Source organism: Anabrus simplex, chromosome 1, assembly GCF_040414725.1.
Source record: "Anabrus simplex isolate iqAnaSimp1 chromosome 1, ASM4041472v1, whole genome shotgun sequence".
Classification (NCBI taxonomy): Eukaryota; Metazoa; Arthropoda; class Insecta; order Orthoptera; family Tettigoniidae; genus Anabrus; species Anabrus simplex.
Genome location: NC_090265.1, coordinates 1791269519 through 1792254518, shown reverse-complemented (window position 1 = coordinate 1792254518; position 985000 = coordinate 1791269519). Strand labels below are relative to the sequence as shown.

The 985000-nt window shown below is 39.4% G+C and overlaps 3 protein-coding genes across 4 annotated transcripts in view; 2 read left to right on the top strand and 1 right to left on the bottom strand.

The window, feature by feature from the left end:
* Window positions 1–48030: 48030 nt before the first annotated feature.
* LOC136858774 (cytochrome b5 reductase 4) lies at window positions 48031–353667 on the bottom strand. Its single transcript, XM_067138565.2, has 9 exons — window positions 353047–353667; window positions 106975–107145; window positions 103378–103478; window positions 103157–103304; window positions 101120–101605; window positions 88189–88486; window positions 82678–82767; window positions 75364–75540; window positions 48031–51484 (listed from the first exon to the last, which is right to left on the bottom strand). Exons 1-9 carry the CDS (start codon window positions 353126–353128, stop codon window positions 51430–51432), a joined length of 1608 nt encoding a protein of 535 aa, XP_066994666.2. The 5' UTR covers window positions 353129–353667; the 3' UTR covers window positions 48031–51429.
* A 181-nt stretch (window positions 353668–353848) lies between these two features.
* LOC136858772 (zinc finger-containing ubiquitin peptidase 1) lies at window positions 353849–529636 on the top strand. Its single transcript, XM_067138564.2, has 11 exons — window positions 353849–354063; window positions 407144–407901; window positions 418928–419051; window positions 425834–425961; window positions 432015–432183; window positions 447129–447252; window positions 457783–458082; window positions 467692–467819; window positions 472905–473128; window positions 498976–499035; window positions 529363–529636. The coding sequence occupies exons 2-10, from the start codon at window positions 407161–407163 to the stop codon at window positions 499018–499020; spliced, it is 1983 nt and encodes a 660-aa protein (XP_066994665.2). The 5' UTR covers window positions 353849–354063; window positions 407144–407160; the 3' UTR covers window positions 499021–499035; window positions 529363–529636.
* A 242303-nt stretch (window positions 529637–771939) lies between these two features.
* The window catches only part of LOC136858771 (tubulin polyglutamylase ttll-4), a 407488-nt gene continuing 194427 nt past the window's right edge, over window positions 771940–985000 (top strand). For both annotated transcript variants that reach the window (XM_067138563.2, XM_067138562.2), the window contains exons 1-11: window positions 771940–771995; window positions 774563–775803; window positions 784024–784136; window positions 816507–816574; window positions 816690–816923; window positions 851614–851724; window positions 883393–883561; window positions 900993–901095; window positions 906795–907002; window positions 945928–946054; window positions 946188–946404. In XM_067138563.2, coding sequence (XP_066994664.2) covers window positions 774643–775803; window positions 784024–784136; window positions 816507–816574; window positions 816690–816923; window positions 851614–851724; window positions 883393–883561; window positions 900993–901095; window positions 906795–907002; window positions 945928–946054; window positions 946188–946404 — 2511 coding nt within the window. In that variant the 5' untranslated portion in view covers window positions 771940–771995; window positions 774563–774642. The remainder of the gene's footprint in view (window positions 771996–774562; window positions 775804–784023; window positions 784137–816506; window positions 816575–816689; window positions 816924–851613; window positions 851725–883392; window positions 883562–900992; window positions 901096–906794; window positions 907003–945927; window positions 946055–946187; window positions 946405–985000) is intronic.

Below are 985000 nucleotides of genomic sequence, written 5' to 3'. Positions count from 1 at the left end.
CTTACTCAGGTACCCAGATTCCAGACCACCCGACAGAGATGAAATCGAGCGCCACATTGCCCATCTCAAAAATGACAAAGCGCCGGGGGAAGACTCAGTAGTAGCAGAACTATGGAAATATGCCCCAGAGGAATCACTTGATATCTTGCAAAAGCAAATAGAAGAAATTTGGAACAAGGAGACCCTACCTGAAGATTGGAAAATACTTTGATCCATCCATTACACAAAAAAAGGCAGCATGAAGAACATCAACAACTACAGAGGAATATCTTTGCTACCTGTGACTTACAAAATTCTATCACTTGCCATCCTGGAGCGTTTGGAAGCACAAGTTGAACATCAAGTAGGTGGACACCAAGGAGGGTTCAGAAAAGGTCGCTCAACAGCTGAACAAATCCAAAATCTCAAAACGATCATCAGATATTGTACACTAAGGTCCAAGCAGTATGTGTCTGTCTTTGTGGACTTTAAGAAAGCGTACGACTCCATTGATCGGGAAGTCCTGCTAAACATCTTAAATGAATTTGGAGTTGATTTGAAACTGCTGGCATTAATTAGAGCCACCCTGACCGATACAAAATCCAAGGTGAAGTTCCACGGATGTCTCTCGCATTCCTTTGACATCAAAACAGGAGTCCGACAAGGTGATGGGCTATCCCCGATACTCTTCAACTGTGTTCTTGAAAAGATCATCAGAACCTGGTGGGTGAGATTACAGGAAACCAACTACAGTCCATTGAGAATAGGAACCAAATCCAAGGGGATCGCAACAGACTGCTTAGCATTTGCTGATGATATTGCTGTTCTCTCAAACGACATAGAAACCTCTAGAGCTCAATTTTAAAGGAAATTGCCGAACAAACTGGTTTGCAGATATCGTTTGAGAAAACAGAAGTAATGACTAACATCAAAGAGGCTCCACCAGAACTCCATACAAAATACGGGGGCATCACTCGAGTAAACAAATTCATATACCTGGGTGAGATCATCATGAAAAATGGACTGGACAAAGAAGCACTTCAGGAGCGAGTACGCAAACTGGAAATAGCCTACCAAACATCCCGCACAATCTACAACAAAAAATGCCTTTCCCAAAGCACCAAGATACGTCACTATGAAACAGTTCTGAAGCCAGTAGCTCTATATGCAGCCGAAACCCTGTCTCTAAATGCCAACAAAGGACTCCTTGAAGAACTGGAGAAAAGAGAATGCAAAATTTTGAGAGGAATCTTGGGATCAAAGTAGAGAAATGGAATCCATCAAAAGAGATCCAACAAGGAAGTCTACAGCAAAATAGAGAAAATTACCGACACAATCAGAAAAAGACGGGCACGATTTTACAGTCATCTGAAAAGAATGGACGGAAGAAAGTTAACTGAAGAAATCTTTCACTTTTTTGATTCAAGCCCCAAAACCACAATTTTCTGGTTTAGAAATACCAAAGAAGACCTGCAAATGCTACATATCTCAGCTGAAGACGCCCTTAACAGAGATCTCTTCTGCAAGAAAATATTGACGAACAGGCTAAACCGAGACGAGCAACCGAAGAGAAGACACGGTGCCCCTTGGACAGAGGAGCGTAAGCAGGCCCACTCACAAAGAATGAGGGAAATTTGGGCTCTAAAGAAGGCCAAGTTCAGTGTCAAATGCAACAAGACTTAACGTGGTCCTTGATGGCCCCAGCGAATAATAATAATAATAATAATAATAATAATAATCACACAACCTATCATACGTCATTATACACACGAAACAATCACATGAGACAATCAGCAGTTTTCAACAGGTAATCTCTACATGCAGTCTCAAATTGTGATATTAAGTTTGTGTTCCTGACAGCAGCTGGGAGTGAATTCCAAAGTCGTGACTAAGCCACAACGAAGGATCTATTATACATTGAAGAGTGGTTGACGGGAATTGCCAGAACTTGTGTTACAATTATGGAATGAGGATAATAAATGGAATTTTGAAGAAATATGTTTGGGTAGATTTTACTTCTGAATTTGATATATCAACGTAAGTACGTGGAATTTCCGTCACCTCTCGGATTTCAGCCAGGACAGAAATGTGTAGCTAGGGGTTATGTGAGCATCGTAACTCAAGTTAAAAACAAATCGAAGATCAGAACTCAATGCTCGTTGAAGTTTCAGAGTTTGTTCACGGGTTGCATCAACAAGGACAATGTCGCATTAGTCAAGTAACGATTGTATCAAAGTTTGAAGAGGTTTTATCTTTACGCCTTGTGGCAGAGGGTGTAGCGTCGTGTACATCTATCTACATGTATTTCTTACGTGTTTCAGTCAGGGTCATACCTAGGTTCTTCACTTCCTTACTGAACTGGATTACAGTGGCATGCAGATCAGTACTGATTGATTGAACAACCTTAGTGTTTTATTCAGTTATAATCTATCATTTAATGAACATATTGAAAATATTTGTAAGAAATCATTACAAAGACTGGGTTGCATTATTACATATTCCAGAGAATTTTAAAATTTAGCTACCTATCGATTGCTGTATGTATCTATGGTATGCCCTATACTAGATTACTGTACATCTGTATGGAACCCTTCTCATCAGGCCCCTATCCATAGATTATATTCAGTACTATGTAAATTTCTTCATTTATATTAATTTACAGCAGGATTCCCATATGAAAATGTTGATTATAAAGCCCTACAAATCTTTAAATCTGCATAGTCTGTCACAATGTTGTGAATTCCTGGATACACTTTTTAATTTTAAATTGCTTCACTCCTTGGTGAATTGCCCACAACTCCTTGAAAACATTAATTCACATCAGACAAGCAATGGACGAAAGACAAGTGACAATACTCACACTCCTTGACTTCAGCAGTGCTTTCGACACAATAAACATCCAGACATTGTTGATGAAACTCAAATAGTTTTTCTGTAATGTTGCTTTAAAATTTTTCAGTGCATATCTTACAGATCATATGCAATGTGTTATAGTACAAGATCCTGCTTCACAGTGGCAATTCTGGAAGGTAGGAACCCCCCAAGGTTCTGTTCTTGATCCCCTTTTGTTTGTTTGTCCTCTGTATTAATGACATCTCTTCTAAAATAAAGTATAAATACATATCACCTCTTAGCCGTTGACCTCCAAATTTACAGCCACATTAATATAAATGATATATCGAGTGCAATAAGAGATATTAACTCCGATCTTCAAGAACTCAGTGTGTACACCACCGAAAACTCTCTCCTCCTCAACCCCCCAAAAACTCAATCATTATCGGTTCTCAGATATTACTAAACATCATGTGTAAAAATTATGCTATTCTTCCGGTTATGCGCTTTCGATATTATAGGCCTTCACATTTAGTTTTCTTCCGACTCTGAAATACCACTCTTACCACAGTCGGTTCCGTAAAACTGAATAAAATATAAATGATCGGAAATTGTATTCTCTATAACTTTTGTTACGTAATACTTTTCGATAGGACCAATAACATAGGTATTTAAAAATTACATTTTAGGCACCTTCTCCTAAACTACAATCTCAGCCAGGGTGAATAAATTTGTTTATAGCTTAGACTGTTGTTTCTTATTTCCCAACTCTATATACCGATTTTCATTAAATTCTGTTAATCCATTTTCTCGTTCGGCGTTGATATGGATTTGGCAACAAAATTACAAATTCATGAATATCTGTGTTATCATAGCCGGTAAGGTAAAATGTATAAGACATACATGGTCGGAAATGTAATTCTATTTAACTTTGGTTATGTAGTATTTATCGACACGACAACTCGTAATATCAATATTTGAGAATTACATTTTAGGCCTCCCCTTAAACTACCATTTCACTCAGCTTGAATAACATGATGTATAGTCTAGATTACAGTGGCTCATTCTCTGACTACGCATACCAATTTTCATTGAGATTATTTAATGTACCATATTCCCTTTTCATCCATGAACGTGCCTCACCCCTCCCCCCCCTCCACCCTCCCCTCTTTTTCCATGACACATAGTTCTTAAAGTACAAGAGCTAAAAGTTTTCCATCTATTCAATATTATTTATTGTAACCTAAAAATGTTACATATATTTGAAACTAGTTTCAGTCAACATTTTAAAAGTTAAGGTAAAACATGAATTATAATAGATAAAATTTGAAATTTATGAAACAAGTGTGTGTTGTTGATATTTGGTGCAAGACAAGTAAAGAGTTGAATGATAAATGTTAATCACAATCACATGTCTTGTGTAAGTTCTCAAAATTTTCTTCCAATCTAAAGAACGCACTTCACATAAGACCAGGTTAAACACTTCAAATACTAGCACTTGAAGAATCTTCAAATTTCAAATGACACATTCTTACTCATCATTGATCATCATTATTCATAAGTGGCACGTTCCGAGCTGTCAGCTGAGAGATGGTGTGGAATGACATTAGTAGAAGAATAAGTTTGAGCGGCGTCTTTAGACTAAAAGTAGGAAAGATCACAATATGAAGATAAAGTTGGAATTCAAGAGGACAAATTGAGGCAAATATTCATTTATAGAAAAGGGAGTTAGGGATTGGAATAACTTACCAAGGGAGATGTTCAATAAATTTCCAATTTCTTTGAAGTCATTTGAGAAAAGGCTAGGAAAACAACAGACAGGGAATCTGCCACCTGGGCGATTGCCCTAAATGTAGATCAGTAGTGATTGTGATTGATGAGCGAAACAGCCTGCCTGAATATTGGCAGAGAGAAACCAGGAAACTAGATAACTTCCTCTTTTGATCTTGATATTCTCCTGGATCATGCACACTGTAGTAACTACTGGTATTGGGCGAGATATAGGTCCACCATAGTATTTGAGCTGTTATAATTGAAATGCCTACAGATTCTCTGATTGGATGAAAATGCCCATGTGTTCTATTTTGCAAAACAGCACAATGGCTTAGGTTATGACTTTTGTTTCTTATAAGTTGCTTTATGTTTGACCGGCACACATAGGTCTTACGGTGAGGCAGTGTGAAGGAAGTGGCCATGGCCTTAGTTAAGGTACAGCCCCATCAATTGCCTGGTGTGAAATTGGGAAACCATGAAAAACCATCTTCAGAGCTGCCGACAGTGGAGGAGGTTTGAATTCACCATCTCCCAAATGCAAGCTCACAGCTGTCCCCCCCCCTAACCACACAAACAACTTGCTCTGTGCTTGCATTATGAGAGAATGAAATTTGATTCTTTGGGACGGGGTCACCATGGCAAATAAGGTAGAAGTGTTAGACTGGTTGCTAAAGGACATAAGTATCATAATAATAGTGTTATTGGCTTAACGTCACACTAAGTACTTATGCAGCTTTTGGAGATGCCAGGGTGCCAGAATTTAGTCCCACAGGAGTTCTTTCTGTGCTGACACGAGGCGGACATATCTGAGCATCTTCAGATTCCACTGGACTGAGCCAGGATTGAACCTGTTAAGTTGGGGTCACAAGCCCAGTGCCCCAACCAACTGAGCCACTAAGCCTGGCAAAGGGCATAAGGAAGACAGATGGTTAAGGGGATGGGGTGGGCGTTACAAAGGTCTTTGTGGGAAACTCCCATCACATGCTGTCAGGTGTGACAGGTGGGATGAGAGCGGACAAAGAGTAAGCTTCACTAAAGGCCATACATTCAGAGGGTTCAAGCAACCAACCAGTCAGTCAATACTGACCAGCATTTAGGGCAGATTCCCTGTCTGTTGTTTTCCTAGCCTTTTCTTAAATGATTTCAAAGAAATTTGAAATTTATTGAACATCTCCCTTGGTAATTTATTCCAATCCGTAACTCCCCTTTCTACAAATGAATATTTGCCCAATTTGTCCTCTTGAACTTTAAAAAAAAGACCACTCAGGCTTATTCCTCAACTAATGTTATCTGACACCATGCCTCCTCTGACAGCGGAACATACCACTTGTTGCAAGATTTACATTAAAACAATAAAAGTAAACTTCCACCTGGTTGACACTATATGTTTGCTTTAAGCAAATTAATTATTTGTAGAACATGTTTCATTCCGTAGAAACATCTTCAACTACATAACATTGCTTAAGTGAAATTACAAAGAATTTTCTTCTTCTCAAAAGTCATCTTAAAAAGTACCTTTGTTATGCTTAAAACAAAACTAATGTAAAAAGATAAAAATAATTATAATATGTGTGGAGGGTTGAGTGGGGTGGTGAAACCTAATTTAAAACAATTTTCTATTCACTTAAATAGATGTTAAAAAATTTGTTAGTACACAGCACTTTTGTTCAGATGTGATGTGTATGTTTTTCTTAAGGTCGGTCTCCACTGATTAACATTTAACAAACACATGTTAAATGTTACCTGGTGACACCATCAACATGTTCAATGTTAAATGCTGAATACTGTTTCATTTAACATTGTGTCAACACTTAATAAACATGTTAAACTTGATTTCCTTTGTTTATATATAAGTAGTTCATCATATGAATTTGCAGTAATACATTTAGGTGGTGTCTAGTATTTTCAAACAAGGACAATGGACTCAGATGAAGAGGATTTTGCCTTTGTTATTGCCACTGTTGCTTCTTGTTGTGATTTAGAAACGCAGTTTTATTAGACACATTTCCTCTCCTCATTCTGCTCATTGCGTCAAAAGCAAACTTCTTTGAAGTATAAACTTCGTCTGCTCCCGCCCCCGACTTTTCTGTACATTTTGCAATTCTCGACTGTACTGGGAGCGGAGGGACGCTAGTATTTTTCGATGCACTCACGGAATAATTTTAGATAATTTAAAGTTCCTGGAAACTGTCGGCTTTCTTCACTTTATCTCTGCATTCCTTTGATGAGACATCCCACAAGCAAGGCCTTTCTATTATGTCATTAATTAAGTCCAAAGTAATCTTGCTTCACTCCATTTCTGACTATAAATTTTAGCATAGTGCAGAGACGACACGTGTCGCGTACCGGTACTGTATTTGTAGCTTATAACAAAGAGGATGAGTGTTGCGGAGTATTGTAACTATAATCCTACTTCACGAGAAGTACGTCGTTTGCGTCGTTTGGCTATCTGTTGATGTGGAAACGGCAAGAAAGTTGCCGAAGCTGTGCCAACATCTCACGAACAACGAATTGACTTGACATGTTTTTCACTTGGAGTGGAAAACACGCCAACATGTTAAAAGTGTTCACCTTAACATGCAAAGTCAATTGGAAGACACAATCACAATATACATGTCAATTGTAACATGTTAAATTGTAATGTATTAGTGTTAAATGTTAATCAGTGAAGACCGGCCTTTAGTGGTTCATTTCTAAAAAGGATTTTTTCATGTCGATGTTACTTAATTAAAAAACTGTTCTCTTCAACTGCAAACAGAAAGCTGCATCAGTTGCTGCTAGACACCCCCAACGACACTGTAGGTTGATGACATAGCAAGACTTTGTGGAAACTTCAAAGGATCCCATCATAAACAAAAATTCAAGTGATCCATTTTCACTAAATTAAATCAAATGACAATACTCACTTCAGAAAAGAAGAACAGCTGAAGAGAACAGTTTTTTTTTTTAATTAAGAAGTAACATTAACACAAAAAAAGTCCTTTTCAAAAACATTTTTTAAAATGAACTAAGGAAAACATAGGCTACACATCACATATGAACAAAAGTGCTGTGTACTAACCAGTTTTTTTTTTTTTTTTTTCAATTTGCTTTACGTCACACCGACACAGATAGGTTTTATGGTGACGATGGGATAGGAAAGGCCTAGGAGTGGGAATGAAGCAGCCGTGGCCTTCATTATGGTACAGCCCTGCCTGGTGGGAAACCACAGAAAACCATCTTCAGGGCTGCCGACAGTGGGGTTTGAACCCACTATCTCCCGGATGCAAGCTCACAGCTGTGCGCCCCTAACCCCACGGCCAACTCGTCCGATAAAAAAATTGTTAACATCTATTTAATTGAATAGGAAATTGTTTTAAATTAGGTTAAAACATAAGTAGATCTATCTTTCCTTACCATTTCAGCACCCCACTCAACGCTCCCAATATATTTTAATTATTTTTATTTTTTTAAATCAGTTTTGTTTTAAACATAACAAAGATACTATTTTAAGATGGTATTTTAAGAAGAAGAAAATTCTTGGTAATTTCACCTAAGCAATGTAATGTAGTTGAAGATGTTCCTAAGGAATGAAACATGTTCTACAAATAACTAATTTGCTTAAAGCAAACATGTAGTGTCAAACAGGTGGAAGTTTACTTTTATTGCTTTAATGTACATACCACTTAATCGAGCAGCTCGTCTCCTTTCTCCCAAGTCTTCCCAGCCCAAACTCTTTGTAACATTTGTGTAACACTAGTATTTTGTCAGAAATCACCCAGAAGAAATCAAGCTGCTTTTCTTTGGACTTTTTCCCATTACTGAATCAAGTAGGGGCTGCCTGGCCAAGGCAGGACGTGGAAGGACGTGGGTTTGAATCTCCGTCAGGAAGTCACAAAATTTAAGAAACGAGATTTCCACTTCCGGAGGTACGTATGGCCCTGAGGTTCACTCAGCCTACACCAAAAATGAGTACCAGGTTAATTCCTGGGGACAAAGGCGGCCGGGCGCAGAGCTAACCACTCTACCCATCAAGTGCCGAGGTTACAAATAGTGGAAGCGTTTACCTTCCACCCCTCCAAGGGCCTTCATGTCCCGTATGGAGATGGCTTTGCTTTGCTTTATTTTAAATCAAGTAATCCTGGTGAGGGTCCCATACACTGGAGCCATACTCTAGTTGTCCTCTCCTTTACATCATTACTACAACCCCTAAGTAACCTAATAACTATGTGAAGAGGTCTGTACCCTTTGTTTACAATCCCATTTACGTGATTACCCCAATGAAGATCTTTCCTTATATTAACACCTAGATACTTACAGTGACCCCCATACGGAACTTTCACCCCATTTATGCATTAATTAAAACTGAGAGGACTTTTCCTATTTGTGAAACTCACAACCTGACTTTTAACCCCATTTCATCATATCATTGCCTACTGTCCATCTCACAACATTATCAAGGTTACTTTGCAGTTGCTCACAATCTTGTAACTTATATAATATAACATCATCCACAAAAAGCCACATCTCAGGTTCTTTTCACAACCGAAATTCCTGTTCTTTTCTCTATTTTCCCCAAACTGCCTCAATGACAGGTACAGTACTATTGAACACACTGTAGAAATGTTGCTCACTACATTGTTCACTCACAATATCTATAAATCAGAAACATGGAATCATAGTATAAAAGTGTACAGTGCTAATGAAGCACCATACATTACACTCACTCACTTGCTGGTTTCCATTAGCTTCTGGTGCCTTGAGGATCATACATGCAAGCACTATCACACCCAGGAGCATCTGTAACAGACGTCAGACAATTAACATATCTAATACCTTTATCAACTAGGTACTTCTTTCACTCATGCAACAAAATTCATGCCACACAAGTTGCATAGCGAAGAATAGGGCATAATAAGCCAATGGGCTGTGTGAATCAGGCCTAAAATTTACTTTTTTTTTTTTGCTATTTGCTTTACGTCGCACCGACACAGACAGGTCTTATGGCGACAATGGGACAGGAAGGAGCTAGGAGTGGGAAGGAAGCGGCCATGGCCTTAATTAGGTACAGCCCCAGCATTTGCCTGGTGTGAAAATGGGAAACCACGGAAAACCATCTTCAGGGCTGCCGACAGTGGGGCTCGAACCCACTATCTCCCAAATACTGGATACTGGGCGCAATTAAGCGACTGCAGCTCTCAAGCTCGGTAAAATTTACTTAAGTATGGGAAATTTTTGTTTCAATCTTCAGTAATCTGTTGGCAATGCTTGTTGCTGACTTGTTGTTCATGGTTTTAAAGGCTGTGAATAGCAGAACGTTACATTAAAATTTGAAAAATCATTTTTAAACCACTTTTATGTCTTAATGGTTGTAACAAAATAAGGAATAGAAATCAGAACATATTATATTGATTCTGTGAATATTTTCTTCTACATCTGTATGAAATACGCATTGTAATCCTTAACCTTAAAATAGCTATAGCAATAGAAACAGCCTATGGGGTACTGTGAGCTGTTCTTTAACCCATTCGCGTCATATGATGAGATGTGGTCCAATGCGGTGTTTTGGAGCACGAATCAAATGATGAACTCAGCTCGCAATGACACAGTGCCTCACTTATCTTCGTATGTTAGATTCCCTTTGCCATATGTACTCGGTGGCTAAGAGTCATGGGAAGGGGTGGCCCATTAGAAAATGTGCCATGTATGACCCCTGAGCGTTGCGGCTAGTGGCGGTGTAGCTGGGCAGTCTGTCACAGACACCAGTGTCGTGAAGATGGCAAGACATCGCAAGTTAACTGACTCTGAACGTGGGATATTCATCGGTGCATGGCGCATGGGTCGGAGCATAGCGGAGATTACACGCGAATTTGGGTTTCCAAGGTCAACAGTGTCGAAGATGGATCTTCAATATCGCAGAGAGAATGATATCACCCGCGTAAACTGACGCATGGGAAGACCACAGGTGTTTAATGAACGGACATCACATCACCTTCGCAGAACCATACTGGGCACTTGACGGGCTATTGTGAGTCAGATCACCACCCAGTTGAATGTTGGGAGTGTAAGGAGGCAACTGCACCGCATAGGCTTCACCAGCCAACTCATGTCCCTTTGCTGACACCTCGACACAGAACTCAGCGACGTGCATGGGCACGCGAATGGACCATGGAACAGTGGTGGCGTGTGGTATGGTCCGATAAATTCCGGTTCCAGTTGTATCGAGATGATGGGTGCGTGAAAGTGTGGCGTATGCCCAATGAAGCTATGGATCCTGCATGTCAACTAGGTTGTATCCAGGTGGGAGGTGACTCAGTTCTGATCTGCGCATCATTCTTATGGTTGCAATTAGGCCCCATTGTCCAGCTGCAGGGAGTGCTGACCAGTCCACATTATGTGGACACTCTTTCAGACCATCTGCATCCATTTCTGGCCATAGAGTAACCTGATGGAGATGCCATATTTCAACAGGACAACGTGCCATGTCACCACTCTGTGGTGGCACACAGGTGGTTGGAGGAGCACTCCAGTGAAGTTAGACCATGAATTGGCCCTCCAGATCCCCTGATCATAATCCAATGAAGCATTTATGGGGTGCTGTCGATGTTGATGAATGCTCCATGAACCCCGCACCAACTACACAAGACCATTTAAATCTAAGAATTACATTTTTTGTCTGTATTGAACTGAGAACGTAAGATAGGTAACTTAAAGGGTCCAACTTTCCAATACAAATAAATGTTATTATGTTTATTTACTATTTGTTTGTCATCCTTCCTGTTGTTCGCATTTCCTTACCATTTGACATCTGCATGATCTGGAAGATCAAATATGAGAAGATAATATTATGATAATTATGGATCCGAGTGTTCAAGCTGGGTCAATAGATCTAGGTAAGAGATGATGATGTGCCCTTTGGATATAGAACAAGAAATTAATATAGAGGGGGAACACATTTTAAATTTGTGCATAAGAAACAATTTTTTAATAAAAAAAATTCATTCTTCAAAAAAATGAGATAGCCATGAGATTATGACTGGGATAGAAAATCAAAGACAGTTATGGATTATGTGATACCTGATATATTAATTGGAGAAAAAGTGGGAGATACCAGAGTTATCCCAAATGAAAGCTTGGAGAGCCACCACAAACTTTCAGTAATGGATCTAAATTGCATAGTTAGAGCTGCAACTCCAGTAGGTGTTAATATAAGGAATGATCTTCACGGGGGTATTCACATAAATGGGATTGTAAATAAAGGGTACAGATCTCTGCACATGGTTATGAGGGTGTTTAGGGTTTGTAGTAAGGATGTAAAAGAGAGGGCATATAAGTTTTTGGTAAGACCCCCAACTAGAGTATGGTTCCAGTGTATGGGACCCTCACCAGGATTACTTGATTCAAGAACTGGCAAAAATCCAAAGAAAAGCAGCTTGATTTATTCTGGGTGATTTCTGACAAAAGAGTAGCGTTAAAAAAATGTTGCAAATTTTGGGCTGGGAAGAATTGGGAGAAAGAAGACGAGCTGCTTGACTAAGCAGCATGTATAATGTATAAAGGAAAATAGAATACAGTATTGAATAGGTGGAAAAATAATAAATATTTTCCTATATACATGTATGTTCCGAGCTGACAGCGGAGAGATGGCGTGGAATGACATTAGTAGACAAATAAGTTTGAGTGGCATCTTCAAAAGTAGGAAAGATCACAATATGAAGATAAAGTTGGAATTCAAGAGGACAAATTGGGGCAGTTAGGAGTTAGGGATTGGAATAAACTTACCAAAGGAGATGTTCAATAAATTTCCAAAAAAAGGCTAGGAAAAGAACAGATAGGGAATCTGCCACCTGGGTGACTCCCCTAAATGCAGATCAGTATTGACTGATAGATCCAGGAACTCTTGTGTTCTCATGATCACTGTACCTCGCTGAGGGTACATAAACTAACTCTAAGTGATGGATCAAACTTACACTATGCAGCACAATCTCACTCAACAGCAGGCACACAGTGGCAGAGGGAGAGATCAGCTGAACAGCTAGGTTTTTATTTCGTTTTACATCTTCTTATATTAGAATAAGAAGAGTATCCATTTGAATTTTCAAGGATGCAGTGGAAGTTGTTGATCCGTGCTGTTTTTAACACGTTGAGTGCCGAGCCGATTGTAGCACACTATTCCACTAGTGCCAGGCATGTTTTTGAAATGCATTCCGCTGGTGCCAAAGCAATTGTACGCGTTGTAGTCTGTTTGTATAATCTTGGGATGTATTTATATGATGTACTAAGTAAATTTTATCTCACCATACCATGATCATGTGTGACGCCATATGGTGTCACATCAACTTTTTGGAAAGATAAAATATAGCATGACGCCATATGGTGTCACAGAATTTTTTGTCATGGAATGTGCAATACGAATTTCAAATACGGGATATTTATTTGCTAATTCAAATTAACGCAATATTTATGAAAACCTAGTATAATGAAAAACAAGTACTTATATTACATTACATATTGCTGTGAACAGTTTTCTGAAAACTCTAAAAAATGAAAATATGCGTCTCGGCACGCCCGAGTTCTTGTTACTCGTTGTAATTTTTCAAACCTTATTGGCATCGTTGTTCAAACATCGTCCTTTGTACACTTGTTTCATATGCTGTTTTCATATTTACGTTTTGCACATCTGATCGGGAAGTTAAGGGGAACGCGCTAACTATAGGCTACCTGGCTGCTAGCGCAGCTCGATGCAGCCCGGTTGGTTCACGTCCGCTGCTTCGCTCCTCCCTACCTCTCCGCCACAGCCCGATAGTCCCGGGGCACTTCTAATTTTATGACTATTTATTTGTTCAATTTTGGCGCTTAAACTTGCGCTGGGTAAATGTAGTTTTCACCTTAGCATTCTAATGCCTCCCACGAATATTCCTACCAAATTTCAACCGAATCCGAGTGTATCACATGTATGTGTTCCCTCGTAAGATTATTACCAATATCTTCCATTTTTTATATTTTTGCACAACTATATAAACTGAGTGATAATACGTACGTAAACGAGGAATAAACAATGCCTGGCGCGCTTTCACCTGTGACAAAGACCACTGGCCAGTCAGTGGCTTCGGAAGAATACTGTGGCGCCACATGGTGGCATAGAGTAAAAATAGATAGCTGGAATAGACCCTGAAGTTCGCCCTTCACGTAGTACCAATTTTACGCGCATAGATGTCACAGCTGATTATCTATGGTGCACCGCCTGAAACTCAACTGTGCCGCCATATGGCGTCACGCTAACTCTGATTTCAAGAACGGTGTGCCGCCATATGGCGTCACGCCATCTCAAATTTGAAGACCACCGTGACGCCGTATGGCGGCACGTGGCACCCAACGTGTTAACTGGACTTGCATAAGTATTGATCAGTTTGGGTTCTACTTAGCATGGTATAAGGGGCTGCATAATACAATAGGTCATGAGACTTAGTTAATGGTAAGCGATGAAGGAAATGATAACCTAGCAGGGCTACATTTTAATCTGAATAACTGGCAATATTTTGGAGGTTTCATCTGTTAACGTTCTGTTTTATGATATTGAAGATGTTTTAATATGAACTTTCATTGTATAGCTCTATAAACTGACATGATAATTTAAATGCAGTTATTTACTTTACAAGACAACATTTTAATGTCATAAATGTGTAACAATTTCATGTTTTAATATCAATATTCATAAAATTAAGTTCAAGTGTTTCCTAAAATACAATAAATTTTACTTGTGATGTTTATTCGCTGAGGAAGAGAATGCCAGTTCTTGAAACAGGCATAAAAATTAAATATTGAATTAATGAAGGATATTAAATATTGACCATCAGGAAATGTGAAAGACAAAGAGACACACTGGTGGAATGGTAGGGTAAAGATTAAAGTGAAGGAAAAGAAAATGGCATGGAAAGCATGGAAAACATCTAAGACTGAAGAAAGTAGAAGAAAATATGTGGAGGCAAAGAATTTGGCCAAGATAGTAGTGGAGGAAGAAAAGAGAAAAAGCTGGGCCTTATTGACATAGAAACTAAGAGATGATATGCAGGGCAGCAAGAAATTACTGTATGGTATCTTAAGAAACAAAAAGAGAGATCAAGTAAACACCAGATTTGTGAAGGATGAAGGTGGCATAATATTAACAAAACCAGAAGAAATAAGAAATAGATGGAGAGAGTATTTTCAGAAGCTGCTGAACATAAGAACTGATGACAGTCATTCAATGGATGACCAGGAAAGGCAATTAGTTGATGGAAAATGGATAAAGAAATTACAATGAATGAAATTGAAATGGCAGTAAGAAAAATGATGAATAGAAAAACTGCTGGAATAGATGAAATTTCAGTGGCGATGATAAAGGCAGCTGGAGCTGTAGGCCTGCAGTGGACATATCGGGTTCTCAGGAATGTCTGGGAGAATAAGAAGGTCCCTGAGGATTGGCAAAAAGGAATAATCAACCCAATTTTCAAGAAAGGAGATAAGAAAGGTTTGAAGAACTACAGGGGAATTACTCTAATATCCCATGTTGCTAAGATAACGGAAAGGATACTGGAAAGTAGAATAAGGTTGAGGGTTGAGAAGCAGATACAGGAAAATCAGTTTGGTTTCAGAAATGGAAGGTCAACAATAGAGCCCATTTTCATTATGAGACAACTAATGGAAAAGCAATGGGAGTACGGGAATGATATGGTGACAACTTTCATTGACATTGAAAAGGCATATGACAGTGTCCCCAGGACTAAAGTTTGGGACAGTCTGGTGCAATACGGAATTGGACAGGGCTTATAAAAAATGATCATGGCATTGTATAAGGAGTGTTGTATTTGCGTGCAAACACAAGTTGGCAGGACAAGTTGGTTCAAAATAACTAGTGGGCTGAGACAGGGAGGTGTTCTATCACCAATCCTGTTTACAATAGTAATGGATGACATCATGAGAATAGCAAAAGCAGCATATGGAGGAAGAGAAATGAACATGTTGTTATTTGCAGATGATATTGTGATTTGGGGAGAGGACGACAGGAAGGTTCAAGAACAGTTGAATGTGGTGAATGGGAAGATCTAAGAATCTGGACTGAAAATAAGTGCAGAAAAGAGTAAAACTCTTGTTATGACTAGAGGGGAGAAAGAAGGGAAAGGTCAGATTAGACTTGCAGACAAGCCCCTGGAAGTAGTGGAAACGTTTAAATACCTGGGGAGTGAATTAATGAAGAATGCTCGACTGGATGCTGAGATTCATAAGAGGATTCAAGCTGGAAGTTGTTTCAATCATAGTGTAAGAAACATGTTATGGGACAAAGATGTGCCAATGAAAGCAAAGGATACTATGTACAAGATGTATTATGTACTCATAACAACTTACTGAGCTGAAACTTGGACAATGACAAAGAAGGATGAGAGTCAAATACAGGCAGACAAAATGTTCTTGAGGAGTATGATACAGAAGAGTAGAAGAGACAAAATAAGGAATGGGAAGAAATTGGAGTGGAAAAAATGAATGATAGAATGGAGAAGAGCCGACTAAGATGGTTTGGGCACGTAAAGCGAATGAGTGACGAAAAAAATGCCTAAAACGGTGATGGAAATGCAAATCCAAGGAAGGAGAGGCCGTGGACAACCACGATCGAGATGGAAGGATACAATCCAACACAGTATTATAGAAAGGAACCTGGACTGGGACACAGTGTGGGAGGAGGAGTGGTGGAAAGACCGAAGAAAGTGGAGAGGAACCATATTTGCCCCTATGTGGCTACAGCTGGATAAAGGGAAATGATGATGATGATGATGATGATGATGATGATGACTAAATATTGACAGGGTGGGCCTAACAACAACTTCTTGTGTTATTCTATGAGCTTGTCAATACGGACCAATTGTGAACCAAATTTGTTGATACTCGGTAACAGAAAGTCTAAAACTATCAGCATGCTTGCTCAGCTGGATGTGACAATACACAATGAACTGGAATGACTTGCAGGATGTAAATCAGGTTGATAGGAAGCCACATCTGCAGACCTCAACTCCTCTCCCCTTCCTAGCACATCTCACCTAGCACTAAGACACAGTGTATCATTACTTGTCAATGAAAATTTTGTACAGGAGATAGATGCTGGGAAATAATATTTACTACAGCCTTTAATATTAAACATTACTTTAGTTAGACCAATATTCAGGCCTTCCTCTTAGACCTTTAACAGGAATTACAAAATTAATAGATACTGTTACATGCCAGCCCTTTTGGTACTTCATGGAACGGTCTAGTAAATCAGTCAGGTAGGGAGCTCCCAGCTGGCCTGGAGGGCATGGCTGGCATTTCCGTGTTTATCTGGTTTACCTGTAAGTTTCTTGGAGATACAATGAGAACATTCCATATCTGGCCACATTGCGAATATTCTGATTCACATCACCCAAGCGAACTATAAAAAGGGAGGCTAGCTGCGGACAGTCATTTACGGTTAGGCTCCGTGGTGGAGTCAGTGTGAGACTCAGTGTGTTGGGGTTAGGTGGCTGGGCTGACGGCGACAGAGGTGTTGGCTATCGTTAGTGTCCCACCGAGGACTGAATGAGGAGCATTGGCTGTTGGTATCAGAGTGCCCTGCAATTAACTGGACCAAAGACAGCCTGCAGGGCAGAAGACTGGACTGTGTACTACCTGAGAGTACTGTGTGTGTGTACTTCTGCAGATGCAGGATCACTGAGAGACAGCAACTGAAGCATTTATCGTGGGTATGAAAGTAACTGGACCTGTGTCCTGCTGTTGAATACTGTTGAGGTGATATAGATGTTGATTCCCATAGGGAACCTGAAATATTTGCCCCAAATGAGTAAATTTATAATACCAATATAGTTAGTCCATTATTGGACATTGTTTCCCATGGGAATCAACATCTATATCATCTGATGGCCAAGCAGGCATCAATTTTCAAAAATGAGACAAAGTCTCTCATAGTGCATTGGCACTGCTGGTAGCTGAAAGTAGCCTACACAGTGGCCTCTACGGTATGCACTAGCCATGCGTCTTGGTAGGAGTGCTATTTGCCAACTGATGAGCCCAACTTAGCACACTGGGGCGAAATGCTGGCAACCAGGAATGAGTTAGCTAGACAATTTATAATGTCCAATAACGGACCAACTATATTGGTATTATACTGTTGAGCTGTTGCTGTTTAGTTGTTCACTGCATGTGACTGGGTGAATTACTGGACTGCAGTGGCGTGTACTTGCCACACCCCGCGCAGCATGCTGCTGAATGTCCGATAGGTGCAGGGACCGAAGAGATAGGTGTGCTAGGCTTCACTGTCTCAGAATGCCACTGCTAATGAACAACCATGTGTTACTCATCTACAAATAAAATTCAGGAAACTCAATCATAAAAAATTTACCAGTATTTCGACCAGAGTGTGGCATGGGCTCATCAGTTGGATACCACCCATGTCGCACTCTAGGCGAAACACTGGTAATTTTTTGACGATTGAGTTTCCTGAATTTTATTTTTAGCTATCACAATCGGAAGCCATATTTTGGTCGTGTTACTCATCATACCGGTAAATACTTTCTCACCTCATACTTCTGAATTATATAAATAACAGAGCGCTGGTATTTCACTCCCATTTACTTCTATATCCTTGTGGGAAGACACTGCAGGGCTGCTGTTATAGGAGAAATATAGTTTTCTGCTAAAATTAAATGCAATCTTTCAGGTTTAGTGTTCTCTCTTGTTGGTTGGAATAGAACCCGTGATTATGGGTCGTACACCACCATTCATCTACCAAGGTAGCTAATAAACCAGTGAATGATAGGTACGACCACTGTAATGCTATAAAATTCAAAATGTTAATTTCATAATAATAATAATAATTATTATTATTATAATTGTACACAGCATCTGTATAGGCTTGGTGGTGACCTAATGAAAATGAAATGAATGGGGAAGAATGGGGAAGACATCATAAACACTCAGTCCCTAAGCCAGGCGAATTAACAGTACGAGGGGTTGATTCTGAGAATTGAACCGGGGCCATCGCACCAAAGACAAGTAGTCTATCCATTTAGCCACAAAGCTGAACTTTAATTTACCAAGCATTAGGCTACCATCTCAACTGATCAGGTGTTGATTATTGACAGTAGCAGAGGCTAGGGCAGTAGCTTGTGAAACAGCCTTCACAACGCAGCAGGCTATTGGCTGCAGCTCAAAATGCTTAAGGCTTGTTGAAGTTCACTAAACCAACTACTGAAAAGGGATAACCTAAGCCCACATCTGGATCCCAGCATACGCCACTGCTGGACTGTCTCTCTGGAGTCGAACCAAGGAATAGTCATTGTGTGTTGTGTAGTCAGTAGCACTGTGCTCAAACCTAGAGAGAGAGAGAGAGAGAGAGAGAGAGAATATTTATTGGGTCATCCCGAAAACAGACACTGTTTTATTCGTAACAACACAATTAATTGCCCTTGCCCTTCATTTAATTACTAAGTTTTATGAAATTTCACCATAATTTTTTCCTCATGATGTGGTAAGAGACAAAAATTAAACTGAACCTGACACTTACCATCACTTTCGTGTGTGATATGAAAACTAAGTATCAGGTTAGTATTCAAATGGTACCGAAAGATGATTTTATGTACATAGATTAGGAAGTGGTGGGCAAAGTGATTTTTAAAGGGAAGTATAATTAGATACCTATGCCTTCAGTTAAATTATGATACCACTACTGTTAACCATCAGTAAGAGAATGATGGTATAATGAATGAAATGATTGTTTTCTATAGCAACATGACCTCCAGTGTCAAGAAGAAGAATTATCCATCAACTTATAACCAGATAAAGCTATGATAGGCAGATTTCAGGTCAGCATTTACATATTTTTGGGGCATGTTGACTTGATGACAAAACTGAAACACAGTATGTGTTTGATTGGCAATCATTTTTGAATTACAGCTTGACAAAATATGAAGGCCATCCGGATAGTGGTACCCGTTTGTGCAATAAAGACACAGGAGTAAATATTAACAAATATACACATTTTTATTGGAAAGAGCATACTTTACACTACTTCTCCACATAATCTCCACGCAAATTTAGGCATTTGTCATAACGTGGGACGAGTTTTTGTATTCCAGCGTCATAGTCCGCCCCTAGCGTATTGAGATACGTAGTCACGGCTCGTTTAAGTTCTTCATCGCTGTCAAATCTTTTTCCCACCAGAAAGTCTTTAAGCTTCGTAAAGAGATGAAAATCCGAAGGGGCCAAGTCCGGGCTATACGGGGGATGGTCGAAGGTTTCCCACTTGAATTGCTGCAAAAGTTGTTGTGTTATCGCAGCTGCATGAGGCCTGGCATTGTCATGAAGGAGAATGACGCCTGTAGACAATAGACCTCGCCGTCGATTTTGTATTGCCCGCCGTAATTTCTTTAATGTTTCACAATACGCATTAGCATTAACTGTGTCTCCACGGGCCATAAAATCAATGATCAGTACACCTCGGCGTCCCAGAAAACGGTTGCCATGAGTTTCCTGGTGGACAGAACTGTCTTGAATTTTTTTGGTTTGGTTGGTGAATAAGCATGATGATGCCACTCCACTGACTGTCGTTTACTCTCAGGTGATGCATAACAAACCCATGTTTCGTCCCCAGTAATGATGCGAGTCAGGAGAGAGTCTCTTTCATCGGAATAACGTCCCAGAAATGTCAGTGCTGCAGCCATACGCTTGATTTTGTGCTCCTCTGTAAGTATGCGACGGACCCATCTTGCACAGATTTTTGAATAATGCAGATGGTCTTTGACAATTTCATGAACAATTGTTCGAGACACATGAGGAAAATGTTCACAGAGTTCATCAATTGTGATGCGTCGATCGTTCCTCACGCATTCATCTACTGCGCTCAGCAGCTGGTCTGTAATGACAGATGGTCTCCCTGAACGCTCCTCATCGTGTGTATTCCCCCTCCCCAGGTAGAAGTTGTGACACCAGCGCCGAACAGGCGACTCGTCCATCACATTGTCTCCATACACCTCCGTTAATTGGCGATGAATATCACAAGGTCGAACGTTTCGTGCATTAAGAAATTTAATCACGGCCCTCACTTCACAACTGGTGGGGTTCTCAATTTGTTTAAACATTTTAAACGATCACAGACACAACACAGGCAATGATAGCGTCACGCAACCTCACACAGAGCAGGCAGGCAAGCCACTGACGCGGTCTGACCTTGCCCAGTGGCTGCCCGAGTCATCAGCGCTTCATACGGTGCTAACGGGTACTACTTTCTGGATGGCCCTCGTATAATAGAGTGAACATTGTATACAACACATATTGATACTTATGAAGTCAACAGTTAGAATGTGTGCCAGTACATATGATGCCACTCATACTGAACTGTGGAACACACAAACAATGTTGGTTCAGCGATGTGGAATGTTCGTTATACGAACAGGATGGATGATAGAAACGTCTCTGCAGACTTCAATAGAATTTTGATGGCCATTTCCTCATACATGACAATCTCATCTATGTTTACAAGAGAATGTACTGCTACCTACCTTAAAAGAAAATGGTACAGTGCAAGGAAAATCAGTTGCTGAGAAAGGGGAAGAAACACTGAAACTAAAGAGATACTCTACCAGGTGAGTTGGCCATGCAGTTAGGGGCGCGCAGCTGTGAGTTCGCATCCGGTAGATAGTTGGTTTGAATCCCACTGTCGGCAGCCCTGAAGATGGTTTTCCGTGGCTTCCCTTAATTAAGGCCACGGCCACTTCCTTCCCATTCCTAGGCCTTTCCTGTCCCATCATTACCAAAAGACCTATCTGTGTCGGTGGGACATAAAGCAAAAAAAATAGCAAAGTGGTACTCTGATCGTAGTATTTGCCAATACCTTAACTCGCAAGGGGTCGTGTCATGGTCTTTTAGATTGGGCGCATACATTTTTTTATTCTTTCAACATAATTTCACTGTTTAATGCTTCCTCCCTTTCTGTACCTTTCAATGGACTTGTCCACTGCACGTATTTACATTCGCTGTTTCCTGTTCCATCACAAGTCGGTCAGTGGAGAGCCTTGTTTTTAAGCCTGGTCATTTCCACCTGACGTTCACTGTGTGCAGTCTTTGTTGTCGGTATTTACTTTTCAGGGGATTATTGTTCTGTGAATTTGTATGTAGAATGGTGTATATTTACACGTAAATTGTATATAGTTGATTACGGAATAAATAAAAGAAGACAGAATTTGACGACTCGTCAAGAGTGTAGAGAAAGAAGAACAGAGAGAGAGGACCTGTGAACCCAGGTGCAGCTATTCCATGATGAAAGTGTAATTTAATTTATTGATGATGTCGCTTCAGATGTTGAAAGAGATGGTACCTAATTTAGAAGCACAAGAATTAAACACAGATAGTGAGCTGCTGAAGAAGTAGTACGAGAAATGAGACTCGTACATGTCAAGAAGTGTAAGATGTGGCAGATGTTACCAGCCCTCAGTGTGCTGGGAAAGATGAAAAACAATGTGGGATAGTCACTGACCTCTGTGAAACAGAAGAATGTCTGTTAAGAACATAGTCAGACATCTTCCTCCTGCAATAATAGCTACAACAATTGATTCACCAGTTCAAGCATGGAGATTCTCTTTTCACGGTAACAACACAATGTGTTTTGCAAAAGAACTCTGGATATGTTTTTTTTTTAATAATACAATTTGTTTCATAGATGCAATTTTCTTACACAATACAATCTGTTTTGGAAGAAAAGCTGATATTTTATACCCCCCGGTCAAATCGACTGTGTGCGATCCATCACGCTACTCTTTTGATGCGACCCCTCGCGGGTTAATTTGCTGAGTATTTGGCTGGCAAGTTATTGCTTTCCACTCACCAGGCAATAGGAGAGCAAACTAGAGTGACTGCTTGATAAATTCTAATGTACTTTAGAAGTACTCACCCCTAATTTCTCGTCATGGAGCAGATTAGGTTCTTCTGCATTCCAGTATCTGCTGTTTTGAGAATTTACGTACCTACCATTATAAATGAAATCAAGCTTAGTCTGAGAAGAGAACAAGTTTGGGATCAATTTCAGTGTCATGCAATTTATTCAAAATACGTTCTAAATCTAATCCCACACGCAGGATTTTCCAGTTTAAGTTCAGGCACCACAGTACATTTCATTATTTCCAGATCCAGATGTGATGTACAAATCAGGAGAATAATCCTTTAACCATCGGAACGTTCCAGGATCTTTAGCATTATACACAAGCTGAAGATTGTGCATGTCCATCCATTCATTTAGAATAGCTCCATTTTGGTCTTCTTTCTGGTATCCCCAGACATGACTATGACCATTGAAATCACCAACATACACAACTGGATGACTGAAGAATCTTACAGGTGGATTTGGCCAGTGGTTTGTAAATATTTGCATCCGTGGTGCTGGCAACTTCTACACCCAAAACAAAAATATCTGCCATTCTATCTTGGTAAGTTACTTTGTAGTCGGTAAGATGGGACCTGACATATGTTGCAATGCCATACTGTTCATCATTTATGGACCCAACCAGAACGTATTCGTAAATTTTACCTCTTCTGTAAAGATCTGCATCATTCTTGGTGTGAGTCTCCGGTATTACGGAAAAACTTCTCTTTGCAAATGAGTATAAGATACAGGATCTTTATTTTGGCTCTGCGCAAGTGTCCGGGGAGCTACACAGAAAGGCGATAGCACAGCGGGATGACTCATTTGCCAAGAGATATACTGCTTGATGTCTGGCCGATGTGATCTAATGCAGTAGGGATTAAGAAATAAGCCCCATGTCTTTACCGCAATAGTTTAGCATCCTGTGGTACTGACAGTGTGTTTAATGTATTAGCTTTGCAATAGCATAATTTCCATATGAATACAAAAGTTACTGTGTGTTTAACAGGTGACGTATACAGTAGAACAGCCTGTATTCATTGGATTGTGCTATGCGAAGCATTCTTCTGTTAGAGTGCCGCTTTCATTTCCTTCGTACATTTCCTGGGATCCTCCCTCCCCATAGGAATATAGTACATAATTTAGTGAAGAAGTTCCACATCACCGGGTCCATTCTTAGAAAACATGCAGGAGATGAACTATTTTAACAGAGGAAAAGCTTGAAGAAATGGGAGCTCTCTTGGAAAGAACCCCAACAAAATCCCTGTCGAGTTTCACCGTACAAGCTAATGAGTTATCTGCTGCCCAGAAAGTGTTAAAAGCCAAACAGTACAAACTCACTGCTGCCCAACCCAACGGTTTCACTGGAGTCCGGTATAGTAACTGGTCGCTTACTTTGGTATGTTGACCCAGAACTTTTATTTTTTAGTAGTGAGGCATGGCTGTACTTAAGTAGCTACATCAGTAATCAAAACAATTGCTACTGGAGTGCTGAAAATCTTCACCAGTTGCATGTCTGTTCACTTCATGATGTAAAGTTTGGTGCACAATAAGCTGTCACAGAATTATAGGGCCTATATTTTTCCATGAAACAACAAATGCTGACTGATATATAAACCTCATTCTCAGGCCATTCTTTCAAGAGCTGATGGAAGAAGAAAGGAGTAATGGTTATTTCATGCAAGATAATGAGACAGCGTACTGCTGATCAGTCTAAGGCAGGCCTTTCCAACTCGAGCACTTAGTGCTGGGGCGCACCAGCGCTGCACTCAGCAGCACCGTTCCCCTCCTTCCCCACCTACTCCACACAGTGCGTTGTATTTTACATCAAGAACAATTATGTGCAAAAAAATTTCACAACTTTAAATATCGGCAGTTCAAACAATTTTTAAAGGATCTCAAGGCAAAATGTAGCGACATTCCCTTTTATCGTATTGTGCGCTGGTTAAGTTCCGCGAAAGTGCTAGCAACCTTCTTTGCAATAATTGAAGAAATTGCTCTGTTCATGGAGATGAAAGGTTCTCCACAACCAACAATGGGTAGCTCATCTTGCTTTCTTGGCGGGCTAAACGTCTTATTTGAATGATTTAAATATTTCATTGCAAGGGAGAAACACATCGATTAGCACCATGTGTGATAGAATTAAGGCTTTCAAAATGCACAGTTTGTTATTGACAAGTCAGCTTGAAGCCAGAAATTTTGAAGGTTTTACTCCATTAAAATCATTGCATTTGTCTACTCACGAAAATATTAGAGACTATCAAACGTCATTACAGACTTTGCACCATAAATTCAATGCCCAATTCAAAGAAATGAATGATATGGCACCTCAAGTGAAATATTTATGACCCCATTTTCAGCGCGTCCTGAAAAATCACCATCCTATTTCCAAACAGGGCTGATAAAACTACAGTGCAACACAATTCTAAAGGACAAGTACTACCACTACAGCGGTGATTTAATTTCATTTTACAGAGGTGATCATCCACAAGAATTTCCCAGACTTGATGCACTTGCCTTAAAATTTACTTCAATGTTCGGTACAACTTATGCATGCGAACAGATGTTTTCAATTCTGAATTTAAATAAATGTAGAACTAGAACTTCTCTGTCTGATGTTGTCTTAGAGGCTGTGCTTAGAATTTCTACTGCCAAATCAATTGTACCCAATATTGGTAAATTAGGTGCCGCAAAATGATGTCAACAATCGACTTAAACGCTAAATGTACATTAAGGCAAACGCAATGTATGTACAGAATAAATTGTTTGTTTATGTGTTCACAGAATTGTCATAAATAATATTGTTTTTGTAAGCTGCGCGCTGACTTGATGACCTGTGGTTCTGCCTCTGGCACTTCCCCTCCTTCCCCCACCACCTCACCGGGGCTGCAGCACAGTGCCGGCGCTGCTGCCGGGGCCATGGGAGCACCTCAGTTGGAATCGTTTGGTCTAAGGAGATATTACGGGACATTTTCAAAGATCGCGTGGTTAATTATCCTGCTAGATCTCCTGATTCAAATCCCTCTGATGTTGTGTGGGTTTTATTTAACGTTGCACCAACACAAATAGGTCTTATGGCGACGATGGAAGAGGAAAGAGCTAGAAGTTGGAAGGACGTGGCTATGGTCTTAATTAAGGTACGAACTTCCAGGTGTTCTTGACCCTATACCTGCCATAAGAACAGATGCTGAGCACATGCAATACTAAAACCATCCATTCATAAATAATACCTCTCAATAAAAGAAACAAATTCCTCATTTCCCTACCTATATTTGTCCATGGTATCACATGGCAGAATAGCATTGCAGGGCTGCTATATCTTATTGCTTTGAGCCCATCATTGACAGGTGCCCACAGCTAATATGCGTATTTATATAAATGAATGTGTAATTTTTCATGTATTATAGTTAGGTTACATTTTTTCCCTTTAAATAACCTTTCATATGTTCAAAGTCATTCAAAAAACTTCTGGTTGGATGAATATTAACTGAAGGGAACTTAGGTTAAGGTTAAATTATGTTTATCACTTATAAATAACTGTTCATGTTTTCCAAGTTGGTCAGGAACCTCCCACTTCTATGCGTGTTGATGTAAGTGACCTCTGGAACTTTCATGTACCAAGGACCTCTATAAAGTATCCTAGATGTTTCTGGTTATCCTTAGGCAAAAAGCTGTGATGGTAAACTTATTTCAAGATAATTCTAGAACAGGAACCTACAAAGCATTTATTGATGCTATTGTAGAATCTTTCAGGTATCTTGTATAATACTATGTTGAAAGAATGCACAATCATCTTGAATCATGGCCACCACATATATAAACAGTATTGAAGTTAAGGGAGTACAAATCAAGTAAAGTGATGTGTTGATAGTTGGTGCGTTGTTCATGTTAGCATTTGAGCACAATGTAAGCCTATTGGAGTTATTGCATTGTGATGTTGATACTGCTACGGCACATAAACCATGATTTATTTTGTTCCTGTTGTATGTGTGCTGAAGTTAGTTGGAGTTACAGTTATGCAGTTGTAAGCTTGAGTTCAGTGCAGTTTGAAGTGTTTGCGTTACTGTCATATATCAGCTGTTTGAATACTGCTCATGGCAAATCGGTCGTGATCTATTATGTTATTTTGTATAAGTTCAGTCAGTCATTTGAAGTTATAGCTGTTGGAAGAGTTAGAGTTGTAGTGCTGTTGATTTTATGAATTGTAATAGTTCAAGCCGTTCAATATAATATGTGGATTAATTGATTTATTGTGTACATATTTCTATGTGCTAAGTTACTGTATTTGACTTAAGTGAAAATAAATAAATATATATATAAAAGTGTATGCAGTGATAATAGTGGCGTTATTATTTTTATTAAATTGCTGCATTTTATAAATGGTTGTGAATATTTGGGTTAACTTGTTTGAGCAGTGAGATACACTGCACCCCAGCAACCTTAAGGTCAGGTGTGGTTTCATGGATAAGATTCTTGTTTGCTGTTCTGTATATGTGTGTTCAAATCCCACACTGGACCCGTTTAGAAAAATTAAATTATAGTTTGCCCATTTCATACTGCACTGTCTTTAGCTAACGCTGTTCTCATCTTAAAAAAACATCCTCTGAGACAGCCAAATTTTGTGCATTTGAGTGAAACAGTGCAATTATCATTACATATTTATTAGGTTCAACTTTTTTATTTTTTGTTAAGAAGGAAGCCATACTTTCCAGTGTTGACTTAGTAAAGTGTAACATTAAAAACTTTTCAGTCTGTCAAACACACAACAATTTCAATGTAAATAATAACACTATGAACATATCTGTAAAATTACACACTATTACACAAAAAATGACATGTTTTGTTCTAGAAGAACATCCTCAGATTCTATCAAATCACTTAAAACATGTTTATATATGTACAGCGTTGTTTACGTTGTGTAAACTTGTCAATGATAGAGAGTTAGGTGATAATATGAACAAGTATTGACAAATAATGAGTAATGAGTACAGTATTAACATAATGAAAACACTTATCATAGGCCCTACTGAAGTGTTACAACTTATATTGAAATTACTGTGTATTTTACACACTGGAAAGTTTTTATGTTATACAGGTTCATCTAATCACATTTGGGAGAGAAGTAAGGTCTAGAGATTGTTCGCCAACAGGACAACATCAATGTTATAGACTGTCTATCTTCCAGCCCTATCAAAATAATGTGGGCTGAGACAAAGCACGGCATGAGGAAGAACTGGCCTGACCCCGCTCCAAGATGCCCTTTGGGATCTAACCCTTGATGCTTGGGAGAAGGTTGCCGAGAGTGAGCAACGTATTGCTCACCCTGTGGCTTCTGTTCCTCATAAACTTCAAGCGGTAATCGAAACAGAAGGCCTTTCTACAAGTTACTAGGTGAACTGGCAGGGTGGTTTGGATTCCATGTGAAAATACACATAATGCTAAACATTAGAGACAGGGACAGGGATTCAAACCTCAAATTACAACTACAGTATCTTACACTAACCATCTGTTTCACAGGGTGAGCTATTATTCCGCTGGTTAGCTCGTCGATACATTGATATACTTCTACTATAATACAGCAGTCCTCCTTACCTGTCTGTTGCCTTCAATTATAGGAATCAAAGACGAAGCCATTAATGTTATGTGTCTAATCAAAAGCAATAATGTGTCTTTTTCTCTATGCTTACCTTCTGAACTCAGCTATTAATGGACCAAATCGTATGTACTGCTACACAAAGAAATGAAATACGAAAATTATGATAACTATTTACATTACTGGAATTTTTGTTTGTAAACACTTTGATTACTACTGCCGTCCCTACTTTTACTGTATCATTGTATTTAATACGTTGTTTTATAACGTCAGCTTGCACACTTACAAGTCAATGAATTGTGTCGTGTACAAGAGTCTGCAATGTTACTTCAGCAGAGATCTGTCACCTTGAGAGCTGCCTTTGGAGGGGAGCACTTCAGTTTCGTTTCTCTCACAACAGTATAAGGTTGGACAAATATCACCGTTCCTAGATTTTGCCCCAACTCGTATGTTGGCATACTGTCTCTTTGACAACTCATGACCTATCAAGAACCCCTAAAGCTTCTGCTGCGTTATGACGCACGGGAGGCACTGATGGCGATTTGAAAGCTTTCTTATACCTCGTAGCCCTTTGCAGTGATGATCCCACAACATCCTTATGAATGCCTGCAGCATCACTTTTACCGTGAACCTAAGTGATACCTCCGCAACCAATACAAGTTCTTTATGAGTTTCCTCTTCTACTAAAGACTGCATATGTTTGGGTTTTATTTTATCTTCACTTTCAATTAAAAGTTTCCTTGGTCTTCCCATTCTTGAAGGACCAGGTGTCTCTGTTGCAAGTCCCTCTTCTTTATTAAATAATTGTACATCTCCATCTAGCCAAGCACTGCATTTGGGAAGAAAATGTTCTTTCTTTCTACCACACTGCTTCCATTTTATACCAAAATTACACTTAAGAGCACTTATATATTTAATAAACCTTATTCTTAGAAGAGTTATCAAAGTCATATTTGTGCACTATAAAATCATATAACGCTTCAGTAAAAGCCTTAATGTACAATACCTACTCGCTGAGTTCTCGTCTTTTCACAACACACCACCGTGCCTGCAGTTACTTCTGTAAACAATATTATATTTATCAAAAAGTTGCAAATATGGACAACCTTTTAAGGATGTAACTTGAAGAACACACTATAGGCCATATGTTATCGTCACGAATAGTTTTTTTATAAGTCTACGGGAATTTAATGAATTTGAAAGTGATCATTACTTTTTCACTGGTCACTGCTGACTCTGTAGAACACAATGAATATAATTTCAATAGTTATTATAGACATTAAAAATATAAGTGCTTACCCATTGTGACAACCTAATACCAAGATTACACTAATGCGTTTCTTCTTCACCACGTTATTACAAAGAGAGTCCCTTGTAAACTAATGCATCAAGAGGCATGCCATCGGAAGCGGGTGACGCATCGCAACTTCAGCGTTTATTTTATCTTGATTTATAACAGTGCGAGTCAAAAACAAACTCAGGCTACTGTAGGTCAAACAGTTGTAGACGAAATGCACAGGGTAAAATATTGTTTCAATTAACTTCCCGAACCGATTTTTGTCCAGCTAGATATGATTCCTGGCCCACTGTGCACTGGTGCCATGGAGGAGCATCACCACCTCCAGTTTCATTATCACTCTGCTCATGTTCACTTATATTATTCACCACTAAATCATCCAAGTCAGTTGTTTCTTCATCAATGTCACCATCACTGTCCACTCACTGTTCTAAAATATCAACTTCTGTGAGCGAACATGAAGTAGAAGTCATGTTTACATTCATATTTATCATCAGTAGACTTTCATAAACATCTGAGATTAACAGAGGTTACAAAGTCATACCGATTCCTGTGAACCATAGTAAATGGTGAAACTGTTCTCTTGAAGTCTTGGCAGGCAAATGTTCACTAGGCATGGGTTACATCTGAATGGTAATGGAAAAGCAAGTCTCTGTAGACAAATTGCTACAATTATCAACAGAGATTTGCAAACTAATATGCACTTAAGAAAACCCATACCACTAAATTGGCATATACAGGGAAACTTGCCAGAAAACCCAGACCCTGAAATCAAGATCTATGTACAAAGAACTGGGTTCCAGGGACGTTCTCAACTCATGAGTCAAATGCTACCCAATTACAACAGTCAAGTTTTAGGGAGGAAGGGGATATGAGATTGCTCTTGGTAAACTGTCAGAGTGTAGTAAATAAACAATTAAAATTCAGTACATTGATGGAATCTTAGCAGACTGATGTGGTGATAGGAGTAGAATCATGGTTGAGAGAAGGGGTGGGTAATAGAGAAGTATTTCCAGAAGGGTACACAGTCTATTGTAGAGACCGAGGAGATAAAAAGGGTGGGTGGGGTTTATTCTGGTGAAGGCAACTTATTGTTCACATGAATGGTTTACTGATTAAAGGGATGAAATATTAGGGATAAAATTAGTTTGTGATAATATGAAGGAGGTGGGAATTATAGGAACATTTAGGCCTGGAAGAGAGGGAAGAGACATGGAAATATTTGAGAAAATAATAGATTATACTCATAAAAACAATAATAATGATATGGTAATAATTGGGGGTGGGGGAGATCTAAACTTGCCTGAAGTTGAATGGAATGGAGCTGCAAGTGAATCCCATGAACAGAAACTGGCAAATAAGTTAATTTGGGAGGGAGGATTTACACAAGTAGTACAAGAACCGACTCGTCTCAACAACTTGCTAGATGTATTCTTGGTTAAACCATGGGAAATTGTTGATAAAACTGAGGTAATTGAAGTAATAGGTGACCATAAGGCTGTAATAATGGATGTAGGACTTGTACCCAAAATGCTTAATAAGAGGGTCACACAAGACAAGAAATTATACAGAAAAACTAAAGTTGATGAATTTGGGACTTACCTTAAATCACAATTCAGTTGTTGGATAAGTGAAGGGAGTAATGTGAATACACTTTGGGCTAAATTCAAAGGAATCGTTTGGGAAGGAGAGAAGAGATTTGTACCTGTTAAGAAGGGTAAAATGACCTCAGACCCTATTTATTATACAAGGGAAATAAGGAAATTAAAAAGAAAATGTAGAAAAGTAAACAGGAAAATCAAAGAGGGTAGAGATAATAGAGAAATTAGAAAACAGCTAATGAGGGAACTGAATAGAGTGAAAAAGGAAGCAAAAGAGAAATATATGAATGGCATACTTCAAGAGGGTAATGACCACAAAGGGAAATGGAAAAAGATGTATTCATATATTAGGAATCAAAAAGGATAAGGAATCCAAATTCCTACAATGGTAGGAGAAGGGGGTGAACACTATTCAACAGATACTGAGAAAGCAAATCTATTTAGAAGGGAATTCAGAGATTCAGTAGATGATTGTCAGGAGTTGGAAACCAAAACAGAAGATAGAGAGGGAGAGACACAGAGGGAAACAAGAAGCTTCTCAATCACAAATGAAGATATTTTCAGAGAAATCCAACTGCTTCAGCAAAGAAAAGCAGCAGGAAGTGATCAAATTACTGGGGAGGTATTAAAGACAATGGGGTGGTACATAGTGCCTTATTTAAAATTTCTCTTCGACTATGTCATAAATAATAGTGTAATACCAAAAGAATGGAAGGAATCTATAATAATACCAATTTATAAAGGAAAGGGTGATAAAAGGAAACCAGAGAACTACAGACCAATCAGCCTGACCAGTATAGTTTGTAAAATACTGGAGAGTTTATTAGCAAAGTACATCAGAGGGATATGTGATGATAAAAATTGGTTCATGAGGAGCCAGTATGGATTTAAAAGAAATTTTCTTGTGAGGCACAACTGGTGGGATTTCAGCAGGACATATCAGATCAATTGGATTCAGGAGGCCAGTTAGATTGCATAGCCATAGATTTTTCCAAAGCCTTTGATAGAGTGGAACATGGAATATTATTAAAGAAATTGGAGGGAATAGGATTGGGCGTAAGGGTTATACGTTGGATAAGAACATTTCTAAAATCAAGGGTTCAGAAAGTCAAAGTAGGAAATAATATATCACAGGAAGAGAAAGTTTGGAAGGGAATCTCACAGGGTAGTATAATCGGTCCGTTACTTTTCTTAATATACACAAATGATTTAGGGAACAATATAACATCAAAAATAAGATTGTATGCAGATGATATAATTGTTTATAGGGAAATAAATAACATTGAGGATTGTTCAGAATTACAAAGGGACCTTGAAAGTATCCAACAATGCGTTGAAGAAAATAATATGAAGGTTAATGGAGGCAAATCAACTGTTACAACTTTTACAAACAGGAGCTTTAAAACTGAATTTGAATATACTTTGGATGAGGTAGTTATCCCAAAAGATGGCAAGTGCAAATACTTAGGTGTGAGATTTGAAAGTAATTTGCACTGGAAGGGTCATATTGATGACATTGTTGGGAAAGCATACAGATCATTACATGTCATAATGAGGCTACTTAAAGGATGCAACAAAGAATTAAAAGAAAAAAGTTATTTGAGTATGGCTCGTCCATTATTGGAATATGCAAACAGTGTTTGGGATCCTCACCAAGAATACCTAATAAAAGAAATAGATAGTGTGCAGAGGAAAGCAGCAAGATTTGTAACAGGGGATTTCAGGAGAAAAAGTAGTGTATCAGAAATGTTAGAGGAACTTGGGTGGGAAACTTTAAGTAAGAGAAGGGAGAAAACTAGAGTTATAGGATTACATAGAGCCCATACAGGAGAAGAAGCATGGGGAGAAATCCGTGAGAGGCTTCAGTTGGAAAATAATTATATCGGCAGAACTGACCACAAGTATAAAATTAAAAGGAATTTTAGCAGAAGCGACTGGGGTAAATTTTCATTCAATGGGAAGGGCGTGAAGGAGTGGAACAGTTTACCAGGGGTAGTGTTTGATCCTTTTCCAAAATCTGTACAGGTATTCAAGAAGAGAATAAACAGCAACAGGGAAAATAAATGAAATGTTAGAGGGCATTCGACCAGTGCAGGCTATTGTAAATAAAAAATGTGTGTTAAAAAAAAAATTAAATCCAGCCCCTGGTCCATGGAGTTTGGACAGCCAAAGTAGGGGACTGCCTGTAGGGGTGAAGTACAGTGGGGACTTCGAGGGCCCCGGGACCACTACGGTAGCTGTGAAGGCCCTTCAGGAACTCTGAAAAGTGGTGGCAAAAGGGGGCTCTGGTTAAGACGCAGCAGGTCGTTATGCTACTTAGGTTCCAAAATGGGTTTAAAAAAAGTAAATAAATGCAATGTAAATTTTAATCTTATACCAGTTGCATAGTTTTATTTGAAGTAATTCCAGATACTGTATATGAGTTGACTATGTTTGTAAGTATAGGAGATATTATAAGTAGAATTTTGTAAACAATATAAATTTATTAAGGATGATCTGTTTGTTTAACAGAAAAAATTGTATATTATTGTATTCTAGAAAAAAAAATTCTTCTCTTGTTAATTTAATATTTAGTGCTTGACAATAACGTATTTTAGTGTACCATTTGCCACCAAGGTAGACACCTCATTTGCAAATAAAGAGATTTTGATTTGATTTGAAGTGAGACAGCAGCACAGCCATCGTACGAACGCTGCAATTGTCATGTCGAGTGGAGCGTTAATGTTGGCCGCATTTGACGTAGGAATGCAAAAGGTTAACAGATGAAAGACCAAGTTGAAACTTACCTTTCTTTTTATATTAATAAAATACTACACATACATTGCATGTGATATCTTAGCATACAGTGTACAAAATTACATACTCTTTCACAATATTTGCAATTGTGTATTCTACAAAGTGCAATTTAGATTTATCAGTCTCAGGAACCAAGGGCAATATGTACAAAAGATCTATTGACAAACTGAAAACACATTTATAAGGCTATAATTTTTCCCTACGATGCAAGTACTGGCACACAGTAAAGGAGAAATTATTGCACTACAGATATGTGACACTTTGCTGATTTTAAACTTGTACAAAGTGCAGAGCACATCTGCACTTCCATACTTTCTTGTCAACTGATTACAATTTATGCACACAAACTAAGTATAAAAGAAGCTTTTACTTTCCAGGGAAGGTATAATAGAAGAAAAAACAATGCAATAGAGACAAATCCATTATACAAGAATAAACAGAAGATTTTAAAAGTAATAAGCTCCATCCATAATCATGTGTCTTTAAGAATGCTGATGCCTTTGTCCTCGGTAATACATACTGCTTTTTCATGTATGGATCCATTACTTGTACTGCTTAGCCGGAATAACACTCAGAGTAACAAAAATATTAATACATATATGGGCTTATGCCATGTCAAGAAAAGAAGGTGAACCTCTTCATGTTTCGCTGTCCTGGTGTTTTTCCAAATTCGTACGTTCGTCATCAGCAGTTGGTTCATTCCCAGTTACGTGTGTACACCGGTTATGCCCCCCCTCACATCGTTATCATCCTCTGGTTTTCTCCACACACTTTCTTTCCATTCTTCAGCTCTGTTCTATCCTGGTGTCTTTCTTTGCATTTTATCAGTTTATATTTATTTCTTCTACCACACTCGTCCCTGATTCGTCACTTTTACTCCTCACGCACACGCGGGGTGAGCCACCTGGTGACGAACGAGCGTACCACTACAGCGTTCTTAAATTCAAACTTTCATCATTGTTGAAGACTTCCTCGTGAACAGTTGAGATCATCTTTGAAGGCGCGAAGCAAAGTTCTCTGCAAAACGTAAAGATTTTCACCTCGTTTTCTTAACATGGTATGAGCCCCCATCATGTCTACAAGTACGAGCTGTGAAAGTGTCAATGTTGAGATATTCATACATTTCTCAATGATGATACACTGTCCACATCATTCAGTAAATTACTTGTGCCTTGATTTAGAAGAATTAACATTCTCAAACATTTGTAACAGTAGCTTTTATAATGAGTATTCGAATCTCTCAATTAACATACATACTGTTACCTACCAAGATACTGCTTGGAGCATTCGAGAAAAAATTCTTTGGAACCCTGGAATAGATATTATACACTTTTTTGCTACTTATTTAATGTTGTACTAATACATCAAAGGTCTTCGGCGACACAAGGATGGCAAGGAAGCACCCGTGGTCTTACTCAAGGAACAGTGCCTGGTGTGAAAATGGAAAAACCATGGAAAACCATCAGCTACGGAACACACAGAGCAATTTCAACCAAACTTGGTACACATATTACTTACAATCTGCAGATACATTCCTAACGGTGGGGATGGGGAGGGGGTAAGATATAAAAATAATAAATTATCAATATTACTGTCAAATCCATAGTTTTTTATGATGATGATGCTTGTTGTTTAAAGGGGCCTAACATCTAGGTCATCGGCCTCTAATGCTATGAAATGAGATGAAATGCAATGATAATTTAAAAGTCCAAAATTCATCCACTGACCAGAATTCAAAACATGATGAAGAAGAGCGAATGGATGAATATGAATTTAAAACAATCAGTGGATCCAACTCGCAATGCCTTGCCTTCCCAGAAACTATATTACTGACCAATGGACTGCTTCCAAAGCAAAATCCTGAATCGATGATGCTTGCTTTCTAAAGGGGTTCAAAGTTCAGGTCAACGGCCCCTCATGACACTTAACGCTAGAAAAGTAGAACCATGGTATTTCTCAAGTTGCGGTACTAATCAAAAGTAGCGAAGACTCACGGTGTTCCACACAAGATGGTACTACTCACAAGTATTGTACATCGTACAAGTTACGCAGACCTATGGTGTTCCTAACACAATGGCGCCACTCATAACCAACACAAACCGATAAGGTTCCTCACCGAGTGTACTATCCACAGGGACTCACACTATCCCGTGGTGTTCCTCAACATAGTGGGGATCAATCACAGGCAACGCTGACCCACGGCGCTGCTCAAAGCCAACGCAAACCGAGAAGGCTCCTCACCGAGTGTACTAACCACAGAGACGCGCCATATCCCGTGGTGTTCCTCAACATAGTGGGGACCAGTCCCAGGCAATGCCGACCCACGGCGCCGCTCATAGCCAATGCAAACCTAGAAGGCTCCTAACTGAGTGTACTAACCACAGGGACTCGCACTATCCCGTGCTGTTCCTCAACATAGTGGGTACCAATCACAGGCAGCGCTGACCCACGGTGCCGCTCATATAGCGGTACAACTCACAGGCTACGCCCAGACCTGCGGTGTTGCTCACATGGGCACGACACACGGCTACTGGAATCCACCCAGGCAGGCTCTTTACTGCTACTAATTACAAACCCATTTCGTACCGAATATAGTGGTACAACTCGCAAGTACAGGCAACCCATGGTGTTCCCCGTGTGATGGTACGAATCAAAAGTAGTTTCATGGTTCTAATTCAATCATCCCTTGGTCACCCCTTTTAGTCGCTTCTCACGACAGGCAGAGGATACCGTGGGTATATTATTTGTCTGCGTCCCCCACCCACAGGGGGTAAAGAGAGAGAGAAAAGAAGAAGAAAGAAGGGATGTCACTTAGAACGATGAAGTAACGGACGAAGAAAGGCAAGGGCCACGAAGAGCGTGAAATGAAAGACTCCCTAGGCCTCGAATGATCTAATACCGCCAGGGTCGGAAAAGAACAAGAGTCGACCAAGGGAGTTCGGACAGGATAGACGAAAGTGAGGAGCCTGGCACAAGTAAGTGCAAGCAATGCCAAGACTCAGCTAAGGATCCCATGGTCGCCAATCCACACTCCCAAGTTGAGAGCCCCTTGGGCCCCTGTTAGTCGCCTCTTACGACAGGCAGGGGATACCAAGGGTGTATTCTACATGTGCATCCCCCACCCACAGGGGATGCTGTGATAACTGGGTGACCAGCAACCACTGTTATGAAGGTGGGAATAATTAATGTTATGGCCCTGACTGGCAAGTCAGAAGAATTGATTGACTTTATGGAGAAAGAGAATGTTGCAATGATGGGACTGGGTGAGGTCAAGTGAAAGGGAAAGGGAATGAAGGAGGAGGATGAACAAACAGTAGGATCCTATGAGAGAAGAGAGATCCACTCTCATTTGGTTCAGCAACAAGGGATACATCATATATCATTTCTTCCCATAAAACTCTTCCATTTCTTGAATTTCAGTTATCTACTAATCATCGCACAATCAAATTACTTTTAATATAGCCATAATTTACATAATATAATATAGACAAACTTACTGTAAAAATATTTTTGGGCGTAAGCAGATTGTATTGTTGTATCAGTGTTACTGTTATACAGGATGTTTCAAAAAGAATATATATATTTCGAATGCATATATTTTATTAGACTGTAAGACAAACAAATATGAAACTTTACACACATATGTACGAACCTCTCAAGTTCAGATTACAGATGTTCAATATGTCCTCCATCAGCGACACGAACAATATCACATCGATACTCAAATTCCTCCCATACTCGGGCAAGCATGTCCTTAGTCACTGATGTTATGGCAGTACGGATCCGGTTCTTCAACTCTTCCAGGTTCTGTGGAGTGGTGGTACATAAACGTTGTCTTTAACAAAACACCACAGGAAGAAGTCACAGGGTGTCAAATCCGGTGACCGTGGAGCCCAGCTGAGACATGCTAAGTCACCAGCTCCTTGACGACCAATCCAACAGTTCGGTAGAGTTTCATTCAGATATTCACGCACTTGGCGACTCCAGTGAAAATGAAAAATGAAGTTGTCTTCGTGCAGCCTCGGAAACAACGAGTTTTGTAACATAGCGAGATACTGCTGACCGTTAACCCTTCCATCAAAGAAGAATGGGCCGTGAACAGATGATCAGGATATCGCACAAAACACAATGACTTTGGGCGAATCTCGTACATGTTCAATGACTGCATGTGGATTCTTTAGGCCCCAAATTTGAACACTGTGTTTGTTCACCTGACCACTAACATGGAAAGTCGCTTTATCACTGAACACGATGCATTGTGCAAAAGTGTTATCACTGTTAATAGCATCAAGAATCTCATTACAAAATGCCACACGTTTGCGTTTGTCATCAGGACGCAGAGCTTGTAACAGCTGTAAGTTGTACAGCTTGAAAACCAACCGATGTCTCAAAACATGCCAAATCGTTGTTGTAGGCAGTTGTAACTACCAACTGGCACGATGAGTTGATTTTGAAGGACTACTTTGGAAAGCAGTTTCTATTCGTGCAACATTTTCTTTACATACACATCCTGTATCTACAAAGTGTCGATACCATCTGCGAATGTTCCACCCATTTGGAGGATCAATCTGGTACCTCAACCTGAAACGTCTTTGCACTGTAATGACGGAATTACACTTCGCAAACTGGAGAACACAAAATGATTTCTGCTACGGAGTAGTCATTTTATACATATGACGGTTACCAAGCAAAACAGAAGACAACTTACATCTAGCAGCTATTAATATAAACTAGACTATGTATTAGCTTCTCCAATAGCCGAGCCGAGGCGCAGCAATAGTTTGGACAAAATAATACTTTGTAATACGTATATTCTTTTTGAAACACCCTGTATTGAGGGAATAGCAAATCGCATGCAGGTTAATACAAGGCACAATCCAAAGAAGACAAATATAAACAATCACAATTATTACTGTAGTTTAACAGGTGAGGAAGTGCCCACTATGTTTTCGTGAAAACGTTACGTGATTTAAGAATGAGTTTGGGTGAAATGAAAGACACATTGGATAATCAGTTTAATACAATTTTATGGTTGCCTAGCAATACAGATAGCTAATCATATAGCTCGAGCATGCGAGCCATTCCCTACCTGTTGGCAAGTGCGCGTATGTAAGTTGTATAATTCTGTGTGTTAAGAAAGAAGCCATACTTCCAGTGTCGACTTTATTCTGTTGAACACACAAGTTCAATATAAATATCACACTATGACATATCTGTTAAAAACATATTATTAAACAAGGTGTAAAAATACACACTTTTTAAAAAATTTGCTATTTGCTTTACGTCGCACCGACACAGATAGGTCTTATGGCGACAATGGGATAGGAAAGGGATGGGACTGGGAAGGAAGCAGCCGTGGCCTTAATTAAGGTACAGCCCCAGCATTTGCCTCGCGTGAAAATGGGAAACCACGGAAAACCATCTTCAGGGCTGCCGACGGTGGAGTTCAAACCCACTATCCCCCGGATGCAAGCTCACACCTGCGCGCTCCTAAACGCATGGCCAACTTGCCCGGTTATATACACACTATTTGAAGAAAATGAAGAAATTCTCACATTTCCGATCACTATTAAGAGAGTTGGTGGTATAGCGCTTGGTTTCGATACGAGCCAATGAAACAGCGATGGTTTTTCAAATGCCTTACATTTACGCTGCAGTGGAGACAAAGCACGACTTCATTAAGAGAAGTTCCGAATTTTAAATTCTTAAGTGTCTGGACTGAAATAAACAAATATTTCCAAATATTGAGTATGACTTGATAGAATCTGACGATGTTCTTTTAAGAAAGAAATATGTCATTCTTTGCTTTATAGTGTATATTTTTACAGGTACGGGGCATTCAGTATATAATGTAACACATTTTATTTCTCAGTCAATTTCGGTTTAAAAAATTGGAATTTTGTTTGGGACATCTTTTAATATTTTCCCTTTGTCTCGTAGAGCTTCATTAATTTCCGATAGCTGGCAGCGCTATAACTAGCCTTCAAAATGGCGTCTGTAATGGAGGTGCATACCAAACAGAGAGCAGCTACTGAGCTTCTTTTGGCAGAAAACCAGGGCATCACAGATATTGATAGGTGCTTGCAGAATGTCTATGAAAATCTGGCAGTGGGCAAAAGCACACTAAGTTGTTGCAAGGGGCGTGTTTCATCATCACAACAAGGTCAAGCAAACCTGTCTGATCTCTTGCGTGCTCACCAGCCGCACACAGCTGTGACACCTGCAAAGTTGGGACGTGCGGACACCCTTATTCGAGGTGATCGACGGATCACAGTCAAACACCTCGCTGCTAAACTTAATGTCTTTGTTGGTAGTCCTGACACACTTATCCACCAGTTGGAGTATTCAAAGCTTTCCTCGGTACCTAACGGAAGACCATACAGAGGAAAGGAGAAACATCTGTGCAGAATTGCTTGCTTGTTATGAGACTGAAGGTGAAAAACATTGTCGCAGGTGATGAAACGTGCTTTCATCACTTCGAACCAGAAACAAAGCGGCAATCCATGGAGTGGTGTCACTCCAACTCCCCCACGAAGAAAAAGTTCAAAACAGTACCCTCAGCTGGTAAAGTCTTCTGGGACTCTGAAGGGGTTATTCTGTTCGATGTCCTCCCTCGTTGTGAAACGATCAACTCTGACGTGTATTGTGCTTCTCTTAAGGAAACTGAAGAAATGCATTTGTAGACACACAAAAATGCAAATGAACTTCTCCTTCTCCACGAAAACGTAAGACCTTACACAAGTCTGCGCACTCGACAGGTGCTCACAGAACTTCAGCGGACTGTTTGTCCTTGTGCACCCTACAGCCTGGATTTCGCACCTTCTGACTTCCATCTGTTTGGCTCAATGAAGGATGCACTCCACGGGAAGCACTACGTGGATGATGAGGAAGTTATCAATTCAGTATGACATTGGCTCCCACATCGACCAGTCAAGTGGTACCATGCACGCATACTGGCCGTCACATTACAGTAGGACTGAACGGAGATTATCTTGAAAAATAGGGTATTGTAGGAAAAGGATGAGGGAATAACTTGCTGTATTTGAATCCTCAATAAAAAAACTTGCGTTTAGAAAAATAACGTGTTGATTGAACTCCCTTCGTATGTTACAGTGTAATATTTATATTTAACTTGTACCGAGCTCAATAGCTGCAGTCGCTTAAGTGCGGCCAGTATCCAGTATTCGGGAGATAGTAGGTTCGAACCCCACTGTCGGCAGCCCTGAAAATGGTTTTCCGTGGTTTCCCATTTTCACACCAGGCAAATGCTGGGGCTGTACCTTAATTAAGGCCACGGCCGCTTCCTTCTCACTCCTAGCCCTTCCCTGTCCCATCGTCACCATAAGACCTATCTGTGTCGGTGCGACGTAAAGCAAGTAGAAAAAAAAAAAAAAAAAAAAAAAAAAATTAAACTTGTGTACTCCACAGACTGGAAACCTTTTAAGTTGCATTTAACTCAGTCAACACTGGAAAGTATGGCTTCCTTTTTAACAAATTTGTGAAGGATGGTCAGACAGTGACAAGAAAACACTTCTGAAAGCATGAAAACAGTTTGATACCATCACAAACACTAGGTACAGAATAAATTCCCTGTCCTTCAGTATTTTACTGACAAAGGATTATTTCATTACAGAATACAAATAACTATCACAGTCAGAAACCAATCAATGTTTCAATCCCCAAACACAATGGAAAACTAAAGCCCTACTTTTAACTTCTATTTACTTCTATTTCACGTTTCACATACAAATTTTATAAACATACGAGTTGAATTACAAATAAAATACAGTTACAATCCAGTAGCGTGCCTTGCAAAGCATCAACCAATTAGTAGTTACCTTTTAAAGCATTTTGATTGTCAATAAACTCTTCTACCACTATTTTCAACATGAATAGATATTGAAATTAACTTTCATCCTACGAGGCTGTGTTCCATACATATAGTACGTGATGGTGATAGATGATTTGCATGCATTCTACAGTGTGGTGGCAGGAGTGTCATATCTGTATCTTAGATCCTTTTCAACAGAACAAATATGACCTAGGCCACCATAGCTGAATGATAGAGCAACAGACGCAAAATCGGGAGGTTGTGGGTTTGAATCCCACTGGTGTCGGGTTGGCCAATTTTTTTCCTGTACTTGACCTCTCTTTGTTATGTATTATATGTACGGAACACGTCCTTATAGGTTGAAAGTTAATTTCAATTACAATACAGTCGCGACAATATAAATTTAAATTAGAGCATTAAAAAAATGGAGGATAGTTAACTTTTAACTGAGGGGCTCAGTGAAAGGAGGATCTTTATCAAGGAATATGGCTTTATTGCAAAGTATTCAATACATAAACTGAGATTATACAATGATACCTCAAGTAGCCAGTTTGAAAGTCAAGCTATCTTCAAAGCACACAGTAGACTTCAATCATACTACCACAGTTTAATAGTCCAGGCATAAGAACTTCATTCACCATATGTAAACATTCTTCATGGACATAATCAATGACATATGTCAGAAACATTCTCTACATACAAATAATTCACTAATAATGGGGACAACAAGAATACAAAATAAAAAAGTTTCTTCAACTACAGTATAGTTATTGCAAGGAATTCAAACTGTAGTAAGCTGTAGTTCAATGAGAGGTGCATTTACACACCAAACCAAACCAAACCCCATGGCACGACAACCCTGAAGGGCCATGGCCTACCAAGCGACCACTGCTCAGATTACAAGGTGTCGTGTGGACAGCACGATAAATGCTCTTGGCCAATATTCTTGGCATTCTAGACCAGTGCTGCAACCTCACCATCAGATACAGTAGCTCCTCAATTGTAATCACGTAGGCAAAGCGGACCTCAAACAAGCCCTCAGATCTGGGTAAAAATCCCTGACCTGACCGGAAATTGAACCCGGGGCCTCTGGGTAAGAGGCAGGCGTGCTACCCCTACACACCACGAGGCTGGTGGTATATTTGCAAGTTATTTTCATACAGAAGAGGGGTGTAAAACTAATAATCCCTCAAAGGAATTTGCGTCTCAACTACCGGTAACTTCATTGAATATGATTTAAGATAACGCAACATAATATTACAAGAGTATCCAACAAAGAAAGATTGTCATTAAAAAGTACGGAAACTTACCCTTTTCTTTAGCAAAAACATTTTCTTTTACTTTTAAAAGTTCAAACTGAACAAGATATTTTCTTTCCAAAACTCGTCATTGAATTTTTCCAATTTGAAAACTTCGGCACTCTTCTGTTGATCAAACAAAAACCAACAAGGTTCCATTCTTCTCCTGCCTCCAAAGCTCCAGCTCAACTTTTAATCAGTACACCAAAGCTAAACCAAACTTCAATCAACATTTTTATAAACGTCGATTATATTATAATGTTATTTTTAACATGTAATTTTAAAATTATTCCAAGAATGTTGTAGAACAGAACTACAATAAAGCAGCTTATACAGACAAAAATATTTTTAAATATCCTTGAAAGGACATGTACTCATTAGTATTAAGTCATTGTATAAGTATTTTTTGAAATCAATCAATCAATCAATCAATCAATCAATCAATCAATCAATCAATCAATCAATCAATCAATCAATCAATCAATCAATCAATCAATACTAATCTACATTTAGTGCAGTTGCCCAGGTGGCAGTTTCGGTATCTGTTGTTTTCCTAGCCTTTTCTTAAATGATTTCAAAGAAATTGGAAATTTATTGAACATCTCCCTTGGTGAGTTGTTCCAATCCCTAACTCACCTTCCTATAAATGAATATTTGCCCCAATTTGTCCTCTTGAATTCCAACTTTATCTTCATATTGTGATCTTTCCTACTTTTAAAGACACCACTCAAACTTATTCGTCTACTAATGTCATAAAGTCAAATAAATATGTTTATTTGTTTCACCTTTTCAATACATAACATGTAATATTAATGTCATTCCACGCCATCCCTCCAGTGACAGCTCAGAACATACCACTTAGTCAAGCAGCTCGTCTTCTTTCCCCCAATTCTTCCCAGCCCAAACTTCGCAACATTTTTGTAACACTACTCTTTTGTTGGAAATCACTCAGAACAAATCAAGCTGCTTTTCTTTGTATTTTTTCCAGTTCTTGAATCAGGTAATCCTGGTGAGGGTCCCATACAAGATTTATATGCCTCCCCTTTACATCCTTACTACAACCCCTAAACACACTCATAACCATGTGCAGAGATCTGTACCCTTTATTTACAATCCCATTTATGTGATTACCCCCATGAAGATCATTCCTTATATTAACACAATGATCCCCAAAAGGAACTTTCACCCCATCAACGCAGTAATTAAAACTGAGAGGACTTTTCCTATTTGAGAAACTCACAACCTGACTTTTAACCCCGTTTATCAACATACCATTGCCTACTGTCCATCTCACAACATTATCGAGGTCATGTTGCAGTTGCTCACAATCTTTTAACTTATTTATTACTCCATACAGAATAACATCATCTGCAAAAAAGCCTTACCTCTGATTCCACTCCTTTACTCATATCATTTATATATATAAGAAAACATAAAGGTCTAATAATACTGCCTTGAGGAATTCCCCTCTTAATTATTACAGGGTCAGACAAAGCTTCGCCTACTCTAACTCTCTGAGATCTATTTTCTAGAAATATAGCAACCCATTCAGTCACTCTTTGGTCTAGTCCAATTGCACTCATTTTTGCCAGTAGTCTCCCATGATCCACCCTATCAATTGCGATACAGTCCATTTAACCTCCTGAATCCAAGAAGAGTGACAATACAGTATTTTAATGAGATATTTAATTGCGATGCTATGGCTGAGATCTTCAAAAGAAGAAGAAATGTATTTTCATTTGTAAGGTGAGGTGTATTGATTAGGTAGACTAGAAAACTAAATGAATATTCTTAATTAAGTTCTATCAATACAGACCAATATAATGAAATTTGTTAATTGTAACATACAACTCAGTCGGGCAGCTTGTCTCCTTTCTCCCAAGTCTTCCCAGCCCAAACTTTGCAAAATTTTTGTAACACTACTCTTTCGTCGGTAATCACTCAGAACAAATCGAGCTGCTTTTCTTTGGATTTTTTCCAGTTCATGAATCAGGTAATGCTGGTGAGGGTCCCATACACTGGAACCATACTCTAATTGGGGTCTTACCAGAGACTTATATGCCCTCTCCTTTACATCCTTACTACAACCCCTAAACACTCTCTGCTGAGTTGAATACCAAGTGTGTGTTATTTTTATATAATGAGTAAAATGTTTTTGACAAAATTCTAATAATATCCATGAAGTGTCATTTACTGTACTTCAGTTCAGTTTGATATCCATTGTGTTTTATATAACTAAAATATTCAACATTATTTTAAGTTTTCATAGACAACATGAAACATTTTAACAAGTGTAATATATTTGAAACCAAATTAGTTTACATTTAATGCAATAGGATCTTCTTGCAGTGAGCCACTCAGTTCTATAAATAAGAATATACAGTATGTTCTTACCACACATAACATGGATTGATGGAAACATGTTTAACTTACATTACCTACAAAAAACCCACTTTACCAACAAAATAAATCGAAAGAAAGAACGAAAGACTTCTACAAAACAACCATTAAAATCAAAACAAACAAAAACATGCCAAATATTGGTCAGTTTGGGAGGACTTTATGCTGGAAAATGTAGCACTGGAATAGGATTTCTTTGAGATCTCAGATTTTCCCCATGAATTCCATTCCACTAAAAGAGTCACATCATGTGCCGATCTAGTTATAAGTGGAGGGAAGTGCTTTCTGCAGAGTGCAGTTGCAGCAGATTGTTGAAGAGTGCCCTCTAAGTTCCCGTGCAGGAAACTGCCGAGATTTCTTGGACACTACACCAGAAGTGGTAAGACTACATCATTTTGCCATTTGTACGTTTGTAAACATTTTTGTTACAGTTCATATCGTTTTCTTTTCATTGAATATGTAACAGTAACTCAACTCACATTTACAGTAAGCCTAATTTAATAACGTAAATGGTTTCCTAGTGACTCCTTGGTTGACTGGTCAGTGTTGAGGCCTTCCGTTCAGAGTTTCCTGGGTTCTATTCGCGGCTGGGTCAGGGATTTTAATCACGCCTGATTAATTCTTCTCGCTCAGGGACTGGGTGTTTGTGTTTGTTCCAACACTCTCCTCGTCATATTCAGACAACACACCACACTACCAACCGCCACAGAAACACGCAATAGTGATTACATCTCTCCATATAGGGTTCGCGTCAGGAAGGGCATCCAGCCGTAAAACAGGGCCAAATCCACAAGTGCCACACAGTTATGCCCGCTACCCCACAGGTATGGGAAAAGCGATGGAAGAAGAAGAAGAAGAAGAAGAGTTTTGTAGGGAACTTCATAAAGTGGAACGAAACGCCACCAAACTAAGATAATATTGAGTCATAATTTCAATCCACAGGAAGTGAAATCCTCTTTAATAGAAACACAACGTACTGGTATAACATAAATTAAGAGTCAAAGTTGGCAATTTCTGCTGCATCTGGTGAATTCCTCTAGTTTGGGAATTGGTTGTTTGTCTTCATTTGAACAACAGACACCACACTAGTAACTGAGATAGATGTAGTTTGAGTTACATAGTTGTGAGCTTGCATTTGAGAGATACTGGGTTTGATTCCGACTGTTGGCAGCCCTGAAGATGGTTCCCCACAGTTTCACATTTTCACACCAGACAAATGCTGGGGCTGTACCTTAATTATTGCTATGGTCAGTTCCTTCCCATCCCTAGTTACGTCTTACACCATTGCCAATGTAAGACCTGTCTGTGTCAGTGCAACTTAAAATAAATGAAAACAAAAGTTAAAACGTGTAAAGGCTGATTTTTGTATGGGAACAGTGTCAGAAAGAGTATCCAATTGTAAAACTGGGCCAGGTCCATACGTACAACATAGAAACCAGAAGCGACAGAGAAAGATTTCTATGCAGCAAAGGTTTTTACATTGTATAAAATAATGAAGCATTACAAAAGGTTATAATGTCAAGATTATTTTACTTAATGCCAGCTCCATGGGGTAGGTACAGTGTATGTACCTTTTACCTGAAAGTCTTAGGTTCTGATGGCAGGAGAGTTTCCAGCTGCATTCATGAACTCTTTGGCCTACAATATTTCTTATCTCTTCCCTTTACATATAGTCTCTGACCAGCTAATGAAGCGAGCATGAAGTGAAACAGATGTTTAAAAAAAAAAATAATAATAATGAACTACACTGAATATGTACACAGAATGTGATATTAGTATTTCTGCTAGTAGTGATAATGATTCGAATAATTGTTCATATGATGATCTTGTTGGCATTTCTAGTGAAATTGATGAAGATATTACGTTGGAAGCAGTAGTGATGGTAGGAGATACAGAACGTTAGGCTGGAAATACGACACGATCTAATATAATTTCATTCACTGGAAATCCTAGTGTAAGGGTTCAATCATTACCAGAGGTGAGTGTGACTGTTTTGAACTATTTCTAACAGATGATGATGGAAGTTTGGTAGTGATTAAAACCAATTCTTATGCTAAAAAATGCATTTAAAACCTTGTAAATAAATCTCTGCATATAACGGCATGATTTTAGAAAGTAACTCTTGTGAAATTTGACAGTTTATTGCATTAGTTTTCTTCATAGGTATAATTCAAAAGCTGGAGATAAATATGTATTGAGTACAAGACAGGTCTCAAAAAATACAAATAAAACACCAAAAGAAAGGTAAAGAAGAACTGTAAAATAAGCTTTTAATAACCACTGAAGATTATATGAATGTGTTAGCATCATTTTCCTTTAACAACTGCCATTAATTCCTTCAAATATAGAATTTCCACTGAAAAAACCTCACCTTTCTGGCATAAGAGCTTGTGAGAACCTGCCAATGAAGGGGTTAAACTTCCATTTTAATGTCAAATTTAATAAATATATAAATATGTTTAAACTTTGCTGGTGACCCAAGCAAACACTTTAAATTCAGAGCTGCTTTCAAGAAGGGAAGACTGGTATAAAGACTGTGATTATCTTTTAAAAAATAAATTTCAGAATAATAATAATAATAATAATAATAATAATAATAATAATAATAATAATAATAATAATAATAATAATATTAATAATGAACATAAACATTTATCCTTAAAGCAGACTTGGCTATGGAAGTCTAGGAAACATAACAGAAATTATTCCATCAATGAAAAGTATTGACTTATGATTAAACAAAAATATCCACTTTATTATTTAATTCAATTCAATCCAAATAACAGAGAAATTAACTGAGTTTATTATATTTCAGCAAATCTTAATTATCAAAGCCACAGCAGTTTAGTAACTAAGATATTAAACTTTTGACTTTGAAGCAGAATAGATTTTGTGTCTCAATCTCCAGATGACTCCAGTCATCTCAGCTTGCCACACTTAATATGAAACAAAGATTTCTCCTGATTACATCACTCTTAGGCATCAATGAAAATTTGAGTTAATATCTTCTGAATGTCAGAAACAGGAATAGAAATGAAAGGAAATTATAGAAAATTTCTGGTAAAGAATCACTGATTGTCAAAGACAAAATCAACAGAAAGAAATTATGATATGACAATATTCTAAAATTCTATTTCCTTCTTCAGCTGTCAACAAAACTATGTTACAATCTAAATGGTATGATAGAGATTGTGCCAAATAAATATGCCATAATGTGTGTCAGAGAAGACAAATTCTGTACACAGAATGTGGGTACATCCATATTTGTAAAATAGTACACATTTCCTCTGGTGCTGGTCCCATTAACATAATTTAAAAACACAGTGCAAGTTAACTCAGCACTCAGAACAGGATGTCAATACCACATTATGTCATTTCTCTTCTTACGAAAGCATTCACTTATAACCATACAGAAAGTCTCTCTTGGTTAACTCAATAGTGCATATGTGTGTAGTATCCACAAGAAGAAGAAAGCTCAATGCCCTGGTTCTGCAACTTTGCACAGTTACATGGCATTATCTTGTACATTCTCAGAATTGGTCTACCTTCAAAAGATCTTTGGTATCATAGCTAAAAATTTAAGTACCAATTAATGACTGGTATTGATGCCTGGAGCAAATTTACAATCTGGAAATCCTACATACAGGATAATAATTCTAAATCAAATGCTTCTACAATAAACATCAGGTAAGATTTTCAGTGATGACGGCAATTTTTGCTGTAAAAGAGAACAACAACGGATTCTCAATACCTCATAACACTTGAAAAGGTAAAAACATAAAAACAAAATTAGAATTTAAGGAAACAGTCCAGCTCCTTGGCTGAATGGTCAGAGGACCCTGGGTTTGATTCCCGGACAGGTTACGGATTTTAGCTGCGCATGGTAAACTCCTCTGTTTTAGGACCTAGGCATTTCTGTTCACCTTACTACACTTCCCTCATATAAACTAAGACGTCGAAGTGGCGTTTTTACTTTGCGATGCAGTATGGGAGGCGCGCGCATAGTTCTTGGCCTTGCAATCATGAGTCGCCAGTCTGAATCTCAGCTGTTAACATGATTAGACAGTTACCGTATTTTCATATGTAAAATATCTGGTATCAAGCTCGAAAGGTGCAGTCCCTTAAGTGCGCCCGATATCCAGTATTTGGTAGATAGTGGGTTCGAACCCCCACTGTCAGCAGCCTTGAAGATGGTTTTCGGTGGTTTCCCATTTTCACACTAGGCAAATGCTGGGGCTGTACCTTAATAAAGTCCATGCTTCATTCCTCCTCCAAGCCTCTTCCTGCCCCATTGTCGCCAGAAGACCTATCTGTGTCGGTGCGACGTAAAGCAATCAAAAAGAAGAAAAGTTCTGGATTCATCTTCATGGTCGTGTGAACAGCCATAACTCTCACTATTGGTGTTCAGACAATACTAATGGCGTTTATGAAGTCCCTCACTATGACAGGAAGATTGGTGTTTGGTGTGCTGTTAGTGCAAGACAAATAATTGGAACTTTTTTTTTTTTTTGAGACAACAGTAAATGCAGAGAGGTACCAAAATGACATTTTGACATGTTCTTCCATCAGATAACGGAAGATGAAAATGGCCGTTTGTGTTTCTGTTACGAAGAGTCTAGTGTCAGACCTAAGACGAAATGCTGGTTAATAGAGCAAACGCCTGAAAAAGCCATACATCTAATTTTTGATCAGATTTACGAAGTTTGTCGTGACTTAAAATTTTGTAAGTGGTCATATTTCATTCGAAGTGCGTGTTTGATACCTTTTTCTTTGTGTAAGCCCTGCTATGGCTTCCACATCTTGCCCTGGCATGTCAGTGTGTGATCCTAGGATCAGGACGCGCAGATGGCCTTTCGCGATTTTCTTTACCATCCTCAATGTTATTGGAATAAATTCTTTCAATGTACAGACATCACTCAAAAACTACAAGCCTGTCACTAGCTTTCAGTTTATGAAAACATTGGATGGACAATTAACTGAACTCTACCTCAATGAAAGACCTGTAAATGACCGACTTACCAAAAGAACCGTGAATGGTAGTGTCAAGAATTTTTAATAAGAAAACTGTTCCAAAGATGCAATCATCCAATCAAAACTCAAAAAGGAAGTTGATAGGTACTGTGTCCTTGCTCTGCTGAAAAAGAGACAAATCAGAACTGTGTGAAATGTGACTGTGCAACCTGCCAAACTTGCTGTTTGTAGTGTGTAAGGATTGTGGAGAAGACGACATGTAGCGGGTTTTAAGTGGTTGTGAAAATGACGTAAATGACTGTGAAATTCATACGTTTTATGAGTCTTGTATACTATTAAATGTACCTTTGAATTTGCTTTGGAGCAATGAACATTTTAAATTTGTTTTCATTTAAGTTTAACTCATGGGAGTGTGAGTTTCTTTTAAAATCAGTGACTGTAAAACAATTGTGCATTATCTCACAATATATAATCAGTAAAGATGTTAATTTCTCATTGTAGGTAATGCAAAATGTATAAAGAAACATAACTGACGTGTATTTATTTTTGAAACTTAAATAAAAGGTTTTTGCGGTCATCCATTCTATGGTATCATTTTTGACCCCACAACGCCATTTACATACCAAAATCTTCACAACGCCTGTCGAGGGTTAACTACAGCCTGTAATCTCCACTACTGAAAATGATAAAAACTGATCCATAATTGATTGTAGGAGATTTTTATCAATTTGTGAAAAAGACTGCATTGGGTTGCACAGTGTGACACTATACATCTCAGAACATCACAAAGTTCATCAGTTCTAGCACTGAGAAGCACATTCCAGCAGCCTTTAAACACATAAAGTGGATTTCCATTACTGCAGTGTTTTTGGAAGGTATCACACAGCTATGACTTATGAAATGACCCTCGTACAGATCCACAAACTCGTACGGAATTTATCACTCGTTCATTCAGACATAGTGACTGGGCTACATTTTCATATCACACATTCTTTAAAAAAGAAAAAATAGCCTGAATGTATTTTATGAAGATTTTAAAGCTCCAGGCACCAAACATAGTCAATTAAATTCAATTACAGGACCAAAACTGACTTGCCAGACAACTTGTTGTCTTCTCCTGAATTGAAGTAGTCTCTCAGTTGCTGCAGAATCTTCTGGCTTTTCAGCCTTGAAAGCAGTGATAGTGACTCGCTACATATCCCAGCTCTTGCAGTAACCTGACAACAATACAACAATAAAACTTAACTTCCATTATCAATCCATTGTTATAACTAATTATAAGTTACTATTACATTGTACACAATATTGCCATGGGTACTTCTGTGTTCTTGTTAGTAATATAAGTCAGTCAACTGTACAGGAATACATTAACCCTTATTAAATCTAAGACTCCCATTGAAACTTCAAGTTCGACCAGTTTAGTTCCAAAATGTACCATAAGTTTGAATATATTATGTAAATTGTGTAAAAATAGTTTTTAAGAATAGTTCTAGCACATGTTAATCTCCAATAAGTTGTAAAAGTGTACAGATTATTAAACCCAATTGCATCATGCCGTTCTCATTACCGACATTAGGAAAGTTAACAGTCAATATACTTCCATTAAATGTGAACAAGAGTAGAATGTCTCATTAGTACTTTAAAACATGGACGGCTTGATCACTCCTATGCACTGTTATATAAATAATATTGACTATGATTAATCCTAAAATAGCATCCACTCAGAGCTCTGACTTGGAGATAGAATTAATGGCTGATGATGCCTGCAATGCCAGGCGAAACGTACCATACTCAAACTTAATGTAATGATATTGTTATAGTCATAAAAACTCAACCAGTATTGAATAGGTGGTACAATAAATTAATGTTTAACATTTAATAATTGAACTTCAATACGGTCAATATGAAAATACATTAACCCTTGATCACTAACCTCTCTCATGACCAACGTTATCACTAAACATTACTGTTTGCATGAAGGAACTTCACCAAATGAATGGAGAGTTGCTATAGTAGCCCCTATATATAATGGAAAGGGTGATAGACATAAAGCTGAAAATTACAGGTCAGTCAGTTTGACATGCTTTGGGAAAGCATTCTTTCTGATTATATTAGACACGTTTGCAAAATTAATAACTGGTTTGATAGAAGGCAGTTTGGGTTTAGGAAAGGTTATTCCACTGAAGCCCAACTTGTAGGATTCCAGCAAGATATAGCAGATATCTTGGATTCAGGAGATCAATTGGACTATATTGCGATTGACCTTTCTAAGGCATTTGATAGGGTAGATCATGGGGGACTACTGGCAAAAATGAGTGCAATTGGACTTGACAAAAGAGTGAGTGAATGGGTGGCCATATTTCTAGAAAATAGAACTCAGAGAATTAGAGTAGGTGAAGCTTTAGCTGTCCCTGTAATAATTAAGAGGGGAATTCCTCAAGGCAGTATTATTGGACCATTATGTTTTCTTATATATATATCAATGATATGTGTAAAGAAGTGGAATCAGAGATAAGGCTTTTCGCAGATAATGTTATTCTGTACAGAGTAATAAATACGTTACAAGATTGTGAGCGGCTGCAGGGTGACCTCGATAGTGTTGTGAGATGGACGGTGGGCAATGGTAAGATGATAAACAGGGATAAAAGTCAGGTTGAGAGTTTCACAAATAGGAAAAGTCCTCTCACTTTTAATTAATGCGTTGATGGGGTGAAAGTTCCCTTTGGGGGATCATTGTAAATACCTAGGAATTAATATAAGGAAACATCTTCATTTGGGTAATCACATACATATGATTGTAAATAATGCACATGATTATGAGGGTATTTAGGGGTTGTAGTAAGGATATAAAGGAGAGAGCATATTTGTCTCTGGTGAGACCCCAACTAGAGTATGGTTCCAGTGTATGGGACCCTCACCAGGATTACTTGATTCAGGAACTGGAAAAAATTCAAAGAAAAGCAGCTCGTTCTGGGCGATTTCCGACAAAAGAGTAGTGTTACAAAAATGTTGCAAAGTTTGGGCTGGGAAGACTTGGGAGAAAGGAGACGAGCTGCTTGACTAAGTGGTATGTTTGTGATACAAATTCTTATAATTTTGTTAATTACCACCTATTCAATACAATAAAAACGTAGTACAAACTTACATATTTATTAAGATGTTGATATGGTACATGTTTCGCTCCTTTTTCGTGAGCATCATCAGCCAATTATTATTTACTTAAGGTTATATAAGATCATGAAACAATTCTTTTGGATTAAGATTATGCCTATAAAACTAATTGACAAATCTTATAATAGTTTACAAGTCATATAACAATAAAATTATGTCTTTAAGTTAAAACATATTTGTCTAAAATCTATCTAAGTCTAACATTTTATTGACAAAACTCATCTGGTGAACATCCTTTAAAATTATTAAAAAAAATAAAAAACTTTTGAGATCTGGCTAATTGTACTGATTCAATGTTGCTTAACTTGTATGATTGTCGTTAACACTTCCTTAACTATATTGATAATTTTCTGCAGTTGATAATTGTCTATGTTATGGACATTTGACTTGTTCTCGTTGTTGCTGGAGTAACATTTATACAAATGTATTGGCATTAATTTTATATTGTCAATAGGAGAATATTGTTCATGAACAAACTTGTTAATGAAACACTTTCTAATGTGATATAGGATTTAAAATATTCTTGTATGTTCCAAAATGGCTTGTTGGTATATTTTTCTTCCTGCTGCATAATTGTTTAGTGTTACTCCTAGCCTCTTGAGAACTACTTGTTGTTCTGTTTGCACTGAGTAACACTAAAGAATTATGCAGCAGAAAGAAAAATATACCAACAAGCCATTTTGGAACATATGAGAACATTTTAAATCCTATATCACATTAGAAAGTGTTTCATTAACAAGTTTGTTCACGAACAATATTCTCCTATTGACAATATAAAATTAATGCCAATACATTTGTATAAATGTTACTCCAGCAACAACGAGAACAAGTCAAATGTCCATAACATAGACAATTATCAACTGCAGAAAATTATCAATATAGTTAAGGAAGTGTTAACGACAATCATACAAGTTAAGCAACATTGAATCAGTACAATTAGCCAGATCTCAAAAGTTTTTTATTTTTTTAAATAATTTTAAAGGATGTTCACCAGATGAGTTTTGTCAATAAAATGTTAGACTTAGATAGATTTTAGACAAATATGTTTTAACTTAAAGACATAATTTTATTGTTATATGACTTGTAAACTATTATAAGATTTGTCAATTAGTTTTATAGGCATAATCTTAATCCAAAAGAATTGTTTCATGATCTTATATAACCTTAAGTAAATAATAATCGGCTGCTGATGCTCACGAAAAAGGAGCGAAACATGTACCATATCAACATCTTAATAAATATGTAAGTTTGTACTACGTTTTTATTGTATTGAATAGGTGGTAATTAACAAAATTATAAGAATTTGTATCACAAGTAGATCTTCAATACGGACAAAGAAAATGAAATTTATAACCTGCAAAATAAGTGGTATGTTCTGAGCTGTCAGTGGAGAGATGGCGTGGGAGGACATCAGTAGACGAATAAGTTTGGATGGTGTCTTTAAAAGTAGGAAAGATCACAATATGAAGATAATGTTGCAAATCAAGAGGACAAATTGGGGCAAATATTCGTTTATAGGAAGGGGAGTTAGGGATTGGAATAACTTACCAAGGGAGATGTTCAATAAATTTCCAATTTCTTTGCAATCATTTAAGAAAAGGCTAGGAAAACAACAGATAGGGAATCAGCCACCTGGGCGACTGCCCTAAATGCAGATCACTAGTGATTGATTGATTGATTGATTGATTGATTGATTGATTGATTGATTGATTGATTGATTGTCTGCGGGACTACACAAATGAAACCACCAATATCTGCAACTGTCACCTTTATGCACATAATAAAAGTAAACCAAAACTGAAAAATAAATATATATAACCACACTTTTCCATTTTTGAAGTCTTAAAAGTCGTTGCTACATGGAAAGCACTTGTTCGAGTCTTGGTCACAGCAAATCTCCATCGTACCCATTTTTTTTTTTTTTTTTTAACATAGTAATTGGATCATTTTAATCAGTCATATACATTAAAGTCTAATAGTATTAAATAGAGTCAGCTTTTCAGCTTCTTCTTCCGCTCCCAAAACTTCATCTTGTCGGACCTGGCTGCCCTTTGGTTGTCAGTAATGGTGTACTTCCTTCGTTCAAATGTTATGAGTTTGAATCGCAAGTGTTTATTCCTTAGAATTCTATTCTCTTCTCTGCTTTCAATTTGGAGCATTGATAAGTTTAATTCTTCTAAATCATTTATGATCTCTGTGAACCACGTGTTCTCTGTTTTGTTTTTCCATAAATAAATAACTGCTTCACTAGTTGGGTTTCTGGCAGTCTGAATATATGACCCAAAAAAAAAAGGCAATTCACCTTTTCCGAAATTGTATCTATTATTGATTTGCTTTCACGATATGCTACTTCATTAGGTACTAATCTCCATTGGCCACCAACTTATTGATGATTGTCCTGATGATTCTTCCATCTACTTTCTGCAATTTATCGGTTGTTGACTTAGTGTTCAACTTGAAGAGTGTTTCACTAGCATAAGTTGCTTTGGGTTTTACAACTGAATTGTGACGTCAAAATTTAGCAATGATGGAGAGAGACTTTATTTTTATAAGTAGGTCGGGTGATTCGCTGTACTGTTTTCGGTTTAGATGTTTTGCTAATCAATGTTTTCTCTTTTGAGTTCCAGGTTATAATATCCCCAAGATATTTGAACTTATTCACAATCTTAATTTCTTTGTCTATGTCAACATGAATGGCTGGCATTTCAATTCTGAAGGTCGGCATCATTTCAGTCTTTTCAAACTAGAATTGCAGTCCGATTTTTGCAGCAATTTTCTCAAGTTCTTCAACTTGAAATTCAGCTTCTTCCACACTACTTGCTAATAATGCAAGATTGTCTGCAAATGCTAGGCAATTAAGTTTAATATTTCTGCCTATCTTGATGTTTGAATGACATTTCTTTACCCATTCTCACATGACTTTCTCCAGGGCACAGTTAAACAATAATGGCGAGAGTCCATCTCCCTGTTGAAGTCCAGTGTGGATTTCAAATGGCTCAGACAATTAACCTCTAAAGTTGACTTTCAAGTTAGTATTCTTAAGACTGATTCCAATAAGCCTGATGAATTTTTGGTGTAAAGAAAATTCGTTAAGGACTTTCAGTAGTGACTCATGATGAATACTGTCATAAGCTTTTATGAAATCAACAAAAGTGATGATTAATCTCGTGTTCCAAAATCTATGGTGTTTCATGATCGACTTAAGACTGATGATTCGATTCGGACAGCTTCATCCTAGTCGGAATCCTCCATGATATTCTCTCAGTTCCTGGTCAAGTTGTTCCTGAATTCTTGTATATATAATTTTAGATAAAATCTTATAAGTAACATCAAGCAGAAATATACCCCGATAATTACTGGCATCTGATTTATCACCTTTTTTGTGCAGTGGCTGGATTATTGCTGAACTCTATTCCTCAGGCATTTCTTCAGTATACCAGATGTCTATGATATGTTTATGTAAATTTTAAAGGCTTTGTTTATTTGCATTCTTCTATAGTTCTGCTACCAATTAATTCTCTCGTGCTGCTTTGTAGCTCTTGAGTGAATTTGTTGCTTTGATCACTTCGTCATAAGTTGGATGTATAACCTTTTCCAGTGGAGTTTTATTTTTTGGTGAAGGATCAAAATCAAATTGTTCTTTTGGATTTTCACAGTTAAGTAAGTCTTTAAAATAGTCGGCCATAATTTTAGCATTTTCCCCTACTACTTTGTGCCATTAACCCATTTTTATTTTTCATCATAAGTGTACTTCGATTGATACTGTTGGAATGTTTTGTAATAGTCTCTTGTTTTATGTTGACTAAATGCTTCTTCTACGGTATTCAGTATTTCTTTTTGAAAATTTCTTTTAATTCTTCTAATTTCTTTGGCTGTTTGTTTTCTGGCATTCAGGAGTACATCACAGGATTTTTCAGTTTTCCATCATTGGTCAGAAAACCATGCTTTATGCTTTTTTTGAATTGCATTGTCACATTCCTCATTCCACCAAGCATCTTTCTTTCTCCATTTAATGGGAGCAATTTCCACAGCTACAGTTTGCAGTTTGTTAATTATCATCCCCAATTTGTCACTGAGGGGCATTTTAGATCTCTCCATACACATTATATTATTTATTAAATAACTTGGATCATAATGTGTATGAGTACAAGTATGATTTATAGCTATTGTTAGGTGATGTAGATAGGCTAGATAGTATTAATCATTGAAAATAACAATTATAATATATTATAATAATTACTCCATTAATTTAGGTAGTTTCCAAGACTGTTAATGTTATTTTTCCAAATGACTTGTTAATGTTATTTTTCCAAATTATGTGACTATGTACTGCATGTTGTGGTTAAATGTAAGAGAGGGCCGTGAGCCCTAACTTTGAAAGAAAGAAAGAAAGAAAGAAAGAAAGAAAGAAAGAAAGAAAGAAAGAAAGAAAGAAAGAAAGAAATTTATTAATTAATTTCTTTGCCTAGTGGATTGAGATTTTTTTGTCTCATAACCAATACACTAATAAAACTTCAATTTCAATACGTTCAAAACAGAAAATTGCACAAATTTCAGGGTGTTCACCAAATCCAGATTTTAAAATTCCCTGACATTTCCCTGTTTTCCAGACATAAAAACCAGTTTTTTTCCCTGACACATGATGACAAAAAACATAATTATAAAGGAAGTGTCAGTAATATTAAAATACATTTTTAAAACTTAACATCCAAAAAAAAATTAGCAATTAATGAGCATATTAAAAATTGGAAGTTTAATTTAGTCTGATTAAATTCACTTTTAAGTTTTTAAAAAATGTATTACCATTATTGCTTCAGCAAAGAAACTTCTTTGTAGCCACCAACGACTCGAGCTTCTGCCATCACCCTCCACTTCTTTTCTTCTAACTCTTTCAGCAACAAAGCGGCCTTTCTCTTATTTTTTTTGCAAAGAATCTTCTACTTCCAATATTTCACGTTTCTCCTTTAAATTTTGAACGAACAAAGCATGAGCACTCCTTGCAGCATGGAGCATGTTATTAATGGAGACCTTTTCAATTCCACCAGGGTTTGGGATAGAATCATATATTATTCTTTGTGCTACAAGGGATACTTGTAGCATGTTCTCTACTATAATTTCTTTATTAACAGGAAAACCACATTCAAGTGAAGCATTTCCATGAAACAATATTAGTATCATTTTGAGAAATGAAGCCAACTTTTCTGTTTTAAATTTACTATTGGAAGAAGAGTGCGAAGCCAAAAGTGATCTAACCTCTCGTCTTTAGAATATAAAGAATTCACTTCTTTCAAAGTATCATTCTCACAAACAGAAGTTAACTCCCTTTGTACATGAATGGCTTCATTACCCGAGATTCATTTGTTTTCAACAAAGGCATTTAAAGCTATCCTTAGCAGTCTGCTGCTTAGAGGCTACTTGGCTACACTTGGATCGAAACAAGAAATTAATTTAGTCAGTTTATCTGCTAGCGGTGAGCAGATGCGGCCAACAGCTGGATACTGCAGATGATGATGACGACGATATGCCAGCGGTGACCTTTCCAGTAACTATTTGCACAAAGCTACCATTCCTCTTAGACAATCTGTGCAAAACACTAATATATCTCTATCATTTAATCCAGGATTGCCACGAAGTGCTGCTTTAGCAGCATAACCTATGTCAATATTAGATGCAGGCAGAAGATTTTCTTTACTGTCTAAATACGTTTTAGGAGATCTTCTGAAGACTGCAGTGACTCAGACTTAACAAACCTTGTCATGATATTTATCATCAATGAAAGATTCATAAAGGAGTGATGCAAATGGGAGATCTGTCTGAAACTTTTAGGAATAGTTCCAAATCTCCAACAAGTGATAATAAAAATGACAACTTGGCCTTAAGAACCTTATCTTTAAGTGAAGTTGATACTATTTTGAAGCTGTTACAGCTTGGGATTTTCTTGTCTGTTTGTTCCTTCCACATATTTTTTGACATTAGGTAGGATATCTATAGCATGTTCAATTACTTGAAAATTTTCAAGCCATCTTATAGCACAATATTTTGAAGGAAATACATTTGAACCTGAATAATGTATATAATCAGCACGACTTGCAGGAGCGTAGAAAAATCAGAAGTGAAGAACACGAACAAACTCTGCGATATTCCACTGGGTTTCTTTTACTGCCATTTTATATGAATTGTGCACAGTATGCAAGCCACAAGATCCAATGTTCAACAAAATAGGAGCATCTAGAACATCTAATAAATTACCAAAATCCTGAAGGAACTTTTTATTAACATTTGGACCATCCACTGAAATTTGTAATTTTTTTAGATAGAGTCCTTGCTGTGCTTGCAAAAAACCACTTAACAAATCTGAGGAGGTAGAGTGACTAAGAAACATGGAATCAAAATAAGAAGTGCATACTTCATTAGTATCAGGATTGAAACAATGAACTAAAAGATCCATTTGGGCTATCTGAGAAACTTTATTCAGTGACTCATCAAACCCAACGGTGAAATGTGTGCACTTACTACCCATCTCAAGAACTTGTTTATGGAAATAGAGAGCCAAACCATGAGTGATTGTATATGCAACTTTTGTTCTGTGCAATTGAACTTTCGAAGCTGTTTCAGAGTTTGGAAAAATTACTGGAAAAAAGTGAGAATGCAATAGAGGTCTAATTCATCGAGCTCACCATTCCCCACCAACAAAGAATATTCAATAGTAAGCAGATCAAAACATTGAAAATTCGATCGATCAATCATATAGCTATTGATATTATTGATTACTTCACATTCGAGATCACACTTTAACTTTTCATTAAAATTTATTCCTGGCATAAAATCAGACCAATCAGGCTGACCAGTATAGTTTGTAAAATACTGGAGAGTTTAATAGCAAAGTACATCAGAGGGATATGTGATGATAAAAATTGGTTCATGAGGAGCCAGTATGGATTTAGAAAGAAATTTTCTTGCGAGGCACAACTGGTGGGACTTCAGCAGGACATATCAGATCAGTTAGATTCAGGAGGCCAGTTAGATTGCATAGCCATAGATCTTTCCAAAGCCTTTGATAGAGTGGAACATGGAATATTATTAAAGAAATTGGAGGGAATAGGATTGGACGTAAGGGTTATACGTTGGATAAGAACATTTCTAAATTCAAGGGTTCAGAAAGTCAAAGTAGGAAATAATATATCACAGGAAGAGAAACTCTGGAAGGGAATTGCACAGGGTAGTATAATCAGTCCGTTACTTTTCTTAATATACGCAAATGACTTAGGGAACAATATAACATCGAAAATAAGATTGTATGCAGATGACATAATTGTTTACAGGGAAATAAATAACATTGAGGATTGTTCAGAATTACAAAGGGACCTTGACAGTATCCAAGAATGGGTTGAAGAAAATAATATGAAGATTAATGGAGGCAAATCAACTGTTACAACATTTACAAACAGGAGCTTTAAAACTGAATTTGAATATACTTTGAATGAAGTAGTTATCCCAAAAGATGGCAAGTGCAAATACTTAGGTGTGAGATTTGAAAATAATTTGCGCTGAAAGGTCCATGTTGATGACGTTGTTGGGAAAGCATACAGATCGTTACATGTCATAATGAGGCTACTTAAAGGATGCAACAAAGAATTAAAAGAAAAAAGTTACTTAAGTATGGTTCGTCCATTATTGGAATATGCAAACAGTGTTTGGGATCCTCACCAAGAATACCTAATAAAAGAAATAGATGGTGTGCAGAGGAAAGCAGCAAGCTTTGTAACAGGGGATTTCAGGAGAAAGAGTAGTGTATCAGAAATGTTAAAGGAACTTGGGTGGGAAACTTTAAGTAAGAGAAGGGAGAAAAGTAGACTTATAGGATTATATAGAACCTATACAGGAGAAGAAGCATGGGGAGATATCCGTGAGAGGCTTCGGTTGGAAAATAATTATATTGGTAGAACTGACCACAAGTACAAAATTAGAAGGAATTTTAGCAGAAGCGATTGGGGTAAATTTTCTTTCATTGGGAAGGGCGTGAAGGAGTGGAACAGTTTACCAGGGGTAGTGTTTGATCCTTTTCCAAAATCTGTACAGATATTCAAGAAGAGAATAAACAACAACAGAGATAATAAATTAAATGTTAGAGGGCATTCGACCAGTGCAGGATATTGTAAATAATAAATGTGTGTGATTAAATTAATTCCATCCCCTGGTCTAAGGAGTTTGGACAGCCCAAGTAGGGGACTGCCTGTAGGGGTGAAGTACAGTGGGGACTTCGAGGGCCCTGGGACCGCTACGGTAGCTGTGAAGGCCCTTCAGGAACTCTGAAAAGTGGTGGCAAAAGGGGCTCTGGTTAAGACGCAGCAGGTCGTTATGCTACTTAGGTTCCAAAATGGGTAAAATATAAATATGTAAATAAATTCAATGTTAATTTTAATCTTATACCAGTTGTATAGTATTATTAGACGTAATTTCACATACCGTACTGTATATGAGTTGACTATGTTTGTAAGATATTATAAGTAGAATTTTGTAAACAATATAAATTTATTAAGGATGATGTGTGTGTTTAATAGAAAAAATTATTAGTGTAAATTGTATAATATTGTATTCTAGGAAAATTTTCTTCATCTCCTGTTAATTTAAAATTTAGTGCTTGACAATAATGTATTTTAGTGTACCATTTGCCACCGAGGTAGACACCTCATTTGCAAATAAAGAGATTTTGATTTGATTTGATTTTGAAAGACATGCCCTAGATTAATGTTAAAAAAACTGAAAAATGTGTTTGTATTACACGGATAAATACGGTATGTCAATTTTATCTGGCAGAAGAATGAATTTCCAGATTTTTTCCTGAATTCCCTGACATTTCCAGGTTTTCCCGTTAATTATCGAATTCCCTGACGTTTCCCTGTTTCCCAGGTTTTCCATACACCCTGAATTTGCTTTCTTTTGCTCTGTTCTGGGTTCAATTTCTCTACCATAAAACATCAATCAGCATCACACTTAATGACCATCATGAATTTGAACACGGGATCATGTTTCTTATCAGCAGCTTCATTGACAAGTGCATTTGTGTCCTACTTTTAAGTACATGTATGTACTTGTCCTATATATTCAGGTATTTGATCGGTGGTTGCCACATCCTGCCCAGCAGCAACCAATGCAAGAGTCTGCAAATTTGAAGGAGAAAAGACACAAGTCTTTTCTTGTTTAGGTTTGCGTATTTCTACATTTACGTTGAGTATTTCACTTAAAATTGTTCTCAACAACCGCAAAAAGTTGGCAGCATAAGCTGGTGCCGAAAGTGAGGTGTAATCAGACCACCACTCAGCTGCTGTGCATAGATCGTTTGCGAGACTGGTTTTTCTCCCTTCCTCAGTATATTGTGCAACCATTGACAAGGAACGTATTGATTATGCAGAAAGAAATACATAGACGGCAATGTTGGGTCTTTATTCTAAAGTTCATACAATGTTATTGTTTTAAATTAGTTCTGCTCTATTTTCACAATATTACAGTATAATAGAGAAACTATATATAAATACTGTATTACCATTTCATTTTTTGCTGACGGACTCGCAACATTTTTTCAAGAAAATGTCGAGTGAGAATGTTGAAAACTGTAAAACAGTGATGATGTACACCACTTTTGGAGCCAGAGTTGTTGGTTTGAGTATTGTTAGCACATATAAAATGTTTTGTCGAAAATATGGCTGTTGGACGGACTCTTCAGGTTCAACACAAAGATTGGCAGAATTCTTTGTAATTAGTCCTGTTACAAGGTGATTGTAGGAGGAACTTTTGTTTAAAAAGCGCACAGACTGGAAGTCAAGTTGTGCCAATAGAAGAAAGATAGGCCTAAAATGAAAATAAGAAACTGTAAGTTATCCTTCAAGGTGGGACGTGTATAAGAATTCCTGTATGATAGAGGTTTCTACAAATCACATTATTAACAAATACATTGCAAATGGGAAATATCCCGGTGGCAATGTTTGCTTACAGTAATGTAATAATAAAGTAAAGTTAACATAATTACCCAACAAACAAACAAACAAACAAACAAAACAACAAGCAAATATATGGGAAGAAAATATTCCAAGAATTTCTACTAGTTTAACATTCTAAATCCAGCAACATCATATACAAATTCACACACAACATAAGTATTTCCAGTGCTTAACACTACAGCTTACAATACTATAGGTTGAACTTACTACTAGCTTAACATTACAAGTGATAACAAAGTAAAGTTAACAACAACAACAACACCACCACCACCACCAACAACAACATGAGTACAACAAGCAATTCCCTGGAAAGGGAATACCACAAGAAAAAAAACCCTCCTAGTTTCACAATCTAAACCAAGCAGAAAATCACAAATTCAGTGTCCGTAATTTACAACTTTTCTAATGTTGTTGTTGTTGTTTGAGTCATCAGTCCATAGACTGGTTTGATGCAGCTCTCCATGCCACCCTATCCTGTGCTAACCTTTTCATTTCTACGTAACTATTGCATCCTACATCTGCTCTAATCTGCTTGTCATATTCATACCTTGGTCTACCCCTACCGTTCTTACCCCCTACACTTCCTTCAAAAACCAATTGAACAAGTCCTGGGTGTCTTAAGATGTGTCCTCCCCAAAAGCTTCTATTCTCTTTCTTTCTGAGCCAGTTATCGTCCATGTTTCACTTCCATACAATGCCACGCTCCACATGAAAGTCTTCAAAAACATCTTTCTAATTCCGATATCAATGTTTGAAGTGAGCAAATTTCTTTTCTTAAGAAAGCACTTCCTTGCTTGTGCTAGTCTGCATTTTATGTCCTCCTTACTTCTGCCATCGTTAGTTATTTTACTACCCAAGTAACAATATTCATCTACTTCCTTTAAGACTTCATTTCCTAATCTAATATTTCCTGCAGCACCTGCCTTTGTTCGACTGCACTCCATTACTTTTGTTTTGGACTTATTTATTTTCATCTGGTACTCCTTACCCAAGACTTCATCCATACCATTCAGCAACTTCTTGAGATCTTCTGCAGTCTCAGATAAAATAAGAATATCATCGGCAAATCTCATGGTTTTGATTTCCTCTCCTTGGACTGTGATTCCCTTTCCAAATTTCTCTTTGATTTCCTTTACTGCCTGTTCTATGTAAACATTGAAAAGGAGAGGGGACAAACTGCAGCCTTGTCTCACTCCTTTCTGGATTGCTGCTTCTTTTTCAAAGCCCTCGATTCTTATCACTGCAGACTGATTTTTATACAGATTGTAGATAATTCTTCATTCTCGGTATCTGATCCCTATCATCTTCAGAATCATAAATAGCTTGGTCCAATCAACATTATCGAATGCCTTTTCTAGATCTACGAATGCCATGTACGTGGGCTTGTCCTTCTTGATTCGATCCTCTAAGATCAGACGTAAAGTCAGGATAGCTTCACGTGTTCCTACATTTCTTCTGAAACCAAATTGATCTTCTCCCAACTCAGCTTCAACTTGTTTTTCCATTCTTCTGTAAATAATACGTGTTAAAATTTTGCAGGCATGAGATACTAAACTAATGGTGCGGTAGTTTTCACACCTGTCAGCACCGGCTTTCTTGGGAATAGGTATAACAACATTCTTCCGAAAATCGGATGGGACTTCTCCTGTCTCATACATCTTGCACACTAAATGAAATAACCTTGCCATGCTGGTTTCTCCTAAGGCAGTCAGTAATTCAGAGGGAATGTCATCAATTCCAGGTGCCTTGTTCCTATTGAGGTCACTCACAGCTCTGTCAAACTCTGACCTCAAAATTGGGTCTCCCATTTCATCAGCATCAACAGCCTCTTCATGTTCCAGAACCAAATTATCTACATCTTTACCTTGATACAACTGTTGGATATGCTCCTGCCATCTTTCTGCCTTGTCTTCTTTCCCTAGAAGAGGTTTTCCATCTGAGCTCTTAATATTCATACACCTAGATTTCCTTTCTCCAAAGGTTTCCTTGATTTTCCTGTATGCAGCATCTACCTTTCCCAGGACCATACAGCCTTCGACATCCTTGCATTTCTCCTTCAGCCATTCCTCCTTAGCTACCTTGCACTTTCTATCCACTTCATTCTTTAATCGCCTGTATTATTTTCTGCCCTCTTCATTTCTAGCATTCTTGTATTTTTGTCGTTCATCAATAAGGTCTAGTATCTCCTGAGTTATCCACTGATTCTTAGTTGATCTTTTCTTCCTTCCTAACATTTCTTCAGCAGCCCTACTGACTTCATTTTTCATGACTCTCCACTCTTCCTCTATAGTGTTTCCTTCAGCCTTTTCATTTAGTCCTTGTGCAACATGTTCCTTGAAACAATCCCTCACATTCTTTTCTTTCAACTTGTCTAGATCCCATCTGATTGCATTCTTTCCTTTCTTCAATTTCTTCAACTTCAGATGGCATTTCATGACCAACAAGTTGTGGTCAGAGTCCACGTCTGCTCCTGGGAAAGTTTTGCAATCCAACACCTGGTTTCTGAATCTCTGCCTAATCATGAAGTCTATTTGATACCTTCCAGTGTCTCCAGGTCTCGTCCACGTATACAGCCGTCGTTTGTGGTGTTTGAACCAAGTATTGGCAAGGACTAAATTATGATCAGTGCAGAATTCAACCAGACGACTTCCTCTTTCGTTCCTTTGTCCCAATCCAAATTCTCCTACTGTACTACCTTCTCCTCCTTGGCCTACCACTGCATTCCAGTCTCCCATCACAATTAGATTCTCGTCACCTTTTACGTATTGTATTAAATCTTGTATCTCCTCATATATTCTTTCGATTTCTTCATCATCCGCTGAACTAGTAGGCATATAGACCTGCACTATTGTGGTGGGCATTGGTTTGGTGTCTATCTTGACGACAATAATTCTTTCACTATGCTGGTTGTAGTAGCTTACCCGCTGCCCTATTTTCTTATTCATTATTAAACCAACTCCTGCATTTCCTCTGTTTGATTTTGTGTTGACAATTCGGTAGTCGCCTGACCAAAAATCTTGTTCTTCCTGCCAACGTACTTCACTTATGCCAACTACATCTAACTTTAGCCTATCCATCTCCCTTTTCAGATTCTCTAACCTACCACAACGATTCAAACTTCTAACATTCCACGCTCCGACTCGCAGAATGTCAGTATCCATCTTCCTGATGATCGCCCCCTCTCGTGTAGTCCCCACCTGGAGATCCGAATGGGGGACTAGTTTACCTCCGGAATATTTTACCCGGGAGGAAGCCATCATCAGTACATCATTCATACAGAGAGAGCTGCATGTCCTCGGGAGTTAGTTACAGCTGTAGTTTCCCGTTCCTTTCAGCCGTGTAGCAGTATCAACACAGCTAAGCCATGTTGAGTATTATTACAAGGCCGTATCAGTCAATCATCCAGACTGCCGCCCTTGCAACTACCGAAAGGCTGCTACCGCCCTTTCGATGAACCATTCGTTAGTCTGGTCTCTCAACAGATACCCATCCGATATGGTTGCACCTGCGGCTCGGCTATCTGCATCATTGGGACACGCAAGCCTCCCCACCGCGGCAAGGTCACATGGTTCGCAGAGGAGGTTTTCTAATAGTAACACCTAAGAACTTACAACTATCAACTTCAACAATATTTTCTCCTCCAATTTCGTAATCCCTCTTTCCTGTCATTTTCGTTTTACTAAAACACAATTTCTTGCTTTTTCCGCTGTGGATTTTCATTCGATTTTCACGTACCCATTTTTCAAGCGTATCTAAATCCTGCTGAAGCAATAGTTCATCCTCCTCTGTCTTTATCTCCCGATATATGATGCAATCATCGGCAAAGAGGCGCACTTCTGATTTTATAGAATCAGGCATATCATTCATGAAAAGTATGAAAAGAATTGGCCCAATAACGCTATCGTGAGTCACACCAGATGTAACACTTATTGGGAAAGATAGCGTTTCTCCCATGTGCACTCTCCGAGTTCTTCCACTGGGGAGTTCTCCCATCTATTTCACAACTCTGATGTCAATGCCCGTATGCCCTAACTTATTAAGGAGGATGTCATGTGGCACAAGATTGAATGTCTTAGCAAAATCAATTACTACTGCGTCAATCCTTGACCCACTGTCGAGCTTATCCGATATGTCTTGGCATACGGAACAGAACTGACTTTTGCAGGAGAAGCCTCCCCTAAAAACCATGTTGCCCCTTATCAATCCAGAAGAGTCCCATTTTAATCTCAAATTAATCTACTATTAATTGCTCCATTTGTTTGCATACGACTGACGTCAAACTTATCGGTCTGTGGTTATTCAAGTCGCTCTTGTCACCTCCTTCGTGAATAGGAACTACAATGACCAATTTCCAATCTTCTGGAACCTTCGTATTGTTCAGTGAAATATTAAAGATTCTTATTAAATATGGTAGGATCGCTTCACCCCTGAGTTTAAGTGCCTCTCCAGAAATAGAATCTGGCCCACAAGATTTACTTCTTCTAAGTTTAGAAAGACCTTTACGCGGTAATGAAGCTTTAATTTGGAAATCATTTATAGTTTTCGGAAAATTGTCCCTAAATAACTGTGCCACCGGATTAAAAACCTTTCCGTAGTGCTTATTTACTGCTTCCGCTTTATCTGTATCTGTTGTCGCCAATAAATCACCTCCAATACAAAGAGAAGGATCTGACTTGTTCTCCCCCTTCAATGTTCGTATATATTTATAAAAGGGGTTCCAGGAATTCCGATGTTTATTTAGGATATTGTCCAAATATTTCTCTTCAGCAATTTGTTTCTGTTAGCAAAAGCTTCACCAAACATCTATACTCTGCTTTGCACGCATCGTTTTTATTTCTTCTGTTGAACGCTCTCCTAGTCTTACGTTTAAGCTTCCTAATAGTCGCGGTGTAGTACAGTGGATCTGAATTTTCCCTAATTATCTTTTTGGGAACGAATTTATTCAGTCCAGTATTTAAAATGGTTTTGAAGTTCTCCCAAATGTCGTCCATCCCCTTGCCCTCCTTTAACCAATTAGTATAGCACAACCTGAGATAGTTTTGAAAACCTACGGAACCTCCCCTAGCATAGCACCAGACAGTCTTAGAAATTCCCACATGCCTCGTATTACAAGCTTCCCAAGAGAGATCGAGTACCACAGCACTGTGGTCACTAATCCCCTGAATTATATCACAAGAGAAAACTATGTCATCCGGTCTGACTAGGAAAACATCTAAGAGTGCTTGTTTACGTGTGTTCTTTGTAACGACTTGGGAAAAGCCATTATTCCACACTAATAAGTTAACTGTTTCCTGTGATAGTCTCCCGGTGGTTGACCCAGCCCAGTTTAGTGACAGTAGATTTAGATCTCGTGCAATTATAGTTCTTTTCCTGTAACTTATATTTGCACATGTCAATTCTGAAAGACGAGTGATCATGGTTAAACCTGATTTCGGCGGGCGATAAGCTCCAATAAGGGCTATATTTTGTTCATTGAATGCATTATTTACCTCCACCCCAATTATTTCGCAGTCATCGAGAACACATTTTAACGTACTGCTTAGCTCTGACCTAACACAAATGAAAATTCCCCTTCCTTTAGACCCTCTATCCCGTCTAAACATTAGAAATTTTGACCTGAATATTTCTAAATTATATATATTATCCGATAATCAACTTTCCGTTCGAACAATTATATCAGGGTCACTTGCATCAACTAAGTTTTTGAATTTTGCGATCTTATTACCAATACTTCTGCAGTTTACCTGCAACAATCTGAGAAACTTACCCGATCCGGTATCACTGCCTCTCACAATGTCCAGTTGGTGGCCCCGATATCGTCGTAATTGCATCAAATCTGCTCCCATCATGGATCGTCATTAGGAGGGAGAAACATGGCTCTTGTATCTTTGTCTCGTTACTGTTGCACATTAGAATGGGATGAGGCATTGTAGCGAACGACAAGTGCTTTCTTTGGCAGGTTTTTCAATTTTTAGAAAATTTCCTACCGAAGGCACAAACTCCTCGTAAAACCAGTCCTTAATGATCGCCCTATTCATTTCACTGATTCCTGTACCAAACTGGCAGATCATAGAAGGTGTCAGTCCTATTAGTGGACTTATTTATGTTTTTAAACACTCGAGCGCTAGTGTGAGCTTATGGCTGCCTGTTGCATTGCTGCAGGCCAAGACTATCACACTCTCCTTATTCTTTTATAGCATAAAGCCGATTTTTCTTCCTCACCACAAAGGTAAAGGGATACAAATTTAATCTCTTAACAAATCTCTGAACAGAACACAAAAGCATGAAGATACTCAGACCCATTAAGTATGTATTGTACAGGGAGTGTAATTTAAGACTTTGTACTGGACTACTGATGTATAGGAGCGCAGACAAGCAGTGAGAGCGAGCACAGTGGCCATAATGACGAGCAGACATTATCATCTCAAAGAAGCGGCATGATTACGCCTATAGAAACTGAACTCAAAAGCTATATACATGCTCAAGATAAATAAATACATATATGAATAAATAAATAAATAAATAAAGTAGTACTAAACTCACCACTGAATTAGTCCAGTAGATCGTAAATGTAATAAATTTGTTGGGTTACGAGCTGACGGATGTGAAATAGCAGTTTCCTGAGCTGCTCTTTAAAGCAACTTACATGGAGTGACTTGCTCTCCTGTCTGAGAGCTGTTCTTTTCTCATTACTTTTGGAACTAGAACTACACCACTAGCGAACAAGTTGTTGCACACAACGTTTTGATAATATTGTAAAACCAGAAAAAATGTTTAAGGAATTTTTGAAGGAAAACTTTTAACTGGTTTCTTTTTCTTGCAGCTTATAAATCTCATACTTTGTCCTGTATTGGCTCAACACAACTAAGGTTATGTTATAAGGAGATTACCACCTTCCAATACTTGTCAATTTCCTATAGCTAGTTTATTGTTTACACGACATAATCCAGCTTAATCTCTAGGTGTATACAAAAGAGAACACGTTTTGTTCCGATTATGAAACATCTTTTATTTCATCACCGTAATCATTACATGTGTTTTAATTGTCCTGCCATTTTTTGTCAAATCTTTTAGCCTTATGAATAATACTGTCAGAGAGTTGTAAATAATATTCTCAGTCTCCACAAAGAAATATATTTTTTGGACTTTAACAAGAGAACACACGAAATAAAATGGAACATTACTAAAAGCGAAAGCAATATCATGCTTTACATACTTAAAAAATACTTTTTAAACAGAGCACATAAAACATTAAGCATTCCGTGTTCTTAATTTGCCCCTGTAGGAAAGTAATCATAGCTTTGACTGAAGAAAAAGACATTTAGCTTGCATAAAATTACGAGTTGCGTTCTTTAGTCGCCTTTTGAGAGAGGCTATTTGGCTTTTGGGCATTGGCAAGGGAACTAGACTGGCCATGAATTTGACTTCAACTAAGCTGACCTTGAACCTTACCGCTCACTGTTGCCATCACTGCTTCACTCACATCGTGATTCTTGTTCCTTATTCTTTTGACAATGTCTGCATTCCTTTTCCTACTGGGTGCCTTTCGTGATTTTACCACACTGGATAGGTATTTTGGTGAATTTGGAAAAATATGAGGCACGTATTCTGCTTTTGGTTGACAACTGCTTAACTTTCTGCAAAATAACTCTTGTCCACTTCGCAAACAGATTATTTTCTAGACCTGATACTGTATAGGCTTTTGGGCTTATGCTGTGTCAATAAAATAAGGTGAAATTCTTTATGTTTCGCAGGGATTGTCTGAGCCCCTTTTTCTTTGAAAATGGCTCAAACAAGCCGAAACATGTTTGAATTTGATTACTCCATATAATGATGGAATATATGATGTAGTGAATTAAGAGGATATACACAATTTTTTCACCTTTGTAAAGTGAAAACCGTCAATATGGAATGATTCTAATATCTTGTAATGCAGCGCCACACTCCGGCGGGGCCACCGACGACACTGTTAAGAGAGCGGAGTGATCACACTAGGTATTCTATTCGTCATGGTCTTAAATTACATTCCCTGTAGTTACAATAATACAGTACTGTATTAACATACATACATACATACATACATACATACATACATACATACATTATCATTATAGACTGTTACGCCTTTCAGCGTTCAGTCTGCAAGCCTCTGAGAAATTACTAAACGTCGCCAAAATCCTCGATTTGCAACTAGTGTTGTGGCCTCATTTAGTTCTATACCTCTTATCTTTAAATCGTTAAAAACCGAGCCTAACCATCGTCGTCTTGGTCTCCCTCTACTTCTCTTACCCTCCATAACAGAGTCCATTATTCTCCTAGGTAACCTATCCTCCACCATTCGCCTCACATGACCCCACCACCGAAGCCGGTTTATGCGTACAGCTTCATCCATCGAGTTCATTCCTAAATTAGCCTTTATCTCCTCATTCCGAGTACCCTCCTGCCATTGTTCCCACCTGTTTGTACCAGCAATCATTCTTGCTACTTTCATGTCTGTTACTTCTAACTTATGAATAAGATATCCTGAGTCCACCCAGCTTTCGCTCCCGTAAAGCAAAGTTGGTCTGAAAACAGACCGATGTAAAGATAGTTTCGTCTGGGAGCTGACTTCCTTCTTACAGAATACTGCTGATCGCAACTGCGAGCTCACTGCATTAGCTTTACTACACCTTGATTCAATCTCACTTACTATATTACCATCCTGGGAGAACACACAACCTAAATACTTGAAATTATCGACCTGTTCTAGCTTTGTAAAACCAATCTGACATTCAATTCTGTTGAATTTCTTACCTACTGACATCAATTTAGTCTTCGAGAAGCTAATTTTCATACCATACTCATTGCACCTATTTTCAAGTTCCAAGATATTAGACTGTAGGCTTTCGGCACAGTCTGCAAATAAGACCAAGTCGTCAGCATAGGCCAAACTGCTTACTACATTTCCACCTAACTGAATCCCTCCCTGCCATTTTATACCTTTCAGCAGATGATCCATGTAAACTACGAACAGCAAAGGTGAAAGATTACAGCCTTGTCTAACCCCTGTAAGTACCCTGAACTAAGAACTCATTCTACCATCACTTCTGACTGAAGCCCAATTGTCAACATAAATGCCTTTGATTGATTTTAATAATCTACCTTTAATTCCATAGTCCCCCAGTATAGCGAACATCTTTTCCCTCGGTACCCTGTCATATGCTTTCTCCAGATCTACGAAACATAAACACAACTGCCTATTCCTCTCGTAGCATTTTTCAATTACCTGGCGCATACTGAAAATCTGATCCTGACAGCCTCTCTGTGGTCTGAAACAACACTGGTTTTAATCCAACTTCCTCTCAACGAGTGATCGCACCCTCCCTTCCAAGACGCCAGTGAATACTTTGCCTGGTATACTAATCAATGAGATACCTCGATAGTTGTTGCAATCCTTCCTGTTTCCTTGCTTATAGATAGGTGCAATTACTGCTTTTGTCCAATCTGAAGGTACCTTACCAACACTCCACACTAATTTTACTACTCTATGAAGCCATTTCATCCCTGCCTTCCCACTGTACTTCACCATTTCAGGTCTAATTTCATCTATTCCTGCTGCCTTATGACAATGGAGTTTACTTACTATCCTTTCCACTTCCTCGAGCATAATTTCACCAACATCATTTTCCTCCTCCCCATGAGCTTGGCTGTTTGCAACACCACCATGATGATTTCCTTTTACATTGAGAAGATGTTCAAAATATTCCCTCCACCTCTCCAGTGATTCCCTGGGGTCTATTATGAGTTCATCTGAATTACTCAAAACACTGTTCATTTCCTTTTTCCCTCCCTTCCTAAGATTTTTTATTACTGTCCAGAAAGGTTTCCCAGCTGCTTGACCTAGCCTTTCCAGGTTATTACCAAAATCTTCCCATGACTTCTTTTTGGATTCAACAACTATTTGTTTCGCTCTGTTTCTTTCATCTACATACCAATCCCTGTCTGCCTCGGTCCTTGTTTGGAGCCATTTCTGATAAGCCTTCTTTTTACGTTTACAGGCTGCTCTCACTTCATCATTCCACCAAGATGTTCGCCTTTTCCCATCTTTACACACAGTTGTTCCTAGGCATTCCCTTGCTGTTTCTACTACAGCATCCCTGTATGCCACCCATTCCCTTTCTATATCCTGAACCTGCTTACTGTCTACTGTTCGAAACTTCTCACTAATCATATCCATGTACTTCTGTCTAATTTCCTCGTCTTGGAGATTTTCTACCCTTATTCGTTTGCAGACAGATTTCACTTTCTCTACCCTAGGCCTAGAGATACTTAGTTCACTACAGATCAGATAGTGGTCTGTATCATTGAAAAATCCCCGAAAAACTCTTACATTCCTAACAGATTTCCTGAATTCAAAGTCTGTTAAGATATAGTCTATTATGGATCTGGTACCCCTAGCCTCCCATTTGTAGCGGTGAATAGCCTTATGCTTGAAGAATGTATTCGTAACAGCTAAACCCATACTAGCACAGAAGTCCAGCAAACGCTTCCCATTCCCATTAGCTTCCATATCTTCCCCACATTTACCAATCACCCTTTCGTATCCTTCAGTTCTATTCCCAACTCTCGCATTGAAATCACCCATTAGCACTATTCTATCCTTGCTGTTGATCCTGACCACGATGTCACTCAATGTTTCATAAAACTTGTCAACTTCATTCTCATCTGCACCCTCACATGGTGAATACACGGACACAATTCTTGTCCCAATTCCTCCCACTGACAAATCTACCCACATCATTCGCTCATTTACGTGCCTAACAGAAACTATGTTGCGTGCAATGGTATTCCTGATAAAGAGCCCTACCCCAGACTCTGCCCTTCCCTTTCTAACACCCGTCAAGTACACTTTATAATCTCCTATCTCTTCCTCATTATCTCCCCTTACCCGAATATCACTTACTCCTAGCACATCCAGATGCATCCTCTTTGCTGACTCAGCCAGTTCTACCTTCTTTCTTCCATAAGCCCCATTAATATTGATAGCTCCCCATCGAATTCCATTTCGTTCGCCAAGTTGTTTCCAAGGAGTCCCTCGCCTGTCAAATGGGAGTGGGACTCCATTACTCCCATAGGTCCGAGGCTTGCTTAAAGTGTTCTGAGCTCGGTAAATTCATGAAGCAGGATGCTGCCCTACTTGCACATAGTCCAAGTGAGGATCTCTCCTCTAACGGGTTATGGACCACCGGTGAATTGTATAGTCCTGGCCGCCTGAGCACAAGGAGGGCCAGGACTCGGAATATGTCCGAGATGCCCACTCCCATTCCATAGCAACTGGTATCCCAACTCTCAGGACCACTTACTAGGCCACTCAGCCGTTGCCCATGGTTCACGAACTAGGACGTGACTACAGTAACCCACAAACATGAACCACGTACTGTATTAAAATGTAAAAAAATGTTTTGATATTTTCTGACAGTCTGTATTAATATCTGTGCAGTGCTTTGTGTGTGCAATCAACTAGTTTTCTGTTATTTTGAGAAAAAGTCATATGGTTTTATTACTGGTTGTAAATCAGATTACGGAAGGAAGCCTGATGTTAGACGATTTCTTTTACCCAGACTCCTCATACTGTTTAGGCGATGTTCCAATGTACAGTCTAGCTATGAACAGACCACATTATTTCAAAGATAATGTTCTGCTTGACCAGCAAAAATTATTTAGCGATTAAAAAGAAAAAAAGGTAGTGCTCATCAAGTTGTCGGGTTATAGGGAGTTGAGGTAGCAGGATTCTACTGTAGTAGATAGAATGAAAAAAATAACTTTTTTTCATGATCATTCAACAACCTTACTTGAGCAATTACACTTTCTTCGTACCTAGAAATGTTGTAGAAATATATTTAAAAGATCATTGGTGGAAGTAACAGAAGAATTTGAAACTAACTCACTTCTCTGTTAGTTCTGTGAAAGCAGTTGGTCCACACACACATATAAAGCAGCTTGGAGGAGAAGCAGCATCAGGAACTGTTGAAGGCAAGAAGTTCTGTAGAAGTGACAGGTCTATCCGTCCACGCTGGCCTTCCCAGTCAGCTACAGCATCAGACAGTACATGCAACACAGAGAACCTAAAAAAATAATATTGCATATTGAAAATGATGAAGTTTACTTATAATTTATTACATGAAAACACAAACAAAACCAACAACAAAAACATGATAATACACATTAAGGAAGAGTAGCAAAAAAATGCCCTAAGAAAGAAAGCAGGGAGGGAGATCACTACTGCGAGTAACAGACAAATATGAACTCACAAAATGACCAAAGACAAATTCCACAACTGAGCATGATAATGTTTGGCTGAGGATGACAATTCAAATATACTACACAACAAAGATATACCCTAACAGGAGTTAAATGAATAATCTACAAGTCATCACACAAGTAACTGAGAATAGGACGAAAATAATGTTCAGGCAGCAGAAATTTGTAAGAATAATGCTACAAATATTGAAGAGAGAGAAAAATTCAATAAAGGGTCGTTGTTCATAGCGAATCACTTGCTTTCAGCTCTATCCTCTACCCATTGTGGTTTAACTACCACCTTAAATAAACCTATAAATTGCCCAGGAGAAGATATGTTTCTCTTTTCGTTCTATTAGTTTGAAGGTGGTAGATGGTAGTTTCAAGATCACAAGTGAAGTTTTTACACATACCCATGGAAAATCATCAGTGATGTACGTCATCGATGTGTGCGTAATTAATACAGCATATTTACATTAACAAATGATGTTACATTGTTATGTAATAATCGTTCACACCCAGAATATTCTTCAGTAAGTGTTTTTTGGACAGTAATGTTTATTACTGTAGTCATTCGCACCATATACAGCAGTAGTGGTATATCATAAAGCAAAGCACTAAGCGAAGTGCAGGATTTTCAGGGAACTGAGGACAATAACAAATGGAGTCAGTTCCTTTCCCCTGTTCGTGGCACTATTGATTTGACTTTTGCATTTAAATTTTCTGTTGGAATTAGAAGGATGAGCAGATTGCCACTACAGCACATTTGAAAGCAAAAGTAAGAAATATATACAACATATCAAGTAAATAATATGTAACTTGCCAATTTATTTCTTATAATTCCACTTCAATACAGAACAAGAGACAAGATAGTAAGATCCGAGCAGTAGAAATGAATTTTTTAAGAACATCAGTTAAAAAGACAAGGAGAGACAGAATGCAAAATATTAAAATCAGAGAAGAGTTAAATATAGAACCTTAGTACAGAAACCAAGACTGAGACGGTTCAGACATGTAAAAAGAATGGGAAAGGAACGGGTAGCAAGAAGGGAATTGGAAAGAGAAGTTAAGGAAAAGAGACCAGTTGGAACACCGAGAAGAAGGTGGATGGATCAGATTTGGAAGGACATTAGAGAAGCTGGATTGGATGTGGCAGAAATAATGGAGCAGGAAAAGTGGAAGGACAGAAAGGAGAGGAGGAGGCTTGTTAACCATACCCGGACGACTGGAGTGGGACATTGATTATGATGATGATGATGATGACGACAGAACAAAAACAAAATTTACAGTTTATAATGAAAGCAAAAGATCATGAACCAATAACCCCAACCTCAATCTGAGTGCCGTTACAGAAGAACAAAGCTCAATCCCAGCGCCGACCAATAAAGACAGGTGCAACCGGATTATGTACAATGACATACATGCGTGTCAGTGGCATGTAGCATCGGAATGATATGTAGTATGCTAAAAGTTCAAATGCACAGTATACTCAATGACACCCATTGAGTTTCCGTCCACGCTGACCAGTTCACCGTACCAAACCCGGTGCTTCAACCACACAACTTTCGGTTTGATGCCTATAGAACCTCATTTGGCTATGGAATATTTTCCCTGCCCCCTGTGATTATAAACTAAGATTAAACCACTCTGCATATTTCTGATATGTCAATGCTACAATCATCTTCCAACGATTAAAACAACGGGACGCACTTGGTACTAGACTTTTTTATATCCTTGCACACCAAGCTGCTCTCTTGTAAATACGTATATAAACTGTAAATTCTCAACTGTTCAATTCGATAATGTACATTTACTGTATAGTTACCAACCATTGACAGTAATTTTTGGTTACAAACATTGACGTCGAGCACTATACCCTTTCCCCCATGACTGTTATACTGTAAATAATTTTATAAACTCTATAATTTCCTATGAGTGCGTCAATTATTCTTCAGAGCACCACTGCGGAACTCTGCTATATACCCAGTAATTTTAAGCATTGATGCCAACTTCTTATTCTATAAACTTATATTGTTTAACCATCACCATTGTACAAGTGTTTCTCGTACTTAATTTCCCTTGGTAATGTGTATTAATATGTGCAAGTTAAATACTAATCAGGTACCTGATTTTTGCCTTGAGGAGGTAATTTGACTGATGATGCCCTCAATGAAGGGCAAAACATGTCTCAAGTGGAATTAACAATAAATTCCTAAATGTAAAATGTATATGTATTGAATAGGTGACAAAATAAACCCTTTTGGCATCCTACATTCAGTATCTTCAATACAGATAACAATGATTTTTATCTCTTGCATCGGAATGACATGCCGGAGATGCATGTCTGGCAACAGCCAATGTTTCAAACTGCTTTTCTCTTGTATTGTTCTCTATCAACTCCTTTCATCCCTTTTTGGACCTTCCTCATTTCCTATTTCCAATTTAATCCTCCTCATCTTTTTTCCTAAAAATTTATCTTTTCTTACAACTTTATAGCATCTCAATTTCACTTCCTACCATTCTCTTCATTTGAGAAATGAAAACACGCTGAGAGAAATCAAGATGGTAAATTTGAATGCTAAAATGAAGAAAAACAGATGGCTTGAACATATTAAACAGATGAATAAAGGAAAAACAAAAACTAGAAACAGTATGTTGAGTCCTCAGCCTGACGGCTGGCCGAATCCTCAACAACTTTGCCATCAGCTGTCATAGAGCGCCTGCACATCACTGAAAAGGCTTACTAGGGAAATGAGGAGTAAGTCAGTTTCCCGTTGCTTTCCTCACCGAGCTAGGAGTTGCTATCACATATCAGTCTGCCAAGCACATTGAAATGAATGCACTAATGGACCCTGTAAGTAACATTTGGACATCGTTCACAGCAGGGACGTTACTCATTCCTCAGTCAGTTTCATGTTGTCAAAATCACGATGAGACTGAGACAGGTCAATATTCTAGCCAATCCCAGAAGACATCACAATCACAATCAGCCAGTGCTATCAATAACTGATGTGGCCTAAGTCCAAAACTTAGGTAAGTATTTAGGAGTTGCCTGCACTTCCAGCGATCTTGAGCGATGTTTTGCCAATTAACTCCGGCGATTTTGCGGATGTCTTTGCCCCAGCTGTCCGATGGCCTTCCTCGTGGTCTCAATTTATCTCTTGGGCTCCATTCGAGAACAACCTTGGTCCATCTGTCATCCCTTCTACGGGCCACATGTCCCACCCATTGCCATTTCAAGGTTGAAATTCTCGTTATAATGTCAACGACATTTGTGACTGCTCTTATTTCATGGGCCTTCTTTCTATCTCTTTTGATAAACCCAAGCATAGATCTCTCCATTCCTCTCTGGGCAGTTCTTAGTTTCCGTTTAGTGAATTCACTCATTCATTCATTCATTCATTCATTCATTCATTGTCCAGGTCTCAGAGGCATTGGTCATGAAATTGCTTCTTTAGGTTTACTGACATGTTGGATTTGAAGACAGTTGAATATCGTCCAAATGCCTGCCATCCTAATTTGATTCTTCGGAAAATTTCTTGACTTATATTTCCTTGCATGTTGATTTGTTGGCTAAGGCAGATGTATTCACCAACATCTTCAATAGTTAATCCCTCTATCACTACGTTTTATGAAGTTGCCCACTTGTTATGCATGACCTTTGTCTTGAACAGATTAATCTTGAGGCCTTCTTGCTGACAAACTAGTACAAGACTGCATACTTGTGATTGCAGTTCTTCCTTATTGTTAGCCAACAATACTATACTGTTCACAAATCTCAAGTGATTCAGCCTCCTGAAACCTCGATCTCTCCACTGAATTTTGGACATTGCCATTTCTAAGACTGCAGAGAAGAGCTTTGGTGAGATGGGGTCACCTTGTTTTACACCACGTTGAATGGGAAAATCTTCAGTTGTTTCACTGACACTAACAAAGGCAGAAGATGATTCGTATATGCCCTTAATTATGTTGATGTAGGCTGCTTCTACTCCCTGTTCAGCTAATGCCAAAAGGACAGATGAGTGGTTAACAGAATCAAATGCCTTTTCAAAATCAACAAATGCTAAGCAGAGGGACAGTTGGTATTCATTCATTCAGCTGATTACTTCCTGTAGAGCAAGTATGTGGTCAACGGTGCTAAAACCACTGCGGAAACTCGCCTGTTCGATGGGTTGGGCTAAGTCGAGAGTTGAGCTCATTCTATTAGTCAGAACCTTGGTAAAGACTTTGTACAGGATGGCCAATAGGCTGATAGGACAATAGATTATTATGTTGTGGATACTACTTTTTTTGTGAAGTAGGATGACCTTTGCTTTGTTCCAGGATTTAAAAATTGATCCTCATTGGAGAAATAAATAAAAATTTGTGGTTGCCTCGCTAGCAAGTTTCTGAATTCTAACTGTTAGTCTGTCATCTCCTGCAGCTGTACTGTTTTTCATATTATCTATAGCACTTTTAACTTCGTAAGGTAGGACATGTGGGACATGTGAAGTGCACTGTGAACACTGGGTCTTGCCAGCAAAGGTAGAAACAAACAATGGACATAGAAATGAAAAGAAAGAGTCTGAACAAGACCAGATTACAATGGATGAATCTGATTAAGATCAGCATAAGGCAATATGGCCATGAATAGTCATAGTGAAGTATGTAGAGTGGTGGTGAGAGAGAGTAAAACAGACAAAAACCATATTTGCCCCAATTCAGCTGCACAGTGAAAAAATCATTTGATACCTTAAAAATTCTGCTACAATAGTCTACAGTGAAAAAGGAAGGGACTACTTTCCACTTTTTTAGCTAGACATAGCAGAGTCTGAATAATGATAATGATAAAATTATTGGAAAGAAAAACATAATACACATTATCATTATAGACTGTTATGCCTTTCTGCGTTCAGTCTGCAAGCCTCTGAGAATTTACTAAACGTCGCCACAATCCTCGATTTGCAACTAGTGTTGTGGCCTCATTTAGTTCTATACCTCTTATCTTTAAATCGTTAGAAACCGAGTCTAACCATCGTCGCCTTGGTCTCCCTCTACTTCTCTTACCCTCCATAGCAGAGTCCATTATTCTCCTAGGTAGCCTACCCTCCTCCATTCGCCTCACATGACCCCACCACCAAAGCCGGTTTATGCGTACAGCTTCATCCATCGAGTTCAATCCAAAATTAGCCTTTATCTCCTCATTCTGAGTACCCTCCTGCCATTGTTCCCACCTGTTTGTACCAGCAATCATTTTTGCTACTTTGTTGTCTGTTACTTCTAACTTATGAATAAGATATCCTGAGTCCACCCAGCTTTCGCTCCCGTAAAGCAAAGTTGGTCTGAAAACAGACCGATGTAAAGATAGTTTCGTCCGGGAGCTCACTTCCTTCTTACAGAATACTGTTGATCGCAACTGCGAGCTCACTGCATTAGCTTTATTACACCTTGATTCAATGTCACTTATTATATTACCATCCTGGGAGAACACACAACCTAAATACTTGAAATTAACGACCTGTTCTAGCTTAGTAACACCAATCTGACATTCAATTCTGTTGAATTTCTTACCTACTGACATCAATTTAGTCTTCAACAGGCTAATTTTCATACTCATTGCACCTATTTTCAAATTCTAAGATATTAGACTGCAGGCTTTCGGCACAGTCTGCCATTAAGACCAAGTCGTCAGCATAGGCCAAACTACTTAGTACATTTCCACCTAACTGAATTCCTCCCTGCCATTTTATACCTTTCAGCAGATAATCCATGTAAACTACAAACAGCAAAGGTGAAAGATTACAGCCTCCCGATGAACTTGGCTGTTCGCAACACAACCAGAATGATTTCCTTTTACATTGAGAAGATGTTCAAAATATTCCCTCCACCTCTCCAGTGATTCCCTGGGATCTATTATGAGTTCACCTGAATTAGTCAAAACACTGTTCATTTCCTTTTTCCCTCCCTTCCTAAGATTCTTTATTACTGTCCAGGAAGGTTTCCCTGCTGCTTGACCTAGCCTTTCCAGAAATCTTCCCACGACTTCTTTTTGTATTCAACAACTATTTGTTTCGCTCTGTTTCTTTCATCTACGTACAAAGAGAAATTATACGGAAAATACTCGGTCTGCTAAAAACTACAGAACTCTGGAAATCAAGAAGTAATGATGAAATATACCGGAACTTAGAAAACATAACAGATAGAATGTGGAAGAGGCGATTGATATTTTTTGGACATTTATACACGGATTAATCAAACAGATCTTCAAATATCTTTGGAACAAAAAGACAATAACAATCTGGATTCATGAAGTCAAGAAAGATTTGGAAAGAAACAACATAAAGGAAGAAGAAACAACAGAGAGAAAGATTTTTAGAAATAAAGTGTTAAAAATGGAAGGAATCCAAGGTTGGGAGGGAAACAAAACAGGCTCAAAAAGGTCTGAGAGGAAGAGGAGGCATAGTGAGCGGATGAAGGAGTATTGGAGGAGGAAGAATGAAGAACAAAGGATGAGACATTGAAACTGTCATGTGGTCCCTGGAAGACCCTAACAGAGAAAGAAGGAATAATAATAATATTATTTGTTTGATGTCTTGCTAACTATATTTACCTGTCTGAATAGGAATGAACAAACAGAACACCACATGAATTCATAAATTCTAGCTCTAATAGAATATCTAATACGGTATTTATATTTTTCTCTTCTATCACACACTTACCTACAGCATTGCATAGCCTCATAATCCTACTATTTTGCCCCTATAAATCAATATTCATCAACATCACAGCTTTGAATAACTGTTAGTCGCTATACCAGATCATTTACAGTTACCTGGATAATATGGAATAGATCAAAATCTTTGTTATATATCTCCATCAATATCTCAGTTTAATCTGTCTGTAACAGGATTATTTCTTATCAAGAGGATATTCCCACACTCAACTGAGGCATCAAGGAATAATTTCAAGAATTATTTTCTTACCTACTGTCTTCTGCAGCCAGCTGTTCCATCTGATCCTTCCAGAGAATGTCTGCCAGAGTTCGGTTCAGAAACATCAGACTAACCTTCTGGCTGACAACAAAGAACAACATCCCTTTTTATTTTATGTCTCTCTTATTTGTAAGATGGGGTAAACTAGTATTCCGTCTATCATAAGGGGGTTCATGACTGAAATTTTGCAAGTTTTGACTTTAAAAAAATCAAAGTTTTAATTTTAGGCTTAGAAATTCCCCAATTTTTCCCCATTCAAATCTCAGTGTCAGCTTAGTAAAATGTAGCATAAAAACTTTCCAGTCTGCCTAATACACAACAATTTCAATATAAATTATAACACTATAAACATATCTGTAAAAAATACACACTATTATGGTAAGAATTACATGTTTCATTCCACTTCTATTTATTATTGTAATGGATGTAGTAATGAAATCAATTAAAAGGAAAGAACATGGAGATATTAAAGCCTTCACATTTGCAGATGATGTTGCGATATGGAGTGACTTAGAAGAGGAATTGGGAGAGAGAATACAAAGCTGGAATGAGGAGTTTAAGAAATATGGTTTAAACATCAGCAAGACCAAGACGGTGGTGATGAAAGTGTATGGGGAAGGAGCAGAACCAATAGTCATGTTAAATGAAGCTCAACTGGACAGCGTGCCAGTTTTCAAATACTTGGGTAGCGTTATATCAAATGACAACCTAGCAAAACATGAGGTGAACAATCGAATCAATAAGGCAACACAATTTTACCACCAGGTAAGACACCTGCTGTGGGATGAGCAAATACCCATGAAAACAAAAATGACATTGTACAAGTCCTATTATACACCAATTCTTACGTACAGTCTCGAAACCATAACACTGACCAATAGAGATAATTCCAAACTTCAGGCAGCTGAAATGAAATTCCTATGCACTATGATCCAGAAAACCAGGAAAGACAAGATTAGGAATGAGAAAATTAAAGAAGTAGGAATAGATGATTCTCTCCTCAATAAGATTCATATATCAAGACTGAAGTGGTTTGGTCACATGAAGAGGATGCCAATAAACAGAACTGCAAAGAAGGAATTTGACAGAAAGGTAGAAGGAAGACGACCCGTGGGAAGGCCACGAAGGAAATGGATAGATTTAGTTAAGAGCGATGTACTGCTGAGAGGTCATGATTGGGATAAGTTGGTGGAGGAAGAATGGTACAAGGACAGGATGAGATGGAGGAGGCTCATATACCACACCCGGGAAAGGATGCTGTAGGATGATGATGATGATTCCACAAGAACATCCTCAGATTGTATCGAATCACTTAAATATGCGTATATATGTACAGTATTGTTTACATTACATGATGGAGTGTTTAGTGATAATATGAACAAGTATTAACATAAACTCTCTTTCACTGACAAGTTTACACAACGTACGCATGTTGACAGACTGCAAACTTTTTATGTTACATATTTTTAAAGCTCTAAATGCCGCATTTAAAGGGTAGTGGTGCAGCATATATAAAGCTAGCATACGTTCCGTTCTCTCTTGCTGTCAGACAATATCAGCTAAAGTTATTTAGGACTACATTTCAATACTCCCCCCTGGAATATATTTACCTTGTAGTAGGCCTAGGCTTTGCATACAAGCAGACAGAAGTCTGAGGGAGTAACTCACAGTCCGGATGAAATGAAATGGCGTATGGTTTTAACAACAACAAGACAAAGATTTTAAATCTTGTAGCATGATGGTTGATTTTTTAATGGGGCTATGCTTAAGTGGAATACAACAGAACAAACAATAACATTTTATCTCCTGCCGACTCTTCTAAGAAATCCATCTGAAGTTTTAATACATATTTAAAGTGTTGTACAACACAAGAAAAACCCAGTCAGACTTTTTATAAATGTTTTAAAGTGTTCTATCATCATTGAATGTGTTCCATTACAACAAATATTATCAAGAAATGGACAGTGTGTGTACTGAATATGGGTTAAAGATAGTGTTATATATGATGATATTTTATGTAAAACAGAATAATGTTAGACCTTGAGATATGGGGAATGTTGATATTGATGTAGTATTTGCTGATGAAGGGAGTTGGGGCTCCCGAAACATGTACGTGTGAAACAGTGTATAAAATCAGATATTGATAACATGTTGACAAGGTGGACTAAACAATTACTCATTCTTTATATGAAACAGTCAGGAGCAGTTCTAATGCAAATATGTTTCTTAAAACTTCCAATTGCATTTTAAACTCTTATCAGCTCATTGCCAAGTATAAAATGCTCCTTGCAACAGTGTTGTTATCAGATTCACCATATACAGTAGTTTATTATCAGCAAAATATTAGCTTCATATTTTTGTTCCTAAAATAACAGCAAAGCCATTGTATGAACAATGACAAATTGATAGTCTTAAATCTCGAGTAGTTTATACCTGAATGTAAAACCCAGAGTTATTACTTATGAAGTATATGAGCATTTTTGACACGTCTGTCAAATTATAGCCCAAAACTCTGTCCTGCAAGGAGCATTTTCCATGCAACATATAAACAAAATAAACATTATTTGTTAATAACTTTGTAACAAATTCAAGGCCCTATCCGGGGGAGGGGAGGTAGGGGGGTTCAAACTCCTTCTGAAATAAAAGTGAACTTGTCAAATTTAAACAGCATATACAGGTTTTGAAACAGCCTACAATAATGTAGAATTGCTATAAAAACACATTTAAAAAATAAACAATTGAATTTATCCTACTATTCTCTATTAATATAGTCAACAAATTCACTGAAAACATAAATGGAAATTTTAATTTTGATGAGATATAGAGATTGGATTTCTTTAAATGGTCTTAATAAATTTTGCACCAAAAATATAAATTTCAATCAACATGGAAATATATTCATGTTATCGAGAAGCTAGAAGATTTTTTTTTTTAATTAATCAAACTTTTCAATATTTTTACAACTTTATTAAACAGAATGTGTACATATATATTACATCTGAGTTAAGCTTTCACCAGTCTTTTGTTATTGTGTTTAGTGTTCGAGTTTCACATTTCCCTAAATGGTATGTGGAATAAGGCTTGGGGCAAAGTTTACAGATTCAGTCCTCCTTAGGGTCGTGATGCGCTTCATTCTCACGCATCTTCCCATGGAAATAATGGACGGCGAAACGTGTGTATAGGTGGCGGCATTAAAAGTTCAGTCCTTTCCAGGAATCTGTGTTCATCGCTTCTGTTTCCATTATTTCCTTCGGTGCCCGCCTGGCTTTGTTCTGTCTCTCCTCGATGACGGTTTTATAAGCTAGCATTTCTGGAAGATCGACGTATATTCTAATATCTTCTATGAAGAAAGATTCCTGCTCTATTATGCAGGCGTAGCTATTTCTCGTGAACTTTGAGACTGACAGAGCTCTCTTTAGGAATCTGGCTTTAACATTCTCTAGTTTCTTGAGATTTTTCACGGTCAGGTAAGTCATATTACCTGGATGCCATATGTGGCAGCTGGCATAACTCTGAGTTTAAACAGCGTTATGGCAATTGGCAGGGATAAGTTTTGCAGCTTAGGGGTGTCGTAAATGGCTTTTGTAGCGACCGTTGCTCTCCCTTGTATATGCAGGGAAAATGTGGTTCAAGTTGTTTGTAGAGTTACTCCCAGGTATTTAAAGCTGGGTACCAATTCTAATGTTGATCCGCTGCAGATGAAATGGTCACTCTTCCATATTTTTAATACTTCACACTGAAACATATTATCTCCATTTTTAAACAGATCCCAGAAATCATTGTGTTGCTCTGTAGGCATGTGTTAAAGCGTGTTCTGCCCACCAGAACACTATGAATTTACGTTTCTACTTCACCTGCTAAGTTGTAAAAAGTACTGCTCTAAAACATTTAAAACTATTTCAAACTTTTCTTTCTGTAAAATCTATTAGAAAGAAAAAAAAATTGTTAATAACGTTTTTTTCACTGCCTCCCCCTGCCCCCAAATCCTAACCTCCCCAAAAATAAAAATTCTGGGGATGGCCTTGAACAAATTAACTAAACCAATTTGCTTGTGATAAGTGGTGAGTTGTAGAAGTTTTAAATTTCAGTCATGACTTTCCTTAAGAAATCTACAAATAATTCTAAATACAAAGTATTGAGGACTGTATGCGGCCAGTAAACTACAAGCATGTACTGAATCCTACCATAATTAGAATTATTGCATACATGTACAGCAAAAGAACGGCATTTACAAATGTGCTCTTCTATTGTCAGTTAAGTTTGTGCTAAGTAATAAACAGAGATTTTCATGAGCTGCATCCAAATATTTCATTTTGGCAGCACTGGGTAAAAACATCTTCAAGACTTTGTCAATGCTTACAGCAGTGAGTTGTGACTACGAAGACAAGATCAAAACTGTTTGAGTGGAACTGCTATTTTAAAGAGGACTCATCTGTAAGTACCTGTCTGGTCGGAATTCACTCCAGAGGGCATACTAGTGAAGAAGAGTTCTACCTGAATATTCTACACAGTTCGTAAAGTGAATAATGGTACTTTTCCATGATGACACCTCCAACACATTGGTCCCTACTGCTCTCAAGAGTTTCTCACCAAAAATGGAAATTTTGTGCTTCAATATTCCACCCATTAGGTCCTTGTGACTTTTACCCATTTCTAAGGAGGAAAACAATGGGATTTGCTTCCAGTTCCTTTTAGTAATTTGGAACAAAATTGCTTTCCAGGTTTGATATTTGAGGAGGGAAGCAACCAAGGTGAATGTTCTTTAATGTACGAAGATAAATGCACTGATGAGGTACAGTCAAGTTCAAACCCCTTAATCTTACAAGCACATTCAGTCGCTAGCATACAGTTTCCCCACAAGGACAGTAGGATGTCTCAATGCTCATAAAACTCGGATCAAAAGTCTCTTATAGTCTGAGGATATTTTTGGATAAGACTGCCAGTGCTCGAAATAAACTTTCAGCTTATTAGGTCGTGTTGAGTACATGTTGAATAGATGTTAAATACAGAACAAAAATGGCCAACCAGACAATAGTCGGATCCAAACCCACAAACTCCCGATTTTGCGTCAGTTGCTCTATCCATTGCTATTGGCGCACAACGGGCTACTTGAACGCACACTACAGTGTGACAGCAGTAGTGCCAGAACTGTAGCTTAGATCCTTTTCAACAGAACAAATATGACCTAGGCCACCATAGCTCAATTGAATAGAGCAACCCATTACAAGAAATGAAAATCATTTTTAGTTTGCACTGTTGACCTTAACAAGTGTTATAGTACTTTTAGGAGAATTCTGCCTTTACAATACAAATTAAATTTATTCCTTTCAGAATAACATTAAATCATGGTATATGTTTTGTTCTCATTGCAAGATATCTTCAGCCATCAAAAGTTCAAAACACAAAAACAAATAAATTCACAAATTCATTGAAAGTGCTAAGACTTTTTTTCCAATATTGTATGTATATTAACAAGAAACAGTGCAGGTAAAAAGTTCTTACCATTTGGAGCGAGCCCCAAGCGCCCAGTGGATGAGCCCGAGCATGGGCGTAAGCCCCGTGCCAGCAGCTACCAGGTACAAATGAGTACAGTTCATGAGGAAGTTTGGATGGAATGATCCCTGCGGCTCGCTTACAGGTACTGTTTGGCCAGGTCTCAACCCACACAACCAGGAACTGAGAACACCCATAGGATAGCTCTTCACCATTAGGCAGAGACAATCAACTCGCCAACTAGGTGGCGTATGATCTCGAATGAGAGCAGGAGGAACGGGAGTATATGGTCGGACTACTTCTGTACCTAGTAATGTGTACAATAATAATTAGCTATATACTCTTTTTTTAAACATATCAAGAACATCATGAAACAGAAACACATTTAGGAATTGTTCATTCATTCATATATGTAGAGTCATTAACAACGACATGAAATATCTCCAGATTCATTAAATATACTTTGTTTCCATAATGTTAAGTGGTATTAAAAGACTCGTAATAAAAATCCTCCCCTTTTACTATAAACACGGGTGTACAATTTTTTTTCTTTCACAAGAACTATAAACATATACAGGTTTATTATTTTAAGAACAAAAAATCAACCTCCTGTATTAACCCGCGAGTGGTCGCTATATGAGATTCTCTCTCATATTACTTTTTATTGTGATATTACTTCACAGTGATGAAAGGGAGGTGACTGTTCCATCTTCTAGCTGAGTTTATAACTGTCGTGAGTAGAGCGATTCACATTTGAAGGGTAAGCACACCCTCCCCTAGTCAGAACAAAGGTTTCTATGTGTCCGTGCGCGCTGCGTGAGACTTTCTCTCATCACGCGACCAATGACGTTGGTGATATGTTCAAGTGGAGCAGGAAACTTACTCCTGTTGTGCGCGTTAGTATTTGTATTATGAGCACTTCTTGTTTTTGAAAATGTTATTGTGTTCAGAAACGTAAATATTACTAGATATAATGCATGTGTGAGATTTTATTTTTTACAACTTCAGGACGGAAGTCATTTTTATGTACATTGCATATGTTATTTTAAGTAGTAATTTGTGTCTTTAATAAACAGCTAATCATGTCCGGCTCCATGCCTAAATGGTTAGCATGGTGGCCTTTGATCACAGAAGTCCCGGGTTCGATTCCCGTTGGGGTCGGGAATTTTAACCTTAATTCGTTAATTTCGCTAACATGGGGACTGGGTGTATGTGTCGTCTTCACCATCATTTCATCCTCATCATAACACGCAGGTCGCGTACGGGAGTCAAATAAAAAAAACCTGCATCTGGCGAGCCGAACTTGTCCTTGGATACTCTCGGCGCTAAAAACCATACACCATTCCTCTCTTTCTCTCTCTCTCTCGCAGCTAATCATTTCACTGTACCTAAAATATATAAGGTAGAACTTGCGTTTCATTTCAGTAGTAAATTTCAGCCTTACGCCCCACAAAACTGTGGGAAATGTCATATTTATTTTAATGTGAGAGAAAGTCTGACGTGCGACCACTCGCGTTACATTTTGGCTAGCGACCACTCACGGGTTAACAAGCTGGCATGAATGACAACATAATACAGATCGCATGTGATGGAAACTTCACAAAGGAATAAACATAGAAATTACATCATTTTCAAAGTTCTTATCAGTAATGATATTATGCCCTGAATATGTGGTGCCTCCGAAGCCAAATGGAATCTCAGAGGGCTATTGTAACTGTAGCAGGGGTTCACCTGCCCCAGCTATTTAAACTGTGTGCCTTCTCCACTGTGGCCATCTTTGTCTGTAATTAAGAACTTTTAAGACTTTCTAAAACTTTCTTCTCCAATGGTTAGATGGCTCTGGCACCTATTTTCTATTGATCTCTGGTGAGGTTTATCACCAGAGAAATTTAATTTTTTATACTTGGTATATCTTTTTACTGGTTTTTGCTTTTTCTATGTGCCAAAGTTTGCAACACTTCACCTGGTTCCTCCTAATATAATCGGCCTATCACATGCCTGTAACTATGTTCTCTAACCAATCAGAACTCAGGAAAGTGTAAGAAAATATAGCCTATCAGCACTCCAAATTCTAACATAGTCTAGAACTTCCCCTGTGGACCTATTTAAGGAGAGCACTTTTGGGCCGTATTGTCCGATTTGCTCCGGTAATTGAGAGTGCGACTTGATGGAGGTTAGAGGGATCAGGAGGCAGAGAGTGGTGGCTTGAAGAAGATCCAGCGCTGACAGGTAATGGCAGAATTTACCTAAATATGTGATTGTGCTGGCATGTGTTTTGAGGGGAAGATTTCAGCAGTTTTCTTTAAAATATGTGTAATCCTGTCATTTTTTTGCTGAAATGTAGGACCTTCTGCGCAGTCTTTGGACTCAATTTATAATTCCTACTGGGATAATATTTAATGTAAGGGAGCACAAGTGGTGACCCCTGGAACTCTCCCCTTCTACTCTTGAGCTGGGTGACTAAAATTTTTCAGTCTGTAAATTTTGGAAATTTGTCTTGGCCTTTAAATGTTTCCCTTTTAGTCACCCTTTTTTGCATGGGATTAGCCTCTGTGTCATTGGGCCTTAAGCCAACATAGGTTCCTGTATGTTCTTAAGGAGTGCTGGTGTTTAGCCTGCTACCTTTTGTTAATGGCCTACATTTGCTGTAACCTTTCTTTCTTTTCATTGTTATGACCTAATAGTACGGGCAATATGCCCCTGTATATTTATTAATATTTTTTGGGTAACCATGGCTATAGTTAGGTTCTCTTGGGGAACAGCACTTCCCCATTTGTGAAATGTTGTAATTGATAAGCCCACCATAGGGCAACCTGTGTAGGAACACTATGACGTGTGGTCACCCAATTGGTTAAATGTGTAATTGAGAATGTAACAAGCGACATGTCACTTTACTGAGGCTAGTCTCTATATATTTGGAGTTCAGACTCTATAACGTGTACTTGTTAGGAGCAATTATGATCTTTCACAACGTTGTACCTGTTAGGAGCAATTATGCTCTTGGGAATTTCTCCCAATTTATCTTGTACCTGATTAAGGACTTCTACGTCCATTGCATTGTTGCAGCTGTCAATCTTGTTGTTAAATGTGAATATTCTGAAGTAATTTTTCAACTCCTTCTTGTTAAATCATTAGATTACTCTATTTGGGTTTTAAGATAAGAAAGAAATAAAATGTCCAACTTTTGTTAAGGTAAATTTTTGCTTAAAGTGATCCCCTGTGCAGCCATTCACCCCATGCGCTTCCTTACCTCTGCATTCCATGATAAATCCTTGTAACATTAACTATTTAGTGAATGCCCTCCATGGGTAGCTGGAAACACTTCCATGTGTCGGTGAAGTCTCGAGGTATAGCGCTGCGTGCTCCGTCCATTGGTCCTAATAGGGGATTGTGTGTTTGTAAATCTCTCGTTCACCTCTTCTGGTTGGCCTTTGTGGTGTTCGAACCATACAGTTGGTGTATGATGAAGCCTATTGGCTGTGTTCTCTGAAGGTTATCATGCTGAAACGACGAGAACTGGCATTCGTGGCCAATCCGCGAACTTCTTTGTCGGCATTAAAAACATTCCTCCTCACTTCTTTGGCTATGAACGATCTAATCTGATGGTGTTGAGTGTTACGCAGTAGCTCTCTGCAGGATCCTAGGACATGAGCAAGATTTTCTTTCTCTCCTCAGCAGCGGGATGTGCCAGGTACAGAGCACACTGCAGAAACTTTTGTCATAATTTTTATCAGATAACATCAGAAATTTCATTTTTTGTCCGTATTGAACTGAGAATTACAATAAATAAACTTTAACTTTTATTATTATTAAATAAAACTTTTGAATTTGACAGTGGTCGTACCCATCGTACACTGGCTTATTAGCTTCCTCGGGAGATCAGCAGTAGAGTCCAACCCATAATCATACGTTCTATTCAACCAACAAAAGAGAACACTAAACGTGAAAGACTGCATTTCATTTTAGCAGATCTGCCTATAAAAAAAATTAAAAAAACTACTATAACAGCAGGCCTGCAGAGTCTTCCTACAAGGATGTACAAATAAACGGGAGTGAAATACTAGCACTCTGTTATCTATCTAATTAAGTTAGAAGTATGAGGTGAGGAAGTATGACAACACATGACTGTCTGACTTGTTGGCTGAATGGTCAGCGTACTGGCCTTCGGGTTCAGAGGCGCCTGGGTTCAATTCCCAGCTGGGTTGGGGATTTTAACCTTCATTGAAAAATTCCAATGGGTCGGGGGCTGGGTGTTTATGCTGTTCCCAACATCCCTGCAACTCACATACCACTATCCTCCACCACATTAACACGCAGTTACCAACGCATAGCAGATGCCGCCCACCCTCATCGGAGGATCTGCCTTACAAGGGCTGCACCCGGCTAGAAATAGCCATACGAAATTATTATAACGCATGGTTGTTAGTTAGCAATGGTGATCCGATGGAGCGAAGCCTAGCACACATAACCCCCCAGTCCCTGCACCTATCGGACATACAGCAGCAATACCAATATAAACGGCCCGTTATTGGATATTATAAATTTTACAGCTAACTCATTCCTGGTTGCCAGCGTTACGCCCTTGTGTGCTAGGTTGGGCTCATCAGTTGGTACCTAGCACACCTACCAAGACGCTGGCTAGTGCATACCGTGGAGGCCACTGCGTAGGCTACTTGGAACCACCGGCAGTGCAAAGTGCATGAGATGGGTCAAGGGGAGAGGGCCACAGAGCCTGGGCAGTAAGATCAGTCTCCGATGCCTTGCCCTCAGAAATACATGCAATGTTTCTTCTCACTACTTGCAAATTTGTAAATGAAACAATGATTTGAGATTTGAGCTTCACCGATGGTGTGCAGTATGCACTACTGCTGGAATAAGAGATTCATGTACAGGCCATTGTTTCTTAATGTGGTGATATTTCATATCCCTGTTGTCAAACAAGAAACAACAGCACTTAAGTACATCCAAATTGCAAACCCAGTAATAAATCTGTGACCTTAAAATCTCCATAGATATTCCAGTTATATTGGATTATTTCTTAACAAAGCAAAGCAAAGCAAAGCAAAGTCACCTCCATACAGGCCATGAAGGCCCTTGGAGGAGTGGAAGGTAAAGGCTTCCACCATTGTTAACCTCGGCACATGATGGGGTAGAGTGGTTACCTCTATGCCCGGCCGCCTTTGCCCCCAGGAATTAACCTGATACTCATTTTTGGTGTAAGCTGAGTGAACCTCAGAGCCATATGCACCTCCACAGGTGGAAATCTTGTTTCTTAAATTTTACGACTTCCTGACGGGGATGCAGATGTTGATTCCCATAGGGAACCTAAAATATTTGTCCTGAATGAGTAAATTTATAATACCAATATAATGGTCCGTTATTGGACATTATAAATTTTCCAGCTAACTCATTCTTGGTTGCCTGCGTTTCGCCCTCGTGTGCTAAGTTAGGCTCGTCAGTTGGGACTTAGCACACCACCCAAGACGCAAGGCTAGTGCATACTGTGGAGGCCACTGCATAGGCTTTTGTAAATGAAACTTAGCTCTCATAGTGCATTGGCACTGCTGGTGGCTTCAAATAGCCTATGCAGTAGCCTCCACAGTATGCACTAGCCTTGCGTCTTGGGTGGTGTGCTAAGTCCCAACTGACGAGCCTAACTTAGCACACGAGGGCGAAACGCAGGCAACCAAGAATGAGTTAGCTGGAAAATTTATAATGTCCAATAACGGATCATTATATTGGTATTATTCCTGACGGGGATTCGAACCCACGTCCTACCGGGCAAACCGAGCACGCCTTTACCGCCGCAACCTGGCAGCCCCTTTATTTCTTAACAGTATTTTCATATCAGTGGCATATACCACTTGAAATTCATTGTCATTATGCATAAGTACAGCCTTCAAACTCTCTTTTGATGAGTCTATGACGGACTAAACAAAAGAGTGACTGAATAGGTGGCTATATTTCTAGAAAACAGATCTCAGAGAATTAGAGTAGGCAAAGCTTTACCTGACCCTGTGATAATTAAGAGAAGAATTCTTCAATGCAGTATTATTGGACCATAATGTTTTATATACCGGGTGTACCAAAACTCGACGGCAAAAATTTATGAATGGATTCCTCACATAGAGAGAAGAAAACAGTTTATGACAACATGGGTCCGGAAATGTATACTTACAGATTTATTCAAACTTTTGTACATTTACAACATACGTCTGTAATGGCAACTGAAACACTTCCACTCGTCGTCGCATGGAGTTACGCACACGATCAAAAATGCTTGGTGTAGTGCGTACTGCCTGACAGGTTGTCACAATGCGCTCACGTAAAGTTGCTTCATCAGGAACAGGATTCGCACAATCGAGAGACTTTAAGTGGTAGTAGTAGTAGTAGTAGTAGTAGTAGTAGTAGTTTTTTGTTATGGCAGGGGAAAATCTTTTAAAGACACCACTCTGTGTGGGAGTTGGATTTTCTAACCGTCACCACCCTCTAGGTCCCCGGTACGACCTAGGGATGATGGGTCAATAACCTTACCCACCAGAGTGAGAAGAGAAGAGAGAGGGAAAGGGACAGAGAGAGAGAGAGAGAAGGAGAGAGAGAGAGATAGAGATAGATAGATATAAAGAGAGAGGTACAGACCCTGGTGAGAAGGTTGCTAGCGTGTCCGCCCCAAAATAGGAGTTATAGCGAACACGAGGGAGAACGACGGGCACAAGAAAAACGACAACAAAGGTCAGAGCACAATAAAATAACAAGAAACCATAGAAATTACCAAAGGATGAAGTTACCACACTTACCGGAAGCAGCGGAGGAAGACGACTTAAGGCCATGGAAGCTAATACTCAAGAAAATCGGTGACAGTGCTCCACCGAACGTGGCGAATGAAAACCAACACTTGAATGGAATTTAAGAACTTTAATTGCAAGGTAAATTGGAGGTAACACATTAAATCTTTAAGCTGATAAAACCTATGCTTATTTTAAGAAGTAAAACCATAATATAAATAAATCCAACATTAAGTTGAAAAAGGGGGAAAAGTAAATAACAATTAATAAAATGAATCAGAAAATACCAGTTATAGTCTGAAAAAAAATTAATTCATTAGTAATCAACAATTAAGGAAAATCAATATTCTTTAACAGATAATAAATTATAATTATTATGAAAACAACAAAAGAAAAGAAAAGGATGACCTCCATACCCTAATGTGATTTGAAAACAACAGAAAACAAGTTGACCTCCTTACATAAATACTACCTTGAATAATGTTAAAATAAAATGTGATCGATCACGGATAATTAATTAATTAAAAATACCATACTCAGTTAACAAGGTTTTCAATTAAATTGATTTTCAACGCGGCCGCTTCTCATGATTACCAAAATTAAATCGTTCAATTTCCACCGAGGACAGTTTCCAAGACATGTAGAAATATTACGTAGAAATACACAACCACCCGGGCCAAGAAAAGGTAACACAACATTAAAGGGTGGCCAAAATTAATTAACTAACTTTTAAAACAGTAAACGATACACTCGACTCAGAAATATATAATTCAAGATCCACACAGGCTCCATACGCCAGACTACATCAAAATCCCGACAACAATCCCCACACAAAACCGTTGCCAAGGTAACAAACAAACAAAAGCAACGCCTCCAAAAAACAAGGAGGAAAACCGGCAAGAGAAATTAATTCACAGAAAACCCCAGAAGGGGGAGGGGAGAAGAAAACATACCTAACAAAGGGGAAAACAAATCACAGGAAAGCAAACAGAAACCCAAAGAAAGTTAAGCCCGCTATCTTGGAGACTGTACCTTGGTTCACAAGGAAAGTTACAATTTAAGGTGCCAAAAAAAAACTTCCGTTTTAATTTTAAATTAAATATCCCAATTCAGTTCACTGTGGACCTTCCGCGTTAATGTGATTAGTTGCCGAAACTGTTTTTCAGATTTTCATAACCGCACACGCCAATAAGTACCAATTTAACGACGAAGTTTAAATCATTATTATTATTATTATTATCATATTTCCTGAAATCGCTGAAAATACCAAAATCCTCTTCTGGACGACGCTTAAGATGTTTCAAACACTGGTACATACCTTTGGTGGTGAAGAAATTGTGAGAAATCCAAACCTGGCCATTGTTAAAGAAGAATGCAGTCACGAGGCCAGCAACAAGACCTTGTTAGCAAGTATCCAGGAGAAGTATAGTTGCAAAAATATGATCAGAGGAAATGGTAGGAGGTCTTCAACTAGTTCTACCGGGGAAAATCCCCGTTAATGAAATAATTACGGCGGTTTAAATATGATCCACCACTCCATGGCGTAGCACTCAATCACACTCACGTTCATGATGGCTGCCCCAAGCGAACTGGCTCTCGCGTCAGAAGCGAGGTGGAGGCAAGTCTCTTGGTAGCAGGCAGGCGCATGCGCAGTTACGCGCAACCACACGAAGCCAGGACAATGGCGAGCAGCATACATTAGCTTAAAAAAATTGGTATATTGGCGAAAAGCCGATTGACACAGATTTTCCATGGCACAAGACCAGTCCAAAAAGGTTATAAAGGGAGGCTCACACTACTTAATATTGTCTCAATTTCCACCAACTAAAAACCCCTGCCCTCTTCACTCAGACCATTCTGGAACTGCTTGTCGGCATGACATCAGAATGGAGTGATGTATATTATTAAGTTCTTCCTTTCTCTTCTTTCTCCTTCATCCCCATAATGCTTGTCGCCATTGCCTTTACTGTGTTCCAGGCAGACGGGCTCTCTAACATAATCTGAACCAGATTCCCTGGCGTGAGTCGTCGGCCAAGTTGTTGGCAGGCTTTCCTTCATTCTTCTTCCCATCGAACACAGTAGAAAAAAGTGTGTTCTACTGTATCCCTTTCAGAACAGTACCGACAACCATCTCCCTGCGTCTTTCCCATCTTCATGGCATATACGCCGAATCTTCCATGTCCTGTCAGGATCTGCGACAGATAGTAATCTACCTGCCGATGTCTACATTTAAGCCAGTCTCCTATGTTGGGTATTAGCTTTTTTGTCCATTGGCCAACATTGCTTGTGCCATCCCATCGGTCTTGCCAGTCTAGTAAGAGTTGGTTCCTCGAGGCTTTCTTTTCTTCAGCAGATATAGTTGCACCCCTTTCATGCCAAAGTTTTCTCTCTACAACGAGGAGGTCAATGGGAATACTGGCAGCTACAACTTGTAAAGCTGCTGTCGAAACAGTTCGATATGCACAGGTAACTCTGAGCAGCATTTTCCTCTGTACTCTTTCCATAGCTCTTCGGTGAATCTTCCTCCTGAGTGCATTGTGCCAGATAGGTGCAGCATTAAGTAAAATGGAATATACTGCAGAGCACATAATCCGTCTCTTAACTGTTCTTGGTCCCCCGATGTTAGGCATAAGTCTGGCTAATGCCGATGCCTTCTTCTCTGCCTTTTGGGTTACTGCCTTCACATGTGCACCAAATGTGCAATTCCTGTCAATAAGAACCCCAAGGTATCGTACAGACTTTCCTGGGATAATCACTGTATCATTTAATAAGAAACGAACATTTTTCCAATTCCTGGAACCTTTCAAAATTATAGCCTCAGTCTTATGTGGAGCCAATCCCAACTTATTATTTACCATCCAAAGGTTAACTCGTCTCGGTGATTCATTTACTCGGAAGGTCAGTTCTTCTACATTCTCTGCTATTACCACTATTGCAAGGTCATCTGCATAACCAATAGATGTTGTCCCTTTTGTCAGCTGCAGGCGTAAGACACCATCATATAGAATGTTCCACAAGGTGGGTCCTAGGACAGATCCCTGTGGAACGCCAGCACTCATTTCAAGATCTTCTAAATCATGAAATCGTATTCTTCGTCCTTGGAAGTACTTAACGATTATTTGTTGTAGATACTGAGAAATGTTCATCCTACGAATTTCTCTCAAAATAATGCTCCAAGAAGCAGTGTTGAAAGCATTTTTGACATCTAGCGTTATCAAGGCAGCCCGTTTCTCACTGCTTTCTGCCTGTATTTGAATCACCCTCTCAATAGCTTGGGTTGTGGTTCTACCCTTTCTAAATCCAAACTGGTTCGAAGAAAGTCCTCCCTGTTGTTCAAGTTCTTTCTCCAGTCTAGTTTTAATCAATCCTTCGTAAAGTTTGCGCAAGGTGTTTAATAAGCACAGTGGCCTGTATGCTGATGAATCTAATGATAGTTTCCCTGCCTTCAATAACAGCACTAGCTTGGAGTAGTAGTAGTAGTAGTAGTAGTAGTAGTAGTAGTAGTAGTAGTAGTAGTAGTGTAATAGTAGTAGTAGTAGCAGTAGTAGTAGTAGTAGTAGTAGTAGTAGTAGTATGACCTGCTCAAGAATTACAATTTAGGCCTATTCCAAATTATAGCACCACAATTCACTAAATAACCCAACCCTGAAAAGAGCTGTTTCTTTAGCACTTTTATTAAATTCTCTATTCATTTTATTCGAAATTAGCAGCGAAGATGGGGTTTCTCCTCTGGCTTCACGGAAATATTTGCCTCCAAGTCAGTTAGATTTTTCCGCCTCCAGTGTAGTGAATTGAGATTTTCCAACTCATCAGGTACTCCTAGGAAACAGATTAGTAAAGGGGCACAGTTTTCGCCCTGGGAGACTTCACTATTCGACATACACCCCCCACTCCCGTGCCAAAAAATGATGAAGTGTGTTCATCGATCACGGCTGTCTGCGCCTTGGTCATTCCAGCTCTGGAACTTTGGACTGGTAGATAGGCTGCGTAGTACTGTTTGTTAAAGGTTAGAAAATCTGTGGTTTTTCATTTGATCACGTATTTCATATGAAGCAGTGCTTTTAAACACATCATTCGTACTGACATTATTTAAATGACCTACGTTCATTTCAGTTGAGAAAACCAGTAAGACAGTCTTTCTAAGGATGTAAAAAGGCAGGTCGAGAGTGAGTGCCTGCCATTATAATGAAAACTCCCCAACCTGATTGTGACTGATGGTAGGGAAGCAGGCCTACCATTACAATGAAAATTCCCTAACCCAGTCTTCATATGAGAAAAGATGTTTGGTGACTTCCCCATCGCGTTTCAAGGGTAACATTAGGAGCTATGCAATTTAATACAATTTTGCTCACAACGTGTACACTACATAACCTAGAATTCTGTATACAATGTAGAATTCCATAGCGAAGCACGGGTACATCAGCTAGTTTCAAATAAAATCACTGACACAATGTTGGCATTCAAATTTTGTATGGATAATCTCTATTACTACTAATCCCATGGGAAAGAAAACCATATTGATTTATGAGCCCCTTAAAACCATTTAGGGAAATAAAAACAGAATGCAGATATCCTTAATTGATCTGGAGATATTGGATGTTCTTATTGACTCGTCCCGTATACAAGAAGTGTATAGGAATATGTAAGAAAACTTAATAGTTCCAAGGAAAAATTTACACTCAGTAAACTCTTGATTAAGGGCTAAGGGTTGTCCATAAAGTCAGAAGGCCATAAAATTGTGAATCTTAGGAATTGTGTCAACAATAAAAGATATCAGTGGTATAAACATACTTCACAGTGAATTCAGCATGAGAAAAACATCCGAGTTTCAGTGTACAGTTTCTTAATAATTGTTGTTGATGATTGTTGTTTTAAGGATGCTTAACCTTCATTTTTCTAATTATCAGATCTCTTCCAGTTTCCTTCTGATTCGTGTTAATACAGAATGGCTGCCAAGTTGTACTTACTCTTAAAACAATAATCACCACCACCAACACCACCATTTTGTAGGACATATATGAAAAAGTAATCAAGGTATCTAAGGAAAATTAACTGAAAAAAAGAAAAGGTCAAGCTTAAGAAGTTATTTCCTTGCTTTTCCCAATGAGTTGACGCATATAAAAGGTCGTTAAACTGTACAAAGTCATTTGATATCCACTGTTGTAAAATATATGCTTTTGTATTTCTAAAAGCATTTGGAAAACAGGACTGAATGAAAATATGGTGGGAGAATATAAAATACCAAGACTATCCCAGTGAAAATGGGTTATAGGGTCACACTGTGTAGTATGCAATTAAGGTCAAGGGACTGGGCTAGCCAGTCATTTCCAGGTGCATGAATGATTCTTACGCAGACCTTGCTTTCAAGTACGGAACACTGTCATGCTGATACAGACAGTAAAACACTACTAAAACTGGTATATTGTAGATCGTTGACTTCAGATCAAAACATCGTTTAAGCTACTGCATTTATATTTCAGAGCAGTTTATGAGAAGACCAAGTTAATTCCATAAACAGCACTCTCCCACATCATAATGCCATCTCCTAATTTTCCTGCTCACTCTTCGCATGCTAGAAGACACCTCTAGGTATTCCACCCCCATCCACAATTTAAACACAATATTAAAGCAAGAAGTGTAATGGGTTAACAACTCCACCCAAAAATGTTAGGAATATTCTGACTAGTAAGAAGGCAAAATAACTGAATACGTCAATTAAGATATTCCTTCTCTGAAGTTGAACTCTGCCCTCATCCTATACAAATGATATACTAATGGCAAGGTCTCATTGAGAATGATTTTCAATCATACAATTTGTTTTAGTTATTAGAATAAAATGAGGATAAATTTAAACAGTGTGTCAATATTATAAAGAATCCCTTGAGCATTGCGAGAACAATGGCATGGGTAACATCTCTGCTGATTCCGAGTCTGTTGTAATTGTACTGGTACCTCTGGTTCTGATCATACATAATATAACATTTCTTTGTGGTAAAATTGCAAAATGAATATTATTTGACATTTTTGTTGCTACTACCCTAAATGCATCTCGAGGGATGTTGACTGCTGGCATAAGAAGGTAACCGTAGAGTACTTACCACAACTTAGCACAATATCTATCTTTCACAAGTTACTGAAGTGTATCAAGAACATACCTTCAACTTCTGAACGCACGAACACATGATGTCCTAACGGAACAGTACTATACGTCTGATCACTAAATGACAACACTAATAATTTGGTATTATAGTTCACAGACTCTACACTCACTACATTCATTGAGAGATATGTCTCTGATACATCAGGAGCATCACATAAAGTGCCATCATTGTCACACGGTTCACCAAGGTCTCGCCATAATTGTGGAGTTGTTTTCATGAAGATTATCTCTACCTTGCTGCCATCCTTATTAATATCAATCTGGCATGGCCAAGTAACATCACTCTCCAGTTTACGACATGCCATAAACATTTGACTGCCCAACCGAATACGCACACTCACTTCCTTGCCGTCCTTTAACTTAACTCTGACGTGAGGAAATCCTGGAGATTTGGATCGAGTATAAAACACCATAGTCAATGAGGCCAACTTCTGGAACCAGTCTGAGCCAGGAGTGGATGGAGTACTGTTTACTGCTGTTACTGTAAGAAGAAAAACCAAATTTACATTCACAATACACAATAGTGAATAAAAAAGTAATACTAAACAACAGAACCATGTTAACCTTTGTGACATAAAATACACTAAGAGAAATAATCTCAATACAATAGAACAGATTGCATCCTATCTACTAGTTTATTTTTCTTTTCAATTTATATGTGAATATTTTCTTTCACGATCCCAGATTTATAATTGTAATAACATACTATTTCAAATATCAAACACTAGTATATTGTTGCTGAACAATGTTTTTTAACAATTGGCTTTACGCTGCACCGACAAAGACAGGTCTTATGGTGATGAGAGGATAGCAAGGGGTTACGAGTGGAAAGGAAGCTTGATTAATAAATTTCATGATGTTCCGTATTGATATCTATAGTATGTCATAGAAAGACATTTAGTATTGATAAGGTGGATCTCTTTCTTTCTATGACATGGAAAGGAAGCTGTCGTGACCTTGATTAAGGTACAACCACAGCATTTGCCTTGTGTGAAAATGGGAACCCATGGAAAACCATCTTCAGGGCTCCCGACAGTGGGGTTCGAACTCACTATTTCCCGAATAAAAGTCCACAGCTGTGCGCACGCCACTAACCACATGGCCAACTCGCTCAGCGCTCAAGAATTGAGACCTCATATTTGCAATTTATCTACAGATTCCTTGAGTTGTCAGTGTGGTTAGGTCACACAGCTACAGTAGCGGCGATTGGGGGAGGGGCGAGGGGGGGCACTTATTTCCTTTATTTTCTTTAATTATTATTAACAAAATTATTAACGGAAATTCGCAAGAAATGTCGTTCGTAGCGGCTAACTGAATTTGATAGTGTCACAGCAAGTTGTGGAGACTTGCAAGGTGCATTCATTAGCCTGGCAGTCTCTTTAGTGTCCGTTAGTTTCTTAGTGTGTAGTCAAATACTAAACGATTTTTAATTGCATAACCTCGCCATACTTCTATTTTAATCACAATACATGTGTAATACTGTTCCTTTGGTGAAAGTTTTATTGTATAGTATTGAATCAAAATATCAATTAAAAAAATCTATTATTACCACACTTAAGTTGGTAAATTCTCAACCTTTACCTCTCAGTCGAAATTTGCTAAGAGAGCATCACAAAAATTTAACCATTTTATAGTTTTTTAATTTTCAAGTTTGATGCACACACACATACACGCACCCGCTGCATTCCACAAACCTGGGTACTTTTTGGTGTCTGTGCATTTTTACCATTTTTTGCCCCATCACTTATAATTCCCAATCGTCACTACTGCCACAAGGAAGGCATCGAAAGAGGTGGATGAATAGTATACCAAAAGAGAGTATGGAGAAGAGAGGAGTAAAGATGAAAGAAATAGAGATAGATAGGAAAAGGTTGATAGAGGGACAGGTAACTATGGAGGTCCTTGATTCATAACCCAACCCAGGAGAGAACTGGAAATGGGAACTGAAGAAGATGATGTATTTTAGCTCCTTTCCCCTACATTTAGTTGTGATGCTTGACAAAGGCTTTGTATCTAAAACCAAAGTACATACCTATAGGAGCAGAAACATTACTTCTAATCTTCTTCTTGTTTATCCCAAACAATGCAGTGGCAAGGTCGTCATTGCTCTCGCTGGCACGCCTTAACCTTCCAACGAAGCATTTCATCAGGAGTGATTCATAGTTCACCCAAGCGTGTACCTAACAACATAATCAGATGTTATCTACAGCCAGAATAACACATTGGATGTCCCATTATGGAGGTGTATCTCACCTTGTTGAACAGCTCAGTAGCGTCCTTTCCAACTCCCTGCATGAGCTCGTCTGCACCTCCAGGGTGGAAGTCGAGGTAGTGGGTCACATTGTACACTTTACCTAAAGCGGCAAAAAGAAAGGAAAAAATTACTTGTTGATACATACATACTGTACATACATACACAGAGATGTTCGAAGGATGTTGTCTATTGTGACATGGCCCGCTAACGTTACATTCAAACAAAGAACATGTGAAATTGCATTCAGACCATTTAACACTAGGATAGTCACTTTAACATTAAGGGGAAGAGGAAAGCAAACACGCATGTTTCTTTGGATGCCATATGGCGACATTGCGTCCTCCATGTTTACTACAAAATCAGGCTTGCATGTGAAATTTTCGATAGTTCTAGCCATGAAAATTCTTCTGTATATTGCTTTTGGTAGCAGTGACATTCTGCAGATCACTTTCGTCCACAGTCATTTGGCTGCTCATTGCTTCTAAGTTTTTGTTACCGTATGTTATTTTATTTAATGTCGTTCTTCACTTCATTAAAATGGACTTAGCACTAGACGACACCACTCCGCGACAAAAGCAGACAACAAAAATAACAAAGTCACTGGTGGCAACTCATTATTACATCAGAGGTAACAGAACAGAAATGTAGCACATATGCGGATAATATTTTATTTAGCAATGAATGTCACACACAGGATTGTAGAAAAACGTCACTATAGGCAATTTTTTCAAAAACCATTTTCTAACAGTACGGTAACTCTTCAACGTACGGAACTACGTTTTTCCTATTTGCGGCAGAAATCGAGAATAATAATCAGTACGGTACTGCTTTCGTATTGCTGCAGTATACGGTATGTGAGAACACCGTATAAACTACGGAAAATCCGTATTAGTTGGCATCTCTGCTCACATATATACATCCATCTTCTTTACAAACCGTTATGCCTTTCAGCGTTATCTTTGCAAGCCACTGTGAATTAACTATGCAGCTCCACAACTTCAATTTGCAACTAGTTCTGTTACCTCATTGTGTTCCACAAGCATCATTAAAAACTGGGTCTATCCGTCACTTCTCTTACCCTCCACAACAGAGTTCATTATTGTCCTAGGTAACCCATCCTCCTCCATTCGCCTCACATGACCCCACTACCGAAGCCGGTTTATGCGTACAGCTTCATCCATCGAGCTCTTTCCTAATTTAGCGTTTATCTACTCATTCCGAGTACGCTCCTACCTTTGTTCCCACCTGTTTGTACCAGCAATCATTCTCGCAACTTTCATGCCTGTTACTTCTAACTTATGAATAAGATAGGCCTATTCTGAGTCCACCCAGCTTTCACTCTCATAAAGCAAAGTTGGTCCGAGGTAAAGATAGTTTAGTCCGGGAGCTGACTTCCTTCTTACAGAATACTGATCATCGCAACTGCGAGCTCATTGCATTAGCTTTACTGCACTTTGATTCAACCTCGCTTACTATATTACCATCCTGGGAGAACACACATCCTCAATGCTTGAAATTATCTATCTGTTCCAACTTCATATCCCCAATATGACACTCAATTCTCTTGGATTTCTTACCTACTGACATCAATTTAGTCTTAGAAAGTCTAATTTGCACCTGCTTTCAAGTTCCAAGATATTAGACTGCAGTATTTCCGCACAATCTGCCATTAAGACCAAGTCGTCAGCTTACGCCAGACTGCTTACTACATTTCCACTTTATACCTTTCAGCAGACGATTCATGTAAACTACGAACAGCAAAGGTGAAAGATTACAGCCTTGTCTAACCCCTGTAAGTACCCTGAACCAAGAACTCATTCTACCATCAACTCTCACCGCCGCCCAATTGTCAACATAAATGCCTTTGATTGATTTTACTAATCTACCCTTAATCCCATAGTCCCCCAGTACGGCGAACATCTTTTCCCTCGGTACCCTAGCATACGCTTTCTCTAGATCTACGAAACATAAACACAACTCTCTATTCCTCTCGTAGCATTTTTCAGTTACCTGGCACATACTGAAAATCTGATCCTGACAGCCCCTCTGTGGTCTGAAACCACACTGCTTTTCATCCAACTTCCTTTCAACTACTGATCCAATATAAAATTAATATAAACAATATAATATTAAATTTAAACATGCGGCCGGTAAAGCAAGCATGACCACAGTAGTGTTTATTTGACCAAAAAGAAGAAGAAGAAGAAGAAGAAGAAGAAGAAGAAGAAGAAGAAGAAGAAGAAGAAGAAGAAGAAAGGTCGGACGCCCGTGCCTTAGGGTGTTAGGTGTAGGCCTAATCTATTAGCGTAGCAGGGATCCTGGATAGACGATACCTTATTAACATACGATAATCATAATAATCCAGAAACGCCGTTAAAACTAGTACTACCGAGCTTGATAGCTACAGTCGCTTAAGTGCGGCCAGTATCCGGTATTCGGGAGATAGTAGGTTCGAACCCCACTGTCGGCAGCCCTGAAGATGGTTTTCCGTGGTTTCCCATTTTCACACCAGGCAAATGCTGGGGCTGTACTTTAATTAAAGCCACGGCCGCTTCCTTCCCATTCCTAGCCCTTCCCTGTCCCATCGTCGCCATAAGACCTATCTGTGTCGGTGCGACGTGAAGAAGAAAAAAACCTAGTACTATTCCTGATCAGCTTTCGTAACGTAATGTCACAAATACCTTACGGCGGATCAACACCGCAATAACACATAGGCTTCTGGCTTTTTTAATAATGTTATTTGCTTTACGTCCCACTAACTACTTTTACGGTCTTCGGAGACGCCGAGGTGCCGGAATTTAGTCCCACAGGAGTTCTTTTACGTGCCAGTAAATCTACCGACACGAGGCTGTCGTATTTGAGCACCTTCAAATACCACCGGACTGAGTCAGGATCGAACCTGCCAAGTTGGGGTTAGAAGGCCAGCGCCTTAACCGTCTGAGCCACTCAGCCCGGCCTTCTGGCTTTTTAATTAAGCATTTACCTGTCATGAAAATGGGAACTTCTAGGTTGCCAGGCGGTAAGACCCGAACTTGACATCTCCCGAATGGAAGCTCATACACACGCGCGACCTCTACTCGTTGGGTCCATCCGACAGAAGCAATTATTTCTAGGCGACTTTCTTTCTTTCTTTCTTTCTTTCTTTCTTTCTTTCTTTCTTAATCTGTTTACTCTACGGGGTTGGTTTTCCTCTCGGACTCAGCGAGCGATCTCACCTCTACCACCACGAGGGCAATGTCCTCGAGCCTGAAACGTTGGGTCGGGGGATACAACTGCGGAGAAGGACCAGTACCTCGTCCAGGCAGCCTTACCTGCTATGCTGAACAGCGGCCTTGTGGTGGGGGTGATGGGAAGATTGGAAGGGAAGAGGGAAAGAAGCGACTTTGGCCTTAAGTTAGGTACCATCCCGACACTTGCCTGGAGAAGTGAGAAACCATGGAGAACTACTTCGAGGATGGCTGAGGAGGGAATCGAACCCCCATCCCGAGGTTGAGTAGACCCCGTTCCAGTCCTTGTATCACTCCTCCGAGGATGGCAGCTAATCACACTAACCACAAAGGCGGACTACACAGGTGCCTGCAGTGTAGTTTACTTACCTCTAAGAGCTATCCATGCATCGTTCGTCTTGTTGTGTTTGGCAAGCTGCTCCAGCGTCACTTCCTGAGCGACTCCACCCACACCAGTCAAATCTTTGCCAGTATTGCCGAGTCGGATCCAGTCCATCAACGAGTGGCCCGGCTTAAGAGCCACTTTGTTCCGTGGATTTCCTGCAACACGGAACACATCACTCAAAACATGAATATAATTAATTTTCAAAGTTGAAGGTGGATTCCTTCATCCATCCACACATATGTAAATTGAAAAAATAAACCTCAATACTACGCTGTATAAAAGACAATGGTATCAAACTCCATCATACATAGGAACTACATTTTAATTTTTTTAGAACTGGCTGTATGTCGCACCGATACAGATATGTCTCATGGCGACGATGGGCTAGGAAAGGGTTAGGAGTGCGAAGGATCGACCGTGGCCTTAATTAAGGCACAGCGCCATCATTTGCCTGGTGTGAAAATGGGAAACTACAGAAAGCCAGAATTACAAATTTATCACCCTGATTCGAACGTTCGGCAGACACAGGGAGGGGCTGACAATAATCGAACCATCGTACACAGTTAAAAAAAAAAAAAAAAAAAAAAAAAAAGCGCATTTAATACACATTGTTTGTCAAACCTCAGGAATCAAGCTTATTGACGATTTTTAGAAACACCGAGATAAGTGAGTTTTCTCGCACAGGAGTTATTTACATGCCGGTAAATCTACCGACACGAGGTTGACGCGTCACGGTTAGCACTATTAGCTGCCGTCCTCGGGGGAGGGTGGGGCAGAAATGCAAGACTGACAGGGGGACTGGTATGTGGTTAACTAGGTACATGCAGCTTGCCTCCACTGGTGGTGTGCCAGGAAAGAGCTGCACTCCCTCGAAATGAGGACACGAGTTTTACACGTACGAACTACCCTCCAAAAATCACGCAAGGATCATGTAAGGAACGATGACTTCAGAATGGAACTGGAAGTGGAATCGATAGAAGAGAAGACTTCAGACTAACATAGCACAAGACCAGCACGTGCATAACTAGAAAGAACGGCTGAAGGACGAAAGCCAGTGGGAAGACCTAGGAAGAGATGGCTACACCAGAGAGATTAAGGAGAGAAGAGGGAACTGGGAGTCGACTGCATTGCTGTTGGTAGTTTGTGGCCTTGACCAGGATTTGGCTTTCACCAACTAAAGGAGGTGGTTTACAAAAGAATTATTATCCTTAGGCCTTTGGCATCCAGCTGGTACCATTCATACAGGTGGAACTACTCGGCACCTGTTAAGCGGCTCAGCGCACGGTTCTCGATGCGCTATACCTCTAAGAGTGCGACTTGCTGCAGTACCCTCAATAAGACTGGTATACACAAATATCGGTCTGATTGTCGACTTAAGACAGAAGGAGTTGGTTTGCTATAGTAACACAATTGCTTGCTCTAAATATCGGCATTAGAGATGTGCAAAAAATAACCCAACATTAATTTTGGAACTGTTCGAGACTCGGAACTGCTTTTAAAATGAACACTACACCGCACATATTGTTCGGAAATAAAACTGTTCTGTATCGCCTACACTCAGCGACATTGCTCTACTAACATCATGCTATGAAATAACAGTGTTCTGTATCGCCTACACTCAGCGACATTGCTCTACTAACATCATGTTATGAAATAACAGTGTTCTGTATCGCCTGCACTCAGTGACATTGCTCTACTAACATCATGTTATGAAATAACAGTGTTCTGTATCGCCTGCACTCAGTGACATTGCTCTACTAACATCATGTTATGAAATAACAGTGTTCTGTATCGCCTGCACTCAGTGACATTGCTCTACTAACATCATGTTATGAAATAACAGTGTTCTGTATCGCCTGCACTCAGTGACATTGCTCTACTAACATCATGTTATGAAATAACAGTGTTCTGTATCGCCTGCACTCAGTGACATTGCTCTACTAACATCATGTTATGAAATAACAGTGTTCTGTATCGCCTGCACTCAGTGACATTGCTCTACTAACATCATGTTATGAAATAACAGTGTTCTGTATCGCCTGCACTCAGTGACATTGCTCTACTAACATCATGTTATGAAATAACAGTGTTCTGTATCGCCTGCACTCAGTGACATTGCTCTACTAGCATCATGTTATGAAATAACAGTGTTCTGTATCGCCTGCACTCAGTGACACTGCTCTACTAACATCATGTTATGAAATAACAGTGTTCTGTATCGCCTGCACTCAGCGACATTGCTCTACTAACATCATGTTATGAAATAACAGTGTTCTGTATCGCCTGCACTCAGCGACATTGCTCTACTAACATCATGTTATGAAATAACAGTGTTCTGTATCGCCTGCACTCAGCGACATTGCTCTACTAACATCATGTTATGAAATAACAGTGTTATGTATCGCCTGCACTCAGTGACATTGCTCTACTAACATCATGTTATGAAATAACAGTGTTATGTATCGCCTGCACTCAGCGACACTGCTCTACTAACATCATGTTATGAAATAACAGTGTTATGTATCGCCTGCACTCAGCGACACTGCTCTACTAACATCATGTTATGAAATAACAGTGTTCTGCATCGCCTGCACTCAGCGGCACTTGTCTAGCAATGCCACGGTCGGTATTTAAGAACCTCGCAAGCACCACTGGCTGGCTGAATGCTCGAAGTCTGGGAGAACGTGAGTACCAGTTCTCTACACTGGTTTCGATGTTCTTTGAAATTGCTCTACCCATTGGATGCAATGAACAGCAGTCGACACTGAGGGTACCCGTGAAAATGAAAATGTAAGAGGCGCCCGTCTTAGTCAGCAATTGGACATTCAGCGAATTCGCTGTTAGCATCCATGATATGACCTGACTGTTATTAATCCTTGTTCCTTTTATTTCTCACTGAGCTTAACTACTACTACTATTGACCACGGTTTAGGCCACATAGATCAGTTTTTAAATCAGAGGTATTTAGAATATATCCCAACACTGCTTTTAAATGCATAAATACCGTTAGATGAATAAATTTAATTATGTAGAATGTTTATGTCGCTCAATGCAGATTCCTTGTCTATAGATTCTGCTTCGCCCAGCAAGGCTTGGTGAGTAATCACGTTATCAGCCAAGCGTTCGCTCTGAATTCCTGCAATCCTACTCATATTGCTCTTAGTACCATCTGGGTAAATACAGGTACAGGTTTACCTTGTTTAGACTCGACTACCCTATGATGATGATGAACATGGTGCTTGTTGTTTAAAGGACCCTAACATCTAGGTCATCGGCCCACTTAAAACAAAGCATGAACCTCGCAGTGAGGAAACAATTTTGGAATTAGCATTCACGAACACGATGTTTGTTGATGTTTCCTAAATCAGAGACTGTTATTTGGAACAACAATTTTATTCGGAACAGGTACGATCGGAACTGTTCCACAAAGAGAAAACTTCGCGCAACTCTAACTCAAACAGGCGCACATTTGTTTGCGCTGTAATACAGGAAATATGATCACTGAACGTTATTTCTCTGTCCAGAGTGACAGCTAGATACTACTACTTTTAGCTGGGCTGAGTGGCTCAGACAGTTGAGGCGCTGGCCTTCTGATCCCAACTTAGCAGGTTCGATCCTGGCTCAGTCCGGTGGTATTTGAAGGTGCCCAAATATGTCAGCCTTCTATCGGTAGATTTACTGGCACGTAAAAGCTCCTGCCGAACTAAATTCCGGCACTTCGGCGTCTTTGAAAACCGTAAAAATTAGTTAGTGGGACGTAAAAGCAATAACATTATTTTCATTATTTTTATTTTTATTATTATTGTATATATATATATATAATTCGCTGGGGCCATCAAGGACCACGTTAAGTCTTGTTGCATTTGACACTGAACTTGGCATTCTTTAGAGCCCAAATTTCCCTCATTCTTTGTGAGTGGGCCTGCTTACGCTCCTCTCTCCAAGGGACACCGTGTCTTCTCTTCGGTTGCTCGTCTCGGTTTAGCCCGTTCGTCAATATTTTCTTGCGGAAGAGATCTCTGTTAAGGGCGTCCTCAGCTGAGATATGTAGCATTTGCAGGTCGTCTTTGGTATTTCTAAACCAGGGAATTGTGGTTTTGGGGTTTGAATCAAAAAAGTGAAAGATTTCTTTAGTTAACTTTCTTTCGTCCATTCTTTTCAGATGACCGTAAAATCGTGCCCGTCTTTTTCTGATTGTGTCGGTAATTTTCTCTACTTTGCTGTAGACTTCCTTGTCGGATCTCTTTTGATGGATTCCATTTCTGTACTTTGATCCCAAGATTCCTCTCACAATTTTGCGTTCTCTTTTCTCCAGTTCTTCAAGGAGTCCTTTGTTGGCATTTAGAGACAGGGTTTCGGCTGCATATAGATCTACTGGCTTCAGAACTGTTTCATAGTGACGTATCTTGTAGTTTTGGGAAAGGCATTTTTTGTTGTAGATTGTGCGGGATGTTTGGTAGGCTATTTCCAGTTTGCGTACTCGCTCCTGAAGTTCTTCTTCTTCTTCTTATTATTATTATTATTATTATTATTATTATTATTATTATTATTATTATTATTATTATTATTATTATTATTTAATACTTCTTTTTCTTAGTGCACCTGATTGATTTATTTAATCGTATTGTGATTTTACATACATACATACATACATACATACATACATAATCATTATAGACTGTTATGCCTTTCAGCGTTCAGTCTGCAAGCCTCTGTGAATTTACTAAACGTCGCCACAATCCTCTATTTGCAACTAGTGTTGTGGCCTCATTTAGTTCTATACCTCTTATCTTTAAATCGTTAGAAACCGAGTCTAACCATCGTCGTCTTGGTCTCCCTCTACTTCTCTTACCCTCCATAGCAGAGTCCATTATTCTCCTAGGTAACCTATCCTCCTCCATTCGCCTTACATGACCCCACCACCGAAACCGATTTATGCGTGCAGCTTCATCCATCGAGTTCATTCCTAAATTAGCCTTTATTTCCTCATTCCGAGTACCCTCCTGCCATTGTTCCCACCTGTTTGTACCAGCAATCATTCTCGCTACTTTCATGTCTGTTACTTCTAACTTATGAATAAGATATCCTGAGTCCACCCAGCTTTCGCTCCCGTAAAGCAAAGTTGGTCTGAAAACAGACCGATGTAAAGATAGTTTCGTCTGGGAGCTGACTTCCTTCTTACAGAATACAGTCGATCGCAGCTGCGAGCTCACTGCATTAGCTTTACGGCACCTTGATTCAATCTCACTTACTATATTACCATCCTGGGAGAACACACAACCTAAGTACTTGAAATTATCGACCTGTTCTAGCTTTGTATCACCAATCTGACATTCAATTCTGTTGAATTTCTTACCTACTGACATCAATTTAGTCTTCGAGAGGCTAATTTTCATACCATACTCATTGCACCTATTTTCAAGTTCCACGATATTAGACTGTAGGCTTTCGGCACAATCTGCCATTAAGACCAAGTCGTCAGCATAGGCCAGACTGCTTACTACATTTCCACCTAATTGAATCCCTCCCTGCCATTTTACTATACTATATATATACACGAGACAAAAATCAAACTTTAAAGTCAATCCTTCTCAGCCATTCAGATACATGGGGTGTGAGAACGAACAAATCATCAGGAGTGCCAGGGTACGAATGAAGAGGACAGCGTTGGACCGGGTGCTCAATAGTCTGTTCTTCCAGGTTACAATCACACGTTGGCGAACTGACCCAACCTCACTTGCACCAGAAATAATTGCAACAACCATGTCCAGTCCTTAACCTGTTGATGCGGCACCAGAGGTTCCTCCATAGGTCAAAACCGTTTGGCTTCTCTGTGGGATCAAGATGGTGGGCACTTGTTCCCAATGTTTTTGTTGACCACTCATGCTTCCAGCTTTCATTTAAATCAAATTTATCCGCAATGAGTTGCCATGCAGTGACATTTGCTGGTCTTCTTGATTGCAGTCGCTGCTGTGATGGATGGCATAATTCACGGTGCAGTGGCAAAGAGGGTGATCCAAAGATTTTCTTAGCTTCCTTTAGTAGAGCTTGCTTCCACCTTAAGTGAGGTGGAGGGATGTGACTCAGCTCAGGTAACCAGTGACATAGAGTTGATTTGATGGTACCAGTAATGCAACGCATTGTATCGTTCAATTATGTGTCTACCTTCTTCACATGTACACTTTCCAACCAGACAGGAGCACAGTACTCAGCAGCCGAGTAGACAAGGCTGATGCCAGTTAAACGTAGACAATCAGCCGAGGCTCTCCAGGAGGTACCACAGAGCTTATAAAGTATGTTGTTTCTTGAGGCGACTTCATGAGAATGCTTAGTGATGTGCTCTTTTTAGCTCAGGGTTCTATCTGAAGTGACTCCAAGATATTTTGGGAAAGGATTGTACCTCAGCTTTCGTCCGTTGAGCAGAACTCTTGGTTTGTAGTTTGCAGCACGATTCGCTAAATTGAAACAAGAGATTACAGTTTTTGTTGTGCTGGGGATCAAACTCCAGGTCTTAAATAAAGTTGACATCTTCTTGAGGTCCACCGTAAGAATGTGTTCACCGTCTTCAAAGTTATTACTCTGTGCTACCAGTGCGGTGTTATCAGCATATATGAACTTAGTAGATGTTGTGGTTGGCAGATTATGAGTGTACAAATTGAATAGCACTGGTGCTAAAACAGATCCTTCTGGTAGACCGTTATTTAGTTTTCGTTTGTGGCTTTTAGTGTTGCCTAGAAACACTTCGAATTGTCTTTCACTAAGCATGCTAGATATTAGATCCGAGATTTCTCGACTTGATACAACTTGCAATAGTTTGTAGATCAGTCCCTGCCACCAAACAGTGTCTGGTGAACCTGCCAAGTCGATGAAAACAGCAGTTGATTTTAGTTGTCCTTGAAAACCACCTTCGATATGTGTAGTTAGGGCAAGAACTTGATCGGTGCAACTGCGTCCATGTCTGAATCCAGGTTGTTCAGGAGGAGTAACAGCTTCAATGAACGGAGCTATTCTGGTTAGGAGGATTCGTTCAAGAAGCTTGAATATGAAACTGAACAGTGCTATTGGTCGATAACTTTCGGGGCTATCCTCAGGTTTGCCACGTTTGAGAATGGCTACAACCTTTGACGGTTTGAATTGTCTGGGCAATCTGTTCTCTTGGAGTATGTAAGTGAAGAGAGAAGTGAGCCAGTATACACAATGCGGGCCCATATTCTTAACAAATTAATTATACATGTCGGGACTTGGCAGAAAAACATCAGGGGCTCTCAGATATCTTCACATCATGATGGATACAAGGCCTATAACAGACTGTATAAGCCGCGGATTTGTTTAGTATACCGTCAAAACACTGGAAGGAAACTGAACAAATACCATGACATTACCTTTCATCATCATTGGAATTGTGCGCCATGCTGCACTACCTGATTAGAGAGGGGGAGAATTTAATTACCTTTGCAACGAGCACTCTGTTCACTGAACCAGATTATTTAATTATTTTCTTATTAAGGGATCAACTAACAACGTTGACCTATGCACACACGCTGGGAGAATCAGACATAAAATGTTAAAAACCCTGTTGGTATTCAGACAATGGAGAGAGCAAATTGAGTCTGCAAGCGGAGACAAAAGAAGGTAAACGCGCGGCGTTCTATAAATAAACCATGATTAATTCGGTTACAAGACGAGCAACAGAGAAAAAAGAAGATTTACAAGAAGAACAGAGCTTACTCTAGAGATATCAGCCGAGCTTATAATAATAATCCGCTGGCAAAGTCATAAAGTAGCAAATAAATCTCAAACATAAAAACTTTTGGTGACCAGTTCGCTCTCTTTCTCCAGCTGGCCTTTGAAAGAAAACAAAAAACGGCAGTTTATTACAATTTTGTTACACATGGCATTCGTATATCCTCCGACCAGTCACATTCATACAAAACATGTTTTCAGCTTATCTACCAGATGAGAACGAAAATCGCATCAAATTCTCTGCAGGATGTGTTGTATCAGATTCGCTGACGTGGCCTAAATTGGCAAGCAAGATATAAAACGCAGACTGCGCTTTAAAAGCGGACAACAGGTGCATGATTTCAAGCGTCGTTTCATGAAAAGGTTTCTCCCTCTCGAGGGAATCACAGTGCCATACTCTGATCATGACGAATAAAAATGAATAGTGTGACCAATCCCTTTGAATCACATGTTAACAGACACAGCGTACCTGTTCTCCGCCGCCGGCAGCGCTGCTGTCGATATAAAGAGCACGTAGGCGCGCTTTTTTCCGGCTTAAAGTGGAAGTATCTAAAGAGTTTCTGGTCTTTTTCGTAGTTTTATACGCGCAAAACATCTGGCGTTAACTTTTCGTGAAGTGAAAAGTGAAAATATTAAGTATTTGAGAAGTAGGACGTATACTTCGACATATGCTTCAATGTCATACCGCATGAGAATATGCCTACAACTAGCTATATCGCGGGTTACAAGTCGGGTCGCGATACACAGCCAAATGATTTTTTTTACCCCAAAGGATTGCAATCTGTTCTCTAAGTGGTCGATGGCTACTCCACGACAAGATCTGTCTTTGAGTGATAAAAGTCGTATCTGTAATTGCATTTTACCGCTGAACTTAGCCAAAACTCTGACAGTTTCATTATGTGATAGTACATACGTATATCACACCCTCGCACTGTATTTAGAAGTGAGAGATATTGTCAGTATTCGATTTATCATCATCATCATCATTTCAGTTGTATATTTTGTCATTAATATTTTAAGCTGGTATGAGTAATTTGTTTTGTACAACGGCTGAGAAAATCATTGCTATCATAAATCAGGTAATTTGTATGACTCATGCGAGTATCACAGAGTCTGATGAGATGGACTTCTTGATGTAGTCGAAAACTTCCGATGGCTCATGTGAAACACCCCAGAGTCTGTTATCTTGTTATTGTCTGAGGCCAGGAAGATATTCAGGGCGTGGTCTTGACTAGAGGATTGGTCATGATTGGCTGGCAAGGATGAATCTAGACGTATCATGTAAGAGGAAGGAGAAAGCTGATGTCTATTTAGACACGTGATGATACGGCGAAGGGCACACTTTTACACTTACAACTGGATATACTGTACTGGAGTGTCACTGCTGCACTATACTGGACTGGACTTCAAACGTTGTGGAACATAATATTTTTATGTTTGGGGAACATGGCTGACCTACAAACTGTGGAGCGCTTAGGCACTGGGTATTGTATAACTTGTGGCAGCCTGGTATCATGTTGGTGAAAGCTATCTCAGACTTTCCATAATCTATGTTTAGGAACGACAAGCGTGTGTTGCTCAAATGAATACAATTCTTAGAGTCAGTGAACACAGTATTATGAGGTACAGTATCTGTGTGATTTAATAAGTGCCAATTATGAGAATCTACAAGTCGTGTTAATACACAGAGACAGTGAAGGGTAGTTATATACATATATGTGCATTGTTCGACGGACTAAATGCAAATTGTGTCTTAGTCCTCGTTTTCCTTTTCCCACTGTTTTCATTGTTGTTGTTGTAAATATGGAGTCTTCCAGCACTATTTTGTGTGTGTATATTCTGGTGTGTTGATGAGGTGCTCATGCACGGATTTTATTGAGAATATAGTTAGTTATTTTAGAATCAGTGGAGTTATTGATGAACCTACGTGTAGTTCGTACCTATTCAGTCGTTTTCAGAAGGTTAGTTAGGGTTTGTAGCAGATGTACCAGTACGCAGCTTTTATGCACACGCCATGGGAGAGAAAGAATTATTATCATACTCTATCAAAATTCGAGGGATCCATTCTGGTGGATTATGGCACCCATACTACGGACATTTCGATTAATTATTTTTATTAATTTAATTAATTTCCATTATTTTATTGAGTTTTGGTAATTTTATTTTATTCAGATATTTTATTATTATTATTCAAAAACAGTTACAATTATAAATGGTGAAAATTGGTACTGAGACGCAAAATGGATTCCACAGCAGTCCCACAATTTTTTCCAAATCTTCCATTATATTTATTCTGGAACATCATAGTAAAAAGATGCCCTTATCAACCTATTAAATCAGATGTTCTTACCACTCATTACTATTCCATACTGGACTCCTCTAGTATTAGCTCTGTATGATTTAATGCTGGTGATAACACAAACTTAGAGCTGATAATCAGCAGGAATTCATCTAAAAAAAGAGAAACATGCATCTCCAGAGGAAGTTACTAGTACGATTCGTGATTAAGCTGAACAAGTTTACATATAAATTAAGTAGTTGCGGTATGTAAAAATTACATGTGTATGACGTACGTATTTATAAAAATAGTGTGGCAAGCCTGCAGAGGTTTAATGAGTTTACTGTGCTATATTTCGCAGCATGCACACTAAACAGTTGACTTTTTTTCAGGTTATAAGTGATGACTGCAGTCATTTTCGTGGCTAGTTACTGAAAGAATACTTAGCGCAACTATGCAGATTACGTTGATTACGTTACTGACGAACCAATTTCTGAAGTAATGGTCTTATGTCGTTATTAACTGTACAATATTTGTTTTACAAATTACTTTCAAAACATGAAACACTATATATTAATTTGCACCAAACATTTATAGCACACAGACACAATCATCAGTCAGTAAACACAATATACAACCCAGAAGCACCTAAGTAATGAATACACGGCTTCAAATCATTTATTTAAACTATAAATCATATCAATTCGAATTAGAAACACATATTCAGAGACTGCTGATCCCTATCTACCTACAGCACCAGCGCCGCACTGTAAAGGAACATATCAACCAGCACAAGTCGTCGCACTATACATTTCTATTCGTCCTGCTCGGATCCAAGGCCAACTCTGGTGGTATCAAAATGGCTGTGACTGGTCTAATTAAAAATGTGTACTCTAAAGACATGTATGCGGTATTACCCGACCAAGGCGAGTGGAGTCCTGCACAGCACAGCGTCACTAGTAACGATCATTACGTCACCGCAGTACAGTCAGCCAAGGAGAACAACTGGTGCACTAACCAAGACCAACTACAATACTACATACAATACGTGATTGTAGCGGGTGTTCTCAATTTACCAAATGTCAATTGAGAAGGTAATGCGAACGACTGGAAGCATGACCAACAAATGGCAAATAAGTTAATATGGGAAGGGCACCTGATTCAGAAAGTGCTGGAACCAACCAGAGGGAAAAATATCCTGGATGTGGCGCTGGTAAAACCAGATGAGCTCTATAGAGAAACTGAAGTAATAGATGGTATTAGTGATCACGAAGAGGTTTTTGTCGTAGTTAAAAATAAATGTGAAAGATAGGAAGAGATTAAAATTAGGACTGTTAGGCAGTACCATATGGCTGATAAAACAGGCATGAGGGAGTTTTTAATAAGTAACTACGATCGGTGGAAAACGGTAAATAAAAATGTAAACAGACTCTGGGATGGGTTTAAAGCAATTGTTGAGGAATGTGAAAATAGGTTTGTACCTTTAAAGGTGTTAAGGAATGGTAAAGCCCCACTATATTATAACAGGGAAGTAAAGAGACTAAGAAGGAGGTGCAGGTTGGAAAGAAATATAGTTAGAAATGGCTGTGCAAGTAAGGAGAAATTGAAGGAACTTACTAGGAAATTGAATCTAGCAAAGAAGTCAGCTAAGGATAACATGATAGCAAGCATAATTGGTGGCCATACTAATTTTAGTGAAAAATGGAAGAGTATGAATAGGTACTTTAAGGCAGAAACAGGTTCCAAGAAGGACATTCCAGGAATCATTAATCAACAAGGGGAGTGTGTATGCGAGGATCTTCAAATGGCAGACGTATTCAGTCAGCAGTATGTAAAGATTGTTGGTTACAAGGATAATGTCCATAAAGAGGAGGTTACTAATGCTAAAGAAGTATTAAAATTTACCTATGACAGCAATGGCATTTACAGTAAGATACAAAAGTTCAAAACTAGAAAAGCAGCTGGAATTGACAAGGTTTCGGGGGATATACTAAAGACAATGGGTTGGGATATAGTACCATATCTGAAGTACTTGTTTGATTATTATTTGCATGAAGGAACTTAACCAAATGAATGGAGAGTTGCTATAGTAGCTCCTGTATATAAAGGAAAGGGTGATAGACATAAAGCTGAAAATTACAGGTCAGTCAGTTTGACATGCATTGTATGTAAGCTTTGGGAAAGCATTCTTTCTGATTATATTAGACATGTTTGCAAAATTAATAACTGGTTTGATATGAGGCAGTTTGGGTTTAGGAAAGGTTATTCCACTTAAGCCCAACTTGTAGGATTCCAGCACGGTATAGCAGATATCCTGGATTCAGGAGGTCAAATTGACTGTATCGCGATTGACCTGTCTAAAGCATTTGATAGGGTGGATCATGGGAGACTACTGGCAAAAATGAGTGCAATTGGACTTGACAAAAGAGTGACTGAATGGGTGGCTCTGTTTCTAGAAAACAGAACACGAATAATTAGAGTAGGTGAAGCTTTATCTGTCCCTGTAAAAATTAAGAGGGGAATTCCTCAAGGCAGTATTATTGGACCTTTATGTTTTCTTATACACTGACTGACAGAGCAAATGCAACACCAAGAAGGAGTGGTCAGAACTTTATGCCAATTGCAGGGTAGACTGACGTCACTGAGGTATGCTCATGATATGAAATGCGCCGCTGTGCTGCGCACGTAGCGAACGATAAATGGGACACGGCGTTGGCGAATGGCCCACTTCGTACCGTGATTTCTCAGCCGACAGTCATTGTAGAACGTGTTGTCGTGTGCCACAGGACACGTGTATAGCTAAGAATGCCAGGCCGCCGTCAACGGAGGCATTTCCAGCGGACAGACGACTTTACGAGGGGTATGGTGATCGGGCTGAGAAGGGCAGGTTGGTCGCTTCGTCAAATCGCAGCCGATACCCATAGGGATGTGTCCACGGTGCAGCGCCTGTGGCGAAGATGGTTGGCGCAGAGACATGTGGCACGTGCGAGGGGTCCAGGCGCAGCCCGAGTGACGTCAGCACGCGAGGATCGGCGCATCTGCCGCCAAGCGGTGGCAGCCCCGCACGCCACGTCAACCGCCATTCTTCAGCATGTGCAAGACACCCTGGCTGTTCCAATATCGACCAGAACAATTTCCCGTCGATTGGTTGAAGGAGGCCTGCACTCCCGGCGCCCGCTCAGAAGACTACCATTGACTCCACAGCATAGATGTGCACGCCTGGCATGGTGCCGGGCTAGAGCGACTTGGATGAGGGAATGGCGGAACGTCGTGTTCTCCGATGAGTCACGCTTCTGTTCTGTCAGTGATAGTCACCGCAGACGAGTGTGGCGTCGGCGTGGAGAAAGGTCAAATCCGGCAGTAACTGTGGAGCGCCCTACCGCTAGACATCGCGGCATCATGGTTTGGGGCGCTATTGCGTATGATTCCACGTCACCTCTAGTGCGTATTCAAGGCACGTTAAATGCCCACCGCTACGTGCAGCATGTGCTGCGGCCGGTGGCACTCCCGTACCTTCAGGGGCTGCCCAATGCTCTGTTTCAGCAGGATAATGCCCGCCCACACACTGCTCGCATCTCCCAACAGGCTCTACGAGGTGTACAGATGCTTCCGTGGCCAGCGTACTCTCCGGATCTCTCACCAATCGAACACGTGTGGGATCTCATTGGACGCCGTTTGCAAACTCTGCCCCAGCCTCGTACGGACGACCAACTGTGGCAAATGGTTGACAGAGAATGGAGAACCATCCCTCAGGACACCATCCGCACTCTTATTGACTCTGTACCTCGACGTGTTTCTGCGTGCATCGCCGCTCGCGGTGGGCCTACATCCTACTGAGTCGATGCCGTGCGCATTGTGTAACCTGCATATCGGTTTGAAATAAACATCAATTATTCGTCCGTGCCGTCTCTGTTTTTTCCCCAACTTTCATCCCTTTCGAACCACTCCTTCTTGGTGTTGCATTTGCTCTGTCAGGCAGTGTAATTATAGAATCGGTCACTATTGATCTGCATTTAGGGCAGTCGCCCAGGTGGCAGATTCCCTATCTGTTGTTTTCCTAGCCTTTTCTTAAATGATTGCAAATAAATTGGAAATTTATTGAACATCTCCTTTGGTAAGTTATTCCAATCCCTAACTCCCCTTCCTATAAACGAATATTTGCCCTAATTTCCCCTCTTGAATTCCAACTTTATCTTCATATTGTGATCTACCCTATTTTTAAAGACACCGTCCAAACTTATTCGTCTACTGATATCCTCCCACGCCATCTCTCCACTGACAGCTCGGAACATACCACTTAGTCGAGCAGCTCGTCTCCTTTCTCCCAAGTCTTCCCAGCCCAAACTTTGTAACATTTTTGTAACGCTACTCTTTTGTCGGAAATCGCCCAGAACAAATCGAGCTGCTTTTCTTTGGATTTTTTCCACTTCCTGAATCAAGTAATCCTGGTAAGGGTCCCATACACTGGAACCATACTCTAGTTGGGGTCTCACCAGAGACAAATAAGCTCTCTCCTTTAAATCCTTACTACAACCCCTAAATACTCTCATAACCATTTGCAGAGATCTGTACCCTTTATTTACAATCATATTTATGTGATTACCCCAATGAAGATCTTTCCTTATATTTCTACCTAGGTAACTTTCACCCCATCAACGCAGCAATTAAAACTGAGAGGACTTTTCCTATTTGTGAAACTCACAGCCTGACATTTATCCCCGTTTATCATCATACCATTGCCTACCGTCCATCTCACAACATTATCGAGGTCATTTTGCAGTTGCTCACAATCTTGTAACCAATTTATTACTCCGTACAGAATAACATCATCTGCGTTGTGTATCTCTCTGTAAGTCAAAAATTGGCAATTCTTCGGGCATTTCTGCCCTAATGGAAGGATAAGGTTTTCGAGAGAAATAGATTCAGTGTATTCATCGCAATAATTTTACTGTAGATAATGAAACTGTCGTGTGCATCAAACATTTGACTCGTAAGTTAATATATTTTACCCGTTGAGAATGGTGAACCAATTGGCATTGTTGGGAAATATTTTAAATTGCCACCTGATACTTATAGAAGCGTATTCGTTAATCAGCTTTCGCATAACTACATTAATGTACCTGGAGGAAGAAAGTACCCTAAAGAGCCTGAAGAGCGTTTAAACGTTGGTGTGAAGAAGAAAAAATGCCCTTACACCTTTTAAACCTAAATCCAATCGACCATACTATATTTCTAAGCGCTTCTCTGCATCCTGTGAAATTAAGTTTAGTAGTTTCCGTAATGTTGGAAATTCTCTTTTTAAATCTCAAAATATTCCTGAAATTTCCTTATCCATACCTTTATCCATATCGTCCATTATAATTTTATTTACAGGCGGTTGGCCCTTTTTATGAGGTGAGCTAATTTTGCTTGTTCCACTTTCTTCAAGTTGGGCCTCTTTTCGTATTTTACATATTGTTTTCTTTTTTTTTTTTTGCTAGGGGCTTTACGTCGCACCGACACAGATAGGTCTTATGGCGACGATGGGATAGGAAAGGCCTAGGAGTTGGAAGGAAGCGGCCATGGCCTTAATTAAGGTACAGCCCCAGCATTTGTCTGGTGTGAAAATGGAAAACCACGGAAAATCATCTTCAGGGCTGCCGATAGTGGGATTCGAACCTACTATCTCCCATATGCAAGCTCACAGCCGCGCGCCTCTACGCGCACGGCCAACTCGCCCGGTATATTGTTTTCTTACTAAAGCCGGTAGATGCAATAGCACGTTCAGTAGCATTTGTAACCGGTATTTTCCTACCTTCCTCCTCTCAATGACAAAACTTAACGACATTGTAAATTACACGCCGAGCCTGTTCATGTATTCCTTTGTTCGGTTTACGATCCATCACTAGCTGATAACTGAACTTAACCCGTTTTATTCTTCTTGGTTATTTATTCAAACACTACATATATGTATCATATGCCTGCTCTTTCAATTAAACAAATAAACAAACACACAGGGGTTTAGCTAAATCAGTGTCAAAGTACTCAAGTTCTCCGAACAAACACAGCATGTCAAAACGGTGGAATACACACGATGACACTTATCACAAACAACGCCCAGACCCGCAGTGTTTCTCGAATAACGCCACTGCTCCTATGTAACGCAGAGCCATGGTGTTCCGCACGTAATGGTATTAATCAGAAGTATTATTATTATTATTATTATTATTATATTATTATATTTGCCTTTTTTTGTAGTGGCGAAGTTAGGACTCACGGTCCTCTCTTACACTTAACCACACTTCATTAACATTGTATATCTGAGAATAATGTTCATAATCTTATCTTAAAACTACCATTACAAACTAGAAACAGAATAACATAAACTCTATAAATATTCTTAGTCATGTCTTAAAACTATCGTTACAAATTAAAAGTTGAATGACACAAAATACCATCAGCACAGAAAACGTTCATTCATACACACATTCACTTTATCAGATTCATTCAGCCTGGCGGCACACATCGAGGAGATGCTCACGGTAAGATGACTTAAAGGAGTTTAAGGATTTTTATGGCTCTAATGTTGTGGGGGAGAGAATTCCAAATTCTAGCTCCATTCCCAACAAAGGAACGGCTAAATGCTGGTGACCTGCTGAGAGTGAGAGCAAGTGTACTGCCGGAGCGTGTGTTATGCTGGTGGAAAGAGGATAGGAAATTGAGTTGTGAAGATAAGTAGTATGGAATATTCTCGTTTAATACTCGAAAGATTAATACTGCCACGTGGAGGTTTCTATTTTGTTCAAATTTTAGAACGAGAGGTTGACGATAATAAGGAGTAAAATGAACATCACAGCGTAAGGGAAAGATAAATCTAATATACGAGTTCATAGCACGTTGTAATCGGTTGTTTTCTCGTGGCATCAATTAGTACTACGTCACAGTAGGGAAATATAGGGAGGAAAATAGTATTTATAAGCCTAATTATCATACTTAGTGGCAGCATATTTTGATGATAGTTTAGTGGGTGAAGATACGCGTACACTTTTCTACACATATTTGTAATGTGCTCTTCCTAGTTAAGATTATCGTTTATAATTACACCAAGATTTCTTACCAGATAAAGTTAGTGGAGGAATGTTTTGTTTTTTGCCGCACTGATTTGTTTCGTCTGCACAACAATAATAGCTTTACATTTTGATGGATCGATTAAAATACAGTTTTCATGAGCGTATGCATAGATATTATTTAAGTCAGAGTTCATATAACCTATTGCTTGATTGAAGTCTGAAATTTTGGAATGATAATAGATTTGTAGATCGTCAGCATACAAGTGGTATTTACAGTGTCTGAGCTGTGTCGACATATCGTTAATATAGATAACAAAGAGAAGTGGTCCAAGTACAGGGCCTTGTGGTACTCCTGAATATTTCATTACCCATTCGGATGACCTATTCTGGAAAATTACGCGTTGTTTTCGTTCCGTAAGATATGAGAGAAAGAATTCTAGAGCTGTCTGTCCAAGGTGAAGCGATTTCAATTTAGCAACCAGTACGTCTATATTTACTGTGTCAAAGGCGCTGCTAAAATCAAGAAGTGTAAGTAACGTCACCTGCCATTCGTCCATAGCACGTCTCATGTCGTCTGTAACTTTCAGCAGGGCAGTGGCCGAACTGTGTCCCTTTTTGAAACCTGACTGTAAAGTGTCAAGTATTTATTTAAATAGTCGGTTAATTGCACGGGCACTATGTGTTCAAGAAGCTTGGAGAGAGATGAAAGTATGCACACAGGTCGATAATCTGTTATAAGTACAGGTGAGGAAGTTTCGGGAACAGGTTTTATAATGGCATTTTTCCACATTTTTGGAAAGAGGCCACTTGTGAGGCACGTGTTGTATATATGAGTAATGGCGGGAAGAATAATGTCAATGATGTGTTGTATTAAGAGTGTGGGTATTTCATCAGGTCCTACAGCAGATGATGTGATTGATAACACCTTGCGTTTCACGTCAATCTCTGTGACTTCGCGAAATTCAAAGAATGGCCTATTTGGTGGTGGCTAGTTCAGAAGAGATTTTATAGTCTGTGATATTGTGTGCATTTCCGGTTTAATTTTTATTTCAGAAAAATGAGCATTCAGTCTCTCCAGAGAGATGTCTGGATTACATGGCTGGGGCAAAGCGTTCCCAATTCCAATGGGACGAAGTTGTTTCCAAGTGTTTGACACATTTAAATTTCCAACCAGGTGATTGTAAAAAGAAAATTTCTTATTTCGAATTATTACTTTAATTCTATTCCGAAGTGTCCGATACTGTTCAAGCGCACTGGAAGAGTGTGTACGTCTGTAGAGCCGGTGTAACACGTCACGGTGAGACATCATTTGTTTACTGCCATCGGTCAGCCATGGAAGAGGGCGGCTTTGGCCGTACGCTTAGGTGCATGTTTATCAAGGAGACCAAGTACAAGTGAACTAAAAGTTTCAACTTTCTTATCGATACCTTTTATCTTTTTACGTCATCCCAAGGACTATTCAAGGCGTCAACTCTCAGATGATCTAAGTTTATATGTTTATGGTTCTAAAGGCATCATCCCTTGGTCGCCCCTTTTAGTCGCCTCTTACGACCGGGATGGGATACCGTTGATGTATTCTATATCAGCGTCCCCCACCCACAGGGGGTGTGACAGACTTTTTATAGACTTTTGTTTCCGACTGTACGCCATTTCATTTGTGAATCATGTCAGTATACGTCCCTTATATAAATGTCCTAGAACTGCGCTCCGCGCGGCAAATGTTCGCAATATCTGAATATGTGTTGGTCGAACCTTACCGGTCGGTAATTTACTTCATACGAAATTTCCTTTCGCATCGCGCAGTTCTGCTAGTAATGCGCGCTTACTGTTAAATATTGGGCCGGGATACCTAGCCAATGGGATCGGAATTCGATAAAGTGACGTATGTCATTTGCGTGGTGGTTATCACCGGACCAAGCAGGGCATGGTGCGAGTTCACGGTCCGATAGCTCCTGAATTGTAATCACGTAGGCTCGAACTAGCCCTCGGGCTAAGGTCAAACAAAACATGAAATGGCTGAGAATAGAACACCAGGTCTCCGAATGAGAGGCAGACAGTACCCCTAGACCGTGAGGCCGGCTCGTTCCTATCTTGATAGTAATATGTTTTTACTGTATTTCCTCCTTTTATTATTACTATAGTTTTATAATTATTATCGTCTTGATTTATATTGTAATGTTTGCGGCTGATGTTATTATGAATAGAGTAATAAATAAGTTACAAGATAGTGAAGGACTAAAAAATGACCTCGATAATGTTGCGAGATGGACAGTAGGCCATGGTATGATGATACACGGGGTTAAAAAGTTAGGTTGCGAGTTTCACAAATAGGAAAAGTTCTCTCAGTTTTAATTACCGCGTTGATGTGGTGAAAGTTCCTTATGGGGATCGTTGTAAGTATCTAGGTGTTAATATAAGGAAAGATCTTCATTGGGGTAATCGCATAAATGGGATTGAAAATAAAGGGTACAGATCTCTGCACATGCTTATGAGAGTATTTAGGGGTTGTAGTAAGGATGTAAAGGAGAGGGCATGTAATAAATAAGTTACAAGATAGTGAAGGACTAAAAAATGACCTCGATAATGTTGCGAGATGGACAGTAGGCCATGGTATGATGATACACGGGGTTAAAAAGTTAGGTTGCGAGTTTCACAAATAGGAAAAGTTCTCTCAGTTTTAATTACCGCGTTGATGTGGTGAAAGTTGGTAAGACACCAACTAGGGTAAGGTTCCAGTGTATGGGACCCTCGCCAGGATTACATGATTCAAGAAATGGAAAAAAATCCAAAGAAAAGCAGCTCGATTTGTTCTGGGTGATTTCCGAGAAGAGAGTAGCGTTACAAAAATGTTGCAAAGTTTGGGCTGGGAAGACTTGGGAGAAAGGAGACGAGCTGCTCGACTAAGTGGTATGTTCCGAGCTGTCACTGGAGAGAAAATAAAGAAAGATCACAATATGAAGATATAGTTGGAATTCAAAAGGACAAATTGGGGCACATTTTCGTTTATAGGAAGGGGAGTTAGGGACTGGAATAATTTACTCAGGGAGATGTTTAATAAATTTTCAATTTCTTTGTGATCATTTAAGAAAAGGCTAGGAAAACAACAGATAGGGAATCTGCCACCTGGGCGACTGCCCTAAATGCAGATCAATAGTGACCGATTCTATAATTATTTCTATTATTACTAATCTCCATATCTGCTATTAGTACTATTATTTAAGTTTTAAAAATGATAATGAAAATCCACAACCTGGTTCCATTCATTCGACCGGGTCAGGAATGGAATGAATGAAGCCCCTCACTAGCGGCGAGGATAGGAATTGTGCCCAAGCCTGTCTCACTCCTCTGCGGCAATGATGAATGACTGACAGATTAAATGAAATGATATTGGAGAGTGTCGCTGGAATGAAAGATCACAGGAAAAGCCGGAGGACCCGGAGAAAAACTTGTCGCGCCTCCGCCTTGTCCAGCAAAAATCTCACATGGAGTGACTAGAATTTGAACCACGGGACGCAGGGGCAAGAAGCTGCCGCCTGAGCCATGGAGGCTCATAAGTTTTAAAAATAATTCTACGTATTTTTTAAAATTACATTTCTGTTAAAGAATTTCTTTAAATGTTGTGTTGAGTGTAAGAGAGGGCCTTGAGCCCTAACTTCACCACGAATAAAGACGAATTACTTACCCTGTATATTGTTAGGAATATTACATCGTATGTTTCATTACTCTAATTTATTTCAGGATGCCCCCCCCCCCCACACACACATTCTATTCAACCACGGATGGCCACACTTACTAACTGCTATCTATATTCAATCTCTTCCAGCAAGACTCCAGCCGAACAGTCTTTACTGAAGGAAGCTCTAATGCTATTCACGTGCTCGCCTTAAGATTCCCTCCTCTTAAGTCCAGGCCAGCCACCTCACACAGCAGACCGCTGGACGTGAACACAGTGCTACTGACTACACAACACACGAGGACTGTTCCTTGGTTCGACTCCAGAGATAGTCCAATACATCACACGGTCACATGTAGTAAACAACTGAACAGCAACAGTATTCAGCAGCAGAGAGGAAGATTAGAGAGGGCGGAGGTGTGGACACTTTTAGCGTATGATTAGTGGTATTTTCGCGATAAATATAAATGCTTAATTGTTAAATGCAGGGCTATTAGTTTCTTCTATTGCTGATAGTGTTATTCAGGCTAAATGTAATAGTTAGTTATTAATTAGAGCCTTACAAGCCTTACTTAGATATATTGAAATTATTGCCAAAGAGTAACCGTTTGTCAAAGCAAGATATACAACTCCGCTAGTCAGTGTAAAGTTCACGACCTCGGGTGGACAACTAACGGCATCTACCGATCTTAAAGAGAATACGACCGTGTGGTCAATTTTTGCAGTTTTCATACACAATTACGACCCATCTATATTTACTGATTTAACGTTGATAACACGTATACTACAGTGAACCTAGAAAATCATTAAGTGAACGTGTAACTACAAGTAACTATAAAATACAAATTGCAAGTATGCCAATCAATTCCAATTCAGAAAACTGTCCTCAATGTGAGAAACCATGACCAGACTACACTAAGGCCGTGACACAAACTTGGCAACACTGTACTGCTACTCCTTGGAGTCTTACTTGTAACATATGGGAAGTTAACCTTCAATGATGTTTTCTCAAATAAAACGATGCTGGAAGAGCAGTTTTCATTGGATACATATAAAACAAGGGGAAAATTGAAATAAATACGTCAATGTAAATACGAGAATAAACAAACATATGGCTACAACTAGAAAAAAAATACAATCCTATCTCCTTCAACATACATTTTTAATATTAGGAATAACTTACATCAGTTTTCTTTTCTTTCCAGAACTCTTAACCATAGCATCAGCATCATTAACACGCTCTCTGTAGTTGTTGATCAAAATATTTGCGAAACAGGGCAAAGATAGGCAGAGAAGTACATAGAGAGGTTTTTCATAATATGAGCAGCACTCCCCTGTATCACACTTTCCCTAGCGAGCTGAATCAATACACATTTTTGATTCTTACTCTGAAGGAATGCTACTTCATATTCCTCAGAGATTAAAATCTGCATGATCTTATATTTACTTGTACACACACTCAAGAGAAATTCTGATGGGACCGATAACCCACCTCTGTTTAAGCTATTAAACATGTCATTTTCCACTGTTTCATTTTATTTGTTCGACATACAGTACCTGCAATTTACTGGCTAGCTTAAAAGCTACATAACCTGAAATGCAAAGCACAGGAAACATGTTATGGAAGTCCAATTCTATTTACTTTAACTAGCACACTGGGAAATTCGCTGCATATATCTGTTTCGTCAGTTATGTTCAATGAATTAGAATCTAATTCAAACATGTCCTTAGATATATTTATTTATATTTTGCAGACCTCAATCCTAGCAAACACTGCACTCTTATCTTCTTCTCAGCTTCAAAAACTTGTAAAACAGATACATTATAATTGGCACCACACAACGGTCTATAAGAACTAAATCTCTTCTCAACTTTATCGGTTTGAAACTTTCCTGGCAAAACATACTCAATTTGAGGTAGATTTAAACAAAAGCTTATCAACTCAATCATGGCACTTGTTTGTATGAGAGCCCTGAAAGTGTCATATTAAACCATGTCCCCAACCAAATCACAAATTCTTCAAGAAAATGTAATCTGATATCATCTCTGCTTCCAATGGACTTGCCCTTAATGTAATTGTCTCGTTACAAAAATATTATTACAAGCAAGAGCCACGTTCTGCCTCTCTATGACTGATGGAAACACTGTCTTGTAATTAAGTCTAGAGGCACACTTCAATCTTGTTGGACTGTAACTTGTACGATTCTCTCAACACTGAAAACTGGGTTTTGAAAACTGAACAAGCATGACCAACGACAGGATCAAATTTGGGATAAAATAAGGTTTTAGCTTCATCACACAGATTTAACCAATTATTTCTGACAGATTTAAGCAGATGAACAGTATCAAATAAAAAGTAAATAAAAGGATCACACTTTGGGTTGTGCAACTTACAACCTGTGACAAAGTTCGGTGAATAGTCCTGTACTATCAACATAGATGAACAATGCACGACAGTGACCTTACTGTCCTTCGAAATAGTCCCCTCCCATAACTATGCACAGCTGAGATCGGCGATACATGTCCTGGGAACTTTGCAAGGCGGCTTCCTTTGGGATGGTGTTCAAAAGCCTCGTCACGTTTCGTTGGATGTCAGGAATATCGTCAAATCTCTTTCCATTCAACGCGAGTTTGATGCGTGACTTTTCGGCTCTGACCTTTTTCCGACGAGGGGATCCCGGAGAATGCCATTGCATGCTTTGCCGTTTTGTCTCAGGGTCGTACCTGAGACACCAGTTTCATCCTCAGTGACAATACAGTTCAAGAAATTTGATGTCGCATCCGCCGTTTCGACAAAATCCTGTGAAGCCTCTAAATGTGCCTGCTTCTGATCGTCAGTCAAGTGATGTGGCACAAGAGAACACGTTTTTCTCTTCCCTAACTTCTGCGTAATGATTTGTCGCACGGATTCACGGTTAATCTGTAGTTCAACCGCTACCATGCGCACAGTTAATCGACCATCGTTCGTGATTAATGTCCTCATCTTCTGAATGTTTTCGTCACCTCCGCTACGGGGGTTGTCAGAAACACTTTCCCGGCCTCCTCGAAAACGGGCGAAGCACTCGTACATACACTTGAAGGACAGTGCTTGATCTTCTTAAACACGTACCAGCAGCGCGTGCGTTTTTTTCGGTGTCTTGCCAAGCTTATAACAAATCTGTACATTGATCTTTTGGTCGTTCATGTTTCTGTTCGCAGTTCAGAACCAGAGCACAAAACACGCACTGTGTCAAAAGGTCTTACACGGCACACACACGATGCTCAACTGAACAACGTTGGGAGCAGGTGGTCAAAGCCTGCTGCTACGCAGGTGCAGCGTTCTGTGTCGCCAGTGTTGCCGGATCGACCGACTTGGCTTCATTCACCGAACTTTGTCGTCACAGGTTGTATAATTTAAACAACAAGACACTGCACATCGCTCACTGACAAGATGACAAAAAACGTATCGATTCGTAAACTAGTAAAGCAGGTTGCTGCTCATACAGCGTACTCCGTTCTACTCGCCACGGTTGTACAATATCCGTGCAATGAGGGACACACAATATCATTTTTTAAGACGAAGTTTGAAATATCCTCTCTCAATGAATGCAATAATTTCTTTAATATCTATAATACTCCGGGAGTTATGATCTAACACGTGCAGGACCGTTACCGGTTTGTGCCCTCTCCAAGGCCGTATGACGGGCAAATGATTTGACCGCCCCCATCCCCCACCCTCTCACGCCAAAAAATGACCCGGGCAAGAACATTTCGTTGATCTCCCTTATAAAAACATTAAATGATTTATAAAATTAAATCTAAAAATTCTAAAAGCTGTAGTTAAGTTATTAACTTTTTACTATTTATTTTATTTTATTTTTATTACGCACCGCATCTTGAAAATATTGAAAATGTATGTTTCAATCGTCTTAAAATTATTCTTTGTTTTACTCCAATGTTCAGCACATTAACGAAGTATTTCTATAGGTATAGTGGACTAGTTCATCCCTACATGATTATAATATTAATTAAATTTGACTAAATTCTGCTCTGCTCTGTCTAATGGATTGTGTGTATAATTTAACGTTCTTTATTATTTCACGAGGACTTACAAAGGCAGGCAATTCCACTTTTTTTTATTCCTTTAGATATTTTTTTGATAACTAAGGTCCGACGGGGGACTGGGCCGCGGGAAAGTGACCCGAGAAAACAGTTCTGTCTACGGCCCTGCCCCTCTCAACCACGAGCCACGTCCATTTTCAAATTTTACTACTTCAAATTATAATAATTTTTAAGATAATGAAATGAAATCTTGCATGCATGTGCATTTTTTAGATAAGAACAAAATGTTCGAGATTTTAGTTTTAAAACGTAAAACCACAACAAAAATTGTTTCCATCAAAAAATACTTCACGCATTTGAATTTTTCTAAAAAAAAAACTTGTAGCCACAGCACTGGTCAGTACGGCGAAGAAAGAATAATAGAAATGCGTGTAAATGATCTACGAAACGGTTCTGTAACGACACGCGGTAGACTATATCACTGAATATTTGATACACAAGATTTCATATCTGTAACTCATTCTGTTATTGTGGAAAAGAAGGTGCACTATATCCTGATTTCCAGGGGTTAGGTTCCCCCTTAATTTCGCGCAAATCGCGCAACTCGAATGGCCTGAGTTCTCCAGCCGCGCGAAGACAGCGGTGTATTGCGAAAGGACGTACTACCAACATAACTACAGGAATTGTGGCTGTACATCTCTGGGGACTACACCTTTTTTATAATGGATAATTCACTTTTCCTTTAGCAAGTTAGTAATCCTTACCTGGTAACATGGCGGGACTGTGCAATCAGTCTGCCACTGTTAAGCAAAGTCTTGGAGGGGCGTGCCAGTCCAACTGATGAGCCCAAATGGCACGTCTGGACGAATCTTTGCACACGTCCAACAACCCAAAAGCTATTTAAAGATTTAGGACTTATAATGGACAGAAACCGACTAATAATGCCTTTGTTTGATTATTGTGACATTCTGCACGGCAGACTAATTGGCGCCCTCTGTAATACAGATGGTCCTTCCGGATCTCTGGGGATGATGTTTGAATGGTAATTAGCTTATGAAAAGCCATTTCTCCACCAAGGATCATGCTTAATTGGAAAACCAGCATTTATAGGTATAGCCCGACAACGTGATTTCTATTGCAGCAGACTTTTTCGCAGAGCTAGCATGTCTATCTTATCCCACTCCTCCCGACAGGTTTTACAGAGACCATAGATAGCGCGTGGACGTCTATTTCCTAAGGCCCTTTTAGGAGACCAAATGCACGGAAGTCCAGGGGTGACCCATCGAGTGCCTTCACCGGAATGTCAGTAGAAGGAACTGCACGGATTCCAGTTTCCATATCCATGCTCTCTAAGAACACAGGAGGTGAACGAGAGGTGTGGCTGGATGCTTTATCTTGATGTACGTATACCTGATGTTTAACCCTGCCACCACCCATCTGGGATATCTATGTTGTAAATGGGTGTTAAAACCGCTTGCCGATAGTATGCATAGTTCACCTTCACATTATTAGCGTATGTAGCAGGGTCCAGCGATGCTCCTGAAAATCCTTGGAAAACCTTCCTGGCATTCTTTATACAATGTTTGATCAATTTTTTTGTCTGTCGGACGGTAGTAAATCGAGCGGGGTTTGTTACACATATGCTTCGTCCGTGTCACCACATTTTCCTATCTGCCCCCTGCCACAAAGCCCTCATACAGTTTTCTTGTGTTAGTGCGACGTTCCGAAATGTGTCGAGGCAACAGGTCGGTGCTTTGCTAATTGCGGGTCCTTGTTGATCAAGGTGTTCACTGTTGAAACAGACAGCCCTAAATTACATGCAGGGGGCAGGGTTACTGCCTGAGACAAAGGCCTTCACTTTCCTCACCACTTCTATTGTACGGCTACTGACTGGTCGAGAATATTTGCCTGACCCCCCCCCCCCCCCCCTGGAATTAATCCCAGTCGACCTTTGATATCAAGAAATTACGCTTCTTGCACATTCCCTGAACTGCAGCATAGGAATATTTAGCATCGGGAACGGCTGTGATGTGGCCCTCCCAGAAAGGGTCAGTCCGCTTCGGCATCGTTGCAGCTACACACACGTCGTCAGTGCTGACGTAAATCCCCGTTTTGACGTGCTCAAGTTGATAACAGCGCCGCCAGCGGCCTTCAGACTTGTCACCAGAGACCCCGCACGACCTTCTGTAGAATTCGAAGAGCTCAGAACGACTATGTGCGTTCTATAATAAATATACCAAAATGTTATCAAATAACTCCTGCAGACCATGGGTTAAACTGGCTTAACAGTTAAATGCACATTTTTCTCATTCCAAAAGTACAAATGTCAAAATATTATGAGTTCTGAATGTTTTGCGTAGATGAAAACCCATGCAAGAACATTTTTTTTCAATCTGCTTTACGTCGCACCGACACTGATGGCGATTATGGGATAGGTAAGGGCGAGGAGTGGTAAGGAAGCGACCATGGCCCCAGCACTTGTCTCGTCCGAAATTAGAAACCTTGGGAAACCATCTTCAGAGCTGCCGATAGTGGGGTTCGAACCCACTAGCCACGTTACCCAAACTGCTCAGCAACTCGCTACACTTCAGCCTTACGGAATGTCCATGCTCACGAATGCTCCGAGTGCAGTTACCAAATTTTCAGAAGGTCGATAAGGAAACCACGTCATTTTTTCAAAGTTGGTGATGTAAGCACTGACTAGCGAAGAAATCAATTAAGTAGTTCTATTTTACTGTGTTGCAAAAGTCGAAGAAAATGATCTTAACATTAGCATACATAACATTGTTAAAATCAGCAATCACCTGATAATTCCACAAAACTGTCACATTTACATCCTTTCTTTGCACTACTCAAAAAAATTACACTATTCCTAATGATAAGCCCTGACAAGTCACAACGTAATTCATTTAATCTGAATGTTACTTTTTATCTGATTCAAGGGAAGAAAAGACACAAAGACACAAAGAGGGCAGCCTGTTTCAGGTAAGGAAATCTTTGACTATAAAAGATTATATTTGCGCTAATGTCGAGGTTGGGGAAGAAAATGAAAGGAACACTGACAGTACAAATTATTAGAATGACGATCAAGACGAAGATATACACAGACAAACGTCCGAAATTTGCAAATCAATAAATCACTACTGATCTGCATTTAGGGCAGTCACCCAGGTGGCAGATTCTCTATCTGTTGTTTTCCTAGCCTTTTCTTAAATGATTGCAAATAAATTGGAAGTTTATTGAACATCTCCCTTGGTAAGTCATTCCAATCCCTGACTCCCCTTCCTATAAACGAATATTTGTCCCAATTTATCTTCTTGAATTCCAAATTTATCTTCATATTGTGATCTTTCCTCGTTTCAAAGACACCACTCAGACTTTTTCGTCTACTAATGCCGTTCCACTGACAGCTCGGAACGTACCACTTAGTCGAGTAACTCGTCTGCTTTCTCCCAAGTCTTAAAGCTGATGTTGACAGGAGAACTAGACGACGAGCAGATCATCGCAAATGTTACCCACAGTGCAGACAATACTACAAAAACACAGTTCTAGCCCTTCGGAGGGATATGAGCTACGGATTGTAGGTAAATCCTTTTCTTAATCATCGTTATCCGCTAGATTAGATTAGCAGTTTGCCTTTTTTACCACTACGAGCGCTAATGTGAGAAAATGCAGAGTTTCACTTAAATCTTTATAACTACATTCGTTGTGGACACTTTCCAAAAATCAAAATACGCCTGAGGATATTGAATCAAGGAATACATTACACAAAGACTAGGATTTAATCATAAAGAAACAAGCGATGTTAGGCTGTTTTTCCGGAACTCCATTTAGGCCAGAAATGATTTTCGAAATTGGTTTTTATTTTAAGTTTGATAGAACCGTCGAGACTTACAATTTGAATCTTTCCCGAGTCTTTGGCCCTTCAACTTTCGGCACAATTGAGTAAATTACTTAATTTTATGACGAACACGACGAATCTTCCGGTCGAGAATCCCATGCAGACGCCAACGCTTTCGTCCGAGCTCTTCTGTACACTGAAGAGAGTTCTTGTTCTACGGACGTTTTGTGGGCAAGAAAATGGACGGATACGAGCATTAGCGACATTTTTAAGTGTTTAAGATATGCCTATTTATTTTTGTATTGTATGTACTTCTTGTACTTTTATTAGTGTGTACAGTACGGCCTGGCTGGCCGAGGCGGTAAAGGCCACACTATCCCACCAAGTGCCGAGGTTACGAATAGTGGAAGCCTTAAGCTTCCACTCCTCCAAGGGGCTTCATGGCCTGTACGGAGATGACTCAGCTTTAGCGTTTTGTACAGTATTACAGTAAATACTACTGCTCAATTGGTAATCCAACCATGTCATCAGTCCCGAAGCTCACAGATTAACGATGTCCCTTGGAATCGAAGAACACTTCGAGCATAGCTCTGCTTTTACTCCTACGGCTATAAGCAATACTCTAAGCAGCCAAGTTACAGATGTTGCCCTCATAGCAAGGCGCCCAGCCAAAGTTCTTTTTTTTTTTTTTTTTTTTGCAAGTTGCTTTACGTCGCACCGACACAGATAATCCTTAATTAGGTACAGCCCCAGCATTTGCCTGGTGTGAAAATGGGAAACCACGGAAAACCATCTTCAAGGCTGCCCGACAGTAGGGCTCGAACCCACTATCTCTCGAATACTGGACACTGCCCGCAATTAAGTGACTGCAGCTATCGAGCTCGGTTTTTAAAATTTTATATTCTACTGACATATTTAACTAACAGGTGCTAAGATTGTGAAAGTTTTCCTTAAACTCTACACGAGGGCGAAAGAGACGTCTCCGCTTAGCAGATAAAACCAAGACTGCTTCTACTTAGATGCCTCCTCTTTTGAAATTATTGAATATAGAACCTATTCATTCAAGGGAACTCCCTGTACACATTAACCCTCAGCTGTATTGCTTGGCTTCCGTGACCGAGTCCGATGTGTCACATACCAGGGAGCTTATCAGCTGGTCTCATGAGGTAGAACGAATCCCGTTCAAGCCCTCAGTCCTGAATTAAAATCCTCTGAATAGCCCGGAATCGAAGCCAGATCTTCCGGGTATGAGGGAGGCACGCATGGTACAGGATGATGATGATTTAGTTATTACAGGGAAATAAATGCGAAAACCTAATGCAGTAGATAAAGCGCACTGTAAGTACAAGAAGTTGAAAAAGAAACCAAAGCACACGGTCGTTGATCTCGGATAATATTCACAATTAAACTTTCTCTCCAGTAATATAATTATGTATGCAACGGAGTACACTTAGGTTACTCAATAACTGCGTCTATTTTTTACATTAATATTATGTGACTAGAACTTCGAAAGTGATATCAATAATCATATCTGGCCCTATTTCGGATCATATATTGTCTCAAGTACAGTATTTCTACAATTCATTCCTTTTGCAGCAGCTTTTGCATTTGCCATCCGTATAATTCAGTTAGTTCTGTCGAGCTGTCGGTGGAGAGTTGGCGTGGAATGGCATTACCAGACGAATAAGCTTGAGTGGAGCTTTTAAAAGTTGGGAAGGTCATAATATGAAGTTAAAGCTGGAATTCTAGAGGATGGATTGGGGAAAATATTCATTTATAGGACGAAGAGTAAGGGACTGGATCAACGGAAATTTTCGATAAATTTCCAAGTTCTTTTAACCCATGAATGGCTAGAGTTACCATATGGTAACGCTGAGGAGCATTTGCTTAAATTGGACACAATACAGCAATATTAAGGTTTTATACATACATACATATTCATTATAGACTGTTATGCCTTTCAGCGTTCAGTCTGCAAGCCTCTGAGAATTTACTAAACGTTGCCACAATCCTCGATTTGCAACTAGTGTTGTGGCCTCATTTAGTTCTATACCTCTTATCTTTAAATCGTTAGAAACCGAGTCTAACCATCGTCGTCTTGGTCTCCCTCTACTTCTCTTACCCTCCATAACAGAGTCCATTATTCTAAGGTTTCATTGTCGAGATTATAATGGACTACCCTTTGAATGTTGAGTTATAAAGCGGAATACCTTTCATTACAGTTTAAAATTTCAGGATTGATTCTACAGCGCTAAAATCATCGCAGAATTTATACACATGGAAAATTGATGTCAGATTCCAGTAAGTGAATTATCACTAATTGTTATAAACGTTTTTATTTATTTTATACTGGATGTGTACTCCAGAAACATGTGATAACATTTTACTGAAATACTGGTTTTGCTTTTTGTTGTGATAAGAGAATTAGTGCCGTTACCGTATGGTAACGCTAGCAGGTTATGGGAGACAAATATTGTACATCAATGTTTTTTTTATTATTTCCACGCCTGGTTTCTCGTTAGAAGAGGCGAAGCTCTTCTAGACAATCTCAGTGATCTTCAGACGACTCTAAAATAAGAAATAAATCTTCACGGGAATGAATCCACCGTCCACATTGAGGAACCGTCTAATGATGATGTCGTCTTTTCAAATCCAGGAGACGTTAACAAAAGCAGGACAGGGCTAGAAGGTTGCCTGCTGTCATTTATTGATGTATACAGTACTTTTGCATCCATCTTTTGGCACAGGCCAGAGTAAAGTGTAGCTTCCACCGAAGTACCAGTCTCATCCATGGCTGTGACGATATGGTAGCTGCTGGGGTATGGGTGGTGCTGAGTAATGACGTTCAGAGCACGACCTGTGCGTATGCGTGTTATGAAAGGTGTTGCTCATAGGGTCAGTCGTGCTGCAATAGTACTTTCTGACCCACTGAGGAAAGCAATGGCAAACTACTTCACTCCTCATCTTGCCTAGTATGCCTCATTTTGGTGCTGCCATTGTTTTTTTTGGGTTTCCTTATAACCGCATTATCTTTGGTGGTGTGATTTGAGGATCCAACCAGCCTCTCGGCTGATGACCTGCCAGACAGATTGAAGGTGATATTGAAGAGTTTCTGAAACCTAGTTACCAGAGATGTAAGGACATTACCAATTTAGGAATATACGAGTGTTTTGTGGACAATGAAATTGTAGAGCTTTTGTGGATCACTTTATAGAATATGCTCTTTTCTCTAATGGTCCCGATAGTAAGGTTTCTGTAAGGAAAGTGAATTTGTTATCGCCATTGTTATTGCATCACGCTATAATCAGCTGCCAAGTATTTAATGGGATTCTCAAACACATTGGTGTCAGGCAGCTAGAATTTAGATAGGAAACTGCACAAACCTATCTTACCACATTCGACATAGCACCAAAGCACGCTGGAAGACCATCACCATCAAGGCAGAAAACAGCATATCCGATAACCTGCGCTGCGACAGACTAGATCATCTCTTGGCCTCAACCTAGGGCAAAATGAAACGCCGATGTGCTGGAAAAGGGTGTTCATCAAGCTTCTGTACGATGTGCACTAAACGTGATGTAGGAGTCTGTATTGAAATCAACCATAAATCCCATATAAAGTTATTGTATTACACAAACGGCTAGCGTTACCATATGGTAACAGTGTTTATATAAGCGTCATGAACATATTTTTGGTATTGTTGTATTATACGACATATTTTGGATGGTTTTGATAGCATTTCTTGGAAATTTAGCAAAATAAAAAATCAGCAGTTCATGGGTTAAAATATTTAAGAAAAAGCTACGTAAGAATTGATAGGGAATCTGGCACCTGGGCGAGAGCCCTAAATGCAGATGTTTGATAGATAGAGTCTAGTCTTCTGAGCTCAATGTTGTTTGGCTCAGTCCGGAGGTGTTCGAAGGTGCTCATATACACCAACCTAGTACCGGCGCAATTACCGCACAGTTATCGCCCCGTAAAAGAATTCCTGCGGGACAGAATTCAGGCACTACGGCGTCTCCAAAAAATATGAAGGTAGTTAGCGAGACGTCAAACCAAATCTATTATATTATCAACTAATAATTCTAGGGGTCCGATCAATACACTGTACGAACTCCTGGCACTCCCAACGTTTTCATTTTCTCTTCTGATACCACAACAAATGACCCTATTCATCTTGACGGAGATGTTAATTAGATGGAGGGAATATGAGCTTTGGCTCTACAGAGTTGTCGAACATAAGCAGTTCAGTTCACGCCCGTGGATCATGGTAAACGCTCCCATCAGGTTAGATTTATGTTCATTAGACTCGCCCGCTGTCTACAATTTGTCAACACGGAGTTACGAGTATACTGCCGTTCAGCAAGCACGAGTTTCAACAGTAAACTCTCTCTTTCTCTCTCAATATATATCGTACAGTTTGTGAAGCTACTGACAGATTTCGAGGCCTCGAAGCTTCCGCCTTAAGACGTCATACCACGGGTCCCCTAGCCGAGACTAGGCTAATCACTTCCCTCCTTCTTACCCACCGACCGAGTTGACAGTGCCGTACTGTCGGCAGCTCTGAAGATGCTTTCCCGTAGTTCCCTATTTACATACGAGGCAAATGCTGGGGTTTTACCTTAAGACCACGGCCGCTTTCTTCCCACTTCTAACCCTTTCCTGCCTAAAAGACCTATCTGTGTCGGCGCGACATAAAGCATTTTTCTTAAACTTTCTTACGCAACATCCCCAAGTTAATTCATGTTCTCTTCCCACCCCGATGGTATTAGATCTGTGAGGCCGTGGCCTTCCATCCCCTTGTAGTCCTTGCAGTACCCCCCCCCCCTATATACTCAGTCTTCGAAAGCTTTCTTACGCAAGTAGAGGAACAGCCCCATCATTTGCCTGATATGAAAATGGAAAACCACTGAAAACTATTTTCAGCGGCTGCCGACGCTGGGATTGGAACCCACTATCCGCCGAATGCATACCCGCAGGTACGCGACCCTACCGTGCGGCCAATTCGCTCGGTAGTCTTTGAAGGGTCGGAGCTCTTACATCCAACCCCCCCCCCCCTCTCTGATTAGTGGTGAGAGAAGATGGTTACCCAGTCGTATGTCCTTTTTAAAACACAAATGATCACCACCATAACTCGTCATCCATTGTAATTCAAAGGAAAGAAAAAACTATTGTTGACTGGTGTATTGCCGAATACTCTTATATAAATAAGAAGAAGAATTTGAACAAATAAAAGGGATTATAAAACAGCATAACATCATACCTAATCAAGATAAAAGCTAGAAAGAAAAACTGTACGGTTGTGGACAAGAAATTTTGGAAACAAGAGTGGTAACAAAAAAAAAAAAAAACGCAAGACGATATTCCGTCAAGCTCTAAGTTTTACACGAGTGGTCTCCGAAATACGAACAGTTCAACATGAAATTCGAAGCACAATGTGATTTTTCATTCAAAAAATCTTTCACGCACTTTAGGTATTCGAACCACAGCGACCTTGGTGAGAAAGCAAATTGGTGAGACCAGTCACGAATCAGTCCTTTCATCCACAAACACTAGAGTACTGGTATCTCAATATATTTATCGTTATAACAACATGGGGGGGGGGAGGAGTATAACGAGCGTAATGGCTTGGCTGCAGGCTTTCCATCCGGACAGCTGAGGTTCGAATCCTGATCATCGCGGATCTCAGGAAAGGCTTCCGGTCTTAAGCACCCGCCCAAGACCAGAATGAGGCACGGTGCCTTTAGAGACCGCAGCATAAGCTGAAGAAAGCTTGTACTCTCTCCTGTTACATGGTCATTGTCGCAGCCACAACCACATTTCGGAAGATCTCCAACATTTTGGAAGCTATTTACAAATTTATCGATTTTTGTTATTTTGCTGAAAATTAAATGATCGTACAATTAACAGTGAGCGATAGAACCGAATAACTGTCACATTTTTCTGAGAATCATCATCTTTGTTACAATCAACCACTACTGATCCGCATTTAGGGCGGTCGCCCAGGTGGCAGATTCCCTATCTGTTGTTTACCTTACTTTTTCTTAAACATTTTCAAACAACTTTGTAATTTATCGAACATTTCCCTTGATAATTTATTCCAATCCCTAAATCCTTGTCCTATAAACGAATATTTGCCTCAATCTGTCCTCTTGAATTCTAACGTTATCTTCATATTATGATCTTTCCTACTTTCAAAAACTCCACAGAAGCTTATTCTTCTACTAATGTCATTACACGCCAACTCTCCACTGCCAGCTCGAAACGTACCACATAGTAAACCATCTCGTCTCCTTACTCCCAGGTCTTCTCAGCTCAAACTTCTGCAACATTTCCGTAACACTACTCCTTTTTCGGAAATTACCCGATGCCTTCCTTTGGATCTTTTCCAGTTCTGTTCTTCACAGAGGTTGTGCTACACTGTACCAAGTTCGAAATCCCAGCAGGATTTTACTCTTTGATTGCTTCTAGGACTTATGTGGCAGGTCACGTAACTCGGTCGGCTATCATTTAAGAGTGCTTATATGTGAGAGGCCCGTACCATTTGCATTCTCAGGGTAATAAATCAACATGTCACCTCAAATTCCCTTAGGACTGATAGCATTTGAAGGAAAGTTGAATATATAATATTGTAGTTATGTGCAGCCGTGTACAATACTTTTGCCTAGCAGCTTGTGTCTAGAAATCTGAAGATGCCCGTCTAATTTCGTATTTCCTGGAATTATTTTAAAATCGGAAGATATTCCGAAACTCCGGATGATCTGGTAACACTGTCGCAGCCTTCGGTTCAGAGGTCCCGGGTTGCGGAATTTAGGCCCGTCTTATTATTTCCTCCGACTGGGGCGGGGGGGGGGGGGGGGGAGGGTGTTTGTGTTAGTCTTATCACACCACAGTACCAACCACCGAAGAATACATCCTTCTACGCAGGATTGGCGTAAGGAAGGTTAACAGTCGCAATACAGGGCCAAATTCTCACGTGCGACACAGCAGGAGGAAAAGAAAAAGAGCGGTGGTTGTAGCTCTGATGATGATGCTTATTGTTCGAACGGGCCTGACATCTAGGTCATCGGCCACTAATGGTAAGAGATGAGACGAAATATAATGACAATTAAAATTCCAAAATCCATTCACTGACCGGAATTCAAAACATGATGACGAAGAAGGAATGAATATAAATTTAAAATAATCAGCGGATCCAACTCACAATAGGGAAAGTTACAATAATCCATCCACTGACTAAAATGAAAAAAGACGGCGATGAACAATGATTGTGAATAATGAATTTTCACGACCGCATTGTAATCGAAACAGACTACAGTGTGCTAGCAGCAGTGCCAGACCTGTAGCTCAGATCCTTTCAAACAGAACAAAGATGGCCTAGGCCACCATAGCTCAATTGCTAGAGCAACCGACGCGAAATCGGGAGGTTGTGGGTTCGGATCCCACTGGTGTCCGGCTGGCCATTTTTGTTCTGTACTTAACATCTCTTCAACACGTACTACATGTACGTAACACGACCTAATACGTTGAAAGTCTGTTTCGAATGATTGTGAACTTAAACACAATCAGTGGATCAGACCCGCAATGCCCCACCTTCCCATAAACTAACTTAACAATGGTATAAACTGAACAAGGGACTTCTTCCAAAGCACAATCCTAAGTCGATGATGCTTGTTGTCTAAAAGCGGTCAAAACTCCAGGTCACCGACCCCTTATAATGGTACTAATCGCTGGTAAAGTTATTTATTTATTTAGCGTATGATGAATACAATATTATAGCCTATACAATTTGTACAACAACCTTCTCAAGTTCGTAACTAAAGTTCCATATCAAAAGTTGAGAGCCACAAAAGAGTTTCGCTTGAGACACAGTGCAGACTAAGCATGCAAAGGACACTCAAATACACTGTCTGCTCCTCTTCTCCGCAGTCACACTGCAGTGATGTCTTACATCCCCGTTTGAAGAGTGTGGCTCCACATCTACCTTGGCGGGTCCTAATTCGGCTTAGCATCCTCCACTGCTGTCTGGGAAGGAGAACTACATCTGAGCACTTACAGGGGTTCTTAATCATGTGATGATACGTTAACGAGGATTGCTGTTCCCATTGCTCTTTTCAGGCGTCCGATACATTAAAGGTGGCGTCCTGTAGATTGACTGCAGTACGCCAAGAAGGGTGTCTGAATTTCAGTCGTTTAGCTGGAGAAGATGCTATGTCAGAAAGAATAGGGATGTGAGGATTGTTTTCTATTTTCTTCCATAAGTTAAGCACTGATTGTGATCTTCTTAGGGATGGAGGTGGTATGTGGCTTAGGGTGTGTGTTAGTTGGTCGAATGCACCCTGTAGTGATACACATTGCTTGGTTCAGTTGGGTGTCTACTAGTCCAGTGTGAGCACTGCTGATAAGCCAGGTGGAACCGCAATATTCAGCAACGGAATAAGAAAGTGCAATAGCAGTGGATCTCAGGATTTGAGCATTAGCATACCAGGATGTACCCGAAAGCTTTTCAATATGTTATTCCTGATCTGACACACTACAGAGATAATTCTTGTAGGTCAAGGGCCTGTACAGGGTGACTCTCAGGTATTTTGGGTCGCTACAGTACTGTAGAGCTCCTCTGAATGGTATGGCTGGTTTGTACCCAACACTTCTATGCCGCAAGTGGAAGGCAGACAACAGTTTTCTGAGGGTTTGGTCTAAGGTGGTTCTGACGAAGGTAACTGTTTAGAATCTTTAAGTCTCATGTAAGCATCGACTCAGACTCATCGAAGCGTTGGTGTTGGGCGACCAATGCGATCTCATCTGCGTAGATCAATTTTCTGGATTTGGTTACTGGGACGTCATATGAGTACAGGTTGAATAGTAGAGGGGCCAATACAGAGCCCTGAGGAAGCCCACCATTTATCTTATGTACTTTCCTTATGGAGTCTTCTGAAAAAATCTGAAAGTACATATTAATCAGCATGTTGCTGAGTAATATGGTGAGCTTCAGGCAAGCGATGATGCTGATAAATTTGTTGCCACACGGTGTCATAAGCAGCTGTCAGATCTAAGAAGACACCCGTGCTTACCATTTTGTTCTCAAAGCTGGTAATGTAGAACTATGTTGTTCCTCACATAGTGGTACTAATCACAGCTAATGTACTACTCGCAGGTAACGCAGATCTATGGTGTTCCACAGATAATGGCACCACTCATAGGTAACGCAGAACCATGGTGTTCCTCGCATAGTGGTACTAATCAGAGGATTCTCTCAGACCTGTGGTGATCCTTACATGGTGGTACTAAGTGCAGGCAACATACACACATGGTGTTCCGCATATACTGTAGTGGTACTAATCACAGGTACTGTAAAACCATCGTGATCCACCCACGATGATACTTATCACAGACCAGTGGTGTTCCTCACATAGTGTACGCAAAGCAAGGCAAAGTCACCTCCGTACAGGCCATGAAGGCCCTTGGAGGAGTGGAAGGTAAAGGCTTCCATCATTGTTAACCTCGGCACGTGATGGGGTAGAATGGTTAGCTCTACTCCCGGCCGCATTTGCCCCCAGGAATTAACCTGGTACTCATTTTTGGTGTAGGCTGAGTGAACCTCAGGGCCATATGCACCTCCAGAAGTGGAAATCTCGTTTCTTAAATTTTACGACTTTCTGGCGGGGATTCGAACCCACGTCCTTCCGGGCGAACCGAGCACGCCTTTACCGCCTCGGCCAGGCAGTCCCTTCCTCACATAAAGTAGCGATACTAATCGCAAGTAAAGTCGACCCATGGTGATCCTCGCGTGATGGTACTAATCACAGGTAATCTCATAGTTCAAAATCCATCATCCCTTGGTCGCCCTGTTTTAGTCATCTCTAACGACAGGCATGGAAAGCGTCCCCCACCCATAGGGCTGGTTCCAGGTTTATTCGATGTACAGAATGCTTTGTACACGGAAACAGCCCTAAAGGTGAAGTTAATTATGGCAATACATGCATTAGATAAAGCAAGGGCGGAATACATTGTGAAAGTCTGATCTACAGAATGAATAAATCATGCAGTGCGATGCTAGCGGATTCGAAGGAAAAAAAAACCGCTCACTTAATAATCCACCTGAACAAAAAGTTGCGAGGAGCGACTGGCAGTTCTGAAGTATTACTGGAAGCCAATTTAACCACTTCAATTTCCACACAGATGCTTGCAAGCCCTCGATCGATTCTAACAACGAGTTCCGCTACCAAAAGCGAGGAATGAGGGTGAGCAAACAACCTTGCATGTGAATTTTAACTGATTAGTGACCACCAGAGAGAGCTCAGCCTTCTGCACTTTTGTTATTGGAATAAAAGAAGCGACACTCAGCTACGTGGGATACAACATGCCAGCCGTTATCCTGACAGTGGATTGTCTATCCAATTTTCTACACTCGAGGTATACGAAGAAAACATATCGTTAGATACATACATCATCATTATAGACCGTTATGCCTTTCAGCGTTCAGCCTGCAAGCCTCTGAATCTATTAAACGTGGCCTCATTTAGTTCCATACCTCTTATCTTTAAATCGTTAGAGACCAAGTCTAACCATCGTCGTCTTGATCTCCCTCTACATCTCTTACCCTCCATGACAGTGTCCTCCATTCGCCTGACATGACCCCACCGCCGAAGCCGGTTCATGCGTACAACTACATACATCGAGTTCATTCCTAACTTAGCCTGTATCTCCTCATTCCGCGTACCCTCCTGTCATTGTTCCCACGTGTTTGTACCCGCAATAATTTTCGCTACTTTCATGTCTGTCACTTCTAACTTATGAATAAGATGCTTAAAATGTTCTGAGCTCGGTAAATTCTGTGAAGCAGGATGCTATCCTTACTTACACATAGTTCAAGTGAGGATCTCTACTCTAACGGGTTATGGACCACCGGTGAATTGTATAGTCCTAGCCGCCTGAGCACAAGGAGGGCCACGACTCAGAATATGTCCGAGATGCCCACTCCCATTCCATAGCAACTAGTATCCCGACTCTCAGGACCACTTACTAGGCCACTCAGCCGTTGCCCATGGTTCACGAACTAGGACGTGATTACAGTAACACACACCATGAACCATATACGAACAAATGATTTTTATTTCGCGTGCTGGAACAGTCTCCTAGCCTTAGGCCCATCATATGGTGATCAGATGACGATGTCTATATCCTAATAGGTATGTAAATATGCATGCACTTGTTCTAAAAATACAGAAATATGACTTTAAAACTTCGAAATAGGTTGCAAAAGAACCGCAGAAAACTGGTCACATTCCTAAAGTTCTTTTGTCCTTTCTATTTTGACAAATTTCAGGTTGTGAAACCCGTTATCTTCTGACTTTAACAACAAAACACGGGATTCTTTAATGAAAGGTTATCTAAAATAACCGAAAACAAACAAAATCGCTTAGCATGATCGGCACGTAACATGAGTGTAACAGTTGGAGAACGACCAAAAATTAGCTTTTATAGTAACTGTTGCTCAAATATTACTTAAACATAAAATAGAATATGCGTTTATATGGCCAGGTCCCGCATTTTGACATGTCATCTTTTACTAACTTACTATATATTGTACCCGTCTAAATGGTGCCTCAGTTAATTTGGGGAAAGATGGGAAAATTTTATTACGGAATATTGGTTTACGAGAGCGCGTGTATCAGCTGTTACCGTGCCGTGCCGATGGGAGCCAGCCGAAATTAGGTCAACAGCTGTTGAAGACCGCCAGCGCACGCGGTTACGTCACCTGACACACCGGCAGGCGAGAAGGGAGTAGTATTCTTGAAAAATCCACTCGCAGCTGTGAAGGACGAATCACGGCGCATGATGGCCAACAGCCAATGGAAATAGAGGAAGGTGCTAGAAAATCTTAGGATTTTTCTAGAACAAAGTCGAGGAAGAGTCCCTTGTGAAACACCGAACAGTACAGAAGAGTACATTACGAAACGACGAACAGAACAGTTTTGAAGAACGTCGTACAGTCGTATTCTTACGGAGAAGATGAACAAAGCATTCTCTATGGAAAGGAAGAGTATTTGCAGACGACGTTAATACCTGTATAATTCTCGTATGGCACAACCATTGCTTTATTTGAGTGCCAGTGCAACTTGTCGTTAGCTCAATGCAGTATCCAGCGAGTTTATTACAGCCGCACATTTTCCCGTGTGGAACTTGCTGAACCGCAGACAGTTCGTGTGTTTATTGAAGTCGAGTCTTATAATAGAAACTCATGGAATGTTCCATTGGACATTATAAAGGAAAGGTACGATCTTAAGGGAATATTCGAGAAGTAATCTGGCCTTTAAGCATCGTAGTAATCAGTAATATTATTTGTCAGCTGTAAGACGTATCGTAACTAGGTGAATGTGTTTGGAAGTCGAAGCTGGTAGTAAACCTGGACCTGAAAATACATCGTTGCACCAGTTAAGTGTTGTGAATAATTTAGTGAGTTACAACTAGTGTGGATCTTATTGTTAATGCAGAATTTCAGTTTCAGCTATCTCCGTGAAACCTAGCAGCCAAGATGCAACGAACACGAGGAAAAGCTTGGAATTTTCCGAAACTTTGCTAGAGTAATACGACGATGCTGGACGTAGCCATAGTCATGATGGATTAGACTCCAGTGTGCACGCTAACACTGACCTTGTACACCTGTAAACCACCATAGCTGAGGAAGAGGACGACGACACCCATAGCAGCATCCCGACGCCACGAATTCTCATCGGAACTACAAGTACCGTTGTAAAATTTCTTCTCTTTTAGTAGATGCCTAGTAGATTGTATTCTTGCTTAGAGGAATGTAGTTTCTTTAGGAATGTTGTACGTAATGGTGATGGTAGAGTATTCATTCCTTCGTTGATTTGTGATTTCAATATTGTCCTATCTTTGCATTTTCTTGGAATAATGATTTCCTTTTTTTCGAATTCGGTGATGAGTAATCCCTGTTGCCAGTGAGTTGACAAGGTCATAAGTAATTACGATCTTCAAAAGAAATTATAAGGGATTAAGACCTAATAATAATGAGAATAATAATAATAAAAATAAAATAAGGTTAATAATCATGACGAAGAGGAGGTGATTAAATAGGAGTAAACCATGATTAAATCGTAATCTTAAAAAGCTGTTAGGCATGTATGACGATTGATACTAGAAGGGAAGGTAATCGACGAGTAATAGGAACAGTTCATCGAGAGAACGTTCTAGGAGCCATTGTAGGAAATATAAATAATTTTAATAATAATAATGAAGGTCGGGAAACTTTAACGAGTTGTTGAGAAAAAATGAGCGATCATTGTGATAATAAATTTTGATGAATTGACGATATGGGACCACTAGGGTGCATATCAGTCATAATGATTATAATGAATCACAGTGATTATATTGAGTGATGGTGGTGATAGTGATTTATGATGGTATGAAAAGATTTAGGGACTAATAATAGTTCTTGTTCTTCGCTCAACAACTGATACGAATAATGCACGACTTAATCATTATTTGATTTTCCCGAGGCTCTTAAACGCATATTTCTAATGGTGGTGATGATTATTCATCGAGATAAAAATTTTGTCATCCTATTTCATCTTATAACTACAGTCATGAGGAGTTCTCATTATGGTCAGGTAATGTTGTAAGGATCTTCAACCGAATTCAAGAGGAAGAGAAGGTTATAATAAAATAATAACAATAATAATAATAATAATAATAATATATTATAGTTCCATTGTGTGATAAATCTACTTATAAACAGTTGTTAGAATTATGTTATTTCGTGACATTTACCCACATCATTCCAGGAATGCTTATCTTTTGTGTATTTGATGTGATTGATAATGCATTGATATTGTTGTTGTTGGTTCCACATAGTGTTGCGTGATACTCTATCCATCCATAGAATACTAGTTAGTTAGGAAACGTTATTAAGAATTCTAAAGGAATACAGTCGAGCGAAGTCTACGAGAGAGGGGAAGTGCGCCAAAGGATTTTTCAAAATTTTCAAACATTGTGAAGAATTTTCTCGAAGTGGTAAAGAGTTTTCCAAAATTATAACGACGATCTCAAACATTGTAAGGAGTTTTCCAAAAGTGATTTGTACAGAACTTGTTGAGAATAAGCTAAAGAATGTCATGATGGTGATAAACGATTTAGAAAGGATTTTTTCACAAGTGTGGTAAAGTAAATCTTTAACAATTTTTTTTAAATAAATGCAATTTCGATAGTGAAGTTTCTCAAAGAGGTATTAAAGTAATTTACCTGAGAATTTTCTAAACCTGTGTTGCAATTGAAAATGATAGCATTGCTAATCACATGATTAATTCAATGTTGCAGAGTAAAATGTTGGAGGGAGTTTCATTGAAGAAGTAATGGAATCAAATGAAACCGAGAAGCATGCAAGGACTCACAGTCATTTTATTTGTTCACAAGCAATAATGAATTGAATTATTTGGTGAAATATTGTATTATGTTGTTTTTTTTTTTTTTTTTTTTGCACTTGTCCAGGCTGAGTTTCCATTATATTTTAATAAGTATTGTTGTTATTTTGTCCTGATTTTCATTCAACATTATGTCTCCTATCCAGTCACCAATGGCCCTGTAAAAATAAATGTTCTGTCGGTCGGTCCCGTAAAAGCAAGTTGGCCCTGCGAACAGTCCACCCTTTGGGACTCTCGCTCCGCCGATTGAGCGACCCCGGAGAAGGGGACATTACGACCGCGGTGGCGCCCAGCTTTCAGGGCCATACCATAAACCTCACTGCTCAAGCATTGATCTTTTTGGCAAGTTATTTTCAGGGCAATTTTTTTGGTTATATTTACGATCTTGTTGCTTAGGCGATCACTATCGTGGCGCAAAAGCAAGAAGATGGCAATTTGAACTTGGTTTACTGGTGACAATTGAATGGATAGAGATACCAAGGTTGGTAATGACATAATGCAGCTGGACATTGCTTTGGTATAGGTCTACTTGTTGTAGCACGGAGAGCATGCTTGTTGAGTTCATACTTTGTATTTTGACAAATTCTTTAGCAATTTCCGATGAAGTTCAGGCAAATGGGGCAAAGATGTACAGGTTCATCGTTGTTGGCAAGCACAATGTTTATGAATTAGAATGGATTTGGATACTTTAGCTCGGATGATAACAGAGATGAGGTCGGAGTGTAAGGCCAGTGCCGAATCTATGAAAGCCGAAACTAAAGCTAGTATTGAAAGACTTGAACTCAGTCAATCGCAGATGAGGTCGGAAAATGAGGCTAATATGGATTCAAATAAAGCGAGTATTGATTCCATGAGAACCGAATTTAAAGACAACCAGACTAGGTTAGCTCAGGAAATTAAAGTGATGTCTCGTGATTTTAAAGATAGTCAGGCAAAATTAAAACAAGAAATCGAAAGGACGGTTACTAATTCAGTAGCTAGTATAGCTCAAGAATTTAATAGGAGACTAGGCGCACTCAAGAAAACGATGGTCGACAATATGAGCAAACATAAGACTGAGGTAGAAGCGAAAATTACTGAGCTTAGTGCCCAGATAAAAACACACAAGGAAAACACGACCGACGCTCAACTAATATGGACTAAACGATTTAAGGAAATGTGCGATAGCATAATTCAGGTCGACAAAGGAGTCCGACAGGAAATTAAAATGAGCCAAGAAACCATTACAAGCGAAGTAGATGGGCTGAAAACAGTTGTAAATGACAACAAGAAAGCTATCGAAGAAGTAGTGTCCAAAGTGGACCACGAACTTCTTACATCTCGTGGAATAGTAGGACAAATAGAAGACAAGATAAAGGAAATGTCAGACGAAATGTCGAGCATGTCAACTGAAATAGAAACGTTACGGATGCATAGCGATGGCACACGAGTTGTGACTGCTTCTGTGATAGAGAGGCAATCAAAGATGGAACAACAATTTAAGACAGGATTTGTTTGTTCTACTCCTAACGTGGTACAGGAGGTGGAAGCTCAAGGTCAAGCCGAAAGCAATACCGCATCTCCAATTCAGGCGGATAACCGGGGAAACAGGCCGCAGATAGTGAACATTATACGATTGCAGGATAACCAACCTCGGAAGTTCAATAATCAGAATGGGCCAACACCGAAAACCTTTATAAAGGACTTGCAAGAATATTTCCGAGATAATGACATACCTCCGGAAAGACAATTACGAGTCACGGAGAAATACTTAGATTCTTCGGCTCATACTTGGGTTATGGCTTTCCGGTACAGTTTTGATGACTTCGACGGGTTTAAAGCCGCATTTTTAGATAAATTTTAGAATTCAGACATTCAACACAATTTGAAAACAGAGTGGTATGCCCGTAAATATGCTTTGTCACTGCCCACGGAGTTTTCTGAATTTTGCTCAAATCAGATTAGAAAAATTAGAGAACTAGATGATCCACTTCCAGAGGAGGAACTATGCCGCGTTATTATCCGACAACTAGCTCCAGATGTCCAGAGGATATTAATAGCATCGAACATTCGAACGGCGATTGAACTCGAAAGAGTATTGAGACGGCTGGATATGATATCTAAGGATCATGCCCGAAATCCTCGTGCCCTAAGTCATGAAATCCATATGACTTATGCTGAGAAAGAAAGGACAGGCATTCCACAGAAAAACAAAGAGGTACAGACCCAAGGAAGACCCGAGAGAAGTGAAACCAGAGAAGAACGAAGAGCACAGAGGAACTTCCGTGGATACCAGCCCTATTCGAGGAAAACAAGAGGAAGAGATAGTTATTTTGACCGAAGTTCTCGAGGAGCAAGATATTCCACCGAAAGGGGAAGGAGTTATTACCGGTTTCATCAACCAAGGGGGACAAACGAAGAAAACAAAGAATATGTCCAGGAGCTGAAAAGAAAAGCGGAAGAAGGCGAAAAATGGAGAAGAGCTATTTTAAGTCAAAACACCGATCCAGATGTGACAGGCGCAGAATCCCTCGCTTTCCAGGAGGAAAGGAGAAGACGGAAAGAAGAGGAAGAGATGGCGCATAAATCCGAAATAAGTCAAGGAGTGAAAAAACGTCAATTTTTAACTGAGGAGAAAACAGATGTATTGGCGAATGGACAAGGGAGCAGCTATGAAATAATTCAGGTGGACACATGGCTTACACGACTACAGGATTTACTGGAAGAAAGACGTCCGGATAGCAACCCGAATAAGGGCAAATTACCTGTCATTACGGCACGGGTATTCGACAGAAAAGTGTCTTGTCTCATCGACACCGGAGCCACTAACAGCGTTATATCCAACAATTTATTAAAGGAGCTGCAGGAGAAAGGTGACATACCGTCAATTCCGGTATATAACATGAAGGTTAGGGGCATCATACCGGATAAGTCCGTGGAATGTAAAAAGCAAGTTGGCCCTGCGAATAGTCCACCCTTTGGGACTCTCGCTCCGCCGACTGAGCGACCCCGGAGAAGGGGACAATATATAGGGAGAATAATTTAAGACTTCGCTCTTCTGCTCACAGGTCGTGGGAATGCATGTGTTAAGCGTGACGTGATAAGACGACTTGACAGCTGACGCAACAGTTCGCTATAGTTGGGCCCACGAGAGTTGAAGTTTGACATCTCAGCGGCGAAAGCAGTACGCGACGTTGTCATAGTTACGTCAGTCTGCGGCATATCACCCTTTCATACAGGCTGAATATTTCATCAAGTATGTTGGCCTAATGCAATTCAATAAACTTTGACCCGTCCCTAAGCTCATGCTAATAATTCCGGCATTTAAGACAGAACACACCATTGCCGATAAATATGAGATTTCATATTCACTAAACTGACAATAACCTCAACAAATGCACATGTTAAATAGAGAATAGAACTGTACAACTAACCACTGATTAACTTACAAAAAACTAACAACGAAAATAATATTCAGGAAACAAACACGTAATAATTACATAAACCAGCAACAACTAACACAGCTCAGTACCCCTCCGAATAATATCACAACAGCGACTGAGGGCAAGCCAAGCCATGTGGCGACAGCATCCTTAAATGTGGTATCTGTTATTGTTGCCATAGCAACAGACCATTTTAGAGCAGCGCTAGTCAATTTTCTCTCGCAGGTGGCGATAAACGTCAGACTTCAACTCTCGTGGCCGAACTATACTATTGGACTTTTAAGGTGTGTTGGGAGGTTATTATCGCGATGTGGTTATGTACTCTACAGCACAGCAAATATATTTGGTCGAGCGCTATTTGCGCTCAGGAAACTGGTATTTCACTTTCGTCAGCATATGGTGCAAGAAAATTATTACATTTACGATCTTATCGGTCTCATTCCGTGGTGAGTTCAGTTTCATTAACTAGTTTATTTTTAGTTATTTTTTAGTTAGTTTGAGCCCTCTGAGGACCACGGAGCTTGTGCTTTAGCTGTGTTGTTGTTGTTGTTGTTGTTTTCAATCGTTGCTGCCTGTGGTGTTCTTAACCCACGAGTAGTCGCTATATGAGATTTTCTGTCACATTATTTTGTACTGTGAGGTTTTTTTTGTTTGTTTTTGCTATTTGCTTTACGTCGCACCGACACAGGTAGGTCTTACGGCGACGATGGAAGAGGAATGCCTCGGAGTGGGAAGGAAGCGGCCGTGGCCATAATTAAGGTACAGCCCCAGCATTTGCCTGATGTGAAAATGGGAAACCACGGAAAACGATCTTCAGGGCTGCCGACAGTAGGGTTCAAACCCACTATCTCCCGGATGCAAGCTTACAGCCGCGCGACCCTAACCGCACGGCCAACTCGCCCGGTTTATTGCGAGTTTAATTCTCAGTGATGCAAGGGAGGTGACTGTTCCCTCTTCTAGCTGAGTTGTGTCGTGAGTGAAGCGATTCACATTTTAAGCGTAAGCATCTCCTCCTCTTGTCGGAACAAAGATTCGTACGACTTCATGCGCCCTGTGGGAGAGGTTCTCTCATCGCGCGACCAGTGGCGCTGGTGTTATATTGAAGTCGAGAGGGAAACTTTCCTGATAGAGGCGTTAGTATTTGAGTTAAATCGCGCGCGAAACGTTCTCCATTAGCAGTTACTGATAAATGAGCCTTCAAATATTATAAGTCGAGGAAAAATGCTGGGTAATAAGCACTGTTACAAACTCCAGCTAACTCAAATGTTAGAGAGACGACCTATTGTACTTTATTCTTGCAATTCTATTGCGTCTGACAGAAAGTTCTGTATTAATAACTATGTTATTGGTTTTACGTTCGAATAAGTACTTTTTACGGTTTTCACATATACCGAGGTGCCAGAAGTTTGTCTCACGGGTGTTCTTTTACATGCCAGTAAATCTACGGCTGACGTATCTGAGCACCGGACTCAGTCAGGATCGAACCTGCCAACTTGGGCTCAGAGAGCCAGCACCTTAATCGTCCGAGCCATTCAGCCCGGCACTCTTGTCAGTATTACGTACTGACATGTGACTGAACTGATGACTAATTTCCATTGATCAGTTTGTTTCTGTAATATATGGCTAATCATTTCATTTTTTAAAAATCTAAAATATATAACCCAGACTTTGCTTCTCATTTCACTCTTACGCCCCGCAAAATTGTGTAAGATATTGTGACCGTATGCTGGTGTCAGCTGGTCGAATATGGAGCAGTGTGTCATGCATGAGTCTAGTCTTTTTCGGCATGGCACGCGCTTGTCCTTGAGTAAGTCGGCGAGCTGTTTTCTAACCTGAAGGGGGAGTTCTAGCTGGCTCGGAAAATAGAAATAAAAGTGGAAGAGAGATGAAAATAGCTAGAATATGTTCGCGTGCAGTCGTATTGGATTAAAAGCAAAGGACATATTTGTAACATCTTCGACGGCGTGATATGTGTAATTATGAAGGTGTACAATAATGATATTTGACTGGACAGTGTTAATGATGTCACGTGTGAATTGTAATAATTAGTAACTAAATTTATATTTAATTTGAATGGTATACTGGCAGAAAGTAATGTGAATTTAATTAATGAAACCGATAAGAATTCAGTACTTGAATTGACTTTATTTCCTAGGACGAGTGAAGTACTACGGTACTTAAAGCGAGTCATACGCATGCACATTCTCACTTTGCTTCACTTCGCTCACTTTGTTTCACTTCTGACTGCTGTTCACTTCAGCTTATTTCGTCGCAGAACATCAGTGGAGATACTACCATCGACAGGGATAGTGGACGCATTTCCAGCGTTCAACTCTTACTTGAAATTGTGCCAGCCTACGACTATAGTTAGTGTTTAACCAACAGACGTCGAAAATATCAGATAACAAATAAAAGTACGTGTCTTTCTATAACAATTTGCAGGATTGTGCTCAGGATTTTTCCTAATTTATTCTGTACAAGTTACAGCAAAATCATCAGGGAGTGTAACGTGGAAGAGGACCTCTACAGTATTCATCGCCAGAAGATGGAAGTTCGTGCCAGATACTCCACACATCCCATCATGAATGACTAAGTCGACGGACCAGCGCTAACAGCGGAGAAATGCAAGGATTTCAGCCCTAGAATGTTCGATCAAGGACTCCAGGAGCTCAACATGAAGACTACAGTATAAGTTAAGTCGACAACGTCTTATTTATATCTGTTCTTTGTAGCTCTTTATTCATGGTATTTCATTTATTAACAATGCTATTTGCTTTACGCCCCACTAACTACTTTTACGGTCTTCGGAGACGCCGAGGTGCCGGAATTTACTCCCGCAGGAGTTCTTTTACGTGCCAGTAAATCTACCGACACGAGGCTGTCGTATTTGAGCACCTTCAAATACCACCGGACTGAGCCAGGATCATTTCATTTATTATTTCGTAATATGTGAGACAGGACTTGGAAGTTAATTCGTGTACTTGTTCAGATTCCTGACCACGTGTTTTTGAGTTCTGAAATGATAGATCAGTTGAAGTTATCCATGTATTATCGGAACCATCCTTTCTTATTTTACGAATTTCATTATATTAGTGAGTTAATTTGTGTCAGAGGAATTTATCGAGGTAATATTTTCCCAATATTTTTAATATTTTCATGATATTTGGACTTAACGTGCCTCGTGGTAATGGTAGCATGTCATCAGGACATTAATTCCGGATCGTGATTATGGATTAATTAGGAGTACATGAGCCGTGATATATAATTATTAATGGTTTATTTAGTCATCGAGACGAATTTAATGGGAATAAGAATCGTTTTTGGAAGATAACCTGTTCTTACATAATTTTCTGACTACACATTGTGTGATACGTGGTTGTGACGAATATTAGTCGCCTTTATAATATTGTTATTGTACGTGGAATTTATGTGGAATTAGTACATGTGATACGAGTCTTGTGATATTGAACTGTCACGTGTTAGTGCGACGATATTTTTATTCATGATGTTGATCATGGTAGGAAAGAGACAATGGATTTTCGAGATTATCGAGGTGTAGTCACTGTAGTAAAGTCTTCCGATGATGATAATAATTCTATGTCGATCGATGTACTACATAATTCAGCCTTAATATTTTGGAATAAGCTTATCCTGATATAACTCATGGAAGTCAGTAATTGAAAGTTTCTAATGTATGTGTAAATCTTACTGGAGGACCGTAAAATTGGAAAATAGATTCTCAAATAAATATCCTGATAAGATTATAGTTCGATACCAGGCGAGCTCATTTCTATCGCTAAAATTCGTACTCACGTGGAGACTTCATATTTTCAATGACATTTCTAAATGGATCTATTGGAGAGTGGTGATGTTGATTTGTACATGAACGCGACATGTAGATACTGTAAATATTTCTTCTTTACGAATTTTCCAGTAGTTAGTTGTTGAATTAGTAAGATTTTCTAGTGATAAGATATTTCTTGTGCATTTCTGCAGTGATGTGTTGACAGAGGGGATAATCTGTGACACTTTAGTGGCGTGTAATTTATAATTTTGGACAGGATTCCCACGTCGATGAACTATTTTTGATTTAATGATTTTTTGAGGAGTTATAATGATAATTTCAGTTTCTTATGATGGCCACGTGATAGTAAAGTTAGATGCTAGTTCTCACGAGGAGATAAGTGGGAAGGACTTTGAACAGATATACTCGACGTCTCGAATTCACTTTTACAAAAAATAAAGCAGCTTACAGATACAGTTAAATGTTAATAAAAATATGATGAACATAATTTCACTAATATTTTGATAAAAAGAAGTAAACTTGTTAATTTTGAACATTTTATCTTATACACTACATCAAAATTTAGTGTGTTTTCCAGATTGTTCGAGGAATTTGATACACCACCCTTCATTTTTCAAGATTAAGTAAATTTCAAATTATTAAATTAATATTAACTAATGAAATATGTAAAGGACTGAAAACACTTCTGTTAGAATTATAGGGCAAAAAAGTCATGTGTACCACCCCATTTGTTAGAATTATTTTTATGTCACATCAAGATACAGCAGTAATTTAACTTAACGTACCTATCATTTCCATAATCATGGATATCAGGATGGGAAAAGTTCTATTTTATTTGAATAAAATATGTTATAAGATTCTCTGAACATAAAATATTCTTATTTCCCGAACCTCATGTCAAATCCTGCCACTTGTATTTATCCAGTCAGTAATCCTGTCGAACTGAGCACCCCTGGGGTGTCTCTTGTTCACCGGCAGACCTAGTTACGGGTGCAATATATCTATATGATTGACTGACTGATTGATTGATTGATTGATTTTGTTGTTTAAACGGGCCTAACATAGAGGTCATCGGCCCCTAATGGTACGAAATGAGATGACAAATTAAAAGTCCAAAATCCTCCACCGACCAGAATTCAAAGCGTGAGGACAAATAATGAAGGGATAGATTGATATGAAGTTAAAACGATCAGTGGGTCCGACCCACAGTGCCTCACATACACAGAAGCTGGCACAAAACAACAGCAGTACGGACCAAGGGACTGCTTCTATAGCACGATGCTGAATCGATTATAATATGCTCGTTCTCAAAATGGGTCCAAAGTCCAGGTCATCGGCCCTCATACTGGTATTTATCGCTAGAAAAGTAGAACCATGGTATTTCCCACGTTGCGGTACTAATCAAGAGTAGCGTAGACTCGCGGTATTCCATACATTATGGTACGACTCACAGGTAATGAAATTCGCACATGTATTACAGACCTAATGTATTTTGCACATTGCGGCGCCCTTGACAGGCAACGCAAACCTATGGTGTTTATCACCTAAGTGTACTAACCACAGGGACTCGTACTATCCCGTGGTATTCCTCATAGAGTGGGTACTATTCATAGGCAAGCCAGAACGATGAGTTCCTTCATCCCGTGGTGTTGCTCATATAGTGCTACTAATCACAAACCTATTTGGTACCCAACATAGTAGTACTACGCGCAAGTAAAAGCGACCCATGGTGTTCCCCGCGTGGTGGTACTAATCACAAATAGTTTCATGGTTCTAATTTGATCATTCCTTGGTCGCTCCTTTTAGTCGCCTCTTACGACAGGCAGAGGATACCGTGCGTGTATTCTTCGTCTGCGTCCCCCACCCACAGGGGGTAGACATACCTATTTTAAATGAAGTTTAATGTGAAAGGAAAGTCTCACGTGCGACCACTCGCGGGTTAATGGTAGGTCTGGCTGGTACCTTCACCTTTTCTCTTGGCCGAGTATTCCTTCATTCTCTCGCTGAACTCTATTTTGCGTTGCTTGGACCTTTCCTGGTCTCGTTGTGCTCTGATTATGTACGGGATGTTAGGAAGGGTCTGGTTTTGATAGCAGAACGTTACTTGCTCCGGTCAATTATAATGGCTGGATCACAGCGATCCAGTGGGTTTATCCTTGCAGGCTACTTTAAAGACCGTATAGGACAGCCTGTGGAACTCCAGTCTAGGTGTCCGCAGAAAGCCAGCCGTCTTCTTCTGATGGCATCTGTGAAGGTTTTATGGTGTTGGTAGAGTTCACGGTTTGGTTTGTACCATCGCCTTCCAGCTGATAGGATCCTCGGTCCTACTATCTTTCTCAGGAACTTCCTTTCTTGTACTTCGAGGGCTCTTAGTGGGGTCTTCTTAGTTAGAGACAGGCACTCTGCTGTTTAGAGTTTGACGGTCTGACTATTGGATTATAGAGTCTTAGTTTGACATTCATCGATAGATGTTTTGAGGCGTACATGGTATGCCTTGTCTAGTTTGATTCTCCTCTGCTCGAGAGCAACCATTTCACAAAGGTCTTCTGAAATCCATTCTCCAAGGTGCTTTGCAGCTTTTGCTCTCTTGATATTCTTGGCATCACTGACACTCATTTTCGTAGGAGCTTCTTTCATATTTGTAAAGAACTCGGTCTCGGAGACCTGTTTTAGCCGCTACTGAGTGTAGTGTATGGAGTTGCATAGTAGCCTCTTGCACGTCGTTTGCTAATAAGGTCCGGTCATCAGCAGGAGCGAGGCATGGGATCGTTAGGGTGTCTGCTTTGATCTCCATTCTTAATCCGGTGTTCACTGGTAGTGATCTGGTCCATTCCCTGATGATCGTTTCCAGGACGTAGTTAAATAATATGCATAAGATCCCGTCTCCTTGCCTCACCACTGATTTGATTAGGCTGCTCTCCGAGAACTGTCCTCTAAACTTTACTTTGGAAGCTGAGTTTCGCAGGGTGGCTTGCACTTCTCGTTAACTCCTAGTTCCCTTTGTTTTTCGAAGAGAGTTGTTCTGTCCACGGAGTCGTATGGCTTCTGGAAGTCAACGATTGGCTCCCTTTTTGGTATATATATGTCCTGAACATGTATATAGCTGATGAGTTCATTTCGTTTGGTTTCTATAGGCATAATAATGCAACTTCTGTAAGAAGACTACGAAGTATTAAATTATAATCCCTGTATAAATCCTGTTCCTGGCCCCTAGATTACAAAAATACATTTTTATTATGCCATTTTTTTGTCAGTTTTGTTCTTCACATTTTATGTTCTTTTTCGGTTTTTTGTCATTATTTTGTAATTTTTATTGATGATTTTTAAGCATTTCTCCCTCTTTTACAACATCATCCCCAACCAGCTCCGCTATCTACGTACAACAAATTTAAAGCGAATGTTCATCTTCGGAAGTTTGGAGTACAATTATCTTTTCACATCATTTCTCTTTACGGACTCTACATGGTGTTAAAAGAATTAGGACCTACAGATCCCCATACATTTTATTTCCAAGGAAAACCGAGATTCCAAAACAAAAATATGAAATATCGCATTGCAAAAATTACAAAACATATAAATTATAAATAAAATTTAATTATGAATATTGTATATACATAGTGTATTGTGATTTTAAGACATTATTTAAGAATTTTGATGTAATTTTACTGGTCATTTTAAAGCATTTTTAGGTCAACAAAGCCCGGGCCTTATATAAGACCAATAAAAACACCGTCGTCGTATTAACAACATTTAGAAGTGTGTTTACTGAAACTTTAAAAGGAGACGAAGATGAAAATATGACATGCCATAAAATTTCCGATTTTCAGCGCTTTTGTGGGCTGCGAAGGTTTGTGCTTGTGCTGCAGTTTTCACACTTTTATATGACACCTCGCATGCGGAATACACGAAAATAAAATTTCAGCTGTTTGTGTTTATATTTTTCATAGCAATAAATGTTCGTAAATAACTAATGAATGAGTTATTCTTTTGAAAGAACCTTTCATTCCTGCATGATAAAACATTTTCTGAAACTGTTCACTAGAAAATTTGCCCTTAACAGTGGATCTTTCGTTTCTTTAAATAACTGCTTTTCGTGAAATAATGTTGCAATTATTTGGTCTTCTAAATGATCATCGGAATCAGATTCTAAACTTAGTAAAGGTACATTCCAATCATCGACACAAAGTCACTCGAAGTGCCACCTCAGCTTTCGCTCCTCCTGCATGCAGTTGAATTCAGAGCCTACCCATGCCGCGACAACTTCCACCCGGCCTTACATGAGCACATCTACAGTTATTGAGGTTCAGTGCAGTTTTTCAAAATTTAGCAGAAAACTGGAGTATCCCGCCGATGTTAGGGGACGAACGTATCAACCAATATGAACTGAAACAACAGGCTACATGCTGAAATAGGCACCGGACAAAAAAATTAGTCACCCCTGGAGAAATCATTACAAGCGTCATTCAATAGCGTGTAACTCCGCCTCTGGACTTCATAACTGACTGGAAGCGAGTCCACAAGGTTGTGGAGGTATGTCGCAACCGGTTAAAACCACTCGCTGACGATTTCACCGCGGGTTGCTGATGCCGGCGCTTCACCCAGAGATTTTCAATGCATTTCAAGTCAGTTGTTTTGCACGTCAATCGAGTGGCGGAGTGTTCATCAAACCAGTCACATATGCGTCCAGCCGGACGAAATTTGCTGCCACCATGAAAAATGGGGGTATCGATTATACTCATCATCCAGAATGTTTAACTAAATATGTTGGTTCGTGTTAGTGGTCACTTCAGTGAGCGGGCCATAACCATGATAACAAGAACACCCCCGAAAACATCACGGATCCACCTGCGGCTTGAACCAGGCCTTACACACATCCAGGATAAAATGCTTCATTTACCTCCGGTGCGCTCGACGAAGTGCGTCATTGGAACATAGACAAAAGTCATTCGTGTGACTACATTACGTTCCGCCAGTTACCTACTCTCCACGTTTGATCGCTTGGTGATTTCTAGCCCATTGCCTGTGTGAGCAATGGACTCTTGCGAGGTGATCGACTTCAAATGTTCATTCAATGCAATTCCCGTCGCGATGTTCTCTCGCTAACAGGTTGCGATGGACCTTCACTCACTGACTGCACCAGTTCCTGTCGGGTTTGGAAGCGATTTTAATTCACAAGCCGCGAAACGCGTCTCCAATCCTTCTAAGTCAGGATCTTTTTCCAACCACAATTCTCATATTCGCCTTTTGTGGCCACACCACTGCTTGTAGACACGTTGAAACACCAACAACTTCACGCACCGTGTGGGCCACTCTGTCACACATGTTGACACACACTGTCCGCAACGCTCACGTAGACGCAGTGCGCATGCGCTGAGCACGGTACTCGTTCGCTGCGCCATCTCTACAGACTTAACGATCCATTGCGTGTGTGCTCACTAGGGTGACTCATTTTTTGTCCGGTGAGCTCATTAGGAGTACACAATACTTTTAGGATCTTCTGTGAGCGTGAGCACCAAACTCACATTTTAAAAAATTGCACATTATGGTAAAGTATTGTACCCGCTGAAAACTGTAGTACGAGCGGACTGCTAGGTTGAACGCAAAAAAAAAAAAAAAAAAAAAAAAAAAAAAAAAAAAAAAAAAAAAAAAAAAAAAAAAAGCTCTTCTTCATGTGCTAATCTGTACAAGCAAATCATCATCATCATTTTCCATTATCCAGCTGTGGCCAAGTAGGGGCAAATACGGTTCCTTTCCACTTGTTCGGTCCTCCTCCAGCACTGTGTCCCAGTCCAGGTTTCTTCCTCTAATACTGCGTTGGACTGTGTCTTTCCATCTCAATCGTGGTCGTCCGCGGCCTCCCCTTCCTTGCATTTGCATTTCATCACCTTTTTTTGGCATTCTTTCATCACTCATTCGCTTTAATAATGTTATTTGCTTTGCGTCCCACTAACTACAATTACGGCTTTTCGGAGACGCCGAGGTGCCGGAATTTTGTCCCACAGGAGTTCTTTTTATGTGCCATTAAATCTACCGACACGATGCTGATGTATTTGAGCACCTTCAAATATCACCGGACTGAGCCAGGATCGAACCTGCCAAGTTGGGGTCAGAAGACCGCCGCCTCAACCGTCTCAGCCACTCAGCCCAGCACTCATTCGCTTTATGTGCCTAGACCATCTTAATAGGCTTTTCTCTATTCTATAGATCATTTTTTCCACTCCAATTTCTTCCCAGATATTCTCATTCCTTATTTTGTCTCTTCTACTCTTCTGTATCATACTCCTCAAGAACATTTCGGCAGCCTGTTTTCGACTGTCATCCTCCTTTGTCACTGTCCTAGTTTCTGCTCCGTAAGTTGTTATGGGTACATAATACATCTTGTACAGAGTTTCCTTTGCTTCCATTGGCACATCTTTGTCCCATAACATGTTTCTTACACCATGATAGAAACCGCTTCTAGCAAAAACTTCTGTAAATGAGCTGGGTAGATGTAACCCATTTTTAATGATGCATTCAGAAATAATTTCAGTACTGACTGCTGTAAGATCATCAGTGTAAAATGTATTACCACTGGCTTACAATGAATAACTCAGACCCACATATCTTGGCCGCTCATGAAAACAGATATGAAACAGTCTGTTAAAAAGATAAGGCACACTACGTAAACTCAGATAAATGACTCTGAATGAATCAAAGTAAATAAATAATAATACCTTTCGTTTTAAATCCCACTAACTACATGTACGGTTTTCGGAGACGCCGAGGTGCCTGAATTTAGTCCCGCAGGTGTTCTTTTACGTACAAGTAAATCTACCGACACGAGGCTGGCATATTTGAGCACCTTCAAAACAGTAGACTCTGGTTAATTCGAATAAAAGTGTATACCCCTCGAACTTTCTAATATAATCAATGCAAAAAAATCGTATTTAATTCGAATTTTCGAAGCTTAGATTCCGAGTCAGGATTGTATCGCAAGTTACTTTTCCATCGGTTCAACGAATATTGAAGCCTTCAAATAATTCTCAAGAAATATCCGTATTGTATTGTGAGCAACTGCAAAATGACCTCGATAGTGTTGTGAGATGGACAGTAGGCATTGGTATGATGATAAACGGGGTTAAAAGCCAGGTTGTGTGTTTCACAAATAGGAAAAGTCCTCTCAGTTTTAATTACTGCGTTGATGGGGTGAAAGCTCCTTTCGGGGATCATTGTAAGTACCTAGGTGTTAATATAAGGAAAGATTTTCATTGGGGTAATCACATAAATATGATTGTAACTAAAGGATACAGATCTCTGTACATGGTTATGAGGGTGTTTTGAGGTTGTAGTAAGGATGTAAAGGAGAGGGCATATACGTCTCTGGGAAGAATTGGCAGAAAGGAGACGAGCTGCTCGACTAAGTGGTATGTTCCAAGCTGTCAGTGTATAGATGTTGTGGAATGATATTAGTAGACGAATAAGTTTGAGTGGTGTCTTTGAAAGGAGGGAAGATCACAACATGAAGATAAAGTTTGAATTCAGGAGGACAAATTGGGGCAAATGTTCATTTATAGGAAGGGGAATTAGGGATTGGAATAACTTACCAAGGGAGATGTTCAATAAATTTCCAATTTCTTTGAAATCATTTAAGAAAAGGATAGGAAAACAACAGATAGGACGTCTGCCACCTGGGCGACTGCCCTAAATGCAGATCAGTAGTGATTGATTGTAGCTTCCTTGTTATGGTCAGCTATTCGCTATTGTAAACAGACTTAAACCATTATCTCTGCGACAGTCAATGATTGGCTTTGACCGTCCGCTGCCTACGGGCATCCGCACTTCCCCACCAGGAAAATTCCATCTTCCTCCATCTCAAAATCATCAAACTTGGAATACGGAAATTAAGGGAGAAATTGTTTCAGAAGAACTAGACGTGCACCTGGAACCTGAGCGATGACATGATGTAACGACTGACGTCAGCTATGACGTGTCTTCGAAGGGCTTTTTCAAAGTGACGTAAGTCCACTTTTTCCGAATTTCAAGCTGAACGTAAACATGTATTCCCACAATAGTACTTCATCGTGCGGGAAAGTACTTATTTCCAAAGTGCCCCTACTCAACACGACCAATAGCTCGGCGCGCACATATCACGTGACCGTTTACTATTTGTGGCGGGACTCTGCTCTTTCGCTCGTGGTTTTGCAGTGTTGAAACACACCTGGCTGAAGAGAGGTAGGAAATGGTTGTTTCTTGAGGGAAACAAGGACCATTGGGCAATGTATTGAAAGACGACAAAGTGAAGGATACTAAGAGCCTTCTCGATAAACTGGGTGTACGTGAAGGACATCTTACCATGGCATTTTATGATACAATGCTCTCTCTCCTACTTCAGCTGCTGAATACTGAAACCCACAAAGAAAACATTACGTCCTTCAACTGGAATGTACTAGTGATTTTTTAAAATTTATTTTTTGAGTTGAACATGCGAAGTGCATAGACCAATAGACACTACCAAATTTTTTTTCCCGCGAAAATTTTTGAGTTCAAGAGTACGAGACGGTCATCTTTATGTTTTTCAGTCACATGTTAGGCTTTGCTAATGATGTTTACATTGTAGGCATTATTATTTTCTATTCATAATGAAACCGTTCAATACCTTGATAATAGAGACGTCATGAAGCCCTGGAAGACACTTGTGCCGTTTTTGCATCATTCTATGAAATATTTGGTTGTAACAAGCATTTTATGCCTGTCCGAGGTACGAACGACGCTGCGCGAGCTCGAGGGCAGAAGCTCTAATTGCACGCAGAGAGAGAGAGCTCTCAGTACAGCGTGGCCATGGTTTGGCGCTCTCTATCGTGGAAGCGAGTGCGATAAGTACGCTACGTTCAATTACTGCCCAAGTCAGAAGGCAGAGTTACATTTATAGGTTTCTAACTTGAGAGCTGGATATTCTCACCGATTTCCCTGCATATTCTTGGATATCAACCCACAAATTTCGCGCGTCAATTAATAATAATAATAATAATAATAATAATAATAATAATAATAATAATAATAATAATAATAATATAAAAATCGTCACGAGCCTAAGAAATTTACAAATAAGGAATCAATGAACTCAACATAATTTGTAGTATTGGGCAATGTAAGAAAATGAATTACTTAACGAGAGCATTCTTAATGACGCACTTTGGGCAGATGTGCGGTGATGGAAGCAATCTGGGTTTAGCACTTATTTCGACGCAGATAGGCGAGTCCCCACACCCCATCCCTTCGCGCGCTAAGATGCAAGAGGGCGCTTTAGAGATTACCAGTAAACATGCGATGCGATTCAAACGAAAACAGTTCAGTAAATAGAGGACGTCAAGATCTATTAAACGAATACCCATTCGACTCTGAGAGACACTTATTAGCGGATCGATTTTTCTAAAGTGGGAGGAGTTCCCTTCTCTATAGCTGACGACCCGTGTCCGCCATATAAAGACAGTCATGACAACCCTCGACACTCAGCATTTTCGATATTGTGCTAGCCAGAGGTTTACTCCACGTTAGACCGATACGCAATTATATTGCAGTTACTGTTCTCTGTGTGAAGTATAGTTTTGTTGTGTGGATATGTGAAATACTAATCCCAGTATTCAATAAGGGAATGCAGACAAGCAGTATTATTGCAGGCTAAATGAATATGTTAAAAAAGAAAGGGTAGAATTACTAAAAAATCGTCACGACGTAGCGAGTTACTGAATGCAGAGAACCAGTCGTTATTGTACTGTGATTAACGTATGTGTAGTTGTAGGAGACAACCAGCCTAACAAATAAACGTTGTCAGATTAGCCAGGAAAGTGCACCATGAATGAACAGAGACACTCACGTAGGAACAAGCAAATCAGCAAATATTTCTCTCTATAACGAATGGGAATCAAGTAGTGTTCTTCAGGGACAGTAATCGCTACTTGGGTAGTCCATTTCGAGTCTATGAGTGGATCTATCAATGTCATGTTATTCGAAGTCATATAAACGGTGCTTCAAGTGACCGATTCCTAATTTGTTCGGATGTATATGAGTGCTCTTCGAACCCAGGATTTACCATTCCGAGAACGGGCCGATGTGCCTGCGAAATTGCTGATTGAAGACAATGCAGAACATCCAAGAGCTGGAGGTAGCAGTTCAAGACGTCATGGACTCAACCTAGAATTAGATGAACCAAGGACTTTCTGCTAGCGAGACGACAGCTATGGATAACTAAATCCATAAGGGTACCTCCAGATGACAGCAGGTTACATAACATGATAAGTACATTACCATGATATTCTTAGCATGAAAATCAGCCGTGTCGCATTAATATGTAAAATTAACTTTGTAAATAGATCTTATCAGCATGCATTTTGATGTTTCTCATAACGTGTAGGTGACGCAATATGCGTGTTCCAAAGGGGTAAAGTTGTATTTATTAATTTATTTTCTTGTCTTCTGTGATTAGTGGTTAATCACAAAGTTATCCCGTTGAATTGCATGAACTAGTGTAGAAGATCCTATAGTTTCTTATGTGATTGAGTAAAGTATTCGTAAAGGTGGACTTAGATAATTCAGCAGACTTCATAAGCCATTCCAGTTTCAATCAGATGATATGAATCCTCTCAATTTTTCGAATATAGATATTGTAGAGACTTCACAAGTTTAATGCATGAATGTAGTTACTCTCCGCTTTAGTCTAAGGATGCTGACGACTAGAGGCAGGAAAGCTGACTCGAGGTGCGAACAGATGACATGAGATAGATACGCGAAAGAGTGATATGTTGTGTTAAATCCCTGTCGTTAGAGTCATCTCAATGTGTGAATAACGTGGATACTACGTACACGTGTGTGAGAAATGAAAGGGTAAAGCCATATACATGAAAATGTGGTAGGCGACAGATTTAATAATAATAATAATAAAAATAATAATAATAATGAAGGAAAGAATTATTGAAACCGGTTGAGGTATCGAGATAAAATTATATTTGAAGTGTTCATAAATGGTCATATGCCCGGAGAATATAACTGAATTAAGAATTACATGTTTGGATCCGATTGATAGTGTGTTTACTCAGCTGGGCGGAAACCTATGCTGTCCTCAACTGAGAGATCTATGACCTCAGAAGGAACGACAAGAGGGGTGAGCGCCAGACCCTAGCTGCTTGTCCCGTTAAATGTCGGTCGACCGCTCGCACAAACCATATGATGTTTTCCCATTTCACACTGTACTGAATAGACACGTATCAATAATTTGTTACCATCAATGCTGTGTGTTTACATTGATCCGATAGGTGATGCACTCCTCAATTTATATATTTAAATAAGAGCGCAGTAGGGATTTTCAGATGGCACCTCGAAGTGGAGATAGCGTGGTTCGATACCCGTTTGGTATCGACGTCCTTGGATCGAGACCAGGAGACCTGAAAGGGGTCACAGATTTTCGGAGAGAATTAAAGGGTGTGTATTATATACTCTATTTATGCATTTACAGGAATAATGCTTCATTGTAATATGTGCTTGTATTTTATGTACTTTATCAGTATATGTTGATTTCTGTGGAGTTACAGGCTAACCGTCGTCGTGTGTCCGCTTTGTAAATATTAGAATAACTTATTACCCCGGAGAAGTGCGTATATTCGGTAGTTTAATTGTGATTGTGATAATGTAGACTTTATTAGCGATAAGCGACGACATGATTTTCATGACTAGATAATTATGTGGGACTGCACTTTACACAACGATTACAACAATGTAAAATCATATTGTTTTCTCACGAGAATGCAATCTTTTAATATAATTTGTGTTGTTATGTAATAATATAGTGATACCCACGAGTATCAGTGTTAAGGTAAAGGGACAGATCCCTATTAATTAATAATTAAAATGTATACATGCAGCGTTAGTCCCCGTGGCTCACGCGGCAGCGCGCCAGCCTCTCACCGCTAGCTTCCGTGGTTCAAATCCAGGTTACTCCATATGAGATTTGTGCTGGACAAAGCGTAGGCGGGACAGGTTTTTCTCTGGGTACTCCGGTTTCCCCTGTCATCTTTCATTCCAGCAACACTCTCCAATATCATTTCATTTCATTAATCACTCATAATCATTGCCCCAGAGGAGTGCGACAGGCCTCGGCAGCCGGCACAATTTCCATACAAGCCGCTAGAAGGGGCTTCTTTCATTCCATTCCCGATCCGGTCAGATGCCTGGAAACAGGCTGTGGATTTTCACATGCAGTGTCAATGAGTTGATTTGGGAATGCCAGAATGAGATTCAGGAGTGATCAACGAACTGATAAAGGACAGTTAACGGCATTACCCCTATGATAAAGTTCAGTGTTTAAAATTGCCACGATGGCATTCTCGTGTGTGTAAATATTTCATATAACTCTCCCAGTAATTAAAATTGTGTTTTTGAATTGGGAACAATTCGTTCTTACCATTTAGTAGATTAGAGTATTCGTCTTACTATAGTGGCCTACTTTCAATATATTTAGATTACGTGTCCACTTTATTTAACGAACAGAATCATTGACGCGTATGCTCTCGAGCGTAGCCGTTGCGCTAGTTGAAAGTAGCAAGGTTGGGACTTCGATGCCCGGGTTTGACCGTCCGAAGTTCTTTATCAATAAGATTTCCATCCGGTGATATATTTGTGAAATTAAAATTCATATTCAGCATTATGTCGGGCCCGGGACAGGTACAAGTTTATATGCAGTTTGAAATCCTTAAATTATGAATAAATACAGCTTTTGTGAAGTATTAAGCATTATATTTTTAATGCTTGAGTAATTACGAACAAACCTGGCTTAGACCGTTCTTCATAATTCGTATTTCGAACCGGTCTTCAGTTCGAAAGCGACGTAAACCCAACATCCCCGGGTCCACTTTTAAGGTACTTTTTGCACTAAGATTTTAGCCGCAATGACAAGAAGATTTTTTCGAAGCGATGATGCTACATAGAAAAATGAAGTCTCTATCTTATTAGTATATCAAGTAGTTGAAAACTGTGTTGGTTGGAGATGAGTCACTTTGGAAATAAGCCCTTAATTTATCGGATGACACTGAAGTTGCAGTATGTGGGGAGAAGAGATTATGCAAGAAGTGATACAAAATTCTAATCCATACAATGATGAAGAGTAGAGCCTCTACCGACCACGTCTGAAGCTTTCAAAATAGTAGGACGTTAAGAAGATTCGTTGAAACTCAGTCAGATATTTATGATAACATGTTTCAAGCCCTAAATGAAACTGAAATTTTTGTCTATCACGTAAAACTAAACAAACCTAAACAAACAAAAGTGAATGATGGAATTAGTGTATTGTTACATTCACTAAATTGTATGTTGTTTTACTAGTGTTTGTGCAGTATACTGTAATTTTGTGTGAAAACTGTTATCTACTGTATAGGACAATATGGCAGCTGTGGGACGGTAGAATGCACAATACTGTGATAATTATGCATTACAATGAATTTCTTAAGCTTTACGAATTTATACAGTTATCAACATAACGCACTAAACGCTAAGTCCCGCTGTTCTTCCTAGTATAGTTTTTACATTCCTTTCTTTTGTAGCATATTTCCTTCAAGGAAGTCATTATGTTTCAAGATATGACCCACAAGTTGTATCTTCCTTCTTTCAATATCCTTTATCAGTCTCAGTTTTTCATTGATTTCCTTTAGAACACCGCGATTCATTCTTTTTTAATGTTCAGCATGTCCAAGTTACTTTTTTCGATATTCACATTTCAGTTGCTTGCAATGAATCTCTTTCCTTCCCCCCCCCCTAATAATCCATCCCTCACAACCGTGAAGTAGTACACTCCAGAGAAAGGCTTTTACAAGAGGCTTTCTTCTTCTCAAACGTATACGGGTATTTGTTAAAAGATGTCTTATTTTGAAAAGCGTGTTTAGCAAGAGCTGTCTTTAGATTTCCTTGGATGCATCTATTCTCTTCAATTATAATGCTTCCTAAGTAACAGAAATGTTGTACTTGTTCTATTTTGGAATTTCTTATTCTTACGTTTGTATTAACTTTCCTGCTATCTTCCCTCACAACTAAAATTTTGGTTTTCTTACTATTGATATTAAACTTGTAATGTTTCAATGTATCATAGACAACAGTCAACATTCTATTTAATTCCTTCTCCGAGTCTGCTACTATGGGACTGTCATCAACATATCTAATAGTGTGCGTTCTTTTTCCATTTTCTTTATTCCTTTAGTCCTTTCCTTTAAAACACATACTGCTTCTTCAATAAACAAACTCAAAAGATATGGTGAGAGATGACAACCGTGCCTCACTCTTTTCTTAATTCCTGCCATTCTTGTACATCCATTCACCACTACATTTGTACAATGGTTCTCGCAAAAAAAAAATCAGGAAAATTTATACAGTACTGTATTATATTTTCGGTAAAATACAATTGTTGGTCAATTCGAATTTTGGATAATTTCATTTTTCTGATTCCCCTTTGGAGTTTGAATTTAAAATACTCTACCGTAGCATTGCACTGAGCCGGAATCGAGCTCCGCTCTCCCGCCCGAGTTACTGAGCCCGGCCAAGTATCGGCGAGTGGATCGTAGCGCTCAAGACGCTTTTGTCTGCCGTGTAAGGTAAGCCTCTACGGTCTATATTACTTCCCGAGTTCCTCTTTTTTTGTGACGGTGTTGTCTCGCACTTTCCTACCGTATGCCATCAACGAATGCATTCAGCAGACTTTCATTAATTCTGCTTGAAATATTAATGAGTTTTACCTGCCTTCATACCTGTGAGATCTAGGACACGAACTATTAAAAACAAGTAATAAAAGAAACAAGGCAGAGTAGCTTGATTGGCGTTCAACTTCAGTGTATTTAGCTCCCCCATTCTTTCCTAGTCATTTCACAGAAATTATTGTACGAGTTCTCGAGGAAATGCTGTAAATTTTAACCTCAATTACCTAAGCAAAGCAAGTAAGCCTGCAGTTTTACGTGACAGTTTATATCGTGATCATAGCCACGAGACCTCCAATTTTACGTGGAATCCGAACCACAGGGTCAGGAACTTTCATTTCGAGTATTCGATACGTCTTGCTGAGAAACCAGACACGACGTCACTTAAACTCAATATTAACTCAATACACAAAACACAACCTTGTACTAGACCGTCGGATGTCGGTGTATAGTCCCATATCAAGTTTGCAATCTTTATCTTCTTTATCTTGACCTTTCTCCCAATTTATTGGGATCAGCATGTTTGTAGATTTGGTCCAACTTACAGCCGGACGCCTCTCCTGACGCAAACCCTGTAAGAAGGGATGTACCCACTACCGCGGCTTTCTGTTGTGCTTCGTAGTGTGGTGTGTTGCATACACTGATGGGGAAAGTACAAGAAAAATGTAACTCGGCTGAACTACACTTACCTGAAAAATATTTTACCCAATTTTAATTACTATACAGAGCGCTAGTACCAAGGAAATTGAGTACAAGGAAAATATATTACTTCATGTTGTGTGTTTTACTAGCATAGATACATTACATTACTATCCTCTTTACGTGAGACCAAATACGATACCTTGGAACATTCGTAATAATAGTTTTCCATACTGTTCGTTTTAATTAATCGCTTCCAAATAATTTGTAATTTACTTTGCAAATAAATGAATTGCGTCTTATGATTTTTCTTCGCTAAGCTCCGACGTCTTTTGGGGGAAGTAGCCCTGCATCTTTGCATTTACGGAAAAGACGCGTTACAGGAGTACGTGAAGGAATACCTGTGTTTAATTAAAAAAAAATCAATGAAGTACTGGAGAGGTAAGGAAGTACCTCATCCAGAACTGGTGAAGTTACTGGTTCTGCTGTAACAGAACTGAAAAAAAATAGTCATCATGACTTATTTTTTCTGCGTACCATGTATATCAATTACTAGAATGTAACGATTGCAATTTTATTTCAAGGAGCAAATTGCGAGTAAAAATTACTAAGTTACAAGTAATTCGAGTACCTATACTCAATTACTTCCCAACTCTGGCTGTGATGAGCTTAACTGATATTTCAGAATACCTGGCCTTTTATCTGCGATTCAGTTAGAGGAAACACGAGCATATGATCGCGGGCGGCCAGTATGGAAATACTTCTAGTTGATAATATGACAATTTCCCCCCCCCCCATGGCACTACAGCCCTTGAAGCGCCTTGGCCTACCAAGCGACCGCTGCTCAGCCCGAAGGCCAGCAGATTATGAGGTGTCGTGTGGTCAGCACGACGAATCCTCTCGGCCATTATTCTTGGCTTTCTAGACCGGGGCCGCCATTTCACCGTCAGATAGCTCCTCAATTCTAATTACGTAGGCTGAGTGGACCTCGAACCAGCCCTCAGGTCCAGGTAAAAATCCCTGACCTGCCCGGGAATCGAACCCGGGGCCTCCGGGTAAAAGGCAGGCACGCTACCCCTACACCACGGGGCCGGCTATAATGGCGGGATGGTATTTTTTTGGAAGATTCGCGGCATAAGGTGTGAGAAAAATTATATTCACATTTGTAATTTGAAGTTTTAATAATGCATAGGGAAAATGTTAACATGATGCGTAATAAATTAACAAATGGAAGGTGAATACGCGTGCCGTGTCTCCGGGATACCAATTATTTAGAGTACTTAATGTAGGTTTAAAAATAAAATGACAAAACGTAATACATTTATGAACTTAATACATATACAGGACTATTCAGCAACGTTGTCCACTTCAAAGAATTTGTGAATGGTTAAAGATATTGACATTTTATTTTCACTTTCAGTAATAATAGCAAAGAGCTAATAATCGGACTCTCATACTGTATCATGGCGTCAATATTTTCTGAGATCATGTTACTAACTTCACTTTCTTAAACCGTACCACGCTATTTTGTATACATAGCCGTAAATCTACAAACATTACAAATTCAGCAGCGTGATAATTTTGACAATTGGACAAGTACTTCTCGAAAAACTATTATATATTCAAACGTGCTTCATCTACCAGCTGAGGACGGATCTGTTCCATTCGCGCTACGTATGAAACATGAGCTAGCTGCTGACATTGCTAGGTATTCTCTCTACTATGCTCGCGAGAGGTCGCGCGAAGGCAAATTGCCACGCTTAATATTTTAATGAGCTACTATTTTCCTTCTGCAGTGAATGCTCTGATAAACATATAAATATGTACCCCGTTTAACTGCCTTCCAACTAGTACTAACATAATTACCCAGTAATAATATTTTCTCAATGTAAAAATATTAATGAAATGTTTTTGCAAAATCTGGTAAAATTACGCGAGTTTTTAAAGAACGCCAGAGGTCACGCGTGAGCAAATTGCCTTAAAGGTTTGCATTTATACATTTCAATGAATTATTTGGTCACTATTCAAGATAAAACTACAGCACCACACTTCACTGAAAGCCACCATAAACCTCATGAACTTAAGAAACTTTCTTGGAAATGCAGTCATGTAAGAATGCACTACGCGAGGGGTCTCATGAGGGCAATTTGCCGCGGCAGATGCGAGAGTGAAAGAAAACTTAAACTACTCCGGAATGCAGCAGGCAACACACTGATGATAATCAACGTCAGGCAGGAGAGAGGGAGGGGAGGGATGAAACGAGCGCCCTAATCCCTACAGCGGCAAGCAACGAAATTAACAAATATTCAAAAGGTGCGGCAAATTGCCGCAGGTACGACCTCTGGCGTGTTAATACCGCCATAGGTAACTGGTAAATGAAAAGATATAGACCCTGAGCTACATCACATAACAGCCATGTGAAGGTGATCCAAGTACACAACGTACACGACATTTTGTCACAAATAGGTGCACTTCCATGACAGCGTGTCTGATATATCGGTGACAGAAAAATATTGTGACAAAATAGCAGGCTGTGTCCATCTCTAGCTGTATGTAGATGAAGAGTATAGTAAGACGAAGCGTCAGAGCTTGTGTTCGTCGTGAATGGAAGTCTGACATCGAGAAGATTTTAGTGGATCACGTGGTGCCTTTTGCACCTGTCATCGGAGAGAACGTTATCCTGCAAATGCTCGCCCACACGTTGCTGTTTGTGTACGTGAGTACCCGGACGAAGTCGTGTGGCCTGCTCGTAGTCCCGACCTAAAGCCGATAGAGAATGTCTGGAATATGCTTGGGAGACGTGCTAGGAGTCGCTCCCCTGACAATCGCAGCGCTCCAGGCAGAATGGGAGATCATACCATTAGACAACATTCGAGATCGCATCCTGAGCATGCCTCATCGAATCACAGCTCTAACTGTGGCTACAGGTTGTAATATCCGTTACTGAGGCAATGGAAATGTGTTGACAACATGTGGACAAATGGTCTGTGTACGAAACTGTGAAGAACTCCAGGTTTCGACAATTCCCAATTACTGTTTGTGGACTGTTTTGATTGTCACGGTCAATAAAGTTTCTCAATTATTGAGCTGACATTTTCAATCAATCAATCAATCAATCAATCAATCAATCAATCACTACTGATCTGCATTTAGGGCAGTCGCCCAGATGGCAGATGCCCTATGTGTTGTTTTCCTAATCTTTTGTTAAATGATTTCAAAGAAATTGGAAATTTATTGAACATCTCCCTTGGTAAGTTATTCCAATCCCTAACTCCCCTTCCTATAAATGAATATTTGCCCCAATTTGTCCTCTTGAATTCCAACTTTATTTTCATTTTGCAATCGTTCCTACTTTTACAGACACCAGCCGAACGTATTCGTCTACTAATGTCATTCCACGCTATCTCTCCATTGACAGCTCGGAACATACCATTTAGTCGAGCAGCTCGTCTCCTTTTTACCAAGTCTTCCCATTTAAAATACATTTCCATATTGTTGTAATGTCACAATGTTTAATTTTTACTAGGTTTTAAATAGACTAACATTAAATTTTGTCTGAAATACGTAGTGTTTCGCCTTTTTCGTCTCTTTGAACAGACACGCCTCACATTTTAAGTTAAAAATGCCATCTATAAACATGTTATCGAGAGAAAGAATGTATTTTTGTGAATTCAAACTGAAGGGAGAACAACTGTCTCTTACATACAGTACCGGTGTAACGCTGAACGTGCTTCCTCTGCGACTGGCGCTGAAGGGCCATGTTCTATCGCTAACAGCAACCCGAGATTAGCTCTTGAGGCACGTGCGAGGCTGCTCTTGTTAATTAATGAGTCACATGTTCCGATCGATGGTAATTTGCTTAGCCAGTAAGCGCGCACTCTAGCATTAAATACGATTTGCGTGTTACTTGTCTACAAACACAGTTGACACATGGCATAAAATATCAGATTCAGTCACTACATGAATGGTCTGATTGTTAACCAGACGCTTCATTACTTGAGAACCTATGGTCGAGGTTTGCATTCAGACCTTGAAGTACAGTAAGCCTTCAAGAGACAGCGTTACAAAAATGTTGCAAAGTTTGGGCTGGGAAGACTTGGTAGAAAGGAGACGAGCTGCTCGACTAAGTGGTATGTTCCGAGCTGTCAGTGGAGAGATGGCGTGGGAGGACATCAGTAGACGTATACGTTTGGATGGTGTATTTAAAAGTAGGAAAGATCACAATATGAAGATAAAGTCGGAATTCAAGAGGACAAATTGGGGCAAATAATCGTTTATAGGAAGGGGCGTTAGGGATTGGAATAACTTACCAAGGGAGATGTTCAATAAATTTCCAATTTATTTGCAATCATTTAAGAAAAGGCTACGAAAACAACACATGGGGAATCTGCCACCTGGGCGACTGCCCTAAATTCAGATCAGTAGTGATTGATTGATTGATTGATTGATTGATTGATTGAAAAACTGATTGAGCAGGTAGGCGAAAATTAGGAACGCTGAATTGGCACGCCGTTAGATTATAGTGGGTGCATTGCAATTCAATACTCAGGCTAGGTGTGACAGAATAGACCAAAACAAATGCATGTTAATAACAATAATTTGGACTTTTTTTTTTTCAAGTTACCATCTAGTAACATTTCAATTCTGCATATCAAAGTGTGTTATTCCAAAATAAGATCGGATTGTTTCTCGTAGTTTACTCCACTAGGTTCAGGCTGTTGGGAACTGAAATTCCTCATCCGCCTCTGAGACCGCTGATCGTGTTTTATCCTCCTCCTTTGTCAACCGGGCTTGGGACCGGCTATGGCTATCGTGCAGAAGCTGGAGATCCTAGAAAGAATACTACGAAAATTCTTGGGCACAATCCAGAACGAACCCGGCTGGAAACTGCGGAACAACAATGAAGTCCACAAAATGTGGAGAAAATTTCAGAGACCATGGAAAGAAGAAGGTTGTTGTTTCTCGGACATTTGCACAGAGTGGACAAAACCAGACTAACCAAAAAGTTATTCGACTACCTGTGGAACAAGAAGACAACGATGGCAAGGATTAAGGAAGTTCGTAAAGATCTAGAGATATCCAACATCCAGGAAGTTGAGCTGTTAGACAGGAAAACATTTCGGACCATGATTCAAAATTTGGAAGGGTTTCAACTCGAAAGAACTGGGAAGGCGGCAAGAGCCTGGATGGATGAACAGAAGAAAGAGCATAGCGCCCATATGAAGGAGTTCTGGAGGAAGAGCAAACTTCAGACAAAGATACAATGGCATTGTAGCGTGATCCTCAGTGGTCAATTTGGAAATCCACAATTAATTGAGAAAGGACATTGTTAAGATAAATTCCAGATTTTAAGTTCATAAGTATTAAACAGAAAATAAACATAACTATTCTGACCAACAGATGACGGTTCATATGATATACAAGTAATAATTAGCATAACAATCGAGGTTTAGCAAAGATGACGTTCTTTTTATAACACATGCTCAACATTTCGGCCGTCATTCAGTTCCTACAGCATATCCGCACTTATGCTAAGAACCTGCCGTCGGATGTTGTCTTTTAGCATCCCTAATGAGGTCGGACGATCGCGGCAGACTTGCGACTTAAGGTAACTCCACAACCAATAATAATCACACAGATTAAGGTCAGGGGACCGGGGAGGGGAAGGATGACATGCCGCAATTGCAGGCGCATCTGACGCTCTTTCTCACAACAGCTCATTTTATACCATACACGCGGCATCACTGACGTGTTGCTGTCCAGCGCCATCTGTTGGTCTGTTTGTAAACTCGTTGTTGGTAACAAAAAAAACCCACGTCATGTCAAGCATGTATGGCCATTTGTACCTGATGTGTTGCTGTCCAACGCCATCTGTTGATCATTCTGTGTACATTATTTCTGTGTCAATAAACCTCATATCATGTGTGTTAGTTATTCCCCCTCTACCTCCATCATTCCGTGAAATATTGCCTCGTCAAGAGCTAACGGACTTTTGGTCACCCCATATTTCAGTGTGATTCAACAGAATCTGATGATGTTCTCTCAAGAAACATGCCATTTTTGTTTAATATTGTGTATTTTTATTTCCTTGTTTAATAATATGTTTTTTACAGGTATGTTATCGAGGAATATACAGACATCCAGCATGCCCAACTGAACTGAGAGCCACTGTAGGTTATACCTTTTAGTCCCCTCTAACGGTACAAAATTGGGAAGTAGTAAAATAATACAATTGAAGTTTAAATACACTTCCGCAAGGGTATTCACATGTGCCAAACCTTCGAAATGATTATTCCTTCTTTTTTGTTTCGGCCGTGCGTGGACCACTTTGGCGACCTTTGCAGTATTTCTAGCCTTCTCTGCCACTAGTCCTGTCTTTTCACCCTTTATCCTACTTCCTTCTTGTATTCTTCTGTATAGGATCTCCCTTTCCTCACTAGCGTTTCCCCTCCCTCCTGGAAACCACGGAACTTTTTGACGAGTTGTCTAAATTGATTTCTGTCTATGATATTGTCTTGCGGGTTCGATTCCCGGCCAGGTCAGGGATTTTTCTCTCGACCTGAGGGCTGGTTCGAGGTCCACTCAGCCTACGTGATTAAAATTGACGAGCTATCTCACAGTGAGATGGCGGCTCCGGTCTCGAAAGCCTAGAATAACGGCCGAGAGGATGCGTCGTGTTGAGCACAGGACCCCTCGTAATCTGCAGGCCTTCGGGCTGAGCAGCGGTCGCTGGACAGACCAAGGCCCTTTCAGAGGATGGGGTTAGTACAGTAGAGGGTGGCATGGACAGCTGCATCAAACCAGTCTGGACTGATAACCCAAACAAACAAACAAACAAACAAACAAACAAACAAACAAACAAACAAACAAACAAACAAACAAACAAACAACAACACTTTCATGCACCATTTCTATTCTAAAAAGTTAAACATATTTTCCTTCCATAATACACCCTTAATTTCTATTTTCTAGCCAAGTAATTCTCGCAAAAAGAAAATGTTCAACCGGGTAAAATACAATGAAAGCTGTTATACAGTTGGAAAACGGACATCAGGATACACTGAGAATGTGATGACGCCAGTAATAGCAGAAAGAAGCCCGCATCATCGAGTATCGCAGCTCGAGACAGACATTATCTCAACATGCCCTAGATCTAGCGTTAGCTGAGGTGCTGTACCTATACTTTATCCAACATCCCATTATCCTACTTAAAGTGAATCTTTCAATAACTTGAAAATAATATTCATCTCCCTTTTCAATGCTAATTTAATGTGAAGAAAAATTTGAAAAACAATGTTACATATACTTTTAAAGATTTCTTCCCTAAAGTTGAAAGGCATTAATCACTAGTGATTGATGGATATTAACAGAGTTGAATATGTGAATGTGCGAGTTTCTGCTGTGTAATCGCCTGTGTCAGGACTTTAGTAAGACTAAGAAAATATCATTTCCAGCATATTTCCAATTTAAGGTTATAGAACTTTCAAAACAAGGAAAAACGTATTAACTGCGACAGCACCAACATAAGGATTACTCTATTGTTGTTTAAGCTCGCCGTTAACAGCACCCAGCTGAATTCAGAGACACACATTAGGCTGACGAAGTAGATTTGTTTGATTCACAAGTTTCGAACTACTTCCCGACTTTCCAGTATTGAGGGGAACTCTTTTCACTGAACGTCATCATCACTGAATTGAATCAGTAAATTGGAAAAACCGCACGACCCCACAATTTTACGACAATGAGTTACCGGTAACATAGCAATAATGATGATGATGATAATAATAATAATAATAATAATAATAATAATAATAATAATAATAATAATATTTGCTTTACGTCCCACTAACTACTTTTACGGTCTTCGGAGACGCCGAAGTGCCGGAATTTAGTCCCGCAGGAGTTCTTTTACGTGCCAGTAAATCTACCGAAGCGAGACTGTCGTATTTTAGCACCTTCAAACACCACCGGACTGAGCCAGGATCGAACCTGCCAAGTTGGGGTTAGAAGGCCAGCGCCTTAATCGTCTGAGCCACTCAGCCCGGTGGTAACATAGCAAGCACTACGGGTAGATGTATCATATCCGGTCAAAACATGACCAATAATGTCCCGTTCCATAGCTACATGGTTAGCGTGCTGGCCTTTGGTCACAGGGGCCCGGTTTCGATTCCCTGTAGGGTCGGGAACTGACTATAATTGGTTAATTTCGCTAGCACGGGGGCTGATTTTATGTGTCGTTTTCACCATCATTTCATCCTCATCACGACGCGGAGGTCGCCAACGGGAGACAAATCGAAAGACCTACATCTGGCGAGCCGAACTTGTCCTCAGACACTCCTGACACTAAAAGTCACTACGACCAATAATTACTAAGCATTCTCTATAATCTTAACATACCGAGTTCGATTCAAATCCATACCAGTCCCGGACTCACCGGGCGAGTTGGCCGTGTGGTTAGGGGCGCCCAGCTGTGAGCTTGCATCCGGGAAATAGTGGATTCGAACCCTACTGTCGACAGCCCTGAAAATGGTTTTCCGTGGTTTCCCATTTTCATACCAGGCAAATGCTGTGGCTGTACCTTAATTAAGGCCGCGGGCGCTTCCTTCCCACTTCTAGGCCTTTCCTGTCCCATTGTTGCCATAAGACCTATCTGTGTCGGTGCGACGTAAAGCAAATAGCAAGGAGAAGAAAGTCCCGGACTCGTGTGATTCAACCGTTGAACCCCAGGATGCACCGAAGATCTACTGGATTATATCACCTCTGCAACACTCTTCACCGGCGCCCATTCATGAAAAATGAAAAATATATGCGGGTCATTAGGAAGATCATTCAGTATGTCCAACATCAACATGTACAATTTACAACAACTTATTGCAGTGGCCGACTCACTCTTAGCCCACGAAGACAGAAACGGTAAATGACTAAGTACGAGAATAATCTGAATATGAAAACAAATAAAATTCGTTTTAGAGGAAAAGTCCGCAATTTATGTTACTTACTTTCAACTAAAGATATATGTGTACTCATACATTGTTATTAACTCTCTATGCGGAATTTTCTGGCACAAAACATCCCTCGGCTGCGTATTTAAACTTGACAAATATTTTTGGCGAACAATTTTTCACACTGAATAATATGTGAGTGAGAAGTTACAAAAGTCATTCCTCGCACTGGCAAATCAGTCTGTAGTCCCTGGTGGTATGATATTCTTATATTTTGAAAAACATTATTTGGAAACAATAATTTACAAATTCATGTAGTTCCAAATACTATCAAGAGATTTCAGAAGGTTACTAGAAGCGACTTACTCCGGAAATGCAACACCCGCAACGAGTCAAAGTACAATACCGGTCAAAAGTTACAACAACATAAATAAATCATGATATGTCGTCTAGAACCTAAAATTGTATCACTAGACTACTTCTGTAATTCTTCAGGGTATATGTCGCCTGATTGCAAGCCAAGTATTGTAGAAGTTATGCTTCACGGTTGGAAGGTCACACCAAAAAATCAATGCACTGTATACTCTAATTGGTTGGAAGTATTACCACCGAGATTGTCTGTAGACTTCGTGCTTATGCATAATTTCTAAAACAGTTGGCCTAAATCTGGGAAATCAGGCGACATATATCCTATTAGATATAAGCGCTCAGAAAAATATTACAGAGGTCTAGGGTCCTAAATTTTGACCGGTACTGTATGAACTCCAAAAACGCGAGTTCGGGGAAGAAGGCACCTGTCCTGCTGTGCATAAACGAGACCACAGCAGTGAAAGAATAACCCACTGGTTTGAAAATGAATACCGTTGAAATAGCGGGGTACTTTCAGTCGGTTCTGATTTTTTAAATTCAATTTGACTGAAAATGTATAATAATGTATTTCACACTGCAAACAACAATACACCAAATGTGAATTAAATGAATACCCTACACCCGGGCCTCTACATTATTTTCGGGAGCCCCTAAGATTCCACCAATACGAGCGAGAGAACTTAAAAGAAAATCGTCGAAAAATGTAAGCCTACACTTCAGTGTATGTTCCGAAATTTTAAACGTTTTATTTCATGATATCCATTGGGTAGTTATAAGTCTACAAGTTAGACAAGAATTTCCCGATGCACATGTGTGACCAGGTTCACCTCAGAGCGCGTACTGGAGAAAAGAGAAGGTGTGAGTAGGTGACATTGCATCGCTTGGATGCAGCTGTATACCATCTCTCACTTCGAGTACTGTTGAGATTACAGATAACGAGTTAGTTTCGGTAACCAGTGATATGTCACATTAAATATATAATTTTCCTTCTTTGGAAAAAGACAGAAGATACCCGACGAAGTAGAAAGCATTGACTGTAGCAGTGCAACAAATGAATGTGCCATGTGATGTTTCTGGTGTTAGTGTTCACGATAAACCGAAATTGTCAATGGAAGATGGTAAGCGTACAGTGCCTCCAGCTCAAAGTACTCCACCAATAACGCACGTATGTCTAACGATGATGATGATTTTTGTTTAAAGGGGCCTAAGATCTAATGTCATCAGCCCTTGGCATGTCTAACAAAAGGTGACAGAAATGTTAGGACTACACAGGTGCAAGAGATTTGGTTCGAGAAATTTGATTAGCTTGAAAGACACCATTCACAACTGGTTTCTCAAGACATCACGCGGAACTCGCTATATGGAGTGGACATCACCATACGACCTATCTGTGTCGGTGCGACGTAAAACAAATTGTAAACAAAAAAGTAGTAAATCAGGCTAGGAAAATGGGCCTGTAGATTTTCTAAATACTCGTTCTGTCCTTATTTACACCCCTGCAATACACAGCCCCATGGTTAAGACTGGTATAGTGCCCTCAACGTCAGGTTCCAGGAATATACGTGAAAAATTGGTCTGTAAATTACGAATACACGCCAGACACAAAAAAAGTTATTGGACTTAAACACAGTAAATGCACAGGAATGTCTACAGTGAAAATATCTAGCGTCTAATATGAAGCAAAACAACAACTACCCTCTGATAGGGGGAATCATAGTTCTACAATGATTCGTCAATCACCTTTAACAGTGTTCTAAAATCAAAATACTTTTGTTCCACAGTTCACGTTATTTTTGTTTGGGAAGTTGCATTTTACACATGCACGTAACTTATTCAATCCATTTAACGAAAGGACAAAAACTATTCACGTCAGTGCAATTTCGTGACTGCTGTTGCACTTCAATAAGCAGAAGAGGGAAAAACTACTGTTGAACAGGAAGACGCCGTTGCTTATTTACGCACACTTCGCTCACAACATACAAGACTAAAATACCAGGAGACTGAAATAGAGTGAAACGCACCTATCTAACAAACCGAAGAAGACATTGTTCAGAGCAGCACAAAATAAGGAACTTATCACTGTAGTAAGTACCAACACTAGGGGGAGACACGAAGGTTCGAATTTAACTGGCAGTCAACTTTGATATAGTTCTCTCTAGCTTCCGTAACATTTTTAATCCAGTCATATGCGGTAACGACACATTTTGCAAAATCATGGGCGCTGCATCCTAAAGTCACTTAACGATAAAGCGCACACAAGAACAGAAGCACATTGAGGGAATCGTGATTGTAAGTAGGCCTAACTTCTTGTTGTCAAGAAATTGCTTCAGCTGCTTCTTCTCTCGGGAAATTAACACAGCGTCTTCTTAAATGTTGGCAGCTACTTTCATGGCATAGTCATAACAAAAATGAGAATAACCTGACAACTTTTTAATGTTGAGAACATTTCTTACCAGACAATGGAGGGGACCCTAGACTACGAAAACAAACGTAAAATGAGCAATTTCCTCAATTGTGCCGGAAGTTCAATGGCTAAAGGAGCCGGAAATATTTCAAATTGTGAGTCTTAGAAAGTTCTACCAGACTAAGAAAACAACTAATTTCGAAAATCATTTCCGGCTTAAATGCAGTTCCGGAAAAAAAAAAAACTTGTTACTTCACTCGTTTCCTTTTTTTTTTTTTCAAATCCTAGCCAAATTAACTTATTTACATAATTCCTTCTGTAATGTATTCCTTGGTTCAATACCCTCAGGCGTTTTTTGATTTTTTCAAAAATATCCTCCACACCGAATGTAGTTATAAGGACTTAAGTGAAACTCTCCATTGACTCACATTAGCGCTCGTAGTGGTGAAACAATGAATTGACTCACATTAGCGCTCGTAGTGGTGAAACAATGAATTGACTCACATTAGCGCTCGTAGTGGACGAAAAAAAGAGAAAACTGCTAATCTAATTGACCGGATAACGATGATTAAGAAAAGGATTGTAATGTTTAGGAATTAATAAAGAATATATTCTCACACTTTATTATATTTTATTTAACTAAAATTCGTAGCTCATATCCCTAGGATGTTTTCAACATTGAGTTGCTTGCCTGAAGGGCTAGAACTGGAGATTTTTTCAGCAATTCATTTGTGCTTCACGACGGTGGTCGTTAATTATAAGTACCTTGTCTTGCATTCTTTAGAGAATTTTAACTTATTTCTTTTCGTCAACGAATTTTCAATTTAGCACCGTTGATAACAAATAAATTCGGGTATAACTACAAAATACCTAACACGCTATATACCAGCACTGTTTCATCATGTTACATGTACACTTACTGATACAAAAACTGAACAGACTCTTGTAAGGAAGAATCCGCGTCAAACTTTGTCTACCCCGTCCCGGGTTATGAAAACTATTTATCTTACTCTTCAATACACCTCTTACAAACACACACTTCACCAATAAACTTGAAGTGTTTAGGGCAATTCGTAGAAGCGAATGTTGTCGCTTAAACTCGTTCTAGAAGCAAAGTGCACCCGTTTCCATATAAAACATTCGTGTACATTAACTAGCCATGAAATATCTTTAACAATATGACCTTTCCTTTTCTTTCGGTCGTGCTTGTACAGTAGATGATTCTGTTTGGGTCATCAATCCACAGACTGGTTTGATACAGCTCTTCACGCCACCCTATCTTGGACTAACATTTTAATTACTATATAGGCCAGCTACTACATCCTACATCCACTCCAATCTGTTTGTAATATTCATCTCTTGGTCCACCCCTACCGTTCTTAAAGCCTACACTCACTTCAAAAACAAAGTGAGCAATATTAATACTGTCTCATCATTCTTCTCGTCAAATACCATCAAATTGTTCTCTTTTCACCAATTCGATCCCATATCTCTTCATTTCTGATTTGATCTACTTATCTAATATTCAGCATTCTACTGTAACACCGCACTTCAAAAGTTATATCTTCCTTTCACAGCTAGTATGTTGTGTACGTTTCACTTCCATACAATGGCGTGCTCCAGGCGAAAGTCTAAAAAAACTAGTTTATGTCCTCCTTATGTCTACCATCGTTATTTTACTACCAAAGTAACAATATTCATCTATAAATCCATAAGATTTCATTTCCTAATCTAATATTTCCTGCATCACCTGACATCGTTCGACGGCACTCCATGACTTCTTTTGGATTTATTTTCATCTCGTACTCCTTCTCGGTGAGGAAAGCAACAGGAAACTACCTCACTCCTCATTTCCTTAGTACGCCTCTTCAGTGATGCCTAGGCCACCTATGACAGCTGATGGCAGAGCTGTTGAGGATCCCACCAGCGTTAACGCTCAGGACTGAACATACATAATCCTTCTCCAAAACTGTGTTCATGTTCGGCTCTATTGCTAAATGGTTAGCATGCTGGCCTTTCGTCACAGCGGTCCCGGGTTTGATTCCCGGCAAGTCGGGAATTTTAACCATAATTCGTTAATTCCACCGACACGGTGGGTATATATGTCCTCTTCATTATCAATTCATCCTCATCACGACGGGCGGATTCGTCCTCGGACATTCACCGCACTAAAAACCATACGCCATTACAGTTTTCGCACCACACCATAGGCGATCACTTCGTATCAAGAAATAAACTCACTTACAGCACAGCAGGTCTATGGAGTTCGCATACACTATGCATGCAATTATGAAATAATAATCAACCAGAGATGAGATATCTGAATTTGCGATCACAGTTTACACGCACCGCTACTCTGAAAGAAACCAGCCTCCCTCCACTGACAGTCACTAACAGTTACTAATTCAGTAACAGCACCGTTCATCCCACCAAGACTGACTCACAGACAGGGCAGCTAAAACGAAAACAGCCGCAACAAGTTGCAGTGAATGACGTCAATTCGATCAGTCCAAACAGCGTCTTTTGGCTCCGTTCGGTCTGGATACAAGGAAGAAGCTCGCTTCAACGGCATGCTCCGCCTACGAGATGGGAGTATTATAATGCAGGTAATGTACTTCAGCGATGAAATGACTCATTGATTGTCTATGGTCTACTTACTCATGGACCATGAATGTTAAGACAGAAACAGCCACAAAAGTGATTAAGACTAAAGATGCAGCACCTTGAGTGTTTATTCATCATTCAATTATGTCATTATTGTCTTTTTCACTTTTATGCCACGAATATTTGGACGATGAAGGAATCTCTCTCCATTGCACCTTAAAATATCGTGAGGGTATTAAACTCTACGATTATAAATACCCGTTTAGATTAATACGACCCAGTTTTAATCCTTACGATACTTAAAAGACTTTTTTTTTACCTAGTGGCTATACGTCGCATCGACACAGATAGGTCTTATGGCGACGATGGGATGGGAATTGCCTAGGAATTGGAAGGAAGCGGCCGTGGCCTTAATTAAGGCACAGCCCCAGGATTTTCCTGGTGTGAAAATGAGAAACCACGGAAAACCATCTTCAGGGCTGCCGACAGTGGGATTCGAACCCACTATTTCCTGGATGCAAGCTCACAGCCGCGCGCCTCTAACCGCACGGTCAACTCGCCCGGTACTTACCTTTATTAGCAATTGATATGTATGTTCCAGCAGGGAATTGCCTCGTGTTCGTCTCTGCTTCTTTTGAATGATTTGTATTTCTCCAAAAGGACGCCATTAAACACCGACTTTCTTATTGGCATTTTCGACTTAAGTTCGTAACTCAATTTGATACAAGAGACACACGACTATCTCAAATATTCAACGCAGCTTTAACCTCAACCTCCTATGCTATCAGAAGAAACTTTTAAAAAAATGCAGAAAACAGAACATGCCAATGACTTATATTATAATACATAGATACATACATGTATCATACATCCCCCTGTGGGTGGGGGCGGTAGAATAGCACTCACTGTATCCCTTGCCTGTCGTAAGAGGCGACTAAAAGGGGCTCTAACAGCTCTAAACTTAAGAGCGTGGGGTGGCGACCACGGAGCCCTTATCTGAGTCCTAGCATTGCTTCCACTTACTTGTGCCACGCTCCTCACTTTCATCTATCCTATCCGACCTCCCTTGGTCAACTCTTGTTCTTTTCCGACCCGACCGTATTAGAGCACTCGAGGCCTAGGGAGTCTCATTTTCACGCCCTTCGTGGCCCTTGTCTTTCTTTGGCCGATACCTTCATTTTCCCAAGTGTCGGATCCCTTCGATTTTTCTTCCTAATTAGTATTCCATAATGGGTGGTTGCCAAGTTGTTCTTCCTCTTAAAACAGTGATCACCACCACCACCACCGGCTCATACAGCGCTCCTAGCTGAGAAAAGTTGCTACACGTCCGCCATGTTTCCTGGGGGCACTCTTCAGCTTTCAGTTGTCAACAAGGAAAGATGCCTAAGTCGTGTTCTGCAATTAATTGCACGAATAGAGGGAATGCAAGAAGAAATATATCGAATTTATAAGTGAGTATTTATTCCTTGCTGCCACCAAAGAACATGGCGCAGCAGCTTTCAACTTTCTTCAAAGATAGCAGGTCTTCCGCCAGTCTATGTAGTATAATATAGGTCGTCGGAACATACCGCTTGAATACAGGATAGACAAGTTCCTAATGATGTCGACAACGAAACAAAAAGAAATTTACTAAATCAAAGATTGATGTTTTTTGTCAAAAGAATTACAGTTGCATTTATTTACGGTTAATTATAGCGACGATTAATTTTCTTTGTTCAAAACTGGCAAAACTGGACATTTCATAGAATTTTGTGAAATCCCCATGGACACATCAAAAAGAGGGCGTGTCCGGGAAAAAGAGGACGCATGGTAAGTTCCGTATACAAGCTTGTTATTGCCCAACGTGGTTGAAAGTTTCGTCTAAACAGCTTCACTACTTTGTACCTTTCATCCTTACTTTCAAAGTGAGCCTCAGACTGCGTCAAGCGTTATTCTCATATCGCTTATAAAATATGCAACAGGATCTGCAACCCAAGAAGAGATGCATAACGTCCTGGGAGCGATCCCTATGGTGAACGTAACACTCGTCACCATAGAGCCAGGTCAAGAATTCCTAATGCCTTGGGGAAAAGAAAAACGCTGAGAAAGTTCATGATCTCTACAGTGATGATCGTAAGAGGCGGATTGAGTTCATCACTGTTAAACCGAACTAGTCTCAAGGACACACCATAGGCTCTATCATCATGTTTGAGAACCATGAGAGCCATTATAAACAAGTAGATTCAGAGAAGAAATTGAAATATGATCGTGCGTTATCCAGAACTGATTTTAAAAACCATGGATCTGATATTTTAAAAGAAATCTATCCTCGCTTAGCTATCCTAATTTCCTATCTCTAATTGATATCTTATTCCTGGCCTTTCCGTAATTACTTGAGGACGGCACTGCCTGATGACTTTCCGTCGTGGAGTGATATATTGACTCTTGCGTGTTTAAGTTAGACGTTGGTAGTGTGATATGTTGTACGTAAATAAAGATGTGTACTGAGACGATTAGACATTTAGCGTCAAGCTAAAGGAATTAACCAGGAGCGGCTAAAATCTCCATACCACCGGGAATCGAACCCGCGGCCCTCTAAACCGAAAGCCACTAAGTTAGCCATTCCGTCAAGGAGCCTGACGTCTAACTAATATCTCCGCTTGGGATATGAAAGGGCTAGGGGTGGGAGGGAAGCGGCCGTGGCCTTAATTAACTAAAGGTACAGTCTCAGCATTTGCCTGGTGTGAAAATGGGAAACCACGGATGGCTGCCGACAGTGAGGTTCGAATCCACTATCTGCCCTATGAAAGCTCACAGCTGCGCGTAATAACTAAATCTAAGATAACAGCAAAAGTAACTGACGATGGTGAGTACAGGCCTAATACTACTACTACTACTAATAATAATAATAATAATAATAATAATAAATACGGTTTTACGTCCCACTAATTATTTTCCTGTAGGCGGTTTTTTACGTGCCGGTAAATCTAACGGCAAGAGGATAGGGTGATTGAGTACCTTCAAATACCACTGGATTGAGCTGAGATCTAACCTTCTAACTTGAGCGCAGAAAGCCAGTGATCTACTATCTCAGCCACTTAGCCTGGCTATGATCGAAACTAATACACATCAAACGTAAATGTAAATATGTTGTTAAATGCTACAGAGCTAATGCCTCGATGAAAAGTAACAAAAGTGATGGGAACTTCGGAGCAAAAATAATCTGTTTAGAAGGAAAACAAGGATGGTGCTGATGGAGCGGACGATGGATGAAGAATGCTATCATCTAAAGACGTCGTGGAGTTAGCTAATGGACCAAGCATTGAAATCGAGACACATAAAAGAAACAGAGAAGAGAAATGTGTCAAAGTAATGAGGACATTACTCCAAATTCTGAGTTCTCCTCGTCAGCTGAAAGAAACAGCAAATGAAAGGCTGTCGAGACGTACAATCTCAGTCTTCCACAAATATTTATCGCTACTAATAACACTTCTCAAGTTTGAAAACTATCAGGAAGCTTGTGGTTTTAGAAAGATGTTTCTGAAGACCTTCGTGTGGAGCGTGGCATTGTATGGAAGTGAAACATGGACGATAACTAGCTCAGAAAGAAAGAGAATAGAAGTTTTTGAAATGTGGCGTTACAGAAGAATGCTGAAGGTGAGATGGGTAGATGGAATGACAAATGAAGAGATACTGAATCGAATTGGTGAGAGGAAATCGATTTGCCTAAATTTCACAAGAACAACAGATGGAATGATAGGACACATCTTAAGACACCCAGCAGTTGTTCAGTTGGTGTTTGAGGGAAGTGTAGAGGGTAAGAACGGTAGGGGTATGACTATGACAAGCAGATTAGAGCAGATGTAGGATGCACTAGTTAAGTACAAATTAAAAGATTAACACAGGGTAGGGTGCCATGTAGAGCTGTATCAAAGCAGTCTACGGACACAAGACTCAAACAACATTATCTCAATGACAGTAGCGGGATCTCCAGCTGTGCGTAGAAACTGAACCACGGGACATTAGTTTTCATTTTAAGAAATCTCACAGCCAAGGTAGACTTATGAGAAGCTAATTAACATGTTACTTGTTTATCGGGCCCCTACACACAAGTTTTAATGTCGAAAACACTAGCAGGGGTCCCCATAGAAAAAACAAACAACGTAAAATTAAGCAATTTCCTCAACTGTGCCGAAAGTTGAAGGGCTAAAGGACCCAGAAAGGTTTCAAATTGCGAGTCTCGAATGGCTACATCAAACTAAAAAACTATCAAACAAATTTCCACGATCACTTCCGGCCTAAATGCAGTCCCGAAAGAAACAACCTAAAATCGCTTGTTTCTTTATTCGTCTTCTTTTCTACTCAAAGCCTAACTAAATTATTTATGTAATTCTTTCTGTAATGTGTTCCTTGGTTCAATACCCTCACGCATTTTTTTATTTTTTTGAAAAATGTCTGCACGGAATGTAGTTATAACGGCTTAAGTGAAACTCTGCATTGACTCAAATTAGCACTCGTAGTGGTAGAAAAAGGCAAACGGCTAATCTAACAGATCAGATAACGATGATTAAGAAAAGGATTGTAATTTTTAGGAGTAAATGAAGAATATATTCTCATACTTTATCATACTTTATTTACCTAAAATTGGTAGCTCATATCCCTAGGATGTTTTCAACATTGAGTTGCTTGCCTGACTGGATTTTTATTCACTTTTGAGCGACAATCTCAACAAAGACAAACACAGAGGAAAGTTATTAAACCTAAGAGAATTGAATATCAGTTTGGGAATACAAGGGTGGAACAGGTAGATCATTTCAAGTGTTTAGGCTGTACACTGCCGGAGAAAAATGCAACATCGTCAAGGACTGTGTACAGTGGCACCAGGGTTCATATGTGCATAACGAGGAGCCGTGTCCGTGCGCACTCTGCAGCCAGTAACTGTGAACAGTGTCCGAAACATGTCCCGCCGACGAGTACGTGCTCCTGTTGAACTACGGGGTCGCATTGTGGGTCTGCGTCCGGCTCCATGGCTGGCCTTTGGTCACAGGGGTCCCGGGCTCGATTCCCGGCAGGGTCGGGAATTTTAACCATCATTGGTTAATTTCGCTGGCACAGGGGCTGGGTGTATGTGTTGTCTTCATCATCATTTCATCCTCATCACGACACGCAGGTCACCTACGGGTGTCAAATGAAAAGACCTGCACCTGGCGAGCCGAACATGTCCTCGGACACTCCCGGCACTAAAAGCCATACGCCATTTCATTTTTTGTGGACCTGCGGGAATGGACATATCGACAGACTGGTGCACATGTTGGGCACATTGTGTCATTGCTTTCAGCAGTGGTGTGTGGAACAACCCCATACCCGTAGATCAGGCTCCGCATGTCCGCGTAGTACAGACGCACTGTGCGAGCAGCGGTGGCCGACCGAACATCATCCAGGAACAAAATCCGGTCACACGTTGCACCTGCTGTGTCACCAAGGACCATGGGAACCGTCTGCTAGCAGCAGGATGCCACTGACACCACGACACCACCAAGCACGGCTACTCTGGTGTCGTGAAAGTGTCAACTGGAGAGAGGAACAGCCCTCTGTTGTCTCCAGTGACGAGAGCAGGTTCTGTCTGTGTGCAAATGATGGACGTACACGAGTGAGCGGCCTACGACACCAGAGTCCCATGGTGTGCGGGCCATCAGTTACAACTCGCCGTCACAGTTGGTGTAACGTAACCAGTGCCCCGTACATTGCACAGGTTGTTTGCCATTTCTTCGACAGGAAGATGATGTGCTTTTTCAGCAGGACAATGCAGCTGCTGCGCCGCAACGGGCTCTACGTCGTGTACTGTTGGGAGATCAGGAGAATGCACATGCCCGGTGAGGCACGGGGCGAAGGGGATTCCACCAGCAGAGCCAGTGACGCAATGGTTACCATAGCAACTCCGCTACTACCCAGGCGACTTTATATTATCTTCTACTGGCAGCTCTTCACTCTTGTCAGTTGTAATTCAGCAAACTGCAAAGTGTGAGTCAATGCTTTCGTGTAGCAGATAAGAACAGATAAGAGCCGATCTGTTTGGTCAGAACAGTAAGTTCGTGCTTGCAGGCCACATTCTTCATTCTTGCATTCTTCTCATCTCTACACAGTACAACTGCCTTGGCCAGCAAGATCACCAGATCTATCGTCAATTTAACATGTATGGGACATGATGAAGCGGGAACTTACGTGTTCTCCAAAGCCTGCGAGAACTATTGCCAAATTGGATCAAAAGTTGCAAGACGTATGGGACAATCTAGCGCAGGATGTTATTCGGCACCTTTATGACCGCTTGCATGTGCGAATACACGCCTGCATATTCGCCAGATGGGGGTACACGGTGTATTGATGAGACTGTTTGGCCATCCTCAAGTCATTAACTACTGATCTGCATTTAGGGCAGTCGCCCAGGTGGCAGATTCCCCATCTCTTGTTTTCCTAGCCTTTTCTTACATGATTTCAAAGAAATTGGAAATTTATAGAACATCTCCCTTGGTAAGTTATTCCAATTCCTAACTAACCTTCCTATAAACGAATATTTGATGATGATGATGATGATGATTATTGTTTAAAGGGGCCTAACAGCTAGGTCATCGGCGCCTAATGGTGAGAGGTGAACGAAACAAAAATTAAAACTTCAAAGTGTGTCCCTGACTAGAATCTAAAACGAATGATGATGAAAAAATGATCGTGAAACAAAAACAATCAATGTATCCAATTCACAAAGCCTAAATTACTGGGATGATGCTTTATTACCTAAAGGGGTCCAAAATCCAGGTCGCCGGCCCCACATAATGGTACTAATCACAGGTAACGTGGACTCAGTGTTTCTCTAAATGCAGGAAATGTTGACCTATCGTATGTCGCACACAATAGCAAGGTGACGCAAAGCTATGGTGTTTCGCACATAGTGCGACTAATCACGGGCACCGGTATTCCCGTGGTGTCCCTCGCTAAGTGGAACTAATCACGGGCAACGTATACTCATGGTGTTGTCCACATAGTGTTACTAATCATAGGCAATGTAGACCCACGGTGTATGACACATGGTAACAACCACAGGCAATACAAACCCATGGTATTCGTCACAAAAAGGAACTACTCTCACGTAACGCACACCCATGGTTTTCGCACATAGTGGTACTTACCGCGGGCAAGGTACACCCATGGTGTTTCTCGTAAAGTGGTCTACTCACAGGTAGCGCAGATCTAATCTGAACCCAGGGGAACCGACACATTCCAGCACAGCGTTACGGCGCATGGACATTAGTTCGCACAGCCGAATGCCCGCTCCCCCGCTTCGGTGGAATACACACGATCGTAGACCCTACTAATCACAAAACTGTGGTGGCCCTCACATAAAGGCACAACTCATTGGTTACGTCCATCCATGGTGTTCCTCACGTAATGCTACTAAGCACAAGGAGTTTTATGATTCTAATGTCATCATCCCTTGGTCGCCCATTTTAGTCGCCTCTTACGACATGTAGGGAATACCGTGGGTTTATTCTTCGTCTGCGTCCCCCACCCACAGGGGGTAAACGAATATTTGCCCCAATTTGCCCTCATGAATTCCAACTTTATCTTCATATTGTGATCTTTCCTACTTTTAAAGACACCACTCAAACTTATTCGTCTACTAATGTCACTCTACGCCATCTCTCCACTGACAGCTCGTAACATACCACTTAGTCGAGTAGCTCGTCTTCTTTCTCCCAAGTCTTCCCAACCCAAAGTTTGCAAGATTTTTGTAACGCTACTCTTTTGTCGGTGATCACCCAGAACAAATCGAGCTGCTTTTCTTAGGAATTTTTCCAGTTCTTGAATCGAGTAATCCTGGTGAGGGTGCCATACACTATTTGGGGATTCACCAGAGACTTGTATGCCCTCTCCTTTACATCCTTACTACAACCTCTAAACAGAGATCTGTACCGTTTATTTACAGTCCCCTTTACTATGACATGTGTGTTTCATTTGGTCTGAATTTGTAATTATACACTTCTGCTATGATGACTTCCTATCAAATCAGCTGTGAATAAAATGACCTTGTTCTTCAGGATGTTGGATGATTGTTTTTTCTGGCAGTGTATATTCTCCCACCATGGTGTATAGTAAGTGAGTTCGAACCCCACTGTGTCGGCAGCCATGAAGATAGTTTTCCGTGCTTTCCCGTTATCACACCAGAAATACTGGGGCTGTACCTTACTTAAGACTACGGTCGCTTTCTTCGTATTCCCAGGCCATTATCGCCAAAAGACCTGTGTGTGTTGGTGCGACGTAAAGCACATTGTAAAATAGTTTTTACAATGTGTGTTCAGTGTTTAGTTCGTGTTTGTGAAAGAATTATTATCACGTGCCCAAAATACAATTTTCGCTCACGTAGGCTGTATTCGAAACTCTCTATGAAGACAATGCTGTGGTTACAACGTGATATGGAACAGTAAAAAACAAACAAAAAATAAACAATTTTCAGAATTTTGTTGACAACTTGCTACATCATTTTGTAGTTATGTTCAAGATATTTGTCTGAAACAAGTCGGCTTCTCTCCCAACTGCGTGTACTACCACAATATGAATGGATGCTGATATTAAAAAAACAATTTAATACAGAAGCATTACTGTATAAAATAAATTGTGTTTAGTAACAAGAGCAATTTTTCGGAAAGAAAGGCTTCCCTGGCTTTTTCAAGTTGTACGATCTTGTAACTACATACTTTTAACATTTTTAAAGTTTCTACTCAATGTATTGCAGCACCTCGCAGCAGAAAAAATACAGCATACAGTTAAAATATATTCATCTCAGGTAACTGTACGAAATAAAACCAAAAAGCAATCCTTGAACGAAGAGTTAAAAAGTTCGTAAAGACTTTTAATTTTTTTTTAAATTCTCGGGCATTCTCAATGTTTAACCATTATTTAGAGTCACAATCAGAAGTGATCTATATTGTTTGGATGAGGTGAAGAGCAGGATCGCAATCGCCAAGGAAGCAAAGGGTACTAATGAGTGGAGCACTTTTTTTTTCCTAGAGGCTTTACGTCGCACCGACACAGATAGGTCTTATGGCGACGATGGGATAGGAAAGGCCTAGGAGTTGGAAGGAAGCGGCCGTGGCCTTAATTAACGTACAGCCCCAGCATTTGCCTGGTGTGAAAATGGGAAACCACGGAAAACCATCTTCAGGGCTGCCGATAGTGGGATTCGAACCTACTATCTCCCGGATGCAAGCTCACAGCCGCGCGCCTCTACGCGCACGGCCAACTCGCCCGGTAGCGGACCACCTTAAGAAGTGCTTTGTATGCAGCGTTGTTCTTTATGGGCCTGAGACTTGGAGTTCGAGAAGAAAGAAAGAAAGAAAGAAAGAAAGAGAGAAAGAAAGAAATATTTTTACGTATGGGTATGGAGAAAATGGAGATCAACTTGCAAGGCAAATTAAGGAATGTAGTATTGGAAAGAGTAAGCGGAAAAAAAAAAAGGACGACAATACTGTAAAACATTCAAAAGAGAGAGAAAAATTGGTTAGGTCACTGTTTACGAAGGAAATGTTTATAAACACAAGCATTGAAAAGGAAAATGCAGGGAGAAGGTTGAGAGGAAGAAAGAGGTATCAGATGATGGACAGTGTGAACATTAATGGAAGATACTGGAAGACAAAGGATGAGAGAGAACAGATAGGCTTGGAAAATGTATACGAAAACCTACTGGCAGGCAGAGGAACGATGACGACGAAGTCATTCAACAACCTAGCATCATATAACATTCTACAAATTGTTTAAAATGTCATATAAAGTATGTTTGTTTATAAACACATCCTCTAAAATTGTCCTGTAGCATTTCCATTTTCCAAATGTTAACCTTGCATTTACAACATCAACATTCCAGGGTTCATATTCTTTATTATTATTATTATTATTATTATTATTATTATTATTATTATTATTATTATTATTATTATTATTATTTGCAATTTGCTTTGCGTCACACCTACACAGATAGGATTTATGGCGGCGATGGGATAGGAAAGGACTAGGGGTGGGAAGGAAGCGGCCGTGACCTTAAGGTACAGCCCCAGCATTTGTCTGGTGTGAAAATGGGAAACCACGGAAAACCATCTTCAGGGCTGCCAACAGTGGGGTTCGAACCCGCGAGCTCACAGCTGGGCGCCCCTAACCGCACAGCGAGTTCACATTAATACAGCTCAGTGATATGAATCTACCTGTTCTATTTGCATGGCATTTTGCAGGAGCCAGCTAATTTTGATCTGACAGTGTCCGAATTACCGTGTATTATCTTTTTGTTATTTTCCCTCAATACCTCATTCAGCAGACATCGATTGTCAATTACTAAGCCTGAAATATTGAACGGCCTCGTCAGCAGTTCTGAAAGAAAGTGTAGGGTCAGTGCCAAGTATAACTCACAATCACTGGAGGAATCTTCGAAAACAATTGTCACTCATTAACCCAATTCACTGCACAGACTGCTAAAAGCTCCTTGGGAGAATTTACATCACTCTCAATTTTACCGTCAAAACAAAATTCTGTCTAACCACAGTTATACCAAGAAAACAGTGTAATAGGGAGCTACTGGACTAATGTTCTTACATTCCACAGAACAGTTTACACAACAACACCTGAATCACAAAAAGCCGTTCACAATAATTGTCGCGAAGAAGTAAGAATTCTTTGAAGTACCGATTCTCGTAAGTTCTAAATATCTTAACTGGATTTGTTTGGTAGCTGATACCAAAAATGACTAGTGGTTCCATTTAGGAGCTTTTTCATTCGTGGTTATCAGACTCATATATTTACTAAGAATGTGAATTCTGTATGGTATCTTGCTTTTTTGTTTTATAATATCTTGTGCGTATTTGTAACTATTTACTGTTAGAAGATAAGTTATCTAACTCTCGAAAAGGGCACCATCTCAGTATTTTGCTGCAGCAAACTATATAAAGCATCTCAAAAATGACCGACAGTGAGATCTGAACCTACTTGTTTTCCGCGCCCTTGGCCAGTGCTTTATAACGTTGAGCTTCGCTTTTCACTCCTCCTGTATATCATGATGCTGGATCTAAAATGTTAAACTAGTAGTATTTCTTGTAATTGCTTGTTGTACTCTTGCTGATGTTGCTGTTGTAAAATTTTGAAAAATTTATAGGAAGGGGAGTTAGGGATTGGAATAACTTACCAAGGGAGATGCTCAATAAATTTCCAATTTCTTTGAAATCATTTAAGAAAAGGCTAGGAAAACAGCAGAGAGAGAATCTGCCATCTGGGCGACTGCCCTAAATGCAGATCAGGATTGATTGATTGATTGATTGATTGATTGATTGATTGATTGATTGATTGATTGATACGTGTGAATTTGTATATTATGATACTGGATTTAGAAAGTTTAAACTAGTAGTATTTGGTGTAACATTCTCTTTCCGTGGACTTGCCTGTTGTACTCTTGTTGTTGGGTAATTATGTTTTAACTTTATTATCATACTACTGTAAGGGATCTCTGCCATCGTGATATTTGCCAATTGCAGTGTACTTGTCAATATTAATAATATTACAGATTAATTAGTCTTTGTGGTTTAGTAACATTTTAGTAACATTGTACTACACGATTTAGCGTAAAAGAAGTTGCAATTCTAGCCACATCACACAGAAAAGTGTCACTCAATACAGAATACAATATAGTGGTTACTACTTAGCACCCGGAACAATCAATTGATGCTAACTTACGGGCCAATTATTTGGTTAACCCTTGAAACACTGGGACGTACAAATGTATGGAATAAGATGTACTGAAACTATTGTTAAAATCAAACGGAGATTTAGTAATTTGAGGATTCCAATCAGGTTCGAACTTCGCCTTGTAGAAACTTTGCGCAGAATGAAACAGAAGTTTCAATTGAATTTGAAACTAAGAGCGGCAAAATTCGTAAGTAGTAGTTCAAGTTTGAAGTGTGAAGGGCGCATGCGCGCGAAGAATGCAAGGTACCTGTTGTTGTGGTCGCCGGGCCGGTGTTGGCGTCTCGCTGGTCCCCGGCGCAGCAGCACTGAGAGCAGCACCATGGCATGGCCGTCGCTTGCACACTGAGCTCGCCGAGCACGGCGCTAACTACAGATCAATAGAGGGGAAACGTAACGCGCGCGCGACCTGCAAATCTCCCTCCATAATCCCCACCGAAAGCGTTAAGTCAAAATGTTTTGCTAACTCTAGAAGAAAATAGTATGTCTTTGCCGGTACAAGATGACAAAGAGCAGGGTCTCTACACTACATAACATGAACTAGGCGTACTTCCTTTTACAAAATACCTCTGTGACTATACTGTTTCTGATGAGATACGGACAGAAAATATATTTCACCTCTCTCTCTCACACACACGCATTCATTCACGTCCACATACACATGCGTAGTCCCGAACATTTACTATCATAAGCACCATTACCGTTATCAATAGGGGACTCATACTTATGTAATATTTAGGGCCCGGAAGGTGAGGAAAAATCTTGTTTTTCTCGAGTGTCCTAAGACGAGTCCCAACATAATACGTGTTCATTCTGAATCGTTGTAGGCCAGAAAAGAGTGTGTTTTATCGGTTCTGTTTTGCCTTTTTGGGCTTTTTTTGGGTTATTGGTCCCTTTGAACGGTTTCTTAGTCCTTGACGGCTTCTTCACCTTCTTCAATCACCGGGCTGAGTGGCTCAGACAGTTGAGGCAAGGCGCTGACCTTCTGACTCCAACTTGGCAGGTTCCATCCTGGCTCAGTCCCGTGGTATTTGAAGGTGCTCAAATATGTCAGCCTCGTGTCGGTAATTTACTGGCACGTAAAAGAACACCTGCGGGACTAAATTCCGGCACCTCGGCGTCTCCGAAAATCATAAAAGTAGTTAGTGGGACATAAAACAAATAACATTATAACCGGTATTATTCTTCAATCAATCAATCAATCAATCAATCAATCGATCGATCGTGATTTGCATTTAGGGCACTCGCCCAGGTGGCAGAATCCCTATTTAGATGTATTTGTAATTGTTTGCCTAGATTTTTCTTAAATATTTTGAACGAACTTGGGAACTGATTGAACATTTCCCTTGATAATTTATTCCAATCGCTTACTCCTCGTTCTGTAAATTAATAATTGCCCCAACATATCCTCTTGATTTCCACTTTTAAAACCTCTACTCGAGCTTATTCTCCTACTAATGTTATTCCACGCCAACTCACCAATGGCAGCTCGAAACATACCACATAGTCGAGCATCTCGTCTCCTTACTCCCAAGTCTTCCAAGCACAAAGTTTAGAACATTTTATTAACACTACTCCTTGGTGGGAAATAATCCAACATAAATCAAGCTGCTTTACCTTAATTTTTTTCTAGTTCTCGTATCAAGTAATCCTGGTGAAGGTCCCATACACTGGAGCCATACTCTAAGTGCGGTCTTACCAGAGACTTACACGCCCTCTCCTTTACACCCTTACTACAACCAATACTTTCATAACCATATGGAGATATCTGTACCCTTTCTTAACAACCTCGTTAATATGATTACCCCAATGAAGATCATTCCTTATATTAACACCTAGATACTTACCTTGTTCCCCATGAGGTACCATGACCCCATCAACACAATAATTAAAGCTTAGAGGACTTTCTTCTTGGTGAAACTAACAACTTGATTTTTCAAGACATTTACAATCATACCATCTCTCCCTGCAGTCTCGCTCACAATCCAGCAACTCATTTACTACTCTATCCAGTATAACATCATCCGCAAATATCCTTATCTGCGATTCCAGGTCTTTACTCATACCATTATATAAGAAATCGTAATGGTCCAATTGCAGTGCCCTGTGGGACCCCCCTCTTAATCATTACAGGATCAGATAACGCTTTACCTACTCTAATTCCCGAAGTTCTATTTTCTAGAAATGTAGCTGCCTATTCAAGCATAGTTTTATCTAGTCCAATTGCCCTTATTTTTTGTCAGTAATCTCCCGTGATTTACCGTATCTTTCGACTACGTTTTTATTTTTATTTTATTTTATTATTATTTGCTTTAAGTCGCATCGATACATATGTTATGGCGACGGGACTACATCTTTACTGCCCATTCTCAATTTGAAACTGCATTAGGTCATCCATTATCTCTTAAACGTCTTTTCTCTAGCGAATATAAATATAAATCATATCATACAAGAAAGAAAATGAAGTGAAAGTGTAATGAAATGAAATGAAAACATGAAATTAAATGAAATAATGAAACTAGTGCTTGAATAAAACCAGGGGTACCAAATTATGTGCAAGGTGAGTGAAATATTGAAAGAAGAAAATTTTGGTGTGAATTATGCAACCTTAACATCCGTTGATGTGGAGAGAACTTTCTCGGTGTTTTGTCCCGTGCTGTCAGAAAACCGACGATCTTTCCACCTAAGAACCCGGAAACGACTACTGTGATGTACTGCAAAGCCAAGTGAGGTAAGGTTCTGAATTACAGTTTCCGCAACCCGAGTGTGGTTAAGCCAAATATGATTCCAGTTATACTAATTCCAATTTATTTCTCCGGGATGTTCAATGCGAGTTCGCTGAATTCATTCTAGGTAGAAAAAAAAATTCATTCTAACTTATGCAAGTACTCTTTTAACAAACATGTAACTCCGTTTTTTCACTTATGTTAATAAAAAAAAATAAAGAATGCCTGAAAGAAGAAGTATTATTGCACTGTATGTTGCATACCACAATAATTTTGCATTTTCAAACATTATATTCTTTCATTAAAACTGAAATTATGAATGAATTTGCATCGCATTTTTACATCCTTTTTCTTTTCTTTTTTTTGCTATTTGCTTTACGACGCACCGACACAGATAGGTCTTATGGCGACGATGGGACAGGAAAGGGCTAGGAGTGGGAAGGAAGCGGCCGTGGCCTTAATTGAGGTATAGCCCCAACATTTGCCTGGTATGAAAATGGGAAACCACGGAACCTTTTTCTTTCAGGTCTTTTTATAGGTCTTCAACTTCCAAGCCCAAGTAATATCAAAGTGTGAAGAATGTACTAAATATCAGTTAAATGGGTGATTTAAAATGTAATATTCATAAATCAGCGAAGTACGGGTACATCAGCTAGTCAGAGATAAGTGACGCTTGGGAGAGGGAAAGTATCACACACGATTATGCTGAAGACGTTATTTCGTTACGGTGAAGCGAGAGTAAAACCTCAACAGACGATGACAATGCCGATAGTTACTCAGAAATGAGTGGTGTATTCCCTTTCTAGGATTCTTCCTTCATTAGAAATTGAATTGATTAGCAACGCGCGGTCTTCTATATAGATGGTGAGTATAAATTTCATTTCATTTTTCTCGCGTTTTATCTGTTCGAGCAGTGATCTATTGTAATCTTATTCACTAGCCTTATCCTAAATACGTTGTGTTATTGTCCTACACAGGAGGCTTGCAGTGGTGTCTCAACGGTGCGCTAGCGGTAGCGTCTTGCAAAGATTGCAACTGATGAGCCCACTGCTACACTGGGGCGAGACGTCGGTAATTTCACGATTCAAAAAGAGTAAAGACTTAATGAGCTTAAATGTTATTGTTAATCTTATGTGAGTTAAGCATGTTGCTACAAAATATTGTTTCTGGACTTCTTATATTCGAGTTTATACATTTCCGTTGGTGTTGTGTGTCTTGCATCAACTGTTTGTACTCGTAATAACTTGGCACCAATGTATGACTTGCCGTTAGCTGTCAAGTCCAAAATGAAACAGGTATAACCACGATTCGCCGACATTTTCAGTTGTCTACAACAAGCAATTCCATGGAAAGAAAATTTCAAGAAATACTACGGTACTAGTTTAACATTCTAAATCCAGCATCATCATATACAAATTCACATACAACTTAAGTATTTCCAGTGCTTAACGCTTCGGCTTTCAAAGTTAATGTTTGTTGTTTAAACGAGCCTAACATCTAGGTCATCGGCCGCTAATAGTACGAAATGACACGAAATGTAATGACAATTTCAAAGTCCAAAATCATCCACTGAGCAGAATTCAAAACGTGATGACGAAGAATGAATGGGTGAACGTGAATTTAAAACAACCAGTGGATCCGACCCGCAGTGCCCCAAATTCCCAGAAATTATCGTAAAACAATAGTATTACTGACCAAGGGACTGCTTCTAAAGGACAATTCTGAATCGATGATGCTTTTTGGCTAAAGGCATCCAACATTCACGTCAATGGCCCCTCACAATTGTGAGTACAGTAGAATCATGGTTATATGTCATGTTGCCGAACTAATCAAAAGTAGCGTACTCGCGGTATTCTACACATTGTAGTACTACTCACAGCTAATGTAATACGCACATGTAACGGACACCTATGGTGTTTCTCACATTACTTACTGGCAACGCAAACATATGGTATTCCTCAAATAGGTGTACTAATCATAGGGACTCTTACTCTCCTGAGGTGTTCCTCACATACAGGTTTCCCGCTACCTGTAAAAAAAAAAAAAAACACCGCAGCACACGTTCAAATCTCCCGCATTCTCGGCGCCACCGACTAGAGTACGTACGTCATTGAGCGATCGCGTGATGCCCCATACTCCTACAGGTTTGTTGACATTCGGTTGATTGTGATCCACACGGAGACGTGTTGTGCTTGTGATCTTCGTTCATACTACAGTAGAGCAGGAACTCTTTACTACACACGCAGAAGTAAGCTGTACGTACAGTAGTTCTACTGCACCAAAGAACTGGGCTATAGTGGATAGGTCGTAGTGGTTCCATTGCTTGGCCTGCACGTTCACCGGACTTGACACCGCTAGACTACCTGTGGGGTCACATGAAAACTTGATTTACGAGACCCCTGTGAAATCTGAGGAAGATCTACTGGCGCGGGTTATAACTGCGGCGGATGTTTGAGGACCAGGTATTGTGTAAGAGAACATAATAAGTAGGTACTGTCCGTGTCTGTGTTGACGTCGGTGGTCGTCACATCGAGCCCCGCCTGTAGTTGGACCCAGACGACTAGCAGCAGAAGTCGGACAGAGCGCCAAAAATGCGGGAGCTGTTAAAGTGTGCTGCGGTAACGGGAAAACGGTACGTTTCCGGACACAAGTTCTTATGATAAACTTAACCGTCTTGGTCCCCACTGCAAGTTCTCAAAGTCGGTAATGGAAATTTAGAAACACCCTGTAGTAGGTACTAATCATATGCAACGCAGACCCACGGTGTCCCTCATATGGTGGTACTAATCAAGGGTACTGTAAAACCCATGCTGATTCACACTATGTTGCTACTAATCACAAACCTATTGTGCACCTAACATAGTGGTATTACTCGCAAGTAAAGGCGACCCATGGTGTTCCCTGCGTGATGGTGCTAATTACAAGTAGTCTCATGGTTCTAATTCGATCATCCCTTGGTCGCCCCTTTTAGTCGCCTCTTATGACAGGCAGGGGATACCGTGGGTGTATTCTTCATCTGCGTCCCCCACTCACAGGTGGTTGTGTGTTTGGTCCGCGGGAGCTATTTTATTTCGCTCAAGTCCGTCGGCAAGCCGGATATGACCCCCTATCCGCTACCTGGGCCGCGCCACGGTCGCTTCCTTCCAACTCCTAGGCCTTTCCTATCCCATCGTCGCCATAAGACCTACCTGTGTCGGTGCGACGTGAACCCACTAGCAAAAAAAATGGGAATACACGAACCAGGTATATACAACAGAGTGATTTTTAAATAAGGAAATAGGCTTGCACAGATTTTCAGGACAGAACTTGCCCCAGAACAAAATCATCACGGAGAGAAGAGAGAAAATGTTTGTAAAGTATGAATACTGGACAAGAAGAAAGACCAGAAGAAACGAAGCTGGTGGTCCTCAGATGGCGAAAACGAAAGGGAAAAAGAAGGAATAATAATAATAATATTATCTCAGTACAGTATGCAGGCTTTTCGATGTGACGTTATCCAGACTGCCTATGTGTCACTTTCCACGTTCTGGTTTCCTCTACCAGATGGCAGGGAAAATTGGCTCTCTCTTTAGGCGATCATTGACCGAGTTTTTAAATTAATTCTGTTGGGTAAACACCAAGTGTGGCACCAGAGATCTTTTACATGCTGACATCGTACGGTTTCGAATACGACTACCTCTGCCGGGTTTGAACCCGCTATCTTGGGATCCGGAGGCCGACACTATACCACTGATCCACAGAGGAAGATTTCAAGCCCGACTGCGGGCTCGATTGTTAGCCCACAGACCGAGGCTAAGGCCACACTTGCGGTACAACGTGAAATCTCGCGTCAAAAATGCACAACACTAATTTGGACGGAACCGGCTACACACAGCGTGATTTTCCACCGCGGGACACGAGACAAGGCGCGTATCCAAGCTCTCCTCCATTTCGTCCGCGTGTTTTCCCGTTCACTACCTGGCCTCACTTGCGGAATGAAGACGCTGCGGTATTGTGCTCTTGTTTGAATACTGCGCGTGGTCCATCTGCGATCGTTTGGGCTAATACTTTGCAAAATGGCATCGGACAGCGAATTAATAATTTTGGAAGTATAACAGTACCTTGGCTTTAAGATACCAAGGGCCAAGATTTCAAAAACAGGGACCTGAAGAGAGATGCGTGGTTATCAGTAATGGGCGCTGTGTTGGGGGAGACCTGTTCCTTTCACTGATAACATTTTTCAAAAACTGAAAACAGTTCCAAATGTGGTCAAGGGCATTCTGTAATAGTCAAAAGTTAATCTTGAATACATTTAATTTATTATGTACGAGCAGAAATTGCCCGCTTGATGACCTGTCAGTTATTATACGATGGATACAACTTTTTTGACGACGGCGAACAACCAACGCAGCACATAACGCAACAACGGTCTTATTATTTAATGGACTTCCTTCCAAATGCAGAGCAATGGCGATACATTGTTACTTTACAATACACAACACACTAATGAAAATCACGCCGTGCAAGTGCGACCACGCGCGGTGTCCTACACCTGCGTGAAAAACGCGCAATAACGCAGCCTGAAATCACACAAGTGTCCACAAGACGCGTTGAGCCGTTCGCACCAGGGCTGACGGCTTCTACGTCAAGAACTTCCATTCTCAAGACAGTGGATAAGTGAATGATGACGCGAATTTCTGAACAATGACCCCAGGTCACACTGTATTAGAACGTGTCCAGTCTCCGGAAAACGATATCTGCATCTGGTACAACCCGTGGAACTGCCGGGCAATCGTTACAGTTCATGGAACTGATGATTGCGGTAAAGCAACAACCTAGCAGCTAAGTAAATAATAAAAACAGCCTTCACTACAACGCCTTTTCGCTGGAATCTGTTGTTACAGATCGTCATGAACTGAAATACACTGCCAGAAAAAAAAACTGAGTTCAATTGAGTGTATACTGAGGAATTGCTGTGTTAGTGATTCATTTGCCACGGACATCGGTGATCAGATAGCGCTCAGGAGGCCTGTCCGTGCGCACTCTGCAGGCAGTGACTGTGATCAGGTTAGAGATGAACAGAGTTTGCAACATTCACTCTAGGCAAGTACGTGCTGCGGTCAAACAACTGCAGCAGGGGTAGCATTGTGCACCTGCGGGAAACTGGATGGACGTATCGACGGACTGCTGCGCATGTTAGGCACAATGTATCGGTGGTGTGTCGCTGCTTTCAGTAGTGGTTGTGGAACATTCCCTCACCCGTAGACCAGGCAACCGACAACCTCGTAATACAGACGCACGTCAAGATGGACGCATTGTGCGAGCAGCGCTGGCTGACCGAACATCATCCGGTCACATATTGCACCTGTTCTAGCACCAAGGACCATGGGAACCGTCTGCTCAGGTAGTCCACCAGGTCTACATGTACGTCCATCACTTGCATACTCTCGTCACTGAAGGAAAGAGAGCAACATTCCCCTTTCCAATCGACTCTTTCACGACACCAGAGTAGCCGTGCTTGGCGGGGTCGTGGTGGCGAATACACGCCTGCATTGCCGCCACAGGGAGGTCCCTGATGGGACTGTTTGGGCACCCTTTACTGTGACGTGTGTGATCATGAACTACCTGTCACATAGCTTGTGAATGAAATGACCTGTCCTTGAGGATGTTGCATGTACAGTATATTTCCGGCAGTGCAGTAAACTTTATTTAGTTCATCCCTGCTATTTCTGCACCACTGGAGCCACTTGGCCAGGGATTTAAGATCGCATGACCTTCCTCTCACCACGGGAATTATCGGACGGAAATTCGAGCCGGACATCGACCAGGATTTAAAGCCAGTAGCTAAGTGGCAGCGCTAATCAAGTTCCCATGTACTGAAAATATCCACGGCCTGTCTCCACTTTCGACCGGGTCAAGGATGGAATGAATCCAGCCTCATCTAGCGACGAGGGTAGGAACTGTGCTGGCTGCCCTAGTCGGTCGCACTCCTGTTCCCCATGTATTGAAATAGGTATAATGAAATAAGAATGTTTAAAAGACAGCTATTAATCTCTGCCAAATGGACTCCTCTGCTTGTTATACTGTATTTGATGGCTTCATCTTTTATAGACTTATTAAAGATTTGACGAATGCGAATGATATATAGCTTTAATTGTATTCGCGATAAAGGATGTAGACAGCGCGTACAAGTTGAGGAGAGTGCGCACAGAAAAAAATAATAAACGTAGGCTAGACGTGGCGCCACAGTAAGAATCGAAGTACAAGTACATCAATCGTACATTGCCACTACTAGCAGTCAGTGAGCGAGTTCTCTTCTTGTGTCCCAAATACATACGTCACTCGATCCGGGGTGAGGCGAATGAACTTTTGATGATGAATATTCTGAATAAAACCAATGAACATTGTACCGGGGGTACACCTTCTCCAGCCAGTTAAACTGCGCGCCTTCTATAAGGCCATATGAAATTTCTAATTTTGAGGTTTGTCAACGTGTTTCTTATAGAATTTCTTCTTCTTCTTCTTCTTCTTGATCTGTTTACCCTCGAGGGTCGGTTTTTCTCTCGGACTCAGCGAAGGATCCCACCTCTACCGCCTCAAGGGCAGTGTCTTGGAGCTTCAGACTCTGGGTCGGGGATACAACTGGGGAGGATGGCCAGTACCTCGCCTAGGCGGCCTCACCTGCTATGCTGAAAGGGGCCTTGCGGGGGGATGGGAAGATCGGAAGGGATAGACAAGGAAGAGAGAACGAAGCGGCCGAGTCCTTAAGTTAGGTACCATCCCGGCATTTGCCTGGAGGAGAAGTGGGAAACCACGGAAAACCACTTCCAGGATGGCTGAGGTGGGAATCGAACCCACCTCTACTCATTTGACCTCCCGAGGCTGTGTGAACCCCGTTCCAGCCCTCGTACAACTTTTCAAATTTCGTGGCAGAGTCGAGAATCGAACCCGGGCCTCTGGGGGTGGCAGCTAATCACACTAACCACTACACCACAGAAGCAGGCTTAGAATTTTTTCACCGGGCGAGTTGGCCGTGCGCGTAGAGGCGCGCGGCTGTGAGCTTGCATCCGGGAGATAGTAGGTTCGAATCCCACTATCGGCAGCCCTGAAAATGGTTTTCCGTGGTTTCCCATTTTCACATCAGGCAAATGCTGGGGCTGTACCTTAATTAAGGCCACGGCCGCTTCCTTCCAACTCCTAGGCCTTTCCTATCCCATCGTCGCCATAAGACCTATCTGTGTCGGTGCGACGTAAAGCCCCTAGCAAAAAAAAATAGAATTTTTTCATGTATAAAAGTTGTCCACACTTCTGCTGGTTCCTTCTTCAATAGTAATCAACATATCAGAAATTGTAAATATTTTCTGTAGCCAATTAAAATTGTGTATGTGTGTGTACAGGAATCCAGCCTATAAGAGTTCTGGAAGCTTCTCCTCAAAAATACTATAGAAGATGGGCGCTTTAGGGCCGTATTCTCTTCATTGCTCCAGTTAATTGAGTGCGGCGTGTCCAAAGGGAAGCAGGGGCCGTGGGCGGAGTTCGGAAGGACCAGCAACTCAAAATAATGGTAGAATTTTCACAAACATGTGATAGCTTGAGGGGAAGGCTTCAACCTCTTATTTCATGTACATTTCTAAAGTTGGTGTTTTTAATGTAGAACTTTCGGGAAGTCCAAGGAATCTGTTCTGTTCCCTACTGGAAATATGTAATGAAAGGTTGCCTCCCATTCAACTTGTCACGGAGTGACTACAGTTTTCCAAACCTCTAAAATTCTTAACACCCTTTTGGTATTTAATGTTTCTCATTTAGTCAGCCTGGTGTAAAATAGGCTTAGCCTCTGTATCATTGGGACATAAGCCCACATACGTGTTTTAAGTATTTCTAGAAGTGCATTTTGCATTTTGTTTATGACCGGTTACAACCAACATTTTCTTTTGTAATTTAGGCCATTTAGTATGGGCAATCATGCTCCTGTAAATTTATTGTGGTGTGTAGAATTGAGTCGGATGTGAAGCTCCGTTGAGGAACGGAAAATTATAAACTGTTGAGCAACAGATAAGCCCACCTCGGGACTACCTTGTGTAAATATTTCAATTAATGACAACAACCGATAGATTGTAAGTGCACCATAAGAAAGCTGATGTATCTACGAGGCTGGACTATGATACAATTGGAGCGCTGACTCCCCTGTGGTGTAAAGGATTGGGGCAAGTCGTGCTCTCGTAAATTTATAACCTGCCAAGAGCAATCCAGCTCTTTTCTGTGTAAATTAGCAATTGTAATTCTCTCACGTTTTGTACCGGATATTCGGACATTTAAGTCCTTGTGCTGACGGGCTCATTAATATTTTTGTTATTCAAATTTTCTATTTATCAATTTTAAAGGAGGAAACACAGGGAAAATAAAATTTCAGAAGTTTGTTGTGTTAAATTATGTTCTAGTTAATTCCTTGTCCATCTACTCAACCCTCACGCTTCTAACATCTATGTGAGCCACGGAATCCCCGGAACAAACACAAATTAAACTATCCTGATATACCACACGTCTACCCAGAAACTTCCTCGTCGTTACTCTAAGGCTACGGGCACACTTGCGTGTTTGCACGGCGTGATTTTATTATCGTGTTGTATAGAGTATTGTGAAGGAGCAAAACACCACGATTGCTCTGCATACGGAAGAAATTCCATTAAATAATAACTCCGTTGTTGCGTTGTGTGCTGCGCTGATTGTTCGTCGTCGTCAAAGACAATATTGGATCCATCCTATAACACGTGACAGGTCATCAAGCGGACAATGTCTGCTCCTACACAATAACTAAAAGACAACCAAAAAAAATTTTTGAGTATTACAGAATGTCCGTGAACTCATATCAATTGCTTTTCTGTTTTTGAAAAATGCTATTAGCAAGAGAAACAAAGTCTCCCCCAACACAGCGCCCGTTACTGATAACCACGCATCTCTCTTCATGTCGCTGTTTCTGAAATCTTGGCCCTTGGTATCTTAAAGGTTACAGTTATACTTCCAAAATTATTAATTCGCTGTCCAATTCCATTTTGCAAATTTAATGCAAAAACGAACGCAAACGGACAACGGGCAGTATTCAAACAACAGCACAATACCGCAGCGTAGTATTGCCGCAAGTGAGGTTAGCCATTGAACGGGAAATGATGACGATTGATGATGTTTAAAGTGGCCTAACATGTAGGTCGTCGGCCCTAACGGTACGAGATGGAACGAAATGACATGGCAATTAAAACTGTGAAATGTATCATCCACTGACTAGAATTTGAAACAAATGATGATGAAAAGTTATTTTGAAATAAAAATAATAAGTGAATTTAATTCGCAGTGACTTATTTTATGACAAAATAAGAGAAAATACAGGTCACAACGGTATAAGGCTTTGCCTTGAGTACAGTGACATACACTGACTGAGCAAATGCCATGGGGTAGCGGAGCACTGATGCGCAGGTGTGTGGTCTGCGCACCACACGCCCCCACATGGCTGTGCATGTGACAGGTGTAACATGGAACGTAGTCGTGAGCTGACACCGTTCGAACGGGGTATGGTGGTCGGTGCCCGACGGATGGGAAGTGCGATTTCGGAATTGGTGCGGGAATTCGGCTTCACACGATCAACCGTGTCCAGGGTGTATCGCGAATGGTTGAATGCGGGTGTCACCGTCCACAACAGACGAACAACCGGCCGTCCAGCCACCCTCGATGACCGTGACCGGCGACACCTGAGACGGATTGTCAATAGTGACAGACGGGCAACTGTGCAACAAATCACGGCTCAATTCAACACAGGCCGTGCTAGACACGTCTCCCAGTGGACAATCCGTAGGAACATGGGTTCTATGGGGTATGGGAGCCGGCGCCGCACACGGGTGCGACTGTTAACCCAACGTCATCGGGCACAACGACGCGCATTTGTCGCCAGTCACCAGGGATGGACACTTGAACAATGGCGTAACTTGATATGGTCGGACGAATCACGATTACAACTGCACCATGCCGATGGGAGGCACCGTGTATGGCGCAGACCACATGAAGTGATGGATCCCGCCTGCCTCGAAGGTGTGGTCCAGGGCGCTGGTGTCTCTGTTATGGTCTAGGGTGCATTTTCCTGGTATGGAATGGGCCCCCTAGTTGTCCTGGAAGAGACTTTGAATTGTACGCGGTATGTTGAGCTGCTCGGAGACCACCTCCACCCATTTTTGGCCTTCCAGCGCCCAGACGGTTCTGCGGTGTTTCAAGATGATAGCGCGCCGCCACACTGCTCCCACGTCACACGGGAATGGTTCCAGGAACATGCAGAGGTGGTCCAACGACTGCCATGGGCACCCAGGAGCCCCGATATGAACCCTATCGAGCATATCTGGGATGTGCTGGAACGCAGGCTCCGTGCCATGGATCCTGCACCCACGAACAGACCAGCATTGGCGGCCGCTCTGCGAACGATTTGGTGTCAGCTGCGTCCAGAGGACTACCAGGGACTTGTCGACTCACTTCCACGGCGTCTCACTGCAGTTCGCAGGGCTAGAGTAGGCCCCCACTCGCTATTAGGTGATTATCCCATGCCATTTGTTAAGTCAGTATATATAATTATAATTCAAGTTAGAAGTTAAAATGACACATTAAAATACCTAAACACACAGACCCAACAGAATAAAAAGTAGTACGCAATAAAATACTAATACAAAATACTACTTTTATACACAATAAAACAGACCACCATCCCTCATAAAAGGGATGACGATGTCCGTTGACTGCTCGTCATCTTGTAGGATGAGGGACATGGTACTCGGGAGTTGTAGACTACGGCGCGGATCGATCAGGTCCACGCACTCCGTAAGAATGTGCACCACGGATAGATGATCGCCGCAAGTACACACCGGGGGGCGTTCACCCTTCAGTAAGAAGTGCGTTGTTAAGCCATAACCGATCCGAAGACGATATAATACCACTGCTTCCCTCCGAGAAGCCCGAAGAGAAGTCTTCCATAGTTTCCTAGTTCCTTTTATCTCTTATTTGCAGAGGGGTGGCCTGCCACTCCATCTCACAGCTGAACGGGAAAACACGAACTACAAAATGAAGCTGGGCCCAATCTGAAATGACACGAAATTTCACGCAGAAACGCAGAGTGGAAACATGCAAGTGGGGCCGCAGCTACAGCTACACGAGCAACAGTTACTGCTCGAGATATGTGACAAGTGAAGCTCAAGTTCATTAGCACCACATTGCGCGCCATTTGGAATATTTCGATTCTACTGCCCAACCCCATGGCGCAACAGCCTACCAAATGACCGCTGCTCAGCCCCAAGTTCTGCAGATTACGAGGTGCCGTGTGGTCAGCACGACGAATCCTCTCGGCCGCTATTCTTGGCTTTCTATCCAGGTTTCTACTATTATTGTAATAAAATAAAAATGATTAATGAATATGAGCCCCTTGGTAATAGATTTTCCGCATCCCCAACGTTTTATGAGTTATTTGAGGTGATCATTTTAGGTCGTTTTCGGCATCCTGCAGAGATGAAACTGACAATCGCACTAAATGAACAACACATGCATTCCATTCTATTTCACTTGATGTAAGTTTTAGAACCTCCGACCGCTCTTCTAAACTGATTTCGAAAATTTGTGAACCAAACTTTGCACTTGCCGGAGCAAATTGTGAGTCTATTATCCACTGATCTGATTTACCATTGACATCTTGGCTGCAGTTCAAACCCTAGTTTTTACATGCCCGGTATTCGAAAGAGAAACTTATATGTGTTGGTTTGGGTTCTTCATGCCATAAGAGGACGAGATTAAAACTCAAAGCTTGATTGTTTTCCTTCTCCGTATGTTGTACTCATTCAGTTGTCGGGTAGAAAACTACACTACACTAAGTAGTCTCGAGTTTCATTTATGTTCTGATACTTTATTTTCGTGATACGACTCGTTATCCGCATCCCTCTTAACGTTTTGAAGAATGAAGCGGCTCGACATTTTCGTGATGGTGGGAAGGGTAGATAAATGGCAGGGTGGGAGTGGCGTCATTCCAGGAACTGCTAGCTGGCCTCGTCAAGCTTCGCATCTCTATGCTGGCGTTTTTATACGTCTTTAAGTCTAACATGTCAGCCTCTGGAGGTTGGATAAGTCTTCCTTTCATAAGCCGAGGATGTAATCTTACAGACTTCCAGCTTAAGGACGCGTCAGTCGCGCACGTTATGAAAAGGGATGAAAGTACAGTAGATTATTTATTTTATGTTTTTTAATAACCGAAGAAACCGAAGATACTCATATTTCGTTTTCGAAAAGTTTGTTTCCCGTTTCCCTTTTATTGTATACTGACTTTTCTGTGGATTTAAAACATGTTGTTATAATCAGTGCGTAGAGTGATATTAATGTACCGAGTGAGTTGGCTGTGGGGTTAGGGGCGCGCAGCTCTGAGACAGTCGGTTCGAACCCCACTGTCAGCAGCCCTGAAGATGGTTTTCCGTGTTTTCTCATTTTCACACCAGACAATTGATGGGACTGTACTTTAAGACAATGGACGATTCCTTCGCATTCCTAACCCTTTCCTATCCCATCGTTATCATAAGACCTGTGTGTGTCGGTGCGACGTAAAGCAAATTGTAAAAATAAAAATATTAACGTAATGCCCAACTGGTGCGTAACTAAGTTAATATAATCAACAGAGTAATCCAGGCTTTCCTTCATGGAAAATGCTGTAATGCCAAAAATGTTCAAAGTGTAACTTCTTTTTCGAAATTTCTCTAATGTAGTCGACCAATTAAAAGACGATTTCCTAGGTTAATTACCAAATGTGTCAGCCAGGGTTGGATCTATAATTAAATCTGCCATGACATGTTTAGAATTAAGTTTCAAGCAAGTTTTGTGTGAAATACTGTATTTCTCATTAAAGCTGACCGACCTCAAACCATATCACCCACCCCGCTCTTCTTCTGTAGCAAACTGTCCTAGCGCCAGTTTTTAGGTTTTTTTTTTTTTGCTTTACGTCGCACCGACACAGATAGGTCTTATGGCGACGATAGGACAGTGAAGGGCTGGGAGTGGGAAGGAAGCGGCCGTGGCCTTAATTAAGATACAGCCCCAGCATTTTCCTGGTGTGAAAATGGGAAACCACGGAAAACCATCTTCAGGGCTGCCGACAGTGGGGTTCGAACCTACGATCTCCCAAATACTGGATACTGGCCGCACTTAAACGACTGCAGCTATCGAGCTCGATCTAATGCCTGTTAGCCAGCATCGAAGTTAACACAGTTTTCTGAGATCTATGTCGAGTTTCATAAATGTTTGTCCGACTGTTTTCACGTGATACTTGAACTCGAAATGCGAGTAACTTGGTAACCGCTGAAATGTGGCAAGCCTTTACTCACCACGTGGTGGGGAAATTGGACGGTCTGTGAGATAACTGTGGACCGTCTGATCATTAACCTGAATGACACGAGTAGCAGTGATGAAAAGGCATGAGAAGAATCCGACTTGGAAGGAGTTCGTCCTTTATCAAATTCTCATTAGGTAAAGTACTACATTTTTTATTGTTTTAATAATGCCTTTTCTATGCTATAAGTTCCCCTCTAGAACTTTATTTTATTGAAATATTAAATATGTGATGTTTTACTTATATGCGCTGTTGTGATTGATTCATTACGCATTTACATTTCGGCCATAAATTCAAATCTATCTTTCTTTTCTGGTATGTTAAATATCCAGATGTCATTTGCCATTCGATTGTTGTTCATCTCTAGCGGACAGTGAGTATAATTTGTCTGGTAATCCGCATCACAACTGCGTGCCAGTCAGTGGTATCCGGCAACAGTCTGTGTGGAGCTAACTGATGCAAATGCCGCAATGAAGTAAAGTAACGACAGTTTCAAGACAGCGCACGTGGTTCTTGCCATGCGCTTGGGAGTAGCCCAGTGATTCTCCCATCAGCGTTCAGATCGTGGATGGATACACAATGTTCTTTGTTTACATCAGGTTAGTCGTAAATATGTTGGAAGATGGTCAGCCTAGTCAATACTATTTATTTATTTACCTTTCACCTTAACATGTTTCGAGAATATTATGCATTCTCTTCCTCAGCTAGTGGATTAAAATTCAGTTGCCATACAACACCAGGTGCCTTCACATCTATCCAACATATGCACGCCACACGTAATATTTACATCATCACACTGACCATCTTAACCTATTTTCAACCTGGCTACATAATACACCTATTAACCGAAGATAATGGCAGAACTCCAAGTTTTAATGCAACTTCATTTATTCTTGTACAAATCCAATTGAACTTCGCAAGATAGTATTACAATTCCAAGGACACCGTAAATTCACATCATTATACGACGCTGTGGCCAATATTTTAATTTAAAAGACATCATTTTAACACCCATTAACGGTGGATATCGGCAGGACTTCAAGTTTTAATGCAATTTCATTAATTCCTAACTCAACTTTTTTGAACTACGCAAGGCAACTTCAAGGATACTGTGAATTTATATCATCACAAGACGTTGTATTTAATTAGACATTACTATATTGTGTTTTTAATTTGTACTTGACAAGATGGGATTTTAATTCTATATATTTGTACCATCCAAACATTTTAAGTGTTACATTGTAATACTCATTGTTTTGAATTTTTAATGGGGGCCCCCCTATTTTAATCAGGTCTTATTATTGTATACTGAATTTTAATCCACTAGCTGAGGAAGAGAATGCATAATATTCTCGAAACATGTTAAGGTGAAAGGTAAATAAATAGTATTGACTAGGCGGACCATCTTCCAACATATTTACTGTTATTAAGTCAATACGGATCCAATCCCGACCACCATGGTCAAGATTATTAATCAGGCTAGTCGCTCATTTCCTGGACTCAAGGTTGCAGGACCATACAAGGACGTACTTTGATTTTGAGGGTCAAAAATGTCATTTGTCACTTTCTTCTCGACAGATACTTGGTATCTTCTCTTGAAAGCAATATAAGAATGACTTTATTATATAGAAAATGTGCAACATTCTTCCTGACGCCAACCCTATATGGAGGGATGTGATCACTATTGCGTGTTTCTGTGGTGGTTGGTAGTGTAGTGTGTTGTCTGAATATGAAGAGGAGTGTGTTGGGACGGACACAAACACCCAGTCCCCGAGCCAGAAGAATTAATCAGAAGCGATTAAAATCCCCGACCCGGCCGGGAATCGAAGCCGGGACCCTCTGAACTGAAGGCCAGTACGCTGACCATTCAGCCAACGAGTCGGACAGCAGAAGAACTACTGTAAGTAACAAAAATGAAACCATTAAAAATATTAATATTTGTGTAAATTATTATTAAGGAACCGGTTGTCAGTTTGAATAATTCACTTACAGTCGTAGGTTTTGTGCTATATGAGCTTATGAATAAACGGTTTTGCTTTTGCCATGCCAAATTGCACAGCAATATGTCATTCTGCTTCTGAGATAATAAAATAATGTTTTAACACCCTGTACATTAATGGTTAAAGCCGTAAAAAGTTTTTAATGTGACTTATATCTTAATATTAAGGTGCAGCCCCCACCACCACCCCGACCCCCAAATGAATCAATGCGAGATAGTCAAAGGGATGTGTTAAAAATCCTGATATCCCCCGAAAGTTTTTAATGTAACAACATACAGTATGTCAAATGTGCGAACCAACTCACAATTACTTTTAATCAGTGGCGGCGCGTGACTTTCATCACTGGGGGTTCAAAAGAAGGAAACATTTCCTTCCCCCCCCCCCAAACCCTCTTCTCCCCATCTCCTTCAGCACCTCTTCCGTCGTGGGCTGTAACCTCCTAAAATAAGATGACACAAGTTTTAGAAATGTGACCAAATACGAGAGAAGCAGACAATACGGTAAGGCCTACATCCTGAAATTTACCACATGCTAAATAAAAAATGTTTCACAATCAGCTTACCCTATGCAAACAGCTTATACAAAAAAATCCATTCTGCGCTCCATGAAGGACGCAGACTTATCTATAACTGCTTCATTGAAGTCCGCCGAGTCTCGAACAAAGTTCCTTTCAATTGACAACATAACAAGAGCATTAAGTCTGTCCTCGGTCATTGCGTTGCGCTAGAAAGTCTTTATTGTCTTCAGGGTACAGAAGCGCCTTCCTGCTTCCCATTTCGTCATGGGAACAGTAATAACTATATTTAAAAGTTTTCATTGGTATTACCTTGCCGCTATTCTTTGCCTCAATGATTTTTAAGTTAAGTTTCTCTCCAAAAAGTAAATATTCCAATAAAGGAAAATTAATAGATGTTTAGTAAGTATTGATATATTTGGGACAAGATATGAATTGGAATTTGGCAGTTTAATGTGACTTTTGGTAGTAATGATGCTTTTCAACACTAGCGCTAGTCACGTGCACTATTCTCTGTTGCCTAGTTCAATTCCAGCAAGGGCAATAGATGGCAGGCACATACCCCAACAATGCGACTTACGAGAGATTTCAGAGAGTGGCATATTGCGCATGCGTAAAGCACAGATATACGTTTCTGCGATATCCTGGTCTTGCCTTAGTGCTGGCCGACGCCCCTCACCCCCCCACTCCCTTCGCCTATGTACGGACGGAGAGATCGCCTTGCAAGGGGGTTCATTCCAGATGAGTAGGCCTATCTAGCCACAGATCTTGCGCAGTTCACATGAATTGAAAGCTAGTACGAGTATATATTAGTACGGATAGAGGGACTTAGCAAGAGCTTCGACATTGACAAGGAGTTATCAAAATTACGTACTTGAGTACAATTTGATATAAACTGGAGGTTCACTGCTCCATTGCGCTATCCTAGAAACCGCTACTGCTTTTAATATTCATTTTGTCTTTTTGTATACTTCATCCTCGGAGGCAATCTCCAGTTGGTAAAAGTCGAAACAAATAAAATTATTATTATTAAATAATTTACAAGACTTCTACAAGACAATTATTTATGCAGTACTACCTAACCGAAACAACAGTACCAAAAACTCGATTGGCTCCAAACGTTCGCGGTTTTGTTCAAGAAGACCTACCGTGTCAGGATCTTCCCACTACAATTCTGAGTGCAGAAATAATAGCACCGTTTTTCATGTATCTTTAACTAGGTAAAACAACTATCTTTCAGGAGATTATTAAATAACTTTTAAAAAAATGCGTAAAATGTTTAATGGCCGCTAGTGACATCGTTTAGCAGGAAGAAGAATAAAAACGCTCACAAGTTTCCTGTCTAATAAAGCTCACTGCAGTGCCAACTTCTACGCAGTAGTATTCTCTTTCCAAACGATAGTCAAATAAAGAAATTGGCATGGCTTTTACCCATTCTCGAGGGAAGATGAGATCAACAAACCAAGAGCACTTTGCTGCATTTCAGAGTAGAACGGCACTGCGGTAAAATAGCCGAGTTCATAACCAGATCAATGAAGATCTTCAAACTATAACAACATTGGTAGCAAACTTAATTCACAATGTCTGCACAGCTTCTAAGGGAGTACTAATTGGTGATGTCCCCCTAAACATATTAAGGAGGGCCGAGAAGGAGTAAGAAGTTACTTAAAGGGGAACATGCTGAACACTACTGAATGCACGACCATAAACAACTCATCATTCTGCTTGGAAAAAACTTTGGTGATTACTCACTTCAGGATTTCTACACGTCAACGTGTGAATTAAATTATATATTAAAACAAACTTTTCTCTAGAAACAACAACAATCTCCGCCTATGCCAGCCAAATTGTAATCACCTCAAATGTCCTCTCTCCCTCTCTCTCTCTCTCACACACACACACACACACACACACACACACACACACACACACACACACACATCGTTCCCTCAGTTCTGAGGACCGTCAACTCCAAGTAGACTATTGGTCAGTTCAATCAATCAATCACCACTGCTCTGCATTTAGGGCAGTCACCCAGGTGGCAGATTCCGTACCTGTTATTTTCCTAGCTTTTTCTTAAATAATTGCGAAGAATTCGGAAATATACTGAACATCTCCCTTGGTAAGTTATTCCAATCCCTAACTCCCCTTCCTATAAACGAATATTTGCCCCAATTTGTTCCCTTGAATTACAACTTTATCTTCATATTGTGATCTTTCCTACTTTTAAAGACACCACTCACACTCATTCGTCTACTAATTTCATACCATGCCATCTCTCCACTGACAGCTCGGAACATACCACCTTAGTCGAGCAGTTCCTCTCCTTTCTCCCAAGTCTCCCCAGCAATAACTTGGGAACATTTTCGTAACGTTACTCTTTTGTCGGGAATCAAACAGAACAAATCGAGCTGCTTTTCTTTGGATTTTTTTCCGGTTCTTGAATCAAATAATCATGGTGAGGGTACCGTACACTGGAACCATACTCTATTTGGGGTCTTACCAGAGAATTATATGCCCTCTCCTTTACATCCTTACCAGAACACCTAAATAACCTCGTAACCATGTGCAGAGATCTGTACCTTTTATTTACAATACCGTTTATATGATTACCCCAATGAAGGTCGCGAGTTAACCGACTTTGAACGTGGGATGATCATCATGGGTCATGGCATTGCGTAGATTACACGCGAATTCGGGTTTCCGAGGTCAACAGTGCGGAGGGTGGATCTTCAATATAGCAGAGAAAATGTTACCACCCGCGTAAACAGCCGAACGGGAAAAGCACATGTGATTAACAGACATCACGTCGCATCCGCAGAACCATACTGAGAGCTCGACGAGTTACTGTGAATCACATCACCTCCCAGTTGATTGTCGGGAGTCAGGAACCCATTTCTACCAAGACTGTAAGGAGGCAACTGCCCCGCATAGGCTTCACCAGCCGACGGCCAACTAGTGTCATTCAGCTGACACCTCGGCACAGAGCTCCAACGAGTGCATGGGCCCGCGAGCATCGGCAATGCACCATGGAACAGTGGTTGCGTGTGGTATGGCCCGATGAATGCCAGTTCCACTTGTATCGAGCTCATGAACGCGTGAGAGTGTGGCGAATGTCCCACAAACGTATGGATCCTGCGTGTCAACAAATCACTCCAAGCGGGTGGTGGCTCGCTTCTGGTCTGGGCGGCGTTCTCATGGTCGCAATTAGGCCTCATGTCCGGCTGCAGGGAGCGCTGACATGTGCACGTTACGTGGATATGCTTTCCGACCATCTACCTTGCCCTAGAGTAGAATATCCTGATGGAGATGCCATGTTTCAACACGACAATGCACCGTATCACCGCTCTGTGGTGGCACGTAGGTGGTTGGAGGAGCACTCCAGTGAAGTTACGACCTTGCACTGGCCCTCCAGATCCCCCGATATTATTGCAAACGAGCATTTATTGGATGCTTTTTTAATTTGCTTTACGTCGCACCGACATGGATAGGTCTTATGACGACGATGGGATAGGAAAGAAGTGGGAAGGAAGTGGCCGTGGCCTTAAGGTACAGCCCCGGCATTTGCCTGGTGTGAAAACGGGAAACCACGGGAAACTATTTCAGGGCTGCCGACAGTGTGGTTCCATCAACCACGCACTAATTACACAAGACAAATTGTGGGCAGCAGTGAAAGATGCGTGGGCGCGGGCGCAGATCACTCCAGAGCGATTCCAACAGTTCGTAGAGTCGATGCCTCGGCGTATCATGCTGCCGTTTTGAGGAGCAACTCGTTATTAACATCGCATTCAGCGTCTTCTCATGACTCTTGGCCACTCAGTGAAGAGGAACTGCAGTTAGAAATACCATTCACTTCTACGATACACTACCAAGCTTCACATCAAGAACTGCAGGGGGGAAAAAAGAGAATATATGGATAGATTTTGACCCAACATACGGCATGATGACGTCAGAATGGATGAATTCCTACTACGAACTGCAGCGTACCATAACGCGATTGCTATTAAATGTTCATAAAGCCACTGAAAAAGACAGGCAAAACAATACGACTTATCTTACCTTTTTATAACGAATGCTGCGGGTCCTCTAGTAATAAAAATATTAAATAATAAGAAGAATTTAAACATGGGATGTTCGCGAAAAAAGCCATTTACTGGCAAAGAAATTTATTATAAATATTCCAGCCGATGATATTGGACCGGTTGGTACACCTATACGCCGCACATTTGAATTTTCCGCCTTAAAGTACCTCTCTACTGTTAAAAATCTGAACTTACAAAAACTGAACGAACTTTACTGTTTATCAGAAGATGTCACTGTGTGTTTTTGATTTGCTTTTGTTTTCATTGGTCAAGGAGTGTGGACATTCTCTAACAGATGTGTCTACCAAACAACTATGATAATGCACTCTCGTGCAAAGGAATGAACTTTCTTGAAGAAATTTTGTATTCATAAGTTTTGTCTTTACTAAATTTTGTTCTGTCTTTTGTGGGTTGGCAATATTAAGTTTTCTTTCCGCCTGTTTTGAATTTCACCAATCCTAAAATTCTGTAATTAATTTTCCACCAATAAGGTGTTTCTTCATCGATTTGTGTGTAACTTCTGCGGTCAACCAATAAAATTTGAGTGGGTGTGTCTACTCATTCCTGAAAGGTCTTGAATTTTCCACGACGGTATAAAACTGCTGATTTTCTTGTCTCCGGGCCACTCGTATAACATCTTGCTCTGTGTGTGAATATGTAGCAGGGGGCGGGAAGCGCCTCTTTCTTCAGGCAGCAGCTCTTGAACAAGGTAATGACCCTTTAACATCTTTATTTCTCGCTAGCTCAGCAGTTTAACTCCCGGGGAAGGTTCGAAACCTTTAATATGTAAACTATAAAACATGTAAACCCTTTTCCTGGTAAACTTCATTTTTCTTGAACTTTAATTCGGAGATAGAGAGTGCTTTACCCTCTCGAGCTCCCCTTCATTTTTGGAATTTGAGGTGACTACGTTTTCGTAACCGTTTGTCTCTTCCTTCTTAAAGTGTTAAATTTATTTTGCAGACAAGTCACCTCCATAGATTGGGATTAGCCCCTGTATTATCGGCCTAGCGCCACATAGGTTTTAACAAGCTTTAGTGTAGGAGTGCAAGTACTTGCCTCTATTCATCTTTGTGTTTGGGCCATTTAATTAACCTTTAATTTGCTATTCAGGCCTCGTAGGTTGGGTACTAGATACCCCTGTGTCTTTATAATTGTGCCTTGGGAGGCAGTTTAGAGGAAAGTTTGTTGTTGCCTTTAACAGGCGTGAGAAATTAAGAGCGGGTTAGCTCTTTCTGGTGTGATAGATGTGCCTCTAGGAGGCCCAATATCTGTCTTTGGAGCTAACGCTCCCTGTAATGAAGGGGTTTTCTGCCCTTTGAAATGTAATTCTGTAACTTGGTATTGTTGAGCTAAAGCTCAAAGATTGTCAGATTGGGACTCGGACCCCAGAACTTGTAAAGAAGCCGAAACTCGGGCTTTCCTTGTAAAACTACTCTGGTACCTGATTTTGTTATTTCCCCTAGTGGAAACTGGTTAAATTTTTCTCTAATCTTGGACTTCTTGATCGTGTACCTGATTTAAATAGTTGTTATTTGTTGTATGCTCAAAATTCTATGTCACCATTGTTTAGTTTCAAAAATATAACCTTTATTGAAATTTTAATTCATCTTTCGGACTTGTAGTTAGATCCATTCCAGCCCGCACCTTCTTTCACCTCTGCTGTTCCACAGATACCTCGGAACAGATATGAAATACCTACTTGGTTTTCATTAGCGCAAGTTGCTACAATGGTTACATGTTTCATAGGCTTCGTAGATTGATAAAGCAGCCGAAAAAAACTAAATTGTTCACTTTCCGACTGTTTCTAATGTCAGACTATTATTATTATTAACGAATACATCGCAACTGGGAAATATCCGGGTGGCAATGATCACTTACAGTAGTGTGATGATAAAGTTAAAACATAATTACGCAACTACTACTACTACTACTACTACTACTACTACAACAAGAGCACAACAAGCAATTTCATGGAAAGAAAATGTTACAAGAAATACTACTACTTTAACATTTTAAATCCAGCATCATCATATACAGTGCAACATTCAGGTGTTCACATGAATTTTGAATGAATCTACTGTAAGTTAAATCAGTGCAATCTTTCTTCAAATGATGTCCATGAGCTTTTCAACGTAGACTTGCGCTCCTCGACAACGGGTAGACAGAAAGAAAAATTTTCAAACGCTTTCAGTATTTAACTTCCGATTATGATCAATGTCTTAATTGACAGCTACCTGTTGCAAGAAAAAAGTAATGAAAATCTCGAACGTAGTTTACATGAAACATCGCTCCAGAGTAAGGCAGACATTGTGCTAAATATGTGACGTCACTCGCATACTCTGTTATAAGATGGCGCTGTGTGCACTCGCGCGCTCAGCTGGAGGTTAGCTGTTGTCAATACATTGTGGTCAGTGCACCACGTTCTACCGAATACAATGTATTATCGATAGCTGCAGTCGCTTAAGTGCGGCCAGTATCAAGTATTCGGGAGATAGTGGGTTCGAACCCCACTGTCGGTAGCCCAGAAAATGGTTTTCCGTAGTTTCCTATTTTCACACCAGATAAATGCTGGAGCTGTAACTTGATTAAGGCCACGGCCGTTTCCTTCCCACTCCTAGCCCTTTCCTGTACTATCGTCCCCATAAGACCTACCTGTGTCGGTGCGATGCAAAACAACTTTTAAACAAAATACAAAGTTTGATCAAATATATAAACGGGATTTTTGTACCTGAACATCAACAGTTGGCAGGACTGGCCCTCCGCTTCTGGGACCGTTAGGAGTGGGAAGAGCGTGCTGTTAGATATTTTCCACGCTCACGATATCGGAGCAAGAGGCGTACCTCCACTGCGCAACGCATAATTGTAAAATTTCTTGCTCGTGGAGGAGTTACAGCGCCGGAAATTTGCTAGAAATTGACTGCACAGTTCGGTCATCAAACACTGTCAAGGATGCATGTGTGTAAGGAGTGACGGAGGAAAGTGTGGCAGCACCAGTGAAAGCCAAGGCTCGACTGTCAGCTGGCAAGGTTCTTGAAACCGTTTATTCGATTGGCAAGGCATTCTGCTGATTGATTTTTTGCGTGAACCACGCACAATCAATATCGCTTACAACTGCGAACTGTTGAACAAGACGAGGGTTGCATATCGCCGCAAAAGATGAGACCAATCGATTCGACAATGCGCGGCCCCACACTGCAGCTCTGCATCCAAGCTACAGGAAATGCACTGGACTACACTTTATCATCCTCCTTACAGCCCGGACTTATCGCCCTGCGAGTTACATTTGTTCGGACCGCTTAAAGAGGCTCTAGGAGGGCAACGATTTGAAGATGTCGAGAGTGTGGAAGACTGGCTGGTGACACGACCTTCATCATTTTACGATTAGGGCATCAAAAATCTGCCCATACTCTGGGACAAATGCATTCCCAAAGCAGGAAAGTATGTGGAAAAAATGAATTGTAATTGGCTTGCGTTTTTCAATAACTGAATTTAAATAAAAAATAAAATCCCGTTTACACTTGACCCCCCCCCTTGTATTATCAACATAATATTTGTATTTTATTTCTAATAGGTAAGTCTACGAAACCCTCAAAACACTGAGGCCGTTACTATATTGACAGACTACCGCCAATTTTATTTTTACAACAATCTGGTTTACGTCGCACCGACCCAGATAGGTCTTACAGCGACGATGGGACAGGCAAAGGCTAACAATGGAAAGGAAGCAACCGTGGCCTCAATTATGGTGCAACCGCAGCATTTGCTTGGTTTGAAAATGGGAAACCACTGAAAACCATCTTTCGGGGTGCGGACAGTGGGGTTCGAACCCAACATGATAGTTACATGACTCAAACCGCACAGCCACTTGCTCGGTGTTAGCAAACTAAGGAAGCCTGAAGGAGTAGACATTGTCAAATCTACTAGTCATCATGTGCAACACAAAACTACCACCGAAAATACACGCAGTGAAGAGGATCACGAAACCAAGACCGAAGATTTATGGGGTCAAAAGGAAACAGATTCTTATAATGACAGGACAGCTCATTGGCCACTTCCGAAAAAGAAAAAAAAAACGCCATCTGCGAGAGAAAGGAGCGGCTACGACGGTATATCGGAGTTCAGAGTTCATGTTCGAAGTGTGTAACTCGGTGTAATAGCACCTACATTTTGAGTACCGGCAGCTTTTCTTAAAAAAAAAAAAAAAAAACCCGCTTCTACATAACAAGAGCAGAACGGGAATTTCTTCTAACCGGTACGAAAGCAATCACTAACAATACAAACATTAAATAATATACCGTATGATTCAGCCACCCCTTCCAATGTAGTTTTATGCAACCCAACTAACGTGCGACATGACTATAAGATGGCTATTCCCGTGCAGGCGTACTGTGTGGTACTAATGTCCACCGAGTACATTTTGCACAGAATTCTGAACCATACCGACAGGTTATATCGTCCGCTCTCAAAACATGCCGCCTTGAAATCATGTAGCGACGTCCTCTGACCATGTAACTACTGTATGTTAATGAATCGTGACCGGGTGTAACGAAGAGGGGAATCAACGCATAAAACTAGGTAAAAGTGCAGTAAATAATGTCTTAAACACGGAATCAGATGGTGTATGTACTCAAGTATCGTCGCACTACCAGCATGTTCTCAGCAGTGTAGAGCAGGGGATGTGGTTAGGCCTAGCAATCAACGGAATGTGCCATCGGCGGATCGAATCCTGGATCATTCAAATATTTTTGCATCGGTATGATGTTCGAATGCGTGAACACATTCAAAGAGTAGAACGACGCTGTTGTCCATCTGTTGCGATAAAACATTGTCAGGGCGGTTGTATTCCTGTTATTTCCGGTCCGTATATGTCCGGCCTGCTAACTGATCGGCCTTCCTTAGGGCCACGAACACTTTATTCACACAATTTTGCATGAAGATGGGTATTGAACTTACATTACGTTCGGTAGGTATTGAACACCCAGGCCTTGAACCTCCCACCTCACACGCAAGCCCTCTCCGCCGTGCCTTTACCAACTACGCTACGGTTCCATACGGCACACTGCATAGGCTGTAGCGAATATTAGGTTTACTGAGGTCACAATATCAATTTAGTGTTTCTCCAGCCTGACAGGTTTATATGATCTAGAAGGCACAAGCATGTCTTCCAGTGTTTAATACGAGAATAATATTACTGTGTCCAGTCATGGTGAGGCGGTAAATACAAAGATATCCGATTGTGTTTTCTGAACCTACCGGCAGGGCAGATTTTTTCAGGACGGGGGTAATATTGTGGGTTGCATAAAACTACTTTGGAAGGGGCGGCTGAATCACGCGGTATATAACTTCCTGAACATTTAACAAATCCTCCTACTGTAGTCCACATGAAATATAAATACCGCATTCCCTGCAGCGTGTATCACACTACACTTGTGCTAACATCAGAGGAGGACTGACACGTTTGACAAATGAGTTCTATAACGGGATGAAACAGTAATGTAACATGATCTCTGGGGTTGAGCATAATTCCATTCGCACTAATTCTCACAGCAAAAATAACTCGATAACAGTATTATCAGTTGTCCGTGTTGTTTCATGCAGGTGCAGTGGTTTGGTTATTACATTCATTGATATATTAGAGCATCATTTATTAAACTTTGCTGTACCGATATCTCATGAGATAATATCAACTGTACACAAAAATCATTTTATTGTTTTCTTCCACTGTCAAATAAAATTCTGAACATTAAAAAACGAGTGCCATATAAGAAGAAATAATTTAATACTTTCGTATTTACAATGAGCGTCAATAAATAATGTTATCAGCTTTACGTGCGACTAAACAATGAGCGTCAAATCACTATCAAGTATATAATGACAAAACTACGAAATATGTGTCTTTGTGTCATAATCATGATATTTTCAACCTGAGAATGGCATCAACATTTCAAATCAACAGATGATTTTAGATTTCCATTCTTCTAAGGATCTTCATGGTCTATACAGGGTCTCCCATATGAACTAATACCGGGCGCTTTCACTCCCCGATACATTAGCTGCAGTATTTTTTTTTTTTGCTAGTTGCTTTGCGTTGCACCGACACAGATACGTCTTATTGCGACGATGGGACGGGAAGGGGCTAGGAATAGGAAGGAAGCGGCCGTGGCCTTATTTAAGGTACAGCCCCAGCATTTGCCTGGTGTGAAAATGGGAAACCACGAAAAACCATCTTCAGGGCTGCCGACAGTGGGGTTCGAACCTACTATCTCCCGAAAACTGGATACTGGCCGCAATTAAGAGACTGCAGCTATCGAGCTCGGTGCTGCTGCAGTATTGGAGGCGCACGCATAGTTCTTCACCTTGAAAGCAGCGTGCACGTGTTCGACCTGGCAAGCATCAGTCGCCAGTCTGAATCACAGCTGTTAACATGCTGAGACAGTTATCATTGCAACACCATATTTTCGTATGCAAAAGTCATTTTAAGTACGAGTCGCCTCAACGGGTACGCGATGCATTTGTTCTGCAGTTTTCTGGTGGAGCACAGATTCACGTAATTGTAGATAAGTTTGAAACTAATGGCTCAGTGCTGAATCTTGTTGAAACCACCCACGCAATATTCTTCTTCCGTTTACTGATGGAATAACGCCATCAAATTGTCATCTTGAAACCTCCTTGCATTTACTGTCGTCTCGAAGAAAAGTAGGTCCAATTACACACCAAACACCAATCTTCCTACCATAATGAGGGACTTATACACACCATTAGCATTTTGTGCACACCAATAGCGAGAGACTGTTCACACGACCATTAAAATGAAACCAGAACTCTTACATTTAACTTTACAATTAGTTAATAATTACATAATGTATTTACAAGTCTATTATTTTATAAGTGCAGGTAAGTAAAATGTTCTGTTTTGTTTCCATTTACATGAGATTTTGATATGTATGTAGACTTTTGTTTCCGACTATATATATGTGTGTGTGTATGTGTGTATGTGTGTGTGAAGGTTTTTTAATCTGTTAAGTTCCCCGCAATACCCTCCTCTAGGCCGTTAGAGTGGATTGTTGGCCAAAGCTGTCACGATGGACATAATTTATGGATCGAGTTACATGCGCGGCAGGGATTTCTATACCGTCGTTCTTTCACTGATAAACAAGCGTGGGCGGATGAAATATTCGCTGCACCTACAATACAGCACATTACAGTAAAGGTTAACCTTTTCACGAACAAACTCTATTTTGTATTGCACGTATCCAGGTTCACTTTATTTTCGACTTTCCTTTGTGTTCAGAATATACAACAATGTGACAATTTCAATGCTTCATCCTTTGCTGTTCTTCCTCCAACACTCCTTCATCTGCTCACTATGCCTCCTTTTCCTTTCCCCGGACCATTTTGAGCCTGTTTTCTTTCCCTCCCGATCTTAGAATGCTTCTATTTTTAACACGTTCTTTCTCAAAATATTTCTCCCTCTTTTGCTACTTCTTCTCTTATGTTGTTTCTTTCCAAATCTTTGACTTCATGATTCCGGGTACCGAGCTCGATAGCTGCAGTCGCTTAAGTGCGGCCAGTATCCAGTATTCGGGAGATAGTAGGTTCGAACCCCACTGTCGGCAGCCCTGAAAATGGCTTTCCGTGGTTTCCCATTTTCACACCAGGCAAATGCTGGGGCTGTACCTTAATTAAGGCCACGGCCGCTTCCTTCCCACTCCTAGCCCTTTCCTGTCCCGTCGTCGCCGTAAGACCTATCTGTGTCGGTGCGACGTAAAACAACTAGCAAAAAAAAAAAATGATTCCAGGTTGTTGTTGACTTCTTGTTCCAAAGATATTTGAAGGTCTGTTTGGTTCACGAGTTGCCATCCATTCTGTATAAATGTTCAAAAAATATCAATCACCTCTTCCGTATTATTTCCGTTATGTTTTCCATGTTCCGGTGTTTGCCATCATTACTTCTTCATTTCCAGAGTTCTGAACTTCTTAGCGTACCGAGAATTTTCCGTATTATATTTCTTTCCAGCACTTCAGGTTTATTCAGCTTGTAATTCACCCGCCTATAGGCACTCCGGTTGGACTTCTGTGTTGTAGTGTTGTACTTTGAGGTTTTTACATAAAAACCTTTTGCTATTATCCCATATTCTCTTTCCAGTTTGTGCATCCTTTCTTCACCAGTGGACTTTTCCAAGCCATTTTCTTGAACTGATTTACCCAAATATCTGAATTTCTTTACCTTACTTATTCGACCAATTTCTGTTGTTAGAAATTCTGGAATATTATTTGACATAAATTTGTTGTTTTCTGGAGAAATTCTTAAAACTGTTCTGTTGGCTACTTATTCCGAGAAATTTGGGTTGTATTGTTAGATTTTCAGGTATTATTATAGCCAAGCTAAGTGGCTCAGACAGTTGAGACGCTAGCGTTCTGACCCCAACTTGGCAGGTTGGATCGTGGCTCAGTCCAGTGGTATTTGAAGGTGCTCAAATACGTCAACCTCGTATCAGGAGATTTACTGATATGTAAAAGACTCTTGCGGGACAAAATCCCGGCACCTCGGCACGGAAAGATGAAAATGCAGTAACATATTATTCTTTCTTTCTTTCTTTCTTTCTTTCTTTCCTCGTGATACCCATTCAATGAGCGCGTCTGAACTTGTTCGTTGGCCTGATGGTTTTCGCCTTCTTTTCCTCCAAAAATCTCCTCATGACTGCATTGTGTTGCATCTTGCGTTCAGTGGACCACTTCCTAGCAGTTTTCTTTTTAGATTTCTCCACGAATTTGTGATTGGTTACTATTGTGCTAAATGCTCCACAAACTTCTATGATGTCGCCCGTGATGGTCATTTCTAGGAGGTCGGTCTTAGTTTCTTCTAGCCCGTTTATTTTTACCTTCTTTGAGTTGATTACTTTAAATAATATTTTTGTGAGTCTGTCGCTGTCCATATGACCATAGAATTTCAGGCGTCTCTAGCGTACGGCATCAGTGAACCTGTCAGTTAACGAGTACAGGTCCGCTGTTCTCCTCTTAATCCACATTCTATTTTCCCTAGTGGCACCATATATTTTACGGAGAATTTTCTTTTCTTGCTTCTCGATTTAAATAATTTTAGAGTGACCTCCAAGAGTACTTTTCTGAGACGTTTAATAATAATAATAATAATAATAATAATAATAATAATAATAATAATAATAATAATAATAATAATAATAATTTGATGAGATACAGCTACAGAAACTACTATAACACGATACGGGATTTTCGGTTTATGCCGTGCCAAGAAAAAAAGGTATTGTATTGTAGAAGTCTTGCTCGTGAACAGTTGAGATTTTGTTCTGAAGACGCGGAGCAAAGTTCTGTGCGAGTTTTCTTCACACGGCCCAAAAGCCTATATCATGTCCACAAGTACGGGCCGCGAAAGCATCGATGGTAACATTAATACTATAACATGGTGGCTACGTATCTTTCAGGTTTTGAGCGTTTCATGCTGGATGTCGTCCATAGAGTACAGCGTTCCCTACATAAACTATCTAGTTCAATACCCCTCACCCTTCCCTTCGAATTTCGACAACCTGAAACCACATTGTTCTGAACTGCGACGAGGCACTATAGACGAATAGTAGGTTTACGATGAAGGTTATGTTCAAAGCCGTGGGAACTGCTCACTGCAGATAACCTTGTCAACCTTCAAGTCAATAGTCACTTTTCCGAAGCCAAACCAGCGATCAACTGAATTGAACACACACAATCGCTTTGTGTTTGAAATGTGATTTCTATACTACAATGTATCAAAGAAATTACCTTTGTTCTACTTAATGTTTGACAAAGGTCAAGCAGTCCCCTAAGAGAACTCAAATTACAAAAACCCAATAACTAACAAAAGTAAAAGAGGAAGTGCATGCAGTCTTACTTATATGATGATAATGTAATTTCTGTCCGAACATTAGTCTCCTTGTCGTGTATTTGATAGGATTGGCTTCGGCAAAGGTGAATGTGCGTTTATACCTTACATTCCCCTAATTAAACGCTTGCTTTGCTATGACAAGAAATTACTCACAAATGCAGAGTTTGAGCAAAGCAACTTTTCAGACATTTCCGTATTTCGCTTGTTCTGGAGTGAGAGTAAATAAGAAACAATACCAATAAAAACACTAATTCCATGAACAAATGTGCTCTCCTGTGACTGGTAATCTATATGTATGTATAAAATAAGAGTTTTGTCTGTACATTGCTCAGAATTTAAAAAGAATGCCATTTCTGTATCAGTCGTGTCTACAGTAAAAGGAAAATGCACTTTTTAATTTAGCGCAATGTATGTATGTATGTATGTATGTATGTATGTATGTATGTATGTATGTATGTATGTATGTATGTATGTCCATGCATCACGAGAAACCGGCTGAAGAGAATTTAATGAAAATCAGTATATAAGTTAAAGTCGCGGAATAGGTCGCTACCATCTAGGCCATAAATAATTTTAATCCACGGTGAGTGAAATGGTAGTTTAGCGGAAGGCCTAAAATTTAATTCTCAGATACTTATGTTATTAGTGGTCCTATCGATAAATACTGAATAAATAAAGTTATATAGTATTAAATTTCCGATCATTTATATCTTATACATTTTTACTGAACCGGCTATGATAACAGGGATATTGATGAATTTGGATTTTTCTTGCTAAGTCCATACCAGCGCCGAGTCACGAAAAATGGGTAAACAGAATTTAATGAAACGGCATGTAAAGTCGGGGAATAAGGAACTACAGTCTACGCTATAAATAACTTTATAAGATGCCCTAATATCACAAAGTGGGAAGAAAACTAAATGTGAAAGCCTACAAACATGATCAACAGTAATATTACACTGACCATGATGTTCATTGTCTCTTATCTCCGATAGATGGGATTACTGCTGCGTCCTGAGTATAACAACCTGCCTGAATATTGGCGGCAAGTAGCTGGGGAGTTAGATCACACTCTTTAGCACTCTTTAGCATACCATTCCTCTGGTTCATAAATTTTCTGATACTACTGGTACGTAACACGGGGGTTCATAACAATATTCAAGCTATTCAATTCCCACTCTGAGGTACTGAAATGGCGTCGTGATGAGGATGAAATGATGATGAAGACGACACATACACCCAGCCCCAGTGCCAGTGAAATTAACCAATGATGGTTAAAATTCCCGACCCTGCCGAGAATCGAACCCGGGACCTCTGTGACCACAGGCCAGCACGCTAACCATTTAGCCATGGAGCCGGACTCTGAGGCACTGATTGGAATGAACAGTTTTAAACATTTAACGGAATAATGTAAGAGGAGTGTCCACGGCTGTCTGCGGCCTGGCCATTCCAGCACTAGCACCGTAGTACAGTTTGTTAAAAGTAAGAAAATGTGCACTTTTCATTTCATCGAGTATTTTATATGATAACATTGCTTTTAATCGCTACATTCCTACTCACGTCATTGTAATGTCCTATGTTGAGTTCAGTTGGGAAAACCACAAAAACACTTTCTGAGAATTCCGTAGCGAAGCACGGGTATATCAGCTAGTTAGACAATAACACTGATAATACCGAGTGGTTACAGAGTTCAAAACAAGTTGTCTGTTAATAGATTTCTGTATACACTTACTCTCTTCTTTCGCATCCGGAAGATAGTGGGTTCGAATCCCACTGTCGGCAGCCCTGAAGATGGTTTTGCGTGCTTTCCCATTTTCACACCACGCAAATGCTGGGGCTGTACCTTAATTAAGGCCACGGCCACTTCCTATACCTTTCCTATCCCAACGTCGCCATAAGACCTATCTGTGTCAGTGCGACGTAAAGCAATTAGAAAAAACACCTTTCTTCTTTCTAAAAAGATTCAACTTCTGCCAACAAATCCACAGGAACCAACATGTCCCAACGGTACTGACAAATATGAATACATTGTAAAATAATTTCTAGTAAATAGCCACAAAAGTAACAATCACGCGTGCGAAGCCTCGAGCAAAAGCTACTTTCTTAATATAATAATTCTGAATAGTCGTGATATATTAATTAATAGAGTCCAAATTTATATATAACTAGCTGTTGTACCCGGCGTTGCTCGGATAGTTTTTGAATACATTTAATATTTGTATTACCAGTTAGTTGAGTGTGAAGTGAATGCTTATAGAATTCTTTTTGAGATGTTGATTTTACGACTTATGTAGTTTTATAGTTATTTAGATGTATCTGACTTCAAGTTTTAAGTTATTTAATTATCGAGTAAACACTAATCTCGGTCATTTTATACTATTAACTTTTAAGCCCTTCTCAGCTCCTGCCTCGATGGAGGCTGAACGTGGACTTAAACGCTATCAACAGCGTCACAGGTCGTATCAGCGACACATAAACAATGGATTTCGACATTAATATTGGTTATTTTCCTTATTTTTGCACATCAGCCCCTCTCATTCCCCAACACCAGCGGGGGCTAGGTGTATCTGACCTCCACAGTAATGTTTTCTATATAGTAAGTCATGTGTATACCAAGTTTGATTGAGAGATATGCTAAAACATACACACATCCTTAAACTCTGTCCCTTTGGACGTTTTCAATTTTTTGCCAGTTCTCATCCGCCTGCCGAGTAGAACTGAGCTTTATCTTAAACGGCATCCAGAGTGTTACAGTTCATCTCAGCGACACCGAAAAATATGGATTAGACACAAATTTCGGTCATTTTCGGTTAATATTTACATTTCGCCCCTACTTTAGAGGCTAGGAGTCTCTTACCCCTAGAGTATATTTCTCCAGACAGTAGGTCCAGTATACACACATGCGTCCATTCTCTCGGTCATTTTCGAAATTTTGTTCTTCACTTTTTCTCACCGCTATGCGAAGAGAGGCAGAAATTTGACTTCTAAAAAAATGGAGCGTTACTATTCATCTCAGCGACCCCGAAAAGAATGGATTCGACACTATTTTCGATTATTTCTACATCTCATCCCGTCGTAGGTGTGCTAGGGTTGTCATACCTCCACGCACTTTGTCTCCTGATAATAAGTCATAAGTGACCAAGTTTGTTTGAAATTGTTCCCGTAGTCCCGAAACGTATGGATTCAACACTAATATCGGTCATTTTCAGTCTTAATTACATTTCGTACCCTTATCTAAGGCTTCAAAGGGTGTCTTTCCCCCTTAGTATTTTTTTCAGGTAGTAGGTAATATTTGTATTAAGTTCTGCTGACAGTTATACTGGAACGTACAAAAAACATCCCTAATCTCTGCCATTTGGATATTTTCTGTTCTTGACTCCTTCTCACCCGCCTGGCAATTGGGGATCAACTTGGACTTAAACGACAACCGGAGTATCACTCCTCATTTAAGCGACACCTAAAACCATGGATGTGACATTATTTTCGATTATTTTATATCTAACTCCCTTCCTAACCACTCACCACAAAAGGGGCCTTAATTTGGACTTTAAAAGTCCAGAGTGCCACTATTCACCTCAGCGACCCTAAAAACTGTGGATTCGACACTAATTACGATTATTTTTATATATCACTCCCTCCCTAAAGGGGGCTGAACTTGAAATTAAGAATTTCCCGGGATGTCACTGTTCATCTAAGCGACCCCGAAAAGTATGGATTCGACACTATTTTCATTTATTTTTATATATGACCCCCCCCCTTGCCCCCGCCCCTAATGGTTCCTGGGGTGTCTTATCCCCACGTGGTTTGTCTCCTGTACTAAAAATCCGGAGTGTCGCTATTCACTTTGGCGACCCCGAAAACTACGTATTCGACACAATTTTCGATTACATGTATATATCACTTCCCCCTCGCCCCCACGCCAAAGGGTCTGAACTTGGACTTCAAAAAATTGGAGTGTCAATATTCATCTCAGCAACCCCAAAAAGTATGTATTCGACACTACTCTGATGATTTTCATATCTCAAGCCTCCCGCCCCCCACCCCTAATGGTTCCTGGGGTGTCTTATTCCCACGTGGTTTGTCTCCCGATATTAAAATTCCGGAGTGTTACTATTCACCTCGGCGACCCCGAAAACTGTACATTTGACACTAAATACTATTATTGTTATATCTCACCCCCCTTGCTCCCCGCCTCAAAGGGGGATGAACTTGGACTTAAAAAAATCCCGGGGTGTCACTATTCATCTAACCGACCCCAATAGTATGCATTCGACACTACTTTCGATGATTTTTATATCTCACCCCTTCGCCCCCCGCCCCTATGGGTTCCTGGGGTGCCCTACCCCCACGTGGTTTGTCTCCTGATAGTAAAAATCCGGAGTGTCAGTATTCATCTCAGCGACCCCGAAGAGTACTCGACATTCTTTTCGATTATTTTTATACATCACTCCCCCCTTGTCCCCCACCCTAACGGGGGTTGAACTTAGAATTTAAAAATTCCCGGGATGTCACTATTCACCTAAGCGACCACGACACTATTTTCGATTATGTGTATATATCACTCCCCCCTCGCCCCCACCCCAAAGGGGGCTGAACTTGGACTTTTAAAAAATTCGGAGTGTAACTATTCATCTCAGCGACCCCGAAAAGTATGGATTCGACACTATTTTCGTTTATTTTTATATATAACCCCCCTCGCCCCCCGCCCCTAAGGGTTCCTGGGGTGTCTTACCCCCACGTGGTTTGTCTCCTGATACCAAAAATCCGGAGTGTCGCTATTCACTTTGGCGACCCCGAAAACTATGTATTTGACACTATTTTCGATTATTTGTATATATCACTCCCCCCTCGCCCCCACCTCAAAGGGGGCTGAACTTGGACTTTTAAAAATATCGGAGTGTCACTATTCATCTCAGCGACCCCGAAAATATGGATTCGACACTATTTTCATTTATTTTTATATATGACCCCCTCGACCCCCCCCCCGCCCCCTGGGGTGTTTGGGATGTCTTACCCCCACGCGGTTTGTCTCCTGATACCAAGTCATAAGTGTATCAAATTTGGTTGAAAACGCTCCAATGGTTTGGGAGGAGATGTGGTACAAACCCACCCACCCACATACATACAATGACTTATATATATATATATATATATATATATATATATATATATGACATCCATGTGTTGAAGTATGCACCTAGTTCGTGTCAGAGCGTTGATACTCGTACAATACAACTATACATAAACAGTTACAGTTACACTAAATACATGACACTTTACAGGTCACACTGAATCGAGCGATTGTTTTCACTGTATAACAACATTCTATCCAATCTTCGACGAAACTTATCTCCTGAAAACATGGAAAAATATCTTGTGGTGCATTATATTTCACATCTTGATTAACTTGAGAATCCCACCAGAAACTATTAGAAAAGTATAGTTTGTATGAAATTAATCTTCTTAAACTATTTTTGATATAGTCTACTGTAGCAACAATCTTTTACTCCGTGAGGAAGTTTGACATTACATACTTGGAGTTTTTTGTTACAGATTTATTTAGATCGTGTCAGAAGCAGAGTTACATACAGATCTATATAAATGTACAAAAATGTCTATAGAAGAGATGAAAATACATAAAAATAAATTGTGCACCAAGGGTAGATACTGTGGTGCACCAGATATGAACAACATCGAGTGCACCTCGAGCAGCTCTTTCTCAGTACATGTGGCAGGACAAAGATGGACCGTAGTCTGTACTTCGCCACAGGGACACAAAACACAATATCCGTACTTGTGCAGATTGGTCCTGAACCTGGTAACATCCGAGCGCATCCTATTTAGAGATGTCCACGTCGTCCAGTATTCCATATGTCCAGCTAGTAATTCTTCACGAGATGTTTTCCATTGCCAGAGATGCTCACTTTGAGCTCGCCACAAAGTGAATCTTAATTGCTGTTGTGTTGCTTCAAGTTTCTGAGTGGTCTTCAAATTTGTTTATTTTTTGTTTTTTGTTTTTATAGCGAGTACATGAGAGTCCCAGGGCGAAAACTGTACCCTTCTACACGTCTGTTTCTGCGCCGTGCCGATGAGTCGGAAAATCTCCATCACGTACACTGGCGGGAGAAAAGCGATGTCATGGAAGGAAAATTGACCCCCATGTCAGGAGCTGGCTTTCTTAAAGGCTTCGTTTAAGAGAACGAGTTTAGGGACGGTGGAAGCTTCGTTCGCTTCTTTAACAAACGGGCTTTTCAGAGAGGGTTTTAATTTAGATTTTTAGTGATTTAGTGATTTAATTTAGAATAGGCCAAAAATGGGGAGATAACCAGTTAAAGAAACTTTTGTGTGAACTTAACCGTGATGGTGCTGGCTGAGTCCATACAGTGGATGAGGTTAGGATTTTAATGATGTGGTCTTCTCCTTGCACGCTGCTACATCACGTCGGATATTAGGAGGTATGATTCCAATAGGATAGTACAATTGTTTTCGCGGTATAGGTCTGTTATCATGCGACACGTTTCATTACTTGCCACGTCTACTCTTTGGAATGGCATACTGGGCACGCGTAGTCTGCTGTCGAGTAACAATGCTAATGCTGAGTTTCTCGCTGTGTCCGCCTGTGCTCCCCAGGTATTCCAGTCAGTCTCCGTACCACATTATTCCTGGGAGCCACTTTGTTCTTGGTGTTCAGTGTACGATAATCTATACTAATATATAAAGACAGAGTGTGAGTTTGTATGTTTCGGGTATTCTCAGAAATTACAGAACCGATTTGAAATTTCTTTCATCATTTGAAAGATATCTACATTCCGGGTAACCTAGGCTATAAGTATCATCCCAGAATATGAAAGGGATACCGCGAGAACCGTGATTGAAGGAAAAAAGTCAGCAATAATAAATCTGAAAGTCTGTATTGCACCCAATTAATTGAGCCTAATTACATCATATCAACATATTGCTACTGATATTGAAAATGTAATTTTTCCACACAGTGGAGAATATGTTCTCACACTCTGGCAGGAAGCAGAAAAATCACAATAGATGTTTAAGCCGGCCAGAGCACTTCGGAGCACGGTTTGTTTTGGTGCAATAAAGCAATTATCTTCACACAAAGAGGGAGAAGACGCGTTGGTACTTTGAAATTGAGGTCAAGGAGTGGTAGTTTTCCATCTGAAGACAAGAAAGAGCTTCCAACCACCCCACGAAAGTGAACTAGGAACAGTCCAATGTTACCCGCTTGAAACCGGTCAACCAATCAGGGAGCTGAATTTGTATTATTCAAATGTAGCGCTTCCTCGTATTTGTTTTCTTCATAGAATCGGACAGTAATTGAATACTTGTTTATCAGAGTGACACTTTAGGTTGTGGATCATAGTGTATGTCTATGCTAAATCCTGTTAATATGCAGTAAATATTAAGTTAGCAGAAGTTATGTCTGGGAACGAGAGTACCTGAAGTTCGCGCCGGAACCGTACGACAGCCGGCGGTGCGACAAAAGAAATATTCCCACCAACGCCACCTACACTGTGCATAATTGTACGATTAATTCGATGATCACAGGGTAGTGATGGAACCACCAGCAGTTTAAGTATGAATTTAGATGATAAGGACAGTCCGCATCGAGCTGCGTGTATTAAAGGACGCTCTGGAAATTCTGAAAATATCAGTCCGCCAGAAATCGAAGCAGGTCTCTGCCGCCAAGAGGAAGGGACACTTGTTCACCAAGGATCGTACAGACCAGACGTGTCAGCGAATTTCTCTCTTTTGAACATTGGGCGACATTTGTGAAATGTAAACTTTAAGGCAACTGAGCCAAGCATTCAAAGTTACCGTCTTGTATTAGAACGAGTAATTGCAGTCAGAGTTATAGAGATATTCTATTTGAGTGATAAGCCAATTAGTCACTAATTTTATTTGCCATATATTACTTTGTAATATTTTGAGAGTAATGGGTAAACAAAGGAACTTCTTTCGTACAAGTATAGGCTGTACGGGAAGTGTTACTAGCAGGAGCCATTAAGAAATAACAGTAGTGGTAGAGTCAATGGATGGATAATTCCACAGGTCATTGACAACTAGTAGGACAACAAACTTGCTGCAGAGGGATTATCGCCGGCCGCAGTCCAGTGTGTAAATAACTTTCACTCAGGGAGCGAGGGCCACACTCACACAATCGTCTCGCAGGAATGTCCAGAGAAGCGGGCGTGGTGTTAAAAAAAGAAGTGAATTTTTTATATGTGTTTTCAGTCAGTGTATTTAATTATTAGTATTTAAGCCGCTGAAGTTGCAAGAAAAGTGTCGTGTGCCCAAGGAAATTGATACCATGGAGGTATACATCAATTTTGTGAAGATGTGCATTATGTATTGCAACATGTTCTAACTTCAACCAGATGGATGCCCCTGTGGGGTGAAGCTTAATGGCAGAATGTGAGTAACAATAATCTTATGTAATCTTTCACTGATTGTACTATTTCTTTAGGCGTTACGCGAGCTGCTAAGTAGATGTTTAGGTATTGTAATTTCTTATTCTTGGTGTAGCAGAGAGGAGAGGTAAAAATGCTGATTTATGCACGTAGTTTGTGTTTAATTTCAATTATCTTGCTCTTATTATTATTATTAATTTTTTTGTCGATGTTATTGTCGGATTGGACCGAATTAGTTTAAATGCTTAGGCCTACATTTGAACTAGATTTGAGGTCAATATTATGCTTATTGGCAGTGGCAGAGTATGATATTTGATTCGCTAAGTCACCCGACGGAAGTTTTCTTTGACATTAAAGTAGACTCATTTTTTTTTGTTATGAGTATTTTGCTACCATTTTAATTAGTTGATTCTAAATTTCTCCTGAATGCTGATTACATGGACAGGAGGAGTTTGATTTGCTTAGTTAACTGTTCAGATTTGATTTTGAGAATGTAATTGAATTTTATTGTAGTCTGATAGAGGCATTAATTTGGGAAGTGATCATTGGAAGATTAATCGTGGTGAATTTAGGCCCACGCGTCAAAATATGTTATGTCATTAGGCCCAGACGACAGTATATGTGCGTTAAGATAATTATGTGATGATGGATAAGCCACTACGGGCAATTATCTCAGTATGTGAGAAATGAGGGAATGATAATGAGGCGATGAGCCGGATAAATATCATGGTCAGCCGAGGAGCTGAGAGTTAGTAGTCAAGCCATTGAGCTTAATACACGGAGCGATATGCAAGCTCTGACAGCTTGATATCACAATGTGTATATATGTGCCGGCAATGTGAAGCCGAGGTATGAAAATGAGCGGGAGGACCAGATGCCCCGTGAAATGAAAATGAATTTGTTATATCTATTATCACGACGAATTTATAAATGTGGCGACATGGCATAGCATATTGCACTCGATAAGTATAGGTAAAGATAGCAGGTTAAGTCTGCAATAGTACTCATGAGGATAGTTAAATCCCATTTTATATGCCAACATCGCATTATAATATGTGTTTTGAACATTGGTTTTAAATAGGAGTTTGTGGAATCTCATTTTTCGTAATGTGGTTGTGAGTTGATTTTGAGTTGATTTAATTTTAATTACTCCTTGTTTTTTTTTTTGTAATGAATAGAGTAGGGGAGCCATGAAACTAATTATTGGACATGGTGAATCAATATTCTTAACCAGAGAATTGAAATTGCAGGACTCTGGGCAAGATAACATGTTTGTCGGTGACGATGCAATCTACATCATATTATGTTAAATTCATTTACGATTATGAGTGCGTGCATGAATAAGCAGCGGTATAAGAAATGTAAATATCACGTGGACTCGTACGTTGATCATCTCTCAACCCTGACGAGTATATTTTATTGATGTGTAAGCTAGATTATTCTCTGTGACTACAAGGTAATATTATTAGTTTACGTAATTTTAAGTCCATTAGTGTGATAGGTGATTTGTTCACTCATTTGTAAATAGTACGGCAGTTCGTGTAACATAAGTACAGGATGTGTTAGGTTCGTGTTATTACGTCACGAAACACGACACAACAGATTTGTAGGACTTACTGAACGAATGTTTGTCGTAAATTAAATTGTATTTTATTAGGAAGCGATGTAATAGATTTTGATGATTAATTGCCATAAATTGGTCCGGATAGTAATACTTGCCTTGATGCACAAATTTTGCATGTTTTTCAGTATGTTAAAAGATGAGGTTTTATCTTTTTAAAGTTCAGTAAGATCCAGGGTTTAGAAATTAAATTTGCAGAGTTCATAAGTATGATTACGTCACGCTGCACAGCGGTTTATTTGTGTTACATCTATCCTCAGGTTTTTCAAGGAGTATATTTAATGTTAAATAATTGACATAGAGTTTGGAGATTGTACTCCTAGGAATGTTGGAATGTTCTAGATTACATGCAAGCTTAACTATAATGCATAATACGTTGGTAAAGTTCTTGTTTATTACACTATGATATCTATCGTAAACACAACATATTATATCGATCTAGTTGAATCAGTAAATGACATTTTATTGTGATATTATTGTTAAACGCACTATTTTGGTGTGCTTGAGGTTGCATTTTGGTCAACGACTCATATCACTTATATTTGTTGACAATTTTATTTGGATCATTTTCAATTAATTATTCTATTAATCAATTAATTTATTGATCACATTCAGATTAGTCATGATTAATTGCAGGTATTCTTATATTGCATTTTCAACAGTGACACTAAACTTGATTGGAGCTTTGATTCAAGCCTTGTGCATACTTACTAAATTCTTGCTTTGTCAATAAAGTTTATTTATTACATAATCAGTCCGTGTCATGGTGGTTATTTTAGACTATTTGCTGGTAATCCTTAGTTAGACAACCCCTATGCACCAACCCACAGGCGACCAGGAACTGAGCACACCCGAGAAAGAATCTCTACGATGCGGTAAGTATATTTTTTCTAGCAGCCGGAGACAGCATATATCAAGAGGAACCGCAGCTCTACCGACAAAGGGTGCATGGGGATGGATGAGTACATATAAAAATGGCGTCCCAAAGTGGAGCTCGATTATCGCCTTATGATGGTAAGAATGGTTAGGTCGTGACAGACGGACAATTTAGAACATTCCAAGGGTAAATTAGTAGTTATAAACACTGTGCAGTTGTGTGATTGTATAATGGTAGTCATGTGATAAAGTAACGTTGTTTATCCCATTGTAAGGATAAGTAAGGAAATGTTGTGTTGTGTTGTAAATAGCTATTAAGTTTCGCCCTAGCAAAAGGGGGGTCCAGTATTTTGAATATTTGTTTACGATGGTGGTAACTGATGAGCAGTGGGAACAGCTAATCACGGGCATTAATATGCTAAATGGTAAAGTGGACGCGGTCCAGAGTGAAATGAAGGCGGATCAGAACACACTCACGGAGAACTTAAATAAATCATTGGAAGAGACACAGAACACTTTGACTCTAAATTTAAATAAACAATTGGAGGACACACAGAACACTTTAACCCAGAACTTGAGTAAACAGTTAGATGTTATTCAAACAGAGTTTTCACGTAACCAGGAGGAGCTGCGTAGGGAACTGTCTGAAAATCAGGAAAAGCTACTGGAACAGTGTGATAAAAATAGGAAAGAAACCAAGCAGGAGCTTAGTAATTTGGCTCATGCACATAAACAACTTATCAAACAGCTAGGGGATGTAACGTTGTCACTAAGTAGCAAAATAGATGACACTAAGAAACAGGTCGAGGAACAGTGTAAAAAAATGGCCGAACATATTCTTATGGTCCAAGACCAAATGAATGTATTAGAGGAAGACACGCAAAAGAATCTGACCTCAATAGCTAACGAAGTTCACGAAGGGCTAGAGAAGTTCGACCAAGGATTAAGAGTTATGGAGGAGGCTAGAATCGCGAACAAGGAAGACGTGACTAAACAACTCGTAGGAATGAGAGAGGAAATTACTGCTTGGCAGACTGAAATGGCCAGTACCATTGATAAGGAGCTTAAAATTAGTGACGAGTTAATGCGTGACGAAGTACGAGAGGTTGTCAATGGTGAAATCAATAACCTGCAAACTCAGACGGAAAATCTGGCAACATTGGTTAAGTTTATGTCAGAAGAGCAGGCTATTCTAAAGGCTGGTATGCGGAAGGACGGGCCAGCATTTCAACAACCAGCACCTGTTGTTACACCTCAGGTAACAGAAAGGATTAGTGTCGACCCGAGCACTCAGCCAGTTCGTAAAGAGAATGTTCAAACAATTGTAGCGCACTCAAACCTCGTCAATATATTAAAATTGAGCGACGAGCAACCACGGAAGTTTAACGGTACTAATTCCGTGACCCCTAAAATGTTCCTTAGAGATCTGAAGGCTTATTTTCAGGAAATGCAGATTCCGGAGGAAAAGAAATTAAGAATAACTGAGAAATATTTAGAGTCGAGTCCTAAGACATGGTTCATAGGCTTTCGCACTTCATTTAGTACATTTGAAGATTTTGAGAGGGCATTTCTCAATCGTTTTTGGAACTTAGGGACACAACAGGGTTTACGGTTAGAACTTTACTCCAAAAAGTATACGAGCACTCAGCCTACGCAATTTAGTAGGTACTTCCTAGATCAGTTGGTTAAATTGCAGGAGCTAGACAATCCTCCATCTCAGAGTGAGCTTGTCCAAGTGCTCATTAAGCAATTTCCAGTCGAGGTTCAGAGGATGTTAATTACCTCGAAAGTTCAAACCCCGGAGGACGCAGAAGAGATTTTACGCCAGTTAGACGCCACAACCAGTGTAAATTCACCTAGGCCAACACGGAACCTCGAGCATAAAGTGTTTGTAGTCGAAAACGTGGAAACCAATAGTCACCAGGACAGGATTAGCCCGAATACAGGAGCAATACCACGCAGGAAGCCCGATAATAGGGAACAGCTTAACAATGCAGAATTCCGTAACGAGAGGCCAGTGCGGAATAATTATGAATATAATAGGAGTTACCCTAGACAAGACCTCAGACGTGACAGGAATAGGTACGGATATCGGAACCGTGACCGTCCTTACCAACGGTGGTACGGTAGAAATCAACAGCAACAATCGTACAGATATCGTAACAGAGAACCGGATCATCGTGACAGGGAGAATAAACGGTATGTCCAAGATTTGAACTCAGAACGTCAAGAAAGGGAACGTTGGCGAGAGGTCATTAATCAAACGGACCTCAATCCGGACATAGTAGGCGCAGAAAGTATAGAGTATCAGAGAACGCGCAACCAAGCTGACCGCAGGCAGCAGTCTTTGAACCCGGAAGCCCAGCCATACTCACAGAATGGCCACGGGCAGCAAAAAAAAAAACGCCAATGTAATATCAATGTCTCCATCCGACCGGAACGAGCTTGTGCTAATGGCCGACAACTCGAGTGATTGGGTTGTAGCGCAGGTGGATTCCTGGGTCGTGCAGCCACAAGATCTTTTGGAAGATCCTATAATAAGAGAGGCCAAACAGATACCGAAATTGCCGGTCATAAACGTTAGGTTGTATGGCACAAATATTAGAGCTCTCACAGACACAGGAGCGTCGATAAGTATTATATCCAGAGCACTGTATGAAGATATAAAAGAACGTCACAAACTTCCCGAGATTCCTGTATCTTCTGTCAAAATAAGAGGGATTATTCCGGATAAAACGACAGTATGCAAATCCCAAACATTGTTGGAAATGCAAATCGGAAACTCTATTTTTATGCACCCATTTGTGATTATGTCGAAGGTCAACCACAACCTAATTCTAGGAGCTGACTTTTTGAGGGCCACTAATGCTGTGATTGACCTGGCCAACAACCAAGTCAAATTCCGAAAACCGGAAGGGGATGATCATGTTTGTCTAAACCCCGAAATAAATTGTAAAACGGATGTGAGTGTGAATAACCAGGAAGAACCCATTAACGAGGATATTGCGAAAATTTTAGACAATGAGAGCATATTTGCCAATATTTTCAGTGCTGAAATGGACGAGGATATTGAGAGTTTAATATCAAGCAAGGTGGCCGAATTTAATGGAACCAAAGAGCAAAAGGATAAGCTACGAGCTCTGTTGGTGAAGTATAAGACTGTTTTTGACTCGAAGGTTGGTCTGATCCCTAATTTCAAGTACGCATTAAATGTCACAGATTGGCGTCCATATAAATGTAAGCCATATCCTATTCCAGAAAAGCATTACTCGGAAGTGAAACGCGTCATTAAGGAAATGGAAGAGAACGGAATTATATCAAAAAGGGTCACCCCTTTTCTAAATAATTTAGTGATTGTAGTCAAAACAGACGGATCGCTCCGCATTTGTGTTGATGCGAGAATGGTCAATCAGAAACTAATACCAGAATACGATCAAATACCATCTGTCAAGGACGTCATTAGGAGGTTCAATGGCATGAGCATGTTTACCGGAGTTGATCTTACTAGTTCATTCCACCATATCCAGCTGGAGGAAAAATCCCGATTGTTAACAGGATTCCTATTTGACCAGCACACTTATACCTACAATAGACTCGCATTTGGTATACGCAACAGTACGGCAGCTCTTCTCCGTGCACTAGATAGAAATCTTACGGACGAAGTTAAGGAGGTGACGACCCGTTTTATTGATGATATTATTATTCCTAGTAGAAATTTCGAGGAAAATTTAGAATATGTGGAGAAGTTACTTAAAAATTTGATGGACACAGGCTTTAAGGTTAACTTAAAGAAATCCCATTTCTGCCAATCAGAGATTCTATTTTTAGGACATGTGATTGATGGCCAGGGAATACGCCCCAACCCTGTAAAGATAGAAGCTATCCAGAACTTTCCGAGGCCAAGAAGAGTTAAGAACATACGACAATTCTTGGGTCTCTGTAATTTCTTTTCGGACCATTGTATGAACTACACTGAGGTAGTGGCACCACTGCAAGATATGCTCCACAAAAATAACAAATGGAAGTGGACGAAAGAGACAGAAATGGCATTTCAGCGGACGAAAGAATTGTTAGCACGAAGTATTAAATTGTCATACCCGGATTTCGAACAACCGTTTGTGCTACAAACTGACGCATCCAACGTTGGAATTGGAGCAATTTTATATCAAGAGGATGATAAACCGCCTCACTTAAAGAAATTCATATCATTTTATAGCCGTAAGCTGAGGAAGCATGAAGTTAACTACAGTACTACCGAACTGGAAATGCTAGCGATAGTACAGGCCTTACAACACTGGCACAAGGTCATTTATGGTTTTCCAGTAAAGATTCGGACCGACCATAAAGCCTTGACATTTATGCTAAAAACAGCAATTTCTAGTCCACGAGTGTCACGCTGGTCGCTGTATGTACAGCAATTTAATTTTACAATTGAACATTGCCCTGGCAAGGATAACATTGTAGCTGACATTTTAAGTAGGAACCCCAGCGAGCCACTTGAACATGTAAATTATGTCGATTTAGTACCGGATGATCATGAAGTCTTACGACACCTAAGTCAATTACATCAATTTCAACAGGCAGATAACTCTTTGAGCAAGCTGATCGACTTTTTCCAGAACAGAATTCAGCAGGGAGATCCAAACTACCGGGACATCCAGAAGCAAGCTGAGGAATATTTATTCATTAATAATTTGCTCGTTAAATATGTTGATAGAGATCACACAAAATTGAGAGTGGTAATACCATCTCAACTTCAAAACGAAATTATCTGGCATGTACACCGAATTACCGGACATGGCGGTATCGACAAAGTAGTTGCCACTATTCAAGAAAGTTTTACTTGGAGAAATTTAAGAGAGTCAGTGAGGGACACTGTTGTGACTTGTGACACATGCCAGCGAGTAAAAGCGAACCCTTATCTCATTAAACAAGAACCTATCCCTATATTGCCTACAGAACCTAAAAAGCTGTTCTCAATGGATATTTTCGGCCCTATTCCGAAGTCAACCCGTGGGAACCGTTTTGTTTTAGTGACCATGGATGTATTTTCGAAATACACGACTCTATATCCGATCCAAAAGGCTAACACTAAGCTTGTACTAAGATGTCTTACCAGAAACATTATACCGAACATGGGTAAGCCACAAAGTTTGCTAACTGATCATGGAACTCAGTTCACATCAGCTCAATTCAGAGATGCTTTACAGGAGCTCGAAATTAAGCATGTCATGAGCTCAATTCGTAATCCTCAAAGTAATCCTTCCGAAAGAATAATGAAGGTCATCTCTAAATTTTGTAGAATTTACATACCGAATCAACACAGTAAATGGGTTCAATTGCTACCAGTCATCATGGACTGTATAAACCATACTATCCACGAAGCTACGGGATTTATACCCTCAGTCACCCATTTAAATGAATACCCTATTCGACCGTGGACAGCAATTATTAATTGCCCAGCGGATGCTAGGCCAGCTCCTGACGTATGTGTAAGGAGGGTTGCCGAACACTTGCAGCAACAGGCGCAACGTCGACAAAGAAGATTAAGAGGGAAGAGATTCCATCGCCCACTTAGAGTAGGTGAATACGTTCTTTTACGTCGTCCAGTCTCATCTGCACCGGAGGCGAAATTTTATGCTAAATTCGCACCATTATATGTGGGACCGTATAGAATAACCGAATCACTTCACAATAACGCATACAGGATAATCAGCCTAGATGGTCAAGAGGAGATGACTTTTAATGCCCGAAGCTTAAAGTTGTATCGACCACCACCCGGAGGAATTCCACAAGTGAACCTGGTAGAATATTCACAGAGTGAAGAGGAGGAGGACTCATCTACGGAAGAGGAGATGACGGCTGACGAAGATTGGCCCATGGAAGAGGATGATGACGAAATTTCTGCAGTGGAGGAAGAAGAAGAAGAAGATGAAGATGAGGACCAATTCAACCTGAGCTGTGATGAGGAAGAAATGTCACCGAATGACGGAGACCTACCAATCACGGAATCCGGAGAGAAGCGAGAAGAAGATGGACGTGATGATTGCCCAGAATGTCTGCAAGAGGCCACGGAGCTGAGAGAAATCATGGAGACAATTATCGCCGAGTTACAGGAGGAACGTAGACAACTAGAAGAAGAAAATTTGCAACTACGAAGAGAATTCACTAACTAAGCGAGGTACAGAGCTGAGGCTCAATTATGGTTGCAGTTTAGTAACCAAGTTGAGATTGAATGACATAGATCTAGAAATCTTCCTCTTGTTCTTTCGGAACATTTCTATTTTTAGTAAGGGAGGAGTTGCACCCAATTAATTGAGCCTAATTACATCATATCAACATATTGCTACTGATATTGAAAATGTAATTTTTCCACACAGTGGAGAATATGTTCTCACACTCTGGCAGGAAGCAGAAAAATCACAATAGATGTTTAAGCCGGCCAGAGCACTTCGGAGCACGGTTTGTTTTGGTGCAATAAAGCAATTATCTTCACACAAAGAGGGAGAAGACGCGTTGGTACTTTGAAATTGAGGTCAAGGAGTGGTAGTTTTCCATCTGAAGACAAGAAAGAGCTTCCAACCACCCCACGAAAGTGAACTAGGAACAGTCCAATGTTACCCGCTTGAAACCGGTCAACCAATCAGGGAGCTGAATTTGTATTATTCAAATGTAGCGCTTCCTCGTATTTGTTTTCTTCATAGAATCGGACAGTAATTGAATACTTGTTTATCAGAGTGACACTTTAGGTTGTGGATCATAGTGTATGTCTATGCTAAATCCTGTTAATATGCAGTAAATATTAAGTTAGCAGAAGTTATGTCTGGGAACGAGAGTACCTGAAGTTCGCGCCGGAACCGTACGACAGCCGGCGGTGCGACAAAAGAAATATTCCCACCAACGCCACCTACACTGTGCATAATTGTACGATTAATTCGATGATCACAGGGTAGTGATGGAACCACCAGCAGTTTAAGTATGAATTTAGATGATAAGGACAGTCCGCATCGAGCTGCGTGTATTAAAGGACGCTCTGGAAATTCTGAAAATATCAGTCCGCCAGAAATCGAAGCAGGTCTCTGCCGCCAAGAGGAAGGGACACTTGTTCACCAAGGATCGTACAGACCAGACGTGTCAGCGAATTTCTCTCTTTTGAACATTGGGCGACATTTGTGAAATGTAAACTTTAAGGCAACTGAGCCAAGCATTCAAAGTTACCGTCTTGTATTAGAACGAGTAATTGCAGTCAGAGTTATAGAGATATTCTATTTGAGTGATAAGCCAATTAGTCACTAATTTTATTTGCCATATATTACTTTGTAATATTTTGAGAGTAATGGGTAAACAAAGGAACTTCTTTCGTACAAGTATAGGCTGTACGGGAAGTGTTACTAGCAGGAGCCATTAAGAAATAACAGTAGTGGTAGAGTCAATGGATGGATAATTCCACAGGTCATTGACAACTAGTAGGACAACAAACTTGCTGCAGAGGGATTATCGCCGGCCGCAGTCCAGTGTGTAAATAACTTTCACTCAGGGAGCGAGGGCCACACTCACACAATCGTCTCGCAGGAATGTCCAGAGAAGCGGGCGTGGTGTTAAAAAAAGAAGTGAATTTTTTATATGTGTTTTCAGTCAGTGTATTTAATTATTAGTATTTAAGCCGCTGAAGTTGCAAGAAAAGTGTCGTGTGCCCAAGGAAATTGATACCATGGAGGTATACATCAATTTTGTGAAGATGTGCATTATGTATTGCAACATGTTCTAACTTCAACCAGATGGATGCCCCTGTGGGGTGAAGCTTAATGGCAGAATGTGAGTAACAATAATCTTATGTAATCTTTCACTGATTGTACTATTTCTTTAGGCGTTACGCGAGCTGCTAAGTAGATGTTTAGGTATTGTAATTTCTTATTCTTGGTGTAGCACAGAGGAGAGGTAAAAATGCTGATTTATGCACGTAGTTTGTGTTTAATTTCAATTATCTTGCTCTTATTATTATTATTATTAATTTTTTTGTCGATGTTATTGTCGGATTGGACCGAATTAGTTTAAATGCTTAGGCCTACATTTGAACTAGATTTGAGGTCAATATTATGCTTATTGGCAGTGGCAGAGTATGATATTTGATTCGCTAAGTCACCCGACGGAAGTTTTCTTTGACATTAAAGTAGACTCATTTTTTTTTTGTTATGGGTATTTTGCTACCATTTTAATTAGTTGATTCTAAATTTCTCCTGAATGCTGATTACATGGACAGGAGGAGTTTGATTTGCTTAGTTAACTGTTCAGATTTGATTTTGAGAATGTAATTGAATTTTATTGTAGTCTGATAGAGGCATTAATTTGGGAAGTGATCATTGGAAGATTAATCGTGGTGAATTTAGGCCCACGCGTCAAAATATGTTATGTCATTAGGCCCAGACGACAGTATATGTGCGTTAAGATAATTATGTGATGATGGATAAGCCACTACGGGCAATTATCTCAGTATGTGAGAAATGAGGGAATGATAATGAGGCGATGAGCCGGATAAATATCATGGTCAGCCGAGGAGCTGAGAGTTAGTAGTCAAGCCATTGAGCTTAATACACGGAGCGATATGCAAGCTCTGACAGCTTGATATCACAATGTGTATATATGTGCCGGCAATGTGAAGCCGAGGTATGAAAATGAGCGGGAGGACCAGATGCCCCGTGAAATGAAAATGAATTTGTTATATCTATTATCACGACGAATTTATAAATGTGGCGACATGGCATAGCATATTGCACTCGATAAGTATAGGTAAAGATAGCAGGTTAAGTCTGCAATAGTACTCATGAGGATAGTTAAATCCCATTTTATATGCCAACATCGCATTATAATATGTGTTTTGAACATTGGTTTTAAATAGGAGTTTGTGGAATCTCATTTTTCGTAATGTGGTTGTGAGTTGATTTTGAGTTGATTTAATTTTAATTACTCCTTGTTTTTTTTTGTAATGAATAGAGTAGGGGAGCCATGAAACTAATTATTGGACATGGTGAATCAATATTCTTAACCAGAGAATTGAAATTGCAGGACTCTGGGCAAGATAACATGTTTGTCGGTGACGATGCAATCTACATCATATTATGTTAAATTCATTTACGATTATGAGTGCGTGCATGAATAAGCAGCGGTATAAGAAATGTAAATATCACGTGGACTCGTACGTTGATCATCTCTCAACCCTGACGAGTATATTTTATTGATGTGTAAGCTAGATTATTCTCTGTGACTACAAGGTAATATTATTAGTTTACGTAATTTTAAGTCCATTAGTGTGATAGGTGATTTGTTCACTCATTTGTAAATAGTACGGCAGTTCGTGTAACATAAGTACAGGATGTGTTAGGTTCGTGTTATTACGTCACGAAACACGACACAACAGATTTGTAGGACTTACTGAACGAATGTTTGTCGTAAATTAAATTGTATTTTATTAGGAAGCGATGTAATAGATTTTGATGATTAATTGCCATAAATTGGTCCGGATAGTAATACTTGCCTTGATGCACAAATTTTGCATGTTTTTCAGTATGTTAAAAGATGAGGTTTTATCTTTTTAAAGTTCAGTAAGATCCAGGGTTTAGAAATTAAATTTGCAGAGTTCATAAGTATGATTACGTCACGCTGCACAGCGGTTTATTTGTGTTACATCTATCCTCAGGTTTTTCAAGGAGTATATTTAATGTTAAATAATTGACATAGAGTTTGGAGATTGTACTCCTAGGAATGTTGGAATGTTCTAGATTACATGCAAGCTTAACTATAATGCATAATACGTTGGTAAAGTTCTTGTTTATTACACTATGATATCTATCGTAAACACAACATATTATATCGATCTAGTTGAATCAGTAAATGACATTTTATTGTGATATTATTGTTAAACGCACTATTTTGGTGTGCTTGAGGTTGCATTTTGGTCAACGACTCATATCACTTATATTTGTTGACAATTTTATTTGGATCATTTTCAATTAATTATTCTATTAATCAATTAATTTATTGATCACATTCAGATTAGTCATGATTAATTGCAGGTATTCTTATATTGCATTTTCAACAGTGACACTAAACTTGATTGGAGCTTTGATTCAAGCCTTGTGCATACTTACTAAATTCTTGCTTTGTCAATAAAGTTTATTTATTACATAATCAGTCCGTGTCATGGTGGTTATTTTAGACTATTTGCTGGTAATCCTTAGTTAGACAACCCCTATGCACCAACCCACAGGCGACCAGGAACTGAGCACACCCGAGAAAGAATCTCTACGATGCGGTAAGTATATTTTTTCTAGCAGCCGGAGACAGCATATATCAAGAGGAACCGCAGCTCTACCGACAAAGGGTGCAGTATGTTAGTCAGTTTTATCTACTAAAAACTAATTTATTTACGAAGCTCCAATCTGTTCAGCTTATAGCTGATACCTTTGGTTAACACACCGGCTACTTACTATCACGCTATCTTTTAAGTAGGTAATGGAGCGAAAGACAATGCGAAGCAAGTCAATGGAAAATGTACGCTTGGGACACTTAAAATTGAATACGCTGCCGAAACGGGTAGTCTTATTGAACAATAGAGCGGAACAAGTGCAACTGAAATTCGATTTTCCCAGAAAAACCGACTATATGAATTTCCTTCGTATCTCTAATAATTTTCGAGAAGAAACCGTTTTGCTATGTTTTGGCGCATACTTTATCCCTGGTTTCTTTCACAGGAAAACTATTTGTCGGACCGTGTTCATATCTTTCATGCATATAACTAGAACCTGCCTAACGGTTAGTCCTATTAAATAATGGAGTCACCCAGAGTACTTAAAATTCGATTTCCTACAAAAAATGTAACTATTTCCTGTGTAATTCTAACAGTAAGGTAAGGAGAGGCCTAATTTCCTCCCCCTAGTGATTTCCTGTTTACACGGCTGGTGTTTAGCCGCGCGTACACGCGTAGCCCCATCCCGTTGTCTGGTTGTGCGCACCACGCGTGCAAGGAGGATTCATTTTTCATGCTGAGCTGAGTTACTGTAGCGACCATCATAATAAACCAGGGAATGTTCATAATTTCGCCCCCCTTCATTTTATTTCTTATTTATGGAGTTTGCTACTATTTTCGGATGGGAAAACATGAGCAGTGGGATAAAGAGGCTGTTAAGGCAGCGAGGGACAAGACAAACGTACAAGTAAAGCGTTTCACATCCCACGAGCAACTCTGAAAAACTATGTTAAAAACAATGAAAACATTTTTCATAAATGGCCTTCAAGTAATGCATTACAGGGAACGTGTTTGGTAAAGTTAAAAAGGAAAAATATATTAAAATTAATTTTACTTTTCATAAAGTTGGTGGGGGACGAAATTACGAACACATTTTTGGTAGTGTAGTTTTTGTAGTCTTTATGTCAAATATTGACTACCTTACGTTATAACAGTTTCATTGTAAGTTAGCCGTAAGTGGAGAATATCTTCAGTAATATATATACTAATTTCTATCCATGTCCATAATAGTCCTGAATTTCTAAAATATGCTAAGGGGACCTTACCTTACTTCAGAAAAATCCTTTTCTGTGTTTTATTATCACACTCTCTCATCAGCGCGGCATACAACGAAAGAAAATGTGCAGCACGTCGGGGAAAACAGTTCGCTTGGAATCCTTAAAATTAAATAGGCTGTCTTAACAGTCTAAACACGGAACACAGCTACTGTACTTAAAATTCGATTTGCAAGGGAAAAAAAATTCGTAACTCAAATAATGTCCTACATAATGCCTTTCTGGGTTTTGGCGTATACTTTTTTTGAGAGTTAGACTGATGTCCATTACAGGTTCATGTTTTCACAGCAAAGAATAATTTCGATTTTGTTGTTTAATTTTATTATATTAATTTGTTTGAAATTGTGGCAATTTCAGTCGAATTGAGAGATTGATATCGAGCGAATTTATAGCAATTTTTATGAAGGAGCCGTCTTTGACAAGGATTTAGGTCACTAGTTCAGTCTCAACCCCGGACGAGAATTTCTCCCTGTCCACTAAGGAACGACATTTTCATTTAGACTGTAGGCGGTCTTCCCTTTGGTGTCTTTATTATTATAATGTGCGTTATGTGGCTCTGTGTGAGATGAAATGAATAGGTACAGACCATCTCTTTCTTCCCGTCGTAAAGGTCGTTTTATTAAAAGCACAGTGGATTCCTCGTTTCTGAATTGCACGCTGCCGTCCTTTACACTCAAGTAGTTAGATCCGCCTGGTCCCCGTGTGACATGTCTGTAATATTTGAATAGAACAAAGAGAAAAGAGTGGTTTACTTTGAACTGCCTTTGGCTAGTCCAATAGTATTGGCAGGAGAAACGAAGTTGTCACAATGGCGAGAAGCTCTCTCACTGTGTACACAGACCGATCTTAAAGAGCATATCTCCAGCGAAGCCTTTCAGCGGTAGCGGAATTCATTTAATGTCAGAAAAGCCCGATCTCAGAATATTGGAAAGTATTTGATCAATAATAGGTTTAACTCGCTCTGCAGATTAGGAGCAGAATACTGGCCTCCGAATCCCAGGGTCACGAGTTCAAACGAGGTAGATGTACTCGGATTTTTGAACGTTGAAAGAAAACCATTCGCCATTCCATGTTGTACGATGTTGGTAGTAACACATTCGGTGTTTACCCGACAAAAGTAATTAACAACTTCTTATATGAACGATATGAGTAAAGATCTGGAATCACAGATAAGAATATTTGCGGAAGATGTTATACTGTATAGCAGGGCCTCTCAAAGTGCATACACCTGGTGCACTGTGCACGGTGCAAAAGACGACTTCGCTTGGTTGACCTGAGTGCAGACCCCCACTCCACGATTTGGAGCAATAGCGCTGTCTCTCTCTTTCCCCACGCCTGTCTCGCTCGCTCCGCCTGTCTCCCACTTCCTCACTTGCTCCGTAGCACTCCACATCCGAACCGAGTTGAGCCGAGCTTAGCCGAGTAGCCCAGAGACGAAGCGTTGGTCCGAGCCGAGCCGAGAGGGACAGATGCACTGTGCACAGGAACACTGCGCCCCAGTTTGCACGCGTGATATTTTGGGCGTCTGAGAGGCTCTGCTGTATAGAGTAGTAAATGAGTTGCGGGAGTCCGAGAGATTGCAGGGGAACTTAAACAATGTAGTGGAGATGGACAGCAGGCAATGGTATCAATGTAAATGGGATGAAAAGTCAAGTTATAAGTTTCACCCAGAGGAAAAGTGCTCTCAGCTTTAATTATTGTATTGATGATGTGATAGTATCTCATGGCGAACACTGTAAGTACCTAGATGTTAATACAAGGAATGAACTTCATTGGGGTAATCATTAACGAAGTAGCTAATAGAAGTTACAGATCTCTTCACATGATCACGGGAATATTTAGGGGTTGTAGTAAGGATATAAAAGAGAGGGCGTATAACTCTCTGGTAAGACCGCAGTTAGAGTATGGTTCCAGTGTATGGGGTCCTCGCCAGGGCGACTTGATACAAGAACTAGAAAAAATTCAAAAGAAAGCAGCATGATTTGTTCTGGGAGATTTCCAACAAAGGAGTAGCCAGGGGCGAAGCGTCAGGGGAGACAGGGTAGACAGCGTGTACCCTTAACATTTTGTGAAAGAAATATTGTCTAGTTAAATCAATTACTTTTTAGAACATTAATTATTTCCAGATTCGTGACATTATTGTATTCCCCGCTTTACTTATTTTCGTCTCACTTCGGCAATGCTAAGGCTCGCGTCAGTAACACAAAGCACGTGGGCGAAAGTAGACACTGTCCATTCTGTGTATTTTCCCTTTGATTTTTAAAGCTTTCAGATGGAGCAACACTAACGCTATCTGTAGGCACTGACTGTGGAACTATGACTTTCCTATAGCGAGATGTCTCCGCCCAGTAGACAGACTTACCAGCGTCTCTTCTTGCTCTCGTTGGCTAGTATTTGGATCTCTCTTATAAAGGTGCTCTTATTGGCTACCATCTTAGACATGCTTTTAATGTTATTAATTTGAATTTACTTTATTATAAGACACGTCTAAAAATAAATTAATAATATTTAAATACGAAGTATAGTAAACTTACACCTAATAAATGAATGACAGCATCAAAACCCTTCAAGTACGTGCATTTTCTTGCCCGCCAATATTAGTTGCGGTATTATAACTCCAACAACTATTGTCTTCCAGTCTTAATAACGTACTCCAGAGTACGCATACGGAAAAAATTGCTTATCTTGATGCTGTATATTCCGTTAAAGTCAGTTTCTAGTGAACGCGCTATGAGTGCTTTCAAACGAATTAAAACGTACCTATTTAAGGAATTGGATGACCAACCAGAGACTGTCTAACTTGGGAACTCTAGCTATAGAGAAGAAATTTCTGTGGAATCTTAGCAAGACGCCTGACTTCAAGACGAGAGTATTAGATATATTTGCCGAAATGAAGGACAGGCGGATTAAACTCATTTACAAGAATATTGAAGGTGACTTGTACGAAATACTATTTATTTCTTATTTCTCTTATTAAATTTATATACTGGTAACAATGAAATATATTGCTATTTTTATTCTGAAAGTATGTTGTTATTCGACAACTCCCGCGGCCTATTTCGTCTATATTTAAAAATAAAGCAAGTGCACGTAGGGTTATAGCTTGTTATAGGGTTTGTCTTATTTTCAGAGTCATTAATATAATACTGAATACAGATGTATGCGTCGAAAACAAAATTCCATATAATAATATGAATAAAACAATTTAAATGAAAGAAATCTCTGTCTACCCCCTTACTTAGTTCACGCTTCGCCACTGGGAGTAGCATTACTAAAATGTTGCAAATTTTGGGGTGGGAAGACTTGCAAGTAAGAAGACTAGACGCACGACTGTTTCGAGTTGTCAGTGGTGAGTTGGGGTGGAATGACATAAGTAGAAGCTTGAGTGGAGCTTTTAAAAGTAGGAAAGATCATAATATGAAGATATAGTTGGAATTCAAGATGACAAATTGGGACAAATATTCATTTCCAGGACGAGGAGTGAGGGATTGGAATAAATGATCAAGGGATTGTTCGATAAATTTCCAAGTTCTTTGAATATACTAAAGAAAAGACTGATCAGCAGTTATAAATAAATGTGAAAACGGGGTAAACCATTGATAGGGAATCTGCCACGTGGGCGACCGCCCTAAATGCGAATCATAGATGATTGATTGATTGCTCAACAGAATTCCGGTTTCCCTGCCATCTAAGACCGTAAAATGGAACGTCGAAATTGGCACGCAAATAGTCTGAATGGAATCAGGTCAAAATGCTTACTCACAGTAGCTTAGCTCATACGATTATTACAAGAAGAAGATGCATTAATTCTTTGCTAGTTGCTGAGAAAATAATTTGGAATAGAAAATTATTTATGCAGCCTCTCGTCCGCTCCCATGATTGAATGGTCATCGTACCACCATTGAATTCAGAAGGTCCCGGGTTCGATTCCCGGCCAGGCCGCGGATTTTAAATAGGTATGGTTAAGTCCTCTCGCTCGGGGACTGGGTGTTTGTGGTTGCCTTAATACACTTCTCTTTTTCTACACACAGAACACTACACTAGCGGCCACTACTGTAACACACAATAGTGAACACGTACCCCCGTATCGGGTTGGCGTAAAACTTCGCCAAATTCCTAACAAGTGCTGACTCCAATAAACTGAGGGAAAGATCGGGAAGAAGAATATGAAGAAGAACAAGAAGAACATCTATGCAGCTTTTTATTTCCATTCGATCGCGGTCCCCTTGTTTAGAAGACGGCAAGTGGCAATCGTTTCTTAAGTCCCCACTTATCATGCTATTGGCAAAGTTAGTTAAGGATGGTGGCCTAGTTGAACTTCATCTCAGAACACCTCTCCTCACCTCAACCACCGCCACCATCTTCAAAGTACGTGGATGATCAAAAACTAAGATTACAAGGTCGATATTCCTGAATTTTTGTTATAGAGAAATTAGTAGTGACCGGTAATTCTAATACATGCCGTTGACAACTGTACGGAGTTTCAGCCACCCGCCACCTACAGCGCTAGTTGTAGGTAAACACAAGTGGCGACTCCCTTGGAAAACTGATCTCGCGAAGGAATCCGCTCAGTTATTCTATTTCTGTAGGCGAAACATGTAATCGCTGCCGAAATTCACCAGCAGGTGGTAGAGGTTCGACGGAGAGACTGTAATGTCTCGTCAGCATGTCGCAGAATGGTGTCGAAATTTGGGGGCGATAGAGGAAAGGTCACCGACGAGGATCACAGTGGCCGATCCAGCACAGATTTGAACACAGCTCGCGTGAAGGAGCTGATTCAGGACAACAGGAGGATCACGTTACGGTATATGACGAGGAGCTGAAACACTACGCGACAACGTGGCAAGGGCAGGATTTTTACCAGGAGGGAATATTCAAACTCATCCCACGAAGCGGAAAGTGCCTAATGCGATATGGAGACCATGTCGAAAAATAACCTAATATCAAGTCTCCGTGGCTCAGGCGACAGAGCGCCGGCCTCTCACCGCTGGGTTTCGTGGTTCAAACCCCAGTCACTCAATGTGAGATTTGTGTTGGACAAAGCGGAGGCGGGACAGGTTTTTCTGCGGGTACTCCGGTTTTCCCTGTCATATTTCATTCCAGCAACACTCTTCAACATCATTTCGTTTCATCTGTCAGTCATTCACCATTGCCCCAGAGGAGTGCGACAAGACTCGGCAGCCGGCACAATTCTAGATGGGGGCTTCATTCATTCCATCCCCAACCCGGTCGAACGACTGGAAACATGTTGTGGATTTTTATACGTACAATCGGTTGGCTGTATTGGTTGTGTGAAATAAAATGTACACGTTTCGCTGCAGGCTTTGTAAACTTACTTTTTGATCAACCTTCGTAAGTTCCGAATGTGGACTGTATTCGTTTTTGAAAATATAATTACTCTATGGAAACTGTAATTTCGCGCGAGTTCCTAATATTTAATTCACGAGACTGATATTACACTTTGAACTTTTGACAAAAACTTTTCAGTCTAAAATCAGCTTTCCCTTTAAGCAAAGAAACGAACTGGGAGAAACATTTCTCTTCAAGTAACGAAACTAAGTTAAGTCAGCTGCATTTGATGCTTTTCTCTGCTCTCATTTGTATGAATGTAGTGCGGTTGTAAGTACTCTGCATTGATCCGTTCGCCGTTCCTCTTTTATAGCCACTTTGTATGAGCGCTTTACAGAGCATACTACTTCTTTAGGTTCTTGAAATTCGAATAGAAGGGGAGATGTGTTGAACTATAGGGTTTGTGCAAAGATTAAATAGAGTCCGGAGTTTACGTCATACTAATTGATGTACGGAATTCTACGTTGCATTTAGAATTAGAGCTGAAGTAGTGAACATGTTCTCAGTACGACAGCTCAGTGTTGCTCTAGAAACACGAAGGGGATGTCGCCATACGTTGTTTCTCACGTGAAGACCGGGTTAGGGAGTTTTCATTGTAGTGGAACGTCCCCGTTCCCTACTGCCAGCCACAATCGAGTTGGCCAGTTTTCAATGTAATATCAGACACTCTCCACCTGCCTTTTTATATCCTCAGAAAGACTGTCTGCGGTTTTTTATAATGAACAGAAAACCAACATGACAGCAAAATAAATAAATAAATAAATAAATAAATAAATAAATAAATAAATAAATAAATAAATAAATAAACCCGTGTAGGGATTTACCTGTTACCTCCATCGGGCGCGTCCCATTGGAATTGGGAAAGCTCGCTGGCTCTGCCGCCAGCAGAGTCAGAGGGTAGTAGGGAAATAAAATACCACCGTGAAAAAAAACTGGTCCCTTGCCAGGGTTACGGCGAAGACTGGTAAATGACCAGAAGTCAGAAAACATCTTGAGGCAACCTCTAGGGCTAACAACCCTAGTTGTAAAAGGATGGGTACCCGTCCAAAGCAAAGTCAAGTCAAAAAGCATGATGGCACAACATTTCAAGAAACATACCCCAGGGGGTAAATCTTCGGATAAATCCCTCCTCGTGAATGCCACGGCGCACGAGTCTCGTTCGGATTCTGGGGGAGACTCGACATCATGCAAGAGACGAGTCGGAGCGTCTCTGTGCACCCCGAAGAGTCAAAAACTCAGGCCAAAATCTAAAACCTTTCTAGCAACTTTCAACATAAATTCACTTACACAAACTGGCAAGCTGAAAACCCTCACCAAAGCTCTTCACGAAAATCAGATATCCATAATGGCCCTACAGGAAACAAGGTACCCAGATGAAGAGATTTTTGAATCCGAAGGCTACCGATTTTTCAAGAGCAAAGCGCAAAGAGGAATCCTCAATGGAGCTGTGATGCTTGGAACCGCGTTTGCTGTTACAACCAAGATCCTTAAATCGGTTGCAAATTTCGAACCTGTGAATGACAGATTGTCTATACTCACAATTAAATGCGCGAACAAAACCTACGCTCTAGTTAACGCACATGCTCCTACAAACGATAAGAACAAGTCTGATCCAGACGTTGATAATTTCTGGGACCTACTGGATGAAAAATTAAACAAAATCCCCAAACACCATGTCAAGCTTCTTTTGGGTGACTTCAATGCCCAACTAGGTCGTGAACAGAAGTACAAGAAAGTTATAGGAAATTACCCTGCTCACAAAAGAATTAATCCCAACGGCAAAAGACTGGTGTCCATTTGTGAAAATCACAACCTGCAGGTCATGTCGACCCACTTTCGCCATCTACCCAGAAAGCAAATGACTTGGCGTTCTCCCGTCCAAGCTCTCGGAGAGTTCCAAATTGATCATGTTGCAATCTCCAAGAGAAACAGCCCTGAGATTATGAATGTCAAGGTAAAGAAAGGCATCAATGTGGCCTCAGATCATTATATGTCTCTTATCAAATTCAAACCAATTCCCGCAAACACAAGGAAGACAACCAAACAGATCACACGCTTCGACAATGATAAACTTCGGCAAACGGGGTCGAGGGGTTCCAGGAGAAGGCTAGACAAAATGACTGTGACTTTAACAACGCCAAAAGTCTCCTTGTTGAGGCCGCCAAAGACGTTGCAGAAATCAAGAGAAGCAAACAGCATGCCTGGTGGAATGGTACCTGCGAATCAGTCCTCCAAGAAAGACTCAACGCGTGGAAACAGTACAACTCTACGTAATCAGAAAGTGATTGGGAAACATACAAAACCCAACGTGCCCAAGCAGCTAGGGTGTTCAGAACTGAGAAACGTAAATACAAAAAATCTCTCATTGAAAAGATGGAACAAAACTTTAGGAAGAATGAAAGCAGAGAGTACTACAGAGCCTTCAAACGCAAACTCACTGGCTATAAACCACCATCTCTATGCTTTGAGCGAAAGGACGGCACACTGGCGACGTCAAATGAAGAAAATTGCAGCATTCTGGCAGATTACTTCAAGAATTTACTTAATTGCTCTAAACCGCAAAGCGCCATTGAGACCAAGGAACCCTTACTCAGGTACCCAGATTCCAGACCACCCGACAGAGATGAAATCAAGCGCCACATTGCCCTTCTCAAAAATAACAAAGCGCCGGGGGAAGACTCAGTAGTAGCAGAACTATGGAAATATGCCCCAGAGGAATCACTTGATATCTTGCAAAAACAAATAGAAGATATTTGGAACAAGGAGACCCTACCCGAAGATTGGAAAATAGCTTTGATCCATCCATTACACAAAAAAGGCAGCATGAAGAACATGAACAACTACAGAGGAATATCTTTGCTACCCGGGACTTACAAAATTCTATCACTTGCCATCCTGGAGCGTTTGGAAGCACAAGTCGAACATCAAATAGGTGAATACCAAGGGGGGTTCAGAAAAGGTCGCTCAACAGCTGAACAGATCCAAAATCTCAAAACGATCATCAGATATTGTACACTAAGGTCCAAGCAGTATGTGCCTATCTTTGTGGACTTTAAGAAAAGTACGACTTCATTGACCGGGAAGTCCTGCTAAACATCTTAAATGAATTTGGAGTTGATTTGAAACTGCTGGCATTAATTAGAGCCACCCTGACCGATACAAAATCAGGTGAAGTTCCACGGATGTCTCTCGCATTCCTTTGACATCAAAACAGGAGTCCGACAAGATGATGGGCTATCCCCGATACTCTTCAACTGTGTTCTTGAAAAGATCATCAGAACATGGCGGGTAAGATTACAGGAAACCAACTACAGTCCATTGAGAATAGGAACCAAATCCAAGGGGATCTCAACAGACTGCTTAGCATTTGCCGATGATATTGCTGTTCTCTCAAACGACATAGAAACCGCTAGAGCTCAAGTTGAAATTTTAAAGGAAATTGCCGAACAAACTGGTTTGCAGATATCGTTTGAGAAAACAGAAGTAATGACTAACATCAAAGAGGCTCCACCAAAACTCCATACAAAATACGGGGACATCACCCGAGTAGACAAATTCAAATATCTGGGTGAGATCATCATGAAAAATGGACTGGATAAAGAAGCACTTCAGGAGCGAGTACGCAAACTGGAAATAGCCTACCAAACATCCCGCACAATCTACAACAAAAAATGCCTTTCCCAAAACTCCAAGATACGTCACTATGAAACAGTTCTGAAGCCAGTAGTTCTATATACAGCCGAAACCCTGTCTCTAAATGCCAACAAAGGACTCCTTGAAGAACTGGAGAAAAGAGAACGCAAAATTGTGAGAGGAATCTTGGGATCAAAGTACAGAAATGGAATCCATCAAAATAGATCCAACAAGGAAGTCTACAGCATAATAGAGAAAATTACCAACACAATCAGAAAAAGACGGGCACGATTTTACGGTCATCTGAAAAGAATGGACGGAAGAAAGTTAACTAAAGAAATCTTTCACTTTTTTGATTCAAACCCCAAAACCACAATTCCCTGGTTTAGAAATACCAAAGAAGACCTGCAAATGGTACATATCTCAGCTGAAGACGCCCTTAACAGAGATCTCTTCCGCAAGAAAATATTGACGAACGGGCTAAACCGAGACGAGCAACCGAAGAGAAGACACGGTGCCCCTTGGACAGAGGAGCGTAAGCAGGCCCACTCACAAAGAATGAGGAAATATGGGCTCTAAAGAAGGCCAAGTTCAGTGTCAAATGCAACAAGACTTAACGTGGTCCTTGATGGCCCCAGCGAATTATATAAATAAATAAATATATAAATAAATAAATAAACTTATTTACATAATATTCTTTCTGTTCCTTGGTTCAATACCCTCAGGCGTTTTTTTTGATGTCCACACCCAATATAGTTTTAAGGGCTTGAGTGAAACAATGTACTGACTCGCATTAGCGCTCGTATAGGTAGAAAAAGGCAAGCTGCTAATCTAAATCACGGCCGACTTGATGCGTCGCTCTAGCTAGCTCCTTAAAAGGAGCGCAGCGAGGGATCCAGTCGGCCGTTTGTACTGTAATGGTTTGTACTTGGCCAGTGCGAAAAGTAAAGAAAGGCGAGAGCGTGAATGAACGCCGTGAATCACACCGAATGTATGTAACTGTTCTCGAATTAAAGGATGCAGATCCAGCAATACCGCGACCCTACCAGGATGTGAAAAAAGCGGTAGAAGTAGAAAATCCGTAGCTCAATCGGTAGAATATCCGGTGCGAAATCGAAATGTTGTGGGTTCGAATTTCACTGTTCCGACAGGTAAGATGAAAGTGAGGAGACGAGGACAAGTTTCGGCTACACGCTCCCAAGGTGACAGCCATCGTGGGTTTCCCTTTAAGTTGCCTCTTATGGCAGGGGGCGATGACCTAGCTGTTAGGCCCCTTTAAAGAACAACCAACAACATCATCATCATCTCTTATGACAGGGAAGTATCGGTAGACATTAATGTTGTTAGACACACTATAAACAATGAGCAGCATAAAACTACAAAATGAGGTGTGTTAGTAGTGAATAGAGCAAGTACACCTGCGCAACCATCCTCTCTGAACGAAGGCATCAGCAAACTAAAGGCGTTTAAATGGCACACACCCTTGGCATCGCAAAGATGAGAACGTTGGGGTCGGACAAATTAACCGAGGGAGGTCAGTAGAGAGGCTGGCACAAGTGGAAGGCAGGAGCACCGCGCTCGCCAACCAATGTTCCCCTTTTAGTCACCTCTTACGACAAGCAGGGGATATGCCGTGGCATGTTATGTGTTATGTTTCCTTCGACAAAGTGCCAGGCCAAAGCCTATCATCACTTTAAACATTCAGCTCGTAGAACGAGTAAGTTCCACGTTTTGTAAGCCTCCACGCCGAGAGATGTTAACTTCTGTAACACAATTACGTTACGCCTGATGACGTTGTTTTAGACATGCCTTGAGGTAGAGCTTCACTACACGGGCGATCAAAGAACAAGACGAAAGGAAAATCAACGATAAATGTAGTGAAAACAACAACAGGAATAAACGAAGACTGTCGAAGAAACATGCCTTCTCTTGTTAGTTGTTTCAGCAGTTCACAAAATCAACTGCAGTCTGCCTAAACTCTTAAGTAGGCAGCAGAATTTACCGTCCGACTATGTTTATCACTCGATAAGTGAGAGATTAAATTTACTCAGGGCAATGAAGCACTTGAGTTAGATCTCATTCCATGGCTGGAGAGTACGTAACCATATTAGTTCACTCGATGCCATGTTGAACAGAGCTTAGGAAAACTCATACAATAGTTAATCTATTGTTTATTCTTGTTCCGCCGCTTTTCCCACCGCTGCTTGGGGTGACGGGTGCGAACTATAGTAAGCTCAACTTGCCGTATTGTAAGCCGTAGTGTTAAGCTCTGGAAATACTTAAGTTGTGTGTGAATTTGTATATGATGATGCAGGATTTAGAATGTTAAACTAGCAGTATTACTTTTATTATTTACTTTCCGTGAAATTCCTTGTTGTATTCTTGTTGTAGATGTTGCTGTTGTTGAGTATTTATGTTTTAACTTCATTTTCATACTAATGTAAGTGAGCATTGCCTCCCGGATATTCCCAATTGTGATGTATTTGTTAATAATAATAAACTGTGTCACATTTGTGAATTTGGGCCAAGGCCAACAGTAGTCACTACTGTCTGTTTCCATGGTCGCTGATAGGGTCATGTGTTACATGTACAGAGTACATCAGCTGTAAGTACACGATACTAGAAACAAAAAATGTCTTAGGCAAACGAGCCGTTTGCGAGATGAGCTCACAAGACAACCGTTCTATATAGAACAACTGCGCCATTGCCTTCTACGACACAGCGCGAAGCTTTACATCAACAACTGCAGGAAGAGAAGCGAATATATGGATAGGTTTTTACCAAACAGGCGGCATGACGTCAGAATGGATGAATTCTGACTAGGAACTGCGGCATACCATAACGCACTTCATATTAAAAGTTCATAAAACCATTGAAAAGGACAGGCAAACAATATGACGACGACAGGCATATCTGACCTATATATAACGAATGTTGCGGAGTGGCTCTAGTATGACATGAAAATTAACCTTACCAAGACTAAAGTGACATCAGTAGGGAAGAAACTTAAGAGAAGTGAATGTCAAGTTAGGAATACAAAACTAGAACAAGTTGATCATTTGAAGTATTTAGGTTGTGTATTCTCCCAGGATGGTAGTATAGTGAGATTGAATCAAGGTGCAGGGAAGCTAATGCTATGAACTCGCAGTTGAAGGGTACAGAGAAAGAATGTCCAAAAAATGTGTGTTTTTAGTTATTGGTACCAACTGATGCATCATTACGTAAGCTATACCAATGTGCATTCAGCTAGACATGAAACAGGTTTTGTAAACAGAGTCAGAGTCAACCCCAAACAGCGAAGAAACGCACAGAATCAGGATATTGCCTAGCGATTTCTAGTGCCAGGGTTAAACCAACTTCCTTTGACGTCGTGGAATGTACTTTGTGTATGTTCCAAGATTGGGGAAATGCCATGGAACAAAACTACAGCAAGAAGATGGCAGTTGCTACACGACCTATGAAGCAGTTTGTACTTACAGCTGAAAATACTCAAACCATTCAGCATCGGAACACGTACGGTGGTGCATACAGATCTACAGTCATTGTAAAGAAACCAGCCAAACAAAATAAGATACAAACCGATCACCTTCGACGCATAGACCACGACATGTCATATTCCTTTGAATGCAGCAAAATACAAAGACATTCTATCCTTGAAGAAATTCTGCGGGCAGGAAGCACAGGATTTTTTGCACACCCTTCCAGTAGTCGGACCTGAGAAGAACCATCCAGAGGAGCAGGACAGCGATTACTAGAGGTATGAAGTACTTCACTCTTCACTTCTTCGTTACTTGAAACCTCTCAGAGCATAATAAAGTCATATTAGTATTTTTCTACTTCAGATACAAGTCGAGACACGTCTTCTAAGACAATGATGAGAAAGAAAAAGTGGATGTTTGACAAACATTAAGATTCATATTATGAGGCAAGCCATAGTTAGTTCAATCCTTAATTCTTGGATACTATCATTGATAAAAAGTGTATAATGTAATAGCAGCAATTACTATTTTCTTTAGTAATCGACGATTTCTATTGCCCGTCCCACAGTGTGGTGCACTGCAACTTTAAGGTAGCCCCAAACACAAAAATCCGAAAGGTTCAGGTACAGGTCCTCTTCGCCCTATATATTTTTGACAATATGCGCCCTTTATATGTCCTCTCACACTAGCAGCAAAATTCAGGGCGTATCCGTGATGATGTTAACAACTTTCAGGGACTGTGGAGGATCAGTTAAGCAAAATTCTACTCATTTAAATCCGTTTACCTGCACAAGTTTTACACCCTGTTCTATTTACAAAATATGTTCGAAATGGCGTCCCTCTGCATGGCACCGCCGCACAAAGTTCTGTCGTACCTGTTCGAATACCCCCGGTGTCGTCTGAATAGGGTCGCAGGCAGCGAGAATTGTTGCCAAGAGATCCTCTTCAGTCTGGACACGTGTCTCATACACCAGGCTTTTCTCGCGGCCCCATAGAAAAAACCAAGTGGGGTGAGATCAGGCGAACGAGCGGACTACGAAACAGGGCCTCCTCTTTTCAGGGAATGTCTAATCCAGGTGTTCACGCACCTTCAGTTCAAAGTGAGGTAGGGCTCCATCATACTGGACGAAGGGCAAGGAACGTGGGAGGTAGGCTACATCTACTGTCTACACTGCTGCTACAGTTCCTCGTCTCTATAACCTCACGGATACACGCTCCATCATGCATGTACCACATCGTCTGGCAACATCCTGCAAGATGATGCCGCAGAGAAACCCAATCCAATTCCGTCCACTGAGTTTTTTGATAAAATGTATGGCCGATAAGACGATCACCTAGTATTCCTAAGCACACATTCAATGAGTTTGACACGTCAAACCGAAACACGATCATCCGGTACTCCATTTTCTTTCTTTCTGCACTCTCGTACTAACTTCACATCCCAGTGATGTTTCATCGCCATTTCTTTTAAAATAGTTCTTGACGTCATGCATCCCCAATATTATGTTACATTGTAGCATACTTTATGCCCTGGTATTGTCTGCCATGTGATAAATTACACTACACTTTTCCAGCGTTACCGAACGCAGTGGCCGCACTGGTTAAGGGGCTACGATTGAGCTTAGCTCTGCATTCGGGAGACGTGTGGGTTCGAACCCCACCGCCGGCTATGCTGAGAATAGTTTCTCATTTTCATTCTTGCTACTTGCTTTACGGCGCTCCGACAAAGATAGGTCTTATGGCGACGATGGGATAGGAAAGGCCTAGGAGTTCGAAGCGGCCGTGGCCTTAATTAAGGTACAGCCCCAGCATTCGCCTGGTGTGAAAATGGGGAAACCACGGAAAAACATCTTCAGGGCTGCCGACAGTGGGATTCGAACTCTCTCTGTCTCCGGATGCAAGCTGATAGCCGCGCGCCCCTGACCGCACGCCCAACTCTACCGGTTTTCCCATTTTCACTTCCAATCAAATACCGAGACAGTTTCTATTCACAAGCCACAGCCTATTCCTTCGATTTCCTTACACAGCTTCAACCACAATCAATCATTTCATCTTCGTTACCTCCCGAACTAAAGTTAACGTCACGAGGGGCATCTGGACGTAAAAACACGCCATTTGATTTCATCTCGCCTTATCCCAGAACCATGATCAGGAAACGAGACTAACGGTTACACATGCATACTCTTTTCCTGCGCTGCCAGAAGAAGAAATTTTATTTGGGCTGAGTAAAAGCTGAAATTCTGTTAGAAGGTGAGACGTGAAACTCGGTTGAATTTTCAATTTCGTCTAGCGGTTTGAAGATGGATCTCCAGATCCTGATCTAACAGGCCCACCAGCAGCCATCTCCTCAAAGAAAAACGGACGAAGAATGAATGCGCTTGTAAAACCACACCAAACAGTCACGGAAGCCCAATGCAGTGGTTGCTTCTGCAATAACCAAGGAACTCGCGCAACGTAATTCCACTGGAAGAACATTCTGACGTCAGAGTTACGGAAAGTTGCACGTTCTGACTGCTTGCAGCGCCAATTTTCTTCTGGTGGCAAGACTCTGAACTAATAATTTGCGAGGCATAGTTCGCTAGCGTATTGCTTAGTTAGCATATCTACGAAATGACAGAATCCTACGATCACTACAGTCCGTACTGTGCCGCGCCTATCACCGTCAGTTTAATTGTGAACACCTGGTAGGCTACAGGCGACAAAATTCCGGCAGATGGTAAAACATCTTTATTCTTCAGAGTGTGATGCGATTAGGAAATAGAATTCGCGATAATAACTTAAATTTAAGAAAGAATATATCTAGTGGCTATAAAAAGTATTGGTCTGTCGAGATATGCTACATATGAGGACGAGGAATCCAAGGGAATAATGATAACAATTGACATATACTAGAATCCCTGATTATTTATCATCTTGTGTAACATATACATTGTAAGAAAAATATAATTCTTCCATGACCATATAACTAAAAAGCCATAACTTAAAACCATCATTTTCACTTGCCACCAGAAAAGTATTGGTCTGAAGAAACACAACGCAATTTCCCGATCCTTCTTGAACGTTCCAGTACTTGGTAGGTCCTCCTTTGCTCTTTATAGGCTAATATCAGCTAACCTATTTGGCATCGATCGTACTAAGGTTTCCGTAGTTTTCGTTGGTATGCTATTCAATTCGGTGAGTAAGGCTTCTTTCAGGTCAGCTTTGTTTGATATTGCATGCTTTCTCACATTTCACTCAAAATAGTGCCACAAATTCTCGATGGGGTAATGTCGGGAGATTGTGGTGGAGTTTCCACCCAACGCGGTGTATTATATAACAGCCATAGCTTCGTGTTCAGGGCTGTGTGTTTGGGGTCGTTATCTTGCGTAAACGTATACTTTGCTGAGAGTCCTGTTTCTTTGTACACTTGATGGAAGATGTGTCTGGAGGATGTTAATGTAGCTTTGTGATCCATAGTCCCTTTAATAAAGGCTAATTCACCTACACCATTCGCAGACATGCAACCCCACACCATCAGGGAACCACCTCCATGTTTCACAGTAGCTGTCAGGTTCTTCTCTTCAAGTTCAGACTTCGTCTTCCTCCACACAGTCACTCGTCTGTCTGACCTGAAGAGGGTAAATTTACTCTCATCAGTAAAAACGACTGTCTTCCAATCCTCATAGTTGTCATTTCTGTGCTCTTTAGCGTACGCAAGTCTCTTCTTTCTGTTAGCCTTACTGAAATACGGCTTTCTACGGGCTGTTCTGTCCGCATATTCTCTTTCGCGTAGCGCATTTCGGATGGTTTCAGATGACACTTGCACTCCTACATCTTGTCGTAACGCAGCTGCTATCTTCGGCGCACTTAGCTGAGGATTTTGGGCCACTTTAAGCACAATTTGCCGTTTGTCTTGTACTGATAACTTTGAGGGACGGCCACTTCTTTGTCTAGTTTCTATTGTCTTAGTTCGTTTGTACCTGTACACAATATTTTTAACAGTTGTAACAGCTCTTCCAATAATTTCACTTATGCCCTTGAAAGATTTACCTTCCTGAAATAGTCGCACTACAATCCTCGTTTCTTCCACGGTTGTTTCTTTCATTTTCCTTCCCATTGGTAGCTGAACACGGAAACAGTGCTGAATATTACCTTCGGACGTGTCAGCACATACACAATGAGCCAGATGCGGCAGAAAGCACGATGTCAGGATGATATTGTGTACTAGACCAATATTTGTTTGGCGTGTAATGACGCACGCCGTTGTATTACTGGTCCGTTTGCAAACAGCGTGAATCTTCTTGGCCCTATATTCGACCTACTGATGTACTTGACTGTCTTACATATCTGCGTATTATGTATAATTCCATTATATGCACCATTATTTGTACCATACAGCTCCGTTCATATCACGGCTATGGGCAGACCAATATTTTTTTGAGCCACTGTATGAGCTACATCAGTTCACACCGCAGTTATGAAACACACTGTAGCAGTTCTCTACAATTATGTAACTAACAGCATACACTTTATGAATAAGGGCGTACGTGTCACAGAGGAACTATTAGCGTTGGGCCAATTTAATTTCCAAACTGTGTGCGCTATAAACTTGTTCTCTCTTCGAGAAAACAATGACAAAGTAAGCGCTTGCAAGGTAGACTGCGTATACAACAACTATTCTCGTTCACGTATCAGGCAGGGACTCTACCCTTAATTGGAATTTGTTGAGCGTCGCAAAAATCAATACTCTGCTCCTTAAGTGATTCACCCAACTTTTAATTATTTTAAAGCGTAATTAAATTAATTTCAACGTATTTACTTCTACTCTCATTAAAAAATGAATGACATCGTTATTCCGTTTCATTTATACAGAGTATTTTCTAATTCCATCTATACAAATTATTATTTTGATCATGATATCATATGCAGAACAAAAATGCTACTGTCTCATTTACTTCTTTGACATGAAACGTTATTAAAGATGGGTTTGGGGCATCCGTCGGAAAATCGATGAGACACTTATAGCTCCAAAATTACACATACGGGAATCATTTCTATGGTATAAGGGGTGATCAAAAAGTTCCCGTTCAACGGCTGGACAGTCCTGAATCGGGATGCCAATCAGGCAAAATCGCCGTGAGCATTGAGCACTCATCCCACCGACACACCAGGTGTGTAAAACACCGTGTTCTGCGTCCGTAACCGCCTGCAGCACCTTCTCGTCCGACAGGACGCGTCGAACATCCAAGTTCTTTATGACGGACCGAAGGCGTGTTAATCGCACGGGGAGAGATCAGAACTATAGGACGCGTGCTTGAGTGTCTCCCACTTGAGTTGGATGAGGCTGGCTGAAGAGCATCTTGTGTGGAAACTTGGTGCACCATTCCACAACGGCGGTTTTCGACAGACATGCTGTCCCATACACAGTTTTCATTCTCCACCGGTGTTTATCCTTCGGGAGCCAAGAACAGAATAACAGCACGTTGGTCCTGTTTGGACGCATTTGGTAATAGTGCACGTGGGCGCATTTAACGCACGCTACTCGGCACGACACGACTGCCACACTAATCGCTTTGCCTACATTTCCACAGAGGAGTCGCGCTACGTTGCATGTCCGCTGCAGCAACGCCCTCAAACGGAGACATTCGGATCACGCCTTATAATCTGAAGTACGATCAATACACAAGAAGTGACCGCAGTAGGTGACATAATACGCGTGACGTCATGGCAAAATGGTCTCCTTGCTGATGTATGATTTTTGTGTTCGAAAGTCAGTTTCACGCGGATCGAGCGAATTGGCCGTGCGGTTAGAGTCGCGCAGCTGTAAGCTTGCATTCGGGAGATGGTGGGTTTGAATCCCACCGCCAGCAGCCCTAAAAGTGATTTTGTGTGGTTTCCCATTTTTACATCAGCTAAATGCTGGGTCTGTGCCTTAATTAAGGACACAGCCGATTTCTTTCCGTTCCTAGCCGTTCCTATCCCATCGTTGCCAAACGTCCTATGTCGGTGCGCCGTAAAGTCAATTGAAGAAAATAAAAAGCATGCCCTACATATGTTGCGAGATTTAACGGCACAGCCACTGCCGTATTATGAAAATCACTAGTGTTACATTTGCGGTATAAGTAGGCCTAAAGCATATTTTCTTTTTCTGTAGACGAGGTCCAACATAATATATGTTCATTATGAGTCATTTTAGGCCGGAAATGGTGAGTTTTATTTGTCCTTTTATGTCTTTTTCGGGACCTTCTTTTAGCTATTTAAAGTCTAACAACATTTTTATTTTTGGCAACTTCACTACTTTTCGACTACTCAATTCGAATCATCATTAGTTAGTATAACTGGAAACAATTCTCTAACCCATGGCTAAATAACGGAAATATCGAGCTCGACCGCAAAACTGTCTGTGAGAGAGAAGGTTATCTGGCGGTAAAACTAGGCCAGATAAGGAGGGAAGGGCATCTGACCGTAAAACTAGGCCCTGTAAACCAAATTGTCTGTGAGGAGGGAAGGTCATCTGGCGGTAAAACTAGGGCAAATAAGGGGTGAAGGACATTTGACCGTAAAACTGAGCCCTGTGAACAACATGGCGTCTGTGAGGAGGGAAGGCATCTACCCGTAAAACTAAGTCCGATTAGGAGGGAAGGGCATCTGACCGTAAAACTACGCCCTGTGAGGTTGGGCGCCCCCAAAATGGCGTCTGTGAAGGGCATCTACCCATAAAACTAGGCAAGATGAGGAGGAGGGAAGGGCATCTGACCGTAAAACTGGACCCAAGATGGAGGCTGTGCGATTAGGCTCCTCCGAAATGGGGCCGGGAAGGGCAACTTGCCGTAAAACTGGAGGCCCTGTCCCTCCAAAATGGCGTCTATGAGGTTAAGGCTTGCTCTCGTACGCAAAATCCGCGAACCACCATACCCCTACTACTCAACTAGGGGTCAATGACCTCGTGGGAAAATGCTGACATAGCACCCATTGTTTTAGAACATAGATAGCTCCACTACTACAATCCGTACAAAAACCGGTCTGCAGTGATAATCGAAAGCAATGAAAAGCCATCCGGCTCCGTGGCTAAATGGTTAGTGTGCTGGCCTTTGGTCACAGAGGCTCCGGGTTCGATTCCCGGCAGGGTCAGGAAATTTAACCACCGTTGGTTAATTTCGCCGGCACGGGGGCTGGTTGTATGTGTCGTCTTCATCATCATTTCATCCTCATCACGACGCGTAGGTCGCCTACAGGTGTCGGATCAAAAGACCTGCACCTGGCGAGCCGAACATGTCCTCGGACACTCGCAACACTGAAAGCCATACGCTATTCTATTATGAAAAAGCATAAGCAATCTAGAAAGGAGTGAGGTAAGGCTGCAGTTTGTCGCCTCTCCTTTTTAATGTTTACATAGAACAGCCCATAAAGGAAATCAAAGAGGAATATGGAAAAGAAATCTCAAGAAATCACAACTCTGAGATTTGCCGATGGTATTGTTAATCTACCTGAGTCTACAGAAGATTTGGAGGAATTCCTGAATGGTACGGACGAAGGTTTGGAGAAGACGTACAAGTTTAAATTAAATAGGTTCAAAACAAGAGTAATGGAGTGCCGTCGATTGAACTCTGGTGATGCAGAAACTATTAGATTAGGAAATGAATTCTTAAAGGAAGTAGTTGAACATTGTTACTTGAGTAATAAAATAACTAACGATGGCAGAAGGAGACATAAAATGTAGACCAGCACAAGCAAGAAAGGCCTTTTTTAAGAAAAGAAGATTGACGCTGGAATTAGGAAAAGGTTTTTGAAGACTTTTGTTTGGAGCGTGGCATTGTATAGACGTGGAACATGGACGATAACTAGCTCAGAAAGAAAGAGGATAGAAGCTTTTGAAATGTGGTGTTACAGAAGAACACTGAAGGTGAGATGAATGGATCGAATCACGAATGAAGAGATACTGAATCGAATTGGTGAGAGGAGATGGATCTGTCTAAATTTGACGAGAAGAAGAGATAGAATGATAGGCCACATCTTATGACAGCCAGAGCTTGTTCAGTTAGTTTTTGAGGGAAGTGTAGGAGGTAAGAACGGTAGAGGTAGACCAAAGTATGAATATGACAAGCAGATTAGAGGAGATGTACTAGTAACGTGGAGTTGAAAAGATTAGGGTGGCATGGAGAGCTGCATCAAACCAGTCTATGGACTTATGACACCAACAAAACATACTTGTTCGGAATCTAAGAGGTTATACTTTTCACATGGTGTTTTCTCATGATATAATTGTGGCAAAGTTCTGAAAAGCTGCGAATATGATAGTATGGTCAAATTTAAACATTTTATCTGACCCATAAAATGTGTGCTTATAAAAGATTTCATATGAAGAATATATAAGTGATAAAACCCGCCACAAAGTAATGAATCCGTATAGAGAAAGTAGGTCAGTAATTTCAAGCGGAAATGAATTCAAATAATAATGCTTCTCTCTCACACTGTACTTCTGACTTTATATGAAACCGTATCAGTTATAACGCCAGATTTAACTTTCAATCAGCCATGAACAGATAACCCAATAGGATGGGAAACAATTGTAGTATCTACAAAAGGACCCAACATTCAGAATGTCAAATGACCCAACATTCAGAATGTCAAATAAAATCAATAAAAGTTAGACAATGAGCCACTGACCTGTAACTATTGTGTTACTTAGGCATTGTAGCTACGATTAGTTGCCAAGGGATGTTTAAAACGTCAGTTACCAGCAAATACGACGTTTTTCACGTGAAACCGAAAAAGTATTTGGAGTTTTCAACTGACTAAAAGAGGGAAGAATGCAACTTGTTCCCAATAACTAGAAATTCTTAATCTCTATAAATAAAATCGTAACGAACGTATGTCTGTACACTGAATACTTTGGCGAAATTGTCGTACGTTATCCGCTTCACGTGTTATAACGACCAGCTGCCTTGGTGTCTGTCTGTCGAGTTGTCTGTTTGTCAGAATTCTTAAAATTGGAAAAGTACTGGATACATTTCTAACAAACTTCATATTTAGAATCCACCTGTCCTTGGGTAGGTTTCAGGACCAATATTATTTCGAAATTCCTGAATGGACTGAGGGTGTATAAGAAGATCGAAGCCGTGATTTTGCACTACCACAAAATATACATGACCAACCTTAATGGAAATCTACCAGCCTCAATGGAAATCAATTTCTAAAACTTATTTCTGATGTGCACCTTTTCGATAGGAGGATTAATAAAGCAGACATCATAAACGGACGGTTTTGCAGTCTATGTGCCAGCAGACTTAGCCCTAAACCGGATGCAATTTGTAATTTACTCATTCAGGATTGTGTTATCAGGTGCATATGACGTCAAGTTTTCACTTGGAGTTATCGATTATAGAGATTATTGCCAATATATGAGGGTAGCCCAGAAACTAATGCACCACATTTTTTCCTTCAACAATTATTTATTGAACACAATGAAACTTATACACAAGAAAGACTTATGTTTCTTCAACACTCCCTATTTTCCACGTAATCTTCTTCCCGTCATATGGCCTTCCTCCAGCGAGACACAAGGGCCTGTATGCCCTGTCGGTACCACTCCTTGCTCTGTTCATGAAGCCATTTTCTTCACTGTATAAATCACCTCTTCATCATCATGACATTACCAGCCTTTTCGTCATCATGACCTTACCAGCGGAAGCAGTGCTCTGAATTATTTTCTTCTGTGGAGAGTCAGGATGGTGCTATTCCATCGACTGCAGTTTTGTTTCGAGCTCAAAATGGTGAACCCAGGTTTCATCAAGCATCACAATCCGGGACAAGAAGGCTTCCCCCTCAGCTTCCAAACGTTGCAGAAACTCTGAAGATTTTTTTTTGTTTGCTAGGGGCTTTACGTCGCACCGACACAGATAGGTCTTATGGTGACGATGGGATAGGAAAGGCCTAGGAGTTGGAAGGAAGCGGCCGTGGCCTTAATTAAGGTACAGTCCCAGCATTTGCCTGGTGTGAAAATGGGAAACCACGGAAAACCATCTTCAGGACTGCCGATAGTGGGATTCGAACCTACTATCTCCCGGATGCAAGCTCACAGCCGCGCGCCTCTACGCGCACGGCGAAGAAATTTTTATTAGAGTTTTGTGTTTCTCCGTTAGACGGCGCAGAACCCATCGTGAACACTTTTTTGCGTAATCAAGAGCACGGATGATTACAACCACACTTCCTTTGCTGATTGACAGCTCCTGTGCCAAATGCCGAGTCGTTCTGCGCCAGTCCAAGCTGCATCTTGTCAGGTGCGACAGCCGCTGCAAATCTTTGAGCTCTGCCAAAGAGCTTTCAGATGGTCTCAGCCTCTGTGCCCAGCGACTAACTGTACGTGTGTCCACTGCTGATGCTCCATAACCTGCCTTGTTGAACCATTGCTGCAAGTATGCTATTGTCGGAAGAAGCGGAATCTTTGCACGCGCACTTCGAAAACTTCAAAGAATTCATATCTAACGTTTCGCTTACGTACCATTCTTGGGGGCTGAGAAAAAAATTCTGGTGCATTATTTCCTGAGCCACCCCGTATATACGCTCAATTATGTCTATCAAAGGAATATGTATAACGAACGTTTAAGAATATGCTATTTCCGGCATTGTATGCCGCATACGACGGTAAATAACGGAGATGCTTATGAAAAATTGGACTTTTAGTCCAAGTTCCGTGGAACACTGAGTGCATGTCTCTTCAAGGTGGGTTAACGGGAAGAACTAAAGAACAACTTTTCTCTTTTAATAGAACAGGTAATGAGGGAGGTTATCATCACCGATGGGTTTCATGTGTGCTGTTATGCTTGTGTACCCCCGGCACTTTCTGCCAGCCTTGTTTTGCACTTACCGGCCGTAATCTTGGACAATCAGCTGACTCTCCCACTCCCCTGACGTCAACTCTACGTCTCGCAACTACTAGAATGAACTCTACTAGTCACCCGACCTAACTCACCAGGTTAAACGAGAGGACGTTCCCCGCTGGATGTGCGAGCACATAACACAGGACAGAGCTGCTTCTCTGCTCCCATCGACTGATGGTGTTCTCCAGGTGAGGCAGAGATCACAGTACGTAACACATCTTTTCTGTTGGGAGAGTCACCAAGTTACAGAACACTAAATCCCATTCTGTGTGTGTACGGGCTACGGATCTTTGAAGCACGCTAGGACATACATTTTTCTGTGCATTCGAAGTGCCCCTACCTTTAAAGCATAATTTAAATATTCCCGTGTTTGTAGTTATTACCTGTGCGTCTAATGACAACCTTCTCGTACTGGTCGTGTCTCTCGGTTCCCTCAACCTCACCGCGTCCTTCACCCTACCCCCATATCTCGTTCAAAGTTTGTATGATTCATTGTACATTGTTACAGTCGATCTTGTCGAGTACGGTTATTTGCTTACTTAAACGTACATTATCTTTATTCCATTGTTCTATATATTCTCTTGGGAGATTATTCTTTGTAAAATAATGTTGGCACTAGTCTCTGTACACATAGCAATCTGGATCAACTATTTAAAGTAAACTTCTTTTCATCACCCTTTGTAATCTACTCCCTAATATCTTGCCTCAACATCACTTGTGAAATATGTCTCAAATTCCCATTCGAATTATTTATATTATACTTGTGTACCCCGCTAGTCGGTAATGTACACACATATATATATATATATATATATATTGAAGTAAAGGTTGTTGTTATTACTATCGAAACTATCTTTCCATTAATTGTACACATTGGTACCACCCTTTTACATCCCGGATCCCTCTAGCCTTGTTTACCACTGCGTGCCTCTGTTATAATAAGTGTATTATTATTATTATTATTATTATTATTATTATTATTATTAATTTTTGATCTGTTATCGAACTCATACTTCCCCCCAAAGTACTGTAACACATGAGTCTTCAACCACAGGGCCACTCCAGTGGACAAACAAATATATAACGAAGAAGCGGGTCGAATTTCGCACAACTTCGGACCTGGAACAGTACCGCACAATAAACTCTCTAATCTTCCTCATTCCGTCTCGATTTTGTTCATCCTTAACGTAATTCACGTTACTGCCACGTGTTTTTGTAGGAAATTATATGTTTAACATGCCGTATTAAACGTTTGAATGCAGGCATGTACATTCGCATAATATTGACGAAGGAAATATCTAATCCTTACAAATTTCCGTGCATTTACCTCCGACACACATCGAAGTCTCGTTCCCTCTGCGCCGCACTGTGCAACAATATTGTTGCTCATCATAAATTCACAAGATACTGATTTCTGTTCGTTCACGGTGAAGAGACGAAGAACATGACATCGTCCTTCCCGACGAATTCCATTTCTGTCTGTAGCTCCGCGTTGATTGTGAACCTGTGATTACAGACTGAGAGAGCCTTGTATTTTGTGTTGGTCCGGTACCGGCCATTACAACTCTGAGAGGTTGCAGACAATTGCTGACCCTACAGCCATTTGCCAGCAGAATAATTCGTGATCGCAAGTGGCACACAAGTTGTGACAATTCCTAGATGCCTCTTATGTTCTACTTTTTCCTTGGCCCACGCATTTCACTAGATCTGCCAAGTACAGAATACAGCTGGTACACCCTCTAGATAGAGCATCCATAGCTACTGCAGATGGACTTAGGCAAGTGTCAATACGACAAATAACTGTCGAATCCAAGAAAACGTCATGAGAAGATTTCGGTAATAACCTGCAAACCGGCAGCTAAACCTTCTGGACAGTATGAAGAATCTCAGAAAGGGAGGGGAAAAGGAAATTAATACTGTTTTTGGGTAAATCAAGTGAACTCGCAGGCAATCACTGGAAAGGTGGAAGGCATATTTTGAACATCTTCTCTACGTAAAATGAAATCTTTCTGTTGACGTCGCAAACAACCGAGCTCTAGAAGATGACAATGATGTGAGAAACTATGAGTAAAGAAGTGGAAATGATGGTAAACTCCAATGGAAAGAGCAATAAGTGAATAAGCGGAAGATTTCTGTGGTAATGTTTCATTACTTTCTCAATGGGCAATTATATAAAACTATTATCTCATACATATATCATTCACCAATGTTGAGTGGGCATGATAGCCTAGTGTCATTTTCAGTGCCTCCTCCCCAATGCGGCCACGGGTCGAATCCCGATCAATTCATGTAAAATGTTTAAACTGCAAAGTCAAGTTCCTCTGGTTCGATTCCACGTATAACTAGGAACCCGAGATCCCATGACTACCACGGTATCAACAGTAACGCAAAACTATAACGCTGCTCCTCGATTCTTTAATCAGTTTTATTCGCAAAAATTCAAACTTACTGTCATAGTTTTCAGTATAATCACCGAAGTAAATCCATTCATTCCTGAAATGGTGAATACAAAATGAGGGGTGCACAGGAACTGGGTGACAGGAAATCTCGAAAAGATCCTTCATACGAGGACCGCAAATAAATGACAAGTACAGTTGCATTACATTCGTTCAATGTAGTCGCCCGCAAATTCTATTACATTATTCCAAATGTTGGCAAGGCGTTCTCTGTTGATGACAGCGACGGAGCGTCCTATTCCACGGAGTACAGATGTCGACAGATTTGCCATCGTTCATTCGAGCAACACTCAACACTCTCGGAGGAGTTCCTTCAACTTCGGAAACAGGTCGAAGTCACAAGGACTCATGTCTGATGAGTGCGGAGGGTGTTCCAAGATCTCATTCCGACCCGCACGAAACACCTCGACCCATCGCGGACCGTCCTATACGGTAATGCATTCTCGCCAAAGGCTTCACGTAATCCGCGATAACATTCTATTTCATTTTTGCCACGTGCAACCTCGATTTTAATCGACGAACGCTGATTACCGTTTGAAAACACGCTTTAGAGCGGTGAAATCGACAGTCTTCACTTCAACGCCACACAGCAACAACACTTCCTACTGGATGCCCGTCAAATGCACACGACATATCGACAACAGCGCCTTCTGACCGCTCCCATATCCTATTAGCGCATGCCCGATGTCCTGCGAGTGTCTGGACTACTTACTTGCAGCTCTCGTAAAAGAGGGGCATCCAGAGCTTACGGAGAATGGCATTCTTAGCATAGTCATCACGCATAAGTTGAGCTTCCCTTCTATGTTTCAAGAAAGAACTCAGTTAACCGAGAAATGTCTGTCGGTGCACAGGGTATGAAAGGAAGGATTGCGAGCAGGCTACACAGCTCCAACGTATTACTCACGTTGAGATAAATCAAACATACAACTAACAGTTAAGTTAAGAGTGTGTTGACTACAAGAGTTATCCTGACTTCCACAGTATTGTCGTAAATATATAGACGACATTTTCAGATGCGTAACAAAGGGTAGGTGCTACGTATTCTGTCCGCACAAACAGCTTCATACATGCTTTTAACAGGTTGTTTACAGTAGGGGAGGATTCTAAACAGTCTGATATTCAAACAAGGGGTCATAGTGGCTACCTATGCCTTCATTTCTGTACAGTACCAGTAGAAATAAAAAAGAGGATGTTACTAGCATCGTAAACTAGAGCGAATTAACACAAGAATTTCAACATTCCATGCAAAAGAAATAGTTTCTGTTGCGATGGGTACGTAAATTTTAGAATTTAGAATTTCAGAATTTTAAACTTAAACTAGTAGTATTTCTTGTAATATTTTCTTTCAATGGAATTGCTTGTTGTACTCTGTTTGTTTGTTTGTTTGTTTGTTTGTTTGTTTGTCGTTGTTGTTGGGTAATTTTGTTTACTTTATTTCTAAATACACTACTGCAAGTGACCACTGCCACCGGGATATTTTCCATTTGCGATGTATTTGTTAATAAATAAATAAATAAAATAAATAAAGGAAGTTCAATTCAAGTTAATGTATTTCTCTATTAATACTATGTTTTGTAAAAAGGTAACACTTTGTCCTGTTTAAGAATACTGTAGTAACGATCACATTCTAATTTAACATATGATAAAATTAAAAAACAAGTTAAATCTCTTCTAATTTCGGTAGAACACATTCATATTGTTGTTATGATCTTACATACAGTACATTAAGAAATGGAAAATATACTGAGAAAACACAAAATTATCTAATCCACGATTATTGAAATGGTGTCTCTGAAACAGCCTGCGATGTTCTCTCCTATACAATAGTCTCATAATATTCAATTTGGACATACTGTGATTATAAATAATTCATCTAAACACGTAACCTAATGCCATCCATATCCCGAGTTAAGTTATAAATCATCAACTGGGGGAACGTTCTGACTTGGTGAAGCAAGTTGCAATCCCCGAGTCAATGATAAGAATTATTATAAACTAATACCGGACGAAATTAAGATTATAAACCAAAGAGCTGGACGAAATATGTACCGACTCCAACTTGTTTACTACAAATATGACCCGCGGTTCATACTGGCCATTACATACCTTGCAAAGACGCTTGGTGCCCATCCAAAAGGCCTGCATATTTTGGAGTGCCAAATAGCGTACATTGGTAATTTACACCAGGGAGCTAATAATAATAATAATAATAATAACAATAATAATAATAATAATAATAATAATAATAATAATAATAATAATAATAATAATAATAATAGACTGTCTAGCGTTTGCTGATGACATCGCCATTCTGTCAAACGATGTAGAAACTGCTAGGATGCAAATCGACCGTCTAAAAGAAATCGCTGAACAAACTGGCTTGCAGATATCCTTTGAAAAAAAAAACGAAGTAATGACCAACATCAAACATGCCCGAGCAAAACTCCAGACAAAATACGGGAAGATCAACCGAGTAGAAAAATTTAAGTATCTGGGTGAGATCATAATGAAAAATGGACTGGACAAAGAAGGACTTAAGGAACGAGTACACAAACCTGAAATAGCCTATCAAACGTCGCGCTCAATGTACAACAAAAAACGCCTGTCACAAAATACTAAACCATATCATTATGAAATTGTTCTGAAGTCAGTAGTTATTCGTATGTAAAATAGAGAAAATTACAGAAACAATCCGTAAGAGACGGGCACGATATTACGGTCATCTCAAAGGATCTGAAGGTAACTAAGACGGGACGATAGACGCTATAGATGCTCTCTTCGTTCAGAATGGATACATACCCGTGCGTAGACCAGCAATATTTCTTAGATGTTGGGACACATAACTCTCTCTTATTATGGCAGCCTAACATTTTTCCATTTGTTTTACGTCGCACCGACGCATATAGGTCTTATGGCGACGGTACGATAGGAAAGGCCTAGGATTGGGAAAGAAGCGGCCGTGTCCTTATATGAAAATGGGAAACAACGGAAAATCATCTTCATGGCTGCCAAAACATGTAATATATTTTGAACCCCGCTGTCGCCAGGCCTGAATATTATTTCCGTGGTTTCCCATTTTCGCACCAGGTAATTGCTGGGGCTGTACCATGATTAAGGCCACGGCTGCTCCCTTCCCTCCTAACCCTTCGCTATACCAACGTCGCCGTAAGACATATCTGTGTCAGTGCGACGTAAAAGCTCATGTAAAAAAAGAAATGTCCTCTCCTAGCGGTGATTCGATAAGTACCCTGGAAACGAATACATGAACCCCAGACCCACCAGAAATTCGGAAAACGATTAATAGATAGAGGGTTGCTGGTTTTTTCCGAGGTCCGGCGTTTTATATTGAGTGCAGGGTGTGAATTAGAATGTTTTTTGTCAAAGAGAAATTTCCATTTAATTGAAGCAGTGACCAACATGTCGACAGTTCACAGGATCAGTTGCTGTAGTCACGTTTACATGAGAGTACCAAACTGTTGTATACAGCGTTGTTAGACAAGTACTGAAAAGAAATCAAATCAAATGTGTTTTCCCCCTCTTCCAGTAATATTTAAAACATTTGCCTACACAGAATAGGACTCAAGCCCGTGTCACAGCTAAAGAGATGAAAATCCGGAGAAAGTTGATTAATGAAGTCCGACAGTCAGCGCCATTCACAGCAGCGCCGCGACCTGTCGTCAGCTAGGGAGGCGACGCGAAAAAAGAAGTGAATGACGGGAACCAATCAATGACCAGAGTATCTATAGTAAGTGCCACCAAGGTTCTAACCAATCACAGAGCAAGTACAGAGGTAGTTCATTTTTCGTTACCTGCTAGGTTAGAAAATGATAAAATTGAATGAAATACTTCTCCGACCTACCCAAGAACTAAAAAAAAAAAACACAAAATAAACTGAATAAATTGATCGTCAAGATCAAATCCAACTTACAGGGTGTTTAAAGGACCTGGAAATAGTAAAGGAATGTGTATACCTTGGGTCAGTCATCAGTGACATGAGAAGCTGTGAAATAAAAATCAATAGACCTACTATTCTAGGTGTGCTCCAACGGTTAAACTCGCTAAGATCTGGCAGAACCGGGCAATATCAAAAGCTACGAAGATGCGCTTGGTGGAATCACTAGTGTTCTCAGTCTTTTTGTACGGCTGTGAGACCAGAACCGTGAATGCTAGAGACAAAAGTAGAATTGATGCCTTTGAGATGTGGTGTTGGAGAATGCTGTGTGTACCCTGGACAGAAAGAAGAACCAATGTATCCATTCTGAACGAAGAGAGCATCTATAGCGTCTATCTTCCCGTCTTAGTTACGTTCAGATCCTTGGCTACATTTTCAAAAGAGAACTTAGAAAAGACCATGTATAGGTATTTTAAGGCAGAAACAGACTCCAGAAAGGACATTCCAGGAATAATTAATGAACAAGGAGAGTGTGTATGTGAGGATCTTCAAAAGGCAGAAGTATTCAGTCAGCAGTATGTAAAGATTGTTAGTTACAAGGAAAATGTCCAGATAGAGGAGGTGACTAATGCCAAAGAAGTATTAAAATTTATGACAACAATGATATTTACATACATACATACATACATACATACATACATACATTATCATTATAGACTGTTATGCCTTTCAGCGTTCAGTCTGCAAGCCTCTGAGAATTTACTAAACGTCGCCACAATCCTCGATTTGCAACTAGTGTTGTGGCCTCATTTAGTTCTAAACCTCTTATCTTTAAATCGTTAGAAACAGAGTCTAACTATCGTCGTCTTGGTCTCCCTCTACTTCTCTTACCCTCCGTAACAGAGTCCATTATTCTCCTAGGTAACCTATCCTCCTCCATTCGCCTCACATGACCCCACCACCGAAGCCGGTTTATGCGTACAGCTTCATCCATCGAGTTCATTCCTAAATTAGACTTTATCTCCTCATTCCGAGTTCCCTCCTGCCATTGTTCCCACCTGTTTGTACCAGCAATCATTCTTCCTACTTTCATGTCTGTTACTTCTAACTTATGAATAAGATATCCTGAGTCCACCCAGCTTTCGCTCCCATAAAGCAAAGTTGGTCTGAAAGCAGACCGATGTAAAGATAGTTTCATCTGGGAGCTGACTTCCTTCTTACAGAATACTGCTGATCGCAACTGCGAGCTCACTGCATTAGCTTTACTACACCTTGATTCAATCTCACTTACTATATTACCATCCTGGGAAAACACACAACCTAAATACTTGAAATTATCGACCTGTTCTAGCTTTGTATCACCAATCTGACATTCAATTCTGTTGGATTTCTTACCTACTGGCATCAATTTAGTCTTCGAGAGGCTAATTTTCATACCATACTCATTGCACCTATTTTCAAGTTCCAAGATGTTAGACTGCAGGCTTTCGGCACAGTCTGCCATTAAGACCAAGTCGTCAGCATAGGTCAGGCTGCTTACTACATTTCCACCTAACTGAATCCCTCCCTGCCATTTTATACCTTTCAGCATATGATCCATGTAAACTACAAACAGCAAAGGTGAAAGATTACAGCCTTGTCTAACTCCTGTAAGTACCCTGAACCAAGAACTCATTCTACCATCAATTCTCACTGAAGCCCAATTGTCAACATAAATGCCTTTGATTGATTTTAATAATCTACCTTTAATTCCATAGTCCCCCAGTATAGCGAACATCTTTTCCCTCGGTACCCTGTCATATGCTTTCTCTAGATCTACGAAACATAAACACAACTGCCTATTCCTCTCGTAGCATTTTTCAATTACCTGGCGCATACTGAAAATCTGATCCTGACAGCCTCTCTGTGGTCTGAAACCACACTGGTTTTCATCCAACTTCCTCTCAACGACTGATCGCACCCTCCCTTCCAAGATGCCTGTGAATACTTTGGCTGGTATACTAATCAATGAGATACCTCGATAGTTGTTGCAATCCTTCCTGTTCCCTTGCTTATAGATAGGTGCAATTACTGCTTTTGTCCAACCTGAAGGTACCTTACCAACACTCCACGCTAATTTTACTACTCTATGAAGCCATTTCATCCCTGCCTTCCCACTATACTTCACCATTTCAGGTCTAATTTCATCTATTCCTGCTGCCTTATGACAATGGAGTTTATTTACTATCCTTTCCACTTCCTCAAGCATAATTTCACCAACATCATTTTCCTCCTCCCCATGAGCTTGACTGTTTGCAACACCACCATGATGATTTCCTTTTACATTGAGAAGATGTTCAAAATATTCCCTCCACCTCTCCAGTTATTCCCTGGGATCTGTTATGAGTTCACCTGAATTACTCAAAACACTGTTCATTTCCTTTTTCTCTCCCTTCCTAAGATTCTTTATTACTGTCCAGAAAGGTTTCCCTGCTGCTTGACCTAGCCTTTCCAGGTTATTACCAAAATCTTCCCATGACTTCTTTTTGGATTCAACAACTATTTGTTTCGCTCTGTTTCTTTCATCTACGTACAAATCCCTGTCTGCCTCGGCCCTTGTTTGGAGCCATTTCTGATAAGCCTTCTTTTTACGTTTACAGGATGCTCTCACTTCATAATTCCACCAAGATGTTCGCCTTTTCCCATCTTTACACACAGTTGTTCCTAGGCATTCCCTTGCTGTTTCTACTACAGCATCCCTGTATGCCACCCATTCCCTTTCTATATCCTGAACCTGCTTACTGTCTACAGTTCGAAACTTCTCACTAATCATATCCATGTACTTCTGTCTAATTTCTTCGTCCTGGAGATTTTCTACCCTTATTCGTTTGCAGACAGATTTCACTTTCTCTACCCTAGGCCTAGAGATACTTAGTTCGCTACAGATCAGATAATGGTCTGTGTCATCGAAAAATCCCCGAAAAACTCGTACATTCCTAAAAGATTTCCTGAATTCAAAGTCTGTTAAGATATAGTCTATTATGGATCTGGTACCCCTAGCCTCCCATGTGTAGCGGTGAATAGCCTTATGCTTGAAGAATGTATTCGTAACAGCTAAACCCATACTAGCACAGAAGTCCAGCAAACGCTTCCCATTCCAATTAGCTTCCATATCTTCCCCATATTTACCAATTACCCTTTCGTATCCTTCAGTTCTATTCCCAACTCTCGCATTGAAATCGCCCATTAGCACTATTCTATCCTTGCTGTTGACCCTGACCACGATGTCAGTCAATGCTTCACAAAACTTGTCAATTTCATCCTCATCTGCACCCTCACATGGTGAATACACGGACACAATTCTTGTCCTAATTCCTCCCACTGACAAATCTACCCACATCATTCGCTTTTACGTGCCTAACAGAAACTATGTTGCGTGCAATGGTATTCCTGATAAAGAGTACAATAAGATACAAAAGTTGAAAACTAGAAAAGCAGCTGGAAATGATAAGATTTCTGGGGATATACTAAAGACAATGGGTTGGGATACAGTACCATATCTGAAGTACTTATTTGATTATTGCTTGGTTGAAGGAGCTATACCAAATGAATGGAGAGTTACTATAGTAGCCCCTGTGTATAAAGGAAGGGGTGATAGACATAAAGCTGAAAATTACAGGCCAGTAAGTTTGACATGCGTTGCATGCAAGCTCTGGGAAGGCTTTCTTTTTGATTACATTAGACATGTTTGCGAAATTAGTAACTGGTTCGATAGAAGGCAATTCGGTTTTAGGAAAGGTTATTCCACTGAAGCTCAACTTGTAGGATTCCAGTAAGATATAGCGGATATTTTGGATTCTGGAGGTCAAACTGACTGTATCGCGATCGACCTGTCTAAAGCATTTGATAGGTTGGATCATGGGAGACTACTGGCAAAAATGAGTGCAATTGGACTAGACAAAAGAGTGACTGAATGGGTTGCTATATTTCTAGAGAGAATTAGAGTAGGCGAAGCTTTATCTGACCCTGTAATAATTAAGAGGGGTATTCCTCAAGGCAGTATTATTGGACCTTTAGGTTTTCTTATATATATATCATTGTAAGTATCTGTGTGTTAATATAAAGAAATATCTTCATTGGGGTAATCACATAAATGGGATTGTAAATAAAGGATACTGATCTCTGCACATGGTTATGAGGGTGTTTAGGGGTTGTAGTAAGGATGTAAAGGAGAGGGCTTATAAGTCTCTCGTAAGACCCCAAATAGAGTATGGTTCCAGTTTATGGGACCCTCACCAAGATTACTTGATTCAAGAACTGGAAAAAAATCCGAAGAAAAGCAGCTCGATTTGTTCCGGGTGATATCCGACAAAAGAGTAGCGTTGCAAAAATGTTGCAAAGTTTGGTGCGGGAAAAACTGGGAGAAAGAAGACGAGCTGCTCGACTGAGTGGTATGTTCCGAGTTGTCAGCGGAGAAATAGCGTGAAATGGCATTAGTAGACGAATAAGTTTGAGTGGCGTCTTTAAAAGTAGGAAAGATCACAATATGAAGATAAAGTTGGAATACAAGAGGACAAATTGGGGCAAATATTGATTTATAGGAAGAAGAGTTAGGAATTTGAATAACTTACCAAGGGAGATGTTCAATAAATTTCCAATGTCATTGAAATCATTTAAGAAAAGGCTAGGAAAACAACAGATAGGGAATCTGCCACCTGGGCGACTGCCCTAAATGCAGATCAGTATTGACTGATTGATTGATTGATTGATTGATTGATTGATTGACTGATTGATTGATTGATTGATTGAAATCAACCATCTTTGGTCGATCGCTGTACTAATGCTTCGTAACGGACCAATAAACGCTGCTGGCTTCGAATCGAACTCAAGGGGTTTGCTTTCGTACGGCAACTCCCTAGCGGACAGCGCGGCGCAGTGTACCTCAGCAAGGACGAGCCTAAGCCTGCATAGTGCTTGCCAGTGTCGGTCTCAGGGAGTTGCACGAGACTAGCCAGTCCTCTACCGAAAAACAGTTCCAAATGTCCCCCTCAGATTGCGCCACTCTTAATTCCTACTTTCTCTCCTCTCGCAAAGGAAATTTCATTTTCACTTTTTTTAATTTACAATTTTTGCTTGACGTCGCACCGACGCAGATAGGTTTTACGGCGACGATGGGATAGAAAAGGGCTAGGAGTTGGAAAAAAGCGACCGTGGCTTTAAATAGGGCACAGCCACAGCATTTGCCTGGTGTGAAAATGGGAAACAGCGGAAAACCATCTCCAGCGCTTCCGACAGTGGTGTTCGAACCCACTATCCCCCGAATGGAACGTCACAGCTACGCGACCCTAACCGCGCGGCCAACTTGTTGGGTGATTTATTTTCCACGCCATACCAGACCACCCACAATATTATCAACATCTTGCTTCCATAACAAACAGGACGGCAAATTTTCAATTCAAGTGAGGCAAAAGTAACTGTGCCAGGCCGAATGGCTCACACGGTTGAGGCGCTGGCCTTCTGACCCCAACGTGGCAGGTTCGATCCTGGCTCTGTCTGGTGGTATTTGAAGGTGCTCAAATACGTCAGGCTCGTGTCAGTAGATTTATTGGCATGTACAAGAACTCCTGCGGGACTAAATTCCGGCACCTCGGCGTCTCTGAAAACCGTAAAAAGTCGTTAGTGGGACGTTAAAGCCAATAACATTATTATTAAGAGTAACTGTAGTTACAGTGCATAATTAGCCTTTTATTTCCTGGGCTGTAACTGCCAGATATATTACAGTTTTAGTAGGAATGTAGTTCATTACTCAACGATAATACAGTTTCTTAATACTTCTGTAAGCTATAATAATGTGAGATTAAAAATTTTCTTGCTACACCCAGCTTCAGATACCACCAGTCGCCACTGCAACTACTCAACCGCTACAAGGAGCACGCGCTGCGATGTAGAAGGAGAGAACGAGTAATTTGTCTGAATGGAAGGAACCGAAGCAATCTCTACCTCCTGGCCACTCAGAGAACTGGTCAATCTAGAAGTTCCTGAATAGACTGCGAGCACAAGTTGCAAGAACAAGGGACAATTTATGTAAGAGTTCTATGTGTTGTGGCGAATTTCAAGCAACACGACATCTCTTATTTAGTTATTTTTCCTCGTTGAACTGTGTTGTTGTTGTTTTCTGTATATTCCGTTCAGAAAAAAACACGGTTCAACCCGGAAAAAGAACTAAATAATCCTACACACCGTGTAAGCTTCACTTCTAAGATACATCTCTTAAGTTGTCCGTTGTGCCCATCCAGATGTACAATGAGTGATTTGACTCAAGCCAATTGAAGTGCTCTCGAAGTAGCTAAGTTTTGGACGGGAACTGTTTGAAGTGACTTGATGAACACATACTTGTGTACTTGTGTCCATTTCATGCTTCTTTTTTTTTATGTTTTCGTGTTTCATATTTTTTTACTTCTTTACTTACACGAATAAATAAATAAACTCCATGAATAACGCCAATACTCAAAAGGAGGCTGCTAGAGGTGTGAAAGAGAGGACGTATGCGGGGCAATGTTCATCACGATTTACAACACAAAGAAAGAAAGAAAGAAACATTTTCTCTTCTTCACAAAGTAGTTTCGACTTCAAGAGAGTAGCCAATAAATTCAGCTCTTCATTATCAAAATCTTGAAATGCTGTTCCTGATCTTTTAATGATTTTCCTGTAGAGATTTTTAAAAGTCACCAAATTAAATGTTTATACGTTATTATTTCTAAAGTAGAAATAAATGCCGACCATAATGTGTTGACTTCAGACTGGAATTTAGCGGTCACAGGCATACAATTTTAGGCAATTACACACTTCTACTCGTCACCATGGCGAATCGACTCCTCTAAGAAATTTTACGGCTTCTAGATTTATTTTCTGATTTGTCCAGCGCTGGTAAGTAACATGATACTATAAAAGGTCCCAATTGAACTTTCCATAATCAGCTAATTGTGAAGGTACCTTGGCGTACAGGTATATTAAACAATTTACTAGCCGAAACTCTTCAAACCTTGACGGTCAGTGGGGGAAACAGCTAGTGAAGGATTTCCATACACAAGACATTCTTTGTATAATTACTTTTTGGCAGTATTGTAACTCTAAGGACGTCAAAAGTTCGCACTCTTGACATTGCAACATATGCCAGGGCTGGAAACTGGCTGAGGTAAGTTGAAACTTGCACGTCCCAGCGTGTCCCCTTGAGCTTTACTGACCGTGATACAAAATGCTAAACGAGTTGGAAATTAGTGCCACTTAAAAGAAAATTGAAGTGTTTTATCTCTTGGAATTTTAAATCATAGGCTCTCTGCCTATTTTGAGTGTACACTGATCCACCGTTGGAAAGCAACGCTACTTGTCCACGCTACTAATATTACACGAAGCCCTAAATTGAACCACTTTTGTATTAAGCATCGTTATAGACATGCTCTTCCAGTGCGCACGGCACCATCGATGAAAATTCCATTCTTGACATTTATGTTGTTTTGTTGGGGCACGTGAAATATTTCATTAATATAATTGAAAGTTGCTCCTGGTTTGCTACGAGCGCAAATGTCGGCCAAATCAGGATTTAAAATTGGCACATTAGCAGTTTGCTCGTAGTAAAGGTACAATGAAATGAAAGGGCGTATGGCTTTTAGTGCCGGGAGTGTCCGAGGACATGTTCGGCTCGCCAGGTGCAGGTCTTTTGATTTGACACCCGTAGGTGATCTGCGCGTCATGATGGGGTTGAAATGATGATGAAGACGACACATACACCCAGCCCCCGTGCCAGCGAAATTAACCAATGATGGTTAAAATTCCCGACCCTGCCGGGAATCGAACCCGGGACCCCTGTGACCAAAGGCCAGCACGCTAACCATTTAGCCATGGAGCCGGACAGTAAAGGTACAATCCTTCATGTTTCCATGACAGTAAATTATTATGACACGGAGGATCGACTCACATTCCTAACTACCGGAGTGGAGGAAGTTCACAGCCTTAGAGTTAAAATTACGACATGGAGAAAAGGACTTTTACATTTATCTAACATCACTTCAAGCTGACAAATATAGGGAGAGCTACAAAGAGGGAGTGATACTGCAGTGGATAGTTTCTTCTCGACTAAGCGAATCTCTGTAATACAACACATATTGGAACAGCTGACCTGGAAGACGTCCGACTGCGCATGCGTGCTTGCCCCGTCCCACCTCCCCTCTCGCAACGCATCACGAATCTCGCCTCTGCTCACCCACAGCCCAGGTGGCCTTGAAGTACTGCGAGCGCATTAACCAATCAGAATGCTACATTATTCTTTAATAATTTAAAAATATACAGCAAGAAATGTTTATGCTTTTAACAACACTCTGCAAATCTGTAGGCCAAGCAAGAGCTTTCTTCAGAATGCTTTACGATGCCAATCGGTTCAGCCATACTCTCAAACTCGGTGTAACAAAAATCAGCCTAGTGTTTTAAATATTTTTACTGTGTATCACTCTGTAAGTTCAAAAACAAGGAACTTAGGTAGATCCCATGAGCAACCCCCGCGGGAGAATAGAACTGTCCTCCAGGTTGTACAACAACAAAGTAGAAAGATCACTTTAGAATATTTGTTTTATTTTTACAGGGTAACTATTCTACTGCATGTTTTTCGTGTGTGCGTGTGAACAAGATAAACATATGCTCAAAGGACAACGTTTTGCGATTTAAATAAACCGGTGGGGTGGTCAGAAGCACAAAGCAGGGCGGCAGGTGTCGTGGAGCAGGTACGGTAGTTATTTAGATGAAGTTTACGCTGTCGCTCGTGATCTCAATTACAACTCCAGTAAAAGAGTTAGCCAGTTTCTGCGGTCAGAGATGAGCAGGGGAGAGAAGGGGCAAGTTCGCTACAGGCAATCAAATTACCCTTGCGCAGCACGGCCTCTGCGAGCATTACAGAGGGGCTTCTACAGAGATGCATGTAACTCGTCCTACAATTTATTTATGTTTTAGTTATCTATTCCAAATATGATTCACATCGAGCCTAGGTGCTAAAAACGGACTAAAGAAAAAATTAAATATGTAATAAACAATTCCGTATGAAACTATATAAAATATTATTATTATTATTATTATTATTATTATTATTATTATTATTATTATTATTATTATTATTGTACCGGGAGGTACACCGCCACGCTGCACATTCAAAACTAGCGTCTAAAAGAACTCCTCTATTGGTAAAACAGTGAAACTGAAACTACACCTACTTGGAACTTTAATCAGAAGAGGTCACCACTGAAATATCGAGTAATTTTGTTATTGTGAAGTTTCCTAAACTGACTAAATTTCTCCTAGTTTGTTTTCCATTCATCAAGAAGTGTGGACATTCTTCCACAAATGACACTACTAAAAACTATGATCATGCACCCTGGTGCAAGGTGTAAGAACTTATAATTCAAAGAAGTTTTGTATATATAAAGTTTTTTTTACTGACTGATGTTAATTTATTTTGAGTTGGCAATATTTCCTTTTTATTTCCGCCAGTTTTGAACCTAGCCAATCCCTAATTTCTGTAATTAATTTTCCACCTATCACTGGCTTCTTGTTCGATCCTGAAGTGTAACTTTGAATTGGACCAATTAAATTGAGAGGGTGTGGCTGGTTTATTCCTGAATGATCTCGAACCGTCCCTGAGGGTTTATAAACTGCGGCTTTTCTTGTGTCTTGGCCAATTGATCGACATCTTCTGAGTGTGTGTTAAGCAGGAGGCGGGCGGCCTTTTCGTCGGCAGCTAGAACTGCTACCAGGTATGGCCACATAATTCCATCCTTCTTGTTGTCGCTACCTCCGCAGATTATTCCAAGGGGAAAATTTAACCATGTAACCTACGTTTATAAAAAGTAACTTCTGCCGGCCAATGTAAAAAGTTTCATAAAATCTTTGACTGTAAATCGGGGATAGAGAGTGATGTACCCTCTCGAGCTCCCCTTCATCTTGGTTTGACGTGACTACGTTTTGTAACTGTTTTTCTTCCTTTCCGTAATGCATTAATTTACCCTTATACGACTCACCTCAGTGGTTTGGGAATAGCCCCTGTTGCATCGGCCTAGTGCCCTTTAGGTTTTAAGGGTTCATATCTAGGAGTGCAAGTATTCGCCTCCATTTTGTGTTCGGGCCATTAATTTAACCTGTTATGTTTATCCCGCGAAAGCCCAGTAGGTTGGGTATTTAATACCCCTGTAAAAATACACTGACTGACAGAGCAAATGCAACACCAAGGAGGAGTGGTTCGAAAGGGATGAAAGTTGGGGGGAAAACAGAGTCGGCACGGAAGAATAATTGATGTTTATTTCAAACCGATATGCAGGTTACACAATGCGCACGGCATCGACTCAGTAGGATGTAGGACCACCGCGAGCGGCGATGCACGCAGAAACACGTCGAGGTACAGAGTCACTTAAGAGTGCGGATGGTGTCCTGAGGGATGGTTCTCCATTCTCTGTCAACCATTTGCCACAGTTGGTCGTCCGTACGAGGGTGGGGCAGAGTTTGCAAACGGCGTCCAATGAGATCCCAGACGTCTTCGATTGGTGAGAGATCCGGAGAGTACGCTGGCCACGGAAGCATCTGTACACCTCGTAGAGCCTGTTGGGAGATGCGAGCAGTGTGTGGGCGGGCATTATCCTGCTGAAACAGAGCATTGGGCAGCCCCTGAAGGTACGGGAGTGCCACCGGCCGCAGCACATGTTGCACGTAGCGGTGGGCATTTAACGTGCCTTGAATACGCACTAGAGGTGACGTGGAATCATACGCAATAGCGCCCCAAACCATGATGCCGCGTTGTCTAGCGGAAGGGCGCTCCACAGTTACGGCCGGATTTGACCTTTCTCCACGCCGACGCCACACGCGTCTGCGGTGACTATCACTGACAGAACAGAAGCGTGACTCATCGGAGAACACGACGTTCCGCCATTCCCTCATCCAAGTCGCTCTAGCCTGGCACCATGCCAGGCGTGCACGTCTATGCTGTGGAGTCAATGGTAGTCTTCTGAGCGGACGCCGGGAGTGCAGGCCTCCTTCAACCAATCGACGGGAAATTGTTCTGGTCGATATTGGAACAGCCAGGGTGTCTTGCACATGCTGAAGAATGGCGGTTGACGTGGCGTGCGGGGCTGCCACCGCTTGGCGGCGGATGCGCCGATCCTCGCGTGCTGACGTCACTCGGGCTGCGCCTGGACCCCTCGCACGTGCCACGTGCCACATGTCCCTGCGCCAACCATCTTCGCCACAGGCGCTGCACCGTGGACACATCCCTATGTGTATCGGCTGCGATTTGACGAAGCGACCAACCTGCCCTTCTCAGCCCGATCACCATACCCCTCGTAAAGTCGTCTGTCTGCTGGAAATGCCTCCGTTGACGGCGGCCTGGCATTCTTAGCTATACACGTGTCCTGTGGCACACGACAACACGTTCTACAATGACTGTCGGCTGAGAAATCACGGTACGAAGTGGGCCATTCGCCAACGCCGTGTCCCATTTATCGTTCGCTACGTGCGCAGCATAGCGGCGCATTTCACATCATGAGCATACCTCAGTGACGTCAGTCTACCCTGCAATTGGCATAAAGTTCTGACCACTCCTTCTTGGTGTTGCATTTGCTCTGTCAGTCAGTGTAAGTTCCATTTGTAAATAGTGCCTTGAGAGGCCTGTAACTGTAAGTTGAGCTTGCCTCGAGTAGGTTTGGAAAACTGAGAGCGTGTTCGCTCTTTTTCAAAGTTTTGTAAGAATTATGAATGCCCTTTGAAGGCTAGATGTTGTAATTTTGGGAGCAAGTGCTCTTTGAATTAGGGGATTTCTGCCCTTGTATAAATTTGTGCTCTTTTGTAAATTTGAGCTAGGAGTTCAGGAAATGAAAAGCGAGGGCTTGAAGCCCAGGATTTGTTAAGACCACTAATCTTGTCTTTTCCTAGACTTGTTTATGATTATGTTTCACTTTTTATGATGAAAAATTGTTAAGTTTGAAATTCTGAAAATATAACCTTCAGTTTAAGTTTTAAATTAAATTTGATTTTGTAGTTAGACCCATTCCAGCCCGCACCTTCTTTAACCTCTTTCTGCTCCACGGGTAAAACCGTAACAATTATTATTATTATTATTATTATTATTATTATTATTATTATTATTATTATTATTATTATTATCCGAATTTGGCTATCTATGGACGGAACAGCACTTAAGGCCTTTCTTCTCTTCTCTTCCCAAAAACCTCTTCAATATTTCATTTCTCGTCTTTCTCTCAGAAATGATCCGTTCGGGCCTCCGTGTTAGTGGTCTCTCTTCAAATGATTTAGACTGTCGACTCTTTTTCTGAACTTTCTTCTATTGTGGATCATCTCTAGCTTAATTCTAACTTCTTCCGCATCCATCTTGACCTCTTTCACCCATTTGTAGGTGGTCTTTAATCCTATGATGTATTTGAAGATCTTGGTGTCCGTAGAATTTCAGCTATCGTTTCCTCATTGTGTCCGTGATTTTTTCAATGTACTTGTACAGCTCCTCATTTTTCCTTTTCTTCCAAGTCCCATCAAGTAGTCTTCTGTGGTTCCGAAATTTTACTCAGAATCTCCCTTTCCTTCTTTTCGAGTTCTTGCAGCTCCATTTTTTAATTAAAATCGGGCACTCTGAAGGGTACAATCCTTTTGGTTTTATTACTGAGTTATAATATCAGATTTTGGCCTTGGAGGATATTGCCTGTTCGTTATACCTGTTTCGTGTTAGCATATTATTAGTATTGGAATGAAAACTTACAACCTGTTTTCCAGTCAGTGACCGGGTCAGGGACGGAACGAATGAAGCCCCATCTTGCGGCGAGGACAGGAATTGTGCCGTCTCCCGATTCCTGTCGCACTCCTCTGGGGCAATGATTAATGACTGACAGATGAAATGAAATGATATTGGAGAGTGTTGCTGGAATGAAAGATGACAGGGAAAACCGGAGTACCCGGAGAAAAACCTGTCCCGCCTCCGCTTTGTCCAGCACAAATCTCAGATGAACTGACCGGGATTTGAACTACGAAACCCAGCGGTGAGAGGCCGACGCGCTGCCGCCTGAACCGCGAAGGCTTCTATTATTATTATTATTATTATCATTATTAATTATTTCCTACAAATTATAGGTAGAATTCAGGGATGCAGAAAGGGCATAGACCACATACACGAAGGTGCCTCTATCGCTACTTGAAATTACAATATTAAATAATTACAATTATAGGCTACAGAATGTGCTTATACATATTTACCGTTTTTACATAGACATATTATTTACATAATATTCACACGTGTTGTTCATTTAAAGTAATTCTACACGCACACACACACACACTTGAATCCCATAATATTCATCAGCTAGACCGGCCCATTCATACCCACATTCAGTCTCAGTGACTCGGGATCACAAACTTTCATCCGTTTTACCACAGGCTAAATACTTCACATTTACACAGCAGAAAATTATGTTATGTACAGAAGGTCTCATTATATATTCATTCTTTTTACCTCTTCACAAAATTTTTACAAAAGAAAATATTTATAAAATCCTCCTATCAATACAATTCAAGTCATCTGTTAGATGAAGCAAAGTCTATACATGTTTCAGCCTAATCTCAAGGCCATCTTCAGTAGTAAAACAATGATTACATAATATACAAACAAATTAAAAAACGTAATGATGTGAAGTGACAGTGATTAGTGAGTTAAAAACACATTGAGGTGCAAAGTCCTCTCGTCCTCTTAGTTACAAGTAAGTCATATGAGTTTTCTTTTCGTACATCATTTTTAACTTGTTCTTCATCCACTCATATATTCCTTTTTTCTCATTACAGATGTTACACGTTTTATTCGTAGTATTGACGGTCTCACTACACTCCTCAGCATAGTGTTTTATTTAACAGTCAGCAAGATCTATTAGACGAGAGGATTTTGCACCTCAATGTGTTTTTAACTCACTAATCACTTCACTTCACATCATTACGTTTTTTAATTTGTTTGTATATTATGTAATCATTGTTTTACTACTGAAGATGGCCTAGAGATTAGGCTGAAACATGTATAGACTTTGCTTCATCTAACAGATGACTTGAATTGTATTGATAGGAGGATTTTATAAATATTTTCTTTTGTAAAGTGATAACCGTCAATACGGAATGAGATTCATAACTTGCAATCTTCACAAAATGTTTCTTTTGTCTGTGGTAAGAGTTCATTCCATAGCCGAGCAAGACACGTGAATCGGATTGCAACCATTTCAAAATATAAGGTGTATCCGTGATGATGGAGGACGGTGAATGAATCAATTTGAGATAAGGAAACAATCGAGTCAAAAGTTGAGCAAAATTCTACTCATTTAAGTCCGTTTACCTGCCCAAGTATCACAAGCTGCTCCATTTGCAACAGATGTTCGAGATGTGTACCACAGACTGAAGTCTACAGTACAGACATTGGACACCGATCACGTCAGTACATAGTACGCCATCTGCTTAGCCTCTTCTGCTCTATTGTGCTCTTAGCACATGTAGTCGGAGGTATCAGACCGATTTTGCTTTCATTTTTGACTGCCGGCCGCAGAGGTGTACTGGATACGGCGTTGGGCTACTAATTCCAATTTAACACGACTGAGGTGAAAAACCCATGTTGTTGGCTTCCGGCACGTTAAAGAACTGCTGTTATTTCACAGGCCGCCTTGCCGAGGTGTAAAAGGAGTGCTCGGTTCGCCTGAAAGAAAGATTCCCCGACAGAAAGTCGAAAAACTCAGAAACGAGACTTCAACTTCTAAAGGTGTACAATGACCCTGATGTTCACTCAGCGTAGTACCAGGTTAATTCTTGGGGACAAAGGCGGTCGGGTGTAGAGATACCCACTCTCACTCACACGAAGTCCCGAAGTAACAGAGTGTCTCGTGTGAATGTTCCGGGAGTGGAGTGGACTGGAATGGAAAGCAGTGGATCGTGTGAAAAGGACCTTACAGATCATCAAAGCCCTAGCTCCCCATGCCATTTCTATATTCCGATGACACCCACATCTTTTTTGCTAGCAAAAGGCCTAGGAGTTGGAAGCAAGCGGCCCTGGCCTTAATTAAGGTACATTCCCAGCATTTGCATGGTGTGAAAATGGGAAACCACGGAAAACCATCTTCAGGGCTGCCGATAGTGGGATTCGAACCCACTATCTTCCGGATGCAAGCTCACAGCCGCGCGCCTCTAACCACACGGCCAACTCGCCCGGCCACATGATATCAACGTTGGCTTTACACCTTTGTTTTCACTAATCTATTCCACCGGCCACTGATTAGTAGGGGTCGAATATCGCGTTTGACATGCTGAGTTCAAGTTTTCTTTGTTATGCGGGTAGACTGTAGTACAGTGCATATCATGTCGCTATGCTCGTTAGCAAGATCAAACAGAGCGTACGTAATCGATAACTCATGCTCCGTCACAAATGAAGAGATTTACCCATGCATTTTCCCAATCGTCGTATTGGAAAAATGGTAGGATGATGAATTATAGGCAGCCAGCGCAGAACCCAACTCAGATATTTCACACTGCCACAGCAACTCCCCAATAAAATCAATTCGGTATCAAAATAAAATATGCTTCAGACAGAAAGGATTTCCCTGTAAGACAGCTTCGGACAATCGCCACTAAAGTCAGCCCCTCCTCCATCAACTTCAGAGCAGCCGATTGCATTTCTGTTAAATATGTTCTAATAAACTTACCGAAAGAAATGTTATTTATCCGACATCAAGGTAATTGGACTTGCGATCAGAGCAAGAGGAACAATTCCTAGTTCATTCGTAAAATGCTGCAGGGAGTAAGGAGATGGGGTGGGGACCGGTGATGAGAATACAGGGAGCTTCAAGTAAAGTAATGATACAAAATTGTTAGTGGTAAAGTGTAGAAGTACTGTAAGGAAATGATAATAATAATAATAATAATAATAATAATAATAATAATAATAATAATAATAATAATAACTGCTTTACGTCCCACGAAGTACTTTAACGGTTTTCGGAGAAGTCAAGGAAATGAATATTATGAAGTAAATTAATAAATACACTGACTGACAGAGCAAATGCAACACCAAGAAGGAGTGGTCAGAACTTTATGCCAATTGCAGGGTAGACTGACGTCACTGAGGTATGCTCATGATGTGAAATGCGCCGCTGTGTTGCGCACATAGCGAACGATAAATGGGACACGGCGTTGGCGAGTGGCCCACTTCGTACCGTGATTTCTCAGCCGACAGTCATTGTAGAACGTGTTGTCGTGTGCCACAGGACACGTGTATAGCTAAGAATGCCAGGCCGCCGTCAACGGAGGCATTTCCAGCAGACAGACGACTTTACGAGGGGTATGGTGATCGGGCTGAGAAGGGCAGGTTGGTCGCTTCGTCAAATCGCAGCCGATACCCATAGGGATGTGTCCACGGTGCAGCGCCTGTGGCGAAGATGGTTGGCGCAGGGACATGTGGCACGTGCGAGGGGTCCAGGCGCAGCCCGAGTGACGTTAGCACGCGAGGATCGGCGCATCCGCCGCCAAGCGGTGGCAGCCCCGCACGCCACGTCAACCGCCATTCTTCAGCATGTGCAAGACACCCTGGCTGTTCCAATATTGACCAGAACAATTTCCCGTCGATTGGTTGAAGGAGGCCTGCACTCCCGGCGTCCGCTCAGAAGACTACCATTGACTCCACAGCATAGACGTGCACGCCTGGCATAGTGCCGGGCTAGAGCGACTTGGATGAGGGAATGGCGGAACGTCGTGTTCTCCGATGAGTCACGCTTCTGTTCTGTCAGTGATAGTCACCGCAGACGAGTGTGGCGTCGGCGTGGAGAAAGGTCAAATCCGGCAGTAACTGTGGAGCGCCCTACCGCTAGACAACGCGGCATCATGGTTTGGGGCGCTATTGCCTATGATTCCACGTCACCTCTAGTGCGTATTCAAGGCACGTTAAATGCCCACCGCTACGTGCAGCATGTGCTGCGGCCGGTAGCACTCCCGTACCTTCAGGGGCTGCCCAATGCTCTGTTTCAGCAGGATAATGCCCGCCCACACACTGCTCGCATCTCCCAACAGGCTCTACGAGGTGTACAGATGCTTCCGTGGCCAGCGTACTCTCCGGATCTCTCACCAATCGAAGACGTCTGGGATCTCATTGGACGCCGTTTGCAAACTCTGCCCCAGCCTCGTACGGACGATCAACTGTGGCAAATGGTTGACAAAGAATGGAGAACCATCCCTCAGGACACCATCCGCACTCTTACTGACTCTGTACCTCGACGTGTTTCTGCGTGCATCGCCGCTCGCGGTGGTCCTACATCCTACTGAGTCGATGCCGTGCGCATTGTGTAACCTGCATATCGGTTTGAAATAAACATCAATTATTCTTCCGTGCAGACTCTGTTTTTTCCCCAACTTTCATCCCTTTCGAACCACTCCTCCTTGGTGTTGCATTTGCTCTGTCAGTCAGTGTATATATATCTAAGGAGTGATATTATGGATGTCAGACTATTTGGTTGAATGGTCAGCGTCAAGGCGTTTGGTTCCCAGGATAGATTCCCGGCCGTGCCGGGGATTTTAATCACGTCTGATTAATTCTTCTGGCTCGGGGACTAGAGCTTGTGTTTATCCCAACACTTTCCTCTTCATATTCAGATAACATACTAGACTACCTACCGCCAAAGGAACACGCAATAGTGATTACATCCCTCCAGATATGTGGTTGGCATCAGGAAGGACATCCGGTCGTAAAACAGGGCCAAATCAACATTTCGATGCAATTAGCATCCGCGACATCAGAAGTGTCGGAAAAGCGGTAGAAGAATAAGTGATATTATGGATGTGTACATTTTCTCCCGGAACTGGAGTGTTCATCGTAGAGACAGGATAAATTCGAAAGGACGGGGAGTATTCATTCAGGTGAAAAAAAGAATGTGTAAGCTACAAAAAAAGTTAACGGTGAGAGCCATGTGGGAAACGATACTGAAAGGAACGTTATATTAGCGGGTGATCTATATTTACCAAATGTTAACTGGGACGGTAATGCGAATGACGGAAAGTATTACCATCAAACGGTAAATAAGTAAATCTAGGAAGAACAGCTGAATCAGAAACTGATGGAACAAACTAGAAGGAAGAATATTCTAAAAGCGATGCTGATTAATGAGGAATAGGCAATAGCAGGGCCAACAGAGGGATAAACGGAATGTGGATCGATGAACTAACAACCATAAAGCTGTTCATCATCAGCTGTAATTTTAGTTGGCACATTTAACTAGAACGAAAAATAAATCTTTACAGCAAAATACATATAAATGTAACTGCTGAATAACATCACAGCAAAGTGAGTACAATACCAACTCGCAACATAGGGCTCAAAACGGAGCTACAATTTATTGTAACACACAAAACTTTATTTGCTTATTTTTCCGGGTTATTGTTGGCGACTGAAATACCCCTACTCGATCTCAGGAAGCAATCAAGTTTTATTCAGTACGCAATGTATTCGAAACGTCATGTACGTAATGCACAGAAAACAACAACACGGTCCAACCCGAAAGAAGAACTAAATAATTCTACACACCGTGGAAGCTTCACTTGCAATATCGCTCTGATACGTCTTTCATGAGGACTTGACCTGCCTTACACTATTCAAATATTCACATGGCAAGTTTATCCATATATAAACTGATTCTACACAATGACTTATCACGAAAATATCTCTACCTTTCAAAGAAATTGACACAAATTCCTACTCTCCTGAAAGACTAATTTAATATCCCACTGTAGTGAATTACTTGGCTTGATGCTTTTAGATATTCGTATAGTGTAGGTTACTGCATTTCAACTTCACTGTAGCCAAGAGGAATTGACGACGTTCGGCAGGCTTAATTATGATACAGTGCGAATACTTCTCCAGCACCACCAATTCTGAACTGTGGGGTAAATAACAACGAATTATCAGCGACTCCCAGCATGATCCTGAATAACGTCCCAAAAATGGATATCAAACACCACTGCATGGAGAGAAATTTTGGAAACTTTGCCTCCTGACCATGACGAGGAATGGCTGGCTTGGAAGTCCCGGAATATATTGAGATCTGGAGTGGGCAGATCAAAGGTTAATTTAGCCAGATGGGGCTACTCCGATAAGAATGACATTCAGTGTGAATGCGAAAAAGTCCAGACTGTATACAATTAACAAAACTAATCACATGCCAAGTATACTCATGGCGTTGCTCACATAATGTGTTACTCTCAGGCAGCACAGACCAATGTTTTCCTCACACAGTGGTACTAATCACAGACGCCAGTCGAACCCGTGGTATTTCTCACATAGTGGTACTTATCACAGGCAATGCAATTTTTTTTTTTTTTTTTTTTGCAAGTTGCTTTACGTCGCACCGACACATATAAGTCTTACAGCGACGATGGACAGGAAAGGGCTAGGAGTAGGAAGGAAGCGGCCGTGGCCTTAATTAAGGTACAGCCCCAGCATTTGCCTGGTGTGAAAATGGAAAACCACGGAAAACCATCTTCAAGGCTGCCGACAGTGGGATTCGAACCCACTATCTCCCGAATACTGGATACTGGCCGCAATTAAGCGAATACAGCTATCGAACTCGGTAATAATCACAGGCAATGTATACTCCCGGCATCCCTTGCCTGTCGTAAGAGGCGACTACGGATGATGAGATTAGAACCGTGAGACCACTTCTGATTAGTACTATTGCGTACGGACCACCATGAGTATTCTTCGCCCCCCACCCACAGGGGGTACTATGTATGTTTGGTATTCAGCCCGAAGGCTAGTCTGATCCTCCACAGTTCCACCAAAGACTATCATAGACAGCCTAGGCGTCAGTGAAGAGGCATACTAGGGAAATGAGGAGTGAGGTAGTTTCCCACTGCTTATAACGGGAGAATCAGGACAAACAATATTCAATTCCTAACGCGTATTGTCCGTCTTCGCGTTTTGCGCGGTCTCTGCATTTTACCCTCATCCGCATTCCATGAGTCGCTGCTATGCTTAAATAAAGTGACCAAGACTCTTCCAACGCCTGTGTGAACTAGTACATCTCCTTTAAGTCGCTCCCTACAGCGGCCAGTTAAACACAGGAAATCATCTCCAAGAATCTACTCTATCAGCGCGGAAATAGAACAATTACCGCTGCAAATTTTCTATTTCCCCATGCTTTATCTCATTTGTTGAAATATGAAGGCTACAGGGAAAGAAGGAGCTCACCAACATTTTACTAACTTTTCAAGAGAAGCATTTTAAAACTTCAAAAACCTCGTAGAACCTGTTCTTTTACTGATTTTTAAGTCCAGAAATTCACAAATGTTGGTAAATTCAAAATAAATATGTAACTTACTTTTATTACGTAATTTTAACATACAATGCAGCATATATATCTGGCCGAATTTAACTACTGAAACGCCTCTGGATCAAAATAATTTTGCGCCCTCGTCTTTAAACTTGATACGACAAAATTGCAATTACTATTATTTTTATATAATGAATAATGTAATTCAGTAGAACGCCTCCAAGATAGAATATCAAACTTCAATACCCTTAAAATAATAATAATAATAATAATAATAATAATAATTATAATTATTATTATTATTATTATTATTATTATTATTACCTCTGCACGATTCACTACCCCGCCTTTTAAACAATAACACGTAATCACGATGAGAGTGGAAATTCTCTTGTTCCGTTAACCGCTGATTTACGTGCTTCCACCGCCCGCTTGAGTAAGTTGCTGCCCGAAGTCATCTTGATACCCGTACACAGAACCCATGAGACTGTGATTCAACATTATGGTGCTATTTGTAATATTATTACCGACAGCTTTCACAAAAGCGGAACGAAAATCCCGTTATTCATGTCGGGAGCTTTCGCTTTTGAATACTGTGAAAGTGTGCGCATTCTAGAAACTCGTTTTCAAACTATTAGATCTCGGGCCCTTAAGGTCAATGCCTAAATACGGCTCTTTATAGACAATGCTCAAAAAATTATAGGAACAGCATTTAAATACCTGCATTATTTTTTCAGGAATGGTTGGAGCGAAACAGACATGTTATCTGGAAATGAAAACTTTATTTACCTGACATGTACATATCTTCTTATCCACACATGTTGGTGTTATGACCATAAATTCAACACAATGCTGTAAACCAAAGTGGAAAGTCCTTCAATTATATCACTTAGAGCACAAAAAGAAACATTTCATTATCTGGTAGGCCCTCCATGTGCCTCACTTCTTCGAGGCATGCTCCTGACAAGTCTGCGAACAGTTTCTTGTGGAATTTTTTCCCACTCCTCAATAAGGACCGCTGCAAGCTGTTCAAGAGTCTGAGGTGCTAAAGGACGGGCCCGAAGTTGTCTGTCCAGCATATCCCATAAATGCTCAATGGGACTGAGGTTAGGACTCAGAGCAGGCCAGTCTAACGTTTGAATCGCGAAGTCCTGTAGAGTTTCCATGGTGGCTGCTGCTGAATGCGCTCCCGCAATGTCGTGTTGCAGGAAAACTGGCGACCCATTACAACTGCAGTAGGCATAACATGATCCAGTACAATCTCGTTCATGAACCTCTGAGCAGTAAGTCGGCCTCTGATTATGTGAAGGTCCTCTCGGCTATCAATTGTAATGCTACCCGACATCATGACTGAGCCGCAGCCAAATCTGCAATTTCCTGGACTGCTGCTTCATTATAACTAGAGCCCGGATTTCCATGCACTATCAGATCTCAAAATATGCATGCATTCATGCACTATCATATGGCAAAACAAGCACAATAAACTGGAAAATATGCACTATCAAAATTCAGTTCCTTTTGAAACATGAACAAAAACGACCCTAATTTCTCCAAATTATCTCGATTTAAGCTCATCCGTTTATCATTCAGCACATACTTAAGCACAGAAAATTATCTTTTTACGTCACGAGAAGTGATATATGCATAATTCAATGAAGACATTTGGACAAAGTGAGGTCAACTTGTACGTCTTTTGCATTTTCACCACAATACGTCTTTTATAAGCTTGACGAATTCAAAATCAGGATTTGAACGAATTAGTTTGTGCAACTTATCTCTATCTGCGGCAGCTGTTTCTCCATGCGATGATTGCAGACACATTTGAATGTCCTCTATAAGTGGTAAGGATTGCTTGTTGCGATAACAGACGTGGGACGATTGAGAGTTCCGGGTAGGACATTCCAGGATAACAACGGTAGAGGGTTCAATGAAAAACCAGAATTTGTAAACTGCTATCCCAGTAACGCGGCGCCACAGAAGTGCGATACAAGGTTTCTTTTGTTCGTCCAACAGACGAAAAATGAGCCGTCAATGATTAATGCACAATTTACGGTTCAATTTATAGCAATGTACAACTGTAAAACTGCGACACCTTATTCCTAAGAATTAGATTTCGACGTGGGGACTTCCGACTTACGTCATTGTTTACTCAAGCAACAGATAAAGTGTTTGGTTAATTGCATTATACTGTAGGACCTGTACCGTATGTAGGCTACTAACTATGGTTGTCATAGAGGATGCCAGGAATATATTCTCTCCGTCTCTCAGTAATAGACATACTGTAGCCTACAACGTGAAAAATTGTCCCAAATTCTGCAAACTAACATTCAGAAAATGCACTATGATGCAAGTTAACAATATATATGCGTCAAAGTCAGAATAAAAGTCATATTATGTAATATTAAAAGTCCAAATACGCATTATGCATGAATTTTCTCCGAAAAATGCCAAAACATGCAAACATGCAGGAAAAAGAACGGTTATTTGGAATTGTTAAGCCGTAAAACGAATATTTGCAAATTTTGAGAAGTGTAGCTAGCTTATTTAAAAACATGCATTTGCATGGAAATCCGGGCTCTAATTATAACGTTCTCCACAACGACAATATTATACACCTATACGTCCGTCGCACCAGTTAGGCTAAAGCGGGACTCTCCTGTGTACAATACATTGCGCCAGTGACGCAGCTGCCAGTTTCTATGGTCCTCAGCAAATCGAAGTCGATCTCTCTTGTGCCGAACAGTTAATCCAGGGACCTGATGACACAGTATGTTGTGTACCAGTTGCTGCTCTTAGGTCTCGGGCAGTCGCAGAACGTCAGCGGATATCGGTCTTCTCTGGCCGATGTTTTCCGTTTTCTCCCTTGCCCTGGCTTTCGTGTCTATGTACCAATTTCACTAAATCGTTTCCAAACCCTCCCAACAATAGATGAAGCCACGTTAAGCTCTCTAGACACTGCTCGAACAGTCTAAACTTCCTGCAATAATGCCACTGCCTTAACACGTTCTGCCTCATTCAGATACCTCATTTCGACTGATGAAAACGTACACCAAGAGTATACACTCACTAGATGACAGAGTGAGACATTACTCGTCGATTTCACTTTGAGTCATAGCCCGATACATTTGACTACTGCCACAAAGGCACGGCTTTCCAAAGAAATGTGAAGGATTCCTCTCATTCTTAAAACATGTCAGAAGAATAAGAGCAACAGTATATACGAAGCACGGAGTACTTACATGGTACACGAGATCAAATTCTTGTCCCTATAATTTTTTTAGTATGTAGGGGGAAAAAAGTGGCTCAATGCACTGAACTATTACTATATGTCTCTGTACTACTGTTTACTTTCATTATAATAACTAAAATAACAAGAGCAATATATAAACTATGAACATTTTTGAAGCCCCTGACAAGCACAATATCACATTCTACAATATTTATAAGCATTTACCAGTTAATTTAGTATCTATTACGTTCGCCACATCCCGTAACACAGACTACAGTTCATTATCCTTGAGGAAGTTTTCGGAAATTATCACTTGTCTCATTGCCACAGAAACACATTAACTTTTGTAAGTGAACTTCTAGGCAGATATGGGCAAAGCTCCTAGGGAAGAAAAGCATTGTGTTATGTTGGGGTGATTAAGTGAAGGTGAGAATTACACCATGAAGGGAATGATGCATTTACCTTCATAAGCTTCCTCTGGCAGGTCAAACTGGCCATCGGGATGATTGGAAGCAGCATGTCTCTTCCGGTTCGCTGCTATGGAGACGGATTTCCAAGCTCCGTTGCAAATGGTCCGGAAGGTCAACAACGATCCTCTCTGGATATCTATCTCTCATCCACACCTCTCATCCAAGAAGTCCTTCCACCACCTAAACATTATGTGGTCAACTCTGAGGGCTTCTGACAAACGGTTTTAATTGTAGAGATCCAGTCACTAGGAACAATTGCCTGGGATTCTGAATTCACCAAACCCATGTTCTTGTCGTTCTCAAGATAGAAATGGCCCCTTGCTTGGAAAGTTATGCTATTTTCTCAACGTTCACCATGTTGAAGAGGAACGCAAAGAAAGTGAAGTTATTCTGCTGTCCACTACAGGAGTCACAGAACATATTCAGGTGCATTACATTTGAATGGTTGTATATTTTATTTATTTATCGTATGATGAAAGGAGGAATATCAGCTATTTACAAAATATGTACAAAAATACACACATATACACACACTCTCAAGTTCATTAAAATATTCACAATACAATGTCCAGATGGTTATTGTGTTAGGTTGTGGAGATCTTTGATTGAGCCTCTAAACGGTCTGAGGAGACATTCCAGCACTATATGATCCATGGTTCGCAGCCGCAATGAGGAGAGAACTTCCATCTCCACTTGTTCAGTATTGCCCCGCATCTTCCCTGGCCACTCCTTATCCTATTCAGTACACACGACTGTCGTCGAGGTGAATGAAAGCCTGCGGGCTTCTCCCATGGAGTTTTAATTAAGTAATGATGTGTCAGAGAGTTTTGGCTCTGCCAACGATTGTTCCATGCATCTAGTATTTTGAAGTGATTGTCTTGCAGATTGATTGCTGTTTTCCACGATGTTTGTCTGGACTTTAATCGCTGCGGTAATAATACCGGACAATCTGAATGTATTGGGAACAGTGAGTTGTTTTCAATTTTCTTCCATGTGTTCAGCAATGACTGAGATCTTAGGGGTGGGGGTGGAATGTTACTTAGAACCGAAAGCTAGTGCGTGTTAGTAGATCGAAATGTGATGAGGCGCATTGCTTGATTGAGCTGCGAGTCAACTATTTTAGTGAGAGCACTGTCTAACCATGCAGAACAGCAGTATTCTGCAGCTGAGTACGAAAGAGTCAGAGCTGTGGATCTAAGGACTGATACATTGGCATCCCAAGTGGTCAACAGGGACCACTTCTGTAATATGTTGTTCCGGGTTTTAATTTTAGCTGCTACATTCTTGAGATGCATTTTGTATGTCAGTGATCTGTGCAGGGTTATCCCAAGGGATTTAGGGTTTCTGCAGTATTGGAAAATCCCATCTCTAAAACTGATTGTAGATGAAGTGATGCAAAAAAAGGAGCATGCGCCGTCATTTCTTTTTTTTTTTGCCTTCATGCTCCGAATACACATGAAAACCACTTTGGGAACTGGACAGTACATGCATCATTCCACATACGGTCGGAGTCAGGACGGGTATCCGGCTATAAAACTGCAATTAATACACATGTAGCTAGTGCCGCCTCCGAGTACTTGAGAAAGAATAATTTAAAATTCTAAAATTGGGTTTCTTCTTTTCCAGAAAATCAATTATGAACAAATTAAAGATATATATCGGTGTTGTGATTAATTATTGTAACCACGAATAATGTAAGAGAAGCATAAACAATAGAAAATACCTTCACAATTAACACTAGAAAGACAGTTCAAATGACATTCCGAAAAGGAATGCATCAAAAGACCAATTATACTTAGGGGGAAAGAAAAATTAATCATTGTAAATTAGTTCAAATATCGGGGCAACACCCTGCAAACAACGCCAATTACCTCCTCTATACATGTTAAAGAAAAAGAAACAGCAGCGATTAGAGCCACGAAAGACATGCAAAATCCAGAAAAATTATCCTTGACCACCGCAATGAAACTATTTCAAGCGAAAATAATCAATCAATTAATCAATCACTACTGATCTGCATTTAGGGCAAACACCCAGGAGGCAGATACCCTATCTGTTGTTTTCCTAGCCTTTTCCTAAATGATTTCAAAGAAATTGGAAATTTATTGAACATCTGCCTTGGTAAGTTATTCCAATCCCTAACTCCCCTTCCTATAAATGAACATTTGCCCCAGTTTGTCCTCTTGAATTCCAACTTTATCTTCATATTGTGATCTTTCTTACTTTTATTAACGCCACTCAAACTTATTTGTCTACTAATATCATTCCACGCCATCTCTCCACTGACAGCTCGGAACATACCACTTAGTCAAGCAGCTCGTCTTCTTTCTGCCAATTCTTCCCATCCCAAACTTTGCAACATTTTTGTAACGCTACTCTTTTGTCGGAAATCACCTAGAACAAATCGGTCTGCTTTTCTTTAGATTTTTTTTCTTCAATCAGGTAATCCCGGTGAGGGTCCCATACACTGGAACCATACTCTAGTTGGGGTCTTACCAGAGACTTATATGCCCTCTCCTTTATATCCTTACTACAACCCCCTAAACACCCTCGTGACTATGTGCAGAGATCTGTAATCTTTATTTACAATCCCACTTATGTGATTACCCCAATGAACATCTTTCCTTATATTTACACCTAGATACTTACAATGATCCCCAAAAGGAGCTTTCACCCCATCAACGCAGTAATTAAAACTGAGAGGACTTTTCCTATTTGTGAAACTCACAACCTGACGTAACTCCGTTTATCAACATACCATTGCCTGCTGTCCATCTCACAACATTATCGAGGTCACATTCTTATAACTTATTTCTTGCTCTGTACAGAACAACATCATCCGCAAAAAAGCCCTATCTCTGATTCGACTTGTTTGCTCATATCATTTATATATATAAGAAAACATAAAGGTCCAGTAATACTACCTTGAGAAATTCCCCTCTTAATTATTACAGTGTCAGAAAAAACTATGTCTATTCTAATTCTCTGAGATCTATTTTCTAGAAATGTAGCAACCCATTCAGTCACTCTTTTGTCTAGTCCAATTGCACTCATTGTTGCCAGTAGTCTCCCGCGATCCACCCTATCAAATGCTTTAGACAGGTCAATCGCGATACAGTCAATTTGACCTCCTGAATCCAAGATATCTACTATATCTTGCAGGAATCCTACAAGTTGAGCTTCAGTGGAATAACCTTTCCTAATACCGAACTGCCTTCTATCGAACCAGTTATTAATTTCGCAAACATGTCTAATATAATTAGAAAGAATGCCTTCCCAAAGCTTACATACAATGCACGTCAAACTTACTGGCCTGTAATTTTCAGCTTTATGTCTATCACCCTTTCCTTTATACACAGAGGCTACTATAGCAACTCTCCATTCATCTGGTATAGCTCCTTCGACCAAACAATAATCAAATAAGTACTTCAGATATGGTACTATATCCCAACCCATTGTCTTTAGTATATCCCCAGAAATCTTATCAATTCCAGCCGCTTTGCTAGTTTTCAACTTTGTAACTTATTGTAAATGTCATTGTTATCATATGTAAATTTTAATACTTCTTTGACCTTACTCTCCTCCTCTATCTTGACATTATCCTTGTAACCAACAATCTTTACATACTGCTAACTGAATACTTCTGCCTTTTGAAGATCCTCACATATACACTCCCCTAGTTCATTAATGATTCCTGGAATGTCCTTCTTGGAACCTGTTTCTAACTTAAAATACCTATACATACCCTTCCATTTTTCACTAACGTTTGTATGACTGCCAATTATGCTTGCCATCATGTTATCCTTAGCTGCCTTCTTTGCTAGATTCAATTTTCTAGTAAGTTCCTTCAATTTCTCCTTACTTCCACAGCCATTTCTAACTATTTCTTTCCAGTCTGCACCTCCTTCTTAGTCTCTTTATTTCTCTATTATGATAATAATATTATTATTATGTTATAACATTATTATATTATAATAATATTAATAATAATAATAATAATAATAATAATAATAATAATAATAATAATGCTTGTTATTTAAAGGGGCTTAACACCTAGGTCATCGGCCCCTAATGGTACAAAATGGAACGAAATGAAGTGACAAATTAAAAGTCCAAAATCCTCCGCTGAGCAGAATTCAAAACATGGGGACGAAGAATGAATGGATGGATAGGAATTTAAAACAATCAGTGGATCCGACCCACAGTGCCTCACATTCATAGAAACTGACGTAAAACAATAGTATTACTGACCAAGGGACTGATTCTAAAGCACAATACTGAATCGATGATGCTTGCAGTCTAAAGGGGTCCAAAATCAAAGTCATTGGCCCCCCATAATGGTACTTATCGCTAGGAAAGAAGAACCATGGTATTTGTCATGGTGCAGTCTAATCAAAAGTAGCGTAGTCTCGCGGTATTCCATACATTATGGTATTAATCACAGGTACTGTAAAAACCTACAGTGCACTCCAAGTGGGGGGGGGGCGGACGGTGCTCCTGCGTGCTATTTGTTACGTGACATAGTGGTACTACGCGCAAGTAAAAGCGACCCATGGTGTTCCCCGCGCGGTGGTACTAATCACAAGTAGTTTCATGGTTCTAATACAATCATCCCTTGGTCGCCCCTTTTAGTCGCCTCTTACGATAGGCAGGGGATACGTGGGTGTATTCTTCGCCTGCATCCCCCACCCACAGGGGATTATGTGTTTGGTCCGCGAGAGGTATTTTTTCCCCCTCAAGTCAGCCGGCAAGCCGGTTAGGACCACCTCCCCTATCCGCCACCTGGGACGCGGCACGTGGAAGTATCACCTCTCCCCCTGCTACGCCAGCGTAGTATGTTCGTGGAGCTTTATAAAGAAAATCAGAAAAGAGCTTAAAGTGACCAGCGAGTGGAATAAAATTAAACAGCCCGGGTAAGAAGCCAAGTGTTAAGAAACACATTGTACTGGATGATATGAGCAATTGTATTGTTCGGAGAAAATCACAGGAATTTTATATTCTGAAAAAATAAGTTCCGACTTTATAAAACTTGCGCGCGGTGCTGCAAAATGGCATTGAGCATGGAGGAAGCACGGAACATCTTAGACAAACATTGCATTCGATCGGTTTTGAATTTTTAAACTATCGGAACAAAAGAAAAATGATTATGGAACGAAATGGCGTCGCGTTCAAGCGGTCCTGTTACCTAAGAACTCTGCGGGCAAATTACAGTTTAGGAGAAAACGGCAAAGGTAGATTATTGTTCACACTGGCAGTGTGCAAGGTTTTGTTCCCGAGACACTGTTAATGTTCAAAACAAGGATAAAATCAGGGGACTATCATGACGCGGTGAATAGCCAAAATTTCATGAAATGGCTCCAGACCCAGTTACTGCTGAACATTCCTAAGGCCACTCTGCATCCTAGGAAGCCAAGATGGTTCGACGTAGCTGAAAGCAAATACCCGTAGCAGGTACGTTCATAGGGTGTAGGTAGTGAAAGTGCCGCTTCTATTGCAGCTTCATCCGCAAGTACATTTCCCGTAAAGCGATTCTGGTGCCGGCATCACTAAGAAGATCATGAATCCACTGCACCAGTGGGTGTCGCGGAGACTGCAGAGAACTTATCGAGTCGGTTCATACGAGAAAGTGGTCTCTCTTGTCATCCAGTGAAATGCTCAGCAGTATACACGCTACACACATTGGGAAGCGAAATCTTCGTGCTAATATCATCGGAGACGAAAGAGTATCCTGCATTTTCCCCGATCTTAGAACCATCGGTAAAGAGATGTCGCGCGACCGGATACTGGTGAACGAAGTTCTGAAAATACCTCCACCGAGCTCGATAGCTGCAGTCGCTTAAGTGCGGCCAGTATCCAGTATTCGGGAGATAGTAGGTTCGAACCCCACTGTCGGCAGCCCTGAAAATGGTTTTCCGCGGTTTCCCATTCACACCAGGCAAATGCTGGGGCTGTACCTTAATTAAGGCCACGGCCACTTCCTTCCCAGTCCTAGTCCTTTCCTGTCCCATCGTTGCCATAAGACCTATCTGTGTCGGTGCGACGTAAAGCAACTAGCAAAAAAAAAAAAAAAAAAAAAAAAAAAAAAAAAAAAAAAAAAAAAAAACCTCCAATGAACAGAGGTGTCCATGTTTACCATATACAGCCGTATATCCAAAGAACTAGCCACGGAGGTAATTCACTATCGGTCCGCTTACGACAACCGCCGATAACCACGTTAACTCACGACACAAGCTATCAATTCGAAGCCCAACCGGCCGTGTGGCATTCGGTACGCTGTGGTACCTCAGGTGGGTATCGGGAACTAAAGATGCACTGACAGTCTGGATGTTGCAGAATTTCACGAATTTTGGCAGCGTACGTGAGGAGTATATGTTGCCTTCTTATTCGTCAAGGTGGCACTCCCGATTCGGCGAGTAGGCTGGGAATGGGGCTGGTACGAAAAGCTCCGGTAGCCAGCCTAACTCCACTATGGTGAATACTACCTGAATGTTTCAGCGTAGATTTTGTTGCTGAACCATAAGCCGCACTATCGTAGTCTATTCGAGATAGAATCGCGGACGTGCAAAAACGTAACACACCGAGCCAGATAGCTGCAGTCGCTTAAGTGCGGTCAGTATCCAGTATTCGGGAGATAGTAGGTTCGAACCCCACTGTCGGCAGCCCTGAAAATGGTTCTCCGTGGTTTCCCATTTTCACACCAGGCAAATGCTGGGGCTGTACCTTAATTAAGGCCACGGCCGCTTCCTTCCCACTCCTAGCCCTTTCCTGTCCCATCGTCGCCATCAGACCTATCTGTGTCGGTGCGACGTAAAGTAACTAGCAAAAAAAAAAAAAAAAAAAAAAAAAAACCGTAACAGCACCGCACGGTCAAGACTTCCTCACCCCCTCAGCAGGTGTCACTGAGAAAGTTGAGCATATTGAGTCTATTCATGCAGGCTACCTTCAACTGACAGATGTAGGGAAGCCACGTTAGTCGTTTATCAAACTGGAGACCCAGGTACCGGCAGGTTGTCTGCCACTGGTAAGACACTTTCTCGCAAGCGGAGCTCTGGTTCAGGATGCATAATCCGTACAAGCATGTTGCAGGACCCATCTGTCGACTGGGTTAACAGCTTGCTGTAGCTATTTCTCAGCAAACGCCATCCTTCCGGAGCTGTAATGTAGAGCCAAATCGTTTACATACAGCGATGGAACGACTGCGGGCCCAGCAGCGGCAACTATGCCGTTGATGGCGACTACGAACAGCATGATATCAGTACAGACCCCTGTGGTACTCCATTTTCTTGAACGTAATACTGAAAAAAAGCATTCCCTACTCGGACTCGAAAGACCCGGAGGAACATGAAGTTCTCAATAAACGTGGGCAAATTACCCTGAAATCCACACTGGTGTAGTGTGGAGATTATCCCAAACCGCCACGTAGTGTCTTAAGCTTTCTCTCGGTCAAACATCACGGCGACTAGTAGATTATGGAAATACACAAACGCCACATGGCGACAAAATGGGTTCATGATTTAACAAAATAAATTTCATACGGTGACGAGACAGGTTATCTGCTTATGTTTGTGAACGGTTGAGGACCCGGGAAATCTTTGAAGAGCATACATTTAAAACTGCTCCAGTACGAAGCGGGGTTGGGTCATTACCATTGCAATTGATAAACTTCTCCTTAAAAATCATGCATCGCTAAGATTAAAAACTGGCAAGTTAAGCATGCAGACGAGACAGTGGCGAGATAAGAACCAGTGACTACACGTCGTAACATGTAGATAAATTATAAGGGAGGACTGCTGTCATAGCAGAAAAGAATATCGATCGAACACTATTTCTGCAACGTTTTCAAAGACGTGTCTATTCTCTTTTACCTTTGGTCCCGGGCGAGTTGGCCGTGCGGTTAGGGGCACGCAGCTGTCAACTTGCACCCGGGAGATAGTGTGTTCGAGCCCCACTGTCGCCTGCCCTGAAGATGGTTTTCCGTGGTTTCCCATTTTCACACCAGGCTGTAAACTTAATTAAGGCCACTGTCGCTTCCTTCCCACTCCTAGACCTTTCCTAACCCATTGTCGCCATAAGAACTATCTGTGTCGGTGCGACGTAAAGCCATTCTATAAAACAAAAAACCTGCAGACATGCCATCGCCCTATGCTGACCGGCATAAATGCGCATGGCCTGCGGCTTCACCAGCAGTGATCCCGTGATGAGGAAGCTTGGGCACATACAGTATAGGGCAGGGATGGAGAACCTTTTCTAACTAGTGTGCCATTTTAAGTCTGGTTTATTATTGTAAACCATCTACTGTGCCACTTGTTATTTTCGTTTGTAATAACTACAACCGCCCCCCCCCCAAACGACCACCACCACCACCTCCACCACCACCACCACCACCACCACCACCACCACCGATTTCAGTCCCTAATTCTTAATGATGTTTCATAAAATGCTATTACTTATACATATATGCATTGTAAAATAACACATTTGATTGCATATTTCGTGGTCGTGTTTTGAAATACCACAAAAATACTTAGTAGCCATGCATTTATGTTGGGTTCATAACTTGTTGTCTTCAATAACACACGAGAACCACTTAGATCTGAACCAGGATGGTTTCTGTTGACTTCAAAAAGTTCATTGTAGAAACCAGCTGCTCGCAGGCGTATGATGCCCCAAACAAAGTAGAGCTGTAGCTAGTTCCTTCATGGCCGAAAACATTTGTGGGAGGCTGTTTCACTCTTCAAGTATTAAGTTCTCCGGTTTCTGGAAAGAGCATTCACCATCAACTGCACAATCGATTTTCACCAATGCTTCACCAAGTTGTACGAATTTATTCACCCATGTATTGCTTTCTCGAAATTCAATCAACTCTATTTCCAATTAATATCACTCATTTGTGCAATATGAAGTTTTGAAACGAAGTGCGGTAGTTTCTACAATTCTCAAAATGGGGATAATCTCTTGGCAACTATTTGTCTTGTCTTAATTCAAAACAAAAATAAACTGTATCACACTAAGAATAATTACGCGATGCTGGCAACCACACACAAGCCAAACTTCACTAATTCACTCACGTGGGTGAGCGAATGGCTCGTCAGCCGCATCTGACATTTCTCTCACTTGACTTCCGGACCTATCAGTGTTACGGTGTTGCCATAATGCACGTCAAAATGGAACTAGAATTTAGATTTTCGGTATTTATTTCTTAAACACTACAGCAATACGATAAAGACGTACGTGTGATGGGCCACCGAAATCGTGTTCGCGTGTCACCTAGCCATCCCTGGTATAGGGGGTCTCTCTTAAAAATCCAAACAGAGCGCACGGTGTTTCTACTCTGCGCTACAGCAGCTTCCTCTGCCCAACTCACGTCGCGCGCGGCCGCCCTGCTTTAAGACTATACAATCTTATATGAAATCTTACCTTATAAAAGATGCTGGAAGTGTCATCCTTCATAATGAGGGACTTCATAAACACCATTAGGGAGATTTATGACTGTTCACAAGACCATTAAGATGAAGCCAGGCCTCATCCGAAAAGAACACAAGCTGTGGATCGAATAAACGATCATACAATGACGCAAGATATCACTCACAATACCTCACTCTGGTTGCATCAACAGGTTTTAAACAATGTGTAACAGCTTTGTAGCTCTGTGTGCACAAGCAACCGAAACCCCTACTTGTTGTGCTAATTTTGTGAGCGATTTATTCGGTGATCGTTCAAGATTCACACCAATGTCATCTAGCTTTTCCTCTGTTAAAACTGTGTGCGCATGTTTTGTATTGAACACTGAACCAGTAGTTTCAATTTTATTTACAATTACGAGCATCTGTGCTCTTCTCCAAGAAACTGCTGAACAAATGCATCGCGTACCAGCCGAGTCGACTAGTAATTAAAAGAACTTTCACATAAGAAAATACGGTGTTGCAATGGTAACTGTCCCACCAGAGATTCAGACTGGCTATTGATGCTAGGTGGAACACGTGCAAGCTCCTTGCAAGGTTAAGCACTCTGCACGTGCCTCCTGTACAGCTGCTTAGGTCTCAGAGAGGAAAAACGCCGCTGGACGGTCTGAGTTTGTAAGAGAGTCGTATATAAAACATCGTGCGCGGCGATTAATCCTACTACTCTGCGAATAGAAAGAAAAACGTGTGCTAGCTTGATGACAGAGCGGAACATCCTACCTCCACTGTTGAAAGAGATAGACATATAACCTCTGGTGTCAAAGTGATGGATACCACGAGATCCCAGGTGGTGGTACTAAGCGCACAGAGGTAAGTTGGTATTTTATGCTGTACTGAGCTTCTGCTCATGGCAAGGCACACTCAGCTCATGTATTCATGAGCAGCTTGATTGCTGGTGAACAGCATCTTCGCAGACATGTCATTAAGACTCATTCTCAGCAGAGTCCAAGCCAGAGGGTGCCTAACAACATTTATACATTGCCATGTAATACATCGGCATTCATTTCGCTGTCATCTCTTACGTCCCTCGTGAGGTTCCTTTTTAAAGCGGAACAACAACATAGCTCTGGAACAGATTAAACATCAACCTTTTTGAGGTCATGCTATGCTACAGCCTGTAGCCGTCCACCAGACGCGGAATCTTCATACACAGCTAAGTTTTGTATAACAAGATGAAAATAGACTTTGTCAACAACACAACTGGGTCCAAAAATAGAGCACGAGAACAACCTTACCGCTTTCGGCTAGCGACTCGATACTGAATTCATCTATTTAGAATTGAAAGCTCATTTTTCACGCGAGTGTCCTCTTGTGAGCAAGCCAGTTTAATCATTCAACGTCTTTTTTAGTCGTAAGATTGAAGAGGCAGAGAGTAAGAGAGGCATATCTTGGGAGTGCTCAAGGTCTTAGCACTATCATTCTAAAGCCTGAAAGACGCTGATTAAAAATTAAGCACAATGGTGGCAAGACTCATAAATAATGACAGACTCTTCATAAAATGAGAACCTCTAAAGGATAATCAATGATCAGAACACTGAAATACGCAGAGACAAGAGCCTCTTAAAAGTAATAATAATGTTATTTGTTTTACGTCCCACTAACTACTCTTTTACGGTTTTCGGAGACGCCGAGGTGCCGGAATTTAGTCCCGCAGGAGTTCTTTGACGTGCCAGCAAATCTACCGACACGAGGCTGACGTATTTGAGCACCTCCAAATACCACCGGACTGAGTCAGGATCGAACATGCCAAGTTGGGGTCAGAAGGCCAGCGCCTTAACCGTCTGAGCCACTCAGCCCGGCCCTCTTAAAAGGAATTCAGATTATACTAATTACGGTACAGTATTTTAAAATCACATTTCCTCATTTTTATATTCTGTTTCAACATACTTCTTAATATATATGGAGAGAATTCCCCTGAAGCAGTCAGTTGATGGCATAACATCCGAAACGTAAGTCTTCCATCACAACAACTGTAAGCTATATGTATCAGACATTAAGTCCAGTAAAGTCGAAAGTGTCCTAATCATCTAACTTTCCTGTATGTCGTTTGCACTCTAGAGAACTCTTCCACTGACCGTGGTTAAGATTAATTCCGTGGGATATCACTATTATGATAGTTTATGTTTTCTTATATATATATAATTGATATGAGTAAAGGACTGGAATCAGAAGAAAGGCTTTTTGAGAATGATGTTATAATGCATGGAGAAATAAATAAGTTACAAGAATGTGTGCCACTACAAAAAGACCTCGACAATGTTGTGAGATGGACAGATGGGGTTAAAGGTCAGGTTGTGAGTTTCACAAATAGGGAAAGTCCTCTCAGTTTTAATACTGTGTTGATGTGGTGAAAGTTCCTTATGGGGATCATTGTAAGTATCTAGGTGTTAATATAAGGAAATCTCTTCATTGGGGTAATCGCATAAACGGTATTGTAAATCAAGGGTACAGATCTCTGCACATCGTTATGCGGGTATTTAGGGGTTGTAGTAAGGATGTAAAGGAGAGGGCATACAAGTCTCTGATAAGACCCCAACTAGAATTACACTAGGTTATAGTGTATCGGACCCTCACCAGGATTACCTGATTCAAGAACTGGAAAAAATCCAAAGAAAAGCAGCTCGATTTGTTCTGGGTGATTTCCGACAAAAGAGTAGCATTACAAAAATGTTGCAAAGTTTAGCCTGGAAGACTTGGGAGAAAGGAGACGAGCTGCTCGACTAAGTGGTATGTTCCGAGCTGTCAGTGGAGAGATGGCGTGGAATAAAATTAGTAGACGAATGAGTTTGAGTTGTGTTTTTAAAAGTAGGAAAGATCGCAATATGAAGATAAAGTTGGAATTCAAGAGGATAAATTGAAGCAAATATTCATTAATACGAAGGGAGTTAGGGATTGGAATAACTTGCCAAGGGAAATGCTCAATTAATTTACTAATTATTCGCAATTATTTAAAAAAGACTAGGTAAAAATCAATTACGGAATCTGCCACCTGGGCGACTGCCCTAAACGCAGATCACTGGTGACTGTCGTATTCATTTTTTTTTGTTTTTGTTAGTTGCCTTACGTCGCATCGACACAGATCGGTCTTATGGCGACTAAGGGACAGGAAAGGGCTAGGAGTGGGAAGGAAGCGGCCGTGGCCTTAATTGAGGTACAGGATTTGCCTGGTATGAAAATGGAAAAACACGGGAAACCATCTTCAGGGCTGCCGATAGTGGGGTTCGAACCTACTATCTCCCGAATACCGGGTACTGGCCGCACTTAAGCGACTGCAGCTATCGAGCTCGGTAACATTCATTTTGTAGACTGTCGGTGAGTACTGCTGGGCTGGAAGTCTACCACTACTACTACTAATCATCATCATCATCATTTCCCTTCATCCAGCTGTAGCCGGGTAGGGGCAAATATGGTTCCTCTCCACTTTCTTCGGTCTTTCCACCACTCCTCCTCCAACACTGTGTCCCAGTCCAGGTTTCTTTCTATAATGCTGCGTTGGATGGTATCCTTCCATCTCAATTGTGGTCGTCCACGGCCTCTCCTTCCTTAGATTTGCATTTCCATCACCTTTTTTGGCATTCTTTCGTCGCTCATTCGCTTTACTGTATGTGCCCAAACCATCTTAGTCGGCTCTTCTCTATTCTATCATTCATTTTTTCCACTCCAATTTCTTCCCGGATTTTCTCATTCTTTATTTTGTCTCTTCTACCCTTCTGTATCATACTCCTCAAGAATTTAATTTCGGCTGCCTGTATTCGACTCTCATCCTTCTTTGTCATTGTCCAAGTTTCTGCCCCGTAAGTTGTTATGGGTACGTAATACATCTTGTGCATAGTATCCTTTGCTTCCATTGGCACATCTTTGTCCCATAACATATTTCTTACACTATGACAGAAACAACTTCCAGCTTGAATCCTTTTACTAATCTCAGCATCCAGTCGAGCATTCTCCATTAATTCACTCCCCAGGTATTTAAACGTTTCCACTACTTCCAGGGGCTTGTCTGCAAGTCTAATCTTACCTTTCCCTTATTTCTCCCCTCTAGTCATAACAAGAGTTTTACTCTTTTCTACACTTATTTTCAATCCACATTCTTCAATCCTCCCATTCACTACATTCAACTGTTCTTGAACCTTCCTGTCGTCTTCTCCCCAAATTACAATTTCATCTGCAAATAACATCATGTTCATTTCTCTTCCTCCATATGCTGCTTTTGCTGTTCTCATGTTGTCATCCATTACTATTGTAAACAGGATTGGTGATAGAACACTTCCCTGTCTCGGCCCACTAGTTATTTTGAACCAACTTGTCCTGCCAACTTGTGTTTGCACGCAACTACAACATTCCTTATACAATGCCATGATCATTTTTATTAATCCCTGACCAATTCCATTTGCACCAGACTCTCCCAAACTTTCGTCCTAGGGACACTGTCATATGCCTTTTCAATATCAATGAATGTCATCACCATATCATTCCCGTACTCCCAATGCGTTTCCATTAGTTGTCTCATAATGAAAATGAGCTCTATTGATGACCTTCCACTTCTGAAACCAAATTGATTTTCCTGTATCTGCTTCTCAACCCTCAACCTTATTCTACTTTCCATTATCTTAGCAATATGGGATATTAGAGTAATTCCCCTGTAGTTCTTCAAAACTTTCTCATCACCTTTCTTGAAAATTGGGATGATTATTCCTTTTTGCCAATCCTCAGGGATTAATAATAATAATCGACCTCAAATACGCGGACTATACAACAATTACAGAACAGTACTTGGTATGACTGTATTAAAAATAATTTACGACCTTTTACATGGCGTCAAATCTGCCGAATTACAACAAAATCCAAGCTTTACCGCAGCAGCTCAGTCTCTTAACTTTCACTGAAAGGAAAACAGTTCATTAAATAAAAATTTAAGTTGACATTCTGGAAATAATTTCTCAGAAATAGATTAAAGTATTACCATTATTATCATCTCACATTGTTCTCTTGATCCAAGAGGCCTTATCAAAAAAGAAAGGAACTCTCCTTTCTTTTAAAAAGCGAAAATTCTCCATCACTTCTTCCGTAGGGAATTTCTTTTTTATTTCACTTTCAACACAAATCATAGCTAGTCCATTTAAGCATTCTTCCTTCGTTGATGTCTTTAGATTTTTATTATTTTAAACTTTGAAAAATTGCGTTTCCCGGATGTAGCTATCATAGAAATGGTGACGAGAATGTGGTAGGCATTAGTTATATTAGATTAGGGCTTCCAGTGTCGTTTTTATTTTCACTGACACTACATGCCTTAATAACTTCAGCCAAATACAGTAGAGACAATACGCGACACTAAGCGAGATATCGAGGGACAGCTATTAGAGCTCTCTAGCGGATTGACCTGAGTACTGATTCTGTCATAAGAGCACGTGTATTTGTGTGTGAAGTTTTTGGTGTTATTTATGCGTTTTCAGTGAGTTTACATAATTAAATAGTAGCGTGCGTCATTCCTAGATATCTCCTCTCAACATGAGGGGAAAGGTATGTGCTGTGTTTGGCTGCAGTAACTATGAAATAGAGAAGAAAGCGCGGTCTTTCTTTCGCTTCCCTCGTGACAAGAAAATGTAAGTAATATTGTGTTTGCATATACATTCTTCCAGTGACAAAGAGATTTTTATAGTACTTCATAATCTTCTGACCGGCTCAACCCATATTTTAACTGGTTTAAAATATAATACGCATAGTTTATTGCAGCAGTTAACCTTCAATACCGATGTATTGTTGTAGGTGTGATCTGTGAGTTTTGAAATGTTACAGAAGTGATTTGGATAAGGTGTACAAGAAAGAAGGGACGTTACGCTTATAGAAGAATTATAAGATCTGTTCAGATCATTTCCAGGCCAGCGACTTTAAAAATCCTTGACTATACAGCCAAGGGTATGTTACATTTTTACTTTAATTGTACGCAAATATTCCTCAAAGCATCACTATCGACAACATTTTCATACTTTTCTTTCTTTTACCCCTCTTCTCATATTAAAGCAGGGATTTTATAGATTTTCTTTCTGTGAGTAGGTTTCATGTTAAGAGGAAAATTGTCCAGCTTTTAAATGTTAATTCATTGCATCATGTGTGTAAGGAATGTGCCGATATTTTTATTGACAAGTGTCTTAATGTGATGATACAATGTTTTTAAATGAGAAAGAAGACAAATCTAACCGTAAAAGTTCAAACAGGAATGCTGAAGCAAAAAAGTAATGCATAAATGAAAGATCAACCCGTTTCACATATTATTTATATGTCTAATTTCAGTCTTTAAATAATAACCTTTTAAATAATTCTTCACTCATTTATCCAGAATTGCTTTAGCAACTTCGAAGTTAATATCTCAATAATACTTTCTTCCTAGACGTAATTTATTTATCCATTTTCGTATATGCATTTCCATTGATATTTAATTTAGCGCGACTTTTCAGGTCAAGTCTCTAGGAGCGCCACCGTCGAATTGTCTCCAATTTTAACAAGGCTAAATCCGTAAGTGTCGCGTATTGTCACTATTGTATTTGCTTCAGCTCAGAGAAAAACCCCTCCCCCCCCCCCCTCTATCGTCATCCTAAAGTGTTGCAGCAAGTTTACGCAGTTTCTCTCTAAACTCATAATTTGATAGCGAACACTTTACTAATGTCATGTCAGACATAAAATCAAATCGTGTTAAATACTCCTTAAATTATTCACACTGATTACACTAAGAGCTTCATCGGCAGTCTGCTGTCTTTTGTACTGTGATTCCGATTTGAACACACTGGGCAAAATAGTTAATTTCCATCAAAAGAGATGTCTAGGTTTAACACTTCGTCTCACCTGGAATATCGGCTATAATGCACTTTCAAGTCCGTAGATAATTTCTGGACTTCAGAAAGGTTTTAAGCGCTGTAATTTGCGTTAAAGCAATGCCCAGTTCTATGTCTTGAGATTGAAGAGATCATTTCGTATATTAGAAAAGCCCGAACACTCATAGCTTTCAATATAATTTCTCATTTATAATGCATCTGATCTAGCAAGACGATCCTTGCTTCTTTCAGGCACTTCTTCCAATGCATCTCGTATCTCACTAAGTTGAAATCTTTATTCTAAAATTCGGCACTCCCATCTAGTCAGTGAAGGATGAAAGAGGCTTTAGTGTCGGTTGCAAACTTTAAGGATAAATTATCCATCGTTCTGTACTGGCACAAAACAAATTACGCAATCTATTCAGTATACAGAAGAATGACATAGCACTTTCCCATATTGCCATTTAGATAGTGGCAAGCGCAAGAAATAAACACTGATTATTGATGTTACGACACCAAGATTGAACATCATTTTTCTTTCCCTTCACGTCGTTATAGTCTTGCTCCCTTCAATGTTATTCTCAAACACTTGTTTAAATCCTCCAGCCGTAGCAACCTTGCGTGTATCTGCCATAATTTGCTAATAACAAGAGTTATTTGCTCTTAATGATTCTTATCAAGTGTGCAATCCAGGATAGCAGCGTAGTATTAGGCGAGCTGCATGGCATCTACAATTTTATTTTTAGTGGCTTTACCAAACATTTCAATAATTTCGTTTTGAATTCTGGGTCCAAGGTAAAGAAAGCAGCTAGTTTCTTTAATGCGTCTTACATGCTTCATCACGGGGTCATCAAAAGTAGTAATCATTTCTACAAACTTTAAGAAATTCCCGTTGCAATGCGCAATTCACGGTTAGCTTCTGCTAAGTACTGAATAGCTGCTATTATTCTTACCAGCACTTCTTGTCAATGCCTTTCCTCTTTGATTTTCGGTGCCTGTATTTACAATACAATTTAATTTCAGTCATCGTTCCAACTTTCACCAATTAATTAAACAAGATATGTACTGTGCATAACGTTCATGGCTAATATTTTTAGTGCTTAAATGCTTCCAATCATTAGAATCCTACCCTGTAAACAGGCTGCACACTGGCTTTTTATTTCTGAATAAACTAACCACCTGCTCGACGACTGTTCGCCATGTACCCACGTACACGTATAAAACTGGGGTGACGAAGTGAAGACCCCTCTCCTACTTACAAAAAATCCCTTAAAGCCGTTTCAACATGAAGGTCAATGTCCTGGATCATTCAGACTATCTCTTGAATGAGGAGGAAAAGAAGTGTCTTGTTCGGAGGATGAGTGAGAGGGTAGTTCATATGTTGCTAGTTAGTTGTTTTACGTCGCACCGACACAGATAGGTCTTACGGTGACGATGGGGCAGGAAAGGGCTAGGAGTGGGAAGGAAGCGGCCGTGACCTTAATTAAGGTACAGCCCCAGCATCTGCCTGGTGTGAAAATGGGAAACCACGGAAAACCATTTTCAGGGCTGCCGACAGTGGGGTTCGAACCTACTATCTCCCGAATACCGGATACTGGCCGCACTTAAGCAACTGCAGCTATCGACCTCGGTAGTTCATATGTTGTACCTGGGAAATGCGCACATTCATAATGAAGTCTACTTTCATACACATAGTAGCTTTCTTCTTTACGTATTGTTAGATTATCACCAATATGTTGCTCTGATTCCGTATTCTGATTCATAATTACCCCCTCTTTGAGATTTTTCAAATTCCTTGCCCTTTCTTTCTTATGAAATGATTTTTATCAAGAATATTAAGGTTGAATATGACATTTCATCCAGTCATATTGCTACATTCGTCACACGTAACGACATATAAGAAGATATTACAAGTCTGAAGGCACACGAGCTTCTAGAGATTTAGAACCGAGGGAAGTGCAATCATTTTTTTATGAAATGTCTTCAATGTTCACTATCTCACAGAGGAGAGAAAACTAGTGGTGGTGATTGTTTTAAGAGGAAGTACAGGTAGGCTATAAACACGAGCAGAGGGAAAAAAATGGAAGAGATCCGATACTTCGAAAAATGAAGGTATCGACAAAAAAGGGAGTGACCACGAAGAGTGGTGAAAATTACAGACTTTCTAGGCGTCGGAAGCCTAACACTGCCGGGGTCGGAAAAGAACAAGAGCTGACCAGTTGAGGTTAGACAGGAAAAATAAAAGCAAGGAGCCTGGCAGAAGTAAATGGAAGCAATACATTGATAACTAGAAGGCGGATGTTGATCTTAAACATCACAGAAAATGATCGATAAGATGCCATCAAATTTATGGAAAAATGCTAAAAAATAAGTAGAAATGTCTTAAAATATTTAACCATAATGAGTTCTAGGGAATGTGTGTAATAATGGTTTCACATTACGGTCGTAAGGGTGGGTTTCCATTCGGCCGGAATAACTATCGAGGGTACCCGGGGAGTCCCTTGCCAAGATAGCTTTCACGAGTTCTCGTCACACCCTGTCCACTTGTCCACCTGTAGAGAGTGGAGAGTAGTCGAAATGTCATTACACTACTAGAGACACGTCGCAGTAGTTGTGATTATTTTATGTAAAAAAAATCTAAAAGGAAAAGGTGCTGGGTTTAGTCATGGATTGAAAAGAGAAGTGCTCTAGGTGCCGGCCATACGCTAATTCGGGAATGACAAATGGAAGACGCACAGCAGTTTCGAAAGTTTTGTAGATTGACGAGCTCTGAAGTTGAGTTTATTATAGAATCTGTGGAACCGGTAATTTTCAAGAAGGACACTAAAATGAGAAAAGCTATATCAGTGCGTGATCGAATGACGGTTACTCTAAGATTTTTTTGCCACAGGTAAGTTTATTTGAATTATTTGTATTTATAGTAAGATGCATTCGATTCGTCCTAATTGTTTACCTACTGTATACAATGCAATTATTTTCACGTGATTCGTTTAGCAGTCTTCAGTATCTTTTCCGTATCCCTGTATGTACGATAGGAAGAATAGTAAAAGAAGTTGCCCCCGCTATCTACAATGCCCTCAAAGGAAAATCCTTACAGGTAAAGAAATCACTTATGAAATAATATCCTTATGTAATCTTATTTATTCGAGAATGAAAATTACACGAGTTCTGGTAAAGAAAACTGATAATTCAAGGTAAAGAAAGCGAAAAGTACAATTTTAGGCATACTGTACATAAGTTTTCACTTCGTACAGGAAGGAAAGAAATATAGTGTACATAATTTTGCATTACAGATCTGCCAAATGAAAAGTATTAATAAAATCTCTTGCCGAATTCTACTCAGAAGTCTGTGCTAATGCAGGAGGAGATGAGAGAAAATCATTGTATCCTGGTGAAGTGCTGCTGCTGGCACTCGCTGAAGAGAATGAACACGTTGCTTCTTCGTCCTGATCTGCCGCACGAACTATGGCTTTTCTTATTTCATTTTTCAACTTCATTCTAACACACTCATTTCGAAGAGTGCGTAGTTCTAAAGCAACACATTCCCCACATTTGTCGTATTCGTCTGGTGTTCCTTTCGCCAGTACGTCTAATGCAGTTTTTAGTGCAATGTCATCTTCTTCCTCGCGTTTCCTTTTAGACGACTTCGAAGTTGTTTTCTTTTTTACTATATTTAGAGTAGTCTCCTCGTTTTCAAAGGACTTTTCAGAAGTTTCAAAAAATTCTTCATCCTTTGATATGTCTATGACAGAATTTGAAGAAATCTCCGCCTAAAATTAAATAACAAATTACCAAATACAAAACAAATCAAACAAGAAAACAATAAAATCAACTGTTATTGTTTATTATCATTATTATTACTATTATTTACCTTTATCATAATATTATAACAGTAATGTTATTCATTGCCTAAGCAGATAATTATTCTATCATTACAGTTTCCACAAAACTCGGATAAATGGCTTAAAATAGCAGAAGATTAGAAACACGATGGAATTTCCCTCATTTCTTGGGTGCCTTGGATGGGAAAGATGTAGTTATACAAGCTCCTAATAACAGTGGGAGCCTGTTTTACAACTACTAAGGAACGCACAGTATTGTTTTGTTGGCAATCGCAGATGTTAATTATAAATTTATTTTAGACATCGGTTGTAATGGCCGAATTTCTGATGGAGGTGCACTTTCTAACAGCAATTTGTTCGATAAATTGGAACAAAAGGCACTACCTTTGCCCTGTCCTGAACTACTTCCAGGAAGAAATACGCCAGTGCCATAATGTCTTCTTGGTGACGATGCTTTTGCAATGAAAACATATCTTTTGAAAACGTATCCCTTTCGTGATCAACCAGCACCCAACCGAATTTTTAATTATCACCTGTCAAGGGCTCGTAGAACTGTGTAAAACAGTTTCGGGAATTTAGCAAACAGATAAAAAAAACCTATGCTCTTGGATCCGAATACAATTAAAGACGTTGTGTCGTCAATATGTGCCCGTCAAAATTTTCTACTGAACGCAAATGAGTCAGCCTATTTAGGAAATGGAATGATTGATTCAGAAGATGCGGTAAGTCTAGATGTGATATCTGGACTCTGGCGTAATGAAGATAACCCTGGAAATACACTTTTTCCGCTGGAACGAGGCAAAAGAAATAACTATACAACTTCACAAAATGCTGTGAGAGATGAATTCAAGAACTATTTTATGACTGCTGAGGGTGAAGTGAACTGGCAGCATAGACACGTCGCAACCCACAACAGAGAATAAGAAACTTGCGTTGAAGAGGGAACTTACTAGAATATGAACTTACCAAGTGAGATTGTATCGAACAGGCAGTAAGTCCCGAGATGACGAACTTCAGAGCATTGAAATAAGGCCAACTACTTTGGTATTATCTGTCCCGCTACCGCTTTTTCTGTTTTTCATTTTTCCAATACTTGAGATACTTTAAACAATAGAGAGCATCACATTATCGATTAATTTAAATATTATATAATGGTTCATGTTTGTGGGTTACTGTAGTCACGTCCTAGTTCGTGAACCATGGGCAACGGCTGAGTGGCCTAGTAAGTGGTCCTGAGAGTCTGGATACCAGTTGCTCAGGAATGGGAGTGGGCATCTCGGACATATTCTGAGTCATGGCCCTCCTTGTGCTCAGGCGGCTAGGACTATACAATTCACCGGTGGTCCATAACCCGTTCGAGGAGAGATCCTCACTTGGACTATGTGGGTTGCGATGTGTCTATGCTGCCAGTCCACTTCACCCTCAGCAGTCAAAATTGTTTTTGAATTCAATCAATCAGTCAATACTGATCTGCATTTAGGGCAGTCGCCCAGGTGGCAGATTCCCTATCTGTTGCTTTCCTAGCCTTTTCCTAAATGATTTCAAAGAAATTGGAAATTTATTGAACATCTCCCTTGGTAAGTTATTCCAGTCCCTAACCCCCCTTCCTATAAATGAATATTTCCCCCAGTTTGTTCTCTTGAATTCCAACTTTATCTTCATATTGTGATCTTTCCTACTTTTATAAACGCCATTCAAACTTATTCGTCTACTAATGTCATTCCACGCCATCTCTCCGCTGACAGCTCGGAACATACCACTTAGTCGAACAGCTCTTCTTCATTCTTTCAATTCTTCCCAACCCAAACATTGCAACATTTTTGTAACGCTACTCTTTTGTCGGAAATCACCCAGAACAAATCGAGCTGCTTTTCTTTGGATTTTTTCCAGTTCTTGAATCAGGTAATCCTGGTGAGGGTCCCATACACTGGAACCATACTCTAGTTGGGGTCTTACCAGAGACTTATATGCACTCTCCTTTACATCCTTACTACAACCCCTAAACACCCTCATAACCATGTGCAGAGATCTGTACCCTTTATTTACAATCTCATTTATGTGATTACCCCAATGAAGATCTTTCCTTATATTAACACCTAAATACTTACAATGATCCCCAAAAGGAACATTCACCCCATCAACGCAGTAATTAAAACTGAGAGGACTTTTCCTATTTGTGAAACTCACAACCTGACTTTTAACCCCGTTTATCAACATACCATTGCCTGCTGTCCATCTCACAACATTTTCGAGGTCACGTTGCAGTTGCTCACAATCTTTTAACTTATTTATCACTCTATAGAGAATAACATCATCCGCAAAACGCCTTACCTCCGATTCCACTCCTTTACTCATATCATTTATATATATAAGAAAACATAAAGGTCCAATAATACTGCCTTGAGGAATTCCCCTCTTAATTATTACAGGGTCAGATAAAGCTTTGCCTACTCTAATTATATGAGATCTATTTTCTAGAAATATAGCAACCCATTCAGTCACTCTTTTGGCTAGTCCAATTGCACTCATTTTTGCCAGTAGTCTCCCATGATCCACCCCATCAAATGCTTTAGACAGGTCAATCGCGATACAGTCCATTTGACCTCCAGAATCCAAGATATCTGCTATATCTTGCTGGAATCCTAGAAGTTGAGCTTCAGTGGAATAACCTTTCCTAAAACCGAATTGCCTTCTATCGAACCAATTATTAATTTCACAAGCATGTCTAATATAATAAGAAAGAATGCCTTCCCAAAGCTTAAATACAATGCATGTCAAACTTACTGGCCTGTAATTTTCAGCTTTATGTCTATCACCCTTTCCTTTATACACCGGGGCTACTATAGCAACTCTCCATTCATCTGGTATAGCTCCTCCGACCAAACAATAATCAAATTAGTACTTCAGGTATGGTACTAGATCCCAACCCATTGTCTTTAGTATATCCCCAGAAATCTGATCAATTCCAGCCGCTTTTCTAGTTTTCAACTTTTGTATCTTATTGTAAATGTCACTGTTATCATACGTAAATTTTATTACTTCTTTGGCCTTAGTCTCCTCCTCTATCTCGACATCATCCTTGTAACCAACAATCTTTACATACTGCTGACTGAAAACTTCTGCCTATTGATCATCACATACACACTCCCCTTGTTCATTAGTTATTCCTGGAATGTCCTTCTTGGAACCTGTTTCTGCCTTAAAATACCTATACATACCCTTCCATTTTTCACTAAAATTCGTATGACTGCCAATTATGCTTGCCATCATGTTATACTTAGCTGCCTTCTTTGCTAGATTCAATTTTCTAGTAAGTTCCTTCAATTTCTCCTTATTTCCACAGCCATTTCTAACTATTTCTTTCCAGTCTGCACCTCCTTCTTAGTCTCTTTATTTCTCTATTATAATAAGGTGGGTCTTTACCATTCCTTACCACCCTTAATGGTACACCTGTTTTTGCATTCCTCAACAATTTCTTTAAACCCATCCCAGAGTCTGTTTACATTTTTATTTGCCGTTTTCCACCGCTCATAGCTACTTTTTAGAAACTGCCTCATGCCTGCTTTATCAGCCATATGGTACTGCCTAACAGTCCTAATTTTAAGACCTTCCTTTCTATCACATTTATTTTTAACTACCACAAAAACAGCATACCATCTATTACTTCAGTTTCCCTATAGAGCTCATCTGGTTTTATCAGCACCACATCCAGGATATTTTTCCCTCTGGTTGGTTCCATCACTTCCCATATTAACTTATTTGCCATTTGTTGGTCATGCTTCCTGTCGTTCGCATTTCCTTCCCAATTGACATCTGGCAAATTCAGATCTCCCGCTACAATCACATTTCTTTCCATGTCGTTTCCCACATAGCTGACTATCCTATCAAATAATTCCGAATCCGCGTCAGTGCTACCCTTTCCCGATCTGTACACTCCAAATATATCAAGTTGCCTATTATCTTTAGAAATGAGCCTTACACCTAGAATTCATCTCTACATCATTTTGTGAAGTTGTATAGTTATTTGACAGGCGAGGGACTCCTTGGAAACAACTTGGCGAACGAAATGGAATTCGATGGGGAGCTATCAATATTAATGGAGCTTATGGAAGAAAGAAGATAGAACTGGCTGAGTCAGCAAAGAGGATGCATCTGGATGTGCTAGGAGTAAGTGATATTTGAGTAAGGGGAGATAACAAGGAAGAGATAGGAGATTATAAAGTGTACTTGACGTGTGTTAGAAAGGGAAGGGATTATGTGGTAGGGCTGTTTATCAGGAATACCATTGCACGCAACATAGTTTCTGTTAGGGACGTAAATGAGCAAATTATGTGGGTAGATTTGTCAGTTGGAGGAATAAGGACAAGAATTGTCTCAGTGTATTCACCGTGTGAGGGTGCCTGCCGCCATTTTGTGTAGCTGATTTTTTCGAGCAGTTATTGACTGTGGCAAGTGCGATTGTTGATATCTTTGCTCATTCTTGTAATAATTGGATGGGTGTCGTCGTATTGAAGAACGGTTAGTGATAGTGTGAACTGAGAAGTATAATGTGTCTTCATGCCTTTTTTTACATTTCTACTTATTTTATTTATTTTCTTGGTAGTTTTGGTTTCTTTGCTATGTAAATAACCCACATTCTTAATTTTAAGGGTTTATTTGAATATGTTGTGTTATAAAATTCATTTATTATAAAACGTGTTCATTTAATATTTTGTGTGTGTCAAGTTTTCTATATTTAATAAATAATCGCATAAAATTATTTAATATCCACCTATTTTGATTCATGTTAAGTTTACGACACTATAGGAACTCTAAATAACCAAAGTTTGCCAAATATAAGCTGTTACGTAGAAAATATAACAATTATAAATTCGAGTAGTCAAATTTACGAAGGGTTAGTAATAATGTGTGGCGAAATAGGGTTAGTGTTCTAGGGTTAAATAATTGCAAAGAAATTGGAAATTTATTGAACATAATGTCACATGTTTTCATAGCTTTGATAGAAGGATATCATAACCTAGTTTTACTTCAAATACAAATTGTTTATTGAACAGTTGGTGAAATGAATTTGCGGGAATGTGCCGTGTGGATGTGGAATATTGGAAGTAGAAGGTGCATCGATGTTAATATGAGTGTCCGACATGTTTGATTAAACAGTTGTATCATAATGAAAATCTGAACTCTGATTGGTGGAGAATCCGTATCATAATGAAACTTGAACTATAATGAGCCTCATTAAGATTCAGTTTTCTGGCATATAATATTTGAGGACATGGATGAACTAAAGACTTAAGTCAGAAAATGAAGTTCTGAGAAAAACACCATCAAAGTTTTAGAATCCGTGCCAATCGAACACACATATATATCGGCTATTATTTTGAAGTTATCTTACTAGTATAATTATTTCCTAGGGTTAATATGTATTTACTTTAACTCAAAATATTGTTTACCTAGTGCATATGTTTAATCACAAAAGGCACGTCTTAAGTCGTTAGTTCATAAACATATTTCAAACCTAAGTTTCCGAGTTAATGAGTGTTTGCTCTAACTCTTAACAGCATATTTTATCTAAAAAAGTTTAAATCATAACAAAATACATTTTTGCAGTAGGACATTCACGAAACATCAATATTTACTTATTTTTTTCAGTGCATAAAAAAACGAATTATTAAAATTGATTTTTAAACATTATAGAGAAATATGTTGGTAAATAACAGATCATACAGATGCAGTGTTCATTACAAATTTGATTCATTTTCTCCACTGCCACTTACATATTATTCTAAGTCATTAAAGTCATCGGAAGACACACCATCTACAACTTTCCTCAACCACTCTAAATTTTCTGGAGTCATAAACTTGAGCAGGGACAAAATGTCATTCCTTTTTACCAACTTCTGTTCAGGAGGCAACACTTTGTTTAAGTTTAAATCCTCTTTACGTTCAATAAGAGTTCTTTTCTTTGAGAAAACATTAAACACCTGTGATGATAAGCCTCTGTAAGTTTCACATGATTAACAGCTGAATGCCGCCTCCAAGGAAACATCATGGTTGGCCATAACAAAGAGCTTTGATACCACACGCCATGTTCTCTAGACTAACAACTTAAACACCATACTGAAATACTTGCCTGTAGTTCCATCTAGGATCGTCAGAGAAACTATTTTTTATGGATATTAAAACAGACATCGGGGTTTCAGTCGTTAGTCCACCCATGTCCTCATTTATATTTCGGCATTGTCGAGTATAAATATTATTATATAATTAGGTGTTTAAAGCAATACATTTACTTACATTATATAAAGTGTCTACCAAACATACAATATACACTGAATGCCGAAAAGTCATGGGAAGATATTGAATGTGATGTTAATAACGAGTTGCTCCTCCGCGAGTCCTCAAAACGGCAGCAGTATGGCGAGGCATCGACTCTAGAAGATACTGGAATAATTCTGGAGGGATCTGGACCACGCATCTTGCACTGCTATCCATAATTGGTCTTGTGTAGTTGCCGCGGGTTTCATGGAGCGTACACCAGCATCGACATCATCCCATAAATCTCGATTGGATTAAGATCTGGGGATCAGGAGGGCCAATCCATAGTCGTAACTTCACTGGAGTGCTCCACCAACTATCTGCGTGCCACTGCACAGCGGTGACATGGCGCATTGTTCTGTTGAAACATGGCATCTCCATCAGGGTACTCTAGGGCCAGAAAGGGAAGCAGATGGTCTGAAAGAATGTCCTCATAACGTGCACCTGTCAGCGCTGACTGCAGCCGGACAATAGGGCCTAATTGCGACCATGAGAACGCCACCCAGATCAGAATTGAGCCACCTCCCGCCACATTGAGGATCTATAACTTCATGGGGCATACGCCACACACTCACGCGCCCATCAGCTCGATACAACTGGAACCGGGATTCATCGGACCGTACCACACGCCACCACTGTTCCATGGTCAGTTCCCGATGTTCGCGGGCCCATGCACGTCGTAGAGCTCTGCGTCGAGTTGTCGGCAAAGGGACAAGAGTTGGTCGTCGGCTGGTGAAGTCTATGCGGTGCAGTTGCCTCCTTACGGGCTTGGTAGAAATGTATTCCTGACTCACAACATTCAACTGGGTGGTGATCTGACTCACAGTAGCCCGTCGTGCGCCCAGTATGGTTCTACAGAGGCGACGTGGTCCGTTCGTTAACACTAGGATTACCAAACATTCTTTCTACCTACTTTTACCGAAGCGGTCATTTTGACCGATAGTGGCAGGTATTCGTTTCTTGAGGATATTGATGTCTGAAAAAGGTTCGAATTTAGTATAAAAACATCATAGACCATAATTTAATTATCATGCATGACTTGTGAACACTATTATGAATAAATAAATAAACAAATAAGTACACTAGTAAGGCAGAATGTTCTTCTTACACACTTTACCTTACATTATATACATATGTGCATGAATGTCACTTTCTGCTTTTTAACTTATTTTTCGCACTGAACACACACACACACTTTGCTTGGTCACCTTTGAAGTGAAATTAACAACAGACCAGTGTTTTTAGAGATTGCATGCCTTTCAATTATCTTGTTCCCTTTGCACACTTCTTCCCTGATTGATGAAAAACTCAGCAAGACGCAATACTACGTGTTCACCTAGGGTCTGATCAGTGGGTCACGTTTCATCTTTTCCAAGATAGAAAAACCGTTTACAACATACTTGACTTCCACATCCACAGCCAACCAAAATTTCATACCAAACTTTTCTGGTTTATTGGCCATATACTGCATAAATGGGCATCTAGCATTCGATGGAAAGAGCTGTTCATCCACGGTAATGTTATCATTTGGTCTGAAGGAAATAGTAAAATTAGATATAAATTTGTCCCGCACAACAGGTACAAGCGCCAATCTATCAATTTTCAGGTGATCCCTACTGGTAGATTTGTCATCGAATCGAAGAAACCTCATGATATCCAGGAATCGGTTTCGTGCCACAGTTTGGGAGAAAATTCCAGGACCTCACTTTTGTGACCACAGATCGAGAACATTCGTGTCAGCTCCATAAGTTCCACGTGCGTATAAAATACCAATGACAGCGTCCAATTCTTCCAAAGAAAGTGTCCGTTCAGGATTGTTCAGAACTTTGCGGGCTCCAACCTCAGGAGCTGCTTGGATTCGTCAATAAAAAGACGACAAGCTGTAGCGGCACAAGTTCCTTCAATGTGGCGTTTTGCATGTCCTGTTAGACCTCGGACTTCCCTCAGTATATTTTACTGTCCTCGACGGCCTGGCAGGCTTTGTAGATCGACAAGAGTCCGCACTGTTCCATCCAAAGAGACTTCTTCCTCGCCGACCGTCATATGCTGACCACGCCCACATGTTGACATACCACAGCGTAAGCTCGGCCTTCTGTATTGATATCGTGCTCCTTGCTAGTAATTTCATTATCTTCCTTAGTGTTTCCTTCACCTGAAAAATGTAATACCAAACTTACTTACACTGTGCACAGAATTACGTAAATACAAAATGACTAACTTCAAATAGTCTTACCTTTGTCATCAGCTGCTTTGCTAGTGTGCGTGCATCGCCATTTGGGGGGTAGTTCCCTAACCTTTGAGGTCAAAGGCTGCTGTGTGATTTCATGTTCACGTGGAAATTCTGAAGGCTCGACGCAACTAGAATCACTATCCGAACTATTTCCGTTTGTCAAGTTACACAGGTCTTCGCAATTATCGAGGTCTAAATCAGTCCCAGCTTCATCGCTTGATTGTGATGGGGAAATGATATGCTTATGCTTCAGAATTTCGGCATCCATTTGCAGACTACACGAGAACATTCTTCTTCGAGGAATTACAATCGGGAATTCTAGTTTGAATGTTTGTAATGAGTGAACACGACAATTGACTGCTCGTTACGATTGCACACCTTTCATTACTGAACTATTACTGACTATATTTTCCTGTCAGTGTACTTGTATCATTGTTTGAAAGGAGCCAACAGCTGTCCCATTGCAGCACAACAATAAGTTCTATCCTATACTACGGTAATAAAGTACACTGTAACTGCTTGTTAGAGTTATATCCCGTTCTAAATGAATGCCACAAAAGTCTGATGGGGTAGCTACTGCAATACCGGTCAAAATGGCCGCCTGGTAAAAGTAGGTATATGATTTCATAGCGCTAACTAGAAAGGAGTTATGGGTTTTTGAAGCTATGTGCCGAAAAGTACACTAAATATCGTTAAAAGCCACCGAAGGGTTTGCATGTTCTAACCGTATAACGAGAGTGATAGAGAAAACAAAACTGAAAACGGTCATTTTGACCGCTGCGGTAAACCTAGTGTTAAACGGTCTTGCCGTGCGGCACTTTACGCAGGTGGTAACATTCTCTGTGCGATATTGAGGATCCACCCTCGACACTGTTGACCCCGGAAACCCGAATTCGCGTGTAATCTTCGCAATGTTATGTCCGATACGCCGTTCGCCGATTTTCATCCCGCGTTCAAAGTCTGTTAACTTGCGACGTGTTGCCTTCTTCACGACATTGGTGTCTGTGACGGACTGCTTAGCTACGCCGCAGCTATCGAAACACTCAGGGCTCATACACGGCACATTTTCTAATGGGACACCCCTTCCCGTGACCTTAGGCCTCTCAGTGTAAATTAAGTTTCTCATAAGCGTATGTTTTAGTCCTTCAGTTTTAAAACAACGTTAAGTACCTTTTTTTTTCGCCTGGCGTAGACTTTCACACAGTAAGCCAAGCTGAGGTCAGTCAGTTTTTTTCAATGGCCAACATTGCCAATGTGATAAAGATTCTCGAAGCAACTACAAGTGCACAACTTAGAGAATACATAGCAATGTAAAATACATACATTACGTGAGGATTGCTTTCTTTCATTTTCGCTGCCACACTTTTGTAAATACCGCTATTTCTTGCTCCAACAAAACACTAAGCAATTATATTCCTAGGATCATTCCATGTTCCTCAAAAATAGAGAGAAGCAAATTGTACAAAGTTTCACTATCAGTCAAAATGGTTTTGTAAAATCCGAAAAAGCGTCCTTTGATCTCCAGTTCCTCAGTGACATATGATGTGAAATGTCTGGAGTTCCATCAACCAATATGGACAAATGCTCGCTTTCCTTAGCACATTCAAGTGTGCTGTTCCTGGAATTTCATTTTGTACATCGTTATGAGTAACTTATAGTTAGAAAAACTGTCTAAAACATATTTCAATTTTGTTCTTAAATGTTGATCTCAGCCTTAATAATTCTACGTAATTACCTCTGTTATCTAAACTCTGCCTTTCTATGTTCCCTTAGTGCAAAGCCTTGTCAGGAAAAGCGAAGACTGAAATATAACCCCAAGTTAATCACGACGTTTGTTCAATTCTTCTTATGGTGGGTAGATATCTTAATACACTTTCCTTCGATTTCAGACCCTCTTGCTAACGTTGTGAAACATTTTGATAAGATTTTCTTTCATGTTCTTTAAAGCGTTTGACTGCCTTTTTCCAGTTTTCAAAAAACATTTGAAATAAATGTTTCATCATAACTTGTGCTAACAAATAATAACTGACAAGGAAAACAAAAAGCTTTGTCTTCTGAAATGCTGTATTCGAGCCACTTATAATGTACGAACCATGTACTTCTGAACTTTTTTCATTTGTTTCTGGGTATATGTTAAGACTAGCTTGAAATAAGACCATCCTTAAAAATTCTAATGCAGCTCACTTACAATGAAGTGGATCTCAAAGTCAAAGCTGATTATGAATAGTTATAGATGGCATGCTGGACACGTAGGCAGATGACACTTCTGCTTCAGCATTTAATAAAACAGACTCCTCTGCACTAGTTGAGTCAAACTGTTTTGAGCCACTTGTTCCAACAAAGTTGTCTTTTGGGAATAAAGTCCAGTTCCAGTATAATGCTTCCTTCTCCTCTAATCACAATGTTAGAACGTAGAATATGTTGTTGATAAATAACACACCAACAGCACTTACGAAAAAATAACAGAACTTTTGAAAAAAACAAATAAACCGTGTGACAGGTCTGCATGAGTTGAACCTTATTTCAGAACACAAAAAATTGTTAAACTGTCGATGGGACAAACATTGATGCAACCTTCTATAGGCTCCGTGCGCTAATAGGAGAAATGCACCGCTGCGCTGCGAGTGGCGAACATTGTAAGTTTATGCGCTCCACCGCGCACTGCAATAGTCGACTAAATAATAACAGTGTGATTTCAGAGTGTTTTATGCAACAACAATTTCTTTTACAAGAAAAGCAGTTCGCAAGAAATAGCGACAGAACAATAACTGCAAATGTGATCACAAAGAAACATTGGTCACTAGATATCGTACCACTTCAGGGTAGAGGCAACGTAGTAATTTATGTAGGCTATTAGTAGTGGTGATAATGCCAGTGTTCATATACACATTCATCAACGATGTCTTCAGAAAAAAATAATATCCTCGGTCTATTTCTAATACGATATCAAGTTAGCATAGGTTAATGCTGCTGCTAGGTAGGCGATTAATTTTAAATTTTAATTACATTTAAACATAACCATGTTTTCTAAGGAAGGCCTTGGTAACAATCATTATTTCAAGAAGGCGAATAATTGTTTACATGAAGTGTAAGCATATTTCAGCTATTGTTTACGCAGTTTGCTCAGAACATGAATAACTGAGGATCCAGAAGTCCTGACTCCACTTTACTCAGAAACCACCGGCAGAACTCAACACGAGAAGTCACCTCGCGAACTGATCGACCGTGTGAATGGTCTCGACCTCGCATCTTAAACGTATGGAAAGAGAACTGCAAGGGGAAGAGAGCAGAGGAACTTTTTCTGATAAAAAGGCTCAGGCTTGATGTTGGACCTATTGAAATTCCTGATAATTAAACCGCATGTATATTATCAAGAATTATGCATGAAAAGAAAAGTTCAGAATCACCTAAAGTTGACAATAAGTGATTATTTATATTGTGTGTCTGTATTTACAATATGCTCAAGTCCACCTAGGTAATATAACGGTTGGCGCTAATAGTTGCCTTCCTCGGGGGCCCAAGCATGAATCCTGACAATGCCAGAAAGTTAAGACTGGCATGAGGGTTGGTATGTGGTTAAAACGGCGCATGCAGCTCATTTCAATTAGGAATGTGCTTGAAAGGAAATGCAGCACCTCAGGACGAGGACATGAATTTACCGATGTAAAATACGGCATTTCTGTGAGCTATTGATATTGCATAATGGGGGCCCATTTGTGTCATTTTATTTGACTACTGCCTTTCCAAATCCATTTCGTTAGGTTGTAACGGAATACCGGTAGCCTACTATAAAATTCCACTTTGGTCTATAGTACAGTACGGTATATTATTAATATTCTAGCTATAATTAATACCATGGCAATACAATACAATGTGTATCTATTATGATGCGTGTGCTCTAAGAAAGATGGCCTACTGAAGCTTGCTTTGCAGATATAACATTGCTATAATAATTTGTTTCTAATTGTTAACCTATATGTAACATGTTGTAATTTTTTTTTCTAGTGGTTTTACGTCGCACCGACACAGATAGGTCTTATGGCGACGATGGGATAGGAAAGGCCTAGGAGTTGGAAGGAAGCGGCCGTGGCCTTAATTAAGGTACAGCCCCAGCATTTGCCTGGTGTGAAAATGGGAAACCACGGAAAACCATCTTCAGGGCTTCCGATAGTGGGATTCGAACCTACTATCTCCCGGATGCAAGCTCACAGCCGCGTGCCTCTACGCGCACGGCCAACTCGCCCGGTAACATGTTGTAAAGAGTTATTTTGTATTAAATAAAATGTATAAATCCCGAATTACTTGTTGCGATTTACTGCTATGATCCACCGTCTTTTCAAATACATTGCATGAGGTCGTGAAGAAAACCTTTGTATCACAGTATCTATTAATGCAGTCAACAACAAGCATATAGTTCTGCCCGAAAGTTATGACATTAAAAATAATCATCTGAAGACAGAATTGTAAAATGATTCTTCTTCTTCTACTTATTCTCCTTCTTAATTTATTTATTGGGTTCCGCTTTCGCATTATACCCAGCCACTAGTCGTTTTATTGAGTCAAGTCAAAAACTATCAATTGTAAAAGGGGGAAAGATAAGAAATTAGCTAAAAAAAACATACATTGGTCAAAAACAAAACAAACTTAGGATAGATAATGTACAGTGACACTAGGTTCTACTCTTCACGTCAGTGTGATCATCACGGCGGCTATCTTCATCACAAAAATGACCGGATCAACACGTAGAGAATGTGGTCTTAGATTCTAATAATGGCTTTGGACAAAACCATAGAAAGGGATTCAGCGATAGAGGGCCACTGTAAAATGATTGAATATATGTACGGAATGAAATGGTGTATGGCTTTTAGTGCCGGGAGTGTCCGAGGACTAAATATATGGATGTAAACATCACATACATTCCAGCTTCTTATGGTTAGTTGTTGATGAAGGTGCCTCTAAGTAGTGCTTGTAATCTCTACCCGCAGCAGCACATTGCTATACGTACGGAGCCTATTCGTAAAGCAGAATCTTCCATGGCGTGACTATACAGTTAACAAGTAATTCCGTACACTGCCAGAAAAGAAAATCATGCAACATCCTCAAAGACAAAGTCATTTTATTCATAAACGACGAGACAGGTAGTTCATATTTGCAGTATATTATTACAAATTCAGGCCAAATGAAACACACGTCACAGTATAGGATGCCCAAACATTCGCATCAATACACAGTGTAGCCCCCTCTGGGGACAATAAAGGCATGTATTCACGCATGCACACGGTCGTAACGGTGCCGAATGGCATCCTGTGATAGACCGTCTCAAGAATCTTCCACCTTTTAATGCAATTCGGCAATGATTCTTGCAGGCTCTGGAGAACGCATTAGTTCCCGTTTCTTCATGCCCCATACATGTTCAATTGGCAACAGATCCGGTGAACTTGTCTGGCCAGGTCAGTTGTACAACACGTAGCACGTTGCGTCATAACAGCTGTACAGGGATGTGCATTATCCTGCTGAAAAGGCACATCACCTTCTTGTCGAAGAAATGGCAGTAGCACATAGACAACAATCTGTGTACTGCAGTTGGCACTGGTTACGTTACCCTGCAGGAACACCAACTGTGACCGCGAGTTGTAACTGAAGCCTGGGTGTCGTAGGCGAATGCACTCTGGAATAGGCTGCTCACGTGTACATCCATGAAGACAACAGTCGACTCTTTCGACACCAGAATAGCCGTGCTTTGCGGTGTCGTGGTGTCAGTGGTAGCCTGGCTAGAGGCACATGTGATCATAATTCTGCTGCAAGCGGACGGTTCCCAATGGTTCTTGGCGACACAGCAAGTGCCGCATGTGACCAGATTTTGTTCCTGAATGAGGTTTGGTCGGCCACCACCGCTCGCACAATGCGTCGATCTTGACGTTCGTCTGTGCCACACGGATGTCCAGAGCCTGGTGTACAGGTGTTGGAATCTTCCACAGACAACTGCTGAAAGCAGCGACACACCACCGATACAATGTGTGCAGCAATCCGTCGATATGTCCATCCAGCTTCCCACAGGCCCACGTTCAAATGGCTGCACGTACTCGTCGGCAGGGCATGGATGTACTCTAGAATGAACGTTAAAAACACTGTTCACCTCTAACATCAGCAAAGTTACTGCCAACAGAGTGCGCACGGAGAGGCCTCTCGAGCGCTATGTGATCGCCTACATCTGTGGCAAATGAATCACTAACACATATTATAGCCTGTTGACACTGAACGCAGTGCCTGACGGTGTGTCATGATTTTTTCTGGCAGTGTATTTGACTACACATTAACAGACACTAGACAGAACTGCACAGACACAGAATGAATCAGGCTGCCAGAATGACGAATGCACGCAGCAAATGGGTGAATCGTGAAGTATCTCTTTCCATGATCCTGGTAAAAATATACTCATGCTACCCTTCCTCACATGCTTCATGCTGCTACACGAGTCTCCACTACGTACTGTGGCGCAAATAAAAATTGGTCAATTGCCACGTATGATATTTTGTGCATATGTCTGGTAAGTATTATTTTTATAACTAAAGACATTAAAGGAAAGATAATTAAGTGATAAGGCTAAAGAGTCAGTGTAATTTTAAAAATTATAATTCCTAGTTTTAGGCAGTAAAAATTGTGAATTTTTTCCACAAAGAGAAAGTGTGTGTGTGAGAGAGAGAGAGAGAGAGAGAGAGAGAGAGAGAGAGAGAGCGGACTGACCCCCATCACCACCACTACCAAAGATCCTAATTTTTCTGGATATGCCTCCTATTTACTGTAACATCAGAAAAAGCATCCAGGTGGATTTTTGTCAATATGGGGAAATGTGCTCTCTTATGATGATGATGATGATAATAATAATAATAATAATAATAATAATAATAATAATAATAATAAAATGAAATGGCGTATGGCTCTTAGTGCCGGGAGATCCCAGGACGTATTCAGCTTGCCAGGTGCAGGTCTTTTTTTATTTGACTCCCGTAGGCGACCTGCGCGTTGTGATGAGGATGAAATGATGATGAAGACAACACATACACCCAGCCCCTGTGCCATGGAAATTAACCAATGATGGTTAAAATTCCCGACCGTGCCGGGAATCGAACCCGGGACCCCTGTGACCAAAGGCCAGCACGCTAACTATTTAGCCATGGAGTCAGACATAATAACAATAATAATAATACAGAATTTCGCACAATATGTATGGAATCATTAATTTTTACAGAACTTTCTTAGAGAGGAACTGCATCGGTTACACTACAGTACATGATATCTGTCATATGGCTGTCCACTGAGTTCACACCAACACTGTAGATTCCCAAGCTGAGTGGCTCAGACGTTGAGCACTGGCCTTCTGGCCCCAACTTAGCAGGTTTGATCCTGGCTCAGTCCGGTGGTATTTGAAGGTGCTCAAATACGTCAACCTCACGTTGGTAGATTTACTGGCACGTGAAAGAACTCCTGGGGGGAGAGGGGTTAAATTCTGGCACCTCGGCGTCTGCAAAAACCCTAAAAGTAGTTAGTGGGACGTAAAGCAAATAACATTATTATTTAACACTGTAGATCCAGAATGTGGAACTTCCTCACGTTACACAGTCTATGATGAAACTCATGAACCACAAAGCGGGTCACTGTATGTTGCACCTCATAGTTTCAGCTCATCCAGTCACATGACATTATATTGTGTTGCGTTGCGTTGCGTTTCCCTTGCAGCTCGTGTAATAATTGCTGATAGGCCTCAGAAGAGGGCAAATGCATGCAGAGTTCTTCAATGTAGTAGGTACTCCTGTCGGGCCAAAAAAAGTATAAATTTTGAAATGAGATGGCTAATATTTTCATAGTTCTGACATTACACAAGTGATTGCTTTCATCTTTGTACCTCTGGCATTTGTCGGCGAGTACTTGAAACCATTTAGGCCTAAATGGACAATTCACACAAGTTCTGACTTGGAAGACAAAGCTATGGTATAAACCTCGAAGCTGTGAGCTTATATTTGGGAGATGGTGGATTTAACCCTTACCATCAACTATCTTGAATGCAATTTTTCTGCTGATGTTGGAGCTGTCCCTTAACTAAGGTCACAGCCGATTACTTCCGAGCCTTAGCCCTCTATTAGCAAAAACCTGCATGTGTCAGTGCAATGCTAAATCACTAGCAAAAACTAAATAACTTGGGGAGATGGCATATGAAGCCATTAGGTACCATCACAGCAAAATAGATGTAAAAATTGATGTCATAGATTTTGATCAGTTTCTACTCAAGATTTTGAAAATTATGAGAGGAAGCAAGATTAACTTGTTAGCCTAGTCAGGTATGGCATACATACTTCAGCAAGTTGTCAAGTGCTTAACAGCACTAAAAGTTGTGCAGAATTATTCAAATTATTTTCTTCATTCCCAGCCATAATGCAATTTGAAAATTGTGCAGTAGACTAATGACAGAAACAAGTTCAGGACTGAAAATGTGAAAACGTAAGTGTGTGTGTGTGTGTGTGTGTGTGTGCACAGTACAATTTTAAATACTTCAACTGCGTACACTTTTACAAGTACCTGTAGGAGAAAACGTTTTATCCAAAAAGAATTACTTCTTATGGAAGATATTCATGACCCAGTAAGAAAACAGAAATGTGTTCTAAGTGGATATGGATGGTGAAATTGACCATTAAAACACTGAAATGTGATTATAAACATCATTAAAGCATTGTCTTAAAACTAATATTTTAGAAAACCAAAACACTGATACAGATCATGATTTGGCTAGTAGCCTCGATAAAATATGGCTTTTGTTTATAGCAAGTGTCTTCTTTGTTCATGGTGGTCATATGGTCTTACTTCATCAGACTAAAATAGCCTACCAACACGCAAAATGTTACAAGTAGTATCTGGTGACCTGTGATCAACGGAATAAGACCAAAGAATAAGAAGTCTTATTCAACAACTTTGCAAACAGAGTTCAAAGAGCCCAGGACCAGGATGGCAAATTTATGGGGGCAGCAAGAACTTGCGGCAAAAATTCAGAACAACTTACATTTTTCAGTGCACACATCTAGGCGTGATTGCACTTTCATTCGTTTCTCTCTCGCTCAAGTCTCACAAAAAGCTTGATCGTGCGGTGGACAGAGCTGCCAAGTGTTCATACAAAGAACTAGTCCTAGTACAGCAGCGCTACTTTTGAATTTATGAATCTAGTGACAAAGCCATTGGTCTGGATCAGGCAAAGGGGGTCTGGGGGTGTAAGCCCCCAGGTTAGAAGCCGCAAAGCAGCCCTACGCCTCTAGTATCCCGCGTGACACCTCCATTGGTCAGGATTGGTTAGGGTAGGTTAGTGACAAAGCCACTGGTCTGGACCAAGGAAAGGGGGTCTGGGGGCATAAGCCCCCAGGTTAGAAGCTGCCCTAGGCCTCTAGTATCCCGCGTGACACCTCCATTGGTCTGGATTGGTTAGGCCATTGGTCGGCTACTTGGCAGAGTTCCTGTTTAAGACGAACTTTCCTGTTGACACGAGGGTGCATGAGTTTTTTAAAGCTGCAAGCGTGCTGTACCCTCCCCTACATTAAGGTGAGTTGAATAGAGTTCTTTCTTTACAGACTGCATTCACTTGTGTATTTATTGTGCGGTTGTGCATTTCTTGTGCGCGAGTTGGTAACGGAATTAATTTTACTTCATTGCTGGGAGTGACGTCCTATCCCATTGTGTCTCACCCATTGGAAATGCTGTTACGTAGTTAGGCGATGTACTATGGCGCGTGATAAAATGTATTAGGTTATAAAAGCAAAATTACTTCTGGGGGACGGCGGGTGGGTTCTTAACTGTCACAGTGAACACATCTCTCCTCTACAAGGTATTCCACTTAAGATTCTATAAAAGTAATGTACATCTTACTGAATTTCTACTGAACTTGCAACTTGATCCTAATGACATTCACAAATCAGCTGACAAACTGCAACAGCTTTACCCCTCAGATATTGAAGAATTAGAACAGAACACATTTGTCTGAAATATTTTTCTTTTAGGAAATAACAGTCCATCATTACCACTACCAACTTTCGATCTTTGTGACTTATATACAAAGTCGTTATTGCTTTGAAGATTTATATATGAACGGTACTCCTATCTTAAATTGTACAACTGAAAATTACTTTTCAGCACTTGCAAAAATTTTTATGATCATCTCAACAATGCTTGGTTCATGCAAATGAATATGAACTATACTGTACGATAGGATTAAGAAGATTCCACTGACAAATTTGCTAATGAAAAAAGCAGTGTGGAAACCACACCCCCATTTTCAGGTGTGTAGCCTACGTACCCAAGTTTGGGAAAATGCGGTAGGCAAGTAAAGACTATGTGGTCAGTCAGAATAAGAAAAATGCCAGAAAGCACTTCTACACAAATGTTACATGTACTGCACTTGAAACTGTATCATTTTCATGCAAAATAGCATCACGCACTCCTTGTTATAACATTATAACACATCCACAGACCTACTCATACTGAGGAGAGTCATAAAACCTCCTGAAGTTATAAAGTATACGGATTTTGAAGAAGGAAGAGAAGTATGATTGGTTCAGAAAGTTCCTTTTGGTGCTCCTCGATGGAGTTCCAATTGAACAGGATGTTTCTTTAATATACACCTTGCTAGGCCTATACGTAAAGATTTCCTACACCCCAAGATATAGGTAACCTATCCTTAGCTGAACCCAGATGTTTACCAGTTTTAGAGACAGTGTTGAAAAGGTTCCATGTTATATTTGAGGAGAATCATACGAATTTGACCTATGGTATTACAGTACAAGTTAGATGTATAAGGATGTAGTTCCTTTCACATTATTTTGTAATGGTAACATCTTCCCCCAGAAATTTGGAGTTCATAATTTTTTAGTGTTAGCCTATAACCATTGAACCTCTATGTGACTTTAGTGCATCCATCTCCCTCTGGATAGGATTATGTTCTTCCTGTGGGGAGTGTTGAAAGAATTCTGTTTCTTAAATTTATTACTAATGTGCACAACTTGCGCAAAATAAAATTACAAGTACATTTTGTAACTAGAGAACAGAATACTGTTGTACTAGGCTTTTACAACATATTTGCTCCAGCTAAGAAACATACCAGAGGAAGACCATTAGGGGCCATGTATTGTCTAATCAAGCCAAATTTATCTCCGTTCCATGTGCTAATGACGGACGAGGACTTAGTGGTAGTAAGAACAAGAATAGGAGTCATCATCTGCTCATACTTTCGAGCTGATTGCAGCTCAGTAGATATAATAGATAACATGCAGAAAGCATTTGATAGTATTACTAACAACCCCAATGTAATTTTAGCAGGAGACTTTAACTGTCCCTTAGACAGGTCAAGCAGAAAAACAGATTTAGTTCTGGAATACTTAACTGAAGTAGGACTAACATTAGTGAATGACCGGAAAAAGCAAACAAACATCTGCCACAATGGAGGAAGCGCAATAGATTTAGTTCTAGTAAAGGGCGTAGAGGTGCACTCCCAAACACTTCTGACACGTACTGATGGTGCACTGATAAGAAAGCACATTCCAGTGATCACAAACATGTACTGGAGTCCAGATACAGAGACAAGACCTAGTAATGAAACAAAACTAAAGAGATGTCTAAACTTATCCCTACTACAGGAAAACTCAAATGAAACTGAGCATATGCTCCAAGAAATCAGAGCAGGAAAGATCGACGAAGCAACACTTCTCATAGAGGGCTACATAAAAGAAGCGACCGAATCATGGAATGGTAACCGCAAAGCCAAAGAGTGGTTCGACAGTGAGTGCTTCCAAGTAAGGCAGGCAACTTTGAAGAAAACGAGAGTAGCCAGACAAAGTATGGATGTCGTCCACATATCAGAACAATCTGCTAGAAAGGCAAACAAAAAACTCTTTTGAAGGATAAGAAAGCTAGTTACATAGAAGCTCAATATCAGAAGCTAATGACGGAAATCAAGGAAAACCCGTACAAAGCAGTGCGCCTGCGCCAACCAAGATTCCCAGCAGACATACCAATGGAGATCTGGGAAGTGTACATGAAAAATATACTATGTAAATGGGACTTAACACCTACAATGGAAGGAGAAGTTGAACCACGCAGTCCTTTCACTCAAGAAGAAGAAGTCAGGAAAGTGATCTCAAGTGGAAAATCTAACAAGGCAGCAGGCTCAGATGGCCTCTACAACGAATATCTGAAGATATCTCTCCCTTACCTAGACACAGTATGGTTAGAACTGATGAACAAGTGTCTGGAAACAGGAAACATTCCAAATGTATGGAGAAAATCAGTCGTTAAGATGCTCTACAAAGGGAAAGGAGTAGTAAACAAACCAGAATCATATTGCAGAGTGGCTCTTGAATCAGCAGCTTTTAAGATTCTCACCAAACTGATAACCCAGAGAATGAATAGAATAGCAGACCCGCTTCTCCCTGATGAACAGTTCAGATTTAGAGCCGGGAGATCAACTTTGATGGTAGTGGAATGCCTCCTGCAAGATATTCATGAAACAACCAGGAAAAAGCAAGGCAAAATGTTCGTAATATTTACTGACTACTCCAAGGCTTTTGATACAGTAGATAGACGGAAACTTGTTAGAAAACTAGAGGAAATCGTTGGTCGTACCTGGCTCATAAGGCCAGTTACCAACATACTTTCGGAGAACTATATTCAAATAAGCGACAATCTCTGCACATTAAGGTAGATCCAGCAGACAAATGGGATATTACAGGGGGACCCACTAAGTCCTCTGCTGTTTAATATCTTCACACAGGATGCAATAAAAGAAATTAAGAAGCAAACACGGAAGGTTAACGCGTACGTATATGCGGACGACATGGCTATTGCGTCTGAGAGTAAAGAGGAACTACAAGTTGCCATGGACTTAATCGTGGAATGGGCAGAAGATAATAAAATGGACCTTAAAGCGAACATAACCAAATTGGTTCTTTTCAGGAGGGGAGGAAAATTATCTAAAGATGATTATATCGTTTGTAAAGGACAAAAATTATGAATTAATAACCAATACAAATATCTGGGGATTACAATACAGGTAACAGGAACAACATTCATAATACACCTAAAGGAAAGAGTCGACACAGCTATACGAAGCATTGGTGATATTAAACACCTTCCACAGCTATCTTTGGGGACAGCCATGGCTCTGTTTAATACAAAAGTTGTTCCAAGAGCCATATATGGTCTAGAGCTAATATGGGAACAACTCTCAAAAAGACAACTGCAAGAGCTGGAAAGTTGAAGGCTAGATTCTTGAAGAGAGTGCTATGTGTTTCTAAATATACATCATGAAGACTAGTATACGTTCTTGCAAAGGAGACGTACTTCATTGAAGACATAAGATCTAGATTGTTACTTTCAGTGACAAGGAGTTACAGGGAGTTGCTCCAAGAACTGCAATCAAAGAGGGCTATGATATGGGATGAGTTTTACTCAACTGATGCAATGTTAAACAGGGATTGGACGCATGGTGTATATAATCTGAGGCATACAGCGACCAGGTATGCCGTACAAGGGTTCCACCATAAGGTGTGCAGAACCATGGGATTTCAGAAGCCAGGACCGGGCTGCATATGTGTCTTCTGTGACCAACGATGCGATATATACCATGCAGGAAAAGATGATAGGAAAACTTAAAACGGTCCACCTTTTCAATACAAAAATGTTATAGTTTATTTATAACATGTATTTGCACTTGGAACTAGTTTCAACGCTGTTTTGCGTCGTCGTCATCATCAGCCAAAATGTGGGAAATAGGCCAGCATGTAGGCATTTATATTACACAAGGCGTTACATTAAATTCTGTGTAATGCACTGTTTGATAAATGCTATATCCTTGCCTATTTTCCCAATTTTGATTTTTAAGCCCAAGTAATGATAGGCTAACGACTTTGCCTGGTTGGCTGCTTCATTTAAACTTAAGAATTTCATTTTTTGTCCGTATTGAACTGAGAATGGATGATAGGAAAACTTAAAACGGTCCACCTTTTCAATACAAAAATGTTATAGTTTATTTATAACATGTATTTGCACTTGGAACTAGTTTCAACGCTGTTTTGCGTCGTCGTCATCATCAGCCAAAATGTGGGAAATAGGCCAGCATGTAGGCATTTATATTACACAAGGCGTTACATTAAATTCTGTGTAATGCACTGTTTGATAAATGCTATATCCTTGCCTATTTTCCCAATTTTGATTTTTAAGCCCAAGTAATGATAGGCTAACGACTTTGCCTGGTTGGCTGCTTCATTTAAACCTAAGAATTTCATTTTTTGTCCGTATTGAACTGAGAATGGATGATAGGAAAACTTGGTTGATGATGACGCAAAACAGCGTTGAAACTAGTTCCAAGTGCAAATACATGTTATAAATAAACTATAACATTTTTGTATTGAAAAGGTGGACCGTTTTAAGTTTTCCTATCATCCATTCTCAGTTCAATACTGACAAAAAATGAAATTCTTAGGTTTAAACATGCAGGAAAGATCGACGAAGCGACACTTCTCCTAGAGGACTACATAAAAAAAGCGACCGAATCGTGGAATGGTAATCGCAAAGTCAAAGAGTGGTTCGACAGTGAGTGCTTCCAAGTAAGGCACGCAACTTTGAAGAAAATGCGAGTAGCCAAACAAAGTAAGGACGTCGTCCACCTAGCAGAATATCAAGCTGCTAGAAAGGCATACAAAACTCTTTTGAAGGATAAGAAAGTCAGTTACATAGAAGCCCAATATCAGATGCTAATGAAGGAAATCAAGGAAAACCCGTACAAAGCCTGCGCCAACCAAGATTCCCAGCAGACATACCAATGGAGATCTGGGAGGTGTACATGGAAAATATACTATGTAAATGGGTGTTAACACCTACAATGGAAGGAGAAGTTAAACCATGCAGTCCTTTCACCCAAGAAGAAGTAAGGAAAGTGATCTCAAGTGCAAAATCTAACAAGGCGGCAGGATCAGATGGCCTCTACAACGAATATCTGAAGATATCTCTCCCTTACCTAGAAACAGTATGGTTAGAACTGATGAACAAGTGTCTGGAAACATGAAACTTTCCAAATGTACGGAGAAACTCAGTCGTTAAGATTCTCTACAAAGGGAAAGGAGAAGTAAACAAACCAGAATCATATCGCGGAGTGGCTCTTGAATCAGCAGCTTTTAAGATTCTCACCAAACTGATAACCCAGAGAATGAATAGAATAGCAGACCCGCTTCTCCCTGACGAACAGTTCGGATTTAGAGCCGGGAGATCGACTCTGATGGCAGTGGAATGCCTCCTCCAAGATATTCACGAAACAACCAGCAAAAAAGCAAGGCAAAATGTTCGTAATATTTATTGACTACTCCAAGGCTTTTGATACAGTAGATAAGACGGAAACTTGTTAGAAAACTAGAGGAAATCATCGGTCTTACCTGGCTCACAAGACTAGTTACCAACATACTTTCGGAGAACTATCTTCAAATAAGCGACAATCTCTGCATATCAAGGTGGATCCAGCAGACAAACGAGGTGTTAAGGGGGACCTACTAAGTCCTCTGCTGTTTAATATCTTCACACAGGATGCAATAAAGGAAATTAAGAAGCAAACACGGAAGGTTAACGCGTACGTATATGCGGACGACATGGCTATTGCGTCTGAGAGTAAAGAGGAACTACAAGCTGCCATGGACTTAATCGTGGAATGGGCAGAAGGTAATAAAATGGACCTTAATGCGAACAAAACAGAACTGGTTGTTTTTAGGAGGGGAGGACAATTATCTAAAGATGATTATATCCTGTGTAAAGGACAAAAATTACGAATTAGTAACCAATACAAGTATCTGGGGATTACAATACAGGTAACAGGAACAACATTCACAATACACCTAAAGGAGAGCATCATCGCAGCTATACGAAGCATTGGTGATATTAAACACCTTCCACAGCTATGTCTGGAAACAGCCATGGCTCTGTTTAATACGAAAGTTGTTCCAACAGCCATATATAGTCTAGAGCTAATATGGGAACACCTCTCAAAAAGACAACTGCAAGAGCTGGAAAGTTTGAAGGCTAGATTCTTGAAGAGAGTTCTATGTGTTTCAAAATATACATTATCAAGGCTAGTATATGTTCTTGCAAAGGAGACGTACTTCATTGAAAACATAAGACTTAGATTGTTACTCTCAGTGACAAGTAGTTACAGGGAGTTGCTACAAGAACTGCAAGCAAAGAGGGCTATGATATGGGACGAGTTTTACGCAACTGATGCGATGTTAAACAGGGATTGGACGCGTGGTGGATATGATCTGAGGCATACAGTGACCAGGTTTGCCGTACACAGGTTTCACCATAAGGTGTGCAGAACCATGGAATTTCACAAGCCAGGACCGGGCTGCATATGTGTCTTCTGTGTGTATATATCATGACCATTTGGTTGCAATAAATTTATTATTAAAATTACAAGTACACTCTACTAAATATACCACGATCGAAACTAGACTTGTGTCTGTGAGCTGTGTGACAGAATCTGTGAATGTTACCACGTTCTTAAGTGTATGAAAACTTACCACAGACTGCTGCATGAACTGAAGTTTATCTTAACTTTTGCACATTACTTATTTAATAGAATTCTGTGGTTTGTTTTTCGTATCATTTCTCTATCATTTTATTACTTTAACCCTTGGTTTTGTCTACATCTACATTGTCTAGCCTATATTAAGAGTTGTAGATACACCCAAAGAATTCAGCACCTTCTATTACAGATAAGGTATTATATCATGAATAGCTATAAGCAATTAAACTCAAAAACTGTCACACCCCGAAGACCATCTAGAGACGAGACATCAGACAACATGCCTACCTGTTGCAGATCCGCTTGGTACCGAGCTGCCAGGGGTGTCCTTCAGTTTCGGTTTTCCAAAGACAGATTTTGAAGTAGACATTTCTACGTTGTTTAATTTGAGTCGTTCTTAAATTACACTGAATAATGTATCCGTACAGCTATATGTTCATAATACGAGACAAAGAACTCGCTTGTCAGTCCCTCTTTTATTCGCTAAAAGAGATTAAAAATCACACCAACTTGTTGACAGGTCGCAATCAGTTAAATGACAAGTTGCGTGTATTAATTAATACAGACTACCAAACAGCTCTCTTTGCTCAGATGATACGTTTCAAATAATATTCACGATTCTCCAGAACAAGAACAAGAGATGAACATCAGCTGTCGTGTGCGTTATAGCCTACAATACAGTTTATAAAATGCTTTCTAATCAGTTACAATATTTTGAGGTTATATTCCCTCTCGGGAAATCATATCACCCTTAGCAGTAAAGGCTTATATTAAATGCCAGTCGTAAGTAAGCAATCATTTTTGGTATTTCCATTGAACTTCCCCTTCAGAATCACCCATCAAAATATTTCTCACGCCTAAGCCGAAAATATTGACGAAAATTCACTTCAAACGTTGAATTCTTCTTAACATCGAACAGGGACCTCGATATCTTTTCAGCCAATGTCTGTCCAAGTAATACCAATAGTCGATATTTGCACATTGTGCGCGTTAAATAAATTATAATAGTCGATAAGATTACCCATCGAGATTTTCCACATCGAAACAAAATGCATACGAATTAGAATTATTGCTTGCTCATGTCGTTCGCTCTACTGACAATTGGCATGATGAACAGCTGTTGACGAGTAAAAATAACATAAATGCTCTGTATATTTTCAGACACTGATATCTTATGTGCCATCCAAGAATATCGTTCTGACAACGAAGGCAGCACTTCCATTCGCCCATCTGTATTCGCTGATGCATGGCAATGGCAACAGTTTACTTTTCGCGGGAAGTTAAAATGTCGTCGATACTATGATCGTAAGTAACTACCTTCGAAAATCTTACGTAATGCATGGTATATTTACGTGCCACTTTTCCCCTTAGTTGTCATTTTTAAGGTTAATAATCACCGTCTCTTGTTCTCGTACGGACATCGCTGTTAATTGAGCTAAAACATAATATCTCTTGTAGTCTAACCTACTGTTCCAACAGGAAACGTGTCTGTCCTACATATGAAAATGATTTATTTGTATGTTGCTCTTCGTGAAGGTTAATGCGAAAAGTACATTATAATATGCAATTTCGTAACATGCACGGGAGCTCCATGTCTTATGATCCAGTATCGTGACATATGGCATTCATTTGTTAAAATCGTGTTTCGCTTTGGTATTGTATTGTTCTCAAACTATTATGAGAGTGTACCGCTCACACATGGCTAAACGTTCAATGTACCTCCCCCATGAAAAAAAAAAAATTTCCCCGAATGATAGATTTAAAAAATATGAGTAGGTCTACCTGGCTAATTATTAAGGCTTAATTGGTTATAAACTATTCCTTCAAATACGCATCGTATATAAGATGAGAGTGCGAAATTAAATACATTTTTATAACACAGCTGATCACAAGGAATTTAAGACAGTGTCTGTATCAAGTATAATACAATGATAATAAAGTAATACAGGATACCCTGTCTGTATGCAAGTTTTACAAAATGCTAGATTTTAGCCTTAGCATCAGAGTAATAAATAAGGATGAAAAATGTTCGATCTTAATTCTGTTTTTCAGACATTGCAAATTATCAAAATTTCAATGAGGTGGGTGTGTCTACATGGCATGACAGTTTTTTGATCTATCGCAGTCCAAGTGAAGCGTGGCTCTATATATATATTTAACTTTCTTCTTATTTATTTCTGTATTTCAAACTTTCTTCATTTTTTTTTTCCCCCTGAAGGCTGCTTGCGTACTAAAAGTCTTAGGCATGCCCATAGGGGTACGGATACCACAATTTGAGATCCATTGGTCTACACATTGTGGTTAAAATATTAATTTCCCGTGGTGTAGGGGTAGCGTGCTTGCCTCTTACCCGGAGGCCCCTGGTTCGTTTCCTGGCCAGGTCAGAGATTTTTACCTGGACCTGAGGGCTGGTTCGAGGTAAACTCAGCCTACGTGGTTAGAATTGAGGAGCTGAAAAAAAATGAAATGGTGTATGGCTTTTAGTGCAGGGAGTGTCCGAGGACAAGTTCGGCTCGCCAGATGCAGGTCTTTGGATTTGACCCCCGTAGGCGACCTACACGTCGTAATGAGGATGAAATGATGATGAAGACGACACACACACCCAGCCCCCATGCCAGCAAAATCAACCAATTAAGGTTAAAATTCCCGACCCTGCCGGGAATCGAACCCGGGACCCCTGTGACCAAAGGCCAGCATGCTAACCATTTAGCCATGGAGCCGGTGAGATAGCGGCCCCGGTCTAGAAAGTCAAGAATAACAGCCGAGAGGATTTGTAATGCTGACCACACGACACCTTTGTAGGCCAAGGCCCTTCAAGGGCTGTAGTGCCATGGGGTTTGGGGTTTGGTTTTTAATGATAATATTACACAGTGTGCATTGACTGGAACAGAATTTTGTTACAGACATCTTACATTCACTACAAACTAACACATGATATATCTTGCATAGTTTCTCCCACAGTACACACACAAGCTGTTGAAATCTGGGTGGTGGTACTTAAAATATTTACTACCGAGCTGATAAGGAGTAATCTGTTGGAAGCAGTGGGGTGCGATGCTATTTCTGAACAGGGATCAGGTTGTTTGTCGTAAGATCCATAAGACAGTTTTTCACATAATAATATTACCGTATTAATAATAGTACTAATAGCCAAGTATAATCGGGGCAAAATGAAATACGATTGTTCCAGCTATGGTTTTTCTTCTTTCAGAAGTTTACGTTTGGTGAAATGCTGCACTTTAGTACAATAACTAAAAACAGTATGCCAACTATTGGAACACAGTATGGAAATTTAAAATTAAAATCAATGTGTGCATTAAAATTAGATCCTTAGGTGATGGGCTATTCCTCTTAGACGAGTATGATTGTCTTCCTGAAGAACTTAGCTTTTGTGAGATCTTAAGTGACTGTAGAGACCAATCCTAGAACTGCAGATTTTTCTGCATTTTTGAAACACGTTTGATCTGTTTGGTACGGACTGTGTAGTTTGGTTTTTCTTCACGAGCTTATGTTGTTTTCTTGCATTGCGCTTGTCAATTTCTGTTCTCCGCCTTTCTTGCTCGAAGCGCTGAGTTCCTGTTGGTTTGTAGTGCTTTTTAATGCTTCTGTGGTCTTCCAAGTTTTCTATGACCATCCTTTAGCTGGAAGTACATAATTTGTTTTGGGAGATGGAATTCTGGCATGCGAACGATGTGGCTTGCCCAGCAAAGTTGGTGCTTGATAATCATGGCCTCAATGCTAGGGGAGTTAGCTTCTTCCAGAACACTGATGTTAGTGCGTCGATCTTGCCATTTCACCCTCAGGATCCTTCTCAGGCAACGTTGATGGTATTTTTCCAGGCATCGTATGTGCCTTCTGTAGGTAGTCCACGTTTCGCATCCATATGTAAGGGATGGTATAATGGTAGCTTTGTACACATAAAGCTTGGTCTGAGTGCTGATATTATGATTATCAAAGACCCTTACCCGAAGACGACCAAAAGCCATACTAGCACATTTTGAGGCGGTGTTGAATCTCATCAAGATTTGCATTTGCTGAGAGATGGCTGCCAAGGTATGGGAAATGTTCTATGTTTTTCAGAACTTTGCCTTGGACTGTGATTGTAGGACATACGGAGGTGGAGTTGGGTGCAGGCTGGTAAAGGATCTGCGTCTTTTGGATGTTAAGGCTTAGGCCAAAGTATGCTTTATCCAATGTGTTTAAGATTGCTTGTAACTCTTGTTCAGAGTTTGCAAGAACAACATTGTCATCAGCATACTGAAGTTCGATGATGGTTGTAGTGGAATTTTTGGTCTAGGCTTGTAGTCTACTGAGATTGAATAAACCTCCATCAGTCCTGTGTTCAATTTCTATGCCTCTTGGCAGTTTCCCATCAACAAGATGAAGTCTAGTGCTAACAGATAGTGAGAACAGAGTGGGAGCTATCACACAACCTTGCTTCACACCTGCTGTGATTTCAAAATTTTCTCCGGGGTTATTGTTGACAAGAACCATGCCCTTCGTATTATCATGCAGCAATCTAAGAATATTTATATACTTCTGAGGACAGCCTATTCTTGCTAGGATCTTCCTCAGGGCATGTCTTTTAACCGAATCAAAGGCTTTGGCAAGATCTATGAATGCCATGAACAGAGGGAGATGTTATTCTTTGCATTTCTCCTGCATTTGTCTAGCACAAAAAATCATATCTGTTGTGCTGCGATTGGGTCGAAATCCACACTGAGTTTCAAGTAAGCAGTCTTCAGCGAGAGGCATCAGGCGGTTGGATAGAATTTGAGCGAGTATTTTCCCATCAATAGACAGAAGGGTAATTCCACGGTAGTTATCACAGTCAGTTCTGTCTCCTTTTTTGAAGATTGTAACTATCAGAGCATCTCTGAGATCAGGAGGTATTGTTTCAGTGTTCCATATTTTGACTATGAGCATTAGTGTATGTTCAGCAAGAATTCGTCCACCTTCCTTGAAAAATTCAGCAGGAATTCCATCTGATCCGGCAGCTTTATTGTTTTTGAGCTGTTTAATAGCATTTTCAGCTTCTTGTAAGGAAGGAACTTTGCCAAGATGAGATTTTGTAGTTTTGGGGGGGGGATTTTCAAAATTTTTACCATATTGATCTCTGGATCCTTGTTCAGTATTCATGGAAATGTTCTCCATCATGTATTAATGGAATTGCTGTCTTTTAGAAGAGTAGAGCCATCCCTAGATTTAAGAGGGTTTAGTCCTTGAGCTGTGGGGTCATATACAGTTCATATCATGCTGAAAAAAAGCTCTAGTGTTGTTAGTTTCTGCTAGATGTTGCATTTCTTGAGACTTCATCGTCCACCAATTGTTTTTCAAAACACAGGTTTTCCTCTGAACATCTGCTTTCGCTTCTTAATATTCTCGTTTCTTAGAGATTGAACTAGGATTGATCTGCGAAGCTTGGTGTGCTGCTCTTTTTTTTTGTCTATTAGAGTCTGAATTTCTTGGTCATTTTCATCAAATCAGTCTTGGTGTTTGACCCTAAGGTGTCCTACCGATTCTTCACCAGCTGATAGTATTGCAGTCTTCAGTGTTACCCAGTGTTCTTCAGTGCTTTCAGGATATTCATCCGGCAGTTTATCACCTAGGAGTTGTTGAAATTTTGCTTTCGTGCTATAATCCTTGAAACGGTCTGTATTCGTTTTAGCACTCGTAAGTTTTCTCTGTTTCCTTCACTGCACGTGGATGTGGTCATCGTAGACCGTATAAGTTGGTGGTCCATCCAGCAGTCATCAGCACTTGTTAGAGCCTTTGTGATTAACACATCTAGTTAGTCTCGGGCACGTACAATTATGTAATCAATTAGATGCCAGTGTTTTGACTGTGGATGTTGCCATGATGTTTTAAATTTATCCTTCTGTCTGAAGAGGGTATTAGTGATGACTAGATTGTGCTCTGAGCACTTCGTGAACAGAAGAGTTCCATTAGAGTTGCAATTCCCTACTCCCTCTTTTCCAGTTACTTTGGGCCATAGCATTGAGTCTCTACCAACTCGTGCATTGAAGTTGCCCAAAAGAATGATTTTGTGAGCTTGGGGTATTCTTGTTAGAAGTACGTCAAGTTTGCAATAGACTGCTTCTTTCTCATCTTCTTCACAAATGAGGTTCGCATAGGCACTGTTTACTTTAACTCGTTGATTGTTGGTAAGCTTGAGGCGTAAGCTCATGAGTCTTTCATTTAAGCCAGAAGGAAGTTCATCAAGGTGAGGGACAAGTTCGTTTGCAATGGCAAAACCAACACCATGAATGCGGGGCTCATGAATGTTTTTACCTTTCCAGAAGGAAGTGTATCCACCTCCTTGTTCTTTAATTTGTCCTTCATCAGGCCTTCTAGTTTCACTCAGTGCTACAAGCCTCGATAGCTGTTGTCCTTTCTGGCCGATTAGCTGTATCATTATCATTAGAGTACGCATGTTCCAGGTTGCAAAATTCATCTTCATTTTCTTTTGACCACTTATGGTGTACCCTCTGAGCGCGGTTTCACAGTTGGGTTGTGTTGAGGCTGACTATATTTAGGGCACCTTTTACAGCCCCCTCCCCATTCGCATCATTATTTATTAGTTACCGGTAACTACACAGCGTTAGTGGCACCTCTAGATTTGTTACTGCACAATTCATTAAAGTATAACGTTGCGAACCACCGTTCATGTTCACCGATCACTTCTGTTTTTTCATCCAACATATGTGTTTTATGTTTCAAAATCACTGTTATTTTATATCATTTCCAACAAAAAAATGTTGTAAGAAAGTACTACAGTGATCGACATTCATTTACCTTATACTCCCAGTCTGGTGTTAACAGAAGCACAACAGAGAGACTGAGGAACAGTGTAGAGGCTTCTAACAGCACCTGTTATTTACAAGGTGGTGGGATCAGCAACTTTTCTCCCTTCCCAAACACAGGTGGAAGAATTAGGGATATCTGGTCTCTGAATGGTTAATAGGCCTACAGTCATCAGAAAAAAAACAAAAGTTAAGCATATACCAGATCCTGTTGTGTTGAAGTTAATCTGATATTATATTACTTAATGTGAAACTCAGGGCATTATTATTATTAAAATCACACATACATATACCATCAGCCTAATGAATACTTTAAATTATATCGTCACTGCTGGGACAAAACCTCCTATGTGAAATATTTCAGCTTAAAACTTTGGCTGGTAAGGTTCTGTCATCTAAGGTGCAGTATTGTGTGAATATTGTCAAGGCATTCTTGCTCTTCATAATGTATGTGTTGCGGGTCAGTATATTTCCAAAAATATTATCACATAGGAGGTTTTGTCCCGGCAACGACGATATGTTAAATGTTTATTACCACATTACATCCCTTACATGTTTCAAGAACATCAATTCTATCTTCTTCAGCGGTTATACAAATTGCCCAAAAAACTTAGATCTGTTATCTATAACATTATAATATATGGTACATCGCCATCTGATTACAAATCTACTTGACCGGGCGAGTTGGTCGTGCGTTTGGAGACGCGCAGCTGTGAGCTTGCATCCGGGAAGTAGTGGATTGGAATCCCACTGTACCGGGCGAGTTGGCCGTGCGCGTAGAGGCGCACGGCTGTGAGCTTGCATCCGGGAGATAGTAGGTTCGAATCCCACTATCGGCAGCCCTGAAAATGGTTTTCCGTGGTTTCCCATTTTCACACCAGGCAAATGCTGGGGCTGTACCTTAATTAAGGCCACGGCCGCTTCCTTCCAACTCCTAGGCCTTTCCTATCCCATCGTCGTCATAAGACCTTTCTGTGTCGGTGCGACGTAAAGCCCATAGCAAAAAAAGAAAAGAATCCCATTGTCGGCAGCTCTAAAGATGGTTTTCCATGGTTTCCCATTTTCACACCAGGCAAATGCTGGGGCTGTACCTTAATTAAGGCCATGGCTGCTTCCTTCACATTCCTAGGCTTTTCCTGTCCCTTCGTCACCATAGGACCTATCTGTGTCGGTGTGACGTAAAGTAAATAGAAAAAAGAAAATCAAAAACAGATCTACTTATAACCTGTAAAGCAACTCATTCTAACTTCTCCTAGTTAAACTGGATTGATTGAAAGATCTGTGTTAATAATCAGACATTACACTTTCTTCTACTTACAATCCAGCCTTGTCAAAATAACAACTTCTACTCATTGTGCTAAAATAAGTGTCCATTTCACCTGAACTTATTAAAATCTTCCACTCTGAGTTTGCATCTTCTACTAAATGCAAATGTAATGTGCTAATAAACATTTAACATATAATTTAAAGTGTTGACTAGGCTGATGGTATATGTATGTGTGATTTTAATGATAATAAGATTGTAGTCAATACGGACCAGTTATAAATATTTAACCAATATGGTTAAGATAATACAAAGAAAACATACACTTCTGTGTAACTTGGGACTCAGTATGAAAAGTAAAACACTCCATATGTGACAACCAAATAAATTAAGGAACCACATTAGAACATCACAATTTGAAGACAGGTTTCAATGTAGTTACATTAGTCAGAAAAGTGTTGGTCCTCCACAAACCCTGAGGCTTTCTTGTTTGTAATGGAAGCATGCTTTGTACCAAATCATTGAGCATTTCTTGAGGTCCTATTCCTCACTGACAGCTTCTTTTAGGGCCTGAATTGTTAGTAGTGAATGTTGACAGTTGAAAATTGCTCTTTTAAGGACAGAGAATGATTGATTGTAATGGTCATCTCTTGCCTTCCGTATGCGTTGACAGCTGTCATCAGGAACCAATTCACACTTCATCAGTGAACAGTGTTCTGGACCATTGATCTTGTGTTCAAGTCCAAATCTGATGTGATTTTGCCAAAATGGAGGAGTCCTATGGGGTCTGTTTTGAATATAATCCCCCATCATTGAGTCTATTGCACACAGTTTGGGTACTTACCATATCTCCTGTGGTGTCTCGAAGCTTGTGGTGTGAAGTAGTACCTGTGGGTGTAGAGTGTCAATGTACAGATATGCGTATATACCAGTGTTGAGTTGCTGTTGTTTTGTATGGATGGCCCGCGTGATGTCGATTTGCACTGAATGGCTGTCTTGGAACTTTTTCCACAACCTGGTGACCACAATTGGATTCACACGAACAATGTTGGCAACATCAACTTGTTTCATGTTCTGTTGCATGAAAGTGATTATTTTGATGCGATCTGCCAGACGGCATATGAAAAGGCATTTTAGTGCACATTCCGTAGAAGCGAGTCATACAGACAAACTTGCTTGGACGTCACCTCAGCTCTAGTGTACTGGATTTGTCTACTAGTCGTGAGTCGAATGTCCCTAGCTGCCATGATTTAAACAAACTTCAGTCTAACCATAAATGAAACCTAAATATTAGACATTTATGAGTAAACTGCAAATATTCTTAACTCTTTTTTTGTTAATGAGTGTAGATGCTTGCTGTAAGACACTTTCTCTCGATGCATGTAAAGTTACACAAAAAATAATGCCTTTTTTTGATATCAGGCTTCAATGAAAATTAATCCCTAAATTAAATTGGTGTCACATTCATATACTCATTCATTTTATACGAATATTAATCCCATAATAAATTACAGTTATATTATTAATGCGTTTCATTTGCCCGCAAGGCAGTGTTTCTTAAAATGTAGGAAATAGCTTGGTTCCAAATATTATTTTCCTTTTTAGGCCTGTTGAACTGTAATAGCTCTAATTATTAGGCTAATGTTGGCTGAAACTGAATAGAACATACCCAACAGTTGTTTACTTGTATTCCAGCTCCATTTCATTTCTTGTTTAAAAAACTTTGCCACAACTTCTTTCGTGAAATGCATTACCAGTTTTCTTTTTTTTTTCCTCCCTGTAAATGAAAGATAAATTTGACATGCGTTCATCATTTTAAGTGTTCCTTGTGTAGAATACCTAATAAAAGAAATAGATAGTGTGCAGAGGAAAGCAGCAAGATTTGTAACAGGGGATTTCAGGAGAAAGAGTAGTGTATCAGAAATGTTAAAGGAACTTGGGTGGGAAACTTTAAGTAAGAGAAGGGAGAAAACTAGACTTATAGGATTATATAGAGCCTATACAAGAGAAGAAGCATGGGGAGATATCCGTGAGAGGCTTCAGTTGGAAAATAATTATATCAGCAGGACAGACCACAAATATAAAATTAGAAGGAATTTTAGCAGAAGCGATTGGGATAAATTTTCATTCATTGGGAAGGGTGTGAAGGAGTGGAACAGTTTACCAGGGGTAGTGTTTGATCCTTTTCCATAATCTGTACAGATATTCAAGAAGAGAATAAACAGCAACAGAAAAAATAAATGAAGTGTTAGAGGGCATTCGACCAGTGCAGGTTATTGTAAATTTTAAAAAAATGTGTATGATTAAATTAATTCCATCCCCTGGTCTAAGGAGTTGGACAGCCAAAGTAGGGGACTGCCTGTAGGGGTGAAGTACAGGGGGGACTTCGAGGGCCCTGGGACCGCTACGGTAGCTGTGAAGGCCCTTCAGGAACTCTGAAAATTGGTGGCAAAAGGGGCTCTGGTTAAGACGCAGCAGGTCGTTATGCTACTAAGGTTCCAGAATGGGTAAAAAAAAAAATAATAAAAAATGAACAAATGCAATGTAAATATTAACCTTATAGCAGTTGTATAGTATCATTTGAAGTAATTCCACATACTGTATATCAGTTGACTATATTTGCAAGTAGTACAGGAGATATTATAATTAGAATTTTGTAAACAATATAAATTTATTAAGGATGAGCTGTGTGTTTAATAGAAAACATTGTTAGCATAAATTGTATAATATTGTATTATAAGAAAATTTTCTTCGTCTCCTGTTAATTTAATATTTAGTGCTTGACAATAATGTATTTTAGTGTACCATTTGCCACCGAGGTAGACATCTCATTTGCAAATAAAGAGATTTTGATTTGATTTGATTTGATTTTGATTTAGATGTTGTCGATCTGCACTTAATGGGTGTCTTGGAAAATTTTCCACAACCTGGAGACAACACGTTAATTCATGTGGCAATGTTGGCAACGTCAACTTGTCTCGATAAAAAAAAAAAAACTTCCACAGAAGTATAATTGTGAAAAACCATCATGAAGGTTAAAGAGTTTCCAAAACCCATTTTCATACCAGGCAAATGTGGAGCTGTACCTTAATTAAGGCCACGGTTGTTTCATTCCGTAGTCTTTTCCTGTCCCATCGTTGCCATAAGACCTGTCTGTCTCAGTGCAATGCAAAGGAAATTGTAAAGAAAGTAAGTTTCCAAAACACGTTTCCCATCAAATTCTTCAATATTGTTGCGTGTCATTAGTTCACTTCTCAACCTGGGAAAATCAACATGCTGATCATAGTCTTGTTTTAAAGCAGGGAAGCAGTCCTTAAAGTCAGTCCATTTCTTGTTGGTGAGGAGCTCAAGAAATTTAAGCTTTCCGAAGTGCTAAAATCTTTCTACAAGTTAGTGTGCAACATTGTCTATTATTTCATTGTATAAGCTCTGATAGCTTGACTTCACATCCAGATCATTACCTTTTCTTCTTATTAACGGATGAACATTATTACTTTCTAGCTGTTTCCTAAAGATGTCAATATTTTCTCTTTTCTTACTGACAGTCAGTTTGAATTCATTACTTTGTCCAAACAGTACTTAAAATCAATTGACTTCTTTTGTAGAACCTCAAATAAACTATCAGCGATAGAGAGTGGAGAAATGGTGTGGAATGACATTAGTAGACGAATAAGTTTGAGTGGTGTCTTTAAAAGTAGGAAGGATTACAATATGAAGATAAAGTTTGAATTCAAGAGGACAAATTGAGACAAATTTTTGTTTATAGGAAGGGGAGCCAGGGATTTGAATAACTTACTAAGGGAGATGTTCAATAAAAATCCAATTTCTTTGCAATCATTTAAGAAAAGCCTAGGAAAACAACAGATAGAGAATCTGCCACCTGGGTGACTGCCCTAAATGCAGATCAGTATTGGATTGATTGATTGATTGATTGATTGATTGATTGATTGATTGATTGATTGATTGATTGATTGATTGATTGATTGATTGATTGATTGATTGTAGAAATATGAAATTAAAATATTGAAGCATAGCCAGATATGATGAACGTTTCTGAATCCCATTCATGAGGATTATCCACAGTGCTTTGAAACAAACTCTTCAGTTTTCATAAACTGTTTGCAATGTCTGAAAATGATGGTTCCATCTGGTGTGAGAAACTTTTGGGAGTTTTATATTAACTTCCTTATCCAGGGCATGGGCTATTTTTGTTGAAAAAAAAAAAAAAGGTTTGTTGTCTTTAAAAATATTTGCATTCTGTAGTAGTGTTCATTATTTGTAAAAGGGCCAGGCTAAGTGGCTCAGACGATTGAGGCACTGGTTTTCTGATCCCAACTTGGCAGGTTCGATCCTGGCTCAGTCCAGTGGTATTTGAAGGTGCTCAAATATGTCAAGCCTTATGTTGGTAGATTTACTGGCACATAAAAGAACTTCCATGGAATAAAATTCTGACACCTTGGCATCTCTGAAATCAAAACAAAAAAGTCGTTAGTGAGGCATAAAGACAATAATGTTGTTGTTGTTATTATTATTATTATTATTATTATTATTATTATTATTATTATTATTATTATTATTATTATTATTACTTGTAATAGGAGGTTAAGTCTGTATGTGCAACAACCCCTCTTAGTATTTTTCTCGTACTCAGCAATCCGCTTATTTTTCCTGATATTATGGAAGCACCGTCATATATCTGCACTACAAGTTTGTTTGGACAAATGTCATATTTAGTAAGGCATTTTAAAATATGCTCCGACAATGCTGCAGCCGTTCGAATGTCACTGACCTCTGCAGTTCCTAAGAATCTTTCCATTTTTTGTCACTTATCTCAGCATTGTTCAATGCTATAATTATTTTGCAGTATTGGTTGTTTCATCAAATAACAACAAAAGGAGCATTGGAAATTCCATGTCTTATTTTGTCAAACATTATTTCTGCAACAGTGGTTGTTCTGAATTTTGTTGTACCGGGCAAGTTGGCCATGTGTTTAGGGGTGTGCGGCTGTGAGCTTGCAACCGGGAGATAGTGGGTTCGAACCCCACTGTCGGCACCCCTGAAGATGTTCTTCCGTGCTTTCCCATTTTCACACCAGGCAATAATGTTGGGGCTGTACCTTAATTAAGGTCACGGCCAATTCCTAGGCCTCTCCTATCCCGTCATCGCAATAAGACCTATCTGTGTTGGTGCAATGTAAAGCAAGTTGTAAAAAAATAATTTTGTTGTATGTTCCAGTGAGAGTGGTTGCGGTTCGAATATGGTTCACAAGTCGTGTATCATATTCAGAAATGAAATTGAACAGCTCGACGTAGTTCCTTTGTTCAATGAATTGCTGCTCTTGTCATTCCTTCTGAATGCGAATTCCTGTTTTTTGTTAATAAATATGTAGCATTAATCAGATGCTCCATAAAAAAAAATCAGGAAACTCAATCATCAAATATTACCAGTATTTCACCCCACTGCAGCATGGGCACTGCGTTGTGCTTATCACATGTATAGGTTTCAGAGGTGTCGCAACCGGCGTGCTAGCTGGCTAGTATCTGGGGAAGGTGCGGTATCCAACTGATAAGCCCATGCCGCACTGGGGCGAAAAACACTGTGGTATTTTTGACGATTGAGTTTCCTGAATTTTATTTAGCCATCTCAATCAGAAACCATGCTCCATTATTTGCCTATTATTTTTTTCACATTTCCATTACATTATGTAAAAAGATATCATGGTGGTGTTGTTCATCTAGCTGCTTTCCTTTGGACCTTTTCCAGTTCTCATATCAAGTAATCCTAACCTATCAGCGTTGCTTTACGTCCGTAGGTGAAACCTTAAATTACCCTACACGTGTCCCCCGGGTGGTGCTAAGAAAGCAACGGCGAAGAGATGCGATCGAACTGTCTGAAAAGACCTCTCGGTCATAATGCACAGAGTAATGAAGAAATCGGTCCTTATCAGGACCCGGAAGCCTATAGCCGAAAAATCGGACCTTCAATTCGAATATGCCATCTTAACATCGAAGGCATCAGCAGAGCAAAATGCGAGTGTTTAGCTAAAATTCTGAAAGGTCAACAGATTGATGTAATTGCGCTACAAGAAACTCATACAGCCAATGATATGCGACTGAGAACAAGAGGCAAGATCCCAGGCTTCAAATTAGTGGCTCACAGTCACGAGATGTATGGCTTAGCTACCTATGTGAGAAACAATATTACTAACTACGCAGTAGTCGACTGTAGCTCAAGTGATGACATTTTCACCATCACAATTAAAATCAATAATCTAACAATAATGAACGTATATAAGCCACCAAATACAACGTGGCCCACTCCTCCTCTACCATCCTTACAACACCCAACCGTAATCATGGGAGACTTCAACAGTCATCACACATGTTGGGGCTATCAACAAAATGATCTAAATGGGGAGTCAATTGTTGACTGGATGGACATGGAAAATCTTAAACTAATCTATGATGCTAAAGAAAAAGGAACCTTCTTCTCTGTCCGATGGGGTAAGGAGTACACTCCAGATCTTTCCTTCATAATCCAATCCCCAAACTCTCCAAACCAGATACTTCGCTCAGTTCTCAACAGTTTCCCTCATAGTCAACACCGGCCTGTCATACTCCAAATTGGCATGTATATTCCTGTCATTCGATCTTATCCGAAACCTAGATGGAACTTTTAAAAAAGCTAATTGGAAAAAATTTAAAGAACAAACTGATGCAAATATAAGATGGATTAAGCCAACCTTTAATAACTATGACAGATTTGTTGGAGTTATAAAAGGTGCTGCTCGGCGCTGCATTCCAAGAGGATGCCGTAAAGAATATATTCCTGGATGGACTGCAGAGAGTGAGAGCCTTCTTAAAGAATTTGAGGAAAATGGCAACAATGAAACAGCCACAAAACTTATTCAATCACTGAATGACAATAGAAAACAAATTTGGAACGACACTCTTGATTTTACCCACTCAAGTAGAAAGGCCTGGTCTCTCATTAGAAAGCTTGACTCATCAAAACCAGCTGGTAGACAGAAACTGAGTGTTAACGTTAATGATCTAGCCAAACACATGATCTCTATCTCAAAGATCAATAGAGATAATCAAGTTGTAAGGGAAATCCGGTCAGCACTGAAACATAAAAAGCAATTAGCAAAACAACAATCATCCCAATTCTCTTGTCCTTTCACAAGAGAGGAAACCCTAGTAGGCATCAAGAACATAAAATCCGGGAAAGCAGCAGGTATAGACGGCATCTATCCTGAATTCCTGCAACATCTTGGACCTGCAACAATCACTTGGCTCACCAAATTCTTCTCCAATATTTTGGAGACAGGTAACCTTCCTTCACTATTCAAGAAGACCAAAGTAATATCGATCTTGAAACCCAACAAGGACCCTCTGAGAGTGGAAAGCTACAGACCCATTGCACTGCTAAGTGTTACTCTAAAGCTCCTGGAAAGACTAATATAAAATAGGATCTCAGAAATCATCAATAATCTCCTTCCCACAGAACAAGCTGGCTTCAGACCTGGAAGAAATTGCGCCGACCAAATTTTTGCATTGACCTCTCATATTGAAAATGGATTTGAGAATCGGAAGATTAGTATGGCTGTCTTCTTAGACTTATCAGCAGCCTATGATACTGTTTGGCGAGAAGGGCTCCTGCTAAAACTTATCTCTGCCATCCCCTGTGTCAAATCTCATTGGCTATATGATTAGCAACAGAAACTTTCAGATCTTCTCGGATGATGCAGTAAGCAAAACTTACAAACTGAATGATGGACTTCCACAAGGATCTGTTCTGGCACCCTTACTTTTCAACCTCTATACTGCTGACTTAGCAACAACTAAGTCCAGGAAATTTATTTACGCAGATGATATACTACTGGTTAGCCAAACACCAAGTTTTCCAGAAGCTTAACAAATTCTTACAGCAGATCTTAAAAAGCTAGATACATACTTCCAAAAGTGGTGTCTCCGTCCAAATCTCCAAAAGACTGTTGCATCTGTGTTTCATCTCAGAAATAAATTTGCCAACTACAAGCCTACAATAACATTCAGAAATCAATCCTTACAACACTGTCCCTTCCCAAAATATTTAGGTGTCACATTAGACAGATCCCTAACATATAAACATCATATTAACAACACAGCCGCCAAGATTAAAAGTCGGAATAATATTCTTCAAAAATTAGCCGGCACATCCTGGGGCGCAAACAACCAAGTGTTGAGATCTACTGCTCTAGCTCTTTGCTATTCAGTTGCCGAATACTGCACTTCAACTTGGCTGAACAGTGCTCATACTGCGAAGATTGATGCTCAACTAAATCAAGCAACGTGCATTATAACTGGTTGTATTCGCTCTACAAACGTGGCCTGGCTGCCTACACTCAGTAATATTCCACCGCCTTGCTTAAGAAGGTCTGAAGCTCTTCTAAAACTGTGGAAGAAGACCAGTCAGGACTCCAACCTCCCCGTTCACCAGGATATTACTCAACCTGCCCCTCCACGACTTAAGTCTAGATCTCCACCCTGGCGCACTGCATTTACACTGGAAGAATCTGGGTTCTCCATCACGAACGCCTGGTTACACCATTGACAGCAGTCTTCTGTTCCCAATCAACATCTTGTGACTCTACCTCATGTTCAACCTCCCGGATTCCATCTACCCAGACGTCAATGGAGGACTCTAAACAGGATAAGAGTCAATCAAGGAAGATGCGGCTATACTCTTTATAAATGGGGCTGGCAGAAGTCTTCTGGGTGTGACTGTGGAGCTACCTCACAGACCATCCACCACGTAATCGCCGAGTGTCCACAGAGAGCTTTTCAAGGTCCTTTGGAGGACATACACAACGCAACTGAGGAGGCCTTAAAATGGATCAATGGACTTGATTTGGAACTATAGGCTTCTGCTTGTATATATTGTGTATATATTGTATCCTTATTTATATAATCTATCTGTGCACATCATACGATAAATAAATAAATAATAAGCGACAACTTAAAACTTTTGAGTCCACCTAGTCAATACTTATTGCAATATTTTATTGGCTAAATGCCATACATGTTTCGAGAACCCGTATGTTCCCAATTTTCAGCTGCTGTATAATCTACTGAGCATTCACAGGGCTTGTTAACATCACTATTTTATCTTGCCTTACAAAAAAATTATGAATGATTTGTTATTCAAAATAAAATATCATTAAGTAAATCTAAGAAATTGAATTATTATATGTCAACTTAAATACAAATTATTGGAATTTATTAATGACATAGTGTTCCAGTTTTCAGTCTCATTAAAATAACAAATTTATCGATTATCTACTTATTAAAAGTATTTTGTCTAAAAACAAATGGTATTGTAAAATAGAAGCATCCACTCTAATAAATGTGCCTGTAAATGTTTATATCTGAATCTCCTTCCTATTGAACATTCCTATGTTCCATTGCTTTGAGGACTTTTACAAACTTCCTTGACTTAAGTATGCTGTTGTCCCCTGTGTATAACTATATTTGACCTTGAAATCTGATGCGAGCCACTTAAATGTAAATCTTGTCTTTTGAACTTTGGGCTTTCATAGTTGCTATTTAAAAGTGTATCACACACTGTGTCTGAAATGTATGCAACAACTGACCCTATGAGCAACATTTTCACACCAGTCATAATGGGGACTGGCTGCATTAAGGAATGGCATTACTAACATCACTCATACCTCAGTCACTTTCATATTGTCAAAGCCACATGTTTAGTGGCTTTGTTTTGTGTTATTGTTAATTAATAGTTCCCCTATATGTAGAGGCAAGATTTTCGGGTGTTATTTAATTTTTTTTGTTAAATGAGGAGTTTGGTGTTAGTGGTGGTGTTAATTAATGAACAGGGGTATCCACATTCTGGAAAGTCCGTGAGAAGTCAGGGAAGGGCAGTGTGGTCAGGGAAATTGGTCTAATTTCTGGAAAAGTCAGGGAATTTTCCCCAATGAAGGAACCTGAGGGAAAGTTCTTTTTGCTCAACCCTGCTATAACTTAGGTTATAGTAGCAGTTTTTTTAGGTGGTAGACACTAGTGAATTTTTATGGTGAACATCAAAATAATTTGCTGGTTGCTTAGCATATGGTGGGCTGAAGTGCATAATTGCCAAAGTTCATGCAGGGAGGACATGCATTTGTTGGACAGGCCAGTATCATTTGAAATACTTGCTGCAGAAGTTGAAAGCTAGCTGACTTTGACCCAGGTTTGTGAGGCAGCTATAAGTGTGTATAAATGCATTCATACTTCTGCTTCAGTCATGCAGTGCTTTTCTAACATTTGCTTGAAGTTTTTAGTGTTGAGGATTGGAGAACAGTACTATTATGGCCAAGCAGTGTACATATTTCTTTCAGTGGTTAGATAGTGAACTGTTTCTGGACTTATAAAAATAAATATAAAAACAGAAGAAAAATGGAAGCCAGGAAGTGGAGAGAGCTAGGACGGCTGTGGAGGTGGTGGAGGCTGGGTTTCCTTGCTTCTTTTTTCTGAAAAATGAAATTGTCCAAATGGAATAGCTTATTCATTGGTTGGTCAACTTAAAATTTTGGTCAGGGAAAGTGAGGGAATTTTTCATGCAAATTAGAGTGGGCACCCTGAATGAGGTGAATGACACAATAATGTATTTGTATTTTACGAGGACGGTTTGAAACGTTCTCGGAATCACCACTAGATGTCAGTGCTAGAGCAACGAGGTTCCCGCGCAATAATCGCACATCCTTTGTTAGTGAACTGTGGCGCATCAGTGCTCTAGTTGCAGGAGTGTGGTAGTGACGACTCTTTTGTTGTTGTTCCTGCGTAGTGATTTGTGACAATGGAAAAAACTGAGATTCGAGCAGTGATTAAATACTTTGTAAAGAAAGGTATGAAAGCAAAGGAAATTCATGCCGACTTTCAGAACACACTGGGGGACTCTGCTCCTTCATTTTCAACTGTTGCCAAGTGGACCAGCAAGTTTAAATTTGGTCGGGAGAGCTTGGATGACGATCCGTGTAGTGGACGGCCAAAAAGTGTTACAACCCCAGAATTTATCACAAAAGTGCATAAAATGGTCATGGAGGATCGTCGACTGGAAGTGCGGGAGATTGCTGAAGCTGTAGGGATGTCTTCTGAACAGGTATATTATATTTTAACCGAAGAATTGGGTATGAAAAAATTATCCGCAAGATGGGTGCCGCGGCTCTTGACATTGGACAATAAACGCACCAGATTGGAAATGTCCAAACAAAGTCTGGCCCGTTTTCAGTGCAACCAACAAGATTTTTTGCACCGGTTTGTCACTACAGATGAAACTTGGGTCCACTACTATACCCCAGAGACAAAACAGCAGTCAAAGCAGTGGAAACATGCTGATTCACCACCACCAAAGAAAGCAAAGGCAGTGCGTTTGGCCGGAAAGGTCATGGCCTCAGTTTTCTGGGATGCAAAAGGCATTCTGCTGATAGATTATGTTCCTGCTGGCCAAACAATTACGGGGCAATACTATGCAAACCTCCTAGACCAACTACAGGAAACAATACGCGAAACAAGGCCTGGTTTGGCAAGGAAAAAGGTCATCTTTCATCAGGACAACGCTCTGCCGCACACAAGCGTTATTGCCATGGCAAAACTTCATGAACTGGGGTACGAATTGTTGCCACATCCACCTTATTCACCTGATTTGGCACCATCAGGCTTTCATCTATTCCCCAAGCTGAAAATTTTCCTCGGTGGACGGAGACTTTCTACAAGGGAAGAACTGACAGCCGAATTGGAAAGGTATTTTGCAGACCTGGAGGAATCTCATTTTCGAGATGGGATCAAGGCACTGGAACATCACTGGACCAAATGCATTAGTCTACAGGGAGACTATGTTGAAAAATAAAAGCATTTCCACCGAGGTAAGATACTTAATTCTAGTACATTCTGAGAACTTTTCAAACCACCTACGTAAGTATATGTCTAATGTAATCTGCATTGGTAACTTAAGTGAATTTTTGAAGTTTGCTCTAGTAATTTAATAACAAACAGAATAATTTAATGAAAATCATCACATTTGCAATTTAAAACTACATATAGGAATAAAGGAAGTGTATTATGCACCCACATTGACCTGTGTGGCTGAGACCTGGACAGTGACAGGTAGGGAGCAGCCAGTGAAATGAAATACTTGAGAAGTAGGATAGCAAAGATGAGGAAAGACAGATTCAGAAACAAAGATGTAAGAAAGGAGGTCAGAATGGAAAACCTAAATGAGAGAATTGACAGGAGTAAACCAAGATGGTTTGGACATGTAAAGAGGAGGTGGAAATAATACTGAAACAGCTGATGGAGATGAAAGTTTGAGGGAAAAGAGCAAGACGGAAACTTAGAACAAGGTGAAGTACCCTGACCCGGTAAGGAGAAATGATGATGATGATGATGATGGTAGGAATAAAAGTCACTAAACATGCAGTAGAACCTCGTTAATCCGAACTAATTGAGGCTCTGGGTTGTCCGAATTAATGAAGTCCGGATTAAACAAAACAACTTAAGAAATGAGCCCAGGTACATAATTAAACACTCTGTTAAGTAAAAACAACATGTTCAGAACAGTATTTTAAATTTAAGAAATAATAAGGTTATTTAGTGTACAAGATATAATGCAATACAGTATTAGGCCGTACAAAATACAGAATAACTAGTAAAGTACAGAATTAGAACATGGCCATCAAGGCACGCCTTCATTGACCACACCCGACATGCCTGCTGCTGATTTTTTGTTGTCTGCCTTTGACATTAATTTCTTTAATAATTGACTTGCGCAGATGCCTTAACTGTTTGTAATATGTGGATGTATTTTCATCGCTGTCATCTTAAACATATTTAATGACAATGTTTACATGGTCTTTAATTTTACTAAGTTTTGGCTTAGAGTTAATAACATCACCTGCTTCATCCTAGTGATATTCATCCGTTTCAGAGTTTTCTGTCACATTTTCAACGATATCCTCCCATGCGTAGTTCACAGCATTGTGCTCGTAACTCAGCTTAATACTGCAATTGGATTTATATATTATTATTAAATGGTTGTCTGGATTTAGTGAAGTTTGGACTAATGAGGTTCTACTGTACTACTGAACAATATAGACACCTGGCCTACTCATTCAAAAGCTTGTCATTGTTTATACAGTAGTTTAGCATTTTCTGGCTTAAGATTTCTTTATCCCAACAGTTACACTGTGTTTAGAGCATCAACATTAGATGAAGGGATCCAAATTAATTTTAATACTCCCCCAGAAAAACCTCTCTCCTGTCTGTCTGTCTGTCTGTCTGTCTGTCTGTCTGTCTGTCTGTCTGTCTGTCTGTCTGTCTGTCTGTCTGTCTGTCTGTCTGTCTGTCTGTCTGTCTGTCTGTCTGTCTGTCTGTCTGTCTGTCTGTCTGTCTGTCTGTCTGTCTGTCTGTCTGTGTGCGTGTGCGAGCGTGAGTATGTGTGTGCGTGCATGTCTCTCTCTCTCTCTCTCTCTCTCTCTCTCTCTCTCTCTCTCCCCCTCTGTCCAGTTTTCTGGTATGGGGTCAGGGAGGAACTAATGAAAATTAAATGAATGAGGGTAAATAAAATTGAGTGGAAAAATGTGCTGTAGCCTATTAATAGGAACTATCTCGGCATTTCCCTGGAAGTGAAAATGGGAAAACCATTCTCAGGACAAGGGTTCGAATCCACTCGTTTCCCTGAATGCAGAACTTGGCTCCATAGCCATAGCGTGTTAACATGCACGGCCACTCTGCTCAGTCGAAATTGCTGAATGTTCAGATTTAATTAAGCATAGTATCTCTTAATACAACTTTCTCAGTTTGTTGTAACACTAACACATAACATACCTGTAAAAAAATAATACAGTAATAAACAAAGAAAGACATGTTTCCTTCTACAAGAACATCCTCAGATGTTATCAAATCACTTTTAACAATTTTGTTTACATTCTATAAACTTGTCTGTGATTTATTTATTTATTTGGCGTATGATGAATAATGACAACCTATAAACTATTTACACAACCAGTGAAAGATGAGTACAAAGTAAATACAAATTATCATATCTATACAGTCAAAGAAAGCAATTTACAAAGTTTGAAAATACAAGAAGAAAACACAATATATTTACATCGCTATCCACCTATCAACTCTGACAGTTCATATATACACACTGAGTGCGAGTGATGTACATGTCACTAAATGTGAATGTCCAAACCCGCCACCCACTTCACTGCTTCGGGTGTTGCTGTGTTGAGGTCTTCCATGGTGCCAGTGAAAGCACGGAGTGGACATTCCTGCACTACATGTTTCATTGTTTGTCGAACCTCCCCACAATCACAGTATGGAGAAACTGACCAGCCCCAGGTGTGTAAAGTAGATGCTGTTCTACCTACTCCACATCTCATGCGGTTTAGTCTACTCCAGGTGCAACGTGGCAGATCAAAGCCTGCCAGCTTTGTGGATGGGTTATCAACATCCACTATTGCCCGAGCTGGGGATAAAGACCACTCTGTTAACCATTTAGAGGTGGGGTTGAATTCACTAGATGTTATCTTCACGGCTGTCTTCCAAGCAGGCTGGCGAGACTTCAGGCGTGTGCATTTCTGTCTGATATCCTCATGAACAGGTAGACGTTCATTCTTTAGCATTCTGGTCCATAGCTGAAAAAGGGCCTTCTGTCTCCTGATATGTGGAGGTAGTATATTGCTGAGAACCGGTAACATTGGGTCGGTGTAGCACGAAGTGTACCAGTTATGATTCGCATGGTTTGACGAAGTTGTGAATCTACTAGCTGTGTGTGAGCACTGTTAAGCCAGACACCAGAGCAGTATTCTGCTGCAGAATAGACTAAGGCCAGAGATGTTGTCCTTAATGTGTTTCCATCTGCTCCCCAGGAAGTTCCAGCCAATCGTTGGAGAATGTTATTACGACTTTTTAGTTTGTTGGCGGTTTTCTGCAGATTATTTTTGTACGTAAGAGACCTGTCCAATGTTACTCCTAAGTAACTGGGATTGGCACAATATTGTAGTTCATGGCCCTTGAAGAATACCCTTGGATGGTGGTTTGCTTCTGCGTTGTTCAGATGGAATGTAGATGTCACTGTTTTCTGTGGATTGGGATGAAGGTACCATCTTTGAAAGTAGTCATCCAACAGTTCAAGGTCTCGGTTAAGAACTATTTCAGCTTCTGCGAAGTTGGGTCGTTGAATTGTGAGGCAAATATCGTCCGCATATATGAACTTTCGGGACACTGTTTCAGGCAGGTCGTGGATGTATAAGTTGAAGAGAGTAGGAGATAGAACCGACCCTTGAGGCAGACCATTATTGACTTTGTGGAATTTGCTTCTGTTGTGTTCTGAGTGAACTTGAAATAGTCGGTTGCTTAACATTCTGTCAATTAGTGTAGTAATTTTTAAGCAAGGAACAGCTTTAATCAGTTTTATCATAAGACCCTCCAGACTGTGTCATATGCAGCTGTAAGATCTAAGAAGACAGAGACGCTTTTCAATTTCTTCTCAAAACCAACCTCCAGAGTCAAGGACAGTACTTGGGGTCACTGCAGTCACGGCTGGGTCGAAATCCTGCTTGTTCAACTGGAAGGAATGCTTCGATGGTTGGTGCTATTCGGTTTAGTATCAGTCTTTCTAATAACTTGTAGGTGACGCAGAGTAGAGCTATAGGTCGATAGCTTTGTGGGAGAGTTGGATCCTTTCCTGGTTTCAGAAGGGCAATAATTTTTGACTTCTTGAAGATTGGGGGAAGTCTTCCTGACTGAAGTATGGAGCTGAAGAATGCAGCAAGCCATCTTCTTGTAGCTGGACCACAGTTTTTTAGTAGTTCTGGGTAGATTCCATCTAGTCCTGCAGCTTTGCCATTTCGGAGTGATTTTAATCCCTCATCGACCTCTTGTGATGTGAAAGGTTGTGAATAGGTTGCGTTCGGTTGTGTTTCTCGTTTTGCCTATTTAAGCTCAGTTTTAACCCATTTCGTGGTCAGTTTATTCCTTGTTGTTTTAGAGGTGGAAACGAGGTGATTTGCTATTGCTTCTACCTTGATTGGGGAATGTTGCTTTGGTGGTATGGATGTGGAATCTAATTTCCGAATAAGTGACCATGCTTTTCTGCTGGAATGGGTGAAATTCATGTCTTTTACAGTCTTCACCCACTTCTCTTTTCTAGCAAGATGAAGTGATTGTAGTAGATCTGTTGCTTTCTCGTGACTGCTATTTTCTTCGAATTCCTTACAGTCTGCTGGACTCTTCACTCCATCCCGGTATATAGTCTTTACGGAATCCTCTAGGAATATAGGTTTTTGCTGCTGATTTTATTAAGCCAACAAACCTCATGTAGTTCTCTGGGACAGGTTTAATCCATCTGATGTTGGCATCAGTAGACTTGGCATAAGCAACCCAGTCTGCTTTCTGAAAGTTCCAGCGAGGTCTGGGTGTAGATTGTATAACTGGGATCTGAATTCCTAGTTGGTAGATTATGGGTCTGTGCTGGCTGTGCGGGAAGTTATTGAGCACTTGTCTCCTAACACGGCAAGATGGTAACATAAAACTGTGCGAGACAAAACAAAGGTCTGGTGTGTAGTCACATTTCCAACGGCCAGAGTGAAACGTTCCCTTATCTTTGGGGTCATATATCAGTGCAAGGTTGTTTACTTCTGCCCATTCTGAGACCTTAGTTCCATTTTCATCATCTCGCTTATAGCCCCAAGATGTATGGTGGCTGTTGAAATCTCCAAGGATGATGTTATTATGAGAGGGTATTATGGGAATGGGTTCAGGCCATATTTCATTGGGTGGCTTGTAAATATTCGTTACCATGATGTCTTCTATTTGTACTGAGGTGGAGAAATAGGTTGGATGATCGCTTACTGGTAGGGTACTGTAGTTGCAAATGTTATTTCTAATGTAAGTAGCAATTCCGTATTGAGCATGGTCATGAGCTGCTATCATTTTAAATCCTGGTATCTTTCCCCTTGCCAATAACTGTTCAGTGTTCTCTGTATGTGTTTCCTGTAGTACAACAATGTCAACTGAGTGCTTCTGTAAAATGCTTGATAAATACTCACTCTTGGCTCTACTAATGCCTTCGATGTTAAACTGGCAGATGTTGATCTGTGGGCCGATCTTCCGTGTTTGAAATTCATAGTCCTTAGAAGGACTGTTCGACGAATATAGGTTATCATGACCGAGAGGTCGTTTATGACAGTTCGGTCTCATCTTGATCGTAGTTGCTCGCTTAGCACCACCCGGGGGACACGTGCAGGGTAATGGTAGGTAATACCTGCGGACGTGAGCAACAGTGATTGTGAATTGGTGATGATATGAACAAAACAAATGAGACAAAACTATGAATGCAGAAATTCTCCACTGTCACCGTAGTAGCTTAGAGAATGTTTTCTATACATATCTATACCCATCTGTTACTTCCAACAACTACATTTGGACTGAAGCCAGTTACTTTGGTTCGGTTGAGGTTGACTATGTAGAGGGTTGAGGGGAAGGCTGTAGGCAATAACTCTGTTCAGTGGAGAGTTCTAGTTGGTCTAGTGCCAGTTGGTACAACTCCAGCATAATGTAAATGCTTCTTCCCCTTACCAAAATGGGCATTCTGCTCAGTATTCAAAAAGGGAAGTAATTCTAAAAATGCAAACACAAGCAAAACTCACTCTATTACTTCGCCATTGTAGAGTTTAAATAAGTGTACCAACTCCCAAAGTTACTTTTTTCTTTACAGTTGGCTTTACATCACACTCGCGTAGATAGGTCTTCTGGTGACTATGGTGTAAGAAGGGGCTAGGAGTGGGAAGGAAGCAGCTGTGGCCTTACTTAAGGTACAGCCCACAGATTTGCACAGTGTGAAAATAGGAAACCATGGAAAACCATTTTCAGGGCTGCTGACATTGGGGGTTCAAACCCACTATCTCCCAAATGCAAGCTCACAGCTGCATGCCCCTAACCTCACAGCCAACTCACTCAGTGCCTTAAGTCACATTACTCTGTTAAGGTTTGAGTACTAGCTTCTAGATGGCAACACAGGTTAGTATATAACTTATAGGGTTGCCTATTGGCAGGCTGAGTAACTGATCCAATGGCAATTATATTTGGACAGAGTTCACATTTGTCTTGCCATATGGCATTAACTAAAAGGACATAAATATTGCGTAATTATAGGGGAGGCCTATTCTATAGGTTACGATATTCATTTACATACAAAACACATTTAAACTACATATCCCATCTTGTTAAAATTTGAATTGGGAACAACTTCACTTTATTCGAATTATGCCCCTTTCTTCCTTCCAAGAAACGATAAATACATGTGCCTTCGTTTTCTTTTGTATTTGTATTTTGGAAGCTTGCCTTCGCTTTAGATACAAGATTGTTCAGCTCATCTAATTCACTTTTGAGAAAAGGACCAGTGTTATTTACTTTATGAGCCCAACATTGGATGTGTATGAGATCCTAATTAATTAAAACCCTGTAGAGTGTTGGCAGATTTGGTCATGTATCTTGCGGAGTCTGTTACAAACCCAGTCACCTTGTTGAAATCAAGGCTTGATTTGTATAACATCGATTACACAAGTATGAAAGATGAGTTCTCCACCTAATCATCCTTCATACTTGTGTGCTTGAACTATCAATACAGACTGTGAAGCTGATCGATTATAGTAACATCGATTTTCACCTTTCGCCCAATTGTAATTTAATGAAAACGTAAAATAAGAGTTTGAACACACTGCTATCAATGATACAGAATCTGTAATATAATGTCTTCAAATATTAAAAATAATTTACATAACTTTCATTTTATTGAGACTTGTGATGCAGAAATAACAGGACTGTGGCAAGCGTTCACACTGGTATTACTGCTGAAGCTTGAAGAGATATCAGGTTAATTTTTCATGTGTTATAGATTTCTAATGGAAAATAATATATTTCTCAATGCTGTTTACATCTAGTGGTAATAGGTGACAGCTGAACAGGTTGAACGTTTTTTCTAACCTAAAGTAAAGGGAAAAACAGACTAACCTATTGCATACAATCTGTTGATCACACAAAAATATCAAGAAAAAAATGTATGTGGATTTTCAAGTAATAGTCTAACCAAAGCAGGCCAGTGGTCTCGTCCAGAGGTACTAGAGGCCTGCAGGCTGCTTCACAGCAGCTAACCTGGGAGCTTGCATGCTGTGCAAGTCTGGAACCTAATCTACTAATGGTCTTGTCACTGTCATCCGGGCGCTTAAACTCCTGGGCCTACTTTTCTTGCCATGCAAGTCTAATTCAATTTTCATCTACTCTTGAATATAGAATGCCAGTCTGGTGGTATTTGAAGGGGCTCAAACATGTCAGCCTCGTGTTGGTAGATTCGCTGGCACGTACATAAAAGAACTCCTGCAGGACCAAATTCCAGCATCTCTGTGTCTCCAAAAAACGTAAAAGTAGTTAGTGAAATGTAAAGCAAATAACATTGAATATAGAATGTGGTGCTGTACAATGTTTGTGCTGTATAGAATGCACTAAAATTGACTGCCCTGTTTATTTAATTGTGACATCGTCTGAGCTACACCATGTTGGATCTTTAACCCATATTTTGCGAACCTGCAGTTGAATAAGATTCAAACTTCTGTAGTGCCTTGTTCCACTTTATGGGGTTTTATACATTGAAAATGAAAGAAAATCATTAAACATCAAGGAAGCAATAGAAATTCACATTGCAAAAAAAAAAAAGACCAACCAAAGAATCTCAACGACCATCTGAAAATCTGACCCCTCTTTGTGTTACTAAAATAATTTAAAGACACATCACAAAAATAGACCAAACAAACCTAACTCAATGACCACACACATCTGAAAAAAATCAACCTCTTTGTGCTACTAAATTATAGCAAAACAACTTTTCATACAAATTTTCATTAGCTTTTAGTGAATCCCACTGGAGGTTACTGTGACGCAAAGTACTGCCTGGAATGTGGGTCAGGTTATTCTTATCGGTACACTGCGGCTTGCCACTCAAGACTGTCCTGTTGTTTATCTACAGTATCACTAAATACGTAGTTATACAAGGTACTCTTTAATGTGTAACCACACATTTATTATATCCAAATTCACCGTGCATTAATTCTACTACATGCCAAGACAAGCCCCGACCATTATAGCATTCCCCATGTCTCTGCGGAACAGAGAGATTTTTCCTGCCGCCTTCCCTCACAACACACACTTGCTAACAAACTGTGATAGCAAGTAACTAACCAGGACTTAGTGCAACTTTTAGTGCCAAAAAAAAAAAAAAAAAAAAAAAAAAAAAAAAAAAAAAAAAAAAAAAAAAAAAGCTGTTAAACAGAAACGCTCTCGAAATGACTTAAACACCAAGAAAAGACCCTCTAGATTCATACATAATTTATCTCATTTGTTTCATATTATTGCCAATTCACAATAACTAACTTGTTTATGCAACTTAAACAGTTTTTATTTTACAGTATTCTAAGTGTTATATCACGTTTGACAGACGGAAAAGCTTTTAAGATATATTATTAAAGAAAATTGGATTTCAGCATCAGGTTTTGGGAATGTGAATATAACTCTGCAAGGGTAAGAAGCATTTTATCATTCCGTTTCATTCCACTTGTTGTGATGTTCAACTTACCAATACGGTATCAATTCATGGTAATAGGTTGAAGAAGAAAGTGGTTCCTCCTGGTCGGAAAGATGACATCCAGCGCAACAGACCTAGTCTAAAGAAGAGAGTGAGAGAGGACGCTGATTATTCTCACAGAAAAAATCACAGGTCATTCTCTACATGAAACGGATGGTAAGTGTACAGCAGAATTTTGTAATGTTCCATGATGAGAAGATAATCAAACACTGTGTTGTTCACCAAGAAGTCCAGTGTTTGAGGGCCTGTTGAGCTGATTTTTATATACCTTTACTTTCACATTATTAAATCTCTGGGATTGGTTCTCATTACAGCCCAGAATGTACTTTTTAGTAAACAACAGTTAAACACATTGCAAATATTCATACCAGATTTAAAGAAAAGAGGTATGAAAGAAACGAGCTGCCTCATGTTTGTGGAATTATTACTATAACTCCAGTACATTTATTAGTTAGCACACCACTGATGTTCAAGAGTACCAGGAAGTTGTGTCTCGCAACAAGATTATATCTTGGCATAATTGTGCCGTTTGGTGGAGGAGGGCTTCAAGGTCTGTACGTGCTTTGACCAGATTAAATGATGTGTTCAGAGCAACAGCTTGAAAGTGATTAATCGTGTACACATTACTGCCATAAGTTCTGTCAGTACTTTCAGTACATATTGTTCCGGGGATACTGGTGGACAGAGGTGAAAGAAGGTGCGGGCCTGAATGGGTAGATATACAAAAGTCGAAAGATTAATTTATAACTTTAAGATTTCTTTCAGTTTTTTTTTTTTTTTTTTTTAAAAAAAGCTTTACACTTTGCTAAACAGATAACAAAATCAGATACAAAATCTAGCTCATGAGCTTGAGTAACAATACTAGAATAATCAGATAACAATAATTTAACCACATGAGCTTGAAGCTCCCTAGTTACCAATTTAACAAGAGCACCATTGCTCCCTTCAGTCAAGGAGACTGAGCTCCAAATTTGACACTAGTAGGACGAGTGTCTTTACTCGACACAATTACTTCCTAGGAGACTATTCTCCAAAATTAGAAGTTCCAGGCCTATTAAGGCACCTACCTACGTTTAATAAAACCAAACTGTAAGCACTGTCTTATATGCTCAACAGTCTGATTTACCTAGACACCAAAATAAAAAAAAGAGAAGTTGACTTTAACAGGTGTAACAAGTACATATTCTACTTGGCCTTTTTTAGAAAGAAAAATAAAAGTTAAAATTACTGGCCGAACATTAAAATGTACGCAAACTCATTAATATATATATATTCTGAAAACCACAACAAAATGCTACAGAATGAACATACTCTTATTCGAAATTATCACCATGTGCAGCAACACAGCAGCACTCATCAATAGCTGCACGAATCGTGTTCACTAGAATATTTTTGACAGCTGACATAATTGATTTTTTTAAACATCTCAATATTGCTGTGCCGTTTTTGACATGCTATCACCTTGAGCTTCTGCCGCAGAGATTAATCCAATGGATTGAAGTCTGGACTTCCACTATGCCAGTCAGCAGCAGCGATGAACTGATACTGGCTCTCCCCATACGTTGTTAATGAAGTCTGAACCCTCTTAATACAGGGTCAGATAAAGCTTTGCGTACTCAAATTCTTTGAGATCTATTTTCTAGAAATACAGCAACCCATTCAGTCCCTCTTTTGTCTAGTCCGACGTATCTCCCTTAATTTTTCAATGAGTAAATCCGTGTTTATCTTTTATATGCACAAACATGTAAATCATACTTCAAAATACGTGATGTAGTTTGTAGAGATATATTCATTTCACGAGACAAAATTGTTTGTTTAGACAAAGGGTTGCGTTGAATCCTTGCACGAACAACATTCACAACAGGGTGGATCATGGGAGACTACTGGCAAAAATTAGTGCACTTGGACTAGACAAAAGAGGGACTGAATGGGTTGCTGTATTTCTAGAAAATAGATCTCAGAGAATTTGAGTACGCAAAGCTTTATCTGACCCTGTATTAAGAGGGGAATTCCTCAAGGCAGAATTATTGGACCTTTATGTTTTCTTATATAGAGAAACGATATGAGTAAAGGAGTGGAATCAGAGGTAAGGCTTTTTGCAGATGATGTTATTCTGTATAGAGTAATAAATAAGTTACAAGATTGTGAGCAACTGTAAAATGACCTTGATAATGTTGTGAGATGGACATTAGGCTATGGTATGTTGATAAACGGGGTTAAAAGTCAGCTAGTGAGCTTCACAAATAGGAAAAGTCCTCTCAGTTTTAATTACTGCGTTGATGGAGTGAAAGTTCCTTGTGAGGATCACTGTAAGTACCTAGGTCTTAATATAAGGAATCACATAAAAGGGATTGTAAATAAAGGGTATAGATCTGTGCACATTGTTATGAGGGTGTTTAGGGGTTGTAGTAAGGATGTAAAGGAGAGGGCATATAAGTCTCTGGTAAAACCCCAACTGAGTATGGTTCCAGTGTATGGGACTCTTACCAGGATTGCTTGATTCAAGAACTGGAAAAAATTCAAAGAAATGCAGCTCGATTTGTTCTGGGCGTTTTCCATCAAAAGAGTAGCGTTACAAAAATGTTGCAAAGTTTGGGCTGGGAAGACTTGGGAGGAAGAAGAGCTGCTTGACTAAGTAATATGTGATTAAAATTTATCACATGTAATAAGTGGTATATTCCAATGTGTCAGCGGAGAGATGATGTAGAATGACATTAGTAGATGAATAAGTTTGAGTGGTGTCTTTAAAAGTAGGAAAGACCACAATATGAAGATAAATTCGGAATTCAGAAGGACAGATTGGGGCAAATATTTCTTTATGGGAAGGGGAGTTAGGGATTGGAATAACTTACCAAGGGAGATGTTCAATAAATTTCCAATTCCTTTGAAATTTTTTAAGAAACGACTTGCAAAACAACAGATATGGAATCTGCCACCTGGGCGACTGCCTTAAATGCAAGTCAGTATGGATTGATTGATTGATTGATTGATTGATTGATTGATTGATTGATTGATTGATTGATTGACAACTTCTTTTCAGTATACACACCTAGGATGGCCTGATCTGATGTGAATAATAGTTGCACCTGTTTGTTTAAACCATGCTATTGTGTGAAACACAAATCGTTCATTGATACCGAGAGCTTTCAACGTAGAAAGAATTTGCTTAGCTTGCTTTCTGCAAAGAAATAATGCCTATATAGCGATACGATTCTCATACACTCCGTGCTCCATCTTTCACTGCTGCCTGCTGTTGGCACACTGCAAGCCAGTTAGTGGCGGAGTCGTGAAGGCGACCTTGTTGACGACAAGATACAGCCTTTGATTATTTTCCTATTGACCGTATTGAAGTTCAATTATTAAATGTTAAACATTAATTTATTGAAACCACCTATTCAATACTGGTTGAGTCTTTATGACTATAACAATGTCATTACATTAAGTTTGAGTATGGTACATGTTTCACCTGGCATTGCAGGCATCATCAGCCATTAATTCTATCTCCAAGTCAAGAGCTCTGAGTGGATGCTATTTCAGGATTAATCATAGTCAATATTATTTATATAACAGTGCAACAGAGTGATCAAGCCGTCCACGTTTTAAAGTTCTAATGTGACATTCTACTCTTGTTCAGATTTAATGGAAATATATTGACTGTTAACTTTCATAATGTCGGTAATGAGAACGGCTTGATGCAATTGGGATTAATTATCTGTACATTTTTACTACTTATTGGAGATTAACATGTGCTAGATCAAGTCTCTTTATAAAAAGAAATCACTTCTGAACCTACAACTATACAAAACTCATCTTGAAGTCTCCCAAAGCATGCCCCCATTAGAATGGGATTCATATCTTAGATTCGTGAACAACAAAGTGTTGGATGTTTTAAACAAAAAGCAAGAAACGCTAGAAAAAAACTAGCTACTTTAAAAGACACGAAGCAGAAATCAACCAAACCTCCCAAAAAAAATAAAACACACTTACTTCGCTACTAGGCAACACCCCTACAACTATAAACTTATCAAAAACTCGCTTTTCAGACAAAGAATTGGATCTTCTTAACAAGGGCATGAAATTCAACTGGCCTAACCCCAACAGAGTTGACGACCTTATCACCACAGCTGCCGAAATCGAATCTAACATTAACAAACTCCCTACTGACAAACGCGACGAAATTAAAAAGAAACTTCCTTATTTAGTCAATGAATTAAATAATAACGCACAACCAGGTCTCAAAAACAAATAATAGATTTAAAAAACAAAATTAGGAACAACGATATAATCAATACAAAAGCTGATAAAGGATCCACCACTGTTTTATTAAACAAGGTTGACTACGTCAACAAAATAGAACTTTTCTTTTCCGACAATACCTACACTATAGTGAGCAAAATCCCCACACCAAAAATTCAGCGTGACTTAAAGGTTTTGTTGAAAAATGTATCATTCCTTCTGCAAGAGCAAGAATATCAAAAACTTACTATCATGAACCCTAAACTACCAACCGCAAAAGCATTACCCAAAATCCATAAAAAAAGAAGTTCCCGTGTGCCCTATTATAAACAGCAGAAACAGTCCCACATATAAAGTCTCAAGATTTTTACACTATTTTCTCAACAAACACTTTAAATTCAACAATGAAGCATACATAAAAAATTCCATTGAATTCTGCGAAAAATTAACACAATTTAAACTACAACGCAACCATATAATGGTCTCATATGACATCACTAATATGTACTCAAGCATCCCTATTAATGATACTATAAATATTATCAAAATGAACCTTACCAAACACAGTAAATTAAGCAAATTTGAAATAAATGACTTTATCAAATTGTTGAGCTTTGTTTTGAACAACTACTACTTATCTTTCAACAACAAAATCTACCATCAAAAAGGACTGGCAATGGGAGATCCCTTTTCGGGCATTTTAGCTAACATTTTCATGGATAATCTAGAGACTAACAAAACTGTAAACAAAACAACGGTCTCCACCTATGGATAAGATTTGTTGATGACACGTTTGCCATCATTGATCAACGACAAAACAACAGCAACAACATTTTATAATTTCTTAATGGACCCAATAACAACATTACCTTCACAAAAGATGATGAAACTAACAACTCTTTCAATTTTCTAGATGTAACCATAAATAGAACCCATAATAAATTCAAATTCCAAATCTATAGAAAACCCACTTTTGCCTCTCTGACTGTAAAAAAAGAATCTATGCACCTGCATTCCCACAAATTAGCAACCTTCTACAGCTTAATCTATAGAGCATTCAAAATTCCTCTTTCCAACGATAACCGAAAAAAAAGAACTACAGCATATTAAAGAACTAGCGAAACCAAACACAGTTAATAAAATTATAAACAAAATCAAATTAAAAACTGCTACTAACCTAAACCCTGAAAGACCTAAAAAAAAAAATTGCTGCCTTCACCTACACAAATCTGGCTCTTTACCAAATCACTAACCCAATCAAGAAACAGGACATCAATATTGCATTCAAAACCTGCAATACGAACAGAAATATATTCTTTAACTCCCATACAGTAAATTCAACACACGACCGATACTCCAATTCAGGAGTTTATAGACCCAAATGCGCCCAATGTGAATTTTCTTATGTTGGGCAAACTGGATGCAGCTTTCATACAAGATATTTAGAACATTACAACGCATCTAAGCACAACAAACACTCCGCTATGAGCATCCATGTGAAAGAAACGGGACATAACTTCACCACCATAGACCAGGACCTCCAAATCTTAAAGATCATCAATGAAGGTAGTCTAATGAATGAATTTGAAAACACCTACATCCTTTTAGTCCAACACTTCAATAAAAACAAAAATCTAAATGACACCGTAGAAACAAAGAGCCCGGTCACGGAACAAATTCCTAATTTATTGTCATCTCTTAACATAAACGGTAATAATTTTTTTTAAATCTTCAACTATAAATCCAACAATAACCCAACTCACTCCTTGCCAACAATGACACATACCTACAATACAAGAAGCAGAGATAAAGCAACTGTTCAGACCACCTCACACAAGCAACACAACAGGACCTCCTCCTAACGTCTAAAGGGTAAGTTTCAAGAACATTAAATCTACTAACTAATAAACCTTCCTAATATAGCACTCATGCACTTTTTTGTTTTATTCCACAGACTTCAACACACCCACCAGCCACACACTACATCCAGAATCCAGTGAACTGCTCTTCAGCCTTACACTGAATAACCTCAAAAAAGCTCCACAACAAAACAACATACAGCAAGTTTATATGGTCATATATTAATCCATTATCTAACTAATCTTGATCAAACTCTCCAACAGCATTCTTGTTATTCCACTATAAGGCACCTAAATATTGATGCTCATTCTTCTAAGAAGTGATGCTGATCTATAGAATATTTAGACCTCTCCAAAAAAAACCATATAAGCTGAACATGTTTCAATGTCCTACAAATATAAAAAGAATATGTAAATGCTATGACCTCACAGTGCCATCCCAGTATCAGCATTTTCTCCATTTAACAGGATATGAGTAAGACATCCCATTGAAACTTCAAGACAAGTTCGACCAGTTCAGTTCCAAAATGTACCATAAGTTTGAATATATTATGTAAATTGTGTAAAAATAGTTTTTAAGAATAGTTCGAGCACATGTTAATCTCCAATAAGTAGTAAAAATGTACAGATGATTAATCCCAATTGCATCATGCCGTTCTCATTACCGACATTATGAAAGTTAACAGTCAATATATTTCCATTAAATGTGAACGAGAGTAGAATGTCACATTAGAACTTAAAAACATGGATGGCTTGATCACTCCTTTGCACTGTTATATAAATAATATTGACTATGATTAATCCTAAAATAGCATCCACTCAGAGCTCTTGACTTGGAGACAGAATTAATGGCTGATGATGCCTGTAATGCCAGGCGAAACATGTACCATACTCAAACTTAATGTAATGACATTGTTATAGTAATAAAGACTCAACCAGTATTGAATAGGTGGTTTCAATAAATTAATGTTTAACATTTAATAAGATACAGCATTGCCACGCTTCTTCATTCACAATTACCATATTACAGCGCGTTTAGATTTTACTGACAGAACATATGGCAGTACTCTGTACAAAGAGAAATGAATACAATTAATTTCTAATTTCAAGCAAGGAGTTAGGAATGACTGATACTTTAAAATAATATGTCAGCATATTTATATCCCTCCTTTCTAAACATACCATCATTATTAGGCTTTCTGGTGTATAATACGTACAGAATTTATAAAACTCCATATTTTGGATGTAGAGTGATGCACTCTCAGTTATATTAAACTCTACCGAGTATGTACAGAAATGAACTTCTATTATTATTAATGATTATGAATGTAGCACAAATCTCAAATATTGTGTATTCATAGTGTTTGAAAGTAATAAACCCTGTTATATACAACATATTGATACAGTTTTTATTTTAGTATATTTTCATATTAACATTCCAGTATACCATCTGACAGAAGTACCTATTCCCAATTTGGTGGTACTTCTTTCAGCTTAGAAATGAAGGTGAATTAAAAGGGCAGGCAGTACAGGCCGGGCACTTCAGCTTAGTCCACTAGGAATGGCCACTGCCACATGTGACCATGACACAAGTGTCTGGTATTGGCTGTATGTGGATGTACCTTAACACTAGCATTCCTGAGGTTTACAACCTTCTTGTAACACCAAAGGGAGTCATTTTGACTCTATACTTGATTTTGACCCAGTGTAGTGTATAAATGATTTTTAGTTTTTTGTGCTTTTTCTATGATTTTTTCATAACATCAATATTTTTTTTTGGGTACAGTCTCTAAAAACCTTGTAGGTAATAACTGGAATTATAAATCATGTTTCTCAAGATATTACATGCTATTCAAACTATGGTTTAAAAAATGATAAATGTAAGAAATCAAATAATTTAATGTAAGTGTTAAGAATGTGAGTATTGTCAATAACTTAGTATAGAATCCTAGTTGTAAACATTGTTACATACATTGTACTGCGAAAAGAATAAAATATGAACAGTTCAACACACGACTAAAGGCCATTGCACTTCTTGCATTTCCTAGTACAGATGGCAGTGCAAGACTCGCAGACTGCTTTATTGCATGTGGTACAGCTTCCTACTGTCCTGTTCTTCTTGCAACTTTCCTTGACTTGACAGTACTTTGTCAGGGACCCACCATTGGATTGTTCACTTCTTATGGACAACTGTCCTGCTGTTCTTGTAAATATTTGCCAAATTTTCAGCTAGCTTTAGCAGAAAATGTGATCTTTCTTGTTTCTCTAATGTTGTTTCCTTGTATAGGATCCAAGCATTATTGCAGCCAGATATAACGTGTTCTGCAAAGAGTGAACTGGCCACCGCCTTGTCCCTGTTCTGGTAGAGTATTTACGGACCATCTGGTCCACTACATCTATACCATACTTTGTCTCGTTACACCATGTCACTGTTGAGGCTGTTTTCTTATTGTCAGAGATGTCTACGACGGGGTGGAGTGTGCTCAGAAGCACCACATTCATCCTCCGCTTACTTTGATACACAGTAAGGGTCATATCTTGAAGACTTTTGTTGAGTAGAGGTTTTTTTCTCTCATTGTTTTAAAACACAGCAGTGTAACGTCATCCAAAACAATAACGAACTAACCCATTACAGTGTTGCGTTGTACACGCTGGTTGCCTACTAATGTAAGTCAAAGGGAAGACAAACAGATCCGTTGTCAAGAAGGAACCAATATCCAGAAACGCATGGCTTGGACACTGTAACGCATCAAAGTGTGAGATGGGTGTGCATCAACGATAAGATATCTATTAGGTTCAACCTTTTCAATACTAATTAGGTACGTGTTTATGTTAGAAATACCTTTTATTCAACTTTGGGACCGGTTTCGACATATATAATGTCATCATCAGTCATAAAAAGATCACAATATATAAGCAAAGATACAATCTATAACTGACTATTCACACCATGTATCATAACAGAAGAGTAACGGCTTAATAATTAAATTTGGCGCAGTGGCACATTGAAGTAAACATAAAGTCCATCATTATTCAAGGAATAAAAGAGGGTTCTTCGATATGTAGGCTTTGCGCATCTGTTCAATAGAAGGCTCTGATAGGTTTCCAAAGTAAAGAGTCATTTAAAAACACTCATACGTGATATGCGTCAACCAGAGCGTCGAGAACATATTTGAGTCACTTGTAATTTATACCTGATAACATTTTTAATACTGATGAAAATGAAATCAGTCAGTAGTAAAAGACGTTAGTCTTATGAGAAGGAGATATAAAATGTGGTAGGTCCGGAGGGGAGGAAGATGGGGGGAAGAAAAAGATCTTATTAGGGGATTACTAGGTTTAAGGTGGGTCTTGCGAACAATGCGATGGGGGTTTGTAACCTGAAGGGTACTGTGTATCGCGGTAAATATTGACCTCCTATTTGGATGATTAAAATACTTAAATATTTTAATTAAAAAATCAAACAGAATATTAGTTTTTTCTGAGATTTTGTTCAGATTCGAATTGGAGTTGAAGAACTGGTCTAAGTGAATGAAGCAATTTTCTGCGATGTCAAGAAAAGGGCCTTTGTCCATATTAATGAGCACCTCTATATCTTGTTCTATGTTGCTGAAGCTATGCTTTGAATCTTGAATGTGCTGGCCAACTGCCGAGTATCTATTATATTTTGTAGCATTAACATGTTCCATGTATCTGATTTTGAAGTTCCTCCCTGTTTGACCAATTTACGAGGATTGACAATTTGAATAAGGTATTTCTAACATAAACACTTACCTAATTAGTATTGAAAAGGTTGAACCTAATAGATATCTTATCGTTGATCTCAGTTCAATACGGAAACATTAATGAAGTTCATATCTTTAAATGGGTGTGCATTTCGCATGTCGTCAATAAACCCAATGTGAGTAGCACATCGGGCTTATTACACACAGGGTTTGAACTGTATATCTCCTATGTCATTGCAGAGCCTACATCAGCAGAACCTCACGCACATGACCCAATACATGCGGTTGTCTTTGAAGAATTTCAATTGCTGCGTGGACTCGAACAATAAGGTCCTCCGCTGATGTTACAGGAGTATCATACTCTTCATACTACCTATATGGAACTGTCCGGCTTCTCTTAGTAGTCTCTCGATGGTCGTGAACGTGCAATGATGTGGGGGTATGTCTGTTTGGAGAACGTTTTGCATACAATCTTGCAGTAGCTGTACCATTGCAATCCGTTTTGCCGTATGCAAGCACCATTCCAGTCATTTCCGCAGCTTTGAACTGGTACATGTCGCACTGCTGTTACAGTGTTGCTGCACTGGCAGACTACAGTACACCAAGTAACACATTTACACAAAGGACTCTGTGGAGGAATGTAGCACATGCGCAGGAATGTTATTAGGCTGAAATTGTTCATTCGTAGTTCACAGATGGGTAATGGGTTGCATACCTTCCGTATGAAGACACCAAATCGGAACAAATTGTCACAACCGTTCTCACACTTTGACGCTTTCCAGCGCCCAAACCATGCATTTCCGGATAGGGGCTTCTTCTTGAAAACTGATCAGTCCACCATCCCACACTAGATACTAAGCCTTTGATATAGATGTTGATTCTCATAGGGAACCTGAAATATTTGTCCCGACTGAGTAAATTTACGCACCAGTATAAATGGTCCATTATTGGACCTCATCAATTTCCCAGCTAACTCATTCTTGGTTGCCAGCGTTTCGACCCACCAAGACGCATGGCTAGTGCATACCATGGAGGCCACTGCGTAGGCTACTTGGATGTCATCTGATGGCCAGGCAGGCATCAATTTTTGTTAATGAGACTAAGTCTCTCAAAGTGCATTGCCACTGCCGGCGGCTCCAAGTAGCCTACGCAGTGACCTCCACGGTATGGAATCAAAATGAATCCATTGGGAGTCTAAGGTAAATTCAAAGAATACAAGCATAATTTTTAATGAAGAGAAATATTCTTACTATCCTTCCCTTAAATGATGAAAAGTCACTGAACAGATTTTTTGAAAATTAACGGCTACAGCAAACTAAGGTGATGACTGAGGAGTCAGAATGACTCCATTGGGTGTTCTAGTGTCAATTAAGGCCACAGTTGCTTCCTTCTCTGCCTTTTGTATCCCATCATCACAGTAAGACCTGTCTTTGTCAGTACAACATATGAAAGAAAGATATTAAGTGTGTGTTTTTTCTGGAAAACTGTTAAAGATAACAAAATTAACATACTTGTGAATGTGAACCCAGTATCTGGCTCTACCCGTACCAAATTTCAATCTAGTTCATTCAGCTGTTTATGTGCCAACCTATTTGTGATATCTGAAGCCAACTCTTTTCAGTTTTGACTCAGTTAATTTGTATCTGTTAGGCTCTTCAGTCTGAACTTTGAGTAAAAACATTTATAAACTGCCTGACAGAGGAAACATTCTGTTTTAATTAAGTTGTTTCTTTTGCAGGTGTAATACTGTTACCATATGTCCAAATGATAAATTATCAGTTGGTGGTCGGCTTGCTTCTTAAAGTTTTTTTCCCTCCATAAATTAACGTATTTAGAACTTAAATTCACAGACAAAACCGCTTGTTGTTTGAATAACAAGTCTGATCAAACAAACTCATAGGTTAATAAGGTTATAAATATCATAATTACAAGCTTTCTCGCCTGGCTGATTTATGCAGAATCCTAGGCATGAACACGACTTCCTGATACATTGACCGATATATCCAAATGAAAGTGTCATCAACAAAGCTTCGTATCTAAGAATTTGTACTTGTTTTTTTAGCACTGCTCTAAATGTCTAAGATTCAATAACGTACATACACTGATCAGGCAGAACATTATAACCACCTATCTAATAGCTAGTATGTCCACTTTTGGCAAGGATAAAAGCGGCGACACATCTTGGCATCAAGGCAGCAAGGCCTTGGTAGAACACAGAAGGGAGTTGGCACCATATCTGCACACACAAATCACCTAATTCCTCTAAATTCTGGGGAGGCGGTGATGAGTTCTGACATCCCAGATGTGGTCGATCGGGTTAAAATCACATCAATTGCAACTTGCCACTCTGTTCCTAAAAACCACTCTATCACACTCCTGGCCTTGTGACATGGTGCGTTATCTTGTTGAAAAATGCCACTGCCATTGGGAAACATGATCGTCATGAAGGGGTGTACATGGTCTGCAACCAGTGTACAATATATTCGTCTCGGTCATCATAGTGCCTTGCACAAGCTCCACTGACCCCATGGATGCCCATGTGAATGTTCCCCAGAGCCTAATTGAGCCATCCCCAGCTTGTCTTCATCCCGCAGTACAGGTGTCAAAGAGCTGTTCCCCTGAAAGACGACGGATTCACACCCTCCCATCGGCATGATGAAGAAGGTATCAGGATTCATTAGACCATGCAACACTCTGCCTCTGTGACAACGTCCAGTTACGATGGTCATGTTCCCATTTCAGTCGTAGTTGTGGTGTTAACATTGGCACGTGTGGGTCGTTGGCTGCGGAAGTTCATCCTTAGGAGTGTTCGGTGCACTGTGTGTTCACACACACTTGTACTCTGCCCAGCATTAACATCTGATGCTAGTTCCGCCACAGTTGGTCGCTTGTCCTGTTTTACCAGTCTGCCCAGCCTACAACGTCCGACACCTGTAATGAGGGGTGGCCGCCGAACCCCTGGACGTTTGGATGTGGTTTCACCTTGGTTTCGTCACTTGTTGAAGACACTCACCACAGCACTCCTTGAACACCCGACAAATCGTGGAGTTTCCACAATGCTTGTGCTGAGCCTCCGGACAAATCACAAATCTGCCCTCAGTCATACTCAGATAAATCGCGCGCCTTCCCCATTCTACACACGGACAGCAAGCTCACTGATACTACATGCACCGTGCGTGTCTGACTAGCAGTCATTCCTCATCAGGTGGCACTGCTATCGTCTGGACTGGTTTATATCGATGTTCTGGCTGATCAGTGTACATACATACCAGGGGTGTAGCCAAGTGAGGATTAGAACCCTCCCACCCCTATGAAATGTTTACAGAAGAAAATTAATATAAACTGGCAATAAACAAGTGAAAGTCGACTCAAAGGGTTGGCTCTTTTGAATGTTCATAGAGACAAAATTGTAAACAAACAGATTTCTTGAATCTGTTTGCTAAGAAGCCTCGAAAGTTGGATATTTTTTAATGTACTGAACTTACAGTCAGTGAACTGTGCTGTATCGTAGTACTGTGGTACAATTTCAATCGCGCGCCGATTCATTTGGCAACCAAGGCAGGTGTGACGAGGCAATGATGTTACTTCTGCTGCAGTTTGTTTAACAGGTGGCCCGGAGAATAGATTAGATTTTATCTCCTTCTTAACACACTCCTGCAATTGTTGCCAATTGTGTGTCCTAGCAATAATTCTCTTTACTTGTATGTTCCTTACTACCAACTTATGACTAGGATATCCTAAAATCCTAAGTTCACCAAGCTTTCACTCGCAACAAAGTGGGTCTCAAAACAGATCGATGCAAAGATAGTTTCGTCCAAGCATTGATGTCAAGAGAGTACGGTTGCCCAGTTGTACTCACTCTTAAAACAAAATTCACTACTGGCACCATCGGATCACTTCCATTTTTCTCTCTGATTAGTGACCACAGAGAATTGTCACCCAGTTGCACTTCCAAATCAAATTTAGAAGGAATAGATTAATTGATTGCTAGTGACATCCTCTTCAATCAATCAATCAATCAATCAGTCAATCCGTCACTACTGATCTGCATTTAGGGCAATTACCCAGGTGGCAGATTCCCTATTTGTTGTTTTCCTAGCCTTTTCTTAAATGATTTCAAAGAAATTGGAAATTTATTGAACATCTCCCTTGGTAAGTTATTCCCAACACCTAACTCCCCTTCCTATAAAGGAATATTTGCCCCAATTTGTCCTCTTGAATTCCAACTTTATCTTCATATTGTGATCCTTGCTACTTGTAAAGACACCACTCAAACTTATTCATCTACTAATGGCATTCTACAGCCATATTGTTGGAGTACAGTATGTGCCCTCAGTCCCCAGAAACTCCAGTAATGGAGATAGAGTTGCAATTCCTTCAGTCATTGCAGACCACATCGCGTCACATTTCGCAGATACATCCAGCTCTGGGAGATACGACTCTGCATTTCTACCAATTAAGCATGAAGCAGAGGCACACCACCTCTCTTTTGCCTCTAGTGCTTCACATCCCTACAGCATGCCTTTCATGGAGTGGGAGTTGCGGAGTGCACTCGCGCTATGCAGAGACGTGGCTCCTGGACCGGACAAAATGCACAATCAAATGCTGAAACATTTGAGTGACAGATTTCTCAAGGATATCCTCACCCTATTCAACAGAATATGGATTGAGGGAGTGTTTCCATCTCAATGGTGTGAGGGAATTGTGATACCAATTCTCAAGCCAGGTAAAGATCCAAAACTTCTGGATAGTAATAGGCCAATATGCCTTACAAATGGCCTTTGTAAGCTATTTGAAAGAATAGGTAATCGGCGTCTTGTGTAGGCCATAGAAAAGGAAGGTCTCTTGTCTTAACTACGAGTGTGGTTTCCGCTCTCGTTGGTCTGCCACTGATCATCTGGTGAGACTGTAGAGTGCCATTCAGGAGGCCTTTCTCTGGAAGGAACACCTACTCGCCATGTTTTTTGACCTGGAGAAAGCTTACCTGGTGATATGGAATTCTCTCTAGACTACACCAGTGGGGATTTTGGGAAAATTTGCCAATGTTTATTGAGAACTTCATGTCCGTCCAACTCTCAAGTCCGAAAAGGGAATGCAATTTCTCAATATTACGTTCAGGAAAATGGAATACCACAGGGATCTGTACAGAGAGTCGTGCTGTTCGCAATCACCATCAACCATATAGTTGCCACTGCTGGGCCCGCAGTCGTTCCGTCGCTGTATGTAGACGACATAGCTCTACATTACAGCTCCAGAAGGGTGGCGTTTGCTGAGAGACACCTACAGCAAGCTATTAACTTAGTCGACAGTTGGGCCCTGCAACATGATTTTCGATTTTCAGCGGCGGAAACCTCAGTTGTACACTTCTGTCGACGTCGGCTTTTGCATCATGAACCAGAGCTTCGCTTGCAAAACAGTGTCTTACCAGTGATAGACACCTGAAGATTCCTGGGTCTCCATTTTGATAAGACACTAACGTGGCAGACCCACATCCGTCAGTTGAAAGTTGCCTGTATGAAGAGGCTTAACATGCTGAAGTTTCTCAACGGCACTTCGTGGGGGTGCTGACCGTGCGGTGCTGCTACGTTATTACGCGGCAACAGTCCTCTCCCGAATGGACTGTGGTAGTGAGGCTTATGGCTCAGCATCAAAATGCACGCTGAGCCTTTTAGACAGTATTCACCTTAGTGGAGTTAGGCTGGCAACGGGAGCTTTCCGTACTAGCCCCATTCCCAGTCTACTCGCTGAAGCGGATAAGTAGGCAGCAGTTGCTCCTCACGTTCGCTGCCAAAATTTGTAAAATGCCGCTACATCCAAGCTATCAATGCATATTTAGTACCCAATACCACCAGAGGACCAAGACCGCCCGTGGTTAGTTCCGTGACCGGATGTACGTCTAGATCTACTCCGTGGACCCAAGATGAACACGGGAACACGGATCCCTCCGTTTATCGGAGTTATTTCCAATACTTCATTCACCAGTATCCGGCCGCGGGACATATCTTCACGGATGGTTCTAAAATCGGAGAAAATGTTGGTTGCTCTTTCGTCACTGATAATGAGCATGAAGATCTTGCTTCCTAGTGTATGTGGCGTGTATACTGCGGATCTTTACACTGCCTTAGAAGCTCTGCAGTTTGCACTGAGTGACGAAAGAAACCATTTTCTTATGTATACCGAGTCGTTGAGTTCTCTGCAGTCTATAGAAACCTGTTTCTCTCAACACCCGCTGTTGCAGCAGATTCATGACCTAGCCAGGTCGAGTGATGTTGGTACCAAAATCACTTTCGCGTAACTTCCAAGCCATGTTGGGATTGCGGGAAATGAACTTCCGAATGAAGCTGCAAAGGAAGCTGTACTTTTACCTCCAAGACCTATGAATATACCTGCTAAAAAGATATGTGTTCTCAGCCACGTCCTGGGAATCGGAGTGTCTAGCTATCCAAACTCCCAACAAGCTGAGAGCAATTAAGAAGACAGCTACCGTGTGGCGGTCCTCTTTCCGGCCTTCCAGGACAGAGGCCATAGTATTATGTAGGCTGAGTATAGGTCACGGACGATTTACGCATTTTTATTTCCTAAAACGGGAAGACCCCCCCCCCCCCAGTGTATTCTTGTGATGCCGACTTCAACGTGACGCACATCCTCAGAGAGTGCGCCGCTCTCTCTGGCTTATGGCGGAGCCTCGGCCTGCAGGTAACACTCGAACGCATACTAGCCGATGACGCGACTACTGCTGATCTCGTCATTCGCTGTATGTGCGACAGTGGATTAATCAAGGATGTGCAAATTACAAGTGTACTGTTACTCAGGGAATGCACGTTCCCTTTTGATTCGTTAGTAATTTTTCGGCCTAATTCAATATTTTGTTTTATTTTGTACTGCGTTTCCAAATTCTTTCGTTGAATATTTTTTTAAAAATTTAAATTCATTTTCCAGTAATGTGTTCAGAGAGGATGATTACCGAATTGTACTTCCTCTTAGAACAAAAATGACCACCACCACCACCCGACAGCTCGGAACATACCACTTAGTCGAGCTGCTCACCTCCTTTCTCCCAATTCTTCCCAGCCCAAACTTTTCAACATTTTTGTAACGCTACTCTTTTGTCGGAAATCACCCAGAACAAATCGAGCTGATTTTCTTTGATTTTTTTCCAGTTCTCCCATACACTGGAACCATACTCTATTTGGGGTCTTACCAGAGACTTGTATGCCCTCTTCTTTACATCCTTACTACAACCCCTAAATACCCTCATAACCATGTACAGAGATCTGTACCATTTGTTGACAGTCCCATTTACAGTGTGTGATTACCCTAATGAAGATCTTTCCTTATATTAAACTAGAATCCACCACCAATACCCCTTCTGCCCAGTGATTCTTAGCTCAGTGCAGAACAGATAGGGTTTGTGAAGGTTAAGGGTAAGTACGGGCTAGATGTGGAGTAATAGGAACAGGAAACGTTTACTGTGTGTTAGTATGGGATTAGCAGTTGCCTACTTCTATATGTGTAAGGCTATTCAGTTGGAAGTGCCGTAGCCAAGGCTCCCGTGTGGGTGGGGGTGGGGGTGGTAGAATAACACCCACAGCATCCCTTGCCTGTTGTAGGGGCCTCGGGGACTCTTAACTTGGGAGAGTAGGCTGGTGACCACGGGGCACTTAACTGACAAGGGGAGGTCACGATGTCCCTATCACCGATTTTGTTCAAACTTTGTAGGTTGGTAGTACTATATCACAAAAACACACCGGCAAAGTAGTAGCGCGCAACTATCAAAAACTTTCGGAAAAAATATTTTGAAAATGTCGAAAAAAGTTACAAGAGGTTTAGCATGCCAGGTTCCACCAAGCGATCGACCGTGGCGCGGTGGTAGAGTGGTTAAGATTTTCCACTTCATTTATGAAGATGGTGAGTTCGAGTCACGCTGCTATCATCTTTTTTAATCTCCCCCTTCCCCTTTTTGTCATCTATTACAAAAAACTTCTATTACTGTCAAAATAGATTTTAAAAATTTCTTTCCCAGTAATTCGGCCTCTTTTGTAATCTCTACAGAGTCGCCATTTTAAAACCAGGCAAAGATAAAAATGACCCTAGGAGCTACAGGCCAATCTCCTTATTATGCCATCTTTTTAAGATTCTGGAGAGACTAATCCTCAATAGGTTGACTGATAAAATCGAGCCACTTCTGATTCCACAGCAAGCTGGATTCAGGAGAGGGAAAAGCTGCACATCGCAGGTGTTTAAATTAAGTCAACACATAGAAGATGGCTTTGAAAGCCGGAAAATCACAGGAGCTGCATTTATAGATCTCTCGGCAGCATATGATACTGTTAATCACCGAATTCTCCTTGGAAAGGTATACAGCATGACAAAGGACTTCCATCTGACTTGTGCCATTAGAAACCTACTTCAAAATCGAAGTTTCTTCGTTGAGTTCCAGGGAAAAAGAAGCAGGTGGAGGATACAGAAGAACGGACTACCTCAGGGAAGCGTGTTGGCACCAATGCTTTTCAATATTTACACAAATGATCAGCCTCTTCCTGCCGGGACGAATAGTTTCATCTATGCTGATGATTGTGTCATTACATCTCAGGGGGATAACTTCGAGGCGATTGAACAAACATTGTCCACAGCTCTAGACACTCTTGCTGGCTATTACATGAAGAATCAACTAACACCAAACCCAACTAAGACGCAAACCTGTGTTTTCCATCTAAACAACAGAGAAGCTTCCCGAACTCTGAAGGTCACTTGGCAAGGCATAGCATTACAACACAATCCTACCCCGGAGTACCTCGGAGTCACTCTGGATCGTGCCTTAACCTACAGAAAACATTGTTTGAACATCAAGCAGAAAGTGGCTGCTAGAAACAATATTGTGCGGAAGCTAACTGGAACATCTTGGGGAGCACAACCAGACACAGTGAGGACATCTGCCCTTTCCCTCTGCTATTCCGCAGCTGAATACGCATGCCCGGTGTGGTACAAATCTTGCCATACCAAAGCAGTTGATGTAGCACTCAACGAAACCTGCCGCATTATTACTGGATGTTTGAGACCTACACCTTTGGAAAAAGTGTATTGCCTTGCAGGGATAGCACCTCCCGATATTCGCCGTGAAGTGGCAGCCAAGAAAGAAAAGAGAAAGGTGTTGACATCGGAAGCCCACCCTTTGTTTGGATATGAGCCACCACGCCAGCGGCTTAAGTCTAGGAAAAGCTTCTTGAGAATAACCGAAACACTTGCAGGAACAGCGCAGTAAGCAAGAATTCAAGAATGGCGCGTCAGGAGTCAACATACGAGGATCAGTCAATGGATGACCCCAAAAGAGGAACTCCCTCCTGGCCATGTCACAGATTGGGTGAATTGGAGAGCACTGAACAGACTGCGCTCTGGTGTTACGCGGTGCAGGGCAAACCAGAAGAAATGGGGTTTCGAAGTGGACAGTACCTTGTGTGTATGTGGAGAAGAGCAGACCACAGCCCATTTGCTGCAATGCAGTTCATGCCCATTCAGCTTCACAACAGAAGACCTGGTTAAAGCGAAGCCAAATGCACTTGATGTTGCAAGCTTTTGGGCTCACCTAGTTTAATGTGGCTCTTCGCCATCGGAGTATTTATATTATGTTTTATGTTTTTCCTTATCTTTAATTTTAAACTTGTGTATGCTTTTGACACGATATAAATAAATAAATAAGCAAGCGATTTATACAAAGATGACCGAGCTCGATAGCTGCAGTCGCTTAAGTGCGGCCAGTATCCAGTAATCGGGAGATAGTGGGTTCGAGCCCCACTGTCGGCAGCCCTGAAGATGGTTTTCCATGGTTTCCCATTTTCACACGAGGCAAATGCCGGTGCTGTACCTTAATTAAGGCCACGGCCGCTTCCTTCCAGTTCCTAGGCCTTTCCTGTCCCATCGTCGCCATAAGACAAATCTGTGTCGGTGCGACGTAAAGCAAATAGCACATATATATATAAAGATGGTGCTCGACGTTTATGTCTTGTTTGCTCTCCCGAGAACTCCTTTGCACTTTGCATAGCTTCATATTCAAAAATACTTTCCGTTCGAACACAATTCAACATGCGACATCTCCATGCCGATCGAACTTACGATGAGCACGTCTGGTTACATCGCACACAGCGCGGTCAGACAGTGCCCAACGGCTGCTCATTCGCAACACGAGGAAAAAGTGGATCAGGAAATGTCAGAATAAAAGTTAAGACAAGCGCGACTCTAAGTCGCCATCTTCATAACTGAAGTGGAGAACCGTAACCACTCTACCACCGTGCCACGGTCGATCGCTTGATGGAACCTGGCATACTAAACATCTGGTAACTTCTCTCTACATTTAGAAAATAGCTTTTTTCTGAAAATGTTGAGAGTTGCGCGCTACTACTTTGCCAGTGTGTTTTTGTGATGTAGTACTACCAACCTACAAAGTTTGAACAAAATCGGTGATGCAGGCATCGTGACCTCCCCTTGTAAGTCTTGACATTGCTTCCACTTGTGCCAGGCTCCTCTAATTCATTTATCCTATTCGACCACCCTTGGTCAACTCTTGTTCTTTTCCACCACGAACCTACTACGCTGGCGGAGCAAGGGGAGAGATGATACTCTCACGTGGCGCGTCCCAGGTGGCGGATAGGGGGGGGGAGGTCTTAACTGGCTTGCCGACGGACTTGAGGGAAATAAAATACCTCTCGCGGACCAAACATACAACCCCCTGTGGATGGGGGACTCAGACGAAGAATACATCCACGGTATCCCCTGCCTGTCGTAAGAGGCGACTAAAATGGGTGACCAAGGGATGATTGTACTTGTGATTAGTACCACCACGCGGGGAACACCATGGGTCACTTTTACTTGCGCGTAGTACCACTATGTTCGCTACCAAACAGGTTTGTGATTAGTAGCGACAGAGTACGTTGCCGGCTTTTACAGTACCTTTGATTGGTAGCACTATATGAGCGACACCATGGTTCTGGCTTGCCTATGATTAGTGCCCACTATATGAGGAATACTAAGGGATAGCGCGAGTTCCGGGACGTAGAACAAATAGCATTATTATTATTATTATTATTATTATTATTATTATTATTATTATTATTATTATTATTATTATTATTATTAGCGCGAGTGAAGGTGGTTAGTACACTTACGTAATGAACACCATAGGTTTGCGTTGCCTGTAAATGGCGCCGCAATGTGCGAAACCCCATAGGTCTGTATTACACATGCGAATTTCATTACCTGTGAGTAGTACCATAATGTGTGGAATACCGCGAGTCTACGCTACTTTTGATTAGAACCGCAGCATGACAAATACCATGGTTCTACTTTCCTTGGGATAATTATCATTATGAGGGGCCGATGCCTTTGATTTTAGACCCCTTTCGACTAAAAGCATCATCGATTCAGTATTATGCTATAGACGCAGTCCTTTGGTCAGTAATACTATTATTTCACGTGTTTCTGTGAATGTGAGACATTGCATGTCGGATCCACTGATTGTTTTAAATTCATATCCATCCATTCATTCTTCATCCTCACGTTTTGAATTCTGGTCAGTGGATGATTTTGGACTTTTAATTTGTCATTCCATTTCGTACCATTAGGGGCCGATGACCTAGATGTAAGGCCCCTTTAAACAACAAGCATCATCATCATCATGTTCTTTTCCGACCACGACAGTATTACGTATGGAAGCCCAGGGAGCTTTTCAATTTCACACCTTTTGTGGCCCTTGTCTTCTTTTGACCGATGCCGAAATTTTTCGAAGTGTCGAATCCCTTCCATGTTTTTCTCTCTGGTTAGTGTTAATAGCGGATGGTTGCTTTGTTGTACTTCCCTTTAAAGCAGTAATCATCACCCCCATCTCACCGAGGCGTCCGCGGCTCGAAACCCAGCAATGAAAATTTACATTCCTGTGATTCGGATTCTACGTAAAACTGGAGGTCACGTGGCTGTGGTCACAATGTTAACCAGTCACTTAAAACTAAAAGCTCACTTTTCTCCGCGACAGATAGTAGGTACCTACCTGTCAGATCCATACATCAATTCCATCGCACTCCTTATTTCGTATTGACAACAAATATCCTTGAACTCTTTACATTACAGTGTGTACAGTATGGTTTGTGATTATAAGACATGGGGTACTTCACAATAGAAGGGCGTTGCGTATTGGACTGTCCTGGAAGCATGCACAATACCTTATTTATGGCATGTGAAATGTTATCCAGCATTCAGTGCTGCCGCATTGTTCTAGAAAAATACTATTTGAGGGAGTTTTATCACTAACCTTTCCATCCTCTTTCGTCCAGGATTCATATTGTGAGAACTGGTGGGTGCAAATGATGAAATGTCCTTGTATAATATTCAGCGTGACCTCCGCGAACCTACTACGCTGGCGTAGCAGAGGGAGAGATGATACTCCCACGTGGCGCGTCCCAGGTGGCGGATAGGTGGGTCCTAACTGGCTTGCCGGCGGACTTGAGCAAAATAAAATAGCTCTCGTGGACCAAACACTCCCCCCCCCCCTTGTGGGTGAGGGACGCAGACGAAGAATACACCCACGGTATCCCCTGCCTGTCGTAAGAGGCGACCAAGGGATGATCGAATTAGAACCATGAGACTACTTGTAATTAGTACCATCACGCGAGGAACACCATGGATCGTCTTTGCTTGCGAGTAGTACCACTGTGTTAGGTACGGCACCCAATAGGTTTGTGATTAGTAGCAACAAAGTGTGAATCAGGATCGGGTTTACAGTACCCGTGATTAGTACCACTACATGCGTGCCTGTGATTAGTACCACTATATGAGCGACACCGTGGGTCTGCGTTGCCTATGATTAGTACCCACTATGTGAGGAACATCGCGGGAAATGAGTACCAGGTTAATTCCTGGGGGCGAAGACGGCCGGGCGTAGAGCCAACCACTCTACCCCGTCAATGGCCGAGGTTACGGATGGTGGAAGCCTTTACCTTCCACCCCTCCAAAGGCCTTCATGGCCTGTACGGAGATGAATTTGCTTTGCTTTGGTTCTGCTTTACTACTATTCCGAGGGGCCGATGACCTGATTTTGGATCCCTTTATATAACAAGCACTGCTTTAGAAGCAGTCCCTTGGTCAATAATACTATTGTTTTGCGATAGTTTCTGGCAATGTGGGGTATTGCGGATAAAATCTACTGATTTTTAAAAATTCATATTCATCCATTCATTCTTCGTCATCACGTTCTGAATTCTGCTCAGTGGATGATTTTGGACTTTTAAATTGTCATTACATTTCGTACCATTAACGGGCCTTTTCATTTAGTCGAACATTATGATTTACATTTATGTCTTTAATCTTTATGCTCCCAGTAGAATATCGCGCGCAAGCATGCACGCACACGAGAGCTTTGTGATTGCAACCGGAGAAGTACTGACACCGTTTATTGTACATGTTTCAAGGTGACGTTTACTATGAGTTACAGGCCTATATTTTATCACGTCGATATATATTGCAATTTGTTTGCTACTAAATAAATAATTTCTTATTCATTATTCATCTGAGAATAAGATTTGTGTTGCTCTAGGTCACGAGCTTGATTTCGTTGTAAATAATTCACATGATAAGGTACCAAGATTCTACAACATAAAAGGACAGATAAAATGTATAGCAATATACTTGACTCACTTGAAATGAGAGAATAGTAATTCTAGCTCGAATGAAACCAAATATGAGAATACACACGATCCCACAGCCGTAATAATTTAGCTTGGTACCGTATTGAATTTCCAGGTAGCTTCTCTCTCTTTCTCTGTCCTCAACTGAACTTGCGTTCTTTCTTTTCTCTCTGCCTTAGAGTAGGTCATGATGTTTCAGTTAGGGGAGGTTAGAATGTCAATGAATTCTGAGTGACCAAGTTTAATGGTCAAAAAATTAATGTACCGCTACGTCTTTAAAAGAGATTGAATGAATAATATGTACGTTTGAAACGTACTGGTTCCATTAAAATAACTAAAAACATACTCTTTAAAGTAAGTCATGAACACAGCCTTCTTGATACGAGTTTCCTAAATCCTCCAAAAAGTGAAAATTGAACTGGTGGTTTAGACACCGCCATGTACAGTATTTCGCGTCCTACGTTGTCTTCAGTTGTTGGAGAAGAGAACACGCACGTCAGTGGAAGAATAATGTTCAGAATTTTGGAATGTAATTCAGTAAATAAGATTAAATTGTGGGTCATTCACCCTCTTCCCGTGAATGGAACGGATCCTAAAGGTCTTGTGCGGCTGTCTGTACACCGCTACTTGCGCTATTGATTGAAACAGCTGACGGATCCCCGTCGTTCCGCGTGTCATAAGGAATCTCGTACAATATCCGCGGGGTTGCCTAACCATCAGGCGAAATAATTCCAACCCTTTCTGTTTTGGGGTTGGTTCATGTGTTCACATTTGTATATTCGTGCGATACATAGGTAAAAAAGAAAAGTACCAACTGCAGAACTTGGTATTATATTTTTGGTTTCATTCATTTTTATACAGCTTGGAAGAACGGTCTTTAAATGACTTTTTTCTTCTGTAACAAGCCAGAATTTTATTATATTTCAAAATGGTCTCACCGCGGCGTTTATTTTTCAGCCTTCTTAACATGTAATGGTTATTATAATATGAATAATCCCTTTTGTTATATTTCTAGAGAATAGTTCAAACCTTAACAAGTAGTGTCCTAGGATGTTATTTTTTTTAATTTGTGTTGTGCTATAGATAGACTATAAGAAACAAAGCATGTAGTGTTGAAAGAGTAAAATTTTATAGATGTTTAACCAGTTTTAAGTGGTTTATATTTTAACTCTAAATTAATTTATAAATCAAAGTGTTTTGTACCTGTTTATGTAAAATAATTGAATAAATTTTGATTTTTCAATTTTGAAAAAAAAAAAAAAAAGTTTATAGAAATGCAGTAGTGAAGGTTACAACAGTAAATTAGTGAGCTAGAGACATTCTTCCATAATCTGTTGCCTTTTAAAACATTTTATTGTATTCATATTTAAAATACTGGCAGTTCTAATTATTAGTTAGCCTTTAATACTTGTCATTATTTTTGAAAATAAAGTTAGATTACTCTAGTTTATTTTCTGTTAATGTTCTTCATTTTTATGTAGTGTAGTCATTTTCACAGGAATGTTAAGATAGTTGTAGGTATTTAAGCCTTCTCTGAATAAAATGTGTTAGGCTATTAAATAAGTACCGGTAATGGCTAAGATAATCATGCCAACAGCAGATGGTAGTGTCTTGCTTTTTAACTTCAATAAATAATGCCAACGGTAATCTTCACAGTAAAGAATTTAATCTATCATGAGTATAATGCCATGTGGAGTTTATAAATATAGTTACTGTTCATTGAAATTGACTGTGCAGCTTTACTCCCGTTGTGGTATATATTCTTTGTTCAGTGTTGTTTAGTGTTTGTGTGATTCCTGTAAATTTCAGTGCCTGATTGCCAAGCTAGGTATTTGTTTTAAACAGAACAGTTTTTAGATGAAAATTGTGAATAAGAGAAAACAGTTTTAGTTTAATCCTGTTCTAGTTTGAAAGTTGTCTACTGATTATCCTTCTACTACTCTAGCTAATTTTTGTTTGGCTGTGGTTATTTGGCTCAATTAGGTTACTTTATAAAATTCCTTGAGAATTTCTCCAATTGTAATCAGTGCAGGGCAGAAAGTAAGGGACAAAAGCTACCCTCTCCTACAAGGCAAATGTGAAAGGACTTGCTATATAAGTATTTCTGTTTCATTGACGTAATCCCTTTCATTTTTTCTCTGTTTCACAGTTATCTAGTGGTGTGTAATGGCAGCCAAGATGCCGGAGCTAAACTATTCTTGCGAAATCTGCGGTGTCGAAGGACTGAACGACGAAGAGATGAGATCGCACATGGTAGTGTATCATTTAGATGGTGCTGCCTCCTGCCCGTTCTGTGATCTAGGCGAAGTGTCTGCCGAGGAGATGTTGACTCATGTTAATAGTGCACATCTTGACTATCTCACACCTGAGCAAGAACTATTGGCATTCATAGACGATGACGAAGACGATGATAGTGACAGAGAAGTGACAAAATCTGTGCCGTGGGCATTATCCCCCGAACCGAAAGTGAACGGTTGGAATAACAACAACAATAATAATAATAACTATTGTGCGGGTAGTAGCGGTGGGGATGGAGGTGGCGGTAGTGCGAGTGGTACTGGGAGTCGTGTGAATGCGGGCCATGTTACCCAGGCAGGATCTGGTTCACCGCTGCGGTCTCAGCTTGCTTTAAACCTGAAAAGTAGTACTGTTCCGTCTCCAGGTAATAAAAAGCCCACACCCCAGCAGTGTCCTATGTGCTCATATACTAGTGATAATCCCCTTCAATTGGAAGAACATATTAACCGCCAGCACTTCGATCTCACGAGTCCTTCATTCCCTGCGGTGTCCCCAGGAACTCAGGAAACGACTTACAACTGCCCGTTGTGTATTCGTACTTTTCAGAACAGCCCAGATCTGGAGTTACATGTTAATATTGAGCACAAAGACATTCTCAGTCCTGCCAAGGTAAGAAAACTCAGTGACATAGAGAACTACTCACCCAGTGCATTTTAGAACATTTCAGTAACTTCAGCATAAGTGGCAAGATATATTTTGACATGCATGCATTGTTTTCCTTGAATAAACAGTCATAATGTAAATTAGTGAAGTATTTGTGTATTGGAAAATTACTGAATTATCACCCTGGAACTCTCCAGCTCTTTAGATTTTGAACTAAACTAACTCACTATTTCTGTGAATTTTGCTATGTATAATGCATGTGAAGTTTCCTTACTTTCTTAACCAGAAGACTCTGTTGGCAAATTTACTTTCTTATGGTAAACCAAACCCCATGACACAACAGCCCCGAACGGCCATGGCCTACCAAGCGACCGCTGTTCAGCCCGAAGGCCTGCAGATTATGAGGTGTTGTGTGGTCAGCACGACAAATCCTCTCGGCCGTTATTCTTGGCTTTCTAGACCAGGGCCGCTATCTCACCATCAGATAGCTCCTCAATCGTAATCACATAGGCTGAGTGGACCTCGAACCAGCCCTCAGATGCAGGTAAAAATCCCTGACCTGGCTGTAAATCAAACCCGGGGCCTCTAGGTAAGAGGCAGGCATGCTACCCCTACACCGTGGGGCCAGCTTCTTATGCCAAACCATCCCTTATTTTTTTAATGTGAAAAGTATTGTAAAAGAATTAAGTTCTTGTTTCTTGGACTGGTTGTATGGTCCTAGCCTTTGGTTGAGGGCACTCTCTTTACTCAGGGTTGTGAGATTGATCCCTGCAAAAGCATATAAGGTTGAGTTAAATAATCTTAGACGGTTGTTGCTATAATTTTACACAGGATCTGAGCCATAGGGACATGACTTTTCATTGGCCAGGATTTGAACCACAGTCTCTTGGACGAAAAGCCAGTGGCAGTGCCACTTGTATATCACAACCTGCACTCAATGCCTACAAGTTGGTTGACAGCATAAATATGAGGCCCATTTTAGTAGAATTGCTGATATATTCAAGAACTCTTTTAGTGTCTCCTAACACCAGTGATACTTTAAATAGTGCAAAACTTGTAACATCTTACAGTAAAACCTGCCTTCAACAGAATTGCAAGGGACTGGCAAAATTTTTCCCTAAAGAGAGTTTCTGTTTAATGAAGGTGTCGTAGAGAACAGTGAACATTCTATAGATTCTGTACTGATGAACAATGAACATATGAATAATTTCCAGTTGTACACTTTAACCCAGTTAGTGGTGCCTTGGTTGAGAAAGACTGGTGGCATGTAGGAACTACCAAGCAAGTCACATATTGGAAAGTTAGATGTGGGGGTGGCATGTCACATTATCCATAAATAAGAAAATACCCAGACTATCCATGCCTTCTTGTTGGATCTCCAATAAGCAGAATGTTTATGTATATCCATGTTCTTGAAACCGCTTTATTGATCACTAAAGGCTTCTCTCTTTTGCCAGTCATAAAGTCACAACTAAAAATGGCCCATCTTTCTTTCAATAGTTTTCCTCCAAAACACTTTTCCCCTTTCAAATACAATGATTTACTTGACAGCACATGCAGAAGTTTAGTCACTGTTCACATTTATTTGTTCATAACCCTGGATGATAGAGAGTAGCCTACTTTAGCCCCCACTCCACTATAGTTTCGCCACTCACGTTGTTCGATTTCACCACAAAGCTCATTAAACCCTATATGATGTTTCTTGTGAAAACTTTCTAACCATCCATTAGACGCTTTAAATTAGATCTTTCCCAGTTTTTGAGCAGCCTATTTAGTACCTCCCGAACTAGAAGACCTGCCACTCAATGATTTTTTTCTTTGCCATGATACTATCAAATCATTACCATCCTATTTCATTAATGTCCTCATTCCCAGTTTTTCTAAAATTTTTTTGATCTTCCTGTTAATACAGTTCTGTCACCAATTCTGAATTTCTGTCTGGTATTTTGAGATGTCATACGCTTCAGTTTTTGGTGTTGTTAAACAATGTCATGATCTGTTTCATAGACAGTTTATCTCACTCACATGGATCACTTTAAATCTTGTGCTATGATCAAGCAGAACTCTTCTCCTGGAAGGCTTCGTGAGAACTGCTGAACCACAGCTACTAAATTCCAGTGAAGATTGACGGGCTATTAGTAGAGTACTGTTCAAAAGTGGATAAGATAGTACAGGCAGTTGAATGAGATACCCAGCAGTTAATCCTCAAAACAAAGGAACTTAGAAAGAAATCAATCAGTCATCACTGATTAGCATTTAAGGCAGTTGACCAGGCAGCAGATTCCCTAAATGTTATTTTCATAGCCTTTTCTGAAATAATTACAAAGAATTTGGAAATTTGTTGAACATCTGCCTTGGTAAATTATTCCAACCCCTAACCCCCCTTCCTATAAATGAATATTTGCCCCAATTTGTCCTCTTGAACTCCAACTTTATCTTCATATTGTGATCTTTCCTACTTTTAAAGACACCACTCAAACTTACTCGTCTACTAACGTCATTCCACGTAGTCTTTCCACTGACAGCTCGGAACATACTACTTATTGCAAGTTATAAACTTCATTTAATGGCCCATATTGATCGTGTCTAACTTCATTGGGGAGGAAATTAAATTTTCCTTTATAAATAAGCCCACCTTATCAATACAACATATAATTACATGTTATTGTTAGGTCATCAGTCCATAGACTGGTTTGATGCATCTCTTCACGCCATCCTATCCTGTGCTAACCTTTTCGTTTCTGCGTAACTACTGCATTCTCCATCTGTTCTAATCTGCTTGTCATATTCATAGCTGGGTCTAACCCTACTGTTTTTACCTCCTATACTTCCCTCAAAAACCAAGTGCACAAGTCCTTGGTGTCTTAAGATGTGCTCTATCATTCTATCTCTTCTTCTGGTCAAATTTAGCCAAATGGATCTCCTCTCACCAATTCGAATCAGTACCTCACATCATTTGTGCTTCAATCTATCTATCTCACTGCACCATTCTTCTGTAACACCACTGTTTCAAAAGCTTCTTTCTTTCTCAGCTAGTTATCGTCCATGTTTCACTTCCATACAATGCCACACTCCAGCTAAAAGTCTTCAAAAACATCTTTCTAATTCCTGTATCAATATTCGAGGTGAACAAATTTCTTAAGAAAGGCCTTCCTTTCCTGTGCTAGTCTGCATTTTATGTCCTCCTTACTTCTGCCATCATTCATTATTTTACTACCCAAGTAACAATATTCAACTACTTCCTGTAAGACTTCATTTCCTGATTTAATATTACCTGCATCACCTGACTTCGTCCGACTGCACTCCATTACTTTTGTTTAGGACTTATATTCATCTTGTAATTCTTACCCAAGACTCCGTCCATACCATTCAGAAATTTCTCTAGATCATCTTCATTCTCAGATAATATAACAATATCATTAGCAAATCTCTAGAGTTTTGATTTCTTCTCGCTGGATTTTGATTCCCTTCCCAAATTCCTCTTTGATATCCTTTATAGCCTGTTCTATATAAACATTGAAAAGGAGGGGAGACAACCTGCACCCTTGCATCACTCCTTTCTGGATTGCTGCTTCTTGTTTCAAAGCCCTCAATTCTTATCGCTGCAGACTGATTTTTATACAGATTTTAGCCAATTCTTCGTTCTTGGTATCTGATCCTGATCACTTTCAGATTTTCAAATAGCTTGATCCAATCATTATTATCAAATGCTTTTTCTACATCTACGAACGTCATGTATATGGGCATGTCTTTCTTACTTCAGTCCTCTAAGATCAGACGTAAAGTCAGGATTGCTTCAATGTTCCTAAATTTCTTCTGAAGCAAAATTGATTTTTCCAACTCAGTTTCAACTTTTCTTTATATTCTTCTTTTAAAAAGACTTTATAAGTTGTGTGATAATCATTTTTATTGTTCAAACTGCTTTTTTAACCGGGCGAGTTGGCCATGCAGTTAGAGGCATGCGGCTGAGAGCTTGCATCTGGGAGATAGTGAGTTCGAATCCCACTGTTGGCAGCCCTGAAGATGGTTTTTCGTGGTTTCCCATTTTCACACCAGGCAAATGCTGGGGCTGTACCTTAAGTAAGGCCACGGCCGCTTCCTTCCCACTCCTAGGCTTTTCCTATCCCATCGTCGCCATAAGACCTATCTGTGTCGGTGCGACGTAAAGCCCCTAGCAGAAACAAAAAAAAATAGCAAACTGGTTTAAATCATTATTTTATTACGAACTTTTAGGTAATATCATCTTCGTATCTCCTGTTTTATAGACATATTGAAGAAAATAGGCTACTGTTCTCAAGAATTTTTAAGATGTCATTCTAAGTAGCGCATTTTAGTGCGTATCTCCTGTTTTATAGACATATTGAAGAAAATAGGCTACTGTTCTCAAGAATTTTTAAGAAGTCATTCTAAGTAGCGCATTTTAGTGCTGATCATCTTATTCAAACAGATGAAGATGCCGGGAAAGAGGGCAAAAACATGCCTTGTTTTATTAATTTTAATATTTGTATATAATTCTTGCAATTATATGTTGTATTGATATATGGACTTATTAGAAAGGAAAAATGCATTTCCTCCCCATCGAAGTTGCATACCACTTAGTCAAGCAGCTCGTCTCCCTTCTCCCACGTCTTCCCAGCCCAAACTTTGCAGCATTTTTGTAATGCTAGTATTTTGTCAGAAATCACTCAAAACAAATTGAACTGCTTTTCTTTGGAATTTGTCCAATTCTCAAATCAAGTAATCCTGGTAAGGGTCCTATACACTGGAACCACACTCTTACCAGAGACTTGTATGCCCTATCCTTTACATCCTTACTACAACACCTAAATACCCTTATGACCATATGCAAAGATCTGTACCCTTTATTCACAATCCCGTTTAGGTGATTACCCCAATGAAGATCTTTCTTTATATTAATACCTAGATACTTACAGTGATCCTTATAAGGAACTTTCACCCCATCAATGCACTAATTAAAACTGAGAGGACTTTTCCTATTAATGAAACTCACAACCTGACTTTTAACTCCATTTATCATCATACTACTGCTTACTGTCCATCTCGCAACATTGTCAAGGTCTTTTTGCAGTTGCTCATAATCTTGTAACTTATTTATTACTCTGTACAGAATATCATCAGCAAAATGCCTTTTCTCTGATTCCACTTCTGTACTCATATATATATATATAAGAAAACATAAAGGCCAATAATACTGCCTTGAGGAATTCCCCTCTTAATTATTGCAGGGTCAGAGAAAGCTTCAACTACTCTAATTCTCTGAGTTCTATTTTCTAGAAATATAGCAATCCATTCAGTCACTCTTTTGTCTAATCCATTTGCACTCATTTTTGCCAGTCTCCCACGATCTACCCTATCAAATGGCTTAGATAGGTCAATCATGATACAGTCAATCATGGAACAGCAGGACGCGCTCACGAAACTGTCAACAGAGGGCGGTGAATTACAGCACGAGGATCTTTGAGACCTATTAGTGGGGCAGGACGTGGACAATACGGCCATGATCTCCACGTTTCTTTGAATTTCTTTGCTCACTGTCGGAAGCAGAATTTAACTTGCCCTGATGAAGGCCAATTGCAATTTGACTGAAAGCTCGGTTTCATTAAATAAACATAGTGGCTTTAATCCAGTGATCCTTTATTTATTTATTTATTTATTTATTTACGTTAATACATGATACAGTCCATTTGACCCCCTGAATCGGAGATATCTGCTATATCTTGCTGGAATCCTACAAGTTGAGCTTCAGTGGAATAACCTTTCCTTAACCCGAACTACATTCTGTCGAACAAGTTATTCATTTGCAAACATGTCTATTATAATTATTCAGAAGTAATGCTTTCCCAAAGCTTACATGCAATGCATGTCAAGCTGACTGGCCTGTAATTTTTGGCTTTATGTCTATCATTTCCTTTATACAAGGGGCTTTATAGCAACTCTCCATTCATTTGGTTTAGCTCCTTCATGAAAACTATAATCAAATAAGTACTTCAGATAAGGTACTGTATCCCAACCCATTGTCTTTAGTATATCCCCAGAAATCTTATCAACTCCAACTGCTTTTCAAGTTCTCACCTTTTGTATCTTATTGTAAATGTGTTTGTTATTGTGTGTAAATTTTTTTTTAGCATTAGTCACCTCCTCTATCTGGACATTATCTTTGTAACCAACAATCTTTACAGCTGACTAAATACTTCTGCCTTTTAATGATCCTCCTATACACAGTCCCCTTGTTCATTAATGATTTCTGGAATGTCCTTCTTGGAACCTGTTTCTGCCTTAAGGTACCTATACATACCCATCAATTTTTCACTAAAATTTGTATGACTGCCAGTTATGTTTGCCTTCATGTCATCTTTAGCCGACTTCTTCACTAGAATACCAATATAATGGTCCATTATTGGACATTATAAATTTTCCAGCTAACTCATTCTTGGTTGCCTGCGTTTCACCCTCGTGTGCTAAGTTAGGCTCGTCAGTTGGGACTTAGCACACCACCCAAGACGCAAGGCTAGTGCATACCGTGGAGGCCACTGCATAGGCTATTTGAAGCCACCAGCAGTGCCAATGCACTATGAGAGCTATGTCTCATTTCCAAAAAATAGATGCCTGCCTGGCCATCAAATGATGTAGATGTTGATTCCCATAGGGAACCTAAAATATTTGTCCCGAATGAGCAAATTTATAATACCAATATAATGGTCCATTATTGGACATTATAAATTTTCCAGCTAACTTATTCTTGGTTGCCTGCGTTTCGCCCTCGTGTGCTAAGTTAGGCTCGTCAGTTGGGACTTAGCACACCACCCAAGACGCAAGGCTAGTGCATACCGTGGAGGCCACTGCATAGGCTATTTGAAGCCACCAGCAGTGCCAATGCACTATGAGAGCTATGTCTCATTTCCAAAAAATAGATGCCTGCCTGGCCATCAAATGATGTAGATGTTGATTCCTATAGGGAACCTAAAATATTTGTCCCGAATGAGCAAATTTATAATACCAATATAATGGTCCATTATTGGACATTATAAATTTTCCAGCTAACTCATTCTTGGTTGCCTGCGTTTCGTCCTCGTGTGCTAAGTTAGGCTCGTCAGTTGGGACTTAGCACACCACCCAAGACGCAAGGCTAGTGCATACCGTGGAGTTTTTTTTTTTTTTTTTTTTTCGGGGGGGCCCCCGAAGCCTGCTCCCCCCGCGTGACCATCGACTCAATCTACATGGCCTCCGACATGCTATTAGTTCTAAGAAGAAAAAGATAGCAGGGAGGAGTGGAAGTGTGATACTACAGGAGTATCTGCCTGTCCCCATGCTCAGCATGCTACCAGGCCAGATGTGGTGGTGGGTATAAATAGTGGTGTAATCAGGTAGTAAGGGTCAGGACAAAACCACATAGGCGGAAATAGAAAGGTGCCTACATGTAAAACCTGACATTTTGTAGATAGCACATGCAAGGATGTGGTTCTGGAGAGGTCCAGGTAATTGTGTTAGTTGGGAATAGGTATCATGCACAGTCATAAGCCTATTCCTCGCCATTCCAGTTATTCAGGGGATCAGTCCTTCTGGGCACTGCTGTGACTAGCGCGGGCCGTGCCGGTTGCCGAGCCATGCGGCAATAGCCACTAGTGCCTGCCGCACCGCCCGACCCCCTTGAGGTCCCTCGTACCCAGTCTCCAATCCCGGAGAATGAGGCCAAGCCCGCCGAGGTGGGGACCTGCTGGATGGTTGTGGGACATGGCGCCGGGCCTCCTTCCTCACTGCCCGCGCCATGGCCCGGTAGACAGGGCAACTGCGATGGGAGGCCGGGTGGCCCCCCGAGCAGTTGGCGCACACCGGCGCCTCCCTAAGTGCTGCGCAGGCCGTGTAGTGGTGATCACCACCACAGCGGTTGCACCTCACCTCGAGCCCACAGCTGACCTGACGGTGGCCCCACCTCAGACAGCGGAAACACTGCAAGAGCTGTTGAGGGGGACGTTCTGTTCTCACCTGACTGCCGCTACCTGCTGAGGTCCTCTCCTGGTTGGCTCCTCGGCTGACTGCTGTCCTGGGAGCAGTCTTGGGTTGCGGCTGGGCGGCCATCTCCTGATGGGCCGGCGTCGCCTTCTGCTTCCTGGTCCGGCGTCTTCTTCTTCTTCCCGGGCGTGTCTTCTCGGCAGGGGAAGAGGCCGCGTCCTGGTGGCCCTCCTCCCGGCCTGGTGACCCCGGGGTAGCTGGTGGTTCCGCTGCGTCGCCGTCTTCTTCCTTCTCCAGGCTGGCGGCGGCGGCGGCGGTCGGTGCTAGCACTCGACTGCGTTCCCTGTCCTGTGGGGCGCACATCGAGGTCTGCAGCTCGACAGACATGCAGGCAGGCTGTGCCTGGGCAGCAGCATCAGAACACCAAGGGGCGTCCTTCTCCACTGCCGTGCTGCCATCCACCATCGCGGGCGCTCTCCTGGTTTGCGCCCGGGTTACAGGCCCCTCCTGGTAGGCCTGCGTCTGCGACCACTTTGCCTTGGTAGGTTGGCGACGATCCTGGTTGGCGGCCTTGTTGGTCTGCGTGTACTTCGTAAGGTACAGCTTTCCAACTGGGGTCGCGCCGCCGTCGTCCTCGTTCCTCGGCTCCGTCTGTGTGGCAGTCTCCTGGCTACCGTTGCCGGTAGTGTAGTTCCTCTTGCCTGGTATTCGGGTGACCTGAAAGTAAGCAGAGAAGCTCCTCTCGTAGCGGCTGATCTGGCCTGGGTCCGTGGGGCGAATAATTATCGCCCAGTTCTCGATGTTCTCGACGGCGTCGGGGGAGAGCTCCTTCCCTGTGGCCCCCTCGAGCCTCGTGAGGAGCTCAATGATGAGGTAGGCCTTCCTGTAGGTGTCCTCCCCAGGTCGGTACTGCACCAGCAGCGCAGGGGCGGCGTGGTTCAGCGGGACGGTCCTGTGGTCGACCCAGAGAACAATCTCCCCTACTGCGTCCTTGAAGTTCTCTGGTAGGTCTTCTCGAAGTTCCATCATCCCTGTCGCTTCCTGAAATAAAATCCTGAAAGAGAATAGCACTAAAAAGTGCTTCCTGACAGTGCTCGTACTGTGTACTTAAAAGTACAGACAGTAGATAATGCTCTTTCGGAGATGTACTAACAAGTACAGCTGCCTGACTAGTACTGGGAAAGTACAGAGCGCCTGGCGAGGAGAGAGAGAGCGAGCGAGAGGAACACGTCCTTCCACTACGGCTGTCGAACTCGTCCTCGATCCACGGTATGCACTAGCCTTACGTCTTGGGTGGTGTGCTAAGTCCCAACTGACGAGCCTAACTTAGCACACGAGGGCGAAACGCAGGCAACCAAGAATGAGTTAGCTGGAAAATTTATAATGTCCAATAATGGACCATTATATTGGTATTATAAATTTGCTCATTCGGGACAAATATTTTAGATTCCCTATGGGAATCAACATCTACATCATTCTTCACTAGAGTCAATTTCCTAGTAAGTTCCTTCAATTTCTCCTTACTTCAACAGCCATTTCTAACTGTATTACTTTCCAACTTAGAAGGAATATACTTAAACATTACCTGCTCTAGGCTGCCTTAATTTATTGAATGGTTAAAATATTGCTGATTGATCCACTAGAAGGACTGGAGTTTTTCCATTGAAGGGCATCATTTGGCTTCTGTTTCTGCTGTTGATGATTTCTGCTTAATCCAAGGTGGTTTGCATTTTATTTTACACCCAAGTGAAAGGACTGGAATAATTTTCCTTTAAAGACATATTTCTGCTTAACAGAGGATTTATTTAAGACATGCCTTACTTCTTCTTCTTCTTCTTCTTCTTCTTCTTCTTCTTCTTCTTCTTCTTCTTCTTCTTCTTCTTCTTCTTCTTTTAAAAAAAAAAATTAAAAATACATTATGCCCAACTAAGGAGTGCGTGTGAACTTGTTTAGAACAATGTTTCTTCTTGTCTTCCATAAATCTCTTCATCCTTCCACTGTGCTTCTTTTTGCGTTCATTATTATTATATCATCATCTTCATTATTATTATAACTATCTTTGTGAGGGTGTACGTTCTAGGATTGGTGTTAGTGACTCACGATATGCTATAGCTCAAAACAAATCCAACAGTTCACGAGAAAAGGTCTGTACGTTGCACTGCTTTGGATGCACAGCACATCAAACCAGCTCAAGGAGTTCAGTGGAGCATTGTCTCTCTCACTGTTACTTCAGCATGTGTCAAGTCTGCTCAAGGTTCCAGGATTAAAACAGAACTTTGTTGATATCTAAGGGAAACTGTTTGAGACCTTTAGCAGTAGATTAACCAATGTGTAAAAAATATTTTAAATTTCTTTCTAACACTTTTGAGGCTTTTCTCACTTTGAAGACTCATTACCTTCATTATAAGGGTTATTTTATACATAGAACAGACTGTTCATTTCCTCAAAGAACTCATCTGTAAAATGCTTGGTAATTCAGGCTGTATCATAATAATGACTGGTGCACGTTAGGCATGCATGCAATAATACCACTCTAATATAAAACAATAGAGAACATGAAGAATAAAGTTACAAGTAATGATTTTCTTTGCCATATTTACATTTTTTCTAATGTGTATAAATTAATTTAAAAAGTATAACTTATTTTATTGTTTCTGTTCAGTTTGTTACCTTGAGGGACCTCCTGGTTACCTGATAAAATTTGAAGTGAAACGACAAAGAATGCCATAGAAATAATATGTATAAAGTATTTTCAGCTTATCCCATTTATTTCTTTGCTTGCTAGTGTCACATTGGCTCTTTTTGGAATTAAAGCTAGATGCACTTTCTGACACCATGTGATTTCAGGTGAGAATTTCACCCCCACAGTCACCTCATTTCGAATCTTTATCATCAGGCTGGAGTGTCAGCATCTAAAACAAAAAATAAGGCATTTTAAATAAAAACTAATAGACAATCCATGAAGTGGGGAAACTATATTATTAATATACTATGCCATTTCCTTGGAATTTTCAAAATTATAAACAGAGAAGAAATTTAATTTGTGTTATGACAATTTCAGCCAAACAGCCACTCTTCAACCAGTGTTGAGAATTGGAGCGACAGCTGCCCTGTGTGTTGTATGGCCAACTTCAAGAGTAATCAAGAGATGGTGACACACATAGAAGAGCACTTCAATCAAAAAGGCAGGTTTTTACCATGTAAAAGTCAATACCTTGAATCTAGTTTTTATAAAATTATTTCTTTGATCCTGAATACTTTCAATGTAGGTGCATAAAGTGAATATTTAATTTATTAAGCTGCCTCCCAATGGACTTAGTATACCCTCATGACAATATTAACATTAAAATTATAATAACATACATCTTACATAAATACATCATCATTATAGACCAGTATGTCTTTCAGCCTTCAATCTGCAAGCCTATGTAAATTTACTAAACATCGCCACAATCCTCTATTTGCAACTAGTGTTGTGGCCTCATTTAGTTCTATATCTCTTATCTTTAAATCGTTACAAACCGAGTCTAACCATTGTCGTCTTGGTCTCCCTCTACTTCTCGTACCCTCCATAACAGAGTCCATTATTCTCGTAGGTAACCTATCCTCCTCCATTCACTGGTTTTCTAGAGAAGTAGCTACCTTCCCTAGTTTAATTTACAAAGCCTTAAAAATCCTCTATCACATAAGAACATAAAAGATGAACTTAATTACATAAAAGATTTGGCAAACATTAATGGGTATAAACCAGGAACTATTAACAATTTAATCAACAAAATAAAACACAAATTAACAACAGACCTCATCCCTGACAGATCCAAAAATCTAATTTTATTACTTTCACTTACACCAATCCAGACATTTACCAAATTTCGAACCCCCTAAAAAACCAAACAAAAAGAACAAATAACACCAACCAAAAATTATTTTTCAATCATAACACAGTCAATTCAAATAATAGCATTTACTCAGGTTCAGGCATTTACAGACTCACTTGCATCCAACGTGGCATCTCGTACATCGGACAAGCTGGCCGCAGCTTTCACACTAGATACTTAGAACATTCTAATGCCTCCAAACACAATAAATTTTCAGCTATTAGCTCTCACATGAAAGAAGCGTTTCATCATTTCACTACTATAGATAAAGACCTCACTATTATTAACACATTGCTGACCGGATGCTTGAGCTTGTCACATACCCTGTGGACCGGACATTTTTCTCCTAAGCATACTAGGGTGCACTTGATTATAAAAATGTACATAGATATTAAACCAGTCAATATTTTATCTTTAAAGTTGGTAGTGGTACTCTCCAATGCCCCTAGTAGTAGTGGATCTGCCTTTACAAAACAATCTTCAGCGTCAATTCCTAACACATCATTAATGTTTACATCGTTGTCGTCGTCAGAATCACTTGAATAAATAAGTACACTAGGTAAATTACGGAATGTAGAGGCTTGAATATCACTTCCACTATCACTCTCACATTCAGTTTCCACTAATTCATTAGACTATTTCCATTTGAACGACCATCGGCATGTAATTCTTCTAAAATATCATCGTCAGCTAACACCGTATTCCATCTTGTCATTGACTGAACCGGCGGAAAGAAAGTCGACGTTTCGAAACTAAATCAAAGAATAAAAAAGGCCGTGAATAAAAGAAAAGTGGCGGAAATACATCTACGATTTATTCTACTCAATGTGCACGTCCGATATAGTTCAAGATATGGTCAAGAGATGTCACAGGAAGACCGAAAACAATGTCGTGAATAAAACCGAGATTTCTCGGGGCCCGTCACCTACCGCTGGCGAGCGTACTACGAGATTTCTCGGGGCCCGTCATCCATGTGTTAAAAAAGTAGGTAAAGGAAAATTAATGAACGAATTCGAAAACATCTATATATTTTTAGACCAATATTACAACAAAAATTCAAACCCTAACAATATTATTGAAGTCAAAAACCCATTATACGAGATTTTTACCAAAATTGGTGCAATCACTAAACTATAAACATAATAACTTGATAAACAACCTAAAATTATCATTTTCCAGGACCCCTCCCACTTTAGGAAACAAAACTCCCTCCCCATCCCACAAGCCAACCGCATCCAATAACACATAAACTTAACGCCCTGCCCCGCCCAACCCACCCCCACCTCCACACCCTCCCCCGCCAATCTCACATCGGTATAACACTAGAAGCACAAATATGTCATTCAAACGCTACCATAGCAACTAATTAACATTACAACAGTTGAAAAGATAAATGAAATCACATGCAACATATTTTCTTCAACTCACCTCATCTTTAACAAAATTAACATCACTGCTGTCGAAGGGACATAACACCACAAGCTCTACTCAACCACGCACATTTCGCTTTTGACTTTTAATACAAGAAGCTACAACCACGTCTACCAGCTAATTATAAATATAGCTACGTATCTGACTAGTACTTGTCCATGCTCCTAAGTGCTTCAAGAAGTTTGTCGTCTTATCTTTTCATATAAAATTAACAACTTCAACAGACAAACAAATTTGAATTTTAATTTAACTACCACTAAGAGTGACTTTTATCCTAAATATTAAGCTATTATAAGCTCCTTATGCCATCTCCAGAATAAGGCACCATATTTACCAGATTTCATTTCAATGCAGCAATTTACGTATTCTTTTTGAACTTTTAACTAACTCCTTGTCACCACATTTTTAAAAAACAAGACAATGTCATAAGAGTACTTGTAACTGCTATATTCTACTTGCTAGTCATTTTATACACATTTGTAGCTAAAACAGTATCCTCTTATTCATATTTTAGACCTTCGTTAAAAACTACGTATAAGAACACTCAGGATCCTGATCTATCTTTCTTTCAGGTATGAGATTTTTAGGCTGATGATGCCCTCATTATGGGCGAAACATGTCCCTATGTGTAATATGTTAAGAACTATTTCTTAAATTTAAAAAAAAAAAATCTCTTTATGTATTGAACAGGTGGAATTTATAATCTAGTATTATTATTTGACTTCACGCCTTGTTAGTCGTTAACATTAAAAATTAAATAATTGAAAAAGAGGTTCAACCTATTCAATACATAAGAGAAAGAAATGTAGTGATTACATTCTTATTTAATAGTAACTATAAATGGGACCGGTTTCGACCCTAGTCCAGGTCATCGTCAGCCATAAAAACATGTAAAACAATGCATATGAAAAAGAAAAAGATTAAGTGAACTCTGGATCGGTATAAGATGAAACATAAATTAACGATGGGGGTAGAAATTGTGAGTCACTTAAAAGAAAACGGTACATAATATTAAGAATGGTAGTATGGCACACGCAAAGATAGGTGAAGTCTCACAATGTTTATGAATATTGGAGAACGGTCAAATGGGTCAGTTTCCACACTCTGTCAGGCACAAAGTCACAACACTATCAAACAACATATGAAGATCATAAATAACTTGAAGTCGCAGACGAATAGATTTGTAGAAGCGAACCGCCAGCTCACGGTGATCAGCGCAGCACATTCAAGGTCATGCGCTGCGGTCTCGAACGCCAAAGTAGAATGGAGAATATCCTGAAGGTCCAGTATTTGTCTCGGTTGCGGGAAGTTAAGTACGTATATATAGAAATATACAACGCAAATCAGTATAATTGAATGAGTAATTGTGCTCCTGCTAAGTTTTTGGAAAACAGTTGACTTGAAAAAACAATTGTAAAGAGAAAAAAATATAGTAAAAAGCGCAATATCAGAAAACAAATAAAAACTTATATGCACAGTGTGCTATTTTTTAAATTGAAAAAATTTAGGTCATGATTGAAGTAGTCGAAGTTGGCGCAAGACAAAAGTTAAAATTTGAAAGAGGAGAACCGAAATGAAGGTAGATGATTTTTTTTTAAATAGAAAAGGTAGAATAAATTAATAGAGGAAGAGTGATAGTGAAATAAGAGAAAGAATAAAAGAAATTGAAGTTAGATGGTGTTGAGGAAGGATAAGATAGGGAAATGAAGGAGGGGTAGTTTAGGGTGGGTTAGGAGGGTGGGTTATTGGAGGTAGAAAATGTGGGTGGGAACTTTGTAAGGCATGGAAAATAGAATTGGGGTTTTGGAATTTGGAATTTTTGAAAAGAAGAATTAGGAAGTCAAAAAGGATGTTGGGTTTTTCAGAAATGTCGTTTAAATTGAAATTAGGGTTGAAGTACTGGTCAAGGTGGATAAAGCAATTTTCAGTAATGTTTAAGAGGGGGCCTTTGTTAATAATTTTAAGTATATTCATGTCATTGTCAATACTGGTGAAACTATGCTTGGAGTCTTGTATGTGCTGTCCTATGGCAGAGAATCTATTGTATTTAATGGCGTTGACATGTTCAGAGTACCTGGTATTGAAGTTGCGGCCAGTTTGTCCGACGTAGGAGGAATTGCAGTTGTTGCATTTGAATCTGTATACACCAGATTTAGAAAAAGCATTAGACTTATTTAGAGATTTAGAGTTGTGTAAGATATCAAGATTTCTATTGTTAGTTCTAAAAGAAATTTTCATGTTATGTTTTTTAAAAATATTAGTTATTTTATAAGCATCCTGAGTGAAAGTGAAGGTGGAAAAAGCAGTTGGTTTTATTGTGTCTTTAGATAAAGTGGTTTTTGGACGGTGTTTGAATTTGTTGATGATGCGGTTTATGAAGGAGTTGTTAAAGCCATTGAATTTAGCGATGTTGCGGATGGTGTTTAATTCATTATTTAAATCTTTTTTGGACATAGGGGTGTTGAAGGCACGAAAAATTAAGCTGTTATAAGTAGCACGTTTATGAGCTTGGGGGTGCGAAGAATCTTGTCTTATTGTGGTTGCTGTTTGGGTTGGTTTTCTGAAAATTTTGTAAGATAAAGAAGAAGGATGTCTAGTAATAGTTAGGTCCAGAAAATTAAAAGTTTGGTTGTGTTCTAATTCGAGGGTGAATTTAATGTTAGAGTCTAAGTTATTGAGATGAAGAAGTGTAGAGGCTGCGGTGGTTGATTCCTCATTTAATATTACTAATGTGTCATCGACATATCTGGCCCAAAAGAGGATGTTGGAGAAATTATTATTATTATTATTATTATTATTATTATTATTATTATTATTATTATTATTATTATTATTATTAACTCTTGTGTTTTCTAAGAAGTCGAGGTAAATTTCAGCAAGAATGCCAGACGCTGGTGAGCCCATAGCCAAGCCATCTTGTTGATAAATGGTGTTGTCAAAGGTAAAATAATTATTGTTGAGAACTAATTTTAAAATAGACATGAAGTCTTGAATTTCAAGTTTACTTAGGTTACTGAATTTGTTTAGGTTGTTTATAATGGGGAATAATTTTGAAATTGGAATACTAGGGTACATGTTCACAATGTCAACACCATCTAACTTCAATTTCTTTTATTCTTTCTCTTATTTCACTATCACTCTTCCTCTATTAATTTATTCTACCTTTTCTATTAAAAAAAAATTCATCTACCTTCATTTCGGTTCTCCTCTTTCAAATTTTAACTTTTGTCTTGCGCCAACTTCGACTACTTCAATCATGACCTAAATTTTTTCAATTTAAAAAATAGCGCACTGTGCATATAAGTTTTCATTTGTTTTCCGATATTGCACTTTTTACTATATTTTTTTCTTTACAATTGTTTTTTCAAGTCAACTGTTTTCCAAGAACTTAGCAGGAGCACAATTACTCATTCAATTATACTGATTTGCGTTGTATATTTCTATATATACGTACTTAACTTCCCGCAACAGAGACAAATACTGGACCTTCAGGATATTCTCCATTCTACTTTGGCGTTCGAGACCGCAGCGCATGACCTTGAATGTGCCGCGCTGATCACCGTGAGCTGGCGGTTCGCTTCTACAAATCTATTCGTCTGCGACTTCAAGTTATTTATGATCTTCATATGTTGTTTGATAGTGTTGTGACTTTGTGCCTGACAGAGTGTGGAAACTGACCCATTTGACCGTTCTCCAATATTCATAAACATTGTGAGACTTCACCTATCTTTGCGTGTGCCATACTACCATTCTTAATATTACGTACTGTTTTCTTTTAAGTGACTCACAATTTCTACCCCCATCGTTAATTTATGTTTCATCTTATACCGATCCAGAGTTCACTTAATCTTTTTCTTTTTCATATGCATTGTTTTACATGTTTTTATGGCTGACGATGACCTGGACTAGGGTCGAAACCGGTCCCATTTATAGTTACTATTAAATAAGAATGTAATCACTACATTTCTTTCTCTTATGTATTGAATAGGTTGAACCTCTTTTTCAATTATTTAATTTTTAACGTTAATACTTTCAATACGGAACAATGAAATTTTTATCTTGTTAGTCGTTTTCGATAGCAGTCAGTATGGTACTTAGGAGATGCTTGTTAGTCTTGGTTGCTTCTTGTTCTTGTTGTTATTAAACAATTTTTTGAATATTAGGTTCGCTTATGTCATGACCTAAAGACCAAAACGTTTTTGCTAACTTAGTCAGTTTTGAATTTAAATCCTAGATCTGAGGTAGAATTTTATGATAGTGGCAGATTTAAAGTACATTTCATTTTCAGTTCTAATTAAAAGCCAAAGACACCAGAATGGTCTCATATTGTTAAAAGCAATAATTCACTGGAATGTGCTGTTAGAGATGGAACGTTGTGAGAATCTTTATGCCGTAGGAATTAAGAGTATCCCATCTGTAGGTACCACAGTCCCTCTCCTATCCATTTCCATATTTACCTATTAGGAGAGCAATGACTTAATAGATAAGAGCATGAGTAAGAGAGAGAGTTGAAAGAAAACGTTATTGGCTGTTCTCTGTGGTAAAGGATCAACATTTTTAGGTGTATGTCAATGTTTTGTAGATGTAGAGAATTTGTGATTATCTGTTAAATGGTGCATTCTGTATGATAATGAATGAATGTATGTTTCAATGTGTAGACCACGCTCCAGGGCTTTACCCCATCACACCAGACATGTCCTGTGACCGCATGCTAGCTCGCGAAATCGAGAAACGGGAACGTGAAGTGCGTAGATTGCGTGAAGAACGAGAGTTTGAGATGCTGAGAGTAAGTGGACATTTTATCTTCCATATTATTATGTAGTTCCTTGCTGTGTATTAAGCTCACCAAAATCCATTACTGGTATACTTGGGGACAAAACATGGCGAAATCACCTCACACAACTACTCTCCAGCGGTGGAATAGAGTGTATTAGCGGATTATAGGATGTACTACGTCTAGTGTAGCCGCTGTTGCCAAAGGATCTCTTACAACTCGTTAACTCAGCAGAGTGCAAGGTGTGATTGACTGCTAGCTTTCAGCTCGCTTCCGGAACTGTGGCCGTCATATTTTGTCCCCAAGTATATTTGATTTTTATGAACTGAGCATAAGATACTACAAGTAAAAGTAAGTACTGTTTCCTCTGGTAATTCAAAGTTCAGTATTTGTACTTAAATATGTAAAATTTGCGTTGATTAATTTTGTTATAACAAGTATTGTAGAAATATATTTGCAGGATAGTTTCATTTTGAGGTGTTGTTGGAGTGGTATTATAAGGAAGTTAGGAAAACACCTTTGTTTGAATAAATCACATACCTGGGAGCTTAATCCAGCAGTCAAGCTAGCAATAAAATCCATACATGAATGGACGTTAAAAGCACTTGTTTCCTTTTATTGTGTACATTGGTAGATTATTAAATGTGAAGCTAATAATAACATTTTTACAGTTTTTTGTAATATAGCCATCCTTTTGTTTGTTATGTGCTCATCACCTTGCTGAACAATACAAACTATAATAATAATAACAATAAAAATAATAAAGTTATTCGAGAATAGCACAAAAATCTGAGTAATGAAGGTGTTGAGAATGGGACGAGGCTAGGTTGTAAGAGCAAGAACCTAACAATTGATTGCTTAGCCTTTGCAGATCATCTGGCGATTTTTTCTGATTGATTTGACACAGCCAAAAACCAAATAAACCAACTTCAGAGGCAAGCGGCTAAGATAGGTCTCCAGATTTCATTCGAGGAAACACGGTTCATAACAAACATCAAGACAGCTCACAGAAATCAGGGCAAAATAAACTGATTCATCAGTGAATGAGTGGATGAGCCCAACTTAGCACACTGGGACGAAACGCTGACAACCAGGAATGAGTTAGCTTGAAAATTTATAATGTCCAATAACGGACCAATTATATTGGTATCATAAATTTACTCATTCGGAATAAATATTTCAGGTTCCCTATGGGAATCAATATCTTATCATAAATGGTATGTTCCGAGCTGTCAGTGGAAAGATGGCATGAAATGACATCAGTAGCCGAATAAGTTTGAGTGGTGTCTTTAAAAGTAGGAAAGATCACAATATGAAGAAATTTCTTTGCAATCATTTAAGAAAAGGCTAGGAAAATAACAAACAGGGCATCTGCCACCTGGGCGACTGCCCTAAATGCAGATCAGTATTGATTGAACACAACCACAGACTGGTAAAATGTGCCTGCAGCTCTCATCGTCGCTATAAACTGAAGGTAATGGATCAGTGTGATTTGATCAGATGTGCAGGATGCCTCGCAGACGTGTGCGAGAACTGTACCATCAAATGAGGGAGTTTGAAAGAGGGTACATTATTGGCATGAGAGAACGTGATGCATCCATCTAGGAAATTGCTGCTCGTGTGGGGCGAAGTGTGTCGGCAGTGCAACAAATGTGTACAGAATGGTTCACAGAAGGTTGTAGAACACAGCGAGATGAGTCTGGTCGCACCACCCAGTCCCCCCTCCCAAAATAGACGCCTTATCCGAATGGCATTGTAGGCATTGCGTCTTCCTCTGCTCTGGCGCAACAGTGGAACAGTGTAACACATCATACACTATCAGGAGTGACACTCCGTTTTATTATGTTCTGGGTTACCGGCGTGTCGCCTACTTCTCTGCCTACCTTTGACTAATGTGCATAAACATGCTAGACTGCAATGGTGTATGGAACTACCTCAGTGGGGACATGGAATGGCAGCAGATAGTGTTTTCGGAGGAATCCAGGGTCTGTTTGTTGGAAAATGATGGCTGCAGTTTGGTTCCCCTCAGACAGGGGGAGAGACATCATATTGACTGCATTCACACAAGACATATAGCGCCAACTCAAGACTTCATGGTATGGGATGCTGTTGGGTACAGCCACAAATCACAGAGTTGGTGCATGTCCAGGGCACTGTGACCAGTTTGATCTATGTGAACGACATCCTGGGACTCGTAGCCATACCCTTTGTGCACGACACCCCAGACGCCATATTTCAGCAGGACAATATGCGACCACATGCTGCTGCATGAACACATACCTTCTTGTTGTCACAGGATGTCAGACTGTTGTCCTGATCCACCAAATCACTGGACTTGTCGCCAATCGAAAATGTGTGGGATATGGTGAAACGATGGGTGCGATGCTGTGACCCAGTGCCCAACCACCAAAGAGGAACTGTGGAACCAGGTGAATGCAGCATGAATGGCTATACCCCAGGACGCCATTCGCACATTATACGCATCGATGCCATCACGCATGGAACAAGATATCAATGTCCATGGAGAACCCAGAGCCTACTAGGCAACAGAATACTTGCTGAACCTAGGTGACTGGAATGCTAATCGTTTCTGCAAAAAAAAAAAAACTAATGATCTTATCCTCTGAATATGAACTCCCTTTCAGGTTCCCTATGGGAATCAACATCATCATCTGATGGCCAGGCAGGCATCAGTTTTTGGTAATGAGACTAAGTCTCACATAATGCATTGACACTGCCGGTGGCTCCAAGTAGCCTTTCCACGGTACGCACTAGTCATGCGTCTTGGAGGTGTGCTATTTACCAACTGATGAGCCCAAATTCACACACTGGGGTGAAACGCTGGCAACCAGGAATGAGTTAGCCGGAAAATTTATAACGTTCAATAATGGACCAACTGTTTTGGTATTATCTCTAGTTTCTCAAAGACTGTATGAAATAAGCTAAATCTTATTTCTATGTTCATTAGTTTTTATACAATATATATATATTTATATAAATGTCTGCATTTTCAGAATGAGGGCTGAAAAGAATTCTTGTAATTCTGAGGAAAACCTGCATTTCAATATGGGTGGGAGAGGGTTAATCCACACCCTTAAACTATAAGGATAAATGAAACCCTCATCAATTTTCTTACTACATCAGTGCAACTATGGTGTACCAAGATCGTCCTGAAAACACCTGGCAGTAAATTGTCGTAATATTCATACGAGTGCACTGGCAATCATTGTATTGGCCTGCCTTACCCAACATAATTGCAGCCTTAAAACCTATTTATTTATTTATTATTATTATTATTGTTGTTGTTGTTGTTGAAATGAAACAAAACAAATTGTCACCAAAAACACATACACAAAAAAGAACCTTATCGATTGCAGCAAAATTTAAGACATTATAAAACACTCACACAGCCAGAGGTGACATATGCGAGTGAAACTATTTTTAAACTACTAATACAGCTGAAACTGATAAAATACTTAAGATAGAAAGAATAATAATCGGATTGTGTACAAATAAACAATATCAAGTTAAATGCCATTCGAGAATAGCTTCAAATAACACATTTCATAAGAACATCGAACCAGTATTGAGCACAATTAGAAAGAAGCCCATCTTTTTTTTTTTTTTTTGACATCTTATTAGAACACCGGAAACTAGAATTAGTAGAAACATTATGGAATAGCTACCAGGATTAAATGATCTCAAGAACAAACCAGACAAAACTAAGATTGTCAACAAAGCAAAATTAATAAAAGGGCAAAAGGATGTCAGCATCTGAGAGGGTGAAGAAATAATGAAAGCATAGAAAAGCTAAATGTAATTGACTGGAGTGGTCCTATATTAAAATGTTAGTTACATACAGTTACAATTCATCAAGCAGTATGAAAGGTTTGTGAATAAACTATGGACCTCCAAAATTCTCTATTTGCAGCTGGCTTTGTGATCCGTTTTAGTTCTACACTTCTTGTCTTAAAATCATCAAAAATGAGTCTAACCATCATCAGCGACTTGGTCTTTCTCTGCTTCTCTTACCCTCCATGCCGGGTTGAGTGGCTGAGACAGTTGAGGCACTGGCCTTCTGACCCCAGCTTGGCAAGTTCGATCTTGGCTCAGTCGGGTAGTATTTGAAGGTGCTCCAATACGTCAGCCTGGTAGATTTACTGGCACGTAAAAGAACTCCTGCAGGCCGAAATTCCGGCACCTTGGGGTCTCCGAAAACTGTAAAAGTAGTTAGTGGGACGTAAAGCAAATAACATTACCGTCTATAGATGAATCCATAATTTGCCTAAGTAATCTGTCCTCTAACATTCATGTCAAATGAGCCTCATGTGGTGATGAATAGTCATCATCGTCATCGTATTCTGTAATCCAGATCCTTCGCTGGTTAATTCTTCTAGTCAAGGACTGGGTGCCTTTCATATTAATACACATTTCCATCTACATCCATCACACTACCAACCAACACAGGAACTCGTAATTGTGAATACATCTCTCCTCAAAAGGTTGGCATCAGGAAGGACATTTAGCCGTAAAATTGGGCCAAATCCACTCACCAAATGCCGACCCTAAGAAATTGGATAAAGAAGAAGAAGGAGGAGGAGAGGATCGTATCCTGTAGTCCATTTGTGATGTCTAGTATCTGGTAAGCTATAAACTGGTTATCGTTATTTCATGGAATTCCATGGGAGTATTTGTAGAAAAGAAAAAAAAACAACCTAATATCTCAAATTCAAAACTCCAGCTCAGAAACACTGGAAAACATGGCCTGTGAAGAGAAGTTTTTAATAGGAGTGTCTTGTATTTTATTAAATGTTATGAATTAGAAAAACATTGTAAGAAAATGTTCTCATTTATTTATTATTTAGCATCTGACTTAAATAAAACACAAAACAGTGGGGAATAAACAATAAAATAAGTTCATGATGGCCACTTTCCATCAGCCCTTATAAATTACAGTCCAGGTTCTTGAGCCATTCTGCTACATCAGATATGGCATCAATAAAATCTTGTCTCTCGCCTGGGTAACACCTGATAGGACACTCAATGGCAAAGTGGTAGATGGACTGTTATTCCCACAGTTAAAGGCAGCTGATAGTTTCCAACCTCATTTATATGCCAAAGACAACACAGCATCCATGACTAGTGCGTATCCAGTTTAATTGGGCCCATAACTGACGGGGTAGCTGGAATCCCTTTTTTTTTTTTAATTGTGCTGTTTGACTTGTTGCTATTGTGGGGGTGGTTTGGTGGACCATTCTTCATTCCATTTCTGCTGTAGTTTGAAGTTGTTTACTGAGTGAAATAATCCTGTTGATATTGGTGGATTTCTTGAAGCTATTCGGTGATGTAATATGATCTGAGATATCAGCATTGATTGGTAACTGTGGGGTGGACATGACTTTTTTATATTCTCGGATTAAGCTGTTTTGTGCCCTAAGATGTGGAGGAGCAATATCACAGAGAGTTGAATGTCAGTCTTCCTAACATGGCAGCTGTTATGCTAAGCTGGTGCACAATATTCAGCCACGGAGTAACCTAGGCCAAGTGCAGTTGTCTGGAGGAATGTTGATTTATATATGATTTAATCTGACACTAAAATATGCTTGCTATAAGAGACAGAATAATTCACAAGTGATTTACATGCATTTGTAATAAATTTCGAGCCATAGGTTCTTAGTGAAGTTTCAAGTGCTGTGTGAAAGTCTATTTTATTTTACGTTGCAAGTAAAGTCAAATTAAATGATTTTTATGTTCAAGTGCTTCTGTGATTTCTATTCTGTTCAAGACACCTATGGAATTCTACCTAACATGTTGACCAGCTGGATAGATGCACGTTTTTAGGACTGAACAGTTTAAAAGTAAATTAAAACTTTGCATTGCTTTCTATGAACATGCTTTGCAAAAATAATTGTACATTTTTATCAATGCATTGGAAAATTCTGTTCTCCAACTTGCACTCTATTCAATAACTCATGAAATTATCATTAACAAATGATTTCATGATTACTGTAGTAATTCACTTATTGAAAACACTTTGTAACTCATGACGTTCTTCCAATATGCAGGCTCAATACGGAATGGACAATCAGGGAAACTTCAGAGAGCAGAGCTTGACCAATATGCAGAAAGCTGTGTATGCAGGGGAAATGTCTGTGGCGGACTACTACGAAAGACAAATTGAGCTCAGAGCTGCAGAAAGTAATGGAGTAGATGATGGCAGCTCGTGTACGAAGGGTGAGTTCCTTGTTAATGTATGCATATGGCTTCACTTCTCTTTAGTTGTTCAGATTCAGTGGTTATGCCATCTGCAAGCCATATCTCTTCTGCCTACCCCCTGTGGGTGGGGGACACAAACAAATACTGTAATACACCCACGGTATGCCCTGCCTGTCATAAAAGGTGACTACAAAGGGTGACTGAGGCATGGAAATGGATTGTAGCTTTTGGTACCATGTTGTTACACCATGTGGATGGCAGGGGCTGAATACATCCGCAGGTAATCCCTGCCTGTCGTAGAAGGCGACTGAAAGAGTTGTGACTATCGGTCCTCTCTTTATTTTATATATTTTGTTTGAGGGTTATTGTAGATGGAATCAAAATTTGATTGTGCTGCTTTGGGAGAGGCCTCTCACATGAGCAATTACGCTCGAAAACCCAGACGGTATCCTCAGCCATGTACTCAGCAGTAGTATCTGCCTAACAATGCAGGTCCACGCTCAGCCGAATACCGGAAGGACATATGATTATTAATTCTTTTTTTTAAATCTATGCTTATCTCTCTGTATTCGCTATGGGGTACATGCTATTGCAGGTGATTTGAAGAAGGGAGTCTTGTGCTCATTGCCTCAATCAGCTCGTATTAGGCATTGTCCAACGTCAGACCCCAGGCAGTGCCTGCTGCAACCAGCTGGGTATTGCCTTGTGGTTCAACTACAGAGGCCCCTGATCGGACTGGGTGGCATTCAGGGAGGATGATTTTGGGCACAGCATTGAAACTTCTCAAATCTGCCCAGGGTGGTCCTCCACCCTAGTCTTTAAATTTTTATTCCCTCAGAGGAGCAACCCCGCTGGAACAAGTGCAGAGTGAAAGCATGGGATCCAGCTTCCCTGGTTGCAACCAGAACGATGTGCAAGATTTCAAAGTCATGAAGTCTATCGTGTTCAGTAGACGCATTGAAAGTGTGTATGGCGAACTTGAAGACTTAAAGAAAATGCTCAGTGGTAAAAAACATTTAAGCTCTTTAGGCCTTTTTAATCGTGAAATTACCAGCAGTTCACCCCATTGTAGCAATGGGTTCATCAGTTGGATTGCTACATCTGGTGGCTAGTGCACCGTTGACACACCAGTACAAGCATCCGGTGCGCTAGGGGAAGCATGTGTCTCCACTTGTACAGGGTTATTCTAAATGATTTTTTCTTTTTGAAAATGTGGAAAACTTGCAATTTTTATTGTTGCAATAACGGTTAGACAAACTCTCAAAGTTTTGTTTTGCATCAACTATAGTACATAAGTTACCACCAGATGGCAGTAATAGCAGTGTTCAACAAAATGGCAGTTAGCAATAAGGAGAAAGCTTTTTGTACTCTTGAATTTCATCAACACCGATCCGTTACCAGACTCCAGCGCCATTTTAGGACAAAATTCGGGAAGGAGCCTCCTTCCGACAACTCTATTCACAGATGGTATGCACAATTTGTGGATACAGTTGTTTGTGCAAAGGGGAAAGCAGTGGGCATCCCGCTGTGTCAGAAGCGGATGTGAATCGGATTAGGGGCATGTATCACCGTAGTCCTAAGAAATCGACTACGAGATGTAGCAGGGAACTGCAAGTTCCTCAAACTACAGTATGGCGTGTGTTACGAAGGCGCCTAAAGGTAAAGCCATATCGCCTACAATTGCATCAAGCTCTAATAGCTAATGATAAAGCCCTACATTTTAACGTTTGCATGGCACTGCAGGAACAGATTGAAGATGATGATGGTTTTCTTGACAGAGTAGTTTTCAGTGATGAAGCTACTTTTCATGTAAGTAGAAAGGTAAACAAACAAAACGTTTGCATTTGGGGTGCAACGAACCCCCATTGTTATGTGAAATATGTGCGAGACTCTCCTAAGGTGAATGTGTTCTGTGCCGTTCCAAACATGAAGGTCTGTGGCCCATTCTTCTTCAATGAACAGACAGTAACAGTGCTAACTTATCTGGACATGCTCACAAAATGGCTGTTACCCCAGTTGAGTGACGACAGGGATGATTACGTGCTGCAACAGGATGGTGCACCACCTCATTTCCACAGGGAGGTTACAGCATTTTTAAACCAAGAACTTCCACAACAATGGATGGGACGTGGAACAGAAGGTGATCTGATGCTCTTACCCTTTCCACCACATTCACCAGATCTTACACCATGCGAACCCCCCTGTGGGTGGGGGCGGTAGAATAACACCCACGGTATCCCCTGCCTGTTGTAAGAGGCGACTAAAAGGGGCCCCAGGGTCTCTGAACTATGGAGCGTGGGTTGGCGACCACGGGGCCCTCAGCTGAGTCCTGGCATTCCTTCCACTTACTTGTGCCAGGCTCCTCACTTTCACCTCCCATGGTCAACTCTTGTTCATTTCCGACCCCGACGCTATTAGGTTTGCGAGGGCTAGGTAGTCTTTCATTTTCACGCCCTTCGTGGCCCTTGTCTTCCTTTGGCCGATATCTTCATTTTTCGAAGTGTCGGATCCCTTCCATTTTTCCCTCTGATTAGTGTTATATAGAGGATGGTTGCCTAGTTGTACTTCCTCTTAAAACAATAATCACCACCACCTTACACCATGCGATTTCTTCCTTTCTTCTTGTGAGGATATGTTAAAGATAAGGTATTTGTTCCTCCTCTACCGATGGAAATTCAGGAAGTGAAGCAGCTCATCCAAGCCGCCTTTGAAAGCATCACTGCTGCCATGTTGACTCGTGTGTGGGAAGAGATGGACTATCGAGTAGATGTGTGTAGAGTGACACAAGGCGCAAATATCAAGCATTTGTAATGTACTATGTATGTCAAAATAACTTTGAGTTACAGTACACAATAAAACAAGATTCATATTCCTACGTTAATTGCACTGTGAGTTATGAATTTTTGTAACCCCGACAATCATTTAGAATAACCCTGTATAAATGCCTGCATTGTCCTATAAAGGAGCCTTGTAATGGTGTCTCAACGGTGCACTAGCCACCAATGTCTTGGAAAGGTGTAGCAACGACTATCCACCTATTCAATACTTGGCAGGTTCGATCCTGGCTCAGTCCGGTGGTATTTGAAGGTGCTCAAATACGACAGCCCCGTGTCGGTAGATTTACTGGCACGTAAAAGAACTCCTACGGGACTAAATTCCGGCACCTCGGCGTCTCCGAAGACCTTAAAAAGTAGTTAGTGGGACGTAAAGCAAATAACATTATTATTATTATTATTATTATTATTCAATACTTTTTGTCCACTTATATGTGGTTTCAAGTACAGTAGAAGTCCGCTATAGTGAATACGGAATATAATGAAACTCCGTTATAGCGACGACTTTTTTCTGTCCCTTCAAAATTCCTACATTAAACTATGTATCGTTCTTCGGTTACAGCGAGAATCCTACCACTGGCGCACCTGTTATTACGAGCGATTAAGCTTGCGCGAATTTTTCCGTTACCCGATATTTATGCACCCCAGCGATGATATTGCATGCGATCGATTACGTTTGGCATCGTTTCCTCGCTATGTGCACTAGCGATTTTTCTCGTAGACATTCGAAGGCGATTTATTATTTATAAATTTCATTTTCCATATTGACAGACTCAAAGTATAGATAAGAAATGTGTTTTTCCACCATTCAATAGACAATTTATTTTAATAGATTAAGCTAGTACCGGTTTCGGCTCTTTAACGGCCATCATCAGCTAGTACATGTTTTGTTTTAGCCATTAGACAATACACAAGTTGTTATTGTATTAGGCATCTGGATGTCTAATGGGGGATGGAATAATAGCATATAATTAAATTATCAGTGGTCAGGTTAAAAAGTTATAAATAGAGCATGAGTATGTAGACCAGTACGCCAACCCCAATCATAACATTAATGATATTAATGAAAAAACCAGCATTATTTTTGACAAAGCCATTCCGATATTAAAGAATGATTATCTCAAAATAGTAAACACACGCTCTAACAAACCAACGAATCACAAGCCTGACCCCGCCCCTACTTCTCCAACGGCCACTCCTTCTTCCCCTCCACCTACATTCCCCTCCACAGCTAATATGAGCCCCAGACTCACTCGCAGTAGAACACAACAAGCCTTCAAACACATCAGCACAAGACTTCCACAACAACTATAGTAAGTACTCTTTCCATACACACACTAGGCATTCCTTCATGCACACACTACCGACATACTTATATCACTTTATCTTTACGGACTACAAGAACAAACATAGACGAGAGAAGTGTTACCACCGACTACTTCTAAATACATGCTCGAGACCTGCTGTTTGCTGTATTGAAACTTGCCATAGTATATCACAAGTTGAGATATATAACATAACGAAATTTCATCATGACAAAGGCCCACAACAATAAGACGTACACTAGTTTCAAAATGTCCTCGAAGATTACCCTACGCAACTAAAATCAACATTACTTAGAAGGATCTGCACAGAAGACAGAAGAATGAATCCATATAACATAAATTGAAAAATTTTAACAAGTGTCTACCTATACGTACAATTTTAATGTGTTGAAACTTTTTAAATGTTATATATTGTGACCTGTGTGTTTTTAATATGTTTTACATACTCATGCTCTATTTATAACTTTTTAACCTGACCACTGATATTTTAATTATATGCTATTATTCCATCCCCCATTAGACATCCGGATGCCTAATACAATAACAACTTGTGTATTGTCTAATGGCTAAAACAAAACATGTACTAGCTGATGATGGCCGTTAAAGAGCCGAAACCGGTACTAGCTTAATCTATTAAAATAAATTGTGTATTGAATGGTGGAAAAACACATTTCTTATCTATACTAATTCGAAGGCGATGTCGGAGTCGATTAGTAATATCTGTCGACTGCTGTTCCATAAAGAAAATTTGAAATGAAAGAGAACATATTTTCGTAATAAATGCGTAAATAACGTGTCCGATAACGGTTGTTAACTCGTTAAAAATTAAGGCTGACTAAACGACCACTTAATTTTGAGGCTAAATACTGCAATTAAGTAAGAATGGGATACACCTCGAGGTATGGCAGAGTGCTTAATTGATTTCAGAGGTTAGTTTATCTTTTGTCGCGTCTGGTTAAATTACGGAAAGGCTATTATGAAAATTTATAGCGAGAAAGGTAGGCTATAATTTCTCTACTGGTGCTTGAAGTGTGTTTTAATCATACGTATAGTACGGTTAAGTTAGGATACGTGACGCTGTTTGAATAAGAAAACTGAAACGTTTGCAACAAAATGTGATATATCATCTTCGGTACGGTATAGTTTTCTCACTTTGTGCATTTGCGAGCTCTCTCGTTGACATTCAAAGGCGATGTTGGAGTTGATTAGTAATACCCATCGACTGCTGTTCTCTAAAGAAAATTCGAAATGAAAGAGGATAACACATTTTCATAATAAATGCGTAAATAACGTGGCCAATAGCAGTCGTTAACTCGTTAAAAATAAAGACTGAAGTAAACGATATCTTAATTTTAATGTTAGGGGCCTATATACGGAAATTAAGTAAGAATGTGATACACCTCAAGATATGGCAGAGTAAATCACTGATTTCAGAGGATATTTCATATCTTCTCGCGGCTATTTACATGTAAATTTTTCGCGAGGAGGTTATTTCTCTACATGCGTTTCAAATATGTTTTCATGATAGGCTACATATACGGTTAGGTTAGGTGACGCTGTTTGAAGAAGAAAGCTGAGGTGTTTGCCACAGAAATCTCTGGAGTGATACCGTATTTCTCAGAATCCAAGACTTTTTTTTCTCAGAATCTCATGCGAAAAGGGTTGTTGTATTCGGGGTCTAACAGTAAGTTAATGGATACCACTGGCAACTACTGCGGTAACCACGCTGCTTCTTTTCACACGTGCACAGAACTCGTTGACAATAAACGACCGCCTCTTTACTGCACATCGCTAACCACGACAACCAGTTGTACAGAGCCTGTGTGTTTCTCAGATCTGCAGAATGGCATCAAAGCATGCGACCCTTCATGGCTACTCAGTGGCAGTCATAACGCGTCTATTGTACTTGACACTTAGTAAAATTAAGGTTTACAGACAGCAGGAATATTTTCGTGATGGATAGTCGTATTGTAAAGATACGTGGAAAAGGTATTGCCGGCAATTTCAAGTTGTTTGTTAAACACTCGGAAATGTAGAATAATTGTGCAGCCGCAAGAAAATACGGCATTGGCCTAACTAAAGCCAATATTTGGCGCTAGCGTGAAGACAAAGAGCTAAAAAAAAAATGCGTACTGTACAAAAAATGCATTCAGTGGTCAGCACTTAAAGAAGTCAAAGATGATATTTTGAGGTATGTGCACGAAAAACGCAAGGACGGAATGGTCATACCGTGGCGCAGTAAACTACTTCGTTGACTTTCAACGTTCACGATTAGGCCTATACATCGATAGCCGGTGAATTTGGCCAAACCCAACAAGCAAGACGTGCACGTAGTGGCAGCCGGTTATATCTGACAACAAGGTATTCATATGAGTTTACAAACTTCTTTTTTTAAGCCTGATTTAATTTTTTTGAAAGAAAAAGTGGGGTTCATCTTGGATTCGGAGAAATACAGTACTTTTTTCAGAATGAAATTAAACATACACTTTCAAGTAGTATCGGATTACGAAAAATAACAAACAAGTAAGCCGTTGTGTGGATATCATCTGCGGAAACACAAGTTTTTAACAAACTGATTGCTGTTTCATACCGATTTTAAAGTGCATGAAGGGTTTTCCGACTTTTATACATAAATCGGATATAACGACAATCCGTTATAGTGAGTAAATTTTTCGATGTTATGAATTCTCGCTATAACAGACTTCTATTGTACATACTAACACTTAACTTTTTCGGGACATGTTTCGCCCTTTCTATAGGGCATCTCAGCCTTAATACAATCTTTAAAATATTACACATGAATATGAAAAAAAGAAGCTAGAAAATTAACCTTGTGACCTTATTACTTAAAATATTGGTACACATAATGTGAAAATGGAATACATTTCATTAAATCATGATAAAATGTCAGTGGAGCACTGTCTATGCTCATTCTAAAATCATTTGGTCCGAGACTAAAACTTCTTCTTATATAAATTTTGAAGTTCTAATAAAATGGTTCAATTAATTTGTCTGTTATTTCTCCTAATGCGATAGTACATACATTTTTTCTAACAAAATAAAATTTATATGAATCAATTTTGCTCTGAACAAAGTTCTCCTTGAGTGAATTGTAATTTACTTGATTTAATGTGCAAATTTTGCACATTGTCATCATCATCATCATCATCCTAAACCATCTCCAGTTTCCCGGGTGTGGTATATGAGCCTCCTCCATCTCATCCTGTCCTTGTACCATTCTTCCTCCACCAACTTGTCCCAATCATGACCTCTCAGCATTACATCGCTCTTAACTAAATCTATCCATTTCCTTCGTGGCCTTCCCACGGGTCGTCTTCCTTCTACCTTTCTGTCAAATTCCTTCCTTGCAGTTCTGTTTACTGGCATCCTCTTCATGTGACCAAACCACTTCAGTCTTGATATCTGAATCTTATTTAGGAGAGAATTGTCTATTCCTACTTCTTCTCTAATTTTCTCATTCCTAATCTTGTCTTTTCTGGTTTTCTGGATCATAGTGCGTAGGAATTTCATTTCAGCTGCCTGAAGTTTGGAATTATCTCTATTGGTCAGTGTTGTGGTTTCGAGACTGTATGTAAGAATTGGTGTATAATAGGACTTGTACAATGTCATTTTTGTTTTCATGGGTATTTGCCCATCCCACAGCAGGTGTCTTACCTGGTGGTAAAATTGTGCTGCCTTATTGATTCGATTGTTCACCTCATGTTTTGCTAGGTTGTCATTTGATATAACGCTACCCAAGTATTTGAAAACTGGAACGCTGTCCAGTTGAGCTTCATTTAACATGACTATTGGTTCTGCTCCTTCCCCATACACTTTCATCACCACCGTCTTGGTCTTGCTGATGTTTAAACCATATTTCTTAAACTCCTCATTCCAGCTTTGTATTCTCTCTCCCAATTCATCTTCTGAGTCACTCCAGATCGCAACATCATCTGCAAATGTGAAGGCTTTGATATCTCCGTGTTCTTTCCTTTTAATAGATTTCATTACTACATCCATTACAATAATAAATAGAAGTGGTGACAATGAGCTGCCCTGCTGCACTCCTCTCTTTGTTTCAAACCAGTCCGACAAACCACATCCTACTTGAATACAGCTTCTGTTCCCACTATACAACATTTTCACTTTGTCTATGAGGCTGTCTCGCACTTGAAGTTCTTTCATGCATTGCCAAATTCTTTCCCTTGGTACACTATCGTATGCTTTCTCAATGTCCAAAAATATTAGGAATAAAGGCTTGTTCTTCTCCCAGTATTTTTCCATTAGCATCCTAATTGCAAATATAAGGTCTGTAGTTGACCTTCCTGGTCTGAAACCATACTGCTCTTCTTCCAAAATTGGTTCAACAATATCTCTGATTCTGGTCTCTATTATTTTTTCCAATATTTTCAGGACATGAGACAGTAGTGTGATACCACGGTAATTAGTACATTTTCGTCGGCTTCCTTTCTTGAACAGAGGTACAATGATGCCCATCTTCCAGTCCTCAGGAATAGTATTTTCCTCCCATATCTTGTTGAGCAGTCTATAGAGCCATTGGATTCCTGGAACTCCCGCTGCTTTCAGCATATCTGCACTTAGTTCATCTACGCCCACTGCCTTTCCTTTCTTCATGCTCTTGAGCGCATTTTCAACCTCAAGCCATGTAATTGGTGGTTCAGTTGTGGTTCCTCGACTTGGCTCTCCTCTATCCGTTGTTATGTTTTCTGTATCTCCATTCAGCAGCTTTTCGAAATAGATCTTGAGTTCTTGTTTAATTTCTCCCTCTTCTTGTGCCAGAGTTCCATCATCACGTTCTATTGCTTTTATGATCTCTTGATCCCTTCGCTTGTTTTTCACTACTCTGTGTAGCAATTTCATATTTCCTCTACTGTCCTCTTCCAGTTTGTCTGCAAACTCATTCCATTTCTTCCCTTACAATGTTCTTTACAGCAAGTTTCTTATTCCTGTATACTCCTTGAAGTCTTTGTATTTCTTGTTCATTTCGTTCTTGTCCCTGTTTTTGTTTCTCCTTGTCCAGTGCCTTCTTTATTTGGTTTCTTTCTTTCATTGTTTCGTCAACACGTGTGAAGATCGTTGCGCCCAAGGCAGGACTGGTTTAAAATTCAGAACGCTGACTTATATCTGTTATCCACTAGAAAGTCTATGCCACCTATTGTACCTCTAGCTCCTCCACCATGCAGAATCGTGTATTTATCACTTCTCAAAACACACTTTACTTTTCAACTGATTTCCTGATTCGATGCTATTCCAATACTGTATTTTTCCATTTCTAGTTTCAAACCATTTAAAGTTCCTGGTTTATTAGTACATTCCAATTTGCTATGTACAAATAATATGTGTGTGTGTGCGTGTGTGTGTGGTTTTTTCTTCATTTCCTTGCAAAGGTTGTTTCCCAATATCAACAGTCCAGCTATCCTGTCTTTGAGTTTCATAACATTTTTTTTTTTTTTTTTTTTTTTTTTTCCTATGTGGGATTGTTAGCCCCATGATAAACCCCCCAATCTGGAAGACCAGCCTATTGCCTTCGACCTGGGGAGACCCTGCCATCATAGCTCTCAGAATCACTTCAATTCTCTGTTCACACTTATTCCCAGGCAGATGAGTTTGAATTACTTGCTTCCCAGGTAAAACTTTTTATATTGGATTTTATAAAAAGAATTGTCTACAAGATTTGTAAGACAGATAACTAAACAAAATCTCCCATGCTATTAGCTTCCTCTTGCCACATTGTGGGAACTTGTGTACCTTATGATTCATAACTTGCTTACTGTACTACCATTCTGGAAGAATACACATCCTGAATACTTGACATGGTCTACTTGTTTCAGCTTTGTATTCCCAACTTGACATTCAATTCTCAGATTTTTTACCTACTAACATCACTTTAGACTTGGAAAGGCTAATTTTCCTTTTTTTTAAAATTGTTATTGAGACTTGTGCTATTGAAATAAAGCAAGGAGTGAGGCAAGGCTATGTTCTATTTCCACTCCTCTTCATTATTTAATCTGAAAGGGTATTTTCTGAAGCACCAGAAGGGAAACGGGAGGGCGTCATTAATGGGATCACAATAAATAATATGCGATATGCGGATGATACTGTTCTGCGTGCAACAAATGCTGACATTACTAAACACAGTACTGTGGCAGGTGTATGTTTAAACACAAAAAAGACCAAAGTAATGGTCATAACCAAACTGTCATTCAACCTGTTAACTTGACACATGACTGGAGCAAGTCCAATGCTTTAAGTATCTTGGCAGTGTACTTGATCACAGCTGGAACAATGCTGTTGAATTTAGGTCCTGGACTGAACAGGCAAGAGAATGAGCAAACTTCTCTGTAACAGGGACTTTAAGATCAATCTCCATCTCCGTTTACTTCGATGGTATGTATTTTCTGTCTTATTTCATGGTGCCGATAGTTGGACCCTAACAGAGAACACCACCAAAAAACTTCAATCCCTTGGGATGTGGTGCTACCGACAGCCGCTCAGAATATCGTTGGTTGACACTGAAGTACTCCACCGCAAGAACAAAGAACTAGTGGTCATGCACAACATCAAAAAGAAGGAACTTGAGTACTTTAGCTACATCATTCGAAATGATAAATATAGACTCCTTCAGCTTGTCTTACAAGGGAAAACTGAAGGAAGAAGAAGTAGGGGAAGAAGGAGAATATCTTGGCTACAGAATCTACGAAAGTGGTATAGGCTCAGTAGCCCCACTCTTTTCCAAGTTGCTGAGAACAAGAACCAGATCGCCCTGATGACAGCCAACATGCTAGAAGAAGAAGAATTTCTATAGAACATTTGAAAATTTTAGGAGAGAACATAATGGATTTTATAAATATAGATTATTGAAGTATTGAAGATTTCATAAAAGAAGCTTGCTGGAGACTATGAAGAGATTGCAATGGTATGGTCACATGAAAAGAATGAACCCTCACAGGACTCCTCGAACATACTTTGACCACAATGTTCCTGGGAAAAGACCAAGAGGAAGACCTCCTGATGTTTGGGAAAAACAGATAATGAAGGACCTTGAAATTAGAGATGTGAACTGGTGTCGCATATATGAGCAGTATCTGTGGATGGATAGAACAAACTGGAGGAGGCTCGGACACAACCGCACCCGGCTTGTTGGAGCGAAGAAATGATGATGATGATGATGATTAATCTTCTTCTTCTTCTTCTTCTTCTTCTTCTTCTTCTTCTTCTTCTTCTTCTTCTTCTTCTTCTTCTTCTAACACAACAGCCTGGTGGGGTGTTGGGTGCGATCTGTGTTGCACATATGGACTTGATGCCATTTTGCAGCTGGACGCCCTTCCTGATGCCAACCCTATGTGGAGGGATCTATTCGCTATAACATGTTTCTGTGGTGGTTGGTAATGTAGTGTGTTGCTTGTGTACAAAGATGAGAGTGTTGGAACAAACACAAACAGCCAGCTCTCAAATCAGAGAAATCCCCCCAACCCAGCTGGGGCCCTCTGAAGTGAAGGCCATTCAGACATCAGTATTATATAAAGTTCTTGCGACTCCTTCATGGTATTGCAGTTTTCATAAACATCTGTATTATTAATTATATATGTTGACCCAATCACGTCAAATGATGAGCTGTGGTCGCACAAGAATAAATTGATGAGCTCGGCTTGCAATGACGCAGTATGTTATATTGCCTTTGCAATTATGCGGTAGAACTGGTTTCGTGGCAATGACGACGAGAGATTGTAGACATTTTTTTAGATGGCGATTACGGCAATAATGATGTTTTGGAAAATGAATCCGAGTTAGAGGATAGTGATAGCAACAGTGAAAGTTACTGACGTGAACAGAATATTGAAGAAAGTGGGAGTGAAAGTGCCACACCAAGTTCTTCCAAATGCGCGGCCGGTGATACAAAAATACTGTAGTGATTGGAAATTGGAGAAAAAAAATATAATAATCTTGATATATATTCATTTTGTAGATACAGCGGTGTTTCAGAAATACTTACAAAAAATGTATAGTCCGCCCAAGGAAGAGAATCATCTACTTGTAACTGAGAATTACTTAGAAATCAGACTTACACAATACATCACATATTTACTGAAAAACCAATGGAATAGACCTGCATGTGTAAATCCTTGCAAATAATAAATACATTAAGACAGAAAATAATATTTTGAACTTGTTTCACTTTTCTTGCATTAAGAGTATAAACCTCCTTTTGCAAACTTAGTAATGAATTCAAAGTATTTTCACTACAACTTTTCGCACTGATGTAACGCCTACACACATCAATTGCATTTAACACTTCACTCAATTGGGGTGCTTCAAGATTCAAGTCGTTCTCTCCATCACTGTCACTATCGCTTGTAGCTGGTCGATCACTACCGCATTGTTGACATACATCAGCAATAATGTCTTCATCCGGTAGTTCTCCACATACAGCCAGATTATCATCAAAATGCACAAAAGTATCGAATTCTACACTCTTCGGTAGCGTTAGCTCATTGCCAGACAAAACTTCGTCCCCATAATCATCATTGGAGGCTGCCTCTTCTAGTGAGACACAAGCTTTGCGGAAACAGTTGCTGATTGTGGAGGATGACACCTGCTTCCAGGCAGTCGAAATAAAGTCCATAGCTTGTAGCAAATTAATGGAGAGAGGTTCATTTCCTGCATCACTCAGTGTTATTAAATGTTGAACCAGCATTTTTCTATAATGTGCTTTGAAATTTGCAATGATGCCCAAATCAAGCAGTTGTAGAACACTGGTACAGTTAGGAGGGAAAAATTCCACTCGGACATTCTCCAGAACAATTTGAGGTGGATGTGCTGCACATCGATCCATAAGAAGAAGGATCTTCTTCTGTTTCTTTTTCATTTTAATGTCCAGTTTTTTCAACCACTGTTCCATTAGAAGCATAGTCATCCAAGAATTTCTGTTGGATTCATATTCCGTAGGTTTTGTTTTCGCACCCTTAAAACACCTCGGATTCTTCGATTTTCCAATCACAAGTGGAGGAAGTTTGTCAGATCCATCTGCATTGGTGGCGAGAAGTACTGTTACACGAATTTTACTTTTCTTCCCTCCATGATATGAGTCACCTTTTTCAGCTAATGTTTTACTGGGAAGGAGATTGTAGAATAGGCCAGTCTCATCACAATTGTTGATGTTTGGAGGCTGATAATTGCTTATGATACCCGGCAGAACCTCTTCTTTCCAGTGTAGCACCGCGACGTCATCCACAGCTTTTGAGTCACCGCAAATTGTTCTCCCAGTGATTCCACGACAATCTTCAAATCCTTGCAACCATCCTGATGAAGCCTTGAAATCAGCAGTGATACTCATCTTTTTAGCTAAATCTGTCGCCTTTGCCTTCAGCATGTCGCCACTAATTGGTAGATCTGCAGCCCGCTTTTGCTTGAACCATGTGAAAAGTGCTTTCTCCAAATCTACGTACCCTCCTTCTTGCTGACGGCTGCTCTTTGCTGATTTTGAACCCAGTTTAAAGAACTCATCCAAAATAGCGGGTTTTTTTTACTGATGACTGTACATAGCGTTGTATAAGCAATACCTAAGTCTGAAGCAATTTTACTTTTTGTTTCTTGTGGATTAGCGTCCACTTCTCGTATAAATTTAACTTTTTCATCTAGAGTATAACTTTTCCTTTTTCAGTTCTCAATGGTTAATCAAAAGCAACTGAATGACAAAACTACTGTTCAACAGTAAACACCACATACCGGCACTGTGGACATTTTACTTCTCTGTTGTTCCCACGAAATAAATTCTCATATGCAAACAAATTTACTGTATTTTCTTTTGTTTCCGCACCGAAACCGCCCACTTTGCTTGTAATGTAACTTAATCTTTGGCGGCATTGTGAAGGTCAAAATCGACGAAGGTAGAGGAGGAGCGAGATAGAGAGCGAAGGGGACTCGATCGGTTGGCCTTTGTTAAGCTGCCAATAAGTAAGTGTCAATCATGTCACTCGGCGAAACTCTCTGTGTTCTGTTTCAGCACTGAAACCAGACCGCTCTACGCCTACGCCGACAAAATGGAAACTTCGTAAATACAGTAGTTTGTTTTTAAAAAAGCACGTGCTCATTACAATTCCGCAAAACTTAGTTATATTTCACTGACACTTAATACATATAACAGCAAATTATGTATAAACAAATTACGTATAAATAAGGTTTAATTAACACACCTTTAAATTACATTTTGGCGGGATCTAAAGGAAATTACGTACAAGTATGAATTACGCAGAATAGAGTAACGTATAAAGCAGGTTCAACTGTATTTCAAATGAAACATTTGTAACCACAGCCAACAGTCACTCAAGGAATGAAGAATGGCATGAATGCAAAATTTGAGTAAATAATCTGCATTAGTTTTTATTTTATGCATGTTTTTGTGTGACTGACGCTCAAACTGTGGGCAGGCAAATTAAATCTGATTTCGCAGTCAACGATAAGGCCAATTATTGTGACTTGAATGGGTTACCAAGATGCTTCCTCAAATTATGTATGGTATGTAACATTGGTACAAGATTGCAGCCTTTTCTGGTGTGTGTAAGAATTTTTTTATTGATGATAATACATGTGATGGTTGCAGTTTTCATAAATGTGTATATTAATCATTCTATATGCTAATGGGATGGTGTCTCAAATTATATCCTGTAAAGTATATTACATTGGTACAAGATTACAACCTTTTCTGGTGTCTGTAAGAAATGTTGTTATTGATAATACATATTCACTTCTCTCCTTGAAACATGTCTTTGTTATGTTTCACAAGGTCTGGTGTCCAAAATCCGTGCTATCAGTAGCAGTTCAGCAAATGTTGTTCGGACACTGATGTGCACGACCGTTGACCACTATGCATCTACATATGGTGATAAGGGTTGGGGTTGTGGCTACAGGTAATTTTTAACCTTTTCACATTATATTATTTTATGAATGTTCTTAAAGTAATAGCTCACTATACAGTATTTTCAAGTGGATCTTTGTTGAAATTCTGCTTTCATTAAAATTTGAGAAACATTAATCAGTCTGATGGAAATAAATTTTAAAAACATACGGTATATCGACCTATTTTCATATTTCTGCTTGAGTCACTGGTCTTGGTAGCCATTACCATATTTATTCACTTATAAGCCAAGATCAATTATTGTAAGCTGACCCCCAGAAAATCAGAAATGAAAATTTTAAAAGAAGTTAATGAAACACAGAAAGCATAAGGAATTTTTTGCCATATACTGTAATTGTTTTTACTATGAACAAGGATGAGAAGGTCCACCTATTCAATACCATATATATAGAGGCACCTGTTTTTCACCTGTCCCTCACATTTTTTCAAACTTACGTTCCTATTTAAGCAAGTTCCTGAAAATTCAAAAAACCCCTATTGAAACGAGAGTTACTCAAAGAACATGTTGGCAATACACTTACTCACTCACACTCGCTCTGTAGGCTTCTCAGGGATGTGAAGTTCCCATGCCGATCTCACAATTCTCTTCCATCGTTTTCGATCTTGAGCCTGCTCTTCCGGCATACCTTGTTGATCTTCTTCCAGGTGCTTCGGGGTCTTCCTGAAGGTCTTTCCCCATTAAGAGATTCCTTGTATAGATCTACTGGTGCTCTGTTATCCTGTATCCTCAGTACATGTCCAGCCCAGCGCAGTCTGTTGGATTCTATCATAGTGTGCTGTTGAGAGAGGGTGTCAGTCTCATAATTAGATCTTTTCTGTCAGCTTTGAGAGATAGGATTGTACTATGGGCCAAATAGTTTTCTATAAACTTTATTCTTAAAGACTTGTAACTGCTGCTGCTCTTTCTTGGTTATACTCCATGTCTCGGAACCATACAGAAGTACAGGTCGAATGATTGTATTGTAGATATTTGCATTTCATGTTAAAAACTTTGAGCCTAATATAGGGCTCATTGAGTAAAATGCCTTATTTACATTTTTATTTCTAGCTTGGTGTTCCTGTTGCCTTTGATTTTGCTCATCGATTAATACACCAAGGAATTTAAACTTCTCTACTTTTATAAATACATATTTCCCAATCTTCAAAGGAAATCTGTCAACCTCCTCATGATTCAGTCTCTGAACATCACGTAAAATTTCTTTTCCTCATTTACCCGTAAGCTAGTTTTTGTTGCCATTTCCTCTAGTTCCACAAATAACTGGCTAATTTCTAATTCATTGTGACCAATAAGAACAATATCATCCGCATATGTTGTTGTTTATGTTGTCCCCCCAATATGATGCCAGCAGGTACAAGAGCTAATTCCCTGATAATCTTCTCCAGTCCAGTGTTGAATAGAAGAGGAGATAGTGCATCCCCTTGTCTCAGTCCAGTTTTATTCTGGAAGGAACTTGATTTTCTGCCGTTGAGCAAAACACAGCTAACATTACCATCCACGCACAGTTTGCGCATGTTAATTAATTTTATGGGAAAGCCTAACTCCATCGTGATGTTCCATAGCCCTTCTCTATAGATTGAATTATATATCTATGAAGAGATAATGAACTAATTCCTTGTGTTATGTGTTGGGAGTGACAGTATTAACAGTAGTAGCTTAGAATTTAATGAACTAAATTTCCCTCTACATCTAAAATACTCAATAATGACGATAATGTGAAAATAAAAGAACCTAGTCTCAGTTTGCTGATAGTGATGTTCATGCTTCTAGAACTATTCTAAATTTGAGGATACAAGTTATAAACCTTGGTAGGAATTTAATTAGAACAAAAACTAAATTAGTTGCATGCAGAGCTAAATTAAAGCAGATTGCAAATGAAGTCAATGTGTCAAGTGAAGCTGAAGACATTCCTAAGTTCCTGAGCAAGAAACAAAAAGTAATTGTGGACACAATACTCAAAAACTGTAACACCATCCCCAAAGGTATGCGCTATTCTAATGAATTTATATTAGATAGTTTGCTTTTGAAAATCAAATCCCCTAAGGGTTACAGACATTGTTCGAAGCACGAGTTACTTCGTCTCCTTACCGAAGCACATTTGAGACGACTATGCAAAGAGTTCAAATGTAATTATGGGGTTAATGGAAATGCCATGATTGCAATTAAAGATTTTTACGAAGGTTGGAACTTGAATAGTGGCAACTACCTTTACTGCCCTTCAGTGTAGTCACCAGCGTTGTTTATAACCCGTTGCCAGTGATGTGAAAGTCGTAGTATACCTTTAGCAGAGCCTGTTCTGTTGATGGTGCATGTACATGAACTGCCTGTCGAATCTCTGCCACAGTTCTGAAGCGAATGCTCACGAATCGTCTGGTTTTGATCACTGTCCAGTAATGCGGCAAGAGCATGCACTTCTTCTTCATTCGTAGGATGACCCGCCCAGTGAATGTCCGCCACAGTTTGCCAACCATCTTTGAGGCTTTTACCCAACGTGCCACTGTTCTGTAAGGCAATGCAGATTCCCCGCAAGCCTCTTGAAGAGCTTGATGACACTCGTGCTGTACGACCTCTGGCACATTCAATCTTGATCCAACTCCGTTGTTCCTGTTTGGAAATCATAGTGACAACATTATGTTAGACCGCCAGCTCACACGTGACTGTGTTCTCTCACTTGTGCGCACGCAGGTGATGTGGGAAGGGCGAGTCCATTTGCTCTGAGGTAAGGTAGGTATGTAACCAACGTGTGCTATCAGCGACAATATTAGATTCTGTTGCATAGCGTCTCCACAGCAGTGTTGCCACTATTTAAGTTCCAACCCTCGTATTTAAACGAGCAAGGCAAAAACAAGCTACTAGGAATAGTGATTTTTGATGAAGTGAAATTAAGAGAAGACATTACATTTAATACAACTACACTGACAATAGATGGGTTTATTGATTTAGGAAATGGAACTGTCTACGACAAAAAGAATGTCCTTGCCAATCACACGCTTGTATTTATGTTTTGCCCTTTGTTGCACAGCTGGATCCAGCCTGTAGCAGTGTATGATAGCAAGAATGCAACTCCTGGAGAGCTATTGTCAAAAATAATAACTCAATTGGAACAAGCTGGAGTGAAAGTAATTGGTTTTACATGTGATGGAGTCAGTGTAATAAAAGGGCGTGGATGAATTTGGGAATTTCAGGGAAGAATGATAAAATAAAATGCTCCATTGAAAACCCAACAAATCATCAAAGATGAGTGTGGTCATTTTCTGATTCCGTGCATATTTTGAAGTGCACATGTAATTATTTCTACGATAGCGTTCTTTTGCTGTGTAAAGGCAAAGAAGTGAATTACAACTTTTATAGGCAGTCGTATCAAATTGACACTTCTGTGTTTGCTGGTCTTTGAATTTGTCCTAAGATAACATCCTCTCACATAGACCCATCCTCATTTGAGGGGATAAATGCCAGGTTAGCTTTTCAGTTATTCAGTAATAGTGTAACTGATATAAATAAGCTATTTAGAGAAATTAAGCCTAATGAATTCCATGATAGCACACAGAACGTTTCACATGAGAAATCAATAATCTTGCAGATGCCCTTAATTCCACATTGCCCATAAAAGGGCTATATAAAGGTTCTCTGTCATACAAAATATTGCTTGAATTTTTAGAAAACATCACATCTCAGAAAAACACATTTGCATCTTCAAGAACTTCGGAATTATTAAAAGTAACCTTGAAAATCACTCTGGAAATGGTGGACTACTTGTGGAACAGAGGATCCTTTGGAGCGCCATTTTGGTATTTTGCGTTCCTTTAATTATATCAATCACCCTTCCACTGTGGACTTTTTACATTTACATATGCTGCAATCTGTGTATATACCCACCAAATTTGCCTTAATTTCGACCACAAATTGCAAGTCAGTGATAGGTTCCCCCTTACTTCATTTGTTAGTCATATCTGTGCAGTGGCTAAAAAAAGTGAACGTAAGAATAAAGAGGTCAAAATTAAAGAAAAAATAGTACTCACGGACTGGGAAAATGAAATAACCCTTCCTTACGATGGAAATCTCACAAAACAGAATTTAGAGTTTCACTTGGCAGGCTACGTAGTAAGGGAAAGTAACAAATATGTTGACTGCTTAGATTGTGCTCGCACTCTTCGTAGTGAACAGCCACGTGAGCTTCCACCAACAACATTTACTCTCATTAAAGATTATGGCACGAAGAGAGGCTTGCGATACTTGACATATCCTTCACCGTGTGTGTTTAGGTTGCTATTGCAAGTAGTAGAGGTCGTCTCAGAAAAATTGCGATCAGAACAAAATTTATGGGGTGATATATTTTTTGCATGTTTGGACAGCATAGACTCTATAGTTGTCTGACTGACAGACGTTGGATGCAGCAGTAATCACAGATATGACCTTGTGGGAAAATTAGTGTTTCATTACATTAAGTGCTAATTCTTCTTCCTTATGAAAGAAATAAGGAAAGACCTGCTATCTTCCAAATCAGCGAAATCGTCACAGAAGTTCTCCAAGGTTTTGGACAACTAACGCTTTCAAGGGTGAGTTAAAACTTTTTATGTATGTCTTAGATAATGTGAAATGCATTAGCGTAACGGTTAGCACTATTAGCTGCTGTCCTCGGAGGCCCGGGTTCGATTCCCGGTACTGCCAGAAATTTAAGAATGAGAGGAGGACTGGTATGTGGTTGAAATGGCACATGCAGCTCGTCTCCATTGGGGGTGTGCTTGAAAAGAGCTGCACCACCTCGAGATAAGGGCACAAGTTTAGTAGTAACTATATCTCAATACTTTGTAAGTCATTTCAGAATTACTGATGTTCAAATCTTTTCAGAGGATAACATTAAGCCATTAAATTAGTTTACCAGCTTCCTCTATTTAAATATTCCTGGACTGTACACACATGGCACATGAAAGGGAATAATTCAGAGGCCATTCTGGCAACTGAAAGTCTTAGAGAATTTATTTCGTGTACATTTTGTATATTGCTGCGCCCGCTTATTTTATTATGCGAGCTGCACTGTTCATCCATAGCTACATTAGCACAGTCCGCCGCCACCGCCTGTTAATTACGAGAGAGCACTCACTTTCTCTTTCCATACGCTATGGCTACACCAAAAGAACATCATAATAATGTACTGTTTTATATTAAGACTACAATTTTCATAAAAGAAAAAGTGACACAGAAGTGTTTGTCATATGTGCGAAACATCAATTTAAATGGACTCGCGTGTAACCTCAACATATTTCATCAATGTTTCAAGATATGCCACTAGTGTTATATTAGGTGTTTGTGTTTTCAAGTTACATAGAATGTTCTTTTCCATCTAAAATTTATGGCTAAAGATGACCCAATACAAGGGTCGAAGCTAGTCCCAAAGTAATTTATTTTATTTTATTTTTCGTGTGGCTATTTCTAGCCAGGTGCAGCCATTGTAAGGCAGACCCTCCGATGAGGCTGTGTGACATCTGCCATGTGTAGGTAACTGTGTGTTACTGTAGTGGAGGATAGTGTTATCCGTGGTGTGCGAGTTGCAGGGATGTTGGGAACAGCACAAACACCCAGTCCCTGAGCCAAGGGAATTAACCATTTAAGGTTAAAATCGCCGACCTGGCCGGGAATCGAACCCGTGACCCCTGTGACCATAGGCCAACATGCTAACCATTTAGTCATGAAGTCGGACATCCTGATGTAATAAATAATATTAACATATTATATATAGTATTGAATAGGTGGACCTTTCCTTCCTTGTTGTTAGTGATAAATTATCAATAGGGACCAAAATGAAATTAATTTCATATGATATAATTGTTTAGTCAGTCACCACCATCAGATGATTGAGAGTAATACTTGTTTCTTTGTCATTGTCACAGCCTTTGTACAGAGCACACTTTCCTGTGCCATCAAGCACATTCGAAATAGAGCACTCTTAAACACACAACCAACTATTTTTCATGTAATGTTAGGAGGATTTCAAAAGTTTCAGTTAGTAGAATTGTTAAGCGGAGTTTCTGCAGTGATGGCATCCATGAGAAGATTACTTGGTATTTCCTTCAATAGGAGGAGGTCAACAGATTATCTACGACTCCTATAAACTGTGCTGTTTTGCTGGCATTTTAGGTGCAATAGATAGTACACTCGCACGTGGAGGCAATGCTGCTATGGGTAGGGATACTGTTTCTATTAACGTTCATGTGATTAATGATCCATATCATGGAGTAGTTCTTGGCAAGTTCTGTAGGCGACGGTATAACTCATGTGATCCAAGCACGGTTACAGAGAGATCCTGAAGAGCGTGGAAAGGATGATAGAGGTCTGTAAAGGACAGTATACCGCTTTTAGCTGGGGAATGAGATTCAAATGTTAAGCCAACCTGTTCTTGGTATTTCATGTGCCATGTTTTATAGATGTATTCAGACAAAATCACCGGATCGTTCTCACACACCAGTTTGTTCTGGTACTGCCTTCTAGATTTGTACTGTTGGTAACGTTCCACTGTTTATTGCATAGAGTGTAAATGCAGTCTTGAGCAGGTTGGTAAAATTTTGTTTTCAAACAAATCTTGTGGTGGAAATCGTGAATTGCCAGTCTTGTGATGACACTTCTTTGATCTTGGAATTTAAGTCAGTCATTGCTAGGGACCTGAAAAATTAGCATCTATTTTTTCCAAAATTAGCATACATTTACAAAGTTAAAATAATCGCCTGGTATTATTAATTTTAACAATTCCAAGTGTATGAAGTGCAATTATTGTCCTTGGTTCACACACAATACAAATTCATTGTTCAAACAAAAGTATTGTCAGTTCTTCGGCATTGCTTTTTTTCAAATTGCACCATCTGTCTGTAACCACTGTGTTGTAATGAGACAAAATGCGCTCGCTGCCTACATTGTTTGTTGGGGTCCACAACAACTCAAGACAGTATTTAGCAAATATGCTGAACTCTGTCTGAACTGCAGTTAATGCAAGCATGACATCACATTTTTCACTTTCTTTCATCTGCATTCGAATTCCATGTTTCAGAGAACAGTAACCAGACCAGATATCATTTCGTGAGAGATCTGTTACTCCAAACAATTTCTCAAGCTCATCTAATTTATCAGTGTTATTCAAAATTATATTTTTTGGATACAAAGCTTGAGAAATTAACACATAATGCTTATGGCTGGGGTCTTTAGCTTTCAATGTGGCTAGCTTGCACTGTGAAGAATGAGCAGTTTTGACAAATGTGTCTCTACATGCAACCTCCTGTAGAGGAGTGAGCTTAATCAAAGCGTCATTAGTTGCCGCAGAAAAATTCCCCTCACAAATGAAGCAGTGGTGGTTCGTGCATGAAGGGCTTGTGGGCGCCGCTCCACTGCCTTCTCAAAAACATTTAACGTTTTTTCACTCCGTAATTGATTACATAAAGAGATGGGCAAATGTAGAGAAGTCGAACTTATAATGGTATGCTGTTAAGTTATACAATGTTATCTTTATTATTTCGGCTGTAAACATTTTGCTTTTCAATTTTCAAGAAAATGGCAACAGCTGTCCAGCACGCTCTATGTTTTCTCTTTAGTCGTGAGGCGTTTGGACTGTGGCAGCAGAGCCCTGAGTAGGTCCCACACTTTACAAGTGTGTGGGGTGCGAGAGGAGCCTGGAAGAACGTTGTGGGCTTGTCAGGGGAAGGAAGAGTGCAGGCGGGTGTATGGTCTGTCCGGCAGAGCCCTTAGTAGGTTCCTAGAGTTTAGCAAGGGTGCAGAGTGTGGGAGCAGGAGGAGCTTGGAAGGATTATATCGGCTTGTCAGGGGAAGGAAGAGCGCAGGCGGGTGTAAGTGCTGAACGGCGGAGTCCTCACCACATCGCCTACACTTTGCAAAGTACGCCGCCACGTCTTATATTAACTGTTGCTAGAGATTCATTCCAAAACATTTTACAAAACAATGAATTCCATTTTAGTGACTATTTAAACAATTCAGTTCTATAAAGAAGCTAAAATAAAGATTCAAATTATAACCATAATATGACAACACTATTTGTAGTGTGATCAAATTGTTAAATACGTTGTCATGCTTTGAAATTTGAGCAAGGAGAGAGAAATTCGGGAGTGCACTGCTTATTTGTTTTCATGTTGTTATTATCACTTGCGATTGTGATCAGTGAAACAGTGCAGATCCATAATAGTCGAGATTGCATGAGTTCTTAGCCTATTAAGGTGTGTGCATAAATGCTATTGTAGTGTAGTTAATTCATTAATTAATATTGTAATGAAAGCAGATTTCTATTCAACTAGTGCCATTGGGTTGTTGTTGTTGTTGTTGTTGTTGTTGTTGTTGTTGTTGTTGTTGTTGTTGTTGTTGTTGTTGTTGTTGTTGTTGTTGTTGTTGTTGTTGTTGTTGTTGTTGTTGTTGTTGTTGTTGTTGTTGTTGTTGTTGTTGTTGTTGTTGTTGTTGTTGTTGTTGTTGTTGTTGTTGTTGTTGTTGTTGTTGTTGTTGTTGTTGTTGTTGTTGTTGTTGTTGTTGTTGTTGTTGTTGTTGTTGTTGTTGTTGTTGTTGTTGTTAAAGTATCGTGATGCTGGTCAGTGAAAACTCGACCGATTGGGGAGGGGGGGAAAGAGATAGTGTCACAGCCCTGCCAGAGTAAAATGTTATGAACAGTCACTGAACTGAAGGTAAAACTGGCGTCAAGGTTATGCAATTTTGAGTAAAGGAGATGAGAGGTAGGATACAGAGACCCTCAGAGACTTAGATCAGTCAGATACTTAATGCCACTGTTGTTAATGTCTTTCATGTCAGACATCTTGAAAAATGTAACAACATCAGTAAAGTAAGCACTCATATAGAAGACAGCCTGAAACCAGCTATTCCACTGAGTTATGACAGATGCAGGAAAAAGCTTTGCTTCCTTTGAAGCACCATACTTTGATGTTAAGAATTGTAAAAATGCAGACTTTACCATCGCAACCACACAATTTAAATCTGTCATCACTGCGACCAAACTATTGCCAACCAAGCTGATCTTATGTGCCCAGCACTGTACATGGATTAAATGATCCCCTATGGCGACACTTAATGTTTCGTAACACCGGGTCATGTAACGGGACACTGTCACTAACAAACACTTTAACTGCATCATATGGTATACTGTAACTGCGCAGAGCTTCTAAAACAGCACGAGAGCAGTTTGTAGCATTTCCTGCATCTAGATAGTTCACAGAAACAATGTGCAGCTCTCTTTTCGATCCGGCTGGGACTTAGAATATGATAATTAAAACACAACGGCCCATTCTATCTGTAGTTTCATCACAGAGTATGTTGGTGTTCCCCACTAGAGCCTCTGCTGTTCTTTTCTGGTGGTCACATGCAACTTCTAGAAAGGAAGAAAGACCTCAAATTTATAACTAAATAATTTAAAATTACTGGATCAATTGGATACACCCCTGTGGGTGGGGGCGGTAGAATAACACCCACGGTATCCCCTGCCTGTCGTAAGAGGCGACTAAAAGGGGCCCCAGGGGCTCTGAACTTTGGAGCGTGGGTTGGCGACCACGGGGCCCTCAGCTGAGTCCTGGCATTGCTTCCACTTACTTGTGCCAGGCTCCTCACTTTCATCTATCCTTTCCGACCTCCCTTGGTCAACTCTTGTTCTTTTCCGACCCCGACGCTATTAGGTTTGCGAGGGCTAGGGAGTCTTTCATTTTCACGCCCTTCGTGGCCCTTGTCTTCCTTTGGCCGATACCTTCATTTTTCGAAGTGTCGGACCCCTTCCAATTTTCCGTCTGATTAGTGTTATATAGAGGATGGTTGCCTAGTTGTACTTCCTCTTAAAACAATAATCACCACCACCACCATCAATTGGATACGGGTAAGATAGTTCGATATGAAAATCGCACTCATATTTGGTATCCTACAATTTTACACGTGGTTTCGATGTCGTAATACCTAAACCGTACCCAATCAATGAAATCAAAACTTACCCGGTTAATATACTTCACGAAGAGATCTCACACATGGCAGCTCTTCATTTGAAAACTCAGTAATCCAGGCTCTTAGCTCTTTGCTTTCCAGCTTTTCCAGAGGAATATTTGCTTTGGCACTTCAACTGTGCATTTCGAGAAGTTATCTCTGGAAATATTTCGTCGTTTACAACTATCTAACTGTGTAATAAATGAAACTTTTCAAAATCAGGAATTATTTTGTTTTAAGATGCTGTTAAAATTAAAATTAAAGACTGAAACATCACTTCCTACATTGTGTTAATGTAAGTGTACAGAATAGTAATGTTGTAAATAATAATAAATGTTTATCTATGGTGCCTTTTATTCCGTATTTCAGTTGTTATAAATGTCTGTTTGCCTGCCTATTTTAAAGATTTACAATACCTAAACTTCCAGCCTGTAACTTTTAATGTTCCCATAGAATCGTCAGTTTGCTGAAATTTATTAAATATCTAATTGTAGTTTTTACAGTACCAATCTTACTGTTATCTTTGAAATAAGTTCAGTGCATTGCTATCTCTGTTTCTAGAAATATGCAGATGATGCTGTCATCCTTGTTACATCATACAGGCTACAATGAGCAGCTTTACAAGCCATCCCTCGTAGGTGGTGGGTTGTATGGAATGGGTGGAGGTCGGACAATTGGATTGGAGATGCCCAGCCGAAGTGCCATGCCATCTATATCACGCCTGCAACAACATGTAGAGTGGGCTTGGAGCCAAGGATTTGACCTTCAAGGTAGTGATCAGCTGGGTGGAAAACTCTTCAACACTAGAAAATGGATTGGAGCAACAGAGGTTGTTACTGTTCTCTCCTCGTTGAGGATAAGGTGAGCCTTGAAGAACAAAATTATAGACAGTGTTGCTCATCTCTCAGTAGCTTTGATTTTGTGCTTTAACAGAGTTTCACAGATGCCAATAGATACTGAAAAGAACAACTTGGAAATATGACCCAAATAAAGTATAGTGTAGTTTTATTAGTTGAGCTGTATCCAGCATCAAGTTTTGCATTGCTGAACACTTGACCTTTTATACAACACTGATAGCATATCTGTAAAGATCACTGTGTAGGAAATCAATAAATTGCCACTGATATGCATTTAGGGCAGTCGCCCAGGTAGCAGATTACCCATCTGTTTTTTTACTGAGCCTTTTCTTAAATAATTGCAAAGAATTTGGAAATTTATTGAATATCTCCCTTGGTAACTTATTCCAATCCCTAACTCCTCTTCCTGTAAATGAATATTTGCCCCCATTCGTCCTCTTGAATTCCAACTTTATCCCCATATTGTGATCTTTCCTACCTAAAACATCACTCAGACTTATTCATCTGCTAATATCATTCCACACCATCTCTCCACTGACAGCTCAGAACATACCACTTAGTCGAGCAGTTCATCTCCTTTCTCCCATGTCTTCCCAGCACAAACTTTGCAACATCATCGTAACGCTACTCTTTTGAATGTAGTACAGAAATATTTAAAATAGTTATATTTGAATCAGCCTTGTCAATACACTTATTAATGAAAGAAAATTTATTTATTCAACCAAACATGTTTCAGTAATTCAACCATTCCCTTCATCAGTGGTCAGATCAAAGAATAAAACAACATAACACAATCTTTTGTTTTACAGTTCAAAGAAGTATTGTGTCCTAATACACCATATCAATGAGTAAAGAAAACTTATGAAATATTATAAAAATGATCGATACATAAAATTTTGTTGAACTGAATGAGAATACTATATAAATTTAAGATCTTAAAGTTTTTCTTCTTTTCTTCCTCTTTTTGTTCCTTAAATGATCATATGCTAGTCTATACAGTGGGTTACTTCTGCACTTCTCTCATTTAAACTTCATTCAGAATCAGTTTTTTGTGTGAGATAAGTTTCCAAACTTTCCAAAACTGTCATTAATTTTCCCTTTTTGGCCGAAAAAAATAATTTTGAATCAAGTTTAAATGAGAGAACACTGACGAATAGAGATAATTCCAAACTTCAGGCAGCTGAAATGAAATTCGTACGCACTATGATCCAGAAAACCAGGAAAGACAAGATTAGGAATGAGAAAATTGGAGAAGAAGTAGGAATAGATGATTCTCTCCTCAATAAGATTCAGATATCAAGACTGAAGTGGTTTGGTCACATGAAGAAGATGCCAATAAACAGAACTGCAAGGAAGGAATTTGACAGAAAGGTAGAAGGAAGACGACCCGTGGGAAGGCCACGAAGGAAATGGATAGATTTAGTTAAGAGCGATGTAATGCTGAGAGGTCATGATTGGGACAAGTTGGTGGAGGAAGAATGGTACAAGGACAGGATGAGATGGAGGAGGCTCATATACCACACCCGGGAAACTGGAGATGGTTTAGGATGATGATGATTTAAATGAGAGAAGTGCAGAAGATAACCCACTGTATAGACTAGCATATCATCATTTAAGGAACGAAAATAAGAAAAACTTGAAGATCTTAAATTTATATAGTATTCTCATTCAGTTCAACAAAATGTTATGTAGGCTATTGATCATTTTTATAATATTTCATAAGTTTTCTTTACTCATTGATATGGTGTATTAGGACACAATACTTCTTTGAATTGTAAAACAAAAGATTGTGTTATGTTGTTTTATTCTTTGATCTGACCACTGATGAAGGGAATGGTTGAATTCCTGAAACATGTTTGGTTGAACAAATAATTTTCTTTCATTGATAAATGTATTGACAAGGCTGATTCAAATATAACTATTTTAAATATTTCTGTACTACATTCAAACTAGTCAATAAGGATCATACAATCATGTTAACCTATCATGGTTAAGTTTATCAACGCTACTCTTTTGTCGGAAATTACCCAGAACAAATTGAGCTGCTTTTCTTTGGATTTTTTCTAGTTCTCAAATCACGTAATCCTGCTGAAGGTCCCATACATTGGAACTATACTCTAGTTGGGGTTTTACCAGAGACTTACTTCCCCTCCCCTTTACATCATTAGTACAACCCCTAAATACCCTCATAACCATGACCAGAGATCTGTATCCTTTATTTAAAGTACCATTTATGTGATTACCCCAATGAAGGTCTTTCTGATATTAACACCTAGGTACTTACAGTGATCCGCATGAAGAACTTTCATCCCGTCAACGCAGTAATTAAAACTGAGAGGACTTTTCTTATTAGTGAAACTCACAACTTGACTTTTAACCCTGTTTACCATCATACCATTGCCTACTGTCTATCTCTCAACATTATCAAGGTCTTTTTGCAGTTGCTCACAATCTTGTAACTTATTTATTACTCTATACAATTGAAATGCTGCAGTATGAAATTCATAAAATTTTGCCAATTCTGTTGTAAAGTTATTATGCAATGTCCAGCCTGTGTATGTCCAGGTTAAGTATAATCTATACTATTTTTGTGTTGTCTATATGAGTTGGCAATTGTTCACTTGAATTACAAGGAAGAGATAATCTTATTTTTGATTTGACCCAGACGGTATTTCGATTTCATAGCAAGTTAAGGCTTTCTGGGAAAGACGTTCAGACTAAAGCATTTGCTCACTTCAAATGTTTGATGAAAATTACTCAAAGCCTTCCTGACGTTCAGGTGGAAACTGAAAATTGCATGAGTAAAATGTCTGGCCTTGCTGAAGAAATCAGTGGCAGATTTAGTGATTTCGGATTACTTAAACCTTTATTTTAATTCTTGGAAAATCTTTTTGCTGTTAATGTTGTGGGCGATGGCTGCCCTGTTTCATCACCAATAACAAAGGATACAGCAGCTGTAGAGTTGGAGCTACTAGAACTGCAAGAGGATGAAGGACTAAAAGGACTCAAACGAAGTGGCGTTTTTACCATAGAAGTTCGGAAGAATGTTCCAAAAAATACCCACTAACAAAAGAGTGTGCTAAGAGACTTATCTCAATCTTTTGGACTACTTATGTATGTGAATCACGGTACTCAGTGCTTAAATTCATTAAATCTAAATATTGATTTGAACTAACTGATGAGCATTTATGTGAACTTGTCCAAACTGCGCTTACCAATTATCAGCCAGATTTCAAAAAACTAACAACAAAAATGAACACTCAAAAAAGCACTTCTCAAAAGTAAAATCTCATATTGCTTGATGTGTACCTGAACAGTAATGTTCCGTATAGTGTAGAAAATAAATGTTCCTTCATTTGTAATAAAATGGAAAACGTGTCTTCATTTTATAAATCATTTTCTAAACATGCTCCCAATTTTGTCTCCTAAATTTGCGGCTCCCAAAATTACGGTTAGTGGCCATCCCTGATATATAAATATGAGAAGAAAGTATCAAAAGTTATGAAAAACACAAGAGAACAAATATGTAAACAATTGCTTGGGGGCCCATAAAAATATCCGAATATTATTGCAGATCACACTCTTTCTAAAACAAATGTTAGTAGAAGCCAGTGGGTTAAACATTATTTTCTGGTCACACTCTTAGACAGTGAATTGGAGGTTACACTTGACCATGTGCAACTGCAAGGAATGACTTTGACTGCCATTTTGAATCCGACAAAACTTCGACCAATCATAGGTAATATATTTCAATTAATCTGTATTGAAGAGCAATATAGTGTAAAACAAAAGCTAAAAGTTTCCACCTTCTTTTTCTACTGCTTCTCCCACACCTGTGGGGTCATGGGTGCGAACTGCGTCGCACATGTGGATTAGGCCCTGTTTTACGGCCGGATGCCCTTCCTGACGCCAACCCTATATGGAGGGATTTAATTACTATTGCGTGTTTCTGTGGTGGTTAGTAGTGTGGTGTGTTGTATGAATATGAAGAGGAGAGAGTTGGGACGGAGGCAGAATAATTGATCAGAAATGATTAAGCCCTTAAGTGGGTATGACGTCTTTAGACGTTTTCACGCTGGGCTTCTACAGTGGGTAAGACGGGATTAGTCGATCGTAAAATTTATCGCGTAGGTATTTTGACGGTGAAGGCATACGGCGTGTCCATGGAATCTATCGCATTAGTTGATATGTTTTCCACGAGATCACGCTGTGTATTGTTTTTTAGAGCTGTCACCGCTTCGCGAAATGCATTTGTTTTGGCGCCTTGCACGAAGTTCCCGCGCAGCCATTTATGTCGCGAAGCGTGACTTCCAAACGTAAAGTAGATCGGCTTGATTGTGCGGGTATTTCGACAGTTCCGAAGGTGTATTGTGTGTTGGTCCCAAGGGAAGAGGAAGGAAACATCATACTGGTGTCCTGACTGTGAAAAGGCTTTGTGTGTAACACCATGTATCCGCCTATATCACACAGATAACAATCTACAAAACCTATAATCATCCTGATTCAGAACAATGTAAATAATGTTAGTAACAAATTTGGATTCATAACAATGTAAATAATGTACATAATGTTAGTATCATATTACTGAAGAATAATTACTATCGTATTAGATTAAACTAATTGTGTACACTTTTATGAAGGAAATATTTAAATATCACAAAGTGGGGAAAAAGTACCCATGGCAGGTTACGCATGTGGAGAATTTAGTACCCAGTTAAGGGGTTAAAATCCCTAACCCGGCCGGGAATCGAACCCAGGACCCTCTGAATTGAAGGCCAGTATGCTGACCATTCAGCCAATGAGTTGGACTAAAAATTTCGACCTGTTGTTGTTTGAGTCATCAGTCCATAGACTGGTTTGATGCAGCACTCCATGCCACCCTATCATGTGCTAACCTTTTCATTTCTACGTAACTATTGCATCCTACATCTGCTCTAATCTGCTTGTCATATTCATAGCTTAGTCTACCCCTACCATTCTTACCAACTACATTTCCTTCAAAAACCAACTGAACAAGTCCTGGGTGTCTTAAGATGTGTCCTATCATTCTATCTCTTCTTCTCGTCAAATTTAGCCAAATCGATCTCCTCTCACCAATTCGATTCAGTATCTCTTCATTCGTGATTCGATCTATCCATCTCACCTTCAGCATTCTTCTGTAACACCACATTTCAAAAGCTTATATTCTCTTTCTTTCTGAGCTAGTTATCGTCCATGTTTCACTTCAGTACATTGCCATGCTCCACACGAAAGTCTTTAAAAACATCTTTCTAATTCCGATATCAATGTTTGAAGTGAATAAATTTCTTTTCTTAAGAAAGCTCTTCCTTGCTTATGCTAGTCTGCATTTTATGTCCTCCTTACTTCTGCCATCGTTAGTTATTTTACTACCCAAGTAACAATATTCATCTACTTCCTTAAGACTTCATTTCCTAATCTAATATTTCCTACATCACCTGCCTTCGTTCGACTGCACTCCATTACTCTTGTTTTGGACTTATTTATTTTCACCTTGTACTCCTTACCCAAGACTTCATCCATACCATTCAGCAACTTCTCGAGATCTTCTGCAGTCTCAGATAAAATAACAATATCATCAGCAAATCTCAAGGTTTTGATTTCCTCTCCTTGGGCTGTGATTCCCTTTCCAAATTCCTCTTCGATTTCCTTTACTGCCTGTTGTATGTAAAAGAAGGGGGAGACAAACTGCAGCCTTGCCTCACTCCTTTCTGGATTGCTGCTTCTTTTTCAAAGCCCTCGATTCTTATCACTGCAGACTGATTTTTATACAGATTGTAGATAATTCTTCGTTCTCGGTATCTGATCCCTATCATCTTCAGAATCATAAATAGCTTGGTCCAATCAACATTATCGAATGCCTTTTCTAGATCTACGAATGCCATGTACGTGGGCTTGTCCTTCTTGATTCGATCATCTAAGATCACGTTAAAAATTAAATAATTGAAAAAGAGGTTCAACCTATTCAATACATAAAAGAAAGAAATGTAGTGATTAGATTCTTATTTAATAGTAACTATAAATGAGACCCGTTTCGACCCTAATCCAGGTCATCGTCAGCCGTAAAAACATGTAAAACAATGTATATGAAAAAGAAAAGGATTAAGTGAACTCTGGATCGGTATAAGATGAAACATAAATTAACGATGGGGGTAGAAATTGTGAGTCACTTAGAAGAAAACAGTACGTAATATTAAGAATGGTAGTATGGCACACGCAATGATAGGCGAAGTCTCACAATGTTTATGAATATTGGAGAACGGTCAAATGGGTCAGTTTCCACACTCTGTCAGGCACAAAGTCACAACACTATCAAATAATATATGAAGATCATAATTAACTTGAAGTCGCAGACGAATAGATTTGTAGAAGCAAACTGCCAGCTCCCGGTGATCAGCGCGGCACATTCAAGGTCATGCGCTGCGGTCTCGAACGCCAAAGTAGAATGGAGAATATCCTGAAGGTCCAGTATTTGTCTCGGTAGCGGGAAGTTAAGTACGTATATATAGAAATATACAATGCAAATCAGTATAATTGAATGAGTACTTGTGCATCTAAGATCAGACGTAAAGTCAGGATTGCTTCACGTGTTCCTACATTTCTTCTGAAGCCAAATTGATCTTCTCCCAACTCAGCTTCAACTTGTTTTTCCATTAATCTGTAAATAATACGTGTTAAAATTTTGCAGGCATGAGATACTAAACTAATGGTGCGGTAGTTTTCACACCTGTCAGCACCGGCTTTCTTGGGAATAGGTATAACAACATTCTGCCGAAAATCGGATGGGACTTCTCCTGTCTCATACACCTTGCACACTAAATGAAATAACCTTGCCGTGCTGGTTTCTCCTAAGGCAGTCAGTAATTCAGAGGGAATGTCATCAATTCCAGGTGCCTTGTTCCTATTTAGGTCACTCACAGCTCTGTCAAACTCTGACCTCAAAATTGGGTCTCCCATTTCATCAGCGTCAACAGCCTCTTCATGTTCCAGAATCAAATTATCTACATCTTTACTTTGATACAACTGTTGGATATGCTCCTGCCCTCTTTCTGCTTTGTCTTCTTTCCCTAGAAGTGGCTCTCCATCTGAGCTCTTAATATTCATGCACCTAGATTTCCTTTCTCCAAAGGTTTCCTTGATTTTCCTGTATGCAGCATTTACCTTTCCCAGGACCATACAGCCTTCAACATCCTTGCACTTTTACAGCCATTCTTCCTTAGCTACCTTGCACTTTCTATCCACTTGATTCTTTAGTCGCCTGTATTCTTTTCTGCCCTCTTCATTTCTAGCATTCTTGTATTTTCGTCGTTCATCAATAAGGTCTAGTATCTCCTGAGTTATCCACTGATTCTTAGTTGATCTTTTCTTCCTTCCTAACATTTCTTCAGCAGCACTACTGACTTCATTTTTCATTAGTCTGCTTTCTTCCTCTATAGTGTTTCCTTCAGCCTTTCCATTTAGTCCTTGTGCAACATGTTCCTTGAAACAATCCCTCACACTCTTTTCTTTCAACTTGTCTAGATCCCATCTTTTTGCATTCTTTCCTTTCTTCAATTTCTTCAACTTCAGATGGCATTTCATGACCAACAAGTTGTGGTCAGAGTCCACGTCTGCTCCTGGGAAAGTTTTGCAATCCAACACCTGGTTTCTGAAACTCTGCCTAATCATAATGAAGTCTATTTGATACCTTCCAGTGTCTCCAGGTCTCGTCCACGTATACAGCCGTCGTTTGTGGTGTTTGAACCAAGTATTGGCAAGGACTAAATTATGATGAGTGCAGAATTCAACTAGCCGACTTCCTCTTTCGTTCCTTTGTCCCAATCCAAATTCTCCTACTGTACCACCTTCTCTTCCTTGGCCTACCACTGCATTCCAGTCTCCCATCACAATTAGATTCTCGTCACCTTTTACATATTGTATTAAATCTTCTATCTCTTCATGTGTTCTTTCGATTTCATCATCATCCACTGAACTAGTAGGCATATAGACCTGCACTATTGTGGTGAGCATTGGTTTGGTGTCTATCTTGACGACAATAATTCTTTCACTATGCTGGTTGTAGTAGCTTACTCCCTGCCCTATTTTCTTATTAAACCAACTCCTGCATTTCCCCTGTCTGATTTTGTGTTGATAATTCGGTAGTCGCCTGACCAAAATACTTGTTCTTCCTGCCAACGTACTTCACTTATACCAACTACATCTAACTTTAGCCTATCCATCTCCCTTTTCAGATTCTGTAACCTACCACAACAATTCGAACTTCTAACTTTTCACGCTCCGACTCGCAGAATGTCGGTATCCATCTTCCTGATGATCGCCCCCTCTCGTGTAGTCCCCACCCGGAGATCCGAATGGGGGACTAGTTTACCTCCGGAATATTTTACCCGGGAGGAAACCATCATCAGTACATCATTCATACAGAGAGAGCTGCATGTCCTCGGGAGGTAGTTACGGCTGTAGTTTCCCGTTGCTTTCAGCCGTATAGCAGTATGAACACAGCTAAGCCATGTTGAGTATTATTACAAGGCCGTATCAGTCGATCATCTAGATTGCCGCCCTTGCAACTACCGAAAGGCTGCTACCCTCCTTTCGATGAACCATTCGTTAGTCTGGTCTCTCAACAGATACCCATCCGATATGGTTGCACCTGCGGCTCGGCTATCTGCGTCATTGGGACACGCAAGTCTCCCCACCGTGGCAAGGTCACATAGTTCACAATACTAAAACTTGGACCAACTCGAGTGATCGAGTCGAAACTCGAAGGTGGGTGTTTCAACATTCACACCATCTTTGCGCTTTTAGGGATGCAAATGCCAGTCCACTTTCTGACAGATTTTAATTTTGTCTTCATTAATAAGGAATTTCACAACTTTTTCTGTATCCATAACTGGGCTATCACAAGACAAATATACACCACGCTAGCCTAGTCAACTTCACACGATGATGTTCCTAATTCAGAGATAGACTATCACGCGACAAACATTCGCTACCCTTCACTGTACCAGTCAGCACGAAATAAACTTCTAACTTCTGAATGGAATGCAAAATACAAGCACAAACGGGCTCACTCTGCTATTCAACAATCTCGCTGCTAACAGACAAGCAAAACTGAACATTCCTTGTTCCCCGAAGGTGCAACTTATCCTGTGAAGTTCAGGAATTCAAGGCCCTTCCCCATAATCATGCAACTGTGGCGACGTTCTTCCCCAAGTTGAAAATCATGTTTCTTTCACAAGGGATGACAATGTTTTCAGGGCTAGGAAAAATGTGATTGTACTAAGTGGTAATAGCAAAAATTCGTGACTCAATAAGTGAGGTATATTTACTGTATATAGATTTAATGCGATGAGTATTGAGACTTAGAATTTATGATGTGCAAAGCAGGAAAAGCAGGTTTTACTGTGTAAGGATTTTCTTTTTCACTAAGGAGATTGTTTTAAAACTCAGACATAATTGTAATAATTCTGAGTTATAAATAGATCAGATTGTTCCCCTTGAATTACATAAAAGTAAATTCTAGCAGTCTTAAGCATCTTTTAAGACCTGAAAATTTTTGAAATATTGCATCCTTATATTTATTTTATTTTTTTGACAGATGTCAGTTAGTGGATTTCCATCGACCTACAAGCCCTGATGGGAGCCATCCTGATCTCTTCAATTGGGTACTAGAGTATTTTCAAAAGAATGAAGAATTTAAACCACCTCTGTACCTGCAGCATCAAGGTATGTGCATGTGATAGAACCTCGCTGAAAATTAATATTATTTGAATAATTGTCCCTCTTGAATAATGCATGTAGCTGATTTGTTACAGTGTTCATAAAAAAAGTAAGAATATAAACTTTGCTATTTTTTTTATTAGATAGGAGGGTTTTAAATTTATGTTGTGCAATGCAAGGCAAAATGCTTTGAACCAATGACAAGTTGGGAATACCTTTGCTTCTCAAAAGACCCCCTGTGGGTGGGAGACGCAGATGAAGAATACACCCACGGTATCCCCTGCCTGTCGTAAGAGGCGACTAAGAGGAACGTCCAAGGGATGATGGATTTTGAACTGTGAGATTACCTGTGATTAGTACCACTATGTGAGGAACACCTTGGTTCTACTCTACCAGCCATTTCTAACATTATGAGGGGCCAGTGACCTGGATTTTGAACTTCGTTAGGCAACAAGCATAATTGATTTAGGATTTTGTTTTGGAAGCGTCCCTTGTTCAGTTTATACTATTGTTTTATGGCGGGGGGAAGGGGGGTGCATTGCGGGTCGAATCCACTGATTAAGTTCATTATCATTGTTCATTATTGTGTTTTTTAAATCTAGTCAATGGATGGATTTTGGAATTATTTTAACTTTCAGTATTGTGAGTTGATCCGCCGATTATTTTAAATTATATTCATTGTTCATCGTTATGATCATTATGTTTTGAATTCTGGTCAGTGGATGAATTTTAGAATTTTAATTGTCATTAAATTTAATCTCACCAATGACCTAGATCAGGGCCTCTCAGGTACAGGAAACGACTTCACTAGGTTGATCAGAGTGCAAAACCTCACTCCACTTTCCATACACCTGTCTCACCCGTTTGGCCTCTATCCGCCTTCTTCACCTTTCCCGCTGAACTCCGCTTACTGCGAAATGTTTATGTACGGTGAGCGGAGACACTGTTGTATGGGACATTGTTACAGGTGTTGAAACACTCTTCTTTCAATTTGGTTTGAGCAGACAATTTATCTTCTCTAGCTCTTCTTTTCCTTTATCTATGCAATTATACCAGTTATGTATGGAACAAGGGACCGGCTGACAGCAATTCTGAGAGCCTTCTTTAAATTACAATCAGAAATAGGCCTTTTCGCATGCAATCTAGTTTTTGTACTATTCAAAACAGGAAAAAGGAACTTTCACATATGCACATGGAACCAAACATAGAAATAATCTTAGCTGCTTCTCGATGCAGCTTAGGAAAATCTTCCTTCGACAAATTATCGTAGAATTTGAGCAAAGCCTTTGTATTGAAAAATAGATCTTTTTGACAATCACATAATTATTGTCCCACGGATTAAGCATTTGGCTTTATTGTCAAGACTGACAACAACAACAACAAAAATGAAAGTTCCCAGTTTGATTGAAACGGTTCTTCGGAAGTCTTTGCTTTCTTCAAAACAGGTTGCTCCATTATTATGTTGTTGTTTACGCTTATCTGTTTCGCCGATAAACAAGTCGTCTGTCACCGAACGCTTCATCGTTCTCAGCCCACTACACCATCTGAGTTAAGCCGAGTCGGACCGATGCACAGTGCACAGAGCCTCTGCACATCAATTTGCACATGTAAGATTTTTGGGCATTGGAGAGGCCTTGACCTAGATGTTTGGCCCCTTAAAACAACAGCAATCATCATCATCATCATCATCTTCTCAGAAGAAACTATTCTCATAATCTCGGAAGGTTTGAAGACTTACCGTCATTTCATGCCGCTGTATAAGGAAAGATATAATGATGTTTTAACACAATCTCGTTTGAATTCACCATAGCCATATACATTTTGTCAGTTCCATGGTGAACTTCCTGAACTGGCATTTCTCGGGCCAGCAACCCTGCTAAGGTAACAAGTAAACCTTACAGCCAGTGGTCTCAGCGCCGAGTGTTGGGCGGTGGTAAATAACCTGATCACCTGAGGTGACCAACAGCTTTGGGCGGATGAGTTTCCTTAGGTAGGGCGGTGGTCCCACCAATGTATAATACTAGGCACGTAAGGCTATACACTAAAAGACAAATATCGCCGCCCTGTTCTCTGTTTTGTAATGGCTCATCACTGCTGCCAACTTGACTGGTTACTTATTGAAATTCTGAGACATTACCATCGACAAACTGACCTCAACGTAAGTATCAGTAATGATAACGAATAATCAGTCAAGATATTCATAATTAAGTTGGTTTTCAAGCTTAATGAGGAATTAAAGGACACACACTCCCTCTCATCTTCACTCAGTTTATTTTGATATACATGTTACTATAATTGTATTCTTTGGTGCTTGCCTTACGTAAATAATTCAGCTCCCTTCTTGAAATTTGCTATTGTTTGTCAGACTGAAGAGATGCCATTCTGTAATAATACACACAAACAAATATCGAACGCCGTGGGGAGTTCCCATACGTTCTTTCCCATGTAAGGTGCGAGTTGTAGAGCTGTGATGATGATGGCAGGTCTACCATTATAATGAAACTTCCCAACTCGATTGTGAATTTCAGTCGGCAAGTGTGCCTGCCTTGCCTACTGCCGGTCAAAATCGATTTGGGGAGTTTTCTTTAAAATGGCAGGCCACCTTTCCTACTTCCAGACACATTCCAGTTGAGGAGCTATCATTATAATGGCAGGCACCTTTATGACTGCCAGTCAGAATTGAGTTATGTTGTTATCATAATGACAGGCCCTTTTCCCTAATGCCAGTCAACTTACTACCAGTCAATCTCGAGTTGGCGAGTTTCGATTATAATACCAGGCCACTTTGCCAAATGCCAGTCACATTTTAAATGGCGGGCCAATGACCTAGATGTTAAGCCCCTTTAAACAAAAATCATCATCATCATCATCATCATCATCATCATCATCATTTTAAATGGATAAACTTGTTTATAATGGTGTACACCCTTGCCTTCTGCCAGACAAAATCGCATGCTCCATTGCCTCTTACTACTCAAACTGAGAAGGGAATTCTTCATTAAAATGGTAGGCCCTCCTTATTAATGCCAGTTACACAGGAGTTGAAGAAGGACTGCACTCCTACTGCCAGTCAAAGTAGATGTGGGGAGAATTGATTAGAACAGGAGATGACCTCCTGCTGACAGTCACTATCAATTTGTAAAGCATTAATAATAATGAGATACACCCTTTCTAGATCGCTACAAATCGACTTCTATGAATATAGATCGATATACGAAGGTATATGCACGCTTACAATATAGCATTCATTCATTTACAGATTTACTGCTCCTAAAGGGTACATCATATCAACAAACGGTTTGCACCATCAGACGCCCCTTTTCTCCTTCTACATGTTTGGTTCTAAAACATTCTCTCATATCTTCCTTATTTATGGGTTAAATTGATTTTGAAAATTTGGATAGGGTGAAATTTTGGTACATTTTTAACACTTTACTTTATTTTCTGCATACTTATGTATAAGCTAGAATCGTGACATTTGGTTCACATATGGCCTTCGATCGTGTCAATATGTGTACCAAACTTGACGACTTTATCTCTCCTGTAACTGTGTCAAACAATGTAATATAGTGTAAAAATCACCAAATTTACGAACAGTCTAGAAATACAGCCAAATCTAACATATAAGGGAGAGACATACGACAAAAAGTCATAGGACCAAAGTTATAGATTACTCCAAATTGAACGGAGATTGTGCCATCCGTTTTGTGATATGACTTACCGTTTAACCATCAAATACACCAAAAGGATTTGCTCAGTCATTAAAATTGCCTCCATATTTCAATATTTTTCGGGGGTAAAAAGTGAAAAATTTTAACATCTTGGAATTTTTCCATCAGTTACATGCTAAAAGCTATAATTTTGCCAAATTACAATTGTCTAGCTCGTCTGGCAGATTGTTTTGCCATCTTGATTTGTTGGAAGGGGGATAAAAATTAGGAAATTCCTGAATTTTTTAGCCTACAAAACCCATAGGTTGTCGCTTTGGATAAATTATACTACTGCATTCTAATGCTAAGTCCAAAATTTGAGGCCTCTCAGCATGCCCCCCTTCAGGGAACTTTGAGAATTTTCAATTTCCTACGGATCCTGGGGTCATCAGCTTCTCCGGTGCCAAGTTTCAAATTTCTGAGATTTCTGGAAGTGCCTCATTAATTCATGTCTATTTTCATTTTTATACCTTTGTATATAGATTGCTCCAGATTGACTTGCTTTTATATGTATATATGTACATATGCCATGAAGTCAGTAAGAATACACAAAGGCTAAGTCTGCAGACCTTACCAAAGTCATGACAAGACAAGGTTAGATTAGGTTGATAACAAAATTTCCTTCCATTTGAACTGAACTGATCTTTATAGAGGAGGTGATGTTTCTTTTGTTTCAGAGGAGTTCTTGCAGATTTCTCTTGCTTCTTATGACATCCTAATCGAATTCTAGAAGTATTGAACGAAATGAGACCGTAATTAATAAAATGCCATGTTCCCTCATTTCACACAAAGTACGTTATTAAATGCATTATTCAAACATGCCACAATTCTACTTAGCTGGTATTACTCAAACAGATTTACAGTACCCCAGAAAAAGAAGATGTAACACTAGTGATATTAACAATACGGCAGTGGCGATTTGTAATTCTCGCAAATCATGAAAAAACCACGACTGTACAGTGCCAACATGCCAGATTAACAGTAACTGTAAGACGTCGTATTGCAAGTAGGGTCCTAAACTGAATGGTTAGCGACACTGATTGAACCCAACAGTAAGAAAATCACTAAAAATATCTACCTTCAGTATTAACAGGGGAGAAAGAGTGAGGTGTACTCTTAGTGTATACGCTTACTTGCCAGAGAGTATAGGAAATGATACTGGAACCCATCGAGTAGAATCTGACCCCTGTATTATCAGATTACCAATTTAGATGAGCCAGAACATTTAGTAAGCAACTTGTCTGACAAACTGAAGTAGGTATTAATCTGATTGATAACAGTACCTATAAAAAATATTTTAGTGTGTTTTCTAGATACACGCACTTACGTTCTATCTATAGATCCATTACTACAGTCACTAACAGAAGTATTTTATATCTAGGTCACAGTCGCACAATTGTTGGTGTTGAGCAGCTGAAGGATGGTGGACTATGCTTACTGGTATTTGATCCAAGCCACTCCCCCCATCAGATGGCTCAATTTCGCAATACTGCCACCTCCACGTCGGCTATGAGGCTCATTCGGAAGACTTTGGCTGCCATGAAGGCACGTCAGTATCAAGTTGTGGCTGTATGTGGCATCATGGATACAGAATATGAATATCAGGTGACTAGCGCTTGTAATTTTTAACAGCCGTACGTTATGGCTGTAAATGGTTGTTTCCACCTAGAACATATCCAATACAGTTGAAAATCAAAGTTATGTCTTAAATTTGTCTAGTACAGTGAAGTGTTATTATAATAAACACTGAAGTAATGAACATTTTCTAGTTTAACAAAATTATTTTCTGGTGCCCATATTTTATATGTAGAAAATGTCCATTTAATTAACAACATGACTTACTTGACTTCTTTCTTTTTGCTCTCTTTGGAACATTGGGAATTCACAAAGCTGTGCATCTCAGTCAATTGCTCATGATCTTCTTCACCTCTTTCCAGCTCTAACTTTTCTTTTTTTATTTTTTTATTCTAAGAGTGGGAAGGAAGCGACTGTGGTCTTATTTAAGGTGTGAAAATGCGAACCCATGGAAGACTGTCTTCAGGGCTGTCGACAGTGGGGTTCGAACACACTATCTCCCGAATTCAAGCTGATAGCTACGCGACGCAAAACGCGCTGCAACTTGCTTGGTCCAAGTTTCCTTCAAGCCAAAGGTCGTCAATTTAGAACCAGTCTGGCTATGCTTCATAAATTTTCCTTTTTTTTTTTTTTTTTCTTTTCTGACCTCCTTCCCAATTACTTGACGTCGGCACTAGTATGGATTGACTGGATGCCCTTCCAGTGTAAAAGTCTCTAATAATTTATTTTTTTTCGTTTAAATTGCACGAGGGATTCTTGTATTGATCTATATTGATGTAGATATTTTCTAGAATATAGAATATTTATTTTTTCATTTATTTATTTATTTATTTATTTATTTATTTATTTATTTATTTATTTATTTATTTATTTATTTTTGTGACAAAAGGTCCCATGAGTCTCTGGCTCGTGATAGGGACAATACAGTACATACTTTTCTTAAGGCGACACAATAATTACATTTCATATACAATAGCTTTTTCTGTAAAGTGACAAGTACATTTTTGGATAACTAAGACATTACTTTTTTGTAACATGTTAGGATCATAGTTTTTCAGAAGTATATTCAGATATTGCTTGGCTGAAATATATTAAATATGGACAATATATATATATTATTGTATTAATTAAAGCAAGTTATATAGAGATTATTTTAAGATATCTGTATAAGAGTAATATTCCTTCAGTTTTTCCTTAAAACATATAACTGATTTAGAGTTCTTTATAACAGGAGGCAACACATTACAGTATATTCCCTAAACAGTGATGATTCTATGCCTTTCACTCCATACTTTACTGAATTAGAATGAGAGGGATATATCCTTAATGATCTTCTAGTTTCATATCCATGAATTTCACTAAAATGGGAGAAGTTAACAGTAGAGTGGGTTAATTTCCTGTCTAGCTTATACATAAAGACTGCTGATGAAAATGCAATTTGTTTATGGAATGGCAGAATATTTGACTCTGAAAAAACTTCATGTGACGGTTTGAGCAAGGGGAATCCATACATGATTTTGATGGCTCTTTTTTGTAGGATTTCCAAATTATTAATATAATCTTTCCTACATCTTCCCCAAATAAAGCTTGTGTATGTTAGGTGTGGGTGGATCAGTGCATAATATATACACTTCAATTGTTGTTGAGAAAAATTACTGTACCTTAATCTGTGCATTCTTCTTATCAAAGGGGTAATTTTGCTGAATACATAATCAATATGGCTTTTCCAGGAAAGTGTTGAGTCTAATATTATACCAAGATACTTAGCTGAGTTGACTCGCTGTGTTACTTGGTCCTTTAGGGTAACAATTTTAGCCGCTGTGATCTTATGGGCTGTTTTACGAAGATTAAGTATTTTGTTTTAGTCACATTTATGATCATTTTTTGAGATAAAGCCCAGTCCGATAACTTGTTCAAGTCACAATTTATATCTTCCATAATTTGCGTTTCTCTTAGTCCTTTATAAGTTATTAAGATATCATCAGCAAATACTTTACATTTTCCCTTTAGTGTTATTATCTGTAAACTACTTCTTGCCAAGTCCTGCCCCCAGCATACAAGGCTAAAACCCCTTCCACATACATTCCTCCTCCCATCTATACCTCCCTCCAACTTTACCAACATCCACCACCACCAGTAACAAAACCTTGCCAGTCACAACACGACAGTTGAGATAAAGACTCCTCAACCAACAGATTCCGGACGGATAGCAGATATGTGTAAGTCCTGAGATAAGTTTTTAATTATTATTTTTATTTTGATTCGTTGTGCCCAACTGTGGAGCATGTTTGAACTTATTTTGCACAATGTTTCTTCTTCTTTTCTTCCCAATATCTCTTCATTTTTTCACTGTGTTCCTTTCTGCGTGTTTCTGTCCAGCCTGTATTTTTTCTTGTTGGTTTCTCTGCAAATTTATGTTTGTTTACTAAGCTTCTAAATTTCATTCTATTTTGAATGGTTTCGTCCTCAATACCCATTTCGTGTAGATCTTGTTGCAGATTTTCAGGTTTAGAGCTAGATTTAGAATTTTCTTTGTCAGCCTGTTGTTATCCATTCTGTGTAGGTGTCCGTAGAATTTTAGACTTCTTTCTGATGGTATCTGTGATTTTTTTCTGTGAATTGAAAAATTTCGTGTGGTTTCTTTTTCATCCAAATTCCATTTTCGAACTTTGGTCCTAGGATTTTTCTGAGAATTTTCCTCTCTTGTTTCTCAATGCTTTTCATTTGTGACCTGCCGCCAATGGTCAGTGTTTCAGATGCATAAAGTGCCTCTGGTTTGATGACTGTATTGTAGAGTCGTAATTTTGCATTTTTTGATGCTTGTTGTTTAAAGGGGCCTAACATCGAAGGTCATCGGCCCTTTGCATTTTTTGATATACATCTTTTGTTGTATCTGTTCCATGTGATTTTGTAAGCCCTTTGGAGTTTAGCAGTTCCTTCTTTGTTAGCTTCCTGATTTAACCCTGCTAGCTGAATAATTTCACCTAGATACTTGAATTTGTCTACTTGGGAAATTATTCCACATTTGGTGATTAATGGTTGATTGTCGAATCTTGATTTAGTTCCTTCCATAAACTGCGTCTTTTCAAATGAAATTTGAAGTCCGGTTTTTGCAGCTATTTCATGCAATTTTTCTATGGACTGGATTGCTTCTTGTCTGTTGTTTGAAAGGATCGCAAGGTCATCTGCGAAAGCTGAGCAATCAAGGTGAATTTTGTCTTTAAGAAGTCTGCCAATGTTTATACCTTTAGTTTCTTTTCTCCATTCACAAATCACTTTTTCCAAAACTAAATTGAATAGTAGTGGGGATAGTCCATCTCCCTGCCGGACACCAGTTCTGATTTCGAACGGTTCAGAAATTTCTCCCAAGAACTTAACTTTTGATGTTGTGTTGGTCAGAGTTTGTTTAATCAATTCTCTCGTTTTCCTGTCGACTTGAAATTCCTCTAGTATGTTGAACAGGGTCTGCCGATCTATGGAATCATACGCCTTTTTGAAGTCAACAAAGGTGATTACTGTTTGTTTGGTTTTGCGAATCTGTAGTATGGTTTTTAGGTTTAGGATTTGTTCTGCGCAGGATTTCCCTTTTCGGAATCCAGCCTGATAATCTCCAATCAGGTAGTCTGTTTGTTTCTCTAATCTATTAAGTAGAGCTTTAGAGAAGATTTTATATACGAGTGAGAGGAGAGAAATTCCTCTGTAGTTATTAATATCTGATTTGTCTCCTTTCTTGTGAAGTGGGTGAATCAATGCACATTTCCAATCCTCTGGAATTTCTTCAGAAAACCAGATGTCCTGTAAGATTTTTTGAATACTCTGGGCCAGTTTGTCACCACCAATTTTCAACATTTCAGCGATTATTCCATCTTCTCCTGGTGCTTTGTTGTCTGGATTAGGTGTTGGTTTTTCATAGGTGAATTGTTCTTTCGGAGATTCACAGTTTAAAAGGTCCATGAAATAGTTTGCTAGGAGTTCACAATTTCCCTTATTACTTGTTTCCTAAGTCTCATCTGTACGTTTGAAACAGAGACAAGGTGCCTGGTGATTGGATAATTCTTCTCTGAATGTTCTGTAGAAGTTCCATGTATTGTTTCTCTTGAAATCTTCTTTGATTTCTGCCAGTCTGTTTTGATCATATTTTCGTTTTTCAGATCTGATGATTTTTGAGGTTTGTTTCTGTGTTTTGAAGAATTCATCATGATTTTGATCAGTTTTATGAGAACTCGAGTTTAGCCAGGACCTAAGTCTGGCTTCTATTGCCTTGTCACAAGTGTCATTCCATCACCTGTGTTTGCGTTTCCTTCGGGGGTTGCTGATGTTTTCTGAAGCTTTCAAGAGTGTGTCCTTGAGTTCTAGCCAGTTTGAAGGAGCATCATTGGAGATATTCGCAAGGAAATTGTCTGAGTTCTGTCTCAGAAATTCAGGGTCGATTCTTGGGTTTCTGCTTGTTTTGGTTTTCTTCCTGTTGGGTTGAAACTTTACTTTAACAAGAGATAGGTGGTGGTCGGACTCAATAATTCCCTTTTTGACTTTAACATTCATAATTTCTTTTTTGTTTTTATTGGTTCTTTTGTGAGCAGGGTAAAGTCCTACAGTGGTCCTAAATTTCTTCTCTTTGCCAATTTGTGCATTGAAGTCCCCCAGCAAAATTTTGACATGATGTTTTGGAATTTTGGCTGTAGTTTCTTCTAGTAATTCCCAGAAGTCATCTACCTTCTGTGGGTCTTTTTGATTGTAATTGTTCATAGGTGCATGTGCATTGATTAGTGTATAAGCTTTGTTTCCTGATTTGATTGCCATTAGTGAAATTCTTTCAGAAGGAGATGTAAAGTATAATACCGAATTTGTGATATTTTTTCTCACTGCAAAACCAGTGCCAAATTGTAATATTTTGTTAGGGAGGAGGGTAGCTGGTTTACCTTTATAAATCCTATAGTTTCCTGATTCAAAATGATTTTTATCACTGTACCTAGTTTCTTGGAGTGCCAGAATTTGGATGTTGAGTTGGTCTAATGTGTCTGTTAAGTGCTTCAACTTTCCAATTTTGCGAAGAGTGTTGATGTTTAAAGTGCCAATAAAATGTTTTTCCTTTGGGCAAAGAGATTTGGGAAGCTCCGATACATTCCCGCATGATGTTCTTGGTCCCCCAGAATCCGATGACCGAGAAAACCTAGTATGAATACTAGGGCCTGGGGTAGTAGTATCATTAACTGACGTTGCCATCATGCTAGTAAGTTGAAGATAATGGGGAGATTGATCTTTGTCAATCTCATAGTTACAACTAAGGTATTGAGCCTCAGAGGTTGCCTCAAGATGTTTTCTGACTGTGCCTGTTTTTGGTCCGCGAGAGGTATTTTATTTCCCTCAAGCCCTCCGGACAAGTCCGGCGAGCCCCCCGATCCGCCACCTGGGACGCGCCCGATATTATTATTATTATTATTATTATTATTATTATTATTATTATTATTATTATTATTATTATTATTATTATTATTATTATTATTATTATTATTATTATTATTATTATTGCTGCTGCTGCAGAGTTATCCGTGGAAGTCAGAGGTGAAATAAGGTGCAGGCTGGAATGGGTCTAACTACAATTTCAAAAGATGAATTAAAATTTCAACAAGGTTGTATTTTCAAAACTTAACAGTGGTGACATAGAATTTTGAGCGTACAACAAATAACAAGAAGTTAAATCAGGTACACAACCAAGAGAAAAATTTAAACAGTTTCCACTAGGGGGAAATAACAAAGAAAATCAGGTACAATGCCGCTTTACAAGAAAGCACCAGTTAAGTGGTCTTTACAAATTCTGGGCTACGCGCCCAAATTCATCAATCCTTGAGCTCTCAGCTCACAATCACAAAATACCAAAGGGCAGAAAACCCTTAATTACATGGAACATTAGCTCCCAACTTTACATTTCAAGCCTCTCAAAGGCACTTTTACCACAACACCATAAAGAGCTGACCCGCTCTCGATCTTTCAAGCCTATAAAGGCAATAACAAACTTTTACGCAAACTGCCATCAAGGCATAATAAAGAAACAGGGGTATCTCGTACCCAATCTACTGGGCCTTAGTGTGCAAAAACCAGGTTAATTTAAATGGCCAAAACAAAAAGGATGGAGGCGTGAATTTGCACTCCTAAATCTACATTTTAAAACCTAAGTGGCGCTAGGCCAATACAGAGGGGCTAATCCCAAGCTAGGGAGGTGACTCGTATGAGAAAACTTTAATACATTAAGGAAGAGAAGAAACGGTTATGAAAACGTAGTCACCTCAATTTCAAATGAAGGGGAGCTTGAGAGGGTAAAGCACTCTCTATCCCCGAATTAAAGTTCAAGAAAACTGAAGTTTACCAGGAAAAGGGTTTACATGTTTAATAGTTTACATATGAAAGGTTTCGAACCCTCCCCGAGAGTTAAACTGCTGAGCTAGCACGAAATAAAGATGTTAAAAGGCCATTACCTTGTTGGAGATCTGTTGCCCGAAGAAAGATGCGCTTCCCGCCCCCTGCTACATATCCACACACTAAGCTAGATGTTACTGAAGTGGCCCGGAGACAAGAAAATCAGCAGTTTTTATACCCTCGTGGAAAGTTCGAGACCTTTCATGAATGATAACAACCCGCCCTCAAACTTTTATTGGCTACAGTACACAGTTACATACAAAATTTGAGAAGAAAGCCCCGATTGGCCGAAAATTAATTGCAGAAATTCCTGATTGGCTACATTCAAAACAGGCGGAAAGAAAGGATTAATATTGCCAACTCACAAATGACAGAACAAAATTTAGTAACGAGAAAACTTATGAATACAAAATTTCTCCAAGAAGGTACATTCCTTTACACCAGAGTGCGTTATTATAGTTCTTGGTAGAGACCTCTGTTAGAATCTGTCCACAGTTCTTGATTAATAAAAAACAAAAGCCAATCAAAAAACACACAGTGACATCTTCTGATAAACAGTAGAGTTAGTTCAGTTTTTAAAGTTCCGAGCTTCTCCTGTAGAGGAGTTTCAATTGGCGCAAGATTTGAACTTGCGTTGCGTAGAGGTGTACCGCCCGGCACAATTATTATTATTATTATTATTATTATTATTATTATTATTATTATTATTATTATTATTATTATTATTATTATTAGCCACATTGGAGCACTTGAATCTTCCATGTACACTTTTTCTTTGAAGGTTGTACTGTTTAATTCTTCTTATCTGCCCAGTAATTCTTAATTCGTCTGAAATCTCTACAGGTCTTCTGTGCATCATTTCAATTGAAAATTTGTGATTCATAAGGGTGATAATTTTATTCTTGTTCTCTGCATCTGTAATTTCGAGTCCAACTGTTTTGAGATCCTCTTGAATTTCTTTGCTCCAACGTCCTCCTGTCTTCTGTCCCAGATTTCCATCACTAGTTGTTGTAAAATCCTGTTTTCTGAAAATCGTCTTTTCAATAGATGTATTTTCTATATTTTTGCACAAGTTTGCTCTAATTTCTACCGGCTTATAATCCAGCAATACTGTTTTCATTACAGATTGTATGCTTCCATTTGACGGCACTCACTAATATCAACAGTACAAAATAGCAACTAAGTTAGAATAATCTTACCTCCAAAAATCAGTTACAACCAACATCAAAAAGTCAGCCCAAAGAAGATATTTTTAAGACATTAGTAATACATAACAAATTGTCATTTTATAGAAGGACATTTGTTACATTTGTCACAAGGAGCTTATAATAAGAGTAATTTTTGTATATTATTTTATCAGACTCTGTTTTTAAATATAACATACGTTTTAATTTAAATATCCACTAAAGAAAGTTTTGAAGAACTACAGGGGAATTACTCTAATATCCCATGTTGCTAAGATAACGGAAAGGATACTGGAAAGTAGAATAAGGTTGAGGGTTGATAATCAGATACAGGAAAATCAGTTTGGTTTCAGAAGTGGAAGGTCAACAATAGAGCCCATTTTCATTATGAGACAACTAATGGAAAAGCATTGGGAGTACGGGAATGATATGGTGATGACATTCATTGACATTGAAAAGGCATATGACAGTGTCCCCAGGACGAAAGTTTGGGACAGTCTGGTACAAAAAGGAATTGGACAGGAATTAATAAAAATGATCATGGCATTGTATAAGGAATGTTGTAGTTGCATGCAAACACAAGTTGGCAGGACAAGTTGGTTCAAAATAACTAGTGGGCTGAGACAGGGAAGTGTTCTATTACCAATCCTGTTTACAATAGTAATGGATGACATCATGAGAACAGCAAAAGCAGCATATGGATGAAGAGAAATGAACATGATGTTATTTGCAGATGATATTGTCATTTGGGGAGAAGACAACAGGAAGGTTCAAGAACAGTTGAATGTGGTGAATTGGAAGATCGAAGAATGTGGATTGAAAATAAGTGTAGAAAAGAGTAAAACTCTTGTTATGACTAGAGGGGAGAAAGAAGGGAAAGGTCAGATAACACTTGCAGACAAGCCCCTGGAAGTAGTGGAAGCGTTTAAATACCTGGGGAGTGAATTCATGGAGAATGCTCGACTGGATGCTGAGATTAGTGAAAGAATTCAAGCTGGAAGTTGTTTCTATCATAGTGTAAGAAACATGTTATGGGACAAAGATGTGCCAACGGAAGCAAAGGATACTATGTACAATATGTATTATGTACCCATAACAACTTACGGAGCAGAAACTTGGACAATGACAAAGAAGGATGAGAGTCGAATAACAGGCAGCCGAAATGTAGTTCTTGAGAGTATGATACAGAAGAGTAGAAGAGACAAAATAAGGAATGAAAAAATCCGGGAAGAAATTGGAGTGGAAAAAATGAATGATAAAATAGAGAAGAGCTGACTAAGATGGTTTGGGCACATAAAGCGAATGAGCGACGAAAGAATGCCAAAAAAGGTGATGGAAATGCAAATCCAAGGAAGGAGAGGCCGTGGACGACCACAATTGAGATGGAAGGATACCATCCAACGGAGCATTATAGAAAGAAACCTGGACTGGGATACAGTGTTGGAGGAGGAGTGGTGGAAAGACCGAAGAAAGTGGAGAGGAACCATATTTGCCCCTACCCGGCTACAGCTGGATAAAGGGAAATGATGATGATCCACTGAAGATAACTCACACATATATCAAAACAGATGATTTACATATGTCATCTTAACAGATGGAATATATTGTGATGTGTCTAATGTTGAAGTTCTCGAAAGCATGTGCTAAGAGTGTAAGAAGCATTGGCCATTGGCCATCGCCTCAGATGGGCAGGACATGTGCGCCATATGAATGACACCAGACTACCACGCCAGATCCTCTATGGTGAACTTAGCTCCGGTTCAAGACCACGGGGTGCCCCCCTCAGACGTTTCAAAGACCAGCTGAAATAAACCTTAAAGATGGCAGAAATAAACCCACATACCTGGGAAATACTTGCCAGTACTTTGGCGGCAAAGTGTCTGTTCCTCAGTTTAACACTTCGAACAAGAACACCGCATATATGAAGATATTAAGCAACTGGAATGCAAACTTCACCAAACCCAGCCAATATCTCCCCCATCCCTCAGCTGAGAGATAAGTGGACGTATGTTCTACACAAGAATTGGCCTGTACAGTCACCAGAAGTTTAAACACAAACTGCTGTGAATTGAAGTGAGCTATTAGCCAGGAAATCTGTAAACTCTGAAATGAGTAACTGTAAAAGTGAGAACGTCAGTACGGAATGAAATTTATATTGTCTATTGATTGCATTTGTAGATTGATTCCATATCTTTTTCCATGCGATGAAAGTTGTGATTATTGCTATAAATATGTTCTGCAAAAGCAGTGTGTTTGTTATATTGCATTGCTTTAAACTGTTCTTGATAACACTGAGTAAATGTTTGGCCAGTCTGTCCTATGTAAAACATCTTACATCATCATCATCATCATCATCATCATCCATGAACTCCTTCCAGTGAGCTGGGTAGGATGTTTAAGAACGATGTGCCTCCATTTATTACAATCCTGATATGCTTCTTTTCTCTCTAGGGCATCCCATGTTTCTCCTCTCTTCTCTAGATATACTCTCGAGTTGTTAAGATAAAAAGGGAGAAAAATGAAACTGGTAAACCAATCAAAAAGGCTACAAATACCAAATGTACACCGAGACTTTCATCATGCGCACGCAACCAAGGCAGGTTTGGCAGTAAAACAATCGGTGCGATGAGCCAGCCAAAAGTATCCACCTTATGTCCACCATTTGGACCTATTAGTCGCAATTCACATGGCCAGGAAAATATTGTATGTGGTAATTCAGCACAGCAGACACCTTTCCATCCATATCTTCAGATGAAACGCTTTCCTTTCGTAGGGAAATCTCATGCCTCTGTGGTACATGAGTGAACATATGAAATCCCACTACGTTCCACCAACAGAACATATTACAGACCCTGCCCAGCCTGCGATTCCAGCATGTCCACAATGTATAATAGCCTCTCAAGCATAACATTGTGCATCGCTGATGGAAAACACATTCATAGTGAACTCATACGAAGCACTTTGCGTTATTGGTAACATGCAAGGGAAAATACAATTGAAATACACATACGCCGCTCCACTATAAATGTCATTTTGCGGACTCTGGTTTCATCAGAAGTTCCTTCTATACGAGAGCCCACTGGCTGCTGCCGTTCAGACGGTAAAAGGCCAGATGGAATAACACTTGTGCCATGGTAAAGGAGTAGATCTCTCCTGTGGAATTTTACCTGTGTTGACACATTTACGCAGTCCAATCTTCCCCTTTCTCCATTGAGTGCTGGAAGTGCAGCCACGAACAGGGGAAATGCTGAAAGAAAGAAATACAGCAATTTGTTGTACATATTCTTTTTTGTGCCAGTAGCCATTGAATCGAGTGGTATCTGGGGATGATGATGGCCTCAGTTTTATCAAAGAGGTTGGCCAATGAATGGTTCGGATTTCCGGTGATATGGAGAATTCTAACTTCCCATGGAGGGAATTAGATACTTTTCACCAATAGGGCATGTCAAAAACAGATCAGAAGTAAGGCTTTTCAGGCGTTTGCTCTATTAACCAGCGTTTCGTCTTAGGTCTGACACTAGACTCATCAGAGTGGGATGTGTCAGACCCTACCCAATGACGCTGGGTGTATGCAGGTGAACTTATCAGAAGCCCATTATAAGAGGGTAGGGTCTGACACATCCCACTCTGATGAGTCTAGTGTCAGACCTAAGACGAAGCGCTGGTTAATAGAGCAAACGCCTGAAAAGCCTTACATCTGATCTGTTTCCGGTGATACCCGATCGACTGCTTTTCTTATTCAGCGCATCAGCATAGCTCTAATTCATGGTAATATCACATCCATTCTCGGAACACTACCACTTGGTAAAGAGCTGGATGAAGTTTTTCTTCTTTAATAGATGACTTTGTATCTTATGGATATTCAGGATATATTAAATTACCTAGTTTAATAAATAACATTACTGATAAATATCCCATAAATATTTTAAAAAAATTGAAATATAATAACAAACAAATATACCACATTGAAATAACTGGCTGCCCAAAACAAGAAATTACAGATAAGAATGACACATAATTCCAAATGGAGAGATTGTACATTTAAAGGGATTTAAAGGCATGCCTGGCACTCAACACATTTCAGGAAGCCTTCCCATGAAAGGTCGAAGAAAACTACAAATTTTATTTGAAGATATCATCATCCTCCTCCTTTCAGGTATTAGTCCTATAGAAGAACTGTTACGGTCTATACAAAAGATTTGTATTTTCACGCCATCTCTTCCTGGGGCGTCCCGGAGATCTCTTCCTACCGGGGCAGTAGTTTATGACTGCTTTGGGAATCCTGCTTCTGTCCACCCTGTTTAGGTGTTCTAGCCAATTTCTCTGGTATTCATAGATGTATTCCAATACAGGTCTGCTTTTAAGGTAATTCAGCACATATGTATTTCTTTTGTGTTCCCACTTAGTGACTCCTGCTGTTTGTCGCATGTATTTCATTTCAGCTGTAGTTATTCTCCTCTCATCACATTTCCTCAAGGTCCACGCTTCACTTTCGTAGCAAAGTACAGGTCTTGCCTAGGTTTTGTAGATTCTTGTACGGGTGTGTTTTCGAATTAATGATGGTCTAAAAACTTTTGATCATTCCCAAACAACAAACACATTGTGCATAGAATTGAGAACTAACTAGAATTATCATGCATACTGTCATCACTCACTTTTACAAAAGATCACAATAGAAGATCTCCGATTTGTAAAGGTGAGTACATGGTATCGGCTGCATTGCACACTGCATAATTTACATACGTAGGATTCGCCTGGGTCATGGTATCACACAGCTTACGGTGGTATCCATGTACCGCCATCGAGTTAAGAAAGTGTTGCAGGTCTTGGTTAGTGTTTGTCCATGTCCTATTCATCACGGCCTCCGTTCTATAAAAGTTGATCCAGATTTTGTGTCTCTTTTCACTCTGTCCTGCATTAGTTTCTCGCAGGTGTCAGTCAGTGGTGGCCCTTTCTTCATCCGGAGGTCCTCGATGAAGGAGGTCTCCTCGAAAGTTTATATAAATGAAAATCGTATTAATAGACTGAAGTTTATCACTCCGATTACATTTATACCACATGCCTTTTCTCTTCCCTTTGTGCCAGAAAGCAGCATAGATTTATGCGAGGAATGCGACCTCCAAATTCCAACGAAATGGAGAAAAATCCATCCTTCTCGTAAGGTTCGAAACAAGTCAGGTATGAGACACAAATATGAATGAACATTCACAGAGCAAGGAGATTATGATTCCCTCATATATGGACTCTTGCTTAAAAAAAAAATAGTCATAAGATACAAGAGCGATCCTGTTGCTATTTAGCAGTACAAAGTAGTATGATACTCCAAGAGTATAAGATGTCACTGTTAGGTGGATGAATGCAAGTAAATAATGGAGTCAAATCCAGTAAAAGAAACCGGAATCACACAAGGTTGGTCCGCAGTTGTTAGCATCGTGCATTAAAAAGTGCCTGCGATTGTTCAAAGATGATTTTCCGTGGTTTCCCATTTTCACACCAGGCAAATGCTGGGGCTGTACCTTAATTAAGGCCACGGTTGCTTCCTTCCCAGTCCTAATCGTTTCCTGCCTCATCGTTGTCATAAAAAGTTTTAAAAAAGAGATACAGTAAAACCCCGTTAAGACTTTTCTGCAGGGGACGAGGAAAAAGAACGTGTTAAGCAAGAAAACGTATTACTGGATACATGAATAAAAACCATCCAACAGAGATATGGAAATACTAAATATGATTTTTTTCTGACACAACAGCATTTTACATTATGTATCTGCGGGTACATAGAAAACTATTATCTACCATTCCTAAAGATGAGAGGAGAATATTAAAAGATGTGGAAAAAAACACCAGACAACATTGCAGATCACACTCTTTCTAAAACAAATGTTTGTAGAAGCCTTTTATTTTGATGCAGTGGGTTATTAAACATTTTCTAGTCACACTCTTAGACAATGAAATGGAGGTTACACTCGAACATTTGCGACTGAGATTTTAGCCGCTATTTTGAAATTGACAGAACTTCAATTCTACCAACTCAAATGATAGAGTCGAAACTCGAAGGTGCGAGTTTCAACATTCGCGCTACCTCTGCACGCTTAAAGATGCGGGTGCCAGTCCATTTCAGATTGATTTTAATTTTGTCCTCATTAGTATGGAATTTCATTACTTTTTCCGAATCTACAGATAGGCTGTCACAAGACAAATATGCACCACTCTAGTCAGTTTCAGACGATTATGTTCTTAATCCAGATGTAGGGTATCAGGCGACAAATATTTGCTACCCTTCACTGTACCACTCAACACAAAATCAACTACTAATTTCTGAATGGAATGCGAAATACAAGCACTCGGCAATCTCGCTGCTAACCAACAAGCAAAACTGATCATTCCTGAGGCTAACGACTCGCTCCCCAAAGGTGCAACTTTTCCTATAAATAAATAATTTCGTGTGGCTATTTCTAGCCGAGTGCCGCCCTTGTAAGGCAGGCCCTCCGATGAGGGTGGGCGGCATCTGCCATGTGTAGGTAACTGCGTGTTATTGTGGTGGGGGATAGTGTTATGTGTGGTGTGTGAGTTGCAGGGATGTTGGGGACCGCACAAACACCCAGCCCCCGGGCCATTGGAATTAACCAATGAAGATTAAAATCCCCGCCCCAGCCGGGAATCAAACCCGGGACCCTCTGAACCGAAGACCAGTATGCTGACCATTCAGCCGACGAGTCGGACAACTTTTCCTATGAAGTTCAGGAATTCAAGACCTTTTCCCATTATTACACAACTGTAGCGGGGGCTCATTCTTACCAGAGTTGGAAATCGCGTTCCTTTCAAAAGGGATGACAAATATCATTTTCAGGGCTTCAAAAAATGTGATTGCATTATGCAATAATAGTGAAAATTCATCATGTGATAAGTGAGGTATTTTTATATAGATTTAATATGATGAGATTCGGGACTTGGAATTTACGATTTGCCAAGCGGAAAAGCGCGTTAATGAGGTTTCACTGTATTTGATGACTTTGCTTCCTAAAGTAGCGCATGTTAATGTGAAGTACAACAGAGTATTCTGAAGTACCAGTTGATGCTAACAGTGATCTCTGTGAAGACCATATTTACTTCATCAGTACTTGAACAGTCGCTCAGAAAGAAAGAACAAGCTTGTGGTATTAAGTTCCATGCACGAACAGTTTCCTCCGAAAACAATTGAATACATAGATATGTGGGTATCCACAGGGTTTTATTTACATGGGAGGTGAATTATGTTTTGTTATAAATAAAGTCTGATAAAAATATGAAATGTGAGAAACATAGAATACCATGTGCTTTTTCTTTTTGGGCGACTGTACGTCAGTATGGAGCATACCCTGGCTATTTGATATGGATAAATATTAGATCCATTAAATTATGGCTAATTTAATTAAAATTAGTTTAAAGAAAGAAGTTACTTATTCTCTGGAAGTTTCTTGTAACGACATTCCACTGTACATAGAAATAAATCTAAGAATCCATGAATATATACACATGCTGTATTTCTTGATATAAACTACTGTGGAAATGAGCATGGTTTAATAATTAAGGCCCGGTTTCACAGTTTGAGTTTAAGCCGAAGCTTTAGTAAGCCACGCACGCCGCTTAAGCAAGGCTTACTCTTTGGCTTAAACACTACGAGTTTCACAGTAGGGGGACCATGTGCAGCTTTACTAAGCTGAACATCTCGGAAGTTGGTAATGCTTGCGCATGCGCAATGATTCAGTTCTCATCTTTGTTTACATCCGTACTAGAGTATTCTAAGTTCCTTGACATCCGTAGCCTATGATTGATTGACTTGTAGGTTATACATCGTTTATCAGCCAAGATGATTTAGAAAAATGAACGGAAAATGTGATTCCAATAATAGTAACAAAAATAAAGTTTAAAAAAGGTCACTCGCCCGTCCTGCTGACACGTACTACCACTACAGTCTAAAATGGCCATAACTTCTGAACCATTCATGCAAATAATGTCCTGACAAGGTTATTGTAATCCTTATAAAATACTGGAGGAGGTCAAACAATTTATTTCGATGAGGAATTCGAGGATAATATCGAAATATTTATTTAATGTTAAGGAGTTATATTTTTTACCGCTGAGTATAGCAAAAAATCGCTTCTAGAGGGCAAACGGTTGGAAATAGGTATATACCATCGCAGACTTTTTTGTAGAGGTTTCTGTGCTCTACAATTCGTACACTTACACTTGGGGTCTATCGTTGATGATTCACGCAGCGTAAGCCAAGAAAGCAAGTGACCGACCGACATTTTTGTCTCTTTTACTGTATATCGGAACACGGAAACTGTATTATTTCACGAGCCTCGAAATATATTCACAAATATAAGTTATTTAATCTTAATGTTATTGGTTTTACGTCCCACTAACTATGAATTTGAGCACCTTCACCACAGGACTGAGACAGGATCGAAACTGCCAAGTTGGGCTATAAGAAGGCCAGCGCTCTACCATCTGAACTGAATCCTTAGCTTAAACCTCAGTTTCATACAGCTTAAGCCAGTCACAGATAAGCTCGGCTTACCACTTGCACTCCCCACTGTGAAACTCGTCCAGAGTTTAAGCTCCCGCTTAAGCCCGATCCAAGGCTTAAGCGTATACTGTGAAACCGGGCCTTAGACTTAAAATATTAATTGGCTGTTAAAATATTTTTAAAAATAAGTTCAGTGAACACTGCTTATTGTAATCGTGGATATTATCATTTTAACTGTCATGGTTTTATTTGTTTATGGTCTGTATTGACTTAAATCCATCCACCACTGAAATCTCTGTTAAATATGCAAGTTGCGCCTAGTCATTACCATTAAAATTTTCACTTTTAAGTCCAGGGTAGAATTATTCATTGGAAGAACTTTGTTTATTGTAATCAAAATATTGATTTATGTAATTACATTATTTTCTTATTCTGTACTACATTGAAACTAATATTTTTATGGCTTTCTACTGAAAGTACTGTACTGCACCCCATTGTATTGGAAGTAACAGTTCCCTTCTGTGAGGAAAGGATCATTCTCGCTTTCTCTTTTACACCATACAAACATGTAACTGTTCAATTCATGGAGTTGCAGTACAGTGATGTCTAGTGTAAAACATAAAAACTTAAATATTAAAGAGAAAATATATGTAGAAGACAGTGATGCTACCAAATGTCTCAACTTCACCAAAATGGTGTCTGACATTAAGAGTATTTGATACAACTCAGTAGTGTTCCAAAACCAGTATGAATACGAACGATTTACACTGCCTGATAAAAAATTTGAAGCACCGAGAAGGGGAAGAGGAAACAAAAGGAAACTTTGCATGTTGAGAGGGTGTGTGATGTTATTTCATTGGCAGAACGAGCCCACCTCTCTGGCCTGGATGAATGCACCGATTCGGTTGCGAAGGGTGTTATAAAGCCCTTGTATCCTCTCCTGATAAAAATTGGCCCACAGCTGTTGTAACTGGTCCTTGATATCCTAGATACTGGCACTGGAACAGAGTTGATATCCGAACTGGTCCCACACGTTCTATCGGGGACAGATCTGGCGATCTTGCTGGCCACAGGAGTACCTCAACATCACGCAGACAGTTGCATAGACACATGTGCCGTGTGTGGACGAGCATTGTCCTGTTGAAAAATGGCACCATGATACTCTCATGTGAGAGGTATAAATAATAATAATAATAATAATAATAATAATAATAATAATAATAATAATAATAATAATAATAATAATAATAATGGCGTGTGGCCTCCGAAGAGGCCTGGTGCAGATCTTTCGAACTGACGCCATATAGGCGACCTGCGCGTCTATGAGGATGGGGCCCCATCTATGATGAATTCTAATGATAAAGACATCGAGCCCCGAGCCATCGGAATTAACCAATGAATGTCAAAATCCTCGACTGCCGGGAATAGAACTCGGGACCGCATGAACCAAAGGCCAGCACACTAACTATTTAGCTACGGAGCCGGACACGAGAGGTAACGCACAAGGACACAGAATGTTCATGACATACCATTGTAAGTAAAATTCTTTCAAGAATAAAATTTACTATGTCCACGTATTCAATACAATTATTCTTAGTGCAGGAGAATGGAAAAACCATTCTCAGGACAGCCGACAGTTGGGGCCCAGCCGTGAGGTCCAGCCCTGTCTCGTCTCCCGAATGCAGAGGCGTAGAGCTACGGTAGAGCCATGGCCACCCCTCCTCTGCTCGGTTGGCCGGTCAGAGAGCAGGGCTATTGGACCACGGACCAGCCGTGGCTGCTTATAGGCCGAGACCCACTCTGCATCTACCGACCCTCTTTTTTTTTTTTTTTTAATTTTACTAATTATTATCTTCAATACGGAACAAAATGAGATTAGTTACTTGTAACGTACCGTTGTGCCGTCAGAGTTCCCTTGATCACTACGATGCCAGGAGTAACACCGCTGTGCATCTTCAAAACATCGGAAGAATGGGACTTCTCCGCGGTAGTGCAAAATCAAGAGGCATCGCTAAACACAATGTAATGCCATTAATCAGCAATCCATGTTTGCCGGTCACAACACCACTCTCCAAATGCAGCCATTTGTGTTGTAGTTTTAACGTCAGCCTACGCACGGGATGGTAATTCCCTAATCCGGCAGCTGCTAGTCTCCGACTAATGGTGCGGGGTGGCACAGAATGTTGTTGGGAGTCCATCACTTGTTCTCGGATGACAGGCACAGTTGTGAAGAGGTTACAATGTGCTTGGTGCACAATTCGGCGATCCTCCCTCCTGGTGGTCAGACGTGGTCGACTGGAAGCTTGATGACGAATATGCGTGCCCTCGCATTCCCATGCAGTCCAACATCGGGTCACTGTCGCACTGAAATACCCCACAAATCTGGATATTGCATGATTCGACCAGCCAGCGAAATAGAGACCCACAATGAGGCCCCTTTCAAACTCTCTTGGGTGCTGATAACGCTGTCACACACGAGTATGTAGCATCTCCGTGTCTTCCACAGTGATCACTCAACATCTGACGCTGTTCGCGCCTCTAATATACCCCCTGCGCCCCCCCCCCCTGTTTTTTTTAAAGAATGAAACCATACTTTCCAGTGTCGACTTAGTTAAATGTAACAAAAATTTTCTAGTCTGTCAAACACACCAGTTTCAATATAAATTATAACACTGTAAACGTACCTGTAAAAAATACTATTACACAAATTACAAGAACATTCTCAGGGTCTATCAAACACTTAAAACATGTGCATGTATGTACAGTATTGTTTACTTTGTCAGTGATAGAGAGTTTAGTGAAAATATGAACAAATAATGACAAATAACAAATTTACAAGTACAATGTAACTGCAGTTTTGCATGACTTTGATTCAGCATAAACTCACATTTAACAGAAGAAATTTCCAGTCCCGAAAATTATTCTATAAGAGCAATGCAATTTTATATTCAATTTAACGTACTTCACAATAGGGTGAACCTGCATTTAGCGTTAAGGAAATAGTTAAAATTATCAAATATTTATTTTTATTTGTTTTGGTTATGGGACATTAAGAACCTATGAAAAAGACGCCATAACTTTGCTAAGGATGATTCAAGGCAGAAGAGAAATTTAGAGCACAGGCACTTAGGGCTAAAATGAGATGTCGGACTCTCATACACAGCCAACTGCAGCCGCTGTAGTAGAAAATACCCCCGTTTTAATGGCAGTGTTATTATAACCTTTGAAAATTCCTATATTAATCTGTGTAGAATCTTTCGATTACAATGAGAACCCTTTTACTGATTCATCCGTTATTATGGGCAAATTCAGGCGTGTTAGTTTTTAATCCGTTATCAGTATTCATACACTCAATTCCAGCGTTTATACTGCATGCGATCGATCAACTTCCCTATCGATTTATTGCTACGTGCGAGCGAGTCGATCCTGAACGAGCCTGACGTCTCCTCACAACTCCGATTGGTCTGTAAACAAACATCGGGATAACATGTTTTCGCAATAAGTGCAATGACAGCAATTCTTAACTACTTAGAAATAAAGGCTGACGTAAACGTTTGCTTAATTTTAACACGATGTACTGAAATAAAATACGAATGAGGTACTTCTCCTTCTCAAGATACAGTGGTATGCATAACTAATTTCAGAGGTTAGGTTATGTACTTTCGCGTCTTGCTAAATTTCAGAAGGCTGTTCCCATGTAAATTTATAGTTACAGGGAGCTTGCAATATGTTTTCATAATACGTGCACAGTAAACCTAGGTTATGATGCCATTTGAAGTAAGAAAATGCTTGCCACAAGCCTCTATTACAATTTTTAAGAATGAAACTGAATGTGTGTGTTCAGACTATTGAATTAGGAAATACGTGCTAATGAGTAAGCCGCTGCTTTGAAACATCCACTAAATGTTTAAACAAACCAATATCTTTCCCAACTTTTATGGAAAATCATGTATTTCATTATAAGAACAACCTTATACCAAAGTGGTTTTGCATTCACCGACAAAAATATGTCAAAATGAAGCACCAACCGTAACTACAGTACAGTGTGTAGGGTAGATATCTCCTTGTTTTATTACTGTCACTGGCTACAATTTAAGTTAATACAGGCAAAGATCTCTGAAAAAAATGTGCTCTCTACTCCATTTAAGCTTTAAAAAATTAAGTCCCTGTAAAAACATTAAATAGGGGTTCTACTTTATTAACATAATGGAAAAACTTCTGAACTTATCTAGACTGTCTATTCTTCATTTTCTTCTTTTATTCATCTGTCCTCTAAATATTAGTTCTTAATTAGCATTGACCTCTAAGATCTTTTGCTACCATGTTTTTCCTTCATTCCCACCTAGATATACATGCTCCCTTCACAAAGCTGCAGGTTGCTCTTATTGGGTCGTCTTGGATTTTTTCTCTCTCTACACCTGGTAGTCCTAGAGTGGAGAGTCTGATTCTACCCAGTGCCTCACATTTGAAAAGTATGTGTTCAGCTGATTACTCTGCTTCATTGCATTTCCTACATTTATTGTCTCTTATTGGTCCAATTCTATTTAGGTGTTTTTTTCAGATGCCAGTGTCCTGTCAACAATCCTACTGCCCATCTTATATTTTGCCTGCTGAGTTTCAACAGTTCTTTAGTATGCTTCTTGTTTGATCCTTTTATCAGTTCCTTTGCAAGCCTGCATCCTGGAGTATTTTTCCAGTTCTCCATTTGTTTCTTTTGTACCCATTTTCCTATGTAGCGTCGGGCTTGTCCATAGAAAATCCCGCATACAGGTTCTGGGCCTACAAAATATGTTTCTGCCCCTTTCCTGGCCAGTTTATCTGCCTTTTCGTTTCCTTCTATACCTGCATGCTCTGGTACCCATATTATTTTGACAGTGTTGTACTTTGAGAGCTTCAGGAGAAGTGAATGGCACAATACCAGACAATTCTGGTTATTATGTGGACTGCTTCTAGTGCCTTAATGGCCACTTGGCTGTCCATAAAAATGACTGTGGTGTGTTTGCCCAGGCTCATCTGGATTGATCTCTCAGGTCTTCCCCCGTTGATCTCTCCTCCTGTGCCCTCCACAGTCTTTGAGCCATCAGTCCCCTACACTATATCTTCTTTTTCAGTATTCCGTTTGTTGATATCCCAGTTTTCTTTTTTCGTTATCTGGGTCTATAACAGTTTTTCAAAGTTGTACTTTGTATCATATGGTCATAAGGCATGTGTAGAACTTCCTCTGTTATTACTCTGTTAATTTTACAGTGTCCAAGATTGGGTCTTTGTGCATTCCAGCATTCTGATTGTGCCAATCTAAATGAACTCATTCTAGCCTGTCCTTTTATGAAATTGCATAGTGATGGGAGGTCTAGTAAAGTATTCAAGGCTTCTGTCAGCGTAGTTCTCATAGTCCCAGTTATGGCTATTCTCTGTAGGCTATCCAATCTACTGCTGACTTTTCCTTGACTTACTTTCTGCCACCAGATGATTGCAGCATAGGCCATCAACAGTCTAATGATCATTACCACATTACCATTGATGGTCTTAGACCCCATGTCTTCCCAATGGCTCTTTACATGCATACAGCAAGTTCTTGGCCCAGGTTATGTTCGTTTCTATATGTGAATTCCAGGTTAGATTTTTATCTACACTACACCTAGGTGCAGTACCTATCTTGTCCAAATAGCTTCAGTGATCTCTTTCCCTCTAATTTTCTCCTTCTTGTAAAAGCGACCAGAGTTATCTTGTTCGAGTTGACTGATAGTTCTTCCCGACACAAGGTTAAGTGATCTTTGCATGAGGTCCTGGATAACACTCATCACCTTACCTTGTACCACAATCACTAGGTCATCTGCGTATCCTTGTGTATAAGAACCCTGTTCATTGAGCGTAGCTATGATTTTGTTCACCACAAGGTTCCACAGCAGAGGCAAAAGAACTCCTCCCTGAGCACAGTCTCGGGTGGCCCTAACCGTCAGCATTTCTTCAAACAGGGTTGCCTTTATCTTACTTCCATCTAACATGGATTTAATCCATTTGACAATGGTTTTACTCACCTTGCTCTTTTCCAATGCTTTGATCATAGTCATAGGTTGTATTGCTGAAGGCTCCTTCTATATCTAGAAATGCCGCCAGTGCAATTTCTTTTTATTCTAGGTTTTCCTCTAGTTTACAAACCAACTGGTGCAGTGCTACTTCAGTGGATCTGCCAGGTCTATATGCAAACTGATTTTCATATAACGTTGAGTTCAATTGCACCGTTCTTCTGATATATTTATCCAGAATTTTCTCCATTGCTTTCAGCATGAAGGAGGTTAAACATAATGGTCTATATGCTTTGGTTTGGGCATAATTTGCCCTTCCAGGCTTAGGTGCGAATACTGCTTTAGCTTCAGACCATGATTTTGGCACGAACCCTAAAGCTAGATTAGCTCTGAAAAGGTCCGTCAGGGCATTGACGAGTATCTCCCGTCCTTCCTGTAGGATAATCGGAAGTATCTCATCTGGCCCCAGAGCCTTTATAGGATGAAACATGTTGATTGCCCATTTTACATGGTTATGTTTTATTATTCTGTTGGCACAGTTCCAGTCTGCTCTTCGATCTCCAGTCTCTGGTCCAACCATTTCTTCTTCTGTCATCTCCTCAGCCTCAGGAAAGTGACACACCATTAGTATCTCCAGCGTGTCCCGACCCGCCTGAGTAAATGACCCATCTGGTTTCTCCAGTGTCCCCACTTGATTTATATGGGTTGCTTTCAGAGCCTTCTGGAGCCTTGCTGTTTCAGTGTGTGATTCCACTTTTTCACAGAACAGTCTCCAAGATTTTCTTTTTGTTTTCCGTATATCTAGGTACACTCGGTGAGTTTCCCTTGATATACGTCCCGCATACCATTTCTAGATTGTTCTATATAATCCTAACCTCTTTTTTCATTTTGGCTAGTTTGTTGTTCCACCACCTTACTTTTTTGGCGTTTTTCTTTTCTTTGAGAGGACAGTTGCCATGGAATGAGTCTATAATGGCCTCTTCTAATAGTTCCTCTGCCTCATCCAATTCTTTTTGTCCTCTCACATTAGTTGGAATTTTTTGTACAGCCTTCTCTAAATATTCTCTGTATCTATCCGTATTAGTTCTTTTTGGGTCTCTGTACATCTTAATCCCACATAGTCTTGCATCTATTGCAAACTGGATGTGTTGGTGGTTTGCCAATGATGGTTCCTCCAGCACCTTCCAGTCTTTAATAAAATTTGCAGTATGTGTAGTGCTTAGTGTAATGTCTTTTACCTCCCTACGATTTTTATTTATAAATGTAGGCTTGTTTTCTAAGTTTAGTATCGTCAACTCAGTTCCAATAATAAACTCTAGTAAAGACTCACCTCTTGCATTGCAGTTCGTCCTGCCCCATGCCGTGTGGCATCTGCTCCAAGGACTAGGTTTTTGCCTTTCCTCTTTGCATTGCAAATTAGGTTCTCAACTTCTTCTGATGGGGGGAGATTAGTTGAGTCGTATGGGAGGTATGCAGAGCCTATGGTTATTTTTCTGAGTCCCTCCCAATTTCCCAGTTTAATCTTGGCCACGGTTAAGTCCCGTGAACAGTGTTCCTGCAACACAAGACATTTTAGTTTCCTGTTCACAAGAAGACATGTTCTGGGTATTTCCGATGTTGTATCATACATCAGCTTACCTCCAGATTCCGCCAGTCCTGCTACTCTGCCCTTGACTACCCAAGGCTCTTGAATAAGGGTCACGTCAATAGTTTCGGACTTGAACTTCTTGGCAAAATTGGCCACAGCTGCTTTTTTATGCTGAAGATTGGCCTGAAGGACCTTTAGCACAGTCTTTATCAATATTGGGTTTGGTTTTTGACTTGGTGACCTGAAACTTGATCTGCCCAAGTCTGAGCTTAGCCTTAAGGCTTCTCTTTTTGAGCTCTTCAAAGTCTTTTTCATGAAGAGCTAAAACGACTGTCCTTCCTATTTTGTCGATTGAAGTGACGTTCAGCACTCTCCACTCTTGCATTAGAAATTTGGTATTGTGCTGATTGATTCTGACAAGAACATCCTCCACTTTCGTCTTGTCAAAAGAAGATGGAAACTTGGTATTGACCTTGGTCATGTTCAGTGCCTTTTTTGCATCCACCACCTCTAGGGTCTCCCCTTTCCATGGGTTACAATTTGATACTGTCTGTTCCAGCCAACTTTTCGTTTATGGATTTGCACAGATCAGTACCATAGCTCCACTTTCCAGCCTTGGTGACTCAAGGAAGCCTGGCAGACATCCGTCTAACAGTGGCTTCATTTGTGCTATCAGAGTAGATGACAATTCAGTCACATCTTCCTCCTTGAGCTTTCCATCTGGAAAGGTCTTAGGTATTATTGCGACCTTAACTGAGGATAGTCTTTCAGAAAAGGACATGACTTTTTCTTCCTTCTGTTTCTTGGTGGGTGGTTTTGTAGCCAAACTTGATGGCATGCTTTCCTCTGACCTTGGTCTTTTGGGCGTAGTCATTGGCATAGCGTCTCGCCGATCCCTGTTCCTTGGCTTCTTCTCCACCCAAGTCCCAGCTACTATCTTGGCTTCTTTCCTCGCCTTCTTCTTTTCCTTGTAGTAGGCACCTGTGCGAGGTGGTCTATCTACATGCATCCTATTTAGTTTCGGTGGCGATATCTTCTGGTCTTTCTCAGTGAAATCTCCTGTTTCCTTTTGTCCAGAAGTCTGCTTTCCTGTTGCTTCTTCTTTGACTGCCGATGCTAAGTCAATTGTCAATACTTGTTCATATATTCACTAAACTCTCTATCCCGTGCGGTTAGGGGCACGCAGCTGTGAGCTTGCATCCGGGAGATAATGGGTTCGAATCCCACTGTCGGCAGCCCTGAAGATGGTTTTCCGTGGTTTCCCATTTTCACACCAGGCAAATGCTGGGGCTGTACTTTAATTAAGGCCACGGCCACTTCCTTCACACTCCTAGGCCTTTCCTATCGCATCGTCGCCATAAGACCTGTATGTGTCGGTGCGACGTCAAGCCACTAGCGAAAAAACCCTCTATCATTAACAAGTTTATGCAACATAAACAATACTGTACATGTACATGTTTTTAAGTGATTTGATTGAATCTGAGGATGTTCTTGTAGAATGGAACATGTCATTCTTTGTGTAATAGTGTGTATTTTTTACAGGTATGTTTATAGTGTTATCATTTGTATTGAAATTGATGTGTGTTTGACAGACTGGAAATTTTTATGTAACATCTTATATATGCTCCCAGACCTGGTAACAACTCTAAACACGATCAACACTAATGCACTCTGATGGCCGTTTACCTGTCACAGAGAATTGCAACTCTTAATCATGTTCATACACGCCGATGGTGTGTATGTGTACGAAGTTAACATTGACATCCGACCATTTCATTTGGGTGCTCCAAGTTTTTTTTGTCAAGCAGTGTTTTAATGGATTCTTAATGGAAAATCAGAAGCAGACAACAATTGAAGACCTTTTTAATGATTGAGAGTACAAAGTTAACTTAACTTTCAACCTAACACAGTATTTATATGCATGGTTCAGTGCTTCATTGCCATTTATAGCGAATAACTTTCAATATGGTGTTTTCGGTCATTGTTATCAGCTGGTTAATATTATCAGATTATCTGCATCTAAAAGTGATCATAATAAGTGGCATGCACTTTATTTTATGATTTTGACTTTTCAGCATATTATCCAACCAAAAGCCAGTGGAAATATTTTAACCTCTTGCATGAACTAATATTTTGTTCCCCTTTTTTCTTTCTTCCAGCAAAGTAAAGTGTTGCGATCAGTTAGAGTTCCTCAGGATCGATGATAAACGATACTCTAGGTAAGGCTGGTACTGTTTTTCTGTAATATTTCAGATTATTTATTTAGTTCTACCCTTGTCCTCAGATGAGATCCCAGTTAGAAATGAAGGATAAAATCCACTCTGTTGCAAGCACTCTGATGTGTGCACCACTGGGAATCCATTCACTTCAGTTTGTTTTGCTTTATAATGACCAATTGGGCCTCTTAACTACCAATTGCTCGATAGAGGACCTGAAGTAAGATACCCATAAATTTGTACAAATTGAATAACTGGTGTTAATTCATTATTATAGTGTTACTTGAGAGAAAAAATGTTTACCTATCAATATAGAGCACTCATTGGATTGAGATGCATTGGTACTGAAGAATGGCAGGTTATCAGGGTTCAAGCTGTGTGATTTTTATAAAAATGTGGGTAATTGAAGAATACTTATTATGGAACAAATTGTGTACTTCCAATGACTGCCACAGTATGATATCCACTTAAAGCTTGTCACTGGCTTTATGAAATGTTTGTTAATACGTGCTGCTAGAATTAGTCATTTTCAACATTTCTTATAATAAGCTGGTACTGATTTACTCTTCCAGTGATGCAACAGCAACTTGCCCTCAGAGTTATTTGTTAATATCTGACTTGGTTATCATGTACTGTAAACATGTAATTACCATGGCACAGCTCAGAATGTCGGTCCATAAAATAATATTGTAATATAACTGTATTCATCCATTGTTCTAGTTGGTAAGTTTTATATTGTTAAATCATGTTAAATTTGTTGATAAAGTTTTTGCAGTAAAGAAGAGGGAAATATTATATGGAGTTAATTAGGATGTAACAACTGTTAACTAAATCTTTGAACTCTGCAATTTATTTATTTTTTCTATGAGTTTCAGAATTCTGTTTTAAAGCAAAGAAATAAATGCAAGTAGGCAAATATTAGTGGCTTTAATGCTCAAAATCCTAGATGGTAAGAGGACACTATGTGACTTAACACTGGTAAAGTTTGTGGAGATTGAAAGGGGTGCTGTACTTCTTAATCATAAAAATCAAATCCTTTCTTTTTTTTCAAGGGAACTGTGCTTTGTACAGCTTAACACATTAAACGTATTGCCTAAGTAACACTCGGATTTGAATTTCTTAATGAATAAATCATCATATCCTATAACTACTTTGAGTCTCTTCTGATAAACATGAATGACAGTATTATCATATAGACTTTCACGGCCCGTGTAACTATTCATGAAGTATATTTTGGGCTTATGCCATGTAATTAATTATAAACACACTCTACGCACTTCAAAAGGAACCTTGCCTTTCTTCATCAGGAGACAACAGAGAAATTAAATGACACATTAGAGGTTGCTAGGAGAAAGCAACAAGGAACTTAAAATGGTGCCCTAAGATGTAAAAGGGGCACCATTTTAGCCCCATGCTAGAGACAACGAATGGCAATAGTAATGATATAGATGTTGATTCCCATAGGGAATCTGAAATATTTGTCCCGAATGAGTAAGTTTATAATACCAATTACCTATGGGAATCAATATCTATATCATCTGATGGCCAAGCAGGCATAAATTATTGGTAAAGAGACAAAGTCTCTCATAGTGCATTGGCACTGCCAGTGGCTCCAAGTAGCCTACACAGTGGCCTCCACGGTATGCACTAGCCAGCGTCTTGGTAGGCGTGCTAGGTACCAACTCATGAGCCCAACCTAGCAACGAGGGCGAAACACTGGCAACCAGGAATGAGATAGCTGGAAAATTTATAATGTCCCAATAACGGACCATTTATATTGGCAATAGTAAAGCACCATTCTCTAATGGTTCTGATAATAGGTAGCCATGATTCACTGAGATTGTAGCCTGTATCGTAGTTGAAATTATCTGGGTGTTCACGTATTTCAACCGCCTCCGTGATAATTCTTGGGCGATATTGCTTTATATGGGCAAGAACATCCACTTCTTGGAACAAGACATCATGACCAAGTGTTAAGGTATGATCAGCAACAGTTGATTTATCAGGTTGGTTGAGTGTGATACATCTGGTATGTTCTTTGATGTGAGTACATATCGTTCTCGAAGTCTACCCAATATAAACCTTGCCACAAGTGCAGGAAACTCTGTAGATACCAGGTTGTTGCAATTTAGGCAAACTGTCCTTAGTTGGTCGTAGGAGTTGCCTAATCTTAATGATGTTCCAAAAACAGTTTGTACATGGTACCCACGTAAGATTTTAGCAATACGATCCGTCGTGTATTCAGAAAAGTAAGGATACCATGTTTCTGGGATTTGTGAAGTGTCAGTTCTACGAGAACCACTTTTGAGAGCAACGGTTACAGCAGAGCTTTGATCTCAACGGTTCTGAAATCGACACATAATCGGACGTCAGTTAAGGAAAAAAGATGTAAAAGGAACTGCTTACCTACCTTACATACATAACACGACGGATCATATTGCTAAAATCTTATGTGGGTACCATGTACGAACTGTTTTTGGAACATCAATTAAGATTAGGCAACTCCTGCGACCAACTAAGGATAGTTTGCCTAAATTGCAACAACCTGGTATCTACAAAGTTCCCTGTACTTGTGGCAAGGTTTATATTGGGCAGACTTCGAGAACGGTATGTACTCACATCAAAGAACATACCAGATGTATCAGACTCAACCAACCTGATAAATCAACTGTTGCTGATCATGCCTTAATACCTGGTCATGATGTCTTGTTCCAAGAAGTGGATGTTCTTGCCCGTATAAAGCAATATTCCCCAAGAATTATCAGGGAGGCAGTTGAAATATGTAAACATCCAGATAATTTCAACCGCGATACAGGCTACAACCTCAGTGAATCATGGCTACCTATTATCAGAACCGTTGGGGAATGATGCTTTACTGTTGCCATTCGTTGTCTTTAGCGTGGGGCTAAAATGGCGTCCCTTTTACATCTTAGGGCACCATTTTAAGTTCCTTGTTGCTTTCTCCTAGCAACCTCTAATGCGTCGTTTAATTTTTCTGTTGTCTCCTGATGAAGAAAGGCAAGGTTCCTTTTGAAATGCGTAGTGTGTTTATAATTAATTACACGGCATAAGCCCAAAATATACTTCATGAAAATGAATGACAGTGTTACAGTTCTTTATAGTGCTGCTAGACAGAACCACTGACTATTGCTGGATAGAATACGAAAGCTTATTTTGAAAATTGCAAGCACGCGCATGTGTTCCATGCTGTGTTTTCCCCCTCATTCCTACAGTAGCGTGACGGTGTCTAAATTTTCTTAGCGAAAGCACGCTAGAAACCTTCATAAACTCAGTCAGGATCCAAATTGGATGACAGTCATTGAAAGAAAATGGAGAACAATCGAGGAAAGAAATGTGATGGTACTGCCAAAGTAGCAAGAGCTTCTCTGTTCACTCAAATGTTTTTACCTTCATAACAAGAAGAAAAGAGTTTCTTAATTGCATTGCAGAAAACTGATTATCTTTACACATCACTTTTTTAGCCTGTGAATAAAAATGTAACAATGTTAGAGGTGGATTTGAAATAAATTGAAAGGCTGAAAGACCTGATAAATGTATTGGCCCCTTTCCATACTTTTTAAGTCGGAAATAACAAAAGACAAATCAGTCTGGTGGGTGTTGAGAGTTAAGCTCCCAGAAGGAGTGGCTGAAAGTGAATGAAACTGCAAGTCCATGTGCATTTATCGAACTGATTACGATATGGGATGAAAGAGACAAGGCCGTTGGCAGTTACAGGTGGAATGTTTGCTCCAGATCAGTAGGGTGTCTCGCAAACCCCCCCACCCCTACGGCCCTTACGCGGTTTGGATTGATGTCAAACTGCCTTTGGATCTTCTCCTGAGGCAAGTTCGTCCACAGTTGTTGCAGCTGTCCCTCCAGATCCCGAAGGTTGGTATTGGGACGGAGTCTCCTTCCAATGTCATCCCACATGTGTTCAGTGATGGAGAGGTCCAAGGATCTTGCTGGCCGTGCTCTAGGCAGTCCATGGATACACGTGCTGTGTGTGGACGTGCATTATCTTGTTGGAACACTGTCCCAGGGTGCTGTGCCATGAAGGGTAGGACGTGCGGACGCAGAATGTCTATCACTGTGCCATCAAACTCTGCTGAACAGTAGCGGCGATTAAGGGGGCCGAGGGGGAGCAGCTCCCCCCCCCCCCACACACACATACACTTTGCGGAGAAAACCTTATATTTTTATTCCATTTTAGCCAGCTGAAACTAGAAATTACATTAATTATAAACAAATAAGCAATTTTTACAAGCCTTCTTGTCTTATCAGGTAATTCTTTCATTTATTTTATTTTATTATTAACAAAATTATTAGCATAAATATGCACAAAATATCATTCATTGCAGCTAACCGATGTGCATAGCACCACAGCAAATAGCAGATACTCGCGCAGCAGTGTATAAATGTGCTATGAGGAAAGGTAGCAGGGGTATATTTTTTGCCAAGATAATGGACACTGAGGTAGGATTCAGCCGCTTGCCGCACACATTTGTCAGTCTTTTATTTGCTAGTGGTTTTACGTCGCACCGACACAGATAGGTCTTATGGCGACAATGGAATAGGAAAGGCCTTGGAGTTGGAAGGAAGCGGTCGTAGCCTTAATTAGGGTACAGCCCCAGCATTTGCCTGGTGTGAAAATGGCAAATCACGGAAAACCATCTTCCGGGCTGCCGACAGTGGGATTCCAACCCACTATCTCCCAGATGCAAGCTCACAGCCACGCACCCCTAACCGCATGGCCAACTCGCCTGGTATTTTTCAGTCTGGCAGTCTCTTTAGTGTCTGTTGGTTTCTTAGTGTGTAGTCAAATACTCAATTAATAATTATGCCATAAGTCTATTTAATTGTTAATTGTAATACATGTGCAATATTGTTCCTTTGGTGAAAGTTTCATTGTACTGTATTTTATCAAAATCTCAAGAAACTATTATTACCGCACTTAAGTTGGTAAACTGTCAACCTTTACCTCTCTGTCAAAATTTGCTCAGAGAGCATCAAAAAACTTAAGATTTTGTAGCTTCTCTTTTTTAAGTTTTGATGTATGTACCTCCCCCACCGCGCAAACCTGGGTACTTTTTGTTGTCTGTAAAATTTTTGTTCCCCCCCCCCACTTCTAATTCCCAGTCGCTGCTACCGCTGCTGAAGCCCTATTAGAAGTGACGTGAACACATATCCTATGGCACCCTGTATGTCTTTCCACAATATGGGCAGCATCTGTCCTCTGCCCTCGCCGCCTCCAAACTAGCACACAATGGTCATCGGAGGTTATGGAGAAGCGGAAGTCATCGCTGAACATAATGCAACACCAGTCGTTCTGTCCATGCCCCCCGGGCAAGGCATAACTCCAAATGCGGGCATTGGTGTTCTGATGTCACTGGCAACTGACGCATGGGGTGGCAGGTGCGAATCATACAGACATTGTGCGGGAACTCGCAGGATGTTGTAGAGTCTCCAGTACATGTTTGCGGATAGTGAGTGCCAAAGTCATGGGATCCCGCAATGCTTGGTGCACCAAACAATGTTCCTTCCTGGGGGGGTGGTATTTCTTGGTAGCCTGTGAATAAAAATGTGCTGGGAAGACTTGGGAATCGGGAGACGAATAGCTCAGCTAAGTGGAATGTTCTGAGCTGTCAGTGAAGAGATGGTGTTGAATGATATGAGTTGACGAATAAGCTTGAATAGATTTTTTTAAAGTAGGAAAGATCGTAACACGAAGGAAGCTTGGAATTCAAGAGAACAACTTGGAGCAAATACAGTCGACTCTCGATAATTTGACACTCGTTAATTTGAATCTCTTGATAATTTGAAGTTTTCTCCTTGTCCCTTGAAAAATACTCGATAAATTGAAAAAAATCAATGTTATTTGGTCTCCTCGGTAATTTGAAGTTGTAGGAATTGCATCTTGCTCGCCGACATTCTATAATTTGAAGTCGGGCTTCCCTACTCTCAATAATTTGAAGTCGGTGATTACAGTATGTATTGTTATCGTGCACAGACCTGTCGTTTGTTTACATCAATAATGAGATGTATGAGTGAGTTTGCAGTCGTGAGTCTTCTTTCAAACGTTAAAGTGTGGTACAGTATGTTAACGTTTGATTTGTGTAATTTTTAAGCATCACAATGAGTTCAAGAAAGAACAAGTGTCTTTCCATAAGTGAAAAAAGCGTGCGATTCAAGCTGTGGAGGATGGACAATTTAAAAAAAACATGTCGCCAAACATTTCGGTATTTTACCATCAACATTGTCGATGATTCTGAAAAATAAAGATCGCGTCACCGAAAGTGCCTTAAGTGCGAGTAGAAAAAGGTCACATCAGGGTGAATTTCCCCGTCTTGAAGAGTGCTTGCTTAAGTGGATTCGTCACTGTAGACGACAAAACGTTCCCCTGGACGGTTTCATGTTGAAGGAAAAAGCCAAGTCTTTTGCGCAGTCTCTCAGGATTAAAGACTTTACAGCAAGTGAGGGGTGGCTTTCAAATTTCAAAAATCGACACGCCATCACATTTATAAAGATCTGCGGAGAGAGCGCCAGCGTGGATAGTTCCATTTGTTCCGAATGGATTGACGAACTAAATGAACATTTGAATGGCTATGACCCAAGGAACATATTCAACACAGACGAAACCGGGCCTTTTTATAAATGTCTTCCTGATCGCACCCTGACGTTCAAAGACGAGAGGTGTCATGGAGGGAAACTGAACAAGAAAAGAATAACTGTCCTTCTAGCATGTAACATGGACGGATCTCAAAAGTTGAAACCACTCATTATAGGGAAATCTGCCAAACCACGCTGTTTCAAAGGAATAAAATCATTGCCCACAAAAAAAGCATGGATGAGAGAGTTGTTTAATGAATGACTGACCTCGGTTAACAGTGAGATGAAAAAGGAAAAACGCAAAATCTTGCTGTTTTTGGACCATTGCACCGTGCATAATAATCCACCACCATTAGACCACGTAAAATTGATTTTCTTTCCACCCAACACGACATCAAGATTGCAACCATTAGACCAAGGCATTATTCAAAATTTAAAAACTGTCTACCGCAGAGAAATTGTTTCCCTTGTGCTGGATAGCATCAAAAAAGGTGAGAAGGCGAACATAATAGTTTTGACCGCTATAATCATGATTGATAAGGTCTGGAAAAATGTCAACCCTATCACCATTTATAACTGCTTCAAAAAGTACGTGTTTAAGCAAACCGAAAACGTGGAACAGTCATCAGAGCCGCCAAAATGTACGAATTTTGACTCAGGATGGGGATTTCTACCTTACTGTGGAGAGTTAACGTTTGAGGATTACGTTCAAGTTGACAATGACATCGGTGTCCACGATGCCCTAACCGATGCTGAACTGTTGGATTTAGCCTCTCTGGATGAGGACGAGGAAGAAAATGAAGAAGAACAACCGCCAATTCCAGTCACATTGAGCGAGGCAAGGACAGCTCTTACTACCCTACACTCCTACGCCCTCAGAACGGACACAAGTGACGATTTCTTCTCAGCTCTCCCCACTATCGAAAATTCATTGGACCATGATAGATGGAAATCGCTCACTCAAAAGAAAATTACGGACTTTTTTTCAAAATGAACATTTCATAATTGTACAAATGTTGTGAAAGAAATGAGTAAGTATAAGTGAAACCCTTGTTTATTTGAATTTTTCCCTCCCTCCCTCCTGGTTACTTGAACTCCTATTATTTTGAACTCTCGGTAAATTGAACTTTTTCTCTGGTCCCTTGAGTTTCAAATTATCGAGATTCGACTGTATTCGTTCATAGGAAGAAGAATTAGGGAGTGGAATAAATTACCAAGGGAGATGTTCAATAAATTTCTAGCTTCCTCGGAAGTACTAGGTGAAACAAATATAAAGTGGAATTATTATTTTTACAATTTATTGTATCCACCAACAAATACACAACAAGCACCTTCTTTTTCTACATAGTCTCCCGGATTTGACACACATTTTTGCCACCGAATTGGCAACTTTCTGATGCCGTCCTTAAAAAAAAAAAAAAAGAAGAAGAACGTATGTGCAGCTAGTTGCGCATATACTCCTCTACTACTGTATTGTAATGAAATCGCTTTCCTTTGAGTTGTTCTTCCAGTGGTCCAAACAAGTGGCAGTTATAAAGTGACAAATCTGGACTGTATGGAGATGCTCCAGAGGTGAAATTCATAATTATAAGTGCTCCAGAGGTGTCCAATGCATTTCCTCCAGTTACATTGTCGTGCAGAAGAAGAACATCTCGGATCGAGTGCTGGCGATGTTTGTTGCGATATGCAGCTTTTGTCCCGACCAAAAGACGGGAGTAATAGGCTGCGTTCACTGTCCTTCATTCATGCAGGAAATCCACAAACAGAATGCCCGCATAGCAGTTACAACACCTTTCCGGCAGAAAGGTGTGTTTGGCCTTAACCGGCTCAGCTGCTTGCTTGTTTTGACTCTGGGGTGTAATGATGAAAACAAGTTTCATCAGAAGCCACAGTGCGACGTAAAAGTCATATCTTTCCTCCTATTAGCAATTCAGGTGCCTCAAACAAATATCCGGGCGAAATTTAATTGTTCCTGTATAGGAAGATGAGGAACCCACAAGGCAGACAATTTCTAAAGGTCAAGGTCATCATCACAACTGATAGCCTATTATTACCTTTGAAACTGAAATGAGTGAGTGTTACTACACCTGCATCTTATTGGCATCAACATTCCTGATGAATAAATGTGGGGTAAAAGTTGAATGTTCCACAAAATGTGTGCATAATACAATCTCGGATGCACTACCCATCAAAAAAGTATCATTTTCCAACTGAAATATTATATTATTATAATTATTTTTAAAATAACAGGTCTTTTGTGAGGAGCGTGTCTTGGTGTTGCGAGAGGGGGCAAGGGCAAGCATTGTTTACACCTGTGCTGTGCTACACTCAACACAGTTATAATAACTGCAGCTACATGTAACCAAATGGCAAATCATCTTCTTCTTCTTCTTCTTCTTCTTGTTTTATGACTGCATAGGATCACTTTAGTCAGTCCATCGTTCAGGTCTCTTTGCAGGCATTGTTCAGGCTTTGCGGTCCTCCCAGTACTTCTTCAGACACTCCGATCTTCATGCATTTTCCTTGCTTGAAAATATGCGTGTTGTTGGCTTGTTTCGTGTAAGGGTAAAATGTAAAACAAACTACAGTATTTAGACTGATTCTGCAAAACTGCTCTGACCATTTCCATGCTGAGTGACCTTAGGCTAGATATATTTTACAAGGAGATTGCAGGGCCGCTTAAAGGCCCTAACGTGATGCCCCTGGTTGTGCTTGGCAAACAGTTCGGTACTACTCGCAGTGCAAAACTTTTATAAAGTTTTGATTCCTTAAAAATTTTTGCTCATCTTACAAAACACTCACAAAGTTGCTTGCAGTCCAAGGTTGTACTGTATCTCATAAGATTTTGAACTAATAAGTTACTGTTGTTCGAAAGAAGATTTGCTCTAATTTTTTAAATCGTACAGCAGGATGATAATCTAGAAGAATATTGGAGAAGACATATGTTTAACGTTATTTTACATGAATAAAGAAAGAACAAGCAAATTACTTAGTCGTATGTGTTAGGATGCCAGCATACTAGATTTATTGTTGTGGTTTGTATAAAGTTAGAAATACCAACATTTAGAAAATTTGTTAAATTTAATTCAAAGAAAAGCTGCAAATATGATAGCAATTGCAAAATAATTTCTAATGAAATATATATATAATTAATTCGAAACAGTCTATTGTAAATTTAAGACCGTAGGAAATTAAACACAGCAGTTGGTAATCCTAATCATAATTTGGGTAGTCTGAGCATAGTTTGGGGTGGTCAGCTGCAGTGCCCTAAAATAGATTCATGAAGGAATGTCTAGAAAAGGAGTGTAGCCAAATTCCCCAGTCTGAACAGCAATCGCCCACCTTCAGGTTTCCATTTGTTAGAAAAATGTCCCTAGGTTGAGAATTTCAAGTATAGCATAATTTTTAAAATGACTTTGGTTTATATCCAGTATTTCTACTGCCTTCAAGTCAGATTCTTGAAACATAACATTTAATAATGGACCAGATGATATATTATGGGAGAAACCTAGCTAAAAGTTTAAAGAATTTGTTACTATTAGGCATCTTGAATAGATTTACGATTAACTTTTGCAACATAGAAGACGACTTAATGTTATTTAGTACTGAGGAAGCTGTCAAGGTGCTGCAACTTTGAAAATCTTGTCACTACTGTTAGAGCACTTCAACATTCTCCATAATTGTCTCAAAACAATCACCCTTGAGTTGCAAATGCAACAGTCATTTGTCAAGTCTTCATATCTCATTGAATTTTATTCACGCATCTTGGCACTAGAATGGTGTAGAAAATTCTGTTCATTGTAAATAGGTTATTGGAGACTCTCGAAATTACAAAAAGTATGTGTAGTAAGTCCTTGCTCTCTATATTTTGATCATACGTGATGTCATCATTGATGTTGGAATTCTTACAAATGGTCAGTCTATGCTATGTACTGTATGTATATTAATGAGAGTTTATTTAATGTAAGAACACGTACTTAATAGTATATAATTTATTATTACCTGTAAATATGTATAAATCCAGTGTAATGTTGTGCAACACACAGTATTAGTCCAGAACAACGCATCTTGGCACTAGAATGGTGTAGAAAATTCCGTTCATTGTAAATAGGTTATTGGAGACTCTTGAAATTACAAGAAAACATGTTGTGCCATATTCTTCTAGTAGCCTGGCCAGGCAACGGGAGTTGGGGGGAGTTCTTAACAAGAGTTGCTAGTGAAAGTTGTGAACTCATGTTGTGATTCTGTTGACATGCCAGTGGAGCAGTCTTCTTCTTCGTAGTGTTTTGTTCGAGATGGCAGCTTATTAGTGCACGAGTATATAATATAAGTTGTAAATAAAACAGTGTACACAATTGACAGCATTTTGCGTGTGCGTCTTTGTGGTAACAACATTTTGTAATGGAGGAAATTTTTGTTAATTACTGAATCATTCGTTCAAACAAAATTTTACTAGAGAATAAAACAAATTGTTAAGTACATACTTCTCCATCGTCTCCCCTTATCCATATACGGGTGATTACTCTCCATTGGTGTATTCACTCCATATCCGCATTCTTAAGAGTCTATCCCTCTTTCTGGTCTCTCTTTCACTTGTAATTCTGTAATTCTTCTTTATTAATCTGTTGAATACTGTATCAGTTCAGATGGTGGCCCAGCTGCACATTGTTCCTGCCACTTGTTTTGACTCTGGGGAGTTTCATCAGAAGTCGCAATCCGATGCAAAATATCATATCCTTCCTCCTCGTAGCAATTAGGATGCCTTCGACAAACATCCTGCCGGAATTTCTTTTTGTTACTGGGTGACAAGACGAGGAACCCACAAGGCAGACAATTTCCAAACGTCTAGTTCATCATTGATGATGGCTTGAACACTTCCAAAGCTTATTCATATGAATGTTGTCTACAGTGATGCTTGTCTGTGATAATTTTTGGTGGGGCTCTATTTCCTTTCCTTACTGTCCTGCCAAAAATTGCTTGTGCCTTTCACACACCTGGGTCTTAAAAAGGAATGCATCCCCACACTGTGTATGGAGCCTTTTCAGAATTTCTGAAGCTTTGGTGCCTTCTTTTGCCAGAAACTTGATGATGATGTGCTGCGCAACGAACACGTGTACCTCTTGCTTGCTCATGGCGTACTGAAGCGAGCGGCTGCTCTTTGTTGTGTGACACATCCAGACCCCTACTCTGGACATCCTTACAAACATCCTCACAAATCCCTACCCATTTCTATTTGCTACCAGAGCCACCAATTTTAAATTCCGGTTTATATCTGATGTACCTGGTGATACATAATGAATGCTAAAGAAAATATCAGGGAAGGTCACAGCAATGTGTCTAACTTCTGTTTATTTGTCCTTAGAACTAACAACAAACAGGGTGTAAATATAGTGTTAATGAACAAGCGTGAGATTAGCAGTGACACACGGTTATTTCCGTGAAACCAATAGCCGACATAGTAGCTGGCTGTGGTTCGCCAAGCACACAGTGAAAGTACATCGGCGTGTGTAGAGGTTTCCTGCACCTCATAGTGAACTATCAGTGTTTGACTGGTTGAATGTGGCAAGAATTGGCCTGTATAATCTCTATGTACAAGTAAAAATATAATTTGTTAGATTACCGTACAGCACCTGATCGAAAGGATGTTGTATTCTTGGATCAGTCTTATTCTTATTGTTCTTGTGGTACAAAAGGTTATTAGAGTCCAGTATACTTCACAGGATATGCTTGCAGGCAAGCAGAGGAATATCGACCATCACAACTAACATGTATTACTGGATTACGTATCTTCTAAACTTATCAAGGGCAACTGGTTCATCTGGTAAAATGTTTCTCCAACTTCGATTCACTTCAAGAAAAAATACGGGTAAAGCATGTACGTGAACAATTCAGTTCTGATGAGTAACATTCCTTCAATCCAATTTCTCATATCTGTAATTCACAAATTTGTGAAGATGCCAAATTATATTTTATACTTACGTGAATTATTTTTTATTAATCATCAGTAAAATATAGCAACTTTTTTTTTTTTCAGGGAACAGGATGGGGGGCAGGGGTCCTCTTTTGTTGTTTGAGTCATCAGTCCAAAGACTGGTTTGATGCAGCCCTCCATGCCACCTTATCCTGTGCTAATCTTTTCATTTCTACATAACTGCTGCATCCTACATCTGCTGTAATCTTCTTGTCATATTCATACCTTGGTCTGCCGTTCTTACCTCCTACACTTCCCTCAAAAACCAACTGCTGAAGTTCTGGGTATCTTAAGATATGTCCTATCATTCTATCTCTTCTTCTCGTCAAATTTAGCCACAACGATCTCCTTTCATCAATCCGATTCAGTATCTCTTCATTCGTGATTCGATCTATCCATCTGTCCTTAGCATTCTTCTGTAACACCACATTTCAAAAGCTTCTATTCTCTTTCTTTCTGGGCAAGTTATTTCACATCCATACAATGCCAGGCTCCAAACGAAAATCTTCAAAAACATTTTAATAATTCCTATATCAATGTTTAAAGTGAGCAGATTTCTTTTCTTGCTTGTGCTAGCCTACATTTTATGTCATCCTTACTTCTGCCATCACTAGTTATTTTACTGCCCAAGTAGCAATATTCATCTACTTCCTTTAAGACTAAATTTCCTAATCTAATATTACCTGCATCACCTGCCTTCGTTCGAATGCATTCCATTACTTTTGTTTTGACTTATTTATTTTCATCTTGTACTCCTTATCCAAGACTCCGTCCATACCTTTACCATCTTCTCTAGATCTTCTGCAGTCTCAGATAGAATAACAATATCATTGACAAACCTTAGGGTTTTGATTTCCTCTCCAAATTCTTCTTTGATTTCCTTTACTGCCTGTTCTATATAAACATTGAAAAGGAGGGGGGGGGGGGGGGAAGGGACGACAAACTGCAACCTTAGCTCTCCCCTTTCTGGATTCCCGCTTCTTTTTCATAGCCCTCTATTCTTATCACTGCAGACTGTTTTTTATACAGATTGTAGATAATTCTTCTTTCTCAGTACCTGATCCCGATCACCTTCAGAATCTCAAATAGCTTGGTCCAATCAACATTATCTCTATGAATTATAAATTTAGATTCATTAATGGAATCAGGGCACTTTTAATTTTTCTCTGTCGATTCCATTCTTAGATCATTTTTTTTTACTTTTACCATACTTGCTTACTGGTTTATTGTTGTCTCTTACCCAATTCCAGGCTGGGACCTCATTCTCTCCTCTTTTAGCAAATAAAAATTATGCTTTTGTTCTTTGTTCACTAATATCTTTTATAGAAATTCAGTAGGTATCCATCGTAATATAGTCTTTTGTTAAATTGAATTTTATCGTGTACAAAGGCGAATCAAAAAGCAAGTTACACTTCCAAGTGATGGCCATTTATGAAACCACCTGCACACAGGCAAGACGGCTATGACAACATACATTTTAAGCTCACTTTCCCACAGAGTCCCCAAGAGAATGTAAACATTTCTTGGAACGGTCAACCAACTTTTCGATTCCAGATGCGTAGAAAGCGCCCCCAGCGCCATGTAACCCCCTGGAGACGGCTGCTTTTACCTCCCCATCGTTTCATAATCGTCGTCCAGTGAGATCCTTTTTCAGCTTACCGAACACACGATAATCGCATGGCGCTAAGTCTGGACTGTGAGGAGGATGTTGCCACACCTCTCACTTGAATCGCTGCAGCAATTCGAATGTTTGGCAGGCTGTGTGAGGTGTTGTGTTACCATATAACAAAATCACACTGGCACTCAATTTTCACTGCCGCTTTTCTTTAATTGCCTTACACAACCGGTTCAACATTTGACAATACAAAACCAAGTTGATTGTGGTGCCTTTTGGCATAAATTCCACATGCACTGCACCCTCCATGCCAAAGAACACTGCCGCCATTACCTTTCCTACTGAAGGTTGGATCTTGGCCTTCTTTCGCGGTGGTGATGTGGTGTGCACCCATTCCATCGACGTTGTCTTTGTTTCGGGGGTGAAGTGGTTGACCCACTTTTCATCCCCTGTGATGATTCGCCACAGAAACTCATTGCCCTCCACAGAATACTGTTGCAAAATTGCCAGTGACGATTGGAAACGTTGTCCCTTGTGAACATTAGTGAGCAAACGTGAAACCAAGATGCTGGTGAACAATGGAGAACACTGTCATGCATGCTGCAGTGTTATGCGCCCATCCACACAGTCAACATTTGCAGCCTGACCTTGTGGTATTCATCCGTGCGTCCGGTATCAAATTGCTTTCACCCATTCACAATACCTCGGTGAGAAATTGCACGACCACCATGTACAGGAGTCATTTCACGATAAATGTCTGTGTAATTGTTCCGTTTAGCCCATATAAATCAACAAGATAGAAGGTCTTAGTAATTGAGTGACTCCAGCTTTATGAAATTTATTTCTTGCCATAGAAATTTGCGCACCTCCAATTTGGAGTGAACATCCATTTGACGCACCATTGAGGCTAGCCCATTCTGCACATACAACATAACGGAATACCACACCAACCTTCCTATCGGATGTCAGAAGTTACGGTAGCTTGCTCCGTATTGGCCACGGTCACGACACACAGCATGCTCTTGCAGCGAGTTAGTGTAACTTAGTTTTTGATTCGCCCTCATAGTTAGTTAAAATTGAGCTAATAGGTTTACTTCTATTCCTTTATCCAATTAATACCAAATCCCCTGTTTACCTTATGCATACTCTTGGCAAACTGCTTAGAATTTTGATTAAGCATAGTAATTGGTCCCTGTTCTAGATTCTAGACACGTGTGTTCTAAACTAGTGTTGCTCTAAAAATGAACCTAATACAGTTCATAGGCCTAGTATTGTTCTAAATGACACAAAATGTGTGAGTGTATCATAGTCTTTTATTCAGGTAAAAGTAACAATCTCTTTAAAAGTTAGTTAATGGGTAAAGTAAGCATGTAAGTCAGCAAAATCTACAATCATTGTTTGGCATGAAGAATTTTTTTTTTTTTTTTTTTACATCAGCACATTGCATAGACAAGACAGTTTCAGCATTTTCAACTCAGGAATTTTGTAAACTGTGCTTCCCTATAAAAGAAATTTATGATGACTCATCATTTTTGTAATTAATTCTTTAAATGATAGACATCAGAAAAAGTAAATGATAAAATTTACCTTATTTGAGAATGTGCAAGGTCTGAAGTCATGGTGAACATATTTTTGCCGGTGTTCAATTCCTTCAGTAGCTTTTATCAACTTATAATTTCTATAAAATAGTACTTATTTTTAATCCTTAGACAGCTGTGTACTATGGTCATTCATGTGAAATACTTTCAACAGAACTACTGCCTGTTACATCAAATGCTGTGTGGATATTGTTACAGGATAAAATGAAATGCTCACCTGGTTTGACAGACATGCTACCATCCTTGGCTTACAGGGAGGGGCTGTGGTGCACGGGTGACCGATTCGATCCACCTTTAGCACGTGTGTAGAGCATGGCCAGGAGTATAGCAAATGCAAGTAATAAGGCTCAATTCTCAGCCATTTCCGAGAAAGAAATTAATTAATTAATTAATGAAAAATTGCAGTGCGCTGGATCGAATCCTGCTCGTGGATGATTTTTTCAAATATTTCACATCTTTCACAAATTAAGGTGTCTTCAATAATGTTAATTTTCAAATCAGTTCCAATAAATAATTTTTTAAAATAAAATCATCAGTCAGTGGGATTCGATACACCGATCCCATGCTTACAAAGCAGAGATCTTGCCACTGCAGCACAAACTCGTCTTTTTTGCAACCATAACTTGCACATAAGCGCACTGGAATTTTTCAGCAATTAATTTCTCAGAAACGGCTGAGAATTGAGCCTTAGTTCTTGCACTTGTTATACTCCTGGCCATGCCCTACACGTGTACCAAAGGTGGATTGAATCGGTCACCTATACGCCATAGCCTCCCCTTGTTAGTTGCTAAATATCATATTGCCCCTATATACCAGTGTGTGCATATAAAATTTCATTTTATCTAGAATAATTTATTCTGCCAAACGTTACTAAAAATTGTCTGTTGATAGTTTATTCACTGTATGCAGTAAGACTAGTGTATTGTTTTGCTGTAGTAGTCACACTGAATATTAACTTTTATTAACATGGTGCTTGCTTTAGAACTGTACAATTGAAAATACAGGAAATTAGTAGAGTTGATTTTAAAGATATAGTTTTCTCTCATTAATGGCATAAATGAATAAAACATGCATTCAAGCCTCAAAAAAGTATTGTATCTTTACAGTTTTATTGACTGTTCAAAGGTGGTCAGACTGCAGTAGAATTTTTATATACTTTCTCCATAAACCCAATAAAATATTTGCAACAGATTTTTTTATTCAAATGTTTTGTAAAAAGATTATTTTCTGTTATTGCAAAGTAAATAATAATTGTGGTACTGCCTTGCTCCAATGAATGAGATTAAGATAATAAATGAACACGGCTGTGACACATTATACTATAGCAATTATCTTGCGAACAAAGATATAGATTGTTATTGTTTATTATTAATGAAAATGGTCGGACATCGTACTTCACCTGCTAATGCTGTAGGGTGAGCTTACTTTAGGTCATTTGAATTATCTGTAAAACAAATGGCTCTAGCACTATAATTTAAGTACTCACTGTATTTACTTAAAAATCATCATACAAAGATTGTGTTTTTAAATGTGTACTAACTGGAACACCATTCAATTTACATTTTTAATCATTATTATGTTTATTTAATTTAATAGGATTTTAGTCTGATTTTAGTCTGAGTGCAGTAGTGTGTCTTCACTGTCCATTTTCCCATTTCCTTTAGGCATGGGTCCCTCAGACCACTGTTGCTCTCCAAGATTCATCAACTCTTTTATTTCTGTAAACTGACAACATATAGGGAACCTTTTATCACTCTGCAACAGTTTGAAAAATTATAGGTTCGCACGATCTCTCTTGATTTATTTCTGAAACCAGTACTAAAAATATTCTTTTGATCCTAAAGAAAACTGTTCATTAAAAAAACTTAACCAATGATCACTGTATTAATTAAAAATTCAGGATAAATAAGTTTATAGCCGAGCTGAGTGTCTTCGGTGGTTGAAGCACTGGTCTTGCGACCCCAACTTTGCAGATTCAATCCAGGCTCAGTTCCGGTGGTATATGAAGGTGCTTAAATACATCAGCCTCGTGTTGGTAGATTTGCTGGCATGTAAAATAACTCCTGCAGGACAAAATTCTGGCACCTCAGCGTCTCGGAAAACCGTCAAAAAGTCGTTAGTGGGATGTAAAAGCAATAACATTATTGACACGATATGGGCTTTTGGGCTTATGCCGTGTCAAGAAAATAAGGTGAAATTCTTTACGTTTCGCAGAGAACTGTGCTCTGCGTCATCAGAAGAAAATCTTGACTGTCTACGAGAAAGGCTTCTTAAACAAGCCTTGGAAAGGCTTCTTAAATAACAAGCTTAGGAAAGGCTTCTTAAATAAGTCTTTCTCGTGGACAGTCGAGATTTTCTTCTGATGACGCAGAGCACAGTTCTCTGAGAAATGTAAAGAATTTCACCTTATTTTCTTGACATGGCATAAGCCTAAAAGCCTATACAGTATCATGTCTATAAGTACGAGCCGTGAAAGCATCAATGGCAATTATTTACTAATTAAGATTATTGCTTAGGCTTTGTTAATTCTTATCTTTCACTGTATTTTTCAGTCACCCTAATAAGATCAAAAGGACTCCTATTGCCAGGGCCGTACCAAGGTTATCCTGCACCCCCACCCTACTACATGCTGCATTTTGTTAGTGTTTCACCCCTCTATGATCCTCCCCTAACCCGAGAAAACTATCTTTTTCTTTTTCTACACAGATTTAGCAAATTTTGTAAGTAGGTGTAATAAAAATGATGTATTCCTGAAAATTATAATACGATAATGAACTATATTGAAAAATATTGTACACAACAAATTAAATATATTACTGCAGTAATATCAAAAATAAAAAAAGTAAAACAAAATCTGTTTATGGTAGCTACTGAACATTAGTTTGTATGTAATGTATAATAAAGATCAGATTTTATTTGCTTTATATGCTGTAGCACATTAATTATTAATTAGAAATAAAAGTAAAAGACGGCTATAATTAAGAGTTGAGAACATATGAGTTGAATTCAAATTATGTTAATATCAAATGATATTCTACCGATCTCGATAGCTACAGTCGCTTAAGTGCGGCCAGTATCCAGTATTCGGGAGATAGTAGGTTCGAATCCCACTGTCGGCAGCCCTGAAAATGGTTTTCCGTGGTTTCCCATTTTCACACCAGGCAAATGCTGGGGCTGTACCTTAATTAAGGCCACGGCCGCTTCCTTCCCACTCCTAGCCCTTTCCTGTCCCATCGTCGCCGTAAGACCTATCTGTGTCGGTGTGACGTAAAACAACTAGCAAAAAAAAAAAAATGATATTCTTTAATCTCTAAATGATTAAAAATTACAAATGTTGAATTCACTGTAACATTTGGTTGAAAAGCTATAAATAGTTTTTTTTAAAACATCGTTACGGCCTCATTGGACCATGTTTATTTAGGTTCCCAACCACTTTTAGGTATCATTGCCCACATGCCCTTCATTCTCTTAATTTGAGCGTTTCTTCCGTCCTCTGACCAGGGAAGTCGTTTCACTGGTTTGACCCCATCTTCAGGTACTCTCCAATCTCGGATTTTTTATTTAAAGATGTGTCTGTCTAGGACATCTTGTTCCATTACCCCGCTCAGTCTCAAATCATCAGCCACTCCTTGGTGCCATCTGGGTTTACCGTTGAGATTCCAAACTTGTGTTAGGATCTGTTTCGTCAGACATACGGAACACATGACCAAAGAAAGTCGGCCTCTTTTTTCCTGATGAAGTCAGTTACGTTACCCACCTTGTTATGCATGCGCTTCCATGTTCCTTTGTAATGGGTGCTAAGATCTTTCTCCCTATCCTTCATTTTAGTTTCTCCAGTTCTTGTTTTGAGAGTTTGTTTCTCAAGCTCAGTGTTCCTCATTCATATAAAACTTCTGGTCTTACAACTGTCTGGTAGTGTCGGATCTTAGCTCCCCATGATAATGCTCTCTTATTGTATATCTCAAGTGTCTTCATGTATGCTACCTTCATTTTCATTAATTTTGCCTCCACACCCTGTTTTTCATTGTTCTTCATATCTAGCCACTCTCCTAAATATTTGAAAGCTTCAACCTTTCGAACATCACCCTGTGTTGTCTATTATAGATAGTTTATTATGAGCGTTAGTGGAAAATATCTCCTGCAGGACTAAATTCTGGTACCTGGGCATCTCCAAAAACCGTAAAAGTAGTTAGTGGGACGTAAAGCCAATAACATCACCCTGTGTTGTCTATTATAGATAGTTTATATGAGCGTTAGTGGAAAATATCTCCTGCAGGACTAAATTCTGGTACCTCGGCATCTCCAAAAACCGTAAAAGTAGTTAGTGGGACGTAAAGCCAATAACATTATTATTATTACAACAAATTAATGGGGGAAAGTTATTATCTACAAATATTTAATTTTACTATCAAAGTGAAGACCTGGAATTACGTTAGCAGTAAGAGTGAATTATAAGCTACACCCCACTGGAAATAATGCCATATTAGATACATCGCATGCCTTGTGTGCTGCCATGTGCATTCACTCTGTCTTTATCTCTCTCTCTCTCTCTCTCTCTCTCTCAAAGTACTACTCACTGCATATGACTTGTGTCTCGTCTACAATGTCATAATTTATGATTTTCATAATTTCTAATTTTAAATTAGGTCTCTTCCCCATAATCAACAATAATTCTTAAATTTATGTAGAATTTTATTCTATCTCCTTTTTACAGCAGTACCAGTTTTGGTCTCTTACTAAGACTGTCCTCGGCTACAATGAATAACCTTAAAAACTGCATCACTACAAATGATATGAATGATATTATAAATGTACAGTCCTAACTTTTTAGGTTTAGTCTTCCTGAATTAGGAATATCATTTAAATCTTAGAAGTTGTTTTCTGTACATTACTTACAGTTTGCCGACGTTTCAAATACATTGCAGTATTGTTTTTCAAGGCGACTGAAATATCCCTACATAATCCGAGGTAATCAGTGTCCCAGGCAGCAGAAAATAACACAGTTCAACCTGGAAAAAGAACTAATTAATAGGCCTACCATTTAAATGTTCATTTTTTATACTGTAAAAACTTTTGTTTGTTTTTTTCTTACAACTTTTATAAAAAACACACTGAAACACATTAAAATAGTTTCTAAGAGTCTTCACTCAGACTTACACCAACTTTAATAGTAACTATTAAAAACTTATCCACTATCTAATTTAGCCTTCTTGCAAATGTAGCCTCTTGTTTTCAATGTAACGCTATCAGTAAATAAAATATAAATCTATAACAAACAATTTCTAAAATATCAAGAAAGTATTTGAGAGGCAATAGACTCCCTAATTCTTTGTTTTTGTTAAGTATCAAAAATGCACCAGCTTGAAATTGGAAAATGAACCACATTTCATCATTGGTTTCGGAAGTATGAGGGTAAGCCAATAAGTATCTGCAATCAATTTTTATAATTTATTACAAAAAGAGTACACACTTTTTATTGACATCATTTTTCAACATCATCACCCTGCTCTTCAATGCACATGGTTCACCGTTTCACAAGCTTTCTGATACCCTCTGAAAAAGGGTTTTTGGTTGCGCAGCAAGCCACACACGCACCGCTTCCTCCACCTGTTGATCGGAGCTGAGCCTACAGCCTCTTAGAGCATTTTTAGGTGGACAAAAGAGATGGTAATTCAACAGGGCAAGATCGGGACTGTATGCAGGATGCTGCAACACCTCGAAATGTAACATCTCAAGAGTTTGATCGGTGTGGACGGCGGTATGTATACGCGCATTGTCATGTGAATGTAGCCTCTTGTTTTCAGTATAATGCTGTTGTTAAAAAAAGTACAAATATATAACAAACACTTTCTAAAAATATCAAGTATATGAGAGGCAACAGAATCCCTAAATGTTCTTGTTTTTGGTTCCCTTAGTTTGAAAGATGACTGCTGAATGTTGTCAAAGGTGGAAAGTCATCGAGAAAATTCTTTGTTTTTGTCATGGTTTGCCACATCATCACAGTCACTTGTCTGTTATTCAGGATCATATTAAGCACTTGTTCAATATTGGCATCAGTTGCGGCTGCAGGTGAACGGCCGGATCTTTCCTCATCCTTCACGCTCGTGCGACCCCTTTTGAATTGTTCATTCCACTGGTAAAGACTTAACTGTGGCAGAACAGTCCCCATATTGTGTTGAAAGTCTTCTATGAATTTCTGCTCCTGGCACACCCTTGCTGCAAACAGAAGCTGTACTGAAAAGCCTTACATCTGATATGTTTTTGACATTCTTTTTGGATTCAACAACTATTTGTTACGCTCTGTTTCTTTCATCTACGTACAAATCCCTGTCTGCCTCGGCAATTGTTTGGAGCCATTTCTGATGAGCCTTCCTTTTACGTTTACAAGCTGCTCTCACTTCATCATTCCACCAAGATGTTCGCCTTTTCCCATCTTTACACACAGTTGTTCTAGCCATTCCCTTGCTGTTTCTATTTCAGCATCCCTGTTATGCCACCCATTCACCTTCTATATTCTGAACCTGCTTGCTGTCTACTGTTCGAAACTTCTTACTAATCATATAGATAAGCTGAGAGGGATTAAAGAAACTACGTCTTCGAATCGGCCATGGTATAGCGAATCAACTTACTGAAGGGAGAGCGCCCACCCCCACCCCTCCCGTGTGTTCTTGCGATGTACTTCTGTCTAATTTCCTCATCCTGGGGATTTTTTACCCTTATTCGTTTGCAGACAGATTTCACTTTCACTACCCTAGGCCTAGAGATACTTAGTTCACTACAGATCAGATAGTGGTGTGTATCATCAAAAAATCCCTGGAAAACTCTTACATTTCTTACAGATTTCCTGAATTCGAAGTCGGTTAAGATATAGTGTATTATGGATCTGGTACCCCTAGCCTCCCATGTGTAGCGGTGAATAGCCTTATGCTTGAAGAATGTATTCGTAACTGCTAAACCCATACTAGGACAGAAGTCCAGCAAACGCTTCCCATTCCCATTAGCTTCCATATCTTCCCACATTTACCAATCACCCTTTTGTATCCTTCAGTTCTATTCCCAACTCTTGCATTGAAATCACCCATTTGCACTATTCTATCCGTGCTGTTGACCCTGACCACGATGTCACTCAATGCTTCATAAAAGTTGTCAACTTCATCCTCATCTGCACCCTCTCTTATGGTGAATACACGGAGACAATTCTAGTCCTAAATCCTCCAACTGACAAATCTACCCACATCATTCGCTCATTTACGTGCCTATCAGAAACTATGTTGTGTGCAATGGTATTCCTGATAAAGAGCCCTACCCCAGACTGTGTCCTTCCCTTTCTAACATCCGTCAAATACACTTTATAATCTCCTACCTCTTCCTCGTTATCCCCTCTTACCCGAATATCACTCCTAGCACATCCAGAAGCATCCTCTTTGCTGACTCAGCCAGTTCTACTTTCTTTCTTCCATAAGCCCCATTAATATTGATAGCTCCCCATCGAATTCCATTTCATTCGCCAAGTTCTTTCCAAGGAGTCCCTCGCCTGTCAAATGGAATTACATAAAATCAGCTTCATGGTCCGTATCGCACTTCAATAGATTCACAATGAAGTATTTATTTATTTTCCACCTAGTCGATACAATGATTGCCTAAGGCAATTTTTATTGGTCAAAAGTGGTACATGTTTCGTATATTATCAACATCTTCAGCCACATAACACAGTTTAGATGAAAAATATAAAATTGACAAAGTAATGCTTTAGAGGAAGTGTCCTTGAAATTAACATAAGATTGACAAGATTAAAACAAACAAATAACTCAAGAGAAAATATATAAATTATTTCTACAATAGAAAGCAGTCGTCAAGGAAACACTTGTACAATATTCCATAGAGAAATTGTCCTAATAAATATTCTTTTCTTAATAATCCATGAAAAAAGATCAATTTATAAATTAAAAATTATACATTTTATAAGTAATTATCGAAATGAAGAAATCCTGATATCACAGTGCGGCTCTTATTATTAATGTAGATGAAAATATAACTAATTCCTAGTTGTCAAATCTTATTAAGCCTGCTTTCCTTTGGAACAGTAACTCCTGTCATTCTTTCACAGTTTTGCGCCGGGTGTAATATTGATGATGCGTTCTTCCTTGTTCTTGCACCTGAGGAGGAGGAGGAGGAGCGGGGGATATAGGTGTGTCAAGAACTTCCTTGCTGTCACCTATAGCTTCAACTGAGGAGGAACAAGTTGTAGGGCTATCTGTAGGTGGAGAAATTCCAATTCTTTTTTCTTGATCCTTCTCAAGCATTTTCAAATATACTAGAATTTGATAATATAATGGATTCTTATATTCTACAGCCTCATTAAGGTTATCATTTTTCTTTACAAGTTGGTCTAGATGAATGTACAGGTCTTCATATGTGTTCATTAAGCTGCCCTTTTTTAACTTTTTTATGATGGTCAGGTCTTGTTCTATGTTTGTAAATTTATGACCTGTGGCAGTCATGTGTGATCCCATTGCTGAGAATCTTCTATGTTTTTCAGCATTCACATGTTCCAAATATCTAACTTTAAAATTGCGGCCAGATTGTCCTATGTATGTGTTCTTACATTCAAAGCATGTGAGTTTATATATACCGGAATCAAAAAATTTATCTTTTTCCGAGAGATTTATTGTATCATGGTTGAAAATACTATGTTTCATGTTGTTATTGGTGGAAAATGCAATTTTGAAATTTTTTCTTTTAAATAAATTTGTTATTACATGAATGTTTGGATTATTATATGTGAACTTGATATATTTTTCAGTTTTACTAGGTTCGACTGCTAATTTAGATTGTTGCTTCTCCGAAAATTTATTAATTATTTTATCAATCATGTTATTGTTGAAACCATTCAAGAGGGCTTGTTGTCGGATAAACAACAGTTCTTTATTCCTTTCAGATTTGGATAAAGGAATACTAAACGCTCTGTTAATGTAACTATAATATGCTGATCTTTTCTGTGCCTCAGGGTGTAACGAGTTGTTCTTGATAGTGGTCAGTGTGAAAGTGGATTTTCTGTGTATTTTGAAAGAAAATCCTTTTTCTTCTCTTGTTGTGACTATGTCCAGAAAATTCAGTGATTTTTCAACTTCTTCTTCTAAAGTGAATTTTATATTGGAATCCAAATTATTCAATATATTTAAAACTTTATTGCTATCGGTGAGTCTGTTATCTATTATAGCGTAAACATCGTCCACATAACGTGTCCAAAAATCCAAACCCTCTATTTGATTAATAATTTTCGTGTGTTCCAAATAGTCTAAGTATATATTAGCCAATATTCCTGATGCTGGGGCTCCCATTGAAAGTCCTTTTTGTTGGTAAATTTTATTATTAAACGTAAAATAATTTTGATTTAACACGAATTTTAAAACATTAATAAAATCTTCAAAATCTTTAAAATTCGTGTTAAATCAAAATTATTTTACGTTTAATAATAAAATTTACCAACAAAAAGGACTTTCAATGGGAGTCCCAGCATCAGGAATATTGGCTAATATATACTTAGACTATTTGGAACACACGAAAATTATTAATCAAATAGAGGGTTTGGATTTTTGGACACGTTATGTGGACGATGTTTACGCTATAATAGATAACAGACTCACCGATAGCAATAAAGTTTTAAATATATTGAATAATTTGGATTCCAATATAAAATTCACTTTAGAAGAAGAAGTTGAAAAATCACTGAATTTTCTGGACATAGTCACAACAAGAGAAGAAAAAGGATTTTCTTTCAAAATACACAGAAAATCCACTTTCACACTGACCACTATCAAGAACAACTCGTTACACCCTGAGGCACAGAAAAGATCAGCATATTATAGTTACATTAACAGAGCGTTTAGTATTCCTTTATCCAAATCTGAAAGGAATAAAGAACTGTTGTTTATCCGACAACAAGCCCTCTTGAATGGTTTCAACAATAACATGATTGATAAAATAATTAATAAATTTTCGGAGAAGCAACAATCTAAATTAGCAGTCGAACCTAGTAAAACTGAAAAATATATCAAGTTCACATATAATAATCCAAACATTCATGTAATAACAAATTTATTTAAAAGAAAAAATTTCAAAATTGCATTTTCCACCAATAACAACATGAAACATAGTATTTTCAACCATGATACAATAAATCTCTCGGAAAAAGATAAATTTTTTGATTCCAGTATATATAAACTCGCATGCTTTGAATGTAAGAACACATACATAGGACAATCTGGCCGCAATTTTAAAGTTAGATATTTGGAACATGTGAATGCTGAAAAACATAGAAGATTCTCAGCAATGGGATCACACATGACTGCCACAGGTCATAAATTTACAAACATAGAACAAGACCTGACCATCATAAAAAAGTTAAAAAAGGGCAGCTTAATGAACACATATGAAGACCTGTACATTCATCTAGACCAACTTGTAAAGAAAAATGATAACCTTAATGAGGCTGTAGAATATAAGAATCCATTATATTATCAAATTCTAGTATATTTGAAAATGCTTGAGAAGGATCAAGAAAAAAGAATTGGAATTTCTCCACCTACAGATAGCCCTACAACTTGTTCCTCCTCAGTTGAAGCTATAGGTGACAGCAAGGAAGTTCTTGACACACCTATATCCCCCGCTCCTCCTCCTCCTCCTCAGGTGCAAGAACAAGGAAGAACGCATCATCAATATTACACCCGGCGCAAAACTGTGAAAGAATGACAGGAGTTACTGTTCCAAAGGAAAGCAGGCTTAATAAGATTTGACAACTAGGAATTAGTTATATTTTCATCTACATTAATAATAAGAGCCGCACTGTGATATCAGGATTTCTTCATTTCGATAATTACTTATAAAATGTATAATTTTTAATTTATAAATTGATCTTTTTTCATGGATTATTAAGAAAAGAATATTTATTAGGACAATTTCTCTATGGAATATTGTACAAGTGTTTCCTTGACGACTGCTTTCTATTGTAGAAATAATTTATATATTTTCTCTTGAGTTATTTGTTTGTTTTAATCTTGTCAATCTTATGTTAATTTCAAGGACACTTCCTCTAAAGCATTACTTTGTCAATTTTATATTTTTCATCTAAACTGTGTTATGTGGCTGAAGATGTTGATAATATACGAAACATGTACCACTTTTGACCAATAAAAATTGCCTTAGGCAATCATTGTATCGACTAGGTGGAAAATAAATAAATACTTCATTGTGAATGTCAAATGGAAGTCGGACTCCGTTACTCCCATAGGTCCGAGGCTTGCTTAAAATGTTCTGAGCTCGGAAAATTCATGAAGCAGGATGCTACCCTACTTGCACATAGTCCAAGTGAAGATCTCTCCTCTAACGGGTTATGGACCACCAGTGAATTGTATAGTCCTAGCCGCCTGAGCACAAGGAGAGCCATGATTCAGAATATGTCCGAGATACCCACTCCCATTCCATAGCAACTGTTATCCCGACTCTCAGGACCACTTATTAGGCCACTCAGCCGTTGCTCATGGTTCACGAACTAGGACGTGACTACAGTAACCTACACCATGAAGCTAACAATAAATCCAACTGACGCATAACTACATAAAAAGAAGTGGTGCACCTGGCAAAGTATAGAGTTGTCTACCAAGAGCTGAGTAACTTCATTACTAGCTTTTTCTGGAGCAGCTGTGTCCGCAAACCTTGTGAATGACCTAAGTGCCTCCACAAACCTCTTTTATATTGTAATAATATTATATAAGGTACAGCAGATTAGATGGAATGACCTATTAAAGTAGTTTATAACTAAATCATTGGAGGGGCCTAGAGATTGGGACTGCATTCCATTGAATCCAAAGACAGATACAGGGATAGAAATTGGTGGAGGGACTCTATACACAAAACCATCAAATAGACGGGACTACGATGACATGGAGGGGCCTATTGACAATGTAGAAAATATGTAAATCCAATGGTTTATACCTATTTTATTTTTAATTGAATGAAAAATAATTTGAAGTATAATGAACAGATATTGCAAATACAAAATCTGTACATAATTTACAAAAAAATATATAGACCTAAGTTTGCAGAGAAAACACAGATCTAGATTCAGAGTAGAATTGATTGAGACTTCAAGTTTGCCTTTTAGTTGCAGTATTTTAAAAAGATATTTCTCTTTTGATTTCCCCCTCAAAATTTTCACATGTTGTTGCTTGGTTATTTCATCTGAGATGCCTTCTGCCACAAGCATTATCTGTAAACAAAAAAACACCAAGTGAATTTAAATGACAAAGGTTTTAAAGATATTAACAGCCACAATGCAAAGTATGTGTCAAAAAATAAACCCTTTGGCATTTGACTGAACTAATACACAATATATTGAACACCCACCTCCAGGTGCTGCAGGGACATTGTTTAATCTATGACTGGGATTGTCGCTCGCCCCGTCGTCGGTGCTGCGAGCCTGTCTGCCACCAAACACTCCATTGTAATGTGGCCAGTGCTCGCCCGGCACTGAATCATTGAGTGTTTTCGCACAAGATTTCCTGTAATTTATGGAGGTATCATGTAGTTACACATGCTGACGTAATGAAAATGGCATTGGAACAATGCACGGAACACTAAACACTTGACTAAATTGAACTTGATGACATAGATGTTGATGCCCATAGGGAATCGGAAATATTTGTCCCGAAGGAGTAAATTTATAATACCAATATATTGGTCTGTTATTGGACAATAGAAATTTTCCAGGTAACTCATTACTTGTTGCCAGCGTTTTGCCCCAGAGTCCTAAGTTGGGCTCATCAGCTGGTAAATAGCACACCTACCAAGATGCATAGCTATTGCAAACCATGGAGGCCACTGCGTAGGCCACTTGGAACCACCGGCAGTGCCAATGCAGGAAACGCTGCCAACCAGGAATGAGTTAGCTGGAAAATTTATAATGTCTATAACGGATCAATAAATTGGTATTATAAATTGAACCTTACACTCTCAGCATACTGCAAAGGAGAGGAACTTGTGGTGCCGAGAAGCGCATAGCAGCAAAGTGCTTGGCAGGAGATAATCTTGCAGCGCTGGCAACCGGGCGAGTGACAATCCCGGTCATAGATAAAACAATGTCCCTGTAAATGCAGATGATCAATGCTGAATTTAGTTTTCTGTTCAGTATAGTAGGTTTGAAATAAATTTGCTAAATCTTCTAATATGACAGATTGAATGAAGAATATGTAATGTCTATTAACTTAAAAATATTTAGTTAATCAATGTGACTTACTAGTTCAATCAAGATTACACATTTTTTAAACATTATCCAGTTCTATCCTAAGCAAATACTAACCCACTGAACCCAGCTGTGAGGATCAAACTTAGAAAATGGTCAATCCTATATATTATGATAAAGTTGCATAGTCAGTCTGTTGAAAAGAATTAACATTTATCATTATATAATTTTGATGTCCAATGATTTCAGATGTTTCAGTTCATGATCAGTTAGATCATGACTACAGTCCTAGTGTCACTTTCTTCCTTACCAAGTGTCCAGTATTGATCTTCTAATTTAACATTTATATTGTGATAGTTTACTATGGTATGCTTTAAATAGATACTTCTGTTGGAAGTTGAAGTAATGTTATCTGTTAGAGCATTAGTATTATAAATTTATGCACTATACTATTTTACTAAACACACAGTACATGTAGATATGAAAATTCTCAATCTTTTACAATCTGTTGAATCTCTTATCTTGCTTTTATGTCATCAGTTATATCTATGTAGCATGCTTTCTTTTATGGCCTCTTCTCCCTAATGACACATATATTCTGTATTGGAAACTGTGTTGCAGATATCAGTTGAATCTCCTGCATTATATGAAATCCCCCTGGAAGAAATGTGATGAATACAAAAGACTATACATTTATTTTATCCACACAATTGTAATTAATTTTTATAGGATTTAATCCAGTGGAAATATTTGTATTAAGTAAATTCTTTATGTGAGTTGTTAAAGAATAAAGAGAGATTCTGAAGCAGGAAGACTCTCAACTTAGTTAACAGTGGATGTATCATAAGAGAGGGCCTTTCCAAATGGATTGTGCAGAGTAGTAGCATTATCGTACATCTTTGTCATTCCATTTCATTTGCTATTGCTGTTAGCAATATTTAGGTTTGCAATTTAGTAGACATGTGAGCTCTTTTGTTCATAAATGACAACTTGTATTTGATTTTACTTTTTACTAGGTTCCCTCTATCTCATTTTAGAGACAGTGCAAGGTAGGAAGCAATGGAAGGTTCCAATTCTGAAAACGCCTTTTTAGAATTTCTAAGCAATACTTCTAGTTGAAAGAACATCCCTGCGGTTGTGACATTGACTGACTACTTACAAAAATGGTAGGCTAGCCCTTAATTCCCCCCCTCCCCTACTTTTCTTAAAATAAAATCTGTTGTCTTATCATTTGTTATCTATAATACAGTACATGTTAAAACAATTCTATTGTTGTTATTTTTATTTTCTGAATTTTCAGCCCAAAGGTTATCTGTTGGCTGTACTCCCAAGATAGTCTTCCAGAAATAAATGTACGTATACATCATTCGAATACAGAAAAGTTTACAGATGAATTCTTCGAGATGTGTGACAGTAACATCTGACAATGGCAGGAGGGTACATAAGGAAGTAATAGCTTTTTAAGAAAACTGTGAACATAAGTTTGTGAAACTGAATGAAGAAGTTACAGAACAATACACTTAAAAATATGATACAAGAATTGGCATGAAGGCAGTGTTGTCCCAGTTTTTAGCACCAGTAACTTACTTCACAGAAATAATTATTGAATTACCATCTAATTAATTGAAAAGATGGTATTACAATGGTCATTATCCATCTGTATTGATGAAGTAATGTGGTGTAGTGATAATTATGAAGATGTGTTAACATACAGTCAGCCGTCCCTCATTGACTGATATGACCCATTTTGAGGTGGAACACAGTAAGATTAGAGGGGTCTATTGTTTTCATGTTGAATGCAGTGGCTTTTGTTACAGTTCGTATATCCAGTAATCCTTTGAAACAAGATTGCTGCTTTGGACTGTTGATGGTGATATCATTAAGATTTTGGTAGCTACGAAACTCTGTCTTAAAGAATTTATAATGGATTTTTTTATTGCTGCTAAAATACTGAGGAAAGAATCTGTAGTAGAAAATCTGTAATGTTAAAAAATCATTGTTATTAGTAATTCCAGAAACTAAGTTTCCATATCACTGCTTTGCCTGAGAATATGGACTTTACTATCAACTCAAGAAAGAAAATGACAACAAACGTATGATTATTTTTTATGCATTTTAATGATTGTGAATACAAGCGCTTCTGCTGTGAGGAAGAAGAGAATTTCAACAATATATTGTATTTTTATCTGCAAGTTTGATTAGGACTTCATCCTCATACAGTTTGACAGAACTTCATCTCTAACATTATAGTAGATATTCTTGGCAGAAAAACCACATCTTAGTAGAGTAATTTTACATTGCTTTATTTGTCATGTCGTTTGTCAGCAAGGGCTAAACGACATGCGAATAAGAATTCCAATGTCAGACATTGTCTTTCCATGGTTAAATAGTTTTTCATAACTGACAGTTTGATTACTATTACATAAGAACGAATCAGAAATGCAGAGTTTGCATGAGATGCTGGAAACAATATTTACATCTCTGCAGTCCTTGGTGAGGGAATGAGACATCTGCATAGGTTTTTTTGTATTTCAGCTATTTTTCATACGAATTGGACATATGTTGTTAATGTTGCAGCCTTTGAAGACAAAGACGCACACAAAATGCTATCACTTGTGTACACTGTTTTATTTACAATTCACACGCATAAGCTGCCATCATAAAACAAAACGCTACTAAGAAAGAATAACATACGCATGTCAACTACCAACCCAACAAAACCAATTCACATACTTAACTTCAAACATTCACTAACGCTTTTGCCTCTTTCTCTTGTTTCAATATCTGTTGGATTTTTCCTCCTTTCTTCTCAGCATTATTTTATCTCTCTTCTCAAAAGTAAAAGGCTTCACAGTTGTCACCCCTGTGACCTGTTTCAACATACACTGCAAAGTTCTGTCCATCTCTCTCCTGAAGAAAAGGGACTTTATCTTCTCCAGTTTTGTGATTTTAGAGGATTTTGGTACAGTAGGAGGTAAACCCAACCGGTGTAATCCTTTAGCCTTTAAAAAAAAAAAAAAAATCTTTACATATTCAGTCAACTGAAAGAGCTCGACTTTTGAAGGAGGTTTCTTCTCCACTCATCTGCCAAGTTGGAGAGGGTGAAGACCATTTTCTTTTATTGGTTTAACCTTTCTTTCATAGTTTTTCATTTCTTGCACCAACTTTTCTTCCTGCTCACGGGTAGGGTACTCCACCTTCCTTGTGGTTGAGTGACAGGAGCTGGCTTAATGAAACTTGATTTTTTTTATTTTGATGGAATCTCTGGGGAGTTTTGTTGGCTGAAAGTGTCCTTCTGTCTGCAAAACAGCCAAATCTTTTCTTTTAAATTTAGGCAATACTTGCATGTTTGCAGACACCTCTTTCAATGCATTCGGGTGTTTAACTATTTGAACATTAAGTGTAACTTTCTCTTGTTTCACAACAGTTCATATGTGTTGATGGTACGACTGAAGTATCATTCTCATGATCGTCTGGTTCCATCTTAAGATCTTCCGACTTCATGTTGATATCAAAGAAACGATCAGTTCTCTCAAGGTACTCATGTCAGAGACTTGGCTGTGGCAGCAACTTGCATGAGCAGTGTTTGAAGTCAAGAATGTGAATTGGTTTTGTTGGGTTGGTAGTTGACATGCATATGTTGCAGTCTATGCTTATTCTTTCGTAGTAGTGTTTTGTTTTATGATAGCATTTTGTGTACATCTTTATGGATACGTCAACTGGCGACCGTGACTAGGACATAAGAATAATTTTCGAGTGAATACGAGTGTAAGTGCAAATTAGAACAAAATGCAAGTGATACTAGAAAATATGTCCGTAGAACAACATCTGGAAGACGAACTCACAAAGAGAAATCTTCCAACGAATGGCAAGAAGAAAGTACTGAAGACGCGGTTACGAGAATATCTCCCCAGGAAAGGCGAAGATCCCGAAAAGTTTTTTATCGAGGTGGACAAACATCCGGAGTCATCATCAGAAGAGGAGGTAAATATTACCAAAATGTGTTCTAACTTGATGACTATGATGCAGGCACTCAATGACAAAATCTCAGACGTTGATTCAATTCCACCTTAATGGAACAGAATAACAAACTTTCAGAGGAAATTTCTCAAGCCATTACAATTTTAACCGGACAGATATCACAAAGATTTGTGGTGACATTTTGCATGTTGACCGTCTCCACCGTGACATTCTTTCTAAAAATAATATTGTCAGCTTACTCTTAACCTTGATTATGTCTTGCTTCACCAAATTTCACTAGAGATGCAAGAAAAATGACAGCCACTGAAAATACTATTTGATCAAAAAGTCACTCTATTTGCTTAAGAAGTGCATGAGTTTCAGGATAACAAACTGAAAAAGACGTGGAGCAATTTGCTGTTTAACAAACTTGGTAGAACTGGAAAATTCTGGAACCTACAGTAACATATTTAAAACAGCACTAAGTTATAATGCAGTCTGAATAATAAAACAGAATTATCTCCAATATTTACACTATGAATTTCACAAGGAAAAATAAAATGGTGATTAACCTGTTAGAGGGTACAGCAACATTGAATGATTTGGGAGAAAAACTATTATAAAGTTCTTTTGCACTGCACTGAACCCACAGAAAGGAACAATCAGTAGTATGTAATCCTCCCAATTCTGCCTATTTTATGTTCTAAAGGCAAGAACATAAAATTTTAATGACAGAGGCATACTAATGTTCATGCTCTACCGCAGACTTTTATTTTTATTTTTACAAGTCGCTTAATGTCGCACCGACACAGATATGTTTGGTGACTGTGGGATAGGGAAAGCCTAGGAGTGGGAAAGAAGCGGCTGTCACCCCAATTAAGGTACAGCCCCAGCATTTGCCTGGTGCAAAATTAGGAAACCACGGAAAACCATCTTCAGGAGTGCTGAAAGTGGGGTTCGAACCCACTATCTCTCGAATGCAAGCTCACAGCACGGCCAACTTGCTCGATCAGACATTTTTCTTTGCCGCTGGGTAGCTCAGCTGGTACAGCACCGACGTTCTAAGCTCAGGTTGGCAGCTTTGATCCCAGCTCAATTCGGTGGCCAGCCTTAGATTTACTCGCACATTATTGAAGTCTTGTGGGACAAAATTCTGGCACCTCAGCACCTCCAAAAACTATACAAGTAGTTAGTGTGATTTAAAATCAGTAACAGTACTACATTTTTCTCTGGTTTTTTTTTTTTTTTTTTTTTTTTTTTTCAGATAAAATATCCTCTATTTCAGTAACTTTTTGGGCTTAATAAGGTTTTAACTAGTTTTTGCTATCAGATAAAAGCATGCGTGTCAGTTTTGGGAAGGCGAATGAATACATGAGTTTTGAGGTGAATTTTCAAAATCCAGAAGACTAGGCCTAAAAGGTTTTTTTTTAATTATTGGAAATAATAACGATAAGACAAATTAGTACTTGACCAAATTCAGACTGATGATGTTTTTAGATGTAAGCTGATGTTGTATTTCAGTATATCTCGGAAATAATTCTCGCTGACCAAATGACTAGCAATTACATATGGAAGAAAATGAAGAGGTCCACGGGTACCCTTGGATGTCTTTTAGAGCAAGGTTGAACTTTTCAGGTACAAATGTACACCAGAGTAAAATACAGATACTATGCGTAAGAGGAGACTGGGATTCTTTGGACATATCATGAGGATGCAGGACTCAAGACTTCTGAAACAACTAGTACAACACAATCTCGTCTCAAAAAATACCACAACAGGATGTAAATGGATCAGAGAAGTAAGAGAGGATCTGAAGGAAATAGGCCTTACAACAGAAGACACCAAAAATAAGATAAAATTGAATACAAAACTCAAGAATACAAACCTCCGCTTTACCCTTACACAAAACAAACCAACAACACGCACATTTTCAACTGAGGAAAGGGCACGAAGATCGGAGCGTCTGAAGAAGTACTGGGAGGACCGCAAAGCCCGAACAATCCCTTCAAAGAGACCTGAACGACGGACTGACTAAAGTGATCCTATGTGGTCATAAAAGAAGAAGAAGAAGAAGAAGAAGAAGAAGAAGAAGAAGAAGAAGAAGAAATACGAATTTCTTTTACAGCAGGTATTTCCTTGATTAAAGTTCCAAAGTTACTGAGTAATGAACATATTCTTCACAATATCAGAAGTAGTTCTTATCCTGAGCTCCTGCGGGATCATGTGCATTTGTTTTATCTCGTAATGACAATTTTGGTTGCATGGGCTATCAGAGACCTTTTTATGGATCAAGCAGTTTCTTTGTCATACATGTACTCTAATTTGGATCTCAGTGGTGTCTGCAAAATCACACCAAACAAAGTAAAATTAGTCTTGTCTTAATTTTTCTACAACACCTTTTATTCTTAAGGATTCAGATACAAAACATTTGTTGCACACTACCGATATGATTATTGAATATTGCTGTGACTTCTCCATTGACGACAAAACTCAAATCAAAATTTGCATTGTGTTAAATGTTAATTTTCAGCTGAATATTCTCACTGAAACAACTTTTTCTTTCTTTCTTCTTATTGCATCATTTTTCATCCCTCTCATATAGGAGCACTAGGTACATGGGACATGAACTCAAATGACTATCATTCTGTGAAAGCTTTAAACAATTCATTAATTACTCTGTCTTGTTTTATATAATCCATGCACAGTATTACACTGCCACTATACATTGATGAGCAATTGAATTAGAAATAGCTGTGTTTTTGTTAATACTAGAAAGATGGAGGGGTCATTTTTTACCCTTTTATGAATTCATCACTCTGTTGTTGCCATAATTTATCTTAGATTTTGTTCAGTCTTGATGACTTTTCATAACTTTGGCTTTATTTGCTGTCGTTAAAATTTGGATGCCCCAGCCCTAACATCGTGGTCCCTGTAATTCAATTACCTAGAAGGAGGTAAGGGTGATTTTTGACCCATATTAGATTTTACAAGAATTTGCATTGTATTTCTATAACTTTGCTTCTAATTTGTTTCCTATGCATGATGCAGACTGTTAGCTTCTTCCCCCATTCCACTCCATCTGCTACCCTTCACCACTCTACCAACGTGAGTCAAGGTTTAGATCAATCCTGCCATTCGCAGTAAGAAGCAGGTGAAACTTGTATTAAAAACAGTTTGTTGTGGTTGTTTTACAAATGATTCCTCAAATATGGAGCACAGAAGGTGTTTGAAACCGGATAATACAATAGTTTCTCTCCAGGAACTAAGTGAAGATGACTCTCGGGACAAGTCAGTTCCAGTACCACATGGAAAATGAAATATTGTTGATGGTTGCATCACAAGTGCATTGAGACTCTTCATGGATGAATTTATCCTCAAACACATACAGAATATAAGAACTGGTCTGTGGCTGTGGATGAACTCGATGCGTTTCTAGGTATATGGTTTGCCCGTGGGGGGTAACTTGTGCGAGAACCCTGGATTTGAAACCATTCTGGTCCAAAAAGTGGGGACTTGAACTGGGTAAGAATGCTATGTCCGAAGATCATTTTATTAAAATTTTGAGATTCGATATCAGATCCTCAAGGTCTGAGAAACTTAAAACCAATAAGTTTGCCCTGATATCAGAAGTATGGTAAAGGTTTATTTCAAAATTTCAGATTTACTATAAACCTGGAGCTTGTATTACAACTGATGAGCAACTGTTCTCCAGCAAAACTCATCGCTTTTTGAAATGTATGGCATCCAAGCCCGACAAACATGGGCAGAAATTCAGTTTGGCCATGGATAAAGAATCTAAATACGCCTTGAATGTACTTTCTTATCTAGGAAGCAATGAACAGCGCCCTGAAAATGTGTGTTTGGGTGATTATGTTGAGAAGTTAATGGCCCCTTTCATAAACAAGGGTAGAAATGTCACTTGCGGCAGTTTTTTTTACATCACTGCAGCTAGCTGAAAAGCTGAAATCCCAGGGAAGTGGTCTTCTTGGTACAATAAATAGGGTAAGATGGGAGGTTCCACCGGGGGTGAAAACTCTCAGAGCACAAGATCTAAAAAGGAACAACATAACTTTCGAGTATTTATCAAGGCAAGGTCCATAAGAATGTACATGTGGTCAAAAATCACTTCATCCAGATATCCAAGAGGGAACAGACAAAAAGAAGAAACCCAACACCGTAACAGGTTACAGCGGAACTAAGTATGGAGTCAACGTTGTGGACCAAATGGCCAGAAAGTACATTGTTAAGCCAGCTCCTACTAGGTGGCTGTTACATTCAGTAATATTCTGGACTTAGCAGAAATAAACGGTTGGTGTTGTACAAATAGGTTACAAATATCAAGATCTCGTGAAGAAACTTTCACCTGCAACATGCTGAGGAATTTACTGCAGCAAACACTCAGAGTAGAAATGAAAGGACCGATACTGCAGACCATGATGGTGGTGATATTTAACCTTAATCTGGCTGAAAACGCAGGAAATGCCAATTGTGCAACAAATGCAAGGACACGAAAGGTGGGCATGTAAGGCATGCAAAAAGGTTGTCTGTAATAGATGCATTGGAAAAGAGAAAATCGTCACCAGTGTAGAATCTCTGTAAGCTTTGAGGTTGACGATACACTCATTCACAGACATACTGTACTTCATCATCGCATGTTCTTCAGACCATTGAAGGATGTGCTTAGTATGGATACATAGGTTCATGAAAATCAAAAACTAATCAGACAAGAGACTTTCATTTTGTATCCATATAATACCACAAGGTAAGACATCTGCTGTGGGATGAGCAAATACCCATGAAAACAAAAATGACATTACAAGTCCTATTACACACCAATTCTTATATACAGTCTTGAAACCACAACACTGACCAATAGAGATAATTCCAAACTTCCGGCAGCTGAAATGAAATTCCTATGCACTATGATCCAGAAAACCAGGAAAGACAAGATTAGGAATGAGAAAATTAGAGAAGAAGTAGGAATAGATGATTCTCTCCTCAATAAGATTCAGATATCAAGACTGAAGTGGTTTGGTCACATGAAGAGGATGCCAGTAAACAGAAATGCAAGGAAGGAATTTGACAGAAAAGTAGAAGGAAGACGACCCGTGGGAAGGCCACGAAGGAAATGGATAGTGTAATCTATCAGTTTTGTGTCTGTATTGATACTTGGTATTCACAATGCATATGCATAGTAACAAGACATGATAAAGTATTGATTAGGTGGACGGTACCCATTCTTTGTGATTGTGAAATGGAAATGGATAGATTAAGAACAATGTAGTACTGAGAGGTCATGATTGGGACAAGTTGGAGGAAAAATGGTACGAGGACAGGATGAGATGGAGGAGCCTCATATACCACACCTGGGAAACTGGAGATGGTTTAGGATGATGATAATTTCTGATTGAGAGTTTAAGTTGATTTTACATCCATTTATAACTGAATTTTTGATATGACTGTATAGTTTAAAACATAATTTGTAATATAATATTAAATCAGGAAGATCATTCATATTTATTTTCATTGTAGAAAATATATCCCCACATCTGTATTCACAAATAATAAAATAAAACTTATATATCACTCAAGGGCCATTTTTGACCCCTCCATCTTTCTAGGTGGTGCAACTCATTCCGTCTTTCTAGTGTTAAATGGCTCTGTGGTAGGCTAGGTAAATGTAATTGTATGGGGACCGTTCACATGGAGCAAAATGGACCCCTGGTACGTGTGCCAATGGCCCTCGTACGCAAATGATACAAGAACTCTTCGTCAGACGATGTCCACCCATTTGTTATCCTCCTGCTCCCTGGGAGAGAGACCTGTACTTACAGTAAGACAGTGTGTCTGTGTATCACTCCCAGATTGTGATTTATTGGTTTGATGAACAATCTAAGGACAACCAAGTAGCGAATATTTAAGAATAACCTTTGCTGGCAAGATGTAATGTTTACAGTGTCTTCTCGTATGGGCTAGAAAAAAACTGTTACTTTCATTGACCTGTCTGTCTCTTCCTTGGCTTTGACAATATGAAAGTGGCTGAGGTATGAGTGACGCTAGTAATGCCATTCCTTATGCAGCCAGTCCCTGCTATGAATTGTGTGAAAATGTCAATCATAGGGTCGGTTGGTACGGGCATTTCAGTGGGCTTGGCAGACTGATGTGCAATAGCAACTTCTGGCTTGGTGAGGAAAGCAACGGGGAAACTACCTCAATCCTCATTTCCCAAGTACGCCTCTTCAGTGACACCTAGGCCATCTATGACAGCTAATGGTGAACCTGTTGAGGATCCAACCAGCCTTCGGGCTGAATACCCAACATACTTACATACATACAACTTAAATATTATATTTAAGCAGTCCACCCATTCAATACATATATCATTTATTAAATCTAATACATTTTCTTCCCCTAAGGGACATCAACTAAAATAAATCACACCATATATCAGATACAAAAATGATATTAGTGTTGCCATTGATGCTTTCACGGCCTCAACTTATAGACATGATATAGGCTTTTATGCTTATGTCGTGTCAAGAAAATAAGGGGAAATTCTTTATGCTTCGCAGAGATCTTTGCTCTGTGTCATCAGAAAAAATCTTGGCTGTCCACGAGAAAGGCCTCTTTAAACAATGAGCTGTGAATCTAGACGCAATAATACAAGTGGAAATGGTACGTTTATTCATCACCAGATGGCTCCCTGGATGCAGTACAGCCCTAGTGTTCAAAGCGGAAGCTGACGGAACCATCAGTCTAAGAGGGTCACATAACATAACATGTGTACGTAACATATGACTTATACAGGTGTATGACATTGACACAAGCTCGGAATGAAACATCTGGCAGTGAGGAACTAGATTGGTAAGACAAATTAAAAACCCTTTTTTACACAAGGACATTTAAAATAAAAAGTTAGCAAACTTTGTTAAAGTTTCAAATCATTACAGTCAATAAAATTGATGTGAATTGTTCATTTAAATGATTGATGACGAAGTGCATGGAAAGTAACAGATCTTCATAAAATTGTAAGATGAACATTGATGTGAATAAAAACCCTTGATTTAAAATATTTCTTGATAAAAGATCCTTAAGATCTTCCTTTAAATTGCATTGTTTTGTCATCAACAATTTTTATGAACAATTCACATCAATTTTATTGACTATATGACTTGAAACTTTACAAAGCTGACCTTTATTTTAAATGCCCTTGTGTGTAAAAGTATTTTTAATTTATTTTGCCAATCTAGTAATGCCATTTTTGTATCTGATATATTATGCGATTTATTCTACCTGAACATGCCCCTTAAGGGAAGAAACATGTACTAGATTTAGTAAATTGTACGTATTGAATAGGTGGACCACTTAAGTATAATATTTAAGTTATTCTTAAATGTTCGCTACTTAATTTTATAGTCAATACGGGTTTTTATCTAAAATGAAGCTGTTAAAGCTTGTTAAATGTAATCTAAGAACATGAAGATATTTGCCTGGCCCTCAAGGTCACCTGACCTTAGTCCTGTGGAGCTCATCCGGGATGCTGTCTAGAGGGATGTGCGCATCCAGGGTGCTCCAAACAATCTCCATGCATTATGGGAAGCTGTGCAGTGGTCACGTATCAGTAGGAGCCCCTCCAATGATTCTGTTGTCTTGAGGAGTCCATGTCTCACCGCATCACAACAATCACCAGGACTAAAGGAAGTGCCACGCACTACTAACCAGGCATCTTTAATTCAGTTGCTCATCTGTGTAATGATGACATTGAAGACAAGTTGAAAATGGTTCTCCTGCTTCAGAATACTGCTTCAGTTTATTTTAACAATTTTTTTATATTATGTAACTCTTCTTCAGAAATGTCTTTGGCTTTTTAATTGTAATTTATATGTATTAGATTTTTATAATGTTAATGTAACTAGATTTACGCCTGTTTTGAAATATTTGCTGTTATATCATTGTTTATGTACAGTTCTCAAAGAATCTTGTGCAATGTTACAATTCAGAAAATACTCAGGTGCAGATGTTCACACTACTAAGAAGGTTCTATTCTAATCATGTACATTTGGTCTGTTAACTTGTGCATATTTCTATTATACACTGGTCTGCTTTTTAAAAAGAATATACATAATAGGTTGGAATAAAAGAACATTATGTGGATTTCTTGAATGCAAGTGTATCATAAATTCCAGTTGTAACACTGCTATGTAATAAGTTACTTTTGTATCACCTGTTCATCTGTATCAGTACTGAATAACACATTTTAAAAGAATAATGTGTATTTATTCTTAATCATCTTCTAAAGGCTATGCCTTACCATGTTTCACTTCTTTCTGCTTCGGTTCAGAATTCTTGCACCCTGTTATGTGTGTTCTTTCTTCCACCATCATTTTCGTGGTCTCCCTGTGGGTTTCTTCTCCAAGATGCTTATGATAAAGGCATTGTGCCTTATCAAATGAGCTAAAAGTGTTATCTGTATTGTGTTTACAACACTTTTTAAAATATACTTATTAAAATGAAAATAAACTTTAAATAGCTACATCGATAGAAATTATTATACCAGAAGTATGCATAACTTTATGCCAGTTTTTGTGGTAAAGAAAACGAGTAATTTTCAAGAAGAATTAACTTTTTGTGTATTCAAAATATTGACCATCGGCTTCTACACACTTCGCCCATCTTTCAGGTAAGTTATGAATACCATGCCAGAAAAACTGCTCATCTCTTGCAGCAAACCATTCGTTGAAATTGCTGAAGTGCTGCTCTGCACATGCCTCATTGATGGCGCCAAGTCAGGGCAGTACGGCGGGTGTGGAAGGATGTCCCATCCAAGAGATTTCAAGGTGTCTTCCACTGCATTTGCTGTGTGAGACGGTGTATTGTCATGTAACAAAATCACTTTGCCATGTCTTCTGGCCCATTCCGGTCGCCTTTTGATCATTGCGTGATTTAAATTAACCGATTTAAATTAATCATTTGTTGGTGATAGCGTTGTGCATTAACAGTTTTGCCGGGCTTCAAGAATTCATAATACACAATACCGCTCTTGTCACACCAGGCACAAAGCATGGTCTTCTTGCCGAAGCGATTTGGCCTTGGTGTTGAAGTACCGGCTTCGCCAGGTGACAACCATGATTTTCTCTGCTTCAGGTTTTCAAAATAAATACATTTATAGTCACAATTTGGTACAGATTTTTTTTTTTTTTTTTTTTTTTTTTTTTTTGTGTGTGGCGTTGAAGCGGTATTTCACAAGTGACTTTGTGATTTTCCATTTGCCGTTCATTCAAATCGTGTGGGGAACCATTTGCAGAGTTTATTGATCTTCCCTATTGCTCATAAAAGTCTGCTGATTGTTTCTTGTGACATTTAATGATTGTGCTAATTGAAGGGCTGAGAACCATAGTGGGCCAAATCCATCAACCGTCGAAATTGAGTTAATGCCATTTAGCAGTTCATTTCTGACTTAGGTATTATCTCTCCAACTGGGCTATCTCTACATCTTCCCATTTATGTGCTACAGGGTCACAAAATATCAACCAAATTGAACTAGCCGCTGGAGGCAGTGCCATAGTGGGCCAAATCCGCATGACCAATCCCTCGCTTGCTCTGAGTCACGTGATATGCGTAGTATCATGGCGGACATTGGCCACGAGGAAAATAGAAGAAGTGATTTGACATGCAGCAGACCCTCCTTCCCTTAATAACAAGTAGCGTTTATTTTACAAGAGGAAGTTTTGGGTGTATAATGTAAGAATACATAACTGTAAGGATGAGAAATGGTACATGTACTTGTGGGGTGAAGATACAGCACAAAGGGGCCCAATAGAAGTAGGTTCATGTATTCTGTATTAACTGAAGAACGTCAGCAAAACAGCAAATAATTTAATAGCCTATTCAGACACTTGTGGTGGTCAGAATAGGAATCAGTATATTGCATCTTTGTGGGCCACATTACTTCATTATTCCCAATTTAAAACTATTGATCATAAGTTCCTAGAACCTGGCCATTCATATTTGCTTAACGACAGAGATTTTAGTACCACCGAAACTTCAAAATGTAAGGCAAAAATCACTGTTTTCGGTAGAAGATTATGTGACCTTAGTTAAGGAATGTAGGAGAAATATGCCCTTTAGTGTGAAGGAAATGGAACAGAAAGAATTTGTGAACATTAAGGAGCTCTCAAAAAACTTTGTGATTCTTAAGGAAACAGTAGATGGTGAGAAGGTTGAGTGGCTCAAAATTAGGTGGTTTCGTTTCCAGTCTAATGAATCTCTTAAGATTAAGTTCAGGTACACCCTCAACAAAATGGAAGAATGGAAAATCCTTGATATTTCATCTTCTCGTAAGGGCAGGCCGTCTGTAAAGGTAACAACTTCAGTACCTTCACCATGGGAAATGAGTCCTGCTTACGCAGCACCCATTAAGCTGACAAAAGCTAAATATGATTTAATTGCCATGCTTCCATTCATTCCACCAGTTAATGGCGCCAGGTCGGGGCAGTACAGCGGGTGTGGAAGGATGTCCCATCCAAGAGATTTCAAGGTGTCTTCCTCTGGATTTGCTGTGTGAGATGGTGTATTGTCATGTAACAAAATCACTTTGCCATGTCTTCTGGCCCATTTGCAATATTGTGATGTAACTGCAGCAAAATGAAGTACTTTACAGTGCCATGTGGAGTTGGCCCACTGGCGTATTGTTAAAATTCATCCTTTCAGTTTAGAGCCAAAGTGGGCCAAATCCACACCAGTGGAAAATCATGGTATTCATGTACTTTTTATTTGTATTAAAAAGCCAGATAATCTTTTTATTTTGCTTTGTAGTGATTAATGGATCTCTTAACTATAATATGCAAATGTTGTAGTCTCTGTAATCTGTGCCTATGAATTATAGGAGTGACTAAACTTTAACCTAAATTTTCTCCATTTTTAAAAAATGCCACTTGGCCCACTATGGTTCTCAGCACTTCAATTGTTGTTGAGTTTGAGTTGGGTCATCATCCAGTAACGCCTGCAATTACTTGTCTTCGCACTTTTGTGGTCTACCAGAGTGCGCACTGTCTTTCACATTGAGAGCACTACGTTTAAATTCTCGAAACCATGTCTCACATGTTCTAATCGGTGGAGCGTGTTTACCATATGTTTCTACCAGCAAACGATGACTTTCCACAGCCTTTTTTGTTTTGATTGAATAATAAAAACAATGTGTGTTGCAAATGGTCTTTTCCACGCACAAACGTCAACATGATCACTGAATGATACAACACAGACGCTAGTGTTTCGCGGACTCAACTTGTGAGTGTAGGTAGGTTAGACAAGTAAACTGATGTGTCAAATTCATATGCTGCATACTGTTCGCTGGTGCTATCTCTTAGTGAAACCGGGAAAGACTAATGCATACACCTGGTACATACAATTGAACTTTAGTCATGGCATATACACATACTGCATACGAAGGCATTCGGGATGTATTTTATAATGAATAGTCCTCATACAAGCACGAGTTATGTGACATGCACAGTGCATGCTAGGTTGTCACAGATCTTGAAACCGATTCTCCTGTGTTGCGATCTGTATGACATCCAAGTAACTATGAGTGTAAGCTTGATAGTATATAATCAGTCATTGCATGAAATAATGTTCTGATATGGAAACGTGTGGCTATAAATTTTGTCAAAAGCCTTGAAAAGTACTGCGTCCAGATCCAAGTGTTTCAACCAATCTACAGCACTTTCTGAAAGATGAGGTCACTGGGGCTTCCGGAGTAGGCATGAAGAGGGCAGCGCAGGATGACGTGGTCCATGGTCTGCTCCTCTTCACTGCATTCACACATACATACAATACATACATTATCGACTGTTATGCCTTTCAGCGTTCAGTCTGCAAGCCTCTGTGAATTTAACAAACGTCGCCACAATCCTCGATTTGCAACTAGTGTTGTGGCCTCATTTAGTTCTATACCTCTTATCTTTAAATCGTTAGAAACTGAGTCTAACCATCGCCGCCTTGGTCTACCTCTACTTCCCTTACCCTCCATAGCAGAGTTCATTATTCTCCTAGGCAACCTATCCTCCTCCATTCGCCTAACATGACCCCACCGCCAGTTTATGCGTACAGCTTCATCCATAGAGTTCATTCCTAAATTAGCCTTTATCTTCTCGTTCCGAGTACCCTCCTGCAATTGTTCCCACCTGTTTGTACCAGCAATTATTCTTGCTACTTTCATGTCTGTTACTTCTAACTTAAGATATCCTGAGTCCACCCAGCTTTCGCTCCCGTAAAGCAAAGTTGGTCTGAAAACAGACCGATGTAAAGATAGTTTCGTCTGGGAGCTGACTTCCTTCTTACAGAATACTGTCGATCGCAACCGAGAGCTCACTGCATTAGCTTTACGACACCTTGATTCAATCTCACTTAATATTTTACTATCCTGGGAGAACACACAACCTAAATACTTGAAATTATCGACCTGTTCTAGCTTTGTATCACCAATCTGACATTCGATTCTGTTGAATTTCTTACCTACTGACATCAATTTAGTCTTCAAGACACCGAGCTCGATAGCTGCAGTTGCTTAAGTGCGGCCAGTATCCAGTATTCGGGAGATAGTAGGTTCGAACCCCACTTTCGGCAGCCCTGAAAATGGTTTTCCGTGGTTTCCCATTTTCACACCAGGCAAATGCTGGGGCTGTACCTTAATTAAGGCCACGGCCGCTTCCTTCCCACTCCAAGCCCTTCCCCATCCCATCGTCGCCATAAGACCTATCTGTGTCGGTGCAACGTAAAGCAACTAGCAAAAAAAAAAAAGTCTTCGAGAGGCTAATTTTCATACCATACTCATTGCACCTATTTTCAAGTTCCAAGATATTACACTGCATGCTTTCGGCACAATCTGCCATTAAGACCAAGTCGTCAGCAAAGGCCAGACTGCTTACTACATTTCCACCTAACTGAATCCCTCCCTGCCATTTTATACCTTTCAGCAGATGAACCATGTCAACTATGAACAGCAAAGGTGAAAGATTACAGCCTTGTCTAACCCCTGTAAGTACTCTGAACCAAGAACTCATTCTACCATCAATTCTCACCGAAGCCCAATTGTCAACATAAATGCTTTTGATTGATTTTAATAATCTACCTTTAATTCCATAGTCCCCCAGTATAGTGAACATCGTTTCCCTCGGTACCCTGTCATGTGCTTTGTCTAGATCTATGAAACATAAACACAACTGCCTATTCCTCTCGTAGCATTTTTCAATTATCTGGCGCATACTGTAAATCTGATCCTGACAGCCTCTCTGTGGTCTGAAACCACACTGGTTTTCATCCAACTTCCTCTCAACGACTGATCGCACCCTCCCTTCCAAGATGCCAGTGAATACTTTGCCTGGTATACTAATCAATGAGATACCTCGATAGTTGTTGCAATCCTTCCTGTTCCCTTGCTTATAGATAGGTGAAATCGCTGCTTTTGTCCAATCTGAAGGAACACTGCATGCTAATCTTACTACTCTATGAAGTCATTTCATACCTGAATTCTCACTATACTTCACCATTTCAGGTCTAATTTCATCTATTCCTGCTGCTTTATGACAATGGAGTTTTACCATCATTCCACTTCCTCAAGCATAATTTTCCTCCTCCTTATGAGTTTGGCTGTTCACGACACCACCAGGATGATTTCCTTTTACATTGAGAAGATGTTCAAAATATTCCCTCCACCTCTCCAGTGATTCCCTAATCTATTATGAGTTCACCTGAATCACTCAAAACACTGTTCATTTCCTTTTTCCCTCCCTTCCTAAGATTCTTTATTACTGTCCAGAAAGGTTTCCCTGCTGCTTGACCTAGCCTTTCCAGGTTATTACCAAAATCTTCCCAACACTTCTTTTTGGATTCAGCAACTATTTGTTTCGCTCTGTTTCTTTCATTTACGTACAAATCACTGTCTGCCTCGGCCCTTGTTTGGAGCCATTTCTGATAAGCCTTCTTTTTACGTTTGCAAGCTGCTCTCACTTCATTATTCCACCAAGATATTCGCCTATTTCCCATCTTTACACACAGTTGTTCCTAGGCATTCCCTTCCTTTTCTACTACAGCATCCCTGTATACCACCCATTCACTTTCTATATCCTGAACCTGCTTACTGTCTACTGTTCGAAACTTCTCACTAATCATATCCGTGTACTTCTGTCTAATTTCCTCGTCCTGGAGATTTTCTACCCTTATTCGTTTGCAGACAGATTTCACTTTCTCTACCCTAGACCTAGAGATACTAAGTTCACTACAGATCTGTATCATCGAAAAATCCCCGGAAAACTTGTACATTTCGTGAATTTGAAGTCGGTTAAGATATAGTCTATTATGGATCTGGTACCCCTAGCCTCCCATGTGTAGCGGTGAATAGCCTTATGCTTGAAGAATGTATTCGTAACTGCTAAACCCATACTAGCACAGAAGTCCAGCAAATGCTTCCCATTCCCATTAGCTTCCATATCTTCCCCACATTTACCAATCACCGTTTCGTATCCTTCAGTTCTATTCCCAACTCTCGCATTGAAATCGCCCATTAGCACTATCCTCTCCTTGCTGTTGACACTGACCACAATGTCACTCAATGCTTCATAAAACTTGTCAATATCCTCATCTGCACCCTCACATGGTGAATACACAGAGACAATTCTAGTCCTAACTCCTCCAACTGACAAATCTACCCACATCATTCGCTCATTTACGTGCCTAACAGAAACTATGTTGTATGCAATAGTATTCCTGATAAAGAGCCCTACCCCATATTCTGCCTTTCTCTTTCTAACACCCTTCAAGTACACTTTATAATCTCCTATCTCTTCCTCGTTATCTCCCCTTACCCGAATATCACTTCCTCCTAGCACATCCAGATGCATCCTCTTTGCAGACTCAGCCAGTTCTACTTTCTTTCCTCCATAAGCCCCATTAATATTGATAGCTCCCCATCGAATTCCATTTCATTCGCCAAGTTGTTTCCAAGGAGTCCCTCGCCTGTCAAATAGGAGTGGGACTCCGTTACTGCCATAGGTCCGAGGCTTGCTTAAAATGTTCTGAGCTCGGTAAATTCATGAAGCAGGATGCTACCCTACTTGCACATAGTCCAAGTGAGGATCTTTCCTCTAATGGGTTATGGACCACCGGTGAATTGTATAGTCCTAGCCGCCTGAGCACAAGGAGGGCCACAACTCAGAATATGTCCGAGATGCCCACTCCCATTCCATAGCAACTGGTATCCCGACTCTCAGGACCACTTACTAGGCCACTCAGCCGTTGTCCATGGTTCACGATCTATGACGTGACTACAGTAACCCACACCATGAACCACCCAACCTCATTTATGGCGCAAGAAATTGCAGCGTCCATGCCCAGTTCTCAGTCTGTTGAGGCGACACCATAGTTTTCCTGGGTAGATTCTTGTGATGCAAACCGGGCCAGAGGTGTTCTGTGTGACGATTCACCTTCAGTGATATTGTGTGTTAATGATTTGGGGTCCAATTGATTTCCCGTCTGCATCCTACACTGGTCCAATTTAACATTGGGCAAGTATGGGAAGGAAATACATAAGTAAAAAGATGAATTTTTACATTAAAAATATGAACTGCAAATTTATTCAATATCAGTCAAGTTAAACACATTATCACAGATACTTTTACCAAGTATGGTACTTCCAGAAGCATTTGTTTGCGTGTAGTCCTGGGTTCACTGGACAGGCCTCACAAAAAAGGTGTCTCCTTTTGCTTTCCTATGATGTGTAGCTTCCCGTTCAGTCAACATTTTTCATCACTGCTGCTCCATCAGCCACGTTTATGGGCATTTTTGTTCTCAACGTCCCCAACAAACCCCATGATAACTTGGTTCCTGAAAGTCTTGTGATTCACCTTGCATTTTGTTGCAAATTATATATGTAAAAACTGTTCACCAAAGCTACCTCCAGCACCCAGAAGTACAATTTCCTCCGCTACATCAAGCTTTCACTACAGAGCCGTAAGATTAGCAGTAGTGATCAGCACAATTGACCCCTCCCACCCTCTACATTACTGCTTATGCCACTATCTTTCACCTCACTTCACTCTTCACTCGAAATATCATTCTCACATTCAGGAATACTAATGTCACCATCAGAATCTGTCAACAAATCATCATCAATATCGCCACTGTCACATAACTGTTCGAAAATATCATCAGGCTCCATGCCGAAAATGGTGCATGCCATGTTGATAACGAAAGTAAACACAGCAGTGACAGTGAGGAACTATCTCCAAAGAAAACACAATTCAGCTTAAAGACATTAACAGCTGATGGCAGTAGGTAACAGAGAAATGCCAAGGCTGTATACTGCATAAAGCTCGGTGCCATTTCTGCTCCAGAAATATATAACCTTAAAGTTGTGTCGGACTAGGTCCGACATTCGACCCCAAAGGGTTAAATGCCGGGTCATCTCAGAAGTATTTCTGCTGATGTATTTTACTTCTTTTAAACAAACAACACAGCGGACACTGTGCTATGTGGCAGCTCTTGAAAATAATCCCATGTTCACGACTTACATTGCATTTCAGACATTGTCTTAAAGTTGTCGCATAAAATTAGACACTCTGACACATTGCACTGTCATATACCAAAGTGACAACAATAATAAGTAAAGGATGAAGTTTATATCCTATGATATACTGAAGTGCCTAATTATGATGTGAGTACGCTATAACATGGTAAGGAATTATTTCCTTCGTCACCATAATGTTGGCAAACATAAGCATTCATCAAATGGATACCGAATGTAGGGTCTGATAAATTGAGTGATAACTATGTACACCTACAGTAGCTGTCAGTTTCTGTACTTAGCCTATTCATTCATGAACTTACCGCTGCATACAATGCCAGAATTATTATACTGCATCAAAATAGACCTTGGTAGAAATGAACGGCCTAGTCGCTTGTTGATTGTGGGCAAATCTTCCTCATGATTACATACAGCATCTGTTTGATTCCATGTCCAATCATATCAACACATGAATACAGGAACAGGATAGTACGACTACCTACTAGAGTTGATCTTAAGCTATACTGTGCGTGGACATGACTGTGTCGTGATGTAGTAATATGTAATCACTCCTTCTTTGTCAGTATCACCACAGTAATAAAATCTTGTTTGAATCCAACTGTTCCTTCAAGTAACTTCTACTGAAAATAAATGTTATTGGCAAAAGTTTTAAACTAACTTATGCTTTTAATCTTTTAACAGTTAATTATCTGCAAGGTTTATGTTTTGAATATAATTTTATCTTTTTTATAATATAAGAGTTTTCTTTTAAATCAATGCGTTATTGAAAATAAAGCATTGTGAATCAGATCCACTAATTTTACATTCATTACATTTCACGCATCAGGTGCTGAACACTTACATAATTAACCCTTTAAGCAATGATGATCATCACTGGTCAAGTGACCAACAGGCAGCTATTCAACATGAAGATGGTGTAAAGTGTTTTTCATCAGAATTCAAAGCATAAATCATTTAACACACTCATCTAGAAAGTATGTAATATGTACCCATAACAACTTACGGAGCATAAACTTGGACAATGACAAAGAACGATGGGAGTCGAATACAGGCAGCCGAAATGAAGTTCTTGAGGAGTATGATACACAAGAGTAGAAAAGACAAAATAAGGAATGGGAAAATCCAGGAAGAAATTGAAATGGAAACAACTATGATGGTTTGGGCACATAAAGCAAATGAATGACAAAAGAATGCCAAAAAAGGTGATGGAAATACAAATGCAAGAAAGGAGAGCCCGTGGACGACGACGACTGAGATGGAAGGACACAGTCCAATGCAGTATTATAGAAAGAAACCTGGACTGGGACACAGTGTTGGAGGAGAAGTGGTGGAAAGACCGAAGAAAATGGAGAGGAACCATATTTGCCCCTACCCGGCTACAGCTGGATAAAGGGAAATGATGATGATGATGATGAACTAGAAAGTAAGGAATTCGGATACATATCCTAATGATCATCAAGTTTCAGCTTTCAGATTATTTATGTAAAGAAAAACAATCATGGCTTCAAGGGACAGAGCAGTTTACTGTAGTTTCAAAATAATACACTTTAATATGACAAGAGCCATATACCTCCCCCTCCACAAGCATAAATAAAGCAAGTGGTGCCATTGATGCTTTCACGGCCCGTACTTATAGACATGATGCTGTATAGGCTTTTGGACTTATGCCCTGTCAAGAAAATAAAGTGAAATTCTTTACGTTTCGCAGGGAACTGTGCCCTGCGTCCTCAGAAGAAATCTCAAGTGTCCACGAGAAAGGCTTCCTAAACAATGACTCTTTAAAATTTATACATTATAATAGAAGTGGAAATGGTATGTTCATTCGCCACCAGATGGTTCCCAGGACGTGGCACAACGCTAGCATTCGAAGCGGAAGCTGACCGAACATCAGACTAAGTGGTTCCCATAACGTGTGTACGTAACATATGAACTTGACAGGTGTATGATATAGACACAAGCCTGGAATGAGACATCTGGCACTGAGGAACGTACGAATTTGGAAAAAACCGAGATGAAATAACAATAGTGAAAGGACAGGGAAGGGAACTACCTACGTAAATTCTTAATGGCTGGCAACCAAGTATTACTTAATTGACAGCCGGTGTCCCTGTTGAAATTGTTAGGATTTCTACGTATTTCCACAGCTTCCCGTATAATCCTGAACCTGTAGTGTCTAGTGTGCGTAAGAACTCAAGCATCTTGGAACATGACATCATGACCCGACGATAGAGCGTGCTCAGCTATTGCCGATTTGTCTGGTTGGTTGAGACGAATATTACGTTAGTGTTCTTTGATACGGGTACCAATGGACCGGCATGTTTGGCCGATGTATACCTTACTGCAAGTACAGGGAATTTCCTATACCCCAGGATGTTAAAGTGGGGAAAATTTGTCCTTGGTTTTACTCAGCCTGTGAGCAATTTTAGTGGTGGTGCCAAACACGGTTTTTATATTGTGTTTGCGGAGGACCTTCGCAATTCGATCTGTGGTGTTGTGAATGTAAGGCAAGTAGGGGCAGTTCCCTTCACTTCTTCCTTCTGTAAGCTTTGCTTGGTCGTTTCTCTGGGATGCAGGGCACTATGAATCTGTAAATCGCTGTAACCATTACCCTTGAACGCAACTTTGAGCATGTCCATCCCCACCTGGATATGTGATGGCTCACAAATTCATCTCGCCCTCTTGGCGAGTGTCATGAGGATGCCTTGTTTTTGTGCTGGATGGTGGTGAGAATCTGCATGAAGATAGGGTAGGCTTACGATAGACGGTACGTCCTAAGGAGCCGTCCGGTTTCTTTCTTACTAGAACATCCAAGAAAGGAAGGCATCCGTCCAACTCCATCTCCATAGTGAATTTTATTGAAGGAGGAGGATGATGATTTAGATGATTTAGAAATAGATGAAGTTTCTCAGGACCTTCTGTCCAGACCACAAATGCATCATCAACATACCTCCACCATATCACAGGTTTGACGGGCGCCGAAGCAATAGCCTCCTCCTCAAAATGCTCCATAAAGAAATTAGCCACTACAGGCGAAAGTGGACTTCCCATAGCCACTCCGTCCATCTGTTCATAAAAATTCCCACCCCACAAGAAATAGCTGGAAGTCATGCAATGGTAAAATAGCTTAGTAATGTCCTCAGGGAACAAGTGTTCAACGAGAGACATGACCGAGTCAATCGGCACTTTAGTGAACAAGGACTCCACATCGAAACTCACCAAAAGTGCATTAGGTTTAAGGGTTATGGTTGACAGCATGTTGACGAAATATCGAGAGTCTCTGACGCATGATTTACTACGTCCTATGTGTGGCTGAAGCAATTTGATTAGGTATTTAGCCAGAGCATATGTAGGAGAACCTATCGCACTGACAATAGGTCTGAAAGGAACATCTTTTTTATGGATCTTAGGCAGTCCATATAATCTAGGTGACACTGCATCCCCCGGGGCCAGAAGTTTAGCCTCCTCTTTTGGAATTGAAGACTGCGTTAAGAGCTTCACGGTGGCGTTGGACACACGAGTGGTGGGGTCACGTGAGCTCAGTCTGTAAAGAGGCTCTTACAATATTGCCGAGATCTCATTCTTATACTTGTCAGTGTCAATAACCACTGTCGCATTACCCTTATCAGCTGAGAGGATGGTCAGTTCAGAATCATCTCTAAGTTCCTTCAGAGCTCTCCTTTCACCTCTCGTTAACTTGGGCGCGGGTACAACAGCGGACCTTATGAGTCTCACACATTTCTAAGGGCGCGGGTACAACAGCGGACCTTATGAGTCTCACACATTTCTGTCTTAACTCCTCAGCCTCATCCGTAGGTAGTTTGTGGATGGCTGCCTCCACGGAAGTAATTAACTCCTCAGTGGGAATTTTAGAGAGAGCGACAGCGAAATTAAGACCCCTAGCTAGAACTGCCGATTGGTTCTCGTCCAAGGATTTCTTGGAAACATTGATGACAGTTTTACTAGCATCCGGGTTCGTGCGAGAGTTACATGTGCGAGAGACCGCCTGTTTCTGAGCTAGACGGAGGAACTTTGATTTCTGCCTGAATGACGCCTGGTTGAATTTTCGTTCAACCTACATAGCAGTAATGCGATCAAAAGTCAACCACAATTCCTGTGAGAGAGTGTTGCTTAACAGCAGGTGTAAACGAAACAACACTCGGGAGACTGAATCCAGTTCCCGACGAGTGTTATGCACTCTCTCAATCACAAGAGCCTTGCTAGCCCATTGATATATTCTCCTGGCCTTCGGTGTATTTAACGTGTGCTTCAGCTTCACACGGTTTGGAATGGGTCCCTGCATCTCAATAGAAAGAAGAAAGAAGAATAGACTTCTTTCTCCTTAATTTGCTGAATTTTGAAGCCTTCTTAAAAGTATCCTCCCTATAGAGGTTTTTAATGTTGCCATTGATGCTTTCACGGCCCATACTTACAGACATGATGCTGTATAGGCTTTTGGGCTTATGCCGTGTCAAGAAAATAAGGTGAAATTCTTTACATTTCGCAGGGAACTGTGCCCTGCGTCCTCAGAAGATATCTCGACTGTCCACGAGAAAAGCTTCCTAAACAATGACTCTTTAAAATTTATACATTATAATAGAAGTGGAAATGGTACATTCATTCGCCACCAGATGGCTCCCAGGACATGGCACAACGCTAGCGTTCGAAGCAAAAGCTGACCGAACCATCAGACTAAGCGGTTCACATAACGTGTATGTAACATATGAACTTGACAGGTGTATGATATAGACACAAGACTGGAATGAGATATCTGGCACCGAGGAACGTACAAACTTGGGAAAAATGAGACGAAATAACAATAGTGAAAGGACAGGGAAGGGAACTACCTACGTAAATTCTTAATGGCTGGCAACCAGGTATTACTTAATTGATAGCTGGTGTCCCTGTTGAAATTGTTAGGATTTCTACGTATTTCCACAGCTTTCCCTATAATCCTGGACCTGTAGTGTCTAGTGTGGGTAAGAGCTTGAGCATTTTGGAACATTACATCATGACTCGACGATAGAGCATGCTCAGCTATTGCCCACTTGTCTGGTTGGTCGGCAATATACAATTTGTTTTTCAATCAACACATGTTGATCTTTAGACATCTATAACAAGATAGCAGTCCACAATAGTTCATTTTATTGTGTAAAAGTGTTCCCAACTATAAACAGTTTAATGCCATAGTACGAGGATTATGCTCATCATTCCATATGAACAATCATCCACAGTAATATATCATTAACATTTCATATCGTTCACCTACACTTCCAAGCTATTTTAATGGTCACTAAATGTTTTAATAGACATATATATTCTTACTGATCATTTTTAAATTGTTGTAATTAGTTTTATTGTTGCATTATTAGACGTTTTTACATTGTATGTACTGGAATCAGGGCCCTGACCTACCTTGAATTAGGTTATTCTGGCTGATGATGCTCACAAAGCATGAGCGAAATATGTCCTAATTTTAATATCTGTTAATGGTTTTATCCTAAATATAAAGGATTACTATGTATTGGAAAGGTGGTTTTTATTATTGTGATAACTTCTTATTCTGAATTCCAATATGGCTTTATAATGAGATTTACAACTTGCAATGACATCACAAATCCATATGGCATTCCACAGCAACCGAGTGGTAAGCCCCGGTGTTACAAGATTATGAACAAACAGTAGAACACTAGAAGTTGAAAATACTCTGTTGTGTCTTGAACACTAAAATAGTTTAATTTTGCAGTTAATGCTTACCTGTCAGATATTATTGTTAATGCCCTGAGGGGAATAAATTGAAATTTTATCATATTCATTTTTTACTTAGTATTCCCCGCCTGGCTATTCAGTTATGCCACCTAGCTGACAAGACTGCTCATCAACACCATTGGACTCTGAGGATGTTCAATTCAAATGTTTCAAGTTCTAATTTACATAGATATCAGCCTCAAATAGTGACTAAACAACATTTACTCCTAAGGTTTATGAGCAGAACATAATCTATATGAAATGATGAAGGATCTAATTAGATTATGCAAGTGAAAAGAAATTAAAATGATTCTAACTCTGAACTGCCTTCCAAGTCAATTACGAAAATTGTTTGCATTCCACACTTGTAGAATGAATGTAATAAATCAAATAGGAATGAGTAAGGATAGGGACACACAATAGGATTGATGGATAAAGATGAATGCAAGTAATTCAGAACTAGGATTTTCTTATTCTTTTGTGTCTTAATGTTTATCTTTTCCTTCTTTCCTGTTGCTTCCACTTCTGATATATCTATCCCATTATACATTCTTTTCTTTTAATATACAACTTAAATCTGAATTCATTTAAAATATTGTACACACTGAAGACTCGGATATAAATTCACTTGGTTTCTATGTAAGTGCAATAATTGCTCTACAGGAATGATCGAAATGCAACTCATATGGGTAGATGAACCGTACACGATTCAAAAAACCAAAGATGTGGCTTAAGTTGAAATCTTTATTGGCACTGTACAGAAGTATGAAATTACAATACATTGCTAAAAACTTAATTTCATAATTCTGATTCCATATTTAATACTGAGAGGTAACATTCTTTCGTAAGACGGATAGTATATGCAAGTCATTCCTTTAAGTGAAAATAATAAATTAAAAGCCATAATGCAGTGGAGTCCTCAATGATCTCACTACCATCCTAGCTAGGACATTATTACAACCCATAAATAAGCCTCTAAAATACTACAGGCCCTCGAATCAAAATTAAACAGACCACATTGTCGTAATAAACAGACAACTTAAAAACATCAATGATTGAAGTATATACAAATCTGACTCAACAATACCTGCAGTCAGTAGTGGTGATTAAGGGGGCAGGGTTGTTGGCCCCCACCTGGAGAAAAAAAAATTAAAATTTTATTCCATTTTAGCCTCTAAAACATTTATGCAAACCCTCTTGTCTATCACCTAATTATTTTCTCTAATTTCTTTAAATATTACTTAGCGTAAATACGTACAAAATGTCGTTCGACACAGCTAACCGATTCGTGCAGTGTGAGTGGGAGGGGAGAAATTTTCACTTCAAAGTGTTCACATCGGCTCCTGGCGGCTGCATTAGGGTGACAATGCTTTATTTCACTCCAAATAGCTCACCAGTAGTTAGCCCTCCAAGCTCGGGGCTTCGCACATGTTTGTGCCATCAGATAGTAATCGCACCTTTAGCATATGGCAGGAATGTCACTCTCAAGAGCAAAGCAATGAATTTTAACATGCACGCCAGTTTTAAAAACAAGAGAGTCAATATGTATTTGCTAAATCTACAGAAAAATGCCCCTCAGAGTTACGTAATTACACATCTGTCGGGTAAAAAGCAAAAGCTCAAAACATCAACAGGGCTTTATTGTATGACAAATTTATTCCTCTGTGTGCTTTACCGTTTTTAAATTACTATGTCCCAATCTAGTTTAACTCACAGCACATTTTAGTTATTTTAAGATGAGTGAAATATAGCCTACCATAGAGGCTCGAGTTGCATTAAACAAATCAAAGATAAATTATCAGAAAATAGCTACATTCTAAACAATGTATTAAAATACTTCCTTCACATTCATCAGAATTTAAATATGTTTCCAAAACTACTGCAAGCTGAATGTCAGAAGCTAATTACTTGAGGTTTACCACAAAGAGGGTAAGCTACATTTTTTGCTATTTCCATCAGGTGTGAAGATATTTTCTGGAATATTTACTGCAGAAAGTATTTAGACTTCAGTAATTCAAACTATTAGCAAACATAATGAAAACAATAAGTATTATGTAACTGGGTTAGTAAACATTTCCTGTCCAGACATATGTTTTTAAGAAACTGTTAAATGCTTCATTCATGTAAAATAACAGTTCTATACAATTTGATGGAGGGTCTTCGTATGTAAATTATTTTTACACGCACGGTCAAAACGACTGTGCATGCCTCATTAAGGGAAAAATATGATGTGCCCTCGTAATGGTTAACAGGCTATAGGCGTGAAAGTGATGAAACATAACAGCATGTCTCTAATACAAAATGTACCGAGCTCGATAGCTGCAGTCGCTTAAGTGTGGCCAGTATCCAGTAATCGGGAGATAGTGGGTTCGAGCCCCACTGTCGGCAGTCCTGAAGATGGTTTTCCGTGGTTTCCCATTTTCACACCAGGCAAATGCTGGGGATGTACCTTAATTAAGGCCACGGCCGCTTCCTTCCAATTCCTAGGCCTTTCCCCTCATCGTCACCGTAAGACTCATCTGTGTCGGTGCGACGTAAAGCAAATTTTAAAAAATTACAAAAATACAACATGTATGCACCAAATGAGAATAGGAAGATAGAGCAATACATTTGATAAGGCAAACTGCAAAAGCTACAACCCAGAGATGTTCCGAGTCTCTCCTTTCAAAATTCACGAGTATCCCACGATTAGTGAATGTATACACCCGGATCGAGACCAGCAGTTTTCAGCATAGAAAGGATGCTCCATAGTTATAACAAGTTTCAATTACAGTAAATCAGATTTCTTGAAAGTGACATAAGCATTTTAATACATCACTACATCTAAAAACAGGTGAGGCATATTAGTGAAAATAATTAAACTAATTCACAGTACATTCTGGCATTTCAACAACTTTAAGTAATGGTCAATGATATAAACTGAAAGAAACAATCCTCTCCAATTTTGGAGCACTGTCACTCAGTATTCTACAACTTTCATTAACAAGAGTCTTGACCTGCATCTGCCAGCACATCCCAGGTTAAGTACTTGACACACAGACTAGGTTTGTTGCTTGTACTTCCTTCTTAACAAAGTTTTATACTGGTATATTAGAAAACAACATTTCTACAGGAACATTCTGAAAATAAAGAGAAACTTTCATTAAGTACTTAATTCAAGCCCAATTCGTTATGTTAACACTTTAATGGCAAGAAGAAAAAAACACAAAACATGGAATACAACATTCTCTCCATGAGACACATCAAACAGACTCAATCCCAAATCACAGATCAAGGTGACAGTATTCTTTCCAGGAGGGACATCAAACAGACTCAATCCCAAATCAAAGATCAAGGTGACAATGTCAATGGAACTGAAAATGCAGTGCATACCTAACCGATTAAATTAATTTTGTCTGGCCAGATTAGGGCCATTTGGCCCTCTCTTCCAGCCAACCACATTAAAAGATGATGATAATAATGTTATTGGCTTTACGCCCCACTGTTGGGAGCAAGAGACAATGGCAGCTTTCCATGGCAATGGATATGTGCCAGTCATTAGGGAATAATTAAATGTATGAGTTATGGTTGTAAGGACATTACTTTTCCGAGTGGAACATCCTGTCTCTGAATATACATGGTGAGGAGCTGGGGTGTTAGATAACTTTCATTTTTATCTTGCCATTCCTCTGGATTATACATATTCTGATAACCACTTGTATTTGACACATTGGTCCATCATAGTATTCAAGGCAGCGAGGGCTGAGGTATACATTTCGAGACTGAGAACTTGTTGCCATGATAATTTTTTCTAATCAGGTTTATATAAACACCATAACCTACCAAAGCTGGAAAGTAAATGAGTGAAAGAAATCCAATTACTTGCAATGAATACTTCTTAATAATTTTTTACCAAATATAATTTTTACTTTTAATTTACTTCTTGAAAAAAAAAAAAAAAAAAAATTGTGATTGTTACATTCTAATAAAATCAATATAAATCACATCGAGGGTTTGGCAAAGTTGAAGCCCAGCACTCGGAAGGCATAAAGCCAAGGGTGGTATAAAATACTGTAGCCTACAAATCCAATGATACATAAGGATACCACATTTAATACAGTATTTGGGTTATCGATACCAAAAGTATCATTCAAGATTGACAGTATTATGCAGGCAGTGTTACCAGATTGATGGACAAACAATCATGGGGGGGAAAAGTTAAGAATATCTGAAAAACATGGGAATCAGGAATGCTGCACTTTTACAAAATATAACATTTCTTTATACAGAAATAATAATTTTTTGGGAAATAAACAGTAAAAATTCTTTAACGTTTCACGGAGATTTTGCTCCACGTCCTCGGAAGAGAAACGCCCGCCCGCAACTGCAACTTCCCTAAAAAAGATGGCTGGAAGAAGAAAATTACAGACTTTTGGTATATTGTAAATGATGCTCCTGTTCATCACCTGATGGCTCAATATGTGCTATAGCACAGAACAGACAGATAGTGTGGATGTGAGAAGTCCACTTTCGCCGGAGAAGGCTGTTTCTTTGGTGTCTATCAAATCAATGATTTGGTGGAGGTATACTGTTGATATGTCTGTAATGTAGACATAAGGTCCTGAGAAACTTTACCACTTAATAGACCACCTAGATCCACAGTATCCTTCAATTAAATCTAAAACGAAGATAAGAGTCGAATGGATGCCTGCCCTTCTCGGATGTTCTAGTGAGAAAGAAACTGGGCGGACCCCAAGGGCACCCTGTCTACTGCAAGACTACTTACACAAATTGTATCTCCTTGCAGATTCTCACCACCATCCACCACAAAAATTTGGTAATCTCCGATTCTCACACCACGAGTTAATGTATCCACGCAGACGCACACGAGATGCTCTCAGTTGGTACAATTTTTATTCACATATATTCACAAATTAACACACACATAACCTTAATCACAGTATCAAAATACTTCACTTCGAGAATATTAACAAAGCCGCCATTATTAAAAACAACTACCAACACTTCAATATGGAGGTTACAACTTTGAAACACAGTTGTAAACAGTTGACTGCGTATTTTAATATGGAGACTGCAAATATTGCATGTCAGCCCGGGACATATATACTTTCTACAACATAACTCTACTAAACAACAACTCAGCAGTAACTACCTTCATCGTCAAGATCGTCTCTTTACATAGGTGCCTGACCAAGCTTCTAGAAAGTTATATTACAAAAATTATCTTCGTGAAAATTCTGAAGTGTCTAATACACAGATTACAATGTACAGAATATTCTCAATCGTTCTCGTGCCTATACCATTCTGGAAGTTACAGTGTGTTTCACAATTATGGATTACAATTTATATACAGGTATGAATAACTTATAATATTAATTTACAGGTATTTAGATTAACAGAACTGATATCAATGTCTACGTACAACATGTTTCATGACATAACTTCACACACAATACGATCATTCGACTACGTAAATAATAATAATAATAATAATAATAATAATAATAATAATAATAAAAAATGGATGTACATCACTTCATAGCTATACAGACAAGCAATAATAATAATCATAATCGTAAAATAAGAATAATAAACATGATCATAAAATAATAATACTAATAATAATAATAATAATAATAATAATAATAATAATAATAATAATAATAATAATAATAATAATAATAATAATAATTCGAGCTCGATATCTGCATTAATTACCCATGGGTGAGAGAATATTGTTTTCACGTTATACCTGTTCATTGCACTTGCGTCAGAGGATAAAATGAATTTGTGACCTATCAGTTATTCACGAGAAGGTGGGAAGAATCTAAGTCATGTTTAAGGGTAACTGTTATAACGATTTACAGAGCACTGCATTCCAGACTCCAACTGCACACATTTTTGCCAGTAGTTTCCCACGATCCACCCTATCAAATGCCTTAGACAGGTCAATTGCGATACAGTCCATTTGACCTCCTCAATCCAAGATATCTGCTATATCTTGCTGGAATCCTACAAGTTGAGCTTCTATTGAACCAGTTATTAATTTCACAAACCTGAATATGTCTAATATAATCAGAAAGAATGATTTCCCAAAGCTTACTTGCAATGCATGTCAAACTGACTGGCCTGCAATTTTCGGCTTTATGTCTATCACCCTTTCCTTTAAACACACAGGCTACTATAGCTACTCTCCATTCATTTGGTATAGCTCCTTCTTGAAAAACAATAATCACATAAGTACTTCAGATATGGTACTATATCCCAACCCATTGTCTTTAATATATCCCCAGAAATCTTATTAATTCCTGGTGCTTTTCTAGTTTTCAACTTTTGTACCTCATTGTAAATGTCGTTATCATAGGTAAATTTTAATACTTCAGTATCAGTCACCTCTTCTATCCGGCCATAATCCTTGTAACCAACAATCTTTACATACTGCTGACTGAATACTTCTGCCTTTTGAAGATCCTTGCATACACTCTCCCCTTGTACATTAATGATTCCTGGAATGTGCTTTTTGGAACCTGTTTCTGTCTTTAAGTACCTATACACACTCTTCCATTTTTCACCAAAATTTGTACGGCTGCCAATTATACTTGCCATCATGTTATCTTAAGCTGACTTCTTTGCTAGATTCAATTTCCTAGTAAGTTCCTTCAATCTCTCCTTACTTCCACAGCCATTTCTAACTATTTCTTTCCAATCTGCACATCCTTCTTAGTCTCTACTTCTCTGTTATAATATAGTGGGTCTTTAACGTTCCTTACCACCTTTAATGGTACAAACCTGTTTTCACATTCCTCAACAATTGCTTTAAACACATCTCAGAGTCTGTTTACATTTTTATTTACCCTTTTCCACCGATCATAGTTACTTCTTTAAAACTCCCTCATGCTTGTTGTATCTGCCATATGGTACTGCCTAATAGTCCTACTTTTAAGACCTTCCTTTCTATCACATTTATTTTTAACTATAACATAAACAGCTTCATGATCATTAATTCCATCTATTACTTCAGTTTTTCTATAGAGTTCATCTGGTTTTACCAGCACCACATCCAGAAAATTCTTCCCTCTAGTTGGTACCATCACTTTCTGAATCAGATGTCCTTCCCATATTAACTTATTTGCCATTTGTTGGTCATGCTTCCTGTCGTTTGCATTACCTTCCCAATTGGGAACATGCATCATTTTCAAAAATATTTTTTTTGAAAAGTACACCAATGAAATAGTACGTAAACGTATTACATTGTGGTATGTTGCCTTGTTTTCTACCATTAAAAAAATATTTAATAGTGCCTTTCCGCAAGGCGAGTGAAACGGCCTCTGACGTAAGCGGCGCGCTGTGACGTCACGATCCCGTATCGCATGGAGCTCAACCAGCCGTTGTGCATCAGCCGTTGCTAAAGCCGATTGTTTATTATTCATGATCGCGAATAACTTCAGAATGACAGAGGAAAGGTTCAAAACAGCACAATCAGACAATCTATCATGTGTAGATGTCATCATTCTTGAAAAATAGTGACTTTTGTGGCCGCAGAATTTCGCGGATAAAAAGCAAGTTTGTAAGTGGCATCTTTTATATACGTGCAATGTACTGTAACCCATAGTATTAGGATAACAACTGAACCTGGATAGATATCACATCACTTTCAACATTTCCTTCTAGACTGATTCCCCTATTAAAGAATAACATTACATTTTCGGGCTTTCAGCATTAGTAAAGTAAGAAATCGGATTTCAGCACTAACATAAACATATAGGTAGCATTATAGTACTAGTCCGCTTCTGTGGTGTAGTGGTTAATGTGTGCCATTCCCGGAGGCCCGGTTTCGATTCCCGGCTCTGCCATGAAAGTTGAAAACAAATAGTACGAGGGCTGGAACGGGGTCTACTCAGCCTCGGGAGGTCAACTGAGTAGAAGGGTTTCGAATCCCACCTCAGCCATCCTCGAAGTGGTTTTTCGTATTTTCCTACTTCTCCTCCAGGCACCTAAGGCCACGGCCGTTTCCTTCCCTCTTCCTTGTCTATCCCTTCCGATCCTCCCATCCTCCAACAAGGCCCCTGTTGAGCATAACAGGTGAGGCCTCCTGGGCAAGGTAATGGCCCTTCTCACCAGCTGCATCACCATACTCAAAGTCTCACGTTCCAGGACACTGCCCTTGAAGTGGTAGAGGTGAAATCCCTCGCTGAGTCCGAGAGAAAACCAACCCTGAAGGATAAACTGATTAAGAAAGAAAGAAAGAAGGAAAGAAAGAAAGATCATAGTACTATAGGGCTATAATCTATCATTCCCAAAAAAATATATATTTATGGTTGGGACAACTGGCCTACTCACTTCCGGGGCCCATGAAAGAGAATTAAATATCTTTGTGGAGGGAAAAAGTTAAACATGATAAAGGTAAATATGACTTCATCTAGTTTTCACAAGTCGGGCTGAGTGGTTCAGACTGTTGAGGTGCTGGCCTTCTGACCCCAACTTGGCAGGTTCGATCCTGGTTCAGTCCGGTGGTAGTTGAAGGTGCTCAAATACGTCAGCCTCGTGTCGGTAGATTTACTGGCACGTAAAATAACTCCTGCAGGACTAAATTCCTGCACATCGGCGTCTCCGAAAATCGTAGAAGTAGCTAGCGGGGCGTGAAGCCAATAACATTAATTACATTTGGCTTTTAACAAGCTGAGCATATCAGGAAAGAAAAGTGTCCTGGTGACATTTTAGTCGTTCAATACAGGAATGTCTTTGGGTGCTGTGACTTTAATTTTTTTTCTGTTTGCTTTACGTCACACCGTCACATAATGGCGACGATGGGACAGGAAAGGCCTAGGAATGGGAACAAAGCGGCCGTGGCCTTAGGTACAGCCTCAACATTTGCCTGGTGTGAAAATGGGAAACCACGGAAAACCATCTTCAGGGCTGCCGGCAGTGGGGTTCAAAACCCACTATCTCCCGGATGCGAGCTCACAGCTGCGCGCTCCTAACCGCACGGCCAACTCGCGCGGTATTTTTACCCTTCGGTTTATTGACTTGGCTTGTATAACCTAAAACTTAGGCTAAGTTGGATTATATTTTAAACACCTACATCACTATTTTCACCTGTGTGCAATTATGTTATTTATTTCATTAATATTATGATAATTATTATAATTGAGCATTGTTAACTTATAAGACTCCAACAGACAAGCATTGGTTTTGTGTAGAGTTATACATTTGTTAAATTCACGTCGTTTCCTTTCATGATGTACACGCCTATTCTTTGCTACATTATAGGGTATTTAGATATAGCCTAAATTTCTTTACCAATTAAGCTCTTCAATAAAGACATACATAACTGTCCCATGCCAAGATATATTGGTAGAATTAGAGCTGTCAAAATGGTTCATAACCCCTTTGATTTATTATCTTGACATGGATCACCCAAAACATAGGTTAGGTTTGGAGAATACTTTAATAATTAGCATTATTTAATGCACCGTTTATTACTTTCATATTCCAAGATGTAATTGAAGCATTTAAATAAAGCATCATACATTAAAATTTAAAGTTTTACCACTAGAAACAGCTGACATGGAAAAGTGATTTGAAAATTCAAACAAATTCATCTTACGTTAAAATTTTCAAAAAAATAAACTGTAGACTTTTCCGATATATCACCAGCATTTCTCCAGCTCGCCAAAATCCATTTCTCCCTAGTTTTAGCGTCTTTGGAACGTTTATAAACAATTTGTTTGGGATGGTATGCGATGTGCTATTGCACATCGGAACTCTACACCATTTATAAGTTTTCTGCCTCACTGTCTGCACAGGATTCATTTTGTCTAAAATATACCACTCAGATTATTATCCAATGTATAGACCTCGAATTTAACCATACTAGACACCAACGTAAAGTAGAAATACGCGAAGTGTATCCTGCTTCTCACAGCACACTGCGTGTTATTTCGTCTGCTAATTCAGTCAACCTGTACGATGACGTCAGGCCAATGAGATCGCGTACTTGCGTGACGTGACATTTTCGTAGATTTTTATCATGTTTGGAGTTAATATTTGTACATTCTGATCACATTTTTGAATTCTGCATGCAATTTTGTATCAGATTAGCATATTTTTAATTAAAACCCCGGATCATGCATGTTCCCTATTGACATTTGGTAAATTGAATTCACCCACTACAATCACATTTCTTTCCATATCGTTTCCCACATAGCTGATTATCTTATAAAATAATTCTGAATCAGCGTCAGTGCTACCCTTTCCCGGTCTGTACACTCCAAAGACATCAAGTTGCCTATTATGTTTAGAAATGAGCCTTACACCTAGAATTTCATGTATGTCATCTTTAACTTTTTCATAGCTTACAAATTATTCTTTCACCAGAATTAATACTCCCCCTCCCACCATTCCCATCCTATCTCTACAACACACACTCCAGTTTTGTGAGAAAATTTCTGCATCCATTATATCATTTCTCAGCCATAATTAAACTCCTATTACAATATCTGGTAAGTGTATATACAATATACATAAAATTACTTAATTCTATTCCCTTCTTTACAATATTTCTACAGTTCAACACTAACATTTTTATGTCATTCCTACTTGTCTTCCAGGTGTCTGTACCCTTATCACTGCTCCCTAGACCACCCCGTTTCCCTGAATGTATCTCCCAATAACCCTTCTAAACAAATTTCCTAACTTATAAGTACCACTGTGGTATAAGTGAAGACCATCTGAGTGCAGATCCCTATCTCCTACCCACCCTTTAGGATCTAGAAATCTCACTCCCAGCTTCCCACATACCCACTCGATAGTCTCATTTAAATCCTCAATCACCTTCCAGTCGTATCCCTCCTACACAGTATTCCACAGATAACAATCTTCGCTTCCTTAAACTTCACCCATGCTGCATTTACCAGATCCCACACATCCCCAACCATGTTGCTACTTATACCTGCTTGCCTTACGTTGTTGGTACTAATGTGAAACACTACCACCTTTTCCTTTCCATCTGCCTTCTCTTCTCCTTCCCTCAACATCTGCCCCAACCTAATTCGTGGATAACACTCCACCCTGGTCCCCCTATCTCCACACACTTTCCCCACATTTCTAACAATGGAATCCCCCATGACCAGAGCCTCAACCCTACCAACCTCATTTGATCTCCTCCCCCCACCCCCTGGTCAGCCCTGTCTCTTTCCGGACAACTGCAGAAGCTACTTCCTCCACCTGTTTCTCCCTCCCATGACCATGGTCCACCTTTTTTTCCCTATCCTCTACTCCACATTTCCCTTTTGTAGCTTATCCCTCCTTCCTACTTCCAGACTTCTCAGCAACAGTTCCCTGTTCATCTTCCCTCTGTTGTCCTACCTACAGTGACTCATACCAATTTCTCACAGACACCTGTTCTGAATTCTGATTTATGCTTACTGTATTCTGTACATTACGGTATTTGAGAGAAGCCTAGCTTCCTTCCTGTCCTCTGAGAGAATCCTAATTTTCTCCCTCAAACTCTCAAACTCCTCCCTCATACTCCTTGATGCTTGGCCACAACCACAGTTCCTACACTTGCACTCTTTAGCCATTCTTTACAGAAAAATGAAAAGAAGAGGAAAAGTACAATAACATATTCTGTTAAAAAAAAATTAAAGGAAAGAAATTGTCTAGGATAGTACACAAGGATCATACGACTATAAGGTAATTAATACACTACAATACTACTTAGTCATACTATATTTTTATCCTACAACACCCTAATAGGATAAAATCTGCCGTTTACTGAATACCGAAAGGAATACACAAAAATTACACAATTCTAAACTCCAGTTAAGCCTACTCTACTTACTACAACAGAATTCCAGTGAGAGAGTTTCTACAGATACTTCTACTATACTATAGAAATATTTCACAATAATAGAATAAGCACGCTAATTTCTAATAGGATACTATAATACCCTACAATAATTTTAAACTGCGTTCAGACATATCCTAATTTCAATATGTTACTTACTACTAAGCACAAACAAGAAGGAAAATTGCAATTGCAAATTTTGTATATCTGGTTAAGTTTAATGCACGTCTTGTAGTAGAATGTAATGTGTTCGTGGACCTTCAACAAGATATTTTAAAATACACTGTGAAATAATATCAACTGTAATCAGTTGAGCATGCTTTAAATGTGAAACTATTCTAAGATACAGAATGTACCAGTAATCTTAGCTTACATTCTGACCTACGAGTGCACTCAAAATTCTGCAACCAAGTTTCACATGTTGATATATAAGACAAGCAAATATAACAGACAGATACTAACCTTTGGATAATGATATCAAAAGTGATCTTCAAATATTAAAGCCATGCCTTCGCATACAATCCTTATGGGCTTCTATTAAGTCTTGACAATTTGCTTCTCCATTTTCTATTATGCTGTAAAAGATTAAATGTTATAAGCAAACACAATGATAAATTGGAATTACAAATATGAAAAAGGAAAGCCATCTGTGTTCAGGCCATGAAGGAGTGGAAGATAAAGGCTCTAAATGGGATAGGTGTTAGCTCTATGCTTGGACCCACCTTTGTTCCCAGAAATTAACCTGGTATTTCATTTTGGTATAGGATAAGTGAACCTCAGAGCCATGTGCATTCCAGACGTGGAAATCTCATTTCTTAAATTTATCGACTTTCTGCCGGGGAACAGAACCCACGTCTTTCCTGGTGAACTGAGCATGCCTATACCACCTCAGCTAGGCAGCCCTTCAAATACAAATATGAATGACCTTATAATAACAATTCAATTAACACCATCAGACTGCGTAAAATCTACAGCAAATAATAGCAATGTGAAATGTGTCGCTAGAGAAAGCAAAATAAAGTAGTGAAAGGTTACTTGGTGTGACTAGACCTGCAAAATATTGAGTGGTCCAACTCTTTGAGATTCTGTAAGTGACTGGAATCAATCACAGGGTTACCTTCAATCTGTACATGAATCAAACTGCAATGATACTAGAGAATATCTAGATAATGAGAGGATCAAAGAGAAGCTAAATTAAAACTATTAATACAATGGCAGAAAAAAATATCCGAACACCAAGAAGGGGTTGTGCTAGATTAACGAACGTTGGTAGACATGTTTATACATCTGAAAGATGGCGCTGATTCAAATTTCCCGTAAATTACATTAGCATGGCACTAGTAGCAGCCCCATGACGTTGCACATCAAGTTTGCTTTGAATACAGGCTGTACTGTGCGAGAGCGTTAGCCACCTGTGAAACTGGGTGGAGTGACTGTGAGTGGGTCAAGAATGCCTTTACGATGACAAAGAGGCCAGTATCAATAGTTCTCTGCAGTTGAACGAGGGCGTATAAAACGGCTACTTGAAGGTGGATTTTCTTTCCACGCTACTGCAGAACAACTTAGCAGAAATGTCTCCACTGTGCATGCATGCTGGCAGCAGTAGTCACGAGAAGGTATGCTCGCAAGAAGATCGTGCTCCGGACACCCCTGTGGCACCACCGAGAGGAAGGACAGCTGTATTCGGTGTATGGCTGTGGCGCAGCGGACTGCGCCTGCAGCAGCAATTCGAGTGGCAGTTGGCACCAGAGTAACGCAGTAACTGTTCGAAATTAGTTACTTGAAAGACAGCTCTGAACCAGATGCCCTGTGGGGTGCATTCCACTTACCCCAAAACACCGCCAACTACGACTTCAGTAGTGTCAAGCGAGAGCTCATTGGAGGATGGAGTGGAGGTCCATTGCGTTTTCCAATGAAAGCCGGTTCTATCTTGGTGGCAGTGATGGCCGTGTGTCAGTTAGGAGGAGGCCAGGTGAGCAGTTGCATTCTACCTGTCTGCAGTGTTGACACACTGGACCTACACCGGAAGTTCTGCTCTGGGGACCAATTTCCTATGACAGCAGTAGCACTCTCATGGTTATCCCACGCATCCTGATTGCAGGTGTATACGTCCGTCTGATGATTCAACCTGTTGTGCTGCCATTCATGAACAGCATTCCCAGGGGTGTTTTCCAACAGGATAATGCATGCCCCATACCGCTGTTGTAACCCAACGTGCTCTACAGTGTGTCAACATATTGTCTTGGTCTGTTCGATCCCCCAATCTGTCTCCAATCAAGCAAGTATGGGACATCATTGGACGACAACTCCAGCGTCATCCTCAACTGGCGTTAATCATCCCTGCATTGACCGACCAAGTGCATGGAACTCCATCCCACAAGCTGACATCCGGTACCTGTACGACACAATGCATGCACGTTTGCATGCCTACATTCAACAGTCAGGCGATTACACCGGTTATTAATGGACCAGCATGGATCATTTGCGATGGTTTTTCTCATGCGGATATTAATCTGTAGTCTTGTACCTTTAATCAATTAAATATGTTACCTTGTCAAATATATTGGCAACATTTCAGTACTCTACATTCCTTATTTCATGGTGTTTGGATACTTTTTTCCACCAGTTTTTTGCTGATTTTTTTTAGTCAGAAAGTAGAACCAGATCTATAAACAGTGCCAGATGATTTGAATGCAATTGTGGAAGAGTACAGAATAGTCATACATTTTCAGCAGGGAAGAGAGGCTTCCTTCAATTCTAATCATTGAAGAAAGAGGGTCAACCCTCCAGGGAATGACAGTACAGTTACTGGGAAAGGTCATGAATGGTGGAAAAATAAAAAGCCTCCCTGGGCCCCACAAACATAATACCACCAATTTGGAAGAGTAAGCGAGGCAGGTAGGACAGATAAGAGAAGATGTTGGCACAAGCAAGGAGAAGCAACGCCAGATTCAGCTGGAACACATTCACATAATTCCCTGCCAATTGTAAGAGGTGATTAAATGGGAAACCCACTGGGGTTCTCACCTTGGGAACATGGATTGGCAACCATGGGCTCGAAGCAGTGGAAAGAAATAGGTGGATTCCGCAAAATTCAAGAAATTGACGGGCCATGGTAAGATGCTATAAATGAACTAAAGAACCAATTACAATACTTCAAAATTCATAGTTTTATTTTAAAAATGCAGGAAAATTATTTTGAAGAGAAGAAGTGAGACCTAAAATAAAATGAATGTGCTCTACAAGTTGATTTTGCAAAGAATCATGAAGCTCATTGGAGTCATTCACAAGTGTCTGTCTTCACTAATTACCCGTTTCTATAAAAGGTGCAAAATTACCTATAGCAGTTACAAGCAATCAGCTTTCACACGACAAGGTAGCAGTTTAGACTTTTCCTTAAAAATATATACTAAACTGAAATGAAATAAGGTGACATGTCAACTGAAAACTTCCCTAATCAACAGCAAGGGCCAATTCCAGTTCCAAAAATTACTTAACAGAATGCATTATTGCATAACTTAGTTATCAGTGCCAAATTTAAGAATGTAACACGGTTTACAGTGATATTACTACATGTTCCTAGTTAGTTGTTTTCTCTTAATGTGAATTAGGTTATATTTTTACTTGTTAATAATGAAACAGTGATTTCATTAGATGTTCGTAATAATATGTACTGTTAAATCTATATATTAAAAAAGTTTACTAAAAACAGCTTTAACCAGTCTGTCTGGCCATTCTACTGGACTGATTTGCCTCATTCTTTATTTATTCTCTCCAGAATTACCTGCCAGTGAATAGATCTCTAAGTTCAGTCAACTTTGAGTGATCCTAAAATCAAATCACTAAATGACAACTCCAATAATTGCTGGCAAAGGCTAGCTCTAGCCTGCAAATCATTCTGTACTTAGGAGACTGCACACAGTTAAGTATGTAATAGATAGATAGATAGATAGATAAATGTCTTTATTGGCATAGTTAAGGTCATTGGGCCTTCTCTTTCACTAAACCAATTAGTATACATTACATTGATTGATTGAAGTCATAAGTAATACTACCGTAATTAATACTAGAACACACAACTTAAACACAATCAAAATATAATTGAAATAAAATTCTACCACAGTGAGACATACATACAACAGCAATAATAATAATAATAATAATAATAATAATAATAATAATAATAATAATAATAATAATAATATCTCCGCTATTACCGGTCCCAAGCCCGGGGCCTCGTCTATCAAGAGACGGGGAAGTGAGGAGGGGGAGGAGTAACAACCTCGTTAAAAAACCTGGGTCCATCTGGCTCCGGGTGGTAGCACCCAGTAAGGGCCCCTGCCTAGGGTTACAGGTTAAACCTGGCCAACGGTCTTGAAGGCGGAAGAGGAACTCTGCTTTAGTTCCGAACGGTGGAGAGAGCGGAAGAGCCTAGTGGAGTGAACCACGAACAAAAATCAAATTTCGGACTAACAATCCGATCTTATCCTGGAATCTAATTCCTCACTTTGTATTTTATACAATTTCAATTGCAGTACGGAAAGTCCGCTGAATGAAGGCACTACCCCAGGTGGTAACTCGAAAGAGAAATCCACCATTGCGTCATGCAATGCATTGGGACTAAAGGTTCTGGGGAGTCCCAACAACTGCAATCAGAAGGTTGAGTCGGAGCAACCTTGGAATCCTTCTAAAATAAAATTCAAAAAGGAATTCTTTTTTGGCACTTTAAATGTAAATTCTCTACTCAAGACTGGTAAACAAAAAGTAGAAATACTTCCAGAGAAAAACAAAATTCAAATTTTGGCAGTTCAAGAAACTAGATTCCTAGATGAAAATGTAATAGACACTTGTAACTACAGGATCTTTAAAGGCAAACCAGCAATCAAAATTATGAAGGGGATGCCACTACTGTACGCGCACTTTTTAGTGATAGATTTTTGTACTTGGTGAGGAGTAAGAAGGGAGCACTGCCAGTTCCGGTAAATACTGCCAAGTGAATGGAAATGAAATCTCCATTGAATCGATAATATGATCGATCGATATGAATTTTCTAAACCTTTATTATCTTAACGCCAACAACTGTGTCAGACACACAATATATAATACTATATAATATTTCCCGATGCGAAACGTGTTCCTAGCATGAATTCTATTGTTTGGCTTTGCTGTGTAAACAACAACAGTACGAGTACGTCAAGTGTACGCCAGATGTCGCACAGCGATGATAAGCGATTCTTAGTTTGTGTTTCATAGGTTGCCAATACGATTCTCGAAGATAACCAAAGTCGACTGATTCAGCACTAAGGTCTAAATCTATCGCTAAAAAGTGCGCAGATAGTACTTGGTACAGCTTTCTACATTCATAAAAGTATAATAGGAAATGTAACAGAATTTAAATCCAACTCAGAAAGAATATCTCTCCTATCAATTAAATGCAAAAACAAAATGTACACACTTGTTAATTGCCATGCACCAATAAATGAAGACAATAGGAAAAACCCTCAAAAACAGAGGAATTCTGGGTTCGTTTGGAAAATGAAATATCCAAAATTCTGAAAATGAACACCATATTACTATTAGGTGACTTCAATGCACAAATAGGTAGAGAAAAGAAATTTAGAAATGTAGTAGGACATTACCCAGCCCACAGAAGAAAAAATACAAATGTATTAGGCTAATCAGTTTGTGTCAAAGCTATCACCTGAAACTAATGTCAACCTTCTTTAGAAAACTCCCCAGAAAAGCTAAAACGTGGATATCTCCAAACCCAATGTTAGGAGAATTTCAGTTAGATCATGTGGCTGTTTCAAAAAAAAGTACAAAAGAAATTATGAATGTGAAAGTAGTAAGGAATGGTGAATTTGATTCTGACCATTATCTCTCTAAAATTAAAGCCAAACTCCTACCTAATAAAGAACAAAGAATGTCACAGAGGTTAATAAAATATAATGTAGACAGACTTACTATAACAAAAGAATCAATTAAAAACTACCAAGACGAAATTAAAGTGGCTAAACAAGGCAACTGGCAAGAAATATCCAAAGCAATTAATTATGCAGCACAGAAAACATTTGGGCCAATAAAAAATAAAAATAAAATATGGTGGAATGAAATATGTGAAGAAGCTTTAGCAGAGAGGGCTAAAACATGGAAAAAATGGAAATGCTCGAAGAAAATTGAAGATTTTGATCAGTTTAAACAACAAAGGAAGGAAACAGCAAGGATAATCAGAAGTACTAAACGAGCCTTTCAAAAGGAGAAACTTATAGAAATGGACAAAAACTTTATGAAAAATAACACCCGTGACTTTTATCAGACTTTTAAGAATGAATTAAAGGGGTACCAAACTACAAATGTTAGTTTCAAGGATGAAAACGGCAGAATTGGACTAAGCAATACTGAAAATTGTGAGATATTAGCAAGATATTTTGATCAACTTTTGAACTGTCCTGAACCAAGTCATAAATTAGAATTTCAAGACATTGATGAAAATTTGGAAGAACTATAAAAGAAATTGAAGAAGTAATTAAAACCCTCAAAAACAACAAAGCTAGCGGAGAAGATTCTATTACAGCGGAACTTTTGAAGTGGTCCTTGCCAAATATAGCAAATGCGCTACAATTACTCTTTGAAGAAATCTGGAAAACTGAAAAAATTCCTGAGGAATGGAAAGTAGCCTTGATACATCCACTCCACAAAAAAGGTAATAAACAGGACGTTAATAACTACAGAGGAATATCTTTATTAGCAGTGGCATATAAAATATTTTCCAAGATTTTATTAAACAGAGTAGAAACAACACTAGACAATCATTTAGGTGAATATCAAGGTGGTTTCAGGAAAGGAAGATCATGCTCAGAACAAATATTTAATCTTAAGTCAATAATTCGCCACAGGTTACTTAATTCAAAGGACATTGTAGTCATGTTTGCAGATTTCAAAAAAGCTTTTGATTCTGTTGACAGAGAAACTATATATAAAATAATTCGAGAATTTGGCAAAAAGTCTAAACCGGCAAATCTAATCCGTGAAACACTTACAGACACAGTCTTTAAAGTGAAATTTCTGGGAGAGATATCACAGCCTTTCAAAATAAAAACTGGTGTACGACAAGGCGACGGACTATCCCCAATTCTTTTTAATTGTGTCCTAGAGAAAATAGTGAGAATTTGGAACGAAAAACTTATTGAACTCAACATTTCACCGATAAGGTTAGGAAGAGGAAACAAAAGGATCGAAATAAATTGTCTTGCATTTGCAGATGACTTTGCAATACTTTCTGAAAATGTGACATCTGCTATAACCCAAGTAAATGTCTTGGAAAGAATCGCCAGCAGAACTGGCTTAAGAATTTCTGCAGAAAAAACAAAATTTTTAACAAATATTTGGGATGCACCAAAATTTCTAAAAACAGATATTGGCCAAATAGAGAGGGTAAAAAAATTCAAATATCTAGGGGAAATAATCCAAGAAAATGGTTTAGAGAAATCTGCAGTAGAGGAGAGGGTACATAAAATGGAGAGAGCTTATGGTGTCACCAAAGATATCTACAATAAAAGATGCCTATCCAAAAATGCAAAACTAAGGTATTGCAACACAGTAGTGAAGCCAGAATGCCTATATGCAAGCGAATGTCTGGCATTAAACTATAATTTATATAAACTAGAAATACTAGAAAGGAGAATTATGAGGAAAATATTAGGCCCACAAAATACAGCAGAAGGTTGGAAATTATGAAGTAATGCTGAAATATATCAAAAAATAGAAAATATATCAGATGTAATGAGGAAAAGGAGACTTATGTTTTTTGGACATTTATATCGAATGCAAGATAGTAGATTAACCAGTAAGATTTTCAGATATTTGTGGGGTAAGAAATCAACGACAAGCTGGGTCAATGAAGTAAGAAAGGATTTAGAAAAAAACAATATAACAACAGAAGAAATAAATAATAGAGAAGGCTTTCAGGAAAAAGTATTGAAAATAGAAGGATTCCCAGGTAGGAAATTAAAAAAGACTGGTTCAAAGTGGTCTGAAGACAGAAAGAAGAAACATAGTAAACAGATGAAAGCGTACTGGAAGAAAAGGAAAGAACAAAGAAGAAGGAATTTTTTTTTTTTTTTTTTTTTTGCTAGGGGCTTTACGTCGCACCGACACAGATAGGTCTTATGGCGACGATGGGATAGGAAACAAGGCCCTACACCGCTGGCTGCGCAGAAGCCTATGACTGGGAAAGACATGGCCATGCGCGTACCGCCATGTTGCGGGCGCTCCTCAGCTTGACGCAGGAATCGTATGGAATTCATGCTTTAACTTACATTTTGCACTCATGAAAACCTTCGCCTTATAAAATTAATGACAGCCTACACCGACTACCGTGTACACACGCAATAAATATACATAATATCAAGACTGTGGTAATATTAAAATATACTTCTGTATAAAAAACTGAACAATCTACACAAATCCTTTGCATAGCCTATAGGTGGCGCACCTAAAATAAGAAACCTTTAGCAGACTGAATAAGAAGACTGAAAAATACGCTACTACAAAAGTACACTTGCGGTACCTCGAAAATGATCATGTCGCTCACTTTAATATAAGGTTCATGTTTGTAACTGATGTGCTTGAACATTGTACGTATGGCTAGAAGGCCAGACTCAAAGGACGAGAATCACGTGGCAATCTGTCTCTTGAGAAACCTAGGATCAATTATTTAGCTTTATTGAATATATGAAGACATGTTCAAAAAGCGGTCTACAACTTAAGTAAGATTACATATCGTGAGATAAAAATTACCTGTCTCTCAGCAGACTGGCGAACACATACATTAAATATTGACAAACTCCTGTACCGGTACCGATAATAATAATCTTCAATATCAACAACAACAACAAAAAAAGGAAACCTGTGAAATAAAATCTTTCTATGAAAGGTAAATACTTTTTATGATTCCTCTCAGATAAGTTTTTGCTAGTGGATTTACGTCGCACCGGCACAGATAGGTCTTACGGCGACGATGGGATAGGAAAGGCCTAGGAGTTTGAAGGAAGCGGCCGTGGCCTTAATTAAGGTACAGCTCCAGCAGTTGCCTGGTGTGAAAATGCGAAACCACGGAAAACCATCTTCAGGGTTGCCGACAGTGGGATTCGAACCCACTATCTCCCGGATGCAAGCTCACAGCCGCGCGCCCCTAACCGCTCAGCCAAACAGCAAATTTTACTCAATTATCTGAACAGATTGTTTAAAAAGTACATGACTGCAGAAATATTTCTAAAACAATCAGATACATGTTTTATCATTTTCTGAATATGAAATACCGGCTCTGCGGTGTAGGGGTAGCGAGTCTACTTCTTACCCGAAGTCTCCGGGTTCAATCCCCAGCCAGGTCACAGATTTATACCTGGATCTGAGTGCTGGTTCGAGGTCCACTCAGCATACGTGATTACAATTGTGGAGCTATCTGACGGTGACATAACGGCCGAGAGGATTCGCCGTGCTGACCACATGACACCTCGTAATCTGCAGGCCTTCAAGGTGAGCAGCGGTCGCTTTGTAGGCCATGGCCTTTCGGGCCTGTTGTGCCATGCGGTTTGTTTGGATATGAAATAACGTAATTGGATGAGTAGAAGTTAAATTATCATGTTTGTGTGATTTGGATTTAGGTAAATGCTGCCTGACATTCGTTACACTGGTGCTAGTGTTCTATTGTGTATTTCTTAAAGTGAAATTAATGTCTAGGGTTAGTTTGAGTTTCTCTGCGAGGTTTAGGCTTAAGTTTTATTTTTTACAATTTGCTTTACGTCGCACCCGCACAGATAGGTCTTATGGCGACGATGGGATAGTAAAGGCCTAGGAATGGGAAGGAAGAGCCCGTGGCCTTAATTAAAAGTACAGCCCCAGCATTTGCCTGGTGTGAAAATGGAAAACCACGGAAAACCATCTTCAGGGATGCCGACAGTGGGCTTCGAACCCATTATATCCCGGATGCAAGCTCAAAGGTGTGCGGTCCTTACCGCACGGCCAACTCGCCCGGTTAGGCTTAAGTAAGAATGATATCATTTAAGATGTAAAATCCTCCTCATAATATTATCTTCTTAAATATTACTGCTTTTACAAACTCATTCTGAATTAACATAATCTGAGCACATACAAGTTGAAAGTGCGTTCTAATTTTTCTCTAATATGAGCACCATGGTTTACACCAAAAATAAAATAAAATTGAAAGTGAAGCACTTGCAAACAAAAAAGATTAATATCATAGTGAAAAGTTAATTTGATTAGCGTTTTCTAATGCAGACTAGGATTGAAAAGATTGTAATGAGCTTTGTTTAGACTTTATATTGTCAGATTTTTCTGGAATAGCGTATTAACAATTGTATTCTTTTATTATAAAGCAAGTGGGGAAGAACTGGAGAAAATAAGACATATGATACTAATAAATCATTTTTCAAGTAATTGATAATTTGAAGCAATACCTTACCCTAATATTAGAAGGTTTTATCAAGTTGTATCAACCATATCTTACAGATTCTATGCCCAGGTTTATCAAATTTGTAATACCGCTACACAGTTTGTATGAAAAATATGTAGTCTTTTTCAGAACAGCTTTTTAGTTCTAAAGAATTATCCGCGTTGAATTGGAAAAAGGCAAACAAGAAAAAGAAGCCTAAATATTCTAAATTTCATGTCCATGCGTTCTCTGAATCAACCACCCTATAACCTGCTTAGTTCTCGATTATGGTAAATGAAAGTTAATTTTTAACAGTTCAGTTTCTACTCACATGTGAAAAGAAATACCAGATCCCTTCTGATAGCAGTCTGTACAAATGAAGGCTGCACACGAATTCACCCTCGTGAATATCTTTCCATTCCATAGGTAATGCCTAACTTTAGGCCTAATATAGCCGATCAATTTAACTAACGTAAAGTATCAGCTCTCACATTCCTTGAAAATATTTGACAATATATTATCACTCCGTCACATATAACACCAAACCAGATCCACTAACAGGCATGATTCAAATCGAAAATATGCAAGGGTCTGTAAACATTACCACGTGCTAGTCATGCATTCGAAGCTGAAGCGCCCGCAACATGGCGATGCGCGAAAGTGTTCAATATTCCGCTTAGCATCAGCGCGCTCTGTGAGTCTAGATAAGTAATATTAAAGTCTTTGATAGGAAAGGCCTAGGAGTTGGAAGGAAGCGGCCGTGGCCTTAATTAAGGTACAGCCCCAGCATTTGCCTGGTGTGAAAATGGGAAACCACGGAAAACCATTTTCAGGGCTGCCGATAGTGGGATTCGAACCTACTATCTCCCGGATGCAAGCTCACAGCCGCGCGCCTCTACGCGCACGACCAACTCGCCCGGTGAAGAAGGAATTGAAATTGGCACGTGGTCCTCTGGTGGCCCATTCGAAAGAATAATAATAATAATAATAATAATAATAATAATAATAATAATAATAATAATAATAATAGCAGCTAGTAATGATACTGTAGTACCACGATCGCTGAAAGGCCAGAAATTCACAGGTCACTCGCATCCTGCTGCACCTCTTAACGCTCTTCTAAATGACACTGTAGTTGGTATTCCCCTAACATCATCCGGTAAACGATTCCATTCTCGTGCGGTAAACACCGAGAATGAGCTATTATACGCGGCAGTTCGATGGTGAGGGATGATGAGCAGGTTGGATGTTTGAGCCCTTGTATGTCTGTCATGAACATTTGAGAAGTAATCGAAACGCGAAGAAAGGTAAGATGGGGAAGATGTAGTAAGAACTCGATGGAGGAGAGACAAAGCATGTTTAAGCTTTATTGGAAATATATGTTTATATTTATATAAAGAATGTAAAGCTGAGTAAACTTTTTGACAGATATGTAAGATATGTGCAGACCAAGTCATGCGTTCGTCCATGATAACACCGAGACTTTGTTATTTGACTTTGATGGCCAAGAAGAATTACTTGCGACTTTGTACGGTTCAATTTCAGGCCGTGTGCAGCAGACCAATCACTAACAGCCTGTAAGTCAATGTTTAGTAAGTCTATATTTTCCTGACGGTCTCATGCTGCAGAGTCTGTGTAGAGTTGAATATATATATGTCAGCAGTATGTAAAGATTGTTGGTGACAAGGATAATGTCCAGATAGAGGAGGAGACTAATGCTAAAGAAGTATTCAAATTTACCTATGATAACAATGACACAATAAGATACAAAAGTTCATAACTAGAAAAGCGGCTGGAATTGATAAGATTTCTGGGGATATACTAAAGGCAATGGGTTGGGATACAGTACCATATCTGAAGTACTTATTTGATATATATATATATATATATATAAAAAGATATCAACGGAGCTAAACTATTAAAAATGATAGGCGACTACAGGTAAACCTGCAATTTCAACAAAACTTGGTATACATATGAATACTAGATGGAGAGAAATACTGTGGGCGGGGGGAGTAAAACATGCCTAGCACTCTGGAGGTGGAGTGGAGAGGGAGTGACGCGTAAAAATCATCAAAAAGGACCAATATTAGTGTCAAATTCATATTTTGTGGGGTGGCTGAGATGATTAGTGACATCCTGGATGCCATTTAAGTCTCTAAGAACATGGGAGGGTTGAAAAAGAAAATGTCCAAAATGGATGGATGGACGGACCGACAGATGGATGTTCCAGCATAGCTCTCAACCAAATTTGGTACGTACTGTATGACTTACAATCTGAAGAAAAATACTGCAGGCATTAAAACACCCCTAGAAACCCTACGGTTAAGGGGCTTGGAAGGATCTTCAAAAGGCAGAAGTATTCAGTCAGCAGTATGTAAAGATTGTTGGTGACAAGGATAATGTCCAGATAGAGGAGGAGACTAATGCTAAAGAAGTATTCAAATTTACCTATGATAACAATGACACAATAAGATACAAAAGTTCATAACTAGAAAAGCGGCTGGAATTGATAAGATTTCTGGGGATATACTAAAGGCAATGGGTTGGGATACAGTACCATATCTGAAGTACTTATTTGATTATTGTTTGGTTGAAGGAGATATACCAAATGAATGGAAAAAGGGTGAGAAACAATCCTAACCCCAAATACCTGGGAGTTACTCTGGACCGCTCTCTGACTTACAGAAAACACCTCACGAATACTGCAGAAAAACTTAGGAACAGGAATAACATCATTCACAAACTAGCCGGCACAACATGGGCTGCTGATGCAAGTATTCTTCGTATGGCAAGCTTTGCACTGGTCTACTCTGTTGCCGAATACTGTGCACCGGTAGGGTATAGAAGTGCTCATGTTCACAGAGTGGATACTCTACTCAATGAGACCTTAAGGATCATAACGGGCACATTAAGATCAACCCCTGTGCCACGGTTGCACATACTGGCAAGTATACCTCCTTCACAACTGAGAAGACAACAAGCTGCTGCCCAAACTTGGAAAAACTTACATCTGTCCTGACTTTAAATACCTTCCGATTCACTCAGTGCTGAGTAATCCACCAACCATGCGTCTGAAATCCAGGAAGCCTATTTGGGATGATAACATTATTAAGCAGCCAGGGCCTTTCAACATCAACAAAGTCTGGAAGGAAGGGTGGAGAGATTTCTCATCATCTTGTCAAATAAAATTAGATGATCCTTCCCAGCATGTTCCAGGAACTGATCTACCAAGAGCTACATGGTGCCAACTAAACCGCGAATGAACTGGTCATGGTAGGTGCAAAGCAACGCTGCACAAATGGGGATGGCTAGATTCACCTGCTTGTGACTGTGGAGCTCAAGAACAGATGATGAACCACATCATTCGGGAGTGTCCACAGCGTAGCTTCACAGGTGTTTGGGAAGAGTTCATGAAAGCATCAACTCCAGCGCTTTCCTGGCTGAAGAGTCTTGATTTTTTAGTTCACTACGTACATATTTGTGTTAAATAATGTAGATCATCTGTTCCATACGAAATATATATGTATTACTACAATTCAAGCCAAGTCCGCTTGAACAGTTACGAGTGGTGAATTTCAGCGAGTAGACAGTGATGGTGATTATTGTTTAAAGAGGAACTACAGCTAGGCAACCATCCTCTTATAACACTAATCAGAGATAAAATTTAAACCTAGGAATTTCATTTTTGTCCGTATTGAACTGAGAAAGGATGATAGGAAAACTTAAAACGGTCCACCTTTTCAATACAAAAATGTTATAGTTTATTTATAACATGTATTTGTACTTGGAACTAGTTTCAACGCTGATTTGCATCATCATCAGCCAAAATATGGGAATAGGCAAGCATGTAGGCATTTATATTACACAAGGCGTTACATTAAACAATACACATCTTACAAGGAGATAAAAACAGGGACGAGTATAGAAACAAATGAATCGTTGAGAAAACAAAAGTTATACATATTAAAAATAACCTTAACCACACATCGTGCAGTGCGAAAGTGTTCTTCTTGAATGATTCCTGAATATAAAACACACGTGCACACATTTCTGAAGAGCCAGCAGGCAGGACAAAGTAAAGTGAAACCTTAAGAGTTCTCATTTTTCTATGTTCTGACTAACTAATGAAGTCTCCCTTGAGTTCCTGATAAACATACAAAACAGGAAATTCTCCTTCACTCTCAACAATAGCTATAAAGACCAACGGTAAAATTTCATTTTAAAATATTGTGCAGAGACGTGAAAGCATGATTTTGAACATGATATAACTCCTTCTTATAACCCAGTTTTTTTACACAAGGTGTTACATTAAATAATACACATCTTACGAGGAGATAAAAACAGGGACGAATGTAGAAACACATGCATCATTGAGAAAGCAAAGTTATACATATTAAAAATAAGCTTAACCACACAACTTGCAGTGCGAAAATATTTGCCTTGAATGATTCCTGAATACAAAACGCACGCGCACACACTTCTAAAGAGCCAGCAGGCGGGGAAAAAGTAAGGTGAAACCTTAAGAGTTCTTCTGAGAAGAGTTCATCATTCTTTCTATGATCTGACTGACTAATGAAGTCTCCCTTGAGTTCCTGATAAACATACACAACAGGAAATTAAACAATACATATCTTACAAGGAGATGAAAACAGGGAAAGTTATACATATTAAAAATAACCTTAACCACACATCTTGTAGTGCGAAAATATTCGTCTTGAATGATTCCTGAATACAAAACACACGCGCACACATTTCTGAAGAGCCAGCAGGCAGGAAAAAGTAAAGTGAAACCTTAAGAGTTCTTCTGAGAAGAGTTCATCATTTTTTCTATGTTCCGACTAACTAATGAAGTCTCCCTTGAGTTCCTGATAAACATACACAATAGGAAATTCTCCTTCACTCTCAACAATAGCTATAAAGACCAACGGTAAATTTCATTTTAAATATTGTGCAGAGACGTGAAAGCATGATCTTGAATATAATATAACTCCTTCATTTAACCCAATTTTTTACACAAGGTGTTACATTAAACAATGCACATCTTACGAGGAGATAAAAACAGGGACGAATGTAGAAACAAATGCATCGTTGAGAAAGCAAAAATTATACATATTAAAAATAAGCTTAACCGCACAACTTGCAGTGCGAAAATATTTGCCTTGAGTGATTCCTGAATACAAGACGCACGCACACACATTTCTAAAGAGCCAGCAGGCAGGAAAAAGTAAGGTGAAACCTTAAGAGTTCTTCTGAGAAGAGTTCATCATCCTTTCTATGATCCGACTAACTAGTGAAGTCTCCCTTGAGTTCCTGATAAACATACACAACAGGAAATTCTCCTTAACTCTCAACAATAGCTATAAAAGACCAATGGTAAATTGTATTTTAAATACTGTGCAGAGATGTGAAAGCATGATCTTGAACATGATATAACTTCTTCATTTAACCACCTTTGAAAGTCTCTCTCTATATTACATAGCTTCATTAACACACCATTCTGTAGATGCACAAAATAATCTTGTAATCTTCACAGGTCCGGTATTCAGCTCGACATGAATATAAAATAGGTATTAATGAATACGTTGTTGAGAGTTTGGAGGATGACTGTGCCAGTATTTGTGGTGTATTGTTGCAGCGTTACATGTAGGGTGGGGGCAGGTTTCTATGATGTTTACTGCGGGACATGAGGCGGTAAAGCTATGGCGCGAGATGAAGAGGAACAGAGCGTGTTGGATAGTTTAGGTCTGGGGAGCGGCCGTTGTTGGATTAGGAGGGGAGAGGGGAGGAGCGGTAGGGGAGGAGGAGTGGAAGGAGGGGAAGTATGGAGGGTGATGTGGTGAAAGTGTGTGGCGTGACAAAGTATTATGCATAATCTGAAAGACAGATCTGTTTTTCGGGATATTCATGTTTTTGAAAAATTCAATGAGAAAGTCGAATAGGATCTTTGGTTTCTCTGAGATATCAAGTTTAGGTTGGGATTGAAATATTGGTCTAAATGAATATAGAGGTTTTCAGTGACGTCTAGGAAAGAACCTTTGTTTAGAATATTTAATACCTCAAGATCTTGATTTATTTCAGTAAAGTTGTGCTTAAATTCTTTTATATGTAGGCCGACCGCGGAAAAACGGTTGTGTTTTATGGCATTGACATGTTCTGCATATCTGATTTTAAAGCTGCGTCCTGTTTGCACTACGTAAGAACTTTTGCAGTCTTGGCAAGAAAACCTATATACACCTGATTTAGAAAAAGGACTACTTTTATTTATTGATGAAGAGTTGTGTAGGATCTCTGTGCTTCTATTGTTAGTACGAAAGGCTATTTGAACGTTGTGTTTTTTAAAAACGTTAGTGACATTGTAAATTTCTTTATTGAAGGTAAATGTGGAAAACATGGCAGTGCTAGTATTGTCTTTTATTAGGGTGGTTTTTGGGCGGTGTCTGAATTTATTGATTATTCTTTCAATAAAGGATTCATTATATCCATTGAATTTTGCTATAGAGCAAATGGTGTTCAATTCTTTATTTAAGTTTTTTCTTGACATCGGAATTTTGAATGCTCGGTCTACTAAGCTATTATATGTAGCCGCTTTGTGTGTTTGGGGGTATAGTGAGTAATTTTTTATAGTAGTGGCCATTTGAGTGGGCTTTCTATAGATACTATATGTGAACGAAGAGGGGTGCCTATTGATTGTTAGGTCTAGGAAGTTGATGGAGTTGTTTGTCTCTGATTCTAAGGTAAATTTAATGTCATGATCAATATTATTAAGGTTTTTGAGGGTGGATGGTGCGTCTATGGAGCGTTCATCTAGGATTTAAAATGTGTCATCTACGTACCTAGCCCAGAATTGGATATTAGCAAATTTGATGTTATTGTCGATGGCGGTGTGCTCTAGGAAATCAAGGTAGATCTCTGCTAAAATTCCTGAGGCTGGTGAACCCATAGCCAAACCATCCTGGTGATCAGCGCGGCACATTCAAGGTCATGTGCTGCGGTCGAACGCCAAAATAGAGTGGAGAATGTTTTGAAGGTCCAGAATTTGTCACGGTTGCAGGAAGTTAAGTACGTATATAAAAATATACGACGCAAATCAGTATAATTGAATGAGTACTTGTACTCCTGCTAAGTTCTTGGAAAACAGTTGACTTGAAAAAAACGATTGTAGAGAGAAGAAAAAAATGTAGTAAAAAGCGCAATATCGGAAAACAAATGAAAACTTATAAGCTGGCGGCTTTCTACTACAAATCTATTCGTCTGCGACTTCAAGTTATTTTTGATCTTCGTATATTAGTTGATAGTGTTGTGACTTTGTGCATGACAGAATGTGGTGTCATGTCTTTGTGCCTATCAGAGTGTGAAACTGACCTCCAATATTCATAAACATTGTACATGTTTTTACGGCTGATGATGACCTGGACTAAGGTCGAAACCGGTCCCATTTAAATAGGAATGTGATTACTGCATTTCTTTCTTTTAAGTATTGAATAGGTTGAACCTCCTTTTCAATTATTTAATTTTCACCTGAATTACTCAAAACACTGTTCATTTCCTTTTTTCCTCCCTTCCTACGATTCTTTATTACTGTCCAGAAAGATTTTCCTGCTGCTTGATCTAGCCTTTCCAGGTTATTACCAAAAATCTTCCCACAACTTTTTTTTGGATTCAACAACTATCTGTTTAGCTCTGTTTCTTTAATTCACGTACAAATCCCTGTCTGCCTCGGCCCTTGTTCGGAGCCATTTCTGATAAGCCTTCTTTTTACGTTTACAGGCTGCTCTCACTTCATCATTCCACCAAGATGTTCGCCTTTTCGCCTCTTTACACACAGTTGTTCCTAGGCATTCCCTTCCTTTTCTACTACAGCATCCCTGTATGCCACCCATTCACTTTCTATACCCTGAACCTGCTTGCTGTCTACTGTTCGAAACTTCTCACTAATCATATCCATGTACTTCTGTCTAATTTCCTCGTCCTGGAGATTTTCTGCCCTTATTCGTTTGCAGACAGATTTCACTTTCTCTACCCTAGGCCTAGATATACTTAGTTCACTACAGATCTATATCATCGAAAAATCCCCAGAAAATGTGTACATTTCCTGAATTTGAAGTCGGTTAAGATATAGTCTATTATGGATCTGGTACCCCTAGCCTTCCATGTGTAGCGGTGAATAACCTTATGCTTGAAGAATGTATTCATAACTGCTAAACCCATACTAGCACAGAAGTCCAGCAAACGCTTCCCATTCCCATTAGCTTCCATATCTTCCCCACATTTACCAATCACCCTTTCGTATCCTTCAGTTCTATTCCCAATTCTCGCATTGAAATCGCCCCTTAGCACTATTCTATCCTTGCTGTTGACCCTGACCACGATGTCACTCAATGCTTCATAAAACTTGTGAACTTCATCCTCATCTGCACCCTCACATAGTGAGTACACGGAGACAATTCTAGTCCTAATTCCCAGACTCTGCCCTTCCCTTTCTAACACCCGTCAAGTACACTTTATAATCTCCTATCTCTTCCTCGTTACCGCCCCTTACCCGTATATCACTTACTCCTAGCACATCCAGATGCATCCTCTTTGCAGACTCAGCCAGATCTACTTTCTTTCTTCCATAAGCCCCATTAATATTAATAGCTCCCCATCGAATTCCATTTCGTTCACCAAGTTGTTTCCAATAAGTTCCTCGCCTGTCAAATGGGAGTGGGACTCCGTTACTGCCATAGGTCCGAGGCTTGCTTAAAATGTTCTGAGCTCGGTAAATTCATGAAGCAGGATGCTACCCTACTTGCACAAGTGAGGATCTTTTCTCTAACGGGTTATGGACCACTGGTGAATTGTATAGTCCTAGCCGCCTGAGCACAAGGAGGGCCACGACTCAGAATATGTCCAAGATGCCCACTCCCATTCCATAGCAACTGGTATCCCGACTCTCAAGACCACTTACGAGGCCACTCAGCCGTTGCCCATGTTTCACGATCTAGGACGTGACTACAGTAATCCACACCATGAACCATGAACTTACAATGATCACCAAAAGGAACTTATAAACCCATAAACACAGTAATTAAAACTGAGAGGACTTTCCCTATTTGTGAAACTCAAACGGGGTAAAAGTCAGGTTGTATCATCATACCATTGCCTGCTGTCCATCTCACAACATTATCGAGGTCATATTGCAATTGCTCACTATCTTGTAGCTTCTTTATTACTCTATAGAGAATAACATCATCTGCAAAAAGCCTTACCTCTGATTTCACTTCTTTACTCATACCATTTATATATATATATATATATATATATAAGAAAACATAAATGTCCAATAATACTTCCTTGAGGAATTCCCCTCTTAATTATTACAGGGTCAGATAAAGCTTCGCCTACTCTAATTCTCTGAGATCTATCTTCTAGAAATATAGCAATCCATTCAGTCACTCTTTTGTCTAGTCCAATTGCAGTCATTTTTGCCAGTAGTCTCCCATGATCAACCCTATCAAATGCTTTACACAGATCAATCGCGACACAGTCCATTTGACCTCCTGAATTCAAGATATCTGCTATATCTTGCTGGAATCCCACAAGATGAGCTTCAGTGAAATAACCTTTCCTAAAATCGAACTGCCTTCTATCGAACCAGTTATTAATTTTGCAAACATGTCTAATATAATCAGAAATAATGCCTTCCCAAAGCTTAAATACAATGCATGGCAAGCTTACTGGCTGGTAATTTTCAGCTTATGTCCATCACCCTTTCCTTTATACACACGAGCTACTATAGCAACTCTCCATTCATTTGGTATAGCTCCTTCAACCAAACAATAGTCGAATAAGTAGTTCAGATATGGTATTATATTACAACCAATTGTCTTTAGTATACCCCCAGTGAAGCTACTTCACCTTAGCGCAATCATAGTCACACCTGTCACATTTACATTATATTTATCACCCTAATTACACGACCTTGAGGGAAACTTTAAATCATATTCTGAGCAACCACTAGATAGGTATATTGCCACACCCATCACTATGGAATGCCTGGATTCTGAAATTTAGAGATGGAGAAGAATACTGAAAGTGAAATGGTACTATCACAAATTAGGAGATACAAAATTGAACTGGTGAGATGAAAAGGTCTCGGAATAATAATACCAGAACAAGGGACAGAGATAACATTTATCAGAACATCCAGGACTAGTTCAATTAGATTTGGAGGAAAGAGTAGCCTACAGAGGAGAAGCTTAGACATGAATTAGGCACAGATTACAGTAGCTGCAGCCAGTTATAGCCTGTAAAAATAGTGAAGAAGCTTAGCACAGGGTAAGATGGTAACGAAGGAGGCAATAAACTCGTATGCGGAATTATATTATTATCTACAACCCGTACCACGTAAATTAATTAGATGTGTTCTTTCTAAAATGTCAAATATAAATGACTTATATTTTTTAAGTGCACCACTATATTAATTAAAACTAGGACGTCACAGGTACGTTACGGTATGTCATGCGCGCGAGGTTAGGTCTTCTTCCTTACGACAGTATTTTATGGCCAACGTAAATTTGTCACCGCATTTAATTGTTATTGGGTTGTTAACAGCAAACCATATGAGGTACTGCAATACATTAACACTCCTTACCATGCATCTCTTGCTCTTTTTGTTTCAGGACAAGCACAGCAAGGTTTCAGTTTCTTGACTTCACCTTCTGGAGCTGGGGAGATTGGGGCAGGCTCTGGAACAGCCGGTTTCGCATTACTGCCACCCATGTTTATGAACCTTTTCTCAAAATGATAAAAATTATGACTTAATACTCCTTCAAAACAATTCCGAAGGAAAACAGCATGAGAATTGTGCTCCCAAACGTGATAAACACACAAGAGCAAAGAGAATAACCAAAGGTTCGTTCCAACACACGAGTTTCTGACGGTCACCGGCGGGTTCATGCATCGCCCTGTGCGCATGCGCCGGTTTGGGATTGGTCAGCGGCTGGTCCCGAACTTGATCGTGTTGGAACGCTTCCTGGACAGCAATCTGACGTGTAAACAAAGAGTATGGCGCGTATTACCTTGCCCTGTTTAGTTTGTAGATTCGTGAGAAAAAGGAAAGGTAAATTACTGAAATACTGATGAAATTCAATATACGTATAGAACACGGTGCAAGAAGTATTTTAAAAATGAATAAAGAATGAAATACACACACATGATTTATATTCGTTTTAATTGGGATATCTGCCTCGAAGCCTTAGGCCTGTATTTCACCGTTAAGGAACTATGATGTAAGTAAATTGGTTCAAAGAAATGTTATAGTCTTTGATATAAGAATTTGGATGAAACACAAATGTTTATACATATCTAAATATTTGCGATTAAGGAAATATAGCGAGATACTGAATGATATTAAAGGAGAGTATGGTTGAGGGTGTAAGGAAGAAAATAAACGTTTTCAGCTCCCAATACTCGGCAGAAAATGCTGTGTAAGGGAACTGCTGATATTGTCACATTTTCGTTAGGCATAGTAAATCCCAAACTACAAGCGTAAAAATAAATTTACAGGCTACTTTACGTCGCATCGATACAGATAGTTCATGGCAACGATGGGATAGGAAAGGGCTAGGAGTGGGAAGGAAGTTTCGGTTGCCTTAATTAAGGTACAGCCCCAGTATTTGCCTGGTGTAAAAATGAGGAAATCACAGAAAACCATCTTAATGGCTGCCGACAGTGGAGTTCGAACTCGCTATCTCCTGAATGCAAGCTCACAGCTGCGTGCCCAACTCGCTCGGTATAAAAATAAATACACTTGCACGTTCTTTATTATTTATCATCATAATTCACTATTATCAAAGGCCATTGTCACAACCTTCGTTTCATAGCAGTCGCGGGTCCAATTCCTGGCCTGGTCCAATTAATTCCATGAACGCGGAAACTTGGTGTTCGTGTTCGTCTCAATACATGACACACAACTTACTGCCAACCAACCAACCAACCAACCAACTAATGGAGAAACACGTAAAGCAAATACATCCCTCCACAACATGTACAACACAGTTCGCTCCCAGGTCCCACTAGGGTGAGAGGAAAGCAGTGGAACAAGTGGTAAGCATGTTTCCGTTTTGATGTACCAGGATTACCTACAAGTTTTACGGTAATTAACTTTTATGTGGCCGTGACCCTGTCATTTTCTACCATTAGAAAAAACAACTATAATAATCGCTACTGAGTTTGGACGGTGAAATCAGAATGACGCGATTAGAAAGTACCTCGAGAATTCCACTAGCAACAATAAAACTTACGCAAATAATTTTCTCGCTTCCTTGGCGCGGATAACTGCATATCCAACTCATCTCCACTGGATGAAGATTCAACGAAATCCCCATACTTTTCCATTTTTATTGCGTATTTATTAATTCGTTATTTACTAATTTATTATTTCTACTCCTCAATTCACAAGTACCTTAACAGAATTCATTAACAGATTTAGAAATAACTATTACCGCTTAGAGGTTATGGCAATGTCAACAAACCACATGGGAGAAGAACAAGGAACAGAATAGGAGTGGAAACGCACGTGGTCTGTCCAGTGAGTTTCCTCTCTCGCGCATGTATTCCATTGCGCATGTCCGTACTACCGGTTCATGCCACAGGCCTCGGACGAGTTCTGGCGGTCAGTAACTACAGTTTGAGGTATGTTGGAACGCCGCATTTGAGTACATGCATCAGTCCGGGATTGGTTTGGTGTGTGTTGGAACGCTTTCTCTCAACTGCGCATGCGTCGGACGGTCAGGGACTCGTGTTGGAACGAACCTCAAAGAAGATGCTACGCAATGCGTAATATAAAGACCGGCATGAATGGACAAAGAGCAAAGGGCTGGCAAGGTAGAACTCAGCCTACAATGAATACAAAGCCTGCCCAATAGCCACTCATAGCTGTCCGCCCTGTGGATGCTATATTTGCCGCTAGAGGCGCTTCAATTCAACCTCACACACTGCCTGCTCGATCTGCATCCGATGGCTGCTTATACTGCCTGCTCATTCCATATTCAAACGTGTAACACGACTTACAAACAAACTGCCGCTAGATCGCAGCACCAGACGTACCCAGTTATCGCGTGAATACAGCTAGATAAGCATACAAGCAAAATTTTAAATCTGAAAGTAACAGAAAAATTAAAGAATTGTATGCATAAAGTGGTGCTCTAGAGAGTGATAGCTTCAGGACTTTTCGAGAAAGAGATTTCGACGAATAAGAAAACCTGTAAACTTTGTCTGTATGGTACTTCCCTACATTACTAAGTACAGGTTTCACGAATTTGGCCACCAGAGTTTCTGACACAAGTTCCTGGTGCTTATTGTTACTAATACACTTTAAAATCTTACAGTAGCACAAAGAGGGTAGAGCCGGGCTGAGTGGCTCAGACGGTTAAGGCGCTGGCCTTATAACCCCAACTTGGCAGGTTCGATCCTGGCTCAGTCCGGTGGTATTTGAAGGTGCTCAAATACGACAGTCTCGTGTCGGTAGATTTACTGGCACGTAAAAGAACTCCTGCGGGACTAAATTCCGGCACCTCGGCGTCTCCGAAGACCGTAAAAATAGTTAGTGAGACGTAAAACAAATAACATTATTATTATTATTTAAAGAGGGTAGAACATAATTTTTTTATAGTCTGGAGCAGACTTGCAGATTTCTTGCAGTACGGTAGAGCTGCCTCAACAAATTCTGTAGCCCCATAATTAGGCCAATAAATCCTCGCTGGGGATAGCGCAGGCCTCCTCTGACAGACTGTCTGATTAAGTTCATCAATGGGGATGCATTAACTGAGGGGGAAACGTTACTCAAGCACGTGCTGCATTGTTTTTTTTTTTTTCGATTACATGCACTAAATAACCACACACTAATGCATGGGAAGCAGTTTCCAAAGTGACACACACCGACTCAGGGGGCTCACGAACATCTTCCAGTAGATCAAGTACATACACAGCGGGCATCACTGGTTCTGGTTCGTCAAGTCCGGGAGAGGATACTGAGGCAGAAAATTTTGAATTTTGCTTATGGATAACGTTAGCACCATCGGTGGATATTTACATACCGGATTTCAGAATTCTCTTCATAGAATTCTGAGTAGCCCGGGAGTCAGTCATGTCATTGCACCCTCCGCCCATTCTTATAGAACTAAACATGGCTTCAACTGGATCTCCTGAAAAAGCCCGTGTCATGGAATGAAATACCACGGCATTCTGGTTTCCCTTTCTTTGATTTGCAGAAAGGCACGCAGCAGTAGACCATTTTCACTGTAAACAAATACAGTACTACCCTATTTCCCGCTATTTCATTCCGACAGTTCAGGAGCCGGTTGGTGCTGCCACCTGCTGTGGGTATTTGTAAACGAAGTGTTTCATTTAGTGCCATGTTAAAATGTTGCAATGAGCAGGCAGTATAAGCAGCCGTCGGATGCAGATCGAGCAGGCAGTGACCTCACATGAACACCTCGGTTGGCGGTATTTCTACACGTTGTATGCTTACTGGTAACGTTTACTACGAAAGTTGAATGCTAATACCGGTAGAAATAATGAAACTCAATAATGATTTTGTTTTGTCCGAATTCTTGGCTGAATAGTCAGCGTTGAGGCCTTCGGTTCAGAAGGTCCCGGATTCGATCTCCGACCGGATGGGTGATTATAATAACGTCTAATTAATTCTTCTGGCTAGGGGACTGGTGTTTGTGTTTGTTAATATAGTGATTACTAGACCTCAGATTTTTAGGTGCTAAAATGTTATTTTAGTTGCTTAAAACAGACTCTCAAAGAGGCTCTACAATATTTTTAGGCAGCTGCAGTTTTACGTATCTTAATATGCATTATTTAAAACACCGTGTTGATTTTGCTAAATTGATAATAATTCGTTACGGGGAAATATAAAAACAAGTTTCACTCACCTCTTGCTGCAAACGTCGCAGAATATAATTTTACCATCCGATGTGAAACGGGTAAACTCTTGTAAATTGAGTATGAATTTGTAACCTGACACTTTCGGCTTAATTCACACACTGACTAAATGGGAAAAGGGTATTGTTAAAATACGTCATCATATTGCAATGGTGCACTGTTGCGTACCGTGTTGTAAACAAGGCTCTAGAAATAAAGTTCCTGGAACTAGTTTCCATGAATTCCCTTGCCATAAGCCAACTAGGGAATTATGGATTAAAGCAATAAGCAGACAAGGTGTGGTACAGTAAATACGCAGACTATGTTTCGGCAACAATTAGGTTACTTATTATTTCTCCTGTTCTGATGATAATAATTTCCTTATTCTTTTGTGTAAGTGGTACCAATGATAAGTTACGGAACCCTAGTGACCGCTCCGTCGATTGCTGCAATGGCATACAATCAATCAATCAATACTGATCTGCATTTAGGGCAGTCGCCCAGGGGGCAGATTCCCTATTTGTTGTTTTCCTAGCCTTTTCCTAAATGATTTCAAAGAAATTGGAAATTTATTGAACATCTCCCTTGGTAAGTTATTCCAATCCCTAACTCCCCTTCTTATAAATGAATATTTGCCCCAGTTTGTCCTCTTGAATTCCAACTTTATCTTCATATTGTGATCTTTCCTACTTTTATAAACGCCATTCAAACTTATTCGTCTACTAATGTCATTCCACGCCATCTCTCCGCGGACAGCCCGGAACATACCACTTAGTCGAGCAGCTCTTCTTCTTTCTTTCAATTCTTCCCAACCCAAACATTGTAACATTTTTGTAACGCTACTCTTTTGTCGGAAATCGCCCAGAACAAATCGAGCTGCTTTCCTTTGGATTTTTTCCAGTTCTTGAATCAGGTAATCCTGGTGAGGGTCCCATACACTGGAACCATACTCTAGTTGGGGTCTTACCAGAGACTTATATGCCCTCTCCTTTACATCCTTACTACAACCCCTAAACACCCTCATAACCATGTGCAGAGATCTGTACCCTTTATTTACAATCCCACTTATGTGATTACCCCAATGAAGATCTTTCCTTATATTAACACCTAGATACTTACAATGATCCCCAAAAGGAACTTTCACCCCATCAACGCAGTAATTAAAACTGAGAGGACTTTTCCTATTTGTGAAACTCACAACCTGACTTTTAACCCCGTTTATCAACATACCATTGCTTGCTGTCCATCTCACAACATTTTCGAGGTCACGTTGCAGTTGCTCACAATCTTGTAACTTATTTATCACTCTATAGAGAATAACATCATCCGCAAAAAGCCTTACCTCCGATTCCACTCCTATACTCATATCATTTATATATATAAGAAAACATAAAGGTCCGATAATACTGCCTTGAGGAATTCCCCTCTTAATTATTACAGGGTCAGATAAAGCTTCACCTACTCTAATTCTCTGAGATCTATTTTCTAGAAATATAGCAACCCATTCAGTCACTCTTTTGTCTAGTCCAATTGCACTCATTTTTGCCAGTAGTCTCCCATGATTCACCCTATCAAATGCTTTAGACAGGTCAATCGCGATACAGTCCATTTGACCTCCAGAATCCAAGATATCTGCTATATCTTGCTGGAATCCTACAAGTTGAGCTTCAGTGGAATAACCTTTCCTAAAACCAAATTGCCTTCTATCGAACCAGTTATTAATTTCACAAACATGTCTAATATAATCAGAAAGAATGCCTTCCCAAAGCTTACATACAATGCATGTCAAACTTACTGGCCTGTAATTTTCAGCTTTATGTCTATCACCCTTTCCTTTATACACAGGGGCTACTATAGCAACTCTCCATTCATCTGGTATAGCTCCTCCGACTAAACAATAATCAAATAAGTACTTCAGGTATGGTACTATATCCCAACCCATTGTCTTTAGTATATCCCCAGAAATCTGATCAATTCCAGTCGCTTTTCTAGTTTTTAACTTTTGTATCTTATTGTAAATGTCATTGTTATCATATGTAAATTTTATTACTTCTTTGGCCTTAGTCTCCTCCTCTATCTCGACATTATCCTTGTAACCAACAATCTTTACATACTGCTGACTGAATACTTCTGCCTTTTGAAGATCCTCACATACACACTCCCCTTGTTCATTAATTATTCCTGGAATGTCCTTCTTGGAACCTGTTTCTGCCTTAAAATACTTATACATACCCTTCCATTTTTCACTAAAATTCGTATGACTGCCAATTATGTTTGCCATCATATTATCCTTAGCTGCCTTCTTTGCTAGATTCAATTTTCTAGTAAGTTCCTTCAATTTCTCCTTACTTCCACAGCCATTTCTAACTCTATTTCTTTCCAGTCTGCACCTCCTTCTTAGTCTCTTTATTTCTCTATTATAATAAGGTGGGTCTTTACGATTCCTTACCACCCTTAATGGTACAAACCTGTTTTCGCATTCCTCAACAATTTCTTTAAACACATCCCAGAGTCTGTTTACATTTTTATTTACCGTTTTCCACCGATCATAGCTACTTTTTAGAAACTGCCTCATGCCTGCTTTATCAGCCATGTGGTACTGCCTAACAGTCCTACTTTTAAGACCTTCCTTTCTATCACATTTATTTTTAACTACCACAAAAACAGCTTCATGATCACTAATACCATCTATTACTTCAGTTTCCCTATAGAGCTCATCTGGTTTTATCAGCACGACATCCAGGATATTTTTCTCTCTGGTTGGTTCCATCACTTTCTGAATCAGCTGTCCTTCCCATATTAACTTATTTGCCATTTGTTGGTCATGCTTTCTGTCGTTCGCATTTCCTTCCCAATTGACATCTGGCAAATTCAGATCTTCTTTCCATGTCGTTTCCCACATAGCTGACTATCCTATCAAATAATTCTGAATCCGCGTCAGTGCTACCCTTTCCCGATCTGTACACTCCAAATATATCAAGTTGCCTATTATCTTTAGAAATGAGCCTTACACCTAGAATTTCATGTGTCTCATCTTTAACTTTTTCGTAGCTTACAAATTCTTCTTTCACCAAAATGAACACTCCGCCTCCCACCCTTCCTATCCTATCTCTACGATACACACTCCAGTGCCGTGAGAAAATGTCTGCATCCATTATATCATTTCTCAGCCATGATTCAACTCCTATTACAATATCTGGTGAATATATATCTATTAAATTACTTAATTCTATTCCTTTCCTTACAATACTTCTACAGTTCAACACTAACAATTTTATGTCATCCCTACTTGATTTCCAGTTCCCTGTTCCCTTATCACCGCTCCCTAGGCCATCCCGTTTCCCTGAATGTACCTCCCTATTACCCTTCCAAACAAATTTCCTAACTTATACGTACCACTGCGGTTTAAATGAAGGCCATCTGAGCGCAGATCTCTATCTCCTACCCACCCATTTGGAGGGTATTTGGTAAGAGTTGTCGAAGACCACATGCCATGTCAAGAGAGTGTTGATAAAATTAGTAGTATCCAGAGTCCATCTCCACTAAAGTCATTAATAAAAATCAAAGACAGAGGTGGTCTCACGTCTCACATATCCAAAGCCAAGTTTTGTTTCACTGCTGATGAAACTGGGGCAAGTAAGGGACGAAATGTTATCGGTAACGCTGGGCAGTCCACAAATAGCACAATCATTAACCGAAATACTGTTGCCACGTGTTGCTAAAAATCCTATTCTACAGTGTGGGAAAAGCGATCATCCTGAGGAACAAAGCAGAATAATACTGCAGAAGTTTCTGCACTCCTCTGTCACTAACTACGCTAATGGCATGACAGATGAGTATCGCCCAGAATAATTCTCGAGAAGAACAACAATTTATGAGGAGAAAATATCAAGAAAAATAGTTAAAGTCGTTCCTATTCACTGAAAATCTACGGTGCGGTAGTAAAAATATCTAGTGCAGACCTTATATCCTTTTAAATGCCAGACATAAATTTCGACAGTTTTATGTGTTATCTGAAATGAAAATCCACAGCTGAATTGAATTCCTAAGGGTAAAAGGTGAACATTGATTATTTTCTACTTCATTCTGCTCAGTAAAGTATATAATATACAGGAAGTATAGTGTAGAGGTAAATTTCTACTGGTTTTAACTCCCGTTACCAATGCTACTGAATGCCTGATGTGAGGTGGTATGCTAGCGCTGCAGCGGTCAAGACGCGCACTGCCAGGAGGACACTGTTTCTGAAGAGAGCACAGCGAGTGAGCAGGCTTTGTATTCCTTGTAGGCTAAGAACCAAGCAACTGTCGATATTACCTAAAATGGCACCGCCTTCGGTTTTTATTTTTTTGGTTTGTTAATATGTTACATGAGCATGTGCGAAACGTTAATTTAGTTTCTTTCTGTTGGTTTGGTTTGATTCATAGGATATAAACTTCATAGTTTTACCCTTAACTTTATTGATTCGGAAACGTTAGTGTAGTGACGTTTTTGATGAAATTGAGTTTTTGAAATGATATGATATATTAGGATCTTGTCGTTTGTGTTGTGTGCCTGGATGTAAATCGTATTAAAGCAGATGCACTCAAATTCAAAACGAGTGTACCGAGAGTACTCATCCTGATGATTTCGTAGTTACAAATAGGCTATTCATTGGGGTGCTTTAAAAATATTCGGGGATAAATTTCTCATTGGGGAGGAAATGAAATGAAATGTCGTATGGCTTTTTAGTGCCGGGATATCCCAGGACGGGTTCGGCTCGCCAGGTGCAGGTCTTTCTATTTGACACCCGTAGGTGACCTGCGCGTCGTGATGAGGATGAAATGATGATGAAGACAGCACACACACCCAGCCCCCGTGCCATTGGAATTAACCAATTGAGGTTAAAATCCCCGACCCGGCCGGGAATCGAACCCGGGACCCTCTGAACCGAAGGCCAGTACGCTGACCGTTCAGCCAACGAGTCGGACATTGGGGAGGATATTTTCCGTGTAGCTTTATCACTTTTCATAACTCCAAAAGATGTAGTACTTGAGTTATGAAAAGTGATAAACCTATTTATTTTATGCGTGAATGAGGGGGCCTCTGTGGCTCAGGAGGCAGCACACCGACATCTCACCGCTAGCTTCCGTGATTCAAATCCCGGTCACTCCATGTGAGATTTGTGCTGGGCAAAGCGGAGGCGGGAAAGGTTTGGGTACTCCAGTTTTCCCTGACATTTTTCATTTGATCTGTCATACATTAATCGTTGCCCTAGAGGAGTGCGACAGGTTTCGGCAGTCGGCACAATTCCTATCCTCGCAGCTCATTCCTCATTCCATTCCTGACCCGGTCGAATGACTGGAAATAGGCTGTGGTGGTGTCTTTAAAAGTAGGAAAGATCACAATATGAAGATAAAGTTGGAATTCAAGAGGAAAAACTGGGGCAAATATTCGTTTATAGGAAGGGGAGTTAGGGATTGGAATAACTCACCTAGAGAGGTGTTCATTAATTTTCCAATTTCTTTGCGCTGTGTCGGCGCGACGTAAAGCCCCTAGCAAAAAAAATTTCTTTGCGATCATTTAAGAAAAGACTAGGAAAACAACAGATAGTGAATCTGCCACCTGGGCGACTGCCCTAAATGCAGATCAGTAGTGATTTATTTATTTATTTATTTATTTATTTATTTATTTATTTATTTATTTATTTATTTATTTATTTATTTATTTATTTATTTATTTATTTATTTTCTATTTTCATTTCATTTTTAATTTTATCTGTGAATGAAGATTATACTCTCTTTGTTAAATTACAGGACAAGGTATAAACTGATATACTGTACTGTCACTTAAAGTAAGTATTTACTGATCAACGATTTAGGAATTAATGTGTTTTTACGAAAATTAATGTGCCACCAGATAACTTCAAATCGCTACTACTATTGTATTGTAATGTATTTCATCCAACTGATCATACAGTGATATGGGTCACGTCATTAATTATATTTACAGTAACAAAGGATAAAGCAGTAATAAACGTTCCATGAGAAATAAAGAGAAATATACAATCTAGTAAAGATGCACAGATAACCACCAAAAAATACTATATACAAGTTAATTTTCAAGACCTAAGTATTCTTCAATAGAATAAAAACAATGGTTAGAAACAAATTAGAAGAGTTCTTCTTTAAATTTTAACAGGGTTTATACGCTTAATGAAGTCTGGCAATTTATTAAAAATTTACTTCTGCATAACTCGAACTTAATTCATAAAGCTTACTTTTGTGTGGTTCTATGCGCAGATTTTGTATATTTCTAGTATTATACCTATGTATATCTGAGTTTATGGTGAAACTGATTACATTCTCGTTCATATATACAAGTGTTTGGAAGATATAAAGGCTAGGGTATGGTAAAATATAAAAAAGTTTAAAATATTTCTTGCAGTTTGTCCTCCTGCCGACACCGGGCCCGGTGATAAGGTGGTTTTCCTCCTGTTCGTCTCAGAATCTGTTTTCTTTCCATTTTCACTGACCTCTGCAGTATATTTATAGCCTAATCAGATAGGTCATATGTACTATGTTCTTAGTTGTAAGCCCAATCGTAGGAGCAGAGCAAAACCTTCAATGTTCAGATTTCCAAAAGACCTAGTACTAAGGTAAATTGGTTTGGTGCATTAACAGGGAAAACTTCTAACAATGTGATAATAGAGTTATGTGCATTAATCATCTTGATATCCGATAATCTCAAATTTATTGTTAGGGAAGATATTATAGTCATAATAGGTGATGATACAGCTCGGATGCCACACAAACTTCTGAAGTTACGTAATAGTACCAACCCTAGAATTTTTTCCAAACAGCGAACGTACCTAGCCACAAAAATAAATCAGTCCCGGAAAGATTTGAAAAATCGTGACTCAGAGTTACGACTGAGATATAATGTTTTTAAACCAGTGCAAGAATGATTTAATTGAATCATTTTTATATGAATTACAAGAGGATGATGTGCCATCAATTCCAATGCGTGTTAACGTGACTAGAGCTTTAGATGTTCACGAGTAGCATACAAAATTTGTGATACTTAATATCACTGCACCTACTCAACAATTCAAGTGAATTGTGGAGATCTGAAATAGTGTTCAAGAAATATATTTGTTTGCTCATTTTAAGAAATGGGTTGTGGTTAATGATGCTTTATGGTATTTAATGTAAGGTTAATAATGTTATTCGCTGATATCTATTTATCACATTTGCTGTCCGGAGTTTCATACGCGAAATATAATTATTGTGTGTGTGTGTGTGCGCGCGCGTGTGTTTGAACCTGACCTTGATAAAATAATTCTCTCTTCGCTTCTTCCACTGAAATTACAGTTAGAATTACGCGATAACGGTGCTTTTGGCGCATAATTATTCATATTTTGAGGTAATGAGTTGCATTTCATGACGTTTGACTTGTGATGTTTTCTTTTTAGGTGACTCAGAACAAACATACATAAAGTTCCCCTTAACCTCTCATGTCGCACTACCGACGTTCGCATTGTTTATTCTGGTTTACGGTTTACCTAACAGACAGCAAAATATAAACAAAAGCCAGTCGCAGGAGATTACAGAGAGAATGAAGCCACAAAAATGCGTATCCCAATGAATCAGTCACACATGATCTGCAGTTAGGGCAGTCACCTATCTCTTGTTTTCCTAGCATTTTCTTAAATGATTTCAAAGAAATTGGAAATTTATTAAACGTCTCCCTTGGTAAGTTATTCCAATCCATAACTCCCCTTCCTATAAACGAGCATTTGCCCCAATTTGTCCTCTTGAATTCCAACTTTATCTTCATATTGTGATCTTTCCTACTTTTAAAGACACCACTCAAACTTATTCCTCTACTAATGTTATTCCACGCCATCTCTTCACTGACAGCTCGGAACATACCACTTAGTCGAGCAGCTCGTCTCCTTTCTCCCAAGTCTTCCGAGCGCAAACTTTGCAACATTTTATTTAGTTTAATTTCCGGGTTGAACCGTGTAGTAGTTGTCTGTATATCACGTACAGTTTGCCGACGTTTCGAATACATTGCAGTATTCTTTATCAAGGCTACTGAAATACCCCTACTCCATCCGAGGTAATCAGTCTCCCAGGCAGCAATCTACACTACTAGAGTGGCCCTGACCTTGGCCTTTTATATCCTAGTCTTTCTGGCTGATGTAAGCCCTGGCTGTCTCGTGAGTGTTCTGGAAAGTATGTGTCAGAGCCAAGTAGTGGGGGCTTGCCCGCGCTGTTATGTAATGGGATTTCGGCCCGTGTGTTTATGTAGTGGTCTGTATGTCTTAAACTATGAATGATAGGCGTCCAAGAATTACTGATTTTATATCCTTCTTCTAAATTTATGTTTTTCGGATATTTCTTGATTTCGATAGCCTTGGGGATTTTCCTTTCCAGATTCCAAGGGATAGCTGCTAGGATCTTGGTCTTATCAAATGATATTCCGTGCCTTGTTTCGTAGGAATGCTTGGCTACCGCTGAAATATCTGCGTTTTGATTCTTGGTGTGACGGATACGTTCTTTTAGGCGGGTGGAGATCAGACGTTTTGTTTCCCCGACATAACAAGCTCTGCAGCTATATTCAATGTGATATACTCCAGGAGCCTGTAATTCTATTGGTCTTTTACTGGTGGTAGATAACGGGTTAGCTTCCGGTGAGGTTTATAGATGGTTTTTATGCCGTATTTGTCCAGTCTTGCCGATCCTGTCTGTAGTATTTTTAATGTATGGCTGTATCGCTGTTTTTGGGCGAGTCAGTTCTTCTTTCCCGTTGTTTTCCCTTACGGCGGCCTTTTCTTTGTTCTGATTTTTTAAAGACTCGTCGGATGTTATTGAGCGAGTAGCCGTTTTTCTTGAGGGTTCTCGTGAGGTGTTCTTTCTCTTCCTCGAGGTGCTCTGCGTCTGATATCGCTATAGCCCTGTTTACCAGTGATGTTAGGACAGCCTGCTTTTGTGATGGGTGATGATGAGACAAGGCGTGTAGGTACCTGTCTGTGTGTGTGGGTTTCCTGTATACTGCATATTGGTGTTCTGTGGTCTGAGGCTTGGAATCGGTCTTGCTACAACCCCTAAATACCCCACAGATCGCACCTACAACAACACATCTGGGTTACGTTGATCCACAAAATATCACTGTAATATTTGTCACAAATGGAAGATAGTAATTGCTTTTACTCAAATAAAGTCTCAAATCGATAGTTGATTAAGAAATAATACGAAATTTTTTTTTTACAGAATACATACTTTACTGCCTTACAACTACTATTTCTGCTACGTCGCAGCGCTTTTCGTTAAGTGTTTATTTGTCTAACACTGTCGTGTCTGATGTCTTTCTCACTGATGTTCCTTGGTGTCGTTTTATGAAACAAGTGGCAGGAAATCTTCCACTGAAGCTACGGGATTTGTTCATACTCTGAATGATCCTCAGTTCACCTAGTGGCTTAATTTCTATCACAGGATTATGCCACATGTTACAATATTCTTCGATTGCATTCAGAAAAGAGACATTGATGCTATGAAGATGAGAGAGTTTGTCACAAATTTTGTTAATGCGATAGCCAATGTTCGCCAACTCTACGAAACGGAAGAAAGCCTTTTAACAGAGCCACTGATAAAACGACAATGCGTTGATCATGCAAACAGTTCAACCAATAGGCTGGCAGCCATGGAAGTTTGTGATGTTATTATAAGTAGCCTCAACGATAGATTTCAGTTCACTGATCATCTGTGTGCATCTAAGCATTTTTTCATAGATAACTTTCCTCAGTACTGCAGTTCATTCCCTGAGCATGACTTCCAGACGACCCTGAAGCTGTATCCTGCGATAAACGGTCCAAAATTATGAACCGAATTAGAAGTGTTGTACAGTCGTGAAGATCTTCGCTGTGCATTCGGTGCTTTCCCTCTTTTGCAATTTTTCTACGAAAATAGAATGACACGAAAATTTTCCGTGTATATGATTGTTTTAAAAATAATTGTCACCATACCAATGACGACTATTGAATCTGAACGGTCATTCTCCACTCTGAAAAGATTAAAGACATTTTTGCGAAGTTCCATGGGGAATGAGAGGTTGAATCCACTGGCGATGTTATCGATCGAGAAGAAAATGGTACATTCCATACCGGACTTCAATAATCGAGTAAATGAAGAATTTGCTACTGCCAAAGACAGGAGAATCGAGCTGATATACAAGAAATAAAGAGGTAAGATTAATTTAATTGATTTAATTGATTCCTAGTGTTCCTAATATGTTGAATGTGCCCCACCCATTTTTATCACCAGGAGCCGCCACTGGAGGAAAGCAGCAAGATCTGTAACAGGGCATTTCAGGAGAAATAGTAGTGTATCAGAAATGTTAGAGGAACTTGGGTGGCAAATTTTAAATAAGTGAAGGAAGGAAACTAGACTTATAGGTTTATGTAGAGCCTATACAGGAGAAGAAGCATGGGGAGAAATACATGAGAGGCTTCAGTTGGAAAATAATTATATCGGCAGGACTGACCACAAGTATAAAATTAGAAGGAATTTTAGCAGAAGCGATTGGGGTAAATTTTCATTCATTGGGAAGGGCATGAAAGAGTGGAACAGTTTACCAGGGGTAGTGTTTGATACTTTTCCAAAATCTGTACAGATATTCAAGAAGAGAATAAACGGGAACAGAGAAAATAAATGAAATACTAGCGGGCATTCGACCGGTGCAGGTTATTGTAAATAAAAATGTGTGTTAATAAATTAATTCCATCCCCTGGCCTATGGAGATTGGACAGCCAAAGTAGGGGACTGCTTGTAGGGGCGAAGTACAGTGGGGACTTCGAGGGCCGTAGGACCGCTATGGTAGCTGTGAAGGCCCTTCAGAAACTCTGAAAAGCAGTGACAAAAGGAGCTCTGGTTAAGACGTAGCAGGTCGTTATGCTACTTAGGTTCTACAATGGGTAAAAAATAAATAAATAAATAAATGCAATGTAAATTTTAACCTTATATCAGTTGTATAGTATTATTTGAAGTAATTCCACATACTGTATATGAGTTGACTATGTTTGTAAGTACAGGATATATTATAAGTAGAATTTTGTAAACAATATAAATTTATTAAGGATGATCTGTGTGTTCAATAGAAAAAATTGTTAGTGCAAATTGTATTATATTGCATTCTAGGAAAATGTCTTCTCCTTTTGTTAATTTAAAATTTAGTGCCTGACAATAATGTATTTTAGTGTATCATTTGCCACAGAGATAGACACCTCATTTGCAAATAAAGTGATTTTGATTTGAAGTCTCTGGTAAGACCCCAACTAGAGTATGGTCCCAGTGTATGGGACCCTCACCAGGATTACTTGATTCAAGAACTGGAAAAACCCAAAGAAAAGCAGCTCGATTTGTTCTGGGTGATTTCCGACAGAAGAGTAGCGTCACAAAAATGTTGCAAAGCTTGGGCTGGGAAGAACTGTGAGAAAGAAGACAAGCTGCTCGACTAAGTGGTATGCTCTGAGCTGTCAGCGGAGAAATGGGGTGGAATGACATTAGTAGACGAATAAGTTTGAGTGGTGTCTTTAAAAGTAGGGAAGATCACAATATGAAGATAAAGTTGGAATTCAAGAGGACAAATTGGGGCAAATATTCATTTATAGGAAGGGGAGTTAGGGATTGGAATAACTTACCAAGAGAGATGTTCAATAAATATCCAATGTCACTGAAATCATTTAATAAAAGGCTAGGAAAACAACAGATAGGGAATCTGCCACCTGGGCGACTGCCCTAAATGCAGATCACTATTGATTGATTTGATTTGAATACGATTGGCATTGGTTACCCTGTCGCGATCATACCAAGACATCCCCGGCGCTAGACCACTGCCGTTCAAGAGCCACTGTCACACCCGGTTTATTGCCGCCTGCAAGGCTTTCAAGGTAGAAAATTGAGAAGTTAATAAAATAAATAAAAAATAAATTTTGGTGCGTGGTCGGGAGAGAGAAATAAAACGTAGTCTTGCAACGCCCATGCGATTGGCCAGTAATTCGGAAGCTCTTCGCAGATGAGGTACTTCGCATACCCCCTTCAAATTAGGATATTATTGCAGCCTCCACTTACAACATTAAGGACGGACCGCATAGAGAATGTGGTGCCGCACTATTGTTGTCACAGCGCTGGTGGTGGTGCAGAATATTGTTTAAGAGAACCTACAACTGAGCAATCATCATCTGATAACACTAATAAGAGGGGGTAGGGAGTAGAGGGTATCCGACAATTATAAAATGAAGATATCGGCCAAAGAAGGACAAAGTCCACAACGGGCATGAAAATGAAAGACTCCCTAGGCCTCGTGACCTAACACCGTCGGGGTCTGAAATGAAGTTGATCATCCGAGGTCGGGTAGGACAGATGAAAGTGAGGGGCTTGGCACATGTAATGCCAGGGCTCAGCTAATATCCCCGTGGTCGCCAACCACGGTCCCAAGTTAGGAGTCCCTGGAGCCCCTTTAGTCGCCTTACACGACAGGCAGGAGATATGGTCGGTGTTATTCTACTGCCCCACCCACAAGGCAAGTTAAAGTATATTAAAGCTCCCGCAAACTTTACATCTGGTAGAAGAAAAATAACTGACATGGCGAACATCACATCTCGACTAGCATCCGTCTCTGGTCTTCTGGTGGTAATTACCCGTAATATTATCGTTGTTAGTGCTGATTGTTTGACTAGAAACTAACAAATAGTACAGAGTAAGGTATATTTCGGAAATCATATTAAGGAGGTTGTTAAGAAAGGTTACAGATCTCTGCACAGGGTTGTAAGGGTGTTTAGGTGTTGTAGTAAGGGTGTAAAGGAGAGGGAATATAAGTCTCTGGTAAGACCCCAACTGAAGTATGGCTCCAGTGTATGGGACCCTCACTATGACTACTCGATACGGGAACTGGAAAAAATGCAAAGGAAAGCAGCACGATTTGTTCTGGGTGATTTCTGACAGTAGAGTAGTGTTAGGAAAATGTCACAAATGTTGCGAAGTTTGGGCTGGGAAGACTTGGGAGAAAGAAGACGAGCCGTTCGACTAAGTGGTATGTTCCGAGCTGTCAGTAGAGAGTTGGCGTGGAATGACATTAGTAGACGAAAAAGTTTGAGTGGTGTCTTTAAAAGTAGGAAAGATCAAAATATGAAGATAAATTTGGAATTCTAGAAGAAAAATTGGGGCAAATGTTCATTTATAGAAAGAGGAGTTAGTGATTGGAATTATTTACCAAGGGAGATGTTCAAAAAATTTCCAAATTATTTGCAATTATTTAAGAAAAGGCTAGGTAAACAACAAATAGGGAATGTGCCACTTGGACCACTACCATAAATGTAGATCAGTGGTGATTGATTGATTGATTGATTGATTGATTGATTTATTGATTGATTGATTGATTGATTGATTGATTGATTGATTGATTGATTGATTGATTGATTGATTGATTGATTGATTGATTGATTGATTGATTGATTGATTGATTGATCAGGGGTGTTTGTTGGAATCAAGACGTGGGCTACCTCTAGACTTATAGGTTACCCCTTTTCGATAGTTGATTTACTGAACGTCAAGCCGTCAGCCTTTTGAGCTGCAGCCAATAGCCAACGGAGAAGCCTGCTGTGTTGTGAAAGCTGCTTCACAAGCTATTGCGCTGGCCTCTGCTACTACCAATGCTCAGCACCTAAGGTTTAACAAATTAAAGTCCGGTTTTGTGGCTAAACGGATAGAATGCTTGCCTTTGTTCTGATGGGCCCAGATCAATTTTCAGAATCAACCCCCTCATACCGTTAATTACCCTGGTTTGGGTACTGGATGTTTATGACGTCTTAGCCGTTCATTTTATTCTCATTATTACACCAGCAAGCCTCTACAGATGCCATGCACCATTATTATTATTATTATTATCATTATTATTATTATTATTATTATTATTATTATTATTGTTGTTGTTGTTGTTGTTGTTGTTGTTGTTGTACCGGGAGGTACACCTCAACGCCGCGCATACAAAATCAGCGCCTAAATGTATTCCTCTATCGAACTAAAGTGGAAACTACTACAACAGGAACTTAGAACTTTAATCAGAAGATGTCACCACCGAAATATTAAGTAATTTTGTTATTGTGAAGTTTCCTAAAGTGACTGAATTTCTCCTTGTTTTGTTTGCCATTCATCAAGAAGTTTGGACATTCTTCCACAGATGACGCTACCAAAAAACTATGATCATGCACCCTGGTGCAAGGTGTAAGAACTTATAACTTATAAGTTAAAGAAGTTTTGTATTTCTAGGTTGTCCTTAACTGACCTATGTTCATTTATTTTTGGGTTGGCAATACTTCCGTTTCTTTCCACCAGTTTTGAATCTAGCCAATCACTAATTTATGTAATTAATTTTCAACCAATCCCGCATTTCCTTTTCACTTTGTATCTGCCAATAAAATTGATCTCGAACCTTCCCTAAGGGTTTATAGACTGCGTCTTTTCACGTTGCTTGGCCAATTGATCATCGTCTATCTGAGTGTGTGTGTTTAAGCAAGAGGCGGGCGGCCTCTTTCGTCGGCAGCAGAACATCTATAAGGTAATGTCCACATAAATTACATCTTTCTTTTTGTAGCTACCTCCGCAGCTTTATCCGAGGGGGAAGGTCCGAATCTTTAACCATGTAACCCAATTTTCTGAAATTCAACTTTCCTTTTGGCTTCATAAAAGCTTTAATTATAAATCGGGGATAGAGAGCGAGTTACCCTCTCGAGCTCCCCTTCATTTTGGTTTGAGGTGACTACGTTTTGTAACAGTTTTTCCTTCTGTAATGTGTTAAAGTGATTTCTATGCCAGTCACCTTAGTCGTTTGGGAATAGCCCCTGTTTCATCGGGCTAGAGCCCTGTAAGTTTTTAAGTTTCCATTATCTTGGGGCGGAGTGTACGCCTCCATTCCTTTTGTGTTTGGGCCAGTTATTTAACCTGTTCTGTTTTCATGAAGGCCCTGTAGGTTGGGTATTAAATACCCCTGTACAAATCATTTTCAAATTCTAAGTTGTGCCTTGAGAGGCCAGTGATTGTAAGTTGATGTTGCCTGGAGTAGACTTGGAAACCCGAGATCCTGTTAGCTCTTTTTCAAGTTTTGTAAATGTAAAGTGTGCCTCTGGGAGGCTAGATATTGTGATTTAGGGAGCAAGTGCTCTTGAATTAGGGAATTTCTGCCCTTCACTAAATAATACCTCTTCCTTTTGTAAAATTGTAAAACTAGGGGCTTGAAGCCCAGAATGTGTAAAAATCACTAATCTTGGACTTCCCTACTCTTGTTTCAAGATTGCTTTTGTACCTGATATGTTGTTAAGTTTGTTTTTGGAAAAGAAATGTAACCTTTTAAAGTTTTAATTCAATTTTGTTATTGTAGATAGACCCATTCACCCCCAGCACCTTCTATAACCTCTTTCCGCTCCACGGGTATCCCCGTAATAATAATAATAATAATAATAATAATAATAATAATAATAATAATAATAATAATAATAATAATAATAATAATAATAATAATAATAATAATAAATATTTAACAATTTTTCACTAGGGGAAATAAAAAAATATTCAGGTACAATAATAATTTTACAAGCGAAAACACAAGTTAAGGTGTCTTTACAATAATAATTATAATAATAATAATAATAATAATAATAATAATAATAATAATTTCTTTGTAAGTGTGCCTTGAGGGCAGTTAGAAGTAAAATTTTTTGTGGGCTTTGATAGGCTTGTAAAAGTGAGAGCAGGACAGCTCTTTCTGGTATGTTGGAAGGTGCCTCCTGTTTTGAATTTCACCAATACTAAAATTCTGTAATTAATTTTCCACCAATAAAACAAAAGCAAATCAAAAACACGCAGTGACATCTTCTGATAACCAGTAGAGTTAGTTCAGTAGTTAAAGTTCAGTGTTTCTCCAGTAGACATTATTATTATTATTATTATTATTATTATTATTATTATTATTATTATTATTATTATTATTATTATTATTATTATTATTATTATTATTATTATTGCTACGGAGTTTTCCGTGGAAGTCAGAGGTGAAAGAAGGTGCGGGCTGGAATGGGTCTAACTACAAGTTTTAAAGATGAATTTAAAATTTAAATAAAGGTTATATTTTCAACAGATAACAATATTTAACAATTTTTCACTAGGGGAAATAAAAAAATATTCAGGTACAATAATAATTTTACAAGCGAAAACACAAGTTAAGGTGTCTTTACAAATCCTGGGCTTCGAGCCCCAATACGTCAATCCTTGAGCTCTCAGCTCACAACCACAAAATACCTAAGGGCAGAAAACCCTTAATTAGATGGAGCTCTTGCTCCCGCTTAGTAATGTCAAGCCTCCTGGAGGCACCTTCCAACATACCAGAAAGAGCTGTCCTGCTCTCACTTTTACAAGCCTATCAAAGCCCACAACAAATTTTACTTCTAACTGCCCTCAAGGCACACTTACAAAGAAACAGGGGTATCTTGTACCCAACCTACGGGGCCTTCGCATGCAGAAAAAAACAACAGTTTAAGTTGCTGGCCCAAAGTACAGAGAAGACTGGAGGCGTGAACTAGCACTCCGAAATACACATTTTAAAACCTAAGTGGAGCTAGGCCGATTACACAGGGGCTAATCCCAATCTATGGAGGTGACTAGTATACAAGATAAATTTAACACGTTAAGAAGGAGGAGAAAAACGGTTACGAAAACGTAGTCACCTCAAGTTCAAAAATGAAGGGGAGCTCGAGAGGGTAAGGCACTCTCTATCCCCGAATTACAGTTAAATGAAGTTTTACCAGATAGGAAGGATTACATATTTTATGTTATGGTTTACATATTAACTGTTTCGAACCTTCCCCGCGGGTTAAACTGCTGAGCTAGCAAGAAAATATGTTAAACGGCCATTACCTTGTTGAAGAGCTGCTGCCTGAAGAACGAGGCGCATCCCGCCCCCTGCTACATATTCACACACTGAGCTAGATGTTATTCGAGTGGCCCGGGGACAAGAAAATCAGCAGTTTTATACCCTCGTGGAAAATTCGAGACCTTTCAGGAATGAGTAGACACACCCACTCAATTTTTATTGGATGACCGCAAAAGTTACATACAAATCGATAAAGAAACACCTTATTGGTGGAAAATTAATTACAGAATTTTAGTATTGGTGAAATTCAAAACAGGCGGAATGAAAACTTAATACTGCCAACCCATAAAAGACAGAACAAAATTTAGTAAAGACAAAACTTATGAATACGACATTTCTCCAAGAAGGTTCATTCCTTTATACCAGAGTGCGTTATCATAGTGTTCGGTAGAGACATCTGTTAGAGAATGTCCACAGTTCTTGATCAATGAAAAACAAAAGCAAATCAAAAACACGCAGTGACATCTTCTGATAACCAGTAGACTTAGTTCAGTAGTTAAAGTTCAGTGTTTCTCCAGTAGAGAAGTACTTTAAGGCGAAAAATTCAAATGTGCGGCGTATAGGTGTACCAACCGGTACAATTATTATTATTATTATTATTATTATTATTATTATTATTATTATTATTATTATTATTATTATTATTATTATTATTATTATTATTAAATACAAATGCTGAATTTTACAGCGGTCGTACCCTTCGTTCACTGGTTTATTAGCTTCCTCGGGAAATCAGTGGTGGTAACGACCTATGATCACGGGTTCGATTCTAAACGACAAAAGACGACCTGAAAGATTGCATTCCCTTTTAGCAGACCTACCAATAACAAGAAAACTATATTACTCCTATTACAGCAGCCATGCAGTGTCTTCCTACAAGGATGTAGAAGTAAACGGGAGTTAAATACCAGCAGTCTGTTATCTATATGATTAATTCAGACTATGAGATGAGCAAGTATATACAACCTGTGACAATAAATTTCGGTGAATAGTCCTGTACTATCAACACAGATGAACAATGCACAACAGTGCCCTTACTGTCCTCTGACATATGCACTGTTGAGATCGGCATTAGATGTCCTGGAAACTTTCCAAGAAGGCTTCCTTTGGGATGGAGTTCAAAAGCCTCTTCACGTTTCGTTGGATGTCAGGAATATGTTCAAATCTCTTTCCTTTCAAAGGGAGTTTGATGCGTGACTTTTCGACTCTGACTTTTTTGCGACGAGGGGATCCCAGAGAACGCCATTCCATGCTTTGCTGTTTCGTTTCAGGGTCGTACCTGAGACACCAGGTTTCATCCTCAGTGACAATACAGTTCAAGAAAATTGGTGTCGCATCCGCCGTTTCGACAATTTTCTGTGAAGCCTCTAAACGTGCCTGCTTCTGATCGTCAGTCAAGTGATGTGGCACAAGAAGAGAACACGTTTCCCTCTTCCCTAACTTCTGGGTAATGAACTGTTGCAAGGATTCACGGTTAATCTGCAGTTCATCTGCTATCATGCGCACAGTTAATCGCCGATCGTTCGTGATTAATATCCTCACCTTCTCAATGTTTTCGTCACTGACGGCGCTCGCCGGTCTTCCGCTACGAGGGTTGTCAGAAACACTTTCCCGGCCTCCTCGAAAACGGGCGAACCACTCGTACACACACTTCAAGGATAGTACTTGATCTTCATAAACACGTACCAGCATCGCATGCGTTACTTTCGGTGTCTTACCAAGCTTAAAACAAAACATTGATCTTTTGGTCGTTCATGCTCATGTTCGCAGTTCAGAAACAACGCACTAAACACGAACTGTGTCAAACTGGTCTTTCTAAATGCTATTTGTTTGGGGCGTCGACCCATGTGGATCGTCGACCCATGTGGATCGTTTGCCCCTACTGGCACCATATTGTATGAACCTGCGTGTAATTGGAATGGCGGTAATGTTGAATGTTGTGTGTGAGGAAAGGAAGATTAAGGACGTCACAAACACCCAGTCCCGAGGCCAGGGATATTAATCATTACAATTAAAAAACCCTAAACCGGCCTGGAATCGAACCCGGGGTCACCGGGTGACAGGTGGATGCGTTGCCCACTACACCGCTACAACTGAACAACGTTGGGACTGTTGGGAGCAGGTTGTCAAAAGCTGGTGCTACGCAGGTGCAGCGTTGTGTGTCGCCAGTGTTGCCGGATCGACCGTCTGACTTCTTTCACCGAACCTTATTGTCACAGGTTGTACGATGAGTAACGCATGGCAGTGGCGATCTGACGGACCAAAGCCTAGCACACCTATCTCCCCCCCCCCCCGGTCCCGCTCCTACCCGATATATGTATATATACAGCAGCAAGCCGCGTGGGGTGAGTCGAGGGGAGAGGTGCGAGAGTCTGGGCTGCGATATCTGTCTCCGATGCCTTGCACTCGGAAATACGTGCGACGTTTTTTCTTATTGCTTCCAAGTTTTGTAAATGGAACAATGTGTAAGATGTTTACATTATAATGTGTTTTAGACTTCCATCACCCTCAGTTGATGTTTGGGCTTCACCGACAGCCTAGGTAGCCCTCAGTATACGCCAACGATGTCGTACACTATACATCGCGGAGAGTATATCCAGCCCTTGTGACGTGTCTCTACGGGGATGCTTTTCCTGACGTCAACCTCATCAGTGGAGACAAGGAGATGAAATGAATGACCTGATATATGATAGAAGGGACAAGGTGAATCCAGTACGGGTATATGGCCTACTGCTGTCAAATAGCACCAAGGGCCCTGGTCAACGGTTAACGTTTCCATCTGACGGACGGATCACCATCAATAGCATGGTATACCCTCACAAGCATAAAATTAGGGCCAGAGACCAGAAATGTGGGCAAGTTCTTCTTCGTAAACAGGACTTAAGGGATTGGAGTAAATTACCTGCAGCAGTCTTTGATAGATTCCCTTCCGGTATCAAATCGTTTAAGAAGTTCATTGGTGCTAATATAAAGTGAAAAGTAGAAGTTGTAAATGATGGGCACTGAATTTGTGATTGCCTGCTGGATTTAGAATGTTAAACTGGTAGTATTTCTTGTAATATTTTCTTTCTGTGGAATTGCTTGTTGTAATCTTGTTGTAGTTGTTGTGTAATTAGGTTTTTAACTTTACTTTATTATCACTTGTAATGTTAAGCTAGTAGTAAGCTCAACCTGTAGTACTCTAAGCTGTAGTATTAAGCACTGGAAATACTTAAGTAGTGTGTGAATTTATAAATATTGATGCGAGATTTAGAATGTTAATCTAGTAGTATACCTTGTACTATTTTCGTTCCAAGGAATTGCTTGTTGTACTCTATTTGTTGTTGTCGTTGTTGCTGCTGCTGTTGTTGTAGGGTAATTATATTTTAAACTGTATTATCACTTGTAATGTTAAACTTGTTGTAAGCTCAACCTATAGTATTGTAAGCCGTAGTGTTAAGCACTGGAAATACTTAAGTAGTGTGCGAATTTGTATATGGTGATGTTAGATTTAGAATGTTAAACTAGTAGTATTTCTTGTAATATTTCCTTTCCGTGGAATTGCTTGTTGTACTCTTTTTGTTGTTATTGTTGTTGTTGGGTAATTAGGTTGAAACTTTATTATTACACTACAGTAAGTGACCATTGCCACCGTGATATTTCCCAAATGCAATGTATTTGTTAATAATAATAATAATAATAATAATAATAATAATAATAATAATAATAATACTGTAATGCGAGCTCTGCGGTGAGATTTGTAACTGAATCCGGACTTCTGAACACAGTCTAGTGACTATACCGCCACCTCTGCCGCCCAACGTTCTGATGAAACATTTTCCGCCCAACTGAACCAACACCTCCTAGAAAATAAAGCCTAACAACAGCGTGGTGACGTCACGCTAAGGAGGCGATGGCAATGCAGAGAAACGCGGATCATGGTTAAACACAGTCATGATTTTAATATTTTTTGCCAATGGAATAATTTATTTACTAACAAATAGCATTTAAATTTTAAAGGATATTGAATTATACTGTCGTAAGTACCGTATTTTAGTGACTCTGCCTTTAAAGATAAACAGCAAACAGTAGTAACACACGACAGCATTTTGCAATGTTAACTTACTTAGGCCGAATTGCTAACAACACAACAGGATGTTGCAAATATATTTCAATTTAAATACGCATTACATGATCTTGAAAGAAAACTAGCACGTGTAATATTAGCATATGCCTAACATCTAAGCTGATGTAGCATCACTGGCAGTATTTGCACATGAGTCTACAATGTTTCCTCCCTTGAAGTTCAAGTATGGTTTAATGAGAATTTCACCTACCATCGATCGATGTTACCAATATGCCATTCTGTTCGAAACCTTGAACTTTATGTTTTATGTGTTCCAGAAAGTATGTAAGTTTCTGTCCTAATACTGGACTACCATTCAGACTGGAGCCTACTGTTTTAAAAGTACTGACATGTGACAACATTAAATTGCTAATATGCCTCATAAATTTGTAAAAATCGCACGGCGCAACAGCCCTGAAGGGCTTGGCCTTGGCCCTTCTCAGCCCGAAGACCTTCAGATTACGAGGTGTCTTGTGTTCGGCAGGACGAATCCTCTCGGCCGTTATTCTTGGCTTTCAAGACCGGGGCCGCTATCTCACCGTCAGATAGCTCGCACATGTAATCACGTAGGCTGAGAGGACCTCGAACCAGCCCTCAGATCTAGGTAAAAAACCCTGACTTGGCCGGGAATCGAACCCGGGGCCTCCGGATAAGAGGCAGGCATTATATCCCTGCACAACGGGGTAGGTCATAATTTGTAAACATGAGGAGATACCAAATAGAAGGTTGAACAAATAACAAGAAAATCATACACATATTCCTTTAAGAACTAAGAAATGTTTTAACTTTGACTATTAAATTACTGTGCGGACATCATCCTCGGTGTTCAATTCACCAACTAGGACTAGAATTAATTTATTTCTTGAATCTTTCTACACATTGTTACACTCATTCCTTGTAATGCAGCTATGATGTTTTATAACGAAAGAATATACCGCATTTGTATTAGTAATTTTGTCCACATATACATTAGAAATATTTTATACCTTAACAAAGCCCGTTTAGAATAAAGGCTATGTCCTATTATATGATTACATATGCTATGCAGTATAGTTGCCTTGATGAATTGACGTCCAGAAAAATTACTTACGTTCTCTTCATCACAGTACAACAACCATCAGATAACAACATGTTTATTGTACTTTTTCAGCTGTGTAAAATTGTGGATTGAAATTCTGTGTATGAGATTATATACTATCTTCATTGGCTCTGTTTATTGCTCCTCTTTCTATTCTACATTTTTCCCTGCTTCTTCTTTTCACCTGCCAGAATGTGGCGATAAATATGATGGGCAGTTGGGAAAGATATAAGGCACTGCAGTCTCTGACAGGTCTTGGAAGAGGAGTAGTTAAAAGTTTTTCCTGAGGATCAGTACCAGTTACTTCCCATAAATATCACCAACTTTGAGTGTGTCTGTTGCATACCTGTAAAATAATGTATCACTGTGAGTGAAATTCGTGCATTTACAGAGTGAATCGCCCTACACCAGCAGCTCTTGTAGGTGGTATGTTTTAATGCGTATAATAATAATAATAATAATAATAATAATAATAATAATAATAATAATAATAATAATAATAATAATAATAATAATAATAATAGTAATGTGGGGATTTACCGATTACCTCCATCGGGCGCGTCCCATTGGAATTGGGGAAGCTCGCTGGCTCTGCCTCCAGCAGAGTCAGTAATAATAATAATAATAATAATAATAATAATAATAATAATAATAATAATAATAATAATAATAATAATAATAATAGTAATGTGGGGATTTACCGATTACCTCCATCGGGCGCGTCCCATTGGAATTGGGGAAGCTCGCTGGCTCTGCCTCCAGCAGAGTCAGAGGGTAGTAGGGAAATAAAATACCACCGTGAAAAAAACTGGTCCCATGCCAGGGTAACGGCGAAGACTGGTAAATGACCAGAAGCCAGAAAACATCTTGAGGCAACCTCTAGGGCTAACAACCCTAGTTGTAAAAAGGATGGGTACCCGTCCAAAGCAACGTCAAGTCAAAAAGCATGATGGCACAACATTTCAAGAAACATACCCCAGGGGGTAAATCTTCGGATAAATCCCTCGTCGTGAACGCCACGGCGCACGAGTCTCGTTCGGATTCTGGGGGAGACTCGACATCATGCAAGAGACGACTCGGAGCGTCTCGGTCTACCCCGAAGGTTCAAAAACTCAGGCCAAAATCTAAAACCTTTCTAGCAACTTTCAACATAAATTCACTTACACAAACTGGCAAGCTGAAAACCCTCACCAAAGATCTTCACGAAAATCAGATATCCATAATGGCCCTACAGGAAACAAGGTACCCAGATGAAGAGATTTTTGAAACCGAAGGCTACCGATTTTTCAAGAGCAAAGCGCAAAGAGGAATCCTCAATGGAGCTGTGATGCTCGGAACCGCGTTTGCTGTTAGAACTAGGATCCTTAAATCGGTTGCAAATTTCGAACCTGTGAATGACAGATTGTCTATACTCACAATTAAATGCGCGAACAAAACCTACTCCCTAGTTAACGCACATGCTCCTACAAACGATAAGAACAAGTCTGATCCAGACGAAGTTGATAATTTCTGGGACCTACTGGATGAAAAATTAAACAAAATTCCCAAACACCATGTCAAGCTTCTTTTGGGTGACTTCAATGCTCAACTAGGTCGTGAACAGAAATACAAGAAAGTTATAGGAAATTACCCTGCTCACAAAAGAACCAACCCCAACGGCAAAAGCCTGGTGTCCATTTGCGAAAATCACAACCTGCAGGTCAACCCGTCCAAGCTCTCGGAGAGTTCCAAATTGATCATGTTGCAATCTCCAGGAGAAACAGCCCTGAGATTATGAATGTCAAGGTAAAGAAAGGCATCAATGTGGCCTCAGATCATTATATGTCTCTTATCAAATTCAAACCAATTCCCGCAAACACAAGGAAGACAACCAAACAGATCACACGCTTCGACAATGATAAACTTCGGCAAAGGGTCGAGGAGTTCCAGGAGAAGACTAGACCAAATGACTGTGCCTTTAACAACGCCAAAAGTCTCCTTGTTGAGGCCGCCAAAGATGTTGCAGAAATCAAGAGAAGCAAAATGCATGCCTGGTGGAATAGTATCTGCGAATCAGTCCTCCAAGAAAGACTCAATGCGTGGAAACAGTACTACTCTACGAAATCAGAAAATGATTGGGAAACCTACAAAATCCAACGTGCCCAAGCAGCTAGGGTGTTCAGAACTGAGAAACGTAAATACGAAAAATCTCTCATTGAAAAGATAGAACAAAACTTTAGGAAGAATGAAAGCAGAGAGTACTACAGAGCCTTCAAACGCAAACTCACTGGCTATAAACCACCATCTCTATGCTTTGAGCGAAAGGACGGCACACTGGCGACGTCAAATGAAGAAAATTGCAGCATTCTGGCAGATTATTTCAAGAATGTACTTAATTGCTCTAAACCGCAAAGCGCCATTGAGACCAAGGAACCCGTACTCAGGTACCCAGATTCCAGTCCACGCGACAGAGATGAAATCAAGCGCCACATTGCCCGTCTCAAAAATAACAAAGCGCCGGGGGAAGACTCAGTAGTAGCAGAACTATGGAAATATGCCCCAAAGGAATCACTTGATATCTTGCAAAAGCAAATAGAAGAAATTTGGAACAAGGAGACCCTATCCGAAGATTAGAAAATAGCTTTGATCCATCCATTACACAAAAAAGGCAGCATGAAGAACATCAACAACTACAGAGGAATATCTTTGCTACCCGTGACTTACAAAATTCTATCACTTGCCATCCTGGAGCGTTTGGAAGCACAAGTCGAACATCAAATAGGTGAATACCAAGGAGGGTTCAGAAAAGGTCGCTCAACAGCTGAACCGATCCAAAATCTCAAAACGATCATCAGATATTGTACACTAAGGTCCAAGCAGTATGTATCTGTCTTTGTGGACTTTAAGAAAGCGTACGTACGACTCCATTGACCGGGAAGTCTTGCTAAACATCTTAAATTAATTTGGAGTTGATTTGAAACTGCTGGCATTAATCAGAGCCACCCTGACCGATACAAAATCCGAGGTGAAGTTCCACGGATGTCTCTCGCATTCCTTTGACATCAAAACAGGAGTCCGACAAGCTGATGGGCTATCCCCGATACTCTGTGTTCTTGAAAAGATCATCAGAACCTGGCGGGTGAGATTACAGGAAACCAACTACAGTCCATTGAGAATAGGAACCAAATCCAAGGGGATCGCAACAGACTGCTTAGCATTTGCCGATGATATTGCTGTTCTCTCAAACGACATAGATACCGCTAGAGCTCAAGTTGAAATTTTTAAAAGAAATTGCCGAACAAACTGGTTTGCAGATATCATTTGAGAAAACAGAAGTAATGACTAACATCAAAGAGGCTCCACCAAAACTCCATACAAAATACGGGGACATCACCCGAGTAGACAAATTCAAATACCTGGGTGAGATCATCATGAAAAATGGACTGGACAAAGAAGCACTTCAGGAGCGAGTACGCAAACTGGAAATAGCCTACTAAACATCCCGCACAATCTACAACAAAAGATGCCTTTCCCAAAACACCAAGATACGTCACTATGAAACAGTTCTGCAGCCAGGAGTTCTATATGCAGCCGAAACCCTGTCTCTAAATGCCAACAAAGGACTCTTTGAAGAACTGGAGGAAAGAGAACGCAAAATTGTGAGAGGAATCTTGGGATCAAAGTACAGAAATGGAATCCATCAAAAGAGATCCAACAAGGAAGTCTACAGCAAAATAGAGAAAAATGACCGACACAATCAGAAAAGGACGAGCACGACTTTACGGTCATCTGAAAAGAATGGACGGAAGAAAGTTAACTAAAGAGATCTTTCATTTTTTTTATTCAAACCCCAAAATCACAATTCCCTGGTTTAGAAATACCAAAGAAGATCTGCAAATGCTACATATCTCAGATGAAGACGCCCTTAACAGAGATCTCTTCCGCAAGAAAATATTGACGAACGTGCTAAACCGAGACGAGCAACCGAAGAGAAAACACGGTGCCCCTTGCACAGAGGAGCGTAAGCAGGCCCACTCACAAAGAATGAGGGAAATTTGGGCTCTAAAGAAGGCCAAGTTCAGTGTCAAATGCAACAAGACTTAACGTGGTCCTTGATGGCCCCAGCGAATTATATATATAATAATACAATTGAAATAATGTATCCCATGATTGTGAGCTAACATAACCTTATATCATTGAAGAGTAAATATGCCTACATATCACCAGCTGTTGCGTGTAGTTAAATACGCCACAGTCCTATGCTCATTATGATTGTGTGAGAATGTAATAATAATAGTTACTCACCACTGAGTTATTAGTACATCTGTAGTCTTATCTTGGAATTGCACGTAAACATATCTGCCGCATAACCTCGTCTTTCGGAAACTTAATGCATGCACTTCGTTATCACTGTCGCAATTCTCCTTACAGTTGAGTACGCAACACATCAGTACAATTACGTACAAAGGTATTAGCAATTGGCACCGTCAAACGAATTAAAACTCTTCTAATTTCAACGTTACATGGCCAAACTCATTGCTGTGTTAATACTGAAAAGGTTCAATCTTGCCTCGCGATGCTAACGTCACAGTATATTCCCAGAACGGTTGTGAGGCCTTATATCTAGGAGGTGTTGACTGAACTCGAACCGGCTAACCACGGTGATAGGATCATTGTGGTCTACACTGTAAATCGTGGAGTATTTTACACAAGTTACTATTGTAGAAAATTTCCTGCTGCCTTTATGCTCTGAAAATGTAATAAATATGCATTATAAAATAAAGTTAATATTGTTTATATGTAAAAATATTGTTACATTGTTCACATATGGAAAATGTGTAATATTACAAGAAATATGTAAAAATATGTAAAATAAAACCCAAGTATGACCGTCAAGTAAGGTTATGTTGAAGGAAGCATCCCACCTCCCAATACTTATTTGTTTTGTTCTGCTAGGCTATGTAATTTAAAACATATTCCAGTTGAACTTGTTCCGCAATAGGATCGAAACATGTACCTTTTAAGATAATGTAACTATTAATATATTTTAAGCTGGAATATGTTTTATAATTACATAGTCTAGTAGTAAAAAAACAATAAATATTGAAAGGTGGGATTCTTCCGTCAACCTAACCTTAATACGGGACAAAGTGAGATGTATAAGTAGCAAGTATAACCCTATCAGAAGCCCAATTTGTTGACATTTTTCAGTGGTCTACAAGTAAAGGAATGAAATATGTTATAATTACAGTGCGGATTTTGGTATATTTGCATGTTTTGTTTGTTTGAAGACATAATATGCCCAAAAGAAGTAAAGGCGATTCGTACCATTTGAAGTCGAGTGGCTAAGTTTTGTAGTGCATATAAATTCATAAATGCAGATTTTTATTATTATTTTGCATAAAACAACATATACAGTTATATACAAATCAGTACAACAATGCAAAGCCATGCATATCGATGGCTTTAAAAAAAATCATATGTCCCAAAGCTCTTCCCAACCATTATATTCCTTAAGACTGGTCATGCCTCCAGGTCGCATATTTATATGCAGTCCATCGGAATTATTTTCGTTGAGTTAGTTTTTCTATGCTGATGTGTAAGGGAAAATGAACCTCAAATACGTTATACTACCGTACGGTAGGAATATTGTTTGCATGGCGAATTTACCCACTCCTACACTATAATGTATTTAAGGTTCATTTTCTTTTACACATCCGCACAGGAAAATGAACATAACGAAAATTATCCTGATTGACTGTTAATAAATATGTCTTAAGGAATATAATCGGTAGGAAGAGCATTGGGACATACGAGGTTTTAAAAGAAAGCCGTCGATATGTTCAAAATTCCATTCGCCGCCGGATGCATTTACAATACATTGTTGTTGATAGTCGACGATATTAAGAATTAGCTGATAAGACAATAGGGCTTGTGCAAATTGCTTTTTTAATTATTCCTAGTTTCAGTCGGCTAAAATGGAATAAAAACGTAATGTTTTCTCCACAAACTGGGGAGAAGGAAGTGTTCCCCTCATACCCCCCCTAATGCCCGTCACTGAAAAGAAATGTAACCACGTAGAATTGGGACTCTTGGGATGGCCATACATAATGAGGAGAAGGAAATGGAATTGGTTTGGGCAAAAGCTGAGAAAAAATGAAGCCAACGAGAGAGATGCTCTCTCTCTTCTCTCTCTTTTAGTCCAACCCTTCGTAAGGGTGTAGTGGCATCATGCGGCAATCGTTTTGGTGATCTTCCTTCAGGAGTCTCCACTTTCGGCATGGTGACTTGCTTGCTGTAAGCTCATCCTGGTCAAGTTCTTGATCTGGTCCATCCAGCGTAACGGTGCACGTCCTCTAGGTCTTCGGCCGTCGACTTTTCCCTCTATGATAAGTATTTCCATTGCCTCCTGTCTTCTGACAATATGACCAAAGTGTCTGAGTTGTTTTTGCTTGATAAGGATCGACAGATTTGTTCTGATGCCGAGTTGTGGCAGGATCGATTCAGTACGATGTGTTGTCCATGGTATTCGCAGTAATCTCCTATAGCACCACATTTCTAGAGCATCAGTCCTGAGGAGATCCGCCGCCTTCATCGTCCAAGTTTCTGCTGTATAGGTCGCAATAGGGAAGATCAGAGTTCGAATGAGGGTGAGCGTTGTCTTGGAAGTGATGGAGGTGTCCTTCCAGATGCGAGTAAGTTTTGCTGTTGAATTTCTCGCAATCGCAATTCGCTTACGGATCTCAGGTTCACGGTCTCCGGTATTTGTGACAATAGATCCTAAATACTCGAAGTGACTGACAACCTCATAATCAGCAATTCTTTTTATGGCAGGTCTGTTGTTATTAAAACGGTCCACAATCATCACTTTGGTCTTTTTATTGTTGATTTCAAGACCATATTCTCTGCTTCGTTCGTCTAATCTCCGCATGATGGCTTCTAGTTCATGATCATCTGTTGCAATTAACACAGTGTCATCCGCATATCCGAGATTGTTCACTTTCCTGCCACCAACTGTGATGCCGTCACCCCAGTCTTTGAGAATCTCCCTCATAATGTACTCACCGTATGCATTAAGTAGGAGGGGGAAAGAATGCAACCTTGTCGCACTCCAGCACTGGTAGAAAAGATGTCTGAGAAGTCGCCATTAACTCTCACTGTCGCAGTGTTCGAAGAGTACAATTGTTGAATCAGGTACACTGAATGTCTCGGCGTCCCCATCTCAATGAGTATAGCCCAGAGCTTTGACCATTTTACCTTGTCGAAGGCTTTCTTGTAGTCCACAAAGTGCAGGAAAATCTTGATATTGTACTCCCTTGTCTTCTCTATGAGCTGCCGGATGTTTAGGATCTGCTCACGAGTTCCGCTGATATTTGTGGAAGTAAGAAGGTCTTCATCCTCTCGTTCAGCACCGTGAGCATGATTTTACTGGCATGGGAGATGAGGGCTATCGTTTGATAGTTTGCACAGTCAAGTGGAGAACCTTTCTTGAACAGTGGTACGAAGACGGAGTGGCACCACTGGGCTGGCCAATTTCCAGACGTCCATATCTTCTGACATAACTTGTGGAGGATGTCGACACCTAGGTCACCCATGTTTTTGAGGATTTCAGCAGTGATTCCCTCTTGGCCTAGTGCTTTCCGGTTCCGGAGCTTTTTTATTGCATGTTTCGCTTCTTCTCTAAGGATCATTGGTTCAAAATCTGTTGGGTTCTGGTGACCTGGCATTGGTTGTGGGTCATCAGTGAACAGCTTGATGCAGTATTCTCACCATATTTTGGCGATGCCCACTGCATTTGTGATAATATTCCCCTGGTCAACTTTAATAATCTAAGTCTTAGGCATAATCTCTCGTGCTAAGTATTTCACTTTGTCGTACAGTTCTGCGGTGTGATTTTTGGTCGCATGTGCGTCTAGTTCTTCACACAGTTTCTTAATGTCTCTTCTACAAGCGTGTTTGATATCACTGTTCATTTTTTCATTAGTCGTCCTTTATGTTCTGAATCTGTAACTGTGAGTCGGATGTTGCCGGATGTCAAGTCTCATTTCAACCAGTGCCAAAGTTTCGTCAGTCATCCAGCGTTGTCGCTTCACTGCGGTGTTCATCTTTGGACCTTGTTCGCTGCATTTGTGATCCATTCTTCAATTCTCTTCCAAGCCATGTCACAATTTCCCTCTAAGTCAGGTGGCCCAGTGCTTCGCAGTGCTTTTTGGAAAGCAATTGGCTCAGGGGCCGCTAACGTTTTCAAGTTTATTTTGACGACTGGTTTGCTCAGTTTGATTCTAAGGTAGGCCCAGAGTAAACGATGATCCGATCCGCATTTGGCACTAGGTTTTGTTTTCACATTACGGAAGGAGGTTCTCCATCTTTTATCGACAAGGATGTAATAAATTTTGTTTTTAAAATGCCCATTCGGGGAGGTCCACGTAAAGAGATGACGTTTGTGGTATTTAAACATGGTATTCATAATGGAAAGATTGTTGTTGGTTGCAAACTGTATCAACCGATTGCCTCGCTCATTACTTGCACCCAGGGCATACTGTCATACAGTTTCTCGCAGGTGATTGTCCATCGAGGTGGTTCCTACATTTGCAATGAAGTTCCTTGGAATTAGTAGAGCAGAAGGAAAATCTCGTAACTCAAATGATCGACACTGTAGAAGTGCAAGAAGTCGAGACTAGAGTGAAATGGACTGAACTGTTTGTCATTGAAGAGCATGCGTCTCCTCCGTTGTTTTGTTGTTTCATCATCGCCGAGCCTAAACTACTGGACATAAAGAAATGAAATTTAGGTGTTATATTTATATTACAGTGTAGGTGCACACTAAGGGAGGATTTTTGGATATTCCGTCGCTAAGGGGTGAAAAGGGGGTGAATTGTTTAAATAAGTACATCTATGTCTCAAAACTTACGAGTTTACAGACGTAAAAGTTGGTATTCGGAATCTCCTTTAAAAATAGGGAAACACGTATTTTTATTTTCGAAAAATCAACTTAAGGGGATGAAAAGAAGTGAAGTAGGGGTTGAAATATTTTTATGTCGATACATATACCCCAAGATGTTACACACATTAAAATTAGCAATTGGAATCCCCTTTAAAAATAAGGAAACGTTTCTGTTTTCAGAAATTCACTTAAGGGGGTGAAAAGATGTGAAAAACTAGGTGATTTTTAAAATGAGTAATCCACAGTATATTTAAAAAACTGAAGATGTTATAGACGTAAAAATTGGTTCCATTTTCCTGCGCGATTCCTTGAAATCCGAGCGAACGAAGCGGGTATCAGCTAGTTGATTCATATACGGAGCCCGAGGCACTTGCATGCTTGTGCGCGTACAAGAAAGAAACAAAGAAGTAACGAGAGGAAGGAAAAACCTATCAAATGGGAAAAACATGCATTATTGCAATAGAGGGTGCAATTGTAATTATTTATGTCTATATTTATGTTCGATTTTATTTGGAGAGCGACATTCTGTCTAAAGATGCAGGTTAGTCATTTTTGTCTTTGGAACTTATGGACTTCCTCGCATTTTTCAGAGACTCACTTTCTTATTCGTTTTGGCATTCATACTTTCATACTTCTAACAACGACAAAAACACACAGTACCAAGTAACCTCTCCACACTGAGTTGGCATTAAAAAGGGGATTCGGCCGTAAAACTGTACCAGATCTCCACCAATTGCCGACTCCAATAAATTGGGAAAAAGACCATGAATATGATGGAGAAGCTAAATAATGCACTACAGTGAATATAATTTCCAATTAAACACAAATTAGAAATTAATCCCATATTTTCTGAATAAGTCCGCCTCTGTGGTGTAGTGGTTAGTGTGATTGGCTGCCATCTCCGAGGGCCGGGTTCGATTCCCACCTCAGCCATCCTGGAGGTGGTTTTCCGTCGTTTCCCACTTCTTTTCTAGGCGAATGCCGGGATGGTACCTAAGTTAAGGTGACGGCTACTTCCTTCCCTCTTCCTTTTCTACCCATTCCAATCTTCCCATCCCTCCACAAAGCCCCTGTTCAGCATAGCAGGTGAGGCAGCCTGCGCGAGGTACTGGTCGTACTCCCCAGTTGTATCCCACGACCAAACGTCTCACGCTCCAAGACACTGCCCTTGAGGCGGTAGAGGTGAGTCGCTGGGAAAAACCAACCGTGAAGCGTAAACGGATTAAGAAGAAGAAGAAGAAGATGATTTTCTCAATAAATGAATGACTAGCGCAATACATACTAGACTGCGGGATATCCTTGGAAGAATGTAAGAAACCCAAATTCTAAAAATTTCTTTAAAAGGGTAAAAGGAAAGAATAACATTAAAATCAAGATAGAAATGAAGACAAACACTCTCTGGTGTCAGTGGTAAACGTGTAACAAAATAAGTTCTGCTACGAGTCCTTGGCATGTGTGTCGTTTGAGCTCCCTGAAGACAGTGCTATATTTCGCCACGCCCCCAACAAGAAGTGGGTCTAGATATCAACAGCCTTGCGTGCGAACATCACTTCAGCCCCCGTTCAAGATTGCTTCAATTACGAGAAAGTTTCGCGATATCGCGTGTTGGAACGTGAGCTATTTTTGACACAGTGCTGAAGCTGTCATCAAGCAGTCAAATGAACGGCAGGCGCACAGAGCGAGATTCTGCCTGCTCGGTAGGAGTTCGAAAGAGAGAATTATTCCCCTGATTACCATCCTGACTCGCCACTTTTTTCTTACAAGTTGCTTTAAGCCGCATAGGCACAGGTAGGTCTTATGGCGACGATGGGACAGGAAAAGGCTAGGAGTGGGAAGGAAGCGGTCGAGGCCTTAATTAAGGTACAGCCCCAGTATTTTCCTGGTGTGAAAATGAGAAACCACGGAAAACCATCTTCTGGGCTGCCGACAGCAGGTTTGGAACCCACTATTTCCCGAGTACTGGATAATGGCCGCGCTCAAGCGGCTGCAGCTCTCGAACTCGGGGACGTTCTTGTCCATTTTGTCTCGGATAGTGACGACATACGGTACATAGGGCAGGAATGACGAGCCTATGACACGCATATCAGTGCCGTAAGAGTACGTATTAGAATGACACGTTTACTACACTTAACCGGGCGAGTTGGCCGTGCGGTTAGGGGCGCGCAGCTGTGAGCTCACATCCGGTAGATAGTGGGTTCGAACCCCACTGTCGGCAGCCCAGAAGATGTTATTTAATAGTTCCCCACTTTCACACCAGTCAGATGCTGAGGTTGTACCTTGATTAAGGCCGCGGGCGCTTCCTTCCCATTCCTAGGCCTTTCCTATCCCATTGTCGCCATAAAATCTATCTGTGTTGGTGTGTCGTAAGAAGGAAAAGAGCGTTCTTTAAAACATGAAGTAGCATATTAGTACCGCTCTTCGAATGGTTCCAAGCCGTTAGGGCTCTCAGTTTGGGAACATAGAATGCCACCACGAGGCTCGTAGCTGAGTGCGTCATAACTTCGATTGTGGTGGTGGTAGTAACAGGAAACGAAAGGGAGGTTCACGAATGGCTTGAGAATGAAATTTTGGTCTCGCAAAACGCAACAGTCAGAGAGCAACATTTAGCCAAGGAAGGTCGGATAGGTTATAGGTAAGATGAATGAGATAGGGATATTTGAATGATCTCCAAAAGGCAACTGCGTGGACTATAAACGTACTCTCAGAGGAGCTCCAGATTCAGAAAGGAGTACCACAGGTATGTGTACTCTCTCCTGTGCTATTTGTTATATACTCTGAAGCAGTGTTCAGAGATGCATTTGCAAGGATGGAGGATGGCATCGAAATTAATGGGCACATACCCAATTAACAATTTCAGACATGTGGATGATACTGTCATGTTGGCTAACAATGAAGAAGGTTTACGGAGACCGGTGGATCAAGTAGCTGGAAGTCTTCAGGGCTGCCGACAGTGGGTTTCGAAAACATTGAAGCCTACTTTGTGTGTGTGCGCGGGGGGTATTTAATAGTGCGTGTTTTTGTGGTGGCTAGTAGTGTCATATGTTGTGTGTAGCTGAAGGCGTGTTTTATAAAATAACAAACACCCAGTCTCGAGCTTGAAGAATTAACCAAACGTTGGATAATATTCTCGGCCCTTCATTGAAATGAACACAGGGCCCTACGCCACTATGCTGACAATCCATCCTGGGAGCCGGACTTTCAGATTTATTTAACAGCCTGGAATAAATATTCTTAAGATAATTTTCGATAGTCTCACCATACTATCATTCTGACTGCCAGTTAATGTGTTAATTGTTAATAATTAGAGTTTGATGCAAGTGTAATTGACTAGAATAACTTGGAAACAATTCTCTAACCCATGGGTAAATAATGTAAATATCGAGCTCGATTATTATTAATTATGATTATTATTATCACTTGTGAGGTGTGGCTTTGAAGTTGTTCATATCTGTTAGTATTAGTATTATTATTATTTACGTAGTTATGTACGGACTTTATTTGGTATAAATCGTGATCGTACTATTTGTAAGGTTATGTCATGAAACATCTGCGGTATGTATATTAATGAGTTTATTTAATGCCGAATACGTAATTAATAGTATATAATTTATTATTACCTGTAAATATGATATATAAATTCAGTGTAATGTTGCGCAATACACTGTAATAGTCCAGTACAACGCACTTCTTCACTACAGGTTAATCGAACATTCGATATATTTGTAAATAGGCTATTGGAGACACTTGAAATTACGTGAAAACGTGTTGTTTCATACTCTTCTAGAAGCCTGGGCAGGCAATGTACATAAAGAGGCAGTGCTGGGAGTTGAGTTGAGTTGAGTTGTTTAACGAGACTTGTGCGGAAGTCGTTAGCCGAGTGTTTGAAGTCAAGTATGTGAACTTTGTTAGGTTGGTAGTTGATTGACATGCAAGTGTTGCAGTATTCTTCTTATCATTCGTAGTAGTGCTTTGTTCAAGAGGGCAGTTGTTAGTGTGTGTGTATAATTTATAAATAAAACTGTACACAACTGGCAGCATTTCGTGTGTGGATCTCTGTAGCTACAAGTTTGATCGTAATCTCGCGAGTTACGTATTATAACATTACAACACACCTGCAAGTTTTAGGTAAATATATTTTAAGCTATATCAATTGTTGTAATAAACATTATTATAATTTGTATTTACACTGACTGACAGAGCAAATGCAACACCAAGAAGGAGTGGTCAGAACTTTATGCCAATTGCAGGGTAGACTGACGTCACTGAGGTATGCTCATGATGTGAAATGCGCCGCTGTGCTGCGCACGTAGCGAACGATAAATGGGACAAGGCGTTGGCGAATGGCCCACTTCGTACCGTGATTTCTCAGCCGACAGTCATTGTAGAACGTGTTGTCGTGTGCCACAGGACACGTGTATAGCTAAGAATGCCAGGCCGCCGTCAACGGAGGCATTTCCAGCAGACAGACGACTTTACGAGGGGTATGGTGATCTGGCTGAGAAGGGCAGGTTGGTCGCTTCGTCAAATCGCAGCCGATACCCATAGGGATGTGTCCACGGTGCAGCGCCTGTGGCGAAGATGGTTGGCGCAGGGACATGTGGCACGTGCGAGGGGTCCAGGAGCAGCCCGAGTGACGTCAGCACGCGAGGATCGGCGCATCCGCCGCCAAGCGGTGGCAGCCCCGCACGCCACGTCAACCGCCATTCTTCAGCATGTGCAAGACACCCTGGCTGTTCCAATATCGACCAGAACAATTTCCCGTCGATTGGTTGAAGGAGGCCTGCACTCCCGGCGCCCGCTCAGAAGACTACCATTGACTCCACAGCATAGACGTGCACGCCTGGCATGGTGCCGGGCTAGAGCGACTTGGATCAGGGAATGGCGGAACGTCGTGTTCTCCGATGAGTCACGCTTCTGTTCTGTCAGTGATAGTCACCGCAGACGAGTGTGGCGTCGGCGTGGAGAAAGGTCAAATCCGGCAGTAACTGTGGAGCGCCCTACCGCTAGACAACGCGGCATCATGGTTTGGGGCGCTATTGCGTATGATTCCACGTCACCTCTAGTGCGTATTCAAGGCACGTTAAATGTCCACCGCTACGTGCAGCATGTGCTGCGGCCGGTGGCACTCCCGTACCTTCAGGGGCTGCCCAATGCTCTGTTTCAGCAGGATAATGCCCGCCCACACACTGCTCGCATATCCCAACAGGCTCTACGAGGTGTACAGATGCTTCCGTGGCCAGCGTACTCTCCGGATCTCTCACCAATCGAACACGTGTGGGATCTCATTGGACGCCGTTTGCAAACTCTGCCCCAGCCTCGTACGGACGACCAACTGTGGCAAATGGTTGACAGAGAATGGAGAACCATCCCTCAGGACACCATCCGCACTCTTATTGACTCTGTACCTCGACGTGTTTCTGCGTGCATCGCCGCTCGCGGTGGTCCTACATCCTACTGAGTCGATGCCGTGCGCATTGTGTAACCAGCATATCGGTTTGAAATAAACATCAATTATTCTTCCGTGCCGACTCTGTTTTTTCCCCAACTTTCATCCCTTTCGAACCACTCCTTCTTGGTGTTGCATTTGCTCTGTCAGTCAGTGTATTTATTTATTTATTTATTTATTTATTTATTTATTTATTTATTTATTTATTTATTTATTCGCGTGTGGTGTTATGTGTAGATTATTGGATAGCGAAGATGAATTGATTTTAAACTTTGTAATACGGAATGAAATAATTAAATTTGCTGCATATGAACATTCACACATTTATTTGTATACACAATTGATGAATTATTAACGTTTTCTCACCGAAGTTTCGTCTATACGAACAGAAAGCACAATCTTTCTCATTTGAAATAATATTCGTGAACATATGTATAATAATATTTCAGAACAGGTATGTTACGAACCTGCTCTGTCGTGGCCCTTTCAGTACGTCCTGGAAGGGACTAGTGAGTCTGCCAACCCGTAGGGCATGGCTGACGTTACCGTGAATTCTTTTCCTCATCTGGTTTCCCCATGCGTTTCTGAGAGGTGCAGCGAGAATTATCTATCTCTACCTACGTCGCGAATATTCCGGAACGCATCACCCGAGCTATAAAAAGGAGGCTAGTCACAGTCAGTGTGTTGGGGTTCGGTGCCTGGGCTGAGAGCGATAGCGGTGTTGGCTGTCACTAGTGTCCCACTGGAGTCTGAACGAGGAGTTTTTGTTGTTGCATAGGAGCGTCGAGTGAGTAGCTGGACTGGGACGGCTGCTGGCTACGGTCAGTTGTCCCAGCGGACTCAGTATCGTTGGGCATGGAACGGAAGAATGGGTACCGGTACCACCTTAGAGTACTGTGTGTGTGTGTCGCCGTGTATTCAGTGAATGGAGCAGCTGCTGTGTGTGTAATTGGAACAGTGTTAATGGTCGTTGTTGTGAGGGGGTACTGTTGAAATGTTGCTGTTTAGTTGTTCGCTGTGTTTGACTGTGAGAGTTAATTGACTGTCCCTGGAGTCGAACCAAGGAGCAGCCATCGTGTGTTGAGTGCCGAGTAGCCCTGTGGTTCAAACCTAGCGGTCTGCATGCAGCTGATGTGTGGGGTGACAAGTGAAAGACCTGTCAATCAAGAATACCGTTTCCCAGGTAACAACAATGATCCTGACTGCCTGCTGTGTGTAGAGAACAAAGACTATTGTAAATAGACGACAATTAGTAAGTGTGGGCATTCATGGTTGAGTAGAACTGTGTGGGTGCGTGTGTATATACGTGTGTGTACATTTATTCGGTCATCCTGAAATAAATTTAGGGATTCGAACCCGGGACCCTCTGAACCGAAGGCCTTAACGCTGACCATTCAGGCAAAGATCCGGTTTAGTATACAAGTCTGTCTTAGTATGTATATCACACTCTGCGTTATAGGCTATATATTATTAACTTTGTTGAGTAAATACATTTTTATATATTAAAATGTATACACTGGAAGGTCTCCATATTGGATCCTGTACGTACTATATTGTACAATACTTGGGAAAGCAGAGTTATTTAAAAGAGTAAAAATTCGCATAAATCATCCAGTTGGATACAACTACACGCCGATTCTTGGGCGTGGAAAGTCTGTGGAAATGTCCCCGTAGCAAGCAAATACAGAAAGTGCAGAACTGGAACGGAAATATGGAATTAAAGCACGGCAGCCCCGGAGTGAGACTATACAAGAGGATACAGGACTGACACCAAGACGCTGGTCAAGCCGGCACTACAAGCAGGGCCACCCGCTCCGCCACTATCACCAGGTTGGAAGGAGAACCACCACCAGGACGAGGCCCCTTTCCCAGGCGAACAGAGACCGCCGGCAGGAAGCAGACGGCGCACCTACACCAGAAAGAAGACGCCGGCCCACCAGGAGAGGAACACACCACCGCAGCCAAGGACTGTTCCCAGGAAGGCAGTCGAACGAGGAACCAATCAGGAGAGGACCACAGCGGTAAGCGGTGAGATCAAAACGTCCCCGTCTAAAACTCTTGCAGTGTTTCCGCTGTATGAAGTGGCGACACCGAAGGGGTAGGTATGGGATCCAGGTACGATGTAATCGCTGTTCTGGTGATTACTACCACACAGCCTGCACGGCTCCTGGGTAGGACAGCATTTGGGGAAAAAGTCTTCATCCACATTTTTAGAAAAATTAATTCGTGACAGACTTGAAAAATGACGTAAAATGATATATGAGCCAAAATATGTGAAGTGGCCCCGTATTTCACCAACATTACCCAAATACAAAAATGATATACCAGTTCTTAGTAGTTCTTAGTAGTATATAAAATATATTTTGCAAATTCAAAATATTATACCAATTATACGCATATTTTATGCACTGTTTAAAAAATAACTCCCTAAGTGCAAGTTGTAAATTAATGACATTCATGTACTTACTGTATAAAATATTGTACCCTTTTCCGGGGTCGCTCAGTCGGCGGAGCGAGAGTCCCAACGGGTGGAACGTTCGCAGGGCCGTCTTTGTTATTTCGGGACAGACATTATGAAATTTATTTTTGCAGGGCTATATGTGATTGGATAGGTGATATAGCATAATGAAAATCAGAACAAAACAACAATAACATTTATTAATAAAACGACAGTCTGGACATGGAGATATGAAAGGAAAAATTATTTACTTATATACGATTTCAACATAATATGACTGCTTCTGATTGTCAATGTGAACTTATATACACTGCATGCTTATGGGTTCTATTCATTACAATCCATCTTTCCATAAACTCCTTGTCTGAAACCATGCTTCTTGTCTACCGTTGATTTACGAACTGTAACATTGAACAGACCACAACGTTGGCGAAAATGTCGTTATAACCAATATTGCTACATTTGATCATTTAATTATACAATATATCCTTGATGAATAATTTTTTACCAATTCTTTCAACTCCTTTTACAAATTCTTGGCTAATTCCTATAAATTAATTCACAAATTCATCACGAACTCTTTAGAAAATTCTTCGATTAATTCTCTGGAAATTTCCTTTACGAACACTTACGAAAATTCTTGGAAAAAATTCATTTTACACATTCATTAACAAGTTTCTTTGGAAAATTCTTTGGCAAGTTTCCCCTCCTTCTCAGCTTACGTCCGACTGTATTCCTATATTTAAATTTTCAAATAATCGTCCACTTTTTAAGTTACTTATAGCTGGATAGTAGAGTATCGCATAAATAAACGCGCAACAAACTGAATAAAAAATCCACATGACAAGAATCAACGAAAAATCACCAAAACAAATTCTACGGTTTCAAATACATTGATAAACTCTCACGCAATTGCACAATCTCCCCCAATTATTTATCAGCAGATTTTATCTCAGCATCAAGATCATTATTATCATTATTATTGTTTTATTATTATGTCTCCCTTCTGGATTAGGTTGAAGACCCTTGCATCATGTTCACAGGCCATAACAATGAATAACACCGTGACATGCAATAAATGACCAAAATTAGATGAACAAATATCATCACCACCATCAGTTAGGGCTACTTCGAAGAATGCACTCATCTAGCCTCATAGAAAAATTACTAAGTCTCTACTTTACATAATACAAGTTGTTGAACCATATTTTATTATTATTCCCTGAATGACTAATCATATCACTATAATCACAAATACCTTCACGACTAACATGTACCCTAGCGGCCATCATGTTGTCAATTATATTCATAAAAAGGAATCATCACACAATCATCACTCACATTTATCTCTCAACTACAACTTTAAATTATTCCTACTCATTATTATCTCCATCATTATTATTCCCAAGTGCATCATTTCGATGAATTGCCTACTGACCACAACTATCACCTTCCCTTCTACGGTCAGTGGTAGAGTGTCGGCCTCCGGATCCCAAGATAGCGGGTTCAAACCCGGCAGACGTAGTCGGATTTTTGAAGGGCGGGAAAAAGTCTATTCGACACTCCATGTCGTACGATGTCGGCAAGTAAAAGATCTCTGGTGGCATATTTGGCACATTTGGTGTTCACCCGACAAAATTCATTAAATCTCAGCCATAGACGCCCAAGAGAGTTTCGGTTTAGTTGGTCTGCTATCTAGTGGGCCTAGAGTAAAACGGAACGTCGAAATTGACGAGCAGACAGCCAGATGGCGTCAAATTGAAATGTCTGCACACGGTAGCTGAGGCCATACGATTATTATTATTATTATTATTATTATTATTATTATTATTTCACAAGTCATTCCCTACCAATGCTGCGATTAAATTATTGCTTTAATATTGACTGACAAATTATTATTATTATTATCGTCATGATTTTTAATGAAATCTTTCATCATCCTTATTATTATTATAGCCTTCATTTCCCCCTAATCCATTTCGAAGATCTTAATTACTCTCGTACCCTTATCAAATTCACCAACAAGTGGGGATTAATCAATGAACCAATAAAGCAACATTTCAAGAAATCAATAAAATGAGAAATCAATAATATGAGATCAATGAATCAATAAATGAATGTCTACTCCACCATCACCACTATTGAAATTCTACTTCTCTAACTAAATTCAACGTTTCTTGATATAATACAATACAATACAATCAATACTGATCTGCATTTAGGGCAGTCGCCCAGGTGGCAGATTCCCTATCTATTGCTTTCCTAGCCTTTTCCTAAATGATTTCAAAGAAATTGGAAATTTATTGAACATCTCCCTTGGTAAGTTATTCCAATCCCTAACTCCCCTTCCTATAAATGAATATTTGCCCCACTTTGTCCTCTTGAATTCCAACTTTATCTTCATTTTGTGATCTTTCCTACTTTTATAAACGCCATTCAAACTTATTCGTCTACTAATATCATTCCACGCCATCTCTCCGCTGACAGCTCGGAACATACCACTTAAACGAGCAGCTCTTCTTCTTTCTCTCAATTCTTCCCAACCCAAACATTGCAACATTTTTGTAACGCTACTCTTTTGTCGGCAATCACTCAGAACAAAACGGGCTGCTTTTCCTTGGATTTTTTCCAGTTCTTGAATCTGGTAATCCTGGCGAGGGTCCCATACACTGGAACCATACTCTAGTTGGGGTCTTACCAGAGACTTATATGCACTCTCCTTTACATCCTTACTACAACCCCTAAACACTCTCATAACCATGTGCAGAGATCGGTACCTATACCCTTTATTTACAATCCCATTTATGTGATTACCCCAATGAGGATATTTCCTTATATTAACACCTAGATACTTACAATGATCCCCAAAAGGAACTTTCACCCCATCAACGCAGTAATTAAAACTGAGAGGACTTTTCCTATTTGTGAAACTCACAACCTGACTTTTAACCCCATTTATCAACATACCATTGCCTGCTGTCCATCTCACAACATTTTCGAGGTCACGTTGCAGTTGCTCACAATCTTGTAACTTATCTATCACTCTATAGAGAATAACATCATCCGCAAAAAGCCTTACCTCCGATTCCATTCCTTTACTCATATCATTTATATATATAAGAAAACATAAAGGTCCGATAACACTGCCCTGAGGAACTCCCCTCTCAAATATTACAGGGTCAGACAAAGCTTCACCTACTCTAACTCTCTGAGATCTATTTTCTAGAAATATAGCAACCCATTCAGTCACTCTTTTGTCTAGTCCAATTGCACTCATTTTTGCCAGTAGTCTCCCATGATCCACCCTATCAAATGCTTTAGACAGGTCAATCGCGATACAGTCCATTTGACCTCCAGAATCCAAGATATCTGCTATATATTACTGGAATCCTACAAGTTGAGCTTCAGTGGAATAACCTTTCCTAAAACCGAATTGCCTTCTATCGAACCAGTTATTAATTTCACAAACATGTCTAATATAATCAGAAAGAATGCCTTCCCAAAGCTTACATACAATGCATATCAAACTTACTGGCCTGTAATTTTCAGCTTTATGTCTATTACCCTTTCCTTTATACACAGGGACTACTGTAGCAACTCTCCATTCATCTGGTATAGCTCCTCCGACCAAACAATAATCAAATAAGTACTTCATATATGGTACTATATCCCAACCCATTGTCTTTAGTATATCCCCAGAAATCTGATCAATTCCAGCCGCTTTTCTAGTTTTCAACTTTTGTATCTTATTGTAAATGTCATTGTTATCATATGTAAATTTTATTACTATTTTGGCCTTAGTCTCCTCCTCTATATCGACATTATCCTTGTAACCAACAATCTTTACATACTGCTGACTGAATACTTCTGCCTTTTGAAGATCGTCACATACACACTCCCCTTGCTCATTAATTATTCCTGGAATGTCCTTCTTGGAACCTGTTTCTGCCTTAAAATACCTATGCATACCCTTCCATTTTTTACTAAAATTTGTATGACTGCTAATTATGCTTGCCATCATGTTATCCTTAGCTGCCTTCTTTGCTTGATTCAATTTTCTAGTAAGTTCCTTCAATTTCTCCTTACTTCCACAGCCATTTCTAACTCTATTTCTTTCCAGTCTGCACCTCCTTTTTAGTCTCTTTATTTCTCTATTATAATAAGGTGGGTCTTTACCATTCCTTACCACCCTTAAAGGTACAAACCTGTTTTCGCATTTCTCAACAATTTCTTTAAACCCATCCCAGAGTCTGTTTACATTCTTATTTACCGTTTTCCACCGATCATAGTTACTTTTTAGAAACTGCCTCATGCCTGCTTTATCAGCCATATGGTACTGCCTAACAGTCCTACTTTTAAGACCTTCCTTTCTATCACATTTATTTTTAACTACCACAAAAACAGCTTCATGATCACTAATACCATCTATTACTTCAGTTTCCCTATAGAGCTCATCTGGTTTTATCAGCACGACATCCAGGATATTTTTCCCTCTGGTTGGTTCCATCACTTTCTGAATCAGCTGTCCTTCCCATATTAACTTATTTGCCATTTGTTGGTCATGCTTCCTGTCGTTCGCATTTCCTTCCCAATTTACATCTGGCAAATTCAGATCTCCCGCTACAATCACATTTCTTTCCTCGTCATTTCCCACATAGCTGACTATCCTATCAAATAATTCCGAATCCGCGTCAGTGCTACCCTTTCCCGATCTGTACACTCCAAATATATCAAGTTGTCTATTATCGTTAGAAATGAGCCTTACACCTAGAATTTCATGTGTCTCGTCTTTAACTTTTTCGTAGCTTACAAATTCTTCTTTCACCAGAATGAAAACTCCCCCTCCCACCTTTCCTATCCTATCTCTACGATACACACTCCAGTGCTGTGAGAAAATTTCTGCATCCATTATATCATTTCTTAGCCATGATTCAACTCCTATTACAATATCTGGTAAATATATATATCTATTAAATTACTTAATTTTATTCCTTTCTTTACAATACTGGTACAGTTCAACACTAACAATTTTATGTCATCCCTACTTGATTTCTAGTTCCCTATTCTCTTATCACCGCTCCCTAGGCCATCCCGTTTCCCTGAATGTACCTCCCTATTACCCTTCTAAACAAATTTCATAACTTATACATACCACTGCGGTTTAAATGAAGGCCATCCGAGCGCAGATCCCTATCTCCTACCCACCCATTAGGATCTAGAAATTTCACTCCCAGTTTCCCACATACCCCTCCATAGTCTCATTTAAATCCCCAATCACCCTCCAGTCAGTATCCCTCCTACACAGTATTCCACTTATAACAATCTCCGCTTTCTTAAACTTCACCCGTGCTGCATTTACCAGATCCCACACATCTCCAACTATGTTGGTACTTATATCAGCTTGCCTTACGTTGTTGGTACCAACGTGAAACACTACCACCTTCTCCTTCCCCTCCTCCCTCTCTTCTACTTTCCTCAACATCTGCCTCAGCCTAATTCCTGGATAACATTCTACCCTGGTACCCTTTCCTCCACACACTTTCCCCACGTGTCTAACGATGGAATCCCCCATGACCAGAGCCTCAACCCTACCCACCTCATTTGATCCCCTCCCCTCCTGGTCAGCCCTATCTTTCCTGATAGCTGCAGAAGCTACTTCCTCCTCCCTTTTCTCCTTCCCATGACCCTGTTCCACCTGTCTTTTCCTATCTACTCTACATTTCCCTTTCCTACCTTTTCCCTTCCTCCTACTTCCACGCATCTCAGCAACAGTTCCCTGTCCCTCATCTTGCCTCTGTTGTTCTACCTGGAGTGACTCGTACCGATTTCGCACAGACACCTGTCCTGAATTCTGATCCTGAATAGAGCCCTTAGCCTGCAATCTCCGTCCCCTTAGAACATTAGACCACCTGTCTTCTACAACTCCTCCCTTTCCTTCCCCTCCCTCTTGTACACCTACTGTAACCTGTACATTGTTTGAGGGAGTCCTATCTTCCTTCCTGTCTTCTGTGAGAATCCTAATTATCTTCCTCAAACTTTCCAACTCCTCCCTCATACCCCTCAATGCCTCACCACACCCACAGTAAGTACACTCGCGCTCCTTAGCCATTCTTTACGGAGGGAAAAATTAAATTAAAAATAAAATAACTTATTTGCAAAAAAATAAATGAACGGAGGGATATATTGTCTGGGATAGTACACGACAATAAGGTAATTAATATATGACTACACTACAATACTAAGTCGTGCTCTATTTTTTTATCCTACAACCCCTAACAGGATAAAAAACTGCTGTTAATTACTGAATATCGAAGGTAATACACAAGAACTACACAATTTCAAACTGCAATTAAGCCTATCCTAATTACAACAACAGTATTTTAGTAAGAGTTTCTACGGATAGCTCTACTACATCAGTACTACACAAATATTTTACAATAATAAAATAAGCACACTAAATTCTAATAGGATATTACTCGTATACTACTGTACAGTACACTACAGTAATTTTTAAACTACTTTCAGACGTATCCTAATTACGATACCGGTACCGTACCGTATGTCACTACTAAGCACAACAGAAATTAAATTTGCAAGAACTACTGTACTCAAAGATTACCAACGAAGCTAAATGCTTAGACAAATTATTATTAGTATTAGGATCTAATAGATACACACGAAAGATAACACACGAATATACCAGGCAAGATACGGCACTATCTAAATGTACTGTATCTATACTACAATGTATCTACACTACACTACACTGCGTTTGGTTAAATGCTTAAGTATCGAAAGGATTACCGTACACGAAGAAAAACACGAATATAACCGGCTAGATACTATCTAATATATTATACCTTATCTTCACTACAATTCTACTGAAATGTGGTTATGTGATTATTACAGCTGGTGGATTACTATTATTTTCCCTAAAAGTGTTCTTAATTAGGCCTAGTGAAACATACGAGGTTGTCTACAATAACTTCTCAAATATTTCTATCAAAACTACTACTACTACTCCAAGGGCTTGAACTGCAATTACCGGGATATATGAACTTTATTATTATTAGCTAACCGCTCATAAATACTGAAAGATCGAGGGAGCGAAATATAAATTACGGATACTAACTACCTACTCAGAAGTACAAATGAATGGAATACAAGGTCAGCTGATTTTTATTTATATTTACTTGACTACACTACACCCTTTGTTCACGAATGTAGCCAACAATGCAATATTTGAATATGAGGAGCGACAATAATCAATAACAATACAACGACTGTTAACTATTACCGTGTAATCTCTTTAACTTCTTTTTAAATGGAAGTTTACAGGCTGTAACCGTACAAAATGGTTACAGATTCCATTCAGTATTTATTATTATTATTATTATTATTATTATTATTATTATTATTATTATTATTATTATTATTATTAACCTGATTCATTAGATTTTATATATTCTGTTTCTCATCATTTAGACTGTAATAATTAGGTATCGCGTATATTATTGTATTTAATCATAGGTTAAGTGAATATGTTTGTAATTATTCTGTATTGTAGTAAGTGAGATTTGTTGGTTTCATATTGTCATGCTGTGGCTTGTAACTTTGGCTAGATGAGCTGGCATAGTATTTTGCAATCGAGGCTATGTTTAACTGGGAATGTTGTGTACAAGGAGATTTCCCGGTGACGCATTCGGTATAGTCATTCTTGGACCGCTTGGGTACGCTTAGACGACACATGACTGATGACATCAGTGCGTGGACACGTGATTGCGACCAAGTGTCAGTATTCGCCAGCTACTGTATGTGGAAGTGGAAGGGATGAACAGTGAGTGGGGAGATGAGTCGTCATCGCGAGGTTATATAAAGTCAAGGCGACGGTGGGGAGAGGTATTCTGTTCTTACTCAGTTCATCAGATCTACTCAGTTCATAAGCAGTTGATATTGTGGATATCATATGTAACAGTCTGATGTATCAAATGGAAGAAGTGGTCTTAGTGTGATGGTCAGAGCTAAGAGTTGTGTTTGAAGAGGTAATCGTCGAGGAAGTCTACAAGTGGTGCTTGTATCCGAACAGAGACGGGTAATATGCTGATAAAGAAACATCATCTTCTTGTGAGGATGGACTTCACAAGATGTTTCAATAATATTTTCCAATTATTTAAAATATATTGAGTGGACGTAATTACATTGGAGCTCCCTACACGCGTACATGGTATGTAGGCCAACTCCTTGTTATATAAGAAGATTACAACAGACGGCTCCCGACTTCAGCTCACAGGTTTTCCCAAGAATTTCAAGTTCAACAGCGGTGTATGCAGACAACAGGTAATTAAAGCATCAGACATGTTATGCATACATAACATGAAGAAGAGAGTAATCAGCAGCGATATCACATCTCACTTCAAGTTCATGCCAATAGCTTTTTTTGTTTAGATTAAATTTTCCTTTTCTTTGTACCGCAAATCTCACGTCATATTTCTTTTGTTAAATTAAAAGACGTAAATGATTGTTCATTGTGACGTAAATTTAGTCATAAACTCAGTTTTATTTTTAATTATAATAAGTGATTCCAGTTCCATGTACAATCCTCAATTGTGGAAATGCAACAGTAATTTAATATTGTCCTGATCCATATCCCTGTATATTGCCAGATATGTGAGTTTATCACCTCACGCCTTGAGATAATTGATATAAGAGGTATGCTCTACCGAATTTTGTTGTTTTTCTTAAAAAAGCAACTGGCGCTCAAACAAACGTTATGTATATTGTGTGAAGGAGATGTAAGTATAAGAGTAGTGGTCGGAGTAGCCACAACGTGGCGCCCAACGTGGGACGTGTCGCCAGCAACGTGGGACTCGAAAGGTTCAGAAGAAGTGTTTCTGAATGGCAATATACATGGATCAGTTCTTTTAATGAGTACGCACATGTTAAATTCACCGAGTAATGTTAGGAAGGTCATTTTGTTGAAGTTTGTATTTAAGGGGTAATGTCAGAGGAATTGCAAGGGGAAATAGCTTTGAGATCGCGAAAAATTAGTAGGAAACCGAAGATGGACAAGGATAGCAATATGCAGTCAGGTGATGAGGCTGAGGTTATTGTGTCCAAGGAAATCCAAGGTGGTAACATAAATAGGAAGTTGGTGACTAAGGTGGGACCTGCTGAAAGTCAGAAAATAGTAGAAACTGAGGAAAACGCTGTCACGCAAGATCAAAGTAAAGGGGTGATTGACCTGGGTTTATTTAATTTGCTGATGTCCAAAATGACTGAGCAGAATAATGCTATGAGTGAGAAAATTGAAACGGTCATTAGTGAGAAAATTGAATCTCAGAATAATATGATGAGTGAGAAAATTGAATCTCAGAATAATATTATGAGTGAGAAAATTGAATCTCAGAATAATATTATGAGTGAGAAAATTGAATCTCAGAATAATATTATGAGTGAGAAAATTGAAGCGGTCATTAGTGAAAAAATTGAAGCTCAGAGTAATGCCATAAATAGTATTAATAAGAAGATTGATGATGTTAGTAATAAGATAGATCATAAGGTGTTAGAAATAAGTAAGCAAATTAATAATTTAGAAAGTAAAGTAAATAAGGAGTGTAGTGACATCAGAGCTGAGATGGAATTGGGTCGGAGCAATCTCCATGCGGAAATAGAACAAATTAGTGAGACATGCATCAAACAGATTGATGAATTAGGCGCCAAGATCGAGTCTAATAAAGGAGAAATCAATGAGTTAGTAGAAGAAAGGTTTGAAAAGATAATCAATACAGTGGGGCAAGAAACTAGGAAATGTATTAGTAGGGTAGAACAGGTGGAAAGAAAACTTGGAGAAGTAGGTGATCTAGGGAGTGAGCAGAAATCATTATCACAGAAGGTGAGAGAATCGGAAAAAAAGTTGGAGGAATTAAGAAAAATTCAAGAAAAGACTGAGGAAACAGTGGAAGAAAAATTTCTGAGTTGCCAGAGAGTACTCCAGCAAGAAGTGCGTGATAGTAAGAATGTACGTGAGATAATTGTAAATAATGGTTTAATCACTAGAGATCATGATTTACCTAAGTTTTCTGGGAAAGAATTTAACCCGATGGAATTTATGAGAGTAGTAGAGAAGAAATTTGCTGTTCAATTAAGAGACAATATTATTAGCTGGGAAACTGTATTGGAGATCTTATCTAATGCTTTCGTAGGAGAGACTAAGTCTTGGTTTCAGGTATATAGAAGCTCGATGTCTAGTCTAACTGAATTTAAAGAAAAATTCATAGCTAAATTTTGGAGTGAAGGTGTTCAGAGTAGAGAGAGAGAGAGAGTAATGTTTGGCAGGTATAATTCTAACGAGGGTGTAAGAATGACAGAATATTTTTTAGCTCATGTTTTGGTGTGGATAAATTTAGAATGTATTGGACCTGAGGCTGATATAGTTAGACTTATGGCTAAGCACTATCCCGATAGAATAAGAGAAGCTGTTTGTATGCAAAGAGTGGAGACTATTAAGGAAATGGAGATTTTGTTGGAAAGTTTTGATGCTTTAGGTAGTAGCTTGAATAATAGTAGGACACTAAATAGGAATGTAGAAGGAAGGGGTAACCAATCTAATAATCAGGACAGGACTATGAATAATCGTAACTACAGAAGAGAATATCAGGAGAGACCTAATAATAATTTCCACAGGGAGAGAAACTATCAAAATAGTTCGGAAAATTTCAGGACTGGGAGGCGTGATTATGGTAATCAACCAGAAGCTGGGAGGCGGGAGAATACAGGCCATAATAATAATAATAATGACGCTAGAGGAAATAGGCAACAGGGGAGGCCGACTGAGGTGTGTAACCAACAAGTCGTAACCGAACCAAGTACTTTAAACGCGCAACGGACTGTATAAACAGGTCACTGAGACAGTCCGTAAATGGTGAGTTCACGTATAAGGTAGATAAGTATGTTAATGTCGATCAGCCTATAGTTGTAAGTGAACATGATTGTGACCTAAGTAGCAATAATTCAAATGTTTTAAGTGACGACTTAATCGTAGACAATAAATTTTATAAGTGTAATTTAAATTTAGATATAAGGCAAGATTTGTTAAGTGATCTTATATTATGTAATGAGGATAATTTAAGTAGTGTTACTGTTACACCGACGATTGAACTGCTGATATGGGGCAGAAAAGTTAAGATTTTGTTGGACTCTGGTAGTGAGAAGTCATGTGTAAATTCCAAGCTGTATGAGGAAGTTTTAAGAGAGAAGTATGAGGTAGCGGAAATTCCAGTGAGGAATACGTTCATCGTAACAGCTGTTGGGAACAAGTCTCAAAGAGTGAATAAACAAATAGCTGTCCCCATTAGCATAAGTGGAGAATGTATTTTCCAACCATGCTTAGTTGTGCCTAATTTAGTTTATGCCGTTATTTTAGGTACCGACTGGTTAACGTGTCACAAGGCTAAATTAAATTTTGATCTGTGTAATGTCAATCTTATTTGGGGAAAGAGTAGCAGGGAAGTCAGTTTAACATATGATGTTTTGTCAGAAATTAGTGCGAATAAAGTGTGTTCTAGTACGGAAGGATCTTGTGAAATTCCTAATATTAGGAAAAATATTGATGTCTGCCATGTGTCTATACAGAGAGATTCTAGAGATGAATTGTATGAGACAGTGGAGAAATGTAATTTAGCGGAAAGTCAGAAGGACGAATTGTGTGAATTATTGATATCACATAGTGATGTTTTTAGCGATCGGCCTGGTAGAACACATCTTTACGAACACAAATTTAATGTTATTGATAACTCAACTTTTGTAGGACCGAAATATCCCATTCCGTTAAAATACGCTAGCGCTGTTGAAGAGCAGATTGACATTATGCTAGATTATAATATAATTGAACCATCATGTAGTCCTAATTTGAATCCACTTGTTATTATACCTAAGAAGGATAACACGGTAAGATTGTGCATGATAATTTTTGTAAGACTATATTGGATGAATTTGAGCTTGGTGACAAGGTTTTACTCAGAGTGCCACTCCCGTCATCAGCAGAAGCTGGTCAATTTTCTAAGTTTTTCTTGTTATATCAGGGATACTTCACCGTAGTGAAACGGATTGGGAAATGTGCTTATTCATTAGAAGACAAGGAAGGAAATATCGTAGGCACATACAATATAAGAAATCTTAAGAAATATATCATGTGAGTTTGTTGATTAATTTTCATTATTATGTTAATTCACCATATTTTATGAAGCTGGCATTGCGAACAGGACTTCAGTGAAATTAGCGTGTGTTGTGATAATAAGTGAGGCACGGCAGTGCAATAAACTCCAGTGCTTGGAGACAGTGTATATAATGAAATGTCTTCGAGAATTACTTTTGAACACTCAATGAACGTTTGAAACGACAGAAGTGAGAAGGAAATGTAATCTGTATGTAAATAATACTGTATAATCAAAGTGAAAATGATAATTGATAAATGTTTTATATGTGTAACAACGAACATCCAGATGGATGATACTATGTACCAAATTTGTAAAGGGCATTTTTATACATGTATCTATGGTGTACTCGATTTCAGACATGTTATGTATATATTTCATGAATCAATCGATTCATTTAATCGATTATTTCATGAGGGAGGCGTTCTGTAACCGTACAAAATGGTTACAGATTCCATTCAGTATTTATTATTATTATTATTATTATTATTATTATTATTATTATTATTATTATTATTATTATTATTATTATTATTATTATTAACCTGATTCATTAGATTTTATATATTCTGTTTCTCATCATTTAGACTGTAATAATTAGGTATCGCGTATATTATTGTATTTAATCATAGGTTAAGTGAATATGTTTGTAATTATTCTGTATTGTAGTAAGTGAGATTTGTTGGTTTCATATTGTCATGCTGTGGCTTGTAACTTTGGCTAGATGAGCTGGCATAGTATTTTGCAATCGAGGCTATGTTTAACTGGGAATGTTGTGTACAAGGAGATTTCCCGGTGACGCATTCGGTATAGTCATTCTTGGACCGCTTGGGTACGCTTAGACGACACATGACTGATGACATCAGTGCGTGGACACGTGATTGCGACCAAGTGTCAGTATTCGCCAGCTACTGTATGTGGAAGTGGAAGGGATGAACAGTGAGTGGGGAGATGAGTCGTCATCGCGAGGTTATATAAAGTCAAGGCGACGGTGGGGAGAGGTATTCTGTTCTTACTCAGTTCATCAGATCTACTCAGTTCATAAGCAGTTGATATTGTGGATATCATATGTAACAGTCTGATGTATCAAATGGAAGAAGTGGTCTTAGTGTGATGGTCAGAGCTAAGAGTTGTGTTTGAAGAGGTAATCGTCGAGGAAGTCTACAAGTGGTGCTTGTATCCGAACAGAGACGGGTAATATGCTGATAAAGAAACATCATCTTCTTGTGAGGATGGACTTCACAAGATGTTTCAATAATATTTTCCAATTATTTAAAATATATTGAGTGGACGTAATTACATTGGAGCTCCCTACACGCGTACATGGTATGTAGGCCAACTCCTTGTTATATAAGAAGATTACAACAGACGGCTCCCGACTTCAGCTCACAGGTTTTCCCAAGAATTTCAAGTTCAACAGCGGTGTATGCAGACAACAGGTAATTAAAGCATCAGACATGTTATGCATACATAACATGAAGAAGAGAGTAATCAGCAGCGATATCACATCTCACTTCAAGTTCATGCCAATAGCTTTTTTTGTTTAGATTAAATTTTCCTTTTCTTTGTACCGCAAATCTCACGTCATATTTCTTTTGTTAAATTAAAAGACGTAAATGATTGTTCATTGTGACGTAAATTTAGTCATAAACTCAGTTTTATTTTTAATTATAATAAGTGATTCCAGTTCCATGTACAATCCTCAATTGTGGAAATGCAACAGTAATTTAATATTGTCCTGATCCATATCCCTGTATATTGCCAGATATGTGAGTTTATCACCTCACGCCTTGAGATAATTGATATAAGAGGTATGCTCTACCGAATTTTGTTGTTTTTCTTAAAAAAGCAACTGGCGCTCAAACAAATGTTATGTATATTGTGTGAAGGAGATGTAAGTATAAGAGTAGTGGTCGGAGTAGCCACAAGGCGTATCGTGTTTTTTAATGTAGTAAATTATTACCTTCGCGATAGTTTGAACGGATATCTATACGAAATACCGGAGAAGTTGCTGCAGAAGTTACGGTACTATTCCTTATGATAATCTGCCTTTGTAAGTACAACCAACGAACCTACAGATATTTACAAATATTTTTACAGTTAATATTATTACCTAAAGTATTTCCTAAACCTAAATTCGAAACAAGGTACACTTAGCTATCCTACTTAACCTAGAAAACGTAATTTACTGAAGACCAACTGAATTATTTGTTCCAATTTCTACCAACAAGCACTAAACACCACTATATAAACAGCACTAAATGAATCAGATATACACAAAATTAAGCTATTTCAATAGGTTTTCACTACTTTATCAATACAATAATGCTAGAGCTCTCTCAACAGCCAACCGTTCTCAAGCGCATCCAACAATGGAACGAAGTTCCCCAGGATTTCCTTCTTGGCCGGTCCATGATGAAATGGAAGAATACAATCCAACTAGAAATCTACAGAAAGAAAGAATAGTTACAAGCGTACTTGTTATTCCGATGTATGTCTCTGGCGTCTGCACTACAGGTGTAGATGTACATTCTTCCTCCAGATTATGGCGGATTATTGATGTACAAATTCATCGTGCTGGCTCGCACACGTCGGCTTAACAACTCATGATTTCTGTGCAGCCAGATATTATGGAATCATGTCTTAAGAGTTCCCCAGGATTTCCTTCTTGGTCGGTCCATGATAAAACTGGCTCTCGTATTTTTTGCTGAAACTAAAATTTTATATTAGAATTGGAACCTCACTCGTTGTATTCCAATAGTATGCCTTCAATACTTAACTGGCGCAATGATGTACAATGCGGTTCAACACTGATTAAAGCTTCAAATCTTGACCCTATTATCAGCTTACAGCACTTCATTGAGTCGTCATAATCTCGAATTCTCCACTACAATACTTTTGAAAACGATGTTCCTCGGCAAGGTTTACTCTTGAAGCTTCCAGTTCGATGATTAATGTGCCTCGTTGTGCCTACTAGAACATTCCATAAGTTCCTGCGATAAAAATTCGGCCTAACGTCTTGCTGTGACTGTCCGTGGTTCGTAATGTTACACCCAGTCGAATGTACTGCGATGAGATCTCGTACTAGGCTGACCCGTCTGTACGGTAAATTAATACAAGCATACTCGAATACTATATCGCCGTACAGTACTGTCTCATAGTCGAATACGTATTCCATCCGTCGCTCAGTCTCATGCTAAAGACACTGTTACTCTTCCTTCCAGAATGATTTCTGTCTGTAGAGCGGCTCCATTCCTTCTCATTGGTCGACAGCATTTCTCAATTTGGCATTTAACTCACTGTGTAATATTACTACCTACAGACTGAAATTACTCGGCGTCACCGATACTTTGTGATTTCCCTCGGCAGTATTATTATATTTATATATACGCATATAACCCCCATGACGGGTTACATAGGTTAGAGAAAGGCCTAAAATTTAATTTTCAAACATTTATGTTATTAGAGCTCCTATCGATAAATACTTCATACTGGCAACTAAAGTTATATAGTAGGTTCGAATCCCACTATCGGCAGCCCTGAAAATGGTTTTCCGTGGTTTCCCATTTTCACACCAGGCAAATGCTGGGGCTGTACCTTAATTAAGGCCACGGCCGCTTCCTTCCAACTCCTAGGCCTTTCCTATCCCATCGTCGCCATAAGACCTATCTGTGTCGGTGCGACGCAAAGCCCCTAGCAAAAAAAAGTTATATAGAATAAAATTTCCGGTCATTCATTTATGTCTTATACATTTTTACCGTACCGGCTATGATAACACAGGTATTCATGAATTTATATTTTTGTTGCCAAGTCCATATCAACGCCGAGCCACGAGAAAATGGGTTAACAGAATTAATGAAAACCAGTATATAGAGTCGGGGAATAAGAGACTACAGTCTAAACTATAAACAATTTTATTCACCCTGGATGAAATGGTAGTTTAGGAGAAGGCGCCTAACATTTTATTTTTAAATACCTATGTTATTGGTCCTAATGAAAAGTACTACATAACAAAAGTTATAGAGAATACAATTTCCGATCACTTATGTTTTCTTTAGTTATACAGTACCGCGACTACCGAATTATCAACACGAAATCAAACAGGGGTAATGCAGGAGTTGGTTTAATAATGAATAAGAAAATAGGGCAGCGGATAAGCTACTACGACCAGCATAGTGAAAGAATTATTGTCGCCAAGATAGACACCAAACCAATACCCACCACAATAGTGCAGGTCTATATGCCTACTAGTTCAGCGGATGATGAAGAAATTGAAAGAATATATGAGGAGATAGAAGATTTAATACAATATGTCAAAGGTGACGAGAATCTAATTGTGATGGGAGACTGGAACGCAGTGGTAGGCCAAGGAAGAGAAGGTAGCACAGTAGGAGAATTTGGATTGGGACAAAGGAACGAAAGAGGAAGTCGGCTGGTTGAATTCTGCACTGACCATAATTTAGTCCTCGCCAATACTTGGTTCAAACACCACAAACGACGGCTGTATACGTGGACGAGACCTGGAGACACTGGAAGGTATCAAATAGACTTCATTATGATTAGGCAGAGATTCAGAAACCAGGTGTTGGATTGCAAAACTTTCCCAGGAGCAGACGTGGACTCTGACCACAACTTGTTGGTCATGAAATGCCATCTGAAGTTGAAGAAATTGAAGAAAGGAAAGAATGCAAAAAGATGGGATCTAGACAAGTTGAAAGAAAAGAGTGTGATGGATTGTTTCAAGGAACATGTTGCACAAGGACTAAATGAAAAGGCCAAAGGAAACACAGTAGAGGAAGAGTGGAGAGTCATGAAAAATGAAGTCAGTAGGGCTGCTGAAGAAATGTTAGGAAGGAAGAAAAGATCAACTAAGAATCAGTGGATAACTCAGGAGATACTAGACCTGATTGATGAACGACGAAAATACAAGAATGCTAGAAATGAAGAGGGCAGAAAAGAATACAGGCGATTAAAGAATGAAGTAGATAGAAAGTGCAAGGTACTAAGGAAGAATGGCTGAAGGAGAAGTGCAAGGATGTCGAAGGCTGTATGGTCCTGGGAAAGGTAGATGCTGCATACAGGAAAATCAAGGAAACCTTTGGAGAAAGGAAATCTACGTGCATGAATATTAAGAGCTCAGATGGAAAGCCACTTCTAGGGAAAGAAGACAAAGCAGAAAGATGGCAGGAGCATATCCAACAGTTGTATCAAGGTAACGATGTAGATAATTTCGTTCTGGAACATGAAGAGGCTGTTGATGCTGATGAAATGGGAGACCCAATTTTGAGGTCAGAGTTTGACAGAGCTGTGAGTGACCTAAATAGGAACAAGACACCTAGAATTGATGATATTCCCTCTGAATTACTGACTGCCTTAGGAGAAACCAGCATGATAAGGTTATTTCATTTAGTGTGCAAGATGTATGAGACAGGAGAAGTCCCATCCGATTTTCGGCAGAATGTTGTTATACCTATTCCCAAGAAAGCCGGTGCTGACAGGTGTGAAAACTACCGCACGATTAGTTTAGTATCTCATGCCTGCAAAATTTTAACACGTATTATTTACAGAAGAATGGAAAAACAAGTTGAAGCTGAGTTGGGGGAAGATCAATTTGGCTTCAGAAGAAATGTAGGAACACGTGAAGCAATCCTGACTTTACGTCTGATCTTAGAGGATCGAATCAAGAAGGACAAGCCCACGTACATGGCATTCGTAGATCTAGAAAAGGCATTCGATAATGTTGATTGGACCAGGCTATTTATGATTCTGAAGATGATAGGGATCAGATACCGAGAACGAAGAATTATCTACAACCTGTATAAAAATCAGTCTGCAGTGATAAGAATCGAGGGCTTTGAAAAAGAAGCAGCAATCCAGAAAGGAGTGAGGCAAGGCTGCAGTTTGTCCCCTCTCCTTTTCAATGTTTACATAGAACAGGCAGTAAAGGAAATCAAAGAGAAATTTGGAAAGGGAATCACAGTCCACGGAGAGGAAATCAAAACCTTGAGATTTGCCGATGATATTGTTATTTTATCTGAGACTGCGGAAGATCTCGAGAAGTTGCTGAATGGTATGGATGAAGTCTTAGGTAAGGAGTACAAGATGAAAATAAATAAGTCCAAAACAAAAGTAATGGAGTGCAGTCGAACGAAGGCAGGTGATGTAGGAAATATTAGATTAGGAAACGAAGTCTTAAAGGAAGTAGATGAATATTGTTACTTGGGTAGTAAAATAACCAACGATGGCAGAAGTAAGGAGGACATAAAATGCAGACTAGCACAACCAAGGAAGAGCTTTCTTAAGAAAAGAAATTTGCTCACTTCAAACATTGATATCGGAATTAAGATGTTTTTGAAGACTTTTGTGTGGAGCGTGGCATTGTATGGAAGTGAAACATGGACGATAACTAGCTCAGAAAGAAAGAGAATAGAAGCTTTTGAAATGTGGTGTCACAGAAGAATGCTGAAGGTGAGATGGATAGATCGAATCACGAATGAAGAGATACTGAATCGAATTGCTGAGAGGAGATCGATTTGGCTACATTTGACGAGAAGAAGATATAGAATGATAGGACACATCTTAAGACACCCAGGACTTGTTCAGTTGGTTTTTGAAGGAAGTGTAGGTGGCAAGAACGGTAGGGGTAGACCAAGGTATGAATATGACAAACAGATTAGAGCAGATGTAGGATGCAATAGTTACGTAGAAATGAAAAGGTTAGCACAGGATAGGGTGGCATGGAGGGCTGCATCAAACCAGTCTATGGACTGATGACTCAACAACAACATACAGTACCGACTATGATGAGAGTGGTATTTCAGAGCCGGAAGAAAACTAAATGTGAAGGCCTACAATATCGAAAGCTCATAAAATTGATCAACATTTTTTTGACCATTGTTTGTTTGTTTGTTTGTTGTGATATTATTTTTCTCTTATGTTGGCACTCATCTCCTATAGATGGGATTAATGCTGCTTACCGAGTATAACAGCCTGCCTGAATATTGGCGGGAAATAGCTGGGGAGTTAGATAACTTTCTTCTTTAGTATACCATTTCTTTGGTTCATACATTTTCTGATACTGCTGGTACGTAACACACTGGTTCATCATAGTATTCCAGTTATTCGATGCCTACTCTGAGGCGCTGATTGAAATGAGCAGTGTCTAACGGATTATTAGCAGAGGAGTGTTGACGGCTGGTCATTCCAGCTCTAGAACTTTGGACTCTTAGATCGGCAACGTGAGTAAATGTGTGGTTCTCATTTGTTGATCGAATATTTCATATGATAGCATTGCTTTTAATCGCGAAATTGCTACTGGCGTCATTTAATGACCTATATTCATTTCAGTTGGGATAACCACCAAGACAGTCTTTCTGAGGATGTAAAAATGGAGGTGGAGAGTGAGTGTCTGCCATTATAACGAAAACTCCCCAACTTGATTGTGACTGATGGTAGGCAAGAGGACCTACCATTACAATGAAAATTCCCTACCCCAGTCTTTACATAAGAAAGGATGTTTGGTGACTTCCCCGTCGCCTTTCTAGGGTAACGTTAAGAGCTATGCAATTTAATACATTCTTGTTCACAACGTGTACACTACCTAAACTAGAATTCTGTATACAATGTAGAATTTCGTAGTGAAGCACGGGTACATAGGCTAGTATATGGATAATCTTTTCACTGAACAAACCTAATAATATAAATATAACGCGGAGTGTGATATACGTACTAAGGCAGGCTTGTACACTAAAGTGGCTCTTTGCCTGAATGGTCAGCGTTGAGGACTTTGGTTCGTAGGGTCTCGGATTCGATTCCCGGCCGGGTTGGGGATTTTAATCACGTCTGATTAATTATTCTTGCTCGGGGACTGGGCGTTTGTGTTTGTCCCAACACTTTCCTCTTCATAATCCGACAACTCACTACGAACCACCACAGGAACACGCAAGAGTGATTACACCCCTCCATAGATGCTTGCGTCAGGAAGGGCATTCGGTCGTAGAAAGAACAGGGCCAAAACCACATGTGCGACACAGTTTGCCGGTAGAAAAAGACAGATCTTGCAAGAAAAAAAGTGTTACAGGTTTTTTCGTCTCACCGACAGAAAAAGTGTAGGACTCATGCGGACGATAGGATAGGAAAAGGGCTAGGAGTGAGAAAGAAGCAGGCGTGACCTTGGTTAAGGTAGCCCCAGCATTTGCTAGGTGTGAAAATGGGAAACCACGGAAAAACATCTTCAGGTCTGCCGACAGTGGGGTTCGAAGACACTATATTCCTCATGCAAGCTCACAACTACGTGACCCTAGCCGCACAGCCACCTCGCTCGGTGTACGAAAACAGGTTAGCGATAAGTGGCATGGGGCTCATAGTACGACGTTCCTTGGAGCCGAGAACATGAATGAACAACTACAACAATGACAGGATGTTTATTGCCTGAAGCTTAACGTAAACGGGAATCAATAAGAAGAGAATGTGTGATGGTAGGGATATTGCGAGATGGGAAGTCCGTTGCTATTTTAAGTTGGATTCTTTTAAAATCAGAGAATTAATTTACCACTGCATGGTTCATAAAGTAAATATTCGTGCGGTTCTAAGCAAAGAAACCAGTGGTTTAAGGTTGAGATGAGTTATTACTGAAGATCGCTTGACTAGATGAAACAACTAATGATAAATTGCTTCGCGTGATTTTTTATTATGTCCGTTATTTAAATCTGCATGTAAAAAGGCGCTGGAACTAAAGGACGATCTTTCGTATTTTATATCCTGATATTACACCACTAGTTGCTTCTGTGGATCGGCGGTAGAGTGTCGGCGTCCGGATCCCAAGATCCGGCAAAGGAAGTCGGATTTTTGAAAGGCGGAAAAAGGTCCATTCGACACTCCATCTCGTACGATGTGAAAGATCTCTGGTGACTCATTTGGTTGTTTCTTCCTTATTTCCTTTCTTTCTTAATCTGTTTACCCTCCAGAGTTGGTTTATCCCCCGGACTCAGCGAGGGATCCCACCTCTACCGTCTTAAGGGCAGTGTTCTGGAGCATGAGACTTTGAGTCGTGGGATACAACTGGGAACGAGGACCAGTACCTCGTCCAGGCGGCCTCACCTGCTATGCTGAACTGGGGCCTGGTGGAGGGATGGGAGAGGGGAAGGGATAGACAGGGAAGAGGGAAGAAAGCGGCCATTGCCTTAGGTTGGTACCATCCCGGCATTCGCCTGCAGGAGAAGTGGAAAACCACGAAAAAAACCCTTCGAGGATGGCTGAAGTGGGAATCGAACCTCTCTCTACTCATTTGACTTTCTGGCGCTGAGTGGACCCCGTTCCAGCCCTCGTACTACTTTTCAAATTTCGCGGCCTCCGGGGGTGGCAGCTAATCATACTAACGACAACACTACAGAGGCGGATACATATGATGTAAATCCGACAAAATTCACTAAAACTCAGCCAAGAGAGATTCGGTTTTCTCTGCTGCCCTAACTAGTAGGCTTAGAGTAAAACGGAACGTTGAAATTGACGAGCACACAGCCAGATGGCGTCAAATTATAGTGTCTGCACACGGTAGCTGACGTCACACTATTATTATTATTATTATTATTATTATTATTATTATTATTATTTATTATTATTATTATTATTAGCTTATTCTCCCAATAATGGAAGACGTTAAGCAAACAACTCAATCAAGCTTTCTTTGGGTTCTTCTTGTTCTTCCAATAGGCTTTCATTCTCTCTGAGAAGGCTTGTTTACGTTCTTCCGACCATTTCGGTCTGCACTGTTTTTGCTTTGGTTGCTCTGATGTAACTTCCCACTTGTTGACTTTGTGTCTGAAGGTGTCTCTAACTAAAATGTCTGTTGCACATATGTTTGCGTTTTTGAGGTCCTTTCGAAGTTCGTCCAGCCAAGGTGTTGAATTCTTAAGTGAGCTAACATAATTTAATATTCTTTTTGACAGTCGATTTTCTGGTAATCTTGTGAGGTGTCCAAGGAATTTCATTCGTCCTTTCTTAATGTCAATTATTATTATTATTATTATTATTATTATTATTATTATTATTATTATTATTATTATTATTATTATTATTATTATTATTACCACCTGTAAAGCCGTTTATGCATACGTACCGGTACGTTAGGGAACGATATAGAATATTATACTGTCTAACATTGATTATATTGACTTTTACTTTAATTTATTCTACTCTGTAAATCGGTAGTAAAATGTCGGCCATCGGGTTGAAGGTTGCGGGTTCGGCCGGCGGAGGTACTCGGAATTTTGAAGGACGGAAATATAGTCCATTCGTCACTTCATGTTGTACAATGTCCGGCGTATACAAGACATCTAGTGACGCATTCGGCGTTAACTCCATGACATTAAATAAAAGTCAATAATTGTGTTACAGTTTCTCTGCCATTCGGTAGTGCAGATCAAAGTTGGCACGCAGGAGACCTAGCCTATATCACAATGTCTGCATAGAGCAGCTGAGGTCACAGAGCCAGGTGGCCCATCTGCGCCGACAGGGAATAAATTAAGGCAACCATTCACACATGAGAGAGCACGAAGTATTTTCAACATTCAAGGGGCAAAATTAAAGACATAATGAGTTGAGCCAGGCATGATGAACAGTTGCCGAATTCATAGGCGTAGTCAGCTGATACTACGATTCATCGCCCAATGTCCTCCTAATGACCAAAACTCAAAGAACAAGGTTTCTGATCTCGTTCAGTTTGTTCCATTTCTCGTTGTTGTGTTCAGAAATTAATAATTAATAATTCCCTCTTTGCGGATTTTGCGTATTTGAAGGGGCATAACTTCACAGACACAATTTTGAAGGAGGGCCCAGTTTTACGGCTAGATGCCCTTCCCTCCTTTTACAGCCCACTAACTACTTTTGATGTTTTTTGGAGACACCGAGGTGCCAGAAGATTGTGCAACAGGAGTTTTTTACGTGCCAGTAAATCTAGAGACACGAGGCTGACGTATTTGAGCACCTTCAAATCCGCCGGACTGAGCTGGGATCGAACCTGCCAAGTTGGGGTCATTCAGCCCGACATTTTACTGGTTGTATACAGTTAGAACAAGGCAGATTTGTATTGTTATACAGAGGATTTTCGCATATATTGTAGCATTAATGAAGAGTACACTGATGTTAACCAGGCATTTTAAGTACTTTATCCTAAATGTTATTCTGTTATAAATTCAAGTGTTTCGGCAACAGGCAAGATACAGAAACAATACCATATTGGTTTTCGTAAGAGATAATAAGCAATATTATGCGGAAAACATACCAACACAGGAAAATATGTGAAATGCGTAAAAATTAGGCTTTCTATTTCTTGAAACTCAAAGAACTGAGAAGAAACGTAATGAAAGACATACTGTACATAGCAGTAGGGCAATGCATGTTCTAAAACAATGGGTGTTGAGACAGCATTTTACCACGAGGTCTTTGACCCCTAGCAAGGTCATTGACCCCTAGTAGTAGGCTAGGGGCTTCTGACCCAAGATCATTGATCCCTACTTGAGTAGTAGGGCTATGGGGATTTGCGGATTTTGCGTACGAGAGAAAACCTAACCTCATAGACACATTTGAAGGGTCCTAACCTCATAGACGCCATTCTGGAGGGGCCTAACCTCAGAGACGTCATTTTGGAGCAGGCCCAGTTTTACGGCGGGATGCCATTCCCTCTTTGTGGATTTTGCGTATGTGGAGGGGCATAACTTCACAGACACCATTTTGAAGGAGGGCCTAGTTTTGCGACTAGATGCCCTTCCCTCCTCATCTGACACCGACGCCATCTTGGATGGGCATTTTTGTAGGGGACCTAGTTTTACGGTCAGATTCCCTTCCCGACCTAGTTTTACGGCTAGATGCCATTCCCTCTTTTGGGTCCAGTTTTACGGTCACAGACGACATTTTGGTGGGAGGCCCAGTTTTACGGTCAGATGCCTTTCCCGACCTAGTTTTACGGCTAGATGACCTTCCCTCGTTGGAGGGGCCTAACTTCACAGGGCCCAGTTTTGCGGCCAGTTGCCCTTCCATCTTCATGTGGCGTAGTTTTACGGCTAGATACCTTTAACTCCTACTCATCTGGGCCTAGCTTTATGGCTAGATGCCCTTCCCGCTCACAGACGTCATTTTGGAGGGCCTAACTTCACAAGGCCCAGTTCACAATCGGATTCCCTTCCCCCCTCATCTGACCAGATGCCCTTTCCGACCTAGTTTTACGGCTAGGTGCCCTTCCCTCCTTGGAGGGGCCTTACCTCACAGGGCCCAGTTTTACGGTCAGATGTCCTTCCCTCCTCCTCATCTGGCCTAGTTTTACGGCTAGATGTCCTTCCACTCACATGTGGCATTTTGGAGTGGGCTAACCACACGGGGCCCAGTTGTACGGTAGGGTAGGGTGCCCCTCTTGATCTGGCCTAGTTTTATACGGTCAGATGCCCTCCCCTCCACCTCATCTAACGTAGTTTCGCGGCTAAATGTCCTTCCTACCTCATCAACATCCTAGTACTGTACACGTCCTGATTTGACCCAGTTTTACGGTCAGATGCCCTTCCTTCCTTCCTTCCTTCCTTCCTTCCTTCCTTCCTTCCTTCCTTCCTTCCTTCCTTCCTTCGTTCGTTCGTTCGTTCGTTCGTTCCTTCCTTCCTTCCTTCCTTCCTTCCTCCTCCTCTTCATCATCCTAATAGCGTCCTCCTGGTCTGCCTCAGTTTTACGGTTAGATGCGCTTTCCTCCTCATAATTTAGCTCAGGCTCCGGGTATGTGGAGTCATAATTTAATACATTTTCAAGTCACCTATCACCCCCGTTTAGCAACAGTGTTAGGCGATGAGTACAGGAAATATTCTCTAAACACATGGATAAAAAGCAGTTACCATTATTGATTATATATTTTTCATGACGGATATACTTACGCTATTGATATGTTACCAAACTGCGAGAGCCCTGAGTTCAGTGATTTAAACGAAATCATAATTTTTTTGTAATTAACATTACAACTGAAGAGCTATCTGATGGTACGTTGACGGTAATTTAACCCGGACCTACGGGATTGCGGAATCATCATTTAATAAATACATTATCATTACATGTTACCTATCACCCCCGTTTAGCGACAGAATTAGGCGATGAGTGCAAGAAATATTCATTAAACTCATGGATAAAAAGCACTTATCATTTTGAATATATTTTCATGACTGATATACTTACGTTATTGATATGACGTAAAACTGGAGGGCGCGGTTTGGAGGTGTCCTTTTACCTTCTGACAAGACGAGAGCCTTGTGTTCAGCATTTTACAATTACCTCTTTTCATTTTTACCCTTTTGCTAGATAAGGAAGTAGAGGAGGGTACAGAGGATGAATGAGGAGGATGCGATAAGGAGGAGGAGGAGGTGGATTTATGTATGTGTACCAAGATATTTTTCGGTTCTGCATTTAATTTTTTATCATTTTCAGACATCATATAATATTTAAAAATATAAATAGAAGGATAAAGGATGTGAACAAGATGTGTGATGTTAACTATTATTAAAAAAATAAATCAATATACTTTTTGTATTATTCATCATAGGCAACATCACCATCAACTTCATCAGAGATTTTTTTAAATCATGCCATGGCAAACATATAAAAATGCAGAGTATAATATATTTTACATACTAACACATCTTCAATATAAAAATGAAAATATAATTTAAAAAGAATGATGATGTAATTACTTTGTATTTTTTTGAATTTACATCCATTTTTTAACGAAATGCAGAAAACATTGTATTTTAGATAATCTTATTCGTCATATTTTCAACAATCAAAGTTTTTCAATAAAGAGATATTATAACATCGTAATCTACAATAACTTATTGTATTTGATTATTTTCATTTTAAGAATCATGTCATGACAAAAATCTATTTGCTTTTGCACCCCCAAGGCACACTCGTAAGAGAATTACTTTTCCACTGTAGTTTATTATCAAATGCAATTAATGAACATTTATTCTGTTCAATACTAAAAACATGATGGCTGTGTGAAAGTATTCTCATCTATCTAGAGAAAGTAGCATTTTTAGATGCCAGTACGTTACAATAGTGTTGTAATGTAAATGTCTAGGTGTTGTAATGGAAATTTGTCTAACTACACTTGAACGCACACCTTTTGCCTTTCGCACAGATTGCGAATTTCATGACTAGTATGCATAATTTTTGGTGCTAAACCAATAAACTCAGTCATAACATTCATACTATATTCATCTTTCATGAGACCTATTACTTTCTTATTTAATTTCAAATTGATTACATGGTGAAAAGGAAGAAGGGTCGAAGTATTCAGAATGGTTACGCATACTGTTTGTATTCCGACTATGATAAATAAAACTATCTGTATCCACATACAAAAGTGAAAGATCTGTAAACCGCTGCTTTGTAAAACCATAATGAAAACAATACTTTTTAGTTTTGAGTATTCTAGTATGACCATTCCCAAATAAATTGGCTTAGCATAAACCATTTCAGTTTGTTTTTTTCAGTTCAGCAGAAATAAGGTCACGGATCAATGGCATTATAGATTTTAAAATTCTGTTTCGAGATGTACTTGCGTCCAACCCATTGATTAATTAAATGAATGCATCGATGTTTACGTACATATTCCATACTTTTTCCATACATAGAGTTATTCACGAGTTTGAAAAACGTACTTTCAAATGTTGATGTAACACGTTGACGATGTTCTGTATTTAAATTCATGTACGGTTTAAGTCATGCTTCCTGTTTAAACGCAATAATACGGTGAAAACACTGTAATTGTAAACGGTATTCTAGACATTGAACAAGACACTGAATGTGAATAACATACCGCTTTCTAGCTAGCAGTTTAACATGCTTTGATGTATTATCAGGGAGAATCATTTTTTCAACACAAAAAGGAAGGTCAGAATGAGAATTATGCAGATTAGAAAGGTAAGCAAGAGAAACTTCAAAAACGAAACCGCGATTAGGATCTTTAGCAGAAAGATAAACATCAACATGTTCATTTTCTGTTAGCCATACAAAATCTTTCCATGGTAAATCCTGTGACATTGCATAAACATAGAGATTATTAACATGAAAATACATAAGATAAGAATCTTCTTTCTCAGAATCATATTTGTTAAGGAATGAATTATTTGCAATTATATGTCTGTTAACAAGCGAAACAAGTCCACCGCGAATTCCGGGTTTTGAAATATAAGCATGTTAACAATAGTAAGAAGATCAAGTCTAACACCTGTATAATTCAACATTTCATCCTACGAAAGAACAGCAGACGTATAGTAATAGCAAGGGTCTAATCCATATATAGTTAAACACATTTTTCGGAACATTTAAAACACATCACAAAGTAAAAGTGTGTCTACTTTTAAATACAAGTCAGCATATTCACCTAAATATTTTATATTAAACTAGCAAGATACCCGTGCTGCGCTACGGTATTATACTGAAATTTGTATTTATATGTCAGAATAATATACTGTAATCTAAGAACGTCCTCCGAAGGAAAAGATGGCTGTTGAAAACGAACGCAGGAAAGATTAAAAATGATCGGTTTATACGTACATCGAAAATCTACAGCCTGTTTCCAGTCATTCGATAGGGTCAGGAATGGAATGAATAAAGCCCCATCTAGCGGCGACAATAGGAATTTTACCGGCTGCCGAAGCACACCTCTGGGGCAATGATCGATGAATGACAAATGTAATGAAATATTGGACTGTGTTGCTGGAATGAATGATGACAGGGAAAACCGGAGCAACCGGAGAAAAACCAGTCCCGCCTCCGTTTTGTCCAGCACGAATGTCACATGGAGTGACCGGGATTTGAACCGCGGAACCCAGCTCTGAGAGCCCGGCGCACTGCCGCCTGAGCAACGGAGGCTCCTTATAAGTTACATTATGAACAGTAAAATCAATTGATCTCACCTCCGTTTACACCCCACCGCAGTTAAGTTTCTTTACCCCCCCCCCCCCCGCACCCCAAAAAACTTAAAAGAAGGCGTGTTTGTTTATGTTTAAAGGAGATTCCAAACACCAATGTTCACGGCTATTACCTTCAGTTTTGAGATATAAGTACCCCCATAAAAAAAATCACTTTTTTCACTTCCTTTCACACTCCCCCCCCCCCCCACCCAGTTGAATTTTCCAGCAAAAAATACTTGTTTCTTTAATAGTAAAGGATCTTCTAAATACCAATTATCACGACTCTAACTTCTTCAGTTTTTATTTATGTGTCCTCGTGAAAGGAGTTCAACTCCTTTCCACTCCCGCCACCCAAGATGGTTCCCCCCCCCCCCCCTCTCCCAAACGCGCTTTTCTTTGTTTTTAAAGGAGATCAAAATACCAATTTTCACGTCTGTAACAACTTTAGTTTTTATTAGATGTATGTATTCTCGTACAATTAAGTCAATTAATTTTTCAATTCTTTAAGCCCCCCCCCCCCACTTCATTGGATTTTCCGAGAATACGTGTTTCTTTTCATTTAAAGCAGATTCCAGATATAAAATTTAACGTCTGTAACATCATCATTTTTGAGATATCAGTAGCCTATTAAAAGAATTCCACACCATTTTCAGTCACGTTTAAACCCCCCCACCCCTCACCCAAGTGGTATTTCCGAAAACTAAAAAAAAACACGTTTCTTTATTTTTAATAGAGATACAAATACCTATTCCACTTCTGTAACATGTTAAGTTTTTTGAGATATACTGTAGAAATTCTCATTTTAAAATTTCACCCCCTTTTGAGTTCCCCTTAAGTGGAGTTTCCAAAAACAAATCACCTATGTTTCTTTACATTTACAGGAGATTCCAAATACCCACTTTTTACATCTGTAACATTTTACGTTTCTCAGAAATTCTGTAGATATAGTCTATCAAAAAGTTCACCCCAATTTGTCACTCCTGTTTAACCGCCATTAATTGGATTTTCCAAAAGCAAGAAAATACGTGTTTCTTTATTTTTAAAGAAGATCCCATATACAAATTATCAGTTCTGTAATATCATCAGTTTCTGAGATCTATGTATCCTCATTAAAGGCATTCAACCCATTATTCACCCTTTTACACCCTTCCTATTGGGATTTACAGAAAAAAAAAACGTGTTCCTTTATTTTTAAGGGAGATTCTAAAAACCAATTGTTATATCTGTAAACTTTTAAAGTTTTATGATGTAGACACACTCATTTTAAAAGTTCACCCCTCTTTTCACCTCCCATTATTTGGATTTTCCCAAAACGAAAAAATACCTGTTTCTTTATTTTTAAAGTAGATCCCAAATACTAAGTTTCAGGTCTGTAATATCTTCAGGTTCTGAAATATAAGTAGCCTCATTAAAGGCATTCAACCTCTTTTTCACCCTTTTCCACCCTTCCTATTTGGATTTTCCGAAAACAAAAAATACGTGTTTCTTTATTATTAAAGGAGATTCTAAATACCAATTTTTACATCTATAAACTTTAAAAGTTTTGAGATATAGATACACTCATTTTCAAAATTCACCCCCTCTTACCCCCCCCCATTAATTGGATTTTCCAATAACAAAAAAAAAGTGTTTCCTTATTTTTAAAGGAGATCCCAAACACCAATTTTCAGGTCTGTAATATCTCCAGGTTCTGAAATATAAGTAGCCACATTAAAGGCAATCAACCCCCTTTTGACACTTTTCCACCGTTCTTATTGGGATTTTTCAAAAACAAAAAATACATGTTTCTTTATTATTAAAGGAGATTCTAAATACCAATTTTTAGATCCATAAACTTTAAAAGTTTTGATATATAGATACACTCATTTAAAAATTTCACCCCCTTTTCACACCCCCATTAATTGGATTTTCCGAAAACAAAAAAATACGTGTTTCTTTAATTTTAATGGAGATCCCAAACACCAATTTTCAGGTCTGTAATATCTTCAGTTTCTGAGATATAAGTATTCTCTTTAAAGGCATTCAACCGTTTTTCACCCCCTTTTCACCCCTCCTATTGGGATTTTCCGATAACAAAAAAATACATTTTATTTTTAATGAAGATTTTAAGTACCAATTTTTACATGTGTAAACTTTAAAAGTTTTGAGATATAAATGCACTCATTTAAAAAATTCACCCCCTTTTCACTCTCCCATTAATTGGATTTTCCAAAAACAAAAAAATACGTGTTTCTTTATTTTTAAAAGCGATCATAAGTACCTATTTTCAGGTCTGCAATATCTTCAGTTTCTGAGATATAAGTACCGGTATCCTGGTTAAAGGCATTCAACCCATTTTTCACCCCTTTTCACCCCTCCTATTGGGATTTTCCGAAAACAAAAAAATACGTGTTTCTTTATTTTTAAAGAAGATTCTAAATACCAATTTTCACATCTGGAAACTTTTAAAGTTTTGAGATATAGATACACTCATTTTAAAATTTCACCCCCCTTTTCACCCCCTTAGCGATGGAATATCCAAAACTCCTCTCTTAGCGAGCACCTACATCTTAATATGAATACATCCCCAAAATTTCATTTCTTTATGTCCAGTAGTTTTGGCTCGGCGATGATGAATCAGTCAGTCAGTCAGTCAGTCAGTCAGGACAAGTTATTTTATATATATAGATGTTGACCGCACATTACATGCATTCAAGTAGTCTTCATCTGAAATGGATATTGTACGCTTATTATATGATGATGTGCTTAGTGATGGTGTAGTGCTTTCATTTAATACACTTGAAAATGCAGGCTGAGGAGATAATTTTGTTTCTTTTAACATTTCAAAGCTTTGAATATAGTCATCGGGCAGAATACCTTTCCTAATACAAAGTTTAAATTTCTCAGTTTCTGGAAAATACTCATGAATGTATTTTAAGTCCTCGCTTAAAAGTCCATTTACAAGCGAATCAAGAGAAAAGTTAATACATTTTATTAGTCTAAAGAGCGAATGCTAATATCGCCTACACGTTGACTGAATGATGTGAAACGTTCATGATTTTGTGCAATTGCATTGAACTTTGTGCATTTTAATCGTGCAAACTCGCGAATGATATAGTGCGAATCGTATCCTGGCAAGTTATAAAAAAAAGCAAGGAATACATTTAGGAACAGGATATAAAATGTTACATGATTGATGTGCAGGGCCGCGATATTTTCCTGTAAAGTGGCTATGATCTCTAACTTTAATCTCTGGAAGTGTAATGGTCTGTTTACAGATGTGGCAATCATCTGTTTCATCATGCATAATCATATCATCAAAGGTCAATTGAATTGGAACTGGGTATGATATAGGTAAGTAAATTAACACGATGTGATAACACTTGTAATTCATTTAACAGCTATGCAGTATAGTTTTCCCCACGACACACCTTAGAATATGATAATGATGAATCGTATGAACAAACAACTTTATATGCAACGGAAAACGGCGTATGCTTCTGAAAATATCAGACAACATTTTAAAAATCAGCGATGTGCACACCGGGTGTAAGAATTTACACATATATTAAGTTACTTCACTGCTGTTTGTCGATCACTGTAAATGATAATTTTAAATAGAAAATAATCTATGAATTATCATTACTCTACGTTAAAAAATTCCTAATAGAACATGGTACAAATATACACGACAGTACAGTGGGAACTGGCTTCATGCAATTGGCTGCAGGCACAACAAACGATAAGCCGCACTGGAATGTAGTCAGGACTGAACAGAAGACACAAAAGTTTCCAACAGAGGAGTTGTGTTCGTGTTGGTCATATGGCGACAATTGGATAAGAAAGGCGTAAGAATAAGAAGGAAGTGGTCTTGCTCTTAATTAAGGTACAGCCCCAGTATTTGCCTGATGAGAAAAAATAGAAAACCGCCAAGAGGGCCTGGTTCAATTCCCATTGTCATATAAAAAGAAAGACGGCGATAACTGTCATCGTCACTTTAATCAGATTATTACAATTTTTGCTTTATGTCGTACCGACACAGATAGGTCGTATGACAATGAATAGATAAGAAAGGACTAGGAATGAGAAGGAAGCGGCCGTGATCTTAATTAAGGTACACCCCAGTATTTGCCTGGCGTGAAAATGGGAAACCGCGTAAGACCATCCTCAGGGCTGCCGATATGGGGTTCGAACCAGCTATCTCTATTAGCTGAACGACAGTGAGTGAGCAAGGTGCGTGGAAGCATACGATATTAATTTACACACTGGCAGCATTTCAACAGACTACACTCACGCACCGCGAACCAGTCACGGCGACATACCAGCGAAGAAAGAACAGGTATTACAATACAATATATAAAATGATTAACAGCTAACTGCAGAACTTCGGGGGGGGGGGGGGCTGAGCAGGGGACGCTTAGTAGATTATGTCCCTTCGGGGACTGTTGCAGCATGGGTGCGGAAAAAATAACACACGATAACCCCTGCCTGTCGTAAGAGGTAATTAAAGGGGTGCCCAGGGGCTCACAACTTGGAAGCGTGGGTTAACAGCATGACAGTAAGATGGCGGCTCCCGGGAGATAGTAGGTTCGAATCTCATCATTCGCTGCCTTGTAGATGGTTTCCCATTATTTTCAAATCAGGCAAATGTTAGGCATGTGTCGTATAATTAAGGCCACAATCGCTACTTTCTCACCCTCGCTCTGTTTTATTCCAATCATAGACCACAACGAATTTATCTACAGTTAGTCTACTGTCGCGTACGCAGAAACCCCTATCTGTCGTAAGAGGTGACTAAAAGGGGGCACACAGGCACTTACAACTTGTGAGCTCTGGTTAGCGGCAACGTCTTGTGGCCGTAAGACATGGAATAAATGGATATGGCAACATTTTGAAAGCCGTAAAACTAGGCTAGATGAGGAGGGAAGGGCAACTGACCGTATAACTGGGCCCTGTGTGGTTAGCGCACTCCAAACTGCCGTCTGTGAGGGGAATGACACCTAGCCGTCAAACTAGACCAGATGAGGGGGAGGGAATGGCATCTCACCGTAAAACTGAGCCCTGTGAGGTTAGGCGCCTCCAAGGAGGGAAGGACATCTAGTCGTAAAACTAGGTCGAGAAGGGCATCTGACCGTACAACTGGGCCATCCTCCAGAATAGCGTATGTGAGGGGTGAAGGGCATATATCCGTAAAACTAGGCCCAGGTGACAAGGATGGAAGGGCATCTAGCCGTAAAACTAGGTCAGATGAGTGGGGAAAGAGCATATGACCGTAAAACTGTGCCCGTGAGGTTAGGCCCCTCCAAAATGGCGTCTGTGAGAGGGTAGGGCATCTGACCGTAGAACTGGACCCTGTGAGTTTAGGCCCCTCCAAGGAGGGAAGAGCATCTAGCCGTAAAGCTAGGTCAGATGAGGGGGAAAGGGCATCTGACCGTAGAACTGGGCCCTGTGAGGTTAGGCCCCTCCAAGGAGGGAAGGACATCTAGCCGTAAAACTAGGTCGGGAAGGGCATCTTTCCGTAAAAGTAGGCCTCACCAAAATGGCGTCTATGAGGTAAGGCCCCTTCAAAGAGGGAAGGGCATCTAGCCGTAAAACTAGGTCAGGAAAGGCATCTGACCCTAAAACTGGGCCCCCTCCAAAAATGCATCTCCAAGATGGCCACTGTGTTAGACGAGGAGAGAAGGTATCTAGCCATAAAACTGAGCCCTCCTCCAAAATAGCGTCTGCGAGATTAGGCCCCTCTAAGGTGGCGACTGTGACATATGAGGGGAAAGGGCATCCAGCCGTAAATCTGGGCCCTCCTCCAAAATGGCTTTTGCGAGGTTTGGCCCTTCCAAATGGCGACTGTCTCAGATGAGGGGGGAAGGGCATCTGGCCGTGAAACTGGGCCCACCCTCCAAAATGGCGTCTGTGATGTTAGGCTCCTCCACGTACGGAAAATCCGCGAAGGAAGGAAGGGCATCTGACCGTAAAACTAGGCCGAAGGAGGGAAGGACATCGAGCCGTAAAACTGCGTCGGGAAGGGAAGCCGGCCGTAAAACTGGGCCCACTCGAAAATGGCATTTGTGTGGTTAGGCCGCTCCGAGATGGTGTCTGTGGAGTTGGGACCCATCAAAATGACCTTGGTAGAGGTCAATGACCTCGTGGGAAATGCTGACTCAACACCCAATGTTCTATACGTTGCCCTACTACTATACATATCGCGTACAAGGACTGTATCGGGCGGATGGAGCACGAAATATGCGTGGATAGGAAGAAATTTTGGGCATTCGTTAAAGGTAAACAATGAAACTCGAATGACAGTGCAATGAAATACAATGAAAAAATCTATTACGCGACAAATCTGTTGCTGACAGTTTCCCGAACTATATCTCCTCTGTATACTCAGAGAAACGAGCGCGGTACGAGAATGTACTAAACGTTAATGGAATTAGTTCAAAATGCAATACTTAAAATGGAAATGAAACCAAAAAACGCCTCAGGCCCAGATCGAATCCCCCCGTTATAATTAAGGGCTGTGGAGATATTTCATTATATCCTCTCTCAAATACTTTTAACATTTCGCTAAAAATTGGAACCTTTCCTGATAAGTCGAAGATCACGCGAGTTAGTCCTCTCAAATCCGGGGACAGGTCAGAAATTACTAATTACAGACCCGATGCAATTTCTTCCGCAGTAGCAAAAGTTTATGAACAAACAAACCCTTTATCGGCATGTATTCAAACATGTAGAAATTATCATCGGAGACTCCCAGCATGGCTTTAGAACGGGGAAATCGACAACGACAAAACTATTGGAGTTTACTCATGGAATATCGGCAACTATGGAGCAAGAGGTCAAGTTGATGTAGTTTTCACAGATTTTAGAAAAGCATTTGATAAAGTTGATTACAATGCACCTTTAAATAAATTAGCTTATTATGGACTCTCTCATAGCCTAATCAAATTATTTGTATCTTATTAAGGGCTCGAGTCTGCGTGTTACTATACTCAATCTGGCGTCCCACTCTTTTCAAATCTTCTACCATTACTTTTCTTACGACTTATATAGGATCTTCGTAAATGTATAGAATATTCAAACCTATTGCTATTCGCAGACGATGTAAACAATGTCAAAAGCATTCGGTCTCAGGAAGACTGTAGATTTCTTCGGAAAGACCCTAATATCATATCCCATTGGAACTTCATTAACAAGCTAGTGTCATGTCATGGTATCTAACAGGAATAAAAATAACATTAGTCACTCATATCATATTTTGAATATTAACAATCAGGGATTTTGGTGTGCATTTTTCGCAGTATTTCACGATTATGATCAAATAACAGTCGTGTCGTGCCGAGGTGCGTGCGTTAAATTCGGCCGCGTGAACTATGGCGAAGTGATTACCAAATGCGTCCAAACAGGACCAACGTGCTGTTATTCTGTTCTAGGACAAACATTGGTGGACATCCATCCGAGAATGGAGACTAAATGGGGCAGCATGTCTGTCGAAAACCTCCATTGATGAGTGATGCACCAAGTTTCGACGCAAGACGCCGGTCGATCTGGGAGGCCACGCAGAAGATACACCAACTCAAGTGAGAGACACTCGAGCACCCGCCCTATAGTCCTGATCTGTGCCCATGCGATTATCACGCCTTCCGTCCCCTCAAGAAGGCCTTGAAGAGTCAACGCTTGCTGTCGGACGAAGAAGGCGGTTACGGACTTCTTCACGCAGCAAGACACATTGTTTTTACTACACGGAGATCTTCAACCTGGTGTGTCGGTGAGATGAGTGTCTCAGTCCTCACGGAGATTTTGCCTGATTGGCATCCCGATACAAGATTGTACGGGCATTGAATAGAAACTTGTTATCGCCCCTTACATAATGATTTTATGTTTTCGAAGCGTAGCTGGGGGTAGTGTGGCGACGAACGCGGCAATGTAACTCATTGCTAATAGTAACGCTTAAAGGGGGCAGAATAATGAAAGGGACTTTTATATCGTTACAACCATTCTGATAATTGAAGAATAATCGAAGCGAAAGACTGTAGTCAATCTAGGAAGGTAACTGCAAGTAAGTCAAGAAAACTACATTCTTCCATGGTTCAAAATAAATTGCCGAGAGTATCAAGTGAAGGCTATGTCAAAGGACTAAGGAAAAGCAACCATTAAAAGAACATTATACCTCACTGTGGGAGAACTGCCTCCAGAACCGAAAATTGACACCAGTAGTCACCTATGACAAAGGAATAATTCAAACTGTGACTAATAAGTTACATGTGGGAAATATACATCTGCGGCCAATTAAGTTTGAACAACGTTGACTAATATTGTGACGAATTCTCCTAAATGCGATCGAGACGGTCCGTTGTCTTGTCCAGCAAGATCTCTCCAATTAAAGCCAATCGATCTCTTCTTGTGGGGCTGCAATAAATCTAGATGTTGCATCACAGAATTATCGAGGAACATTCATCTGTAATACCAGACGTACTCAGGTGAGTTCATGGAAGTACAAGAAGACTTTGCATGAGTGCATCCATCAGGGGCAAGTTTTTTGAACACCTGCATAATGAATGAAAACTTTCAATAACAAGGTCAAAATCGGTCTCCTTATGCCTAAAGTGGTATTCTCACAAGAATTTTAATACGACGGAGCGAGCGGCTGTGCGGTCTGGGTCACGTAGCTGTCAGTTTGCATTCGGAAGATAGTGGGTTCGAACATCAATGTCGGCAGTCCTGAAGATGAGTTTATGTGGTTCCCATCTTCACACCACGCAAATGCCTGCGCTGTACCTTAATGAAGGCCGCTGCCGCTTCCTTCCCATTCCTAGCCCTTTTCTATTCCATCGTCGCCATAAGACCTATCTGGGTTGGTGGAACGTAAAGCAAATTGTAAAACAATGCATTTATCATTGTTATTATTATTATTATTATTATTATTATTATTATTATTATTATTATTATTATTATAATGTATCGTTATAATCAGACTGTAAAATTCAACCATATAAGTACTGTACATATTTTCTCCAGTTTTCTTTATTGATATTCGCTGAATTAGCGGCAGGGTCGTAGACATTGCCTCTTTAATATAGAACACACTTCGTACTCTTTGCTGTTTGAATGATTGTCTATATTTGCCTCCTTGCTGGTGCAATGGGCTTATTACAGTGCACATTGAGGTCCCCATCTAATTTATGGCAAGATTTCATTTATTTATCGTATGGCTTTTAGTGCCGGGAGTATCCAAGGACATGTTCGGTTCGCCTGGTACAGATCTTCCTATTTGACGCCAATGGGCGGCCTGCGGGTCTGGATGATGATGATGATGATGATGATGTAGGAAGAGGGTGAAACCCCGTGCCGGAACGTAGCCTGCTCCTGTCGAATAAAACCAAGGGGTCTGCTCAAAGCTTAACGTTTCCATCCGACGGACTAGTCACCATCAACAGATTTTGGCACACAATCTAGTGATTGGGAATTGTATACCACCACCTGTCCTTCCCTGCCGACCAACCTGGTGTCAGACCATACAGACTTTAACGATCATGGCCACCAATCGGGCTGTGGTGAGATCATTTTATTTAATTGCTTAATGTTATGATGCAAATTCGGGCTGAGCAGCGGTTGCTTGGTAGGCCAAGGCCCTTCAGGGCTGTAGTGCCATGGGGTTAGTTAGTTAAGGTGCAAAGGTACACATTGTCGCCGAAAGCAACACTTATGGAATCAAATAAGTTGTGTTTGCTTGCTGGTTAAGGTCGGACTAGCGACGGGAAAAGAGGTACGATGAGGAATGTGTCGATCATGACCCTAACTAGGTCCACCAAGGGATTCGCCAAATGGGAAAATAAGAAACCACTGAACAATGTTTTCATAGCTCGACGGTTGAGTTCTACGTGTTCCGTATAGGTGATTCAGCCGGTCCAAGGAACCGTCCAACTGAAATCTTATTAACAGTTTATAACAAAATGCAGCCTATACGTTTGCATCACAATTTAGAGAAGGCTGATAGTATACTCGATGAGGAGACGATATCCATCATTTTTCAAAGTTTTCTGTCTGTCATTCAGCTTGAAGTGAATAAATGTCAAAACTGATAATCTATTTTTCATCAAACTTTTCAATATTAACGAAAAGACATCTAGAATTTCCCTGCACTTTATTTTATCCCAATCCGTTAGGTTGGAGTTGAGAAACAACGTATTTAACCTAGGAAATGCCGCCTCTCAGACAGAGAGAAGAGAACGTTTTTATTAATTTTTACAATTTGCTTCAGGTCCCACAACACAGATAGTTCCTGTGGCGACGATGGGATAGAAAAGGGCTAAGAGTGGAAAGTAAGCGACCGTAGCCTTAATTAAGGTACAGACCCAGTATTTGCCTGGTGTGAAAATGCAAAACCATGGAAAACCAGTGGGGTTCGAATCCACTATCTTCCGAATTCAAGCTCACGCTGGTGATGGCGGTGATTATTGTTTTAAGAGGAAGTACAATTGGCCAACCATCCTCTATTAACATTAATCAGGGGGGGAAAATTGGAAGGGATTCCGACACTTCAAAAAATGAAGATATCGGCCAAAAAATATAAGGGTCACGAAGGACGTGATAATGAAAGACTCCCTATCCTTCGAGTTTTCTAATACCGCCTGGGTCGGAAAAGAACAAGAGTTTACCAAGGGAGGCCGGATGGGATAGATGCAAGTGAGGAGTCTGGCACTAGTAAGTGAAGGCAATGCCAGGACTCAGCTAAGGACCCTGTGGTCGCCAACTCACGCTCCTAAGTTAAGAGCTCTTGGGGCCTGTTTTAGTCGCCACCTACGACAAGCAGGGGATACCGTAGGTGTTATTCTACCATGCCCACCGACAGGACGAAATGCAAGCTCACAGCTGCGCACCCCTAACGGCAGGAGAAGCGAACACTGAGCAAGCTGAGTTCCCTCGCGGACCACTGATACCAAAGTCCACTGTTGTGGCAAACTAACTGGCGAGCCCACTGCTACACAAACAATCAATCAATCAATCAATCAATCAATCAATCAATCAATCAATCAATCAATCAATCAATCAATCAATCAATCAATCAATCAATCAATCAATCAATCAATCAATCAATCAATCAATCAATCAATCAATCAATCAATCAATCACAACTGATCTGCATTTAGGGCAGTCGCCCAGCTGGCAGATTCCCTATCTGTTGTTTTCCTAGCCTTTTCTTAAATGATTTCAAGGGAAGTGGGAAATTTATTGAACATCGCCCTTGGTATGTTATTCCAATCCCTAAGTCTCCTTCCTATAAACGAATATTTGCCCCAATTTGTCCTCTTGAATTCCAACTTTATCTTCATATTGTGATCTTTCCTGCTTAAAGACACCACTCAAACTCATTTGTCTAGTAATGCCATTCCACGCTATCTCTCCACTGACAGCTCGGATCATACCACTTAGTCGAGCAGCTCGTCTCCTTTCTCCCAAGCCTTCCCAGCCCAAACTTCGCAACATTTTGTCGGAAATCACCCAGAACAAATTGAGCTGCTTTCCTTTGGATCTTTTCCAGTTCTTGGATCAAGTAATCCTGGTGAGAGTCCCATACACTGGAACCATACTCTAGCTGGAGTCTTACCAGAGACTTATATGCCCTCTCCTTTACATCCTTACTGCAACCCCTAAACACCCTCATAACCATGTGCAGAAATCTGTACCCTTTATTTACAATCCCATTTATGTGATTACCCCAATGCAGATCTTCCCTTATATTAACACCTAGGTACTTACAATGATTCCCAATTTCACAATGCCACGACTGAAAATGCCTAGAGAACTTGTATTTGGTAGTTTTTGCCTTCTACTCGCTGCATTAAAACCAAAGCCATCCGAAGTATCACACATGTTGTTTTGAGATCTCAGTGTTACTGGCGTAGGACTTGTAGGCGCCAATACTCCGGTTTCACCTCGATTGTGGTGTCGTATGCCCATTTTTAGGATTTTCAATGGGTTGATGGATTCTCTACTGTATTACCCTCGCATTTGTGAAAAATATTCATCATAAGTCAACACAACAACAAACAAAAAAACAAAAAAAAGCGTAACACTAAAAAGATAGTGAACTCATTCTGATACAGTTTCCTGTGTCCATCAGTTCTATAAATGGTCACAAAATTAACTTCCACGCTTGCACGGCCGCGCGCAAAAGCTAGCAGTAAATATAGTAGGTAGGATACACAGGGAAGAGTGTTTCCCTGGCATGAGAAGCGAAATATCGATGTAATAAGCTTAAAATACACTATCGATGAAGTACTATTTAGAGCACAATAATGAAGAGTCTGGTGTGAGAAATGACAGAAGTTAAAAATCAAAACCGATTGTGAAAGCGAAATATAATTATTTTGATCTCTCTGTGAGTTATTAGCTGTTTCAGTGACATTGAGAGTATACTGTACGTACCCTGAGACCAAATTTGGGAATTAATTAAACAAAGGTAATCGAATTACTTGTAACGAATACGTTCTTCGAGATCTGTGCTTCTTACAAAATGTAATTTTTACTTTAATGTTCTTCTTGAAATAAAATTGTGATCGCTACATGCTAGTAATTAATATACATCGCATGGAAGTAGTGGTGATTATTGTTTTATGAGGAAGTACAACTAGGCAACCATTCTCTATATAACACTAATCAGAGGGAAAGAATAGAAGGGATCCGACAGTTCGAAAAATGAACATAATGGCCAAGGAATGACAAGGACCACGAAGGGCGGGAAAAGGAAAGCAGAAACGATCAAAGAATAAATGGTTGTGAAGAGAACTGTTTCAGTTCTTCTATAGCAGTACCAGTAGCTTCGCCAGTGCTGGATGAGGTACTTCTAAAGACATCAAACTTATCCTACAATATCCAATACTCCTGGCCCGGTTACATAAAAACATCTGACTGGAGATCAATTTAGAACCTAGTTCTGAAAATGAACTGAGATTAAGACTTCGTCGCGTTGTACAAAATTGAACTCGGTTTACGCATGTGTAGTTCAAATGTAATCGAAGTTCAGAAAAGTGGACGTTGCAACACCGCGAAACAAATGATATACGAAATAGCTTTGCCCGTTGGATAATACTAAAATGGTAAGATTGACCTGGTCGTGTCTGCCAACAACTGAAATACGAAATAGCTTTGCCCGTTGGATAATACTAAAATGGTAAGATTGACCTGGTCGTGACTGCCAACAACTGAAATACGAAATTGCTTTGCTCCTGGGATAATACACGCTGAATTGAGTTGGCCTTCACTGTCGACAATTGAACGTCGTTTCAGCATGTACTGGAATTTATTCATATTATGCTTTTCTTGCAGCGAACACAGGTGAAGGAAAAACGGATATCCGACTTCCCTCAGTCAACCCTTGTTTCTTTTCTGATCCGCACGGTATTAAGTTTGCGAAGCCTAATGAATCTTTCATTTTCCCGACCTTCGTTGTCATTCTTTCTTTTAATGGTCTTTGAAGAATCGGTTAGTGTTAAGAAGGGGTGATTGCCCAGTTGCACTAGGCTCGTTCGGTCTTTTGTGATTTAGTATCACGTCAGGATAAAAATGTTGTCACATAGAGCCCGTCGCATGTCCGTTTTTCCTTTACGGTACCTGTTAGCTACGGCGGTATTAAAGAGGTTTTAAATCATAAATTGGGTCATAGTGCTTTTATGAGCACAGCAGAGCGAATACGTAGCTGTCAGGAAAAGGTGAAGCAACTCTGCATATTAGTTGCTAGCTCATGTTTCACACGTAGCACGAATCGAACAGGGCAGTCTCCAGCTGGCAAATGAAGCACGTTTGAATGCATTACATTTTCCCGAAAAGACTTGGGTCGATTTACGGAGTAATCACAGTGCAATCACACAGGCAAATATGTTACTTTGCCATAAGCCAATAAGAATACTCAAAGGTTAAGTCTGCAAACCGTACCAAAGTCGAAACGGGACACCGGTAGATAAGGAAATTTCCTTCCATTTCACCTTTCTCATTATGTCAAAAACATATCACAAAATAGAGGAGTTTATGTCCCTTTCCTTTCTGAGCAGTCTTGTATCTCGAATAGAAAACAGCTTCTTAAACTGAGATCAAAGAGTTTAATCGGAGAAATTTATTTAGTCAAATATAATCCTAGTTCAATGCGAATTGATCTCAGATTTACGTTTATACAACAAAAAATCCGAGTTTAGCTTGAAATAAGATCAAACCAAGACCAACTGCTGGTAAGACTCCAACTAGAGGATTAGCCTACTTGATTCAAGAACTGGAAAAATCCCAAAGAAAAGCAGCTCGATTTGTTCTAGGTGATTTCCAACAAAGGAGTAGCGTTACAAAAATGTTGCAAAGTTTGGGTTGGGAAGACTTGGGAGAAAGGCGACGAGCTGCTCGACTAAGTGGTATGTTCCGAGCTGTCAGCAGAGAGATGGCGTGCAATGACATTAGTAGACGAATAAGTTTGAGTGGTGTCTTTAAAAGTAGGAAAGATCACAATTTGAAGATAAAGTTGGAATACAAGAGGGCACATTGGGGCAAATGGTCATTTGTAGGAAGAGCAGTTAGGGATTGGAATAACTTACCAAGGGAGATGTTCAACAAATTTCTAAATTATTTGCAATCATTTAAGAAAAGGCTAGGAAAACAAGTGATAGGGAATCTGCCACCTGGGCGACTGCCCTAAATGCAGATCAGTAGTGATTGATTGATTGATTGATTGATTGATTGATTGATTGATTGATTGATTGATTGATTGATTGATTGATTGATTGATTGATTGATTGATTGATTGATTGATTGATTGATAGGGCTATTGAGCAGTTTATGGCGTTTAAATTAGTAAAACGAAGCTCAGAGTCGAATGCTTTCCGCATTTTTTAATAATAGTGCCGCCATATTCATCCATATCTGTCTCTGATGTAGTAATAACAATAATAATTTCTTTTTGATTGAGCGAACAAATTGACTCCGCCATTATTTACATAACACGATATTTGAGATTGATGCTGATACCTTCTTTTTTTTTTGGTCTGTATCGATGAATATTCAATAATATCAGCTCGAGGTATCATTCAAAAACAGAAAGTGAGATGTCACCAAATGTCATACTGTAGAAGAGATCGTAGCTCGATAGTATTTAGGGCAAAAAGTCTCCGAAACGTACCATGGGCTATATGACACAGGCGGTACCAATGTATCAGTACACGCATAGTAATTAAAAGGTTACGGACAATTTGATTAGTTTAAAAAAAAATTGAAAATACTAGACACGCCATTGAATAGAATCTGGTCTGTAGTCAGGCCTTTTATTGTTAAAAAATGGAGAATTTAGCCCTTCAAGCAAGTAACTCAATGTTGAAAATATCATAGGGACATGCGCTATGAACTTTGGTAAATAAAATATAATACAGTATGAGAATATGTTCTTTATTTATTCTTAAACATTACAATCCTCTTCTTAATGATCATCATCCGGTCAATTTTCTACCACTACGAGCGCCAATGTGTCAATGGATTTTCCAGTTAAGCACCACTAGGAGCGCTAATGTGTCAATGGATTTTCCAGTTAAGCACCACTAGGAGCGCTAATGTGTCAATGGATTTTCCAGTTAAGCACCACTACGAGCGCTAATGTGTCAATGTATTTTCCAGTTAAGCACCACTAGGAGCACTAATGTGTCAATGGATTTTCCAGTTAAGCACCACTAGGAGCGCTAATGTGTCAATGGATTTTCCAGTTAAGCACCACTACGAGCGCTAATGTGTCAATGGATTTTCCAGTTAGGCACCACTAGGAGCACTAATGTGTCAATGGATTTTCCAGTTAAGCACCACTACGAGCGCTAATGTGTCAATGGATTTTCCAGTTAGGCACCACTAGGAGCGCTGTGTCAATGGATTTTCCAGTTAAGCACCACTAGGAGCGCTAATGTGTCAATGGATTTTCCAGTTAAGCACCACTAGGAGCGCTAATATGTCAATGGATTTTCCAGTTAAGCACCACTAGGAGCGCTAATGTAAGTCATGCAGAGTTTCACTTTAGCCCTTATTACTACATCCGGTGTGGACATATTTCAAAAATTCAAAAAACGCCTGAGGGTATTGAACCAAGGAACACATTACAGAAAGGATTATGTAAATAAATTCATTTGGCTATGATTTGAATAAAAAAGAATACGAATAAAATAACAAGCGATTTTAAGCGGTTTTCCCAGAACTGCATTTAGGCCGGAAATGATTTTCGAAATTTCTTCTTTTAGATTGATAGAGTTACCCAAGACTCGCAATTTAAAACCTTTCCGGGCCCTTTAGCCCTTCAAGTTTCGGCACAACTGAGGAAACTGCTTTATCTTATGTTTTTCGTAGCATGGGGCCCCCTACATTGTCTGCTAAGAAAACTTTTCAACATTAAAATACTCTTTCTTGGATTGTTCTCATCATTCAATAACAAGGTGTCTGAACATCCTCGCGGAGTTAACTTTGTGTAGAAAAGCTCAGACTGTGAACTCTGCCTTGCTAGTTCTAGACACGAGGTGATTTTCCTCTCTAACTACCAGTGCATGCTAGATGCTGCTAAAATAACCTAGAGCTCGCTGGCTCACGAATATCATATTGAATTCTTTTCCATCGATACTGGAGGTTGGTGACCATTGCAGCTGAGAGATATTCACCTACAGTGACCTATTTCTCACAGTAGAGCGGTAAGCAGGGACGAGAGCGGATCGTCCCGCAGCTCACAAACACGTCTTACTCGAATATGTGTGTTAAGCTATTATTAGAACAATGCCTCTGATTCAAGGCTGGTCAGCTGACAATCCTGTGTTCAATCACTGCCTCCGTAATCTCGGAGGTGTTAGTTCGTACGAGCTATAAGTACAGCTTCATTGATTGTCACCTCTGATAGGAAGATGTTGTAGTGCAAAGGAAGTGCACAATCATCACCAGCACAATGACTGTTCTGGATCTGCAAGTACTGAAACTCAACACCCATATCGCTGGGCTAATCCACAACTGAGTGAGGTAGGATCGATCAAATCAGTCACCACTGATCTGTATTTAGGGCAATCGCCCAGGTGGCAGACTCCTTTCTGTTTTATTTTTTTCAAGTCTGTTCTTAAATAATTGTAAAGAATTTGGAAATTCATCGAACATCTCCTTTCGTAAATTATTCATATCCCTAACTCCCCTTCCTATCAACGAATATTTGTCCCAATTTGTTCTCTTGAATTCCAATTTTATCTTCATATTGTGATTTTCCCCACTTTTAAGAACACCACTAAAAAGTATTCGTCTACTAATGTCATTCCAGGCAATTTATCCAGAACACGGAACATACCACTTAGTCGAGCAGCTCGTCTCCTTTCTCCCATGTCTTCCCAGCCCAAACTTCGCAACATTTCTGCAACGCTACTTTTTTTTTGTCGGAAAAGACCTAGGACAAACCGAGCTGCTTTTCTTTGGATTTTTTCCAGTTCTTGAATCAGGTGATCCTGGTGACGGTCCCATACACTGGAACCATACTCTAGTTGGGGTCTTACCACAGACTTATACGCCCTCTCCTTTACATCCTTACTACAACCCCTAAATACCCTCATAACCATGTACAGAGATCTGTACCCTTTATTTACGATACCGTTTATGTGATTACCCCAATGAAGATCTTTCCTTATATTAACACCTAGATACTTACAATGATCCCCAACAGGAACTTTCACCCCATCAACGCAGTAATTAAAACTCAGAGGACTTTTCCTATTTGTGAAACTCACAACCTGACTTTTAGCCCCGTTTATCATCATACCATTGCTGCTGTACTGTAGGTTCTTCCCTGTCATCTTATTCGTTCAAATCTCAGAAATTCTTTCGAAGGCGGCACCTCACAAATGTTGCTTTAGCATTCAATTACCCCGTCCAGCTCAATGACTAAGTGGTTGGCGTGCTAGGGTTTGGTCACAGGAGGCCCGGGTTCGATTACCGGCAGAATCGGGAATTCTAACCGTAATTGGTTAATTCCCCTGCCACGGGGGCTGGGTGTATGTGTTGTCTTCATCATCATTTCATCCTTGTCATGACGCGCAGGTCGCCTACGGCAGTCAAATCAAAAGACCTGCACCAGGCCTCTCTGGAGACCATACGGCATTTCATTTAAACCAGCCTACTTATGAAAATATACTGTACTGTAATTACTTGACGAAACTCAGTATTCGGCCGAGAACTAGAATAATACTAATCTTACAAAGAGAACACAAACATTTACGAACTATAGTATATTTATGTGGTTGAAAATCCTGACTACAGAGCAGGTGAGTTCCAGTTCGATTTCCGGGTGAGTCTGTTCTTTTGTAATCTGTAACACGCAGTGTCATCGTGATCACGAACTTGGTATTTTGGCTTACTCAATGTTATTGATACAAATTTGTATTGATCTGACCAATAGCAGACGTGCTACCAGCTACGCCCCCGTACCACACAACCAACTCGCTGTTACCCGTGACTTCGCTCGCGAGGATTTCATAATTTGATAAAATTAATCGTTCGTCGGTACTGCACAAATACATTATCTGAACATCCCTAAAGTACGTATAAAATCTCACCGAAAAATTGTGTTCCATTTGTCCCAGAACGCCTTTGTAAGCCACGTTTGTGGTACGGTGTTGCCTTTCGGGGCTCAGATGACCAAGCTACTGGCAGAGCTAACTCTGGAACATGCGACACGTGAGAAACAGTTCTCCCTCAAGTCGAAACAAAAAAATTGTCTTTATTTTCAAAGGAGATTACAAATACCAATACACGTCTGTAACATCTTCAGTTTTTGAGATATAAGTATAGCCATAAAAAGAAATCAATTCTTTCTTCACTTCTTTTCACCCCCATCCCTTAAGTGAATTTTCCGAAAACTGAGAAATGTGTGTTTCTTTATGTTTAAAGAAGATTCCAAATACCAATTGTTACGTGTGTAACATGTTACATTTTTGAGACATAATAAGTTTAAGAATTCACCCCGCCAGCCCCCCCCCCTCCCCACATCAAGTGGATTTTCCTAAAATAAATAATAAGTGTTTCTTTATTTTTAAAGGAGATTCCATGTACCACTTTTCACATCTGTAACATCTTCTGTATCCTCATAAAAAAGGATTCAACGCCGTTTTACTTATTTTTACTCCCGTTATGGGAGATTTTCAAAAACAAAAAATACGTGAGATTCCAAATACCAATTTTCACGTCTTCAAGCTGTTAAGTTTTTGAGATATAGACATGCACATTTTAAAATTTCACTCCCCCCTTTCCCCCCCTTAGCGACGGAATATACAAAAATCCCCCCTTAATGAGCAGCTACATTGTAATATAAATGTAGCCCCAAAATTTCATTTCTGTACGTCGAGTAGTTTTGGCCCGGCGATGATGAATCAGTCAGTCAGGAAATGTTATTTTATATTATATAGATGTATGTTTTTTAGACATATGCATGTATGAGATATTGATAGGGTCCCTAGGTAGTAGAGTACTAATGATTCATACTAAGCCACGAGACAAATGAAGCAGGATGACCAGTTTCTCTTATCCTCCATTTGAAACAGTACTAGTTGAAGATGAGGTGTTGTAAAGAACATATATTTGCCAATTATTCATCCCCTGAAGCAACCTAAAGTGAGACGTACCGTCTGAATGTATAATTATGAATCAGCCGAGTTCCTTCGTCAGAGGGGTGGAGTGGGATAGCCGTATCCTTCAGTGTCTCCCTTGAAAACTGGAAGTCAGAATTCCAAACATGGTCGGTAGTCTAGATGCATGAGCCCCTTCAAATCAAATCAAATCAAAATCTCTTTATTTGCAAATGAGGTGTCTACCTCGGTGGCAAATGGTACACTAAAATACATTATTGTCAAGCACTAAATATTAAATTAACAAGAGACAAAGAAAATTTACCTAGAATACAATATTATACAATTTAGGCTAATAATTTGTTCTATTAAACACATACATCATCCTTAATAAATTTATATTGTTTACAAAATTCTACTTATAATATCTTACAAACATAGTCAACTCATATACAGTATGTGAAATTACTTCTAATAGTAATATACAACTGGTATAAGATTAAAATTAACATTGAATTTATTTACATATTTATATTTTACCCATTTTGGAACATAAGTAGCATAACGACCTGCTGCGTCTTAACCAGAGCCCCTTTTGGTACCACTTTTCAGAGTTCCTGAAGGGCCTTCACAGCTACCGTAGCGGTCCCAGGGCCCTCGAAGTCCCCACTGTACTTCACCCCTACAGGCAGTCCCCTACTTGGGCTGTCCAAACTCCATAGACCAGGGGATGGAATTAATTTAATCACACAAATTTTTTATTTACAATATCCTGCACTGGTCGAATGCCCTCTAACATTTCATTTATTTTCTCTGTTGTTGTTTATTCTCTTCTTGAATATCTGTACAGATTTTGGAAAAGGATCAAACACTACCCCTGGTAAACTGTTCCACTCCTTCACGCCCTTCCCAATGAATGAAAATTTACCCCAATCGCTTCTGCTAAAATTCCTTCTAATTTTGTACTTGTAGTCAGTTCTACCAATATAATTATTTTCCAACTGAAGCCTCTCACGGATATCTCTCCATGCTTCTTCTCCTGTATAGGTTCTATATAATCCTATAAGTCTAGTTTTCTCCCTTCTCTTACTTAAAGGTTCCCAACCAAGTTCCTTTAACATTTCTGATACACTACTCTTTCTCCTGAAATCCCCTGTTACAAACCTTGCTGCTTTCCTCTGCACACCATCTAGTTCTTTTATTAGGTATTCTTGGTGAGGATCCCAAACACTGTTTGCATATTCCAATAATGGACGAACCATACTTAAGTAACTTTTTTCTTTTAATTCTTTGTTGCATCCTTTAAGTAGCCTCATTATGACATGTAACGATCTGTATGCTTTCCCAACAATGTCATCAACATGACCCTTCCAGTGCAAATTTCTTTCAAATCTCACACCTAAGTATTTGCACTTGCCATCTTTAGGAATAACTACCTCATCCAAAGTATATTCAAATTCAGTTTTAAAGCTCCTGTTTGTAAATGTTGTAACAGTTGATTTGCCTCCATTAATATTCATATTATTTTCTTCAACCCATTCTTGGATACTATCAATGTCCCTTTGTAATTCTGAGCAATCCTCAATGTTATTTATTTCCCTATAAACAATTATGTCATCTGCATACAATCTTATTTTCGATGTTATATTGTTCCCTAAATCATTTGCGTATATTAAGAAAAGTAACGGACCGATTATTTTAATTTCGTACTCACTGCAATTGTCGATCTCTGTTTCAAGCACGATGTCCTCTAGGTTTTCTCTTTGCAGCAGTTTATTGTAGACTTCATCATCAATACGTTTTAACTTCTCGTATCTTTCCACAAGTGAAGCATACCTGCTACGAATTTCTATGTGGTCACAATCGGCAAGATTCAGTAGTTCTTCAAGCTTATTCACTTCGCGAGTAAACACCCCGCGTAATACTCGTCGTTCGGTCATCGTTCTTCTAATTTATATTGATGTTGAAATTGCCTGTTGTCCTGTCACGGTCGCCAAATGTTCTATACAGTAACAAATCATTTACTTTAACACAATTTATTCATACAATTCAACACCATCTTCAAAACTATAAGCAAGGAAACTACATAACAACATAGAACAAAAGACTGTCTTTCTTATGCTTGAAATCGATTAGTCGCCAAAGGTATAACTTGTGTTCTCCACAGTAATAATTGGGGGAGATCTAAACTTGCCTGAAGTTGAATGGAATGGAGCTGCAAGTGAAGCCCATGAACAGAAACTGGCAAATAAGTTAATTTGGGAGGGAGGATTTACACAATTAGTACAAGAACCGACTCGTCTCAATAACTTACTAGATGCAGAAACTAGAGCTCAAAAGGTTTGATGGGTTTTGGGCGCAATTTACTAAAATACATGAAGATGGCAGCCTTAAAGAAGACAAATTTGTTTATTTGATTCAATGTATGGAACCTGGTTCACCTGCTCAGAAACTGGTAGAAAACTTTCCTCCTTCCAAGGAAAACTATAAAAAGGCTATAGATTTGATGAAGTCTAGGTATGGGAAGGATGAGTTACTTATTGAATACTATGTTAGGGAACTTTTATCCTTGGTGTTAAAGAAAGACAGCTTAAGATCCATAGCACAACTGTATGACAGTCTGGAAGGACAGTTGGGGGCGCTTGATTCATTAGGAGTGACAAAGGAGAAATACGCAGCAATGTTATTTCCCCTTGTGGAGAGTGCCTTACCAGAGGTTATGTTTAAAACCTGGGACAGGTACCGTGTATCGAAAGAAACGTCTACCAAGGAACCTGACTGTTGCTTGACAGAACTGTTAGCCTTCTTAAAGACTGAGGTTGAAGGGGATGAACGACTTAAGCTAAGGCAAGGTTCTTTTGAAGCTAAGGAGAGGGTAGATCGTGTTAAGCAAGATGATAAAATCAAGATTAAGAAGAAGGAAATGCCTTCAGCAGCTGCTTTAGTTTCAGTAGAGGATGTTTCGGTTAGTAAGGGAAACAAGAACAACAGAGAACTAGCCTGCGTGTTTTGTAGCAGAACCACACATCCTTCTCAAGACTGTGCTGTAGCTATTGATTGTTCACTAGAAGAACGCCAAGGGACGTTAAAGAAAAAGGGAGCTTGTTTTAGGTGTCTACGACAGGGACATGTCAGTGCTAAGTGTAAGATGTTTGTGAAGTGTCCATTTTTCAGAGGGAAACATTACGCTTTGATGTGTGCGAAGACAGCCTCAGATGAACCTAAAGATGATTCAGTTTCAAATACAGTTAGCATGATAGCAGGTAGTAATGAAAGACAAGTGACCTATCTGCAGACTTTAGTTGCTAAGGTAGTTGTTGGTGGGTCCACTCACAGAGTGAGAGTTCTTTGCGACAGTGGATCGCAGAAAAGCTACATTAAGAAGTCTTGTGCTAAGAAATTAGAGTTGAAACAAACCGGAAAGGTAACCCTAAGTCAAGAATTATTTGGAGGTAGGAAAACAGCACCTGTTAGCTTCGAGTCATATCAGATAACCCTGTTGGGTATGAACGAGGAAAGGAGATGTGAGGCTACTGTGTTAGGTTCTGATTGTATTTGTGGTAGTGCTCCTCTAGTTGACGCTGACTTGTTTAATTTACTGAAGGATAAGGGAGTTGAACTTACTGATGTTAGACAGTGTGATGATAACAATGCTAGTGAAATACAGGTATTGTTAGGAGCTGATGTCTGGGCTCAGATAATCACGCCAGACTTTGTGCACGTATACAAGAATCTGGTGGCTGTGAGAACTTGTTTGGGGTGGACACTTATGGGCCCTTCTGAGACCACCTCACCAACTGCCTCGTCTTACACTTTACTTACATGGACTCAATCAACAAGACTAGCGGATTTGTGGGAAATTGAAGCTATGGGTATAAAAGATCCTGGCGAGCAGATCAAAAAGGAAGAGAGGGAACAACAGGTCAAGATGTTCTTCGATAAGACTGTGAAGAGAGAAGAAGCATCTGGACGCTACATTGTTAAACTGCCTTGGATTGACGGTTGTGCTTCTCTGGAAACAAATCGTGAAGTTACTGAGAAACGATTGTTGAACACTTCAAGAAAGTTACGAGGAATGCAGAAATTTCATGATTATGATGAAGTGTTTCAAGAATGGGAAAGTAAGGGGATCATTGAAGGCGTTGCAAACGAGGTTTCGGATGGAGCTACGCATTATCTGCCTCACCGAGCTGTGCTGAAAGACAGTTGTACTACAAAGATTAGGCCAGTGTTTGATGCTTCCAACAAGGACAGAAATGGTAATTCTTTAAATAAGTGCCTCGAACCTGGACCAAACCTCATTGACCTTGTTCCATCCGTACTCACCAATTTCCGATCCTACCCTATAGGTCTAATTGCTGATATAGAGAAGGCCTTCCTGCAGATTATAATTGATCCTGAAGATAGAGATATGCTTCGTTTTCTTTGGTGGGATAAGGGAAAGGTCGCCACTTTTAGACATTGTAGGGTGGTTTTTGGGGTCTGTTCCAGTCCCTTTTTATTGGTTTCAGTACTGAACCACCTTCTGGATGGTGCTCCAACTCATTTGAAGGAAGTAGCTAATAAATTGAAACATGCATTTTATGTGGACAACTGTCTTACTGGAGTTGTTTCAAAAGAAGAGGTTGGGCCATTTATTTTAAAGGCACAAGAGTTAATGTCCTCTGCAGGTTTCAATTTGAGGGGATGGGTGAATTCCTCAGATAGTAATGTTGGCACAACTGAAAATGTCTTAGGACTTCGATGGTATTGTGACGTAGATGAACTTGGATGCAACTTCAACCCAACTACAGGTTTGGTAACCCGAAGGTTGGTACTCTCCAGTGTACAGAAAATATTTGATCCGGTTGGATTTTCGGCCCCAGTAACCCTTATTCCCAAACTCGTTCTACAGAAGACATGGCAAAAGAAGATAGGATGGGATGAGGTTTTACCAGAAGATATTTGTGAAGAATTCCATCAATGGAACCAGCAGTTACAATACCTACATGACTGCCGGATACCTAGAAGGATTTTCCTGCATGACAACAGCTCATTGCATGTATTTGTTGACGCCAGCAAACGGGCGTTTGGTTGTTGTATATTTCTGAGGACAGAAGATGAAAATGAAATCAAACTGAGCCTTCTGATGGCTAAATCGAGAGTGGCACCTCTCAAGGAACTAACACTACCTCGTCTCGAACTGATGGGTGCGCTCCTTGGAGTTAGGATGTCTCGGTTGAGCCTACGATGCCTACATAGGGATAGTATACACACAGTGTTTTGGTCCGATTCAACAGTAGTCTTATCCTGGATAGAAAACAAAGGACATTGGTCTGTGTTTGTAGAGAATCGGGTAAAGGAGATTCACGAGTATAGTAAGGCTGATTCATGGAGGCACGTTCCGGGCGGTCTCAATCCAGCAGACCTGCTGTCTAGAGGATGTTCACCTGCACAACTTTGGAGATCCCGATGGTGGGAGGGCCCCTCTTGGCTTAAAAGTAAAGAGGAAGAATGGGTCTCTAACCGTCCTGAACCAGTATGGGAAGAAGTCAACAGGGAAAGAAGAAAAACAGTTGTAACTGCCAAGATCACTCTTGTGAGAACGATGTTACTGCAACTAAGCTCACGATTCTCTGGATACACTAAAATCGTTAGAACTATTGCTTGGATTTTGAGATTCAGGCAGTGTAATCATAGGGATCATGTATCTAAAGAAATTGGTAGTGAAGAATTTCTCTATGCTGAGAAGAAGCTGTTCTTCCTTATCCAGAGTGAAACTCTTTATGAAGAAGAAAGAAAGGAGCATTTGAAGAATCTGCAGGTGTTCACAGATAACGAAGGAATTCTTCGCATGAAATCAAGAGTTGTTGATTCTGACGACACTCCAGAATATACCTATCCAATTGTACTTCCATCAAGACATGTAATGGTTGAAAGGATGATTGAACAGTTTCATTATTTTCATAATCATGCTGGGACACATACGCTACTTGTTTTGTTGCGCCAAAGGTTTTGGATTCTTAGAGGAAGAAGAACGGTGGCAGCAGTTGTTCGGAGATGTGTGATCTGTCGTCGTAACTCTGCTAAAGCTTTGGAAGTACCTTTCCCTTCATTACCAGAGGATCGAATTAAAGCATCGAGTACTTTCCAGATCACTGGTACAGACCTAGCAGGCCCTGTATTTCTACGAGGTGCAGAAAAGGGATGGATTGTTATTTTCACTTGTGCGGTTTATCGGGCTGTGCATCTAGAGTTGATCACTTCACTTAGCACGGTAGCTTATGTCCAAGCTCTACGCAGAATTGTGGCAAGAAGAGGAAGAGTGAATACCATTTATTCTGACAATGGGACGAATTTCACAGGACTGCGTAAGGCGCTGGAACAATTGGACTGGACTGAAATAGAGAAGACATGTGGTCTTCTGAAAATTACCTGGAAGCTGAACCCTCCCACGGCAGCCTGGTGGGGAGGATTCTGGGAGAGACTTATTCGGATTTTAAAGGATTTGCTACGCCGTAATTTGGGCAAGGCTTGTCTAAATTATGAAGAAATGTGCACTCTTTTGTGCGATTGTGAGAATTTGATGAACAACCGACCTCTAACTTATGTTTCTGAAGATGATGAACTGAAGCCACTACGCCCTTCCATGTTCCTACAGAATCTAGAGGGTAATGATGTAACCGACTTGGACCAAGTTCAATCTTGCAGTTTGAATGACAGATGGCGTTATCTACAAGCTGTTCGAGAGAGCCTTACAAAGCGCTTCAAAAAAGAATACTTGGGATTTCTTCAATCACGGAGCCAAAAGCAACGGGGATCCCTCCAAGTTGGAGACATCGTGTTGGTGGAGAGCAACGACAAGAAGCGAATCAACTGGTCCTTAGGAAGAGTGGTGGAGCTGTTACCTGGAAGAGACAATGTGACTTGTCTGGGCAGGATTAAGACAGCAACTGGTGTCTTACTTCGTCCAGTACAAAGACTTTATCTTCTAGAGATAAACTGTCTTGAGAAGAAAGATTTTACCAATGCTTCACAATACCGAACAGGAGAAACAGTAAACAACGAAGATGTTGCCAGTAGTGACTCCAGGAGTGAAAACAGGAGTGCATTCAAGACTCGCTGTGGTAGAGCTGTTCGACCACTCAAGAAACTAGACTTATAGTGGTTCACATCTATGAGTGAAGTGTAAGAGTATAAATTTTCTGTTGTCGATGTGTTGCAAAACTGCTTTTGCAAGGTGGGAGAATGTGGAGAACACAAGTTATACCTTTGGCGACTAATCGATTTCAAGCATAAGAAAGACAGTCTTTTGTTCTATGTTGTTATGTAGTTTCCTTGCATATAGTTTTGAAGATGGTGTTGAATTGTATGAATAAATTGTGTTAAAGTAAATGATTTGTTACTGTATAGAACAATTACCATATCATTATTATTGTTTTTATGAGTATAATCTATTATTTTCTCAAATATTTCCATGTCTCTTTCCTCTCTTCCAGGCCTGTATGTTCCTATAATTCCCACCTCCTTCATATTATGACAAACTAATTTTATCCCTAATATTTCATCCCTTTCATCGGTAAACCATTCATGTGAACAATAAGTTTCCTTCACCAGAATAAACACACCCCCCTCCCTTTTTATCTTCTCGGTCTCTACGATAGACTGTGTACCCTTCTGGAAATACTTCTCTATTACCCACCCCTTCTCTCAACCATGATTCTACTCCTATCACCACATCAGTCTCATAAGATTCCATCAATGTACCGTACCGAATTTTAATTGTTTATTTACTACACTCTGACAGTTTACCAAGAGCAATCTCAGACCTCCTTCCTCCCTAAAACTTGACTGTTGCAATTGGGTAACGTTTGACTCATGAGTTGAGAACGTCCCTGGAACCCAGATCCTTGTACATAGATCTTGATTTAAGGGTCTGGGTTTTCTGGCAAGTTTCCCTGTATGTGCCAGTTTAGTGGTATGGGTTTTCTTAAGTACAGATTAGTTTGCAAATCTCTGTTGATAATTGTAGCAATTTGTCTACAGAGATTTGCTTTTCCATTACCATTCAGATGTAACCCATGCCTAGTAAACATTTGCCTGCCAAGACCTAAAGTATCTACTACATAGACATTTCTAAAACTCTTACATAATCTCTTGATTATTATATTTACATCATGTACAGCTTTGTTCACACATGAGTCCTCTAAAAGGTCATACCTAGGTGGCACATTAACTACAATTACTTTTGAGTCATGTAGTTTGGAAATCTTACCTCTGAGAGTCATAATTAGTTCCTCACCTTCATTTGCAGCAATGTCATTTGTTCCACTCACAATTACCACATAATTGTCCTTCTCTAACACAGGATCACAACTTGAAAGGACGTCTTCAGTTTTGGCACCTGGTTTTATTAGTCCTAAAACCTCAGTTTCTGGATTCTGCAGCTCATCCTTGATGCCTTCTGCCATACCCCGCCCTTGACTGTCTGCGTAGAGATGAATCTTTGGCGATCTTGACTTTCGGTTGGTTTTCTTCTTCTGTACGTTACCTCCACTGGATTTAAAATTATTTGGAAAACTTGGTATGTCTTCTTCTGGAACTTGCTGAAGTAACTGAAATCTATTTTGGCACTGCAAAGAGTTTTTTCCCGGTTTTAAGTTGTACGTAGTTTCTCCCATATGTTTAACATTAGGCCTAAAATGGCTACGCGTCACTTCCGTCCACGGCGATCTTTCTTCTCCAATGTCTTCTTTACCTTCCAGTTTCTTTATTCTGTCCTTTAAGCTTTCATTTTCATGTTTCAGAGCGCATAAATCTTCTTGTAGCACTCCTAAAATCTTAATTATAGTTTCATATGTCTCTCTTTCTTGTTGTTCTGCCTCACTATCGGTTTGTTTACACTCGGGACACAGCCACTCACTTTCTTCAATATCAGTCCTATTTACAATATTTGCACAACGAAAATGGTACCATTCATCACACTTACGACATAGAATCCAATTTTTAACTACTCTTCTGCATTTGCCACATTTTTCACTGCATCTTACACCATTATCTACTACGGATATCACAGACTCACACACAGTAGTCGCCATCTTACTTACAATGAAACATCGGTGTTATCTTCCAACAAAGACTTTTTTAAATGGATTGTTATTATCCACGTTGCTCTGAAATCTTACATCTGTTCTTGAATAAATAGTTATCATAACAACACCGAAATCGAATGTTCAATCTTATAATACTTGGTCAAACACATCTCCGAGAATATGGCCGAAACCCTCACTTCACTTCACTTTTATTTTCAGCCTACGCTGGAAATCTAGACTTACAAGTACATATGCAAGTGAGTGTATCGGTCATTGCGCGATGATGATGATGATGATGATGATGATGATTAGTAGTAGTAGTACTAGCAGTATGAATACAGCGAGAATGATTGCTGGTACAAACAGGTGGGAACAATGGCAGGAGGGTATTCGGGATGAGGAGATAAAGGCTAAGTTAGGAATGAACTCGATGGATGAAGCTGTACGCATACATCTGTTTCTGTGGTGGGGCTATGTGAGGCGAATGGAGAAGGATAGGTTACCTAGGACAACAATGGACTCTGTTATGGAGGGTAAGATGGGTAGAGGGAGACCAAGACGACGATCGTTAGACTCAGTTTCTAACGATTTAAAGTTAAGAGATACGATATAGAACTAAACGAGGCCATAGAACTAGTTACAAATAGAGGATTTTGGTGGCGATTAGTAAATTCAAAGAGGCTTGCAGACTGAACACTGAAAGGCATAACGGTCTATAATGAATATGTATGTATGTATGTATGTATGTATGTATGTATGTATGTATGTATGTATGTATGTATGTATGTATGTATGTATGTATGTATGTATGTATGTATGTATGTATGTATGTATGTATGTATGTATTATCTTCTATCTTAATGTGTTTACCCTCCAGGGTTGGCTTTTGCCTCGGACTCGGCGAGGGATCCCACCTCTGCCGCCTCAAGGGCAGTGTCCTGGAGTTTCAGACTTTGGGTCGGGAATACAACTAGGGAGAATGACCAGTACCTCGCCCAGGCGGCCTCACCTGCTATGCTGAACAGGGGCCTTGTGGAGGGATGGGAAGATCGGAAGGGATAGACAAGGAAGAGGGAAGGAAGCGGCCGTGGCCTTAAGTGAGGTACCATCCCGGCATTTGCCTGGAGCAGAAGTGGGAAACCACGGAAAACCACTTCGAGGATGGCTGAGGTGGGAATTGAACCCACCTCTACTCAGTTGACCTCCCGAGGCTGAGTGGACCCCGTTCCAGCCCTCGTAACACTTTTCAAATTTCGTGGCAGAGCCGGGAATCGAATCCGTACCTTCGGGGGTGGCAGCTAATCACACTAACCACTTGTATGTATTATTAGTATTATTATTTTGTTGTTGAAAGATTTATATGACTTGATGAAACTCAGTGGCTAGTTAAAACTGTCAATAGTGTCACAACTGATTAAAACCATTTTTCAAGTTTTGCATTCGATACAGAACCAATATGGAATCAACACGGATATTTTTCACGATTATCGTGTGAGCTATCGCAGAGATTGAATTGTGGCACAGTTTTTGTACTATGAAATGTTCCCGAGAAGGTGTAATTTATAATAAAGAATGAGACAATTCAACATGACGAGTGCTGAATTTGTAGAGATACATTGTTGCAATGTTTGAAGTATTCAGATCAAGTGAACGTAGTTTATTTCCTACAACCAGGGTTGTTAGAGAAATCCAACGTTTTGGATATTAATATTACTTCTTCTGACAGTTCCGAATATCATTTGGGGAAGAGAAACGGTACGCTGATGATTTTGGTCATGGTCGTTGCCCTGTTTTAGTGATTATTTTATCTTTACTTTGAAACATGTTTGTGAAGGTGATGTTTGAGTGTAAGAGAAGCATTACTACAAATTACTAACTCAAGATTCAATGTCATAGTTAATGGCTGACGGTGTATGAATTTGTTGTTACTGCTGGCTTGAGACATCGAGGTCATCATCTCCGTGTATTTCTGTTCGATTCCCACCTCAGCCATCCTGGAAGTGGTTTTCCGTGGTTTCCCACTTCTCCTCCAGGCAAATACCGGGATGGTACCTAACTTAAGGCCACGGCCGCTTTCTTCCCTCTTCCTTGTCTATCCCTTCCAATCTTCCCATCCCCCACCGAGGCCCCTGTTCAGCATAGCACATGAGGCCACCTGGGCGAGGTACTGGTCATCCTCCCCAGTTGTATTCCCTCGGCCCCATGTCTCACGCTCCAGGACACTGCCCTTGAGGCGGTAGAGGTGGGATCCCTCGCTGAGTCCGAGGGAAAAACCAACCCTGGAGGGTAAGCAGATAAAGAAGAAGAAGAAGAAGAAGATAATGCTCCAGTATGTAGGTAGAGCCTCCTTGGCTCAGACGGCAGCGCGCCAGCCTCTTACCACTGAGTTCCGTAGTTCAAATCCCGGTTAGTCCATGCGAGATTTGTGCTGGACAAAACGGAGGCGGGACAGGTTTATCTCCGGGAACTCCAGTTTTCCCTGTCATCTTTCATCCCAGAAACACTCTCCGGTATCATTTCATCTGTCAGTCATTAATCATTGCCCCAGAGGAGTGAGACAGGCTTCGGCAGCCGGCACAGTTCCTATCCTCGCCGCTAGATGGCGGCTTCATTCATTCCATTCCTATCCCAATCGAATGACTGGAAATGGGCTGTGGATTATTTCACTCCAGACCATCACGGCTAATACGAAACTCGCAATTCAGTTGTTACTAGAACTGAGGTCCGGCCCCGCGGTGTAGGGGGCAACGCGTCCGCCTGTCACCTGGCGGCCCCGGGTTCGATTTCCGGCCAGGTCAGTAGTTTTTTAATTGTACATGATTAATATTCCTGGCCTGGGGATTGGGTGTTTGTGTCGTCCTTAATCTTCCTTTCCTCACATTCAACACTTTACACTTCCGCAATTTTCAAATACACGCAGGTACAAAGTAGGCGCAAAAGATCTTCATAGGTCGACGCCCAGAATAAATACCTTTTTTTTTTTTTTTTTTTTGCTAGTTGCTTTACGTCGCACCGACACAGATAGGTCTTATGGCGACGATGGGACAGGGAAGGAAGCGGCCGTGGCCTTAATGAAGGTACAGCCCCAGCATTTGCCTGGTGTGAAATGGGAAACCACAGAAAACTATCTTCAGGGCTGCCGACAGTGGGGTTCGAAGCCACTATCTCCCGCACGGCCAACTCGCCCGGTAAAAAAAAAACAAAAAAGAAAACTTGAACTGAGGAAGTCTGGCAAATAACGCTGAAACGGTTATTAGTTTAGAAGGCAGGACAGATGTCTGTGTGTGTGTTAGATACTTCATAGCGTTATTTTGGCGCTTCTGCTAGTGGTGGCTGATCAGGAGCAAGACAGCGTAAGCCATGTTCATCAAAAACGTCCAGGTGGCCCAGGAAAAATCGGTGCTTCCCCCTTGTTTCGCTTGAGTTTGTATAAAAATAAGGGCAACGCTGACGCTACCCCGCTTGTTTCTATAGGCCTACATGTGTATTTCTTTTGCGAGACGACAGCCTTCCTTCGGACTTTAAGAAATCTAATGTTCATTTCACAGTGTTATTTATTCTCCATTCATGTTATTATTATTATTATTATTATTATTATTATTATTATTATTATTATTATTATTATCGTCAATCAAAGGTGACATTATCATTTTTTAAAACAATGTCATGTATCTGTGTAGGTATACTGTGATTGGGGATATTCGTGCCCTGCTGTATACCATATTTATTAAATTAAATTAAAATTGAATTAAAGTGGGTTCATGTTTGTGGGTTACTGTAGTCACGTCCTAGTTCGTGAACCATGGGCAACGGCTGAGTGGCCTAGTAAGTGGTCCTGAGAGTCGGGATACCAGTTGCTATGGAATGGGAGTGGGCATCTCGGACATATTCTGAGTCGTGGCCCTCCTTGTGCTCAGGCGGCTAGGACTACACAATTCACCGGTGGTCCATAACCCGTTAAAGGAGAGATCCTCACTTGGACTATGTGCAAGTAGGGCAGCATCCTGCTTCATGAATTTACCGAGCTCAGAACACTTTAAGCAAGCCTCGGACCTATGGGAGTAATGGAGTCCCACTCCCATTTGACAGGCGAGGGACTCCTTGGAAACAACTTGGCAATCAATCAATCAATCAATCAATCAATACTGATCTGCATTTAGGGCAGTCGCCCAGGTGGCAGATTCCCTATTTGTTGTTTTCCTAGCCTTTTCCTAAATGATTTCAAAGAAATTGGAAATTTATTGAACATCTCTCTTGGTAAGTTATTCCAATCCCTAACTCCCCTTCCTATAAATGAATATTTGCCCCAGTTTGTCCTCTTGAATTCCAACTTTATCTTCATATTGTGATCTTTCCTACTTTTATAAACGCCATTCAAACTTATTCGTCTACTAATGCCATTCCACGCCATCTCTCCGCAGACAGCCCGGAACATACCACTTAGTCGAGCAGCTCTTCTTCTTTCTCTCAATTCTTCCCAACCCAAACATTGCAACATTTTTGTAACGCTACTCTTTTGTCGGAAATCGCCCAGAACAAATCGAGCTGCTTTTCTTTGGATTTTTTCCAGTTCTTGAATCAGGTAATCCTGGTGAGGGTCCCATACACTGGAACCATACTCTAGTTGGGGTCTTACCAGAGACTTATATGCCCTCTCCTTTACATCCTTACTACAACCCCTAAACACCCTCATAACCATGTGCAGAGATCTGTACCCTATATTTACAATCCCATTTATGTGATTACCCCAATGAAGATCTTTCCTTATATTAACACCTAGATACTAACAATGATCCCCAAAAGGAACTTTCACCCCATCAACGCAGTAATTAAAACTGAGAGGACTTTTCCTACTTGTAAAACTCACAACCTGACTTTTAACCCCGTTTATCAACATACCATTGCCTGCTGTCCATCTCACAACATTTTCGAGGTCACGTTGCAGTTGCTCACAATCTTGTAACTTATTAATCACTCTATAGAGAATAACATCATCCGCAAAAAGCCTTACCTCCGATTCCACTCCTTTACTCATATCATTTATATATATAAGAAAACATAAAGGTCCGATAACACTGCCTTGAGGAATTCCCCTCTTAATTATTACAGGGTCAGATGAAGCTTCACCTACTCTAATTCTCTGAGATCTATTTTCTAGAAATATAGTAACCATTCAGTCACTCTTTTGTCTAGTCCAACTGCACTCATTTTTGCCAGTAGTCTCCCATGATCCACCCTATCAAATGCTTTAGACATGTCAATCGCAATACAGTCCATTGACCTCCTGAATCCAAGATATCTGCTATATCTTGCTGGAATCCTACAAGTTGAGCTTCAGTGGAATAACCTTTCCTAAAACCGAATTGCCTTCTATCGAACCAGTCATTAATTTCACAAACATGTCTAATATAATCAGAAAGAATGCCTTCCCAAAGCTTACATACAATGCATGTCAAACTTACTGGCCTGTAATTTTCAGCTTTATGTCTATCACCCTTTCCTTTATACACAGGGGCAACTATAGCAACTCTCCATTCATCTGGTATAGCTCCTCCGACCAAACAAAAATCAAATAAGTACTTCAGATATGGTACTATATCCCAACCCATTGTCTTTAGTATATCCCCAGAAATCTGATCAATTCCAGTCGCTTTTCTAGTTTTTAACTTTTGTATCTTATTGTAAATGTCATTGTTATCATATGTAAATTTTATTACTTCTTTGGCCTTAGTCTCCTCCTCTATCTCGACATCATCCTTGTAACCAACAATCTTTACACACTGCTGACTGAATACTTCTGCCTTTTGAAGATCCTCACATACACACACCCCTTGTTCATTAATTATTCCTGGAATGTCCTTCTTGGAACCTGTTTCTGCCTTAAAATACCTATACATACCCTTCCATTTTTCACTAAAATTCGTATGACTGCCAATTATGCTTGCCATCATATTATCCTTAGCTGCCTTCTTTGCTAGATTCAATTTTCTAGTAAGTTCCTTCAATTTCTCCTTACTTCCACAGCCATTTCTAACTCTATTTCTTTCCAGTCTGCACCTCCTTCTTAGTCTCTTTATTTCTCTATTATAATAAGGTGGGTCTTTACGATTCCTTACCACCCTTAATGGTACAAACCTGTTTTCACATTCCTCAACAATTGCTTTAAACCCATCCCAGAGTCTGTTTACATTTATATTTACCGTTTTCCACCGATCATAGCTACTTTTTAGAAACTGCCTCATGCCTGCTTTATCAGCCATGTGGTACTGCCTAACCGTCCTACTTTTAACACCTTCCTTTCTATCACATTTATTTTTAACTACCACAAAAACAGCTTCATGATCACTAATACCATCTATTACTTCAGTTTCCCTATAGAGCTCATCTGGTTTTATCAGCACGACATCCAGGATATTTTTCCCTCTGGTTGGTTCCATCACTTTCTGAATCAGCTGTCCTTCCCATATTAACTTATTTGCCATTTGTTGGTCATGCTTTCTGTCGTTCGCATTTCCTTCCCAATTGACATCTGGCAAATTCAGATCTCCCGCTACAATCACATTTCTTTCCATGTCGTTTCCCACATAGCTGACTATCCTATCAAATAATTCTGAATCCGCGTCAGTGCTACCCTTTCCCGATCTGTACACTCCAAATATATCAAGTTGCCTATTATCTTTAGAAATGAGCCTTACACCTAGAATTTCATGTGTCTCATCTTTAACTTTTTCGTAGCTTACAAATTCTTCTTTCACCAGAATGAACACTCCGCCTCCCACCCTTCCTATCCTATCTCTACGATACACACTCCTGTGCCGTGAGAAAATTTCTGCATCCATTATATCATTTCTCAGCCATGATTCAACTCCTATTACAATATCTGGTGAATATATATCTATTAAATTACTTAATTCTATTCCTTTCCTTACAATACTTCTACAGTTCAACACTAACAATTTTATGTCATCCCTACTTGATTTCCAGTTCCCTGTTCCCTTATCACCGCTCCCTAGGCCATCCCGTTTCCCTGAATGTACCTCCCTATTACCCTTCCAAACAAATTTCCTAACTTATACGTACCACTGCGGTTTAAATGAAGGCCATCTGAGCGCAGATCCCTATCTCCTACCCACCCATTTGGATCTAGAAATTTCACTCCCAGTTTCCCACATACCCACTCCATAGTCTCATTTAAATCCCCAATCACCCTCCAGTCAGTATCCCTTCTACACAGTATTCCACTAATAACAATCTCCGCTTTCTTAAACTTCACCCGTGCTGCATTTACCAGATCCCACACATCTCCAACTATGTTGGTACTTATATCAGCTTGCCTTACGTTGTTGGTACCAACGTGAAACACTACCACCTTCTCCTTCCCCTCCTCCCTCTCTTCTACTTTCCTCAACATCTGCCTCAACCTAATTCCCGGATAACACTCTACCCTGGTACCCTTTCCTCCATACACTTTCCCCACGTGTCTAACGATGGAATCTCCCATGACCAGAGCCTCAACCCTACCCACCTCGTTTGATCCCCTCCCCTCCTGGTCAGCCCTATCTTTCCTGATAACTGCAGAAGCTACTTCCTCCTCCCTTTTCTCCTTCCCATGACCCTGTTCCACCTGTCTTTTCCTATCATCTACTCTACATTTTCCTTTCCTACCTTTTCCCTTCCTCCTACTCCCACACATCTCAGCAACAGTTCCCTGTCCCTCATCTTCCCTCTGTTGTTCTACCTGGAATGACTCGTACCGATTTTGCACAGACACCTGTCCTGAATTCTGATCCTGAATAGAGCTCTTAGCCTGCAATCTCCTTCCCCTTAGAACATTAGACCACCTGTCTTCTACAACGCCTCCCTTGCCTTCCCCTCCCTCTTGTACACCTACTGTAACCTGTACGCTGTTTGAGGGAGTCCTATCTTCCTTCCTGTCTTCTGTGAGAATCCTAATTATCTCCCTCAAACTTTCCAACTCCTCCCTCATACCCCTCATTGCCTCGCCACACCCACAGAAACTACACTCGCGCTCCTTAGCCATTCTTTACTTGGGGGAAAATGAAATTAAAAAATAAAATAACTTATTTGCAAAAAATAAATGAACGGAGGGATATATTGTCGGGGATAGTACACAACAATAAGGTAATTAATATACGACTATACTACAATACTACTTAGTCGTGCTCTATTTTTTTATCCTACAACCCCTGACAGGATAAAAACTGCTGTTAATTACTGAATATCGAAAGTAATAGCCTACACAAGAACTACACAATTCCAAACTGCAATTAAGCCTATTCTAATTACAACAACGGTATTTTAGTACGAGTTTCTACGGATACTTCTACTACACCAGTACTACACAAATATTTTACAATAATAAAATAATCACACTGAATTCTAAAAGGATATTACTCGTATACTACTGTACAGTACACTACAGTAATGTTAAACTACTTTCAGACGTATCCTAATTACGGAACCGTACCGTATTGTACCGTACCCAGGGGTAAATACCCTCTAGGACGATGCCTCCATTCCTGTATGAACATCCGACTAACTCAGGGTTGGGCAGAGAGTGGGTTGGTTGTCGATTGGGTCAGGATAAAAAGTCGAAGTTCTACACTAAAATAGCAATCAATGACAGGAAATGGAGGTATAACACGAATGAGAAACAATCATAGGGGGTAAGATGGATTTATTAATAAATATCCCCGATCAAATCACATGAAAATAATTGAATCAAAAAATAATAATATATAAAAACAAAATGAACTCAAAGTATTAAATAAGTCGAAATTAGAAACGTAATTTGAATGATTATACAAATTTGACATTAACAAAACAAGTTCAACAAAGAACATTAATATAAATCAAGACTGAATTTCTTCTTATAGTCCAATGTTTATGTTGTATGGCAACAAGTGTACGCAAACACTGCCATGTGGTATTTCCGTATGGAGTTTCACACTATCGCATCCCAACGATACGGTTACAAAGTTAAGTTACTCCCGAGAGTCGTCAAACTATTTCCGTAAAATAAAAGTTACATAATAAAGAAAAATTACGACGGAAAGAAAAATAATTAAGAAGCAATGGACGCTATGTAAGTATGCAAAATACTAGGGGCAAATCCTACACTATATTTACAACACTTCAAATAGTCAAACTAAACATATATATATATATATATATATATCGGATATCGAGTAAAGTCTTAAATGCTACACTGATTCTAATGTGAATCCCGGTTCACAGCAAAAGATCTAGACAGAACTAGATAAACCAACAATACTTCAGCACTCGGGCTGTTCCCTTTAAAAACAACGAGACAAGGTATACAATCACAAAATAATAATGTAAAACCATCCTGTAAGGGAAAAACATAAATAACCCTTGATATCATGAAGAAAGCAATGGGCAACATTGCCTCCTTCTGCTGCGTTTGAGCGCTCCACAGCGCGGTCATCCGTCATGTACTTCCGGGTAGATTACGAGCTGTAAAGAAATATTGAACTCCACTATGCTAAAAATTGGATTTTGTCTCCCGAGGCCGCCACAAGGAAATACTGTCTCTTTCACACATACCGATAAACACAGGCCAGGAATCAGCTTGTCATGAGATAACGCCTTTCATCAACTACACGGAAACTCACGTATATTCATTCCTTCTTAGCATGCTTGGGCCATTTAACAACATCAGACTCAATAGTCTGGAATTAACACTGTCCATTCTGATCACAATATACTCAGAAGACACTAGGCAGGCACACACATCTGCTCAATACTCTTTATCTTGTCAGGCATACAATCGGCCTGCACCAATACATTGTAATTCAGCATGCAATTATTAACTCAATGTTCCTCATGAATCCCACTGGCCTTTCCACATAATGAGACACAGTTCGAGTCCTTGGCAGACCACCAGGCAAACAGAATCCTACTTAACTTCAAAGATCTTATTTTAACAACGACGTTCTGCAGCTCCTTCTGGCAGCTTCTGTAAAACCATGCATCATGCAAAATAGCTATACCCGTCTCTCTGATTAACCGAAATAAAATGAATTAATACGTGTTTGACGTAATACAAAAATGAACCTGTCGATCTAGCCCTTCTAGCCTATAAATAAGGAAAACTCGGAATATCCTACGCTAAGTAATATACACAAATAAACAACAACTAATCCTACCAATCCCTCATTTTCCCAAACATCTACTCATAAAGCAAAATGAAAATAAAATAAACATGAATTAATCTCGTATCCGAATCTATCATAATAACAAAATTAAACAAAGACATGCCGTCAGGCTTACATTTTGAATGAAAACAAAAATTCTATCTACACTGCCCTAGTACCTTAACATAACTTACATATCATGCCATAAATAATACATGCGTCTTACTTTACATGACTCTCGGGATACCAGGATAGCAGCTTACATCCCCACTCATTTAGGGATCTACTCCATGTTAATCACATCATTAACATGTGTGAATACACTTCCTTCCTCTGCAGGCGTATCCATCATCTTGCTGGAAAATAATTCACTGGAACACAGAAAATATAGTTGATAATATCTTCGCTGCTTTGCTGCGAGCCGAAATACCCTTCTCTTTACCAGATCAGCTAAACACACTGATTCACATATATATAACACATTTCACTTAAAGGGTAAAAATACAGTTTAAAAAGCAGCCCACGGTTCAGTACGGAAGTTCCGCGCGAATACGCGCCCGTCGCGAAATAGTGAAACAATAGCACGTTTCCACTACACTTGTTACTCAGCGGTCACTACGCCGTCTTTATCAATTTAAAAGTAAACTCTGTCAAAATTATACTATTTCATTTACTCAAGTACAGTAAATATTGCGACTGCACAATTTGAAGTATCAGTGAGAACCAATTACTATTACTGGAATAACACCAGTCACAGAGTTAATGCATCCGCACTGTTCAAATCTTCACTACGGAAATACAGAGTTGGTGCATCCGCACTGTTCAAATTTTTACCACGGAATGACGCTCTCCAGAGCTTGGGTTACTGAGGAGGCTTCGGTGACGCCAATAATATTGGGGTTCCCGGGTGTCTGAACCACCCACCAATCAGAGAGTTCGTCATCTATAATGACACAATACTTATTATGATATATTTACAGAACACAGCTCAAACACTAGCAAATTTCTTCCTCCAATTTTTATAATACATTTCCAAATATATTTGACTTCAGAAACTGTGGAAACCCGATTATCTACAGAAACTAACTTTATCCACAGAGCACGTTGGTCATCCTGGAATTAAGATTTGGCGCGGTGTAGCCTCCATGTTTGCCAAATCCCTAAGTTCCCATTGGCTGAAATATCTTGCTTGGTCAGCATCTAATACACGTGTCGATCCTTGCCAGCGCTTGGGTACGCTATCTTTTCTCACGGTCGTACGGAAATATGAAGCAACATCCAGCGACTTACTGTCTTGCTCAACATCCGGTATCAACTATCTTGGGGTACGATGCTTTAACATGTTAGACTGTAACTTTAATGAATAAATTTCACATATTTGGTCAAATAATATTCCAATTATTATTATGGGCCGGGAGGATACGGCTCATCATGTCACTAAACTAAGCACAACAGAAATGAAATTTGCAAGAACTACTGTACTAACGAACTAACTGTACTGGCGAACGAAATGGAATTCGATGGGGAGCTATCAATATTAATGGGGCTTATGGAAGAAAGAAGGTAGAACTTGCTGAGTCAGCAAAGAGGATGCATCTGGATGTGCTAGGAGTAAGTGATATTCGGGTAAGGGGAGATAAGGAGGAAGAGATAGGAGATTATAAAGTGTACTTGACGGGTGTTAGAAAGAGAAGGGCAGAGTCTGGGGTAGGGCTCTTTATCAGGAATACCATTGCACGCAACATAGTTTCTGTTAGGCACGTAAGTGAGCGAATGATGTGGGTAGATTTGTCAGTGGGAGGAATTAGGACAAGAATTGTGTCCGTGTATTCACCATGTGAGGGTGCAGATGAGGATGAAGTTGACAAGTTTTATGAAGCATTGAGTGACATCGTGGTCAGGAACAGCGGCAAGGATAGAATAGTGCTAATGGGCGATTTCAATGCGAGAGTTGGGAATAGAACTGAAGGATACGAAAGGGTGATTGGAAAATGTGGGGAAGATATGGAAGCTAATGGGAATGGGAAGCGTTTGCTTGACTTCTGTGCTAGTATGGGTTTAGCTGTTACGAATACATTCTTCAAGCATAAGGCTATTCACCGCTACACATGGGAGGCTAGGGGTACCAGATCCATAATAGACTATATCTTAACAGACTTTGAATTCAGGAAATCTTTTAGGAATGTACGAGTTTTTCGGGGATTTTTCGATGATACAGACCATTATCTGATCTGTAGTGAACTAAGTATCTCTAGGCCTAGGGTAGAGAAAGTGAAATCTGTCTGCAAACGAATAAGGGTAGAAAATCTCCAGGACGAGGAAATTAGAAGTACATGGATATGATTAGTGAGAAGTTTCGAACAGTAGACAGTAAGCAGGTTCAGGATATAGAAAGTGAATGGGTGACATACAGGGATGCTGTAGTAGAAACAGCAAGGGAATGCCTAGGAACAACTGTGTGTAAAGATGGGAGAAGGCGAACATCTTGGTGGAATGATGAAGTGAGAGCAGCCTGTAAACGTAAAAAGAAGGCTTATCAGAAATGGCTCCAAACAAGGGCCGAGGCAGACAGGGATTTTTTTAAAATTAATTTATTGGCTTTAGGTGCTAGACCAAACAGCCAGCTAGATGTACATTAGATAACAAAGCATATACATTAAATATACACTTAGAATACATATACACCTATGAATCTTCCATAGTATTATAATGGTATTACGTTCCGAGCCCGTACAGAATGCGCGCATACACATACGAAGAGAAAAAAAAGAAGAAATTGGGACACTGCAACTGTAGTATGTTTACGTAGTTTTTCTGAAGTAGTATCACATCAAACTTTATAATCTTAAATCGGTGTCTTTTAAGAATAAGGCGATTGCATTATACGCTTCTGGTTGTTGGGATGATAAAATGCACTGGATGTTGAGTGGTAGTTGGAAGTTCAATGAAAGTAAAGTTGTTATAAATTTTTCCTGCTGTACATTATAAAGATGGCACGAGAAGAAGATGTGGTTGAGGTCAGCGATTGCTTGGCGGACACAGGAACAGTAGGGCGAGTTTAGGACTCCTATCCGATAGAGATGATTTGCAAAACTGCCGTGGTTGAACCTCATGCGAATAAGAGAAGTGATGTATCGGCGACAAGCATTCCATTTGGAGAACCAAGGTGAGTGAGGAGGGTATGGTTGGACTGCAGCGTATTGTTTTCCCCGTTGCCCTTTTGTAATATACCATTCTTCTTCAATTTGCGTCCAGGAACGCTGCTTGATACGTGGCACGTAGTCTCGAATAGACACTGGTGAATGTAACCGTTCGCCCAAATGCGTTGCTGCTCTAGCGAGCCGGTCAACATACTCGTTGTGTTTGATACCTTTATGACTAGGTATCCAAAGAAAGTGTACAGCAATATTGAGGCGAGTAAGTTGTCGAATTCTCTGAATGATCTGAATTTGATGAACCGTTAGTTTGTATGTAGCAGGTGACTGTAAAGTCTTCAAGACACTGAGGGAGTCAGTAATTATAAGAACTGCAGAAGGTTTAACTCTTAAACTGTATGCTAGAGCTTCGGAAATAGCGACAGCTTCTGCTGTAAAAATAGACCAGTCATTTGGTAAAGTGAATAAACGAGATTCTTCAGTTGCGGGACAGTAAAAAGCGCATCCCACTGCAGGTGGTGAGGGTATTTTTGAGCCATCAGTGAAGATTTGAAGAGCATTGGGCCACTGTCTTTGAGTATATTCCACAAAGTAAGACTGAACTGTGGTTAGAGGAAGTAAGTCTGTTGTAAAAAGATGTATTGGAACAGAAAACAATAAGTAGGAGTACGGAATCTCAAAAGCAAGGCAAGACTTGTGGGGTGTTGACGATGGAAGTATGGGGCGTAGAAACTGAAGACTGTTCAGAAGGCATATATTTTTCATCCATTTTCGGTGTCCGTGTTCTCTCATAACTGTTTCTAAATCATCCAGACTGCTGCAGATTGGTGGTTCATTGTTGTACATCCTGGATAATACAAATTTGTCTGCTAAATATTGTCGACGTACAGCAAGAGGAGGTTCGACGCACTCTAGTAACAACGCATTTGTTGGGGTCGAAGCCATTGCTCCAATGCAGGTTCTGACACAGCTATATTGTATTCTGTCCAGCTTGCGCAAAGCGATTTTGCTTCCGTTATGATAAAACATACTCCCATAATCCATTTTGGATCGGATCAAACTGCGATATAGGAGAAGGAGAACACAGGGATCAGCCCCCCACCATGTTCGGGTGAGAGCACGAAGAATATTCATAGATCTTTCCAGTTTTGGTGTAAGCTCAGATATATGTGGCGACCATGTCAGTCGAGTGTCATATGTGAGACCTAAAAACCTTGCCTGAGGTTTGACTCTGATGTTGTAAGGACCCAAGTTCAAGGTTAAGGGTAGGACTCTCAGGTATTTTCGCGTAAATATCACTACTTGAGACTTGGAAGGCGATAGGGATAAATTATTTTCAAGGAGCCAATGGTCTAATTGATATACAGCTAAAGCCATGTGGGCTTCTACAGTCTGGAGAGAGCTTGCACTAGTATATACACACACATCGTCAGCATATTGTAATATTTTAATCCTGGGTGAAAATATGGTCTCTAGATCACTGGTGTAAATGGTGTAGAGCAGGGGACTAAGCACAGCACCTTGAGGGAGACCTTGTGAGACTTTCCGTGGTCCAAGTAGTTTGTCATGATAACGCACATATATCCATCTGGTGTGTAGAAGATTGTAAATGCCCTTGATGAGCGGATGAGGAAGGCCGAGGTCCATCAATTTAGATAATAATCTTGAGATATCAACATTGTCGTATGCAGCAGAAATATCCAGAAAAAGGGCAAGCATATAACTGTTCGAAGCAAATGTCTTATATATGTCCGTAGTGAGCAGTGCATGACTATCATAGGTACTTCTTCCTTTTCGAAAACTATTCTGAGTTCGTGGTAGAAGATTGTGAAATTCTAGCCACCATTCGAGTCGAAGTTTAATCATACGCTCGAGGGTTTTCAGTATACATGAAGACAAGGCGATAGGACGGTAAGCGTTCGGATCCTCTGGTTCCTTTCCGAATTTGAAGATGGGTATCACAATCTGTGTTAGCCAGGATAATGGAAATTCTCCTTGAGACCATATTTCGTTTATGATCCGAAGCAGCCACTGTAGAGCATGGATTGATAAATGGGCCAGCATCGGGTAACAAATATTATCAAAACCTGGTGCAGTACTGGAGGACTGTTTTATTGCATTTTGCAGCTCAGCCAATGTGAAGGGAGAGCATAAAAATGAGTACTCGGGTTCGTGTTGAACTGAAGGGATTGAGAATCAACAAACGGTGGAGCTATTTTGTCAAAGAATCCCTCTATACAGGCTGGTGAGATCGTATGGGATCGTGGACTATGATCTTTGTGGCGGAAGGCTTTGATTTTGTTCCAGACGTCGGAGATGTTGGCATTCCTATCTAATGATGCACAGAATTCCTTCCAGCTGTGTCTTTTCCTTTCTTTCAAAAATCTCCTTACTTGAGCTGTAGTGTGCAGACATTGCTGGTACCTCTCAAAAGTGGGTTGTTCCCGGTATTGCCGAAGCGCTGTCCGTCGTCGTGCAACAGCTCGAGAGCAGTCTGGGGTCCACCAGACAGCTGGTTTTCCCGTGTGTATAGATCCAACTTTCTTCAGGGGAATCGAATCGGATGCAGCTTTCTCCATAGCGGAGATATAGAGGTTGTAGCTGAAACCACTAGGATTTTGCAGTGGAAGGCATAATATCTCTTCATCCATATTGGGTGTAAATACTGGCCAATTTGCTTTAGAGCAGTTCCATTTTCCTGTTGACACTTTCTGCTGATGAAGTGGAGGAGAAGTCTCTATTGTGATCAAAATGGGAAAGTGGTTGGAACCCCCAGAATCAGTAAGGACGGACCAGTTGGTGGACAAGGATAAAGAGGGGTTGGCAATAGTGAGGTCAACTGCCGATTTCTGCCGATTCGGTGAAGGAACCAATGTAGGGGAATGATCATTCAGGATGACTAAATTATAATGTTCGACCATATTGACTATATCATTGCCGTAGCGATCGGTGGTTGGACAACCCCATGCTGTGGAGTGAGCGTTGAAGTCTCCACAGATGATCTGTGGGGGAGGAAGTTCCGACATGATTTCTTGCCAAATGTCCAAGGTGACTGCTGTTCTCGGTGGGCAATATCCAGATGCTATCGTAAGAGTTCTAGAAGGTAGTTGTATACTAGCTGCAATCAGTTGAAATGGCGATGGTACACTACGTTGGATAGTTAGCTGTCTGTAAGATAATGTCGTGTGTACCAGAATAGCAACGCCACCATATCCATCATCACGGTCTTCCCTTAAAATGGTATAGTTGCGAAAATGTATATATCTTTGAGGTTTGAACCATGTTTCTGACAGGACAACAACGTGAGGGTTTATATTGTGAAGGGTATTATCTAGACTCTCTTTGTTTGAAATAGCCGATCGTGCATTCCATTGAAGAATTTTAAATGCCATTATGAGCTTGGAAAATCTGTGACAGAATATACTTGATCGCCATGGGTTGTAGAGAGTCAGATGGTTGAGACGAAAATAGTTGGATCAGTAAGGTAAGTAGCCATGTCCCAGATAGTGCGATTATGGATGCATTTTGGCTTTGAATCTCACGCTGCAGAACACCTCTGTTCGAGATCACCGACCGGCCGTTCCACTGTAAGATTTTAAAGGCCATTTTCAGAGGCGAAAATATTGGTAATCATGTCGCGTATTGTTGTTGGATGAATGTTGCTGGATGCTGAAGATTGGAGCTGACCTACGATGAGCATAATAATATTGAATATATGCTCAATGAGTTGTTCGTTGTTTTGAGCAGGATTTGATGTTACGCGATGGGGTTGGGGAGGGTAGGGATTGTGAGTAATCGGAGTAACAGGTAAATGTGGAGGAATATAGGCCAGTTGAGAAATTGGTGGGAAATGGGGTTTGAAAGGTTGTACCGGACGTCTTGACGAGTTTACAGGAACTGAAATTTTACGCTGAGAGGCGAGTGGATGGTCGAGTTGTTGGTTAAATGTTGAATGGGGAGAGATCTGTTGTGTGATATTCCATGGGGTATCTTCCTTCATTGGTGGCTCTGCTGTAAAACTTGGTGTCAAGGGCTCATGTTGTTTTGGAAAGTTTCTTGCTGTTGACATGTTAGAGGTTGCAGAAATATTAGGTAGCGGGGGAAATTCCACCTGATTTTGATAATTAACTGGTGGGCGTGCCGCTGAGTCCGCGTACGCTCTGTTGTTATAAATATCAAGCGCAGCCACTTGAGAGATATTGTTAAATGCCATTAGTTCCCGAACAGAAATCCACTTTTTATATTCTGTGCAGTTTTTATCAGTGGAGAGATGAGCTCCTTTGCAGTGAACACAACAGGGAGTAATTAAATCTGAACACTGACTGAGCAACGGCTACAGCGTTGAGCACTTCGGCATTGCAGGCTAGAATGATTGAATCTGAGGCATCGTTCACATAATCGTACAGACATCACAAATGGTTGCACTGGGCACCTAGTTCCGAGTAAGTGTATATATGCTGGCAGTTGTTGTGCACGAAAAGTTAACAGACAAACTGGGATAGGCCTTCTCTCCCCGCGAATAACCTTACTGAAGCGCTTTACACGAACAACTGGTAACGGGGTTTGTATCTCCCGTAATATTTCATCTTCACTAAGTGAGGGGTCAACATTTTTAATTAAACCTTGTCTTTGAATAACACTAGACGGAATGTAAGCTTCTAATTTTTGTTTACGAAAAAATTCTGTTTCCACTAGTTGATTCGCCACTGCTCCTGAAGTGGTTTCAACTCGAAGTCTGTTTCGCCCTATGGGTTTTATGTCCAGGATGTTTTGACGGCTAACGACCTGCTCGTTAAATAAAAGCCTACCAAGCGCCATTGGATGGAGACTACCTACGTCTTTGTTTACACTTTCAACGATAACAACGAAAGGGCCATGATCATTGGGATTGTATCTATTTTCGCTACTATTGCGATATATAACTCTTTGATTAGTGTTGGGCTGATTTACAGATGAGGATAAAGTATTTATTTCTCCCACATCAGCACCATTAGAACTATTCGTGGTATGAGTTGAACCGGAACTGTTTGTGACATCAAGGATCATGTCAGACTCCTCAGTAGGACGGGGTTCACTTCCACTAGGACGCATTTTTTTGCACTGGGGATTGAATTCACTTAAAAATTCAGAGTCAGAATTACCTGATTTGATGGCTGGTTGTGCTGATGCAATGGATACTGGTACCTGACCTCTTTGAAGTAATGCGGCAGATGCTCCTTGCATCTCTGTTGAGTAGGTGTTGACAGGTTGTTGAGTCGACAGAAGTTGATGTGGATTCGGAGGAATTTTAGCATTTAAAGTAAAGTCTGGAATCATCGATGGAGAGTTGCTGTAGCATGCTTGTAAGGCAGCGTTAATTACCTGACCCGTGTCAGGAGGATCGTTCATGATGCACTCACATAAACACACACAAAAGGAATTTTCAAGCTGCTGTTATTCTATTTACTGCAGTTGAGATGAGAGTAATTCCTCAAATTCGCGTAACTTCTACTTTCCCGTGAAAATGGATTAATATTCTTCAAGCTTTCTATTATTTCGTTTGCAGAAAATGAAACTTCTCTCTTCTACAACGCCAAGGAATAAATCGACAGGGATTTGTACGTAGATGAAAGAAACAGAGCGAAACAAATAGTTGTTGAATCCAAAAAGAAGTCATGGGAAGATTTTGGTAATAACCTGGAAAGGCTAGGTCAAGCAGCAGGGAAACCTTTCTGGACAGTAATAAAGAATCTTAGGAAGGGAGGGAAAAAGGGAATGAACAGTGTTTTGAGTAATTCAGGTGAACTCATAACAGATCCCAGGGAATCACTGGAGAGGTGGAGGGAATATTTTGAACATCTTCTCAATGTAAATTTACTACCATTGCAGCTTAAGCGAATTACCAAACGCAGTAAAATGCATAAATGATGACATGAAAAGACTCAGTGAATATGCTCTCGCAAACAGACTTCTCATAAATCCATCAAAATCGCAAGCTGTCATTGTCGGTTCCCAGAAGCTCCTACACAAGATCAATGATTCGATCATTCCTCCTTTACAAATAAATAATAGCACAATTCCGTATAGTAAAACAGTGAGAAATCTTGGGGTGACTATGACTGAAACTCTAAATTGGACAGAACATATCAAAAACATAAGTCATAAGGTGTTTGCTACTCTACACCCACTGAAATTAAACAAAGATATTATACCACTAAACATGCGGCAAAGATTAACACAGACCCTAATTCTTCCTATCCTTGACTACTGTGATGTTATCTTGGTAGACGCTACTAAAGAACAAACTAGGAAACTGCAGCGTATTATGAATTGTTGCCTTAGATTCATTTTTAACCTAAGATATGATGCGCATATTACTCCTTATTATCAAGCACTGCACTGGTTAAAACCTGATAAGAGACGTGAATATCATATACTTGTCTTAATACACAAACTCCTGCATAGTAACTCCCCCCGGTATATTTCATCTAAACTTCACTTCCTCTCTTCCTTCCATAATCGTTACAATCGCTCGGGCTCCACTTTAGCTATTCCTCTTCACCACTCTTTTGTGTATAATAAATCTTTCATTGTAACCGGATCCAGGCTTTGGAATTCCCTGCCAGTAAGTGTCAGGGGCATTGACTCCTTCCTCAAATTTAAAATATCTTGCCGAGACTTCCTGTTGAGAGATACCGATTGAAGTGTGTATTGGTGTGTATTGTGTGCGTGTGATTGGTAATTGTAAAATTAAAAGTTGTTTCTGTTAGTTATATATAATATAAACGTAAGGGTAGTTTATAAGTGTGTACATTGTAAGTGTATGTGCAAGTGTCTGTGTGAGATAGAAAAGACTGAAGTAACGAGCTAATAAGGTGCATATTGTGTGGATGTGTAACTTAAGCTTAATTTAGGAAATAGTATAAGTAGTGTAATTAGTAATAGGCAACCTTAATATTATTTATTGTATTGTGGTTAAGTGTAAGAGAGGGCCGGGTGCCCTAACTTCGCCACATGAAAGAAGCCATAATAAAATAAAATAAAAATAAAATAAAAGGAAATCATCATGGTGGTGTTGCAAACAGTCAAGCTCATGGGGAGGAGGAAAATGATGTTGGTGAAATTATGCTTGAGGAAGTGGAAAGGATAGTAAATAAACTCCATTGTCATAAGGCAGCAGGAATAGATGAAATTAGATCTGAAATGGTGAAGTATAGTGGGAAGGCAGGGATGAAATGGCTTCATAGAGTAGTCAAATTAGCGTGGAGTGTTGGTAAGGTACCTTCAGATTGGACAAAAGCAGTAATTGCACCTATCTATAAGCAAGGGAACAGGAAGGATTGCAACAACTATCGAGGTATCTCATTGATTAGTATACCAGGCAAAGTATTCACAGGCATCTTGGAAGGGAGGGTGCGATCAGTCGTTGAGAGGAAGTTGGATGAAAACCAGTGTGGTTTCCGACCACAGAGAGGCTGTCAGGATCAGATTTTCAGTATGCGCCAGGTAATTGAAAAATGCTACGAGAGGAATAGGCAGTTGTGTTTATGTTTCGTAGATCTAGAGAAAGCATATGACAGGGTACCGAGGGAAAAGATGTTCGCTATACTGGGGGACTGTGGAATTAAAGGTAGATTATTAAAATCAATCAAAAGTATTTAACGTATGTTGACAATTGGGCTTCAGTGAGAATTGATGGTAGAATGAGTTCATGGTTCAGGGTACTTACAGGAGTTAGACAAGGCTGTAATCTTTCACCTTTGCTGTTTGTAGTTTATATGGATCATATGCTGAAAGGTATAAAATGGCAGGGAGGGATTCAGTTAGGTGGAAATGTAGTAAGCAGCCTGGCCTATGCTGACGACTTGGTCTTAATGGCAGACTGTGCCGAAAGCCTGCAGTCTAACATCTTGGAACTTGAAAATAGGTGCAATGAGTATGGTATGAAAATTAGCCTCTCGAAGACTAAATTGATGTCAGTAGGTAAGAAATCCAACAGAATTGAATGCCAGATTGGTGATACAAAGCTAGAACAGGTCGATAATTTCAAGTATTCAGGTTGTGTGTTTTCCCAGGATGGTAATATAGTAAGTGAGATTGAATCAAGGTGTAGTAAAGCTAATGCAGTGAGCTCGCAGTTGCGATCAGCAGTATTCTGTAAGAAGGAAGTCAGCTCCCAGACGAAACTGTCTTTACATCGGTCTGTTTTCAGACCAACTTTGCTTTATGGAAGCGAAAGCTGGGTGGACTCAGGATATCTTATTCATAAGTTAGAAGTAACAGACATGAAAGTAGCAAGAATGATTGCTGGTGCAAACAGGTGGGAACAATGGCAGGAGGGAACTCGGAATGAGGAGATAAAGGCTAATTTAGGAATGAACTCGATGGATGAAGCTGTACGCATAAACCGGCTTCGGTGGTGGGGTCATGTGAGGCGAATGGAGGAGGATAGGTTACCTAGGAGAATAATGGACTCTGTTATGGAGGGTAAGAGAAGTAGAGAGAGACCAAGACGACGATGGTTAGACTCTGTTTCTAACGATTTAAAGATAAGAGGTATAGAACTAAATGAGGCCACAACACTAGTTGCAAATCGAGGATTGTGGCGACGTTTAGTAAATTCTCAGAGGCTTGCAGACTGAACGCTGAAAGGCATAACCGTCTATAATGATAATGTATGCATGTATGTAAAGTGGGCATAGGAGTGGTGAGTACGCAGGGTGTTCCAAGACATCCCAGTGCATGACATTGCGTTGTCATGCAATACGATAGCGTGATCGTTTCGCAATAAAGGTGGACGTTTGCGCCGCATAGCTGGATGCAGATGTCGCTCCAGAAATCGATGGCAGTTTGTCCCTCAGGCACAGCATGTGTAGGAATAATACCCTCGTACTCGTATGCCACAATTGTCCGACTCGTTGGTTGAATGGTCAGCGCACTGGCCTTAGGTTCGGAGACTCCCGGGTTCGATTCCCAGCCGAATTTTAATAGCTTGTGATTAATTCTTCTGGCTCGTGGACTGGTTGTATGTGTCCGTCCCAACACTTTCCTCATCATACAACATACCACACTACCAACCAGCACAGAAACACGCAATAGTGATTACATCCTTCCATATATGGTTGGCGTCAGGAAGGGCATCTGGCCGGAAAACAGGGCCAAATCCACATGTGAGACACAGTTCGCACCCGCGACCCCACACGTGTGGGGAAAAAGCCGTAACAAAAGAAGAAGACGAAGAAGACTCGTATGCCACAATTAGCATGAACTTCACCCAACTGGATTCTTGTCGAAATTTCTGTGGAAGTAGCGAACCTGGGTGCCCACGTCTCATCAATGACGACAATACGTCTCGTTCGTTGCAGTAATCTATCCATACACGACACTGAGCGAGATATCGAGGGACAGCTATTGGAGCTCTCTCTAGCGAGTAGACCTGAAAACTACTGATTCTGTCATAAGAGCACGTGTATTTTTGTGTGAAGTTTTTGGTTTTATTTATGCGTTTTCAGTGAGTTGACATAATTAAATAGTACCGTGTGTCATTCCTTGATATCTCCTCTCAACATGAGGGGAAAGGTATGTGCTGTGTTTGGCTGCAGTAACTATGAAGTAGAGAAGAATGCGCGGTCGTCCTTCAGGTTCCCTCGTGACAAGAAAATGTAAGTAATATTGTGTTTGCATATATATTCTTCCAGTGACAGAGATCTTTATAGTACTTCATAATATTCTGACCTGCTCGAACCATATTTTAATTGGCTTAAAATGTAATACGCATATTTTATTGTATAGTGCAGCAGTTAACCTTTAATACTGATGTGTTGTTGTAGGTGTGATCTGTGGGTTTTGAAATGTCACAGACCGGGCGAGTTGGCCGTGCGCGTAGAGGCGCGCGGCTGTGAGCTTGCATTCGGGAGATAGTAGGTTCGAATCCCACTATTGGCAGCCCTGAAGTTGGTTTTCCGTGGTTTCCCATTTTCACACCAGGCAAATGCTGGGGCTGTACCTTAATTAAGGCCACGGCCGCTTCCTTCCAACTCCTAGGCCTTTCCTATCCCATCGTCGCCATAAGACCTATCCGTGTTGGTGCGACGTAAAGCCCCTAGCAAAAAAAGTCACAGAAGTGATTTGGATAAGGTGTACAAGAAAGAAGGAACGTTACGCTTATATAAGAATTATAAGATCTGTTCAGATCATTTCCAGGCCAGCGACTTTAAAAATCCTCGACTATACAGCCAAGGGTATGTTACATTTTTACTCTAATTGTACGTAAATATTCCTCAAAGCATCACCATCGACAACTTTTTCATACTTTTCATTCTTTTATCCCTCTTCTCAGATTAAAGCCGGAATTTTATAGATTTTCTTTCTGTTAGTAGGCTTCATGTTAAGAGGAAAATTGTCCGTCTATTAAATGTTAATTCATTGCATCATATGTGTAAGGAGTGTGCCGATATTTTTATTGACAAGTGTCTTAATGTGATGATACAATGTTTTTAAATGAGAAAAAAGACAAATTCAACCGTAAGAGTTCAGGCAGGAATGCTAAAGCTAAAAAAGTAATGCATAAATGAAAGATCAAGCCATTTCACAGCAGTCCATTTCTTTCCATTTCTTGTTTATATGATTTCAGTCTTTGAATAATAACCTTTTAAATAATTCTTCATCCATTTATCCAGAATTGCTTTGGCAACTTCGAAGTTAATATCTCAACAACACTTTCTTTCTAGACATAATTTAATTATCCATTTTCGTCTATCCATTTCCATTGATATTTGAATTTAGCGCGACTTTTTTAGGTCAAGTCACAAGGAGCGCCACCGTCGAATTGTCTCCCATTTTAGCAAGGCTAAATCCGAAAGTGTCGCGTATTGTCTCTACTGTATTTGCTATCCAGGCGGATGCTAGCCAGTGAGTTAATGTGGAACCCAATGGGTTAAGACATTTCGTCAGTGCGCGGCACAGACTGATGAGGATCATTCCCGGACAGTCCATCGATGGTCTACGGAAATGTCAATCTGATCTTGAGGAATGGACGGCCGACTTGTGCTGTGCTAATCTGCAGTCACATTCCGACCCGTACAAAACGCCGCGGCTCACCATGCAACTGTCCTATACGTTAATGCATTCCCGCCACATGCTTCACGTAATTGTCGATAACATTCGGATGAATTTTTACCGCGGGCAACCTCGATTTTAATCCACGAACACTGATCATCACCTTTTGAAAACATGCTTTAGAGCGGTGAAATCGACACTCTTCACTTCAACGCCACACATCAAGAACATTAATGCACACTACACTTCCACAACAGCTCCACCTGACCGCTCCCATTTCCAATTAGCGCATTCCCGATATCATGCGAGTGTCTGGAGTACCTTGCCACTACTTTATTTATAGCCGTCGTATAACTGAGTATTTAATTCACTAGTTAAGATTTTAACATTATTTTTTAAATAGCATTGAAGTAATGTCTAAAAATAGGATACTGGGTTTTATTGAGTGAAGACTACGTTTGGCCTCAGAAATGAATTGGAAGGTCGAATAGGACTGATAAAGGGGAGGATGTAAACGTTCATTAATAATAATAATAATAATAATAATAATAATAATAATAATAATAATAATAATAATAATAATAATAATGTCTGATGGGTATTCAGCCCGAAGGCTCGTTTGATCCTCTACAACTCCACCAATAGCTGTCATAAATAGGCTAGGTGTCACTGAACAGGCATACTATGGAAATGAGGAGTGCTAGGGGCTTTACGTCGCACCATTTGCCTGGTGTGAAAATGGGAAACCACGGAAAACCATTTTCAGGGCTGCCGATAGTGGGATTCGAACCTACTATCTCCCGGATGCAAGCTCACAGCCGCGCGCCTCTACACGCACGGCCAACTCGCCCGGTAAATGAGGAGTGAGGTAGTTTCCTGTTGCTTTCCTCACTAGGCCAGAAGTTGCTATTATCAGTTTGCCATGCCCACTGAAATGCATGCATCAACTGACTCTATGATCGATATTTTCACATCATTCATAACAGGGACTGGCTGTATAAGGAATGATATTACTAGCATCGCTCATACCTCAGTCACTTTCATATTGTCAAAGCCAAGGATAAGACCGAGACAGGTCAATGAAAGTAACAAATTTATTCTAGCCCATACCAGAATACATAGTCCACTGTAAACACTACATCCCACCAGCAAAGGCATATAATAATAATAATAATAATAATAATAATAATAATAATAATAATAATAATAATAATAATAATAATAATAATAATAATAATAATGAACAGAAGAAACAGCATAGCGCCCATATGAAGGAAGTTAGACCAGGCGTACCAAATGACAAAGAATATCTATAATAAAAAGTCTATGAGTATAGGGGCCAAATTCCGACACTATAACACAGTTGTAAAACCTGAGGGATTATATGCGTCTGAAACTTTGACCTTAAGTAGTAAAGGTCAAGCTGACCGGCTGGAAAAAAGAGAGCGCAGGATACTAAGAAAAATCCTAGGTAATAAGTGGGTTCATGGACAGTGTCGAATAAGACCAAATGAGGATTTGTACAGCAAGACAGAACCTCTCACAGCGTCGATTAAGAAGAGACGGCTATTATTTTATGGTCATCTCTTGAGGATGACATGATCGGCTAACAAAAAGAATATGGAATTTTATTCAATCTAAGGCAACAAGGCCGAGATGGTTCCAGGAATGCGAAAAAGATCTGAGGCAGATTGGTATTTCAGACCAAGAAATTCATGATAGGAATGCATTCAGAAGATTGGTGAACAACTATCAAGGTTTCCAAATGGCATCAACTTCCAGAAGACGGAAAGGACGTTTGTCTGATGAGCATAAACAGGCACTCGTCGCTGGGCTCAGAAGATACTGGCAGGAAGTCAAAGCCGAACAAGAACAAGACCTAGACACTAAAATGAAGTTGGTTGTTACCACGTAGTCCACAGAGGCTCAACTCGATGTATAAAATAATAATAATAATAATAATAATAATAATAATAATAATAATAATAATAATAATAATAATAATAATAATAATAAAGCCTGTCTGCCAGCGAATGCCGCTCGATGAATTACAAAGTTGGAGAATTTGGAGATCCTAGAAAGAAGAATAGGCCTACTATGGATAATCTTGGGCCCAGTCCAGATTGAAACCGGACAGAAACTTCGGAACAACAATGAAGTCTACAAAAATGTGGAGAAAATTTCAGAGACCATGAAAAAGAGGAGGTTATCATTTCTCGGACATTTGTACAGAATGGACAAAACCAGATTAACCAAAATATTATTCGACTATGTGTGGAACAACAAGACAACGACGGCCTGGATTAAGAACATTCATAAAGATCTAGAGAAGTCCAACATCCAGAAATTTCAGATGTTACACAGGAGGACATTTCGGGCCATGATTCAGAATTAGGAAGGGGTTCAAGTCGAAAGAACTGCAAAGACGGAAAGAGGCTGGACGGATGAACAGAAGAAACAGCATAGCGCCCATATGAAGGAGTACTGAAGGAAGAGCAAATTTCAGAGAAATAATGAAATATCTAGCATGATCCTAAGTGGTCAATTCGCAAATTATAATAATGATAGTAATAATTAATAATTCGGACGTCAACAAAGAGGCAAGGGACATAAAAAAAAAGGAAAATGGAAACCTTTACAAGTGTCACGAAGCCAGTGCCATTAGTGATGAATATGGAAAGTCATCTCCGTCCAGGCCATGAAGGCCCTTGGATGGGTGAAAGCAAATACAGTAGAGACAATACACGACACTGAGCGAGATATCGAGGGACAGCTATTGGAGCTCACTCTAGCGGATAGACCTGAACGGTACTGATTCTGTCATAAGAGCACGTGTATTTTTGTGTGAAGTTTTTGGTGTTATTTATGCGTTTTCAGTGAGTTGGCATAATTAAATAGTAGCGTGTGTCATTCCTTGATATCTCCTCTCAACATGAGGGGAAAGGTATGTGCTGTGTTTGGCTGCAGTAATTACGAAGTAGAGAAAAATGCGCGGTCGTTCTTCAGGTTCCCTCGTGACAAGAACATGTAAGTAATATTGTGTTTGCATATATTCTTCCAGTGACAGAGATTTTTATAGTACTTCATAATCTTCTGACCTCCTCGACCCATGTTTTAACGGGCTTAAAATATAATACGCATATTTTATTGTATAGTGCAGCAGTTAACCTTCAATACCGATGTGTTGTTGTAGGTGTGATCTGTGGGTTTTGAAATGTCACAGAAGCGATTTGGATAAAGTGTACAAGAAAGAAGGGACGTTACGCTTGTATAAGAATTATAAGATCTGTTCAGATCATTTCCAGGCCAGCGACTTTAAAAATCCTCGACTATACAGCCAAGGGTATGTTACATTTTTACTTTAATTGTACGTAAATATTCCTCAAAGCATCACTATCGACAACATTTTCAAACTTTTATCCCTCTTCTCAGATTAAAGCCGCGATTTTATAGATTTTCTTTCTGTTAGTAGGCTTCATGTTAAGAGGAAAATTGTCCAGCTATTAAATGTTAATTCATTGCATCATATGTGTAAGGAATTTGCCGATATTTTTATTGACAAATGTCTTAATGTTTTGATACAATGTTTTTAAATGAAGAAAAAAGACAAATCCAACCGTAAGATTTCAGGCAGGTATGCTAAAGCTAAAAAAGTAATGCATAAATGAAAGATCAAGCCATTTCACAGCAGTCCATTTCACACCTTGTTTATATGTCTAATTTCAGTCTTTGAATAATAACCTTTTAAATAATTCTTCATTCATTTATCCAGAATTGCTTTAGCAACTTCGAAGTTAATATCTCAATACCACTTTCTTTCTAGACGTAATTTATTTATCCATTTCCGTATATACATTTCCATTGATATTTGAATTTAGCGCGATTTGTTCAGGTCAAGTCACTAGGAGCGCCACCATCGAATTGTCTCCCATTTTATCAAGGCGAAATCCGTAAGTGTCGTGTATTGTCTCTACTGCATTTGGTGAAAGCTAAACGCCACCCGTAACCTCGGCACTTGGTGGGGTAGAGTGGTTAGCTCTACGCCCGGCCGCCTTTTCCCACAGGAATTAACCTGGTTCTCATTTTTGGTGTAGGCTGAGTGAACCTCAGGGCCATGTGCACTTCGGGAAGTGGAAATCTCGTTTCTTAAATTTTACAACTTCCTGGCGGCGATTCGAACCCACGTCCTTCCGGGAAAACCAGGCAGCCTCTGCAGTGATGGAAATGAACTGAAGCTAATCAAGGGAGAGCAGACATGAACAGTGGAAGGTGTTAAAAGCTTGGCTAAGACCCCGTGGTTGCCGAGCACGTCTGACAAGACATGAACCCGCAGGGTATTCTTGAGCTACCCTCTGTGACTGGAGGCGTCGAAAACATGTACGTTATTTCCAGCCTTCGAAATAGATGAGTAAAAGCGATAATAATTTCGTGTGGCTATTTCTAGCCGAGTGCAGCCCTTGTAAGGCAGACCCTCCGATGAGAGTGGGCGGCATCTGCCATGTGTAGGTAACTGCGTGTTATCGTGTTGGAGGATAGTTTTGTGTGTGGTGTGTGAGTTGCAGGGATGTTGGGGACAGCACAAACACCCAGCCCCCGGGCCATTGGAATTAACCAATGAAGCTTAAAATCCCCGACCCGGCCGGGAATCGAACCCGGGATCCTCTGAAGTGAAGGCCAGTATGCTGACCATTCAGCCAACGAGTCGGACAGTAAAAGAGATGATCACCAAGGACTCTCAAGTTGGAAGCGTATAGTGGCGCTTATGGGCCCCAAGCCGCTTCTGACATTTGTTCCACTTACTTACACCGGGCTCAGTAAACACTTTTCCTGTCGGACCTTTCGCTCCTGGACAGTCTTCCATTATCAGCCGTTTCTTTTCTTCTCACGACTCAGAATTATTTGATAAGATAATCAGCTATGTTGGAAATGATATGGAAAAGAATGTGATAGTAGCAGGTGATCTCAATTTACCAAATGTCAATTGGGAACGTAACGCGAGCGACAGGAAGCATGAACAACAAATGGCAAATAGTTAATATGGGAAGGGCAGCTGATTCAGAAAGTGATGGAACCAACTAGAGGGAAGAATATTTTGAATGTGGTGCTGATAAAACCTGATGAGCTCTATAGAGAAACTGAAGTAATAGATGGTATTAGTGATCACGAAGCTGTTTTTGTCGTAGTTAAAAATAAATGTGAAAGAAAGGAAGGTACTAAAATTAGGACTATTAGGCAGTACCATATGGCTGATAAAACAGGCATGAGGGAGCTTTTAGAAAGTAACTATGATCGCTGGAAAATGGTAAATAAAAATGTAAACAGTCTCTGGGATGGGTTTAAAGAAATTGTTGAGGTAAGATACAAAAGTTGAAAACTAGAAAAGCAGCTGGAATTGATAAGATTTCTGGGGACATACTAAAGACAATGGGTTGGGATATAGTACGATATCTGAAATACTTATTTGATTATTGTTTGATTGAAGGAGCCTGTACCAAATGAATGGAGAGTTGATATACTAACCCCTGTGTATAAAGGAAAGGGTGATAGACATAAAACCGAAAATGACAGGCCAGTCAGTTTGACATGCATTGTATGTAAGCTTTGGGAAAGCATTCTTTCTGATTATATAAGACATGTTTGCGAAATTAATAACTGGTTTGATAGAAGGCACTTTGGATTTAGAAAAGGTTATTCCACTGAAGCCCAACTTGTAGGATTCCAGCAAGATATAGCAGGTATCCTGGATTCAGCAGGTCAATTGGACTGTATTGCGATTGACCTGTCTAAGGCATTTGATAGGGTAGATCATGGGAGACTACTGGCAAAAATGAGTGCAATTGGACTTGACAAAAGAGTGACTGAATGGATGGCTCTATTTCTAGAAATTAGAACTCAGAGAATTAGAGTAGGCGAAGCTTTATCTGATCCTGTAATAATTAAGAGGGGAATTCCTCAAGACAGTATTATTGGACCTTAATGACTTCTTATATATATATCAATGATATGTGTAAAGAAGTGGAATCAGTGATAAGGCTGTTTGCAAATGATGTTATTTTGTACAGAGTAATAAATAATTACAAGATTGTGAGCGGCTGCAGGGTGACCTCGATAGTGTTGTGAGATGGACGGTGGGCAATGGTATAATGATAAACGGGGTTAAAAGTCAGGTTGTGAGTTTCACAAATAGGAAAAGTCTTCTCAGATTTAATTACTGCGTTGATGGGGTGAAAGCTCCTTTTGGGAATCATTGTAAGTACCTAGGTGTTAATATAAGAAAAGACCTTCATTGTGGTAATCACATAAATATGATTGTTAATAAAGGGTACAGATCTCTGCACATGGTTATGAGGATATTTAGGCGTTGTAGTAAGGATGTAAAGGAGAAGGCATATAAGTCTCTGGTAAGACCCCAACTAGAGTATGGTTCCAGTATATGGGACCCTCACCAGGATTAGCCTACTTGATTCAAGAACTGGAAAAAATCCAAAGAAAAGCAGCTCGATTTGTTCTGGGTGATTTCCGACAAAAGGTAGAGTTACAAAAATGTTCCAAAGTTTTGCTGGGGAGACTTGGGAGAAAGGAAACGAGCTGCTCGATTAAGTGGTATGTTCCGAGCTGTCAGTGGAGAGATGGCGTGGAATGACATCAGTAGACGAATAAGTTTGAGTGGTATCTTTAAAAGTAGGAAAGATCGCAATATGAAGATAAAGTTGGAATTCAAGAGGACAAACTGGGGCAAATATTCATTTATAGGAAGGGGCGTTAGGGATTGGAATAACTTACCAAGGGAAATGTTCAATAATTTTCCAATTTCTTTGCGATCATTTAAGAAAAGGCTAGAAAAACAACAGATAGGGAATCTGCCACGTGGGCGACTGCCCTAAATGCAGATCAGTAGTGATTGATTTATTGTACTACATTTTAATTTGGAACACTTTCATTGTCTGAAGGGTCAGATTACTACCTTTTGCACTTCTGATTAAAGTTAAGACGGGATTATATGATCCTGAGTTTAACGTCACATTCACAACACTTAAAAGGTTTCGGCGACACAAAGACTGTTATTGAGAAGTTACCGAGTAATCTTTTTACTGGAGTGAAAATGTGAAACCACGTATAAAGAAATTCCAGCTGTAAGACTGTGTATGAGAACACCGACTATAAACGAAAAATACAATCTCGTGGCACAAACCGTCCATTAAGAGTCTTGGCGTGCCGAGACGACTGTTGTCCACTGGATGGTCTGCAGATATTGGAGTAGTAAGTGTTTAGGTTGCGACATTCGCAGCTGTTTTGCTTGTCTTTCATGATCGGTTCGCTGCCTCTCACGTCAGGCAAGTCCTCAGTTTGGTCTGTTAAGGCTGGGAGATGTCCAGTCCAGAATCAAAATCCTTTGACAAGATGAAAATTGAACCCGGAGTCTCCGGGTAAGAGGTAAGTATGATACCCGTAAATCACAGCGAGGTAAGACTATAAATATAGTCTATACAGTATATGTCATTATAACAGTCTATAATGATATTGGTTTTATGCATCACTAACTACTGTACTATGACGGTTTTGAGAGCCGCCGAGGTGTTGGAATTTAGTCCGTAGGAGTTCTTTTACGTGCCAGTAAACCTGCCAACACGAGGCTGATGTATTTGAGCACCTTTAAATACCACCGGACTGAGCCAGGATCGAACTGCCAACTTGGGGTGAGAAGGCCTCAACCGTCTGAGCCACTCAGCCCGGTATACAAGATGGTCGAAAACAACGTGAACCAGGAATATGAGCGCTGGACGGTTGGTCATACTGATCGGTATCTCTCCCCGCTGTCATTTGATCAGCTGCTGAAGTTAACCAATCAAATCACTTCGCGGACGGATTGAAATGAGCTTTGAGAGGTGGTGTTGCTAAATCTGTACATGGCTTAAGATAGGCTTTAGAGCACCCATCGAAAACAAATAAAGTAGTTTGCCGAATGATGAGAACACGGAGCTGACAGAGTCACAGTGTGATTGTGTTGATATGGCTCTCAAACCGTTTTAAGCCACTTGCAAATTTAGCAACAGCACCTCTCAAAGCCCGTTTGAATTCGCCCGCGAACTGATGTGATTGGCTAACTTCAGCAATTGATAAATGTCAACGGGGAGAGATACCGAATTATTTTGTGAATTTTTTTTTATCAGTATGACCAACCCAGTAGGCAGTGTACAATTTGTTCTGCACAAACTGACTACCAGTGTGCCCCGTAGAAACAGAACAAGATGCATTTGTACCAAGAATACAGTCAGCTTTCCAGGTCGTTCGCTACACACCACACATCCTGAACAAAGTCCAATGTCACTAGTATATCCTTGTGAACTGTGCATCGCAGTTGGAAGGGTGCACATTGACAATCTACTGTAATCAAACCATTGGGCGTATTGTTTACTTCGTTTGGTATTTCATTCCATGTACAATGTTGTGAGTGAAGGAATACACAATCGTGGGGCGACAGCGTTGCATCTTCGAGCATGTTAAATAATAAAGAACATTAATGCCATCAAGAGACGAGAGGAGCATTCCTTGACTGACCAGTGTGCCTTAATTACAGTGTGTTCTTGTACTGTGTGCGCAGTTAGGGCTGTTTAATAAACGAACTGTGGATATTGCCCGTAAACTCAAGTGCGAGTCGAACAAGTAAACTAGTGCATACATCTCCAACATAGCGGCTTGTGCTCTTGCGCAGGAAATACGGCGAGTTTGTCAATATCAATCGCACGTCGAAAGTAACAAAGTACACAAGAACCTCGTTTATCCGTCCCTCATTAATTCGGATCTCCGGTTTATCCACATCGAAAATAATAAAAAAGTATTTTTACTTGTACAGTATTTCTTTTACGGCGTTGATTCTTCTTGAATGTCTTTTCCGCCAAGGATAGTTCAGGACAGGAATTGCAAGTAATTCGGCCACGGTTTATCAAAGGTACCGTCGCAGCGTTCGCCTGGAATTGAGAATGGGAAACAGTGGAAAACCATTCCCAGGGCGGCCGAGGTGGGATTAGAACCCACGCTCTTCTGAATGCAACGCACTATTCCAAAATGAAACCGGCGCTCCATCAGAAGAAACAATGACTCATAAAGGGGCAACAATGCAGCTGGAAACCACATCGGCAGAACTGTTGTCAGTAAAACGTCTTCGTGATCGTGCTGCTCGCAAACGCTATTCAAATGTAAAACAGAACAAATTCACACATTATTTTAGTGCAAAAAACGGAGTCGTAAATGTACGAAAAGTGTTCTTATATTTTTTGTACAATTAAAAAAGGTATTACTGTACAACTTATGTTAATAGATTATATAAAATGTTCTGTATTTTTTTTCCGTATTATCCGGATTTCGATAATCCGGATCATTTCCGGTCCCACTCAATCCGGATAAAAGAGGCTCTTGTCTAACCTCCAATTGCACCATCGTTCTTACATGACACGAAGAACATCCCTGATTTGTTTTTCTCGGTATAGTTAGGTGACCCTGTAGGCGTATAACAAACATTTTCGATTCTGATGACAGCAATGATTGTGATGATTGGGAGGACAAGTAGGAACATGATTACTATTCATAACACTTTATTTTGTCCAGTTACAATCATTCGTCACAACAAATTTTGTTAACCAGTAAATTCTTCAGAGGTAGACATCTGAGATACCAATAATAATAGTTCTAGTTTGCATCCAGTCTTTACAACTTGATAATTTCCCGTTGTAAGTCAATTTCCATAAATTAAACGTTCTTCAAATTAAAACCTTTCAAACTACCCTCATGGAGCAAGGAAACAGTTACCTAATTTTCGACTCATGATCGTCTGTTGTTTTCTTAATACTGAGCTTTCATCGGGTAATTGCCTTTCGCACAGAATACCTAAGTTACTGCTCGAGATATCTCCGTTTTCTCCTCAAACGAGAAGGTATTCTCAATGTAGATAGCAATTAGGGGCCATGAAATAGAGCACGAGCTTATGGAGGACTTGATCTTACCCAAAGCTGAAATCATAATGCAGGATCTCTTGAAGGGAATATTAAGGGATGATGAAGTGTTTTCTCTATTGAACTTCCTCTGTTTGTTTGTGCTTTGCTAACATTGCTTTTCTGTAAATAATGTGCAGATGAAATTTCTTTCAACATTCACGACTAATATGGCCTGATATTACTAAGACTAAAGTAAGCTGACCAAAAATTTCCAGACTGAAAATACCTCTGGCGGTGGCGGTAATTATTGTTTTAACGTAAAGAAGAATTAGGTCCGGCTCTGCCACGAAATTTGAAACGTGGTACGAGGGCTAGAACGGGGTCTACTCAGCCTCGGAGTACAGGGGGTTCGATTCCCATCTCAGCCGTCTCGAAGTCGTTTTCCGCGGTTTCCCACTTCTCCTCCAGGCAAATGCCGGTATGGTACCTAACTTAAGGCCGCGGCCGCTTCCTTCCCTCTTCCTTGTCTATCCCTTCCAATCTTCCAATCCCATCCCACAAGGCCCCTGTTCAGCATAGCAGGTGAGGCTGCTTGGGCGAGGTCCTGGTCCTCCTTCCCAGTTCTAGACCCTGACCCAAAGTCTCACACTCCAGGACACTGCCTTTGAGGCGGTAGAGGTGGGATCCCTCGCTGAGTCCGAGGGAAAAACCAACCCTGGATTGTAAAGGGATTAGGAAAGAAAGAAAGAAAGAAAGAAAGAAAGAAAGAAGAATTAGCCAATCGTCTTCTAGTAACACTAATCAAAATAAAAACGGAAAGAGATCCTATAAATTATCGGAAAATGAGGAGGAAGGGTCACTAAGGGCATGTACATTAAAGACATAAGAGGTAGTGGTGGTGGTGATTATTGTTTTAAAAGAAAGTACAAATGGGCAACCATCCTCTATTAACACTAATCAGAGGGGGAAAATGGAATAGGTCCGATATTTCAAAAATGAAGGCATCGGCTAAAGAAAGACAAGGGCCACGAAAGGCGTGAAAATGAAACACTCTCTTGGTCTCGTAACTTAATAGCATCGGGGTCGGAGAACAAGAAGAAGAGTTCGCCACAGGAGGTCGGACTCAAGTGAGTTGAAGCAATGCCAGGACTCAGCTAAGGGCCGCGTGGTCACCAGTTAAGAGCCCTTGGCGCATGAAAGACACACTAGACCCCACAAACCTATTACCGTCAGGGTCGAAAGACAGCAGGAGTGTATCACTGTCTTGTAATACTCGAGTTGTGTGTCACTTTGTATATGATGGCGCTGGATTTAGAATTTAAACTAGAAGTATTTCTTGTCATATTTCTTTCCATGGAATTGCTTGTTGTACTCTTTTCGTTGTTGTTGATGATGTTGTTGTTGTTTTTGTTGTTGTGTAATTATGTTATCTTTACTTCATTATCACACTACTGTAAGTAACCATTGCCACCGGGATATTTGCAAATTGCAATGTATGTGTTAATAATAATAACAAACCACTGAATTTCTGAGCCAAGGTAGCGGGTTCAATCCCACTACAATCCAGTGGTATTTGAAAGTGCCCAAATACGCCATCCTCGACTTAGTGGCCTACATTGACCGGCATGTTAAAGAACTATGAAGAAAACTTCCAGTTCCTCGGCATCTCTCAAAAACTATAAAAGTAGTTAGTGAAATGTAAGCGAACACCAATAGCACTACTATTATTTTACGATCACTGGCTCTGATAGGCCGGCCCTTTTAGTCACCACTTACGACAGGCAAGTGATACAAGGAATCTATTCCAACACCCAACCTGAAGATTAGTAAATAAGTAACTAAGTGAGTAAGTAAATAGGTAAGTAACACTTTCGTGAAAGAGGAAGAATATTATGAGAAAGGAATTTGCCCCGGTTTGAGAAAGGAATTCGGTGATCAATACTGAATGAGAAGGGAGAGCCAACGTGGGATATAATGGTCTTAAAATTACGTAAAGTGGTGGTGACATGTGTACATGCGTGATAACAGGTGGCACCAGTCTCCCGGTCTCCTGGTACGGTCCTACGCACGCGATAATGAGGTAATCGATGCTCATGCCGAGAAGATGGTACACAAAGCCGCGTTCTCCCGGCACAAAATGTTACTCTCTTAAGGCTCCGATATTTCACCCTACCATCCGTTTGCCTACATTTCTAGATCAATAATATTCATAATCAATGCTATACGAACCGTGGAGGTCGAGAATCGTTCCAAATCTCTTGATAGGGGTGCAATCCGTATGGCATTTACCGGACGTGTCCTATTTCTTTATAATTTGCCCATCGTTCGACAGGAACCTGAATTTATTTTTTAATTGTCCGAAATTCTAGTTCATCGTTTACAAAATGTGAAGAAGTCAAGGCCGTTAGGTCTTTTCAATCGTGAAATTACCAGCCTTTCACCCCAGTGTGACAGTGGCCTGAATTCCCGCACCTTTCCAATGTCTTATATAAAAGCTAAAGCCAGGTACTTATATCCCTCTAGTGCACTGTCAGTGCACTGTCTTGCACACGGCGCACTAGCTGCCAGCGTTTTGGAAAGCAGCTCACTGGAATTTCACGATTGAAGAGGTAGAGCTTTGAAACAGTCCATAATATTCGTGATAACTGTGCGTTTTAAGAGAAAGTTGAAAAGTTATTAAACTCTTCGCCCAGCTACCAACTAGGAAGCAGTATTGGACGTAGGACCAATCAACTATTCTCTCAATCGATTGACCACTCATCTAAAAATGTAAATCATGAAAAAATTACAAAATGACTAAATTAATCATGATTGATTGATTAGTCGTGATCAGAACTAAAATACACGTTATCATTAATCATTCAATCATCACTTGCAGTCATTGCAACTAACATTTTAATAGAATATATATTATTTCAGCTGAATACCGGCGTCCGACGTTTAAAAACATTCTTTTAGTAAGATCAAAATGTACAAAATACTGAAACTGTTACTGAAAACCACACAAATGGTAAAGAGAAGAATGATGACGACATCTTCCATTCCAATTCAGACTCTGCGACGTAATGGCAATTGTACAAAAGAAAGAAAGTAATAATCAGACTATAGTAAAACTGAAAAATCATCAAACAGCCTGTGGAAGAGAGTTGAAATCAGTACGACCAAAATCTTCGCTGAAGAAAGTCATCATGTAAAACTGCTACAACGATACTCACTCATTCAAAATGAACTTATAAAGTTCAATACTCTTCTTTACTGCATGATAACTTGATTTTCGTATCAAAATTAATGTAATGATCAGCATAAGAACATATTAAGACACTTTATGAAATCATTTCGTTCAAGAAATTATTTTATATAACTTTTCATTTTTTGTTCATTGTTTGGACCTCATTTATTTTGTATTAATAACTTCGTTTCCAGTTTTACGACAGAATGTTCGAAAAACAATTTAATGTTACAAATAAAACTAAACCAATCATTAGTCATGGTTGATAACTGGAAAGGCTTAATCGTTGATCACCAATAATTATTAACTGTTTTGTCATTATTTTGCAGTCATCAGTCTGATTAAATTTTGCCCAACACTGCTTCGCAGAATGGCGGCGTTTCCCGCTCCTGAAGAAACTGTCATCTCTACCTCTTGGTTCATAATTCACTTGAGTGCTTCCAATGGATTTAACTTCAAAATATTAAGACATAGTCGGGAGTATTTGCAAAATTATTCTGGCTTTCTTTTATTTGATCAGAGATTAGACTTTCTTTACCAGTTTTGGAATGTCCCAAAGTGTTACCATTTCTGGTGTACAGTAGATCAAAATTAAAGTCTTGATAAACTATAGCGTAGATTTTTCAGAAGAAATAATAACTTTCAGTCATTTAGTGAACTTAAAATGTGTACGTTTTATTTTGTAATTCCAAGCAGCAATACAACGACTGAAAGGCTGTTCTTTTCAAGCAATCCTCAGTGGACAAAGGAAAGAAATCGCTTGTTGACACAATAGTTAAAATGATCATTGCAGTACAATACAATTTTAAAGAATTTTGCAAATGCCTATTGCAAGGAAATTATGCATTTATTCTCACATAAGTAAGTGCTGTCGACAAATATCATCCTCTGACTAAAGGTGCGTCCACACCAAGATAATTTCGTTAACTTTGTTAATAAACACTGTTAATAAACAATGTTCATTAACATTTTTGAATGTTAATAAACTAAAATATCTTTAACTTTTATGAATGAAACTTTTCATTAATTTTTCGTTATTTCGTTAACATTTTGGTTCGCACATGCGCAAGGACGCAATTACAGCACGCAAATTCGTAGCGCAGAATACGATGCTTTCTTATTTCTTCTAAAAATTTACTATCTAATCGCAAGCGAAAGTTCTAATATAAAATACGTTTAATTCTGTATGATATTATTTTAGTTGTGTTCTAATGTAGTATCATTCCAGCTTTGCTCCTCGCTGAATAACCTAACCTCCCATAATCGCTTGTATATCATCAAAATAATAACTTACTATCCTAATTAGGTAGGTTAAGTGAAGATTTTCGTTATTTCGGACCTTTACCAATTCCTTGAGATTGTTGTATAAAGCTTCACACGCCTCAAGCACAATAACTGAAATTGTTTGTTTTGATTCTCTAGACAAATATATAAGTGAAATGTCACAAGTCACCAGTTGCTAGGAATCTTACTATTAAAAAAATGATAGCCTGTCATTAGTGGAGCTGGCTTTCCGTTAATCTGCATAATTTCTTTCAAATTCAGGCCCGATTACTGCCAACAAGAACTTAAAGCCATGTAAGGGCATTCTCAAGAAAATTTTGAAAGCCTGCTGCAACATGAATTAAAAGTTCTGACATAAGTGTTCTCTCCAAATGTAATTCTAAACGCCTTTCCAATATTTTTCTTCTTCTTGCTATTTGCTTTACGTCGCACCGACACAGATAGGTCTTATGGCGACGATGGGATAGGAAAGGGCTAGGAGTGGGACGGAAGCGGCCGTGGCCTTAATTAAGATACAGCCCCAGCATTTGCCTGGTGTGAAAATGGGAAGCCACGGAAAACCAACTTCAGGGCTGCCGACAGTGGGATTCGAACCCCCTATCTCCCGGATGCAAGCTCACAGCCGCGCGCCTCTACGCGCACGGCCAACTCGCCCGGTAACCAATATATTTTTCTTTGCCACACTTTGCTTCTGTTTTCTTCTTCCTGACTGTATGCATCGTAACGTCACAAACAGCTTCTTCTGGTGTAGGCATGATGTTGAAGAAATCTGTTGATATAAGTTTGTTAACTATGTTGATGAATGTTTTCATTGACATTACATATTAGCTTTGTTTGTTAACATTGTTTATTAACTTCGGTGTGGACTAGTCATTACACAGCTTCAGCATTGCCTACAAGAACTTAAGGCAAGGCGCTTCTTTTTAAATGTCTGTCTGTTAGGTCATCAGCCCAGAGGCTGGTTGGATCCTCAAATAGCACCACCAAAGGTTATGCGGTTATAAGGAAACCGCAAAAACCAATGGCAGCACCAAAATGAGGCGTACTAGGCAAGACGAGGAGTGAGGTAGTTTGCCATTGCTTTCCTCACTGGGTCAGAAAGTGCTATTGCAGCACGACTGACCCTATGAGCAACACCTTTCATAACACTCAGATGCACTAGTCGTGCTCTGAATGCCATTACTCAGCACCACCCATACCCCAGCAGCTTCCATATTGTCACAGCTATGGATGAGACTGGGACTTCGGTGGAAGCTACACTTTACTCTGGCCTGTGCTAAGAGATGGATACAAAAGTACAGTATCCATCAAGAAATGGCAGCAGGCAGTCTTTTTAAATATTAACCTAAATAATTTATTCTGCCTTTCTTTTATTCGAAGCCTGACATTTTCTGAAAGAATGCCCTGCATTTTACGCTTTCGACATGGTAAAGTATCTGGGAACACGCAGAATTCTTACTAGTGGAAAACTTGTGTCACTCCTCAGAAGTGCTTTAGGTATTTCCGTGACATCAAGTGTGCAGTTATAATAATGGTATTTGTTTTGTGTCCCATTAACTACTTTTATTGTTTTCGGGGATACCAAGGTGCCAGAATTTTGCCCCACGGGAGTTTTAATAACGTGCCGGTAAATCTGACACGTCTTCCAATCCACCGAACTGAAACGGAATCGAACCCGAAAACGTGAGCTCTCTACGGCCTGATCTACCCAGTGCGGTGGGCAGTTGGAAGGAGAGGGAGGAAGGTAATGCGGGAGTTAGGCTACAATGTTGTTGTCATGTGTCATTGAACTAACGAGGAAAGCATTTAGCGATCTCATATTCTTATTGTCCACCTCTGTGGTGTAGTGGTTAGCGTGATTAGCTGCCACCCCCGGAGGTCCGGGTTCGATTCTCGGCTCTGCCACGAAAATTTGAAAAGTGTTACGAGGGCTGGAACGGGGTCCACTCAGCCTCGGGAGGTCAACTGAGTAGAGGTGGGTTCGATTCCCACCTCAGCCATCCTCGAAGTGGTTTTCCGTGGTTTCCCCACTTCTCCTCCAGGCGAATGCCGGGAAGGTACCTAACTTAAGGCCACGGCCGCTTCCTTCCCTCTTCCTTGTCTATCCCTTCCAATCTTCCCATCCCTCCACAAGGCCCCTGTTCAGCATAGCAGGTGAGGCCGCCTGGGCGAGGTACTGGTCATTCTCCCAGTTGTATCCCCTGACCAAGAGTCTGAAGCTCTAGGACACTGCCCTTGAGGCGGTAGAGGTGGGATCCCTCGCTGAGTCCGAGGGAAAAGCCGAACCTGGAGGTTAAACAGATGATGATGATTATGATGATGATGATATTCTTATTCTTGTCAAAAAATCTATAATAGTATTTTATTATAACGATATGGGAATAAAAATTAATCAGGTTGATACAATGGTAATTAAATGCGTAATTATGAGAAAGAAAGAATGGACCTCATTATGATCATCGGGTCACAGAATGAAACATATGCCAACATTGATGATACTTCAGACATTTGGTCACAGTTTCTTTCGTTATCATAGGGCATCAAAATTATGCTGTATTGAAGAAATCCACAGTGACACGGAGATTAGTCTTATTCCCAACTCCCACCCCTGTGGAGTGAAAGGCATCGCCAGGCCCTGAGCTGAGTCCTCTCTCTTGCACCACGTTCCTCCTACCTAATCCCACTTTGCAACTCAACCACGGATAGCAAGAATAGCCGATAGTATAATATTGGATGTTGCCAGTCTCGCGGCAAATGAGGCCAGTGCTTAAATGCACGGAGCTATCCTGGTCAGAATTTAGAAACTCTTATTCTGATTTTCTGAGCCTCCGTGGCTCAGGCGGCAACGCGCCGGCCTCTCACCTCTGGGTTCCGTGGTTCAAATTCCCGTCAGTCCAAGCCTAAATTTGTGTAGTACTAAGCGGAGGCGGGACAGATTTTTTTCTGGATAGTCCGGTTTTACCTGTCATATTTCATTCCAGCAACATTCTCCAGTATCATTTCATTTCATGTGCCATTCATTAATCATTGTCCCAGAGAAGTGTGATAGGCATCGGCAGCCGGCACAATTCCTATCCTCGCCGCTAACTGGGGGCTTCGTTCATTCCATTCCTGACCCGGTCAAATGACCGGAAACAGGCTGTGGATTTTCATTATTCTGGTTTCTGATACGGCCTCGGGGATGAGTTGAGATGACATACTAGCAGTTACCCGCGGCTCCGCTCGCGTCTATTTCGTAATCGTTCCTCGGTACTGTACTAAGACATTACCTGAAAATCCCCTAAAGTATAAAATCTCACCGAAAAATTGAATTTCATTTGACCCAGAAACTCTTTGTAAAGCACATTTATGGTATTGCTTTTTAGGGCTAAGATGACCATGCGACATAGAACTGTGCATGTGAGAAACAGCCTTCTCTCAAGTCGAAAGAAAAAAGAAACCAACATGTTTGTTTATTTTTATAAGAGATTCCAAATACGTATTTACACGTCTGTAACATCTTCAGTTTTTGAGATATAAGTATCCCCCAAAAAAGAATTCAACCCATTTATCAAACCTTCCCGCATCCTCACCCCCAACTAAGTAGATTTTCCGAAAATAAAAAGATACATGTTATTTTACTTTTAAAGGAGATTCCAAATACCGATTTTCACGACTGTAACATTTTTAGTTTTTGAGTTATAAGCAACCTCATAAAAAACAAACTGTTTTTTCACTTCATTTTACTCCCGTTAAGTGCCTTTCCCCAAAACAAAGTAAAACATGTTCCTATATTTTTAAAGGACTTTCCAAACGCCAAGTTTCACGCCTGTAACACATTAAGTTTTTTACACATACTGTAGATATACAGGTACTCATTTTAAAAATTTACGCACTTTTTCAATTCTTTTCACCCCTTAAGAGTATTTTCCGAAAACAGATACATACGTGTTTCTTTATTTTAAAGGAGATTCCAAATACCAGTTTTCATCTCTGTAACATCTTCAGTTTTTGAAATATAAGTATCCTCATAAAAAGAATTCAGCTTCTTTTTCACTGCTCTCCACTCATCTCTCGCCTTAAGTGGACTTTCTGTCCCCACCTCCAAGTTGCCTCCCCCCCCCCCCACCGTCCAAAATGCGTGTTTCTTTGTATTTAAAGGATATTCCAAATACCAACGTTCACGTCTGTAAAATCTTCCAGTTTTTTTTTTTTTTTTTTTTTAGATATAAATGTCCTCATAACAAAAATTCAACAAAATTTTCAATTCTTCCATCCCCCCACCTTAAGTGGATTTTCCGAAAAGAAAAGAATACATATTTCTTTATTTTTAAAGGAGTTTGCAAATACAAATTGGATTTTCCGAAAACTAAGAAATACGTATTTCTATACTTGTAAAGGAGACTCCAAATACCGATGTTTAACCTCTGTAACATCTTTAGTTTTCATAATGGAAAGATGTCAACCCCCTTTTTAGGCTCTTTTTACCCCTCGACCAACTAAATTTTCTCCGGAAACAAAATAATACATGTTTCTTTATTTTTAAAAGAAATTAAAAATGCCAATTTTCACGTCTGTAACATGTTAAGTTTATAAGATGTTCTGTAGATATTCACATTTTAAAAGTTCACCCCCTTTTTCAATTCCCTTTAAATAGATTTTTCGAACAGAAATTATCTATGTTTCTTTACTTTTACAGGATATTAAAGTACCAATTTTCACGTCTGTAACAATTTACGTTTCTGAGAAATACTGTAGATACAGTCTTTTTTAAAAATTCACCCATTTTGTCACTCTTGTTCACCCCCCCCCCCCCATTAAGAGGATTATCAAAAAACAAAAATACGTGTATCTTTATTTTTAAAGGAGATTCTAAATACCAATTTCCACGTTTAATTTTTGAGATATAAGTATTCTCATCAAAGGCATTCAACACATTTTTCACATTTTCTTCACTTCCCCCCCCCCCTCTTAAGGGTATTTTCTGAAAACAAAAAAATGCGCGTTTCTTTATCTTAAAAGGAGATTCTAAATACCAATTTTTACGGCTGTAAACTTTTAAGTTTTTGAGATTATAGATATGCTCATTTAAAAAATTCACCCCCATTTTCACCCACTTAGCGAAGGAATATCCAAAAATCCTCCCAAGTGAACACCAACACTCTAATATAAATGTATCACCAACATTTAATTTCCTTATGTCCAGTAGTTTTGGCTCGCCGATGATGAATTAGTCAGTCAGTTTTAGTCAGTCAGGACATGTCATTATTTTATATACACCTCCATGGATTTTACGGCTGGATGCACCTCCTATCGCCAACCTCAGTTGAGGAGCCAACGAAGATAAAATAAGTGATGGTGAATGACAATGAGGGGAGGTTTCACAAAACTTGACATCTGCAAAATAATGAATTTTGAGATATTGGTGTATCTTTATGGCGTATTCGACATTTAGCTAAACGTAACGTGAACGACTACACTGCACTTACTGAAACTTGATATCTATATATTTAAAACGCAAGGCGTCTTTTCATGTAAGTAAGCGTAGCCAGGAGCAGCCGATGGTGAGGGGGGGGGTTATAGTTACCACGGTGACGGTCCATCCATGACTTGTCATTACAAGGACACTGTTACAAGTGAATTACAGATCTGTTGCTTCTACAATTATGTGTCTGAAAGTTTATTTAGTTTATTGTCTGTTTCTGTTTATTTCATTTTTGTAAACATCCATGGGGGAGGCGGTTCTAAACGACCCCCCCCCCCTCAGTAACCACTCCCTGGCTACGCCCATATTTCATTTAAAGGTCATTACACGCGACTACTCCATGCGGTTGGCTTTCAGTACATCAAAGGACTCCTCAGAAGCAAAACAGTCTGTATCTTCTCGCAAGGATTCGTTAATAACCACGTCCACAAACAGTAGCGGCGATTAGGGGGGCGCGAGGGGCCAGTTGCCCCTACTTTGTAGAGAAGGACATTACATTTTTATTCCATTTTATCCGGCTGAAATTAGGAATTATACGATTTATTAAAAACCGGTTTTAGGAAAGGTTACTCCACTGATGCTCAACTTCTAGGATTGCAGCAAGATATAGCAGATATCTTGGATTCAGGATATCAAATGGACTCTATCGCGATTGACCTGTCTAAAGCATTTGATAGGGTGGATCATGGGAGACTAGTGGCAAAAATGAGTGCAATCGGACTAGACAAAAGAGTGACTGAATGGGTTGCTATATTTCTAGAAAATAGATCTCAGAGAATTAGAGTAGGCGAAGGTTTAACTGACCCTGTAATAATCAAGACAGTTTTATTGGACCTTTATATTTTCTTATATACACTGACTGACAGAGCAAATGCAACACCAAGAAGGAGTGGTCAGAACTTTATGCCAATTGCAGGGTAGACTGACGTCACTGAGGTATGCTCATGATGTGAAATGCGCCGCTGTGCTGCGCACGTAGCGAACGATAAATGGGACACGGCGTTGGCGAATGGCCCACTTCGTACCGTCATTTCTCAGCCGACGGTCATTGTAGAACGTGTTGGCGTGTGCCACAGGACACGTGTATAGCTAAGAATGCCAGGCCGCCGTCAACGGAGGCATTTCCAGCAGACAGACGACTTTACGAGGGGTATGGTGATCGGGCTGAGAAGGGCAGGTTGGTCGCTTCGTCAAATCGCAGCCGATACCCATAGGGATGTGTCCACGGTGCAGCGCCTGTGGCGAAGATGGTTGGCGCAGGGACATGTGGCACGTGCGAGGGGTCCAGGCGCAGCCCGAGTGACGTCAGCACGCGAGGATCGGCGCATCCGCCGCCAAGCGGTGGCAGCCCCGCACGCCACGTCAACCGCCATTCTTCAGCATGTGCAAGACACCCTGGCTGTTCCAATATCGACCAGAACAATTTCCCGTCGATTGGTTGAAGGAGGCCTGCACTCCCGGCGTCCGCTCAGAAGACTACCATTGACTCCACAGCATAGACGTGCACGCCTGGCATGGTGCCGGGCTAGAGCGACTTGGATGGGGGAATGGCGGAACGTCGTGTTCTCCGATGAGTCACGCTTCTGTTCTGTCAGTGATAGTCACCGCAGACGAGTGTGGCGTCGGCGTGGAGAAAGGTCAAATCCGGCAGTAACTGTGGAGCGCCGTCCGCTAGACAACGCGGCATCATGGTTTGGGGCGCTATTGCGTATGATTCCACGTCACCTCTAGTGCGTATTCAAGGCACGTTAAATGCCCACCGCTACGTGCAGCATGTGCTGCGGCCGGTGGCACTCCCGTACCTTCAGGGGCTGCCCAATGCTCTGTTTCAGCAGGATAATGCCCGCCCACACACTGCTCGCATCTCCCAACAGGCTCAACGAGGTGTACAGATGCTTCCGTGGCCAGCGTACTCTCCGGATCTCTCACCAATCGAACACGTGTGGGATCTCATTGGACGCCGTTTGCAAACTCTGCCCCAGCCTCGTACGGACGACCAAGTGTGGCAAATGGTTGACAGAGAATGGAGAACCATCCCTCAGGACACCATCCGCACACTTATTGACTCTGTACCTCGACGTGTTTCTGCGTGCATCGCCGCTCGCGGTGGTCCTACATCCTACTGAGTCGATGCCGTGCGCATTGTGTAACCTGCATATCGGTTTGAAATAAACATCAATTATTCATCAGTGCCGTCTCTGTTTTTTCCCCAACTTTCATCCCTTTCGAACCACTCCTCCTTGGTGTTGCATTGTCACTGTCAGTCAGTGTATAAAAATGATATGAGTAAAGAAGTGGAATCAGAGGTAAGGCTTTTTGTGGATGCTGTTACTCTGTATAGAGTAATAAATAAGTTACAAGATTGTGAACAACTGCAAAATGACCTCGACAAAGTTGTGAGATGGACAGTAGGCAATGGTATGATGATAAACGGGGTTAAATGTCAGGTTGTGAGATTCATGAATAGGAAAAGTCCTCTGAGTTTTAATTACTGCGTTGATGGGGTGAAAGTTCCTTTTGGGGGTCATTGTAAGTACCTAGGTGTTAATATAAGGAAATATCTTCATTGGGGTAATCATGTAAGGGGATTGTAAATAAAGGATGCAGATCTCTGCACATGAGGGTGTTTAGGGTTTGTAGTAAGGATGTAAAGGAGAGGGTATATAAATCTCTGGTAAGACCCCAACTAGAGTATGGTTCAAGTGTATGGGACCCTCACCAGGATTACTTGATTCAAGAACTGTAAAAAAAAAATCCAAAGAAAAGCAGCTCAATTTGTTCTGGGTGATTTACGACAAAAGAGTAGCATTACAAAAACGTTGCAAAGTTTGGGCTGGGAAGAATTGAGAGAAAGAAGAAGAGCTGCTCGACTAAGTGGTATGTTCCGAGCTGTCAGCGGAGAGATGGCGCGGAATGACATTAGTAGACGAATAAGTTTGAGTGGCGTCTTTAAAAGTAGGAAAGATCACAATATGAAGATAGTTGGAATTCAAGAGAACAAATTGTGGCAAATATTCATTTATAGGAAGGGGAGTTAGGGACTGGAATAACTTACCATGGGAGATATTCAATAAATTTCCAATGTCATTGAAATCATTTAAGAAAAGGCTGGGAAAACAACAGATAGGGAATCTGCCCCCTGGGCAACTGCCCTAAATGCAGATCAGTATTGATTGATTGATTGATTGATTGATTGATTGATTGATTGATTGATTGATTGATTGCTTGAATGATTGATTGATTGATTGATTGATTGATTGATTGATTGATTGATTGATTGATTCCTTCCCAATTGACATTTGGTTAATTCAGATAGCCCGCTACAATCACATTCCTTTCCATGTCGTTCCCCACATAACTGATTATCCTTATCAAATAATTCTGAATCCATATCAGCGCTACCCTTTCCCGGTCTGTACACTCCAAAGACAACAAGTTGCCTATTATCTTTAGAAATAAGCCTTACACCTAGAATTTCATGTTTACCATCTTTAACCTTTTCGTAGCTTACAAATTCTTCTTTCACGAGAATGAATACTCCCCTCCCACCATTCCTATCCTATCTCTACGATACACACTCCAGTTCCGTGAGAACATTTCTGCATCCACTATATCATTTCTCGGCCATGATTCAACTCCTGTTACAATATCTGGTAACCGAAATATAAAGTAGTACGTGAAAACTGTACGAAATTTCACCCCATTCAATGACTCTAATTCAATCTAACCCATAAATATAGGAGATACGAGAAGATGCCATAGGACCAACCATGTAGAACACTGAAGGAGGCGTCTGATGGTGAAGTCCGTTTGTAAATGCAGTTTAATATAATCTTACTCACTGCCTTTACAGTAATTTACCGAGAAATCCGTGTACAATGTAGAATACCGTAGCGAAGCACGGGTATATTTGCTAGTATATAATAGCTATAAAGTGGTAAGTTTTTTAATGCTCAATAGTTTCTTACCGGGTGAGTTGGCCGTGCGGTTAGGAGCCCGCGGCTGTGAGCTCGAATCCGGGAGATAGTGGGTTCGAACCCCACTGTCGGCAGCCCTGAAGACGGGTGTCTGTGGTTTCCCATTTTCACACGAGGATTGTACCTTAATTAAGGCCACGACCGATTCCTTCCCATTGCTAGGCCTTCCCTGTCCCATCGTTGCCGTAAGACCTATCTGTGTCGGTGCGACGTAAAACAAATCGCAGTTTCTTGAGATTTTGATTCAGTGCTGTGCAACTAAAGGAGAAATATTACGCATGTATTATAATTAAAAAGAAGTAAGGCGTGATTATACAATTAAACGTCGTTCAGCATTTGCTACACATTAAAAAACTAACAGACACTAACGAGACTGCCAGACTGACGAATGCAGGCGGCAAGCGGGTGAATTATATCTCGGTGCCCGTGACCTTGTCAAAAAATACACCCCTGCTCCTCTTCCTCAGAGCACATGTAAAGTGTTAACAACTTGCTGTGGCGCTATATACAGACATGGACAAAAGTATTCATACCCCTAGCCATCCAATACAAAATGCTTTATTGCTGGACCAATACGGCGTACAGATCAAAATTACAAACCCAAACCTATACCATGTACAGCAGTGGTCATTACAAAGCACAAAATAAACTGGAAGTAAATAACAGTACATACAAAAAACAAATGCGTACTCCATGACACTACTTGTCTGGACATAAGTATTCATACCTTACGTGTAAAATTGGGGTTTGAACGAGTAAACAGAAACCTGTGTTGTTCCGTGGCATTAGTTGTGTAGTAGATGCAGACAGAGACGGACTGATCAGCTGGTCAGAGATGGTACTAGTCCAATGGCGAGGAAAACTAGGGAAACGTCTGTTGAAGAGAGACGACTTATTTTACGCCTTCACACCAAGGAAAATCGTATTCCGAGATCGGAAACATCATTGGAAGAAGTAAACCAACTGTGCAAAGCATCATACAAAGGTTAAAGGACAGGATATTCTTATCAGCAAGAAAAGAAGTGGACGTCCGAAGAAACTGACCGTACGAGATTGAAGGTTCATAGTAACCACAATTAAAAACAACCACACACTACATCTTCGGCAATAGCATCGTAGCTGGCAGAATATTTCCATCATGCAGTGTCACACAAAACAGTAATGAGGGTCCTTCATCGTGCTGGGCATCGATCTAGGGCCCCAAGAAAGAAACCGCACATAAAGAAAGTGAATCCACGAAAGAGATTCCAATTTCCAAATTATATGTGACGAAAAATAATTCGTTTTGGTCGACAGTGATGTTTACAGATGAGAGTAAATTTAATATTTTCCGAAATGATGGACGCATTTTGGTGTGGAGACGCCCTAAAACAGAGCTCGATGAGCAGAACCAATGTGAAGCACGGCGAGGGTGGTGTTATGGTGTGGGGCTCAATGGCCTCTTCAGGTGTCGGGGAGTTGGTATTTATGGACAGATTTCAATATTTGAACATCATGAAAGAAAACGTTCGCCAAAGCGCCGAAGTTTTTGGGATTACTAATGAGTTTTACTTCCAACACGACAATGACCCCAAACATACGGCGGAAGTTGTTCGTTTGTGGATACTCGACAACACGCCACACACATTAAAAACACCTCCCCAATCGCCGGATACCAACCCATTCGAACCATCTATGGAGTGAATTAGAGTCCAGACTAAGAAAACACCACATAACAAGCAAACCACGCTTGAAACAGTTAATACAACAAGAATGGGGGAAACATTTCATCAGAACTAACACGGAAACTGGTGTTCTCAACGCCCAGCAGGTTAAAAGAAGTAATATACAGGAAAGGCAAACAAACGAGCTACTGATCGAGTTGGTAATACCTGTTTCTTCATTGAGTTGTGAATTCTTCTGAAATACGGCATGAATACTTATGTCCAGAGAAGTAGTGCCGTGGAGTACGAATTTGTTGCCTTGTTATGTACTGTTATTTACTTCCAGTTTATTTTGTGCTTTTTAATGTACACTGCTGTACAAGGCATACGTTTGGGTTTGTAATTTTGACCTGTACTCCGTATTGGTCCAGCAATAAAGCATTTTGTCTTCGATGGGTTGGGGTATGAATACTTTTGTCCATGTCTGTAAATCGGTTAGTCATGACGAACGACATTTTGTGCGTGAAAATTGAAAACCTACAATCTGTTTTCCAGTCATTCGACCGCGTCAGGGATAGAATGAATGAAGCCTCTATCTTGCGGCGAGGATAGGAATTGTACTGGTTGCCGAAGACTGTCGCACTCCTCTGGGGCAATGATTAATGACTGACAGATTAAATGAAATGATATTGGAGTGTGTTGCTGGAACGAAATATGACAGAGAAAACCGGGTACCCGGAGAAAAACCTGTTTCACCTCCGGGATTTGAACCACGGAACCCAGTGGTGAGAGGTCGACGCGATACCACCTGAGCCATGGAGACTTACATTTTGTGCGTACGTATTCCGCTAATATTGTTGTTAATAATTAAAGAAAATAAAGGAAATAGTTAACTGATAAGAAAAGATGTGGTCCGCCTCTTGGTGTAGTGGTTAGCGTGGTTAGCTGCCACCACCGGAGGTCTGGGTACGATTCCTGGCTTTGCCATGAAATTTAAAAAGTGGTATGAGGGCTGGAACGGGGTCCACTCAGCCTCGGGAGGTCAACTGAGTAGAGGTGGGTTCGATTCCCTCCTCAGCCATCCTGGAAGTGGTTTTCCGTGGTGTCCCACTTCTCCTCCAGGCAAATGCCGGGATGGTACCTAACTTAACGCCACGGCCGCTTCCTTCCCTCTTCCTTGCCTATCCCATCCAATCTTCTCACCCCTGCACAAGGCCCCTGTTCAGCATAGCAGGTGAGGCCACCTGAGCGAGTTACTGGTTATTCTCCCCAGTTGTATCCCCGACCCAAAGTCTGAAGCTCCAGGACACTGCCCTTGAGGCGGTAAAGGTGGGATCCCTCGCTGAGTCCGAGGGAAAAACCGAACTTGGAGGATAAACAGATAAACGGGATAAACATAAAGGTCCAATAATACTGCCTTGAGGAATTTCCTAGTTATTACAGGGTCAGATAAAGCTTCGTCTACTCTAATTCTCTGAGATCTATTTTCTAGAAATATAGCAACCCATTCAGTCACTCTTTTGTCTAGTCCAATTGCACTCAGTTTTGCCAGTAGTCTCCCATGATCCACCCTATCAAATGCTTTAGACAGGTCAATCAATACTCAATCAATCAATACTGATCTGCATTTAGGGCAGTCGCCCAGGTGGCAGATTCCCTATCTGTTGTTTTCCTAGCCTTTTCCGAAATGATTTCAAAGAAATTGGAAATTTATTGAACATCTCCCTTGGTAAGTTATTCCAATCCCTAACTCCCCTTCCTATAAATGAATATATGCCCCAGTTTGTCCTCTTGAATTCCAACTTTATCTTCATATCGTGATCTTTCCTACTTTTATAAACGCCATTCAAACCTATTCGTCTACTAATGTCATTCCACGCCATCTCTCCGCTGACAGCTCGGAACATACCACTTAGTCGAGCAGCTCTTCTTCTTTCTCTCAATTCTTCCCAACACAAACATTGCAACATTTTTGTAACGCTACTCTTTTGTCGGAAATCACCCAGAACAAATCGAGCTGCTTTTCTTTGGATTTTTTCCAGTTCTTGAATCAGGTAATCCTGGTGAGGGTCCCATACACTGGAACCATACTCTAGTTGGGGTCTTACCAGAGACTTATATGCACTCTCCTTTACATCCTTACTACAACCCCTAAACACCTTCATAACCATGTGTAGAGATCGGTACCCTTTATTTACAATCCCATTTATGTGATCACCCCAGTGAAGATCTTTCCTTATATTAACACCTAGATACTTGCAATGATCCCCAAAAGGAACTTTCACCCCATCAACGCAGTAATTAAAACTGAGAGGACTTTTCCTATTTGTGAAACTCACAACCTGACTTTTAGCCCCGTTTATCAGCATACCATTGCCTGCTGTCCATCTCACAACATTTTCGAGGTCACGTTGCAGTTGCTCACAATCTTGTAACTTATTTATCACTCTATAGAGAATAACATCATCCGCAAAAAGCCTTACCTCCGGTCAATCGCGATAGAGTCCATTTGACCTCCAGAATCCAAAATATCTAACATATTTTGCTGGAATCCTACAACTTGAGCATCAGTGGAATAACCTTTTCTAAATCCGAATTGCCTTCTATCGAACCAGTTATTAATTTCGCAAACATGTCTAATGTAATCAGAAAGAATGCTTTGCCAAAGCTTACATGCAATGCATGTCACTCTTACTGGCCTGTAATTTTCAGCTTTATGTCTATCACCCTTTCCTTTATACGCAGGGGCTAATCTAGCAACTCTCCATTCATTTGGTATAGCTCCTTCAACCAAACAATAATCAAATAAGTACTTCAGAAATGCCAATATATCCCAACCCATTGTCTTTAGTATATCCCCAGAAATCTTATCAATTCCAGCTGCTTTTCTAGTTTTTAACTTTTTATGTTATTGTAAACATCTTTGTTATAATGTGTAAATTTTAATACTTCTTTAGCATTAGTCACCTTTCTTTCTGGACATTTTCTTTGCAACAACAATATTTACATACTGCTGACTGAATAATTCTGCATTTTGAAGATCCTCACATACACACTCTCCTTGTTCATTAATTATTCCTGGAATGTCCGTCTTGGAACCTGTTTCTGCCTTAAAATACCTATACATACCATTCCATTTATCACTAATATTTGTATGACTGCCAATTATGCTTGCCATCATGTTATCCTTAGCTGCCTTCTTTGCTACATTCAATTTCCTAGTAAGTTCCTTCAATTTCTCCTTACTTCCACAGCCGTTTCTAACTCTGTTTCTTTCCAGTCTGCACCTCCTTCTTAGTCTCTTTATTTCTCTATTATAATAAGGTGGGCCTTTACCATTCCTTACCACCTTTAAAGGTACAAACCTGTTTTCACATTCCTCAACAATTTCTTTAAACCCTCTGTTTACATTCTTATTTACCGTTTTCCACCGATCATAATTACTTTTTAAAAACTGCCTCATGTCTGCTTTATCAGCCATATGGTACTGCCTGTTAGTCCTACTTTTAAAACCTTCCTTTCTATCACATTTATTTTTAACTACGACAAAAACAGTTCCGTGATCACTAATACCATCTATTACTTCGGTTTCTCTGTAGAGCTCATCTGGTTTTTCAGCACCACGTCCAGGATAATTTTCTCTCTAGTTGGTTCCGTCACTTTCTGAATCAGCAGAAGACAGGAATACGTAATATGTAGACTAGCACAAGCAAGGAGGAGCTTTCTTAAGAAAATACATTTTCTCACTTCGAACATTGATATAGGAATTAGAAATATGTTTTTGAAGACTTTCGTGGCATTGTATGGAAGTGAAACATGGACGATAACGATCTCAGAAGGAATGAGAATAGAAGCTTTAGAAATGCGGTGTTACAGAAGAATGCTGAAGGTAAGTTGGATAGATAGTGAATCAAATTGGTGAGAGGAGATCGATTCGGCTAAATTTGACGAGAAGAAGGGTAGAATGTTAGGACATATCTTAAGACACCTAGGACTTGTTCAGTTGTGTTTCGAGGGAAATGTAGGTGGTAAGAACGGTAGGGGTAGAGTAGACCAAGGTATGAATGTGACAAGGAGATTAGAGCAGCTGTAGGATGCAGTAGTTACGTAGAAATAAAAAGGTTGGCACCTGATAGGGTGGCGTGGAGGGCTGCATCAAACCAGTCTATGGACTGATGACTCAAGTAGTAGTAGTAGCAGTGCCAAAATGCTACATGAACGATAACGATGATAACCCTATATAATATTGACTGTTTGCTGGCTAATAATATTCCCCTTGTTCGTGTCCTTGTATTTATCTTTTAAGGCCGTGATCTTACCACAAGTTTTCTGGAGGTAACAAGCCGTTAATGCTACATTCGATCGTTCCAGAGTGGTGAATAGAGTGTCGGGGCATGTGGGAACGTGGTTTGTTGTTTTGCGCATGCAGTCGGTGTGATTTCATGAAAGTTGATAATGAATATTAGTTTATTTTGTAGAATGTAAGTGTGCGAGTGTATTTATATGAGTCATTGGTCATTTAGGATCTGTAACTACACGCAGTAATATGATGTTCTGATCGTTTTGTGAATCGCGTTTGAGTTCAACTACGGCGGTGCCTCTCATGCAACAGTTCTTAATAAAGCATTAAGAGAGAAGTGCATTAGCAACCTGTATCGTGATTATTTTGAAGCTGATGACAATTGTACAAGTTGCTTTACGTCGCACCGACACACATAGGTTTTCTGCAGCTTTCTGTGCTGTCATGTCGTCCTGCACGAGTTATGTATCCCGACAACTAGTGTCGAGTCCAGGACTTTCACAGTCCAGAACATGGGATTTTAGATATATATTATATTGTAAGCCACTAACTAAAACCATACTTTGTCGTTTCATAAGGAAGTAAAATTATATTGCTTCATACTATTTCACTTAGGAAGCACTCTCCAAGAAACATGGGTTTCTTGAGAATAACAAACTTTGACAATAAAAAGGTTATCCTCCTTTTCTGAGAAAATATGTGTTGTTGAGATTTGGAGGCACTCACGACTTACTGCAATATTTCACAAGTGTGTTGCAATATTGCTCAACTATACGTCACCAACCCATCTTGTCGAAAACATGTAAGATTTTTTCCAGTGGACTGACACGTGATTGTAACCTGAAAGCTAAGCGTATAAAACCAACAGTCTCAGAAGGCTCATTACTCATTCGTCAACCAGTTAGCTACACACTAGTAAGCTCTCAGGCTTCGCATGTCTCGAATCACGGGTTCGATCTCTGATCATAGTAGAGATGTAATTTGTCAACAGTTGTACATAGGAATAATCAGCTAATTTAATAAACAAGTAACATCAAATTGTCTTCTCATTTCGACTGAATAGATAAGGCTCAGCGCGATATTGAACTATCGGAACCTGATAGCTCAGTACCTACGAAAATATAAATGTAGTTGAGCTACAAACTTAACTGGGGGTCTGCGTCCGGGATGGCTAATGATTATTCACAATAATCTACGAGTAAGGTGGTAAACCTCACAAGGAGGCCTTTCGTGACTTTGCTAGCGACACCAAATTAGCCATTCGCAACAATGAGAAATCTATTCATCGGAAGCCAAGCTGCTCTGAAGGAAGTAGAACGACAACTCCGCAAAGGGCCTTTCGAATACTTCATCATCGCAGACTGTCAGGGGCGAACGACAACTCCTCAAGGAAGGGGCCTTTTGACACATCCGCCTACTGACAACGCCTGTCGACCTGCTGGAACCGACAACGCTGACCAGGCGCCTTTCGACCACCACGACGACCAATGACACCCGACTTCCCACAGCTCATGCAGGGTGCAGTCAACGCTGATCATCTTTTCATGCCTCTCAGTCTACTACAAATACTTTATTTGTGAGCCTGAATATTAATCAGCTTGGTTTATTTCATATGTAACAAACGAAGCCAGCGAATGAGCACTAAACAAAACTAATAATAATTTCTTGCCTTTCAAATTAACGTGAATATAGTGTAGAATCTATAAGACCTTTCGCTTGTCACTGTTAATTGAATTAATAATCATTTAAATATTTATTATATTTATTCATTACTAATAAGCTCAACATGTCAGAAACAGAGCTATTATCAAAATTTGAATACGCGCAAATTCAATTACTACCTGAATTTAGCGGCAGTTCATCTTGCAGTCTAGATTATTTTATAGCAATATGTGAATCTTTTCTAAACACGCATAAGAGAGCCGCCACAGCTCCCAATGCGGCCATAATTAATGACTTTCTTTTTAATGTAGTTAAAGCCAAATTAAAAGGAGAAGCATGTTGCATCTTAGATTTAGACGCTAACAGCAATTATGAGAAATTTAAAGAAAAACTCATAAGAAAGTATGGTAACGTCAAAGATGAATGACTCTTGATTCAAGAGATCTCGAATTGTTACCAGAAACGGAACGAGTCGTATACAGAGTATCATGACAAGCTGGACACATTGACGCTTCAATGTAAAAGTTTGTGTAAGATAAACTATCAGGATCAGATTCTAGAATTAAAACTTCGAGAATTAGAAGACTTGAGTTTGACCACATTCAAAGCCGGTATCTTAGAACCTTACCGTTCTTTCTTAAGATACGCACACATTACGGGCCTAAATCAAGCGCTCAGACTTTGTCGATCTTATGACAATGACAGGGCACATGAGAGTTACATGGATCAGTTGAGAGGAACACCAAAGTTACCTCCCAACAGATTTCAAAACACTCAGCCAGTAAATTTCACACGACACAACCCATTCATAAATCACAACATTACTACACAAGAAAGACCAACTAATCAATTCATACCTCAGAATCAACCTAACCGATCATTCTTTAATAATAATCCAAACCAATGTAACTTCAAACCTTTCCAGCCTACGAAGCAACAACCTTTTAAATTCACAGCTCCAATGAATCGTCCTTACCCTACTCCAAATAACATTGGTAGACATTTCTCTCCTACTAACCGCCCAAACCCAAGCTTTCCGCAACCTATGTCTGGTGTTTCAACCGTTAGAGGAAATGTACATTCTCACATGGAACCACCTGAAGTCACACAGCCAGAAGAATTATATTCTGTAGCAGGAATATTTCAACAAGAAGATGAGTTCGACCTTCAGTCAGACTCACCTAACTTTTCAAATGAATATAACATTGAGGTTAACTCTCCCTACTGTACAAATGAGTACGACAATGAAGAACAATGTCAGGATTTTCGTATAACCCAGTCCTCCAAGTCGAAGACTTAAACAATATTTGTAATACTCCCAAATTACCATTTATCAACCTATTTGGACTAAAAATTTTGATTGACAGTGGTGCTTGCAATTCAATCATGAATCCGTCAACAGCACATACACTATTTTCAGATTATATATTCAAAGACCCATTTTGCATACAATCGGTTCACTCTGAAACAATAGGAGGAACAATGTCCGTTTTCCTATTTTTTCCGAATACAATATTGACACCCCTGCAATGGCATAATTATTTCGACGCATTAATTGGTACTGCTGATTTTGCCCGACTAAAATAAAAAATTGACTATGCATCGAACCTAGTTGTTTTAGCCAACAAAGACATACCTTTTCACTTTCACTCCTACAATAAGCAGAAAAGTTTTCAATCAACATTAGATCCGCACACTACAGCTATTCCATCAATATTCAACAACGAGACGTATACGTTCTGGGGTTCGAATATGATGGAAAGTATTTTTCAGACGCAATTTTATGCGCTGAGGACTACCAAAATCTTTATCCAACAAACACCCAATTGAAACAAGAATTCACTGAACCTATTTTAGTTGAACCTTTAGACAATATAATTATTCAATCATTAGAAATAAATTCAATAACAGAAAGAGACATTAACGAATATCTTCGTACCCAACACATGAACGATTTAGAAGACCAGACAATTCGAAGCGTATGCTCTGAATTCTCAGACGATTTCTACTACTCAGGATGTGACTTGACATTTACTAGTGCAGTAAAACGTTTCATCCGCACTACAGATGAAGAGCCGGTACATCAAGGGAACTATAGATGTCCACCCACATTAAAGAAACTACTAAATGACGAAGTAGAAAAGCTAATTGACCAAGGAATAATCACGCATAGTGAATCTGCATATTGTAATCCTGTCTGGATTGTACCCAAGAAGCTAGACGCTTCAGGGGAAAAGAAATGGAGGCTGGTCTTAGACTTTCGACAGCTAAATAGAAAGACGATCGAGGATAAATATCCCCTCCCAAAATAACAGGAATTTTAGACAACCTCGGTCATTGCCAATATTTCAATACTTTGGATTTAGCCCAGGGATTTCACCAGATAGAAATGGATCCCAGGTCTATAGAGAAGACTGCTTTTACTATTGACAATAGGCATCTAATGTTCAGAAGAATGCCATTTGGTCTCAGAAATGCTCCAGCCACTTTTCAGCATGTAATGGACAATGTCCTACGCCCCTTTTTGTATAAATTCTGCTTTGTGTATATTGATGATATAATCATATATAGCAAATCTCTAGAAGAGCACATGCAACACTTAACTCTTGTGCTGCAGAAATTAAGGGAAGTACATCTCAAGATACAACTCGACAAAACGGAGTTTCTCCATAAAGAGGTCGCCTTTCTTGGACACGTTGTATCACGAGACGGAGTAAAACAGAATCCTCAAGAAATTAGAGTAGTCAAAGACTACCCTATTCCGAAATCCACCAAGGAATTTAAACAATTTCTTGGCCTAGCTGGATTTTATAGAAAATTCATAAAAGATTTCGCGAAAGTAGCACAACCCATGGTTCGCTACCTAAAGAAGGGAACAAAAGTCGACGCAGAAAATGTTGAATACAAGTCCGCTCTTATAACTCTTAAGACCCTTTTAATAAATGCTCCTGTGCTAGTCTACCCAGACTTCGAAGAAGCATTCACGTTAACTGCGGACAGTTCAGATTTTGCTCTGGGAAGCGTTCTGTCACAGAAAGGACACCCAATAGCGTACTACTCCAGAACCTTAAATCCCGCAGAAAGAAACTACTCCACAATAGAAAGAGAGTTACTCGCTATCGTAGATAGTAGCAAACATTTTAAGCCCTATCTATGGGGACGGCACTTCCAAGTGGAATGTGACCACCGCCCGCTACAATGGCTCTTCACTCTGAAGGACCCAAGCTCGAGACTTTATCGATGGAAGATAAAACTCGGAGAATTTGACTTTGACATTAAGAACGTCAAAGGAAAAATTAATTATGTAGCAGACGCACTCTTTGGGGTAGAGATAAATGCAAATGACGAGACAGTTTTCAATGCAGCTATCCCAGGAGATGATGCATACCAGAAAGAATTGGACAATGAAACTGTACACTCCAACAAAGAGGACCCCATATTTACATTGAAATCATCTGAACGAAATCTGAATCAGAATCGTAACCAAATCATAGTTAAATATGGCAATTCTCCTAAGATTCTTGAACAAAAATTATTCAAGAAATACACACGGCACATTATGATTGTTACACGAAATAATTTTCAGAAAGGTTTGAGTGATCAGCTACTCAAAATAATTGTCAAATCTAATAAGTATGCTACTTATTTCGATGACGTAACTCTAGAAATCCCCTTTATTAGAGCATGTCAGAAATTATTTACTTCTGAACTATCATTAGGTCATCCAAGTTCCTGGAAGACATTGAATGTCCAGAAACTCAGATGCAATTAATCCTGCACTATCATTTTGAAAATCATAATGGTATCGTATAAACCTATGAACACCTTCGAATTAAGTACTATTGGCTACATTTACGTGAGCAAATTAGAACACTGATAAACCAATGTAATATTTGCCAGAGAAACAAATATGAGAGGCACCCTAACGAAGTAGACAACCAAGGTCCCATAACAGCGGATCACCCATTTTCGCAAGTGCACATTGATACGTTCCATTTTGAACAGAATCGCATCTTAAATGTGATAGATGCATTTTCAAAATACGGACAAGCATATGTACTGCCGAATGGCACAGCTTTGGCCGTGCTAAGTCAGTTACAAGTATATTTCTCACACCATGGGTTTCCTAAGAAAATTACCCATGATCAAGGAGGAGAATTCGAGAACAAGGTCATTAAAGAATACTGTAAAGCCACAAATATTGGGTACCACTCTACCACTCCTTTGAATTCTTCGTCTCACTCTCCAGTAGAAAGATTCAATTCAACCTTGCTTGAAAAATTACGTATTTCAAGAGACTCTGATAAATTCACTCCACTCTCGGAACTTGTAACCACAATAATCACAAATTACAATTCCTCAATCCATTCCACAACTAAACAACCTCCATTTAACGCTCTCTATGGTCCCTACTACCAAGCGCTAGACCATACTTTCTCGCCCTCTCCTAAAATCAATGAGTATATTGAAAGACAAGGAAATCAGTTGAAAATTCTAAAATATATTTGCACTAAATCTAACACTGACACTTTTGATCATACATACCAAATTAATGACACTGTGTATGTATTAGATCCACTCACTAGAAACAAGAAATAAAAAAACCTGTACAATGAAGGTGTAATAACTAAAATTGAAGGAAACAGGGTGCATTGTGAAATGAAAAATGGTAAGATACATGTAAGAAATTTCCGGGACATAAAACCTAAAAGAAGTATTCTTACACTTTCAGGTTCCTCCTCGGATACGGCTCCATCCTCACCCAGCCCATAAAAACCCAAGGATTTTATGTTGACTCAATGGGATCCGCCACAATAATTAACGATTACCATAAGTTCATGTTTCATTTTGATCTCAATAGTTTAAGGGAATCTTATAATAATATTCGCAACACTGTTACAAGCCTAATATCTCGAAGTAATAACACTTTCCCTTATTTAATGTCTGAATTAAATGAAGCCATTAAGGAAGCAAAGAAAGAATTAAATAAGATATTACCTAACACACCTAGGACTAAAAGAGGTTTAATAAATGGCTTAGGTACCGTGATCAAATTAATCTCTGCAAATTCAGATCAGAACGATTTAGACAACTTGCAAAGTCAAATAGATTCATTAAAACAAAGTCACAATAACGAAATTAAACACATAAATAAACTTGCATCATTTGCTAACTCAATTACTCAAAAATTCTATGATGAAATGAACCATGTCAATGATAATATGAAGGTAATCCAAGGTATCTTGCAGGAAGAAGACTTCAAGATAAATATATTGGAACATTTACAATATGTGTTACTGTGCGCGAGTAAATTTAATAAAATTGTGCGAGTGCTACAAGAAACCATCAATTTATCATTTAATGAAATGACCAATATAAAAATCTTTTCATGAAGTGACCTATCAAATATAGTTAATCATTTGCTATCAATATATCACACTGAGACTTTGATTCATACTGATCAATACCATCAAATCGAAAATCTTAAATTATCAAGAACGCAAGTTCTCATGATGGACAAAGAAATGATTGTGATTCTTGCTATGCCAATCACAGATTGAAATAAGTATCAAATGTACTCAATTTCACCTATGCCTAGTATTAACAATCTTGTATTAATTCCTTCAGAAAGATACTATCTACAAGGTTCCACCTTGAAATGGTCAAGTGTACCTTGTATTAAGAATACTCAATCTTATGTATGTATATATTATAATGTCAGAACCACTAAGTGTAACCTAACAGACACTTCAGGATGTGAATTTGCCGTTGTTAACAATGATATACAATTATTTCAACCTTAAACAGAGAACATATTCTCTTTTTTAGCAAAACCTCTGAGTTTATTTTGCAGACATGCCAAGTTTTTCAAAGAACTACCAAGCTCTCCGGACCAAATATTATATATACCAATGAATCCTGCTCTATTTCCAGCATGGGTATAACCTTGCAACAACATCCAAGAAATTATGTGTACTCATTCCCACTCATATCAATCCAAGACGAACCCTATGTAAGGAATGAAATAAAATTCCATTTCTCCCACCTTGATGTAAAGAAACTGAAATCAGACCTAACACCTGTCCCGAAAGGTAATACTACTACAAGGCATTTTACATATACGACTGTAATTATTATTATTATTCTCGTGTCAGATACATCAAAAAAGAAAACAGTTACAACAATTTCAAGTAACATTTAAATAATCTTGGACCAATACAACGCTACTTCGAGTCCTCTCTTTGTAGCTCGATGCAGGTCATCTTGCGTGCACGAAGATGGACACAGCGGACACTGAAGCATATGCTGGATGGTTTGATCTTCTCCGCAGTCACACTTGGAGTTGTCGCCATTGATGAAGCCCCATCTTGCCAAATTAACTTTGGACCTTCCCACTCCTGATCTCAACCTATTGAGAGATTTCCAGTTTGTCCAGCTCTCATTGCAACCGGGTGGCAAACGTTCCTCAACCGCCATCTGCTCAGAGCCTTGGGGATCTTCGTCTTCCATAGCTGTATCCTTGCCTTCTCAGCTGGTACTATAAGTTCCTGAGATGTTCGCAGGAAGCTCTTCCTAGATTTCAGTCTCTGTACTGGAAGCTCATGTCCATGCAGTAGATGAGTACTTTCGTGCTTAACCTTTGTCCTTTCCTTATTGGCAGCTACTTCTCTTCGCACACCGAGTGGTGCTATTCCTGCAAGACGATAGAGTTCTTCAGTTGGAGTAGACTTTAGACAACCTGTGACAAGTCTACAGGTCTCATTAAGTGATATGTCTACCTGTCTGGCATGAGATGAATTGTTCCAAACAGGGCAGGCATATTCCGCTGCAGAATAACATAGTGCCATGGCGGAAGCACGAATAGTTTTTGGTTGACTGCCCCATTCTGATCCAGATAATTTACGTAGAAGATGATTCCTGGCGGAAACTTTAAATTTAGTGTTCATGCAGTGTTTCTTGAATGTAAGAGCTCTATCAAGCGCCACTCCTAGGTATTTTGGAGTTTCACAGTATTGTAACTCAACACCTGACCACACTATATGCAGCTTACGATGAGCTTCCCTATTTTTCAGATGAAAGGCACAAACTTGTGTTTTCATAGGGTTAGGCCTTAACTGGTTTGCCTTGTAATAAGATGACAAACTTTCGAGGGCGATGGTTAGATTCCTTTCCACTGTCTCAAAGTCTGTACATTGTGTTGCCGGAGCAAGATCATCAGCATACAAGAAACTTCTGCTATTTGGAGCTACCGGCTGGTCATTCGTGTATATATTAAAGAGGATTGGTGCCAGCACACTTCCTTAAGGTAAACCGTTTCTTTGAATCCTCCACCGACTGCGCTGCCCTTGGAAGTCCACAAAAAACCTACGGTTCTGAAGAAGGGTTGCGATAAATCTGGTTATCTTAATATCCTTGGTCAGATTGTAGACTTTAACTAACAGAAGTTGATGGTTGACGGTGTCATACGCTGCAGTCAAATCTACAAAGACTACACCTGTCGCCTTGCGTCTTTCAAAGCCATCCTCAACGAATTGTGTAAGATTCAGTAGTTGTTCAGTGCAGCTCTTACCCGGACGAAATCCAGCTTCTTGTGGTATGAGGAGAGGGTCAATCATGGGTTGAATGCGATTTAGGATCATCCTTTCCAGTAATTTATATAGATGACACAAAAGGGTAACAGGTCTGAAGTCTTTAGGATGATTTCCTTCCTTGCCAGGTTTGAGCAAAGCAATTACTGTACTTTTTCGCCATGTCCTTGGTATCTGACCTCTGCTCACACATCTATTGAAGAGTTGCAGAACCCATTCTTTGGTTTTAGGCCCAAATTTCTTTATCTGTTCTACTCGAATGTCATCTAGACCCGCTGATTTTCCATTATACATTCTTTGATGACTTTTTCCAACTCCAACATGGTGAAGGGGACAGTGAGGTCACTTCTTTCTTCTTGAACCTTCCTCTGTATATTTGGCCTTCGTATTTTATTGGTTGCTTTCCCATTTAAGAGCAGTTGGTGTGCTATCTGATTTGCAGTGACATTGAAATGTTGGGTAGTCTTCGTTGGATCATTGTTAAGGTGTTTCAATAATATCCAGGCTTTATGGCTATCTCTCGTAAGATCTATACTTTCAATAGTTTTCATCCACTGATTCCGTTTTGATGTTGTCAATGATGACACGAGATTGTTCCCAACTTCCACTGTCTTTTCTCCTAGGGGATTTTCTTCAAACAAAGTTGCATATTCCGTAAGCTGGGCAACAAGGTCTGAGGTAAGGCCAGGGACATACCACGTCCGACAGCCTCTAGGTATGGACTTTCTGGAGCATTCCTTTACGGCATCAACAAAAGTATCGTAACACTCTGGTGTTGGCTGGATGATGGACACTTCAGCATCTGACATCTCTGCAAACTTTGACCAGTTTGCCTTTTTGAAGTTATACCTCCTTCGGAATGGAACACTCTGTGGTCTGACTGCTGCATACATCTGGCACATTATTGGTCTATGCTGCGTGTTAGGTATTGGGTTGCAGACATACTTTACACATTGTTGGCTAATATTATTACTGCTGAAAATCAGATCAGGGTTATATCCTCGTCTCCATCTGTCACTGTTAGATGAAGCTGGTAGTTTAGCATCATGAATGAGAGTTAGGTAGTTTGCTTCTGCCCATTCTTGCACTGCTATACCACTCTCATCTTCGTATTCATAACCCCACACATTACTATGGCAATTGAAATCCCCAATTACTATTTTCGTGTGTTGATTCTGAAAATTGGAAGGATTACTAACAGTAAATTCAACTCCAGGTGGCTTATACAGAGAGAGATGGTGCAGCTACCTACTTCTATAGTGAGGACTTCAATATCATTTTCCTCCGTGAAGGCTATGTATTATTTTGTTAATCTTTAAGAAAATACTGTATCAACTATGTAACCTATGTAAAATGTACAATGTAAAAATAACAAAGATATTACCGAGGACAGTAATAAGCAACTGATGGTGGAGGAATTATGTATCCCGACAACTAGTGTCGAGTCCAGGACTTTCACAATCCAGAACTTGGGATTTTAAATATATATTATATTATAAGCCACTAACTAAAATCATACTTGGCCGTTTCACAAGGAGGTAAAATTATATTGCTTCATACTATTTCATTTAGGAAGCACTCTCCAAGAAACATGAGTTTCTTGAGAATAACAAACTTTGACAATAACAAGGTTACCCTCCTTTTCTGAGAAAATATGTGTTGTTCAGATCTGGAGGCACTCACGACTTACTGCAATATTTCACAAGTGTGTTGCAATATTGCTCAACTATACGTCACTAACCCATCTTGTCAAAAAATGTAAGATTGTTTTCCAGTGGACTGACACGTGATTGTAACCTGAAAGCTAAGCGTATAAAACCAACAGTCTCATAAGGCCCATTACTCATTCGACAAACAGTCAGCTACAGACTAGTAAGCTCTCAGGCTTCGCACGTCTCGGATCACGGGTTCGATCTCTGATCATAGTAGAGATGTAATTTGTCAACAGTTGTACATAGGAATAATCAGCTAATTTAATAAACAAGTAACATCAAATTGTCTTCTCATTTCGACTGAATAGATAAGGCTCAGCGCGATATTGAACTATCGCTCAGTACCTACGAAAATATAAATGTTGTTGAGCTACAAACTTAACTCAGGTAGGCCTTGCTTTAGTCTGATTATGAACAGGACGTACTCGTTAATTGCCCTTGTCCGACTCATTGGCTGAATCGTCAGCGTACTGGCCTTCTTCAGAGGGTCCCGGGTTCGATTCCAGGCCGTGTCGGGTATATTAATCTCTTCTGATTAAATCTTCCGGCTCGGTAACTGGGTGTTTGTGTCCGTCCCAACACTCTGCTCTTCATGTTCACACAACAGTATTCGTTTTTGTTCTATGCAATCATCTCTTTTATCGAGTTGAATGTCTACACGTGTATAAATAAATAAGTTATTAGATTTCCTTGTCTACACCTTTGGCGTGTCTACAAACAGTAGCGGCGATTAGGGGGTGCGGTGAGGAGGGACAGTCGGTGAAGTACGTATGTAGAAGGCATATGTCTGTTTGGAGCTTCTGTTGCATTCCGACCAGATTGTCCAGATTAAAATAATGTCTGTTTATTCACCGCTGCTGATCACACTAGCTACTGCCGATATGCAGACAGCAAATATAGTGCGGCTGTAGCCTACACCAGCCTAGAACTATGCGGTCGAAAACGATGTTTACTAATGTAAGGGGTGCATTCGACCAGCCGCGCTGAGTAACATGCTGCGAGTGTGAATCTGTTTCTTATCTCTTCATATTCTGACGTAACCTGCCCGCTGCCAGTAGTTCCCCTATTAAAATCAGTTGGTAGACACCCCACACATCACTTATGCATGCGGGATATTTATAAGTAGAAAGTACGGCGTCCGTGAGCCACCTGGTACATCATCATTACAGACCGTTATGAATTTCAGCCTTCCGTCCGCAAGCCTCTGTGAATTTATAAGCGCCGCCACAAACTTCTGTTTGTAATGAGATCTATGGCCTCGTTTAGTTCTAGAAATCATGTCTTCAAGTCGTTAGAAACTGAATCGAACCATCGTCGTCCTGGTCTCCCTGTACTCCTCTTATCCTCCACAACAGAATCCATTATTCTCCTAGGTAACCTATCCTCCTCAATTCGCCTCACTTGACCCCACCACTGATGCCGGTTTATGCGTACAGCTTCACCCATCGAGTTCATTCCTAAATTATCCCTTATCACCACATTCCGAGTACCATCCTGTCATAGTTCTCACCTGTTTGTATCAACAATCATTCTCGCTACTTTCATGTCTGTTACTTCTAACGTATGACTAAGATATCCTGAGTCCACTCAGCTTTCACTCTCATAAAGCAAAGTTGGTCTGAAAACAGGCCGATGTAAAGATAGTTTCGTCCTTGAGCTGACTTCTTCCTTACAGAGTACTGTTGATCGCAACTGCGACCTAATTGCATTAGCTTTACTGCATATTCCTAGTTCACTGCTGTCGCTAGTTGGTATCCTAGAATTTTATCCCCTATGTTTCAATTGCTGGTCATCTTCAGTGTGAGTTTCCCGAAGTACTACCACATCCACAGAGAATGATCCTATGTATGGCATAGCCATATTTGTCAAGAAAGATGTAGTGAACTGTGAAGTAATGGAACACGTTACAAACGAAGCATTCTTTTCCTAATCTATAAAGGTAGATAATGTCGTGATTACTAACGTATATAAAGCACCTAGCGTCAGCTGGCCAGAGCACAGAATATTGGTACCTCCAGAAAACAGCATCATTCTTGGAGACTTCAACAGCCACCACACGCTATGGGGATATGATGAGTGCGATGAAAATGGAGACAGGCTATTTGAATGGATGGGTGTAAGATATCTTAAGCTAGTGTACGATGCCAAGGACAAAGGAACATTCCGCTATGGTCGTTGGGAAAAAGACAATTCGCCAGATCTCTGTTTTGCCTCCCATAACCTTATGACAACTACCTCAATACACAGACAGGTACTAAACAATTTCCCTCGGAGCCAACACAGACCCATAATCTATAGAGTTGGTCTTCAGATCCCTGTTATTAGGTCGGACCCATACCTAGATGGAACTTCCAGAAAGCTGACTGGAAGACATATGCTTTGCACACAGATGCCAACATTAGGTGGATAGCTCCAACGCCAGAAAATTTCTGGAGGTTTGTTGGGCTAATCATATCAGTTGCAGAAAGAACCATTCTTTGTGGCTATGGGAAGAATTACGTACCTGGTTGGAACGAGGAAACAAGTCGCTTGTCTGTTGAATACTTAGAAGAAAACAGTCAGGAGAAAGCAACTGAACTTCTGAAATCTCTAGATAATGCTAGAAGAGAGAAGTGGATAACAGCAGTACAAGATCTCAACTTCACACACTCTAGTAGAAAAGCGTTGTCACTCATCCGTACACTAGATCCAACTTCCACACCACTGAGGATGCAGACCTCCATTAATGTGGAAACTATAGCAAACCACCTAGTCTCTGTATCACGGGCACCGGGGAATAAGAAATTCACAAAGCAAGTTAAGTCGGAACTAAGGCAGAGAAAACAAGAAATCCAACCAAATGACCAATATTCAAGTCCGTTTTCCTCAGAAGAGATACAAAATGGTCTCGACTCCCTTCGTAGTGGTAAAGCTGCCGGACTTGATGCCATATTCCCAGAACTTTTAAAGAACTGTGGTCCAGCAACCAAGCGCTGGCTTGCCTCTTTCTTTAGTAATGTTATGCAGTCTGGCCGACTGCCTCCCTTGTTTAAGAAAACTAAAATTATCGCTATCTTGAAACCAGACAAGGATCCCAAATTACCCCAAAGCTATAGACCAATAGCCCTACTAAGCGTAAATTACAAGCTTCTGGAAAGACTGGTTTTTAACAGGATAGCTCCTACGATTGAATGCCTCATTCTGATTAAGCAAGCTGGTTTTCGTCATGGTCGTGACTGCAGCGATCAGTTGCTCGCTTTGACTTCCTGTATAGAAAATGGATTTGAGAGGAAGAAGAAAAGTGCCTCTGTGTTCCTCGATCTTACGGCCATCTATGACACAGTCTGGAAAGAAGGCCTCCTCCTGAAACTCAGCAGAGCAATACCATGTCTCAAGATCTATACTCTAATAAAAAATATGCTGGGAAATAGATTTTTCTAGGTTCATACAGAACATGTCCGCAGTCATTTCCACAAACTCAAAAATGGTTTGCCACAGGGTTCTGTGCTGTCTCCAATTCTCTTCAACATATACATACACGACCTTCCAGAAACCTCATCTCGCAAGTTCATCTATGCAGATGACATCAACCTCACCATACAAAGAGCAGACTTCAGTGAAGCTGAAGGAATCCTATCCCAGGATCTTGAGAAGATGGACGGTTATTTCACAAAATGGCGATTGATACCTAGCCCTCTAAAGACAGAAGTAGCTACGTTTCACCTCAGTAACAGGAATGCAAACTAACAACCGACAATAAGGTTCAGAAATCACACACTGCGGTGTAATTCTACCCCCAAAAGTCTCGGCGTAACTTTAGATAGATCCCTAACCTACCGCCATCACCTTCAGAAACTGGCAGCTAAACTGAAAAGTCGAAACAACCTTCTGGGTAAACTAGCTGGAACATCATGGGGTGCAGATGCGAATTCACTGCGAACAACTGCTTTAGCACTTGTATATTCTTCACCTGAATACCGTTCTGCCGTATAGCTGAATAATTCCCATACTCGCCTGGTCGATGTCCAGCTGCATCACACAATGAGAATCATATTTGGCACCCTGCACTCCACTCCTGTACAGTGGTTAGCCGTACTGAGCCACATTCATCTTCCTCACATCAGACGACAAAAAGCCCATTGTTAGATTATGGACTAAGGTGATGATGAACAGCTCACTTCCCATCCACCAGGATACAGAAAAAAAACGCCGTTGAGAGACTGAAATCCCGGAAACCTGCCTGGAAGACGGCCAGAGTAGAGGAGCTACAGCGTTCCCACGGCGGGCCAATCAGAGGCCGTGGAGCGGGTCACGTGACTGCTGACATTACAGCGCAGAAAATTTAAATTTTGGCGGGAAATTTGAATTTTGGCAGAGGTTTTTGAATTTTGGCGGGAGATTTGAATTTATAAACAATGACACATGCTTTTGACAGCTGTCAACCGCCATCTTGCATCGCTAACCTCAGTGCTGCCATCTTAACGGCACTAAACCTCAACAACAACAACGCATCGCTAACCTCAGTACTGACATCTTGACGGAGTTAAACCTCATACTTTTTGCATGTGGTAGCGGGCAATTTGAAAATTTCCACGAGCTCTTGTTTGTAAACAAAACCACGTGCTTTTTTGAAGCTGACAGCTGCCCTCTTTAATTAACAGAGCACCGTGCTGCCATATTTAGCTACTACATTTGAAATGAGGTGGCGGGCAATTTGAAAAATTCTACATGCTTTTTTTGACAGTTGTTAGCGACTATCTGTGGTGGTGGGCAATTTGAAAAAATTCCACGTGCTTTTTTGACAGCCACCTTCTTTAACTACATGCACATTGCTTACTACTACTACTACTACTACTACTACTACTACTACTACTACTACTACCTTGACTGAAGTAAAACATTATAGCGCGAGACTTAGCCACGTCGCAAGCAAGCAAGCTGCCCTTCTTACGATCATAGTTAAATAGCACGCTACCCTTCTCAACATACTTACCGAGCTGCCCTTCTCAACATACTATTATCTTAGTTTTTTAAACCAAGATGCTGTTAGAGATGCCGGCTATACATGACCTCTTATGAGACGGCCTTTGGGGGCGATTGCGCAAGATGGCAGCTCCTCCTCCTCCCCTCCTCCTAATCCTCTTCGTCAGCCTCTGTCAAGCCATAGCTCTATGCATCGCGAAGACAAGGGTGTGCACGTGTTGCAGCGATGACGTCATCATAGATGTACATGTACAGCCGCCATCTTGCGCAAGCGTGCCCAGGGCGTCTCATAAGAGCAGCAGCCATCTCGCGCAAGCACCCTTAAGCCGTCTCATAAGGAGCTGTGTATAGGCCCATCTTGCTGCCGCCATCTTGCGCAAGCATCCCTAGGGTGTCTTATAAGAGCATCAGCCATCTTGCGCAAGCGTCTCATAAGGAGCTGTGTATAGCTGCCATCTTGTGCCATTGACGTCGGGAAGGGCAATTGCCGTAAAACTAAGGATACCCCCTTCAAGATGGCGGATGTCAAGTTAGGCTTGCTCTCTTAGGCGTCGGGAAGGGAAACTACCCGTTAAAGTAAGGTTACGCCCCTCAAGATGGTGACTGTAAGGTTAGGTTCGCACTCTTATGGAAAATCCGCAAATCGACATTGCTCACCTAGTATACTAGGGTTCAATAATCTTGCATTGGGTCCTGATTGCTTCACTACTAGATCTCGGGTGCTGACTCTGCAAAAAAATGTGTTGACTCATTTCCTACTGCTTGCCTCAGTAGATAGCAAGAGGTGCGCACGCACATGATGATCTAAGCATTCTCTAGGTCTAAATACGAGTGTAAGACAACGCATCCTTGCTTGCCTCTTAAGAGGCGGCCGTGCCCTGGCCCCCAGGGCAATCTTTTTTGTTAGAGGAGACATCGCTACGGCGGTAGACCTCTAGGGAGATAGTACTCCCCCGAAGTCAATAAAGCATAACCATTTACTTAGGTTAGCCTAAGATAAGAGGACGCGGAATTTCAAAATTCGCGTGCCCACGTGCCTAAGGTGGCATGCATGAGGATTTTGCCCCGTCAAGATGGCAGCACTGAGGTTATCGATGCGAGATGGCGGATGACAGCTGTCAAAAAGCACATGGCTTTGTTTACAAAAAAGACCACGTGAAATTTTTCAAATTGCCCGCCACCACGTGCCTAAGGTGGTAACTATGAGGTTTAATGCCGTCAAGATGGCAGCACTGAGGTTAGCGATGCGTTGTTGTTTAAAGATGGCAGCTGTCAGCTGTCAAAAGCACGTGGCTTTGTTTAAAAACAAGAGCATGTGGAATTTTTCAAATTGCCTGCCACCACATGCTAAAGGTATGAGGTTTAGCTCCGTCAAGATGGCACCACTGAGGTTAGCGATGCAAGATGGCGGATGACAGCTGTCAAAAGCATGTGGCATTATTTACAAATTCAAATCTCCCGCCAAAATTGAAATTTCCAGCGCTGCGATGTCGGTAGTCACGCGACCCGCTCCGCGGCTTCTGATTGGCCCGCCATGGGAACGCTGTAGCTCCTCTACTGGCCAGGGAACTAACTGACATACCTTTTAGACCTGACGAAGCATGGAAGCAAGAATGGGCCAGATTACACCCGCATGACCCAACAGCAAAACCTCCTGGGTTCAACCTTCCACGCACCATCTGGACTAGATTGAACAGGATACTCTGCGGCGTTGGAAGAACTGCTTCTGCACTACACCAATGGGTGTGGTTGGAGTCTCCTTCCTGCAACTGTGGTGCTGAAGTGCAAACCATCAGCCACATCGTGAAAGAATGTCCTCTACGAGCATTCACTGTGCCTATGGAGGAGCCACATCAAGTAACCTCTACGGCACTCACTTGGCTGGAAGAACTTGACATCAGCTTGTGATGTAATCTCAGAACCTGCAGTTGTGTGTGTGTGTGTGTGTGTGCGCGCGCGCGCGCGCGCGCGTGTGCGTGCGTGCGTGCGTGCGTGCGCGTGTGTGTACCTCCTAGTTAGTCTGTAAATACTCTATATCCATGTATATATGTTTATATTTTTCTAATAACACTTATATGTAAAATACATTTCAAACGATTGTCAACTGAAGCATCATACGCTAAATAAATCTTCCTAGTTTGTGTACCATGGGCAACGGCTAAGTAGCCTAGCAAGTGGTTCTGAGTGTCATGATATACCAGTTGCTACGGAATGGGAGTGGGCATCTCGGACGTATTCTGAGCCGAGGCCCTCCTTGTGGTAGGTGGCTAGGACTATACAATCCACCGGTGGTCGTTAACCCGTTAGAGCAGAGATCCTCACTTGGACTTTGTGCACGTAGGGTAGCATCCTGCTTCATAGAATTTACCGAGCTCAGAACATATTAAGCAAGCCTCGGACCTATGGGAGTAACGGAGTCCCACTCCAGTTTGACAGGCGAGGGACTCCTTGCAAACAACTCCGTATTCACGATCAGTCAAATCTTGTAGGAAGGGTTCCACACAGACACAACCAGTGGACAATATCTACTGTCTCCGTAATTTCTACCGACATAAATTGACACCTATTTTTTTATTTCTTGCATCTTAGCCGATGTGGATCAGTGGTAGAGTGACAGCGCCCCGAATCCCAAATTCGTGTTTTCACCGGGCGAGTTGGTCGTGCGGTTAGGGGCGCTGAGCTATGAGATTGCATCCGGGAGATAGTGGGTTCGAATCCCACTGTCGGCAAACCTGAAGATTGTTTCCGTGGTTTCCCATTTTCACACCAGGCTGTACCCTGTACCCTAATTAAGGCCACGGCCACCTAGCCCTTTCTTACCCCGTCGTCGCCATACGACCTATCTGTGTCGGTGCGACGTAAAGCCACTAGCAAAAGAATCGTGTTTTAAAGTCGGCAGGGTAGTCGGAATTTTTAAGGGCGGGAAAAGTGCATTCGGCACTCCATGTCGTACGATGTCATACGATCTCTGGGAATACATTTGCTATTTTCATGTTAAAATAAAATAAAATCAGCCATAGATAGCCCAGCATTGATCGGGGGAACTCTTCCATCTGGTAGAGTAAAACATAATGACGAAACAGGCACGTAGACAGCCTAAGGACGCCACGCCACATGAAGACGTCCGCAACGTGGTGGTTGAGACCATAGATTATCTTGTAGCAAATATCCCGGATTCAGGAAGTCAAATTGACTGTATCGCCATTGACCTATCTAAGGCATTTGATAGGGTAGATCATGGAAGACTACTGGCAGAAATGAGTGCATTTGGACTAGACAAAAGAGTGACTGACTGGGCGGCTATGTTTCTAGAAAATAGAACTCAGAGAATTAGAGTAGGCGAAGCTTTATCTGTCACTGTAATAATTAAGAGGGAAATTCCTCAATACGCTATTATTGGACCTTTATGTTTAAAGAAGTGGAATCAGAGATAAGGCTTTTTGCAGATGATGTTATTCTGTACGGAGAAATAAGTAAATTACAAGACTGTGAGCAACTGCAAAATGACCTCTATAATGTTGTGAGATGGACAGTAGGCAATGGTATAATGATAACTCAGGTTGTGAGTTTCACAAATAGGAAAAGTCCTCTCAGTTTTAATTATTGCGTTGACTGGATGAAAGTTCCTTTTGGGTATCATTGTAAGTATCTACGTATCAATATAAGGAAAGATCTTCATTGGGGTAATCACATAAATAGGATTGTAAATAAAGGGTACAGATCTCTGCACATGGTTATGAGGGTATTAGAGGTTGTAGTAAGGATGTAAAGGAGAGGGCATACAAGTCTCTAGTAAGACCCCAACTAAAGTAAGGTTCCAGTGTATGGGACCCTCGCCAGGATTACTTGATTCAAGAACTGGAAAAAATCCAAAGAAAAGCAGCTCGATTTGTTCTGGGTGATTTCCGACAAAAGAGTAGCGTTACCGGTACAAAAGTGTTGCAAAGTGTGGGCTGGGAAGACTTGGGAGAAAGGAGACGAGCTGCTCGACTAAGTGGTATGTTCCGAGCTCTCCGTGGAGAGATGGCGTGGAATGACATTAGTAGACGAATAAGTTTGAGTGGCGTCTTTAAAAGTAGGAAAGATCACAATATGAATGTAAAGTTGGAATACAAGAGGACAACATGGGGCAAATATTCATTTATAGGAAGCGGAAACACTGCAAGAGATGCTGAGGGAGACGTTTCGATCTTACCTGATTGCCGCTACCCGCTGAGGTCCTCTCCTGATAGGCTAATCGTCCTAATCGATCAACTGCTGTCCTGTGAGCAGTCCTAGGTTGCGGCTGGGCGGCCCTCTCCTGTTGGGCCAGCATCGTCTTCTTCTTTCTTGCCCGGGGGCGGCGTCTGTTTCCTGGCGTCGGTCGCTGCTCGGCGGGGGAGGAGGCCTCTTCCTGGTGGCTCTCCTCTTGGCCTGGTGACCCTTAGGTAGCGGGTGGTCCCGCTGCAGCGCCGGCTACTCCCTCCTCCTGGTTGGTGGCGGCGTTGGCCGTTGCTGGCATCTTGTTGCATTCTCTGTCCTGAGGGGCGCACATCGATATCTGCATCGTGAACGAGGCGCTAGCAGGCCGACCCTGCGTGGCAGCCTCTAAACGTCCCGGAGCATCCGTCTCCGTGCCGCCTTCCGCCGTCCGGGTCGTCTTCCTGATTTGCGCCCGGGTGGTGGGCCTTCCCTGGGTGGCCCGGGCAGGTGGTGGACGTTCCTGGTTGGCAGCCTTGTCGGTCTGCGTGTACTTCGTGAAGGTCAGCAAATCAACTTGGGTCGCACCGTCGCGGCGCTCGGGAGCGCCACCGTCGTCCTCACAGGGCAAGGTTGGCCCATTTCTAGGACGCGAGTACCGTCCTCGAACAGGAAGGAAGCATCGAGAAGGTACGATGACGTAACAGATGACGTAGCGCAGAAACAGCTGGGAAGACAGCCTGCTCAGTATGTAGCGGGAGCACGAGACAGTAGTGCTGGGCAAAACAGTTGCGCTCAGACAACGGTTGTCGGCGAAACAGTTGTATAAAACGGTTGCAAAATAACGTACTTCTACGGAACAAATAAGGGAATGCGCGGCAAAGCCTCACATCTTTCCTTGTACCGGCCAGTCAGTGATGTATATCATTCTATCCAATATAAACACAAATGATATGAATGAATTGAATTCATTTACGAATTTCACAGTCATATAACATAACCATTGGATATATAAAGATTACAACGCGACCAAGAATGTAGTTTTCTAACCACCCTATGCCAAGAAAAAAGTTGTCTTACAAAATTGATAACAGCTTTTTTTCTTGGGAACATCAAATTATTATTATTATTATTATTATTATTATTATTATTATTATTATTATTATTATTATTATTATTATTATTATTATTATTATTATTATTATCATTATTTGCTATTTGCTGTACGTCGCACCTACGCCGGTAGGTCTTATGGCGACGATGGGATAGGCTTAGGAATGGGAAGGAAGCGGCCGTGGCATGAATTAAGGCACAGCCCCAGCATTTGCCTGGTGTGAAAATGGGAAACCACGGAAAACCATCTTCAGGGCTGCCGACAGTGAGGTTCGAACCCACCATCTCCCGATTACTGGATACTGGCCGCACTTAAGCGACTGCAGCTATCGAGCTCGGTAAATTCTTAAATTTATAAATAAGTTAATGTATAAAACATAACATTGTATATTGTGTTAAAATTTGGATTCGATCTGATGACGTGTTTTGAGAAATAATTTTTTTAACTTGACGTATTGTTGAAACACGTTTAAAAACGGGCACTTCCTGCGTTCCATTTGCCATAAAAAATACTAAAGTACAAATTTAAAATTCCAAACATTCGTGACTACCGTGAAATAAAACGAGGAAAATGATGGTGTAATTGGATTTTATAGGCTTACTGGTTGTATCATAAACAACATTTGAATGAGCATAATAGTTTGGTCGACAGTAGTAATATAACTTTTTTGTTTCTAACACTCTTCTAACCTAGTACTATACAATGTTACCTATTCAGACTACTGGAAATGTGGGTTAGAAGAATTTAAAATTACCGTGTGCTTGAAAATCTACTAACGTACATTACAGAAATCAGAAATAAATGTGTCCGAATATCAACAAAATTTACAAATCTATAACAAAATAATCTTAAATTATTGAACTTCCTGCGACCTAGAGGTGGAATAATGCTCGTAGTTCGCTTCCTGCTTTAAACTGGGGATGTATTATGCCTTGATAAATACCTATGTTTTTAGTTGTTCGTAAAAGGTTGATTCTCAACTCACGATTGCCTTTGTGAGTGTGCCTGTCATTACAGAGTCGGATTTGAAGTCATGTTATGTTTTCTTATTAGTTTTAAATGTCACGGCATCTAAAGATCCACTAGTTCTGCATTTCATGTCTGAATGGAGGCTAATTAGAATAACTGACAAAATAAACTCTAAAAATACTCAACTAATTGCACCTTACAACACTCGAGCCATAGAACTGGTGTAGCACTGTCTATTATGGCTCTCGGTGACGTCAGGTGCATCATTCAATAGCAGGGCAGCTCTCCAGAACAGCCTATCTCACCTGTGAGTTACACTGGAAAACGACAGTGTCAAAAACGCAACGATTGCGGAAGGCAGTTTTGTATACGTTTCGGTTGTGAAACTTGAAACTCCACTTGATCTGTGCTGGCGAAGAACGCAACAGCAAATCGCAACTGCAACTGTTATTTTCTCGCAACGGTTTCATTCGACAACGGTTGTGTTCCGGAAACGGTTGCGATAAAACGGTTGCGTTGTATCTGTCCCAGCCCTACGAGACAGGCAAGCGGGTAGCAAAATATATATGTAGTAGCAGGAACAAGAGATGACGGTGAACGGAGCAGATAATCAGGAGCAACACAAAATAGTAGATTCTTGTGGATTAGAAAGAGCACGTTACATACTCCCGCCACCAGGTGAAAACCGAAGGATCGGCGAAAAAAAGAGACGATGAGTAGTCGAAGTCCAGAAAAGGCGGCTTCCCACGGGAGCGCTGATCGTCGAAGATAGAGATGTAATAGTGGGAACAAAAATAAATAAAAAAAATTAAAAAAAATAGATAGCAGCAGAAAAAAGTTCAAAATAATGCAGGAAAAGATAACAGAAGGAGGAAGGGGAGGGAAAAGGAAGGAAGGGACAAGTACCACTAAGAAAGACGGTCCGATCCGTTTATAAAAGTTTGTTTAATATATATTCCTTTAGTCTTCATATTGTGATCTTTAAAGACACTGATCTACTAAAGGACCGAAGTAAATTTTCCCACTGCTTTCGTATGTCCCAAGAAAAATTCTATGAACTATTGAATCTAGTTAAGCCGTGTGTACCGAGCTCGATAGCTGCAGTTGCTTTTAGTGCGGCCAGTATCCACTATTCGGGAGATAGTAGGTTCGAACACCACTGTCGGCAGCCCTGAAGATGGTTTTCCTTGATTTCCCATTCTTACACTAGGCATATGCTGGGGCTGTACTTTAATTAAGGCTACGGCTGCTTCCTTCCCATTCCTAGCAGTTTTCTGTCCCACCGTCGCCATTCGCAGGTGCGACGTAAAGCAACTTGGAAAAAAAATCCGAACCTTAAATAAGAACGATAGAAATTTAGAGCACATTGTAATGTAAGCATCTGACACAGTTCCATTTACAAAACTTGAAAGCAATGAGAAAAAAGTCACACGTATTTCTGATTGCAAGGCATCGGAGACTGACCTTGCAGCCCAGGCTCTGCGCCCGTCTCCAGTCAACCCACCTTACGCGGCTTGTTGTATGTCCGATAGATGCGGGCACCGAGGGGTTAGGTGTGCTAGGCTTTGCTCCGTGAGATCGCCACTGCCAACTAACAACCATCGCAGTAGCGGCGATTAGGGGGGGATCGGCCACTTTGTGGACAAAACATTCCATTTTTATTCCATTTTAGCTAGCTGAAAGTAGAATTTATTTTAAAAATTATCTTATCAGCTAATTCATTCCTTAATTTTCTTTCTTAATATGTTTACCCTCCAAGGTTGGTTTTCCCTCGGATTCAGCGAGGGATCCCATCTTTACCACCTCAAGGGCAGTGTCCTGGAGCGTGAGACTTTGGGTCGGGGATACAACAGGGAACGAGGACCAGTACCTTGTCCAGGCGGTCTCATCTGCTATGCTGAACAGAGGCCTTGCAGAGGGACGGGAAGATGGGAAGGGATAGACAAGGAAGAGGGAAGGAAGCGGCCGTTGCCTTAAGTTAGGTACCATCCCGGCATTTGTCTGGATGAGAAGTGGGAAACCACGGAAAACCTCTTCCAGGATGGTTGAGGGGGGAATCGACCCCCCCCCCCTACTCAGTTGACATTCCGACGCTGAGTGGACCCCGTTCCAGCCCTCGTACCACTTTTCAATTTTTGTGGCAGAACCGGGAATGGAACCCGGACCCAGGGTTTGACAGCTAATCACACGGACCACTACACCACAGAGGCGGACTTCTTTAATTATTAACAAAATTATTGGTGGAAGTACCCACAAAATGTCGTTTGTCGCGGCTAACCGATTTATATAGCGCCACAGCAAGTTGTGCTGTGAGGAAGGATAGCAGGGTACATTATTCTTTCAACGTCATGGACACTGAGGTATGATTCACCCACTTGCCAAGCGAATTCGTCAGTCTAGCAGTCTCTTTAGCAGTGGCGTGAGGTGAACATATTATAATTAATGAAATAATACATTTTAAGAGCACCAACATAGTAGAACATCAAGGAAAAATGTTCGTTGAGACGCGAAATACACGTCGCTTACAATTGTGTTTAAAGTTGTCATCTGGGCGATTTGCACAAGTTTCATGTGTGGATTAACATCTGCTTTTTCATCATTTGTAAACTGTCTAGCTTTCTTCTTCTCCATAACTGAATGTCCTGTAAACCGCTATGCTTAAGTTCAGTAGGCCTAATTTATGTACGTTGTTACACATGCACTTACGAATGTAAAATTAAGCACCGACACGTTACACGAGCTACTGCTGCGCGATCCAAATACACACGCCCACATCAAAGACTGGCTTGAGACTGACGCTTCCTGCAGCTGTAGGCTGACACACTAGGGACGTGGAACTAATTTCTCGACAAAATCCTCATCCAGGCCAGTCGTCGCTGGCGCATTGAGCGTGCAACGTGGGCGGGAACGTTAATTTAAATTTCTTATGGTGGGAATTACGAACGTACTAAAGAGTTTGGGCTGGGAAGAACTGGGAGAACGGGCTGCTCGACTGAGTGGTATGTTCCGAGCTGTCAGTGGAGAGATGGCGTGGAATGACATTAGTAGACGAATAAGTTTGAGTGGCGTCTTTAAAAGTAGGAAAGATCACAATATGAAGATAAAGTTGGAATACAAGAGGACAAATTCGGGCAAATATTCATTTATAGGAAGGGGAGTTAGGGATTGGAATAACTTACCAAGGGAGATGTTCAATAAATTTTCAATGTCATTGAAATCATTTAAGAAAAGGCTAGGAAAACAACAGATAGGGAATCTGCCCCCTGGGCAACTGCCCTAAATGCAGATCAGTATTGATTGATTGATTGATTGATTGATTGATATTAATTTCCCAGCTGCAAAAAAATCTTTTAAATATAAACAATCGTAGCTCTACTACACTCTCTAAAGTCAACATTACAATTTTATAAGGCTGCATTTTTCGTGGAAATGTCTACCTGAGAAAGATCTTTTGAAGAATATTTTCACTGACGACACCATCATAACTTAATCTATAGCAGATTTTAAACAATGTACTTACAGTTTCATCCGGTGCTTCGTGTTAGTACAGTCATGGTTTTCACAAAAATACACCGGGACTAACTTTTTGTTTTTACTTAAAAAGCCTAATCTAAACTAATAAGCAAAATTTAACTGGTATTTTACTTTCGTTGAAGTTTTATAATTTCACTCGCATACTGAGTGTACGTGCATCAACGACGAATGATGGAAAATATTTGTCCCGACGTATAACACACGTTATATTCATGACGAATGCCACTGAACTCGTGAAACCTTCACCTTTAATCCAAGAGGAACGCTACGAAAGTTCACTATATACCACCATTACAGACAACCATTCGCTGTGAACTCTGTGTTCATGCTGGGCAACTTAAATATTTTTCTGCGGCTATCGGAACACATATTCTACACGTGCCAGCAATGAATTGCTCAAAAAAAAAAAAAAAAAAAAAAAAAACTGTATACGTGCCGAAACCCAAGACTAACATATATTCTTCTATATTACAATTGATTTCATATACTGGCTCTGTTTTTATTAGCAAGACGATGTGCAAGTTGCTATACTGTTAAAATGTTGATATTTTTTCTTGCAGTCTCTAGTGTGTAACGCTGAAGAGTGTCAAGTATTAAAAATAACACTCCTTACCTAAGCTAGCAGGCCTGTCGCCGTAAATTGCTGTCGGGGGATAGGGCACAGCTCCGCCTCGAGGAAGCTGCCAGTGCATGCGTCACCCAAGCGACCTTAAATTTCGTTTGGGGTAGCTCTCTATCGCGCCGGCAAGGAAACCCAGCTCGCTAGAGAAGCTGAACTGCGATAGTGCGAGCGGATTGTCCAGACAGCTGTACTTGGCTTAGCTTAGATGTTCGCATTTTAAAAACATTATAAAAAGCGTTCTAAAGAATAATTAGAAAATGTTAATACAAAGTTCTTTACCCCAGCAGCGTTGGGGTAGATGGGGTTCGGGTGCACGCCACTGCTCTTTAGTGCCTGTTATGATAGTTTCTTAATGTGAAGTCAAATACTAAATGGCTTTGAATTGTATAATCACGCCTTTGTATTGTATAGTACTCGTATATATTGAATCATACATACATACATACATACATACATACATACATACATAAATTATCATTATAGACTGTTATGCCTTTCAGCGTTCAGTCTGCAAGCCTCTGTGAATTTACTAAACGTCGCCACAATCCTCGATTTGCAACTAGTGTTGTGGCCTCATTTAGTTTTATACCTCTTATCTTTAAATCGTTAGAAACCGAGTCTAACCATCGTCGTCTTGGTCTACCTCTACTCCTCTTACCCTCCATAGCAGAGTCCATTATTCTCCTAGGTAACCTATCCTCCTCCATTCGCCTCACATGACCCCACCACCGAAGCCGGTTTATGCGTACAGCTTCATCCATAGAGTTCATTCATAATTTAGCTTTTATCTCCTCATTCCGAGTACCATCCTGCCATTGTTCCCACCTGTTTGTACCAGTAATCATTCTTGCTACTTTCATGTCTGTTACTTCTAACTTATGAATAAGATATCCTGAGTCCACCCAGCTTTCGCTCCCGTAAAGCAAAGTTGGTCTGAAAACAGACCGATGTAACGATAGTTTCCTCTGGGAGCTGACTTCCTTCTTACAGAATACTGTTGATCGCAATTGCGAGCTCACTGCATTAGTTTTACGACACCTTGATTCAGTCTTACTTACTATATTACCATCCTGGGAGAATACACAACCTAAATACTTGAAATTATCGATCTGTTCTAGCTTTGTATCACCAATCTGACATTCAATTCTGTTGAATTTCTTACCTACTGACATCAATTTAGTCTTCGAGAGGCTAATTTTCATACCATACTCATTGCACCTATTTTCAAGTTCCAAGATATTACACTGCAGGCTTTCGGCACAATCTGCCATTAAGACCAAGTCGTCAGCATAGGCCAAACTGCTTACTACATTTCCACCTAACTGAATCCCTCCCTGCCATTTTATACCTTTCAGCAGATGATCCATGTAAACTACAAACAGCAAAGGTGAAAGATTACAGCCTTGTCTAACTCCTGTAAGTACCCTGAACCAAGAACTCATTCTACCATCAATTCTCACTGAAGCCCAATTGTCAACATAAGTTAAATACTTTTGATTGATTTTAATAATCTACCTTTAATTCCATAGTCCCGTAGTATAGCGAACATCTTCTCCCTCGGTACCCTGTCGTATGCTTTCTCTAGATCCACGAAACATAAACACAACTGTCTATTCCTCTCGTAGGATTTTTCAATTACCTGGCGCATACTGAATCAAAATCTCAAAAAACTATTACCACACTTAAGTTGGTAAACTGTCAAACTTTACCTCTCTGTCGAAATTGGCTCAGAGAGGCTCAAAAACTTACGTACCGTTTTGTAGCTTTTTTTCTTTTTTTCAGTTTTCATATATATATATCCCTCTTCTCTCCTACTGTACCTCACAAACCGGGAAACTTTTTGTTGCCTGGACATTTTTTTTTGTCCCCCTACTTCTAATTACCAATCGCCGCTACTGCAATCATGCGTTCCTCATCGTATAGCCTATATTTCCTCACTTCCTACTTCTGACTTAATTAGGTAGATAACAGAGTGCTGGTATTTCACTTCCGTTTACTTCTACATCCTTGTAGGAAGACAGTGCAGGGTGCTGTTATAGGAGCAATATAGTTTTCTTTTTATAGATAGATTTGCTAAAATGAAATGCAATCTTTCAGGTTTAGTGTTCTCTTTTGTTGGTTGGAAACGAACCCGTGATCATGGGTCGGACATCATCACTGATCTCCTGAGGAAGCTAATAAACCAGTGAACGATGGGCATGACCGCTGTAAGATTCAACATTTTTATTTAATGATAATAATAATAATAATAATAATAATAATAATAATAATAATAATAATAATAATAATAATAATAATGGTGCGTGGCATATAGACTTGGTGGTGACCGAATGAGGATAAAATAAATGGCGAAGACGTCATAAATATCCAGTCCCCAAACCAGAGGTACCGATATTAACAGTGCGATAGGGTTGATTCTGATCATTGAACCGGGGCCATCAGACCAAAGGCAAGCATTCTGTCCATTTAGCCACAAAGCCGGACTAAACCTTAGGCTACCATTTCCACTGATCAGCCTTGACAACAGAGCAGGCTTCTCCGTTGGCTATTTGCCTGGAGCTAAAAACGGTTAAGGCTTGACGTTCACCACGTTCACTAAACCAACCACCGGAAAAGGGTAACCTAAGTCTAGTGGTACCGGTAGCCCACAACCTGATTCCAGCATCCGCCACTCGCTTTTTGCAATCCTAGGTGATTGTATGTGTAGCAAAGCGAGTGGTATCTTTATTAGTGGGAAAAGCTAGGAAAAAAAAAGGAATATAATAAATAGCCCCCCCCCCCCCCCAAATATCTTACTTTCCGATCCACAGACCCACAGAAGCATGCAAGCCCGTATTTGAACCGAGCACGACCGACGCTTCTGATTTGCTTCGTTCTGACGCCGTGCAGGCTATTGCGACAGCTGTGCTACAAGGCCGAGAACTGTCGAGTGCCCCCGACTTTGTACTAGAGTTGCCGCCAACTTGCTGGTAAATGTACGTGACATTTGCGGCCAATCCTTGGTTCCAAATTCCAACATTAGAAAATAAAATAGATTGTACACTGTATTTATAAAATCGGATCATATTTAGTTTGTTTTTAGATCGGAATAATTTGAGGACAATCTTCAGTATTTTCAGACCAATATAATAATCTGATTCCTATTCTTAAGCCTTAAGGAAATATTGTTCCTGTCAATCGTTCAACTTGGTTTCCGAATAAGATTTATATCACTCCTGATATATTCGTAATATATACACAGAAAGAAGGCCGTGACACAGATCATTGAGAAAAAATGGAATAGGTACTTAACAAATCAATAGATCTCAATGGTGCAGCAACTCGCCCAAAATGCCAAAACAATCCATGGAGGCATAATACTTTCAGCAAGAAACGAATTTAACTACATGATTCATTGCTTTTTCTGATTGGCTTTCGATTCCCTACAAAAACAAACGAGGAGCAATATAGTACCATCTTTGAATCAAGATATAAACACGACAAAAGATCAGCCTAAATATTACTTTTTAGTTCAAACTACGAGTAGGCCTACGAGTGACAACAAGGTACCGGTATGTTTTGATCAATAAGCTATCTTCGTGTCTTGTTGGTTAATGTTAGTGGAGTAGTTTTTAAGTAAATCAATGATATTGTCCATTGTTTCCGGCTCGTATCAAATTCATGTACTGCTATGCTGATGATATCATTCATATTTTTCGTAACGCGGCAAGCAAATTGCCGCTTTTTACTGTATTGGAATTGAAGGTTTTATTCTTACCACACCTACCAACCAATTGAAGTTGCGGAGCGCCGTAAATGAACAAATCAGATTGTGAAGAGCCATGAAGATATTAACGCAAACTATACCCAATTCATATTTAATGAAAAGCAACAAGGAACGAAAATATTACCCATCAAGTTAAAATACGAGCAGTGCTATATCGAAACATTATTCTGTGTGAAATGAAGACCGGTGTGAGCTGCTGAATGCGCATTGGTGTGCTCCAATGTTTTGTCATCTGTATGTTGGCATTAATATTTGAGGTAAAAGATCGAATCGATTTGCAAATTTTATCCAACTTCACTTGTGGGACATGATGGTAGGTCGTGTGCGGTGATAGTTATTTTTTTTGCGGTGAGTATATTGAAAGATATGAGTTGCAAAACTCGTACGCTTGTGTTGTGCTTGCTATTATAATTCGTAGTGCAGTTCGAAGGTGCGGTAATAATTGTAGCACCTGTATTATATTTGTTTACCTTACTTTCTTTGTGATTATTCGGTTCTATTATGAAAATGTTTGAACGGCATGCTTCATATTGATGGGCTTTTATACAGCATTTTATGATAATATAAATACCACGGGCGCGCATTCTTCCCGCGCGTTTGGAAAATATTTTTAGACTGAAAAAGAAGTTTGTGTACTTTTTCTCGTAAAGGATAAACACTGCATGTGGCGAATTAGGTTATGGGGGGTATCATGTATATGAGAAAAAGAGTTTAATAAGAACGAGTCTTTTCCTTTTAACATATTTCTCTTATACTTCTCTTATATTGTGTTAATGTAACATTACACTGTTTGACGTAAATATTTAAATATTGTACTTTTTTGCTGTAGGCTAATCTTGATTTTTCCCTTTTGAAGTATCTATGCCGCCTTTAGTGTTAATATTAAACAGTAATTTATCTTGTTTCATTGAATAATAGATTTAATGGGATCATTTAATAATTTAATAAAATTATTTTCCTGTGTAACCTATAATATTCAATTTTTGCTCAATAGCCTCCAGTTATAAAATAGGACTTGTAATGTTCTGTTCTTGAATGGGTGTGAAATCTTTTGTGCCAGAGAGTAAGAGCATGTCATGTTATATAGGGTCCTGATAGTACAAGTTACTGATTTAGTTTTCAACAATTAGCAGAAGAAAGTGATCATTAAAAAAAGAAAATACAATTTTCCACATATGTTGATGTAGGCCTATTCATTTCAAACCCTCTACAATTAATAGCGTGTCAGTTTTCAAAACTTCAAACTTTTGCCTTGAAACACAGCTACTTTTGACTTATACCTTTATCCCTGGCATGAAAGAAATATTGAAATGTCTTTTTCCTAAAAAACAAAAACAAAAAACTGATAAATAAAATTCAGACATTTTATCTAAACTTCAGTCCTTGCATATCCTATTTTAATTTAGGGAGTGACCATGAAATGCAAAGGAACAAGTAATGTAAATTTACTTTCTGCATGCCTATTTATCAGGAAGAATGTCACTATAAATTTAGTAATTTGCCATCCTTTAACAGTAATATTGTACAAGGGGGATCAAATATAAATGGGATTTTAGTTTTTATTTAAATTCATTTATTGAAAAACACAAGGCAATTACAATTTATTTTTCTACATAGTTTCCTGCTTTGGGAATGCACTTGTCCCTGTGTATGGGCAACTTTTTGACGCCCTCATCGTAAAAAGAACAGGGTCGTATCACCAGCCGGTTGCACATGAAGTCTTCCACACTCTCGTCATCTTCAATTCGTTGCCCTCCTAGAGCTTCCTTAAGCGGTCCGAACAAAAGGAAATCGCAGGGCGATAAGTCTGTTCTGTAAGGAGGATGATCAAGTGTAGTCCAGTGCATTTCCTGTAGCTTGGAGGGAGTTAGAGCTACAGTATTGGGCCGTGCATTGTCGTGGAGGAGGATGACCTGTCGAATTGGTTGACCTCGTCTTTTGCGGCGATATGCAACCCTCGCCTTGTTCAACAGCTCGCAGTAGTAAGCAGCATTGATTGTGCGTCGTTCATGCAAAGAATCAATCAGCAAAATGCATCGCCGATCGAAAAAAAACGGTTGCAAGAACCTTGCCAGCTGACAGTGGAGTCTTGGCTTTCACTGGTGCTGCCTCCCCTTTCCTCCGCCACTCCTTACTGGCTTGTTTGGATTTGGGAGTTTAGTGGTGGACCCGTGTTTCGTCGCAGGTGACGATCAGACTAAAAAATGCACCAACTCCTTCCACAAACCTTGCTGTAAGCCTCTGACAGACCTCCAAACTTCAGATTTTCGGTCAAAAGGTGAGGGACCCATCTGGAACACACTGTACGGAACTCTGGGTCGTTGGTGATGATTGCTTGACAGCTTCCAAAAGTGATTCCTGCTTGTTCTGCAATTTCTGGTACTGTCGATAGTCATCAATAATGTCTTTAACCGCACAAATGTTTTCGTCTGTAATGCTGGTTCGTGTTGCTGATTTTCCGCACGTTCTCGTCCTTCCTTGAAATTTTATGCCAGGCAAACAGACGTGTCCTTGACAATGTTTGATCACCGAACTGTGCAGTCAGTCTCTGGTAAATTTCCGTCGCTGTAACCCTTTCATGAGCAAGAAATTTTATAATTATGCCTTGCGCAGTGAAGGGGTGCACCTGTTGCTCCGACACGAGCGTTAGGCCTACTGACGAAACGGGGGGAAATATCTAACAGCACGCTCTCCCCATTCCCAACGGCCCCGCCTAAGCATAGCAGAAGCGTGAGGCCAGTCCTACCAACTGTTGATGTTCAGGAACAAAAATCCCGTTTATATTTGATCGAACTTCGTAGGTGCACTCTTGTTTGATGAATAATTTTCTAATAGTCTATGCTATGTTCTTAAGAAAAATATTTACCTAGTTCCCTTTGTTATCTGCTAAATATTTTCTTCTTACCTTTTTTCAGAATGTTAGTGGGATTGAAGTTTAAATTTAAAGGGACTGTGCTGTTAAATGGCAGGCAGCTGCCTCTGACTGTTAAAAAGCATGGCTACTCCATATGTTGTACATAAGGTAGCTTCAGGATATCATCAGTCAGAATTGCAGCCTGATTTGGATTGCAATCCTGCTAAGTGCCGCTTTTCTTATGCCCATTGGTGTCCAATTTGTGAAGTACGTCAGAATGGTAGATGTGGACGTCGACGTAGCAAAAGTGAGGGCCTCGAGGCTGACCCATTGAGAGAACACAATCGACCATATGAAACGCCCCCATATCAGTCGCATCATTGGAAGAGAAAGATAGTTAAGGAATATGATTTACGTAATAGCCCTTATCAGCAGTCGTCGTATAGCATAGCTAGTCGTAACTCTAGTGAATTGTGTTTTAATTTTGAAGAAAGAACGTGGCAGACCATGGACATTGATGGCAATATGGAAAACAGAGCTATTCGATCTAATGTTGCATCCCCAATTAAGAAATATAAGGAGAGATTACTACCAACACCTTTTCAGTATCACTCCAAAGGCTATGAATCCATTAGTGTTGCTCAAAATATGTCAGGTGGTGAGAATTCAAAACATTTTGTTAGTTCCTGTGATAATAGTTATTCCAGTGACATGATGGCAGGTAGAGGTCGACATTCTAACAGTCCTTTCCATAGGAAATTACATTCTGATTACCATAGAAAAAGTAGTCTGGTTAATTCTTCATCATGGACAAGCAATGGAGATTACCAAGATTACAGCAGCATGCCTGCTGGAATTCCAACGCGTCCCAATAGTTGTAGCTCAATAAATATGCAGCAGCATTATGCTTATAACAGGAGAGAAATGCAAGGAGATGGCTTCTTATGTCCTGTTGGAGGAAGCGATAACTTATATTCGAGACAACCGTGTTCTTTGAGTTCGGATTCAATGCAAGAGCAATATTTACATGAGGTAGAAGTTTTACGTAGCAAACTCAGAGAATTACGTGGTGGAGTAGATGGGAAGAGACTTCGTCAACGTAGTGAGTCAGAACCTGGAGCGGGATGTAGCAATGGTGGTGGAAAACAGGAATCGTCTTGGGAACCCAAGAGAGCTCGAGATATTTCTCCTAACCTTCCTCAAGATGTTTCACACGCTGCTGCTGCTCCAGCTCCAGCATCCCAAGGTGGTTCTAGTATGCAGCGATATAAAGGACCAAGCCATCGGGTTCATGATGCCAAGGTAATTTTGTACATCTGACTTGTTGCTTAAAAATGTTTAGGTATATACAGTATATAGTAATGTTAATTTTCCTATATATTTTTTTAGAAATTAACCACCCAAATTATGAGTTAAGTGTTTCAAGACACAGGTAGTAGGAATTTCCTTGAGTTTTCCTTTGTAGAAAATTTTGGCTAGTACCTTGTGGCAATTTTCCTAAGACGTTCACTATATGCACTCCAGACTCCCCCAGCCCAGTGCTGTTGACGAGATGGCCTGTTTGTGACAGTCTAGACAGATCTGGCTCATAGTGACATCCATTGGTCTAAATCACCTAGGATGAATTTGTAATGGCGATTGACTGGTTTATTTTAACAAGAGCCTTAGCCAATTCATTTGTTACAATTGGCAGTCTTACATATCTGTATTTCATTCTGGGAGTGGTGCCATTCTGTTATAAATTTCAGCCAACTGCTGTGACTGTTAATATGAGTGAAATGAAGAATGTCGCTTGTTTCATAATATTTTACTGTAAAAGTATTTTTGTTTCACGGCTTTGGCAATGAACATATCGTTCTCCTCCTTCTATAGCTGTTTCCACATCGAAACACAGTTATTCTTCAGTATAGCGCTATTGTTTGTCCAGAGCATTTTTTGGCGCAATAATAATAATAATAATAATCGTATGGCCTCAGATACTGCGTGCATACATTTCAATTCGATGCCATCTGGCTGTCTGCTCGTCAATTTCGATGTTCTGTTTTACTCTAGGCCTGCTAGATGGCAGACTGTGTGAATCAAAATTCTCTTGGGCGACTATGGCTGAAATCGATTTTGTCGGGTAAACACCAAATGTGTCGCCAGAGATCTTATACATGCCGACATCGTACAACATGGAGTGTCGAATGGACTTCTTTCCGCCCTTCAAAAATCAGACTACCTCTGAACCCGCTATCTTGGGATCCGGAGGCCAAAACTCTACCACTGATCCACAGAGGCAGCAATAAAGAGGGTGACATTGAATCAAGGTCACTATTTTAGAACAGCAAGTTGAATGACTCAAGCGTCTACGTAGTGATGTACAGTATAGGGGTTTTCTGAAATAGTGTTAATAAACATGCAGTTATAAGATGTCTGTATTTTGCTCAGAGCAATCCCTTGACAGATGTTATATACTTCATTTCTTCCTCTGCTTATGATTTTCCCTGATAACAATGAAAAATGATTCGCAGTGTTCTTCTGATTAACCGAAGGATACTGTTCTTTATAAGCACACACTTCTCGCCTATCTTTCACACACAAAATCTTTTGTTTATTCATCATAGAAACTTGTACGTATAGAACATGCAGACAGGACTGAAGTTTAAAACAGGTCAAGATGTGCTATCATATCAAGTTCTTCATCCTCAGACTGCTTTGTCCAGGCTTCTAAAGCTTTTCTTGGATACAGTCTATTAAAGACTTAAGGAAGTTCTCATCTATGGCAAGATGATTCAATCCCCAGCACCATGCCACTCGGGATAATGAGCTACAGGTAACGAGGTTTGGTAGCACACTTAACCTGCTCACATTTCTAAAGGATCAGGTAAGAGCCGTTTTTCCATTCAAAGAAGAGGTTTCTTATAATTTAAAATCGGTGATTGGTGATATCTCGAGCACATTAATAACATTTTGTGGGCACTTCTGTACCTGTGCCACCAATGGTGCATGGCGATAGGTGGAGGTGGCTTTATACCGAGGTAGTTCATAAGGAATATCCAGTCGTTGCTTGTCGTGGCCAATAACTGAGAGTGGCGTTAAATAGGGGGTCAACTGCATGAGGTAAGATTTATACATTTTACTGTTAGAAATAATGTAATGTATGCTGTGGTGCGTATAGTAAACTTTTACCTTATTTTTTCCTTTTCACTGTTCCAACTGGGTCATCATTTGTTTTATATTTTAGTCAGTGGATACATTTTGAAATTTTAATTATCGTTTCATTTCATTGCACTTTGTACCATTAGGGGCTGATGACCTAGCTGTTAGGCCCCTTTAAACAACAACAATAATAATCATCATTAAACAGTTATCGATCTTGGTAAGCAATGATTAATGATAGATATGGAGGATGTTTTAAGTCCTGTGCTTGTGCTATTTTAAAAGACTTTGGTGTTGTGCAGACATTTGTTCTAGCAAGCAAAGATTCTTTCAGAGATTCTGTTGTAGTCTGTTATTGTTCAGTACAGGTCTATGCAAATTAATTGAAACATGACAATAACATACATTTTTTTTTTATTTATTCACATAACTTTTTTTTTTTTGCTTATAGCTAACTTAGCCTACATCCTGCTTTCTGTTTTATATGTTGCTTTATAAATGATTTGGCATAGATTCCACAAGCTTTGAGAACACATATATTTTTAGTTTTATCGTCATGAAACCACACTGTAACTAGAGACTCTTATTGTGCATACTTTTTGTTTAAGTCAATTTTTGTTAGTCTCCTTTTGCAAATAACCCCCATGTTTTCTATTGGATTAATGTCAAGGGTGGTTCCCTGGCCTGAATATTGATCTCACTGAAGAATTTCTTCATTTTCTTTGAATTATGGCAAGGAGCCAAATCTTGCTGAAAAATTCAGTCACCATTTGGAAACTTCTTCTGCATAAAATGAATTTCATTGCAAAGTCCGTATTGTCGTTAGTATACTTTTTTAATGGTACAGTCAAAGGTTCCAACTTTACAATACTAAAATTGTTTTTGTTTAATTAGCAATTAACAAATGTTGGGATATGTATCGTCCTTCTTGTTGGATATAATCAGCCAAAATACTTGTAAAATAAGTAAAATAGACAAAGACAAATACACATTAAAATACCGAATAAGTCAAGTTAAAAAGCATGATAAAATTTGAAGAATGTTCTTGAAATGCTGGAGTACAATTGCTTTTTAGTTCTGTTAAAATGAAGATAAAATTGTTTAACACACTTAATAGTTCCATTCGAATTTGATGATCGAGCTCTTCTTGTTGGCATGATGTGTTGTTGATGATTCTTGGTTAGGTTATGAGGCAGGCAGAATATTTGATTGTAAGTGTACACGTGGAGAAAAATTGTGTCGTGGTTGAATATTCCTAGAACAAAAACGACTGTTATTAGCAACGTTAAAAGTTAAGAACATTTTTCAAATTTTATCATGCATTTTAACTTGACATATTCGCTAACCCGAATCGTATTTAAATGTGTATTTGTCTTTGTCTATTTTACTTATCTTACAAGTATTTCAGCTCATGATGTCCACCAAGAAGGACGAAGCATGTCCTGACATTTGTTAATTGCTAATTAAATAAAAATTTAGTATTGTAAAGGTGGAACCTTTGACTGTACCTTAAAAAAAAGTAAACCTCTTCTGCAGTTCATCAGCAACTCTCCTTTCCAGTATTTGGATGTGCTGGTCAGATTTCATCATCATTTTGACTGTTAATAAGGATCCTGATCATTTGTGCTTGAAATGCCCCCTAAACATCATCTTCGCGATTGGTTTTGTGGTCTATTGCAAATGTGCTGAAGTTGTTGGCTCACTCTTTTCTCTGCACACACATTGAACCCTCTGCCCCTGCACTTCAAAGTGACTCATCTGAGAAAAGAACTTCTTCCAGTGTTCCATTGTCCATTCCTGATGACTATATGCCCACAAGAGATGTTTCCTGCACATTTCTCCTGTTAGAAGGTATTTCTTTACAGTTTTGCGGACTTTCCTTCCAGCTGCCAGAAGTTTACGACGGACATTAGAAACCTGCAGATTCGCTTCCCTTTTCCCCAGTTCGTGAGTCAAGTCCATAGCAATGAGCCTAGAGTTTGATTAGAGTTTGATTTTTTTTTTTTTTTTTTTTACTTCTGAGGAGAAAAGTTTCATCAGTTGGTGGTGTTTTCTTTCTCCTGCCACAGTTTCCAGTTTTTCTTCAGTGAAATTGAGCCAGTCTGTTTGTGTCACTGAATCATTTTATTTTTAGTGCCTGCACCAACACTGAGTAGTTAATGTCCTTTGTGTCAAAGTATTCTGAGATAATGCTACAATCGCACTACGCTTATCATTGCAGACATGGGTATTACTAATCGGTAATCGCACAAGAAAACCTCAAAATTCCTCAAAACCGACACACATCAAAATAATTACACTTTTAAAATAAAACAATTGTCAAAGCAAAGCAAAGAGCAAAGTCATTTCCATACAGGCCATGGAGGCCCTTGGAGGGGTGGAAGGTAAAGGCTTCCACTATCCGTAACCTCGGCACTTAATGGGGTAGAGTGGTTGGCTCTACACCCGGCCACCTTTGCCCCCTGGAATTAACCTGGTACTCATTTTTGGTGCTGGCTGTGTGAACTTCAGGGCCATGTACACCTCTGGAAGTGGAAATCTCGTTTCTTAAATTTTACGACTTGCTGACGGGGATTCAAACCCACGTCTTTCCGGACGAACTGAGCATGCCTTTACCGCCTCGGCCAGGCAGCCCCTTAAAACAATTGTCACATAAATTAATTACCAATGATTAACAGTGCAAAGAATGCGTTGAGACTATCGGATCTAAGAATAAGCCACGTATAACAGCTCTTGCCAACCATTCGGAAAATCATGGGAAGAAAATACCTTGTTCCAGTTAATTCACATGGTAGTGTAGCTATAGCTGTTCATAACAAAATTTATCAAGCTCATGGATGACAAAGAGAAATTGTTCTTCAAAAGTTGATAATGCGATTCAATATTTTGCAAAGAAATGGAAGTTTTCAACTCATTCTCATTACTAGGTTGCCTATATTGATTGTGAGAATGAAGCTTAGTTTGCGTTGTAAACTCAAAAGTCATACTTCCTATTTTGATTCAAGTATGTTTATGGAGATCTCCTGTAAATCAGATATTTAACAGCACACATCAGTTTTAGAGATCTGTTTTATTTAATTTATTTTTTCTGTTTATTAATTCCTACTCCAGGACTTATTTTATTTCATGTGTTAAGAATATTTCTTCTGTCAAATACATTTTTATTGAAGTGTCCCAATATTGCTCTTGATATACAGCTTGATGAAAAGTCCAGCTCTTGTAATACCAGTCACTTTTCTGGCCTCAAGTCTAGCTGTACTAAGAATTCTCTTGGATATTTTACTTTCTGTGATATACTGTATGTATAAAAACTTTCTTCAGCATGCCTCAGTTATTTCTGGAGTTGCTGGAGCCACTGATGCTCTGTGGTTTTTCAGATGATAAATTCCAATCCAGGGTATGCTGGTATTCAAACCTCAACTGCCCTGATGGACACCCAGCAGCTAAGGCAAAGAGCTAATCGCCTCCATCTCTCCTTACACTCTCTGCAATACATGTATATTCTTTGAAAATGAGTTGAGATGGGTAAAATCTAAAGTCCTTAGCTAATTCTTCAGTTGTATGTTTGGAGAGAAATCTATTTTTGGAGTTTTTTTAATTTATGTAGCTTTTGGAAAAACTAGTTAGTTATTAAATGGCATATGTTATACCATGACTACTCAGAAGTTATGATGGGGTGGTAAACATTTTGGTGGCCATATCAGCATTATTTTAGACGGTCTTATATTTCTAGTACAGTAGAGTCTCGCTCAACCGACCTTCGCTTATCCGACATTCCGTGTTATCCGACACTGGTAGACTTAATTTTCAACTTTTGGTGGAGACTAAAGGACCTGCCTATATCTGGCCCCCTTCTGCAAGAAAAGGCGGTGTATTTCCAGAAGGAGGTTTAATGAAGGGGACCCTAAATTTACTGCCAGTGCTGGGTGGCTTCATCGGTGGAAAAAACGGCACGGAATTAGGCAGCTTAATATCTATGGAGAAAAACTGTCAGCTAAATCCGATGAGGTTGTGAAATTTAAAAAGGAATGTCAAGTAATAATACTTGCTGAAGGATTAACCGGTTAACAGATTTTTAATTGTGATGAGACTAGGCGAAATTTCAAGATGCTGCCATCAAAAACTCTCGCAGCCCAAGCCGAGACGTCTGCACCTGGCTACAAGCGTAGTAAGGAAAGATTTACTGTTCTTGCCTGTAGTAATGTTACTGGGTACTTAAAAGGAAAATTGCTTATGATTGGTAAAGCAAAGAAGCCTAGGGCATTTATAAAAATATTTCTGTTAATGCTCTTCTAGTCCATTACACGAATCTCAAGGTTGCCTGGATGTCTGCTGACATCTGTAAAGACTGTTTTGTTACACAGTTTGTTCCGGTTGTAGAAAAATTTCTAGCTTCAAACACTCTCCCTAGAAAACCTCTTCTTCAACTAGACAACGCTCCATCACACCCAAATGAACAGCAACTTAGAAGTGGTGACATCAAATTCATGTTCCTCCCTCCTAACGTGACGTCATTATGCCAGCCAGTGGACCGAGGTGTACTGGAAACACTGAAGAGGAAATATCGGCGGAAACTCCTTTCATCCTTGATTGTTGGCAAGTTTCTTTTCGTAAGATACTTGGAATGTTTTCGTTCAATATTGCATGTACTGTGCAATTGAACTGATAATTCAATAAATAGAGTGCTGTAAAACATGTTATTGTTTTAGTAATACAGTACGGCCTTCCTGTTTGTTTTAGTTAATTTTCAAAGTAATTCTGTATTATCCGACATTTTCGCTGATCCGACATACTCCAGGTCCCGTTTGGGTCGGATAATCGAGACTCTACTGTATTTCTTAGGTAATTTCAATGCCACCACCGACTGAATTATTAGGTACTTGGCTAACTTCACTTCCATGTAGCATTCCTGTTATCGTAAAACCTCCCTAATATGGACACTGATCAGATACAAAAATTTGTCTTCATCCACCTGTCTCCATCAATGAGAGGGATGCTTACACAAGCTACATTTGTCTCTTGACAAGCATATACAGTACTATCCAAAAGAGACATTTTAAGAGATAATTTAGTACGTAGTTTTATTGTACAGTACGGTATGTTAACAGTTGAAATTAGAATAATTTCAAATTACTACTATATATTGTACTTCAACTGTCTAACTCACGGTTTTATGACATATTTCCATTAGTAACTTGTCTAGGCTGATTTGTTGAAAACATCTGTGTGCTGCTTTGTTGTCTTGGCTCGACACTTTACTGTCAGCACTAAGAGTGGACATCCCTGTGTAGAAATGAAGAGTAACAGATTTATGACACGCGTTTCAAATCCCTACTAATGCTACTGTGATTATAGAGACTCAGCAGGCTACCACACACAGTCTAGGTACACAAAACATTTCCAGGAAGTACCTGCAGTGTGTTGCATTTCTTTGCATTCACAAGTCTCTTGAAATGTATAAACCTTCATTGTCATCTTTACTATATTTGTGTTCGTAGTGAAGGGAGTGTCCTCAAAAGGTATAGGATTTATGTAAGGACATAAAATTCTGTCAGTATCAGGGTAAGGTCTACATCTTAGAGGTATCCACAAAGAGAGATTCCACTGTATTTATTTTATATTGAAGTTCTTAATGCCAAATATTACAATATAGCTGCATGCACTTCCATTCAAATTTCTGTATCATTATATCACTGGTATTTGATACTCATTCAGAACCATGAAATATTTGAATTGAGAATAGGGAAATCGAGAAGGCTATGCTAGTCTGGTGTTTAATAGTCTTGTAACGTTTGGATGCACCATTCCTTCTTCATTTTTCGATGTACTGTAACCTATGCTTTATGGTTGTTCTGCATGTTCGTCACTTGTGTGTAATATTGATATTTGTTTCCTTATCAGTTTGTTTAATCACACATTATTTTACTCTAAAAGCATCATAAAATAATATGTTTTGATGTTAATTGAAGATTTTGCCGAGAGACTGTTATTTAACATAAGAATGTTTGTAAAATTTATATGGTGTGTGTTAAGAAACAGGTTTAAATAGACAAATGTTGGATAATTGACTTTCTGTCTTTCATAATTTTCATGTGATATATCTTTGAGTAAGAATATAAATATTTTTGCTGAAATGTTCATTTTTCTGCCAGTTCAGATAATGTAACTACAAACTAATTAATAATTAAGTGTTGTTGGGAATGAGAACTAAGAGCTTAAAACATATTGCATGCACTGTCTTCTTGATCTGTATGTCAGAGAAAATTACTTCCCCTACTACCTGTTGTTTCCAAGGCCCATGGACTCTCCTTCCCTCTCCCAAGTCTTCCTGCAGACTCTGTCCCTATTAGACTTGTAGTAATATCAGCTTACTGCTTTCAGCTTCCACATGTCCCAACAAAGGTGAAGCCTGGTGTTCCCTTCAGTAAAGTGCTTCCTGTAGCTTTCAATGAAGAAGCTAGTTTGTGTTCATCTGATTCAGATTTTGCTGATGAGTAAGTACCCTTTTTTTTTTTTTGCATTGTCATTTTATTTTGTTTATAATATTTGCTGTGTCTTCAGTGTGAATAAACATTCTAACAAAAGATATCCAGGTTATATTTACAAAGTTTTCTTTAGATTAAAACCAGCCTATGTATCTTTAAGAAAAGGAAACCCTGCCTAATTTTAATTCTATTGCACATTACTAAGAAATGCATTAAAAATACATTAGAACTTAATGTATTCTTTGAGAGTTAATGTTCCAATTTCACTAGAACTAAGGGCTGCATGTTGCAGCATTTAGAGCAACTTTTACAAATTAAAGTTCTGTCCCTTAAAAGTCATTTATGGTTATGGGAATGTTCCTTTGCAGTTATTGCAATCGGTGACATTACAGATTGAACTTCGTATTTTGTTTTTCTATAAAGGTATTGTAACTTTGGGGATTTGTGATGTTCTGCTTGTTTGTTGCTTGTTGTTTAAAGGGGCCTAACATCTAGGTCATCGGCCTTGTGATGTTCTTAAAACTTGACAAGTTTTCTATTTGCATGTTGATGTAGGCTAATAGTATTGAAGTTGTATTACCACAAATACTTGTGTAAGTGGAAGTTTTGTTTAGGTTTGATTTTTGGTATTATTGATTTATACAAAACAAGAAAGAAATATAAATTGCAGAGAAAATGATCTTCCATTTACAAAATTTGCATCTGCCAAATGCAAAATTAAGGAGTTTCTTTCAAATTATTTCATAGTAGTATAGTGTATAATGTTAACCCATTCAGTCGGTGATGCGGCGAGATGCGGCTACAAGTTGCTTGCTCGGTGCGGAACATGGATATATCCATGGATTCTTGAATTTTTTTTCTCAGTTGCTTGCCTGCAGAGGTTTGTTTCTTTTTCAGCAGCAGATTCTGGATGCGATTGCCCTCTTATGTGTTTTTTTTTCAACTGTGTTCTTCCAATACCAATGTTTCATGTACAAGTTGCATCATTAAGGACGCAACTTACCTTCGGGCAAGAACAACCTAAAGCCCAATAGCTTTGCATTGTAGTATCACCCATCAGCTTATTGTCCATTGGATGCAATCAATAATCTGTCAATACTGATCTGCATTTAGGGCAGTCACCCAGGTGGCAGATTCCCTATCTGTTGTTTTCATAGGCTTTTCTTAAATGATTTCAAAGAAATTGGAAAATTATTGAACATCTCCCTTCGTAAGTTATTTCAATCCCTGACTCCCCTTCCTTAAACGAATATTTGCCCCAATTTGTCCTCTTGAATTTCAACTTTACCTTCATTTTGTGATCTTTCCTACTTTTAAAGACACCACTCGAGCGTATTCGTCTACTAATGTCCTTCCGTGCCATCTCTTCACTGACAGCTCGGAACATACCACTTAATCATAATCTATAAGAGAACTCGACGTGCTGCCGTGCAACGCACTTAGTGTCAACACCCAGAATATCACAGCCTACAACATATAGAAAAAAGCCTACACGCTATCATTTAAGACATAAAATGTAAACCATTTGACACTTGACATAGTATATAACGTCATATTAAGGTGCACGTCGCAAATCAAACAAATTTTTATACTTACGTTATGCATTACTATTAACTCAGCATTTAGTATATACTATGAATATAGTACATAGACAATGCATCGAACCGAACATTAAACTACGACCTATTTCCTCATAGAAAGTATCCAGATCACTTCAAGATACACATACTACCAACTGAAGGACATCGTGAAATAAGCAACATAATCACCAGAAGAATAAAATTTCGAAATGTTTTTAATAATTAATTATAAGATTTAACGTAAAATAGTGATCACTTTAAGAACATTAGTGCATACACAATAGTACAAATCTCAATTTACACTTATCAAATCAACAAGAACATTATAAGGACTTGTCTTTTACATTACGTAATCTTTTTATAATTGAAGAAGAAAAGACTCATTTTACCATTTTAACATATAATTTATTTTAAACCACCTGTCGAATTGGTCAATTTTCATGTATGTACAACACCTTCTTATGTGATGTTTTAATAACTATATTTGTATATGACAGCTGAGGATGACCCTCGAGGGGTCGAAACCGGTACTGTGATTACTGTAACTAATAATATATAAATAAAGGTATTGATATGGTGGAGGCTTCATTATTATTCTTACGTTGTACATACCACTTAACCGAGCTCGATAGCTGCAGTCGCTTAATTGCGGCCAGTATCCAGTATTCGGGAGATAGTAGGTTCGAACCCCACTGTCGGCAGCCCTGAAAATGGTTTTCCGTGGTTTCCCATTTTCACACCAGGCAAATGCTGGGGCTGTACCTTAATTAAGGCCACGGCCGCTTCCTTCCAACTCCTAGCCCTTCCCTGTCCCATCGTCGCCATAAGACCTATCTGTGTCGGTGCGACGTAAAGCAACTAGCAAAAAAAAAAAAAAAAAAAATACCACTTAAGTCAAAAATTTTCATGAATGTTTATCAATAAACCGCCTTTCAATACAAAGTAAAGTTCTTACATTAAGATTTATAACTTGTCATAATAACTTTTAGGGACATGTTTCACCTGTTATATGGGCATCATCAGCCTTTATCTTGTACCTTTTCACCATTGATCAGGAACCTGATTTACCGTTTCCAAAAAGATTATATGGATACTACGTTTATACGAAGTTAAAAAGTTTTATTGGATGTTCTATTTGACAGTTTAATGCATTTACACAATAAAAAGCATCTAAAAGGTGTGGATGAAATGGATGATTGTTGTTGATGAAATCTTATGAATAAAAAAAACTTTTTAAGAACTACAGTAGTTGACCGTATGTCCATATTTCCAATGTTGTTTGAATGTCTATGGCTAAAACTGTGATCCTAGTTCATATAATAAAAAGTTCTACTTGAACATGCTTGTGGTTTTTTTAGCATGTTAAATGGAATCTGGTTAGAATTTTTTTTATCTGGTTGAAGTCATAAAATAGTGTTTCCTAGAATTTGAAGTTGAATTGTAGTTTTTTAACCACTCTTAGTTGAGATTTTGTTTTGAGTATAAGATTGTTGAACTGTTTAGTTAGGGGCCTGTTGACAGTATTATTATTATTATTATTATTATTATTATTATAATAGCTTATGTAGTTTGGATCCAGCATTCTTCTCAATCCCGTTGCAGAATTGAAGAATGGGTTCTCGACTAGCGATGCTAGAAGTGTCTTAGCTTGAGAATGCGACTGCTGCCTCTTATGCTAATGGTCGAAAGGGGATGTTCAGACTTGGTATTAAATGTTGCATGAATGTTGGCTCTGAATAACTGAGAAGTGTGTAGGTAATGTCTGTAACGAGAAGAGTATAGAGAAATTAGACTTAGAATTGAAGACAGCTGAATTTAAAGAAGTCACTGTGTGCATGTTACTTACCCTCGACTGTTGTGGAGGTGACTAGCTGCTCTGGCAGTGCTGGATTGACTGACCTTTGTGCTTCTTGTGTTGTATCGGTGTGAGGGTAGGGGTGGGGGGTGTGGTGGGGATGAGTGGATAGGCGGGGCCTTAAGTTTGTGCTGTTGGCTGCAGGGAGTTTGTAGGGGCAGACTAGGAGGGAGTTGTGTGTGTTAAAGTAGTGGGAGTTTTTTAGGACAAAGAATTAAACTTTTTTTAGAAAGTTATTTTGTTTTAAATTCAATATTTGTAATAAATAAGGTAATATCTCATATAGGGGGATTTTTAACTTCTATTATATCGTTGAGATTTTGGTTTTTATTGTACTGGTCTAAATAAATTTAAATGTTCTGTAGCTCGTTCATTAATTTACCTTTGCTTACTCTTTTGATAATTTTAAGATCCTGTTCTATAGTTGTGAATTGATGCCCTATTTCTTTCATATGAGAGCTCAATGCTGAAAACTTATTGTGCTTGTCAGCGTTATAGTGCTCCAAGTATCTTGTGTAAAAACTCTGGCCTGTTTGTCTGATATATGAGACGCTACATTGCGAGCATGTAAGCCTGTATATACCGAATCCTGAATAAAGACTACTGTTTACATTGACTGTGTTGTGATTGAAGAAGTTCTGATTGGTGTTATTGTTCTAAATGCGATACTGATGTTACGCTTTTTTAAGGGGTTTGAAACTTGGTAAATGAGTGGATTACACTGACCTGAGAATTCAAACTTTCCAATCATTGCATGAAATTCAAAATGGCGCCCGGTAATGACGACGTAGTGTTTTATTCTCCGAGTAAATTAACCGTAAATTGTGACGAAAAGTGCGGAAAATGTCGAAAATTAGTGAAAAATGGAATATTGTGTGATTCATGTGATCGATGGTGGCATTATAAGTGCGGAAATTGCCCTAGAGACGTAAAAACTAATGAAAATGTTGACTGGATTTGTGAGCAGTGTGTTCGGAATGTTGTTGTTGGGGACGGCGTTGACGAAGCACCGAAAACAGTCGATGAGGAATATAAAAGTGCATTAGAAATTATAAACATTCTAAAAAAGGACAATGAGACTCTTAAAGTTGAAAATCAAGAATTAAAAGAAAGACTGCGATCGCTAGAATTTGGGACTGACCATTCTTCGAGTGATATACCGGTACAAGTAACAAACTCGAGCACGTGGTGTCAAGTAGTTCGTGGATGGCCGGCTAAGAAGAAATCTACAACTGAATTTCCGGAAATAAACATTAGAAATAGGTTTTCTGCCCTAAATAATTTAATCCTGGAAGAAAGTGATCGCGCGTGTGAAACCAAATCATCGCGATCCGTTGCCGTGCCGAGTTTAAAATTTAGGCCTAGAATTCAGATTCAAGACCCAGTTAGGCCTAAATCAGCGAAGGTAGCTGTGTTTGGTGATAGCCAAGGAAGGGGAATTGCGGGAGTGATTAACGACGAGAACATAGCAGCAACCGGAGAAATATATCCAGGAGCTTCTATCAGCAGTGTTGTGGAAAACGTAGAAGCAGCAACTAGGAACTTCGGGAGCGGCGATGCAGTGCTTATCATCGGTGGGACGAACGATGTAGCTCGCGACGACGCCAAGAATGTAAGATCACAACTTAAACATACACTAGGGAAGCTGACCCACACTAACGTTTTTGTAGTGAACGTGCCCCACAGGCATGATTTGAGTAGAGACTCGTGTGTGAACATTGAAGTGGACAAGGTCAATACAGATATTGTTAAAATTTGTAAACATTTTCGGAATACTCAGGTTATTGAATGCAGCAGTTTTGAGAGATACTGTTATACAAAACATGGCCTCCATCTAAACAATTCAGGTAAACGAAAGATAGCAAATATTGTTCTAGATTTTATTAATCTTAAGATATGTACTGTAAAACAGGCAACTCCCTTGAGTTATAATACTGACCAGGAAAACTAGTAGAAAGAGCCAGCTGTACTTCAAGCTGGCTCAGTCAACTAGAAAAAGAAACTCAGGATAGTAAGGAATTTCAAGTTACCCAATTGCAACAGTCAAGTTTTAGGGAGGAAGGGGGTCTGAGATTGCTCTTGGTAAACTGTCAAAGTGTAGTAAATAAACAATTAAAATTCGGTACATTGATGGAATCTTATGAGACTGATGTGGTGATAGGAGTGGAATCGTGGTTGAAAGAAGGGGTGGGTAATAGAGAAGTATTTCCAGAAGGGTACACAGTCTATCGTAGAGACCGAGGAGATAAAAAGGGAGGGGGTGTGTTTATTCTGGTAAAGGAAACTTACTGTTCACATGAATGGTTTACCGATGAAAGGGATGAAATATTAGGGATAAAATTAGTTTGTGATAATATGAAGGAGGTGGGAATTATAGGAACATACAGGCCTGGAAGAGAGGAAAGAGACATGGAAATCTTTGAAAAAATAATAGATTATACTCATAAAAACAATAATAATGATATGGTAATAATTGGGGGAGATCTAAATTTGCCTGAAGTTGAATGGAAAGGAGCTGCAAGTGAAGCCCATGAACAGAAACTGGCAAATAAGTTAATTTGGGAGGGAGGATTTACACAAGTAGTTCAAGAACCGACTCGTCTCAATAACTTACTAGATGTATTCTTGGTTAAACCATGGGAAATTGTTGATAAAACTGAGGTAATTGAAGGAATAGGAGACCATAAGGCTGTAATAATGGATGTAGGACTCGTACCAAAAAGGCTTAATAAGAGGGTTACACAAGACAAGAAATTGTACAGAAAAACTAAAGTTGATGAATTTGGGACTTACCTTAAATCACAATTCAGTTGTTGGATAAGTGAAGGGAGTAACGTGGATACACTTTGGGCTAAATTTAAAGGAATTATTTGGGAAGGAGAGAAGAGATTTGTACCTGTTAAGAAGGGTAAAATGACCTCAGACCCTGTTTATTATACAAGGGAAATAAGAAAATTAAAAAGAAAATGTAGAATAGTAAACAGGAAAATCAAAGAGGGTAGGGAGAGTAGAGAAACTAGAAAACAGCTAATGAGGGAACTGAATAGAGTGAAAAAGGAAGCAAAAGAGAATTATATGAATGGCATACTTCAAGAGGGTAATGACCACAAAGGGAAATGGAAAAAGCTGTATTCATATATCAGGAATCAAAAAGGAAAAGGAGTCCAAATTCCTACAATGGTGGGAGAAGGGGGTGAACACTATTTAACAGATACTGAGAAAGCAAACCTATTTAGTAGGGAATTTAGAGATTCAGTCGATGATTGTCAAGAGTTGGAAACCGAAACAGAAGATAGAGAGGGAGAGAGACAGAGGGAAACAAGAAGCTTCTCATTCACAAACGAAGATATTTTCAGAGAAATCCAACTGCTTCAGCAAGGTAAAGCTGCAGGAAGTGATCAAATTACTGGGGAGGTATTAAAGACAATGGGGTGGTACATAGTGCCTTATTTAAAATTTCTCTTTGACTATGTCATAAATAATAGTGTAATACCAAAGGAATGGAAGGAATCTATAATAATACCAATTTATAAAGGAAAGGGTGATAAAAGGAAACCAGAGAACTACAGACCAATCAGCCTGACCAGTATAGTTTGTAAAATTCTGGAGAGTTTAATATCGAAGTACATCAGAGGGATATGTGATGATAAAAATTGGTTCATGAGGAGCCAGTATGGATTTAGAAAGAAATTTTCTTGTGAGGCACAACTGGTGGGATTTCAGCAGGACATATCAGATCAGTTGGATTCAGGAGGTCAGTTAGATTGCATAGCCATAGATCTTTCCAAAGCCTTTGATAGAGTGGAACATGGAATATTATTAAAGAAATTGGAGGGAATAGGATTGGACGTAAGGGTTACACGTTGGATAAAAGCATTTCTAAATTCAAGGGTTCAGAAAGTCAAAGTAGGAAATAATGTATCGCAGGAAGAGAAAGTTTGGAAGGGAATTGCACAGGGTAGTATAATCGGTCCGTTACTTTTCTTAATATACGCAAATGATTTAGGGAACAATATAACATCAAAAATAAGATTGTATGCAGATGACATAATTGTTTATAGAGAAATAAACAACATTGAGGATTGTTCAGAATTACAAAGGGACCTTGAAAGTATCCAACAATGGGTTGAAGAAAATAATATGAAGGTTAATGGAGGCAAATCAACTGTTATAACTTTTACAAACAGGAGCTTTAAAACTGAATTTGAATATACTTTGGATGAGGTAGTTATCCCAAAAGATGGCAAGTGCAAATACTTAGGTGTGAGATTTGAAAGTAATTTGCACTGGAAGGGTCATATTGATGACATTGTTGGGAAAGCATACAGATCATTACATGTCATAATGAGGCTACTTAAAGGATGCAACAAAGAATTAAAAGAAAAAAGTTACTTGAGTATGGTTCGTCCATTATTGGAATATGCAAACAGTGTTTGGGATCCTCACCAAGAATACCTAATAAAAGAAATAGATGGTGTGCAGAGGAAAGCAGCAAGATTTGTAACAGGGGATTTCAGGAGAAAGAGTAGTGTATCAGAAATGTTAAAGGAACTTGGGTGGGAAACTTTAAGTAAGAGAAGGGAGAAAACTAGACTTACAGGATTATATAGAGCCTATACAGGAGAAGCAGCATGGGGAGATATCCGTGAGAGGCTTCAGTTGGAAAATAATTATATCGGCAGGACTGACCACAAATATAAAATTAGAAGGAATTTTAGCAGAAGTGATTGGGGTAAATATTCATTCATTGGGAAGGGTGTGAAGGAGTGGAACAGTTTACCAGGGGTAGTGTTTGATCCTTTTCCAAAATCTGTACAGATATTCAAGAAGAGAATAAACAGCAACAGAGAAAATAAATGAAGTGTTAGAGGGCATTCGACCGGTGCAGGTTATTGTAAATAAAAAAATGTGTGTGAATAAATTAATTCCATCCCCTGGTCTAAGGAGTTTAGACAGCCAAAGTAGGGGACTGCCTGTAGGGGTGAAGTACAGTGGGGACTTCGAGGGCCCTGGGACCGCTACGGTAGCTGTGAAGGCCCTTCAGGAACTCTGAAAAGTGGTGGCAAAAGGGGCTCTGGTTAAGACGCAGCAGGTCGTTATGCTACTTAGGATCCAGAACGGGTAAAAAAAAAAAAAAAAAAAATAGTAAATAAATAAATGCAATGTAAATATTAATGTTATACCAGTTTTATGGTATCATTTGAAGCAATTCCACATACTGTATATCAGTTGACTATATTTGTAAGTAGTACAGGAGATATTATAATTATAATTTTGTAAACAATATAAATTTATTAAGGATGAGCTGTGTGTTTAATAGAAAACATTGTTAGCGTAAATTGTATAATATTGTATTATAGGAAAAATTTTCTTCTCTTGTTAATTTAATATTTAGTGCTTGACAATAATGTATTTTAGTGTACCATTTGCCACCGAGGTAGACACCTCATTTGCAAATAAAGAGATTTTGATTTGATTTGATTTGAAGTTTACATAGTGATCTTTTATATTTCGGGCATGCTGATTCTGGAACTGAGGTCGGTTTTTCCATGTCACATCCGGTTTTTGTGCAAATTCAAAATGAAAATTTGATAAAAATGCAGCATGCGCACATGCAAGATTACTATTGTCACACGTAAAGAACGCTTCTTTTTTATTATTTTCACCCATCTGAACACTCCTATCTTACACTGGTATACTTGTGAACATAATATAAAGATATGTAGTGTATTGTGTTAAGACTTGTAGAAAAACACAGCCAAATGGACCAAAATTTACCACGCATTAAGCCTTATAACGTACCGAGAATGGTAAGTCTACGGTTACAATTTTATAATGTGCCATCTTAGTATAAGAAATGTCTTGGCCTTGCTTTTCGTGTGTGAGGAGTAGTTGGACCTTCTCTCCTTAGTAACCAGCAGTAATCTGCCAGCATGTTTTTGTTCCATTTCCCTTGATATCTGCATTCCATTTCTTGTAGATCCTGATGGAATCTTTCTTCTTGCTCTTCGCTCAGCATTCCTAGGTTCTCAGGGAAATAGTCCAGATGTGAATGTAACGTGTGCACTTTCAAGCTCATTTTGCAGTCTAAATCTTGGTAAGAAACAGGCAATCTATCCACCATTTGTTTGTAGTCTGAATCCTTTGTATTTCCAAGAAAGTTTTTGACCACATTCCGGAATGCTGTCCATGCTGATCACTCTGCAGTGCACGTAATGTCTTCAAAATTAGCATCAGAAAGAAGTTTTCTGATATCTGGACCTGTGAAAATACCCTCCTTGATTTTGGAATTAATGATGCCTGGGAATCGATGCCACAGGTACTGAAAGCATTCACCTTCATTGTTTAGGGCCTTAACGAATTGCTTCATAAGCCCTAGTTTAATATGAAGTGGAGGTGACAGTATTTTGTTCTTGTGAACAAGAGTTTCTTGTTTTATGCTTTTCGACCCTACAATCCATTGTCTACGTAGCCATTCTTTTTGAGTCCGGTGATGTAACCTTGCTCAACTGTCCCACTCGCACAGAAAGCAGGGGTGCTTTGTGTAACCTCCTTGTAAACCTAACAGAATACTTACCACTTTGAAATCACCACACACTTGCCACTTGTGTTCCTGGTACTTCAGTTTACACAACAGGATTTCGAGATTTCCATATGTTTTCGCATAATAACTGAATGAGCAATGGGAATGGATGCAAGTTTGTTTCCATTCTGAAGAAGGACTCGCTTCAAACTGCGCTTCGAGGCATCGATGAAAAGTCTCCAGTCATTAGGGTCATACTGTGGTGCTCTTAGTTTTAAGATAACCTCTGGAATGTTGTTGCAGTAAACCAAGGCTCCCTCTTCAGAAAAGAAGGGTGGAAATTCTCGTTCACGATGTCTGTACCAATAGTACGTCGTCCCTGGTGCCATCATGTTCCTTTCACAAAGTCTGGACCCGAGTAACTCGGCACATTCCTTTGTAAGGCCAAGATCTCGAACGAAGTCATTTAATGCACTTTGCTCGAACAGTCTCGGTTCTTTTTCAACACATTCAGGGAAGAAATCACAGTCAGAGTTAGTGCCCGCCATTTCTGCATCAGATTCAGAAGTGGGACAATCCTGTGAATGTTGTGAACGCTGTGGTACTGGTGTATCAGGGTCATGAGGACTGGGTAAAATTGCAGATTGAATATTGCTTGGATACCAATATAATGGTCCGTTATTGGACATTATAAATTTTCCAGCTAACTCATTCTTGGTTGCCTGCGTTTCGCCCTCGTGTGCTAAGTTAGGCTCGTCAGTTGGGACTTAGCACACCACCCAAGACGCAAGGCCAGTGCGTACCGTGGAGGCCACTGCATAGGCTACTTGAAGCCACCAGCAGTGCCAATGCACTATGAGAGCTATGTCTGATTTTCAAAAATTGATGCCTGCCTGGCCATCAAATGATGTAGATGTTGATTCCCATAGGGAACCTAAAATATTTGTCCCGAATGAGTAAATTTATAATACCAATATAGTGGAAAACAGGTTGTAGGTTTTCAATGAGTTTATCATGCTTGGTTATAGTCACCATTTCATTGTCATGCATTGTTGAAAGTATTACACCACCAAATAAATAACAGTTGATGCAATCAATGTAAAAAGGGCACATTGGTGAAAAGTTATTTGAAAAAAAAAAAAAGGAAATGAAATATTTGTCCTTTTTTCTCTGGTGTTTATTTCTTTTCCATACTGTAGTTTTTGTTATTATTTAGAATATTTAATTCTTCTTCTTCTTTCGGTGCCTATCCGTTTCGGATGTTGGCGATCATGATGGCTATTTTCGTCTTGTTTGTGGCAGAGCGGAACAGTTCAACTGATGACATATTGCACCAGCCTCTAAGATTGTCAAGCCAAGATATTCTTCTTCTTCCAGGACCTCTTTTGCTGTTGATTTTCCCCTGGAGTATTTTTTGGAGTAGGTTGTATCTATCTGTGTTGCGCATTATATGTCCCAAATTTAATTCATATATGAATAATTGATGTAAAATATGACTTAAATGACTCATGAATTACATAAACAAGAACTTTAAAATCAATATTATGAGTACCTTTTATGCAGAAAGCATTTTTGGTGGTAAAATTCAATTAACAAGAGTTAATAAATACAGTGCTTTAAATTAAATATAATCCAATATTAATACCAAAGATTGAGTTTGTGGAAAAACTAAGTGGCTACAATAGATCAGTATTGTCCGAGAATTTTCTGTTCAGCTTTGGTTTATTATCATTGTCAGAGAATAATACCAAAAGGCCTACTTCATTTACTGTTCAGTCTTGGTTTTTCATCCCCTCAATAAACGCAAAAATTTGTACAGGCTTCTTATATCCTTCACTTTTTTTTGGATGAAGTCCGGGGGAGTGGTCTTTACAATGGTGAATTCTTATCTGTAAGGGCATTTTCAATTGCAAAAAAGGCTGAAATTTCCAGTGAAGGTGTGAGAACACAAAAAAGGACCATCTCTCACTGTGTTTATGATCACATAGTGTATTATTGTGAATGGGACATTATTTCTGGATACTGGCTTGTCCAAAGCGAATGGAGATAAAATCTTATCCCAGTTACATCCATTGTAACTTCAAAAATCTAGAAGGGTTTCTGCGGCACAATACCACTGCAGTAAGATAAGGCTTGGCATTCCCGATCACTTCTTTGTATGTACTGTCTGATAAGTCCAAAGTTTCTGTCACACTGTGAGAAGATGTGACCACGAACTGGGAAAAGTTGCATGGCTAACTTTAAACAGTTGTAACAACATCAGTTTTCAACATATCCTGCTGAATCTTTTGCCATTATTAACTACAGAAAATGGCGGACAAACCTATATATATTCAAACCTATATCTTCATTGAGGTAATCACATAAATATGATTGTAAATAAAGGGTACAGATCTATGCATATGGTTATGAGAGTATTTAGCTGTTGTAGTAAGGATTAAATCTGGGGGACTGGTCTTTTCAATGGTGAATTATTCTTCTTGTCTGGCGTATCCACGTCGCGGGGGTGGGTATCCTCCACATCAGTAGGCCGGTGTGAAGGAGAGCCAAGTTCAGGCAGGGACCCAGTGTCACGGTGTATAACGTGGAACGCATGCCCAGTGTTACGGGTGAAGACCTTAACAGCATCTTAGGCAGAGAAGGAGACCTTCAGAATGGCAAAGATGGTGGATGAGGCATCCCATCCTCTCTGGTGAAAATTAGAAGAGGAAACCACTGCCTTGTGGAGAAGAGGGATCTTCAAAGGCTTAAGGAGCAAACCCCACAAGAAAATCCTGAGATGTGTTAGGCTTAGCAGGTCAGCAGATGAGTAAATTTGTACTTGCTTTCAACTGTAATATAAGCCTCAGATGGAAGTTTGGAAATGGAATTGACAAATCTCTGGCTACAGCTGCACAGTATGATGGTAATGCTGATGTTCGTGCAAGTGTTAGATCAGAGAACAAAACCCGATTTGGAACAGTTAATATTTTAAAAATGAATGGGAAGGAAAATGAATTGATCTAATGGAGAGATGAAAACTCAAGATCCTGGGATTAAGTGAAGTAAAAGGGAAAGGAATGAAGAAATTAAGAAAGTGGTACACCTTGTACTGGATGGGTGACAGTAAAGAGAAAAGAAATGGAGTGGGATTTATAGTGAATCAGAATGTTGAACCAATAGCTGAAGTTGAGTATGTAAATGAAAGAATTATAATAATGCACATACATGTAAACAAGGAACTACTGAAGATAGTACAGGTGTATGCTCCACAGGTAGAATGTAGCATGGAAGAAAAAGATGATTTCTTCAATGAACTTGGAAACACATGTTGTTGGAGATGGGATCATGATAATGGGAGATCTGAATGCCCATGTGGGAACTGATAGAATGGGATATGAGAATGTTCTGGGCTCACATGGATATGGCGATAGAAATGAAGATGGAGAGAAACTGTTGGAATTTTGTATCAGAAATAACCTAATAATAAAGAAGTTTATGAAGAGGAATAGCCATACGATCAGCCGATATAGTTGGGATGGACAGTATGGAACACTCATCGATTTGATAACAGACCGAGAATGGGGAAGATATGTCATGAATACGAAGATAATCCATAGTGAAAGTATGGAAGGTGGTCATAGATTATTAATTGTGGATTTAAAACAAATAAAAATCCCTAAAATTGTACTGTAAAAGAAACCAAAGGTCAAGATTTGGGAATTGGAGGAGGAGGATAAAAGAATGGCATTCCAAGATTGGATAAAAAGGAAGTTGCCTAACACAGAAATACAAAGTGGAGAAGAAGAGAGGGGCAATTTAAGATGGACGTTTGTGGAAGCAGCAACTGAGGTATGCAGGAAAACAAAAGCAAAGGTTAAGGGAAAGGAGACACAAGGAAGAAAAGGAGAAATGTTGGGGGGAGTTCACGAACAAAATTGAGCAAGATAGTCGAGGAAATCGGAAACTGTTATACAGAGTAATAAAATCGAAGAGAATAAATCAAGAAAAATCAAGGCAATAGAGAGAGAGAAGATGGATCCATAGTACATGACGAAAAGGGTCAGAAGATGATGGCAAAATATTTTGAAAAACTTTATAATGAGGATGACTGCTTGGAGGAAGGAGGAGATAAGAAAATGGAAATAATAGATGGAGAAAAAGAAGAGAACCCCACAACATGGTTTGAACTTTGAAAGGGCAGTGAAAGCAATGACCTAAGGTAAAGCAAGTGGAAAAGACAAATTCAATGCTGATTAGTGTTGGCTACTGAATGCATGATTCGAAGCAGTGTATCATTCAAGTATCCGAGTGAGTCGATTCACGGGAACGGCGAGCTCACAGCACACGATTCGGCTTACTCCGAGCGAACAGTGCTGAGTGGCGCACTCACTGGACGTTGATGGGGAGCTGAGCTTCCGCTGCAGCGAGACAGTGAATCATGGCACATCGAAAGAATTGTGAACGAGCACGGCTCAGTGACACACAGCTCCTTATCGGCACACTGGACACTGTAAGTGACTAATCTCATGTTTTAATCCATATTGAAATCTGTTGATATACAATAATAAAGTTTTATTATGAATTCACCTGTTCAATACATTATATATTTTTTTGTTGGAATTTATACTATTGTGGTTGAAAAAAATGTTTGTTTGTATTTTATGTTTTGAATGCTACATTCACATCTCGTTTTTTGATAGGATTAGTTATTTGAAAAATGGCTGGATTGGTGAATGTAAATGTTGCAAATTTGGACTGCCTAGTTTTTTCGGGAGTAAGATTAGTTACTAACTTTTGTTTTACTTTATTGATGATCCGATTGACTATATTTATTTTATATCCATTAATTGAGGCCAGATCTTTTATAAAATTGAGTTCCTTTTTTAGGTTACTCTCTGAAAGGGGGATTTTGAAAGCTCTATAAACTAAACTGTACAAAGCCGCCTGTTTATGTGATTTTGGGTGAAGAGAATCATTTTTTATCGTTAGAGGAGCGTATGATGGTTTTCTAAATATTTGAAATTCAAATCTATCTCTCTTATTCGTGTTATATTAATATCCAGGAAGTTTATTGAGTTGTTAGTTTCATCTTCTTTCGTGAATTTTATATTTGGGTCAATATTATTTAAGAAATTTAGGATTTTTTCACTATAAATTTTTTGGCTATCTATTATGACAAAGGTGTCGTCTACATACCTGATCCAAAGGCAAAGTCCATTTATTTTTGTGTTTATTTTGTTTTGCTCCAAATGATCCATATATATGTCTGCCAGTATGCCCGACGTGGGGTCTCCCATTGCTAGGCATGTTTGATGGTAAATCTTTTTATTAAATGTGAAGTAATTATTGTTTAATACAAATTTCAGTAGGTTTACGTATTCATCTATTTCACATCTACCTAATTTACTGTATGTAAGGAGATTGTGTTTGATGATATTGATGGTTTCTTTAACCGGTATATTTGGATACATGTTGGTTACGTCGAATGAAACCATTTTATGTTGTGGTTGTAAATTGAATTTTCCTAGTTTATTACAAAATTCTATTGAATCTTTGATTGTCGATTCGTTATTAAATTTGTAATGTCTTTTGAGGAAATAGTGTATGAATTTGGATGTTTTATACGTGGGACTATTTCTACTGTTTATTATAGGACGTATGGGTACGTTGGGTTTATGTAATTTGGGCAATGTCCTAGCTGTTGGTAACTTTGGATTCATATTTATAATTTTTTGGTGTTCTTGTTCATTAAATAAAAAAGTAGAATTCTTGAGGATAATTTTTAGATTCCGTTGAATCTTATTTATGGGATCCTGGTTTACAACAGTGTAGGTTTTGTCTGAAAAGAATTCTTCTGTTTTATCAATATAGTCATTTTTATTTAAGAGGACTGTGGTTTCACCTTTGTCTGCTTTGGTAACAACTACATTATTTTTGTTTAGTTTTGTTTTTAGTGTCATTATTTCTGTTATGAGAGTGGGATTAGAACTTTTGTTAATTTCTCTTACGAAAGCCGGGAGCTTCTTTTTAACTTCAAACCTGATGTCGTTTTGTATATCTGGTGTTAATTTATTCAAGTTTGATTCAACTTCTGCTACTATATTGATTACGTCTTCTACTTTTTGAGATTTAGGCCAATTAAATTTTGAACCTTTATCTAATAGGTATCAGTGAAGTTTGTGGTTGAGAGATTGATAGTGGTGGGAATGTTTTTAAGGTTAGAATTAGGATTATTTGCTCTATTGTTAGATTTGTTATGATTTGGTTTGTTTTCTTTTAAGAGTGTAAGTTTGTTATCTAGGGTTTTTTGTTTCTTGTCTAAAACGTCTGCAAGTTTCTCTGTTATATGATTTTGGATAGAGTTCCATTCTAAGGAAGATAATTCTTGTGCAATTTCTAAGTGTGTACGATATAATTGCAAGTACAAAAATGATTTTTTCCTATAGAGAGCTATAATTTCACTTTTCAGCCAGATCTCATTTATTTTGTTTTGAGTATCTGCTATCTTTGAATTAGATACGTTTTTTCTTTGTATAGATTTTAAAAACCTAGGTACTAATTTACATTTCAAACATTCTTTCAAGAACCAAATATCTTTGGATATCTTACTGATTTTGAGATTCAGATATCTATTCTTTTTGTTTGTATTAGCCTGGTTGGCTATTTCATTGCAAGTGACTAATCTCATGTTTTAATCCGTATTGAAATATGTTGATATACAATAATAAAGTTTTATTATGAATCCAATAATGTATTGAACAGGTGGATTCATAATAAAACTTTATTATTGTATACACTGGACACTGGCGGAGAGCCAAGCTTCCGCTGCAGCGAGACATAAAGTGAGCCATAGCGCACCGAATGAATCGTGAACAAGACACAAGGTACACGGGTCCTTATCGGCACACTGGACACTGGCGGAGAGCAGAACTTCCGCTGCAGCGAGACATACAGTGAGCCATGGTACACTGAAAGAATCGTATGCTATAATGGACTCTCGAAATCAGCTCATTTGAAAATAATACCCACTTGCATTCACTGTCCTCTTCTTACAGGGAGGTTTAAATAATAGATGGATTTATTTGCAGTGTTAGAAAGGTAGTCAAAACATAATTCTGAAGTTGCTAGTAAGTAGGTAGGCTCTTAGGTTATACTATTTATTAGTTTAATGAATCTTAGTATTATAACTTAGTTAATTTGACAATTAAACTCGACTCTAGCCTGCCCTTTGACTATGAGTCATGCTCATGACCACTCAAAAGTACCTGTTTTATATTGGGACTAGCTGATGTACCCGAGCTTCGCTACGGGATTCTCAGAAATACTGACTTGGTGGTTTTCCTAACTGAATTCAACATAGGTCATTACAAAAATGTCAGTAGGAATGTAGCGATTGAAAGCAATGTTATGATATAAAATACTCGATCAAATGAAAAACCGCACACTTTCTCACTCTCAACGAACAGTACTACAGTGCCGATCTAAGAGTCCAAAGTTCCAGAGCTGGAATAACCAGGTCACAGACTGCCGTAAACACTCCTTTGTCATTATTCCGTTAAATATGCACACTACTCATTCCAATCAGTGGCTCAGTGTAGGGATTATATAACTCGACTACTATGATGAACCAGTGTGTTACGTACCAGTAATATCAGAAAATGTATGAACCAGAGGAATGGCATGCTAAAGAAGAAAGTTATTTTACACCCCAGCTACTTCCCATCAATATACAGGCAGGCTGTTACAGTCGGTACGACCAAGCGAGTTGGCCGTGTGGTTAGGGGCGCACAGCTGTGAGATTGCATCCGGGAGATAGTGGATTCAAACCCCACTGCCGGCAACCCTAAAGATGGTATTCGGAAGATGGTGGGTTCGAGCCCCACTGTCGGCAGCCCTGACGATGGTTCTCCGTGGTTTCCCATTTTCACACCAGGCAAATGCCGGGACTGTACCTTAATTAAAGTCACGGCCGCTTCCTTCCACTTCCTAGACCTTTCCTATTCCATCGTCGCATAAGACATATCTGTGTCGGTGCGACGTTAAGCAAAAAAAATGGTATTCCGTGGTTTCCCATTTTCACACCAGTCACGCCAGGCTGTACCTTAAAGCCAAGGCCACTTCCTTCACACCACTATTCATTTCCTATCCCATCATCGCCATAAGACCTACCTGTGTCGGTGCGACGTCAAGCAAATTTAAAAAAACCTCGATACGCTGCAGTAATCCTATCTATCGAGGATGAGAGCAAAGAGAAGACAAAAAGCACATCACAACAAACAGTGGTCAATGTAGTGTTATTGTTGATAAAGTTTATGAGCTTTCTATATTGCAGGCCTTCACATTAGCTTTCTTTCGACTCTGTGATATTAAAGTGTCTTACAAAATTATTTATGTCGTAGACTGTAGTTCCTTATTCTCAGACTTTACATACTGATTTTCACTAAATTCTGTTTACCCATTTTCTCGTGACTCGGCGCTGATATGGATTTAGTAACAAAAATCCAAATTCATGAATATCTCAGATTATATGCGGTACGGTAACAATGTATAAGACATAAGTGATCGGAAATTGAATAACTTCTTACATAACTACCACTAACTTACGACATAACTAAAGTTAGGTTAGTTATGTATTATTTATCGACCACTAATAACATAAAAACTTATTTGAGAATTACATTTCAGACCTTCCCCTAAACTACCATTCCACTCAGCGTGAATAAAATAATTTGTAGCCTAGATTGCAGTGGTTCATCACCCGTCATTACATACCGATTTTCATTAAATTCTCTTCAACCGTTTTATCGTGATGCGTGTACATGCATACATACAGACAGACAGAAATTACGGAAAAGTAAAAAATGCATTTCGTTGTCACTGTGGACATAACCGACACAGAAATACCATTCTTTTCAAATCCTGAGTAATGTACAGATAAAACTCTTATTTTATATATATATAGATTTATCGACACGACCAATAAAAACATAAATAACTTATTTGAGAATTACATTTCAGGCCTTCCCCTAAACTACCATTTCACTCAGCGTGAATAAAATAATTTATAGCCGAGCTTGTACTGGTTCATCACCCGACATTACATACAGATTTTCATAAAATTCTCTTCAGCCGTTTTCTCGTGATGCGTGTACATACATACAGACAGAAATTACGGAAAAGTAAAAAATGCATTTTCTTGTTATTGTGGACATGACCGATGCAGAAATACCATTCTTTTCAAATTCTGAGCAATGTACAGACAAAACTCTTATTTTATATATATAGATGTATGAACCAGAGGAATGGCATGCTAAAGAAGAAAGTTATCTTACTCCCCAGCTACTTCCCGCCAATATACAGACAGGCTGTTACAGTCGGTACGACCAGGCGAGTTGACCGTGTGGTTAGGGGCGCGCAGCTGTGAGCTTGCATCCGGGAGATAGTGGATTCGAACCCCACTGCCGGCAACCCTGAAGATGGTATTGCGTGGTTTCCCATTTTCACACCAGTCACACCAGGCTGTACCTTAAAGCCAAGGCCGCTTCCTTCACACCACTATTCATTTCCTATCCCATCGTCGCCATAAGACCTACCTGTGACGGGGCGACGTCAAACAAATTAAGAAAACCTCGGTACGCTGCAGTAATCCTATCTACCGGGGATGAGAGAAAACAGAAGACAAAAAGCACATCACAACAAACAATGGTCCATGTAATGTATTGTTGATAAAGTTTATGAGCTTTCTATATTGCAGGCCTTCACATTAGTTTTCTTCGACTCTGTGATATTAGGGTGTCAAACAAAATTATTGATATCGTAGATTGTAGTTCCTTATTCTCAGACTTTACGTACCGATTTTCACTAAATTCTGTTTACTCATTTTCTCGTGACTCGGCGCTGATATGGACTTAGTAACAAAAATCCAAATTCATGAATATCTCTGATTATATGCGGTATGGTAACAATGTATAAGACATAAGTGATCGGAAATTTAATAACTTCTTACATAATTACTACTAACTTACGACATAACTAAAGTTATGCTAGTTATGTAGTATTTATCGATACGACCACTAACAACATAAATAACTTATTTGAGAATTACATTTCAGGCCTTCCCCTAAATTACCATTTCACTCAACGTGAATAAAATAATTTGTAGCCTAGATTGCAGTGCTTCATCACCCGACATTACATACCGATTTTTATTAAATTCTCTTCAGCCGTTTTCTATTGATGCGAGTACAGACAGACAGAAATTACGGAAAAGTAAAAAAAAAATGCATTTCCTTGTTACTGTCGACATGACAGATACAGAAATATCATTCATTTCAAATTCTGAGCAATGCACAGGCAAAACACTTATTTTATATATAGATTACATTTCAGGCCTTCCCCTAAACTACCATTTCACTCAGTGCTAATAACATTACTGATAGTCTAGATTATAGTGACCTATTCCCCGACTTTGCATACCAATTTTCGTGAAGATACGACCACCAATAAAATAAATATTTGACAATTAAATTTTAGGCCTTCCCCTAAACTACCATTTCACTCAGCGTGATTAAAACAATTTATAGCCTAGATTGTAGCGGTTCATCACCCGACTTTACATTCCGATTTTCATTAAATTCTCTTCAGCCGTTTTCTCGTGATGCGTGTACAGACAGACAGAAATTACGGAAAAGTAAAAAATGCATTTTCTTGTTACTGTGGTCATGACCGATACAGAAATACCATTCTTTTCAAATTCTGAGCAATGTACAGACAAAACTCTTATTTTATATATATAGAAGTACGGCTCAGTATTCTCTCAGTTCATATGTCACATCATTGCACAAGACTTCAATCATATGTGGACAGTGAGCCGACTGACGCATAACTTAACCAACAGTATGTCGAATCAGAAACCAGCGGGCTATTGTACATCTCGGGTAGCCTATATAAATATATGATGATTTAAAAAAATCCTCAGCTGATAGAAAAATACATATTTTCAAAAATGACTGAGCGAGTAGGATGTGCAGATAGTATCGCGTAGCTATGCGCTTGCGTTCGGGGGATAGTGGGTTCGAATCCCACCGTCGGCAGCCATTAAGATGGTTTTCCGTAGTTTCCCCATTTTCCAACCAGGAAATGCTGGGACTGTACCTTAATTAAGGCAATGGCTGCTACCTTCCTAATCCTAGACCTTTCCTATCCTGCGTCGCCGGAAACCTTCGATGTATTAGTGACTAGCATTTTTTTCTAAGAAAGGAGTTCATAGTATGAAGACCAGATGGCAGCTGCGAGCACTGAATGCTGTTGCTGCTGTCTTACCAGTACATACTACACAGATGCAGTAGGAGCGGTGACTAATGTTCCGTGAATCGGGTCACTGTATCGATTCAGTAATGTGAACGGAATCAAATGAATCGAATGTCCCATCACTAATGCTGATATGATTAAGGCAGCAGGAAGCAGTGGACTACAGTAGCTATACCGAGCCCTTAATGCCATATGGAAGGATGAAAGGATACCTGAAGATTGGCTACAAGGAAGCATTGTACCATTGTTCAAAAAAAGGAAATAATGTGAAAATCACTGAATTATAACCCTATTATCACATGGGATAAAAATAATGGAGAAAGTCGTAGACAAAAGACTGAGGGATATACAGTAGAGTCTCGATTATCCGACCTAAACGGGACCTGGAGTACGTCGGATCACCGAAAATGTCGGATAATACAGAATAACTTTGAAAAATGAACTAAAACAATGACATGTTTTACGGTACTCTATTTATTGAATTATCAATTCAGTTGTACAGTACATGCAGTATTGAACGAAAACATTCCAGATGTCTTACGAAAAGAAACTTTTCTCCACAGATATTAAGCTGCCTAATGCCGTACAGTTTTTTCCACCGATCAAACCACCCAACACTGGCAGGAAAATTAGGGTCCTCTTAATTAAACTCCTTCTGGAAATACACAGCCTTATCCTGCAGAATGGGGCCAGATAATGGTAGGCCCTTTTCCCGGTGTTGAGATAACCAAAGAAATAGTGCTTCACTTTTTCGTACTCACATTCTTTCAATGTTTTTCTCTGCTCTGGTAGAGCACAACTTTTCAATTTCTTCCCTCTGTTTTTTCCAGTCTCACACTGTAACACATCCAACACCACAATCTGAAGCCACATTTTGAAGAATTACCCCTTTGTCCAGTGTCTTTAATGCACTCAACTTGTCTTCCCTGGAAACAATCACTTTCTTCCATTTACTTGCTATACTCACAGAGGATATGAAAATTATAACATTCGCACCCAACCAATACTACAATGAACAATGACTGAAGACTCACTGCACCTGTCCTTGAGAAAAAAACACTGTCCTACTGCTAGGGGTCAGGCCAGTGCTTGTCCCATGGACGCAGCCTCCACACCGTGTGTGCCTGAATTTAGTCTCCACCAAAAGTTCAAAATAAGTCTACCAGTGTCGGATAACACGGAATGTCGGATAAGCGAAGGTCGGATGAGCGAGACTCTACTGTAATAGAAACACAGTTAGAGGAGGAACAATATGGCTTTAGACCGAATAGATCAACAATAGACTTGATATTTACAGTGCGAAGATAATGGAAAACCATCTGGAGAGGAACAAGGAAATCATCTTCATATTTTTGGATTTGGAAAAAGCTTATGGTACAGTTAAGAGAAAACATGTATGGGAATGCCTACGAAAAAGGAATGTACCAGAATTGTTAATTAACAAGATAAACATGTTTTATCATGATAGTAAAAGCAGTGTACAAGTGGGGAGTGGTGACTCTGCAACATATTATACAAAAAAAAGTTCTCAAGCATGGAAGTGCACTGTCACCATCATTGTTTATTATATTGATGGATGAAATCATAAAACGTGTAAAACAAAATATCAGTAGTGATGAAGTGAATGCTTTGGTGTTTGCATATGATGTGGTGATTTGGGGAAAGGGGGAAAAGGAAGTACAAAGGAGACTGGACATTTGGAATGAAAATCTAAAGGAGTTTGGAATGGTAATTAGTAAAAAGAAAACTAGTCATGCACTGTGGAAAAGAGAAAAAGAGAAGCCAAGTGAACATAAATGGAGAACGGTTAGAGAATGTAGAACATTTTACATATCAGGGTAGCATTAATAATGGAAGTAAATAAATCAACCCTGAAATTAATAACAGACGAAGTAAAAGTACAAAATTTTATCATCAAGCCTGAGAGCTTTTATGGGATGACAATGTACCCAAGAGAACGAAATTAACATTATATAAACAGTATTTCATACCAATTGTAACATACGAACTAGAAATGCTGGTAACTAATAAGAGAATAGATAGTTAGACCCAAGCAGGAGAAATGTAATTTTTAAGAACATCGGTTAAAAAGACAAGAAGAGATAGAATCCAAAATATTAAAATCGGAGAAGAGCTAAATATAGAACCGTTAGTACAGAACATTCAGAAAGCAAGACTGAGATGGTTCAGACATGTAAAAAGAATGGGAAAGGAACGGGTAGCAAGAAGGGAATTGGAAAGAGAAGTTAAGGGAAAGAGACCAGTTGGAAGACCGAGAAGAAGGGGATGGATCAGATTTGGTTGGACATTAGAGAAGCTGGGTTTAATGTGGCGGAAGTAATAGAGCAGGAAAAGTGGAAAGACAAAAAGGAGTGGAGGGGGCTTATTAACCACACCCGGCCGACTGGAGTGGGACGTTGATGATGATGATGATGATTAAGGATGATGATTAAGGATGTAAAGGAGAGGGCATATAAGTCTCTGATAAGACCCCAACTAGAGTATGGTTCCAGTGTATGGGACCCTCACCAGGATTACTTGATTCAAGAAATGGAAAAAATCCAAAGAAAATCAGGTCTATTTGTTCTGGGTGATTTCTGACAAAAGAGTAGCATTACAAACGTGTTGCAAAGTTTGGGCTGGGAAGACTTGGGAGAAAGAAGACGAGCTGCTCAACTAAGTGGTATGTTACAAGTTATAAGAATCATTGTGAAATCCGTATAGAAAAAACCTTCACACGACAAGATAACGTTCTTACTGGAGTTGAAGGTAAGCGTCAACACCACAGTACTCGTTTCTCATCTCCTTGTTTCCTTTCATTTCTTCATGTTTGTTAACTTTAAAATTCTCCATTTTACAGAGCTTACATACATTTCTGACAGCATGATATTTACAACTTGCACCACAGTCTGATTCCCCATTTCAACCAACAAGATAACGTCAGACTGTCATAACAACTGCAAGACACACCAACAACATAGGAATAGAGTACAACACCAGAAGATGGCCCAATGACACCGTAACAAATAAATGAAGATGTCACTGATTTTAAAGTTCAATAATAGTTTTTACATAGAACTGTGACAAAAAAGTTACTTCTATCTCTACAAGTTGCAAGCTAAAAACACTGGAACTTATATTAATCCCTTCGAAATAAGAACTAACACAAGAACGCAGTATATGACTAAACTTTACGCCAAAACTTCATTGCGTTGGAATGTATTTCCTCATTAAGTCTTATGAAATATATTAACGTGAAGCATTGCTCATCATTGTCATTCTGTACCATTTGGTTTTAATTAAGTTATAACTTACATTTGACTATGGCCTGGTTCATCAATATGTTAATTCTTCTCATATCTAATCTAGTTCCATACATAACGCCTACATATTAAGTTAAATTCTTAAATGTTCCTAACAATTCCTTTAATAGTCATAAGTCAAATTTTAATTAGGTACCTAGTTTGGTTTTGAGATGATGAAGGTGATGATATGGCTGATGATGCCATTTAAAAAGGGCGAAACACATACCATTTCATATTTTAATGAGGATTAAACCTTGACTTTATGATTGACTAGGTGATTTACCCGTGCTTCGCTACGGGATTCTCAGAAAGACTGACTTTGTGGTTTTCCTAACTGAAGTCAACATAGGTCATTACAAAAACGTCAGTAGGAATGTAGCGATTAAAAGCAATGCTATCATATAAAATACTCGATCAAATGAAAAACCGCACATTTTATCACTTTTAACGAACAGTACTGCGATGCCAGTCTAATGGTCCGAAGTTCCAGAGCTGGAATGACCAGGCCGCAGACTGCCATGAACACTCCTCTGCCATTATTCCGTTAAATACGCACACTGCTCATTCCAATCAGTGCCTCAGAGTAGGGATTGAATAGCTCAAATGCTATGATGAACCAGTGTGTTACGTACCAGTAGTATCAGAAAATTTATGAACCATGGGAATGCCATGCTAAAGAAGAAAGTTATCTAACTTCCCAGCTACTTCCCATCAATATTCAGGCAGGCGTTACACCCTGAATGACTGGGCGAGTTGGCCATGTGGTTAGGGGTGCGCAGCTGTAAGCTTGCATCCGGGAGATAGTGGATTCTAACTCCACTGTTGGTAGCGCTGAAGAATGTATTCCGTGGTTTCCCACTTTCACACCAATCAAATGGTGGGGCTGTACCTTAATTAAAGTCAAAGCCGCTTCCTTTGCACTCCTAGCCCTTTCCTATCCCATCATCGCCATAAGACCTATCTGTGCCGCTGTGCCATAAAGCAAATAAAAAAATACTCGGTATGCAGCAGTAATCTTATGTACCGGAGATGAGTGGCAACAGAAGACACAAAGCACATCACAACAAACTGGTCACCGCAATGTTGTCCGGCTCCATGGCTAAATGGTTAGCGTGCTGGCCTTTGGTACAAGGGGTCCCGGGTTCAATTTCCGGCAGGGTCGGAAATTTTAACCATCATTGGTTAATTTCACTGGCACGGGGGCTGGGTGTATGTGTCGTTTTCATCATCATTTCATCCTCATCACGACGCGCAGGTCACCTACAGGTGTCAAATCAAAAGACCTGCACCTGCCGAGCCAAACATGTTCTCAGACACTCCCGGCACTAAAAAAGCCATACGCCATTTCATTTTCACCGCAGTGTTATTGTTGATAAATGTTACGAGCTTTCTACATGGGCGCCAGCAAGGGGGGGGAAAGGGGGGGCACTTGCCCCCTCCTGGAATTCTAAAGATGTTGATGTTCAATTGTTTAATATCATACCAGATTATTTCATAAACTGAAATTACTGACAGTCATCTAGCATATGTTATAACTGGAAGTTTCTGTAAACAATTTAATGTTGCTGACGTTATATTGGCTTTTATATTCAAGAAAATTGTTAATGTGCCCCCCCCCCCCCGCCTGGAAAAGATCCTGCGGGCGGCCATGGCTTTCTATATTGTGGGCCTTCACATTTAATTTTGTATCGACTCTGTGATTTGTAAAATATTTTATACTGTAGACTGTAGTTACATATTCTCCGACTTTACATACCGATTTTCATTAAATTATGTTTACCCATTTTCTTGTGACTTGGCGCTGATGTGGACTTAGTAAATAAAAATCCGTATTCATGAATATCTTTGTGATCACAGCCGGTACGGTAACAATGTATAAGACATGAATGATAGGAAATTTAATACTATATAACCTTAGTTATGTTGTACAGTAGAACCTTGATAATTCAAAATCGGTTAATTCAAAATGCCGCGTAATTCGAAGAATCTCTCGTTACACGAGGTACCTACCTGTGTCGGTGCGACGTAAAGCAACTGGTAAAAACAAAATTGGATTTTTGTTGCTAAGTCCATATCGGTGCCAAGATACGAGAAAATGGGTGAACAGAATTGAATGAAAATCTGTATGTAAAGTCGGGGAATAAGAAATTTTATTCATCCTGTTCGAAATGGTAGTTTCGGGGAAGGTGCCAAAAATTTAAAATTTAATTACCTATCTTATTGGTCATATCAACAAGTACTACATAACAAAAGTTATAGAGAATACAATTTTTGATTATTTATATCTTATTCAGTTTTATCGTACCGACTATAATAATATTGGTGGTGATAGTGATTAAATTTTGAAGAATGAGAAAAAAGTCATGAAGGAACGATCGCTTGAATAATAACGCAAGAGGGAGTCTTGAAAGAAAGGACGACTCAGTTTACATTAGATGCTCTAATATCAGAAAGTCGGGAAGAAAACTAAATGTGAAGGCCTGCAATATAGAAAGCTCATAAAATTTATCAACAATAAGATTACATTGACCATTGTTTGTTGTGATGTGCTTTGTGTATTCTGCTGCCATTTATCTCATATAGTTGGGATTACTGCTGTGTAGGTGCACATAGAGTATAACAGCCTGCCTGAATATTAGCAGGAAGTAGCTGGGGAGTTAGAGATCTCTCTTCTTTAGCATGCCATTCCTCTGGTTCATGAATTTTCTGATACTACTGGTACGTAACACACTGGATCTTCATAGTGTTCCAGCTATTCGATCCGTACTCTGAGGCAGTGATTGGAATGAGCAGTGTGCACACTTAAATGGAATAATTACACAGGAGTGTTCACGGTTTTTTGCGGCCTGGTGCAAAGTTCCAGAGCTAGAATGGTATTAACTGTTAATTCGGCAAGATTCGATACATCCGGAATCTCAAAAAAGAGCAACCTTTTATAGTTTGATCCAAAGAGCCTACCATATCCCCTTATCTGATGCAGATCATAAAAAAGAACTCGATTCCATTCGCTTAATAGCAAATAAAAACAGTTTTAGTAAGCATTTCATTGACAAGATAGTCAACAAAATTGTCAACAGACTCAGTTCAACCCTTCTTAGAGAAACAAAAAGAAAAACAGAAAACTATGCCTCTTTCACCTATACCAATAAGATTTACGAAATCACCAACGTTTTTAAGAAGCATAAGGTCAACATTGCCTTTAAAACAATTAACAATGACATTAATCTCTTTTACAACCACCATAAAATCAATAACACTATGAACAAATACAATAAAGCAGGTGTATATAAGTTAAATTGCACTCAATGCTCCGCGAGCTACATTGGGCAAACCGGAAGAGGTTTTTTTTTATCAGATATAAAGAACATGCCAACGCCGCCCAGCATAAAAGATACTCCGCCATGAGCACTCATATGATATATTCGAGTCATTTCTTCACTTCCATAGAACAGGACCTAAAAATTCTTTGTTCAATCAATCAATCAATCAATACTGATCTGCATTTAGGGCAGTCGCCCAGGTGGCAGATTCCCTATCTGTTGCTTTCCTAGCCCTTTCCGAAATGATTTCAAAGAAATTGGAAATTTATTGAACATCTCCCTTGGTAAGTTATTCCAATCCCTAACTCCCCTTCCTATAAATGAATATTTGCCCCAGTTTGTCCTCTTGAATTCCAACTTTATCTTCATATTGTGATCTTTCCTACTTTTATAAACGCCATTCAAACCTATTCGTCTACTAATGTCATTCCACGCCATCTCTCCGCTGACAGCTCGGAACATACCACTTATGTCTCAAGTATTATTACAATATTATAAGTCCACCTGTTCAATACAATACAATATGATCCACTATTTCATATGGTCAAATGTTTTTTATACATAATACATAAAAGTCAAAGGTACATGTTTCACCCTCCTTAGGGGCATCATCAGCCTATATCAATCTTAAAAAATAATAATAATACATATACTTATAAATTATAGGTTAAAATGTTGAAAAATGGTTTCGTAAAACATTATACAATAACATCTAAAACAACGATAATGCACCAAAGTATGTTAAAAGAGAGTGAAATTAACAGTCAAGCTAGCGTTGCTGTAACAACCTGACGTACTTAATACGCTCCGTACGAAAAATCCTGAACATTTCTTCCAACACATGTTTCAACGGAATTATATATCAACTTGACTATCTTTTAGATCCATTCGACTCCCATAATTTCCGAACTCCGCTAGCTTTGACATACGTTTTATCACAAGCATCGCCTCTACAGAAGTTCCCTTTTCTTCTTGACTTTCAGATATCCCAATCATATACATTTTAAACTTGTTTATTACATTCACACTTCCGTTTTAAATAACTGAAAGTGATTTTACCACCTTGGATTCAACTTGGGAATTGAAGAAACATCCCCCTTTGATGATTGTTTTTATATTCAAGGCTTTCACAGTCTTAATGATATTATAAAAATATGGATCCATTTTAGTTTTAGACTCTCAAAATCTCATGTTTAATCACGTTTTAATCTTCAAACTGTTAATTTCACTCTCTTTTAACATACTTTGGTGCATTATCGTTGTTTTAGATGTTATTGTATAATGTTTTACGAAACCATTTTTCAACATTTTAACCTATAATTTATAAGTATATGTATTATTATTATTTTTTAAGATTGATATAGGCTGATGATGCCCCTAAGGAGGGTGAAACATGTACCTTTGACTTTTATGTATTATGTATAAAAAACATTTGACCATATGAAATAGTGGATCATATTGTATTGTATTGAACAGGTGGACTTATAATATTGTAATAATACTTGAGACATACGTCAACTTCAATACGGAACCAAAATGAGAATAGTCACTTGTAACATACCACTTAGTCGAGCAGCTCTTCTTCTTTCTCTCAATTCTTCCCAACCCAAACATTGCAACATTTTTGTAACGCTACTCTTTAGTCGGAAATCACCCAGAACAAATCGAGCTGCTTTTCTTTGGATTTTTTCCAGTTCTTGAATCAGGTAATCCTGGTGAGGGTCCCATACACTGGAACCATACTCTAGTTGGGGTCTTACCAGAGACTTATATGCACTCTCCTTTACATCCTTACTACAACCCCTGAACACCCTCATAACCATGTGCAGAGATCGGTACCCTTTATTTTCGTAGTAAAGACAGTTTACTCAACGTTTTAGAAAACATTTATATTAACATAGATCAAAAACGCAACCCCAATCATAATTTAAATAAGTTTTCAGAAACTATGAACATAATTTTTGAGGCATTACTCAACAGTTCCTATTTCGACAAACATTCAAACAAACTTCCATATGATCGCTTCCCGTCTATTGATTCCAACCTTCCCCTAATTTTGCCTCACACCGGCTCCCATCACACACGTCCTCCATAATTCATCCTCAGTCAGAGAAAAAAAAAACACCACTAATTACTCTTTGAGAAGCGAAAACGCAGGTAATCAGATGTGCCACATCTTCTATTTTTAAACCAGCTTACTTAATTTCACTGTATTTTTACGTTACGTACGTCATACGATCTGATATTCCACCTAGTTTTAATAAGAAATGTCAACTTTGCATCAATACGACGTTTTATACATCTTCTCTCTGGACTCCCTACACATGATTGTCTTTTTTCTGCTACAAATAACATTATACACTTCATTATCAGCTTTTGCCGACGCACCTGATTGCTGCATATCAACGGCACACTCAAGAAGAATTTTAACAACAAGCTTTACTATATCGTTCTCATGTGTGCGAATTTAAGTTTTTTTCATCAACAGGATTTGAATGTTTGTACTTGAAACAATCTTGAACATCCTCGCTATTTTGATTGACGTGTTCGACAACCGATTTATTTTATTGTGTTTGTTCTGTCCTTGTCCTTTTTAAAGCTTTTTCTTGAATATCTTACGGCTGATGATGTCTACAAGTTAGACGAAACATGTCCCGTATTATTTAATAATGTTGTTTAAATAAATAAACAATAAACTTATGGTATTGTAAAGGTGGAATATTGAAACTTAACCTTAAAGTATCTCGTGCTTTGCGAAAAACAGGAGCCTCTACGTATCAGTTCTCACATATGGATTAGAGGCATGTACTCTAATAAACAAAGACTACAGCAGAACTCGGGGAACAAAAATGAGATTCATTAGAACTATGAATCAAATTACTCGAAAGGACAAACTCAGGAATGAAGTAAATAGGAGAGTAGCTGACATTGAGGTTCCTATATCATTGTAATAAAGAAATGTAGACTTTAATTGGTATGGGGACAATATGAGAATGGAGAGCGAGAGATCTGTCAGAAAATACTTCTACCTTACTATCCAGGGAAAGAGATCATGGGGAAGGCCAAGGAAATGCTGGATAGAGACTGTGAAGTCAGATGTGGAGGAGAGAGGTTTCGGATGGGAAGACGTCCTGGAACAGTTGATGTATGCAGACAGGAAGAGATGGCAAGCACTTGTACACCTCACCCAGGAAACTGGCTTTGAAAATTGATGAAGTAATTAATGTTGAATATAGATATGAACATTGAAAGAATAGCCTTACCTGATTCCTATAAACACTTCAAACCAAGAACTCTTCCTGTTATCAACCTTCACTGCAGTCTGATGATCAACATCTAATGTCTTCGAATACTGTTCATAAACTACCTTGATCCCATAATACCTAAGTTTGGCCAAGGTAGTTTTCCTTGGTGTTTTGTGTTACATCTTCTCTAAACATCTAAAACATTGCCATAACTGTCTATTCCTCTTGGAGCATTTTTCAGTTTCTTGTCATACATTTAAGATGTGTTCCGACTAACTCCTTTGAATTATTACATGTGATAAATATAATTTTTGATCCGTGTTGATGATATTTGATTGGAATTGGAATAATAATTGTATTGATTAGGTGGTCAAATTAATAAATTAACTTATTGTTATTATTCCAATCGACTCCTTTGAAGCCGAAATAGGCAGGAGTTATTCTGTTATCAGAGATTGCACATTCTTTTCCAGAATGCTTGTTAACTGTCTGCTTGTTATACTGATGCAAGAAATACCTCAATAGTTGTTGTTATCCTCCCTGTTCTTTTGTTCAGTCAAATGGCATCTTCCCCAAATCTCATCGTTATCCTGTTTCTTGCTAGAGTTATCTTCTTCATGCCTTTCCACTGCATCTGATTGACTCTTGCCAACTTCTGCTGCTTTGACACTAGAGATTATTTACTACTCTTTCCATTACCTCAGGCATGATTTTATCATCTTCATAATCATTTCATTGAATGCAATGATCTGTTGTTGTCTGAAAGATTTTGAGTAGATTTTCAAAATATTCCTTCCAATGTCTGTCAGTCCAGACCTTGGAAAAACAAAGTGTAGGCAAGATTCTCAGTTGTGAAAACGCTTTTTTTGTTGTTAATGTGAGTCCATTGGCACTGAGCGAGTTGGCCATGAGATTTGGGTCACCTAGCTGTCAGCTTGAATTTGGGAGATAGTGGGTTCAAACCCCAGCCCTGAAGATTGTTGTCTGTGGTTTCCCATTTTCACACCAGGTGCACCTTGATTAAGACCATAATCACTTCATGAAGGCAACAGATATGAATATTTAAAAAAATATATGTGTATTGTATTTTGGGATATATTTAACTTCGTACAGTGTTTTGGAATAGGTCTGCTGATAAATTTTTCATATGTACGCATGTATTTGTGTGAAGAGAAGATGACAAACATTGGTTTGAAATAAACTTCTTGTTTTTAAAAGTCTGAATATAGATTTTAGCACCACATAAATGCATTTTTCAGTGATCATACATATGGCAGTGCAGAAGATGGTGATAGCAAAGGAGAACCAGGGGAGGATAGCGAAGAAGGTAAGTTCTAGATCTGTTTTAAATTATGTGTGTATTAAGTTTATTAAATTTTGTTTTTTAGATCTTTGGGGTTTAATATTTTTCTCTTGTTCATCTCTTTAAAAAAAAAATCTAGATGACCATTCTGTGATGAGCAGCTTGACCACCTTGTCAAGTGATTCAAATACTCCGTCTGTTGTTGGAGAAACTTTAGGCTCCATCTCCTTAAATGATAACAAAGAGCAGCATAATGGTTCATTACCAGCTTCTGATACAGCAGGAAAATCAAAGCAATTTCCATCATGTCTCCGGGCGAGCCTCTTTTCTCATGTTCCTCCGTACATAAGCTTTTCAATGCACGACACCAAAGGTAAGGAATATTGAGGATTATTTAAATATGAGATTAATCCATTTAGAGATCCTTAGTTTAATGCTTTTCCTAGAAGGTATTTGTTGCTTCCTACTTGACAGTTCATCTTTCAGCAGGTCATTGTTGCCAGAATGTGACCAGGTATTAACTGCTGACACTGATGTGATACAGCATATCCTTACGTAACACTCCCTTGTAGAAAATAAGTGTGTACATTTTTCCTGTAAGGAAACAGACAAAAACATAAATTACACAACAGGATTAAAGGAAAAAAAAAATTGCATCAAAAATCTCTGGTACTCTCTTCCAAACTCAGTCGTATTTTGTCAATCCTAACTCCGTTAATACAAGAAGTAAGTATAAATAACCACCTAATCGATACTTTGTTAATGCCTCAGGCAAAATTGAATAAAATTAAAACTTACAGGACATGTTTCGACCACTTAGTGGTCCTCTTCAGCTGTATAAATAAAGAACTGAAAAGAAAAACATTGACAATAAGCACAAATAAAAGTTCTTTGGAGACTCCTTTGATAAAAATGGAGGTCGTCAGAATAGGTCATCTTGCCTTTCGTTCTTGTTTGGCATGACCATACTGGCGGATATCTCAGTATAACAATTTTCCATCCGACTTGATATCATGAAACCTGCAAATTACATAATACGATTAGTACAGTATCACACACCAAAACAGATATATTAATGTTTTGGTACAACACTCGCCTTGTTTTTTTTTTTTTCCAATAAAAGCTATGCTGTATATCTTTACAATTTACTTTTCTTATTAGCGTATAATAACTATACAGATTGTCAGAATGCAACCAGCTTTCATCTCATTCGTGTATGTTTGTCAATATCGATGCTCATTCTCCTTCTCTCATTGTTTTTTTAATAAAAACAAAACCCTATTCTATAATAACAATAATAAAATTGCATGCATTTTTATACTTGGGAATAAATTATTGCCATATAACCTCCTTTTTAATATTTCTGATATTCGAGGAACATTCTCCTTGACATAAATTACTCTCACGATCGGGGAATCTAACTATGGAATGCAACAAATAATTCATATCGTTTTCTTCAATTGTGTCCTAATTGATTGTTTCATAAACAAATTCTCGACCACTTGTAGATGTTCATAGTAGTCAGATAATGTATGAATAGTGCAAATGAAGGTGAATTTGACATGTATCATTCATAATATTTACTTCAGTCCATGGTCTCCGTCGTATAAACTGTTACAAACCATTAATCTCGTCATTATTCTGTATTGAAAATAGCTAATCACAAAGTTTACACACGGAGTAATTTTAATACCACCTATTCAGTACAATTTATTCCAATATTGTGTGGTCAAATACACATAGAAATTACCAGAATTTTAAAGGTACATGTTTCGCCCACTATTTATTGGGCATCATCTGCCTCGTTCAATCTTAAAACACACACTGGCCTGGGTTATCTTAACAATTTACAAAAAACGTATTGATGAACACTTACATGTGTTGATACTGTGGTTGCATAATGATTACAGCACAAAAAATATTGTATTTAACTATTACATATGTTAACGTATGTCCTAATGTATTTGCAGCGTTAGTCTGTTTGAAGTTGCTACTTCTAGTGTTGTATCGATACGGTACATCTTACAATTTATAAATCTCATTTCTCTTTTCAACCATATTGGAGTTCAGAGTATCAAATTATTAGAATTAAAGAACCACCTTTCCAATACACAAAATCCTTATAATTAGGATGAAACCATTTAATCACAAATTGGACATGTTTCACTCAACTTTGTGAGCATCATCAGCAATAGTTAACATAAATCATTGGTGGGTCAGGGCCCTGATCCTGGTGTATATCACAAAAGAATGTCTGTTGCTGCTGTTGCTACGGGAGGATTAAAAGCATGTTTATAATGGAAAATCTTCAGGAAATTATTAGCATTAATTCCGAATTTAGCAATTAATTTGGGGATTTGCTCAATTATGGGGCTGTTAATATCCGATACCTCATTTAAATTACTATCCTTATTGAAGTATTGGTCCAATGAAATATAAACATTTTCATACACGGTCATTAGACTGCTTTTATTTACGTATTTGAGTATTTGCATATCTTGATCGATAGTACTGAAGTTATGCCCTGTGTCTCTCATATGAATACTCATAGCAGAATGCTTTCTGTGTTTCAGGGCATTATAATGTTCTAAATATCTTATTTGAAAACTGTGGCCAGTTTGCCCTATACAGTGGAACCTCGATTATCCGTTCTCGGAAAATACGTTTTCCCGGAATATGCGTTCAAATTACGTGGTCCCGCGAGCATCGTAATTAAATCACGTTGTAAAAGTCCCGCATTATCCGTTCCTCGAAGAAACGCTTTCCCGGATCAACCGTCCAGAAATTCCAGTCCCATCAATGCTAAATCCTTGATCAATCGTTTTTTAATAAACTGTATCTCACGAAAGGACGGCTATGGCATATTTATGGATCTTGGCGTTAACTCCCCGTCACTGCGATAATTAAAGCAAGTACTGTACCGGTACTAGAAAAGCGATCGGCGGTGAACTTGCATAAGAGACCATCTTAGCATCGCATTCGGGTGGTATTGTTTGGAGAATCTCGGAAAATCATAAAGCAGAGGATGCCCACAACAATTGCAAGGAGACACTGCGCATTTCGACAGCTCTGCATGATGACGGAACGAGTTTCGTCATATGTTCGCACTTATAAAACGTCCATATTATGTCCAGGGTTAGATGTTTATATTTTTTACATTTTTTCGATCATACTGCCGAAGAGGTTTTCGGCACTTTGCTCAGGGCACTGCAGAGTAACTGGGCTTTCAGGCAGGAATCGAAACTGCTCCTTCTTAACACAAATTCAGTACCTTTTGATATTATCGTACATGATATGTTAGCGAGACCAAAACAGATGTTGCACCCTACATTAAAAAAAAAAAAAAAAAGAAAAGAAAGCCATGGGAGGTCTTGGGATTGCCTATTACTGTTTAGGTCGTGATGTAAGACTGGGAATGTTACGTTTTCGTGTTAAAATACCAAAAACTGCAGTCGTTTTATTTGCGCATGTTACATTTTAAATGGTTGGTATCATTTCAAACTCGTACTGACATGTGCAGCGAGCACGCTTTCCAGATGACCTCAAGGTCACAAATAACCGTAATTTCTGAAGTTTTTACATTTCTTTTATCTTTCCAATTTGATTGGATGTGTGACGTGCAGAATTGAATATAATGCATTCGAGAACTTTTAAGAATCGATACTTACATTCGAAACCATGTTTTCGAGTTCAACATAACCTTTAAAAGTCGATGTAGGCCTAATTTGCACGGTACGAGATTTCCAGAAACGGACTACGAACAGTATACCGGAGACCAAATTACAATGAAAGATTAAGAAATGAACGGATTTTGCCATCATTTTGGGTGCTTTTGTATCTAATGTGCTTTATTTTATTAGATGAGAGAATTAAAAACTACTTGTGGTCAATTGTCGTTTGGCTTGGCGTTATTAGATTTTTCGAAGTTTGGCTAGCCTAATCAAAGTTGCTGAACTGACCGAAGTTTTCACGGGAAACTGACTAAGATTCCCCTGTAAAATTGAATATAAAGTACCGAGATTTTGAACTCGCGTACCGATAATTAATGCAGTTTCGCGGTCTAACATGCCCGCCTCTCATCCAGAGGGCCCGGGTTCGATTGCGACCAGGTCAGGCAATTTTACCTGGATATAAGTCTGGTTCCAGGTCCATTCAGCCTACGTGAATACCTTTAATTGTGGAGCTATCTAATGGTGAGATTGTGACCCCGATCTACAGAGCCAGGAATATTTGCCGAGAGGATTCGTCGCACTGAGCATGCGCACCTCGTAATCTGCAGGCCTTCGGGCTGAGCAGCGGTCGCTTGGCAGGCAAAGTCCCACTGGAGCTGTAGTTTGGTTTGGTTTAGGAGTTTTTGTAAGATTATAATTATACATATTTAATTTTTGTGATGTTTAGCCAAATTGTTGATGGTTTTCATTCATTCCCGGATTTTCCGTTTTCCCGTGTTGTACGTTTTATTTTCATGGTCCCTCGAAAAACGGAGAATCGAGGTTTCACTGTATAAGAAAAATTGCACTGTGTGCATTTAAGTCTATATATTCCCGAGTTTGAGTATTTGTCGTAAATTGTATTGACGGAATTAGAATTGAAAAATATATTACGGTTGGTGTTATAGGTTCGGTATGCGATGTTAATATTATGTTTATTTAATGGTTTAGTGACATTATGAATAGCTGGGTTGGTGAAAGTAAAAGTAGCGAAATTTGTTCTTTTGGTTTTTTTGGGAACTAGTGTAGTTGAATTCTTTAGTTTAATTTTACCTATGATTCTGGTGATCATTTCAGGTTTAAAACCATTCATCATGGCTAGTTCTTTGATGAAACGTATTTCTTTATCTCGATTAGCTTTAGAAAGGGGAATGTTCATGGCCCTGTGAATCAAGCTGTAAAATGTAGCTTGCTTATGGGAGTGAGGGTGCAAGGATTCGCTTTTTATTGTTATAGGGGCGGCAGATGGTTTCCTGTAAATCTGGTAAGTGAACTCATCTTTATCTCTAGTCAATGTTAAATCTAAAAAGTTTAGGGAGTTGTTGATCTTGTCCTCTTTAGTAAACTGAATACTAGGGTTAAGGTTGTTAAGAAGCCTGAGTACGTTGTCGCTATTATTCAATTGTTTATCTATGATAACGAATGTATCATCCACAAATCTCAGCCATAGATTTACGCCGTTAATTTTATCAGTTATTAATTTGGTTTCCATATTGTCCATAAAGATATTGGCAAGAATGCCAGAAATTGGGTCGCCCATTGCTAATCCTTTTTGATGATATATTTTATGATTAAATGTGAAATAGTTATTGTTAAGTCCAAATTTCAATAAATTAATAAAATCGTCTATTTCGTATCTGCTTAGATTGTTTTGTTTCATAAGGTTAGATTTTAAGATTTTAATTGTGTCAAATACGGGTATGTTTGAATACATGTTAGTGATGTCATAAGATACCATAACGTGATTATCTGTTAGTTTGAATGTGGACAATTTGTTACAGAAATCTACGGAATTCTTTATGTAGGCTTTATTGTTGAATTTATAATGCTTATACAGGAAACGATGCAAAAATGTTGAAACGTTATATGTGGGACTATTTTTACAATTTATAATGGGGCGCATTGGAATCTCTTGTTTATGTATTTTTGGTAAAGCTCTGGCTGTGGGTAATTTAGGGTTCATTATGGTAAGTTTTTGTTGTTCGCACTCTTGTAAAAGAAAAGAAGACTTCTTTAACAGGTTCTTAAGGTCTCTTTGGATTTTTAAAGTGGGGTCTTTTTCCACTATATTATAGGTTTCAACGGAAAAGAAGTTTTCGGTTTTGCTAATGTATTCATCTTTATTCATTAGTACCGTTGTGGGACCTTTGTCTGCTTTTGTGACTATAATATTGTTGTTATTGATTTTGCACTTAAGTTCGGTTATCTGTTTGTTAAAGTTTGATATTGACTTAGAATTCAATTCTTTAACTAAAGAGGGGAGATTCTTCTTTACTTCGTATTTCACGTCATTTCGATGTTCGATTGGGAGTTTTAAAATACTAGATTCAGCCTCAGCAATATTGGTAATGAGGTCGTCAGACTTATTGGAGTTGGGCCAGTTGAATTTCATGCCTTTATTCAAGAGGTCCATTTCACTGCTAGAGAGTGTGGTATTGGATAGATTGATCGTGGAGGGAATGTTATTTAACTGGGGTGCATGTGAGTTATTCATTCTGTGAGAGTTGACGGATTTTGTTTGTGAATCCTTGAGGAGTTTTAGTTTTTTCTCCAAAACTGATTGCTTATTGCAGCTGATACTTTTTTGTTAACGAATTTAGAATAGGAGTTTTAGTAGACATAAATAATCTTATTGATTATTTTAAAGTTTTAAATTTATATATTTTTATCAATGTATATTAGACATTCTTTTGTGATATACACCAGGATCAGGGCCCTGACCCACCAATGATTTATGTTAACTATTGCTGATGATGCTCACAAAGTTGAGTGAAACATGTCCAATTTGTGATTAAATGGTTTCATCCTAATTATAAAGATTTTGTGTATTGGAAAGGTGGTTCTTTAATTCTAATAATTTGATACGGTACATCTTAAGAATGAAATTATAACATTATTTACTACGGACTTCCACGTCTACATGAGGCATTTTCTGGTTACACGAATTTGTCATTTGACCTACCCTCTTCTATTTGGATAATTTTAGCAGCGTTTTCGACAAGTTCTTCAATTTACAAGTAATAACTCTCATTATTGTTCTGTATTGAAGATGACGTTAGGCATAGATATCAAGGATAATTTAATAAAAAACCACCTATTCAATACTTTCCACGTTTAATGTGGTTATTATCTACATGATTTTATGTAGACTTATTTAGGTCAGGTACATGTTTCACCCATTATTTTGGGCAACACCAGGAGTAGAAATGTTGATAAGACAGGTGCTGCCGGAACAGACAGGTCCATCTAGTATTAATTGAACAAATATTCTTAAGATCCCTCCCAAAGACCAAGCAACACATCAACGGGAACAATATTCATACAAGACTGTATCAAGTGTCTAGGATGTTCCTTCTCAATTAAGCAGCAGCCTAAAACTATGAAACAGCTTAATATTGTACTCTTGTCAATTCCTTGACGTTACATGAGACCCAAAGTCAAGACGCTAACAGTTTCATTCACAACGTTCTTGACCAGTCTACCTACAACAATTGGTTTTTTAAATCTCCACTTGTGCATGACAACACATTTAAATATTAGTTACGTCAAGAACACGAAAATGAAAATCGTGGGTCAAATAAGCCCCAGTTTTAATATCACCCTTTCTCAAGACTTATGATAAAAAAGAAGATCCATTTCATTTTATTTTGAACATTTTAAGTTAACCAGAATAGAACTGCCAAGTTAAAACACATTTAATTTAAATTTATATTTTCAATCTTGACCAACCTACAATCAACAATCAGTTCAAATCTCCACTTATTGTTGACGACACATCCTGTCAACAGACACGGTACGTCAAGAACATGATATGATATAGGGGTCACATAAACCCCAATAAGAAGATCCATTTTAGTTTTGGACATTTTTCATATTAGATTAGGACCAAAAAACTTAACTGTATTAACTTATGTTACCCATCTTAAGGGTTCATTAATGTTTGTATATATTGTATATAGTGTATATATTGGTATGTTTATATTGGTTAAAAAGGTCCCAAACCTTGACCTAAAGGTTGTATACAGGCTGAAGATGCCCAAAATAATGGGTGAAACATGTACCTGACCTAAATAAGTCTACATAAAATCATGTAGATAATAACCACATTAAACGTGGAAAGTATTGAATAGGTGGTTTTTTATTAAATTATCCTTGATATCTATGCCTAAATTCTTCAATGTTTTTTAGTGCTTCTCGATTATGATTTTTATCCAACATTCCAAGATGTCTTAATCTATACCGCCCCTAATTCGACTACGTATTTTCATCCTAATTTTAAATATTAGCCTTCAACTTCATCAAATACTGTATATTTTAACTGTATTATTCTTATCCTGTGAAGCCTTGGTTTTGATAATCTATTCCCCAGGCGTGATATATATTGTTCAAGCTTTTTATCAAAAAGATCCATTTCAGTGTCAGACATGGATTATTTTTAAAATACAATGTGACACAATTACTTTTAGACAAACGTTTTAATTTTTCAAAGTGATTTTTGTATATGTATCTATTTTTTTCAATACTTTTGTGCTGTAATCATTATGCAACCACAGTATCAACACCTGTAAGTGTTCATCAATACGTTTTTTGTGAATTGTTAAGATTCCTCAGACCAGTGTGTGTTTTAAGATTGAACGAGGCTGATGATGCCCAATAAATAGTGGGCGAAACATGTACCTTTAAAATTCTAGTAATTTCTATGTGTATATGATCACACAATAGTGGTATAAATTGTATTGAATAGGTGGTATTAAAATTACTCCTTGTGTAAACTTTGTGATTGGTATAAACTGTTATCGGAACTAAACGTTGTGCATAAGAAATCAGTTTACTCTGCCGTCAAATATAGTCCTTTTCATTCAACAGTAGTTGATTGTACTTCAATATTAAACTTCTAGGCGTGAATTTGTTAGATACCACGGGGTTTTGAGCTTATGAATTTTCATATATTTAATTTTTATTTAAGCTTACCACTCAGTTGAGTATCTTACTTCAAATTATGAATGTGTCTGGACGTATACAGTAAAACCTCCTTAATTCGAAGTAGTTGGGACACAAAAATTGTACTTCGAATTATGTGATTGCGAATTAACTGCCAAACCGTAATTAAAAAATGCCAACCCTCGCGGCTTCACAAAGCATTCTAAGATTCGTTACTGCATGCAGTTAACCTTTATTCCCAGTTTAAACCTTTCAAATGCCATGGAAAATTAAAAAACCTATTTCCAAAATGTATCCATCCGACAAGGTGTATTTACAGTATTCAAATAATGCACTTGGATAATGCACCAGCAAACATAACCTCACGCAGTAAAATTTTTAAAAAAGGGATAAAAATGATTCAAAGATGAGGAGAAATCTATACTGGTTCCCCTATATTTATTTATTTATCGTATGGCATATACATCAACAGTACAATAAATTACAGATCTATATCTACATTATTTACATAGGTAATTGCCTGTGCCGTCTCCAGGAAAAATTCATTTGTTTCTCCATTGAAACGTCTCAGTGGGCATTCTTGTGTGATATGCTTCACAGTTTGCCTCTCAGCACCACAGTCGCAGCAGGATCATGACTTTTTCCTCCATTTATACAGCAGATCTGCACGCGCGCGCACACGCACACACACACACACACACACACACACCCACACCCATGGTTGGTCCGGATCTGGTTTATCTCGGACCATACTTTCCGAGGTTGTTCAAAGCCAGGACCCTTCTGTGTAATGCATGGCATTTCTAAGGATTCTGCTGGAGCAAATTGTCTCCATTCATTAGACCATCTCTCAGTCAGGTTGAAATTATTGGCTATAAGGTTCTCCGCCGTGCAGATGGGTGGACGTCTTGACTTAAGTCTATGTGTAGGTGGAGGATATCCTCATAAATGGGCAATCTTTGATTATTCTGGATCTTGTTGTATTCATTCATCAGAGCAATGCACCTACGGAGGTGGGGTGGAGGAATATGGCTTAGTACGGGCAACCATTGAATTGGAGTTGGTCTGATCGTGCCTTTGATCATTCTCATTGTATCATTAAACTGAACATCTATTCTCTTCACATGAGGACTGTTCATCCAGATGGGGGCACAATACTTTGCAATAGAGTAAACCAGACTTAGAGCTGAGCAGCGCAGAGTAGTTGCATGTGCACCCCAAGAAGAACCACACAGTTTTCGAATTATGTTGTTACGTGTCTGAATCTTGGCAGTGCTCTTTCTCAGATGTTCTTGGAATGACAGTGTTCTGTCTAGTGTAACACCTAGATATCTGGGGTGTGTATTATAGCGGAGGAGAGTGTTATCGAAGTATACGTTGAGGTCCCTTGAAGCCATTCGGTTGTTCAGATGAAAACAAGAAACTTCTGTTTTACTCATACTTGGTTGGAGTCTCCATTTTCAAAAGTATTTTCCTAAAGCAGAGAGATCTTTTGTCAACGTTTCTCCTGTCTGCTCGAAGCATTCGTCTTTAGTGGCAAGAGCCCAGTCATCTGCATACCCAAATTTCCTGGATCTCGTGGAGGGTATATCTGAAATATGTAAACTGAACAAGAGTGGGGCAAGCACTGAACCTTGCAGGAGTCCATTGTTTAGTTTGCTGGGTTTACTGATTTCATCCCCCATGACCACACGAAATGTTCTGTCACTCAACATGTTATTTATAAGATGAGCCAGACTCCTACATGGAATCTCTTCATACTGTGTCGTAAGCTGCCTTTAAGTCAATAAATGCTACTGAAGTCTTTAGTCTTTGCTGGAATCCTGCTTCAATGAGGGTAGTTAGTGACAAGACTTGGTCAGCACAGCTTCTTTGTGGCCTGAATCCTGCTTGTTCAATAGGGATTGTTTCAAACACTTTTGTAGCAATTCTATTCAAGATTAGCCTTTCAAGTAATTTATAGCATACACTAAGCAGTGCTGTTGGTCTATAGCACTCTGTTGCATCATTAGGCTTTCCTGGCTTTAGGATTGCAATTATCTTACTCATTTTAAATAAGCGAGGTAGATTACCTGTTCTAAGAATGTAGGTTAGAAACTTAGATAACCATAATTTCGTATTTGCTCCACAATTAATTAGAAACTCAGGATAAATCCCATCAAATCCTGGTGCTTTACCAGTTTTTATGTCTTTTAAAGCTGCCTCAGTATCTTGCACACTAAATGGTCTCGTATATTCTGACTCAGGGGGGCTTGTGGACTTAAGACTTGTTTTTTGATGTTTCTTGTATGCTTTCTGTCTCTCAGTGTTCTAGACATATCAACTATATGAGCTGCAATTTTGTTTGGAGTAACTGGAGAACTTTTACGAAAGATGGAAGTGGCTCCACCAAGCTTCCGTAACAATGACCATGCCTTTCTGCTTGATTCTCTGAAATTCATAGATGTCACAGTTTCAGTCCATCTTTCTCTTCGGGCATTATCTAGATTATGAAGCAGTTCATCCCCGATTTCTTGTTCACCAGTGGCAAGGAATTCTTGGTATAAGTTTTCAGTTGCATCAGTCCAGCCAAGAATATACTCCTTTCTATAGCCTCTAGAAATGAATTTTTTGCTGTGGCAATTACAGCACCCACGAATCTCTCATAATTGTTACTTGTTGGTGTTATCCATCTAACATATTTACCAAGGTCACACGAGAACGCTTTCCAGTCTGCTTTCCTGAAGTTCCATGTTGGTGGTATCCATCTAACATATTTACCAAGGTCACACGAGAACGCTTTCCAATCTGCTTTCCTGAAGTTCCATCGTGGATGAGGATAAGAAGTTACCAGGGGTATTTGCATTCCAACCTCAAGACATACAGGACGATGTTGGCTATGTGGGAAATCTTAAAGTACTTTCCGTGATGTGAGCAGAGGTTGATTATTCTGATCACTGGAAACAAAACATAGGTCTGGGTTGTATTCCTGTTTCCATGCAGCAGATCTAAATGTTCCTCTATCCTTTGCATCAAATACAAGATGAATATTATGTTCCTCAGCCCAGTTCATGAGAGTTTCTCCATTAGAATCAGTGGCACTATATTTCCATTCTTCATGGTGACTGTTGAAGTCACCCACATAGATGGCTGGATGGTCCTGTACCTGAGTCATCTGGGAGGGCCATGGTGAAGATGGAGGCTTGTAGATGTTTATGATGGTGATATCTCCAACTTTGATAACGCTATGTATGTTGTCTTTTGAGTTAGCTGCGAGCAATGAGGCATTTTCAATAGTACTACGGACATACGTAGCTGTACCATTTGCATGGTGATAAGTTGCACCTACGATATCATATCCCGATATTAGCCCTCTCGTTTGTAATTGGTGTTCATCCGCACCATGTGTTTCCTGAATGGTAACCACATCGATTTTTCCATCTCGTAGGATTCTCTACAAGTATTGGCATTTGGATTTACTTATGCCTTATATATTTAGATGAAGGACTTTAAGTGTAGGCCCGAAAGTCTTTGCCTGTTGGTTCTAAAAAGAACCATTTGAATGATTTTTCATTGTCATGTAAAGTAGCTTTGTTCTATTACTGTACTGTATGCATTTTAGATGCCTTGTACTTGCACGGAAAGTAACCAATGCCCTTAAAACATTGTGGCTTATCAAACTTTCCTATGGCGAGGGGAGAAAGTCTCTCGCTTCTGTCTGTCTGTACTACAACACAGTACAGTGACTATCCTTGTACGATTTCCCGCCATGACACTTGTCCATGGCCGCCTTATCTCGTAATTTAGAAATGGTAACTCTTGTCGCGTCATGAAGTATTCTAAGGGCCGGTTGTATAAACATAGCTGATCCGAGATCAATTTTGATTCGAGATCAGAAAATGATCCTTTCCAAGGTGCTCGTTGTGTTATATAACGTTGATCTCCGATCTCATGATCCGGATCAACTTTGATCCATCATCATTTCACTTGGCAACGATGTAAACAGTGTGGGAAATTCGTAGTAATCAGGAGTAATTTCCCTAGCAGAAGTTTTCTATAATGAGAACTGGTTTGCAAACATGTACACAGTTATTTCAATCAATTTGATTCAGCATATAATAATATCTCATAATATGAATATATCTGATATAATAATGCAAAAAAAATTATATTTTCCCTTTCTTTTTCACAGTACGCAGACATCGTCTTAAATTTCACCTTGATCGTTGTCGTCAGTAAAATTATACAAATACACCGCAATTACCAAACAGATCACTTTTCACTGATCCAGAACACAAGCGTAAACAAAAATAATGCTAATATAAATGAAACAAGTACACGGTACAAATTGAACAACACGAAAGCGTTACAAACTGCAATCTCCAATAGCCAAAGGAAAATAGCCATACCACTACATTTTTCATTAGTAGTTCCCTAATGTACTCCTCGAACTGAGGATTCGTATTTCTTAATAACTGCAACGGACTAGTAATTTGAGATGTTTTACTTACACTGACCTCGCAACATGCATTGACAAAATTACTCTCGTAACTGCTGACGTGAAGTCCACAGATGAGAAGGTAACATAAATTACAGCTCCCTGCGAGATTTTTAATTCAAGAAGTCCAGATATTTTATGTTTAGTGGGACTGGGAGTCTATGAGACCTCACGTTACCGGTTAAAAGATAAAATAATATTTAAAAAAACAACGAAGAATCTGTATTTATTATTCAGCAGGCTTATATTAAATGCATACCGGTACCTAAGATATTTATTATTTAGTACAAATGTAAATATGAATGATAAATACTCCATAATTTCAGATTGGGTGTTCACTAACTGTTGGTGGGACTCCTGATTCAAAGTCTGACGAAAGAAATATTAACATTATAGCTGCAGTAAAAGATCAATTTGAGCCTGATGAAAATCCGTTTGATTCGAGTTCTGTTTTTTTTGATGATTCATTTTCCGTATTGGAAGATATATCTGCAGTAGAGGCGTCATGCTACGAAGAGATTGTAACCGAAACAGCTGCGACAGATTGACACAGATAGGTGGAATCAGTGACTAAAGCCAGCGATAACGTGGAAGTAAACGTACTAATCGAAATACTGTCAACTCCAGCACACCGAAGCACGTTAAAACTACAATAATAATAATAATGTTATTTGCTTTACGTTCCACTAACTACTTTTTCGGTCTTCGGAGACGCCGAGGTGCCGGAATTTAGTCCCGCGGGAGTTCTTTTATGTGCCAGTAAATCTACCGACACAAGGCTGACGTATTTGAGCACCTTCAAATACCACCGGACTGAGCCAGGATCGAACCTGCCACGTTGGGGTCAGAAGGCCAGCGCCTTTACCGTCTGAGCCACTCAGCCCGGCGTTAAAACTACAATGAATGACTGTAAATATATTATAGTCAGTTCATTATCACTTACTAATGTTTACGAAACTAATTTGTTGGAATCAGTTCTAACGGCACTAGCTGCAGTTACCAGTCGTTGCGCAACAATAACTGTTGTTTCGGAAACTCATTTTAAACGTATCACCATGTTAAGTCACTGAAAATCACGCATTTTTACAGATAAGTCATTCCAGAAACCGGCCATAAATCCCTGGAACATTGGAGTAAACTTCTCATTAGAGAGTCGCGAAGTCTACCTTTCATAACCTCAACAGTGTGTTTGGTTAGACGGAATCTCATTTTAAAAGCTTTGTAGCTAAGTTCTAAGAATGAGTTTCCTCTTTCGTGGAATACTTGAAGAGACCGCCGAAATTCTTCATTATCGTCATCGAAGAAAAATCGGAGAAGTCAGAAATCTGTACGGTAATTCAAAGACAGAATCGCGATAAAAATCCCTTCATCAGATTAAATACCGGTAATAATGCAGAGACTCTTTTTTAAATTTTCTTACCATGATTATTGTTATGGCACTATTTTTCACTACAAAAGCCTTTTTCTTTTCACGTTGATAAATGCGGCCTACAATACAAGAACACTACTTGATCCGGATCACAAGGCTTGATCCAAGGAATATGTTGGATCAATTTTGATTCGAGATTAAGGAAAAATGATCTCGGATCAACGTTTATACCACACAAATTTGAGGATCAACGTGATCTGGAATTAGTTTTACTCCTTGATCTAGGATCCACTGCTTTATACAACCGGGCCTAAGACCCATTAATGCATGCAATCACCTTGATTACTGTACCATTTGCATTTTTAGATGCCTTGTACTTGCACGGAAAATGCCTGATGCCCTTAAAACATTGTGGCTTATCAAACTTTCATATGGCGAGGGAAGGAAATCTCTCGCTTCAAGTGTGCATTGCAACACAGTATACGGTCCCCAACCCTTGTACGATTTTACGGCTGGCACTTCTCTCCTTTAAAACCGTAAGTCCGCTTGGGCTTGGCATTAAAAAACTAAAAAATGCTGTTTCATCGGCACTGACAATATTTTTCGGTGCGTACGAACTGATTATATGAGCCATGCTTTTTCGCTAACTGTCGCATCGTCACTGTTTGCGGATTATGTTTCTCTGCACACTGCCTGCTACGTGATCTTGTAGCGTTCCTTAAAATGCTGAATACAAAACAATTACTATTTCACTTGAAGTTAGCACATATGAAGCACGTTGTAGACACTGAAGTGAGTGAAAGTGTGGAAAGCTACCCCTGTACGTTCCGGGAGATGTGTTCGTTCATGACGCTTAGAAATTTTGAATTTAAATTACTCTGTAAAATACTATTTTTGTAAAATGTTGAGGCAGTTCTGAATTAAAAGTCTGAATTTTGGTAATGGCACCCACATTGTTCTTCTAATTATGAATTACAGTAGAACATTGATAATTCGAAATCGGTTAATTCAAAATCCTGCCTAATTCGAAGAAGGTCTCGTTCCTGGAAACATGAGATACAGTTTTGCAAGTTATTTAAATTGTTTAATTCGAAATACGGATAATTCATAATTCGAAGTACAATGTCGGCCCCATTACCGAAATTTAGACTTTTAATTCAAAACTGCCTTTACATTTTAAAACAGTAGTATGTTACAGAGTAATTTCAACTCGAAATTTATCCACGTCATAATAGAACGCGTGTTCCGGAATGTGGAGTGGTACCCTAGCTTTCCGCATTTACACTCACTTCGGTGGATCTACAGTGCGCTTCATGATTACTAAGTTGAATGAAATCGGAATTCTTTTGTATTCAAACTTTTAAGGAACGCCGTTAATATCACGCAACGGGCAGTGTGCGGGAAAACAGAATCCGCGAACACTGGTTGATGCCGACAGTTGACGAAAAAATAAACGTGGCTCATACAATAAATTCGTAGGCACCGAACAATACAAGGTGTGTTCAAAAAAAGACCGAACTGTGGCTAGAAAAACTTTTATTATGTAGCTTACATCATTTCACAGACTGCCCCCTTCAAAATAGTCCCCTGCACTATCAACAGCGTGTTGCCAACGTTTCTTCCACTTTTGGAATGCTTCCTGGAATGCACTTTCTTTGATGGCGCAAAGTTGCCTCGTCGCATTCTCCTTGATCTCTTCAATGTCTTGGAAACGATGTCCTTTCAAGGTGGTTTTCAATTTGGGGAATAAGAAAAAGTCTGCTGGAGCCAAGTCGGGAGAATAGGGCGGATGGGGGACAACAGGAATTTGGTGTTTTGCCAGATAACTGCGGACCGAGAGAGAGGCATGTGCTGGCGCATTGTCAGGGTGCAACATCCAGGATTTGTTTTCCCACAGTTCAGGCCTCGTCCTGCGCACAGCATCTCTCAAATGCGTTAAAACATTCTGGTACAGTTCTTTGTTCACTGTCTGGCCTCGGGGTACAAACTCGTGATGGACAATGCCTTTCCAATCAAAAAACACAATCAGCATCACCTTGATGTTTGAACGACTCATTCGTGCTTTTTTCGGTCGAGGAGAACCTTTCCCCACCCACTGTGATGATTGCCTTTTGGTTTCGACATCGTAACCGTACACCCACGTCTCATCTCCAGTGATGATGTTCTTCAGGAAGTTGTCATCAGCATCTGCGTTAGCAAGCATTTCCTGACTGATGCTGACTCGGTTCTCTTTTTGATCGTCAGTCAGCAAACGAGGGACAAATTTAGCACTGACGCGCCGCATCTGAAGTTTTTCGGTTAAAATTGCATGGCATGATCCTACGCTGATGCACACCTGATCAGCAACCTCTCGGACTGTCAAACGACGATTTCCACTAATCACTTCACGAACTCTCTCGACATGGCGGTCGTCTGTTGATGTGGAAGGTCGCCCAGGCCTAGGGTCTTCAGTGACAGACGTTCTACCGTCTTTGAAACGTTTAAACCACTCGTAGCATTGTGTACGACTCATGCATTCCTCCCCGTATGCTAGCTTCAACATTTCAAATGTTTCCACAAACGTTTTCCCAACTTTGATGCAGAACTTCACGCTCACGTGTTGTTCCTCAAGCATTATAGAATTCGACAAACATGTGACACACGCAATCTGAGGCTCTAACTCAACTGATAATGCAGGCAATGGAATGCGGAAAGCAGCGGTCTGTTGTCAGAAGTTGCCGCTAGGCACCGCCACAGTCACAACTCGCTCAATGTTGGGGTTTGCGCGCAATTTACAAAGTTCGGTCTTTTTTTTAACACACTTCGTATTGTCATTGCCGAAGAAACTGCATTACTTTATTTTAATGCGAGCCCAAACGATCATATGGTTTTAAAGGAGAAAGTGCCAGCCGGGGAATTGTACAAGTGTGAGGGCTCGGGGTCATTGTAGTGCGTTGCAATGCACATGGAAGCGAGAAACTTTATCCCCTCGTTATAGGAAACATCGATAAGCCACAATGTTATGGGCGTCGGGCACTTTCCATGCCAGTGCAAAGCATCTAAAAATGCAAACAGTACAGAAATCCAAAAAATAATGCATTTGCACAGGGTAACCAGCATAATTTATCCTCGTCTTTGAATTGTGTGATATTTTTCTTTCGTTGCGTGAGGTTATGTTTGTAAGTTATTTACCCAAGTGCATTATTTGAACATTGTAAATGCACCTTGTTGGATACAACTTGGGAATAGTTTTTTCCCATGGCATTTGAAAGGTTTAAACCATGAATCGAGGTGATTGCATGTATTAATGAGTCTTAGAATACTTTGTGACGCGGCAAGTGTTTACATTTCTGAAGTGCAAGAGAAGTGCCATGGCGGGAAATCGTACAAGGATAGTCATCGGAAAGTTCGATTTTAAGGACATCGGGCACTTTCTGTGTAAATACAAGGCATCTAAAACGCTTACAGTATAGTAATTCAATGAATAAAGTACTTGCACATGGGAGCCAGCATAGATTTCTTGTCTTTGAATTGTGCTTTTCTTTCTTTCGTTGCGTGAGGTTATGTTTGCCAGTGAGATATCCAAGTGCATTATTTGAATACTGTAAATGCACCTTCTTGGATACATTTTGGAAGTAGTTCTTTTTTCATGGCATTTGAAAGGTATAAACTGTGAATCAAGGTTAACTCCATGCAGTAACGGGCCTTAGAATATTTTGTAATGCAGCGAGGGTTGGTACTTCTGAATTGCGAATTGGCGGTTAATTCGAAATCACGTAATTCAAAGTCCGATTTTTGAGTCCCAAAGACTTCGAATTAACGAGGTTTTACTGTATCTGTATTTCGAATTAAACAATTTAAATAACATGCAAAGCAGTACCTCATGTTTCCGGGAACGGAAGCTTCTTCGAATTAGGTGAAATTTTGAATTAACCGATTTCGAATTATCGAGGTTCTACTGTATTGACTGGACGTTATACTTTCATATGATTTCAAACAGCTTCCATACTATCATAAACTTCAATGATTCCTTCATCTTTGACTCAAAATCCATTGAAAGGTTATAGTATCGAACCAAGATTTGTGGTTAGGGAATATCTCTTTCCAACAGAAAGTGGTGAGTATTCTGGGAAGGCGAGTTGAATTTTGCCAAGTGCTGAGAACAAGAAGTTACACGATGATGGTAGATTTGACGATATCCATCAAGGAATGCCTGTTTCGAAGTGTCGAGTGCCTTGATGTGAAGGTGTTTTATAAGAAAGTAGGCCATTAGTGACAGTATAATGAAGTGATGGACTTCATACAAGTGTATGCACCACAGGCAGGAAACAGGGAAGAAGATATTGAAGGATTCTTGGAGAAAATAGAAAAAGAAAATTTCAGGCGTGGAAGTGGTTATTATGGGAGATCTGAATGCACAGGTCAGAAACGAGAAACAAGGAAAGAAAGAAGTCATTGGACCATATGGATGTGGGGGAAAAAGAATCGCAAAGGAGAGGAACTAGTGGACTTCTGTAAAAAGAATGGACTTATAGTGGGTAATACGTGGTTTCAAAAGAAAAACAGCAGGAAAATTACAAGATATGGGTGGGGTGACAGAAGAATAAAAACAGTAATTGCTTACTTTTTGGTTGAGAGTAGAAATCACAGAAAGTTGATGGATGTGACAGCTTTACCAGGAGAAGCATTTGATTGGGACCAGAGAGTTGTGGTGGCAAAATCACGGTGGGGAGAAATGGAAAAACTAAGAAAGATAAGAGAAAGCAAAATAAAAGTATGGAAATTGAAAGACAAAAATATACAGGAAGATTTTCAGGCGAGATGGAAGCAACAAATCCCAGTTACTGAAGTGGAGTGGGCCAATTTAAAAAAAGGCATTTGTTAGTGCAGCAGAGTGTGCTTGTAGCAGGACATCTACAAGAGTGAAAGAAAAGGAGACACCGTGGTGGAATGAGTGAGGAAAGTGGTGAAAGAAAAGACAGCCTGGCGGCGAGAATGGAACCGAGATCAAACAGAACAAAGCAAAAAGAAGTATCTCAGCAGTAAACGGAGATGTTAGAAGGTGGTAGGAGAAGAAAAGAAGAGTTGGGAAGAATTTACACAAAAAATGGAAGCGGATGTAAGTGGCAGTAAAAGGATGCTGTATGGAAGAGATAAAGAGAAGATGGAAGGAGTATTTTAATACGCTATTGAATGTGAACAACTGTACTGGGGAGATAGAAGCAATACAGTGTGAGAACTTTACAACAGAGGAGGATATAACAATGCTGGAGGTGGAGTTAGCGGTACCAAAGATGAAGATGGGAAAAGCAACAGGGATGGATGAAATCAGTGTGAAAATGATGAAGGCTGCTGGACCTGTTGGTATGCAATGGTTGTACCAACTACTAAAGTGTGTGTGGAAACACAAATGTGTACCAGAAGACTGGAAAAAAGGGATAATAATCCCCGTGTTTAAGAAGGGGATGAGGAACGTTGTGGTAACTGTAGAGGAATCACACTTGCCATATAGCGCAGGTATTTACAATACTGGAAAGGATATTAAAAAGAAGAATGAGAAGAAAGATTGAAGGAGAGTTACAAGAGGAAAGTATGGCTTCAGGAGTGGAAGATCTACAGTAGACCCAATCTTTAACATGAGACAGCTGATGGAAAAGAACTGGGAATATGGAAAGGATCTGGTCATGACTTTAATACATACAGAAAAGGCATATGATAGTGTCCCCAGAGAGAAGGTTTGGGAAACCATGGTTAAAAAGAGACTCAGAAGAGAAATTTTAGAAATGGTGCAAGCAATGTACAACTGTGTTGGCAGAGTACTGACCCCAGTTGGAAAGACAGAATGGTTTAAGAATAAGACTGGACTAAGACAGGGGAGCGTGCTGTCATCTCTTTTGTTTATGATGGTTATGGATGAAAATGTAAAGGAAACAAAGGAAGCCTATGGAGATATAGAGATGAAGATACTGCTATTTGCAGATGATGTGATCTAGGGAAAGAACAGCAAAGAAGTACAAAACAACTAGATGTGCTGATCGAAAAAATTGAAAAGTGTGGCATGAAAATCAGTACAGAGAAAAGCAAGACTATGATGATGTCGAGAGGAAAAAGGCAAGGAAAGGGCACTGTGAAAATTTGAAGTCAGTCTGGAAATTGTGGACAGTGTTAAATACCTCGGAAGTGAATTAATGCAAAATGCTAAGGTGGACATGGAGATTAGCACGAGGGTACAGCAGGGTAATGCATTCTACCAAAGTGTAAGAAAATGTGTTTGGAGCAAAGAAGTTCCAAGGAAAAGTAAAAAAATAATGTACAAAATGTACCATGTACCCATACTGACTTATGCAGCTGAGACTTGGACTTTGACAAGCAGGCAAAAGAGTAGAATTCAAGCCAGTGAGATGAAATTCCTAAGAACTACGATGGGTCAGACAAGGAAAGACAGAGTGAGAAATTAAGATGTTAAGAAGGAAGTTTGGGATAGGACAGCTAAATGAAAAAATGAAATGTCGTATGGCTTTTAGTGCCGGGATATCCCAGAACGGGTTCGGCTCGCCAGGTGCAGGTCTTTCTATTTGACTCCCGTAGGCGACCTGCGCGTCATGTTGAGGATGAAATGATGATGAAGACAGCAGCACATACACCCAGCCCCCGTGCCATTGGAATTAACCAATTAAGGTTAAAATCCCCGACCCGGCGGGGAATCGAACCCGGGACCCTCTGAACCGAAGGCCAGTACGCTGACTGTTCAGCCAACGAGTCGGACACAGCTAAATGAGAGAGTTAAAAAGAATAAACTAAGGTGGTTTGGACATGCAAAGAGGATGGAGGAAAATAGAATTCCAAGACAGATGCTGGAGGCAAAGTGCGAGGACAAGAGAGCAAGAGGAGGACCTAGAACAAGGTGGATTGAATCAGTAAAGAGCGGCATAAGAAGATGAAATTTAGACTGGGACAAGATCGTGGAAGAGGAATCGTGGAAAGTAAGGGGAACATGGAGAAGTGCCATAAATACCCCGACCTGGCAGGAGCTGGATAAGGGGAAATGGTGATGATGTTGCGTGTACCAATTGAGATCTTCTGTATAACTATTGAAAATAAATGAAATTACACACAACGTTTTTCTCTCCAACTCTTCTTTACGTCAACCCATTTCAACATTAATAAAGAGGTAAGTGTTTTTACACACTTCGAATTCCCTTTAAACTCTCCTTTCATTCAATTTCATTCATTAACACGTAAATTCTCCTATTATTACAGACTTCATAAATGTCACAAAATTAAACCTAAAAATTTTAATTTGCCACTGCATCTTGTTTTTGTCCAAATTCTGGACTACAAGATCGAGTCCTTTTATTGGTACAGCCAATAAATCGGGCCTTAACACGTTGGCTGCCAAATCTATACCTGCCCCCTTCATGCCGGGCTCAGCTCGGCCGGTGAGCGAGGATCTCACAGCGTAGATCGTTCGCTTATCGGCTGCGCGAAATATTTTAGGTGCAAGGATAGATGAAGAACTAGTGGCAAATGAAAGAAAGGCTAAATAGGGTTTATACATTTATTAAAACTACCGCTCTTTAAATTTAACAAAAAATTTACAAAATCTAGGAAATCTTGAGTAAGTTTTCTTCCATTATGACGTTACTAACATGGACACATCTTCGATTAATGGATCAACAGAAACCTGAATCTGCAAGTATAACGTAGAATTTCTAGTTAAAATTCAATTAAATGATAAATAATAATTGTTTTGATATTATTTCCTTCAATAATAATTGAATTATTTGAAAATTAAAATTTATCCTTTCAATGGATTTCATTAGAATCGTATTGGAAAATGATCATTTTCTCTCCATTATAAAAATTAAAATAAAATTTTTCTTCCATAAATTTATGATCATATCGTCTTCCCTAGACTTTAAACTTATTAATCAACTCATTTACATAATTATTTACTGACTAATTCTCACATAATAATTTTACATTTGACCCCATGTCAACCTACATTTCAGTCGTTATCTCGTAGTAATGGGTTATATTACATTTACAATTTCCATTTGTTGAATTCAATCCACTGATATGGCCTTTACTTATATGATCTCATTCGCTAGTTAAGACCCTATTCCTCCTTAAAGACTAATAAAATTCATTAACGATTCATATTATGTTAATCAGTAAAGTAATGAAGTCGGCGTAAAATCAGCCAAAAATCACGCGAATAGCGAAGAGCATCATCACAAATATGGACAATAAAAATCACACTAGGCAAAATATAGACGAATCACACACACTACATTCACACAAAGGTACACGGGGAAATTATAGACATATTTACGTGAATGCTAGCCTTTGATTATTATTTTTCAAGATTACTCAGAGTCAGGAAATATCATTACGATGACAATATCATGAAAATTCCTCTCGTCAACCTGAGATGTGATAGAGCATAGATTGTCACTTCACTGAGGAATCTGATCATACGACGATGTTCATGGGAGTATTACGAATAGAAATCATCCAAAATATTGGTTAAGAATGCCTATAACACAAGTCAAAATCAACAATACGCGCACGCGGTTCATGAGCTATCGTATTTATTTTTATTCTCCTACCGTAATTATAACTCTCAATTAATCTGCGCTCACACTGAAGAAGTTGTGTCAGATAACACATTTTCTTCTCAAATTGACTTAACAATGGATGCACAAATTATCCTCTAAAATTATAATGTCCATCCAGAAGTCAATTAATTATAATAGCACAGCAAAATATACAAGTGTATCTTTCGGATACTGCCATCTTCCAGGCCTATATTTAAACAAATTGAGCACATCTTAATCTTGTTCAATAATAAATATCATTATGCTCATGACCTTAGAAATTCCTTTAACCGGTAATGAAGTTGATTTAATTTTATTCTTCTTCTTCTTATTATTATTATTCCTGGCCGCGCAAGATCACACATGCGGAAGCTACTGTATGATAAGATCTAGATGACTCTAACGCACTCAAATTCAACAACATGTCGTACAATTGAAGAATGAAATCTCACGTAATGAAATTTACGAAATTACTGTCCCATTTGATTTTAATTCAAATGTAAAATCATTTAAACCATTCTAGTTTAACGTTGGGGTCAAGTTAAATTTATCTCACCTGCCACAACGAACTCGGGACAGTTGAAATGTCTCTCGATGACATTCACTCCAAAACAAACTAACAGATTCCAAACACACATACAACATCACTAACTACTGTCACCAAAGAAAGAAGAAATAGAAATTTCTAACTATGACTAACTAATAGAAATTATTAAACAAATAAGTAGAGGCTATATCATTACAACTTTACATTTACAGAAAGAAAGAAGAATAACAATGTTTAAATATTACTTGAGTGACTGTCGATGGTTGAAGTAGGCTGATGACCTAGTGCATTACCACATCTTGTCCCATCGAATCTGGTCTCGTCCGCGTCTGAGGTGCCTCACGTGTTACTCGTTCATTGAGGACATATTAGCGCGCAGGAAACGACAGCATTCTTGTTGTAGAAGGACTGGCATCTTGACTTGCGCTCGAACCAACAGTCTCCTCTGTAGAAGTTCCTCGTGAGAGCTGAACCCCCCCAAAAAAAAAAAAAAAGTCTTAGACAAGTCCAGGACACACACCGACGATTTACGAGATGGATGGAATGACTTAACTTTTATTTTCTCCCTTTAACTGTAGGCAAAATTTCAAGAATGTCTGAACTGCTATCTGTTATGCGTTGGAGGCTTTAAATGAAATGAAGTTCTCCAGTGAAGCAAAGTACATCTTGTCTCGTCTGCAGCTGTAGTCAGAATAATCCCCCAGTCGTTGATTTCAGAGGTAGAATCCCAGGGTAAAATTTCCTTAGGAAATACCATAATTTCGTCTTCTTAAGATAGAGGTGTGTCCTTTAATTGCATTTGATTGGTTATCTCCTTACATTTTCACGAAGATTATCATCTGATTGGCTGCCATAGTTCCACGTCACATAACCTTGCCAGTATCGATCAACTGAAAGACACATATTTCGCCTCGCCACGTGGTACGCACGGCTGGTTGAAGGTCGGTCGTCTAACAGTATTTCCGCTTGTCTCCCTTGCTCGCTGTCAGCTGGAATTCCCGTCCACCTGGCGACTAGCTCTCGCCGACACGAAGTGATGAAATTCACTTCCTGGCATACGAAATAATGTTCCAACTTAATGCAGGAATGAAATATTCTCCCTTAATAAAATTTTTACCATTTTTAAAGGGGACAATATTTAACACAGCTACTTACCATCAAGCACTCTTCTTCACTCGTGCTTCTAGAAGACTGCAGTTTCATCTCTTCACATGAGTGTTTCAACAGTCTAACAATTTTTATGCCGACGTTTGAACTGTTTAATACCCGATAAATTTTCTCTAACACCCTCAACCGTCAAAAGGCCCCGCTTTACTTGTTTCAACGTAACAATTTATTTCAAACCTCACTTGAAGTGAGCAACGGAAACGTCTCTTTACAAAATTTACGTTCTTTAAAAACTACCAGTATACAATTTCTTACCAATTTTTAAACAAGGACATTCATAAATTTACGACTATTTGTATATTAGACTTTATTAAGACTTCATTTTAAGAGTATCAAAACTATTGTCAACCATTTCACTCACCATTTGAAACACATTTCCAACATCATCTTCATATTCATATGTAATGTAATTACAATAAGGTACCTGATTAATTAACTTTCAGATTGAGACTAGGCTGAAGATGCCCTTAATTAAAGGGCAAAACATGTCCCTATAGTTTTATTTACAAATTTAATTCTTTATTAACATCTCTTTTTATGTATTGAATAGGTGGAATAATTAAACTTTATTATTTATTTGACTTCATTGTACATTTCAATACGGACCAAAATGTGAGAATTATAACATGTAATAAGCACTCTTATCAACTGGCTAAAATTTTCAGGAAAAAGAACATCAATGTTGCATACAAAACGGATAAAATACTAATAAGATAAGTTTCAATTCAGATAAGAGAGAGAATAAATGTATATTTAATAAATCAGATGGACACTGGAGAGTAGTTTCTAATGAAACAGTCTACAAGGAAATAGAACCAGTAATGAGCACAATCAGGAAGAAACGCATTTCATTTTTTGGACATCTAATCAGGACACCAGAGAACAGGATCATCAGGAGAATAATAGAAAAATTATGGAGTAGCAAGTGCAACATTAAGTGGATTACAGAAATCAAGGAAGATATGGATGAACTACAAATTACAGTGGAAGACCTAAGAAACAAAACCGACAAAATCAGGAAACTCACAGACAAGCAAACCAGAATCAACAGACAATAGGAAGGGTGATTTCCGATAAAGAAAGAAGGATGAGATCAGAGAGAATGAAGAAGTACGAGGCTGACAGGAAACTGAAAAATTCTTTGCATAAAGTTGGCTAGAGAGGTCCATTGAAAGCCATAAAATGTAAATAATTTTTAAAAATCAGGAATTTACAAATTAACATGCCAAACATATAAACGATACATAGGACGGTCTGGAAGAAGTTTATAAGGTACAAAGAACATGTTAATTCAGTCAAACATAAAAGATATTTGGCAATGGGAGAACATATGGTTGAAAAGAATCGTAAATTCACAGACATTTCTAATGACATGAAATTATTACATTCGGCCAGAAAGGGAAAATTAATGACCGTTTTGGAAAGTTCTCGGAATGTACTAGAATTAAGTATCTTATCTCGGTGGAGCTGCTTTTATTTTTCAACATAGTCTACCTGTAGACTAATGCATTTGGTCCAGCGATGTTCCAATGCCTTGATCCCATCTCGAAAATGAGATTCCTCCAGGCCTGCAAAATACCTCTCCAATTCGGCTGTCAGTTCCTCCCTTGTAGAAAATCTCCGTCCTCCGAGGAAAATTTTCAGCTTGGGGAATAGATGAAAGTCTGATGGTGCCAAATCAGGTGAATAAGATGGATGTGGCAACAATTCGTACCCCAGTTCATGAAGTTTTGCCATGGCAATAACACTTGTGTGCGGCGGAGCGTTGTCCTGATGAAAGATGACCTTTTTCCTTGCCAAACCAGGCCTTGTTTCGCGTATCTTTTACTGTAGTTGGTCTAGGAGGTTTGCATAGTATTGCCCCGTAATTGTTTGGCCAGTAGGAAGATAATTTATCAGCAGAATACCTTTTGCATCCCAGAAAACTGAGGCCATGACCTTTCCAGCCAAATTGCACTGCCGTTGCTTTCTTTGGTGGTGGTGAATCAGCATGTTTCCACTGCTTTGACTGCTGTTTTGTCTCTGGGGTATTGTAGTGAACCCAAGTTTCATCTGTAGTCACAAACCGGCGCAAAAAATCTTGTTGGTTGCACTGAAAACGGGCCAGACTTTGTTTGGACATTTCCAATCTGGTGCGTTTATTGTCCAATGTCAAGAGCCGCGGCACCCATCTTGCAGATAATTTTTTCATACCCAATTCTTCGGTTAAAATACAATATACCCGTTCAGAAGACATCCCTACAGCTTCAGCAATCTCCCGCACTTTCAGTCGACGATCCTTCATGACCATTTTATGCACTTTTGCGATAAATTCTGGGGTCGTAACACTTTTTGGCCATCCACTACGCGGATCATCATCCAAGCTCTCCTGACCAAATTTAAACTCGCTGGTCCACTTAGCAACAGTTGAAAATGAAGGAGCAGAGTCCCCCAGTGTGTTCTGAAAGTCGGCATGAATTTCCTTTGCTTTCATACTTTTCTTTACGAAGTATTTATCACTGCTCGAATCTCAGTTTTTTCCATTGTCACAAATCACTACGCAGGAACAACAAAGAGTCGTCACTACCACACTCCTGCAGCTAGAGCACTGACGCGCCACGTGTTCACTCCCAAAGGATGTGCGATTATTGCGCGGGAACCTCGTTGCTCTAGTACTGACATCTAGCGGTGATTCCGAGAACTTTTCAAACCATACTCGTACACAAAGAAAAAAAATTTTGAGTCAAGTTTAAATGACAGAAGTGCAGAAGATAACCCACTGTATAGACTAGCCTATGATCATTTAAGGAACGAAAATAAGAAAAAAAGAACAACAACTGGAACTTAAATTTATATAGTACCTATTCTCATTGAGTTCAACAAAATTTTATGTATTGATCATTTTTATAATATTTCATAAGTTTTCTTTACTCATTGATATGGTGTATTAGGACACAATACCTCTTTGAATTGTAAAACAGAAGATTGTGTTATGTTGTTTTATTCTTTGATCTGACCACTGATGAAGGGAATGGTTGAATTCCTGAAACATGTTTGGTTGAATAAATAATTTTCTTTCATTAATGAGTGTATTGACAAGGCTGATACAAAAATAACTATTTTAAATATTTCTGTACTACATTCAAACTAGTCAATACAGATCATACAATCGTTTTAACCTATCATGGTTAAGTTTATGAATGGACCTTGGCAATTCGATCTATGGTGTTGTGATTGTAAGGCAGGTAGGCAGTTCCCTACACTTCTTCCTTCTGTGAGCTTTGCTCGGTCGTTTCTCTGGGATGCAGGGCTCTATGAATCTGCAAATTGCTGTAACCATTACTGTTGAACGTGACTTTGAGTTTGTCCATCTCCACCTGGATATTTGATTGCTCACAAATTCGTCTTGCCCTCTTGGTGAGTTGCAAGTGACTAATGTATTGAACAGGTGCATCATAATAAAACTTTGTTATTGTAAAAAAACTCGTGAGTGTCATGAGAATGCCTTGTTTTTGTGCTGGATGGTGGTGAGAATCTGCATGAAGATAGCAATTTGTGTGGGTAGGCTTACGATAGACGGTATTTCCTAAGGATGATAAAGATGTTGATTCCCACAGGGAACCTGAATATTTGTTCCGAATGAGTAAATTTATAATATCAATATAGTTGGTCCGATATTGGACATTATAAATTTTCCAGCTAACTCATTCCTGGTTGCCAGCATTTTTCCCCCATGTGTTAAGTTGGGCTCATCAGTTGGTAAATAGCACACCTACCAAGACGCATGGCTAGTGCATACTGTGGAGCCCACTGCGTTGACTACTTGGAGCCACTGGCAGTGCCAGTGCACTATGAGACACTTTGTCTCATTTTCAAAAATTGCTGGCTGCCTGGCCATCAGATGATAATGATGTTGATTTCCATAGGAAACACAGTGGCCTCCATGGTATGCACTAGCCATGCGTCCTGGTAGGTATGCTATTTACCAACTAATGGGCCCAACTGAGCACACTGGGGCAAAACCCTGGCAACCAGGAATGAGTTAGCTGGATAATTTATAATGTCCAGTAACGGACCAGGTAGCAGGTAATGCAGTGCAGGTAGCAGGTAGGGACCCTCTTCGGAGGCAGCCCTACCCAGGGAGTGGCGCCCTTGCCTTTGTGAGTCCCAGAGCACACTGACCCGGTGTGTAACATCTGGTATGGGTCCCAACTCAGGGTTACGAGTGAAGACCTCAACGGCATCTACGGCGGAGAAGGTGGACTATAGTACGGTCGAGGTGGCGGAAGGGGCAAACCCGTAGCGTCTGAACTCCAGAGGAGTGGTTGCGAAAGTTGTCTGTCTCCATGTTAGGGGCGGCCTAATTTTGAACCTGGCAGTAGGTATAAAATGCCTTTGGGTGTGGCGAGCCCATCGTGACAGTAGCCTATATGGACAAAGCAGATATGCTGCCTCGGAAAAGGTTAGGGCAGCCCCTGCTAAAAGCGACATGCAGCTCTTCAGATGCTGGGGGAACTGTGATAAATGGGCAACCAGCACCAAACTACATCAAGATTGCGACAGTAAATGTCCTGACACTGACAGGAAAGACAGAAGAACTGGTTGACTTCATGATAGAAAAAGATACAGACATACTTGGACTGTGTGAGACCAAGAAGAGGGGTACGGGGGAGATTCCTCTGAGAGAAGGATACAGGCTGTATTACAGCGGAGGACCTAAGGCAAAAAATTGAGTGACCATCATACTTAGGAAAGAAATCCAAGGATATGTGGAATATACAAAATGCGTCAGCGATAGGATGATGGTGATGAGACTCCAGTTTGAAAATGGTGTGAAAGATCTATTTCAGTTGTATGCCCCACAAACGGGTTGTATAGATGAACATCTAGAGGACTTCTTAGAGGAAGTGGAGAGACAGATAGAAGATAACGAAATGCTATTGATGGGAGATCTAAATGCACAGGTTGGAATGGAAAGACAAGGAAAGGAAGATGTTCTAGGGTCCTGGATATGGAAATGTAAATCCAGAAGGCACGTTGTTGGTGGATTTTTGCATGAGGAACCAAATGATTGTTGAAAACACCTGGTTTATGAAGAAGAACAGTCAGAAGATTACAAGGTGTGGTTGGGGAGACAAACAAAGGCCATGATTGATTATATAATCGTAGAGGAAGAACATTTGAAGAACCTTGTAGATGTTACAGCCATGTCTGAGGAAGCCTTTGGTGGAGATGATAGAGTTGTGATAGGAAAAGTGAAAGTGGGAAAGATTGAAAAAAAAAAAAAAAAAACCATTAAGAAGAGAGAAAAGAATTGAAGTATGGAAGTTGAAGGAGAAAAGCATACAAGAAGAATTTCAAAGGGAAATAATACCCTTGGTACCCAGGATGGAGGTGGGGAATGTTGAAGATGAATGGAAAAGATTTAAGGAAGCACTGGTTGGATGTGCAGAAAAGGTATGTGGTAGAACATCAGGAAATGTGATAGACAAAGAGACACACTGGTGGAATGATAGGCTAAAGATTAAAGCGAAGGAAAAGAAAATGGCATGGAAAGCATGGAAAACATCTAAGACTGAAGAAAGTAGAAGAAACTTTGTGGAAGCAAATGAGTTGGCCAAGAAAGTAGTGGAGGAAGAAAAGAGGAAGAGCTTGGCCTTATTCACACAGAAATTGAGAGATGATATGCACGGCAGCAAGAAATTACTGTATGGCATCTTAAGAAGCAAAAAGAGAGATGAAGCAAACACCAGATTTGTGAAGGATGAAGGCGGCATAATATTAACAAAACCAGAAGAAATAAGAAATAGATGGTGAAAGTATTTTCAAAAGTTGCCGAACATAAGAACTAATAACAGTCATTCAGTGGACGACCAGAAAAGGCAATTAGTTGATGAAGATACGGATAAAGAAATTATAATGAATGAAATTGAAATGGCAGTAAGAAAGATGAAGAATGGAAAAACTGCTGGAAAACATGGAATTTCAGTGGAATTTCAAGGCGGCTGGAGCTGTAGGCCTGCAGTGGACATATCAGGTTCTCAGGAATGTCTGGGAGAATAAGGAGGTCGCTGAGGATTGGCAAAAAGGAATAATCATCCCAATTTTCAAGAAAGGTGATAAGAAAGTTTTGAAGAACTACAGGGGAATTACTCTAATATCCCATGTTGCTAAGATAATGGAAAGGATACTGGAAAGTAGAATAAGGTTGAGGGTTGAGAATCAGATACAGGAAAATCAGTTTGGTTTCAGAAGTGGAAGGTCAACAATAGATCTCATTTTCACTATGAGACAACTAATGGAAAAGCAATGGGAGTGCGGGAATGATATGGTGATGACATTCATTGACATTGAAAAGGCATATGATAGTGCCCCAGGACTAAAGTTTGGGACAGTCTGGTGCAAAAAGGAATTGGACAGGGATTAATAAAAATGATCATGGCAATGTACAAGGAATGTTTTAGTTGCGTGCAAGGACAAGTTGGTTCAAAATAACTTGTGGTCTGAGACAGGGAAGTGTTCTATCATCAATCCTGTTTACAGTAGTAATTAATTACATCATGAGAGCAGCAAAAGCATCATATGGAGGAAGAAAAATGAACATGTTGTTATTTGCAGATGATATTGTGATTTGGGGAGAAGACTACAGGAAGGTTCAAGAACAGTTGTATTTAGTGAATGGGAAGAGCGAAGAATGTGGATTGAAAATAAGTGTAGAAAAGAGTAAAACTCTTGTTGTGAGTAGAGGGGAGGAAAAAGGGAAAGGTCAGATTAGACTTGCAGGCAAGCCCCTGGAAGTACAGTGGAACCTTGGATTGCGAGTAACTTGGTCTACGAGTGTTTTGCAAGACGAGCAAACATTTTAAATAAATTGTAACTTGACAAGCGAGTGAGGTTTCGCAATACGAGCGTCACGTGTACGTACGTTTCAACCTCCCCTGTGCCTTTGTTTTCCCCTTCCCCTGCCACACTCTTTCCTGGGAAAGTGTGTGTAATCATTTCCCGCGCTGGACTTCAGTTGGCGTGCCTCGCTCGCATAGTCAACACCGTACGAGTGTACATGTTTTGTTTCTGTCATTAGTGATATAACTGTTCCGCAACGATGGGCCCTGTGAACAAAAAGAAGGCCAAAAAGGAATTTGGTTGGACGAAGGAGATGATTACAATGGAATTTAAGAAGGAAATGATTGAAAAACACGAACGAGGTATGCGAGTGGGTGATGTCGCGAGATTTTATAACAAGTCTATGTTTACAACAGGAGGAGGTTATGGAGATCTCGTCCGAGGATGAGGAGGAGGAAAAGTCAATGGAATCTCTCACTTCAGCTGAGATTCCCTCACACCAACAATGATTCTATTGTAAGGTAAAGTGCAGCGTAATTGTTTTACGTTATATTTTGTTTTGGAAATGTTATGCGAATAAATATTTTTGTGGGCTTGTGTTGTGGACGAATCATCCGAGTTTCAATAGTTTCTTATGGGCAAATTTGCTTTGATATACGAGCGATTTGGATTAAGAGCATGTTGCCGGAACGAATTATGCTCGCAATCCAAGGTTCCACTGTAGTGGACATGTTCAAATACCTGGGAAGTGAATTAATGGCGAATGCTCGATTGGATGCTGAGATTAGTAAGAGGATTCAAGCTGGAAGTTGTTTCCATCATAGTGTAGGAAACATGTTATGGGGCAAAGATGTGCCAATGGAAGCAAAGGAAACTATGTTCAAGATGTATTACGTACCCATAACTTACGGAGCAGAAACTTGGACAATGACAAAGAAGGATGAGAGTCGAATACAGGCAGCCGAAATGAAGTTTTTGATGAGTATGATACAGAAGAGTAGAAGAGGCAAAATAAAGAATGAGAAAATCCGTGAAGGAATTGTAGTGGAAAAAATGAATAATAGATCAGAAGAGCCGACTAAGATGGTTTGGGCATATAAATCGAATGAGTGACGAAAGAATGCCTAAAAAGGTGATGGAAATGCAAGGAAGGAGAGGCCGTGGACGGCCACGATTGAGATGGAAGGATACCATCCAACACAGTATTATAGAAAGAAACCTGGACTGGGGCACAGTGTTGGAGGAAGAGTGGTGGAAATACCGAAGAAAGTGGAGAGGAACCATATTTGCCCCTCCCCAGCTACAGCTGGATAAAGGGAAATGATGGTGATGGTGAACGGACCAAGTATATCGGTATTAAATTTACTCATTCAGAACAAATCTTCAGGTTCTCTATGGCAATCAACATCATCATCTGATGGCCAGGCAGGCATCAATTTTTGAAAATGAGACAGTGTCTCATAGTGTATTGGCACTGCCGGTGGCTCCAAGTAGCCTACGCAGTGGACTCCACGGTATGCACTAGCCATGTGTCTTGGTTGGTGTCCTATATATCAACTGATGAGCCCAACTTAGCACACTGGGGCGAAACGCTGGCAACCAGGAATGAGTTAGCTGGAAAATTTATAATGTCCAATAATGGACCAACTATAATTGTATTATGTCCTAAGGAGCCGTCCAGTTTCTTTTTTACTAGAGCATCCAAGAAAGGAAGGCATCCGTCTGATGTGTTTGCTTAGGTATTGAGCCAGAGCATATGTAGGAGAACCTATCGCACTAACAATAGGTCTGAGGGGAACGTTATGTCGATATGGATATAGTTAGATGTAAACAACATTTGCTTTGGTATCATATTCGAAGTACTAGTTTCAGCTTAGGGTTCAATGTCCGCCAGAGCTTTATCATGGTGCAATTAGACTGGTTGTTGTCAATGGCAATGGCAAGCCATCCTTAGCTGGTCACTATATTCAGCAAAGGTAATCGTTATGTTTTTCGGAAGAAGTTCATGGTGAAGAATCCCATCTTTGTTCCACCAATACACACAACATGATTATCTGTGGATGGGCACTATCCTTGGACGGGGAGTTGCTTTTTTTTTTTTTGATGGGCTGTGCCACTCTTTCTTTTTCATGTTGACATTCAGGCATCATTTCTTGTCACCATTGACAATGTTCGAAAGGAATGCTTTGTGCCTATCACAAGCCAACTGGTGCCAGGCAAGCAGTGACGAACAGATGTTTACTTGTTGATTTTTGTTACTGTCACCTAGCACATGTGGTACCCATATACCCAATATCTGTACCTTACCCATTGAATGCAAATGGCGTACAATAGTTGACTGATCACATTCAAAAACTTGCGCCATTTCCCGTGTTGTTTGATGAGGATTCTCATGAAGCAACTCATTCAAGCGATTTTTGTCAAAATCTGAAGGTCTTCCAGAATGTGGATCATCATACAAGTCAAACCATCGTGCTCGAAAGCAGGAAAGCCATTTTTGTGCTGTTCCTTCAGCAATTGCTTCATTCCCGTACACCTCACAAATTGTTCTTGCTTCACAAATTGTTTTCGCAGCTCCTGCTGCACTGGATCATCGGTTAAACTCAAAAGAGTAAAATGTGTCTGAAATGCTCACTTTTCTCAACTTGATATTCCATATCCATTTGTCAGGAATATACAAGAATAATACGTTCACAATCAAGAAAACCTGTGTTTTACAACACACAAACTCCAAACTAAGTTAAAACAATGGAATAATGATAAGCAATCCTTTCATGCCGCATTGTCGCCAACCCAAAAGAATACCGCACGAACTTATGCATCAACCCAATACAACGTCCTAAGCGAGATATCGCTTTAATGAGGAATGCGCACTACGAGGTTACACTGTATTTTCTCATGTCTGGTTAAATTTCAGAAAGGCTATTCTCAAGTAATTTATTGCAAGTGAAAAGGTTATCATTACTCTACTGGTGCTTGAAATATGTTTTCATGATACATATGAGGTTAAGTTAGGTTAGGTGACTCTGTTTGAATAAGAAAACTGAAAATTTGTCACTGAAGCCACTGGAGTGAGAGTACTCCAATTCTTCATTATGAAATTGAACATCCACTTTCGTGTTGTCTCGGAATTAGAAAAATAACTTACAAGTAAGTCGTATTGTGAAAATCTGCGCAAATCAAGTTTTGAACAAATGGAGTGCCAGTAAATTTTTCACCGTTATGAATTCTCGCTATAATGGATTTCTACTGAAATTTTTCAGAGTGCATAGTTACTGTAACAGGATAAACAAAGAAACCCAACAATTCTAATATGTTATGCATAACCTTGCTTCCTTTTTAATGTTTCTTTCCATAAAATTACATTTTATTCATGAAAATGAGATAATCATTGTTTAAGTATGTTCTCTTATTTTCAACATTAAATTTTTAATTTTTTTTTTTTTCACAGGTGAAGCTCTACCTCCAGATATTGCAAGACATCTGAAATGGAAACTTAGCACCATTACACCACTTGTGGTGCGACGCACTCTTGTCAATTCTGGTTTCAAGCTCGTGCGAAGTGAGTTTGGTAGAGGTGTGCATGCATGGGTTTCTTATTTAGTCATAAGCAGCACCAAAATTCCAGTTGAGTAATGCATTTTTGGATTTAAGATTTAAGATCAAATTTTAACAAAAGTATTTTTTTGTTAATTTGCCAAAGTTTGGATTGATTAAAAGAACCTTCTAAGCTAGAATGAATAAAAAAATCCAAAACAAGATATCAGTAAAGAGTGAAAGATGTAGTTCTATGCGATGCAACACTGTCTTTGCAAATGAGCTTGTGTGCAGTAATGTTTTTTTTCAGAATTATTGTCATTTGTATGTTGAGTCCTCATTGACTGGTCGGATTCCCAACAGCTCCACCATTGGCTGTTATAGAGAGCCTAGGCATTACTGATGATGTGTACCAGGGAAATGAGGATGTAGTTTCCCATTGCTTTCTTCATTGAGCCACACAGAGCTATAACATATCAGTCTGCCAAGCCCACTGAGATGCACGCACTAACCATTCCTGCCGGGATTGGCTGAAGAAGGAATGGCATTACTGCTGTAGCATCGCTTATACCTCAGTTCTTTGTATTGTCGTAGCCTAGGATAAGACACCTTTTTTTTTTTTTAGCCCATATGATAAGACATAGTGAATTGGAAACACTCTGTCTCACCAGAAATGGATCTGGGCTTATATTTTCATCGACTGGAATGAAATTAGTAAATAGTGAATCGTTTTCCAATTCATGATACTGAACACAGCAGAGTCATTAGGTTAGTGTTCATTACTGAAGCTGTTACAGTTATTTGTAAATTCAGAATTAATTCTTATTAGACACATGTCCATACAAAGTTTATGTTTAATCTATTTCTTTTTTTTTTAAATTCTGGTTTTTAACTGCAGGAAAGAGAGACTTTTAAGATGTATAGCAGTTTGTCGTTTGCAGCATAATCAGTAATAGTGTAATTTAAAATTTTCGTGGATTTTGGATTGAACGTGGGGAAAATGTTTTGAAAGACATGCAAGAATATGAATGTAAAACAAGAGGTAAGTTCTACTAGCCAGGCTCAGAAGAAACAATAACGTGTGTATTTTTCTCTTGTTTTGTTCAGATGACTGTATATTGTTTATCTATACTTAACTATGCATAAAATTCTGTGCAGGTTGGTAGCAGGACTGGAGCTGCAAATAACTGGTTGTGGAGGTACTGTATCTAGTTGCATTGATGTTCTCCTTTTAAAGTGGTAACATGTGTAAGATAGAATTTGTGTGGTGTTACTTGATGAGGGAAAGAGAAAGAGAATTATTACTGCTTCAAAACATGTTTCGAATAGGTATTACAGTAGAACCTCGATAATTCGAAATCGGTTAATTCAAAATCTCGCCTAATTTGAAGCAGTTCTCGTTCCCGTAAACATGAGGTACGGTTTTGCATATTATTTAAATCGTTAATTCAAAATAGAGACAATTCGTAATTCGAAGAACAATGTCCCGTTACCGAAATTCAAACTTTTAATTCGAAACTTCCTTTATATTTTGTAGAAAATAGTATTTTACATCATCAATCAATCGGTTTACTCATTGCTGAGCGTCATGACCTCATTTCTTCACTTCATTGGTAACTGCATCCTTAACGAGATTTTTCCATCCTGAACGGTCTTCAGCTCTTCTTAAGATATTGTGAAGAGGTAGACCGGTGCTCTTCTTTGCTTGGTCTAACCATCTACTTGTTGTTCTGCCTCTTGGTCTGGTGCCTTCAATTTTGCCTTGCAGAATGGTCTTTCTAAATTGTCTCCTCTCTTTAAAATGTGTCCCAGGAACTGGAAGTAACTGTCACTAATGCGGGGAGATAAACTTTTGTGATGCTCAGTTCTTCTATATTTTACAGAGTAATTTAAATTCAAAATTTCTCCGCGTCATGAAAGAACGCCTCTTCCGGAACGTGCAGGGGTAACTTTGCACACTTTCACCTACTTCAGCGTGTCTACAGTGTGCTTCATATATGCTATGTTCGAGCGGAATCGTAATTATTTTGTATTCAGCGTTTCTAGCAGGCAGCGTAGAGAGAGGTAGAATCCGCTAACACGGGTGATGCCGATAGTTGGCGAAAAAGCGTAGCTTATAGCCTATAATCAATTCGTACACACCAAACAATGTTGTCAATGGTGCTGAAACTTTATTGTTTGTTTGTTTTATCTTTTTAAATGCTGAGGCCAAGCGGACTTATGGTCTTAAAGGAGAGAATTGCCAGCCGGGAAATGTACTGTTTTGCTATGCAGTGCACACTGAAGTGAGACACTTCCTTCCCCGTCATTGGAAAAGCTACGATGTTTTAAGGGCGTTGGGCACTTTCCATGCCAGTACAAGGCATCAAAAAATGCAACAAACAGTACAGTAATCCAAAAGATTGCACAGGGGAGCCAGCATAATTTTTCCCTTTCTTTGAATCGTGTTATTCTTCCTTTCGTTGCGTGAGGTTATATTATGCCATTGTTTTATACAAGTGCATTATTTGAATAATGTAAATGCACCTTGTTGGATACATTTCTGAAATAGTGTTTTCCATGGCATTTGAAAAGTTTAAACTGAGAATCAAGGTGATTGCATGCATTAATGGATCTTAGAAGTGCCATGGGAAATTGTACAAGTATAGTCACTGTACTGTTGTTGTAATGTGGACAGAAGCGAGGGACTTTCTCCCCTCGTCATAGGAAAGTTTGATGAGCCGCGATGTTTTAAGGGCATTGGGTACTTTCTGTGCAAGCACAAGGCATCTAAAATGCATACAGTACAGTAATCCAATGAATAAAGCACTTGCACAGGGGAGCCAGTGTAGATTTCTCCTCGTCTTTGAATTGTGTTTTCTTTCTTTTGATTTCATTGCGTGAGGTTATGTTTGCCGGTGAGTTATCCAAGTGCATTATTTGGATACTGAAAATGTACCTTGTTGGATACATTTTGGAAATGGTTTTTTTTTTCCATGGCATTTGAGAGCTTTAAACTGTGAATCAAAGTTAACTGCATGCAGTAATGGGTCTTAGAATATACTAGCTGATGTACCCATGCTTCGCTACGGGATTCTCAGGAAGACAGACTTTGTGGTTTTCCTAACTGTAGTCAACATAGGTCATTACAAAAATGTCAGTAGGAATGTAGTGATTAAAAGCACTGTTATGAAATAAAACACTTGATCAAATGAAAAACCGCACATTTTCTCACTTTCAACGAACAGTACTACGGTGCCGATCTAACAGTCCAAAGTTCCAGAGCTGGAAGGACCAGGCCGCAGAGAGCCGTGAACACTCCTCTGCCATTATTCCGTTATATGCACACTGCTCATTACAATCAGTGCCTCAAAGTAGGGATTGAATAGCTCGAATGCTGTGATGAGCCAGTGTGTGTATTACTACCAGTACCGGTAGTATCAGAAAATTTATGAACCAGAGAAATGGCATGCTAAAGTAGAAACTACCTTTTTTCTCAGCGTGAATACAATTATTTATAGCCTAGATTATAGCAACTTATTCCCCGACTTTGCCTACCGATTTTCATTATGATAATACAGCTAATAACATAAATATCTGAGAATTAAAATGTAGGCCTGCCCCTAAACTACCATTTCAATCAGCATGAATAAAATTATTTACGGCCTAGATTATAGCGACTTATTCCCCGACTTTTCATACCAATTTGCATTAAATTATCTTCAGCCGTTTTCTTGTGATGCGTGTACATACATACATACATACATACATACATACATACATACATACATACATAATACATACAGACAGACAGAAATTACAGAAAATTTAAAAGTGCATTTCCTTGTTACTGTGGACATGACTGATGCAGAAATACCATCCTTTTTAAATTCTGAGCAATGTACAGACAAAACTCTTATTTTATATAGGTATAGATTGTGACGCCGCAAGGGTTGGCATTTCCGAAGTATGTGATGGCGGTTAATTCAAAATCACGTAATTCAAAGTCCAATTTTTGCGTCCCAACGACTTCGAATTAACGAGGTTTTACTGAACATGGAATACTTCGGTTGGGTGTTCCATCTGGGTATGAGGGGTGGACAGAAAAGCCTTGTTGAAGAATGTACTGAGTCTTCAGTGGTGCTGGCAAGAGAACAAATGAAATCCCAATGATAGTGGGGGGTTTAATGAGGGTGGCTGAAATAGTATTATATGCTACTATCAAACTCTTATGGAGTGAGATTAAACACCCTTCCTCATGTGATAGCCATGATATATAAAGCTTGGGGCATTGCTTCCTTTGGTCTCTGGTACTGCAGGGAGGATAAGTTATGGTTAGTTTCTGACGACTGGCTTGGTTCACTTAGCACCATCAGAAAACTCATCAGTAAAGTACAAATCTGTGCTTTTATAGATGATTGGTTTCAAAATACAAATTGAATTTGAAGTTCATAAACTGTGAAGTACTTGACTAGTAATACATTTCTAGCAGTTTATAGAAGCTGACTAGAACAGTATCTTTGGATCTGGTGCTTACCAAAGTGAAGTGGTGGACAGTAGATGTCCAAATGATATTATGGCATATCAGATTAGGCATGGGACTGCATTGCTCAGTTGTCATTTGTAGGCAAAGACATTCAAAATAGAGCAACTGCATGCATATCTATGAGTAAAAATCTAAAATTAATGGAAGATATTCACTTTCATTGTTTACTTGAATTGAGGTTAGTAGTTATTTTAGTGCATTAACTGTTCAAATGGAATTTTGGTGAGTTTCTACATAGCTTGAGGAGGTGATTGTCTAACTCTCTAGCATTGTATATATAAAATTTACTTTTGCATGTGGTGTTTTGAATTTGGGATAGAAAATTTAATAATCATAATCACGAAGAATGATTTGTTGAGAGGTGGTGGATGTGTTTGTTGACTAATATTAGTTTAACATAGTTGAGATGCTGCAAGTAGAAGTAAACTGGAAAATATTTTGTACACTTGGAATGCAAGACATCTCAATTCCTCTGTGGATGCTCTACTATCATGGGTTTGAGCACACCAGATCTCCATTTAACAGCTCACAGTTTCACTTTTTTGCAGTGCTAACTTCTCAAAGTTATCTATGACCCCTTATGTTTTGGTTCATGTCCTTGAATGCAGCATTATACAGACCTATAGTCTATATACAGAAACATCTCAAGGTTCAGTATTTCCAGCATATCCTTGGTGTTCAAGGAAAAAGGAATGAAATCTACGAGGGTTGGTGTTTAAGTCATGGCAGCCATTTTTCTTTCACAAATGCGGGATCTACCAGACAAATGGAAATATACAGATGGGAGTGGAGAGTATAAGGTGCTGTGGTATGTTAGTAGGTTTACGTGGTGTAGGATATGAAGCAAGGAAACTGTTAGCCGTGAAATCCTTGTGCTAAATGATGTTTATTTTCCGAGAGTACAGTAAACCCTGAAAGCAGTGCCCTAGATTGACCACAACTCGTTACCAACAATTTGGGGACATCTGATACCAGTTGCCTCACCATGTGTGAATTTAACAATCTCCAATGCAATGGTTCTTTCGCTTTGGGGATGAGGTCAAAATTGCATGGAGACAAGTCCGGTGAGTGTGGTGGATGTTCCAGAACTTTCCACTCCCGGCGCTGAAGTTGTCTCTGCTGCAATGTGGTCTGGCGTTGTTATGAAGAAAGCTGACATTGCTGACAAGATCCGGAGTGTTCTTGTGGTGCCGACTTCATCGTGGCCCACATCCTCACAGAGTGCGCCGTTCTCTCTGGCATAAGACGGAGCCTCGGCCTGCAGGAAACACTCAAACGCATACTAGCCAATGATGCGACTACTGCTGATCTCATCATCCGCTTTATGTGCGACAGCGGATTAATCAAGAGTGTGTAAATTACAAGTGTACTGCTACTCAGAGAACGCACGTTCCCTTTTGATTCGTTAGTCATTTTTCGGCCTAATTTAATCATTTTTTGTGTTTTTGTACTGCGTTTCCAAATTTTTTGTTGAATATGTAGTTTTGTTTAATTTTAAATTTCTTTTCCACTAATTTGTTCAGAGAGGATGATTACCTAGTTGTACTTCCTCTTGAAACAAAAATCACCACCACCACCCCATGACAAGATCTGGTCTGTTATCCCTGATGGAATGATGCATCTGTCTCTGGAGGAATGTTCTGTAGTTTGTTGCCATCACTCTTGTGCCGTGTGGAACGAAGCGACATCGTAAGTCACAATGATCATCGACTTTATGGGAGAAGGGTTTTGCAGGAACTTCTGTCTTCGTAGTGTTCCTGCATGTTGCCATTCTGCAGATTGGCGTTTGAGCTCTGATTTTTACGCCCTGGCCCAAAATTCATCCATGGTCACAATTCTCTCCAGCATTTGCTTGCCTTCATACTGGGAGCGTACCAAGTGGTCAGAGCACAGGGCATACTGTGTTCTCTTTTGCATGTTGATGATTGCAATTTTGTGCCGACGAAGATCTTCCCGTAAACTTCTGTGGATGGTTCATTTTTCAATGCCTGTTTCTGCTAGTAACGTAAGAAATGTTGATTTTCTGTCCACGTCCACGCACTGGGTAATTACTGTACGCGACGATACAGTCCATAGACTAATGGATCTTCTGGACTGTTGCACGTCACTGCTTGTTTCATGTCCATGCTAAAATGCTGCTGCCCATTTCACAACAGTTCCGGTATGGAAGGACATTTTTCCCTACAACTTCCACAAGCTCCCTGCCATGCTTTCCAGGACATACGACCATTGCATGGTAGAACCCAAGATCCCACACTTCTGGCTGCACAGTAGTGTGTGACAGGGGAAATGAGTAAATATATATATATATATATATATATATATCTATCATCTGATGGCCAGGTAGGCATCAATTTTTGGAAATGAGACATAGCTCTCATAGTGCATTGGCACTGCTGGTGGCTTCAAGTAGCCTATGCAGTGGCCTCCACGGTATGCACTAGCCTTGCTTCTTGGGAGGTGTGCTAAGTCCCAACTGACGAGCCCAACTTAGCACACGAGGGCGAAACGCAGGCAACCAAGAATGGGTTAACTGGAAAAGTTATAATGTCCAATAACGGACCATTATATTGGTATTATAAATTTACTCATTCAGGACAAATATTTTAAGTTCCCTATGGGAATCAACATCTATATCATATGATTATGTTATCGAGACTGAAACAGATGTTGCACCTTACATACTACAAGTCATGGGAGGTCTTGGGATAGCCTGTTACTGTTTTGGTCCTATTATAAGACTGGGAATTTTACGTTTTCGTGTTTAAAGTAAAAAAACGCAGTCGTTTTATTTGTGCATGTTACATGTACAAAATAAATGGTTTGTATCATCATTTCCTACTCGTACTGACATGTGCAGCGAGCGCGCTTTCCAGCTGAGCCCAAGGTCACAAATAACCGTAATTTCTGAAGTTTGGATGATTTTTTTTTCTCTTTCCAATTTGATTGGATTAGTGACGGGCAGAATTTAATATAATGCATTCGAGAACTTCTGAGAATCAATACTTACCTTTGAAACCGTTCTCGAGGTCAACATAACCTTTAAAAGTTGATGTAGGCCTAATTTACCTGGTACAAGATTTCCAGAAACTGACTACGAATCGGAGACCAAATTACAATGGAAGATTAAGAAAAGAAGGGATTTCGCCATCATGCTGGGCGCTTTTGTATCTAATATGCTTTATTTTATTAGATGAGAGAATTAAAAACTACTTGTGGTCGATTGTCGTTTGGCTTGACGTTATTAGATTTTTCGAAGTTTGGTTACAGGTAATCATAGTTGCTGGACTGAAATAAGTTTTCACGGGAAACTGACACCCTTGTAAAACTGAATATAAAGTATCGAGATTTTGAACTCGCGTACCAGTAATTAATGTTTGATGCTGGTTTCGTGATCTAGCTTGCCTGCCTCTCATCCGGAGGGCCCGGGTTAGATTCCTGGCCAGGTCAGGCATTTTCACTTGGATATAAGGGCTGGTTCTAGGTCCACTCAGCCTGCATGATTGCCTTTAATTGAGGAGCTATCTAATGGTGAGATGGTGACCCCAGTCTAGAGAGCCAGGCATAACGGCCGAGAGGATTCTTTACACCGACCATGCGTCACCTCGTAATCTGCAGGCCTTCGAGCTGAGCAGCGGTCGGTTGGCAGGCAAAGACCCATTGGGGCTGAAGTTTGGTTTGGTTTAGGTGTGCTATAAGATTGTAATTATACACATTTCATTTTTGTGATGTTTAACCAAATTGCTGATGGCTTTCATTCATTCCTGGATTTTCAGTTTTGCTGTGTTATACGTTTTCTTCTTCTTCTTCTTCTTTCGAATGGGCCACCAGAGGACCACGTGCCAATTTCAATTCCTTCTTCTTTGTTCTTTCCTTTTCTTCCAGTACGCTTTCATCTGTTCACTATGTTTCTTCTTTCTGTCTTCAGACCACTTTGAACCAGTCTTTTTTACTTTCCTACCTTGGAATCCTTCTATTTTCAATACTTTTTCCCAAAAGCCTTCTCTATTATTTATTTCTTCTGTTGTTATATTGTTTTTTTTCTAAATCCTTTCTTACTTCATTGACCCAGCTTGTCGTTGATTTCTTACCCCACAAATATCTGAAAATCTTACTGGTTAATCTACTATCTTGCATTCGATATAAATGTCCAAAAAACATAAGTCTCCTTTTCGTCATTACATCTGATATATTTTCTATTTTTTGATATATTTCAGCATTACTTCGTAATTTCTAACCTTCTGCTGTGTTTTGTGGGCCTAATATTTTCCTCATGATTTCATGATTTCTAGTATTTCTAGTTTATTTAAATTATAGTTTAATGCCAGACATTCGCTTGCATATAGGCATTCTGGCTTCACTACTGTGTTGTAATGCCTTATTTTTGCATTTTTGGATAGGCATCTTTTATTGTAGATATCTTTGGTGACACCATAAGCTCTCTCCATTTTATGTACCCTCTCCTCTACTGCAGATTTTTCTAAACCATTTTCTTGGATTATTTCCCCTAGATATTTGAATTTTTTTACCCTCTCTATTTGGCCAATATCTGTTTTCAGAAATTTTGGTGCATCCCAAATATTTGTTAAAAATTTTGTTTTTTCTGCAGAAATTCTTAAGCCAGTTCTGCTGGTGATTCTTTCCAAGACATTTACTTGGGTTATAGCAGATGTCACATTTTCAGAAAGTATTGCAAAGTCATCTGCAAATGCAAGACAATTTATTTCGATCCTTTTGTTTCCTCTTCCTAACCTTATCGGTGAAATGTTGAGTTCAATAAGTTTTTTGTTCCAAATTCTCACTATTTTCTCTAGGACACAATGAAAAAGAATTGGGGATAGTCCGTCGCCTTGTCGTATACCAGTTTTTATTTTGAAAGGCTGTGATATCTCTCCCAGAAATTTCACTTTAGAGACTGTGTCTGTAAGTGTTTCACAAATTAGATTTGCCAGTTTAGACTTTATGCCAAATTCTCGAATTATTTTATATATAGTCCCTCCAAAAACGGAGAATCAAGGTTCCACTGTATTATCACTCCATCACATATAATATTACATCAGATCCACTAACCGACATGATTCAGTACGAAAACATGCAAGGAACTGTAAACATTACCACGTGCTAACCATGCATTCGAAGCCGAAATGCCCACATCATGGTTTTGCGCGTAAGTGTTCAATGTCCCGCATACCATCAGTGCACTCTGTGAGTCTAGGTAAGTAATATTGAAGTATTCAGTAGAACCCTTGCATATGTGAGGAAAATAATAGTTGTAATGACTTCTGCCCCAACCCTTGTAATTTGTCTTGTATGTTGTGTGATTATTTCAACTTGAATGATAACACGTTTGGCAGTGGCATGGGGAACAGGATCGTGATTAGATCGTCAGTTCTTTCTGGAACTTTTTTATTATTGGGAAATAATGCAAGTTATTAACAGGGAAAAAGTAAAAGGCATGGACTAAAGATGAAAATCCACAGCCTGTTTCCTGTCATTCGACAGGGTCAGGAATTGAATGGATGAAGGTCCCATCTAGCACTGAGGATAGGAATAATGCTGGCTGCCGAAGCTTGTCGCATGTCTCTGGGGCAATGATTGCTGACTGACAGATGAAATGAAATGATAATGGAGAGTGTTGCTGGAATGAAAGATGACGGGGAAAACCAAAGTACCCAGAGACAAACCTCCTTCAATTTTTCCAGCACAAATCTCACATTGAGTGACCGGGATTTGTACCACGAAACCCGGTAGTAAAAGCCTGGCGCGCTGCTGCCTGAACCACGGAGGCTAGGCATGGACTAAATATAATCATGTAATTTATGTTTTATGACAGAATTTTCATTAAACTTTGCAATGCTAGAGGGACTTGATCTTTCATTTGTGTAAACAAGTCTTTGGTTTTAAGCCTTACTGTGGTTGTGTTGATGTGTCCTACAGTAATGCTTTTTGCTGTGGAGTACTGTATTATCCAGGCACAAGGTACCTTAAAAAAATCAGATAGGAAGGAAAGAGGACCTAATTGGATCGTCTACAATAAAAATTATTTGATTTTTTATCTGTACTAATTAACCAAGTGAAAACATGCATAATAAATGTTTTCCAGTTTACAGTAGAACCTTGATGCATTGTTCTAGGTACTATCATTTTCCTGTATCCATTGTTCAATTTATTCGGTCTCAATAATGTTCCATATAAACCAATGTTAAATTCCTCCGCATCTATCGTTCCTCGAACTATTGTTTATCGCATCGATCGTCAAAAAACGATTTGTCCTCAGCCACACTTTTCCCACATGGATCAATTGTACGTAAGAAAAATATACACGAAAGTTTTTTGATTTTAAAGAGACAGCTTGAATACTCTTAGCATATAATAGCGGCAATCAATCAGTCACTATCAATCGCTACTGATCTGAATTTAGGGCAGTCACCCAGGTGGCAGATTCCCTATCTGTTGTTTTCCTAGCCTTTTCTTAAATGATTGCAAAGAAATTGGAAATTTATTGAACATCTCCCTTCACCCCATCAACGCAGTAATTAAAACTGGGAGGACTTTTCCTATTTGTGAAACTCACAACCTGACTTTTATCCCCGTTTATCATCATACCATTGCCTACTGTCCATCTCACAACATTATCCTGTTACGCAAGAATGTACGAGCGATTACGAGTTGCTAGTCTTGAGCAAGGTCTTGTAGGCTGGAGTGCTGTGTGCAAGTTATTCACACGCAACATCACTACGAGCCTCCTGGTGCCAACGCTTCTCCTTGACTCACTAACCGGCCCCTAGAAGTATTCTTATTTAGTGAATTAAAACTGAGGCACTGTAAAACTCAAATTTGCCACCATTTTCTGTGTTGCTATTGGCTTGCTAGGGCTGCCAGCTTTGTTGAAAATGAGAAAATCGTGCAGTTTAAAATAGTCACGGCGTGTGCCGGATGCATTTTAATTAGGCACAGTGTTATTAATCGCGTCGCACCTTGTGATGTGTGTGGGATGCTGGAGGCCTGTTGACCACTTTGTTGCCCCCTGCCCAGTTGTCTTGTTACAAGCCGAAAGAATAATCTTTTCATTAGCCTGGTTGGCAGCATTGATTATCCTACTGTGACATCGTCTGAGGTACGCCAGGTTGAATTTCTAACCTCTGTGACATCGTCTAAGCCGCGCCATGTGGGATCACTAACCTATAGTTTGCGACTACTCATTCTCTTTGGTTCGCGAAGGGTCTACAGAATCTTGACCAAAATACAGGTTATCGCCGTAATATCCACGTATATCATTAATTTGCAATAAGAGAACTGACCTTGAAGGTAACGAAGTGTAACGAAACGGCGTAGAAGTCGCGATTTTTATTTTCATCGCATATATCATGATTGCAATATTTTGATACCGTTATGTATAGTACGAGTATGGCTAATGGTTAGCGCATGTTGGCCTTCATTCAAGGGGTCACGATCGAGTTGGGGATTTTAACTTTCATTGGTTAATTCCGACAGTTCAGGGCCTGAGTGTGTGCGCGCTGACTTATGCATTAGGATTCATCTTAGGTAGAGCCGCATTTTCATAAGCGCGTAGATCGCCTATCACGCAACAACTCGGAAGATCTGCATCCGGCTTCTGAGGTCACACGCCATCATCATCATCAATGTCCCACTTCAGTCGCCCAGGTGTGGTTAACAAGCCTCCTCCACTCCTTTCTGTCCTTCCACTTTTCCTGCTCCATTACTTCCGCCACATCCAATCCAGCTCCTCTAATGTCCTTCCAGATCTGATCCACCCACCTTCTTCTTGGTCTTCCAACCAGTCTCTTTCCAATTCCCTTTATTATTATTATTATTATTATTATTATTATTATTATTATTATTATTATTATAATTATAATAATAATAATAATAATATTTACACGACGAAAAATGCCCAGATACAGTACCTGTATTTTATTATTTTGCTTTCCCTCTATGTTATGTCACCCGCATTTATCGTTTTCCCATATCCATCGTAATTTTCCCCCTCCCCCTTGAAAAACGATGCACCAAGGTTTTACTGTATATATTATCCTATATTTCTGAACTAATTTTGGTTGAAGAGTAATATTTCATTTGGGCATGAAAAGTTTTGTACACAGTTAGTGTTGGAATTGGAATGTTTTCTTATTAACCCTTTGACACCAATCTCCATGTGTTGTATAGACCTTATTTTCTTCATATGTGGGTGACTTCCAGGCGTAGTGTAGACCTCTGTAGGGCTAATTTCATTTTGCTCCAGCTTGTAAAGTTTTATAACGTCGGGATGGTAGTGGTACATTTCTTAAGTTGAAGAACTCTTCCATTTTTCTGTGCATGAATCTGCCCAAGTCATCAACATTTTGTTTTTTATTAATGGAGATTGAAATAGTCTTATCTCCACCGAGCTCGATAGCTGCAGTCGCTTAAGTGCGGCCAGTATCCAGTATTCGAGAGATAGTAGGTTCGAACCCCACTGTCGGCAGGCCTGAAAATGGTTTTCCGTGGTTTCCCATTTTCACACCAGGCAAATGCTGGGGCTGTACCTTAATTAAGGCCACGGCCGTTTCCTTCCCACTCCCAGCCCTTCCCTGTCCCATCGTCGCTATAAGACCTATCTGTGTTGGTGCGACGTAAAGCAACTAGCAAAAAAAAAAGTCTTATCTCCTTCCACTTTAGTATGTATAGACTTGAATTCCTGCTGCATCCTGGCATATACTGTATGTGGTTCACAGAATGATGTTTCCTTTTGTAGATTGAATTCATATCCGATTAGGAGCTAGTGTGAATCCTAATCTTTCCATTGACATGTTCCTCCCCACCCCTCCGATCAAATTTCACAAAGTCTATGCAATAATAATTATTAAAATAATGTTGTAATGGTCCACCTTTCAATAGTATGTGATTACAATTCAATAGGGATCAGAACCATGAAGCTTATCGTATGTCTGTTCTATTGCTGCTGGAGGACACATAGCTTCAGCTGTGTTTTTTTTTTTTTATGCATGCTAGTGGAACTGTCACATTGAATTTTCAATTTTACTCAGATAGAACGATCTGTAGCCTTTCAGTTGATATCATTCGACCTTATTCTGGGGTTTCTATACTTCTTTCAACACCTTGAAACCTTTTACAACTCATAATTACTCAGTTCGCTCTTGAGATGCCACATTGCATAGCACAGAAGCATGGCAAGGCTTGAATGAAAGTGGTCCCCCCTTTTATCCGCTTTTATAGCCAATAAAAAGTAAGGATGGGGAGTCTAATATGCGATAGCCTCGCGTTTTGTCCAGTGACTTCTGGATATACAGAACTCTAAATTTTACATGTACACTATTCTTAAGCAAATTGGTGATTGTATTCCGAGCCTTACAAGGCTACCTTCATTGGAAGGCAGCATTCTAAATTTTAAAATTAAGGAAGTGGTGAACACATGACTTTCACACCTACATATACTGTAAAATACTGTTATAGTTAATATTATATCACATTTGTTTCATCTCGTTAACTCCTGTGATGAGGTTGACATCAGGAAGGGCGTCCGGTCGTAAAACTTTCTACGAAGATTCATCTCACTTCATACTCGACCCCGCAGAGAAAAGGGATAAGGATTGGACATACAGTTTTATATCTCGTAGTATGCGATATTAATACAAAAGAACTTCATGGTCAGTCATTTGTGTCTGTCAGTTGAGCAGCAGGCCATCACACAGTACACCCAATCACTGCTTTCATTTTAATATAGTCTTGTGCTGCCAACTTTCTTGCTACCGGCATTGTCGTCATCCCAAATGATGTCATATTCACTGCCATCAAGAGCATTCGAGATCCCGTCTTTTTGAAACTTTGAAAAATAGTTTTGTTTCCGATTATTAAGTCCATACAGTGAGAATCTATTCACAAATGGTTTCCGGAGAAGGTCTCTGTTATTCCCAGTTGGTTTATTTGTATTTATTTGTACGGAACACAGACGTACCGCATGACTTTGATGGGTGTTTTCATTGCATGTGTCAGATGGACGAAACTATTCACAAATTTGCGTGATGTCATTGGAGCTGCAGTATAGCCTGTACCTGCTTCAAAGTGGAATCGTTCTTCTCTGACGAATTATATTGGGGAGATCTTTTATGCAAGCTTTTTTGTTTCTTTCTTTGTTTTGTTTTGAAAAGCCAGGGGCGTCTAATATGCGAGAGGGTCTAGAACAGGACCTCTCAGGGTGCATGCGCTTGGTGCATGCACTGTGCACGGTGCAAAAGACGACTTCGCTTGGTTGACCAGAGTGCAGACCCCCCACTCCTCGATTTGGAGCAATAGCTCTTACTCTCTCTTTCCTCACGCCTGTCTTGCTCGCTCCCCCTGTCTCCCTCTTCCACACTTACCCCGTAGCGCTCCGAATCCGAGCTGAGTTGCGCCGAGTAGAGCCGAGCTTAGCCGAGTAGCCCAGAGACGAAGCGTTGGTCCGAAACAAGCCGAGCGCGACCGATGCACAGTGCACGGAGCTCTTGCGCCTCGAATTGCACGCGTGAAATTTTGGGCGTTTGAGAGGCCCTGGTCTAGAACACTAGGAAATAGGGTAATTGAAGTTCTGAATAAATCAGATGACGGTTGTATTACATCAAACTGTAAGATAAGACAAGGTTTATCTCCACTAAGTGAAGTGAGATCCGATGCATAGCAGATGGCATGCGTGTGTATGGTGCATGTTAGACAAAGTGGCAGACAATGGAACACCTCAAAATACATAGTCTCTTTCTCATGCACTAATCATCCAGTTAACCTGGGATTTGTGGTAAATGAGTCTTTGAAGTATTATCTCCAGCTTTTCTGCACAGTTTCCAAGGCAAGTAGAACACTAGTTTTCTTTACATCGTGAAACAACTCTTGTAAAAACAGGAACACATGTCGGTTCTCTCTAAAGTGCAATGGGCCTCTTCTCCATTAACGTAAGGAAGAAAGTAATATTGAAAATATGACTGTACACTACATTCTTTTGTGTGTCTACTGTAAATATTTGAAAATTTGGGCTATAATTGTACAGTAGTAACAGTGCATTTTTAGAGAGACCATCGCAATTTCATGTTGTTTGCACCTGAATCACCTGGTCTGCATCACTGAGGAGTGAAAGTTTTGAAAGATGGTTCTTTGTTGTTGTTACTTGTGTTAATAAATCTTTGTACATTCTTCAAAAACACTAGTCACTCCATTCATGGTTTCCAGTATCTGTTACTGAACCATCCAATTTTCTATTATAGTAGCACCTATTGAGTATGAAAACTCAAATTTGGAAATAGAATTTAGAAAAATACCTGTTTGAGTGGGGTTTAAAGCAGAACCATTGGAGCTTATTGGATGACTTGGGGGTTGGGGGATCTTTCAGGACAATTATTTAGACAGGTTATGGAATTAACTCTGCACTGCTCTGCTCTTTTCCCATGATTGAAGCTTTGTGAGAAAACATTTTGGTGCAGTATTTATCATTAAGGTTATATCAGTTGATTTTGGGTATAAACTAGGCTGAAAACAGTAATTTAATAGTATGAATGTTTCTTATTATGAAACCTTTAGCCAAAAAAAACTGTACCTTATTTTTGGATATATGCAGTACTTAATTGATCTAATTTTATTGTACCTTCTGACAATTTCCTTCAGAATGGCTTTGGATATTACTAAACTTTTTGTATGGTCATTGGTTATTTTATATATTTTTATATTGAACGTATAACCAATAACTGTTCAAAATGATCATTATATCACACCATTTGCCTTTCTGTAGCATGCTTCTCATTTTTTTTCAGAATCATTTCATCTCACCTACGTTGTGAAAAGTTTTTTCCCACTATTGGTTGAATCTGTCTGTTTACATGCCACTCTATGCTTTGGTACTGCATAAGGTTTCTGTAAATATTTCTCAACATTATTTATTTTGTGCATTAATTTTTATATGTATTTGTTGAAAGCCATATTTTTCCAGTGTTTCGTCATGCAAATGCAGAATTCAGCAATTCAACATTTAAAACTAAATGAGAGTGGCTTGTTTCAAGTGCTTGGTGGGCACTTCAGACATGCAAGTACTGAAATAAAGTTTCTCAAATATTCTTGCTTATAAATAATATTTTCTATAAGTTAGTATTGTAGCTTGCACGACTGAATATAGCTGTAGCCTTTATTCTTTTGCTATAAGAAAGATGATTACTTTGAATTAAATTGAGGATCAAGCCATATACTACGTGAATTAGCTTCCTGTATTAATGCTGTAATGTAAAAAACCTTGTTGAATGTAGAAAGGCTTATGTTGCTTGTAGACCATTAGCATAATGCACAAGTTACCTGATCAAGGCTGGAGTTGCAGATGTAGTTCAAAACATAGATGTACAATAATCTGAATGCCAGTTCATCCCAGAATTGTGATAAACTTTTTACCTAATGCTCATACCACTTTTAGCCCTTTTTATGTGATGTTGCAGTACTAGGCACATTTTGCTAACCTAAATCTCTAATGCCCAAATACTTTTTATATAAGCATATCCTAAGTATCATTACAGAGTTTTTATACAAGTTAGAAGTGCCCGTAATATATCATTAACATGACATGTCTGCGAACTCCGGGCCTTGCTGGCTAGTATTAAATATCTGTAATATATTCTTTGAATACATTTTCCCTTACAAAAGAGATTTTTACAATGCTACTTTTGTCAGTTTTATGTCCCATAACCTTAAGTTATCCAGCCACAAGATTCATGTTTGAACCAGACAAGTATACCAATTGTCCAAGTCTTAAATCTGAAAATGAAAGTGCGTACGTTCAAAACAAGTGAAGAGCTCAGAATTTTCCAATAAGCAAGGGAAAGAAACAGACAAGTTGATTTGTCAGTATTTTACTGGTTATTATTGTCAAGTAAAAAAATACAACAGTATGAATCCTTCCTTAAACACACAGAATACCATGTAACAGACATTTGACCATCGAAAAGTCCTACAAAAATATGTGGAAATGTTTAGGAAATTAAAATAAATACGATAAAGATAACTCAAGTATATTAATTTGGCCACCTGTGTAGTTTCCTTGCTCATCACCAGATAGCTCACTTATGCACAGTTAAACCTGTACTATGGCCGAATTCATAGTCAGCACTTATACATAAGTGGAACCCTTAAGTAATAAGGGATCATTTGTAATAAGTATTCACTTATATGAGTTTACATTTCATAGACAGCACTTAAAGAGCACACTCATTGACACAGCAAGGGCCGATTGCAGAAACGATGACTAGTTTTAAGCATTAGACAACGTCTACCTAAGCAACGTCTAAATCAAGCACGATCTTCCATTGCATAAACAATGTTCAGTCGATTTTTAACAACACATCACTTAAAGTTTCAATATTGGTTTGAAAATGGAGATAGAAGTATCTTTAACGCAACTCTTTGCTTGTCGCAACCAATGAAATTCGTCGGTGCGTGCGCTGAATGCCAGTCAGCTGTTTGTCTACCTACACATTACTCAAATATGGCTAAGCATGAACATGACTTGCCCACAGATAATAGTATCGCTTTCAGTGGAAATTAAATCTCATAATATTATCGACACTAAAGCAACACGCCACCGTATGGGGAAGTGTAGCTTTGATTATAGCATTGTTACAGTGAGTGTAATCTAGTCATAAATATGGTAGCTTCAACGAAGGGAAGATGAAGCATAGTACATAATGTGTAACAGAGTGTGTTGTACGGGCCATATAGATGTATCTTGCATTCTGGAGATCGTAGGTTCGAAACGCATCATCGGCAGCCCTGAAGATTGTTTTCCGTAGTTTCCCTATTTTTACACCAGGCAAATACTCGGGTTGTTGTTATGGCCACGGCTCTTCTTTCCCAGTCCAGTTTAAACAATAATCACCACCATCACCACCACTTGCCTTTTCCTATCTAATAGTTGCCGAAAACTTATATGATTATATATATAAAAAAACCCATACAACCTACTTTTTAGTTTTAACTATTATGTGTTTTTACTTGGCAGTAAATATAAGTGAATCCCTCGTGGTTGATGTATGTGACAGCCCTCTGACGATCGCGACATGTAACTCTTGATATGTATGTAGTTGAAGTGACCTATAATTCCATGGAAATTACCCCATGTATATAATGAAATATATCGGTTTTCAAAAATTGTATTAAAGTCGAAAATTACCAGACTGTCCCTTTGTCAGTCTCAAGAAACAAGTCTCTCGAAAAGCGAAACCTTATTTTAAGATCTATCTCCCCATACATGTCAAACGAATTGCTGCGATTTAGCAGCCGGCGACCCACAAAGAGGCCGTCGGACTAACCTTTCTTCCTGGAATCATCTCAACATGATAATACAAATTACATGTTTCATAACCTCTGATTGCGATTCACTCCTCTCATTTGGGGTTAAACAGTGCTCTCGGCAGTGTTTAAACATGACCAGTTGAACATCGATTTTAGACAGTGTCTAAGTGATAAATAATGTCTCTGCAATGCGGCGGGCATACTTAGGCATTGTTTAACCGTAGACATCGTCTAAGTACCGTTTCTGCAATCGGCCCTAAGTATTCACTGGAGACGTGACAATGCTGTATATTATGCCCGTGCTTCCTGGATCATGTAGTTCTGGCTACCGAGTAGTGGGATGATCTGTTGCGTTTTGGTTATTGAAGGACACCGCACGCAACATTTTTGAGGTTAAATGATTGGTTATCAGAATGGATAACAAAACAGCAAGCTGAGATGGCACCTGCAAGAACTTGTGTCGAAGTACATGCACATAATGTGGTACAAGCAGACTGACGTAGTTTCTCATCAGAATATGGATGACATGGCAAAAGCTTGTTGTAGACAATGCAAACTACGAAAATTTTCTTCTTAATATAATATGTTTTTAGTTATCCAGGTACTTGAACCTATACAAATAATCATCCAAATGTAGAATCTAGCCTTATAATGCTCTTAATGATTTGACAAATATATCTGTAGCCGTTACGTTGTAATAGGCCTAATTACTTCCCCAATAAAATGTAAATAGTATGTTTTGATGTGAGATGCCATAATTTTAGAAACTTCTGTTATAATCCGGCAAATAATTGGTTGACTGACCTGATATAATTAGCACAAATCAACCTTAAGATAAATGGTGGTAGTGCAGCACTTAACTTGTAACACGTTTCCAATTAATTCAGCGAAATACCGGTAATGATGATGGTGATGGTAATAATAATAATAATAATAATTATAATAATAATAACCTGTAATTAAGAGGTGGCATAAAATCTCAAAACAATATCTTCAGTAAAAGTGAGATAGTGAGTCGTCTAGAGGTTATGTTCACTCTCACAATCTAAGGAAGAAGAATATTCATAACTCTCACTTTCCTAAAACAAAATCTTCTTTAAATTGTTGGTCACATTACATTTCGACAGGATTTTCCATCTCTACTGTGTGCACGGAAAGCATTCTGTGAATGAAATGAAACATATTTAGCAAAATCATTATCCTCCATCTTGCTGCAATGTAAGCGAGTCACTTAAGTGTGTATGGGAGGTCCACTTCTAACAATAAGTGGGACACTTAAGTAGGTAATGTAAGTGCTGTCTGTGAATTCGGCCGCTAGTATTGTTTACCTGCAGGATGGGTGAATTGAAGAAACTGGCAATCTTGAATGAGTTTTTCATCTCTCCCCTCCTGTTGAACTCAAAACTTGCCCTTGATTGATTTGCATCATTTAAAGGGAATTTGAAATCAGATCTTCACAGACAGATGTGGTCAATTGAGTTGGTATCATGTGCATAAGTTTATATTATGATGAATTGAAGAACTGGAAAATCTAAATATTTAAGCTGTTTCTAAAATGCAGGAGAGAACATGGAATGGGGGAATCTGAAAAAGTTGACTGTTTCTTAACCCATTAAATGCCAAACCCATATACATGAGGACCTCGGGGGAAAATAGTGATAAGCCTCATTTTGTAAGTTCTGAGATATAAAATTAATTTTCACAAAATATTTACTGCTAACATTTTTGATCTTTGAAACATATTACTCTGGTACGTGTAGTCCTTTTTTATAACATCCTGGAGAAAAAATGCATAAAAACCAGTATTATAGGGAATTAGAGTATGTTAAACACTGAATGTGCCTATCAATTTGAGGGGTATAGTTATTTACATGCAGTGTGGGTAAAGTAGTGAACAACTGACAATACGAGAAAACATCTCTATGAAGTATACGAAAATACGTACAGAACGTCACAAGTTAGTAACACAATTACAATAATAAAATGCTTTGTTTAATGTCAGTTAAGTAGTCTTTTCCACTCTCAACTGTACTTATCTAACTCTCATCATCCTCCTCATCAATGAACATTTCTGTACTGTTTGTACCACTGCACTTCAAACTACCATCAAATTCAGAGTATTCTGGTGGTACCCATTGAAGCACTTTCCTTACCGCCCAAGGAAAGGAAGAAAAATTCTGAATGTAGACGTATGTTTAATAAAATGAACTAAGTTAAAGTAAATTAATTTAATGTTATTGCTTTTATGTATCACTACCTACTTTTATGGTTTTTGGATACGCTGAGGTGCTGAAATTTTGTCCCGCAGGAGTTCTTTAATGTGCCCGTAAATCTACCGACACGAAGCTGATGTATCTGAGCACCTTCAAATACCACTGCACTGAGCCTAGAACGAACCCGCTAACTTAAGGTCAGAAAGCTACCGCTCTATCGCCTAAGCTACCCACCCCGGCATGTTAAAGAGAATTCCATACATTTTTTTAAATGTCACATAATGCATTTACCCAATTATTTTAAAGAAAATAACAGGTAAACTAATTGTAACCAACATAGCACCGGTACATCAACAAGTGAAAAAAGTTATAACCCACATAGTCGCATAAAGGACATGTAAAGAGCGTCTATGTTTATAAAATTTTAGTATAATGACACTAGTTAGTTGTACGTGTTAGCATGATTTGATGATAATAATAATGAATACTATTGCTAATACTTTGCAAAAGGTATTTTATATCACAGCATGTAAATAGTTATAACCAACATTCAAAACCACATGGTAAACATGTTAGCCATCTCGAAAACATACTTGTTCACCACTTCCAGATGAACCTCCATAATATTCCTGGGTTTCAACATAATTCGGATTGTTTAAACTGTCATCTCCTTCCATAAACTCCTCAGCATAAACTCCTGTAGCATAAATGACGTTTTGTCTGGCAGGAAACACATCATTAGAAACATGATCCGCCATCTTGGAAATGTGGATTATCATTGTTTACTGCAGAGACATGTGGCTTGTTATAAAAATGAAGCTGAATTATGTGCAATCTCTCATTAAATCTACTAACTTCTTGACAAAAATGAAACTTCAAGTTGGATAGAACTGTTTACTACAAAAAAAAACTGAAAATTTTAAAATTTGAGGGTTATCACCATTTGCCCCCGAGGTCTTCATAATATATGTTAGTGAAAATCGTACCTCATCCGCCAGACCTGTACATATACGTTTTTTGCGTTGTCTGCTTCACCCATCTTGTATATGAACGGGATATAGTGTCATGCTTGGAATTTCTGTGGAAATGTTCAAAGAAGTTCTGTACAGCAGATATACCACTCCATTTTGCGTGTTTTGAAAGTGATCTCATGTTATTTCGGCTTCATTGAAGTGAAACATCTTTCCCACTAACGTTAATCCATCATGACGTCTTGAAGTATACGTTCATTTCTTGTTGACAAAGAAATTGAATGTTTCCTCAGAAATCGTGATTCTGGAGAGCTATATTTTGATTAGGAAGATGGAGAATATATAGGGGACGATATTGAACGGCAACAAAGTGCCAGACAAAGTAGTAATAATGAATCTGATGTGGAATTATCACCCACTGATCAGATATGTTTTTTTCCTTCCCCCCCCAGATACTAAGCATTTGATAGGGTAAATCATGGGAGATTACTGGCAAAAATGAGTGCAATGGGACTAGGCAAAAGAGTGACTGAATGGGTGGCTATATTTCTAGAAAATAGTTGTTGTTGTTTGGGTCATCAGTCCGTAGACTGGTTTGATGCAGCTCTCCATGCCACCCTGTGCTAATCTTTTAATTTCTACGTAACTACTGCATCCTACATCTGCTCTAATCTGCTTGTCATATTCATACCTTGGTCTACCCCTACTGTTCTTACCACCTACACTTCCTTCAAAAACCAACTGAATAAGTCCTGGGTGTCTTAAGATGTTTCCTATCATTCTAGCTCTTCTTCTTGTCAAATTTAGCCAAATCGATCTCAGTATCTCTTCATTTGTGATTCGATCTATCCATCTCACCTTCAGCATTCTTCTGTAACACCACATTTCAAAACCTTCCATTCTCTTTCTTTCTGAGCTAGTTATCGTTCATGTTTCACTTCCATACAATGCCACGCTCCACACAAAAATCTTCAAAAACATCTTTCTAATTCCTATATCAATGTTTGAAGTGAGCAGATTTCTTTTCTTAAGAAAACTTTTCCTTGCTTGTGCTAATCTGCATTTTATGTCCTTACTTCTGCCATCATTAGTTATTTTACTACCCAAGTAACAATATTCATCTACTTCCTTTAAGACTTCATTTTCTAATTTAATATTTCCTGCATCACCTGCCTTCGTTAGACTGCACTCCATTACTTTTGTTTTGGACTTATTTATTTTCATCTTGTACTCCTTACCCAAGACTTCGTCCATACCATTCAGCAACTTCTTGAGATCTTCTGCAGTTTCAGATAAAATAACATTATCATCGGCAAATCTCAGGATTTTGATTTCCTCTCCTTGTATTGTGATTCCCTTTCCAAATTCCTCTTTGATTTCCTTTACTGCCTGTTGTATGTAAAAGAAGGGGGGACAAACTGCAGCCTTGCCTCACTCCTTTCTGGATTGCTGCTTCTTTTTCAAAGCCCTTGATTCTTATCACTGCACACTTATTTTTATGCAGATTGTAGATAATTCTTCGTTCTCGGTATCTGATCCCAATCACCTTCAGAGTCTTAAATAGCTTGGTCCAATCAACATTATCGAATACCTTTTCTAGATCTACGAATGCCATGTACGTGGGCTTGTCCTTCTTGATTCGATCCTCTAAGATCAGATGTAAAGTCAGGATTGCTTCACGTGTTCCTACATTTCTTCTGAAGCCAAATTGGTCTTCCCCCAACTCAGCTTCAACTTGTTTTTCCATTCTTCTGTAATCATTACATGTTAAAATTTTACAGGCATGAGATACTAAACTAATGGTGCGATAGTTTTCACACCTGTCAGCACCGGCTTCCTTGGGAATAGGTATAACAACATTCTGCCGAAAATCAGATGGGACTTCTCTCTCATACATCTTACACACTAAATGGAATAACCTTGCCATGCAGGTTTCTCCTAAGGAAGTCAGTAATTCAGAGGGAATGTCATCAATTCCATGTGCCTTGTTCCTATTTAGGTTGCTCACAGCTCTGTAAAACTCTGACCTCAAAATTGGGTCTCCCATTTCATCAGCATCAACAGCCTCTTCTTGTTCCAGAACCAAATTATCTACATCTTCACCTTGATACAGTGTTAGATATGTTCCTGCCATCTTTCTGCTTTGTCTTCTTTCCCTAGAAGTGGCTTTCCATCTGAGCTCTTAATATTCATACACCTAGATTTCCTTTCTCCAAAGGTTTCCTTGATTTTCATGTATGCAGCATATACCTTTCCTAGGACCATACAACCTTCGATATCCTTGCACTTCTCCTTCAGCCAGTCTTCCTTAGCTACCTTGCACATTCTATCCACTTAATTCTTTAATCGTCTGTATTCTTTTCTGCCCTCTTCATTTCTAGCATTCTTGTATTTTCGTCATTCATCAATCAGGTCTAGTATCTCCTGAGTTATCCACTGATTCTTAGTTGATCTTTTCTTCCTTCCTAACATTTCTTCAGCAGCCCTGCTGACTTCATTTTTCATGACTATCCACACTTCCTCTATAGTGTTTCCTTCAGCCTTTTCATTTAGTCCTTGTGCAACATGTTCCTTGAAACAATCCCTCACACTCTTTTCTTTCACCTTGTCTAGATCCCATCTTTTTGCATTCTTTCTTTTCTTCAATTTCTTCAGCTTCAGATGGCATTTCATGACCAACAAGTTGTGGTCAGAGTCCACGTCTGCTCCTGATAAAGTTTTGCAATCCAACACCTGATTCCTGAATCTCTGCCTAATCATAATGAAGTCTGTTTGATACCTTCGAGTGTCTCCAGGTCTCGTCCACGTATAAAGCTGTCGTTTGTGGTGTTTGAACCAAGTATTGGCAAGGACTAAATTATGATCAGTGCAGAATTCAACCAGCCGACTTCCTCTTTCGTTCCTTTGCCCCAATCCGAATTCTCCTACTGTATTACCTTCTCTTCCTTGGCCTACCACTACATTCCAGTCTCCCATCACAATTAGATTCTTGTCATCTTTTACATATTGTATTAAATCTTCTATCTCTTCATGTGTTCTTTCGATTTCCTCATCATCCGCTGAGCTAGTAGGCATATAGACCTGCACTGTTTTGGTGGGCATTGGTTTGGTGTCTATCTTGACGACAATAATTCTTTCACTATGCTGGTCATTATTAAACCAACTCCTGCATTTCCTCTGTTTGATTTTGTGTTGATAATTCTGTAGTCGCCTGGTCAAAAATCCTGTTCTTCCTGCCAACATACTTCACTTATACCAACTACATCTAACTTTAGTCTATCCTCCATCTCCCTTTTCAGATTCTCTAGTCTACCACAACGATTCAAACTTCTAACATTCCATGCTCCGACTCGCAGAATGTCAGTATCCATCTTCCTGATGATCGCCCCCTCTCGTGTAGTCCCCACACGGAGATCCGAATGGGGGACTAGTTTACCTCCGGAATATTTTACCCAGGAGGAAGCCATCATCAGTACATCATTCATACAGAGAGAGCTGCATGTCCTCGGGAGTTAGTTACGGCTGTAGTTTCCCGTTGCTTTCAGCTGTGTAGCAGTATGAACACAGCTAAGCCATGTTGAGTAATATTACAAGGCCATATCAGTCAATCATCCAGATTGCCGCCCTTGCTACTTCCGAAAGGCTGCTACCCCCCCTTTCGATGAAAATAGAGAATAGAACTCAGATGTTTAGAGTAGGCGAATCTTTATCTGACCCTCTAATAATTATTAATTAATTATATAATATATACGCAGTTTGCAGGATTCGAGACTTCTGAAACAACTAGTACAACACAATCTTGTCTCAAAATATACCACATCAGGATGTACATGGATCAGAGAAATAAGAGAAGATCTGAAGGAAATTAGCCTTACGACAGAAGACACCACATATAAGATAAAATTGAATACAAAACTCAAGAAAACAAACCTCCACTTTACCCTTACACTAAATAAACCTACAACACACATATTTTCAACTGAGGAAAGGACATGAAGATTGGAGTGTCTGAAGTACTGGGAGGACTGCCAAGCCCGAACAATGCCTTCAAAGAAACCTGAACGATGGACTGACAAAAGTAATCCTATGCGGTCATAAAAGAAGAATATATAATGAATAATTTTAACTAAATGGGGAATTCCTCAAGGCAGTATAATTGGACCTTTGTATTTCCTTATATATAAATAAATGATACGAGTGGAATGAAGAGAGAAGGCATTTTTCAGATGATGTTATTCTGTATAGTGTAATAAATAAGTTACGAGATTGTGAGAAACTGCAAAATGACCTTGATAATGTGAGGTGGACAGTAGGAATTGGTATGATGGTAAATGGATTTGAAAGTCAGGTTGTGAATTTCACCAATAGGGAAAGTCCTCTCGGTTTTAATTACTGCATTGAGGTGAAAGTTGCTTTTGGGGATCATTGTAAGTACCTAGGTGTTAATATAAGGATTTTCATTGGGGGTAATCACATAGATATGATTGTAATTAAAGGGTACAGATCTCTACACATGGTTATGAGGGTATTTAGGGGTTGTAGTAAAGATGTAAAGGAGAGGGCATATAAGTCTCTGGTAAGACCCCAACTAGAGTATGGTTCCAGTTTATGGGACCCTCACCAGTATTACTTGATTCAAGAACTGGAAAAAATCCAAAGAAAAGCAGTTTGATTTGTTCTGGCTGATTTCCGACAAAAGAGTAGCAGCTTATAAATCTCATATTTATCCCGTATTGGCTCAACACAACTAAGGTTAAGTTATGAGTAGGTTCCCACCTTCCAATACTTATCAATTTCTGTATAATAGGTTTATTAATTACATAATATAAACCATATAATCTCTAGTACATGTTTCGTTCCGATTATGGAACATCTTCAGCTAAAATTTGACAAAATGGCAAAGTAGCATTACAAAAATGTTGCGAAGTTTGGGCTGGAAAGACTTGGGAGAAAGGAGGCGAGCTGCTCGACTAAGCTGTCAGTGGAGAGATGGCGTGGAACGATATTAGTAATAAATACCAATATAGTTGGTCCGTTATTGGACATTAGTAGACAACAATCTTTGAGTAGTGTCTTTATTTATTTATTTATTTATTTATTTATTTATTTATTTTATGCCTTTGTATGTGGCGAAGTTAGGGCTCACGGCCCTCTCTTACACTTAACCACTACGTACAGTACATAATCACATACTTCATTAAAATAACATTAACAGTCCCTAGGAGCTACCTAAATTTATGGAGTAATATTATAACAGATTATAATTATTTTTAATGATTGATATTATCTAGCCTATCTACATCACCTAACAATAGTTCTAAATCACGCTTGCACTCATACACACTAACATTCATGCAAGCTGGTCACGTATTTAAGAGGAATTCTCGACAAGACCATTTAAATGAGACTGTTGAAGTGCTATTATGTATACTTATTTTTATTTTTTTTTTGCTAGGGGCTTTACGTCGCACCGACACAGATAGGTCTTATGGCGACGATGGGATAGGAAAGGCCTAGGAGTTGGAAGGAAGAGGCCGTGGCCTTAATTAAGGTACAGCCCCAGCATTTGCCTGGTGTGAAAATGGGAAACCACGGAAAACCATTTTCAGGGCTGCCGATAGTGGGATTCGAACCTACTATCTCCCGGATGCAAGCTCACAGCCGCGCGCCTCTACGCGCACGGCCAACTCGCCCGGTATTACGTATACTGACAGGGAGTGTGTTCCTTAGCCTTGCCCTAGACACTTGGAAAGAGTGGCTGTATACAGATGAATGGTTACCGGTATCATAAGGGTAGAGGTCGATTGGGTATTATGTCCATGGATAGATGAGAGGAAGTTAAAATGTGAGGATAGGTATTCAGGTGTAGATTCATTCTGCTTGCGTTTTCTTCGGGTTAATTAATAGGCAGTTCTCTTTAGCATACGAGCTAATTGAATTTAAAGTCGAGTTCATATGGTGGATTGCTTTGTCAGTGTTGGGTACCTTAAAGTGTGAATATATCTGAAGATCGTCAGCATAAAGATGATAGTTGCAGTCGTTCAGATGAGAAGAAACGTCATTAATATAGATTAAGAATAAAAGAGGTCCAAGAATAGACCCTTGGGGAATGCCAGATAGCTTAGTCCTCCATTCTGTAGTCTTCATGTTTGATACAACTCGCGTTAAGTGCGGCCAGTATCCAGTATTCAGGAGATAGTAGGTTCGAACCCCACTGTCGGCAGCCCTGAAAATGGTTTTCCTTGGTTTCCCATTTTCACACCAGGCAAATGCTGGGGCTGTACCTTAATTAAGGCCACGGCCACTTCCTTCCCATTCCTAGCCCTTCCCTGTCCCATCGTCGCCATAAGACCTAACTGTGTCAGTGCGACGTAAAGCAACTAGCAAAAGATACAACTCGCTGTCTTCTGTTTTTGAGGTAGGAGCCCAAGAGCTGAATAGCAGAATGAGCTATGTGAAGTTTTTTTAATTTAGCTAACAATATGTCTATATTTACAGTGTCAAAAGCACTGCTAAAGTCTAGAAGGATAAGTATAGTCAGTTTTTGTTCGTCCATAGCCTGTCTAATGTCACCTGTGATTTTGATTAGTGTAGTTGCAGTACTGTGTCCTTTCTTAAAACGAGACTGTAAGGGATCAAGTACAGAATGGTTTTCCAAGTATTTAACAATTTGTTTATGCATTATCTTCTCCAGAACCTTAGAAAGTGCTGTGAGGATGCAGACAGGTCGGTAGTCAGATGTATTGCTTGCAGGAGAGATTTTTGGGACAGGCACAATGAGTGCATCTTTCCATTTGATTGGGATTTTGCCTGAAGTAAGACAGGTATTAAGTAAATGCATAAAAATGGGCAATATTATGTCTATTATGTAAGTCACGAATGAAATGGGAATTTCATCAGCTCCTGTTGCGTGAGATTTTATTGAATTAACTTCCCTTCTTACTTCATGCTCTGTAACTGTATCAAATTCAAATACAGGACGGACTGGGGATTGTTGCCTTAATATATTGTCAATGGTGTTTTGTACTGTCGTGTCAGGAGTGAGACGTTCCGTGGAGAAATATGTATTTAACTCATCAAGGGACACCTGGGGATCAGTATGCTTCGCAAGTGGTTTGCCAATACCCAGTAACCGAAGTTGTTGCCATGCGGAACCAGTGTTAATGTTTTTATTTAAATGCTGGAAATAATTAAATTTCTTATTACAAATTAGAAGCTTAATTCGGTTTCGAAGAACATGGTACTGCTCATGTACGTCAGCTAGTTGAGTCTGCTTATAGCATCGGTGTAGTGCGTCTCGTTCTTTCATCATGGTCTTAACATCAGCAGTTAGCCAAGGGCGGGGTGGACGTGTTACTCTCACAGAGCGCTTTGGTGCATGTTTGTTGTACAATTCATTTAAATGGGAATTAAATATTTCCACTTTCTTGTCAATGTCACTCTTCATCATTATGTCATATCAGGGGCAGAGTTGTGCATCTTGTCTCAGTTGTATTAAATTCATCCTTTTAAAGTCTCTAAACGTTACATATTTTGGTCGGTACTTCGGCACGTTGAGAGAGTATGCTAAGTATATGAGGTCATGTTTAGATATGTCAGGAACAGATACTTGACTGTGGTGAAGGATTTTTTGAGGGTTATTTGTTATTAATAGGTCTATAAATGTATCAGCAGAAATGGTGCAAGTATGGACGGTGAGGGTGGGTTTAAGGGGTAATATAGTCATGTTGCAGGATTTAAAAATATTTTGTAGCCGTAAGGCGTCGTTGTTCAGAGTTAATAAATTGGTGTTAAAGTCTCCAAAAAGTATCACGTGCACGTATGATGGTAGCAGTCTCAGTAAGCTGTCTTCTAAGTCATGGAAGTCTCGCACTGCGTCAGGAGGCCTATATACTACACCTACAAGTACTTTTACAGAATTGACAAGCACCTCTACAAACATATATTCAGGAGCCGTTTTTACAGCAGGAGTAGACCTGTGAACAACTTTACTCTTGAGCATTGATTTACAATATAGGGCAACCCCACCACCTCGTTTGTTCGTCCGATCATGCCTGTGAAGAAGGAAAGATCACAGTATGAATGTAAAGTTGGAATTCAAGAGGACAAAATGGGGCAAATATTTGTTTATAGGAAGAGGAGTTAGGGATTGGAATAACTTACCAAGGGAGATGTTCAATAAAATTCCAATTTCTTTGCAATCATTTGAGAAAAGGCCAGGAAAAGAACAGTAGGGAATCTCCCACATGGGCGATTGCCCTTAATGCAGATCAGTAATTGATTGTCATTGATTGATTGATTGATTGATATGCCAACTGCCGCACTAGTCATCTGACATAACATGGTCAACAAGTATCTGATGAGGATTGATGGAAAACTTCAGTTCAGTTTTTTAAGGAGTTCAAATTTTTAAAAGGATTGTTCTTGTCAGGGGCTAGAGTTATTTTTTTAATTTCCTTTTTTGATTTACATTGCACCGACACAGATAGGTCTTATGGCGACGATGGAACGGGAAAGGCCTAGGAATGGGAAGGAAGCGGCCGTGGCCTTAATTAAGGTACAGCCCCAGCATTTGCTTGGTGTGAAAATGGGAAACCACGGAAAACCATCTTCAGGGCTGCCGGCAGTGGGATTCGAACCCACTATCTCCCGGATGCGAGCTCACAGCTGCGCGCTCCTAACCGCATGGCCTACTCGCCTGGTGGGCTAGAGTTATAAGCTGCTCATTGTGAAGATGTCTCATGGTTTTAACTGTCATAAGAGTTTTGAAAGACGACCCGATCCTCATGAGATTAACTGAATTTTGAAGAAGAGTAGCAGGCCTGGTCCATGCTCTGGCAGTGGTGGTAAAGCTTATTGTGTTGACTCTATTGCGCCCAGTTTGTTTTTAAAGGCTATAGTGTTCCAGATTTAATTCGGTTAGTTCTTTGTAAAATTTTTAGCTAGCTACTTTCATTCTCTTGCTTTTCTCCCTTTTATTATTATTATTATTATTATTATTATTATTATTATTATTATTATTTTTATTATTATTATTATTATTATTACACTGTTGTGTTCTTTTATAATGAGCCACAATATATTCCAGAATACCTATGAGATATGTTTTTCAAGCTTAAGATCCTTATGATTATAAATTATCCATATTGATTTTCACAGTTTGGGTCTGTTGATGAGTGATCATCTTTCAAGGTGTTAGGTCACAGCTATATTTTGAGCTAGAACTAGTCTCTGATAGTATAGGCTGCCTGTAGACAGTTTGAAGGTTCAGGTAGTAATGCTTGATGCTTGGGGAGTGCATACTGAGTTGCTCTGGAGTACAGGAATTCACTGTGCTCTCCGAGCTAGTTCATGGCTATCATTTAGCCCAACATTTAAAGTGTATGGAGATAATTTATGGTAAGTCTTTGCTTCTTCCTTCCTAGTGGGTACCATTTTAAGAATTGTTCCTATGAAGGTAAATTGCAGGATTGTTTGAATTTGAATCAAGGTATTGTCTTGAGAAGGCCTGTTGAATAGGTCTAATATCAATTCTGGGTTGAAGTTTCACCCTTCTTCTAACAGAATGAAGTGTGATCATGTCAACCTTGCGACTTGTAAAAACTTACTTTTATCTTTAATAATTGCTTAGTAATTGCATGATTACTCATTTTATGTTTTTTTAATTATAGAATCAAACGATTGGTGTGGTACGTGGGGTAAACATATGAAGTCCATGTGCTTTAAAACTCTGAAGGAGTTCCAGAAGATAAACCACTTCCCAGGGACATTCCAAATCGGCCGTAAGGATCGTCTTTGGAAAAATTTGTACCGCCTGATGACCAAATTTGGAAAAAAAGAGTAAGTTTTATCTTTTCTCTTGCTCTGTTTTATAAAGCAGTTTTATTAGTAATAAATCCTTTTAAGTGTGGTGTTAAACATGTTTGATATTTTCAAATGTTAGAGCCTGTTTTCATGAGAATATTGTTGGATTCAAGCAGATTATTTTAGAAAAAAAAGCATAACTCTTTAAATGTTGTAGGTATTCATGAGTGGATCTAATGGAAATGAAATTGTTAGACTTGCTTGTATTTTGCGAATAGCTTGTACCAAGTAGCATTTACCCATGGCTCTGCATGTGTGGAATTATTTCCAGTTTGATATGAATTTTAACCAACATAGCTGCCCTGTGAGGCAACGGCAGTGCTTCAGCGCTCCGTAGAAGCAGCGCATATGATTTCTTCCTAAAGTGATTCTTCTTCTTCTTCTTGCATAAGAAAGTGAAAGAACTTGCTGGTTTGAAACGGAGACGATATGGTCAAATTTTGAGAGATGCCAATAATGAAATAATCTTGGGTGTGGAAGGGAAACTCAAACGATGGAAGGAATATATAGAAAATCTCTTCAAAGATGACAGAAATGATCCTCCTTCACCTGACGAGAGAATAAATGAAAATAGCCCTGAAATAACAAAAAGTAAAGTTGTACATGCCGTAAAACCTCAAAAGAATGGTAAAGCAACTGGACCTGACGGTGTGTACGCTGAAGTTCTCAAAGTAATAACAGAACAGGAATCTACCGGCCTCAATATCTTAACATCATCATTCAATCAAATATATGTATCAGGAGAAATACCATCAGAATGGCTTAAATCAACCTTCATACCACTACCGAAGAAGCCTAACTCGTCTCAGTGCGATGATTATCGTATGATAAGTTTGATGTCTCACGTGCTCAAAATATTCTTGCGAATCATTCATACTAGAATATACAAAAAATGTGATCAGAATCAGTTCAGTTTCCGAAATGGCGTTGGTACACGTGAGGCACTCTTCTTGTTAGATGTGTTGTTACAGAGGTGCAGAGATATGAATGTTGATGTCTGTGCCTGTTTTATAGACTATAAAAGAGCTTTTGATTGTGTCAGGCACAGTAAGCTGATAGAGATTCTGAGATCAACAGGTATTGACTCCGGTGACTTACGTATAATCAGTAACCAATATAAATGGTCCGTTATTGGACATTATAAATTTTCCAGCTAACTCATTCTTGGTTGCCAGCGTTTCGCCCTCGTGTGCTAGGGTGGGCTCATCAGTTGGTACCTAGCACACCTACCAATACGCTGGCTAGTGCATACCGTGGAGGCCACTGCGTAGGCTACCTGGAGCCACCGGCAGTGCCAATGCACTAAGAGACTTTGTCTCATCAGCAAAAATTGATGCCTGCTTGGCCATCAGATGATATAGATGTTGATTCCCATAGGGAATCTGAAATATTTGTCCTGAATGAGTAAATTTATAATACCAATATAAATGGTCCGTTATTGGACATTATTCCCTATGGGAATCAACATCTATATCATCTGATGGCCAAGCAGGCATCAATTTTTGCTGATGAGACAAAGTCTCTTAGTGCATTGGCACTGCCGGTGGCTCCAGGTAGCCTACGCAGTGGCCTCCACGGTATGCACTAGCCAGCGTATTGGTAGGTGTGCTAGGTACCAACTGATGAGCCCACCCTAGCACACGAGGGCGAAACGCTGGCAACCAAGAATGAGTTAGCTGGAAAATTTATAATGTCCAATAACGGACCATTTATATTGGTATTATAAATTTACTCATTCAGGACAAATATTTCAGATTCCCTATGGGAATCAACATCTATATCATCTGATGGCCAAGCAGGCATCAATTTTTGCTGATGAGACAAAGTCTCTTAGTGCATTGGCACTGCCGGTGGCTCCAGGTAGCCTACGCAGTGGCCTCCACGGTATGCACTAGCCAGCGTATTGGTAGGTGTGCTAGGTACCAACTGATGAGCCCACCCTAGCACACGAGGGCGAAACGCTGGCAACCAAGAATGAGTTAGCTGGAAAATTTATAATGTCCAATAACGGACCATTTATATTGGTATTATAAATTTACTCATTCAGGACAAATATTTCAGATTCCCTATGGGAATCAACATCTATATCATTAATCAGTAACCTGTACTGGAATCAGTTTGCAAATGCCAAAACTGATCAAGGAACTTCAGAAACTGCTTCGATCAGGAAGGGCGTCCGCCAGGGTTGTGTACTGTCACCTCTGTTGTTTAACATTTAATCAGAGGCAATCTTTAAAGAAACATTGGAAGACTCTGGTGGGATCAAAATTAACGGGAAAATCAACATCAGATAAATGCAGATGATACTGTTGTCATAGCTGATGACATGCCTGCCCTTCAGTGCATGATAAACTCCTTAGTTCAGCACAGTGAAGAGTTTGGATTATATGTTAACCCCTCAAAAACGAAACTGATGGTGTTCTCTAAGAAGACAATTCGGACAAATCTCAATAAAAGATAAAATAGTTGAGCAAGTGTCTTCTCTCAAATATCTGGGTACCATCTTGGATGACCAATGTAACTCCAAACGGGAGATAATGTCTAGAATTGAGCAGACCAGGAAACAATTCATTACCATGAAGAAATTCTTTGTGAGGTCAGATCTCAGTCTCCAACTATGAATTCGTATGATCCGCTGTATATTTTCTGTTCTATATGGCTGTGAAAGGTGGACTCTGGATCCAATCATAGCAAAACGGCGTGATGCCTTCGAAATGTTCCTGTATCGCCGTCTCTTGCGGATATCCTTGGTAATGAAAATCTCAAATGCCAAGGTCCTTCGTCGGATGAAAAAGCAAAAAGAACTACTGCTCACCATAAAACAGAGGAAAACGCAATACCTAGGACATATCATGAGAGGTGAGAGGTATCAGTTATTACAGCTTATTATCGAAGGGAAGATACAGGGGAAGAGATCTGTTGGGAGAACAAGGAATTCATGGCTGAAAGACCTTTGAAGATGGCACTGCTGTACTTCAGAAATGGCATTCCATTCTGCGCTGTCAAGATCAGAGCTAGTTACGTGGATCGCCAACCTCCGCTCGGAGACGGCGTCTTAAGAAGAAAGTGATACTACTGATAAAAAAATGCATATTGTAGGTGTATACCGTATTTACCTGCGTAATTTTTCCCTAGCAAATTTTCCCACCCTTGATTTTGAAATTAATATTAGCTGGCTGGGGGTGGATTCTGATTGTGATCATATAAAATTTTTCTGTCATCAGTATGTTTTCTGTTTTCTTTTAAATGTGTGGTTGTGAAAGCATTAGGCTATGGCTTGATGGGAGCTTTTAAAACATAATATTCGTCCATTAAATAATGCAACAAGTATTCACCAGTGGTGTGCCATATAATGTGGCTGACTGGAATTTATCGTGCAGTGGGTTTCTTGTCTCCTCAACCAGGAACACAAACTTTACACCAGGAAGTTTTTGAGAGACTCCTGCATCGCTACGAGGAGGAAGGAGACAATTTCTTGCTTGGTATTGTGACTTGGGTGCATCATTACACCCCACAGTCAAAACAAGCAAGCAAGCATGGAGTGGCAGCGAAGAGACGAAGCAGATCCGGTCAAGGCCAAAACATGCTCATCTGATGGGAAGGTGCTTGCAGCCATTTTCTGGGACTCCGTTGGCATTTGGCTGGTGGATTTTCTTCACAAACAAAGGGTAATTAATGCAGCTTATTACGGTCACCTTTTGGATGAAGCAAAAGCTGCGTATCGCAACAAATGACGCCGACAGCCAATCCAAAACTTCTTCTCCATGACAAATGCTTGGTCACATACTGCTGCTTTAACGTGGGAAAAACTGGAGGAAATTGACCGGACACGTCTGGACACCCTCCGTACAGTCCAGATTTATCGTCCTGCGACTACCATTTTTAGGACCACTCAAACAAGACCTAGGAGGACAGCGGTTGGATGATGCAAGTGTAGAAGAGTTTATGCAAACTGGCTCCGCACACGTCCCTCTTCTTTCTATCAGGACAGCGTGAAAACCTTACCAATCTGATGGAGAAAATATGTATTGAAGGCAGGACACTATGTAGAACAGTAATCTCTTATATGTATATTATTTGGTTGATGCAATAAATTTTAAAAATATGATTTCCGTTTATATTTGATCTACCCTCGTATCTCTGATTACGGGCTGAAACTACGAGTGCCATCCGGTTTGGCAGAAGAGTTTATTATTGGTTTCTTCTCTATCCTATTAAAGTAGAAGTCTGCTATAGCAAGTACGGCATATAATGAGAACCCCGTTTTAACAACAGTTTTGGTCTGTCCCTTCAAAATTCCTATATTAAAGTCTGGCTCGATGGCTAAATGGTTAGTGCACAGGCCTTTGGCCCCGGGTCCTGGGTTCGATTCCCGGCAGGGTCGGGAATTTTAACCATAATTGGTTCTTTCTCTGGCACGAGGACTGGGTGTATGTATTGTCTTCATCATTTCATCCTCATGACGCGCAGGTCGCATAAGGGAGTCAGATCGAAAGACCTTTACCTGGCGAGCCGAACATGTCCTCAGACATTCCTGGCACTAAAAGCCATACGCCATTTCATTTCATTTCCTTTATTAAACTGTGTATTGTTGCTCGGTTACAGCAAGAGCCCTACCACTGACGCGTCCGTTATTAAGAGCGATTAGGCGTGTGCGATTTTTTCCATTACCGATATTTGTGCACCCAGCGATTATATTGCATGTGATCAATCAATCAATCAATACTGATCTGCATTTAGGGCAGTCGCCCAGGTGGCAGATTCCCTATCTGTTGTTTTCCTAGCCTTCTCCTAAATGATTTCAAAGAAATTGGAAATTTATTAAACGTCTCCCTTGGTAAGTTATTCCAATCCGTAACTCCCCTTCCTATAAATGAATATTTGCCCCAGTTTGTCCTCTTGAATTCCAACTTTATCTTCATATTGTGATCTTTCCTACTTTTATAAACGCCACTCAAACTTCTTCGTCTACTAATGTCATTCCACGCCATCTCTCCGCTGACAGCTCGGAGCATACCACTTATTACATGTTATAAACCTCATTTTAGGTCCGTATAGAAAATTTTTCACAGTTCAACAATAATAAAGGTGTTTTAATTTGTTCCACGTATTCAATACTTATATTTTCACTTATAGTGGTTACATAAATAGATTCTTAATTACATGGGACATGTTTCACCCTCAATTAAGGGCATCTTCAGCCTAAATACAATCATAAAAAATACAACTAAATTAAAAGTGGAAGTTAAAAGTTTAGTCAGTTATTAAAATTCGGAACATAAAAATGTGAATAGTGATACAATATATAAGGATATATAAGGATACAATATATAAGGATACCGTGACATCATCGGAAAATGGCCAGCACACAAGAAAACAAATAAAAATGGAGAGAGACTAGTTGACCTGTGTAGAAACCATAATTTAATCTCAAAATCTACATGTTTTAAGAGGAAACCTCAAAAACTCAAAACATGGAAACACCCTGACTACACTAAAGGAGAATGGCAACTGGACCACGTCTGCATGGACAAATACCACCACAAAGAGATCTATAACGTCAAAGTCCTCCGAGGAATAGACACAGGTTCAGATCACTACGTAGTTAAAATTAAAATTAAACTCACTCCCCAGAGGAGACAACAAAAGCAAGCCCTTAAAACTAAAAGAAAAATAGATCCTACCCAGCTAATCAACAACAAAAATTACCAGAAAGCAACTGAAAAAATAAAAATCACAGACAAACTTGAAGACTTAGTACACAACCTTAAACAAATTGCAGAAGACCTAGCTCCAATTAAACCACGTAAAAAACACCAATGGTGGAACAGTGAATGTGATGAAACAGTGGAGAAAAGACATCAGGCATGGCTATTACATCAGTCCCAAAAGACAGAAATATCCTATCAAAAGCTAGTAAAACAGAGAAAAGAAACTACCCAAGTCTTAAGAAGAATAAAAAGACAACATCATAAGGACACCCTGCAGTTAATTGAAGAACAGTTCAGTAAAACTAAATCAAGGGACTACTACAAAACCTTCAGAAAGCAGCTCCAAAAATATGAACCCCCGACCCTACTGATGAAGGATGAAGATGGTAAGCTGGCCCATAACAATAAAGACAATGCAGAAATTCTGGCTAAACATTTCAACAAGCTTTTAAATTGTGAGGAACCTACAGAACTCCTTCATTTGGACACCAACACCCCGATAAAAACATCACCAGAAAACATCAATCCCCCCACAATAAAGGAAGTCTACCAAGCTCTGAATAAATTAAAAAACTACAAAGCGCCAGGAGAAGATCAGACCTTTGCGGAAATCTGGAAATATGCAGGAACCTCAGCAAAAGTTGCCCTCCATCAACAACTTGTCTCTATCTGGATTAAAGAAGAACTACCAGAACACTGGACAACAGCCCTCATTCATCCTCTGCACAAAAAAGGGGACAAAACCGACCCTAATAACTACAGGGGAATCTCTCTCCTAGACATAACGTACAAAATATTTTCAATAATCATCCTTAATAGGATAAGTTTACAACTTGAGAAAGAACTAGGAGAATATCAAGGAGGTTTCAGACCCTGGAGGAGCTGTCCTGATCAGATCATGAGTCTTAAGTTGATAATGGACTATAACAGGAGAAGAAACAGAGATATGGTGATAACATTTGTAGATTTCAAGAAAGCTTATGATTGCATCCATAGAGAATCTCTGTTTAAAATTTTAAGACACCTTGGACTACACCCCAAATTAATAAACATGATAAAATTGACTCTCACCAATACCAAGTCAAAAGTGAAGTTTAGGGGGGAAACATCAGAGACATTTGAAATTAAAACTGGACTACGGCAGGGAGATGGGCTCTCACCACTATTATTTAACTGTGCTCTAGAAATGGTAATGAGGGAATGGTTTAGAAAATGTCCCCCCAAAATAAAGATTGGCCGAAAAATCAAAACAAATTGCCTGGGTTTTGCTGACGATTTAGCATTACTAGCAGTGGACATAAAAGAAGCAAAAACCCAGATATCAGAACTTCAAAACATTGCAAATAAAATTGGCCTCAAAATATCATTTGAAAAAACAGAAATTATGCCCCAAAAACCAACACAGCTAAAAGAAGTCACCATAAATGGTAATAAAATCAAAATAGTAACTCAGTTTAAATATCTTGGAGAAGTAATAACACATAACTTAAATGAAAAAATCTCAATCCAAGTAAGAACAAATAGATTAGCTAAAGCACAAAAATTAACATGGGATATCTACAAAAAGAAATGTCTATCAATAAATACAAAAATAAAACACTACAACACAGTTATAAAACTGGAAGCTACATATGCAGCAGAAACACTCTTTTACCTGAATAAACAATCAAAGACTGACAGACTTCAGAAAATTGAAAGGAGGATTGGAAGAACCTGTATCAACAAAAAATATCAGAAAGATGGACAGTGGCGGTTAATACCTAACAAAGTCGTGTACAAAGAGCTAGAACCCATTACAGATACTATGCGTAAGAGGAGACTGGGATTCTTTGGACATATCATGAGGATGCAGGACTCGAGACTTCTGAAACAACTAGTACAACACAATCTCGTCTCAAAAAAATACCACAACAGGATGTAAATGGATCAGAGAAGTAAGAGAGGATCTGAAGGAAATAGGCCTTACAACAGAAGACACCAAAAATAAGATAAAATTGAATACAAAACTCAAGAATACAAACTTCCGCTTTACCCTTACACAAAACAAACCAACAACACGCACATTTTCAACTGAGGAAAGGGCATGAAGATCGGAGCGTCTGAAGAAGTACTGGGAGGACCGCAAAGCCCGAACAATCCCTTCAAAGAGACCTGAACGACGGACTGACTAAAGTGATCCTATGTGGTCATAAAAGAAGAAGAAGAAGAAGATGATATAAGGATGCTAATGGAAAACTGTCTTATGATTGAATTATAATCTTGTCGGAGACTAAAACTTCTTCTATTAAAATTCTAATTAAAAACAGTTCATAAAAAATATTAGTGGAAAATCAAAGTGGTAATAATATAAAGCCAACGACATGAGGGCGTGAACACAAGCATAAACTTGATAGTCACGAATACAATCTTTCCAAGGCCGCTGATGAAATTCGTCAGCAAGTGAGACAGAAGCATCTGTTGAAAAATTGTAAGTGGCCCTTAGCACCGGTAGGTAATAAAAATGGCTGAAACCTTGCCAGGAAATGTCGGTAGATGCAGAAATAATGTTTTATGTAAGTGGAAGTTGTTATTTGTTATCTACTGTTGTGTTGATTGCTGCCCGTCTGTTGGCTCTGAGTCTGGTGTTGTAACTGTGCTGCCCCTACCTCCACAGTAGCCACTCCTCCTTCCCCTCCACCTACATCCCTCCACACAGCTAACATGAGCCCCAGACGTACTCTCCAAACATATCGGTACACAACCTCCACAGCAACAATTTAAGTACTCTTTTTCATTTCATACATACACTAGGCATTCCTTCATACGCACGCTATACTCATATTAGCTTTTCTTTACAGATAACAACCATATAACGTGCATAGACGAGAGAGGTGTTACCACCAACTGCTCTAAAATCAAACCCTGTCTCGCTGTATATATAAATCTTTTTGGAATACATCAACAATTGAATTGCACAGTACTCAATTTTTCAAATTTTAATGTCAAGAATTCTTATAACATACCAAGACAAAATATATCAGCCATAGAACATTCTCGATGATCACCTAACACAACTTAATCAACACAAGAACTACAAGAGGATTGAAGAATGAATGCTACGCAACATGAACTCAAATTTTAATAGACATTTTTAAAATATACTATGTTTTAATGTGTTTAATGTGCTATATTTTTTAGTGTCTTATGATGTGGCCTATATATTTTAATGTGCTTATGTACTCATGTCTGTGCACACTTAATAGGTTTTAGTTTATTATAACCATCACCACCTTTAATCAGAGATATTTTAACGCAACATACTGCAATATTTTACTTCCATTTTTCATTAGACATCTGGATGCTCTAACGTAACACCTTTGTAATTTTGTCTAATGACTGTAAATATTGTGTGCTAGCTGATGGCCAAGAGAGGCCGAAACCGGTACTAGTGCAATAATTCATTCACAATAAATAGTATTGATCGGTGGAACATTTTTCTTGTCTATTACGTTGAATCCAATCAATACGGAATATGAAACTTATAAATAATAATATAATGCATTCATTCCGGCCGTGACAATCGAAAGTATCCACTTAATGATAATGCATGAAACTTTCAACAATGCCACTGCACACGGGAAATTTTCCAAGGTATGAAGTCGATTCATAATAAAAAGCACAGAACACGGGAAACATAACCTCAAGGTTAAACTAAAACGCACGTGGAAATGCAAAGCACCGGCGGCACGTTGCTATGTGACAAAATATGGCAAATCTACCATACTGTCCAAAACCACCTCTGTGTTCGAAATCGCCTCGTTTTACGGTACGTGAAAAAATGTGTTTATTTACAAAATGTCTGACAATCTTGCTTAATTGACTTCTCCAGCAGAGGTATGTTTTGTTTTACTGTGTTTCCAGTACTTAAAAATCTCAAAGCATCACAGTGTGTACCACATTTCCAATTTTGATAAAAGGCAGGCTGTGGTGGAAGACCAGCATGCTCCCACACTATTAAAGTAATCCTGGTTTACCAGCGTTATGATCAGTCGTATCAGCTCTTTGTTGGATGCAGTATAACCTCTAGAACCATGACAGTTTAGTTTCTGCATGTACGGATAAATATAAACACTGAAGAATCCTTTAATTCCTCACCATTGAAGACAACATGGAAATACTCTCCTGAGTTAGACATACTCTACCCGCCCTCTACCCAAAAAGGCTCCGGTGAGAAATCCACAGGGCCTTAACGGGTAAAAAAAACCCAAATAGGCGTTTATCTTAAATTGACTTAGCAGCATATAGGGTAGGAGAAACGGGGCATACCTAACCATAATGAGAACACATTCCATTAAAGTTTAAATTAATGCAAACGGTTTATTAAATCCTGATGATTATGAAAATGAAGTATGTATACACCAATGAAGTACATAATTTATTTTACATAGATGTTGTGGATTATTTATTGACTTGTAGTCTTGTGTGATAGATCCGAGTACTGTTTATCGCGAAGCGATATGCCACGACATAACGTGAACGGAGACATTTATCATAAACACTGAAGCTATCTCACATTATTGACAAATGAAATTGACACTCATGCAACAAGTCTGAGCAATCCCTATTCTAAAAGCACACAATTATTTTCCCAACGAAGTACCATAAAATAAATTATACAGATGTGGGTCAAACCCCGGGTTTGAACCGAACTCTCACTGGAATACAATCCGCCGTGCCGATGGGATAAAGCCATCGCCGACGCTAATTACAGTCACAACATGTTACACAAACATTACAAATAGTCACTCATTATATACAAGAAACATGTGAGGCACACATCCTTCATTCCAGCATTGTGGAATACGAATGCCCACGTAGAGGACTGAACTGACGACCCCAGAGACAAACAGGTGGCGCTGAAAACGCTAGCTAATTTATACTCAAGTAAATGACAATAATCTAACAAATATTAGTATCAATTACCGTGTCATTTATTGGCGAATACATTATTCCGGCGTGTTGAATATTTCTAGCTCTTACCCTTCCTTCACAGCAAAAAAGCTCCTTCCCTTAGAGGCGAGACACACACTAAAACACATCTGGCGCAAGGTCAAGCATTTCCACCCCCCACATCGGGTGGTCATTAGCCTCGGCCTTCACAGGCATAACAAACCATTTCTTTAAAAAGCCTCGTCCCGAGGTACACTCTCGATAATCCTGAGGTCTATTCTTCAATCGTCAAACAGCATTGACTTCAAATAAATTTTTTTTTTTTTTTTGCTAGGGGCTTTACGTCGCACCGACACAGATAGGTCTTATGGCGACGATGGGATAGGAAAGGCCTAGGAGTTGGAAGGAAGCGGCCGTGGCCTTAATTAAGGTACAGCCCCAGCATTTGCCTGGTGTCAAAATGGGAAACCACGGAAAACCACCTTCAGGGCTGCCGATAGTGGGATTCGAACCTACTATCTCCCGGATGCAAGCTCACAGCCGCGCTGCCTCTACACGCACGGCCAACTCGCCCGGTCTTCAAATAAATAACCTCAATTCAACACACATGTTTCTCATGGCCAACCCATGACTTTAAATATCACACCTATCTCACATCACGACACTGGTTTTATAAAACTAATATTTGAATTATTATTATTATTATTATTATTATTATTATTATTATTATTATTATTGGTTTCAGCTGTTCACTGACTTCCTTACGTGATTTACCTGCTAATTAAATCATATCAAACCATCACACGGAAACTTCCTCATAATTACAACGTAATTAGATAATCAAATGATAATTACCTCATAATTAAACCCTAATTAATTTATAGTTAACACATAATTAATTTATAATTAAATTGTCACATGGTAATGAACTCATAATTAAATATTTGCACAGCAATTGACTCATAATTAAATTGTAATTAAATAATAATTAAACTGATCAAAACAACTCAACTTAAATTAAAACACTCCCTAGCTAAATATTTCAATGGAGGGATGGGGTATCAGTCCTGTAGACATCTCTTATATTTATGGAACTCCTCACGTAGCTTAAATTACAATACTTACCACTCCTGCAATTATCAATACTGGATTAACTACAACCTAACTTAAATGATCAATCCCTGAATCTCCTGACCTACTGGTCTCCTGACGTATTAACTGACTACAAGTTTCCCAAAATTAAGTAAATAAGTGAATCTTCTCCTGCATCCAAATCTCTCAGAATAAAAGAAATCTCCCCTATTTACAATTAAAATCACTCAGACCTGTTATCAATTAAAATAAAATAAGAAATACAATTATCTGCTCATCTTTGGCACTTCTGCATTCAAATAAAGTTACATCCCTAACATTATCGGGTCAGCTTATGATAAATAATTCCCGTCCCTTCTAGTCATGCCATTTAAATATGAAAAGACTCATCTCTATCATCTGACGACACCTTGGTCAGCCCGGGTATCAGGGTTTACTGCTGACTCATTGGCACCAAGGCGATCACTGGTAGCTCCATTTCACCATCAAGCCGGATGTCCATAGTTCTTGATTGAAGAAGTCACTTGCAGTATCCTAAGCACAGAACACGTCACTAATTATTTTCACAATACGTTCAGTTGTGTTCAGCGTGGGCGTCCGGCCACGATTTCGGATTAGTACTTTGTAATCCGCGGTTCGGTATCGAATTACCTCTCAGCAACTATTCATTTATTACTACCCGACACGGTCATGCTGTAGTAATAACAATAATAATATTACAGTTCGAACTGAGTGTTTGCGACACGTCAAATTTTTAAATGTTTAATTACTAGCGTCACATATGTCAACTCTATGCAGTATTCACACAAATTACTCTATTGCATTTCAATTTTAAGTTTGAAGTCATTAAACAAAGAATTAATACAAGCTCAGTTAAACATAGCTTCACCCTTCATCAGCTGAGAGTCCCGAATGAATAACTGTGCCTATGGCAGTGCTTTTTACAAAAAGGCAGTTTCCCCCACTCAAAATCTGCATATGGCCTATCCACGGCCCACTAGAGGTCAAATAGTACCACCATCAGGTGACCAGTATTCACCTGGCGTGATTGAGACATATCTGTACGGTTATTCTTCGTAGGATCTCCTGTAATTAATTAAAGTTTTTCCTGCTTCCCCCTCCACACTGGGGTAAACTCCCGCATCAAGGAGGTGTTTTGACACTAACCAGATGGCCCCTGGTAATTATCCATGCAGAAATAATGAAATATTCTTTCTCCATCCGTAAGTTATCAACCAGGAGGACGTTAGACACGCTAAATAAATGACCCAATTATAGTAATCTCATCTAAATTGGAAAACGACTCCAGAATTCAGATTTAATTAATTTTCACATTGTAGACAATCATGTTGGCTAGGCTGTATTAAAGTTGGCTTCCATATTTCGCTTCAAAAAAGTTTGCCTCCCCTCGCTTTCTCGGTCGTGAGCTATGGATGACTTCTCTCAAGTTACGTCACGGTGAACCACCGATTGCAGCCCCACCCAAGACTTCACGGGCTTGGCTCTGCTGCGGGCTATCCGCTGGACAAAGAAAGGTGTTGCGCAATAGATCGCAAATAATAAAATTCTGTAGAATAAATTTTGTAGACTTATTTTATCAGTCTCAATGATATTGATATTAATTAATTTTGATATTTCTTTCCTCAAATAGCATTACGTCTGTAATTTAAATGACCAGTCTTAACCAGAGGTCCTTGGATCGTGCCCCTGTTGGGTGCAATACCAAGGACCTAAAACAGTGAATTTGAATACCCTTGAGTTGGACTGGTATGTGGAAGTATGCAATTTTCTGTATTAACACTTTCAGATAAGAAAGAAACCTTGTATTCTCTCCTGGTGCATGTGCCATGAATCAGAGTGCTCGATAGCACAAAATCTTTTGCAGGACCAAAGAAAATCTGCACTATTACCAGGAAATGGTGCATAGCCCACTTTGTCATAAATAGGGCCCGGATTTTTTTAAAATGCATATGCGCATATGCAATTGCATATTTTGACATATTTTGAGGGTTAGTGCATATTCTAGACGTAACAGCATATTCCGGTATATAATGTCTGAATTTAAGGATAATTACAAGAACTACTAAAATAAATCTGTTTTGTACATCCCTAGCTAGTTGCCTATTTTATGTGCATCCCTCGCTAGTTGGTATTTTCGACTGTCTGTGTAACGGCACTTTACTTTCACAACTGAAAATGGCAACAGATAGCTTAGGTGTGGGTAGGCAGGCTGGACTTCCCTGAATTCCTTTCTCTACCACAGCAGATAATAATCTCAGGGGGCTGGGCACTTGGTCAGGACATAAGTATCTTCAGTTCACTAGTTACGTTCCATTTTAGTGCCCTGCATCTCATTTCTAAAAGTGTTAGTTTTTAAAAAATGCCTAAGGAAAAGAGCAGCAGAAATTTACTAAATCAGTGGGTGTCGGGTAATAGGGACTATTCAACAGATGGTGTCATCGTGTACTGTCAAGTTTGCTCAAAGGAAGTGAAATGTGAAAAGAAATTTCAGCTTTGAACAGCATTCAAAAACAACTGCACATATTAAAGCAAAGGAGGAGAAGAACAGCACACCACAACAACTACTTTTTACACAGGTAAAGCCCAAGTCCTGTAGTCTTAATACATTTTCAAATGATCTTTGTCGGGCTTTCGTATGCAGCAACATTACATGGAATAAATTAAACAATCCAGTTCTGCGATCATTTCTCGAGAAATATTGCGTAAATCAAAAAATACCAGATGAATCAACTCTTAGGAAAAATTACCTACCTCCGCTATATGAATCTACCGTGGAATTGATCCGTTCTGATATCGGAAGGAACTGTGTCTGGATATCGGTGGATGAGACAACGGATTCGTGTGGCTGTTACATAGCAAATTTCGTGGTTGGTAAATTACATCCAGACGAACCCGGTAAGCCACATCTTCTTGCTTGTAAAGTACTAGAGAAAACCAACCATAGCACAATAGCAAGATTTGTAAATGATTCTCTGCGACTATTGTGGCCATCTGAAATTGAGACTAATTGTTGTAAAGTGCTTGTACTACTCACAGATGCAGCTTCGTATATGTTGAAAGCAGCAAAGGCCCTCCAAGTATTTTATCCAAAACTCATACACGTAACCTGTTTAGCGCACGGATTACACCGCATTGCAGAAGAAATACACGCACAGTTTCCAGCTGTTAACAATTTAATTGGATGTGGGAAGAAAGCACCAGCTCGTGTTCAGCTCTACAAAGATTGTCTACCTGAAGTTCCTTTGCCACCTGAACCTGTCCTGACTAGGTGGGGGACATGGTTATCTGCAGTATCATTTTATCAGGAACATTTTAATGAAGTGAAAGAAGTGGTTACAAAACTTGAAGATGAACATATTGCGTGTGTCCGTGATGCAAAAGGTGTGTTTGAAACCGCTACTGTTTATCAAGATGTGAATTTCATTCATGCACATTTTTCTAAACTTCCAAAAGCCATTGAGATCTTAGAATCTTCTGGTACTCCCCTCCATGAATCACTTGATCTCGTTGAAAAAGCTGCATCTTCGTTGAATTACGCTCCAGGCGAAATTGGAGAGAAGATTAAATGCAAGTTAGAAAAGGTGTTGAATTCGAACCCAGGACTGAAGAAGATCAATTAGTTAATACTTGAGTGGAACTAGGGTATCCTTGCCAGATGTATGCTTCGAAACGTTGGTGCCCATGTATAAGTACTGTCCAATTACGTCAGTTGATGTAGAACGATCATTTTCAGCCTATAAACTCATTTTGACGGACAACAGACATAGTTTGTCTCCAGAAAACATTGAAAGACTACTAGTTACCTATTGTGATGCTTCTTTTTTCAATAAATGATACCTGTAAATAGGTAAGTGAATAAAAATGCATGTTTTTAAGAGCATATTTCCTTATTTTCCGTGCATATATTGTAACTTTTTAGTGCATATTTGCACGCATATTTTCAGGTTTTTTTGTGCATATAAATCCGGGCCCTAGTCATAAACTAAGTGAGGGGCTGATGACCTTCCCTTTAAACAACAAGCATCATCGTCGTCGTCATCATCATCATCATCATAATCAAACTAAGTGAGCGTTACAAAGAAACATCTTTCCAGACCTTGTTAAATATGTCATTTATCTGTAATTTTTTTGTGCCACAACTCATTCATACAAGCATTGCTGAACTGTTTTGTTTTTGACATGATGGTGCATCTGCACACCGTCCCCGTATCAATTGAGAATGTTTGACTATTGCAAAGGTACTGTCGGTGTTCCGATTCTGATTTCACACTTCACACAAGGCAACACAAGGATAGTTGGACCTGGCATTTTTTGGTCAGTGATCATCTCTCTTCCGACTGTCACTCCCCGCGTGGTGATGGTGGTGGTGGTGGTGGTGGTGGTGGTGGTGATGATGTCCTATCTGTCTTAATACCCAAAACTGCCTCCATATTGGCTTATCTGTACATTGGCTCCTAGAAAGTCATGTGAGAGGAGTATGAGAAACGCTGTAGGAGTTCATTGCCCAGATGCAGAAATGACTGCTAGTTTTAAGCTTTAGACAATGTCTACCTAAACAGTGTCTTAGTTATGCTGTCATCTCCCACACAACATGACTAAACATACTGTACAGATGAGAATATTGCTTTCTCTGGAAATGGAATTTAATAATATTATCAAGAAAAAAGTGACGCCACCATTCGAGGATAATAGCCTTATGATTAGGGTGAGTGTAGTCTAAAGAGCAGTGCAAGGGCAGAAATGTACAGTACTCTATAACCGAGCAAGGCTGTGCAATACAGGCCATGTAAACTTGTATTCTGGAGATTGTGGGCTTAAACCCCATGATCGGCAACCCTAAAGATGGGTTTCTATAGTTTCCCCCAGTTTTACACTTGGGCAAATACTGGGGCTGTTATTTAAGGCCATGACCTCTCCATTCCCAGCCCTTGCCTTTGTTGGGTTGACAGGTATTGTCATGATCAGAAAACAAATCCCTTATATTATCTCTTGGAAAGCCAAATTCCGTTTGAAACCCTTGCATTTCAAATGCATTCTTGCGATCTTGCAGCAGGTGACCTACAGGAGGCTGTCAGACTAACTTTTCTCCCCGGAACTGTATCAAGATAACAGTACAAATTATATGTTTCATACTACTTCAGGTCTGATTGTGATTTGTTCCTAAAATTTGAAGTTACACAGTGTCTGAAATTTGATGTTAAGCAGTGTCCTTGGCAGTGTTTAAACATCTCCTGTTAAATATTGATTTTAGACAGTGTCCAAATGATAAATAATGTCTTTGCTATGTGGCAGCCATACTTAGGCATTGTTTAACCATAAACATTGTTTAAATACTATTTCTACAATTTACCCAGCAAGTGTTCTAACTTGCATACAGAGTGCAATTCATCAGTCATCATGACTATTGAAAGTACTACAAGATGTCTGCTTATAATTTGTAAAGGACCAAGATTTGGTGATTGCCACAGTCATACTGAGTATGTATGTTCCGAGAAGGATACAGAGCTTTTAATAATTGAGTATTTTAGTTTCTTTGGACTTCAAAGTCTGTAGGCTTGTGTGCAAGTTCTTGAATGTAACAAACAGAAAATTATGGATATACTATAGTATTATCTTTCTTGTTTGATCACATATTTCATTTCTTTTTATTTCAGGTTTGGTTTTATTCCCCGCACGTTTGTACTTCCTCAGGATAGTAAATTGTTACGTCAAGCTTGGGAGAAAAGTTGTGGAAAAGAGAAGTGGATCATAAAGCCTGTAAGTACAGCATCTTGTCCCTGCTAAATTAGATGCAAATTAGCTTCTTAGCAGAGTATAATAATTAATAGATCGTATGCTCACTATGTGGATCAGTTTTAGAGAGTCTACATCTTGATCGTAAGTTCACAAGTTAAAACCCCAGTAGGGATCAGGATTTTTGAAGGGAGAAAGAAAATCCATTCAGCACTTCATTTTGCTCATCATCATCATCACTGGTGGCCTACCAGCAGGTCTTCGCATGAATTCTCCATGCTGTTCTGTCTTCAGCCATTCTCTTTGTCTTCCAATAGCTTCTATTTATCTTTACACTGTCCACTAACTGATACCTCTTCCTTCCTCTCTTCAGTTTCCCTTGTATCTTCACTTCCAGTGCTTCAGTTATTAAACAATTTCGTCGCAAGCAATGGCCTAACCAATTTTTCTTCAGTCTTTGGATGCATTCCAGTATTGTTCTCCTTCCTTCACCCACTCTTTTTAAGACTTCCTCATTCCTTACATTTTCCTGCCAGCTGATTTTTTCCATCTTCCGCCAGATCCACATCTCAAATGCTTCTAGTCTTCTTTCTTCCTCTCTTCTCAACGTCCAAGTCTCAGCCCCATAAAGCGCCACACTCCATACAAAGCATTTCACTAACCTCTTCGTAAGGCCCTATTTAGAGGCCCACTCAACAGTGTGCTTTGTTTCATAAATGCTTCCTTGGCCATTGCAATTCTAGTCTTTACTTCATCCAAGCAATAAAGATCACTTCTGATTATGCTTCCTAAATATTTGAATTTAGACACTCGTTCGATTTCTTCCCCCGAAAGTATTATTTTAGCCGTTGAGTCCTTCTTTGACCCCATGATCATTGCCTTGGTCGTTTTCCTATTAATTTACATGCCTAACTTCTTACAGGATCTGTTTAATTTTTCCAACATGGCATTTATCATTTTCTCAGTTTCTGCTAGAACCGCCATGTCATCTGCAAATCGAATGCATTCAATTCTTTTTCCTTGAACTTCCATGCTTTTGTTTTCCCTGAAACCAATTTGCAATCAATTCCTCCAGGTATATATTAAACAGCGTTGGTGAAAGATAAACAGCCTTGCCTCACCCCTCTGCCAATTCTGCTCCCTTGTGACAGATCATGTCCTATTCTGATTTGTACAGTTTGTTTTATGTAAGGTTCTTAATTAGCCTTCTTTCTTTCCAGTAGACTCATTCTTCTTCAGTATGCCTAGGGGCATGATTTTTTCGCATTAACGATAAACGCGGCAAAAAATATTTTGAAGCGATTTTGCTATACCTTTATGAATCATATGTTTCTGGTTAAGAAAATATGGATATTATGTTCGCGAATTAAATAGATAAGGCCATTTTAAAGCGAAATTCAATTATTTCGCGATAAGTGCGATATTACAGTGAAATCTGTAGTGAACAACGAACTTGACATGTTGTTCCAAGATTATGTATGAAAAGTAAAGGAAGAGCGAACAAAGATTCATCAAGAAATATGTTATCATTAATGTTCTGGAAAATGTCTTTAAGACATGGCATCAAAGAAAAGGGGTTGGCTCCAGGCTTCTTGCCAAACGAAATGTTTCGAATGTTGTTCTTGTGGTGGCTGGTAATCCCACCCCAGGTTGTCTCTTCACGGCATTGTGCAGTCCTGGAATCGCTAATGACGTCTACAAACAGCACAATTGAGTGGTGTATTTCGGCTTCGTGGGCAGGTAAGATTAAGAAAGTGATCACATACAGTAGCGAAGATGGTTCGCTCGACAAGTGTTACGGTGCACAGCAGAGCTAAACAGTTTGCGAGTGAAGGTTTATACATTTCGGAAAGCAATATTTTAATGTGTAAATTTAGTAATGTTCGTATCGTGTCTCAAAACATTGTTTTATAAATAAGGAACATTCAGAACGTAAATTTAGCACTTCAACAGTGAAACGGCAGGCAACAATAGAACTCTCATTAGATATGCAAAAGAAAGCTCTAAGACTGAAAAAATAGAATTTATTCACGAAACAACAGCGATGCTACTCAAAGCCAACATCCCGCTGGAGAAGGCAGACGACCCTGCAGTCCGGAAATGGCTTCACAAGTATGTACCAGGTATGTACAGTCTATCAATTAAACCTCCACAATCAACGATCAGTGATAGTTATGAAACCTTTAATGATTAATTTTAGAATTGCATTAAAGCGAAATTAAAGCGATACGGCAATATCTATTTCGCGAAATAACGCGAAAATTAGTATCCTTCTCGCGAAATCGTTTAAAAATTAATGCGAAAAAATCATACCTTTAAGTATGCCCATCAATTTCTCCCATTGAACTCTGTCAAAAGCCTTTTCCAGGTCAATAAAAGTCACAAATACCAGTCTTTCTTTTTCAATGCATCTTTCTCCAATAGTTCTTAGTGACCCAATAGCATCTCTTGTACCTTTTCCCTTTCTAAATCCATGCTGCTCTTCCTTAATCACTTCATCTAATTTTCTATATAACCTTCTATTCAGGACTCTCAATAGTACTTTCGCTGCATGGGAAATCAGACTTATGGTCCTGTGATCTTCAAACTTACATGCATCTTTCTTCGTTGCTATAGGGATCATTACTGTGGTTAGAACCTAAATGAAAAACTCTGAAATAGGTCATCCAGCAGAGTTCTGTTTTTTCTGCTGTCTGGTAGAGTAAAACAAAATATGAGAAATGACATGTAGGCAGCCTAAATCGTGTCAGCCTCCTGCTCCTCCTTTGTTGTATAACAAAATCACATGTTTCTGTAGATTCTCCTTTACTTGCAGAAACTTGCCACTTTTTGGGCTGCAAAAAAATGCTGTATGAGTGAGACTTGCTGGTTGCTTGAAGTGTAGTTTGCTGTTTCTGCCAGTAGCGCGTATTGGACTCAACACTGAATATTTGCGGTCCGCTGCCCTATTCCCATGTGTTTCGGTGTAACTGGTCACTGTGAGTTTATATGATGCAGTATTACTGGAATACTTGCTCATTGTGGATTAAGAAACAATTTTGAGATCACAAAACACATGTGTACTCGAAAGACTCGTAGAATATTTTGTAGCAGACTGGATTAGAGCGTCACTAGTCAGGTCTGCGCTGAACGAAAGTAGTACAGTGCTGCTTCCTAACGGGTGATAACGGATATTTGGAATGCCAGATTTTGCAATAAGAAGGTTGCTACATGACATCTTTATTTCAAAACTCATCCAGAATTGCATGATGAATCATCGAGAAAGTGGATGCGTCAGGTAGTTGGAACCCTTTTTAAGATATGAGGTTATGACTTGTCTGGATCTGGATAAGCCTGTGCCAAACTTGTAACTTGTTTAATTGCTCAGTACTGTTTATAAATTAGTTTTGGCAGACTGAAGAACCTAATATTTGACTGTGTGGAACTGATGCTTCAGCATAAGTCATTTCCTCATTGCAAATGGGAAACTTCTCTACAACACATTAATTTCTTTTATAATTGCAATACAGTAGAAGCCCGCTATAGCGAGTACGACATATAGCGAGATATTTTCTGTTCCTTGAAAATTCCTATATTAAAACGTGTGTCTTCCTTCGGTTACAGCTAGAGTCCTATCACTGATACATCCGTTATTACGAGCAATTAAGCATGGGTTATTTTTTCTGTCATACATATGTATGCTGTCCAGTGATTATATTGAATGCGAATGATTATCTTCGGTATAGTTTTCGTGGTATATGCACTAGTGAGCTCTCTCATCGACATTCAAACTCGAAGGGGATGTCAGAGTTGATTAGTAATACTCGTCGACTGGTGTTCTGTAAACACAATTTGACAATGAAAGAGAATATGTTTCCGTAATAAATGCGTAAATAACATGACCGATTGTAGTAGTTAACTCTTTAGAAGAAGAGGGTTAAATAAATAATCGCTTAATTTAATGTTATGTACCATATAAAATCAAGTAACAAAGTGATACACTTCAAAATACGCCGCTCAGTAGATGACTCATTTTAGAGGTTAGTTTATTCAGTAAAACCTTGTTCAGACGTTTCTGCAGGGGACACGGAAAGAAGACGTGTTAAGAGAGAAAACGTACTATCAAATACACAAATCAGAACTATCCAACAGGGATATGTAAACACTTGATATGTTTTTCTCAGAGATGCTTGTATTTTAAGTCACGTATGTACGGGTACAGTGAAAGATATAGGCTATGTACCATTTCTAAAGAAGAGAGTATTAAAAGGCGTGAAAAAGATGGAGAACAAATACAAAAATATTTTCCGCTGGGGCTTATTAAATATGGGTAACATCAGTGTAATAAAAGGTGTGTAAAACACCAGACAACAAATATAAAAACATTTGCACTGGGGTCCATAAAAGTATCAACATGTTATTTGCAGATCACTCTCTTTCTAGTACAAATGTCAGCTCAAGCCTTATATTTCGGACCAGTTGGTTATTAAATATTTTTTTCTGATCACACTCTTTGATCATGAATTATTTTAAAGTTAAACACGGCCATTGTGAGAGGATTACTTTGACCGTAATCTCGAATGCGACAACACTTCGATCAATTCAAGACCGATCAATAGGATCAACTCGAAGTTGCGAGTTTCAACATACGTGCCACTGTTGAAAGATGCTGGTGCCTAGATTTTAATTTTGTCTTCTTTAATAAGCAATACCACGACTTTGCTAGTATCCGTAACTGGTCTACACAATAATATGACCACGCCAGTCAACTTCACACGATTATGTTCCTAATCCTTACGTAGGCTGTCACGTGACAAATATTCGGTACCCTTCACTGTATCCTCACTATAACTTACTGTTATTATTCCAATTCAGGGCCATTTCTCGTTTTCATGCAACTTTCTCTGACTGGCCTCCATTGGCGAAGACTCTAATCTGTGTTGGAAATCACGTTCCTTTCCCAAGGGATGACAAAGAACATTTTCAGGAATAGGAAAAATGTGATCATACAAATCGGTAACAGTGAAAATTTGTGACGCGATAAGTATTTTTATATAGATTTAATGCGATGTGAATCAGTACTTCAAATTTACGGCGTGCTAAGCGAGAAATCGTATTTATGAGGAAATCCCTAATGAGATTTCACTGTATTTTCTCGCGTGTGGTTAAATATGAAAAAGCTATTCCCAAGTAAATTTATAGCGAAAACGTTATCATTACTTTACTGGGGCTTGAAATATGTTTTCATTATGCATATAAGGTTAAGTTAGGTTAGATTATGCAGTTTGAATAAGTAAACTAAAAGGTTTGTCACAGAACCCACTGGAGTGATACTGGTCCAGTTTTTCAGAAAGAAATTCAACATATGGGTCATGTTTCTCGGAATTAGAAGAAAACTAACGAGTAAGCTGCAGTATGGAAATCTGCGAAAACACAAGTTTTGAACAAACAGATTGCTGTTACATATCAATTTTAATGTGTGTTGGTTTCCCCTTCCCTCCCCCCGCCGTTTATGATTTATTGTAAATCTGGTATAACGACAATCCGCTGTAGTGTGTAAATTTTTTGCTGTTATGATATCTCGCTATAATGGACTTATGCTGTATTTACATTGTAAAATTTCTCAGTGAGAAAGCAGGCTCCTCTCTGTCGGTTTGACAAATGGGAAGTAATCGCTATGTTCTATATGTATACTATTAATGTATTTTATTGAAATCTTATTGTCTAATCTTATTGTGAAATAGCCCGCTTCAGCCAGAGGTACAGGAATCAAGGTCATCAATCGGTGGGCTCAGATACCTAAGAAGAGACCTCTCGTGGTGCAGAAGTACATCTCTGAACCGTACCTCATCAATGGCAGCAAGTTTGATCTTCGGCTGTATGTGCTAGTCACCAGTATGAACCCATTGCGTATATACCTCTACGATGATGGTCTTGTTAGGTTTGCCTCAGGTGGGTGGTTGTTGTTGTTGTTATTATTATTATTATTATTATTATTATTATTATTATTATTATTATTATTATTATGAAAAAATATTGGGCTGATACGAAATCAAGAAATTCTTTGTGTAATTGGCTAGAATGGTCCAGTGTAGGCCATAAAATGTATTATTATTATTAGTATTATGATTATTATTATGATTATTATTATTATTATTATTATTAGTAGTAGTAGTAGTAGTAGTAGTAGTAGTAGTAGTAGTAGTAGTAGTAGTAGTAGTAGTAGTAGTAGCTGTTGTATAGTTATTGACAGCACTATCACTTGGCTTGAGCACGATAACATTTTAATTGGCTATTTGTTGAGCATTTTTCATAGAACTGGTTGTGGTTTAATGTCTTCATGCTTCGAGGTTTTATTTCTGTTGGTAGGTCCAGAAAATACTAAAATACTATGGGTGGACATTGACCCACTAACTCAAAAATGAAGCCTTCAGCAGATTTACAAAGCTAAGCAGTGATGACAGAATGAACATCACTCTTATGAGCACCTAGGTCAAAATCACTCAGGCCTGTTTAATTGAAACTTCGGTTTATGTACAATTTACTTCTTCATACACTTCATACTGTTTTGTTTTTCGTCTGAAAAAATTGTTTTCTTGTGTCAAGTAATGGCATCTTATAACATTGAAGAGAGAGTGAGTTTTCTCAGTCTGTCTTTGTATAGATGTTCAAAATTCTTTAGGTTCAAAATTATGTCATGTTCATGGAATGACGTATAGAATGGGAATGTAGAAGTGAATGAAGCATTCATTTCACCTTAACGTTCCACACGTGTTATGTGTCATAGACTGTATTTATGGAGGAATACCTTTCGTCATAACCTACAAGACTGCATTTACTATTTGTATGAATTTCTATTTAATGTCTGACCAGGGTTATCTGTTATGGGATGGAGCAAACCATACAGCCAGCGATTCAACACCAAGTGTTGCGCAACGTTAAATAACTGGACACTCTAAAGAGGCCAGTTGCTTCAGGTGGAGGGAGCACCTTTAGTTGGGTGCTGACGGGGGCAGCCTCATTGAAACCGGGCAGTAGGGTATAAAATGGCTTCGGGTGTTGTGAGCCTTTCATAGTAATTGTGTCAAAATGGATCAGAACAGGACCTAACGAGCACCCCAGAAGCAACGTGTATCTCCTGGATCTTCAGAAGGTGCGAGAGTTGGATGGAGGTCAATGATCCAAAGCCCGACCCAGAAGCTCCTTGGATTACGGTGATGGAGGAGGAGGTATTGTATTTCAAAGATAAATTTCTTTGATACGTACTGTAAATAGATAAGTCAGACAAAATGGTGTGTATCTCACTTCTTCATCATCACACTTGAGCAACAATACCATTTTCTTTTGGGGAGGATGAACAACTGTGGTGGTCTTCAATAAAGTAGCATGCATGGAACTCCTCCAGAAGAGCAGAGTCCCTTTTATTCTTTTTCTTTTCTGGGAACGATCTTGTTCTGCTATTATTCCTGATGCTTTTAAACTCTCTAGTTTCCATGCTGTTTGAATATAAAATGTCCTAGGCTGTCAATAACAAGAAGTTGTATATGTCTATTGAAACTAGCACTTTTCCTAAGTTTACAAAGGAAGAAATAGTTTGACAGTGATATTAAAACTTTTATGAAATGGGGAATTCTGTTCAACAGTGTTTTCTAATTCAAGTCCAATCTTAAGAACGTAGTTTCTTGTTTACATAAATGCAGTAGTCATTTCCTGGCAGGGGTAGAACAACCCCGCCCCCCCCACCCTCAGTCGATTTAAAAAATATATAAATAAACTAAACAAACATTCAGAGACATACAGTAGAACCTTGATAATTCGAAATAGCTCTCGTTCCCCGAAACATGAGGTACGGTTTTGCATGTTACAGTAGAACCTTGATTACCATATAATCTCGAATACCACCCGACACTGAATAAGACCCGCACCCTTATTTTGAAAATACAGAATTAAAAAAAAAGTCAAAATTATTTACGATCTTTACTAACACACATCAAATGATTAGAAAATACAAATAAAAGTAAACAAACATTTCCAGAACAATATCCAACAAGTTCATTCATCATCATCATCATCAGTACCAACTTCGGAACTTTCATCACCATCACCTTCCCACAAAATGTCGTCATTGCTGCCACCCATAGCATTAGAAATGCTACATTTTCTGAAGCTCTTCCGTATGAGGTTTCCAGGGATACGATTCCATGCCGTCAAAATCCACGAACACAGCAGCTGAACTTCCGGGTGCTGAATGCAAACAGTTGGCGTCAGTGTGTAATTTCAATTTCTGGAAACTGTACACTCAGTCCACAAAAAGCTCTATGATCACCATTACATGTTAATAGCACATTTTTCTTCTTTCTCCAATCCCGAATACACGACTCATCAGTATCGTATTTCCTACCGGCGGCATGATTTCTAATAATTTTGGCTTCCCGAACTACTTTCAGTTTCTCACCCGCAGTAAAAGATCGCAAACACTTTGTGGAATTCATGTTGATACTCCGAGAACGTGCGTGAGACTGACGCCAAGTGCGGAAGTAGTGTGTACTGAGAGCGGAGTGAGCATCGTTGCCAAGCCGTGCCAGCGGTGATGCCCTATTTATGCATATTTTGAAAGGTAAATTACCCAAAATTTTAAATAAGACCCGCACCCAATTTTGGAAGTGATATTTTGGAAAAAACTGTGTTGGTGGCATTCGAGATTATACGGTATACATTCCCAGAAACTATGTTTTCCCGTATTATTCGTTCAAATTACGTGATCCCGCGAGCATCCTAATTAAATCACGTAAAAATCCTGTATTATCCGTTGCTCAAACAAATGATTTCCCAGATCAACTGTCCAGAAATTTCAGTCCCATCAACGCTAAATCCTTGATCGTGCGTTTTTCAAGAACCTGCAGTTCACAGAAGGACAGCTATGGCATACTTATGGATCTTGGTGTTAACTTCCCGTTATTGCGGTAATTTGTACTGAAAAAGCGATCGGCGGTGAACTTGAATAAGGGACCATCTTAGCATCGCATTCGGGGGGTATTGTTTAGAGAATCCTCGGAAATCATGAAGCAGTGTGTGTCCACAACAATCGGAAGGAGACAGAGTGCATTTCGACAGCTCTACTTGGACGGAACGAGTTTCGTCAAATGTTCGTACTTGCAAATCATCTACATTATGTCCAGGGTTAGATGTTTACTTTTTTACTTTTTCCAAGTGTTTCGCCGAACAGGTTTTTGGCTCTTCTCTCGGGGCACTATATAGTCACTGGGCTTTCAGGCAGGAATCAAAACTGCTCCTTCTTAAGTAGCACTAATTTTAGTATTTTAATATTATCGTATACGATTATGTTAAAAGGAGTCCGCCTCTGTAGCATAACGGTTAGTGTTATTAGCTGCCGTCCTCGGGGGCCCTGGTTCGATTCCCGGTACTGCCAGAAATTTAAAACTGGCAGGAGGGCTGGTATCAATCAATCAATCAATCAATCAGTGCTGATCTGCATTTAGGGCAGTCGCCCAGAGGCGGACTCCTTTTAACATAATCGTATACGATAATATTAAAATACTAAAATTAGTGCTACTTAAGAAGGAGCAGTTTTGATTCTTGCCTGAAAGCCCAGTGACTATATAGTGCCCCGAGAGAAGAGCCAAAAACCTGTTCGGCGAAACACTCGGAAAAAGTAAAAGAGTAAACATCTAACCCTGGACATAATGTAGATGGTTTGCAAGTATGTGGTTGATATGGTACATGCAGCTCACCTCCATTGGGGGTGTGCCTGAAAAGAGCAGCACCACCTCGGGATGAGGACACAAATTTTTTTATGTTAAAAGGAGAATAATAAAACTTAGATTTCCACCTATTCAATACTTAAAAAGCAAATAGAAAATTAGGATCTCATCCTTATTTTATTGCTTGATTGTTAAAACATAGGACATGTTTTGTTCATTTTCTGAACATCTTCAGCCATAAATATTTTTACAAGATTGATAGGTAACATTGTTCCAGAACTTACATGTATGGTTTGCCGTTAACAAACTTATCAATGACCAACTTTAAGAAACCCTATTAAATATAAATCGTTTATATATTACGTCGTCTAATTAAGAATGATATGACAATTTGTTGAGTTTGAAATTAAAACTCATTGCCTGTTAGTTGGTTTCTGTATAACTACATTTACAATCTATTAAACTGCTGAATGCCTTAAAAATTTTGTTGTTTGAACATAAAAAAACATTTTGTTAAAATCTGGTGTAAACTTTTCCATGTGTTATACCATATAGAAATGAAATCTTAATACACACTCAAAACAGCTGAGTTTAGGTGTAAGTATTATTCTGTTCGTCCACAAAATGTCTAAACTGATGCGCCATATTGATTATAGGTTATGAATATTGTAACACTTTAAAATATTTAACATCAGAAATTGTTGAATTTACAATTTTCTTGTAGTCGTAACTAGTGTATGACAGTCTTATGAACGTAAGCAGGCTCTAAGTCATATGGGGACACTCAAGCTTTGGTGATAGGTGAGCAGTAATTTCTTCCAAGCTATGTAAGTAAGCCTGTTGACATAATCTGTAACAGGGAAATATAGCTTATAAATCTCATATTTTGTCGCGTATCGGCTCAAGACAACTAAGGTTATGTTACAAGGAGATTCCCACCTTCCAATACTTGTACAATTTCTTATAGCTAGTTTATTGTTTACATGGCATAATCTAGCTTAAACTCGTAAGTGTGATAATAAATAGAGCATTTTTCGTTCCAATATGGGACATCTCCAGCTAAAAGATTTAACAAAAATTAACAGGACAATTAAAATGTAGATGGTGATTATGATGATGAGCTAAAATGTTCATGTTGGGTTAAAACTTCCAAGTCAGTGTCCAAGGTAATGAATAAAATCGGCATAAGGAGTCTTCTTTAGGCTGGAGAAGTATATACTTGTTGTGTCTTTAAGATAAACTTAAGAATATAAAAGATTTTCTAACACATGATTATCAGGGGAGCTTGTGAGAACAACCGTAGTTGAAGTTGATCTGAAGTTAAAATGTTGTGATAAGTCTGAGATATGAAGAGATTAAGTAAGTAGGGAGAAATTTTAAAGGAGAAAACCTTCAGTCAGTTGACGACACGGCGTAAGGAAGGACGCCAAACATAACACGATCGATTATTAAATAAGAATGTAATCACTACATTTCTTTCTCTTATGTATTGAATAGGTTGAACCTCTTTTTCAATTATTTAATTTTTAACGTTAATACTTTCATAACGGAACAATGAAATTTTTATCTTTAAATGCTCAAGCTAAACAAAAAGCCTTCTCTTACATGGGCCTTAAGAAGATCAAGATCGCTAAATTAGGAAAAGACATCGACTTCCTGAAACAATGCATGTCCTACAATCTTACCCCCAAATTTCTTCAAAGTTGTACCAGAAAAAACATTTCTTCTCCTCACATGTTAAAAACCCAAAGAATAACCAACAAAATTTGGTTAAAAAACGAAATTCGTTTCTTATACAAGAAAAAATCATTTTTAAACAACAGATTATACAAAACACATCTAGAAATTGCTAATCTTCTCCCGAGTGTACAATGGAACCTCTTCCTAACTCAAGTAGACAATAAATTATTTCATGTACTGTCAATTAAACAACAAACCCTAGAGAAAAAACTTAAAATTCTTAAGAACAACTCTTCTTCACATAAATTTCAGTTTAAGAACCTTAACACACCCTCCAAAACTATTGAACAATTCCATCCTCCCATTGTAAATCTATCTAAAACAACTCTGAGTGATGTTGAAAACTCAATTCTTTCGAAGGGCCTCAAACACAATTGGCCCAATCTCAACACTTTCAAAGTAGCCACCAATTTAATTATTGAATCTGAAATAGCCATTAACAAAATTCCAACAGATGAACAAGATGAAATCAGATATGAAGTAAAAAGAAAACTTGAAAAAATCCTCATTAACAATAACAAAAACATTTCTCTTAATAATAATAATAATAATAATAATAATAATAATAATAATAATAATAATAATAATAATAATAATAATAATTTAATTAATGATAATAAAATCATTTCAGATCTTAAAAAGAAAATCAATGACAATAATCTCATTATCACCAAATCTGATAAAGGCAACACTACTGTCATAATGGAAAAAACTGACTACTTAGATAAAACCAAAATTTTTTTCAGTGACCCTTCTTTTTCTATAGTAAAAAAAGACCCAACCACAAAAATCCAACGCCTACTCAAACATACTTTAGAAAATGCTTCCTTTCTCCTCACAGATCAAGAAAAAACTAAATTAATAAACATGAACCCAGGACTACCCACTGCCAAAGCCCTCCCTAAAATTCACAAAACTAACATCCGTCCAATAATCAATTACAGACCCAGTTCCCTATACAACACTTCTAAATTCATCCAAACATTTTTACTAAAAAATTATCGATTTTTATCCAACAAATCTATCAAAAACACTTCTGATCTAATCAACAAATTAAGGAATTTTGAAATCCAACCAAATTTTTCTCTCCATTCTTTTGACATTGTAAACATGTACCCTAGTATTCCAATTTCAAAATTATTCCCCATTATAAACAACCACCTAAACAAATTCAGTAACCTAAGTAAACTTGAAATTCAAGACTTCATGTCTATTTTAAAATTAGTTCTCAACAATAATTATTTTATCTTTGACAACACCATTTATCAACAAGATGGCTTGGCTATGGGCTCACCAGTTTCTGGCATTCTTGCTGAAATTTACCTCGACTTCTTAGAAAACACAAAAATTAATAATAATAATAATTTCTCCACATCCTCTTTTGGGCTAGATATGTCGATGACACATTAGTAATTTTAAATGAGGAATCAACCAACGCAGCCTCTACACTTCTTCATCTCAACAACCTAGACTCTAACATTAAATTCACCCTCGAATCAGAACACAACCAAACTCTTAATTTTCTAGACCTAACTATCACTAGACATCCTTCTTCTTTATCTTACAAAATTTTCAGAAAACCAACCCAAACAGCAACCACAATATGACAAGATTCTTCGCACCCTCAAGCTCATAAACGTGCTACTTATAACAGCTTAATTTTTCGTGCCTTTAACACCCCTATGTCCAAAAAAGATTTAAATAATGAATTAAACACCATCTGCAACATTGCTAAATTCAATGACTTTAACAACTCCTTCATAAACCGCATCATCAACAAATTCAAACACCGTCCAAAAACCACTTTATCTAAAGACATAATAAAACCAACTGCTTTTTCCACCTTCACTTTCACTCAGGATGCTTATAAAATAACTAATATTTTTAAAAAACATAAATTTCTTTTAGAACTAACAATAGAAATCTTGATATCTTACACAACTCTAAATCTCTAAATAAGTCTAATGCTTTTTCTAAATCTGGTGTATGCAGATTCAAATGCAACAACTGCAATTCCTCCTACGTCGGACAAACTGGCCGCAACTTCAATATCAGGTACTCTGAACATGTCAACGCCATTAAATACAACAGATTCTCTGCCATAGGACAGCACATACAAGACTCCAAGCATAGTTTCACCAGTAACAATGACATGAAAATACTTAAAATCATTAACAAAGGCCCCCTCTTAAACATTACTGAAAATTGCTTTATCCACCTTGACCAGTACTTCAACCCTAATTTCAATTTAAACGACATTTCTGAAAAACCCAACATCCTTTTCGACTTCCTAATTCTTCTTCTCAAAAATACCAAATTCCGAAACCCCAATTCTATTTTCCATGCCTTACAAAGTTCCCACCCACATTTTCTACCTCCAATAACCCACCCTCCTAACCCACCCTAAACTAACCCCACCTTCATTTTCCTCTCTTATCCTTCCTCAACACCATCTAACTTCAATTTCTTTTATTCTTCTGTTATTTCACTATCACTCTTGCTCTTTTAATTTATTCTACCTTTTCTACAAATTAAAAAAAAAAAAACCACTTACCTTCATTTCGGTTCTCCTCACTCAAATTTTAACTCTTGTCTTGCGCCAACTTTGACTACTTCAATCATGACCTGAATTTTTTCAATTTAAAAAATAGCGCACTCTGCGCACTCTGCATATATCTTTTCATTTGTTTTCCGATATTGCGCTTTTTATTATATTTTTTTCTCTTTACAATTGTTTTTTCAAGTCAACTGTTTTCCAAGAAATCAACAGGAGCACAATTACTCATTTAATTATAATGAATTGCGTTGTATATTTCTATATATACGTACTTAACTTCCCGCAACCGAGGCAAATACTGGATCTTCAGGATGTTCTCCATTCTACTTTGGCATTCAAGAATACAGCGCATGACCTTGAAAGTGCCGCGCTGATCACCGGGAGCTGGCAGTTTGCTTCTATAAATCTATTCGTCTGCGACTTCAACATATTTATGGATCTTCATATGTTGTTCGATAGTGTTGTGACTTTGTACCTGACAGAGTGTAAAAACTTACCCATTTGACCGTTCTCCACTATTCATAAACATTGTGAGACTTTACCTATCATTGCGTGTGCCGTACTACCATTCATAATATTACGTACTGTTTTTCTTTTAAGTGACTCACAATTTCTACCCCCATCATCAATTTATATTTCATTTTATACCGATCCCGAGTTCACTTAATCTTTTTCTTTATCACGTGCATTGTTTTTCATGTTTTTTATGTTTTGAACGGCTGACGATGACCTGGACTAGGGTCGAAACCGGTCCCATTTTTAATTACTATTAAATAAGAATGTAATCACTACATTTCTTTCTCTTATGTATTGAATAGGTTGAAGCTCTTTTTCAATTATTTAATTTTTAACGTTAATACTTTCAATACGGAACAATGAAATTTTTATCTTTATATGAGGTAACAATTTCACATCCTTACACCTCACCAACATACATTCTTACAAGGTTTTCTCCTTTAAAATTTCTCCCTACTTACTTAATTTCTTCATATTTCAGACTTATAACAACATTCTAACTTCAGATCAATTTCAACTACGGTTGTTCTCAAGAGTTCCCCCGGCAATCATATGTTAGAAAATCTTTTATATTCTTAAGTGTATCTTCAAGTCACAACAAATATATACTTCTCCAGCCTAAAGAAGACCCCTTACGCCGATTTTATTCCTTACCCTGGATACTGACTTGTTGGAAGTTTTAACCCAAAATGAATGAACATTTTAGCTCATCATAATCACCATATACATTTTAATTGTCCTGTCAATTTTTGTTAAATCTTTTAGCTGAAGATGTTCCATATTGGAACGAAACAAGTTCTATTTATTATCACACTTAGAGTTTAAGCTGGATTATGTCATGTAAACAGTAAACTAGCTATAAGAAATTGTACAAGTATTGGAAGGTGGGAATCTCCTTGTAACATAATCTTAGGGAAATATATGTAAGAATATGCTAAATGGTGTGATGTCGGAAAACTAACGTTTGAAGGATCAGCACTTACCCCTTCTACTCCTGCCTACGTTTACGCTAGTGCTCTCAGCTGTTTGACGACTGCTTGTCATTCTACTTGCACTCCTTGTGTTGTATATGTGTCTCCGTAACTGCGGGGCATTGGGAGGGGAGGTAGCAGAGGGCAGCGTCCTAGCGAATGGCGTGATTCGTGGAGGGGAATGTTCAGAAGTAGTGTAGGAGGGGGTATATGTACTCGTAGAATGACTTATTATTATCCGGAAAAAAAATGTTTGCAAATTTTGTGCTATCGAGTTTGAATGTTTGTATTAACTTCGGTATTTTTTCAATTGATGGGTTTTTGATTTCTAATTCGTCATTCAAGTTTTTATCTCTGTTGAAGTGTTTGTCTATGTGGATATATATGTTCTCCAGTTCATTCATCAATTTTCCTTTATCGATCTTTCTGATTATTTTAAAATCTTTTTCTATAGTAGTAAAATGGTGTCCTTTTTCTTGCATATGCTTACTCATAGCGGAAAATTTATTATAAAACTGCTGCCAGTTTGACCAACGTAAGAAAAACCACACTCGGAGCAAGTAAGCTCATAGATTCCTCAACATTGGTATTTGTTATTGCGTGAACTTACACTATTATGCTTGAAAAAGATATTTCTATTTGTATTTTGTGTTTTAAATGCAATATTAATTTGTTTTTAAATCTGATTCGTGATTTGATATACTGCTGAATTTTTGAATGTAAATGTTTTAAACTTTGGCTTTGCAGTTTTGATCACAATAATGTTAGTGATCTCACTTAGTTTACAAAAGGAGTATATCTTTTACCTCACCAATTCAATACAATTAATACCATGTTATGTGGTTAAATAAACAGAAATTCTGAATTTTAAGGGGATATGTTTTGCTCTTCCTTTATTGGGCATCATCAGCCTTGTTTAATCTTAAAACAAACATTATTTAAAGAAAATTGACATTTATAATTGTGCCAACATTTGTCAAGCGTAGCGAAAGAGAAGGAAGTGGTGGGCCTATGGGGCTGGACAGATAAGCACTTGAAATCAAAGTGCCAAAACTTTATTATATAACAGATTTAAATTTGCCTTGTTTTGATAACATTTGCTACGCACCTTAAACATAAACTCTGTCAGACTCTTTATCCACTATATAGTAAGAACACTATCGTATAATATATAATTTACAACCGTACACAAGGTCACCTAGGGAACCGGCCCAGGTAATTTAAAAATACAGATAATACAATCTTAAGAGGAGGGTATCCCACTTCATATTATCGCTGAATACCAACAGGTAATTCTAGAAAATAATGTGGCTAACAATCTAAACCTATTATACTTTAGGAAAGCACAAGTTTACCATAACATCTAAACAGCTCTTAGAATTGCAGAGTTTCTAACAGATGCGACTTACACATTACTTGGCATTACACGAAGGAGCGTAAAACCTTGCCACTTCATTATAAGGAACCTCAAATAACATTACCCATGGCTTTACAATTCATAATGAAAGACTTTACAATTTAAAGATCCCCATTCAAGGGGTATGACATGCCTCATCAAATAAACTGCCACGGCAGAAGTGGGAGATAGTACAAGAAAAAAACGAGCATTAGCTCTACGTAAACGCACCAACAAGACTTTTACAAGAAAGTTACAAATAATTTTGTGCAAACCTAACACCGTGATTTCATATCATTACAATACTAAAATGGTTCCAACCACCTCGTGCCCTTTCTTACTTGGTAAGACCGGGGAACTATAGAAATTTCAGCTCCTACCTCCATGTCAGTGGGACCTAGATTGACATCCGCACGGCACCAGGTCGTATGTGTGTCGCCTTCAAGCACCAAAAGCAGAATCCTCTCTCTCAGTTCGGTCAACCGTGACCTTGCCCAAGGGGCGAGGTGACGTGTCAAGCAAGTCAACAACGATTGGATCCCCCGAAAGGGGGAGGGGAAGTAGCCCAAAGACATGGAGGCATGAGAAGAGGGGAAATGCTTCCAGAGTGGGAAATATCCACTTCCTCTGGGGCCATACTTAATAATTAAGGAATGACACTGTATTAATGGAGGTAAGGCAGGCTAAGAAATAAATACATAAAATATACATATACAAGAAAAACAGTTACAAATATAAGGTTACAGGTAAGATTAGAGTGTTTTATAACTACTATTCCTTAGTGTTTTTAACATTAAGAAATCACAGTTCAATTTTTATAAATTATAAATGTCAATTTCCTCTAAATAATGTTTGTTTTAAGATTAAACAAGGCTGATGATGCCCAATAAAAGAAGGGTGAAACACGTTCCCTTTAAATTTAGAATTTCTATGTTTATTTAACCGCATAACATGGTATTAATTGTATTGAATAGGTGGGGTTAAAGATATACTCCTTTTGTAAACTAACTGAGATTGCTGTTTTCAATACGGAACACAAATGAGAGTGATGGTTTGTAATAAGGTTAAGCTCTATTAATAATTTTATTAACAAAATCTATTTTATAACCATTAACAGAAGGGAAGACTTTTATGAATTTAATTTCCTTCTTTAAACTATTATTAGAGAGTGGCATTTTTAAAGGCTCTGTATATCAGACTGAAGAAAGCAGCTTGTTCTGTGATTTTGGATGTAGGGAATCTTTTTTGGTAGTTATTGGGACTAAGATGGCCTTCTATAAATTTGAAAGTCAAATTTATTTTCTGTTCGTCTTACTCCAGTATCCAAAAACTTTAACGAATGATTTTCTTCTTCCTCCTCAGTAAGTTTTACTCTTTGGTCAAGGTTATTTAAGAAGTTTATTATATTATCACTGTCATTATGTTTGCTATCTATTATAACAAAGGTATCGTCTACATATCTCAACCACAAACATAGTCCTTTTCTGGTTATTTTTATTTTGCTATGCTCTAAATGATCTATATAAATATTGGCTAAAATTCCAGACATGGGGTCATCCATCCCCAAACACATCTGTTTGTAAATTTTATTGTTGAATGTGAAATAATTATTGTTTAAAACAAAATTAAGTAAATGTATAAATTCTTCTATTTCGCATGTACTTACCTTGCCCTGTTTGGCTAGATTGGTCTTGATGATTTCAACAGTTTTTTTAAATAGGTTTGTTCTGATACATATTGGTTATATCATAGGAACACATCCTGTGATGTGATTGTAAGCTAAGCACTCACAAGCACTCCTCCCATCCCTCCAAACCTCCCATCCGCCGCCGCTAACTACAGTCCCAGGATAACACGAAACAGATCTCGACAGGCAGCCGCACAGAGCACGTGGCACCAGCACTCAACGTAAGTAATCCAACACACAACTCACCTTCTACAGTTTATCATACACTATCTCTCACACTGATTTTTTCTATTTGCAGATACATACATTCTACAACATATAAGAAACCTCCACGCTATCACCACTATAAATGCATATTCTCAATTTAAACTTCATTCAAGATGCACGGCACATCAAACGCAACTCAAATCATAAGTCACCATTTGACTCAGTGGCGGCATATGTAACTCTTCAATGATATTTACAAAGCAAGATAACTTCATCACTAGCAACAATCCATGAAAATCGCAACTAATGATGAAGCAACATAAGCTTCGACTTACAATATACTTACTAATTCACCAGTGCAGTGTAGTAAACAGTGAAAATTAGAATAAGGAATTGTACCTATTCCATTTGTTACTATTTCACCTGGTTTACAAATATTTTTAACCGGCTTGCTATGTCGGATCAAAACTTTTTATGTTGTACACTATAAGATGATAATGTTGATACATATTTTATAATACTAATGTAAACAAGTATAAACCCCATCTTACGTTAAAAATAGGTACACTAGGCAACGTATATCATACAACAAGGAATTTTAAATCCAGAATCCTTTCTATTTTAATAAGTATTTTTAACTTCTGGTCCAATTGGACTAGTTTTACAAGAATGTAACGTCCCAGAATTAATGCAAGAAATGTAAAAACTTACTTGGTGTTTTTAGATTAGATACAATGAAACAATATGCCTCAATACTATAGATTTTTAAGCCTGTACAGCAATTACAAACACTAGTGTATATAAGTGTAAACTTTATCTCAGTTTTATAATTAATGTAAACAAGTGTAAAATCCACTTGATGTTCAATAACCTAGACATAACAAAGTTATATACCTCACACAATGGTATTTTTAAGCCAATAGATGAATCCACTAATATATCAACAAACAATCTTACAATGTCTGATTCAATTGGACTATTAATGAAGGTACAATCTCCCATATGTGATGTTTTTGTAATTACATAAATCTTTTTGTGTGTCAGCTGAGGATGATCCCCTAGGGATCGAAACCGGTACTGACAGAATTTACTACTTTAGTAAATAAATTAATGTATTGATAAGGTGGAGACTTCTCAATTACTTTTATGTTGTAGCTAAAAGTAACACGAACAGAAAATAAATTTGACTTTCAAATATATAGAAAGCCATCTTAAGTCCCGATAACTATCGAAAAAGAATCCCTACATCCAAAATCACAGAAACAAGCCGCTTTCTTTAGTCTGATATACACAGCCTTTAAAATGCCACTCTCTAATAATAGTTTAAAGAAGGAAATTAAATTTATAAAAGACTTAGCTTTCGTTAATGGTTATAAAATAGATTTTGTTAATAAAATTATTAATAGAGTGAAATTGAAACTAGCCACGAACCGTATTCCAATCAAAACTGCAAAGCCAAAGTTTGAAACATTTATGGCCGAGTGCATCAACCTTGATTACTGTAATCAGTGTTTAAAATAGCCTTTAATCACTGTTTACGGTCGCTTGTATTGCATCAATCCCGATTATGGCCTTAATCACTGATTTAAGGTTAATCGGTGAAATTCGGGCGTTTAAGAATGCTAATCATTGATTAGCAACAAAACTTCAAAATGGCAGCAAGGTTTGTAGACGATTTTGAAGACGAGTTGCTGTATCTTCAATATCTCGAGTATACTGATAATCAGGGCGACGATATGGTGATAGTTGAGAGGGGTAACCCTTTTGAAGAACTAGGTGAGAAAAAATTCATGGAAAGGTTCCGTCTCTCGAAACGAACTGTGTTATTTTTGCTACAACAAATTCGTGATCAGCTGGATTTTCCAACGCGAAGAAATAATCCTGTTTCTCCAGTAAATAGGCTACTGACTGCTTTGAGATATTATGCTACGGGTGCTTTTAATATTGTAATAGGAGATACTGCCGGAATACACAGGACAACTGCAGCCAGGATTATTCATGACGTAAGTGACATTATAGCCTCTCTCAGCAACAGATATATATATTTTTTCCAAGAACAGACAGTGAAAAAAGAGAGGTCATGGAAGGTTTTTTTAACATAGTCAGATTTCCTGGAGTGATTGGAACAATCGATTGCACTCATGTCCGTATTCAATCTCCTGGTGGCAATAATGCAGAGATATTTAGGAACAGAAAAGGTTATTTTTCGATAAATGTGCAGACTATATGTGACAGCAATTTGCTAATAAGGGATATTGTAGCCAGATGGCCCGGGTCTGTGCACGATAGCACTATTCTTCAGAACTGCAGCAAGAGAGCGCAGTTCGAAAGAAGAGAAATAGCAAATGGCTATTTATTAGGTGATAGTGGTTATGCTTGCAAGCCTTACCTGTTAACACCATTACTCAATCCCACAAGTAGAGAAGAGCAGAATTATAACAGGGCACACATAACAACCAGGAACACGGTGGAACGTCAGTATGGAGTATGGAAACGTAGATTTCCTGCCCTCTCAATTGGTTTAAGATGTGAAGTTCACAAAGCCTTAAACATCATTCTTGCTACTGCAGTGTTACACAATATTGCTGTATCATCAAGAGAAGACAATCCTCCAGATGATCTGGCAGTAAGACATGTGTTAGAAGAGTTACAACAAAACAGAGGTCCTGATGTTGAAAATGATGCACCAATTGATGCAATACATCATATGTACAGAAATGATGATAACGCTGGGAGAGCTGTTCGCCAGGTGCTAATAAATGACTATTTCAGGTGAGTAAATTACACTGTTATACATATTCTCATAACTTTATTGTTACACATAATTTCAATAATCCTGTATAAGCAAACAGACATAACTTGCAATTAAGTTATTCCCTTTTACTATTCATATTTTGCCAATATTTTAGTTTTTCTTTTAATACTGCTATTGTTAAATTTTTTATTTCAATTTCTTTTTCATGTTCTTTTTTCATAAACTCTGATTGCTGTTCTAACACAAGAATTCTCTTTTCACAGGAATCTATAATTTTATTCCTCGGAGACAGACCTACTTTCTTCTTCGGAAAGCTAGGAGTTTTCTTGCTTGGATCTGGAGTTGAAAATGATGTTCCCGATGATCCTGACTGTGCGTCATTTGCGGGTGAAGTCTGTAGGCCTATTGTGTCCACTGTTTGATATGTTACATACATGAATTACCTCTTCGAGTGGGAAGTTTATTTCTGAAACAATTATAATGAAGTAGCATTTCTACTGACAGACTGCTAATAATAGAATTTGAAACCTGAAAAGTGAACAGGACTGTATATTCATCATCAAGATACCTAAATGTGTTATTATTCAGGTGATAAATTAAATTATTGCATCACATATACATAGTGAGAATTACCTTCAGTTACATCTCCTTGGTATAGTGCATCAGAGTCATGTGGATTTTCTAGAGGTGTTATTGTAGGCCCAATTAGAGCCATGATGTTTTCGGCACCTTTGGAATTGGGAGGCTTAAAATAACCACCACTAGTTTTATTCCTATTGACTTTCTCATCTGCACATATCTTCCTTGCTTTTCTTTTCAGATTTTCATAGCAGACTTTTAAATGTTTGTAGTCTCGAGAACGAACACCTTGTAGCAAAATAATGAAAACATAAATCAGAATAATAAAATTAATAAGCAGTCCTACTAATAAAACGTCTTTTTTACAGTTGTTTAACATTTGTATAGTTACACACTGAATAAACCCTGTATAAGCGATGCAGATTTTTGTTACTAATAATCATGGTATAGGTATAGTATTACTATACTGCATGTATACATTAATTGCAAGCAGTAGGAATCTCCTCCTGCAGTTCACTGTTGCACTTCATCATGTACGCTGATTTTATGATCGCTCTTACTTGTTATCTAGGAGAAAAACATTTCGAGAAGCTGCGTGGTAGCACAAATAAACTTAGAATCTGAAAGCCAGTGGCAACATAAGAGGTGAAAGTTGACTGGCAATTTGATTTATATCTGACAAAATTGCTGTAGCTTTCTTGTGTAATGAAAGAAAAAAATATAATTGAATTAAAAGAGAATATATATGAACGTTATGTTTAATGCCTGCAAGTTAATTCCACACACACACACACACACACACACACAGGGAAAAAAATCAAAATAGGCCTATTAGTGACCATTGGGCAGCTGTGCTGCTGATTGCAACATCTACTTGAAATTACATTGCAATGTAATAATAAAACCATCATGTGAAAACTGTTATCATCACCAGCACAGTATTCAGTGTTAACCTCCTCCACTCCCTCCATAAGTATCTAGGCCTAGGGTAGAGAAAGTGAAATCTGTCTGCAAACGAATAAGGGTAGAAAATCTCCAGGACGAGGAAATTAGACAGAAGTACATGGATATGATTAGTGAGAAGTTTCGAACAATAGACAGTAAGCAGGTTCAGGATATAGAAAGTGAATGGGTGGCATACAGGGATGCTGTAGTAGAAACAGCAAGGGAATGCGTAGGAACAACTGTGTGTAAAGATGGGAAAAGGCGAACATCTTGGTGGAATGATGAAGTGAGAGCAGCCTGTAAACGTAAAAAGAAGGCTTATCAGAAATGGCTCCAAACAAAGGCCGAGGCAGACTGGGATTTGTACGTAGATGAAAGAAACAGAGCGAAACAAATAGTTGTTGAATCCAAAAAGAAGTCATGGGAAGATTTTGGTAATAACCTGGAAAGGCTAGGTCAAGCAGCAGGGAAACCTTTCTGGACAGTAATAAAGAATCTTAGGAAGGGAGGGAAAAAGGAATTGAACAGTGTTTTGAGTAATTCAGGTGAACTCATAACAGATCCCAGGGAATCACTGGAGAGGTGGAGGGAATATTTTGAACATCTTCTCAATGTAAAAGGAAATCATCATGGTGGTGTTGCAAACAGTCAAGCTCATGGGGAGGAGGAAAATGATGTTGCTGAAATTATGCTTGAGGAAGTGGAAAGGATAGTAAATAAACTCCATTGTCATAAGGCAGCAGGAATAGATGAAATTAGACCTGAAATGGTGAAGTATAGTGGGAAGGCAGGGATGAAATGGCTTCATAGAGTAGTCAAATTAGCGTGGAGTGTTGGTAAGGTACCTTCAGATTGGACAAAAGCAGTAATTGCACCTATCTATAAGCAAGGGAACAGGAAGGATTGCAACAACTATCGAGGTATCTCATTGATTAGTATACCAGGCAAAGTATTCACAGGCATCTTGGAAGGGAGGGTGCGATCAGTCGTTGAGAGGAAGTTGGATGAAAACCAGTGTGGTTTCAGACCACAGAGAGGCTGTCAGGATCAGATTTTCAGTATGCGCCAGGTAATTGAAAAATGCTACGAGAGGAATAGGCAGTTGTGTTTATGTTTCGTAGATCTAGAGAAAGCATATGACAGGGTACCGAGGGAAAAGATGTTCACTATCCTGGGGGACTATGGAATTAAAGGTAGATTATTAAAATCAATCAAAGGGATTTATGTTGACAATTGGGCTTCAGTGAGAATTGATGGTAGAATGAGTTCTTGGTTCAGGGTACTTACAGGAGTTAGACAAGGCTGTAATCTTTCACCTTTGCTGTTTGTAGTTTACATGGATCATATGCTGAAAGGTATAAAATGGCAGGGAGGGATTCAGTTAGGTGGAAATGTAGTAAGCAGCCTGGCCTATGCTGACGACTTGGTCTTAATGGCAGACTGTGCCGAAAGCCTGCAGTCTAACATCTTGGAACTTGAAAATAGGTGCAATGAGTATGGTATGAAAATTAGCCTCTCGAAGACTAAATTGATGTCAGTAGGTAAGAAATCCAACAGAATTGAATGTCAGATTGGTGATACAAAGCTAGAACAGGTCGATAATTTCAAGTATTTAGGTTGTGTGTTTTCCCAGGATGGTAATATAGTAAGTGAGATTGAATCAAGGTGTAGTAAAGCTAATGCAGTGAGCTCGCAGTTGCGATCAGCAGTATTCTGTAAGAAGGAAGTCAGCTCCCAGACAAAACTATCTTTACATCGGTCTGTTTTCAGACCAACTTTGCTTTACGGGAGCGAAAGCTGGGTGGACTCAGGATATCTTATTCATAAGTTAGAAGTAACAGACATGAAAGTAGCAAGAATGATTGCTGGTACAAACAGGTGGGAACAATGGCAGGAGGGAACTCGGAATGAGGAGATAAAGGCTAATTTAGGAATGAACTCGATGGATGAAGCTGTACGCATAAACCGGCTTCGGTGGTGGGGTCATGTGACGCAAATGGAGGAGGATAGGTTACCTAGGAGAATAATGGATTCCGTTATGGAGGGTAAGAGAAGTAGAGGGAGACCAAGACGACGATGGTTAGACTCTGTTTCTAACGATTTAAGAATAAGAGGTATAGAACTAAATGAGGCCACAACACTAGTTGCAAATCGAGGATTGTGGCGACGTTTAGTAAATTCTCAGAGGCTTGCAGACTGAACGCTGAAAGGCATAACAGTCTATAATGATAATGTAATGTATGTATGTATGTATGAATATGAACTAGTATTAACACAGGCGAAATACGTTGGAGCAGCTGACCTAACCGCCACTCGAGTACAGGCAGCACACTCTACGTTCCACACTAGGACATGACAACAATGTGGAAAAACACCATTCACACAGGCACACATATGCTGCCATCAAGGAAAAGAAAAAAAGAAATGCTCTTGGATTGTCTAACATTACCTATTCACATTCACAAATGTAAGTAAATGCAATTCATACATGAACATATGGTTGAGCCTGGCATTAATGAAAACATTTCACTGAACCAAGATCTAGCATGGTTGAGACTCTGAGCATCTCACGGAGCAAAAGTGAGCTCTTATAGCAGCTGAAAAAGGCCTTCCTGCTGGTGACGGGTCAAAATTTCTTAGAAGAATTCCAAATTTTACTTAAGACACTGTCCAGACATCACTAACATGAAGCACTGCACCAGGCAAAAATGCTTACTGTATACCATATGAAATTTAACAGAATGGTCTCTAAACATGCTAACAAGGTTTCTACTCTAGCCGCAGGCTAATTTACTCATTAACAAGGGTTACAAATATGATCATATCATCATCTTGACCATATGTTAACATAGATGACTCTGGTTAACCTTACTTCATGAAACACAACGTATTTGCCTTGTATATGAGAGATGATACTTGAACACACTACTAGGGAAATGAACTCTTGAAGGGACACTCTGGTCATCACATGTAGTACTTAAGGGGATATACATGTAGGATTGATTTCAACACATCCTTCATAATAAAACATGGCCTTCTATTACCGAAGACTTATACACAACTCGTATCAACATATCAGGGCACATATTTCCTCGAAGACTTCCTGTTCGACTTATTTACTGGCCTACCACATTTATATTTCTTTAAAGAAATTCTATCACTTATCTACTGGCCGGTATAACATATATTTCATCGAAGATATTACAACCACTTATCTATTGGCCTGTATAACATATATTTCATCAAAGATATCATTTGAAACATCATAAAGGCATGTATTGTATCGAAGAATGCTGGAATAAGCTCTAGCCTCTTGCTACAACCTACAACAAGGTTCTACACTGAATTAACACTATAATAACCTCCCGAGTGATCACACTACAACATCGTGGCAAGAAGAAAACATAAACCTAACCTGAAAAGTACTTAATGAACATGACATAGCTGAAAACAGGTTTAGAACGTACAAATCTTGGTCGTAAGTTATTGAATTAGATATTAAATTTAAGACACTTTAAACAACAGCACAGCTAATACTCTGTCTTATCCATCTTCACTCTGACTCAACCAGTTGACCATTCAATACCTAGCCTATGCTCAGACACCCAAACTGACCATTCCAAAAGGTAGAAACATGCAAAAACACACACTGAAATCCATATACAAATCATACTGCCCACATGTTCTCTAACTAAAATGAAAACCCAATGGCCTTGACTTGGCACAGATATCAAAGTGATAATGAACACAGACAATTTTAAAAAGTGTGTCACTTACAGCTGTGAAATATAGTAGACATGGGTTACTCACATTGCATTAATGCCCTCAGGGATCTATCATGCAGATAGCTACATGTGTCTCTGGTGCAGACTTGCTTTAGCCTGGGATTTTAGCACATCACAACATTTATCTTCACACTTGTTGCATGGAAGCTACCTTGGTGGATACATAAACTGGCCTCGAAACTTCATCATTATTTAGCTGACTACACAATCACATGACACTTCAAATATGTTTAGGCTGGTTTACCATTAAAAGGAAAACAACACAGAATTTGCTATATTTTTCACAAGACTTCCTACTTCCATGATAACCAGGAGAAATGGATCACTTCCATGTCTTAAAATGTTTCGTTTTACGATCATTTCCAGCCTTTATAACCTCCAAATGTACTTTTACTTCTACATTTAAAATATCGTGGAGATCATCAATGTTATTTTCCATTCTTTCATCGCGTGCTTCTCTATTGGATAAGTTGGATATTTTACTGCAATTATATTACTGCAGACTATAAATACAACCAAAATAATACACTAATCACTCGTTCCTACAGAACGCTTATACAGGGGTCCTGTGTTCTGTTTAAGCAATCACTGAATAACTATAACAGATGTACACACAGATATACGTTGTATTAGTAACAAATTGCACATAAACGGTGTATAAAAGTTATACACTTTTTATTAATAAGACAAATAAATATGCTCACCGGGAATTGCATTGAATTCATTTTCAATTATTTTCCAGGTCTCCAGCTTCTTCTTTACAGTAACTCCGCCCGTCTTCTTGTTTTCAGCAACATCCTCATATTTGACAACTAATTCAGTCAAGATGTCTGTCTCAAAATCGGTATAATTTGCACATCTCTTCCTTTTATTTTCTTCCATTTGGAACCGTTTGCTTATAATATGTGTACTTTTGATACGTGTGTATTCGTTTTTCCCACCAAGACAACTGCCGAACGAAATACACGTGAGCGCGTTCAATATCATGTTTTCGTATGATCACTGATTAAATCTCACGCTAACTAAACAGTACTAAGTAATCAATGATTACGGTTGGTGCAGCGCGATTTTCTTAAACGTAGGTTAAAATGTAAACAGACATTAAGTAATCTATGATTAGCAGCTCGTTAATAGAGATTGATGCACTTGGCCATTACATTCAAAAATCCAGCAGTATATCAAATCACGAATCCGATTATAAAACGACAAATTAATATTGCTTCTAAAACACAAAATACAAATAGAAATATCTTTTTCAAGCATAATAGTGTAAATTCACGCAATAACAAAAACCAATTTTGAGGAATATATGAGCTTACTTGCTCCGAGTGTGGTTTTTCTTACGTTGGTCAAACTGGCAGCAGTTTTATAATAAATTTTCCGCTATGAGTAAGCACATGCAAGAAAAAGGACACCATTTTACTACTATAGAAAAAGATTTTAAAATAATCAGAAAGATCGATAAAGGAAAATTGATGAATGAACTGGAGAACATATATATCCACCTAGACAAACACTTCAGCAGAGATAAAAACTTGAATGACGAAATAGAAATTAAAAAAACCATCAATTGAAAAAATACCGAAGTTAATACAAACATTCAAACTCGATAGCACAGAATTTGCAAACATTTTTATTTCGGATAATAATAAGAGTCATTCTACGAGTACATATACTCCCTCCTACACTACTTCTGAACATTCCTCTCCACGAATCACGCCATTCGCTAGGACGCTGCCCTCTGCTACCTCCCCTCCCAATGCCCCGCAGTTACGGAGACACATATACAACACAAGAAGTTCAAGTAGAACGACAAGCAGTCGTCAAACAGCTGAGAGCACTAGCGTAAACGTAGGCGGGAGTAGAAGGGGTAAGTGCTGATCCTTCAAACGTTAGTTTTCCGACATCACACCATTTAGCATATTCTTACATATATTTCCCTGTTACAGATATGTCAACAGGCTTACTTACATAGCTTGGAAGAAATTACTACTCATCTATCACCAAAGCTTGAGTGTCCCCATGTGACTTAGACCCTGCTTACGTTCATAAGATTGTCATACACTAGTTAAGACTACAAGAAAATTGTAAATTCAACAATTCTGATGTTAAATATTTTAAAGTGTTACAATATTCATAACCTATAATCAATATGGCGCATCAGTTTAGACATTTTGTGGACGAACAGAATAATACTTACACCTAAACTCAGCTGTTTTGAGTGTGTATTAAGATTTCATTTCTATATGGTATAACACATGGAAAAGTTTACGCCAGATTTTAACAAAATGTTTTTTATGTTCAAACAACAAAATTTTTAAGGCATTCAGCAGTTTAATAGATTGTAAATGTAGTTATACAGAAACCAACTAACAGGCAATGAGTTTTAATTTCAAACTCAACAAATTGTCATATCATTCTTAATTAGAAGACGTAATATATAAACGATTTATATTTAATAGGGTTTCTTATAGTTGGTTATTGATAAGTTTGTTAACGGCAAGTTCTGGAACAATGTTACCTATCAACCTTGTAAAATTATTTATGGCTGAAGATGTTCAGAAAATGAAGTAAACATGTCCTATGTTTTAACAATCAAGCAATAAAGTAAAGATGAGATCCTAAATTTGTATTTGCTTTTTTTAAGTATTGAATAGGTGGAAATCTAAGTTTTATTATTCTCCTTTTAATAGACTTTCAATACGGAAAAAAAATGAGGATAGTCTCTTGCAATACGATTATGTTATCGATACCAGATACTTGCAGACAAGTCCCTGGAAGTAGTGGAAATGTTTAAATACCTGGGGAGTGAATTAATGGAGAATGTTCGACTGGATGCTGAGATTAGTAAAAGGATTCAAGCTGGAAGTTGTTTCTATCATAGTGTAAGAAATATGTTATGGGACAAAGATGTGCCAATGGAAGCAAAGGATACTATTACTGTTTTGGTCCTAATATAACACTATGAATTTCACATTTTTGTGTTAAGGTATAAAAACCACAGTCGCTTTATTTGCGCATGTTACAATTTAAAACTTTGTATAATTTCGAACTTGTACCAACTTGTACAGGGAGCGTACTTCCCAGGTGAGCTCAAGGTCGCGAATAACCGTAATTTCGGAAGTGTTAATTATATTTTTCCTCTTTCCAATTTGATTGTCATTAGTGACGTGCAGAATTGAATATAATGCATTCGAGAACTTGAGAATCGATACTTCCATTCAAAACCATATTCTGTAGTTCAACATAACCTTTAAAGGTTGATGTAGGCTAATTTACGTGGTACATAAATTCCATAAACTGACTACGAACAGTATTTAATGTCAAGAATTTCATTTTATGGCCCATATTGAACAGTTGAATGTGGTGAATGGGAAGATCGAAGAATGTGGATTGAAAATAAGTGTAGAAAAGAGTAAAACTCTTGTTATGACTAGAGGGGAGAAAGAAGGGAAAGGTCAGATTAGACTTGCAGACAAGTCCCTGAAAGTAGTGGAAATGTTTAAATACCTGGGGAGTGAATTAATGGAGAATGTTCGACTGGATGCTGAGATTAGTAAAAGGATTCAAGCTGGAAGTTGTTTCTATCATAGTGTAAGAAATATGTTATGGGACAAAGATGTGCCAATGGAAGCAAAGGATACTATGAACAAGATGTACTTCCCAGGTGAGCTCAAGGTCACTTACGGAGCAGAAACTTGGACAATGACAAAGAAGGATAAGAGTCGAATACAGGCAGCCGAAATGAAATTCTTGAGGAGTATGATACAGAAGAGTAGAAGAGACAAAATAAGGAATGAGAAAATCCAGGAAGAAATTGGAGTGGAAAAAATGAATGATAGAATAGAGAAGAGCCGACTAAGATGGTTTGGGCACATAAAGCGAATGAGCGACGAAAGAATGCCAAAAAAGGTGATGGAAATGCAAATTCAAGGAAGGAGAGGCCGTGGACGACCACGAGTGTGATGGAAGGATACCATCCAACGCAGCATTATAGAAAGAAACCTGGACTGGGACACAGTGTTGGAGGAGGAGTGGTGGAAAGACCGAAGAAAGTGGAGAGGAACCATATTTGCCCCTACCCGGCTACAGCTGGATAAAGGGAAATGATGATGATGATGATGATGATTGAATCAAAATTTACTGTTACAGAAAAGGGTAAAGGTTTCCACCTGGTCAATACAATAAAATAGTGAAATTATTAGAATATTTATTATCTGATAACAAATATGTGATATGATATGAGGGCTGATTCCAGGTTTATTGTATTGAACAGGTGTAAACCTTATCCTTTTTTGTAACTACGAACAGTTTGTAAAACTTCCAAACAAATTTATTAAAAAGCACCATTCCTATACTTTACAATCTTTAAGTTTAAGATGCAAATACTACATATATGTTAAAATGGGACATGTTTCGCTTAGGCTTTGTAAGCATCTTCAGCCATACTTAATCTAAAGCTAAGTCAGGGCCCTGAACTGTGTTCCTCATTAAAGTATAATACATGCTTTAATACAAGATAAAACAGTCATGAAAATCTAGTCCATGGAGAAAGCGATGCTTAAAATGCAACTAAAATTCAATAATGAACTTGTATTATATGTACAAGGAATGAATACTAGTGTTTGTCTAAAAAAGTACAAGTTGGTTATTTGTAGAATGAGACATAGTCATAATGATCTGACATACATTCGGATTGTACAGATTATTTGATATTAATAAAGAGTGGATTAATTAAAATATCGTAAAATAAATCTTCGAACGTTGTTGATTGAGAATCAGGTACGTAGAATTACAGTAGAGTTGTTAAATCCAAGTGGTTGCGTGATAAGGTCAAAAGGCGCTTGAAGCATCAGTATAGAGGTGTTGTCTCTCCTGCAATAATCTTTGTAATAGATTGTAGTCTTGAGCTGTTTAGCGTAGATTCAATAAATAGGGTGTTCCAAAAAGCCTTAGATGTAGAAGAATTCGCAATGTAGCGCGTGTTGAAAACTGAAATGTGTAAGAAAATAAATGAGAGGTTTGAAACATAGAGAACATTCTATTAATGAGTGGAAGTTTAACAACGCTTACCCCTAGTGTTGACAGAGAGGTGACTAGCCTTGTTGGTTGTTTGAGACGATCGGAATTATTTGATAGGATAGTCAGCTATGTGGGAAACGACATGGAAAGAAATGTGATTGTAGCGGGAGATCTGAATTTGCCAGATGTCAATTGGGAAGGAAATGCGAACGACAGGAAGCATGACCAACAAATGGCAAGTAAGTTAATATGGGAAGGACAGCTGATTCAGAAAGTGATGGAACCAACCAGAGGGAAAAATATCCTGGATGTGGTGCTGATAAAACCAGATGAGCTCTATAGGGAAACTGAAGTAATAGATGGTATTAGTGATCACGAAGCTGTTTTTGTCGTAGTTAAAAATAAATGTGATAGAAAGGAAGGTCTTAAAAGTAGGACTATTAGGCAGTACCATATGGCTGATAAAGCAGGCATAAGGCAGTTTCTAAAAAGTAACTATGATTGGTGGAAAACGGTAAATAAAAATGTAAACAAACTCTGGGATGGGTTTAAAAAAATTGTTGAGGAATGCGAAAACAGGTTTGTACCTGTAAGGGTGGTAAGGAATGGTAAAGTTCCACCTTATTATAATAGAGAAATAAAGGGACTAAGAAGGAGGTGCAGACTGGAAAGAAATAGTCAGAAATGGCTGTGGAAGTAAGGAGAAACTGAAGGAACTTACTAGAAAATTGAATCTAGCAAAGAAGGCAGCTAAGGATAACATGATGGCAAGCATAATTGGCAGTCATACAAATTTTAGTGAAAAATGGAAGGGTATGTTTAGCCCTTTCGCTTTCAAGCTCTCAGCTGATGGATGTGTGAAAACTGACAGCCATATTTAGCACACTATGCATACACTTCTTTTAAAATTGCATTGAAGACACACCAATGAAGATATCAACATGAAAGTTGGCAAACTTATTGAATATACATCAATTAGTATCACTGCATGCAAGTCATTTCCGTAAACCAAAAGCGTTTAATGATAAAAAATAATAAATATAGAAGCAAAGTTATAAATTTCAGATATTGAAAGTTTGGAAGTAATTCTAGGAAATAGTATTCACAATCCGAGTTTGTTATTCATGTCAGTAGGAAGGCTATATTATTGTTTACTATCATGGTAAATATCACGATTCTATGTCCATTACATCCAAGGATAGATTAAAATTTTTAAAGTGATGTAACACTGAAAAATGTCAGCCATTTGTGCATAAAACACACATTTCTTAAATCTAATATAAAAGACTCACCAATGAAGATATTGTTGTAAACAAGATAAGGTTTACAAGAACACAACTTATTTATTTGCTTCACACAGAATTCTACAGTATGTACAGGGATAAAACATAAAATTGTCTTGAAGCAAAGTAGACGATTAATCTTCAGAGAGTTTCTGTTTCTATACACTATGTACACTGAATGTATTTACACTCACTGCTATCTTGAAAAGATAGTTCTTGGGAAAGATATAGTTCGTGATAGTTGAAAACTATCATTTGCACTAGCATAGATTAGCTAAGAGAGATCCTTCTAACTTGAAGTGTCTGAGTTCATAAGCTTTTACTAAATGAAAGCTAGGTTCACCATTAGAGAATCTAATGTGTGTGTCGGAGCTGGAGTGAGCTTGGGGATGTGTGGCATACAACATCGGGGCTCGACATGGATGAAGGAACGGGAAAGTGGAGTAGTGACCTGAGGTGAAACCTCATACTAACAGAATTCCTTCCACCTGGTCGAGACACATTTTTAAGAGGAGTAGCCTCCGTGTTCGACTTTCAGTGTATTCTGGAGCAGGACACTGGGGAGAATCCTCATGAGTGACAGACAGGGAGCTCCTTATATACTGCACACGACGTAACACGCGCACTGAAGATTGCGCGTCGAGTCTCGAATGATCCACGCTTGCGTGCGTGCGGCTGGCTGGCGCTGGGCGAAGAGAGCGGAGGACATACCACAGATATTACCATGCAATTCAGACAGAGAAACATCACCATCATTTGAATAATTTTCAAGATATTCAGTGATATCATTGTCAGCTAAATGAACACTCTTCGCCATGTCGCGTGCGATAAATAACTAGGCCTAACCTAATGAACTGTATCTTACACTTCATTATCACTATGCACCTAATTACCTAAGAAAACTATTTCAATAATGAACTAACAAGTAAACTAAATATATTGCCTACGATACAGCCTAATTTCACTATATAATAATGAATGAAAACGGAGAGAAATGAACGCAAGTTTGCTGCCAACCACGATGTAAACAAGACATGGAACTCCAGTGAGCACATGTTTCAGACCTCAAGAATAACGATAAATACGTTTAGCCGGCAGTTCCCGCGGAGTATAACGTGAGATAAAACTGTACTCTTCTTATTGCTTGCAAAAAAATGCTATTTGGCGCGTAAATAATGAAATAATTATAATAAAGGCAGGTAACGACGGATCGTTACCCTGACAGTTTTCGCAGGACCCGTGGGTACCGATAGATCATTACCTTGAAAGCCAAAGGGTTAAGTATTTTAAGGCAGAAACAGGTTCCAAGAAGGACATTCCAGGAATAATTAATGAACAAGGGGAGTGTGTATGTGAGGATCTTTAAAAGGCAGAAATATTCAGTCAGCAGTATGTAAAGATAGTTGGTTACAAGGATAATGTCCAGATAGAGGAGGAGACTAAGGCTAAAAAAGTATTAAAATTTACATATGATAACAATGACATTTACAATAAGATACAAAAGTAAAAAACTAGAAAAGCGGCTGGAATTGATCAGATTTCAGGGGATATACTAAAGACAATGGGTTGGGACATAGTACCATATCTGAAATACTTATTTGATTATTGTTTGGTCAGAGGAGCTATACCAGATGAATGGAGAGTTGCTATAGTAGCCCCTGTGTATAAAGGAAAGGGTGATAGACATAAAGCTGAAAATTACAGACCAGTAAGTTTGACATGCATTGTATGTAAGCTTTGGGAAGGCATTCTTTCTCATTATATTAGACATGTTTGTGAAATTAATAACTGGTTCGATAGAAGGCAGTTCGGTTTTAGGAAAGGTTATTCCACTGAAACTCAACTTGTAGGATTCCAGCAAGATATAGCAGATATCTTGGATTCTGGAGGTCAAATGGACTGTATCACGATTGACCTGTCTAAAGCATTTGATAGGGTGGATTATGGGAGACTACTGGCAAAAATGAGTGCAATTGGACTAGACAAAAGAGTGACTGAATGGGTTGCTATATTTCTAGAAAATAGATCTCAGAGAGTTAGAGTAGGTGAAGCTTTATCTGACCCTGTAATAATTTAAGAGGGGAATTCCTCAAGGCAGTATTATCGGACCTTTTTGTTTTCTTATATATATATAAATGATATGAGTAAAGGAGTGGAATCGGAGGTAAGGCTTTTTGCGGATGATGTTTTCTCTATAGAGTGATAAATAAGTTACAAGATTGTGAGCAACTGCAACGTGACCTTGAAAATGTTGTGAGATGGACACAGGCAATAGTATGTTGATAAACGGGGTTAAAAGTCAGGTTGTGAGTTTCACAAATAGGAAAAGTCCTCTCAGTTTTAATTACTGTATTGATGGGGTGAAAGTTCCTTTTGGGGATCATTGTAAGTATCTAGGTGTTAATATAAGGAAAGATCTTCATTGGGGTAATCACATAAATGGGATTGTAAATAAAGGGTACAGATCTCTGCACATGGTTATGAGGGTGTTTAGGGGTTGTAGTAAGGATGTAAAGGAGAGGGCATATAAGTCTCTGGTAAGACCCCAACTAGAGTATGGTTCCAGTGTATGGGACCCTCACCAGGATTACCTGATTCAGGAACTGGAAAAAATCCAAAGGAAAGCAGCTCGATTTGTTCTGGGTGATTTCCGACAAAAGAGTAGTGTTACAAAAATGTTGCAAAGTTTGGGTTGGGAAGAATTGAGAGAAAGAAGAAGAGCTGCTCGACTAAGTGGTATGTTACAACACATTTAAATATTAGTTACGTCAAGAACATGAAAATGAAAATCGTGGGTCAAATAAGCCCCAGTTTTAATATCACCCTTTCTCAAGACTTATGATAAAAAAGAAGATCCGTTTCATTTTATTTTTATTTTTCAACATTTTAAGTTAACCAGAATAGAACTGCCAAGTTAAAACACATTTAATTTAAATTTATATTTTCAATCTTCACCAACCTACAGTTCAAATCTCCACTTATTGTTGACGACACATGCTGTCACCAGACACGGTACGTCAAGAACTTAATATGATACAGGGGTCACATAAACCCCGATATGTAATCCTCTTTACCGAAAAGAAGATCCAATTTAGTTTTGGACATTTTTCATATTAGATAGATTAGGACCAAAAAACTTAACTGTATTAACTTATGTTACCCATCTTAAGAGTTCATTAATGTTTGTATATATTGTATATAATGTATATAATGTATATATTGGTTAAATAAGGTCCCAAACCTTGACCTAAAGGTTGTTTACAGGCTGAAGATGCCCAAAATAATGGGTGAAACATGTACCTGACCAAATAAGTCTACATAAAATCATGTAGATAATAACCACATTAAACGTGGAAAGTATTGAATAGGTGGTTTTTTTATTAAATTATCCTTGATATCTTTGCCTAAGTGGTGTGTTCCGAGCTGTCAGCGGAGAGATGGCGTGGAATGGCATTAGTAGACAAATAAGTTTGAGTGGCGTTTATAAAAGTAGGAGAGATCACAATATGAAGATAAAGTTGGAATTCAAGAGGACAAACTGGGGCAAATATTCATTTATAGGAAGGGGAGTTAGGGATTGGAATAACTTACCAAGGGAGATGTTCAATAAATTTCCAATTTCTTTGAAATCATTTAGGAAAAGGCTAGGAAAGCAACAGAGGGAATCTGCCACCTGGGCGACTGTCCTAAATGCAGATCAGTATTGATTGATTGATATTGTTATTCTACTGCTACGCGTATTGTAGGGGTGTGTCTGTGAAGGCGGAGAATGAGTCAGGAGAGGGGAGGTAGGCGGAGCATTGAGGACATTAGGAGTAGACGGAGGGGGTGTGGCGTGAATCGGTGACTTGGGAGTGGCTACTATTGCGTTAGGGATATTGCTGACGTGTTTATAATTAAATATTTTCATGAAATTATTTGTATTCATGTTGAAGGCTGTGAGTAATTTAGGGATTTGTTCAATTAATGGGCTATTTGTGTCAAGAACAGTATTTAGATTACTATTAATGTTAAAATGCTGGTCTAGAAAAATGTAATCGTTTTCAAACTCTGTCATCAGTTTACTCATGTTGACGTGTTTAATAATATGAAGGTCTTGTTCAATCGCGGTAAAGTTATGGCCGGTATCCTTCATATGATTGCTCATAGCGGAATATTTTCTATGTTTTGAAGCATTGTAATGTTCCAAATATCTAGTTTTGGAACTGCGTCTGGTTTGTCCTATGTACGTAAAGTTACATCTGGCGCATTTGAGTCTATAAATTCCGGAATTCGAAAATTTATTGTTTTATGAATTTACGGTATTGGAGTTAAAAATATATTACGATTTGTGTTATGAGTTTTATACGTGATTTTGACGTCATATTTCTTTAGCGGATTGGTTATACGGTATATAGCCGGGTTAGTAAAGGTAAAAGCAGCAAAACTTGTTTTTTCAGGTTTTTCGGGAGTTAATTTTGTAGCGGGTTTTAGTTTGATTTTACCTATAATTTTATTGACCATATCTCCTTTGTAGCCGTTGAATTCAGCTAAATCTTTAATGTAACCAAATTCTTTCTTTCTGTTAGCATTAGAAAGTGGGACTTTTAGAGCCCTGTGAATTAAACTGTAAAAAGTCACCTGCTTATGAGAATGTGGATGCAAAGAATTCTTCCTTATAGTCAACGGAGCGGACGAAGGTTTCCTGTAAATTTGGAATATAAATTTTTTTTAAAAATTTTATTTATGAATTTCATTTTCCGTATTGACATTTACCAATCGTCATAAAAGGAAAGAAAAATTCCACCTAATCAATACATTTATTTTCTTGTAAAGTATTACAATCTAGGACCGGTTTCGACCCTTCATAGGTCATCCTCAGCTATATCAGAATCATATTTGCATTTCTATCTTATACCTCTGAAAGACCTTCATGATATATTGTTTCATAATTTTCAGTGAAAACTTATCTTAAAAACTTACAAATTTCTAAGAGTTGTGTTAAAATTAAAAATTAAATAATATCACTCCAGCAATATGGTATAAAGATGTAACATGATATTTTATTATAATTATCACGCAAGCTTTATTTATCAAATTTTAATGATAGTCTATTCACGATTGTACATAAGTATAAAAGGGAATTGATTCAACAGAATAAGCAACAATACCTAAGATAGATGCTTAATCAACCCAAGGACGCATTCTGTCAGCCAAAGGGCATGTATATAATAGACAAAGTTTTGTAATTTTAATTTTTAATTTTAACACAACGCTTAGAAATTTGTAAGTTTTTAAGATAAGTTTTCACTGAAAATTATGAAGCAATATATCATGAAGGTCTTTCAGAGGTATAAGATAGAAATGCAAATGTGATTCTGATATAGGTCGAAACCGGTCCTAGATTGTAATACTTTACAAGAAAATAAATGTATTGATTAGATGGAATTTTTCTTTCCTTTTATGATGATATAAATTTTTCCTGAGCCCTTGTTAAATTTAAATGCAAGAAATTTAAAGAATTATTGGATTCGTCGTCTTTAGTGAATTATGTTATTGTCAAGGTCATTGAGATACTTAAATATATTTTCACTGTTATTCCGATGTTTGTCGATAATAACTAATGTGTCATCTACAAATCTCAGCCACAATTGAAGACCATTGATTCTGTTAATTATCTTATTCGTTTCTAGGTTGTCCATGAAAATATTGTCAAGAATACCCGAAATTGGGTCGCCCATTGCGAGGCCCTTTTGATGGTAGATCTTGTCGTTAAAAGTGAAAAAGTTATTGTTTAGAACAAATTTTAGTAGATTAATGGATTCTTCTATTTTGGATTTACTTAGGTTATTCTGTTTTGAAAGATTAGTTTTAATGATGTTGATAGTTTTGTTTATAGGTATATTTGAATACATATTGACAATGTCATATGGAACCATTATATGATTGTATTGTAATTTAAATGTAAGAGTTTTTCGCAAAAATCAATGGAATTTTTGACATAGGCAAGGTTATTGAATTTAAAGTGTTTACTCAAGAAACTGTGTAAGAATTTAGAGACATTGTAAGTGGGGCTGTTTCTGCAGTTTATGACAGGGCATACAGGTAATTCGTTTTTATGAATTTTTGGTAAGGCTTTGGCCGTTGGCAGTTTAGGATTCATTAAAATGAGCTTGTGGCATTCGTGTTCTTGTAAAAGAAAGGACGAATTTTTCAATAAATTCTTTAAATCTCGTTGGATTTTAGGGATTGGGTCTTTATTTATTATGGTATGTGATTTGCAGAAAAGAAGTCTTCGGTATTTTTTATGTAGTCATCTTTATTAAGCAACATGGTTGTGGACCCTTTGTCTGCTTTCATAACGATTATATTCTTCTTAATTTTACTCTTTATCTCGTGTATCTGTTTCTCGAGAATCGGATCGGACTTGGATCTTAGTTTATTTGCTAAAGAAGGGAGTTTCTTTTTTATTTCGTATTTGACATTTTGTTTATCAACGGGAAGTTTTGAAATATTGGACTCAATTTCGGCAATTGTGGTGATTGAGTTGTCCGTATTATTAGGATTATGCCAATTGAATTTCAACCGTTTATTTAGGAGAGCCATTTCACTGTCCGAAAAACTAGTGTTAGACAGATTAACTGTCATAGGAATATCATTTAAATGAGGCAAATGTGACTTGGTTGTTTTAGAGGAGTTAGCTAATTGCGTTTCCTTTAGGAGTTCCAATTTCTTAGCCAGGGTTTCTTGTTTTTTATTTATTATAACTGATACTTTGTCATTAACAAATTTGAAAAAAGTCCCATTCTAAGGGGGGCATACTTGAAGTTTCCAAATGTGTTCTGTAAAGTTGTGGATTCAAAAGTGATTTCTTTTTGTAATGTAATTTGACCTCATTTCTCATCCAAATATCATTAACTCTTTTCTGGGTATTTTGTAAATTATAAGAAGGAATGTTTCTCTTTGTAAGCGTCTTAAAAACTTTGGAATTAATCCAAGCTTCAAACATTCTTTTAAAAAATAGATATCCCTGGAGATTTTGTGGACCTTGAGTTTTAAGATTAAGATATCTGTTTTTCATATTTGCCTGTTGCCTGGTTGCCTGTTATATTACATGTTATGAGTCTCATTATGGTAGCCGTATTGGAGTATAGAATGTAAAACTTTCAAACAAATTTATTAAAAAACCACCATTCTAATACTTTACAATCTGCTTAAAAGATGCTTACAAAGCCTAAGCGAAACATGTCCCATTTTAACATATATGTAGTATTTGTATCTTAAACTTAAAGATTGTAAAGTATTAAAATTGTGTTTTTTGAATAAATTTGTTTGAAAGTTTTACATTCTATACTCCAATACGGCTATCATAACGAGACTCATTACATGTAATACGAACAGTATACCGGTGACTGAACTGAAAGAAGTTTTTAGAGAAAACTGACGAAGTTTCCCCAGTAATACTGGATGTAAAGTTTTGAGATTTTTAAGTCGCGTACCGGTAATTAATATTTGAAGCCGGCCCAGTGATCTAACTTGCCTGCCTCTCACCCGGAGGGCCCGGGTTCAATTCGAGGCCAGGTCAGGCAGTTTTACCTGGATATGAGGGCTGGTTCCAGGTTCACTCATTCTACGATTACATTTAACTGAGGAGCTGTTTAATGGTGAGATGGCGACCCCGGTCTAGAGAGCCAGGAATAACTGCCGAGAGGATTTGCCACACTGATCATACGTCACCTTCGTAATCTGCAGGTCTTCGGACCGAGCAATTGTTGCTTGGTAGGCGGAATTCCCATTGGGCTGTAGTTTTGTTTGGTTTAGGGGTGTTTGTAAGATTATAAGTATACAATCATATTTCATTTTTGTGATATTTTCCAGGCAGCTTGTTGATGATATGCAGTTTACCATTCAAACGTTCTTCAACATCAGAAGTAGATGGTCTTCCTCGCTTTTGACCTTTGTTGTATACTTCGCCAACCAACTCGCTGATCATCTGTTTTTGGAAGGTTTTGTGCGATTCGTGGTACAGTAATCTTTGTAGAGCAAAAAGCTATTGACTATTGCCACTTCCAATAGCCAGAAGTACAATTTCCGCCACCATTTCAAGCTTTTCACTAAAAAAGCGTAGCTTGATGTGTAGTGGTCCGAGCGATCAACGCCTCCCATATGTGCTGTGTAGTCAACAATTACGTTTGGTTTCTCTAATTGTTCTAATTGTTCAACACAGTTTCTCTTCTTTCTGACAATAACTGAGGTTGAATTGTTTCCAGATGTTGAAGGCATCAGTACTGTGCGCTTGTCATGCTATCCCAGAACCATCATTGTTCTGTGCGTAAGCAATTGACTTCATGCTTCTTTAGGCGCAGATTTTTCTTCCGGATCCCATTTGGCAAGTGCTTGCGATTCGGTAGAATTGTTCCAGTGATATGGATCTTTTGCTTCGGTAATTCATCAGCGAGAGTAACACCTGTATAGAGACGACCAGTGTAGACAGGGTACCCAGACTGACATGTTGCATTTGTAACATTAGCGACTAACTGAAGCAGGATTCTTTCTGTGAAAGCCAAGTCCAGTCGAATCAAAGATTCTGTAGTTGCAGAACCGTAGTAAGGAATAAGACTACACACATATCCATTTGTAGAATCGGATATTATGTAAACTCTGAGTCCCGATTTAGTAGGCTTCTGCGGATTGTACATCTTCAATAACACACGGCCTCTTGAAAGACATTGTTCAATCAATCAATCACTACTGATCTGCATTTAGGGCAGTCGCCCAGGTGGCAGATTCCCTATCTGCTAGATATTTATGTGGTGCATAAATTTCCAAGAATTTTTCACTGATATAGTCCAAAACGTACTTGACCTTGCTAATTCGAGACCTAACTTGAGGATTCAAATGGATTGCTGAATCTGGAGCAGAAACATGCAGAGCCCAGAATATCAAAAAAAATCTTTTGCGGCTAAAAAAAAAAAAAAAAAAAAAAAAAAAAAAAAAAAAAACTGGACGATTCTAACCAACCTCTTGAAAAGAAATCCTGTATTCTGTCGTTTTTCAGCTTTGCCATATTCAGTAAAACTCCATGGGAAGCCTTCATTTCGTTTACGGTAACATCAGTCCAACCCCACCAAGCTGAATGCCTTGTAAGTGGTGTCACTTTCTGAATTTTGACTTGAGCATATCTGTTGGTCTCGTCGGCAATTTGCTTGAATAACTCATCACTAAAAATAAGTTGAAAAATTCTGTAACATGTTGAGGGATTGTTCCTACCTGATGCTTTGTATCCACAAATTGTTTCATTGAATGAGAATGCAGGTAAATCAAGATTGCCAGCTTTCCACTCGTGCCGTTGGTATGGAGGAGCACCACCACCTCCGGTTTCATTATCACTATCACTTTGTTCACTTTCACTTACATTATTCACTAATGAATAACTAACTGTTCTAAAATATCCAGTTCCGTGAGTGAAGACGAAGCAGAAGCCATGTTTACATTCAAACAACATCATCTGTGAACTTGTATAAACATTCGAGAATAACAGAGCTTAAAAAAGTTGCCACAATTCCCGCGACCTATTGTAAATAGGAAAACGTGTTCTCTCAGAGACCGTTAGATAGCTCTACAATACCAGAACACGGCACAGTCATCACACGAGCGCTGAAAGTACGAGATATGTCATGTCGAGTGGAGCTCGACATCGGAGCGCAAGTCTGATATTTTAATGTCGAACCGCACTCGACATAGGAGTGCAGAAGGTTAATGGACTTTAGAATACATTGTGACGCAGCAAGGGTTGGCATTTCTGAATTATGAGCTGGCGGTTAATTCAAAATCACGTAATTCGAAGTCCGATTTTTGTGTCCCAAAGAATTCTAATTAACGAGGTTTCGCTGTAATGGTAGAACTAACAGATCTGTTGAATCTGTTCTGTAAGAAGCCTCAAAAATTTGATATATTGTAAACTCGACATACAACTCGCTCAGCAAATTAACAAATTAATTTAATACACCACCTAATCGATACTTTATTTATTGCCTTTTGGCAGAATTATAAAAACATTATCATATACAGGACATGTTTCGACCACGTTGTGGTCATCTGCAGCTGTCTTTAAAGGTAGCTTAGATGAAACAATTTGATTAGTAAGTACATTAAAATGTTAAATATCTTTCCCATGGGAACTTACAACTGTTGCTTAAAGCGCTTGAAATTTGGGGGGGATTTTAGTGCTGTTGTGTGTAAAAAGGTACCTATATTACAATTCGCGTCTATGGTAATATTAAAAAACTTACTTTCTAATTGAACATATTTAAAAAATCTTCATCTGTAATTAGGCACATTTTATAAAAACACTAGGTGGCTTAATCTTGCTTATGTTAAAATAGACGTGTGCAGTGTAACAGTCTTCAAGTTTCTTATTGTTTGTCTGTTGTGTTGGTTATCTTCCTTGAAGGTTCCTTTTTATTTTTAGTAACAGGTTGTGTTGAACTGTTAATTTACAATGGTCCTATGGTGACTTCTCTATTAAGTTGCGTGAAAAGGCGGTCCTCAGATTTGAGCAGCTTGCCTCACGATCTGCAACCAGCAGAAAGATTGTAAAATGTTAAAATGTATCATTAACGAAATTGTTCTAATTTAGTTTGACTTCGGAAAGAAGACGGTGATAAGGGGTATGTTGCTTTAACTCACCTTTCTGGAATGGTGTTTATACTCCGCCACCTTGGGACTGTTTTCGTGTATACGACCTAGTGTTATAGCAATGTGTCACAGTTTGGTCGTTAGTACGAATCGCCGGAGAGAGGGGCTCGATACCTGCAGTCACGTAAGTGCGGCCAGTATCCAGTATTTGGGAGATAGTAGGTTCAAATCCCACTGTCGGCAGCCCTGAAGATGGTTTTCCGTGGTTTCCCATTTTCACAGCAGGCAAATGCTGGGGCTGTACCTTAAGGCCACGGCCGATTCCTTCCCACTCCTAGCCCTTTCCTGTCTCATCGTCGCCGCAAGACCTATCTGTGTCAGTGCAATGTAAAGCAGAAAGAAACCACTTTGGTCATTCGTTTCATTTAAATTCCATTCTTTGTTTTCTAATTTGTTGAGAATAATGTGGATATTTTCTCGGTTGTTCATAAGACTTGAAGATCTTGTTTAATGTTAGTGAATTTATGGCTTGCCTCTTTCATATAAGTATCGATTAGGTGGTGTTTAAAATTAATTTGTTGATTGAATTCATCGATACGGTCATGAAGTGGACAGCTTGCAATACAACTCGCTGTAAAACTGTTGACCTTGACTATGTTGCTCTTGTTCTGTATTTTAATGTAAGATCTTGTAATGTACTGCAATATCAATATCAACATAATTCACTTATATCAGTGTCCTTATAGTGACAAGTCATGCATCCTCGCACCACACATGCACCTTCATTATGTTCTGTCAGCATTTTGTAACTATAATCCCCCCCCCCATCGGCTGATCCTGGCTACGCTGCTGTTTCCTGGTTTGTTTCTGAGTTTTGACACCAGAACTATTGTGATAATGATGAAGTGAAGATACATGCCATTTTTGCTGACTTGTCTATTTATATATTATCAAAGAACTTTAAAATACAATTGAAATTCTTATAAATAGTATACAGTGCTAGAAATAGAGGAGAGGCATTTGTCCACAGTATTCATAACATCAAGCCTAATCATAACTTTGTCAAAATGCAATAATGAACAATTTTGTTTTTAGTGAAGTATTCATCCGACATGGCTTGCTTAGGAGATCGTTACATGCATCTTACCAACTACAGCATTAACAAATTAAGCAGCCAGTATACTCAGAATGAGGATGCCTCCGCCTGTATGGGACACAAATGGTAAGTATTCCAAAAATAATTGATTTAACAAAACCATATATATTTGAACTGTATTGTCCTGGCTATTATACAAATGCAAATCGTTTATGGTGGCTAAAATCTATCTTGCCCTTTTTTATTGTATTTTTTATAGGACTGTAAAATCGCTGTGGACCTACTTGGAGAAAGATGGAGTTGATGTAAAGGGGTTATGGACCAGTTTGGTGGACCTGGTGATAAAGACCATAATCAGTGGGGAATCATCCATCAACCAACTGACTCGAGCAAATCTCATGTCTCGTTATTGTTCTTATGAGTTGTTTGGAATTGATGTGTTGTTGGATGAGACTTTAAAGCCCTGGCTTTTGGAGGTCAGTTAGTTTTATTTTATTTGGTAACGTAAAAGTCCTTTTGTGAACAGTTTCTACATTACTCAGAGTCTGTTCATCCAATTGTTTTGCCCATCAAATCCACCACCATATTTACTTAACCACAAAATTATCACTGAAGAAAATGACTTTTTATTCTGTATTTCTTTATTTCAAAATCACCTGTTGTATATCGGATGGCTCGTAAGACAGTTAACTCTGGCAATTATTCACCTCTTCAGGGTTTGGCATTTTATCTCCTTCAATAGAGCAGTAGCAATTTGGGGTTATACCTTATGTACTTGTGCATAACACTCTCTCTCGTTTCCTAATTTTTCCCAGTTAGGTTGACATGGTTTAAAAGCAAAAAAAAGGAATACAGTAGAAGTCCGTTATAGCGATAATTTCATAACGGCGAAAAATTTACTCGCTATAGCGGATTGTCGTTATATCCGATTTTTTGTAAAAGTCGGGAAAACCCCCATACATTAAAATCAGTATGAAATAGCAATCAGTTTGTTCAAAACTGCGTTTTTGCGGATAATATCCACACTACGGCTACTTGTGTGCTTTTCGAAATCCGATACTACGTGAAAGCGTGTGTTTAATTTCATTCTGAAAAATATATATTACCGCATTTCACCAAATCCAAGACGACCCCCACTTTTTCCTTCAAAAAAATTTTAATCAGGCTTAAAAAGTGCTTTGTACAATCATACGAATGTCTTTCTTATACAGTACGCATTTTAGACTGTTTGTAGACGCCGAGCATTGGCTTTAGTTATGCCGTGTTTTTTTTTTTTTTTTTTTTTTGCGGCCGTACAATTATGCTTTCTTTCAGCGGGTTTAATAACCATTAACTTAAAATTGGCATCATAATATCAAAGGGAACTCCTTGAATGTTTGCCGGCAATACACATTCCACGCGTCTCTACAATATGACGATCCATCAGGAAAATATTCTTGCTTACTATAAAACTGTTTCTTTCACTCAGGCGCTACACGCACGTCTTGCTTGCTGCATTTGGTCAACTTCAGCGGCTAGCATGTACAAATAGGTCTTAATCGCGGACTTTGAAGGTCAACGAACGAGTTAATTGCGCCGCGGTATGGCAATTCTGCCCTTGCATTTTTGTGCACATACCTCACAATTTCCTCTTCGACTTTTTTAAAGCGTCCTTGTTGCAGGCCACTGAATACATTTTTTGTGCAGTACTCATTTTAAGCTATCTTTGTCTTCACGGTAACGCCGAATATTGCTTTAGTTAGGCCTATGCCGTATTTTCTTTCGGCTGCACAATTATTATACATTTCCGAGTGTTTAGTAGCCATTAACTTAAAATTGGCATCATAACATCGACGAGAACCCGTTGAAAATTTGCCGGCAATACCTGTTCCAGCTATCTTTACAATACAACGATTCATCACGAAAATATTCCTGCTGTCTATAAAACTTAATTTTACTAAGCATCAGGTACAGCAGACGCGTTATAACTCTGCTACTGAGTAGCCGTGCCCTTTCTAAGAATTCAAAGTCTCGCATGTTTTGATGCAATTCTGCAGATTTGATAAACTTTTTTTATTTTTTTATTGTAGAGGATAATAGAATGCCATCCTTTCTTCACTATTTCGTTACACAAAGGCACTGTACAACCGGTCGCCACAGCTAAGCGGTCGCTTTTTGTCAACGAGTTCTGTGTGCTGCGAGGGGGTGGGGGGGGTGAAGAAAACCAGCGTGGTTATTGCGCCAGTGGTGTTCATTACTGTCAAGCTGCGAATGCAAAGCGACCCTTGCTTGATTTTTCACATGAGATTCTGAGAAAAAAATCTTGGATTCGGAGAAATACGGTATCTCTACAGAGGCTTCTGTGGCAAACATTTCAGTTTACTTCTTCAAACGGCATCATCTAACCTAACCCTATAGGCTATGTATCATGAAAACCAATTTGAAACGCATGTAGATAATTGATAACCTCCTCGCTAAAAATTGGCATGGAAATAGCTTTCCGAAATTTAACTAGACGCAAAGAAATATAAACTATCCTCTGAAATCAATGATGTACCCTGCAATATCTTGAGGTGTATCACATTCTTACTTAATTTCAGTATACTGTATACCATTAAAATTAAGCGATCGTTTACTTCAGCCTTTATTTTTAACCAGTTTACAACTGCTATCAGCCGCGTTATTTACGCATTTATTACGAAAACGTGTTATCCTCTTTCATTTCGAATTTTCTTTAGAGAACAGCAGTCGACGGGTATTACTAATAGACTCCAATATCGCCTTCGAAAGTTGGCGAGAGTGCTCGCAAATGCAAATACAGCGAAAACTATACCGTACCGAAGATGATCGATCGCATTTTGTGGCAAACGTTTCAGTTTTTGTTATTCAAATAGCATCACCTATCCTAACTTATCTGTACTGTATGTATGACGAAAGCATACTCCAAGCGCCAGTAGAGAAACTATAACCTTCTCGCTATAAATTGACGTGATAATAGCCTTTCCGTAATTTACGGGACACGAGAAAATATAAACTAACCTTGTAATCAACGACGCACTCTGCCATATCTTGAGATGTAGGCCTATCTCATTCTTACGTAATTGTGGTATTTAGCTTTAAAATTAAGCGATCGTTTATTCAGCGTTTATCTTTGAGTTAACAACGGTTATCGGACACGTTATTTACGCATTTATTACGAAAACATGTCCTCTTCTTTCGTTTTCCTTGAGGAAGAGCAGTCGACGGGTATTACTAATAGACTCCAACATCGCCTTCGAATGTCGACGAGAGAGCTCGCTGGTTTGCATAGCGAGAAAACGATACGGTACCGAAGATGATCGATCGCATGCAGTATAATAATTGTGTGCATAAATATCGGCAACGGAAAAATCGAGCGCGCAAAATCGTTCGTTATAACAGATGTGTCAGTGATTCAGCTCTCGCTGTAACCGAAGGATAATACACAGTTTAATATAGGAATTTTGAAGGGACGGACATTTATTTATTTATTTAGCGTATGGCTAACACATCACATTATAGATAGAATAATAATAAATAATATTTACAATTTGAAGTATTTACAGTTTCAAATTATTTACATATTCAACACACAAGGGTGAGAGCAGAAAAAAGTCTCTCGTTATATGCCGTACTCGCTATAGCGGACTTCTACTGTATCTAGAATCTTTACATCAACACTCAAAATAGTTACAGTATTTAAATCTATACGGCCAAAACTGGTTAGGACATTTTTGGGGGGGACCAAAAAATTAGTAACGTAATAAATAGGGAATGTGCTAAAATAATGAAAAACAATTAAGCTGTTAAATTTAATGTTCGGTTTGAACGTAAAAATAATTATGATAAAAACAAAGAAACAAGTGCTTGCTATTATAATTAATGAAATAACGAAAGAAATACATGTTAAGAACACCAACATAGTAAAACATCAAGGAAAAATGTTCGTTGAGACGCGAAAAATGTACGTCGCTTACAATTGTGTTCAAAGTTGTCATAGGAAAGTCCAACATCTGGGCGATTTGCACACGTTTCATGTGTGGATTAACATCTGCTTTTTCAATAAACTTTAATCTTTCATCATTTGGAAACTGTCTAGCTTTCTTCTTCTCCATAACTGAATGTCCTGTAAACCGCTATGCTTAAGTTCAGTAGGCCTAATTTATGTACGTTGTTACACATGCACTTACGAATGTAAAATTAAGCACCGACATGTTACACGAGCTACTGCTGCGCTATCCAAATACACACGCCCACATCAAAGACTGGCTTGAGACTAACGCTTTCTGCAGCTGTAGGCTGACACACTAGGGACGTGAAACTAATTTCTCTACTAAATGCTCGTCCAGGCCAGTCGTCGCTGGCGCATTGTGTGTGCAACGTGGGCAGGAACGCTAATTTAAATTTTCTTATGGTGGGAATTACGAACGTACTAAAGAGTGACGTAAATGTGCTACCCGGTTTCTTTAGCATGTATTTAATTGGACAGAGACTGGGACTTTGGAATAATGACGTAATAACCGGGGAAACACGCTGGAGAGGGACGTCTTAACCAATTTCGACTGTATTTATTTGCACAAAATGTAACAAAACTGATTCCTCAAACAATATCCCCCTGTGGGTGGGGGTGGTAAAATAACATCCAGGGTATCTCCTGCTTGTCGTAAGTGTCGACTGAAAGGGACCCCAGGGGCTCTGAACTTGGGATCGTGGGGCGGTGTCCACAGGGCCCTTAGGTGAGTCCTTGCATTGCTTCCCTTAGTTGTGCCAGGCTCTTCACTTTCATCTATCCTATCTGACCTCCCTTGGTCAACCCCGACAGTGTTAGGTGTACGAAACCTAGCGAGTCTTATCATTTTCACGTGCTTCATGGCCCTTGTCTTTCTTCGGCCGATACCTTCATTTTGTGGCGTGTCCGACCCCTTCCATTTGTTTCCCTTTGATTAATTTTACAGTAATAGAGGATGGTTGCTCAGTTTTACTTCCTCTTAAAACAATAATCACAACCACCACCTAGCGTAGCCACACAAACACAAGATGCTGTCAGTTGGTACAGTTAATTTTATTCACATATATTCACATATATACACAAATGAACACACACTTTACCTTAATCACTGTATCACAACATAACACTTCACTTCAAGACTATCAACAAAGCTGCCATTATTAAAAGCAACTGCCAACACAGCACATAGAGTTATAACCTTGGAACACAAATAAAACAGTTGACTGCGTACAAGCATGCGTTTATGGTATGTCAAACCTATAACTCTCTTCCAACAACTACCAATGACTAACTTCAGCAACTCACTTCTCTATCAAGATCGTCTATTTATTTATTTATTTATTTATTTATTTATTTATTTATATATATGTGCCTGGCTTCCAGAAAGGTACGTTACGAAAAAAAAACTGCCTTCTTTAATATTTCAGGGTGTCCAATACATAGATTATAATGTATAGAATATTCTCACACGTATAGACAAGAAATGTGTTTTTCCACCAATTGGTACTTAATTTATTGTAAATAGATTACATTAGTACCGGTTTCGGCCCTTAATGACCATCATCAGCTAGTACATGATTAGTTTCCAGCCATTAGACAAAATCACAAGTTGTTATTATGTTAGACATCCGGATGTCTAATGGGGGATGGAAGTGCAATATACAATAGCATGAAGTTAAAATATCTGTGGTCAAAGGTAAAAAGATACAGTAAATTAGAACATGAGTATACGGAACACATTAAAACATATGGGCCATAATATAACACGTAAAAAGTTTTAACACATTAAAATTTGGTATGTATAGGTTAGACACTCATTAAAATTTAAGTTCATGTTGCTTAGATTCCATTCTTCTATCTAAATTAAGTATTGATTGGTGGAAAAACACATTTCTTGTATATACATTGAATCTATCAATACGGAAAATGAAATTTATAAATAATATTACCGGGCGAGTTGGCCGTGTGCGTAGAGGTGCGCGGCTGTGAGCTTGCATCCGGGAGATAGTAGGTTCGAATCCCACTATCGGCAGCCCTGAAGATGGTTTTCCGTGGTTTCCCATTTTCACACCAGGCAAATGCTGGGGCTGTACCTTAAGTAAGGCCACGGCCGCTTCCTTCCAACTCCTAGGCCTTTCCTATCCCATCGTCGCCAGAAGACCTATCTGAGTCATTGTGACGTAAAGCCCCTAGCAAAAAAAAAAAAAAAAAAAAAAAAAAAATTCTCAAATGTTCTAGTGCCTTATTACCATTCTAGAAGTTACAGTGTGTTTCACAATTACGGATTACAGTTTATATATACAGGTAAGAATAAATTATAATATTAATTCGTAAGTACAGTAGAAATTTTTTTTTTTCAAAATGGCGCCCGGTAATGACGACGTAGTGTTTTATTCTCCGAGTAAATTAACCGTAAAATGTGACGAAAAGTGCGGAAAATGTCGAAAATTAGTGAAAAATGGAATGTTGTGTGATTCATGTGATCGATGGTGGCATTATAAGTGCGGAAATTGCCCTAGAGACGTAAAAACTAATGAAAATGTTGACTGGATTTGTGAGCAGTGTGTTCGGAATGTTGTTGTTGGGGACGGCGTTGACGAAGCACCGAAAACAGTCGATGAGGAATATAAAAGTGCATTAGAAATTATAAACATTCTAAAAAAGGACAATGAGACTCTTAAAGTTGAAAATCAAGAATTAAAAGAAAGACTGCGATCGCTAGAATTTGGGACTGACTATTCTTCGAGTGATATACCGGTACAAGTAACAAACTCGAGCACGTGGTGTCAAGTAGTTCGTGGATGGCCGGCTAAGAAGAAATCTACAACTGAATTTCCGGAAATAAACATTAGAAATAGGTTTTCTGCCTTAAATAATCTAATCCTGGAAGAAAGTGATCGCGCGCGTGAAACCAAATCATCGCGATCCGTTGCCGTGCCGAGTTTAAAATTTAGGCCTAGAATTCAGATTCAAGACCCAGTTAGGCCTAAATCAGCGAAGGTAGCTGTGTTTGGTGATAGCCAAGGAAGGGGAATTGCGGGAGTTATTAACGACGAGAATATAGCAGCAACCGGAGAAATATATCCAGGAGCTTCTATCAGCAGTGTTGTGGAAAATGTAGAAGCAGCAACTAGGAACTTCGGGAGCGGCGATGCAGTGCTTATCATCGGTGGGACGAACGACGTAGCTCGCGACGACGCCAAGAATGTAAGATCACAACTTAAACATACACTAGGGAAGCTGACCCACACTAACGTTTTTGTAGTGAACGTGCCCCACAGGCATGATTTGAGTAGAGACTCGTGTGTGAACATTGAAGTGGACAAGGTCAATACAGATATTGTTAAAATTTGTAAACATTTTCGGAATACTCAGGTTATTGAATGCAGCAGTTTTGAGAGATACTGTTATACAAAACATGGCCTCCATCTAAACAATTCAGGTAAACGAAAGATAGCAAATATTGTTCTAGATTTTATTAATCTTAAGATATGTACTGTAAAACAGGCAACTCCCTTGAGTTATAATACTGACCAGGAAAACTAGTAGAAAGAGCCAGCTGTACGTCAAGCTGGCTCAGTCAACTAGAAAAAGAAACTCAGGATAGTAAGGAATTTCAAGTTACCCAATTGCAACAGTCAAGTTTTAGGGAGGAAGGGGGTCTGAGATTGCTCTTGGTAAACTGTCAAAGTGTAGTAAATAAACAATTAAAATTCGGTACATTGATGGAATCTTATGAGACTGATGTGGTGATAGGAGTGGAATCGTGGTTGAAAGAAGGGATGGGTAATAGAGAAGTATTTCCAGAAGGGTACACAGTCTATCGTAGAGACCGAGGAGATAAAAAGGGAGGGGGCTTGTTTATTCTGGTGAAGGAAAATTACTGTTCACATGAATGGTTTACCGATGAAAGGGATGAAATATTAGGGATAAAATTAGTTTGTGATAATATGAAGGAGGTGGGAATTATAGGAACATACAGGCCTGGAAGAGAGGAAAGAGACATGGAAATCTTTGAAAAAATAATAGATTATACTCATAAAAACAATAATAATGATATGGTAATAATTGGGGGAGATCTAAATTTGCCTGAAGTTGAATGGAAAGGAGCTGCAAGTGAAGCCCATGAACAGAAACTGGCAAATAAGTTAATTTGGGAGGGAGGATTTACACAAGTAGTACAAGAACCGACTCGTCTCAATAACTTACTAGATGTATTCTTGGTTAAACCATGGGAAATTGTTGATAAAACTGAGGTAATTGAAGGAATAGGAGACCATAAGGCTGTAATAATGGATGTAGGACTCGTACCAAAAAGGCTTAATAAGAGGGTTACACAAGACAAGAAATTGTACAGAAATACTAAAGTTGATGAATTTGGGACTTACCTTAAATCACAATTCAGTTGTTGGATAAGTGAAGGGAGTAACGTGGATACACTTTGGGCTAAATTTAAAGGAATTATTTGGGAAGGAGAGAAGAGATTTGTACCTGTTAAGAAGGGTAAAATGACCTCAGACCCTGTTTATTATACAAGGGAAATAAGAAAATTAAAAAGAAAATGTAGAATAGTAAACAGGAAATTCAAAGAGGGTAGGGAGAGTAGAGAAACTAGAAAACAGCTAATGAGGGAACTGAATAGAGTGAAAAGGGAAGCAAAAGAGAATTATATGAATGGCATACTTCAAGAGGGTAATGACCACAAAGGGAAATGGAAAAAGCTGTATTCATATATCAGGAATCAAAAAGGAAAAGGAATCCAAATTCCTACAATGGTGGGAGAAGGGGGTGAACACTATTTAACAGATACTGAGAAAGCAAACCTATTTAGTAGGGAATTTAGAGATTCAGTAGATGATTGTCAAGAGTTAGAAACCGAAACAGAAGATAGAGAGGGAGACAGACAGAGGGAAACAAGAAGCTTCTCATTCACAAACGAAGATATTTTCAGGGAAATCCAACTGCTTCAGCAAGGAAAAGCTGCAGGAAGTGATCAAATTACTGGGGAGGTATTAAAGACAATGGGGTGGTACATAGTGCCTTATTTAAAATTTCTCTTTGACTATGTCATAAATAATAGTGTAATACCAAAGGAATGGAAGGAATCTATAATAATACCAATTTATAAAGGAAAGGGTGATAAAAGGAAACCAGAGAACTACAGACCAATCAGCCTGACCAGTATAGTTTGTAAAATTCTGGAGAGTTTAATATCGAAGTACATCAGAGGGATATGTGATGATAAAAATTGGTTCATGAGGAGCCAGTATGGATTTAGAAAGAAATTTTCTTGTGAGGCACAACTGGTGGGATTTCAGCAGGACATATCAGATCAGTTGGATTCAGGAGGTCAGTTAGATTGCATAGCCATAGATCTTTCCAAAGCCTTTGATAGAGTGGAACATGGAATATTATTAAAGAAATTGGAGGGAATAGGATTGGACGTAAGGGTTACACGTTGGATAAAAGCATTTCTAAATTCAAGGGTTCAGAAAGTCAAAGTAGGAAATAATGTATCGCAGGAAGAGAAAGTTTGGAAGGGAATTGCACAGGGTAGTATAATCGGTCCGTTACTTTTCTTAATATACGCAAATGATTTAGGGAACAATATAACATCAAAAATAAGATTGTATGCAGATGACATAATTGTTTATAGAGAAATAAACAACATTGAGGATTGTTCAGAATTACAAAGGGACCTTGAAAGTATCCAACAATGGGTTGAAGAAAATAATATGAAGGTTAATGGAGGCAAATCAACTGTTACAACTTTTACAAACAGGAGCTTTAAAACTGAATTTGAATATACTTTGGATGAGGTAGTTATCCCAAAAGATGGCAAGTGCAAATACTTAGGTGTGAGATTTGAAAGTAATTTGCACTGGAAGGGTCATATTGATGACATTGTTGGGAAAGCATGCAGATCATTACATGTCATAATGAGGCTACTTAAAGGATGCAACAAAGAATTAAAAGAAAAAAGTTACTTGAGTATGGTTCGTCCATTATTGGAATATGCAAACAGTGTTTGGGATCCTCACCAAGAATACCTAATAAAAGAAATAGATAGTGTGCAGAGGAAAGCAGCAAGATTTGTAACAGGGGATTTCAGGAGAAAGAGTAGTGTATCAGAAATGTTAAAGGAACTTGGGTGGGAAACTTTAAGTAAGAGAAGGGAGAAAACTAGACTTACAGGATTATATAGAGCCTATACAGGAGAAGCAGCATGGGGAGATATCCGTAAGAGGCTTCAGTTGGAAAATAATTATATCGGCAGGACTGACCACAAATATAAAATTAGAAGGAATTTTAGCAGAAGCGATTGGGGTAAATTTTCATTCATTGGGAAGGGTGTGAAGGAGTGGAACAGTTTACCAGGGGTAGTGTTTGATCCTTTTCCAAAATCTGTACAGATATTCAAGAAGAGAATAAACAGCAACAGAGAAAATAAATGAAGTGTTAGAGGGCATTCGACCGGTGCAGGTTATTGTAAATAAAAAAAATGTGTGTGAATAAATTAATTCCATCCCCTGGTCTAAGGAGTTTGGACAGCCAAAGTAGGGGACTGCCTGTAGGGGTGAAGTACAGTGGGGACTTCGAGGGCCCTGGGACCGCTACGGTAGCTGTGAAGGCCCTTCAGGAACTCTGAAAAGTGGTGGCAAAAGGGGCTCTGGTTAAGACGCAGCAGGTCGTTATGCTACTTAGGATCCAGAACGGGTAAAAAAAAAAAAAAGTAAATAAATAAATGCAATGTAAATATTAACGTTATACCAGTTTTATAGTATCATTTGAAGCAATTCCACATACTGTATATCAGTTGACTATATTTGTAAGTAGTACAGGAGATATTATAATTAGAATTTTGTAAACAATATAAATTTATTAAGGATGAGCTGTGTGTTTAATAGAAAACATTGTTAGCGTAAATTGTATAATATTGTATTATAGGAAAAATTTTCTTCTCTTGTTAATTTAATATTTAGTGCTTGACAATAATGTATTTTAGTGTACCATTTGCCACCGAGGTAGACACCTCATTTGCAAATAAAGAGATTTTGATTTTGAAGTCCGTTATAGCGAGAATCACAATCGCGGAAAATTTACTCGCTATAGCGGATTGTCGTTATATCGGATTTTTGTATAAAAGTAAAAAAAAAAAACCCATACACATTAAAATAGGTATGAAACGGCCATCAGTTTGTTCAAAACCTGCGTTTCCGCGGATGATATCCACACTATGGCTTACTTATTTGTTATTTTTCGAAATCCGATACTAAGTGAAAGTGTATGTTTAATTTCATTGTGAAAAAAGTTACAGTAATGTACTTCTCTGAATCCAAGACGAATCCCACTTTTTCCTTCACAAAAATTTAAATCAAACAGGTGGGAACAATGACAGGAGGGTACTCTGAATCAGGAGATAAAGGCTAATTTAGGAATGAACTCGGTGCATGAAGCTGTACCCATAAACCGGCTTTGGCGGTGGGGTCATGTGATGCGAATGGAGGAGGATAGGTTACCTAGGTGAATAATGGACTCATTATGGAGGGTAACAGAAGTAGAGGTAGACCAAGACGACGATGGTTAGACTCAGTTTCTAACGATTTAAAGATAAGAAGTATAGAACTAAATGAGGCCACAATACTAGTTGCAAATCGAGGATTGTGGCGACATTTAGTGAATCCACAGAGGCTTGCAGACTGAACGCTGAAAGGCATAACAGTCTATAATGATTATGTATGCATTGAAACAGGAACGCCCGTACTTCAATTGTTCGGAGAGCATGGATGATGTCAAGGCGTGTACGGCCCATGCTTAGAGAATATGAGAGAAGAGTAGTGCAATACATTTATGATTAATGGGGAACTTGCTGTTTATTCAAGAGATAAGCAAAGGAATTATATCACCTTTTACAGATGTATTGTGAGATTGTCCTTGAAGGTGCGGAGGGGACGTTATTCTGCGACGTCGGCGTCGTCCTTCGTCGCCGGTGTCGGCGTCGTTCCGCGTCGTTGGTGTTGTCTCAGCACTGGACATTGACGACGACTCGGACCTGAGGCAGATCGTGCAGCGTGAACCAGTCGTTAAGGAGCGGAGAAGTGAAGAACTCCCGCACAGAATGCCAAGGGAATCTGGTGTGACATTTTTCTACCGCACCGCGAATTAAGGTGAAGCACTTTTGAATAGTTTCCCCAGTAATAGTGTTGGACGCACTTTCGAAGATGAAATCAAAGTCACAGTAGACACTATTGTACTTGAAATAAACAATGAAAGCGATCTGGAACCTTCCGAGATGCAATGATTAAACACTTCGCACAATCTCAAAAAAAATAAATTCCTTGGATACAGTCTTTGCACTGTATACATAAGTACAGCACGCACATTCTCGATGAAATAAACTAGAGCTTCGACGAAAATATAAAGAAATAGTTTATGACAGTCCAAGTCCTGTTACGTCGTAATTTTGCAGAGACAAGGTCATCACTGAGGCGCAATTTTTGACAGTTTCATGAGGGGATTTGACACAGTCTTCGAGTGAAGTGAAGGTTTGCACAGTTTATGTTAGGAAATATTAACACTTTTCACGCGGAGCGATAGGCACAGTCTTGGAGGGAGAAAAAAAAGTAGGTGCTGTTCTTTATAAAATAACTTAACACTATTCGTAAAATAACTGCTCAGTCACTAGGACACAATTTTACGTGGTAGCTTAACGTGGTAGAGGAATCAACTACAGCACAGTTTCAAACGTACAGTCTCTTTAAATTCACAGTCCACAAACGAAATACAAATGCACAGCTCTACAGACTGATAGAAACGAAATTAAGCTTTCGTTCACGCGCAAAGTCCAAGTCCACGGAGAAGGCTTTCAACACTAACACTTTCGAACGCAAGTACCCATCCGGACAGAGTGACGAACCGTATAGCGATTTGCTTGCTTGCTTGCTTGCTTGCTTGCATACTGCACACTGCTTTACTCAAGGCTAGCGACTGCCTTTTATTGCCGATGGTCGGAAGGCGTGGTTGCACATGTGGGCATCTAGAAAAATTTATATCTCGGCCATCCTTCCGCCGATTTACGTGAAATTTCGGTTAGCAGCATTTATTGTTCAGGCCTACAAGGTGACGTCCTCGAAATTATGATATTACATTCCGTTCGTGATGAAATGTCATGGAACAGGAGAGAACTTTCGGTGTGACGTCACTTGGCCTTGGCTGGTACTCTGGAGCAGCGCGAGCTTGCATGTTGTCTCCCACAATACCTGCGCGTTCGGCGCTCGTTTTGAATGCATACAGCCGGGTGTTAGTGAGTTCCTCTCAAGAAATGTATGAACGTGAATGCTCGCAGGGCATTCCCGTTTCAGTATATATGTATGTCAAAAAGTGCTTTGTAAAGTTGTACAGTTCGCATTTTTAGACGCCGAACATTGGCTTTTGTTAGCGGCCTTTTTTTTGCGGCTGCACATTTATTCTTTATTTCAGTGGGTTTAATGACCATTAACTTAAAATTGGCATCATAATGCCGAAGAGAACCCATTGAAAATTTGCCGGCAATACCTATTCCATGCGTCTCTACAATACAGCGATCTGTCGGGAAAATATTCTTGCTGTCTATAAAATATTTTGAACATCTTCTCAACGTAAAAGGAAATCTTCCTGGTGGTGTTGCGAACAGCCAAGCTCATGGGGCGGAGGAAAATGATGTTGCGGAAATGAAATAGAAAGGATTGTAAATAAACTCCACTGTCATAAAGCAGCAGGAATAGATGAAATTAGACCTGAAATGGTGAAGTATAGTGGGAAGGCAGGGATGAAATGGCTTCATAGAGTAGTAAGATTAGCATGGAGTGTTCGTAAGGTACCTTCAGATTGGACAAAAGCAGTAATTGCACCTATCTGTAAGCAAGGGAACAGGAAGGATTGCAACAACTATCGAGGTATCTGATTGATTAGTGTACCAGGCAAAGTATTCACTGGCATCTTGGAAGGGAAGGTGCAATCAGTCGTTGAGAGGAAGTTGGATGAAAACCAGTGTGGTTTCAGACCACAGAGGGGCTTTCAGGATCAGATATTCAGTATGCGGCAGGTAATTGAAAAATGTTACGAGAGGAATAGGCAGTTTATGTTTGTTTTTGTAGATCCAGAGAAAGCATATGACAGGGTACCGAGGGAAAAGATGTTCGCCATACTGGGGGACTATGGATTTAAAGGTAGATTATTAAAATCAATCAAAGGGATTTATGTTGACAATTGGGCTTCAGTGAGAATTGATGGCAGAATGAGTTCTTGGTTCAGGGTACTTACAGGGGTTGGGCAAGGTTGTAATCTTTCACCTCTGCTGTTTGTAGTTTACATGGATTATTATTATTATTATTAAAGCGTCTTTATTGTGGCGAAGTTAGGGCTCCCGGCCCTTTCTTACACTTAACCACTACATGTACGTACAATGTAATATTTTTACATAAAATTTAAACATATGAAATTTTTACAACCTAAAGTATAACTAATGCAACTAATGTATCACTAACTAAACTAAGGTGAGTAAAGTATAACTAAATTATATACCAGGAACACATTGCAATAAACAACCATATTCACTCTCATTCATGCATCCCATTCACACTCAATCATCTGCTGAAAGGTATAAAATGGCAGGTAGGGATTTGGTTAGGTGGAAATGTAGTAAGCAGTTTGGCCTATGCTGGCGACTTGGTCTTAATGGCAGATTGTGCCGAAAGCCTGAAGTCTAATATCTTGGAACTTGAAAATAGGAGCTATGAGTATGGTATGAAAATTAGCGTTTCGAAGATTAAATTGATTGAAATATTAACAGTAAGTTATTATTTCAATCAAATATCATCAATACGGACCAAAAATGATATTTATTACATGTAAGATTAAATTGATGTCGGTGGGTAAGAAATTCAACAGAAGTGAATGTCAGATTGGTGATACAAAACTAGAACAGGTTGATAATTTCAAGTATTCAGGTTGTGTGTTCTCACAGGATGGTAATTTAGTAACTGAAATTGAATCAGGGTGTAGTAACGCTAATGCAGTGAGCTCGCCATTGCGATCAACAGTATTCTGTTAGAAGGAAGTCGGCTCCCAAACGAAACTATCTTTAAATCGGTCTGTTTTCAGACCAACTTTGCTTTACGGGAGCGAAAACTGGGTGGACTCGGGATATCTTATAAGTTAGAAGTAACAGACATGAAAGTAGTGAGAATGATTGCTGGTATAAACAGGTAGGCACAATGGCAAGAGGGTATTTGGCATGAGGAGATAAAGTTTAATTTAGGCATGAACTCGATGGATGAAGCTTTACACGTAAACCGGCTTCGGTGGTGGGGTCATGTGTGGCGAATGGAGGAGGATAGGTGACCTAGGAGAATAATGGACTCTGTTATGGAGGGTAAGAGAAGTAGAGGTAGACCAAGACGACGATGGTCAGGCTCAGTTTCTGATGATTTAAAGATAAGAGGTATAGAACTAAATGAGGCCACAGCACTAGTGTCAAATAGAGGATTGTGGCGACGTTTGGTACATTGAAAGAGGCTTGCAGACTGAACGCTGAAAGGCATAACAGTCTATAATGAAAATGTACAGTATGTATGTATAAAACTGCTACGGTACTTTTACTTATTATCAGATATAACCGGCTACCGCTACACACCCGTCTGGCTTGCTGGGTTCGGCAATCTTCAGTGGCTAGCGATGTTTAGGTCTAACTGCGAATATTGAAGGTCGACAAACGAGTTTATAGCGCTACGGTATGTCCATTCCGCCCTTGTATTTTTCATACACATACCTCACAATTTCATTTTCGACTTCTTTAAAGCGTCCTTGTTGCGGACCACTGAATGCATTTTTTGTATCTTTGTCTTCACGGTGACGCCAAATACTGGCTTTAGTTAGGCCTTGTGATACAAAACTAGAACAGGTTGATAATTTCAAGTATTCAGGTTGCGGCTGCCCAATTATTCCACATTTCCAAGTGTTTAATAACCATTAACTTAAAATTGGCATCATAATATCGACGAGAATACGTTGAAAATTTGCTGGCAATACCTGTTCCATGTATTTTTACGACTATTCATCACGAAAATATTCCTGCTGTCTATAAAACATAATTTTACTGAGAGTCTTGTACAGTAGTTGCGTTATAACTCTGACACTGAGGAGCCGTGGCCTTTCTAACAATTCGAAGGCTCGCATGTTTTGATTCCATTCTGCAGATTTGAGGAACGTTTTTGTAGAGGCTAATAGAGTGCCATTCTCTCTTCACTATTTCCCGAGATCCAGTGAGCCGGGCTGAGTGGCTCAGACGGTTAAGGCGCTGGCCTTCTAACCCCAACTTGGCAGGTTCGATCCTGGCTCAGTCTGGTGGTATTTGAAGGTGCTCAAATACGACAGCCTCGTGTCGGTAGATTTACTGGCACTCCTGCAGGACTAAATTCCGTCACCTCGGCGTCTCCGAAGACTGTAAAAGTAGTTAGTGGGACGTAAAACTAATAACATTATTATTATTATTATTATTATTATTATTATTATTATTATTATTATTATTATTATTGAGTTCCAGTGACGTCACACACAGGCACCGCACAAGTGGTTGTCATGGCTAGCGTGTATAATAAGCAGGTGGTCGTTATTATTGTCAATGATTTTTGTGTGCTCGTGAGTGTGCGGGGGTGAAAAGAACCAGCGTGGTTACCGCGGTAGTTGCCAGTAGTGTTCATTACTGTTAGGCCGCGAATGCAAGACAACCCTTGATTTTTCACATGAGATACTGAGGTAAAGAACGTCTTCTTGAATTCGGAGAAATACGGTATCACTCCAGAGTTTTCTTCTTCAAATGGCGTCACTTAACCTAACCGTATGTGTGTCATGAAAACATATTTGAAACACATGTAGAGAAATGAGTTATCCTCGGTAAAAATTTACGTGTGAATAGCCTTTCCAAAATATAAGTAGACGCGAGATAATATGAACTATAGTCTGAAACCAGTGATGTAATCTGCCATATCTTAAGGTGTATCACAATCTTAATTCATTTCAGTATAAAACATTAAAATTAAGAGATCATTTACCGGTACTTCAGCCGTTAATGTTAACGAGTTAACAGCTGCTATCGGCCATGTTATTTACGCATTTATTATGAAAACTTTTATCCTCATTAATTTCAAATTTTCTTTAGAGGACAGCAGTCGTTGGGTGTTACTAATCGACTCCAACATAGCCTTCGAATGTCAACGAGTGAGCTCGCAAATGCACATAATGAGAAAACTATACCGTACCAAATGTGATCGATTGCATTTTGTGGCAAACGTTTCAGTTTCCTTATTCTAATAGCGTCACCTTTCCTAACTTAACCTTACTATACATATGATGAAAACATACTTAAAGTGCCAGTAGAGAAATGATAACCTTCTCTCTATAAATTTACATGGTAATAACCGTTCTGTAATTTATCCAGACGTGAGAAAATATAAACTAACCTCTGAAATCAATTATGCACTCTGCTATATCTCGGTGTATCCCATCTTTACTTGATTGCAGTATTTAGCATTAAAATTAAGCGATTGTTTAGTTAGCCTTTATTTTGAACAAGTTAAGAACTGCTATCGGACACGTAATTTACGTATTTATTACGAAAATATGTTCTCTTTCAATTTAACTTTGTTTACGGAACAGCAGTCGACGGGTATTACTAATCGACTCCGACTTCGCCTTCCATGATGACATTTTAAATGTCGAAATCGGTCCCATGTTAAATAAAAGTTACTAGTAACATCAACATGTAATTAGTATTGAATAGGTTGAACCTAATAGATATCCCTTCTCTGTGATTTTAGTTCAATTCGGAAACATCAATGAATCGCCTTCGAATGTCGACGAGGGAACTCGCTAGTGGACATAGCGAGGAAATGATACCAAAGATAATCAATTGCATGCAACATAATCGTTGGGGTGCATAAATATCGGTAATGGAAAAAATCGCGCACGCTTAATCGCTCGTAATAACGGATGCGTCAGTGATAGGACTCTCGCTGTAAACGAACGATAATACACAGTTTAATATAGGAATTTTAAAGGGACAGCAAAACATTGTCGTATAACGGGGTTCTTGTTATATGCCGTACTCGCTATAGCGGACTTTTGCTGTATTTACATTAACGGAACTGATATCAATATCTATGTACATGACATAACCTCACATACAATACGATCATTCGACTACGTAAATAATATCACTAATATTTAATGATATAACCTCGCACACAGCAAGATCGTAATATAATAATAATAATAATAATAATAATACAAATACCAACATGATATAACACCTCACAGCCATACATACAAATAATAATAACTATAATAATTCGAGCTCGATATCTGTGTTAGTTATCCATGGGTGAGAGAATATTGTTCTCAAGGTACACCTGATATTGCACTTGCATTACACCTCAAGCAGTAATTTCATAAACTGCAATGATGCCGAAGAAATTGATGTTGATTGTTTTCCACTCAAGGTTAGTGGTCTAAATATAACTGTCATTTACCACCCAATCTAAGTGTTAAACTCATGCATAGACTGTATAATTTAGAAACAGACAATCCTAGTGCAAGAGTGAGCTATGATGTTTTCCTGAAGGGAGTGCAAAACATGGATATAGATTTCAGGGAAAATAAAGCTGATGCATGTAGCTACTGTATTGAATATGATGAAAATCCATCAGAGGATAATGTTGCTAAAAGAGAAATGCATTTTGAAAAGTCTTAACAATGCCCGTGCTGCCTATAAGTGTGATTCTGGGGAAACAAGTGACAATATTGGAGTTTATTCAGCAGACTTACAGAAAATCCAACTTCTGCCTTGAATTCTCAACATAAAGGATTCGTTCTTCATTTCACGACTGAAAGTGTACAATGAAGCATTTGCAAACACGAAGAAGAAAAGTGAGAACAAACATTTTGTGGTTTTATGGCATGAAAGAATATCTCAAAAGACAAAGAGAATATATTGTTTCAACATTCTTAAAGTTTCTTCAAGAACACAGGGACATGGAAAAATAATTATATGGTTAGATAACTGTTCAGCTTCACGCCTGTTGCTGGGATTTTCTTTAGGAGACATCCTTAAAGTATTGAATAAAGCACATTTCACTAAATAGAATGCTACTGTCTTCCATTTTATTGTCTTGCTAAGAAGAGTAAAAGTACGGATGGGCTTGAATATAATGAATGGTAGTTATCATTCTGACAACTTGTTTATCCTTCCAAACTACATGAAAAAGTTCACCTTTGCGCTTAACCTTCATCGGCTAACGTAAATTTTTTAACACTTCGGCTATCGTTGCGGCTGTTAGCCGCACTTGCATCTTTATAACTGTCAGTGCTGTTGTTTAACTTAAATGAATAATAGAGCGCAGTTTTCTTAAATCAGTATTAATAAGTACGGTATTAAGTAATAAACTTTATTATTTTTCAGAATGGTTTGTCCATTACAACATATTTGAGAAGCTTAAACATTATCACAATTCTTATTGTTCTAAGACATCAATTTTCAGTTGGTTTTAGTTCACGTCAATAAGCTGTCTTTTCTTTGTATGCATAATATCAATATGTTAATCATATAAATATAATAAAGGTGAAAAGAAATCATGAACATTCAAAATCTCTATTATCCAAAATGTAGGCCTACATGTTCGAACAAAACAAATATACTACACATATTACAAACAACCGAAACAAAACTTTTCTTTTCAGTCACACACTTGAGGAGGACAGCCACCTACCTTCACGCAGAATCCCAAGGAATGTAATACTATTCTTCAGAAGATGCTCAGCAAGCGGTTAGCTACAGAAGTAGTAGTTGCTGGTCAAGTTTCTAAAATTATTCATCAGTCATAGTCGTCCTCATCGTCAGAACTTTCATAACAATTATGACAGAACAATTTAGCATGTGTTTGGCAAACATTCTTTTCGCATGTGTTGCAGGAGAGCCGTGTTCGGTAATTCTTATGTGTCCCACAAGTATAGCAAATTCCTGGTCGTACCGGCGTTTCTCTTGTAGAGCAAGCAGCTTTCTTCTTTGTAGTCCTTCAAAAATAGAGCTAAAACTCTTTAGGAAGCCTTGGTATTCGTTTGGCCTGATCTTGAAAGTTTTTTTTGCGCAAGTTCAAGGGCCAACTGGTGGAGGTACTCTCTTCTCAATGATTTGTCCGTAGGATTGTTCATCTGGAAAATACGCATTGAGTTTATTGCAGCTAGATCTAGAGTGCGGAAGAAGTAATTCATTGTCCACCTAAGAGTTTTCCTTGATGTAGTAATACGTGAACACATCAAGTCAACTGTGTCTACGCCACCTTTTGTGGCATTGTAATCCATGATGTTTACAGGTTTACCGGTTTCTTCGTCTATATCATAGTGGAGAGTAAAATTACAACTTTCTTCTTTCGGGTGGCAAAGGAAATCAAAGATTTATTCTCCTGACACCCGAACAAGTGACTCCCTGGTAGAAGATTCTTGTTTTCAGTCACAAACTCGAGGGGGATAACTGCCTTATCCTTACGCAGAGTCCCAAGGAATGTAATACCATTCTTCAGAAGATACTCAGCAAGTGGATATCTACTGAAATAGTTGTTGGTAGTTAGGTTTCTATTACTGCGTTCTATTTGAGCACATAATCTTCTGACAATATCAAAAGGTTTGTTGGATGCTTCGAAGGGACCAGGTTTTTGTTTCCCACAGTACAGTTCGAGATTGTAGGTATAAAATGTTTGGGAGTCACAAAGGGCATAAATCTTTAGGCCGTACTTAGCTGGTTTCTTAGCCGTATATTAAATAAACCCACATCGTCCTCGAAATGCGACGAGCATCTCATTGATGGTTACAAATTCCCCAATGTTGTACGCTCGTTGGCTATTGGCTATGAATTTAGTTTGTAGATCTCTCACTGGAGCCAACTTGTCAATTTTCTTCCTCTGTTCCCTAGTTGTTATGTCATCAAACCTAATCCACCTCAGGAGACATTTGAACCGCTCTTTGCTGAAATTCGCATGCAAAATTGTCAATCCTGTACCGTTTGTCACGAAATATTCTGAAAAATCAGCATGATTTCTCCTTTTCACACCGATTAGAAACAGAGCACCGATGACAGCCATAATTTCGGCGTTTGTTGTTGACTTGAATCTGCTCTCTCGAACTTTATCGTCTGCTTCATTTCTTTCGTTCTGATGTTTCGTGGTTGCAATATAAATGTTGGTGAATCTAACTATATCAGAAATTATGTCGGGACTTATAATTTTCAGGAAACACTCAAGTGGTCTTTGGCATTGTCTAGCTTGTGCCCTAGGCCCAGGAATAACCTTCACAATGTTCTTTGACTTCACCTTTGTCTGAGACCACAATATTTTACTTGACCAAAGAGTCTCCCCATCTTTTCCAATGTAGAACCGCATTTCCTCTTCATCATCCACTTCTATTGCGAAGTCACCATTATCCATATCAGTCTCTGAGTCAGAATTATGATCATCGTCGAGAATTCGTTGAGGTTCAAAGTCAGGATCTTCGTCGTTATCTAAATCGCACTCTTGTTCTTCTCCAGCAGCCTCTTCAGCTTCTAGTTCCCTTAGAATTCTTTGGATGTCCTCTGGAGTGCTATATCTCGCCCTAGAAACAAGAAACCAAAATTACGCTCTACAGAAGCATTGGTTCTATTATTCAGTAAATATATATATTATTTCAGAGCGATATATTAATATACTACTATTTGATAGAGTAATAGGCCTAAATAGTGCAAAGGTCACCATCAGAAAGTTCAGACTTCCAACGAAAATTTATCATTCACCTAAGTAACGATGCGTATATTTTATATTATGACACAAGTTTTATAATATGTACTTATTTATATTAGACATCAATAATTTTATAGTTAATGTTGTTGAAAACACCTATTTACAAAGCAATCCACAAAACAAAATAATAATAACATACACTTACATTGTGACCAAAAGCTGAGACACACTGGCTAACGTGCGGCAGACAGCCGCCGATCTGACACCTATGAACTTAGAAGTCACACTGGGCGCCTCCTTGTCGTCTAGAATTCCAGAAACTGTGCCGCCTAACGGGGAAGGGTGTAACTTAGGAATACTGGCTCCTCCCATTACACTGTGATACACTGAGACGGAACGGCGAGTTGGTTTCAAATTTTGCGGCCAACAGCCGCATACGTTAGCCGATGAAGGTTAAGTCATTTCCCGCTTTTATAGATGCCTAGAATTGTCTTTCAGTTCACATGGCAAACCACAATTCTCTCTAATAGGGAGCGTGCAGGCCCACTCCTAGCACCTCCTGCAGAAGAAATCTGCAAGATCTTGGTGATCTAGTCTTGTGTGGTCAGTCTGGGTGGTGTAACGGTGGGAGTGAAATTGTGGTAGTAGTAGTGTGTAAAAATGATTAAATCAAATAGAAACTGTTGTGCAGAGAACTGTTACAACATGCAAAAAAACATGCATGTAAAAGGAATTACATTTCATAGATTTCCTGATTCATTTAAGTATGTTTTGAAATAGTATATCTCATTTCAAGTATATGCAGTGCATTCACATATCTGTTTACATTAATTTCCTTCCATCACATGTTGACTTTGCCAAAGATTTACAGTAATAATAATAATAATAATAATAATAATAATAATAATAATAATAATAATAGCAGGACTTAAAAGAAATGAACATCACAGAAGATATCATCAGGGATCACAAGGCTTTTGGGAATCTGGTTGCAAAGCACACGTTCACAAAAAAGGCTAAAAGAACCACAGGGAAACAATGGACGGAAGAACGCAAGAAACAGCATAGCGAGTTCATGAAGAGATTTTGGGAGGAGAAGAAGAAAGGAAAACCATCATCAAGCTAACAAGTTCCAACGCGCTCTGTAAACGGGCATAACGAAGAAAAAAGAATAATAATAATTGTTTTTCCTGCATGTCAGTGCAGATGGAACTCCATGGGAGCCCAGCAAATGCTTTTGTCGTTTGCAGTGAACATTTCATTGGTGGAAAGCCAAGTAATATTGAAAATCATCTATCATGTACATCTGTGTTTCATGAGAGTTATAAGAAAAACCAAAAAGAGAGTGAGATGTATCCCATTTTGAAAGAGCGAGGAAACGAATGAAGGGTTCAAGTGTACCTACGTCTTCTAATCAGGAAAACTTGTGAATTTGTTGTGCAGAATCAAAGTGAAAACTGCGTAAGTCTGTGTAAGCAGAATTTGAGGTTGAAGCAACGACTTTCGAATTCGCATGTGCTTTAGTGGAAATGATATAGGTACACAGTGCAACTCGAGCAGAGCAATTCCAAGTATTTCTGAAAAGGTGGATAAAAATCGTGATCCCAACTCATGGATACCAGAGCATAAAAAGTGGGGCATACTTGAAGGTTTTAAGAAATGTTTCATTTAAAACATTAATTTTTTTTACTTTTGTTACTAGAGGACCCATGTTGCTCCACAGCATTCGTTTTATATCATTTGTGATGTAATTGCTCCATGCACTGCCCAGGTGCTTTCTTGAACATTTACTTGTAGAATTCTTGTATTACCTGTTAATTATGTATCAAGAGATGTTTTATAGATTTCTTTTTTTGACATTGGCATTTAACAAACTTATTTGTAGTAATTTGTTGTAGTAGAGTTATTGTTGTGTGTTCAATTTAAGGTTTTAGGTGTAGATTTTTTTTCCCCATGGAACTTTGTCACCACAAGAAATGAACTTCATAATTAATTCGTATTGTCAACCTTGAAAAAGTTTTAAGAGTGTTTGAGTAGACTCCATCTTTACAATACCTAAAAATTCTTTATTCCTTTCTTTAGGAAAGGGACTTGTTTTGTGTCTATTTTGAAGACATCTTCTGCCTAATAACAAAAGTATGGTAAGATTCCTGGCATTCCTAATGAATTGCTACAACAAATTACACATCCAAAATTTCTAGAGTTAAACAGTTAAACTCTGTCAGATGTATAATTAAAACATCCACTTAAACAGGCCTACTTATGTTAAAAAAATGTATTTGTAGATAAAATGTAATGTCTTCAGAGACAATGTAATGTTAAAATACAAGTTTTTTAAATAGGCCCTGTGAATGTCCAGTAAGAAGCATTGAATGATAGTCCAACACATGGCGGTGGGAATGTTCTGATGTTTTGAGTTAAAATGAACTTTTAATTCAGATGGAACTTCCTCAAAATGCAGGTTGAGTTGCCAGATAGGTTTAATGACTGTGTATTATGAAAATAAAAATTAGAATAAGAAGTCTAACAAGAAAGGGGGAAAAAAATAGAAATTTGTCTTTGTGGCAGTTCATATTGTGTGGGAAGTAGTTGATCCTTTCAAGTAAATTATAAAAATAAGTAATTGTATATATTCACGCATCGCATTATGGATACGATGTAAGATTCAGACTGTTACCTATTCGCCTAGCAAACCTGAAAACTATGAATTCAATACTAATCTCAGGTCATTTTGGACATTTTATTTCTCACACCTTCTAACCGGTATGCGGATGGAAGCTGAACTTGGAACTGCAACCCGTGTCACAGTTCATCTTGGTGATCCCGAAGTATGGATTCGAAACTAATATGGGTCGTTTTTGATGACTTTTCCCCCAACCATAGGGGGGTGTCTTACCCCATAGTATTTTGCTCTGCAGATAGTAAGTCATATGTGTACCACGTCTGGTTGAGAGCTATGCTGGGAAAAAACACACATACAAAATCTCGGCCATTTTGGACATTTTCTTTTTCACCCATCTCACCCCCCCCCAATGGTGATTGTGCCTGAACTTGGACTTAGAATGTCATCCAGAGTGTCACTATTCATTTCATTGACCCCAAAATTTATCAGTTCAACACTAATATAGGTCATTTTCAATTTTTTTGTGTCTCACTCCCCACTCTACCCCTAGGGCTGTTAGGTAATTCTTAATTTCTCTCTAGATAGTATTCATATGTGTACCAAGTTTGGTTGAAATTGCACATTTGCTTGTAGTCGCAGACACTTTTAATCGTTTAGCTTTGCCGATATCTTTACATAAAGATATTGCTCCTTAACTGTATGCAAGCCGCTAAGTACTGAAGTCTTGCGAGCTTGGATAAGCCTTCGCCTGCAGTTATTGAAGTGTTCCCATTAGACATAAGTTATTGGAGTGATCGTTTAATGATTGGATTTTAGGATTACTCAAAGTTGACTGAACAGGGAAGTGTTCTATCGCCGGTCCTGTTTACAATAGTAATGGATGACATCATGAAAACAGAAAAAGCAACATATGGAGGAAGAGAAATCAACATCATGTTATTTGCAGATGATATTGTGATTTGGGGGAAGAGGACATGAAGATTTAAGAACAGTTGGATGTGGTAAAATGAAATGAAATGTCGTATGGCTTCTCGTGCCGGGATATCCCAGGACGGGTTCGGCTCGCCAGGTGCAGGTCTTTCTATTTGACACCTATAGGTGACCTGCGCGTCGTGATGAGGATGAAATGATGATGAAGACAGCACATACACCCAGCCCCCGTGCCATTGGAATTAACCAATTAAGGTTAAAATCCCCGACCCGGCCGGGAATCGAACCCGGGACCCTCTGAACCGAAGGCCAGTACGCTGACCGTTCAGCCAACGAGTCGGACAGTTGGATGTGGTGAATGGGAAGATCAAAGAATGTGGATTGAAAATAAGTGTAGAAACGAGTAAAAGTCTTCCTATCTCTAGAGGAGAGAAAGAAGGGAAAGGTCTGATTAGACGTGCAGACGAGCCCCTGGAATTAGTGGAGATGTTCAAATACCTGAGGAGTGAATTAATGGAGAATGCTCGACTGGATGCTTGAGATTAGTAAGAGGATTCAAGCTGGAAGCTTTCTCTATCATAGTGTAAGAAACATGTTATGGGACGAAGATGTACCAATGGAAGTAAAGGAAACTATGTACAAGATGTATTACGTACCCATAACAACTTACGGAGCAGAAACTTGGACAGTGACAAAGGAGGATGAGAGTCGAATACAGGCAGCCAAAATGAAGTTCTTGAGGAGTATGATACAGAAGAGTATAAGAGACAGAATAAGGAATGAGAAAATCCAAGAAGAAATTGGAGTGGAAAAAAATGAATGATAGAATAAGGAAGAGCCGACTAAGATGGTTTGGGCACATAAAGTGAATGAGTGTTGAAAGGATGCCAAAAAAGGTGATGAAAATGCAAATACAAGGAAGGAGAGGCCGTGGATGACCACGATTGAGATGAAAGGACACAATCCAACGCAGTATTATAGAAAGAAACCTGGACTGAGACACTGTTGCAGGAGGAGGGTGGAAAGACCGAAGAAAGTGGAGAGGAACCATATTTGCCCGTACCCGGCTATAGCGGGATAAAGGGAAATTGACGCAAGTGCGATAACAGGTATAACTTGAAAACAATATTCTCTCACCCATGGGTAACGAATACAGATATTGAGCTTGAATTATTATGGTTATTATTATTATTATTATTATTTTATGATTGTGATTATTATTATCATTTTACAAATTATTATTACTTGTATGTATAGTATAGTATTAGTATTGTTATTATTTACGTAGTTGAATGATCGTATTGTGTGTGAGGTTATGTAATGAAGTATTAGTATTACTATTATTTACGTAGTTGTATGATTGTTTTGTGTGTGAGGTTGTCATGGAACACGTGTTGGACATAGACATTGATATCAGTTCCATTAATACCTGTTAATTAATAATTTATTCTTACCTGTATATATAAATTGTAATCCATAATTGTGAAACACACTGTAACTTCCAAAATGATAACAGATACGAGAACGATTGAGAATATTCCATCCATTGTGAAATGTGTATTACGCGCTCTAGAATTTTCACAAAGATATTTTTTGTAATGTAACTTCCTAAAAGCTTGGCCAGGCACCTATATAAAGAGACAATCGTGACGGGTAAGTTAGTGACTGCCGAGTTATTGACAGTTGGTTGTTGTTTAGTAGAGTAATGGTGTAGCAAGTATATATCTCGGGCTGACATGCAATATTTGCAGTCTCCATATTGAAATGCGCAGTCATCTGTTTTCAATTGTGTTTCAAAGTTGAAACCTCTTTGTGCTGTGTTATTCAGTTGTTTTTAATAACGGCGGCTTTGTTGATATTCTCGAAGTGTTTTGACAACAGTGATTAAGGTTATGTGTGTGTTTTGTGAATACGTGTAAATAAAATAATTGTACCAACTGACAGCATCTCGTGTGCGTCTTTGTGGATACGTTAAAATGATGATGATGATGATTATTGAACTTAGAGACCTATCAATGCCTGATGATTCACCGGCAGGTAATTCCGGAGAGAACAAAAGATAAATGAAGCAATCCGGTCCGGTAGCATGGACGGACTGGACAAAGCTGTTTTCAGTAAACTTTTTTAATATATAGATTTTTTTGTAGTGTCCATAAATGACTGTCTGTTTACTCTGTTATAGAAACCTTTGTTGCCTTGGCACTTATACTTGGTGTACATCATACTACTGCTGCGCAAATATTTTTCACACGTTTCGGAATAGTCAAGAAACACATTTCTAACTTTGCCACATGCTTTTAAAACATTTTATCCTGGTGCATGTGTTATAATCGATTGCACAGAAATAAAATCAGAAACACCAGCAAGAATAGATGAGAGATGTTACATGTATTCTTCGTACAAGTCATGTTTTGGATTTTTTAAGTTTTTATTAGCTGTGGCCCCAAACGGAACTACTGTTTTTGTTTTTGTTTCTCCTTGTTGTGGTGGAAGGACTAGTGATACTTTCACTGTTAACAATTCGGGCTTCTTAAATCTTTTGAGCGAGGGGAACATTACATTACATTACATTAGCCGACAAGGGATTCTCAGTCACCTCATTCTTTACTTGTTATGCCACCTTTTCTTCCCAATGGGTGATTTACAGAAGATGAAGTGTATAAACTCAGTGTAGCAAGTGTTCGAACTTATGTTGCAAGATGCATGCAGAAGATGAAAATTGTGTGCTAACAAATTTCTTGACACCAATAATAAAGAACGTAGAACTGTAATCCTTGTACATAATACACTCTGATAAATCTAGCCTCTCATAACTTCGCTTAGCAATATTACAAGAGTCATCTACTTACTCCAATTGACAGAATTCCTGTTTATCGCTTACCGGATGTTGCCTGTCAATAGCTTGTCAAAAAAATAGTCAGTTCCACTGGAAATCTCAATCCTTAAATAGATTTCAGGTAGTTCCAGTTGTGATTAATTTTGCCCAGTGCCAACAATATCAGATACCTGTACAAAAATATACAACCTATGCCAGAAAAGTTGCACTTACCAAGTAATGATCATAGCTCCTGTAGAAGTAGTCCCCTTGGCTATCTATACACAACTGCCAACGTTTCTGGGGAAATTGTCAACTATGATGCTTGTAAGCTCATGTGTCATAGCCGTTGGATGTCTGATTTCTTGAAGAAGCTTTCCTTTCAGTTGCAGTTTCACTCGTGTAATCAAGAAAAAAACGCAAGGCGAGACGTCAGTGACAAAATGTCTGGGCAGATACTCAAAAACAGATAAAGTAGTGTAAGGTCATGCAGTAAGAACCAGTCCTGCGACTGCCATAAATCATGGCGGCGATGTCGAATTGCTTGTCGCAAACGTTTCAAGACTTCGATGTAAAGAGTTTGGTTCACTCTTTCACGTGGTGGAAAGTACTCATGATGAACTAACCCTTTACTGTCAAAGAATGCGATCAACATCGTCTTTGTTCTTGAAGGTAGATGTTTGGCTTTTTTTTTCTTCAAAGCTGGTGATCCATGACTCCGCCATTCTGCACTTTGACACTTTGTGTGGAGGTCATACTGGTAACACCAGTAATAATCTTTGTTGGAAACGTGGGATCACGTCTGGTTCTATCCAGTAGTTCCACAGAAATTCTTCATCCTTCCTCCTCCTGGTCGTCTGTTAGGGTGTGCGGGACGAGTTTTGCATATAATAAATGTAAGAAATTTATTTCACTTCCACCGATTCAATACAATTCAAAATGTTGATGTTTAAGTTAAAACATTATTCAAATGAGGGTTGAGACATGTTTTGCCCTTTCCTATGGGGCATCATCAGTCATATCATTACCTCAAATCCTAATCAGGTACCTGGTTGAAAATCGTTCTAAAATCTGTCGCGAAATTGACTACATTAAAAAACTTACAAATCAATCGCAAATTTTTTTTTTCACAGTGTTGCTTCCTTAAATAGATTTCAGGTAGTTGTGATTAATTTTGCCCAGTGCCAACAATATCAGATACCTGTACAAAAATATACAACCTATGCCAGAAAAGTTCCAGGACTGAGGTTTTAAAAAAGTAGAATGAATACACTAATGAATGCATTGAACAAACTTCACTTCACTTCACTTCACTTCACTTAAAAAAGCCGTCATATAAGTAGAAATATTATATTGATGGCCTATAGCCATGGTTGATGCTAAATATGAAGGATGAGTTCTCCACCTAATCAATATTTTACATAGTGTCAATATTATTTACATAAAAGGACAGTACCGGTTTCGACCTGTAAATAGGTCATCTTCAGCTGTTGAAGAACCTGCTTAATAGAGACTGTACAGATTAAATACTACTGAAATTAAAGTTAAACAAGAATGCCATTAAAATAAACATAAATGCCACTATTCTAAAAAATACCAAAGGTTAAGATATATACATATGGTACATTTTTGGGGGTTAGAGGGCTTTTTCCATGGCCCCATGATTTCTACATATTTAAAAAATTATATTTGCCGAGGTTGAAATTGGATACAATTCTAAGAGTTTATCAAGAATCACTGACATTCTGGTGTCAAGTTTGATAAAAATTGTCTCTATACTTCCTAAATACACGAAAACATATTTATCTCTATCTGATTCTTCAATATATCCAGTCAGATAAAAAAGGCATTTTGATTAACTTCCGGGTGACACGCCCCCTCATACAAGTGATATCAAAATGGTGTCCGGCCAGTGACACCATGGGGTAAGCGTATCACAACAAGGAAGCAACAAAACCAAAATGCAACCAAAACACAAAAATAAAATTAAAATAAATGTGGAAGAGAGAATATTTAACACAAGGGACCCATTTCCCAAGGAACAAAGGGTGGGATCAACAAGGGAACCAGAACAAGCATCTACAAGAAAACTTTGTACACCCTTTTCAAAAAACTATACTATAATTAATTCAAAAATTAATACAAACTACTACATCTTTCGCAGAAAATAAAAAGGTGAAATAAATCAGTTTTGTCTAGTTAGAAGAAATATTGAAGTTTCGAGTAAATAAAAATAAATACATAATAATTCTGTTTGTTTTTTTTAAAGAGAAATTTTGATATATATATAGTGCTTTAAAATTAGAACAAATAATTTATAAATTCTAAGGTGAGGGTTTTAACAAATAAATATACCATCTCTTAATTTCAATAAATAAATAATTTATGTAAATAGTACCAAATTTAAGAAAATATAATTTTTTTAAACGAAATACTAACCCTAGGACCTAATTAAGAAAGGAGCTCCTTAATAAACCTAAAATATATTATTTTACATGATATCTACACTTTAAAAAAGTAAATTGTCTAAGGACCATTCTTAATGGAGGGTTCACTACACCGAACGCGTAGCAGAAAATGATAAATGCAAAACGCGTTGCATGAATCGATCACAAAGACATCTCTGACAAAAAATATCAGTCACATAGCATATCCCAGAAATAGAACCGAATAGCATAGTAAAATTTAGCATCACCAATATAAGGCCACAAGAAGAAAAAAACGAGAAGTCATCGTTCATATGCCGCACACTTCAAGAGAGAACCGGTCAGGTAATACAAAATGTTAGTAATCACATACTCAAGTACATGCTCGTAGGATAGCAACAACAATTGAGATCCATACACAACGGCATCCAGAGGCAGACTCTCACGCGATAAGATAACAATACAACAGTTACGTAACGACCAGGCAAAGATAAGAACAGATAATCAACTATGGCAACCAACACGGTTCGAGGCGATAAGGCCACTCAACAAAGCAAGAATGATGACACAAACGTATTAAAGCCCTCCATTAACAATATCCTTACATTCTACAGATCACTACTCGTAAAATGAATAATACAGAAATATGTTGTCACCAAATAGCCCAAAATATACTTATCTAGCTTAACCCTTTCCGGCCCAAAGCGCCCGAAAGCGCCCGACTGTTCATTTAGCCTTCCGGTCCTTAGTGCCCGAAAGCGCCCGGCTGCATTATCTGCATTCGTCTGCGATCTGTGCGATAGTTTTTTATTTTTCTCATCAGAGAAGTGTTTATAAGGCATTTATGAACACGCAGTGCAATCTACAAGTCTTAGGGAATAAAGGACGAGAGATAATCTGTCTTGACGTTGCCTAGGCAACGGTCTTGAACTTCCGCGAGCGCGGGTCAGCTGTTTCGTCCGTAAACATGGCGGGATTGAATATCGTGTATATTGAAACAGCTGAATATGGGCGAAAAAAGTGACACAGAATCCTTGAGTAGGGGTGCAGGTGAATGTTTAATGAGTGAATAATGTATCAACGAAGATAATTTTAGTGATAACAGTGATATGAATGAAAACGAATATCGATAAATCGGACCTGATGGCGATGCCACGGCAATTCAGGTGACACAAATATTACGTTTCGTTACTCCGAATGATTAAATGGATGATGTTGAACCTGCGCATAATTCGGAAAGAGTATTAGGGGAAAGAGATTGTTTTTGCGTATGTTAGGAGGAGAAAAACTATTCAGTGACATAGCCTATTGCGCATATAACAATGCAGCCTTCAAACAGTCGCATTCCGGTAAGATAAAACCAGAATGGGAAGACCCTTGCCCAGATGAAATAAAATCTTATATACATGGGCATCATTCCACTTCCAAAATCACGTGATTATTGGTTTTGAGGGATTCAGACAACATGGGAATGTGACAAATGCAGACTGTCTCTGTGTCGAGTATCACGAGGAGGGGGGGGGACACATTATGACTCAATAAACAGCATGGCGGACCAGATGAGAACGCGGATTGAGAACGCTCTCAAAACGATAGTTAATATTACAGAAACAGGTGGTTACCTTAAAAATGAGAAGAAAGAAGAGATACTAAAAGCGGTAAGTGATCTGAGAAACTGCTTTGATATAATAACTAATGTAGTGAAAGACAAGAACAACGAAATGATCGTTTCTGAAAGCGAGGTTATGGAATACCAAAGAGAAGACGTATCAGAGGGAGAAGACAGTTTGATTCCGAGACAACTAGCGCCATCTGATGGCCACAACCAAGAACCTGTAAGTAACTCCAACTGGCAGCTACTTCCATCTAGCGGCCACACCCAAGCAGGAGAAGGTAGCTCAACCTCGGAACAAATAGCTTCATCTGCCGGCCACAACCAAGAACCTACAAACAGCAACAACAAGCAACTTCAACCATCTGACGGCGGAATGCAAAGCTCGCACTTACTTGAACGGACAACCCAGCTCATTCAGCAAAAGAAAGCCGTGAACAATGAATCTACAGATCTAGCGGATTTAAAAGAAACCGTAAGATATATGATGGACTTCATAACGAATAAAATAAATATAATTATTGAAGAAAAAGTTACGCAGACCCTGAATAGGAATGCAGTGCTTACTCACAAGGATAATGAAGTACCGGTACTCAATAACAAAACAGACGGAAGGGATAACGATCATAACTATACAGGAGAAACAGAATGGACAACTGTAATAAATAAAAGAAACACACAAACCATCAGAGGGACAAGGGTTCAAGAAGATGATCTACAAGCTGCTGTGAATTAACTCCAGTAACAATGACGGGAAATCACATCCCCATAACGAGGCAGGAAATATATAATACAATAACAGCAGCAAAAAATGGAAAGGCCCCCGGCCCAGACAGCATTTGCACAGAACACCTGAAAGACTCTCTACCTGTCATGCTAGACTACTGGGTAGAACTATTCAACACATGCATGCACACTGGGGAAATTCCAGAGCAATGGAGATTGTTAACAATCAAAATGATATTTAAGAAAGGAGAAATTGACAATCCTGATTCATATCGAGGTATAGCCCTCGAAAATACATCATTCAAAATCTTCATGAAAATCTTAACAATCAGGCTTGTAGAAGAAATAGACTCCCAGATACCAGAAAATCAATTCGGCTTCCGAAAGGGAAGAAGCACACTACATGCTGTAAAATATCTAATAGAACAGGTCCAAGATACATTGAGGCATCCAGGAAAGAAATATTTTGTAGTCTTCGTAGACTATCGTAAGGCTTTTGACCTTGTTGATAGAGCAACACTCATCCGGAAACTCAATTACCTAATAGGAGCTACACATCCGATAGCAATCATAATCTCGAATATCCTCAAATATAACTATGTCCAAATATCAGACAACATAACCCTATCCAAAAACGTAACCCAAACAAATGGAGTCCTACAAGGTGACCCAATCAGCCCAATTTTATTCAACATCATGACAGCAGACGTCACAGAAATAATCACAGATACCTCAGCATTGCTTATACTTTACGCAGATGATATGGCAGTAGGCTCAGAAAACATAGAAGAGCTCCAAGAGGTCCTCAATAGGCTCACATCATGGCCAGAAAGAAACGGTTTGCAAATAAACCACAACAAAACTAAACAAATGACCTTTAGGAAAGGAGGAAAACATGCACCTAAAAATACAATAACCATGCACAACAAACCTCTGGAAGTAGTGCCGAAATTCAAGTACCTTGGAGTCACCCTCCAAACTACTCAAACATCCTACAATATCCACGTCAAAGAAAGAGCAGCCGCAGCAATAAAAGCCATCTACAACATTCAACAACCTCAACAAATATCATTGGGTACAGCAATGCTACTCTTCAGGACAGCCATATCACCAATAGCAACCTATGGGATTAGCATCACCTGGGAAAAACTCATACTCAGCGACCTGATGACAATAGGAAAAGTCAAGGCCCGATATCTCAAGAGAATACTAGGCATTGGGAAGTCAGCCCCTTCAAGGTTAACGTATGTTCTAACCAAGGAGGACTATTTCATTGACGATATCAAAACACAGTTTTGTCTACCAAACACCAAGCCCTACGAGAATGCGCGCCAAAATTTAAACGAGAAAAGGAATGCTATTTGGTCCGACTTCTATTCCACGGACGCTATAATGACGGAAGAATGGAAGCGAGCAAATTACGAGCTACGGCACGTAATTACACGTTACGCCACTCATGGATTTCACCACAGATTCTGCCAAACCAAAAACTTCCACCAGCCGAACGAAGACTGTATATGTAACCTGTGCAACGATCATTGTGAAAGATACCATGCACAAAACTGCAAAATGAGGACAACCTCAATAATAAGAATGGCATTAGCATGGTGGACTATCTGTACAAAAACTGTTTTTGCACATTGTGCGCTTTTCATTTAATAATAATAATAAACAGAGAAATGGATGTGATGGTATATTTTCTAATGTTATTGAAAATTTGAATTCATTGTGACCAATAGTTTTTACTGTATTTAACTTTTTTGAAACAATACGGTCTGTTTCAGTTTTTGCTAAATAATAGGTTGAAACCTGGGGATAAGCGGAGTGAAAATGCAGGCGGAAAAGGGTTAAATAACTTTAATAATAATGATAATAATTATTTGGGAAAATTAGTGTCAACATAGATTGCTCGGTGCACAATTCAAAATGTTCCCTTACAGAGGAGAAACGAACTCGTAATAAAATAATGAAAATAAATAAAACAAGATGTCACAATAAAATGTAACGTCACACACAGGCAGAATTTACAAGAACGGGCAGCGATAAATCAAATGTAAAACACCAGCACGTGGGGAACGTCACGAAAAACACACACAAATAAAATAAATAATATGAAAAATAAAATGAGAAACGATCAAAACACACCAAGGGTTTAACGGACATCACAAAGCACATACTACGGCTCCAAAAATACAAGACCATGACGAAAATGAACAAACATAAATTATGGCTCACCAAAATTATGAACGCAAACTACGATGCGCATACAAAATTTAAAAAAACAACAACGTATCCACAAATAAAGAGAGGCGGTACTTACAGAAATGAAGAAAATTACATACCAAATAACCAATAATGAATTAAGCAACGGAACAGTCACTATCAACCACAAGGCAACACTACACTTTAAAACAAATACCTCACCATATTCGTCTTATACCATCTTATACACTAATGTTATATACATTATTTACAATTCCCAATCCCTGAAAGGGATACAGAATGTTTTTCACCCAATGCCTGTACTAGGCATGCTGAATACGCCAGCTGGCCTGAGACACCCAGTTCTCCGTGTCATGCTCCAGTGAGTTCGAAATGCAGACAGCCGACAGCCGTTTCCAAGCGCCCAGCACGCTTCCACAGTTTAGCGAGTTATGCGCTATCTGTCTAACAGCATTCAAACTCACCGCAAGTTCCACAACGTGCACATAGATGGTGTTAATGTACACATTTCAGGCAGTCAAATACACTGTGTTACCAACATAGGAGTGTCAAATGTGCCATGCAAATGGTCCAACAACACATACGAAAAGTCCAAATATATTATACAGATATACGAAGACGTACAGTCAGATTTCAAGTTTGTTTATTAATTGTAACGCCACACGGGCTCTAATAATTACTTTAGATTCCACGACACTATCTACAAACAGCAAGGCCTTCCCATGGGTTTACCAGCTTTAGGAATACTAGCTGAGATCTACATAGACCACTTGATAAACAAAATCATTTACAAAATAAAACATCAACCAAAATCCAAATTAAGCAGAAACAGCGAACTAAGAAAGACTATGCTTTTTACATTCAACAACACCCACATCCACCCCATAACCAATATTTTCAAAAAACACAATCTAAGAATAGCTTCCAGAACCACACATAATAATGCTTCTATTTTACACAACACTAAATTGGTCAATGAGAATAACAAATACAGCCACTCAGGATATACCGCATAAAATGAAACGATCATGAAGCCAGCTACATCGGACGCATTGGCAGATTTTTTCTATTCGATACAACAAACACATCAATGCCACTAAATATAATCACTTTTCATCCGTAGGGCAACCTGTGGAGGAACACAAGCATAAATTCAGTAATATTGCGAATGACACGGAAATTTTAAATATGAACCCCACAGGCCCATTGCTCAATATAATGGAAGATTTTTACATCAACAATGACCAATACGCTAATCCTAACTTCAACTTAAACAAAATCGCAGACAAAACAAACATTCTTTTAAACACATCCATAACCATTCTAAATCAGCAAAGACAAACCCGCACACACCCCAACAGACACACCCTACTCCACACCACCCCCTCAACAAGCTGCTTCCCCCTCTCCACCACCTCTCCTTCTTTACGCTACGACAGCCACAAGATGTACACACAACAATGTGCAACACGCTCCCAACTTTGCTCGAAGACATATCCAGCTCAGCTTGCACGTAAGTAACGCACACACCATGTACACAACCTATTTAACAGGCACTCTCTATCAGTTATTCTAATACTTACCTTCCTTTTCTTCTTTCTCAGACTTCATATATTTACCTGACTGAAAGCAAGTATGAAGAGGGGAGCACCCACAACCCACTTTCATTGATTTCAATATGTCGCACACAGCAACGTAAACCTCAACAAGGAAGTTTAATATAAACTAGCATGTTTTTCAGTATTGATATAGACTGAGAATGAGCTACGTATCTGTAAACAGGTTACTGAACCTCTTTTTCTAATGAATACGACGTCCCCGCATATTTGCGGCCCATCAGTGCACTTTGAATCATCTTATAAAACCGTTGGACATAGTGTTGGCATTTAACATTAGATATCCGAGCCTGACACCAGAATGTTGGTGATTCTTCTTAACCCATTGAGCCCTGCATATTTGTTGGATTGAAACTGCATTGGCGCTGGGATTATTTTGGAGGAAATATAGTGTCGCTTCATATCATGAGAAATTTCTTAGTTACAAGACCATTAAAGATTTAAATATACATGAACACAAAAGGCTTCCCTACCACAAACTGCGGATCAAGGAATACAGTAAAACACTTAATTTTATTTGCATCACGGGACCGTAGGCCTACTCAGTCTGCCTGCTGAGCTGTAACCCAGTTTTCTCTTTGCACTTTCTCTTCGATTTCCACATCTATTTGTTATTCAGGAGCATTGCTCACACTAGTACTAATATTACTACTAATTTCACTGAAAAAAATTACATTCCTAATCATCATTACTTCCTAAAAGGGGTTATATATCTGTAAATTTCAGTTGTATACTGGCAGCCATCTTGTTTACAAGCGAATCTCAAAGGTAGAGATAGCCCACTTCAAACTAATATTACCAAGCACACTATCGATATATATTACCAAAGAGCATATAACATTGCAAAGAAAGAGTCCCTACACAAATCACAAATGCAACTCACTCTGCCATCTCTTGAGGAAAAGTAGAATTACGTAGTAAAATGAGACAACGGAACAGTTCCGTGGTCCGGCGTTTGGTCCACCGAGACGAAGCACGGAACGGTTCCGTGGCTCGGGCCCAATGAGTTAAACTCTAAGAATTGTATCCAATTTCAACCTCAACAAATGTTTTTGAAATATGTAGATATCATGGGGCCAGGAAAAAATCCCTTTAATCCCAAAACTGTACCATATATATATAATCTTAATCTTAAGTATTTTTTAGAATAGTGGCATTTATGTTTATTTTAATGGCATTCTTTTTTATCTTCAATTTTAGTAGTATTTATTCTGTACAGTTGCTATTAAGCAGGTTCTTCAACAGCTGAAGATGACCTATTTACAGGTCAAAAGCGGTACTGTCCTTTTATGTAAATAATATTGACACTATGTAAAATAAAGTATATATTAGGTGGAGAACTCATCCTTCATACTCGTGTGCTTGAACTATCAATATGGACTATGAAGCTAATAGATTATAGATGCTAAATATTAATGAAAGTTTAAAAAATACTATTACAAAATGGTGGAAATGATTATAGAACAATACAAATGTTTATATACGAAATGAAACACTGTTGTATTGCACAGGGCTTCAGAAACTAGATTTTTATGCATATTCACCTCTGGGTTCTGTTACTGTCCATGTTAAGTATGATTATTCCTTTCTTGAAACATGCATTCCATTGTTGGAAAGGTTTTATTTTGGCCACTTCATCTCTTTATTGCAGCAAAAGATGAATGCCTGAGATCAGTAAATGATTGTTGACATTTCAGCCAACTCATTTGATTGGTCTACAATAGATTTGCTCAACATAAGTGCTCAGGTTGAACTGCAACATGAATGCAATATTTTTCTAGGCTAGTCACAAACTATATTTTAAAAAAATGTATAACTTGTTTGCTAATCTTGAATAGACTATATCAAGTACGACGTGTCAAGGACAAACATATGGAAATAAGCACAGTATTGCAATGCTTTTCCTCATCATTTCGTGCATAAACATTTGTACTGTTGTATACTCATTTCCGCCATTTTGTAATAATATTTTTTAAAACTTTCATTAATATTTTGCATCGACTATGGCTCCAGGCCACGAATATTATATTTCTACTTATATGACGGCTTTTTTATGTGAAGTGAAGTTTGTTCAATGTATTCATTAGTGTAGTAGATTTTTAATTAATTTGATACATAGTTAACTACATGATTTGTAAGTTTGTTTAATGTATTCAATTTTGCAGCAGATTTTAGAACAATTTTCAACCAGGTACCTGGTAGAATTTGAGGTATTGATACGACTGATGATGCGTCATAGGAAAGGGCGAAACATGACTCAACTCTAATTTTAATGTTTTAACTTCATTGTC

Coding starts and splice junctions, on each gene's coding strand:
- LOC136858774 (XM_067138565.2), bottom strand. CDS start 353,128: ATGTCTACTTCAAAATCTGTCTTTGGAAAACCGAAACTGAAGGACACC. Junction 107,146..353,046: donor ACCAAGCGGATCTGCAACAG/GTAGGCATGTTG, acceptor TCCGTGTTGCAG/GAAATCCACGGAACAAAGTG. Junction 101,606..103,156: donor TAATGTTTCTGCTCCTATAG/GTATGTACTTTG, acceptor TTCTTCTTACAG/TAACAGCAGTAAACAGTACT.
- LOC136858772 (XM_067138564.2), top strand. CDS start 407,161: ATGGCAGCCAAGATGCCGGAGCTAAACTATTCTTGCGAAATCTGCGGT. Junction 407,902..418,927: donor ACATTCTCAGTCCTGCCAAG/GTAAGAAAACTC, acceptor TGACAATTTCAG/CCAAACAGCCACTCTTCAAC. Junction 425,962..432,014: donor GAGAGTTTGAGATGCTGAGA/GTAAGTGGACAT, acceptor TCCAATATGCAG/GCTCAATACGGAATGGACAA.